The sequence below is a fragment of the Cervus elaphus genome, chromosome 14 (genome assembly GCF_910594005.1).
Source record: "Cervus elaphus chromosome 14, mCerEla1.1, whole genome shotgun sequence".
Classification (NCBI taxonomy): domain Eukaryota; kingdom Metazoa; phylum Chordata; class Mammalia; order Artiodactyla; family Cervidae; genus Cervus; species Cervus elaphus.
In genome coordinates, this window is record NC_057828.1 from 73,049,292 (window position 1) to 74,172,345 (window position 1,123,054).

Consider the following 1,123,054-nt stretch of genomic DNA (forward strand, 5'->3'; position numbering starts at 1 on the left):
TACCCACTTTTTGATTGGGTTGTTTGTTGTTTTGATATCAAGCTGCATGAGCTGTTTGTATGTTTCAGAGATTAATCACTTGCCAGTTGCTTCCTTTGCAAATATTTTCTCCAATTCTGAGGGTTGTCTTTTCGTTTTATGGTTTCCTTTTCTGTGCTTTTAAGTTTAATTAAGTCCCATTTGTTAATTTTTGTTTTTATTTTCATTATTGTAGAAGGTGGATTGGAAAAGATCTTGCTATGATTTATGTCAAAGAGTGTTCTGCCTATATTTTCCTCTGAGCATTTTACAGTATCCAGCCTTATATTTTGGTCTTTAATACATTTTGATAAACACGTATTCTAGTCTTTAACATGGGTCTCTTGGAAGAATAAAAGCATCAGTTCCCATAGGAACTGTTCTTTCGTTTAATTCTCCCCAGTCCCACTTAAGTGGGCTGCTTTCACTTTTCTTTATAAATTTCACCTTGGGTTCTCCCTTCAAGTGTTTTCTGCCTATTCTCTTATTTAGCATCACAGATATTCAGGATGGTCTGAGAGATACATGTTTCTGGCAGTGAGTGGAGGCGGGGGAAGTAGGAGGCAGAGTCTATTGGGACAACTGGGAACATGCACACAGTCGGCATTTTGGTTGACTGCTGTGATGACCTCTAGATTATGTTTTATGAGGACAAGGACAACATCTGTTTTATTGGCAGCTAAAGTAAAATCTGACAAAAATATAGTCAATTAACATTTGTTTTCTGGGAAAAAAGTACAGGAAGTGAGTTATAGGCAAGGAGGTTTACGGCTCAGAGCAAGGGCTCCTGGCCTAGGGGAGGGTAGGAGTTGAGTGCAAGGGAGTAAGGGCTAGTTTGAGAAGGCATTTTGGAGAGGTGAGGCCAAAGCAGAATCCTCAAGAGCAAGAATCCACCAGACAATGGAGGAGGTGAGGATGGACAAGAGTATTCTAGATAGAAATGAACACAAGCACAGACAAATGTCAAAATGGCTTAGTATGCTGTTGCTAAATGCAAGGCAGGATGGTCATGAGGTGAGGCTGGAGAGGCTGAAGCAGGTATGCAGGGCCTTGCCTGTCAGGCCAGGGAGGCTGGAGTCTTGTCCTGTGGGTGACGGAGCCACAGTGGGTGGGTGAGGTGGGAAGTCACTCTTGGATTTTCATTTTAGAGATTATTGGGTGTCAGTGTGAATCTGAATCCAAAAGAGGCAAAAGAAAATATAGCGAGAACGGTGTGAATCAAAAACTATAGGCCAGCAACTAGGGCAGTAGTAGACAGAAGGGATATGGAATAGTAGAAATAGTTTTAAGACATTATTTGGAGGTTCAGTTGGCACACTGGCTGGGTGACTGGATGGGGGAAGTGAGGGGAATCCACAGTGTCCAAGCTCTGCCATGGATGCTGACGTCACTCCCTGAGGGAGAACACACACGGGGAGTCATGGGTTAGCGGTGGTGGAGAGTGAGGAGACCTCCCGTTCAGTTTTGGTGAAGTGTACTTGAAGGTACCTGCGGGACTTCTGTGCTTAGATATTCAGCAGGTACTTGGACAGAGGGGTCTTCAGGGAGATGAGTTCAAGGATGCTGTGGAGTGCCCTGGAAGCGGCTGCTGTTCTCAGCGGAGATTTGGCCCTGCTGACATTCAGTTCTCTTCCCATCTCCATTGGCATCTAACCTCTGACCTCTGACCTCTTCTCCAAATACTTGGCAGGCTCCTCTTCCTTCTCCCTAAAATGTGGCATTCCCAGGGAATTTCACCACCCAAGTCCTTTTTTGTGCATCCATCAAAGCTTTCTCTGCAGCCCAGAATTCTTATGTAAGATGAAGGCTCATGTCTGCAACCACTTTCAAGAGAAAAGAGGAAGTTGCAGCGTGGACTGACTGTCCTAGGGCCCCCACAAAGGGTTTGTGGCACTCTGTCCCATTTGTGTGTGTTCAAGATAGGCGCTGGGAATGACTATTTCTTGTTTCTCTGAAATCATCACATTTGGAGACCAAGTGTCAGAATTCAGATTTGCTGAGGTGTATTAGCGTGTATGTACTCCACCTCCTCACCCTCCTTGAATCCTGCACGTACCTTTCTCAAGGTTGTTAAGTCCCCGTTTATGCCTACTGTGTCATTTTCTTTTCATCAGGAACTGAATCAGGCCAAAGTGGAATAAAAATTTAAATCTTACAGAATAAAAATAACTGTTCAGATCATAAAAATGGAAAAATAATTTCTGTGGATCGATTTCCTTACGACAAAATTCACAACTCTTATTTTGTGAGAAAGAAGCGCTTTTTATTATAGAATACCTTGTTCTGTGTTCACTGTTTCAATGATGAAGGGACTCTGAGCTTGTAAGCAAACCATGCCATAACTTATACTTTTTATGTAGAGAAGTTGGTTAAAACACAAAATCAGTGTTTTGATAAATTCACTTTAAAATGTTTTTCACATCAAAGGCTTAAAACTAGTCACAACAGTGTGCTCTCCCCTTCCTCAGAACACAAGGATGACTTTGGACCTGATGAGAAACATTGAAGACCAGCGCAGAGAACCACCAGCATCCAGCTGTGCGGTCTAGAGAAAGACTTGCTGACTCTGCCTGAGGGGACAGGCTGACCAGCAGCTGCACCCGAGTTTACCAGCACCTGCAGGGTGGTTCTCTACCAGACTTCTTCTGTGAACTCAGGTCTTTGAATTTAACCCTTTGGGAAGATTTGTGTAGCATGAGTCTTTGGTATCTTGAAAATTTCACAGGAGAGAGGAAGAAAGTTCCAACTATTCCAGAAGCCACTGGTATAAATCATGCTGCTCCTGTGAGGTCAATCGATCAAGAGTTGTGAGGTATGTGGTCATCACTGAGTGAGCTGCTTGCCCGTACACGCTCAAGGGAGCCAGCCTAGTGTGGGCAGTGCTCAGTGGCATAACAAGAGTGAGGGCCCAGGAAAACTGGGTAGTTTTGGGTTAAGCTCAGGCTTATCAAGAGTCCAGGCTTCCCTGCTTGCTTAGGTGGTAAAGAGTCTGCCTGCAGTGCGGGAGACCCAGGTTTGATCCCTGGTTCGGGAACATCCCCTGAAGAAGGGAATGGCAACCCACTCCAGTATTCTTGCCTAGAAAGTCCCATGGATGGGAGCCTGGCAGGCTACGGTCCATGTGGTCAGGACAAAGGTCAGGCATGACTGAATGACTTCACTTCAGGCTCATCAAGAGTCAGGGCTTCCTTGGTGGCTCGGTCGCTAAAGAATCTGCCTGCCAATGTAGGAGATGCTGATTTGATCCCTGGATCAGGAGTATCCCCTGAAAAAGGAAATGGCAAGCCACTCCAGTATTTTTTGCCTGGGAAATCCCATGGACAGAGGAGCCTGACAGACTACAGTCCCTGGGGTTGCAAGAGTCGGACACGACTACACTACTACCACCATGTCAAGAGTCAGAAGGACTTTGTATAGACTTGTATTTACACTTTCAGACCCATACAGATAGATACAGAGGAACATGATCTTTCCGTCCTTCACAAAGTACTCAGGACTTTGACAAAAAACATCATAAGTTTACATAAATGCCAATTTTCATACCAATTTATGAACTCAAAATTCTACTCAAAAGAAAAAGAGACACTCTTCTTAGCCATCAATTTCAGATGGGAGTTCTCATACCAGAGCAAATGGTAATGGTGTTCTCCCTAGGTTTTAATTCCTCTTATCCATATGACACTTTCTCCATCATATACTAAATATTGCCCATCCTCATATTAATTTACTATAACTACCAAAATACTTCTAAGCTATGTTTAAACATGCATGTATATATTATTTATTAAGTTGAATCTTATGAAATTGCTAATATTTGATCATTTTGTTTATAAACAGTTTTTTCATGTGGTTGGACCTAATAAGATACGAACTTTAGCTGGATGGCTGTAAATCATTATATGTATATATATACTATGCAGTGTTTTCTGCTTTACTTCAGCAGGAAGAATGAAAATACTTACTCTATTCACAAGTTCTTATGCAGCCTTGCAAAACTATTCTTGCTGACTACTGGTAAATTTCATGAAAATATTAAAAGTGTACTAGCTTCCACAATACAGTATTTAACCTAAAAAAGTTTGATCCAAACTGGGTATACTGACTTCGAAGTACACTACCTATCTACTTGGGCTTCCCTGGTGGCACAGGTTAAAAAATCTGCCTGCCAAGCAGGAGACACAGGTTCAGTCCCTGGGTTGGGAAGATCCCCTGGAGGAGGAAACGGCAACCCACTCCAGTATTCTTGCCTGGAGAATTCCACAAACAGAGGAGCCCAGTGGGCTGTAGTCCATGGGGTCGCAAAAAGTCGGACATGACATAATGACTAAATAACAACAACAACTCATCTACTTAACTGAAATAGCCTACCCTAAAAGATAGCTTTTGTAGGCTAAGGTCAGTTCTAGAATCTACAGGCCAAATATGAAAATACCAAAGCACTTTTGACTGGAAGTTCTATTAATACATCTGTGTCCTCAAAGACATTTAATATTATAGAAGGCTGAGACCCTGAGACCCCACACTAAGCACCAGTTAAAGAGGTATGCAGCAGTCCTTACGTTAAGAAAATTAACGTCTTTCAAGAGATACAAAAATATAAATAATGAGAAGATAGTCTGAGTATTTTAAGTTTCAAACTGGGACAATAAAATGTAAAAAGAAGACAGCACTTGAGAAACCTTAAAATGACTTCACACGTTAAGGACAAAAAGCCAAGTACAAATGTGTACTGAGCCTAGATCCAGTCACTACATTAACCAAAGGTTCTGGATTCAAGGAATCCTTTTATCCCCCGGAAGCAATGATTAGAGATCCTCTAGGTCACTTAAGTCCACAGCCACTTTCAAGAAGAGGGTGTCATCTTTAATGTAGGTGTTCTTGGCATTCTCCAAAGTGGAATGAGCCACAAAGCGAGGACAGCCAGAGGCGATGTTCATCTCCCCATCGGGTCTCTTAAAGCTGCTGCTGTTGGGATCAGCCTTGAAGGTCTCCATAATGTGGTTCTTTTTGCCGCTCTGGTCCAAAAGCATCAGGGTCACCCTCTGCCTGAACGGCCACTGCAACAGTGAGTCAAACTCCCCTCGCATCACCACAAAGTACAAGGACAGGTGCGTCCCCTTCCCAGACCCGTCCCCGTTCAGGTAGGCTCTGGCGCAGAGGCGGTAGCCACACCGGCTGGTGTAGAAGGGCTGGCTGAAGATGGATACTGTGTGTCCCTCCAGCGCCTCCTTCTTCTTCAGCTTGTAGTCCGTCACCTTCCAGATGAGCTTTCCGTTATAGCAGGCACTTTCCAGCAGCTTAAATCGCTCTTCGTTTTTATTCAGCTGTGCTTTATGAATATTAATATGGGCATCATGTTTGTTAGTCTCCCCTTCCAAAACAACTGCAAAGAAAAAAAGATTCTGAAGGCCTTAAAGCTGTCTTTCAAATATGCCCAAAGTGAAATTTGGTTATCCAAAGAGAACCAACAGAATTCTGACTCCCCCAAGATGAACTGAATTCAGTGTCCACCAATGTGCCATCCATATTAATAATACTGACTCCGTGATTCTCATGTCTTGGAAAGACTGGCCCCAAGAAAACCCCAATGCGTCCTCTTGAACTGAAGCTCCCTGAAGTGTAGAGAAGACCCTCTCAGCACGTGTCTAGCAGACTTTTGCTGGTAAGCCCCACTACATTCTAACTGGGATGCTTTTAAACAGCCAAACTTGTCTCTGCTTTTCTATACTTGAAACAATGTTCCCCACCACATCTTTCCCCTAGCCTTCTCATTGTCTACTCTCCTTAAAAAACCATCATTTCCTGTTCTTGGAATTTCCTGGCCCATCTCTACCCTGTCCTTGTTCCAGTTTCCACTCAGGGCCCTTCATCAATTTTGTTTGAGTGGCCAGAACCTCATGTTGTTCTGTTTCACAAATACCAGACTCAGCACCGTTGACCCTGGACGGCTGTGCCTTTCCACTGGCCTATTTGCTTGTTTTCGTGAACACATGCAGAAGTCATGAAGCACCCGAAGAGAAGCAGAAAACAGACATACCTAGTCTTTGGTCATTGGTTTCTAGCAGGGTGATTTTCTGTTTCACTGTATCAATTGCTTCCACCAAAGGCCTCAGATCAAATTTACTTTGTTGCTGGTTAGCCATTTGTAATAACTGACGCACTTGAACTTCTAGCCAAGCCGACTTGTCAATGTGACTAGCAAGAACCTTTCAGTACAAAATGGATCATCATGTCAAAAAAACGTGAATGATTCGTTGAGATCACATTTTTCAACTCAAACATTTCACCTTGAATTAACCAATTAATGCAGTGAAAAAATGCACGGTTCAGAAGAGAGAGGATGTCAGAGAGATGAATCACCTAATACCTTCCTCCCCCCTGCAGTATCTCGGCTCCTGTTTCAAATCTTTGAACTGTTCTTCATCTGAGTCTTACTTCTCCCTTGGACTTTTCTCCTCCTGGTTCTTTAACCTATCTTTATATTTATGTTCTCCCTGACTGTCCTCTTGCCTTATCACTTCCTTCTCCATCACAATGCTTCTGATTCACTCCCACTCTGTGAGAGGGCAGAGAATGTGCTGGAAGAAGGCCCATCTGTTCCGGTCTGAGCACTGCAGGTGGTACTCAGCGCCCCAAGATAAGGCCTGAACATTTGGTTGCTCTCTTTAGATGAAGGGATTAAATAAAACCGTATTTCTCCTGCCCTCGGCGCCTTCACTCTTGACTGGTTTTTGTGTTAGAAAAAGGTCAGAATTAAGATAATAATAATTGATGGATTTCCACACACACACACATCCATACAGTATGTGGACAAAGTATGGAAATGATATGGCTTACATTTTCTGGTATAATCCTCAAAAAGACTGCCCATGTCACATTATGAAATATTTTGCACCATAAATTTTATAATCACAATAAAGACATTATTATTTAGAAATCTCTATTTATGGTTATTTAACATTCATGATTTACAAAGTAATTTTTGCTCTATTTTAGTGATGTTTAAAGCATTTTCTTCCCAAAGGAATTAATAGTTTCACTTTGTTGACTGCAAAATTCAGAACTACAGATGCTCTCAATAAATCTGAAATCAGGTGACTAATACTCGGTCAATAATGACAACCCTCATTGCCATAAATTGTGTAAAAGTACTGTACCAGTGTAAATGTGTACTGACATGGCTAAGTGTACTCGGTTATGTAAAAGATCTCTATTCTTAGGAAATACATTGCGAAGTATGCAGGGGTAAAGGGCTATAATAGATGGCTTACTCTCAAAGGGTTCAGAAAGAACACCCAAAAAGAGAGAGAGAGACAGGGACAGGATGGGGGCTGAGGACAGGGTTGGGATGAGGAGAGGGAGACAGGATGAAGGAAGCAAATGGGACAGAACACTGTCAACGAGTGAATCTGGGTGCAGAACACACAGGTGTTCTTTGTACTATCTTAGTTTTGCACACTTGAAATTATCTCCATTTAAAAAGTTAGTTTTTCCATTTAAACAATTAGTTAAAAAACTAACTGGCTGTGAGGTTAAATCTTGGTTATGAATAGAAAGGCCATTTCTCACCTGCATATTTGACAGGAAGCTTCCATTTTTGCCAAACAACTGCGCAAATTGCTTGAACTCCTTTTCGAATTTCTTTACCGTTTCTGCTAGCTGCTGGATTTTTATTTCTTTTTGTTCTAGGCTCTTATATAAGTCAGAAATCTAATAACAGGAATATGAATGAAGTCATTTAAATGCATGTAGCCAAGTTAAAATAATTTGAATATAGTTCTAGGAAAAAACTACAGGTAAGAAAGTATTTTAAGGAAAAATATATACACATATTTACTATATAATTCTAAGAAAATGTTTGAAGTTACTTCAAAAAAAGAGAGCGAGATCCACAGATTTCTTGCCAGCCTTTGCTGTGTGTAACACACTTTGATGGATCATCTCATGCTAGTGACGTCACTTGACTAAATTTGCTGAACTGGTTCTTGTCTTTCATTTAGCATGCACTTACTAAACAACCAGGACTTCCTGTAGCTCAAAGGGTAAAGAATCTGCCTGCAGTGAAGGAGACCTGGGTTCGATCCCTGTGTCGGGAAGATCCTCCAGAGAAGGAAATGGCAACCCACTCCAGTATTCTTGCCTGGAGAATCCCACGGACAGGGGAGCCTGGTGAACTTCAGTCCATGGGTTGCAAAGAGTTGGACACGACTGAGCAACTAACTACTACTACTACTAAACAACCACAGAATTCAGATCACCACACCACATTAGATGCTGTATGCACGGTGTCAACAGTAATAGCTGCAATTTACCATCCAGTTATCATATTCATTAGCTCTTTTAATCCTCATAGAACCCCATGGGTTGGATACGACGGTCAGCCTCATTTGATAGATAAGGAAACAGAGGCAGAGAGTTTAACCTGCCTACTATACTGCTCGTGGTATAGTGAGTGGCGAAACACACCACCTCTCAGAGTTTGTAATCCCTTTGAGGGAAATAACTAAAAACCTCTGAGTGATCCTAGACAACCTTCTCTTACCCCTGCATCCATTCAATCAGCAGTACCTGCCAACTTTAACTCCTGACAAAACAAAACAACTCTTACAACCACTTCTCCCTGTACCTTGTTGCAGCCTGGCCTGTCTCCCAGCTGGCTGCTATGGTAGCTTCTCAGCCGTCATACACCGTCCCTCACACACACACACACGCCTGAAGGCAGCTCTGCAGGGGCTGGCCTGGCATGGGGCCTGTAGTCCACTGGAGCTCCAGCAACTGGTTTGGGGCCTGGCACCAGTGGGTGCTTGCTAAATATTTACTGAATGAATGAATGAACATTCCCCCCTGTCTTTAGCCTTGTTTGCCTCCAAATCATACTTCATACTATGAAGGATAAACTTTCCCCTTCTGGACTATCCTCTTCCCACAACATTTTAACTGACCTTCTCTTTCTTCAAGACAGTACAGCTTGGAAAAGCCTTAAAAGCCTTACGCACTCCCACAGGGCAACCTGCTGCAGCCTCTGTACCCCAACACAGGGCACCCCCATCCCATTTGCTACGGGGACAGCGTCTTATACATCTACATTTTGGTGAGCTCTTCAAGGGTAGGTGCTGGGTCTCCCCTGACCCAGTGTCCACAGCGACTAGCCTTGTACCTGACACACGGCACATGTTTGTTGAATGAATGGATAGCTGAAGGAGGCAACTGTTACGGAAAGAACTTGAGAAAGGCTGGAGGCAGCATGCCTTCTACCAAAGTTACAGTTTAATCAGGCTTTCTATTTTCTCCACCATCTGACCCTGAAACTCACATACCTACTTTAACATGGAATCAGACAACATAAAATAATCTGTAGCAGTAAAACTCAGCGCCCTCTATGCAGATGGATGGTTTCCTTCCCTACCAGGGTTTTAAAAGTCTGATCCTCTGTGATGCCCTAACAAAATGATGAACTGTTGGAATAATTACTCAATAGAATCAGCATTGAATGCTGTCCACTATGAATATACCAGGGACTACGGCTGCCATCTGCACACATAATTTCACTTGATAATCACAATTCAGTGAAATAAATATGTACATATGCATTGATTAGGTTGCAAAGTTAGTAAGTTAGGACTTATTACAAAATGTATAATACCCACAGTGCCCAGAACAGATAGTCAAACGTTGTTTCAAGGTAATACTGATTTCATTTAAAAATGCCAAACACCTACTAGGTTCCTACTAGGGAATAACCAAGAGGTGTATGGATAGGCTGCAGAGAGGCAGTGTGGTGTACCCTGAGGAACACTGGACTGACAATCAGGGGACATGGGTTTGAGATTGAATTCTGCCCCTTGAAGTCATAAACACATCAAAATTTCTTTGAACTTAGTTATTTCCTCTGTTGGTTGAGGAAGCTAGACCCAAAGATCTCAAAGGCACTTTCCAGTTTAATGTGCTCTAATCCTAGAAGTCTGTCTGGTCACTTAGTAGAAAAACATCTACCTCCAGTAGACTTCCACTTAAAACAGAAGAGGCTATAAAAATGCCAACAAGTAGAAATCCCAGTGATTCTGTTGCCTCCCTTTATATTTGAACCCTTGAATGTTTACCTGCTCCTCTAGTTGGAAGTTCTTTTCTAAAACCAGAAGCATGTGGTCCCGTAAGGCCGAACGCTCATGTTCCTGAAGGTTCCCCCGTTTATCCTTTAAGATGAAGAGAAACGTGAGTCAGGTTGTTGAAAGGCTTCCAACATGAGGGTGGTGGCAGGATATTCTGCAAAAGCAGAACTTTAACAACTTTGCTGACTTGTCTCAAGGTGGGTTTCAGGGAAAAGGATCCCTCCCAGGCTCCTTTTACATCTTTACGATTTTTTTGGTACCCAGGAGACACGGAGAGTCAGGCCACTGTCAAAATTCTTAATGCTGCTTTCCTTCCTTGCCCTGTGCTGTGCTCAGACATTCAGCTGCATCTGATTCTTTGCAACCCCATGGACTGTAGCCCGCCAGGCTCCTCTGTCCATGGAATTCTCCAGGCAAGAATACTGGAGTGGGTTGCCAGTTCCTCCTCAAAGGGATCTTCCCACCCCAGGAATTGAACCCAAGTCCTTGTATCTCCTGTGCTGGCAGGCAGATTCATCACCACTAGTGCCACCTGGGAAGCCTTTCCTTGCTCTCGGAGTATATGATTGAGGGCTAAGTGTAGTTATTATCACCTCTCAACTATTCCCATATAAAACCTATCTCCTTGGTGGGCTACCTCCTGATCAGCCTACTGAGCAAACTTCTCTACCACTTTTTATCTTGCTACCACTTGCTATTACAGGCAGAAGGTGACCTGAACTGTAGTTTCAGCCCATGAAAATTTTGTTGCCCTCAAAATAAAATTATATGTTTGCAAGAACAAATGGTTACTTTTTCCCTGATCCTTAAAATTTCATTGCAGATTGACTCTATTACTAATAAAAGCAAATGGTATGGGTGACCCATAGACTCTAAGTAAACATTTATAATCAATTTCATTTCAGTTTAGGTTTGGCCCTCTTCCAGAGCACAACTCCCCCAGCCATCCCCAGCTCTGGTACTAAAGTAAGTCCTCGAATACAATCCAAATGGGAGCTTGAGCCTAAATGTAAAGAAGATTCCTTTCAGAACTGGAAAGCAATTCTGTGTTTCACGTGAGAGGAAGGTAAACCCCATCCTTTCTGTAGCCAAGACAACCACGGTTTGATATGTGACACATTTATGGACTCTCCACTGATTTTTTAAAAACATGTTTAAAATAGTTTTTTTTTTTTTTTAATAAGAGTAACTAACATATGCTTGGGTCAAGGGCTCCTCCAGTGTCTCTGTGGTAAAGAATCCACCTGCAATGCAGGAGACACAGGAGTCGTGGGTTTGTTCCCTGGGTTGGGAAGATCCCCTGGAGGAGGACACGGCAACCCACTCCAGTATTCTTGCCTGAAGAATCCCATGGACAGAGGAGTCTGGCGAGATACAGTCCATGGGGTCACAAAGAGTTGGACAGGGCTGAAGTGACTGAGCATGCTACGGGATGCTTATGTCAAACAACATAGGAAGATGTAGAATGGAAAGTAGAAGTCCCCCTTTCTCATCTCCACATCCAATTCCCTAATCTCACTCACCAGAGTCAGCGAAGACATATATACATTTTCAACACAGTGAGGTCATAGTGTAAGTAATTTTTAAAATATATACCTCATGCTTTTTATCAGATGCTTAGTACTCCAAAATATGACTCTCTCTCTATATATATATATATTTCACTGTTGTGGATTTTTTTTGCTAAATACAGTAGTCCCAGCTTAGTCAGAGTTTTGATAGTTGTGGTTTCAGTTACCCATGGTTAATTATGGTCCAAAAATATTAAGTAGACAATTTTAGAAAATAATTAATGCTTTAAATTGTGAACTGTTCTGAGTAGCATGATGCAATCTTGTTTCTTCCTGCTCTGTCCTGCCCAGAGGTGAGTGATCCCATTGTCCAGGTATCCAAACTATACATACTACCCACCCATTAGTCACTTAGCCATCTCTGCTATCAGATTAACTGTTGCAGTTAAATGCTGTGGTCAAGTAACCCTTATTTATTCAATAATTTGGTCCCAAATGATGCTGGCAATTCAGATATCCTCTTGCTGTGCCTAATTTATAAATGTGTAACTTTATCTTATGTATGTTATAGGGGATATAGGGTTTGGTACTAACAATGGTAACCCACTCCAGTACTCTTGCCTGGAAAATCCCATGGATGGAGGAGCCTGGTAGGCTGCAGTCCAGGGGGAAGCGAAGAGTCGGACATGACTGAGCGACTTCACTTTCACTTTTCACTTTCATGCATTGGAGAAGGAAATGGCAACCCACTCCAGTGTTCTTGCCTGGAGAATCCCAGGGATGGCGGAGCCTGGTGAGCTGCCGTCTATGGGGTCGCACAGAGTTGGACACGACTGAAGTGACTGGGCAGGCAGCATGGTTTCAGACATCCACTGAGGCTCTTGGAATCTATCCCCCATGGACAAGATGTATTTATGTGTATGTGTGTTTGTGTAGGTGTGTGATCTTTGCATACTTATGAAAGGATATCTGTGAAATAAATTCCTAGCAGTAGAACTGCAAGGTCAATGTGTCAGGTCACATTTTTATTTTCATAGATATAAGCAAACTTCAAAAAGTAGGTATTATAAATTTTATGTATATATATATAAATTAATTGTTCTGTTTCTCTGGAGAACCCTAATATAATTGTCAGTCTTTTTTCTCTATTCCATATATAGTTATTATAAAATATTGGTTATGTTCCCTTTGTGCATTATATATATACTTTTAGCTTATTTATTTTATACATAGTAGTTTGTATCCCTTAATTCCCTACTCCCATCTTCCCTCTCCCCACTGGTAACCACTAGTTATTGCCAGTCTTACAGTTTCACAGACACTGAATGTCCTGTACCCTGAATGGAATCAAAGAGTAAAATGAACTCGACAAATGAATGATACAGCAGAAGGCAGACAGACACAATTACTCCATACCTTTACAGTACAGCCATAGTGCTTAAAAGGACAGTCTTGTTCAGCTTCAGGACACATGGCCAGGTGTTCATCCACCTGTGAAATAGACAGTCTCAGGCTGTAGAAATGCATCCTGACTCCCTAGCTACCTGGTATAACTGCAGTCAGCAGGGAGCCAAGGGTGGCTTGGGGAGAAGACAGGAAACAGAAGGAAAAAACGCCAAACTGAGGCTGGGGCCAGGAGAGCTAACATGAAAACAGAGAATCCTCAGGGAGAAGAATTCTCAGGGAGAAGGTGAGGGAAAACAAAATCATGGTCATCATGAGGATAAGGTAAGCCTCGGGCCCCCGCCTATGCGATTTTATCAAACACACCGCAATGATTACTGAAACTTTATCTTACATAAAATCACTGAGAGAATTATTTACACTTACCTCAGTTCTTGGAATGATCTGCAAACACTTGTTGGGACAAGATACTGGGTACTCAGGGCACAAGTTTTCCTCATGATTCTGAAACAATGAAAGGGTGCTGAACTAAAGCCAGCCTGGCTTCCAAAGGCTCCCTGTATGTCCTCAGAGTGTGTGTATATATGACCCCTTGGGGATCTATGCAATGTGGCTCACCCTCTATAAGACGGTACAGCCTAGTGCCAAAAAGGTTCCAGATGGCTGTTTTCTCAGTATAAATGAATTCAATTTTCCAGTTATTCCAAAGAAGGTCAGAGGTCATGGGGCTGACAGAAGACAGACAATGCGTGTCACTAGCATGGCTCCTTTGGCACATGTAAAAGGTACCCACGCTTTCTTCTTACGCCTGCATCCTGCCTCGCCAACTGTCAGAGCATCCTGAGGTCAGAGAGTGTGGTCCTCTCCTTGTGACTCAGCTCCAAGTGTCACTCCTGGCCCACTCACACTCAGCAGGTGATCAAACAGCATTTTTGCCAATGACACATGAAAAGAGTCCTACCAAGAAGGCTTTCAGCTTTTTATAGACCCCTCAGATAAGTTATTCTTTAGACCTCTTTCTGCACAAAAATAAATTCAGAAAAGTGCTTCTGGTATCCCATCTGATTTACTGTGACCACTCAGATAGAATTTAGTCCCATAAAGATGCTTCTTTTTTTTTTTTTTTTACCTGTAGATTGATGACTACCACTTCCTTTTTGCAATAAATGCATTTTTCCTCTCGAAACCGGCAGAATGCGCTCAGATGCTCTTTCAGATCTTTGCGAAGGACTGGCTCCTGACAGTTTTCATTAGAGCACTGCACAGGCTGGAACAGGCAATGCTGAAGGTGGTCCTGCAACAGGTAACAACAGGCCAGTGGGACACGCGGAGCAGGGCACTGGGAAGGGGAGCCGGCTGCAAGGCCTGGGGAGGGCGGAGGCGGGAGGACCCCGGGGCAGCAGGAGGACAAGCTGGGACGGTTGGTGGGGGAAGGACAGCTCCCTGCAGAGGCCACCTGCTGCCTCTGCTGAGGACGGGGCATGCAGAGGGCCGTCTGCGTGGAGGCTGAGAAAGCCAGCCTGGTCTGGAGGACAGGGCTTTGAAGATGGGTGATGAAAGCAGCATGCTAAGTTTATCTTAGATCATCTACTAACCTGCTCACATTCTCAGGTTAGTCCCTGAACATCTTCCTTAGCTTTGCCAATTAATTTACCAGCTCGGTCAAGGCCATTTCTTTTGTGTGCCCTCCATGCCCACCCCTGGCACCAAGTCCTAATCTCTGCACTCTGCTGTTGTTGCTTAGTCACTCAGTCGTGTCCAACTCTTTGCGACCCTGTGGACTGTAGCCCACCAGGCTCGTCTGTCCATGGGGATTCTCCAGGCAACAATACTGGAGTGGGTAGCCAGGGGATCTTCCTGACCCAGGGATCAAACCTGCATCCAGAGCGCTGGCAGGTGTTTTCTTTACTGCTGAGCCACCAGGGCAGCCCCAGGTGGTAAAAGCCGAAACAGAGAGCCGAGAGGGAAGAAAAGGCCAGCTCCTAAATAAGTGAAGGAAGGGGAAGGACTGGAGGAAGGAAGGACAGGGAGAGGGAGCTGTCCCAGAGGCAGTAAAGCAAAACAGTGAGAGGAATTCAGGGATCAGAATCCCAGGCCCAGGAGAAGCTTGGGTCAGCCTTGTCAAGTCAGGAGATATTCATAACCAGCATATTAGAAAATGATGACATGGGCAAGGTTTGGTCCAGTGTTGTTCATGTTACAGACGTTTATAAGCAGGCAAGTCTTAACAAGACCTGGGGATAACACTGCAAGTTCCTGTGATGCTGACAAGGTATCAAAATTCTAGTGGGCTTGTTCCCCACCACAAGATCCTTTAAAACACGGCTGGCAAGCTACAGCCCTTGGGCCTAACCTGGCCCACTACTTGTTTCTGTAAATAAGGTGTAACTGAGAACACCCGTATTTCTTCCCATGTTGGCTATGGCTGCTTTCCCTCCAAGATGGGAGAGTCAGGCAGCTGCGACAGACGCTGGCTGGCAAAGTGTAAAATATTTACTATCTGGCTCCTGAGAGAAATAGTTTGCTGACCCCTCCTCTGAAGGAAGAAAAAAAAAAGGGCACATAGTTTTTCTACAGGAAGTAAATAAACATGATAGCTATTCTCCTTTGCCTCTAGTAATGACAGTGACAGCTGAAATCTACATCTTCTCCAAAATTCACGGATGCTACCCCTCAGCTGTCACCAAAACAGTCAACATTCCTCAAGACTCTGCATCCTGTGAAATCCTACAGCTTACCACACAAGTGACGGAAAACAGGGAGTAAGAGGAAATATTAACACAAAAGAAACAGGTGAAGAGAAAACCAGCTGCTATTCTCCAGAAGCTGATGATCTGGTCACGAGAGCTAACCTCATTTCCTTCTCAGGCTTAGGGACAACCAAGTTGGTCAAGAGACCCTACTATCGGACCTGACTATCAAAACAAGTGGTGAGGGACTGTCTCAGGAAAACACAAAAACCTTTCCTGAATGTCCAAAGAAATTCTTGGGTTAACAAGGAAATCATCTACACATTTCTGAGCTCAGTGCCTGGGGGTTTGGAGGAATGCTGGGGAAAGGACTGAATCACTAGAAATACCTTCCACAACGTGGTGTGGGGACGGGGACGGGGGCGGGGCGGGGGGGGGGCGGGAGGGGCAACTTGCAGCAGTCTCCACGCAGTTCCCTGGAAGCTAGAGACGTCTGCCTCATATTCACGCATGGGGTGATGGAACCTGAACTGGGCCTGCTCTGGCAAAGCCGCGTGTCCTGTTTCCCATTTAACGACTTTCTGCTGATGGATGGGAGAGTGAGGGAGGGCAGTTTCATCTGAAAGGAACTTGACAACCCGTCACCTCCCCTATACCTTGTTTGTCCGCATCTCTTACCCACGCTTCACCTTCACACTGCATCCTAGCTCTGTTCTGGTCTGTGTCATCTCCCTTTAGATCACAAACTCTAAGACAGCAGGGCCCATAGCAACCAGGAAACACCCACCCCAGCACCTGCAATGCTTCCGGGCAGGGACCCCTTACAACTAATGTCTTTCTGCAGTCATGCCCTGGAATCTCAAATCCTTCACAGTTTTCCAAAAATGACGTGCCCTTGGCTCGACCATTTCTTTTGCCCAGCATGTCCCATTCTCTTTTGAATCAATGAACCCTGACCTGTAATTCAAGGTCTAGCACACATTGGTATGTTCTCCATGTGTTCCATACAAAATGAATCTTCTTGTGAGATTCATTTCATACCTTAGCCCTTGGAGTGCTACACTGTAGCCAACTGTGTTGCTAGACAAGAATTCTCCGAGGGCCACCCACCAAAAGGGCCACCCACCGAAACCCGGTTCCATGCTTAGCCCAGGAACTGACACATAAAAATGTGTTCAGTACAAGACACTGGAAAATGGCAGACACTGTTCATGAGTAATACCAACCTGGTATCGTCCCAGAATAATCTTGGCATTACATCTGGGAGCATTTTTGCAAAACACATACAAATTGAGGACTTCCCTTTTGCAGCAATTGTCTTTAAACACCTAAAAGATAAACATAATAGATTCACACACTCCAAAGCTTTAGAGCAACATGAAGGAATCTATTATTAATTTGGTCTTCAGTACATCTCAAAAGTTGGGTGGAAACTTCCAGTCAGTGGTTGGAATGGAAATACCAGATTCGCCACCATATAAGAAAAGACCGTCTCAGATACATCTGACAGGCCACCAAACATACAAGCCAGGTAATTCAATGCTTACTGCAGTAGGCTGAAGCTGGGGGAAATCTGGTGGTGAACTTGACCCCACATGCTCAAAGGTCAGGAGGTGGGGCTGTGGATGGGGGCGATGCTTTCAGCTTCCTGTCCCAGGGTAAACGTCGTATTAGTCATCAGGTGGTATCACTGAAGCTCTGCTGACTTATTTTTCAGCACAAGCCAGGGGTTGGCAAACTTTCTCAATAAAGGGTCAGAGAGTAAATTATTTTCGGCTTTGCCAGCCACATTGCGATGTCCTCTGATGCCACTATTCAGCCCTGCTGTACACAATACTTTAGTGAATGGGCATGCCTGTGTTCCAATAAGATGTTATTTATGGGCACAAATGTGAATGTCATATGACTTTCACATGTTACAGAACATTATTCTTTTGATTTATAAATTTTTACTTTGAAATAGACTCACAAGAAGTTGCAAAAATAGTACAGAGTTCCTGTGTGCCCTTCTTTTGATTTTTTTCAATGATTTAAAAATATAAAAGCCACTCTTAGCTCACAGGCCATACAAAAACAGGTGGCAAGCTGGATCAGTCCCAACAAATCCCATGTTGTAGTATGCCAACCCCTGGCTAGTGGGTGAGGCAGACACAAGTACAGCTAGGCATACGGAAAACACATTACAAGAGCAAAGAGAAGGCACACAAACTTTTGACTAAAAAGACAAATAACCCACTTAAAAAATGGGTGAAGGATTTGAAGAGAAATCTCTACAAAGAAGATATCCAATCAGCCAAGCACATGAAATAATGCTCTATGTCATCAAACACTAGAGCATCAAAACCACGAGGTATCTCTTCATAACCACCAGGAAGGCTATAATCAAAAAGATGGACCACAACAAATTTTGGCAAGGATCTAGAGAAATTAGGAACTCTCATACCTTGCTGGAAAGAATGCTGCTTTGGAAAACAGCCTGCTGGTTCCTCAGAATGTTAAACATAGAGTTACCATGTGACCCAGTCATTCTGCTCCTAGGCACACACCCCAGAAACATGCATACTTTAAAGGCAAATTTTATGGCATATGCATTGTATCTCAATAAAGCTATCGCTAGACTTAATAAAAGAAAGTTTGAGAGACTAAACAGATGAGAAAGTGAATTCCAGGAAATAGGATGTTTCATTTCTGCAAGCAACTCACAGTAACTGGAGCTTATATAGAAAGAGAGTAAAGAGTATGTGGGAAAAAAGACCTGGGGGTTCAGTAAGGACCCAAACACTCCTCTTTCAAATAGGGGTGGGAGTGGGGTCCAACTGACCACATGGCAGAGGAATATGGACTCCAAGGAAGGGTCCCCCTCCTGCTCTCCTGCTCCAACTTCTCTGTTCAGTTCAACCCAGGACACTAGCTGCTCCATCCCAAACGAGGGATCATCTTACCTCCTGAGATTTGATCACCTCCTTATCTACAGGGCAGAGTGGGACTGCGTCCAGTTCTCTGGAAAGAAAAATCAACATGAAGCCAGAGTTAAGGGTTGACCTCAACAACCTTTCTAAGAGCAGCCCCACCGCTCCAGCCACACTTGACCCCTTGAAGTCCCCCCCGAGCAGGCCAGGCCCCATCTTTACTCATGCTGTTCCCTCTTTCCAGAAGGGGCCCTCTGGCACCCCAATTTCAGCACCTCCTCAGTGAAAGTCCTGAAAGTCCCATTCATCCTCCAGGACGTGAGTCTAAGAGGGAGTCCGCAGGCAGAGTCAAATGTCCTCTGCCAACGTTCCTTTGGTGGTCCTATGCTATCACACTGCACTACCACCTGTCTCCTCCACTAGAAAGAAGATTCTAGAGGGTCCTGTTTTGCACTGAACCTCCAACTCTTCACCTCTGTGCACCAGAGCTTTGTTTAGACCCAGGTGTCAAATGAACAAACCCAGGAATGAATGAGAATGTGCTGCAATAACCCCCTCTCCAAGCTCAGGAGGGTATAACTTCCGTGGTGCCCCTGTATAGGCCCCCAGAGCCTGCTTCCATGTCTCACCTGGTCTTCACCCTCAAAAAGACACGACCCAGGTTTTCCAGCTGCTGAGGAGTCGACAGCATCCAGGGCAGCAAGGAAACTTCTGGATGCGACACCAGCCCTGCCTCAAGGCAAGGGAAGGTCAGGGCGCCTACAAGAAAGACCCTCTTGGCAGATAGGTCCTTCCCCATATGGCCTGTGCACCAAGGTTGGCCCTCGCATGCAAAACGGGTGTGGTCTGAATTTTAAGAAAAGGTGACGATCAGTAGGAGAGCAGGAAGAAAAGGTTATACTCCTCAGGCTCTCAGAGAAGGGCCTAGGGAGAGCCCGTCCTCATGTGGTTCTGTGGGCAACCACAGCAATTCCCGAAACCCTGATCGTAGTTGAGCGGCCACAGACGGCCGCTCACAGGGACACTCTGGCCGCTTCTGGCCAAAGTGGAGGCCCCGCCCGCTCACCTCAGGGACAGGATGCAGTGATGGCAGAACCGATGCCCGCAGCCCGTCTGGTGGGGGTTGTGGAGCACAGAGCGGCAGAAGGCACACTTGTAGCGCTCTTCCAACTGCTCCACAAACTGGTACTCCGCGTCGGGCTCGAAGTCCAAGGAAATGGAGTTGCCAGAATTCTGGCGGGTGAAGCCACAGGGCACACCTCCTTGCTCCTCAAAATAGGCCATCCTGGGGGATCAGAAGAGAAGGAAAATTCAGTGTGCGAACACCAAAACCGGTAGAGCCATCGGGTGTTTTAATTATTTGTTCCCTGATTGGTGAACATCACCCACAGGGGCCTTCTGTCGTGACTGTGTAACAGTGACAACCTCCTGCCACTGGAGGGCTCCTGCAGAAGGGAGATAGATGGCTTTGGGGTGCTGGGGTGGGAGTCTAAACCAGATGACTTCTAGCAGGGTTGTATGAGACTTTCAGCTCTTTGTCCATCAAAGAGCTAAATTATCCTTCAGTGGGGCTACATGCTTGGACAAAATAGATCCGAGTGTTAACTACATTCTGAATAAACTCATTATGGACTTTTCTTCCACTCAGTTGAGAAAACTGAAACAAATGTTGTGTTAACAAGCAAGAACCTTGCACGCCAATATATTTCTTGCAAAATATATAGATATATCACCACCACCAAGCCACACTGTTTCTCACCTGAGCTGAACAAAAGCCCATTAACTGCTTTTCCTTCCAATCTCTTCTCCATACTACAGCCAGGGTGATATTTTCCCCAAAAAAACTATGAGGGAAGTTTATCTCTCTTCATCATTCGGTGGCTTCCCAGGGCTTTTAGGTTAAAGCGCTGAGCACACTCCTCACTCAGTAGCTTCCTGGACGTCCCCTGCCCTTGCTTCCTGCACTCCAGCCATACAGGCTTTCTTTCTAAGATATCATGCTGTCTCTAGCCCCAGGGCCTTTGCACAAGCGGTTGCCTCTGTGCTTCCCCCATCCCCTTCCAGTCCTCTTCATTAGTTAACTCACATTCGTGTTTCAAATTTCATTTCAAGTTTCATATTCTCAGGTAAGCTTTCTTTTCTTCCCCTAATTTGCTAGGAGGCCAATTCACTCGTCTGTAAAACAACTTAAAGCTTCCAAGGAGTAGCTGGAGGTTGTGAGTAAAGGTATGTGTGAGGGGTGGAATTTTTGCTATATAATCCTACTGAATTTTTGAATATATTACCTATCCAAAAATATAAAAATATACAAAACCAAAATGCTATTCACCCACTGTTATATCTATCACAGAACCAGGTTCTTTCCCTTCAGAGCAATGCTTGATTTGAGACTGGATATGCATTTGTGTGGTTATTTTATTTATATCTATGATCCTCCGAGACAAACAGATAGCATCTGGCCTTGCTCACTGTTGCGTTTCCAGCCCTCAGCACCAAGCCAGGCGTGGAGAACAACTCAGCTATTTGCTGAGTTAATGTTATTGAATGGAATTTTTTTCAAAACCCTCAACAGGGCAGCTATAAGCAGTGTTGGCCTCTAACATGGTGATTCTTTTTCTTTTTTTTTTTGGTAATAGGGGAGGAAAATTAAGAGGTACAAACTTCCAGTTAAAAAAATAAATGAGTCATAACACAGTGATTCTTAACCTTTTCTGAGCAAGGACTCCCCCCACCTTTGAAAATCTGATGAAAACTCTAGACCCTTCTACTTATGAAATAGCACAGACACCTCACACCTGGACATTTAAGGACCACGGGGACCCCCACTTGTGGTCCCCAGGTTGACAAGAGCTCTGCCTGCCCCGCAGGCATGCTGCTACCCTTGGCCCAGTGCCAGGAGTGATGCTCTCAGCATCTGCAAACGGTGAGAGCATGGGTGGTCCTTGGTGAATGGACAGGAGTGACGTCCTTCTGTGTGGTTGTGGTACAGGAAGACCTGGCCTTCGGGCTTGCTTGCTTTGGCCTGTTCTCTGGATCCCTCATGAGTCTCCTGTAGCTGATGTGGCCAGCTGGGCCTGGGAGCAGCTGTGTGTGGCCTGACCACATCGGTGGGACAGGAGCGGCCCCACTCAACCCTCAGCTCTGCCCAGGTCAGCCGCGGGCCTGTCTCACTGCAGCCGCGGTCTGAGGCTGGGCTGTGGCCCGGGCGAATGGAGCAGAGAAAGAAACTGGCCTCTTTCAGCAATTCAAGCTTTCCCTCTCTGGACAAGCTCAGCAGACCAGGGGATTTTTTCTTCTCCCCCTTATCCTGGGGTTTAAGACCAAAGTTCCACCTTTCTCCTCTCTGTATGTGTTTCCTACAGAACTTCAAGGGTGGCAGGTGAGCAGACCAAGATGTGGTTGTTCCCCTTTTAACGTGGTTTACTCTTGAGATTTAACAAAAGTTTTAGTTATGAAGATAAAGAGGCACAGCACTTGATCTACACACACAACCTGATAACCAAGACTGGAGAACCTATCCCAACTGCCCTGACCTGCCCTGTGTCATCTAGTCCCAAGCAGGAGGATAGCTCACATTCTCTGCCCCTGTAGGACCAGGCTCATGTCTGGGTCACACAGTATCTAAATTTGGGCCCTCACAGAGATACCCTAAAGCAACAGGCCTATTCAACTCCAGAACAAGGCAGGAGGATGTACAAAACACAGTTAGGGTTCCCCTCCACCACATTCTCTCCTCTTTCTTAGCACAAGAATCTAATGCACTCATCTGAGTGTCTGTCCATCCTTCTCTATTTTCCACTCAATTTTGTTAGGAACCCAAAGCCACTCCACAAAATAAAATCCCTTAAGAAATTTGAGGACCCCAAAGAGTTTTTCCTTATATGGGTTATATGTATTAATATTTACCATATTTGAGATTAAAATTGAGGAACTAAAAAAAATCTCTTTATTAATTCACTTTAAGATAATAATGGGATTTCCCTGGTGGCTCAGATGGTAAAGAATCCACCTGCAATGCAGGAGACCTGGGTTCAATCCCTGGGTCGGGAAGATCCCCTGGAGAAGGGAATGGCTTCCCTGGTGGCTCAGTGGTAAAGAACTTGCCTGCTAATGCAGGAGACATAAGAAATGTGGGTTTGATCCCTGGGTTGGGAAGATTCCCCTGGAGAAGGGCATGGCAACCCACTCCAGTATTCTTGCCTTGAGAATCCCATGGACAGAGAAACCTGACGGGCTACAGTCCACAGGGTAACAAAGAGTTGGACACAACTGAAGTGACTTAGCACTCGAGCACACAAGATAATAATGAGCTATATGTTATATGTTAACATAACTCATATTTTTATGAAAAATAATCATTTTCCAAAAGAAAAAAATTAGTGAGAAGAGTGGCATTTAAAAAAAATATTTTTGCACATCTCTGGGCTTAAGATAGCTGGATATTCGTATCTACTCTGCATTCAGTGTGTTGCTTTATCACATGTCACGTAGCTTCTGCACACTCATTAAAGAAGAGTAAAAATGGAAAATGACATCTTAGTATTATTATGCAGACAATTTGCCCATGCAGATCCCCTGAAAGGGTCTCAGGGAGCTCCAGGAAATGGTGTGGTGGTAAATGCCAAACTTCTGCTTTCCCTGGGGAAAAGTTGCAAGTGACAGTTGTCAATTCTATGCCAAAACATACCTGAATGATGTACGTGTCCATTGGCTGTGGAAAGCCCATGTCCTAGTAACAGCCGCTCCTCAGGGCCCCTGAAGTCCACTTTGGGGACTACTGCTCCTCAGGCTGCCCAGTGGCCTGCCCCTTGTCAGTCTTTATTCCAGCAGGCCCAGCATGTGACCCTCACAGATAGTCTCCTTCCACCTGCTGAATGGCCCATGGAGGACCACACTCACGCTACCACTGTGTGTCTGGCCCGGCCCTGGTCAGTATGCCTAGGTCATCCACTGACCCTGTTCACTCTCCAAGATGTTGTCTTGTCCAATATATGTCTTTACGCAATCAAATTTTTATCTCATTAGACACACAAAAATATAAGCACTTTTGTTCTATATAATAAGGACTTGCGATGTTTCAGGGCAATGTTCTTAGCCAACCAGAACCAAGCAGTAAATTTTTCCAGGGCAGGGTCTGTCTCCTTCCTTTGAAGCTCCATCAGGCCTGTGACTCAGCTCCAAAAACGGAATCGATGCACCGTGCTCGCTGACGTTAGAGAGCCCCAATAATAGAACTATAAAGGCTGATGTTTCTTTGTCTAACAAATACATTTCTCTAACCACTTCAACATTTCCAGCTGGTACTCTCATTCCTAGGAGGTTATTTAGTGGAAATGAGTAAGAGCTCCATTTTATTAAAATCTTTTCCCTCTGGGTATAATAGCTTACGTAACAGGAACAAACAAAGATTTCTTACAAATAAGAAAAAAAATCATCAAAATTACTTTTAGAGCTTGTGTATCTCCTTACTGCAGTATACAGTGCCTTATTCCTGCCATCAGTGGAATTATAATGGTCCTCCTACTAAAGAGTTATTAACTCAAACCAAAAAAAGACAAGAGAAAATTACATCCCAACTGCTGCCTAAGAACTCTTACTGAGGTCCTTTTAAATGTTATTTTTAAGCTTCATAAACGGATGTATCTTTTACCTGAGAACTTCCTAGAAATTCCAAAGAAAGTCTGTGATGTCACTATTTAAATTATTTCTTCCCTCTTCCCCTTTCTCCCTCCCCTTCTTTCTTCCTTTCTTGAGAAACTTTGTCATGTGCTTTAATATCTGGTAGATCCCGGGCCTCTACTTGACCCCACTTTTCTTCTTCACTTAGGTATTTCTTCTTATTCATTTTTGGGGAACACATAATAAATAAACTAACATTCTGAAACAGCATGCATTTGGCTTTAGTTAGAAGCAAAAGGACACAAGTCTAGCAGAATTCAGTCTCAGGTTTAACAAAAAATAGGAAGGTCCGTGCCTGTCTGGCCATGCTATCGCCACAGTCTCCCAGCATATTGTATAGATTAATGAAGGTTTGCAAAACTCAGGAGTGCTTCTATATGTTTATTATGTTTTACTTTATAATACATCAGCCCAGGAACTGTCTTCAGGGTTTTCAATTTCTGATCCTTGAAAATTCAAGATCAAATCCCAGAGTGAAAAGGGCCCTGGACTGGAGACCTGGGCTGAAGCCCTGCTCTGCCACTCACCAGCTGTGACATGGTGGGGAGACACCCCAGGGCTTCCTTGTTTGTACATGCCTGCATGGACTCAGCACCTACGTGCCCTGGGTTGGGTCCTGAGAACGTGCATACCTGTGACAACACGTCTGCCCTTGAGGGTCTCCAAGAGGAGCAGCGGAAATCAGACCCGGGAATGATACCTGACAACACTATAGAGGCAAGTCCCATCAAGAGAGACCTAAACAAGCTGCTGGAGCCCAGGTGAGGGGTAGCTAACGCTTTCTGAGGTGTGTGCTGATTCCAAAGTGAAGAAAACATCCCCGCTAGTCTTGAAGAAGGAGGAGGTATTTTCTAAAATGAAGGCGATAAAACCATTTCCCAGAGGGTATCACAAAGTTCTGGAACAGTTTAATGATTAACTGTAGCTGAACTGGAATTAGGGGAACACACCAGTCATCTGCCTGCTTGCTCTCAGATCCACCCTCTGCCCTGGTCTCCAATGTGAGGGGAGTCCCCCCCCAAAACTCTGTTTGTAGGGTTCCCCGGCTTCTGGCTCGGTTCAGCCAATGAGGCACACTGGCAGGAGACTGCAGGGTGGGGGGAACGGAGACGTAGGCGGTTGTCCCCGCATCCCTCGGTGCTGGGCAGCACCTCAACAGTGACTGGGCTCCTCCGCGGCTTTCATCCCCGCCAGTGGCCGCCCTCTCTGTGGACGAGCTCCAGCGGGCAGGTCCCCAGCTCCTAAGCTCGGGAAACACCATCTCCTCTCTTCTTCGTCCCGTCAGCTCCAGAGCGGGTGGGCAGCTTCCCGCCGTGAGTCCCCTTGGAAGGGCCTCACTCCAGCCTCCCTGTGGCTTCCCAGTTCGCTGTCCCCCGTGGTGGAGCCGTTTCCTGTGTAGCTAAATCCCCTTCCGGAAGCGCCTGTGAGAGGCGCGTGGTGAGGGGGGACAGCACGCAGTGAAGGATGAGGGGGTGCCGGTCAGTAGTCCCGGTTTTCACTCCACGGTTTTCCTCTTTTGGGGGATGACAGACGCAGAAGACAGACCCAGGCGGGAAGCTGAGGGAAAGCAGCACCGTAACGGGCCAAAGAAGGATGACGACAGCCTGATCTAAGGCAGGGGCAGATTAGAGCCGTGTTCGTGAGGCGTTTCTGAGAGAAAATGCGTAGATTCCGAAACGGGTCTAATGGAAGGGCTGCGAGAGAGGACACGGAGGAGGACCCTCGGGTTCCAGTGCGGAGGACTGAGTGACGAGGGCACCAGTGGGACAGGAGGCAGGACGGAAGCATAGCAAGTGGAGACTGTGGGGAGAGACATAGCCAGGGCCAGCCTCAGGGCAACGGCAGTGACTCAGACCAGCCGACCTCTAACATCTCTTCCACCATAAACTACACGGTTCCGAGGAATGGCCACATTTTCTCTGGGCTAAGGATAATTGTTTTAGAATTGCCCAAGGCCCTTTTTTTTTTTTTTACATTGGCTGTCATTTTAGTGATGACATTTGACATACCAGGTTTAGATCTATCTAAGGAACATAGCATCTGGAGAGATAAGACGTTCCAGAGCAATAGTTGTGGGGGTGCTAGTGCTGGAGTCTGCTGTCCAGTCCTGCCCCAGCACAGCCCCTGCTTCTCCCTACTTGGGACCGTTTATTTATTATTCTTGGCTGTGCTGGGTCTTTGTCGCTGCGTGGAGGTCTCTCCGCCTGTAGCGGCAATATGCTCCATAAAGGGCTTTTCTTTTTCTTCTTCCTCTTTCAGCCCCCTCCTCCTCCTCCTCTTCTTTTTCATTTGGTTTTTAGTTATTGTCTGTTGTTTGTTTTCATTTCCCTGCTAGTCACCCTTCTTCCTGGAAGAGTAGCATCTCAGAACTCAAGGGCCAGCAAGTGGGGCTATTCTTCAGTCATGATGTGCGGGCCTCTCGTTGCAGGGGCTCCTCTTGTCGCGGAGCACAGCCTCTAGGCATGAGGGCTTCGGTCCTTGCGGCTCCCGGGCCCTCGAGCGCAAGCTCAGTAGTTGTGCACGGGCTTAGTTGTTCTGCGCCATGTGGGATCTTCCTGGATCGAGGATGGAACCTGTGTCTCTAGCACTGGCAGGCAGATTTTTCACTGAGCCACCAGGGAAGCCTCCTGTTTGAGATTTAATAGGTGCTGCTTCCCCCCAAGGTAACCCCCATTCAGCCAGTGTGACCCCCACCCCCACCCCTCTGTGAGATCCCTACAACCAATGACTGGATTTGACAACAGTTCCCAGGGTCCAGGGACGGTTGTTAAATGTACCTCAGTGCCTGGGGCGGGGGTCTGGGGAAGGTGGGAGAGGCCTGCAGCCCCTCCTGAGGCCCCTTTGTTTAAGACAGGGTTCTGAGAGTTGAGACACTGCTTCCTCTGGGAGGTGAGACCTGCAGGCCTGGGTGATGAGATGGGGGCACAAAGGCTGGCCAGGTGCCCCAGGGTGGTCCCTGAGCCGTGGGCAGCAGACGGGTAGTACCACATCAGTCCCTGAAGCTGCCAGTCACAGGATGGGCTGCCGGATGGCAAACTGCCCATTTCTCAGCTCTGCTCAGGGCCTCCTCGGGACCATGAGATGCCAACCCCCTGAAGGGCACATTTGGCAACAGGGGGCAGGTATAAATACCTTATTTCCCCAAACCCAGCAACGGGTCCTGGGCTTAAAGTTAAGGGAGGGGAGATGGTGGTTAGTCCTGAGGAAAAGTTAAAATGTGGAGTTCCAAGATGGGGTGACTCAGGGAGATGCCAGAACTTGTGCCTGTGATCTGATACAGAAGAGCCCCGACAGGGACGGCCAGACGCCCACCCATGGGAGGACAGGCAGTCCACTTTCTCAACGCCATGTCTGGCCCTTGAATTCTGAGATACTGCTCTTCCAGGAAGATGGGTGACAAGCAAGAAAATTAAAACAACAACAATAACTAAAAACCAAACAAAAAAGAAGAGGAGGAGGAAGGAGGCAGCAGCAAAAGAGGAAGAAGAAAAAGAAAAGCGCTTTATGGAGCATGCTGCCTCCACAGGGAGAGAACCGAGATGGGCCCCAAGCTGTCCCCAAAGCCTCTGCCTGCAATGGCTCAGAAATCTGCTTCCTCTGAAGGCAAAAGCCCTCAAGACTACCGCCAGGTCTCTGCTCCAACCTGCCACCTTCTCTGCCTCTCCGCTGTTCCCACAACCTAACACAACAGCACCACCACCGTGTGACCTCTGGGACAGACTGGGTTTTTTGTTTTTAAAGGTTTATCTATTCATCTATTTATGGGTGTGCTGCATCTTCAATGTTATGTGTGGGCCTTTCTCTAGTTGCAGCAGGTGGGGGCTACTCTCTAGCCATGGTGTGCGGTCTTCTCATTGCGGAGGCTTCTCTTGTGGAACTCAGGTTCTAGGGCTTGAGGGCTTTGGCAGTTGTAGCTTCCAGGCTCTAGAGCACAGGCTCAATAGTTGTGGCTCACATACAGACTTAGTTGCTACCAGGCCGGTGGGAATCTTTCTGGACCAGGGATGGAACCCATGTCCCCTGCGTTGGCAGGCAGACTCTTTACCACTGGACCACCAGGGAAGCCCAGACCGGGTTTATTTTCATTAACCTTGAACCACGAAGGTTAGACCAAGAGGAAGGGCCTTGGAGAAATGCAGACAAAGCGAGGTCCTTTTCCATCAGGTCTAACAGGACGGGAGACCACACAGGAGACCACATAGGAAGCAGGTGACTCCTGCCTGATGACACATGACAATAGGCCCCCAACCCCAGCCGTCCACCCACAGGATGGCTGGCTCTGATGTCACAGAGGCAGAAGGAGGGTGTCTTTTCTTTTCCTTATACTTTTGCAGAAGAGGCTTTTCTTGGATGAAAGATGACAGCATGGTTTTAATTCCTTTGAAGAGAAGTGTGGTTTCTCTCCAAGTTGTCAGGAAACCTCTGGTTCCTTATTTTCCTGGGAGAGCAGCAGAGCACTGTTGGTGGAGAGAAGGGGGTGGTCAGGGGCTGAAGGGCACCCCTGCCCGGCTCCTGGCTCTGTGGCGGCTGCTGCTTTCATGTCAAGTCTCGCTCGGGGAAGCCTTGAAGGGAACTCTCTCTCCTGTTCAGAACCATTCAGAGTCCACCTGCTCCAGGTGATGCTGCAAGAGACCTCTGGGATGTGCTCTCAGAAGTTAGAGCAAGAGGAGAAAGGACTGCTGATCTTCCCACAAGAGCTTCCTCTAGAAGAAACTTTGACTCAAGGACCCTCAGCTTCAGCTGCATGTCCACTGCTATCCCCACTTCTAGGTCTGGGGTCCACTCAACAAGCTGCTGGGGGAGGGGGCTGTCCTCATTAGTCTCCAGGCCCCAGAGTCAGCCAAGAGCCCACACAGAGCCCTCCATCAATGGTTCCTTTTCTGAAGACACTCCTTCCTTCAGGTGAGAAGACAACTACCTCAGTCCATGGAGACTTGCTTAAATATTCCCAAACCCTTCCTATGTTCTTCTCATCTTTTCATGTTTCCTCACTCATCTGTTTGCTGTGAATGGACTTGGCTTTTTCCCTTGTAGCTCAGTTGGTAAAGAGTCTGCCTGCAATGCAGGAGACCCCGGTTTGATCCCTGGGTCAGGAAGATCCCCTGGAGAAGGAAATGGCAACCTACTCCAGTATTCTTGCCTGGAGAATCCCATGGACAGAGGAGCCTGGTGGGCTACAGTCCACGGGGTTGCAAGAGTCAGACACAACTTAGCAATTCAACCACAAGTACCCACATTACTACCCCCATGCCCTCACTCAGAAGTGAAAATGATGAGTAGTAAGTCTGATGACAGAGTCCTGTGAGCCCAACCCTCCCCCCATGTCCCCTACTTCCCCACCCCCACCCCGCTTCAGTCAACACTCTTACTAAGGCCTTGATAATCTTGTGAGTGGGCACAGCTCATTGCTGACTCACCTTCCCATGCATGCAGCAAGGTGGGTTTTCCAGAGACCACACCCCCCCTTCCACCCCACAAGGTGCTGCCCCTTCTCCTCTGGGAATTTGACTAAGCTCACTGCTTCTCCTCTACCCTTTCTGTTGCAGTTTTCTCATGTCTCCATTTCATCCTCCAAACACATTTTCCTCCTCGCTTCACCCAATGCATCCTTTCGAATTCCTGGTTACACTGGAAGATCTCCCACTAAACACGGTCAATCAGTCACTTTTGTAAATCATGCTTTTGCTGAGAAACCATCACATGCAGACACTGATGGGGAAAAAGAAACGTAGCATGGGGCGGGGAGGAATCCTCACAGCAGCACCACCACCCCATAGCAGGGAGTGGTCTCCAGGCTACTCAGCAACCAGCCCAGCAACACCGGCACCAGCCACTTCTCCCCCCCCTTCCCCTCCTGGCTCCAGAGCTGTCCCTTCAGACCCGTGTCCCTCCTCAGATCTCATCCACCTGCCACCGTCCCTCTGCGCTTGGACACGCTGGGGGCCCAAATCACCTGGGTGTTGGGCCCTACTACGTAAGCGGTTTGGAAAAGCACATTGTGTTCAGTCGGTGATCTAAACTCTAAACCATAACCACAGAATCAGACCTGCCACCTGGCCTCTCCCAACCTGGAGCCCTCTTGCCCTTTATGTGGCATTTGGCACTTCCTTCTCAGAACTCCCCTGGGGACATTGTACTTTTTGCTTCCCCTCCCACCCCAGACCACACCTCCGGGTGGCTCCCTGCAGGGCTCGCACTGGGGCAGGCTCAGCCCTCTGCCCTTAGTTCCTGCCACAACTCCCACCTCCCCTCATTTAAAAGGCTCCCCCATCCTCAGCCAGACTGTACTTCTGAGTGTGGGTGAGGGTCCCTGCTTCAGCGGGTCACTGGGCTACTATCTCAGACTCAGCTCTCTCTCCCTTCCGATGGTCCTTTTTCTCCTAAAGACGGGCAGGCAGAGCACACGCTCTCAGAAAGTGATGGAGACTTCCAGCGGCCCCACGAGCGAAGCGACACGGGAGTTTGGGAACACCGCCAAAGAACAGCAGTTCAGATTTTAGCTTGGGACTTCAAAGTATGTTGGAGTGAGGACTGGGGCAGGTCCCACCCTCCATGGCCTAAGGGTGCTAAGAAAAGAGGAGAGACTGGGACCACGCTTGTCAGGCTACAGAACAGACGTGCCAAGAAGGATCCAGAAACCCTGACCTGACCTTTCGGTGACTTTCAGCTACCAAAGGCCAACCTCATCTGAGCTGCGCCTCAGCTTCCCACAAAGCTCACACACACCTGCCATTGTGTTTGGTTCTTGTCTCCAAAGCTGACCACAGACCAGTGACATCCCGTCAGCTGCAAAAAGCGCCTGGAGCTCTGGGAGAGTCTGTGGCTGGGGCATGAGTCGGTGGCCTGGGAGAGGCAGATGGGCAATCCCCGTCTGACCAGCGACCTGGGGAGGAAGCAGATGGGACCAAAGGCGGTCCTCTCAGCCCAGCCCCAGGAAGAGAAGCTCCCTGAGGCCCACTGCCCCAGGCGCCCAGCCCACACATGGGCAGGCAGCCTAGAGTCCCCTCAGTTCAATTCTTGACGTCAGGCTATTGGGGCCTATGGGCTTGATCAGGAAGACAGAGAGGGGAAGTGGGTGGGGAGCCCAGAAGGGGCACCCAAGAGAAGACAATCTGAAGAGTGGCTTCCCACAACTGAGCCAGTCAGCTGTGGAGGGTACTTAAGGGTTATCAGCTAAACAAAAGTGTCACAGTTCTTCAGAAACAGCCAACCTGTCAAACCAAATGTCAGGAAGAAACATCAATACATAAAGGATGGTACAGAGGAACTGGTCTGGTTAAACAAGGCATGTTGGGTTTCCTACAGTCTACACCCCTCTGGCAGCTCTTTCGGTAATCAATTGTAGGGGTTCCACAGTTTGATTTTTTTTTCAAGTTAATAATACCCTACCTGCACAAGGACTTTGCAATTTGTACTTTCACAGACAAGATCACACCCAGTCCTCATACGAACCCCATGGGGGAAATCACAGTCATGTTTCTGATGAAGTACTTGAGGCCCCAAATTGTGAAGTACCTATGCCCCCAAATTACACAGCTAACAGGTGATGCAGCAAGAATCTGATTTAGGCTTTCTACCTCCAAATACAGTGCTGTTCACTTCATGTCATGGCTGGAAGAAAAGGTATCACATCCCATCTGGTACCAAAAAGGAGGTGTGGAATGACAGGCAGTACAGCCTGATGGTTAGAGACCAGCTCTGGAACCAGACCACTGGGGTCCAAACTCTTCTGCCATTCACTTACCTGTGTCACCTTTTCTTTATCTAGAAAATAAGACAATAATGGCACCTGCCTTTAAGGCTCAGAGTTAGGATTAGATGTGTTGATTCACGTAAATTGCCAGCACACAGTGTGTGGCACAAAAATAAACACTTCATATCCATGCCTGTCCATTCTTCACTCTTGGCCAGCATTTATTCAGTGCCTGCTACATGCAGAGGTCTGAATCTCATTCTACTGTGGGAAAGGGTGCAGTGGGACAGTACCCCAAGTTCCTGTTTCCAAGGGGTTTTCAATTCAGTGGGGAGCATGCCTAGGTGAAAAGCACAGCAACAGTTTCCAGACTGGCTCCGTCCCTGGATGCTCTGCTAAGAATGTGCCCTGGGACATGATCAAAATGCTGGCTTGGGGACTTCCCTGGTGGTCCAGTGGCTAAGACTCTGTGCTCCCAATGCAGGAGGCCCAGGTTCGATCCCCAGTCAGGGAACTAGATCCTGCATGCTGCAACTAAGACCCAGCACAGCCAAATAAATAAAAATACATATAAATAAAATATTTTTAAAAAATATTGGCTTGGACACCATACCCAGAGAAACAGACCTCTGTTTCGGGGGCCCATTTGTTACAATAGTCTGTGCTGTGCTTAGTCGCTCAGTCGTGTCTGACTCTTTGCGATCCCACGAACTGTAGCCCGCCAGGCTCCTCTGTCCACGGGAATTCTCCAAGCAAGAATACTGGAGTGGGTTACCATGCCCTCCTCCAGGGGATCTTCCCAACCCCAGGATCAAACACAGGTCTCCCGCATTGCAGGCAGATTTTTTACCATCTGAGCCACCGGGGAAGCCCGAGAGTACTGAAGTGGGTAGCCATCCCTTCTCCAAGGGGATCTTCCCGACCCAGGGACTGAACCATCATCTCTTATGTCTCCTGCACTGGCAGACAGGTTCTTTACCACTAGTGCCACCTAAGGAAGCCCAGAATAGTTTAGAGTGCCCTAATTAACATGTTTCAGAATCAGGATCCCTCAGTAGTACCCAGAAGTCTGCCTTTTTAACAAGTTCCCCGGCTCGATTCTAGCCCGTTACAGTGTGACGTGTGCCGGCTTCCAGGTCACCTTCTCCTCGCTGGCCACTCCTCACTGCCCCACCTCTCGGGCACCCAGGCTGGTGCTGTACCTCTCCCTCTTCCATCTACACTGGTGCTATTATTGTGAGCTCATCAGGGCTTCTGCCTCAGATGTCATCTAAGGCTGACAATTTCCTGGTTCCTATCTGCAGGCTGGGTCCCCATCCTGAATACGAGTCATCCCGACTGCCTACTCCAGAGCTCCACATTTATTCACTATGCATCTCAAACGTGACACATCCAGCCTTCCTCCTTCCAGCTGGCTCCTCCCACCACCTTCCCCCAGCTCAGTAAATGGGCACCACCAATCCCCCTGAAGCTTGGACCAAGAGCTGTGAAGTGGCTCCTCCCACTCCCCATCTCACAACACCAAATCCTATTGGCTGTTCCTCCAAACACATCTACGCACGTCTCACTACTGTCGGCATAACTGTCCGGGTCTAAGCCACCGTCATTCCCACTGGGTACAGCCCTTGTCCCCTGGCTGGTCTCCTCTGCGCCTGTCCCTTCACAGTGCGGTCACAACCCAGCAGTCAAACAGAGTCAGATATGTGTCCCTCCTCTGCCCCACGGACCCCATCTCACTCAGGGCGTGAGCCGGTGTCCTCAGAGGCCTGTGACCTGGTCTCCATTCTCCATCTCCATTTCCCAGGACACACTCCAGTCACAGGAGCCTGGCTCTCTCTTGACTGGCAGACGCGCCTCCTGCGTGCTGTCTCCCTGCTGGAATGCTCGCACCCCCGACCCCTGAAGAGCTCATTCCTCACTTCCCTGCTCAAACGCGAGCTCACAGCCAAGGACTTCGCGACCCACCTGGAATCATAACATCCCTAGCAGCCCCCTAGCCTGCTGCATTCCTCCTCAAAGCACTTATCACCATGCAGCATGGCAGCTGCTTGCTTCTTCACTACCTTCCTGCCAGAATATAAGCTCCGTGAGGGCGGGAATGTTTCCTCTGCTTCCGGAGGTAAGCAATACTTAGAACAGGGCACATGCTGGGCGGGCGCTCAGTAAGAACTCACGGGAAAACTGAACAACAGCCTCAGAGTTTCCGGAGGAGACAGGACAGGCTCTGTCCCACTGAGCGAGCTTCCCAGGGCCTGACACTCCGTCTGAGTCCTGGTGGTCTACCGGTCACAGCTGGAGAAGGCAAAGCTGGCCGATGATGGGTACTTGGTGGGCGGTGGGGCAGCAGGCATGAGGAGGGGGCTGGAAGAGTGGAACCTCAATGATGCTCGTCACTCCCACCAGCATGAAGCAGCCCCTGGGTGGGCAGACAGGTACGTGGGAAGGTGGGAAAATGCTGAGAAGGACGTTCTGTTCAAAAAACAGGTATGGGGTCCTCATGGAGGTGCCTCACAAAGTTCTAGATTCAAAATCGCGTTGGCGCGAGTCCTTCACCCGAGGCTTCTTTCAGGCGAGCTGGTCACAGGGCTCTGGGCCAGCTTGCCTTTCAGCTCCCTCTCTTGTTTCCAACGTCTCTTGCAAACCTCTCTCCTCTACCCAGACCTCGACCACACCCCCCTCATCTCACCAGGAAACTTCACTTCCTACTGCACAGAAAATAGAAGTCTTCCGACCAGAGCTACCTCCACTTCCTGCCACTGAGCAGGGCCTGCAGGCTCTGTCCCCCTGTGCGGGTAGAGGGGGGCTGCTCCGCGGCCCACACCCCCTCGCAGAGGTGACCTCTGCACCAGGCCAGGCTCTCTGCGCGCCCCAGCCTCCAGCCTCACCCCCTACAGCCTCTCCCTTTCAGCTGCGTTCTTCCTCAGCACTCACACAAGCACAAGTCTCTTCTAAGATGGGCAAGCCACCCTCCAAATTCCCACTCTCATATTTGCCTAAGAAGCTGGAGCTTGCCTTCCTCTCCCAGCCCAACCTCCTGACACACCCCTCCCGCCCCACCTCACGCAGCGGAGTGATCATCCCCACCAGCCTCTGGTCAAGCCGATCCACCCGATCCTCAGCCCACTCGGGTCTGGCTCACACCCCCACCAAGCACCCCATGCTGCTCTCACCCAGGGCCCAGGGACTTCTGGGTCACTTAAGCCAGTAGTCAATTTCCCATCTTTATCTCAGCTGGCTTCCCAGCTACATCAGATATTAGGGACCCCGACCCACACCCCCACCCCAAACGCACACTTTAGAACACTCTTTCCCTTTAGCTTCCCCGAAACCCCAGTGTCCTGCCATCAAAGACCGTGAACAATCGAACCACTCCCCAGTGTCTCCACTGCGTCTGGACCCACCTGGCGTCTCCTTTTCAGTGTCTCACAGGCACTCCAGCACCAGCCCACCCAAAATGGAACCAATGTCTCCTCTCTGCAGGGCTCCCTCTCCATGAAGGGCCATTTTTTATCCTGCTGTTGTCGCCAGACAACTGGAATCACCCCTGGTAGCATCTTCTCTCCTCCAACACCCAGTTCACACCACCCTCCCGTCCGCACTGGTCTGCTATGGGCCTCCCCTCGTAAAGCTGGTCTCCCTACCCCACTCACTGCCCCAGGCATCCCCCACACAGCAGCCTGACTGGCCTTTGAAAAAGTCACGGTGTTTTTACTCCCACAGACTTTCCACCACCTCCCATCACTCTCACGGTTCCAAACCCTTCACCGAGCTAACCACGGTCCCGCCCACTTCTCCAGAGCATCTCCCTCCCCACCCCTTATTCTCCAGGCTCTCTGGCTTTTTTTGCCACTCCTCACAGGAGTGGAGACCCTTCTTTCCTCCAGCCCTCATCCTAAGGCTGGTCTCCCTTTGCTCAAGCTCTTGTCTCTGCTCTGGAAACATCCCCTCCCTGACCCCCACTCTCACTGAACTCAAGTCATCCGAGCCCAGCTTAAGCTTCACTATGCAGCTTAGCCTCTCAGGCCTCCTCAGCCAGCTTGGCCCCCTTCTTCCTCAGCACAAGCCCATCATCACACTGTACCTCTCCTTCATCGCACTTCTGAATACACTCATTTTAAATGCGATTATCTGTTCAACATCAATCTGCATCCACACATGGAAAGCAGGGCTGGGACTGTGTCTCGAGCAAGCACTCGAATATCTGAGTAAATGAACAGCTGCCCCTTTGGCTGCCTGCAGTGTGCTAGATACTGTGGCTAGCTGCTTCCTTTGGGTTGTTGCACGTACTCTGCACAGCAGCCCCGTGAAGGACGGGCACTAGTTTCGTGACACATGCTCACCTTTTACAGATCCGGTCCTGAAGCTCACGGAGCTCGACAAGCATGATCAGGGTGACACAGCGGCTGATTGCCGGGCTGGGACTCAACCTCGGGCTTGTCTCCTAGCAAAGCCACTGCACTACGCTTCCCTCCACGCCCTCCATGCTCACTCACAGCCCCGGACATAGCAGGCGCTCAACCAAGCAGGGTGGATACCCACCAAGTCATCTCACTTGATCCTCACAGTCACCCTGGAAATCTACAAACAAGAACTACAACTCTCCTTTTCCAAATGAGGAAAATGAAGTCTGCGGGATCCAAAGGGTCACCCAGCAGTAGGTGGCCATGTTGGGCTGGAACCCGGGTCTCCTGGCCCCTCACGTAGGGGGATTCTCTCTGTAGCATAATTATAGTTAGGCACTGAGGTGGGATTAGTTAGGGACTGATGCTGAAGCTGAAACTCCAGTACTTTGGCCACCTAATGCAAAGAACTGACTCCTTGGAAGAAACTCTGATGCTGGGAAAGATTGAAGGCAGGAGGAGAAGCGGACGACAGAGGATGAGATGGTTGGATGGCATCACTGACTCAATGGACATGGGTTTGAGTAAGCTCCAGGAGTTCGTGATGGACAGGGAAGCCTGGCGTGCTGCAGTCCATGAGGTCGCAAAGAGTTGGACACCACTGAGTGACTGAACCAACTGAGGTGGGATTATGCAGGGAAGCTGGGCAGAAAAGGGTTAAGATAGCACGGCTGCAACTGCCGCCCCAAAGAGGTCTGCTTACAAGGACGGCCCTTGCATGATGTCTGGGAAAGTGGATTTGGGGTGGCTCTCCCCACCCTGAGTTGCTCCTTGTACCTAAACTGTGCAAACAATATGGTTTAGGCTGAACATCTGCTGTTTGTTTTTTTTTTCCTGGAAGTCTGGGATTTTCGGTGTATGCTAAGCAGAAGGTGCCTGTATGACCAGGCTCCAGTAAAAAGCCTCGACGCTGAGTCTCCAATGAGCTTTCCTGATAGACAACATTTCACAGGTGTTACCACAATTCAGTGCGGATGAATTAAGCACGTCCTGTGTGACTTCACTGGGGGAGGACACTTGGAAGCATGCACCTGGTCTCCTCCAGACTTTCTCCCAAGTGCCTTTTCCCTCTGCTGATTTTGTTTTGCATCCTTTCACTGTGAAAAACCTTAGCTGTACGACTATTCACTGAATCCTGGGAGTCCTCCTAACAGATTATTGAACCTGGGCATGGTCTTGGGGCCTTTCTAATGAGAAACAAATTTTGAGTTTCCTTTGAAAAGAGTGAAAGAGGCATGGAATAGTAGCTTAAAACAGGAGGCATTCCAGGCAGGAGAAATGACATGAAGAAAGTTAGGAACAGATAAGTCAGGTATAGAAGGCCATCAACTACAAACTGGTGCTTGCCAAGGGCATTGGCCATCTACCTCTACGGAGACTGAGCCCTGTGCTGCTCCAGCTGCTGACCTTCACCTGCAGGCAGATCAGGGTGGACAGTGAAGCACTCTGTGTTCCAGGGAAACTGGTGGAACAGAGCTTTTGTTGCTGTTCAGTCTCTAAGTCCCGTCTAACTCTTTGTGACCCCATGGACTGTAGTACGCCAGGCTTCCCTGTCCTTCACTATCTCCCAGAGTTGGCTCAAATTCATATCTTTTTTGAGTTGGTGATGCTATCTAACCACCTCATCCTCTGCCACCCCCTTCTCTTGCACTCAATCTTTCCCAGCATCAGGGTCTTTTTTCAATGAGTCAGTTCTTCACATCAGGTGGCCAAACTATTGGAGTTTCAGCTTCCACATCAGTCCTTCCAATGAATGCTCAGGGTTGATTTCCTTTAGGATTGACTGGTTTGATCTCCCTGCGGTCCCAGGGATTCTCAAGAGTCTTCTGCAGCATCACAATTTGAAAGCATCAATTCTTTGGCGCTCCAGCCTTCTTTATGGTCCAACTCTCACATCTGCACATGACAACTGGAAAAACCATAGCTTTGACTAGATGGACCTTTGTTGGCAAAGTGATGACTTTGTTTTTTAATACATTGTCTAAGTTTGTCATAGCTTTTCTTCCAAGGAGCAAGTGTCTTTTAATTTTGTGGCTGCAGTCTCTGTCCACAGTGATTTTGGAGCCCAAGAAAATAAAGTCTGTCCCTGTTTCCACTGTTTTCCCTTCTATTTGCCATGAAGTGATGGGACTGGATGCCATGATCTTATTTTTTTTTAATATTGAGTTTTAAACCAGTTTTTTTCACCCTCTTCTCTCACCTTCATCAAGAGGGACTAAAGTTTCTCTTTTCTTTCTGCCATTAGAGTGGTATCATCTGCATATCTGAGGTTATTGGTATTCCTCCCAGCAATCTTCATTCCAGCTTGTGAGTCATCCAGCCTGGCATTTCGCATGATATACTCTGCATTTAAGTTAAATAAGTAGGGTGACAATATACAGCCTTGACGTACTCCTTTCCCAATTTGGGACCAATCCGTTTGTTCCATGTCTGGATCTAACTGTTGCTTCTTGACCTACATTCAGGAGGCAGGTAAGGTGGTTTGGTATTCCCATCACTTTAAGAATTTTCCACAGTTTGTTGTGATCCACACAGTCAGAGGCTTTAGTGTAGTCAATGAAGCAGAAGTACATGTTTTTCTGGGAATCCCTTGCTATCTACAATCCAATAAATGTTGGCAATTTGATCTCTGGTTCCTCTGCCTTTTCTAAACCCAGCTTGTACATCTGGAAGTTCTCTGTTCACATACTGCTGAAGCCTAGCTTGAAGGATTTTGAGCATAACCTTATTAGCATGCAAAATGAGAGCAACTGTATGATAGTTTGAATGTTCTTTGGAATTGGAATGAAAACCAACCTTTTCTAGTCTTGTGGCCACTGCTGACTATTCCAAATTTTTAGCTTTGTTTGTAGTAATGCTTCCTAAAGCCCACTTGACTTCACACTCCAGGACATCTGGCTCTAGGTGAGTGATCACACCATCGTGGTTATCCAGGTCATTAAGACCTTTTTCATATAGCTTTTCTGTGTATTCTTGCCACCTCTTCTTAATCTCTTATGCTTATGTTAGGTTCTTATCATCTCTGTCCTTTATTGTGCCCATCCTTACATGAAATGTTCCCTTGATATCTCCAATTTTCTTGAAGACATCTCGAGTCTTTTCCATTCTATTGTTTTTCTCTATTTCTTTGTATTGTTCATTTGTGAAGGCTTTCTTATCTTTTCTTCCTATTGTCCAGAACTCTGCATTCAGTTGCGTATATCTTTCCCTTTCTCCCTTGCTTTTTGCTTCTCTTCTTTTCTCAGCTATTTGTAAAGCCTCCTCAGACAATCACTTGCCTTCTTGCATTTCTTTTTCTTTGGGATGGTTTTGGGAACAAGTCTTTAGATAGATACTTTCAGGAACTGATTTCATAATCCCAAATCCCTGCCTCTCTTCATATCTGGAAAAGCACCAAATCCCTTCATGATGACAACTCCTTGTGACTAGCAGAAAACCTCTTGTAAACATTTGATTGCATTGAACTTCCCCTTCACCAGAATCTTATACATTGACCTTCCCCCACTACCTCTTTGCAGCAGTCTCTCAGAACTATCTGAGGTGCTGTCTCCCAGGCTGCAGTCCTCAATCTGCCCCAAATAAAAGGGAACTCAGAACTCTCAGGTTGTGCATCTTTTTTTCAGTCGACAAGGCCCTGCAGCTGTTCAACACAGCATAACCAGAGTTGATGTAACCCAGCATTATAGTCACAGGGTGGAAGAGATAGGGGCTACAGAAGTCACACTTGTTAGAAAGATCCAGTGTCAGTGAACCACTGAATTCACATATATGGAATTTCTGTCAGCATCAAGGAAAGATTGAAAGAATGTACCGTCTGCCCATCCAAAGCAAATACATGGCACTGGACATTTTTGAGGAAGGTCTGTGGGAATGCTATGGAGAGGCTGAAGCAAATTCCAAATTATTGGGTGTCTCTCTATAACAACTACCTCAGTATCAATCCATTCTGGAATAATCTACTTTCCATCCATTAAGAACAACTATTCAGCTGGTTCCCCAGGTGGCTTGGTGGTAAAGAATCTGCCTGCCGATGCAGCAGATGCAGGAGATGGAGACAAGGGTTCAATCCCTGGGTTGGGAAGATCCCCAGAAGGAGGAAATGGCAACTGACTCCAGTATCCTTGCCTGAGAAATTCCACAGAGAGAGGAGCCTGGAGGGCTACAGTCCATGGGGTCGCACACACACACTCCTTCCTACGTCCTTCAGAAACGCCTTTGCCCTCGGCCCAGTATTCCCCGCCCTCCTCCCAACTATCCATCCTCCCATTCCTCAGGAGGGGCTTCCTGGAATGATCCCATCAGCTGCTCAGTCATTTCTTTTACTCTGCATCTACTTAGCACTCAAGCCTTCACTTTTTTGCCTTGAACCCAGGGAAGCATGGGACGTTATCTTAGGTTGTATCAGGGATACCTGCCCAGTCTCTTCTTCAGAGTCCCCACATCCTGAAGGCAAAAGACAGACTTTCATGACTTAACTTTCAGCTTAACTCCACGCCCACCCCCACCTCCATCCTCCAGCATCAAGGGCTCCTCTAATGGAGGCTCAGGGCACAGACGGGGGTGTCCCGAGCCACCCCCTCAGGAAGGGAGCGTGGAGACGGCTCCGGCTGGCAGCTTTGCCCCAAGTCGACTCACTCCTCATTCTGCTCTGACCTCAAGGTTGACTCCACCAAAGTGACGGCTCTGTTCCTGGTGACCAAGCCAGTGCCTATATTTGACTTCCCAAATCCATTTGATTTCTTCTGCTGGGCCCCTGGGCTGCCTCACTGCCCAGCACTATTATTCCTCCAAGGTTGCACTGCTCTGCCCACGAGTCTTTCTCAGGACTGGAAATCTCCCTGTGACACCCACCCCCTGGAGCTGGGCCTTCTTTTATCTGGGGTTGTCAGCCGCCCTCTCTGCCCTCTGTCTGCTGTGGGCTCAGCCCAACTTATCTGCACCATGCCCTGCCCCGGGCCAGTTCACCTACTCTGACCTTGAGGTTGGCCTGGCCTAGAGATTGCAGAGTGGAAGCAGTAGGCTAGTTTAGATGATGGTCTACCCTGGTATGTGGCAGGTCTTGTGCTTGTCGGGTTTTAATTTAAATTTGAATGCTTTCAGGCTAGACAAACATTTTTCACCTCCCCAGAGACCCCACAAACCCCTATGCTGTCAAAAACATAAAAGAAGAAAACCAGCTTCATTGAATACTTGCCAGACACTAAGCTCTGTGTATATAATTGGCTCATTTAATCCTTCCAGCAACCCCAAGTGGGTGACATTACTATCTCTGTTTACCCGTGAGAATACAGAAGCTCATGGAAGCTGGGCAACTTGCCCCAACCATACAACGACAACCGGCAAGTCTTAAATAACAGATCTGAAGTCCACACTTTCACCACGCCATGAGTGGAAGGAGTAGGTGTTGATTAGACGCGCAGTAAGGAGGCCCCGCTGCAGCGGTGTGAAGAGAAGAGAGAGGAGCAGGGAAGTGAGTGAACGGACAGCTCAGGTCGTACCGGAAGGAGGGGGCTGGACTGGGGAACTCAGGCAGCAGCCCTGGGGAAAGAGAGCATATCGGGACCAGCTGGAGACAGGACAGAGGTGACGAGGACACAGCAGGGATGTCTGCCAGGCTCAGGGAGAATGTGGGGGAAGGAGTGTCTTGGGTGGAGTGTCTAAGGTGTTCCTGGGAAAGTGAAAGTCGCTCAGTCGTGTCCGACTCTTTGTGACCCCGTGGACTATACAGTCTGTGGAATTCTCCAGGCCAGAATACTGGAGAGGGGAGCCCTTCCCCTCCTCCAGGGGATCTTCCCAACCCAGGGATCAAACCCAGGTCTCTGCATTGCTGGCAGATTCTTTACCAGCTGAGCCACAAGGGAAGCACAAAGGGCTCCTGAAACATCACAAATCAAACTAGCTAAGAATAGAGCTGGTTGAGAGGCAGCGAGTTGATCAGCCTTTCCCTACGAGCGCTGGTTAACCCTGGCTGCACTGCAGGGCTCCAGGGGAGCCTGAGGACACAGCCATGGCCCTGCTCAGGGCGGGAAGAGGACGAGGAGCTCCAGGTCAAGGAAGGAAACATCCGTGGGGACAGTGCGGCCCCCTTCCAGGAGCCGAGCAGCAGCTGCAGAGCAGGCTGGCGACTGAGGATTAGCAACCCTGGAAGCCTGCAAAGGGCAACTTGGGCAGCGGGGCAGGTGCACGGAGCCGACGAGGAAGAGAACGCCAAGGGCAAGGGCGAGTGCCAGCTGCTCTTTCCAGAAGCTGGTTGGTGAAAGGGCGAGGAAGCGCGGCATCTTATTTAACAGAGACGGAGCATGTGGAGGAGAGAAAGGAGTCAGTGGCCAGGGAATTAAGAAGGGACCGGGTCTGTCTCTATCTCAGAGAGAGGCGAGGGCGGGATCGGGGTGTAGATGGAGAAGGTGCCCTCCTGCTGGTCAAGAGAGCTCCTTTTCCTCCAGAGAGAAAAAAGAAAAGCTGTAGGGGAAACCTCAGGGATGCTTGGACTTGGAGAGGAGGGGTGCTGATGGAACGCGGGTCAAGAAAAAAGGCGTTGAGTCTCTCCTGCGAGAAGTGAGGCGGGTACTCCTTCCCGCAAACGCTAACCCTGGGGCAGGGCGCTCACTGGGCTCCCTCAGTCACCCCCGGGGCCACAGGGCTTGCACCAACTCTCGGCTGCACGCTGTCCTCTCTACAGCCCTGTCTCAGCCTGTATGTACCACCGCTGGCCTCCAGGCGACAATGGGCAGAAAGTACTTATCACTGTCACCGCAAAGGGACTTTGAATTTTTCTATGAGAACCGCTGGGTGTTTTCACTTTTATTTTCCCCCTGGCCCTCCAGCCCACTTCCTCATAAGACAGGGCCTGCTGGGGACCCTAGAGGAACGGCTGCTGTCTGGCCCTCCAAACGCAGTTTCACTCTGAGCAAAGCAGCAAACGCTGTAGCCTGGCTCTGGCCTCAGCAGCCCTGGGGGTGACTTCTGCCCTGCAGCTTGTTCCTCGAGACACACACACACACACACACGCATGCACACACACACCCCACCTACAACACTGCTGGGGTGACAGCTCCTGCCCCAGAGGAATGTCGGGAAAAGTCACCATCTGAACAGGTATCGCTGTTCAGAGGAGGCCTCAGCCACTGCCCTCCGCCCCCTGGTCTCCTGACTCTTATTAAAGAAACCGGATGGGTAACAGAGGGGTCAGGCAACCTTTGATAAACGCCCTTCGGGTCCCCCTACCCTCCTGGCCAGAATCCTGGTTTCCTCTAGCTACAAAACTATCAGAGCTCATGAACTGGAGTCAGAAGACATGGGCTGGGGTCCTGGCCGCTCCCCACGTGCTGTGAGATGCTTGAAGTCACGTCTGAGGCCCAGCTTGTAGCCCGATAACGTGCAAGAACAGCAGCTGCCTCTCCCTGCTCTCAGGGAGGCGGTGAGAAGTTCAGCAGGTGAGACAAGCTATTTGTCAACTGGACAGCGCTATGCTGACTTCAGGGTGCAGATGAGCCCTGCTGGCAGCGTGGTGTCTCCAGAGCCCCACCCAGGATGCATTTCCCAGCCATCAGGCCCCGGCAGCGCGAAGCCCAAGGGAGACACACTTCCAGGGAATTCAACAACAGCATCTGTTCAGTCCTCCTCTGTGCCAGACGCCAGCCTCCAAACAAGACCAGACACGGTCTCACCCTGAGTTTGCTAGCGGAGGTAGAACTAACACGGGGGTGTCTGTTCATGCCATGGCCAGGGTCTCCAGGAGAACTTGCTCTGGGTTACTGGGAACAGATCATCCAGGCATGATCAGAGTCTGAGTCTGCTCCTTAGCTGCTCAGTCATGTCTGACTCCTTGCCTGCCAGGCTCCTCTGTCCCTGGGATTCTCCAGGCAAGCATACAGGAGTGGGTGGCCATTCCCTTCTCCAGAATATCTTCCGAAACCAGAGATTGAACCTGGGCCTCCTGCACTGCACGCAGATTCTTAGCCATCTGAGCCAACAGGGACGCCCCGGTGGCCCAGCAGTAAAGAATCCACCTACAATGCAGGAGACTTGGGGAGATGTGAGTTTGATCCCTGGGCTGGGAAGATTCTCTGGAGGAGGAAATGGCAACCCACTCCAGTACTCTTGCCTGGAGAATCCCAGGGACAGAGGAGCCTGGTGGGCTACAGTCCACAGGCTACAATCGCAAAGAGTCAGAGGCAGCCAAGCACAGCAGCCACGCAGGTACGTCCCCTTTCCACCCCTCACTGAGCCGGAGGTGGGTGGATGCAGCTCTGAGAAACCACGGTGAGGGGCCCGGGGCAGAGGAAGCACAGTCCTCGGAGACCCAGGCCTGGCCCAGCGGTGGTGCCCAAAGGGTTATTTCACCCTCAGTGCTTCACCCTCCCCATCCGGGCCATGTGGACAATACTCCTGCGTTGGCCTGACTCTCAAGGGTATCGTGGAGGACAAAATGAGAACAAAATCACCAGAGCAATGGGAAAAATGCTTTGAAAGGGGAAGGGCTTTATGAACAAGGCTTTAATATTTTCTTCTTCAGAGTCCTCTCCAGTAAAGCTGAGATAATCACAGGAGGTCTGTTTCCCAGGCTAGCCTGATGGGACTGACTCAGAGACATCCAGCCCCCTCGCTCTGCAATCATTCCAGTGGCGACAGCGAGTACTTCCAGTGGATGGGGCCCCATCGCCTTTCCATAGTTTTTCCACTACTCTGCCACCCAGGGCTGGTGGATGATGCGTGCGGACCAATGGAAACCCTGCTTGTCCTCAGACCTCAGCCCAGAGGACCCGAGAAAGTCACCCCCTCCACCACCACCCCTCTGGCAGGGCTTCCACAGTTTGGCTCGGACAGAAGGCTTTCTTTTCCGGTGTCGAGAACCCAGGGACAGAGATTCCAGCATCTGAGGGTCAGCCCACTCCACCGAGTCCAAAACAAGAACCAAAACAGCAACAACCACCACCTGGATAAAGGCTGGACATTTTCTGCCTCAAACACACCTTCATCTCTTCTGCAGCAACGTCTGTCTCTCTTGTTCAAATTGGAGTTGGAGGTGGGAGTGTTCAGATGGTCAGGTTTTCACCCAAACCATCAATTGTGCTAACACCCCTGTCTTCAGCTGTCTTTGGGGAAGGCAGGGCAGGCAGTTTGCATGCTGCATTTGAAAGGTTCTAGCCCAGGCTTTCCCTGCCTAAAATTATCTCACCCCCCTCCCCCAGAACTGTTCTATACCCAGAAGCACTTCAACCAATTTCTTTGCATTTTATGTCTCCTTTTGAAATGCAAGTATGTCTGAAAGTATGTATTCCACTGGCCCTTGCCCACTTCTCACCCAGCACCGGTGCCCAATAAATATTTACTGAATTCAGTTGGTTACTAGAGGCCTGTCCGGAAGGAACACGGGTCAGAGCCCGGGGCTGTGGAGGGTGGGGTGCGCAGGGGACAGTCCCGGCAGGGAGCCACTCCTCCTTTCACCAACCCCACCGCGAGGGCAGAGCAGCCCAGCCTGTCACTGCGAGGTAACTGACTTCTGATGAAAGTAAATCTGAAATAGCCAAATATGGAAACTGCAGGAGGGGGCAGAAACAGCCGAGAGAGTCAGAGGAGACGCCCTGGGGGTTAATAGCAAGAGCAGTGGCCCCAGAATTCACTGAGAATTCTCAGAACTGCCAAAACCCTGCAGAGCAGTAACAAGGGCGAGGCCATTTGCTGTGGAGAGCCCAGTTTCCACCAATTCTCTGGGTGTTCCCTGGGCAACTCGTTCCTACCTGAGTCTTGGTTTCCTGCAAGACCCCCTTTGAGCTCTCCTTGGCTGGGGGTGAGGGTAGTTCTAAATGAGCACGCCCAATCGAACGGCTCTCCTGAGGTTCCATGCATGCCAATATTTAAGCTTCATTCTAGAATATTCTGGCTGGAGAGTCGTGCAAAAGTGGAACGAGGGGATGCCTCAGGGCGCGATGGGGGAAGCCAGGGGTTTGCAGGCGCGCGTGCCAGGCACGCCTAAAGTCCTTCCCCGGCCCGCGCACCCCGACCTGCCTCTGGTCCCCGGAGTGGACACCCGCGCCCTGGAGGCGCTCCCCAGCTCGGGACCCCCAGTCTCCATCCTCGGCACACCCCTTCTCTGCTCAGAAAACTCGCTCCGGGCCCCGGAACCCAACCGCCCCCCCCCCCCCCCCATACACACCGTACCCACTCGCCCGCATCAGGGGCCACCTGCCCCGCCGGCTTCTCCCGACCCGGGGTCCGGGCCCCGGGGCCTCCTCGCGCGCACCTCCCGGCCGTCGGGGACTCGCCGGGCGCGAGCAGGGGACGGGCGGCCGGGCCGGGCTGCGGGGAGGCAGCAGCTGGGCTCCTGCCGCCGACGTACTTTCGGTTTCAAAGTCAACGCGACGCGCTGAGAATTGGTGCTCCGTGACCTCCCTCCGGCCCCACGCGGCGACCCACCGGGACTCACCTGGGCTCGGCGCGCGGGCGCTCGGCGGGCGCCTGGCTGCTCCGAGGCAGCGGAGGCGAAGCAGGCGCTCTGGCCGGGCCCCGCCCGCCGAGGAGTGGGGGCGGGCCGGGGCCCCGGAGAGGCGGGGCCTGGGGGGCCGGGGAGCGAGCGCCGGGAGGGGCGCGCCAGGGCCGACGCGCAGGCAGGCGCTGGCGGGATGCTGAGAGACAGGTAGAAAGCCGGCCAGTTGGAAACCTAACCGACCCTCCCTCGAATCTTGGGTATCTGCAAAGAAAAATCATCTCTGATTTCCCTGGGTGCATTGAACTGTACTCGTCTTACCCTTCAATCAGGGAAAACCAGGCTCAGCCAGTCCTTTCATAGTTTGACGCAATGGCAACCCACTCCAGTACTCTTGCCTGGAAAATTCCATGGACGGAGGAGCCCGGTAGGCTACAACCCATGGGGTCGCAAAGAGTCGGACACTACTGACTGACTCCCCTTTCCTTTCCTGAAAATGTGTTAGTCGCTCAGTCGTGTCCCACTCTTAGGGACCCCACAAACTATAGCCTGCCAGGCTCCTCTCTCCATGGGATTTTCCAGGCAAGAATACTGGAGTGGGTTGCCATTCCCTTCTCCAAGGGAATCGTCCCAGCCTAGGGATCAAACCCGGGTCTCCTGCATTGCAGGCAGATTCTTCAACATCTCAGCCACCAGGTCTGGTTCAAATCAAGCCCTGCTGACCTTCCTTCACAGCAGGACCAATTTGCCAGCCCCCTCCTTGCTGGCTCAGCAATCCCTTAGAGTTGTTGGGCTTGCCATTGTACCTAGGACTCTCCAGACATCTCCTTTGATCTTAAAAACCTTGTGATGTAGACCTGGGCATCCCCATTGTACACATGAGCCATCCGATGCCCAGAGAGCTGACGTGAAGTGATGTGCCCAAGGTGTGACACCCAGCAAGTGCCAGAGCTTCCTCCTGAATCCAGGTCTCCCTACTCCCAAATATTGGACTCTTTCTTACACCACTTCTCTCCATGAGTGTATGTTCTAACTGATATTTGTATTCCACATAAATCTCCTCTGTAGAAGGTTGATGGAGCACGAAGATCATGCATTTTAGAATATAATGGGCCAAAATTCCAATTCTAGTTCCTTCACTTTCAGTTAGGCAACCTTGGGAAAGTTACTTAACTGCCTGGGCTTCAGTTACTCGTCAAACAGGGTTAATAATAACATGCAACATTCCGATGTGCACAGGAGCCAGGCGGGAAACACACAGGAGAGAGGTGAAAGGTGTGGCCACTGGGGAGGCGAGGGACGCCGCTGCACTGAAGGCCACGTGTGGAGTCCAGAGGAGCAGCCAGGCTCCCTGCCAGCCTGTCCTTGTCTGATTGCTTCTTTTTCAACAAGAGCCAGAAATCCGAATTCAGACCTTTTGGTTGGTAAGTCAGATTAACGACTTCATGGAGAGATAGGGCCTGTGGTCACCTTCTCTTGTGGTTGCCTATAGGCACCTCCTTTCTCATCGTCCGCCCCTTACCCCCACGCTCCCCAGCGTGCCTACAAATCAATATGTTTTTGTAAGGTTATATCTTACACTGGCTAAAAACACAATGTCTTGAATGCGTGTATGCAGGTAGGCTCAGGGCCCTGGTACTGTTACTAAATATGATTCAGTTGTCTCTCTCCATCCCTCTTGCCCATCAGTTAAATAAAGCAGCCTATTTGTCTCAAGAATGATGTCCAAGCTTTAAATATGATGAGATCAGATTCTGGGATAGAAAGTGAATCTTTGAGTGGTGGGAAGGGGAGCCCACATCACTCCAGGGCTGGGAGTCTCAGTGGGAAGATAGAGGAATTTCAGATAGGTGGTGGTCAGAACTCAAGAACAAGTTCCCAATTCCCTTTGTTGATCACAGAGCCCTGGGCAAGGTGTCTGGGAGAAGAGAGAAAACCAATCCTGGGACCTAGCTGATGAAGGAGACATTCTCTCCCTCCTCAAGGACCTTGAAGATGGATGGGAAGAAGAGGACATAAATACACATTAAATCGTAGAAACACACATTAAACATTAGAAGATGATAGCTCATATTAAGTTTTATTATACATTGGGTACTGTGCTCAGTATTTTATCTACATTTACCCATTTAATCATCAGCCCTCTTTTACAGTTTGAAAAGCTCATCTCTTGAACCCTTTGCCTCAAATTGTAAAATTCTTAGTTTGGGGGAGGTGGGATTTGAATATGGGCAGTCTGATTCTTGTGGACTTTTCGCTCAGATGGTAAAGAATCCGTCTGCAATGCAGGAGACCTGGGTTCACTCCCTGGGTTGGGAAGATCCCTTGGAGAAGGGAACGGCTACCCACTCCAGTATTCTGGCCTGGAGAATTCCATGGGCAGAGAAGCCTGGTAGGCTGCAGTCCATGGGGTTGCAAAGAGGCGGACACGACTGAGTGACTTTCACTTCACTTCAGTCACTCCACCACATTGCCCCTCAAAAAAGTGGTTGATGTGACATCAGACAAAACACCTGAGAAGGAGATGAATTTTAGCGGGTTTAGTGTTCTCGAAATATTTGCAGTATTCTAAACAGAATCCAGTTTTCAAGCTAAATTCATCTACAAAAATAAGGGCAGGATTGGACTATACACTAAATTTTTGCACAGAAGGGATAAATTTTTAATCTGGGTAGGTTCTGAACACCCTAAGATTACCTCCCGACTTCAGACCTGGCCTTCAGCTGTTTAATTTGCCAGGTAAATTGTTAAGGATGAGGGATGGCAGCCTTGGCGGTCAACGGAATGAAGGTGGTGATGGAAGGGAGAGGGCGCCACCTGCTGGAATGATGGATGGATGCATTATTTTCCTCAGGCTGCCCCTTTCTGCAGAGGGATCAATATTGTGGGTTAGTTAGAGTAGGGTAAAATGTCATATTTTCTATCATGGAGAGATCGGTAAGATGAGATAAGGAGGAAGAATCCTCTCCTTGGGCCGTAGATTGCACGTCTGACATCATTTGCAAGTTACAATGGAAAGTTCTTGCCCGCAATGGAACCACACGTGGAAAGCATGATACAGCAGCAAAACACCTCCCAGGCAAAAAGCAAAACCGCAGGGTCCTGAGCACAGAGAAGGCTTCCCTGCTCTTTAAACAAGTCCTGCCTTGAGACAATAAGTGAACGCATGCCTGTGGATTTTCTGTATTTAATTTCTTGATCCAGTGATACGTGGTCCCTTTGCTTTCATCAAACAACCTTCACCCACTGACTCTGCCGTCAGTGCGCTGACCACCACAGGGAGAGAGGCTGGGAGTGCCGGGGGTGCGGGCTTCAACCAGGACCAGCGAAATTGTTTTAAAAAAACTCCTTTCCCAAATGCACATCCGTTGTCTGGATGTATCGCAGTTTGTTTATTCATTCACTTACTGAAAGAACATCTTGGCTGCTCCCTGACAGCTCAGTTGGTAAAGAATCTGCCTCCAATGCCGGAGACCCCAATTCAATTCCTGGGTCGGGAAGACCTGCTGGAGAAGACAGCAGAAGACAGGCTACCCACTCCAGTATTCTTGGGCTTCTCGTGGCTCAGCTGGTAAAGAATCCACCCACAATGCAGGAGACCTGGGTTCGATCCCTGGGTTGGGATGATCCCCCCAGAAATGATTTGATTTCCCAGTCCTGATGGTTGCTCCCAGGTTTGGGCAGTTATGAATAAGAGCTGCTATAAAAACTCACGTGCAGTTTTGGTATGAGCACACATCTCCTAAGCACAGGCATCCAGCAGGTGCTCTTTCAGCTTTAGTAGCTCAAGAAAGGCCCATACTTCTTTTGTTCTACTCGCTTCACTCAGGTCTCGTCCAGGTTCACCACCAGTTTAAGGAAAACAGACTTATACTGTACCTGTATGTTCTGTCTCTGTTCCAGGGGGTCTCCACTCAGTACACACACTGACCCACTCCCCTCTCTGTTCTGTAGGAGAAATGAGATTTTTGTTTTTTTTAAATTAGGCCTGCTGTCTTCATCGTTGCTGTTGTTTGCTGGTTAGTTGCTTGGTCGTGTCTGACTCTTTGCAACACCATGGACTGCAGCTCGCCAGGCTTCTCTGTCCATGGGATTTCTCAGGCAAGAATACTGGAGTGGGTTGCCATTTCCTTCCCCAGTCTTCATTGTATACTTGGCTAAATGTGGATTCTGCCCATTTGACAGTTCCTTTAATAAGATTCACACATACAAATTCCCATCAGTGCTTAGAAAGACATTTTAATGTATTAATTCTGCCTAATCCCTGTAAGACATTAAACTATAGGTTTGAAAGAAAGAAAGAAAAGAAGTCGCTCAGTTGTGTCCAATTCTTTGGGACCCCATGGACTGTAGCCCACCAGGCTCCTGTGTCCATGGGGTTTTCCAGGCAAGAATACTGGAGTGGGTTGCCATTTCCTTCTCCAGATCTTCCCGACCCAGGGATTGAACCCGGGTCTCCCGCATTGTAGGCAGACGCTTTACCCTCTGAGTCACCAGGCAAGCTCAGTTTCAGGTTATTATTTAACACTTAGGAAGTATCAAGTAAGATCAGGGGCTTGATGGGCGTGATTTGATTTTGTTAGACTTTGTAATAAGTTAGTAACAAGGAAGACTTTTTTTTTTTTTAATATTTCTTCTTTCTGAGAATTGTGGCTACGCTATATGAAGAGATTTTAAACAATACTCGCGTAAACTTTGTTGACCAGATCCTATGTTTTATAGAAAACAGGACAGAAGAATTAATAAGGAAAGGCAGAAGCTGAGGAAGGTGGTTATCCTGGGAAAATCTGACAAAGTTCAGATATCTTTGATTCCAGCCACACCTCAGTATTCTGTGACCTGCCCCTATGTCCTGATAAATCTCATCCGGTCTTCCGTGGGCCCGAGGGGGTCTCTCGCTGCGGAAGCACTGGGATCCCTGCACATACTTTGCTTTGTTCTTTTTCCATTTTTAAACAACTTCACTGTTATATTTTCAATACCATTCACCCAGTCAATGAATTTTATTAGATGTATACAGTTATGCAATCATGACCATCATGAAATTTTAGAACAAATCCATCACCCCTTGTGTCCTCTTGGGGGGGTCAGTCCCGGCTCCCAGCCCTGGACTAAGGCAAGAACAATCTGCTTCCTGTTTCTGTAGGTTTGTATTTTCCGGAAATTTTCTGTAAATAAATAGATTCCACTTTGTGTCAACTGGCATAATGTTTCTGAGGTTCATCCATTTTGTTACATATATCAGTAGTTTCTTCATTTTAATTGCTGCATAGTATGCCATTGTAGAGATACACTACATTTTGTTTATCCATTCACCAACTGATTGATATTTGGATTATTTTCAGCTTTGTGCTATTATAAATAATGCTCCTAAGAATAAAAGGAAAAAAAAGAATGCCTCCGTGAATATTTGAATACCAGTTTTTGTGTGGACATAAATTTTCTTTTTCTTTAGGTAGACCCAGGAATAAAATTATGGTGTTGTATTGTACTTGCATATTTAATCTGTGGGAAATTGCCAAACAGTTTTGCAAAGTGGCTTATCACTGCAGCATACTACATTTCGACCAGCTATGTGAGGGGGTTCCAGTTTCTCCACATCCGTGAGAACAGTTGATATCATCAGTCTTTTTAATGAGCCATTCTTGTGGGTGTTATATGCACCTCATGGCTTTACTTTGCATTTCCCTTATGACTAACAACACGACATCTTTGCAGGCGTTCATTTTCCATTTGCATATCTTCTTTGGCAAATGTCTATTCAAATCTTCTGCCTATATTTTTTGTTCTCATATTATTGACTTGAAAGAGTTACTATTGTTTAGTTCCGAGTTCATATATATTTTAGATACAAATCTTCTAACAGCTTTATGTTTTGTAAATATTTTCTCCTGGTCAAATGACTTCCCCTTTTTATTTTCTTAGTTGCATCCTTTGAAAAGATCTTTTAAAATCTTGATGAAATCCAGTTTGTCAGTTTTTTTCTATTATAGATCATGCTTTTGGTTACATATTTTCTTCTAAAAGTTTATAGTTTTAGGCTATACACTCTGGCATATAATCTGTTTCAAGTTAATTTTTGTGCACAACTTTTTTTTTTCTTTCCATACATTCTACCCTTTCCGCCACTGAATTACCTTGGCAGTTTCACTGAAAATCAACTGATCAAATATTTGTGAGTGATTTCTGGACTCTATTCTGTTCCATTGATCAAAATTTCCATCATTACACCAATTTCACATTGTCTTCATTACTGCAACTTTATAACAAGTATGGAAATCCTTAGTGTTAAGTAACTCCGTTTTTTTTCTTCTTTTTCAAAAATTTTTTGGCTAGTCTAGGTTCCAGGTTGCCACTTTGTTTTGTAAATAAAGTTTTCTTGACATATGGCAATACCTGTCCATCGTGCATGTTCTATGACTGTTTTTGAACTACATTGGTAAAGATGAATAGTTGCAACAAGAATAGTGGAGACTGAAAAGCCTAAAATATTTACTGTCTGGCCATTTAAAGAAAAAGTTTCCTGGCTCCTGGCTTAGCTCCTTGCTTTACTATATGAACTTTGGAATTAGCTTATTAACTTGTACAAAATAAGTCTACTACAATTTTGATAGGGGTTGGGTTGAAGATATAAATCCATTTGAGAAGAACGGCCACTTTAACAATAGTTAAGTCTTCCAATTCATGAATATGGTATGTGGTTCCCCCCCACCCCTGCATTTATTTAGATCCTCATTTGTCTCAGGACTATTTAATGTATTTCAGCAAACAGGTTGTTCCCATTTGTGATAAAATTTATTCTTAGATATTTTATTATTTTTAATCAGTTCAGTTCAGTTGCTCAGTCGTGTCCAACTTTTTGCGACCCCATGGACTGCAGCACGCCAGGCCTCCCTGTTTTTAATACTATTGTAAATTAACTTGTTTTCTTAATTCTATTTTCAGATCATTCATTGCTAGTACATAAAAATATAACTGATTTTATATTAATCTTGTGTCTTGTAACCTTCTTGAATTCATTATTCTTTAAGTGCTTTAGAGGTTTATTAGTAATTTTTACCTGCATAATCATGTCATCTACAAATAGAGACAATTTTTGTTCTGCCTTTCCAATCTGTAAGCCTTTATTTTTCTTGCCTTATTGAATTGGCTTGACAGTAAAATGTTTATTAGAAATAATGAGAGCAGTCATCCTTAGTGGATTCCAATCTTAGGGTAAAGCATTCAGTTAAGTGTGCTGTTACTTAGAGGCTTCTTGTGGATTTTTTTTTAAAACTCAGGTTGAGAAGTTCTCTTGTATTTCTAGTTCTTTGAGAGTTTTTATCATGAATGAGTGTTGGATTTGTCAAATGTCTTTTCTGTGTCTATTGTTATGATCATTTGCCTTTTCCCTTTATTAATATGACGCATTACAATGATTCTTAATTGAGGGGTTTGCTCCCAGAAGAGACATTTGGTAATGGCTGGAGACATTCTGGCAGCTTCCCAGGGGGTGCTAGTGGTAAAGAACCTGCCTGCCGATGCTGGAGATGTAGGAGGCGTGGGTTCTATCCCTGGGTTTGGAAGACCCCCTGAAGGGGGGACATGGCAGCCCACTCCAGTATTCTTGCCTGGAGAATCCCATGGCCAGAGGAGCCTCATGGGCTACGGTCCATAGGGTCACACAGTCAAACACGACTGAAGCGATTAAGTATGAACATTGTGATGTTTTCTGCCTTACCACAATTTTCTTCTTGATCTAGTGCATTTTCTGTCTGAAGGATTTTTTATTTTGTTGATCTTTTCAAGAAGCAAGTACTAGTTTCAGGGATTTTTTTTCTATTATTTTCCTGGTATCTATTTAACTATGATTTTTATTTCCTCTTTTGTGTTATATATACTCTTTTCTTTCTAGCTTTCAAAGGAGAAACTGTAGATGATAGATATTTTCTTCCTGTATAATATAAACATTTAAAGTTATCCACTTCCTTCTAGGCACAACTTTGCTGTAGCTAATGATTTTTATATAGTTTTTACTCATATTCAAGATATCTCCTAATTTCTCTTGTAACTTATTTTCTGATCCATAACTTATTTAAAAATGAGTTGTTTAATTTCCAAAGATTTAAGATTTTTCCAGATTTTTGTTGGTGATTTCCAGTTCCATTGTACCTAGAGAACATATTCTGGATAATTTGAACACTTTTTCATTTATTAAAACTTACTTATGAAGAGACACGAGCACCCCAATGTTCATCGCAGCACTGTTTATAATAGCCAGGACATGGAAGCAACCTAGATGCCCATCAGCAGATGAATGGATAAGGAAGCTGTGGTACATATACACCATGGAATATTACTCAGCTGTTAAAAAGAATTCATTTGAACCAGTCCTAATGAGATGGATGAAACTGGAGCCCCTTATACAGAGTGAAGTAAGCCAGAAAGATAAAGAACATTACAGCATACTAACACATATATATGGAATTTAGAAAGATGGTAACGATAACCCTGTATGCAAAACAGAAAAAGAAACACAGAAATACAGAACAGACTTTTGAACTCTGTGGGAGAATGTGAGGGTGGGATATTTCAAAAGAACAGCATGTATATACTATCTATGGTGAAACAGATCACCAGCCCAGGTGGGATGCATGAGACAAGTGCTCGGGCCTGGTGCACTGGGAAGACCAGAGGAATCGGGTGGAGAGGGAGGGGGGATCGGGATGGGGAATACGTGTAAATCTATGGCTGATTCATATCAATGTATGACAAAACCCACTGAAATGTTGTGAAGTAATTAGCCTCCAACTAATAAAAAAAAAAAAAAAACTTACTTATGGCACACAATATGGTCTATTCTTGGAAATATTTCATGTGTACATGAACAGACTGTTTATTCTGCTGCTGTTGGGTGGAATGATCTATAAATTTCAATTTCGTAAAAGTGGTTGATAGTGTTGTTCAAATCGTCTATATTCTTACTCATTTTTGGTTTCCATGTTCAATCATCTCTTAAGAGATGGGTATTGAAATAACTGACTTTAATGGCAGATTTGCCTTTTTCTTCTTGCAGTTCTATCAGGGATCCTCTTTATCCATCTTTATCATTATTCAGTGAACATCTCTATCTTTGACAATGTTCTTTGCTTAGAAGTCTGACGTTTAGTCACTCCAACTTTCTTTTCATTGTTAAGATGGTGTATCTTTGTCCATTGTATTAGTTTCTACTGCTGCGTAGAAATAGTTTGTCTGGTGGCTCAAATGGTGAAGAATGCGGGAGACCCAGGTTCGATCCCTGGGTTGGGAAGATCCCCTGGAGAAGGACATGGCAACCCACTCCAGTATTCTTGCCTGGAGAATTCCATAGACAGAAGAGCCTGACAGGCTACAAGCCAGGGGATCAAAAAGAGGCGGACACAACTGAAGTGACTTAGCGTGCACACACACAAGACAGCTGCATAAAAAATTACCCCAAAGTTAGCAGCTCACAACATTTTACAGTGTTGTCACAGTTTCTGTTAAGAAATTTAGACACAGCTTAGCTGAGTTCTCTGCTTCAAGGCCTCTCACAGACTGCAACCAAGGTGTTGGCTGAACTCTAGTCATCCCACGGTCCAAATGGGGAAGGATCCACTTTTAAGCAGACATGATTGTTGGCAGGGTTCAGTTCCTGGCAGATTGTTATTCTGAGAGTCGGTTCTGTGCTGTCTATTGGCACTGGGCTTGCCTCAGATCCTTGCCCCAAGGGCCTCTCCAACATGGAAGCACGCAAGCAGCGAAGTCTAAGATAGAAGACCCCATTTTTCAGCCTAACCATCACTTTTGTTGTATTCTGTTGGTCAGAAGTAAGTCACTAAGTCTGGTCCACACTAAGTCCAGCCCAGTCATAATGACACAAACACCAGGAAGCATGAATCCCTGGAGTCTGCTCTGTGTATCTGCGTTGAATTTGAGGTATTTATGGATCCTTTTGGGAATGTCAGTGTTTTCCTGCTCTTTTGCCTTGTGGAGCTGAGAGGTTCTTTTTTTCTGTGAGATTTTGGTCTCCATCTGCTGGTGGCACCTTCTCTTGCTTCCTGGCACTGGTCATTTCACCAAAATTTAGGGAAGAAAACTAAGCTGAGGCAGAGAGAGGTGAAGTAACTTTCAGTGGAGTTGGAAAAAATGTCACTTCGGTAGAGGGAGAACTCTTTTTATATGTAAGTGACAAATCCCTCAACGATTCTGATTGTTTCTAAATTCTCTTTTGGAAAGGCACAGCATGTGGACTGAAACAGTCTTGAGAATAAAGGCCTTTTTAAGTCAAATTCTGCCAATTATGAAAACTGCTCTGGACAGTGATATATAGATACCCTGTACTGTGGTATTACTCAGGATTTTCTTAGTTACTGGTAGTTGTACCTTATCTATTTAAGTAAGATTAAGTTATATAGACTTTAAACCTTTCTTAAAATGATTCAGAAAAAAGACATTATATAAAGCATTCTGAAGATTACCCTTTATGCCATTTACAGTGTGAAGACCACTCCTAGGTATCTTTACTTTCCAACATCTTTTCCTGAGCCTGCTCATTCAAATTCCAGCTTTAGGATTGTAAAGTTCTGATCATCACTTAGCAAAGATCCATTCCCTATCAATATCCTACTTTAAATCTGGCAATGATAATTTGCAAACATCTCAATCCAACACTAATTTCTGGTCTTCATTGTTTCTCCCTTAAGTGTTCTTCTGAAAACACCAAAAGGGAAGCTAATGCCACGTGGCCTTTTAGACACCGCCCCAGTGGCTCAGGGGTAGAGCCCACCCGCAATGCAAAGCAGGAGCCACAGGAGACATGGGTTTGACTCCTGGGCTGGGAAGACCCCTTGAAGGAGGGCACAGCAACCCACTCCAGTATTCTTGCCTGGAGAATCCCATGGACAGAGGAGCCCAGTGGGCTACAATCCACAGGGTCGCCAACAGTCAGACACGACTGAAGTGACTTGGCATGCATACGTATAGAAGCATTCCTCTTAATGTTTACCCCCAAAACACAAATTTACTAAAATTTATTGTTGCTGAACATCCCTTCACTAAGGCAGCTAATCAGGATTTAAGCTGGTAGGAGTTACATGAATCTTTTTCCCTGAGAGCAGAGATGTACTACCACAAACACATAAAAAAATGAGGTAGTTTCTTGTAGACATTATATAATATAGCATGGTTTCACAAACTTTTCTTTCTGTATTCACTTACTCTGTAATCTTATGAATGATGTGTCTATAATGAATGTCAAAGTTAAAAAATACACATTTTTTTCTGTTTCCTATAATCAGAATATATTTGTCGTTTATTCTGGGAAAGCACGAGAGAGAGATACTCCTTTGAGTTCTAAGTCAGATTATTCTTTTTGAGAAGACGCTGCCACCCCAGTGTTAAATGATCAGCAGTTAGTAATATTCATGGATAACACTCTTTTCATAGCAGGAAGAAACATTAAAAGAATACAATGTGTTTAATAGCTAAACCTGGTACTTTAACCAAAGTACTTGCGATATTCTTAATATAGTTGAAGATCACTACTGTCAGGTATTTTTTTGCTTGTTCTCTACATGTATTCCTAAAAACAATGTAGGCCTATATTAAGACAAAATTTGACATTCTTTCATTTTTATTTTATATTATATTTTACTCACTTTATTGTAAGATTATTCAGAAAACGTTTCAATAGTACCCTATCTTTACCTCCATCAATATTACACTGGAATTAACTCATATAGAAAAAATATTTTTTCATGAATAGTAACAGATGTGTCAACAGCGTGATTTATTTTTAGTTAGGTAATGAAAAAAATACTTGGGTGTAGATTTTTTTAAACTGATAAAACTTGAAATTAATGAAATGGTCATTAAAAGATTTTTAAGTTTTGCTTTTTTTTATAAAAATCAGTATTTAGAATTTCACAGTGAAGAGGTCCTAAATTTCTCATACAACATGAAATTATATAAAAATAGAAGACATAGACATCTTTAACTCTTTAATCCTTTGATTAAGCAGCAAGCATATCACTCTTCCAGGCCAAACACTGCTTAAACAAAAAAGAAAAATAATGACGTGCAAAATATTTACAAAATATGCAAAGCACACAATAAAGACATCTCACTATATACATGTGTCATATTACTAATGAAGCTAAGAATTTTCTACTGTGTGCTCTAGTGTACGGAAATAAAATCACAGCACAGCCCTCAGATACAGCACCTTTGCTCATGGTTGGGAGAGAACGGATTTTAAATGAACCACAACATACTCAACAGCTGGACAGATGCTGGTGCTGACCAACTCGACTCACATATCCCACACACCGTATACTGAAGGTCTACTGACAAGAGACAAGACAATAGAAGCTGTATAGTATGCACATATGCAAGACAATCTAAATACTTTTAAAAATGCTTTAGATATTTTCCTTTAAGATATATAACTGTCCCCATGGCTATTAAAGTAAAAATAAGTATAAATTCTTGAATATTAAGAATTTTAAATCAGGATGATCCAGTGAGAAAGAACACATTCTGAAAAAAGTTTTTAGATTATGCTAGAACTTAAGGTCCTTATGGAAATAAATGGTCTGAACTTCAATAGCTCTTTAACGCTTTAGAGCCAAAGGTAGGGACTATTTTTCTAATATCTGGAGACTACCTGACATCTCAAAATATAAACTAGGGCCTCTGATGTAGACCATTTTGTGAAATAGCTCTAAATGCGAGAATGTGAATGTGCAAACATTTATCTTTAGTTCCACTAGTACAGCAATCTAAGCAATCTGTCCCTTTGCACGGGCAGGTCATGATTCCAATATGAAATCACTGTATCAAAAATATTAGTAACACACTGCTGAAATACGATCACTTGTAAAATATTCTTTGTAGGTGCTTAATGATTATGTGTTGAATTCATTAGACTTGAGATTTTTTTGTTTCTTTATAAAAAGGGTCTCAGCATTTTAACAGCACAGTTGTGACAATATACTGATATATCTTTGGATAACACAGAACAAATTCTTAAATTTATTTTATGAAATAATGATGATTTAACCCTAAACCAAACCCATGAGTACAGGTCGGCTGCAAGGAATACACAAATGTATCCAAATAGTACAATAGAGACTGATCAAGAAAACATCTTTTATATTAAATGCAGACCATATTAATAAGTATGAGGGCAATTTAAAGTTCAGAACCTAAACACAAAAAGGGTATTGTAAATAAATGCTTCCATAACCACTATTTCCACATAACTGACAAAATATAATTCTCTTCTAAAGTCCCCAAATGGAGGCAACTACTAGTTAAAAGCAGATAGCATTTAGAAAATTAAAAAAAAAAAAAAAAATTAACATTAACTCCATTTTCAAGGAACTTAAAGACACTGTACTTTAACAAATGAAGTCCTCATTGTATGTAAAATAATTATTCCCATCCTCTTACTACTGAAAAATGGCAAGTCAATGACCTTTAAGCAAGGACTTTGCACTAGGACCCTAAACTGTGTGTTAAAGGGTTAGTAGGTTCAGTACATTCTTTGTGATTTCATATAATTGCTTTGCAATTGATAAAATTGCTTTCTTTTAAAGGAATATATTTAAATTCCTTTAGAAAAAAAAGCAAGTCTTTGAAAAAAGGGATATGCAGCTATAATTTCTTAAATATGCATTAAAGGAACATACGTCAAAATCTTAAATGCAGGTTATCTATTCTTGCACTCCTAACATAGGAAAATGTTGTTAAAAATTAAATTAAAGAAAAAAGAGAAATAGTCGAACATCCTTAACTTATGAAACTTAAGGAGTTTTCACAATTCCTAAGTCAATATTACCGTACTAAGAGCCTTGACTATGAAGAGGCAGGAATATAAAGATTCTCAATAAAATAAATACAGTAAAAACAAAACAAAAAACCTCGGCATATAGAATACTTAATCTCTTTTCCTTTAACGAGATCATGTCGCTGAATGTATACTCTAGAAAGGAGGCTAACTGTAGGCCTTCTGTTGTATAACATTTTAGTTGCATGAACTAAAAAATTCCTTAGACATCCACTTATGAGAGCCCACTGGCCACAGAACTAGTCTGCAGCCTCAGCATCTAGAAGGATTACTCTTCCCGCTTTTGCATCAACAGTCAGAGGAGCACTGGTGTAATGACGGGGTGAACAGTTACTGCAGCTCTGTCCAATTTAACTTTAGTGCAGTGAGGACTGTGAATCTGTCTGAATTCCGATAAGTGACGGTGGCTGTTGGCCACCAACCGCGGACAACACTGGTCTTGGATTTAGACGGGGTGGCATGGAATTAGCAGGGCGAATGAGAGGTGGCGGGGGCTGGTTTAAAGTTGGCCGGGGCTGGATGAACCGAGCCTGCTGCTGGAGTGGAGGAGGCTGCCGGTGAAGAGCCGGGGCAGCAGGCAGTGTTGGACGAAGAAGTGGGGGCGGCTGGTTCAGAGCGGCCACGGGGGCTGTTGGTGTTGGAGTGGATGACGGGGCAGGAGGTGATGGACCCAGAGTCCGAGGAGCCTGTGGGGTCTGTGCCTAGAGGTGAGGAAACAAAAATACACGTATGAGATGACAGTTCCTAATGGACGTAGTACAATATAGTTTGGGCTGTCACAGGAAAAACAAATCAAATCAAAACAAAAACATAACACCAGTGTTTTTTGGAAGCACAAGCTTCATTTATTTTAAACAAAACAAACCAAAAAAAGCAACGAAGCTACCAAACAGGCATCTTTATTAGTAAACAGCTTAACACTGGAAATAAAAATAAATGTATGAAAGAACAATACACTCTCCACTCTTCTAGGGTCAGCACTTGGCGTGTCTTTATGACTTAAGTCACAGAGAGGCACCACTGAGGAAGTGTATTGTCAACCTTTCATGCTCGTTGAGCTAGTCCTCTGACAAATTAACCTTACAGAACACCACACGAAATGGTGGTTCCTCAGCTCATATTAGCTCAAATTCCATACACAAACACACCTCCTCTTCTTCATCAGTGCTCTTCCCTGATGGCACATTAGAAGCACTTTTTGTCTCCTCCCCTAAAGTAGAAGCATCACCATTAGAAGCCTGGGTTCCTTGTTCTGCTTCCCACTCCTGCAATACCTCCTCTAAGTTAAACCGACGCCTGTAGTTTACAAAGAAGTTCTTCACTTGGCCAACAGTCTTGTTGCCAATTACATCTGCAATAGCTTGAAAATCTTTACCATATTTGCGGACACCTGGAAGGCAAAGTAAATAATACACCTGTGAAGGATCAGTAAGGAGAGCTGTGTGTACTATACATCACGCACACACACAACATACCAGCAATGAAAATCCTTTCTGATAAACTGCTCACGTCTCAATTCTGAGATAGAGACTAAGATATCAGGGTCACAGATGGAAACTATCAATTATGTCATTTCATTGAGCCAGCCACTTGCCTTCAACTGAACAATCAGAAACTTACCATTTTTTACATACTCAGTTATTTTCTCCAATCCTCTCTTGAACTCTCAAATACAGTCCATTTATTGTAAAGCATTGAATTCTTTGTTCCATCCTCAATTCCACATTCATTTATTTCCCTAGTAGCCAGTCACCTAAATTTGAGCAACATCGTTTGTAAACAAAACTGGATGGGAATGAGCCATCTCTTTTATCCCCTCAATGGACTGAGTGAGTAGTCTTAGGGTTCCCCCGTTAAGAAAAGCATTGTCATTTTGATCTTAACACCAACTTCTATACAGTTACTTGCCTATCCGTACCAGGTACCGACAAAAAAAAAACCGAGATAAGAAATTTAACATAAAAAACAGGAGAATCATCACAATCTGATGGACGAAAAAAAGAAAGCTATTTTTCAGTTTGTTGGATTTTAACTCATCTAATAGTTCTAAGGACTGTATATATGACAGATTCCTAGCTATGCTCTGTAGCCTAAAGAATTATAGTGGTGACTACTTGTAGATACTGTGCTTATCATTGCTACCTTAAATTTAAGAAGGACTGTACATTCTGTTGTATAAAAAGACCTAACATATAAAATTATGGAAGTTTATTTAAATGTAGGATAATATTTTATTTATGAACTTGAGACAGTCAATTATGCTACAGAATTTAAAGTGACTTTACATAATCAAATGGATAATAATTTGCTCTTAGGGAGTTCTAAAAGAAATCCACCCTACTCATTCTAGAAAGAGATATACCTAGCTTAAAATATAAAAGCTGTCAAAATTTTTATTTTGTAATTTGATAACTGCTTTTTAAAATACCAGATAACAGTAACTCATTAATTAGAGATGAGAAAGGAGAAAGAAAATACTGATGTCTATGATAATCTAAGCAGCCAGAAATAGAGGGATTTAGATAAACTTAATATGTTACAATCACACATAAGAGCATAACATAAGGACACATTAATACCCCAGCAGAAATGTAAGACATATTCTTACTGATACCTATTTGGATGATATACCTATTGTCTTAAAGAACCAGCATGAATATAATTCATGTTTTTAAATTCTGCACTTATTTTATGTTGAAAACTTGGGAATAGGTATCTCTTGCTGCATTCAATTTGCTAGACTTGACTCTACGGGGAGTTTCTTCCTCTTAGAACATTCTGGGTAGGAGGCCTGACATATTAAACTATAACCCCATTGTTAATACACAGTCTGGGATTTGTAAACTATGCTCATTCGCTCCGTTCTCAAAGAGAAAGACACGTGCGTGACAACAGAGTAATAATGATACTTAAAACTTTGTTTACAATATTTTATATTCATTTAAAACATAAATGAATTTATATTCTCTTAAATCCATGAGCTGATTTCCAGTTTGAACTTCATAACTGAGTATAAATTCTAATGGTGACTAGGCTCCAGTGAGGGCTTATCTGACAATAAGAACCCAAGGTCACTTCATATTAAAAATTACTGCTACATATTCAAGTACTTCTCTACTATTTGTACTTTAGAAAACAGCAACTCAACTTGAGACAGTTGCACTGAGAAGCAAATACTAACTGGAAATCACACACAGTGTTCTAACAGTGTACTAATTTTCATAACATTTAATTTACATTCTAGAAATGACCAAAGATACCAAACACATGAATTTAGAAATGAAGACTTAAATAAATCTAGGATTAGATCTTCTATATTCTTAACAAGAAGTCACATTAAGAGTAACTCTGACTCTAAGTCTGACAAAATTAAAACTCTCCAAACACTCATTTGTTCAGCAAAATAATACTCCAAAACACACCACTAAGTTGCCCCCATGTCTAGATCCATTATCTAACTGTCCCCTCTTCTGACCCTATTTTTTTTTTTTTTGGTCTTCCACTTTATTTTCCCTTGCTCAATGGACTTCACCTTGTCACTAATATTGTTGCATTTCCAGAATTACATGCCCCAAACCAAAACTACTTCCTACAGGAACTTTAGTTTACTCAGACACTTTGGATTTTCCTCAGCTCACCTAGGTTCTGAGTCACCTAGGTAAGTTTATTATTAACTCATGTATGCTTGTCTCATATCAACTACTTTGCAAAGTGTTAAGGTTCAGACTATACTGCAGACTTCTGCAGTCTGGCTAAGGATCTCAATCACGTCCTGAGAATAAATGGGCCCGGATATTAGTGCCCTTAATCTGCAGGATGCCTGGGCCGTATGTGGAAGAGCTAGAGCTCCTTGGCAGACTCCTCTGGACAGACAGCAGCCTCATCTGCCTGTCTCAGTGGGTCATGAAAAATTTCATCATTTTCTCCATATGCCATGACGTGAACAAGGTTGGAATACAAATTACCACCAGCATACTACAATGCTGAGTACAGAGGAAGTACTTAGGAAATACGATTGATTTTTTCATTCTCCATGGAGCTTCATTCTATTATTCTTCCCCAAGCTACAAGAGTCACACCTGGCTGACATCTCTATCATTTTTACATTCCCAGTGACGTCACTCAACAGCATATTTTGGTGAGAAGGTGGAATTCTTAAGCTCTGTACTGTGGCTGGTTAACTAGTCAAACTCTAGTGAAACACCAACTGAAGACTTAATGGACTGACTCCACCTTCAGACGAACCCCCATCTAGGCTTCCGGAAGTCAACCTAGCAAGGTAGCAGTGCTGAGCAACTACTTAACAATCTATGATCTCAGAGCTGCTTTAGTTACAACTTGCACCTGGGAGGAGGGTGGTCCATTCTTTCTCAATTTACTAAAAACAAGGTCCCTCATATATATATATATATATGAATTAGCGCTGAAACAACTTGGGAAGTTCTTACCACAAAACTTTAAATTTCTCCTTCATTTTCATCATTAAATATTATAGGTATGAGAATTTCGCTATGCTTTAAAAAATGTTCAACTTGATAAAAATTCTAGGCAAAACAAACACACAACATGTGAATGCTAATATTAATGACCTGAAAACCCTAATTTGTATGCTAACGATGGATCAACTTGTAGATTTCTGTTAAGTGACACTTAAAGTGATCACTTTTAAGTGACAATTCACTAAAGGTATCAAAAGCAAATAAGTCAAAATCATCTAAGCAGTCATTATGAATTAACAAATAAATATAGAATACTTTTCAAATGTCTAAAAAAAAAAAGGAAAAAAGATTAAATCTCTCTCTCCTCCTTAAGATGTAAAAGGCTTAGGTCTATCTGAACCATTTTTTAAACTAAACTTGTGACCTTTGGGCTTCCCAGGTAGCTCAGCTGGTAAAGAATCTGCCTGCAGTGTGGGAGATCTGGGTTTGATCCCTGGGTTGGGAATATCCCCTGGAGAAGGAAACAGCTACCCACTCCAGTATTCTAGCCTGGAGAATGGATTGTATAATCCATGGGTTGGCAAAGACTCAGACACAATTGAGCGACTTTCACTTTCACTTTTTAGGGCAAGAGGTCAGTTTTCAAAATTTAGTAGGGAAAAAAAACTTGAGAGAACCCTGGAAGAGGGAAAGTAAGTATTTCCCAAGGAGAGGAGAAAATTGTTTTCAGTCAAATTTCTAAATTTCAGTTGAAAGTTACAATGAAACAACATGGCTTCTACACTGCCAGATGATACTGTATAATCTTTATAATATAAACTTTAAAAGTTTTGTTTGGGAATTAACATATAAATATAACTCATTGGGATACTGTGTTATCATGACATTTCATTTTCCAACCAATGTTCTTCTATATTATGCGACCAAGAAAAAAAAAATGTATGTATTTAGAGTTTTGACTAGCAAGACAGTAACTTTAGGAGCATTTGAAATATGCTGTTTCCCAAGTCTGGACATGGTATTTAGGCTTTTTTTCCTTAGATAGAAAGGATATCATAAATCTGCTTTCAGTGTGTTTAAAAGTTATTTTTAAAATCTTTAGGACTACAAAAAAAAAAGCACCAACATTACAGTGACAAGCTATTTTTAGGTAATAAAAATTTGGGGGATATTTTTCCCTGCTTCTTACAGTAAAATGTCTTAAAGTGAGCATGTACTTAGTATAATTAGGAAGTATTAATTTTTCAAAAATCTATTTTTTGAAATAACAGTTACATTTAGAAACTCCAGGGATGTGAGGTCTTTCTTATCAATAAGAGATTAATTTTAAATTCAAACCATTCAACAACATGCATTTCTTTTCACCTCCTGTAAATCTCATCAAGAATTCCTTTTAAAAAAGGTAAAAAATATATCAACAGCAGTGGGACAGTGACTGGTGCATCTGGGCAACAGCTAAAAGTCAAAATCATACATCACTTTTTGAATCTTCCCGCCTCCCTTGCTCCAAGTTTAAACTCCATCACAAAATGCTGGGAATTGGGAATCATTAACTATCTGAAGCAAGTGCATCAGAGGGCTGACAATCACACATCTGGGACTCCACTCTTGTGATATCATCTATAACAGAAGAAACTCTAGTACAAACAGGAACCTTTTAGAGGAAAAATACAAATCTATCTCCACCTCCTTCTGATCATTCAAGTGCTAAGCATCATGTAAGGATCATTACAACCCTTACGTCTTAATCAAAGGCTGAATCTCCCCTACCCCCTTAGCACTTTAGGGACCATTCTAGCTTTTTTTTTTTTTTTTTAAAGTAGGAGACAAAATTAGAATGAAGACAATTTCTAAACTTGCAACTTCATTTCTCCTAAAAAGGGATGAATATATAAAATATAGGGAGAGAAGGTAACATTTAACCATAGGCCTAACTCATTTGAACATAGTTCTGTCATTCCTGTTTCATATGAGAAAGCAGGAAATACGAGAAAAAAAAAAAAAAAAAAAAACTAAAAATTAAATTTGACTTCTTGATAAAATTAGAGAAAAAAAAATGTTATGCTGTTTATCCTAATACAGCACAATATTTTAGTTTGGCAACATTTTTTTTTAACCACTAATGACTATGAAATGAATATATTTGAGAGGAGACCTAAAATAAACATGTCAAATACTGTATACTATGCTTCTGCTTCTATATACTTTAAAGAGTAGATGTTTTGCGCTATCATTGCTATTTTTTGAAAACAGTTAATAAATGTTTTATTTTACATAAAAAAAATACAACCATAGTCAAATTCCTTTCTTAATTCTTGCTTAATAAAGAAGGTTTATGGGGTCGCAAAGAGTCAGACATGACTGTGCGACTGAACTGAACTGATTGTATGAATATCAAGATTCATCTTAGGATAATTTCTAAAAGTACCACAGATTAGGAAAAATATGGCACAAGCTACAAACAGGGATATTTCCCCATTAAAACAAATATGTGAAGACTGTAATTGGTCTTTCTGTTAACTAATTTGTTGTAATAGAAAATTTAGATACTCAAAGCTGGAACAGATTACATAAAAACTGTAGAAATACCATTCTTGGTAAGTATTTTAAGAGGATTAAATTAAAGCAGCATTTATAATATCCCATTTGGGGATTCCTGAAGAATGTTACCGAAGTCATAACATAGCCAGGACTAAAATTAACATAATAAAGTGACAAATTACACAAGTAAAGGCAGACATTCCTATTTGGTCTAAGTGTGATTTTTCCCCTTCCAAATAAGGGAGAAAGAAGGGAAAACAGCTTATTTATTTATTTAAATATTTACTGTTAAAATAATATTTAAATATTTATTTACTATTTAAATGATTGGTACTTAGTTAACAACAACATGAGCAGATGGGAAGTAAAATGGAAAATATGTATTTAATCTATAGGAAATGAACTTAATATACTTCTTTGATTTTAAGAATTACAATACAAAGTTTATTTAATAGTGGAGCTCACTAGTGACACAAGAGTCAACATTTCTCTCTCCAGGTCACTGTAATAGTCAAGTATGAGCAAGATAAAATAAAGCATTTAACAAATCAAAGTTAAATCAGAATCTGTATGTAAAATGTCTTGAATAAAAAGTTCTATATAAATTAAAACATGTTAATATCAAAACACTGAAGTGGCCATAGGAATAATATCATATAAAGGTTTATTATAAATAAAGATTAAAAAGAAGAAGAAAAAACTAAAAACATTTGCCTGCTAAGGCAAGTACTTCTTGATTACAGATGTTAAAATAAGAACTGCAGTTATGTACCTTACCCACACCAAGACTCGGGTACAGGGGACATTACTACACGATGATAAGACACACTTTTGAACATTATATAAATACATGGGCACATGAGGCAAAAATGGCACTTTTTAACTCTCCCTAAAGTAACTATGTCGGACATAAATACCTTTAAGTTGCTTTAGTTTACGTAACAAAAACAAAACCAAACAAAAATCACAAGACAAAACCAAAAAACCTAAACTCAAAGTAAAAATTTTACAGTCAAAATAAATAAATAAAAAACAGACATAAATATACTGAGAGTGCTTTCAAAATCTTAAGAACATGAATCTTTCCATACAAATTGCTGCATTAGTGTAACTTATTTAAAGGTTACTTTTTAAGTGAACATAACAATATAATAACACTGAATATCCTCAGCAGAGAGGATATGTTTGATTATTTCTAGAAATACTCCATTCTTTTAATATTTGTAAGTTGAAATAATGTCTGCATATGTAGCTCAACTCTCCAGGTAAATCCTGCTACTGTCTCTCTCTTGAACGCAGCTTCCATAATACCCAGTAGCCAACCCAGCCAGGAGATCTGATGGATCCTGCCACTTAAAGTAGTGCTGTAGGACAGTATCAAACCTTTTCTCTGAACCTACACAGGAAGATTAATCCAGACTTCCTAGGTGATTCTCTTCAGAAAAGGCTTTCACTGTGATCAATTCTCATATCAGAGTACAGGATTAGTATACTAACCTGTAAGAAAACAAATACTGGGAAATGGGGCTCAATTCTGTAGGCCAGCACCATGAAGGAAGACAGGCTTTAACATCAGTCAAAGGAATGCCTACTCAGAAACTATGTTAGAACTATAGGTCATAATTCTAAATAAATATGAGCCAGCTGTATAAAATACTTTTTAATAAAAACTTTAAATTGTCTGTTGCAAAGAGCTATTATTGAACATTATAAGTTTTTGTTCTGACTCATTCAGAAACTTAGTTCTACAATTACAGATGTGCTACACGCATGTCCAGCACTGCCTGTATGGAACCCAGTACTTCTGTTTATGAAACGGCTGTGCTGTGCTGGGCAGGCTGAAGGGAAGGCGGACACTATCCTACCGGCACCCTACTGTACATTTTCAAATCACACTGGGTACGTAATCCTTACTTTAATTCAAACTGCAAAGTCTTAATCAATCTTTAACTATATTATTCTCATATCTGAATGATACTTGCACATTTTTCGAGTTAAATATGTTCTCTATGTTTGAATACTCGGAACTGTTTTTAAAGATGTATGTTTCACTGGGGCCCAACTCTCTTATAGCAGTTAACTTAGATAAAATAGCTATGGATACTCAACACAGAGGGCTCAGCCAAGAAGAAACAAATTGTAGACCAAACTTAAACCACACTATCAGTCCTGTAGACAGTTCATCTTAAAAGGAAAACAAATCTACAACACTGAATTGCAACATACAATTTGCCCTTAAGTAATTCAAACACAAGAAAATCCAAGTTTATAGTGCTTCCAATTTGCCCATGGATATTCATAGTACAAAAAGTTTTCTGCCATACAATTCAACCAAGCATTCTTACAAATAATTGCATTTAAAACCACACACGTATATATATCTATATATTAAGTCTTTCTTTTGTATAAATAGATATATTTAAAGTCAGGTTTTATAGCATTCAGTGGCACATCTCTTAAGTAAGTTACGGTACACTGAAAGTTAAGCATATCATGAATATTTTCAGTACCTGACTATTATCAACTACAGAGTAATCAGGGAAACCAGGAACACAGTAGTTTATGTTTGTGATAAAGAGTTATTGACTGATACAGTAAGAATGAACCCAGCTGCAGGAATACTAAAGCAGAGGCACCCAGAGACCAGCTGACTCGTTCAAGCCTGTCATCACCATCGTTCATTTAGTGCTGGGGAGGCCTCACATGATGCTCAGGACCCAGAACGCACACAGACTCAGTGTACCACACCCACAAGTGCAAGTCAGAGTGCACGTCACCAACACTGTACGGGGAACACGACACCCCTTTCTTGGTCCACTTCTAAAGGAAGGGGAGAACTACAGTAGTCACCTTTCATGACAAATTAAATAATTATTAACAACAATAACTGCTTATCTTTAATATACCTTGCACTGCTAGAAGCTGCTCCTCTGTGGTCCAACGGGCATTAATTTTCTGATTTGACTACAAAATTAAAGAGAAGTTTCCTAATGAGGATATGAAGACAGACATTTTTCCAAAGTGCTTATTTTTTAAAAACTTTTCACCAAATCATAGATAAGAGATTACTAAAACTCTGATTTATGAGGATTTCATTTTTATAAGACTTTAAAAATGTATTTTAAATTACCTTTTACCAACACAAAAAAATAATGAAAGGGAAATGTACCAATTTGGGAGAAAGAAAAACATTCACACTTACACCCTAGTCAGAGATATCAAAACTGAGAAAATCTATTAATCACTCATTTTCCAACTACAATGTTCCTATCATACACTGCACATGTTAATTTTAGCCTAGTTTTAACATTTAAGAGATTTTGTTTTCTTTATAGAAGGATCTGTGACTCTCAAATTTCTTTTCTTCATATGTAAACTAAACCTATTCTTACTCCATCAAAAATAGTGTTGTATAAATTAATGTAAAACTGTAGATAAGGCCTGTGCCCTAAATTAATATTTCTTTAAATTTCTAAAGCAGAGAGTGACTGAGTATAAGAATAGATTTTCCCCCAACACTTCCTACATTCATCCCAGTATTGTTTAAAAATTTCTCAGTTTAAGATTTTGACCATGGCAGTATTACAGTATTAAACATCTAGCCAAATTTCACTAGTGTACACCCACTTCTTAGTAATCAAGAACCTTCGGCAGTAGATGGAGGGACAGAAATAAGCATTCCAGCCTACAGAGGTTTACAGTAGAAACTGCCCAGATAAAATGGCCAATGTAATACACACACATGCTGGGCAAAATAGAAAGTAGGGTTTCCTCTAAGAAGGGGTGTTGAGGTCTTATCTCAGCTGCAGTCTTAGCAATAAGAATCTCCAAAGTACACAGAGGTTCTGGGTAATATCAACTTTTTCACCACGAGTGAAGACATATAAGCAAGCATTTAGAAGAAAGAATCAAACATAAATTCCAAAAAAGTTATGAAAGAAGAAAAAAAAAAAAACCTTGAGGAAAGGAGGGAAAAATCAAAAATACAAATCACTGAGTTCCAAATGGTAAGATTTAAAAAGGACAGCAAGGCAGGCCAGCCAACATGGACAAGCCTCCAGGTTAGGGTACTTGTGAGGAGGCAAAGGAATAACAAGAAACAGGCAGAGAGAAAGAGGGGAAACAGGACGTACAGGAGTAGTAAGGGTGAACCAAGACTAAAAGAGTGCAAAGAAAAAAGTTCAGAAGACAGGGAAAACCAGCAATTTTAAACATATGGTCTCCCAAGAGGAATAGTAAGAATGGAGTAGGAGGTAATATCTGAGTTAATACCTAGGCAATGTGACGCTACCTTGGCCGTGAAAGGTAGAGAGAAGAGGTCCTTAGTACCCAACGATAACTGGTATTGGGACCTATTTAAAACAGGTCCAAATATCTCAGGATAAATGGTTAAAAAAATAAAAGGCTGAATGTAACTTAATATGAAAAATGAAACTAAAACTTAGGAAACTTAGTTCATTAAAAGATAGTTACTGATTCCGCTTATCAGCTTTAATTTCATTCCTTGGCATGCCTCTCCTGGTTACGCAGTGGCATAACACTCTCCAGCTGTGAGATTTACAGCATGACTGCAGAACACAGCTCGTTTTTGCTCTGAAGATGTCAATGATTTTCTCAAATTTCTCTTCTCTTTATTGCTACTCAAATTATTCTTCTTTTAAATGCCTGAATCACTATCCTTTTTTTCCCCATCATTAATTCTGTTACATACCCATCTGTCAACAATTTTGCAAGTGACTAAAGCCATTCTGTACCTTCAGAGACTTCAGAAGTTTCACATCTCTTGCAAGGCTTACAATTTCATTTTGTATTTGCACTGTATCAGTAAGAGAATAACAGAGGAAGACGTTGCTGTCTTGGATGGAAAGGATAACAGCTAGAGTTAATTAGGAAGAATTAGTGAGGAGAGCCTAACTTTATAAGTGCTCAATTCACTAGTGAATACTTTCTTGTTTGGCAACCTTTGCTTCTCCATCTATCCCTTAGATTAATGAGCATTTGGATACTGAACATCTCTTGTGAGACTATTGCAAGTGGTTCTTAGGATTAAAGTTAGTATATCTGTGGAGTATATATATAAGGACATATGTAACCTGGTGGCTCTAGTAAGGAATCCACACGCCAATGCAGGAGATGGGGGTTTGATTCCTGGGTCAAGAAGATCCCCTGGAGAAGGAAATGGCAACCTGTCCAATATTCTTGCCTAGGAAATCCCATGGACAAAGGAGACTGGCAGGCTACAGTCCATGGGTCGCAAAGACTTGGACATGACTTAGTGACTAAACAGCAACAACAAACAATAACAAAAACATCAAACACAGTGCCTGAGCAAACATAAATTAAAGTTGATCAATCAATGTTTGTTAAACCTGAAAGGCAGAAAATGGAGGAAAAGGTATCATTAATGAAAAGGGAACAAAAAGTAAAAAAGAAATAACAAGCCCTATGATGACTTATTTTTGGCTTATAAGCAAATCAGGAGATGGGATAAACACAAGTAACTATTATTGCAAACAGTATACTGGGGATTCAAAGATGAGAGGGAAAAGTCAAAATGATTACAGTGGGGAAAAAGGAAAGTTGAAGGGACTGGAGTCAGAGATGGATTTAAGAACTTAAGTTCCTAAAAGGCAAAAATGAGGAGAAGGCATACCAAGTTCAGGGAACAAGAGGATTTTTGTTAGGAAGCAGTGACAAATAAGTCTGGAAGGTTGGTGGTACTTAACTAAACCAAAATATGGTGAGGTCCAGTTCTGCAAGGGCTAAAAACACCAAGGCTGACGAGTTCATACTAGATTTAATAAGCAATCTGGGGGAAGTAGGGAGCAAAGAGAGAAGGGTAGGATTATGAGCAAAATAAGACTTTTAAGTCTAGAAAGCTGGGAGAAGGGTGATACTTTAAAGGACTTAGGATTTGGGAGATGTGGGAAGGCAACGCTAAGAGGAGGAATTTAACTTGGGATACACTGAAAATAAGGTATTAGGCAGGAAGCTAAAAGATTCATCTATTCAAATAGATGAATTTTTAAGGTGTTTGGAATGGTGTTTGGAAAATGCTTATGAGGGAAAACAATGGAATCAGCTTACTCAGATGAGAGGTTCTAAAATCAGACTCTAAATTTTTTAAAGTTTTGTTTCTTCCAAAATTACTCTTGAAATGTTCCTACAAAGGCAGCCGTGGAGATAGGCAGTCTCGCAGAAAATCCACGCCGGCAGTTACTCCTCCAGTACTGGAAAGGGCCACTAGTTTCTCAGTTATACCCCAGATGAAGCCTTTGGCTCGAATTTAGCACAGTAGTAAATGAAAAATATAAATACTCATGTAAATACTAGAACATCGTTCAGTTCAAGGAAATGCTCAGGAGGCATGTGAAAGCTAAAACTGACTAAAGGAATGCTGGATTCACAGTTCCCAGCTTGTAACTACTCACTCTGGGTCATACACTCAATAAATGGAGTTCAGGCAGAATTGCCAGCACTGCTGCACTTGCTGTTACTAAACATACTCTCTCTTGTTGAATTTATGTCATCTAAATGTATATATGATATGACTTTAATACAGCAAAGTGATGAGGTTGTATCAGATTTCCAAAACAGAAGAGAAATGCATCCTGAGGATAAAAACTTGGAGAATGTCTTCATTTACATAGAGTAAGAAAAATTATAGCTGAGAAGGGAAAATAATAGTTACAAACATGAAAGTTAAAGTAAGAAGGAGGTCATCATTATGTGAAAGGCTCAGAAATAGGCAAGGGAAATGAGTTAGAGCTGTGGAATTTGGTCATTAAGACCAATGTTAACGTTTAAGAAGATGCTTCAGTGGAAAAATGCAGAGGAGGACTTGAAACTGTATGGAATTAAACAGTCTATGTGCTACAAAATGGAAACAATGGAAGAGAGGGAAGGCTGTAGGAGTGAGAGGGTCAACATTTTAAAAACATACAGGATTCCTTTAAGTTACTGATTTTTATATTTTAGGGCCAAGAAAGTTTGGTAGAGATGTGCTTAACCTAAGGAAAGGACAACAAGACTATATCCAAGAATCTAAAATTCTATGGTAGTTATAGCTAGCTACAAGGTACCTGAAACTGAAAACATTCTTTTTCTTAAAAACAATACAACAGCAATGTAAAACAATCCAGTATATAATATCAACAATAATGTAAAAGACCCCAAAGAGCCGTCTAGAACAATCTACAGCATCCTTGGCGAGTTCAGCATCTTTACTGCATCCTTCCCCTGGCTAAATTTCTTCACATCTTTCCCATTTCTGTCAGTAGTAGTTTCATACTACCTCTGACTTGGAAGAGTTAAAAAAGGTTACCAGGCTACCCAACATTGAAAATTCAACCCAACGTCCACAGAGAAAGGATCTCACACACCTATGCAAGAAAATATCCATAGATTTGGAAACTTCTAGTTTCAAAAAGCACCCCTTTCTCAGATTCTTCCTTCTGGGTTCACAGATCTCCTTGCCCCTTACCTAAGCTTCACCCAAAACAAATCAAAGCATAATCAAACATACCACCACTCCTTGCAACACCCTCATATACTTTCAAGGAGATACATAAACATCTACTTTGCAAATGTTCTCTAGGTTTATCACTTGCTCTCCATTCCTACAACTAATACCTGATACTACCCAATATCTCTTTACCGCTTATTTTATCTCTCACATACCTGGTATTTCAGCAGCTCTAAAGTTGCTAATTTATCTTATGTAACATGGCCAGGATAACTTTCCTAAAACACAAATTTCTCATTACATCCTTCCTAAATTGAAAAAACTGTATGATCTCTTCATTTGCCTTAATTTAAAAGGCAAACTTCTCTTCTTAGCTTTCACAAAAGCTTTTCCTAGCTCTCACGGTGGTCTTGCCCACTGGTTTATAAAACAAAGACGTCCCTGTTAAACTCCACCTTCTTAACACCTCTCATACACCATGTGCGTTCATCCTCGGCAGCCAAGTATGCCTTCCCAAGTAGACAACACGCTTCCTCAGAAAGCAGTTTTTATGCTTCCACTGAACTCTCAGTCGTGATCAGCACAATAATGAGCACATAATACATGCTCAGGGAATATCCAGTGTTTTTAATTTTCCCCTCTGGATTTATATTTGAATGCACTGCTCAACATCAAACCACTGTTCACATTATTCCTTCCATCTGCCCTTTTAGTGTATGCAAAAATCCTACTCACCCTTCAGCTGAAACGTCCCCCTTTAGGAAACTTCAGCTCAAAGTTCCTCCTTTAGGAAGTGTTCTCTGATTACCCTACTTGAACAACAGCCACTTGTTTTATTAATATCTTCACTTATAAATCTATAATCAGTTTGTCTTCTAACATCTAGACTATAAATTCTTTTTTAAAAAGTAAATGGAAAAATCTATCCTTCCTCTTTTTAAGGTGCTGCCTCTGTCCCCCCTCACACAGTGCCTAATGCAGTGCCTTATAAAAAACAAGAGATCGACAAATACTTAGGTAAGTGAATTAACTTTCTTCACCATTTTTTCCCTAAATGAAAATAACAAATACAACCAAATGAATAAGTAAAGCATCTTAGTAACTGTTTAGTTCCAGTTGAGTTACATCATTTAGTAGCTTGTTTTTTAAAAAGTTAATAAAATTATTTTATTAGGTATTAGGGAGAACTTTTTTAGGATAGGTATCAGCTAACCTAAAGGTAAGAGGATAGGGTACATGATTTTTCAAGGTTTTTACTATAACTGTTAATCTAGTGTTTTGAAATACATCTATTCAGGTTGTTCTCCCCTATAAAGCAACAGGAACAATATGATACATAAAAATATATCCTGGGCATTTTGTAAATGATAAAACATATATACATTTTTCAAGTGCATGTGAGTTCAAAATCAACCTCAAAGTAATATACAAACTTCAATGTATGAACTGCAGTGCATTAAGGTTTTGGTCATTTTGATCATTATTTTTACAACAAACCAAGAGATGTAACAAATGGTAACTTCTAACCAATAACTACATTTATATGTGGGAATCTAACATACACTTTTACTATTATATGAAAACTTCCAAAAGAGGCAGCATCGCATTAATCTAGGACTCCAACTGGACTCTAAGAATCTAAAACACAGCCAGAGGATCCCTATTTACTATGATGCGTGATCTTGATCAACTCAGTTATTCTCTCTGAGGCCCAGCTCCCTCATGCAAAATAATAGTATTTACTTCATCTACTTCTTGGACTTAAGTGAGCATCAAGAGGCAGCATACAGGAAAGTTATAAATGCTATTATACCTTCACATCTTACTTTATATAATGTTAATGAATGAGACTATTCTGCAATTTTCTGAAAAATTTGAGATTATAATTTTATTTCCTTGAAAATCTGGTAGACTTTTTCTATAAAGTTGTCTTGGCCTGCTGTTTTCTTATGAGAAAAATGTTCACTGTTTCTTCAATTATTTAATGGTTATACATTATTCAGTTTTCGTTCTTTTTAAGACAATTTTGGTAAACCATATATTCCTAGGAATTTCTAAGTTTTGTGTAAATTTTCAAACTTATTGGCATAAAGTTCTTCAAGCTATTCCAATAAGGTTTTCAATATCTGCTATATTCTTTAATTTTTAAGTTATAAACTTATAGTACTATACAAACATTTTAAGTTTTTTGCTTTTATGCTTTTTATAATGGTTGGATGCCATCACTGACTCCAGGGCCATGATATTGAGCAAACTCAGGGAGACAGTGAAGGACAGGGAAGCCTGGCATGCTGCAGTTCACGGGGTCGAAAAGAGCTGGACACAACTTAATGACTGAACAACAACAATGTGTAATTAATTAAATATTAAATTAATTTCAATACAAAATTTAAAATAAATTTTTTGATATAATAATTTAACATAAAATAAAGCAGTACTCTTTGTATTACCCTATCTTTATTTAAATATCACTAGACTGTCAGTTTACCTCTGGGTTTGCAATGAGATATTAGTCTACATATATTTCATTTTTTTCCATTGCCTAACGTTCTTGAAAGAGACTATTCAAAACAAACAAAAACAACTTCCTTCATAATGATTCTTCCTTCCTAGAAGATTCTAGAGAGTAAGATGGCATATGAAGTACTGCTTTTCTGCCCGCCACCCCCCGCCACCCCACCTATACATAATTCATTTGTAGATATTTCAGTCAATCTGCTATCTGGAGGGAAAAAAATCCCATTAGGACCAAATAGGATTATTTGATTATTACATACATAGAAAAGTAAGGCCAGGATAATAAGCATAACAGGAATCTTAAAAAAAAAAGATAAAGAGAAAAGATTTTATAATAGAAGCTTCCATAAAAAGCTATGATTGGACAATAAGCATTTAAGTACACCCTCAGACATCACCAATATAAAAAAACATATTAAGTTTTAGCAGAAGTACAAGTAAGACTTGAGAAAATGGCCAATCTATATCTCATATTTGGATTTCATATTTTCCAGGATATAAGTCCCACACTAAAATCCTAACTGGAAACCTGAGCCAATAAACAAATATCCAAAACTAAAGTAAAATTTTGTTAAAACTTAAAATGAGCTCCTTGTGATCTTTTTCTTCCTGTTACCAATTCACACAGGTAGGAAACAGCTTTGAACAAACACTGCTATAGACCCCAAAATGCACTTCTTCATCAATGACCTTCCAGTTTCACATGCACTGGGCCTACTGCTATAGCTATTTTCTTTGCTTGATAGCAAGTGCTAAAGACAGTAATGGAATGATTTAACTTAAATCATTAGCCAAGTCTCAAGAAACTACCTATCTAAATAATAACATGTGCACTTCGAAGGTTTTATTAAATTATCTATATAATAAAACCTTCGAAGTGCACATGTAACCAAAATATAGTAGTTGAATACTGAATAACTCAAAGAACAAGGTTTCACCATACTTAGTCATATATACTCTTCAATAACATACCTCAGGAGGTTTGAATTCTTCAATTCCACCTTCCATTTTCTGTTTAAGTGCACTGTTTACTTGCTTAGCATTCTGAACCTTCAACAAAAGAACCAAAATTATGAATCAGATCATGTACTTAGGTGAATTTTTGAGTATTAATAAGTGAAAAGGATATATATTAAAAACCCTGTTACCCCAGGGGATAGAACACTTATGGCACTTAGGGTGGAATACACCACTCATTCAAGTAGCATACACATCAACTATATACATACCTAACAGACTAACTGGCACAGTTCTTAAGAAATCATTTAATTCTCACAACTACTCTGTGAAGTAAGTACCATCAGTTCTGTTATAACCTGACATATGCATTCTCAAAAGCCACAGTACTATGCAAACTGCACAGTAAAACCACAGGGCATATGGGGAAACGAACTTGAGACACAGCACTAAAAAACTTCATCAATGACACATAGCACAGTTCTAAACAGGAGAGAAATTCACAAGTGATACAATAAAGACAATGCTTTACCTTAAAAGGCTGCTTACATAAGTGGGTGTCAAAATAAACAGAACTTGTAAATTGTTGGGAAGTGGTAGAATGGTTATCTGAAATCAGATGAAAAGTTTTAACACCAGATGTGGGTGTTTATGGCAAATAACACAATATATGCCCACACAGTTCAAATGTGAACTGTGTGGGCATATACTCAGCTAGGTATAGTTAGTTTTTCACTAACAAAAATCACAGGTAAGCAAATGCAAAAGTCACATTATGTTCAAATTGTCCCCATGTATATCAATGACGTTGGAACAGATTCATGCTTTCAAAACAAGCACTAGAGCAAAACTGGACTTTGATTTAAACAGCAGAAATGAAGGGGTGGTGGTGGTACACAAGACGGGTCAAAGGAATAACTTGGGAACAAAATTAAGACATCTTTGTAAACAACTGATTGTGGAGAATTAGGGAGAAGGCGGAATCAAGGATAACTCTTTCGTCACTGGCTTGAGTAACTGAGTACACACAGTGTTATTCAACCAGACAGGGAGTGCAGAAAGGGGACCAGATCACTCGTGGACATGGAAGAAATCAGTCTGGACACTGCTTATGAGATGTCTGGGATAATAAATGGTAGAATTTGTAAATCTAAGAATGCAAATCTTCACTATGTTACACATCAAATGAATATCCAAGAAAGGAACTTAAAGTTTTTAAAAAGTTCTTTCACAACAATCAACAAAAGACTTTCCTGGTGGTCCAGTGGCTAAGAATCCAGAGGACACAGGTTCAATTCCTGGTCCAGGAAGATTCCATGTGCCATAGAGCAACTAAGCCTGTGAGTCACAACTACTGAAGCCTGTGCTTGGCAAAGAGAGAAATCACTACAGTAAGAAGTCCGCGCACCAGAACGAAGAGTAACCCCTGCTCACAGCAACCAGAGAAAGCCTTCATGCAGCCCGGAGACTCAGCACAGACAAAAATAAATAAACAATTTTTTAAAAAATCAATAAAAATAGCTTATAAGTGAAGTAATAGTGGGGTAGTAATACTGGTAACTAACTATGATTACAGGTGGCTAAGAACATTTTATTATTTAAAAAATTCTGAGCACTTTAAAAATATCACAGGCAAAGTGTTTTAGAAGTTCTCTAAAGAGAAGGGGTGCTGTGGGTTGGAAGATGGGAGTCTTACACACATTTATGGTTTGACTAAAGGCAAAGCATTCAATCAAATACATACTATATATACTTGAGAATCCAGCATCATAAGTCAAAAGAAAGGAATTCTAAGGAGGAGGAGGTGGCTTTCAAAAGAGATAAGACCCAAGAAGAGGGCACTCGACTGGGCAACTTGTTCACAAACAATCTTAAGACAGCTTATTCAGTGGCAGAACTGGGATGGGATGTGGGACAGAAACTAGATTGGGAAGCCTCTGAAAATAAGTGGTAAGAAAGCAGAGGAAGCCAATGTGGTAGATTTTGATATTTATTCTGGAAGTTTGCTGGAGAAGAAAACAGAAATATAAAAGCAGTTCGGGTAAGTAACCAGGGTCAAGGGGTAGAAAAATCTGAATGTTTACGATAGAGAAAAACCATCTCAGTCCCATACTACCCTGTTGCAAAGTTCTTAGATTATATGGAAGTGGTATGATATTAACTCTTAACGGTGCATACTGTGATATCTAAACAAGGATGACACTGTAAGCTAAGGATGCATGGTATAATCCCTAAAGCAACTACAAAAAAAAAAAAAAGAAGAGATATAGCTGAAAAATATAAATATGACCATGTTACACTTCTTTTAAACCCTTCAATGGTTTCCTCACTCATGATGAATTTTAAATTTAACATGCCTTTCCTGTAAATTTCTGTCTAGCTCTGCAAATAACCTGCTAAAGGCAAGTAGGAATTAATGAAGCATTTTAAAATGAGTGATCTTGATAACACTAGTATTTTAAAAGAATAACATTGATAAAATTCTGAAGTAAACTCAGAAGTCACTGGCAAGGTTGGTTAATTTATACCAAGAAAGCCCAGACTTAAAACAACAAAAGAAATAAATAAATAAAGGAAAAGCCAGAGAAAGATTGAAGACCTAATAACAACCATTAATGAGTATGTATTATGCAAGGCACTAATGTTTTAAGCATTTACCCTATATTACCTTGTTTAATTCCTCTCAACCAAAATACCATTATCCTTATTTTAAGACAGAGAAATTGAAGTTGAGAGAAGTTAAACAGCTCCCCTAGGGTTGTGCAGGAAGTAGACAGTGTAGCTAGGTTTGGAACTTAGGATCACTGACTCTAAAACCTTATCCACGACCTGATTATGCTAATGAAACTTTTAAATAATACTGCTGTTAATGATGACAATCCATGTGTATTATTTCAAATAATTCTCAACAACCTGCAAGAGAAGTAAGATTATTATCTCCAATTTTATAAATAAAAAATGGAAGCTTCAGTTCAGTTCAGTTGCTCAGTCGTGTCCGACTCTTTGCGACCCCAAGAACCACAGCACGCCAGGCCTCCCTGTCCATCACCAACTCCCGGAGTCCATCCAAACCCATGTCCATCATGTCAGTGATGCCATCCAACCCTCTCATCCTCTGTCGTCCCCTTCTCCTCCTGCCCTCAATCTTTCCCAGCATCAGGGTCTTTTCCAATGAGTCAGCTCTTCGCATCAGGTGGCCGAAGTATTGGAGTTTCAGCTTCAGCATCAGTCCTTCCAGTGAACACCCAGGACTGATCTCCTTTAGGATGGACTGGGTGGATCTCCTTGAAGTCCAAGGGACTCTCAAGAGTCTTCTCCAACACCACAGTTCAAAAGCACCAATTCTTCGGCGCTGAGCTTTCTTCACAGTCCAACTCTCACATCCATACATGACCACTGGAAAAATCATAGCCTTGACTAGACGGACCTTTGTTGGCAAAGTAATGTCTCTGCTTTTTAATATGCTGTCTAGGTTGGTCATAAATTTCCTTCCAAGGAGTAAGTGTCTTTTAATTTCATGGCTGCAGTCATCATATGCAGTGATTTTGGAGCCCAAAAAAATAAAGTCAGCCACTGTTTCCAGTTTCCCCATCTATTTGCCAGGAAGTGATGGGACCAGATGCCATGATCTTAGTTTTCTGAATGTTGAGCTTTAAGCCAACTTTTTCACTCTCCTCTTTCACTTTCATCAAGAGGATCTTTAGTTCTTCTTCACTTTCTGCCATAAGGGTGGTGTCATCTGCATATCCTATTATTTCCCAACATCACAGAGCTAACAGATAGCAATGCTGGGATTCAAATCTAAAATACTCAGTGGCACCTTATAATTTGAAAACAAGGTAAATAAGAAAGATAAAGCTTATGTAACTGAGTGGTTGAGATAATCTGTAAAAGAATTGAGTTTACAGGGATAAAGTAAATTAGCAAAATGGACAGAATCATCAAAAATAATGATTTTTATAAAATACCTGACGTTTTAAAGAGATCAACTCCATGTCCAGTTGCCTCAGGATGGTGTTGGCTGCATTGGGGCTACAGGAAACAGCTACCACATCTTCTTGGGTTAAATACATGCCCTTAGGTGGACGGCACTTAGAACGCTGAGAATGATGGCGGTGTTGTAAACTCTGATATTCTCTCCTCCCAAGTCCAATCTTGCTAGTTTGGACAGGCTGGTCAGTATTACCCTGGAAGAAAAAAGAGTAATAGGTCATCTGGGTTTGCATACAGGTATAAGTTGGAAACAGTCTATTACTAATAGAAGTATCTGTTACATTAAGTGCACCTACTAAATACTTCTAACCAATTATATTACGTGAGTCCAAACACACACACACCCAAACCTATCAATTAGGGGGAAATGAGCATACAACATAACGTATGTTTCATTAATCCACTCGATAAAATGTTAGGTTTCTATGCCCAGAAGACTATGAACAAATGAAAAAATAAGGTGGATTTTACATTATTTTAGTTTGCTTCACGATTTCAAGATGGGATATATTTTCTCTCAGCAATAAAGGGGGAGCGGGGGTAAGCTACAACTTACTAAGTGCGAAGTTTTAAAGAAAGTAAAAAAGGACAAATTAGGAATCATGACAATTGGTAGATCAGACAACTGGTAAAAAAGAGATAACATTTTATTCTCATTTCGGAGTTGTTGAAAGAGAACTATGCCTCTAAAACTTAAAAAGAGCACAAGATTATTTTAATACTAACAACATTTCTAAACTCCAAGTCTATTTACCTGTGAATAAAATAACACTGAAATTTTCACTTGGAAGAGGTTTAAAAAGCTCCAATAATGATCACCATGAACTCTTAAGTAGGATTTCATTATTATATCTGCAATATTCTTAAAAAGTGTGATGTAAAAATACAATGTTATTCTGTGCTTCTAAGATAGGAATCCATTAGAAACTGTGTCCCATTAGGCTGAAGACAATATACTGAATAGATTTAATAATTCAATTCATTAGAAAAGGAACTCTGAGTAAAAGTCATACTATAATTATATAGTACCCAGTATTGTAATTCACTCTGTTCCTTAAAACTCAATTCAAAGCAACACATGACAGATTTGATGTTTAGGGGAAATCCTTCCAGTATAGCACTCCTAAAATTGCTAGATCAAGTATTTTTAAAAAATCTTTTAAAATTCATTTCTAAGCTGGCAGAGAAGTGAAGACCAGAAATGATGAGAAAGCAAGAATCTAGAGAGATAAGCAAGGATACAGGAGCTGACACTTGCCTAAAGGACAATGGACAACAGGTGAAGAGCACAAGAATGAAAGCCAGAACTCTGGAAGGGGAGGGGCCTCCAACATCGTGCAAAGTAGGAAAACTGACCCTGCCCTGCAAAGGGAGGATGATTTAAAGAAAGACAAGACCACTTCATCCTTGGCTGAAAGGAAAGCAAAGAAACTTTCAAAAAGAGTCTTTCCTGAGAATCCCTAGCCACAGGTTTGGAGACTAAATTTATATGAACTGTCTGGCCTGAAAAACCCCAAATCAAAAATTTACTTTAGAGTATCTCAGGTTGGTAGGGCTTTCAGTTAGCAGAAGTAAATGCAAGCTGTCTTTAGAAGAATGCACTGTAAATGCAGGTCTTGAAAATTTTCAACAAACATGTTCCAAGGAAAATAAGCTCACAACTACAAACTGCCAAACAAGTCTCCCGAGGAAAACACTGCAGAAGGCAAACAACAGAATTGTATCTGCAAAGATCACAAATGTTACAATTACTGGATAAAGAGAATACAATAAAGATGTTATACATGTACAAAGAAAGAAAGAATTGAAAATATGGAATATTCTTATAAGAAATAAGTCCATCAAAACTGACCAAGCAGACAGGCAAAAAAAACAAATAGAACATCTGGAAATAAAAAATATTATAAATCAGATTAGAAATTCAATGGATGGGTTACTTAGCAGACTAGATAGAGCTCAAAAGAAAATTAGTGACTCTGAATGCACCTATGAGAAAAATGCCCAAAATGTAGCATGGAAATATGGAAAGACATGGAATACATGAGTGGTTAAGAGACATGTGAAACATCCATTACATGTCTAAAAGAATTCTCAAAACAAAGAATAGAATGAAGGAGACTTTAGATTCAAAGACTCAACAAATGAGCATTTTACAGAACTTAAGACAGGATTTAGAAAGTACAAGGAAATCCGAAGTTTCAAAAAAAAGAAATCCAAAGCCATATACTTCAAAATGAAACTATGCAACACTAAAGACAAAGAAGAGATCATAAAAGTAGACAAAGAGAAAAGTTAAATTACCTCCAAAGAAGGATGTGGAGAAGAAAACCCTCTTGCACTGTTGGTAGGAATGTAAAATGACATTATATTATGGAGATTCCTTAAAAAACTAGGAACAGAACTACCATATGACCCAACAATCCCACTAATTGGCATATAACCTAAGAAAACCATAACTGAAAAGAGATGTTGCAGCACCATTGAAATTAGCTAGGAAGCAATCCAGATGTCCATTGACAGATGAACGGATAAAGAAGCTGTGGTACATACATACAATGGAATATTACTTGGCCATAAAAAAGAAAACATTTGAGTCAGCCCTAATGAGGTAGATGAACCTAAAGCCTGTTTTACAGAGTGAAGTAAGTCAGAAAGAGAAAAACAAATATCATACATTAACATATATATAGAATCTAGAAAGATGGTACTGATAAGCCTATTTGCAGAGCAGCAATGGAGATACAGACAAACAGAACAGACTTGTGGACACAGTGGGGAAAAGAGAGTGAGATGAATTGAGAGTAGCATGGAAACATATAAATTACCATGTGTAAAACAGACAGCCAGAAGAAATTCGCTGTATGATGCAAGAAACTCAAATCAGGTGCTCTGTGACAACGTAGAGAGGTGGGATGGGGTAGGAGATGGGACGGAGGTTCAACGGGGAGGAGACATATGTATACCTATGGCTGATTCATGTTGATGTATGGCAGAAACCAACAAAATATTGTAAATCAATAAAAAAAATTTTTAAAAATTACCTCCAAAGGAATGATAATTAGCCTGACATCAGACTTCTCTAAAGCAATGACAGAAATCAGAAAGCTGCAGAATAATATCTTCAAATAATATTGGTCAACCTAAGAGTCTAACCCCAGCAAAACTAAGGGTTTAAGAAATAGGCATTTTGGACATTCCAAAACTGACTGTGTTCATAATTAGACTGTCATTAAATTAATCTGTAAAAGATACAGTTAGGAAAAAAGAAAAATTATTTTCAAAGAAAGTTCTAAGATTCAAGAATGAAAGGTAAGCAAAATTAATTTTAAGTATTAAAAATTGGGTAAATTTCTTGTTAGCTTAGTAAATCTAACATTGACTATATGTCTAATGTGATATATTAAAAAAATAAGATGTAACTAAAAATGGAAAAAAAATAGCACATAAGACAAGAAGGTAGTGGCTAAAGTCAAAGCATCTTAAAGGTCTTAAATTAACCAGAAACTCATTCAGAGCACCAAAATTAGATTTTAAAAGTTAAATATGCAGTATAAAATTTCCAGAGTACACAGTAAGAATAGAAATATAGAAACATTCCAAATTAGTAGAGAGTAAAATAAGAAAAAATCAAACAAGAGATGAATTCTTGATCCAAAAAGAAAGTAAGTCAAATAGAAGATAAAAATAAGAAATAACAAAAACACAAATATCAATCATGACCAGTATAAAGGGGCTAAACTCTCTAGATAAAAAAATACCACATATCTGTTCCTGTAAGACTGGTACTTAAAATATGAGGACACAGAAATGTTGAAAGTAAGGAATAATGATACACCAGTCAAACGCAACAAGAGATAGATGACAGAGCTATCAGTTCAGCTCAGTCACTCAGTCATGCCCAGCTCTTTGTCACCCCATGGACCGCAGTAGGCCAGGCTTCCCAGTCCATCACCAACTACTCCTGGAGCTTGCTCAAACTCATGTCCATCGAGTTGGTGATGTCATCCAACCATCTCATCCTCTGTCATCCCCTTCTCCTCCTGCCCCCAATCTTTCCCAGCATCAGGGTCTTTTCTAATGAGTCAGTTCTTCGCATCAGGTGGCCAACGTATTGGAGCTTTAGCTTCAGCATCTGTCCTTCCGATGGATATTCAAGGACTGATTTCCTTTAGGATTGACTAGTTTGATCTTGCAGTCCAAGGGACTCTCAGGAGTCTTCTCCAACACCACAGTTCAAAAGCATCAATTCTTTGGTGCTCAGCTTTCTTTATGGTCCAACTCTCACTTTCATACATGACTACTGGAAAAACCATAGCTTTGACTAAACAGACCTTTGTTGGCAAAGTAATGTCTCTGCTTTTTAATATGCTGTCCAGGTTGGTCACAACTAGTGACTAAACCACCACCTAGGTTGGTCATAGTTTTTCTTCCAAGGAGCAAGTGTCTTTTAATTTCACGGCTGCAGTCACTATCACCAATGAGTCTGGAACCCAAGAAAATAAAGTCTGTCACTGTTTCCATTGTTTTCTCATTTATTTGCCATTAAGTGATGGGACTGGATGCCAAGATCTTCATTTTTCGAATGTTGAGTTTTAAGCCAGCTTTTCGCTCTCTTTCACTTTCATCAAGAGGCTCTTTAGTTCTTTGTCGCCTTCTGCCATAAGGGTGGTGTCATCTGCATATCCGAGGTTATTGATATTTCTCCCGCCAATTTTGATTACAGCTTGTGCTTCATCCAGCCCAGCATTTCGCATGATGTACTCTGCATATAAGTTAAATAAGCAGGGTGACAATATACAGCCGTGACATACTCCTTTACCAATCTGGAACCAGTCTATTGTTCCATGTCCGATTCTAACTGTTTCTTCTTGATCTGCATACAGATTTCTCAGGAGGCAGATAGAGCTATACCAGACAAATAATCTTCCAAAGCAGAAGACATCAAAAGAGGTGAAAGGATCATCATATATAGATAAGTTTCAAATTCAACAAAACAGTTTCTACACATCTAATAAATAAATAGCTTCAAAATATAGTTATTTTTCAACAATCCATCAGATAAGCACAATAACACCAACAAAACCAATACTAGCAAGCAGGCAAGCAGTAACAGAATATTGATTTCAATCATACTAACTGACAAGCTTAAATTAAGACACATTAAAAAAAAAACTATAATCAACAATTAAAGTATATATTATTCTCAAGCACACATCCAACATTCATGAAAATTCAACATTCTACATTTGGAGGTTTTTAAAACATATCCTCAAATGCCTCAACATTCCAACCACTGAGAAGAGAGACTATCCTATTCTCCTTAATTCTGGACCAAGTTCAGTAGCTCACTTATAACCAACAGAATGCAGCACGTGTGACACTAAGTAACTTGCAAGGCTAGGCCAGAAATTGCTAGGTACCTCCTCTCTGTGCTTTGGGGATGGTTACTTTGGAGGAAACCAGCCATGGTAAGAAGCCGGATTACTAGGGGACCACCAGGCTAGACAGGAATGCTAGCTGACAGTCAGGTGAGCAAGTCCGAAACCTTCAATAACATCCTACTTGATGCTGAAACCTATTCTCTCTAAAGTCAGGAATAAGACAAAAATATTTGCTATTATTAACTTCTCTTCAACATTACACTGGTGACTCTAGCCAGTTCAGTAAGGGCAGAAATAAAAAGTATTACAAGGATTGAAAAGAAATAAAGCTGCTATTATTTTCAGATAATATAAACCTCTATATAGGAAATGCAAACTAATCTACAAACAGGTAAAAAGATTTCATTTCTCTCAAGTTTATATATAGATTCAATGGAATATCAAGTAGGGCTTTCCTACTTTGAAGTCTGAGATAAAGGTCCAAAAATACCCAAGGAAGCCTTAAGAAGCACTACTAAGTAAGGGGAATTCTCCCAGCAGCTATCAAGGTTTATTATAAAGTTATACTAATTATTGTGCAACTGACAGGAGAAGCAGACTAAAAAGCCAGTGAAAGTGCATGTTAGTCACTCAGTCATGTTTGAGTCTCTGCAACCCCACAGACTGCCTGCCAGGCTCCTATGTCCATGGGATTTTCCAGGCAAGAATACTGGAATGGGTTGCCGTTCCCTTCTCCAGGGGATCTTCCCCACCCAGGGATTGAACTCGGGTCTCCTGCACTGCAGGTGAATTCTTTACTGTCTAAGCCACCATGGAAGCCCCTAGAGAGCCATACTTATATGGAAACCTCATCCATGATAAAGCTGATATGGCAGACGAGTTGAAAGAGATGAACTCATTTTCATTTTTTACATTTAAAAAAAAAACGGGTCTCTATCTGACAATGTAAACCAAACCTAATTACTGACAGATAAAGGACATAAGTGTAAAAAGCAAAATTTTTAAATTTACAGGAAAAAAGATAGAATATTGAAATTTGAGTATTTATGTACTTTTGATGAAATAGCTGTTCATCAAAGCATGTAGAGTAAAAAAAGATAAACCAAGAACTGCTAAAAGATCTCTGCAACACACTTACCCAAAAAATTAGTATCTAGAATATACAAGAAATTCAGTAAGAAAAAAATTCATACATTCTCTTTAAGAAAAGGACAAAACCAAACCAACAGATAAAAAACAAACACAAATAAGCACTTTAAAAAAGACACAATAATATATAATAAACAGATGGAAAAATAATCAGCCTCATTAGTAATCTGATGAACTGAGAACACAGAGAGATACCATTTCAGATGATCAGATTTCTAACATCTTCTAAGTCTTATCATATAATGTATTTGCAGTGAATGTTGTGTGCTCAGTAGTGTCTGACTCTTTTGTGACCCCGTGGAGTGTAGCCCGCCAGGTTCCTTTGTCCTTGAAATTCTCCAGCAAAGAATACTGGTATGGGTTGCCATTTCCTTCTTCAGGGAATCTTCTTGGTCCAGGGTCTGAACCTATGTCTCCTGCATTGGCACACGGATTCTTTACCTCTGAGCCACCTGGGAAGTCCTGAAGTATTGGCAAGGAAGTTGAGTAATGAGTACTCTCATAGCCAATAGAAGTAAATCCAATGTAGAAAATGATTTGCCATTATCTAGGAAAGTTAAACACAGTTATAGTCTAAAACAGAGTGGTGCTAGTGCTAAAGAACCTGCCTGCCAATGTAGGAGACGGAAGAGACGTGGGTTTGATCCCAGGCTCAGGAAGATCCCCTGAAGAAGGGGATGGAACCCACTCCAGTATTCTTGCCTGGAGAATCCCATGAACAGAGGAGTCTAGTGGGCTACAGCCCACAGGCTCACAAAGAGTTGGACACGACAGAAGCGATTTAGCTCGCATACACCCAGGAAAAGTTAAACATGGTTACAGTCTAAATAGAGTAATGCCACTCCAAACAATTGTAGGGTATTACTACTCACTAAGTCATGGTTGGTATTTCGGTGGAACAATCTGCCCCATGCACTTCAGGAGAGCTGGCATCCCTTTCCCACTGTATGCTAAGGGTGTCCATCAACCAGAAACACCTCCATAATTTTTACATGTCCCTTATGCAGGTAATACTAAACCTTGTTGAGAACTGCTATTGCAGAGCTGCCCTTCTATATATGTATATCCAGGATATGCTCTTATCAGTAATGTTCATAATAATAAGAAGCTAGAAACAATGTCCATTAATTAGAGTAGGTAAGCGGTGGCACATGCATACAATGGATGCATACGATTTCCTTCCAGGTTCCCACTGGAAAGAAAGCAGTGGGGTGCCATAAAGAAAACAAAGGACTTCTGTTTCTTCTTAAGCTCAGTGATGGACATACTGGTGTTTACTACTAGTCTTCAAATTGTACACAGTCTATGGTATATATGGTTTCATAATTTTTAAAAGTTAAAAATAAAAACCTTTCCATATAACGCGTCATTAACTTGCAGAAGCAGCTCTGTGTTAAAGGCAATGTTACAGCATCATTCCCTGTCTGGTGCCCCTATCATCTGGGAAAGAGCAGAGAACTAAGAAAACCTGCTGACACACAGTGCCAGCCCTGGACCACAACCCTGTAGCATGTTTCTAACACTTTTTTTTTCTTTTTTTCTTCATTATTAGTTGGAGGCTAATTACTTTACAATATTGTAGTGGTTTTTGCCATACGTTGACATGAATCAGCCATGAATTTACATGTGTTCCCCATCCTGAACCCCGCTCCCACCTCCCTCCCCATCCCATCCCTCTGGGTCATCCCAGTGCACCAGCCCCGAGCACTTGTCTCATGCATCCAACCTGGACTGGCGATCTGTTTCACACTTGATAATATTTCGATGTTTCGATGCTGTTCTCTCAGATCATCCTACCCTCACCTTCTCCCACAGAGTCCAAAAGTCTGTTCTATACATCTGTGCCTCTTTTTCTGTCTTGCATATTAGGGTTATCATTACCATCTTTCTAAATTCCATATATATGTGTTAGTATACTGTATTGGTCTTTATCTTTCTGGCTTACTTCACTCTGTATGATGGGCTTCAGTTTCATCCATCTCATTAGAACTGATTCAAATGTATTCTTTTTAATTGCCGAGTAACATTCCATTGTGTATTTTTAACACTTTTTAAATTTTACTCCCCTCACTGTCTTTTGTTAACGGGAGGAGATCACCCGCAAACAAAAGACCAAATGTGTAAGTATCATCTCGCACGGTTGAACAGAACAGTATTCCACATACACACGTTTCCTAGGTAACTAAACGCAAATCCCCAATTTCTCATATTTGTACAGCAATTAAGAGTTTATAGTGTATATTCTTATCTGTTAAAATATATTTGATTGAATGCCTACTATGCACCGGGCCCTGCAGTGAAGACTCACTTCTTGCTCCTTAAGAGCTTACAACTCAGGGACAGGCAGGCAGGTGAGGGGAGATCAGATGTACACAAGTACCACTCAGCTCAATGAGGACTGCAATGGATTTAAAGAAAAACAAGGAAGCAATCAAATCAACATAAGGCAAGGGGAGTTCATAGACAAGCTACATATTGCAGAGTTACCAGGAATTTGCCAGGCATATTCAGGAAGAAAGGGAATGCTAGAAAAAACAGACCAACAAAGAGCAAAAGCCAGGGCACTAACACGCTTACCTGAAACTCTCTTAGTAATGTGAAACAACAGAGTAGGGTGGAGAATGTTAACTAGAAAGATTGTGTTTTATCCTATGGACAAAGCCAGAGGAACTGCAAGCAGTAAATGTGGTTTTAAAAGGTTGTCTTGACAGCAGTGTAGACAATGGACTTGGAAGGTGTGGTGCAAAGTCTGGAGATAAGGTAAATTAAGATAAGACAGAAAATGTCAGTAATTCAAAGAGATGAGAACCTAAAAATAAGGCAGTCACCTAGAAGACCAAAGAGAAAAGAATAAAATTTACAGTTATTTGAGAGAGAGAATTAGAAACAGTAATCACACAATGAACAGACTAATTGAGAAAGAGAAAAAGAAGTCACTAAAACTGAGATACAATGGTTAAAAGTGGCTTCCACGCCGGCTCGGCGGCAAAGAATCCGCCTGCCAGTGCAAAAGACACAGGTTTGATCTCTAGGTCGAGAAGATCCCCCAGAGAAGGAAACTCTCCAGTATTCTTGCCTAGAAAAGTCCATGAACAGAGGAGCCTGGCGGGCTATAGTCCTTGGGGCCGCAAAGAGTTGGGCACAACTGAGCAACTAACGAACACTAGTTAAAAAGGTTGATGGGAATCAGAGAACGGTGTTGTAAAAGTCAAACCCAGATTTTCAGAACAGGGGAGGGGTCAGTAACTTGAACTAATACAGGAAGCACAAGGAGAATACAAAGTAACCCGTCGCTGGATGTGGCAGTTAGGAAGGAGGTCACTGCTAGCAGTCTGAGAGAAGTAAGGGGCAGCAAGCGGAATGAAGCGAACTCAAAGAGTGAAGGAATGCTAAGGTAGACAGTGACGCTTGTACATGAAAGACTGGAGCATACTTCTGGGCTGCAGTGAAAAGGCTGAAAGTATGACAGAGAAACTGATGGAAAAGGTCCTAGAGGCATTATCCAGGGACAGGTAGGATCAAACTAGCAATGAAATTATACAGAACAAGGGGAGGGACCATTCTTACTGTGAAAGAGAGGCATGCAGCACAGACTGTTCATTCTGTAATTTCATATTACTGCATTTGTGACATTTTAAAAGTCTGATCCTACCAAGCACCAGCAAGGAAGTGGGAAATGAGTACTGTGTAAAGTGCTAGGGGGTATCAGATGTTCCAGGGTTACAGAAGCCCTGACCTGAAAGAGTTCACAGCTTAACGGGCAAAAAACAATAATTTTTTTTTAAACAATAATTTTAATATAATGTCCTAAGTGTAAACATACTCAGATAAAAAGGGTAGTGTGGTAGCACAGAAGTCAGGGGAGGAGCTGGAATTTAAGGGCATTCCTGCTTGATATTTTCTCCTTGAAGTAGAAAGTGAAGTTATCTGCTGAGTTTTTCAGAGAGGAGAGGAGAGGCAATAGGTGATAAGTAGAAAAGGATGAATGTTCAAATACTTGCTTACACAATAAATTTTATTCAAGATTTATTATGTACTGGGTACTATAATAAATGCTTTTATATATATTACCTAGTTGATTGTCAGAACAAACCTATTATTTTAATTTTACCAATGGAAAAAACAGAAAATTACAGGTTAAAAATTGAGAGATGCTAAGGGTTACACTGAGATTGAAAACTATTTTTCGCAAGTAGCAACAATGTACATGATTGTGTAATCTTCTCTTGTAACCCCAGACCAAGAAGAGCAATTTATCCAGCACTGTGGGTTTACAGGGTTAGAGAAGGAGTAGCAGAAGAGTGAGAGAAATAGGGAGAGAAACAGACACTAAGAAGAGAGCAACTTAAGGAAACGGCCATTGGTCTAAGGTTCAGGGAGACAAAGAGGCTTGGGAAAAAACAAAGCAATCAGGGAATCTGAGAACATTTAGCAGTAGTAAGAAAATCAGTAAAGTATCAAGCCGAGTAGAATTTTTCAAATTTCACTGACGAGAGACAAGTGCCAGAGCGGGCCATGGCACTGAGTTCCTTAAGAGGAGGAATGTGAGTCATTAAGTTGGATGAAGTCACGTTTCTGTCTCCAGTTTTCAATGTTATTTTCACAAGTTGCCTATACATCACAAGCCTTTACCCACTGACATGTGGTCTACATATTTTTTACAATTATGTAATTCTTTGCCTTAATAAATGAGCATGTATATAAGACTTTCAGCCATCACCACCACCACTAAACTGCGGAGTGTGACTGCACTTCCAGCTGGGAACTCTTCCATCTCTTCCTCTGAGGCAGCTCTCGATTCTCACTGCTATCAGTGTACCTGGCACTAATTTCCAATTTGTTATAACATGGAATAAACTAAATATTCTCCAAAAAAATATTCTACACTTAATATTGTCTGAGAATGATTTTACTTCTCTTCTATGGATTAAAGAACAGGTGTTGTGGGTTGTTTCCTGGGGGCTCAGTGGTTAGGGTTCCCAGTTCTCACCGCTGTGGCCCAGGTCCAATCCCCGGTCAGGGAACTGATATCCTACAAGTCAGGCAGAGTGGCCAAAAAAAAAAAAAAAAAAAAAACAAGCATCATAGGAGGGCTTTTATACCTCTGAATGGATGAGATAATCCCCAAATTACTTAAACTACTGGCTAATTGGAGTTCTTGATGTTTTTGCTTTTCCAAAAAACTTCAATTAACATTGAAATTTACTACCTTCTAATCCATTATATAAAAATGCTTTTCTTAATATGAAGTACTGCTCATTTTTTTCGAGTGAATTTGTACAACAATTACAAGCACTATAATGATCATCATTACCTCTTTCTTGGCTTCTTTTTTGGGATCATAATCACTATCGTTTCCATCCACTGGGTGTGTTTCTTCCACGTCATCATCACTGAAAAGAAACAAAGATTAATACATTTAACTCACTTCTTTTTATTCTATTCCAGTGTTCTTATCAAACTGCAATATACCTACCTAGTAATTTTACTAAATATTCCCCAGGAGTTATCCTTAGGAAGACAAGCTTTCATAATTTAGATTCCTCTAGTGTTTAGAAACATTTATCCTTTTAGGTATATAGAATCATTTAAGCTAACATTTCCAGCTAAAAAACAGAGACTTAATAGGAAAGATATTTAGAAAGAAATATCATTTGGGAGAAAGAACATACATATTAATTTGATCTAATATTTATTCAGTTCTCCAATTGGAGGATAAAGACAGACAAAAACCAGAAAGCAAACTATCTTTTATACTATCGCAAAGACACAGCTACAATAATGTGGACTCCAGTTATTCAGATAACTGTGGAAAGACCATCTTCCAGAGAATATATTTCTTTTTTTTTTCCCCTTACTTTTTTACTGCACAGCTTGGCATATGGGATCTTAGTTCCCCAACCATGGATCAAATCATGCTCCCTGCAGTGGAAGCACGGAGACTTAACCACTGGACCACCAGGGAAGTCCTGAATATATTTTTCATATATAGTCTAAATATATGTACTGAATTCATCAATACTAAAGGGAAACATTTGTGATTAGTTAAAAACAATTCAAATATAACTCAGTAGAAAGGTTTGCTGACTGTGATTAACAGTTAAAGAGTTGAAGAAAGTTCTTACTATGAAAATTTCTGATCACTCAGTTCTTCCTGTCACAGCAGAAACAGGAATATAAGGATAAGAAGCATTTACAATTGTGATCACTATTCTACCTTAGGAAATATAAGCAATACCTGTAACTATATAAAGGCATCCAACCTACCTGTCACCCTGATTATGTCTATTGGCTAGTTTACGAGCCTGGCGATCCATTAAGCTTGTCCTAGATCGAGTTTTTTTCCAGGAATAGTAATATTTCACAAGGCTAGCAATTGTCTTATCTGGAAGCTTGAAAAAAAAATCATGTTAATATCAGCAAGTTTTTTCAAAAACTCTGATTAACAGAATAATATTTCTGATATTATTCTTTGATACTTAGCAAACAAAAGCATAGACCAACAAAATTTTCCCAGGTACCTTTATGAATTATAGAGTTAAAAAGTGCAACAACAGTCATAGAATCCCACCATACCTATGTCACTGATATTTGTAAATAAATATTCCTGTTTATTCTGAGCAGAGAAAGGAAGAGAAGGATGTCGCAAACTAATATGATGAGAACGGCCCCAGAAGTCCACAGCAAAATGGTTAATAGTCCACATGTGTTTTCTTAGAGAGTTACTCTGTTCTTTCCACCCGCTCTGTAAACTGGATTTTTATAAACTGATTTATAATTCATATATCATAAAGTTCACCAATTTAAAGTGTACAATTCAGAGGTTTTTAGCTTACCCACTAAGTTGTGCAACTATCACTATTTAATTTCAGACATTTTTGTAACCTCAAAAAGAAACCTTAAACTTTTTTTTTTTTCAGAAACCTTAAACTTATTAACAGTCACTCCCTACTCTCCCTTTAACCCAGACCCTGGCAATGACTAATCTACTTTCTGTCTCTACAGATTTGCCTATTCTGGATATCTCATGTAAGTGGAATCATACAATATGTGGCCTTTTATGTTTGGCTTCTGTTGCTTAGCATAATGTTTTAAAGAAAAGTGATTCAATATCATTTTGTTTTAAATCCAGGCTTTAAGATGATAAATAATACAAACAGACTTGGATATTAGAAGGACTAATGATCATGCACTACTTTGTCATATTGACAAACTTGGACATACTCTTCCAATTAAAAATGTTCTTTTTGATTATGGAAGACACTTAGATATATCTGCAAACATTTCTAATTTCCAAAATTCAAATTAAAAGAGTTTAATGCAGCAACTTCTCAGAGTTATACAATTTTGACTAGAAACACAAAAAATTTAAGAACTAGAAATAAAGAGCAGTTTTTCTTTCAAAAAAAAAAAGGAACAGACCCTGAACAACATTGAATGATACAGAATTTCTAACTATCAACAGTTTTCATATCCAAAGGAATATAAATTTGAAAATAAAATCCTGTTAAAAATGAAACATTTAATAAAACTGAAATTATATGACTTTTCCTGAAATGATAAACTTATTTAGTAAGTCTATTAAATATATACTTACCATAATTGTAATTTATTACAATGAAATGGAACATAATGATCACGTATTAAGAGTAGTTGTAGAAATAAGACTATAAGCAAATATTTCTATTTCAAAATATTTTTAACAATTAGATTGGAAAACTTTTTTGTATTTAATAATTAGGAAGTGTTTAACAACAGAATTAGGTATCACTCAGGTATGAACCACAGTAAAAGCAAAATTACCATACCATTTGCTGAATCCTGTGAAAGCTCTTCCCATGAAAACTAAAGGCTTGTTCAAATAGGACTTTATCTTCCACTGTCCACTCATCCGGAAAGGGAGTGAAATTAGGGAGATCAGCAAGGGACTTCTCAATGTTATGTTTATGCCAGAACAACATGCCAAGTGCCTTTGAAGAGAAATCATTCCCCTTTGGTTTTAATGGACTTATGTTCCATCACACTTGAGAGAGTTCAACACAAATCAGGTTAAAGTCTTAAGCCTATGACTTCAACTGAAGATACATTCAGTTTGGGGCTTTTAATCAGGGTACCCAGGTAACAGAGTTCATTTCTTGCTTTCAAATCAGGGCCTCAGAATAGTAAATGTTCTTACATACCACATCTGCTGTAGAATCTAGGAAAAAGTGAGCTGAGGAGAGTAGCTATAATTACTAAAGCAGGTCTGTAGGCTCATATCAAGACTTTCACTCACATTTATTCATTTGTCAAGTGTATGGAAAAATATGCTAAAAGGAAAAATAACCTGTAAGTCAATACTTGAATGAAACTATCAATTATAACATAAAACTAGAAGTGCTCAGACAAGACTCAGTAGAGAAATATTTATGTTTTAGCCTGTTAGAAGTATTCTGGGCTAAACACTTCTAAGAAGTAAGCAACTTTAACACTATTTTACCACGTATATTTCTAAAGTTCTTTATTATCATAATAGACACAAAGAATTACTTTAAAGGCATATTAATAATTTCAACGACTTTATTACCAAATCATAGGAAAACCTGAAATGGATAATTTCTGACAATTCAACAACTTTCCCTTCTATTTTAAGAGGTACACCTTTATCTTTACTGTAAGGTACTGATACTTTGGCCAGCTGACTCACTGGAAAAGACCCTGATGCTGGAAAACATTGAGGGCAGGAGGAGAAGGGGACGACAGAGGATGAGATAGTTGGACGGCATCACCAACTTGATGGACATGGGTTTGGGTGGACTCTGGGAGCTGGTAATGGACAGGGAGGCCTGTTGTGCTGCGGTTCATGGGGTCGCAAAAAGTCGGACGCGACTGAGCAACTGAACTGACTGACTGACTGCCTGAGTATCATTTAGGGGATAAAGATTTATTTTTTTAAGAGGAGAGATAGCAACTTTTTAAATAGCATTAATTTCTCACTTTGGTAATACTCTGGTAATACTTCTTGAAAATGAACATGAAAATGAACATATATAGAGTCACATTTCAAAGAATTAACCTTATCAAATAGTAAAAGTCAAGGCTTAAAAACAAAATACATAATCAAAGTTTTCAAAACCCACAGAAAAGTTAACTATAAAGATTAACATCTCAATCTCACCAAAATGATTTTCTATAATTTAACCATGTTACTAACTATAAAATTAGCTCTTAATAATCCAGGTAACAGAAAGTTCACTTATTTTACTGTTAATTCTGACAGAGGTTGATTTTATACTTAGTTGAAATGAAATTTAAGAATGTCTATTTTACTTTCACTTTCCATGTTCTACATTCCCATTTTACTAGGGATAATGGACCATATGTCATATATGCGTGTGTGTATGCTTAGTTGCTCAGTCCTGTTTGTGACGCCTCAGACTATAGCCTCTCAGGCTCCTCTGTCCGTGGAATTCTCCAGGCAGGAATACTGGAGTGGGTTGCCATTTCCTCCTCGAGGGGATCTTCCTGACCCAGGGATCGAACCTTTGTCTCTTGCACTGGCAGGCGCCCTGCACCACCTGGGGAAGTCTCAGACCACATATACCTCCTTTTAAAGTTATCTAATTTTTTTTTAAAGTCCTTTGTCAATTATTTCCTTCAAAATTTAAAAATCTTAAATATTTCTTTAAATAAAAGTTTAGTTTCTAGGTCTTTTAGGTTAAAAAGTCAGAGAATTACCTCTACTTAAAAAAATTTTCCCTTTTGGTAAGTATTTGCTAGAGTAATCCTTAAGGCTTTCAGATCTTTAAGAACTCAAAAAAAAAACCCCCAAAAACCCCACAGAGGTATTGAGAGACAAATGTTCAAGCCCTTGAGATAAACAATGTTTATAAAAGCAAAATCTTTAACAATGAAAGGTCAGACTTTGCTACAACCTCCCAGGTAGCTCAAAGAGTAAAGAAACTGCCCGCAATTTGGAAGACATGCATTCGATCCCTGGGTTGGGAAGATCCCCGACAGAAGGAGATAGCAACCCACTCTTGCCTGGAGAATTCCCACAGAGAAGCCTGATGGGCTACAGTCCATGGGGTCGCAAAAAGTCTGACACGACTGAGCAACTAACACTTTCACTTTCATAAAGTTGTCAAACTTAAGCACTTTCTTAAGACAGAAAGTATCATGAGATGTTCTTTGGATTTGATAATTACTGAGGCAAACCTTAATATTAAAATGTTTCTCTACATACCTGTTCCACATTGTAGCCATGTTTCTCCTTTGCAATTGCAATATATTCATCCACTGTAACAAAACAGTGTTATATAATTAATTATTTTCATTTACTTCATCAGGTTGACTTTGCTTTTTTTTTTTTTTTGACTTTGCTTTTTAACAAAGTGAAATTTAAAAATAATTATACTCTAGGGATAAAAAAAAGCCAAAGTCATTTTCCATAAGACATTATAAAAAAGACTTTCACTTCTACGTACAGATCAGAAGCTCACTTGGTTTAAAATTTTACTTAGTATGCCTTATCTCCACGACCATACAGCATATACTTATTAAATTCACTGACATGACTAATTATTTTTGTATTATAAAAAGACCAATCTGTGGTCAGCCAACAGAGCCTAATTATAGTAAAATATTAGGTAGGTAGCTTCTATTGCAATATTTATTTAACGAGACTTAACTATTTAAGACCTCATCTCATGTTTAGAGTTTTCCCAAAGCTTTTACCTTCCCATATTTGATTACTGTATAAAGGATGGTTTATCTACAGTTTTGCCAGTATAGTAACAATTTAAACATGCTTCAGTATGCCTAAAATTTTCTTCAGCTCCTCCTGCTAGCTATACAAAAGGTACCTATATATTCCATTTTCTTTCATTCTTAATTATTATAATCATGCAAATAGTTGTTTAAATAAGCACAGCTTCTATGATGACATATATATATACAGGCTATTTCAAGGCCTTATTGCTGAGAAATCTGCATTTCACATTTAGGACTCATTTTTATGCAGTCTTTCTTAATCCTATACAATATAAATAAATAAATTCTTTAAGCACATTTTTGAGAAGCAGCGGTTAAGAATTCTGATCCGAGAACAGCTAGCTAGTCTACCAAGACTTGACTCCCAGCCCTATCACTTGTTTTTGGACTTTAAGCAATTAACTTGACCTTTTTGTACCTTAGTTTCTTCACTATAAATAGTGATAAAAAGTACTGTTTTCAGTACTATTCCTCCTAGGATTAAATGAACTAATAATATGTTAAGTGCTTGAAGCAGCATCTGGCCCATTTTAAGTACTTTCTAAGAGTTTGCTGATGTTAATAGTACAGTACAGTTTAATATATAAATATGCTATTGTAACAATAATGCTGTTAGATTAACAACTGATTTTTATGGGTGTTACTGTATCTCCCTAAGATTGCAAGCTTTGGAGAAAATCCAAATACTATCTTCTATTTAGAACTCATAGTATTTAAACATATGACAGGTCTACATGCATGCTGATTCACAAAAATGTCCTATAAACAGGAGGTTAAATAAAACCAATCAACCTGTGGTTCTCAACCTTGGCTATGAATTTAGGATCAGCAGAGGAGCTCTAAAATAGCAAGTCCTGGCTCCACCCCCTAAACTTTCTGATTTAATTAGTTTGAGGTGGAGGCCAGACATCAATAGAAATTTTTTTTAAAGTTCCCCTAAGCAAGTCCAAAGCACAGCCAGGGATGAAAATCACTGCCCTAGATCTTCACTGGGATATTCCAGGTGGACGCACCACTGCCAGGACATGTTGGCTGTCTGAATTTTGTTTTCCACTTTGCTAAGAAATACACCATTATATAAAATAGTGCTAAAAAGGCAAAAGCCAACGACACTCTGATGCTCAGTTTATGAATGAAAGCATCTGCCTATAAGAAAGACTAAACTGAAAAAATCTGACAATCTCTTTCAGGTTCCTCAGTACGCAAAATATACAATTTAGTGTTTTCAGTTAAAAATACCTCAAGGGCACTAATTCCTAGATTACCAGCTAGACTTTTTGCTGGTATTCTGAAGCTTGTAAACAGGAAGAATTATCAGGTATGCAAAATAAGTTTTCAATTTTTAGTTCTCTTACTGCATTAATAAGTATGACATACTGTGCACATGATTTATAGGACACTGCTAATTTTCATGGGACTAAATAAACCAGCATGGGACATCTTTTGAGATTTGGTAAATATTTTAAAAAGACAAACTTATTTTACAGCTGCTAAAATAGCTGTTCAGTGGTTTTTGTTTTAATAAATCAAATGATAATTGAGTGGAGGGGTGGGGATCTTAGTTTTGTTACCTGCACGTTTCCTATATCTGATGTGCCGCAAAGGATCAGGTCCGCTACATCACATTGAAGTCTAAAGCCACACCATGATTCAAGAAGTGCATGGTCAGTGATCCAGAAGGTCTCCGTCCAGAAATGGAGAGCACAAAGATGACCTGATTGATGGCTGCTGAAGTCAGTTCTTTCCCCTTTCCTCTTTAAAATGGTAATGATAGTGGGCTCTTGGAAGTTTGAAGGCATTTCTTTACAGCTTCATATACTGAGGAATAGCCTGTGCAGATGTCTACATTGTAACTCCCTCCCCTGCTTCAGGATTTAAGCAGCAATGCCATCAGATCCTAGGTTTTTTCAGTCTTCCTGGGCCTGACACAAATTGGAATGATCAACCCACTATCTTTCAAAAGCAAAAACATTCTAACATAGCAAGCTCCATCAAAAAAACAAAATAAAACAAAGACAAACTATTTCTTATGAGATCTAAGAGATCCAAAAACAAATATAAGTTGCATTCTGAATTGGTTGATTGATTCCCTACTTACATAGACATTCAGTTTCAAAAAACTTACATTTGGCATCTGGGATACTATGATATGGAGACCACACAAGCATTCCTCCATTGTCTTTATCTGTGTACTTTGTAGCACCTGGGGGAAAAATTATTTTGAATATGATGAACTTTATTCACATTCAAAATAAGTATAAGCAAAATAAGCTTTATTTCTATTTTAGTACAGTACCTGCAAAAGACGACAAAGAAACAAAGTACAGAAAAACAAAGAGTAAAAACAGATTTACACTTAGTAAATATATCATTTGTGGATATGAACAAAATTTTAGAAACACTGAAGCTTACCCTCTTTAAATTAAAAAAAAAAAGACTTTATTATAACATATATTTTATAGCCCTATTTCTCGACAGGTAATAAATCTGATTTAATCTTCTATATGTTACTTGTTGTTTAGTTGTTACATCAAGTCCAACTCTTTCGTGACCCCATGGACTGTAGCCCACCAGGCTCCTCTGTCCATGGGATTCTCCAGGCAAGAATACCGGAGTGGGTTGCCATTTCCTTCTTCAGATCTTCCCAACCCAGGGATCAAATCCACATCTCCTACATTTGCAGGATTCTTTACCACTGAGCCACCAGAGAAGCCTAAATAATAATTCCTACTTAGGAATTATTAAAAATTCCAGAGAAGCCTGCATCTTACTTAGGAGTTATTAAAAACTCTTGACTTAAAAGCACATACCTCAGGTGATAATTGTTTTGCCCCATATCCAAACGGACTGAGATCATTATAATTTCTAAACACTTGTATCTGCTTTTTATTTAATCTTACTCCCTCGCTAGGAGTCTGCCAGTTACTCCTTTTTAGAGTTAATTTAATTACTTCTTATATCTACAAACATTTGTACTCTGTGCAAGGGAAAAACAAAGTCAAACATGTAAAGTTTGCTATTTCTTCTTAATGTAATCTGAGAGACTACCTCTACCTAACCCAGAAGCACACTACTGCTGTTTATAATTTATTTGTTATAATCTAAAGAGTCAGGAAAATCAAACACTATTGAAACTGCACAAATTAAGATGAGACAGAATGAACAAAAGGCCTGACAGAGTTATCCCCGAGCCAAGTCCATGCCAGCAGGTTCTGTCTTTAAACACTTGGTGGTCTTTTTCTGGCTTCTTCCTAATTCTTTGGTGCATTCAAGTTAATTAAAGAATATGAACTGTTGATAGCCACCAGTAATTAATGACTAGAATTTCAAAATTACTCACAGAAAACATTAATAGAAATCTGAAGTTAAACTGTAATCATTTATGAAGTTATAAATAATAAATTCAGAATAAAAACCATTCATTTCCAAGGGTAAATATAACTATTACTATACTCCCAACTAGAGACTTCACCTATCAAGCAATAATGTAATATCATTCAGTAGTTCTTTACTGAAGCTAAAAATTGTTATCTATGTTTACTATAAAGAAAAATTAGGGATGGAGAAAAAAGAATACTGTAAAAGTATTAAAAAAAATCATAATTAAAATATAAACCTAAAAGAAAACCTACTGCATTTTGTCCTAAGTATCTTTAATGAAAGGATGAAAACAGGAATTAAGAATTTAAGAAAATCAAGTTTGAAGGATATTATCTAAAATTTATATACAATGAAAATAAATTTTAAGCTATCTTTTAAAAACTCCAATATTAAAATATATATTTAATTTTAACCACATAAAACAAAAACACAAAAGCAGAATAGTTAAACCACTCAGAAATAGACAACTTTATCTAAGTTGGTCAGAAGTCTTTATTTAATAAAATCTTTATTGCTATTTCTCGGTGAAGGCAATGGCAACCCACTCCAGTACTCGTCTGGAAAATACCATGGATGGAGGAGCCTGGTAGGCTGCAGTCTATGGGGTCACGAAGAGTCGGACACGACTGAGTGACTTCACTTTCACTTTTCACTTTCATGCATTGGAGAAGGAAATGGCAACCCACTCCAGTGTTCTTGCCTGGAGAATCCCAGGGACGGGGGAGCCTGGTGGGTTGCGGTCTATGGGGTCACACAGAGTCGAACACGACTGAAGCGACTTAGCAGCAGCAGCAGCATTGCTATTTCTGGGATTCCCTGGTGGCTCCGTGGGTCAAGAATCTGCCTGCAATGCAGGAGACCTGGGTTTGATCTCTGGGTTGGGAAGATCCCCTGGAGAAGGGAATGACAACCCATTTCAGTATTCTTGCCTAGAGAATCCCATGGACAGAGGAGCCTGGCAGACTACAGTCCATGGGGTTGCAAAGAGTTGGACACAAATGAGCAACTAATGCTTACTGCTATTTCTAGTGAGTATCCTAAACTTCAATCCTTTAATATGAGACTGATTCTTTTTCACAATAGATTGTGATGCTAATTTAAATACCACTTAATAGAATATAGAATGCAACAAAGGTTTCCATTAAGTCTTGAGTCTAACCAGCATACATGCTTAATATTTAGACATATTTCCTTGCATCTGATCCTTTTATTACAAAAAGCTTGAATTAAAATATTTTCATTAAATGTCTCTTCTTAAACTGATATAAACTATTTTTTGTACTCTTGCTCATGAAGAACAGTTAAGTTTCCTCATAAATTCTTATCACTGTAATTAAGAGCCAGATCCTTTTGACAGAAACTGGCATCCAAACTGTGGGGACTAATATCTCTTCTAATGTGGGTGTACGGTGTGTGCGTGCGTGTGTAGCAATCACATCTGGTGGTAGAGTGTGTGTGCGTGTGTGTAGCAATCGCGTCTCGTGGCAGAGAACGGTTACTTAGGTATTTCATAATGTTTTTGCCCTAGCTCTTGAACTGGACGCCACCATTTGCAATCATATATGTGTCCAGGTAGGACCAAAAGATGACTGACGTCTATAGGAAACCAGAGATATTTTAGCACAATGGTTAACAGAGTAATCACTATAGAGACAAACTCCAGGTGTGAATCTCAGCTCTGCCACTTCCTAGCTTTGACACCTTGACACCTTGAACAAATTTATTTAACTGTCTGTGCCTCAGTTTAACCTATCTTTAAAAATAGGGATAATAAGAGCACCTTCTTCACAAAGTAGTTAAAAAATGAAGTGAATTCATATGTGTAAAGGACTTGGCATATGATAGGCACTACCTAAGACTTATTGTCATTACTACTATATACTTACTGAAGACAGTTCTTTAAGTTCCATTCTTAGTCTACACTGGAAAGGCTTCTTCTTATCAATCAAAAATACACACGAATAAATCTCATGGGGCTCTAACTCAAACAGCTGATGACCTCGCTTACCAACCCTTTGAACATGAGACTAAATAGCTAAAATGACTTATTTTGTTTTACGGACAACTCAGCCTGATTCCTCTCCTATAAAGAGTAACAGAAAGTAACTTGCATGATTAAAAACAATTTACCTCTCAGGATGACTTGCATTCAGTAAAGCTTTACCCTTTCCATCATAAAAGTTGAAGTAAACCAAAATACTTAAAGGACATAAACCAAACGCTTACTTTGCTTTTACCTGTAAAAATGTTTATGATTATACCTCAAGGGCCAACAAAGGTCCACCTAGTCAAAGTTATAGTTTTTCCAGTAGTCATGGGTGGATGTGAGAGTTGGATTATAAAGAAAGCTGAGCACAGAAGAATTGATGTTTTTGAACTGTGGTGTTGGGATAAGACTCTTGAGAGTCCCTTGGACGCCAAGGAGATCCAACCAGTCCATCCTAGAGGAGATCAGTCCTGAATAGTCATTGTAAGGACTGATGCTGAAGCTGAAAGTCCAATACTTTGGCCACCTGATTCGAGTAACTGACTCACTGGAAAAGACCCTGAGGCTGGGAAAGACTGAAGGCAGGAAGAGAAGGGGACGACAGAGGATGAGATGGTTGGATGGCATCACCGACTCTATGGACATGAGTCTGAGTAAGCTCCAGGAGTTGGTGTTGGACAGGGAAGTATGGAGTGCTGCAGTCCATGGGGTTGCCACGACTGAGTGACTGAATAACCAAAGAAGTTCAATCCTCCTGAAGTCTTTCAGAGCCGCTAACTACAGTAGGTAAAGTACATGTGTGAGACCAATTTGGGGAAAACCAACAACAAAAGACATTCTGATTAGGATTTCTATACCAATAGCAAGTTTCAAAGAAAGTACAAAAATATAAATCTATTTCTTTTCAGATTTCCTTTAAGACAGTCAAACTAAGGATTTTGATGGAAATCATGGAACTTTATAAGTTCCATATAAAGAACTTAAATACTAAGATCAATAAGACACTCCAAATTTTTTTAACTCTGTTTATAAACTAGGCTCTGAACTATATATACTTAATTCATCAATTTCAAACTGAGGTAAACAACAACTTTCCAAGGGGTACACAATCAAGAATCTTTTCTGAGAACTAATTTTCAGAACATCAACTTCCCTGTTTTCTTTTCCAAGACAACCTGCCTGAGAAGTCACCTTCAGTCTAAGCTATACACTTAAGCTACTTCTGACCTTTTTCTTCACAAATGTCCTTCCCTCACTCAAAAGAGAAAAAGAAAAAAAAGGCAGGTCTCTCACACAACCCAAATCTTACAAGAGTACATTGCCTAAAATTTAAAAACCACCATGATGCCCAACAAAATATCAGTAAAACTCTCCTTTACTCAAGGTACCATGACTATTACAATCTTACTTAATTATGCATGATTGTAATAACTCCAGACAGAAGAATTAAACATTTAGAACCTTATGTTCACAAGAGTACATGATAGTACAGAAACTGGACAGGTGATCAATAAAACACTTTTAAGAACAAAAATGTTTTATAAAATTCTGTGAGGAAAATGCATGGAAATTACAAAAATTTATACATTTTATAAAATAGATCCTACCACATTACTATAGTATTTACATTTAATTGGATGTGTTTAAAGTAAGTTTATAACAACTCTATTTCAAAGTGTTAACACTTTCAATACACTGGAAATTCTATCTTTCAACTGATAAACTCAATGACAAATAACAGATGTCAACTTAAAAATATGTGAATCTGTTTTTCAAATTTCCTTTGAGTATGCAACAAAATATTTTGAAGGCCACTGCCTTATATACAATCAGTTCAGCTCAGTTGGGTCTGGCTCTTTGTGACCCCATGGACTGCAGCACGCCAGGCTTACCTGTCCATCACCAAATCCCACTCAAATCCATGTCCATCAACTTGGTGATACACACTAATTTTTACTTAACCTTATCATGTAGTTATCATTATCTTCCTTTCACAAATAAGAAAGCTAAGGCCTGGACACATTCCGTTCATCCAAGGTCACAATGCCATAGTGGCTAAAAGGCATATGATACGAGGTAAGACTCTTAATCACCACACAAAACTGCTCCTCATGATGTAAGTATAGTCAGAAGGCACTAAAGAAAAGTTGGGACAGCCTAGCAAATCATCAAAAGGAAAAGAGTCACAAAGAAAAAAAAAAGAATAAAAAGTCTGCTTAGTAAATTTTTATAAAGGCAGTTAGCAATGGTCTGTTAGCTAACATAAACTGTTTCTAACCTCTAACACCAGGAATTCCAATTTAAGTCTCAGTTCACTCAAGTTTTCTAAAACACTCATTTTAGTAATTCTTTCTGTGCTTAATTTCTATCATCACCACTATCATCTCCTCCAGTAAAAATATCCTCCAAGAAAAAAATCCTCTTTTAATTTTCCTATATTCTGATCATACTAATCTTGGTATCTAAGAAATTTTTCTTCCAAATGACTTGGATGGCTATGGGTGAACAATCATGAAGACAGATTGAGTGGTTTATAAGACTAAAGACAATAGTATGTAAAAGAGAAAAGGAGAGGAGCTGACCATTTCTCAACTTCTACCATTAATTAATAAATACCTTTTCTTTTTTCTTCTTTTCCAAAGAAATATGCGACGTTATGACCCAATGGTATTGAATTGATATGGAGTAAAAACTTCACACAACAGCACAAACACTTAGAATAAGGTAGAGCAGTGTACTATGTTGAACAGCACAGAGACTCAAAATTGCCTTGTAAAAAGTGTCTAATAATGATAGTCTACATTTGCTTGACAAAATTTGCCTATAACTACAGAAAAGCCCACCTAAGTTTAGATAACTGGTTTTAGTTGTGCCCTTGGGTTCAATATTCTGCAGACTATTGAGGATAAAATGAATAAAAACATACATCATTTTATTGTGCTCCAGAGCTATTGTGAATTTTTTTTAACAAATTGAAGGTTTACAGCAAGCCTGTGTCAATCAAGTTTATCAGCACTATTTTCCAATAGCATTTGCTCATTTCTTGTCTGTCACATTTTGGGAATTCTTGCAATATTTCAAACTTTTTCATTATTATTATAGTGTTATGATGATCTGTGATCCTGGATGCTACTACTGCAAAAAAAACTACAACTCCCTGGAAGCTCACGTGATGGCTAGCATATTTTAGCAATAATGCATTTCTTAATTAAGGCATGTACATTGCATTTCTGGACCTAATGCCATTGTACACGTCTATATGCACTGGGAAAACAAAAAATTCATGTAACTTGCTTTATTGTGACATTTGCTTTATTGCAGTAGTCTAGAATCAAACTCACATCTCTGAGGCATGTCTGCAGATGAATTTGAAGAATATGACATCTGTCCTTATTCTAATAAAAAAGATCACTGAGTCTGAGTAAACTTAGTGAAAATGTAACTTTAGAAATTGCAATATTTGTGATTTTCCCCTCAAATATTCTACTTAGGCAAAATATGCAAAAATATGATGATCAAGGAAATTGGGTAATAGAAATAGTGGCCATGTGAAACCACATAAAAAGTACTCTGCACATTAAATGAGCTATTTTTCTAACTTTAAAATTGGCTCTAGTATTCCTTTGCTTGAAATCTGTTCCCAAAATTGCTACAGGGGACAGGTCATGGCATGCACACATCTGTTTCAGCATGAAGTCCAGCTCTTTAACACAAGACCCCTCATCAACTTGTGTCTATTTGTTGTTTATGAAATACAAACCTACCTAATGGGACAATAAGCCATGTTTATTATGCTGCTGAGTTCTAACTGGGAAATAAGTTTATCAATTCCTAAAAAAGCGGTAAGCCAAGGGAAGCCCCAAATCAGAAAGATATAAAGATATGCAGAATCATTCCTCACCATTACGAGGAATGATAATTTAATAATGGTAATTTAAATTTAACCTCCAAAGAGTACTTCCATTTGCTCACTCATATAACCTTAGCAAGAATTCCCTATTTTTATTTCCATTTTACAGCTAGGGAAACTGAGGCTTATGGAGGGTCAAGACCTGAGTGATTAATTCAGTCTGTCTTAAGCCAGAGTAAGCTTCCAAATGTTAAGCTGAAATACGAGGCAGCACAGTCATGTGGAAGCGCTATTCACCTACTAGCTACATTAATAAAATTTGTTTCACAACATTTAAAATTATTTGAAGCCCTCCAGCACACACACTGATAGCTTTTGAATAAAATTTATTAAGTCATGTCATTTAGAAGGCAACTCTGACCTAGTAAGCACTCCTGTATCATTGTTTTTACCTACTGAAAAATAGCCTGCACTGACAATCCTATTTTACCCTCTCATTATTTTACCTTTTCCTTTAGGACTAGAAGAGCTGCCTAAACCCTAAACATCTCTAAACGGTTGGTAAATATCACTTTGCATCGCAGCAATGGGCAGAAGAATGAAAATACCCATGGATAAACCACAAGCAAAGAAACATGCTATCTTCCCTAAGAAAATACAAGTAAGCCCCATTAATATCTAATACAGAATTCAAGAGTTCGACACAGACACGACATTACTATAACTGGGCAATGGGCAAGGAACTGACCAAGTGCAAGGGGTGGGGGGTTGGGGGATAAAACCCTTCCAAGTCTGCCCAAAGCCTGAACTGAAGAGGGTCTGGGATGGGGTGGGGAGGAGGAGACACACTCCACTCCGAGAGGCTCCAACAAGGGCGCCTCCATATGCGGAACTCTCGCCCAATCCCCGTCCAGGCTGAGATCCCGTGACCGCCAGGGAGCCTGTTTGGAGAAAAGTAGACAGGGAGCCCGCAAGCCGGGCTGGCAGAGGACGCTGGAACCTGGCTGCTTGGGGAGAAAATGTCTCCTTGGCAGCTGCGGTCACTTGTCCTGTGGTCTCACTTCCCCGGGGCTGGCTCTGGAGCGAGGTGTGCCTCTGGCTTCTCCCCATCCCCTTCCCCCAATCCCTTTCGCTCCGCGGCTCCTACTCCGCAAAGCGGTCGCCACCAAAGCTACACCACCTAGCCAAAAAAGAGAGAGAAAAAAAGAAAAGAAAAGAAAGAAAATCCCGTGTGTGTGAGCGCGGGTCAGGCAGGGCTCGCCCTCGGCTTCGGCCGGTGACAGCCGCCGGGGATCGCCGCCAGGGCGGAGCGCGGCCCTGGGCTCCCGGGGGCTGGGTCGGGTAGCCACTGACATCTGCACGGTTCTACCACGCACAGCCCGCACACCCTCTCCTCCAGCTCTGGGGCCCGCAGCCGCTCCACCCCCGGCCTCCGACCCCTCAATTCCGCCAAGGGCCGTCTCCCTCTGCTCACTCCGGAATCAAGGCGGGTGGAAAGGTGAATGCCACCAGCGGGCAAGTGGCCTCCAGGGGAACCATGTTAACCTTGCAAGGCACGCATCTGCCCACACGCCCTGTGTCACAGCCCTGCCAAGCGTGACATGACAGCCTCCCGCCAGAGATGCCTGCCTATCCCAGCCCCGCGTCTCCTCCCAACCGCACACCCGGACCCCAACCCCGCCCGTCCGCCCTCTACCCCTTTCCACCCTAAACCAGTCCCAGAAAAGGAGATTTGGAGGGGGGGGGGCGGGAGGAAGAAGACAGGATTTTGCTTAAGCAAACAGATTTACCTGGATCAAATTCGGGGATCCGAGCTTGATATTCAGCTCCGACTCTCATCCCAACATCTGCAAAGCAATGTCAAGAAGGGGGGAAAAAAAAGAAAGAAAAAGAGAGAAAGACGGGGAGGGGAAAAAAAGAAAAAAAGAGAGAAAGAAAGAGATACTTAATAAAATATGAAAATTGCAGAAGGGGAGGAAAAGAAGCGGCGGGTGGATGGGAAGATATTAACTCCGGGCACTCCGGGAGATGGCAGCGGATGGGGGCGGGGAGCTGGAGGTGCGGTGGGGCGGGGGGGTGCGGGCGAGGGCGGAGGATTGGTGGAGGGCGGAGGGACGGGGGTCGCGGGGGTGCGGCGGGGGGTGCTGCTGCACTGCACCGGGAGTTCGAGGCTACCGCAGCGCCCGGGCTCCGAGGGGGAGGGCGGGCGGGAGCGCGGCGAGGGGAGGGGGCTGGGGGAGGGGAGGAGAGAGGGACGGGGCGGGGGGGGGCAGGCGGGCCGGCGGGGAGGAGTTCGAGGCTACCACCGTGCTCGTCGTCGCTGCTGCAGCCGCTCTCGGGCTCCGAGAAGTGCAGCCCGCCGTTCGTGGACGAGGCGCCGCCGCCGCCGCCGCCCGCCGGGCTCTTGGCGCTGCCGTTGGCCGATCGGTTCTTCCCCAGTAACTCGGGCCCTTTCTCCATCATGCCGGGCATGGTAGAAGAGGGGAGGGGGAAAGGTGAGGGGGGAAGAGGTAGGCGTCAGGGAGAAGGGGGAGAAGGGGGAGATGGCTTCCGAGCGCGGGCGGGAGAGGAGAGGAGGAGGAGGAGGAGACGGCGGCGCCGGCGGAGGAGGAGGAGGAGGAGGAGGGTGTTAATATGGAGCCGCCATAACCGCCCCGGTCCGGCAGTAGCGCAGTCGCCTCACAACAACCCGCCCCGGCCCCGCCTCTCTCCCCTCCTCCTCCGCCCGCCGCCCCTCTCGGCCGCGCCGCGCTCTACGCCGCCGCCGGTATCACTCCGCCCCGCAGGGAGGTTCCGGCCGCCGGGCGGGGGAGGGCGGAGGGGGGGATGCGCCGGAGAGGAGGGGGAGGGGCGGGGAAGCCCCGCTCGCCGACGGGCCGGGCAACCCCAACCGAGCGCTAATAAAATCGCCGCAGAGGCGCGGCCGCCTCGCGGGCTTCCTTCCTAGGGGGCGCTGTGGAGCGCGGGCGGAGGCGCGCGCGCGAGGCCTCGGGACTCTTTTGCCCTCTCAGGGCGGAAGGAACGCGGTCGGCCTGAGGAAAGGGTCGTCGCTGACCCGAGGCCTCAGAGTGCCGGGAGCGGCCCCCGCCCCTTTAATCTTTTTTTGAGGGGGGAGTCGCGGTAACGCGGCTCTCTTGAGATGCCGCGGAGGGTCGGCCGCCGGGTTTCAGGGCTTCACCGCCTGCTTGGAGGTGGAGAAGCGCGCTTGCTCGCGGTGGAGTCGGGCGGCGGAGCGGGGCGGCCTTGTGGATCCGAGGCCCGGGCGGCTGAAGGATTGGGCCCCGTCCTAACCCTCTGGTCTCGGTAGTTTTTGTGGTCTGCACCTCAGAACTGGGGCCTGATTTCCTGGAGAGGCTGAGGCTGCCGAAATGAGTTTCCAGTACCGAACAATGCAACTGTATATCACCAAACAGTGTTTTGTTTGTTTGTTTTTAAAAACTGTTTTCCTCAGTCGGCCTTGTCTCACCTTTTCCTTTCTTTTGTTCGTCTTTTCTGTTTCATTACTTAGGGGAGTGGGCGTTGTCCGTGTTGAAATAAAAACTGGGACGGGATCCTCGCCCAGTTGGCGCTTTCTCAGCGCGCTGACCTGCGGTCGAGGCTTAGAGCCGAGCTCTGGAGAGGGCGGAGGCCCCGAGCGGAGGTGAGCCCAGAGCTGCAGTCTAGCGGGGTTTCCAGCCTGACAGGCGATTTGCTCTGTAATGCTTTCCTGAATTGCGTTAGGCAGGAGGAATAGAAACTGCATTTTTCGTTCACCAGATTTGAGGACTTCTGCTGTGTGCCAGGCTGCCTGGCCTTGGGGGGGCTACTTAGGATTTTATTCGTTTAAAAAAATGTTGGTTTTTTTTTTTTTTTTTTTTGACTCACCAGTAAGTAGAAATGAGGATTTCTTGTGAACATTTAGTACACAGATGTATGCAGATCGGTGTTTGGGGTCCACAGTAAGGTATTTGTCAAACACTTAAAATTGTCCTGGAAGATTTCTATTATAGATCAATGCAGAATGGATCAAACCGGAAAGAAGCCTCTCTGGCCAGAAACAGTCTTCATTGAAAGAAATAACATCCCTAAAGGAGGAACATGTAAATCAGGAATTGAGCCAAGAAAAGCCTGGGAGGTAAATATTTGTCAGGGTCCCCAGTCTAAAGGGGAAAGTCTCCTGAGCAGGTACAAAAACCTGTCTGGTTCTGGTAGTAGAGGTAGTTTCATCTCTCTTATCAAAACCTGATATTCCATTAAATATTTGAAGCTTACAACTAAACCTTTTATTCTATTTCCTTTCTTAACAAATACAGTTGTAAATGTTATTTTAATTCCCATATAATTTTCTCTGCAGGGAGAGAACATTTTGGCCAAATAAAATGAATAGCCGTTCATTTACCTTGACAGTTATATTTTTCATTGTGAATTAGCACATTGGTATTTTGGTTTTCATACACAAGTTCTAATGATCATGATTCAGCATCTCTGGTCCTGTAACACAAAGGCCGGACCCTAAACTGAGTGAATTCACAAAGATAAATATCACTCTGAAGCTGCTTGGCCAGCCAGCTTTCTAACACCCCAGCATTCCAACACCTTTCAGCCACTTTTTTTCAGAAAGGAGTTTCTGTTTGTAGATCAAGGAGTAAAATATTGTGAAGGTTTGGGAACTTCGGTAACTCACTTCTGTTTATTAAAACCCTTAAAGTGGGACGAATTCACAATTTCCTTGAGTGCAGCAGGGAATACTGCATTTCTCTGGGGAGAAGAATGGGTGTTTGAGTATGGCATTTAAAAGAAGGAAAAACAAGTTTCTGTTTTGCCCCTGAAGAGAAGAGTTGTGAAGAATAATCATAGGCCTTAAAATGATATCCCAACAGTTAACAAAGACAGTATAGACAGAGAAAAGCCCTAAGAAAATTTGAGGAATGTCTATAAAAGGGGTTAGAGGCAGAAAAAAAGAATCTGAGCAAGGAAGAAACAAGCATTAAGAAGGGATCATAAACAATGTCAAAGGATGCAGAGTCACTAGAGGGGTTTAAGATTTGTTAACTAGAAGGCTGTTGATTATTTTGTTTGACTGCTTTTTTTTACTATATTACAATTTTTAAATATTATTTACATTATATTTTAACCTTGGAATGGACATTACATTTTCTTAGTTACAAATTCAAAACGTCTAAAGAGATATAATTCACTGTTGTACTGGCATCCCAGTGACTGTAAAAACGCAAGGTAATATAAGGATTAGAAAGAAATACATCAACCTGTTGTATGGAAAAAAGCACAATAGTCTGTATAAAATTTATAAAGTGTTAGTATTAATGAATTTAGCAAGTTTATACAGTCAGTATAATTTTATATACCACTTATATACCAAGTTAATTTTATATACCACTGCTAAACAATTAAGAAATTAAATTTTTTAAGTTTTACCATATATGAATGCACGAAAAATATTGAATAACTAGTATGTTAGTTTCCAGTGGCAGCTGTGACAAATTACCACAAGCATGATAGCTTAAAATGAATTCATCCTCTCACAGTTCTAGAAACGAAAAGTCTGAGATTGAGGTGTCAGCTGAGCTCCCTCAAGGGGCTTGAGGGGAGAATTTGTTCCTTGCCTTTTCCAGTTTCTGTTGTCTCTTGGCATTCCTTGGCTTGAAACCACAGTCACTCTAACCTCTGTGTCCATCTTCACGTTGCCTTCTCTCTGTGTGTCTAGAATTTTCCTCTTGTCTGTTATATAGGGGGCTTCCTAGGTGGTGCTAGTGGGAAAGAGCCCACCTGCAAGTGAAGAGACAAAAAGAGATGCAGGTTAGATCACTGGGTTGGGAAGATCCCCTGGAGAAGGGAATGACAACCGACTTCAATAATCTTACCTGGAGAGTTGCATGGACAGAGGACCCTGGCGGGCTACAGTCTATAGGGCCACAAAGAGTCAGACGTGACTGAAGTGATTTAGCATGCAGGCCGCTGTTACATAGAGACTGCTGGCATGTATGGCCCACCTGGATAATCCAGAATTATCTCCTTGTCTCAAGATCCTTAATCATGTCTGCAAAGATGCTTTTTCCAAATAAACATTTTAGTTTCCAAGGATTAGGCCCTAATGTCTTTGGTGCACCATCCAGCCCACTGCACCTAGGAATAAATTTTAATGAAAGAGGTATAAGAAGTCTGTACTGGAAATTGTGTTTTGATAGAAATTAGAGAAGACCCAAGTGTTAGTAGCTGGATAGATAAGAGTTAGTAGCACGGATACCTGTGCTCATGGTTCAGAAGACTTAATATTGTAAAGGTGCCAGTTCTCCCCAAATGATCTATATAGATTTAGTCTGATCTCTACTAGAATCCCAGCAGATTGTGTGTGTGAGTGAATTGACAAGCTGAGCCTTAAATGTGTATGGAAATTCTAAAGATCAAAAACAGCCAAGACAATCTGGAACAGGAACAAAGTTGGGGGATTTATACTATCAGATGTTAGAAAGTAGACCAATGGAACTGAATAGGGTTCCCAGACAGATGCTTATGTGAACATTTTAATTTTGCAAAGGTGATGCTGTAGTGATAAGGAAAAAATAATTGGATGTTTGAATAAATGATGCTGGGCTATTTGAATATACTTGGTGCCTACTCAACTCTGAATATTCATTGGAAGGACTGATGCTGAAGCTCCAATACTTTGGCCACCTGATGCAAAGAGCCAACTCATTGGAAAAGACCCTGATGCTGGGAAAGGTTGAGGGCAGGAGAAGGGGTAACAGGACAAGATGGTTGGATGGCAGCACCAACTCAATGAACATGGGTTTGAGCATACTCTGGGAAATGGAGAAACACAGGGAAGCCTGGCATGCTGCAGTCCATGGGGTTGCAAAGAGTCAGACACAACTTAGCAACTGAACAACAAACAAAATAGCTTGTGGACCTAAATGTAAAAGAAAATAGTGTGTCTAGAAAATACTTAACGAGTACATATATAGCTGCCTTTACATGTTCGCTTTCCTAGGGCCCAGCGGTAAAGAATCCACCTGCAATGCATAACACAGGAGATGTGGGTTCAATCCCTGGGTCAGGAAGATCCCCTGGAGAAGGAAATGGCAACACACTCTGGTGTTCTTGCCTGGGAAATCCCATGGACAGAGGACCCTGGCGGGCTACAGTCCACAGCATCACAAGAGAGCTGGACTCAACTTAAGCCAACTTAACAATAACAGGCATCTTCAGCTTCTTTCTCAAGAGTGCATGAAAACTGTTTATCTCAAGAGATGGGGATGTCGGACTCTGAGATGAAAGGAAGACTTTATCTCTTGTGTGTTCTGTTCAAAATTGGACTCCTGCCATGTGTGTATTACTGTTTCAAGGAAATAAATGTTTAAAGAATCACTTAATAGACAAAGCACAGGTAATGATAATTACAGAACAGTAATATGAAGACAATGTAACAAGGGAAATGAAGTAAAGTTACAGCTGTTAGAAATTGGAGAACAGAATGGAAGAGGAAAGATGGAAAGGGGATGAGGGTGTTACCCTCATTTCATAAAAGGAAAAAAAACTAATCGGGGTGGTGATTGTGGGCTACATCTTGATTAACCGACTACACTAGGCACACAGGAAAGATCTCCACAGAGATCCTGATTTATTGTTTCCAGGCTCATGATTGTCTTTATGACAACAATTTTGCTGAAGAGTTTATTGATTTGCTCTTTGGTTCTCCGTTATTTTTACTTTAGAGGTGCCTGTCTTGGAATAAATTTAACTACAAGATAGAGTCAGGCAGCATGGCCAGAAGACTGCCCACCACTGTGCTACTCAGTGTAGGGCTGAGTCTAGTGGTCATAGTCCAAATATGTTTTCAAGGGGAGAAAGGAGCTGTGGTTTTTTTGTTTGTTTTTTAGAGCCACTGATCATCCCCAAGTGAGAAGTTGGGAGGAAATCATACAATCTTAAGAACTGACAGGAATTTTAGAGGTCTGGTAACCCACTTTTTCTTCACCCCCTGGAATGTTTACCACTTCTGATGCTTGTCTTACAGCCTCCATTTAAACAGGTACGGAGATAGGTAACTGCATCACAAAGTGGATCATTTCATTTTTTAAAGATGTCTGAGTCTTAGAAAATATCCTTTTTTTGGTACCCAAGGTTCAACTACATGTAAGAGAAACCCCAAATAAGAGTGTCTTAAACAAAATGAAAATTTATTTCTTTTCATGTAAAAATATCCAGAAGTAGAAAGTCCTGGGCTGAAATGACAACTGCCATGAAGTTGTCAGGCACCCAGACTCCTTTCCCACAGCTTCACTGTTCCTAGTTTGTCACTTTCGCCCTTGTGATCCAAAGTAGCTGCTGGATGGCAAGTAATCAGGATGACACTCCTCACAGCAGGACAGGAAGAAAGGCAGAAGGGCACACCCCTTCTCTTGAAGGAGATTTTCTGAAAGTACCACACCACTTTTGTTGATTTATCAATAGAATTTAGTTACATGGTCCACTAACCTCAAGGGAGACTGGGGACCATCAAAGTGCTCTGCTAAAAATCTGGGCTCTGTAGATAAGGATGAAGGAAAAAATGAGTGTTGAAAGGGTAGCTAGCAAGCTCTGTCACACAGATCCTTTAAATATTTGTAAACAATCATGTCCTGCTTTGGCTTTTCTTTCAGGGTAAACATCATTCTCTGACAAGTCTTCAGTGATAGGTTTTCAGGTCCTTCACCTTTCCCGTTGTCCTGCTAACATGCTCTAGTTTGTACTAAGACACCTGCGACATGGAGAGGTACTTGCTGCAAAGTCAATTGGAAATACTTGGACCCCTTTTCTTTGCACCTTATTTTTATGAATCCATACTAAAATTAGCTTTCTTGGGAACATGGTTACTAAATCTGGAATCAACTGCATTCTCCTGGCTTTTACATTTGCTATTGTTTACCCTGGTCTCTCCCTACTTAGACTCATGTAGATTTTTTAATTTCCTTTTTTCCCCTCTCCTCAGCACCGCGCCTCCCCCCGCCCCCCCCCCCCCATCAGTAAATGAATTTGACTCTACTGCCATTTAATTTTACCTAAATTGTTTTAGTTTACCTGAACCTTTTGAGAGCTTTTTGAGTTCTCACTTTCTTACCTAGCACATTATATGACTTGACTGTGGACATTTGTACCTTTGTTAAGTGGAATTTCTCTTTAAGGGCAGTAACAGTGTCTTAATTTATATTCTCAGCATTGGGTACAATACCTGTGCACAATGCATGTTTGTTTAATGAATGAATTTTGCCATTAGCTGTAACGAGCATTTTCTAGAAGAATATTTTAGTTCTGGAATTGTTCTTGGAAGACTGAAATTTCCATGTCTTTTAAAAATTGATTGTTATCTGTCTAGGAGAATTACGTTTAAATGTGTATACAGTCTTTAAAAGTAGGTGATTTAAACAGTTTAGCCAAATGTCTAAATCATACAAACATGATTTTTTAATGATTTTTTTGGCTAAATTTAAATAAGAAAGAAAAACACTAGACAATTTAAAGTTTACATTTTAACTCTGTCCCCTGTAACTCACTCAAAAAAGAATCTGCCTGCAGTGCAGGAGACCCAGGTTTGATCCCTGGGTCAGGAAGATTCCCTGGAGAAGGAAATGGCAACCCACTCCAGTATCCTTGCCTGGAAAATCCCATGGACAGAGGAGCCTGGTGGGCTGCAGTCCAAGGAATCACAAAGAGTAGTGCCAACTGAGCAAGTAACACACTTCCCTGATACAGAGTATCCTTTACTAAGTCATTCACTTTCTCTTGGTTTCACAAATTATAAAAGAGAATTCACAAATCAATTTTTCTTATTTAAAAAAGGTGTTTGAAAGAACACTCCTTAAAATCAGTCTATAGGGAACATTAGGATCCAAGTTGTGAGGTAATCTGTAGATCTGGGGTAAGATTAGAAGTGTCAACCTCTGAAATGGATACAAACTAACACCAGACTGATTTGTGGAAATAATTTTAGAAAGTAACTTGAAAATGTTTCAAAAACATGCTGCTCATGAGATTCAGTTCAGTTCAGTTCAGTCACTCAGTCGGATGAGATTAGGGGCTCCTAAAATAAATTTTTGGAGATTGGAGATAGTAATCTAAATATAATGTATAGAATAATATGTAAACTTGGCATTTAGACATTGATAAAAACACAGTTGTTGGCACATAGTAAATATTCAGATGTTAATTATTATTATTAAATATAGAGATTAGAAATAAAGAGCTTCTCCAGAACTGACCAAGGAGATGGCAATGGGAATCTATACAATAGTCCCTTATTTGGATAGAAATATTCCCAGAGATAACAGTTTAAAGAAACAGCTTCCCCAAAGAATTTCAATTTATTAGGATGTAAACAGAATTTTTAAAGGGTACCTGTCAAAAAGTCTCCCTTTTGCGTACATGTTTTTTTTCCCTATTGATACATCTTGATCTAACTCCATTACTTTCTGTTGTAGAGTAATTTGATTCTATTTAGTGTAGGCCAAATTTGTGGGATTTGCAGTAGGTACGGGACTCTCCACTCCTCATTCCCCAGACCTTTGAAGTGAGTCCAGGGAGAAAGAAGAAGGAAGGCAGATTGTTTTCTTACTTCACTATTCTTAGAGTGATAACCTTCACTGTTTTGTTACTGTAGCTTCTATAACACTTGCTAGTTATACCAGCTCCAAACACTGGGGATGTTTTTGTTGGTCTTCAAGAGGCCTTTCTTTACCTCCTCTACTGTCCCTGACTGTGGGTGACTCACCCCACAGTTCTTGCTCGTGTAACCCTCATCTGGTAGGTAGCCACCTTAACGTGGAGTACTGAAAACATGTTAAGTATAAAATTTATAATAATGGGAGTTGAGACAATTATTAGAAATTATTCTCATTACTTCCGGGCCATGAATTGCATTTTGAAACTAAAGTGTTCTAATTATATTTGAAGCCTCTGTGAAGCCTTTACCATTTTATAGATAGAGATGTAATGATAATGGGTAGGATAGGAAGGTACTCTGCTGCTGCTGCTGCTAAGTCACTTCAGTCATGTCTGACTCTGTGCGACCCCATAGACAGCAGCCCACCAGGCTCCCCCGTCCCTGGGATTCTCCAGGCAAGAATACTGGAGTGGGTTGTCATTTCCTTCTCCAATGCGTGGAAGTGAAAAATGAAAGTGAAGTCGCTCAGTCGTGTCCGACTCTTAGCGACCCCATGGACTGCAGCCTACCAGGCTCCTCTGTTCATGGGAGTTTCCAGGCAGGAGTACTGGAGTGGGGTGCCATTGCCTTCTCCATGAAGGTACTCTAGGTTGAATTAAATTGTGAAGAAAAATCTTTGTTTCCAGTATTTACTTTTATATGTGATTTAAACTAAGAATACTACAAGGAGGTGGAATGTAAACAATGGATATATGCCGGTGTGAAAACCAGGGCTTCATAGTATTAATAAATGGTTCAGACAGTAAAGAATATACCTGCAATACAGGAGGTCTGGTTTCGATCCTTGGGTTGGGAAGATCCCCTGGGGAAGGGAATGGCAACCCATTCCAGCATCCTTGCCTGGAGAATTCCATTAACAGAGGAGCTTGGTGGGCTACAGTCCATGGGGTCACAAAGAGACACAACTGAGCAAGTAACACACACATTGTGTTGATTAGAATTTGAGAAAAGTTGCTCAAAAGAAAAAGCACCAGGAAATAGTCAATTTTAGGGACCTCAATATAAAATAAAGGCTTGTTGCTGTTAAGTCTCTGTCTCTTCCCAAACCCACCACACACACTTCATTTCTCGTCTCTCAGCTCTATTTTCTGTTTACCTTCATTCTTTATTACTGCAAGCAGCCACTCCCAAACAGGAACTTCCTTTAAGTTCATTAAATAGCAAGGAATACAAGAGAAACATGGTGCTCTTCTAGACTAGTGGCTTTCACACCTCTTGTTACCCACTGCAATATACATTATATTGGTAACCCAATACCGATATATAAATGTGTATCAGTCAGCTGTTTCTTTATAAACAGAACATCTTAGGGACATATAAAGGCAAGCATTTCTTTCACTTGATTTTTGTGTGTTGATTAGGGTCAGCTGATCTATGCTGGACTCAGCTGGGTGTGATGGCTGGTCTTGGCAGGGCTTGCCCATGGATCTGTGAGTTGGTTGGTGGTTAGCTGATACAGACTGATCCTGGCTGGGGGGATCTAGCTTGGGTGACACTGCCCCATGTATCTCTCCTATTATTGATACTTGTGGACCTGCCTGAGCATATTTTTCTTAGGAAAATGGCAGAGGTACAAAATAGTAAGCCCAGTTGCACAAAAATTCTTCAAACCTTTGGTCATGTCATGTAACATTCCATTGGCTAGAGCAAGTCAATGGCAAGTCCCAAGTCAAAGAAAGGTATACTCACAGAGATAAGGAGAATAAATATTTTTGAATAATTATCAGAAATATGTAAATATAACAATCAAATGCACATGTGTAATCTAGAAGAATAACATAGATGAAGCTATTTGCATGATAAGAATAGAAACTGAGATTGGATGTGGACATGGGTGGTAGGGGGAAAAGAAGGGGTTGAATGAACTGGGAGATTCAGTTCAGTTGCTCAGCTGTGTCTGCCACCCCATGGACTGCAACACTCCAGGCTTCCCTGTCCATCACCAACTTCCGGAGCTTGCTCAAACTTATGTCAATCAAGTCAGTGATGCCATCCAACCATCTCATCCTCTGTCATCCCCTTTACCTCCTGCCTTCAGTCTTTCCCACAGGGTCTTTTCCAGTGAGTCAGTTCTTTGCATCAGGTGGCCAAAGTAGTGAATATTCAGGACTGATTTTCTTTAGGATGGACTGGTTTGATCTCCTTGGAGTCCAAGGAGCTCTCAAGAGGCTTCTCCAACCCCACAATTCAAAAGCATCCGTTTTTCAGCACTTAGCTTTCTTGATGGTCCAACACTCAACATCCATACATGACTACTGGAAGTACCAGAACTTTGACTAGGCGGACCCTTGTCGGCAAAGTAATGTCTCCGCTTTTTAATATGCTGTCTAGATTGGCCATAGCTTTTCTTCCAAGGAGCAAGCGGTTTTTGATTTCATGGCTGCAGTCACCATCTGCAGTGATTTTGGAGCACAAGAAAATAAAGTCTCTCACTGTTTCCGTTGTTTCCCCATCTATTTGTCATGAAGTGATAGGACCAGATGCGATGATCTTAGTTTTTTGAATGTTGAGTTTTAAGCCAGATTTTTCACTCTCTTTCACTTTCATCAAGAGGCTCTTTAGTTCTTCTTTGCTTTCTGCCATAAGGTGGTATCATCTACATATCTGAGGTTATTGATATTTCTCCCAGCAATCTTGATTCCAGCTTGTGCTTTATCCAGCCCGGCATTTTGCATGATGTACTCTGCATATAAGTTAGATAAGCGGGTGACAATATACCGCTTTGACATACTCCTTTCCCAATTTGGAACCAGTCTGTTGTTTCATGTCCAGTTCTGTTGCTTCTTGACTTGCATATAGATTTCTTAAGAGGTAGGTCAGGTGGTCTGGTATTCCCATCTCTTTAAGAATTTTCCAGAGTTTGTTGTGATCTATACAGTCAAAGGCTGTGATCAATAAGTTGATGTTTTTCTGGAATTCTTTTGTTTTTCTAATGGTCCAACAGATGTTGGCAATTTGATCTCTGATTCCTTTGCCTTTTCTAAATCCAGCTTGAACATCAGGAAGTTCACGGTTCACCTACTGTGAAAGCCTTGCTAGAAAAATTTTGAGCATTACTTTGCTGCCGTGTGAGATGAGTGTAATAGTGCGATAGTTTGAACAGTCTTTGAGGCATTGCCTTCCTTTGGGATTGGAATGAAAACCAACCTTTTCCAGTCCTGTGGCCACTGCCAAGTTTTCCAAATTTGCTGGCATACTGAATGCAGCACTTTAAGAGCATCATCTTTTAGGATTTTAAATAGCTCAGCTGGAATTCCATCGCCTCCACTAGCTTTGTAGTGATGCTTCCTAACGTCCACTTGATTTCACATTCCAGGATGTCTGGCTCTAGGTGAGTGATCACACCATCATGGTTATCTGGACCATGAAGATCTTTTTTGTACAGTTCTTCTGTGTATTCTTGCCACCTCTTCTTAATATCTTCTGCTTCTGTTAGGTCTGTACCATTTCTGTCCTTTATTGTGCCCATCTTTGCATGAAATGTTCCCTTGGTATCTCTGATTTTCTTGAAGAGATCGCTAACTTTCCCATTCTGTTGTTTTTCTCTATTTCTTTGCATTGATCACTGAGCAAGGCTTTCTTATCTCTCCTTGCTATTCTTTGGAACTATGCATTCAGATGGGTATATCTTTCCTTTTATTCTTTGCCTTTAGCCTCTCTTCTTTTCACAGCTATTTGTAAGGCCTCAACCATTTTGCCTTTTTGCATTTCTTTTTCTTAGGGATAGTCTTGATCACTGCCTCCTGTACAATGTCACAAACCTCCATCCGTAGTTCATCAGGCACTCCGTCTATCAGATCTAATACTTTGAATCTATTTGTCACTTCCACTGTATAATCATAAGGGATTTGATTAGATCATACCTGAATGGTCTAGTGGTTTTCCCTACTTCCTTCAATTTAAGTCTGAATTTGGCAATAAGGAGTTCATGATCTGAGCCACAGTCAGCTCCTGGTCCTGTTTTTGCTAACTGTAGAGGGTTTCTCCATCTTTGGCTGCAAAGAATATAATCAGTCTGATTTCAGTATTGACCATGGGTGTTTGCTATGACCAGTGCGTTCTCTTGGCAAAAATCTGTTAGCCTTCGTCTTGCTTCATTTTGTGTTCCAAGGGCAAATTTGCCTGATACTCCATGTATCTCTTGACCTTCTACTTTTCACTTCTTGGCCTTTTGGCTAAGATCAAGTGTACTGGGAGATTAGGTTTTACATATATATTCTACCATGTGTGAAACAGCTAGTGGGAAGCTACTGTATAGTGCAGGGAGCTGAGCTTGGTGCTCTGTGATGACCCAAACAGGTGGGGTGGGATGGGGCAGTGAGGGGAGATGCAAGAGGGAGGGGATGTATGTATACATAAAGCTGATTCACTTCAGTGTACAGCAGAAATGAACACAACTTTGTAAGAAACTATGCCTCAATTTATAAAAAAGTTCCACAAAACAATTCTTACCAAGAAGTTTCAGTCAAGATCTACAGTTTGATAAACATTGTTCTAGACCAGACCAAGCATCCTCAACCTCCAGGATCTAATGCCTGATGATCTGAGGTGGAGCTGATTTAATAATAGAAGTATAGTGCACAATAAATGTAATGCAATTGAATCATCCCCAAACCATCCCTGCCTTTTCCCCCCAAGGTCCATGGAGAAACTGTCTTCCACAAAGTTGGTCACTGGTGCCAAAAAGATTGGGGCCACTGCTCTAGACAGATATTCATTCAAACATACATGATCTATGTCTTAGAAGCATAATCTGAACACCAAACTGAGCTAATTCTGACGGCTCTCTCTCCAGCCTCACTTGACTGGGGTAGTATATTTGCGTGGATGTGTGGAGAGAATTGCATTATTGTCACTCCAATCCCTGTTACTTGTTGTGTAGTCCGCAAACAAACTAGTCTCCTGACTGGTGCCAGTCCACACACTGTTCATTACCAACCAGATCATAACCATAGTGAGGTAAGGTGCTAGAATATAAATGAGCACACTGTTTCTTTCATTGAGAAAGTCTTACTTAAAAAATAAAAGAAGTCAGCTGAATGAAACTGCATGCTTATTAAGGTATTGGGTTGGCCAAAAAGTTCATTCAGGTTTTTCTGCAAGTTCTTGTGGAAGAACCAGAACGTTTGGCCAACCCAATAGTTGTTTTACATTTTGATGAAAGTTCCTTATCTCAACCTCTGATCAGTAACAAGCATTTCACGGACCAGTATTACCCAAGGAAGACCTAGCATCTTCTAAACAGAAGTGAAGTGATAGTCACTTAGTCGTGTCTGACTCTGACCCCATGGACTATACAGTCCATGGAATTCTCCAGGCCAGAATACTGGAGTGGGTAGCCTTTCCCTTCTCCACAGGATCTTCCCAACCTAGGAATCGAACCCAGGTCTCCCACATTGCAGGCGGATCCTTTACCAGCTGAGCCCCAAGGGAAGTCCAATATTCTTCTAAACAGGAATCTCTGTAAAATATTAATAGTAATCTTCTGTATCTGAGACAAAGGGGATGTTTTGGAGAAGTAGATTTCTTAAGCATTTCAAACACATTGTAGGGGAAGAAACCATTAATGAGAAAGGAAAAGAAGAAACAAAAGCAGAGAGGGATTAACTGATGGAGCAATACTTTGGAGATGAAGCAAGAAGGACAAGGTGGCCGGATTGGTCTTAACCAAGAGGTAGTACTCCTTATCCTCTGAGACTAGAGAAAGCTAAAACAGAGATACTTGTATAGTAAGTTTGCAGGAGTGGTGGTTGGACGTTTTGGGGTATTCCATGAAGGTATCATTCTTACCTGTGAAGTAAGGGTCAAGGTCATCTGCTGAGATGGCATCTTGTTACTGCCATTTTGGAATTGGGGTATTTGAATTAAACTCAGTTTATTTAAAATCTTATTAAGACTTTTGTTCTACTTTATTCTATTTACTTTATGAACATTTTACTTTCCACAACCTATGCCTTTTAAATTAATTTCCTTAATGTTTTGTTACGAAAATTATCAAACATACATAAAAGTGGAAAGAATTACACAGGGAGAATTAATTTACCTACCTTTTGGATTCTACAATTTATTTTTATGTCATGTCAATTTCAGTTTGAGGCCAGTCTGAAAATGGTATAATTATTATTATTTTTTGAAATGGTATAGTTATTATTTTGATTACTAAAGTTAGTATTAATAAATACTCGTGAAGACCTACGGAGAGAATCATTTCAAATTCAACAGGTCAGGTATGTGTGTTCTTGGCTTCTGTTTTAATTAGGATTCTTCCAAGAAGAAACAGATGGATCAATCTATCTATCTAGGCTTCCCTGGTGGCTCAGTTATTAAAGAATCTGCCTGCAGTGCAGGATTCCGCCTGCAATGGAGGAGACCCAGGTTCAATCCTGGGTCAGGAAGATCCCCTGGGTAAGGAAATGGCAACCCACTCCAGTATTCTTTCCTGGGAAATCCCATGGACAGAGGAGCCTAGTGCACTACAGTCTATGGCATCACAAGAGTCGGACACAACTTAGCGACTATACCACCATCTATCTATTTACATAGGCTCCTGTGATAATAGAAGCTGGAAAGTCCCAAGATCTGGAGGGTGAGTTGGCAAGCTGGAGACCCGGGAGGGTGAGTGGTATAGTTCTAGTCCAAAGAGCCAATGATTCAGCTCAAGTCTGAAGGCGGGGAAAAGGCTAATGTCCCATTTCAAAGGCATCATGCAGGAGGAATTCTCTCACTTGGGAGAGGTTCAACATTTTTGTTGTATTCAGGTCTTCAGCAGGTTGGGTGAGACCCCCTCACATTAGGGAGAACAACCTACTCAGGCTAAGGCTTTAAGTGTTAATCTCATCCAAAAATACTTTCACAGTAATACCCAAATAATGATTGACCAAGTATCTGGGTACTCTCTGGACCAGTTGACACATGAAAAATCATCAGTCTCTCTATGCTGTGTATTCCTAAGAGAACCATAACCCCAACCTACCTCTCAGGCTGCTTCTTTCCCACACTCCCTGAAGAAAAATTATTGTAGCACTCTTGTTTCTGGAAGATATGGCATATTTGCTTTGTAAGTTTTGTGAACCCACCACTGAATAGCCTTAGGAGTTTAACACCTCACTGTGAATAATACTATTTTAAACAAGAGTCTTATGTAAACATATATAATTTTTTCTACATACACACATAAAACTATTTCTAATTTCTGTGGAAGAGAATAAACTAAATATACATACAATTATTTTAACCAGCCAAATGTTTTAAATTTTTAACTTTCTTATAAGTCAAAAGTTGTGTTTTAAGGTCTTAAGTTGTTTTCAGACTAACTCAGTCTTCATATTTTTCTTCCTATTTATTAATAAAGCAGAAATGGCTTTCCTCATTCTTAGATTTTTTTTTCTACTTTTTCAGTTTCTTAGTTTGAAGTAGCAAGTCACAAAGTATGTTCAATAAATTTGGAGGCTTTAAAATGTGTTCTGTCATAATTCCACAAACATTTATGCATCATAATTATGAGCTGTTTGGAATACAAAGATGAATAATGCATAGTCTATGGCCTTAAGAGGCTCATGATATTGTAAGAGAAAGAGACTGACCAAAAAACATAATTCCAGAATGTTAGGGGTTAGAAGGCCTCTGTCTAGTCTCACACCCCTTTGCCTCTCTACTGGAGGAGTAGACACAAAAATCTGTAACCAGTTGGACAAATGACAATGAATGGTGTAACCAGTAAGAAAACACCCACAAAGGTGACACTCACCGTTTTGAATCTATCTGGGTCTGAGCCCAGTTCCAGATAATTATGCCACTGGGCAAACTGCTGCCCTAGTGATTGACTGGCACCAGCCTCAGTATGACCCTCTACACCTCCTAACAACCCCGTTTTTTAAAGTCAGGTCATTTTCTCATTTTCAACAAGAACTATTTCAAGTTTTCTCCATCATTTTCACTTCTCCATTACTAGGCTCTCTTTATTCTTCATAGATGACCTTTCTCTTAACCTCAACCCCATCCTTAGCCACAAGCCATCAAACACACTGCCACCAGTTGTAACCCAAGCCTCCATCACCCCTTCTTTGGCAGAGGTCAGTGTAGGGATCGTGGGGAAGATCCAGTTGCATACTTCCCCTAAGCTGCCCACGCAGTATCTCCTAGGCTCCCATCCTTTCCTCTGATCAGCTGTGTGTAACTGCTGTTTGCACTGCTGGTCACTGGGAGAGTATCCAGGACACTGTGTCCTTCAGAGAAGAGGGATTGAAGCAGACTACCACTTCAGTTTGCCCAAGATCACAGACTGAAGATATGTGAATCTCTACTGCTGGGTTGGGCTGATTTTAAAAGTGGAGTTAACAACTTTGGAGTGTGAAAGTCGCTCAGTTGTGTCCGCCCCTTTGCGACTCCAAGGACTATATAGTCCGTGGAATTCTCCAGGCTAGACTACTGGAATCGCTGGCCTTTCCCTTCTCCAGGGGATCTTCTCAACCCAGGGATCGAACCCAGGTCTCCTGCATTGCAAGCAGATTCTTCACCAGCTGAGCCACAAGACAACATTGGAGAGTAAAGACCAAAAGCCCTGAACTGTATAAGCCTCTCCCTGAATCCAAAGGAAAACTACTTGTAGCAAACACTGTTAGTATCCTGCTTCACAACCCCTTGGCTCTCCTCAGTTCAGCACAAATACAGTTTCCACACAGAGAGTTTCTTACCTCCAGCTCCATGTCTCTCTTCTTTGCCTGAAGTCTCTCTCTGGCCCCAGAGGAGCTTGTTCTCTTATAGGCAGATTACCACTGGTCATGATCTTTAACCAGTTGTGGATAGAGTGGGTGAATTAATGCCCCAGCCTCCTCACCACCAGTGGGACAATATTTAGGTGTGTTCTGCATGGTTTCTCAGAGGATTCTCAGTGGGTTGAACCCTCAGTGGAACCTGCTCATTACTCACCTACTTGTTAACCCTGCTCGGTAAAGCACACTTCCTAACTTTTCTCCTCCCCCTGTCTCACCTTTCACATTTCCTCATCTGTGCTTCTTAGGGTCACCGCTGTACCCACATCCTCAGCTCATCTTTGCAATTACTGCAGCCTCCACCAGTACTGTGACAGCAACCTTATGAGAGACCCTGACCTAGAGGACCCAGCTAAGCCACGCTCTGACTCCTGACCCATGTGAATTGTGAGATGATACATGTTATATGAAATAATCTATTGTCGAACAACAGTAACTCTCTGGGACAGTAAATCTTAAAGCCTTAAAGAAGAAGGGCATACTTTAGGATTTGAGGTAGGCTACCTAGGATTTGAAGTGGGCTACCTTCCATAACCTACCCTTTTAGGAATCAGTCATTTTAAATTGTAGAATATTTAATTCCTTTTATACTTTTCTGTTTAGGAGCATGCAGAGTTCCTATCTTAGTTAAATAGAGACCACGAAAATGATGGTTTTAAGTAGTTTCTTTCAAAAAGAAGACTTATCCTGTTTTTATGGTTGTGTGATCACCTCTTCCTGTCTTTAAAATATTCATTCATTTATGTAACAATTGTTAAATGAGAACCTGCTACTGTGTGCACTATATCTTCTGCCTGAGATTGAGGTTACAAGGATCAACTAGACCTGGTATTTAGTGATAGTATCTTTAAGTGCCCAAGGCTATTATATATAGGCCACACTAGGATGTGTCTCAGTAGCTATGGAAACATGGAGGTGGATCCTATAAAACTTTCTGAAGGACCTGGTTTCTGAATTGAGTCCTGAAGAACAAGCAATACACACCCAGATGGCATAAATAGGGAGTCCTGGGCAAGAGAGGAATAGCATGTGCCAAGGCCCAGGACCTCATCTGTGGGTTATTCTAGTTCATCTTTTCTGTGTTTTTAATGTCTGTTTTTCCATTTGGCCCCTTCTATAAACACCTTAATGATTCTTATATTCAAGAACAATGCAAAAAATAATCCCTCCCTCAGCATTGTGGCTTCAGGCTGCTTCTCTGTCTTCCTCCTTCTCAATGTAGTTACGCTCCTTGAGAGAATATAGGACCTACATCAAGTCCTGAAATGCCAGGCTAGATGATTCACAAGCTGGAATCAAGATTTCTGGGAGAAATGCCAACAGCCTCAGATATGCAAACACTCTAATATCAGAAAGTGAAGAGGAACTAAAGAACCGCTTGATGAGGGTAAAAAAGGAGAGTGAAAAAGCTGGCTTAAAACCCAGCATTAAAAAAACCAAGACCATGGCATCCAGTCCCATCACCATGGCAAATAGAAGCAGTGACAGATTTTATTTTCTTGGGCTCTAAAACCACTGTGGATGGTGACTGCAGGCATGAAATTAAAAGCCACTTGCTCCTTGAAAGGAAAGCTATGATAAACTTAGCATATTAAAAAGCAGAGGCATCACTTTGCCAACAAAGGTCTATGTAGTCGAAGCCATGATTTTCCCAGTAGTCATGTACAGATGTGAGAGTTGGACCATAAAGAAGGCTGAGTGCCAAAGAATTAATGCTTTTGAATTGTACAGATGCTTGAGAGACCTTTGGACAGCAAGGAGATCAAACCAGTCAATCCTAAAGGAAATTGCACCTGAATATTCATGGAAAGACTGATGCTGAAGCTGAAGCTCCATTACTTTGGCCACCAGATGTGAAGACCTGATTTATTGGAAAAGACTCTGATGCTGGGAAAGATTGAAAGCAAAAAGAAGAAGAAGGCAGAGGATGAGATGATTAGATAACATCACCAACTCAATAGACATGAATTTGAGCAAACTCTGGGAGTTAGTGGAGGACAGAGGAGCTTGGCATGCTGCAGTCCATGGGGTCACAAAGAGTTGGACTTGACTTAGCAACTGAACAAGTCCCTTGACCTCCCATTCCATCCTTAAGCTGAGGACCCAGGGGACCTTCATGGGAAAGGGGTTACAAGTGAAAAAATAACAAATGGTAATTCTGGAAGGTAAAGGATAATGGGAACACAAAAATTCATCCTATACAGGTTCAAATGAAAGTCCTGAGAGCTTTGGTAATAAACAAAGAAGATTTTTGATGTGTTCCCGGCATTTGGGATAAAGAAAGTGGATTTTGATGGAAGTTTTAAGTAAGTATTTCTCCTTGGGGATTTTCTTCAGAGGGTATAGTAAAGATCTGAATCTCTATTGAACTACTTCAGGTTGCTGGATTTATAGTTCTTTTAATGCCAGGACTGAACTGCATGTCTGCCTTGGATTCTGTGGATTACATTTCACTTTTAAGCTAGTAAATGGAATATCTTTTTCTCTTTTTTCTTTAATTTTAGTGTTTCATATACTGTGATATTTTTTGTTGGAATAAAACCATTATTCTAAAATTTTCTATGATTTGAGTTATTTACATATTATATTGCATTACAGTTTACTTGCTTAGATGAACTTCTTCTCTGTCTCCAGATTTCTTAAGAGGAAGAATTAATGTGAATTGAAAGGAGAAGCTTCTCCTGGAAGAATAATATTTGAGTTTCAGGCACTTCTGAACAAATAGAATATGAAAATGCCAGTGCTGAAACTAATGCAAGAAACTCTGCATGGAAGCTCCCTGTGAAGCTAAAGAAGCCAAAAAAGACGTGTGACATCTCTCCTGAAAGAATTAGAACACAGCTTGGTGTCAATAAAGAGATTGCAACCCATGGAGAAAATAGTTATTAAAAATATGTCCTCAAAGTCAGCAAGAGACAGAGAGACAGAGATCGTTTGAAGATGGAGTAAAAAGGAAATGCTTGGAGTTAGCTAATAACAATGATATCATCTTCCAACTAGTTTAGAATCAGAGCTTTTTCAGCAACTGAAAAAATGTACACAAAAATAAGTTCACTATCTAATAAAGACCAATTGACACACTTAAAGAGACATCTTTCTTTTAAATTACATGTTGTCTTCTGTTTATCATCATTAGTTACGTTTTCTTTATTTCATATAGTGTTTATGTTGGTTTGTTTGTAACACTTTGTTTCACCTGCCAGCAACTGATATTAGTAATGATTTATTTTTTAAATTTTGTAATTTTTCATTTTCCTTAATGTATGATTTTAAAATTTAAAATGTATCAAATACCTAGTCTTACATTTTAATTTTATGGATTAAAAAGTTTCAAAATAGAAAATACTAGTACTTTAGTTACTATTTGAATCAAATATTCCAATTCTGCTGTTATTCCTGTCCTCTGGTGTTATGATGATTTTTTTCTTTAAGATGCAGTTCTTTCATAAGATCATCTCTGATTCCACTCCAGGGAAATTGAGTTTATTCCCCAGAGTAGGTTGTGCAGACTTGGTGATAATAATCAGAACATTTTACTGTAATGATGTATTTGTCTGTCTCCTTTTATTGTGTCACAAAATCCTTGAATATTTATAAAACAGGAAGCAATTTTATTAATTATAATGAAGGAATACTCCTTTCAGGCTTGCCGAGGGGTTTGTTTAGTGTGGGGAAGAACTTGAAAGCTGCACCAGCTCTGGATATTACAATGAAATTGAGCTGTGGACACTTCCAGGGACAGATTGTGCTTCCTGAAGACACAGCCAGTCAGCTAGCTCAGCCATATTTCCCCTTAGCTGCAACCATGTCTAAAACTGAGGACCATCTGTGCTGTGTAATAAAAAAACCATTGTCTTTATGCCTTGATAATAATTTTGAAATTTAATATATCTGAAGTCTGTACTTATAAAAATTATTTAAAATTATATTTAAAACTCATTTAAAATGGAAAAACTCATTTTGATTATTTTCTTATTATCTAACTTGTTAAGCAGCTTAGTCACAAACAAAATAAGATGATGTATATGAAAACAAAATGTAAATTGTAGGATGTTGCACAAAATAATCTTGAAAGCTAACAGTTAAAGACAGGAAATGTCCTCTTCTCTCCCCCAGAGGGAATCATCCTAAATCTGTGAACCTTTCTTGATAGGTTTTTGTTTCCAACCACATAAATTCTTGATACTGTTTTTTGAAACCCCATTAAACTGCAGGCGGAAATATAGCCCTACACTGACCCTTTAGATCACACTTGTCCTCATACCAGACAGGACACACTGCCAAGGCCTGCTTCAGGCTGCCCTGTGCCTGACTTAGAAGTCTAGTCTTTAGAGAGGTGGACCATTCTTTTGCTCATTTACATTTTCCACATTGTAGCCTTAGGCTCAAGCTTGCAACTTTTCTCTGTAACTTTTCTCTGAAATCACCAAAAAAGTTAGCTTCAAAATTATTTAAATAATAGTTGCTTATTTGGCCCTTTCCTCTCACCACCAAAAGAAACTGGAAAGTTTTAATGTTGGGAAAAGCTACATTTCCTTCATGTGAATGATTGCCTTACTACTCAGCAGGCAAAATTAGTCCTCAGAGAAGTCCACTATCTACAGACTTATAAGTAGCTTATTTGTATTAGGATCTTAAAGAGGTTATTATACTTAGTTACTTCAAAATTCCTTTCCTATAGCAGATGCTACTAAATTGGCACCATTATTGCATCCAATCTTGGAGCATCCCACTTAATAGTGATTTACTGTATTCTTGTTCCACTCACACTCTCTACACCATCTTGGAGAATAATAACATTTATCTGAATAATGAACAGTTGAGGGGAATAGCATTTGTGTGAATAATAACTGAATAAAGAACAACTGAAGGAGAGTTTTTATTTTTGCATCATGCTAAATATTGGGGAGGGAGTTTACGCTGATCACTTGAGCTCCGTAAGAATGAATAATTCAAATTCATATTGATGAAATCCCTTGCTTAAAGTTTTTCCATGATAAATATGGATTGTATTATAGGTTGTTTATTTAATAGCAAATATTGAATGCTTACTATGTGCAAGATACTGTTCTTAGTATATATCCCTGTTCTTGTGGAGCTAACATTTTAGAAAGGAGATACAATGAACAATAAGCAAATTAAAAAATATGTGCAAAATACTACATATGGCATATACTTATTATATGTATATGTATACACATTATAGTGTATTATACTGCAAAACATAGTGTTGTTTTATATTGCATTAGAAGGTGATACATGCTGTAGAAGAAATTTTTAAAATATGGCCATGATAAGGGGCGTTGAGTTCTAGAAGTGAGTAGTTTGCAAACTTAAGTAGGATATTCACAGTGGGTCTAGAGAATTCATTGAATTTTAGAAGATCTAAAGGAGTGAGCCAAGAAAGAACATTTCTAGCAGAGGAAACAGCCTTTATTTTTTTTTTTTTTTTTTTTTACTGTAAGTTAATCTACTTATTTCACCTGTACTCTGCCTTTTATTTTATTTTATTTTTTTTTTTTTAATAGTAACCAAACTTTCTTTTTTTTTTTTTTTTTCCAGTGGGTTTTGTCATACATTGATATGAATCAGCCATAGATTTACACTTATTCCCCATCCCGATCCCCCCTCCCATTTCCCTCTCCACCCGATTCCTCTGGGTCTTCCCAGTGCACCAGGCCGGAGAACTTGTCTCATGCATCCCACCTGGGCTGGTGATCTGTTTCACCATAGATAGTATACATGCTGTTCTTTTGAAACATCCCACCCTCACCTTCTCCCACAGAGTTCAAAAGTCTGTTCTGTATTTCTGTGTCTCTTTTTCTGTTTTGCATATAGGGTTATCGTTACCATCTTTCTAAATTCCATATATATGTGTTAGTATGCTGTAATGTTCTTTATCTTTCTGGCTTACTTCACTCTGTATAAGGGGCTCCAGTTTCATCCATCTCATTAGGACTGGTTCAAATGAATTCTTTTTGACGGCTGAGTAAAATTCCATGGTGTATATGTACCACAGCTTCCTTATCCATTCATCTGCTGATGGGCATCTAGGTTGCTTCCATGTCCTGGCTATTATAAACAGTGCTGCGATGAACATTGGGGTGCATGTGTCTCTTTCAGATCTGGTTTCCTCAGTGTGTATGCCCAGAAGTGGTATTGCTGGGTCATATGGCAGTTAAGGCCCTAAGATGATTGCATTTTCAAGGGAGAGCAAGGGATTCAGGATGGCTTGAATGGAGAGTGAGAGGCAGATAATAAGAGAGGAGGTCAAAGAATAGGGTAAAGAGTAGTTCTGGCAGTGGAACAAGATCCTGGAGAAATGTGTGTATGTGGGGTGTGTGTGTGGGAGGGCGGTGGTTGATAAAGACTTTGTCCTGTTTACTCTGATTGACATAGGGGAGCACTGGAGGATTTTGATCGAAGGAGTGATGTGAGCAGGCCTCTGTTTAAAAAGGCTGTAGTGGTTTCTGTGTTGAGCATAGACCATAGGCCTATAGGAAGCTCCTGCAGTGATCCAAGGAAAAGCTGGTGGTGGCTCAGATCAGGATGGCAGCAGTGGAGGTGGTGAACAATGGTTAGATGCTGAAAATGTCTTGAAGACAGAGACAACGTGATTGGCTGATGGACTGGTTGTGGAACATGACAGAGGCAGCAGAATCAAAAATAATTCCAAAGTGTTTATCTGAGCAAATGAAAACATGAAGGTGTTACTGAGTTTGGAGAGGCTAGAGGTGATGCAGGTCTGGGGAAGAAAATTCTCAAGTGTTCAGTTTTGTTCTTACTAAGCGTAACTATCTATTAGATACTCAGGTTGAGATGTTAGGTGTACAAGTCTGGAGAGATGGCTAGTCTGGATATATAAGTTTGATAGGTGGACATAGGTTTAATTTACAGGGCTCAATGCAAAATGAAAGGGAGAGTCTTTTGTTAAATAATTACTAAAAATTTTCAAGATTGTGACAACAGAGCATTAGCCAAGTGTGGGGTCCTCCTGAGGCGGGCACAGGCTGCAAGCCCATAGAACTGGCCTTGTTCGGGCATTATGGGCATATATACAGGATAATTAAAGCCATGAGGTTGGATGAGATCATCAAAGGAAAGAACATGATGGAGAAGAGGACCAGACACTGACTCCTGGGGCATCCTGGAATGAAGAGATTCAAGAGGAGCCAGCCAAGGAAACTGAGACGTGGGAGGAGAGCCTGGATGTGTCTTGTCCTAGAAGCCAAGAGAGCAGATGAGAAGGGGGTGACCAGCTGCATTAAATGCTGCTGGACGGTTGAATGACATGAGGACAGGGAACTGATCACTGGATTTAGCAACTTAAAAACTTTCAGCAACAATACATAATAATTTTTAAATTAAGCTAGGCTTCTCAGGTGGCTCAGTGGTAAAGAATCCTCCTGCCAAAGCAGGAGATTCAGGAGAGGTGGGTTCAATCTGGAAGATCCTCTGGAGGAGGAAATGGTAACCCAGTCCAGTATTCTTGCCTGGAAAATTCCATGGACAGAGGAGCCTGGCAGGCTACAGTCCATGGGCTCGCAAAGAGTTGGACGTAACTGAGTGAGCACACACAGAGGCAAAACCATTGAGGCAGTATTACGAATCACAAAATTATAATTATTGAAAACAATTTATGTTACATGGCAACAGACATTGGGCATATTCCATATTTGTAAAAACTCCTGCAAAGTAGAGCACATTCCTATATTCACTGTTGTATAAGCAAATTCATTTGGTAGGTTTGGGGCATATAAAATAATAATACATTTTAAATGAGGTCAGAAAAGGATTTTCTGAAGTTTTCCCGGTTTGGTGTTGGGGGAGGGGGCAAGTAACTATCTTGAACAAGAATCAAGTGCTGATAAGACCCTGATAATTTGTCTTAAAATAATTTTATTAAAAATGTTAGATTCCTTAAAAAGAGTAATTGCTTTTGAAATACTGATTACACCCCCTTTCTTAGTTTCTGTTGCATGTGTCGTCGTATTAATTATCTCAAGAAGTGTTGGTAAGAGGCTGATATGGAAAAACTTTGAAATAAGAAAATTCTTTCCAGCCTTGAACTTAATATAATTTTAAGTATTAGATCTGCAGGCATACAGTTCTTAGTTCAAGTACTAAACTTCACCTGTTGCCTGTTCTTACGCATTTTAAGGTACTGTGTGCGAAGACTAAGGAGAAAAAGATTTACCAAGTTTCTTTTGATTAAAAGTCTTTTGCAGAGTTTTTCATAAAAACAATTTATAACCCAGGGAGTTAGGTAAGGCTTTTGTTTTATTTTGTTTTAAATAATGACCCAGTCTTTGAAAAAGTACTCTTCCAGAAATCATAAGCTTTGCTGACTTCTTTCAGGTTTTGATATATTTCTGTGGTTAACAGGAAACCACGGTAGGGGGCATCAAAGAGATAAGTTTGTGCATAGAAAAGAATTCTATTTTTGCATTGAAAATAGAATTTGCCTTTATAGATAGAATAAATTTACACTTCAAAAAGCAAAGGAAATTCTGCAAAGGACCTCTACAACATCCAGACCCAAGTTATCCCTAGTCTGTCACCTTCAGTGACTTCTTTGCTAATTATCATGAATTCGTAGAGAAATTCTTCTATATGGATGTTTTAAGCACCATGAGGAATGCATGATTAATTTTTAGAGATAATCAGTCAAGAATGTAAGAACCATAAGCTATACATCCAGTTGACTTTTTCTGAAGGGCTGAGACTGACCATTATGATGAAAAAATCTGAGTAAACAGATATGAGAACTGCTAGTGGGAGTGATAGGAGCTCCAGCTGCATGAGGGGTGCCTAAAGCCTAGGGTGCTAGAGGGTGGCCTGGAAATGCCACCCTCAAGCCAAGTAAACCAGGTGCCTGTCATCCTAAAATAAACTCATAATTAAATTCACCTTGCCGCTCATACCTGTTCTCATTAATCAATGCCTAACTTGTCCTCGACACAGTCTTAAACGTTACTTCCTTCTCCCCAAGTCATTTTATTGCATCTTTAGGAACTCCTAGTCCACCAATTAAACAAACCACTATTACCTTACACTACGACTGGGATCTTATCTCTAAGTCTTGCCTTAACTAAAATCTGGCTGTCCCCTGGAAATATATATTCTCCTCTATATATGTAGTGGACATTTCAGTAGTGGCTTTTCTTACACCCAGCTGTAGAGGAAAACATTTTATCAGCCCATCCATGGTACCTCCACCTTCTTGTAGGTACTTGCAGGTCTCCTCTTCCTGTTGTGCTTCTCTTAGCATGCATAACCTGACCCTGCTCAGCACCATCTTTGAGGCTCTGCCAGTCCACCAGAGGGCATGTTTTCTTCTTTGTCTCTTGACTACCAGGATCACAGACAAAGCAAGGGAATTTCAGAAAAACATCTGCTTCATTGACCACGCTAAAGCCTTTGGCTGTGTGGATCACAACAAATTGGAAAAATTCTTAGAGATGGGAATACCAGACTACCTTACCTGTCTCTTGAAAAGTCTGTTAGGCAGGTCAAGAAGCAACAGTTAGAACCTTACATGGAATGACTGGTTCAAAATTGGGGAAAGTGTATGACAAGGTTGTATATTGTCACCTTGTTTATTTAACTTATATGCAGAGTACATTATGTGAAATGCCAGGCTGCATGAATCACAAGGTGGAATCAAGATTGCTGGGAGAAATATCAACAACCTCAGATAAGCAGATGATACCAATCTAATGGCAGAAAGTGAAGAGGAACTAAAGAGCCTCTTGGTGAGGGTAAAAGAAGAGAGTGAAGAAGCTGGCTTAAAACTCAACATTCAAAAAACAGATCATGGCATCTGGTCCCATCACCTCACAGCAAATGGGTGGGGAAAAGGTGGAAACAGTGGAAGATATTGTTTTCCTGGGCTCCAAAATCACTGGGGATGGTGACTGCAGCCATGAAATTAAAAGACGCTTGCTCCTTGGAAGGAAAGCTATGACAAACCTAGACAGAGTATTAAAAAGCAAAGATATCACTTTGCCAACAAAGATCCATATAATTCAAGCTATGGTTTTTCCAGGGATCATTTACGATTGTGAGAGTTGGTCCATAATGAAGGCTGAGCACTTTTAAATTGATACTTTTAAATTGTGGTGCTGAAGAAGATTCTTCAGAGTTCCTTGGACTGCGAGGAGGTCAAACCAGTCAATCCTAAAGGAAATCAGTCCTGATGACTCATTGGAAGGACTGATGCTGAAGCTGAAGCTCCAGTATTTTGGCCACCTGATATGAAGAGCCAAATCATTGGAAAAACCCCTGATGCTGGGAAAGATTGAAGGCAAATGAGAAAGAGGGAGGCAGAGGATGAGACGGTTAGATGGCATCACGGACTCCATGTACGTAAATTTGTGCAAACTCCAGGGAACAGTGAAGGACAGGGAAGCCTGGTGTGCTGCAGTCCACGGAGTCGCAAAGAGTCGGACATGACTTAGCGACTGACACAACAACAAGAGCCACACACAGTCCTTGGTGGGTACATCTAATAGGTAAAGTTTACAGTGAGTTTAACAGTAAAAGTTCATATTTTGATCTCCACACCACATTTCATTTTTGAAAATAAAAATTTCTTCTTTATATTAAACTTTTCGAGTATATAGAAGAAAGCAACCAATTACAAATTTTGCCTTTTTGTATGCTAATCAACTACCTTAAAGATTTGCGGGGAGTCCGGGAGGTCTATATTTTTCACCTGGAGTTAATTTAACTGTTTTCTCAAGTACTATTCAGTGAAGCCAAATACATTTATTGGGTCAATTTAGACTATCTTTTCTAAGTTTTGCTCCCTAAATCAATCTTGACCCCCTTGAATTGCCACACTGCCATGCTGATGTGACAGTTACTTAGAAAAGCATTCTCAAGTGCTTGGAGGGATTCTGATCAATGGCTTTTTCTGAAACCTGGTAAAAGCATTCTATTTCCTTAGGCAGCCAAGGCATGTATTATTGTTTCTAATATTTTTGGAAGATTACTTGATTGGAAACTATCTTCAACATTTCCATAGGGAAGGGTCTTGGGGCAGTCAACATTCTGCTACTGTCATGTTGCAGACCATTACTTTTCTTATCGTTATGTGATAATATTTCTTTCTGTGGAATTCTTACTGTCTGACTTCCTTTATCACTGACCCTTTTATGAGGTTACTCTCTTCTTTCAGGAGAAGGCAATGGCAATCCACTCCAGTACTCTTGCCTGGAAAATCCCATGGACAGAGGAGCCTGGTAGGCTGCAGTCCATGGGGTCTCGAAGAGTTGGACAGGACTAAGCGACTTCACTTTCACTTTTCACTTTCATGCATTGGAGAAGGAAATGGCAACCCACTCCAGTGTTCTTTCCTGGAGAATCCCAGGGATGGTGGAGCCTGGTGGGCTGCCGTCTATGGGGTCAGGCAGAGTCGGACATGACTGAAGTGACTTAGCAGCAGCAGCAGCAGCTCCTCTTTCAATGAAGAATTTGACTTCTGCCTCATAGCCTTCTCACTCCAAAGTCTGCCAACATCCCAGGTACTCGATCCAACATCAAAGCCTAAAGTTCTTTGACCCCATTAACCCACCTCTACATTTTATTTTTGCAAATTCCTTGCCACTTGAAATGGTCCACATTAATCACAGTTCTAGGGGAGAAGGAAAGTTAGTAGACTGGAACTTTGGTGGGCCTCTGTGAACCGTGCTGGTGTTCACACCCTTGTGTATCTCCTTGCCTTGAATCTGAACTGACCAGGTGATCTGCTTGGAACAGATGCTCTCAGTTCCAGTCCTGAAGCTTACGAAGTACTGAAAGATTCTACTTTTGTACTCCTGGAGTAGTTCACATGCCATCCTGTAAGTAGCCCAAGATACCCTCTTGGTCAGGCCGTATGGAGGAGAATCAAGGCCCTGGGAAAGAGCCCCAGCTGAGCTAACAGGCAGCACCAACTTGCCAGTCATGTGATCTATTTGGACCTTTCAGCAGCCAGCACTACAGGAGACACAAATTAAGTGGAACAACCATCTAGGCAACCCACAGATTGTGAGAAATAATCATTTGTTCCTGTTTTAAGTCTCCAGTTTGGAGAAGTATCTTGTTACGTAGCACTAGGTAATGGAAACAGGAAGCATCTTCTCTCCCCACATTCTCATTTTGGGTCAGAGAGGACAAACATATATCACCTTTCTACTCCTCCCTCAGGGGAAACTCCCTCAGAGTAGCTCATATAATTGAGAAGAATTTTACTGCTGTGGGTTGATTAGCATCCCTCCCCTAGATTTGTGTCCACCTGGAACCTCAGAATGTGACTTTGAACGTTGGGTTATTAGTTAGAGATCTTTGAAATGAAATCTTCCTGAATATAGAGTGGATTCTAAATCCAATGACTAGTGTTTTTATAAAAGAGACGGAAGGGAGATTTGGACACACAGAGACACAGTAGAGAAGATAATGTAAAAATGGAGACAGATGAGAATGATGGGTCTATAGCCAATGACGCCTAGGAGCCTCCAGAAGCTGGAAGCCATGAAGAATTGTCCTCTAGAGATCTTGGCACATTGACTTCAGATTTCTGGCCTCCAGATCTATGAGAGAATAGATTTATGTTATTGTTGTTGTTTGTTCTAATTTAAAAGAGATTTTTCCAGTTTTTTTTTTAAGATATAATTGATATACAGCGTTGTAAGTTTGAAGTGAAAGTAGTGAAAGTGTTAGTCGCTCAGTCATGTCTGACTCTTTGCAACCCCATGGACTGTAGCCTGCCAGGCATCTCTGTCCATGGGATTCTCCAGGCAAGAATACTGGAGTGGGTGGCCGTTCTCTTCTCCAGGGGATATTCCCAACTCAGGGATCAAACCCAGGTCTCCTGTATTGCAGGCAGATTCTTTACCATCTGAACCACCAAGGAAGTAACCCCAAATCTAATCTCTTTTCCTGTGAGTCTGACTTTTCTTTCTTTTTTCGATTCCGTATACAAGTGAGATCATGTAGTGTTTGTCTTTGTCTGACTTACTTCTCTTACCATATTGCCTTCTGGGTTCATCAATGTTGTCAAAAATGGCAGGGTTTTGTCCTTTTTTTGGATGAATAATAGATATCTGTTGTTAAAGCCACCAAGTTTGTGATAGCTTATTTTTGGCAACTCTAGGAAGTCGCACCTGGAGAAGGCAATGGCAACCCACTCCAGTGCTCTTGGCTGGAAAATCCCATGGACGGAGGAGCCTGGTAGGCTGCAGTCCATGGGGTCGCTAAGAGTCAGACACGACTGAGTGACTTCACTTTCACTTTTCACTTTCATGCATTGGAGAAGGAAATGGCAACCCACTCCAGTGTTCTTTCCTGGAGAATCCCAGGGATGGTGGAGCCTGGTGGGCTGCCGTCTATGGGGTCACACAGAGTCAGACAAAACTGAAGCAACTTAGCAGCAGCAGGAAGCAGCACACTGACATTTACTTTTGGATGAAGTCAGTGCCTCAAGACAGTGGATGCCCACAATTCTTGGATCCACCTATACCTGGATGGGTCAGGTAGGACTGAAGTCCTAATCCATGGGGCTGATTAGAAAGTGGATTTAGAGTCTGCAAACCCATGACTCTTTGGAACTTCCTCCCATAGACTGACTTCCACTTCATGTGGTTAAGTGTATCTACCTGGCCTCTCTCAATCCAGGATCCCCCTATCTTTCCATGTATAGGGTAGTTCAGTCCAACTGTAGTGTCTCCAATTGGCATCACAAACTTAAAGAAAACATGCTTTAAGAAATGTTTATGCTGCTCTTATCAATTATGTCAAGGAACATAATTTAGGAGTTTGGAGAGCACACTGAGAAGGACAAATCCAACATAATATTTGCATTCGCCTCCATACCAGATGACGTGCTTTGCCAATGCACTACGAGTTAAAGTAACATGTGCCCCTCAGCAGAAGTTTTGAAAGCTGAAAGTGATTCACCACATTGTCTTTTCCTCACTTCCCCTTTCGTAGAATCGTGTATAAAGATGACCTGCATCAATCTGAGTCCTTGAGTGTCTACAACGAGAAAGTTTTTCTTGGTGATCTACAGTGGATATGTATTGTGAATGCAAAGTAAACAATCAAGATTGTCAGTTGTTTGTTGCCTCAGCATAAACCAGCCTGCCTATTTTTTAAAAATTTATTTTATTCAAGTATAGTTGACTTACAATGTTGTGTTAATTTCTACTGTATGGCAAAGCAATTAGGTATACATGTATATACATTCTTTTTTATATTCTTTTCCGTTATGGTGTATCACAGGATGTTGACTATAGTTTCCTGTACTATACAGTAGGACCTTGTTGTTTATCCATTATGTATATAATAGTTTGTGTCTGCTAACCCGAAATTCCCAATACATCCTTCCCCTGCCTCCTTACCCCTTGGCAACCACAAGTCTATTCTCTATGTTTTGTAGATAAGTTGGAAGAGCTCCCTTTTCTCCACAGCCACTCCAGCATGTATTTGTATCCTGTGTATTTTGCTATCAATATATGCAAGAATATCAATCTAAAAATGGAACCAGTGGATATAAAATGCAAAGTCTCATTCATGTGCCCTCAGAAAAACAAAACTTAAGGAATGGAAAACTGATTTCCTAATTTATAGAAAACTGATTTATATTGAAATTTTCTTAAATGATAGGGAGTTAAACAGGGTTTGCCTCATATCAACTTTGGAAAGTTTTTGCTTATGATTTCCAGAGGCATGAATGGGAAGTGACTCAGGTTGAGTTGGTCTTGCCAAGTGAGCTGAATTGAGCTTTGTTTGTATGACTGAACTGGTTTTGTCTGCTCGAGGAATTTGCAAAGCTGGTCTCTGTCTGTTTTGATTTTAACAAACTCCAACAGAACTCTCCTCTCTACATTCCCTTTCTATAAATACAGCCTATCCCAAGCCCTCAGCAGACTCATCATCTGTAGCTTGCTATAGTTTGTGTGTCCTGAATTGCAACTCCTCTGCTATTCCCAAATAAACTCATTTCTTTGAACTTATCTCAGTTTACTTCTTTATTTAGGTTGACTAGTAAATTCGTTGAGGATCTAAGATTATGCCCTTCCTGTCTTGTTCTAATATTTTCAGAATTCATTTTCACACTTACTCTCCAGCTTTTTGCTAGCATAAATTAGCAAAATACTGAAATTGTTAAGAATAGTTATCCTTCTCTTCTTGTTTTAAATTTGTGATTATCAAACAACAAGTTCCAAACATATAGCATAAAGAACTATATTCAATATCCTGAGATAAACCATAAAGAAAAGAATATTTTAAACATATAATGCAACATGGTAAATTAAGTATATTTCAGTTAAAAAATTGTAATTATCTCTTGGGATTTCTGGCAGCTATTGTCTGATGCTAACTCAGTATCATCCCTGTCCTTCTAAGAGCTCCCTTACAATAGTGGTCAGAATCTGGAAACTGTATTACCCAGAATCTCTTACCAGCAGGGTTGTGGTTTTGATTCTTCCAATAAGAGTTATTCATGTTAGCTTTTGTAGGGTGGAAGACAACAAAAATCATTATTGTTCAACCTCAGCAAGCAGGCATGTGGTCTTCAATAGACATCAGATGTGAGATTTTGCAGTGACTTCTAGGCTTTCTGCTGAGTACCATCTGCTTTGGTGCAATAGGCTATTGAGATCATTAGCGGCTGTTTCCTGTGATTCCTGCAATTTTCTGATTTCTGAAGATAACTGATGATTTTCACTGTCTGTTGCCCTCCTTGGTGCTTTCAAAAGTTTTGTAAACATCTAACTTCTTTTACTGAATGCTCTCCTGCCTGAAATGCCTAGAGAGGTTTCTTTTTCCTGACTATAAACTGGAAGATAGACTATGGTCTAACTCTATAGTTACTGATGACTATTTAGGTATGGTCACCATTCAATCAGAGGAAATGCTAAGCTAATCAAAATAGATTCCAGTGTGAGCAACCAGTATAACTTCTCTGAAGGTATTAGCTGGGGGTCAGCTCTGGTTATGAAACTGAAGCATTGAAATATATATACATAAGAAAGGCATGAAGGACATTGTTTTTCCTTTGGGCAAGGTCTTCACAGTTAAAGTAACAGCCTCATCTGATAAATAAGAGGTAGCTTATACTAGAGTGTATAAGAAATATATGTGATTTTTGTCCCCAGCAAAAACATTTGGAATTTCCTGACTGATAGAAGTGTCTTTTGTAATTTATTAACTATCTCTTTTGAGTGTGCCTGAGTTTATGCTAATGAGATGACTTGGGGGGAGGGTCCCCAGAGAGGTTTGAGATAGGACTGGTCACCAGAAAGACAAGTGATTAGATGGTTGAAGTTTTTAGAGCCAGCTGTTAACCTCTGGGAAGAGGAAGAGAAGGGCAGCTCTAGATTAAACTCTATCAAAACTCTTCAACAAAAAGAGTTGAGGTTTTGGGCTGGTAAACACTTGGCAATGGGAGCAGAGTGGTATTTCGAGAGAGCATGGAAGCTCTGTTCCCCTTTCCATAAACCTTGCCTTATGTATCTCTTTCATCTGGCTGTTTCTGAACTATGTCCTTTTATAATAAACTGATAATCTAGTAAGAGAAATGCTGGGCTTCCCAGGTGGCTCAGTGGTAAAGAATCCACCTGCCAAGCAGGAGATCTGGGTTCGATCCCTGGGTCAGGAAGATCTCCTGGAGAAGGAAATGGCAACCCATTCCAGTATTCTTGCCTAGGAAATCCCGTGGACAGAGGAGCCTGGTGGGTTACATATAGTCCATAGGGTCACAAAGAGCCAGACACAACTTAGCGACTACACAGAAACAACAAAAATTATGTTTCTCTCTCTCTTCCTGTGCTGCTTTTATGACTTCTTTCCTTTTTTCTTTGACTTTTAACAGTTTTACTATGATATGTCTGGTTATAGTTTTCTTTGTAGTTGTTTCGCTGGAAGTTTTTAGAGTTCTTCAAATCTGTGACTTACTGTCTTTCACCAATTTTGGAAAATTCTCAGACAGCATCTCTTCAAACTGAATTTTTGCCCATTTTCTTTCTCCTCTCCCTTTGGGACTACATATGTTGATATTTTTATGATGTCTTACAAGTCTTATAATTTTCTATTTTGTTTTCCAATCTTTTTATCTCTGTTATAATCTGTATAATTTCTTATGTCATATTATCCAGCTCACTAATAATCTCTACCGTTTTTTTCTAATTTGTTGTTAATTTTTCACATTGAGTATTTATTTCTGCATTTTATTCTTAATTTCTAAGATTGCTATTTGATTTACTTTTATATATCTCAGATCTTGAATAAAATTCTCCATATTTCCATCTGTTTTCTGTATTACTCCCTTTATATTATTGAGCATATTAATCAAGTTATTTTAAATTATATTTCTAATAACTATGAAATTTGGGTGTTCTGAGTATCTGGTTCTACTGTCTGTTTTTATTTTGTTTTTCATTCATTCAGCCCACTACCCTTTTGGTTGAATGTAGGACATTGTGTATGAAATTTTTTAGAGACACTGGATGATGTTATCTTCCTCCAAAGAAGACTAGACACGGTTTATGTTAATTCCTGTTAGGCTTTGAGATGATTAGAGACTGTGTTTAAAACTTTGTGTGGGATTACATATTACTGTTATAACCTTTAACCTAGGGAATAATTATTCAAAGGTCTCGGCTTGAAAACAGGCATATTGTCTAGGATTCCTACTCCACTTCAGGCTCTGAACTCCTGCTTTTGTCTGTTGAGTTCCAAGAGACTGCCCAAACCTCTACTGATCTTTTAAACATCTTAATAACTATGAGTTGTTTTTTTTTTAAGGTTTTACTTTGTATTGGGGTATAACCAATTACAATGTTGTGATAGTTTCAGATGAACAGCAAAGGGCCTCAGCCATACGTATACACGTGCCCATTCTTCCATAGCTCCCCTCCCGTCCAGGCTACCACGCAACACTGAGCAGAGTTCCATGTGCTTGTTTTTGTTTTTACTGCAACTGTTCCTCTTTCTTCGCTCCTTCTCAGAGACTTAGGATCCAGAACATTCCTGAGGCCAAATCCTTGCAGAATGTCATACCCCTTTCTCAGTGATCATCTTCTCCCTGGGATCCTGGCTGTTCAAGTCTTGGCGGCTCCACTTGTCCAAATTCCAACTTTGGTCTTTCCATCCCCATGAGATTGCTGAAAGCGCTTGGCCACTGCCATTTGCTGTACCTCCATCTCCTAGCTATAAAATGGAAAATGCCCTCAGAAGAGAAGTTGGTGGAGAACATCTTATTTATTCCATTTTGTTTGCCTTTCCTCATATTTCATCATAGTATATATCTATCTCTTCTCTTGCATCTATCCCAGTAGAAGAGTCTGTGAATAGCAATAAAGCGAAAGCTACCAAATTAGTAAGAGAGAGAGAAATACAGTGCTTTCTAAGTAAATTGTGCTGAATCAAAGTCTTGCTTTTTCCCATTTAGAATCAGGGCAGTGGCCTATAGTAGTGCATTTTCATTCTTAAAGTAAATAACTTTCTCTGGTCCTACTTTCTATAGCCCTCACATAGTGGCTTACCATAATAGTGACTTTTCAAAAATGCAGCTGATACATCTTTTCATTTGCCACTGGAATATATTCACCGTAATTTAAAAATCTTTTTGTGATTTGGCATCCATATGGTTATCGATGATTCCTTGATTGAGTGCCTATATTGTTTCAGGCATTGAGCATACAATGATAAACAGACACGTGGCTGTTCTAGTTTGTGATAAAGCCTGTGCTCCCAGGTGAGGACAGGCCTCATGGGGTGAGGCAGGTAGAACCGAACCATTCTTTTCCCTGAATACTGCCAGACTGCTGCACTGTCTTGAGTTATAGTTGGCCTGTCTTCTCTCTCACTGATGTTTTTGAAATTGTGTGGTTTGTAGGGTTTTTTCCACATTGCATGCTGTTATTCTCTTTTTGGTGGTGATAATGTTTTTTTCCTTTCTTATTGCATCTGTCTTCTCCATGGTAACTTTTTGAAGTTGCCAGAACAATGTAACTTTTTTTTTCTCTTCTTTTTTGTTCAGACACTTCTTCACAGTTGCTAATGGAAACCAGATAAGTAAGTATTAAGTGTAATATTAATTTAAATATCTAGCTAGAGATAAAGTATATGGTGCATGACTTTTATGACATCTATTTCAAACTAGCTTCAGGCACTTTTTGCATTTACTTTAAGCCTTTTATCAGGCTCACAGGTGTTCCAGAGTGGGGGTTTCTAGTAGTCTAAGTATTGGATAAACAGGGTGATATCTATGTAGAGAAAGTCCAGACAATGTTGTTGGAGAAACTAGGGGGAGGATAAGCACTTTGGCATATTTTAGATGGCCTTAACTAAAAAAATACTGTAACACGAATGAATAAGGAGAAACCTGAGAGTATTTTTCAACTCATTCTTGGCAGTTTCTGCTTTTAGTTCCCAAATAGTAAAGAACAGGTGGGAAAGGAATACCAGTCACTGGATAAATTCAGCAGACTTCATGCTGTTCAACCTCTTTTTTTTTTTTTTTTTGCTGTTCAACTTTTCAATGAGCTGATCAGTCTACCTTTAGCTTCCTAAACTCCCACTGACCTTAGTTCTGTAGTTTTGATCGGCTCTCTCACCTTGTGACAGTTATTAACTAATTGGTTCTCCAGACCCACCATTCTATTCTCTGCTTTGTTTTCCTGCTGTTTTTGCTTTACCAGCTGACTGAGTCCACCCTAGGCTTTGATAATAATAGGGGATGCTAGAGGGATGCTGGAAGTCTGGAGGAAAAAGAAACTTGCCCCTTCCTGTTAACTATCATTGTCTCCAAGCAGTGATTCTTCACCTTAAAAGTGACAGTTGATTTGCTGTAGTACTATTTGGTTTCCATTTGCAGTTTTTCCATAATACCAGTACCAGCCTTACTGCAAACTCAGAGATACAGCTGACAGTGTCCTTCCTCAAAGGACTAAGTCCCAGCTCTGTAGAGCTCTTCATCTAAACCTCTGTATTCCAGTGTCTTCTTTTTGTTTCCTCATCCCCAAGAGTAGTACTTGCTTCCCTTAACTATTATCTTTGTAAAACTGTAGCTTCCATTTTTGCCTTTTCAGTTTCCTACAAATGGCTAACAACTATTTAAGTTAAATTCTCTCCATTGAATAATTTGTGTAGTTTCTCTCTTTGAATTGGGCCCTCATTGATGCATTATGTGCCATCTTATTTCTTCCATAAGAAGTACCATAGGTTTACCTCACACTGAAAGTATACAGAGGATGGCTGTTAGTGATATCAATGGGGCTCCAAACCTCCTGGATCCCAGGTGAGGAGCATGTGCTGCAACATAAGGCTTCCCTGTTCAAACATGAACAAGGTAGTATATAATTACTGATTTCTTTTTTTTTTTAAGTTATTTTTATTTATTTATGTATTTGGCTCTGCTGGCCCTTTGTCACTGTTCGTGGGCTTCCTCAAGTTGCAGAGAGCTGGGGCTACTCTCTAGTTGCGGTTGCACGGTCTTCTCATTGTGGTTGTGTCTCTTGTTGCAGAGCACAGGCTCTGGGGGCACAGGCTTTAGCAGTGGTGGTGCATGGGCTTAGTTGCCCCACAGCATGAGGGATCTTCCTGCACCAGGGATCAAACCCTCATGTCCCCATCTACACTGGCAGGCAGATTCTTAACCACTGGAACACTAGGGAAGTCCTCCCTGAATTCTAAAGGATGGAAATTTCTCATAATAAATTCAGCCCAATGCCAAAAACTGATGCTAGCATGGGGAATGAGGTTTGTTACAACTCCTTGAGCTTTCATTTTTGGTACTTGAAGATAAGGGAACACTCCAAATGGATGAAGCTTGGGAACTCATTTGAAGTTCCCTGAAGCTCTGGGTTTCACGGTAACTCATGCTTAGTGCTTGTCATAATGTGTTATTACACAATTATCTCAGAAATTTTAAAATGTTTGCTTATCCCACTGGACTGCTTCTTAAGGGCAAGAACTACGAATGTTTTGTTCCTTTTCATATTTCAAATTCACTTCCTTTGAAGTGCTCTCTGTCTGGAAATTCTTTTCCAACCCACGATCAACTGCCTCAATACTGGTTATTATATGTATTACATCTATATACAATGAAAGTGAAAGTGAAGTCCCTCAGTCGTGTCCGACTCTTGGCGACCCCACAGACTGTAACCTACCAGACTCCTCCATCTATGGGATTTTCCAGGCAAGAATACTGGAGTGGGTTGCCATTTCCTTCTCCTCTATATACATTACAACCCCCCAAAGATAATGCTATAGTTTTTTATAGATAATGCTATAGCTTTAAACAATCATATTTATTTTCAATAAAATATAGGAAAAATAGTCATATAAATTTATCAGGTATTTACCATTCCTGCTGGTGCTAATTCATTCCTGAAGATCTAAGCTTTACTTTGGTGTCATTTCTGTTTAATCTGATGATCTCCCTTTAGCATTTCTTCTAGTGTACCTCCAGTGTAGTGAAATTTCCTGGTTTTTTTATTTGAATTTTTTTGTTTTTGTTTTTAGTTTTCTTTAATTTTCATATGGGCTTCCCTGGTGGCTCAGATGGTAAAGAATCCACCTGCAATGCAGGAGACCTTTGCAGGTTCAGTCCCTGGGTTGGGAAGATCCCCTGGAGGAGGGCATGGCATCCCACTCCAGTGTTCTTGCCTGGAGAATCTCCATGGACAGAAGAGCTGGCGGTCTACAGTCCATGAGGTCTCAAAGAGTCAGACATGACTGAGTGACTAAGAATGGCACAGTTCTCATATGAGATTTTTGCTAGATGCAGCATGATACATTGATAATTTCATTCTTTAAGTACTTGAAAAATACTGCTCACTGTTTTCTGATCCCCATACTTTCTGAAAAAGTCCAGAGTTATTGAATACTTTTCTTCCTGTGTGTAATGTATTTGTCTTTTGTTCATTTGTTTGTTTTCTGGTTGCTTCTACAATTGCCTCTCTACCTTTGATTTCAGCAGCATATTGGTTATCTATGATTTGCCCTGCAGCAAATCACTTCAAAACTTACCCGTTAAAATGATACAGATTTATTATCACGCAGTTTCTATGGATCAGGAACCCAGAATTTGGGCACAGCTTTCTAAGTCTCTCAGTCTTAGAAGACACACTTCAGTCTTCTCAGGTTTGACTGTGAGGAACCTGAACACACTTCACTCATGTGATAGTTGCCACCATTCTGTTCCCTATGAGCTGTTAGCCTGATGTCTTGGTTTCTCATAAACTATTGACCACAGGCTTCCCTCAGTTCTTTGCCATGTGGTCCTCTCACGTGTCACATGATCCTCTCATAGAGCATCTCACAACATGTCAGCTTGTCTCATGAAAGCAAACACGCGGTTGGTGGGGGTACAGAGAGAGACAGAGAGAGTGCTGCCAAGGGCCCCAGGTTTTGTTGCCTCATTACAGAAGTGACATCCTGTAGCTTTTTTGTTTTCTGTCCATCAAAAGCAAGTCCTAAAATTCAACTCACATTCAAGGGGAGGGATTACACGGAAGAATAAATACTAGGAGGTTTTGGTCATTGGGAACCTTGACGGAAACTGTGTATCATTATCTTGACTGGGTTTGCCAGCTTCTAGAATCTGTAAAAGTATGTTTTCACCAAGTTTGGAAAGTTTGTTGTCATTATTTTTTCACGTATTTTTCCCACCCAAATCTATCTCTCTTTTTGAAATTCCAATTGCCTATGTGTTAGATCTTTTGGTTTTGTCCCTCAGGTTCCTAAGGCTCTGCTAATTTTTTTTTTTTTTTGATAATTTTTTCTTCCATTTTCAGATTGGATATTTTCTATTGATCTAACTTGAAATTAGCCAACTCTTTCTCTTCTCATGTTTATTCTACTCTTAAGCTCACCCAGTGAATTTTTAAATTTCAGATATTATACTTTTCAGTTCTAAAATTTCCCCCAAAATGTGCAACAGTGCTGTAACCCTTTTTAGACTTTCCTTCATTTAATAGTAGCCTCAAAAGATGGAAGTTGTCAGACCTTCCACTACCTCTGGAAAGACTGCCATTTAGAAGATACTCAACAAATGTTTGCTGATTTGAATTTAATTATAACAAAGCAAGTGAAAGCAACATCAAGCCATAGAAAGTTCAGGAAGAAAGCAAGAAACACAAGGTAACATTATTGACTTGTTTTGGTAAGTCAGGTACACTGATAAGTGTTATTAGTACAGTATGAAAAAAGAGTGTACATCTTAACTCATAGAAAAAGAAGGCTTTAAATCTGTGTGGTGGACAGACTGTAAGGTCACTCGACGACTTCTGTCTCCATTCACAGCTTTGTGTCATCCCTTCCCCTTGAGTGTAGACAGTACTTATGACTTGCTTCTAACAAATAAAATATAACAGTGGTCACGGGATGCTACACCTGTGACTACTCCCATAACCATGCTAGCAGACTCACTTTACAGGCTCTTTTTGCTGGCTTGATGAAGTAAATGGCAATGTTGGGGAAACCTACTTTCCCCAACCAGCTGGTACTAGCCTCCAGCTAGTAAGAATCTGAGCTTTTAGTCTTAGAGCCACAACACACTGCATTCTTTTTTTTAAGGTTTACTTTTATTTATTTGGCTGCACTGGATCTTAGTTGCAGCATGTAACTTTGAGTTGCAGCATGCAAAGTCTTAGTCACAGCATGTGGGATCTCAGTTCCCAGACCAGGGATTGAACCCACAACCTCTGCATTGGGAGTGAGAAGTGTTAGCCACTGGACACCAGGAAAGTCCTCACAATACCCTGAATTCTGCCAGCAGTTCCAATGAGCTTTAAAGCAGATGTTCCCTGAATCGAGCTTCCCGTTGAGAACACAGCCCAGCTAATACCTTGATTGCTGCCTTGCAAAGGACCCAGCTAAGTAATTTATAAATTCCTATAAGCTGCTCAATTTGTGGTAATCTATTAGGTAGCAATAGAAAATGAACACTGCATTGTTACAGAGTTTTGCTACTTTTTATTTTGTTGATGTTGAGTTTCCTAAGGAATTTTCATACTTAATATGCTGCTTGAGTCTTCAAAAATGAAATATTTTGAAAGCAGAAATTTTATAGTGTAATTGCAGCAATGATAGAACTCTGGGGAACCCACAAGAAAAGCTTTTTTTTTTTTTAAAGATCTGGTGCCAGAAATTCCACTCTTGGGAATTTGTCCATAGAAACAAATGTTTAATAGCTATTGGTAAGTTACTCTCCAAAAAGACTACTATATTTCACATTTCCACACCAGTGTGTAAGTATTCTTTTTCCTATGTCCCTATAATGAATTATTCCTATAAATCTCTTTTAGTTTGCTAGGGTTGTCATAACAAAGTACCAGAGAATGGAGGGCTTACCAACTATTGTTTATTTTCTTACATTTCTGGAGATTAGAAGTCTGAGATCAAGTTCTCGACAGGACTGCCCTCTTCTGAGGTCTCTCCACTTGGTGGGTGGAGGACTGTCTTCCTCCTGTGTCTTCACATGGTCTTTACTCTGTGTGTTTATATCCAAGTTTCCCCTTCGTATAAGGATACCAGTTACATTGGATTAGGGCCACTCCAGTGACCTCATTTTAACCAAATTATCCTTTTAATAATGACCCTATCTCCAAATGTAGGCGCATTCTGAGATATTGAAGGTTGGGACTTCCACACATAAATTTTGGGGAGGCGACACAGTTTAGTCCACTCAGCTTAAATAGCACTTCTTCAGGGAAGCATTTCCTGATTCTGAGAGAGGTTTGCATCTATTTATCTTCAAGCTGGTTTCAGAAAAGGCAGAGGAACCAGAGATCAAATTGCCAACATCCGTTGTATCATTGAACAAGCAAGAGAGTTCCAGAAAAACATCTATTTCTGTTTTATTGACTGCACCAAAGCCTTCGACTGTGTGGATCACAATAAACTGTGGAAAATTCTGAAAGAGATGGGAATACCAGACCACCTGACCTGCCTCTTGAGAAACCTGTATGCAGGTCAGGAAGCAACAGTTAGAACTGGACATGGAACAACAGACTGGTTCCCAATAGGAAAGGGAGTATGTCAAGGCTGTATATTGTCACCCTGCTTATTTAACTTATATGCAGAGTACATCATGAGAAACGCTGGGCTGGAAGAAGCACAAGCTGGAATCAAGATTGCCGGGAGAAATATCAATAACCTCAGATATGCAGATGACACCACCCTTATGGCAGAAAGTGAAGATGAACTAAAAAGCCTGTTGATGAAAGTGAAAGAGGAGAGTGAAAAATTTGGCTTAAAGCTTAACATTCAGAAAACTAAGATCATGGCATCTGGTCCCATCAGTTCATGGGAAATAGATGGGGAGACAGTGGAAACAGTGTCAAACTTTAATTTTTGGGGCTCCAAAATCACTGCAAATGGTGATTGCAGCCGTGAAACTAAAAGATGTTTACTCCTTGGAAGGAAAGTTATGACCAACTTAGCATATTAAAAAGCAGAGACATTACTTTGCCAACAAAGGTCCATCTGGTCAAGGCTATGGTTTTTCCAGTGGTCATGTATGGATGTGAGAGTTAGACTGTGAAGAAAGCTGAGCGCCAAAAAATTGATGCTTTTGAACTATGGTGTTGGAGAAGACTCTTGAGGGTCCCTTGGACTGCAAGGAGATCCAACCAGTCCATCCTAAAGGAGATCAGTCCCGGGTGTTCATTGGAAGGACTGATGTTGAAGCTGAAACTCCAGTACTTTGGCCACCTCATGCGAAGAGTGGACTCACTGGAAAAGACCCTGATGCTGGGAGGGATTGGGGGCAGGAGGAGAAGGGGCCGACAGAGGATGAGATGGTTGGATGGCATCGCTGACTCGATGGACATGGGTTTGAGTAAACTCTGGGAATTGGTGATGGACAGGGAGGCCGGGCGTGCTGTGATTCATGCGGTCGCAAAGAGTTGGACATGACTGAGCGACTGAACTGAACTGAACTGATCTAGCTATCTATATGGCTTCCTAGATGGCGCTAGTGGTCAAGAACCTACCTGCTAGGGGCAGGCAACATAAGAGATGTGGTTTTGATCCTGGGTTGGGAAGATCCCCTGGAGGAGGGTATGGCAACTCACTTTAGTATTTTTGCCTGGAGAATCCCATGGACAGAGGAGCCTGGTGGTCTACAGTTCATGGGATCACAAAGAGTGGACGTGACAGAAGTGACTTAGCATGCATGTATGTGTGTGTGTGTGTATATATTCCTATACTTCCTCATTCTTCCCAGGGTCGGGAAGATCTCCTGGAGAAGGAAATGGCAACCCACTCCAGTATTCTTGCCTGGAAAATCCCATGGATGGAGAAGCCTGGTAGGCCACAGTTCATGGGGTTGCAAAGAGTTGAACACGACTGAGCAACTTCACTTCACTTCACTTCATACTTTCTCATGACATATCACACTTGTAATATTATCCTATTTTTATAAAACAAACCATTATATCCTCCCTTATATAAATGCTTGTATACTTGTGTGTAACAGTATGAAAATGAAGAAAGGTATAGAAAGATACAATTTAGACTGGTAAGATTGGTTACATGGGAACTGAGAGGGATGATCCAGTAAGAAGAGTGGGAGAGATATAGTAAGCAAGCAAGCAAACAAACAAAACCCCAAATCAACAACAAGAACCTGAAAAAATATGATGTCCATGTATGCATGGATAATATTATACAATTTATTATTAAAATTGTTTTCATTGCCTATCCCCTGTTGTATGAACAAAGAATTGCAAACTCTTATTGACACTGGGCAATAGCCATTCATTTACCTTTCTTATCTGTGACTTGACTGGGCTGGCAGGAAAAGGCAGTACTCGGTGTGGCTCTCTCTGAGTTAATCATTCTGATCTAATCTACAAATGTAAATACACACTTAGAGTTACACATTTTTTATGTGTACATAAAGGATTTTATGAAAGGATAGACCCCAAATTAATAGGATTTTTGTGAACAGGGTAGATTTTGAAATTGTTTTTACTTTTTGTCCTTTTTACTTACATGTTGTTTAAATTTTTGCCCCATATACTGTTGCTTTGTATAACCTTACAATAACAATAAGATTATTGAGAGTGTAGCATTGAAACATACACATTACCATATGTAAACTTAGACAGTCAGTGGAAATTTGCTGTATGATGCAGGGAGCTAAAATCAGGTGCTCTGTGACAACCTAGAGGGGTGGGAAGGGTTGGGAGGTGGGAGGGAGGCTCTGGAGGGAGGGGACATGCCTGTGCCTATGGCTGATGCATGTTGATGTAGGGCGGAAACCAATACGATATTGTAAAGCAATTATCCTCCAATTGAAAATAAACTCTAAAAAAGAAGATATTTTATTGAAGAGTAAAACTAATTTTTTTTTTCAGTTGAGGGGCTGGTGAGGAGACAGAAGAACAGTGTAAGCAGAGAAGGCCCTCCGAAGTCAGGCCAGCTTGACACACAGCCTTGAATTATAAATAACTTAAGCAAAATATTTTCTGTCATCATGCAAAACCACTGAGTTGAGTCATGTGGATACTCAGCTATAACTTGATATATTACCATTCTAACTTAATTTAATGATTATTTTATTCCCTCGTAGCTCAGTCGGTAAATAATCTGCCGACAATGCAGGAGACCCAGGTTCGTTTCTGGGTAGGAATGATCCACTGGAGAAGGAAATGGCAACCCACTCCAGTATTTTTGCCTGGAGAATCCCATGGACAGAGGAGCCTAGCAGACTACAGTCCATGAGCTCACAAAAGTTGAACTTTAGTGACTAAACCACCACCACCGTTAAGGAAATACACTCAAGCAGTGGATCCCCAGAATCTAACAGATCTCTAATCCCTCAGAAAGTTTTTCAAATTATATAAATTTCAAAGCCTTCTTGCTAACTCAAGTTCATGACATGGAGCATGGAAATCAGCACTCTCACCAAGCTCCCAACTAATTCTATGGTTACCACATTTGGAAACCCTTGGATAAAGCTAGTTTTATAGAGGTTTTCCTGCATGCCCTCTTTCACACAGATGGAAAAATCAAGGAAGAAACTAATGTCCAGAATTTGGGGGGACAGGGAAGATGGAAAAGGTTGAGAATGCTTGGATATGCAAGAAGGGAACTCCATGAGAGAGAAAGGGAGAGGGAAACCAAGGAAGACACAGCCGCTGTAACAAGATTGTCAAATTTGTCTCAGTGTGGGGGAGCAAAACCAAACTGATGGACATTTAACAATCTGGACCAGTTTTCAAAATTTCTGTTTTACAGACAAAAGAATTTGAAATTTGCAGCCATAAAGTAATTTTCTTCTCATATTTCACATGGGTAAAATGTGCTGAGAAAAGTAAACTTAAACTAAAAGTACCAAAATATGTATCTCTTGTCCTCGTGTGCTTCTTAAGGGCTGGAAAATTCCATTTCTACCCATTTCATCTTAAACATCTCACTTGCTCCGTTTTGGATGGAGTCTTAAACTCCAGGCTATAAAAGATAAACACAAAGTCCTGTCAGGTACAAGGCATCCCAATTTTTAGCCACAAATTTGACCAATTTGTCCCTAGTGTCAATAATTGAGTGCCAAGAAGAAAGTGCAGAGCAAATAAAAAATGTGATTAGAATTACAACTGAAAACACAAGTTACCAAACTCAGACTAGAGTGTGGTTCTATTGAAATGTGCTGACTCTGGTCTGGGGGAATGCCACTGTGCTGCAGCTAGACCCAGGGAGTTCCAACACTGCTCTGTCTCTCCATCAACTTTTCCATCCATTATTCTTCCCTAACAGCATGACATTCAGCATTCTAGTAAAGATGGTAATGTCTTTAAAAGGAAACAAAAGTGAAACAAAACTTCCAGTTCTGCTGGAGACACTCTGTAAAATACTCAAGGTAAAAGTGCTACCTTCCCTTATCAAGGGGCAGAAACAACCACATGAACATCACTTGTCTTTAGGTTGTATTGGGGCTTCCCTTGTGGCTCAGCTAGCTGGTAAAGAATCCGCCTGCAAAGCGGGAGACCTGGGTTTGATCCCTGGGTTGGGAAGATCCTGTGGAGAAGGGAAAGGCTACCCACTCCAGTATTCTGGCCTAGAGAATTCCATGGACTATAGAGTCGGACATGACTGAGTGACTTTCACTCAGGTTGTATTGAGTGTATTTTTGTAGACCAAATTGACTCAGTTTTATAAAAAACAGCTACAGACTTCCAATTTGAACTAGTGAAGTACTTTTAAAATCCTTTAAATTTATTTGAAGTGAAATTAAACACGGGACTCAAATTCAGTAAATGTGTGCAATTTGTTTTCAGATTTCAATTGTTTCTGTTTTGTTTCAGTGTCAGGCCAGGCTGCCACAATTAAAACAGTCTTAGAAGTAAAAGGATGAAGCCAGTTAAATAAATATTTTTGTGTTATATTTGGTCTCACTGAGAAAAGAAGTTTTTTCTTCTGATAAAGTAAGAGCAGGTTGTAAAGTACAATATCGATGATGCTTAAGAAGATGTTACTTATGAACATGCTTGAAAAGATGTTACCACAGTCTATTATCTGAGGCTTTGAAATGGGGGTGGGAAAAGGAAGCAGAATGCTTTGGGTGATTATCTTAACAATATGTTAAACCATATTCTTATTCCTGTTTCCAAGATAGTGACCCAGAAAGAGAAAAGAAGGAAAGGAAAAATTCAGCCAAATAACTATTTGGGAATGTTTGACAACTGAGTTAGATGACAACATCCCTCCCATTGCTCTTCCTAAATTCAAGTCCTCAATGCATCTTGTTTCTCAAAAAAAAACACAAAGTTTATTTTGCCTTAAGGGAATTCCAAGTTTATTTTTTAAACGTTGAGAACTTAACCAAAACTCTGACCAAAGTAGCAGAACAATTCAGATAGTTTTCATTATTTTAAGGAGACCAGTGAGAGTATTAGGACGTGGATGCCTATCCCTCCAAAATACCTAATGTGATGGTATTTGGAGGTGGGGTCTTTGAGAGGTAATTGGTTTTAGATGGTGTGTGTTCAGTCACTTCAGTCGTGTTCGACTCTTTGCGACCCTGTGGACTGTAGCCCGACAAGCTCCTCTGTCCATGGGATTCTCCCAGCAAGAATACTAGAGTGGGTTGCTATGCCTTTCTCCAGGGGATCTTCCCGACACAGGGATGGAACCTGCGTCTCCTACGTCTCCTGCATTGGCAGGCGGGTTCTTTACCATTAGAGCCACGTGATTTTAGATTAGATCATGCAAAATCTAGTGTGGTGGGATTAGTGTCTTTATAAGAAGACGGAAAGACACTAGAGTTCTTTTTCTCTCCACCATCAGAGCAAGAAGATAGCCATCTACAAGCAGGAAGAGGGTCCTCACCAGTAATTGAATCTGCCAGCACCTTGATCTTGGACTTCCCAGCCTCTGGAACTCTGATAAAAAAAAATGTCTGTTGTTTAAGCCACCAAGTAAGTCCATGGTATTTGGTTATAACAGCCTGAGCTGATTAATACAGATAGGTTCAAGAGAGTAGTAGTCATGGGATGTACAAGACAATCTTAAAAGTACGCGATGGGACAGGTAGCCAGAGCATAAGAGAAATAAAGGTAGAAATGGCACAAGTTGATCAGCTGGTCTTGTGAAAACCAGACTTAAAAGGAATGTATAAAACTTTTACTTCCAATCATCACTACAATAATTGTTTTTGAATTTCCATCTACAATAAGAAAACCAGACAAAACACATGTTTTTAAGATATTTCCTTATTTTTGGTTTTCAATAGTTTGACCCTGATCTTCTAACTAGCTGTGGTTTTCACTGTATTTATCCTGATGAGGTGTGCTGAGTTTACTGGATCTGCAAGTTAATATTTTCCACCAAATTTGGGAAATTTTCAGCTATTATTCATCAAATATTTTTCCTATCCCATCCTCTCTCTTCTCTTATTCTGGGATGCCAAGTATATTGTCCCATAGGTTTTTGAAATGGTTCAATCTTTTTTACTATTTGTTTTTCATATTGGATAATTTCTTTTAATCTTTTTAGAGTTTACTGATTTTTTCTTCTGCCATCTCAGATGTGATATTGAATCCATCTAGTAAACTTTCCATTTCTATCATTCTATTCTTTGTTCTTTAAAAAAAATAATTCCACATGTCTATTGAGGTTCTCTATCTGTTCACACATCAAGACCACATTTTCCTTTAACTATTTGAACACATATGATTTTAATTCTTTACAGTATTTGCTTTGATATCTTTGATTTTTATATATAACATTCAGGCCCACTGGGATCATTATCTTAATGACTTCTCCTGAGTGGGTCCTGCTTCCCTGTTTCTTTGTACAGCTAGTAATTTTTGGCTGAAAACTGAATATTATAGATAATACGTAGTAGCAACACTACTCTTTTTGTTTATTTTAGGTTTTGTTTTTATTTATTTATTTTTTGTTTTGTTTTTAAAACTGGATACTCTTATAGTTTTCTAAGGATTGTTAGGGTTTTACTTTAATAGGCAGTTAACTTGACTGGGCTGAAACAGCTATCGCCCTGTTGGTATCTTCCGTGCACTCCTACGTCAGTGGGTGGCCAGGAATATGGGCAGATTTACATTCCTATTCTGACACTTTTGCACTTCTAGGATTGTGTTCCTAAACTTCTAGCTGTTCTTTCATCCTTGAACTCTATCCTCTATCACACTGAATGAGTAATGCTTCAGTTTTCTGCTTCTGGAACTATAGAGTTTAGGGGAATATTTTAAGACAAAAACACCAGAAACTCATTTTATTACTCAATTCATTTGTGGATTTTCAAGCATAAATTCTCAACTGGTTTCTTTTGAATGTCTTTAAATAATGGCTTTTAAAAAACATTTCATCCAGACTTCATAATTATTATATGTGGAAGAATTTGCTTGAACACGTTATCCCAGAAATACGGGAAACCAGAGTTTCACTCTTATTTTTTAAAAATATTCTTGCTGCACTTAGAATTCTTTACTAACAGATTTTCTTGTTTCTTTTCAGCACTTTAAGATGTGTTAACTGTCTCCTGGCCTTCATATTTTCTAATAAGAATTTAGGTGATTTGATGGTTCTTCTTATTGTTCCCCTTTATGAAATATATCTCTTTTTCTCCAACTAGGTGTGTGTTGAGTTTGTCTAACTTGGGGTCACTAAGCTTCTTAGGTAAATGAAAGTGAACGTGAAAGTCGCTCAGTTGTGTCTGACTCTTTGCGACCCCGTGGACTATACAGTCCATGTAATTCTCCAGGCCAGAATAGTGGAGTGGGTAGCCTTTCCCTTCTCCAGGGGATCTTCCCAACCCAGGGATCAAACCCAGGTCTCCGCCTTGCAAGCTGATTCTTTACCAGCTGAGCCACAAGGGAAACCCGCTTAGATAAATATGTGTCTCAAAACATGTTTTTTTCACAGAATTTGTGGACTTTGTAGCCATTATTTCTTCAAATGTGTTCTCTGCCTCATTCATTGTCTTCTTCTGGAATTCCAATTACACACATTAGGCTGCTTACTTTATTTTAAAAAGCATATTATTTAAAGCAAAAATAGTAACATTGCATACTGGAATTTATAACATATAGCAATAAGATACATCACAAAATGGCACAAAATATGGAGGGATAAGAAAGAAATCACACTGTATACTCTTCTTATATTGTATAGTGTTAACCTTAATGAGGCTGTAGTAAGTTAAAGTTATACAGTGTAATTCCTAGAATAATGACTGAAAATAATTCAAAGATATGTACCTAAAATCAAAGAAACAAAAAAAAAAAAGGAAGAATTGAAATATAATATTAAAAATACTTGAGTGTTGTTAATGTTGTTCAGTTGCTCAGTCATGTCTGACTCTTTGCGACCCCATGGACTGCAGCATGCCAGGCTTCCTTGTCCTTCACTATCTCCTGGAGTTTGCTCAAACCCCTGTCCATTGAGTTGATGATGCCATCTAACAATCTCATCCTCTGTCACCTCCTCCATCTCCTGACCTCAATCTTTCCCAGCATCAGGGTCTTTTCCAGTGAGTCAGCTCTTCACATCAAGTAGCCAGAGTAAGATGAAAAAAAAGGATAAAGACATGAAATAATAGAAGGGCTATATAGAAAACTAAAAGCAAGATGTTTAACTCAATCCCAACTGTCATATCAATAATTATATTTATTATAAGTGGAATAAGCACTTCAATTAAACAGAAAAGATTGTCACAATGGATTAAAAAAAGACCCAACTGTCTACAAAGGAATTCACTGTAAATATAAACACACCCAACTCTTTGCAACTCCATGGACTGCAGCCTGCCAGGATCCTCTGTCCATGGGATTCTCCAGGCAAGAATACTGGAATGGGTTGCCATTTCCTTCTTTAGGGGATCTTCCTGACCAGGGATCAAACCCATGTCTCCTTCAAGTCTCCTACTTTGCAGGCAGATTCTTTACTACTGAGCCACCAGGGAAGCCCAAATACAAACACACAGATAAGCTCAAAGTAAAAGAATGAGAAAAGTTACACTATGCAAATAACAAGTATAATACAACAGTTGTGTTTATATTGATATCAAAGTAGACTTAAAGATAAGGAATAACACCGTAGATAAAGAGAAACATTTTTTAAATTGTAGTTGATTTCCAATGTTGTATTAGTTTCTGATGTACAACAAAGTGATTCAGTTTTATATACATACATATAAAACTTTTTCAGATTCTTTTGTTATAGGTTATTACAAGATATTGAATATATAATATTCCCTGTGCTGTAATCTAAATGCTTGTCATTTATCTATTTTTATATGTAGACATGTGTATCTATTAACTGCAAGCTTCTAATTTGTCTCCCCACCCTTTTCCCCTTTATTAACCATAAGTTTGTTTTCTATGTCTGTGAGTATGTTTCTGTTTTATAAGTATAAATTTCATTTGTATCAATTTTTTAGGTCCCATATATAAGTGATATCATATGACTTGTGTCTTTCTTTGACACTTCATTTATATGATATGCTCTAGGTCCATCCAAGTTGCTGCAAATGGCATTATTTTACGTTTTAATGGCTGAATAATACTCCATTATATTATCCATATCTGTTGATGGGCACATAGGTTTCTTCTATGTCTTGGCTATTGTAAACAGTGCTGCTGTGAAGACTGGGGTACATATATCTTTTCAAATTAGAGTTTTCTTCTTTTCTGGATATATGCCCAAGAGTGGGATTTCTGGGTCATATAGTAAAGAAGAAACATTTTAGAATGATAAAAGAATCAGTTCATTAGTATGACATATCTATTTTAAGTATCTATCAATCTAGTAACAGAACTTCCAAATATGAGAAGCAAAACTGGCAGAAGACAAGGGAGAAATATGTGAATCCACAATTTTTAACACCCCTCTCTCTGTAAGTAAGTGGATAAAGCAAGCTGACAAAAGTCTATAAGGACATAGAAGACAAGTGAATCAACTTGATTGAAATTTTTTATAGATTGTTTCACCCAATGACTGCAGAATATGAATTTCTTCTAAGCGAATATGGAATGGTTGCCATGTTGAACTATATGTTGGATCATAAAAGAATTCTGAGCATATTCAAAAGGTTGAAATATTACAGAGTATATTCTCAGAACATGATGGAATTAAATTAAAAATTAATTACAAATAAAATGTCTAAAGAAACTCCAGATATTTAGAAATTAGCACACTTTTCTCTAACCCTTGTTTCAAAGAAAATAATCAAGAGGGAGCTAGAAAACATTTCAAAATTTACAAAAGTTACATTTCAAAAGTTACAAAAAATATTTAAAAGGTAGCTTATTTTTTTAATGCTTTTGCTAGAAAATGGCAAAGTTCTCAAGTCAATAGACCTTCCCTGGTGGCTCAGACAGACGGTAAAGGAACTGCCTGCAATACTGGATACCGGGGTTCAGTCCCTGGGTTGGGAAGATCCTCTGGAGAAGGGAATGGCTACCCACTCCAGTATTCTTGCCTGGAGAATTCCAAGAACAGAGGAGCCTGGTGGACTAAAGTCCATGGGGTCAAAAAGACTCTTTCTCAAGTCAATGGTCTCATTTTCTACCTTAGGAAGCTAAAACATCAAGAGCAAATTAAAGCCAAAAAAAGTACAAGAGAAAAATATAGTAAAGAGTAGAAATCAATAAAATAAAAAGTGCAAGCAATAGAGAATAATTAATAGTTGAAAGTTGGTTTTTGGAAAGAAGTAACAAAATTGACTGACAAAAAGAAAGAAACCAAACTTCTAAAATCAGTAATGGAAGAGGGACTATCGCTATGTAGATTCTACAGATGTTCATGAACTATCTGCGATATAATTATTGTTATTTTTGTTACATAGTGTGTACATTTCACTGTAAGTTTTACCTTACGTTAAAAAAACTGAATTTAATGTATCATCCTTTCAATTGCCTTCTTCCTTTCCTTCTGTGTGTGTGTGAGTGTGCTTAGTCGTCAGTTTTTTTCTGAGTCTTTGTGACTCCATGGGCTGTAGCCAGCCAGGCTTCTCTGTTCATGGGATTCTCCAGGCAAGAAAACTGGAGTGGGGTGCCATTTTCTTCTCCATGGGATCTTCTCTGACCCAGCGATTGAACCCAGGTCTCTCACATTGCAGGCAGATTCTTTACCAACTGAGCCACCAGTCCGGGAAGAACTCCTTTTGTGTATACTTCTGTGCAAACCTGGGTTTAGGTAACACTTGAATTTGTCCAACCAACTCTTTAACTTGAAGATGCAGTCTTTGACCTATTTATTTTGTAGTTACTATAATTGTATGTTCTTATTTCCTTTCTTCCTAGATTATAAGGTTTTTTAAGGACTGCCTTCTCTGTACACCATGTTCCAAGGACCTCATATGGTACCATGAACTTTGTGGGTGCTTGGCAAATATCTGAATTATTTCTTGACTCTCAGCTTTTGATCATAATTAAAGCAAGCAGAGCTAAACCAAGATAGAGTCAAATACCAGGCATTTAAGAGGCTGAATTAGAGCATGGCTGCAAGTGTTTACATGAGTGTTTGTACATATACAGTTCTCTGTTCCAAAACAGATGAACAACAATTTGGTTTCATTTCACATTAGCTATTTCTTTTCTCTTCCTTACTAGGTGTGATTAACACTTCCCTTTTTCAATGGGTTTACAAAGTCACCTCAAGAGTGTTCATTGTCCTTGTTGTTGTTGTTTAGTCGCTAAGTCATGCCCAACTCTTTTGCGACCCCATGGACTGTAGCCCACCAGGCTCATCTGTCCATGAGATTTCCCAGGCAATGCTGGAGTGGGTTGCCATTCCCTTCTCCAGGGGATCTTCCCCACCCAGGGAATGAACCTGGGTGTCCTGCATTAGCAGGTGGATTCTTAACCGCTGAGTCACCAGAGAAGAATGTTACTTTGTTGTAAAAGCATCTTAACAAAGTTAAGGATTATTAGGGCTCACTTCTTTGTCAGAAACTTCATGAACAGAAATGAAATCAGGAAAAGAAATCACATAAGATGCAGAGGAAAAATTACCTGTCAGTTTAATAGTTAAATATGTATATAAGTATATACAATACTCTCAAAGTAAATATTAATTAAAAGAACATCAAATGGGAGAAAAAATACCAAGTGTGCATTGGAGTCAAACCTAAGGGAATGGATAGGATTAACTTCTAAGGATATGCCTTTATGGGGACAAGATGAATTAAGAGGGCAGATAGAAAGAGAAAGAAGTGGAGGGAAAAATCAGGGTGAGAAGGATTTATTTTTAAGGTGTCAGAAGCTTGAGCTCATTATTTCAGGGGCTGTATGCTCTTTTCTTTCATCTTCAATATTTTTTTTTGTTTTTGTTTTTGGCCACATCATGTGACTTGTGGAATCTTAGTTCTGCGATCTGCGATTGAACCCAGTCCCTAGGCAGTGAAAGTGCTGAGTCCTAACCACTGGACTGCCAGGGAATTCCCAGTGTGTTTTTTGGTATTGATTTTGTACCAGGTGCTCTGCAAGACTCCAGGACTAATTAGACAGCCTCTATCCTTGGGAGTACCCTTGGGCTCATGGGGATACTGCAGGTGTGTAGGTACAAAGTGCTTCATCTTTCTGGACATTGGGTCAACTTCTGTCTTACTGTTTGTTCACTTATGAATCCTAGTACTCTCCCCCTGCATAGTTAGATTTCAGACTCTTATGAAGAAATATGTCATGTCTTATAATTTCATTTTTTATTTTACACAGCACTTAATGCACTGTAGGCAGTATAGCATCATTGTCCTTAGGCTCCCGCAAAGAAGACTCTGCCATGGACCCTCTGCCTCAAAGGGTTCCAGTTATCACACACACACAAATATACATGCGTTAAATAACCCATGGGAAGTATGTATTGTGATTTGTTCTGAGCTGCTGCAGAGCATGGCCTGTAACCCAAACTACACCCGCCCGCCCGCCCCCCCCCCCCACCCTGCACAAGACTGACTAACTTGCTTAACGTCCTCAAAATAAAAGGTGACCATATCTGAGTGCAGTGAAGGTGACAGGTGGTGCTACTGCCAATATCAGCATCAAACATTATTTCTGAGGGAAGAATTTGAACAGTAAAAGTAGGAGCTAAGAGGAAAAAAAAACAAATCAACTCTCAGATCATAGGAATACGATACATTTTTGTATGATAAATTGTCATATCCCAATACTGCCTATCATCCACTTTCTTGCTCACAACAATTGAACATGGCATCTGAGAAACATTTTGTAATATTAATGATTCACATGATGGGACTTCCCTGGTGGCCCAGTGGCTGACTCCATGCTCCTAACACAGGGAGCCTGGTTTGATGCCTGATCAGGGAACTAGCTCTCACAGGCGACAATGAAGAATGAAGATCCTGTGCACCACAAGTAAGACCCGGCACAGCCAGATAAATAATAAATATTTTTAAATGATCCATATTATTCTTAAACTGATATATATGTAAGTCTAGATATAACTTATCTTTGCATAAAGACTTGGATATAGATATTGATTTTTAAGAGATGGTAAAGTATGATAATTTATATGATGAAATTAAATTACCTTATAATATTTAGAATTATAATAACTTGTCACTATAAATTTATAATACATTTATTTATATCTATATTAAAAGTTTATCATGTTTGAACCTGATATATAAAGTTCCTGATTTGTTTCTGAATCTAAATAATGTTTTAGAGATTTTACTTCAGGTGCTGTTACCTCAGCAAAGTTTCTCCAAATTGGAATTAGTAAGGAAGAAGCAAAACCAAAAACTTATCTAAGAATTTCTGTTGTTCAAGAAAGATCATCTAATTTGGGATAATGTAGAATAGAAACAAATTATGTGAAAATCTTGGTCATAGCCACATAATTAGTGATTTTGCTAAAATAAAAACTAGAAAAGTAAATTTCATGCAACAATGTAATTAATGAATTGTGTATGCCTTTGCTTTGTTTCATTGGTAATCATTGGCTCATCAACAACATCCGGACATGTCCATCAGTAATTAAATTCAGTTGCTTTAGATATTTAGCTGACTTTTGATCATATGAAAACAGTTTTAGACATTAAACAATTTTTTTTTTGTTATTTTGAAAGGTAATTTGTCAAGATGAGAGGATAGAACATATTTTAGCCAAAAGTTTGTTAATGTGATTTATAACTTTCAAATGTTTTCTCTATTGGTATATGAGTCTCCATTTATACTCTTCCCATTGTTCTATTGTGTAAGTCACTTCAGTCCTGTCTGGCTCTTTGTGACCCCATGGACTGTAGCCTGCCAGGCTCTTCTGTCCTTGGGATTCTCCAGACAAGAATACCGGAGTAGGTTGCCTTTTCTTCCTCCAGGTGATCTTCTGGACCCAGGGATCAAACGCATGTCTCCTACGTCTCCTGCATTTGCAGGAGGGCTTCCCTGGTGGCTCAGACGGTAAAGCGTCTGTCTGCAATGCAGGAGACCGGGGTTCGATCCCTGGGTTGGGAAGATCCCCTGGAGAAGGAAATGGCAGCCCACTCCAGTATTCTTGCTTGGAAAATCCCATGGACGGCGGAGCCTGGTAGGCTACCTTCCACCGGGTCGCAAAGAGTCAGACACGACTGAGCGAGACCGCCTCCTCCCTCCTCTTTACCACTAGCGCCACCTGGGAAGCCCCTGCGCACTTGCAGGGACTCCTCTTAAACTGCTAGAAAGATACTTGGCAATTCAAAGCAATGTTTGTTGTTTGTTTGTTTAATGAAAACAGTTATAACCATGAAAAAACTATTTCCCATGAAGATTTTATGTCGACCAATGTTTTAAAAATGTGTCAATCATACATGATTTTGTGGAACTCTCCCTAATACTTGGGAGTACTCTTGCCAGGGATCATGCAAATATCGATCGTATGTGATTGCAACACTTTAAAAAAATTGGTTGACGTAAAATCTTCACAGGAAATAAACGTTTTCTTTATGGTTATAACTGTTTTCATTAAAAAAAAAACATTGCTTTGAATTGCTTCATATCTTTTCGTACCAGTTTTAAACGAAGGTTTCTAGTGATTTCCTTTTCTTCTGAACAATTTCCATGTATTTAAATAGCATTTGTAAACGTATCAGTTGGTTTCCCTTCTGCTCCCTGAAGAGATCGGATGTAAAACCGTGAGGTACTGCAGAAAGAAGAGGCGCGGGGCGTGGGTGGGAGGGTGGAACCAGAGCCGGTTTAGCCGCTCTGGACTGGATCCCACTCACATCCCGTGCGGGGTTTGGGGATCGAGAGCCCCAGCGGGAGGAAGAGGCTCTTTATGTTTGAGAGCAGCGCTGTGTGTTACAGCTGATCTGGGTGAGGGGGGCATTCACGTGCTGGGCGTCCCAGAGGGGGGTGTGGGAGCCGGGCAGGGTGAGACGGGCCCGGTGTAGCGCAGCCTGGCAAGACGTTCCAGAGCCTGAGCAGAATAAAGAGGGCGTTAGGCAGGGAGACCGGGCCACAGAAACGGGAGCTGTGTTAGGAGCAGGTGCTGTGTGCTGTGCTTAGTCGCTCAGTCGCGGCCGATTCTTTGCGACCGTATGGACTGTAGCCGGCCAGACAACCTCCATGGGGATTGCCCGGGCAAGAATACTTAAATGGGTTACCTTGCCCTCCTCCAGGTAATCTTCCCAACCCAGGGATCGAACCCAGGTCTCCCGCATTGCACTCGGATTCTTTACCATCTGAGACACCAGGGAAACCCTAGAATACAGGAGTGGGCATCCCTTCTCCAGGGAACTTCCAACCCAGGAATGGGACCGAACCAGGGTCTCCTGCATTGCAGGTGGGTTCTTTGTGTGCTGAGCTACCAGGGAAGCCCATTGAAACAGGGGGACTGATCAAAAAAGTAAAGATACCTGGAAAACACAGGAGTCAGGATTTTCATTGTTTAATGGGAAGGGAGGAAACTAGATTGTATGGCTATGGTTGTATATGTGTGAACTCATACATATTTCAATAGATACAGTAAATTTATTAAATATAGAATTAAACATAGGTGTAAGTATTGTGTGTTCACCTTGCAGTTGTACCTGCTTCCTTTCCTCCCCAGTGGCAATGAACACCCTTTTCACCCAGGTTTCTAAATACCCTTTTCTACTAAAAAAATTCAGGACTTCTTGGAGGTGACTGATTTCAGGGCCCTGTCAAAAATTATGGGACACCCTATTAAGCCAGAGAATAAGAGGTCCTGGAACGATGGGACCATGTCAAAAGAACACAGAAGCCAGCTTAAAGGAGATCCCACTGATTAATTTGACCATCAAAAAGATAATGACATCTGTTATCTAAGTACCCATTGAATATAATAGGTAGTCATGAACCCCTGCTAATGTAAATTTATAAATGGAAAGTCTGATGAAGAATGGGATATATGCAAATGTCCATTGACAGATGAATGAGTAAAGAAGAAGTGGTACATATATACAGTGAAATATTCCTCCGCCTTTAAAAAGAATGAAATAATGCCACTTGCAGCAACATGGATAGACTTGAAGATTATCATATTAAGTGAAGAAAGTCAGAGAGAGAAAGACGAATATGATATCACTTATATGTGAAATCAAAAGATGATATAAGCAAACTTATTTACAAAACAGAAACAGACTCACAGGCTTAGAGAATGAATTTATGGTTACTGGGGGGATAGATTGGGGGTTTGGAATTGACTTGTACACACTTCTATATTTAAAATAGATAACTAACAAGGGCCTACTGTATAGGACACGGGGCTCTTCTCAATACTCTGTAATAACCTAAATGGGAAAACAATTTGAAGAAGAATAGATACAGGTATACATATAACTGAATCACTCTGCTGCACACCTGAAACTAATACAACGTTGTTAATCAACTATAACATTAAATAAATATTAAAAAATACTACATTATTTCATGCCTTTAAAACAATGTGATCTATAGAACATTGCAAATGATTTTTAAAAAGTAATGTGAAACTATTACAGCCTAAATGAATTCTTAGTGTCACAGGTGTTTTACTTTGATGATGCAACTTTGATTTAATTTGGGGCACTTTTTAAAGGGTACTTTATTTGTGTTATAATCCTTGAAGAGCTTAGAAATAAAAGTTCAGCTTAATTTTGAAAAGCAGATTTAATGAAATAAAAACTTTCGATAAAATTTGAAAAAAGAGTGCCTCTACGGGAACTGTTCATTGATTAGAAAGAGAAGAGTAAGTTTACAGCAGTGAAGTCTGGCAGACATCACAATCAAATGGTTAAGACTGACTCTCTCAGTAAAGGTAAAGATTGTACCCCCAGATAAAATGCAGTCAGAAGACCACAGCATTGTTTCATGATATTGCTGCCACAGAGGCATCACCAGAGTTTAATCATGAGCAAACATGAGATAACTGTACTTGGGAGACATTCTGTAAAATAACTGGCCTGTAACCTTCATGCATGTCAAGGCCGTGAAAGGAAAGGCTGAAGCACTGTTCTAGGCCGAAGGAGATTAGAGAAGAGACAACCAAATGCAGTACATAACTCAACTACACCTATGAAGGACATAAATTGGACAGTTGGGGTCTGGAGATTAAATGGGAATGTAATGTCTGTGAACTTTCTGAGGTAGATATATTGTGGGTCTGTAGGAGGTTGTTCTTGTTTGTAGGAAATAAACACTGAAGTATTGAGTGGGAGGTGATGTGGCATCAGATTGGCAACTTATTCCCAAATGGTTCAGGGAGAAAAGGCCTTTGAATTCTACTTAGAACTTTTCTCTAGGTTTGAGATTGTTCCAAGACAGAAAATTTGTATTCAAAAATAAAAATAATCCTTCAAATTTGCTAATAGTATTCAGAAGATGAATGGAATAAAACAAATCAGTTTTAGCCAACTAACCTAAAGACATTTTAAGAGCATAGAGTAGGACAGTTCAGGTTGTTCTAATGAAATGGAAGATAAAATGCGAGAAATTTGTGTGCCTCCTAAGTGATAAATGGGGCTTCCCTGGTGGCTCAGAGGTTAAAGCGTCTGCCTGCAATGTGGGAGACCTGGGTTCGATCCCTGGGTTGGGAAGATCCCCTGGAGAAGGAAATGGCAACCCACTCCAGTATTCTTGCCTGGAGAATCCCATGGACAGAGGAGCCTGGTGGGCTACAGTCCACGGGGTCGCAAAGAGTTGGACACGACTGAGCGATTTAACTTTCACTTTCACTTTAAGTGATAAATAATCACAAAATGCTACATAGCAAGAGGAGATGCATAGGAGAACTGAGTACTCAGCACCAGGGTCTGAAGTAGACAGCTGGGTGTAGAGCACACTTCTTTCTACACCATTAGAATAGAAAACAGCATGTGTTCCTGTCTGCTAAGATGTGCTAAGTCACTTCAGTCGTGTCTAACTCTTTGCAGCCCTATGGACTGCAGCCTGCCAGGGCAATCAATCCTCTAGCCGGGGATTCTCCTGGGAAGAATACTGGAGTGGGCTGAAGTGAAGTGAAAGTCGTTCAGTCGTGTCCGACTCTTTGCGACGCCATGGACTACACAGTCCACTGGATCTTCCTGACATTGGGTTCAAACTGGTGTCTCTTATGTTTCCTGCATTGGCAGACAGATTCTTTACCACTGGTGCCGCCTGGGAGCATCACAAGTGGCTTCATTGTTAATTAACTGATTCATCCTGGCACTGCCATTTACTAGCTGTAAGCCCTCAGTGAGTCACTTACTCTCTCTGCACCTCGGAGTCCTCCTATGTAAAATAAGGATAATAACAGTGCCTACCTTATAGGTACTCACAGAATGAACCTTATATGAGTTAGTGTGTGTACAATGCTTAGAACAGTGCCTGGTACAAAACAAGTGTGACATTCCAGTATTAACTCTTGTTGTTACTGTTATTAACTCATTCACCAACAGTACAGTATGCATCCTTCCATATTAATGACAATGACTCCATGGTGCATCTACCTCCCAGGAGCTGAGAGACACTTTCTCCACCCTGGAAATTGCTTATCCCATCCCCTAGCCTGTGTCCACTCCAGTATTCTGGCCTGGAGAAGTCCATGGACTGTGTAGTCCCTGGGGTCGCAAAGAGTCAGACACGACTGAGCGACTTTCACTTTCACTTAACCTGTGTCCCTCGGGTCCCTCCTTAATGGCAGAGCATCAGTACCCAACATGGCCTGACCCCAGCTTTTAGTTCTGGTCCTAAGACCCCACTAGCTGAGCTGGGAGCCCTTGGCCAGCATAATGAGGATGTATCTGATATTTTCTGGCAAATGGTTCGTTGTTTTTTCTTCATCTGACTCTGCCTTTAGGATGTTGGCCTCTTCTTTACCTCTTTTTATTTTTTAAAAAGTTAAAATTTTTTTTAACATTTATTGATTTACTTGACTGCACCAGGTCTTAGCTGCGGCACTCGGGCCCTTCGATCTTCACTATGGTGTGTGGGGTCTTGAGTTGCAGCAAGGGAACTTTTAGTTGCATCATGTGGGATCTAGTTTCCTGACCAGGATCAAACCTGGGTCTCCTGCTTTAGGAGTGTAGTCTTTGTCACTGGACCACCACAAAGTCCCTTTAGCTCCTTTTAGAGCTAATCAAGCTGTTTGGGACTACTGCCCAAACTCCACCTCCTGTGTCCCAGAAAACTTGTTAGCTTACCTTACTCCATTTTGTCTTCAATACATTTGAAACTTAAATTTGTTGTTTAGTCACTAAGTGGTGTCTGATTTTTTTTTTTTTTTTTTTTTTGCGACCCTATGGACTGTAACCCACCAGGTTCCCCTGTCCATGGAATTTTTTCAGGCAAGAATACTGGAGTGGTTTGCCATTTCCTTCTCCAGGGGATCTTCCCAACTCAGGGATAGAACCCATGTCTCCTGCATTGGCAGGCGGGTTCTTTACCACTGAGCTACCTGGGAAGCCTGAAACTTAAATACTTTTGCATTTTTCTTTGACGTTTTATATTTTCCAATACCCATTCAAAGACTTATGCCTCAAAAGTCTAGGATTATGAGCACATGGAACACTGACAGAGGAGGACTTATGTCATTTTCTTAGGGTCCTATGCAAAATTCTGGGCTTTAATTACTGTTATCAATCAGTAGCTAGATTTCCGTTCTTGTTTGTTTGCATCTGTTTATGGGACTTGTTTAGGCAATTCTTTTATGGTCACTTATTTATGCATTTAATGCTGTGTCACTGTGAAGAGCAGATGGCAGAAAATACATTTTGACTTGATTTAAGGACTTGAATTTCCCTTGCATTTATGGATTGCCATTTTTAATGCTGCCTTCTCTTTGAAAGTTGCTTGCTTATAAACATCTGAGACTGTACAGTAAAAGTCTGTGTCCCTTATCTCATCTAAGCACTTACGCCTAAACATATACACCCGTGGATAGAATATGAACTTCAGTGGCAGTCACAGCTGTGTTTACCACCTGGCTCTTGAAGAAAGTAGTTCATAATAGCTGCTCGAGTTTGAGCAAATGTCTTCATCAAAGAACAGTGATATTGACTGTTGACTCTCCAGAAGTCCACCAGGAAAAACAAACAACTGTGGATCAAAACAAATCTATGCATATTGGATTTACGGTGGTAAGGTTGAACATCACCTTGACAGAGACAGGAATATCTCAGAGCGGAGAGGTCCAGGAAGGGTATTTAAAGGATTTAGAGTTAGGCGGGATGACTTCTAAGGTGGAGAATTGGTTGAGGATGGGCAGAAATTATGACATGATGGCTTTGACTTGTGGCCCCAGTGGGGCAGGCATTCTTCACCTTGGAATTAACCTATTTTAGTTAGTTCATAGTCTTATTTTCCTGAAGCAAGTAGTTAGGTTGTTTTGCCTCTTTTCTATACTGGCTATCGTAGGAACTGGAAGACGTCTAGTTTCAGGGCTGTTAAATATAGGTTTGGGAAATGTTCTCAGTGATCAAATTATGTCATTGGATTGTTGTATTAAATAGAATAATGTATTTAAATGAAGCTGGCACTAAGTGCTCATTAAAATGTTAGTTTTTCTCTCTCCAACCCCAGCTGCTCCTCTCTGCCTACATGAGGGTCTCATCTTCATATTCAGTTCAGTTCAGTCACTCAGTCATGTCTGACTCTTTGCGACCCCATGAATTGCAGCACGCCAGGCCTCCCTGTCCATCACCAACTCCCGGAGTTTACTCAAACTCATGCCCATTGAGTCGGTGATGCCATCCAGCCATCTCATCCTCTGTCATCCCCTCCTCCTCCTGCCCCCAATCCCTCCCAGCATCAGGGTTTTTTCCAATGAGTCAACTCTTTGCATGAGGTGGCCAAAGTACTGGAGTTTCAGCTTCAGCATCAGTCCTTCCAATGAACACCCAGGACTGATCTCCTTTAGGATGGACTGGTTGGATCTCCTTGCAGTCCAAGGGACTCTCAAGAGTCTTCTCCAACACCACAGTTCAAAAGCATCAATTTTTCGGTGCTCAGCTTTCTTCACAGTCCAACTCTCACATCCATACATGACCACTGGAAAAACCATAGCCTTGACCAGATGGACCTTTGTTGGCAAAGTAATGTCTCTGCTTTTTAATATGCTATCTAGGTTGGTCATAACTTTCCTTCCAAGGAGTAAGTGTCTTTTAATTTCATGACTGCAGTCACCAACTGCAGTGATTTTGGATCCCCCCAAAATAAAGTCTGACACTGTTTCCACTGTCTCCCCATCTATTTCCCATGAGGTGATGGGACCAGATGCCATGATCTTAGTTTTCTGAATGTTAAACTTCAAGCCAACTTTTTCACTCTCCTCTTTCACTTTCATCAACAGGCTTTTTAGTTCCTCTTCACTTTCTGCCATAAGGCTGGTGTCATCTGCATATCTGAGGTTATTGATATTTCTCCTGGCCATCTTGATTCCAGCTTGTGCTTCATCCAGCCCAGCGTTTCTCATGATGTACTCTGCATATAAGTTAAATAAGCAGAGTGACAATATATAGCCTTGACGTACTCCTTTTCCTATTTGGAACCAGTCTGTTGTTCCATGTCCAGTTCTAACTGTTGCTTCCTGACCTGCATACAGGTTTCTCAAGAGGCAGGTCAGATGGTCTGGTATTCCCATCTCTTTCAAAATTTTCAACAGTTTATTGTGATCCACACAGTCGAAGGCTTTGGCATAGTCAATAAGCAGAAATAGATGTTTTTCTGGAACTCTCTTGCTTTTTTGATGATCTAGTGGATATTGGCAATTTGATCTCTGGTTCCTCTGCCTTTTCTAAAACAAACTTGAACATCTGGAAGTTCTCGGTTCACGTATTGCTGAAGCCTGGCTTGGAGAATTTTGAGCATTACTTTACTAGCGTGTGAGATGAGTGCAATTGTGTGGTACTTTGAGCATTCTTTGGGATTGCCTTTCTTAGGGACTGGAATGAAAACTGACCTTTTCCAGTCCTGTGGCCACTGCTGAGTCTTCCAAATTTGCTGGCATATTGAGTGTAGCACTTTCACAGCATCATCTTTCAGGATTTAAAATAGCTCAATTCCATCATATCCATTAGCTTTGTTTGTAGTGATGCTTTCTAAGGCCCACTTGACTTCACATTCCAGGATGTCTGCCTCTAGGTCAGTGATCACACCATTGTGATTATCTGGTTCGTGAAGATCTTTTTTGTACAGTTCTTCTGTGTATTCTTGCCACCTCTTCTTAATATCTTCTCCTTCTGTTAGGTCCATACCATTTCTGTCCTTTATTGAACCCATCTTTGCCTGAAATGTTCCCTTGATATCTCTAATTTTCTTGAAGAGATCTCTAGTCTTTCCTATTCTGTTGTTTTCCTCTATTTCTTTGCATTGATCGCTGAGGAAGGCTTTCTTGTCTCTCCTGGCTATTCTTTGGAACTCTGCATTCAAATGGGAATATCTTTCCTTTTCTCCTTTGCTTTTCGCTTCTCTTCTTTTCACAGCTATTTGTAAGGCTTCCTCAGACAACCATTTTGCCTTTTTGCATTTCTTTTCCATGGGGATGGTCTTGATCCCTGTCTCCTGTACAATGTCATGAACCTCCATCCATAGTTCATCAGGCTCTCTGTCTATCAGATCTAGTCCCTTAAATCTATTTCTCACTTCCACTGTATAGTCATAAGGGATTTGATTTAGGTCATAACTGAATGGTCTAGTGGTTATCCCTACTCTCTTCAGTTTAAGTCTGAATTTGGCAATAAGGAGTTCATGATCTAAGCCACAGTCAGCTCCTGGTCTTGTTTTTGCTGTCTGTATAGAGCTTCTCCATCTTTGGCTGCAAAGAATATAATCAATCTGATTTTGGTGTTGACCATCTGGTGATGTCCATGTGTAGAGTCTTCTCTTGTGTTGTTGGAAGAGGGTCTTTGCTATGACCAGTGGCAAAACTCTATTAGCCTTTGCCCTGCTTCATTCCGTACTCCAAGACCAAATTTGCCTGTTTCTCCAGGTGTTTCTTGACTTCCTACTTTTGCATTCCAGCCCCCTATAATGAAAAGTACATCTTTTTTGGGTGTTAGTTCTAAAAGGTCTTGTAGGTCTTCATAAAACCATTCAACTTCAGCTTCTTCAGCATTACTGGTTGGGGCATAGGCTTGGATTACTGTGATATTAAGTGGTTTGCCTTGGAAACGAACAGAGATCATTTTGTCGTTTTTGAGACTGCATCCAAGTACTGCATTTCGGACTCTTCTGTTGACCATGATGGCTACTCCATTTCTTTTCTCTCTTTTTTTTTTTTTTTTAAAAATATGGAACGCTTCACGAATTTGCGTGTCATCCTTGCGCAGGGGCCATGCTAATCTTCTCCGTGTCGTTCCAATTTCAGTATATGTGCTGCCGAAGCGAGCACTACTCCATTTCTTCTAAGGGATTCCTGCCCACAGTAGTAGATATAATGGTCATCTGAGTTAAATTCACCCATTAAGGTCCATTTTAGTTCGCTGATTCCTAGAATGTTGACATTCACTCTTGCCATCTCCTGTTTGACCACTTCCAATTTGCCTTGATTCATGGACCTAACATTCCAGGTTCATATGCAATATTGCTTCATCTTCATATTAATAACATCTAAATCAGTGGTATCCCAAGTATTGATACTCAAAAAGTATGTTGAATGAGTAAATGAAAATCCAAAGGTAAAATTAAGAAAGTAAAATGCAAAGTACTTTGTAGCATTTTAATACTAATTTAGGCCCATGAGACTTGTTTTTTTCAAACATAATTAATTTACTATCTTACCAAATGTAATTTTCTCATTAATGTATCAAAGTTCTGAAAACTTGAAAACCTAAGGGAAAGAGCTTAAACTTTGATCCCAAATATTTAGGTAAATTATTTCAACTTTGTTAACTCTTCTAGGAAAAAAAATTATCCAAATTAGTTGGGTCATCGTTTCCCTGATGGCTCAGTCAGTTAAAGAGTCTGCCTGCAATGCAGGAGACATGAAATGTATCTCTGGGTTGGGAAGATACCCTGGAGAAGGAAATGGCAACCCACTCCAGCATTCTTGCCTGGGAAATCCCATGGACAGAGGAGCCTGGAAGGCTACAGTCCGTAGGGTTGCAAAGAGTTGGACACGACTTAGCAACTAAACTAAACCAAAACCAGACGCTACAGCATGAGCATAAAGTGGGAGGTCTGATGATCAGGTTCTTTCCTAAGCAGTTTCTTCTCTCTGTGAATGTAGTCTTTGTTTTTGATCCCTCTCATTAGAAAACCCTTTCGGTAACTGCTCATTCACTTTACATCTACTTTCATTGATCAAGGCTCTCACATCCCAACAGATTCTACTTTCCCACAGCACTCACCTGCTTTCTCCTCCATCCCACCCCACACAAAAGGAGGATCCAGCCATTGGATGGGAATGACATTAGATCTGCAGTTCCCTGATCATTAGAGCCTCTCAGAAATTTAAAGGTACACATATCAGAATCCCATTCTCTCCTCACCAACCCCTAGATTGTGATTCAGTTAAGTCTAAGCCAAGCATTTAGGAACCTGTTCTTCTAAGAAGCTCCTCAGGAAATACTGAGGCTATCAACCAGGTTTGGGAATCACCCTCTGAAGTTAAAGGTCTTAAGTGTATGTACACCCAGGACTCCTATGGTTTCAGAAGAGCCTGGTGTCCTCTGAGAATCATTCCCACACATCAGGTGCAATTACTCGGATATTTTTCTTTTCTACCAGCATCCCAGTTTCAGTGGAGGCAAGCAGGACATGTCTGGTTACAGGCATGCTTCATTAGCTACGAGGATAATACAACTGCGGCTTTTTCTTTTTTCAGGGACAGCAGGAGGGTGACATGAACAGGAAAAGGAAATTGAATACAGTACAATGCTGTTCTTTTAGGAATTGTAACCACCTTTATTCATTCATGGGCACTAGATATGAGTGGAGGTGTCAGCTGACAACAGATTATGAAAACCTCACCAAGAAATGTCTGGGTTTCTGTAGAATTTAAAGCCCCAGACTAATCTATTTTAGTTTCAAAGCAGGTGCTCATTTTTGGGGCTACTGCAGGCCTCTTTCCCTCTCTCCTGTGACATTGGACTAAAAATAGTTACCATTTATTCGCAGCTGCTACGTTCTGACAAGTTAAGCACTTTCTCTACCTTGTCTCTCATCCTCGTGGAAACAATGAGACCTGTTATTCTTATATTACATAAGAAGAAACTGAGGCTTGGAGAGATTAAATAACATCCCAGGTTAGACAACATGTAAACTGCGTAACCAGCATTGAGACCCAGGTTTTTTTTTTTTTTTTTTTTTTTTTTAACCTCTAAGACCTGAATCCTGAAGGAGTCACAGATTAGAGGTTAGGACTATGGGCTTTGAGTCCACCTGCCTGATTCAGCCCAGACTGTGTTATTGTTATTGTTTAGTTGCTAAGTCTTATTCCTCTGCCTCTTCAAAACCCAGCTTGTACATCTGAAAGTTCTTAGTTAAGGTACTGCAGAAGCCTAGCTTGAAGGATTTTGAGCATACCTTACTAGCATGTGAAATGAGTGCAATTGTACAGTAGTTTGAACATTCTTTGGCATTATCCTTCTTGGAGACTGGAATGAAAACTGACCTTTTCTAGTCCTGTGGCCACTGTCGAGTTCTCAAAGTTTGTTGGCATATTGAGTGCAGCACTTTTACAGCATCATCTTCTAGGATTTGAAATAGCTCAGCTGGAATTCTGTCACCTCCAGTAGCTTTGTTTGTGGTAATGTTTCCTAAGGTCCACTTGACTTCACACTCCAGGATGTCTAGCTCTAGGTGAGTGACCACACCATCATGGTTGTTTGGGTCTTTATATAGTTCTGTGCATTCTTGCCACCTCTTCTTAATCTCTTTTGCTTCTATTAGGTCCTTATCGTTTTTGTGCTTTGTCGTACCCATCCCTGCATGGCATGTTCCCTTGATACCACCAGTTTTCTTGAAGAGAGCTCTGGTCTTTCCCATTCTATTGTTTTCCTCTATTTCTTTGCATTGTTCTTTTCAGGACTTCTTATCTCTCCTTGCTGTTCTCTGAAACTCTGCATTCAGTTAGGTATATTTTTCCCTTTCCTGGCTGTGTAACCTTGGGCAATTTGTTGAATCCCTCTGTGCCTCAACTTCCTATCTGAAAATGGGAGTCTTAACCCAGCTAATACATGGGCAAAATATCTGGAGAAATGGCAAGTAAGTATATAAAAAGATGCTCAAAATCAAATGTTATTAGGGAATTTCAAATAAAAACAACAATGAGCTATACCACCAAACACCTATTAGAATGACCAAAATCTAGAACACTCACCACACCAAATGCTGGGGAGGGTCAGGAGCTCTCACTGTTGCTAGGGATATGCAAACTGGTATAGCCACTTTGGAAGATAGGTCAAAGCTACAAATACTCTTACACTCTGATCTAGCAATCATCCTTTTTTGACATTTACTCAAAGGAGTTGAAAACTTGTACCTATACAAGAACTTACACATGAATGTTTATAGCAGCTTTATTCATAATTGAAAAAACTTGGAAGAGACCAAGATGCCCTTCAATGGGTAGATGGACAGACAATTTGGGACATCCATATGATGGAATATTATTCAGCATCAAGCCATGAAAGACATGAAAGAACAAACCCACTATGGAAAGGTTACACATTGTAGGATTTTGACCATATGACATTTCTGAAAAAGGCAAACTATGAAGAAAGGGGCATGGTGGTGACTCCAAGGGGGTCAGAGTTAGGAGGAGAGGGATGAATAGGGGGAGCACAAGGCAATTTTAGGGCAGTGAAAGTCTTCTGTATGATACTGAAATGACGGATACATGTCATTACACATTTGTTAAAACCCACAGAATGTACAGAAGAATCAACCCTAATGTAAACTAGGGACTGTGGCTAATAACAATATATCTATATTATCTCATCAACTGTAACAAAAGTACTATGCTAATGCAAAATATTAATAATAAACAAAACTGTGTGCATGGTGGGGTGAATGTGGAAGAGGGAAAGGGCATATAAGGGGATGCTGCACTTTTCACACAATTTCCTGTGAACCTAAAACTGCTCTAAAAAAGAAAATCTGCTTGTTAAAAAGGAAAGTCAACATCAAAAAAAAAGAAAGAGAGCAAGTTATTGGGAGGATTTGATAAGTTATTATAAATAAAACAGAACAAGTGCCTACCACATTGTGAGTACTGCATAAATGTTTATTGTTATTATCATTATAATCATTATCTGTATTGCTTTCTTGGAAGTGATCCAAACATTTTTCTGGAAGCAGCCTGAACTTTTGGCAGGAAATTGAGTGTGACCTTGGGCAGATCACGTAAATTCTGTGAAATTATGCTTCCTCCTCTATAAAATGGGGATGATAATTGTACCTGCTTCTTAGGTTGTTGTGAAGATATCACGAACTGATGCACAGAAAAGGTTTAGGACGGTGCCTGGCATGTAAGTGTAAACACAGCTGCTTTTCCTGCTCTTTCTATACTGTCTTCCAACCCTGAGTACTCTGTGAAATTTTGCTCAAGCATACTCCCTGTTTCTTTTTCCTTGGCTTGCTCCCATTTTAGTCCAAGCATCTTTTAACTCATTATCTCTGGCCTTAGTACAGAGAATAGAGTGCTAAGATGCTCAGCATCTGCTGAAAAAACAAATGGACAGAGCTACAGAGCTGAAACCTGGACAGCTCAATTGCAAGGAGCCATTTAATATTCAGTGGTGTGAGAGCATTTAAATTATAGGTCTTATTTGGTATGATAGGCAAATAGTACATTTGCTTTTCTAGAGGTCCCCCTCCTTTACTATCTACTGTGTTTTGGGCTCCTCTTGGCTGATTCTAACATTTGGGCACTTTTCCTATAATACCTACCTCCTAACCCTCTATAGTTAGGTTTGCTACTTGGACTATACTGCAATGAATTTCAGCTGTTTGATCATCACAGTGATCATAAGTTCATGACCCTAGGGCTGACATTGAATCTCAAAGCTATCCTTTCTGGCATATTAACCCCCTTTCACATCAGAGAGTTTATCAATAGCTTAACTTCACAATCTGACACAGTTTCTAGATTTCAAATAACCTTTTAATGTTTTAGGGGCTGAGTTACAAATATTCCACCAAAGTTAATTTCTTTTCCTAGAATAGTGTTTGCATATAACATACATGTGCATACGAAAGAGTTAGGGGCTTTCCTGGTGGCTTAGATAGTAAAGGATCTACCTGCAATGCAGGAGACCTGGGTTCGATTTCTGGATTGGGAAGATCCCCCGAAGAAGGGAATGGCAACCCACTCCAGTATTCTTGCCTGGAGAATCCCCATGGACAGAGGAGCCTGGTGGGCTATAGTCCATGGGTTACAAAAAGTCAGACATGACTGAATGACTAACACTTTCACTTTTCACTATGAGAAAGCTGTATTGTTTTTTGTTTTCTTATGAATTCTGTAGATATTTAATTAAAATATATAGACACTATACATTCTCAAAACAGAACCACTTTTTTATGAGTGCATTAAAGATTCAAGAGTCTAGGTATAGCTCTTCTAGGAAAAGGTAGAACTAACAAAGACATAGTTTTAACAACAAACCATTCTATTTCCTTGTATTTTTAGATGTGATAATTATGATTCATTCAGTTCAGATGCTCAGTCGTGTCCAACTCTTTGAGACCCCATGGCCTGCAGCACACCGGGCTTTCCTGTCCGTCACTAACTCCCAGAGCTTGCTCAAACTCATGTGCATCGAGTCAGTGATGCCATCCAACCATCTCATCCTCTGTCATCTCCTTTTCCTCCTGCCTTCAATCTTTCCCAGCATCAGGGTCTTTTCTAATGAGTCAGTTCTTTGCAGCAGGTGGCCAAAGTATTGGAGCTTCAGTGTCAGTCCTTGCAATGAATATTTAGGACTGATCTCCTTTAGAATTGACTGGCTGGATCTCCTTGCAGGTCAAGGGACTTTCAAGCATAGTTCAAAAGCATCAATTCTTAGCAGTGCTCAGCTTTCTTTACGGTCAAACTCTCACTTTCATACAAGACTACTGGAAAAACCAGAGCTTTGACTAGATGGACCTTTGAGGGCAAAGTAATCTTTCTACTTTTTAATATGCTGTCTAGGTTTATCATAGCTTTTCTTCCAAGGAGCAAGCGTCTTTTGATTTCATGACTGCAATCACCATCTGCAGTGATTTTGGAGCCCAAGAAAATAAAGTCTGTCACAGTTTCCACTGTTTCCCCATCTATTTGCCATGAAGTGATGGGACTGGATGCCATGATTTTAGTTTTTTGAATGTTGAGTTTTAAGCCAACTTTTTCACTCTCTTCTTTCACTTTCATCAAGAGGCTCTTTAGTTCTTCGCTTTCTGCCATAAGGGTGGTGTCATCTGCATATCTGAGGTTATTGATATTTCTCCTGGCAATCTCAATTCCAGCTTGTGCTTCATCCAGCCCAGCGTTTCTCATGATGTACTCTGCATATAAGTTAAATAAGCAGGGTGACAATATACAGCCTTGACGTACTCCTTTTCCTATTGGAACCAGTCTGTTGTTCCATGTCCAGTTCTAACTGTTGCTTCCTGACCTGCATACAGGTTTCTCAAGAGGCAGATAAGATGGTCTGGTATGCCCATCTCTTTCAGAATTTTCCACAGTTTATTGTGATCCACACAGTCAAAGGCTTTGGTGTTGTCAATAAAGCAGAAGTAGATGTTTTTCTGGAACTCTCTTGCTTTTTCTATGATCGAATGGATGTTGGCAATTTGATCTCTGGTTCCTCTGCCTTTTGAAAATCCAGCTTGAACATCTGGAAGTTCTTGGTTCACGTATTGCTGAAGCCTGGCTTGGAGAATTTTGAGCATTACTTTGCTAGTGTGTGAGATGAGTGCAATTGTGAGATTAGTGCAGTGAGTGCACTCAATGCAATTGAGTGCATTGCCTTTCTTTGGGACTGGAATGAAAACTGACCTTTTCCAGTCCTGTGGCTACTGGTCAGTTTTCCTTTCCCAATTATGATTAAACTATGCTTAAGAATTGTCATCAAGTTATTCTCAAACTAAAAACATTTAGGGAATGTATATATGACATGATACCAATATTGATTATTCTAATAATAAGCTGAAAAACATATATACCTTTTATAAATAAAATCTAAATCATAGTTATTCACTATCCTCTTGATTTATAAATCCTTGGAGCTCCCAAACATGTGTCCTAATTTTTTTAGGTGGCCTGGAGAGTGCATTTGGCTTATCAGTGTTGATGGTGTGGAAAATCCTCAAAGGAGAGAACCACCTCCCCCTCTGGAAAGTTTACCAATAAATCAGAGAATGCTCAACCCTGTTATTGAGCCAGTTGACTGTGCTTATTGATTATTCCAGCTTCACAGGGAATTTTAGGTTTAGAAGACAATGTTAATAAAGTCTGTTTGGTTCCTTAGAAAAGAGGCATTTCACAAAAATGAAAGGAGTATACCTTTAACTATTTAAATTTTGGAGGGAATGTTAAAAGTTTACTCTACCCTGAGTACCTTTCACATAACAAGCTTGGTAGGGCCAGGTATGATGCTGTTTTCTAAGGTGAGAAAATTAAGCTCCCAGGTAGTCAAGTGACTTTTCAATGCCTACATGAAATTTGCCTCTGCCTGATTCAGCTGCTGTCACACCCCTTCCTGCCAAGTGATAAACTTTTCCCATAACTTCCTTAATTTTTCATTGCTGCCAAATTACTGCCAACTAGTGTCACTGTCTCCAGGTTTAGCCCATGTTGGCAATGTATTTTCTACATTGAAGCTGAAATGATCTTTTGAAAATGCAGATCGAATCCTATGACTCCTGTTTTTAAAATCCTTCACTGGCTTTCTGTTGTTCTTTGAGAGAGTAAATCTTTAACAGGGCTAAAAAAGGACTGAGAGGATCACCCCCTCAATCTCTCCAAACACGTCTCTACCCACATCTCCTCTCACACTCTTAGTTAGGCTGCACCATCTCCTGACCTTCTGTTTGCTCAGTCTGTAATGCTCTCCCTAATTCCTTCAGGTTTCAGTTTATTCTCTCATTTTTATTTGTAAAATATTTTAATGCCTTTTCATTTTCCACATACTAACATCATTATTACTCACCTCATATTTATGAAGAATTCATAGTACTGGTTAATGTTCTCATCTGAAATGTTAAGTGACTTAACACTCTGGCATACTGTAAATCTATCATTTCCTGGTAAAGAGCACTTTATTTGAATGTTCAAGTTACTATCAACAAGACTATCTTAATCTACAATATTTGACCTGTGCCATAAAATATTTGTTGTTAATACTATTAATTTTAAATTTCAATATAATTGGTTGTATGTCAACGTACATTTCTATTGTTACAGAATTTTTCAGTTTCTATTCTTTTGGAAAAGTTTCCTCTGAATGTCCATAGTTCTGTAGTGTGTGAACGAATCCAGCATGAAATGTGGCTGGATAAGAGACTGTAAGATAGAGTTTGAAACAGACATTATTTCACTCTCTATATACCTGGAACATAAGAATCCACATATTATCATATTAATCAGCAATGTACGTCATGTATAAATTAAAACACATTTATTTTTCCATCATACTGGTCCTCTAAAAAAGCAAGCTATATTAATAGATTTCTAAACTCAAGTTTTAATATAAGTTTTAGACATGATCATTCAGATTTAGCAGTGACAGTAACATAATAGCCTCATGTTCCTATACCATGCTGGAAGGCTCATTCCAATTACATTTAGTAATTATTCTTATCTTTTCTTGCTACTTTTGTCCTTAACATATTAAAAAAACTAGGCATCTTATTGGAAATGAAGAAACTTAGGTACTATTCAGAATCTGCATTTTGACAAAATCCCCAGCGAATCTAATATTAATTAATTTATTTTTGGGTAAATATGTGAGATTTAAAATTACCCTTAAATTGGTTCTGCTTGACTCTAAAGCTTCTGTTTCCAACCACAAGGCTGACGTGACTCCAGTCAGAGGTTACGTTTACATCTTTGCTCTTCAGTACTGCGCTCAGTCACGTGTGACTCTGCGACCACATGGACTGTAGCCCGCTAGGCTCCTCTGTCCATAGGATTTTCCAGGCAAGAATAATGGAGTGGATTGCTATTTCCTATTCCAGGGGATCTTCCTGACCCAGGGACTGAACCACTGTGCTACCTGGGAAACCTCTTCAGTGCTGAGTTAGCTCTAAATTAACTGTATCTGTCAGAGTGTTACTGAAAGAGTGTGTAGTGGGGTCTGGCTGCTCACCTCTCAAAAGCCAATAAACAGGCCAGGTTGGCGATAAGGAAAGTTTGCTTTGTTTCAGATGCTGGCAGTTGCAGAGGGGGAGGGTGGTGGACATCTGTCCAAAGGCCCACTACCACCCCCTCCCCACAAGCAGGAGGTAAAAGTTTTTATCGACAGAGTTGGTGGGGGGAGCTACATGCCAAAACAGCACAGTCATCTCTAACAGTCACCTTCAGATTGATCATCAGTGGTCTGACCAGCATCATCTTGGTTGTTTTGGGTACAGTTCATCTTCAGTTCCAGGATCCATTTGCTCCCATTTCGTAGCATCCAGGTCTCGGAATTGCGGCAGCTCATGTCCTGGCTACAGTCTGGTCATCATGTAGTTAACTTCTCCCACTTGGGGTTTCAGCATCTGTAAGACAGATCACAGGATATGGCTAAGAATATTATTCATAGTCCTTGAGAAGGAATTAAAGGTCCTTGACTGTGTTTAATGACTACATTACTATTAGTTGGTCTCCTTTGATTGTGTTCTTTGTTTTTGTATTTCTCTCTTCTCTAATTAAACTTATTCTTTGACTGAAGCTTTCCACAAATGAAAGGCAGGCAGAAGACATGATTGGTGGTGGGGGGTGGGAGGCAAGGACCACAGGGTTCTGCTCTGTTTCAAGAGTCTCTTAGTATAAGTTGATCCTCAAAAAATGTGCTTAATAAGAAAGATGGTCCTTCCATGAATCATAGGTGAAAAATGCTGATGCTCCTCAGGAAACAATTCACACATCATTTCCCACTTCCCCCTGCACTAATGCTAAAATGATTGCTTAAATGCTGACAATATGTGAGAAGCTAATTTTAGTCTTTCCCTCTCCATTAGGAACTAGAAGTATGAAACCACGAATTGGTGATTTGAACAGCTGTCTTACCTTCTCTGCATCACTTTATCAATCACAGCATTGCTCTCTGTCCTGGGTTTTATGAGTTTATTTCTAATGGCCACATGTAAAGCCATTTTCCCCGTTCACAAACTAAGATGCCTGTAATCTGCAATTCTTCCTGTTTTGCCTTCCCAACCCCAACTGAGCGCTTGATCACCTATTTTCACGTCATTTCCTGCTCCAGGCATGGCTGTCTTGCCTGCCAGCAACCTGAGTGGTTCCCTATCATCTCCAAGATCAAGTAGCAAATTTATTCTTGGTTTATGTATGTAACCCACATGTCAGTTGTAGATCTATTACCCATCGACACCTAAAAAGTTCACCCCAAACCCCAGGAAGCCAAGCTCCTCTTGAAGATTTCTGTGTCTCTGAATCTTTCACATGAACACTCTTACTTCTCAGCTTGGGTTTTAGTGGATAGTCCTTCTGTAGCAACTCAGATATGTAATTCTGCTTGCTAAGTTCTACAAACACGTAAGGAAGCCCATAGAATTTGGCCTTAAAATTAGCTGACGCAAAGAGGACTTTTCAATTCCATTATATCACAAAGCCCTTTTGACCTAATTTTGCCTATCTGTCCAGTCTCATCTCACCACCACTCCATGTGCTGTTTCCCATATCAACACACCACGTCCTTCCTCATTCCCCTATTTTAAAAACGTGTTACTACGTCTTCTGAAAGCCCCTTTCCAGTCGCCCATAAAAAGATATATACATATATATATATGTACACACACAAATTTATGCTTCTTACAAATATAAAATAAAAGCATATCAAAGATTTTATTTAGCTCAGTTAATGAAGGAGCTAGTAAGATGCTACAACTAGTTCAAAGGAGAATCTGAAGAGTAGAAACATACCTAGATCATTAGGAATAGTTAACTAAATTTCCTTCAAAAATGTTAAACTGGCTTATTCCACATTGGCGGAAGAGAATCAATTGAATTTCCATCAGAAAAGAATCCACTGGTACCTCTCTGGACAAGAATCATTTGCATTGCTATAGTTGTCTACAAATCACAGAGTTGTAAATAGCTCAAAGATCACGAAAGACACAAAGAGCACCCAAACCAGACACCTTGGATGGGTGTGCTAGACACCACCTGGTTTTCACTGAAGACATCCTGCAGTCTTTTGGGTTCATTTCTAAGGCTTTCATAATTTTTCTTTATATTGTCTTTCTTTCTACCATCTTCTGCTCCTCTTTTTCCCCATTTGGTTGATCCATGTTGGCTCCCAGTGGTTAATTCGTTTCTTTCTAGACACTCCCCACCCATGTTTAATAGCCTATCAACAATTTTTTCAGAATCACTATAAGCTAAGCAGTGGTTTGCAAAATGATTCATTTTTTTCTCCTTTTGAACAAAATCAGGAAAATATTTTCCTGTGCTTAGGCTTCTGGTGCCTGTAATGTTTCATGCAGCTGGGCATGGAGACTTGAACTAACTTGAACTTGTTGTTCAGTCACTTAGTTGTGTCCGACTGTTTGTGACCCCATGGACTGCAACACTGCAGGCAACACTCTCCATCACCATCTCCTGGAGCTTGCTCAAACTCATGTCCATTGAGTCAGTGATGTCATCCAAACATCTCGTCCTCTGTCATCCCCTTCTCCTTCTTTAACTACTTGTACAGTTTCTTAATATATATTCCCAGGTCTTAGACTTCAATTTTTCTTTGTGACTTTGGAAAGTTGAGTACAGTTTAAATAGTATTCTCTTTAACAAAGAAGGTAACAGCAAAAGAAACCTTGAGAAGTCCCATTTTATCTGTCATGTTACATTTATATGGATGCATATTCTCCAAATGGTTCTCCTCTGCCTTATATATTCATTTAATTGCTCTAAGAATAAAATTTTGGTTGAATTTTCCATAATTCTCAGAGTACTAAAGAAGTCATTCTCTGACATTTTGTTCACAGGTTGAAACAACTCTCTGGCATTTAACTTTTGTCATTTCTGTGTTTATGTCCTTCTAAATGTGAAATACTTGGAGAACCTTAGATGGTTTGGTTTATGTTCCTCTTCACTTTCTTCCTTACTGGGGTGCTGCAGTCCATGGGGTCACAAAGAGTTGGACACGACTGAGCGACTAAACTGACTGACTGAGTCCAAAGCATCCATCCCCACCCCATTTCCTTTTTTAATCCCGAGGAAATAAATTCCATGTGTGAAGACTAGCCATGTTTTTCTGCAAGTGGTCATACCTAGAAATACTGATTTAGCATGTGATACTAAACTGAATTTCAATACTGTTGAAATCACACTGAATCTTTGAGCCCCCTATAGGTCATGTCACACATCTTGATCTGTTTCATATTTGTTGATCTGTTCATGATCTTTACCAGCAATATAACCACATAGCAGATCACCTGATGGCTTTGTGTGTCATATTTGATGAAGATATTTGGTTGATCAAAGTTGATATTAGACTTCATTTTTTTTAGGATTCTTTCAAACAATTTTTTTGGGAGGAGAAAGAAATGGCAATCCACTCCAGTGTTTACTAGCAACCCACTCCAGTAAATCCCATGGACAGAGGAGCCTGGCAGGCTACCGTCCGTGAGGTTGCAAAAGGGTCTGACACAACTTAGTGACTTAGCGACTAAACAACAACTTTTTTTTTTTTTTTAGGCTGCAGTTCTACCAATGAACTGAGGAAGTCAACTGGAAGAGGAAATATCAAAGGATCTTTTGAGAAGGCAATGAAGACAGCCCCTCAACTTAGCATAAAGCACCCATCTCCAAGGTCCCATGGTGGAAAGTAGTATTGACAGTTCATGTTTCCTGTAATATGAATCTACTCTAAATCATTCCCTTATAGCACCAAGTAAAGTAAATAAAGGAAAGTGAAAATTATCTATGTTTTAAGATACAAAATAATGTATTTATTATTTTTGCCAGTCTCACCCAACTAGATTTAGCTCCTTGGTAGCAGAATATTTCTGTTCTTCACTGTCGTATCTCCAGAACTTGGAGTTATTCATGCACCTGCTTGAACTTTGATTCCTGCAGCCTGGCCGCATGATAAAGTGAACTTTGAAGTTCTAAATGCTAGACTCAGCATGACAACAAAGCTTTTCCTGACCTGGCCTTGATCTGGTTTTCTACCCTTTCCTCCCGACCTTGCTTGGGCAGCAACACTTTCACATCTTTGTGCTCATTGCTTTGGTTTTAGGTCTGGTTTTGTTTTTTGGTCCTCAGGTAATTCTCTTCATTTCATGTTATTCAATTAAAAGCATATATCCACATGTATACGTATAACTGAATTACTTTGCTATATATGTGAAATTAATACAATGTTGTTAATCAACTATGCTCCAATATAAACTAAAAATTAAGAAAATATAAATATATAATTATACACAGTATGTTGTGCACATATATAATATATATAAAACTTTATCATTTATTAATTTTATTCATATCTTTAAAATATTTGTGATAGGATGGTTTTGCGGTATTCTCCAAATCCAAAGTCCTATGTCCTTTTCCATCTCTCTCTATTTTAAACATTTCTGTGTAATTATGTTCCAAGAGAGATTTTTTTAAACCATCACACGATTGATTCTGTTTTGTTTTTATCTGATGTAAGTGCTTATTTTAATAAGAAAATTTAGGTGGTACTAATGGTAAAGAACCCACCTGCCAAAGCAGGAGACTTAAGAGACGCAGGTTTGATCCCTGGGTTGGGAAAATCCCCTGAAGGAGGGCATGGTAACCCTCTCCAGTACTCTTGCCTGGAAAATTGCATGGACAGAGGAGCCTGGTGGTCTACATACAGCCCATGGGGTTGCAAAGAGTTGGACACAACTGAAGCGATTATGCGTGTGCGCACATGCACACACACACAAACACATGCATTGTGATTACTGACATATTCTGGTGTATTTCTGCCACTTTTAATGTATATTTTAATCTACCATATTAATTCTTTACATCTTTTCTCTCTTTACATGGCATATTTTGATTTGATTATATTTTCTTTATGCCCATTCTTATTTCCCATCACTGGTCTGAAAGTTACAAATTTTCTAACAGAGTCTAAAATTTAGCAGTCTTGCTATTATAAGACAAAGATTTTGAAACATTTAAGTTTCCATTATTCATTCTGCTGTTATCAAGTATTTTACTGTCACCATATTTTTAACACTCCTCTAATTAATCTGTTATTGTCCTCACTATCTAGAAGTCAATATTTATTGGTGTCTACTACCATGATTTTACCAATTTCTCTTTCATTATTGCATCATGTAATCCACTTTTTTTTCTTCTAGTTCTTTTTTTTCCTAATTCTTAATTAGTTCTTTCAGCAAATGTTCATAAGTTTTAGCCTGTCTCTGTTAATGTCTTTACTATATCTTCCCTTTAAAATGGATTCAGATGGATATGAAAAAAATTCAAACATACAGAAAGTTTGAAAGACTTGTACAGTGAACACTTACATACCAACCATACAGATTCTACTATCATTAACATTGTGATGTTTTTGTTTTATCATGTCTTTTTATCTTATTTTTTTGATGCATTTCAAAATAAGTTGTAGACATCCATATACTTTACTCCTAAATGATTAGCCTGAATATAACTAGCTAGGGTTCAATATGTAGAGTTTCTTTTTTGAAATAAACTATGCAGAATACATAAAACTCAAATGTATCATTTTTTGAGTTTTGACAGATCATATACATGCATAACCCACACTTTCATGAAGATATAGAATGTTCTTATTACTCCTGAACATTTCATCATGTCCCTCCCTAGGCAAGTTAAGGTGAAAAAGAAATCAGAATATTCTGATTTCTTTTTCACCTTAACTTGTGTGCTTGTTCTAGAACTCTGTATGAATGAAATAACATACGCTATACTCTTTAGTCTAAGGCTTTTTCACTCAATGTAATGTGTTGAGATTCATCTGTTTGCCTTTCTTTGTTTCATTTTGTTACTTTGCAGTATTCAGTCTTATTGGTACACCATGGTTTGTTTATTTATTCTGCTGGTGATGGACACATGCTGCTTTTAGTCTTTGACAGTTATGAATGAAGCTGATACAAACAAATCTTTTTTGAATGTATGTGGAATTTCTGGGGTATGGGATGGGTGAATAGTTATCAACAGTTTTTTAAGAAACTGCCAGGCTATTTCCAAAGTGTGTGGTTTTTTTTTTTTTTTTTTTTTTTTATAATTTCAGACTCTCACAGCAATGTTTGAGAGTTCTGTTGGTCCCACATTCTCTTCAGTATTTTGTCCTGTCAGTCTTTTGAAGTTTAGCCATTGTGTTGGGAACCACTGGTGTATTGCATCATTTTTAACTCTCTTGTTAGATTGAGATCTCTCATGTCAATATCATCTTCACATTGTTGTAGCTGATCTATTTTTTTCCTATGATAATTTTTTTCCTTTAATAATTTAATTAAATCTTGTAATGGTATGACATAACAGCAAGGAATTATTGAGAACTGAGTCTTACTAACACAGACTTTAATTAATAAAACTAGAATTTAATATTCAGTGAAACACATTTTCTTTCCTAAAATTATCCCACTTTTTTATTTAACCAAACACAGCCAAGGCTAATTTGTTTTTAAAATCAGTTCAGTTCAGTTCAGTTCAGTCGCTCAGTCATGTCCGACTCCTTGCACACCATGAATTGCAGCACGCCAGGCCTCCCTGTCCATCACCAACTCCCGGAGTTTACTCAGACTCATGTCTAGTCAAGGCTATGGTTTTTCTAGTGGTCATGTATGGATGTGAGAGTTAGACTACAAAGGAAGCTGAGCGCTGAAGAATTGATGCTTTTGAACTGTGGTGTTAGAGAAGACTCTTGAGAGTCCCTTGGACTGCAAGGAGATCCAACCAGTTCATCCTAAAAGAGATCAGTCCTGGGTGTTCATTGGAAGGACTGATAAAAGAAAGTGAAGTCGCTCGGTCGTGTCCGACTCTATGCGACCCCATGAACTGCAGCCTCCCAGGCTCCTCTGTTCATGGGATTTTCCAGGCAAGAGTACTGGAGTGGGTTGCCATTTCTTTCTCCAGGGGATCTTTCCGACTCAGGGATTGAACCCAGATCTCCTGCATTGCAGGCGGACGCTTTACCCTCTAAGCCACCAGGGAAGCCCTGAAGGACTGATACTGAAGCTGAAACTCCAATACTTTGGCCACCTCATGCGAAGAGTTGACTCATTGGAAAAGACCCTGATGCTGGGAGGGGTTGGGGACAGGAGGAGAAGGGGAGGACAGAGGATGAGATGGCTGGATGGCATCACCGACTCGATGGACATGAGCCTATGATAATTTTTAAGATTTCCTCTTTTCCTTTTCCGCTCTGGAGTTTCACTTCTATATGTCTAGGTTTGGATTTGTTTTCATTTATCCTGCCTTTTCAATCTGAGAATTTAATTGTGAGATATTTGATTTCTTTAATTCTGAAAAATTTATTCTCTTTGTCCCTTTGCATATTGCTTCTTCTCCATATATGTTTTTATTCCTTAGAGGATTCTTTTTAGACATATGTTTGAGCCTTTCACTCCATCCACTTATCATTTATATTCCCCATCTGTTTATTTCTCTAGGCTATGTTCTATGTAATTTCCTTTCCAGCTAATTGGGTCTAGACCACTGAATAATACACTGAGGGGATTTTTTGTTTCCATGAATATTTTAAATTTTGTTTAATTTTGATCAAAATCTGCCTGTTTTTTTGTCATAGTGTCTTATTTTCACCCTAAGGTTTACATTTCTTCCTTATTCTTTGAATATATAAAATACACATTTTAAAGTCTCAACTTGCTGCAACCTGCATTGTTTCTCAGTTGCTGTTTTCTCCAATTTTTTATTTGATTTCATTTATGGTGTAGAATTATTTTTGGTATGATTTGTAATTATGTCTGTATGCTTTCTATTGGGGGTAATTTTTATCAGTTGGACCTTAAGGTATATTGGTTGGTATATGTTTTTCCTGCAGCAGCGGTTTCTTACTGGTTTCTGATGGGGCTATGTGACATTTCTGTATAAACTTCTTAGCACAAGATTCCACACTTTGAGGGTAGCTGGGAGAATCCTGTCCCATTAATGTGGAAGACTGGGTGATCTGGGAGTTCCGATTTGTGAAGGTTTACTGTTTCCACCCATGTTCTGGACCAGCTGAGAGCTCAGGCTTGTAGGTTCTATTCTTCCAGGTTCCTGGGTCCAGCAGAGACTCAGCTCCAGTTTCCCCACCATGAATGGGGCCTCAGTCCTCAGACGGGTCACACAAATACCAAAACTGCACACCCTAAGGAGCATTTCTTTGGGGGTTACACTCCCCTGCTGCTCCCCATGTATTCCCACAACTGCAATGGATTCCTGCCTATTTTTGACTTCTTTTGATCTTGGCAGTATATTGAAGATAAGCTTAAAAACAATTTTTTTGGCATTTCTGTATGTTTAGGTTAGAAGGGCAATTCTTACTAGCTCAGTCTGCTATCTGGATTGTAACTTTCTAATTATTCTTTAAAGCTATTGTAATGTGGCTTTGTCCCCACTATTCCATTGAAAATATTTCCACTAAGGTCTCAAAAGACCAACGGATCATTCTGTCCCAGGGACATTCTCCAGTTTTTATAGCACACACCGAGTTCAACCCCTGGTTGGGGAAATAAGATCCCACATGTCACACGACACGGCCAAGAATAAATAAATAAAGTTGGGCTTCCCTGATGGCTTAGCAGTAAAGAAACTGCCTGCAACGCAGGAACCTCAGGAGACGCAGGTTCGATCCCTGGGTCAGGAAGATCCTGTGGAGAAGGCAATGGCAACCCAATATTCTTGCCTGGAGAATTCCACAGACGGAAGAGCCTGGCGGGCTATAGTCCACAGGGTTGCAAAGAGTCAGACACGACTGAAGTGACTTAGTACACACGTACATATGCAAAAAATGGTGTTCATTACTCTTCCCATTTAAAGACTTCTCTCATATGGCTTCTCCCAGTTCCCCCTGCTTTCTAGGTTGCTCCTTCTCACTCTCTTTTGAAGGCTATAAGCGAGTAATTTTTCAATCTCTGGCTCTGCCCAGATGTTTCTCTTGGGCTCTGCGCTTGTGCATCCAACTTCCTACTCTTGATGAATTCCCACTTCACTTCTGGCTTCTAGCTGCAGGGGCTATGGCAGATGAATATCTTCTAAAGGACTGTGATCTGTGGGACTCCAAAACCTTAGGGAAGAGACAAGTCTCAGTGAAGAGAAAGCAGGAAAGTCTTCAGTGAGGAGATCAAGCTGAAATGTAGTTTGTGGACTAAGACAGCAGGGTTTGGAGGACACAACTGAGAGAGGAAAATAGCTGAAAGGAGAGAAATCATAAAGAAGCTAAGTACTCACTGATTCCTGAGCTTCACGGGGGCAGGTGTCAATCACAACCCTCTTTTCATCCTTAGAACCTATTCCAGCATCTGGTGTATGCTAGACTCTGAGCGAATGTTTACATAATAAAATGAGACGGTTGTAAATGCTTTGCATTATTTTCCATGAGAGGGATGTGATAAAAGATCTTGTTCTCTTTTGATAGGAGGAAATGAGAAAGAAGGATAATAGCTTTGGGCATTTAGAAGGATATAACCCAGTTCTGCAAATGTTTAAAAATGCCTATTGGGTTAGCCACAGTTGAGCATAGCCCCTACATCAGTGTGACACCCTCCAGTCCATTAGATTTATTGGCTGTGATTCTTATGGAGGCAGATTTTCTTCTTTTTCCCAGCACTTGGTGGAGGTAGGTGTCCATAATACGGAATATGCCTGTGTATGTACTCAGTTGTGACCAACTCTTTGTGACCCATGGACTGTAGCCCACCAAGCTCCTCTGTCCATGGAATTTTCCAGGCAAGAATACTGGAGTGGGTTTACTCCTCCATTTACTCCTCCAGGGGATTTTCCTGACCCAGGGGTCAAATCCTCATCTCCTGTGTCTCCTGCATGGGCAGGAGGATTCTTTACCACTGAGCCACCTGGGAAGCCCCATAATACAGAACAGATCTTTCCAATGGATATGGCCTCCTCAACACATTTCCTGTACATCTATTAGAAAATACGTTTTGTGAACAGAAATTACATACAATAAATCAGTCACTGGGTCATAGAAGCTGAAATTTCCCATGCATGCTGCATATCCCCCCTCTTTTAGATACTTCACTCAAGGTGGCCAGGGAGGTGAAGTCCCTTCTGGGTTCAGTTTCTCCTATTGATGCTTACTCTTTTCTGCAGAGGAAACACCCTTGTTTTCCCATTCTTCCTCTGAGAACTTCCAGGGCTCATGGGCAACTCTCCTATGTTTGAGAGGTTCTTGGCTTTTGAAATCTGTTTCCTATACTTCATGATCTTATTGAACGGAAAAAATGTAATTCTTGTCTTTGCATGATGCCATCTTCCCCTCCACCCCACCCCTGGTGTGTGGTACTGTCTTCCTCTTCATTTGCTAGATATTTTTTGTTGGGCTTTGAGATTTTTCTGTCCTCTCCCAAACTCTTTTCCCAGCCATTCTGTAGAGCTCTATCTCCATGCTCTCTCTGAAGTGTCTCCATCGCTGTGAACTACTTTTGTGAATTCACCAATTATACTATGGCTTAATTATATATATGAAAACAAAGATTGGTGAAGTTCATCTGTGTTTCAGCTCGCCATCTATTGTATGATACAGACAAACCACATGTTATAATCCAGGGGTAACCACAATACTGAGGGCATAGGAAAAGAAGACCACTGAGACACTGGTTAGAGACAGCGGTGTAAAATTTTAAAAGTTTTCATTTCGGACTCTGTATTGTTCTTGGTAGACGTTCTAGACAGAGGTAGCCCACTTCCTGCAGAAAGGGACAGAGGCAGTCTAATTGGAACTCTAGTCCCAGTTATTTAAAGTTATTCCTTAGAATAAAAAGTGGCTTTGCCTGTTATATAAAAATACAGAGGCACATTGCTGTACTGTGACTCTCTTACAAAGGGGTTAGCAATTTTGACAAATTTGTAAGATTAAAGTTTGTTCTAGCTGACTTTCCTACATTATAGTGCTAGATCTCAGACAGAACTTTAAGCTGAGAAGCTCCTGGAAGTGAATACAGAGTAGGAAACAAAAGGTGGGAAGTAAGAGGTAAGGAGCATAATATGCTGTACTGTCTAGCCAGTCCAGACAAAGACGGTGTGTTTACTGAACACACACAACCTAGGCCTGCGAGTAGCAAAGAGAACCTGGCCAAGGCAGGACACAGCTCCACTCCTCCAGTCAGACAGTGCTGAGGGTCAGCCAAGGGGATGGGGCAGGACAGAAGATGTGTTTTTTTGTAGATGTCATGAGATACCCTCACACTGAGTAGATATAGTGGTTAAAGATTTCTGACTGTTTCAATGATGTTTGGGGTCTTTTAATCTCTTCAAGGGTGCCACTAAAAATGACAGTATTCAAATTGGTGCCAACACACATACACAGTGTGTGCCGAGAACCACAGTAGTAGCACATTTGAAATTAAAAATGGAAGGTATCGCTTTGCCCCTTTTTCTTATCAGGTAGCCTGCCACGGCTTTAACATCTCTCACCTCAAATGAATATCATCTGTTTCCTTTATACCCGAGCCCTGGAACATGAGAGCTCATTAAAATCCGAGAAATTTTATTAACTCTCTCTGATAGCTCCCCCGTCCCACCCATTCTTTTCTTTATCTTCCTTTCACAAGCAGGATTATGAGGTTGCTTGACAGATTTAATATCATCATGAAAAATCTCCCCTTGGGCCTGCAGTAGATCACATAACCTTAAGAGCCTTATTCAAATGAATTGATTCAAATGAAGTAGGCAGACACCTCCGAACCAGCTCAGCATCAATACATTTCCAAGTTCTCATCCACACTGCTTGTTATCTCATTTGTAATAGAGCAAAGAACCACTAGACGGAGCTAGGGTTTAAGAAATCACTGCTCTGAGCTGGGTGACGGATGTGCCTGGTAGAATTTTACCTTGTGGAAGAAGTATACCATTACTGGTTTCAAAAGCCCACGCAAGCCTTCCCTAACTCTGCAAACAACTACCATCCGTTCACTTTGTGTCTCCACAAGGCGAGATAGGGTGATGTCTGTAATGGCCCGATTTATCTGGTCACTCTAATGATGACGTCTGACCGTGGTATAGTACTCTGCAATTGAGGGGGCTCTCCCCTAATCAATTACTCTTGCTCTTCAATCAATTAAGTTTGCTCTTCAAGGCATCTCTGAGAGATTGCTGGGCAATCTATTTGAGAGATGAATAAACTGAGAAGGTATCTATAAAACATTAGGATGCGTCAGGATGGTTAACCTGGACAGCTGAGGTTGCACAGTCAGTATCTTGCCTCTTACATTCCTGTATCAACTGCTGCTTGTCCCAGCATGGAACTGACTAGGAAATGATCAACTCATTCTTTTTGTGGGGCAGTTCCTTAGTCTCTGGTCATACACCCTCTGGGGACATACAGTGAAAAAACAGATAAAGCCCATGTGCAGGTAAAAATCTCCCCAAACAGTCTGAGCTCCTGCCCAGAAATCTTGAGTTGATGTAATTCTTCTTATACCAGGAGGCAGGTATGAGGACCAACACAGCATCCTGAACAGGGTGGCCCGTCCATCAAGTTAAGGCTGCACTTTTAAAAAATTAATTTATTTTTTATTGAGCTTTTAATTTTGTTTTGGAGTGTGCCTAATTAACGATGTTGTGATGGTTCCAGGTGGACAGCTGAGGGCCTCAGCCATACATATACATGTATCCATTCTCCCCCAAATTCCCCTCCCAGTTGGTATGCCACGTAACACCCATCAGAGTTCCCTGTGCTGTACAGTAGGTCCTTGTGGGCTATCTTTTTTTTTTCATTTATTTTTATTAGTTGGAGTCTAATCATTTTACAATACCGCAGTGGGTCTTGTCATACATTGACATGAATCAGCCATGGATTTAAATATACCAGTGTGTGCCTGTCAAGGCTGTGGTTTTTGCGTTTTTGTGTGCTAAGTCACTTAATAGTGTTCGACTCTTTGCGACCCCATGGACTGTAGCCCACCAGGCTCCTCTGTCCATAGGATTCTCCAGGCAAGAATACTGGAGTGGGTTGCCATGCCCTCCTCCAGGGGATCTTCCCTGCCGGGGGATCAAACCCATGTCTCCTGCACTGGCAGGCGGGTTCTTTACTGCTAGCACCACCTGGGAAGTCCTCTGTGGTTTTTAATTGATGTCAAATGCCTGGGGAAGCTGCCCACCCCAACCCCAACCTCCAAGCATTTGCCCTCAGGGACAAGCCCCATCCCACCTGTTTAGATGTTTGTCAGACAGCTTGTTTGTTTCCTAATCTTACACACTGATCATAACAGGCTGTGATTCTGCTAACAAACAAACAAACAGAAAACCTTTCTGTATATATACATGTATTTTGTTGGTCTTTGCTAAAATATTCACTGGATAAGAGTGGAAATCGAGACAGCCCGCAAACTTGTTAAATGTCTGGAGCGTGCGTTTTTGACTCTGGGTTATCTTTAAAAACAACCCAAGACAGCTCTTCTGGAGTCCAACCAGTTAGTCACTCTGCAAGCCTGACCCCTTAGGTACTTCATTAATTAATGGTCAAACACTGGCTTCCGAATGCAGGTGGGGCAACTTTCACAATGAGGCTAAGAGACCCTAGAGGGCCAGCAGGAAGGGGTTTCAAGAGCTTTAGCGGTCCCAAGGGTTCCGGCCTGGAACGGAGCACGGGAGGAGAGGTACAGTGTCACGTTCCTCCAAGACTCCCTGCGACCTCGTTGGGAGTGAACCAGCCAGAGACAGCAGCTCCAACACCCTCCTCGCCACCCAACCCAAGGCGCGCACTGTGCACATTTCCAGGCTGTGCCCAGAGCGCGGCGCTGCCGGTCCAGCCTTGGCCCTCCGCGGCGCTCGGCTTCCTGGCAGCTGCGGGAGCGCCCCGCTCGGCCTCCCGCAGGCCGGCGGGGGACACGCGCCCGGTAGGGGGCGCCGCGGGCCCGGTTGCGGCGGCTCCCCCCTCCGCCCACCCGGAGGCGGCTGCGGCGCGGCGAGCCCCGCGCGAGTACACTGCGAGGCGGGCCGCGGGGAGGGAGGCGCGAAGAGGGCGCGAGGGTGGCAGCCGGAGGGAGCCGCCGCCGCCCCTGCCCGCCCGGGTCCCCGTGGGGCGCATGGGGCGCTTCCAGCCGGGATCGCTCGCGGGCCTCGCGCCCAGCTTGCTGCTGCCGTGAGTCGCCGCGCCGGGACGCCCCCCCAGACCCCGAGCTGCCGGGAGGATGACCATGGCTGGGGGCAGGAAGGGACTGGTGGCCCCTCAAAACACATTTCTGGAGAACATTGTCCGGCGGTCCAATGGTAAGAGGTGCATTCGGATTTGACACCCCGGCTTTTTATCCGTGCCTTTATTGCAGACGCCTCCCGCCGCTCGGCGCCAGCAGATGCAGCAGAACCCCGGGGCTCTGCTGGGAGCCGCGGCGCGGGGCTGACTCCCGGGGCTGGGAAGGGTGGGTAGAGCGGGGCGGGGTCTAACGGGTCCCCATCCCAAGAGGAGCGCTCTCCTGGGGTCGCTTTTGGGGACCTTTCGTGCACCTTCTCGGTCTCCTCTCCAGGGAGTGTACCAGCTGATGAGCAAAGTCCCGGGAAAAGTGATGGGAAGCTGGTCGCGGCAGGAACGGCAGCGCCTTCCCCTTCGGTACTGCTCGCCCCTCCGTTAAGGCTCTCCGGGTTCTCTGGCCGCTGTCCACGGCGCCGCCTCCCCCAGGAGAGAGCGCCCCAGGAGAGACCGGCACCTCCGAGTCCCGGCCCCGAGGGATGGGAAGATGCGGCTGCTTCCACCTCCCACCCAGGCACCTGAAAAGTCCGAGGGGTAGGGACGTGGGAACCTAGGGACGTGCTGCAGGCTGCCGGATTCCACCTCCTCACCCACCCACACCCTTCGAAGTTAAGGCTCACGAAGGGCAGAGTTTCCTGAACTCGAGTGCAAAGTGGAGGGGCGCAGGTACAGACCTGTCATCGTTCCTCTCTTCCAAACCACAGCAGTGTTTTATAACTCTTGCTCCCCTGTACATTCTCAAACTCACCCAAACTGTAAATGTATCCATTGCTCGATAAACCAGAGCTCCAGCCCCTCTCTTTCCCAGTGGCATTAAGATGGCATGAGGTGTTGGGAAGTCCTAGGAGCAGGGGTAGAATGCAATCGTTTCGAACGCCTTTAGTACTCACAGCAGAGCTTCCAGGGTAAAGCGCTTACAGAGCAGTGAGCAGTTGGAAGATGCAGTGCAAGCCGTTCATCAAACAGGCTGAAATGACAGAGGACAAGCCTAGAGACGTTCTCTACAGGCTCCTGGTCCCCATCTCCTCCCAGAGTCAGATGCCATTCTGTTGGGAGGAGGTGAAGAGCCAACTCAGGAAATGGGTTTTTAACATGTATAAATATCACTGTTGCCGAGCCTGAAGGAGATTGTGTTAAAACTCTGCACTTCTATTAGGATTTAGTTTGGGATTCAGGGGAAGGGCATGGAAGTGACTTATGCTACTAGAAAATACTCTTTATAATTAAAAACAGATTTAAATTTATCTTCTAGTAAATAACTTATCAACTAGGATAGCAAATCATCATGTATTATTCAGGCACTTTGTAGAAATGTGCCTCTTGAAGAATTTCTGGTCAATCACCTTTCCTTTCAAAGTGAAAGTGAAAGTCGCTCAGTCCTGTCTGACTCTTTGCTACCCGGTGATCTATACAGTCCATGGAATTCTCCAGGCCAGAATACTGGAGTGGGTAGCCTTTCCCTTCTCCAGGGGATCTTCCCAACCCAGGGATCGAACCCAGGTCTCCCACATTGCAAGTGGATTCTTCACCAGCTGAGCAACAAGGGAAGCCCTTTTCCTTTCAAGGGCTTCCTCAAACTCAGGTGGCTTTCGAACAGTCCCAGCCATTACCTGGGGAGAGAAGAGAATGTTAATTACTACGTGAACAGCCACAATAAACTCTTTCGCCGTGAAAGAGCTGCAGGTGATCATGGCTTTTTAAGTAAAATCGCTATTTAAGAGTTAATTTTCTGTGATTGCTGTTGTTATTGGCCTGTTGTGGGTTATCGAGGGATTCTTGCTATTTGAGGATCCCATTGACAGTGACATCAACTTTTTCATAAGTATCAATGACAACTGCATTTTTTTGGTGAAGAGATAGTGTCCTTTAAATATGAGGGAAGACCGTATCTAATGTATACCTTATCATGTTTTTGAGTAGTAAGAAAGAGTAGTGGAGAGAGTAGTAAGAGAATCTTAAATGTGACAATCACAAGGTTCCTTAGGCTTGTAGCAGGAAATGTAGAATCATGGAGCTAATAACCACAGTAAAATGATAAAAAAAAGATACGAATTCTGGAGCTGACACAATTACAAAAACTCCTGGAACTGAGAAGGCAGAATACCTTCTGATTTGGTTGGTCTTCTTGGAGCTTCCTCCCCTCTGTAAACAGACATGGAATGTTAAAAGAATAAGTAGCAGGCAACATTGTTAGCACTGGTGCTTTAATTTCAGCTCCAATTTCAACAACTTGACTTCAATTAACTAACCAACCAAAACAACATCAACAACAAAACCAAACATCTTGTGAGGAGAGACGGATGAACATTTAAAATGATCTACTGTTTCAAGGTTGTGAGATTTCAGTTTTTAGTGACCCCTGTCTTCATATTTCCTGAGACCAAATAGGAAAAACAATCTGTACTCTTGGAAATATCACAATATCTACAAGCATCATGTTATTTTACTGTGATGGAAAAAATCTATTTAAAAATATTGTCTCCTTCTAGAATCCACTAGCCCTTTTTTTGGGGGGGGGGCATGAAAGTGTTTAAATAGCGTTTACCTTAAAATAGCAATACTTTTTGATCATTTTCTTAAGTATTTTCTCCCAGTGGTCCTATGCGGTATTATTGTTCCTCTTTTACAGATCAAAACACTGAGTCCCAGGAATGTTAAGTGACTTATTGGAAGTGGCAGGCAGACAGTGCCTGAGGCAGCTCTTCAGAAGGAATCATTCATCTTTCTTATAGCATCGTTGTTTCTCCAGCCATTGTGACTTAGCTTGTAGAACTGTTTTCATCATCCTTTAAAAAATCTCTCATTGTGTGCTAATGGATAATAGAACTGGCTTTGTTCTGGGGTATTTGAATATCTGGTATCTGGAAAATCATAGAACTGAGACAGGCCTTAGATGCTTTGTCGTCTACCTCTCCTTCCCTAACACAGTATAAATGAAGAAATGAAAGCAAGTGAATTTTCTCAAAGATTTAAGGGCAGAACTGATGAACCCCTAAGCCCTTTGACCCCAGTGTCATGCTTCTTATGGGATACCTTGAAGTGACCTTCCTTGTATTACCATTATTTTCTCTAGAGAAGCACAATTTCCCAGTGGAGATTAAATGAAATGTTACAACAACAAGAACGGCACCCATTTTGGCTAACAGCCTTGCTGCCACATCCAAGCAGAATCATAGGGCAAGGCACAAGCTAATTCTGTTTCAAGTAAGGGCAGTATTTTCACCTTTGTCAGCGGTTTAGTTGTGGTAACAGCACTTGTCTGTCTGCCTTTTGTAGAGTATTAAGTCACTTTCCATGGAATATCACCTTTGATCCTCATAAGCCAGCAAAGGAGGTGCAGTGTCTCCATTTTAGAACTCCAGGGATTACGAATCTTCAGGTTAAGTCATTTACTTACATTTAGTTAGTAAGAGGCAGCTCAGGGACTAGACAACAGTTGTTGTTGCTACTGGTTTTTTCATTCAACAAAGATTTATTGAGCATATTTATTGAATGCTGGGGATATAGTAGAAAGCAGGACATCCTCTTTACCTTTAGTAAGTTACATTCTAGTGAGTCTGGGTCCAAGGACCCCACTCCAATTTCAGTGTTTCCTGGCTGCAACTCTTATTTAGATCTGACATTTTATTTCTAAAAAAGTTTAAAAGATTCCTGGTCTTGGTGGGACTTAAATCTAGTTTAATTTTCTTTTATATATCCTGAGGCTATTTGAAAGAAATTACCTGTTTTTTTTTTTTTTGCTTAGCTGTAAGTAGTCAGAAGGCATAATTAGCACCCCGGATTGGATTTGATTTTGATTATCATCATTTCAGATTCTTATACTGCCTTCATGGCCACATAGGCAAAGCCAGCCTGTTTCTCTTGATATTCATGCTTGAAAAGTGTTGTTCCAGAATATTTTTTGATGGTTGCTTAAATCTGTAGCACTTACTGTCAGAATGCTCACTGAAGCAAATAGATCTGTCTTAGGAAGGCTGTCAGACCTCAGTGCCAGGAAACTACAAAAATATTACCCTAAATGGTCCCATTCTAGGCAGAACATATGTTTTAGTGTTCGTAAACCTCTATCAAACAATTGTAGGTGCCAGTTAAGAACCCATGCGTGTTAGCAGGAGTGAAACGCGACACATTTGGGTACAGATTTACGTACATGTATAATTTACAGATTGCTAAATCAGCTGTGTTTTTGTTCAGCGTTAAGTTGGTTCAGGTTGTTGTAAGTACTTAGCAAACAGGATGAGCGCCGTGGGGAATGCTGTGTCTCCTCAGAAAGTGTTAGGCCCTGGGAATGTTTATGAAACAGAAAACTGGTTAAAGTCCATTATTGCTCTGAACGTGGAGTAGGTGGTAATCTGAATTATTACCAGTTCAACAGAATTGTTGTTTTTTTTTCCTTGTAATATGTTCGAAGATAATCCTCAACCTCGGCTCAGTTCGCTTTCTCTGAAAGACTCACAGGTTTAATCTATCGGCTGACAGTAGCTGGGGGATTGAGAGGACAGAGGCTCTGATTTAATGTGAGGCAACAAGTTTTCCAAACTCCCTGACTTTTATGAAATCCATATATTTTAATAATCTATCATAAAAGAGTAGATGCCTTTGAGGAACATTGTGATAAATGGACTCTTTGGCTTCGTTCTTTCCAACAGTAACTCTTCACTGATGACTGGACTCCATTTGGCAGTGGTTTCTTCAGCATTGCCTCGAAGCTCCCTGTGTCTTCTCTGCCTCTTTATTTTTGGTTAGATAGTTAATGGCTTGTAAACAAACATTTAAAATATACTTTAGTTATTTATTCAAAGAAGCCCTTTCATAAAGTGAGTGTCTGTGTTATACACTCAGGATCTCTGGACTATGGTTGGTGATGTTTTTCCTCTAAGTGGCCACACCTATAACTGGTGAGAATTTGAAGTCTGAAGGGACACATGTTGCTATTCCTTTTCCAGTGTTTGAATCTTCTCCAGAGCATTCCTTCCAGTGGTTCTGCAACCTATGCTTGGAGAGCTTCAAGATGGGACATTTACTTTCTTACTAGAATGTTCTGTCTTAAGCAACTGTAACTGTGAACTGGTTTCTTCCCCTCCCTTCCCTCCTTCCTCTCCTCCTTCTTTCTTGTTGTTGTCATTGTCCGGTCTCACCAAAATCTGCCCTCTTATAGATACCATTCATTCCAAGTCTGCCCTGCAGAACTAAGCAGACCTATCCCACTCCTTTTTCCACCTGAAAACTGTTTTGGGAGTAGTTTACTAACAGTTTTCTTATCTTAATTCCTCTCCCTTAAAAAAAATTATTTATTTACTTTTGGTTGCACCAGGTCTTTGGTGTTGCACGTGGGCTTTTTCTGGTTGCAGCGAGCGGGGGCTACTCCCTAGCTGCAGTGTGTGGGCTTCTCATTACAGCGGCTTCTCTTGCTGTGGAGCGCGGGCTGTAGGCACGCGGGCTCAGTAGTTGTGGCTCACGGGCTTTAGTTGCTCTGTGGCATGTGGAATCTTCCTGGGCAAGGGACCGAACCTGTGTCCCCTGCACTGGCAGGCAAATTCTCATTCACTGTACCACCAGGGAAGTTCCCTTCTTCCTTGTTTTTTTAAAACCTTTTTTTTTTTTGGCTTTAAAATAATAAAAATGCACATGAAATCACTTTGTGTAGATTAATACATTTGTATAATGTTCTGTCACCACCTCAGTGAGATCTTGCCAGCACTCCAGGACTCCTGGGGCCTTCCTGTTCCATCTTCATTACTTCCCAAAGGGAGATATCTCCTGAGTTCATGGTGACCATAATTTCTTCATATTCTGCCCCATAATTTCACTTGTTTTGTATTCCTGAACACTGCAGTTCACTTTGTCTGTTTTTGAGCTTTGTATGCATGGGACATACAGCATGGATCCTTCATCAGCTGATGATTCCTCCGTGCTGTTGTTGCATGTGTTTTCATTGCTCATTTTTCACTGCTGTATAGTACTTTGTGCAATGACCACACCATGCATTGTATTTATCCACTCTACTGTTGATGGATACGTGTTGTTCTGCAAACTGGCCCCCTTACAGGGAGGGCAAGGAGAGATGGAAGAAAGAGGTAGCCCACTCTAGACTGGTAGGCGGCAGGTTTAATAAGTGAGGGAACTTACTGGATTTGTCTTGGGCACTGCAATATGAGTAGATCTCCACAGCCACCTGCCAAAACTTAAAGGTTAAAAAGAGGCCTTTACTGGATTCAGTCACATATTCACTTTAGATCAGGGGTCCTGAACCTCTGGGATCTAATGCCTGATGATCTGAGGTGGAGCTGATATAATAATAATTGAAATAAAGCACACAGTAAATATAATATGCTTAAATCACCCTGAAACCATCCCCCTCCATTTGTAGAAAAATTGTCTTCTACGAAATTGGTCCCTGGTGCTGAAAAGGCTGGGGATTGCTGGTCTAGATGGTCTCAACAACACCCTCCTCTCTCCTTGGGACGGCTCCTTCTGTGGGAGCAGTGGGCAGTGTACATCCCAAGGACAGGGGAGGGGTGAGGAGCCTCTGATTGTTTGGGTCCAGCTCAATGGTCAGCTAGCGGTCATGTCCTCTCACTGACCTCCTCCAACCATGCGAGTTGTTTGCAGATTTTTGCTGTCAATGCTGCTACAAATGTTCTTCATGTCTTTTGGACGTATATTGAGTGTGTACATAGGATGCCAGTGTTTAAGGGTGGCAGATGCTGCCAGTTTTCCGAAGGGCTTGTATCATTTTTCACTCCCTCCAGCGGCGTATGAGAGTTTTCAGCACTCCACGGCACACCCTTGTAGACACATGCTATTTTCTCCTTTAATAATGGCACTGCCCCAACAATCTAGTATCCAATAAAGCAGGGTCACTCAGGGTCATATTAATAGTGAGCACGTGATCAAAATGAAATGAAAACAAAATTTGCCCTTGTCCTTTGGGAGGCTTCACTATCTTCTTCTTTTTCAGTTGTTCAGTCATGTCTGACTCTTTGTGACCCCATGGACTGCAGCACACCAGGCCTCCCTGTCCCTCACCATCTCCCGAAGCTTGCTTAAACTCATGTCCATCGAGTCAGTGATGCCATTCAACCATCTCATCCTCTGTTGTCCCCTTCACCTCCTGCCTTCAACCTTTCCCAGCATCAGGGTCTTTTCCAATGAGTTAGTTCTTTGCATCGGGTGGCCAAAGTATTGGAGTTTCAGCTTCAGCATCAGTCCTTCCAATGAATATTCAAGGTTGATTTCCTTGCTGTCCAAGGGACTCTCAAGAGTCTTCTCTAACACCATAGTTCAAAAACATCAATACTTCAGCACTCAGCCTTCTTTTTATTGTCCAGCTCTCAGTATCTACTCTGTGTTATAACATTCCTATAGTGTGAACTCCCGCACCATGATGGTAAATGATATGAAAGACTCACACAGTTAGTGTTGTGTGCAAAGGACACAGGCAAGTGTGTGTGTGAGAGACTCATTTTCTTAAATGGAAAAACTCTGGGGACATATGTAAGAATTCATGCTGGAAGTGAGACGGGACTAGGAGGTGAATGACATGTTTATTTTAGTGAAAGAAATAAAGTGACTGAAGTGGGGGCAGTGATACCATGAAGGAATCAAAAATCAAAGACAAACTGCAAAGCCAAGACTCGCCTCCAGCTCTGTTTCACAGGCCTGGTGGACCTCCTTTGTGCGTGATGCAGTGCTCGAGGCCGGGACTCCCAAGATGAGTGTGATGTTTGTGACGCTGGGGCTCATTGCAGAGGGATGAAGACCAACATGCGTTGCAAACCTCAGCAAAGATTTAAGAGATGCTATGTCGACTCAGTACTTACCACACATTTTTTCCGTTATAAACATCTCACCCAAACTTATTCTTAGATTTTATAGCTCTTTCTTTTTTGGTGAGATTGGATATGGGATGACCAGGTCCCTTACGTCAATTTAAAGGGGACGATTGCAGCATGTATGAAGCTTTGTTTTGATGTGGCGGAAGTTTTCTTAGCAAGCTCTCCCTCCTCTGGGATGTCCCATTGCCCTGTCTTCTTTGGCACGTGGTCTCGGGTTCTCCCCCATTGCTGTGCAATTCCAGCCCATCTTAGATCTTGGGATCTGTCTGATGCCCTGGCTGTGCAAGGACAGTCTTGCTGAACAGATTGCCGTGTGGCCAACTTTGGCGTCTCCCTCAGTTCTCATGGTCTCTATTCTAACAGTCATGTGTGGCTGCTGAGGAGAAAAACTACTTACAGCTCTTCTGATTGGGTATTAAAGAATTATGCCACTAGTCTGAATCTGTTTGCTTACTCATCCTAAGATTGTTCATTCTATCAATTAAAATGGCAGCTCTTTCTATTAATCTTAAGTTGCATAGAACTGATATTCTGAAATTGAGTCAATCTTGTAATTATTAATGTTAATTATTAAATGAGAGTGCCTCAAGGCTCCCATTTCTTATAGCTTTTCAAAGGGTCTTCGGTGACCTCCATTCAGTTCGGTTCCTCAGTCGTGTCTGACTCTTTGTGACCCCGTGGACTGCAGCACGCCAGGCTTCCCTGTCCACCACCAACTCCCAGAGTTTACTCAGACTCATGCCCATTGAGTTGGTGATGCCATCCAACCATCTCATCCTCTGTTGTCCCCTTCTCCTCCCGCCTTCAATCTTTCCCAGCATCAGGATCTTTTCCAAGGAGTCAGTTCACATCAGGTGGCCAAAGTATTGGAGCTTCAGTTTCAGCATTAGTTCTCCCAATGAATATTCAGGACTGATTTCCTTTAGGATTGACTGGTTTAATCTCCTTGCAGTCCAAGGGACTCTCAAGAGTCTTCTCCAACACCATAGTTCAGGCATCTTTATAAAGAAGAGGAATGGCCTCTAGTTACTTCCTTCTTTCCTTACAGCAGTGATGTAGGCGCCCGCCACTAGCGTTCTCAGAGTGCTGGAGTCAGCATCTGAAAGATGATACTATTTGGGCAAATTGTACCAATATTTATCTACTGCTTAACTTCAGTTTCTATTAAGAGTGAATTTGGAAAGCCTGTTTTAGACTAGAGCTTTATAACTGGCGAAGAAAATATATTTACTTCATCTACATGGATTTTTAAGTTTTGATTTTCTTTACTTTTGTTTCCTGTCAGCATTATTGGGACTGAATTGATTAGCATTCTAGGCTGCAATCTTTAAGGCTGTGCTTTGAGTGCCTACAAGGGCCAGTGTACTGCTTTATCTTCTGTTGTGCTCAGTTGTGTTTGACTCTTTGCGACCCCAAGGACTGTAACCACCAGGCTCCTCTGTCCATGGGATTTTCCAGGCAAGAATATTGGAGAGGGTTGCCATTTCCTACTCCAGGGGATCTTCCCAACCCAGGGATCACACTTGCATATGTCACATCTCGTGCATTGGCAAGCGGATTCTTTATCAGTGGGCTAGTCATTTTTCTTCTGTAACCTGCTCTGCATCCTGGGATGGTGACCTACATAGATTATGTCCGTAGGCTCCCTTGCTTCCTGACTCCTGGCTGGCTTCTTACCACCGTGAGGTGGCGAAGCAGGTAGGGGAGATTGTAATATTTATTCCCCTAGTTTCCTCCCTGCAAGGTCATCATCGTAGCCTATCTGTTTTGCTTTGATTAAAGCTTACATCTGCAGCTCACTCTCTTTGGGTTTGGGTAAACCTTGCAATTTGCAAAGGTTACTAACCCCGGGGGCCCTGCACTGTCCCTGAATTTTTCCCCCATTGTGTGCTGGGGCAGGTGCAGCTGGATGGTATCAGTACTCTCTCTCAAGATGTGGTTATGCTCACCTTTTCCCTATTCCTGGTTCAGGGCACTTGGTAGCTTAAACTCTGCCATGTGGGAATATTTACCCCTCAGAAATTGTCAAATGATATAAATCAGAGCTTTTTCTCCTCAAGAGAGTTGGTTTACCACCTGACCCATGCTTTTCTAAATAGTTCCTTGATTAAACCCTCATCTAATAACCTGCTTAAATGTGTCATTATTTACCTGCCAGGATTCTGACCATAGAACCTGTTGCTCTTTCCCTGGACAAGTACCTTCTCAGTAGCCTGCTGTCCAGACCAGTATCAGTCATGGGCATGAACTTGGTGAGAAGGTATGAATTCAGGTTCTCCTGTTCAACAGAATGAAAAATACCTGTATTCTGCCTGGTGAAAGTAGCACGCACCTGTCCTTGCTTTTCAGCTCAACAAGTTGGTCACCTACAGGCTTGATGAGATGTTTTCATGTTCTTTTTCCATCTTTTTTCACTTTTCAAATTCTCAGAATTCAAAAAACATTAGAAGCCAGCAAATACTTGTTATAAGCATCAATTATAATCACTGGTTATAACCATGACTTGGGCAAATTAAAAAACCTGTCTCATAGGTGTGCCTGGCAGTGTGCCAAAGGCTTCACATGTATCTTCTCCTCTCATCTCACTGAGACTTTTCTTTTTTTTGTATGGATGTACCTTTATTGAATTAATCATCTAATATTTAAATAATCTTCTACCTCTCCTTTCCCCCCACACACAGTAATTCCTGCAGTAAATATCCTTGATTATCTTTCTATTGTACTTTTTTTTTTTTTAATTTTTTTATTAGTTGGAGGCTAATTACTTCACAACATTTCAGTGGGTTTTGTCATACATTGATATGAATCAGCCATAGATTTACACTTATTCCCCATCCCGATCCCCCCTCCCACCTCCCTCTCCACCCGATTCCTCTGGGTCTTCCCAGTGTACCAGGCCCGAGCACTTGTCTCATGCATCCCACCTGGGCTAGTGATCTGTTTCACCATAGATAGTATACATGCTGTTCTTTTGAAACATCCCACCCTCACCTTCTCCCACAGAGTTCAAAAGTCTGTTCTGTATTTCTGTGTCTCTTTTTCTGTTTTGCATATAGGGTTATCGTTATCATCTTTCTAAATTCCATATATATGTGTTAGTATGCTGTAATGTTCTTTATCTTTCTGGCTTACTTCACTCTGTATAATGGGCTCCAGTTTCATCCATCTCATTAGGACTGGTTCAAATGAATTCTTTTTGACAGCTGAGTAATATTCCATGGTGTATATGTACCACAGCTTCCTTATCCATTCATCTGCTGATGGGCATCTAGGTTGCTTCCATGTCCTGGCTATTATAAACAGTGCTGCGATGAACACTGGGGTGCACGTGTCTCTTTCAGGTCTGGTTTCCTCACTGAGACTTTTCTGTGAGCACTCTCACTATTCTGTTTTATTACTGCAGAAACTGAGGTTTAAAAAAGAGATTAAGTAAAATTGCCTTCATTAATTTCTAGTGGTAGAACCTCTAGGAACTTGATAGGAATGCAAATTCTTGGGGCGAAACTTATTTCTGATGGCTCAGTGGTGAAGAATCTGCCTGTCAATGCAAGAGACGTGGGTTTGATTCCTGGGTTGGGAAGATCCCCTGGAGAAGGAAATGGCAACCCACTCCGGTGTTCTTGTCTGGAGAATCCCATGGAAGAGGAGCCTAGTGGGCTACAGTCCATGCAGTCACAAAGGAGTTGGACACCACTTAGCGATTAAAGAACAACCTTATATCTAGTGAATCAAAAACTCAGGGGATGGGGCCTGTTATCCATGTTTTACCGAGTTCTCCGGGCACTTCCGATGGATGTTGCAGTTGGCAGACTACTGCCTCTGAGCCACATGTGTCTTTACTTGAGAGGTAGAGGCGTGGCTGCCAGGGTGTATGGATGGAGGGAATATGTTGGAGAGTGAGTGGACTTTTTCTCTATTGACTTTCTCTATTGGTTTCCCAGTTTTTGCTCAAATCCCATTCCTGCCTTAGACAGTAGCTAACAGTTCAGTGTCCCGCGTCTCATTAGCCCCTTCCTTGTCCAAATCCCTTTGGAATTTTAAAATCATGACTTCCTCTGCTGCATTTCATCCTCCACTTATCCTTCATCTTCCAGAAACTTAGCTCTTGCCTACTGGTGACCCTTCCCTTTGATGCTGTGGGAATATCCCTTTGAATTTTCCAGCCATCATTCAAGGATGAGGAAGTAAATACATGTTTTTGATCTGCCACTTTGAAATGATAGCTGATGGCTTTTAAAGATGGAGGAGGTTCTAAATTCTAGTCATTCCTCTGTCGGCTAAAATTCCCCTTGATACTTTTCCCACCTGGCTAGGTCATCCAGGGGTTGTGCTCCTGCCTGACTTCATTCACTGTGCCGCTTTTCTCTGTTACTCTTGTCGAATGATGAAACTAAAGCAAGTTAGTAATGACGTTGATGTCCTTTATCTAAGGGAAAACAATCCATGGACTGTGGGAGTGCAGGGCTCACCAGTCAGTGGTGGAAGAATATTTTTTCCAAGGGATTTGGGGCAGGAGCAAGTTCTTTTTTTTTTTTTTTTTTTTAATAATTTTATTTATTGGCTGTACTGGGTCATCACCTGGAGAACGGAATGGCAACTCACTCCGGTCTTCTTGCCTGAAAAATCCCATGGATAGAGGAGGCTGGTGGGCTACAGTCCATGGAATCGCAGTCAGTCAGACATGGCTGAGCGACTGACACGCTGGGTCTTCATGGCTGTGCAGGCTCTAGCTGCGGTGAGCGGGGCTGCTCTCGGCTTGTGGCGTGCAGGCTGCTCATTGTGGTGGCTTCTCTCGTTGCTGAGCCCTCCGGGGCACACGTGGGCTCAGCAGTTGCGATTTTTGTGCTCTAGAGCACAGGCTCAATAGTTGTGATGAATGGGTTTAGCTGCTTTGCATGTGGGATCTTCCCAGACCAGGGCTGGAGCCCGTGTCTCCTGCACTGGCAGCTGGATTCTTTACCACTGGGCCACCAGGGAAGCCCAGGAGTGAATTCTATAGTGCGTTAGGAGAGGCATCTCAGGCTGGCAGGTTGGAGATTTCCTTTTAAGGCTGGCTGGTCCTATTTTCTAGGGTCAGGTGAGCCAGCTCTAGCTGAGTTGGAGAACTGTGACCGGTGTCACAGTGAGCTGTTTCCATCGCTGCAGGCTGACTTAGGTTGAGATCTGCGACGTGGGCCTCTGGGGTGGCCCCTGTTCCCTGGGTCCTGGTACAGGAAGTAGCCGTCATTCTCTCTCCCAGCTTCTCAATGCCTGCCTCTCACTTGTCTCCAGCAGTGCCTGCTCTTGGAATGTTCTGGTTTTCTTCTCTGTATCTCCCTCTGGCCCTTGGTCTGTCTCTCTTGTACCATCTCCGGGGGTCTTGAGTTCTCTCCTCACTCTCTCTCTAGATGTGGCTGTGGGTCTCTTGCTCGGGGCTGCCTGCTCTTCAGCTCCGGCTCCTTCTGTGTTGGCTCCCCTTGCCCCCCGCCACCATGCTCCATGCCCGTCCGTTCCCACCCTCTCTTCTCTTCTTTCCCCGTCTCTCTGTCTTCCTGCCCGTCTCTCTGAATTGCTGCCTGCCACTGATCGCCTCTGTTGCCCAGCTCTGCTGCTGCCACCTGTCTGGATCAGCCTCTGTCCTCTCTCTCCATCTCTCCTGGTGCTGTCCGTCTTTGTCTGTAGTCTCTGCCTCTGTTTATCCATCTCTACCCAGTCTGTCTGTGTGTGCAGTTCTCCCTCGCATTGCCTCAGTCACTGCCTTCCATGTACCTGTCCGAGCTTCCCATTTTCTCCCAGGTCATCGGCCTTCCTCCGCCTACTCACCAGCATACATGTGGTCAGCTCTGCCGACCCCTCAGCTTCAGTGTCTTGGTTTTTGCTCTGGAGGGAGAATCTCTTGGTCCAGCCCTGCCTGTGGGTTGGTCAGCCGGTGGTTCTCTGTGCGTCTAGTCTGCTGTGTCTGCGTCTTGGATGGGGGAGCAGGATGGAGAGTTATGTGATACACAGATAAAGCTAAGCAGGGAAGTTGAGCAGAGCTTGCCAGTGAACAGAATGTCCCCTGCCCTCCCATTATGCCTGGGACAAAGTGGATACTCAGATATTTGTTGTATTAAAGTAAGCGGCTCTGAGATTTCTTCCATCCACTCTGAGGCTGTACTATGTCCACACTGAGCCATTTGCCATGAAAGTAGTAAAATAACACATGAGACAAATGTAAAACTAACTAAAAAAGTCTTTTTCTAAATTAAAAAAAAAAATCTTTTTCTAGTGCCATTCAATATTTTTATATTGCTTACTTTGAGCCACTTTTTATTTTTTTTAGTTCTGGAAATAAAATTTTTGTGTTACTCAATGATGGTCTAGTTGTTTTGTTTAAAGTGCATATGTTATGTTCAGATGTGCATTAAGAAATTATTATGACTATAAAAATGAGAATAAAGCACCTGACTGATTAATTTATTGCACCACTTTTTACACAGTTGATCACACAGATAAATATTTCTTAGCAGTAATTCAACGTATCATTGACCTCTTATTTATTAAGTAAAAAATATCATTGAGTAATGAAAAAGTCTGTGTTTCTGAAACTATTTCTTGTATATCCTCTTTCACTTCCATCCTGCTTGTGAAAGGGATTCATGTATTTTTATTGTTTAAAACCCTTTAATTTGATGCTGAGTGAACGTGGAGGTCAGGCTTTGGAAACCATGTGCTTAGGGGTAACCATCTAGTCAACGAAGTGTCTGAGTTTGCTTTTGAAATTGATATCTCTTTCCCCATTGTAATTTACTGACTTAATCAAAATGTATTACTGTAGGATATTAAAACCAGAGACAAACAACTATTGAATCTCTTAGGAGTTCAGTCTGTATAGTGCAAAGATTGGGCCCTTGACAATTTAGAAGAGTCATTTTCATGGAATTTTATTGCTGAGAAACTGCAATACAGCCACAAAATGACTTTTGCTGATATTAAGACTTTAGATGTATCATACTGACTTTGCTTCTTCTCATCCCTTCCTCTCCTTTCTCCTAAATATTACCTAATCTTTTGATCTGTCTTTTTTGTTTTAAAATTTTATCAATTTATTTAGCAATCATATCCCATGCGTGTGTGACTCAGGCCCTTTGCACTGAAATATTAGTGTTTCTTAATAGGAGGCAGGGCCTTTCTAACTCACAATCCCATGCTGTTTTCACTGGATGAGTTTTATATGAAAGGGTGAAAGCATTCATGAGAAAGTCCTTTGGTATTATTGGGGTCCATCATCGTCCTCTGCCTCTCATACTTTGTTTAGAAGGAGTGAGACTTTAAGTGAAAGATGAGGTGATCTAAGCCATTAACTTGTTGTTATTCAGTTGCTAAATTGTGTCCAACTCCTTGTAGCTAACTATCGTGGGTCAAAGTCCCCCCAATAACGTCACTTCAGGTGCAATGGAAAGACCCATCCCTGTCTGCCTACCCTACCCACCTCAGGGTAACAGTTTCCAAAAGTTAGGGATTCTGAGCATCAGGTTAAGAATTACTCTATCTCTAGTGTCCTGTCTTAAATTCAAACATACTGAGATAGACAATGTTTTAAATAATTAACAGGGAGCTCTGAATTTGTTTATAAGACAACTGTTTTCCACAATAGGAGAAATAAATTGATTTAAGTAACAGAAAGCTCAGAAAAGAGAGGAAAGTACAGAAAGAGGGGATGAAGTATCCCGAACTTAATCTGCTTCACAATGTTGCTTAAGCCAGGCCTTAACTACATTGTAAACGTTGTTGACATATAATATACAAGCAGCAAAATCCTCTACTAGCTGTAGGTAGAAGATGACTAGTGCCCAAAGAGAGGATAAAGATCAGCTGTCATTTCTAAGTGAGTCCAGAACTTTTTTGGGCTACTGATATTTCAGAGACAATCTAGGGGAAATTGAAATTCATGTGAGTTAATAATAAAGGTGGTGAAGACAATGAAATGGGCAACATCAGGTTAAGTGCATTCATTCGTTCATCAAACACTCATTCTGTACTACCTCCTATGTGTTAAGGAACTGTCCTAGATGTTGGGGATTCAGTGGTGAAAGGAAAAATAGGCTCTTGCCCTCATGAAGCTTGCATTCTACTGGGGAGGCAGATAATGAGCAAACATGTCAATGGTGTCAAGTGCTTGGAGAAAAGGAAACAGGTGTTGTCAGGTGAAGTTGGTTTTTTTTTTTAATTAATTGATTGATTGGCTATCTGTAGGAAAGGAACTACAATTGGCAAATATCCTGCATGCATGCTCAGTTGTGTCCAACTCTTTGCAGCCCCATGGACTGTAGCCCACCAGTCTCCGCTGTCCATGGGATTCTCCAGGCAAGTATATTACGAGTGGGTTGCCATTTCCTACTCCAGGAGATCTTCCCGACCCAGGGATCCAACTCAGGTGTCCTATGCATTGGCAAGCAGATTCTTTATCACTAGGCCACTTGGGAAGCTCCCAGATAGCCCGAGTCCTGCGTTTGATTAGGTATTTTTTGTTTTTATAAAAATTAATTTCTGGTATAGATTTTATTTAGATTCAGGCAAATAAAATCTTTGTTTCCCAGTCCTTGCCTAGTGCTTCATGCCTCTTGTCCTCATCATGTATCTCAATCAGTCTTTTGTTGTTCTAAAAGGAAGAAAAACGTATTAATATTTTTACTCAAACCTGCTTTCTCTAAGAGTGCTGATACCCTTAGTAAATCTACAATGTTGAGAGTATCCTGAAGATGTACTCTCTTCTAAGAAAAATATTCTGAGTTATTAGAAGCATATGGTGAAATATTTACTGTAGCTCTCTAAATAATCAGCGTTGGCAGGGAACAATAAATTTGTGTGAGCGGCTCGCTGAATGCAGCTTTTATCTGTGTAATTGCCCAAACTGAGTCACTTTTCTAAGTCATTGCTTTAGTTGGTTTCTCCTTTGTTATTTGTGGTAATTATGATGAGAAGCAATTTTCTAATAATTTCCTTTTCGAGTGTCTCTGTGTTATGCTTTATGGGCAAATGGTAGGTTTGGGAGGATTCTGCCACACCTGACATCTACAGTGTGTCTTGGCTCATCCCCCGTCCGCCAAAGGAGCCTCACATGCTTGGGGGAGGAGAGCTTTCCAATGTTGAGAGAATGTTTAATTCCACCAACTGGAGGAAAACTGTGTGTGGGCTGAGAAAGGTTGAATTTAGGAAGCCTTACATTTAATTGCATGCAGTCTTCCAGCTAAAGACCCTCAGGGAGTAAAAAGGCATCTGAGGGAGGCTGTAGAATCGGGTTGATTTGCATCAAAGACCTGGAGACACTGGGAAATTTCAGATGAGAGTCAATGAATAAATCATGGCAAGGGCAGCCGGGCTGAACCTCCACATTTTACTGAATAATGTGGGAGGGACTCAGTTCAGAAAATAGGAATTTGGAGGCAGGCTTAGGGTTTCAGATGGGCCACTGGCTGATGGGGAATTACACTTTCTACCTGAAAAATCTATGTGTGTGTGTGTACACACACACACACACACTCACACGCACACACGATATATATGTATATGTCAAAAGCATATGTCTTATCTGGATTTTATTGATTTCGAAGGTACATTTAGGCATTTTCTGTATATATAAATGGATACACTAACATGTGATTTGTTGCTACTGTAAAATCCCCTGACAGGATGTTTTTTCATTAATACTGCACATCATGCGTGCGTGCTAAATCGCTCAGTCATGTCCGACTCTTTGTGACCCCCTGCACTATAGGCCACCAGGCTCCTCTGTCCATGGGATTCCTCAGGCAAGAATGCTGGAGTGGGTTGCCATGCCCTCCTCCAGGGCATCTTCCTGACCTAGAGATCAAACTGACACACAGGTTCTTTACCACTAGCCCCACCTAGGAAGCCCGCTGCACATCATATCCTGTCCTCACATACAGACAATTCCACTGACAAAAGCTGGCACTACACAGCTCACCTAAAATGTGAGTGTCACTTCCCGCTGAGTCAAATTTAGAAGGGGGTGCTACTATTTTTAAAGTGACCCAGGCTCTACAGAGTCCATCATTTGGAGAAGTGATATTTCAAGGTGATGGCTGGTTGATTACTCCACGTGGGTGTGAGGCCTGCAGGTGGCCGAGGTGTCACCTGACTCGTTCTTTGTTATGAATCCAGTTACTTAGAGCAGCGGTCCCTCACCTTTTAGGCACCAGGGACTGGTTTCATAGAAGACAGTTTTTCATGGACCAGGGAGAGGGGAGATGGTTTCCGAATGATTCAAGCACATTACATTTATTGGTGCACTTTATTTCTATTATTACATCGTCTCTACCCCAGATCATCAGCTATTAGATCCCAGAAGCTGGGGACCCCTGACTTAAGAGTAGCAGATTTGAATGCTGCCAGAATCATGGAGACTCACAGAGCTGAAGTGACTGACCCACACAGCTCATCAGGGGCAACGCTTCCACTTGAACCCAACTTGTTATTGTCTCCAGTGTTAGTCTTTCACATGGTGCTCTGGGCACCTAGGGATTGCTGGGGAAGGGTGAATTAGTAAGGTGGTGCTTACCCCTCATTTTTCCACTGGCTTTCTTTGTTGATTGGGTTCCTTGGTGCTTCTATATGTCATTTCAGGGCTTCTTTCTCACTAGGGGACCTCTGCTTGTAGGCTCTCCATGTGACCTCTCCACGAGTGTAGCTGGACTTCTCCCATGGCAGCTCAGGGCTCACAAGAGCATGGAAGCAGAAGCTGCTGGACCTTAGTGCTTATGGAAGTGGAGTGACATCTATTCTATTACATTGTGTTGGTTAGAACATGTCGCAGACTCAACCTAGATTCAAGGGGACAAAATAAAAGCATGAACTCAAGGGCCATGATAACTATGAATCTGATTTTGGTGCCTATCCTCTTGTTACTCTCCCTTGCCCTCACCCCTCATGTCATATAAATGGAATCATACAGAATGTACTTTAAAGGCTGGATTCTTTCCTTTAGCATGCTTTTGAGATTCATTCATGTTGTTGCATTCAGTGGTAGACCACACACACACAAGAAAAGCCTGAGTGCGAGGAGCCGTGGTTTATCAGGGGCTACCGGTAGAGTCTCAGCTGTTTATAGTGATGCTTTGACTGTACCAGCTGCCATAGAGTTGAGAGTCTGACACAGGTAAAGGGCTGGTCTTTCTGAGAATCATTTCTTCTTTTTTTTTTTAAGAAGAGAGAAAGTGAAAAGGTCTGGCAAGGCACTGTTGGTATTCTGGAAGGGACTGTGTTGTCTCTTGCTTTGCAGGGAATTTGTAAAGACTCTTACCAGTGTGATTCAGTAGTGCCAGGAGTCAGGAAAGCAGATGATCTCTCAGTGCCCTTTGGGATATTAGAGGTTTGATCCCTTTCATATGTTGTGTGTGGCTGAGTCACTCAGTCGTGTCTGACTCTTTGTGACCCCATGGACTGTAGCCCGTCAGGCTCCTCTGCCCATGGGGATACTCCAGGCTAGAATACTGGAGTGGGTTGCCATGCCCTCCTTCAGGGGATCTTCCTGACCCAGGGATTGAACCCAGGTCTCCTGCATTGCAGGCAGATTCTTTACTGTCTGAGCCACCAGAGACTATTTTATCCTCATTGGAGACTGGCTGAAGGAGCCAGATGAAGGTCAAAATACAATATCAGCTTTTTTATTGTTAAACTAGATTGGAGAACATGGCCATGCCATCTGTCTCCCTCCTCAAGCCTAGGCTTTGGCTTCTAGGCTGTGAGTTACTGACCTTCTCCTGGGTCAGGAATCTGGAGCTGATAGAACAGGGGGCTGGAAGGACCCATCACAGGTGGGATGTGAGTCTTACGAGGAGACAAGTAGCTCTAAGTCAAGCTCTGTCTTCTCCCAACATACTGGGCTCAGGCTAGTTTGAGAGGCCAAGACACATGCTCTTGAGATGCCTACTGGTAGCTTGGTGAATCTACTCAGGGAGATATAAGTGAGGGCGATGGAGAAAGGAGGCAAAAGTATTCATTTCAACATTTCTTTCTGGGGGTGAGTGGACACCTCAGTGGAAGCCTAGGTGTAAAAGGAGAATTATTGCCTTTATAAAAGCCTTTTATTAAAATAGAGCTTTATAGAGTCACTGTATTCTGCCAAACCTAGAGTCCCAGAGTACCTCCAAGCACTTTGAGGGGGGGTCTCAGAATTTGTATGCTGATTCTGTTGAAGATTATTGCAGAATGTTATACAGTGAAGAACATTGGCTTTGGTGCTTGTGATGGTTAATTTTGTGTGTCAGCTGGGCCATGGGATGCCCAAATATTTGGTTAAACATTATTGTGGATGTTTCTTTGAGAGTGTTCTTAGGTGAGTTTAGCATACAAGTCAGTAGACTGAGTAAAGCAGATTGTCCTCCCTAATGTGGGAGGGCCTTATCCAATCAGTTGAAGGTTTGAATAGAGCAAAAGGCTGACCCACCCTGAGTAAGAGGGAATGCCTTACTGATTTTGAGCTGGGAGATTGTTTTTTTTTCCCTTGCCTTTGGGTTTGAACAGAAACATTGGGTCTTCTGTGGTCTTGCACCTGGCAGCCTTTAGACTGGAACTTACACCATCCAGTCTCGTGGTTCTCAGGCCTTTAGACTCGAACTGGAACTGTACCATTGGCTCTCGTGGGTCTCCAGCTTGCCAGCTACAGACCTTGGAACTTGTCAGCCTCCATAATCACATGGGCCAATTCCTTATAATAAATCTCTTTTCTTTCTCTCTGTGTGTGTGTGTGTGTGTGTGTGTGTGTACACACATATATATCTCCTATTGCTCTTGTTTCTCTGGGTAGCCTTGACTAATAGAGTGTTAAATATGAGATAGTACACACTCTGTTAGATGTATGACATAGAAAGAGTTCCTTTGATTTGCTAATAAGTTCTCTTTGTTGTTGTTATTATTTAGTCTCTAAGTTGTGTCTGACTCTTTCGCAACCCCAAGGGCTGTAGCCTGCCAGGCTTCTCTGTCCATGGGATTTCCCAGGCACAAATACTGGAGTGGGTTGCCATGTCCTTCTCCACAGGATCTTCCTGACCCAGGGATCAAACCTGCATATCCTGCATTTGCAGGCAAATTTTATTCTACTGAGCCACCAGGGAAGCCCCTAAGCTCTCTCACAAGATCTATAAAAATGGGTTAATACTTGTGCCTGCCCATCTTATGGGTAAGTATTAATACATGTGATCTTGATGGTGATGATGCTGTCTTCATAGATAAAGAATGTCAGATATCCTAACATTTCTCCGTTTAAAATCTCCAAACCTCTTAGATCCAGATCTGGTCAGTTCTGTGTGTGTGTGTGTGTGTGTGTGTGTGTGTGTGTGTGAGTGAGTGTGTGTTTGTCCATGCCATGTGGCTTGTGGGATCTTAGTTTTCCCACCAGAGATTGAACCTGGGCCCTCAACAGTGAGAGCCTAGAGTCCTAACCAGTGGACCGCCAAGGGAATTTCCCAGATCTGGTCAATTCTGATGCAGTCTCAGGAGATTATATATTTTTAATATTTTCTCCATGCAGTGGGTTACTTTCTCAATTAAGTTTTGCTTGGCTTCAAAGTAAGTTTTCATTTATTGAGTTTGGAAAATGGTAAGTAATCCCAGAGTCATTTATGGTTGGATGTAGAATGCACATCTCTGCATTTGGCTAGAAGACCTGTGTCACTTCATTAGAGCCCACTTATTTGGCATTCTTAACCAGTGGGAATATGGCCAGCCACCTAGAGGAATTAAGGAGCCTTGGCTTAGCAAAGTTGCTATCATGGAGTCCTTGCACCAGAATTTATGCACTTTTCTTTTTTCCTCCAGGAGATTCTAAGTTTCTGAGCCTGTCTATTCTTATGACAGACATACTTTTAGAGGCATGATGGCAAATTAACTCAGACACACCTAGGTTCACTTCTGTATTTTAACAGATCCTAGTTCCCTCACAGGCTCCCACCACACTGACTGGCAAGGGGAAATCAGTTCCAGGAGGACTCTGAAGTTTCCAGTTAGCATCTCAAACCCTTCCAGTTTAGGTGGTCTTTTGGGGCAAATCAGGCTTACCTGGTGGCTCAGACGGTAAAGAGTCTGCCTGCAATGTGGGAGACCCGGGTTCTATCCCTGGGTTGGGAGGATCCCCTGGAGAAGGAAATGGCAACCCACTCCAGTATTCTTGCCTGGAAAACCCCAAGGACAGAGGAGCCTGGCAGGCTACAGTCCATGGGGTCGCAAAGAATCAGACATGACTGAGCGACTTCACTTTTTGGGGTAACTCAGTTGATTTGTGTTTAGACGCTCATTCTACCCATAGGACTCATGTCTGTCTTTGATAGACGAGAACTTGGTGCTCTGCCCCAACCCAGCATACTCTGTGTGTGTGTGTGTATAAAACGTGATCTAATCGAGGCTCTCACTGACTCTGTAGCTCACCCCTGATAGTTTGCTGAGCCCTCGAGTTGATCTTAGGCTTGGACAGTATGAGGTGCAGTCTTTATCTACATGGTCATCACTGCACTGTGACAACCATCTGCTTAGGCAACTACAGCAGACGTGGAGCAGTTGGAACCTTCTAGGTCTTCTCCAGACCCCATGGGGACTCTGGAAGGCTGAGGGGTGCTGGCAGGACCAGCACCTCTGAGTCACCAGTGTGGTGTTCTCTCCCATCACTGAGTCTCAAATGGGGATCCGGGCACAACATCTCCCCTCTTCTATCATTGTGTGGAAAGAAGACTGTTCTAGAAATAGGTTGGTGCACTAAGTATTAAAAAGTAAGAAATGATACTTTGCAAGTGAGGAAAGAGAAAAAACATTGAATTGATAAACAAGAGAACTGAAGCATTTAGAAGAAAAGCAATTAGTTCTACCCACGTCAATATTTCCTGTGGGCATCATCGTGTATCACAAGGAAGAATCATAATATATGACAGCAATAATGGTAGTTAACTCATCAATTAAATGTCTCATTATACTTAGTATTTTAGTAGGAAGGTACATAAATCTAATGTGTTACAAAGATTTTCATAGAAATGGTCTGATCTACCAGCCCAGGTTGGATGCATGAGACAAGTGCTTGGGCCTGGTGCACCGGGAAGACCCAGAGGGATTGGGTAGAGAGGGAGGTGGGAGGGGGATCAGGATGGGGAATACATGTAAATCCATGGCTGATTCATGTCAATGTATGACAAGACCCACTGCAGTATTGTAAAGTGATTAGCCTCCAACTAATAAAAATAAATGGAAAAAAAAAAAAGAAATGGTCTGATCTTAGTAGTTAGTGGAATAAGGAGGAGACTATGTAATATAATGATTAAAAACATGGATTTTGAAGTCAGATAAGAGCAGGTTCAAACCCCAACTCTACCCTGCTATAACTGAATGGGTCTTTAGAGACTTAGTTTTTTCTGGAGTAAAATGATAAAGTCCATGACACTTCATTCAATAAGGTAATGTTGTTGTTGTTAGGTTCTAAGTCATGTCTGACACTTTGCGACCCCATGAACTGTAGCCCGCCAGACTCCTCTCTGTCTATGGGATTTCCCAGGCAAGAGTACTGGAGTGGGTTGCCATTTCCTCCTCCCGGCCCAGGGATCTTCCCGGCCCAGTGATCACACCCGTGTCTGTTACATCTCCTGCAATGGCAGGAAGGTTCTTTACCACTGGCGCCACCAAGGAAGCTGTTATTTGTATGGGTAACCCCCCAATTCACAAATTCAGAGCTTGTACTCTGGAAGGTAATTTAGGGGTTATTTATTTGTATCTTATGGGCTTCCTAGGTGGCACTAGTGGTAAAGAACCCGCCTGCCAATGCAGGAGATGTAAGAGAGGCAGGTTTGATCCCTGGCCTGGGAAGATCCCCTGGAGGAGGAAATGCCAACCCACTCCAGTATTCTTGCCTGGGGAATCCCATGGACAGAGGAGCCTGGTGGGCTACAGTCCACGGGGTCGCAGAGTCAGACACGACTGAAGTGACTTAGCATGCACGAACACATTTGTATCTTATAAATTGAAGAGAATCCAGAATATGCTCTTTTTTAGCCAACCACAGCAGGGTACACATGTGTGTGCTATGGATGCGGTGGGGAAGGGGAAAGAATTTCTAAATGCTTGGTTTCTCTGGTATTAGAAACAAATGGCTTTGTGACTGGAACTAAAATTCTTTCATTCATTCCAAGTCCTTGGATAAAGAGGGAGTTCTCTTTCTCCCAAGGCATATTGTTTTATTTATTTATTTGCTTGTTTATTTAATTGAATAGTTAATTTACAATATTGTGTTAGTTTCTGGTGTATACCAAAGATATTCAGTTATACATATATTTATAATTTTTCATGTTCTTTTCCATTATAGTTTATTGCAAGATATTGAATATAGTTCCTTATGCTATACAGTAGGACCTTGTTGTTTATCTGTTTTATACATAGTAGTTTATATGTGCTAATGCCAACCTCCTAATTTATGCCTTCCTCCTACATTTTCCCTTTGGTTCCTGTAAGTTTGTTTTCTATGTCTATGAGTATGTTTCATAAATAAGTTCATTTGTATCATATTTGAGATTCTACATATAAGAAATATCATTTGATATTTGTCTTTCTCTGAGTTACTTCACTTGGTATGATAATCTCTAGATACCTCCATGTTGCTGCAAATGGCCTTATTCCATTCCTTTTTATGGCTAATATTCCACTGTGTGCATGTGTGTATGTATGTGCATACCACATCTTCTTTATCCATTCGTCTGTTAATGGACAGAGGTTTCCTTTCTAAAGTCAAAGAAGATGCTAGTGTACATGATTTTTCCAAGATAAGGCTGTAATATGCACCCCAGGAATCCTTGGAGTGCTTGAGAATAGTAAATACCTTTAAAAGATGACCAAACTACTTTTATGAGAAATTACAGTGATATTTGGAGCTTGAAATATATTCCATTCTCATTTTTTTAGTAATTGAAAAATTTAATCAATAAATTAACCTCTTCAGATTAAATTCATTAAAAATTAAGAATATACTTGTTTTTATCAAAGTAGGATACGTTCATGAGTAAAAATACCAAGCTGAAGAGCTTATAAAGAAAACAGTTGTCCTATGCCTTGTCTTTTCACCCATCCTGCTCACTGGAGGCCACATTTTCTAATTATAGCTGTTACTTCTTATAGTTTCTGCCATGTCTCTAAAATAACATGCATTGTAGCTATTTTCAGGTTTATCAATTTTAGATATTATCTGTTGAGTTCTGTTAATTTATTTGAGCTTTTAGCTCACGTTATCTACTTCCTATCCCTCCTCCTAATATAATTATATTACTCCCTTATTGGTTATCTTTGCAACTTTCAGTGAAATATTTATACCTTTTTAAAAATTAAATCAGCTCTGGACACCATCTGATAAAATTGTTCTCCACTTTCTCAGCTTATCGTTTGTATTTTTACAGAACTGAAGAGGTTAGAATTGATGAGGTTATTTGATGAGATACTTACAGTCAAATATTCCATGCACACTTTGACTATGTTGGTTTTAAAAATTGGAATTTAGTAAGATGTTTGCATGATGACAGTGATGTGATATAGTATGATTTGGCTTCCCTTCTTGCACAGCTTTTGTGTTCTTTGTTTCTAATTTCCTTTCCTGTCGCCCGAATTATGTACCTTTACTAAACCTTTTATGTTATTCCAGATTATCAAGAATATCATAGATCCTGGCTCCCTTTATCTCTAGATAAGTTTCTTCTGGAACGTCTGTTCTCAGAACCATCTGTGTTGAATACTTCATAGCAGCTTCCTTCCCTGCTTTCTATATTTGGAGCCACTTTCCCCTAGTTCTCATATTGTCTTCTTTCTTGCTTTATACCCTCTTTTTTGCTGATACACATCAAGTTAACTTCCTGAGAAAAAATATATGGGACATAAATTTCTCAGCTCTTATCTGAAGATCAATTTTGGAAATATTGTTATTCTCCCCTCACATTTGAGTTTAATTTTTAAAAAATGTTTTCTATCTTATTCTTGTGCTGTTCTTTCTGCTGTTCTTATTAGGATGCATGCTGTTCTTCTTGACTGATCTTTTTGTCTTATTTTTTTCTTATGTTTCCTATGTCTGTCTCTGTTGAATTTTAAATTATTACTCAGTTTTAATTTACAGGAGCTCTTATTTACTTGTTCATTTGTTCTCTTATAAGTCTTCTTCATCCACCCCCCATATCTTATTTTTGTTTTATGGATATATTATCTCTTGAGTCTTTCTGAGTCTACTAATTGTGTGTGTGTGTGTGTTTTTAATTCTTCTCTGTTTCCTAGTCATTTTCCCTCTCCTTTTCACTTTATTTTTTTGGCATGTGTGTTTACCTTTTAATTAATTTGCTTTTAGGGTGGCCTAAGATAGGAGTTCTAATGAGATGGATAAAACTGGAGCCCATTATACAGAGTGAAGTAAGCCAGAAAGATAAACACCAATACAGTATACTAATGCATATATATGGAATTTAGAAAGATGGTAACGATAACCCTATATGCAAGACAGAAAAAGAGACACAGATGTATAGAACAGACTTTTGGACTCTATGGGAGAAGGCGAGGGTGGGATGATCTGAGAGAACAGCATCGAAACATGTATATTATCAAGTGTGAAACAGATCGCCAGTCCAGGTTGGATGCATGAGACAAGTGTGCTCAGGGCTGGTGCACTGGGATGACCCAGAGGGATGTGATGGGGAGGGAGGTGGGAGAGGGGATGGGGAACACATGTAAATCCATGGCTGATTCATGTCAATGTATGGCAAAACCCACTACAATATTGTAAAGTAATTAGCCTCCAACTAATGAAAATAAATGAAAAATTAAAAACAAAAGAGAAAAAGAAGAAAAAAAAAACAACTCTTACCAAAGTAGGTATAGAGAGAACATATCTCAACACACATACACAAAAAAGAAATGTAAACATATGTAGTTAAACTATTATTTATTCCTCCCTCTCAGCACATAGTCTTACTGGGACTTTACCCATGAAAAGTTCACTCAGTTTTACCCTCCTGCCTAGGTCTTCTGAGATTATTACAGTTTTTGGCATCAACAAGAGAGAGAGTTAAACCCACTCAACTTCACAAACACTCAGGCATAATTCAGTGAATTTTGTACTCATTTTAAGGCTTAGTTGCTCAGTTCAAGAACTGTGAGGTGTTTTTCAGGGAGAGAAGACCAACATAAAGGGTTTACCCATCTCCAGAATAAAGTCAAAAGTCCCTGATACTCAAGACCATTCCCAGCCTGGACTACAGGCTCATCTCCTGGTCGTCTTCCTGGCTGCCCCGTCTGTGTACATTAGTCGGCTTTCTGTACCATGCTGGGTCCTCTGCCTGGAATGTTCCCTTCCTCCCACAACTTCCTGAGTTCACCAAAGGCAGGCATCATATTTGCATTTCTATATCTATTGTTTTTTTTTTTTTATCATCTGTGGTCGTTATATCTTAGGCATTGAAAATGTTCAACCAAATTTTACACATCCTTCCAGACTAGAGCAAGTTCATTCATAACTACCCTGAGACACCATCCTTTACCTCCCTTGAATAGATTAATCATTGTATTCCCTGTTTCTTTAGTTAGTTGTATGCATGCCTATTCATCCTGGGAAGTTCCTGGAGGACATGTACCATGTCTTATCAAGCTGGATATCCCAGGGTTTTACATCGTGTGTTGTACCTAATGGGAATCTGAAGTATTTATGTATGTCTGGGAGGGATAGAAGGAAAGACCAGTTACAGATTTTTATTAAAGGTGTATTTATAAGGCTAGCGGGTTTGTAGATACACTTCATAAAGGTGCTATTTTCTGTTCATTTTCAATATATCAAAGCAGTCTCAAGAATAGATTAAGAGTAGATTACTGTGTGCCTCATAAGAATGTGTGTATCACAACAGATATGTACATAGACATGTATCTTCAGCAAAGAGAAAGAAACTGAACAAATAAGTAATAGACACTCTCTAAATTCAATCAGGGGTTAGATCTTTGAAGCTTTGTATGTTCATAAAATGAATCCCTCCCTGAGTTGAAATGCTCACTCAGGCTGACAGTAAGCATCGCTCTCATTGCTAATAACTAAGTAAATAAGCTCTTCTTTCATTTTAATTCTGCTACTTCTGACCATTGGACCAATATTGTTTTATCTGATGCTGAATCTCAGACCCTCTGAGGCTCACATTGGCTGCAAGTGCCATAGCCCATGGGGTCAGCAGTGTGCCCACATCGCCACACCCAGGGGTTCTCAGTGAGAAGTCTTACTTCCAAGACAGAGGTGATCTCTGATTACTTGGAGCATATTGGAAATTTCGAGTAAGAAATGAAGGAGCCCTGGCACCTGCCCTAGACTGAGGAGCCAGGCTTAGGACCCCAGGTGGCCCTTGAAAGCATCTACAGGCAGGGTAAGGGGTGCAGCCCTGCTCTCACAGTGGGAAGGGGTGGATGAGCATTCACCAGATGACCATCTGCCATTCCCGCTTGTGTCCACTGGCAGAGGCTCAGGTGTGTGGGGCCCATCTGGCTGAGGTAAGGTCTCTCTTAGGGAAGGAAGCCATGCTACAGATCCTGTAGCTTTCAGCTCTCCTGGTGGTGGAGACCATCCAGCAGAGACATCACCTTTCACCAGGAGGGGCTGCAGCCGATGGTGAGGGCATAGTGGACCACCACCACCTTCTGGACCACCAGAAAGGAGCGGTATCCAGGTACACTGTCTGTGTGGCTGGAGCGCTGCAGAGAGGCTTCTCAAAGCTGGTGGCAGCTAAACTGCCCACTTGAATCTAAAAGCTCTCAAATGTTTGCAAGTGTTAATAAACAAACCAAATGTCACAAAAACACAAGTAGCTTACTGTATTTAGCTCTTCCTCCTGTGTCTCCTTCTTCTGCTCCTTCTCACATGGATAGGAAAGGATGATTGTCCATACTGTGAATAATCTGTAAGTGATGTGCTAGAGCCAAATTAACCTCCCAATTAAATGAAGACATTACATGTCACCATTATTCCACTCCACATAGAGTACATGTATAAAACCCCCCTCTGGTTTACAGCAAATCAAGGGTCTGTATGGGTGTTCTTTGCTTCCTTTTGGGTAGGGGGAGGTGGGGAAGGGGTGATTATTCTGTGGAAAGGAAAGCATCAAGCCAAAATAATGATTATATTTAAGTTCTGGATGTTATTTGCTTAAGGTCTTGAAAAAAGGGATACTTGATTTCCTGAGCACAAAAGGTATTGAAGACTTTTGATCTTTAAAAATGTAGAAAATGGTGAGAATGTGCCTGACAACCAAACATATCTGGCTTACTTAACCCCTGCATCTGGAGTGAATGGTGGTCTAGTGCTCCATGAAAGAGGTCTGAACTGTGCCTTCTGTGGCTCCAGAATTTCAATCAGTAAGAACGTTTGTCATTGCCCAGCATCTCGATCAGGTTCCACAGAGCCCTGGTATTAGGGATCTAGTCACTTCCTCACCAAGAAGAACGGTCTCTGATATGTGTGTTCCAGGAGGCATTCTGCTGTTGTCCCCTTTGCCTCTCTAAGGAGGCCTTCTCCTCCATGGACTAGCAATCACTAATCAGGCTGAGAAAGGCCAGTTTGTCACTTCTGCCCAAAAGACTGATAAGCTAAGATGCTGGATGGAACTCAGAAGAAATTACTTTCAGTTTCTCGCTAGCTCCAAGTTAGCATACTCCCACTGAGATGAAATATTAGGACTTGAATATGTCTTACGGAAATCAGTGGATTTCTGCAGGAAATGTTGGTTGATTGGTTAAGCATGCTTCCTTTGGAGTACATTAATTTGCCGACCAAGGTCTGTCTAGTCAAAGCTATGGTTTTTCCAGTAGTCGTGTATGGATGTGAGTGTTGGACTGGAAAGAAAGCTGAGTGCTGAGGAATTGATGCTTTTTGAACTGTGGTGTTGGAGAAGACTCCTGAGAGTCCCTTGGACTGCAAGGAGATCCAACCAGTCCATACTAAAGGAGATCAGTCCTGAATAGTCATTGGAAGGGCTGATGCTGAAGCTGAAACTCCAATACTTTGGCCACCTGATGCAAAGAAGTGACTTGTTGGAAAAGACTGTGATGCTGGGAAAGATTGAAGGTGGGAGAAGGGGACGACAGAGAATGAGATGGTTGGATAGCATCACTGACTCAATGGACATGAGTTTGAGCAAGCTCTGGGAGTTGGTGATGGACAGGGAAGCCTGGCATGCTGCAGTCCGTGGGATCACAAAGAGTCGGACACGACTGAGCAACTGAACTGAACTTAACTGAACCTCAGCATTTGCTTTCCAAATATTCAGTCTTAGAGCTCTGTTCTGTGTTCCTCAGAGGGCCAGTTTCCTATTCAAGAGACTATTTTGGGGGGAAACAAAAAATACCTGGATTGGTTATTATTTATATCCTCACTGAATCTCAGTAATGTCTTGCCTCATGTGCCCTCTTCTCCTTCTCCTCCGTTTTTTCTTTCCAACAGATACTAACTTTGTGTTGGGGAATGCCCAGATAGTGGACTGGCCTATCGTGTACAGCAATGACGGATTTTGCAAGCTGTCTGGCTATCACAGGGCGGAAGTGATGCAAAAAAGCAGTACCTGCAGGTATTTATGTTTGGGCTTCTTCTGTTGAACACTCTTTTGTGGTATCTTTTTGGAAAAAGAAAATGGCTTACTCCACTTGGGAATTTCCTTTCAAGCAGTTTCATTCAGGAATGGACTTCCCAGGTGGCACAAGTGTTAAAGAATCTGCCTGCCAAGGCAGGAGACACAGGAGATGCAGGTTTGATCCCTGGGTCAGGAAGATCCTCTGGAGGAGGAAATGGCAACCCACTCCAGTATTCTTCCCTAAAAAACCCAATGGACAGAGGAACCTGGAGGGCTACAATCCAAAGGGTTACAAAGAGTCAAACATGACTGAGCGACTAAGCATATTCAGGAATACTTATCACACCATCATCTCTAGTTCACACACTGTACTGGGAAAATGAAAGAAGGCCTGTAACATGGTTCCTACAACTAATGAATTTACAGTCAGTGAGATGAGGGAAAACCCTAGAAAAACTCAGGAAAATCATTTTATCGGTAAAATGTAAACTCAAAAGTTTGAGGTTTTAGGTGGAAATTATGTGAAAATTATAAGATTAAACAAAGTTAAATGAAGATGAAATAAAAATTTAGGTCATAAAGTTAATTTTAAAAATACATGGTCATTAAAAAAATTTTGTTTTTATTCTTTGGCCACATCGAGTGGCATATGGGATCCTAGTTCCCTGATCAAGGATTGACCCTGTACCCACTCCATTGCAAGTGTGGAGCTTTAACCACTAGACTGCCAGAGAAGTCCCCATCTAGCCATTTCTGAAGAATAAATACCATTTTGGAGACACGGGCCTTGCTCATAGGGCTTTTCATCAGAAAAAGTGAAGAGACCATGTTTTGCTGCCTTGGTGTTGTCACATCTGTCTTTGATCCCTGATTCAAAGACACAAGTGAAGGGTGCTTTGCAGCTTGGGTATTTGACAGGGTTACTAGCCAAGTAGTGCCCTCGGGCAGTGTCACTGGAAAAGCTCTTTCAGAGCATCTCTGAGGTGCAGAGTGCAGTCTGTGGCCCAGACCCTGTGCTGTCTCCGCAAGGTCTCGGCTCCGCAGCCTTCTGCTCTTCTCGCTCTTTGCCTTCCTCAGGTCATCTGGCTTCAGTGGTGTTTGCATGCAATGGACTCATTTTCCTAAACCTGTGTGCTGTGCTTAGTCACTTCAGCCATGTCTGACTCTTTGCCACCCCATGGACCATAGCCCACTAGGTTCCTCTGTCCATGGGCTTCTCCAGACAAGAATACTAGAGTGGGTTGCCATGCCCTCCTTCAGGGGATCTTCCCGACCCAGAGATCGAACCCACATCTCCTGCATTGGCAGGTGGATTCTTTACTGCTGAGCCACCCAGGAAGCTCTTCCTAAACCTACTAGATCCAAAAATGAACTCATCTCCAAAGGGTGGAAAAACTCGTTCAACCCAGGCATAGTCTTTGGTTCTCAGAAGTTGCATATTTTTGGTATTAAATCAGCCAAGTAACTCATTTGGTAAAAAGTACTAAATGTTTTGAAAATATTATCATTTTCTTACATCTTAGGTTTTGGGGACTGGGAAATGGAAAGTTTAAGCTTCCCTCAAAGTTTTAGAAATTATGACTCAAGTATTACAGTAGAATTCTCTTATATTCTTGATGTGCTCTTATCATCTGAGGCATCTGTGTGTCTACATCTCCGTGTTCATCTGTATGTGTACAACCATAATCCGAACACATTGGGAGAGTGAGCTTCACTTTTTAGTGTGGCTTGAGCAGTCTTTCCTTACCTGTCTTGCTTCTTATTGACTATCATCAAACACTTTAAGAAAATCAAGAGTACTGGATAATTTTTATGCAGATAAGAGAACTTAGTAAGTTTCTAACTAAGAAACACTTATTTCTCTGATGGTGTCCCTTCTCTAGCAGGAAAGATAGCATGCCCTGTGTTAGCCACATCCCTAATAGCTCAGGGACCTTTGGCTTATTTCCTGCATTGCAGGCATCTGAAATCTAATGTCCAGACAAAGGAAACCTGTATCTACCATTGAACTTCAGCTTGAAAAAGCACATAGAATAGGGAAAGCTGGATGTAATGATGGCACTTCATTTGTTTGAAGACTCCATTTAGCAGGGGTTGATTTTACCTTGTGAAGGAAATTGCCAGCCTGTATACCATCACATCACTTAAATGGAGGTCACTTATCTAGCAAATCCATTCAGAAAGGGAAAGTGGGAGGAAGCTAAAAAGGCCTTTAAGCAACTGGCTAAGTGAAATGGTAATAGAGCATAAGTTTTTACCTCCGAAGAGAAAGAAATCCTCTTGTTCTCAGGCACGGCTAATTTAGTTTTGATCTATCTTTCTTTTTAAAGGTAATTCACCAAGCGTGGTTGTCTCTTTTCCTGATTTATAGTTGGAGAACACAGCCCCAGAGCAGCGCATTACATGAGATGGGCACACGGGGAACTACAGATGATTGACTTAGTGGTTTAGGAATTGTGCTTCCTAACTTCTGTGGTTCTTGTTAGCTCTGAAATTCTTTGATTCTGTGATTCAAATCATCAAGAAAAAGCTAGGTTGCACAGCTAGGTATGCACAATTTTAGAAGATGGGTTGTGTATTGTTGGGAAACCCATGCCGCTGCTTCTATATCACCTAAGCCTTGTGGGCTGAGTGTGGCCACTCTTCCTTGTTGGTGTCACCTGAAGGCCTGGAGGGGGACATGCTCACAGGGTCCACTGGCAGCCTTGTTGGAGGACTGGCCTTTGCAGCCCCATCGAGGGATGGCTTTTCTGCTCTTGCATTCTGTTAGTGTCCTGTGCCGTGGTTCACTCTACCAAGTTGGTGGGGGGCATAACCCATTCCTAGAGGGATAAACCTTGGTCTTCAGACCATATTCGGTGTGAGGTCCAAGAAAGTGGATGGTCCTGGCAGTTACTGCCTCGCTGAGGGTCAGTATTACTAGACAGGAGCTTCTACTACCCAGTTTTTTCCTAATTTTTTTTTTTCATGCTGCTTATTAACTCTGTTAGTTTACTTTTCTCTAAATGTGAAGAATGAAAAGTGAAAGTCTTAGTTGCTCAGTCATGTCCAACTCTTTGTGACCCCATGGACTGTAGCCTGCAGACTCCTCTGTCCATGGAATTCTCCAGGGAAGAATACTGGAGTGGGTGGTCGTTCCCTTTTCCAGGGGATTTTCCTGACCCAGGGATTGAAACTGGGTCTCCTGCATTGCAGGGAGATTCTTTACCATCTGAGCCACCAGGGTAACACTTACTAACCTTTTTTAAACTTATTAACCCTTCTGGTTTATTTTTCTCCAAATGTGAGGCATATGGAAATTAGAAAGAATTTGCAGAGTTTTATCATCTTGATTTTTTTCAACCTAGTTCTCTGTTTTCTTTTTTAGTGGGGGTGGGCAGGAAAAGGAGCTGCAAAGACAGTGGCTGACTTGCTGAATCTTTTCTTTCCTTAGCTATATCTTGGTTAGAGCATCAAATTGCACCCTTTTTTCTTGTTCAATTGGTGACTTTTTGTGATTTTTTTTTTCCTATTCACTTGTTTATTTTGTTGGGAATTAGGAGAGGAAACAGAATCTGTAGTCCAAATTTATTCTCCTGTCCTTCTCAGGAAGTCTCCCAGAGTTGTGTTTCTAAAATGCAGATTTGATTATGCAACTCCTTTGCTTGAAACCCTCCAGTGGCTCTCTTCGCCTTGTTTTTGGGATGAAGTTTAAATTACTTCACCTGGTCTGTAATGCCATGGTCTCTTCCATGGTCTGACTCCTGCTTACTTCTGTATATTATCAGTTGCAAATCTTCCCTTCAGCATCTACATTCCAGGCATACTGACCTGAACCGTATTCAGGTTCCAGAATTAACCTCCACCTCACCCCTGTGCCTTTGCAATGCTCCTTTTTTGCCTAGAACGTTCTTTTCACTCCTTTTCCCAGCTAATTTCCACATGCTCTTTGGATCTCATTTCTCCTTGCCTCTGGGAAGCCTGTCTGACCACTCAGCCCTGTGTGTCTACTGTTTGTATTGTAATTCCTGTGTAGGGTCATACTGTTGAGTAAATCTTTTCTGATGGCACACGTGTTTTCAGTGCGTGTGTATGTGTGTTTCACAGTGCATAGCACGGGGCTGGGTATAGAGCGGGTATTCAACAGATGCCTGTAGAATAACAAATACTTGCTCATCTAACTCGAGATCTTTGGTTGCTTTGCAGTTTTATGTACGGGGAGCTGACCGATAAAGATACCATTGAAAAAGTGCGGCAAACCTTTGAGAACTATGAGATGAATTCCTTTGAAATTCTGATGTACAAGAAGAACAGTGAGTATTCAGAACATTCTGAATCATACCTTGATGTGCGTGGAAGAGCATATCTACTTTTTCTCTATTGCTGTCCTGGGTTTTCTTTTCTCTCATCAGCTAAATGTTGTGGCTTGAAGCCATTGTGTACGTTGGACTAAATGGTTTGGATTGATGAGTTCCAGTTCTGCACAGGAGCATTTGTACTTCTCACTAACCAGTTAAGACTTCTTGATATCTTTTCTGCCAAGAGTTAGTGTTTTTCCTATTGATTTTCTTATGATGAGTTGCTGCTTAAGGTGCTTGTAGACTGTAAGGCTGTTTTGCTGGGAGAGAGGAGGTGGGTTAGATTCTCTGTCCAGTTCACCTCATATCTATCTCCCTCTAGCACTTAGCACAGTGGGTATTATCACTTGATTGCCCAGTTAAGAATTTCTGAATAAAATTTTGTTTCCCCAGTGACCCCAGTTTTTTATAAAAGACAGTATTAGTAGTCATATTGTTTGTATTGTTAATTTATATTTGTTTTCTCTATAATCACTTCTAAAAGTATAGTAATGAAGAATCTAGGCCAATAGCCATACACAAGTATAAAACTTACTTTTCTCTTAGAGTTTCCTATTGAGTTAGGGAGATGAATTACATTACAAGTATGAACAGTGGGCCATATGGAAGCATGGCAGTAACGGTGCAGGCGTGTTGAAGGGTGCTTTCTGTTTTTAAAAACACTATTTGCTTTGTAAAGAATCCTGTCCTTTATATATAGGATTGAACTAGGTAGGTCGTTGGTTCACTAGAAAATGTCCGGAGTGGCCCAGGTGGCACAGGAGGAAACGTGTTTATTTTGGTGGCATTCAGGATAATGTGTTTCACTCTGGAAAGCAAAGGGCACATGTGACTTTTATCCGGAAGGACCTGGGGCTTTTTTTTTCAGTCTGGAGCGCTGGAGCAGACAACTGAGAGGGCTTTTTCCTGGGTGGCCGCTGCAGATGCTGAGCCGAGAGATTATCTTTGAGCATCAGCGACTCTGCGAGGGCTGGTCCCGGGCTTTCTGTCTAGAGCTGCTACCTTGCTTATTTCACCCCCTCAGCCAGGAGATCTAGTTCCTACCCTGCTACCTCCCCTAGTTCCTATCTTGAGACATTTTGCCAAATAGGGCTGAGAGGAATGAAGTGAAACACGGTGACCGGCTCTATGCCATCCCTTCCTCTATGGGAACACAGCTCAAAGCCACAGCTCTTCCCAGGAGCACGCCAGCAGTGCCTTCTCACGGGAGAGGGGACTCTGCCTGTGTGCCCCGAAATAAGGGAGTGACTTAAAGGTTTCCCACGCTGGCAGCTTTGTGTTCTGAACAGCGTGGATTTCCTCACGTCACAGAATACTAATTGGGATCCCATGAGACGCTAGTGGTAAAGAACCCACCTGACAGTGCAGGAGATACAAGAGATGTAGGTTCAATCTCTAGGTTGGGAAGATCCCCTGGAGTAGGAAATGGCAACCCATTCCAGTATTCTTGCCTGGAGAATCCCACGGACAGAGAAGCCTGGTGGGCTACTATCCATGGGGTCACAAAGAGTTGGACATGAGTGAATGACCAAGTGTATATATGCATAGCATAGATCATAAAGACAATGCCCTGCATTTATATTTTGCTTCAGAGTTTTCACGCTTTATTAGACTACGCATTCAACTTGCTCAAAGTCCACTATACATGTTGGGCACTAAAGAGAAAGAGAGGGATACAAAATTAAAACCAAGGTAGTGATTCCATTTGCTGTTGTCTTCAGTGGACATATACCCCAATCCTATTGCACTAAAGTATCTCATTGCACTAAAGATGACTCTGGTATTTCCACTTCTGTCCCTTAGGCAGACAAGGCCTATGCATGGAAGCAGGTCAATGCAACTCATGTTTTTACCAAATTATCAGCATCTCTCCCCTCCCTGGAGGTTGTGCTGGGCTTACTGAGAGAGACATGCCAGTCCCTGGAGTGGCATGTCAGCCTGGGCACGGACTCTACATCATGGGTGATATGGAGGCATTCTCAAGGGTAATTGAGGTCCTATGAAACTTTTACCTTAGCTTTGATTTTAGAAAATACACTCAGTGGAAGGTATGACTCCACTTTATTTAAAAATGTTGATTTTCTAAGCCCAGTGAGGTAGGCGTGGTGGATGTCATCTCCATTGTATAAGAAGGTAAATTCCTCACTCAAGGTCTTGAACAGCCAGGACTTGGTTTCCAGTGCTTCCTTATGGCTATTCTCTCCAGAATGGGTTAGATTTAGTGGGGGCACAGGGCAGGACCTCTACACATGATGATGCAACCCTGCATAAGGGACAACTGGAAACTAGTTTGCTTGCTGAGTCCTCAGCATACCCTGACCTAGAACTGCACCTGTGCTGAGGGGTGAACTTCTCTTTTGGATTTACACAAGGATGTCCGGTGCGTGTGCAGGGGTTCCGTTCAAGGTTCAGTTTAGTTCAGTCACTCAGTTGTGTCCGACTCTTCGTGACTCTTTGGACTGTGGCACACCAGGTTTCCCTGTCCATCACCAACTCCCGGAGCCTACTCCAACTCATGTCCATCATGTCAGTGATGCCATCCAACCATCTCATCCTCTGTCTTTCCCTTCTCATCCCGCCTTCAATCTTTCCTAGAATCAGGGTCTTTTCAAATGAGTCAGTTCTTCGCATCAGGTGGCCAAGGTATTGGAGTTTCAGCTTTAGCATCAGTCCATCCAATGAATATTCAGGAGTGATTTCCTTTAGGATTGACTGGTTGAATCTCCTTGCTATCCACGGGACTCTCAAGAGTCTTCTCCAACACCACAGTTCAAAAGCATCAGTTCTTCAGCACTCAGCTTTCTTTATAGTCCAACTCTCACATCCATACATGACTACTGAAAAAACCATAGCTTGGACTAGATGGACCTTTGTTGGTAAAATAATGTCTCTGCTTTTAAATATGCTGTTGGTCATAGCTTTTTTTCCAAGGAGAAAGTGTCTTTTAATTTCATGGCTGCAGTCACCATCTGCAACGATTTTGGAGCCCCCCAAAGTAACGTCTGTCACTGTTTCCACTGTTTCCCCATCTATTTGCCATGAAGTGATGGGACCAGATGCCATGATCTTAGTTTTCTGAATGTTGAGTTTCAAGCCAACCTTTTCACTCTCTTCTTTCACTTTCATCAAGAGGCTCTTTAGTTCTTCACTTTCTGCCATAAGGGTGGTGCCATCTGCATACCTGAGGTTATTGATATTTCTCCTGGCAATCTTGATTCCAGCTTGTGCTTCATCCAGCCTGGCATTTTGCATAATGTATTCTATATATAAGTTAAATAAGCAGGGTGACAATATATAGCCTCAAGGTACTCCTTTCCCAATTTGGAACCAGTCTGCTGTTCCATGTCCAGTTCTAACTGTTGCTTCTTGACCTGCATACAGATTTCCCAGGAGGCAGGTCAGATGGTCTGGTATTCCCATCTCTTTCAGAATTTTCCACAGTTGTGATCCACACAGTCAAAGGCTTTGGCATAGTTAATAAAGCAAAAGTAGATGTTTTTTCTGGAACTCTCTTGATTTTTCTATGATCCAGCAGATGTTGGCAATTTGATCTCTGGTTCCTATACCTTTTCTAAATCCAGCTTGAACATCTGGAAGTTCATGGTTCATGTACTGTTGAAGCCTGGCTTGGAAAGTTTTGAGCATCATTTTGCTAGCGTGTGAGATAAGTGCAATTGTGCAGTAGTTTGAACATTCTTTGGCATTACCTTTCTTTGGGATTGGAATGAAAACTGACCTTTTCCAGTCCTGTGGCCACTGTTGAGTTTTCCAGATTTGCTGGCATGTTGAGTGCAGCACTTTCACAGCATCATCTTTCAGGATTTGAGATAGGTCAACTGGAATTTCATCACCTCCACTACCTTTGTTCGTAGTGATGCTTCCTAAGGCCCACTTGACTTCACATTCCAGGATGTCTGGCTCTAGGTAAGTGATCACATCATCATGGTTATCTGGGTCATGAAGATCTTTTTGTATAGCTCTCTGTGTTTTCTTTCCACCTCTTCTTAATATTTTCTGCTTCTCTTAGGCCCATACCATTTCTGTCCTTTATTGTGCCCATCTTTGCATGACATGTTCCCTTGGTATCTCTAATTTTCTTGAAGAGATCTCTAGTCTTTCCCATTCTATTGTTTTTCTCTATTTCTTTGCATTGATCAGTGAGGAAGGCTTTCTTATCTCTGTTTGCTATTCTTTGGAACTCTGCATTCAACATGGGGCAGAAATGGATGCAGATAGTGTTGGCTTCTTCCTAGGATTCTGTTCCTTGCTGCAACTCCTCCAAATCCTACCCTCTCTTGAGGAATTTAGAAACTTTAAATTATTTTTTAAGTATGGGAATTTTACAGTTGTACCAAATTCTGTGCCTTTTTTCCAATAGCTTCTTATTGACCAACTAAAATATACCTCAGAGATATTGTAGGTTCCATTCCACAAATTTTGATTTCCCAGTGCATGTAAAACTTATGTTTACACTATAACTGTAAACATAACTGTTTATTAAGTGTGCAGTAGCATTATGTCTTAAAAAGTTCATATATCTTCATTTAAATTAACTAATTAATTTATTGCTAAAAATTGCTAACCATCATCTGAGCCTTCAGTGAGTTGTAATCTTTTCGCTGGTAGAGGGTTTGAAATACTGCAAAAAAAATTACCAAAATATGACACAGAGACATGAAGTGAGCAAATGCTGGTGAAAAAATGGCACCGATAGACTTGCTCAATGTAGGTTGTCACAAACCTTCAACTTGTTTAAAAAAATTCAGTATCTGTGAAGCGCAATAAAGTGAGGTCTGCCTGAACTCTGTTAGACCCTGGGCTTGTTCCTAGGAATGCGGTGATGAAAAGACAGACCCAGCCTCGGCTCTTCCAGTGTTTGCAGCAGTCAGGGGCAGCATCCGTAGGATAGAGCTGTAAGTGTTTTGATAGCAGCACACCTGGGGATTGTCCCTTCACTCCCAACGTAGGAGGTCAGGGAGGGAAGTCTTCCTAACAAGCAGGAAATCCATGGAGAACCCAAAGGGTAGTGCTGAGTTAGGCAGAGAGAAGGGCAGGGAATATCCCAGGCTGATGAAAGGAATGTGTAGATAACAACAGCAGTGAGGGAGCACTGAAGTTTGAAGAGACATTCAGAACAGTGCTCCTCAGACTTTGATGTGTATATGAAATCACCTGCAAATCAAAATTTGTATATTTCTATTCAGACAGGTCTACCAAAGGGCCTGAGATTCTGCTCCAGGTGTTGCCAGTGCCACTGGCCCAAGTATCACATTTTGAGTAGCAAGGACAGAAAACAGCCACAGTGAAAGCTGACTTCCATGCCTTTCTCTTTTATGGCACCCAATGGAGTGCCTGACACAGAAGGTGCTCCACCTGAATTGATGGATCAATATCTCTTGAATAAATGAGGAGTCACCAGTGAAGCTGGAGAGGTTGGGAAGGGTCAATGCAGCCACATTTAAGACTTTAGAATTTATCTTAAGGGTAGAGGTGGTGGGACCAGAGAGTGGGGTGAGGGGCATTGAGGGGTTTTAAGCAGGGTTTATTTTTTGTTCGGTCACTAAATTGTGTCCAACTCTTTGCAACCCCATGGACTGCAGCATGCCAGGCTTTCCTGTCCTTCTCCCAGAGTTGGCTCAAACTCATGTCCATTGAGCTGGTGATGCCATCCAGCCATCTCATCCTCTGTCATCCCCTTCTCCTCCTGCCTTCAATCTTTCCCAGCATCAGGGTCTTTTCCACTGAGTCAGTTCTTCACATCAGGTGGTCCAAGTATTGGAGCTTCAGCTTCAGCATCAGTTCTTCCAATGAATATTCAAAGTTGATTTCCTTTAGGGTTGACTGGTTTGATCTCCTTGTGGTCCAAGGGACTCTCAAGAGTCACCTCTAGCACCATAGTTTGAAAGCATCAACCCTTTGGTGCTCAGCCTTCTTTATGGTCCAACTCTCACATCCATACATGACTACTGGAAAAACCATAGCTTTGACTATACAGACCTTTGTCAGCAAAGTGATGTCTCTGCAGGGTTAATTGTGTATTAATCAGATTTTCATTTCAGAAAGACAACTCCATCAGAGAGTGGAGATGGAATACAACATAGGAGACAGGAGGTGGGGGACTTGTTAGGAATCACCCCAGTGACAAGATGGTTGTGGGCTGCTGGGGGAGGGATGGGGAAGAGGCAGTTGAGATAGAGAGGTATCTAGGGAAATGGGAGGAGGCTGAGTGTAGGGACTTTGCTGGTGTTGCTTTCTGATGGGCAAGTATCTAGCACACAGTCCTCCTGGAGGAGGCGCTTGGCACGTGTTTACTGAGTCACTTTAAAGCAACCTGATATTTACCAAGAAACAAATGGCTGACCAACGAGTGACTCAGAGCAAGCACTTCAGAGCCAAGGAGCAAGCTGTGTGAGGCTGAACTGACCAGCAGTGGCCTGGGAGGAATAGATTGAACAGAAATGGATGGGAGGAGGGGAAGGAGGAGGCCGAGTTTGCAGCTCCTTTCACAATTTGTAGTTCAGAAACCCTCAGCATTTTAAAGCTGTTCAAAGTCCCCTGAAGAAAAAGTCATTCCTTTGAGATTTTAAAATGTGAAATGTCATTATTTAAAGGAATTTTTTTCTCTGATATTTAAATTGGTGATGGGTTAGTCTCTAAGTCATGTCTGACTCTTTGAAACCCTATGGACTGCAGCCCACCAGGCTCTTCTGTCTGTGGAGTTTCCCAGGCAAGAATACTGGAGTGGTTGCCATTTCCTTCTCCAGGCGATCTTCCTGACCTAGGGATCAAACTCGGGTTTCTTGCATTGGGGGCAGATTCTTTATGGACACTAGGGAAGCTGGAGAACACATATGAAGGCTTAAAGAGGAAAATCAATCACCTCAAAGACTCCAAGAAATACTGCTATACCTTACACTTTTTGATGTTTCGTCTTGCAGATGTTACATAATTAAAACTTTTCACATGTATGCAATATGAAATCATACCTTTAATCTTTTATCATGAAAATGTCATAAAAATATCCTTAAAAAATTCCCCATAAGTATAATTTAGAAGGAATTTTATTAATACTTCCTTTATTGTTGGATATTTATGAACTGTAAATTTTCTTGATTAAACACAATGCTGGCATGAAAATCTTTGTGCAAAGGTATTAGTTGACATTCTGAAATATTTCCTAGAAGTTGAAAATTACTGTGTCAAAGAATGTGAACTGAGACATTTTGCCAAATAGTGTTCCAGAATTGAACCCATTTCCAAGTTCACTTGCAGACTGTGAGTGTCTGACTCATTGAACTGCTCCAGCATTGAATATTGAATCATTTTAAAAGATCAAATTGCCTACAATTACAGTTCTTTTTTTGTTTAACAAGTATTTTTAACGCAAGTGCGACTGAAGTTTTTTTTATTTCATATCCATTTAAAATTACTTTTTATATTAATTGTTCAGATTCTTTGCCATATGTTCCATTTAACTCATGATTTTTCTCATTGATTTTCCTCATAAACTTTTAATAAATTGGTTTGTGCCACCCCCCAACTTTCCACCCCCCATTAGTATTTGCAAGGACAACTTTGTAGAAAAGATCTACTATTGACAGGCATTCATGTTCTTGTTACCTTTGGGGGAGTTGGGAATAATTATCAGAAGGCTTCATGGTGTGTTTTGGAATGAGTGTGTGGAATACTATTATGTATCTTGGAGACTGGCTTATTTGAAAGGTTTCTATCTATTGGGCAGTCTAATCAGTAAACCTGGGCCTTTTGGTATTGCTATATATTTTGTATCGTTCCTTAATTCATTCTCAGTATGCGGGATAAGTTTCTTACATTAGTGACAATCATCATTCATGAACTCATTTAGCAAATATTTAGGTGGTCATTTTTGGGCTCGTCAGTTAGTTTCTCCATTTTTCAAGGAAGAACGTTAAGAAGTATTAGCCACGAGTGAAGGTACTCCACCCTCAGGCCAATACTCCCCAGCAAGTGACTTACTCTGCAACTCCTGGTGTGACTGGAAGCCCGGGTTTGGAAGCTGTGGATCAGCTTGTCCAGCAGAGAAGCGTGGGAAAAGGCAACTTAGAGCCAGGAGAAGCTGCCTGCCAGTCCTTACTGTTACCTACTGCAGGCCTGTAGGTTTGAACCAAAGAGATCCACATGTGAGAAGCTGACTCTGCCTTGAGGGGGTGGCGATCTAGTTGTCAAGACAAATCATCTCTCGCCTAGTTTGCCAACAGATTGTCTGGTTTTTTTTCAATTCGTTTTTGACTGCTCTGGGTCTTCATTGCTGCGCTTGGGCTGCCCTCTAGTCACGGAGCGCAGGCTTCTCATTGTGGTGGCTTCTCTTGTTGCTGAGCACTCAAGGGCATGCACGCATTTCAGTAGCTGGGGCTCCTGGGCTCAGTAGTTGTAGAGCACAGTAGTTGCCCTGAGGCATGTAGAATCTTCCTGGAGCAGGAATCGAACCTGTGTCCCCTGCATTGGTAGCCAGATTCTTTACCACTGGACCGCCAGGGTGGTTACCACTGTGATCACCACCAACAGATTGGTTCATTTATTTATTCAGTACTAGAAGCTGTTTATATATAAGGGATATTGATCCTAAATCACACACATATTGAAAGCCAGTTTGCCTATTAAATTTTTTCTCTTTAATTAAAGACTTTTAGAATACCATATCTGTTGTTCAGTTGCTCAGTCATGTCCGACTCTTTGCAACCCTACGGACTGCAGCATGCCAGGCTTCCCTGTCCTTCACCATCTCCCATCTCAAACTCATGTCCATAGAGTCAGTGATGCCATCCAACCATCTCATCCTCTGTTGTCCCCTTCTCCTCCTGCCTTCAATATTTCCCAGCATCAGGGTCTTTTCCAATGAGTCAGTTCTTCCCATCAGGTGGCCAACGTATTGGAGTTTCAGCTTCAGCATCAGTCCTTCCAATGAGTTATCAGGACTGATTTTCTTTAGGATGGACTGGTTGGATCTCCTTGCTGTCCAAGGGACTCTCAAGAGTCTTCTCTGACACCATCTTTACATTTTTTTCTCTTTGATTAAAGATTTTTAAAATACCATATGTAAATTTAAAAATGTTTGTCAATCTTTTTCTTTATGGTTCTAACCTTTATATAATACTTAGGAAGCTCTTCTCCTTGCCTAAATAATAAAAATATTCTTCCATTTTCCCTTCTGGTACTTTTATAGCACTATTTGTTATCATCAACATCTTTCTTTCCAATTTGAAATGCTCTTTTTTAAAATGCTAAAAGCTCACATTCATGTATTTGTGTCTCTCCTCTTTTTTTTCAGGAATCTTTTTGTAACTTATTAGCTCTGTGAGTTTGGTTAAAGTGCCTTCCCACTTGGGTTCTCCATATTTAAATTAAAGATAATGTCACAGTAGCAGTGCCACCTCACAGAGTTGTGAAAAGTGAACCATGATGTGTCAGGGTTTGGCCCCATTGTAAGCACTCAGTAAATGATATTATTGTTTTCATTTTTGCTTGTTTTAGGGTCACTGCCATTGGCTCCTAATTACTATAGTAAGTAATCCCTGTCATTAGTTTTCTTTTCAAAAATTTCTTGGCTGTTCTTCCACCTTTATTTTTCTACTTGAACTGAATGTCAATTCATCAAGCTCTGAGAGAAACAAATGAAAAAAGAAACAATTGATATTCTGATTGAAACTGCATTAAATTTATATATTAAAAGAAGAGGTTTGACATCTTACAGAAATGAATCTTCTCACCTATAAACAGTGTAACTCTCTCCTTTATTGAGGTTCTGTTTTTTGCTCTTCAATCAAATTTAAATTACATCGAGGCTTAAGCATTGCATTTTCTAGCTTTTCCCTTGTTATGGTTGAGACTGGCCCTTTTCCTTATGAACAGGTGAAGGCAGCTTTGGATTTTCATTAAACTCCTTAAGAAACATTCTCTTTTACAGTCATATAAACACCCCTGTGAGGTGAGATCGAACATTTCAACCTTATAGATGAGGGAAGAAGGGAGGGAAGTAATAGTTTTATATATCCATGTATCAGGCATTTCCACTTAGTCCAAAGTCGATCTTATGGCTCAGTGGGTAAAGAATCCAACTGCAATGTGGGAGACCCGGGTTAGATCCCTGGGTTAGGAAGGTCCCCTGGAGAAGGAAATGGCAACTCACTCCAGTATTCCTGTCTGGAGAATCCCATGGACAGAGGAGCCTGGCAGGCTATAGTCCATAGGGTCGCAAAGAGTCAGACAGGACTCTGACACACTAAAGTAGATCTAACGTAGATCTCCTCCGTTACACCAAAGTAGTAAATCTACTACACTAAGGTAGATCTAACACACTAAAGTAGATCTATTTTCCCCGTCTTACAAATAAGGAAACTGATTCTGAGGGAAGTTCAAGTGACATGGCCAAAGCATACAATAAGTGAAGACGGGGCTGAGACAGAGAGCTTGGGATTCTGAATGAGATGTCCTGAAGACTAGTGGTCACGACTTCCCCTATCCTCTCTCACCTTCTCACATTTGTCATTTGTCTCAGTAAAGTTAACCAAAACCCTGTTGGTCTGTTTCCTGGGGCAGACTGCCATTTTCTAGTTTCTGGACTCATCCCAATGGCTCAGCACGGACAGCCCTTCCCAAGAGCCATTCACAGTGGCTTGGGGGATTCTGTTGTGTTTGAATGTGACCTGGGGCTTCCCAGGTGGCGCTAGTGGTAAAGAACCCATGTGCTAGTACAGGAAACATAAGAGATGTGAATTTGATCAGGAAGATTTCCTGGAGAAGCGAATGGCTCCCCACTCCAGTATTCTTGCCCGGAGAATCCCATGGACAGAGGAGCCTGGCAGGCTACAGACCATAGGGTCTCAAAGAGTCAGATATGACTGAAGTGACTTAGCACGCACACATGTCATCTAAATTTGAATGTGGCCTGGATACCCGGCTATGGAAAGTACCTGAAAGGATATCCAGGGTCGGAGGGAGACTGATGGAGGCCAAAAATCCTGTCATACACCTGCACCTTGCTGTTTTGTTATCTGACTGTTGCGGTTGAGAAGCTCTATAGTGAGATTAGGTTGTCAGGCTCATTAGTGCACAACGCAAGGGAGCAACATAAGGGATGACCATCCCAGAGTGGCCAGAGGAGGAGCCTGACCTGGAACTGCCCTTCCACTGCGCATCCTCAGCCAGAAAGGAGCTGCAGCCTTTGCCATCAGTGGGATCTGTTTCTCCTGGATTTGTGTATTGATCTTCCTTTAATAGAAAGTTTATTATTGACCCTTGGTTCTTTTTGCAGAAAAAAGACATTAAGTACTTGCTTTTTTTGGTTTTCCCATGGTAGCCACTTGGGTGAGGAGGCAGAATTTTAACCTCTTGATGATTTTGTGTGTGGGTGTGTGTTATTTGTGCATTCATTGTCTCTCTTGTATCTTGAGGGAATAAATCCTGCTCTAGAATCTGGGCTCTAGAAGAGATTCCCAGAGGCCAACTGCTCAGGCCTCTGCCCCCAGACAGGTCTTCATCTGAATGGAGACAAACATTTCTGAATATACCCTGGGTGCATCTGGAGGGTGTAAGGGAACCTGAGTGGGTGGGGCTCCAGGCTCTGGATATTTCATGTTTGCTTGGAAGAACTGTTTCCCATATTGAGACTTTGAGTAATGTTTCATTAGCTAAAAATGCTTTCCTCTTATGAAGCGAAAGGTTAAAATGACTGGTCTGTGCTACCTAGGAGGGACTCATATTCTCTTTTGGAAAAATTTCAGAAATGACAAATTTGAACCCATTCTTCTTGCTTTCATAGATTTTTTGACTAGTGATAATCTGGGGGAGAGAGAGAGGCGGGTCTGAGTAACTGTGAAGACAATGGAAGTAGGATTTCTTTGAAATTCAGTAGGCATTTCTAGAGCTTGTTGTGTTTTCACAGCTCCAGGCTGGCACCTCCTGGAGCTGAGCAGCATAGTCGCCTCATATGACTCCATGGGTAACATTGCTCTGGATGGCGCTGGACTAGGGATGCAGGACCACGAGACACGAAGAGATCAGGTCTCCTGCCCTTGGAGTTCGTTGTCATTGTTCATTGCTAAGTCGTGTCCCACTGTTTTGCAACTCCATGGACTATAGCCCACCAGGCTCCTCTGTCCATGGGGTTTCCCAGGCAAGAATTCTGGAGCGGGTTGCCATTTCCTTCTCCAGGGGATCTTTCCGACCCAGGGATTGAACCCATGTCTCCTGCATTGGCAGGCGGATTCTTTACCATGAGCCATCAGGGAGCCCTAAAGAAATAGTCCTTAGCTGTTAAGGTTTGACGGGGGTCAATGCACAACATTTCCTTTCCCTGTCCATGATCAGAAGCAATTGAGAGAAATTCAGGCATTAGGAAGGTTCAAATATCACCTTGATGACTGGTAAATCTGATCCTAGAGGATGTATTTTATATCTGTGGGAAGGTGAGTTTTTAAAAGTGAATACTAGAATCAAACAGACTTATCCACCCAACACAGCTGTCTACTAAAAAAACTTAGCCACAGTCTGAAAATTGAGAGTTATTTTATTTGGTGGGAATGTTAAGGGCTCCAAATCCAGGGGTCAGAATCTCAGTAGCCCTGAGAAAACTGCTCTGAGGAGGTGGGAGTGGGAGTCAGGTTATATACAAGTTCACAACAAAGTGGGCAGGGAGTCTGACCATCAAAGATTACTGCTACATTGTAAGGAAAACCAAATATCAAGCTAAGCGATTTAGCTTTCTTTGTAAGAGAAGATGCAAGCCTCTGGGCTCACTGAATTCATTCCGTTCACATGTACCTAAGCTATCTAGGGCCAAACCCTGGCTTAAAAAAACTGTTTTTTTGTTTTTTTTTTTTAATTTCTCATATCCTGTCCCCCACTAAGCCCCCCAGCTCTTCAGCAATCACTGTTAGGGGTGACAGCATTTGCTGGATTGCAGGCACTTTTGGGAGCCTTGATTCACTCAGATGGTAAAGAATTCGCCTGCCAATGCAGGAGACCTGGGTTCAGTCCCTGGGTCGGGAAGATTCCCTGGGAAAGGGAATGGCTACCCGCTCCAGTATTCTTGCCTGAGAAATCCCATGGACAGAGGAGACTGACAGGCTACAGTCCACGGGGTCGCAAAGATTCAGACACGACTGAGTGACTAACACTTTCATTCACTTATGGTGGCTTGGAACTGCTGATGGCTGTAACATTTCTTGCCCACCGATACAGTGGCTCTTGTGACCTGGGAGATGTGGATTAGTGTCAGCAGTCTAGGTGGTCATAAAGATTAGATGGCACAGGCCCAGCTGGAACAAGTTCGCAGACACCAGGCCGGCTGGTGCAGCGCTGTGGAAGGCCCACAGGCGGCAGTTACGACGGGGCTGGTTCTGGGGATTCCAGCGAGACCAGGCTCCTGGCATGAGACAGCGTGAGTGGGGGGCCTGTCTTCTGACTTATTACTAGTTTGATAAATCGGGTGTGCTTTCTCATTTACCCAGCTGAAAGAATATAGCTTTTAGCTTAGTTTTCTTTAGAGCAAAAAGTAAAGTGTTTTTTTTTTTTTTCTCTTTGTTATATCAGCTAGGATACAACTGAGAGCTGTGTGTATGTAGGCTCAACTGGTATGATGATTTTTCTTGAGTTTCCTGTTGCTTAATTGAAAGTGGGTTAAAATCCACTTCAGGTTCTAAGGAGGATCCTGGGAGGAATAGTAACACAGACCTTCCAAAAACAGTGGACAATTCAGAGACCATATATTTCTTGATTTTGGAATTACTATGATTTTTTTTTTTCTGGTTGTGCCATGCATCTTGTAGGATCTTAGTTCCCCAACCAGAGATCCAACCCTGGCCCTTGGCAGTGAAAGCATGGAGTCCTAACCACTGAACTGCCCAAAACTGATTTTCAAAACACATTTTTCTTAAGGTGACATTATGGTATATTCTAAGAGTACCCAGAAACTGGTAGGTAAAAAGGGAAGGGACAATAGAGGTTTAAAATTAACTGTGGATGAATATATAGACAATCAAAATTTAAGGAGAACTTAGTCCTGTCTGATCCATTTGCTGCCTGTTTGACCATACATGGTGGGGTTATTCATGGTGGGGTTATTAACTTAACTGTTAAGTTAAATTGATTAATCCTAGTGTTAATCAGAGATATCTATCTGTGTCATATAGTAGAGAGTTTGTTGTGACTGTAGGCAGAGACCTAGGTGACCAGTTGAGAATGTATTTCCATCTGCTTGCTGTCTCCTAAAATAAAATAATAAAGGTAAAATGCTGAGCCCAGTGCCTTGTGCAAAGGAAGCTTCTCTAAGACTTAACAACATGGAGAAATATCTACTGTATTTTAATTTGAAAATGGTTATAGAATGGTATGTAAAGCAGTATCCCAGCCAAATAGCTGTTCAGTTCTTTATTTTTTTCCATTTATTTTTATTAGTTGGAGGCTAATTACTTCACAACATTGCAGTGGTTTTTGTCATACATTGACATGAATCAGCCATGGAGTTACATGTATTCCCCATCCCGATCCCCCCTCCCACCTCCCTCTCCACCCGATTCCTCTGGGTCTTCCCAGTGCACCAGGCCCGAGCACTTGTCTCAAGCATCCCACCTGGGCTGGTGATCTGTTTCACTATAGATAATATACATGCTGTTCTCTCGAAACATCCCACCCTCAACTTCTCCCACAGAGTCCAAGAGTCTGTTCTGTACTTCTGTGTCTCTTTTTCTGTTTTGTATATAGGGTTATCATTAACATCTTTCTAAATTCCATATATATGTGTTAGTATGCTGTAATGTTCTTTATCTTTCTGGCTTACTTAACTCTGTATAATGGGCTCCAGTTTCATCCATCTTATTAGAACTGATTCAAATGAATTCTTTTTAACGGCTGAGTAATATTCCATGGTGTATATGTACCACAGCTTCCTTAGCTGTTTAGTTCTTATAAGCCAGATGGTGTTTTAGGAATTAGGTGCAAGAACTGGAGGAAGTGAATCTACCATTGCTTTGTTGGCCTATTTAGTTTTGTTACACAGGAGAGGTTGGTGCATCTTGCTATGATGTCCTCAGTAGATAGAAAACATCTATTTCTGTTCCTTCTTTATTTTTTTGGGGAGCCAGAGACTAATTTTGTGCAGATATTTGTCCAGAGATACAAGAGTAGGTGACCTGTCTGAGAGGTCAGTCACATGAGCCCAGCCCATCTTTTCCTCCTGGGGTTTAGGACAGTGCTTTGGGAGAGCCCATTTATCCCTCACTTTAGCCCAGGAGCAAGGTTTGGAAGTTGAAACACATTCACCGAACCTTCTAAAGCACTAAGTCATCGCAACCCAAACCCCTCCGGAGACCTCCCTTTCTGGGGAAGCCTTGGCTGGGAGAATTGTGGTGATTTTCCTCCTTTCTTAGTGTGTCCTCGTTTTGCATCGTGTTGGACCTTTGAGATTTTTATTCTGGGGAGAAAGACTTAGAAACGTAGTTTCTAGCCCATGGTCAATTAAGCATTTGAGTCACAGTGATGGGTTTCCCAAACCAAATTTTGGCACCGGAGCCTTCAGTAATGGAAATTTGAGTTCTGTGGTCTGCTGACCATGGATGGCGCCACCCAGCTGGCCTGCACTCCTTGCTTGGTCTCTATATGCCCTAAGGTAAGTCTTTAGGTCTCTGTACCTCAGTTACTTCTGTAAGATCAGGAGGCATTTCCAACCCATTTTCTAACCATTTGACAAGGGTTACGAAATCTGTACTTACAGAATTATTTGAACAGGAGAACCTCCCCCACTGAGTAGTTACTATGAAACTTTTATTCCAGCAAGAAGAAAAATTAGTGGTGTAAAACCCCAGAACCTGAAGGAATTAAGCCATTCTAAAAGTGAATTGATGTTTGTGCCGATTCGTTCCCAAGGCCTTATGTAAGTCCCTCTAATGAGAGTGCAAATTACTGACCAACCTTTTGGTATTTCTTTCAGGGACACCTGTGTGGTTCTTTGTGAAAATTGCTCCAATTCGAAATGAACAGGATAAAGTGGTCTTATTTCTTTGCACTTTCAGTGACATAACTGCTTTCAAACAGCCGATTGAAGATGATTCATGTAAAGGTTTGTAATTCTGATTTGTACAAATACTTTTAAACCTTTTCTATTTTTTTGCCTATTTTTAATTTTTTTTTAGTGTGACTCTTTGTTACAGAGAATTTGAGGTTGCCACAGCAATCTCTGCACAAGGACCAAGATTTAAACTTTAATTTGTGTTGGGTAAAGCATTGTATCATTCTGGAATGCATTGAGGGAAAAGAAAGTGAAGAAGAAAGCTTTGGTTAGGAAGGCATTTTAATCAGTTTCATACCCCTGGAGATTAACCCTTTCCAAGTAGACAGAAGAAGGTAATTGGGCACCTCTGGTATCATTGGAACCTTTGCAGGTTTTCACATGACAGATGTCAGTTAACCAAATGAGTGGCTCATGACCACATTCATCTTACTTCTATATACACTTCTTTAAATTTGACTGAGTTCTAGCATTTTCCGAGTGCTAAAGCAGATTTTAGCACATCGCTACCTCTGTGGTTGATTAGGTCCGTGGCTGGTTAATTCATTGGAAACATGGCATTAATGAGGCCAGAGTCTTCAGTAACATTCCCATATGGGTCATTTAATCAGCTCTGGAACCACAGATTTTAGCACTCACCTCAGCCGTATCACATACACGTATTGTTTGAATAACACTGGGGACCGAGGAGAGGAGACGGCTCAGGATTTCTAGAACATCGATACTCCTGAAGTGGTCCAGCCCATTAGGCTGTCAAACCCAGAAGTCTGGAATTAGGACGTGTCAGAGCACTCTTTCCCAAGATAGCCAAGAGGCCAGGAGCTCTTTCTCATGGCAGTATTTCCTGGCTGGGTGGCTGATTTTCCAGTTCTACCTGAGACCCTGCTCCTTGCATTTTTCTGAGATGCAGCAGAGAGATAGGGGTGAAGTTCAGGGAGAGTAAAACTGGGGCATATTATCCTTGATGTGACAAAACCGTGATTGTTAAATGGCAAGAAAGGAAGAAATAAAAAGCTTTCCCTGGCTGCTCCCTCTGGGGCTGTGTCCTCTGAGGGTGTATAAAGTCCCACCACGTTTGGATGCGCATTTTTATAGAGTTCAGAGCACAATGCTACGCAAACCAGTGCATCCTTTTTTTTTTTTTACTATCTATAGCTCAGCAAATCAACGACAGCCTGCCTTTCGGTTTCAAGACCAGAGCAGATGTAAATAAAGTCTCTCCACTTCTCTCAGCCTCCTGCAGTCTCCTTTTCTCCTGCAAATTTGTGATTCCCTGATTTCTGGTTTCTGACTCGAAGATTTCTCAGGGCAGTGGCTATCACAGGGCGATAGACTCACTCACGATGCATGTCATCCTGTTACCATCTAGAAAGGGCATTCACTTTTTTAACCGGGTAAACACATAAACAGCATTTTAAAGATAATCTGATATTTTGACACTTATTTTTGCAAGTTTTCTCTGAAAAATGTGAACTAGGGGATGTAGTTGAGTCAGAACATTTTCTTATCACCACCACTGGAACATTTTCAGGTGACGAGAAGGGATTGTTTAGCAGGAGAGGCTGAATCAACCTAGAGCACCCGCCACATGTGCCTAGGGGTCCGCATGGCATTCTTGGGGAACCTGAAAGAAGAGACAAATCAGACTGATGCAGGGAGACTCACTGAGGTTTATTTTTCAGGCATAAAAATGCTCCACTTCATTTGTCCTGCCTCACTCATGTCTTTCCATTGTGGATAAAAGTTTTTGTGCACACACACACACACGCACACCCTATTCCCTGTTAGCCAAGGGAACCAGATATGAATTCTCTTTGTCTGTGAAGTACACAGGAGTAATACATGGCTTGCTTCCTAAAAATTTAAAATATACATGTGTGTGCACGCACACACAAGTACACACTCTTTGGCCGTCAATATAGGAATGCAGATGGTGGGTCATGTTTAATGTTTCCTCCAAGACGGTACTTTATAAACCTGCCCACTTCAAATGCTATGGCAGATATGTTTATACCTTCCCACACATCATGTCACCGTGCCTCTGACCCAAGTGGATACGGTGGTCTGTTTAGGACGAGGTCAGATTTTATATTAGTCTGTTGGTGATGGAAAAGCATGATAATTCTCCAGGCCTTATTCGTTATAAGTCTGTAAACTGCAGTTCTGGCTGCAAGGGTCCAATATAACGGTGGGAAGATGTCTTGTGGATGGAAAATGCACTGCTCTGTGACTGGGTGAGTCTCCTGACTTGACATTTCTCCTTGCAAGTGTTCTCATATTGCGAGATTCCAGCTGGTCCAGCTGGGCTTTCAGTGCAGCACCTCAGTTAGCATAAAAGTCTGAGTGTTGGTGACCCAGGCTTGCACAGAATTCATCTTTTTTAAAAGATTTATTTACTTTTGGCTGTGCTGGATCTTTGTTCCTGCACGGGCGTTCCTCTAATTGTGGTGAGCGGGAACGACTCTCGTTGTGGCGTGTGAGCTTCTCATTGTGGGGGCTTCTCTTGTTGCGGATCACGGGCTCTACTGCGTGCGGGCTTCAGCAGCTGTAGCAGGCGGGCTCCATAGCTGCGGTTTTCCAGGCTCTACGTCAGAGGCTCAGTAGTTGAGGTACATGGTCTTAGTTGCTCCATGGCATGTGGATCTTCCCGGACCAGGGATCAAACTCATGTATCCTGCATTGGCAGGCAGATTCTTTACCACTGAACCACCACAGAAGCCCATAGAATTCACCTTTGAGGTGGAATGGAAGGATGGATAATTGAAAACCCCAGAAAATCCCCAGGTATTTGCTCTTTGGCATAGCAATACGAGATGTTTTCCCATTAAAGTCAGCTATGCTCAGATTGTCTTTAAAATGACTTTGTTTTCTCTGATCGCTTTGTGCCTAACTTCAGAGCTTGGGAGTGGGATGCGTGCATCCTAACAGTAATTTGAGAAGCCAGTTGGTGCCTCACATTTTCCCATGAACAACCCACAAAGGGGAGAACACATAGGATCATTGGTGATAGACTGTTTTAGCATCTGACACAAAGTAACTGCCCTTTGGCCCTAAGCTCCAATCACATGTGATGGGCCCTGGGTAAGCTCTCTAAGCCTGCTCTTTTATTTAGTGTAAAAGTTCTCATGACCCTTTTCATGAATTATCTAGACCTGATTGCCTCATCTCCTCCTTCCTGTTCATCTTTTGGCTGTTTCCCTTGTTCTCTGATAAAAAAAAGTGCCCACAAATGGCATGGAGCAAGGGGGTGAAAGTCAAGCTAGCTTTGCTGTTTGGTAACAGCTCTGGTGTTATGTGTGGATGGAAATGTCCTGACTTGACATTTCTCCTTGGAAGTGTTCTCATATTGCGAGATTCCAGCAGGTCCAGCTGGGCTTTCAGTGCAGCACCTCAGTTAGCATAAAAGTCTGAGTGTTGGTGACCCAGGCTTGCACAGAATTCATCTTTTTTAAAAGATATATTTACTTTTGGCTGTGCTGGGTCTTTGTTGCCGCAAAGTGTATGCGCGCGCGCGTGTGTGTGTGTGTGTGTCTGTGTGTGTCTGTGTGTGTGCATGTGTGTGTGTTTGAAGGCTGAAGGAGAGAGTAGGTGGGAATTCTTGGTTGAAATGAGACTCAGGGATGCTCCGGGGTTTCATTTGTTCCCCATCTCTTGCTCTTCTGTTACTGTGGATCACTGGGAGCGGGCTGCAGGCTGTTTGTCTCTGTTGAATCCGCCCTTGTAAACCAGGCAAGTGCGTAGAGAAGAATTAGAGTGTAGGGCTCAGAGTTTTTTTTCCACATTGTTCACCCCACGATGAGTCACCCCTCTTGTTTGCTCTCTTACCTCACTGAATAATCTCACATTAAAGGAGCACATTCATTTTCAAAGATCCACACATTTACTTCTAAATTCAGGGTTAAAAATGAGCGAAGAGTGGACAACAAAATGAATGTAAAACTCTGAAGGAGATTTTTAAAGGGCAAAGATGTCGAGGATTCAGGGCTGAAGGCTCTGGCAAGCTGCCCTAACTGCTGACCCTTCTCCACGAGGCTTCACGTGGGGGTACATATGCGGTGCTCTCAGGGAAGAAAGAGGGTAATAGATATATAGCACAGGCCCCCTCCTCCCCAATAGTCACATTTTCTCTCTCTGTCCTTAGGATGACTGGAAGGTGATGATGTAGTGACTTCTGCTTGAAGAGCCACCCTAGAGTTTTGGCTGTTGGTACATCGATAGGAGAAAGGTCTGGGGGCAGGAAGGCTTGAGGACACCATGGCAGTGTCCACACTGCCTGTGGTCCCCCTCTGTCCTTTGTTCTCTGCTGGGTGTTGGGTTATGGCTCCAACTCCTCTAAGGGACCCCGTGACTCGTCAGATTAGGATGATCCTGGCCTCCTAGCCTCCACCCTCCCAGGGCAAGGGTAAATACTTTAAGGAGTCCTCTGCAACTTCTCTTCCAAGTGTCTCCACGTGGTTTCCCAGGGAGGGGCCTCTAGGTCTGCGTTTCTAGTATCTCTGGACTTGCCCTGGGAGGAGCTGGAATTTCAGCTCATCTTAGAACCATCTCTCCTGGCCTAGGGAGGATACAGGGATGTATGGGCTAAAGCAGCCTAGTGGGGGACTCGTCCCAGTTGAAGCCGGTAGCCAGTGTGGGCTCAAGTAAGGGAGAGAGGGTTGTCCTTACTGAGAATGGAGAAAAGACTCGGTGAATACTTTCTAGCTGCTTGTTAGATTGCAAACTGCATTCCCCTCCTCCTGTCCTCCGTTCATGCTTTATTTCCCCCTCCTCACCCCTCTCATCTTGCCTGATCCTGTGATGCTTTGATCTTCTCATAACACCCCCAGCCCTACCTGCCATGTGGTGACCTTTAAGACAGAGCTAGAAGAACCCTGAGCTGGGGATTTCTTCATCTGAGCTCAGTTCCCTGTTGAACTCCCAAATGGGATATAATTGGAAGGGTGGGTGCAGAAATACCTCCTAAAACTGAACAGAGTTTATAAAATGGGCTACTTTTCCTTTGGGACTTTATGTCTACTGGAAACCCAGATAGAAGTAGGACAATGGGAGAAAACAATTTGTTCTTCATCCACGTTTATTCAGCATACACACTTACTGGGTGTCTTTGGGGATGTTTAGCTTTATGATCGACGCTGACCCTCAGGAAATGTAAGACAGAGACCCTGCTCCTTATAGTCTATTTAGGAGATGGGCAGACAGGCAAGCAAATAAGAACAATAAAGCCTAACCAATAATCTAATGGGAGCCTGCCTAAGGCAAATAGGGGTACATAGGTGGGAGCTGGCTATTTGGCTGGGGGTAGGTGGTATCAGGGAAAGGCTTCCTTGAAGGCAGAGGGTCTCCCAGCTGCCTTATTTTCCTTGTGGAAGTGACCATGTGGTTTCCCTCAACAAGATCACCTTAAGCTTGATTCTCATTGAGTTATTCTCTCCCAGTTGGCCCCTCGGACAATAGGAAATTGAGTTTTTCCAGCAGTGATTTTCCTGATGCTCTGCTGTAAGGGACATTGTTGGTCCAAATGGTACATTTATCTTCTACCAAACCCATTTGCTTCTCTTCTGTGTTTTCTTAAAATTTTTATTGGTGTATAGTTAATTACAGTAATATGTGAGTTTCAGGTGTAGAGCAAAGTGATTCAGATATATTAATACATGCATGTATATACATATAAACTCTTTTTCAGACACTTTTACATTATAGGTTATTACAAGTGAATGTATTTCCCTGTGCTGTACAGTAAATCCTTGTTGTTTATCTGCTTTGTGTATAGCGATGTGTGTCTGTTGATCCTACACTCCTAGCTCCTCCCTGCCGTCCCCTTTGGCAACCATAAATTTGTTTTCTATGTCTATGAGTCTGTTTCTGTTTTGTAAATAAGTTCATTTGTATCATTTTTTTTTTTTTTTTTTAGATTCCGCACATGAGTGATGTCATATACTTGTCTGTCTCAGTCTCACTTACTTTCTCCCATGTTTGCAATCTTATTGCATGGCCATCACCCATTATGGCTATCACCCATTATGGCTATCAGCCATATTGCATGGCTAACCGGGGACCCAAAGGCCACTTGGATCGCCTCCTCTCTCCTTCTGCAGTCATTGATTCTACCTCTGCAGCTGTTTTCAAATCTCCCTTTGTCTCCTGGCTCAGGCCACAGCACTGGTCCAGGCCCTCATTGTGTCTTGCCTGGGATTCTGACTGCTCGTCTATCTGTTAACCACTTCCACACTGCCATTCTCTCCTAAAATACCCGCACCATATTTGAACTCCTTTACTGGATTCCCTTTGGATTTCAGGTTGATGTTCAAATTTGTTAACTTGCCGTCTAGGTTCTCATAGCTAAGTTCTTCTCGGTCTGACCCTTGACGACCTCTTTAGCATCACTTCAGGCCACTGCCTGCATTCTCTTCCCCTCTGCATGCCATGCACCATTCATCTAGCTGTTTAGAAGGTCTTCCTTGTCACTGACATGTTACCCTGCTTTATGATTTTTCTGCCTTCGTGGGTGCTGTTCCTTCTGTGTTGGATTTTCTGTATTTTCCTTCATGAGTTCAACTGGCTCCTACTCATCTTTGCAAAGTTTGCTCTAGTATCACTTCCTGTGGGAAGCCCTCCCTGAAAGCCCAGCCTGGATTTGTTATGCCTTCTCTGGACAGTTTTGGCCATAGCATCCTGTCCTCATGTGTTATAGAATTTAGCTTACTATATCATGGTTTTTAATTTACTTATCAGTCTTTTCTACTAGAATACAAGCCCTTTGAGGCCAGAATCTGTACCTTACTCATCTTAGCAACCCTGTTACTTGGCACTTTGATGGTACATAGTAGTTCTGTTTGGAATTAATATGTGAATGAATGATGTTCTTCCATCTGGCTCAGCATGATTCTTAATATAAAGTGTTTAGAGCCCAGAAAGAGCGACATGGGGTGGCACTTGGGAAAGGACTTGCTGCCTCCCTTCAGAAGAGGCAGGCTGCCTGTCTTGGTAGAGGTGTGATGGAGGGTTTCCTGCTGCCTGTCCGTTTCCCCATCCAACACCCACTCACCTTCCTGTGCCCCTCACAGTCAGCTGAGAGCAGAGAATCAGGGCTAGAGTGAGGCACTAGCCTGGGCCTGGGGAAATGCACCAAAGTCCAGGAATCTTTCTTTTGATGTTTCTGCCATGCCATCGGATGGACCAGGACCCCAAGCCCTGCCAGGCGGGGTCTGGGATATCTGCCCTGCCAAGTCCCTCTTACCATTGGTCCCAGCGTGTAGGTCGCGGTGGAGGTGGTGGTGGTGGTGATGAGTAGGACTGAATGGGGAGGGGGGCGGTGAAGAGCCCTTGCTGTTGTTTTTGTGCACAACTGTTTTCTCACCACCTGAAAAATAGACTTCCTTCTCCTCTTGAAGAGCTTTGCAGAATTCATTTCCAGCTTTGTTTTGAGCTGAAGGCTAGCCTGACTCCGAAAGAAACTTTAAAAACTTCTAGCCCACGATTCACACAAGCGAATTCCAACGAGCACTTTCATAAATGGCCGATTTGGGGGAAGATGTCAAAGGCCCCTGGAGAGTCTGGGCTGTCCCCTTCTGTCAACACTAGCAGGACTCCCTGCAGCCCGACCACCATGGGCCTCTTTTCACACTGACCCCAGCAAGTCCCATTTCTCTACTTAATGGTGTTGGGATGGATGAAAATGCCACTACCTTTTATTATAGTCCAGAACTTCTGGAAGAGATAAAAAGATCTGATTTGCTATTTTTGCTATGTTGACAAAAATGTGTACAGATTATGATCCTTAAAGGTTGTGCAGAAAAAAAAGAGCCATCATTCTGCTTGACTCCATTGTCCTCTGGATTCTCAGTCTGTCTTGGAAAGGTGCTCCAGGGTAAAGTTTGGTAAACGAGATTTCTGCTGCTAGGCACTGACTACTTCTAAACTCTGAAGGATAAAATATAATATTGCCCAGTCTTGCTTTTAGCTGTCAATAGAAATAGTTGCCTGCTCTTTTTATTTAATATACACCTCTATCCAGGTCTTTGGAGCTTCCTAGCCCCAAACTTGGTTTGGAGAGCCCCTACAGACTTTCAGGGGTCTCATGAGATGATTGCCATGGTCATAAGCTTGATGCAGATGGCTTGTTGGATGTTGGAATGGACATTTAAAACATCCTGGGGGCCTTTAAAACATGCCTCATGCATCTTAAATTCCTAGTAAAGATCACTTGTTCATTTTAGATTTTGGCTTGTTGGATGTTGGAATGGACATTTAAAACATCCTGGGGGCCTTTAAAACATCCCTCATGCATCTTAAATTCCTAGTAAAGATCACTTGTTCATTTTAGATTTTGGAGTATGGAGTGGGAGGATTAGAAAAAGCCCAATGTTTTACTTTCCCTGGAGGAACTAGTCCAAAGGGCCAAGAAGGCCTCAAGACAGTGTTTGTTTTAGCCCACTACTACTCAGAGCCTGCTAAACTTAGTCAGTTTGCTTTCCCAGGAAAGTGCATCCTGCGCTTAAAGCATGTAGGTAGAGTATTTTAAGTTCCACTTTACAGATGAGATAACTGAGGCCCAGGTAACTTAAGCAATTTGTTGGTGGTCACAAGCAAGCTAGAGGCAGAGATGGGACTTATATCCATATTTCTTTACTCCAAGTTCAGTGCTAGGCTCATTGTTTTAATGAGTTTTAAGGGGACCTACATGCCATCAACTATCCTTCCCTCATCCCAAAGCAGACTAAAATCAACCAGTATTATTTCCCCACCTCTCCAGGAGTTAAATTCATTTCTTATTCCTCTGGCTTTGGAGAATGTAGTATATGGAATGACCATGTGACTAGCTTGTCTAGTTATTTAAAACCTAGAACCAGCTTGGTCTCTGCTAGGATCAGACGGCATGGGGCTTACAAACAGCCTGAGCCATGCATTCAGAGAATCATCTCGATTGCCTGGTATTATCTGGCAGAAAAGCCTTGGGCCAGAGTGGAGCGATCTGAGTTCTAGACTCTTTAACTGCCTAGACACTCTGCCCTCGGTTTCCCTATTTGTAAAACAATGCTGCCATCAGGACCTGCCTTCCCTACACCGCAGAGCTGTGATTGAGATCAAGTGAAAGTCCATTGCCGCCCAGATTTCAGCGAGTCCTGGGCTTCTCTGAGCAGTGAGCTTTGACGCCGAGGATGGCTGAGTGACTCACGGCTGCGCAAGAGGGAGGGGTGGGGTGGGGTGACCGTGACTCGCGGTGTGAATGTCTGCGTGCCTTCAGGCCCCGGGTGAACCTGTCTCTCCTGTCTCCCGCATGCTCCAGGCTGGGGGAAGTTTGCTCGGCTGACCAGAGCGCTGACCAGCAGCAGGGGTGTCCTGCAGCAGCTGGCTCCCAGCGTGCAGAAAGGCGAGAACGTCCACAAGCACTCCCGGCTGGCCGAGGTAAGGGCAAGGGCTTCGTTCAACTTAACCCTCCCCTCACTTCAGGGGGTCCCTGGGCTGGAAAATGGTCCACAGGGAGGGTGCTGGCTTGGAAGGAACCTTCCGGACTCCGGACTCTTGTCTTGGCTGAGCTGCACTCCACCATATGTGACTCTGGGTAAGTGAGCTAACTCTTGGCAGCTTTGTACTTTGCCATATGTAACGGGGAACTGCAAACTCCATTTGAAGCTGCTTGAGATAAAAGGTGTTGGTTGACTCTTGGAAGGAGATAGTAGTGCCATATATATGAAGGGGGCTTTACTTATAAACCTTTGGTATATGGTATTTTGGCAATGCATACTATTATAGGAAAAGAAGATACAGGAAACAAAAAGGAAGAAAATAAAAATCACTTAGAATCCCACTAACCAGGTAACATTGTTATAATTTTTATGGGCTTGCCTTAACTCTTCTTTGTATTTAAGAAATATTCTATTTCCTCAAGCCTAAGCAGTGTATTTTTTCACTCTAATGGAGTTGAGATGTATCTAAGAATCAATATGTACATTTAAAGTGGATTATATTGCCTTTTCTTCATTTTATAAAATTATCAACATGTGGAAAAAAAAAAGTGAAAGTGTTAGTTGCTCAGTCATGTCCGATTCTTTGTGACCCCATGGACTGTAGCCCACCAGGCTCCTCTGTCCATGGAATTCTCCAGGCAAGGATACTGGAGTGGGTAACCATTTACTTCTCAAGGGGATCTTCCTGATCCAGGGATCAAACCTGAGTCTCCTGCATTGCAGGCAGATTCTTTTACCATCAGAGCCACCAGGGAAGCCTGATTACGAAAGTTTTCCTGGATAATCAATATACTTAATATTATTGTTGTTTCCATAACCTTTGTAGCAAAGTAAACTCATGGTGGTGATGTTCCTCCTTTTGCTGGAACAAGTGAAAGTCTGGGAAGCTGGGACAAGATGTTTGATCAGGCTTAATGCACCCCCATGATTACTGTCTGTCTTTGGTGGTTTTGCATGCAAACCACTCTCATCTCCCTCCTTTTGTTGGTGCCTGGTATTTTTCCCAACTAGACCAAGTAAGGTCCTAGTTAATTAGTAAGACCAGTTAAGAGCATTGCACCTTCTAGACAGCAAATTTCCATCATACCCAAAGATGCCAGACTTAGCTGTCTCTCTGCCTGGTGGTGGCCCATCAGTTCTTCATCTGTGAGCAGAAGGCAGGGTGCTTCCTGACCTGCCTCTTGGCTCCCATAGCCCGGAGGGAGATGCTCCCAGCATGGTGCAGCTGACAGTGGGGCTCTGCATGTGTGCACCGAGTGTCTAATGGGTTGACTACAGAAGATGTCCCTGTATGTATAGCGGCCAAAACCTTCTGCCCGTAGTGGGAATGGGGACTTTCATATGTGTCATGTTAGAGCAGGTGAGACCCTTGGATGACGGTAGCATCATTTTTATCATGATGTGGGCTCATCTTATGATAACAAAAGGAGACCTTTCAGCTCACAGCCTGTACTCTGTCCCTGATGCTGCTTTTGGTTAATAAAGTTCCCTCCTCTCGCCGCCTTCCACCTGGCTCGCTCCCACCCAGCCACGTTCCTGCTGTTCCTCTCACAGCACAGGCTTGCTTTGCCCGTAGATATCTGTGTGCAGCTCCTCCGCTGACGGCAAGTCTTTGCTCAAATGTCATTTTCTTTTTGTGGCTACTTGTGTCAGTAAGAGACACAATAACTAGTAGGAATATTTACATCTGAAGAGATTGATTGCAAGGAGTTGGTTTATGTGGTGGTCGGGGCTGGCTGGCCACATACAGAATTCACAGGGCAGGTTGGCCAGTTGAAAACTCTTGCGAGGAGCTGATGCTGAGGTCCATGGATGCAATTTCTTCTTTCTCAGGGAAACCTCAGTTCTGCTCTCAAGGCCTTTCAACTGATTAGATAAGGACCATCTAGATTATAGAGTGTAATCTCCTTTCCTAAAAGTCAGCTGATTGTAGGTGTCAATCACATCTACAAAATATCTTCACAGAAGCACTTAGTGTTTAACTGAACAGCTGGGGATCATGGCCTAGCCACGCTGACACATGAAACTAACCATTGTGGTTTGTTCCTTGTCAATTTGGCACCCGTGTACATTTCCTTAAACCATGTTTAACCTCCAAATAAAGACAAAAGCTGAGCGCCGAATAATTGATGCTTTTGAACTGTGGTGTTGGAGAAGACTCTTGAGAGTCCCTTGGACTGCAAGGGGATCAAACCAGTCCATCCTAAAGGAAACCAGTCCTCAATATTCATTGGAAGGACTGATGCTGAAGCTGAAACTCCAATACTTTGGCCACCTGATGTGAAGAACTGACTCATTGGAAAAGACCCTGATGCTGGGAAAGATTGAAGGCAGGAGGAGAAGAGGATGACAGAGGATGAGATGGTTGGATGGCATCACTGACTCGATGGACATGAGTTTGAGTAGGCTCTGGGAGTTGGTGATGGACAGGGAAGCCTAGCGTGCTGCAGTCCATGGGGTCGCAAAGAGGCAGCCACAACTGAGTGACTGAACTGACTGAAAGACAATAACAAAGTCATACTTCCACCTAACATGATCCTCTTATCTTTTTTAATTAAACTTTTAATTTTGTTTTGGAATATAGCTGATTCACAATGTTGTGATATTAATAGTTTCAGGTGGACATCAGAGGGACTCAGCCATACATACACCTGTATCCATTCTCTTGCATGTAATCAAAACATACCAACCCTCCCCCAGAGGAGGAGGCAAAGTCCTTGGGTGAGATCCACGCGTCTCCTTGACATCCTGTAACTTAAACAGTGTGATATAAACTTAACTCCTATCAGTACATCTTGTGTTAGATGATAAAGGAATAAGAAGGAAGAAAATAAAAGTAATAAATAAAATGCCAATACACACACACACACATGCAAACATTCATAGTAAAATAAGAAATACTGATAACTCTTAATCCTCTCCTTAACCTGCTCTGTTATTCTCCACTTAACATCTCCCAATATACTCTGAAATTGAAATTGTTAGTCACTTAGTTGTGTCCAACTCTTTGCGAAACCATGGACTGTAACCTGCCCGACTCCTCTGTCCATGGGATTTCCCAGGCAAGAGTACTGGAATGGGTTGCCATTCCCTTCTCCAGGGGATCTTCCAAACCCAGGGATCGAACTCAGGTCTCCTGCGTTGCAGGCAGATTCTTTACCCTCTGAGCTACTAGGGAAGCTATACAGTTTACGTATTTATTATATTTACTGTTCACTGATATATCCCAAGCATTTAAAACAGCGTTTGGCACATAGTAGATGCTCATAAGTGTTTTTTTTCCCTTAATTGATGAAATGGATAAAAGAAAGGAAGTGATGTTGGTGTTTTTGTCTACCTGTCTGACATGAGTAAGTGCTGACTGACTGTCAGTATGAGGCAAACATCTAGGTCCTCTCCCAGGGGCTAGTAAATTTTAATTAGCCTGGCTAGAGGCTTATGGATTTTATTGATCTTTTCAAAGAACCAACTTTTGGTTTTGTGGATTTTCTCTAATGGTTTCCTGTTTTAAATTTCACTGATTTCTGCTGTAATTTTTTTTTTCCTTCTGTTTAGTTTGGATTGAATTTACTCTTCTTTTTCTAGCTTCCTAAGATGGAAGCTCAGTTTATTGATTTTTGATCTTTCTTCTTTACTAATATATGCTTTCAACCCTATAAATTTCTTTTTAAACACTGCTTTCACTGCATCCCACAAATTTTGATAGGTTGTGTTTTCATTTTCAGTTTGTTCAAAATATTTAAAACTTTCTATTGAGGTTTGTTTCTTTGATCCCACGTGTTATTTAGAAATGTTGTTTAATCTCCAAGTATTTGGTGATTTTACAACTGTCTTTCTGTTACTGATTCCTGGCTTAATTCCACTGTGATCTGAGGACAGACATTGTTTGATTTCTACTCTTTTAAATTTGTTGTGTTTTATGGCCCAGTGTGTGGTCTGTCTTGGCAAATGTTGCATTTGGGCTTGAGAAGAATGTATATTCAGCTACTATTAGAGGAAGTAGTCTATAGATGTCCTTTATATCCACTTGATTGATGGTGGTGTTGAGTTCAACAATGTCCTTACTGATTTTTGCCTGCTGGATCTGCACGTTTCCGTTAGGGGGCTGTTTAAGTCTCTAACTATCACAGTGGATTCATCTATTTCTCCTTACAATTCTATCAGTTTCTGCCTTGTGTATGCAATTCTATCAGTTTCTGCCTCAGGTATTCAGTTCTTTCAGTTTCTGCCTCTGGTATTTAATACTTGCTCTGTTGCTTGGTGCCTACGTATTAAGGATTGTTAATATCTTCTTGAAAAATCCAACTCCTTTATCATTATGTAATGCCATTCTTTTTAAATTTATTTTTTAATTGGAGGATAATTGCTTTACAATGTTGTGTTGGTTTCTGCCATACAACAGCACGAATCAGCCATAATGATCTATCTCCCCTCCCTGTTGAGCCTTCCTCCCCTCCCCCATCCCACTCCTCTAGGTCATCACAGAGCATCAGGCTGGGCTCCCGTGTTAGACAGCAGCTTCCCAATAGCTATCTCTTTCACATGTGATAGCCCAAGCAAAAAGTGGGCAGAGGACCTAAATAGATATTTCTCCAAAGAAGACATACAGATGGCCAATAAATACATGAAAAGATGTTCAGCATCGCTCATTATTAGAGAAATGCAAATCAAAATTATAATGAGGTATTACCTCACACCAATGAGAATGGCCAACATCAAAAAATCTACAAATGATAAATGCTGGAAGAGAGAATGCTCTGCATTACGTTGGTGGGAATGTAAGTTGATACGGCCACTATGGAGAACGGTGTGGAGATTCCTTAAAAAACTGGGAATAATACTACCGTATGACCCAGCAATCCCACTGCTGCATAGATACCCTGAGAAAGTCATAATTGAAAAAGACACATGTGTTGTAATGCCATTCTTTATCCCTGATAACTTTTCTTGCTGTAAAGTTTCTGGTCTGTCAGGAATGAATATTGCAACTCCCTTTCTTTTGCTTAGCATTAGTATAGTAAATCTTTCTTTATTATTTTATTTTAATCTACTTGTGTCTTTATATTTAAAGTGGGTTTCTTATTGACAGCATATAATTGGGTCTTATTTCTTGATCCACTTTGATAATCCCTGTATTAATTGGCCTATTTAAACCATTGACATTTAAAGTGATTATTGATATAGTTGGATTAATATCTACAAAATTTGTTGCTGGTTTTTGTTTGTTGTCCTTGGTTCTGTGTTCCTATTTTGTCTTCCACTTTTTTTGCCTTTTATGGTTTTAACTGAGCATTTTATATGATTCTATTTTTTTCTCTTTCCTTAGGATATCAATTATACTTCCTTTTTAAATTTTTTTTTAGTGGTTGCCCTAGAGTTTGCAGTATACATTTACAAGTAATCCAAGTCCACTTTTTTTTTTTTTCCAAGTCCACTTTCAAATACAGTCAACCCTAGGTATCCACAAGGGATTTTTTCCAGGACCCCTCACAAGTACCAAAATCCAAGGGTGTGCAAGTCTTTTATATAAAATGGCATGTGTTTGTATATAACCTAAGCATATCCTCTTATATAGTTTAAATCATCTCTAGATTAGTTATAATACCTAATACAATGTAAATGCTCTGTAAATAGTTGTAAATATAATGTAACTGCTGTGAAGATAGTTGCTGGTAGAGCAACAAATTCAAGTTTTGCTTTTTGGCACTTTTTGAAATTCTTTTTCTGAATATTTTGATCTGCACTTGGTTGAGTCCACAGGTGAGGGACCACTGTAAACTGTGGGTTGTGAAAATTCCTTGGAGGAAGAAATGGCAACCCACTTCAATATTCTTGCCTGGGAAATCCCTTGGACAGAGGAATCTGGCAGGCTACAGTGCGTGGGGTCGCAAAGAGTTGGACATGACTGAAGCGATTGAGAATTCATACCCTGTAATACACTGCTTCATGAGCAGTGCAAGTACTTTGTAATTAAATACTCCTCTAATTGTTCTGTCCTGTCCCTTGTATTATTCTTGTGATTCACTTATTCCTAGGTGTACATAAGCATTTATATACATACACACACACACACTAGCATACATTGCTGCTATTACTTTGAACAAGCTGTTACCTGTCAGATCAATTAAGAATAAGAAGAGTTTTCTTTCACCTTCTCTTATTCCTTCTGCAGTATGCAGTATTCTTTAATTAAGTAGATCCAACTTTATGATTGATATTATTTTATTTCTCCCTGAAGATCTTTATACAGTTCTTGCAAAGCATTTCTGCTGGCAACTAATTCCCTCAATTTTTATCTGAGGAAATCTATTTATCCTTTCACTTTTGAAAGATAATCTTCCCAGATATAGAGTTCTAGTTTGGTGTTTGTTTTCTCAACACTTTAAATATTTCACTCTACTCTCTTCTTGCTTGTGTGGTCTCTGAGTGGAGTTATGGTGTAATTTTTATCTTTCCTCCTAATAGGTTAGGATTTCCCCTCACCCCCACCCCTTATTCCCACTCCCCCCAACCCTGGATTCTTTCAGGAATTTTTGTTTAATTTTCTGCAGTTTGAATATGCTATGCCTAAGTGGGTTTTTTTTGTTGTTGTTGTTTGTTTGTTTCTTTTCATTATCTTGCTTTGTGTTTACTGAGCCTCCACTCTCTGTGGTTTGGTGTCTGACATGCATTTGGGGGAAATTATCAGTCTTTATTGCTTCATTATTTCTTCCATTTTTCCCCTTCTTTTCCTTCTGGTATTCCCATTTCACATATGTTACACCTTTTGTAGTTGTTGCACAGTCCTTGGACATCCTGTTTTGCTTTAATTTTTTGTCTTTTTCTCTTTGCTTTCCAGTTTTGAAGCTATCTATTGACATGTTCCCAAGCTCAGAAATGCTTTCCTCTGCTGTGTCCTCTCCACTACGGAGCCCATCAAAGGCATTCTTTATTTCAGTTACAGTATTTTTTATCTCTACCATTTCTTTTTGGTTCTTTCTAAGAATTTCCATCTCTGCTTATATTTCCTGTCTGTTCTTGCATGCTGTCTATTTTATCCATTAGAACCCTTAACATATGAATCATATTTTTAAAAATTTATGGTCTGATAATTCCAGCATCCCTGCTATATCTAGGTCTGTCTCTGTCTCTTTAGACTCTGTTTTTGGCTTTCAGTATGTCTTGCTACTTTTTGTTAAAATCCAGACATAATGTTCTGGGTGAAAGGAACTCAGTAAGTAGGCCTTTAGTGTGGTGTAAGATATTGGGGTGGGGGGCAGGTGTTTCCTAGGGGCGCTAGTGGTAAAGACCCTGCCTGCCAATGCAGGAGATATAAAGAGAGGTGGATTTGTTCCCTGATTCAGGAAGATCCCCTGGAGGAGGGCATGGCAACCCACTCCAGTGTTCTTGCCTGGAGAAGTTCCCGGTGGGCTACAGTCCATAAGGTCACAAAAAGTTGGACACAACTGATGTGACTTATCATGCACACAAGATGTCAGGGGAGAGGAATCATTCATAATCCCATGATATGTTGTCATTCCGTTGCTAGGTCATGTCCAACTCTTTGCGACCTCATGAACTGCGTCACACCAGGCTTCCCTGTCCTTCACTCTCTCCCAGTTTGTTCAAACTCATGTCTGTTGAGTTGGTGTATTTAAAAATGGTTACTTATATCCTCCTCCTTCTAGAAGCAGGAGTTACAATTCCCAAAGGGGAAGGAGGGGGAGGGATAAAGCGGGAGCTTGGGATTAGCAGATATAATGTACGTAGATCGGGCTGGAGGACCCTTTTCACAGGTTGAGTTCTCTGCGATGCAGATGCTGAGTAACATCTGTGAAAGAAAGGGAGGAGGAAGCAGCATTGGGCAGGGCCGGCAGCAGACACAGTGCAGATCTGCGAGAGGCCCTGCCAGCCCAACAGGGAGCGCTGCAGCAGAGACGGCAGCTGGGGGAGCCCCACACAGATCAGGAAGGGCCAGGCCCCTCCACCCCCTTCCTGCTCAGTTATTGGTGGGCGGCTCCTTGGGAAGCTCCAGTTTCTGCCCCTGTGAAGGCTCACTCCACAGCCAGGCAGAGAACCCTTCCTTGGAGCAGGATCCGAGGCCACTACCACCGTGCTGCTCTAACTCTCTCTGCCTGTATAGGAAGGGAAGTCACGGTCGGTGTGTGAGCGTCCGCCCCGCTCAGCAGGATTCACCCTACGGTGTTCATGTAGGAGTGACCCTGCTGGACCACTCTGGCTGGGACCACTCCTTGCTGCCAGCTCCTCTCTTCATGAGATGGTTCGGGGGAATATGTGGAGGGGAACCATCTCTTCCTGTCACATCTTCTCACTCTTCCCTATGAGGGACCCAGGTCAGGATAAAATCTGGGCTATTCAATCGTGATGGCTAGAGCGCCGGCACAGCCCTTCAGTCACATCACAGCCCACAGCTCGTGGCACCATCTCACTGTAAGGAGATCAGGTCAATGCCGAATGTGCTGCTGGTTTTCCTGTAGGTGACAGGCATCGTGGGCTGAAACAGCATTAAACATTACAGCCCACTCGACCACTTGCAGTCATTTCACCTCTAAGAATTCCCATTTCTTCCTCTTTCTTCAAGTTTAGGGAATGAGTTCAACTGAAAAGAATATGTACTCACAGATTTGGGAAGAGTAAGGCAGATTCTGATTATACAGTAAATGTTCATAATGTTAGTTTAATACTGTTTTAATTTTTCGTTCTTTATCTTGCTTTTAAAAATTTTCTGAAGAGAAGGAAATCTTGCCGTTTGCAATGGCATGGATGGACCTTGAGGGCATTGTGCTGAATGAAATATGTCAGACAGAGAAAGACAAATACTGTGTGATCTTATTTTTATGTGGAACTAAAACAAAGCAAAACAAAAAACTCCTGATCTTCATAGATAACAGACAACAGATTGGTTGTTGCCAGACGTAGGGGGTGAGGGCAAATGAAATTGATGAGGTAGAGCAAAAGGTACAAACTACCAGTTATAAAGTAAATAAGTTCTGGTGATGTGATGAAGCACGGTACCTATTGTTTGTAATACTGTATTGTACATTCAAAACAGTAGTAAAACATTTTTACTACAAGTAAAAGATTTGTAGCTACAAGTGGCAATGTATGTTAATTAGACATTGTGGACATCATTTTGCAATGTATATAAATAAAGAATCATTATGCTATACACCTGAAACTAATAAGATGTTTCCCTGATGACAAAGATGGTAAAGAATCTGCCTGCAATGCAGGAGACTTGGGTTCAATCCATGGGCTGGGAAGATCCCCTGGAGGAGGGCATGGTTACCCACTCCAGTATTCTTGCCTGGGTATCTAATAAACAGGAAATAGGATGTTACATGTCATCCTACATTTCTCAGTAAGAAAAAAATTGAAATTTTCAGAAGTAAAACAGGTTTTTTGTTGGATTCATATATACATATATATTTCATATATATAGTGTTTATATATATTTATATTGATTTTTTAAAAGCAAAATGTTGTCATAATACTGTATGTGTTATTTTCCAGTTTGCTCTTTCCCCCACTTCCTAGTGTATTTGGGATATTTCCCTAAGAGCACATATCCCTTTCATTCTTTTTAATGGTTGCTTTGTATTCATTGCACAACTATATCTAAAGCTATTTAGTTAGCTGTCCCCTTGTTGATACATAATTAGATTGTTACCAATCTTTGGTTATTACAGATCATAAGGCTTCAATGAACCTCTTTGTATGTGTATTTTTGTTTTAATTTAGAAAACCTTAAGACATTCAGAGTAGTAAAGAGTAACAAGTTTTCATTTACCTATACTGTTTATATAGTACATGCTGACAATTTCTCACTCCAAATTCTTTTTTAAGAATTAAAATATTACATGGAAATCCCCTGGTGGTCTAGTGGTTAAGACTTGGCAATTTCACTGCTGTGAGCTTGGGTTTGACCCCTGGTCAGGGAACTAAGATCCTGTAAGCTGCATGGTGCAGCCAAAAAAAAAAAATTAAAATACTACAGGTAAAGTTGAGGTCCTCTTAGAATCTATTCCCAGAGGTAACATTACCCTAAAGCTGTATGTCTCCTTGCTATTGGTGTTTTGATATTTTTATTACTTATATTTTTATTCATAAACATATATACTATGATTTGTGGTTTTAAAAATGTGTTTTCTTAAATGATATCATATTTTATGATTTGTATTTTATACTCAACATTAATTTTTGAAAGCTTGTTATTTTAAAATTATTATAGACTCACAGTAAGTTCAGGGCTTCCCTGGAGGCTCAGAGGTAAAGAATCCACCTGTCAATGTAGGAGATGGGGGTTCAATCCCTAGGTGAGGAAGGTCTCCTGGAAAAGGAAGTGGCAACCTATTCCAGTATTCTTGCCTGGGAAATCCCATGGACAGAGGAGCCTGGCGGGCTGCAGTCTATGGAGTCTCAAAGGGTCAGACACAATTGAGCAACTAAATAACAATAAAAAGTTACAAAACTGGTACACAGGGTGCTGTGTACCCTCCACTCAGCTTCCCTCAGGGGTAGCATCTTATATAACTACAGTCTAATAGTATACAGTGTAACCTATAACTATAGGAGATCAACATGTGTTCAGTTCAGTTCAGTCACTCAGTCCTGTCCAACTCTTTGTGACCCCGTGGTCTGCAGCATGCCAGGCCTCCCTGTCCATCACCAACTCCCGGAGTTTACCCAAACCCATGTCCATTGAGTCAGCGATGCCATCCAACCATCTCATCCTCTGTTGTCCCCTTCTCCTCCCATCTTCCATCTTTCCCAGCATCAGGGTCTTTTCAAGTGGGTCAGCTCTTCACATCAGGTGGCCACAGTATTGGAGTTTCAGCTTCAACATCAGTCCTTCCAATGAATATTCAGGGCTGATTTCCTTTAGGATGGACTGGTTGGATCTCCTTGCAGTCCAAGGGACTCTCAAGAGTCCTCTCTAACACCACAGTTCAAAAGCATCAATTCTTTGGCACTCAGCTTTCTTTATAGTCCAACTCTCACATCCATATATAACTAGTGGAAAAACCATAGCCTTGACTAGACGGACCTTTGTTGGCAAAGTAATGTCTCTGCTTTTTAATATGCTATCTAGGTTGGTCATAACTTTCCTTCCAAGGAGTAAGCGTCTTAATTTCATGGCTGCAGTCACCATCTGCAGTGATTTTGGAGCCCCCCAAAATAAAGTCAGTCACTGTTTCCACTGCTTCCCCATCTATTTGCCATGAGGTGATGGGACCAGATGCCATGATCTTAGTTTTCTGAGTGTTGATCTTTAAGCCAACTTTTTCACTCTCCTCTTTCACTTTCATCAAGAGGCTCTTTGTGAAGTTCTTCTTCACTTTCTGCCATAAGGGTGGTGTCCTCTGCATATCTGAGGTTATTGATATTTCTCCTGGCAATCTTGATTGCAGCTTGTGCTTCTTCCAGCCCAGCATCTCTCATGATGTAGTCTGCATATAAGTTAAATAAGCAGGGTGACAATATACAGCCTTGACGTACTCCTTTTCCTATTTGGAACCAGTCTGTTGTTCCATGTCCAGTTCTAACTGTTGCTTCCTGACCTGCATACAGATTTCTCAAGAGGCAGGTCAGGTGGTCTGGTATTTCCATCTCTTTCAGAATTTTCCACAGTTTATTGTGATCCACACAGTCAAGGGGTTCGGCATAGTCAATAAGCAGAAATAGATGTTTTTCTGGAACTCTCTTGCTTTTTCGATGATCCAGAGGATGTTGGTAATTTGATCTCTGGTTCCTCTGCCTTTTCTAAAACCAGCTTGAACATCTGAAAGTTCACAGTTCATGTATTGTTGAAGCCTGGCTTGGAGAATTTTGAGCATGCTCAAAATCAACATGTTTAGAATATTGTTAATTAAAGATCATATTCAGATTTCATGTACTTTACATTTCAGTCTTTATATGTACTCATTTGTGTGTGTGTGTGTGTGTGTGTGTGTCTTTGTACAATATATACATGTGAGTATGTATTTAGTTTCGTAAGACACTTCCAAACTATTTGCCAGTTGCAGTTGGTTGTACCATTTTACATATGAAACATCCAGTTTCTGTCCTTGCCAGCATGACATTGCCACTATTTTTTTTTAAACATGTTAGTAAGTAAGTAGTGATAGCTCAATGTGGTCGTAATTTGCATTTTAAATGGCTAAAGATATTGACTGTCTTTTCATGAGCTTGTTTTCCAACCATATTTCCATCCTAGTGAAATGTCAGTTCATGTCTCTTGCTTATTTTCTGAGTTCTGTTAATATTTCTTCCTTTTTTTATTGCTTTAGAATGTCAGCTTAATTTTTTTTATTATTGGAGTATAATTGCTTTATAGTGTTAGTTTTTTCTGTACAACAAAGTGAACCAGCTGTATGTAGAGATGTCAGCTTACTTTATCTTTTTAAAAAAACTCTTTTTTTTTCTCATTTATTTTTATTAGTTGGAGGCTAATTATTTTACAATATTGTAGTGGTTTTTGCCATACACTGACATGAATCAGCCATGGATTTACATGTGTTCCCCATCCCGATCCCCCCTCCCACCTCCTTCCCCATCCCATCCCTCTGGGTCATCCCAGTGCACCAGCCCTGAGCACTTGTCTCATACATCCAACCTTAAAATTTATTTCATTTTATGTTATACAGGGAAATAGAATTAGGAAGAGTAATTTATGCTACTTCAGATTTTTACATTACTTATAAATTTTAGCTGATCACCTGTTAAATATACCTTTGATAGTATTAGATCTAAGTCAGTTAATCTGAAACCATTTGAAATACTGGTTAGGTAGTTTATAGTATTTGGTTGCAAGGAAATCTATGAAGCAAACCATGATAGATAGCAAATAACAACAAATTATGCATACTGTGTCTGGTTATCTTCATACAACTTTGATTATGGTAAAGAATCATAGTTATTGAATTTTTAAACGATGGTATTTCAAATCACTCTATGATTAAAGCTCACTAAAGTAAATATTAAAGATACAACAATTATAATTCACATCTTCAGAATAATGGAAATATTTTATGATTGATTTCAAATCTTCTAACCTCTGAATTTGTGATATTTGGTAAATGAGGAATCCTAAGAGTCTTAGAGTTTTCATGCATTTTGAATAGGTTTCTTCAAAGCCTCAAGGAATATGTTAATACTCAAATATCAGAATAGATTTGAACCAAAAGTGTGGTTCATAATTCTTAATCAGTGAGTTATTACTCAGAGACGTAGATGCTATTTTCTTGGTCAGCTTACTTTAAATCCTCTGGTTTGGTGTTTACTTTCCTCTTAGAGTGAGCTTATGCACGACCTGAGATTGCTGGTGGGAGTCCATTGGGTCCCCAGTTGATGAGGCATCTAGACGTGGTGGTTGAGTTTGCCCACCAGATTCATAAATTTTCACCTGGTTCAGACCAACTTTCCTGTACATGTTTTTAGCCCTGGGGCTCCCAACCGTGTGACCAGCAAGAGTTTGGCCCCACACTCGTATATGGCATGTACTTGGGGTTCTGATCTCTTGCATATAATCCTTTTCTATCCCAAAGGCCAGACAGATGACCAGTTTCTTTTTTATGTCTCTGAGATATGGTTAATGGTTTTCTGTTCCATGCGTCTTTGTCAGGGCAGCCCTTTGCCACCCCAGCAAGAGCACGTGGTTTCCCTTTGGTTCCCTCCAGCACATACCCAGCTCTGATAAGCCCTGTTTCTGAAAAACTCCTGGGCTGTTTCATTTTAGCTCCCACTGGCAGCTTTGGGTTTGCATTCCTCTTACTGTTCCGGCGCCTAAGATTTTGAACTTTATTATTTCTTTTGAAACGTTTGTTTGAGTTTTTAAAACAGTGTCTCAGTGTGTTGGGTATAGATGGACAGCTTACCATTCTTACTTAGTCCCTTCCACTGATGGTTAGCTCTCTGAATACTCGTGCTAGTATAAAAATGATGGACTACCGGGAGTGGAATTAAGGAGACAGAGGGTAGAAACATTTTAAACCGGGATAGAAACTGCCAAGTTCACACAGGGTTATGCCAGTTTGCCAATGTCTTTCTTCTCTCACTGTTACCAGTATTAATTGCTGTCAGTTTTTACTCAGTCTGAAGTTTTAGCATTTCCGTTAATTTTTAAAGGAATAACACCTACTTTTCAATGACTGTGCAAGGATTTGGTCTGATAAATATAGAAGCTGCCTTCCTTATGTGCACGAAAGTGGTGTCATGGCCGCCCGTCAGTAGGACGGGCGTGAGGAGCACGAGACGGCCCCGCGCCGACCACCTCGCAGGCAGCTGGTCAGAGCCGCAGAGACCAGAACTTTGCTTATTGGACTTACTCCCCACACTCCCCGCTGACGAGCAGGTGTGCTGTCCTCGGCTGAGGGAGAGTCTGTGGAGGCCAAGCGAGCAGTGTGTGTGCGCACTCAGTCATGTCCCACTCTTTAGGGCTCCACGGACTATGTAGCCCGCCAGCCTCCTCTGTCCATGGGGTTTCCCAGGCAAGAATACTGGGGCGGGTTGCTGTTTCCTTCTCCCGGGAATCTTTCTGACCCAGGGATCGAACCTAGGTCTCCTGCATTGTAGGTGAATTCTTTACCGACTGAGCCACCAGGAAGCCAGTATTAGGGTCCCTAGTTTTTGGGTCCCTCAAGCCAGAATCACTGGTAGAGGCTGCCAGGTTGTATGTGAACAAAGGTGTTTTTTCTGAGAAATAGGCTGTATGTGCCTTGAACTTGACATTTCCCACTCCACTATTTTTTGGTGGGGCAGAGCAGGGGAGTGTTGACTTCATTTGACTCTTCAGGCTCGGGAAAGTGACAACACTCAGCGGCGTCTCACCATGCAACATCGTATTCTGTTGTTTTGTATGTGAAAATGTTAGTAACTTTGGCAACAGGAACTTCTGCCACAGTTACCTGGGTTTGGGGCTCATTTTGTCTCTCATAGAGTCTTTTTTGAATACTCACACTATCTCAATATGCCACAAGCTGTGCCTGGGTATGAGTTTGTCATTTCTGGAGGTGTGTTGGGTGATGGTTTGATGGCACATGGACGGTGAGTTTTGAAGTGTGGCTGGACTAATGGCCTCTGGTTGCCTAGTGGCTCCACCAGCCCTCAGGGCCACGGGGTTCCTTCCAGTCAGTGCTCTGGACTCAGGGCTGAGGTCTTATAGGGGGACTGTTTGCATTTTTCCTAGGAGGGCCATATCGTTTATTCAAGCAGGTAGGGAAAAACTCACATGTTAAGTGATACAAGGGATCAACTCTACACTTGATTTTGATTAAAAAAAACTTGTCAATGAACAGCTTAATTGAGGTTTAAGGATTTTTTTGCAGGTTTTTTTCCCTTAGAGACAGGATGATGTAGTGGAAAGAGGAAGGAATTCAGAGTCAGACTGACCTGAGTTCTGTCCAAAACTCCACTGCATTCCAGCTGTGTGATTTTATAAAAGTTGCTTAACCTCACTCATCTTTCCTCATCCTCATGAAATTAAAGATGCTGCCTACCTACCCTGAAAGACCATCAAGAGGATTTGTGATGCTTCCAAAGACATGTCCAATCTTATCGCTCAATGCTTAAAACTCCTTTAACATTGTCTTGTTATTTCTTTGGATAATTTTAAAATTTACATTGTGACTTACAAGACCTAACTCCCCTCTCTAGCCTGACCTAGTTCTATGCTCACACTGGGTTAGCCAGGGGCATGCACACTTGTCAGACTGTCCCTGGGGCCTTGGAAGTGCCCTTCCTCTGCCTGCAACTCTTGCTGTGTCTCTCTGCTGGCCTAGTTCCTGCCCATCCTTTAAGCCCCAAGGTGGACATCAGACCTCCCTGTGAGGCCTTCCCACCTGCCCTGTCCCACCTCAGGCAGATGAACCTCACTTTCAGAGGCCCTCCTTGCCGTGGGCAGTTTCCCCTTTGAGCTCTCATGCCCTGGGAATGCTGCTGTTTAATATTTGCCTCCTCCAATAGATGAAAGGTCCGTGAAGACAGTCTCTCTCTTATTTATTCTACATCTCTACCATTGAACGTAGTACCAACACCCAGTAAGTGCTTGGTAAGTGTTCATTAAAGGAATGAATGAATGAAGAAGGATGCGAACACTTAATTCAGTGCCTGACACTTGGTAGGCCCTTTCACTTTTAACTTCTTCCTCCCCACCTGAAAGTTGTCTGCCTCGATCGTGGATAATGGACAACTATTTGTAGCTGATTTTGATAACGATGGCAGTGTTTCCATGACTCCACCGCATCACTAATACTCAAAAACTTGAGTTTTAAAAATGTAGCTGAAGAATTCAAAATACAAAGTTAAAAGAATACCACTGAAGTACTCCTCAGCTAAATAGAGAAAAAAATGTTGCCCAGTTGCATTTTACTGTGGGCTTATATTTGTGGAGTGTCATGGGCTGGTGCTCTATTGTGACATAAAGTATATTGGTTAATACTTTTAATTGCTTCCCACTGCCTTTATCTCTCCCATTAAAGACCAAGTGCATCATGGAAAAAGTTCTAAAAATAGAGCCTGCCGGGTTTATGGAGAAGGGTGTTTATGATGGGAATTAAGCACGTGTTTAGCTCAGATGTCTTAAGCCCCAAATGAGGCTTTATTCTGTGGCTAGGGTCTCGTTAACATCCAGCTCTCCCTTTTTATTTGAATATGCTTTTTCTGGTGGGAACAGACTCTGTCCTCACTCTGTGGCCATAAAAAACCCATGTTGTTTCTAAACAGGGGAGGTTTTTGGAGTTAAACTTGAGGAAAGGGAAAGAGATGCAGGTATAGGTGCTAAGGGAGGGGTCATGCCTGGAATAAGGGGTTTAGGGAAAGCAGGATTTCACTTCACTCACAGTGGGAGGATGTCTGAGGCAGCTGTGAGGGATGAGGGTGACGGTGGAGTTCGTGGAGCGGGCTCTGTCTGTGGCCTTGATCAATAAACGAAGCCAGTGTGGAAGGTAAAGTGGTGAGTCCCCCAGGGCTGCCCTGAAAGAGGAACTTCCCATTCTCTGTGCTTGGTTTCTTCTGCCATCATCCGGGGAGATGACGCTGACGTCCCCCGTGAGATGGTGGTCCTGAGGTGGCTGGCCCCTCGACTCTTGTTGGGGTTCCTCCCGGCTGTGTTGGACTGGCCCGGTTTTCAGGCTCCCAGGGAGACTTTGCAAGTGTCTCTGCCCTGAGCTGCTCCCTGGTTCAAACCCACATCCTGTCTTTCCTGGGGTTCTTCAGCGTCACGTAGCAGGTCTCCCTGTGCTTCTAGACTTGCCTCTTCTGATCCTTCTTCCATGCTGATGCCCGATTATCCTCGCAGAGAGCGATTTGATTATGCACCTCCCTTACTTAAAGTTATTACCTTTGCATAAACAGCACATCAAGGCTTGACCTCCTCCCTTATATTTAGCTTCATTTCTCAATATTACCCTCTCTGTATTCCCTCTCCTCCCCACCCCTGCCACCACCACATGAGAAGAGTCACAAGAGAAAGCAAAGACTTACTCTGCCTCAGCAGCGCAGGCTTCTCCCACACTGAGTTCTCACACCACCTCCGTTAGCTGTCCCGGCTTGTACACACGGCCTGCTGGAAATGTCGAGAGTTTTGTCTGTCTGGAGATAGAGACAGTCACCTCACCTCCAAGCTTTTCTGATGACTGAAATCAATTTGCTGTCTCTTTTCCTCTTAAAGTACTTCTATCCATTGAGTATCTTTCTACATTAAGTGTTATATTTTCACAGTTTGTTTGCACATCTCTTTTCTGCTCTAAACTATGGGACCTTTGGATCCTTGTGGGTAACTTCTGATGTCCAAGGGTCCATGGGTCTTTTTATTAGGATAGGTCCATAGCTTTGATGGGGTCTCTGAAGCTATTTTGTCCTTTTTTCCCCCCAAATAAATGAATTTTATCAGTGTATTTTTCTTCTCAGGCCATGTTAGTTTTGTCATTCTTGGTCCCCAGTCTTTGAGGAAGCCCAAGCCTTTGGGTAAAAAGGATGTACTATAGGAGCTGGAGCCTTCCTGATTCTCACTGAGAATCTCCTGAACCAATCCTTTATTTGTACAAAAATACTAGTGTTTGAATACTACTTAACTGTTTGCAAGAATAATTTACATATGTACACACACATTTATATCTATAGTCATATCTGCCCTTCACAATATCTGCCTGGTATTGGGCTTCCCTGGTGGCACTCGTGGAAAAGAACCTGCCTGCCAGTGCACGAGATGTCAGAGACATGGGTTCAATCCCTGCGTCAGGAAGATCTGGAGGAGGGCATGGCTACCCACTCTAGTATTCTTGCCCAGAGAATCCAGTGGACAGAAGGCCATGGTCCATAGGGTCACAAAGAGTCAGACATGACTGAAGCAACTTAGCACACATGCACACACATAACTTCATTTTCCAGGTGGGGAAACTGAGGCATATTGGAGACTTTGCCTTGCTTAAGGTTGATCAGCTGTACCACTTATATGTGCAATCTAAAATAGAACACAAAGGAATGTATCTACAAAACAGAAACAGACTCACAGACACAGAGAATAGACTTGTGATTGCCAAGGAGGAGGCGGGGTGAGGGAGGGGTACATTAGGAGTTTGGGGTTAGCAAACTCTTATATATAGAATGGATACTCAGCAAGGTCCTACCATATAGATAGCATAGGGAACTATATTCAATATCCTATGATACACTGTAATGGAGAATAATATGAAAAATAATATATATATATGTATAACAGAGTCACTTTGCTACACAGCAGAAATTAACACAACATTGTAAATCAACTACACATCAATAAAATAGATTTTTAAAAACTGATCAACTGTGAAATCAAGACTGGGAATCTGCCGAGTTCAGCCTGCTAGAACTGTATCTTGATTGACTTACTGATTGCCACCCGGTCCCTAACGGTTTCCCCAGCCCTGTCTTTGTTATCTAATGTCCTCCCTGCTCACCACCCCCAGCTTCACAGTTCCATGTATACACGTTTGTGATTCATGTTTTTTAATCAGTATTTTGGTTGTGTGGTTATCCATTCCAGATCTGCTTTTGAGATCCGAGCCTACATCTCTTGAAGCTGGTCTGGGACATTCCTAGAGTTCAATGTCATGGTGTGGTTTATACTTGTTCTGTCCAGTGTCGTGACTGCGTGTGACTGTGGAGCAGCTGGGATGTGGTTCATCTGAACTGAGAGGTGTAGTAATACTTACTGCATTTAAATCACTATGAGAAAAGGAATGTAAAATATCTCACTGATAATCTCCTATATGGGTAGTGGTAGAAGTGAGTTGGAAAATGGTGAATGGATCCCGAGTCATAGGTGTTTGGTGGTAGAAGCAGCAGAACTCCATGGTGGTTTAGTTCTGGAGTTTTCTTGAAGGCATATGTCAGCTGCATACCTTGAGGTACCACAGCAGGAGAGAGTGGCATTAAGAAAGCCCAGCAAGGAGAGTGTTTCTAGAAGGAAGAGGTGTGAACATCTGTAAACAGTTCCTGAGGGCATGAGTTAGATCAGGATGGAAGCATCCATGGGGTTTAGCACCACTGAGATTGTTGGTGACCTTGACAATACCTACTTGATTGGAGAGTGGAAGCAGTGGTCAGATTGGGGTGTGTTGAAGGTGATTGGAGGGGAGAATGTAGAGACACTGTGTTTGGATTATTCTTTCAAAAAGTCTGGCTATAAAGGGGAGCAGCAAAAGGAACTGAGCGAGAAAAGGGGGCTGATTGATGTTTAGAGACGCTGATGGAATGATCCGGTGTCCAAGGAGAGGTTTATAGGAACAAAAGAGGGGGAATCATGGGGTGTAAAGAACTTGAGGAGGGGGAGCAGGATGAAATTCAAAACACATGAGAGAAATAGGCCTTTGATAGAAAGAAGGCACTTCCTCTGCTGAAACAGGAAGGAGGCAGGTGGGTGAGGATAGAGACTGATTTATAGATACATGACCATTGGAAGACTGGTTTTATTTTATTTTTTTCAGTGATTCATTAGGTAAAAAACATGAGTTAAGAGTGAGGTGAAGCAGAGAAGCACTTAAGAGCTTTTAGTGAAATGTTGCAATCTCTCATCCACATCAGCAAAAATCAGTTTGCATGGTAACATTCATTTGACACTGAAGGGTTTCAGGGTAAGTGTAAACTAAGATCATGGCATCCAGCAAATAGTTGGGGAAACAATGGAAACAGTGACAGACTTTATTTTGGGGGGCTCCAAAATCACTGCAGATGGTGACTGCAGCCATGAAATTAAAAGACGCTTACTCCTTGGAAGGAAAGATATGACCAACCTAGACAGTATATTAAAAAGCAGAGTCATTACTTTGCCAACGAAGGTCCATCTTGTCAAAGCTATGGTTTTTCCAGTAGTCATGTATGGATATGAGAGTTGGACTATAAAGAAAGCTGAATGCTGAAGAATTGATGCTTTTGAACTGTAGTGTTGGAGAAGACTCTTGAGAGTCCCTTGGACTGCAAGGAGATCCAACCAGTGCATCCTAAAGGAAATCTGTCCTGAATATTCATTGAAAGAACTGATGCTGAAGCTGAAACTCCAATACTGTGGCCACCTGATGTGAAGAATTGACTCATTTGAAAAGACCCTGATGCTGGAAAAGATTGAAGGCGGGAGGAGAAGGGGATGACAGATGTTGGATGGCATCACAACTCTATGGACATGAATTTGAGTAAGCTCCGGGAGTTGGTGATGGACAGGGAGGCCCGGTGTGCTGCAGTCTATGGGGTTTTGAAGAGTCAGACACAACTGAGTGACTGAACTGACTGTGATGTGGTCCTGCTTCTTTCTTAATCTAGCTAGGTGTGGCCCGAGGATTAGTGGTTACTCTTCAGGGAGATAGACTCTGGCCAATCTGGCTGGTTTAGGACTTTAACTGCAAAGTCCTGGGGAAGGTCCATCATGGGAGGTGGTGACTTTGATGACAGATGGCTTGTTGCTATCATTCATAAGTCCTATGGAGAAACAGTAGTTCATGAAGAGTCAGTATACAACAGAAGAAAAGCATCGAATTAGGAAACTGGACATGAGTTTGGGTAAACTCCGGGAGTTGGTGATGGACAGGGAGGCCTGGCATGCTGCAGTCCATGGAGTCACATGGACTGGACATGACTGAGCGACTGGACTGAACTGAACTGAGGAAACTGGGCCTGAGCTTGTGGTCGTGTTTTGTCATCCACTGTGTGTCTCTGAGCAAATAATTTACTCTCTGGGTTTATTTTCCCAGTCTGTACAAGAAGAAAAATACCAGCCTTCCCATTTCATGGGGTGGCATGGGATGTGATGGCATATGTCAGTGTTCTGTGAAAGGCATTTCAGGCTGTACAAATAGATTCATGAAAAGACTTGGAGGCTTGGAGCTGGCAACCTGGCTTGCACTCCCAGCTCCCTGCTTGCTCAGCCCTGGTGTGGCTCAGTGTGAGTCACCTCGTGGCTCCGAACCTACATTTTCCCATTTGCAGAACACCCTCACGGGGTGAATGTAAGGATTCAGAAGCACAGGAGAGGCCTTTGGAAGTGAAAGTGCTGGAGAAATGTGATAATCAGTCTTAATTCCTCATTCTTCATTTAGGGGAAAGACCTAACTTATTTTCCTTCAGAATCCGCCTGTGCTCATGAACATTCTTTGACTCCATCAATAATGGCTTACAATGAACTTTTGTGTGGGCAGAGCTTGAGTGTTATAGGGAGAAGGCAGCGAAAGTGTGAACAAACAACATCGCACTTGGAAGAGTGTGTCTGCATTTGGGGGAACTCCTGTCTGATTGGGCATGTGGGACAGGTGTTGTCGCACTCTTAGGAAGGACATTCTGGAAGGGCTGTGAGCTCTCTGCCTTTGGAGGCTTCCATGGTACAAAACTTATCGAATGGAAGAAACTAGAAGCATATGCTCATGCTGATAATCGTAGAAAAGAGGCGGGGGAGAGGACTAACCAAGGGGTGGTCACTGAGACCTCCAGACCAGATCATTCTTCTGTCTCCACGTCTGCTGAAGCTGTTTCTCTGCAAGGTTTTGAAGCATCACTGAGCATCTAACATTGGGCCCAATTGTTCTGACTGGACACAAGGTTGGTGTCCCATCTCTTTTGATTCAGCACCCAGAGACTTCTCCGTTTGGTGGACACTAACCACTTTCCCAGAGGAGAAATATTCTGCACGATCCCTGGAATACTTTTTCTTCTGAGAATGACAGCCGTGGAGCTCATCAGAGCCATGCTGTTTCCACTTGTTCTGGTCTGAATCAGTTCCCAGAACCCTTCTGAGGGGGACGGTGGGTCAGTCTTCTGGGAATCTTTCTGATAAACACAAATCATTAGTCATTTGTCATTGCTCTCTGAAAAGACTGTCAGTTTACTGGATGCAAAGTACTCTTTTGGTCTGGGAAGTTTTCTTAAGAATCTTGATTTTTCTGTAATGAAGGACTCATTCCTTGGAATTTCCATCTTTTGTTTTCCATGTAATTGCTAAAGAGTTCATATTAGATTGAAATGCAGAGGATCTCAAGTCAGACACTAAAAACTTGGCCTGAGGGGAACAATTTGCAGCCTTTAGCTTAAAGATTTGGAAAGAGAATGTATCACATTTAACCTGATCAAATGTCCTGACTTCCAGGCTTCTTGTAGAATGCAGATATCATGTGATTTCAGTGTGAAAGGCTGCATCCCAGAGATGGGAAGAAGAAACTGAATACAAGGCCTAACATCCCTGCCTGACATCTGGCCTAGCATCTCTGTCTATGACCTTTGAACACATGTTGTTGGAGTAGCCTCAGAAGGCGAGTCTGTGGTCAGCAGCACTGTTGGGAGGTGTGAAGGCACTATTGACTCGGGCCTCACTCAAGCAGGGCCTAATAGTGTCCTGAAAGCTTCAGAATGGGAAATCTTATTTGGCAGTAATTATGGATTTTATCAGACTGTCACAGGAGCAGCCATTTTTGTGTAAGAGGACATTTCCTCCATGGAACTCCAGGCAACGCTGGTGTGCGGTCAGCAGGTGGCTGCGTACTTGTGGTTTCTTTTGAGTTTTTGTTGAATGGTCTTTTTGCCCAGATTGTATTTTGCAAACATACAATAAACTCCTAACTAACTCATCTACCTTTCCCCTGCTTTTCACCTAGATCCATGCCCAGGACTCCTTCCTTACAATGCTTGTGATTCATCTCTAGTCAGTTAATTATTTAAAAAATTAAACTTAATTTGAGATGATTGTAGATTGATGTGCTGTTTTAAGAAATCATACAGAGATCCCATGTGCTCTTTACTCAGTTTCCCTGATGGTAACTTCCTGCAAAACTGGAGCTCAGTATCATGGCCAGGATATTGACATTGGTGCAGTCAAGATATAGAATGCTTTCCTCACCATAATAACTCACGTTGCCTTTTTTATGGCCACACTCTTCCTGCCCTCACCCCCTCCTTAACCCCTTGGGAAACACTGATTTATTCAATATTTCTATGATTTTGTAATTTCAAGGATGTTATATGAATGGAATCATGTAGTGTATTATCTGAGACTGGCTTTGTAAATCTCCGGGTTTACATGCAGCTTGCTGTATCAGGGTGCATCAGTAGTGGCAGCTCTTTATTACTGAGTCTGTCGTTTGGATGTGCCACAGTTTAACTATTCGTCTCTTGAAGGACATCTGAGCCGATTCTGTTTTTTGGTATGACAAATAAACTTGCCGTGAGCATTCATGTACAGGTTTTTGTTTGAATCTAAATTTTGGTTTTTCTGGGATAAATGCCCAGGAGTGTAATTACTGTTGCATATTTTGTTGTTTAATAAACTGCCAAACTCTTTTCTGGACTGACTGTGTCATTTTACATTTCCATTAGTGATATATGAGCAACCCAGCTTCTCTGCAGTCTCACCAGCATTTGATGTTGTCAAATGCTATTTTTTATTTTAGCTGTTGTGATATGTACATAGTGATATCTCATTGCATTTCCCTGATGGCTAATGATGTGAACATCTTTTCATGTATTTGCCATCTGTGTATGCTCTTGGGGAACATGTCCTTTCATAATTTTCTCATTTTTTTTTCAAAGTTGTAATTTTTACTTTATTTTTTTTAATGTAAATGCTATTTTTTCTTTTTTTTCCAATCTCATTTTTTTAAAAAAAAATTCATTGGAGCAAAATTGCTTTACAATATTATGTTGGTTTCTGCCATACATCAGCATGAATCAGCCATAGGTACGCATATATCCCCTTCCTCCTGAACCTCACTCCCACCTCCCACCCCATCCCACCCCTTTAGGTTGTTACAGAGCACCAGGTTTGAGCTCCCTGCATCATATGGCAAATTCCCACTGGTTATCTATTTTACATATGGTAGTGTCTCACACACTCACACACACACACACACACACACACACACAATGCACACGTTTCAATGTTACTCTTTGAATGCGTCCCTTCCTCTCCTTCCCCTGTTGTGTCCACAAGTCTGTTCTCTATGTCTGTGTCTTCATTGCTTTTCTGCGATTAGGTTCATCAGTACAATCTTTCTAGATTCCATATACGTGTGTTAATATATGATATTTGTTTTTCTCCTTCTGACTTTGTATAATAGTCTCTGTGTTTATCCTCATTAGAATTGACTCAAATGCATTCCTTTTTGTGGCTGAGTAATATTCCATTGTACATGTGTACCACAGCTTCTTTATCCATTCATCTGTTGATGGACATCTAAATTGATTCTGTGTCCTAGCTATTGTAAATAATGCTGCAGTGAACATTGGGCTACCTGTGTCTTTTTCAATTATGGTTTCTTCAGAGTGTATCCCCAGTAATGGGATTTTTGGGTCATCTGGTAGTTTTATTCCTAGTTTTTTAAGGAATCTCCATACTGTTCTCCATAGTGCCATCAATTTACATTCCCACCAAGAGTGCAAGAGGGTTCCCTTTTCTCCACACCCTCTCCAGCATTTATTATTTGTAGATTTCTTGCTGATGGCCATTTTGACTGGTGTGAGGTGATAGATACCTCATGAGGATTTTATTCACATATCCCTAATAATGAGCGATGTTGAATATCTTTTCATGTGTTTATCAGCCAGGTGCATGTCTTCTTTGGAGAAATGCCTAGTTAGGTCTTCTTCCCACTTTTTGATTGGGTTGTTTGCTTTTCTGGTATTTAGCTGTATGAGCTGCTTGTATATTTTTGAGATTGATCCTTTGTCAGCTGGTTCATTTGCTATTATTTTCTCCCTTTCTGAGGGTTGTCTTTTCACCTTATTTATAGTTTCCTTTGCTGTGCAAAGGCTTTTAAGTTTAATTAGGTCCCATTTGTTTATTTTTATTTTTATTTCCATTATTCTAGGAGGTGAGTCACAGAGAATCTTGCTGTGATTTATGTTAGGGTGCGCACTGCCTATGTTAGCCTCTAGGAGCTTTATGTTTCTGACTGGTCTATGTCCCAACCAGTAATGCTGAAGAAGCTGAAGTTGAATGGTTCTATGAGAACCTACAAGACCTTCTAGAAAAAACACCCAAAAAAGATGTCCTTTTCATTATAGGATAGGAAAAGTAGGAAGTCAAGAAACACCTGGAGAAACAGGCAAATTTGGCCTTGGAGTACAGAATGAAGCAGGGCAAAGTCTAATAGAGTTTTGCCAAGAGAACACACTGGCCATAGCAAATACCCTCTTCCAACAACACAAGAGAAGACTCTACACATGGACGTTACCAGATGGTCAACACCAAAATCAGATTGATTGTATTCTTTGCAGCCAAAGATGGAGAAGCTCTATATAGTCAGCAAAAACAAGACCGGGAGCTGACTGTGACTCAGATCATGAACTCCTTATTGCCAAATTCAGACTGAAATTGAAGAAAGTGAAGAAAACCACTAGACCATTCAAGTATGACCTAAATCAAATCCCTTATGACTATACAGTGGAAGTGATAAATAGATTTAAGGGACTAAATCTGATAGCGTGCCTGATGAACTATGGACAGAGGTACATGGCATTGTACAGGAGACAAGGATCAAGACCATTCCCAAGAAAAAGAAATGCAAAAAAGCAAAATGGCTGTCTGAGGAGGCCTTACAAATAGCTGTGAAAAGAAGAGAAGTGAAAATCAAAGGAGAAAAGGAAAGATATACCCATTTGAACGCAGAGTTTCAAAGAATAGCAAGGAGCGATAAGAAGAAAGCCTTTCTCAGTGATCAGTGCAAAGAAATAGAGAAAAACAATAGAATGGAATAGACTAGAGATCTCTTCAAGAAAATTAGAGATACCAAGGGAACATTTCATGCAAAGATGGGCTCAATAAAGGACAGAAATGGTATGGACCTAACAGAAGCAGAAGATATTAAGAAGAGGTGGCAAGAATACACAGAAAAACTATACCAAAAAGATCTTCATGACCCAGATAATTGCAATGGTGTGATCACTCACCTAGAGCCAGACATCCTGGAATGTGAAGTCAAGTGGGCCTTAGGAAACATCACTACAAACAAAGCTCGTGGAGGTGATGGAATTCCAGTTGAGCTATTTCAAATCCTAAAAGATGATGCTGTGAAAGTGCTGCACTCAATGTGCCAGCAAATTTGGACCACTCAGCAGTGGCCACAGGACTGGAAAAGGTCAGTTTTCACTCCAATCACTAAGAAAGGCAATGCCAGAGAATGCTCAAACTACCATACAGTTGCACTCATCTCACACGCTAGCAAAGTGATGCTCAAAATTCTCCAAGCTAGGCTTCAACACTATGTAAACCGTGAACTTCCAGATGTTCAAGCTGGTTTTAGAAAAGGCAGAGGAACCAGAGATCAAATTGCCAACATCTGTTGGATCATCAAAAAAGCAAGAGAGTTCCAGAAAAACATCTATTTCTGCTTTATTGACTATGCCAAAGCCTTTGACTGTGTTCAGTTCAGTTCAAGTCACTCAGTCGTGTCCTGCTGTTTGCGACCCCGTGAACCGCAGCTCGCCAAGGCCTCCCTGTCCATCACCAACTCCCGGAGTTTTTCTTGCATTGTGCTATGCGTTCAAGTCTAAAAACACTTTACCTACCCTGGGTCTTAAAGGTTTTCTTAAATGTTTTTCTCTGAAAGTTTTATAATACTTTGTTTTACATTGAATCATGCAGTCTGTTTTGAGATAATTTTTATGTAAGTGTTGGTCACTCATTTGTGTCTGACTCTTTGTGACACCAGGGACTATAACCCACCGGCCTCCTCTGTCCATGGACTTCTCCAGGCAAGAATACTGGAGTGGGTTGCCATTTCCTTATCCAGGGTTTCTTGCCAACCCAGAGGTTAAACCTGGGTCTCCTGTGTTGCCCGCGATTCTTCACCATCTGAGCCACAGAGGAAGCCCACTTTTATGTAAGGTGTAAGGCATACTGAGTCTCATTGTTTTTTCTGCCTGCGAATGTCCTTTGCTCCAGCATCATTTGTGGAAAAGGCTGACTTTCCTCCACTGAATTGCTTTCTGCACCACTGTCAAAAATCAGTTGGGTATTTGTGTGGGTCTATTTCTGGGTTCTCTATCTGTTCCATTAATCTGTGAGTCTGTTTTTCTATCAGTATCACACTGTCTTAATTACTTTGCTATATACTAACTCCTGAAATTGACTAGGCTGATTCCTCACACTTTATTCTTCTTATTTAAAATTGTTCTATTCCCATTCCTTTGCCTTTCCATATAAATTTTAGAATAGTCTTGTGGATATTTACAACTCTTGTTGGCATTTAGATATGTTAAACCGATATCCATTTGGAGAGAATGGAAATCTTTAGTATGTTGAAGTCTTCTGATTTACATGTGTCTCCATTTATTTATATCTTCTCTAATCTCTTTAGTCAGCCTTTTTGCTTTTGTTTTGGCATACAAGTTCTGTATGTTTTATTATACCTATGTGCTCAGTTACTCAATCATGTCTGACTCTTTGTGACCCCATGGACTGCAGCCTGCCAGGCTCCTCTGTCCATGGAATTTTCCAGGCAAGAACACTGGAGCAGGTTGCCATTTCCTACTCCAGGGGATCTTCCCAACTCAGGGATCCAACCTGAGTCTCCTACATCTCCTGCATTGGCAGATGGATTCTTTACCACTGAGCCACCTGGGAAGCTTATTATACCTGTACTTAACTATTGTTTTGAGTGATTATAAATGGTATTGTATAACATTGGTCTTCATTTCTAGCGTAAGAAATACGATGAGTTTTGTATGTTTATCTTATGTGACCTTGCTGAACTCACTAACTCTAGAAGTTTGAATGTAGATTCCTTGGGATATTCTATGTATCCCATTATGTCATTTGCAGATAGGGATATTTTTATTTTCTTCTACCAAATCTGCATGCCTTTTATTCCTTTTCTTTTTCTTTTTGCTCTCTTTCTCTCTCCGTTTTTTGCCTATTGCAAAGGCAGCATATTGAGTAAGAGTAGTGAAAGCTGATATTTTCCCCTGTTCTTGGTGTTAGGGGGAAAGCTTTCAGTCTTTGACCATTAAATATGATGTTAGCTCTAGGTTTTTTATAGAGGCTATTTATCAAGTTGAAGAAAATTTCCTCTATTCCTATTTCTTTCTGAGTTTTTATCATGAAAAAATGTTGAATATTGTCAAATTTTGTTTTTATTACATTGATTTATTTTTCAGTATTGAATTTGCTTTCCAGCCTTGGAATTTACCCACTTGGTCATTCTTTTTATATATTGCTGAGTTCTATTTATTACTGTTTGTTAAGGATTTTTGCAGCTATATCTATGAGTGATATTAGTCTCTAGTTGTCTTTTTTGGTATTGTCTTTGTCTGGGTTTAGAATCAGGATAATACTAGCTTCACAGAATGAATTGAGAAGTATTCCCCTTACTTTTGCTTCCTGGAAGAATTGTTATTAATTCTTGGTTAAATTTTGATATCATTAAAACCATCTGGGCCTAGAGATTTCTTTTAGAAGTTTTAAAATTATGAATTCAATTTTCTCATAGTTTATAGGGATATGAATTGTGGTAGTTTGTGTTTTTCAAGGACCATTTCATCTAAGTAGTAAAATTTTTATTGTAGAGTTGTTTGTGGCATTCCCTATTATATTTTGGGTGTCTACAGTTTATACTTGTGTTTCTTGCTTCATTTCTGATATTGGTAATTTGTGGCTTTTCTGTGTTTTTTTTTTAAGTCTTGAAAAATCACTCATTTTTATTTATTTTTAAATCACTGATTTTCTCTATTGTTTTCCTATTGTCAGTTAATTTTTTAAAATCACCGATTTTCTCTGCTGCTGCTGCTACTGCTGCTAAGTCGCTTCAGTCATGTCTGACTCTGTGCGACCCCATTGTCAGCAGCCCACCAGGCTCCCCCGTCCCTGGGATTCTCCAGGCAAGAACACTGGAGTGGGTTGCCATTTCCTTCTCCAATGCATGAAAGTGAAAAGTGAAAGTGAAGTCACTCAGTCGTGTCCGACTCTTAGCGACCCCACGGACTGCAGCCTACCAGGCTTCTCCATCCATGGGATTTTCCAGGCAGGGGTACTGGAGTGGCGTGCCATTGCCTTCTCCAACTGTTTTCCTATTGTCAGTTTCATTGATTTCTACTAGTTTATTTATTTTAAAAAATCATTGGTTTTCTTTATTGTTTTCCTATTGTCAGTTTCATTGATATCTACTCGCTATTTCCTTCCTTGCTGATTTAGTTTTATTTTGCTCTTTTATAAGTTCTTGAGGTGAGAATGGACATTATTGATCTGAGACTTTTTCTTTTTTCTTATCCATATATTTAAGTGCTATAAATTTCCCTTTCAGTACTGCTTTAGCAGCATCATATGAACTTTTGTATGTTATGTTCTCATTTTCACTGAGTTCAAAATATTTTAAAATTTCCCTTGAGACTTCTTCTCCTTTAGATCATAGATTATTTAGAATTGTATTGTTTCCAAGTGTTGAATATTTAGTTTCCAAGTATTTGGATATTTTCCTCTTATCTTTATGTTATTGATTTCTAGTTTGATTCCATTATAATCAGAGAATATACCTTGTGTGATTTAAATTCTGTTAAATTTGTCAAGGTCTGTTTTATGGACTAGTATATAGTCTATCTTGGATAATGTTCCATGTGCACTTGAAAAGAATGTGTGTTCTGCAAATTCTTGTTGGGTGGAGCATTGTATAAACGTTGATTAAGTTCTGTTGGCTGCTATTGTCATTGAGTTTTTCTGTATCCTTGCTTACTTTCTGTCTAGTTGTTCTATGAGAGGTTGAGAAAGAAGTGTGTAGTTTGTCTGTTTCATCTTCAGTCAGTTTTTGCTTCACATGTGCTTGGAACTTTTTTGTTTGCTGCGTATGTGTTAGGATTTCTATATCTTCTTGGAGAATTTACCTTTTTATCATTATGTGGTGTGCCTTTCTGTGTCTGTTGTTTAGATTGGGTAATTTCTATTGTTTTGTCTTTAAATTCACTGATTCTTTCCTCTGTTCCCTCCATTCTGCTGTTGATGCCATCCATTGAATTTTAAAAATTAGTTGTCATAGTTTTTGGTGTTAAAATTTCTATTTGGTTTATGTATTCTCTTTTGGTTGAGACTTTCTGTTTCTTTGCTATTTCTTTTCTATTTATTTGCTCTTTCTGAGACTTTCTGTTTTTTCATTTGTTTCAAGTGTGTCTGTAGTTGCCCATTCAAGCATTTTTTATGATGGATGTTTGAAAATCTTTGTCAGATATTTCTGACATCTTTGTCATCTTGATTCTTGGCATCAATTGATTTTCTGTTTTTCAGTCAGTTTGGTATTTTCTTGATTCTTGGTATAGTGACTGACTTTTTGTTGAAATGGCCATTTTGAATATTATATTGTGAGACTCTGGATCTTATTTAAGCCTTTGGTTTTAGGTGGCTACTTTTGACACAGATACAGCAGAGGAAGGAGGAGGCATCCCTTCATTTCTACCAGGTTGGGGTAGAAGACCGAGTTTCCAACTCAGCCTCCACTGACCCTTGATAGGGCTCCTTGTTAGTGATGGGTGAGCATAAGTAAGAGCTCCCTGCTAAGCTCACATTGATCCCTCTCTGCATCGCAGTGGTGGTGGGCCTCATTGCTGCTAGGGGAAGGTGAAAGGAAGTCTGTGCTCCCTGCTGGGCCGTCTTTGGTAATACTCAAGTAGGAACGAAGTGGAGGCTGAATGCTTCACTACAGCTTCAAGAAGGGGGAAATCTAGGCTTCCTAGTAGCCTTTGCTGGCCTAGATGGGAGTGGGCCCACAGCTTTTCTATTGTGTTTTGACAGGGAGAGTGATTATTATCTAAAGTTTTCTTCTTTTGAGGCCCCCTTCCCAGTTTTTCTGCTTGAGAGACTGGGCTTTTGTTGGGACTCTTTTTTGTCTACACCCACTGATATTTCCACGTTGCTGCCTTCTTTAGCTCCAAGTCTAGGAATATATGAGGCAGAAAATAAAGCCAGAGAATTCACCACTGTGTTATTCCTAGCCAGTTTGCTTTCCTTTCTCCACCATTCAGAATAGCTTAATGTTTGTTTAATGTAATGTTTTTTGTTTTTTTAATGTCTAGAACTTTTCGAGGTACTTAGAGCAAGGAATCAGGCTTTCCAGGTGGCTCAGTGGTAAAGAATCCACCTCCCAATTCAGGAGACGCAGGGAACGCAGGTTGGGTCCCTGGGTCAGGATGATCCTCTGGAGCAGGAAATGGCAACCTGCTCCAGTATTCTTGCCTGGAGAATTCCATGGACAGAGGAACCTGGTGGGCTACAGTCGATAGGGTTGCAAAGAGTTGGAAACGACTGAGTGACCGACTGTGCTGAGCAGAGTGAGGAATAGGGAAAAGTATGTCTACTCCATATTTCTGAAAGCAGAAGTCTCATTCAGTTTGCCTTTACTTGTTTTATTCTAACAGGCCAATCTCTTTTCCTACCCAAGGTCTTGGGTCCAAGTATCCTTAATCAAACTTGTGTAAATTGCTTTCCTTGGGGAAGGAAAGTTAAAATCCCAATCTTGAAAGAGCTCTGTGCATTGGTGGAATGGGTAGAAACAGTTTTCATACCCAAACTACACACTGGACCCTCTGTGAATTTATAGCTTTCTTTTACTCATCTTTAAGGCTTGGGGCCAACTAGAGGGGGACCAGAGATATTCAGATTACTTCACATTCATTAAGGGATCTTTTGAGCTTCCCTGGTAGCTCAGCTGGTAAAGAGTCCACCTGCAATGGGTTGGGATTCCTGGGTCAGGAAGATCCCCTGGAGAAGGGATAGGCTATGCACTCCAGTATTCCTGGGCTTCCCTGGTGGCTCAGATGGTAAAGAATCTGCCTACAATGTGGAAGACCTGGTTTCGATCCCTGGGTTGGGAAGATCACCTGGAGGAGGACATGGCAATCCACTCTAGTCTTCTTGTCTGGAGAATCCCCATTGACAGAGGAGCCTGGCGGGCTCCTCGGGGTCGCAAAGAGTCAGACACGACTGAGTGACTAAGCATAGCACAGCACAAGGGATATTTAAACTCTAGAGGTACAAAGAAGTTCCCATGACACAAGAGGAAGTTTCACCTAGAGGTTTCTAGGAACTTGCAAGTGCCACAGAGGAGCAGCTGGGGGACGTGTATGGCGGTCCCTTCCAACTTGGCCTGGCTTCTAAAACCAGAGCTTCTTGCCTTTGATTACTGAAGGTGACAACCATGCTCAATACTTTCTTGGAGCCAGGCCTCTCTATACTTCATCGTTTACTAAGTCTGCTTCCTTAAAAGCCTGTTATTTAGGGAAATATGATCTTGCTGTGGAGCAGCATGTGTTTTTAATCCAGCTAGATCTCATTTGGGATCCTGGTCCCATTTTTTGCTAGCTGTATGACCTTGAAGCTCAATCATTCACTTAAAAATCATCCTGTACTGCCTACTGTGGACCAGTCACTGTGCTGTTTTGGGAATAAAGTAATGAGTACCCCCTTCTCCCTTTTCTTTACTTACCAGCCAATAGCAAGTCCAGTTGGTTTTACTTCAACAATATATCCAAAATTGAACTACTTTTCTCCATCATCCCATCTTTTCCCCAGCCTATAATAGTAAGTTCTCTGATTCTGTTCTTCCCTCTAATACTCTGCCTCAATTCATTCTTTCAGAAACATGCATCGGATTATTATCCTCTTACTCAGGACCCTCCAGTTACACTGAGACATACTGAGAATAAAACCCAACACCTCCCCATGGCTCACTAGGGCCTGCATGGTCTGGTTTCTGCTTCCCCGTGGAGTTGTCTAGAATCTCTTACCCTCTCATTTAGTATGCGTTAGTCATACCAGACTTTCTTCCTTTCCTTAAAATATCTCACTTGTCCTACCCTGAGGCCATTACACCAGTTATCTTCTCTATCTTGGATACTTTTTCATCCAAAGTTTGAATGACTTGTTGTCTTGCTCTCATTCACGTTTTAGTCCAAACACTCTCTTTCCCCTACTCCTCAAGTCAAATTCTATCAAAACACTGTGTGTCCCCCAGCCGCTTATTTTTTGAAATTAAAGTTTCATTGTACATAGTTTTATTAGAATACGGTCACAATCATTTGATTAAATTTTGTCAATGGTGAAATTAAATGATACTTTAAATTTATTTATTTTTTAAAAGTACTCAGATTTATTTTCTAGGTACTTTTATGTATGTTGTCTAATTTATGCCTGACAGCAACCCGTAATGAAGTTATTGTTGTTATCATCATTGTTTTAAAACACTTATTCTTTATTAGCCACTATTTTCAGCTCTGTGGGTGTTCCTATTGGCTCAGTGGTAAAGAATCTGCCTGCGATGCAGGAGATGAGCATTCGATCTCTGGGTCAGGAATATCCCCTGGAGAAGGAAATGGCAACCCACTCCAGTGTTCTTGCCTGGAGAATCCAATGGACAGAGGAGCCTGGTGGGCTACAGACCATGGGGTTGCAAAAGAGTCGGACACAACTTAGCAATTAAACAAAAATAACGACAGCAATTTTAAGCTCTATGCATATATTAACATATTTAATCATGACAACAACCCTATGAGGTAGGTACTATTGTCTGCATTTTCTTTTTTTTTAATAAATTTTTACTGGTGTATAGTTGATTTACAATGTTGTGTTAATTTCTTCTGTACAGCAAAGTGATTCAGTTATATGTAAACATATACCTGCTCTTCTTATAATTTGATATTATCTTGATTTGTCTACTAGACTAACCTCTCCAAAAACAAGAATCATGCTGTTTCCTTCATTGCTATTTGCCCAGTGTCTAGAACAATTCTGGGCACAGAGTAATCAATATTTGTTGAGTAAAGTTGCTTAATTCTCTTGTGCCCCAGGCTCTCTCTTGTGACATGGAATAATAACTAGCTAATCAAACAAGGTTGTATTTAGAATTGTGAGGTGATCAATGTATGTGAAGTACTTAGTATATTTATTGTTTCATTATGACCGTTTATATTACAGTATCACTCTATTCTCCCATAGTCCTCCAGTTCCTGTTTTTGTACCTCCTGATCCATCTGGAATGTCACGACTGTCCATGACAGAGGCTGACTGGTTTGATGCTAGCGATGAAATCCTCACTTAGTTCTCTCTTGGCTGTATTTTTCCTCACAGGTTCTGCAGCTGGGCTCAGACATCCTTCCCCAGTACAAGCAAGAGGCACCAAAGACCCCCCCGCACATCATCTTACATTACTGTGTTTTTAAGACCACGTGGGATTGGATCATCTTGATCTTAACCTTCTACACAGCCATCCTGGTTCCTTACAATGTCTCCTTTAAAACCAGGCAGAACAACGTGGCCTGGCTGGTTGTGGATAGCATCGTGGATGTCATTTTTCTGGTGGACATTGTGCTGAATTTTCACACCACTTTTGTCGGACCCGCTGGGGAGGTGATTTCTGACCCCAAACTCATTCGCATGAACTACCTGAAGACGTGGTTTGTGATTGACCTTCTGTCCTGCTTGCCCTATGACGTCATCAACGCTTTTGAGAACGTGGATGAGGTTAGTGCCTTTATGGGTGATCCAGGGAAGATTGGTTTTGCTGATCAGATTCCACCACCCCTGGAGGGGAGAGAGAGTCAGGTACATCCCTCAAATCTCAGACCTTGTTGTCATGTGTTTAAGTTAATTGTGGATGCTCAAAAGAGGAGTACTTGAATGGGTGGGAATTGGTACGACTGGTGTCTGAAACAGAGGGAGCATGATGCTTGGTCAGTATCCTTGCCTGCTGCTCTTGTCCTTTGGAGGTGTGGAGATCCTGCATGTCAGTGGATGGATGTGGAGGAGACCAGAGGCTTCTTACTCCCTGTGGAGTGCAAGCTGCTGGCTTGGGAGGTGGGGCTGCAGAAGCAGGCATGCATTGCCACTGCATTGGTGAAATCTTACACTTGGTATGCATTTGCTGAATGCCTATCTACTGATTATTCTCATTATGGGGACTTTTCTGTTTTCTGCTGATGACCTTTGGCTGTTTCAAAACTAATTAACTCTTGAAAACAGAGATGCTACTCTCCCCTAAGATTGCTTGCCTGTATTTTTCCTTTTTCTCTGGTAAATGTTGGGAAACAATGAGTTGTTTCTTTGCTAAAATGAATTTTGCAGGTGACCAGTGGCATTTAATTGTCCATGCTGTCCCTTGCCTAAATTTGCTGAGGTAGTCAGGCTGTGGTTAAGTCTGACTCTTGTGGTTAAGTCAGGCAAGAGGGGAGTGTTACTGGACTACACTGCTTTGGGTTGTTATGGGAGAAATTAAAAGAAGATAAATGCTCTGAAACAGGCTAAAATCAGGACATGCTTAAAGAGTCAGTGAATGTGTGCTGGGACGTGTTGCAGCAGGAAGGGGCCACTCGGCTGGTTAAAGTGATTTTCTCCTTTGAAAAAGCAAGGGTGTCATATCACGACAAAGGAAAATGTCAGATTCTTATCTAGCTTGAGTGTTCTGTGAGAATTGATATTTTTTTCCCTACCCTCCCTTCAGTTCACACTTCAGGTGGCAGTACTGCTGGTAAGTCTTCAGCTTCAGATAGCAGTGGCCCTCACTGCCTCAGACTGTGGAGGGTCCCAGGGGTCTCAGGATGGCTGTGCTGCTGTCTGGATGGGTCATCCGGAAGTCATCAGGAGGCTGAGTTGAGGCAAGATACGCTCTCAGGGCTAACGGGCTAGTAGGACTGGAGATAGTGAGAAGGGACAGCCAGCTCCCTGCCAGGATAACAGGGCCTGCCAGTGACTCCACGTCTTGCTGGTGGCATAATGATGCCTCTCACTTTCACATCAGTACCAGCAGTGGGTGAGGACTCCAGCCCCTTCCTCCCTGAGAATCCAGCTTCCTACTGTTTGCTCTCCAGTGAAGGGGAGCTAGTGTTCAGATGCTCCAGACTCAGAGCAGTCCCTGTTTTCATCTGTGTGGTGTTTTAATAGACTGTAAAATCCTGAGAAATAATGCTCCGAGTGGCTTGTGTGGATTTTGTAGGGGGATTAAATGAGTTGAGACTGATCATTTAGAAGAGTAAAATCATCCCTAACGTGAATGTTGGGATTCTTAAATGTGAGTTTTAGTACATGTTGGGAGTGCTATTTTTCTCTGTGAGCACATCTCTAGCAAATTTTATGTTAGTTAGCGAGGAAAATATGATCATTTTGGCTTAGATAATTTAACTGATTATTTCAACCTAAAAGAGCTTCTTATGCACATATGGGAAATGAGTTTTAACTTTAAAAATACTGGTTGAGTTTTAAAAATAAACCATTTGCTATTTACAGCAATGGCTTTGAAATTTTGCAGATAAATAGAACAGTTCTTTGGCTTCTATAGTTTCTTACTAAACATTGGCAGAGCTTTAAACACATAGGTAAATGTGTCAAGATTACCTTGTAGGTTAGCAGAGCATAACTGTGCTCCCATGCACTGTGTATGTTGGGTTAGAATTCCTTTGCCATTAATCGTGAGTACCCTTGACATGGTTTCTGGTGTCCAGATTCATGAAGTCGATTGTAGATAGGGAAATTATAATTTCTCTGTGATGAGTCCCTCAGTCATGTCCAACTCTTTGCAGCCACATGGACTGTAGCCCTCCAGGCTTCTCTGTTCATGGGATCTTTCAGGCAAGAATACTGGAGTTGGTTGCCATTTCCTACTCCAGGGGATCTTCCTGACCCAGGGATCCAAGCCACATCTCTTGGGGCTCCTGCATTGGCAGGTGAATTCTTTACCACTGAGCCATCTGGGAAGCCATAATTTCTCTATAGCTTTCTATTAATAGTTGGCAAAGGGTTTAGCATGAAAGCTCTTACAACTGTTTCTTGATCATGAATGATAATATGAACATTAAGAGGTTATAGTTATGATTTGCTTCTGTAAAGACTTGACTTTATATTTGATAACTCCTTTCAGAGCTTTGGCTCGAACCTGAAATAAAGCCTTTCCATAATAGTTGTGGTAGAGTTGGGGAAACACTGAAGATTCATATACTGAAGATTTGGCTGCTGTTCCTCTTAGTCTCACCTGTAAGGACAGCTGGGAACCTTGTGCATGTCATTTAGCCTTTCTGGATCCCAGTTTTCCTAACTGCAGCTAGGGGATGATACCACCTCACCTGCCTGAAGGCATGGCATTTGGGCTGTGGATTTGAGTTCCCTGTCAGCTGCAAAATCTGGTGAGTTCAGAATCCCTGGTGTTAGTCTCACCTCCAGACTGACTATAAAAATGAGAGACTCAGCATCCTGACTTCCTATCTTTGGTGGAAGTTGGAGGAAGGTGGGGTGGGAAGGGGATATTTAGCAGGTTATGATAAGTAGACCTACTGGAGGTCAGAGCCCAGTAGAACTGTCATCTGGTTTAACCCTCTTAACTCACAAACAGAACAGAGAAGAATCAAAGGGGACTCGTTATAACTGTGACCATATAATGTGCCGCACCATCTTGAATGAGTCATGTTCCCTGGGTCTGTTCCATGACAATTTTGGTAAAATAGGGAGGAAACACAGAAGGATACTGTTGAGTCAGAACTGACCGAGAAGTTCCGGATGTGTGTGGTTCACCTTTGGCTTGGTTGTTGTGATGGGGAGGCTGGGTATTGGGTACCAAGGATGGGAAGCTGCAGTTTCCCTGAGGCAGGAGGGCTGGTTATGCGTTGGGCAGTTTAAGATGCTCACCAAGGGACAGCACTGTTTTCCAGGCATCAGGCCTTTGTGTCAAAAGGCACCATTAAATCAGCGGGCACGGAGGGCTGTTGGCACTTACAGCGGGTTGGAGAGGCCATGAAGGGCACCCCACCTGTTGAACCTGGGTTAGGTGGGGGAAATCCCTTCACTGGAAGAGTTCTGATTAATTCACCATAGTGTTGTCTTCTTCCCCAGGCTCTGCTGTGGGGTTGCTCATCTAAGACTAGAGAGTGGGGAGAAATAGGGAATTATGGACTCATTTCTCATAAACAGTAACAGAGCAGACCTCTCTCTGGTGTCCTCCTGGTTATGCCAGCGGAACTGTGCTGCAGTGGAGACTACCAGGAAGGCGGCGGATGGGCAGGGGGGCTTTCCACCTGTGTGTGTCGGGGTTAGGGCGTAGGCGTGGGGACTGGGGTGAAGGTGCTTAAAGTGAAAGGATTGGGCCTTCCCAAGCCTTGGGTCAAGAAATGAGGTTAAAAAGCCAGCAGTTGTGAATTCAGCCCTGTGGATGGAGCCCACCTCATGATTTAAGCCACACTGGCAATCCATTTTGCCCCAGCTTGGTTCACTTATGTAGATGGCCTGTGTTTGCGTCATTCTCCAGTCTGTTGGTAATCATCCATTTTGGAGGCCGTTTGGGAATATGTTTGCGCATTAGTTAAACTGGTGAGAGGACAGAAGGCCTGGAAACAGAATAAGTGGAAGCTTGGAATGGGTGTGCTGGAGCAAAAGCCCAGTGTGTTTCTTTCAAGCACTTCGTGCAGTGGACCCCAACCTTTTTGGCACCAGGGACTGGTTTCCTGGAAGACACTTTTTCTGTGGACCAGCCCTGGGGTGGGGGGCTGCTGGTTTGGGGATGATTCTCATAAGGAGTGAGCAACCTAGATCCCTCTCATGCCCAGTTCACAGTAGGGTTCACGCTTCTATGAGCATCTGACGCCACTGCTGATCTGACAGGAGCTGGGGCTCAGCGGGTCATGCGAGTGATGGGGAGCGGTTGTAAACACAGGTGAAGCTTCACTGGCTAGCTCGCCACTGTTCACCTCCTGCTATGTGGCCAGGTTCCTCACTGGCCCCTGACTGCTACCTGGTCCGTGGCCTGGGGGTTGGGGACCCTTGACTTAGTGGACTATGGCCCTGGTGTGTGTCATGGATTAAAGAGAGAATTATTATTCACAAAACATAAGGAATCCTAATTTTATTGCCAGTGGAGTGTGGAAGTGCAAACAGGGGACAGAGCCAATTGTGCCCCAACCCGGGTCACAATTCTGGTGCCCTGAGGCCTGGGGCCAAGAGCTTCCTTCTGTCCCCAGCTCTGCAGCCTCAGACTGCAGCACCACCAGCTAGGGCCGGCCACGGCTGACACTTGCCGAGAGCACATGGGAGACGTTCACCCAGAGCAGAGGAGGACCGAGGCATGCTGATGGAGAGATAACAGCGCTGATAGCAACTTCCCTTCATCTAGAGCATCTACCTTTCCAAAACACTTTCCAATAGATTGCCTTTTTTAATTATTGAAATATGGTTGACCTGCCATATTATGTTAGTTTCAGGTGTAGTCCATAGTAGTTTGACATTTGCAAACATTATAAAATGTTCACCACGCTAAATCTAGTAACCATCTGTCCTCATACAAAGTTTTTATAATATTATTGACCGTATTCTTTGTTGTGCAGAGGGCCTTTGTTTCAGCTCTGTGGTGGTAAAGAAACTGCACTTAACTGAGGGGAAGATGACTTGTCAGCTTCCAGCCGTGCAAACTTATAGAAGTCATTTCACCTCCTTGGACTTTACTTACCTCACCTGTAAGATGGGTCCATTTCAGCTTGACCCTTCTGTGGCTCTAGGGCAGGTATTATCCCTGCTTTGCAGATGAGGGGAAAGGGCCGGGTTGTCCAGAGAGTAAAACTGGACTCTGGTCTCATAACTCCTAGGTCAGTGCTTTTCCCTATAAGTCATGCTGCCTCTTCAGAGATCTGGGGGCAGAATGAGCCAAGCAGTGTGGGCTGTTCCTCAAGTCCTTCTGTGAATCTTTCCCAACTTGGCCCCTTCTGCCTGCCTCCCACCCCACCTCCGAGGGGAGAGAGGTTCGAGTGGTCAGCCTGGGTGACCCTAAACTCAGATCCCTAGTGCATATGCGTAGGGCTGGATGGTGAACATGGGGTCGGAAGTAACTCCAAAGGGCTGGTTGCCTGTCCTCCTCTCTCCTTGGTGGATGGGCCAAGGTTCTTCCAGGTTCACTGTTCCTAGCTTTTCTATGATTTCCTTATCACTGAAGCTGAAATCAAATTGGATCTATGTACGCTGATCATCCTGTTGATTTGTAGTTTTCAGGCCTTACGTGTGGTTTCTATTTAGGTGGATGGACACTGGTTTAATTCCCACATAGGTGACTCCTCTCTTTTCCAGCTGAAATCTCAGAGGAAGCTGTTGGCTAAATGTCATGAAATGACTGAGAGTTTTCTATCCCACACTTCCAGCAATACATGATATGAATGTACTATATAATTTGTTTATGTATTTCCCTGTGGTTTATCATAGCAGTTATTTTTTATTAATAGACTATTTTTCAGAGCAGTTTTAGGTTTATAGAAATAGAAAGACTACCTTCACCACCTGCAGATTCCCTGTTATTAACACCTTGCATGAGGGTAGTAGACTTGCTACGGCCAATGTTCTCAGTCACTCAGTCGTGTCTGACTCTTTGCAACCCTATGGATTGCAACCCACCAGGCTCCTCTTTCCATGGGATTCACCAGGCAAGAGTAGTGGAATAGGTTGCCACTTCTTACTCCAGGGGATCTTCCCAACTCAGGGATCAAATCTGCATTTCCTGTGTCTCCTGCATTGCAGGCAGATTCTTTACCTGCCATTGGGGAAGCCCCATTGTGGCCAATATGATGCATTATTATCAGCTGAAGTCCATAGTTTCCATTAGGGGTCACTTTTTGCAGTATACTTTTTCTGGGTTTTGACAAATGGATAATGACATGTGTCCACCATTGTGTATCATACAGAACAGTTTCACTGCCTTAAACATCCTCTGTGCTCCACCTATTCACCCCATCCACCCCTCTAACTCTTGGCAACTGCTTTTTACTGTCTCTATCATTTTACCTTTTCCAGAATGTCATAATGTTGGGACCATAAAATACGTAGCCTTTTCAGATGGGCTTCTTTCACTTAGAAATAAGCCCTTAAGTTTCCTCCATGTATTTTGGGGACTACCAGATAGCTTATTTCTTTTTATTTCTGAACAATATTCCATTGTATGGATGTACTATATTTATTTCACAACAGCAACAAAATAGCAATTAAAAAACTCCATTATTGATAGCATCGGTTATTTAGGCCTGATCAGCACAGGCCTGGTCCTGGCCTTTCCTCCTTCTCTGGATCCCTGGAACATGGAGAGTGTGGAAGAGCTGAAACACTGACATGCAGACCAGCCCATCTCAGCAGCCTATGGTGTCTCCTGGATAAAAACCGAAAATGTTTAACTCAAGCTGTTATGTCTAACAGGCTTCTCAGGTGGCTTAAGTGGTAAAGAATTTGCCTTCTCAAAGCAGGAGACACAGGAAATGTGGTTTTGCTGCCTGGGTCAGGTAGATCCCTGGAGGAGGAAATGGCAACTCAACTCCAGTATTCTTGCCTGAAAAATCCCATGGACAGAGGAGCCTGGCGGGCCGCAATCCGTGGGATTGCAAAAGAATTGCAAAAGACACAATTTAGTGACTAAACAGTAGCAACAACAAAATTGTGTCTATTGATACAACAGACAAAACCAAAATTGTATGATAGTACCCTCATATTTCATAAACTTTTCCTTGGCATTTCTCTTTTGTGTTTGTGCTGAGTACCCTCCACTTCTACCATCCATTTATTTTGAGAAAACCAGACACCTTGTAGTTTCATCTGAGTGTTTTGTTGGTGGCAGGAAGTGCTGTTGTGGGGCATGTTTCTCTTCTGATGATGGGGACTTGCCAGCAGTGGCCGGTGGCTGGGGTCTGACTTCAGTGACGATGTCAATTACTACTGTTGTCATGCTGTAGTTGTCATTTCTCCCCTCTCACCTGTGAGGGCAAGTCAGCATAGAACGTTTCCTCTTTTTTTTTTTGTTATTTATTTATTCAGCTTTACAATATTGTATTGGTTTTGCCATACATTGACATGAATTCACCATGGGTGTACATGTGTTCCCCACCCTACCCCCTCGCCCCACATCCCTCCCCATCCCATCCCTCTGGGTCATCCCGGTGCACCAGCCCCGAGCACCCTGTATCATGCATTGAACCTGGACTGGTGATTCGTTTCACATGTGATAATTTACATGTTTCAGTGCCATTCTCCCATATCATCCCACCCTCGCCCTCTCCCACAGAGTCCAAAACATCTGTGTCTCCTTTGCTGCCTCACATACAGGGTTATCGTTACCATCTTTCGAAATGCCATATATATGCATTGGTATACTGTATTGGTGTTTTTCTTTCTGGCTTACTTTACTCTGTATAATAGGCTCCAGTTTCATCCACCTCATTAGGACTGGTTCAAATGAATTCTTTTTAATGGCTGAGTAATATTCCATGGTGTATATGTACCACAGCTTCCTTATCCATTCACCTGCTGATGGGCATCTAGGTTGCTTCCATGTCCTGGCTATTATAAATAGTGCTGCGATGAACATTGGGGTGCACGTGTCTCTTTCAGATCTGGTTTCCTCGGTGTGTATGCCCAGAAGTGGGATTGCTGGGTCATATGGCAGTTCTATTTCCAGTTTTTTAAGGAATCTCCACACTGTTTTCCATAGCGGCTGTACTAGTTTGCACTCCCACCAGCAGTGTAAGAGGGTTCCCTTTTCTCCACACCCTCTCCAGCACTGATTGCTTGTAGACTTTTGGAGAGCGGCCATCAGTCTTCTTCCTGACTTGCGCTCACAGTATGTCAAGGATTGTGGAGGTTCCGTGGCTGTTGATCAAGCAGAGGCTTCAAACAGAAGATCAGGCTATAGGTGTTGTATCCCACACAGACAACTGAATCATCCTCACCCCTTGGACATGCATGGGGGACCAGGGCAGTGGCTAGGGGGAGCATTTTAAAGGGAACAAGTTAATCCTGCTAACCCTACGAAACTGTGATTCCAGAGCTTTAAAAAGCATAAAAACTTAGTGATGCTCTGAGAGCATTGCACACTGGAGCAAAACAGACTCAATAGATGTGCCTGACTCAGTCTCTGCTCTCACACTGTCCTTTCCGCGCGACCCCCCCCCCCCCCCGCCCCAGTCTCTCTTTTGGCCAACCCCAGTTCTACTTTTAATTCTCTGCCAACATTTCTTCGAATCTTGTTTAGGGTCCTGTCCTGTGCTTAGTCACTCAGTCGTGTCTGACTCTTCGTGACCCCATGGACTGTACCCCATGAGTCCGCCAGGCTCTTCCATCTGTGGAGATTTTCCAGGCAAGAATATGGGAGTGGGTTGCCATGCCCTCCTCTAGGAGATCTTCCCAACCCAGGGATCGAACCTGGGTCTGCTGCACTACAGGCGAATTCTGTACTGTCTGGGCCGCCAGGGAAGCCCAGTAAAGCTTGTTTGAACACAAGCACTGTGATACCACAGCAGTCGATCTGATAACCCAGGAATACTGAGTGGGTAGCCTATCCCTTCTCCAGGGGATCTTCCCAACCCAGGAATTGAACCAGGGTCTCCTGCATTGCAGGCAGATTCTTTATCCAGCTGAGCTATCAGGGAAGCCCCTGTTTAGGGTGATCTTTCTTTAAAGAAAACTTACTGACTGAGGTGGTAGGGGATAGGGATACAACTCTTCCGTTTGCCCCCAGTCTAGTGGGACCACAGATGATAAACACCAGCAGAGGATGTGAGTGGGGTCAGCTCAGGGTGTTATTTCTTGCTGTTGAGGAGCATGTAGCCTGTTGAGAGAAGCTGGAAGGCTTCCTGGAGGAGATGACCGGGGTTAGTCGGGTGAGGAGTAAGGAGGAGGGTCTTGTAAGAGGAGCAATCAGGAGCAGAGGGGTGAGCTGTCAGGGACTAGCAAGGCGTTTATTACGTCCAAAGCAGAGAGTCAGCCCTGGGGGAGGGAGGAAGGTTGAGAGCAGGAGCAAGAGTGATACAGGGTCTTGCCAAGGAGTTTCCATGTTGCCACACAGACAAAACGAAACCACCCCGGGTTTTCATTAGGTGTGTGACATGATCTGATTTTGATTTTTGAAAGTGTTCTCAGACAGCAGTGGTGAGAACGAGAGGGAAAGGGTCTCCACTCCCACTCCTCCTGTTCTAGTGAACTGGCTGCCGTCAAGCTGTTACCTCCACCATGGCACTGAGCTGTGGTCATAAATCAAGTAACTGTCCATGTTCGAGTTTATTTTTAGACTCTGTGATGTTTCACTGGCTTATTTGTCTATTCTTACAGCAATACTACACTGTGTTAATTGTCATAGCATAATAGTAATTATTCATCAGTTACTGTCTTTGTTCTTTTTCTTCAACACTGCCCTGTCGATTCTTGTTTCTTTGGACATGCACTAAAATTTGAGAGTTAACTTGTTAATTTCCACATACCCCCCCCCCAAAAAAAAACACCCAAAACCAAAATCTTGTAGGGATTTTGAATGGGATTGTACTGAATCCAAAAACCAATTTGGAGAGAGTGAAAATCTTAATATTGTGTTTTCTAATTTATGACCATCAACCAACCATATCTTTGGGTCTTCTTTAAATTTCTTTTAGCAATATCTAGTGGTTTTCAGCGTCAACGTCTTACACATTTCTTAAATTGCTGTTGTTAAACTTATTCCTACATATCTGATGTTTTTGGTTTATGTGTTGTCAGTGGGATTTAAATTTTTTGTTTTTAATTGTTTATTGCTGGTATAAACTATTTTATTCACTGACTTTGATGCTTGCCCTGGTAACACGTATACTAAAATTGTTTACTAATTTTGAAGCAAAGTTGCCAAATTGCTTATTAATTAGAATATTTTGTAGGTTCTTCTGTATTTTTACATACACAGTGATGTCTTTGTGAATTTGTTTTATTTCCAAAATCTATGCCTTTTATTTCTTTTTCTTGAATTATACTGGATAGGATCTCTAATGAAATGAATGAAAATGGAGATAATAGACAGTTTTGTCTTATTGTTATCCATAGGGGAATATGTTCACTATTTCACCTTCAGTATTTTGTTGACTTTAATTGATTTTAGTTTGCAAATACATACTCCTTTTTTGGTTAAGAAAGGTCTCTCATAATCTTGGTTTTATGTGAATTTTCATTGTTAAGAAGTTTTTGACTTTACCAGATTGCTTTAATATTTTTTCCCCTTACTTTTGTTAATATGATAAGTTATGTTGATTGACTTTTTTTTTTATTGACTTTTGAATGTTAATTGACCCTGCATCCCTGGAGTAAGTCCTACTTGGTCATGATATATTGTACTCTTTTATATAATTGTACGTGATTTTCTAATATAAATATTTAGGCATTTTGCATCTCCGTTCATGAGAGATATTGGCCTTTCATTTTTTTCCTTGTGATGTCTTTGTTAAGGATACGCAGGGAAGTGTGCCCTTTGAAAGAATTTATGTAACGTTGGTATTATTTATTACTTAAATAATTCATTAATGAAGTTGCCTGGCTCTGAAATTTTCTTTGTGGGAAGATTTAAAATTATAATTTCAATTCCTTTAGGAAGTATAGAACTATACAGATTTTTTTTTACATTTGTGTCAGTTTTACATTGTTGAAGATTTAGTCTTTTCATCTAGTGTGCCAAATGTATTGGCAAGAAGTTACATATAATATACAATTATTACTTTTAAATGTTAAAGTGATTTTCTCCATTTATTCTTTTTTAACTTTGTTTCTTTCATTGAAGGATAATTGCTTAACAGAGTCTTGTTTTCTGTCAAACCTCAGCATGAATTAAGTTTATTTTTTCACTGATGTGTAGTTGATTCTAGAGCGCTGTGCCACTTTCTGCTGTAGAGCAAAGTGACTCAATCATGAACGTCCAGACATTCTTCTATTTCTGTTTTCCATGATGGTTTATCACAGGATTCTGAGTATAGTTGCTATACTGTACAGTAGGCCCTTGTTTATCTGTCCTATATATGATCATTTACATCTGCTAATCCCACACTCCCAGTCTTTCCCTCTCCCACTCCCCTCTCCGACGGCAACCCAAGTCTGTTCTCTCTATGTATGAGCTTGTTTCTGTCTCATAAATAGACTCCTTTGTGCCATATTTTAGGTTCCACATATAAGTGATATCATGTGGTATTTGTCTTTCTCTTTCTGATTTACTTCACTTAGCATAATAATCTATAGTTGCATCAGTGTTACTGCAGATGGCATGCTTGCTTTCTTTTTTATGGTAGAGTAGTATTCCATTGTATGTATGTACCACATCACATTTATCCATTCCTCTGTCAACAGACATTTCGGTTGTTTCCATGTTTTGGCTATTGTGTATAATGCTGTTGTGAACATAGGGATGCATGTGTCTTTTTGAATTATATCCATTTATTCTTCACTGGTCATTTGAATCTTCTCTCTGTTCATTTTGGTCAGTTGTGGTAGGGTTTTGTCAATTTTATTAATCTTTTAAAGGAACCAATTTTGACTTAGCTAATTGTCTGTTTTCTATTTCATTGAATTTTGTTCTTATTTGTATTTTCTTTTCTTGCACTTAAAAAAAAATTAGTCTATTTTCCATCCAGCTTAATGGGATGAAATCTTTCATCATTTAGGCGAATATTTAATGTATGAATTTAAAGCTATTTTATCCTCTAAAGACTTTTTAAAAACATCCCAGAAATTTTAATGTTATAATCCTATTATTACAGTTCAGTATACTGGACTTCCCTTGTGGCTCAGCTGGTAAAGAATCTGTCTGCAATGCAGGAAACCCTGGTTCAATCCCTGAGTTGGGAAGATCTCTTGGAGAAGGGAAAGGCTCCCCACTCTAGTTTTCTGGACTAGAGAATTCCAAGGACTGTATATTTCATGGGGATGTGAAGAGTTGGAGACGACTGAGCAACTTTCACTTACTTACTAGGGCTTACCTGATAGCTCAGTTGGTAAAGAATCTGCCTGCAATGCAGGAGACCCTGGTTCGAGTCCTGGGTCGGGAAGATCCCCTGGAGAAGGGATAGGCTTCCCACTCCAGTAATCTTGGGCTTTCCCTTGTGGCTCAGCTGGTAAAGACTCCACCTACAATGCGGGAGACATGGGTTCGATCCCTGGATTGGGAAGATCCCCCGGAGAAGGGGGATCTACTACCCACTCCAGTATTGTGGCCTGGAGAATTCCATGGACTGTAATAATCCATGGGGTTGCAAACAGTCGGACAAGACTGACGATTTTCATGTTCTTATACTTTATTTCTACTGTGATTTCTTTTATTTGAAAGTGTTGCCTAATTTCTAAACATTTGATAATATTCTAATCATTTTATTATTGATTTCTAGATTATTTCTTTAGTGGTAAGAAAATATACTATATGATTTTAATTCTTTGGGATTTATTGAGACTTGCTTTATGGCTAAATATCTGGCCTATTTTGCTAAATATTTTTTATGAATTTACAAAAAATGTGTATTTTGCAGTTGAGTGTTATATTCTGTATATGATAAATAGGTCAAGTAGATTAATAGTTTCAAAAATTTAAAAATAATCTATATTATTATTGATTTTTATCTGTTTGTTCCATCACATACTGAGTGAGGTTTGTAAAATCTTCAACTGTGGTTGTGGAATTGTTTGTTTCTCCTCTTAGTTCAGTTAATTTTTGCTTTGTGTATTTTTAGAGCTATGTTGTTAGATTAATACACGTGTAGGATTGTTGTGTCTTCCTGTGAGTGAGTCTTTTTGTTATGAAATATTCCCATTTTACTTAATAATATTTATTACATTTATGGAAGTACCAGACCATGTTACCTGCCTTCTGCAAAACCAGTATGCAGGTCAAGAACCAACAGTTAGAACCAGACATGAAACAACAGACTGATTCAAAATTGGGAAAGGACTATGTCAAGGCTGTATATTGTCACCCTGCTTATTTAACTTATATGCACAGTACATCATGTGAAATGCTGGGCTGGATGAAGCACAAGTTGGAATCAAGATTGCTGGGAGAAATATCAATAACCTCAGATATGCAGATGACACCACCCTTACGGCAGAAAGTGAAGAAGAACTAAAGAGCCTCTTGATGAAAGTGAAAGAGGACAGTAAAAAAGTTGACTTAAAGCTCAACATTCAGAAAACTAAGATCATGGCATCTAGTCCCATCACTTCATGGCAAATAGATGGGGAAGCAATGGAAACAGTGAGAGACTTTATTTTTGGGGGGTCCAAAATCACTACAGATTGTGACTGCAGCCATGAAGTTTAAAGACAGTTGCTCCTTGGAAGAAAAGTACGACCAACCTAGACAGCATATTAAAAAGCAGAGACATTACTTTACCAACAAAGGTCCATCTCGTCAAAGCTATGGTTTTTCCAGTAGTCATCTATGGATGTGAGAGTTGGACTATAAAGAAAGTTGAGCACTGAAGAATTGATGCTTTTAAACTGTGGTGTTGGAGAAGACTGTTGAGATTCCCTTGGACAGCAAGGAGATCAAACCAGTCAATCCTAAAGGAAATCAGTCCTAAATATTCATTGGAAGGACTGATGCTGAGGCTGAAGCTCTAATACTTTGGCCACCTGATGCGAAGAACTGACTCACTGGAAAAGACTCTGATGATGGGAAAGATTGAAGGAAGAAGGAGAAGGGGATGACAGAGGACCAGATGATTAGATGGCATCAACAACTCAATGGACATGAGTTTGAGCTCTGGGAGGTGGTGATAGACAGGGAAGCTTGGAGTTCTGTAGTCCATGGGGTTGCAAAGAGCCAGACACGATTGAGTGACTGAACAACAATTACATTTATTTTAACTTGTCTAATATTCATATAGACATCAGCTTTCTTTTAGATAGTGTTTGTATGACATGACTTTTTCTATCAGTTTCCTTTAAATTTCTTGTGTCCTTATTTTTAAAGGATATTTTTTGTAACTAAATAGCGAAGAATTGGGTCTTTTTATTTTTTTGAAAATCTAGTTCATCAGTATTTGCCAGATAATTGGAATATTTAGTCCACTTTAGTCCTATTGTTATCATTGATCTTATTTTACCATCTTGCTATTTGCTTTCTATTTCTCATACCTGTTTTTAGGGTTCTTTATTCCTCTATTAATATTAATAGCTCTATTAATATTGCATAAAAAGAACTTCAAAGGAAAATTATTACAAGACATACAGATTTCATAATTTTAAAAAGTTCAATCACCAGAAATATATAAATTTTTCAAAATTCTAAAACAGAGTTGTTTCTTTGAAAACACTTAGTGATAAAGTTAACAACCCCTGGCAATACTAATTAGGAGGAAAGAGAGAAAGCAAAGAAATGAAAATGAGAGGATATAACCAATATCAGGAATCAAAAATGAAAAAAGAGACACAACTATAGTGTCCTACAAGCATTAAAAGATAAAAGGATATTATTTATCAGCTGTATGCTAATAACTTTTGGAAATTGAAACTTACTAGAAAATTTATAATAAATATGGTTTACAAAATTGACTCTAAAAGGCTTCCCAGCTGGCTCTAGTGGTAAAGAACCTGCCTGCCAATGCAGGAGACATAAGAGATGTGAGTTTGATCCCTGGGTCGGGAAGATCCCCTGGAGGAGAGCATGGCAACCCATGTATTCTTGCCTGGAGAATCCCATGGACAGAGGAGCCTGGCGGTTTACAGTCTGTAGGGTCGCACTGAGTCGGACATGACTGAAGTGACTTCAGACACAATAGAGCTATACCAACTTTTTCAGTTGTTTTTAGTATTTACATGGTGTATTTTTCCATTGATTAATAGAAACCCTGCTATATTGTATTTTTAGACATGCGTCTTCTAAGCGGCTTATTTTTGATAGAGTCTGGCACATTTGCCTTTAATTTGAAGTCCTTAATTAATGTGATATTTTGGTCTATATATTCTATCTTATTTTGCTCTTTTTTGTCCCATCTGTTGTTTCTTTCTTTTTTTCATCTCATTTATTGCCTTCTTTTGGTATTGATAATTTTGTGTTATTCCAGCCTTCTATTACCCTTTTATTTTCTCTTACTGTTCTTTTAATGTGTACTCTGAAAAATACAGTATGATTTTCCCAGTTATTATAAATTAATGCTTAATGCCTCTTCACAGATGTTGCAAGGATTTTAAAAGACTTTAAATTCTTTTACTCTCTTCTTCACTTATGAACTTTTATCATCAAGTGTATATAAGTTCTACATGAATTTTCATTGTTATTTTATGCCACCAATATTCATCTATATCTATATTCTCTTTCATTGTTCCTTATCCCTTCTACCATCTCCTAGTTTACATCTGATAAATTTTTCCTTCTAGCCAGAGAATACCCTTTAATATTTAATTTAGTCTGCCGGTGACGAATTCTCTTGAGTTTTGTTTGTCTGAAAATATCTTTATGTTGCTTTAATTCTTGAAAGATGTTTGCACTGGATATTAAATTCAAGGTTGGAAATTACTTTCTTTTGGTTATTTGGATGTACTTTCTTAATCATCTGACTTCTATTATTTTTTGAGAATTCAGCTCTTGGAGTAATTGTTGTTTCATTGTAGGAATTCGGTCTTTTTTCATGTGGTTGCTTTTAAGATACTTTCTTTTTTCTTTTTTTTTCTTCTTCTCCCACTCTTTTCCCCTTTCCTTCTTCCTACCCCCTTCTCCTCCTCCTTCTAATACTTTTACAATGATATACCCGAGGATGACCAGCATCTGTTGAGGACCTTGTGGGTAAGAGATAATTAATAAAGAGGTGATTAACAAAGGCATTGGACAATATACTGCAAAACAGTGGGAGATAGTGTAGATTTGGGGCTAGTAATAGAATGAGGCTGGATTAAGATTAGAGTTAGAAGTCTTCCTAGCATGAAGGAGTAAGATGAGCTTTTACTAAAAGTTAGAAGCTGAGAGACAATATGGAGAAAACCACTTTATAGGAACTGTCACTTTTAGCCAAGGGATGCAAGCAACCTATGGTGACCTAGGAGTCAGCTGGGGAAATAAATGCCCTGATCTCCCTTTTCCTTTCTTCACCCTCCAATCTCCTTATGACAACCTGGGCTACTGAGCATGAGAATAGATTTATATATGCATCTGGGGCTTCCCTCGTAGCTCAGTCAGTAAAAAATCTGCCCGCAATGCAGGAGACCCAGGTTCAGTTCCTGGGTCAGGAAGATCCCCTGGATAAGGAAATGGCAACCCACTCCAGTATTCTTGCCTGGACAATCCCATGGACAGGGGAGCCTGGAGGGCCACAGTCCATGGGGTTGCAAGAGTTGGACACGGCTTAGTAACTAGATGACGGCAACAATGGGGTTCATAGGGATTCTTGAATCTGTGGCTCAGATGTCACAACATTTTACGTAGAGGAGCAAAAACAACTTTTAGGCTGTGTGGGCCACAGATGGTCTCTGCTCCTCCTTTTCTTCTTCCATGACTCTTTAAAAATTAAAAAAAAAAAAAAAAAACTATTCTTAAGTCATAGGCCATATAGAAATAGGTGACTCACCAAATTTGGCTGACCCCTGTTATGGGTTGAGAGGGTTTTTTTGGGGGGAGGGCGTGGTCAATATTGAAGAGTTCTCAGCTGCTACCTCTTTCTAACTTTATTTTTTAAGTTAATGTTTAATGGAGTATAGTTGCTTTACAATGTTGTGTTAGTTTCTAGGTACGGCAAAATGAATCAGCCATATAAAGACACATGTGTGCTGGGTCATGTCTGCCTCTGCGACCCTGTGGACTGTGTATCCCCTCTCCTTTGGACTTCTTCACATTCAGGTCAGCACAGTGCATGAAGCAGAGCTCCCTGTATGATACACAGGTTCTCATTAGTTATCTATTTTATATGTAGTATCAATAGTGTCTATATGTAAATCCCAATCTCCCAATTCCTCCCACCCACCGTTCTTCACCCCTTGGTATCCATATATTTGACCTCTACGTCTGCGTCTATTTCTGCTTCACACATAAGATCATCTGTACCATTTTCCCCAGATTCCACATATATGCATTAACATACAGTATTTGTTTTTCTCTTTCTGACTTGCTTCACCCTGTATGCCAGTCTCTGGGTCCATCCACATCTCTACAAGTGACCCAGTTGCCTTTTTATGCTGAGTCCTAGTCCATTGTATGTATGTACCACATCTGCTTTATTCATTCCTCTCTTGATGGACATTTAGGTTATTTCCATATCCTGGCTGTTGTAAATAGTGCTCTGTAACTTTATTTCTATTTTCTCTTTCCTCTCTTCTGGAATTCCCAGGGCACATGTTAACTTTTCTCACTGAATCTCCATGTTTCCTACTTGGCTCTTATATTTTTTTGACCTTTGGTCTTTCCCTGTTGTATTGGCATGTTTTTTCTGATTACTCTCCCAGTTTCCTAATTCACTCTCTAGTTATGCCTAATTACTTTTAAAACATTCTATTGCATTCATTATTTTGGTTAATTTTTGTTTAACATATTTGTATTTTTTAGTGTTAGAATTGTCATTACCTTATTTTATACTTCCTGGTTCTCTGCTGAAATTCTTGATCCTGCCTTTTATTCTGTCAAATAACTATTTTAATGTCTGTATTCAGTGGCTATATAATCTGGAACCTCTGTAAGTCCTGTCCTGTTGTATTCTATTGTTTCTCTTAACTTGTTTAGATCCTGTTCCAGCTCTTCAACATGCCTCTTTATTTTTGATTGTGTAGTGGACATTATATGTCAATAACAATAAAATAGTGTGGATCTCAAGATGGCATTCTTTTCCTCTAGAGGATATTAACATTGCTTCTTTATTGTTGTCCAGTCACCCAGTCATGCTTCTTACAGGTAACTTATCAGAGCACCAGCAGCCAGACTTACCTGAATACAAATTTAAGGATTGAAGTGATTTGAAGCTGTACTTCAATACATTTCCTACTTTACTTTACTCTTAAGAATTGCCGCTGTGACTTCACAACCAAAAGCAGGATTACCAGGACCCTTTTCTTTGGTAGACTTCAGATTTTATTTTTGTTCTCTTAAATCCGAGAGGCTGTCAAAACCAATGCTCAGATATTTAGCCTTTGGGGGCTTCTCTGGTGGCCCAGATGGTAAAGAATCAGCCTGCAATGTGGGAGCCGCAGGTTCAGTCCCTGGGTCAGGAAGATCCCCTGGAGAAGAGAATAGCAACCCGCTCTAGTATTCTTGGCTCGAGAATTCCATGGACAGAGGAGCTGGCAAAGACTGTGATACAACTGAGTGACTAACACTTTCACTTTTTCACTTTTAGCCTCTTAGCTGCCTCTATAGATTTGGCAAATACTCTGACAGGAATCCCCAACCTCCCGTGTCTAATGCCTGATTATCTGAGGTGGAGATGATGTAATAGTAGTAGAAATAAAGTGCACGGTAAAAGTAATGTGCTTGATTTGTCCCGAAACAATCCCCCCAACTTCAGTCCATGCAAAAATTGTTCTCCATGAAACTGATCTCTGGTACGAAAAAGGTTGGGGATTGCTGCTCTAGAGGAAAGTTGTTTCAAATACTGGACTCATTGTCTGGGTTTCTATCACCTTCTAAATTTGCGTCCGTAATTTACTGCCTTGCAGCTGACATATACAAGCTGATTTTTAAAAAAAAGTTTGTCTAGGGTTTATAGTTGTTTTCAATGGAAGAATTTGTCTGAATTTCTTATTCCACTGTTACCAGAGCCCCTGATTATTTGTTTGGGAAAATTATTAAAAATAGAATTATTAGGATAGTGGGAATGCACATTTTAAAAGCTGTTGATAAACACCACCAGCTTGTCAATTAATAAGATTGTACAAGTTGACAAAAATTTGCACTAGTTTTCTTGTATCTCACCAACATCAGGTATTATTTAAATTGCTAATTAGATAGGTCTAAATTAGAATCCCACTGAGATTTTATTAGGAATGTCATTTGTGCTGTTTAGGTTTGAATCCAACTTTTGCCTTTCAGTAGACATGTGACCTGTAGCAGTTACATTTAACTTCTATGTGCTCAGTTTCTCATCTGAAATATTGGAATAAAGACTGTACCCCCTCATGGGATAGAAGTGAGGATTAAATGTGTTAATGCAGGTAGAGTGAGTAGAGTAGTGCCTGGGATAAGGAAATCTCTGAGTGAATGTTAGTTTTATAGCTCTTTTAGTTATACTTTATAGTTCTTTAGTTATACTTTCCTGGTGGTTCAGATGGTAAAGAATCTGCCTGCAATGGAGGAGACCTGGGTTCGATCCCTGGATCAGGAAGATCCCCTGCAAAAGGAAATGGAACCCACCATTTTTTTTTACCATTAAAAGTTCTTTATTACCCAGTATTCTTGCCTGAGAAATCCCATGGACAGAGGAGCCTGGTGGGCTACAGGACGCCAGTTGTGTCCGACTCTTTGCAACCCCATGGACTGTAGCCCACCAGGCTCCTCTGTCCGTGGAATTCTCCGACCAAGAGAATTTTCTTCTTATATATGAGGAAAGTGAGATGTGAAGAGGTTGATCATTTACCCTTAAGCAGAACCCTAATGAGAAGAGGCTCCAGAGACCTAGGTAGTTCTCTTTCTGCCATGCAAAGATTCAAATGAGAAGTCAGTACCTGAAGTCCACTGTGCTGGCAACTTGAACTTGGACTTCCAGCCTCTAGAACTATGAGAAATAAATTTCTGTTGTTGATAAGCCACCCAGTCTATGGTACTTTGTTAAAGCAGCCCAAACTGACACTATGCAACCCTCATAGAATATTATTCAGACTTAGATTATAGCTAAATTTTGTCTCGTACTACAGAGCCATTGTGCATTATCCACAATTCCAAAATCCATAAAGCTGTGAAAATTGAGTTTTCATAAGCCATTTCATTGCAAAACCACCACTGACCTGAATGTACTTGGAGAAACCTGACCTGAACTGATGTGGACTATATACTTCTAGTTTTCGTGTATCTTACTTAGTATAAATGCTCAGATGTCTTTCTGCAGAAATGTTTATGTGCATGAAAATAGGGTGCTGCCCAACTCTGCTCAGGGGTATATTTGGTCATATATAGTATATGGACTCTCTTACTTACCTGAATTCCGAAGCCCATCTGAGTGTTTGGGTAAGGCATTTTGGACCTGTTTAGGTAGTTGTATGTATTTTAAGTGCAGGAAGCATGTCTATAGTACTAAGTTCAGTTTCTTTTTCTTAGAAGGTGTTTTAAATTAATATACGCACACACATATATTTAATTTGGCTAACAGTGATAGAAAACTCAAACAACAGGCCTGGAAATAGGGCTTTATTTTTTCTCTCACCATTACAAATATATTGGTAGACAATTGCTAATATTGATTTAGTGACATAACTTTGTCTGGGTTGATACTTCTGAGATTCTCTTGCTCTTCCCACATGATCACAAGATGGCTGCTATAGCTCTAGCCATCATAGACGGTCATGTTCCAAGCAGGAAAAAGGAACCTGTTCCCCTTTAAGAAGATTTTTGGAAGTCTATTCAATGACTTCTGCTTATATCTCATTGGCCAGAATTGTGTTATATTTTTACCCCTCTCTATAAAGGAATGAAAGAAGTATAGTTTTTAGCTTGGTACATTGTGCCCCAATAAAATAGAGAGTCCCTAGTGGTAGAAAGGGCAAATATGTACTGAATAGACAATTAGCAGTCCTGACTATAGTACGAAATATCTTTTGAGAATTTAACAAAGGTTTAGTAAGTGAGACACCTTATCATAAGAATTGTATGAACTTGGCACACCAGCATCCCATCTTATGTATGAGGAAAGTGAGGCGTGGAGAGTTTGGTCATTTGTCCAAAGGAGTACTAATACTTAGAGTGGAATTTGAATACTGGCTTGTATGAGTCTAGAATACACTTTCAACCAGTCTGCTATGCATCTGCTAGGGTATAACATTGAAACATTAGACAGAAGCCAGATTGTGAATGTTTTTGCTTGTGAAAAATAAGAGTTTAGACTTTCCTGGGCCTGCCACATTATTTCTAAGTGGTTTAGTTTATGTGTCTGGCTAGACAGACCCACTGACTTCATGCTATGGGTTTCTTCTCCCTTTGTTGATCCTTGGGCTTTTCCTTAGCAAGACCTTGGAAAGGAGCCCGTTCCTTTTATAAAATTTATTTTAATTGGAGGATAATTATTTTACAATATTGTGTTGGTTTCTACTGTACAACAACATGAATCAGCTGTTCAGTTCAGTCAGTTCAGTCGCTCAGTCGTGTCTGACCCTTTGCGACCCCATGGACTGCAGCACGCCAGGCCTCCCTGTCCATCACCAACTCCCGGAGTTTACTCAGACTCATGTTTGTTGAGTCGGTGATGCCCTCCAACCATCCCATCCAATGTCATCCCCTTCTTTTCCCACCTTCAATCTTTCCCAGCACCAGGGTCTTTTCCAATGAGTCAGTTCTTCGCATCAGGTGGCCAAAGTTTTGGAATTTCAGCCTCAACATCAGTCCTTCCAATGAATATTCAGGACTGATCTCCTTTAGGATGGACCGGTTGGGTCTCCTTGCAGTCCAAGGGACTCTCAAGAGTCTTCTCCAACACCACAGTTCAAAAGCATCAGTTCTTCGGCACTCAGCTTTCTTCATAGTCCAACTCTCACATCCATACATGACTACTGGAACAACCAAAGCCTTGACTAGATGGATCTTTGTTGGCAAAGTAATGTCTCTGCTTTTTAATATGCTGTCTAGGTTGGTCATAACTTTTCTTCCAAGGAGCAGGCATCTTTTAATTTCATGGCTGTAGTCACCATCTGCAGTGATTTTAGAGCCCAAAAAAGATAAGTCTCTCACTGTTTCCATTGTTTCCCCATCTATTTGCCATGAGGTGATGGGACCAGATGCCATGATCTTAGTTTTCTGAATCTTAGAGATCTTAGTTGAGCTGATCTTAGTTGAGTTTTAAACCAGCTTTTTCACTTTCCTCTTTCACTTTCATCAAAAGGCTCTTTAGTTCCTGTTTGCTCTCTGCCATAAGGATGGTGTCATCTGCATATCTGAGGTTATTGATATTTCTCCCGGCAGTCTTTATTCCAGCTTGTGCTTCATCCAGTCCAGCATTTCTCATGATGCACTCTGCATATAAGTTAAATAAGCAGGGTGACAATGTATAGCCTTGATGTATTCCTTTTCCTATTTGGAACCAGTCTGTTGTTCCATGTCCAGTTCTAACTGTTGAATCAGCTCTAAGTATACATATTTCCCCTTCAGCTGGGGCCTCTCCCCTACCCCATTCCATCCACATAGGTCATCACAGAGCACTGAGCTGAGCTCCCCATGTTTTATAGCAGGTTCTCACTAGTTATCTATTTTACACACGAGGCCCATTCTTTAAGACCCTGCAGAGCTATCACCTTCTCCCCGGAGAGCCTTCCTGTGCTGATACAGTCTCTTCCTTGTTTACATTTCTACTATTCTATGCCCATACAAAAGATAGAAAATATGCCCATGCAAAAGATACAAAGTATCTTTGTGATATAGTCATACCATTTTCTTACATGATTAATTATGGTCAAACCCCATTAACTTAAAATGTTGCATGAATTTGCAGTCATTATAATTGTGAGGGTAGTGGTGGGGGCCTTGTCTCTCATAAACTTTGGGGAGCAGGGGAGAAGAATGTGTGCTCCAAGGTCAGACCCCAGCCATGAGGGGGGAGGGTCCAGCCTGGAGCTTTTGAAAAGATGACCTACCTCAGAGACATGGATGGTTCTAGTGGTCCAAAGATGGCCCCAGGAGAGCAGTGCAAATAGTGAGTGTAGATCTGGGTGTGTTGTAAACAGACTGACAGGTCCCTTGGGGCTGTTTAGGAAAGAGGGCTGAAACCACATTAAAGGGAAGCATAATGGAAAAATAGCAGATAACAAATGCTAAACAATAGAGGAGAATTCCTTTTTTAGTTACATTTTTATATAACCAGACTTCTTTGAAATGGATTTGTAAAAATGAAAAGATTCTATTTGAATAGAGAAAGCAAGTAACAGTATGGTAACACTTAGAGGAAAGAATGGGACCTTGTAAAAGATGTCATTTTAAATGTTTTACAGAACCCCTTATTTATGTCTCAATCCAATAAAAGTGGTTTTGTTTTTTTTTTTAAAGCAACTACTAGAACAGATGAGATAGTAAATATAAATGTGTTTTGTGCTATTTGGGAAAAGGTATGACGGAAATGTATTACCTCACTTCTATTTATTCGCTGGTTATCGATTGAATAGCACCAGAAATAGAGCTCTGTGTTTAGTGCTTTGGGGATTTTAGAAAAAATATAATTTCTTCAGGTGGACAGTTTTGAGCCAGGTCTGCAAAAAAGGGATAGGCAGGGATCCCAGGTGGCTCAGTGGTAAAGAATCCACCTGCCAATGCAGAAGATGTGGGAGATGCGGATTCAGACCCTGGGTGGGAAAGATCTCCTGGAATAGCAGGCAACCTACACCAGTGTTCTTGCCTGGAGAATGCCAAGGACAAAGGAACCTGGCAGCCTACAGTCCATGGGTTACAGAGAGTTAGACATGACTGAGTGAGCATGTGCACGTGAGATGTCAGAGAGAACTGTTGTTCAGACAAACAGCGGCACCTTTCATCACAAACTAACCAACTGCCTGCCTGATTCTGTCTTTTCCTATCTGTCTGACGTTGGGCACATTAAGTATCCTCTCAGAACCTTGATTTCTTCCCTTTAATGAGGGCAGTGTGTATCTTGCAGGATGTTGAGGAGATTAAATTAGATAACCTGTGTAGACTAGTGCAGTGCCTGGCACATTGTGGGCACTTGGCAACTAGTATTGCTACTATTATTTCTGTCATTGTTGTTGGCCTTGGAAATGATGTAAAACAGCACTTCTCAACCTTTTTGGCACCAGTTTCATGGAAGACAATTTTTTCCAATTTTTCTACAGACCGGGGTTGGGGGGATGGTTTCAGGGTGATTCAAGCACATTACATTTATTGTGCACTTTATTTCTGTTATTGATACATCAGCTCCACCTTCAGATCATCAGGCATTAGATTCCAGAGGTTGCGGACCCCTGATCTACAACCAGATCTAGCCCCACAAAGATGCTTAGCTTTGGGAAATATTGCTATTGGGAAGCTCATCTTTATTCTTGTGGTTATAGACTTGAACCTCCTGATGCTCATTCACACTCAGTCCCTTACGGAGCCTTGGCTAAAGTGAGAGGCCCCAGCTGCAGGAGAGATCCTACCCAGAGCCAGTTCTAAAGGCCAGAATGGCTGTGCTGAGGGCTCATTCTGCTTCCTGGTTCAGGGTATCACCTGACTGCACATGAAAATCGCCTAGGCTGCTTGTTGTAAATGTCACTGACAGATGAATGGAAAAAGAAGATGTGGTATATATGTACAATGGAATAGTGTGTTGTTGTTGTTTAGTTGCTAAATTGCGTCAGACTCACTGGGATTCTTTGGACTGTAGCCCACCAGGCTCCTCTGGCCAGGGAACTTCCCAGGCAAGAACCCAGTATTCTTGGGTCACTATTTCCTTCTCCAGGGGATCTTCCCAACCCACAGATTGAACCCCCATCTCCTGCAGAACCCCTATCCTCAGGCGGATTCTATCCCACTGAGCCACCAGGGAAGCCCCACAACAGAATGTTACTCAAACATAAAAAAGAATGAAATAATGAAATATTGCCATTTGCAGCAAAGTGGATGGGCCTAGAGATTATCATACCAAGTGAAGAAAGCCAGAAAGAGAAAGACAAATATCATAAGATATTGCTTATATGTGGAATCTGAAAAAAATGATACAAGTGAACTTATTTCCAAAACAGAAGGTGACTCACAGACATAGAACACAAATTTATGGTTATCAAAGGGAAAAGGGGGAGGGAAGAATAAATTAGGAGTTTGGGATTAATATATACATATTCCTACATATAAAATAGATAACCCACAGGACCTACTGTATAGCACAGGGAACTATATACTCAATATCTTGTAATGACCTCTAATGGAAAAGAATCTGAAAGAGAATAGTTACATATAGCTGAATCACTTGGCTGTATACTTGAAATTTACACAACGCAACATTGTAAATCAACTATAATAAAATTTAAAAAAAATCACATAGATTGCTTGTTGAAAATATATATTCTCAGGTTTTATCCCAGTCTATCTGAATCTGGGTTTTGAAAATCAGTTTTAACACTCTCCTCAGTTTGTCTGTAGCCAGCCTGGCTCCTGACTGGCATTTGGAGTCACCTCAGACCATTTGGAAATTTTCCTTAAGGGCGGGAAAGTTTCCTCACTTATCTTCCAGGCTGTATCTGCTCCTCCCCTGTTTTCCGCAATCTTGGAATGTCTTTGAACATTGATCTTCCGGCTCCCTTGGCTCCCCTTCTCTCTCACAGCCTTGCCTTCTCTAAGTCCTTCCCCACCCCTCCGAACTTGAATCAACACTTGCTGAACTTTAGAGAGGCAAGGTGAGCAAACAAAGGAGAATGAGTTCTTGCTGCCTTCGCCCTGTTGCAGACACCTCTTTGTCTTGTGGTGATGATAATAACCACTATGAAATAGCTGCTGTTTCTCGGGCACTTACCATGTGCCAAGTGTGTACTGGTCTAACTGATTTATGCTCATCATCTAATTTTATTTTACCCTCACAACTTAATGAAGGAGTCTTCAGTTCAGTTCAGTTGCTCAGTCGTGTCTGACTCTTTGCGACCCCATGGACTGCAGCACACCAAGCTTACCTGTCCATCACCAACTCCCGGAGTTTACTCAAACTCATGTCCATTGAGTTGGTGATGCCATCCAACTATCTCATCCTCTGTTGTCCCCTTCTCCTCCTGCCTTCAATCTTTCCCAGCATCAGGGTCTTTCCCAACATGTCAGTTCTTCGCATCAGGTGGCCAAAGCATTGGAATTTCAGCTTCAGCATCAGTCCTTCCAGTGAATATTCAGGACTGATTTCCTTTAGGATGGACTGGTTGGATCTTCTTGCAGTCCAAGGGACTCTCAAGAGTCTTCTCCAACACCACCGTTCAAAAGCATCAATTCTTCGGCGCTCAACCTTCCTTATAGTCCAGCTTTCACATTCATACATGACTACTGGAAAAACTATTGCTTTGACTAGGTGTACCTTTGTTGGCAAAGTAATGTCTCTGCTTTTTAATATGCTGTTTAGGTTGGTCATAATTTTTCTTCCAAGGAGCAAGCGTCTTTTAATTTCATGGCTGCAGTCACCATCTACAGTGATTTTGGAGCCCCCAAAAATAAAGTTTCTCACTGTTTCCATTGTTCCCCCATCTATTTGCCATGAAGTGATGCCGGATGCCATGATCTTAGTTTTCTGAATAAGGAGTCTTACTTCTTATTTAATTAATTTATTTAGGGCATTCCATATGACATGTGGGATCCTAGTTCCTTGACCAGGGATCAAACCCAAGACCCACACCATGGAAGCACAGAGTCCCGACCACTGGACCACTGGTGAAGTCCTCTTCCATTTTAGAGGAGAGGAGATGGAGGCTTAGAGTGTCAGTTGCCTAAGGAGTGAAGCTGACATTCTTACTGTTGGACTTCAATTTCCTGCTCTTCACCAGTTTGTTGATCTAGTGGTTGATATTTGTATCAACCTCTGCTGATAGATCAGAGGGACTTGAACATATAGTTGCCCTAGAACCCCTTGCATGAGCTAAATGCACCCTTCAGTGTAGGGAAAGTGAACAAATGGATGCCGAGGTCGTTGCAAAGTGCTCTGAGAGCGCAGAGGAAGGCGTCGTTAGATGGACACTCTGGGGATTTCGTATTGGAGGTGATAAATGGTCAATGCCTGGAGGGAGAAGTCTTGTTCTGACAGATGACACTGGAGCTAGGCAGATTTTCTTTCCTACCCTGCTGCAGCGAGGATGATTCTGAATTATGATGCCAACAATCCACTAACGACTTTAATGTCATAACATATCAGGGTGGGGCTTAGCCTTCCTTTGGTGTCTATTGATATGATTTAGCTAATATTGATGGAAGACTTCCTTGAGCCATGCTTTATTAAATGGAGCTTCACATGTGAAAATCGTATAGAAACATTTAGTTTTTAAAACATTTCAGAGGAAACAGGTGTCCTAGTGCCAAAGACAGCCTGTGTTTGTTAAGGACCATCTGGGGAAGTGTGTCTTGAGGCTGGTCCCTCTCAGAGAGGGGTCAGGAATGCCGAAGATGCAGTTTAACCAGGGGAGGAGGAGTCGCGGGAGGCAGGAGTGAAGGGGGCCCTCCTGGGCTGAGCAGAGTTCAGCCACAGCCTGGAGAGTAAACCGCGCGGTGTGTTCACTGCTCAGGGACCCGCCTCGTTGAGGACGAGAGCACAGTGTGTGAGAAGAAAGTGGGAGACAAGGCTTCAGCGGTGGTGTTGTGCTGGATCCAAGAGGGCTCTGAATTCAGGGTACCCCTTTGAAAGCGGTACACACAGTGTTTGTCCTAGACTTTAACGCCAGCAACAGACATTGATTTTATATCATCTTGTCCAGCGGTGTTACAGAATCAGATCTGGCTGCTTGCCACTCTAAAATCAATACTCAAGAGAGGCAGATGTTAGTAGAAAGCAAAGCTGGTTTTAATCAGAATGCTGGTAGTCTGGGGAGATGGTGGACTCAGTGTCCCCCAAAACCACCTCCCAAGATTCTGCTTGGCCATGAAAGTTTTTGAAGAGGAAAGGGGGCGTAATCTCAGTTAACCATTGAGATGGGGGTCAGAGTTGTTGCTATCCCCCTGTGTGCAGGCTTGTCATGCAGACTTGGAGCTGCTGTCTTGTTCTCACAGTTTGTTCACACAGTTTATTTGGGAGATTACTGGAGGGGAAGCTGGGGAAGACATCTGGTCATCTGTTACTTATTCTTCACTTCTACTATGTTGACCTATGGAAAGAACCAACAGGTTAGGGAAGGTATTGTGTGATCGAAGGATTTGAAAGGTGTGCTAAGGCTGGAGATGAGTAGAATATGGGGGTGCCTGATTTAGGGTTAGTCACAAGACAGAGGTGTGTCTTGTGCAAAGAGCTCTCTCCTGCCCAATAGTAGGGGCCAGAAAGAAGTGAAAGTGAAGTCGCTCAGTCGTGTCTGACTCTTTGCGACCCCGTGGACTGGAGCCCACCACGCTCGTCCATCCTTGGGATTTTCCAGGCAAGAATACTGGAGCAGATTGCCATTTCCTTCTCCAGAGGATCTTCCCCACTCAGGGATCAAACCTGGGTCTCCCGCATTGTAGGCAGATGATTTACCATCTGAGCTACCAGGGAAGTCCTAGTAGGGGCCAGAGTAGTTGCTTATAGTAGGGGCCCGATTAAAAGCCTTGGGGGGGCATCTCACATAGTTGTCTTGCCTGTTTTCCCATAATCCATGCTGATATAACAAAATGTAGGTTGTCCAGGTTACTGTGGAGTTCTAACCACTTTAGGACTTTTACCATACCGTAACATAGCTTTTTTCCATACGAAATCTCAGTTTTGATTCTTTTTATTGAAATGGATGGAATATTGATCTTGGAACCATTAACAGTTATCAATTACTGAGTTCCTAGTATGTGTTGGGTGCTGTGCCAATCCAGTTGTACGGGGTGGTTGTGATTATTTCTGTTTTGCTCTGAGGAAACCACGGCTTATAAAGGCTAAGTAACTTATTCTCTCACAGAGCCCCCATGAGTGGAGCCGGGTTTGGAAACCACATTTGTCTTGACTCCCGAGTCAGTGTTCTTCCCACCAAACTCTGCGGCCGCCCCATCTTCCTAATGGGGTACCTAATGTCCAGGGAGGGAACCTTGCCCAGGGCCGCGCTTGAAATGGTGAAATGGCAGCTTGTCGATGTTCTTGTGAGTGTTTTTTTTTCCACCTGTGAGCAGCATTCTGGCTTCTAGATTTCCCTGGCATAACACTTAGCATGACAGGAGTAAATGGCCAGCTGATCCCTCTGGAATGTTGCAATATTCATTCTTCTTCATTTACTCCAAGGATCCGTGATCCTCCCTCCCTTACTAGTTAGAGCTCAACGCTCCTAGTGTTGGCAGTGTAGTCACTATACTCTCTTTTCATGTTTACGATTGAATTCACCCATACTTGCTGTGTAAATCCCCAGAAACAGGCTGTTTATAAAGGGCACTTTGACAAGGCTCTAACTCCAGCCTGCTTTGAGGATGCTGCTGTAATTAGTTATAGGCTAGCATTAGCTAAATTGAATATAATCCATCATGCTTATTAGATGTGGTGGGGGAGATTTGCACCCTGAAGGATCAGCAGGAAAGACACATTAAATATAGATGAGCTGAGTATTTTCCCAGGCAGCTGGATAGGCAGAGCAGGGCCATGTGTTCATAACACAGCAGCTTTCCACAGCGCACAGAAGAAATAGCAGGGACCTGCAAGAGAAAGCCCTTAGAAACTTTAAACATAAATTTAGTTAGTTACAAAGGGTCCCTTATAAAAGCCAAGCAGCTGAAACGTGAGAGTGGGAAACAATGTAAGTGACTCTTCAGGTAATTACCAAAGATTTTTCAGGAAGGGTGGAGTTTGGTCCAGGCATAGGCATCTGACATCTGTAGATTATTCTAGTAACCCGATGGTTTTCATAGCATTTGATAAGTTTTACTGTTTCCAATTTCCGGAAGTGCTACATGTAGGATGCTCTAGATCTCAATTGCCTTGCTTTTTTTTTTTTCATTTTTGTTCCTCACTATCAAAGCGGATGTTTATTAATAGCCTGATTTCAGTAGGCACCAGGGCACATGAGGTATGTGGCTCTGTTTACTCGGTATTTTGGAGGACATGCCCTTGTGGTAGATGGCTACATAGATGTCAGAGTCAACCCAATATTTAAGTATCTAAATGGATAGACTCTAATATTGGGTTTGTTTGTATATATGCAGCTGGGGAGCAAATCTCAGCTCATGGCTATAATAAAGTTCACAAATTCATTTTGATGTCTGTTACGGCTATAAAATTAGTGTTTGCTCTCTTTTACCTTTGTTTTTTGCTTCATAAATACATTGGAAGTCCGTTATAGATTTCAGTCACAGCACAAGTTCACAGCACTAAAAATCCTGAACATAGTAACAGAGTGTGACCCTCATTTGGGGAGGATGCATTGAAAAAACTCAAAGCTTTTCCCCTCTGTGCTTTCTTTTACCACTGGTGGGCTGGTCCAGGATCCCAGGAGCATAAAAAGAGGATGTGAAAATGCCACTGTTTGGCCAACTCCTTTCCTGGGAAAGCAATCTAAAATGCATGACAGTAGCACTCTTTTTGTCAAAAAGAGAAAAGAGAACAAAACAGAGGTCCCTAGTTCTATTTTCTGTCGGACACCTTGCTACATTTATTCTGCATTTTCCCTGGTTGTTGCTAAAACCTAAGGAGATACATTCACCACCTTTTATGTTTGTCCTACTAGGCACGTCCCTCTCCAAGGCAGGATAGAGACACATAGCCAGTGGGGGAGCACTGCTATTCCAGGAATGAAATCTGTTTGCTTTATTGAATGTTGTCAAGTCTAATCTCAAGCAGGCAGCACAACATAAAGCATAGCTCCTATTTTACTTTGTTTTTATCCTAGAGTAAGATTCTGGTTTTTCACTCTGCTAGAACATGGGCATCACTTCCTTGCCGAGCCTCATCTATTTAACAGAAATATTTGTATCAAGTGCTTATAAGTCTCTGTTCTCACAGAATCCAATTCACAGTTCTCATTCCCCAAATTAATCATCATGACCATTTATTATGTCTCGGGGCAACACTTTCAAATGTGTTATTTCCAAATATTTATCCCACTATCTGGAGATGAATTTCCCAGGTGATGGCTTATTGCAATGGCAATGGCTTGTGTTACTGTGCTTAGTTTATTTTAGGTTCATCTGAATTTTCAAACAATTCTCAGCCTCTCTTGCAAGAATAAAGCTTTTATTACTTTTCACATCCTTTTCCTATCTGGTATTTAATTTTATTTTTAACATCCTTTTGTGGATGTTGAAAATTTTATGAAAAAGGAAGGCAGGGGTCAGGAGTGATTGACTTGTTCAAAAGCCTTGTTGCTGGTGGGACTAAGGATCAGATTTCTTGACTTCTAGACCAGTTTTCTGATTCTTGCCTGACTGGTTCCTGAGCTTCTTCTTGTGACTGATATGGTCTGTAGTTTTTGACATCTTCTTTCAGACTACAATTTCTCCCCAAACTACATACTACGTTCACACAAGTATGTGTTCACTTGTATGGATTTACCTTTGCCCTCGCTCCTCATCAAACCTTGAAAATTTTAGCTTCTTGCTCTGTCCCCAGTCTTCCCATCCAGAACAAAGTAGGAAATGAAGGCAGTTGAAATAAAGAAAATGATTCTGATTTGGGCAAAAAAAAAAATTCTTAGGACATTTCTCAGGAAGTTGTGCCTGAGTCACTGAGATTCTGGCCCCATTTCTGCTTCACTTTGACAGTGTTGATGGACTTTGAGCAATTTGAACATATTTACAGAGAAGGAGAACCTGATTTCAAATTATGCCACTCCTCATTGAGATAGAATTTATAGCAAGCCAAGCAAGAGATTTTTATATTGAAAAATTTCCCCTATGTTAATAACCTAAATCACTTGAAACAGCCACAGTTCAGTTCAGTTCAGTTGCTCAGTCGTGTCTGACTCTTTGCAACCCCATGGACTGCAGCACGCCAGGCTTCCCTGTCCATCACCAACTTCCAGAGCTTGCTCAAACTCGTGTCCATAGAGTTGGTGATGCCATCCAACCATCTCATCCTCTGTCATCCCCTTCTCCTGAAACAGCCACAGATTCACTTGAATCATTAAGAAAGCCAAACAAACACTGGCTCTTCTTTTTTCAGGGTGGTGATTTTCTTTATATAGTCATGGCGTGATAACGGGTGATTCATTTTATCGGTTTCTTTTATGACTCATTCATGGGCTGAGGAATCCCTTGGACTAGATGTAGTTCCTGTAGCATTCATACCTCATGCTCAGCTTTCTTTTCAGTAATCAGTTCCCCACGTATCAGTCCAGCATGGTCGCTGTGTAGATTAAGACCTGGGTTAGATTCTCTGCCTGTTCCCATCTGGCCTAACTATGCTATAAGCACTGTCTGCCTGGACTGGGAAAGATCTTGGATGGCCTTATCTGAATGACTTTAGGCATGTTACCCCATTCATGAAAAATTTGTTCCTGAGTGCCAAAGGATTAGAGAGAGATATATAAAAGTTCCAACAATGGGACATTAATGAAACCCTTTTTGCAGTTTAAAAATACCTAATAAAGATTTACAAAAATTGTCATAGTGGAAATACATAGGCCTTGGAGCTAGATGACCAGAATAACAGTTTATAACTACTCCTTGTCTTTATATGTAAAATTCAGTTGGCAATATATGTCTTGTCATCTATATATACATGTTTGTGTGTGTGTGTGTATATATATATACATATATATATACACATACATATATATATATAAAAGTAAGCATAGTTGCTCAGTCATGTCCAACTCTTTGCAACCCCATGGACTGTAGCTAACCAGACTCCTCTGTCCATGGAATTCTCCAGGCAAGAATACTGGAGTGGATTGCCATTCCTTTCTCCAGGGGATCTTCCCATCCCAGGGATCAAACATGGGTCTCTTGCATTGCAGGCAGATTCTTTACTGTCTGTGCCACAAGGGAAGCCTATATATGTATACATACACACACATGTATATACAGATGACAAGATGTGTGTGTGTGTATATATATACACACACACATGCCTATACACATGCACACCTGTTGCCTAATACATCGTGATGCCTGTTCTTGTAGTTTCTTACACTGTTGCTTCTCAGTGAATATCGGGTGCAGTCTCCCAGTGGAGAGCCTAGGATCAGAGTAGAGAAGTGGATGGACTCTTTCTGCCTATTCTTGCTTATACTTTTTTCATGACCAGTTAATTCAGCTGAAACAGAATCTCTTTCAGCCAAGATCATATCATAAAACTGTACATTTTCCTTTTCTTTTCTATGGGCTTTCTGCTGGCCCACCTGTTTGATAGCATATGCCATGTCTATGTCATCTTTCATCAGTATGCATTTGTAATGTTATAGTTTCTTAGTTTATGAGACATTTACCCCAACAGCCTCCTGGGTGGATAGTTTCCTGATATAGCATTAGAGGGTAGGGATATCGGGCTGTCAACAGCATGCTGTCTGGAAATCCAATGATAGGGTAAGTTAATTGTGGGATGATTACTTCAGGCAGCAAGCCCTGTTATCAGCGTGAAGACCCCTTTCAGCACCCATCATCGAAGGTGGTCTCCGCTGGCCGACAGGCCCCACTAGTCCTCTCTACTATGGCTGCCTTGACCTGCATCTGGCGATCATGTTTCCATTTCAGCCCATATTCCTTGTCCAGTTACCAGTTTCAGGCTGTATTCTCAGCAACTGTTTCAGATGAAGCTTGGACTAAAGCTTGCCAGCCGTGAAGGAAGCCATTTCAAGGGAAACTGAGATGGAAGAGGTGGACAGAGCATATTTGGTCCCAAATTCCTGAAATAATTTAACATTTTGGGATATGTTAATGATGTTGCCAAATTACTGATGTCTTCATTTATTATTCTGCCAGAATCTCTTGGTATTATTTTTGAGATGCTAAGGATAGTGCAATAAGCATAATAAATATAACAAAACTGAATTATATGCTTTAACTTGGATTTCACTAATTAATTTTCCCCCATTAGTTTTAATTTCCTGTTGCAAAAAGTTTAATTCATTAAACACTTAATGAATGTCTTGTTTGTATAATAAAAGTACTGTATAGACTTGTGACTGGAGGTGAGAGATTAAAGGATTAATTGAGAAGCCGTTAAAACTGGTTTCAGTAGAGTGTAACTGGGGAACATCCTCAGGTTTAAAGCACCAGCAAAGACTCTGAAGTTTGAAATAAAAAACTCCTGAGGAAAAATTATAAAGATAATATGAGAAAAATAATTGAGGTTAATGCATCAAATATATAAGCAAAGATTTAAGAGCTATAATAATAGTTTACAGAGATGAGAAAGATGAGTAGGAGCAAAATAGGAGAGTGGAAAAGTCACTCAATGGGAAGTGCAAATAAATAAAAAAGTTCAACCTTTATAATAATTAAAAATGCTAAATGAAACAATAATGAGAAATTAAAAATATGAGCTACATAAGGCTGAATGGGACTTCCCTGGTGGCTCAGATGGTAAAGAATCTGCCTGCAATGCAGGAGACCTGGGTTTGATCCCTGGGTTGGGAAGATTCCCTGGAGGAGAGCATGGCAACCCACTCCGGTATTCTTGCCTGGACGATCCCAGGGACAGAGGAGCCTGGCAGACTGCAGTCTATGGGGTCACCAAGAGTTGGACATGACAGAGTACAACAGCAAGGCTGAATGAGGAGGTTGGCAAATCCTCTTCCTAACTCTAAAATTGACAAAATTGGAAAAAATAACAATTTCAGTGCTCTAGAAATTGGGCTAAGTTATACAATAATCTGAGAAACATTTATCATTAAAATCCCACAGAACTTGGGGTAAAAGCAGTAGCAGTTTATGGCCTTCTTGCCTGGGGCTCCTCTAATGTCCTGTCCCCTTACAACTCTGCTGGTGTCGTGCTTCTGTCAGGGCAAGGCAGGGTTTTGAGGACCCACAACTGTGCGGCCGCTGTCAAAGGGGATTCCCTTGATTTGGATTAACTGTTGATGCCCACACCTTCCAGGATTTTCATGGAAGTGACAATCTCAGAGGTAGGGTGAATGGGAAAGGCCGCCATCTCTGGTAGTTTGAGGTTGCACTTGTGATAAGCATGCAAGAAAGACCAGTTCAGTTCAGTCGCTCAGTCGTGTCTGACTCTTTGCAACCCCATGCATCGAGGCACTTCAGGCCTCCCTGTCCATCACAAACTCCCGGAGTTTACTCAAACCCATGTCCATTGAGTCGGTGATGCCATCCAGCCATCTCATCCTCTGTCGTCCCCTTCTCCTCCTGCCCCCAATCCCTCCCAGCATCAGGGTCTTTTCCAATGAATCAGCTCTTTGCATGAGGTGGCCAAAGTATTGGAGTTTCAGCTTCAGCATCAGTCCTTCCAATGAACACCCAGGACTGATCTCCTTTAGGATGGACTGGTTGGATCTCCTTGCAGTCCAAGTGACTCTCAAGAGTCTTCTCCAACACCACAGTTCAAATGCATCAATTTTTCAGCACTCAGCTTTTTTCACAGAGAGTGCCCAAACTATCCACATACTCCTGGATAATCTTGAGGTTGTCTGAGCATGCAGAGGAGACAATAAAGGTCTAACAGCAAGCAAAATACTAGGCAGATTTGCAATAGCTTGAACTTCGAACGAACTTCCCTCCTAGATGTATATTCACTGGCAGAGGATGGAAACAGTATGGGCTTCAGGTGCTTGCTTGATCACATCCTCTATCCGATCACTGACTGACTGCCAAGCTATGTAGATGCAGGAGTGATTCCTAAGAATGCAGTCTTAAAAATAAAAATGATAATAATAAAAGTTAAAGAAATACAACTCAGCAGAGGCAACATGACCACACACCATGAGGGAGACAGAATTCGCAGATTTCCCAAAGGCAAGGTACAAACAAGCAGCAGTAACCTTCAAGGGAGGAAAATCAGTATCCAGAGTTGCTATGATTTTATGGTTTTATTTTCTATAATGTGCAGTTTTCAACAAAGTATGATGAAGCACACAAAGAAACAGTAAAATGTGACCCATACTCAGGAAATAAAAATAGTCAGTAGAAACTGCCTCTCAGTGTCCTTAGATATGGGTTTAGCAAACCAAGATGTCAAAGAAGTTATATGCAAATTCAAAGAGCTAAATGAAACTATTTAAAGAATTCAAGGAGAATATGAAAGAAATAATTCAACAAAATAGGAGCCAGAAACTATAAAACAGAATTAAATTAGAATTCTGGAGTTAAAATATATAGTAATTGAAATAAAAAATTCACTACAGGGAATAAACAACAGATTTAAGAAGAAACAATAAGTGAATTTGAAGATAGGTTGATAGAAATGATTTAATCTGAACAGAGAGAAAAAAGAATGAAGAAAAATTTGTGTAGTAGAAGACAAATGAAAATCATGAAGACTGCAAGAAAAAGTTGCTAAGGAGCTTATTGATACAATTAAAGGCCTACTTCTCATCTGAAACAATGGAGGCCAGAAAACAATGAAATGATGTATTCAAAGTGATAAAATTAAAAACAAAAGCAAAATTCTGTTGAACCAAATTCAATCAAGAATCCAATATACATTGAGACTATCCTTTACAAATGAAAGTGAAATGAAAACATTTTCAGTAAACAAAGAATGGAAGAATTGGTTGCTAGGAGACGTGTTTTATAAGATGTATTAAATGAAATCCTTCAGAATGAAAGGAAATGGCATTAGATTTAACTTGAACTACTAGGAAGAAAAGAAGGATGTCAGAATGGTAATTATATGTGTTCAAAAGACTATTAAAGGCATTTATTTATTATTTCTTCTAACTTCTTTAAAAGACATAATATTGAATAATTATAATCATGTGTATGTGAGTGTGTTAGTCGCTCAATCGTGTCTGACTCTTTGCACCCTCATAGACTGTAGCTCACCAGGCTCCTCTGTCCATGGGATTCCCCAGGCAAGAATGCTGGAATGGGTTGCCATTCCCTTCTCCAGGGGATCCTTCCAATCTAGGGATCGAACTCAGGTCTCCTGCATTGCAGGCAGATTCTTTACCATCTGAGCCACCAGGGGAAGCCCTTATAATTATGTATTGTTGACTATATGTATAACATATATAGATGTGATATGTATGACAATAGCCCTTAAAAATGGAAAAGGGAAACACTCCAAATGGAATAGAGAACATTTTATCTATGAAACTAGTAATGCTTTAATAACAAAGACAATGGAAGATATATGAAAACAACAGACCAATATCTCTTATGAACATAAATAAAAGTTCCTCAATAAAATACTAGCACACCAAATCTGGCCACATGTAAAAATAGTTATTTACCATGACCAAAAGGAACTTATCCCAGGAATATTTTAACATGGCCATTTTAACATCCAAGCATTAATGTAATTATTGTAATATACTATATTAATAGAATAATGTACAAAGGCAACACGATCATCTTAATAGATGTAAAGAAAGCATTAAAGAAATCCAACACCCATTCATGATAAAACTCTCAACATACCAGCCGTAGAAAGGTACTCCCTCAACATGAAAAAGAGCATCTCTGTGAAATACCCACAGTTAGCACCATATGGTGAAAAACTCGATGCTTTATCCCTAAGACGTGGAGAAGCAAACGAAGGAAGGAAGGCGGATAGGAAGGAACGAAGAAAGGAAGGCAGAAAGAAGGAGAAGAAAGGAAGGAAGGAGAGATAGGGTGAAGGAAGGAATTTAAAGGCATTCAGATTGGAGATAAAGAAGTAGTTATCTTTATCTGTAGATGAAACAATTCATTTTGTAGAACAGCAAAGAATCAACAAATTACCAAAACGAATAAACAGGTTTAACAAGATAACAGGATGTGATACAAAATGAATATATAAAAATCAATTCCATTCTTATATATTAGCAACAAAAAATCCAAAAAATGAAATTAGGAAAATAACTATTTATAATAATATCAAAAAGAATAAAAGTTTGATAACTTACACTAATATATTTAAGAATTTACTATAAAGCCATGGTCATCAACAAAGCATGGAATTAGCACAAGGATAGAAATATAGGCTTCCCTCATAGCTCAGTTGGTAAAGAATCCACCTGCAATGCAGGAGACCCCGATTCGATTCCTGGATTGGGAAGATCCACTGGAGGTATTCTTGGGCTTCCCTTGTGGGTCAGCTGGTAAAGAATCTGCCTGGTTTTGCAAAAAAAAAAAAAAAAAAAGAATCTGCCTGAAATGAGGCAGACCTAACTTCGATCCCTGGGTTGGGAAGATCCCCTGGAGAAGGGAAAGGGTACCACTCCAGTATTCTGGCCTGGAGCATTCCTTGGACTATACAGTCCATGGGGTCACAAAGAGTCGGACATGACTGAGCGACTTTCACTTTCACTTCACTTAGACATATGGATTAATGGAATAGAATTGGGAATCTAGAAATAAACCTTTACATTTATGTTTACTTGTTTTTCAACAAAGATGCTAAAACAATTCACTGGGGAAAAGGGTAATCTTTCCCCCAGATGTTGCTGAAGCAATCAGGTATCCTTATCCTTTCCTCACACCGTGCATCAAAATTAACTCAAAATAAATCATAGCTCTAAATGTGAGATCTAAAGGTATACAAGTTCTAGAAGAAAGCATAGGATAAAATCTTTGCCACCTTGAGTTAGGCAAAGAATTCTTAGATACAATGTCAAAAATACAATACATTGGGAAAAACAGGTAAATTTCTCAAATTTAAAAATATTTGTGTTTCAAAAGACACCATTAAGAAAGTGAAACTACAAGTCATATACTTAAAGAAACATTTGAAGATCATATAACCAAAAAAGTACTTAGGATATATAAAGAACTCTTACAATTCAGTTGAACAGTCAATTAAACAATCTGGTTAAAAACTGGCAAAAGATTTTTTAAAACTTTGTTTTTAATCAGAGGATAATTGCTTTACAATGTTGTGTTGGTTTCTGCCATACATCCGCATGAATCAGTCATAGGTATATATATGCCCCCTCCCTCCTAAACCTCCCTCCCACCTCCCACCCCATCGCATCCCTCGAGGTTGTCACAGAACACTGGTTTGAGCTCCCTGCATCACACAGCAGTTTCCCACTGGCTGTCTATTTTACATATGGTAAGACCCTGATGATGGGAATGATTGAGGGCTGTAGGAAAAGGGCGCGACAGAGGATGAGATGGTTGGATGGCATCACTGACTCAATAGACAGGAGTTTGAGCAAACTTTGTGAAACAGTGGAAAACAGGGAAGCCCGGCGTGCTGCAGTCCATGGGGTTGCAGAGTCGGACACGACTGAGTGACCTGACAGTGTATATGTTTCCATGCTACTCTCTCAATTTGTCCCACCCTCTCCTTCCCCAACTGTGTCCACAGGTCTGTTCTCTGTGTCTGCATCTCCACTGCTGGCCTGCAAATAGGTTCATCAGTACCATCTTTTTAGATTCCATGTGTATGCATTAAAATGTTACTTGTTTTCTCTTTCTTAGTTCACTCTATATAACGGGCTCTAGGTTCCTCCACCTCATTAGCACTGACTCAAAATTGAGTCTCAGGCCTGGTACACTGGGAAGACCCAGAGGAATCGGGTGGAGAGGGAGGTGGGAGGGGGGATCGGGATGGGGAATACGTGTAAATCTATGGCTGATTCATATCAATGTATGACAAAACCCACTGAAATGTTGTGAAGTAATTAGCCTCCAACTAATAAAAAAATTAAAAAAAAAAAAAAATTGAGTCTCCTGTTGTTTTCAGTGTTACATGTTAGAGAGAAAGCTGCAAAGAATATTCCCCACACATAGTGTTTTTTCCCTTCCTTTGAATTATTTCCAGTGAATATTTTTTAAGACTGAGTTAAGTATTTCGGCAGTTTCTAAAAAATTAAGTAAAAAATTTGCCACACACTGAGAAATTTCTGGTCCTAGATATCTACCTATGGTATGTGAAAGCTTATGTTCACACAAAGACATATTTGCAAGTGTTCCTAACAGCATTTTAAATAATGGCTGAAAACCTGGAAACAACCCAAATGTTCAGCTGATGAATTAACAAGAATTTAGAGGCTACTAGAAATGTACTAGTAAAGTATAGATGGTAAAGAATCTGCCTACAATGTGGGAGGCTTGGGTTCGATCCCTGGGTTGGGAAGATCCCCTGGAGAAGGGAATGCTACCCACTCCAGTATCATGGCCTGGGGAGTTCTATGGACAGAGGAGCCTGGTGGGCCACAGTCCATGGGGTTGCAAAGAGTTGGACACAACAGAGTGACTTTCACTTTCACTTTTCAGAAATGTACAACCTTATACATTTACTAGTCATCAGTTGACTGCACATTTAACCCAAAATAGTTCCTGAGATGGTTTAACTGACAAACTCATACTTTGAAAATGGTTATGTACCTTTGAGAAAATAATGTAGTAATAGATGGCTAGGAAAAATAAGATTAATGTCAACTTTGGGACTTAACTCGGCCTTAAAAATGTTCACTGAAAATAATTCAAAGGAAGGAAAAATACGCCATGAGTGGGGAATATTCTTTGCAGCATTCTCTCTAACATATAACACTGGAAACAACAGAAGAGTCTCATGATAGTGAAATGTTAACGTGTCATTTGGATGAATATTTTCATTTAAAGATAGCTACAAAGACTGACATGGATAATATGAATGGTATTCTTATAATCAAAACAGACTTTAAAATTTAAATTTTGGCTATAGTTAAAATTGTATAGAATTATGTATTCTGGTCCTATGTGGAAGGGAAGTTAACTTTGTTTTACCTTAAAAAATTTCATTACTCTTGCTATTGAATTGTCAAAATAAAATTGTCAAACAAATATGGCACTGTGAGGAAAGGTAATGACCTAACAGTATTGGAGATATTTAAATTTGAATAGAAAAGAAGGGATAAATGAATGGATAGATGGATCGATAGGAGTTTTGTTTTATAGGTTCAGTGGAGATGGTTTGGTGGTTGATTAGGGTATGGGGTTGAGAGAGAGAAGAGAATCTCTGTTGACAATGAATCTCTGTCTCAAGATATAGTGGTTAATAGAAAAGGAGTATAGATACTAGGTTCAGGAGCCACAGGTAAACAAAATAATTCCATTTTTTGTTATGTTATTGAGCATACACATGAAATAAATATTTTCAGTTAATGTTATTTCTCTTCTGTATATATTGAGTTTGAAGTGCCACCTGAAATCAATTCCAGGTGGAGCTGTCCAAAGGTCAGGATGAAATGAATGCAAGTAAGTTTGGGAAGAAGTTGGACTAAAAGGACAGATATGGGAACCATATGCATGTGGGTGCTAGAACATGAGGAAAAGTCACTAAATTTGAAGATTAGGCATCACTGTGACATGTAAGAAGGAAGATCAAGTCAATGATGGAAGCCAGAGGTCAAAGGGTGGAGGACTAAGTAGATGGGAGGCAGGCAGCCTGTTTATTTTGAGATATTTAGCAGTGAATAGATGGAGAGAGGCAACCCACCCCAGTATTCTTGCCGGAGAATCCCATGAACTCAGGAACCTGGCGGACTACAGTCCATGGGGTCACACAGAGTCAGACACGACGGAAGTGACTTAGCACACACACGTGCACGGAACGAGAAAGATGAGACAAAACTCCAGTCAGTAGCAAGACTGTAGGAGGGGTTTGCCATAGGGATTTTCTTTAAGATTTTAGGCTGAAATTTATTGTTGCTCGAAGAACCACCTGGCTTCATTACTGCTGTGAATGCACTTGCGCTTGGCCCTCTGACTTTAATGCACATTTGCCCGGCAGATGTAGACCTCTCCCGATGAACCAAACTCAATTTCATTGTGTTCTGTAACTGAAATGATTGTTACCCTAATAATAATTTTCTACTGCAGCGAGAAAAGAATTTTAAAAATCAATTTCTCATTTTACTGCCTCTTACAATGAGTCTTCATCACAAAACAAACTAGCATGCCAATTTTGACAGCTTCTTTGTTAAAAGCAGGGTTTTATCTTTTCTTTTCTCCCAGTGTATAAATAAGCCTTAAAAAATATAACTTTGGGGCAACTGAAAATCATTAAAGAGATGGAGAGGTTTCCAGGCGAGGACCAACAAAAAGATTAAAACTCCTTAGTCCGAAATTACAGTGGTAGAGCGGGTTAGAATTGGAGTCTAAGTTGACAAAAGCTACAAGGAAACAATCTGGTCTGCACATCTTAGACTCAGTATGACAGGCAGTCTTCTAGCTGATAATACCTATCTCATAGGGTCTTTGCTAGTGTTAAGAGATACTGTGTATAAAAATACTTGGTTATCAATCAAGCACTATTCAAATGTATGATATTATTAGAATTTGGTAGGTGGTGTTTTAGGAAAAATAGCAGAAAAAAATGCTTTATGATTGGGTAGGGAGCATGAACCTGTAGTGCATACATAGAACTTAGAGAGCCTGGATAAGGTTATTTGACTTTGCACCTGGGTAGATTTTTAGGGACCAGTAGGTTTTATCTGTGCCTTCCCTTGACCCTGAATGTGAACTACTTCATGCTTCTCATCACATCTATTTGTTAAACCCAGTAATAGATTGGATGGACACTAACCCCACGTTTTCTCTCAGTATATAGCATTTTTTAAAAGTTTGTTTTCTTTAGATGTATACCCAGGAGTGGAGTTGCTGCATCATATGGTAGTTCTATTTTTAGTTTTTTTGAGGACGCTCTTTACTGTTTTCCACAGAGGCTGCACCAATGTACATTCCCACCAGCAGTGTATGAGAGTTTCCTTTTCTTTACATCCTTGCCACTTTAAATATATCAAGCCACTCCCTTCTGACGGGCAGAATTTTTACTAAGTCAGCCTGTAGCCTTATGGAAGTCCTCTTGTACAAAATTGGTTGCTTTCCCCTTGCTCCTTCTTATTTTCTCTTTAATTTTCCCCATTTTAATCACAGTGTGTCTTGGTGAGGTCATTTTTTGGTTGATCCTGTTTGGGACTTTCTATGCTTCCTGGTCCTGAATGTTTCCTTTCTTAGATTTGTAAAGTTTTTAGCTATTATGTCTTCAAAAATGCTCTTTGCCCCTGTCTCTCTCTCTTGTCCTACTGGGACCCCTATAATGGGAATGCTAGTATGCCTGATGTTGTCCCAGAGGTCCCTTAAACTGTCCCCACTTTTAAAAACCATTTTTGTCTGTCCAGCTTGGTGATTTCTAGTACTCCGTCTTCCAACTCACTGATAACTCCTCTGTATCATTTGATTTCCTGTTGGTTCCTTCTTGTGTATTTTTCAGTTCAGTTATTGTATTCCTCACCTCTCTTTGGTTCTTCCTTATCTTTTATAACTCTTTGTTAAACTTCTGTTTGCATCCATTCTTCTCCCCATTTCTTTGATCATTTTTATAATCAGTACCTTGAACATTTTCTAAGATAGATTGCCTATTCCCACTCCACTTAGTTCTCCTTCTGGGGCTTTAACTTGTTCCTTCTTTTGGAACATTTTTTGTGTTTGGAGGTTGGAGGTTCTTAGAGGTTCTTCCGTCACCTCATTTTGTCTAACTTGCTGTTTTTATTTCTATGTACCCAACAGTTTTGTTACATTTCCCCACTTTGGAGGGGGGGCTTTAGTAGGAGAGTATATAGCATATTTAAAGCTTCCTTAGGCTATAAAATAATATATTAGAAAATAAATATAAAAATGTTTAATTTATTAACATTTCACTATCCAAAAGAAAAATATCCTAATTTGCTGACTAATATCCATGTATAAATATTTCCTCCATAGCCAATTTGCAGGTGTGAACACAAGAGCACTGAGTGTCATCTGGGAAGAAATGAAGAGTAGCACATCATTACGTAATATTTTCATGATCTTGACAGAGTAAAAGTAAAGAACCTTGGGAGCATGGACAGTAGTAAAGTGGAATAACATCAAAAGTAATAACTTTTGAGTATTTATGACATGCATATTATTTCATAAAATTTTATTTTTCATAGTGGCCGTGTTTTAACCACTAGCTCTCAGACTTCCTGAGAGTCAAACAGTTGCTCAGTTGAGCCCATGTGAGCTGGTTCAAATACACAGTGCTCTGAATAACTTATTGGTTACAGATGAACCAATATGGAGATCAGAAAATATTTAGGCCTATAAAATTATAAACCTACTATGTATCCAAACTTTTGAGACGAAGCTCTTACTTATATGGTAATTTGAAATGTAAAATGCTTCTTTTAGTAAAGAAGAAAGACTAAAAAATAATGAAAGAACACTTAAGATAGTGAAAAACAAGTGAATAAACCTTTAAAAAGTAGAAGAAAGATGATATCAATGAAAGCAGAAATACAAAGGTAAGATCATCAACGTCAAAAGTTGGTTCTTTGAAGAGACCCACAAAATTAACAAAACTTTGCTGAGATTAATCCAGAAAATAAGAAAAGACCCAAACAAAAAAGTAAAAAATAAGGCATGTATATAGATGTACTAGAGATGTGGAGAAGAGTAGGGGGAAATTGAGGACTTAACAACACTATGTTTGAAAATTTGGGAAAAAATAATAAAATTCTGGGGGAAGGGGATTTAAAATTGATTCAATAAAAAATATAGACAAGCTCAATTATTTTATAAACTTTAATAACTTGAGTGTTATTTAATAAACTTATCATAGAGAAAAAAGCCCATTATAGATTTTTTAGATATTAAATTTTTAAGATATATATCATGATAGTCTTATTATAAAGTTTTTCAGAGAATAGAGAAAGGAGAATCCTCCTAATTTATTCTGTAAGGCCAGTTAAATCAATACCAAAACACACAGGGTGGTGTGGGAAATCACAGGCCAAACTCATTCATGAATGTGAATGTAAAATTTGTGACCTAAAAAGAGTAAATATAATATTGTAGTATACAGAAAAGTTTTTATTTCATAACTCAGTTTTGTTCCTAGAATGCATCAGCAGATTAATATTAGAAAATTTATGTCTAATTCATTACATTAATAGATAAATGGAGATAAGCAGTGCAATTATCGGAAAGATGCAGAAAAGGCAATTTATTAAAAGCCAACACCCATTAATGATCAAAACTCTTAGCGTATTAGAAATAGAAGAGAACATTCTTAATCTGGTAGAGAATATGTACTGAAAACCTCTGAAAACATCATTCTAATGGGGACATTTACAAAGCATTCTTTATAAAATCGAAACAATGATCCTCACCATCACAGCTTCAAGTCAACACTGTAGTGGAAATCCTTGCCAGTACGGTAAGAGAAAAAGGAGAAATGGTACAAGAATTGGGAAGAAACAAAAGAAGGAAAATTAAATGGGAGGATAGTCTCTAACAGATATTCAGATTTATAACAATGTAGTAATTGGGACAGTGTAATATTGATGCAAGATTGACACATTGGCTGGTGGAACTTAGGCCCACACAAGCAGAAATCTGATAATGAACAGAGGTGACATTACAAGTCACTGCGGAAATAAGTAGTTCTTGGACATTAGATTACTTGTGTGTGCAAAATGATATGGTTCTTTTTTTTCATCCCACACATAAAAATAAATGCCAGATAAATGGTTGAATTAAATGTAAAAGGCAAAACTTAAACATTTTTACAACAAAGTATAGAAAGCCCCTGTGTACTTTGGATAGCAAGGAGTTTCTTTTTAAAAAGTATGAGTCTCTCAGCCATGTCAGACTCTTTGGGACCCCATGGACTGTGGCCCCCCAGGCCTCTCTGTCCATGGGATTCTTCAGGCAAGAATACTGGAGTGGGTGGCCGTTTCCTTCTTCAGGGGATCTTCCTGACTCAGGGATCGAACCTGGTTCTCCTGATTGCAGGCAGATTCTTTTCCGTCTGAGCCACCAGGGAAGCCAAGTTAACCATAAAAGTTTTATATATATTAAAAAAAAATGGTAACCACAAATATTTTATGTGTTGACCACATTAAAATTGAGAATTTCTGGTCAGCAAAGACAGCATGAGGAAAATGAAAAGATAAGTTACCAGTTGAGAGATCTATGCAAAACTTGTAATTGTGGAAATATAAGTACTCAGAATATCTATGTTTAAAAGTTCAACAAACAATAAGAGAAAGACAAAACACATGAATAGATGTTGGAAGAGGAAACATGAATGGTCGACAGTATAGAAAATGATGTTTTACCTCATAGGTAACTAGAGAAATAGAAGTAAGTCTGTAGGGAAATACTCTTATATACTCGATGGCTCACATAATTTAAAAAATTTTACAACGTCAAGTGGCAAGAATGTGATGGGTGAGTTGGGTGAGTATAAAATTCAGCAGCCCCACTACTAGAATCCTAGAATCCCTGGAATCTTAGGCACCAAGGGACATGTTCAAGGATGTTCTTAGCAGCATTGTTTCTAAGAGTAAAAACCTGAAAACAACCCAAATCCCCATCAGTGGGAAAGCAGAAAATACACTGTGGTATATTCACCCAATGGAATGTTACTCACTGGTAACAGTGAATAAATTTCAGTTATTTGCAATAACATGACTGTATGTTAAAAATATAATGTCAACTAAAATCAAATCAAAACTCAGGAGAACGTATAAGTTCCACTTATTATATTTATCAACCTCAAGAACGAGCAAAGCTAAATAACTTATTACTTGGGGAAGAAAGGAGGGAGGGAGAAAGGAAGGAAAGAAGGAAGGAAGGATAATAGAAAGAGGGAAAATAGTAGCCCTAGCATAAACAGTGCTCTGGCCATTCTTAACAAATCTTAAAAGCAGGACCTGAAGAGTCCAAAGTATATCCAGGTAACTTAATGATGTCCCAGGACAAAGCTCAATAATGTTTATAGGAATACAAAAATATCCAGCATCAAATGAGGTAAATTCACGTCTGGCATCAAATAAAAAAATTAACAGTCATGCAAAGAAATAGTAAAATATGAAGCACAATGAAGATAGACGGTAAAATTAGCAGATAAAGTGTTTAAAGTAATTATTATAGTTGTGTTCCATGTTTAAGAAATGAGAAAAGACTGCAGTTAAGTGGAGTTGTGAAAAAATATAAAAAGACCCACATTGAATTTCTAGAGATGAAAACTAGTTTATCTGAAGTAAAAAAATATATCATTACACACCTATTAAGACTGATCACACCAAGTGTTGATGAGGGTGTGGAGGACTTGGAATTCTCGAAGACTACTGTTGCTCCCCAGTCATGTCCAAGTCTTTGTGACCCCATGGACTGTAGCCCACCAGGCTCCTCTCTCCGTGGGATTCTGCACGCAAGAATACTGGAGTGGGTTGCCTTGCCCTCTTCCAGGGGATCTTCTCAACCCAGGGATTGAACCCAGATCTCCTACACTGGATTCTTTAAAGGTGGATTCTTTACCATTTGAGCCACCAAGGAAGCCATTTAGACTATTGGGAGGAATGTAAAATAGAACAGTCATTTTGGAAGTTTCTTGAAAAGTTAAATAATACCCAATTATATGACCCAGCTATTCACCTGTCATCTGCCAAGGAGTAAAGACAGCATATGACCACATAAAGGTTTGTACACAAATCTTTTTGGTAGCCTTATTTGTATTTAATTGGACAGTCCACAAGTTCATCAATAGGTCATGCATAAAAAAATTGTGGCATATTCATGTAATAGAATACTACTTACCAACATAAAGGAGTGAACTATGGATGTACACAGAAACATAGATGAATTTCAGAATATTTTTGCTGAGTGAAAGAAGCCAGGGTATATACTGTGTGAGTCCATTCGTATAAAAATTCTAGAAAATGTGAACTAAGTTATACAGGGAGAAAGCACATTAGTCAAGAATTCAGGCTATGGGATGGGAGATTGCGAAAGGAAACTTCTGGGGTGATGAATGTGTTTATTATCTTGATTGTGGTGATGGTTTGATGACCATGCAAAAATTAATTTTGCCTCAGTAATTTATGTGTAAAGGAAGAGAATAAATAATCTAAAATTTATGATAGTGGTTACTTCTGAAAAAGGTTGGGAGGAACCACATAGGTAGATGTGATGGAATTGGTCATGTTCTAGTTCTTAGAATAGGTAGTGGTTTGTTGTTCTTATGTAACGTGTATATTTATAAACTTCTTTTATGTATGTGAAAATTAAATAATAAATTTAACACAGTGTTGCTGTGAAGAACATTTTTGGTAGAGAAAGCATTTTATGTTGTTATGAAGGCAAGGGAAAGCATGGGCTATAAAGATAACTTCAAGTAGTTCAATATATCTGGAGATGAGGGCAGAAGAGGTCAGTTAAGAAGAGAGAAGATGTAGGTGGGTGATAGGTACCAGGTTACAGAAGGCCTTGAATCCAATACTGAGGGACTTGAGCTTTACTTGTAGATACTGGAAAGCCACTGAAGGGCTTCATGCATGGAGGAGATAGGATTAGGTTAGAGTTTAGAAAGGATGTAAAATTTCACCTTATGGAGGCCAGATTGAAGGGGAAGCAGGGGCCCAGATGAGATGCTGTTGGAATAACCCATGCAAGAGAAGATGAGGGCTGTGGGAATGGAGAGAAAGGGATGAATACATACAAGATGTTTCCAGAAAAGTAACAAGAAAAACTAAAAGAGAATTGTCATAGAAGCCAGCAAGGAGAGAATTTTAAGAAAATACTTGATTGTCAACAATGATGCATGCTTCAGGGAGATCAGACATACAGGACTGAAAAAGCTATCAGTAGATCTGATAGAAGTCATATGGTGAGTCCAAATGGGGTCGTAAAGGTGGGTGCCAGCTTGCTTGGATTCAGCTTAAGTGGTGAGAAAGTAGAGGCCTGGGGGAGAACTTCTGTTTCTAAAAACTGTCTGTGCCTGGATGGAAGGAAAGACTTTCTCTAAGCCTCTAATAAAGAGGCAAATGTGGCTTCAGGTATAGATATAATTGAGGTGTAGTAGATGAAATTTGAACCCACTCCAGTGTTCTTGCCTGGAGAATCCCAGGAACGGGGGAGCCTGGTGGGCTGCCGTCTATGGGGTCGCACAGAGTCGGACACGGCTGAAGTGACTTAGCAGCAGTAGCAGCAGCAGCAGATGAAATTTGAGGGAGTTGGTATTGGATAATTTTGATTTTCTGGGTCAGATAAGAGTTGAGTTAGATTTTGAAATTAAGTTTGGAAGTTGAGAATACCTGTAATAATATATTAGAGAAGAATATGGGCAATGAAAATACAAATGACCAAGCCTGGCTGCTGTGATTAGGGCTACTGCATGTAGTTGGTACATAGAGCACAAGATTAGAAGCACCGGTATTCTCATAGTTGTCTGTGTGAATGGTACCCTAGAGGGTTGTAAAGTATGTACCCTGAACAAATATACCTGTCATTCTTAGCTTCAGGCTAGATGGAGATTAGAAACTGTAAGTTTATAGTAAGAACCGTCAGCATGTTTGTGTGATTTTTCTCTTAAGCGTGAATTTTTGGATTGATCCCAAATATCTAAGGTTAGTGGACTTTTGGGAGCATGGAGTAGAAGGGCAAAGGACTGGATATTAAAGATGACTGAGGGCAATGAGGATGCTGAACTTTCATTTCTGTTCTAGCTCAGATATCTGGTCTCATCTCCTCCCCGTGCCTTATTAGATTCTCTCTCTCCTTTGCTGGTGACTCAGATGGTAGAGTCTGTCTGCAGTGCAGGAGACCTGGGTTCATTCCCTGGGTCAGGAAGATCCCCTGGAGAAGGAAATGGCAACCCGCTCCAGTATTCTTGCCTGGAAAATTCATGGACAGAGGAGCCTGGTGGGCTACATCCCATGGGGTCGCGAAGAGTCAGACGTGACTGAGCGACTGACACACACACTCCTCCCCAGTTGTGAGCTCCAGAAAGAAATGGCCGGTTTTAATGTCCCTCATAGTGCCATGTGCAGGTCACATGTACACATAGTAAGCACTCCAAAGATACCTGCTGGATGGACTGATGGATAAATGACGTCAGGGCTACCTAGGGAAGGAAGTTACATCATCAGAGAGTTATGGACCACAGTGAAAAGAAAGATGCAGAGTGCATTTGATGTTTCAAGGACTGGTGAACTAGGAATAAAGGTCTGAAGGAGCTGGAAAGGGTTTGTGGCCAGAGGTGAGCATGGCATTGTTTGAGGTCTTAGAAATGAGTGTAACCCTGTGAAGTAGAAAAGCCTCGGGTATGGCTCGGGAAGAGGGGAGGTGATGAGAGGAAGAGGAGGAAGACCAAGGCATACAGTGTGTGTGTGTGTGTGTGTGTGTGGACAGTAAGTGTGTGTATATACAGCAAGTCCCCTACATACTAACAAGTTGTGTTCCGAGAGCACATTCGTTAAGTCCAATTTGTTTGTAAACAAAGTCCAACAAAGTTAGCCTATGTACCCAACTAATACAATTGGCTATATAGTACTGTACTGTAATAGTCTTATAATACTCTTTACATGAAAAATATATAAAAAACAAAAACCGCATTGTAAATCTTACAGTATAGTACCTTGGAAAGTATCGTAGGACAGTCCGGCAGCTGGCCTCCAGGGGCTAGCCCTGGGGAAGGACAGTTCCTGACCGGAGAAGGGAGGGGAGGCGGGAGATGGCAGGGCTGAAGGGGCGTCAGCAGCGGGACGGAGGGCAGGCTGATGGCACGCACGTGCCCGTCTTTGAAAGTTCGCAACTGGAAGTTTTATATGTAGGGGACTTTCTGTATGTAGTGTGTGTGTGTGTGTGTATACACATGCACATATGGTGTACATCCAGCACATACAGTGTATGACATATAGCTGATTTCATTCTAAGAGAGTGAGGGGGAGGGAGCCTGAGTCCCTTGGGGAGCTCTTCTGCTTGTATCAAGGTGGCTCTGTTGTTTTTGCCCTTTCCCTGAATGACCTATACAATTACTAGTCAAAAATTATAATACTGCTTTGATATTTTAATAAAATTACACCATTATAGAAAAAGCATAATCTGCTGGTCTTTATCCCATTACTGACATCCCACTTTATCCCATTTCTATGTCTGAGGAAAGCTTATCCCTTTAACCCTAGAACTGTGACCAGCAGAATGTCTGGAAAGAAACTGCTTCTGCCAGACAGCTTAATCCCACAAGTTACGAGCAGATGTCATAGCATCTGGTAGCATCATCATGGCAGTCCTGCCCTGGTACATAAATTACATGTACCAGGTTCAAATGGTAGGTGAAATCGTCAAGAATGTTCTCTTTGATGTAGGTGAACACAAGGGTCTCTGTTTCACTTTTTCCAACGGATCCTGTGCTTTCCTGTATTTTTCTTTGTGTGTGCCCGCAGTTTTTCTGGATTTACACAGGCATAGACCTCTCTCTTTTGTACATTGCACACCTATACAGGGGCTCTTCTCGTGGGGTTTCTGTATCAGTCCTGATAACAGAGAGGCCTCGGTCTTGTTCCCAGCCCTTCTGAGTGTCCCGATGGAGTCTACAGAGATTCTCGCTTTGCGTGTGAGGGTATCTGGGGAAACTCCTCTTCCCTTTAATTGAAAACGATCCTTTCCCCATGTAACCAGTTTATGTCCTTTATAGAACTTTACACATTTAGCTATTACTTTGTTAAACCTTTTTTCTATCCCTCATTTTTTGCCTCTCCCACTAGAAGTTAAGCTCCATGAAGGGAGAGCTGGTTTTATTTGCTTAACATTGGGTCCCCAGGGCCTTGCACACTTCCTGGCAAATTGGACCACTGAGTAGGTAGATGTTTCAAACCAGTTGTTCCTGCATCTTTATTGAAATGAGGATAAAGAACCAACTTCATGGAATTCCTGTGAAGATAAAATGAGACGATGCATGTAAAGCACTTAGCACAGTATTTAGCAAATTAGTTATTAGCCTCAGTATGTAGTATCAGCTAGTACAAGGAACTGGACACATTCTGGTACTTGTTTAGGGCCTGCCCCGACATCCAACTCATTGGAAAAGACCTTGGTGCCAGGAAAGGTTGAGGGCAGGAGGAGAACGGGGCTACAGGATGAGATGGTTGGATGGCATCACTGACTCAATAGACATGAATTTGAGCAAACTCTGGGAGACAGTGGACAGGGAAGCCTGGCATGCAGCAGCTCACAGGGTCGCAAAGAGTCGGAGACGACTTAGCGACCGAACAACTTGAGACATCTCAACTCCTGAGAAGCGAGAAATAGCAGCTGTCAGCTTCCTGCTTGCACTCCCCATGCTGAGCAGTAGGTGGCGCTCTGTAGGAGTTCTATTACCTGGAGCTAGGGGTCCACACGGGGCTTCCCAGGTGGCTCAGCTGGTAAAGAATCCACCTGCAAGGCAGGAGACCCTGGCTCAATTCCTGGGTCGGGAAGATCCCCTAAGGAACAGACTACCTACTCCAGTATTCTTGGGCTTCCCTGGTCACTCAGATGGTAAAGAATCCGCCTGCAATGAGGGAGACCCAGGTTCGATCCCTGGATGGGGAAGACCCCCTGGAGGATGGTGTAACAACCCATCCAGCATTCTTGCCTGGAGAATCCCCATGGACAGAGGAGCCTGGTGGGCTACAGTCCATGGGGTCGCAGAGTCAGATGCGATTGAGTGACTAAGCACAGAAGTCACAGGGGTACACACGGGAGAAGAAACTCCCCTACTTATACATCTGTTGACAAAAAAGTTCAGCAGTGGTCAATCTGGGAAAGGAATGGCAAATTTTATTCAAGCCAACTGGAGCATTTTAACTTGGAAGACAGTCTCTCAGCGAGCTCTGAGAACAGTTCCAGAGATAGTAGGGGAGGCCATTATCTGTGAGTTTGATGAGGGGGGTGCATACAGTCAAGCAGACATCTTAGTAGAAAGTTCCCACTGTTTGTGAGGAACAGACATTTTGGTTAATGGTTTTAGTGCTTTTCTGAGTGTGGCAGGACTTTCCTGGTGGCTCAGATGATAAAGCATCCTCCTGCAATGCAGGAGACCTGGGTTCAGTTTCTGGGTCGGGAAGATCCCCTGGAGAAGGGAAAGGCTGCTCACTCTAGTATTCTTGCCTGGAGAACCCCATGGACAGAGGAGCCAGGCACGCTATCATCCATGGGGTTGCAAAGAGTCAGACGAACACTTCCACTTTAAGTATGGGAAGATGCAAGAAACTGGATTCATAAAATTTTCTTCTGAAAATATCTAACTCTCTGAGGACTAGTTCTGCCAGTTTTCCCATGTCTTATTCTGATCTTCACCCTTAATTCCCTTCGGGGTGTGTTATAGGTCAGTGACTGCAGTGGTCAGTGACTTGATTCTTATAGAATTGGCTGAGGGCCAACATTCATTCTTTTTACAATCCTTTCCTTTTTGGCCATAATTTTGACCAGGGGAGCATTTCATGACCTGTTTGCCCCTCAGCGCTAGGAATGCTCATTCCTAGATCAGGGAGGATTGTGTTGGTAGGTCCCTCAATGTGCTCTTACTGGACGAGGCCCTGTTAGCAGCAGCCAGCAGCTTCAGTACTGCTGGTTTTACTGGTCTTTATGGTCCGGGAAGTGGCTCCCTCCTGTTGCTTCTTCCCTTATCCAGGGTCACGTTATTACAATCATTGAACTTACAGAACTATATATTTGGTTGATCATTTCAAGTTGCTTAGTCATCCTTATTTTTATCGGAGGCTCAGTCACACATTTGGCAATGCAAGAACTGATAATCTTGTAAAAGAGGCAGAGTAGAAGAAATATAGCTAGTAACAGTGATGAAGCTGTAAGCATTTAAGCTAAGAACGTCCATTAGATACAGTGCTGCCCCTCCCGCAAGTCATCTGACCCCATTGCTCTGCTCTGCACCCATTGCTATCTTTAAGGGAAATGATATATTGGCATTATGTATAAAGCTTACCAAAGGTGTCTACACATACAAGGTGAGTGGTGGGTCATCATGACCCCTTACAGGATTAAGAGAGGAATGTTATCTTCTAAGGGGTTACGTGGTTGGCACCAGAACAAGAGTTGATCTTTATGGTTGAGCAGGTATTTCTGTGGTCAGGAAGGTCTGGTTGATACATAATGCAAATGCTAATTAATGCACACTGGGAGGGGAGGTGGGGGCCCAAGGGGGCAGAGAAAAATTTTATGTTTAAATTTTTTCTCATCTTGCCTTAAAATATAAGCTTTATTTCATCACATCTGTTTTCATTCTTGTTCTGTGTCTGTGTAGCTTGATAATCTTTTCCTTGCTGACTTCTGATTTCAGAAGAATACTGTATTTGATTAAAGCAGGCTTTACATGGTTGGCTCACCGTTCTTTCTTTTAAAAATCCTCCCCGTACCCAGCCGACTGATTCATAGCCTCTTTGTATAATGTTATCTCATAATGTAGTTGCCAAGGCCTGTAATTGAGGTGAGTGGCTCTGTGCACAGAATGTAATTACTAATACTGCAGCTTGGAATGTGCCAAAATAATGACCAGATGAACAATTACAATGGATGATACGGCTCATTGTGGCAGATCTTCAGACAGTGCTAATCATATCGTTACTGACATCAACAGCATAAACCTGGAGCACCCCATTCATTGGTCGGATACTCTTCTCACCACTTATTCAACTAGCATTTGTGAAGTCCTCTAGGAGGCATTGTGGGAGGTAGAAAAGTAACAGAAAGCATAGGTCCTGCCCTTGAGCTTGCTGTCTTGGGAGACGGAACACACTGGGATGTAACAATTGGGAACAGTCTTTTTTTGTTTGTTTGTTTTTTAAACTATAGTCAAACTACATAACAAAGCAAAAGAGTGATCTATTTGGTTTGTGGCCACACAGGGAAGACTCCTAGGAGAAGGTGGGCCTGGAGCTTGGTCTTGAAGAAACTGGTCATGATGCTGACAATAGCCTTTGTGCACCAGTACTGAATCGAATCTTGGAGACTGAGTTTTGGGTGAAGTAGAAAAGGATAGTTTTATTGCTTTGCCAGGCAAAGGGTAGCACAGTGGGCTCATGCCCTCAAAAACTATGTGTCCCGATCCCAGGGTATTTGATGAGGAATTTTATAGCAATGGTTCAAGGGCAGGGCTGCTGTAAGGATCAGGGTATGTGTAGGGCCTGCATTATTTTAATTTGGCCTCAGGTGGTCTAATGAGCCTCTCTGGTTCCTTTAACCCCGTCCCGGGTGGTTGAAGAATGCTAACATCCTCCATTTGTTGGGGGCTCAGGTGGTAAAGAGTCTGCCTGTAATGCAGGAGACCCGGGTTCGATCCCTGGGTCAGGAAGATCCCCTGGAGAAGGGAATGGCAACCCACTCCAGTATGCTTGCCTGGACAATTCCATGGACAGAGGAGCCTGGCAGACCATAGTCCATGGGACCGCAGAGTCAGACACAAATGAGCAACTAACACTTTCACACATAGCTTACATGGTTGTACACATATTTGTATACAGCTTTTCTCACTGTGTCATAAACATTTTTCTGCAATAGTCATCATAATCATAATTTGAATGAGCTTGTAATTGTATAGTGCTTTTAAAATGTAGAAATGCCTTATATCCATTGTTTTATCACAACAACCCATGTGATAAGAGGGAGACTTGGTGATTGAGTGACAAGTTCAAGGTCATACAGATATTAAGCAAGTCAGGATTTCTGATCCCAAATCCCTTATTCATTTTATTTTACAGTTGTTCTACTGATAATTGTATAATTTTCCAAAGTTAATGTAAATTATTTTTATTCTTTTACTTATTCCATTGTTGCATATATCGGTTGCCCCATTTCTTCCCTTTGACCTGTAGTGTCAATTATATGACTTATTTTGTCTTTTATTTATTTTAAGGGGGAGAATTTAGATTTGTTTTAAATTTGATTTTCAGAATTCCAGTGGTATGAATGGGGTAGGGATTGAACTTTAGGTATGGAGCATAGTAGGTGGTGCAGTGGTAAAAAAATCTGCTTGCCAATACAGGAGACACAGGTTCGATCCCTGGGTTGGGAAGATCCCCTGGAGAAGGGAATGGCAACCCACTCCAATATTCTTGCCTGGAAAATTCCATGGACAGAGGAACCTGGCGGGCTGCAGTCCATGGGGTCGCAACAAGTTGGACACGACTGAGCGACTGCGGACTCACACACATACACATGCTGGTGGTCTCACCCTTGTTCAGCAGCTGCCTCCTCAGAGGCTGATCTAATTTCCGAAGTCCTTTCGTGGTTATCTGTGGGGTTCCTGTTAGCACCAGGCCCAGGGCCAGGTGGATTCTGGGGACCTAATGCTGAAACTGACAGGGCACTTGCCATCAGGAAGCTAAGTCACGCATGGGAGGCAAGGGACAGGTAAGCTGGCTGTGATAGTGCCCATGATGAGTCAGTGGGGATGCCATCTGGATGCTTGGCAGCAGGCCACCCTGGCTGGGAGCTCAGGGAAGAGTCTTAAGATGAAGGATGAGTTGGGAGTTGACCAGGTGAAGAGGCATAAGAAGAGGACAGTGGGAGGACACACCATTTCAGACAAGGGGACTGGTCTATGTGACAGGTAGATGGTAAGACAGATCTGGCACATCTGACGAATGCAAGCTGTTCAGGGTAGCTGGACTAGTGGTAAATAACCCGCCTGCCAATGAGGAGACAATAGAGACACAGGCTCGATTTCTGGGTCAGGAAGATCCCCTGGAGGAGGTCATGGCAACCCACTCCAGTATTCTTGCCCGGAGACCCCATGGACAGAAGAGCCTGGTGGGCTACCATCCATGGGGTCGCAAAGAATTGGACATGACTGAAGCGACTTAGCAGGCACGCACAGAGCGTGGCTGGAGTGTAGGTGTGTGAGAACGTGGGGAGAGAGAAGGCAGGAGGGGCAGGTAGGGGACAAGGCCCTGTGAGCCCCAGTGGGGAGCACGGACTATATATCATGAGGGTGTTAAAAAGCCTGAGCTGGAGAGATGTGTGACCAGAATTGCCTTTCAGAGAGAACAGGGGAGTTGCAGCGTGGAGGAGGAATTACATTGGGGTGAGCTTGGAGGCACGGGACCAGTTAGGGCAGCTGGGGCAGTGATCCAGGTGACAGATGCCATGTCGGTGAGGTTGGAGAAAGTTGGACTGGTTCCACAAACAGGTAGAGGCACAGTTAATAGAACTGTACAATTGCTAGTTTGTGGGGAATGAGAGACAAGGAGGATCCAAACAAAGGTAACATCCAGCATTCTAAAATGAGTGATTTTTATATTTTAGATTTTTTTCCATCTATTAATGTCCAGTTGATGGATTATTGGTAAGTAATCTTTGAAGATTCTTGATATATTTTGAAGGTAGTACATTCTCAAAGAAGCAATCAGTTTAGAATGCCAATACATGGATATTTGTGCAGCAGAATGGTTTGATAAAAACAGTGGAAGATGGTAGAAATGGGTAGGTCAGATTCAGTCAGAGATCCAAGCTGATCTGGATCCAAGCTGAGGATGTGGTAGGGCTTTAGCCATAACTTGTCATGTGCGTGCATGCTTGCTGAGTCACTCAGTCGTGTCTGATCCTTTGCAACTGTAGCCCACCAGGCTCTTCTGCCTATGGAATTTTCCAGGCAAGAATACTGGACTGAGTTGCTATTCCTCTGGGGGATGTTCCCCACCCAGGAATCAAACCCGCGTCTCCTGCATTGGCAGGTGGATTCTTTTTTTTTTTTTTTTTTTTTATTAAAAAAGAGTCACTTTTTATTTTGAAAAGAGTAAGATGAAGACGAGAAAGAAGAATGATATCCTGTCTTTAGAAGAAAAGAAGGAAGCTATTATATACCTCTTATCAGACTTTGCTGCTGCTGCTAAGTCACGTCAGTCGCGTCCAACTCTGTGTGACCCCACAGACGGCAGCCCACCAGGCTCCCGTCCCTGGGACCCTCCAGGCAAGAATACTGGAGTGGGTTGCCATTTTCTTCTCCAGTGCATGAAAGTGAAAAGTGAAAGTGAAGTCGCTCAGTCGTGTCCGACTCTTCGCGACCCCATGGACTGTAGCCTACCAGGCTCCTCCGTCCATGGGATTTTCCAGGCAAGAGTACTGGAGTGGGGTGCCATTGCCTTCTCCGGGCAGGTGGATTCTTTACCACTCTGCCACCTGGGAAGCACAACTTATCATGCTCCTCAATAGCTGATTGTGTGCTTATTCATTCAGGAATCAGTTACTGTGTGTCTGCCATGTTCTGGGACTGTGCTGGATGCCTCAGAGACACAGCTAGGTGATATGTTCTGTAGCTAAGAAAGGGTTATATATATAATAGGAGGTCAAGATAGATGGCAGAACATTAGGGCGTGATGAATGTAGTAATAACGCTACCAAATACTGTGGGAGTTCAATGAGAAGAGATTGATTATAGAGAGTGGGTGGTCATGGGGTGGGGAAGGGGTAGATTCAGACCAGGCTTCCTTAAAGAGGTGCTGTTTGAGCTGGTTTTTATTGGAAAAGGGTGGAAGTTTTAGCCACGTGGCTGAGACTAGTCCAGGTGGGAAATAAAACACAAATCTGGGGACCTGATACTCCTTTGTTTTTCTGAGATCTGTCTGTTGGGTTGAGGTGGGTGCCCCAGAGAAGGCAGTGCTCTGTACCCTGCAGCTCAAGCTGGCTGAGTAATCAGGAGTGATTAAAGCCAGGAGTGCCCCAGTGGCTGTCTGCTTCACAAACTACTGTCCTATTTTGCTCCTGAGTGAAGCAAATGGAAAAGGATTTACGATTCTGAAACATAATTTTGCCTCCAGGCTTTCACCAGGGAGGGGCAGGGCATCTTGCCTCCCTTGGGCAGACTGGTCTGCACCCAGGCCTCTAGCATCGGCAGGTATCCTGGGCTACTTTCTGGCCCAGGGCTCCCTAATTCCTCCAGGAACGTACAAGCCCTGCCTCAAGCCACCAGAACCTGCTTCCACACCATGGGGAGATATAAAGTCTGACCTTCATGGTGTGATTCTTCTAAGACATTTTCAGTGATTAAATGAAAACCACAAGGGATAATATTTGTGGAAATACTTTATAAATTCTTAAATGCTCGATGAATGCAATGTATTCATCCATTCAGCCAATCATTGCTGAGAGCCTGCTGCTGTGTTCCACATGCTAATGATATAGCAGAGCCCCTTAGCGTTGTGTTTACCTTCTAGTACAGGGGGTGGAGGAGGAGGCAGCCAATAAATAAACGTAAAGCCTAGAGTATGTTAAGTACGAAGCCTATGAAGTACCACCCTACTCCTACTCCTTATCTGTGCTTTTGTTTTCCATGTTTTCAGATGCCCTTGGTCAACTGTGGTCCAAAAATATTAAATGGAAAATTCCAGTAACAGTGCTTTTTAAGTTCTGAGTTGTGCACCGTTCTGAGGAGCGTGATAGGAGCCATCCTGCTATGTCTCACTCAGAACATGAATCATCCCTTGGTCCAGAATATCCCACCTGCTACTCACTTAGTGGCCGTCTCAGTTAGGCGACAGACTGTCATAGCATCATGGTACCCTAATGCTTGTGTTCACATAACCCGTATTTTACTTAATATTGGCCCAAAGCACAAGAACAGTGATGCTGGCAGTTTTGTTAATTTCTGAACTGCCTGATGTATAACATAAACTTTATCATAGGCATGTATGTATAGGAAACAATGTAGTATATATACATTTGACCCTTGGTCAACACAGGTTTGAACTGTGTCTTGCTGTGTCATACTGCCAACTACACCAGTTGTCTTGCTGCGTCTCACTGTTTGCTGAACCCAGGGTAGACAAGGAGTGAGTGGGAAGCTGGAAGAAAACTCAAGGGGCTGCGGGAGCTGCAGACGTGTTTATTCTCTCCTGACTAGCCCAGAAGCCACAGCAGCCACAGACACACAGGATTCTCTTGTGGCTGACCCAGCGGACACAGCCGTCACGCAGCCGCAAGGGCTTGCCAGGTGGAGCTTATATTTGTTTTCAGACCCAAAGTGGCCCGTGGCCAAACGAGCACATCGTGACTTGCATGCGCAGGGCTCCAAGCGCTCTCAGCTGTCACATAACTGTATTTACAAGACGTGGGGTGAGAGTGAGAGGCCGTGGGTGAGTGAGCCCGACCAGTGCCATCTTGACTCATCTGCTCCTCCCCTACAGACTCCATAGGTCTACTTACATGCAGATTTTGAAAAATAAGTACTACAGTACTACCCAATCTGCGGGCTTCCCTGGTGGTTCAGATGGTAAAGAATCTACCTTCATTGTGGGAGACCCTGGTTCAATCCCTGGGTCAGGAAGAGCCCCTGAAGAAGGGAATAGCAACCCACTCCAGTATTCTTGCCTGGAGAATTCCATGGACTAGAGGAGCCTGGGGGGCTACAGTCCGTGGGGTCACAAAGAGACAGACATGATAGAGCGAATACTACAACACCTAATCTGCAGTTGGTTGGACCCACCAATGTGGAACTGTGGGTATGGAAGGCCAACCATGAAGATATACACAGATTTCCGACTGTTCGGGGGATCAGCACCCCCAACCCCTGTGTTGTTTAAGGGTCGACTGAATAGGGTTTGGTACTATCTGCAGTTTCAGGCATTCACCAGGAGTCTTGGAATGTATCCTCACAGATAAGGAGGAACTGCTACAAATGATCTGGGGAAAAATGAAACAGGGAAGGGGATAGGATATGTTAGAGACAGAAGTAGATCTGGGGTTTCTGGGGTCTAGAGAGGGGAGAATGGGGAATCCTTGCTTCACAGATACTGTGCAGTGAGTGCTCCTTGCACCTTTGTTTTCTTACCTGTAAGATGATGGGTGTGGGCTCTGTGATCCTTGGGATCCCCTCCTGATCCAAAGATCTGTTTTCCCAGGACTCTGGAGCGAGGCTTATGTCCCGCATTAGATATGGGCCATTTAGCGGTCCCACCCTCTGGCAGCTTCCTTTGGCCATCTGCTTTCTGGGCTGGAGAGCCGAGGCTCTGTTCGCTTGCCTGGAGGCTTTTGCAGCTGAAACTCTGGTCTGTATAAATATGGCACTGTGTCCTACTATCACCAGGGAGGGATTTAAATTATTGTCTATAAATGCATCATGACTTTAAAAATCATTTCTAAATAACATCACCAGTGCCACCAGCACTCACTTGGAGAGCTTTTGATTTTAACTTTCCAAAAGATGTCCCTGTGAATTGTTTCGCTGTAGCCTCAGCATAGCTCTGTGAACCAGCTGAGCTATGTGCATACATGTGTTGTGTCCGACTCTTTGAGACCCTATGGACTATAGCCCACCAGGCTCCTCTGTCCGTGACATTCTGCAGGCAGGAATGCTGGAGTGGGTTGCTGGGTCGCCATGCCCTCCTCTAGGGGATCTTCCTGACCCAGGGGTTGAACCCGCATCTCTCATGTCTTCTGCATTGGCAGGTGGGTTCTTTACCACTAGTGCCACCTGGAAACCCTGGGATTCCTGCAAAGTGGCCCCAGCTTGTCCCCTGGCCTTTGGGTAAGTCTGTTCCCCTCTCTGGGCATCAGTGGCCTTGGTGAAGTGATTTGAATAGTAAACTTCATCTAAAGAACTGAAGCCAGCTTCCCATCCCTGGGCCTGTGATGTGTGGGGAGTCCATATTTAAGGAGTCTCCAGGGGTTGTGGGCTTCTCGGTGGCTCAGCTGGTAAAGACTCCACCTGCAGTGTGGGAGACCTGGGTTCTATCCCTGGGTTGGGACGATCCCCTGGAGAAGGGAACAGCTACCCACTCCAATATTCTGGTTTTGGAGAATTCCATGGACAGAGGAGCCTGGCAGGCTGTAGTTTGTGGGATCACAGAGTCAGACAGGACTGAGCGACTTTCACTTAAGGATCGTGCATGAGGTACTACCCTGGGTAGTCCTGGGATGCCATCCTGTCTGTCTGCAGGTCATCTTTTACGAGCCCAGAGTCCTCAGTCTGTACAAATACAGCCCATTTTAATTCTAAGCTTTTTCATGTCATTAGTCTTGAGGAAGGAACATCATGTTTTTATTCTACCACTGCTTTTGTTTTTTATTTCTTCATTCTGCTACTTGCTGTGTGTACTCACAGTCTGCTCGCTGCTAATAGAGAAGATGACAGTCATCACTCCTATTGTAGCCAGGTTGGCTTCGGGGGAGGACTTCCTGAGTAAAAAGAGGAAAGGAGTATGCTGGTTGTGTCTTTGGAACAGCCACAGAAGAGGTTAATTTTATTGCTTGTTTTTGAAATCTGATTGTAATTCATCACCCTCCTGGCTGCTTGCCCATCAGTTAATTCATTTAAAAAAAAATCCATACCTTTATATATAACAGGGAAAATTATACTGTTTATCCTATAGGATCGTTACAAGAGTCAAGTGAGTTAATACATGTAAGACTAAGAATTAGAACTGCTTGGCATACTGCAAATGCTTCATAAATTATTGTGGTTATTATTTGCTATGACTTAGCAGGATGGGTTGACAGGTTGGGGTCTATACACTATTTTTTCATTAAAATAAACGTCTAGGTGGCATATTTGTTATTTTAATGATTTCTAATTATTGTAGTCAAAGTACCAGATCTTGTAAAGAGCATTTAGAATACAAATACCTAGGTGTAAATGGCAATTCTATTAGTTTTCCAGACATCCTTGGGCTTTCATATTCTTATCAGGTGTGTGGCCAGCCACCTCCACGTGGCTATTCCCTTGCTGTTTTCACACCCCCTGCCTGACCAGTCCCGGCTTCACCTGTACCCTACTCAGCCAAACGTGCTTGCCCCTGGCCCAGCTAGTGATTGTTCTAATCCTTAGGCCAGAACAGCTCCACCTGCTAGTTTATTAAAGGGAAACTTTTGCGCTTGTGATGGTTATTAGCTTGAGGGGCTGTGAGGGACGTGCCCCGGACAGTTCCCTGGTAACTGATGAGCCACGCTGACGTCACTTCCGTCTGTAAGTGGTAGCCTGAGGTGCGGACTGGCCGCTGGGTGTGGTGGGGTGTCTCTCCAGGGCCTTTTGCTTCAGCTGTGAAAGAGCCCCTTGTCCAATAATCCGCTGATGTCCCTGTCCCGGTCTCTGGGCTCCTCCTTTGGTTTTGAGGCTGCGTTGTTACAAGGCTTGCCGGCCTGTGGGTTGCAGCCCAATATCAGGTGAGGCTGACTTTCATTTACTCCGGGAGCTCTGCGAGTCCAGAAGCACAAGGCCGGGACCCCCTACCTCTTTCCTTAATCTTACACCCTCGACTGTTGAACATACTTGACTGCTTGTTTGCAACTTTTCAGAGAGGGAGTATTGCTTTCCCGCTTTATTAATTCCCACCTAGAGGTGACTTCTTTCTGACATTTCCAGATCCTTTCTCTCCTTCTCACCGAGGGCAAATAGTTTCTCCCCTTTGTGACTCTCATTTTTTGGCTGTATTTTTACAGCTGAAGGAAAGCAAGATGACCATTTCTTGAGTCACAGCAGCTAGTACTTTTTTTGGCTGCTTTGGGTGTTCGTTGCTGTGCGTGGGCCTTCTCTAGTTTGGTGAGCAGGGGCTGCCCTTAGGTGTGTGTGGGCCTCACTGCAGTGGCGTCTCGTTGTGGACACGGGCTCTGTAGTTGTGTCACACGGGGTTAGCTGCCCTGCAACAGGTGGAATCTTACTTCTGGGGCCAGGGATCAAACTCTGGGTCCCCCTACACTGGCAGGTGGATTTTTAACCCCTGAACCACCAGGGAAGTCCCAACAACTAAAACTTTCTGTGAGCATTAATCCTGTGAAAATGCATTTCCTCTGCTTCACAGGTGAATAAATGAAGCTCAGAGGGGTTTGGTAGCCTACCAGGGTCATATTTAGTAAGAGTGTGCCAGAGGCAGGGCGAGGGTCCAAGCCCGAGTCCTCCGTGTGGCTCTGGGTGTGCATGGGACTCCTCTAGGTAGTCTTTTCTTTCTCTAATGAGAAGGCAATTTCTTTTCTCTATGGCTTCTGTTATTCCCCAAAGTTGCAGTTACTGATTAGTGTAACCACACAGAATGGTGATTACTTACCTCCACCTGCTTCCAGAAAGCTTGGAACTCTGAATTTACCAGAAGCCTCTTAAAGGAGCCATAACTTTTCCTTACATTATTCCTACAGAGACTTCCTCTCAGAGGGCCAGAAGGTAGTCGCTTCCCAGGATGGAAGAGTCTAGAATGATCCCATCACCACTCACTGCTGAGGCTGCAAGGAGGAGCAGCCCATGAGGGTTTTCCATCTATTTGTGACAGAGTTAAAACCATGAACAATATTGAAGGGGAAACACGGACCCTCCTAGCCAGAAGGGAATTCCTATTACCTTCAAACTAGGAATCCCCGAAGTTAGGGCCACACTGTCTTCCCTAGGGTCTGTTTCCCCCGTCCCTTTCTCCGTGCCCTGTGTGTTGGTCACACTGAGAAGTGTCCTGAGGCTAAGCCCACCTCGTAGCCTGCTCCAGGGACCCTGCCCTGAGTTCCCCTTGTGGTCCTTCAGAGGTGCGCCCCACAGCTTAGGTAGCTCCTCAGAAGATGCTCTGATCCCTGGGGCTTTTGCTGCAGGTGAGCTAGGTCCTGAGTGCCGCGAATACTTCACACCTGCCTCGGTTGTCATAGATTCAGCCCGGGTGTGTGGGAGCTCTGCCAGCTCCCCAAACAGGGGGAACCTTTCCTACCTCCAGACCAGCCACATGAGTCTTCTGTCCTCACCACCCTGGTGGAGGTCTCCGGGCTGTACCCCACATTCCTAGTGCTTGACATGAGGCTACACAGTTGGGGGCTACTTTATAGCTTCTGGGGGCTTCCACCTTCTCACCTTACCTTGGTTTGGAGTGAGGATGAAAATGACGTGGGTCATGTTTGGGGAGGGAGGGTGTCTTTTAAGCCAAATTAGACTCCTCAGGAAATTATCTGCACCTCTCCTCTGTGTGAATTAGAGTGTTGTTACCCGTGGTCAGGAGACCCATGTGTTACCAAGCCCTCACGTGTTACTAGTTGAGGTGATGCTTTCATAGTATCAGCCCTGTTTCACGTTAAGAGCTCTGGCCAGGCAGTGATAAGTGGACTGGTGACCTCCTCAGGCCCCAGTGCTGAAAACTCCTACAGACATGACCTTCCTGGAAATCACTGGGAGTTTCACCTGCACCATTGATTTGACTTAAACTCTCTGATAATTTAAATCAGCCTAAAGCAGATTGAAGGCTTGGCTAGTTCTGCATCAGTGTCAGAGTTGCAGACACATGATTTTTTTACCTGCTTCATAGGAGAGAAAGTACAGTCTAGGCTACTTGGGTTCATTTCACTTTCCTGGTAGAGGAAAACTTGAGATTATTATTCTGAGAAAGAGACATAGCTTGGTAAAACCAGATTCTGTACAACTATATCCTTTGGATTTTATGTGGCCAGTGATAGAGTTCCATTTTCAAAGCCTCTATGGAGGAAAAGAGCCTGATGGTATGATATCACAATTGAATACACAGTTTATTTTATAGTTTGAATTGTAAACAAAAGGAAAGTGGATAGTTTTGAGTGAAATTTTTAAACTTCCTTTGATTGTTTTCTAAGGAGACTGCAGCTGTGTCTTTTGGGTGCATTCTTGGATTAAACCAATGAAAGGTTTCAAGCTCTCCGTTTCTGGCTAAAAGCTCCCCTACACTTGGTAACCACATCCTTCCCCTGAGTATGGTCAACACAACTGTTAAGTGAACTAGGAAAAGAGTCCCTTTATGCACGGCCACCAGACTTGTGCTTATTCAGTCTTCTTAGTGGCAGCTGGCTTGTGTTTGCTGCTGCATTGCAGTCCTGCAGGCTGTTTTTCTCTGTGGTCTGATTGTGGACAACGTGAGGGCAGGCAGTGGTGTCTTCTCTGGTTTTGTATCACTGGTCGTTCTGGGCTGTGTCTTCCTATGCTAGGTCTTCAGGAAGGGCCTGCTGAGTCAACTGAGACGAAAGTAAAATGTTGAAGCAATGAAAGGGAGGCAAATTACATTTAGGCTTCAGGGAGTAACTTCCGATGAGATCTGGGAAGCCAGTTTATTCCATTATGCAGTTTAGATGAATCTGCAAAGTGGTGGGACTATCTTGAAACATTTATTCTTGAATTTATCAGACAACAGGCAAACCAAGCTCTGTTAATAAAGTATTAAATCCTTAAAACACTGCTAGGCCTACTGCTTCAAGTAAGTCTCATTGTGACTTTCCATTTGATAAACATTTATCGACCATCTGTGAGGAACTAGAACTCTAAAAATGGGAAACTAAAGGTGGAGTCTGTAAAGCAGAGGGATAAAAGCTTAATCTTGGGAGTTGGTTGATCAGGGTTCAGATTCTAGCTCTGCTACTTTGTGTCATTCTAGACAAATGATTCTGTCAGTTTCTTCATCTGTAAATTGGGTGTATAATATACCTACCTCTCAAAATGATGGGGATTAAGTGAGATAATGCTTGTAAAGTCCTTATTGTGTCTGGCACTTAGTAAGTACTCAATAAAACTATTTTTATTAAAATAATTAACTATTACTCTCATGGAAGGTGTGCTGCTTGATCCCAAGGGCCTGACAGCCTGATATAAAGACCATGTGACCTTCATTCCTGGGGTACTTGGTGCTTGCTGACCCCTCTCTGGAGCTTGCTTCTCTGAGATGCTCTGGTGGCTCTCAGATTATCATCTCCACTGGTCGTTACTTAAATGCCAAGATTTCAGTGAAGTTTTCCTTCACAATCCTATTTACCACTGCTGCCCCCACTTCCTTGCACTCCTTATTTATTTCCTGCTTAATTTTTCATCTTACTGTCATATAACATACCATTTCTTTTTGCTTATTATCTGTCTCAGTTTTCCACAAGGGTAAGGATGTTGGTCTAGTCCATCTGTGATCTGTTATCAGTGTTTGAAACCATGTTTGCTTTATAGTATATGCTCAGTAAGTATTTATTGGAAGAGTGAATCAAGGAACAGTCATGGGAGTCTAGTACAGGCCATGTTGAACTCTGACTATGGGTATTAGGAAAGGTATCAGGGAAGAGATGACTTTGTGTTATGTCTTAGACTGGTAGTTCTCAACCTTTCTCCTGTTAAGACCCTGTATGGGTCAGGGTCCTACAGAGAAACAGAATCAGTAGGGTTTGTATACGTTATAAATATATATTATCTATATAATTAGGATTATGGTAATTATGGAGGCTGAGAAGCCCCATATCCACTATTGGCAAGATGCAGACCTGGGAGAGGCAGTGGTTACGTTCTAGTCTGAGTGCAGAAGACTAGTGTCCCAGCTTGAAAGCAGTCAGCATGAATTCGCCCTTATCCAACTTTCTGTTCACTGCAGGCCTTCAGTGGGTTGGATGAGGTCTTCCCACACTAGGGAGGGTGATCTGCTCTGCTCAGTCTGTTGATTCAAATGTTACTCTCACTTCAGAAACACCCTCACAGATGCACCCAGGATAATGTTTAACCAAATATCTGGGCACCCTGTGTCCCAGTGAAGTGGACACAGAAAATTCACCAGTAGACACAGAAAATGAACATAATCCATGGATTAGGTTCCTGTGTATGACCTCAGATCTGTAGTTTCTAGGTTGTTGCCACGTCTATATTCGTTTTCCCACAGGTCAAGAAAGAAAATTGGAATTCAGATGAGAGTGATGTTATTGGGATAAATTTGAACTCTAATTAAAAGCTAAACTACTTTTACACTTGATAAGTCAGAATTTTAGTAATATGTGACTCATCCTGCCACATGGGTGTTGAGAAATGTCCTTAAGGACAGATAGGGATCTGCCAGGCAGACAACCAGGAGAATAGTGCTTGAGGCAGAAGGAATGGCGTGTGTGAAGATGTGAGGGCATAGAGTGATTGTGGAACCACAAATAATCTGATATGATGAACACAGAGGATGCCTGAGAGGGAAGCAGTGAGTGACAAGGCTGTCCAAGACATTACAAAGGCCATTGTTTGCTAAACTAATGCAAGAATGCAGTGAAAGCCATTGAATGGTTCTAAGCAGGGTTGGGTCATATTTTTAAATTTACTTTTAATTTTTATAATTTAATCTTTAAAAATTTAGGGTAAACAAGAATTCATATGGAATAGCATTCAAAAGGATATTACAATGAAGAATCTCCCTTCCTGGGATCATCCATGTTTCTAGTATCTTATGTATATTCTAGTACCTATGTTCATTCCAGTATCTTATTTATATTATATGAATAGACAAGAAAGTATTTTTCTATTCTTTTCCCAGTGGCAATAAATTATGCATTGGAATACTGATAAACCTTAACATCATCCTTCTAAAAAGAACGTTCCAGTTAAGAAAAGTTTGCATGGCCAGCTAAGATGATGACGTTTAGTTTTTCACTTGGGAGACTGTGTACCTTAGGCACATTTTCCAAGTTGGGAAATAGGATCTGGACTGAGGGTTAGATGTGGCAGACTGAGGAAGCCATGGGCTATCCCAGTGACATGCCCATAGAGGGTCTTAGGGTCAGGAGAAATGTCTGGTTTGGAAAGATGGATTTACAGCTTGTTAGTATATAGATGGTGGTTAAAGCTACATTAACGGAGGCAGCTTCCCAGAGAAAAGAGTATATTGAGAAGAGAAGACCAAGAACAGGGCCTTGGTTAATCATTAGAAAGAGAGGTATTGTGAGAACCAAGAGAGGAGAGTCCATCTCATATTGTGTGAGAGTGTGTAGGAGTATTGTGTAATATTGTGTGTAGGAGTGAGGGTTCAAGGATGTTGGATACTCACAGAATTTTGGGGACAACTAGGAAAACACTTGGCGGCTATGCTGCTAGGAGCAATGCCTCAAGTCATATGGCAGAGCTGGTCCTGTGAATGTATCGCTGCTGTTGCTATTGGATGTGGATTCAAAACATGCAGTGTTGACCTGACCATCAGTGGACCATGGGTATCATTTCCAGAACTGCTTCTGCTGCCTCTGGGACCTGGGTGATGCTGCCATGCACTTGCAAAAGGGGTCCTGCACAGTTCCTCCATGGGATACCATCCAGTACTGGGATGGGTGTCTCTGATGGGCAGGTTCTAGGTCGTGTGCTCACACATTAGCTGCAGAGGAAGCTACAGAAGGAAGGTTTATGGTGTTTTCAGCTTCTAGGTGGGAAAGGAGGTCTACTTTGTAAGGTGGTGATTCCCTAAATATAGGAAGACAGTGTGGACCCTGTGTGGCCATGAAGAATGTCACAGCCCATTACAGGTGTCAAACGCTGAAGGTATGACAATTAGAAGGTGATTGGTGACCTTTGAGACAGTAGTTTCTGGGAAATAGTGCGAGTGGACATTTGAGGACAGTGGGTTGAGAAATGACTAGGAGATGAGGAATCTGAGCCATTGTGTGTTGATTATGGTTTCAGGAGAGAAAGAGTGGAGAGGTGTACAGAACTTGAAACAGTAGTATGATTATTGTTTAACAGAAATGAGTCTATGAAAGGGAGATTTGAAGATGAAGGGAGTAGAGAGAAGGGTAAGTAGTTGATGTGGTAAGGTTCCTGAGTAGGTGAGGAGCGAGTTTTGATTCAGTGTGGAAGGATGGTGCTAATGCATATGCTCATGTTTGGGAAGGTGGAATCTGGATGAGAATTGATACTAACGACCTCTGCTGTGTCTGTAAATGGGGAGGTGATGCTGGCTGAGAATAAGAAGGCAGGGTCAGGTGGGATCTTGAGAAGAGTAGTGAAGCTTCGGAATAGCTATTGATGGGAAGGAGAGTGTCGTTAGAGAAAGAGGAAAAGGACAGGTCCCAGCTAAGAATGGAGATGTAGCCCAGTGTCTGTTGAATCTATATGGTGCTGCATTTCACAGGGCACGTGTGACAGGAAGGCAAGGAGAGAGAGATGGTGAGGGCCGTGGGAGGGGGCACTTGAAATGATGTCACAGGGTCTAGTGAAAGGGGAAAGGAAGTAAAATCTGGAGAGTTGATGGTTGGGGGAAAAAAGACGGAGCTAGAGATATCAAAGAGAAGCCCAAGAGCAGGCCGGATGGGAGGAATGGAAATACATGTAGTCATTGTGTCCAATGCTGGTGGGTAAGCTTTCAGAGATGAAGCAGTTCCTGGTGATAACCAAGTGCAGGATATGGAGAAAGGGTGAAAGTCACTGGAATAGAGAGGCTGGAGTGTTGAATGATTTTTTTTCCCCCTTGAACATTAAGATTCCCTTGCTGATACCAGGAGATGGGCTGCAGCCAGGTAATGAAAAGGAGGAACTGAGAATTTGATAAATGGGATAGTAAATGAAAGACTAAGCCCAAGTTCTGGCATATTTGTAAGCATTCAATAGATGTTAACTATCAATAATCAGATAACAGAAATGGTATTACTGAATGGCATGAATCTTTTTTTTTTTTTTTTTTTTTAATGGATGTGTGGTAGTTTCAGGGGATCTTTATTTTTTTATTTTTTGGTTCTCTGGTACATGAATCTTAAGGGGAGCTTTTTTTCTTTTTCTTTTTTTGAGTGTCAAACAACTCTTATTTGGAAGATGCAGTGTGGAGTTTGAAACTCCCTACTCCTAACTCCAAGGTGCTTGTGAGAGCCAGTTTCAACTAAAGCAGGAACGTGGTGGGAACAATCCATGTAGATGCGGAGGCTGGGAATTTTCTATACATGATGACAGGTTCTGGAGGACTCAGAGGAAGCATGTGAATGAGACCTTTAGCTGGAGGAAGGTGTGGGAGAAGAGTAATGATGGGTTATGTGGGGTTGAAAGCAATAAAAAATAAACAAAAGTGTAACTGCAGAATTTGCTCTGGATGCTATGTGTCACCACATAGACTTGGAAGCCTGGGGAAACTTTTCAAGAATGTGAAAGACAGAGTTGTTCTTTTCAGTAACACAATGTCATCAGTCTGTGAGGGTGTTATTTTTTGTGTGTATGACAGAAAAAAAAAAAAGATCAAAGAACGGAAAACTGGTGAATTTGGCTAGTTGAGGAGGCAAGGTGGAGCTGGAATTAGCAGAATGGTTTATTTAGCCCTGGTGAATAGGCAAAGCTTGCTTGTGCACAAGTGAACCTGGTGATTGCCAAATGTCTACTTCAGGCTGAGTTGCATCAAAATCACTACAGCTGAGGTTACTGAGATTTCAGAAGACATCCTTCTGATCATACGTGTTGGCCTTCAGCGATGAGGCTCACCAGCCTAGGTTCTTTCTCAGTGTCCTCCAGCCGTGTGGATTCAACCTGAAATTCTCGGATGTTCATAACCTTCAGATTCTTGATAAAGAGCTCTCTGGGACTATTTGGAGGGTGAGGTAGGATTTCTGATGTAGGAAGCCCCTGGGGAGATGTGATTCGCTCCCAAATGGTGCTGCTGTGTTTTTAGCATACTAACTTTTTTTTTAAGTTTGGAACATTCTCTCTAGCTAATCCACTGAGCTTCAGGCAAATAAGAAAAAAAGAACAAATTAGTAGCTTGAAATGCTTTTGAACAGCTAAAATCCCAGCTGTTAGAGCAGTGGGGAACAAATGCAAAACTGTGTAACAGAGGATCCGTGTGCACACAGACAACGCAATGAGGAAAGGCTTATTTTAGTTCCAGAGGCTCCTGAAAATAAATTCTCTCACAAGCCAAACTCTTCAATTCAGTTTAGAAAATGTTTGAGATGCTCTCTGAGAAGGTTCTGGCTTTAAACCTTGTATAGGTATATTAGTTTTCTAGGGCTTCTGTGACAAATTACCAAGAACTGGGCGGCTCAATATAGCAGAAATTTATTCTCTCCCAGTTCTGAAGGCTAGAAATCTAAAATCAAGGTGTCAGCAGGGCCATGTTCTCTTTGAAGCCTCTAGAAGAGATTCTGTTCCATGCCTTTCTCTTCATTTCTGGTGTTGCCAGTCATCCTTGACATTCCTTGGCTTGAAGACCTATCACTCCAGCCTCTGCATTCATGGTCATGTGTGTCTTTCTGTTTCTGTCTGATGAGGATACCAGTCATACTGGATTCAGGGTCCACTATTTTCCAATATGACCTCATCTTAGCTAACTATACCTGCAACGGTAGCCCTATTTCCACATAAGGTTACATTCTGGGAAAGACTTGAATTTAGGGAGGAACATTATTGAACCCACTGTAAGAAGCTTCGAAAATGAGAAACAAGTGGCTTCTATCTTCAGGAACATGTAGTTCCTGATGTAGCTGGGAGACTGGCTATAGGAAACTTTAATGCAAAGTGATGGATACAGAATACTGTGAACACATGGAAGGGTGAGTGGTTGGTTGTGACTTCTGGGGGGCCTGGGAACGCTGTAGGGTGGGGGTAGTGGCAGACCTGAAGGATAACTAGTGTACCAGCTGGCAGAAATTGCGAAACTGGGCCTTCCGGGCTGAGGGACCTGTCTGAGCAGAAACAGAGATGCAAGCGTGTGTCCAGTGTGTGGGATGCCCGTGCTGCCTGGAGTGTGTGGCCAGAGGATAGCATGGCCTGTGGGTAGGGGTTCATATGATGCGGTGGCCCCTGGGGAGGGATGGAGAGGAGAGGAAGGAGGAAGTGCAGGTGGAGCACACAGGAAGTATGAAAAGTGGTGGGAGCCTGGTGGTTCGTCTTCGTGAATGCCTGCCGCAGAATTAGATCTTCAAGAGGTAGTGGTTCAGAGGAGGGTTCAAGGAGAGGCTGAAGGACCGTTTCTAAGGGAGCTCTAGAGGACACTGCTGGACTCAGAGGTGCTGGATGAGACGACTTCTGTGCTTCTTCTCAGCTCCACGTTCTGTGACTACTGTGTAGAAATCTCTCTTCACTGACCGTATTTCGCCGCTCATTAGTGATCAGGTTTTTGCTTCCTCTTTCCTTTCTTTCTCTCAAGCATCCTCCACCTGCCAGCCACTGAAGACCCAATAGTGAGCAAGAAGACAAAGCACCATTTTCATCTCTTCCCTGTAGCATTAGCACAAGGAGTACAGAGTTGGTTCCCCATAAATGTTGCTTTGGGTTGAATGTGAGGAAAAAATGACAAGGCAATTTTGCCCAGGGTAATGAGTTCTACTTCAGAGTAGAGCTGCTTTGAAAGATGATTTCAGGAACCTCCTTAGGAGGAGGTGGTGAGTAGGTGGCTGCTTACTTGTGTTTGATTTCTGAGTCATCAAAAAGACTTCTTTGCCTCCTAAAATATCTCCTTCATCCAGGCTGTGGGTACTTTTAATTCCATGATTGGAGGCTGGTTTCCCTCTGTTAAAATGCAAATACCCTATGGGGAGAGGACATCCATTTACTTTCATCGGCCTACTGCACCTTAATATGAGGATTTTCTCAGCCCTTTCTCATGGCAGATCTTTGAGAAAAGCACGTGGAGGGAAAGGGGACCCAGGAGATGAATACTGGACATGGCAAAGGTAAACTTTGTCAAAGTTAGCAGTTTGGATGAACCACCTGGCTCTGTAGCCCCTTTTGCCTGGTCAGATCCATTATTATGTATTGGCAGGTGTATGTTGGACCAGAAATGATTATTTCTGTTGGGAGTTTTATGGTTACAAAACTTTTTTTTTTTTTTTAAGGGCTTCCCAGGTGGTGCTAGTGGTAAAGAATAATCCCTAGGTCGGGAAGATTCCCTGGATAAGGGAATGGCTACCCACTCCTCCTCTCCCATGGACAGAGGAGCCTAGCCAGGCTACAGTCCATGGGGTTGCAAAGAGTTGGACATGACCGAGCAACTAAAACTTTGTTTCACTTTTTTTTCACCGAAACCTCAGTGAAATAATTTGTGTGGTAACCTGTTTGGTTTTTATCAGGCTATGCTCCATATGGTTTGTGTGTTCATTTGCCAGAGAAGGCTAATGATAGCTGCTGTCACAAATACCCCCAGAGTTTCAGTGGCTTATATAAGAGGTTGCTTTTTTTCACTGACATCACGATAGGATTCAAGCTGGTTTGGGGGATGCTATATTCCATATAACCTCCAAGGGACTCAGCCCCCTTCCATGCTGTGTGTCTACCATCTTCAGTTATTGTTCAGTTGCCAAGTTGTGTTCAGCTCTTTGTGACCCCATGAAATGCAGCAGGCTTCCCTGTCCTTCACTATCTCCTGGAGTTTGCTCAAACTCATGTCCACTGTGTCTGTGATGCCATCCAGCCATCTCATCCTCTATTACCCCCTTCTCCTCCAGCCCTCAGTCTTTTCCAGCATTAGGGTCTTTTCCAATGAATCGACTCCTTGCATCAGGTAACTAAAATATTGGAGCTTCAGCATCAGTCCTTCCAATGAATATTCAGGACTGATTTCCTTTAGGATTGACTTCTTTGGTCTCCTTGCAGTCCAGGGGACTCTCAAGAGTCTTCTCCAGCACCAAAATTTGAAAGCATCAAGTCTCTGGCATTCAGTCTACTTAATGGTCCAATTCTCATGTTCGTACATGACCACTGGAAAAACCATAGCTTTGACTAGATGGACATTTGTCAGCAAAGTGATGTCTCTGCTTTTTAATACGCTGTCTAGGTTGATCATAACTTTTCTTCCAAGGAGCAAGCGTCTTTTAATTTCATGGCTGTAGTCACCTTCCATGGTGATTTTAGAGCCCAAGAAAATAAAATCTGTCACTGTTTCCACTTTTTACCTATCTGTTTATCATGAAGTGATAGGACCAGATTCCAGATATCTTAGGTTTCTCAATGTTGAGTACCTGACCTCAAAGAAGGCATGCCCTGGGGAAGAGAGAACTTGTAGAGAAAGTATTCTTACATTTAGCTCCTTGGCTTGGAAGTGACACTTCTTATACCTCGAATTCCATTGGCTAGACCTGGTTCCAGAGACCTACCCAGATGGAAAGAGGCTGGGAAATGTGGTTAGCTGTGTGTCCAGGAAGAGGAGACTTTTATGTGTTTTCCTTCTGTCTGTGACATAACCTGATCCTTGAGTGTGGTCATTAAGGGTATGGAGGACCAAAGAGGAAACAGTGACCTGGAAACTGTCCAGTGCTTAGAGCAGTGACAAGTCATTCACTCTGTTTGGTGAAGGGCATCATTCTGCTGTTAGATTTTTGCTGTGTAAGGGAGACCGAAGTCTTCATTCAAAGAAATGTCTTTATGCTGTTTGTTTATTTGCTTTTTAATAGAATTTGGGAAATTTTAATGGAAATCTCCTTTCCCTGGAATCATTTTGGAAAGGGAGTTTTGAGCTTTGAATGGTATAGCTTCTGTAATGTTTCAACTGCCTTATGAGATACGAACGAGTATGTTAGCCTGTGCAGATGGTGTAGAGCTCCTCCTGTCCACCTCCTGCATTGTCTAGACAGGGGAACTGAGAGGTAGCTGCATGGTCCAAATTTACGCAGCAAGTTAGTGACCTACCTGGGTGGTAGACCCCATTTTAAAGATTTCTACCCTAGTGTTCCTGCCCTACCACAGTGCTGTTCCCTAGAGAACTGCTTGGCGAATAGCCCTGTCCCAGTGGGATTTGAAGGAGGAGGCTTTAAGCAGGTGAAATCAGAAGGCTTCTTCTGGTTTTGACATTCCTTGATTGATTGAGGTTAAGTACATTTTGTCTGGCCATATCCTTGACCTGACTAAAGTGTTGTAACTTGCAAGAGTTTATAACTTTCCTGGGAAAACAGAATCTCAGTTCTTTATTCTTTTCAGTTGTTCCTTTATTTTTATCTTAAAAAATTATATGTTCTTTATATATTTTTGTAATTGTAAAGGTAACAATTTTTAATTATAGAAGTTAAGTAAATATATGCAAGTGTAACAAAAATATATACAAAATGTAATAAAAATTGCCTGTAATTCTATAACTTGACAGTGTAGCAATTATCCCTATTAATGTTTTCTATGTCTTTCCATGTGTGTTTCCTGACCATTTTTCAATATGAAATAAATATGCAACTCTAAAAATATTTCATATTACTTAATATGAAATATTACACAACCCTTAATATTGCTTTAAAATGAATAGTATGGAAAAATGCTCATATTTGTATTTGTATACATACATACAATATAATTAGAATGAAATTCAAATTTTATTTGTCTTACTTTTTATTTTAGCTTTTTATTTGCTTTTTTTAAAGGATGTAGGAAAAAGCTAGTGGAAATCTCCCTTCCGTATATGTTGGAATAAAATTCTTATTATATTGTATCTAAGCATACAAGTATATATGGGCATTTCTCTATATCATGACTTATTTTGAAGCAATGTTTTAAGGGTTGCATACTACTGCATTCCATGGGGTACATGTGCTGAAGGAAGCCTCTTGGGAGGTGGCGGGACGGAGTTGGTGCTCTCTCTATTCTCGGCCCTGACTCTGCGCCCCTCTTCCCCCAGGGCATCAGCAGCCTGTTCAGCTCTCTGAAGGTTGTCAGGCTGCTCCGTCTGGGACGAGTGGCCCGGAAGCTGGACCACTACATTGAGTATGGAGCCGCCGTGCTGGTCCTGCTGGTGTGTGTGTTCGGGCTGGCCGCCCACTGGATGGCCTGCATTTGGTACAGCATCGGGGACTATGAGATCTTCGACGAGGACACCAAGACCATCCGCAACAACAGCTGGCTCTACCAGCTGGCCATGGACATTGGCACCCCTTACCAGTTTAACGGGTCCGGCTCAGGGAAGTGGGAAGGGGGTCCCAGCAAGAATTCCGTCTACATCTCCTCGTTGTATTTCACCATGACCAGCCTCACCAGCGTGGGCTTTGGGAACATCGCCCCGTCCACAGACATCGAGAAGATCTTTGCCGTGGCCATCATGATGATTGGCTGTAAGTATCACAGTGGCTGGGCAAGGGGTGGGGACATTAAGTTTGTCCATCCTTTCAGTTAGCCGGAAATAGGGCAGTGGCTACAGTGCCAGTAGGATCGGGGTGTTACGGCTTAAAATAAGGGAGGGTTTTTGTTGGTTTTTTTTTTTTTTAAAGACTAGCTTTATAGCTTTCCTATTAATTTAAACAGTATATATTTACTGCACAGAAATTCAGAAAATAACAAGAGAGCACAAAGTAGAAACTAATGACTAACCATACATAATTCTATTTCTTAAAATTGCTGTTAACTTTTGGTATTTCCCTTAGAGATTTTTGTCTATCCATATCTGAACACATGGATAACACATTTTAATAGTTAAAATGAGATCATACTATACATTTTGGTATACTTCTTGTTCACAGAACAGTGAATTGTGGAAGTTTTTCCATGGCAATTTAAAAATAGCTCTAGATTGCACAGTTCAGTGTGGTACTAGAGAAAGAATGCATGAAAACAAAATCTGAAGTATCTCATTAATAACCTTTGGTATTGATTATATCTAAGAAATAGTAATGGTTTTGCTAGAGTGGATTAAGTAAAATATTCTAGTACAATAGTTTCATATACATTTTCACTTTTTAATGCGAATCCTAGGAAAATTTTAAATCTTATTTATACAGAATAGTGCTGATCTAGATCAACATTTTTGATGTCTGCTTGGTGATTGAGAGATTTTTCTAAATCCAAAAGAAAAAAACCTACAGGAAGAAAACAGCTCTTGTTCAGTTGAGAAGTAATGGGGTTTTGGATTAACTTCACTGGACTGAAAAACAGAAACAGCCCTGTTTCTTGAGGAAAGTACACTCGGCCCTCTGTATCGATGGATTTTGCATCCTTGCCTTCAACCTACCATGGATTGAAAATATTAAAAAGAGAAAATTCCAGAAAATTCATGAACCTTAAATTTGCCACATGCTGGCAATTATTTACATAGCATTTACATTGCACTTGGTACTGTAAGTATCTAGGGATCACTTAAAGTATATGGGAGGTTGGGTGTAGGTTATATGCAAATACTATGCCATTTTATATAAGGGACTTAAAAATCTGTTGGTTTTCGTATCTTCTAATGAATTGGTCCTAGAACCAATTCCCTTTGGACAGAGGGGTAAAAATGAAAGTCACTCAGTTGTGTCCAGCTCTTCGTGACCCCATGGACTACATAGTCTATGGAATTCTCCAGGCCCAAATACTGGAGTGGGTAGCCATTCCCTTCTCCAGGGGATCTTCCCCACCCAGGAATTGAACCAGGGTCTCCTGCTTTGCAGGCGGATTCTTTACCAGCTGAGCTACTAGGGAAGCTCTTAATTTTTAAACACTTAACCATTGACCATTTTGTAGCTGTTGCCACTATTACCAAGTCTGGAAATGGCCTTGGGTTGTAAACAACAATGAACTCCCCTCACTAAAGGGAGTCTTAGGGAAGATTAGGCCTAACTGGGCTGGGGAAAGCACATGAACTTGAGTGGATCAGACTCGTTGTGAACCTGCCAAATGCACCCTGTTGGTGCTTCCATGACATATTTGTGGTGTGAGAGAGGACAGACCTCCTGTGGAGCATGGGTTTGGACGGTAGTCTGGTCACAGGTGATGAAGCTGGGCCCTAGTTCCAGCTGGCAGAAACCCTTCTGCTTGATGTGCTTCTTCAGGGTGGAGTTGACATCTTGTTACACCAACCAGGGGATTCTAAGACCAGGGAAACTGAGGCTTCAGTTTGTCTGGCTTTGTCCAGCCCATCCGTGATCCAGGGACCCCTTGGCAAGTGGATTTTGTTACCCGTCTTGTCCCATTTGCAGCTTGCCTCCTTTTTATTTGCCATCACCACATCATGTCTGATGTACTCCTTTCCTAAAAGCCCCTCTGCCATACCCAGAGCCCGGCTCTGTGTGCTTGTTGAATGCGTCTAAGGCTTAACTGGTTTGTGGGAAGTGTGTGCTGGGGAATTTTTGGGTCTGCTCTTTTTTTTAAAATGGGTTTCAATAGAGATGATTGCCTGACCATGGGGAGCAACATTAAATATCTGTGGGTGGCTAATTGCTTTAGCTTGATTAGAACTTGAGGTGCTTTCTTATGTCTTGTAGAAGGATTTAAGATCTTTGCTCTTCTAGAACTATCTCAGCCTTAACATCTCTTAGTTTTCTAGGCAGTGCTTACAGCATTTTGTGAACCTTGGGGCACCAGTAAACAACAGATGCACCGTGCTCCGGGCACAATTTCTGTCTCTTAAAGGGAAGATGAGATGCTCTGTCAATCGAAATACTTCATTATATGCATTACAGAAAATTTGCTGAGAGTGGTCAGTTAGAAAATAGGCTCCATTTCATGAGCTCCCTGAAGGCTTTCCAATATGAGGAGACTTCCTTGCAACTTTTTACCTGGAAGAAAAGGTAAGAAAACAGCTCTGGTGGCATATAAGGATAAACTGTTTTTCCAAAGCCATTCTTCTCCAGAGACAATAATTTCCTGGGTATAGTCTCTAAGGAAAACCCAAACAATTATCATCACCTCTTTTCTCTCCCCACCTTTTCAAAGCTTTGTGGTGTTTCCATCTCTTTTTTTTAAGTGTAATACACAGGCAGTCACCTCTGCAGTGTGCCCCAAGTATGATATTTAGGTAGGCAGGTCTGCTTAATTGTTACTTTGTTTCCCAGTCACTTCCTGTTTGCCAGGTGCTGTGCTAAATATTCTATACGCAAATCTCCTGTTTGCAACAACTCTATGCCTTAGAGGTTAAGTACATCTTACAAGGAAATGGAAGCTTGGAGAAGTTAACTCCTTTGCCAAGAATGCATGGCTAGTACCTAGGAAAGACAGGATTTGTGTCTGGGACTCTGAATTAAAAGCCCAGCTCTTCCCACTGTGCCCGCCCGCGATGGCATGGACTGAGAACACAGACCTCATCAGCCTGTCTTCTCTGGCACGCCACTCACACTTTGAAAATTCTCTCCATAAACTTGAACAAGCCAGTGGTTTCTACAGTAGGAAGCTTTTGTACACTTGCCTGTTGTTTTAATTCAAGAACAAGTTTACGGTAGAAACTCGGGGGACCAGGTGCTTCAGACACCAACCGTTTTTTCAGCAACCTGTCACTTACAGTTACAGCTGTTCCCCTTTCCATGTGACATGTCTGACAAATTCTTGTGCTAACAACAAAGTTATTGCCCTCTCTGTAATGCGCTGGTAATTATCCTTGTAAACTCACATTCCAGACAACCTTTGTTCAGGACAGCTGCTGAGGTCTTAGTCGATTTACGGGGCGCTCTTTTATCTTGCTTTGCCTGTGTGCACGTGTCTGCGCTTGCATCCTTACTGCATGGCTCACGGGATTGGATGACCCCAGAATTGGGATCTTGGGTAACAGGGAGCACTCACCACACCCTGCATTTATGCTCCAGTGTCAGCGCCTCTCCCTCCCCAGTCCCCCTCCAGTCAGACTAGCATTCTTCAGGGGGAGTGGAGGGAAATAAAGCCAATGAGCTTTGAAGTACTAGTAACATTGTGATTTTCTCCTTTTTGCTTTGAGTTTTATATGCATCGGTAATAGTATTTCTTGGTTATTCTGTTGCCATGTATTAACCATAATGTAGATTATCCAGAAGCCTTCCGTTGCTTCTCCTCTTTGTTCTCTGTCACTGAATATCTTATTGTAACTTAGCTAATTCCCCAGAGGCTGCCAGGAAGCAGGAAAACTAAGTATTTTCAAGTTTGCTCACGTTTCTCAATTCTGATTTTAAAAAATTGCAATAGGAAAGAAGAAGACTTGGCTAAAGTGAACACTTGTGATCATCTCTGGATGTCGGTGAAGTAGTGTGTCCACCTTCCTGGTTTTATGTCTAACTTGCAGGTCTTGACCTGGGGTGGGGGCAAGCCAGCCCTGCCCTGATCCCCTTGCCTTCCTGAATAGGTCTTCAGTGGTCTCCTGAAAGGCTCACCCTGCGGGGTGATGGGTGGACCCCCTCTTTTGCATGTGTGGTTCACCTGTGTGCTGATGCTGAGAGAAGCACAAGGCCCCTCTGGCCCTCGGGGCGACATTTGGGAGAGGTGACCTCATTTAGCAGCCACATACCGAGTGCCTCCCTCAATAGAGCTCTGAGGATGGGGAGGGTCTCTCAACTGCAGGAGTGCCTGCAGGTGGCACTCCCGGGAGTCTGAGGTCTGGGGGGCGGGGTGGGTGCTGGAGGTTGTGGCCCTGTAGCCCACCACCCAGTGAGTAGGGCCTGGAGACAGAGCCTTCACTGTGGGCTGAGTCCTCCTGGGGCTTCTGAGGGACCCCTCAAAGGTAGGGGGATTGTCAGGGATGAGGGGAGAGTCCGTCTGTCTTGGGGTCTCAGTCTCAGTTAGGGGCATGACTGTGTCTGGGCGAAACTCTTCCAGGGAGAATTTGACGGTGAAGCGACAGTTCTCATTTTCTGAACAGGGGCTTTGCACTTTTCTGATTCTCTCATAATGTCATTGCTGTCATCCTGTCATTGTAATTAAGCCACATTCATTTCCTTTCTCTCTGATAATGGCAGGGGGTCTAGACATCATGTTCCTACTCCCGACGGTCTCCACCCCTCCCAAGCCCAGCCCTGGTGTTCTGTCTCTGCATATTTTCCCCCTGTCCTCCTCCACCTCAGTTCCTCAGATCCAGAGCAGAATCTGAGTGCTGACGGGACCCTCGCGAGCATCTGTTGAGTCCACAGCAGCACTTCCTAGTTCTGCTGGGCCGGATCTCCTCCTGTTCAGGGCTTTAGTCAACCTCTGCCCACTCCCTCCCCTGGGTGGGGGCTGAGAACTCCAAGAGAGTTATTGGACTCAACCATAGCCTTTCCGTACATCACCTTCTTTCTTGGCAGGAAGGGACACCAGCAACCTGCTCCCTTCACAGTTTGACCCGACTACCACCACCCAGGCGGTATGCTTTATGGCCCCTTTTCAGCTTAGATTGTTATTTGCAAGCAAATAGGGACTTTACCCTGGCTCCTTCAGGATTTTATTTAAGCATTCTTATTTCTTTTCATTTGCCTTTGTGGAATATGCCTTTTTGCACTCTATGCCCTTATACTGGTTTTTCAAAAAAGATTGGGCACATCTCCCTGGAGGCTGTAAGATGCTCTTAAGAGACTTCAAACACATACCAGACTCTTAATAAAATATTTATGGTCTTGTTGAATCTGAACCCTTGAGAAAGTTCTGGAGTTCTAGAAATGTTCAGTGCTACTGGCAAAACTTCTTTATTAGTTAGGATATAGGTTTAGTTGCTGGACAGAGATGGGGCATATGTTTCCTAAATGTGTAGGGCTGGACTGACTGCTCTGCAGTCATCAAAGCCCAGGTTTCTCTGCTGTCTTAAATACATGACTTCCATACTTGGATCCCATATGGCCATTCTAGCTTTGGCCGTATGTTCTTTCTCCAGAAAATAGGAGGGTGGGATGGGACGGGGGTGGACCTGAACTCTCTTCCTGAGCTCCCTGAACTGTTTTTCTTTTCAGGACAAGACTAGGAAGTTGTGCATGTTATCTTTGTTCATATCACTTGGTAACCTGGCCACATGCCTAGCTGCAAAGGAGGCTGGGAAATGTAGTCTTCTTCCGGGTGGTCATGCATCCAGATAGGAATGCAGTGATATAGATCAGGAACACAGTTAGAGATGGCCAGCGCTGTGTGTCTACCTCAGCCTTTCTCCTTCTCCTCTCCTCCCCTCAACTGATACCAGCAAACATTAGCCCTCTATGACAGGTAGGTCTCGTTGGAACTTCATCCCTGAATTGCTAATTGAGAGATTTGGGTTCAAGTCCTCAATAGTTTGTACCTCTCTGCTTTAGTCTGTACCTTTCATTTCCTGTGGATTAGAGGTAAGAAGTTCTCCTGACCATCACTTAGTTCTCACTTCAACTAAATGAGATAATGACATTGGGTAGCTCTTTGAAAAGTTGAAATCTACATTCAGACCTCCTGGTTTTCTTGTTAATAACAGCAATCCTTTCTTGCTCATTCCAGTTATTTTTCCTTTCTATTCTTAAAAGAAAATAATTCCTCCCTTCTCAGGAACATGGGACTGCTGTTTAATTTCATTTTAGGTTTATGCTCATTTTGGGAAATGGGGCAGTGGCCAGAGTGCTATGGCAGAAATAGCTGTTCATTTCACATTTATTCTTAGAGATTTTTTTTTCTTAGCTAGCAAATCAGTTTTTTTTTTTTTTTTTCCTCTAGACCCTGATTATTTAAAAAGCTCCATCTACCATTCTGCATTTCAGGTGGACATCTCTGTCTCTAACTGAACCTAGAGCTTTCTGTCCTCTGCATCCCTGCCTGCTCTTCTCCAGGAGACCATCCTGCTTATTACCTCCCAGTTCTCAGCTCTTCATTGTCATCATACTTTTAAAGCTGATGGACCCTGCTTTGGGTTTACTTACCTGCACTTAGAATCACACTGCTCTGTAACATTCTTACGACTTCAGAGTTATCTTTGTTGTCTTGAGTATATTTTTGTCTCTAGGCTCCCAGAGTGCGGGGCCTCTGGGTCTCTCTGCCCTTTCACCTCTCCTCTGTGTCTGGGCACATGCTGTTGGAATGTGAGAAAAAGCAGAAGCTTTGGAACCAACCAGTTCTTTAGACCTATGCTATTTAAAATTTTTTTTTAAATTTAAGTATAGTTGATTTACAATGTGCCAATCTCTGCCATACAGCAAAGCGACACAGTTATACACATATACACATGAGCGTCCTAAGTCACTTCAGTTGTGTTTGACTCTGCGACCCTACAGATTATAGCCCGCCAGGCTCCTCTGTCCATGGGATTCTCCAGGCAAGAATACAGAGTGGGTTGCCATCCTCTCCTCCAGGGGATTTTCCCGACTGAGGGATTGAACCTGCATCTCTTTCATCTCCTGCATTGGCAAGTGAGTTTTTTACCATTAGCGCCATCTCTACTGTACGGCAAAGTGATTTAGATAAACACATACTTTAAAAAAATTATTTTCCATTATGGTTTATCACAGGATATTTACTATGGTTCCCATTAGTTCTTGTTTATCCATCCTGCGTTATACTAGTTTCCATCCATCCCTCTCCCCCGCTGCCTGCCCCTTGGCAACCACAGGCCTATTCTCTTTGTGAGTCTGTTTCTGTTTCCTAGGTAGGTTCATTTGTGCTGTATTTTAAATTCCACATATAAGTGATATCATATGATACTTCTCTTTTTGACTTACTTCACTTAGTATGATAATATCTAGTTGCATAGAACTCTACTCTTGATTAATGCTTTGACCATAGCCGTTTCCTCCATTGAAAATGGACATACCACCCTCTCCTTGATCATATTTTCAGGATGAAAAAACATAAAATGATGCCATGTCCCTAGCACGGTGCATCACACCTGGGTGTTCTCACAATGGCAGTTTCTCCCTGGCCCTCTTTTCCCTCTCTTGCAGCACATTTCTAGCACTCATCCAACATGACTCTTCTCCATCCTTTGTTAGCTCTTTGGGTGTGCTCTGCTTTATACAAATTTGAGCTTGCATAAAATATCAGGTGCATTGCTGTATTTAAAGTACAGGCCATTAAAATATGTGTATCTGGATGTGAGTTTCCTAGATATAAAGCTTCTCTTAAAAAAAAAAATGGCCTGACTGCAGAGCAAGTTAGGGGAAGCTCTTAAAGCAGGAGAGAGTCATTTGTGTGATCAGGAAGCATCACCTTCCAGAGCTGACTGGCAGGATTTTCGCTGGGCAGGAGGTGGTACCACATGGAGTGTTAGTGCTCTCCCCAGAGGAGAGAAGGGACTGGAAACTCTCATGCACGGAACACCAAGAGCTGCCAGTGTCATGCTGGGAACTTCACTCAACAGCCTCATACGTCGGCTCTCTTATTCCTGTTTCGTAGATAAGAAAACCAAGGTTCAGAAACACAAAGTATTAAGTTATCTGAGGTTGCAGTTTAAGAGGTCGCTTAACTGGGCTTTGAACCGAGTTTTATCCAACATCAAAGTTTCATTTTGTTGCTTCTGTTGCTGATTTATTTTGGGATGTCAGTGGGGGAAAATGTTCTCTTCAGGGTGTATGTTATTGAGGGCAGGGAAAAAAGTTGTCAAGAGAAAGGGGCTGTGGAAGAATTGCAGAAAGGGGTGCTTTTTCTGGTGCCTGCATGCTAAGTCGCTTCAGCCATGTCTGACTCTCTGTGACCCCATGGACTGTGGCCCGCCAGGCTTCTCTGTCCATGGGATTCTCCAGGCAAGAATACTGGAGGGGGTTGCCATGCTCTCCTCCAGGGCTTCTTCCTGACTCAGGGATTGAACCCACATCTCTTATATCTCCTGCATTGGCAGGTGGGTTCCTTACCCCTAGCTCCACCTGGGAAGCCCGCTTTTCTGGAAGCCTTGTCTGTAATTTCAAGTGATAATTATGGTGACAAAATATCTGATGTGTGTTGTGGGAAGACATGACCCGTGTTCATCACTGGGTCACTGCACTGGGAGAAGCATTTACGACAGAGGTCTTAGATCTTAGGAAACTCTGCCAGTGGGAAGCCAACTGGATGAGGGGTATTGTCTCTGACCTTGTGGCTGCCCATATCATTTGCAAAATCCTTTTCTTTCTCTTTTCAAATATTTCCACCCAAGTGGGAGCTATCCTGTGGAGATGTTGCTGTAGTCAAGGCTTTTGTTTCTATTTTGTTTCTGTGACTATTGTCTTCTTTGAGATTCTCAGTACCCCATGGGACAGGTAGTATTCTTTTCATGGTTTGTGGTTTTTTTTTTTTTTGGATAAGGAAATTGTGGAGTAACCTGTTGAAGGTCACGCAGCTGGTTAGAAGCAAGGTTGGGCTCAGGCCCGCATCATCACCCCCAGCTCAGTGCTTCCCCACAGTTCTAGATCACCATGGTAGCAGCTGGTGCTGGTAGCCCCGGATCACAGGTTATGCCAGTAGACTGTGGCAGCTGGTTCCTTCGTGGGATGTCCTCAGAGTCTGATGCGAAGAGGTGAGGGTGGGTGAAGGGTGCTTTACCTCTATTCTATTTTCAGCCGAGGAACCCGACTAATCAAGTCTCACACCTCTTCAGCTGCTTTTTATCCAGCCTTTGTTGTGGCTCTCAAATGCGAGGCTGACAACTACAGACAGCTCTAGTGAAATCACGCAGAGGAGGAGACATGTTCCTTCTTTAAAATTAGTCAGGAGGAAAGCTCACCAGGGAGATGTTTTCTAAAAAATACATGAACAAGTATGGTCCCTGAGAAGACAAACATTAGATTTCCCTGCCAATTCCCCAGAACCTCGGTCAGTCAAGTCTGAGTACCTTTGTTTAAGAGACGTTTTTGGGTGTCTGCTGTGGACGGTGTAGGGCTTCCCTGATAGCTCAGTTGGTAAAGAATCCTCCTGCAATGCAGGAGACCCCAGTTCAATTCCTGGGTCAGGAAGATCCCCTGGAGAAGGGAGAGGCTACCCACTCCAGTATTCTTGGGTTTCTCTTGTGGCTTAGCTGGTAGAGAATCCGCCTGCAATGCAGGAGACCTGGGTTCAGTCCCTGGATGGGGAAGATCCCCTGGAAAGGGGAAAGGGTGCCCACTCCAATATTCTGGCCTGGAGAATTCCATGGACTGTATATAGTCTATGGGGTTACAAAGAGTTGGACATGACTGAGCGACTTTCACTTTCACTGTATACCAGATATCATCGGTGCTGAGGATGGAGCATTGGATGAGAGATGTAGCTCTGCCCTCTCATGGCTGATGGCCTGCTGGGGGGACCAGATCAGTAAATAAGAAATGGCTGTGAAGTGAGATGAGTCTGTACTAAGGTTGTTATGTTCAGGGGCCCCTCAGCCAGTCAGGGATCAAGTCGGGGGTCAGGGGGTACATATTCCATTTATTTGGGAAGAGCTCTGGGTCGGGCTCCTCCCCAGATTTTCTCATTGCATCTTTTCTGCAGATGTCTCCCCAGTCAGACGTCCAGTTGCCTTAGGCTCAGGGCTGTGTGAACCATTATCTGGAGGGCTCAGTCAGTAGCGAATGAATTCAGGGAGGGAGTTAAAATAAGGCATCATCCCTTCCTCAGTCTGCTTATAATCTAGTTTGGGAAGCATTAATGTGAACAGGAGAAGCCACGTGAAGCTGGAAAGCCATGAATGTTCGTGGAAGAAGTAGTAGAGCCCATCTGTGCTTTCAGATTCCCGGGAGACGGTGATCATTTCTGTAAAGTGGAGGTAAGAGTGGCATTAAGGAGATTTTGCTTGGCCAGTGGATGATGGGTAGAATCTGTGTGGCATTCAGATGGAGAGGTAGGAATTGTACTAATAGTGATGTTAGCATACACTGTGTAGGGCACTTTATACATATTCTTCCTTAAGTCTCCTGACAATGCTATGTCACGGGTATTATTACCTAGTCTTCCAGGTGAGGAAACTGAGGCGTGGAGAGTTCAATTAGATTTCTCTGGGTCAACCTTAATATGACCGGTAGAGCCAGAATTGAAACCTAGGTCTCTGACTCCAGGTTCATTGTCTGTTGGCCAGTTTGCACTGCCACCCCAGGATCCTGGCCGTGGAGCAGAAGGCTGCAGGGAAAACAGCACCGTCCCTTCCTGCCAAGTAGGAGAGTGAAAAGAGAGGAAGAAAGGCAGGAAGGAAAGGTGTGCTGGTCTGAGAGGGGCTGAGTGGCCACACTGAGCCTCCTGGCTTGTCAGCATCTTGGGTTCCTTCCTGCAAGAGGCTAGTTACTGCTTACTGAGCACCTCTAACAACCCGTCACATGCCAAGAGATAGAGACTGCAGCAAGCAGCTGTCTGGCTGAGCTGCTGAGTTGGAACATCCAGATCTCAGTCTTTTAGTATGTCATTTAGAAAGGGGCCACCTGCGTGCAGATTTTCTTTTTCACTTGGAGGATACCACCACTGAGTTCTGGATTCTGTCACTCAGTTCGTTAGACTAAAGGTGCTGCAGCCACAGTGTTAATCAGCTTGTCTCCATCAAAGACTGTCCCCTAGTCCTGGATCGCCTGCTTCTGAAACGATGCTGCCAGGGAGGAGACTAGATAAGGAGGATGGCTTCTGAAAGCTAATCTTCACTGCCGTCAGAATCTGGCAAGCTGCACATGCAAATGGCATTAGGTCAAGAACGTAATTTTAATTTCTAAAATCGTAAGAGAGGCCATCCACTGGACCAAAAGAGACAAGCATGGGTACGAATCCTGATTCTGTGAACCTCCAGTGAACAGGTTACTTGATTCCTGAGCCTCTTTTTTCATTTGCAAAATAGAGATGGTGCACCTTCAGTGGTATAAGTGAAAGTAGAGAGTCTTCGCTGTCAGCATGTTTCTGCCTGGGGCCCAGTCTGGAGCCCCAGATGGTGAGTTGGTTGATGGTGATGCCATTCTCCCAGCACCCTTGGTCTGCATGTTTTGCTTAGCTGTTGAGTCAGAGATGTTGGTGGGTGTTGGCCGGGGGGTTAGAGGAGGAGGGGGAAGTTTTGTGTTCAAAGGTGGTCTTGGAATAGGGTAGCACAATGCTTTGCTCTTGGAAGAGCTTGACAGGGGTTTGTTGGTGGAACTAGACATCAAGACAAAAATCTTCTGGTGAAGATGCTGCAAAACAAGGAGCTGTCAGGGCTAACTCCATAAATCCTCACCTGACAGTGACTCTGCAAACTTAAAAAACATTTCCATTTTCACTTTTCCCCATTGTGGTCCTCTGCGTGTGTGAGAGAGAATAATTTTAGTTCTTGTCAGCTAGAGGTCTGGCTCTGAATCATAGCTACGTGGTGATAAAAACCCACTGTCGCCTCAAGAAAGGTTGGCAAGGAGAGAGGTCTTGGTAGGAACAGCAAAATGAAAGAGCAGGAGGCTGAGAAAAATCAAATCTGTGAAAAGCTGCTGGTGAGTTCTGCAGAAGCACTGTGCCCTCCTTGTAGCACCAACCCTCTGCAGCCGGGGACTCCCAAGGAGATGGGAGGAGGGGCTGGGCTGAGCTGGAATGGGGGTGGAAAGCTAGAGTGGGGGAGGGGACCCGCTTCCTGATCATAACTGCAGAGCTGAGGACTGGGCCCTCTTCTCAGAGCTCCTAGGGTTGGGGATGAGGGAAGCAGAGTGCACACATTGGAGAAAGGAACAACAGAAACTTTAAAGGGTTGCCTGCAAAGCGAGGCACAAACTCACAGCTTAACAGAGAACAGCGGGCTGACCACAGCCCTGCAGAGACAGCGGGAAGCGAGAGGGGCTCCCAGGCTGCCGGACTACATGTCAGGCACAGCCTCCCCACGAAGCAAGCAGGAAGGCCAAGAAGAGGCACAAGCTGCAGGTTGTCCTCTGCTTGTCTTTTTTCTTTTTGATTCCATCCCTTCTGGGAGACTCAGGTGTTTAATTACACTGAGCAGCTCTCACAGGCAGACACTGGAGACCTTGGTTGGAATCCAGTGCCTTCACAAGTAGACAGAGGCAGAGTTCTGAGCAAAGGCCTTTCTGAGCACACAGTGGAATGTGTGATCTGGGCCTTCAGTCTTTGCTTCCCTCCCTCCCTGCCACAAATATTCAAGAAACCCCCTATTGCGTGCCAAGCCTTTAGAAATGGTGAGGACACATGGATAACCAGTCATCCTTTTCCTGTGATGATTAACCAGATGTCCAGTTCTCTTGTGGGTACTTACAGAATTCTGGAATTGATCAGAACTCAGATGTCATCAAGGTCGCCTGCTAGGTAGATCCATGAATCTCTTGCCTAAATTTTGAATGTCCCCAGGATGGGGCCATTCCGCTTCCAAATAAGCTCAAGTGTGAGAATTTCCCTCCATGTAAAGCTAAAATTCCCTTCCTGTGGATTTCACCCCCTTGTTCTCGACTGGACTCCTGGGACTTTGCCAGAGAAATGTAACTTTTCTTTTATACAACAATGCTTCACATATTTGAGAAATACTAAGTCTGCCTTGAGGTGTCACCTCTTCTAGGTGGATAAAACCAACTTCTTGTATGTGGTTCTGAGAACTTTCTCTATATAGATAATAATGATTTTTTGTGTCTCTTATGAGGGGCCCAGGACTAAACTCAGTTGTCTGCCTTTAGTTTAACTAGAACAGGACTGACTGGGACCATTGCTTTCCTGGCGTGAAACTACATTTATAGATTGAAAGAGCATCAGAACTAGAAGGGGTCTTAGAGACTGTCCTCCAACAACAACATTGAGCAGCTTAAAAGGCACAGAGGAGGGGCGCTCAACTAATTAGTGGCAATGCAAGAAAAAGACTTGACGGCTCCCCAACCCCCAATTCTCCAAGGCCTGAGCACTTTCCATCGCTCCCCACCACATCTATACATCTCTTTAGCCTGCTCTTAGTTCAAGTTGGTGTTAACTTGATGACTGCTTGTGTCAACTTGTTAACGATGACTGCCACGTCGTGCTGTTAATTAAGGTTCACTGGCACCAGCCAGAAGTCCTGAGCTATTCAGAGGTCCTCCTGCGAACGATGTTCCTATCATCTTTTACTCTTCCAGTTGGCTTTTTGGATCCAGATCCATGATCTGACACTTATCCAGATGTGTCTCCCCGTTTTCCTCGGCTGTACCCATCTGGGGATATAGTCACGGGACAAAGTCATAGCAGTGGGAACAAAACAACGGGTCCTTTTTCTCTCACTTTTCAGGAGATGATTAGAACCTAGCTTGTGGTGTAAGATGTGAATGATGTCGCGTGATCACTCAGCAGTGACCGCAGATGCCCTCTGCTTCCGCCTGGTAGGCAGTATCCATCTCCCTTCCTTGGTGCCTGCTGTCACTGACCATGCGGCTTCCCGGTTGGGACCCCACCCTGCTGAGCTGTGGATCATCTTCTCTGCCGAAGCGCCAATGCTACTCCATCAACGACACTGATGGTGACAGGCGGGAGCTCTGGACTTTGCTCCAGTGTGAGCAAAATGCCCTCCTCCCCCCGGGCTACTCCCTGGCACCAGGGCAGGACAGGATCATGTCCTGTTGCCAGTAACAGAGCATTTTCATTTGGCTTACTTTTTAAATTCTTTTTTTTTTAATTCCAGTTTCTTTTCTTAAACCTTGGTGCTCTTAGTTTGGGCTAGAAATTACCCCGTACACTGTACTCTTCTGCTTTCTCACAGAATCTCACCCTATCCTAAAGTTCCTAGACAAAGCTTGTGCTTGGCAAGCATCTGTATATGGAGAAACTGTATTTCTACCATTCTTTGCTTTTACAGTTGGCTTTTGGGACCCTACTCCATGACGAGCAGTAGGGCAAACCCTTCGACACTGGGGTGCAGCTTCTTGATACTCAAGGAGGGCCGTTGTTCCCTGACTGCTTGGAGACCGTGGCCCTGGAAAGCTCTGTGCATCCCTGCCCCACTCTCCCCTGGGCAGCCCCCATGGCCTTTCACATAAATGTCCACGTTTATGCTTTCATCTGCATGGATACAGTTTTGACCAAATTACACTCTTACATTTATTTTTGGTCATTTGATTGTCAGATATGTGATTTGCAAATATTTCCTTCTGCTCTGTGGATTGCCTTTGTGCTTTCTTGATGGTGTCCTTTGCACAAAGTTTTTCATTTTGATGAAATCCAGTGTTTCTGATTATTTTTTTCTTTTACTGCTTGCACTTTTGCCATATTCAAGGATGGTGATCTTTAATCTACCCATTGGTCAGTTATGGTTATTACAGTTATTACCTCCTTTGCCTCAAGTCATGCATGCATTTGATCAACATGTCACCAATTTGAGGGTGTTCTGATCCATTGAATCATTCCTTCATGTTCTATCATGTAATAGCAGTACACACTCTGGAAATAACTCCCTCCTTCCACCACTTCAGAAACTTACAGGGAAGCTTCCTGAATCTGCTGGAATCAGAGCGAATGTGCCAAAAGTGCTGAGTTAATAGCAAGACATGTAGCTCATAAAATCACAACTTTATTATGGATAGGGTACTTGGAAACACTGTTGTGTGAATTTCACCCACTGAATGTCTCTTGTTCCCATGAGCAGAAGGAGTCGTGGGAAATGGTTATGAAAACCTCTCAACTTTTCTAGGGTACTGCTGTGAGCTGGAGCCGAGATGGTCCCTGGGTGGAGTGATGGTCAGCACTGCTCTCCAGGGGAGGCTCCCGAGTGTTACCCGAGCCTGGGACGGGCGGCACGTGGTGTTGAGCAGGCCTGACCTGGCAGCGTCTTGTCATCCGCTCCCCTGACACCACATCTACAACAATGCTCTGGCAGCCTAGAGCTGCTGCTCATCCCGTGTTCAGTCACAGACATGATGCTCATAGTCAGCTCAGCCCTGGAGACTTGGCTGTTTCTAATCTCCAGGCTTAGAAGCTGAGCATGAAGCTTGGGGCAGGGAAGAGACTCCCATGGGGTCACAGGCTGACCTTTCCACAGCTGGCCTGGCTGAGAATAGCACCCAAGAGGGACTTCAGTCTCCGGGAGATCAGACCTGACTGTGTGTCTCTCACCCACATTGCCCCTTCGGCTGGCTGCTTCCTCAAGACCCTGAAACCAGCTGAGACAGGGAAACAGAGGAGTGTGCAGGTCAGGCCTGATTGGAGGGAAGTACATACTTACTCTGGATTTAATGGGTTAGATTCAGGGAGAATGAAAACGAATTCTAGTTCCCCACACGTTTTTTTTCCTACTTTTTTATTGGAATATAATTGCCTTACAATGCTAGTTTCTGTACAAGGACATGAATCAGCTATATGTGTACATATGTCCCCTCCGTTTGGGGCCCCCTCCCCGCCCCCACCCTGCTCCTCAGGTCATCACAGGCCCCGAGCTGGGCTCCCTGTGTTGCAGAGCAGTTTCCCCCGGCGATCCGTGCTCCCCACGGCAGCGCGCACACGTCAGGCCCGCTCTCCCACCCTGTATGCTGCTTCGTGGCTAACGGTGTGTGTACGCATTATGCCACTAATGCTTGTGGTAACGGAGCTTCAGTGAGGCTCAGAACGGCTGACTGACTCCTCACATGACATAGCTACTGAGCTTACATCCGAGTCTGACGAGGTGCCCCCTCAGCACCCCACGGCTGCCCCTGTGGGAACCCCTCTGAGAACAAGGAGCAGCAGGCCAGTTCCACCTTTTTCATCTCAGCTCTTTCTTCACGGAGATGAAAGACGTGGGTCTCACAAAGAGCTCTCTTGCTCAAAACTCTTATTGTTAGCAGTCGTCTGAGTTCACTGACCTCAGAGATTCATGTCAGGAACTGAAGGCCGCTTAACCCTAGAGGAGGACCAGGTCTCTGCTTTGGGGCGATGTCTACACTGGCCACTTGCACTGTGGCCAACCTAAGGGAGGAGATTTGACCATAATGCCCTGGTGCTCTGTGTCTGGAAGCTCAGCAGTACCAGTATGTCTCGTTTTTCTATGTTTGGATCAGCCAGAATAATGACATCGTTGACGATGCTATTAAGAGCTAAGCTTTATTGAACACTTACTAAACACCAGGGACTCCTAATGGCTCATTTAAACCTTACAACACTCTGAGATGGGACTATAATCATCATTCCCATTTTACAGAAATGAAGATGGAGACATAAAAAAGTGGTAAGTAGTTTCCTTCAAATCAGCTAGCAGGTGATGGAGCTCGAATTCATAGACTCCAACTGCAGGTACACAGACCCACCCTATGCCAGAACCCGGGGTATAGGCAGCTTTCAGGGCTTGGCTCTTTCTTCCCTCTGAACTGACTCTTTGCTCCTGTTTCTGCCACCTCAAGGGGCTGAAGATGTGGGGAGCTGTGAGGGAGGGCAGAGTGATGGAGACCCTCCGGTCAAAACAGGCGAGAGAGATGTGCTTGTCACATTCCCTTAGCTGCTCACTCTCCCTGTGACTTTGGGAACTTCCGAGCACCCATTAACTTCTAGCTGCAGTTTCCTCTTCTGCAAAATGGAGATGATGCTGTCTCCTTGGCAGGGTGGTTGTGAGACTTAGACGTTCTGTCTGTGAAATCCTGAGAGGGGACCAGACACAGAGTAATGAACGAAATAAATAGGGCCGGAGTTACAGATCGCTGAGCAAAAAGTTGTCTGTCCTCACGCTCTCTTTCAAAAAGAAATACAGCACCCATGAAGTATGAGCAGGTGGCCTGGCCCCAGGCAGCCCGACTCCACAGCCTTCTCTTGGCATGAAATGGCAGGCATCATTCACTTATTCATACCACTGGCCTTTGAGATATATAACAGTGCCCCAAAGAGAGTTTCCCCATACCTTCCTCTGAGTCTATCATCCCTCCCTCTCTGGCTACATGTTCAGTAGAGATGGAGGCCGTGACTGGTGGGGATGGAGAGACAGGAGCCCCGGGGAGAGGGTCTTGGGGCCAGCAGGGTCAGAGCCTGAGAAAGATGCTCTCCTCCTGCCCCGCCCGGAGGCTTCTGTGAGGTCACCACCTTGCAGGGCTTACTCAGCTGCACCTCTCCCCTTTTCACTCAGGCTTCTTGCAGAGCAGTTATCTCATTATTTAAATAACCTCCAGTCGAATGTTCTCACATTCATAACTTAATGACCTTAATTATGCATATTAGTGAGAAAAGTACTTGGCATTTCTTTGCCATTGCCTGCTAACATTCCCAGGTTCCTTAGAGGCTGTGAGTTGGGTTTATGGGTGCGTGTTTCCAGGTATGGAAAGAGATCAGAGAACAGGAGATGTGCTGGGGTGCTACAGGCTTCTCTAAGCTGACCGCAACTCGCTGTCCTCAGGCTGGGCGTCTTGGCTCAGCTGTCTCCCTCTTAGGGGTGGAGATAAGGAGACAGCAGGGTTTGTGGTGGGGCCACTTCTCTGTCTGCCCCCAAAGAATTCTGCTTATCTATGCCTCTCTGATTCATTCACCACCTGGAGACAGGAAAAATCACCCCATCTCTCCTTTCCTGAGAGAGGCAAATGCTTGGGGGTGAATTTGAGATCTGCTCTGTCACTTTGATCCACAACTTCCCAGCAAGGTCTTCAGTGGGAAAAACCTCAAGGGTTGACTTGTGTATGTTCCTCTAAACAGGAGGTAAACAGGGGCTTAATCTCTTGGTTATGGCATTACGTTGTTTCTAAACTTGTGTTGAAAGCCTACTATATGCAAAGACACATCATAGGTATTTCCAGGTACCAAACAGACCTTTTTTCACTCTCAGCCTGCATATCAATGACAGTTTGTTTTGCTATTTGCTGATGTAATGAAATACTTAGTGCATCCACCGTCCGTGCTTAGGGTGGACGATGGGAATATTGCTGAGCTATTCGAGTATAGACAAATCCTTTCGCCTAAGTTGTGCTTCTGGAGGTTTTGACGTGGTCCTGTGGTGCCATCAGCCCTTGCTACATCCTTCCAGGGAGACTGCCCATTTACTGCCTGTGACTGATGAGAATATTTCATTCATTTGATTGCTTAATCAAAAGATAGCTAGAAGCTAAGAATAAATAAATAAAATTGCAAAGCGGTGACAGTAGAAGGGGGAACAGACAATTTGAATGCAGGTGAGAAGTCCTGTGATTGGCGTTTTAAGGGAAGGTGTGGGTAGAGATTACCCAAGCCAGTCTTGGGGCTCAAGGAGCAATGGATTTACTGTCACCTACAGGCCAACTTGACTTAACTAGGTGAAAGAAAAGAAGCGATGGGAGGCGATGGAGGCAGTCCAAAGAGGAGAGAGCATTTGCAGAGAATGAAACGAGCTCACATAGCTGAAATGTGGTGGGAAGGAACTCAACTAGCAAAGCCCAAGGCTCCAGCAGAAAGTGTAGGGGTCAATAGGAAGGGCTTTAAGTGCTAAAGAGTTTGCCCTTTGGGCTGAGGGCAGGAGGGACTCTCCAAAGATACTCAGCCGGGAATCTTGCCATCAGAGAATCGAATGGAGGGCAACAGTACTAGAGGCAGGAGCAACAGGCTGTTTTTGTACTATTTCAGTGGAGAAATGTGGATGATCTGAGCTAAGGCAGCAGTAGTGAGGATGAGGGGAGGCAGAGAGTTTCCAAAAGTATTAAGGAAGTATCTGGACATTTCTCGGCCGTGTCCCTGTCTGGGGCTGAGGACAGAGTGTGCTGCTGCCCTGCTCCTTTCCGCGGGCTTCCTTCCCAGCCAGGCAGGTAGAAGCACGTTTTCACAGTGCCCGGAAGTCTCTTCCTGGTGGCTCAGCTAGTAAAGAATCTGCCTGCAATGCGGGAGACCTTGGTTCGATCCCTGGGTTGGGAAGATCCCCTGGAGAAAGGAACAGCTACCCACTCTAGTATTCTGGCCTGGAGAATTCCATGGATTGTAAGGTCCAAAGGGTTGCAAAGAGTTGGACACTACTGAGTGACTTTCACTTCGCTTCACTGGAAGTCTCTTCCAGCCATACGGAGGGGCTGTGGGTGGCCGGGCAGTGACAGCGGGGAACAGCCGGCGGCTGGCCGGCAGCAAGAGTGGATGAGCGCACTCCTGAAGCCAAGACTTCCCTCTCAGCCGCCCCGCCACGGCCACCATGCGCGAGGGCCCAGGGGGTCACCCGGGGGTGGAGAGACACCGCTGTCAACCGCATATTTATTTGTTCTTTCTCCAGCAGCGCCCTTTGTTTGAGCTTCTCTGGGCAAAACGGAAGAAATGCTCTGACTTTATGGGATTATTTGACTAAAGACTCCTAAGACTCGCTCCCCAGTGGAGCAGCACGTGTGGATCTTTGTTCCTGGGGAGGGGCCCCTGGGTGGGGAGGGCACCCTCTCCTCCCACGCCCTCCCCTGGCCAGCTCCTGGGCTCCCAGTTGATGTTTCCTCAGGTTCCGTCCATCACGGTCTCCCCCGGGACCCCACACACCTCCGGGCCACTCACCTGTGCACCTTGGAAGGTGCCCAGCCCCCGTGCCCTCAGCTCCAGCTAAGAGGCACTAGCTGGGAAGGTCTGTCCTCCGGATGCCGGAGGCTGGGAGGTCTGAGATGTTTGTTGTTCTTTTTTAAATTGGAGTATAGTTGCTTTACAATGTTGTGTTAGTTTCTGTCGTACAACACGGTGAATCAGACACACGTATACATGCATCTACCCTGTTTTGGATTTCCTTCCATCTAGGTGGCCAGAGAGCACTGAGGAGGGTCCCGCGGGCTATACGGCGGGTTCTCATCACTTACCTGTCTTATACATAAGATAGACGTGTACAAGCAGAAAGAGAGATACATAGAGAACACACGAATGAAAGCCAAGGGGAGAAGGAGGTGGGTGGGATGGGGCGGGAGGTGTTTGTTCTTCTGGCTCTCTCATTTGGGGCCCTAGGACTTGGTTGCAAGGCCGCAGACCCTGGGACCCAGGCTCACCCACACTTGCGTTTCTCATCCACCACAGGCCCCTCCTGGGGAGTGACCAGACTCAGAACCTGCCCGTCTCCAAGCGCTGCATTCCTTCCTGCTGGCTCTCTGCCTTTCTTTCCCACTGCTCTCTGGGCCTTTAGTTTTGAGCTGCAGTAGTGTTTAGAGCGGCTTTGCTGTGTTGTGAAGGAAGGATTCTTGCTCCCATCAGCCAGACTTTGGGCCCGTGCTTTGCTCTGAGCTGAAGGTGGCACTGGGGTACTTGCCTCTGAAGTCAGAGACCCTGCCAGGCTCTCAGCCTCTCATCTGGGACCCTGTCCCAGCAGCGTCCAGATCCCGGCCTCTGAAACCAGCCAGGGCCCTTGACCCTCCGTTGGTTGTGGAATAAGACTCCTGCTTCCTGATCTCCTTTATCCAATGCAGGGCTGACTGCTGCTGATGTGGAGAGGAGCACCATGGACGCAGTCTTCCTAAAACTCACCTGCCCTCCACCCTCCCCCACCTCAGCCGTGATGCCCCAAGCTGGCTTCCTTGAAGCCCCTAGGAACAGAGAGGTTGGGTCTGATTCAGGATTGTCTCTTCTAGCGTCAGGAGAAGCGACTGGTGCATCACTGCTGCTCCTGTTCAGCTTGGCTGCCTTTGCAGCACTTCAAGACCTGGGAACTTGCAGTGGGTAGGAAGGACCACTTAGGTCTGTCCCTCTGGCGTCCATGCTGCTGAGACTCCGTTGCAGCAGCCAGGCAGGAGCGGAGGCGCCCTCTGGCCTGATCGTGTGCTCCTAGAGGTGGGAACAGCAGCCCCAGAAGACCCGGTGTGGCCCCCTGGCCTCAGGCTGCAGACATTCTGCCCTCTGCCTTTCTTGGTGTTTCTTCTTTCCACGTTCGTTGATGTTTGCCTTGGAGTTGGTTCCATGCCCATGCATAGGAAGTCAGATGAGCGCCTTTCTCTCTGGGGATTGGGATGGGATGGGGTGGGGGGAGAGGACCCTGGCTCTGAGCACTTCGCTCCTGCTCCATGCATCCACCCAGCTGCCGATGTCATCACCAGGGGCGACACAAACATGACTCATCGCCCTGTGATGAGCTCCTTCCAACTGTCTGTATTTGCATAATACTATCATTTGTCTTTTTTTGGTGGCATTGTCTCCACACTGCCATTACTCAGGTTTTATTTTATTATTAAAAAAAAATACTTATTCTTGGCTGGGTCAAGTCTTAGTTGCAGTACGCAGGATCTTTGTCGCAGCGCTCGAGTTCAGTTGCCCAGTGGCGTGTGGGATCTTAGTTGCCTCTGCGTGTGCATGCTAAGTTGCTTCTGTCCTGTCTAACTCTTTGCGACCTTATGGACTGTAGCTCACCAGGCTCCTCTGTCCATGAGATTCTCCAGGCAAGAATACTGGAGTGGGTTGCCATGTCCTTCAGAGGATCTTCTCTGACCCATCGATAGAACCCACATCTCTTAGGTCTCCTGAATTGACAGGCAGGTTCTTTACCTCTAGTGCCACCTGGGAAGCCCCCGCCTAGGGATCAACCCGCATCTCCTCATTGGAAGGCAGATTCTTAACCACTGGACCAGCAGGGAAGTCCCTCACTCAGGTTTTAAAATCCACACAGAGTGGTCGGTGTGGATGATGTTTTCCTCATTTCTTCGTTGATCACATGTGTGTGGAGTCCTACATTCCAGGGCTGGGTCAGGCTGTAGGGATCCTGGTGATGAATCGGTCTCAGAGGCAGCCCTCAAGGAACCCATCATCCAGTGGTCAGCAAATCATTCTCAAAGTGGGTGCAATAAATGCCGTGAAAATGTCTCTGGAGAAAGGGCTGCAGGAGCTTAGAAACTGAGAAATGACTTTGAGGAAGAAATGCCTTCTGCAGCTACGAGAGCAGGCCCGGTAGAGCGCTGTGTTAATGGAAAGGAACTTCTCAGAGGTTTGGTATTGTCGTTACTGGAGAAGCAGGGTTGGTTGAGTTGTGCACGTGTAGTGTTAATGTGGGTGTTGAAGAAGGTTCCATATAATTTGGATGGGGGATGGGCACTCGTCTATCCATCTGGATGAACTCTCGCCTTTAAGCAGCCAGAAGGGGCAGAGTCAGGGGTCCTGCCTGCTTGGGGAAGCCCAGTTAGTGGGCTTAGAAGACTTCTAAGCAGAACAACCAGCATATACGGGTCACTCGCAGCCAAGGAATGCCAGTGTGAGGGACACGTGGGTCCAGCCTGGGCTGCAGTGATATTGTGTATGAAGCTGCAGAACCAGCAGAGAGAGAGGCCTCTTAGTTTCTTATTGGGTTGGCCAAGAAGTTCGTTCTGGTTTTTGGTGCTCTCCTACAGAAAAACCCAGATTAACTTTTTGGCCAACTCAACATTTTGGAAGGAAGTGGCATATAGCGGTTAGGGATGCCAAGTCTTAGGAGATGGGGTCCTGGCCCCAAGTGGCTCATCATCCAAGTGACTGTTAGCCCCTGACATAAAACGCATGCGCACTATGTGAAGCTGTTCTCCACCTTCTCAGGGTCCACAGGGTTGACCCGAATCTGCAACCTGAAAGCCACTCTTCCTTCTGACTTTTTCAACTCTCTAATAGCAGCAGTACTCCCAGCTTCCAAGCCCCCACCTCTGCCCCTGGCCTTTCCCCTCCCTTTCTGTGATCTCCTCCCTGGGAAGCCTATCGAGTCACCTCTGTAAGAACTTGGGTCCACCCACTCTGCACCCTCATCCTGGTCCCATCATGGGAGTACCTCAAGAGCCTCCTGATTTGACCCCTGCTTCTTGATTTTTCCTCTTCCAACTATCCCAAACGTACTCGACCTGACTCCTCTCTGCCAACTGGAGGCTGAGCTAGAGACTGGGGCTAGAGTAGGCAGAGTCCTGAAAGGTGGGGAGTGCAGTTCCGGGTGAGAGGTTGGTGGGCTCTGTTGGTGGCAATGGACATGGAGGGGAGTGGGAAGAGCCTGGATAGGTGTTCATGGTGGAGCCAGCAGGACCAGGTGATGGATTGTCTGGGCTTCCCTGATAGCCCAGTTGGGAAAGAATCCGCCTGCAATTCAGGAGACCCTGGTTGAATTCCTGGATCGGAAAATGGATTGCCCTCTGTGAAAGGGTTGGGGGATCCGGTTGTGAGACTGGTGGTTGACTGGGTCAATGGAGGTGGTCCGGGTGTGGACGTGGGAGTGGGAGCCCTTTTCAGGGGTGGATTGTGAGCTTGGGTCCGGATACATGGAGTTTGAGTTATCCAAGAGATGTAAGTAGAACACGGACTTGTGGGACTGGAGCTATGGAGAGAGGTTTGGCCCAGGGATGGAAATCTGGGAGTCGCTGGCACATGGCTACCTGGTTAGATCAGGATGTTAACAGAGAATGTGCTGTTAAATGCAGCCTCCCTCCTGAAGGCCTTGGAGGCGGTGTGCAGGCTTTATTTTTACTCAGGTAGTGTGAGCGGTGCGTGACTGTAACTGGGTGTGAAGCTGGCCTCTTTCTGTCTGGCTAGGTTGAGGAGGAGAGTGGGAATAATGGAGAACAAAGAACCATCTGTGGTTTAAAAAGAAAAAGCCCATCAGTGAGGGAACTCTGTTGCTCCTTTAATCAACGTCTGTGGCAGTGACCTTGGCCCTCCTGTCAGCCCCGCAGAGAGGCCGTTTCTGTGAGCCGTTCACACCCTCTCCTCACCCCGTCGTGACCTCGGCCCAGTGTTTGCACACCGTGGCGAGGAGTGCGGCTAATTGCAGCAACCCACCTCGGTGCCTCCCACTGGCCTGGGGATTATTCCTGCTTCTGCCTGGAGCCTTGTTCCAGAAATTCTCTCTTCAGAGCAAACATGCCCACGTGCTTCACACCTCCCCCAGCCTTTCCAAGCCCACCAGGCTTCACAAAACATATTTGTCCTTTCAGAGCAAACAGGAAGCTTGGCTGATCTGGAGGCAGTAGTCCAGGGGTGGCTGTGGCTGAAAAATCATCAAGATAGCTTTGAAATGCGTTTCTGCTCAGGCTCCCTGTGCGATCAGCCCCAGCTCGGGTCTGACAGGAGCTCAGGGATGGTCTGTGCCAAGTGAGCTGTGTCCTCCCAGCTCTCTCAAGACACTGGCAGGGACTGCGCTGAGCAAACTCCAGGCCCGTCCAGACGAACTGCTTTATGTTTGTGTAATTATCTGTTTGGGCTTCCCTAGTGGCTCAGATGGTAACGAATCTGCCTGCCAATGCAGGAGACCTGGGTTCGATCCCTGGGTCAGGAAGATCCTCTGGAGAAGGAAATGGCAACCCACTCCAGTATTCTTGCCTGGAGAATCCCACAGACAGAGGAGCCTGGTGGGCTACAGTCCTTGGGGTCGCAAAGAATTGGACACGACTGAGCAACTAATCAACCAACTAATTATCTGTTTAAGGCCTGTCCTCCCCTCTGTAAGCTCCTTAAAAGGAAGGAAAAAGATCTCGTCTTATTTACTGTTGAATTTAGGGAGCTTTCCTCATGGCTCAGACGGTAAAGAAAAGGCCTCCCAATGCAGAAGACGCAGGTTCGATCCCTGGGTCAGGAAGATCCCCTGGAGAAGGGAATGGCAACCCACTCCAGTATTCTTGCCTTGGAAATCCCGCGGACGGAGGAGCCTGGTGTGCTGCAGTCCTTGGGGTGGTAAAGAGTCAGACACGACTGAGCGACTGACACCAACACTCTGGGCATAAGACAGTGCTTGGCAGGCAGTAGGACGTAAGGGTTAAAGAACTACACTAATTTACTACCACGTTATGCTAAGCGCCTTCCTTCACAGTGAATCTTCTCTGCTTCCACTGTAATGGGTTTGGCTTTTGAAAAATCTGACTTTAGTATGGATGCCATTGCAGGATTTAAAAAAATCAATCCTACCCATTCCAGTATTCTGACCTGCAGAATTCCGTGGACTGTGTAGTCCATGGGGTCACAAAGAGTCGGACACAACTGAGCACCTCTCACTTCATGCAGGATTGCTTTTTTTATTAGGAAGATAGTGGTTAACAGCCTGGGCCTTAGTGTTTGATAGGCATGAGCTTGAATCCTATTCTGCTCACCTAAGAGCCGTATGACCTCGGCAAGCTGCTCAACCTCTCTGTGTTTCCTTTCCTCATCTGCACAATGGGGACGGGTTCTTACATGAAAGTGTTATTGCAATGATCAAATGAGATTTCAAGTATACAATGCCTAGTACAGTGCCTGGCCCACCAATTAGTGGTAGTTAAAGCAGCCATGAAATTAAAAGACGCTTACTCCTTGGAAGGAAAGTTATGACCAACCTAGATATATTAAAAGCAGAGACATTACTTTGCCAACAAAGGTCCGTCTAGTCAAGGCTATGGTTTTTCCAGTGGTCACGTATGGATGTGAGAGTTGGACTGTGAAGAAAGCTGAGCGCCGAAGAAATTGATACTTTTGAACTGTGGTGTTGGAGAAGACTCTTGAGAGTCGCTTGGACTGCAAGGAGATCCAACCAGTCCATCCTAAAGGAGATCAGTCCTGGGTGCTCATTGGAAGGACTGATGCTGAAGCTGAAACTCCAATACTTTGGCCACCTCATGCAAAGAGTTAACTCATTGGAAAAGACCCTGATGCTGGGAGGGATTGGGGGCAGGAGGAGAAGGGGATGACAGAGGATGAGATGGTTGGATGGCATCACCGACTCAATGGACATGAGTTTGGGTAGACTCCGGGAGTTGGTGATGGACAGGGAGGCCTGGCGTGCTGCGATTCATGGGGTCGCAAAGGGTCAGACATGACTGAGTGACTGAACTGAACTGAAACACAAGTACATCTTGAGTGTGTCTTTACCATTTTTTTTTTTTTAAGATTAGTGGTTCTCCAACATTTTGGTCTCAAGATCCATTTATAATCTTAATAATCCCAGAATCTCAAGGAGCTTTTGTTTTATGAGTTATATCTATGAATACTTACTGTTTTAGAAGTTAAGAATAATAGAGCCATTGCACTTTACCATAGCTATATTTCCCAAAGCAAAAAGATACAGTATCAAGAGTGGTGTTGTTTTGATCCTGTGTTAATGATGACAGCTGAAGTCTCAGCTCTGCCTCTGTGTTTAGTCCATATTTCTGTCACATACCATGCAGCCTCCGGAAACTCCACTCACTGTATGCTTGAGAGAGAATGAGGGTGGAAAAGGAAAGTCATGTCTTAGTATTACTCTGAAAATAATTTTGATCTTAAGGACTGTCTGAAAGGGTCTTGGAGACTCTCAGGGATCCCTGGTCACATTTTTTTTTTAAAATTCATATTACTAAAGTATAGCTGATTTACAATATTGGGTTAATTTCTGCTCTACAACCAAGTGGCTCAGTTATACATACATAGACATTCCTTTTCATACTCTTTTCCATTATGACTTATCACAGGATATTGAACATAGTTCCCTGTGCTATACAGTAAGATTTTGTCGTTCATCATTCTGTGTTTTAACAGTTTGCATCTGCTCATCCCAAATTCCCAATCCCTCCCTTCCCCTTGGCAAGCACAAGTCTGTTCTCTGTGAGTCTGTTTCTGTTTCATAGATAAGTTCGTTTGTTCGTGTTTTAGTTTCCATGTGTAAGTGATATCATATGATGTTATCTTTCTCTGTCTGACTTAGCTTCACTTAGTATGATAATCTCTAGGTCCATCCATGTTTCTGCAAATGGCATTATTCCAGTCTTCTTCAAGGCTGAGTAATAATCCACTGTGTGTGTGTAACACATCTTTGTCCATTCATCTGTCGATGGACATATAGGTTGTTTCCATGTCTTGGCTATGGTGAATAGTGCTGAAATGAACATAGGCATGCATGTATCTTTCTGCATGATAGTTTTGTCCAAATATATGCCCAAGAGGGATTGCTGGATCATATAACTTTATTTTTAGATATAGCTGTTCAGTCCCTCAGTCGTGTCTGACTCTTTGTGACCCCATTGACTGCAGCATGCCCGGCTTCCCTGTCCTTAACCATCTCCCAGAGATTTCTCAAACTCATGTCCATTGGGTCAGTGATGCCATCCAACCATCTCATCTTCTGTTTCCCCCTTCTCCTCCCCGCTTCAATCTTTTCCAGCATCGGGGTCTTTTCCAATGAGTTGGCTCTTCACATCAGGTGGCCAAAGTATTGGAACTTCAGCATCAGTCCTCCTAACAAACAATCAGGCTGGATTTCTTTTAGGATTGGCTGGTTTGATCTCCTTTCAGCCCAAGGGACTTTCAAGAATCTTCCCCAACACCACAGTTCAAAAGCATCAATTCTTTGGTGCTCAACCTTCTTTATGGCCCAGCTCACCCATCCATACATGACTACTGGGAAAACCATAGCTTTGACTGTATGGACCTTTGTCAGCAAAGTAATGTCTCTGCTTTTTAATACACTATCTAGGTTTGTCATATCTTTTCTTCCAAGGAGCAAGCATTTTTTAATTTCATGGCTGCAGTCACTGTCTGCAGTGATGTTTTTTTCCCATGGTGGCTGCACCAATTTACATTTCTACCAACAGTAAAAGAGTGTTTGCTTTTCTCCACACCCTCTCCAGTATTTGTTATTTGTAGTTTTTTAATGATAGCCATCCTGCCTGGTCACATTTTTGAGAATGGCTATTCTAGGTATTGGGTGTCCAAAAGTAGAATCATAGTTGGATATTTGGGGCTAATCTGAGTGAGGAAATCAATGAGACTGATAGAAATCCCTTGTGTGCTGAGCCTCGTAAGGCGCTGCATGAATCTCAAAGTCTAAGCATCTTCAAGTCAATCTTTCCTCCTCCTCTGGGCATCTGGTCAGGTTGGTAGCCCTCTAGAGAGTCTTCTGTCACCTTTATCTTCATTCTTTCAGTCTCCACCTGAGTCCAGGCTCTAATTACCCACCTCCTGACTATCCTTTCCAAGAGTCTCTCTGGAATATGACACTGTGACGTAGGAGAACAAGTATGAACTCTGGAGTCATCCAGACCTGGCTACAGAGTCTAGGTTCATTTTCCATGAGGCGTTGGCTGCCCACCTGTAAAAGGGGGTAGCTGGGACTCTCCTCAGGGGTCTTGTAGTTCTAATGAGATCAAAGCCACACACCTGGCACACGGCTGGTGCACAGTGGTTACCGTACCCACTGAATTCTACCAGCTCACTCCTGGGCATCACTGAATGCCCCTCCTCTGAACCCCTATGGTACCTAAAGTCAATAGCATTTGTGTCTACTGCTTTCCTGCAGGCTGTGTTATTTCTTCCTCTTCTGGTTTAAATATTTATTTATTTATTTGGCTGTGCCAGATCTTAGTTGCGGCATGTGGGATCTAGTTCTTTGGCTGGCGATCAAATGCAGGCCCTCTGCGTTGGGAACATGGAGTCTTAGCCACTGGACCAGCAGGGAAGTCCCTGTGTTGTTTCTTAATAAGTTTATCAAGATGGTAAGACACAGGAGGCAAAACCATGCCTCTTAATGTTTCTGTACCTTCCATGGGGCTGAAGCTTATAAATATGTGTTGTTTTGTGCATCTTCTGTCCTTGCCGGATGAACAGTTCAGCAGATGACATATTCCATTTGCATAAGGAAATATTATCGTCCTTAGAGAGTGGTATTATCAACAAGTGACGATCAGCAGGCAGGTCAGATCCATGGACAAAAGATGGCTTGTGCAAACACATCTGTTTAACAAAGGAAATTTCTAAACCTTTGCCAATAGTGGACATAGTTCTAGTATTTTTAAAAATAGCACAATTCACAGAGAGGAAGAAAAGGATGCAGTGGCTTGGTTATTTAGAAAGGTGTTAGACTAAGCCAGGTATTACTGGATGAGGCATCTGGAAGGTGGGCCTGGCCACTCACTAAGCAGCCACTCCCACCAGGGGCATCCTCATCACCCCAGGTCTTTAAGGAAACCCTCTCTTCTTTGAGCCTGCAGTCTGGTGTCCCCTTCCAGTCTTGGAGCAGGGGATTTCTGCTTCTGCCTCTTCCTCACTGTGTGACTTGATCCCCTGAAAGTCCTCAGAATGGCAGGAAACAAAAGCCCAGGAAAGGCATTGGGAGGTATGATTTGCTTCTTGCTCATCAAAATGCACCATCCTTCCTGCCATATGTCTGCAAAGGCAGGTGTGCATGCAAAGCCTCTACCTGCTTGGAGCAAGGAAGAGAAAACCAGAGCAATGCATTATCCAAATTAATAGCTCAGTAAATGATCCTATCTCATTAGAGGATCATAGACATGTTCTTCTCTGATTTCCTATTCCATGGGAGTCTGCAGGAGTCCTGGATGGAGACCATCATCACTTGTCTGGGAGAGAACAATTGATCTCCTTGGCTCCCCGTGCAGGGTGCCAGAGAGCGTTTAAGATGGAGGCAGTTCCTAAAATGGATCCCCCTAATCTCCTGTGTCCTGATGAGATTATAACCAACCAAGACAGAATGGATAATTATTTGTCTTGGGTTTAAAGATTCTTAGGCTTCCCTGGTGGCTCAGATGGTAAAGAATCCGCCTGCAATGTGGGAGACCTGGTTTCGATTGCTGGTTGGGGAAGATCCTCTGGAAAAGGAAATGGCTACCCATTCCAGTATTCTTGCCTGGAGAATTCCATGGTCAGAGGAGCCTGGTGGGCTACAGTCCGTAGTGGGTCACAAAGAGTCAGACATGACTGAGCCACTTTCACTAAAGATTTTTAAGCCAGACACTCTAGCATCTTCTCGCCTGCCCAATTTTGTGTTCAGTTCACCTAGCTTCCTCTGCTGCCAGGTAAGTGGACTCCTTCCTGCTAAAGGAAGCACAACTTGCTGACCTCTTTCTCTTACTGGACCTTCAGTGGTTGGAAGACCAACCCCTGTCTGTCCTCTTGATCTCTGTGGTCAGGTTGCCTTTGAATCATCTAGGTGTTAGTCATCACTGGCTTGGCCAGGGCTCATTTCTGATTTGATTGTGATGGTACAAACCCTGAGGCCATGGAATGCTTCTTCCTGAAGATCACTGCATTGAAAGGTGTGGACTAGTTATGAGCATGGCTGTGTTTGCCAAAACCAAATACGCTTGTTTAAAAATACTGCAGGAACATGCACTCAGGGGAATACTATTCTACTTGTTTGTTAGAAGAACCCAGAAAAAGATGTGATTTTACTGTTGCGCTGTTTATCCACAACCCCCTCCATGGAGTAATAGGAATAGGAAAGAAAAATCTGTCTTCGTCATTTTTCTTTCTCTTCCCTCTTTTGTTCACGTTGTTTCCTCCTCCCTACTTCCCTGATTTGTCATCCCATTCCATTCTTCCTTCTTACCTTCTTTCTTTGTGTATCAGATTAGCATGAATTCTCCTAGCGAAAGCTGAACTTGAGTCTGAGATGCTGGAAGCAGGAACCTGAAATGTCTTCATATCAGGTTGCTAGCCAGGTTCAGCTGAGCTTTCTGGAAGAGGCGTCCATTTTTATCCATAGATCTTTGGTTCATATATAAAATAAACTCTGTTCTTCAGAGATTTAGCTGAGGCTCTAGGACCCAGGACTCTATTGTTCCCTTATTCTATCTTCTTGCTGACCAAATTCTGCTCCTCAGCCAGTCCATCCAAGGTGGAGACAGGGAAATTGAAAGAAGAAAAATCTTGTCTTTTAGGGGGAAATCTGTGAGCTTATGTCTATCACAACTTTACCCTTGAACTGCTTAAGGATTTGAAGGCAACTGCCAACAGCCTGGCTACTGGTTAGGTTTTCTCTGTGGCCTCTGATTTTGATGGCAGGAGTTTGTCAAGTAACATTTTTAAAAGATCCCATACATTAATGACACCAATTTCATCAGTTACCTATGACAGGGGTGCATGCTCTTTCACCTCAGCTGTTCCTCTTTGCGACCCTACGGACTGTACCCCACTAGGTTCCTCTGTCCATGGGATTCTCCAGGCAAGAATACTGGAGTGGGTTGCCATGCCCCTCCTCTAAGGAATCTTCACAACCTAGGGATCAAATCTGAGTCTCCTGTGTCTCCTGCATTGCAGGTGGGTTCTTTTACTGCTAAGCCACTGGCGAAGTCCCATGATAGGGGGTAGTTGAGACTAAGATCTTAGAGTTAAGGACTGGGGAAACTACTTGTAGACTGTGTCATTTAATCATTTTGGATTGTTGTTCCTGTGTGTAAAATGAGGGAGCACGGTCTTGTCTTAACTAAGGTCCGGGAATGGGGCGGCCTCACGGAGACCATTAGTATAGAAGCTCCTTGCGTAGCTCACATTGAGTTTCTTCTCACACACCCTAATCATGATAAGCAGAACCAGTAACAGTTGTTGACATGCTATATTACCCGGATATCTGGTGGCTGTCTGCAGTAATACCACAGGATTTCTTGTCTGGTGATCTGTCTATGTTAATCTCAGTTGTACAATGAGGTTTAGGAAGGGTGTGTGCATGCATGCATGAGCCTGAGTGTGATTTGGCTCTCTTGGAAAAATAAAACACAGAGATAGTCCTGCTAAGTTAGAGCAGTGTGAGAACCAGGGAGGAATATAAAGCCAAGCAACGAGGAACCCCTACCCTCTTCCTTTCTAGCAACCTCCTCCAAAGAGCCTGTTTCTTTGGTTTGGACCATAACTCTTCTCTGACACCATCAATACCCTGTCTTCTGCTCTCAACTTTTATCCCTTCCCTATGTTTGGGGGTCCTGGTGTCTTCGATGCCAGATCTCTTTTGGTAATGAGTGTGTGGGGAGATGATTATAAGCCAGAGAGGCCTTCTGTTACATCCTGCATGCAGATGAGATATGAACCTTATCTCTCATCTTCCTTCCCTACCTGAATACCGTATCAGTTTCCAATGCCTTGTTAGGGATGTATTAGAAGACTCCATGTCATAGAGGGATAAAACAGGGCCTGTAATTTCTTTCAATCCTGAGATGCTGTAAGTGTCTATGCATCACCCTTGCCACCCCGCATTGTGGTCAAAGCAATGGCAAAGGCAGTCTACATCTATGACACTGCATGAACCTTGGCAAATTATTGTGCCAAATATGTGTGAAGATATGAAGATGAATAAAGCAAAGGCCCTATCTTTAAGGAGCTCAGAGTCCAGTGGGATGATGGACATATAAATTGAGTGTTACTATACAGTGTGATTGATTGGGCCAAGATTGAGTAACAGGCTGGAATGACCTTCCTTCTTGAAAACAAAATAAAACAAAAGCAAAATCCAGGCAAAACATATAAAACAATACTTTTCAAGACACTGGGCATCAAGCAATGGAGGACAGTGATCCCTGAGACCCAAAAATGAATGGGGTTATCTCTGTGATTCTCCCAGCTTACAGCCTTGGGGGAAATTTCCGGGCTGTGGGTACAGGCAGAGGAAACCCAGGTAGAGGCAGAGCCTGAGAGTTGGAGCTGAGGGTCTGGGGCAAACCAAGGCAGTGAGATCTCACAGAATAGATACCAAACAGAAGAGGACTGCACAGAGGAGAACTCTGGAGATATGCAGTGTCTCTCTCGAATCTTCAGTATACCAGTAATTAGTGCATGTCAATGAAGTAACGACTCAAGACTAGGGAAATGACTACCCAAAAATATAAAGCAAATAGTGCTTGGTGCTCACACAGGGCTGAGAGTAGTGAGTATTCCCATCAGACAGACTGAATTCATAGGCATTGAGTTGAGTTCTCAGGAGGGTTCTCCACAGTGATAAGGAATAATTAGCTTTAGACTAAATACTGCTATGGTCCAACCTAGCAAATCTCAAAAGCAAGACCTGTAAGAATCAAACTGTCTCCTGGTAACTAAGTCCCAGAAAAAGTCTCGAGTATTTTCTAGGAATACAAAAATGTCCTGCATCCAAATAGCACAAATTCATAAAGTTTTGTTATTCAGTCGCTCAGTCATGTCCAACTCTTTGCGACCCCATAGACTGCAGCACACCAGTCTTCAAGGATAGGCTTGAAAGGATAGGCTTCCCTGTCCTTGGCCACCTCCCAGAGCTTGCTGAAACTCATGTCCATTGAGTCGGTGATGCCATCAAACATTTTCATCCTCCTCTTCTCCTCCTGGCTTCAGTCTTTCCCAGCATCAGTGTCTTTTCCAATGAGTCAGTTCCTTGCATCAGGTAGCTAAAGTATTGGAGTTTTGACTTCAGCATCAATCCTTCCAATGAACATTTAGGGTTGATTTATTTTAGGATTGACTGGCTGGATCTCCTTGTAGTCCATGGGACTCTCAAGAGTCTTCTCCAACACCACAGTTCAAAGGCATCAATTCTTTGGCACTCAGCTTTCTTTATGGTTCAGCTCTCACATCCGTACATGACTACTGGAAAAACCATAACTTTGACTATATGAACCTTTGTCAGCAAAGTAATGTCTCTGCTTCTTAATACGCTCTCTAGGTTTGTCATAGCTTTTTTTCCAAGGGGCAAGTGTCTTAATTTTGTGGCTGCAATAACCATCTGCAGTGATTTTGGAGCCCAAGAAAAGAAAGTTTGTCACTGTTTCCATTGTTTCCCCATCTGAAGTGATGGGACTGGATGCCATAACCTTTGTTTTTTGAATCTTGAGTTTTGTTTTGTTTTGTTTTTTTATTTTTATTTTTTTATTAGTTGGAGGCTAATTACTTCACAACATTTCAGTGGGTTTTGTCATACATTGATATGAATCAGCCATAGATTTACATGTATTCCCCATCCCGATCCCCCCTCCCACCTCCCTCTCCACCCGATTCCTCTGGGTCTTCCCAGTGCACCAGGCCCGAGCACTTGTCTCATGCATCCAACCTGGGCTGGTGATCTTTTTCACCATAGATAATATACATGCTGTTCTTTCAAAACATCCCATCCTCACCTTCTCCCACAGAGTTCAAAAGACTGTTCTGTACTTCTGTGTCTCTTTTTCTGTTTTGCATATAGGGTTATCGTTACCATCTTTCTAAATTCCATATATATGTGTTAGTATGCTGTAATGTTCTTTATCTTTCTGGCTTACTTCACTCTGTATAATGGGCTCCAGTTTCATCCATCTCATTAGGACTGATTCAAATGAATTCTTTTTAACGGCTGAGTAATATTCCATGGTGTATATGGAATATACAGCTTCCTTATCCATTCATCTGCTGATGGGCATCTAGGGTGCTTCCATGTCCTGGCTATTATAAACAGTGCTGCGATGAACATTGGGGTGCATGTGTCTCTTTGAGCTCTGGTTTCCTAGTCAGCTTTTTCACTCTCTTCTTTCACCTTTCTCAAGAGGCTCTTTAGTTCCTCTTCACTTTCTCCCATAAGGGTGGTATCAAAATATCTACTTCTGCTTTATTGACTATGCCAAAGCCTTTGACTGTGTGGATCACAACAAACTGTGGAAAATTCTTAAAGAGATGGGAATACCAGACCACCTGACCTGCCTCCTGAGAAATCTATTTGCAGGTCAGGAAGCAACAGTTAGAACTGGACATGGAACAACAGACTGGTTCCAAATTGGGAAAGGAGTATGTCAAGGTTGTATATTGTCACCCTGCTTATTTAACTTATATGCAGCATATATAATGAGAAATACTGAACTGGATGAAGCACAAGCTGGAATCAAGATTGCTGGGAGAAATATTAATAACCTCACATATGCAGATGACACCACCCTTATGGCAGAAAGTAGAGAAGAACTAAAGAGCCTCTTGATGAAAGTGAAAGAGGAGAGTGAAAAAGTTGGCTTAAAACTCAACATTCAGAAAACTAAGGGAACCTTCTTACACTGTTGGTGGGAATGCAAACTAGTACAGCCGCTATGGAGAACAGTGTGGAGATTTCTTAAAAAACTGGAAATAGAATTGCCATATGACCCAGCAATCCCACTTCTGGGCATACACACTGAGGAAACCAGATCTGAAAGAGACACGTGCACCCCAATGTTTATCGCAGCACTGTTTATAATAGCCAGGACATGGAAGCACCCTAGATGCCCATCAGCAGATGAATGGATAAGGAAGCTGTGGTACATATACACCATGGAATATTACTCAGCCGTTAAAAAGAATTCATTTGAATCAGTCCTAATGAGATGGATGAAACTGGAGCCCATTATACAGAGTGAAGTAAGCCAGAAAGATAAAGAACATTACAGCATACTAACACATATATATGGAGTTTAGAAAGATGGTAACGATAACCCTATATGCAAAACAGAAAAAGAGACACAGAAGTACAGAACAGTCTTTTGAACTCTGTGGGAGAAGGTGAGGGTGGGATGTTTTGAAAGAACAGCATGTATATTATCTATGGTGAAACAGATCACCAGCCCAGGTTGGATGCATGAGACAAGTGCTTGGGCCTGGTGCACTGGGAAGACCCAGAGGAATCGGGTGGAGAGGGAGGTGGGAGGGGGGATCGGGATGGGGAATACATGTAACTCCATGGCTGATTCATGTCAATGTATGACAAAACCCACTGAAATGTTGTGAAGTAATTAGCCTCCAACTAATAAAAAATAAATAAATAAATAAAACTAAGATCATGGCATCTGGTCCCATCACTTCATGGCAAATAGATGGGGAAACAGTGGAAACAGTGGCTGACTTTCTTTTCTTGGGCTCCAAAATCACTGCAGATGGTGACTGCAGCCATGAAATTAAAAGATGCTTGCTCCTTAGAAAGAAAGTTATGACCAATCTAGACAGCATTTTAAAAAGCAGAGACATTACTTTGCCAACAAAGGTCTACCTAGTCAAAGCTATGGTTTTTACAGTAGTCATGTATGGATGTGAGAGTTGGACTGTAAAGAAAACTGAGTGCCAAAGTATTGATGCTTTTGAACTGTGGTGTTGGAGAAGACTCTTGAGAGTCCCTTGGCTGGCAAGGAGATCCAACCAGTCCATCCTAAAGGAAATCAGTCCTGAATATTCATTGGAAGGACTGATGCCGAAGCTGAAACTCAAATACTTTGGCCACCTGATGCAAAGAACTGACTCATTGGAAAAGACCCTGATGCTGGGAAAGATTGAAGATGGGAGGAGAAGGGACGACAGAGGATGAGATGGTTGGATAGCCTCATTGACTCAATGGACATGAGTTTGAGTAAACTCCGGGAGTTGGTGATGGACAGGGAGGCCTGGCGTGCTGCAGTCCATGGGGTTGCAAACAGTTGGACACGACTGAGGGACTGAACCGAACTGAACTCTGTATGTAAGTTAAATAAGCAGGGTGACAGTATGTAGTCTTGATATGCTCCTTTCCCAACCTTGTACCAGTCCATTGTTCCATGCCTGGTTCTAACTATTGCCTCGTGGCCTGCATACAGGTTTCTCAGGAGGTGTAGGTAAGGTGGTCTGGTGTTCCCACCTCTTGAAGAATTCTCCACAGTTTGTTGTGATCTACACAGTGAAAGGCTTTAGCATGGTCAATGAAGCAGAAGTAATGTTTTTCTGGAATTCTCCTCCTTTTTCATAAAGCCTGATATTCAATAAAAAAATTGGGCAAAGAAGGAAGAAAATAGAACTCATGATGAGGAGAAAAATCAATTAATCAAACCTGACCCAGAACTAATACAGATGTTAGAATTGGTAGACAAAGACACTAAATTAGCTATTCTAATTATATTACATAAGTTACAAAAGTTGAGACATGGAAGATTTTCTTTTTTTGATCTGACATCAACCTTCTAGAATTGGAAAGTACAATGTCTGAGGTTTAAAAATGCAGTGGATCAGATTAACGACATAAGTAGACCCTAGAAGCTATGGAAGAAAAGATTAATGAATTTTAAGACATGGCAACAAAAGCTATCCAATTCAGAGCTTAAAAAATGAGCAAAACAGCAGTGAGCTATGGCACAACTTCAAGGGGCTAATATGCACATAATTGGAGTCCTTGAAAGGAAGGGACAGAGGCAATATTTGAAGAAATAATGGCTTAAAAATTCCCAAACTTGATGGAAACTGTGAATTCACAGATCCAAGAGCCCAGGATGTCCCAAGTACCAGAAATATGAGGGGGAATGACCTATACCAAGGCACAAATTGCTCAGAATCAGTTATAAAGGAAACTCAAATTCAACCATAGAGCAAAACACATGGCATATCAAGGAATGAAGATCAGATTTCTCACTGGAAACAATACAAGTAGAAGATAATAGAGAGGCATATAGCCAAAACTACTATAAAGTAGTAAAAAGGAGGTTCGGGAAGGAGAAAGAAAGGAATCAAGTCCTGCCAGCCTAGAATTCTGTATCCAGCAAAAGTGGCTTTCAAAAATAAAGGTGCAATGAAGACATTTAAGATATATAAAATCTGAAAGAAAATCATTACCTATAGACCAGCACTATAAAAAGTGTAAACAGAAGCCCTTCAGACCAAAAACAAAAAAAGGAAAATGCTACTGGGTGGAAATACGGGTCTACATAAGGGGATGAAGAGCACTGGAAATGATTGCTGCTGGGCCTGAATAGGCAGAAAGTGGAGAAAGTCTGTACCTGGCAGGTGGGTGGTGATTTAGTCCCTCAGTCATGTCCAACTCTTGTGTCTAGTCTTGTGACTGTAGCCTGCTAGACTCCCGTGTCTGTGGGATTTTCCAGGCAAGAATACTAGAGTAGGTTGCCATTTCCTTCTCCAGGGGATCTTCCTGACCCAGGGATCTAACTCAGGTCTCCTGCACTGCAGGCAGATTTGCTTACTGACTGAGCCAGCAGGGAAGCCCGTACCTGGCAGAGGGAGCTGCATTTGCAGAAGCAGTGAGTCTGGTTTGCGATGAGTCCCAGGCATCAGGGAATGATCACGTGTGAGAAGGGGACAGGGGCCAATAATGAGCATTTATCCTTGATTTCAGTCTTGGTCTGTGTTCAGTCGTGCCTCCTGAAGACAAAAAGGAAATAAGGTTGGCTTCGGATACTTAATTAAACTGAGAAATTGCCCTTCAGAGATTTGAGTAACAGTCTGGGGCCAAGTAAGAGAAGTTTTGCCTTTGCTGTAGGTACCATATTGCTGGGCTTGATGCTGTCAAAGCTGAAGATGGCCAGGTATGGTCCTTACCTGGCATTAGAGCAAGGTGTCTTTCTTTGCAAAGGGTAATGGCCCTGGCTCAGTGTGTGCATGTGCTTGTGGTGCAGCAGTTTCTCTGTCCTCTCTTTGTCGCTGCCCCGTTGTTGTTTTTTCCCGTCCATAAACCTCCCTAGATGTGATGTAGGCATCCAAGGGCCCAACTTAGAGCTGTTAGTGGCTGCAGAACTGAAGAGGCTGATGGATCATTGTCCAGAGCCTGGGCTGGGATGAAAATGTTTAAGCCTTTGAACCTTGTCCAGTGATCATTCATCAGTGCCATAAAGGTCTCTTGCATTTCTTTATTTTAGATACTGTATTAGATCCTGTTTCCTTTTTCTGAATTTGTCCAAATTCTACCAGATTTGCTTGGAATTGATGAAACTGGGATGGCCAAGACAGAATTATCATAAGCCTATGAATTTTTACAGCTCTTTCTTTATACACTATAATGCTTTCTCATGGCTGCCTTTAATACTCTCAATGACACCATAAAGTATGCAATGTAATTTATGTGCACTTTGAAGACAGGCTGGCTGGAATGAAAAGAGATTAAGCAGCTTGCTCAAGGTTGCGCAGCTAGTAAGGGATGGGCTCTGGATTCAATCCTGCCTTCTGATTCTAGAATCCTAGCGCCATTCATCACAGGATTCATTGTACCTCATCCATTAGTTTGTTGGTCGCTCAGTCAGTATCTCAGTTTTATCCGATTCTTTGTGACCCCACAGACTGTAGCCTACCAGGCCCCTCTGTTCATGGAATTCTCCAGGCAAGAGTCCTGGTGAAAGTGAAAGTCACTCAGTCATGTCCAGCTCTTTGCAACCCCATGGATTATACAGTCCATGGAATTCTCCAGGCCAGAATACTGGAGTGGGATCTTATTCAGGCGATCTTCCCAACCCAGGGATCGAACCTAGGTCTCCCGCATTCCAGGTGGATTCTTTACCAGTTGAGCCACAAGGGAAGCCCACGAATACTTGAAGTAGGTGACCATTCCCTTCTATAGGGAATCTTCCTGACCCAGGGATTGAACCCGGGTCTCCTGCATTGCAGGCAGATCTTGACCATCTGAGCCACCGAGGAGCCCTACCGTATCCCTACGAGGAAAGCCAAAGACTGGTAGGAACACTTAGAACACTGTGGTGTTCTAAGGTCACAAGTGGGTTTGTAGAGAAACTCCTTCATTCTTAGATCTGGTCTGGTCTCTCTGGTGGTCAAGTGCCAACATGCAGGAGACAGGCTGACTTGGTTAGCCTCCCACAATATCAGCCAGGAAAGCAGAGCTTTTCTCTATACGAAGCAAAGAAGCAAATCCCTGATGGCATCTTTTTTCTTCATTAGCACACATTCACTGCTCTAAAGTGCTGAACTTACCACCTATGACTGAATTAATTTACATTCATTTCTCTGTAAAGGCCTAGACTCTGATTCAAAGTTTTTCTAAATGTTCCCTCCCCCTCTGCTTCATACCTAGCACTTGTTTCTGGTCTATTGGATTTGTAATTTAGGGAGAAAATTAGGTGACTCTGTTTGTTAAGGGCAGAATTTATTCATTTTAACCCTCCACCACTGCTACCTGGGTTTATTACTCATTCCTGCTAAATGTTGGTGGCTGCGTGCCTCACAGTCTTTTTCACAGTTTCTGTGTTTTGCTGGGTATTAATGACTCCATTTTGCAGAGTGATAATGTGGTGATGGTTTTTCTTTGCAGGGCTGAAAAGCTTTAGAGATTCTGCCCATTGTGGCTTCTAATTAGGCTCGAGTTTAGATACAAGCATCGATTTCTTCCTTCTAAACAAAGAGAAACACCTCAGCGTTTCTCCAGCAAGTACATGCAGCCTGAAATGGGACTGATTTCCCGTCCTCCTCCTCCTCCTCCTTATGTTTGTGTTTTCTTCCCCATCTTCCCTGCTCATGAGTACGCCGAAAGCGTCTCTGACGTAGCAAAGGAGACGACAGGTTCCCCTGCTAACCTTGCTTCATACTTTGGAGGAATGGAGAGGCCACTGGGTTTACCATGTGAGCCTGTTCCAGGCTCTGCAAGCCCAGGTCTCATCACTCAGGATTTTTGAGGATGAGTTTGATCTTGCAGTCTGAGGAATTAGGTCAGGTGTGTTCTTGGGTGGTGGCATCAGATGATTCCTTCCAGAACTAACTCTCTGAATCTATCCTGAGGTCTTCCTCACTAGAATTTGACTTCTTTCTTTCATATTCACATAAGGATGGGCTTTGCCCCATTACTGTTTTGTTATAAGATCGCTTACTTGCTTGATAATGTGCATCCATGATTACACATGGCAAGGAAAACCACCCTTTGGGGCACTGCTTTTTTATTTTTTATTTATTTTTTAATAAAATCATCTAAAGGAGTTCTTTTATCTAGAGATTCTTTTTTTTTCCATTTATTTTTATTAGTTGGAGGCTAATTACTTTACATATTGTAATGGTTTTTGTCATACATTGACATGAATCAGCCATGGATTTACATGTGTTCCCCATCCTGAACCCCCCTCCCACCTCCCTCCCCATCCCATCCCTCTGGGTCTTCCCAGTGCACCAGCCCTGAGCACTTGTCTCATGCATCCAACCTGGGCTGGTGATCTGTTTCACACTTGATAATATACATGTTTTGATGCTGTTCTCTCAGATCATCCCACCCTTGCCTTCTCCCATAGAGTCCAAAAATCTGTTCTATACATCTATGTCTCTTTTTCTGTCTTGCATATAGGCTTATCATTACCATCTTTCTAAATTCCATATATATGCATTAGTATACTGTATTGGTGTTTATTTTTCTGGCTTACTTCACTCTGTATAATGGGCTCCAGTTTTATCCATCTCATTAGAACTGATTCAAATGTATTCTTTTTAATGGCTGAGTAATATTCCATGGTGTATATGTACCACAGCTTTCTTACCCATTCATCTGCTGATGGGCATCTAGGTTGCTTCCATGTCCTGGTTATTATAAACACTGCTGCGATGAACATTAGGGTACACGTGTCTCTTTCAGATCTGGTTCCCTCAGTGTGTATGCCCAGAAGTGGGATTGCTGGGTCATATGGCAGTTCTATTTCCAGTTTTTTAAGGAATCTCCACACTGTTCTCCATAGTGGCTGTACTAGTTTGCATTCCCACCAACAGTGTATATCTAGAGAGTCTATAATGTCCAAAGATGCCAACATACAGAAATAACTGAGTACAATATTGAATTCATGTACCAAATTTATAATTCAGAATCAGAACTAAGTGACTTCAATATTTATGCATTTAAGTAATTTTCGGTCACATTGTATGTTTGACTTATATTGTCAATGACAGGAGGAAACGGACTGCGTATCCACTTATTCATTTGGTACCACCTGTCTTCCAGGCAGTCTCTTACCAAGAATACAGTGATGAGCAAGGTAGACGAGGTCCCTGCCATCCTGCTGGAGAAACAGGTTGAAGTAGTAACTGGAGGGAGGAGGTCAGGATGGCAGAGAAGGAGAATGTGGATCTCACCTTCCCCCATGAACACATCGGAAACACATCTATATGTGGAAAAGTTCTCCCTGAAAATTAACTGGGAGCTGACAGAGGCATTCCTGTACAGCCAAGACTATAGAAAAGACTCACAGACTCAGATAGGAAGGGAAGAGATGGGATTATGTTGGGACCGCTGCCCCTGGGAGGGGACTCAGAGAAAAGGTTACATGGAGTGAGTGGTTCTAGCCACATAGTGGGCACCCAGCCTGCTCTGCACACAGCTCCAAACCAGGGCAGGGGTGGCCATGGCCAAGGGGAGAGCTCAGCCAATACTTTGAAAGTCAGTGGACTAAATGCTCCAATCAAAAGATGCTAGGTGACTGGTTGGATAAAAAAGTGGGACTCACCTATTTACTGCTTGTGAGAGACTTATTTTGGAGCTAGAGACACAGAGACTAAAAGTGAAGGGATGGAAAAAGATGTTTCATGCAAACAGAAATGATAAGTAATTGGGGTAGTAATACTCATATAGAACAAAATTAACTTTTAAACAAAACCTATAACAAAACAAAAAGAGAAGAGTAATATATTATGATAAAGGGATCAATACAAGAAGAAAATAAAAGACCTAAGTATAAGATCAGAAATCATGAACTTCCCAGAAGAGAGCATAGGCATACTGCTCTTTAATGTAAATTGTAACAGTTTTTTTTTAATCTGTCTCCTAAGGAAAATAAAAGCAAAAAACGAAGAGAAACAATAAAAAACCCAAATAAAACCTAATTAAACTTAAAAGCTTTTGTGCAGCCAAGGAAACCATCAACAAAATGAAAGACAATATACAGATTGACAGAAAATATTCGCAAATGATATGATCAATAAGAGGTTAATATCCAGAGTACATAAATGGCTCATAAAATTCAATACCAAATAAAAAACTTGATTAAAAACGTTCAGAAGACCCAAATAGACATTTTTCCAAAGAAGACACATGGATGGCCCACAGGCACCTGAAAAGATAGTCAGAATGGCTATCATCAAAAGACCACAAATAACAAATGTTGGCAAGGATGTGGAGAAGGGGAATCCTTTTACATTGTTGGTTGGATTGGAAATTATTATAGTCACTATGGAAAAATATATGGAAGTTCCTAAAAAAAACTAGTGATAGAAGTGCTATATGATCCAACAGTTCTACTCTTAAATATTTATCTGAAGAAAATGAAAACATTATTGTTATTTTTAAATGATACATGCATTCCAGTGTTAATAGCATTATTTACAATTGCCAACATCTGTCAACAAATGGATGGATAAAGAAGTTGTGGTGTATGCAGTGGAATATTATTTAGCCCTAAAAAATGAAATGTTGTATTTGCAACATTAGGTTCCTATGGGTAAACCTATAGAATATTATGCTAAGTGAAATAAGTCAGACAGAGAAAGACAAATACTGTAGGTTATCCCTCATATGTGGAGTCTGAAAAATAAATGAATGTATTTAAAATAGATTCACAGATATACATAACAAAATACTGGTTACCAGCAGGGAGAGGAAAGCAGGGAGAGGCAAGATAGTGGTATTAGATTAAGAGGTACAAACTACTGTGAATAAAATAGATAAGCAACAGGAGTAATTTGTATAGTGTATACACTGCTTGTAATAACTTTATGTGGATAATCTATAAAAATATTGAAGAATCACTGTTGTATGTGTGCTGCATTTAGTCACTCAGTCATGGCCGACCCTTTGTGACCCATGGACTAGAGCCCACCAGGCTCCTCTGTCCGTGGGGATTTTCTAGGCAAGAATACTGGAGTGGGTTGCCATGCCCTCCTCCAGGGGATTTTCCCAACCCAGGGATCGAATGCAGGTCTCTCACATTACAGGCAGATTCTTTACCATCTGGGCCACCAGGGAAACCCAAGAATACTGAAATGGGTAGCTTTTTCCTTCTCTAGGGGATCTTCCCAACCCAGGAATCGAACCCCATGGGGTCTCCTGCATTGCAGGCAGATTCTTTACCAGCTGAGCTACCAGGAAAGCCCACTCTGTTATATACCTGGAACTAAATAATACTTAAATCAGCTAGAATATGTTTGCATGCTCAGTCATGTCCAACTCATTGGGACACCATGGACTGTAGCCCCCAGGCTCCTCTGTCCTTGGAATTTCCTAGGTAAGAATACTGGAATGGGTTGCCATTTCCTCCTCCAGGGGAGCTTCCCCACCCAGGGATTGAATCCACATCTCCTACATTGGCAGGCAGATTCTTTATCACTTGAGCTATTGGGGAAGTCTGATATTTTGTCTATGTTTCTCAGAAGGCAGTATAGCAATAGGTACGTAGAAGTTGTTTGTTTATTTGCAGAAGAAATAACTAACTTGTATGCAGTAGTGCAGTGGGAAAATGGGCACAGATTGGGGAGAAACTTCTTTTGGGTGTTGATGGGGTGCTGTCACTGTCAGTTAACTGTCGCCAGTGAAGCTGGTGATGCTGATGCAGGTGTGGAAAATCGGACATCTTGCATCCTGCTGGCTAAAGATTTTGACAGCCTGTTCACTTCCTGAGGTTGCAGTTTCATCCACAGTCCCAAGGGAGCTGGGCTTCAGAACCACTTTTTACCTTTGATTTAGGAAGAGATGAGACGCTCTGTGTCTCTACACACAGTGCCCGGCTTCAGATTCTGCAGCCCCCTCTTTTTCCTCCCGCTATGCACCTGCGCTCGCTCCCTTCTCTCTCCTTTTTTCACACAAATGAGCAGATCACTTACACCTTTAATTAGGAATGGCACAGCTGAAGTTCTAAAAAGCATCTTTCTGCCTCTAGGAGCAAATAGCAAATCCTGCGAGCAAGTCATTTATTCTGACTGGTGAGCTGTGGGAGTCAGGCTTGGTGGTATTAGCCATTTTATTTATTTACTTTTTTCAGTCTGGGGGAAAGCTGCACCCTAAATTGACTTATAGTTTCCCTGGAGAAAGACGAATCACCAGCTTATTTGAGAACTGGTTAACTCTAGCTGAGAGCTAAGGTTAAGTGCTGGGGAAGGCGGGGTGGACAGGGCAAGCCTGTGCCCTTAACGCACTTTGAGTTGGTGTTTACTGGGATCTGCTGGAGGCAGAGCCTGTGTTTGACCAGCGCTTAGAGGGGCATAGTGGTGCTAAGTTACACGAAGGGCTCTAAGGGATTCCGTGAGGAAACTGGATGTCCTTCGCTGCCCCACAGAGCCCAGTGGTGTGTGTTCCTTGATGCCTTAGTGCTCCTTGAAAAAACAGGGATGGCACTGATTTCTTCTGTTTGTGGATGTTAAATGCTGCTGCATTTTCTTGCCTCTCAAGAGAAGCCCATAAAATCAAAGGCCCCATAGAGATGGGGACTCAAGGGACTTCTGTCATGGTAGGGAGAAGGGCAAGGAAGAGATTTTAGTTTTTCCCATAGGCCTATTTACTCCAGGCTATTTTAGTACGATTTCAGGGAATAAGTCTTGGTGCATCCCTGTCTATGGAGGAGCGAAGAATTGAATCTTAGGGAAATGGGTGAAACCGCTTTTCCTCCTCTCAAAGAGTTTGTCAGTGGAAAAGGGGGAGATGGGGGAAGAATAGGTTTAGGATTAGGGGCAGGGAGGGATAGATGAGGGGTTCAGTTTTGTATTTGTTAAATTTGAGATGTCAAAGAGAATTGTGCCCAGGGTTATTTAAGCTGATCTACCAATTTATTTGTGTACCATGGCATAAGCATCTACTTTAATGCAGATGTTCAATGTATTTTGACTAGTTTTCTTCTTTCCCATTCTTTAAAAAATTATCTTAATTATTCATGTACTGTAATTCTTGTATTGAAATTTTAAAATTAGTTACAGTGCCCTAAAAACTCTTAGGAGTTTGCTTAATTTTTTAATAACATTGAGTCTTACCATAATGTCTTCTTTCTCCATTTGTTCAAGAATTTAGACATAAATTCTTATATTAAATATATTAATACATTATACATTATTTATTAATATGTATTGATAAATATATTAAAAATCATATATTAAATATAAAATTTCTTATATAGATGTTATCATTTTCTCCATAAATATTCTACACATTCTCATTAGGTTTATTCCTATATGTTTTACACTGTTCATTTCTATCATGAATGTTCTCTTTTTTACTTATTAAAATTTCTAATTGATATTGTTTCTCAAAATAATGCTATTTATTTTTGCATGTAGATTTTATATCTAGCACCATTCTATTATTTCTAGTGTTTTCTGGTGATTTTCTTGTGTTTTCTATGTAGATAAATATATACATATCTTAATTCATGCTGTAATCATCATCACTCTTTGTTCTTATTAAATTTGGGGGCACATTCCATATAATAGTCAACAGTAGTAGTCATTTTAGCCTTTCTTCTTTTGTTGAATTTAAAAGCAAAGCTTTTAAGGTTCTACTGTTAAGAATAATGTTGACTCTAGGTTTTGGATAGATGCCCTTTTCAGGTTAAAGCAGTGCTTTTCTAATCTTGTCTTCTTAAGAATAATTCATGGTAAGTTTTATTGAAAGCTGCTTCTGTATCTCTTGGGAAGCATCTGTGTTTTATTTCAGTCTATTAATGTGAATTACATTTACAGGTATTTATTCCCCTTCTTTCTTTCATTCCCTTCTTCCCTCCTCTTCCCTCTCCTCCTCTCTTCTTCCGTGTATCTCAGGTAGACAAAATTAAGTTACTTATACTCCCCAAAGTATGGGATGCTCCCAACCTTGCTCTGTCAAGGTCCTTTTTTTTTTTTTTACTATTATTATTCTTTTCACTGTAACTCCCATTTTACCTTCTATTTGTATATCTAGAGTTATGCCTATCCTTGAGAAACAGCAGGTATCATATGTTGGGTGTTCGTGTTTAATTCACATGAAAGTTATTGTGCTATCATCATGGTTTTTTTGTTTCATTCAATGCTGTGGTCTTTAGCATTATTATATCTATACTACTACATATCAGTTCAGCTCAGTTCAGTCGCTCAGTCGTGTCCGACTCTTTGAGACCCCATGAACCGCAGCACCCCAGGCCTCCCTGTCCATCACCAACTCCCAGAGTCCACCCAAACCCATGTCCATTGAGTAGGTGATGCCATCCAACATCTCATCCTCTGTCGTCCCCTTCTCCTCCTGCTGTCAATCTTTCCCGGCATCAGGGTCTTTTCCAATGAGTCAGCTCTTCGCATCAGGTGGCCAAAGTATTGGAGTTTCAGCTTCAACATCAGTCCTGCCAATGAACACCCAGGACTGATCTACATATGCATAGACATAATTTTAAAATTAATTGCCTTTAGTAATATGATAGAAATCTATTATATTACTTCTGGTGTGGCTATGCAGAGAATTCAGTGTTAAAAAAAACTACATTTTACTTATCCATTCCCCTAATGATGGACTTAGGTTACTTCCCATGGTTTGGTACAACAAGCAGTGCTGTGATGAATATCCTTGTTCATGTTTCCATAGGACCTTTGGAATATATAATACATAGAGATGAAAGTGTGGCATGTTTGTTAGGTTTTCTAATATTAGCCAATTCTTACATTTCTATGAACAGTCCTACCTGGTCATCAGTTAGAATGTTTTCAGCTATAGACAGAAATTTCTGACTCCTATTGGCTTAAACATTGGGAAAATTTATTCTCTCACACTATAAGATGCCGTAACCTAGAGCTTCTGCACACTGTTTAATCCAGTGGCTCAGCAGCAGTATCGGGTTCCTTCCATCTTCTCTGGCGTCTTCCACGTTGGCGATACCCTTGGCCAGAGTTCCAAGGTTCACATGCACCTACTGCAGTGCCTTGCAGAAGTAGAAAACAACTTTCTCCCTTTGACTTTTAAAAGTAAGGAAACATTCCCCAAAACTTGCACCTCCACCCTCAGCAGACTCTTCTGTGCCTCATTGGGCATAATTATGTTACATGCCAAGGGAAACAAAGCCATCCCAAGTGGGTTAGATGAGTAACTCTTAAACCTGGTTGTGTATTAGAATCACTTGGAAGCTTTAAAAAATAAATTGGAGGCTATCAAGTCTGCTTATCTGAACTGTATTTACTAGTATTTTATCTAAATTTCTTACTACATTCTCAGTGTCATTTGGGGTTGTTGGTCTGTCTGAATGTTTAAATTCTTTGGTTTATATCTTTTATGATCACTAGTCTCTGTGATTATTTACTGTCAGCTGTATCAGGAGTAATTTCTCCTTAACCACTTCCTGTGTTACCTTTGTCTTCTCTTTTCTTTTTATGCCTTTGAATCAGTGGCATGTTCCTCTCATGGCGCAAGGCAGGCGTGCAAGAGGGAAATCCCAGCTATGCAAGCACATTTCAAGCCTGAGTTCGTGGGAAACTTTCTCATATCTCGTTTTTCAGATAAAGTCACATAGTTAAGTCCAAACTGAAGGAGTACACACGTTTATTACACCTACCATAAGGCCATTGTTGGGGTGAGGGTAATAATATTACACAGGAGAAGGAAGGAGTAAGACCAGTGATTCAGTCTACCTCAGGCAGGAAGTGAAAAGGACAATTTCGTGGTTCTTATAGCCAAAGAAGAAGAGAATGGGCAATTCTGTCAAAAGCTGTAGAAAGGCCATGGACTAGTAGGCATTTTTAAAGGCTACTTAATATGGCCTAGAGGCCACTGGTGATTTTTAGAAGAGATAAAGTGTTGGTGGATAAAAGCTGGATTAGAGGGAGTTAAGAATGAGATGGTAGAAAACTCAGAGTTGATAAGCCATGTTTATGAAGAGCTAGAAAAGGGAAGAAAAGAATATACTCCTTTTTTTAAATAAAATGGAAAATCTGAGTAGACGTGAAATGATTCTGAACATGTGTAACCAGTAGTTAAGGAGTAATTGTAATAGGTTGGGCAGAGGGATGGTATGTAGACCAGATGAAAAGCTACCTTTAATCATCACCACCACATCTGGCATTATTAAGCATTTGCTGTGGTCCAGGTATGGTACTTTACTATGGATTATCTTGCTTAAGCCTTAAAATAACTGTAAAAGTATACAGAATGTATGATCTGTATACCAAAGTATGAACACAAGTTCAAAGGGAGTAAGTAAATAGCCTAGGGCTACCCAGCTAATAAGTGGCAGAGCTGGTACCAGCATGCCAAGGCAGTTTTAGTCATCCGAAGGAAGGATGGTGTGGAGGAGTAAGGAGTGGAAATGATGATGGTTTATATACCCTCAAGCCTAAGGATCTCACAACTATGAAGCTTGTTGGTGCTGAGAAGGGAGAGAAATAGGCAACTGGTGTAGGAAGAATGTATAAATATCACCGGTATTTTAAATGTATCTGATATCGCAGTGATATCAGAAAGGTTCACTCTGTAGTGGGCCAGTTCTCATCCCCTCTGTCAGAGATCTTCACCTTGACAATGGATATTAAGAAAGAAAGGGCCTAAGATGGGAGACCTGACATGCCACTAATGAGGTATGATAATGCTGGGACCAGGATAAGAACACTAGGGGAAAAGCTAGCTGACTAATAGAGGCTGCAGCTGTTAGCAGAGATGTAAGTACATTTAAAATAGGGGTTTGGGGAGGGCATTCGGATGACATTGCTCACAGTGGGGAAAGGGAGCTGAAAATCTTTGCTGGGAGAGTACCCTATGCTTTTTCATCCCAACTCTTGTGCTGGGGGAGCCCACAGTGTTCTGGGTTCAGAGGAAACCATCAAACCGAATCACGTCTTGGGTGTTGAATACCACTAGAAATGGTTTGGGAGTCGGGTGGGAGGCAGGGACCGCACTAGGTCATTTCATGTCATCAATTGCTTCTACTTCCATACGTGAGGGAATAACTGGACTGGACTTGTTCTCCTACTGAAAAAGCCAGAACAACCAGGCAGAGTCTGTATAACAACTCTTTTCAGATACCAGACAACAGGCAATGCAGTTTTCTGACCCCTCTGAGAAGGGAAACAAGTGAGGTGAGCCCTATGGGAATGCTTAGCTTTCTGTCTGGAGGCACTTTCTGGACCACAGTACAGACTCAAGCTTAGCATGGTGGTATCACTGAATTTAGGAGATAGAAATGAGAATTTGGAGAGGTTGAGGTGGCTGGAATGTGCTATGTAGAAAATTCTTAGGATTTGCATAGAGGTCCTCTTGCATCTACTTCTGAGTACTAACTGTAGGGTGAAACCACTTGAAGCAGGCAAAGAATGACTGAGTACCTATAAGTTGAATAATTCCTAGAGGTAATACAGGGTTAGTAGAAGTGTGAGTTCTAATCCGCCAGAGTGGAGGCTTCTTGATGAAGATTGAGGGCAATCCAAAACCCCAGAGAGTCAAGGCTTAATAATAGAATTAAATGAGTCCTAGAGTAAACTCTGCTTGTGTGCTAGTCACTGTCGTGTCTGACTCTGTGACCCATGGATTGTGGCCTGCCAGGCTCTTCTGTCCGTGGAATTCTCCAGGCAAGAATACTGGAGTGGTTTGCCATTCACTTCTGGATCAAATCCATGTCTCCTGCTTTGCAGGCAGATTCTTTTACCATCTGAGCCATCAGGGAAGCCCAAACTCTGCTTATTAAGGTTCTAATAAAACTTAAAAGATCAAGCTGATGTGCAAGTAAATTAATTGCCTTAGAGAACATAGCCCAGCACTTGTTAAAGACAATAAAATCCAATGTTCAATAGCATAAAAGACACAATTTCCAGTACCCAGTCCAAAATTATTAGACATGCATTAGAGAAAAGTCCATAATTAAGAGAAAGATCAGTTAATAGAACGAGGCTCAAAATGGCAGTTAAGATATAATGAGCAGATAAGCCCATTAAAAGAGCTATTATAAATATGCATGTAATTGTAGTCTCTGAAAGGGAGGAGAGTAAAAAAAAAATAATGGCTAAAATCTTTCTAAGTTTTATGAAAATTGTAAGTTCACATATCCAAGCAGTTCAGCAAACCACAATCAGGATAAACACAAAAGAAAATTATGTCAAAAAAATTACCGGTCAAATTACTGAAAGCAGTTTATAAATAGAAAATTTTAAGAACAGATAGAAAAACACTATATACAGACATGAAGCATTACTTACAGGGGAATAAAGATAACAATGTCCAGATACTTCTTGTTAGAAACTTTTTTAGATGGAAGAAAATGAAATGTTATCTTTAAAATGCTGAAACAAAAACAAGCACCATATAAGTGAAAGTCACTCAGTTTTGTCCGATTCTTTGCAACCCCTTGGACTATACAGTCCATGGAATTCTCCAGGCCAGAATACTACAGTGGGTAGCCTTTCCCTTCTCCAGGGGATCTTCTCATCCCAGTGATCAAACCCAGGTCTCCTGCATTGCAGGTGCATTCTTTACCAGCTGAGCCACAAGGGAAACCCAGATAAGTTGCTAACCTAAACCACAAATAAACTGTTAACCTAGACCTCTGTATACAGTAAAAATAGCCTTCAGGGACAAATATGAAATGAAAACTTTTTCAGAGAAACAAAGCTGGCAGAATCCTTCACCAGTAGACCTGAAATGCAAATTCTTAAGATGCAAGGTGACTAATATCAATGAAACTTAGATCCCCACAGGTAAGGGAAGAGCATTATGTGTGGGTAAATACAGACCAGCAGAGTCAAAAGCAACCTCAGAAGGTGATATACTTTATAATTTCGTTCATATAACGTTCTTGAAACAATGAAATGGTCAAAATGGAGAACAGATTGGTGGTTACTATGGTTAAGTCAGAGGGCATGGGAGGAAAGTGGGAGGGAAGTGTGTGCGTGGCTGTACAAGGGAAACTTGAGGAATCCTTGTAGTTTTGGAGAAGGTGCTAAGACAGTACTTCAATGGAGAAATCATCTTTTCTACAAATGATGCTAAAAACTTGTTATTCATACTCAAAAGTGAACCTCAACCTTTGATTCACACTAGACACAAAAATTAACTTGAAGTATATAAAAATTACAAAACTATAAAACTTACAGAAATCATAGGAAATCTTTGCAGCCATGAGGTAGGCAAAGATTTCTTAGGGCACATAAAATTTGAAACATTAAAGAAAAATGGATGCATTGGACTTCATCAAAAACATTATTTAAAAAGACACAGTTAAGAAATGAAATTTCTAGCCATAGATGGAAATAACTTAGCTGGTAAAGGATTTGAATCCAGAATATATGAAGAGCTCATACAACTCAGTAATAAAAAGTCAATTCAATTTTTTAAATAGGTAGAAGACTTGGACAGCCACTTTACAAGAGAAGATATATGAATGGCCAAAAATCACATGAAAAGATGCTCCATTTACTTTAGTCATCAAGGAAGTGCAACTTAAAATCATTGAGATACCCACTTTAGGATAACTAAAATTAAAAAGACTTCAACCCTCATTTATTGCTGGTGATTGTGCAAAATGATATTGAATATTTTGGGAATCAGGGCTTCCCCTTGTGGCTCAGTTGGTAAAGAATCCGCCTGTGATGCAGGAGACCTGGATTCGATCCCTGGGTTGGGAAGATCCCCTGGAGGAGGGAAAGGCTACCCACTCCAGTATTCTGGCCTGGAGAATTCCATGGACTTGTGTAGCCCATGGGGTTGCAAAGAGTCGGACACGACTGGGTGACTTTCACTTCACTTGATGGCTTCCTACGAAGTTAAGCGTATCCTTACCATAAAATCCTATGTATCCCACTTCTTTGTAGTTGGCAGACAGCACTGAGAACTTATGTCCACACTAAAACTTGTACCTTAATGATCATAAAAACCCGAATCAGAAAAATCCCAAATGTTCACAAGCAGATGAATGGATAAATAAATCTTAATATATTCATATGGGGTAATACTATCAAACAATGTTTTTAAAAAAGCAATGAACCAGAGATACCCATGACAACACAGTTGAATATCACATATATTAGGCTGAGTTTGTTTAAAACCCAGATCCAAACTAGTACACACTGTATGGTTTAATTTATATGAAATTATGGAAAAGGTAAAACTGTCCTATAAGGACCTAAAGCAGATCAATAGTTGCCTGAAGCTAGGCTTTGGGTATAAAGATGCACAAGGGAACTTTTGGGGGTAATAAAAACATTCTCTATCTTGATGACGTTGGTGGTTACATTTGTCAAAATTTATCAAACTGTAAGCTTCAAATGGGGACATTTTGTCTCATATAAATTACTCCTCAATAGAGTTGTTTTTTTAGAAAGCAACATTATCTAGTTGCTCTTCATTCTACTTCTAGCACACAGCCCCATTCACCAGGTTGAAACAGAGTGCCTGGAGGTGCTTCATTCCATTCTTAATGTTGCCTAGGTTTTATACAGCATTTTAATACATAAATTGTATGTATGTGTATCATACATATATATGCACATATGTTCATATGCTTTATTGAAATAAAGCTCACATACCATATAATTCACACATTTAAAGTCTACAATTCAACAATTTGTACAAAGTTCACTGGTGAAAGCATCTCTACTGATGATTTTAAAATATTTTCATAACCTTCAAAAGAAACCCCATGCCCATTTGCAGTCACTTCCTATGAATTACATCATTACAATATGTGGCTTTTCTGACTAGGTTATTTTGCTTAGAATATTTTCAAAGTTCATCTATGTTGTAGCATGTATCAGGACTTCATTTCTTTTTATTGCTGAATAACATTGTGTGGATGTGTTCCACAGCTTATTCACCCTTTCATCAACTGATGGACATACAAGCTGTTTACACTTTATTTGGCTACTGTGAATAATGCTGCTATGCACATTCATGTACAAACTTTGGAGTAGATGTACCTTTCCATTTCTTTGGGGTGTATACCTAGGAGTAGGATTGATGGGTGAGGACTGCCGCACTGTTTCCCAAAGCACTTGCAGCTTTTTACATTCCTGCCAGCAGTTTACTAGGGCCCACTCTTCTCTGCATCGTCACCAGCACTGGCCTTTTTGTTTTTTGTTTTTAAATTTTTCTTTTTTTTTTAATTTTATTTTTATTTAGGTTCTTTTTTTTTTTCCATTTATTTTTATTTGTTGGAGGCTGATTACTTTACAATATTGTAGTGGTTTTTGCCATACATTGACATGAATCAGCCATGGAATTTTTTTTAATATCAAAAGCATTTTGTATTGGGGTTTATCCAATTAACAATGTGGTAGTTTCAGGTAAATAGTGAGGGGACTCAGCCGTACATATACATGTTTCCATTCTTCCCCAAACCCCACTCCCATTCAGGCTGGTACATAACACTAAGCAGGGTTGCTGGAGGGAAGGGATAGTTAAGGACTCTGGGAAGGTCGTGTACACACTGCTGTATTTAAAATGGATAACCAACAAAAACCTATTGTATAGCACTTGGAACTCTGCTCAGCACTTGCCTTTTTGAGTATCACCCTTCCAGTGGTGTGACATGGTATCTCATTGTGGTTTTGATTTCCATTTCCTTGATGATTAATGACGTTGAGCAACTTTTCATGTGTCTATTGACCATTTGAATATCTTTTTCAGGAGGAATATCTACTCAGTTCATTTGCCTATTTTGTAATTATCTTATCTTTTAAATTATTGAGTTGTAACAGTTCTTTATATATTCTGGATACAAATCTCTTATCAGATATGCTGTTCATAGATATTTTCTTCTATTCTGTGGGTTGCGTTTTCACTTGTCTGATGGTATCTTTTGCAACACAAAGATTTATTTTTTCTTGTGCATTAGGTGTCATAATTAAGAGGGGTTTGCCTAACTTACGGTCATAAACATATACACATATTTTTTTTCTAAGAGTTTAATAGTTTTAGCTCTTATTTTTTGGTCTATGATTCATTTTGGTTAATTTTTCTGTATGGTATGAGAAAGGGATCCAACTTCATTCTTTTATATGTTATAATCCAATGGACCCAGCACCATTTGTTAAGAAACTATTCTTTCCCCATTGAATTTTATTGGTATACTACGTGCATTTAAAAAAAAGCGAACAACCTAAATCTGGTCTTTTAACATACTTTTTGGATTCATATTTAGCTTATGCATCCATCGGCTGCCTGCAAAGGAGAATAACAAGGATCAAGATGGGAACTTCCCCATCTTATTTGATTTCGGTTTTTCCCACAGGCTAAATTTCTAAATAAAAGTATCTATCTAAAGGGGCTGGGGAAACGTAAGAGACGGCTTTTGTTCTGCTTTAAAGAACAGAAATTCTGAGCTGTGCCCTTCTCCTCACTCTGGGAAATGCGACAAGAATGGAGGAAGCTGGGAGGGACCAGCAGGGCAGCCCACACACCTAGCTTCCATCCCATCTGGAAGGGATGGGACTGCTTTCCAAAGTCCCTACTTATTACACAAAATGCATTTATTAGCAAGAAAAATAGCATTTATGAGTTGCAAGGCTTAACTGTGGCCTTGTGTGTACCCTGTGAACATTTAGGCATCAAATGGACAATTTCTAATGAATAAGAGGCTGTCTTTTTTTAAAAAAAATAAAAATAAAAAACCTTGTTCCCACTACCCTAGAACCTGATCATTTTGTTTACAGCATAATGTTCTGGAAAGATTACAAGCTTTGAGCTTGAGCAAGTTAACAGATTTAGATCTGGATTTGATACTGTTTCTGTGCTTAAAAACTGCATGACTTGAGCAAGTTATCTAAACCCTTTGAGTTCCATTTCAATGATAAAATGGGATAATGATAAACTGCCTTGCAGTATTATTGTGAGGACTGAATTAATGAGCTGCCATATGAAAGTACTTGGTCCAGACCTGACACTCTGCACTGGGAGAAATATGTGCCCAGGACTCTGCTAGGTAAAGAGCATGAGCTTGGGGGGTGCATTGATAGGCTCACCAGGTAAATCAGATCAGGTCTCTTTGTCCCTTGGCAGATCTGAACTTAGAATTTCCATTTTGGGAAGCTCTCCATGGATTCAAGGAAGTTCTCTTGGCTATTCTTTACTTTCTTGGGAAATTACTTGACTGCTCCCTTTTAACCTTCCAGTAGAAGTCATCACAGCCTAACTCAGCATGCATGCCCTGAAAGTCCCTCCTCTAACCTTCTAGGACAGGACAGGTTCCATCAGCATTTGGTTTTCTTGCCAGACAGCCCATTGGCTCCAGGGCATCTGAGTGGAGGAAGGGGACAGTCCTATCAGGTTATACGTTTAGAGGTTCCCAATAAGTGGGGAGCTGAGGTGTCCCCAGATTGGGATAAGAGCCTCTCCTCAATGTTCTCTAAGTGTTTCTTTAATGTTGCCCTTCGCACAAGGTCAGGGATTGGGTTTTATTTCTGTTTGTATGCCCAGTGCCTAGCACAGTATACCCATCACGTACGTGGATGCTCGAGGATGTTTTAGGTAAAGTGTGAAGGAATACTTACCAGTCCTATCTCTAACTATTGAAAATATCCAGGTAAACCTTCTTGCTCTTAGACTCAGATCCCTGGGTGGTACGACTTCGTTTCATCCAAGGGTCTGGCCTCATGCATAAACAAAATAGGCATCCATTCTCACGGTGTGATTTCTGGAGTGATTTGGGACCCTCATTTATTCCTTTTTAAAAAAATGAAGTATCGTTGATTAACACCATTATGTTAGTTTTAGATGCACAATATAGTGATCCAATATTTTTATAGATTATACTTCATTTAAAGTTATTTAAAAATATAGGTTGTATTCCCTGTGCTGTACATTACAACCTTATATCTTATTTTATACCTAGTCAACTGTGCCTCTTAACTCCCTTCCCCAACATACTCCTCCCTCTCCTATCCCCACAGGTAACCTTTAGTTTGTTCTCTTTATATATGAGTCTATATCTCTTTTGTTATATTTGTTTGTTTTATTTTTTTAGATTCCACATAGAAGTGAAAACATACTGTATTTGTCTTTCTCTGACTTTACGGAGCGTAATACTCTCTAGGTCCATCTCTGTTGTTGCAAATGGTGAAATTTCATTCTTTTATTATGACTGAGTGACTCATTTGAAAAGACTCTGATGCTGGGAAAGATTGAAGGCAGGAGGAGAAGGGGATGGCAGAGGATGAGATGGTTGGATGGCATCACCGACTCAATGGACATGAGTTTGGGTAAACTCTGGGAGTTGGTGATGGACAGGGAGGCCTGGCGTGCTGCAGTCCACGGGGTTGCAAAGAGTCGGACATGACTGAGCAATTGAACTGAACTGATATTCCATTATGTGTGTATTTGTGTATGTACCCCACATCTTCTTTATCCATTCCTCTGTTGATAAGCACTTAGGTTGCTTCCATATTTTGGTCATTGTAACTAATTCTGCTGTGGACATTGGGGTGCATGTATCCTTCAAATTTGTGTTTTCATTTTCTTCAGATGTATTTCTTCTCTCTGGTTCTACATGCTAGATATTTTTTAACAGGGGTGTAAAGCCTTTCATTAAAAAATATTAAATGAAGTTATTGGTGTGCACAACAATCTGTTGACCCAAATGTGCTCTAAGTCAGTGCTTCTCACATGTTAATATAGATACAGATCACCTGGGGATCTTGTTACTATGCAGATTCTAACGAGGGAGGTCTGGCATGAAGTTCATGGCTCTGTCATTCTACAGTGCTCCCAAGTGATGCTGCTGCTCCTGGCCTGTGGACCATACTTCGAATGAAAGATTTTGTTATGGGCTGACTTGTGTCCCCTCAAAGTTCATATGTTGAGTCCCAACCTCCAGTATCTCAGAGTGTGACTCTATTTGGAGATAGAGTCTTTAGAGAGGTAATTAAATTAAAATGAGATCATTATTGTTGTTGTTATTCAGTCATTAGGTCATGTCCAACTCTTTGTGACCCCATGGACTGCAGCACGCCAGGCTTGCCTGTCCTTCAGTATCACCTGGAGTTTGCTCAGATTCCTGTCTATTGAGTTGATGATGTTATCTAACCACCTCATCCTCTGCTGCCCCCTACTCCTTTTGCCTTCGATCTTTCCCAGCATCAGGGTCTTTTCCAGTGAGTCAGCTCTTCGCATCAGGTGGCCAAAGTATTGGAGCTTCAACATCAGTCCTTTCAATGAATATTCAGGGTTGATTTCCTTCAGGATTGACAGGTTTGTTCTCTATTAGGATGGACCATAATCTAGTATGACAGGTTTCCTTTTAAGAAGAGGAAATTACGACACAGGCTCACACACAGGGATAACAATAAAGGTTGATCCATCTATAAACCAAGGAAAAGAGCCTTAGAAGAAACCAACTCTTCCAACACCTTGATCTCAGACTTCTGTCCTCAAGAACTCTGAAGAAATAAATATTTGTGTTTAGGCCACTCAGCCTGTGGTGGTTTGTTATGGCTGCCTTAGTAAACTAATATAGGCTCTAAGCTGGGGCTTCTCAACCGGGATTGTATCCAGATTTTCTGTGATGCTACACAAAGTTTAGATTTAAGACTTTCATTATTAGAGCTACTAGGTGAGCCTCTCTAGAGTGCACACCAGGCCTGAGTATAAACCATCCCCAAAAACACTTTCTGTTACTGGAAATTCTAGCAGGGGATGGGATGAGGGGCGACTATATGGTGATCACTGCAAAAACTTTAACAAAGAGAAATTAGAATTCTACAACAAGAATGTGCCCAAATGGGTGATTTGTCCACATGACTGACAGAGTCAAGAAGGAAAAGGGAGAAGCCAGGCAAACATCCTTGCCTCCATCTATATTCAGGGGCTGTAGTGTTTCAACCTACTCAACTTTTTACTGCCCTGCCCCCCAGCCCCAAGTAGTCTGCCAGGTAGGCTGCCTCAGAGGTCAGTGGGGAAAACAGGTGTGGGTTGGAGACTGGGTGGAAGACGCATCTCTGAACATCCATCCAAAGAGCAAAGAAGCGGAAGATATTCAGTTCCTTTGAGGGGGTCTTTCTGGCTCTCCTGGGGGGAATAACGGGGATTATTCCAGCTCGGCTCTGGTTTATGAAAGCTGCATGAAACGCCCCTCACAGGTGTCTCTAAGGAGTGGTTGATACTCATACTAAGCGTGAGTTTAACGAAAAATTTTGCCTCTAGCTAAATATGGAAGCTAGGGGTTTTAGAGGGCAGCTGCCCACTGAGTTTCCATAGGAAACTGAGCTGAGCGCTCAGGACTCAGGAGGAACTTTGGAAAGTGTCCTAATGTTGAAAGTAAAGTGACATATAGTGGAAGAGGCAAGGGTGACCCCAGGATATCGGCACCACTGCCTGGGCCTCAGGGTCACCTGCCGGCCAAGGGGCTTATAGGTCAAGGGTAAGGTAATTTCTTGACTTTTTTTTTTTTTAAAAAAAGAAAAAAGCTTGTGAAATCTTTCTTTGAAATAGAGCTATCCTACTACAGTTCAAGTACTGGCAGGTGAAATGAGTCACCGAGGGAGAAAGTGCTAAGAGTAAATTACGGCAGAACTCAGCCACCTGTACTGCGTGTGGAAACCGCGCCAGCATTTCCAGCTGAGCCGTGAGGCTCTGCCCTTAGAAAATCAGCAGGTAGGTGAGGCAAGCAGGGGGCCCTGAACATTCCGTGAGACTAGCTGAGGCTGGGCCTGCTCTCCATGATGCTAATAGAGCAGCTTCCGCCTCTCGCTGAGCAATATTGTTGATCAGCTCGTCTGCTCTGTGTCTCATGTTTAGTTCCCAGCCTGAAAACAGAGAATATGGTCAGCCTCCCATCCTTAAAAATCAACAGACGTCTAGGGCCTGGGTTGCCCTCTTCTCCCCAGGTGCTGCCTCCAGCCATGGCCACTGTGCTCGCACCTGTGGGGGAGCTGTTGGCCGACACAGGGGAAGTGTTTAGAGGGAGGAAGCTCACATAGATAATGAAAGGTTTGAGAAAGTGTGACCTCACATCTCTTTTCTTTTAAAATCTTTGGATAGAACATTGACTGAGAGACTCAGTCTTGGTCACCTTGCTGCAGTTTCTACCCTTCCTTGCTATTGTCCCTTCCCCGGGTCTCAGTGGGTGTCTTTGCCCAGGGCTGAGCTGTGGACCAGTTTGGAGGTGGATAATTCTTTGGGTGATGCTCCTGAGAGTCAGCTTTCTGAATTTCCCCACACTTGGCACCTTTGCCCCCTTTCTCCTTCATCACTAAGCATTTGTATCCAAGTGTAGTAAGGTCAAAATAAATAAGGAGGGCAGTCTTTTCAAAAGAAAATTGCAGTGGGTAGGCTGGGGGTGATCATCAGGCATTTCTAGCATTGGCTAAATATATGTTGAGTTAGGCTTCCTCTCCCTGGGGTTGTCATAATACTAAAGCCAGGGCCAAGGATAAGTGCTCGGTTCCCTGTATTCATACAGGCTGATACGAGGTGCAGCTTGGCGCCCGGATGGACTGGCATCAGGTTGATGATATACTCTGTTGTCACTGATGGTGACTGGTGGATACCCAGCAGCTGCCAGCCTGGTCTCCAGGCCTTACGGACAAGCTCCGCTCATCCTGCCGTGGTTGTGGATTTTCCCGGTCTCTCTCCTTTTCGTTGTTGTTGGCCATCCTGGAGTCCAGCCCTGCTTTCTCCCCTCCTCCTGCACTAGATGAATTAGCTGAGCCTCGATATCCTCGTTTGTAAACTGAAGGGCTCTTCCTTCTATTTGCGTTATTCTGTGAAATGAAGTAAAAGCTTTCTCATTATGACTTGGTAATGAATGGAGATTGGGAGGAGACTCCATTATTGTGTTATGTAACACTCGGCTTTGTGGATTTCAAGTTAATGTGTGAATGCCAAATATAAAGGCTCCCTTCTTCTTTTGCTGATGTTTTCCTACTTAACATAGTCATATAAATGAGAGTGGCACATTGCTGGAATAATGTGATTTTTGATCCTTGGTTATTTTATCAAGATCAAGCACATTACACCCCTTCATAAGACTTAAGTCTCATTTTTAACTAAATAAACCTCTTTCTTAGGAAATTAAAATGTTTCAGATTGAGACTCATCAATCTCCTAGAGGAAGAAATGAAATGCTAAACCAAGAATTCACAAGAGGCAAAGGAGAACTGTGCTGATTTTAACCAGGTTTGAGTCTATAGGCAGAATTTAACAAGGGTATTTATCAGAAAGACAGGAATAACACACAAGGATCCATCTGGCAAAAAAGATGTGAGCCAGGGTGGTGGCAAAACCTGAGAAATCTCCCTGAAATTGTGTTTCTCTGGCATAGAACTAGGGACAGTTGTAGTTTTGTTTGTCTTTAACGGTGGATACTTGTCTGGTTGGCTCTACCCAGTGAGGCTGAGTTTGGGCTCTGTGGTTGTCCCTGGTACCCTTGCCCACCCAGGAGCCCTTGGTTGTCTTGTTTTCCTGTAGGACAGAGTCCCTGGGGGTTTGAGGTCCATTGGGAAACTTCAGACATGGTGAGCTCAGTGGCATTGGTCTCTCTTGGCGAGCCCTAGCTCTCTCTGTTCATCATGTGTGCTGGTGGCCAGGCCTCTGGGGAGCAACCCCGCCAGGAAGGGCTTTGCTCTGTCCCCAGCATGGGCCACCTTCCCACACTGGTCTTTTGTTGCTCTGTGCCTGTTGTGTATCATGCACAGGGCTAGGGCATTTTAGATGTGATCTTTTTTTAAAGCCAGAAAGGTTCTGCCAGTTAGGTGTTATCTCTGTTTGCCAGAAAAGGAAATTGAGACTCAGAAGAGAACAGAAGTTTGTATGGCCAGTCGCATGGCAAAGCTGCGGGTTGGATCCAACTCCGTCTCACTGCAAATCCCTTGCTCTTTCTATCACAAGTAACAGATGTTACCCTAGAAAAATGAACTTTTTTTTGTGGTTTTAATCCTGCCTTTTCAGTGGCCCTGTATTCATGCTTGATTGCCACTGAATGATAGAAATGTTGGGACTAGAGAAAGAAGACATGGATCATCAGAAGAGGACATGGCACTCAGATAAGATGTGGATGTGAAAGCTAATGCTTTTGAGCATAAACAAATGCTATAGCTGTGCCTGGAATCTTCTAAATTGCTTTTGACTGTCTGAGTCTTTTTAATGGGATACCTAAGCAATTCCAGACTATAAAGAAAGCTGAGCACCGAAGAATTGATGCTTTTGAACTGTGGTGCTGGAGAAGACTCTTGAGAGTCTCTTGGACAGCAAGGAGATCCAACCAGTCCATCCTGAAGGAAATCAGTCCTGAATATTCATTGGAAGGACTGATGCTAAAGCTGAAACTCCAATACTTTGGCCACCTGATTCAAAGAACTGACTCGTTGGAAAAGGCCCTGATGCTGGGAAAGATTGAAGGCAGGAGGAGAAGGGGACGACAGAGGATGAGATGGCTGGATGGCATCACCGATGTGAGTTTGAGTAAACTCCGGGAGTTGGTGATGGACAGGGAGGCCTGGCTTGCTGCAGTCCATGGGGTCTCAAAGAGTGGGACACGACAGAGCAACTGAACTGAGCTGAACTGAAGCAATTCCAACCTTTTTTCTTGGTGTGTGAGGCAACTGAATCTTCATGAAAGAATGGGAACTATGAAATGATGTTAACCTTGCAGAATGTCTGTAGATACAGAAGCATTTCTTGCTTCCCTTGGACCAAGCATGTTGGCCTAAACAGCATTTATATAATGCGTCGTTCCTTGGGGTGGATGGGAGAATGTCTCTAAGGGTGGAATTCCCTTTCCACCATTGTTCTGCTGGTTTTGTGGTTTACAAAGGTCAAGGGACTCTTTTAAATGTTTTCATCAGCAAATTGTGGACTAGAATCACTGAAATAGAAGGATTCTTAGAAATCACTTGGATTATAAATTAAAATGTCCTCTACCAGCCAAGCAAAGCCTTTATATGGAGCCCATGTTAATTGAGGGCCTGCTCTGTGCTTGGCACAGTGCTGGATCTTCCAGAAGTACCCTCGCTCGGCCAGCCATATCCCCAGCCTTCTGTCTCACAGCCTTTCCTTGTTCCCAAGCTCCCTGCTCCAAGCACCTGAGCTTTTTCGGGTTCTGAGCATACCAAGCTCTTTCTTCCCTCTGAACCTTTGCCAGTGATGTACCTTTGACCTGGAATCCTCCTTCTCCGCTGTTTTCCTTAGCTGACTTTTCTCATCTCTCCCCTCAGATGCTATTTTTCATTCTCCAGCAGGAAGAAAGTCCATTCCCAACCCCATCTTTCTTTCTTTCTAAACACTTTTCTATCCTCTGAACATATCACATTGGCGATTAATGTATTTTTTGCTGATTTGGTTTCTTTCTCCCCATTAGACTTTAAGCTATGTTGAGGGCAAAGGCCAGGTCTGATTGGTTCACCAGAACATCCTTAGCAATTAGCATGACTCCTGACACACAGGAGGGAGGCACTTGAGAAATATTTATTGATTTGGGAGTGTGTATTGTAATCCTAGGTTGATGACCTTTGAAGGTCAGAGAGGTAATGTGTCTTCTCAAAGTCATGCACCCGGCAAATGACAGAGTTAATCCAACGCTCACTTTGCTTTCCAGTGCCAATGACGTTTATTTAGAGAATGTAGTTTTTTTGCCTCATTGATGGGCTAATGAAAGCAGATTCTGTTAACTGTTATAGTGACAACTTCCCTGGTGGCTCAGAGGTTAAAAGCTTCTGCTTCCAATGCAGGAGACCTGGGTTCAATGCCTAGGTCGGGAAGATCCCCTGGAGAAGGAAATGGCAACCCACTCCAGTATTCTTGCCTGGAGAATCCCATGGACGGAGGAGTCTGGTAGACCCCAGTCCATGGGGTTGCAAAGAGTCGGACACAACTGAGCGACTTCACTATCTATCACTATCACTAGAGAGAGTACCAAATGAGGCACCTGGGTACCTCGGACTGAGAACACTTAGCAGGAGGAGAGAGCATGTCCTCTCTGATGGGAGCTCCATGGGCTCAAGAGCAGAGCTGTCCAAAGGCTGGCAGCGCCATGACCAGAGAGAGGCCAGGGTTGACTTCCTTCTCTGTCCCAGAGCAGACAGCACATGGCTTTGTCTTCTGAGAGTCCGTGTGCTGGGAAGACCGATTTTGAACAGCCCTGTAGGTAAGCAAGAAGGCAATTTGGTAGGCAAAGAACTGCATCTCATTTCCGGGATCTGAGATGACTTCTTTATGCGTGCATGAAAGGCAACACTGAACATGGGCTATTGGAGGCCAGTGGGCTCTAAAGAGATGGAAGGGACATCTGGAACAAGCTCTAGAAAGTGGGCTTTTGCTCTGCTCCCGGGTGCTGACAGAAGAGCCCATTTTCCCTTAATCTCCCATGGAAGGCTGTTACTGTGGTTTTGACTCAGTGCAAATCACTGATACTAGAGTGGCATTGTTCTGCCTCTTGGCTTGCTACGTCAGACCTGAGCTGGTGCCCCAAAGCCCTCAGGAGTCCCTGCTTTGCCCAGGCCGAGCCAGCAGAGCTTCAGGAGGGGTGATATGCCTGCTATCTTGGGCGCCCACTTTCAGTTCAGCAGTTGGTCTCTGGATTCTGCATTCAATCCTATTCAAAATGCTTTTGGATAAAAACACATGGCTTGTTTTACCCTCTTGCTGCTGACATCTTCCCTGACTTCTTATTGACTTCCTTTTCTGAAAGCCTTTCTTCCTGGGAGGGTCCTTGCATGAATACTTTGCTTTCCTCCTGCTCACATGTCTGGCTTCCTTCTCCAATATAGGGGAGGCTCCCAGGGAGGATTCCAAGCATCACATGACATGCCATTCCTTCTAGACCTCTAGTGTCTCTCCATAGAGAGACTCGAATCACAGACAGTGACATCAGGAAAGGATTCAATGATCATCGCAAGGGCCTCCACCCTGGCGTCTGTGGCACCCAAGGGGCTCTGACCAGTGGGAGGAAGGCTGAGGGAAGAGGGAACTCCTTTCCCTTCCTATCTACATTGCCATTCTTTACTTGCTTATGTATTGAACTTCCATCTAAGATACTGCTTGATTAAAGGGCTCCTGGCTTGAAACTATGATCTGATGATCTCTGGTCTAGTTCAAATCCTCCAAGAAGGCAATAATGATCAGAAAGAGAAAGAGGTGGGAAAGGGAAAGAGGTGGGATTGTCCTGCGGAACTATGGGGACAGGGCCTCCCAGAAACTTGGGGACAGGACCTGGCTTAACAGAATCAAAGGTAGGACCCCTATCTAGAGCTGAGGGGCTGCCACCCCAGTGGGCCTGAAGGGCAGAGTACCAAACCAAAGAGGATTCTTCTTGGGCCTTAAGAGCTGGTGAAGTTTGACTACTAGGTTTTGGACTTGCTTGGGACCTTCACCTCTTTTCTTTTTTCTGATTTCTCCCTTTTGGAGTGGGAATGCCTGTCCTATGCCCATCCCACCATTGTGTTTGGGAAGCACATGACTTGCCTGGTTGCACAGGTTCAGAGCTGGAGAGGAGTTGTTTCTCAGGACGAATTGTGTCTCAATCCCCACTCATACCTGATTTAGTTGATATTTTGATGAGATTTTTTACTTTAAACCTTAGAATTGATATTGGAATGAGCTAAGACTTTTAGGGGATGTTGGAATGGAATTAATATATTTTCCTTGGAAGAAGGACATGAATTTTGTAGGACCAAAGGTAGAATGATTGTGATTGAATGTACCCCTTTATGTACCCCTAAAATTCATATGCTGAAACCTTATCCCCCAATGTGACTATTTGTAGATATACCTCTTTGGAGGTAATTAGAGTTATATGAAATCATAAGGGTGGGATTCTAGTCTAATAGAATTGGTGGTTTTATAAAAAGAGGACAAGAGGTCATTTTCTTTCTCCACATGATTGCTCTGAGGAAAGGCCATGCGACCACATAGCAAGAAGATGGCCATTTGCAAGCTACGAAGAGAGCCCTCACCAGAAACTGAACTTGGCTGGACCTTGATCTTGAACTTTCCAACTTCCAGAACTATGAGAAAATAAAATTTTGTTCTTTAAGCCACCCAGTCTTTGATATTTGTTTTGGCAGCCCAAGCTGACCAATACATTAGGTTGCTGGCGATCACTCTTGGCACTGAAGATCATTTACTTTTGTACTAATAGGTGGTTAATAAGAACTGTTGAATCTTGTCAGAACTCAACTCAAATGCTTATTGCATTAAATTGAATTTATAAGACAAGGTTTAGGAGAAAGCAGACTATGACCAGTGAGAGAGACAGGAGCCCTGGAAGCTTTCTATTGTTCATGCCCTAAATTCTTTGCATCTTCTGGGTATAAAATGATAGGCAGGAGAAATCATATATTGAGTAATGTAATTCAATAGACTGTTACTGAATGTCTACTATTTATGGGCTTCCCTGGTGGCTTATGGGTAAACAACCCACCTGCCCATGCAGGATATATGAGTTCTATCCCTGGGTTGGGAACCTCCCCTGTAGTAGGAAATGGCAACCCACTCCAGTATGCTTGCCTGGGAAATCTCAAGAAAAGAGAAGCCTGATGGACAACAGTCCATGGGGTTGCAAAAGGGTCAGACATGACCTAGCAACTCAACAACACCAACTACTGTTTATGAGATACCTTTCTAAGCCTGGTTAGAATGTATTGAGATTCATAAGATGTGGCCTCTACCTTCCCAGAACCTATAACTTTGTGGCCTTCCTGACTCAGCAATTCTTAACCACGTAGGTGGACCATTTCAACTTCTAATGTCCTCCAGGCTGAGATTGCCCAGTGATTATAACTCATATTCATCTTCAAGGACAGTTGCTTTCCAGTACCTGGCCCAATCTGTCATTCTTTTATTTTTAATTAATGTATTCATTTTTGGCTGAGCTGGATCTTCATTGCTGTTTGTAGGCCTTCTCTGGTTGCAATGAGCATGGGCACAGACGTCTCACTGCAGTGACTTCTCTTGTTGCGGAGCACAGGCTATAGGGCTTGCGGGCTTCAGAAGCTGTGGCGCCTGGGCTCAATACTTGTCTCTTGCAGGCTCAATAGTCGTGTGGCACACAGGCTTAGTTGCCCTGCAGCATGTGGAATCTTCCTGCACCAGGGATTGAACCCAGATCCGCTGCATTGGCGGGTGATTTCTTAACCACTGGACCACCGGGGAAGTCTTGTCATTCAGTTTTCTACTCTTCGTCCCTGACCTGTACTCTTAGAGTTTTGGGACTGGCTATATTCTACCTGACTTTGTTCCTGGTCGTCTTTGTCACAGAAATATGGCAGAAATTTTCTAAACACTGGGGGAAAAGTGCTAGGTTCATGTGTTACAAGAATTACTGCATGAGAACTTGACTTAATGTAGGTCCCTGTGGGAGATGTTAGAAGATGAAATTTTTTTAAAAATTCATAATTTTTTCATAGGCACTAATGATCATAATGAAATTAACTGGTGATTAGGATTTGTAATGGGAGAAACTTGACCCTAATGACTGGAGGCAATCATTGGTGCCCACATTTTGCTCTTTAGCCACAACATTGAACAAGGGGCTGTTTTAACTTTTGAACTAGGTGTTGCTCTGCACTTAATGATGAGATTTTGTCACTTTTTTTTTTGAAATGTTTACCTGCCTTGCAGGCACATTTTGAGGGGCAGGGTTGCCTTTGACTTCCCCACAAAAAATATGGAAAGAACTTGTCTGTCTTGTTGACACTCCCTTTGCCTTCTTGGAAAGGCTATAATTTTTAAATTTGTGAGAAAGCTGGAGTTTTAGGGTTAATTGGCATTGTTTGCAAGCTACAATTAGTCTCATTATGCTTTGATTATCTTAATTAAACTCTTGCCCTGGAGAGTAGTCACTCACTCATTTTTTTTTCTTCCCTGCATCTCTGCACGTGTGCATCTTGAAGCTGCCTGCCTGTGGTTCTCAGAGCGCATGGAGCAGGGGCCATCCTTGTTCATCCTCTTGCCCCCAGCATAGGTGTCATGCATCCTAAGTGCTTGTTAATGTTTCTTCAATTGAGTCAAATAGGTTGGGATATAGCTTGGAAAAGCCATGATGGTAACTCCAGTGACTTCTAAACTTATTCTCCTTGTAAAACAAATACCTACAATTACTAGCCCATACAAATGCTTTGGAAGTCTTCTCATTAGCCGCATTAGCAAATAAAACATAAAACAATAATCTACCTGCAAGGTGCCAGGTGGGAAAAGGGAGGAAATTATTCCAATGCCGGTTTTACACCAGACACAATGTTAGGAACTTTCACATGCATCATCTTACGTTATTACCAAAGTGCTTTTTCCCTGGCCCCAGCAGGTTGTTTTCAACCAAAGCCAGCTGAAGCCAAAAGGAAATTGCAACTTGGCTTGCTGGATATCCCTAAAGGGATCCAATACTGCTGGGGGAATGATAAAAACAAGTTTAGCAGAAGCCCTTCTTTGTGGGCTCATCATGAAAATTATTACCTCTTGGGAAAACAGTTATCTAGATCAGGGGTCCCCAACCTCTGGGGTCTAATGCCTAATGATCTGAGGTGGAGCTGATGTAATTATAATAGAAATAAAGTGCACAATAAATGCAGTGTACTTGAATCTTGAAACCATTCCCTCCACCCCTGGCCTGGGGAAAAATTGTCTTCCACAAGCCAGTCCCTGGTGCCAAAAGGATGGGGGACTACTGAGTGATAAACTGACCGTAAGCCCTACTGATCTACCAAACCCATAGTATTTCTTATTTACTCAAGAGTCAATTGCTATTCACCTAGACAAGGCAGATGACTGTTTCTAAAACAGGATTATCTGTGAGATAGAGACAGGAGGCACGTTGCCTCCTTGGTATGTCTGTGCTTTAAAGAAGATGAAATAGGTGACACCATAGCAAATATGCTTCAAGAACAAAATGTGATTACAAATAGCAAACAGCCACATTTCATTCCTGACAGTAAATGTGAATATTAATGGGTGATATTTAATATGATTTGTAATAATATAATAATATATTTATAGTGTATTGACTCAAAATGATTATATATTGAATACTATACTAATATATTATTAGATATCAATATATTGTTATATATTAGTGTTAGCAATTATGTTAATAGATATAGTAATATATATTGATGGAATATTAATATTTCATACACAGACATGCATTAAATGAACATGATCCTGTGACTCTCTGGTAAATACTATCAGTCATTTGGTTGTTTTTAATCTGCCTTGGCCTCCCCAGGCCTACATTGGTTCAGGCAAAGATATAAGCACATGTAGGAGCCAAACAACGTCCACTTAAGGGCAATTCATGTCTAGTATGTTGGGTGCTGGAAGGTTTCATTGTGGAGACAAAAGAATTCCAACCCAAAGACCTGCTGAGAAAAGATACCAGAGTTGAGTTACAAGAGGAAAGATCAGTGTTCAGCCAGACTCGGGGGACTATAAACATTTGTCACACGGTCCTCTGGGTCCTTCCGCCTTCTAAAAAGAGGTAAGCATATTAGTGGTTGGTTTCCTAATAAATTATACAACAGGATGTTCCAGGGGGTCCATTTCCTGAAGGTGGTTTCTCGGCCCCATGGAGCACAGAGCACAGTTAGCAGCATTAATGGTCCATCAGAATTGCCCAGTGGTCTAGAAATGCCACTTCTGTATTTCTTGAAAGCACATTAATTCAACCTGAGAAGGAACAGAGCTATGCACCACTCAGTTGATGCACTGTAATATCTCTCCCCCCCCACCACTTCTTCTAAGAGAGCTCTGCTTATCTTCTGCAGATCTGGTGATGGGTCCATCTTGGATGATTTTGAATATTTTGTGGGCACATTCCTTACTTGTTTCACTTAAGGCGTTTTAGAGGAAAAACTACTTTTCCTTAACTCCAGCTTTTTGGCTTATTACCAGACATAGTGAATGAGGGGATGTGGGCAGTGGGGCACCCATCCCCTGCTGGGAAACAACAACTCCTTAGAGTTCTTGCAGTCTATCAGAGTTGTCAACTCCACCATCATTAGGGATTTTTTTCAGCCTGCCATACTTAACTCCAGCTATTTTGTCACCTGAATCTGAAAATAGTGACATCACACAAGGATGTTCATGACAAATGTCATGATTAAAGGAACTAGCCCTGTACCTGACACCTAGTAGCCACTCAGTAAATACAGTTGAATTTCCCCGTCATCCCTGGAGCATCACCTCATTAAAGGCATTGTACCTTTGACTGGTATATAATAGATATTTTCATCATGTTCATTTGTTAGCTCAGTCCTCACCATCTGTGTTCCTTGTCCATCTACCAACCTGGGAAAACCTTCTTCATGTTTCTAAATGAAGAGTTCAGTTTTTTAGACAACACTTTTTATATGTGAGATTTTAGTAAGGTGGAGTGCTGTAGAGTATTATTGTTTAGTGTCTTATCAAGATAATTAGGACACTATGTGTTCTATAGATGAGCTTGGTCATAGTAGGGGAGAAAACAATGTACCCATTTTATTTTTGTACTATGGATCAAATGGAAATCGAAACCTGGTGGATACAAAACCAGATTTACACACATGTTAGATTTACTATGTAAGGGCATGTTGGGTCAGTCAGTGGAATTAGGTCACTCAATAGGGTATTTCTTTGCAAAAATTTGTTGAAGAAAGAGCTCATGTTGTATCCAATTTAAAACCTATTTTTCAGAAGTTTCCAGGATTCTCTCACACTGTTTTCCACATATATTTCTTAATCCCCAACGGAGTATAAATGGGTTTTGAAGACATCCTGCACTCCTGGCCCTCACCACTTGTGCTTGTAATAGTGCCAGTAGTAGTTGCAGTCCACGAGGGTCACACGCTCCTGCAGATTCACGGGCTCTTAGGGGGAAAAGAAACCACATCAGCCTCTTGATATACAAAGGGGGAAACGTCTATTAGTGGACATTTTTCCTGTATTAAAATAAGAGATTGCAGAAGCCTTGAGGGTATACTGTGTTAGCCTCTGTTATTTCAACAAAGATTTTAAAATCTGGACCTTCCTGGCCTAGTTGCCTTTTCCTTCTATCCCAGAAGGTTGGGTAAGTTGTCACAGTGGGTAGTGGAGAGAAACATATACATTTCTTAAGCGGTCTTAAGAACACCTACATTTACTCCAGCTTTATAGGGATGTAAAAGTCACCATCTCACAATTAATTATGATTTTTCCCAGCCTGACTTATATTGTAAAGTTCAGCCTTTACTGTGAGGGGAGTAAATTTCCCATTCCCTGATGGCTCTCTTTATTTTATCTTCATTTATTTTTATTAGTTGGAGGCTAATTACTTTACAATATTGTAGTGGTTTTTGCCATACACTGACATGAATCAGCCATGGATTTACATGTGTTCCCCATCCCGATCCCCCCTCCCGCCTCCCTCCCCATCCCATCCCTCTGGGTCTTCCCAGTGCACCAGCCCTGAGCACTGTCTCATGATGGCTCTCTTTACATTACAGAGGATCCCGGAGGCTTAGGGCTGGAAGGCACTAGGTACCAGCTTACAGTCTCTGGGTCTTAGAGTAGACCTTGGAGGCTGGTGTTACAGTATTAATGGTATGAAACCCGCCCCCCCCCCCCACCCGCAACATGGCTTCCTTTTAGAAGAAGACAAGTATGAATACATTTAACTAAAACGAGAGTTAGCTGGGAGGCGGGTGAGACCTAAGCTAATGAGTCTCTCAAATTCTTGAATGATATTAGATAGGAAGCAGCCCGATCTGTGATGACTGACCATTTGGGAGCTATGGCTTTGAATCATTTTTTAAAAAACATTTATTTATTTGTCTGCATCAGGTCTTAGCTGCGGCACGTGGGATCTCTGTTGTATCATGTGAGTCTTTAACTGGGACGCATGGACTCTGCACACAGCATACATGGACTCTCTAGTTGGGGCACACAGGCTCAGTAGTTGTAGCATGTAGGCTTAGTTCCTCTGAGACTTGTGGGATCCTGGTCCCCCAACCAGGGATTGAACCCATGTCCCCTGCATTGCAAGGTGGATTCTTAATGACTAGACTGTCAGGGAAGTCCCTTTAATCATTTTTTAAGTGACAGGGACAGATTTTTACAGATGCTGAGGCTCTGTGTTGCTTTCTGTTTACTGACCCATGTTGCAGGACAGCTGGCCTGGTGTCCATTTATGGGGAGAAAGGTAATAGGCCAACATAAGATTGCAAACCTCAAGTCTGACCTCATTAGAAGTGTGCTTACTAGTGGTGTAAACCATGGCATCATTCTTCCTGCTGATTTGGGTGATTTTGGAACTTGTTTGAGTTTTGCTGTTTCAACAGTATCAGGCAGGCAGCTGCAGGAGAGATAACTCCTTTGTGTCTGTAATGACCCCCACAGAACACATTGAATGCTGATTCAGACCATCCACTTGCCTTTAGACCATCCTTTGAAAACAGACTATAACATTCTTCAGTGTCTCTAGAGAAGACTTCAGACTTGCTTTTGCAACTCCAGTTTGCAAACAGCCAGAAGTGAGTGCTTCCAAGACTCTCATCCCAGACCCACCTGGTGTGGTGGTATCATCTCCCTCCTAGCTGACAGGGTGCGGAGGAGAGCTTCAGCACAGCTAAGTGCCTCTTTGGCCTTGCCCTGGGCATATGTGCTGGAACCATGAGGGCTTGCTCCAGCCAGTTCTGCTTTTCATGTTTTCTCCCCTTGTATTATATTTTCTTTTCCTGGTCTTGCATTTAACCCTCTCAAAGCCTGGAAACACTCAAGAGAACAGCAGCTATGTATTGTTTTTTCCTGATCTAGGCTGCTTTTTTTGAAAGAATAACAAGCCCACAGCCATTATCTGTGTACTTTGCCTTTACTGGAAGCTTCCCTGGTGGTGAAGCTTCTTTAGAAGGTGAAGAATCTGCCTTCCATGCAGGAAACCTAGGTTTGGTCTCTTGGTAGGGAAGATCCCTTAGAGTAGGGCATGGCAACCCACTCTGATATTCTTGCCTGGAGAATCCCATGGACAGATGAGTCTGGCAGAATACAGTCCATGGGGTTGCAAGGAGTCAGACACGATTTTGCCATTAAACAACAACAAACATTCTTGAGGTGACTTTGTATACCCATTAAAAAAGGGAAGTATTAATCATTCCTGGTAAGGAAGAGAAAAGATACAGCTAATGTGAAATGAATGGGCTTCCCAGATAGCACATTGGTAAAGAGTCTGCCTACAAGTGCAGGATACGTGGGTTCGATCCCCTGGAGGAGGAAATGACAACCCACTCCAGTATTTTGGCCTGGAGAATTCCATGGACAGAGGAGCTTGGTGGGCTACAGTTGATGGGGGCGCAAAGAGTCGACATGACTGAATAACACTTTCACTTTTCACTTGCCCTTACTGAAAGAAAAGTGCCCTAATTCAGTCAATGCTATGAGAAGCATTTATTCTAGGGTCCATGTTGTCATATACTGATAAAAATTAGTATGTGATCTGATATTTCTTGGAGAAACCTTTTAAAAACAGTGGGTGTGTGTGCACACACACACACATACACACGCACACTTCTTACTCTCCTCAACCTTGGTTAGCTTGCTCGTGAGTCCCAAAACCACTCCCTTATTCCAGCCAGATCCCTTTTTAGATGGATAGTCAAGAGATCCTTCATTTGTTTCAGAGAAGACAGAATCTAGCCTGAGTGCTAAATCAACTCCTTCTGCTATAAATACATATTTTTACTCAGTCTTCTTCTTTTAAAAGATACACAGAATATTTCCAATAAAATTGAGGACTTTCTTTACTGTAAACTTGGAAAGACTTCATGAAAATTTTATTTTTAAAATGATAGGCATTTGTTTAGCTCTTTACAAAATATTCTCACAAAGTAATAACAATGACAATAACAATATCTGGTGTTTATCCATTGTTGACTATGCGACAGTTTGTAGTGCTTTCCAGGCTCATTTAATGCTCTCAATAACCTTATGCGTATAGACTGTTATTATCACCATTTCCAGATGTGTAAACTGAGGCATCAGAGGACTACATGACTTTCCTAAGTCACACAGCCAGTAAGTGCTAACGTAAAAGATTCAGCTCAAGTTATGGTTGACGTCCAGGTGTTTGCCCTTCCCTCTGTCCCGTGTTCTCTCTTAATCATCAGCGTCAAGCAAGAATGCTGTTTCAGAGCAATTAAGTGACTTAATTCTGGTGTCTCAACCAGAAGTGACAGAGAAAGATTTGACATTTTTCCTTTTCTTTTTACTGATTTACCCCCCTCTATGTCATGAGCATCTAGGTCAATATTTTATTGAGTTCAAACCATCCATTGAGTCCCCATTATGTACCCGGTGCTGTATGACATTTCATGGTACAAAGATAATGAACTTCCCGCCCTTAAAAATTTTACAACCTGAGTCTGGGGAATTAGATAAAACACAGTGACAGATGCAATCAGTATGAATAACGTTCTACTAGGGCTAAGTATGTGTTTTCTGGGGACACTGGGAATGGAGCGCTATCCCAGTCTTTTGATCATGAAGAACACTGTAAGTCCTTGTGAGCAGTATTAGCTCTGTGATTGGCTGTGTCATTGAAGAATTTTAAGCAGGTGGTGTAGAGAATGGTATAGGATAGACAGAGAGGTTTAGAGGCAAGGAGACCCATTTAGGAGGCTATTAGGATGGTCTAGATAAGAAATGATGGGGTCCTGACCTAAGGCAGAGGCAGTGAGTCAAGCCTTTTCTGTCTCTCCAGGATACACTTAATCGACTCTTCTGTTGCCTTTAGCAGCCAGCACATCCGCCTGGCTGTCCATTCAGCCACTGGACCTTCATCCCTTTCTTTGTCTTCCTGAACTGCACTTTGTGTACCTGTCTCTCCTTTTAGCTCCTCAGAGGCAGCCAGTGTATCTTTTTAATCTTTATTTTCACTGTACAAGTACTGTGTCTGGTACGTGTTTTTCAAGTTCATGATGGAGATCAGTTTAGTATGGCCATAGTCTAGGGTGTTCTTTTTGCCAAGGATTGAAAGGGCTGTTGGAAAGGAAGGATGAGGGAGGAGATCTCTTTTGCTCTACAGAAAAACTGAATGATGTTGACAGATGAGAATTGCCTATGACTTTACTTGGACTCTGCCAGAATGCATCAGCGTTCTTCTGGGATTTAAGGTTAATTTCCTGGCAGGTCTAATGTTTATTCTTAGTAATGTTTACACAACTTCTGTGCCATCTCTTAAAAACAAATTAGGCTTCAACACAAATAATTAAAGATGGGAATAGCAAAAAAAAAAAAAAAGCAGAAAGACGGTTCTAGCTCCTGTATCCCTGAGTATGAACTCACCCTCCACCCTGTAAGTGAAACTCTGCTCTTCTCCCTGTAAGTTGCGTGAGGGATGTCCATTTAGCTAAAGAGTTTGCAGAATTTCTTTATCTTTTTAAATGTGAAAGCCTCCATGGGAGCCAGATAGGGAAATCAGATTTTTATAAGGAGCTGTTCTTGCTGAAGCCAGAGCCAGTTTGGGGGGACTGGAAGCCTTGTCCAGCTGTCTTCTTCTTCACCTCCTCCTCACCCCTAAGTAAAGGGATTGTGGAAAGCACTAATTAAGACCATCCACATTTCCCTCTTAACTGTTCATTTTGATCCAATTTCTCCTAAATTTCACACTATTATTACATGGAGCTTTTCACAGCCACTTAGTGGTTTTGTTTTCATGTTCCAGCACTTTTGGACCCTGGTGTCTTCCAACCAGTCAGAGGGGAATTTGGCTTCTCCTCTGCCTTCCTCCCAGGTTCTCATATGCCCTTCTCCAGCAATGACCGGAAGACAAGCTTACACCTTGCAGTAGATGCCTACCAAGACCTTAACGCAGAGATAATCATTGTTTAGATAAAAGACTTCCTTGAAAAGATAAATGTTAAGAAGGTAACATTTCCTTTGAATTCATAAAATTTATTGTTCTTGTTAAAATTTAATTATACCCCATGGAGCTCTGGCACATGTGGGTACATTTAATGGCCATTGTGCTTCTATCAAATGTGTTAAAATTAATACTTGGCCTTACAGAAAAAGAGGCTGAACTCTGGGCCTAAAGATTTTTCAGGATTACCAAGAGGCTTAAAGAGATCAAAGAGACCTCAGCTTATTTTTGTGCCAAGGTATGAAAGTGTAGTCACTTATTATTCTTGAGCACAGAGGAAAGATTTGTGTACATAAAATTTGGTAAAGGATTACTTTTTAGAAGAAACGGAAAGGCATTCTATGGGTGTGAGTTTTTAGGCACTTTGTTGAAGATGATCTGGCCAGTTCTGTCTTCCGTCTCAGTCCAGTTCTCCCCATCTGTTTTCAGTGACGAAAACAGCTTTGCCAGTCATGTTCAGAAGCCCAGCAGGTTGGGGTGGGGGCTCTCTGTCAGCCCTGTTTAGTGGCTATGTGATGAATTCCTACTGTCCAGTAATGCTGAGGTTGTGCCCCACTTTAGAAACCTGATTCATAAACACTTTATATTCTGTAATTCTCAGCTCTATTAAGGGTGATTATTTACTTTGAAAGAGGGTTTTGCAAGTAAGTGTATTTATCCTAATTCCTGAGAATAGCCCTCTCTGAATGCTTCCTGGGGACTGTTTACAGATCATGTACAATCTAGACAGAGGAGAAGAGAAACACAGAGAGCTAAGATGTTTAGGGATCTGCTGACTCTTTGCAGAACAATCCACAAAGGTGGTAAAGAGTGGTAAATGATTTCTCAGATTCAATTTATACATATCTTTTTTTTTTTTTAGGAATGCAACACTCATTTAATGATTTGTCTAAATAATATAGCAATTGTAATATGCTGACGTTAGATTTGCTGTGTAATGTATAAGACAATTCAGTGAACAGGACAGAAGGGGACATCTGCCTCCCCGTCTCAGTGGCTTCCAGGGCTCAGTGAGAAACCAGGGATAGGGAATTTAGCTTGCTCTTACTTCGCTGAGTGTTGCTTGTGATCTCTGAAGGGAGGTGCTTATCTCGAAGTTTCATTCACCCCCAATAACAATTACTTTGTTTCAAGAAGGTTGCTTTTTGCTATTGACTCCCAGAGGGAAAGAAACCAAATAATCCTGGGTATCCAGTGAACAAATTTATATTTGTTTTTCATGTTTCTACACAATTTAAATATAAGAACATCTGATGTTCTTAAGAGTTACAAATCGTCAAAGCCAACAGAAGAGATCATAGTGGAGAAACAAACACAAAAGGTAGATGATCTGATAAGACTCTGAAGAACTGTGAAAATGGGCTTATCAGGTTACACCAAGATACCTGGAATGTTCATTTCAGCTTCAGATGTTTACTGAGTGCTCAGTATATGCCAAAAATGTGCTGACTAGTTAAGGTTCATGGAGAAGATTATCAAACATCTTAGCAGAATCAAATAAGATGTCAAGCTCTTTTTGAGCAGACCTCACCAAGAGGTCTCTGTGTTAGGACTTTGTAGGAATTTGGCAAGTCAGGACATACCCAGAGAGGGCGGACTACAGGGAGAAGGCTCTGGAAGCCATTTTGTTTGAGGAACTGTTGAAGAAACAAGGACTGCTTCCCTGGAAAGAGGAAGATTTTTGGTAAAGAGGTCATGAAAAATGTCTCAGTTTCACTGTTTATAAGATAGCTGCTGACCATACGTGACTAGAGTAATTAAGATTCAGTAAAAGTTTAAAAATTAGTTCTTCAGTTACGCTTACACATTTCAGGGGCTCAGTGGCCGTATGAACAAGCAGCTACCATTTTGGGCAACACACAGATTTCCACTGCTGCAAAAAGTTCTGTTAGACATAACTACAGTGAATACTTGAGGGATTTCATGTTTATTAAAAGAAGAAACTCGAATTGTGTATCTCCAGAAGGTACAGTTTTGCCCAATGGAGAAGAACTAGAGGGGAAATTTTCCGACACTAGAGGTAGTCCAGTAACAGAAGAAGCAGAGTCGGAAGTTCTCTAAGAGGGGGAGTATCCCCTCTTGGTGACCCTTGTCAAGGATGCTGTAGAGGAAGCGTATGTAGATGGCTCCTGCAGCATCCTGCTGTCAGACTTTGCTCGTCCACCTCAGGCCCCCCGAGTCACTGCCCAGCCAGCCCACCTGGCCATCCGTTCACTCTCTGCAGCCCACCATCGTGTGTGATGGGAAGTACCCCAGACTCACCTCCCTCTCTGCATTCTGTTCTAATCCGATTTAAACCCTCCTTGGGAGGCTGCTAATTTATAAGGCACATGAAAACCTTTCAGTGGAGTTATGCCTAGAAAGAAATTATTTCTGGAAATCCCAAAATGGGGATGTATTTTCTGAATTTAGATTCAGGTGAATGAGGAATGAGGATAATGCAAAGACCTTGTTTTCTAACCCTGTGTAGGCTTGAGTTATCCGAGACCCTATATATTAAAACACTTGAACTTAATCAGAATAAAATATCATTAGCAGTTGGCAACAGTTTTTCCTTGGATATGACACAAAGTAAATAGTTGGCCTGTGTCTGGAGAGATCTGTGTTAGCAGGGTATCTTAATGGTAAAGCCATGATTTCTCAAATACTTGGTCAAATTCATATAGAATCAAGGGACCATAATGAGTAGGTATTTTATATGTGTGTGTATATATATATATATATATGTATATATATATATATATATAAAGCTCTTTAGTAGCTTTTGAAGAGACTGCCTGAGAACTCAGATAATTATTTCTGGAAATCTGAAACCAGGATGAGTTACATGAGCACATTCCTTGATTAAGCTTGATGTCTTGCCTTGCTTAAGAATCTCAATTCTGGTCAAGCCTGGGCAGTTTGATTGGTCTTTTGGAGTTCTGAAACGACACTCTCAAACTGCCCAAGAGTTCCAGAGAAGAAAAATGACGCTCATTAAATGCATTAGGATTGTCTGTAAGAGGTGAAGAGAGAAAATGAATCGCAGTTCTGTAGAGTCACTGGAGACAGCTTGTGGTCCAGACTGACAGCTGTCTGGGACTGACCTTGCCATTTTCCAGACTCTCCATGGAAAGTCATGGTCTTTTTTTTTTTTTTTAACCTTAATTGTTTATTTTTACTGTCTTTTAGTTTGCTTTTTTGCATGGTGGATGGTATAAGCAGCTGTTTTCTCTCTCCTCTCCTATCCAATATACAGACTCTGGTTTACTCCTATCTGGTTGGTGGAGGTCAAACATACTTTAGGCAAGTGTTTTATCACTGATGTTCTCCAACCCACCCTGTACTTGAAATTCAGGTAACACTTCTGTGCCCTGACCCTCTGAGAAAATGTCTCCTTCAGGCAAACACAGATGATTTGCTAGAACTTTGTTTCTTCAGGAAAGCATCTTTGGTTTGAGGTGGGTACACTGAGGAAGGAGCTCTTTTCTATGTCTGTACACAGTCAAGAGAAAGTTCTTATGAGCAGTGATGCCTAAAGGAAGTTAAAGGATGAGTAGGAGTTTGTGGCATGGATGAGGGTGGAAAACAATCCAGGGAGTAAGAATGGCATGTGCATAGGGAAGCTCCAGACGTGAGATGTCTGAAGGAAACTCAAGGATAATTCTGTGAAAAGAACTAGTGGGAGAGTCATTTACTTATAAACAAATATTTATTAAGTACCCATTATTTGCTCAGCACTGTTCTAAGCACCAGAAATACTTTAGTAAAATAAGAAAAAAATTCCTGCCCTTATGGAACTGATATGCTGGAGGGAAGATTCAGAAAATATTTGAGGATTCAGAAAATATATAATTCAAGTATTAAGTTAGTCCTTTCTAAATTGCTTGGAACAATTCTTGGAATATAATAAGGGCTACACAGTGAGAGATGTTTTTTGGGGAGGCTCCAGAATCACTGCAGATGGTGACTGCAGCCATGAAATTAAAAGACACTTGTTCCTTGAAAGAAAAGCTATGATCAACCTAGACAGCATATTAAAAAGCAGAGACATTACTTTGCCAGCAAAGGTATGTCTAGTCAAAACTATGGTTTTTCCAGTAGTCATGTATGGATGTGAGAGTTGGATTATCAAGAAAGCTGAGTGCTGAAGAATTGATGCTTTTGAACTGTGGTGTTAGAGAAGACTCTTGAGAGTCCCTTGGCTGGCAAGGAGATTCAGCCAGTCCTGAATATTCCTTGGAAGGACTGATGCTAAAGCTGAAACTCCAATACTTTGGCCACCTGATGTGAAGAAGTGATTCATTGGAAAAGACCCCGATGCTGGGAAAGATTGAAGGCAGGAGGAGAAGGGGACAACAGAGATGGTTTTATGGCATCACTGACTCGATGGACATGAGTTTGAGTAAGCTCCGGGAGTTGGTGATAGACAGGGAAGCCTGGCATGCTACAGTTCATGGGGTCGCAAAGAGTTGGACATGACTGAGCAACTGAACTAAGTGTTTGATATACTGAATAATTTCCTGTGTTTGTTAGAAGGCAGTAAGTGTTGTTTAGGGTGGAGGTGGGGATTATAGAGTTTGGTAAAGAAAATTCAAAGTGCCAAAGGGAATAGGGAGTAATGTCACAATGCCTTTGAGAAGCCTTTGTGCAAAAGCACCATGGAGCAAAGATTTGCAAGGGATATGGGGTTAACAGGACAGTTATTTTGATAAAGCACATTTCTGTGCAGCTAACAACCAGTGCAAAGACCATAAGACTGGAGATTGTCTTCAGCAAGGGTGGGAGACTGAGGTTGGGGAGACGGAGGGGGCAGAGGGAAGGTCATCAGAAGGACTTCAGCTTTCATTCTGAGAAAACTGAAGGGCTGTGAAGTCTGACTTAGATTTGAAGAGGTCAGTGTGGTTGCTCTACTGGGAATAGACTTTAGGGGGTAGCACTAATAGCCCCATGAAAAGGCGGCAGGCTGAACAGCTACACAGGACACTGACCTGTAAAGGGCGCTGAAATAGCGCTTTGTGAAGAAGAGATTGTTCCTACTAGAACTCACCGCAGGCAAAGTACAGTTCATATCAGTGAGATTTAATCAAGAACTTACATTTCTTTTTTTTTCTTTTTTTCTTTTTTCCATTTATTTTTATTAGTTGGAGGCTAATTACTTTACTATATTGTAGTGGTTTTTGCCATACATTGACATGAATCAGCCACGGATTTACATATGTTCCCCATCCCAATCCCCCCTCCCGTCTAAATTTTTTTTTTTAAAGAAAAATTAAGAACTCGCCCTCCTTAATCAAGAACGTGATTGGCTGGGTAACAGCGATAGCCACCGAGTGCCTTCTGAGGACCATGGGGCTAGTGAACTGTGGACTGTTTGTTTTGATGAGTAGGAACTACAGTGTGAGGCCAGAGCTGAATTGTCAGAACTATGAATGAGAGGATTCCCTCCACTTGGAGTTCAGCCCCTCCACAGACTAGAGTTCTTATTGAATCAGACTATCCAGAGAGCTGAGCTTCAGTCCCACTGCTCTAAGAGAAAATACAGGACCAGATCCTGAATGACCTTGAATGCCCTTCACAAAATACCTGGTTACGTAAGCCACACATTTCCATGATGGCCTTCTTTTCCCATCTTCAGACCCTAGAGGAGGAGAATGTTCTATTCCTTCATCCCAGGAGCAGTTTTATTCCACTCTTCAGTAATAATGATTCACTGTTACTCAGAAAGACATTGCAAATCATTTCTGAAAGTGTCTACCCTTGAACAGTGGGGTTTAGCTGAGGATGGCTCAGAGGGTTAGCTGATGCTGCCCTAAAGATTTGATCCCTTGGAGAGAAGCCCTAGGGATCGTTGACGTGGGTAAGCAGTTCCCAGAACTGCAGTTCAGAAAGGACTATCTGGTCACCAACAACCTGCTTTAATACAGCACACTTTTGTCGAGTGCCTCAATCATGACTTGTGTCCTTGATGGACTCACTTCCAGCTCTATCATCTGTCCCCTGAGAACTTGTCAGTCCTTCCTAGATTAGACCAGTTAGCAAACAAGAAGCAAGCTCATATATGCATGCTGTTCATTCAAAGTGTGCATATAGTTGTTTAATATGAAGAAATGTTATTTTGCTTGTAATTGTGTTTAGTTATTCTGGAATGATGAAAGTATAGGTGTAATTCGAGTTTTCTGTATTAATCACCTGTGTATACATGTCAAAAAATGTGCACAGTGTCTGTAATTCTTTCCTTTTTCTTGGTGTCTATTCTGAATACCTTTACTGAAATACACATTTTTGTCTGCTGAATCTAATTTAAAAATTGAGGCTTGCATTTTATCCACCTTTTTGAAATGTAACTTTTCTAAATTTAACTTATTTCGACCCAAGTATTAATCTGAGATAGGTTGGATATTTTAAAAAAATGAATACTAGAAGTAGCTTGAAAAGCACTGAACTAGAAAACTAAGAAGAGGGCATATGCTACTCTTTTTATTTCTTATTTGTGGAGACTATCCAGACCCATCACCAGTAGGCGTGCTCCGAGTTGTTTTCTACTTGCAACAATGGGTTCATGGGGCGCCGTCTGCACCCATTCTCCTGTCCTCTTCTGTCCCTATGCCCATGACTACACGGGGCGGTTCCCTGTGGAGTCAGTAATGCTGCCCACAAAGAATACAGTGAAAATAACAAAGATAGAACCTCCCATCACCCAACTCATTTTAGACAATAAAACCAACTATAAAAGAATCAATCCCAAAGGTCAAGCAATGTGGGAGGCAGAGCATCTTACCCTTCATGGGAAGGTGAACTTGAAGGTTATTTTTCCTTTACCTTCTTTCTAAAGGGAGCACAGCCATCAAAAACCAAAGCTGACAATCTCCAGTTCAGCTTTCAGGATTTCAGTTGAGAATATCTAAGATGTATTTTTCTTCTCACCATAAAATTATCTGCTAAAGCAATTCGGCAGTCACTCACAATTCGGCAGGCACGCACAAGCTAAAATGACTTATACTCTGAGAGTTAACATTTCCAACTGACAACGTGCAAAAAGCAGCTTTGCAAAATGTGCTTTTGTGTACAGAGCCCAGTGAGCAGTTAACTGGTCCTCCTGACCCAGCCGTGTAGGCACGGGACCTGGGTGGTGTCTTTGCCAGGTCTGTCCTGGGCCTGCCAAGTTGGCATCTGGCTACTCAAAGTCTGCTGGGAAACACATTCACCATCAAAAAGCTAAGTTCTTAAACCAGGATGGATTATACATGCATTTTTTCAATTTCATAAATATAGTTCTAACCTTTTAAAAATATCAGCTGGCAAAATCCTTCATGAAGGTGTATTCTTTCCTTAACTCCATATTTATCATACAGTAAACATTAACAAATACCTCTGTGTTTAAAGGATCTAGGTGGAGAACTGGAAAGACCAAAGATGAAGGTATCTGACCTCAAGGAGCATTTGTTATATGGCAAATAAGTACCTCTTATTTGTACATTACAGTTTACATTTGAACATCACAGCTGCCTCATCCCAGTGAACTAGGCAAGGATGAGTTATTGCCATTTTTCCAAAGAGGAACCGGAGAATAGGGTGTATTAAATCATCTTCTTACATTCACACCACAAATGGCAGATCCGGAACACAGTGCTGGCTAAAAACATAACTTTGGTGTCAGCTGAATCTAGGTTCACAACCAGCTCCAGTAGTCATCACTTTGTCTGGTTATTTTGGACATATCAGCCTATTTGTGCTTCTGCCTTCTTTATCTATAAAATGGAGACAACATCTGCCTCATAGGCTATTGTAAGATTAATTGAGAAAATGTGGAGGTGGCAGGAGCTCAGTAAGTGATGGTAGGTATCACTACTTTATCACGAATACTTTATTAGGCTCCCACTTACACTGCACTCTGTGGAAGATAATAATGTAAACACAGGAACACTCAATATAGTACAGGGAGAAGTAGACAAAGGGTGTAACACAATAAAATGAAAGTGACAAATCAGGCACTGATGAGGACTACCGCCTCACTGTTCCCATGGTAACGTCTGGATCGCAGAGCATGTGTGGAATATGCCATCATTCCTAGGGTCTGTGGCCACCCTACCCTCACCTCTCACCAGCAGCTTATGAACTCCAGGTAAGTTTTAGTGTTTTTCCTGAAACTTATTTACCATAGAAATACTGATGGAGATCACAGAGTCAGAGAGTGAGTGTACCAAGGACCCAGCCCCAGTGTTTGCCCTTGGAACATGCCGTGTAGCTGACACTCACGCAAAAGCGTGCTTTATTAGGTAGATTGTTGATGATTAGATTGGTCTTTCTGGGATTTTCAGTCGTCTTTTATTGATTTCTACTGCAATTCCATTGTTGTATGACAGCAGAAATTATATGATTTCTGTTCTTTTTAATTTGTGAAAGTGTGTTTTCTGGCCCAGAATGTGGTCTCTCTTGGCAAATATTCCACGTGAGCTTGAAGAAGAGTATGTATTGTGCTGGTGAGTGTAGTCTGTAGATGTACATTGTATCCAGTTGATTGATGATGTTGGGTTCAACCAGGTCCTTACTGATTTCCTCCCTGCTGGATCTGTCCATTTCTAATAAAGGGATATTAACACTGCCAGTTATGATCATAGATTCATGTGTTTCTCTTTGCAGCTCTAGGTTTTTGCCTTATGTAGTTTGATTCTCTATTATTAGGTGCATACACATTGAGAACTGTTATGACTTCTTGGAGAATTGACTCCTTTATTTTACTGTTGTTTTATATTATTCATTTTCAATTTTTTTTTTCTAAAATGAGGCGGGTAATGCTGTGTTTTCAAAATTCACTTTCAGGGTCTTCATCACTAGCCAGTTCCAGATATATTAGTTAACTTTAAATTATTTTTTTATGAAAAATGAATCTGTAGAATTTTTATGCATAAACCTAGGAAAAAAGATTCAAAATATTCTATCAAATTCAGGAAATACTTGCAATAATTTTTGGCAGATGTGCTGTATCAATATCATCACCTCTTTCACTGATTAATTGTTGAAGTCTAGAACATGGTATGAACATGGAAACTGTTCTTTTAAGCATTTAGCTTTCATTTTTGGTCTTCAATCTTATCTGCCATTGAAAAAATGTTTCTCCTTAGCATGACAGTATTAAGATCATTAAAATAGCAAGGCCAAAAAAAAAAAAAAAAAACAGCCAGTGGGAACTGAGCGCAGGAATCTTGGCTGGATGTGTCGTGATGACCTAGATGGGTAGGATCGAGGTCCAGGAGGAAGGGGATATATGTGTGTATAGAGTTGATTCCCTTTGTTGTACAGCAGAAACCAACAGAACATTGTAAAGCAATTATACAACAATAACAACAAAAAAAAAACGGGGAGCAGGCAAATAAACAAGCCTAGTTCTAATTCGTACCTTTATCAAGTTGGGAACAAGCTGGTTTCTCACCTTGTGAAACACAGTTGATTCTATACTGCAGACGTTCTTGAGAGAGCTTATCCTCTCGATAACCATCAACTTTACAATATTGTTGTTTGTGATTAGCTGCCTTCTCAATTGTTCATTCAGAGTCACCATGAATTTAACTCATTTACCTTTATGTATTTCACTATTTTTGCTATGTCACTAAATACAATGTTTAGTTTAGCTGACTTGTTTGTGAAGCCAGCCATTCTCAACAAAGGCAGCAATGCATTCATTTACCTTCTGGTATAAATTTATTAATCTGGGTAGTCACTCCAGAATGTTTTCCTATCATTGCAGCTGTGCCATCAGAACATACTTGTACATAGAACTTAAACTCCAAACCACATCTGTTGACAGTGGTAATTCTTTTTAGCTTAATACATTTGAAAGCTAGTGGTATCTTTTGGCAGTGAGCATGAAAAAAAAATTTTCCTTCCTTCATATCACCGCCATGCCCAAATCACATCCGTACTGCAAGATTGCCAAATTAGCAGTATTGTGCATATTAATGTGCAATGAAAAATACTTCTCTTGCTTCATTTGGTCAGTGAGTTGATCTTATTTCCCTGATGTGTTAATCTGTGATGTCATTTGAAAGTGGTAGTGGACCTCCCTTCTTTGCCACAGATTCATGTTTCCAAATAAACACCTCTGTTGCAGATTTTCACTAATGCCTCATCGATTGCACAGGTTTTTTTTTCCTTAGCAACCCAAAGTGCTATTTTAGTAGAAGTGCATAAACATTAGCATGTAAAATATTGAACATTTGCTTCTGTGGCTTTCTAATGCAATGCTTTTTTACTTCAAAGAATTATTTTACTTTTGAGTTTTTTTTTTTCCAGCCTTTTATAAGTAAATTGTTACCCAAGAAATTTTGAAGGAATCATTAGTTGGAACATCTCTGCCAATAACACACTTTTGGGTTTAGCATGCCACCCTCAAGCACGGCTGCAAACTCGACTCAAACATGGTATGTGAGGAGTGATCCCTCCTGAATAAAACTAGCACAAAGTCTTTAGTGCCTATTTCTTTGGAATCACTTCCTTTGCTATTATTTGGTTTCCTTTGCTATTATTTGGTTCCCTTCTACTGATGCATTCAGATAAAGAATATCTTTTCCTGAAACAAAAGAGTAAAGTGGAATTTCTTCTACTGTTTGAAATTAGAAATAAAAAGATGTAATACAATTTTTTCCTTTTTTAATTAAGCTAATGTTAAGCTACAAATTAAGCAAGTTTGATTAAAATTTGAAATGATCATGAAAGTAACAAGTTAGAAAAGTAAATCAACACCAACATTTTTTGTATCTTCCTTGTCTTCTGTGGCTTCTCTCATCTGACTTCCTAATCAACACTTCTCATCTCAGCTGTCAAGGAGTTGGGTAGGAAGATGTTTCTCTAGTAATTGTTTAAAATCCCTCCATAGCCTGATTGATGGAAAAAGTAGGGAAACCAGGATTTCGTGTCTTTTGTTCTATGTTACTTCCTAAGGAGTATGATAGTATCTAATCGTGTCCTGGAGAAATGAGACATTTTCACCACCCCAGGTGTAAGATCCATGATTATATTGATTATGTTTAACTGGATATATGGTATCAAAAAATGTGATGGCTTCAGATCAATACATATATTTTGAGCATCTACAATATTCCAGGCCCTGTGATAGATGTAGTAGAGAATACTAGAGTAAGTCAATCATAGCACCTGTCATCTATAACCTGACAAATATAATGTGTATTGATTATCTGTTGCTGCATAATAAATTACTCAAAGCTTTAAAGTGAAAGTGTTAGTTGCTCAGTTATGTCCAACTCTTTGCAACCCCATGGACTATAGCCCACCAGGCTCCTCTGTCCATGGGATTCTCTAGGCAAGAATACTGGAGTGAGTTGCTATTTCCTTCTCCAGGGGATCTTCCCAACCCAGATTAAACCTGGGTCTTCTGCATTGCAGGCAGATTCTTTACCATCTGAGCCACCGGGGAAGCCCACTCAAAGCTTAGTGATCTCAAACTGTAAATATTTTTTTATTTAGCTCATACATCTGCGTCTGGACAGTGGTTCCTCAGGTCGTCTCACTTCTGTTTCATAGGTTGTCAGTAGGCTCAGCTTAAATGGGGACCAGATGCTCCTCTTTCAAGGTGGCTCACTCACATGGACAGCAAATTGGTCCTTGGATGTAGCCTGAGAACTTCGCTGGGGCTTTGAGCCAGGGGCTCAGATTCCTTTCCTTGCAGGCTTCTGCATAGGATGCTTGGACTTCCTCACAGTGTGATGGCTGGGTTCCAAGGGTGAGTGTTTCAAGAGGTCAAGGCAGAAATGCATGGCACTTTTAAGACCCGACCTCAGAAGTCACTAACATGTCTGCTGTCAGCTTTACAAGTTGTATAAAGACCTGCCTTTATAGGCAGTCACAAAAACCTGCCAAGTTAAAAGAGAAGGGAACAAACCTATTGATGGGTATATGGCAAGATTATAAAAGAGTGATGGGACATGTTGTAACCATCTTTAGAAAATACAATCTGCCATACAAGTTATTTGTTTATTCATTCAACAGATATTCACCAGGCACTTACTGGTCTGTTAAGGACTGAGCATTCAAAGATACATCAGAGATGGTTTCTGCCCTGAAGGAGCTATCGGTTTTAGGAGAGAAAGATGATATAATGAACTATATGTAATAAAATGTAAGTACTATGCCAGAAGTTTATACAGATTAAGTGGTAGCACAGAGGAGAAGGGGTAGAATTTCTCGGGGAACTTACATGTGCGATGACTCTCAGAGTGCGTGTAGGGCAATAGTTCTCAAAGCATGACCTGTGCGTCCATGGGGGTCCCCTGGACTTTTTCAGGGAGTTTGTGAGGTCAAAACTATTGATGTAATAATACTCAGACGTGGTCTGTTTGACTGTGTAGGTGTGTCCACTGATGATATTTACAAAAGCAGTGGTGTGTGAAAGAGTTAGCCCCATGGCACCAATGAGGCAGTGTTGAACTGCATTTGTAGTCTTCGTTTTCTTCACTCATCAATAAAAAATTTAGTTTCACTCAAGAATGCCCATGATGAAGCCAGAATAATTAAATTTATTAAACTTCAATTCCTGAGTACATATTTTAATATCTCATGTACAAAATGAGAATTATGCATAAAGCACTTTGCATACTGAAATATTATGACTGTTTCAAGGCAAAGATTTTGTGCAGTTGAATTCCTAGCTTAAGTAGCTGCTGCTTTCAGTACCATTTTTTACTTGAGAGAACAACTGACAGACAAATTAGGGTTATTCAAGCTTGGGTATTTGGCAGACATTTTCTTGAAAATCAGTGAGGTGAGCCTGTCACTTCAAGGAAAACAACTGACAATATTTGTTGCCAATTATGAAATTAAAGCTTTCAAGCAAACATTAGAATTGTGAAAAACTGATATCTGCCACCATGAATTTGATGGTTTCCAAAGAATGATTTGATACAATTGATGCAATTAGCAAATTGATTTTTTGATCTTTTTTAATGAAATGTGTTGGTTTGGCAAAAAGAAATGCAGTTTTTGGTAGAGCTTTATAACTCAGTGAATCCATATTTTCCAAATGACCAATGCCCAATGTTCAAAATCATGCATAAGTAAAAAGATCCATTCAAAGAGTTGAGAAAGACCAATGGGTTAATGTAACAGAGTATGAAAATTTTACTGATCTCTCGGACTCCACATTAAATTGTAAGAAACTACCACTTGTTGAATTTTAGGATAGTATCAAAAGCAATGTTCTCAGTTATCCAAAAAGTAGTTCTTTCTTTTCTATCTACATATCTGTGTGAAACTGAATTTTCCTTATATACTTCAACTAAAACAACGTATTGCTTCAGATTGAATGCAAAAGCAGGTATAAAAGTCTGTCGTCTCTGAAATCAGACCTTAAAAAGATTTAGAAAAATGTGAAGCAGTAACATTCTTACTAATTTTTTAATGTTTTGGACAATATTGCTATTTTCATAAAATGTATTATCTATGTTAATATATGTTTATTATTTTTTTAAAGTGGGTAGGCAAATATTTTTAATTTCCTCAGATTTCATTTCTAATGTGGTAAATAGTGATAAACATAGCACACATAAACGAAAGCTGTCTGTGGTGCACAATCTTTTGAGGGTAGAAAGGAGAGCTGAGACCCAAATTTGAAGCCCAAATTTCAAGCAATCACATTCGCCAGGATAATGAACATGTTGGGAACAAAGTCTTAGCAGTCCCAGTGAGAGCGCTGGGCAGTTCGGAAGATGTGCACGTTCAGATGGGAACCGGAGCGGGGGAGAAGCAGGACCAGAGAGAGAAAAGGCTGGTTGGTGGGCAGGGGGCAGCTGTGATAAAGTGCCTGCTTCAAATCGTGTTCTACCACTTGGCTCCTGTGTGATGTGGGGCAAATTGCTTAACCTCTCTGTATCTTAGTTTTCAAATAGGGATAATCATAGCCTTGTTACCAACCAGGGTTCTTGACCCCCTTAACCAAAAGAAATTGATAAGGGACCAGACAAGAAATTTAGGCAAGGCTTTACTGAGGCTCCAGCCGCGGCAGGGGGGAGCAAGAACAAGCCACAGTTTCCTTTGCTTGCTCACTCACTCCCGGAGAGGGGCGACCAGCTGGTTCCTTCCATGAGGGTAGGGGTGGGTACCGGAGTTAGGCCAGAGGGGTGGCTTAAGTGGTTTTCCCACCCCTTTGGTATTGAGTGCAGGGGGTATGCATAGTAACCTGCTTTTTGCTCCCAGCTCTTCAGAAGTGGTAGCTGGGTTTTTGGTCTTTTTGTATCCTGTTACTCTAATATGCCCTAACTGCATATGTGTGCAGTTATTTTTAGTCCCTCGTAGTTTCTTTGTACTTTGTTGCTGAAGGAGACGTTTGTCCAGGTGCAAGCGCTGGACGGCAAAGGGTCCCAGGTCCCAGCCTGTCTCAGCACCTAGTATCCAAGTCTACGAGGATTTAATGATGCAAATCTCTGTCAAATACTCCATGTGGTATTTGGCACAAAGAAAGAGCTCCATAAATGTTGGCTATACCATGGTGTTTGGACTCTATTCTCTAGAAAGGGGAGTACTGAGAGGGTTTTTAGAGAGAAAAAGACATGACTGGATTAAGATGTTCTGTAAATAAAACATATGGAGGGCACGTGTTGTCGTTTTGACTTTTTTTTAATGCAATATGGTCCTCAGAGAAAAACACATCTGAGTTTCACAGGGTATATTTGGGATGGAAGTCCTCAACCTCACAAAACCTCCTGGGCATCCCAGCGCATCACATACTCTAGGAGTGATTTTATATACACCCGGGAATGAGTTCTCTTCTGTGGAAAATTTTGCTGGCCTATTAACTTTCAAATATGGGTTGATTTTTTTTTTTTCCTCCTTTTCACTCAAAAAGCTGTTCATGTGCTTTACTAGTTACAAAATCATTTCACTCTCCTCAAGTAATTGGCCGCCTGGGGCCTGTTTTTACATTACCATAGTTTCTGAGATGGCCAAACGGTTACCATGGGCACAGTCTGCAGAACTGGGCTGGGCTGGGAGTAGCCATGGGGCAAAGAGCATTGGGGGCCTGGGAATCACTGGGTTATTACAGAGAGTGAAGTTCGGTTCATCAATAACGTGCTGAGGGCTTACTCTGTGCCAGGTCCTGAGAAAACAGCACAGGTTAAAGACTGTACTTCTCACCCCCGTCATAGAGAACTTTGCCTGTCCTTTTGGTAAGGAGGCTGAGGTTTGTTGGCAAATAACTATATTGTGAGCTGTGTGTGACAAGTGCTAAAACCGAAGTAAAAGCAAAGTGATTTTGCTTTTACTCTCCACTCGGGGAGCCGAGTGGAGAGCCTGCTTCAGGCTAGAGGAGTCTGGCAAAGACCTGATGGCATTTGAGCTGAGCCTTGAAAGTGGGGTCAGCTTCTAGGAAAGGACACATAGAGGTCTTTCTATGGAGAGAATAACATGGGGTTAAAGGCAGGGATAAAACACCTTCAGCAGTGGACTTCCCTGGCGGTCTGTGGTTAAGACTCTGTACTTCCAATGCAGAGGGTGCAGGTTCAGTCCTTAGTTGGGGAACTAAAAGTGTTCACATTTGGCATTGGACAAAATATATTTAAAGCAGGCAGCATCAGCAGCATGATTTGTGGGACTCAGTGTAAAATGTTCTTGTTCAGTAATCATTAAGAATTTCAAGTCAATGACAGCACAGCCTTTAACCAGTTGTGGGACCTCCTAAGGGCAGAGGCCACGTCACTGCACAAGTTGTATGTCCACAGGGCTAGTCCTCAATGCAGGGTATGCGCACGGAAGGGAAGGACCTAGGGTCGTCTGAGGTATGGCTGTGTGAGTGGTGGAAGGCAAGTGTGCAAAGGCAGACTGTGTTACCAGATGCAAGTTCATGTGAGGCCAAACGAACTGAAAGGTCAGAGTTTGGAGCAGAGAAATGTAGAGATGGGTGGCTTATGCCCCCCAAAACCTGGAACTCACCAAAGGATTTCATCAAAGTATTTTTAAAGGTAATGGAGGGAGGGGCATGGTTAGTTGTTGTAAACTTCTTGGTGCAGGTAGGAATCCTTGGTTCTTGCAGCTGCCTGCATACGTCAGGACCCAGTGTTCCTGTAAACTTCCAATAGGACAAATATTAATCTCATTTCTGCAACTTTATCTCTATAGGAAAGGACTCTTAAAGATCAGAGCCCTGAGAATAGGCTATCCTGTATATTTTAGGCTAGGGGCAACATTCTTAACTTAAAGCAAAAGCATTAGAATGCAAAGGCTAAAGTAAAAGGAACAGATCTCATATAGAGGTGGATTGGTTCTTCCCTGTTACAATTGGACCACATGCTTGGGCATCCTGCTTAGGAGGATGGACTGGATGGGGAATCCCTGCATTCAGAGCCAGGATCAATATGACCTAAAGAATGCCTTGGAAAGATGGCCACTGCAGTGTAGAGGCAGGATTTGGGGTGGTTTGGGAGGAACTGCTTGGGAAGCAATAGAAATGTGGACCTTTGAGAAGGAGTGGTTCTGAACACTAAAAGCAGCAGCGGGAATGGAATGGAGAAAGTGGAGAGCAGAGACAAAGCAGAAGTAAAGACATCAGGTAACAGAATTGAGAAGAGTGAGGAAAGGAATATGCAGAAATGATACCAAAATGTTTCACCTGCATGATGGGACTGACAAGAAGAGCTGAAGGAAAGTTGGCGGGTGAGTAATTCAGGCATTTAATCCATGTTCTTTAACCAATTGGCTGATTACCTGCAGTGATTTCATTGCTGTCCTAGGATTTAACCAAAGCAATGAAATGGTGGAAATAACTGTGTGTGTGTACATTCTTATGCCCTCATTATATTTAATGAAGCTCAGAAAACGTCCATGGCTTCAGAGCACACACTCGTGTTTGGTGAGCAAGCTTGATTAGGTGAACATCCACGTGTCTTGGCTGGGCCCTGACACCCAGGGCCCACCATCCTCTGTCACCATCTGCCATCCACACCTGGTGCTCCAGGGCTGAGCCGGTTGCCTTTGCTAGCGAGTCTTCCTCCTCCACCCCACTGCCATACCCCTAGCTCCTGTTTATCTTTCAAAACTCTTCTCTGGTCATGCTGCATGCCCTTCCTGCCTCTGCCACCCTCAGTCTAGACTGCACCCTGACCACACCACGGCTCATTTGCTCCTTCTTATGGGACCAGGTCTTATCAGACGTTGCATCTGAGCCCTGTCCCAAGAGAGACGTCTGGCAAATGTTTGTGGCATAAATAAATGGAGAGACCCAGTTTTTCCACTGGACTGAAGTGATTGTCTGAAAACTCATTCAATTTCAGTTAAGTAGTTGTACTGCTTTTAGTTCCAGAACGGGCAGGAGATCTGAAATCTCTATGCAACAGAGCATGCCAAATGGGGTTCAGTTTATTCATTTTGACAGCCAGACCCACCTGTTGTAACCAGAGATCAGAAAGGAGCAGGTCTGCCCCAAATGAGAGATGGGCCAGGAGTGTCCACCCAAGTGCTTTGTCCACAAGCAGAGCAGCATCCACGTCCTGGGATTTTAATATTTAAAAATATTAATATATTGACTGAAAGTTGAAATGTTTCTATGCTCACCCTGAGCGGGCAGGTCTAAATGTGTCAGTGATAGAATACTTCCCCCACCCTCTTCAGAGACTGTTGCCACGGGTCCCCCAGAGTGAGCCCGTGAGCCCCTCTGGGGTACAGCACAGGTTTTGATCATGCCTCTCGGGGAAGAATACAGACTCTCTGCTTTTTCTAAACCCTGGGCCCCTTTGCACTTCCTTTGACCCCCTCACATCGATGGCAGTGTCATAGCCCTGCTCCCAGGGCTGACCCTGTCATTTCTTGGGTTCTTTGCATACATCCTTTTCAGATTCAGGGGGACATCCAGAGAATTGATTGGCTCAGAAGAGCCTCTCTGAGTAGAACTGGATTCTCAATTTTAGAAGAGAGGTGGAGAGCTGGCATGGAGCCAGGACTTCTGCCCTGTGTGTATGCCAAGGCAGTGGTGGGCGAGTGATGTATAAAGGAGGAGAGGAGGGCCTGTTGCTTGTCTTCTAATTAACCGGCACATGTAGACCTCAATCAATAAAAATAACTTCCTGAAACTCCTTCCCTTGTGCTGAATAAAGTTGGAACATATTTGAAGTTACAGAAGCGATGGCAATTGGAAAACTTTCACTAGTGAACATTTTGTATCCAGATTGGCAAGTTAATTCTATAATGTGTATTGATACCTTGTCTGGGCACACCAAATGATGAGTCTGAAGGATGTGGGGATGCTAATGGATCGATCACTCATAAACAAACACGGAGGTGGTCATTGTCTTCCTTGGCCTTATGCCAACCATTAGGATACGCGCCCAGTGGGTGGCTGCTCTGACTCCTCTCTTGAAACTCATGAGCAGAACAACAGCGTCCACATCCTGGGATGCTGGTTGAGTTGGTCATAGCTGTGCTGAGCCCAAGGAGGGAGAGAACAAGTATAGAAAAGGAGCTCCATTGCACTCTGGATAAAACCCGAGGACACCCTTCATGAGGTGGGTCTTGTCACACGCCAAGACCCCCTACTTAGGATCACCCCACCACCATCCTTGAATTCTAGGCATCAGCCATGCTGAGAGATGTGCAGTTCGTCAGACAAAATTTGTTCTCAAACTTCCCGTCTTAGCCATCCTATTCCCTTTGCCTGGAATTTCCCATGTATCCCCACTCCCTCATTTACCAGAATAATTAAAGATGGAGTTCTGACATCTCCTCATGCAGGAGGTCTTTCTTGGCTCAGACTAGTTAGATGCAGTCTCTGTTATCATGTATTAATGTTGCAGCTGAATAGCCTGTCTTCTAGTCACGTTGCCCTATCCCTGCCTTCAGCTCCTTTGCAGACATCATTTCTGTTGTCTGGAACACCTTCCCACCTGCTTCCTTCTCACCTCGGCCTTGCCCCTCCTGCAGAATTCTCTCGGGGTTGTTTCTTCTACTCATCTCAAGGCTGATTGTGTTTTTCTAAGCACTATTCTCTCACTCTCTGATAACTAATGCCAAGTCAACTGCTCAGTGGTGAGGCTGTGGTGAAACTAAGAAATCTAGAGGAACTGACACCTTTTCCATTAACAACAGCACTATTCACAGAACAGTGGAACCCAGTAAGGGCTTCCCAGGTGGTGCTAGTGGTGAAGAACCCACCTGCCAGTGCAGGAGACATAGGAGATGATGCCTGGGTCAGGAGGATCCGCTGGAGGAGGGCATGGCAACCCACTCCCGTGTTCTTTCCTGGAGAGTCCCATGGACAGAGGAGCCTGGTGGGCTACAGTCCATGGGATCACACAGAATTAGAGGTGACTGAAGTGACTTAGCACAAATGAATGGAACCCAGTCATCTCTTGATTGCTATTTTGGGGACAGATTTATCAAAGGATGTAAATACATAAGTAAATAAGCTAAGTGCAAGTTGAATGTTGATATTTTCTCTCCTTGAGCTCAATATATCCACCACTGCTAAACTTACTTTTTATCTTTCTCCCTACCCTCAGGGTAACTTTGACTGTCTTGAAGCCCCAGTGATTCAGGGCAGGGAGCCCAGGGCCCTTGGCCTGTCCTAAATGTCACAGCAGGCACGCAAAGCTTGGCCATTCCAAGCCCTGGTGAAGGTTCTGGTTCCTCCCCTGACACTTGCTGAATCTCCTTAGCATCTCTCTTCACAAGATGTAATAACCTTGCTAATTTCAAGGACTAAAAGTTCCTTAAGTTAATGTTAGTCGTTCAGTCATGTCCAACTCTTTGCGACCCCATGGACTGTAGCCGCTAGGCTCCTCTGTCCATGGAATTCTGCAGGCAAGAATACTGGAGAAGAGGATACGCATTCTTTTCTCCAGGGGATCTTCCCAACCCAGAGATCAAACCCAAGTTTCTGTAAAATCTGAATCTAGCCTAAGGTTATTTCTTCTGAACTAGGAAAAATTCATTTTTCAACTTAGTTCTAATTTCTTCAGTTAACTATTTCCCTCTTTTATTTTTTAATCATCAGTATCCAAGTAGTACTAAGTACTTCTTGGCTAAGGATATTGTTTTACAATCTGTTTCATAAAGACATCACACACTTTTCCTGGAACATTTTAAAAAATAGTCAGACATAACCAGACTTTCTGAAAACAATGCATCTAGTGGTTGCTCACAGATGAATTCAGAGGTTCACAGATGGGGGTGAGATAATGATGTCTGTAAGAATCAGGGTAAGTTTTAAAACATCTACTTGTTCACCCTCTTCGTACCCCACTTCACCCCTGAGTATAACTAAACCTAGGAAACTGTAAATCTTAAAGAGCTCTTTTGGTGATTCTAATATGTCCCTGGTTGAGAATTATGGTCATGGAAATTCTGGGTGAGAAGGGCCCATCTGAGTTATTGTTGATTTCACATATGAATTATACTGGAGAGCAAGCACAGTGGGGAAGTTAGATGTGGCGGATCTGGGAGGCTTCTGGAAGGAAGAATTACGTTTTGAGTTGGATCTTGAATGATAACAACATAACAATAACTGACTTGTAGTGGGCATCTGCTACATGGAGCATTTCATGTACAACATCACATTTCAGTTCAGTTCAGTCACTCAGTTGTGTCCGACTCTTTGCGACCCCATGAGTTGCAGCACACCAGGCCTCCCTGTCCATCACCAACTCCCGGAGCCTACCCAAACTCATGTCCATTGAGTCAGTGATGCCATCCAACCATTTCATCCTCTGTGGTCCCCTTCTCCTCCTGCCCTCAATCTTTCCCAGCATCAGGGTCTTTTCCAATGAATCAGCTCTTCGCATCAGGTGGCCAAAGTATTGGAGTTTTAGCTTCAGCATCAGTCCTTCCAATGAGCACCCAGGACTGATCTCCTTTAGGATGGACTGGTTGGATCTCCTTGCAGTCCAAGGGACTCTCAAGAGTCTTCTCCAACAGTACACTTCCAAAGCATCAATTCTTTGGTGCTCAGCTTTCTTTACAGTCCAACTCTCACATCCATACATGACTATTGGAAAAACCATAGCCTTGACTAGATGGACCTTTAATCCTCACCAAAACCCACTGTAAGGCAGAGAGTATCATCCCCTTTTGATGCCTGAGGAAAACAGAGGTCAGAGAGGTTAAGTGCTTTGCCCAAAGTTGCACAGCAAGTGAGTAGCAGATAATTGGTATTTAACCCTTGAGTCATGTGACTCCAAGCCTCTACTGCGAGATGTGTCAGACATAATGGGAAGGAAGCCGCAGAGATTCAAGGTGAACGTATTGGTAAGAGAATTATTTCCTACCTGATCAAAATCTTTGTGGAAGACAAATATCCAGACTTATAAGAAGTCCTCAGAGTCAATTATGGACATCATCATTAGTATGTAAATTATGTGTCTTTATAGACAATTGTCTTTATCTAAGAAGATGAGAAAGACCAAGTTTTTGTCATTAGGAATAGGACTAGTGTCCACTTCAATTTTTCCTTTTAATCCCATAATCCACAATTCATAATCAGCCATTTTTGGGGAGATTACAGGGACTTCAGATCCCATGCAGTCCTGTTTCTTGTCTGACTCCATCATTCGGCAGGTTTATTGATTGAAGGGAAAGAAGTAGAGTGTAGAGCAGTGGTCCTCAGCTGGCTGTGAATTTGCCTGCCAAAGGTCATGGCAATGGCTGGAGACATTCTTTATGACCACATCAGGGGTGGTTCTGGCATCAGAGGGTAGAGGCTAGAGCTTCTGCTACACATCTATGACACACATGACCACTTGCCACAGCAAAGAATTCTCTGGACCAGCATACTGATGTACAGAGGCTGAAAAACTCTGGTGTAAAGTTTGGGGGCATGGACTTAGTATCTTAGTATCTGCCTTGGTTTGAATCCAGCTCTGTACTAGCTAGCTGTGTGATCTTGGCCAGTCTGTAATTAAGGCTAATGATAGACCCTACCTTATAGGGCTGTTAAGAGACTGAAATATTCAATGTATATGAAGCATTGGAATAGTGTCTGGCAGACCTGTGTTTAGAGAGGCATCTGGTACCGTGGTGGAGGCATTTCCCGAGCCAGCCTGCCAGGGCGTGAATCTTCCATCTGCCTCTTACCAGCTGTGCAAACTTGTGCCAGTCGCTTAAACATTCTTGACTCAGATTCTTTATCAGTCAAAAGAAGATAATAGTAGTAGCTACCATTAAGATAAATCATGTATGCAAAATGGTTAGAACAATAACTCTTACATAATAAAAACATGTAAGTGCTAGGTGTCATTTTTACCGTCATCATTCCTTATTTATTCATTCATTAAACAAATGTCGGCCCCCAGCGCCCAAATGGGTGGGGTCAATTGCCTTGCCTCTATGAGACAGTAGATTTGGAATTAACACCACTGAGTCAGGAAAGAAGGACAATTCTGTCCGGTGGGATAGTTTATAGCTCTCGACTTCTTGGCATCCTGGGTAGTGGGAAGCTGGGGGATCTGTCATTCTGGAGGGAAGGTGGAGAGAGACACCGTGACCCACAGTGTCACTGGGCAACTAAATACCTCCAATTCTGCTTTTGAAAAGCTAAGAGGCTGATGGTGGTTCGGTGAGGAAAATGAGCAGATGCTAGAGGTGCTGAGATCAGAGTTGTCAACAATGAGAAAGTGATTTCAATTTCTATTATTATTATTGGAGGAGGTATAAGAGGCCCTGTCTGTGGTCATTGTACTGGTCCAATTTAGTTCACCATGGTGATAGTAGTACCTTCTGAATAGTTTCTTTTTTCCATTTTGAGATGGTAAAAAAAAAAAATTAGTTTGAGCTTTGTGTGAGCTTATAACTTTAGGAGTAGACATAACTACCATTGGGAAATGACCCCAGTTAAGGTTAACATGCTTGTTTAAATGACTTCAAAAAGTATGTGTCATTTTTAGATGGCTTTGCTAATTAGATTCTTTTTGATGACTCATATTGGAGAAATAGGGCTCCCATTGTGAAGTCAAGCAAGGCCTGGGTTTGCAAACCTGCAAGGCAGCCTACTGTTAGCCAGATAAGACTGTACTTAATGGTCATCTCTTTGCAATCAAAAACTCAGCAAGCACAAAATAAGTGAAAGTAGAAAATTATTTGGAGACCTTTTCAACCTGCATCTGACCTTCTTGATTCATTTGCAGAAGTAATTGCCTGTGGAAATTGCTGGGCCTTTATCTGTGGTGCTATTAAAACACTGGTTGAAATGAGGTGGCCCAGGCTGCATTGTTAATGGGTTACCATGGGGTAGGAGCTGTTGTTTTCTTCGACAGATGAGAAATAGCTGAAAATAACCTTCTGTCTCCCGGTAAGAATTCTGCTTGTTAAGTGACAGTTACCACCACAGCAGAGGTTTAACGTGGCATAGGAATTTGTGCTATTCTTAGCAAGATATTAAGTGAGAGTTCGCAGGCTTTTCTTGTTATAAAATAGGGAATGTTAGGAGGGTTTCATATTCTCTGATTTAGGAGGAATAGCTGTCCAACTTGAGGAATGAGGGCATAGTTCAGTTCAGTTCAGTTGCTCAGTCGTGTCTGACTCTTTGCAATCCCAAGGACTGCCGCATGCCAGGCTTCCCTGTCCATCACCACCTCCTGGAGCTTGCTCAAGCTCATGTCCATTGAGTTGGTGATGCCATCCAACCATCTCATCCTCTGTCGTCCCCTTCTCCTCCCGCCTTCAACCTTTCTGAGCCTCAGGGTCTTTTCCAATGAGTCAGTTCTTCAGAGCAGGTGGCCCAAAGAGGGCATAGTGCTGGCAGGAAATTCAGAGCTGAGTGTAGTCTTTCCACTGGTGTCCCAGGCATCAAGGTATCACTGACCAGTGGGATCGTTCTCTCATTCCCTCCTGGCTTTATTGCCGTTGTTCTGTCCAATGGAATAAGGTCAGCTGCCTTCATAGCCTCTAGTGCTTCCTCAATATGGCCTACTATTTTTTTTCCCCCTCTGACCATTCTCCTCCCCTGGGGTAAGGCCTTATGCTTAAAACTTATTAGGGAAATACTGAGGATGAGTATGGGGTAAAGCAGAGCTTCTCAAACTTCAGAGGGCATCAACATCACCTGGAGAGTTTGAAAAAATACAAATTTCTGGGCCTCACCCCAGAGATTCTGATTGAGTAGGTCTGGGGTGGGCCTGAGAACTTGCATTTCTACTAAATGCCTGTGCCCAAGACCAAACTTTGAGAAGCTCTTATGCGATATTATGATTCTTGATAAGAAACACACGTTTAGCCTTTGTCCTATCTTTGGCACAGAGCTGCTAAAACCCTTGACATTTCCTGTGATGAAAGCAATAAAGGTATCTCTTGACGTGTTAATGAGGTGGCTTGTGGACCCCACCAAAGGATGGAGGCTGGTTGCCAATGGAGCCAACCATGAGACAGAGACTTGGAACTTTCAGTCGCACCCCGGCCTGGGAAAGGAGAAACTGGAGATTGAGTTCAGTGACCAGTGATGTAATCAAGCATACCTATGTAATGAAGCTGCCATCTAAACTCAGAAGGATGGATCTGGAGAGCTTTCAGGTTCATGAACCCGAATGCTTCCATGTACCAACGTGCTAGACCCCAAACGCCACAGGGGCAGAAGTCTCTTTGTTTGGAGCCTCACCCTATATGTGTCTCCATCTGGCTGTTGATTCGTATCCCTTGATGTCCTTTGTGATAAACCAGTGATCTAGAGAGTAAACAGATTTCCTGAGTTCTCTGAGCCCCTCTAGCAGATGAATCTAATACAAAGAGGGTGTTGTGGGACCCTCTGTTGTACAGCCAGACAATCAGAAGCACGGGTGACAACCTAGACTTGCATTGGCAACTGAAGTAGAAGGCTGTCTTGGGATTGAGCCCTCGGCTTATTGGAATCGGATGGTCTCAGAAATGAGCTGAATTGTGAGACATCCAGTTGGTGTCAGAGAATTGGTGATGGCATGTGGGAAAAGCAAACCCACTTTGTGTTTGGATCTAGCTCTCTTTGTGCATGCTAAAGTCAGTTGTGTCCTATTCTTTGTGATCCTATGGACTCTAGCCTGCCAGGCTCCTCTGTCCATGGGATTCTCCAGGCAAGAATACTGGAGTGGGTTGCCATTTCTTCCTCTGGGGGATCTTCTCAATCCAGGGATTGAATCCATGTCTCTTATGTCTCCTGCATTGGCAGGCGGATTCTTTACCACCAGCACCACCTGGGAAGCCCAGGTTCTAGTTCTCTTCGTACCTTGTATAATTGAACCTAGGCAAACTCACCTTTTTGGAATAGTGTCTTCAAGTGTTAGTCAACTGTGTTTACTGAGCACCTACTGAATGCAAAGAAATATGCCCCTGGAATGACCCCACCACTTCCTGCAGTCTGGAAAGTCACTATTTAAGGACAAGCACAAGCCTATATACTGCAGGAGGAGGTACCTACCCAAAGCTGAGGACTGAGAAGACTGGAGTCAGGGGCGATTGATGGAGGGATGTTCACAGTGGGTGGTTCAGAAGAGCAAACTAAGATTTATTTCCAATCTACCCCATGCCAGCATTGTGGTTGGCATTTGTCATTGTTGGCATTTATCACGTTAACTCATTGAATCTTCACTGAGACTCTGAGAGGTGGAAATTACCCTCTCCCTTTCATAAGTGAGGAAACTGAGGTTCTTATGACTTGAGTTAGTGACAGGACCAATAACTTAAACCCTTGGTTCCTTCTCGTCAGAGCCTGAGCTGTGTTCACTGAACCATGTTGCTTCCGAGCACATGACTCATCTGAGTATTGAGTTAATGTTTGTTGAATTAAAACATCTGATGATTAACTTAGTGAAGGAACATTTCCAGGAAATAACCTGGAAATGGTCCTCAACCATCCTGCAATTAATTCTTTTTATTTTATATTGAGCATTTATTTTGTACCAGGTACTGTGATAAGCAATTTATATACATTATACCACTTATTTAAAAATAAACCAAAAAGTAATTATTAAAGTCTACTATATATGATGAAATTTAGAGAGGGTGAACCCATCATCCCAAGGTTGGGGGTGGAACCAGGATTCCAAATTACACCTTTTTGTCTAAAGCGCAAACAGTGTTCTCCTAGGCTGGCTTGATCTGCTGGCATGGCAAGGAGCTATTACTTCTTTTCTTTCTCTTTGTTGCTACCCATTTCTTCCCAGACAATGCGATTCATAGCTATGGGCTTCAAGTCACAGGAAATAAGGTTTTGAAAGTTAGTTGCCAGTCACCATGCCAATATAAACATCCTCACGCCCACTCTGTCATTATCCCATTAGAATAAGCAAAAGCAATAACAGCAGCAAAGACCAAAAATACATTAACAAAATTAGATGTGTTGCTGTCATGTGGGCCAGATGACATGCAATAAGAACTAGATCTAGTTTCCAGGCCTTATTCCCTACCCCCTCTTCCTGTCTCCACTGCCCACCACTTACACTTATCCTTCAGTTCTTCCTAATCCACATGTGGCTTCATTCAAAACCACTAAGTAGTCATTCTGTCAACTGGTATGTCAAAGTTCTTCAACATTTATGAATTTTAGAGATTCCTTTGAAAGCATCTGTTTGTACATGATGTGGTGGTTTCAGACATGTCTCTTCTGGACTGCCGTATTTTCCTATAATATTACATTTTGAGTCCACCTGTGGCTCAGATGGTCAAGAATCTGCCTGCAATTCGGGAGACCTGGGTTCAATCCCTGGGTTGGGAAGATCCCCTGGAGGAGGGCATGGCAACCCACTCCAGTATTCTTGCCTGGAGAATACCCATGGACAGAGGAGCCTGTCGGCCTGCAGCCATGGGATCGCAGAGTCGGACACGACTGAGCAACGAAGCTCGGCGCAGCGTGCAATTAAAAGACAGACTCCATTCAGACTGCTGTTCCTGGTTATCGTCTTGAGGAACTGTTCTTGGGTGTGTGTGTTCTTTACAGGTGACTACAGGACAGGGAGCTGTAAGGACAGGTACACGGAGGGTCTGTATGTTCCTTCTCCCTACCCCAGACACTTTAACACAGTGTCCCATTTCCCTAACAATCAGGGAGGTGAGCAGGTATTTTTTCTGCTGTCAGATGAACAGAAATGGAGGGGGAAAGAAGTAATTTGCCTCTGGCCACACAGTTCTTAAGTGGCTGAGCTGACCTTTCAACCCAGGAGGGTGTAACTCTGAGGATAGCCTCTTTCCTGCAGATAACATTATGGGTGCACAGGTTTCTGCATTCACTGATCAGGATTTGCTGGGCTACACCTAACATAGGAAGCAGAAGATTCAACTTCTGAGCTCCTTCTCTGACTTCTTAGACTCTACTTTCTGTGTCTCATTCATGTTGTGGAAGTGGGAGAATGTCTCTGAACTGCTTGTAGATCTCGGTGCCTATGTTAGGTGTGTTAATAACCTTCCCTCTAAACCCACCAGCATAGCTACCTGACTTAATGAGCATTTCATCCTCATCAGATGGTTGGCTAATGGGGAATTAAGGATCATTAGACTGGTGATTTTGTTTTAAGGGAAATTCATATAACAAGCCTTTTTCCTTTTTATTAAAAAAAAAATGAAATTAAACCTCATTAAAAAAAACAGCTGTAGTGAGGCATGATCTTAATGGATATTGAATTTCAGGCACTATCTACTTTAAAGCAAGGATTAGAAAGAGCTTCTATTTCCTCAATTTTTCTTGTTGGTACCTATGAAACCTGGGGGTGCTGCGTAGCCAGAGAGGAAGAAGCATTAAAGAAGAAAGGAGGGGAGAGAGGGAGAGAGAATGTTATAGTCTATATTCAGAAATTGGGCTTTTATAGATAAAAAACTCTTTCCGTCTACCTTTGTGCTTAGGAAAAGAAAGAGGAAAATCAGTGAATACCCAACCTGCTTATTTGAAGAGGAAATCAGAACTAATGTTTATGCCCATAGCGTTTGACAACATATTGTAAATTAAAACTTGGATTGCAATAGAAGATAGACTTAGTAGCATGCTTCCCAAAGTTCCCAGGAGTAGCAGCATCACCTGGGAACTTGTTAGAAATAAAAACTCTCTAGGGCCCACCTTGGTGGCTCAAATGGTAAAGAATCTGCCTGCAATGCAGGAAACCCGGGTTTGATTTCTGGGTTGGGAAGATCCCCTGGAGAAGGGAATGGCAACCCGCTCCAGTATTCTTGCCTGGAAAATCCCATGGACAGAGGAGCGTGGTGGGCTACAGTCCATGGGGTCTGAAAGAGTCAGACACGACTGAGCAACTTTCTTTTTTTTAGGGCCCGCCGAACACCTACTCAATCAGAAATTAGGGTTAAGCACCCCCAAACTGTTAAAAACCCTGCTGAACTTTTGCTGGGTATTAAGAGTACAGAAACAAACATAGGTTTGAGGGTAAAGTCTTCTTTACATTCTAGCTTATTATGTGGAATTCCACATTGAACCAAGTCAGTGTGGATAGACCCATAAACTACCAATAGAGAGCAATGATTTTTAAATGATTACAAAAAAGACGATTCATATTCTTTATCTCTAAGTTTTGATAGAGATAAGCTTTGCCAGCTGAAGTGGCACCGTGTTATTTACAGTTATTTTTCTTCTTGAATTTTGAAGTCCATTATGCTGTACAAGTTTCTTTATTAAAAGTTGGAGTGCATTTTCCAACAGAAATAGTTTTATGAATAATGACCAACTTCCTAGAGAAGCCTACAAGTCTGTTTAACCCACTGATTATTAGAAGCATGCTAGGGATGTCCTAGGCAATACAGTGGTTAAGACTCCACACTTCCAATGCAGGGAGTGCAGGTTCAGCCCCTGATTGGGGAACTAAGATCCCACATGCTTCGTGGCACTGCCAAAAAAATAAGAAACAAAGCAAGCAAAATAAAGAATTCGATTGTTGTATGAAAAGTATGCTAGTGAGAGCTGACAGCTCTGCAGAAGCTTGTCACCTGGCCTTCCAGAGATGGCCTTCTACCAAAAGGACAGCTTCTGGCCTTCTTGGCTTCGCCTTGGAAGCAGGTGGATGATGTGAACCTGGAGTAGGTGTACCAAAGGGACGAGACGGGAGAGGGGAAGGAGTGGGGCTGATCAGGGTCTGTGACATGTTGCAGAGAACAGTCGGCAGCTCAGGCGCCGTGGCCTGTTCCGCACTCTCCTTAGTACACACGCCCTCCGCGAGCGTCTTTCTCTGCCGCCAAAGATCCTGGGGGTTGTGCTTCCTGCTTCCTTTTCCATTGCCTTTAATGTATTGTGTCCAGCTCGGGCTTCCTAATATTTTGGGCTCATAGAACAGACTCTCAGTTTCCCTTCTCCCTTGCCTTTTGAGGAACTGTGAAGAATTTTATCCAGGTGCGAAAAGAAAGCCAACGAGAAGTTTAAAAAGCGTCCTTATTAACGCTGACCCTTCCGTCAGCGCGCCCCATGACTCCTGTCACCACCCTGCCCAGCTGCTTTTCTCACCACTGCTCTGCTCTCTCCTCTTTTCCTTTTCTTGTCACTTTGATCTGCTGGAGGAAAGTTAACAAAAGAAGAAAGAGAGAAAAGTGTAAGAAGTAACCCAAGAAAAATTTCTTAAAACGAAGGGCATAAATTCTTGGGTTGAAAGGGCTTATTGAAAGCCTAGCACAATGGATGGAAACTGAACCACAGCAAATGGTACATCTTTATGCATATTTAGAACATGTAAAAAATGAATTTCTAGAGAGGAGAAAGAAAACAGGTTCAATATGAAAGATTAAGGGTCTGAATACTTTTGATGTCTCAACAGCAAGACAATGGGGAAATGTTCCCCAAATTCTGGGAGAAATTATTTCTAATCTAGAATTCTACACCCAGACAAGCTATTAACTGAGGATAAGTCAACATATTAGGTCTCGAAGGTTTTGCTCCCTTATAGCCCTTCTCAGAAAGCGATTAGAGGATGTCAACAAAAAGGAGTAAGCCAAAACAGCAGCAGACATGAGATGCAGAAATCAAAGGCTCAGACTCGAATAGGTGGAGTGACTTCCTGGGTGGACACATCCACACAGCAGGCAATGGAACAGTTCAGAAGCTCCAGGAGGACTTCCTTGAGGAAATGAAGTGGACAGAGGAACTAATGTGTTTTAGTATATTAAGAAGAGACTTTTTTAGCTGTGGGAGAGTTTGGAGTCAAATTAGTGACAAGCTAAGCAAATGAAAAGACGAAGTCTATTATTGGCAAACATTGCAGGAAAGGAAAAGTAAACAGTGTCATCACATGAAATGTAACCACAAGACTTAATCTGTGACTAGCATTCATCTCATTATAAACAGCTAATTGTCTAACCAAAATGATGGTATAATATTTTGGGAGTGTGGGACAATGGTAAAATGTATTGGGTTTGAGTATGAGATTGGAAGTAAGGGAAGGGGAAATGAGTGGAAGCTAAATTCTCTGAGGTCTGTGGATAACACCTAAATCTGAAGTATCTGGACATAGAGACCTGAGTATAATATTCAAATGCAGAGATCAGTAGCGAAGCAATCAGCTACTTGAAAGTGGGTGCTTCTGCAGAAGAGGAGATAGGGTGAAAAGGAAGAAGGCCAAGCAGACTAAAGATTTTATGAAATCTTAGCCACTTAACTCTTTAAACAGTGTGTACGTATAATATATACAAAAAGAATTACTAAACTTTCTAAAGAGAAATGAAAACTTTTAATGCCCTTCTTCCCAAATTCCATGCAGAGATTTCTAATTAAGGGTCAGAGAATACTGTCTTATTTTTCTCTGGGTGGGACACAGAGCTTTGGTGTGATAGAATGTTAACTCTTTTTTTTTTTTAACCTGCTCTTATCCAAATCTACATTTTGGGTTGGGGTTGGGAAAGGCCCTCTTACTTCTTTCCCATCTTGGGAGGACACAACTGATCCACTCGGAGAGTCACCCAGGGTGCTCTCCACACTGTGGAGTTCAGCCACAACAGTGACATCACAGTCTCCCTCTCGTCCTCCCCACATCTCATTCAAACACATGTTCAAGTCATAGCTCGATTCAAGTCTTCCCTTCCAGTTGGATTTTGAGTATTTAAGGGCATAATGCCTCATATATAGACATCAGTAAATAAAATACACACATTCAAACCATATAACTATTGAACCATAAAGAAGGCTGAGCACCGAAGAATTGATGCTTTTGAATTGTGGTGCTGGAGAAGACTCTTGAGAGTCCCTTGGACTGCAAGGAGATCAAACCAGTCAGTTCTAAAGGAAATCAGTCCTTATTCATTGGAAGGATTGATGCTGAAGCTCTCATACTTTGGCCACTCCTGATGTGAAGAGCCAACTCATTGGAAAAGACCCTGATACTGGGAAAGATTGAGGGCAAGAGGAAACAGGGGCGACAGAGGGTGAGACGGTTGGTTGGCATCGACTTAATGGATATGAGTTTGTGCAAACTCCAGGAGACAGTGAAGAACAAAGAAGCCTGGCATGCTTCAGTCCATGGGGTTGCAAAGAGTCAGACACGACTGAACAACAACAAACGCCACTTCACATAAAATTAGAGAAGGGACATTGAGAGAAGTATCCATTTTTAATAATAATGATATTTCATAATAGGAATAATAATTGAATAAGGTCCTCCTGCAGAGCCTTAATCTTCCATAATGCCTCAGAAGCAGGTAGTGGGCATCACTGCCTTAACTGACCAGCACATCAGTTTCTCAGACCTGCGCCTGGTTCTCAGATCATGGGCAAGAGAGCTATTCTGATTGTATTAATTTGTTGTAACTCTGTTTTTAAGCTCCAAGATTCAATTGACTTTTGGCAGCCATTCTGAGAAAGGCACCTGTACTCGGCATGAATGACCTCTGGTTCACGGTGGACCATGAACCGAGCTGAGGCAGGACTGCCCTGCAGGCTCGTTGAGTGAGAGTCAGACTCCCTGGGAACAAGACTGTCCTTGATCACACCCGGTGACATTACTGGATAGGAAGAGCTGTGACACCCCTCTTGTGTTTGAGGTTATTTATGAGCTTAGAAGAGCCGGCGTCTGCATTCTTCAGGTTGGACGACTTCTGCTTTTCATCTGGCTCCTTTTGTTCAGATGGGCACCACTCCTGGCACCTGTCCAGAGCTGGCAGCATGCTTTCCCATCCTCATTTACAATTCTTGTTGGATAGATTTATGTCTTCAGTTTTCTGGGCAGCTGTGTCCAATGCTGCCAGACAGATTTAACTGAAGATTTCCTTCCCTTCCCTCTACATCTCTGCCTTTCTTTTATTTTCCCTCCCTTAGTCTGTCAACCCGAGTAAGATTATTCAAAAGAAATGATTGGGGTGTGTCTGTACAATGTGTTATATTCATCAGCAGAGAGGAATGAACTGTTGATACACGCAACAGTGTGGATGGACCTGAGGGGCATTTTACTCAGTGAAAAAAGCCAGTCTCAAAAGCTCACATACTGTCTGATCCTGTTTCTATGATGTTCTTGAAATGATGTAATTATCAAAAGGGAGAAGAGATTAGTGGTTGCTGGGGGAGTGAGTATAAAGGGGTAGCAAAAGGGAGATGGCTGTGGTGATGGAAGAGTTCTGTATTTTGAACGTGGAACTCAGTACACAGGAATGTACACATATGATAAAATGATGCAGAACTATAGCTATACTTTATAACAATGTAAATCATTCAGTTTTTCTATTACCCTCCAGTTGTATAAGCTGTAACCAGCGAGGAAATTAGGTGAAGGGTACACACAGATCTCACTATACTGTCTTTACAGCTTTCTGTGAATTTATATTTATTTTTAAGGTAACACTTCTTTTCTTAATAAAACAAATTATTGATACATGCAACAACATGGATCAATCTCAGACTAATTATGCTGAATGAAATAAGCCAGGCAAAAAAGGAGACAGAAGAAAATACAGACATCAAAACTAAATTAAAAATTAGACAACATCAAAACTAAAACCTTTAATGCTGTGAACCATACCATCAAGAAAGTGAAGAGACAACCCACGTGATATAAGAAAGTATTTGCAAATCATATCTGATAAAGGATTTATATCTAGAATAGATTAATAACTTATAACTCAGTAATAATAAGACAAGTCCGGTTGAAAAATGGGCACAGGATTTGAGTGGACATTCTCTGAAGAAGACCTGCCAATGGTCATTAAGCACATGAAAAGACGTTTAACATCATCAGTCATGTGAGAAATGCAAACCAAAGCTTCAGAGAGAGAGCAGTTTAGGCCCACCAGGATGGCAATAATCAAAAAGACAGGTGATAACAAGTGTTGATAAGGATATGGAGATATGTGGAACCCACAAACACCACTAGTGGAAATGTAAAATGGTGCAGCTGTTTTGGAAAATAGTTTGGCAGTGGTTCAAACTGTTAAACGTAATTACCATATGACACAGTAATTTTACTCCAAAATAATTGAGAACATGTTTATACAAAAGCTTGCACACAAGTGTTCATAGCAGCATTATTTATCAGTAGAAAGGCCCCAATGCCTATGAACTGATGAATGGATAAATGAAATATGGAATATCCATCCCATAGAACATTAGTCAACAATAAAAAGAAATGAAGGACTGATATGTGCTGCAACATGGATGAACCTTGAAGACATTTTTTCTAAAAGAAGATAGTTACAGGAGGCCACATATATTATTTAATTTGTATGAGATGTCCGGAATAGGCAAATCTGTAGGGACAGAAAGTAGATTTTCAGTTGCCTAGGGCTAGGGGATTAGGGAGGAAATGAGGAGTGACTAGTAATGGGAACAGTTTTTCCTTTGGCGAAGCATGAAAATATTCTAAACTAAACTTAGATGGTGGTAATGATTGCATGGCTCTAGCGATGTACTGAAAGCCGTTGAGCTGTACACTTTAAGTGGAGGTGTTGGATGGTGTTTAAAGAGAGCATATACAATGCAATTCCATTTATATAAAATATTTGAAAATGCAAGCTAGTCTACAGAAAGCGCCAGCAGTTTCTTGGGGATAGAAGGGCTGGGGGATTATAAGTGGACATGACCAAATTTTTAGGGGTGATGAATATGTTACTGTCTTGATTGTGCTAATTGTTTCATGGGTGTATATGTGTCAGAACTCACCAAGTTGTATACTTCAACATGTACAGTTTATTGTATTTCAGTCACTCCTTTTTTTAAATAAGCCATAGCAAAAACATATGTAATTCACTAATGTGACAAACACATTTGTTGGGCACTAGTGTAGCACTAGCTCCCAGGGTTTAATGGCAAGAAAAGCTGAGTCCAGCCTGCAGGACTACCCTATAAAGGCACAGGCAAGCAAGAATACGATTGCAAAATGGTATGTACAACACGAGCTCTACAGAAATACAGAACCTCTGACTTGGGATTTTTCGGCTTTACAATGGTGCAAAATCAATATGCCTTCAGAAACTGTACTTCCAACTTTGAATTTTGATCTTTTCCTGGGCTAGTGATGTACAGAGTGATTCTCTCGTGATGCTAGGCAAGTGGTAGGGAGCTGCAGCTCCTAGTCGGCCATGCGATCATAAAGGGAAACAACCATCTTGTTTTTCACTTTCAGTACAATATTTAATAAGCTACATAGGATATTTCACACTTTATTATAAAATAGACTTTGTGTTACATTGCCCAACTGTAAGCTAATGTGTGTGTTCTGAGCATGTCTAAGGTAATTAGGCTGAGCTATGATGGTCGGTAGGTTACATGTATAAGTGCATTTTTAACTTAAGATATTTCCAACTTATGATGGGTTTATCTGGATGTAATTGTATGATAAGTTGAGTTTGATTTGTATGCTTGGGGAGTTCATTGTCACCCTCATGGGGATAGACGGAGGGAAGGAGTGTTGGGGAGGCTTCCTGGAAGAGGTAGCACTTGAGCTTAGCATCCAAAGGCAGATACAGGTTACACGTAGAATGTGGGGTTTTCTGATGACATAATGGTCCTCCTCCGTGACACTTAGGTAGGGGGAGCAGCAGTAGCACGTAGAAAGTGCTTGTTACATCTCAGAGGGGACCTGACTTTATTCTGTTCATATCAAAGCCATGCTTTTCCCCCAGGAGCCCCATCAGTGTGCAGTGGAGTATTGGGTTAACACGCACCTCAGCAATAAAACAAAGATCTAACATCCTTCAGTGCTCTCAGCAGGCTTCCTATTATCTAATTGTTTGTGATTCCGTTTTTCAAGTCTGTCTTTTTGCTGTGTTGTTTGCTGTGTGAGAGCCAGGACTGAGTGACGCATTCCCCCATCTTGTCTCCGGCAGGTAGTGTAGTTGACAGACAGCACAGTTTTTAAAAAGATGATTTACTGATAGGTTTGGATTTGGGTTACCCTGGAGAAGGAAATGACAACTCACTCCAGTATTCTTGCCTGGAAAATCCCATGGATGGAGGAGTCTGGTAGGCTATAGTCCATGGAGTCACAAAGAGTCAGACACTACTGAGCAACTTCAGTCCTTGGATTTGGGCTGATACAGAGCATATAAGAACACATTCAACTGGTGGCTTCAGGCATGGCTCAAGCTTCTTGTGATAAGAAGTATATGTGAAGCAGTTCAACTGTCCTGTCGCCCGCCCACACTGCTGTCTGTATCCTGGTTCTGGCTCCAGTCATGCCAACTCCCTTCACCCTCTCTCTGCCTCCCACAGGTCTCTCCTAGTGGCCTGATATTTGGAGACGCTTTCTCTGGGTCCAACCCCAGAGCCTCCTGGGCTGAGCTTCTCCTGAGAAGGTCAGGACCGTCTGCTCTGGAACAGGCCACTCTGGCCACTGGCCCGCTTTGGGCAAGTTTGGCTTTCTTGGGTCCTATTCAGGGACCACTCATGTGTGTTTTTTTCTCTCCCTCTTGCCGCTAGCCCTCCTCTATGCCACCATCTTTGGGAACGTGACGACCATTTTCCAACAGATGTACGCCAACACCAACAGGTACCATGAGATGCTCAACAGTGTCCGGGACTTCCTGAAGCTCTACCAGGTCCCCAAGGGGCTGAGTGAGCGGGTCATGGATTACATCGTGTCCACCTGGTCCATGTCCAGAGGCATCGACACGGAGAAGGTAAGGAGGCGATGGGCTCAGGTAAACCACTCATTCCTCAGCTTTCCCAGGGATACCTGAGCCTCACCTCGGACGGATGCTTCTCACAGCTGGCTGTGCACCTGAACTCACCTGGGTGTAGTTTCAGAATCCCAGGTCCCACCTCCAGAAACTTTGATTGCTTGCCCATCAACCTTTCTGAAGGACCAGCAATTAAGAGAGATTACTTTACAAACTGGTGAGGCAGATTGTATCAGTATCTCCTGAAGAGGAAATGGACTAGCAGTCTGTCTAGGGCAGGACTTCCTTTATCAGCTGATAATGCTGGTAGGAATCGGGGCCCCCCAGGCTGAGATGACCAGTATTACTGATTTTCCTTTCACCTCAGGCCCCAATATGACACATCTCTGCTGCTAGTCCACTGTCTGTTCAAAGTTTCTGACTCAGATTTTTGATACATTGTTCATTGCGTGAATTTTGATTTTCAGACTATTGCACTACACTGTGGTTTGTTTTGGGGCTTCCCTGGTGGCTCAGACGGTTAAGAATCTACCTGTAATGGAGGTGACCCAGGTTTGATCCCTGGGTTGGGAAGATTCCCTAGAGAAGGGCACGGCAACCCACTCCAGTATTCTTTTCTCAGAAATCCCATGGACAGAGGAGCCTGGCGGACTACAGTCCGTGGGCTGGCAGAGCTGAACGTGCCTGAGAGACTCACCCATGATTTGTTGTGATGACTGAGTGTTTAACATCTCATTGAATTTTTTGTCCAAGGCTATTGCTTTACTCTCGTCTTGGCCCTGATGGGACTCCCAGGATGTGGCCATTAAAAACGGGTTTCCAGTCATCATCCTAGACCTTTGGAATCAAAATTTTGTGAGGAGGAATGAGGTGGGATGGAGACTGGAAATCTGCATTTTGAACAAGGGTCCTGTTCATTAGACAAGTCTGAGAGATACCGACCAAAGGCTTTTACTTAATAAGCAGTTGATTTGACCAGAGCATCCCTTAGGCTCTTTTCTGATATTCCTGTGAAATGGAAATGGCAATAGATCCCTACCATTCTCCAAAAGTTGCATTATTCTAGATGCATTCCAATAAACTGAAGAAAATTTGATGCTACTGGAAAGAACAAAGATATTTGAGAATGATCATTTGTGAATGATCTCCTTTGTAATATTTTCTTTGAGCAAAGCTGTAATCCTAGGTTAGTTTTTCTCTGCTTCTTAAGTCTTTGGAATGGCTTTTCGCTCTTTAATCACCATTTCCTAAGTACTCAGGGAATTCTGATTCCTTCCTTTGTTAGAGTGAGGCAAACAGAATGATATTATTGTTGAAAAATACCTTATGACACCTTCAAAGCCAAATTCAGTGTCTTGGGAGTCTGCTGTTCACACTCCTGGTCTTTCCCCATTAGAAGGGTCCCTTGAGAGTTGAGTTTAAATGGAAGAGAGTTTAAATGGAAAAATTTAACTAAATTTAACTGATCCCAACCTCAAAGGGAGGATACTTTGATTTTGTTGAATATCTGCTGTAATAATGGTAATAACCATACCATATACCAGCTACCACATCTTAAAGTTGTATTAAGAGCAGATACTTAACTGCACTTCTGGCCCTGCATTCCTGTTTCACAACTACCCTGGAGAGGGAACTGTTCTTAGGTATTAGGACCCAGCAGCCCAGTTAACTTTGTTAATTGCCCCCGGTCACAGAGTTGAGAATGGCAAAGTCTGGATTTGAACCCAGTTTTGTCTGACTTCAAGGCTTGTGCTTTTTCCTGCTACTGCTTTTAAAAAAACAACAACTGTAAAACAGACTGGAGGGAAGGATGAGTCCAAATGGAGGTGCCCTCCTCTCTCAGATGGGCAGGCATTGGTTGGGAGGGACTTCATCTCTGGTCCCTCACCACTGGTCCCACTGCTCCTGTTTTTCTATTCTGCTGTCTCAACCCAGCCCCTGGAGGTTCTGTGGGTGCCTGGCAGCTGATGGAGCAGAAAGGAACTTGGATCGCTCACCCCTGGGCCTCCTTTTCCCAGGGGCCAGGATGCCTTTGTAAATCTGGTTGTCTGGAAAGAAGCCCTCTCCTGCCCTCACTGCAAGGCTGGGCTGGGCTGCTGCCCCTGGGAGACAACACTCATCATTTCTGCTCCTCCCTTCCCCTGCCTGCTGTCTCCCTGGAGGGCCCTGGGATTTTCCCTAGGCCCTGATCCAAAAGGAAGAGGAAGTACTGTGGCAGCTGAGGGCAGAGCCCAGCCCCACCCGGGGTGGCTGCTCTTCCTTGGCAGGCAACTGCTGGGGAGAGAGCTAGTCCCAAGGCCCTGTCTCCCCGCCGATGCCTCCATTCCAGACTGGGATGGTCAGTGATGACCGGGGCGTCTAGGGGGTGTGTGTGCAGTGGAAGGGTGGGAATGCTGGGCAAGTCTGACTTTAACAGTAATTAGCTGACGACCTTGAATCTTAGGCCATCGTGGGTCCCTCTGAGTTTCAGTTTCCTTGTCTGTGACGCATGGAAACTAGATGACTTTTAAGGCTAAGGCCAACTTCTAAGACCCTTTGGACTCTGACGTCCAGAACTTCAAAAGCATCCCTCAGGCTGACCTGCTGTGATGCTGTGATGGTTACCATCAGAAATGAGAGCCCTTGTGCATTGAGCCCAGTCACAGGCGGGCATTAAACCAAGTCTTTGACACTGCAAAGCATGGAATCTTCCAAAGAATTCTAGACACAAGTTAGAACAAGAAGACTTGGGGAAAGTAGAGGTTTAGGTTCACATGACTCCAACAAGTGGAAGCCAGGAGTCCAGATCTGCTTCATCCTAAAGCCTGTTCCCGCATCCGTGCTTTATCCATCCTGCCCCCACCACCCCTTTTCCCCCAGGGAGGAGGCTCCATCAACCTCCATGATGGCATCACCTCGGGGCTTCTGAGGCCTCAGAGACCAGCAAGAATTTTCTCTGCTCAAACCAAGCAGAAGGGCAGGTAACCCAGGAAGACAGCAGGGTCTCAAGCTGATACCCTCCCTCAGAGAGGCGTTCAGGAGCCCCTGCCGGTGTAGACCCAGCGCAAGGACGATGGGGTTGCTGGTGGCTGCGAGAGTCCGTCGTTTCTCCGCTCCAGTCCCCTCTCCTCCTCACACGTGCTTTCCCGTGGTTCTGGGGACAGTGCCCACAAATAAAACAGTCTCCATGCCTCTGCCGGCAAAGCTCAGCCTGAGGGAAGGGAAGTGATTTACAGGTGAACTCACCTGGAGATCAAATCTTAGTTTCAGACCTCTGGACACAGTTTCGACATGACAGGCAAATGTTCCCACTCCCTGGTGTTCTGCTTTGAGAGAGAGGATCCAAATTAAGTCTGCCTTTTCCCAGGAGTCTTGTTTAATGAGTCTGAAGGAGGGGAATTACTTAACGAGCACTCTGCCTAAGCACTGGCCATCTGATTTTCCCCTGCCTGGGTCAGTCCTCCAGCCCCACTCCCAGAGAGCATGCCCACTTCCTTGGCATCCTGCCGCCACCGAGCAACACAGAGGGCACCTGCGTTTATGGAGTGGCCTGCTGGGCCCATAAGGTGTTGCAAGGTGTGGATATCAGATGCACTAGTAGATACAAGTTCATTTAATCCTCATAGTGAAAGTGAAAGTTGCTCAGTCATGTCCGATTCTTTGCAACCCCATGGACTATACAATCCATGGAATTCTCCAGGCCAGCATGCTGGAGTGGGTGGCCTTTCCCTTCTTCAGGGAGTCTTCCCAACCCAGGGATCGAACCCAGGTCTACTGCATTGCAGGTGGATTCTTTGCCAACCAACTGAGCTATGAAGGAAGCCCTTAATCCTCATAAGGCAATGTTGCAAGTGAAAGTGTTAGTCATTCAGTCGTATCCGACTCTTTGAGACCCCGTGGACTATAGCCCACCAGACTCCTCTGTCCATGGAATTCTCCAGGCAAGAATACTGAAATGGGTTGCCATTCTGTTTTCCAGGGGATCCTCCTGACCCAGGAATCAAACCCAGGTCTCCTGCATTGCAGACAGATTCTTTCTAACTGAGCCACCAGGGAAGCCCAATGTTAGCAGTGTGTGTGTGGTTGTTTTTGTTTTTTTTTTTCTTGTTTTTTAACAGCAGAAACAACACAGGGAGCCCAGCCTAGCTCCTCTGTGATGGTCTAGAGATGTGGGATCGGGGGAGGGGAGGGAGACTCAGTAGGGAGGAGAATGTACATGCAATCAGGCTGATTTGCATTGTTGGACAGCAGAAACTGGCTTCCCAGGGGGTGCTGGTGGTAAAGAACCGGCCTGCCAATGCAGGAGACATAAGAGGTGTGGGTTTGATCCCTGGGTAGGGAAAATCCCCTGGAGGAGGGTATGGCAACCCACTCCAGTATTCTGGCCTGGAGAATCCCATGGACAGAGGAGCCTGGCGGGCTACAGTCCATGGGGTCACAAGGAGTCAGACACGACTGAAGAGCCTTAACACACACACACATGCAGCAGAAACTAACTCAACATTGTAAAGCAATTTTCCTCCAGTTAAAAAATAAAAAAGAGGGATAAAAATAAACTGAAGCATAGAGCAGTGAAGGTGCTTGGAGAGGAAGGAACTGAGATTCCACCTGGTGGGACCCCCCTTTCCAGTGCAGAGCTTAGGGCCATGCAGAGCGGGTGGAGGCAGCAGAGTGGGTGGAGGCAGCAGAGCCGTCCCGGACAAGTTGAAATTTAGGTTGGGTTTGAAAGAGGCTGAGGAACTTCCAGATATAGAGGTGAGCTCCTGCTGCACAGGCAGATGGTTTGTGCTGAGGTGGAGAAGCAAGGGTAGGGAGGTAACCAGCACCACCAGGTCTTCACTGAGCACATTTGATTTTATGCCCCAAGTTTTGTTCACAGGGAGAAAGGTTATTTTAGGAACACTCCTGCTCTCTCTGGAAAAGTCCACTTGGAGGTATACTCTTGTGTTACTTCATGCTTGCTACGTAAGGGGGCCATGAATGGTTTCTTGCAAAAATTTAGTCCAGAGAAATATTTCTCCCTGTAGGAAAGACTGAGAAATTTTTATTTCTTTGGGAGGTGAGACCCACATGGCCTCTTACAATTCCCAGTTTGCCTTGAGTTCCTAGAGAGCCAAAGTGCAAGCCCGTTTGTTTTGGGCAGGTGTATCATATAGGAAGTGCTTTGTATCTAAACTGGGCTCTGGAGTGAGACTACCTACTCAGAGAGTCCAGCTCTGCCATTTCCCCGTTGTGCAACTTCAGGCAAGTTACTGATCATCCCCATGCCTTGGTTTCCTCATCTGTAAAATGGTACCGTAATAGCACTTACACCAGAGAGTTTATGTGAGCATTCAATTAGCTGGTGCACATAAGACTTGAAAACGTAAAATCGCACCTCTCCTGACTTTCCCTCTGCTTTCCTTCTGCATCGTTCTCCTCAGCACTTACTGCTGAATTTTACTCATTTTGCTTTTTATTTGTCCCCTCCCCCTAGTAAGTCACACAAAGGCAGGGCATTCTGTTCTGCCTACATCCTCAGAGCCTGGAATGATCCCTGGCATACTCTAAGGTGTTCAGTAGCCAAGTATGAAATGAATGAATGACTCCAAAGTGGTTAGCAATGCCTGGCACGTAGGAAGTGCTCAGTAAATATCACTTCATATCTCTCTTCAAATCAATCCACCTTCAGTCCATCAGCAGACCATGTCAGCTGTATCTTCAAAATATGTTCGGGATTTGATTACTTCTCCCTGGCTCCCCTGGAAACATCCCAGTCCCAGTCCCCCGCCCCCCCCGCCCCGCTCGTGGAGGCCTGCAGGAGTGGGCTAACCCAACTCCTGGGCTCCTCTCCTGCCATCCGACAGTCAGGGCCCGCTAACCCCACCCTGGAGCTGCAACGATCCTCTTAAAACATAGAGGATCCCTGTCCCTCCTCTGCTCAGAGTCTCCCAATGTGTCCCCATCCCACTCAGAATCAAAATCAATGACAAAACCCACTGAAAAAATAAATAAATTAATTAAAAAAAAAAAAAGAATCAAAATCAAGGTCTTTTCAAAATGTAAGTCTCCACATCCTCTCAAGCTTGTCATCCTCCTGAACCCCCCCCTCCCACCCCCAACTTTCCCCTCGTCCACATGGGCTGTTGCTCAGGTCCTCTCACAGCCTTTGTGACTGCTGGAACGTTCTTTCATAGGGCTCCCTCTGACATGTCATGCAGATGTCACCGTATCTGTCACCTCCTAAGGGAGGCCTTCCTGGATTTTCTTGTCAAAAGGGTCTCACATACTCCCAGCCCCTTGACTCTCGAGTCCCTGACCTGAGCATTTAGCACAGATTTGGGGGCCCCTGTCTCTCTCCCACGGGGACCGTGGCTGTCTTGTCCGCTGGTACCTTGAAGGGTGTGGTCTAGTCCAGTGGGTGTCGCTTCGGCCCCTGGGGAGCTGAGAGGGCAGCGAGCTGGAGGCCGCAGCAAGGATCCTGACACCTTTCCTCCCTGTGCCCGGCCAGGTCCTGCAGATCTGCCCCAAGGACATGAGAGCGGACATCTGCGTGCACCTGAACCGCAAGGTGTTCAAGGAGCACCCGGCCTTCCGGCTGGCCAGCGACGGCTGCTTGCGGGCGCTGGCCATGGAGTTCCAGACGGTGCACTGCGCCCCCGGGGACCTCATCTACCACGCGGGGGAGAGCGTCGACAGCCTGTGCTTCGTGGTCTCGGGCTCCCTGGAGGTGATCCAGGATGACGAGGTGGTGGCCATTCTAGGTAGGTACCGCCTTTGCTGGGTGGAGGCCTCCTGGTGGTGCCTGGCTTGGCTTCGCTGCCGCCTTCAACCAGAGATGGCTTCACAGGGCTGGCCCAGTGGTCAGCATCCAGGCATCTATCCAACAAACACATGTCTGAGTGCCTGTCTTGTGTCAGGCGATGTTTGACGCACTCGGGATCCTTCAGTGACAAAAATGGATTTTTTCGTCCTCTAGGAGCTCTGCTGGGGGAGGTGAACAATAAGCAGACGTTTGAATATAGTGGCAGGGACACCTGCCCAGGATTCAAGTATTGGGGGGTGGCTTCCTGGAAGAAATGACACCTAAGTTGAAACCTAAAAATTGAGCACGAGTTAGCACAGAAAAGAGAAGGGACGCAGGAGTATTCTCAGCAGAGGGGGAGGCATGTGTGAAATCACTGCAGAGGGAGAGAGCAAGCACAATTCATCTGTACAACTGTCAGCACTCAGGACGGCTTGGAACACACACAGCAAGGAGGGGCGTGGTGAGAGGTGAGGTCAGGAAGGGAGCTGAGCCCTAGGCAGACTGTGTCAGGCTCTGGAAGCCAGATTAAGGACTGGGATGTTATACTGAGGAGCTGTGAAGGGCTTCAAGCGAGGGAGAGGCGTGATCAGATCTGCACTTTAGAAAGATGACTGTAGTTGCCGAGTTAATTGAAGAGGGAAGGCGGGGGGTAGAGAGATGAGACTGGAGACTTTTTATCTAGGGGCAAACTGGTGGTGGTCTGGACTGTTTCTTGTGCTGGGTAGATGCAGAGGAGCAAATGGGGCTGACATGTTTAAGACACAGAATCAACAGCACCTGATGATGGGTTGGCTGTGGGCAGAAGGAAGTCAATGAATGAGGACCGCAGGATCTGTTGGGGAGCTGGTGTGCCATGCACTGTGATAGGGAGTTGGGGGGGGTGGAGCAGGAACATGCGGGAACGTGTGGGTATTTGGTACTTGAGCATCCATGGCCTTGGAAAGATTCATCCGGTTGCCGTTGGCAGCTGCAGAACACCTCTTTAGTGGGGGCATGTTTATCTCACCGAGGGGGCAAGCCATCATAATAATACCCATCGTTTATGGTCATCTCTTCTGCACCAGGCATCTCACATACAGATTCTCAGTTCATCTTTACAATAACCCTATAAAGTGATCTTATTATCACCATTGTGTAGGTGAGACAGTGAAAGCTCAGAGAGGTTAGGGAAGTTTCCTAGGACCTCAGGGTTGATGAGGTCCATGGAGTCAGCGTCTTGGAGTGCCTCAGACTCTAGAACCTCGGCTCTGATCCGTTGAGCAACGCTGCAGTCCTAATGATAACATGTGTAGTTTGCTGGCTCATTCAGTTTGCCAGACACTGCTACACATTGTGAACTTCTTTTTTTTTTTTTTTTCTTTAATATTTGGAGGTACTTTCTTAGGAAACTGAGACAGGGAGAGATTGTTGCACTGAATTAGAATTAAGATTCAAACTAAGTATCCAGACATAGATAGTACTTTTTGTAAAGCCTGAACTTTGTTTCTGCTTGGTTTGGGAGTATATGATATGCAGCCTCTTTTCTCCCCTGGCTCTGAGCCAACTTGCCCTGAAAGTGATACATTTCACTCAGGGAGAATCCCAGGGTCGGGGGAGCCTGGTGGGCTGCCGTCTATGGGGTCTCACAGAGTCAGACACCACTGAAGCGACACAGCAGCAGCAGCAGGGTAACCCAAAGATGCTCAGTATTCCTTCAGCACACGCTGGCAGATGGTGGGAGGGAGACTGAGACAGAGATTCAGCAGCAGATGGAGGCTGAAACTTCGTTCAAGTAAGTTTTGGATTGCTAGCACCCACTGAACTCCGCAGAGTTGCTCTGTCCCTTACCTTCCTCATCCACAGAGATGTCAGATTTGATTGTGCATAACGGACAGCACACACAAAGGGTTAAACCATCGCTTTAGTATCGCTGCAGGGAAGACATTTATCTCTACCTGTAATACTAATCAGTGTCCCCAGTAAAGAGGACTTTCCTTCGGTGATAACTCTGTGGACGTTTGCCTGGCTAAGAAGGGTAACTAGTCACTAGTGGGCTCTCTCTTGAATTTGAATTTGAGTTGATCATTTGGTGTAGGGTGTCTTTCACCCATTTCCCTCCCTGATAACTTCCCATATGCCTTTCCAAGGAGTGTAGCCTCAGACCAGTACAGTCTCCTTATATACTCCTACTCAGGGATTCCTTATAAACCCCCACCTGCACCCAGAGCTAAACCGCTGCACTATTAGGGGTTGGATTTGGCCACCCTAGGCATGGAGGTAGGAAGAGCTGCAAAGGGTGAGGGAGGCAAATGATTGCTTCCCAGCTCCGTCTCATTTCCCCTCAGCCGGGGCCTCTTGTGGGGAAGCAACCAGAGCTTGGGCTTCCCAGATGGCACGGGGGTAAAGAATCTACCTGCCAATGCAGGAGACATGAGAGATGTGGATTCAATCCCCGGGTTGGGAAGATCCCCTGGAGTGGGAAATGGCAACCCGCCCCAGTATTCTTGCCTGAAGCATCCCATGGACAGAGGAGCCTGGTAGGCTACAGTCCATGAGGCTGCAAAAAGTCGGACACAGCTGAGCATACACACACAACCAGATCTTGGTTCATTGTGGACTTCCTTGGTCAACTGACTGCTTCTCCAAGGCCAGCCCTCTGCCTTGGGCCCTCCTGGGCATCCTGCCAGCTCCAGCCAGCAGTATGGATAGGACCTCTGAAATGGCTCAGCAGCTTCAGATTCAACATGGTTGTTGCCCTCAGGCTATCCAGATTGGAAAAAGCAGGTATTTTCAGGAGCTAGACTGAGTCCAAAGAGTAGGTCCTAGCTTGACCTCCTAAAGAATCTTTGACATTTCAAGAAGCTCTTATTCTATAAAAGGATGGCACAAGTCCTTTGTGTGAACTCAACCTCTGGGCCGAGAGATACGAGAGACCAAGCAGTTTTCTCCTTGGAAACTTCAGAGTTTTGTTGTTGTTGTTGTTTTTCTCAAATTAGAATATCTTAAGCTCTATGGATGGAAATCAGTTTATTCTTGTGAAGAGGGTTTGGCATCCAGTAGATATTAGAACTAGAGCTTTATGGTCCTTTGATGCCTTTCACTTTAGTCCACCTGAAATTTACTGAGTCAGCTGTCATAGAGGTGGGGATGAAGCAGTGGAACAGATGTGAGTCCAGCCTTCAAGGAGCTGCTGCTTGTGGTGGAGATGGATATTATTAAAAAGACACCAGTCATACGGCTTGATAACAGTTACCATAGAGAGAATACAGGTGCTTCTTGGAGGTTATGGGACATGTAACTATTGAGAAAGTATTGTGTAACCAGTGCGCCAATGAGAATAGCCAAGGAATCCTTAGTTACCATAAAGCAGGAGGCTTTCAGAAAAAACCCAGAACTCATCCATCTCATTCCTTTGGTCTCTGGCCTCTTGTTATCAGTTCTTTCATTTACACTCTGCTAATTTGCTTCCTCCTTCCAGTTCTGATATTCCACCCCCATTCTCTGTTTAATTTTAGCACAGACTCCAAGAACAAGGAAAAGGGTCAGGATTCAACTGAATGTGTTTAGTATGTGTTAAAAATAAAACCCTCTCTAATAGAAGTTTTCTAGAAGAGTGTTTTTCAAGCTTTCTTGATTGCAACTCAATGTATATTGTATTGTGAACTGATATACCCATGTGCACATGCACAATTATACATAAACCCAGTGCTTAATCCTGCTATGTGAAATGCAACCTTGTATTTTCTACTAGATTCTATTCTCTTTCTTTTAGGAAGAAATTGACGGTCATGACCCACTCAATTGCTGTCTTGACCTGCTTTCAGCCTGCAGTTTAAAAACATGGTCCTACAGACATAGACCGCATCTCTCTTGGATTGAAAACCATGCTGTTCCCCAAGGACAGAGAATATACTAGATGATCTCTTGTGTTCTCCTTTCCCTGTGAGGTTCTCTGCCTGATTTTTGAGATGATATCCTCCTAATCTCCTTTTGGAATTCTCTTAGAAATCACTTCATGGCTTCTCCAATTTAGTTTCTTGGCTCTTTGAAATAAATTCAAGTCTTTAGCCTGTGTGTTTTATTCATTAGATTTTTAAAGTAATCTTCTTTTAAGTTTTTCTTAGATACCAGAGTAAAAAGTACTCATGTCGTCCCTACCCAAGTGGCACTCTTAGCAGCTGCAAGTAAGTTGTCATCTCAGTTCTGTGTTACTTGACCAACATAAGTGAGTGATGTGCTTTCATCAAGGGCTAAGCTTGAGTGTGATCCATCTCTCTGTTTCCATCTTATATGTGAAATATTTAAATGTTTCTGTTTCACTGTGATTTAGCATCTCTGTAGTAACTTTTATGGGGTTTGCATTTTAGTACTTAATTTATATCTTAGTCATGGATCATCTCATGTCTTCCCTTTTTGTTGTGTTTTGGTTCCTTGTATTGGGCAAGACACACATCTGGTTGCCAGGCTACACTGAGTAGTGGAAAGAGCCCTGGACGTGGAACTGGAGATTTCCCTGTAGCCCTGGTCCTTCACTAACTCCCTGCAGGAGCTGCCACCAAGTGGCTGAGTCTCCAGGCCTCCTGTGGTCTGCTGAGTCCATCACTTTGCATCAACTGCGTGTTTACCCCTCTGTCACCTGTCAGCTGAGTCCTTTGGTTTTAGATGTCTGGCATGGCCCGGCACATGGAAGGCACTGGGGACCATTTGCTGAACTGAACTGAATTGGCAGGCAGGACTATGAAGGGCCCTATGGTTCAGAATAAGGATCTGGACTTTATCTTGGAGGGATAAGGGGCCCATAGAGCATTTTAAACATGGGAGAGATGTGAAGATTTGGTTTCCACAAGTACAGAGACATGGAGGCCAGTCAGGAGGCTCAGGTGAGAAATCACGAGGACCTGAGTAAGGTGATGGAAAGGAGATGGGGAAGAAGTGCCAGAAAAAACAGGATGGGGAGGACCTCTAGGAGGTGGGAGGTGAGGAGAGAGAACAGTTTCCAGCAGCAACTGGACAAGCAATAGAGTTAGAGGGGCCGAGGGAGGAAAGATGATGCGTTCATTCTGTTGCATCCAGTGTCTTTTTGGAATGGATCTAGATGTGGCTCTCAACTAGAGCAGGCACTTCTGACTTGTGGACGGGCCAGAGTCTGCCTAAGGAAGGGAGCAGCCAGGGGGAGGTTGACGGGCAGGCCCTGGCACAAGTAGTCTGGGTAAACCTTCTCCTTGCAGTTCTGTCATTATTGAACTAGGATTGACATTGACATTCTCCTTAAATGTATGCATAAAGTTGTAATTGCTTGTTCACAGGTGAAATCTTTTTTTTTTCCTTTTTCTTAATAAAATACTCCCTTCTCACAGTTCCCAATTTGGAAAGTACTTTCATCTTTGCTTAGAGGGTTAGTTTCTTTGGGTCCGTTAACCTGGATGAACATTAATGTAATATGTATTTATTTAGCAGCTATCACAGCCTAATTTGGTGTTTGTCTCTTTGGGATGGGTAGGGGGTGGGTAGAAAAAAGTCCTTATTGTGGATGAATGTTCTATCCCCTTTGGGAAGAAAAACGCATGATTAGTAACAAGTGACACAGTACTTCTTTCTCTAGACTTCCTTGTGTGAACAGGCAAATGTTTGTGGAAGAGATAGAAACTGACCTGGGCTTAGAAGGATCCTCAAGAGTCTCTAGGGTCATTAGAGGTAGGAACCCTGTGGGATATTCAGGGACCAGTGTGAGTAGACAGAGAAGACATCCCGTGCGGGGCAGTGGTTCTCTGCTTTAGTGAACGGACGTCTCAGTTGGAAAGCTTGATCATAATGCAGATCCCCGGGCCCTCCCTGCAGATTCTGATTCTGCAGCTCCAGGGTGGAGCCTTGGCATCTGTACTGTTAACAAGCACCCCCTCCCCACCCCACTTCCGTGGAGTGGTGGACGGAGGACTGTACTTGAGAAACTGCTGTAGGCAGTCACTACTTGATATTCTTTCTTTGTGGAATGGGCTGAAGAAATGAACATGGGGAAGATGGTAAGGCAGAGAAGCACCAGAGAGGGGATTTTACATTGCAGTAGCCAAAACCACCTGAAATTGCCTATTTTCAACTGTTTCTGACCTGCCAAAATGATGGTATAAGCTTACTCATGATCTGTGTACAAGGACATGAAGGCTGAGCCTAGGGTGGTGGCCTTGTGAAGGTGGAGCCGGGATTTGGACATGTGAGGTAGGGTATCACAGATGGAGAGAACCGTGTGAGAGGCCGAGGAACGGAGAGTGTAGGGTGATCTGTAACCGGGAGGCCAGCACTTGCCCTGGTCCTGAGAGGCAGCAGAGGGACGTGGGCTGGAGAGGCGGGTGTGGGCTAGCCTGCTGGTGGTTCTAAATGTGAGTCTGAGGGACTAGGCAGTGGGAAACCGCCAAGGGATGGGTAGAGTGCAATACCATTAAAGCTGTGATTTGCAAAAATTAATGAATTTGACATAGAGACAAGGAGGTTATTCAGTGACTTACGTACAGCTTATAGTATGGATGAAAGGTGTTAAGGTGTGGGCAGGAAAAACTGAGACAGGATTTGGGCTGCCGAATAAAACATGGACATCCAGTTAAATTTGAATTTCATATAAACAAAGAATAATTTTTAGCTTAAATATTTCCTAAATATTGAGTGGGCCATATATATATATTTGCTAAAAATGTATCCATTTATCTGAAATTCAGATTTAACTGGGTATCCTGTATTTGCTGAATTTGGCATGCAAGGGGCAGGTGGCTGAGACCTTCTGGGAGGAGAGTCTGAAGGACTGTAAATGAGAGGATGTGGGGAGGTGAGAGAGGTGACTGATGTCCAGGTGGGTGGGGAGATGCAGGCACCAGCAACAGACGTAGGCAATCAGGAGGAAGCGGTGGTGAGAGGGAAAGTGACGAGCTTGGTTTTGACTTGTTGCATTTAAAGGGCAGTTGGGTATCCAAGTGGAGTGTTGCACAGCTGTTCAGGAAGGCGCCTCTGGAACTGGGAAAAGAATCCAGGGCTCAAGACAGATTTAGGATTCAGAGGAAGGAATAGGAAGTCAAGGGGGAAATAGGTGAAGAGGGAATATATGGATGCTTATCTGAATGACCAAGTATTTCAAAGCGTTTTAAAAGAAATGAGACTGTAGTCATTCAAAATGCTCACAGGGAATTTTAAATGATATTAGAAGCTCCTATGATAAGTAAAGTAATAAAATACACTTTTTAAATGTAATGTGACCTCAGCTATGTGGGAAGAAACATTCATAGATAAAAGTCCACCAACAGCTTCATCAGCATGTTATAGTTGATGACTTTGGTTTTGAGGTGGCAGGGGATTTCATTTTCTTTTTTATATTTGTCTTTCAAACCTTCTTTAAAAGAATGTATGCTACTTTCAAAATCAGGAAAATTTTTTTAAAAATTTTAAGTAAATCTTGAGAAAGCTTTGCTCCAAGTTTCACATATCCTTTCGGTTATTAGGATGCAATCTGAAAAAAACATTTTATTTTTCTTTTTTTTTTCATTCATACTGAACCGTTTCACAATCTCTACTTTTATTGCCTAATTAGATTTTATTTCCATCTGGACAGCTTACTTTTTATTGGTGCGTGACGATATGATTTGTTTTTTGTTTTTCCTTCTGAACCTGGATGAAAAGAAAACTCAGTTCTGGGAGGGAATGTCAGATAAGGGTACAGAATATGGTGAAATGGTGCTCGGTATCCTCAAAAAAATTAGCAAAATCAATCCTAGAAGATCCCTTATTTGCCCTCTTGCTAGTTAATAAATAGACTGCTGGGGAAAGGGAGGAATAGATTCAAGGGCAAAGAAGGGTCCAGATGGGATGAGGAAAGCAGGGACAGGTGTGTCTACCCCACTCTCTCCTGCTCTCACTTACACCTATCCTCTAAATAAAGTAGTAGTAGACTTTACTGCTACTGCTAAGTCACTTCAGTCGTGTCTGACTCTGTGCGACCCCATCCCTGGGATTCTCCAGGCAAGGACACTGGAGTGGGTTGCCATTTCCTTCTCCAGTGCATAAAAGTGAAAAGTGAAAGTGAAGTCGCTCAGTCCTGTCCAACTCTTCGAGACCCCATGGACTGCAGCCTACCAGGCTCCTCCATCCACGGGATTTTCCAGGCAAGAGTACTGGAGTGGGGTGCCATTGCCTTCTCCTTATTTTTCAAAAGAAATCTTGACAGCATTTCTTTTGTTATCTCCTGATCCAATCAGGAAAAAATAGCATTAATCTTAGTAGGTCCTCCTAACCCCTCCTTCAAACAGTTCTTGGAAAATGACTAGACAATGAAGGTAGACAGGCTTATCTAACAAAAGTTGAAAAAGCAGCAATAACTTTGTGTAAATCCTAGTTATGTTAGAGGCAGAGAAGCTAAATCCTTTAGAGACGTTTCCCAAGATCCTTCTGAGGGGTTGAGGGGAGCCCCCCACTTCCTGCACCATCGTCTCTGGAATGTTCCTCCACGTCCCCCGGGAACTTGCTGAGTGGCTGCGTGACCACTGCTGTTGTGAACCATATAATAATACCTCTTGATCGTGCTCAGCACAGAGGGAGGAAGCTTTGTTTAAGTGTCTCTCTAAACACTTCAGCCAACATTAATATGCATATAGCTGTTCCATCAGCCGAATCAATTACATTAAATCCGCACTCCTAGCCAGGAGCCGTAGCGTGAACAGAACTTCAGAAATGCAGAACCATTTGTATCCGGTAATGCATGCATTGAGTGAGGATGGGGAGGACGACCAGGTTCTTGCTTCTAATGCTGTTTTTGCTTAAGCAGTTTAGAAGATTGGTTTGTAGTCCCTGTAGTCCCAGTGAAGACGCTGATAGTTAGGAGAGTTAATAGAGCTTCCTAAAGGAAATTCTCGTAACTGTAGAGCCCAGACAGAGAGGACTGGTTAAAAAAAATTATGGTAAATCAAGGGCAGTTATTATGATGATGATATGAGAAGTTTGTTGGAATGCAAAATGTTTCAAATATCATGTTAACTGGGCGGGGGAGGGGCAGAAAAACAGAATATATACGTATGTATGCAGTAACCTTAACTTACATAAAAATGAATGTGAGTGGAAGAAAGATGGAACATGTACCAAAATGTCGACTGAAGCTTTCTGCATGCTTGTCTATTGGCTAAAAGCATAGTGAAAGTGAAGTCGCTCAGTCGTGTCTGACTCTTTGCGACCCCATGGACTGGCCAAAAGCACAGAGCCCATATTTTCTATTTTTCAATATATTTCAGTTATTTTCTACAATGCATACATATTGTATAAACAAAAGGAGGAAAATCAAGTCAATTTTGAATTGTTATCTATAGCAATCTTAGAAAATCATCACCTGTTTTCAGTGGAAGATTTGTGATCTGTTGACTTAGTGGAGAGACATTCGGCTAATTTAATTTTATCTAATTGCAGTTGTGAAGAGCAGAAGGAGAACAGTCGTGATGTTTCCCAGCCATTGGTTTAATGTGACCGTTTATGTGTGGTGCCCCCTTCAGAGAGCGATGCCAATGTTGTTTGCGAGAACTAAGTAGAGTCTCCACCAGGAAGGCTGGTGACCCATATTTGGATGAGATTTTAATTCCTTTAAGGAGAGCAGTTGTATCATAGGGTAATTTCTAACATCCATCATTTTTATTTCTTCTTTTTAGATCTGTCCATAAATTTTCAGCTCAGCATTAAGCTGGATCAGAGTGAATTATGGGTGTGTTTCTGAGCAGGTCAGCAAATTCCTTCTAGAGTCAGGCTGACAGTGTAGCCACCTGAGGACACTTGGACCGGGGACCAGTCCTGTCCTCAAAGTCATCCATCCCAGGGCATTTCAGATCAGTCTTTCAGATCCTGGCCCACTGTATATCATTCCACTCAGATGTGTTTTTTCATATATTGATTTGTTCATTCCATAAACAGGCCAGCTTTAGTGCTTAAGTCTCACCAGGAAAACAGACAAGTGAATATGCAGTTTCACTTCTGTTATTTAGTAGAATGCCAAGAGTTATAATAGGACAAAGAACAGGATGCTGTGGGAGCTTATAAGACAGGCATCTAGTTCAGCCCAGGCAGGAGAAATCAAGGAAGGCTTCCTGATAGAGGTGGCATCTGAACTGAGACTTCCATGATAAACTGAATTCCACTAGGTGCAGCGGAGAAGTGGGTAGGGGACCAGGAGAGGAGATTTAAAAGAGAGTGTTCCCTGGCAGAAGGGCAGCATCCACAAAGACTTTAAAGGAAAAGAGCAACAGAATCACATCTGTGTTTAGAAAGATCATCCTGACTGCTATGAAAAGAAAGGAAAGCAGGCAAGGAGACTGCTGAGGAGGATGCTGAGAGATAAGAGAGGCCTGAACTGACTTCACAGGATGGAGGAAAGTAAACAGATCCAAGAGATACATGATAGATAAAAATGATCAGAGCTTGGTCATTTATTGAATATGGAGACAAGCAAGAGGGTGGAGTCTGGAATGACTTGGACCACTTTCACAGGGAGGGGGACACTGGAGGATGCGCAGGTTTTTCTGGGGGCAGGACCGGTTCCAGTTTTGAGTCTGTGGGTTTGAGCTAATTTCAAGTGTCCGATGGGAGATGCTGGACTCAGAAGAGACATCAAAACTTGAGGTATAAACTTGGGGATCACTGTGATCCTGATGGCAACTGAAGCCAGAGGAGAGGCTGAGAAAACTTGGAGAGAGAGGGGAAGATAAGAAGCAACAAGGTCTCAAGCAGAGCCCCAAAGAACACCATTTAATGTGGGTCACAGGTAGGAGTCTGAAATGGACCACCTGCAGAGGGTGAGCGACCAGGGGAGTGGGATGTCGCCGAAGCCAAGGAGGGGCAGAAAAGGGCATTTTCAAGTGCTTCAGAACCATATTTCCGTTGTCTAGCAGATGCCGTGGATGATAAAGACGCACCAATATTCTATGGCCCGCTGAGGAACAAGGCTGCCAGTTAAACCGTAACAGATCATTGATTGTAAAATGTGTTCTGATTTCAGAGATAAAGCATGCCAAACAACTTAAATATATCTTAGAATCAAAGAGCTTTAATATGTTGAGGACTGAAAAATATCTTTTAGGCTGTTATCAGGAGAAGTTATTGACTACTGTGAGTAGTGTTGAGTGTAAGGTCAGAAGCAAGATTAGAGGAGCTTGAGAAATGAAGAGAGGTGGGTGTTTGTTCAGGGGTGGTTCATAATTTGTATCCATCTCTCCTGGAGTTCTGAACCAAGAGAGAGACAATAAGTAAGATGGGTACCAGCCAAAATATCACCTTTCACTTTTGTAATAAAGCTGGTGTTGGAGAATATGCATTATATTTGCATCCAAGAAGGTTTCCCAATATGAAGCCCAGGATTAGACCCACCCTTGTGTTGCTGACCAGCACAAGCCTACACTTGTGAGGCTCTGTCCTGTAGCTCTGTTCTGGTGGTGGAAGGGACCACCAGAGACGAGAGAGAATAAACTTCCAGCAGGCAGATCCCGAGGACAGAGAAGGGGCTGGCCGGCACACGTGCAGGGTTTCCTCCCAAACTCATCAATCAGATGAGGGCACGACAGAGGCCAGGAGTGTGGTGCCCCTGGAGCTGCCTTCCAGGCAGGAACCATCAGGAATAGGGACAAATCATTCCCCTTCAACAGTGAGAACCTGGAGACAGTGTAGATAACACCACCAAGAAACTGAGTCATTACAGAAAGCAGAGCAGAGCCCAAATCAACTCTCTTCATTCCCAACCATCCAGTTTCTCCCCCTGCGGTTTGAGGGGATTACCCATCTCTTTCATGTGTCTAAATTCTCTTGCCTCACTGTCGAAAGCCGGCTCCTTTCTCTTCTCCGTAAAATCTCAGCAGTTCTGCCTGGATGTGTTGTTGTTCCGTCACTCATTCATGTCCAGCTCTTTGTGACCCCATGGACTGCAGCATGCCAGGCTTCCCTGTCCTTCATTGTCTCCTGGAGTTTGCTCAAACTCATGTCTGTTGAGTTGGTGAAGCCATCCAACCATCTCATCCTCTGTCACCCCCTTCTCCTCCTGCCCTCAATCTTTCCCAGCATCAGGGTCTTTTCCAATGAGTTGGCTCTTCCCAAAGTATTGAAGTTTCAGCTTCAGCATCAGTCCTTCCAGTGAATACTCTGGGTTGATTTCCTAGAGCAGCCTCTCACATATCTTGGTTTTACATTTTTGTTTGTTTCAACTTCATCATTTCACACATGTAAGTTTTGTCTCCTTACATTGTAAGCCCCTTGAACATTAGAGATAATGTCCTGTCATTTTGTTTTATCTCCCTTAATTCCTGGAACACTGCCTGATCTGTGATAGGTTGGGCCAAATTGTTGAACTGGATTGAACTGTGTGCAAAAGGGTAGTGAGAACTAACCCCACCTTTGGGAACTCCCAATCTAGTAACTGCCTGGGAGGGTCAGAGACAGTTCACACTGCACCTGGTATATGATGTTATGGATTCTCACGTGGTTTTCATTAACCAGATATATGGCTGAACTACACCAGTGTCCCATCTCTAGTAGGGAGATGGTTTGCAGAGAACAGTTGTTCTCCTTTGTACCAACCTCCAAAGAAAACAAGTATTTCTTGAACATCTCTCAGCTCTCCTACAAAATCTAACAGGAGACCAACCTTTCTAGAAGGAGACATCCCTGTGAGAATTGGGATGAACCGCATGCCTGTCCCTGGAGCCTTGACCTACCGAGCCTTTCCATTCCCTGATTTATTTTCTGGCAAGAGAAATCCAATAAAACATACAGGCTAAGCACCCAACACCACAGCACAATCTGATAGAATCTGATGCTTAAAGCTAAGGCTATATTCCTAGCAACAGATCTTCATGGCCTGGTCGGGAAGGCAAATGGATGAGCTTTCCACCATGTCTGTCTGTCTTTGATGTACATTCTTATGTCTCTAAACTGCAGGAGATAAAGCAGAGATCACAGACTGCCAGCAGCTTTTTTTTTTTTTCTCCCCCAGTGAGAACAAGGGCTTTGTGGTTTCACTACAGATAGGAGGCAAGATTTACAAGGTGGCAGAACCCTGCTTACCTTCACTCCTCCATGGTCTCAGACAATGCAAGGGAAATGGCCATAAATGCATGAGGTAGAGTTCAGTATTCCAAAATTAGCTTGGAAGCCTGGATCTTAGTAGCTCTGGGGTGAAGTACATAGTGGATGCCTGAAGCAGGGTCCCTGGCTGGCTGCTGGCCTGATGCACTGGGACTCCTCAGCAGATCCTGTCCCCACGTCCACAGTCAGGGCTGGTGGGAGGTCAATGGGTACCACCAAGGTGTTGAGCTCAAGTAGCTGGGGCTTTTGCTCCAAACATGCTGTCAGAGCCTCCACCATCGTGTTACTGTCCGATCCTTCAGACATAAGGAAGTCCATGCTTTTTCCTGGAACAGGTGAAGGAAATAGGCGTGTATATACCTACTGCCATAGAGTCAAACATATTCCAGCCCCACTGGATAGTAGACTCCTGAATTGGCTAGGAGGTAGGTTTGGTTGATCCAGCAAAAACCCTGAAATAGAAGATTAGATAAGACAGAAGCTTGTTTTTGACTCGTGTAGCCAGCAGTCCAGGTATAGGGGCCTGAAATGGCAACTTCATGGTGTCAGGCAGCCAGCCTCCTTCTAGCCTGTTGCTTCATCCTAACTAGGTTGGCTCCTGGGCTCCCTGGTCCAAGAGAGCTCCCATCCTGTTCTGGTCAGGAGGAGGCGGGGAGAGAGGAGGGCAGGGCAGGACCCACGGGGGCACACATCCCTCCGCACCCCTCCCCTTAACCAGAGCGCGGACAGAGGGCCACACTAGTGCGGTGCAGCCTCGGTTCTGCTCATCTTTGTGCCCAGCTGAGGGTCGTGGATTCCGTTTCTGTAACAGAGAAGTGGTTCTGGGGTACATGTGATTCCGTGGCCGTGGCTCCTTAAGATCAAAGCAGTCCCTGATTTATCCTCGTTCCCATTACCCAGCTTGGTGCCTGCCCGAGGTAGAGCTCTCTGTGTTGGCTGAAGAGGAAGCTGCTTGGGGCAGGGGGTGGGGTTGCAGAGGGTGACCGCTGGGAGCACTGGGGCGCCTCTCCGTGTGGAGGCTGCAGTGTGGGGAAAGTCTGTGGGTCACGGGCCATCGTTTAAACCTCTCTGGAGCTACTCCTGTCTTCAAAATGGGACTGACGATCCCTGTGGAATTTGCATCACAGGGCTGTTACAGAGGACTCTTCTTTTTTTTTTTTTTTTTTTTAATATTGAACAGGGAAATTGATTATGCATGCTTTACATTTTTCTTCCTTATCCCCGGCACTCTTTCTGAGAATGGTTCCCACCAGCATCTCCTCTCCCCTGTAACACTCTGCTTCCTATTATCTTTCCTCTTACTGTAACTCTTCAATATACTTTGGTGGATGGGGATAAGAACTAATTGATTCTTGATATCATATCCCTCAGCACTTAGCACAATGCCATGATAGGCATGCAATACATATTTATTGAATAGAAATAAATCTGAGAACAACAAATAGCACAGGCCTGGACAAGTAGCCAGTGTTCAAAATGAATGGTTTGTAGATTGCTATTGCTTGAAACTATAGGCCATTTTGCAGTGAAATTAATTGTCACATGGTTGACTAGCTTCAGTTTTTTTTTCTTTAATTTTTATTTGAGTATAGTTGATTTATACTGTTGAGGACTCTTACTTATTGTGGTTACTCTTTATTGAGCACCTACTGTGCTCCAAGCTCAGTGCTAAGGGCATTGTTCATATTATTTCATGTGAGTCTTACGACATTCCTGAGAGGTGGGGTTTATTACCCACATTTTCTAGCTGAGTGAGTTGAGAGTGGGGAGGTTTAGTAAGATGCCTGGTGCCCTTGGTTTATGCATTCAGCAACTGTTGAGCGCCTGCCGTGTGCCAGACACACGGCTTGGGATGTGGTGATGCAGAGGTGAGGCGTGTTTGCAGAGTGCCGAGGGCACAAATATGATCAAGGGGTCGGGGAGGAGGTGTGGGTGTATTTGAAGGCATGAGAAGGAGTTATCCAGACCAGGGAGCAGGGCGGAGTGTCCAAGGCTGTGCTGGGAAGGCCCAGAGGGAAGCAGGGAGCCGGACTGGAGGAAGTCTAAGAACCCGTGTGACTGGAAGTGGAGAGTCAGGAGGAGGGGCTGGCAGGGTCCACCTGAGCTCAAAGTGAGCTTGTCTGGCCTGAAGCCTCTGTTGAGGGAGTGGATGAAAAAGTAGTTGGAAAACATCCCAGGGGAAGTACCAGGGAGGAGGAGATTTTGGCCAGTTCTCTTCGTCTTACATAGTCTGAGGACCACGGCGAGGACCTGGATTGCACATGCCTGGTGTGTATCCTGAGTCCAGGGGGTCTGAGAACTATCCGCGTCCTCATTCTAATCCTCCTGAGCCAGCCGATTCAGTGGGTGTGCACAGTCTGCTTGGGGCTTGCCTGGAAGGATTGTTCCAGCTTCTGTGTTATGTCCCCTAAGCAGAATTACCCCAAGGGCCAGGAGAGAGAGCGGTTCTCCCTCAGAGCCTCTCTGCTCATGCCAGGATCTCTGCTGCCACATTTCACCCTCCTGATGCAGTGAGTGGCAAGGTCCCTCTAGTCTTTGAATGGCTTGAGGGCGAAAGACTTCCCGATGCCCCAGAGAAGAGGAATAAAGGCCCTCGGGCTGCCCCTCACCTCAGTCTGTATTCCTGGCATCTCTCCCAGCCTCCTGGGGAGGGGCGGGCAGCAGTGTTGGTGCACATGCTCCCTGTAGAGTCTGGAAGGTGCTTAGATGAGTTTGCAGCTGAATGACGAGACCAGGCACTTTCCTCAGAGGGTCCACGCTCATCCCTACAGGCCAGTGAGGGAGCAGATGATCCAAAACACGGGGCAATACGAGAGCGTTCGGCCCTGCTGAAGAGCCACGCCCCGTGCCTCGGGGCCTTTGCACGTGCCGCTGCCGCTCCCTGGAATCGTCTCTGTGCTGTGTCTCTTTTTATTCCTGTTTGCACAGCGCTTTAATACTTTAACCATTTGATCCTCTCTACAAACCTTGGAAGTAGGTACTTTCTACTTCAAGCATCAATCCCCAATTTCCATTTTATAGATGAGATCACTGGAGTTCATAGATGGTCAAATACAAATGTAGACTTGATATTTTAAAAGAATTGTAACAACACTAACCTAACTTGACTGGGTGTGACTCAGGACCTAAGCAGTGAAGAGAATTACCAAAAACATTTTTTAAAAATCAATTAGCTTTCAGGGCTCCAACAAGGCGTAGATAGTTATAACCTTTTCAACAGAGGCCAGAGCTAACAGTTGTGCTTAATTTTTTCCACCTGAGGCTTAGGCTGTGAAGATAGAATATGCATTAAGTTGATAAGCCTAAGATAGTTCCTTTAGAGAGCTGAAATGACTAGGGGAAAACTGAAAATTCAGAATTGCAGAAAGTGAAAAGAATGTCAGAGGAAAGAGTAACCCAACTCGGGAAACTACTCTGATGCTTTAGGTATATACAGATTCATTCTGGGCCTAAGAAAGATGTCGATCAGGATATTTGCTGCTGTCATTCAATCACCTAGTCGTGTCCGACTCTTTGCAACCCCATGGACTGCAGCACGCCAGGCCTCCCTGTCTGTCAGCATCTTCCGAAGTTTGCCCAAGTCACATCCATTGCATCAGTGATGCCATCCAGCCATCTCATCCTCTGATGCCCTCTTCTCCTTCTGCCCTCAATCTTTCCCAGCGTCAGGGACTTTTCCAATGAGTCGACTGTACTCATCAGATGACCAAAATACGACAGCTTCAACATCAGTCTTTCCAACAAATATTCAGGGTTGATCTCCCTTAAGATTGACTGGTTTGATCTCCTTGCTGTCCAAGGGACTTGCAGGAGTCTTTTCCAGCACCACAGTTTGAAGGCATCAAGGTCCAAAGCGTAAGACAAGCATTTCAGCGAGGAACAGTGGAAGGCTGACTCATTCACTGTAAGAGCAGTGTGTGCGTTGTCTTCATGCTGGCTCACCGGAGCCCTTGCTTTAGGGCTCAGCTCAGATGCCACATCTCCCCGGAAGCCTTCCCTTGACCTTTGAGCTTGAGCCGAGCACCCCTGTCTGTCTCCCATCGTAGCCCCTGGTGTGTTAGCATAGCCTGCTCTGTTCCTCTCTCTCCACCACCTCCGCCATCCCACTGCTGGACCTCAGCACCCAGAAGAGCGCCCGCCGGGAGCTGCGTGAGGAACTGAATCAGTTCTTTCCAATCGGGATGGGCCTAGAAGTGGCTGCTGATTTTAGCAGCATGTGATGTCTTTAACTGCAGAAGTACGTTTTGCTTAGTACAGGATACCAGTCTGAGTGGTCCTTACGAGAGGACATAATAAGGAATAGTGATGAGAAGCAGCTGGAATTTTTTGTTTTTGCTCTGACCCCTCCAAGCTCAGTCACAGCCAGTCTGAGAAACAGGGCTTTTTCTGGAGTGTTATAAACTCAGCCATCCATTTCTGCAGCTCTTTAACATCCGGACATCAGGCTGTTGGATCTTCTCAGATCCCTGAGTCCCAGCACCTCTTGAATTTTCCCCAATCACTCCTCTTAACCCTCCCAAGCTCCCCTGCTCCCACTGTCCTCCCTGCTTTGGCCTCTGAAAGAGGGTGTTTCAGTCTCTGCCTTCATGACATCAAATTGTCTATAGCAGTATCCCCAACCTTTTTGACATCAGGGGCCAGTTTCATGGAAAACAGGTTTTCCATGGATGGTGGCAGGGGGATAAGGAGCTCACAACCTGGATCCTTCACATGCACAGTGCTGGGTATGGTTTACACTCCTATGAGGATCTGTTTTTAAAATTAACATATTTATTTTAATTGGAGGATAATTCTGTTACAGTTGTGATGGGTTTTGCGATACATCAACGTGAATCTCAAGCTGCTCTGACAGGAGGTGGAGCTCAGGCGTAATGCCAGTGACGGGGAGTGGCTATAAATACCGATGGAGCTTCACTCACTCGTCTGCCGCTCATCTCTGCTCTGCGGGTGGGGTTGGGGACCCCTGTGCTGTGGGATGTTGGTCTCCTCCTGTGCTGGGCTCCTTGCGGAGAGCTCCCCTCCCCCTCCCACCGCCACCTGAGCCCTGGGTCCAGCTCCCACCTCTGCTTTGTGACTGGTGCTCAGCCCCACGTTTGTACCCCAGAGGGCTTTTTATGTTTACAGCGAAAGAGGAGGTGCAGTCAAGAAAGCTGCGTCTAACTGGGGGTGGGAGGGGAGGAGGATTAATTACCACAGGGATGTTTGCTTGGAGTTTTAATGAGACTACCTTTCCCTTACTCCCCCCTCCCTTTTGTTTTTCCTTTTTTCTTTTCTCCCAGCTGAGAACATCCACTTAGTATGTCTTTTCGAATCCTGGAACATTAGGTTTTAACATTCTGCACCCAGCATCTCGGTGTAATAAATAAATCAATAAGCTGATTACCTGCAGAAGTTTGATTGCCGAGTGCACGGGCGTACCTTTTGTTCTTCAGCAAACAATCATTTCACACTAGGGAAGAGAGATGAATGTGGGTATAGAGCTTGTCCTGGCCTCTGATGCGTAAGCCTGACCCAGGAAGTCATGATGCCAGCAATGTGTGTAGTTTACAGGCAGCTGCCCAATGCTGTGCGTCCTTCCCTTTGACAGTTTTCCCAAGTTATGTGTATCATAAATACGTTTCTCATTTGCCAGAATAGTCCTGGGTTTGTTTTGAATCTGACAGGTCCTCCGACACCTCTTTCTTAAATCTCACTAACAGATCATTTATACCAAAAAAGGCTGCCTTGACAGGAAGAAAGATAGTATGATTTTCAGTTGGGGCTGAAAATCAGATGCAAGTTATGACAACACTGAGACTTCTAGACCCTACAGATTAATCATGACTGTCTCACCGTGAAATACTTGGTGTAGCAGGAACTAGTCTCCATTTATTGTTGCTGTCAAAACCTTTGATTGGAAAACTCTTCACAATGGGAATATTGTCATTTCTAAATATGTGTGATTTATTTCCTGGTATGTTTAAAACACAACATGGTTGCTCTTTGTGGTAACAATAGATATGCCCCTGAAGAGTTGTTTATAAACTGAATTTTTACAAATAAACTCATATGTTAAATATACATGGGGGGGCTATTATTTTACATTATAGGTTCTTTTATAATTAGAAAGGCTACTCCTAATTCATTTGAGATATATAATGTTCACATATTGGGTTTTTGCTTAAATGAAGTAATATTTTTTTCTGATTAGAAAATATTATACTTTGAGTAGAAGCATAAACAAGGAAAATCATGATTTGTGAATCCACTTCCCCATCCCCAGATAACAGTTAATATTTTGATATATTTCCCTTGATTATTTTTATGTCTATTTTTATGACATGGGAATATAATGACTATATTGCTAAATAAACCACATTTCTCCAGTTTGTTTCTTCAACAATTTCCCCTCATATTTTTTCCATAGCTTTTTTTCCCCCATGGCTTTTTAAATGGAAGTATAGTTGATATGCAGTATTATAATATTACAGGTATACAGTATAGTAACTCACAATTTTTAACACAATTTATGTCCCATTCATAGTTATTACAAAGTATTGGATATTTAATAATAGCCACTTTGTACAGTATATCCTTGTAGCCTATCTTATACTTAATAGTTTGTATCTTTTACTCCTCCACTTCTGCATTGCCCCTCCCCCTTCCCTCTGCTCACACTGGTACCTACTGTTTTGCTCTCTGTATATATGAGTCAGCTTCTTTTTTGTTTCGTTCACTAATTTGTTGTATTTTTTTAAGTTTCCATGTAAATAATATTCAGTATTCATTTTTCCTCTGACTTATTTCACCTAGCATAATACCCTCCAAGTCCATCCATATTGCTACAGATGGCAACATTTCATTCTTTTTTATGGCTGAGTGTGTGTGTGTGTACATATACGTATACACACACCACATCTTCTTTAGCCATTCATCTGTTGATGGAAGCTTAAGTTGCTTAGATGAAGTAATCTTAAGAATCAGGCAGGGTTACCAATGATCTATTCTCAATAGTTCTGACTTAAACCACTAAGTAATTTCTCATGGGCCTAGAGCTCCATGATTCTGTGTGTTCTGGTTATCCATTTCTGCTGACCAAACCACTCCCAAATTTAGTGGCTTAAAAAATGAATTGTTTCTCATGATGCTGTGGTTCTCCCTTGAACTTCCCACACGTGGTTACAGTCCAGTGCTGGCTGGGGCTGGAGGGCCAGGACGGCTTGCTTATGAGAGTGGCGGAGCCTGGCTGTCAACTGGACTGGTAGAGCACTTCTATATGACCTCCTGTTTGGTTTTCTCTCCTTAAAACATGGTGGTTGGGTCCAACAGGGAGGATCCTGAGAAGTCAGTGTTCCAAGAAACCCAGGCAGAAGCTACAAGACTTCTTCTGACCCTGCCTGAAAATCCCAGAACATCGCTTCTGCCACATTCTGTTGGCGAAGGCAAGGGATTAAAGTGAGTTCAGATTTAAGGAAAGGGAATTAGACTTCACCTCTTGACATGGAATGAGACCTCCACTGGCTCAGGTGGTAAAGAATCTGCCCACAGTGTGGGAGACCTGGGTTTCATCCCTAGGTTGGGAAGATCCCCTGGAGAAGGGAATGGCAAACCACTCCACTATTCTTGCCTAGAGAATCCCCAAGGACAGAGGAGCCTGGTGGGCTGCAGTCCATGGGGTCTCAAAAGTGTTGGTCATGACTGAGTGACTAACACTTTCACTTTCTTGACATAAGTTACACTATGAGAGTCAGGTCTATGTTTTGACTATCTGCCATACTGCGTGTCAGAAAAAGAGCATTGTCTAGGCGAACAGGAATACATAATTACAAAAGGCATGAGAGGCATTGCAGAGCAGTAGAGAGGAACTCTAGAATGCTCCATATGTATGAATGAATTGTCCAGCCCTGTTGATGAGGACTCCATGCATGCCAGGGAGCGCACACTGAATGAACCCCTCCTCGTGGAAGCCAGGTGGTATCCCACAGAGAGAGACATTCCCATCGGCCGGCTTCCGCTTTGCATCATTACCTCACTCCTATTACAGATGGCTGAAAAAACAGCTGGTAAGGGATTGAAATAGCACAGGCACATATTTGCCTAAAAGCTACCCCAAGCTTGTATCCTGCTCATATTGAGTCGATGAAACTATGTTCATAAATTACAGCTGCACTTTATTTCACAAACACATAATATGTGAAGTAACATGTCCAGTAACTTTGCTTCTCTGCTCATGCCGTGGAGGTGCTTGGAGAGGCCTATACCCATGGAGTACCTTATGTGCTTAGAGTGGACACAACACTTTCTGGTGTTTGAGAAAAGGTCAAGTTCTGTCCAGATGCTTAAAACCCTAATTGCCTCCTTTCACCTGAATTAGGAAAACAGCAGCCCTGTAAATCACACGGAGTCGCAGGTACCTGGGTTCTCGCTGTAGAGTGTGGCTGATCTGAATGCATGGGCTGACAACTCCCTCAAGGGTTGTTAGATTGGTTTTCACCCTGGTTGCATTGTTTTCTTCCTTCCCAAACACCCCTCTCTGGCTCCCTAGAGATTCAGATTTGTATGTATCTGTGGTGAAAATTTAAAGGCAGGAGAAACAATGTTTCAAGCTATTTGTTATATAACCAGAGGCTGTGCCAGGAATGAATTAAGCTTTGCATTAGACATATGTTAAAACCTCAGTCTTTGGAAAAGGTTGGAAGAATATCACTAGGTAAGAAAAACAAATATTTAGAGGAGATTGATAGAAGTTTGACCCAGAATACCGCTACGTGGGATGAGTACTCTATTGACTTATTAAATATATTGTTAAATAGAGTCTTGGGGAATGCTAGGCATAAGAGGATCCTCAAGATGCCACTTATATAGGGCCCGTATTTTTATACCACCAGGAGGGCATCTGGCAAGGTGAGGAACATGGGAGGAGGGATAGGAGAGAGAGTGAGGGAGGGGACACTGCACATACAAACCTCAGGGCGGTGGACAGAGTTTGGAGGAAGAGGAGCTCCACTCTTGCCTGATTTTGTCCACATAGGTCATGCTAAACAGGGGAGACACCTCCTGTTTTTCAGCTCCCAGTGAGGAGTCCACAACCTCCCCAGTGCCGCTTAGGGTGTGGCTCTCAGTCACACTAATGTAGACCTACAGTTTACCTTCCTTCTCTTTTGCCAGCAGATACTGTGAGAACTCCTACTGTGTTGCCAGATACTGTGTTAGTGGAAGGATGGGACACGGGAGAGCTCATGCTGGGAGATAGACAACAAGTAACATTGTTATAGATTATGATCAGTGTTTCGGAAAACCAGGGGTGACAAAGAATAACTTGGGGTTCCCGCTTCGTGTAGGATGTTCGGGAGGTCACAAGTGATCCTGAAGTTATTGGTTGAACTTTGACATGTATCCTATGGTATTTTTAGTTTTCTGAAGTTGCGTGTTGTTAAGGTCCAAATTAAAACCATTCTGGCATTTCCGGAGCCCAAGCCGTGGAATGCCGAATGGACAGCAGTCCTGGGAGACGGTGGAAAGCCAGCGCCGACGGACAGACTCCTCTGGCAGGCACGTTGCTCATCGCCGCGTTCTCTCTTCAGGGAAAGGAGATGTCTTTGGAGACGTGTTCTGGAAGGAAGCCACCCTGGCCCAGTCCTGTGCTAACGTGAGGGCCTTGACCTACTGCGACCTGCATGTGATCAAGCGGGACGCCCTGCAGAAAGTGCTGGAATTCTACACGGCCTTCTCCCACTCCTTCTCCCGGAACCTCATTCTCACCTACAACTTGAGGAAGCGGGTGAGTGTGCTGTTTCCGTCTCTTTTCTACCAAGAGCAGTCTCTGTGCTCTTAGGATAACCATGTGAGCTGAGGAAGTCCTTTCGCTGTTTATTTAAGTGGAGTAGTTGATTCTGTAGAGGTTCTGCTTGTTGCTTGCTCTTCGGAGCTTCTGCTATAAAATGAGAGAGAAAAGGACGTTGCTAGATTAAAAGATGGATTGATTTTGGTGCAGAAGAGTTTGCTCCTGAGTGTGTCTCTGGGCTTTTCCTTAGTAAAATCCTCACCTTCTAGCATTTTGAAAAGATGAGTTACCAAAAAAAAAAAAATGAGGTTATTAGTCAATAAAATGGTTGAGTGGGATCACTTAATTAATGTAAACTGAATTCTCCCTGCTGATTAGAACGCACTAAATGGTGTGAGGCTGTTAGCCAGCTGGTAATAATATTTTTTTTTTTTTAAGATAGGAAAGTGAGTCAATTGTGTCCAGAAAATAAGAGATGGGATTTTATTTCCTGGAGATTATTTTATATACAAATATCAGTTTAACTGACTGAGAAATGATTTGTGGTTTTAAGAACCAGAAGATCTCTCATCTGAATTTGTTACTTTCACCCTCTAATCATCAGAATTGCTCCATCTGTCTGCGAGGATTAGACGATGTGTCTTGTACTCGGGGTTTTCATGATTGATGTTCTTGCATTTCATTTATCTCCTTTGGTCAAGAAGGTAGCTCTCCACCTATAGAATTCATCCCGGAGGACTGTCTTAGGAACCTTTCCAGAAATGACCTCATGACCCCCCACCCCCCACACTGCTCCTCTCCTTGTGGTCCCTGTCTGTTAACATTGTCCCTGTCGCCCTGGGGCTCCAGGTTGGAAAACCCTGCCATCATCCTCGACGCTTCTTCCCTGTCTCCCATGCCTCCGTTTGCTCATCGCATCCTGTCGCTTCTACCTGTACCTTCAAACCTCAGTCCACACTGCTCTCCTCCCCAGGAATTTCCCTGAGCTCTCGGACCACAGCACTGATTTCCTTTAGGATGGACTAATTTGATCTTGCAGTCCAAGGGACTCTCAAGAGTCTTCTCCAACACCACAGTTCAAAAGCATCAATTCTTCGGCACTCAGCTTTCTTTATAGTCCAACTCTCACATCCATACATGACCACTGGAAAAACCATAGCTTTGACTAAATGGACCTTTGTCAGCAAAGTAATGTCTCTGCTTTTTAATGCTCAAACCCTTATGGGTCTGCTGAAATGTTTATTTGTTCATAAATCCCATATTTGCCAACTGAACTAGACTAGATGTATAAAACTGAATTAACACTCAGCTCCCTAGCTTCAGGAAAAGAAAAGAAAGAAAATGAAGTCGCTCAGTTGTACTCAGCTCTTTGCGACCCCCATGGACTGTAGCCTGCCAGGCTCCTCCACCCATGGGATTTTCCAGGCAAGAATACTGGGGTGGGTTGCCATTAGCTTCAAGAACCTCAAGTCTAATAGAGAAGATACACACAGGAGGGATAAGTGCGGTCCATGATGCTAAGTACACCGAGTGTGATTTGTACAAGGTGTTACGAGATCATAAAGGAGGAGGGCAGCTAAAGGAGTCAGAAAGTATTGGGGGTGGGTGGTGAGACCTGAGCTGGGTCTTAGAGGATCAGTTTGCCAAACAAAAGGAAGTTGGAGGGGAGTTTGAGTCAAGGCACAAGAAAGGAAACAGTCTTTTGCCTTTCAGGTTTTTTGTACAAAGTTCCAAACACTTGTCATTGGGCTAGCGCAACAGTGTGCTTCCACCTGTTTTAAATTCCTTGAACTGCATTGCCCTATGAGTCTCTGCTCAGAGATCTGGGAGGGCAAGGGCTTGGTATCCCCTGTGCCTAAACCAGAACAGGGAATTTAAAAAACATCTGGGGATGGCATGGAGAAAGAGATGGGAGCTCTGGGTCTCAGCACGTACATCATAAAATGTGAGGTTGTGGCCAAGATGATTGATGATTTTTATGGCTCTGTGATTGGAAAACTAGTCATTTAAATTCCAACGGGGAATGGGCAGTGGGGTAGAAATGTGCATTCACAGTTCCTCCTTGTTTATCTACGAACATGGAATGCCTGCTGCTGGTATTTTTAGCTAAGTGGATTCTCTTAAAGTCTGTTATTTGATTGATACCTTCTTTTTATGAAAGCAAGTTGATTATAATCAGCTTTCAGTGTTGCTGATAATATAGGATGGAAAAAATGTACAGTTTGGATTATTTGGAGGACTAATCATTTTGGAATAATTGTGGATCAAGTAAATCTATCTTAGAAAAACAAGGACGACAGCCAAAACAACAGCATGTCAGTGGTCAGATTGTTTTTGTAAGTGCAGAATGATCGACAGCTCTGCAGAAGAGAAAGCTCAGGGGGCCGTGTTTCTGAAAGGCTGTTTGGAGGAGCGGCTGGCATGGTCTATATGGCCACGGGGCACAGAGGAAGAAGCAAAGCTGTAGACAGTATGAGCGAGACCTTGGAGAAGATCAGAGCTGCTCAATGAAAGCAGTAGGTATCTGGTTTCTTGTCCTGAAGGTGTTTAGGCATCCTCTGGAGACCCCCTCAGAAATACTGTGGAAGGGACTTAGTCACCCAATGGAGAGTCAGATCAGTTGACCTTCAAATGTCTTTCTAATCTCAAATGCCTATAAATCTGGTATGGATCTGAGAGAATTTTAGTAAGTTCTTTTATATAAGGAGATAGCCATTCTTTTTCTTGGGGAAAAAAAAATAAAAGCGGCTTGTCATTTTGGTATATCCATTGTAGTCTCTCATTGTGTCCTTCTGAGAATTAATTCCTAGTTACATAGGGCATAGAAGATGAGAACATTACATGCATGAATCATTCTTGTAGCTATTTTTTTCTGGCCAAGTGAAGTGTATGCTTGTGGCTGTTTCTATCTTGGCAAAATCGAGTGTGTTATTCTGCAAAGAGGCCTGAGAACACGGTGCCTTTGGCATCGGTTTGGGGAGTTCTTCGGTCTTGTGGACGCCCTCCAATGCACAGCAAGAGCTCTGTCCAGCCTCTCCATTTCCCACCACCCTCATTTCACAAACGAGACATTGTATAGAAAGTTCACAGAGCTGGGTGAGTAAGGGCAGAATGAGCCGGAAATGACTCGCTGGCCAGGTTTCTCTCTGCCTCTCACAGCTTCATGGCTGACCCTGGCCTCTGTATTCCAAGCCTCACCCTCTCACCCCTAAGTCCATGCGTGTGACCACCCCAGCCTCAGCAGTGCTCTTGGGCTCCAACACAGGGAGGACCTTTTCCTCCAAGACACTGGGGTCATAGGCAGTGATGAAGGAGGTAGAACCTGAAGGACATCCCAGCATTTTGTTGACCTTAGGTTTTTCTTGTCTGTGGGCTCTGAGCCAGAAGAGACCTCAGTCTGCTTCCTGCTCTGCCACTTCGTGCTTCTGCAAGCCCTAAATGCTGCCTTCCCCATCTGTAAAATGGGGCTGATGGAAAGGTCTCCTTGTAGGATTATTGTGAGGATTAAATAAGATAATATTGCAAAGCTCCCACACACAGGGTCTGGAACATAGTACATGCTCAATTAAGTTGTGAGTTGTTACTATTTTGTTGTGTCCACTTGAGACTCTCTTCTCTCTTGTTTTATGCTTCTACCGTTGCGTGCACAGGGTACTCATTCTTCAGAACGTCAGGGTGCTCGCTCTGCAGCATGTTCTGTGGGGTGGATGTTGCCCCCCGGGGTCTCTGCACCTCTTGCAGCAGAGGGGCCAGCTGCTCTGGCCTCCTTGTCGCTTTGCTTGGTCAGTGGTGGGGTCGGCCCTCACCCAGTCTTTTGGCCAGTTCCATTCATGGAGGGAAAACTGAGGTTGTTCTGACCTGTTGAGTCAGTCACCAGGGCATCTGTATCTTGTGGAGGACAGCACAGCTTCCTCCTTTCTTCTGAAGGGGGTGGCATATTGTCGTTCATGATAAAAAGGGGATAAAAGGCCCCCATCCCAGACCCTTGGCTTTCTCGGGTGTCAGGCTCTCCGGACGTTTTCCTACAGGCAGCTGGAGCTTTGCACACTATTCATAGTAACGTTGTTACCAGTTCCAGTTAGTCACAGTGTCAGTATATGTTTTATGTCAGCTTATTAAATCTTCAGAACAGCCTTCCGATATCCCAGTACCAACCCCCCTTCTCAAGGGAATGAACTAGGACCCCATGGAGAAGAGAATCACGTTTCCAAGGTCACCCGCTTGTAAGCGGTAGATTGCAAACCACGCACGTGCCCCCTCCCTGGTAGGCAGCGTCACATCCTGGGTGGGGGGGGGGGGCGCCTGGTTATGTGTGGCGCTCAGCTTTTCCGTGTGAGTGTTCTCCTTTGGCCTCTGCTTTCTCTCAGTCTGGTGACTTTGCAGAGGTGGCACAGTTTGTCTCTAAAATACCTCTAGTGGCCTTTGTTGTTCTCCAGCACACCTGAAAATTGTACAGTAAATCACAGTCATGTCCCAGCTTGTGAGACTGGAGAAGGCTTCCCCCCAGAGTGACAGCCACACCGTTGCTGGGGGTGCCGGGGAGGCATGGACCGGCAGGTCAGCCTGGCCAGTGTTAGTAACGAAGAAGAGTTAAGGACCTGGATTGGAACCCTGGTGTGTCTCCTGACTAGCTGTGTGCCCTTGTGCAAGTTACTAAAGTATCCTAGGCCTCAGTTTTCTCATCTGTCAAAAGGATCTAATAGAATTCCCTCATAACTAGGTTTAATGGGAAGATCACATACATTAACACAAAACAAAGTTGACATGGTTCCTGTAGGAACCACTTATGGATTAGTTCCCTCCTCTTGCCCACCGCCCATTCTCTCCCTCCACCTTCAGTCCAGGAAGTTCTGGGTTCACCCTTTGCCCTCCTCGTTTATAACCAGACCCGTTCTTGAGTCAGTGTTTCATCTGGGCTCTACTCTCCTTACGACCGGAGGGGAGGTCTCACCTCCCAGGTGCTAGGAGATCGGCCCTCCTGCCCATTGCTAGGACATGAGAGGAGATGCACCAAGAGTAACTGACATATTGCAGACACGCATTTGGGTAATCAACAGCAGTCAGCGCATGGGATAATTGGCATGTAGGTTATTAATAGGGTGGTGCTCATTTTCTGTGTGGGGGGCTTTATTTTTAAAGCCAAGATTGTTGTGCTTTTGAGTATGTTTTGCATCATGTTTGCATATAGTTATTTGTTTCAGGATAGATTCTTTTTTCCCTTGGCTTGATAAGGTCTCAACCTACTGAGTTTGGGAGGGACCTGGGACAATAGTTACTGGTGGTTTCAAAGCAGAAGCCTCCTAACGCCTGTTTTCTAAAACAGAGGTTACCATAGTGAATTGTGCTGAATACTATAAGTACATTTCTAGCCCACTTTAACCAAAGGGCATTTTATTAATATTCTGGAGAAAAAGAGATCAAAGCTTGGAGGCTTGAAGAGAGCTTTGGCTGTAGCTGGCATTGGAAAACCTGCAGTTTCCTCCCCAAACAATTTCTCATGGAAGGTTGGTAAGAGGCAAACACAGACGTAAAGCCAGGTGCTTGGAAATACGTCCCCTTCCTCACTGCATCGCTAAGTTTTTAAAATGATCTCTACACAGCCCATATTTTCCTTGTCATTCTTCTACAGTGAGGGCTTCTGTGGAATGAAAATCATCTATTAAACTGTCAAGCTATAAAGATCATTTTAAAATCAGGGTGTTGAAATTAAGGGTGGGGAAGGAAAGAGATGGGTGTGAGTGATAAGACCATAATTCTTTCGGGACAACAAAATATAAATCAAAGCCAAGTCCCTTTTTTCCTCAGGAGGCTCAGGAGTGATGTTGAGGGACCTGTGGGGGCTTCCGTGGATTTTCAAGGATCCTCCCTAGTGCCCCCCCAACAAAGCACATGATCACAGAGATGAAAGATAATGAAAGGACCCCTTGCTTCATCATGTATAAATCTGCAGCCATTTCCAAGGAAGCAATAAAGTTCTGGAAGAAGTATGAGTTTTAAAGCTAGAGCCTCATACCTGGACTCAGCCACTTGTTAGCGGGGGAGGTGGGAGCATTGAGGGAGGAATTTGAGTAAGTACAGCTATTCTGTGGGTTCATCCTGTCCGCCCCTCGGGGTGGCTGTGGAAGGCTGATCTGGTGGAAGTCACCGGGCCTTACAGGTACACAGTCAGGTGAATTCCCTCCCATTATCTGCAGGCGTGGGGGCTGCACCGCAAAGGAGAGCAGGGGCTGTAATGGTTTGGCTCACAGAACAGTCAGATGGAGGCAGTAGGCAGTGGTGGCTAAACATATAGACTCTAGAGTGAAATGCACTTTTCAAATCCTGACTCTCCTTCAGGACCCTGGGCCAGTTCCCTAACCTCTCTGGGTCCCAGTTCATTCACTGTTAACATAGAAGCAGTAATCATACCTTAGCAGGGTGCTTTGATGAAGCATGTTCTCAATGCTATGAGTTGCTATCATTATTATTATTGAGGAGCTTAGCTTTTCTGTAAATGCAGAGATCCTATCAGGTGCTGAAAGTTTTTAAAGGGGAATAGGGGCTAAATTTGAACACGTAGAAATCTCCCAGACAGAGGATTCCAAGGTCTGTGCCTGGGCCCCTCAAGTTGTACCAGAGGACCAGGTGATTCGTCAGGGAGGTTTGGGAAAGAATGGTGCTGCTGGACTCATCACAGATCAATTTCCTCCCAGGACAGAATGGATGGAGGGACTGGAAGAGCTCAGTGTGGGGTGGGGTGGGGTGGGAGGGACGTTGTAATTTATCTTAACCCTTACCAACATCATGTCAGTGACACAGTGTGTTTACTAGGAGTTAGAAAGGGTCTGGCCTACTATAGAGGACTGCCATGACAATACAGTCCTTTGGAGATTAATGTACCTTCCTAATATTTTGTTAGAAGTGTGTGGTAATAAATGATAATAAATAGGGTGGTGCTAATGAGTCCCAGACTAGGGGCTCATCCCCAGGTGAGCAGGTTGGCATCCTGAAGTCTCAGATGTTTAGCCCAATATTTCTCACATTTATTTGGCCCCTGAACACTTTTTGAATTGTACCAAATAGTATCTGTTATCTATTTTAATACACCTACTAACATCTCTCAGAGTGAGCGTTTTGCAGAGCATCTTCGGGAAGCAGGAACTAGAGGAGCTTTAATCTCTCTTGCGGCTCCAGTGGTCAGTGACCTGCAGAATGGACGAGTCTTGTCTGTGAAACATCAAGAAGCCAAAGACACTCATCGGTGGGGGGTGTGCTCGCTGGGTCCTCAGTAAATCCTGAGCAGAGGTTGCTGGCAGAGTCTCCCTGCTTTCTGAACATCCTCCTAAACTCCGCTTTCCCTCACTCCCTACAAGTGCTCGGTAGCCCATTTGATTTCTAAAGGGCAGCCAGCCTTACATTGTCAAAGAGCGTTTGACAGCACATTCTTGCCGGCATAATCCCATGGACAAAGGAGCCTAGCGGGCTATATTCGGTGGGGTCACAAAGAGTAGACCCGACTGAGCACACACACGTGCTAGTAGGAGGCTGCTGAGACATGTTGCCTCCTTGGCTTCCGATGCCTTCCTTGCAAGTGACGTTCTGGTTATTTTATTGGCTCAGTCAAGTTTCATGTTCCTACCTCATCTGCCATGTCTCTGTGCATCCTAGTTCCCATTTAAATGCTCCTCCTACTCTTTAAAACTGTCTCTTTGGCTATGAGCTCATCCTTATAAAATTTGCCAGTGAGTCGTGGAGGTCTTTATTCTAGCCCCTGCTCCCCTTATAACTGGAGAGTCAGAATTTCAAACTAGGCTGCCTGTCACAATGATAACTACCTTCTAAGATGTTAGATCAATGGAAGCAAATGTAGGTTCAACCCCTTGGGACGCCTGCCTCAGGAGCTCACACACAAATCTACCCCAGCCCAGAGGTCCATGCAGATGGTTTCCAGTGCGATGTGCGTCGCGGACTATCCAGCTTTGATGCTTCTCAGGGCAACCTTTGTTGGTTGTAATTTACTTGTTACCAGTGTCACTTAATGGTCTCGTCCTGCCCTTACTTAACTTAAACTTCTAAAGTGAATCCACCAGTGGGCTTGGACTCCATATGTCTTCTCTTCGGTCTCTCTGGTATTAGTGAGGCCCCCTGTCCTTTTGATCCAATAAGCGCTGGTCACCTCGCTGATAGCTCTCATTATACTTCCAAGTAACTCTAGGCTGTGGGCCTTTCTAGAAGCTCCTTAAGGCTGAGCCTTGTCTGACTAACTCACCTCTGTCCTGATCAGTTCTCTTAGAGCTTGATACAAGTGAAGAAGTGAAGTCACTCAGTTGTAGGCCTACCAGGCTCCTCCATCCATGGGATTTTCCAGGCAAGAATACTGGAGTGGGTTGCCATTTCCTTCTCTAGAGGATCTTCCTGACTCAGGGACTGAACCCCGGTCTCCCGCATTGTAGGCAGACGCTTTACCATCTGAGCCACCAAGGAAATGGTAAACATTTAAAACTAAGTTAGTGAGTGAATGAACAGACTAGCTAACCAACCAGGCAACCAACAAATTAGCCTACAAATTCATCAACTTATTGGGCACATGCTTTTCTCTTGTTATTGTTATAGATTTTTGAAACCTTAACTGTAAGATGGCGTCCATAGAGACACCTCCCTTTTTTTCTTCCTCAGAAGCTTTCCTCATAAATCCCACACCATAGCCTAAGGGATGGTCATCTGACAATATCTCTTTCCCCTATGCCTGATGCCGAAATCTTGACCTCTGTGCACCAATGCTGAATCAAATCTCAGTTCAGTTCAGTCGCTCTGTCATGTCCACTCTTTGTGACCCCATGGACTGTGGCATGCCAGGCTTCCTTGTCCATCACCAACTCCCGGAGCTTACTGAAACTCATGTCCATCAAGTCAGTGATGCCATCCAACCATCTCATCCTCTGTCCTCCCCTTCTCCTCCAGCCTTAAATCTTTCCCACCATCAGGGTCTTTCCCAAGGAGTCAGTTCTTTGCATCAGGTGGCCAAAGTATTGGAGTTTCAACCTCAGCATCAGTCCTCCCAATGAATATTCAAGACTGATTTCCTTTAGGATGGACTGGTTGGATCTCCTTGCAGTCCAGGGGATTCTTAAGAGTCTTCTCCAACACCACAGTTCAAAAGCATCAATTCTTCGGTGCTTGGCTTTCTTTGTGGTCCACCTCTCACATCCATGCATGACTACTGGAAAAACCATAGCTGTGACTAAACAGACCTCTGTCGCAAAGTAATGTCTCTGCTTTTTAATATGCTGTCTAGGTTGATCATAGCTTTTCTTCCAAAGAGCAAGTGACTTTTAATTTCATGGCTGCAGTCACTGTCTGCAGTGATTCTGGAGCCCAAGAAAATAAAGTCTGTCACTGTTTCCATTGTTTCACTATTTGTGTCATGAAGTGATGGGACCAGATGCCATGATCTTAGTTTTCTGCATGTTGGGTTTTAAGCCAGCTTTTTCACTCTCCTCTTTCACTTTCATCAAGAGGCTCTTTAGTTCCTCTTCACTTTCTGCCATAAGGGTGGTATCATCTGCATATCTGAGGTTATTGATATTTCTCCCGGCAACCTTGATTCCAGCTTGTGCTTCATCCAGCCCAGCGTTTCTCATGATGTACTCTGCATATAAGTTAAATAAGCAGGGTGACAAAATACAGCCTTGACGTACTCCTTTCCCGATTTGGAGCCAGTCTGTTGTTCCGTGTCCAACTCTAACTGTTGCTTCCTGACCTGCATACAGATTTCTCAGGAGGCAAGTCAGGTGGTCCAGTATTCCCATCTCTTGAAGAATTTTCCACAGTTTCTTGAGTCAAGTCTCAGGGACAGAGTTTTGGGTGAAATAGGAAAGAACAGTTGCATTGCTTTGCCGGGCAAAGTGGGACACAGTGGGCTTGTGCCCCCAAAACTATGTGTTGCAACCCAAGAGGGTTTGGTGAGGAGTTACATAGCAATGGTTCAAGGATGGGATTGCTGATAAGATCATGGTGTGTGTAGGCCTTCATGCCTTTAATCGGGCCTCAGGTAATCTCTTGATGAGCTTCTCTGGTTCCTTTTAATCTGGTGTCAGTTGGTTTTCTCTGGAATGAAGAACGCTACATCTTCCATTTGGGGTTTTACTTCTGTAAAGAGGTCAAAAATACTGTTCTGTGTATCCCTTGAGTTGGAATCAGAACCCTGCCTCAAGGCTGCGCTATTGTTTCTTGACTTTTCCTCCCTTGTCTCTGTATCCCGTCTCTTCCCTGACTGGCAACTGTTCAAATCTGCCCTTTGGGACTCAGGGAAGGTCATGGAGGTAGGAGTCTATTGCCTATAAATAAGAAATGGGGGAGACAGAAAGGCTTCCGGGCTCCGGAGCCCCACAGGGTCCTGGTCGGTTTCACCTCTCGGCGGACAGGGCACAGAGATGACTGGTTCGATGGCTGACACTTAATCAGGAAGGCATTCTTGCACGGATGACAGGAAAACAGTGACTCTAGTCAGTAAGACTCGGGAACAGAGGGCCTACTGAGGGAAGCACTAGCCAGTCTCCTGACTCCACAGTTTTTTTTTTTTTTTTCCCTTGCCCTTTCCCCACCTGTTTTACGTATGAGGAGGCTGCTTGAAGACGTCAAAAGGGAGTTTGTCCCAGACTTACAGGCTACTCCACCTTTCTGGAGGTATCTAGAGACCCCATGGAGAACTGGATCAACATGGACTAGGACAGGCTTCCTTGGTGGCTCAGACAGTAAAGAATCTGCCTGCAGTGCAGAAGACCAGGGTTTGATCCCTGGGTCAGGAAGAGCCCCCAGAGAAGGAAATGGTTACCCACTCCAGTATTCTTGCCTGGAGAATTCCATGGACAAAGAGCCTGGCAGGCTACGGACCCCATGGGGTCGCAAAGAGTTGGACACAACTGAGCAACTAACACTCCTTTCACTCACTTCATGGACTAGGAAATGATGTGCTCTCTGGGCCAGACTGAGCTTGCTATCTCTTCTGTACCCAGCAGTGTTGCAGGGACCCAGCAATTCCTCAAACCTTTTACTTTCCAGGCTTTTACATCCACTTGACTGTCCCTGAGCTGCCTATAGTAGCAGGAGCCTGCATATTTTCTGCAGTAGATTTAATTTTTAAAAACTCCCTTGCCACCAGCAGCATGCCAAGGATGGTGCCTTTTTCCTCAGAGATCTATTTGCAGACAGCTCCTGCATTTTGCTGCATTTCCCAGCACGCTCCTCGCAAATACTTAAGCCAGACATGAAAATAGCTTCTGGTTCACAGGGTATGAATTTTTAAGAGGACACTTGGTTGTATTGTCTCAGGGAAAAGCCTGCACTCCTTCCCCTGGAGCACATCATATATTTGGCGCCTCCTGTTGGTGAGGTGTAATAGTGCATCTAACCTTGCACTCGAACCAACTGGTCGCTCAGAGAAGTGAAGCTGGTCCCAGAGACTCAAACAGGCAGAGGGCTTTCCCAGGCCCAAGTCAAATTCTAAGGTAGATGACAGAGGGTGGGAAAAGGACACGGAAAAAGAGGAAAAGGCATGCAGAGTTAGGAAATGGCATAAAATAACTAAAATCCTTGGTGACTGATGGTAATTGGACTTACGGTGGTGACCGTTTTGCAGTGTATACAAATATTGAATCATCATACTACACACCTGAAGCTGATAGAATGGCACGTGTCAATTATATCTCAATTAAAACAATAAGGAGAATCCTGACAAAGTACACCACTCAGAGCTCTAGGTAGCAGCAGGCCATGCAGTAAATCGCCGACCTTTCCTTCCCTAAAGTCCCGTTCTCAAGCACTTGGAGGAATTTAGCCACAGGAATTTGATTTATCTTGATTTCATAAGCGAGATGATGAAATGATTATATAAGGGTGGGGGTGGGGTCTGAGGCGTGCCGCTTTCTCTGACATCCTGTTTGATTTTTCACTTGACTTAGGGAGACTCCAGAAAATTTGCTCCGAGTGAAAGCTGCTTTCTTCTGCCCTAGGACAGCGAGGGTGTGGGGCAAGGATTGAAGTGAGGGAAAAGAATGGGGAGTGAGAAATAAAGGTGAGGCATACCCAGGACTGGGGAGTTTCAGGAGCGGATTTGTCAAGTATGATTTATTGACAAGAGGAACCTGGTCCTTGAGCTGCTGAACTCACGCAGGGAGGCAGATGCCTTTGCTAACCCCAAACTGTGAGCTGGGCTAGAAGGAAAAACCAGGGCAGAGCGGGCATGCCAAATTCAATTTTCCTATCCTTCTGCCTCAAGGCCAGATGAATCCAGCGGCAGAGCGGCGTTGTTTCACTGTTGTGTCTCGCTGCGTGTCGGGGCAGCTGGGAAGCCGCCAGGGTTTTCATCATGGGCTTTCTGTTTGAGCACCTCCTAATTCCTCCCTGACGTTCCTCTAAGGTTAGAACCTGAAAGGGGTGCTTTCGGCTCAAGGCTTATTGGCTGGTGCTGGCGGCAGCTTCTCATGATCTGTGGTCACAGAGACAAGACGCCTCGGAGTCTGTGATCAGCCCCTTCAGTCACTCCACGTCCCCCAGCCCCAATTCACCTGCCAGCACAGTGGCCTCCCCTGCAGGGGTGACGCCCCTGTGCTCCGCGCTCCCTCCTCCCCCCCTGCCACTGCTGGCGACCGCTGGTCTGCGCAGGGCCCGTGGAGGGGCCGGAGCGCGAGCCGGTGCCCCTTGTTGTCACCGCGTGGGCTTGGGCTACCGCGTCCGTCTGCAGAGCCAGGCTCTGTCTGCATGTGGGCACACACACCCTTCTCACATCCTCGGCTGGAAGTCAGGCTTCCCCGTGGACCGGGCTGTCTGCCAGAAGTGTTGCTGTTGCCGGAGGGGGGTGGGGTGTGTGTCTGTGTGTGTGTGGATCTCAGGCACACATGCATCCTATCAATGACCAGTCCTAATGGAGACAGCCAGGGAGAGGAGAGCTGGGTAATCCAGCACCCATTTCTGGCACCCAGTCACCTCTGCACCAGCTGGGTCTGCTTTGCTTGGCTAGGGAAGTGTTTTTGTTTTTTCTTCCTTTGCATTAACGTCTAACCTGACATCTATAAGCTCAGAAGCCCTGTCACATGCCACATGTCGGTCAGCTGTGATTCATCTACGTGTGTCCTTTGTGGAGGGTAAATGTCCTCATTTAGGGCCATTTGTTTGAGCCCCAGATCCCTCGTAGGCTATGAATAGGTGAGGATAGGAAACACCGTGCATGTGATGCACCCTGGGTGCAGGGCCTTCTAGGCAGGGCCTTTCATGATGGTTACAAATAATTCATGCCTACAGCGCTCCCCCACCACTGGGTTTCTGTGGGTTATTTATGATCCTGAGGCTTCAGGAAACAAAAGATGCTCCTCCATTAAGACAGAGGGAAGCGTGTGTCCAGGTCCTGACTGAGCCCACCATTGAGTGTCCAGGGCACATACTGGACCGTGAGGCCAAGGCCTGCCCCGTGGAAAAGCCTGGCTTCCGCTTCCTTAGGCTCTCAGAGGCATTCGGGCTCAAGTTCTAGTTGCTGTTCACTCGATTCCACTTTGAGTGTCGTTTCTGTTATTCGCACACGTCCTGCGTGGCCTGGCAGACTCAGAGATTTCCCTCGTTGACTGGCGCTTCCCAGGGCAAAGCACGCCATCAGACCAGAAGCACCTTGTGGGTGGTACAGTGTGGGTCCCCCATCTCCCCACGCACACCCACACGGGGGATCTCCAAGGGTGTTAGTTTCCTGCCGCGGCTCTTGCACAGATGACCACACACTGGGTGGCTTAAAACAACAGGAATTTATTCTCTCACAACTTGTAGAGACCCAAGGTCTGAAAGGATGTCAGCAGGGCCCTGTGTCCTCTGACGGCTCTGGGGGGCAATCCTTCCTTCCACCTTCGGATGGCTCCTGGCGGTCTTGGCTGGTGGAGGCCTAACGTCCACCTATGCCTCTGTGTGGCCTTCGTTCTCTGCCTCTGTGCCTCGAACCTCCTTCTCATTTCACTTGTAAAGACATCAGTCATTGAATTGGGGGGCCTTAAATTCAGGATGGTCACATCTCAAGGTCCTTAAGTTAATTACATACACCAAGACCCGATTTCCAAATAAGGTCACGTTCACAAGTATTAGGACTTAGGACTTGGATAAGTTGGCGGGAGGGTGGGTGCAGCTTCACTCACACGCCTCCCTTTCCTCTTCCTCATCTGCCTTCTCTTCTTCCTCTTTCTCCTCTTCATCCTTCTTCATCTTCCTCTCTGCTCCCCTTTCCTCCTCTTCCTTCTTCTCTCCCTTGAGTACCTTTCCAGCGCAGGATTATTTTTTTTCCCCCCATAAGGAATAGTCTCATATGAGTTATGTTTCTTCTCCTGGATGGTTCTTGGGATAAAGTCCAAGTTCTTTGGTTAATCCTTTGAGTCTCCGGGTAGAATATCATTTTCCTTTGCTTTCTCTTGAGTGATGTCTCCTTTGAATCCTGTGAAATTCTCTGACATAGAGATTCACAAGGCACAGGAAGCATCAAGATCACAGGGAAGAGCTTTGTGTCAGACATTAGAGAGAGCTTCCTGCTGGGAGAGGTGAGGAGAGGCGGGAAGTAAGACCTAAGTGGGTAATGGACTGCTCTTCCCTGCAGATGGTTAAGAACAACCCTTTGTTGATCATCTAGCTCTGATCTCTGTCACTTTCTTGTTCTAAACCTTTGATGGGTCCTTGCAGCCTCAGAATAAAGTTCAGACCCAGGGGGTCTCCTCTAAGCCCATATTCCAGCTGCAGTACCAACTGTATCTTCTTGCTGTTGTCCTCCGCCCACCCCACCAGTTACACATCCTGCTGTGTGGTTACTTTGTCCGAGTCCTCTCTCTCGGGATGTCCTTCACCCTAACTCACCACCTCCCTTCAAACCCAATCCAGCCTCAAGCCCAGCTCAGACTCTCCTACCCACTTCTCAGTCTACTTCCAGCTAGAATCTCTCTCCTCTAATTTGTTCTTTTCTGCTATTCTGTTTGTCCTTTAAAGAAGCTATCGCTCATAGTTTCGTGTAGAATAATGAAACATATCTGTAATTTCTCCTGTGAATGTGGGGGTCCTGTATTTTCATTCCTTGCATTTCTTCACCTGGTGCCTGGCACTCCGTGCCTGCTAATTTTTGAACCCGTGTCTCCTGCATTAGCAGACGGGTTCTTTAACAGCTGAGCCATAGTGGTTCCCTCATTGGTTATATATCCACTAAAACTGCTTTCCTCACATGCAGGTGGGTGTCTTTCTGGCCATGCACAGCCTTTTCAAGGCTTCCCCCAAATGCAGTCTCCTAAATGCAACTGTGGACTTTCCACCAGCTCAGCAGCCTCCTCATCGGCCTGCTGTCTCTTCTGCTCCACCGAAGCCCAAATCCTAACCTAATCCAAGTAGCTGTCCCTCCCAAACAACCTTTCCCTTCTCCCAGCTCCCGATTTCCTGCCTTTATCACATCAAAGAGGGCCTGGGAGGGTTGGATCGCACACGGAACCCTCCCCTCTCTGGAGCCACAATTCAGAGATGCCTCCTCCATAAAGATCTCCCCAGGAAACTCCTCCCTGCCAGCTTATCACTACCACTCCCCATCATCGCTCTGAGGGCCCCCTGAGTGACTCAGTGGAGCAGGACATCTTGAGGAAAGTCCCTTGTGCCCTGGACTATTGTTGGGACCTGGGTTCTACCCCATGTATTTCCACTAGGACAAGTTGTTAACCTTGATATTGTTCATTGTAAAATGAGAAAGTTAGGTGAACACTAATACTTTTATCAGCCTTACCGAATTTGGGTTCTAAGGGTATCTGCCTACCCTATCCGCTCTGGAGAGCATGGAGACGAGGTCCTGGGCCAGGCTCCGTTGGCGGGAGGCCTCTACCATCTTGGCACATCCCCCTCACCTGTCCCTGCTTGACTTGTAATTCTCATCTGTATCCTTTGATTCACGGTAATCCCATCCTGGCCTGGCTGTGAATGGGACAAAAAGGCCGCCCCCTACAGCTTAAGTCCAGTTAGAAGGCCAGGATTCCTTTCCCGTGACTTGGCTTACGAAACTGGAGATTTAGGAGGAGAGGTTCAAACTCTTGAGCCTTGTCCCTGGCTCAGTTTCCACCAGACCCAAAGCTGCTCCTGGTTTTCCCCTCTGTGGCCCAGATGAGCTCGTCAGGACCTGCTTGTTACAGCTGCCCCAGTATGCAGCGGAGTCTCCTGAAGCAATGGACAGGGTTACCTTCTGCTTCAGGCTCTATCACGTGTGCACGTCTGTGGGGGGCGGGCAGTGCACACGCCCTTTGAATGTCTACGCCCACTTTACTTTCATATATTTTATCTCATTTGATCCTTGCAATAACTTTGTGAGGTTGATGCTATTATTTTTCCTATTTTTCCATATGCAAAACCTGAGGCTCAGAGGAGTGAAATGTGTTCAGTTCAGTCACTCGGTCATGTCCGACTCTTTGCGACCCCATGCAGTGCCGCACGCCAGGCTTCCCTGTCCATCACCAACTGCCGGAGCTTGCTCAAACTCATGTCCATCAAGTCAGTGATGCCTGTGTGGCCAAACTAGAACTTGAAACTCAGATCTTCCAACTCCAAATCCCATGTCCTTTCCACTAGCCCACCCAACCACGTGGGTCTGCAGAGGGGGCTGAGCAGCCTTGCTTCTCCCTCGTAAAAGGGCCCTTGAGAACGCTGCGCTGACAGGCGGCCGAGGAGAGCTGTTTCTTCCCCAGCCTATTCTCTCAGTCTCCGGTGTGCACACAAGTCAGCTTTGATCTCGTTAAGATGCAGATTCTGATTCCGCAGGTCAGATTCAGGGAGGGGTCAGAATTGTGTTTCTAACAAGTGCCCCAGTGGTGATGCCAGTGTAGCTGGCTGTCGACACTTTGAGGATCACGCTGAAATGGCAGGGCTGTAGGCAGCCCTGATTGACACATGCAGAGGCAGAAGGACAGGAAATCTCTGTCTTCCCAGGCCTGTACCCGGGAGTCCACTGTTCTTCCCCCAAGTGGCCGAGGCTGTTGAGGGGCCCAAGGATGCTGATCCCTGGGGTGCAGAGGGAGCATTCTTGTATAGAAACACACTCATGGTTGTCACCCAGGGCTCAGATGGTGAAGACAGGCAGTCCCGCAGGGGCCAGAGTCAGGTGGGTGTAACAGACACGGGTTCAATCCCTGGGTGGAGAATATCCCCTGAAAGAAGGCACAGTCACCCACTCCAATATTCTTGCCTGGAGAATCGCACGGACAGAGGAACCCAGCGGGCTATGGTCCATGGGGTTGCAAAGAGCCGGACCTGACTCAGTGGCTTAGCATGCATGGGATGGGCCAGGAGGGTCTCCGGTACGAGGGCTCAAGTCTCCACTGGAGGGCCCTGTGCTTGCTGATCTTGGCCTGGGGAGCTCCCCTCCCAGGGGAGCAATGTATTTTGGTACAGTGACGATTGTGGTTATGTAACTTATATATTACCATAACATTTTATTATTGTTGGTCCTTTTTATTACCATTTCCCAGCACTGAGTTTCTTCCTAGCATGTGCCCTGTGCTAGGCACTGTTTCTAAAACAAATCTAAGGATTTCAAGGGTGAGGATTATGTTTTGGGGGTTATATGTACCTCTGTATGTAACAGTCACTCAATAACTCCTCCATTAACCGAGGATTTCTTTCTCCTGATCTTTTAAAAGTGGTTGTCGGTGAGGTACATTGAGTGTGGTGCTTTTGTTTTGTTTTTTGGGCATGAAGTAGTGGAGATCATGGAATAAAAAAACCCAAATACCCGCCTTCCCACTCCATCCCCAGAGTCCGGCTGGACTCAGGAGCCTGGCGTGGTGGGTCCTGCTGGCCTCCTGTACCTTACATACAATACATCGCCCCAGGGCCTGGCCTCCTTGCAGCTGTGGCCCCTTGGCAGAATGAAATCAGCTCTGCCCTGGAGCAGAGCCAAGGCATGCTCTGGCGTGAATTCTGCTTTGCATCTCATTATTCTGGGTAGATGACATTTAAGTCTGGTGACCATAGTTTCTCAACCAGCCTACATAGCAAAGGTCTTTTCAGCTACTTTCGGGAACAAATGGATATCTGAAACTAGAGCTTGCATATACCAAATACCAGAATTTCCATATTTTTAAAAAATGGGGACTATTTATAACGGGGCTTCCCCAGGAAACTGAGGAGATGCAGTGCACACACTGGGCTTTGCCCCGATGGCTCAGTGGTAAAGAACCGCCTGCAATGCAGGAGACGTAAGAGACATGTGTTCGATCCCTGGGTCAGGAAGATTCCCTGGAGAAGGGAATGGCAACACACTCCAGTATTCTTGCCTAGAAAATCCCATGGACAGAGGAGCCTGGAGGGCTACAGTCCATGGGGTCACAAAGAGTCGGACACAACTGAGCACACGCACAGTGCAGGCCTAAAACATTTCTTTCCAGAGACATTCCCTGACCCTTGTGCTCCCAATCCAAGTTAGTTTCCCATCAACTTTTACTCAGAGCACTCTTTTTTCCCTTCTTAGCCATAGGCAAAGTATAACTTTAAATGTACAATCTTTGTCTGAGACTTGCATCTCAGAGATGTTTTGTCCCCTGCTGTATCCCCAGTAATTAATGGTACCTGTGTGTTGCAGGCTGGGTCCCTCAGGCACTAGGTAGTGGCTCCCAAGGTATGGTCCCCGGTTGGAAAGGCAAGTTCTTGGCCCCACACTCGATCTGTTGACATAGAATCTCCAGAACTGGACCCAGAAACCCATATATTGTTAATTCCTGTAGCAATCCTAATGCCCCTAAATCTGGATAACCATTGTCTTGGGGTCTGGGGCCAGTTCTTCATGTCACACAGCATGGGTTAAGGAACAGCCTTACAAGGGCTGAAGGTCAGTGAGAGAAGTGAGACATCTCAGGGAGAGGTGAGGGGGCATTCTGGGTGCTCATTCCAGTGGAAGGACCCCATTCCCTTGAGCATCTTTCCTCTTATACAGCAAGGGAGAGAGCAAGCTGGTAATGAAGGGCCCTAGAAGGGTCTTGGCACAGGCAGGCCAGGGAGCTAACGGATTACAGGAGTAGCCTGGGAAAGCTAGCTGCCATGCACCTGGAGAGCCCTAGGGCCCAGGAGAAGCTGTAGACCCTGCTACTCCAGCCGTGCGGAAGCCCCAGCCCCTGGGAAGCTGAGCTTGGGTGCAGCCCTGCCCGCAGGGAGAAGGAGAAGCTCCCGGTCCCAGTTGGTTCACTGCCCAGACTGTACGGAGTGAGATCCTTGGGGCAGCTCTGCTCACAGCCCCAGCACATAGCAGGCACTCGAGCCCTTTGGGGTGAAGTAGGGTTTCTTCCAACTCTGAAGCTGATCCTGCTTTTCTGAGGTTTGGGCTGCTCACCAGCAGACTCGTGGCTACTCAATTACCTAAGTGTAATGATCTCTCCTGATGGGCAGGCTGGAGGCTCCATCAGCCCCCGTCCTCGCAGCAGAAAGCAGGTGCTTGTGTTGGACTTCCCACTTCCCGACTCCTCACTCCCGCACTGTCAGCCTGGCTTCCTGGGAGGCTTTGAGGGTTCTCAGTCCCACCGCTCTGGTTGTAACCGGCACCCCCAGGCTGCCCGGCCTACTCAGGCCAGCAGACAGTCCCAGTCCCTTTGCCCCAGGACTGCCCAGATAGAGACGGTGACTGGGAGTGTTTCTTTGTACCCCAGTGGGAGAGCTATCTAAAGACCTGAGCCCTGAAGGCTTTCCACAAGGTAGGCTGGCCCTCTTGGGAGGGCTGCTGTTGCCTGGATCCCGCCATCTCTCCCAAGAGCCTCTCCCAGGGCACTTCCTGGGGCACTCTGACTTTTATTGCTTGATTAGAAGTCTCTGAACAACTGGAGGGAAACTGACTACACAGCGCCTTCCCTGCACCTACCGGAAACAGCAGGGGCTATCTCAAGCCCCCAGCCCTGGGCTCTCATCTCTTTATTCCCCACGCCCCTTGCTTGGCCGGAAGTCCACATTTCTCCTTCATCTTTTGTGAAGTCATTTCTTTATCACATGAAACATATACCAATGGCTCCCTTCCTTGACTCTTAATTTCTTCTCAGTGCTTTTTAATCTCTGTCGTCTTTATTTCCTTCCTGCTGCAGTATGTTTTCAGGACCTATAAATAGGTGCCATTGACAATGCTTTTGAAGTATTTCTGTATATCCTCCACCCCTAAAGACACAGACAATCAGACAGACAGACACATACACACACACACACACTGTGAACTGAACCTCATTGATCTGTTTCCATAACCGAATCCCTCAGGCACATCCTTCTTCCTCTCACTGTGTATCAGGCTCCCACATGTCATTAAATCTGCTCCGGGAGCGATCAGCCTCCAGACAGCGTCTCATGACCACGTCCACAGGTGGGAGTTGGGAGGATGGGGCATGAGGGACCTGGTGAGGATCTTTATTTACTGTCCTTTCCTGGGAAAGTGCCTGAGGCAGCAGAAACAAACTAAGACCTGAAACCCAATGCCCTCCCTCAAATTCAGCCCCATCCCGCAGGCACTGCTGTGTGCTAGGAAAGGAAAAATATGAGTGAGACGGGAGTTGGGTGTTGCCTCCTCAAGCCCTTAGGAAGTGGAGGGTTTGGGACTCTTGGATCGGAAATCCCACTTCACATCTGCTGGAATACAACTCGCTAGCCTGGGAACTTAGAGATAACCTGGGACCGTGGGGACTAGAGTGTTAGGACTTCTGGCCGAATGAAGGGCATCCTTTTGTGACAACTCCCTTCGACCAAAGGTCACCTTGAATCAGTGGTCCCCTTTTGCTAAGATTTACTCCAGCCAAATTCTCAGAAATAAAATAATATTTGTTCCAGCTAAATTCCCAGAAGTAGACTACTTCCTTCAGAATCCACGGTGACCTAGGTCAGCTCCCTTGTCGTTTTCGCCATTGTTTTGTTCTCTCCGTCTTCCTAGGCCCTGACTCGGTGCTTCTGAGGAGGCCTGCGTCCACGCATTGCCATTCCTTCTGGCGCCCGTCTCTGGCAGGTGACTTCCTGACTCAGTCTCTGGCAGCTCACCCAGTTGTCTTCCTTCCAGGAGTTATGGGAGTACCATCAGTAATCAATTTACTTCAGGCAAATTGAGTAAAATCTTGCCTGCCAGGAGTCCTTTTAATCCTAGCTGTGCTTTTTTGCCCACCCCCAACAGTTTTTTTTTTTTAATGTAGTTCTTTAGAATGCTTCCACATTGATTTCCAGTTACATAGTGCAGACCCTCACTGCAGAGGTTCCCCAAGTGCTTGGGCCCTCCTTTGAGCTTGGCGGGATGTTGACTCTTGCCACTTGGTACCTAAGGCTAGTCTCTGGCACACAGAACATTGGCTGTACCCTCAGTTTGTTGCCTGAAAATTGGATTAGAAGCCACACACCTCAGATTGGGACTTAAAACCATGGGCTGGGACTTGAACCCCGCCAAAACCTAGACTGGGACTTGAACCAATGGTCTTAGAATCGTTCACCCAGTGTCAAGGCTTAGTGAGGCTCAGGTTCTTTATATCTAAGCTCAGAAGGAATTCAATGCGAGGCAAAGTGGTAGGCAAGAAGTGGATTTATTTAGAGAGATACACATTCCATAGAAAGAATGCAGTCTGTCTCAAAAGGCAAGAGCAGTCTCAGGGTGTGGGGTGATCTTGGAAAGTGAGATCAGACTAGAAAAACGGTTACTTTTTATGGGCTCAGTAATTCCATGGGCTAATGAGTGGGAGGATTAGTCCAACTATTTTGAATAAGGGGCCAGGATTTTTGGGAACTGGGCCACCATGACATTTTGGCTTCTTAGATTTGACCTTGAAGCTGTCATGGTGCCAATGAGTGTGCCGCTTAGTAGGCTCATGTGTTACGAGTGTATAATGAGGCTCATGGTTTACTGGAAGTCAAATCTTGGACCTAGTTTGTTCTAACCAGTTTATGTTATACTATCCCCAGTGGCTGTCATTCTTTTAAAGGTTGTGCTGTGCCCCCTTCCCTCCTGTTTCATGTTTGTCTCTTCATGGGTGTCAGGCCAAAAGACACAGTCAAGCCCAAGGTTGGGAGAAGGGTTTATTACTTACAGAAAGTAACAAGAACACCAAGGATTGTTCCCAAAGCAGTGTCTCCCCAGACAGCAAAATTGGGGAAGTTTTAAGCTGTGGTATGTGATGCAAAGAACTGACTCATTGGAAAAGACCCTGATGCTGGGAAAGATTGAAGGCAGGAGGAGAAGGGGACAACAGAGGATGAGATGGTTGGATTGCATCACTGAAGCAATGGATATGAATTTGAGTAGGGTCCAGGAGTTGGTGATGGACAGGGAAGCCTGGCTTGCTGCAGTCCATGGGGTCACAAAGAGTCAGACACGACTGAGTGACTGAACTGAACATGCATAATCATGAAGGGGCTTGAGCAGAGGAGAACTCAGCCTAGGATTGGGGCAAAGGTCCACAGAATCCAAGTCTTAGTTGATTGAAGTCAGTTGGGTCAGCAGCATCATTCCAGCCTCCACTTGGGTGGGGGCCTTAGTTCCTGCAGAACTCAAAGGTATATTTTTATGTATGTCCCTTGAGGATGGACTAGGACTCTGCTTTAGCTGCCCTGTTTGACTGCTCATCCTCTTTCCTGCATTCCTTTGTTCTTTTAAGGTCAAACAGGCTGAGACCTGTTCAAGGGCAGGCATTGTGGCTAGGCTCAGATCACAAAATGGCTTGGGCCAAAATGGGTTCTCTTATGTCAAGAAAGCCATTCCTAGTTCTCTTTCTCTAGGGACCACCCCCTAGAGAAAGTCTGGGGTAGGGCTGTCTCTGAGGGCCTTCCATTCAGCATTTGAACCTTCAACCTCCTCATGCCTGCTTCTCAGCAGCAAGGCTTGGGTAGAACAATTGCTTAGGTGCAGCTTAGTGTCAAGAACCAGGGTTTGAAGCCCCAGGAAGGAAGATGGCCTGAGTCTTCCCTTCTGCCTGGCCCCATCTTTTATTTATTTATTTTTTTAATTAGTTGGAGGCTAATTACTTCACAACATTTCAGTGGGTTTTGTCATACATTGATATGAATCAGCCATAGATTTACACGTATTCCCCATCCCAATCCCCCCTCCCACCTCCCTCTCCACCCGATTCCTCTGGGTCTTCCCAGTGCACCAGGCCCGAGCACTTGTCTCATGCATCCCACCTGTGGCCCCATCTTTTAAAGCTGCCGTGTCTTCCCTGTCCTTCCTTCTCCCTCCTTTGACCTCCCCAACCTGTATAAGCAGAAGGCCTGAGGAACAAGACCACTAAGAAGGAATCTAGCCTGGTCCCTTCTTGGCTTTGGGATTTTCTTGCACCATTTATATGGAACATGTATGTACCAAAATGTTTTGACTTAGTAATATGAATTCATTCGTTGGTAGGCTCTATGTTTACAGAAGCCAAAACGAAGAGGAAATTTGGCAAGATTCTATTACTTTTTCTGTATTCATGATCATGAGTCATTGATGAGAAGATTCAGAAAGCTCTCCTGTTCCCATCCCAACCATTTGAAGGGCCCTAGTGACATGTGTTCTTGAGAAGGCAATGGCACCCCACTCCAGTACTCTTGCCTAGAGAATCCCATGGATGGAGGAGCCTGGTAGGCTGCAGTCCATAGGGTCAGACACGACTGAGCGACTTCACTTTCACCTTTCACTTTCACGCATTGGAGAAGGAAATGGCAACCCACTCCAGTGTTCTTGCCTGGAGAATCCCAGGGATGGGGGAGCCTGGTGGGCTGCCGTCTATGGGGTCGCACAGAGTCGGACACAACTGAAGTGACTTAGCAGTAGCAGCAGTGACATGTGGTCAAAGCCCCAAATGGACCAATTTAAATGAGCATATGTCCCCTCAGGTGGAAATTATTTAGTCTCTTTAGAGACTTGATTTTTATGGGGAGAAAGCAGATACCTTGATCACTCTGATTCGGAGTGATTGAAGGTATTGCTTCAGTTTTGGTTTTGGGATAGCTTACCTTTCCCATGTCTTAGCTTCTGGAAACTGGCTTTGCCTGTTGATACTTTTATTCTTCTGTCTTGTCCATTGTTGCCGAAATGTTCTTCATACCTCTCTCCCTTCTGCTCACTCCCTGTCATTACTATATGAAAGAGAAGTGCTGAGTGTGTTTTAGCTGTAACTAGTCTGAGTTTAGTTCCTCAAAAGGCTTTTGAATAAAGAAAAATTCTTTCTAATCATAAAATTTAATCAGAGACTTTTTCTCAAAGGAGGGAGAAAGGGAGATGACTATTTCTAATTCGCCTAATTAAATCCTAACAGGTAAATAACAGAGGGCAAAGAAATAAAACGTTGGCAGCCTGTAAGTAACGTTCTAAAAGCTTTCCAGAAGAGAACAGTTCTGGCAGAGTGTAGGACTGAGGATCTAGGAATAAAGGAAGGAAACACGCACCCAGTAGCAATAGAGTCGGGTAATCAGGAAAGGAACCGCAGGTCTCCTAGCCGTGGCTAACATTTCATCAGGTCTAAATATAGTCATCATTGTTAGAAGGTAAAAGTCTATTTTTAGAAAAAGATAGGAGGGAATGAAAAGGGCTTTATCAGAGAGTTGATTTTGAGACTATTTGAAGAATATATTTGAATATAATTTGAAGAAGACAGGGTGGGGCATTTTTTTCAGACATGGTATTTCCTGGTGTGCTGGGGAACACTTCAGATGTATTGATGGAAATCAGCGTGTCAGACTCTTGTGTCTTTATCTATCTACACCCTCCTGCCTTGTATCCTTTTCTCTCTATCACAAGTCCCTCCCTTCCTTCAAAATCCTGATGATGTCTCTTTTTCCAGAAAGCTCTACTATCTTTATTTAGCTCTTATCCCTCTAGGCAGCCCAGCATTTACTCTGCAGAGCTGCTACAGATTCTCGTTGTTTGTTTTCCTGCTGGTATCCTGAGGAGATCTTGGGGACAGGGACTAAGACGGAACCACTGGGCTCTTCGCTGTAGCTAGTAGGGCCCCATGTCTGGGAGCTGGTTTCAGGTTGCAGTCAGGGGTCTGCCCTCCTTGGGCGCATGGAGATCACTGTCCAGGGTGCTGATCAACTGTTTGTCGTTCAGTTAAGATAACTTCTGAACTTCTGGGTTTCCCTGGTAGCTCAGCTGGTAAAGAATCTGCCCGCAATGCGAGAGACCCCAGTTCAATTCCTGGGTTGGGAAGATACCCTGACAAAGGGATAGGCTACCCACCCCAGTATTCATGGGCTTCCCCGGTGGCTAGATGGTAAAGAATCCACCTGAAATGCAGGAAACCTGGGTTCGATCCCTGGGTTGGGAAGATCCCTTGGAGGAGGGCGTGGCAACCCACTCCAGTATTCTTGCCTGGAGAATCCCCATGGACAGAGCAGCCTGTTGGGCTACAGTCCCTGGAGTCACAAAGAGTCGGACACGACTGAGCGACTAAGCGCACACACACTGAACTTCCAGTTATCTTAGACTGAAAATTCATTTTGGCTAAGGCCCTACGGCCAATGTCCAAACAAAACTACAAGCATTTTAGTTAGAGCTGAGAAACACTATCCATGGGCACTCATGCCAGAATGTTAAAGAGCTTTTATCAGCATTTCTTTCTCCCTGACCCCTACTGCTCTCCTTCCAATGAAAACAAGCCTGGTGATGTCAGAGAAATTGTACAGGATCAGCTGAACAGACCTGGCTCCTGGTGGCCTAGGTTCTGCCAGGTGAGCCTCATCTTTGAGGATTTTCCACAGCCAGACCTGGCCTTGCAAAGGGCAGAAAGCAAACCATGCACTCTAATGGGGGCCTCCAGCTATTGCTGGGGGGGCGGGCGGTGCATGATAGTCCAGCAACTATGATTTAGGAGGAATGGACACTGTGCAGGATGATAACTGACTGCACTGTTCTAGCATTTTCCATGACTGAGAATGAGCATTTCTGAGCACAGAGTTGGCCACTTTCCCTCTGAATTTTGTATTCTTTCTTTAGCAACCAAACATTAGACTCTTTTTTCACACAATCTGCCACTTCATTTCTTGGGCTTCCATTTTCCTTTAAGTAAAATGAGAAGAAGTTAACCTATATTTTTGAGCTATAAAGGAATATGGGAACCTGTCAGTATTATTTTTAGTACAATAGTGGCATTTTAGGGGAGTCATTAAATGTCAATAACAAGATAACTAGTCTGACTGGAACTCTCATGGAACACGTTATCACTTTTATTGAGTGGCTGGAGAACCCAGAACAGGAGAAAACAAGAATTGGGAAATGAGATGGCCCATCAGTTAGAGTTGTTAAGTTTTGTGCAATGGAAAATGACACTGGCTAATTTTAAAAAGAGAGAGAATTTATTGGAAGGAGATAGAGTAACTCACAGAATTGAAGGTATTGATGCAGAATCAGGCTGAGAAAAAGGTGGACTCAGGACAGGTCAGGTATCAGGCAAAGACTGTCAGGGCACCACTGCTGGGATTGATACACTCCAGGACATGTTTCCTGCCCCCACCCCCAATCCCTCAGGATTCACAGACCCAGGAGAGAGAGGCCAGTTATCCAAGCTTGGATCGTATGACCAACTTTAGCTCCATTTCCTCATTGTTCAGAAGCTTGTAATGAGTGTCTTTGATATGTCAGGGATATATCAGTGAACAAAATTGGTGCCTTCATGGATCACTTGATACAGAGTGGTCAGAGACATCTTCACACAGATTAGGAAACATTTGAGGAAAGACTCAGATACTGTGAGACAGTAGACTGTAGATATCTGGGGAAGAGGATCCACACAGAAGAAATAGCAAGTGCAGAGGCCCTGGGGTGTCCAAGAGGAAGCAGAGGGCCAGTACTGTTGGGGTGTGATGAATGAGAGGAGAGTTTGCAGATGAAATCAGAGAGGTGGAGGTGGCAGACTCACCCCTGTAGGACAGGACGTGGACAGAGACCCTGACTCTAGGGCAGGTGGAACTGTTGGAGGATTCTGAGCAGGAGAGTCATGTGCTCTGACTCAGATCATGAAAACCTCAATCTGATAACTATTTTGAGAGCAAAGTAGGGCTAGAGTGGAAGCAGGGAGATCAGTGAGGAGAACACTATAATCGTTCAGGTAAGAAATAATGGTGACTTAATGTGGGATGGGAGTGGCAGAGGTGTGAGGAGTGGTTGGATGCTGTAACGGATATCCTGTGGGGGATGAGACAGAGTGGTGGACAACTGCAAGGCCTTTGGCCTGATTAAATGGAAGGAAGGAGTCGTTACTAAGCTGACAAAGACTTTTAGAGGATCAAGTATGAGGGATGTGTCAGGGCAGGTGGAGTTGAGAATTCAGAATCAGAGATCAAAAGGAGATTTTGGACTGGCTATATAAATTTGAGAGCTATCTATCTACTCAAAGCCACCAGATTAGATGACATATGAGTATGAGATGACCTGGGGAGTAAGTACCTATAGAAAAGAGGTCTCCGCCCTGAGCACGTGCTGAATCATTGCAGTCATGTCAGACTCTGCCACCCCATGGACTGTAGCCTGCCAGGCTCTTCTGTCCATGGGGTTCTCCAGGCAAGAATACTGGAGTGGATTGCCATGACCTCCTCCAGGGGATCTTCTCAACCCAGAAACGGAAGCCCTGTCTCTTACATCCCCTGCATTGGCAGGTGGGTTCTTTACCACTAGCCCCACCCTGAGTAGATGAGTATAAATGTTAATTGACCTAATACTACTTGAACGAAGGATTAATGTCCATAATTCTACATGCCAAGAGGTAAGATAGCAGACAATTATGGAGTCTTTTGTTCCTGAAGAAAAAGAATAAAAACATTCACCAAGCCTAGAAGAGCCCCCCTTCTCATTATGCACCGATGACTTTCTTTCCTTCAGTCTCTTCCCTTTGGTTGTTTCCCATCATCATTGCTGTCTCTCTGACTGAACCACTTAGCAGAGACCACTTCCCATCGGCATCGAGAACAGCTGCTTGTGGCTGGGGCTGCTGGCTGCCCAGTGAACACCCTTCTCCTCTCCCTCCCTCCCACCAAAAATCCTTTGGTAAGAATCCAGGTGTCAGGGCCTGGAAAGGCTGGAAAGAAAAGGTCTGACCCCACTCTTGGCTCTGCCAGGATGCCTTTCTTTCCTTGCTTTGGTCCTGTATCAGAAAATGACTGCCATCTCCTTTAGGAAGTGCTGAATCATGTAATTCAGTGTAAATGATGATATTTCTGGGGGAGGCTGGGGGGGTGATAAATACTCTTGGGTGATCCCCACCTCTTGTAATCTTGCCTAGTGATTGCCTGTGCTCTGTGAAAAAACCAGGAAGAGGGTGCATGTATTTTGAGAATTACAGCCTAGACAATCTGGGAGGTAGTCATGCCCACCTGAGAAATTACTGCCCTGACCACCCCTGCCTGTCCAGCCTCCTCCTTCACTCATTCAGCCCGGGGGGCTGAGGTCCTGGAGACTATTTGGGGCCCATTTTTGTGTGCCTTTTGAGAGTTGATATATCATCTTTTTTAGGATTTTTTTTTTTTTCTTTCCTATGAATCTGGGAATTCCCAAAGGCACGGACTACATGGAAACTCTGTGTCCTGGTCCTCAGTAACCTTAGAGTTGCTCCCTTCCCCAGAAGAACCCCATTTTTTAAAAATCTAAAGTTAAAAAATAGATAAAATAACACAAAGACTGTAAGATAAAACTCAGCTTTCAGGAAGCAAAATGGATAAGATAATGAAAATGACTAAAATGAAAAAAAAAAAAAACAAACTTTTGAACAAAATGCCCATGCAGGAGTATGGAAAGCATTTTGGCAAAATTGAAGTGGCAGGAAATAGCCTGCAGTAGTAACTGTGCCTGTGTGCGCACGTGTGTGTCTCCAGGATCTTGGTATTCAGCTGGTGGGGAGAAGAAGGTATAGTTAGACTTAGGCAGATAAAACCCTGTGTCCACTGCAGTCAAGATATAGAAAACCTTTTTGGTGGCCCTCTTACCCACAGCGCTGGGCTGAGGGGTCATGACAGTCCATGTAAAGGCTCCAGTGCTGGGCAAGTATATCCCCCCATCTTCTGTGGCACCTGCCACCCCATCCCCAGCATTATTCATGCTCCCACCCACATGCCCAAGTACACGCATTTATTCCTCAAATGTTTGTTGAGTGTCTTCTGTGTGTAGACAAGGCATGGAGTGATGAAGTCTTACTCCCCCATGAGCAGGACACTTGAAAGATGAGACGGACAAATATCAATAGGAACCGAGCATGATGCCTGCTGCCTTGGAGGCAGACACTAGGTCCGTGGAGGCACGAGGGGCTGAGAAGTCTCACAGACGGGGTGCTGCCTCCTCTGGGTCTGATCAGGTGAGGGGAGTCACAGGTAGAATGGGGGGCGGTATGGAGGCCTTCCAGGGAGAGCACTCAGAACACACCGGACCCCTGGGGTGTGAAAGAACACAGAAGTACGGGCACTGTAAATCTTCCCAGACTGAATGGTGGCATCCAAGCATGAGTAACTAGGGGAAAGGAGCAGAAGATGAGACCAGAGGGTTTGGTGTGGCCCGTCGTGAAGAGCCTTGTAGCCTGAGGGGCCTCTAAAGGGCTGTAAAGAGGGGAAGGATGTGGTCTTTTCTAACCAGATAGGAGGAAGAGAAATATTAATAGTTAACATTTCTTGAGTGCCTAGCATGGAGCATGTTGCAGGTATCACTTCCTTTCATCCTTCAATCAGCTTTGTGGGCTTGATGTTTGAGTGGGCACCCTCTCCAGGTCCTCAGAGGCCTTGTGAGCTGGTGGGTCACTGCAGAGTCAAGGCCTGCAGTTCTCACTGGTGTCCTGCTGTCATGGGGCTTAGCTTCTGCCCACACGTGGCTCAGATGGCGAAAAAGGAGGTTGAGCCACCCAGAGAGGTCCCTGCCTCTGCTCCAAACAGCTGCTTCCTGGAGCATCCATTGTACCCAGAAATTTCAGTGTGCAGGGAGAATTATGTAAGAATAAAAGCAGATGCTTTTTAGAGTAGATGCAAACTTTGTCTAATTATAAGATAAACGTAAGATTAAAGAAATGTTGCTTTGTTTTCATGGGCCTTGAGCTGGACCTCTCTTTTCCCTGTCACCTCCTGCCCTTTCTGGAACATTTTGGTAGGAAGGTTTAAGAAGCTCAGGAAACCATTGTTCTGATACCCCTAAAAGAAACAACATCTAGTGAGGTCTCTGCAGGTGGGGACCGCCTCAGAGTAGTTGGGATCAGCTGAGGAGTGGGACAGTTACCATGACTCCCCCAGTCCATCAGCTTTGTAAGTTCATCATCCTTCAGCATTGAATTCAGCATAAATAATGACAGAAACGCAAATTTGAAGGTTTTTTTTTTTTTTTAAGGCTGTGATTCCTTTTTTCCCCATGTTATTTATTTTAAAAATGTTTATTGGAGTATAGCTGATTTACAGTGTTGTTAGTTTCAAATGTACAGCAAAGTGAATCATTTACGCACACACACTTATATATATATGTGTGTGTGTGTGTGTGTGTGTATATATATATCTCCACTCTTTTTTTGATTCTTTTCCCATCTAGGCCATTAAGGAGTATTGAGTAGAGTTCCCTGTGCTAAACACGCTATGTTCTTCTTATTAATCTATGTTAGATACAGTAGTGTGTATACATTGATCCCAATCTCCCAATTTACCCCTACCCCTATGACCCTCTGGTTTGTTTTCTACATCTGTAACTCTATATCTGTTTTGCAAATAAGTTCATTTTTACCATTTTTAAATTCCACATTTAAGTGAGATCATATGATATTTGTCTTTCTCTGACTTACTTCACTCAGTATGAGACTCTCTAGGTCCATCCATGTTGAACCTGGTCTGGAGGCACCACGGACAGCTGGCTGAGCCAGGACTGATTTGTTATTGACTCTAGGGGAGCTGAGTGTGAATTCTGAAATATGAAAAATAGAAAGATTCGTTGAAGGTACTCCAGGCAGACATTGTGGGGATAAAAGGTAAAAGAGTATTTATGACCAGAGCCTGCACAGGGCAGAACAATGAAGTAGCTAAGACTTGTCCTTCTGCATTCTCCTCTCATGATCTTCCCCTCTTTGCTATGTACCTCAAACCAACTTGGATCCCCCGCTCCTGTCTCTCTCTTCACAGCCCTGCCCAAATCTGCTGTCTTCAGAAGCATCTGTGTCCTTTTCCCTGGCTGTGAGCCATGTGAGGTCTTCCTCTTAGGCAACAAAGTTCATCAACAGAGCCCTGGCACATGCCCACATCTGGTGTGACTTACCCATCTCAGGAGACAATGCCATTTTACTAACTATAGCAATATCTTGAATTTGCTCAAATTAAAACATAAATGTTAATGCAGAACATTATCAATTGGTTCTAAGTAGTGTGATATTTTGGAGAAGGAAATGGCAACCCACTCCAGTATTCTTGCCTGGAGAATCCCAGGGACAGGGGAGCCTGGTGGGCTGCCGTCTATGGGGTCACACGGAGTCGGACACGACTGAAGTGACTTAGCAGCAGCAGCAGTGTTATATTTTAGGCTTTGTGACAGGTTGGTATGGAAAGTAATTGAGGGTGACGGGAACCTTGTGGGGACTCCCAGATCTCCTGCTTCATCTGCATGGAACTGACAAGCATTGGGCTGCCTTGTAGCTACCCCCATACTCCGGATTAACCTTCAGGTAAATTCCAACCCTTAGCCAAGTTCCCATGGGCTTTGCTTCTTCTTTCCCAAGTCAGAACGTTTTCCAAACGTAAGCTCACTTGACTCGAGTCCTACTCAGAAAATCTTTACACAATTTGCACAGCTTTCTTGGAAGGGAAAGAGGTACATTCTCTCAAAAACTTGAGGCAAGAAAAGAAAGGAAAAATTAGGCCCTGTCAAACGATACTTTGTTTTCGATTTAGCTGGCTTCATTTAATTGATAATTTGATCTCCTGGTTCTTCTGTCATCAAAAGCCAAGTAGAAAGGAGTTTGTCTCTTCAGCTCTGACAGGTTGAAGGGCCCTGGGCATCTGAAGGATTCGACTCAGAGAGCTGCTGCACTCTGGGCTCTGAATGACCCACCACTAATCCAGAAAGTGCTGGGGCCTCCTGTGTGCTGAAGGCTGGAGGGAGTTCTGTCCTAGAAGGCAGTTAGAAGAGCTCTGCCCTTGAGCCTTGACAACATAATGGATAAGATGGCCAGGCTTGTGGCCGAGTATAAGATAAGGATGCTCGGCTGTAGGAGTTCTGCAAGGGCAGAGGTCAAGGTAGACTCCAGTGGTTGGAAAGAACTCGGGCGCTTGTGCACAAAATGTGCCCCGTTTTGTCTGACCCACACCTCCCCAGGTACCTCTCCTGCCATGCTCATGGTCTCTCCGTGGGCCACTTGGTTTCTGAATGTGAGGCTGCTGGGTTGATAGTGGTGCATCAGCTAGGAGGAGCCCACACAGGGTTACCCGGTTACCTGTTGAGAGTGGGGATTACCTGCTGAGAGTAGAGGGGAATTTATCCTCAGCAGCTGGCCCCCTCAGGTCTGTGGCCTGACGGTGGAAGGAGCATCTGCCACTATTTTCAACCTTCTTATGGCCACAGCTGGCCTGAGCTCCCTCTGATGAGCTCCTAAATGATTCTGAGATGCCAAGGCAGTGCCTGCCTCTCTGGCACCCGGGCCTTGGGCTCCAGCAGAGCATTCATTTGCTTCATCTGCTACAACCTGACACAAGTCAGCTCTGCAGAGGAAATCAGAAGTAGCTGAGATAAAAGGTATGATCTCTCTCCTCCCTGGCGTGGGTGGTGAGGCGCCTGCTGACCCAGGAGCAAGGATCAGGCAGGACTGACTTTTCCTATATTAGTTCTCTCACTTGCTCAGTGTTTGCTCAGGTGATGATTTGTGGGTTTAATACCTGTACCTGGAGCTCTGTTACTTTACCTGAGAACTCCATCCAAGCCTCCCTAGGACAGCTGTGTATTTGAACAGCAATGTATATGTTTTGAAAGGGGTAATTTTAAAGTGAATTTGCACCATCCATTGTTTTTCAAAGGGCTTATGGCATTTTTTAAACAAGCCCACCTCTCCCATAAAATTTCCCCTGGTAGCTGGAAATAAGACCTTGAGCTCCTCTCCTTACCATAACGTGCTCCTTCGTTGAGCTCCCTCTTTTAAGCCTCTGTAAACAACTTGTGCATGGAGAAAGAAGGTCTTGAGACAGAGTAAAACGAGGAGTGGGCCCACCATTGTGAGGGGCTGCATAGTGACGGTTCAGTGTGCAGGCTCTGAGGCCACACCACCGAGGTCCAGACGCTGACTCTGCCCCTCCTATCTGGTGACGTGATAACGTGGCCATGTGCAGATTGCTTTGGGTAGTACTAACATGGGAAGGTCTCTTAATGTCTCTGGGGTAAGTGGCAGAGAAGAGTTTTATCCCAAGAGTTAGAGCATTTTATAAAATGCAAAGAGCCATGTACACATTATTGCTGTAACTACAAATATTTCATAGGAAGTTAGGGAAAGTGATGGAAGAGCTAGAAATACTTCAGCATCATTTCTGCTCTTAAAAAATGTACAATGTAGTTGGAAAGATAAACACAAGAATATAACAGGGCAGAGACAACTGTCAAATCTCTCTCTATTCTATAATCAGTTGACCCCTTCTCTGTCATAGATGCAACTGTCTTATAAACAACAAAACCCATATATATATATATATATATATATATATATATATAATATATATATATTTCTCCTTGTTTTTAATCCTCCTTTATTAAAGATGAGGATTCTGTTGTTTATAACACAGTTGACTCTGTGACAGAGAATTTAACACATTAAAGATGAAAAAAAGACAGGACAAGTAAGATAAATGTCCAGGTGCCTTCATGGATAGTGTCCAGGGGAGAGGATTAGAATGGTCACTAAGTATATTGCAGATCACAGTTGAAAATGGAAAAGCCACTTGGTTTGATTATGAGTATTCCAAATTGTTTTAAGCATCATTGGAAAAGGATTAAACACAAGAGTTTGCTGGGCTCATGCCTGGATAAGAGGCTTTCTGCAGGTCCAGGCAGCTCTTGAGGCCAGGCCAGGAATCTAGACTGTTTGAATTCATTTTTATTTCCTGCCACATCATACTTCCTGCCTTCTCAGAAAGCCATCCTGCCCCTACTCACTCCCTGACTCTCCTTCAAAGTCATAAGACACCAAAAGAATTACAGTGGGACAAGTTAGAGAAGCACAGGAAATATTGGCATGTTTCATCACTGATTACTAGATACGCTCAAAATTGGAGGCTGTCAGAGGTAGGGAATGAGATAGTGTTATTACTCAACTGCTTCTCATCTCAAAGCCATTTACTGTCCTTAAAAAGATGACTTGCAAAGAAGCCGCCATGGTACCCAAGGTCACCTGGTGAATGACTTAGGCCATTTCACTCCTTTTTTTTGCACTTTCCAATCAAGAGCTCTTTCTGAGTTAGATGAGCTATGCTTTGATAACCAGGAGTTTAGCTCTGACGATGTCCCTTTGAGAACTGGTACCACCTGCCTTTTGGAAAGAAAAGAATTTGGATTATTTTCCTGCCTAATGTTAGGCGGTGATGTTTCTCAGCTGTAACTTTGAGATGTTGTCATCACCATAATAGCAAACACTTATGCAGCACTTACTGTGGGCTAGAGACTATCCTTAGCACTTCGCAGATATAACTATTTTAATCTATCTTACCCTTGTGTCACAATTGCTCTGGAAAATAAGATGACTGACCTTTATTTTAGAGGAAGACTTTTGGCTTTAGTGAGAAATGCCTGTTGGAATAAATAGGGAGGGCCCAACCAGAAGCTGGGGGACTCTCCAATTTCCATTCCTCTCGAATCTCTCTTCCTTTACTGGCCTCACCAGGCCCAGGTCAGTTGTCTGTATCCAGAAAACAGGGTGGGGTGGGCAAAAAGACAATGGATATTCTTTAGCTATTCTTTAGCTAATGGGTAAGTCTCAAGAAAGGTGATATGGCCAAGCTACATTACAATGCTCTGATGTTGACTTAACTCTGCATTTGCAAACTTTGAAAGCTATTTGTAGAGCACTGATAACACGTTTTTGAAGGAAGCCCCATCTTTATCCAGGGGGGAGGGTCTTATCAGTTCACGGAGAAATTTTCATTTTTTCCACACCCTGGGAAACAAGTATTCCATCTATTACTGAATAAGACAGATTGATTTCTTTTTCCCAATAAGTTATGAGCTGTTTTGCAAGCAACTTATCATTAATGATAGTTAACAATTATTTTCAGATGATTTCCTTTAAAAAATTATACTGCATTCAGGACTATGCCTATAGTCATGCCATTTCACCCATTCATGTTTCAGCTTTCCTTCTTGAGTGGAGAGAAATGGGGAATTACAGCTTGCAAGCAGAGGGGGTGGGGTTGGGCACGTGCAATGTGCAGTGTGTTAGAACAGCCCTTGCTGCCTAGGGTGACACTATTGCTCAAAGTATTTAATGTTAGATTTGAGGTATTTTCACCTGAAGTTTCCCTTTGAATCTGAAGTATGTGGGAAACACAGGTGAATTTTTTCTTGAGACTCTCTTAACCGAAGTCCAGGCCACCAGCAGGATGAATAAGGAAATACAAAATGAAAGGAAACCTAAAGAAGAAGCCACTTATTATGATTGATTTGATTTTTTCTTAAATGTATTTTTAATTGGAGGATAATTACTTTACAATATTGTGTTGGCTTATGCCGTACATGGTTTGATCTCTTGATTTATAAATGTACCTTGTGTTCTAAATGCCAGTCCCCTCTGGGAATGCTGGGGAATTTTAAAATACAGAGTGAATTGAAGGGAAGTGAATGTTTCTCGTAACCCTTTTTTGCCCAAATCAAAGCCTAGCTTCTAAGTCTCTCTATAATCCAACCTCAGCCACATTATTGTCTACTTTGAGCTCTCCTTTCAATTTGGTAGCCTTTTGTTCTTACCTGGCAGTGCTTGTTTTGGCTTGTGAGTCTCTGGGGGGCCAGGACCACATCTGAATTGCTCTAGATGATGCCTTGAACAGGAAAACTCCCAATGAAGGCCCTTTGGCAGATTGGGATACAGATGGCTAGGGACCAGAGACGAGCCAAAGCCCAGTCCAGCAGATTACCTGCAAACTGTTTATGCCCCTAGGTTAAGTGCAAAGCCATCAAGATGCAGGGCTGCACTTCCTACCTAAAGGGCTGTCTATCCAAGGCTGAATTGTTCTTTTCTTAATATTTATTTATTGGGTTGTGTGGGGTCTTAATTGCGGCTCTCAGGATCTTTCACTGTGGTGCAGTTGTAGCACATGGGCTTGTTGCTTCATGACACATGGGGATCTTAGTTCACCGACCAGGGATCAAACCTGTGTCTCCTGCATTACAAGGCAGGTTCTTATCCAGTAGGCTACTAGGGAAGTCCCCCTTAGGCTGAGTTTTTCCATCATGAATACATTTGAAGCTGGCTCTTCCTACTGAACTGATCAATATTGAATGTGGCAGCTAGATCCGTGTATGTGTGTGTGTGTGCATTCACATGGCGCATGCCTGAACACATACTTCAAACCAGTGATCTGCACTATTTCCTTTCCTGTTTCAACTGCATGACATGGAATAAACAGAGAGAAATTTATCTATGTTTTCCATGTCATCAAGGCAAAAAATTCACTCCAGGTTCATGTTGGTAATTATTATATTGAAATCTATTATTTCCCTAGTGGCCTCCATTGTTCATTATTTCATTCATCCAATAACCTGTTCTATATGTGACCTATTCATATAATCTATTCACCTATTCTACCACCATTCACTGATAATTCTTAATGTGCCAAACACTGGGAAGAGCAGACACAATCTCTTTAAAATGGGCTCAGGCTATGAAATTATCAATAAAAATGGCACAAACTCAGTCTTGGAACACAGAGCTTATCAGAACTAGAACAAAGGTACCAACGTCTTCAGATCCTTAGACCTCGGTTCATTGCAGTTTGGAGAAGTTGTTTGCCAACTTTAGTTCCTGAAGAGCTTATTTTAAAATGTAGACTCTTGTGCCAGCCCCTAGAGATTAAGATCCAGTAGATAATGGGTGTTCTCCAAGAGTGTGCATTTTTAACACGTACCAGGTGATTGTGATGCAATGGTCTCTGACCACAGAGAATATAAGTTTAGAACTTCCAAGCCTCCTTTGTTATCCTTTAGAGTAGTCTATCCACAGTTGCTTCACTTTGCTTTGCAGTTCAAATCAATCCCTTGTTTGGAGGATCATCAGATCCCTAGAGACAGGAGATGGGCTTCCGAAGGGCTTTGTTTTTAAGTATTTTGCTGCTTCCTATCCCATAACCATCTTTTGGACTATTTTGAATACTGGAGGGAGGATGAAAATGCACCTGGCCCTTGCAGGCCAGCAGAAGCTAGACTCCAGAGAAGGCTTGTCAAGTCATTTTCAAAGTATAGGACTCTCTTATGCTTTAATTGAAATGAATTTGTTTTGTTTGAAGTCAGGATAATTTCTGATATCTGGTGGCAGAACATCTAGGTTTTTTTTTTTTTAGATTATCGATATCTCATCTTGTTCTCACACCTATAGTTGCACACACCCCTTGCACCATTTCATCCTCGACAATGAAAAGTTAACTAGAGGCTTTGCTTCTGTGCCCTATGGGCTTCTTGAGTAAGGGAAGCCTCTGTGTGCACGTTGGAACTGTCACAAGCTTACCATATGGAAGACTCTATGGGAACCTGCCTTGATTTTGCTGATCAAAACTAGGGCTTCTGTATTGAAATACACACTTCTTTTCCTCTTTGAAATACCCATCTCTCTCTGTTCTGGGGGCCAGAATAGCTTCTTCTGCAGTACAGGGATCTCACAGTAGAGCATAAAAAGACTTCATGCCCTTCCTAACCCCACACAGCATCAAGACATAAATTATCATTCATCATCATTAACCATGGTTGACCCTGTAACATGCTGACTAGTGGCTGGACCAGACTGATGACAAAGTCATGGCCTCAGCTTCCCTGAGTTCATTCTGGTTTCTCACTGTGTTTATGGTGAAAAGCATGGGGAAGAATCAAGGCAGGTTCCCATAGAGTCTTCTACATGGTAAGTTTGTGACAGTTCCAACTTGCACACAGAGGCTTCCCTTACTCAAGAAGCCCATAGGGCACAGAAGCAAAGCCTCTAGTTAGCTTCTCGTTATCCAGGATGAAATGGTGCAAGGGGTGTGTGCAACTATAGGTATGAGAACAAGCTCAACTCTATTGAGAGTTGGGTAAGGCTGTCTGTGTTGGAACCTGCACATTTGAATGAATAGAGGAGAGTAGCCTGACTCTCCACGCCTCCCGGGCACTGTGCGGGGTCCCTAAACCTTGGGCATTTGTATCACTTGACTCAGCTTGTTTGAAGGCTCAGTGCAGTGTATGAGTAGGAACATGTTTTGTTAAATCCATCTCCTTAATCGCCTCATCCTGCATCTGAAGGTGCTGTCCTTCAAATGAGAGAAATGCTGGAGTGCTTGGCTTGTATAAAGGAATGCAGGCTCTGGCCACAGAAAAGTATGCCTCGCTGTGGCCTGAGAAGACCTGACCCCGACCTTGGTCCTATCAGCGATGGGTCTGAGGAGTTGAGCTGGCCTGCCTGTGATGATTCACCACGCGCTAGCCTGAGCCCCGTGATACTTCAAGGTACAGATGCCAACTTGGCAGGGTTCCCTCTGTCCTCGGCATGAATTATTACAGGCATCTCAGAAGGGCCTTTCTTGAGCTGTTACTTGTGATTAGATTCATGAATAATCAGTTTGCTTCCAAGTCTCCCCATTCTTTGTCTGCTTATGGCGCAATTGCACATGTGCCTGTCGCCAAATGAGCCGTCCTTTCAGAAGTTAGTGCTTCTGCCTGTCTTGCCAGGAGCTGATACCAGCATCCTCCTATTAAGTCACCCCTATATTAGCCTGTACTAGGGAGACTGTGCTTGTGCCTTTGAATTGTCTTAGTTCTTGTGAGTTTTTGGTTTGTTTATTTATCTTATTTAAAGCTTTTTTTTTTTTTTGATGCGGGCTGTTTTTAAAGTCTTTATTGAATTTGTTAGAATATTGTTTCTGTTTTGTTTGATATATATATCTTTTTTTTGCCCCACTGTGTGTGGGATCTTAGCTTCCCAACAAGGGATCAAACTCATACCCCCTGCATTGGAAGGCCAAGTCCTAACCACTGGACCACCACTGGTTGACCCTATCACACATGCTGACTAGTGGCTGGACCAGACTGAGTGTGATGACAAAGTCATGGCCTCAGCCTCCCTGAGCTCATTCTGGTTTCTCACTCCATTTATGGTGAAAAGCGTGGGAGGGTTTCCACATCTGCCTCTCTCTACTGAGGGTTGGGTAGGGCTGTCTATGTTGGAACCTGCACATTTGAATGAATAGAGGAGAGGAAAGTCCCTCCTGTGAATTTTTAATGTTTTGTGCTGTTCCTTCATTCCTTTGTCAAAAAGAAGGCACATGATATGTCTCCTGTCTGCCAAACACTTGGCATGTGAGAATGATTAAGACGCAGTTCCTCTGCTCTAGGGACTTCCCAGGTGGTGCCAGTGAACCCTCCTGCTACGGTAGGAGATAGACGAAAGAAATGCAGATTTGATCCCTGGGTCAGGAAGATCCCCTGGAGGAGGGCATGGCAACCCACTCCAGTATTCTGGCCTGGAGAATCCCATGGACAGAAGATTGGCGGGCTTCGGTCCACAGGGTCTCAGAGAGTCAGACACGACTGAAGTGACTTAGCATGCATGCACACACCCCTGTCCTCTAGAAGCATACAGCCTAGAGAGGCAATCAGATAACTATAATATAATGTCACATGTACTATGATTGCCCAGAGGTGGGGACATCTTCACAGAGGAGGTGACATTTGTACTGGACCTTGTAGGGTTCATAGGCACTCACTGGACCAAGAGGAGTAATGAGCATTCCTAACAAAGGACACAGGCTCAGCAAGAGCAGAAACATATGAATGAATGTACATGGCCTGGTTGGGGAACAGTGAGTAGTGGTGTGGGATTTGGCCCAGGGGACTGGGAGGGAGAAGAGGCTGAAAGACATTTTGTGACAGGCCTTTAGGATGACTTAAAACATTTGAATGAGGCAAAAGTGAGCTGCTTCAGTTGGTCATTCAGCTCCTGATCATATTTAATGTCTCTTTGCAGATTTCCTTCATTTAGATTTCCTTTTGTTCAGGGGCCCTTCTCTGATCACCCTTCACCCCTTCTTCCCCAGCTGAGTTAACTGATCTACTAGTAGATCCACCATGTAGCCACCACATTGGGTTTTACTTGCCTTTTATGTAGCAAGCTTCCCCACTGGACTGCAAGCTTGCTCATGTTAGAGGCTGGACCTTACTGGTGTTTTTCACCCAGTATCTTGGGTCATATCTGGCATAGGAAGGCTACTCAGTAAGCATATCTTGGATAAATGTATGGAAACTGAGTGAGTGCCTTATACTCCAAATGAGGAGTATACTTATACTCCAAAGTATAAGGAGTATCCTTATACTCCAAAGATGGAGCCTAGCATGTTACACTGAGGGGTTTAAAAATTCTCAGGCAGCAAAATGTATCTGTGTTGTACAGCTATGCGCTATGGCTAGTGAGAACAGCAGTTGCATGAGATGAGCTGTTAGGGAGGCTTTAGGCAGTTACAAGCTCTAATCTTATAGGGTAAAGAGGAAAGGGTTAATTGGATGGCAGTGACAGGCTGAAGGCGCTGATTATAGAAGTCTTTATTATACAACCCAAACTAGCTGTCTCAGCTAAAGGGGCCATGGTGGCTCTCGTCCTCAGAAAAGCAGGCGTTTTAGTATGAAAAAGTATTTTCCATCATTTCCTTATGACAGGAAAAGTCAGGGAGATGAGATGTCCTGTTTCACATGGCATTTGGCAGAGGATGTTTAAATCCTGATGATTTCACCCTAGAAAATGAGCGCTGTTAACTGAGGCATTCACTGGAATTGGCAGACAGGACCCATCTGGCTGAGCAGATGAGGTATGAGCGTGACGTTGGCCGTGGGTACCTTCGTGAGGCAGCGTGTTCACTGTGAGCCCCAGAAGGTAGCTTGAGACCCTAAAGTCAAACTTCAGCTCATCCTTCCAGAAGTACGTGGCCGGAACTGGACAGTAAAATAAAAACATTCTGAATGTCTGAAAGTCCGGTTCACAAAGCGCATGCACTCTGCTATATAGGAAAGACTCTTAGCCCTCAACCTGTTTTGTTTTTTTTTAATCCTATTTATAAAGAAAGTAAACATGATGTCAAATGAGATTTCCTTTTTCTGAATCCCAGGTCTCCCAATATGTCCAGTATGAAAGCCATTTGATGACTTAAAAAAAAAAATTCTGGATTGTTAACTTCACGATTGGCAGTATTGCAGAGAAAAGTAAGCAAAGGCCTGGAATCAGATTCACATCCTAATCCTACTATTTGTGGAGTTGACCAAAAAGTTCATTTGGGTTTTTCCGTAAGAGTGGGTGGAAAACCTGAACAAACTTTTTGGCCAATCCAATACTAGACCCGTGGCTGCTCATTGTAGTCATCTGGGGGAGATCCAGGAGGGCGGAGAAGTAGGTGGACTTGGCGTCCATCTCTCTCCATGGATACATCGGGAATACACCTCCAGACACAGAAGATCTTGCAGAACACAGCTGAGAGCGGGCAGGAGTTCCTGACCACCAGAACAGTATATATAGAACCACGCAAAACTTGGTAGGACAAAGGGAGGATGGCAAAAAAGTGGAGAGTGAGTGGGACTGGAATCATCTGGGGAGCTTTAAATATATTCTGTCCTAGAGGTTCTAATTTAATTGGCTGACCATGCAGCCTGGGCACTGTGATTTGGGATTTTAAGGGTCAGCCATGGTTGAGAACTACCACATTCAAAGAATCACCTTGGAAAAGTTACCCAGCCTCTCTGGGTCTTATTTTTTCTTGCCTGTACACTGGGCTTCCCTGGTGGCTCAGATGGGAATCAGCCTGCAATGCAAGAAACCTGGGTTCGATCCCTGGGTTGGGAAGATCCCCTGGAGGAGAGCAACCCACTCCAGTATTCTTGCCTGGAGAATCCCCAGGGACAGAGGAGCCTGGCAGGCTACAGACCATGGGGTCGCAAAGAGTTGGACATGACTGAGTGACTAAACACAGCACAAACTGGAGATTATAGTATGAAACTCATAGAATCGTGAGGATGAAATCAGATAAGGTCTGTTCAATGAGTGATGGCTACTGACAGCTGTTACCACATTGCTAAAGACAGGATCATGGATAGCCCATGGAAGCTGGTGACCTTGTGTCTCTCTTGTGAATGACCCAGGCCACACTCTTTCCCAGCCATGGTGGGGACCACATGAGCAGCTATGGATGGCTTGGTGAAGCCCATGTCTGCTGTACCACTAGGAGGGCTCAGCTCACTGCAAGGACAAATCACAGGCCTTCCTGCCACATGAGGATGTCCGATGATGCCCAACCAAATGTCCTTTGACTCACAGGTGTCCCTCGGTTAACCTTCCGAGGGCTGTATCTTTCCACTCAGATAGTTAACTTGTTTTTTTGTTCTGGAATTATTGATTTCTTGTTTGTCTTCTCTTTTTAATCTTTGAGAAATCAGGACCGGAAGCCAGAAGAGCTAGGGGAGCCAGAACACCTTGCTGTTATTTTTCTCTTTGTTGCTCAGCCTACTGGCTGACAGTCTCCAGACTGTCGTTAAAAGGCCTGTCTTTGTTTTTGTGAGGTCATCAAGTTAGCAACTAGCTTTGCTTTAAAAGGAGAGGTGTGTTAAGAAGAGTGTTTTCTGTGTTTCCCTGTAGAGAGCTTCCTGGGGGGACAGGATGGACCCTTCCCTCCTTCCTCTTCTCCACTTCAGAGGAGTAGCTGGACCTGTGAAGGAGAACTTCTCTCCCCAGGGGCCACAGTCACGCCTAGGGCAGAGATGTTAGCACTGAGCGCCATGATTGACCGTGTCTGCCGTGACCCTCCTAACAAAAGAACATTTTCCTGGTGGCTAATAGATGTGATATTTTTTACTCTATGTAACATAGTTTTTTAATGTTGGTGGTGATGGTGGTATTTTTTTTTTTTTACAGAGAAGTGCAAGGTTTTACATTTATTTTTAAAATTGTATTGGTGTATAGTTGATTTACAATGTTGTATTAGTTTCAGGTATACCAAGTGAATCAGTTATACATGTATTGAGCTAGCCAACCCAATACATATATCTACTCTTTTTTAGATTCTTTTCTCATATAGGTCATTACAGAGTATTGAATAGAGTTCTCTGCTCTATAGTAGATATTTATTATATGTAACATAGTTTTTAGATTTTAAGTTTAAAAATGTAAGGTGTTTTTTTTTTTTTTTTCTTCTAGGAAAGAAAGGAATTAGAGAATTTTCAGAGAACATCCGATGTGGGTGGGTCCAGATGGATTTCCTGTCTGAGTTTTCTGTCTGATCTGACTGGCTTACTTAAGTACTTTGGTTAAATGTCTTTACTGATTAATTTTACCCTTACAGTTGAGTGCCCTTCAGAAGTCTGTTTACATTTCCATGAATTGGTGTTGATTCTATCAGGATAAGTTGTCTCCTTGGAGGCCTGTCAGGAACAGGAAACACATTAACCCCAGTAAGGCTAGTTTGGGATTTTTCCAGGAATGCCTTGGTTCCCCTACACATATGGGGTTAAAACAAGCGATCCAGTTTCTGGGAAACTGTCCTCCATTCATCATGTAAACTGAATCTCTCTTCTACCATCCCTCAGGCTTCAGATTCCTATATTTTACTAGACCCAGTTCTGGGGTGTTTCAGATAATCATAAAAAGACGGTCATACATTCCACCAACATTTATTGAGTTCATGCATGGTGTCAAGCCAAGGGATGGAAGATGAATCAGACCCCAAGGAACTCAGGTAGCTAAGAGGAGTATTACCCCTCCCTTATAATTCTGAAGAATAAAGGTGATGAACATGGGGCAGGGGTGAGCAACACAGATGGACGTGATGACATAGTGGCAGAGGCGATGGAGTGCAGGATTCACCCGTGCTATCAGCGTCACCTCCACGGGGTCACAGAGTCGGACGTGACTGAGCGACTGAACGACAGTCAGCATCACCAGGCACTGCTTTGCCACTCACTCCCCCGGGGCACAGGAAGCCCAGTCCCTTCTCGAGGAACTCTGGCTTTCTTCATTCCGTAGCTTTTCAGTGGGCCCCTGCTGTGTGCCAGGCATTGCTCTCAGCCCCAAGGATGCAGCAGTTAACAAGACAGCTGCAGTCTGTCTACGATGGCCAGAATAACGGGGGAGGGGGAGTACTCCTGCATTTACTCCTGCAAAAGGCAAGAGTAAAATATGAATATGGTGATTACGTGCAAGCACACATAACAACAAACACTAAAGCCAAAACAGCCCTTGGAGCCTCAGGAACCCTTCTGGGGATGAACCATTAGTCCTTTCTCTCTGTGCAGCTTCATCTTTTCCAAGTGTCTTTCCATCTTCACCTTTGAGCTTCACTCCAGCCTAAGAAACAGCACAGCCTAGATCATTATCCCTATTCGCACAGGAAGCAGGGGCTTCAGGGACTGCCTGGGTCTAATATCTGATAAAGTTTTCATGAGTAGTCTTAAAAAAAAGCCCAATCTCTTGGCCTTGGAGCAGATTTTCTATTTTCTGTCTTTGTAAAGTTTGTGGTCTCCTGTGAGGCTGCAGCTCAGGGGCATTGGTTTCCTTACAGAGTCTGGGGCTGGAATCCACTGGAACTTGCCCAGTGCCTGGTTATGGGTGGATGGGCCTGGAGGGAAGGGCGAGGGCGAATGGGGGTCAGCAATCTTCAGCAGACCATGAGTCAGCTCAGAAACCTAAGGACAAAAAGCTGGGCCAGATTTGTGGTCTCTCCTGGAGAATTGGGAATTGGCTTCTGACAGCTTCTATCTGCAGCTTCTGACATGTCTCAGAAAGCAATCAGTTTGCTGAGACAGAGTCTACTCTGTGCCTTGTTGCCCAGGGGCAATTGTATTCATCCATGGAGGGAGTCTAAATTGTGTTCCAGCCATCCATTTCTACAGGCATAAGTCTCAGAGTCGTATCAGGGATCTCATTATTCTAAAAACAAACAAAAAATACCTCAAGAGAAAAGGCATTTTATAAGAGCTAAACATTTTATTAACCCGAACCACCAAGTGCTTATAAAGCCTTTGTGAGCCTGGGCTCTTGTATTGAAGAATTTTCAGTAGAATTAAAAACCACTCTGATAATCAGGCCAGTGGTGGCTAAGAGCCAAAGCAGCAGGACCTGGGTCATGCTGGTTAAATTTAGGTACTTTTAGTCACCAGAGCATCAAGTATGTATTGTGTGTGCAAATCCAGTGCCAGGCGGAAAAGCCACAAGAATCAGCGGAGAGAGCTATGAGCTGAGCCAGGAGGCATGGCCTGGGTTCCCCACTGAGGTCAAGGCTCCGGTGCAGGGCTGGCGCTTGCCTCCTGCTCTCTGGGTCACTGAGTCCTAGCTTTAAAAAAGGAGGTTGAACTCGGGTCCCTTCGCATCCTCCTAGTTCTAAAGCATCAAGGGCAGTAGTGTGGCTGGCAGGAATGATAAGGGAAGGAGCTGCAGAAGAGCCGTGACCCCAGTGTCAGGGCTCATCCTTGTTTGATGACACCCAGTTTGTGTTGACTCAATGCTTCTCCCACTGTCGCCGAGGAGGCCCAGCTTCTGAACAGTGAGTAGCAGAGAGAACATCTCAGCTGCTATAATTGCTCCTCTCCTTGGGCAGGCCACCTTTTCCCAGCCAGGGTCCTCCAGGCAGGGACTCAGCCCAGGAGAACAGGTGAGACAGTGTGACGATGCCACTGTGTGATTTATTACACGTGCCATTTTTGGCCAGAGTTGGTGAGAAAAACAATAGATCTGTATTGTTCCCAGCTCTTTTGAGCAAGCAGGTTCAAGTTAACCCATTTAGATATAATTAAAATTCTATCCCTTCTGACTTTTCCCTTTATCTTTGGCAAGGATTGTTCTGTGCTCTTCCCCCGACTTGTCCCCCAGCTGACCTGACCTTGAGTGGCTCCAGCTTCTTCACTGTTTAACTGTAGCTGCTTATTCTCACTTTAATATGATTGCCCATAGGATGGGGGTTTCATGGCCCAGATAAGCCGGTGCAGTGGCAGCCTTTGTGAAATTCTGTTTGGTTAAACCCGGCTGTCCTCCTGGTTCACCTCATATTTTGGCTAAAGGAATGTAAAGAATTACTTAATTCTCTCCTCACCTCCCATTCCTTCCCACACATCTTTATTTTCCTGTCTTCTCTCCAGTAGTTCTAGCTCACCGTACTAATTTCACTGCTTCTACAAATTCTGATGCTCTTTCTACCCTTGGTAAAGCAATTTTCTCCTGTTAATTCTACCCACTTGTTAGCTGGAAAATTTCCTTCTCATGAGTCCTGTTTGACCATAGAGTGGGCCTGTTGCTATGAGGATTTCAGGGTAGGGCAGTGATTTGGCCCTTGCTTTCAGAGAGTTGAAAATCTGCTCATTGTTTCTCCATTCAAGAGGGGTGGAGGAGGGACTTCCCTGGTGGTCCAGTGGGTAAAAATCCAGGCTTCCACTGCAGGGTGTGAGGGCTCGATCCCTGGTTGGGGAAATAAGATGCTGCAGGGTTCAGGACACAGCCCCCAAAAAGGCAATGGAAGAAAGAGGACATGGAGGCACACACACACACATATACACAGAGAATCCTAGGAGAGGGAGGGAGGGATGGGGGCCCAGTGTGCCAGGACTCGGGTTGGGCATTTAAACTTCTTTGTCTCGTTTGATCCCGTGTATCATCTTGTGGGGTAGTATGGATTGCCTTCCAAATTTATAAATGAAGCAACATGCTCCAAGAGTTAAAAAGAGTGTCAGTTAAAAGAATTAAGCATTTCATTCCACAGATTCAATTATGCAAGAAAAATGACCTTATTTTCTTATAAATCAATTTAGGTTTTATTTCAAGTCCCCGTAACTATAAGTGGCAGAACTTTCATCTCAGGAAATTTGGGGCCACTCCCCACATTTTTCAGGGATTGATCCAAATTTAGGCCAGTGCTGTGCAGTAGAACTTTCTGTGATGGTAGAAGCATATTTATACTGCTCATGCACCAGCTCCTAGCCATAGGTGTCTAATGGGCATTTGAAAAGTGGCTAATGTAACTGAGCTAATGACTTTTTAGTATTATTTAAATTAATTCAAAGAGCCATGCATGGCTGCTGCTGCTGTTTTTTTTTCAGTCACTAAGTTGTGTCCGACTCTGCGTCTCCATGGACTGCAGCACACCAAGTTCTCCTGTCCTTCACTATCTCCTGGAGTTTGCTCAAATTCATGTCCATTGAGTCAGTGATGCTATCTAACCATCAATGGTGAATGGCTGTCATATTGGACAGTGCAGTTGTGGGCAAAATCATATGGCACAAAGGCTTTTGTTTGGTGGGTCTTGACTGAGGGCTCATCCTGGGAACCACCATTTACCACATTGGGAACTTGATAATGATCTTGTTTCCATTGAAATGGCCAAGGCATTGGTCCCTGTAGGTTCCTGGGCGCCTTCTATTCCCAACCCTGGGCCACTTTGGACTTGCTTCCTCTTCACCACCTCTTCTCACCTCATTGGCTCAAGGATAACACTGTCTAACAGGGGATCCCTAGACATATGCACCAACTGAGCACTTGAAATGAAGATGGTGAGCATTGAGATCTCTTGTAAATATTAAAAACACAAATAGATTTTGTCAAAAGGGAAATCATAAAATTTCTAGAAACAAATGACAATGAAAATGCAACAACTCAAAACCTATGGGATGCAGCAAAAACAGTTCTAAGAGGGAAGTTTATAGCAATACAATCCTACCTCAAGAAACAAGAAAAACATTGACTAGACAACCTAACTTTACACCTAAAACAACTGGAAAAAGAAGAAGAAAAACCCCCCAAAATTAGTAGAAGGAAAGAAATCATAAAAATTAGAGCAGAAATAAATGAAAAAGAAATGAAAGAAACAACAGTAAAGATGAATAAAACTAAAAGCTGGTACTTTGAGAAGATAAACAAAATTGACAAACCTTTTAGACAGACTCATCAAGAAAGAAAAAGAATCAAATCAACAAAATTAGAAATGAAAAAGGAGAGGTTACTACAATGCAGAAATGCAAAGGAAGGGTTATAAGAGACTATTATGAACAAATATGTGTCAATAAAATGTATAACCTGGAAGAACTGGACAGATTCTTAGAAAAGTTCAGTCATCCAAGACTGAACCAGGAAGAAATAGAAATTATGAACAACTCAGTTACAGGCACTGAATTGAAGTGATTAAAAAAAAAAATCTCCCCAAAAACAAAAGCCCAGGACCAGATGGCTTCACAGGAGAATTCTATCAAGCATTTAGAGGAGAGCTAATGCCTATCCTTCTAAAACTCTTTCAAAATATTGCAGAGGAAGGAACACTTCCAAACTTATTCTATGAGGCCACCATCACCCTGATACCAAAACCAGACAAAGACAACACAAAAAAGGAAAACTACAGGCCAATATCACTGATGAACATAGACACAGAAATCATCAACAAAATTTTGGCAAACAGAATTCAGCAGCACACCTAAAAGCTCATACACCATGATCAAGTTGGGTTTATTCTAGGGATGCAAGAATTCTTCAATATATGTAAATCAATCAATGTGATACACCATATTAACAAATTGAAAGATAAAAACCATATGATATTCTCAATAGATGTAGAAAAAAGCCTTTGACAAAATTCAGCACCCATTTATGATTAAAACTCTTCAAAAAATTGGCATAGAAGGAACCTACCTCAACATAGTAAAGGTCATAGATGATAAGCCTACAGCAAACATTATTCTCAATGGTGAAAAACTGAAAGCATTCCCCCTAAGATCAGAAACAAGACAAGAGTGTCCACTTTCACCAATATTATTCAATATAATTTTGGAAGTCCTAGCTACAGCAATCAGAGAAGAAAAAGAAATAAAAGGAATCCAGATCAGAAAGAAAGAAGTAAAGCTCTCACTCATTGCAGATGACATGATCCTGTACATAGAAAACCCTAAAGATAGTATCAGAAAATTACTAGAACTAATCAGTGAATTTAGCAAAGTTGCAGGATACAAAATCAATACACAGAAATCACTTGCATTTCTATATACTGACAGTGAAAAATCAGAAAGAGAAATTAAGGAATCAATCCCATTCACCATTGCCACAAAAAGTATAAAATATCTAGGAATAAACTTACCTGAGGAGACAAAAGAACTGTACACAGAAAATTATAAGACACTGATGAAAGAAATCAAAGATGACATAAACAGATGGGGAGAGATTCCATGTTCCTGGGTAGGAAGAATCAATATTGTGAAAATGACTGTACTACCAAATGCAGTCTACAGATTCAGTGCGATCCCTATCAAATTACCAATGGCATTTTTCACAGAACTAGGACAAAAAACTTCACAAATCATATGGAAACACAGAAGACCCCAAACAGCCACAGCAGTCTTGAGAAAGAAGAATGGAGCTGGAGGAATCAACCTTCCTGACTTCAGATTATCCTACAAAGCTACAGTCATCAAGATAGTGTGGTACTGGCAAGAAAACAGACATATAGACCAATGGAACAAGACAGAAAAGCCTAGAAATAAACCCATGTAGTACCTACGGTACCTTATTTTTGACAAAGGAGGCAAGAATGTGCAATGGGGCAAAGACAGCCTCTTCAATAAATGGTGATGGGAAAACTGGACAGCTACATGCAAAAGAATGAAATTAGAACACTTCCTAACACCACACACAAAGATAAACTCAAAATGGATTAAAGACCTAAATGTAAGACCAAAAACTATAAAACTCTTAGAGGAAAACATAGGCAGAACACTTGATGACATAAATCAAAACGAGATCCTCTATGACCCACCTCCTAGAGTAATGGAAATAAAAACAGAAGTAAACAAGTGGGACCTGATTAAACCTAAAAGCTTTTGCATAGCAAAGGAACCTCTAAGCAAGGTGAAAAGACAACCCTCAGAAGGGGAGAAAATAATAGCAAATGAGACAACTGACAATGGATTAATTTCCAAAACTTAGCTCATACAACTCCAAACAGCTCATACAACTCAGTACCAGAAAAACAAGCAACCTAATCAAAAAGTGGGAAAAAGACCTAAACAGACATCTCTCCAAAGAAGACACAGACGGCTAACAAACACATGAAAAGATGCTCAACATCGCTCATTATTAGAGAAATGCAAATCAAAGCTACAATGAGATATCACCTCACACCAGTCAGAATGGCCCTCATCAAAAAGTCTACAAACAATAAATGCTGGAGAGGGTGTGGAGAAAAGGGAATGCTCTTGCCCCATTGGTGGGAATGTAAATTGATACAGCCACTATGGAAGACGGAATGGAGATTCCTTAAAAAACTAGAAATAAAACCACCATATGACCCAGCAATCCCACTCCTAGACATATACTCAGAGAAAACCAAAACTGAAAAAGACACATGTATCCCATTGTTCATTGCAGCGCTATTTACAATAGCTAGAACATGGAAGCAACCTAGATGCCCATCAACAGGTGAATAGATAAAGAAGTCATGGTACATATACACAATGGAATATTACTCAGCCGTAAAAAGGAATGCATTTGACTCAGTTCTAATGAGGTAGATGAACCTAGAGCCTATTATGCAGAGCGAAGTAAGTCAGAAAGAGAAAGATAAATATCGTATTCTAACACATATACAGAATCTAGAAAAATGGTACTGAAGAATTTATTTACAGGGCAGCAGTGGAGAAGCAGACATAGAGAATAGACTTATGGACGTGGGGAGAGGGGGAGAGGGTGAGACGTATGGAGAGAGTACCATGGAAACTTACATTACCATGTGTAAAATAGAGAGCCAACGGGAATTTGCCTTATGGCTCAGGAAACTCAAACAGGGCTCTGTATCAACCTAGAGGGGTGGGATGGGGGGAGATGGGAGGGAGGTTCAAAAGGGAGGGGATATATGTATGCCTATAGCTGATTCATGTTGAGGTTTGAGAGGAAACAACAAAATTCTGTAAAGCGATTATCCTTCAATTAAAAAATAAATAGCTTTAAAAATACAATAGATTTTGAAGACAGTGTGAAAAAGAATAACGTATGTCTCATTAATAGTTTGTTTTCTGTCGACTGCATGTTGAAATGATCATATTTTGGACATACAAAGTTAAATACCATATAACTAAAATTGCTATTTTTTATTTAGTTTCAATTGTGTTTATTCTCCCTTATTCATTGTATTAAATTTAACTGGAGTATACATTGCTTTACAATGTCATGTTAGTTTCGGTGGCTGTATAGCAAAGTGAATCAGTTATGCATATACATATATCCACTCTTTTTTAGATTTTTCCCTTATTCTTTTTAAAATTTGTTTTTAATTTTTTTCATTCTTATACAGTTTCTGAAGATTACTTTCCATTAGGAGTTATTACAGAAGTATTGGCTACATTCCCCACATTGTGTAATGCATTCTTGAGCCTATCTTAAGCCTGATAGTTTGTACCTCCCCACTCTCCCACTGTATATATTTTATACATACAATATATAAAGTTACTTTTTTAATGTAGTTCTAGAGAACTCACTCGTGTGACTCGCCTCTGTGGCTCACGTCTGTTGGGGAGCACAGCTCAAGGAGCCAGTGTGCTGTTCTGAGCCTCCTGAGGGAGCTGTAAATCCATTCCCTAAGAGTCTGGCCTTCCGGATGGAAGAGGGGCAATGGAACTGGAAATACATATTTCACAATGTTACTTCCCCACCCAGCAACTGGATTCTCCAGTGAACTCTGAAAGAGAAGGGGGTTCCCAGTGGGGACTGGGGCCTCCCTGCAGGCGGAGGGCCGCCCAGGAGTGAAGTGAGGTCCCTGAGGAAGGGAGAGGCACAGCCAGCCTCAGCCTCAGGTGGGCCCTGTCTTACCCCTGGAAAGCTGAGTCCCGCAGGGGAGGGAGCAGCAGGGGCCTGCTGAGGGCAGTCTGGAGGCTGAAGTGCATTCCTCTCCTGACCCACGAGAGTCTTGCTGATGAATCCCATCACACCTCTCCATGGCCCAGCTCTAGTTGTGACCCCCAGTCAAAGCGTTCAGTCCCCAGGTCTGCAATGAATCCTTCCCTCTCTCATCTCAGACCTAGCTGAGGGCCTGGCCCTTCAAAATCTTCTGGGGATTGCCTGTTGAATTAAAGCTGGGCCTATGAGAACAGTGTGTCACCTAATCCCAGAGGCTCTCTGGGAAGCAAAGAGGAGCCACTTATAAAGCAATTTATAAATGAATCAGTGTGTGGTCAAATAGAAGAGAAAACACAAACCAAAGATGTTAACTCACCCTTTTCATTGTTCTAAGTTGGTCAATCAACTGTGTGCTGGCACCTACTCTTAGAGCCTCTAATGATCTCCGTGGCTTCCCAGGTGGCACAGTGGTAAAGAATCCACCTGCCAGTGCAGGAGACAGGGGTTCGATCCCAGGCAGGAAGATTTGGAGGAGGAAATGACAACCCACTCCAGTATTGTTGCCTGGAAAATTCCAAGGACAGAGGAGCCTGGCAGGCTATCGTCCATGGGGTCACAAAGAGTCAGACGTGTCTGAGATGCATGCACAGTGGTCTCCATAGCCGGGATGGGGAGAACAGGCATCCCCAGGGAGTCTGGTTGGATGGCAGGACTTGGAGCACATAAATGCCCAGAGATAAGGAATGGAGACCTCGGTGAATGTAGTAGACATGTTGGGGAAGATAGGGTTCCGTACACGTTGGAGTTCAGAAGTCAAATTCCATCTTAAATGCCTGTAAGGGAGACCTCACTGTTAGAGGAACCCTGCAGTAAATTATTCTGCAAGGTAGATCCTTCAATAATATCACACAGTTGTTGAGGGTTTCCAGAAAAAAATCTGATTTTTTTTTTGTCTGTGTCACACACTTTTTTAAAGCAAGACCCATCCGAGCGATGCAAATGGAATGTCTTTGAGCAGGGATGGGAGCGCTTAGAAAACAGATGTCAGGAAATGCGGTACGTCACCTTGCTGGTGGCCTTCTCTGAAGGATACTCCCATTGTCCCAAGACGTGCTTCCCTTTGGAGCCCCTAAGAACAGGACAGCAGGCCCCTTGGAGTATCTCCTGAGTTTCTGTCTGAAGATCTGTCCTGCTGCCCAGCTCTTGGAGTCTGTGCTGATGATAGGAAGACCCTGGTCCCAGCACGACCCTCCTCCAAAATAACAGCTGTGTTGTTTGACTGCATACCTCAGACTGCCTTTCTCCTCCAGGCCCCACATGGGCTGGCTTTATGATTGTTGTTGCCGATGTTGGATTAGAACTTTGAGCCCTTTTTTTCCTTCTCAGCCCTGAAAAATTACAGTGACTTGTGACTGTCTGTAACAATTAGCTCTTTATAGGAAGATTATGCCCTAGTGATTATGATGCAAAATCCTGGGGAGGTTACTATGAGAGATTACTGATGCAAAGTTGAAACAAGCCCAACTAACGCTATTAAGATTTATGTCGTGAGTTGTGTAAATCTGGCTGTTGACAGTCGCCGGCTCAGCAAAAGAAATCTGGGCCCTGCATCCCTCATGGTCCACAGGCAGGGAGTGGCCAGAGGCGTGCGCAGTGCCTGGGCCTGAGTCAGAAGGTGCAGGCTGTGTATCTGTTATTCCAGAAATGGTCCTGAGCCTGTCAGAGTGGGTGGAGGCCTGTCTTGGCCCCTAAGGGAGGGGAGCTGGGGGGTTCTATTCTAGAACCTTCCCCGAGTCATTACCGGTCGTTGCTGCTGTCCAGCCTCCCCATGAAGGCGGATCTTCCCCACGGACTTGATCCCAAACCTTCTTCTCTGAGGTCTGGCTGCTCCATGGCCTCCCTCCAGAACCAACACAAGCCTCCAGTGAGAAGTCTGTGCTTGTCAGACATCACCATGGATCATGCATGTCTTGGGGAACCAGTCCTCTGTCTGAGGAGACGGCGTGTCCCCCAGAACATTCCAAGGGTCTCCTCTTAGAGCAGTGCCAGGGCAAGTGGGAACATGCATCAGCCACACACGGGCACTGGCTGAATCAAGTACTTGCATTCGTTTTCTACCTTCTGGGTTGTTTGCTCCAGAGCAGGGACCCTAGAGAGGCAAATGGCAGAGAGAGGAGCTGGAATTCACAAAAGATGAAGGCAGAAAGGATAGAGGCCACATCCTCTTTGCATACGGGGATGGTGCGGTGATCCTCATTGTGTCTCCAAAATAGGGCCCAGCACACTGGAGCCAGGGGGCTACATATTTGGGTGAATGGATGAATTAGGATCATAATTCATGAACTAGGACATGCATGTTTATTGACCCCTCTAGTAAACATGCAATTTTGACCTCTTGTGCAATGCAGTGAACTCATTGCATGTATCATCACGTTTAGTCCTCAGTAGCCCATTCTGCTGATGAGTTTGCTGAGTTTTGGGTTGAACAATTTGCCTAAAGTCATGTGGTACATGTAGCAAAGGCCCCAAACCCTAGGTAAAGGCAAAAAAAAAAGAAAAGGCCAGAGGAAAATGTTTACAAAGCACCTATCCCAAATCAGGTTTCATTTAAACCCCTTCCATCTACCTTATAATGTTTGTCTTAATGTTCCATGAGGTAGATTTTACTCTTCTTGTTGACAGATGAGAAAGTGAGGTTCAGAGAGGTTTAGTGATGGGCCCTAGGCACACACAGCCATCGCTCATTGCACAGAGCCGCTGCGTCACAGTTCACATGCAATTCCACAGCCCAGAGCTCCTTCTGTGGCCTCCGTGCCTCCCCATCACACCCCACACAAGACAGCCTCTTCCCTTCTCACAGTGGGATCACTGCAGGCAGCTTATTGGTCTGTAGCTTGGAGAAAGTTATCAGTATTCACACCCTTTAGTTTAGAACAATCATGGGAAGCCATCCCCCTGAGTGGTGGGAGAATGGTCACTGAGGCTCCCAGCACACAGGTCTGGTTTATTCCTGCTGAATTCCTGCTAGCACCAGGCAGAGCCACCTTGGTCCTGAATGAAGTTAATTTCTGTGTGTTTGACCTCTGAACTTTCCAGTCCATGAAAATAGATTATCTTTAAGGCAACACAAGTAGGTGTATATTGATTATTGCTTATGGGTCTGGCCCTGGGTTGTGTCCTCAAAATAGAGACAAGGATAAGACAGGCCAGAGGGAAGAGCTGAAAAGTCAATGCAAAAGGAAAAATGAATAAGTGCTAATATGTCAAAGCAATTGTCATGAGATGTGGAAACAATTAATTTAGCTTGGCAATACATAGGAAGGCTTCTTGGAGGAGGTGGCGTTTGAGTTGGGCTGTGAAGGAATTCTCTGGACAGAGGATGAAGGACCAGACATTGCAGTCTGAGAAAAGCTAAGACGGAAAATCTGTTCTTTCCCCCAAACCACTTCCCTAACCCCCACACCTCTGGGGAAAAACCCCAAAGCCAAGGATAATTGGGCAGGCAAATCCATTTCTTTAAGGAGATCGGGGAAGGGAACACATCTTGATATGTATTTTTACCCCCAGAGTCTACAGACTTGGCAGTTAGAAGATGTTCATTTAATGTTTATGGACGAAAGAGAGAATGGACTGCCTTCCCCAAGGTCAGATCACAACTGCATCTTTAGTGCTGGAAGTATGATCTGGGACCTTGCTGACCTCTTTGTGATAAAGGCTGGGAACTTCCAAACTGCCTGGTCCTATTGCCATCTTTGCTTTGGCCTCTAGGAGACTCAGAACTAGACCAATGACATCTTAGAAACTTGTGGTCAGCTTTTCGCTGTATCTCATTTGCTACCGTTGTTTCCCTTCTATCCTCATTTTCTTACTAACGTTATCATTTATTGTGTGTTTTACACATCTAAAAATGCACCTAGGAATCTGTTGGTTTTGAACTGAGTTGGGGAGAGAGTTTTTCAAGGTGAATGAAATAAATTGGCTAACATGGGAGCAAATCTAAGTAAAAGATTACTGCCTACATAGGAGCTCTCCTCCTGAGGGAGAAGGTGGGGGGAGAAGGATGCAGTGAGCTCTCTGAACAGGTGTCGGGGTAGCCGGGCAGAAGGGAGGCCACCTGTTCTGTGGTTGGGGTGCAGAGGGAGGAGATGGTTCACAGTTTCTCCAAGGCCTTGGCACTGAGGTGCAGGGCTCACAGGCTAGAAGGACTTGCAGATTCCTGTTCATGTGCATACGCAGCTCTCAGAACCTTTAGTGAACTTAAGACAGAAGCGCAAGGGCCCCAGGCATTAGGAGCAAATGCTTCAGGAAAGCAAAGATGAGTCTTCTCGAAAAAGAAAAGGAAGCTGGATTATTTATGGCAGCAGCAACCAGTTTGGACATCACCTCCTGTTTCCTTCAGTACTGTTTTTGGGAGAATGGACAGCCAAGGCAGCTGAGAAAGATGGCAAGTCAAAGTAGGTCTTGCAGCGAAGATTCCCTCGCCATATGGCAAAGTTCAGATTCCAGGTCAAACAGATACAGAAAGAGCAGGAAGACTCTCTCTCTCTCCCCACCCCCAGCCTTTCCTTCCCATTTCTGCTGTGAGAGGTTTGGGCCCTCTCTTTCCATTCTCTCTCTAAGCCCTGAGCCTATCAGACTTCTGCTTTCAAGTATCAGGAGGTGTCAGGAAGCAGACCCTGAGAAGGTGTTGATTTGGTGTGGAAAACCCATCAAAGTTTTCACTGAGGACCACCCTGGCCTTGGTTCTACATTTAGCTCACAGAAGTTCTGTTTGTGTTGTGAGTTGTAGTTTGGATGAACCTCGCTCGCGGTTGCAGTAGCATAGCCGTGCTCCTTTCTTGGATCCTAGAGACAGAAATTGAATGATGTGAATGGTAGAGCTTTTTTGGGGTGGCCACTTTGTGCTTGTCCGTGCTCTCTGTGGGCTGAGGAGAGACGGTGTAAGAAAGGCAGGCAAAGGCCCAGCCTGTCCCGGACACAAGCTTCAGACCAGTAAGTGACCGCAGAGCTTCAGGAGTGCTCCAGCGAGTGCTGGTGGATGATAACGAGGCATAAGAGAGAGACACCCAGCCCAGCTCTGAGTCCAGAGGCAATGATATCTGAACTAGAACCTGAAGGTAGGGGCTGGGAAATTTAAAAGGGGGAAGAAAAGCAACTCAGGCCAAAGGAACAGCATGTAAGGCATCTCACAGGCTACTGGAAGCCTAGCATGATTGCTGGGAAAAGCAGCATAAAAAGGGCCAGGTGAGATAGGAGCCAGGACTAGGACTAAAGCAAACACACCTCACAGGCTGAGGCCTGGAAATGGGAGTGCAGTCTGGGGAGACGATAGGGAGCCAGGCCGGGGCCCTGAAGAGGCCCCCTCCAACTCCCCAAGGTTTTAAGATTTATACACATCTTAGCAGAGGCCCAGACAGCGACTCCAGTGTGATGGCCCAGCAAGATTTCTGACTTGCAAGTATGATGGCATTTGCATCAACCATAGTGTCTGACCTCACCCTCCCACTTGGAGGGGTCAGGGCTAGCTGGCTTGGCTAGGAGTGGACCAGGGGTGACTTCCATGGGCCAGGAACTGGAGCTGCCAAAATAAAGGGAGGCTCTGGGCCCAGAGAGGAGACAGAGATAACACCTCTTTGGAAGAGCAGAATTCAGCAGGGGCCAGATGGGCTGGCACTTTGAAGGGAAGCAGGTTGGACTCCTGGAGCAGAGGGCAGAGGCCTCGTGATGACCGTGCTCATCCTCAGTTGCTGCAGGAGTGAGCGTGGGCTGGCCTGGATTACAGGGAGTGAAGATACAGCTTTCCCTTTTCTGATCACTCTGGATCCCTGGCTGACTCTGTTGAGCTCCCTTGTCTTAACGTGGGAATCCATGAGGGCAGGGTTTGTGCAAAGCAGCAGGTGTGACAAACGAGCCTGTGTCGGAGGCCAGGCAGACCTGAGCATGAATCCCAGCCTTGCCACTTACTAACCTGGTTTTGTTAGGCAGAAGCCGTAACCAATCTGAGCTTCCTCTTCTGTAAAATGAGGATAAGCATATTTATGCCACAGGGTGTTCAGGAGGACTAACCGACACAGTGACTGTGCAGCGTAGAGCCCACTTTCTCCCGGTGGGACACTTCCCCAGCAGTTGTGCAGTCTCTCTCCAGCCCCATGTGGGAGAGCTGCTAGGCTGGGGAGGGCCTGTGTAGCTGTTGGATCGATTGATCCATCCACCCATCCACCCATCCATCCACCCATCCATCCACCCATCCATCCATCCATCCACCCATCCATCCACCCATCCATCCACCCATCCATCCATCCATCCATCCATCCATCCATCCATCCACCCATCCATCCACCCATCCATCCATCCATCCATCCACCCATCCATCCACCCATCCATCCATCCATCCATCCATCCATCCATCCATCCATCCATCCATCTCTAGCTTCCTTAATGTATGTGTGTGCATTTCCATCTCTATGTCTATATTTTAAACTAATAGAATCATGGCTCTGATCCTTAGTTACCTTAGCTTCATGATGTCACCGTCATCACCAGTGGTCTGTCTTAAAACTCTGTTAATTTGCTAAAGCTGCCATAACAAAGTACCGCAGACAGGGTGGCCTAAAGAGCAGGCATTTATTGGGGACTTCCCTGGTGGTTCAGTGGTTAAGACTCCAGGCTTCCATTTCAGGTAGTGTGGGTTCGATCCCTGGTTGGGTAACTGAGATCTCACATGCTGCGTGGCATGGTCAAAAAAAATAAAAATTAAACAAGCATTTATTGTTGCACAGTCTCAGGGATTTGAAGTCCGAGATTAAGGTATCATCAGGATTGGTTCCTTTTGAGCGCTGAGAGGGAGTGTCTGCTCCAGCTTCCCTGGTGGCTCAGAGGGTAAAGAATCCGCCCACCAATGCAGGAGTTCAATCCCTGGGTCAGGAAAGTGCCCTGGAGAAGGAAATGGCAACCCACTGCAGTATTCTTGCCTGGAGAATCCCATGGACAGAGGAGCCTGGTGAGCTGCAGTCCATGGGGTCGCAAAGGGTCTGACACGGAGACCAAGCCTGCACAGGGAGCGTCTGCTTCAGGCCTGTCCCCCGCTTCCGGCGGCTTGTGGGATTCTTTGGCATTCCCTGGCTTCTGCTGTGTCCCTGTGATATTCACGGGGCGTCCTCCCTGTGTGCGTGTCTGTCTCTGTGTCCAAGTTTCCCCTTTATGTCTGGACAGCTGTCATACTGGATTAGAGGCTCAGCCTCCTCCAGGACGACCTCATCTTAACTGATCACATCTGCAATGACACTAATTCCACTTCCATTCTGAGTGCCGGGCCTTAGGACTTGAACAGATGCATTTTGGAGGACAGAATTCAACCCATGACGGTTCCCACTGTCTTATCCAGCTGCCTGCACACTTGTGACCTAGCTGTGTGTGGTCATGGCCACATAGTGAGGTGGGGCTTGGGGATTTGAGTCAGATGAGAGCCTAGAACTTGAATCCACAACCTTGACTTGCTAGGACTTAAAACATGGGTGGTTAATGCTATCTCTCGGAATGCATCATCTTGAGTTATTTATAGCTGTCTCCCCATTTGTAAAAGAAATAGAACTAGGGTACCCTTAGTCCACAGACCCCTCCCAGGTACTATAACTTCTGATCTAGGGTCTCAAACACAGATCCCACCCTCCACCCTGCCCTTGTCCTTGTCCTTCCTTCCAAGGAAATGAGACGTGTGCTGGTGGGAGGAGTTTAGAGACTGGCAAAGTAACCAAGCCGAGACTTTTCATTTTGGAATTGGGAATCTGAATGTTGCAACAAGGCCAAATGTTCTGGCTTTGCAGGAAACCTTCGCACAAAGCAGCCTGATCCCATTCAAATCCCTGCTTGTTTCAGCCTGCAGCCTCAGTGCTGCGCCCGAATGGGTGAGGACAGGCGGGAATGAGTGAGAGGGCCCTTCCCCTCAGTGGAGTCCAGTAAGCCTTCAGGAGTAAAGGAACTCCATCTAATCGGAGTGGTCAGCAAGTTTAAAGGGTTAATTTGTGAAGCGTGTAAATATGAAAGCTGTCTATCAACTGTAACTATGTTAATGGAAGATCTAGCGATGATTATTCTTTCATTAAACATCCAGGCACAGTAAAACTCAACATTCAGAACTAAGATCATGGCATCCCATCCCGTCACTTCATGGCAAATAGATGGGGAAACAATGGAAACAGTGGCTAACTTTATTTTTCTGGGCTCCAAAATCACTGCAGATGGTGACTGCAACCATGAAATTAAAAGACATTTGCTCCCTGGAAGAAAAGCTATGACCAACCTAGACAGCATATTAAAAAGCAGAGAAATTACTTTGCCAACAAAGGTCCATCTAGTCAAAGCTATGGTTTTTCCAAGAGTCATGTATGGATGTGAGAGTTGGACCATAAAGAAAGCTGAGTGCCAAAGAACTGATGCTTTTGAACTGTGGTGTTGGAGAAGACTCTTGAGAGTCCCTTGGCCAGCAAGGAGATCCAACCAGTCAATCCTAAAGGAAATCAGTCCTGAATATTCACTGGAAGGACTGATGCTGAAGCTGAAACTCCAATTTTTTTTTTAATTTTACTTTACAACATTGTATTGGTTTTGCCATACATTGACTTGAATCCGCCATGGGTGTACATGTGTTCCCCATCCTGAACCCCCCTCCCAACTCCCTTCCCATCCCATCCCTCTGGGTCATCCCAGTGCACCAGCCCCGAGCATCCCGTATTATGCATCAAACCTGGACTTGCGATTCGTGGAACTCCAATATTTTGGCCACCTGATGTGAAGAACTGACTCATTGGAAAAGACCCCGATGCTGGGAAAGATCGAATGCAGGAGGAGAAGGGGATGGCAGAGGATGAGATGGTTGGATGGCATCACTGACTCAATGGACATGAGTTTGAGCAAGCTCCGGGAGTTGGTGATGGACAGGGAGGCCTGGCGTGCTGCAGTCCATGGGGTCACAAAGAGTCAGACATGACTGAGCAACTGAACTGAACAGAAAGGATATATCTTACTTTAGAGGCTCAGGACTCCTAGACAGTGACAGTTTCTGTAGGTGGAGGAAACTCTGTGGGTCCTCACATGTGATGTGTGCTCTGGGTGCTGTGGAATGTGCAGGCCTCTGCACTGTGCCCCACTGCAGGCAAGGGCACAGCTCTGCAGCCTCCACTGGCTTCAGGCTAATGTGATCTCAATGTCAGACTCTTGGGAGCTCACAGGAGGTCCAGTGCCTTCCTACCTATCTCCCCATCATTGTGCGTGCGGAGCTCGCCTCTGTAGAACTCTACTTGCTGGGAAATCCCTTCTCTTGGCTGTTAATACCCCCTGATCTTTTCCAAAGACACTTGCTCCTTGGAAGGAAAGCTATGACAAATCTAGACCACATATTAAAAAGCAGAGACATCACTTTGCCAGCAAAGGTCTATATAGTCAAAGCTGTGGTTTTCCCAGTAGTCATATGTGAGTGTGAGAGTTGGACCATAAAGAAGGTTGAGTGATTAAGAATTGATGCTTTCTAATTGTGGTGCTGGAGAAGACACTGGAGAGTCCCTTGCACTGCAAGGAAAGCAAACCAGTCAATCCTAAAGGAAATCAGTCTTGAACTATCATTGGAAGCACTGATGCTGAAGCTCCAATACTTTGTCCATATGGTGAAATGAGCCGATTCATTAGAAAAGACCCTGATGCTGGGAAAGACTGAGGCAAGAGGAGAAGGGGATGACAGAGGGTGAGAGGATTGGATGACATCAATGGATATAAGTTCTCGCAGTCTCTGAGAGATGGTGAAGGACAGGGAAGCCTGGTGTGCTGCAGTATGGGGTTGCAAAGAGTCACACACGAGTGAGCTACTGAACAACAACTACAGCATCCTCTCAAGAGTCCTGGCTCTTTCCTCAGAGAGCCACAGTGGACCTTTTAGTCCTTCCGAGGGAGCAGATGCTGACTTTTCAAGTCTTGAGAGGCAGCGTCTACTTGACTCCCAGACAACAACTTTTTTTTTTTTTTTTTTTTTTTTGCTAATGCCAGCTACTATTCTCTGCACAAGTTTGAAATGAAATTCAATGCTTCGTTGGGGAAAAAACAATATTTTTAAACAAGGGTGAAGAGGAAAAGGAGTGAAATAGGTGAGGGTAACTGGAAACACTTCCTGCTACCCTCACGCACTCCTGTGTGCATCCGTGTGAGAATGTTGTGTTCATTCATTCAAGAGACAGTTGCTGAGCTCCTGCCAGGGGCCCGGGACTCTGCTCAGCCCTGTGGCGGATGCTGAGATGAATCAGCCGTGAACTCTGCTCCGAGGGACTGATGAATTAGTGGAGGAACATGGATATTTACACAGAAGGCTAGTTCAGGGTGGAAAGTGTTGTTTACATTTAGAGCAGAGTGGAGATGGGGCTGTGTTCAGAGAAGACTTGAGTACTTCCTGGAGGCAGTGGCATTTTCCTCAGGCCTTTGCTGCAGGGGTTAGGTCTGAACCAGTGGAAACGGGCTTGAGGGAAGGAGAGAACAGTCCAGTCTGGAGGCAGCATGACCTGGAGCGGGGTGGATGGTGGGCCCTTGGCATGGGAGTCCTTCTCTGCCTGGAGAGTAAGTGCTATAGGGACACGCGTGATGCTGCCCCAGGCGTTGTGCTGCGCCCGCGTGTCTGCACTGCGTGCGTTGTGCGCGTTCTCACTGTGCGCCCCAGTCACATACCTGTACCACGGCCCGGCCGCACTTCAGAATGGGCACAAGGTCAAAAGGAAGGCCTGGGCGGCCACTCTGTGAAGACTGTGTCTGCTTGAACCGATTCATCTGACATTTGCAGAGACCACAGGGAAGGCCCCTTTTATTTCTTCTGTCTCCAGGACCAGATGCATTGATTGCCCTTTAACAGGTTCCAAAGGGGAAAGGATGGCCAGGCTGTAGGAGTTTTCACCTTTGTTAGCATGGAAGGGTTCATTAGAAGATGCTCATGTGGACAGCCCACATCTAGATTGCACAGCCCACCCCCGGGTCCAGGTGTGAACCCAGCTGACTAGAGAGGATGGTCAGTTTTCCCCTGCATGGCTGGTGGCTTCCTGGCTGATCACTCATACCTGAGATCTCCGCCAAGAACTCCAATCGGGTGGCCACTTCACTGACCATTTAAAACATAGCCAGCAGGAATGGAACAGAGCTGGGCTTGGGTTTTACTGCCAGTAATTGCTTGTGCTGTCTCTCTCCTTGAACAGTTCTTGATGTAAGTGCTCTCTTTGGGAGCAGAACCTGGGACAAGCCAGGGTGATCCCACCACCTCATTATGAGCTGACCCTCTGCCTGCCTGGTGGAGGTCAAGGTCTTATGCTTCTGAGTCCGGGGAGCACAGGGATGGACGCCTTACTTCGGAGCTGGGGTGGGGGCCCTGCTTGGCCACTGATTGCCTGGCATCCCCTCTGCCCTTGCCCGTACCTCCCAGACTCCTCTGGGATGTTGGTCCACCAGCATTGTATAATGCTTGGTGTCTTCTGGTACCCATCCCTACACGTATTCCCTTCCGCCTCCCCCAACATCTGCTGTTCTCCATGACCTTGAATTCCCAGAGAGCAGAGACTATCCCCTCTGCCTCACACCCAACCGTCTCTGTGGTTCTGACATCACTTGGGTTTAGTTGCTGTTCAGTAGCTAAGTCTTGACCAACTCTTTGTGACGCCATGAACAGCAACACTCCAGGCTCCTGTCCTCCACCATCTCCTGGAGTATTCTCAAACGCATGTCCACTGAGTCAGTGATGCTATCTAACCATCGGATCCTCTGCTGCCCCCTTCTCCTTTTGCCTTTAATCTTTCCCAGCATCAGGGTCTTTTCCAATGAGTCACCTCTTCACATGAGGTGGCCAAAGTATTGGAGCTTCATCATCAGTCCTTCCAATGAATATTCAGGGTTGATTTCCTTTAGGATTGACAAGTTTGATCTTTCTGTCCAAGGAACTCTCAAGAGTCTTCTCCAACACCACAGTTCGAAAGCATCGATTCTTTGGCGCTCAGCCTTCTTTATGATCCAACTCTCACATCTGTACACGACTACTGGAAAAACCACAGTTTTGACTCTATGGACCTTTGATGGCAAAGTGATGTCTGTGCTTTGTAATATGTTGTCTAGGTTTGTCATAGGTTTCCGTCCAAGGACTACTCACCAAATGGGAGGTAATAGAGAGGAAGCAGGAAGCACCCATCAGGGACCCCCCCCCCCCGCCAACAACCCATGCTCACACTCTTCTAGTAGTGCTAATACGTCCTTGAGCCTCAGTCTTCTCATCTGTGAAATAGAAACAATAGCACCACCTGGGTAACGTGGTGAGAATTAGCCACTAGGCTTAGCATGGGTCATTAGTAAGCACTCTTGTTGCCTTCTGCCTTCATGATAACAGGGATGGTCTGAGACTTGGGAGAGCTGACTGGTCCCCAGTTCAGGCTGCTATTTCCTGGCTACAGGACCCAGAGGAAACCACTCCACCTCACCTGGGGTCCAGGTCTCTGAATTTGAGACTCAGTTTCCTCATCTATGACACAGAGAAGTTGAACAAAGTGATACGTGAGGTTCTTTCCAGGCCTGACAGTTTGTGGTTCTAATTAGATCATTAGGCACCAACCACCCACGTTCTGAGTCACCAGCCATGGCTCACAAATCCCAAGTAGAAGCTAAAGCAAAGGTCATTTTTATTTGACTTTCAGACATTTTGCTTATCTTATGATAGATTTTACTTTGTCTACATGGCACTTTGCTCAGGCAAATACTAAAGGCTGTTTGCTTTGTTTATATCCCCTCAATACATCTGTGACTTCGAGTAAGGACAGGTGACATCTTGCCCTCTGGGGAATGTTCTCCACCTGACACTGTCCTGGCTGTGAGCACTGGTGTCTGAATTCCATGAAGCTGATAGCAGCAAAGGCTGAGTGAGTCTGGAAGAGGCATTCCCTCTTCCTTTCCTACAGAAGGCTTCCTGGAACAGAGCAGATTTCAGGATGAATGAAAATAGTGACAATGACGAGTAGAATTAATTGACAAAAAGACAGGAACTGGGCCCAGTTCTCTGGGTTTGAATCTCTGTTATACTTAACCTCGTCAGGTCTCAGTTACTTCATCTGTAAAATGGGGCTAGTGACAGAACCTTCCTTAGTGTTATTGAAAAGATTAAATAAAATACAATATGCAAAGAGTAAATGGCACATCACCTGTTTCTCAGTAAGCCTTCTATAATGCTGCTGCTGATTATGAATATTGTGGGAGGAGCATTGTTTAGGGATTGGCATGGCATAAGGACAGACTGGAACTGGGATTAGGAGGCTCCAACATAGAGGAGAGATGCAGTGTAGCCTGGGAGGAAGGATGTAAGGAGGGGTAATCCTAAGGGTGTGAGGGTGGGCTGGCAAGAGGGTCCTGACTCAGAACTACAGGGCCAGGGGGTCCCCAGAGAAGGACGACCAGGGCGGGGAGAGACGACGAGGCCTTGGAGTTGAGAGTCCTGAGCTCTGTCCTCTGATCCCTCTCCTTCTCTTAAACCTTCAGAGCCATCAGATCAGAGGATTGTAGCCTTGTTGTTGTTATGGAAATTGCAGCCAAATGGACTCTGTGTCTGGGCCAGGGTCCCCAGGAGCACCTGTGACTTAAGTAGGACCAGAGCTCGGCCTTCCGGCTCCCATATGCCAGCCCCTAGGCTGTCCCTGCCCTTCTGATGGATGCTGCTTGGTGAACCAAAACCCACACAGCCCAAGAAGTTCATTTTCTCTGTCTGCCCAGTGACCTCCATGCATTCCTTGGGATGAAGGTTAAACCCCCAGGGAAGAGAGACTTGAGACGCCTGTAATTCTCTGCCAGCTCTGTCAGTTCCTCAGCTAGGCAAGAGTGTGCCAGCCGCAGGAGAGTTCAGATCAGAAGACTTCGAAGGAAGGGTATTTTCACCAAGGACTTGAGCTGTCGGCTTCCTTCCATGGAGAGGCTGGCAGGCCTCTCTTATTCCAGGCCCACCCCCCCACCTGGCAGGGAGCCAGAGGGGAGGGAAGGTGAGGTCTGTGGCTCTCTCCAAAATTCTCAACGCGGATGAGGCAAATTCCCATCTCCAGACCAGGCGCTGCCCCACCTCCCTGTTCATCCTCCCCTGCTCCCCTCACTCCCACCTGGGAGAACCCAGGTGAAGCCTCTCCCAACCTACTTCCAGCCCCCACAGATCTCTGCTCACTGGGGAGGGAAGGAGACCTTGAGTTTGCAGCCTGGCAAGGAGGAGGCTTCTGACTGAATCATTTACTGTCCTCAGCTTTGCAACATGTGCATAGGGAGAAAGGGCCATGACCAGTTGCTCTCCAGGTCTGAGAAGGAATGAGCAAGTGGAACTAGATTTAAACAAAAGCAGACAAAACTGTGTGTGTGTGTGTATATATATATATATATATATATATATATATATATATATATATATGTATATATATAAAATTGGTCATTGGATGATTAAATACAGACTTGACTCTTTGGCCCTTCAAGAACAAAAGTCACGTTTAGGACTGGAAGAGGCAGTGCCCTTGCATCTCCCAGCCTTGTCCTCATCTATACAAAGTCAGAACACATGCCCCACATACCCTGCAGGGCCTCTGTGATCCCCAAGGAGACGTTGTGTGTGCCAGCTTTCTGTCGCCCATAAACAGGGAACAAATGTCAGTCGTCCTGTTGTTAATGATGCCGGGCACGGTGGCCGCTTGCCCTGAATGCTTTAGTTTAGAAGGTCCCAGGCCTGAAGCCGAAGGGCAGGGCCAGGTGACCTCCGGCGGCCCCCTGACTCCAGTATCGCTCTCCTGGCTCCTCTGCCTTTCTTATCAGAGGAGCCCTGGCCACTGGGAAACAAAAGAGGAGGGATGGGAGTGAGTCTGGCGGAAAGGCTGTGTCGGGGTCTGAGGACTGTAATCTTGGAGGTTTAGCGGTTGTTATTAAAAAAGAGGATGATAATCTAAACATCGAAATGGCCAGGAAGTCAAGACTTCTCCTATCGTTCTGCTCCTCACCCCTCCCTTCCCTAGGACTTCCCAGCAGCGGGCAGGAAGGGCCCCTGTCGTTGAGACGTGTTCTCAGGTGGCACCAGAAACTTCCCTGACCCTTGACCTAGGGAGATCGCCTTGTGGCGTCTGCCCTGGTCCAGGGTACCTCTCCCTGTCCAGGCATTGCCTCCTTGAGCCGACAGTAGGGTGTCGGTCATGGGCAGTCTTGGCAATGGTGGAGTGGTGGGCCCCATCTCTCACAGGGCTGTCTGCTGATGGGGGTACCCTCTGCATGGCAGCCCTGGAGCTCTGTCTCTGAACATGCACTCCCTGTCTGACTCCCGGATTCCTGTAACTCATCTTAGCTGCTGACCTGCACCCTTCTGCTCTGGTGGGGGTGGGACCGTTTTACAGCAAAATGAGAAACCAGGAGCACAGGCCCAAGATGACAGGTTTAGCCTAAGAATGGACTATTACACATCCAAATCCAGGGCGTCCTGGGGTGGGAGCTGCACTTACTGGGCACGGGAGCGCTGTCTATACCTTGCGTGTGTGCTAAGTTGCTTCAGTCGTGTCTGACTCTTTGCAACCCCACGGACTGTAGCCTGCCAGGCTCTTCTGTCCATGGGATTCTCCAGGCCAGAACACTGGAGTGGGTTGCCGTGCCCTTCTGCAGGGGATCTTCCCAACCCAGGGATTGAACCTGCGTCTCCTGCAACTCCTGCCTTGCAGGTGAGTTCTTCACCGCTGAGCCACTGGGGAAGCCCCATTAGGTCTCCTTTAATACACATGCCCGCCCCACGGAGCATGTTGTTCTCTTTATACTGAGTATAAAAACGGCAGAGAGACCTGCTTTGGGGAGAAGAGGGTCCAGAGAGCACAGGTAGAGCTCTGGCCTGGAGACTCTTGATTGGAAAAAAAAATGCACAACCAAAAAGTTGAGAGTAGTGTTTTATTCTGCAGACAAAACTGAGGACTTAAACCTGGAATGCAGCTCAGATAGCTCTAAGGGACTGCTCCAAAGAGGCGAAGGAAGAGTCAGGATAATAGAGGAGTTTTTGCAACAAAGACTTGGTATCAAAAGATTACTTTAATTCAAGAAATCAGACATCTTAAATGAATGAATTTAGCTCTTTTCTATGTACATGTATGGGAAGATGCAAGAGTCTAGGCTTGTTGAAATCATCCCTTTGATCTGCGCCTCAGCTGTCTGGGCCAGCGTCCTGTGCTTCCTTATCCTCAGTCCTGGTTGACGACCACTCCATCCTTTGTTTGCTGATGTGGCAATCAGTACTTTTTGTTGACAAGACTTAAGCTTACCTACATTGATTTGTTACAGAGCAGGCAAGGGGTAAGACTGATAGGAAGGAAAATGAGTCGCATTTTCAAATAAAGGTGTTTTCTACTCCCAGTGAGAACCAAGGAGGACAGAGCAAGCTGACAGTGCCTCTTGGAGGGGGCTCAAGCTGGAAGATGGGCAGATGCTACAGCCCACAGCCTCAGCGGTCAGACAGCCTGAGCTTGCCCCTCACTCACTGTGTACCCTCTCTCAGCCTCAGCCTCCTCATCTGTGTAATGGGACGATAATAGAAGCTACCTCAATCTGTTGTAGGAAGAGAGACCCGTCCAGGGCCCGAGAGTGGACTCTTGTCTAACACTCAGAAATGAGTTGTCTGAGGAGACACATGCGCAGACGAAGCAAGAGCCTTTATTGGGAAGGGGTGTCAAAGTGGAGAACAGGGGGCTGATGGAGCCCGGGAGAACTGCTCTGCCACGTGGCTCACAGTCCCGGGCATTGTGGTGACGGGGTTAGTTTCTGGGTTGTCTCTGGCCAATCCTTCTGACTCAGGGCGCTTCCTGGTGCATGCAATGCTCAGCCAAGATGGACGCCAGCGCGGAGGATTCTGGGAGGTGGAGGGACTCATGGAGTCTCCTTTTGACCTTTCCCGAACTCTTCCGGTTGGTGGTGGCTTATTAGTTCTGTCTTCCCTGCCAGGACCTCCTGTCCTAAAACAACTCACACGAATGGTTACTGGGGTGCCTGGCCAGAGGGGCAGGTTTAGGTCAGTGTGCTTTCCCTGACAGTAGGGTTACTTGGATTCATTGAAATCGTGTGTGCGAAGTGTTAGACCCACAGCTGGTACACAGGGAGGGAACAGTGGCTGGTGGCCGCTGTCATTATCAAATGATTCTGGGTCCCCTCTGGGGCTGCAGCTCCTGCCTCTCCCCTTCCGTGGTTTGGCTACCTGAAGGCTGGTTTCTCTGCCCTCTTGATGTCTTGGTGCCTTCTTATCTCTGCCTTTTCTCCAGCTGTTTCTTCTTTGGTCCTCTCTGTGAGGTTCTTCTGCAAAGGCTTCTCTTCTTTCTCTTCTTCTCTCCCTCTCTTGCTCTGTTCTGTTCCGTCTGTCCGTCTCTTTGGACCTCTATCCATCTCGGGTGCCCAGTTCCTCCTAAGAGGGAGCAGGCATCCTCCAGGCTCACTTCCCCTGCTTCCTCCGGAGCCCGTGGCCCCTTTCTTGCTCACAGGAGATTTCCCACAGGCTAAGCTGTGGGAGGCACCAGCCCTGGGTGGTCAAAGCAAAGAGGGGCCAGTTTGCAGCATTACACTCCACCCCCAACTACCCTCCCTGAGGAACGCCAAGAATACCGCAGGCATCCTTGCTTCAAGGCTGTGGGCTGACACAGACATGAGATGGGAATGACAAATTGTCCAGACAGTCAGCTTCTGGGTCGGCTCAAACGCCGAAAGTTGTCCCTACAGTGAAAGTTTCATCAGAGAAATGTTGAGAAACTGAAGGCTGGATTCGGCAGCCCAACAAACCAGCCTTCCTACCCTGCGTGGGATTCAGGACCAGCTTCTGCCATCTGGATATCAAAAGGAGGAGAGAAATACAGTCTGCAAACTATCCGTGCACCATGGGCTTGTAATGATATCATGTGAAAGAAAATGCAGAGGAAAGGATATGGAAATGATGTCACCACTTGACATGCCCCACAAGCCCCCTAATTAGCTGCTTCCTGAAAATTAAAACATCACTTTCCCAGATGCCTTGATGGGCATTACTCTACCGGGCACAGCCTTGCCTGATGCGGTAGTGTGGTGGATGGGAGCAAGATGCAGGTCCTTGGAAAAGATGGCATTTAGCAGATTGTGTGGCCAGGCCTCTTCAGCGAGAAGCCGGTCCCTGAGCTCAGCACAGGTCTGTGGGCCAGAAGGAGGGCGCGCCCCGCCCTATGGCAGTGAGTGACTGCAGCACCAGCGTGCATTCTGTAATTTTGTGCGAACGTGCCGTTTAGGAGACAAATGACTGCATTTGCTCCCTGGGAATGAGGAGTCCTGTGGGACTGAAATAAACACACGCTGTCTGCACTAGGCTAAAGGGCCTTATGGAGAGGCAGAGGGACGCTCCCGAGAGCTGAACCGACTTCTCAGCCCCCAGGGCTGGAGCCGGGCCCCACCGCAGCAGGCAGTACTGGGTCTGGGTGATTGACATTGGTCCTCCTTTATTATGACCTCATTAATCCTCAGGGGTTAGGGTTAGGTGCTTAGCCCAGAACATGCTCAAAGCCTGGTGCAAGTAGGCATCCTGCCATGTTTCTTGTGTCCAGTCTACCAGGAAAGTCCTGCTAGCCCCTCACCTGCTCAACTCTCCGGAGACCGTCCCCGCCTGTGTTACAGAGCAGAGGGGCACGAACCTCTGCCCTCCCCAAGGCACCTTCACTCTGGAATCTGCAGGGATCCCAGCTCCAGTGACTGAGTTTGGGCTCTGGTCCTGGGTTTGCAGACTAACTGAGTAAAATGTCAGCAGAGGACTTACCCTCTCTGAGCCAGAGCCCCTCACCTTTGAAAGAGGGCTGATAATAGTTCCAGCTTCATGGCTTGTGGGTGAAAGTTAAGACAAGGCATGTAAAGGCTTAGCACTGGGCTTGGCTCAGTAGAAGGCTGTGAATCACACATCTTCACCCAGGGGACACAGCTGGCCAAGGGATGGTTCCTCCAAAGACAGACTTGGGTAAAAATCTGCCTCTGCCTTCCCCACACAGGCCTCGCTGCACACTGTTCCCCGGGAACTTTAGAAAGAGCAGATCCTCTCAATGACAAGGACAGACTGAGCGCCGAGGGATGGAGGGAGGGGACCCTCAGTCTTGTAGCCAAGAGAACCAGAAAAGTCAAGGCCTTGACTGTTGCCCTCACAGGCTCCAGAGAAAGAAACAAAAGTGCCAAGGATGCCAACAAATGTGACATTACCCAGGGTCCCTGCCCCAGCCCCCACTGGCAGCCTGGAGTGAATAAAACAGAGGCTGTGGGTCACCAGGTAAGGGTTCAAGTTCCTCTGCCTCATATGTGGTGAGGTTTCAACTTGAACTTTCTCCCTTCAGGGGTCCCCCCACATCGCCCACCATCAATGATGGTTCAATCAGGAAAACAGAAATTAAAATGACACTGAGATTTTTTCTTTTCTTTTTCACTAAGGATATAATATTTATCTTTGATAATGATAGTGGTTTAGTCGCTAAGTCATGCAACCCCATGGACTGTAGCCTGCCAGGCTCCTCGGTCCATGGATGCAATACTGCTTGCTTGAACATCTTTTCATCCTATGTTAGTATTTTTTCTTTTCTTTCTCACTAAAGATATAATATTTATCTTTGATAATGGTGGTGGTTTAGTTGCTAAGACCCCATGGACTATAACCTGCCAGGCTCCTCTGTCCACGGATTCAATACCGCGTGCTTGAACATCTTTTTGTTCAATATTAGTATTACCACATCAACTTTCTTTATTGTTTACACAGTATATCTCTTTCCATCCTTTTCATCTTTATGTAACATCATTATAGTCAAAATACATCTCTTGTAAGCAGCATATGGTTAGGTATTTTGTTTTTGAAACTACACTCATTTTTTTTTGAGAGGATTTAAATGAGGAAATTGGTAAAAGAGCAAAAAGGAAATGTCAAAGATGCACAAAGATTAACATCTAGAAGCAGTAGCTCCCCTTCCCAGAGATGGGGGCAGGAAAATGTGGCACTGTCAAATCCTGGGAGGCCAGGGGGGCCCAGTTTCTGGAGGGGGTGCTTCATGCAGCTGGTGCCAGACTTCCAAGGGAGGATGCTGCAGGCCTGGTGCTGGGATGTCTGAGTGGGAGACACGCAGGGCTTGTCTCAAGAGCTCTGGGGTGGAGCGTGTCTTGGGGATGCTCAGCTGGGGAGGAGAGTCAGGTGGGCTGCTCTGGATCATGGGGGTAGGGTAGACACACAGGGTCTCATCTGTCTCCAGGACCATGGGGCGAAGCCCCCAGCTCCCCTCCTACCCTTTCTCATTCTCTCTGTAAAATGCAGCTGCCTCAGATCTGCTCAGGCCAGGAAAGCCCCTGGACCATCAGCTCCCAAGGAGAAGGCTCTCTCTGCTTTCTTTAAAGGTGGGTCCGACCACCTCACATACTCAGTGAAGGCTTTCTGGATGGCTGCTCAGAGCTATGTCCTTGTGGAATGAGGTTTGGGGGCGGGGGGTGTCATCTCTCTGTAAGACAGAACATGAGGTTTAAAAGCAGCATGAGGAATTCAGAAGGAAAGGAAGTCTTCCTTCCTAAGAAAGGAAGTCCTGAGCATGGAAGGCCCCAGGCTACTCTTCTGCCAGGGTCTGGGGTCGAGGTTGGGGCAGCCCAACCAGGGGTGATTCACTGGGGCCTGACATCAGAAGGGGCTAGATGACCCAGGCCCCGTTCTATCCATAGGATGGAATGCATGCGAGGGTACCTACAGCCGCAGACCCCAAGCTGAGATTTCCTCCCTACCTGGGGGATGCATGTGGCTCTTTTCCCCCACTGCACATGCCCTGCAGGCCAAGGGCTCAGGCAGTACAGACAGAAATCACCGGCAGAGCTAGTTTTGTCTTCAGATCCAGCTCCCCAGGCCTCTGCCCAGGATGGAACTTGGGCCTGGGCAGTGGGGATAGTGATGCCTGGTGCCCAGGTGGGAAGCTCAGAGGGTCAGAGGACTGGCGTAGTCAGGGGGGGCGAGGGGCTCTGTGTGTGCAGCTGGTATACAGGTGCTGAGCAGGGACATCCTGTCTCCTGGGGGGATGTGTGTAAGTATGTACACGTGCATGACCTCTCAACATGGACGTAAAGCATGTGCCTAGAGCAGTCTTATTGGAGAAGGAAATGGCAGCCCACTCCAGTGTTCTTGCCTGGAGAATCCCAGGGATGGCGGAGCCTGGTGGGCTGCCGTCTATGGGGTCGCACAGAGTCGGACATGACGGAAGCGACTTAGCAGCAGCAGCAGCAGAGCAATCTTGCTCTATTTCCCAGCGTATGTCTTTATTTCTAGGCTAGGGCACTGGTTCTCAAAGAGAGGTGGAATTCAAGGTGGGTGTGGGATGCGTAGACATTTTTTTCTTTCATTTTTTAAAACACTTTTTATTTTGGAGTACAGCCGATTAACAATGTTGTGATAAGTTCAGGTGGACAGCAAAGGGACTCAGTCATAAATATGCATGTATCCATTCTCCCCCAAACTCCCCTCCCATCCAGACTAGCACATCACATTGAGCAGATTTCCCTGTGCCGTACAGTAGGTCCTTGTTGGTTATCCATTTTAAATAGAGCAGAGTGTACCTGTCCGTCCCAAACTCCCTACCTATCCCTCACCCCATCGCTGGCTCCGGTAACCATGAGTTCCTTCTAAGTCTGTGAGGCTGTTTCTGTTTTGTGAAACAAGTTTATTTGTATCATGTCTTTTTAGATTTTGCACATAAGGGATGTCATAAGATGTTTCTGCTTTTCTGTCTGACTTACTTCACTCAATGTGACAGTCTCTAGGCCCAACCATGTTGCTGCAGATGGCATGACTTCATCCTTCTTGATGACTGAGTGATATCCCATTGTGTGTATGTACCACATCTGTATCCAGTCCTCTGTGGATGGACATTGATGTTGCTTCCACGTCTTGGCGATTGTAAACAGTGCTGTGGTGAACACAGGTGCCTGTATCCTTTCAGACCATGTTTTTCTGCAGACCTTGCTCAGGAGTGGGACTGCAGGGTCATGTGGTAGCTCTATTTTGAGATTTTTAAGGCACTTCCATACTGTTCTCTATAGTGGGTGTACCAATGTACATTCCCACCAACAGTGTAGAAGGGTTCCCTTCCCTCCACCCCTTCTCCAGCATTTATTGTTTGTGGATTTTTTTTTTTTTTACAATAGCCATTTTGACTAGAGTGAGGTGACATCTCAGTGTAATTTTGATTTGTGTTTCTCTGATAATTAGCGATATTAAACATCTTTTCACATGCTTCTTGGCCAACTGTATGTCTTCCTGTGGAGAAATGTCTTCTGCCCATCTTTTGATTGGGTTGTTTGTTTTGATGATGTTATGCATTGTGAGCTGTTTGTAGATTTTGGAGACTAATCCCTTGTTGGTCACATCATTTGCAAATATTTTCTCCCCATCTGTGGGCTGTCCGTTTATTTTGTTTATTGTTTCTTTTGCTGGGCATCTTTCATTTTTTTAAATGCATAATTCAGTGCCATTAATTACATGTACATGCAGCAGTTACTATTATCTATTTCCATTATTTTTCATTATTCCAAACAGAAACTCAGTGACCATTAAGCAATGATTCCCATTCCCCACAGCCCTGGTAGCCTCTAATCTACTTTTTGTCTCTATAAATTTATTTATGATAGGTACTTCTTATAAGTGGAATTATATGATGTCTGTCTTTTTGTGTCCCGCTAATCTCACTTAGCATAGTGTCTTCATGGTTCAGCCATGTTTTAGAAAGATCAGAAGTGCATTCTTTTTAATGATCGAGTAGCATTCCATTTTACGCATATATCGCATTTTGTTTACCCATTAATTTGTTGATTGACATTTGGGTTGTTTCCACCTTTTGGCTGCAGTGAATGATATTGCATTTGAGTACTGGTGTACTTGTTCAAGTGCTTGCTTTCAGTCCCTCTTGGTTTATATTAATATCTGGGAGTGGAACTGCTGGACTACATAGTAATTCTGTGTTGGTTTTTTGAGGAACTGATGAATAGTTTTCCATAGAGGATGCAGCAATGTATGAGAGTTTGAGTCTCTCCACATCCTTGTCAAAATGAATTATTTTCTGTTTTTTAAGTTAATAATGATCCTAAAGGAGGGGCTTCCCTCATGGCTCAGCTGGTAAAGAATCCGCCTGCAATGCAGGAGACCCTGGTTCAATTCCTATGTCGGGAAGATTCCCTGGAGAAGGGATGGCAACCCACTCCAGTATTCTTGCCTGGAGAATTCCCATGAGCAGAGGAGCCCGGTGGGTTATAGCTCTTGGGGTCGCAAAGAGTCAGACACAACCGAGCAACTAAGTACCACACAGCACATCCTAAAGGATATGAGGTGATAGCTCATGATCGTCATTTGCTTCGCCCATGACATATGTTGTTAAATACCTTCTCATATGCTCATGGCCATTTGTATGTTTTGAGAAATATCTAAGTCATTTGCTTCTTTTTTTAATTGGATGGCTTGCATTTTCTTGTTGAGTGACAGGAATTCTTTATATATTCTAGATATTAAATCCTTATCAGATATGTGACTTAGAAGTATTTTCTCCCATTCTGTGAATTCTCTTTTCATTCTCTCAACTGTATCCTTTGAGGCACAAACATATTTAATTTTGATGAGGTCTAATTTACCTATTTTTTTCTTCTATTCCATATGCTTTCAGTTTCATGACTAAGAAATCACTGCCAAATCAATATTGTGAACATTTTTTCCATGTGTTTTCTCCTAACATAAAATTCAAACAATTTTATGGCTTTACTTCTTACATTTAGACCTGTGATCCTCTATGAGTTAATTTTTGTATGCAGTATAAGGAAGGGGTTCGACTTCATTGTTTTGCATATGGATATCCACTTCTCTCAGCATCATTTGATGAAGACAGTCCTTCCTAGGAACCTTTGTCAAAAATAATTAACTATTCAATTAATTTAGTCGTGTTCAACTCTTTGCAACTCTATGGACCACACCTCTGTCCATGGGATTCTCCAGGCAAGAATACTGGAGTAGGTTGCCATGCCCTCCTCCAGGGGATCTTCCTGACCCAGGGATCAAACCTGTGTCTCTTACATCTCCTGCATTGGCAGGCATGTCAAAAATAATTAACTCTGTAGATGAGGGTTTATTTCTGGATTCTCTATGCTATTTGTAGTCCTATAAATCTGACCTTCTGCCAGTGCCACACTATTCTGATTACTGTAGCACTGTAGTAAGATTTTATATTAGAAGTATGAGACCTCCAGGTCTAACCAGGTGATGTTAGTGCTAAAGAACTTGCCTACCAATGCAGGAGACATAAGAGACACGGGTTCCATCCCTGGGTTGGGAGGATCCCCTGCAGAAGGGCATGGCAGCCCACTCCAGTATTCTTGCCTGGAGAATCCCATTGGACAGAAGAGCCTGGTGGACTATAGTCCATGGGGTCACACAGCGTCAGATATAACTGAAGAGGCTTAGCATGCACGCACCCATGAGACCTCCAACTTTGTTTTCCCTTTTCAAAATAGTTTTGGCTATTCAGAATGCCTTGAGAATACATAAGAATTTTAAGGTACATTACTTTGTCTAAAAGCACCATTGGGATTTATATAGGGATGGTACTAAATAAAACCCATAGGTTACTGAGTGGAATTATCTTTCTTAAATTGAAGTATAATTGACATACAATATCCCATTAGTTTCAGCTATATAACATAATGAGTTGACATTTGTATACATTGTGAAATTATCACCACAATAAGTCTAGCTACCATCTGTCACCATACAAAGTTACAGACGTTTTTGGTGTGTGTGATGAGAGCAACTTTCAAATTTGCAATATAATATTATTGACTATAGTCACCATGCTGTACATTATATCCCCATGACTAATTTATTTTGTAACTTAGCATCTGTATCCCCTTAACCTATTTCACCCACTCGCCAATATTGTTCCCTTGGAAACCAGAAATCTGTTCTCTTTTCTGTGAATTTTATCTTGATTGTTCATTTGTCTTGTTTTTCAAATTCCACATGTAAGTAAAATCATACAGTATTTGTTTTCCTCTGTCTGACTTGTTTCATTTAGCATAATACCCTCAAGGTCCATCTGTGTTGTTGAAAAATGTCAAGATTTCATTATATTTTTAATGACTGAGTAGTATTCCATTTTGTGTGTGTGTCCCACATCTTATTTATGCATTCACCCATCAATAGATACTTAGGCTGCTTCCATATCTTGGCTATTGTAAGTAATGCTGCTTTGAACTATGAACACTAGTGTGCATATATCTTTTCAAATTAGCGTCTTCATTTTCTTTGGGTAAATACCCAGAAATGGAATTGCTAGGTCATATGGTAGCTCTGTTTTAATTCTCCGAGGAGTCTCCGTATTGTTTTCCATCGTGGCTGCAGCAATTTACACGCCTGCCAGTGGAGCACAAGGGTTCCGTCTTCTCCACATCCTGCCCAACACTTGTTACTTCTTGTCTTTTTGATAATAGCCATTCTGATAGGTGTGAGGCGGTATCTGTGATATGCAGCTCTCTGATGATTAGCAGTGTTGAGCATCTTTCCATATGCATCTTGGCTATCTGTATGTCTTCTTAGAGAAAAATGTCTATTTAAGTCCTCTGCCTATTTTTTAATTGGGTTGTTTTGTTGTTATCAAGTTAAATGAGCTCTTTACATGTCCCGGATATTAACCCCTTATTGAATATATAATTTGCAAATATCTTCTCCCATTCAGTAGGTTGTTTCTTATTTTGTTGATTGTCTCTTTTGTTGTGCAGGAGCTTTTTAGTTTGATGTAGTCCCATTATTTTTGCTTTTGTGGCCATTGCCTTTGGAGTCCGATCCAAAAAATATCACTGGGTGTGATGTCAAGGAGCTTACCACCTGTGTTTTCTAGGAGTTTCATGATTTCTGGTCTTACATTCAAGTCTTTAATTCATTTTGAATTAATTTTTGTGTATGGTGTAACAGTGATCCACTTTCATTCTTTCGCATGTGGCTGTCCAGTTGTCCTAACACCATTTATTTATTTTTAACTGGAGAATAATTACCTTACAATGCTGTGTTGGTTTTTGCTGTAGAACAGTGTGAATCAGTCACATGTATGTGTGTGTGTGTGTGTGTGTATACACACATCCCCCCTCCCTCTTGAACCTCTCTTCACTCCCTATCTCACCCCTCTGGGCCATTACAGAGTGTCAGTCTGGGCTCCCTGTGTTAAATAGCAGTTCCCCACTAGCTATCGATTTTACACAGAGTAGTGTATATCTGTCAATGTTACTTTCTCAATTTGCCCTACCCTGTCCTTCCCCCACTGTGTCCACAAATTCTCTACATCTGCATCTTCATTCCTCCACTGCAAATAAATTCATCAGTACCATTTTTCTAGATTCCATATATAGCATTACTATATGATATTTTTCTCTTTCTGACTTACCTTATAGGTAAGAGTAACAGGCTCTAAGTTCATCCACCTCACTAGAATTGACTCAAATGTGTTCCTTTTTATGGCTGAGCAATATTCCATTGTATATATGTACTGCAACTTCTTTATTCATTCATCTCTTGATGGACATCTAGGTTGCTTCCATGTAAATGGTGCTGCAATGAACACTGGAGCACCTGTGTCTTTTTGAATTGTGGTTTTTCTCAGGGCATGCCCAGTACTGGGATTGCTGGGTCATACGGTAGTTTTATTCTTAGTTTTTTAAGGAATCTAAATACTGTTCTCCATAGTGGCTGTATTAATTTACATTCCCACCAACAGTGCAAGAGTGTTCCCTTTTCTCTACATCCTCTCCAGCATTTATCATCTGTTGATTTTTTGCTGATGGCCATTCTGACTGGTGTGAGGTGATACTAACACCATTTATTGGTGAAGTTCTCCTTTCCCTCCTGTGTGTTCTTCCCTCCTTTGTCATATATTAGTCAGTCACATGTGTGTTTATTTCTGGGCTCTATAATGTGTTCCATTGATCTTTGTGCCTCTTTTTATGCTAATACTATTTATTTTTTTAACCATAGCTTTGTAATATAGTTTGAAATCAGGAAGCATGATGCTTCCATATTGATCTTTCTCAAGATTGCTTTGGTTATTTGAGATCTTCTGTGGTTTCATATAAATTTTAGGATTGTTTGTTCTGTGAAAAATGTCACTCGAATTTTTGGGTAGATGGCTTTGGGTAATGTGGACATTTTTACAATTCTTCCTAATCCATGATGATTGTCTATCTTTCCATTTCTTTGTGTCTTCTTCAGTTTCTTTCATTAATGTCTTACAGTTTTCAGTGTAAGGTCTTTCTGGTTAAATTTATTCCTAGGCATTTTATTCTTTTTGATATAATTGTAAAGGAGATTATTTCCTTAATATCTCTCTATGGCAGTTCATTTTTAGTGTATTAAAGCACAGTTGATTTGGGGGGGGGGGGGGCATGCCATGCAGTATGTGAGAATCTTAATTCCCTGACCAGCTAGGGATCAAACCCGTGTCCCCTGTATTAGAAGCATGAAGTCTTAACCACCAGATCACCAGGGGAGTCCCAAAAACACAACGGATTTTTATATATTGACTTTGTACCCTGCAGCTTTACTGAATTTACTATTTCAAACAGTTTTTTATGAAGTACTTAGGGTTTTTCCAGTAATCATGTATGAATGTGAGAGCTGAACTATAAAGCAAGCTGAGTGCCAAAGAATTGATGCTTTTGAACTGTGGTGTTGGAGAAGACTCCTGAGAGTCCCTTGGACTGCAAGGAGATCCAACCAGTCCATCCTAAAGGAGATCAGTCCTGGGTGTTCATTGGAAGGACTGATGCTGAAGCTGAAACTCCAATACTTTGGCCACCTGATGTGAAGAACTGGCTCACTGGAAAAGACACTGATGCTGGGAAAGATTGAAGGTGGGAGGAGAAGGGGACAGCAGAGGATGAGATGGTTGGACGGCATCACTGACTGGATGGACATGAGTTTGAGTAAACTCCAGGAGTTGATGATGGACAGGGAGGCCTGGTGTGCTGCAGTCCATAGGGTCGCAGAGTCGGACACAACTGAGTGACTGAACTGAACTAGGGTTTTTTAGATATAAAACCATGTTATCCACAAATAGTGACAGTTTTACCTTTTCTTTTCTAATGTGGATGCCTTTTTTAATCCTCCCTAACTGCTCTGGTTATGACTTTCAAGGCTATGTTGAACAGAGATGGCAAAATTGGGCATCCTTGTCTTTTTTCTCACGTTAAGCGAAAAGCTTCCAGTTTTTCACTTTTGAGTACAGTGTTAGCTGTGGTCTTGTCATATATGGCCTTTATTATGTGGTAGTATGTTCCATGTATAGAACTTTGCTGAGAATTTTAATCATAAATGGACATTGAATTTTTCAAAATGCTTTTTCTGCATCTATTGAGATAATCATCTGAGTTTTACTTTTCATTTTAATGTTGTATATCACACAGATTCATTTGTGGATGTTTAACCATCCTTGCATCTTTGGAATAAATCCCACTTGATCGTGGTGTATGATCCTTTTAATGTACTGTTGAATTCAGTGTACTAATATTTTGTTGAGGCTTTTTGCATGTATGTTCATTAGGGATGTTGGCCTGTAATTTTCCTGTTGTGTGGTAGCCTTCTCTGATTTTTGGTTATCAGTGTACTGATGACCTAGTAAAACTTTCTGGAGAAGTTTGAGAAGGACAGATACTTAATCTTTGAACATTTGTAGAATTTACCTACAAAGTCCTCTGGTTCTGGACTTTTGTTTGTTGTGAATTTGTTGATCACTGATTCAGTCTCCTTACTAATAATCTATTCAGATTATATTTCTTCATGAGCCAGTCTTAGAAGATTGTATGTGTCTAAGAATTTATCCATCTCTCATAGACAGGTATTTTTTTAAAAGATGACAGGTGATTCCATCCCTCTCCTGGTCAGTCACGACTGCTGGAGAGGGGCAGTGACTCCAGGCTTCCTCCCACAATGTCCTGTCAAAGCGAAGGAGCTCCAAGTCTCACAGTTGGGATATTAGCTTCAGGATAGAGCTTTTAGGAAAAGAGAGACAGGGTTAAAGATTGAGCTCCCCAAGATTTCTTCTAATGATTTTTTTCTAAGAATGGGGCTACTGTGTCCCTCCCCCTGGAAGGCCAGGGGGCCAGAGTGGGGGCCCTCGGGAATGGACGCATAGACAGGCTACCAGAACTGCCTGCGGAAGGGCTAAGGGTAGCCTCCTGGCATTCAGATGGTTTCATACAGCTTCCAAGGGTGGGAGACAGCAGAAAAGTTGGTATGTGTGTTTCTAAGGGACGCCCACAATGCTGCAAATGCTCCTTGGGAACCTGGCACAGGTGAGGTTCCAGGTTGAAGCTCAGTTTTCAGATCATGTCCATTTCTCTTACATCATGACCTGGCGTGTGTGTTGGGAAGCAGGCCATGTTGTATTTTACCTGTCTCCTCTGCCTCCATACCAAAGCTAGAATCACAGCTTTCTCCCGGGCCTCCCTTCCTTCAGTTGCCCAACCCCATCCCCCAGACACTCTTCAAACCATGCTGTCCTTTATGCAAAAAGCACAAATAGCAAGGTTCTTCTGACCCCTGGGGGAAAGTTCAGAGATGCTTAAGGAGTGACCTTAAGGAGTGGGAGGTTTTTTGTTGTTTGGTTGCTAAGTTGACTCTTGTGATTCCATGAACTGTAGCCCACCAGGTGCCTCTGTCCATGGGATTTCCCAGGCAAGAATACTGGAGCGAGTTACCATTTCTTTCTCCAGGGCATCTTCCCGACCCAGGGGTTGAACCTGCGTCTCCTGCACTGCAGGCGGATTCTTTACCACTGAGGCACTGGGGAGGCCTGCCTGGAGGTTTACACAGGAGTGATTGTGATGCAGGTCATGTATACATACAGTAGTCTACCTGGTACCTGTGCTGCCTGAGGGCCAAAGCAAGCATTGGCATTCTCAGCTTCCAAGCAAGGAAACCCAGGCTCAGAGAGGAAAGGTGATCGGCTCGTCTCTCAGCTAGCTGTGGCTAGGGCAGGACTCGTAACACGGTTAGCTGGCTGTGTGTACAGTGCTGGATGAGAATTCTGTGAGAAAGCAAGGGGTCCCTGTCCTCCTTCTGATGGTGTTGCAGAGAAGGCTGCTTGAGCCGGCAGGTGGGCTCACCTTGCCACACAGCCCAGACTGCTCCCTCCTGGGTGTGCCCCCGACTTTCAGGGGCCAGCGCGGGGCCGGGTGTGACTGGAGCTGGGGTACAGCGCCCACACTTTAGCAGGGAGAGCTCTGCCCTGGCTGGGAAGGCAGTGGGGCTCCGGGGCCGAGACCCCCCAGTCACCCCTCTCACACTCGTACCCCAATATGCCACAGGCGAGGGGACCTGGGCCTCAAAGGGAAAGCTCAGTAACCCTCTCGCTCATCTTCCCCTCCGAGGAGCCCATCTCCAGTGCAGTCCGCCTACTCCCCACACCCACCCAGGCACTCTTGCTTCTGCAGGGTCCCCTGGGGAATACAGGATTGCTCCCAACTGGCTCCCAGTTCCTCCCCATCCTGACCCATCACGGAGACGCCCCTGCAGGGACAGGGGCGAGCAGAACTAGCTCTCCAGGTGGGGCCCATCGCTTGGCTCGGGGCTGCCCTGCTGAGAGCTCTTGAGAAGGCACAGGTGCCCGAGTGCACCATCACGAGAAACGGGGCCTCATTCTGAGGGTCTCTGAGATCACCTCTCACCTGACCCCTCTCCAGGGCGTGAGAGACTTCGCTCTATAGACCAGGTCTGAGGAATGTCTGGAGTTCAGAGGTGAGTGGGACGGTCGTGGATATTTTTTCAAGGAGTGTAGACCGGTGAGTTTCCTTGGCAGCTGAGTGGCTGCTCCCTGCTGAAGCAGTGGGAGGCACCCCTTGGGCTCATGCATTTGATGGCTCTAGAGTCAGCGTCCTACTATGGGAAACGGGGATTTTTACAGTGCAACAGAAAATTATTGACTGGGGGAGTCAAACCCTAGAATAAACCAGTGACACTGTTAGAACCGCCATGTTTCAAAACTAGACAATTGCTTTAATCAAATTATTTGCTCCAGTGCTGTGTGTGTGGAATGGTGTGATCTGGCTGAAGCGATGAGTGTCACAGATCACAAAGGACAATGACACTCACATCAGAGCCAACTCTTCAGTAACATGCAAGTGGTCAGAATTCTCAATTGCTTGTCCATTGTGGTGGAAAGCAACTATTTTTTAAGAGTAGAATTACAGCTATACAAACATGTGTTTTGTATCAGATTCTTTAATCCAGAAAAAATTGAGAGAATGCAACCAACCAGAAGACGGGTGGCTCTTTTCTTAGCTATTGTCCTCTTTTGATGGTAAGAAGCACAAACTACAGAGAATACCCAGTGTACATGGGGTGCAGACTTGCCTGGGTGAGTGACTTCCGTGCCCACGTCACGGGGTGGCTGTGAGGAGTGGGTTACTGATGCTGACAAGGTGCTTAGCCCGATATCTGGTCCTTCGTTGAGCACCTGGTTGGTACTGGCCGCTATTTGTGTTGAAGGTTCAGCTGAGGAAAGGAGCAGAAACATGGTCGAGTGATCAGTAAAGTGGTGGTAGTGAAATGTCAACCTGCCTAAGTCAGACAGAGAAAGACAAATAGCATGTGATATCAGGGCTTCCCTGGGGGCTCAGACGGTAAAGAATCCACCTGGGATGCGGGAGAACTGGGTTTGATCCCTGGGTTGGGAAGATCCCCTGGAGGAGGACATGGCAACCCACTCCAGTATTCTTGCCTGGAGGATCCCCATGGACAGAGGAGCCTGGCGGGCTACAGTCCCTGGGGTCACAGAGTCAGACAAAACTGGGCGACTAAGCACATATGTTATCAGTTATTTGTAAAAAATGATACAAATGAACTTACTTAGAAAACAAACTTACCAAAGGGGAAAGGTGGGAGGGAGGGATAAGTTAGGAGGATGGGATTAACATGTACACACTACTATATATAAAATAACCAACAAAGACCTACTGTATGTCACGGGGAACTCAATGCTCTGTAATAACCTACATGGGGAAAGAATCTGAAAAAGAATATATATACACACACACACATAATTGAGTCACTGTGGTGTATACTTGAAACTAACACAACATAAGAAATCAACTATCGCAACATCCCACCCTCAGAACAGCATGTATATTATCTATGGTGAAACGGGTCACCAGCCCAGGTGGGATGCATGAGACAAGTGCTCGGGCCTGGTGCACTGGGAAGACCCAGAGGAATCGGTTGGAGAGGGAGGTGGGATGGGGAATATGTGTAAATCTATTGCTGATTCATGTCAATGTATGACAAAACCCACTGAAAAAAAAAATAAATAAAAGAAATCAACTATCCTCCAATATAAAATAAAATAAAAATTTTTAAAGTAGATAAAGATCAATACAGTATACTAACGCATATATATGGAATTTAGAAAGATGGTAACGATAAGCCTATATGCAAAACAGAAAAAGAGACACAGATGTACAGAACAGAATTTTGGGCTCTGTGGGAGAAGGCGAGGGTGGGATGTTTTGAGAGAACAGCATCGAAACATGTATACTATCTATGGTGAAACAGATCACCAGCCCAGGTGGGATGCATGAGACAAGTGCTCGGGCCTGGTGCACTGGGAAGACCCAGAGGAATCGGATGGAGAGGGAGGTGGGAGGGGGGATCAGGATGGGGAACACATGTAAATCCATGGCTGATTCATGTCAGTGTATGGCAAAAAACCACTACAATATTGTAAAGTAATTAGACTCCAACTAATAAAAATAAATGGAAAAAAGAAAAATGTCCACCTTCAGTGCCCACACTGGTTCCCCCAACCCTGTGTTCCCTTTGCTGCTGTTTCCAGGACAGATGCCCCATTTCCCTCTGTCTGAGGTCAGGGGCAAAAACAATGTTCAGACCATGCTTAGGGTGGAGATAAACGTGGTCCCAACTTTCCAGAGTCATAGTGAGCAGGTTTGTGCAGGAGCATAGGTTGAAGGAAGTGGTGGGGAGTGAGCTAAATGTTTAGGCAGAGAGTATATAGTGGGTTTGATTTTTGCAAGTCACAAGTCATCTTCTGCCTTCTGTTTTAAAAAATAGTTGATTTACAAGATTGTGTTAGCTTCAGATGTACAGCAAAGGGACTCGGTTATGTTTTTTCAGATTATTTTCCATTATTGCTTATTATAGGATATTGAATACAGCCCCTTGTGATAGATACAGTAAATTTATACACAGTAAATCCTGTTGCTTATCTATTTTATATGTAATAGTTTGTGTCTGTTAACCCCAAACTCCTAACTTAATCCCTCACCCATCTCCCTTTCCCCTCTGGGAACCGTAAGTTTCTTTCCTGTGTGAGTCCTTATTGTTTTGTATGTAGATTCATTTCAGTTTTTAGATTCCACATATAAATGATATATTTGTTTTTTTATGACCAACTTCACTGAACATGATATTCTCTAGGTCCATCTACGTTGCTGAAAATAGCCCTATTTCATTCTTTTTATATTCCAATGTATATAGTATATGTCACATATTTTTAACCAGTCATCTGACGGGCTCCTGGGTTGTTTCCAGGTATTGGCTGCGGTAAAGAGTGCTGCTGTGAATACGGGGGTGCATGTATTTTTTCATTATTATGGTCATTTTCATTACTATGGTCTTCTCTGGATATATGTTCAGGAGCTGGATTGTTAGATCATGTAGTGCTTCTACTTTTAGATTTTTAAAGGAACCTCCATACTGTCCCAATTTACATTCCCACTAACAGTGTAGGAGGGCTCCCTTTTTCCCACACCCTCTCCAGCATTTATTACTTGTAGCCTTTTTGATGAAGTCATTTTGACAGGTGTGAGATGATGCCCTCACCAGCTGCCTCATTTGCAAATATTTTCACCCGTTATGTAAGTTGTCCTTTCGTTTTGTTGATAGTTTCCTTTAATCTGCAAAAGGTTTTAAGTTTCATTAGGTCCCATTTGTTTATTTTTGCTTTTATTTCTTTTGCCTTGGGAGACTTATCTAAGAAAATATTGCTAAAATTTATATCCTGAGAATGTTTTGCCTATGTTCTCTTCTAGGAATTTTATGACGTCATGTCTATTTAGGTCTTTAAACCTTTTTGAGTTTATTTTTGTATATGATGTGAGGGAGTGGTCTAATTTCATTGATTCAGAGATGGCTGTCCAGCTTTCCCAACACTACTTGCTGAAGAGTCTGTCTTTTCTCTGTTGTATATTCTTGCCACCTTTTTGTAGATTAATTGACTGTAGGTGTGTGGGTTTGTTTCTGTGCTGTTACGTTCCATTGATCTATATATCGGTTTTCATGCCAATACTATGATTACTATGACTTTGTAGCATTGTGTGAATGAAGGCTGGTAAGAGTTATGGCTTCAGCTTTGTTCTTTTTCCTCAAGATTGTTTTGACAATTTGGGGTCTTTTGTGGTTCCATATAAATTTTAGGATTATTTGTCCTAGTTCTGTGCATCTTCCACTTTTAAGTTTTCCTGTGGAATCATGAAACCTTAGTGTTAACTTCATTTCACAGGTCACGATTAGTGCTTCCCTAGGCAGGAGGGAGGCATTGTTGAGGGAGTGCTGGAGGCTGAACGCTGGTCCACTTGTTTTAATCCTGGAGCATCTCTGTTGGGGAAGCATGTGACCAGCTCCCCATTTCCTCCTGCCTGACTGGTGTCTTGACTCACACGGAGGACAGATGGGTGAGAGGAGAGGAGAGCTCTGGCTGGGAGGGTGAAGGCTGAGGGCTCAACGAGGCAATGATACAGCCCTGCTCTGCGTGGGAAGATTCAGGTTTAGAGCTGGGGCTGCAGCGAAAAACAGCACTGCTTCTGAGTGTGGAGGGAGGGAGAGGTTTCTCACAAATGTCATTTCATCGCATCACTGCAGCGAGGCTAAAAGTAAGAAGTTGTGTCAATAAGACAACTGAAGCCTAGAGAGAAGAAGAAATGTCCTCAGGGTCCCAGCAGGGAGGGCGTTTGTACCAGTCTTGTCAGCACCTCTGCTGGCTCTTCGCTGCACAAAGGTGAGGTGGGCACTGAAGCAGAAAGACCTCACAGGGCAGAGAGAACAGGGCAGGGCTTTGGGGGAGGACCACACTCAGGGGATGCTAAGCAGCAGCAGCTGTATACGAACCAAGTCTTACGGCTGTGATTACAAATTATCTCAACGTGGGTGGCTTAAAACAACCAAAATGTATTCTCTCACTGTGTGGAGGACGGAAGCCTGAAACCAAGGTGTCTGAAGGGTTGTTCCTGGAGGCTGTGAGAATCATTCCATGCCTCTCTTAGCTGCTAGGGCTGTCAGCAGTCCTGGGCACTTCTTGGCTTGTAGCTAAATTGTTGTTACTCAGTGGCGTCCAACTCTTTGCAACCTCATGAACTGTAACACGCCAGGCTTCCCTGTCCTACGGTATTTCCTAGAGCTTGCTCGAATGCATGTCCATCAAGTCGATAATGCCATCCAACCATCTCATCTTCTGTCGCCTCTTCTCCTCCTGCCCTCAATCTTTCCCAGCATCGGGGTCTTTTCCAATGAATCAGCTCTTCACATCGGGTGGCCAAAGTATTGTAGCTTCATCTGTCCTTCCAATGAATATTCAGTGTTGATTTCCTTTAGGATTGACTGGCTTGATCTCCTTGCAGTCCAAGGGACTTTCAAGAGTCTTCTCCAGCACCGCAGTTCAAAAGCATCACTTCTTCGGCACTTAGCCTTCTTTATGGTCCAACTCTCACATCCATACATGACTACTGGAAAAACCATAGGTTTGACTAGATGGACCTTTGTCGGCAAAGTGATGTAGCTAAAAACAAAACTCCAAAGTCTACCTTCATCTTCACGTGGCCTTTTGCTCTTTCATGTCTTCTCTTTTCTGTCTCTTGGAAGGATGCTCATGCTTGGATTCAGGGCCCACCCTGATGCAGAGTGATGTCCCCTCAACATCCTTACCTTATTACATTGGCAAAGACCCTAAGCCCAAATACCATCACATCATGAGGTTCGGGTGGACATACCTTCTGATGCCTGTAATTCACAAAGTGAGAAAGAGAGTGAGAAATACAGCCTCAGTGAAACACCTGAGGCCAGTGACACCCCCACAACAGTGCCATCTCTTCTCTGAGCAGCAAGCAAGGGGTGCGTCTCCTTCACTTGGTGGCGTTGAGGAGGAGGGATCCTCACTCCTCTTGGGTCTGAGATGAGCAGACCCAGGCTAGTCTGTCCACAGAAGACTTGGCTGACCCTCTCGCTGTCAGAGGGGGCCCGTGAAAGAGATGATGCCAGTCCTCACGGGATGTCACTAAGGGGTCTGACAAGGTCATTCTTGATTGATGCCAGAGGAAGCTGCAGATGGTGCATGGGAGGGACTGGCCTGTGAGCTACACTCTGAGTGCCGCAGAACCAGAGATTCTCCCTGGATAAAATCCACTGAGACTTCTGCACTCCTGCTCCTCCTACCTGGTGCCACGCCCTGAGGGTAACTGGTGGCCTCACCACTCTCCAAGGAGGCAAGATTTTCCCAGTAACCAAAATACTCAGCTCCTGGGTCCTCACAGGTATTCTTTCTCACCTTCAGTTCAGTTCGGTTGCTCAATCATGTCCAACTCTTTGCGACCCCATGAACCACAGCACGCCAGGCCTCCCTGTCCATCACCAACTCCTGGAGTCCACCCAGACCCATGTCTACCACATCCGTGATGCCGTCCAACCATCTCATCCTCTGTCGTCCCCTTCCCCTCCTGCCCTCAATCTTTCCCAGCATCAGGGTCTTTTTTCACCTAACCCACTCCAAACCTGGCTCTCACAGTCAAGGCCCACACTAATAGGTTCTAATTTACCTAGTGAGTCCTCCTCCTCTTAGATGCTTTGAGATCCTCAGCTTCATGGTCTCTCCCTGCCCCTTGGCCAGACCCCTCTGCTTTGCAGTGCTGACCCTGAACTCTTCAGAGAACTTGCTGATGGACAGAGAGTAAGAGAAACTAGGAGAGAGGTGGTGGGGCAGGGATAGGGTTAATCAACACATACGAGAGAAAATCATCCTTTCCCCTAAAACCAAGGCACGTCCCTAGCGAAGGACTCAGAACACGGGTACGGATGGGGGCTCAGATGGCCAGGGTTTGTGTCTTAGCTCCTTCTCTGAGGCCCGTAGGTGGTCAGCTACGCTTTCTAAGCTTGGTTTTTTCATTCAAATAATGAGGATGACTGTTCCCCACCTGCTGGAGCTGCTGTGAGGATGGGGAGAGAGCGCACATCACCACACACTGAACAAAGCCGTCTCCTGCCACTGGGACGGCTGCCACAAAGCCGTCTCTCTCTGTTGGGTGGCCTTCCTACCTTTGTGTCAGTACATGCGCTGTTTCCCGTGTGAACACCTCTGCCCAAGTCTTTCACCTTTTATTCCTAATTCCAACTCATCCTTCTAGAATCGTCTCGAGGGTTGCCCCCACAAAGAATGATACATAATACATTTACTCAGTGACTACTGAATGTCAAGAACTCTTTTTAAGACTCATCTATTATCCAACTTTATCCTTGTGATTCTAAGTGTACTGTAAATCGCTCAGTCATGTTGGATTCTGTGCAACCCCATGGACTGTAGTCCACCCAGCTCCTCTGTCCATGGGGTTTCCCAGGCAAGAATACTGGAGTGGGTGCCAGTTCCTTCTCCGGGGGATCTTACCGACCCGAGTCTCCTGCTCTGCAGGCAGACTCTCTACATCTGAGCCACCAGGGAACCAGGAGTTTTGTCTGCTTTCACAGATGAAGAAACTGAAGCTTGAGGATCGTGGTCCTAGGCCTGTCTGGGGTCCCAAACTTGTGCTCTTGCTGCCTGTGACTCCACCCGCCCCGGCCCCCCCGACCCTCCTCGGGGAAACTCAGCACCTCGTACTTCAGCCGTGAGTCTGCCTCCAGGGCAGCGCTGTGCTTTCCTCCTTTCTAGCTCCAGGCGCCGGCAGCACACAGGCTTAGCTCAGGGAGTGATCACTGACCTGGACTGGCCTCGGTCTCTCTGGGAGCCCCGCACCCGCTGAGACTCTGAGTCTGCATGGACCATATGTTCCTGATGCTGTTGAGAGAAAAATGTAGCATTTGATTCCACAGGAAACAGAAATGGCCATCCTGAGGGGGGTTAAGAAGCAGCCTTTTCAAAAAGCCTTGCCATATCTCTTCATCTCCAGCTTGTTTTTCTGTTTTCAGTTTCTTAAATGGTCAAGTTCATTAATCTTCATGCTTTATGCTCTGTCATAAAACCAGGCAGGGCTAGTGGCGGAGGGGGCTGGTGGCTGAGGAAACTATGAGGAAAACAGCGTCACCAGGGCCTTTAGGGACATTCGGGTGGGCCTTCCTCCTGACCCCATGCTGCTCTGTCCCTCTAAGTGGCTTGAGTCACTGCCAGCATAGAGTCCAGCTCTGGGCAAAAAGGCCTGGCCTCCCTCTGCTGTGGAGTGGCTATGGGTATGTGCCTTGCATACAGTAGGTGCTCAGCACGTTTGCTTGGCTTGGTGTCCTCCACCCCAGGCAGCAAACCAGCCTTTTGTCCAGTCAGAGGGAAAAGGTGGCAGAAGTGATTGCAAAGCCTGCCAGTCAGCCGCTTCAGTATCCTTCAGGGACCAAGGGCACACTCTTCTCACTGGCCTCACTGCGCCTCCTCTCCCACGGCCCCACTCTGCGCCTAGCTCAGTCTCAGCATCATGAAGGAGGGGAGGAGGGTGCGGAGGTGGTGTGTGGCCACACTCACGCATAAGCAGGTGCCCACATGCAGGACAGCAGAGTGATCTCACCAGTCGTCAGCCCTGGGGTTCTGAGAGCCTGGTCAGCAGAGCTGGCCTCAGCTGCCGGGGTCAGAATCTCCTGGGAGCTTGCTGCAAATGCCGGTTTCTGACCCTGCCATGGGGAATTCGCCCTCAGTAGGGACCACCTCCTCCTTCAGGTGGTTCTGAATCATGCAGCTAGATTTGAGAACTGTTGATCTGGTCCAGCCAAGGAAGGACATGACTTGCCCAAGGTCACACAGCCAGTCAGTGGCAGAGTTTTCTTTTTACTGTTCTCTGTGTGTTTCAGATTTGGGACGTATGTCTAAATTCATTTAAAACCAAAATCTCTTTGGGTTTATCCACAGTTTGCTATGATTCATACCTCAGTCTCTATATTTACTCAAACCACTGAGAACTGACATTTTATAAATCTCTTTGCTCCCCAATCTAAGCTCTTTTAAGCCACTGGACTCCCATCGTCTGTGCTGTCAGGACTCCAGGTGGGCCCCCTCCCTCCAGGCCTGTCCTCCCCGCCTCCCTGTGTCATGGGGACCCTGAAGGGGCTAGGCTCTCCTGAAATGCAACCCAGAAGAGGCAGTTGAGGGTGCTGACTCACCTCAGCTCCCAGCAGGATTACTTTTTCAAACAAACTTGAAAAAAACTGCTCAGGAAGTCCTGCACTCTGAAGAGCGGGGTGTCAGTTTGGTTCAGCTCCCTGACTGTCTATTAAAGGCCTCTCCCCACTGCTCGGTGAGCCTTCAGAGGGGTCTCCGGAGAGCTGGGTGAGGCGCAGCAGCCACCCCTGCCCTGGGGCATCCTGTTCTCCCCATCTACACTGTTCAGGATTCAGCATGGGCCTCCCATGCCCAACACGTCAGGCATCCTGTGGGCTGGCAGGACTGTCTGGCTAGGGAGGATCCAGACTTATCCCATCACTGGTGCCTGGACCAGTGCTGTTGTTCACTCGCCCATTCCTGTCTGACTCTTTGCGACGCCATGGACTGCAGCACGCCAGGCCTCCCTGTCCATCACTGTCTCCTGGAGCTTGCTCATGCTCATGTCCATTGAGTCGGTGATGCCATCCAACCATCTCATCCTCTGTCGTCCCCTTCTCCTGCCTTCAATCTTTCCCAGCATGAGGGTCTTTTCCAATGAGTCAGTGCTTCACATCAGGTGGTCAGAGCATTGGAGCTTCAGCATCAGTCCTTCCAATAAATATTCAGGGTTGATTTCCTTTAGGATTGACTGGTTTGATCTCCTTGCTGTCCAAGGGACTCTTGAGAGTCTTCTCCAGCACCACAGTTTAAAAGGATCAATTCTTCAGCACTCAGCTTTCTTTATGGTCCAACTCTCATATCTGTACATGATTGCTAGAAAAACCACGGCTTTGACCAGACAGACCTTGTTGTCAGCAGTGATGTCTCTGCTTTTTAGTATGCTGTCTAGGTTAGTTATAGCTTTTCTTCCAAGGAGCAAGCATCTTTTAACTTCATGGCTGCAGTCACCATCTGCAGTGATTTTGGAGCCCAAGAAAATAAAGTCTCTCGTTTCCCCATCTATTTGCCATGAAGTGATGGGACCGGATGCCATGATTTTAGTTTTCTGAATGTTAAGCTTTAAGCCAACTTTTTCACTCTCCTCTTTCACTTTCATCAAGAGGCTCTTTAGTTCCTCTTTGCTTTCTGCCGTAAGGGTGGTGTCATCTGCGTATCTGAGGTTATTGATATTTCTCCCCGCAATCTTGATTCCAGCTTGTGCTTCATCCAGCCCCGCATTTCATATGATGTACTCTGCATAGAAGTTAAATAAGCAGGGTGACAGAATACAGCCTTGATGTACTCCTTTCCCAACTGGGGACCAGCTCATTGTTCCATGTCCAGTTCTAACTGTTGCTTCTTGACCTGCGCACAGGTTTCTCAGGAGGCAGGTCAGGTGGTCTGGCGCCACAGCTGGCTTAACAGGGCTTGTTGCTGTGTCTCCCTGCAGATCGTGTTCCGGAAGATCAGTGACGTGAAACGGGAGGAGGAGGAGCGCATGAAGCGGAAGAATGAGGCCCCCCTGATCTTGCCGCCCGACCACCCCGTCCGCCGGCTCTTCCAGAGGTTCCGCCAGCAGAAGGAGGCCAGGCTGGCCGCGGAGAGGGGCGGCAGGGACTTGGACGACCTGGACGTGGAGAAGGGCAGCGTCCTCACCGAGCACAGCCACCACGGCCTGGTGAAGGCCAGCGTCGTCACCGTCCGAGAGAGCCCCGCCACACCCGTGGCCTTCCCAGCGGCCGCCGCCCCCGCGGGGCTGGACCACGCCCGGCTGCAGGCGCCCGGGGCCGAGAGTCTGGGCCCCAAGGCCGGCGGGGCCGACTGCGCCAAGCGTAAGGGCTGGGCCCGCTTCAAGGATGCCTGCGGGAAGGCCGAGGACTGGAGCAAGGTGTCCAAGGCGGAGTCCATGGAGACGCTCCCCGAGAGGACGAAGGCCGCCAGCGAGGCTACGCTCAAGAAGACGGACTCGTGCGACAGCGGCATCACCAAGAGCGACCTGCGTCTGGACAACGCGGGTGAGGCCAGAAGCCCCCAGGACCGGAGCCCCATCTTGGCAGAAGTCAAGCACTCCTTCTACCCCATTCCCGAGCAGACGCTGCAGGCCACCGTCCTGGAGGTGAAGCATGAACTCAAGGAGGACATCAAGGCCTTGAACACCAAGATGACGAACATTGAGAAACAGCTCGCTGAGATACTCAGGATATTAACTTCCAGAAGATCCTCTCAGTCGCCTCAGGAGCTGTTTGAAATATCGAGGCCCCAGTCCCCAGAGTCAGAGAGAGACATTTTTGGCGCGAGCTGAGAGGTCTGTTGGAAAAAAAAAAAAAGTCCAAGATGACAAAAACCTACCGTCCTGCCCTAGACACCGCCCCCCCCTCCACCACACACCTACATGACCAACAACTTTGAAAGTAGGCTTTTCCCAACAGAAAATGCAAGTGGGACCAGTCGCTTCGGCAGGCTCTCTCCACGGAAAGATCCGGGGAGAGGCGTGCGCCCCCACCCTGCAAGATGGGAGCTGCATCCGAACTCTCTCTGCACAATTTAGGAAGAGGGGGGCATGCCGTGTAAAGGGTATTTTCCTTCATTTTTAATTTTTTCTTACTGCCATGATATTTGTAACAACATAAAAACTACCAGGAAAGAGACAGCAGCCACTGGGGATGGGTGGGACATCAGCAAGGACCCCTCGTGTGTATTAGCACGCTGGGCTTCTCTGCCAAGACCCCTCAGTGACTGCGGTGGGCACAGGGAGCTCCCAGCGTTCCCTGTCCCTGGACAGCCTATGTCTGATGTCACCGTCTATTTTTGTACCGTTGTCATTTGTAACAAGCTTGGGACAAGAGGAGCTTGAGGGACAGGGAGGGCAGAGCCTCTTGACTTCCTGTCTCGGAACAGTTAAGGCTGAAAAGCAACTGAGATGGCTTTGGGTGCCTCCGCTAGACACTTAGAGCCAGGAATCTTCAGGTCTGTTTTCCCCAAAGAGATGAGCCAAGAACTGGAGACTGGCGGTGGGGAGCCAGAGACACTCTGGGCTGTGATCTGCAGCCCTTAGCTGCTAAGGGAGCGCAGAAGGGGAGGGCCCTATGGGCTCCAGATGAATCTCTGGCCCAGCTCCATGCCATTGGCTACATCACACAGGCCCTTTGCTTCTTTTCTTCCTTGACCTCTTCCCAAGTGTTCCTGTGGCATTCCTCAGGGTATGGGGCATCGGCAGGAAGGGTGATGAGCCCGGATTTGCTTTATTAGCAAAACAGATATATAGACACTCACACACAAAACCTCAGTAAAATGATTGTAACGAGCAATGTTTATATGATGATTCTCACTGGGACTGCCCCTAGAGAAGTTTGTATTTTGTCCACTGCATGGGTTCATTTATAGGACACTCGGGAGCAGTGCTTGGCCTTATTTTAAAGCTAATCTTCTTATCTCATATGAAAGTCAGTAGGACTTGGAGAGAAACCAAGAGACTGCAGGTCTGTGATTGTACTTGCTTCAGGAGCGAAGAGAGAAAGAGGCAGGTGTTTCCAGATTGTCTCTCTCATGTGACTGTGGAGCCGTGGTCTACGTGGAAAGTCCGAGCTTAGAATGATGGTCATGGAGCCAGCTATGGGCTGTCCACGTGCCTAAACTATGATGCTCAGAGGACACTGCACCTGGGGTCATGTTTTTTTCCTAAGTCTGGACTCCTTTCAGGGGCATCTGAGGAAGGAAAGAGGGATCATCAGGACCCTAAAAATTGATAAGCAAGTTTGGAAATTCAGAAAACTCAGCTTGGAGAGAGCGGAATTAGGAGGGCAGGTGATCTGGACTGTGAGTGAGCATGGGATCGTCCAGGGCACTCACCTTTTGCACGCCTCGCACTGTGGCAGTCCTGTGCGTTGCTGGCGTTGCTTTGCAGCAGAGATAGAGGCTGGATCCCAATGGTAGGGGGACCTGCCTAACCAAAGGTGTCTAGTGTTTCTGAAAGCCGCCCGTCTGGGCCTACCTCCCCCTTCAGTCCCGCCCAGTGGCCACGGCCTGACCCAGGACTTGGACCTCAGCTGTCCCTGTGGAATGGGGCTGTCCTCTCCAGGCTGCTGGCTTGGCACAGACTGCCCTGGGGAGCAGAAACTGAGGTCCAGGTGAGGGTCCTTCCTCAGGGGCCACACACACTTGTTCAGCTTCTCCCGGGAGGTTTACATGGGTGCCCCCAGGCTTCCTGAGGCTGAGATACTACTGGATTCAGCCTCAGATGGCAGCAAACAGGGGGAAGTGAAATTCCCTAGGGCCAAGAGTCATGACTGTTAATGATTCTGAGTAAGCCATGGGGCTTTCAGCCTCTTTGAGAAGCTGCCAGCTAGTCCTTGGGGCCGAGCCTGGAATCGCATCTGCCAGCTGTCCCTGAAATGTTCCAGTTTGCCATTCCTTAAACATGCCTCCCAACCTGCTCCCCAAGTTTAGGACTTACCACTTGTAAGGCAGGGGAAAAGTGAAAGTGTTCGTCACTCAGTCATGCCCGACTTTGTGACCCCATGGACTGTAGCCTGCCAGGCTCCTCTGTCCATGGGATTCTCCAGGTAAGAATACTGGAGTATTTCCTTCTCCCAGGGATCAAACCCGGGTCTCCTGCATTGCAGGCAGATTCTTTACCGTCTGAGCCAGCAAGGATGGCAGGCTGAGGGCCCTGAGAACACCCATACCCAGCTTCAGAAGCCCCTGCCCAGGACCCTGTGGGCCCTTCCCTCCAGCTCTGCCTGAGGGGCGAGGATGCTCGTGTGTGAGGCTTTGAAGTCCAGACCTGATTGGAGAGAAAAATAAAGCTTCATGAATGCATTGCTTGGTCAACTCCTAGGATTCAAACTGAACTCATGGTGAGAAGCCTGGATCAACTCATCTCGGGGTCACAGGGCCCACAACCCATGCTCCTGGGGGTGCAGAGCAACACAGGTAGGGCTGCATAGGCTTTTACGCTTCTCCATTTAAGGATTTGTGGGATTTTTGCTATAATGATTCTCTCTGGGTAAAAAAAGAAAAACAAAAAAACATTTCTTAAATGGGCCAAACCTCCTTCCCTTGTATTTTTATACCATGCACTTGGCCACAGGCTGCTTTGTGCGGACTACCTTCCTTTGTCCAGATGCTGCTCTGGCTTCCCAAGCAAGGCCCACGAGCTTCAGATACCGACTCAACCTTCCACTGTAAACCATTATCTGGTGGCTGAAGAGAGATTAGGGAAAACAAACACTGTTTGGGTATCGGGCTCAACCTTTAGAGTGTAGAGAAGTTATGCTGAGGGATGTAGACTTACCTGAGCTGTGTTTCTCCTCTTTGAGGGAAGGGGACATGGTGTCTTTATACCATTGCCCAGGAATTGCTGGTTACTTGATCTCTTACATCATCAATTCCTTACTTTGGATGTCATTTATAGGGAGGCTCCGTGTCCCAGAGAGTATCCTTGACACATGTTGGAGAAGGAGGTCCTGCTGGTACCCCTCCCTCCCTGCTGACGGAGGTGGGGGGGTGAGGGTTGAGTCTGTGAATTAAGATGGCCAACAAGATGGAATGCGCATTCTTGGTGGAGGGCAGTCTCTCCAGCAATGAGTGTTGCTGTTCCATATACCCGCAGAGGCTCCTCCTCTGGGTAGGACGAGATTCCTGTGGGAAGCAGCAGGGCGCAGCCATCTGGTTGAGAAACCCTGGTCTGGTGCACAATCATTGTAGCTCCACCGTCCCCCATCCCCCTCCCTCACCTTCACATCCTCTGGCTTGATTACTTCTAAGACCTTTCTTTATATTCCGGACCTCAGATTAAATCTGTGTGCAGAGTTTGCAGCCAGTAGTCAGGAATCAGTGGTTTCCAAAAATGCCACAGCCACATGGGCCCACGTGTTTCAAAGCTGTTTCCAATTCTTGTTATTCAATCCCTGGGCTTGTTTTACCCTCAGCCTTCTAGATCATCCTAAGTGCTATGACACAGAGTGCGTCCTGTGGCCAAACAGCAGGGCCCTTTCCCGGAATCCTTTTTCAGAAGTGGCATTAGCCCAGCTCAGAGTAAAAACACACTCCATCACACCACTCCATCCAGCCACCTGCCTCTCCTGGATTGGTAAGTGGAAGGTGAAAGTGTTAAGCCAGCTGTTAAGCTTTGCACCCCAGCCTGGGTGGGGAGGAAATGAATGCCTTAGAAGCCCCAGGCAGGTGTAGGAAGGAGCCTCAGAAACCCTTGCTGCATTCACCACCAGATGGCACAGGCGCCCTCTGGGAAATTTCAGGAGCCCTGGCGGCCATACGAGTTGGTGTGTGTGTGATGAACAGACTGTACAGTGTTTAGCCTTAAGACCCTTGAATGGAACTCCAACCGTGATGGCGCTGCCAACACTCTCTTCCCCTCTCCCCGCTCCTCACGTAGTGTTGCTTAAAGAGGAGACCCCCGAGGGCCCACTCAGGCCCCCAGACGGCCTCTCCTCTGTCACTCCGTCATTGCACTGCCTTCTCGCTTGCATCAATAAAGATGACCTTCACCAGCTCTCGTGCCCTCTAACTGGATGAGATTTCTGCGTCCTCCCAGCACGAACCGCAGCCATCAGAGACAGCACCCAGGGTGTTCATGTTGAGATGTTTTAACTGACTGACTGTGCCTCCAGCTTAACTTAGTTTCAAATGAAACTTCATTCTCACATGAGCCTATCAGACTTATTCTGGAACCTCTAGAACTGGACTTGACTACCCTGCAGGTGCCAGATCGGTGGGTGGCTGCCCCCCCACCCCCACCTGCCAGGAAACTTTTCTTGGAGCCACTGTCTTTTTATCTGTGACTTTGGAGTCAGCCAACAGATCCACTAGTCGTTCAAGGAGACGTTCACGGATCTTGTATCAGGATATGAACTGCTTTTATATGAAGAAAGATGCAACCCCCCTGCCCCTCCCCCATGAATGTATTCTCACTGTTCAGACACTGTGTTTGTGCATCCGTCGGAGACTGTCCCACATTTCGCCAGTCTTTTGAGGACACTCCTGCTCACGAGCAGTTCGTCATTTTGGGACTCCTCCTTGTATTAACACTCTTGCCATCGAGTCCTGCCAAATCCTCCATTGGGTTTCTCTTCTCCCTTTGCATCTGTCATTTAGTCCAAAGGAGCGTGAGTCAACACAAGTGCAAATGAGCTGATACTATTTTTGTGGTCAGCTGAGGACGCTGCCAGAACTTTGCTGTGTGACTGCAACCCGGGGGTGTGGAGAGGAACGGGTGGCCCCACCACTGATAATCCCTTCTCAGCATTTTTAAATAAGCACAAGTGGTATTTGTAAAAAGAAAAAAAAAAGTTTAATTTTATTTATTATGGTAAATAAACTATTTTATAATGATCATACATGATTGCTTTTGCCTTTCCTTCTATAAATTTCCAGGCACTGAATTAGGTGTTCAGACGTAAGATGACAGAACAAGGTGGTACTTTCATAGACCTTTTCAAGAGCCTGGGGACCTCTAATGTGGACAGCACCTATGACTGTGGTTTTTGGAGAACTTTAAAATTCTAGAGACAACTAGATTGTGTGCCAGAGTTCTGCACAGTGAGAGAATGGCTGGGAAGGTGCTTTGCCATATGATCTTGAGATAGAGCTATCAGTGCTATGAGACATACAGAGATGCCTTCCAAACCTGGCATCGCTGGGAAATTGTGGTACAGCACATTGACTGAACACAGAGCTGAAGCTGACCTTCCGCCTAGATCTGAACGCTTTTCATCCTGAACAATTTGGATTGCAATCTGTATATTCATGCTTTGCTGCCTTTTAAGACATACGGTCAAAAAACTGAGTCTGTCTGGGAAGACTCAGTGCCAGCAATCTGAGTTCTGACCTGTGCTTTATTCCCTGATCGTCTCAGAGGCTATGACGGTAGAGAACTGCTTGTCCCTACAGCAGTGCTGCACGTCAGCACCGATTCGGCTCTGCTGTGGTTTTAACAGATACTGCCTCCTGCTCACAGCACGGTCTGCCACCACACTGCCAACAGGAGCCCTTATTTCATGCCAATGGCTCACACTTCACAAATGGCGCTTTTCTATTGATAGACGGTAGAACTTACCTCAGGGATGAGGAATTTGTGATCCACAAGCCACGTTCAGGCCTCTGCTTGATTTCATTGGACTGCAGTATAAATCCAGTATTTTTAGTGACTTTCTCTACACACCCTATTTTTTTTTTAACGCTGCAGGAAAGCATAATAAAACTAAGGGTGATGGCTTTTTTAAAGTTCCAAATGATGTTCATTTCAAAAGTCTCACCTAATAAAGCACTAAATATTGTACTCTTTAGAGTGCCTCAGTGGTGAAAAACATCTTTCTCTGTAAATATGGGTTTTATAATTAGTCACAAGGATTAAGTAACACAGAGCCAAGTAATAGATGTTACGTTTTTGGATGCCAAATGGGTTTCAATGATAAAAAAAAAAGGAATTTTGCTGGCTTGTTCCAAAATAGAACAATTTCAATGAAGAAAGGCTTCAGAGAGGCATCTCAACATGCACTGAGAAAGGCCAGCACCATCGAGATAATCTGGCTTCTCAGTAGTTGGCCTTTCTGTATGGATATGTTCTGGGACATTTGCTAGAAAAGAAATTCATCATATTAATTTCTTATACTACTTAGTCAATCATTATATTAGTTTAAACAAAGAAGCAATGAGTAGGCTCTTTCTCTAAGGGGAAACTCCCTCCCACTAAATTACCATTCTCCAATATATAGATTATACCATATTATATGATTAATTTATTTTCTAAGTCTACAGTCTTTACTATTAAGAACAAAGGGCTTCTGCTGTCACTTTTCAAATAAATTAATCTGAGGAAACAATGAAATACTTTTCCATCTTCATGCATGGTCCCAGGAATTAGTCAAGATGACCAATATTTGGCTGTCCTTCAGATGTTTTCCTTGCCTCCTTGGAAATCATCACGGCAATCGTGCCTGGAACGCTCCGGTGTGCCCACAGAACTAGGCTGGAGTCAGAGGATCCTGGGGCTAGAAGTGACCTTGGGACCTGTCGCTGTCCTGTGCTTGAAGTTGCCCAGGGCTGATAAGTATGGAAAGTGACACATCAGATGTCCTTCAGCTGGAGCTGCTGTGTCTGCTCAGACACCTCAGGAGTCCTTCATTTAAAGCAGCTCCAAGAATTTGAGTTCATATGCATGAAAACAGACATTATCATTTTCATATTACAGTGGGAGAAAAGCAAGAGGTTAAGATAACAGTGGTCCTGGATGGTTATTCACACATTGGTTAATTAGGCCTCAAACACATAGCTAAACACAGCAATCATGGGCTCATTCCTGAGAACCACTCAGTCGTGTAATAGCTTAAAAGAAATTCAGGATTATTACTTTCAAATTCATTAACTTATTCTTCCAGTATAGTTTAAATGAGTAAATACGCCTATTTGTTTTTATAAAAATGGCATCTCCAAAGAGTTGAAAATACTTTGCATTATTTATATTTATAAGGACTTCCCTGTAACTCAAATGGCAAAGAATCTGCCTGCAATGCAGACCCGGGTTCGATCCCTGCGTCAGGAAGATCCCCTGGAGAAGAGAATGGCAATCCACTCCAGTATTCTTGCCTGGAGAATCCCATGAACAGAGGAGCCTGGCGGGCCACAGTTCATGGGGTGACAAAAAAATCAGACACAACTGAGCGACTAAACACATATATAAATATACACTATTTATATATACACATATATTAGACATGTGTGTGCATGCTCAGTTATGTCTGACTCTTTGCGACCCCAGGCTTTTAACTGAAGTTTATAGAGGAACAAAATCGTGTGAAGATAATTGCAGGGAAATGTCTAATGTATGGGGTTCCCAGGTGGTGAAGTGGTAAAGGGTCCTTCCGCCAGTACAGGAGATGCTAAGAGACCTGTGTTCGACCCCTGGGTCAGGAAGGTCCTCTGCAGGAGGAGATGGCAGATTACAAATCTCGAATTAGTGTTAAGAGTCCCTGAAGTTTTACTGTATTTATCTGACTGCTCACCCTTTCTCAACCTCATCTCCTGAAAACTTCCCAGCACCTGGACTTGCCAGCCTGTCTCCTCCTCCTTCATCAGGCCAGCTGCCAAGGCCGCTGTTGCCCTGGTCTGCCCGCCCACCTCCAGTCTCTGTCCTTTGCCGCAGCTAACACGACGTGTGCCTACCCCCTGCCATCCACATCTGGTCCCTCCCCACTCGCCTTCCAGCAGAGAGGCCGGGAAGAAAGGACGCCAGCAAAATGATGGGTCCTGCACTCCGGGAGTTTAAATCTCATTGAGCTAATAACCGCAGCCAGGACACAAGGACAATACCAAATGACTAACAGGAGACAGTGGGGACAGACCAGGTCCGCGTGCACCTTTTACTCAATGACAATTAATTCATGTGCTTGAGATGTTGTCCTATTCTCCCATAATTGGGTACACTATGGATTCAAATTTTAGAGCTGCTTCACTTACCCTCTACCCCTCAGGAAAAAAAAAAAAAAAGCAAAGCCAAATGGAAGTATTCTGATTATCTACCACTTGAGGCCATTAGTGGCCTGTTAGCATCCTTCCAGAAGAGTGAATAATTCAGAATTAAGTGTGTTTTGACTTTAAACATTTTCTTCAAAAAATATTCAAGACAATTTTACAAAAATATGAAGTATCGGTATGATAGGAAGGGCTCCATTTTATTGGAAACAAACAACATAAACCACTGAGGATGAACCACTCAGGGAAAGAGGACTGTTGGGACCCACATGGAGAGAGGAGACCCCACAGGAAGTCCTCTTTACCCTCTTTGACTTGCCCTGTAGCACCTGTCTGTCATACACTGTTCCCTGTGGGTTTTTTTTTTAAATTATACTTCTTTACTAGGAAATAATTAACTGTCAGGTAGAGGAACTGCTCTGTTTATACTTCCCTGCAGATCTAGGGAACAAGCAACCAAATGGAGATCACCCTAATGAATGATGAACTCAAGTAACAGCCCTCCTTAGGTACTGACATCTATATTCTATCTCCCTTGACCCAGTGTTAGCAACACAGGTGTGGCTTTGTCACGCCCCTGCCAAGGAGCTAAAATGTGATGCTACCCTCAGTGCTGGTTCTACAAACTGCACTACAGGAAGCAGGGAAGGGGCCACTTAAATGCCACTGACCCAACATGTTTCAGAAACACTGCCCAGTGGAAGACAGGCCTATCGCTAATCAGAATTTATATGCCTCAATCAAGAAACGTCTGTTGCATTTAATTCTCGGTAAAGGACAAAGAACCTGGGGTCTGGACCACAACATCACCATCTACGGCTAGGCAAGACGTTTTACTGCTTGGGGTCCAGCTTACTCTATAGGCAAAGGAGGAGGATGGGAAGAGGATCTCTAAGTTCCCAAAGTTACGAGAGCTCAAGTTTCCAGTCTTGGAGTGAGGTAACTTCAACAAAAGATGAGCAGGTCCCCTGGAGGTTACCTTGAGGTTCGAGGTGACGGTGGAGCACCGTGTGCCCTGGAAACCAATGACAAGGGCGGACCTAGGCCCGGCGCAGTTAGTTGCCAGAGTACGTGTGGGCCCAGGCGATGCCCACGTGGGAGTAGCAGTACAGGAATCCCAGCACAGACAGGGTCACACACGGCCAGCCTGCAGGAGGACGACAGAGACGGGAGAGGGTGAGACGTGGCCGGGGCAGGACCTCCCACTGGTGCAAACCGTCCCCTTCGGAGAAGGCAACCTAGGAAACAGCATGGGCCTCAGTTTAGGCATGGAGACACACGTCTCCTAGGTCACCTCATGGTGTTCAAACCGGAACACCAGCAGGCTGACCCCTACTTCCCCACTGGGGTCATCCTCCAGCAAGTGGACCCCTGCATGCCCACTGGGGTCATCATAAAATGAGGGGAGCCCTATCACACACACAAATTATGTTTAGAAACAGGACAAGCTTTTGAAGAATACATATTTAGAAGACGAAAGTACTTAATAACAAAAAAAAGATGCAAAGTCCACGAGACCCATAATAGATCTCAAAACACACGTTGACCATTGAATTGCACACCATCCAGAAGCACACAGAAGCCCAGGATAACCAGGTACTTTTTTCAGCTTCAAGATGGACCCATCCTGCTTGGAGGCCCTCAGATCCGTCACCTCTGTGGCTCAGACCCAGATGCCAGGGGACCTGTTACACCTGTTACAGGGGTCCTCAGCAACCTCAGGGAGCAGGAAGAGGGGAGGGGGCTTCGGGAACAGAAGGCAGACCCAGACTTCAGCTGTGTGTAGGGCGAGGCATCAGCAGGTGTTTGGTAAACACGGGAGCCAGAGACTGGCTGCGGAGGTGGGAGAACAAAGAGGTTTCATTTACACAAAGCTGGGCTGTGGTGATGGATGCGCAGCTGTGCTTGGCCCTCTGGCTGTCAAGGGTCATCCCCGGGGAAGCTTCTGCCCCGCACACACAAGTGTAGGGAGCCCTGACCAGAGGTGAATTCAGTCTGGACCACCGCTGGGCCCTGAAAATTCCCCCTCGTGTCACTGCGTGCCATGCAGAGAGGCAACAAGACAGCAGCGGTCCTGACTCCACTTGGAGACCCCAGCACCATCTCAGCTTCTCATCCACACAGTGGGAGGCCCAACATACAGGAAAGCATGTGGAATCAAAGAAGATCACAGATTTGGTAGCGTTTTAAAAAAGTGTGTCAGAAAGGCAAAGGATTTTCTGAGAACTCGCTTATGTCCACACAGCTCATTAGTCATTTTATCACACGCGTGTGCCTACAGACAGTAACCCCAGCATGTGCTAGATGGCTGCCAAGAACCCATTCTCCTTTCCTGACCTCAGGAGTTAAGATCGGTGATGACAAGGCACAGACAGATTCCACGGGTCGCCCTGCCACCGCGTTCAACGAGCACTTGACGGGCCTCTGCTGTGGGCCTGGCCCTGCTCTGGACTGCACGTCTTCCTCTGTGGTCACCTAAGGAATGAGGTCTTCACCTGCAGCAGCTGCTAACTAAGCAGGTCTGACCCAAGTGTCGGGGGGTGTGCTGGCGGCAGAGCCCCCCCTTCCTCAGAGCTCAGATAAGCACGGGGTCATAAAACTGAAAAGAACTGAGGGTGGGCGGGCATTCTGGCAACATGCCAAGGTTGCTATGCTGCACAGTTGCCCAGACTTGTCAACCATTAACAAAAAAACATGGCATCCAAAAGGGTTCTGTCCCACCAAGGGAACACCGACGCCATCCTGCCGTCCTCTTTCCCCAGTAAGTCGTCTTCTTCCATGTTGTCCCTTCTTACCAGGCTTTCCAATCCTATGTGCCTGGAAAACTCCCTCATCCCCACATCCTCAAACACATGCACGCATGCGTGCATGCATGCGCGCACACACACACACACTCTTTCTCTCTCGCTCCATTAAGATGACTTACAAAGACTGGTGGGCTGTACCATATTGCTCAAAGGAAAAGATCCTACACTGAGGCCCCCTGCACACACTGTACATTCACAAGAGCTAGCCCCCCACCCCCAGAATTAATGATGTATGCCGTTTCCTGGTGGGCTTTTGATACCTGGATTTAACAACAAGTGAACAGTGAGTCAGCACTGAAGATGTTATGAATAGGATGTCAGATGATGTTTGCAAAAGATTAGGGGATAGTGAATAGGCCAGATTATTTAACAGTTACAGCTACATGCACACAAGTAGGATGTATAGCACAACAGATTCAATGACGCGCACCAAGGTAGGTGTATAACAGGAGTTAACAGGATGTGGGTGGTTTTATCCTGATACTGTTCACAGGATACTGGCAGGTTGTATAATAACTACAGCTAATGAGAGACAGGTAGGACACAGAGGGGAATGGCTGTAGCTAGTAGAAAGTGAGCCATGCAATTTCACTTGAGGTTATTAAAGCTGAGCCATTCTCTGAGCAATTACATCAGTATGAAAGGACTGGAAAGGCAGAGGCTCGGGATACTGAAGGAAAAGACCATTATCATGCAGGGCTATGGGAAGTCAAAGGATATGTCTAATTGGTTCTCTGGAACATAGAGGGATCATCCGGAGAAGGCAATGGCACCCCACTCCACTGTTCTTGCCTGGAGAATCCCAGGGACGGGGGAGCCTGGTGGGCTGCCATCTATGGGGTCGCACAGATGCGGCCACAACTGACGCAACTTAGCAGCAGCAGCAAAGGGATCATCAGAACAAGACGCAGGTCTAAGGCAAAACTCTGTTTAAAAAGTAACATTGTAGAATGGTGCAGCCACTATGGAAAAGAGTATGGAGGTTCCCCAAAAAGTCAAACATAGAATTACCACATACATACCCCAAAAGAATTCAAAGCAAGAACTAGAAGAGATATTCCTACACCCAAGTTCACAGCAGCACTGCTCACGACAGCACGAAGGTAGAAGCAGCCCCAGCATCTACTGCGAGACGAGTGGATATACCAACTGTGGTCTCTGTATATAATGGAATGTTAATAAGCTTTAAAAAGGGAATTCTGACACGGGCTATGACACAGATGAACTTTGAAGATATGCTAAATAAAATAAGCCAGGCACAAAGGGACAAATACTGCAAGATTTCCACTTATCTGAGGTACCTCAGTTCAGTTCAGTTGCTCAGTCTTGTCCAACTCTTTGTGACCCCATGAATCACAGCACACCAGGCCTCGCTGTCCATCACAAACTCCCGGAGTTTACTCAAAACTCATGCCCATCGAGTCGGTGATGCCATCCAGCCATCTCATCCTCTGTCGTCCCCTTCTCCTCCTGCCCCCAATCCCTCCCAGCATCAGGGTCTTTTCCAATGAGTCAACTCTTCGCATGAGGTGGCCAAAGTATTGGAGTTTCAGCTTCAGCATCAGTCCTTCCAATGAACACCCGGGACTGATCTCCTTTAGGATGGACTGGTTGGATCTCCTTGCAGTCCAAGGGACTCTCAAGAGTCTCCTCCAACACCATAGAGTAGTCAAATTGACAAAGACAAATAATACAATGGTGGTTGCCAGGGGTTGAGAGGAGGGGGGAGTTAGTGTTAAATGGTTACAGAGTTTTAGCTTTGCAAGGGGAAAACTGTTCTGAATAAGGTTGGTGGCTGCATAACAATGTGGGTGGACCACTGTAGACTAAAAATGATTAAAATGGTACCTTTTATGTTATATATTATTTACCACAATAAAAAATGTATCCTGAGTGAAACAAGACATCAACAAAATAATACACGTGGTATTACTCTATTTGTATGAAATGAAAACTTATTTATAGTAACAAAAAGCATGTCAGTGGTCACCTGGGGCTGGAGCAGAGGGAGAAACAGACTACAACGGGGCCCTAGGAATCTTTGGGGATAAAGATGCTGTGCATCCTGATTATGGGACTGCTTTTCAGTATATATACAACTGGAAAATACATCAAATGGATGTATATTATTGTGCACAAATTATTTCTCAGTAAAGTTTTGCCGTTCTAAAGGTGTTTTCGGAACATCAGCAAATCACAGACTTGCAGTGCTATGCTGCAATGTCCTAGGCTATCTACGCCCCAAGGCATTCAAATTCAAATAGCAGGAAGATGCAGTTCATTTTCACACGATGCTGAGTCTTCAGTCCCTCGCCTCCCCGGGGCGAGCACAGAATAGAACTTGCCGCGTGTGGGACTGAACGCTGGGCTGCCCTCATCGTTTGTTCTTCTACTGGAGCCTCTGAGAAAGATGACCAGAGAAACTCTCTTAGCCACACAGAGTCATTCAGCTGCTGAGTCAGCACAAATCCCTATTCCTATCCTGGGGACTAAATCAGTCCTTCCTAAGGGGAGAGGAGTGAGCTGAGCTGCTGAACTATGGATGAGCTGTCTCTTTACCCCACCAAAGGCTCGCTCTGCTGTCAAGTCAGGCAACACTGCGGCAATCTTGGCTCTAATAAGGTCTTTTCAAAGCCCACACCCCACTGTTGACCATTTTCAGAAGAAGATGGCTGGTGAGCAGAAGATGAACAAACTGCATGACGCCTTCTTCTCAGTCAGCCAGAACCCTAGTCTCTGTCCACACGTGAGTAGTTACATATGCAATCTGCTATACAGTTTACAAAGAATACACAGTCTTAGTGAATTCGCACAACAGTATGAGATAGAAATTACTAACTTATACTAATATTCTTGCTTGAAGCTCTACTGCCTCAAAAGGGTCCAGAGACCACAACCCAAGCCCAGATGGTTCAGTTGAATCCTGCTTGGAGAACAGTTTGAAGGACCTGCATCTGTCCTTTAGCTTTACCTACAATTATCTATCATTTCAGTTCAGTTCAGTCAGCCATGAAATTAAAAGATGCTTGCACCTTGGAAGAAAAGCTATGACCAACCTAGACAGCATATTAAAAAGCAGAGACATTATTCTGCCAACAAAGGTCTGTCTAGCCAAAGCTATGGTTTTTCCAGTAGTCATGTATGGATGTGAGAGTTGGACCATAAAGAAAGCTGAGTGCAGAAGAATTGATGCTTTTGAATTGTGGTGTTGGAGAAGACTCCTGAGAGTCCCTTGGACTGCAAGGAGATCCAACCAGTCCATCCTAAAGGAAATCAGTCCTGAATATTCATTGGAAGGACTGATATTGAAGGTGAAATTCCAATACTTTGGCCACCTGACACAAAGAACTGACTCATTGGAAAAGACCCTGATGCTGGGAAAGATTGAAGGCAGGAGAAGGGGATGACAGAGGATAAGATGGTTGGAGCATTACTGATTCAATGGATATGAGTTTGAGCAAGCTCTGGGAATTGGTGATGGACAGGGAAGCCTGGCGTGCTGCGGTCCATGGGGTTGCAAAGAGTCGGACATGACTGAGCAACTGGACTGAACTGAACAGAGCTTCCTCCCTCCATCTACTCAGGCAAGTTCTCTAGCCAGAGGCTCTGACACCCTGTTGCCTGATGCCCCTCCTGCTCATCCAGTGCTCAGTCATTACCTTGCTGGTTCTCTTGAGGGGGGTGAGGAACATCGTGACCCTCTCTGCTTGGCTCTTGGGTCCCTGGACAGATAGACTCTCACTTTCACTTTCACTTTCCATGAAGCAGCAATGTCACCGACTGACTCTCAGTCATTCTAAGATAGGGAAAAGAGGAGTTTCCCAGTTTGAGCACTGTTGTGCTACAAAGCAAGACGGCTCTCACCTCCCAGACAAGCTTGCCTTGGCCAGAGCCCAGAACACAAATGTGGTGGCCCTGATCAGCATCGACCACCAACATATCCATCCGTATCCCTGGGATGCAGGTGCATATACAACATCCCACATCATCATCCCAGTGAAGACGGATGTGAGACTGAGGGTATTCAGCCTCCATAGAGGGCCTTGGTGAGTGGGCAGGCTTGGAGGATGCCCAACAGAGGAATGCGATGCAGAGGTGACTCTCAGAGATGCTGCAGAAGACAGAGGCACAGGATGTGGTGGCTGATGGCTTTTGAGGCCAAAGAATATATTCCCTCTCACTGCGCCTGCCCACTGCCTCAGACAGCGCCCTCGGGACTGACACCAGCTGGTGTGTATCACAGACACTGTGTACCTTACGCTAACAGACAGAGGGCTACTCTACTAGATCGTAAAGGCCACGGTCCCAGGGTCCCCTCAGGACCTGTTCTCTGATATAACATTGAAAGGGGTAAAAGCTGGCTCTGTAGGGGACACCAGGACCTGCTCTAGCACTTGGCCATCATCTTTTTTTTTTTAATTGGAGGATAATTTCTTTGTAATGTATTAGTTTCCGCCGTACAACAATGTGAAATCAGCTCTAAGTATACATACGTCCCCTGCCTCTTGAGCCTTCCCCCAACCTCCCCATCCCACCTCCCCATCCCACCCCTCTGGGTCATCACAGAGCACCAGGCTGAGCTCCCTATGTTATAAAGCAGCTTCCCACTGGCTATCTACTTTACACATGGTATGTATATATTTCAACACAACTCTCAATTCATCACGCCCTCTCCTTCCGTGTCCACAAGCCTGTTCTCTACGTCTGTGTCTCTGTTCCTGCCCTGCAAATAGGTTCATCGGTACCATTTTCCTAGATTCCATATATTTGTGTTAATAAATGATACTTGTTTTTCTCTGACTTACTTTGCTCTGTATAACAGGCTCTAGGCTGGTCCACCTCAGTTCAACTGACTCAAATTTGGTCACCATCTCTTTGAACTGACTGGTTTGTACCTGTGCCTTTCAATCTATTAGATATTTTGAATCCCAGCCCCACACCCTATGTGTATGTGTGTGTATACATATATATATAGATAGATAGATAGATGGATAGATAGATAGATATTGGTCTGCCTTGGTGCCACTTTCTACTCTGAGAACAGTGGAGGCTGAGTGCTTTTTTTCCTTTGAGAATGAGCTCGTACATCAGACTGGTTCCAGGGGGCTGGCTCAGGATCTGAGAAACAGCAGGGCCCTCTCTGCACCACTGTACTGGCTTCAACCACCATCATTTCATTAATTATTCAGAAGGACTTGATGTGCTGTCTTCATTAAAACAGCCTGCTCCTGACAGCACTTGATGTTTAACAATACTCAGATCTGATGGGGAGAAATAATAAGGGGCTTTGGTAGCTTTGTTTCGGTGGCCCAGCCTAGAGAGATTGTGAAGCAATTCATCAAATGGTCCTGCACTTTCAGACCTTCCTTCACAGCTCAATTTAGAGCTTTCATCTGATAAATCTACAGGGCAGGAGCCTATCCCTGTCCACGGGCTACCTCACTGAAAGACACACGGCAGGACCACAGCTGCCCGGGCTTCCACGCCTGTAAACTGCCAGGTCTGTTTTCAAACCCGTGGGGATATGGACAGGCAGCCTGAAGAACAGGCTCTTGCTACTCCAGGGCTAGAGGAACCATTTCTTACCTTCGTATAATGTACAAACCTGGGCCTCAAACCTAGCTTTTGAGGCCTAGGTGTTTTTCAAAAAAAAAAAAAAAAAAAACCACTCAACTGCTTCTTTCACACCCTCTCATGAAAAAGAACTACATGTTCTAATTTGTTCAAAACTGACCCGTGAAATCCTGGGGCTGGTCTCAGACAGGAGCCACACTCTAACCACCAGGAGGGCATGTTAGAATGCACGGTCCCGGCCCCCAGAGGCTGTGACCCAGGATGCCTGGGTGGGCCTGGGATCTGCGTTTCCCCCAGGATCCCTGCTGACGTGGACGCTGCCGGTCCAAGAGCCAGCCTCCAGGCCCCCTGTTCCGGGGGACCCTGCAGAGGGCCCACCGGAGGTTCACAGGCTGAGCAAGGGGACGGACGAGCACTGAGCAATTTACAGGTCACCCGGGGCCTTTGCGGGAGGCAAGCCACATCCTCACAATCGCCTTCTTAAGGAGGTATTTTTAGCCCCACTTCATGGAAAGGGAAACCAAGGCTCAGAGAGGAGAGCAACTTTCTCAAGGTCTGAAAGTTAAGTGGTCACCAAGTCGCACTTGGAGCCCGGGGCTGTTTGGCTCCGGGCGTGCTCGGCGGCCTGCGCTCCAAAGCGGTGATGGGCCTCGGACCACGTTGGCGGGAGGCTCACACGGAGCCCCGCTTCCTGGCCTGGTGCCTTTAACTCTTCTGCCTCCAGATCTCATTTCATCCCTCTACTCAAGGTGCTAAGGAAACAGGAAGTGGGAAGCAGCAGGCTCGTATTTTCAGGCATCACCGTCACTAACTCACTTGGTCACCCCCTCTCCCGGGGTTCCTTAGTTTCTCCATCTTTGTAATGGGGGGAACAAGCCTGGAGGAACACGTTTGCATCCTCTGTCATGGCAACTGCTACTTCAGACCGGGGCCACTGAGGCGCGTGCTCCCAGTGCCTGGATGGTCTTTTGTTAACACAGTCAGAGCCGCGGTTATTTGATCCTGGTCACGGGCTGAGCCTCCACAGGGCATCCAGCAGGGGGACAGAGAGGAAGGAAGGGGCGACTCTGACCACCCCTGGGGGCCTTCCTGCCATCCCGAGCAAGAGTCGTTTGCTGGGTGCACCGTGTGCACACTTTAACTGTCACGGACAGCGGTCTTTAATAAATCACACTGCTCACACTCAATTTCACATCCTGATGAAGCCAGCCTGCGCTGCGTTTTTCATCTTGCCCGCCTCCCAGCCCAGGCCCCGCGGGCAGGCACTTACTGAAGCACTCGCTGCCATAAAGCAGAGTCATTTCATGTGAAATTGAGGAATTGGAGAGAACAAACCGGAGCCGCTTCTTCTTATCCTGACAGTGCAGGTGGAAAGAGGTGCCAAGAAAACACACATTTTCTCTCTCCTGAACCAGATGGGTGGGGGCCCACCCGCCAGAAGCCCGTCCCTGCCACCACGGCCAGGATCTCCACTCCGACCACCAGGACCAGAGGCTGCCCAGTCGGACCACACTCCCCAACCGCTTCTCTTCCTTCAGTGTTCCTCTCCTTGTTTTGGTTTTTAAACAGCCTATTTTGGGCTATTGTTCATCCTTGATTCATAATCACGCTACGTAACATAGTAGAGACAGCTCAGCAAACAAGCTCCTGGAAGCTGCCTCCCGAAAAGAAAGGGATGGAGGCAGTGTGGGGCAGGCTCCCCCCCACCTGGCCAGGACAACCACTCACCCACCCGGGCAATTTTTAAGATGGCTTGACGGTCTTTCTTTTTTTGACCATGCTGGCATGGCATGTGGCATCTTAGCTCCACAACCAGGGGCCGAACCTGTGCTCCCTACAGCAGAAGTGCAGAGTCTTAGCCACTGGACTGCCAGGGAAGCCCCCAGACCGCCCCCCACCGCCCCAGGCATTTATGAAGCGCTGACCATGTGCTCAGCATTTAGACCGGCAGCCTGGACATGCGTCACACTGAGCTTCTTCTGAGGCCTGTAAGAATATGCGCCCCGAGGCTTAAAGCATACTCAGGGCCCCCAGCTCCCCACCTACCCTCGAGATGTGGCACTCCAGCTCCGGCTCTAGGAAACCCAGAGGACAGAGACAAGAGTCTCCAACACCTGGGTCGCCAGGATGATGGGCTGATGCTAGTAAGTTGACTTGGCCCTAGGATGAAAACAGTGGAGCTTCAAGGGTTTTGTTTTGCCTCCTAATCCAAGTATGCACACACAGGACAGTGGCGGTCTGGGGATGTCACAGGGGCACAGGGTGGCGGCCCCGGCACTGTTTCTCTGGAATCACAGAGACTCTGGAGAAGAGAAGAGAAGAGAAGCACCTGCAAATATAGAACGGTCGAGCTTTGGAAGCAGGATGGGAGGTGGGGGTGCGCAGGGGAGGGCCACTCTGCAGGCAAAGAAACTCACCAGCAGCTGAAGCCCTTCATCCCTGGGACAGGCTCAGAACACTCTGAGCATCCCCGTCCTGGGGACAGAAGCAGGACAGGCTGCGAGGAGACGCCCCTTCTGGACCAGAGGTGGAGCAAGTCTGAGGGTCTGTGAACCGGCTCCTCTCCTCCCAGGTCCCTGGGATCAGGGCGTCCATGGTTCAAACGGTCACTGAATAAACACATGGGTGACTGAGTCCTTCTGAGTACTCAGTCACAAGACTCAGATCCCTAATCATTTCTGATTGCTGCAAAATCCCCAATCAAGAAACCCTAGGCATGCACATTTGGCCTCTCTTTCCCCAGCTGTGGGCCACACAGCCAATGGACAGAAGTGCCCACAGTTGAAGCATCATCTGTACTTATGTGTGTGTGCCCAGGAGAAGAGGCACCTGGCAGGGGCTGACTGAGAACACCTAGACGTTAACAAAAGACAGCGGGTCAGGAAGGCCACCCCAGTCATCCCGCTTCCTGTCACCACGAAAGGCACGTACCGGGGGGGCTGGAAAGGGAGAAAAGACATGGCACCTACACCACACGGACCTCTGAAAGGGTGATGTCAGCAGATCTCTCTGACGTGTTCTTTTCCAAAAGCCGTTGTTAGGTAAATGACTCCAAATTACTTCAATTTCTCAGCAAAGAACGCAATGATACAACCAAGCTCCCGGCGGAGACAGCAGCATCTCTCCCGGAGTTCTCGGACGCCACTGCGGGTTAGACATGCCAGCCACCCCCGGGGAAGGGAAGGAACAGTTCCTGCCTGGCAGAGCCCGCTTTGTTCTCACCTCACTGCTCCCACTTACTGTGGGCTGTGCTCATCTCCACGCCGAGGAAGGGATCGACTGAGCGCAGGGGGCACAGTGGAGCAAAGAGCCTGCGCGCCGTCCTGACTGGCTGCTGCTTCTCATCCAGGGGCCGTGCCTGCTCGCCCCCCGCCCCTGCCAGGGGTGCTGGCGGTGGCCGGGATGCAGTTTCTCTCTATGGGTGCTGAGCCCACGGGTCTGGTCTCACTGTGTGTGCATGCTCGGTTGTGGCCAACTCTCTGCGGCCCTATGAACTTCAGCCCACAGCAGGCTCTTCTGTCTATGGGACGTTCCATACAGGAATACCGGACTGGCTTGCCATTTCCTTCTCCAGGGGAATCTTCAACAACCCAGGGATCGAACCTGCATCTCCTGCATTGCAGGCGGATTCTTTACCACTTAAGCCATCGTCTCTTTAAGTGCTGACTTTAACCACTGGAACTGCCTCTTGCCTTCTTCAAAAGGGACTGACATATGCACTACTACAGATGAAGCAGATAGATGGCGGGAATCTACTGTAAGGCCTAGGGGCTCAGTTAGTGCTCTGTGATGACCTAAAGATGGGAGGATGGAGGAGGTGGGAGGGAGGCCCGAGAGACAGAGGATATATGCATATATGTAAGTGATTCACGAGGTTGTACAACAGAAACTAACATAACATTGTAAAGCACCTATATTCCAATTTTTTTTCCCTAAAAGAAGGAACTTGACAGAAGACCGAAGCACAAAACAGCACCAAAATCAGATTGATTATATTCTTTGCAGCCAAAGATGGAGAAGCTCTATACAGTCAGCAAAAACAAGACTGGAAACAGACTGTGGCTCAGATCATGAACTCCTTATTGCCAAATTCAGACTTAAACTGAAGAAAGTAGAGGAAACCACTACACCATTCAGGTATGACCTAAATCAAATCCCTTATGACTATACAGTAGAAGTGAGAAATAGATTTAAGGGACTAGATCTGATAGACAGAGAGCCTAATGAACTATGGACAGAGGTTCGTGACACTGTACAGGAGACAGGGATCAAGACCATCCCCATGGAAAACAAATGCAAAAAGGCAAAATGGTTGTCTGAGGAGGTCTTACAAATAGCTGTGAAAAGAAGAAAAGCGAAAAGCAAAAGAGAAAAGGAAAGATATTCCCATTTGAATGCAGAGTTCCAAAGAATAGCCAGGAGAGATAAGAAAGCCTTCCTCAGTGATCAGTGCAAAGAAATAGAGGAAAACAACAGAATGGGAAAGACTAGAGATCTCTTCAAGAAAATTAGAGATATCAAGGGAACATTTCACATAAAGATGGGTTCGATAAAGGACAGAAATGGTATGGACCTAACAGAAGGAGAAGATATTAAGAAGAGGTGGCAAGAATACACAGAAGAATTGTACAAAAAAGATCTTCATGACCCAGATAATCACAATGGTATGATCACTCACCTAGAGCCAGACATCCTGGAATGTGAAGTCAAGTGGGCCTTAGAAAGCATCACTATGAACAAAGCTAGTGGAGGTGATGGAATTCCAGTTCAGCTATTTCAAATCCTGAAAGATGATGCTGTGAAAGTGCTACACTCAACATGCCAGCAAATTTGGAAAACTCAGCAGTGGCCACAGGACTGGAAAAGGTCCGTTTTCATTCCAATCCCTAAGAAAGACAATCCCAAAGAATGTTCAAACTACCACACAATTGTACTCATCTCACACGCTAGTAAAGTAATGCTCAAAATTCTCCAAGCCAGGCTTCAGCAACACGTGAACCGAGAACTTCCAGATGTTCAAGCTGGTTTTAGAAAAGGCAGAGGAACAGGAGATCAAATTGCCAACATCCGCTGCATCATCGAAAAAGCAAGAGAGTTCCAGAAAAACATCTATTTCTGCTTTATTGACTACGCCAAAGCCTTCGACTGTGTGGATCACAATAAACTGTGGAAAATTCTGAAATAGATGGGAATACCAGACCACCTGACCTGCCTCTTGAGAAACCTGTATGCAGGTCAGGAAGCAACAGTTAGAACTGGACATGGAACAACAGACTGGTTCCAAATAGGAAAAGGAATACGTCAAGGCTGTATATTGTCACCCTGCTTATTTAACTTATATGCAGAGTACATCACGCGAAATGCTGGGCTGGAAGAAGCACAAGCTGGAATCAAGATTGCCGGGAGAAATATCAATAACCTCAGATATGCAGATGACACCACCCTTATGGCAGAAAGTGAAGAGGAACTAAAAAGCCTCTTGATGAAAGTGAAAGAGGAGGGAATCCCCTGGTGGTCCAGTGGTTAAGACTGTGCTTCCACTGCAGGGGGTGTGAGTTCGATCCCTGGTCGGGGAACTAAGATCCCACATGCTGTGTAGTGCAGCCGAAAATAAACAAATAAATAAATAAATAAATAAAATCAGGTTCATGTAAAAAAAGTAAAAAAAAAAAAAATGAAAGAGGAGAGTGAAAAGGTTGGCTTCAAGATTAACATTCAGAAAACAAAGATCATGGCATCTGGTCCCATCACTTCATGGGAAATAGATGGGGAGACAGTGGAAACAATGGCAGACTTCATTTTTTTGGGCTCCAAAATCACTGTAGATGGTGACTGCAGCCATGAAATTAAAAGACGCTTACTCCTTGGAAGGAAAGTTATGACCAACCTAGATAGCACATTAAAAAGCAGAGACATTACTTTGCCAACAAAGGTCCATCTATTCAAGGCTATGGTTTTTCCAGTGGTCATGTATGGATGTGAAAGTTGGACTGTGAAGAAAGCTGAGTGCCGAAGAATTGATGCTTTTGAACTGTGGTGTTGGAGAAGACTCTTGAGAGTCCCTTGGACTGCAAGGAGATCCAGCCAGTCCATCCTAAAGGAGATCAGTCCTGGGTGTTCACTGGAAGGACTGATGCTGAAGCTGAAACTCCAGTACTTTGGCCACCTCATGCAAAGAGTTGACTCATTGGAGAAGACCCTGATGCTGGGAGGGATTGGGGGCAGGAGGAGAAGGGGACGACAGAGGATGAGATGGTTGGATGGCATCACCGACTCGAAGGACATGGATTTGAGTAAACCCCGGGAGTTGGTGATGGACAGGGAGGCCTGCGATTCATGGGGTCGCAAAGAGTCGGACACGCCTGAGAGACTGAACTGAACTGATGACCCTTAAGATTGACTGGTTTGATCTCCCGGAAAGTCCAAAGGACTTTCAGGAGTCTTCTCCAGCACCACAGTTCAAAGGCATTAATTCTTTGGAGTTTTACCTTCTTTATGGTCCGGCTCTCACAACCATACATGACCACTGGGAAGACCATAGCCTTTACTGTGCGGACCTTTGTCAGCAGAGTAATGTCTCTGCTTTTCAACACACTGTCTAGGTTTGTCATTTTTCTCCTGCCAAATGGTCCATACCGAAATCGAACTGATTACACTCTTTGTAGGTGAAGATCGAGAAGCTGTATACAGTCAGCAAAAACAAGACCTGGAACTGACTGTGGCTCAGATCATCAGCTTCTCCTAGTAAAACTCAGGCTTTACTTAAAGAAAACCAGGAAAAACAATAGGCCAGCCAGGTATGACTTAAATCATTTCCCGTATGAATTTGCAGTAGAGGTAACGAATAGATTGATGGGACTAGATCTAGTTAATAGTGTGCCTGAAGAAAGATGGACAGAGGTCCATGATATTGTATAGGAGGTGGCGAACAAAACCATCCCAAAGATAAAGGAAAGCAAGAAGGCAGTGTGCTTGTCTGAGGCGGCTTTACAAAGAGTGGAAGAACGAAGAGAAGTGAGAAGCAAGAGAGAGAGGGAGAGGTACATCCAATTAAATGCAGAGTTCCAAAAAACAGCTAGGAGAGACAAGAAGGCCTTCTTCAATGAGCAATGCTTAATAACAGAAGAAAACAACAAACGGGGAAAGACTAGCGATCTCTTCAGCAACACTGGAAACATCAAGGGAGCATTCCACACAAAGATGGGCACAATAAGGGGTAAAAATGGTAGAGACCTAGTAGACCTGAGGAGATCAAGAATAGATGAAAAGAATACATGGAAGAACTGTATGAAAAAGGTCTTAATGAACCAGATTACTACGATGGTGTGGTTAGTCACCCAGAGCCAGACGTTCTGGAGTGCGAAATCAAGTGGGCCTTAAGAAAGCTAGTGAATGAGATGAAATTCCAGCAGAACTATTCAAATCCATACAGAATGATGCCATCAAGATTTTGCATTCACTATGTCAGCAAATCTGGAAGACCCAGCAGCGGCCACTGGACTGGAAAAGGTCAGTCCTCATCCCAATCCCCAAGAAGGGTAGTGTCAAAGAATGTGCTAAACCAGGGACAACTGCAGTCATCTCCCATGCTAGTAAGGTCACGCTTAAAATCTTAAATGCTAGGCTTCAGCATTATGCGAACCAAGAACTTGCAGATGTCCAAGCAGGGTTTAAAAGAGGAAGAGGAACTAGAGAGCAAATTGCCAACTTTCACTGGATTACAGAGAAAGCAAGGAAATTTCAGAAAAACATCTATCCCTGTTTCATCGACTACGCTAAAGCCTTTGACTGTGTGGATCATGATAAACTCTGGAAAGCTCTTAGAGAGACGGGAATGCCAGACCATCTTATCTGTCTCCTAAGAAACCTGTATGCAGGTCAAGAAGCAACAGAACGACCCCTGTATGGAACAACTGATTGGTTCAGGACAGAGGAAGGAGCATGCCAGGGCTGTCTGCTGTCACCCTGTTCCTTTAACCTATACGCTGAGTACATCATGAGCAATGCCGGGCTGGATGAGTTATAAGCTGGAATCAAGATAGGTGGGAGAAACATCAACAACCTCAGATATGCAGATGATACCTCTCTAATGGCAGAAAGTGAAGAGGAACTAAAGAGCCTCTTGATGACGGTGAAGGAGGAGAGTGAAAGAGCCAGCTTAAGACTAAATATTAAAAAAAAAAAAAAAAAAACTAAGATCATGGCATCCAGTCCCATTACTGCATGGCAAATAGAAGTGGAAAAGGTGGAAACAGTGATAGATATCCTCTTCTTGGGCTCCAAAATCACTGCAGACAGTGACTGCAGCCATGAAATCAGAAGACAATTGCTTTTTGGCAGGAATCGTAGAGAGTACAGCCCTGTAAAATTCAAGTCTTCAAATCCTCTTCCCCTCCCCCTGCCCCAGGAAAAGTACAAAGACTGAGGTTACACTGAAAGAGCCCTGCAGGCAGGAGTGGGGGGTGGGAAGGGTACCCTGTCTCGGCTGGGATCAGAAGGCAGTGTTCTAGAAATATCACCAGATGCAGCAGATTCTTAGTGTGAGGGGCTTACGAAGGTATTTATTTACCTGACATGTAAAGTGACTCACACATATCTGCTGTCCTTGTTTTAGGAGTAGCAGGGGAAAATAGTCTGAGAAAGCTCCACTCGAAACTTTTTAATGAATGGCAAAGGTTAAACCCTACTATCAGAACTTTATAAAAGAGAGATAATTGATATAAACAAATAAAGTGACTCAGACACTCTTTTCATTACAGAGAACAACATTTTGTGCCTTGAAGATGCCATTCCGGAAGAACGCTGTGTTCCTACTGACTCTGGCCAATGGCCCTGAGGGGGTCTGCCTGGAACCACGGGCCAGCACTGCCCCTGCTCCGGGCCCAGGCTGGGATGTGCCCCTCGCAGCCCCGGGTCCCTTCTGGCACCCCATTCACCTGGGCAGCCCAGATGTTCCTGAGCCCATGCAAGCCTTGGCAGGGAGCAAAGCCTCAGCAGTCTCACGGGGGATGCTCACAGGTTAAGTTCTCTTCCTCCCCTGCCCAGCCGCTCAGAATGACACAGCTGAAACCAGTGTTTTAGGGGCAGAGAAGACAGGACAGGGCTCTGCTGACATGGAGACGAGGAGGAACAAGGCAAGGGCAGCCTGGATCTCTCGGGCATGTTAGAATTAACAAATAGTTAGCTGGAGTCCCTGATAGCTCAGTTGGTAAAGAACCAGCCTGCAATGCGGTAGACCCCAGGTCCATTCCTGGGTTGGGAGGATCCACTAGAGAAGGGATAGGCTACCCACTCCAGCTTTCCTGGGCTTCCCTGGTGGCTCAGCTGGTAAAGAATCCACCTGCAGTTCGGGAGACCTGGGTTCGATCCCTGGGTTGGGAAGATCCCTGGAGAAGGGAACAGCTACCCACTCCAGTATTCTGGCCTGGAGAATTCCACAGACTGTATAGTCCACGGGGTCACAGAGAGTTGGACACGACTGAGCGGCTTTCACTCAGCAGCAGTCACTAATTAGATTTGTGCGCCCTTCCCCGCCGAGTCCTCCGGGCTTCCTGCTTAGCCAGCAGGAGGGGTGGGAGGCCGGGCTCCTTCGGGGAAACTCGCCCCACTGTTTACTCTCTTCCCGGTAGTCTTTCCACGGGATTAGTCGTCGGCCTCCAGGGAAGGGATCTCAGCTGCCGTGCTTTCTGACGCGGTTCTGTTTGTGACCTCGGAGCGCACTATTAGACTCCGGACTCCTTGCCGAGTTTCCCAGCTGCTCCCGCGGTGTGGGTCAGCTCAGGGCGTGGAACCAGCCCGCCAGGCCCTTTCTCGGATTCCTCTACAGGGACAAGGCGGCGTCTGTGAAGGTCAGCTCTACGGCGTGGATCTGGACTTCCCTCCATCTGACCCATCACATCCATCCAGTCCTTCCAATCTTGTGTCCCAGCTACGTAGCTGCTGATGCAAGAGGGGACTGTGATGGTCCCCTCTCCGGGTCTCCCATGATACCCCTGGGTGGAGGTTTGAGCTATAATGTTGGCATCTTTCACTGCTTCTCCTTCCCCTAGGGGGCCGCCCTGGGTCTCATTTGGGAAGATTTGGCTCCATCCTTACTGTAATGGCTGGGAAGGATCCCATCATAAACTACTCATCCTTGAGACTCATCATTCGATACTTACGGAGCTCTTACTACATACACACTGGGTGAGGCCAGAGATGCTGCAGACATTAAAAGGCTGACTTACGGTTACAGACACAGGAATTCCGTGTAAAAAGATGTCATGACCACAGGGTATTTCCCAATGCAGAAGATGTTTCTGTGAGCTGGACGTCATGTCGAGGGCTGGGTAAAATGGTAGGGGAACTGGCATCTGTGCTCAGAGCTCCATTCTGAGCTCCAGAGCTCCAGAGCACTGAGAGCCTGGCTGTGAAGGGAGCAGGAGCAGACAGGGCGGAGGAAACGTGGACTGCCTGGATTCCGACCATCACCCGTGTCTGCGCCGGAAGGGCAGCCATGGCGAGCTATTCCTGAGCACATGCCTTCCAGTAATTTCCAGCCTCTGGATAAACCCCCCCTCAATGGAAGAAGGCCTGCCCTCCAGAAAGACCATCTACCCAGCAAGACTTAGAATGGATTTTTCACCCCAGATTTTAATCTGTTCATTTTCTGACCAGGTAACACACAATTATAAAATTCAAATGTTCCAAAGAGTAAGCAGGGAAAAGTAAATCTCCATCTTCCAACCTCCATGTCCAGTCCACCTAACCCCTTTCCCTAGAAGATCTGTTTTCAGTTCCGTGTTTCTACTCCCAGGGATATTCTATGCACACAGAAGTATAACATACATATCCATATATACACATGCACACAAATGCATACATATACACACAAATAATTTAAATGGTTTTTAACTTTTCATTCTGAAATATATATTATCTTGAACACAAATACTACATGCACTGTTCATTTCCTTATTTTTTAAGGTTTTATATACTGGGGATTGTTCCTTGTAGATACATGTAACATCTCTTCATCCTTTTTAATGGCTATGGAAATTTCTGAATTTATGTACCATAATTTAACTGACTCCCTCTTATGGGCATTAGGTCCATTCTAATTTTTGCTGTTACAAAAAATGCTGCAATGAATATCTTTGTATAATATTTCATTTCACATGTATAAAAGTGTATCTGAATGGCAAATCCCTACAAGTAGAATGGCTGGCTCAGTTTTGGTAGATACTTCCAAACCATTCCCTACAGAGGAGTCACCATGAGCTAAATATATGAGGTTAAATTTTTTAATCTTTGCAATCTAGAGCTTGTAATTTGCATTTCCCAGGTTGAGGTTGATATACAAATACTGACTCCTTATATACCTGAAATTAATATAATTTTATATGTCAATGACACTTCAATTTAAAAAAAAGTGAGGTTGAGCATCTTTTCATTCGTTTCAGAGCTATCTGTGTTTCCTCTTTCTGAGAACTGTCCATCCAAGTCCTTTTGCTACTTTCCTACTAAGTGGGTGCCTTTTTCTCCCAGATTTTAAGGGTGAGAGTGGTTATTACTATTGCCCAGCCTGACAGGTGTCCTGCAACCATCAGCAAGTCTGAGGTCAAGGGCACTGAGTCGGTGGGAAGCTGGCCACAGGCAGGGACAGGCCGGGGGACAAGCTGCCAAGATGGGAGCAGCCACCCTGAGCACCCCAGGGGCCCCCGTGCTGGGACGAGGGCCAGAAGAACACGGCCGGCACAGCTTCTGTCTTCTAGAGCAGCTCGGTGTCCCCCGTTTCTGAATATTTATTAAGTGAAGAAATCAAGACAAACTTCGTTACTATTAGCATCGGCATCTCTGCAGAGAGTGCTCAGTGAGTCAGGCCAGAAAGACTGTACACTTATATTCTCACTCCACTCGGCCCTTCAGCTGGGAACTGGAGCAAGGCTTTATTAGCCTGCCTGCTACTCCCTTTTCCCCCTCCCTCCATCCTTTTCTTCCTTCCCTGCTCTCTCCCTTTGCCTCCCTCCCCTCCCCTCTTTTTCCTTCTATCCATCCCATCCACTGCCTACTTTAATATTGAATTAGAGGGCAGGCAAGGCTTAGCTCTGAAGCCTTTCTCTCATGCAAATTTCCCAGTGTAGGTGGGCAACTCATGTGTGTGTGCTAAGTTGCTTTGGTCATGTCCAACTCTTTGCAACCCTATAGACTGTAGCCCGTCAGGCTCCTCTGTCCATGGGATTCTCCAGGCCAGAACAGTGAAGTGGGTGCTCACTTTGGCAGCACATATACTAAAATTGGAATGATACAGAGAAGATTAGCATGGTCCCTGCACAAGGATGACATGCAAATTCGTGAAGTGTTCCACATTTTTCTCAAAATGGATTAAAGACCTAACTGTAAGACCAGAAACTATAAAACTCTTAAAGGAAAACATAGGCAGAACACTTGATATAAATCAAAGCAAGATCTGTATGACCCACCTCCTAGAGTAGTGGAAATAAAAACAAAAGTAAACAAGTGGGACCTGATTAAACTTAAAAGCTTTTGCACAGCAAAGGAAATTATAAGCAAGGTGAAAAGACAACCCTCAGAATGGGAGAAAATAATAGCAAATGAAACAATGGACAAAGGATTAATTTCCAAAATATACAAGCAGCTCATATAGCTCAATACCAGAAAAACAAACAACCCAATCAAAGAGTGGGAAAGAGACCTAAACAGACATCTCTCCAAAGAAGACACAGACGGCTAACAAACACATGAAAAGCTGCTCAACATCGCTCATTATTAGAGAGATGCAAATCAAAACTACAAAGAGATATCACCGCACACCAGTCAAAATGGCCATCATCAAAAAGTCTACAAACAGTAAATGCTGGAGAGGGTGTGGAGAAAAGGGAATGCTCTTGCACTGTTGGTGGGAATGTAAATTGATACAGCCATTATGGAAGACGGTACGGAGATTCCTTTAAAAACTAGGAATAAAACCACCATATGACCCAGCAATCCCACTCCTAGGCATATACCCCGAGGAAACCAAAATTGAAAGAGACACATGTATCCCATTGTTCACTGCAGCACTATTTACAACAGCCAGAACATGGAAGCAACCTAGATGCCCATCAACAGATGAATGGATAAAGAAGTTGTGGTACATATACACAATGGAATATTACTCAGCCATAAAAAGGAATGCATTTGAGTCAGTTCTAATGAGATGGATGAACCTAGAACCTATTATACAGAGTGAAGTAAGTCAAAAAGAGAAAGATAAATATTGTATTCTAATGCACATATACAGAATCTAGAAAAACAGTACTGACGAATTTATTTACAGGGCAGCAATGGAGAAACAGACCTAGAGAATAGACTTTATGGACTTGGGGAGAGGGGAGGAGAGGGTGAGATGTATGGAAAGAGTAATGTGGAGACTTACATTACTGTCTGTAAAACAGATAGCTAACTGGAATTTGCCGTATGACTCAGGAAACTCAAACAGGCCTCTGTATCAACCTAGAGGGGTGGGATGGGGAGGGAGACGAGAGGGAGGTTCAAAAGGGAGGGGTACATGTATACCCATGGCTGTGGATTCCTAGTCTGAGCCCAATAAAATTGACTATTTATTCTTCAAAACACACACACACACACACACACACACACACACAACATTTGGAAAAAAAAAAAAAAAAAAGAACAGTGGAGTGGGTTGCCTTGCCCTCCTCCAGGGGATCTTCCTGACCCAGGGATTGAACCTGTGTCTCTTAAGTCTCCTGCATTGGCAGGCGGGTTCTTTACCACGAGCACCACCTGGGAAGCTATATCTAGCTTCAGTTCCAATTACTTAAACCCTCCTCACCCCTTGACAGTTAGGTCTTCCTTCAGTTCTGAGCCAGTCCCAATGGATGGGAGCCAGGATTACGTAAATTAGCCGCACGCACACTATGCAATGGGTCCTGGTGCGAGAACTCGGGGCTGTTATAAGACTTCCATCTCCTGCTCACTCCACCAGCCCCTTCTCTGGGTTTCCTTTACTGCCAACCAAGCTCTGGCCTAGAGGTCACCAAGTGGCCAAGTCCAGGTGCTTGCTTTATTACTGTGAAAGAGGGGTTTTCTATGTTCCTCTCTAGGCTGGTCCAGGATGGATCATTAAGCTTGTTTTATTCCTCAATTCTGAGCAATTTCTCCTGGCATGGAGGAGGAAGAGGGGAGGAAAAATGGACTCCTTCCTCTTCGCCGTTCTTGCGTCTCTCCAGCTCCAGAAGGCATCAGCGGCTCCCAACTCCAGCTCCCACTGACTCTCTCAACCTCAGCAGCATCTGCCTCCCTGGAGGTCCAAGGACCAGCCTCAGCATCACCTGGTCTGTGGTTCAAGTATGAGCCAGAGGGCAACCCTCCGAGATCTGAACACCGGCCTCCCGGCGCCTCTTCTCTGAGCTCCCACAGTCCAGGGGTCCCACCCCTTCATTTTGGAATTCCCCAGCCCGAGGCTTAGTAGCCACTTTCTATAGTGGCTCATATCTGGGTTATTCCAGGGTCCCTTCTGGCTCTTTTAGTCTTCTAATAGGTGTGTAACTCTCTGTATTAAATCCCTCTGTTTGAAATATCAGGCATGATCTCTAATATCCTGACTAGCCCTTATGCTGTGCCTCACTTAACTCCTAATTTTAGTCCCAAGCCGGATGAGCGCTTCCTGGGTAGCAGGAAGACTAGGGAAGGAGAAAGAATAATCGTGTGAGCCTGGAGAGAGGAATGGGGGAGAATGCCATGCACAGAGGAGGGACCCAGGATTTGGGGGGCTCGCCCTTTAAAGAGAATCAGCTGTAGAGTTCTCACCCAAGTGCTATTTCTCCCATAGTCAGAGTCTTGATCTGTTTTTGTTTTTTTTCTGACAGCTCCAGGCTCCCTTCTGAGCTGGGTCTTCTCTTCCCCCCGAGATGAGACTGTATAGCTCTCAACAGACAATTAAATAGGGCTTCTCAACACAACATTTATTTATTTTTTTGGCTTCAGATACCATTTATTCCAAAGTGTAGATCTTAACTATTATGCTATATTGCCACTTCTGTTGCCTTCATTCCTTATAGTACTATTGGGAGAGTCACATAAAAGGGATTTTTGTTTTTGTTTTTCCATTTATTTTTATTAGTTGGAGACTAATTACTTTACAATATTGTAGTGGTTTTTGCCATACATTGACATGAATCAGCCATGGATTTACATGTGTTCCCCATCCCGATCCCCCCTCCCGCCTCCCTCCCCATCCCATCCCTCTGGGTCTTCCCAGTGCACCAGCCCTCAGCACTTGTCTCACGCATCCAACCTGGGCTGGTGGTCTGTTTCACCCTTGATAGTATACTTGTTTCAATGCTGTTCTCTCAGAACATCCCACCCTCTCCTTCTCCCACAGAGTCCAAAAGTCTGTTCTGTACATCTGTGTCTCTTTTTCTGTTTTGCATATAGGGTTATTGTTACCATCTTTCTAAATTCCATATATATGTGTTAGTATACTGTAATGGTCTTTATCTTTCTGGCTTACTTCACTCTGTATAATGGGCTCCAGTTTCATCCATCTCATTAGAACTGATTCAAATGAATTCTTTTTAATGGCTGAGTAATATTCCATGGTGTATATGTACCACAGCTTCCTTATCCATTTGTCTGCTGATGGGCATCTAGGTTGCTTCCATGTCCTGGCTACAATAAACAGAGCTGCGATGAACACTGGGGTGCACGTGTCTCTTTCAGATCTGGTTTCCTCGGTGTGTATGCCCAGAAGTGGGACTGCTGGGTCATATGGCAGTTCTAATTCCAGTTTTTTAAGGAATCTCCACACTGTTCTCCATAGTGGCTGTACTAATTTGCATTCCCACCAACAGTGTAAGAGGGTTCCCTTTTCTCCACACCCTCTCCAGCACTTATTGCTTGTAGACTTTTGGATAGCAGCCATCCTGAGTGGCGTGTAATGGTACCTTGTTATGGTTTTGATTTGCATTTCTCTGATAATGAGTGATGTTGAGCATCTTTTCATGTGTTTGTTAGCCATCTGTATGTCTTCTTTGGAGAAATGTCTGTTTAGTTCTTTGGCCCATTTTTTTGATTGGGCCATTTATTTTTCTGGAATTGAGCTGCAGGAGTTGCTTGTATATTTTTGAGATTAATCCTTTGTCTGTTGCTTCGTTGCTATTTTCTCCCATTCTGAGGGCTGTGTTTTCACCTTGCTTATAGTTTCCTTTGTTATCAACACAACATTTAATCAGTAATATTTCTTATAGTGAATTATCTTCTTTTTCTCCTTCTACATGTATAATATGAGAATATGTTGTTGTTGTTTAAAAAAAATAATTTTGGCCTACCTGGACCAACTAGAGGAGGAGTGTGCTATGAAGCAAATAAGTTAATAAAGCACAGGCCTGCCTAGTGACCACATACCTCCAGTTCACTCCCTATCTTCTTCATCACCTTACTAAAGAGGGAAGGGTTTGACAGCTTTTCTTGTCTAAATTAGTAGCTATACAGGGATATCCAGTTGATCTAGAAAGAGATCAAAATGCCTTTTGTCCAGAAATAAAAGCAAAAATAAACAAATGGGAACTAATCAAACTTAAAAGTTTTTCACAGCAAAGGAAACCATCAACAAAACAAAAAGACAACCTTTGGAATGGGAGGAAATATTTGAAAATGATACAATGGACAAGGGTTTAATAACATCCAAGATATACATACAGTTCAAATATCAAAAACTAAGCAACCCAATCTAAAAATGGACAGAAGACCTAAACAGACATTTCTTCAAAGAAGGCACACAGATGGCCAATAGGTACATAAAAAGATGTTCAACATCAAGAATATCAACGCAGAGCAATGCAAATCAAAACTACAACGAGCTATCCCCTCACACCCATCAGAGTGGCCATCATTAAAAAGTCTACACATAATAAATGAGGGAGAGAGTATGGAGAAAAGAGAACTCTTCTACACTGTTAGTGAAAATGTTAATGCAACCACTGTGGAGAGCAGTGGCCCAGACGGTAAAGACTCTGCCTGCAGTGCAGGAGACCCAGGTTTGATCTCTGGGTTGGGAGGATCCCCTGGAGAAGAAGACTGGCAGACTACAGTCCATGGGGTCACAGAGAATCAGACGTGACTGAGCGTGCACGCACGTTCACTGCAGCACTACTCACAATAGCCGGCACATGGAAGCAACCTGAATGTCCATCTACAGATGAATGGATAAAAAAGATGTAACATACTCACACATACACAATGGAATACCACTCAGCCACACAAAACAATGAAATAATACCACTGACAGCAACATGGACGGACCTGGAGGTTATCACTCTAAGTGAAATTTAAGTCAGAGGAAGGTAATTATCATAAGATATCACTTATATGTGGAACCTAAAATATGAAACAAATGAACTTATTTACAAAACAGAAACAGACTCACAGGCATAGAGAATAAACCTATGATTACCAAAGGGGAAAGCAGATGGGTGAGGGGTAAATTAGGAGTTTGGGATTAGCAGATACAAACTACTATATATAAAATAGATAAACAAGGTTCTACCGTAGAGCACAAGGAACTATATTCATTATCCTGTAATAAACCATAATGGAAAAGAATATGAAAAAGAATAACTGAATCAGTTTGCTATTTACCAGAAACTAACAACAACACTGTAAATCAACTATACTTAAATAAAAAAGTTTTTTAAAAACCACATCAAAGTATCACCTCACACCTGTCAGAATGGCTATCATCAAAATTCCTACAAATAAAAAAAAAAATTCCTACAAATAATAAATGCTGGAGAGGGTATAGAAAAAAGGGAACCCTCCCCTACACTGTTGGTGGGAATGTAAACTGGTACAGCCACTATGGAAAATAGCAGGGAGGTTCCTTAAAAAACTAAAATTAGAGCTACCATGTAACCAGGAATCCCACTGCTGGGCATATGTGTGAAAAAGACAAAAACTCTAATTTGAAAAGATATGTGCACCCCAATGTTCATAGCAGCACTATTTACAATAGCCGGCACATGTAAACAGCCCAAGCACCCAACGAACGTTTAAGGATATGTGACATATAAATCATATCTCACATATATACATATATATATCACATATATATGTGCCACATTTTATACATATGTATGTGTGTGTGTGTATATATATCTTTATAATGTGATATATATAATGGAATATTCAGTTCAGTTGCTCAATCGTGTCCGACTCTTTGCGACCCCATGAATCGCAGCACGCCAGGCCTCCCTGTCCATCACCAACTCCTGGAGTTTACTCAAACCCATGTCCATCGAGTCAGTGATGCCATCCAGCCATCTCATCCTCCGTCATCCCCTTCTCCTCCTGCCCCCAATCCCTCCCAGCATCAGGGTCTTTTCCAATGAGTCAACTCTTCTCATGAGGTGGCCAAAGTACTGGAGTTTCAGCTTCAGCATCAGTCCTTCCAGTGAACACCCAGGACTGATCTCCTTTAGGATGGACTGGCTGGATCTCCTTGCAGTCCAAGGGACTCTCAAGAGTCTTCTCCAACACCACTGTTCAAAAACATCAATTCTTCGGTGCTCAGCTTTCTTTACAGTCCAACTCTCACATCCATACCTGACCACTTGAAAAACCATAGCCTTGACTAGACAGACCTTTGTTGGCAAAGTAATGTCTCTGCTTTTTAATATGCTATCTAGGTTGGTCATAACTTTCCTTCCAAGGAGTAAGCATCTTTTAATTTCATGGCTGCAATCACCATCTGCAGTGATTTTGGAGCCCCCCAAAATAAAGTCTGCCATGGTTTCCACTGTTTCCCCATCTATTTCCCATGAAGTGATGCCATAAAAAGAATGAAATATTGCCATTTTCAGCAACATGGATGGACCCAGGGAATATCACACTAAATGAAGTAAGTCACACAAAGAAAAACAAATATCGCATAATATCATTTAGAAAGTGAAAGTGCATGTCGCTCAGTCGTGTCCAACCCTTTGTGACCCCATGGACCATACTGTCCATGGAATTCTCCAGGCCAGAATACTGGAGTAGGTAGCCTTTCCCTTCGACAAGGGATCTTCCCAACCCAGGGATTGAACCCATGTCTCCCACATTGCAGGTGGATTCTTTAACCAGCTGAGCCATAAGGGAAGCAATATCATTTAGATGTGGAATCTAAAAAATAATACAAATGAATCTATATACAAAACAGAGATTCACAGATGGAGATAACTTATGGTTACTAAAATGGAAGGGGAGATGAGGGGAATAAATTAGGAGTTGAGGATTAACAGATACAAACTATTATACATAAAATGGATAAGCAACAAGGATTTACGGTATAGCACAGGGAACTACATTCAATATCTTGCAGTCACCCACACTGGTGACCGTAAATAATCTGTAAAAAATACGTATATACATAACTGAGTCACTTTTTTGAATACCTGAAACTAACACAACTCTGTAAATCAACTAGCTTTCAAATACAAAATAGCCCTTTTTCCAAAAACTTCCAAACATTCTGAAAAGAGAGTTGTAGCTGAATCCCCTTAAATGTGTTCACACCTGGCTAAATCCCAAAGGTACAAACAAAAAGCCTTTGTATTATCTTTGTCCTTTTAAGAAAAAATAATCAGACTGTGCTCTTCACTTTGTTAGATCCGAGAATGCACCTGTTTAACAGAATCTTTAAAAATAAATTTTAAAATGTCCTACTTCCGTTCTCTCTCTAGGATGAGGAACCACAAAGCAGAAAGGAGTAATATTACCTACCGCCGTGGTTGGGCCAGTTTCAGGAGCCAGAACTCTCAGCCTCAGAAAAGGGCCCTGCCCTGGGACTCAGGAATCCTGACTTCCACCTCATGTTAGCTATTTATACTAACTTCTCTGCACTGCCTGTATTTAAAACCAGAATCATACTCACAAAATCATGATGTCTCCATTCATTCAGCAGGATGCCTGAAGACAGCAAAATTCTGGCAAGGATGTACTTACACATCTCAAAACCTTTAAGTTGAAACAGGTTTCCTTATGCCTAAAACTTGCCATTGAACAAGCCCCTTTCTGGCTTGAAGAGATATGGAGCCACAAATCCAGAATGTACTCTGCCTGCATAAACATTTTGCTATTTTGTTGTTTCTAATCCCAAACTTGCTGCTGTTATTTAAACCTGTCATCCCATCAGCATTGCTGTTTGTCAACAGCACGATTTCTGGGGCACCAACCGGGATCCCCGTGCCCAGCATTCCAACGTGCTGCCTTCCCGTTTCCCATAAGCCAGACAAGCTAGTTGACATCTACACGTGACTGACCTCCACGCGGTCACTGCCTGAGACAATTTCAGGCACAGGGTGGGCTGTGCGGATGGCTCCAAGCAGCCCAGCCTCATAAACGGAAAAACACTGCACTCCCTGCATCCCACGGTCTGAGGGTCATCTTTGCACAGAAAGGTCTGCCACAGCCATGGCAGGGTCTGCCTCCAGGGACACCAATCACTGCTGGATTCAGCGTGGCCGGCACTGTGCTGCAGCTGCCTCGGTCGGACCAACACAGACCTATCTTGGTTACTCTTTGGGAGCTGATATGTATTCAAGGCTTGTTTTGTGAACTCCTTTCTAATCACGCTATGCTTAGACTCCTGGAAATGAGTCTACATACCTAAGACCATTTAGTCATGGGGAAAAACGGATGCCTGTGGATGCTGGGTGGTCAGAAGCCACCCAGAATGGGATTCAAATGCTCTCTGAAGACAGCCAGGTGTCTAAGGATAATCCTCATGTACTGTGTACTAGAGTTGAATATATAGCCAAAAATATGCTAATTATCCCTTGTACACGCCTCAATTATTTACATGGCTGAGGCCAAGATGATACAGTTGGGCTTATTCCAAGGATCTGTATTACTGGAAGCTGTTTTCGTATATCCCAACTGGGTTATTTAACCCAAAATTCAACGGTGGTAGATGCCCGAGTCTGAATAAATTATAAAATCATTATGCTGGGAATGGTCTTGTTTTTAAAATGCTCAATTCTGGTGTCATTTTAATTGAACTACAAATTCCCTGAACATTTCTGCATGCAGGCATGTTAATTCAAACATTTATATTACAACCAGTTTTTGCATTTTGCATAATGCACTTTCAGACCTCTGTGCAATTTAACAATTAATCCTGCATTTTGTATTAAGACACGTGCAATACATACAGCCACTAATTTCTCTATAGAACAAATATATTCTCCCTTGGAGGAGGAAAAAAAAAAACTGCTGGAGAATGAATGCACATGGTGGTATGCATATCAATCAGCTTGCGGGGCTTTACACATAATGCATATGGATTGAGGGGCTTGGGATAATAACCTGATAGCACTGAATAAGCAGAATGGATATTGAGGGCAAAACTGAAGACCTTTATCGATGAGTAATGGACCCAGAGGGGTGAAATGACAGCAGAAAAAAACAAATGGGGGAACATTTTCCCCACCCCCACCAAGCAGACAGCCAGGGGAGAAAGGGCCTGAGTCACAAATGCACAGCTTCAAATCTCCTCAGCCAAACGTATGCTGACTATGTATTCATGACCGTCCTCTGAGGGTCAGCACAGCAGCACGCAATTTGCTTGAGTAGTTTTATCCGTGGTTACCCCACAGAGCACCATCAACCCTCTGCAAAAGTGGTTCAGGGGCTGAGAAATGTGGATGCCACACATGCACCAAGAAGCTAAGAAGAGTTTTACTAATCACACAATGAGGATTTCTGGGGGAGAGCAGGCGCCCTAGCTGTTCTGCAATTGCCTAAACAAAGGGAAGGACAAATGGCTTTGGTTTCCATTCAGCCTCCCAGGTGCTAGCAGTAAAGAAGCTGCCTGCCAATGCAGGAGACATAAGAGACATAGGTTCGATCCCTGGGTCAGGAAGATTCCCCTGGAGGAGGGCATGGCAACCCACTCCAGTATTCTTGCCTGGAGAATCTCATGGACAGAGGAGCCTGGTGGGCTACAGTCCATGGTGTCTCAAAGAGTCAGACACGACTGAAGTGACTCAGCACGCACGCACATGGTTGGGGCAGGGCTAGGGTGGATAGGGCTGGGTTTACACGGTTTGAACTTGCCGCCGGCACCCAGGGAAGGAGAATCTGTTTTCTTGTTGGTTTGCCCAGAGATGGGACACAGGGGATGAAGGAGGGTGGGCCTTAAAGTTTGTCAGCAGTTAAACACCAAAAATGGAGCCAGAATATTTATTACAATCTTCCTACCTTCAACCTGTCATTTAGGAATTTAAAACCCTACTTTGAAATTTACCTACTGTGTGACTCAACCTCCTTAAACTCTCTCATCAGTAAAAGTTGTATAACATTTACAATAAATGATGTCACACATATCAAAGCAAACTGGCCCAGTGCCTGCATATAACAGATGCTCAATAATTGTTTCTGAATCTCAATCTGGAAAATTGAGGGAAGAAAAATCTGTTTCCTTTACAGAATACTATCTCTACCTTTAATTTGTGTTCTTACGAAAACCAGAGTGAGTCCACCAGCTCTGGTAAAGATTCCTGAAACTATTTACTGGACTCTTTGGACAGCATGGAGGTCAAACCAGTCAATTCTGAAGGAAATCAATCCTGAATATTCATTGGAAGGATTGATGCTGAAGCTCCAATACTTTGGCCACCTGATGGGAAAAACTGACTCATTGGAAAAGACCCTGATGCTGGGAAAGATTGAAGGCAGGAAGAGAAAGTGGGGACAGAGGATGTGCTGGTTGGATGGCATCACCAACTCAACAGACATGAGTTTGAGCAAATTCCAAGAGAGAGTGAAGGACAGGGAAGGCTAGTATGCTGCAGTCCCTGGGGTCACAAAGAGTCGGACATGACTTCGAGAATGAACAACAAAAAACTGGGATAAGAGGTGAGAAAAGGTAAGTAGAAGGGGCTATAAGGTTGGTGGTGGTGAAAGGGGCTGTGCAGAGGGTGACGCCCCCAAGAAGTATCACAGAACATATTTGCCTGAAGCATCTCTGCTGGTCACAGTGACAGGTAGGTGTCCAGGCAAGACAAAGTACACCGTACCCGGTGGGGTGGGTGAGGACAGGAAATGGTGCTATAGGTTGAACTGTAGCCCTCCAAAAGACATGTTTAAGTCTTAATCCCCACTGTCTCAGAATATGGCCTTATTTAGAAATGTAGTCTTTGCAGAGTAATCCAAGTCAACTTGTAATCAAGTTAAGACGAGGTCATAGTTAATTGGAGTGGGTCCTAAATCCAGTAGGACTGATGTTCTTATAAAAAGAAAGAGAGACACCAAGACAGATGGACAGTCAGGGAGCCTGCCGTGTGCTGACAGACACAGGGATTACCGTGATGCACTTCCAGCCAGGGGACACCAGGGATTGCCAGCCACCACCAGAAAGAGACGAGGAAGGATTCTCCCCTGGGTCTCAGAGGAGCATGGTCCAGCTGACACCCTCATTTCAGACTTCTGGCTCTGAGAACTGAGAGAGAATAAATTCTGTTGTTTAAGCCAACCTGTGTGTGGTACTCTGTCACATCAGTTCTAGGGACCTACTGATAATATGCTAGAGAAAAATATCACCTGTTACTTTCACTTTTTTCCTTCTTTGAAGATTTGAGAGTGTAATTTTACTCAAGATTGGGACAACTGGGGATGCTTTCGTTTTTTGCTTTCACAATGATGACCCAATTACCTTTATATAGTGCCAATTACCCTTTAATTCCTCAAAAATATTTTAAATATAAATTAGCAGATGTTTTATATAAAATATCTAGGATTTTGGCTTATACTAATTTTTATACTCCATGGTTAATAGTATAAAAAGCTCATAAATAGAAGATAAGTGGTGAATTTCTGCAAGATCTGTGAGCAAAGACAAAATGTTAACAATGATCATTTCTGGGCTAGTGGAAACTGTCAGATTTCATTCTCTTGGGCTCCAACATCATTGTTGGATGGTGACTGCAACCATGAAATTAAAAGACGCTTGCTTCTTGGAAGAAAAGCTATAACAAATCTAGACAGCATATTAAAAAGCAGAGACATCACTTTGCTGATAAAGGTCCATCTAGTCAAAGCTATGGTTTTTCCAGTAGTCATGTATGGATGTGAGAGCTGGACCATAAAGAAGGCTGAGTGCTGAAGAATTGATGCTTTGGAACTGTGGTGGTTCGAGAAGACTCCTGAGAGTTTCTTTGACTGCAAGGAAATCCAACCAGTCAATCCTAAAGGAAATCAACCTTGAATATTCATTGGAAGGATTGATGCTGAAGCTCCAATACTTTGGCCACCTGCTGTGAAAAGCCAACTCATTGGAAAAGACCCTGAAGCTGGGAATGACTGAGGAAAAGAGGAGAAGGGGATGACAGAGGATGAGATGGTTGGATGGCATCACTGACTCAATGGACATGAGTTTGAGCAAACTCAGGGAGATAGTGAAGGACAGGGAAGCCTGGTGTGTTGCAGTTCATGGGGTCCCAAAGAGTTGGACTTGACTTACCAACTCAACAACAACAATAATGAGATTATAGGTAATTTTTCTTTTTTTGTAATAAAAGTTACAATTTCCTCATTGTAATAAAAATATATTTCCAAAAGGAACATACTTTACTTCCCAGAGATACAATCATTTTCATAAAAGTAAAAAAAAGTTAAGATTCAGTGCCTTGTCTTAATGGGTTTTTGTTTTGACTTCTAATCCTGGGGCTTGGAGGTGTGTTCACAGCCTGCTGATTAGGCCTGAAAGGACTGGATTAGGGCGTGCAGTGGCATGAACATCCTTGAGAAACTGGAAAAAATGAACTTACTCTGCCAGCACAAGAGGCTCAGACCCGAGAGTGTGAGGGTAATCTTTTCTGATTTCATATAATAACATGGACAGTCTTCTCATTCTCAGGAGTTTTCACAAACAAGCCTTCAAGTCCAGCTGCTTGTAAGTGTCTTTGCAATAAAAATCAACATATTTAGTAAGAGTAAATGGAGAACTGATGTTCTTCAGTGACCACATAAACTTACTTACTGCCTCTGTCTTCTGCTACTTACTAAAATTACATTATCGGCAACAAGACTTAGAAAACTTTGTTAAGTAAGACATTACAGTCTTGGCGCAAGAAAGAAACAAACCATTGGACATCTGATTTATGACAAAGACTGCGCTGCACATCACTGGGGAAATGATCTTTTCCACCAGTGTTGCTGGGTCAATTAGATATTCACAGAGAAAAAAAATATGCATCCCTATCTCATATCATACACAAAAATTAATTCTAAATGGAGATCTAAATAGGAAAAGTGTTGGGGTCCTTTAATGGACCGGAACCTTGTGGTGCGGAGTCGACGATAAGAAAGTGAAAGAGTGAAAGAGAGAAAGAGAGAGAGAGAAAGAGAGAGAGAGAGAGACAAAAAGACCCGGGGACCTAAGCTCTGATGGAGCAAAGGTGCTTTAATGATTTTTCTATGAGTATATATAGGCTGCAGTACAAGAAACTTCTTTCGGGAATGATAGAGATCAGAAAACCAAATGTACAGCAACTGTTACCACAAGGTCAGGAGACAATCCATATCTCAAGAAAGGGGAAGGAGATTAAGCTGTTTTGTCCTAAGGAGAATGTTTACTAAAGGAGACTCATGCTTGCCTCACACAATGACCTCAGTCCCTGGGAGCAGCGTGCTGTTCCGCTTGAAGAGGGACAAAGGACTCATGAGAGACAGCATGTAGGAATCCTCCCGTCAAACATTCCCTGACAATTTTTTTTAATTTATTTATAATATTTGTAAGAAGAGTTTTGACCATCAGAGTTTGTTTAGTTTTGACAATCTTTGCATGAAGGCAACGGTAGACAACAAATATAATTGTTAAGACAATCACCAAAATTATGGTTTTAGATTTAATGTCATGAGTAAGACTTTGAAACCATCTATGTGGGTCTAGCCCAGATAATTGATTAGCTAATTGTTTAGCTAAAGTTTTTATATCAATGGAAGAGGGCAGATTATTAGAAAAGGTTTTAAATATTTTTTTTTGTAATAACTGTATATTTAGAGAGGCATTATTATGTATGTTTTGTAAATGATACTTGATTTGTTTTTAGTTGTAGGCACTATTATTAAAATGAACAGGAGTAACACAAAATTGAGTAGAATTTTAGTCACATTTTAGCATCACCTGTTTTTGTACATCTGTTAATTGATCTCTAACCCATTTGATGGCTGTTTTTAGTTTTTGTATTTTTTTTTGAATTTTTTTATCTATCTGAGTTTGAGTGGGCCATATAGTATGGGCATCTTTAGTCTAATTTTGGATAAAATTATGTGTTTGAATTGAGGTTTGTAAAGTAACGCTAGTCATGACAGCAATGGTGCAAATAGTTATTAATTTTATAATGTCAAAAATCAGCCATCTAATGAATCGTTTACATTGCTAGAGCAATTTAGTAAGCAACCAGGAAGCAAGTCTAGCCATGGGACCTTTTTTTTAGGGCCGTTGGAGATTTATTGGTAACCATAGACTACGTCGAGATCGAAGAATTAAAAGAGAATTATATCTTAAGGAAATAGAGGAGTTAAGACAAGTACATAATCTGCAATTTATGCAAGTTACAGAACGTATAGTCTTATTGAATTGTAAGTTTTTTATAGCTGTAACAAAAGGAAATGGAACACAGGCTTGTATAAAATATGATTGATTATAGCAAAAGAAATAATTATTATAGCTATGATTGGTCTCTGTGGAATGTTTGGTCTAAGTCTTAAGTTTTTTGGTGTTTGTAGTAAATTTTTAGATGTCTTATTGTTTAGGCCCAATCTGTTTATCAAAGATGATTTGAGGACGAGGTGGGGGCCATTTTATTATTAAGCTAGCCAAGAAGTCTTTTGTCATGGTAATGTTTTATTGTAGTATTAGTAACCTTTTATGTTACTTGAGTAATATAATTATATATAGTATTGTTAATATCATTTGAGTAGTTTAATAACCACATATTATGGGTTTTTTAATTGACAATTGTATGATTAGCTATAAACATTAATTTTTTTGGTTTGGCCTGACATTTGTCTCAATGATCAGGAATATATTTAAAGTTTTTATTAGTAAATCCTTGGCATGTTGTTTTTTGTTTTTTTTTTTTAATTTTTTTTTTAAAGTTTTAGTAGTATAAACATGGTTTACTGACAAAGAAAGGGCAGTAAATAATCTAAGTAGTGTTTGAAAATCTGTTTTTGGAGGCAGGACGAAAGCCCAAGTTTGTCGACTAACGTTTATACATAATTTTGGGGCCCATACATAAAGGAAGGACTTTATAACTTAGAACGATATTAATTAGTTTTTTTTTATTTTTTAGGATGAGAGGGCCCCTCCAGTTTTAAGGAGGGGGCATATGTGTTGACTCATTAGTGGATGTGATTGGTTTTATATCTGTCTATTTTACAACCTACAATAAAAAAGGGGGGTTAGGTATATAAGCCCAGTAAGTGTGATCAATCAGGTCAGCTTGAGCGGGGGAAGCAAAAGCAAGCAAAGCAAGCATAGCGAAGAAAAATATTTTTAGGATTTTGAGGCATTTTCTGTTGAGAAATCAGGTTTTTAGTTTAATTAGTAAGGGTTTTTATCTGTCTCTAAGTAGGGAGATCATAAGGTTGATGACGTCGAGTGCGGCGTTTTTTGGAAATTTTTAATGTTGTCATGGCTTATATTGGAATTTTTTTGGGGGGGGTTTTTTGCTGTTTTATTTCTAGTCTGAATGTTGGGGGCCCCCTTAGGTTGAATTTTTTGAAGAGGAAGTCATGTGAGCTCGTTGGATCTATCTGGAGAAATAGAAGCATATCTTTTTTTTGTAAGATTAGTTTTTTAGATTTTTATTGATTAGTTAACCCGTCTTGATATCAAATGGGCAAAGGAAAGGAGGTGTCTTATAATGTTTAAAAACTTTTTTTTTTGTTTGTTTGTTTTTTGTTTTTGTCAAAACATTTTTTTGTGGTAAGTTTAAAAACTTTAAAACAAATAAGGCTATATTAACAATAGTTATAAAAAGAGAGGAAAGCGATAATGATGAAAACATTTTTAGGAAATATTTTAGTCTAAAAGAGAAAAAAAAAATCATTTAGAAATTTGTTTGGGACTGGTATTTGGCTGTGGTTTGTGTTATTTGGGGCAAAGGATTAGGAGTAACCATTTAAATATTTTTTTTTAAGTGAAATTATTGAAAAGGTGATGTAGAACAGCTTGACAAATGAAATGTTGCTCACATTTAAATATATTTGACCTTGTCTTTGAAAAAGAAATGCAGCTTAGTAAATGTTGAATCTCACTGTTTAGTGTGTTAAAGAGGATGATTATACTTTTAAGACAGACCTGAAAAGAAGGCAAACATTTTACATTTTTGATATTTTTAGGAACAAATGATCTATTTGGGAAATGGTGTCTTTTTTTTTTTTTTTTTTTTTTATGCCGTTTTTGTCTTGTTTTAAGAATCTTACAGATTGGGAACAGAAATAAAGTCACACCAACAATAGTTATAGGCTTAAAGACTACACTACACCAGAATCTAGTAAAGTTTGTTCTGGACAAGGAAGACAAAAGTGTTTTTGTGTATTTTTTTTAATTTAATTTTTTATTTGCAGCTACAGTGTGTAATGTGTTTGTCTAATTATGTCTTGTGTTTGTGGACTATAAGGAATGTCTGCAATCTGTTTAATAGAGAATGAATGTAAAAATTGTTTAAACTGCTTAGAAATATAGGCAGAGTCATTGTCTGTTTTTATAGAATTAGGTGTTTTTATTATCGTGAAGTAAGTTGATAGGTGGGTTATAACATGTTGTGTAGTCTTACCTTAGAGAGGTGTTGCCCCTAGAAAAGAAGAATTTGTATTGATCGAGACATGTAAGAAGGAAGAGGAAGAAAGTTTAGGACAATGAGTTATATCAATTTGTCATAAAATTTTTTTTCATTTGTTATAAGCCTTTTTAAAATTTTAGCACTAAATATCTTTAAAAGTTAAAAGGCTAAAACAAAGTATGATAGCATAATAAACAAATGTAATGTTTATTTTAAATAAACATATCATACTTTGTGGTTTTCATTGTGATCTACCCAAGCATTTTAGCTGTATTTTTTAATATATTTGTAGTCTGAATGTATCTGTTGACCAAAGTTAATTTTGTTGAATATTGTTTTCTCAGAATTTTTTTCTTGTTTTTAATTTGGTTTAATTTGGAAAAAGAACATTTGCTGTAGCTAGAACAACAATGAAAAACTAGTCTAGTAAAGCTTATGTAAATATCACTTTATTTTATAATGTTTATAATGTTATAATGTTTTAACAATTAAAAAAATATTTTTGTATTTATTATTTTATTTGCCATTTTTTATATCTTTTTATTAAAAGCATATATTTTACTTTTTTATAGCAACCATGAAATGTCTTGTATGTTAGCATTTTATAGACCGTTGAACATATTTTTTAAATCATATTATATTATATATATATCTATTTATATATAAATATATATTTATATTTATTAACAGCTCAAAATCTCTTTAGCTCTTCTGCAAGAAAAACCCCTTTTAAGAGTAAGCCAATGTTTAGCAATTAACGCTTTAAAATCTTACTTTATTTGGAAATGACCCAGCCATTTAAAAACTTTTACTACTTAGTTTAGCACAACTCTAGAAACCTAAGTTACTCTAATCTTAAGAGATGGCTCCAGATTATAGATAATAGATCATTTTATCAAAAATACAATTATTTTTTAAGAGCTTATCTAAAAGTTTTTATCTCATCTATATATTTGTATATATATATATATATAAAGAGTTATCTTTTTGTTGACAAACTTAGTTTACCTTAAACCAAGGCATAATAAAAGTATTATATAATGTTGATGACTCAAGACATGTCTAAACTAGATTAACAAATAATTATATTTAAATCACATTTACATTTAAATAAACATTATACCCAACATTGAACACTCTTTAGTTTATGTAAAGCTGAATCTAAATAGAGCTCATTAATTTTACACTATCTAAAAACAAAGACATACATTGAGACATAGATAATTTTAGATACATAGGCATAGTTTTTTGTTTGAAATTTAAAATATCCGTTTGTTTTATTTATTTTGAGCTCTACCAATTTGTTAATGGCTGGAGTCTTAGATAGAGTGGGCTGTGTATCTCAAGGACATGATAAGAGTTAACTTAAGGTTTTTTTTTAGGCCTATTTTTGTTTTTTAGGCAGAACTGGAGCTCAAAAAAAAAATATTTTAACAAGTTAACCTTTTTTTAACTGTACGTGCAAGAAGAACCGGTTTTGCAATTTTAAAAAAGATTTTATTTTTATCAGGTTTTTTTGGAGTCTAAAGAATATCATAGCCATTCAATGTCAAAAATATCATTTTTTTTTGTAGCTATGGTATATTATTAATGATATATGCATGAGGGAATTGCTGTCACATAGGAAGTAAAGCCTTGGCTACAAAATTCTGACAAACACTAGGACTGTTATGGAGACGGCAATGGCACCCTATTTCAGTACTCTTGTCTGGAGAATCCTAGGGACGGGGGAGCCTGGCGGGCTGACATCTATGGGGTCTCAAGGAGTAGGACACGACCGAAGTGACTCAGCAGCAGCAGTAGCAGGACTTTTAAGCATACCTTGAGGTAACATAGTCTATTGAAATTTTTTATGAGGCCCGATATGATTAGGATAAGGGAGAGAGAAAGTGAATCTCTGCCGGTCTAAAGGGTGTAAAGGTATATTTAAAAGGCAATCTTGTGAATCAGTAATAATAATGTGCCAATTTTGAGGAATAGTAATAGGTGATGGGATCTCTGGTTGCAATGTACCCATAGGTTTTATAAAAGAATTAACTTTTTTAAACTCTGTTAAGAGACACCATTTGTTATGTTTTTTTTTTTTATAACAAAAATAGAGTTCTAAAAAGAGCAAGATTTTTCAATATGTTTTAATTTTAATTGTGTGTTTATAAGTTTTTTAGTAGCTTGTAATTTTTTTTTTTGTAAGGGGCCATTGCTTTGTCTAAATAGGCTCATAATTTTTTTTAAGTTATTTTAATAATTGTTTTGTTTGTTAAATGAGCAGTGGCCCCTAGGAAAAATGTGGAATGTATATCTGAGTTTGTCACTGTATAAGTAAGTTTTTTTTTTATTAGATTAAAGGGTACATTTATCACATAAGGTTTTAATGTTGAAGGTTAGCCTTTTGGTCCCTCACATGAGTATATTTGAACACTTTGATAAACTTTTTGTACTTTAGTTTGAGAAATTTTTGCAATTTGGCAAGAGACCTTTTGTACAGGCCAGGATTTGGGCCATAAATGTTTGGAAATAATAGTGATATCAGATCTAGTGTCAAGGAGACCAGAAAATCTTTTACCATTAATTTTGATATTTATATTTGGTTGGGCATACTCAGATACTAATGATGTCTACAAAGATTGTTTTTGATCTGTACTTTTAAACCCATCTGTCCGTACATTATTAGAGGAATTAATAGAAATGTAAGGTAAAAGAAGTAATTGAGCAATTTTGTCCCCCTTTTTGAATTGTCATAGAATCTGAGATGACATCAGAATTTGAATTTTTCTTTTATAATCTGAATCAATTATTCCAGGGTGAACAGTAATTCCTTTAGAAGTCAGACTAGATCGGCCAAGCAAAAGACCAAAAGTTTGTGGGGGCAGGGGTCCAAAAAGTCTGGTAGGCACTCTAGTAGGGACTGCTTGAGGGTAAAGGAAAAAATCATTTAGGGCTGGTATATCGATGGCAGTATTGTTGGATGTTGAGGGTTTGAGGGAAAAGATAGAATTTGCTCCTGTTTGGAGTTTTCTGGAATAGGTTTTTTATCAATATTAAATTTAAATTTACAACTTTTGGCCCAGTGCATTTTTCTATGGCAGCGAGGGCAAATTTTTTGGTATTTTATTAGCCTTTTTAGGGCAGTCCCTTTTTAAATGATTTTTATCTCTACAATTAAAGCATCTTTCTTTTTTTTTTCTAAAGGTAGCAGCCATTGCCTCAACCAGCATTTGCATCTTTTGAGTTTTTGATCCTAGATTGCAACAAGCTTTTAAATAATCAATAATAATTTTGGTCTCACAAATTGTAGCTATAGCTCTTTGACATTTTTGATTTGCATTTTCATAAGCAAGTAATTTTTTTAGCTGTTTTTTGGTTTCTTTTCTGATTACAGCATGGGAAATAGCAGCTTTTAATCTAGTTTAAAAATTAGCATAACTTTTTATTAGGTTTCAACAAATGAGAGACTTGGAGTTGCGACTGTTGGCAGAGAAGAAGCATTTGGAGCAGCCGGGGCAGGGCTAATAAGAAAATTTTGAGATATTTTGTATTGTTTTAATTGGGCCTTTTGTAAAGTTTAATCATTTAATTTATATTTATGTAATAAGTGTTTTGTCGCTGAATATTGGAAGGGCTAGAATGTACCTTGAAATGGCAGAATTACAGCTTTAATAAGAGCCCATAGGGGCTAGAGATCAATTGGAATATTTTTTTTTTTGTTTGGCTGCTCATTTAACATTTTCTTTGACCTGGAGCCAAATTTTTAAATCAAAACTGCATTTATCAGGAAACTAAGGATTATGTTTAACTACTGTTTAAAGGCAAGCCTCTATTCATTGCCGTGAAGCCAGAAGTTTCTGAAATTTAAACAAATGGTGAAGTAAAGTAGAAAAATAATGGGGCTGGCCAGCCGTTTAACCCATGCCTTAGTACTTACCGACCTCAATAGGTCCCTGAGTCACTCCGCCCGATATGCCACGTCTACCAGTGTCCCTGTTCGGGTGCCATTTGTTGGGGTCCTTTAATGGACCAGAACCTTGTGGTGCAGAGTCGACGATAAAAAAGTAAAAGAGAAAAAGAGAGAGAGAGAAAGAGAGAGAGAGAGAGACAAAAAGACCCGGGGACCTAAGCTCTGATGGAGCAAAGGTGCTTTAATGATTTTTCTATGAGTATATATAGGCTGCAGTACAAGAAACTTCTTTCGGGAATGATAGAGATCAGAAAACCAAATGTACAGCAACTGTTACCACAAGGTCAAGAGACAATCCATATCTCAAAAAAGGAGAAAGAGATTAAGCTGTTTTGTCCTAACGAAAATGTTTACTAAAGGAGACTCATGCTTGCCTCACACAATGACCTCAGTCCCTGGGAGCAGCGTGCTGTTCCGCTTAAAGAGAGACAAAAGACTCATGAGAGATAGCATATAAAAATCCTCCCGTCAAACATTCCCTAACAGAAAAGTAAAAAAGTACAAGTTCTAGAAGACAATATAAAGTGATACCTTAATGATCTTTAGGTAAACAAACATTTCTAAATGAGGACACAGAAACCACTAACAATGAAGGAAAAGACTTCATTAAATAGGACTTCCTAGTAAAAAGACTTCCTAGTAAACAGGACTTAATGAAAATTTAAAACTTCTGTTCATCAGAAAACATCATTAAAAGGGTAAAATATGAAAGCTATAGATGGGGAGAACATATTTGCAATACATAAAACCGACAAGAGACTCTCAACCTGGAGCATTTAAAGAACGCTTACAAATCAAGGGGAAAAAGGAAACTGACTCCATTTTTTTAAAATAGCCAAAGACTTCTAATGGCATTTCACAAAAAAGAATATACAAGTGGTCAGTAAACATATGCAAAGATACTTACACTTTAGCATCAGGAAAATTCAAGTACTTTCATGATGAAATAACACACACACACATAACACACACATAGTAGAAGAGCTAAAATCAACAAGAAGAACAACTCCAAGTTTTGAAGAGGATATAGAATCACTAGAATCACTTGTGTATATTGGCTAAAGAATAAATTGGTACAACAACATTAGAAAACTGGGTACTTCTAATGAAACTGATCATATGCATATCCTAAGACCCAGCAGTTTCACTCCTGGGTTCCTACTCAATAGAAATATGTACATATGCGTAGTAAAAGATCTGTACAAGATTTTTCACAGTAACATTATTTGTAATAGCCTCAAACTAAAAACAATCTTAAAACTCCATCAACAGGATACCACATGAGCAGATACATGAATTGTGGTATATTCATACAATGAAATATTATACATCAATGAAAGTGAAAAAACTATTGCTATACATAATGATATTAATGAATCTCTCAAATATAACATTAAAAGAAGACACAAAAGAGAAATGCAGTCAGATCTGTTAAAACATGATGTATGTGGTCCTAAAAATCACCACATTATGCAAAATCATGCAATTAACACCACTGGGCCTAAGGAAAAAAACAAAGGAGCATAACACTCAAAAGCCTTGCCAGTAACACACAAAAGACAAAAAAAAACACAGACATTTAATCAAAGTGGTAGCATGGTTTTACACATGTAAAACGGTTAAGAAATGTGTTGATCCCTGGGTCAGGAAGATCCCTTGGAGTAGGAAATGGCAACCCACCCCAGTGTTCTAGCCTGGGAAATCCCATGGACAGAGGAGACTGGCGGACTACAGTCCATGGGGTTGCAAAGAGTCAGACACGACAGACTGACCGAGCACACACGCACGCACATACACGCACAGATGCTAAAACAAGCAGTACTTCAGGTTTACAAAGACCTGAAATTTGCTTATGGAAGTAGGTGTCAGAGGGGTTGCAGCTTACAAGTTATCACCAAGTGGGGGTCATCTGACATTGGATGGAGTGTTGTAACAGTAGACAGGGGAGCTGGGCGTGGCTCGTAGCAAGCTAGATGAACTGAGGTGGCTGGCAGAGCTCGGAGGTGTGTGCGTGTTGTGTATTCCTACTGGGCTCAGCTCAGCTGGGTGCAGCTTGCGGCATTCACCTAGAGTTTCTTGAGGACAACGCTGTGTATAAGCAAACACTAAATTGCATTATGCTCAAATTGTTCCCTAATGTATCAGTCCGGATGGAAATTTGCATTCCCAAAACAAGCATTATAGCAGAACTGATGGTATTTTATTCTTCTACTTAAATAAGGGTCAAACACAAGCAAAATTAATCAGTGACATTACACATCCGGATGCTGTTTACCCCAGGGCGGCTTGTGACTAGGGGGAATCACAAGGAGAAACCTCTAGAGCACGAGGTACTGGCTCAACAGGTATGTTCAGCTTATAAAAATGCATCCTGCTTAAGTGTCTGCTTAAGATTCACGCACTTTAATTTACGAACATTGTAGTTTTAAATAAATGCTCAAGAAAACTTTATAAATTGAAAAAAAAAAAAAAAAAACAAAATCTACCACTTTTAGGAAGGCTTCCTGGGTTTTTAGGATCAGTACTGAAATTTTCCTGCCCCATTGGATAGACATCCATTTCCTCAAAAAACACACTAGGGTACAGTAATCATTGATACTCATGTCACATTTATATAGCTCTTTTCATGCAGGGTTCGGTGGTTTATACTCATGCCCCGAAGAATAACAAAGTAGGATTCCTAAATTATCAACTCCAGACAGATACTTTAGCAGAAACATCAGCATGTTCTTAGCAATGTGATGTCAAAGTAGCAGTGAAGAAGGAGCTAGATGACATGGGTTCAAGTCTCAGCTCTGCCATTTTCTAGCTCATTGGGTTTGGCAAGTTACTTCATCTAAGTTTTCCTTTTCTCAGCCACTGAATAAGTATAATAATTCTGTTCAATCTATATTACAGGACCACAATGCAAACGGCAGTGCTTTGCAAAATGTAAAGAGATATATGCACGTAAGATCTCAATACAGTATTTTCTTTCTTGTGTTTAACTGAAATTTAGCTTAAGCCTCCTCTTTCCTTGTTGGTGTACATCAGTGATGTTGTGGACATCAAAATTCCAAATAACAAGGGTGGCTGGCATTAGCCTTGATTTTTAATACAGCCTCATATGTAATGAGGGGTTTCACAAAGGCATTTTGATGGTGATGGTAGTGAGGGATCTGATGCTGTGATGGATTAATTTCTTCATCAGGAAAACACGTGTCCACAGAGCATTTGGAGATATGTGCAGATCTAGAAGCACTGTAAAGCTTCATGCCCACCAAGTTGGAGTCAATACTCAGTTATCTGTGTTCAGAGAGAAAAGTTTTCATTACAGCTAACATTGCCCCCATTCCATTCCCCCTGACCCCAGTTCATTCTCTTCCTAAGGTGCCCCCCACCATCCTGTCTCCTAAATTTCAAGTTTGTTTTTCCTATCAAATCAAGAAAATTGAAATTCAGTTCAGTTGCTCAGTCATGTCCAACTCTTTGCGACCCCACGAACCGCAGCACGCCAGGCCTCCCTGTCCACCACCAACTGCCGGAGTCTACCAAAACCTGTGTCCACTGAGTCGGTGATGCCATCCAACCATCTCATCCTCTGTCATCCCCTTCTCCTCCTGCCCTCAATCTTTCCCAGCATCAGGGTCTTTTCAAATGAGTCAGCTCTTCGCATCAGGTGGCCAAAGTACTGGAGTTTCAGCTTCATCATCAGTCCTTCCAATGAACACCCAGGACTGATCTGCTTGTTTTTCCTATTAAATCAAGCAAATTGAAGAGGGTACAAAAATCTGATATCTAAAAAATATGCCTCGAAATACAGATGCAGATTATTTCAATACATTCGTTTGGATTATCCACATCACTGGATATGTGAATGTCTCCTAGAGATGCTGGGTTCTTATCTCCTTCCAGAATCTCCAAGCTCGCTGTAATTCTACCCACTAAACTCAGTGGGAGAGCATCACGCATAGAAAATGCTTGCTGCTTCTTAGCCATAGTACAACTCTTCCAGGCTTGAAGAGAAGGACACTGGAAGGGCAACTAGAAACTTCCCATATTGCTCACCAATGTGGGTATTAACAGGTCAAATTATGACAGTATTTTAAGGGTGACATAAAGAGCATTTCAACAAGAATCATTAGGAGTGTTCATTAAAATATATATTTGGGGTGCTACCCTAGACCTACTGAATCAGAATCTCTTACAGAATCTCGGGGTCATGCATAATAAGCTTGTCGTGTGGTTCTGATGGGCAGTAATGTTCTGAAACAACTGTGCTGGAGTTGGGAAGACAAAGGCTGACGTCACTCTGACAAACGATGACGCAAACAGGAGCAATCTCATTAAGAAAGCTGTGTTTAGACCAGGTCAACCTTGAAATCACTCAGCGCTGTGTTAATAATGAGAAGTGCGGCAACCAGGCATCAAACCTGCACTGAGCCAGAGACAGGGGGCAGGAGAGAATGTCATATATATTTAACACTGAGTTGTCACAGCACATAAACAAAACCAGAAAATCTCCTACACACCCGTCTGAGGACTTATCTGAAGGTGAGATGTGACCCCCGCTTCCTACCATTTCAACGTGTCCCTGGCTACATATCAATCTCTACACTCTCCCTACATCCATGCATCCATCTGTTTGCCAGATGGATTGATAGAGTTATTTCCTCTGGAGAGCTTGGAAAAGTCACCTTATGCTAGGCAGTTGCACAGCATAAGGACACCAGAAATACCAAACTAACATGATGAAAGTCAGGGTCGAGAATGATTCCTAGACTTGAGCAGATGACCAATGAATCTTTTTTATTTTTTTGGATTTATAGAGGGAGCAAGGAAGGAGAAAATCAGATAGGGTGGGATAAGAGGAGGAAGAAAAGGTAGATAGGTAAATGCATGGACTGATAAAGAAAGGGTGGACAGACAGAGGTTAGCTGGATGAGTGGAAGGACAGATGTCTGGAGGAAAAGATAGGAGAACCATGTCAGATCAACATCTTTTATCTCTAAACTATTTTTAATAGGCTTATTGGGACATAATTGAAATACCACACAATTCACTCATGCAAAGTGTGTGTGTGTGTGTGTGTGTGTATAAAATCCAATGGCTGTTCATATACTCACAGGAATCACCACAATCAATTACAGAACATTTCATCACCCCACAAAAGGAACCCCAAGCTCATTAGCCATCACCCTCCAAACTCCCATTCCTCCTAGCCCTAATATATTTTCATCTTCATAGATGTGCTTATGCTGAACATTTCATATAAATGAAATCATACAATATGTGGTCCTTAATGACTGGCTTCTTTCACTTATAATAAAGTTTTCAAGATTCACCTATGTCATAGTATGAATCAGTATTCCACTCCTTTTTATTGCTGAATAATATTCCACTGTATGGCTACTGTTGTTTAACCACTAAGTCATGTCTGACTCTTTGTGACCCCATGGACCATAGTCCACCAGGCTTCTCCATCCATGGGATTCTCCAGCCAAGAATATTGGAGTGGGTTGCCATTCCCTTCTCTAGGGGATCTTCCTGACCCAGGGGTCGAACCCATGTCTCCTGCGTTGGCAGGCAGATTCTTTACCACTGAGTCACCTGTGAAGTCCTCCATTGTATGGATATACCATATCTTATTTATCTATTCATCAATACACATATGGGCTGTTTTTACTTTTTTGGCTATTATCACTAATTTGCTATGAACATTCATATACAAAGTTTTTGGTGTGGGTATATACCTAGAATTAAATTGCTGAGCCATATGGTTATTCTATGTTTAACTTTTTTTAAGTCTTACTTATTATTTTTAAAATTTTTACTCATTTTTATTTTTTGGCTGCACTGTGTGGTATGTAGGCTCTTAGTTCCCCAACTAGGGATTGAACCCACACCCCCTGCAGTAGCAGCACAGAATCTTAACTGCCGGACCACTAGGCAAGTCCCCATGCTGAACTTTTTGAAGAACTGCCAGACTATACTCCAGAGCATTTGTTTTCTACTTTACATTCCCACAGACAGTGTATGAGGGTTTGGATATTTCTACATCCTCTCCAACACTTATTTTCCATTTTTTATCTGTTATTACAGCCATCTTAGTGGTATCTCATCATGGTTTTAATTTGCATTTTCCTGATGGTTAATGATTTTGAATATCTTGTCATGTGCTTGTTGGATATTTGAATATCTTCTTTGGATAAATGTCTAATCACCTTTGCCAATTTTAAATTGCTATGTGTCATTTTATTATTGAGTTATAATAATTCTTTATATATTCTTGACACAAATTCTTTATCAGATATATGGTTTGCAAATTTTTCTTGTATTTTGGTTGCATTTTCACTTTCTTGATGTTCTTTCAATCACAAAAACTTTTTATTTTGATGATGTCCAATTGATCTATTTTTTTCTTCTGTTGCTTGTTTTTGGTGTCATATCAAAGAAACCATTGGCTAATCCAAGGTCACAAAGATTGATCCCTATACTTTCTTGCAAGAGCTTTATAGTTTTTGCTCTTAAAATTTAGGTCTTTGATGCATTTTGAGTTAATTTTTATATATGGGATGAGTTAAGAGTCCAACTACATTCTTTAGCATGTAGATATCCACCAAAATATTTTTGATAGAAGAAAAAAGGGCCATGTGAGCAGAACAATGTTAATAATTTTACCAATATTACTTCAGGGGCAAAGATAAGGAAACCGAGGGAAAATGTGTACTGGCCATTCTTTCTCCAAAATTCAGAAGTGAATCTATGTGAGCTACAAAAGGGCTTCCCTGGTGGCTCAGCTGGTAAAGAATCCTCCTGCAATGTGGGAGACCTGGGTTCGATCCCTAGGTTGGGAAGATCCCCTGGAGAAGGGAAAGGTTGCCCACTCCAGTATTCTGACCTGGAGAATTCCACGGACTGTATAGTCCACGGGGTCACAAAGAGTCAGACACGACTGAACGGCTTTCACTTAGGATAAGGAGGAGCTACAAAAACAGTGGATAAACCTCAAGTATTTCTGCCCTTGATTCAGGGGCCAAAACATTAAACTGCACAAACATGAAGACTTAGTGACTCCCTAAAATCTGCTGTGGGAGAATTCTGAAGGTCCCTTCTTCCGTCTCTCCTGTCCTCTGACACCAGGAGCCCTTGTCATTCCGCACGTGGCTGGCCTTCCTGTTCCTAGTCCTGCTTTCCTCCAAATCGGTCTCCACGTTACTTCTACAATCTTTCAAAAATGAGATCTATGCCACTCTCTTGCCAAAGTCTGCCTGGGACCCAACCCTATTTTCAACCTATTACGGTTGAAGCCCACGCTCCACGGCATGGCAGGCGTGGCCTTCATTACCTTGCTTTCCAGTTACCTTTCTGGCGTTTCCTGGTGCAACCAGCCTATTCCCTGACATCAAGCTTCTCATCTTCTCCTGCTGTGATCCTAAGATGCTTGCAGTTTCCTGGATGTGCAATATTATGCTTTCATGCCCTTGGGTAAGCTGTGCCCATCCCCCAAGTCTGATACTTACTCATCCGTTAAGCCCAACTCTGTCACCTCCTCCATAGTGAATTTCTCACCCAGAAGATAAAGTTAACCATTCGCCTCTCTGTCTCCAAAGCACTGTGTCCCTAAGCACTATGTCCCAAAGCACTGTGAAATATTTTGCTCTATTTGGTTTTCACTGTATCCCAAGCATCCAGCACAATGACCAGCAAGAATACAGGAAGGCCCTTTCCTTAAAGTAATTTTCTCTGTTAAAAAAAAAAAAAAAATACCTTAGCCTAGGGACTTCCTTGCTGGTCCAGTGGTTAAGATTCCATGCTCCTAGTGCAGGGGGCCCGGGTTGGATCTCTAGAACCCACATGCTGCAACTGAGGGCATGGATGATGCAATGAAAGATCCCATGTGCTACATCTAAGACCAGGCACAGCCAAAATTTAAAAAAAAAAAAATTCAATTTAAAAAATAAAAATGATTGTAGCCTTATTCAGACTCATCTGACCATTGTGCCTCTTTTTCCTGAATCAAATAGACAGAGACCGTTTTCATATGTCTTATTATCTTACCATGCACTTTTGCTTCGTTTAGTAAGCTCCTCCCCAGGGTAGCATTTTTTTACTGCTAGGCAAAAAGTAGGACCCAACCCCTCTGGCCACCTTATTGAGGCAGCCATGAAGTGAGAAAAGTAATCTTGAGGCAAGCCTCAAAAATGAGAAAGTGACAGGTAACTGTGGACACAAACAGAAGGATAAAACTGGAGCAGAAAACCATTTTATTATAAGTTATCAGGTTTCTTCTAGCTCAGGAAACAATGACTTTCCGAGGAAAGACATGGCTCCAAAGACAGGTCTGTGTGACCACCATTTGTCTGTATCTGTCATTTGAAAGTCAGCCAAGTAATACCACTCATTACATTATCTGACATCGTTTTGGTCTTCTGTGACTGACAGCCCTCAGGATACACACAACAAATGTGCTCAAAATCCTTCTCATATAGGAAACCCAACTTGAAACCAAGACAAGTGAGAGTGTTTCCATTCACCCACTGTGTAGACAAACGTTGCAGAACGGTAAATCCGGATTATCAAGCAAAATTCCATGCTTTCATGTCATAAACCGGGTGGTTTGGCCACCTCCAAGCAAGCCAGAGACATCTTCCTAATCATCTCTGGGAAGAGCATTATGTCCCCTAGCTCAGCCCTCAGTTACTCGCTTTCTGCTCCCCCTAAAAGCCAGAGTAAGTTATAGGTAACCCCCTTTGGTATATACCCTTGGCCCCTGCAAGTCTTTCAACAGCGTGCATGTGTGTTAAGTCACTTCAGACCAACTCTTTGCGACCCCATGGGCTGTAGCCCGCCAGGCTCCTCTGTCCATGGAATTCTCCAGACAAGAATACTGGAGTGGGTTGCCATGCCCTCCTCCAGGGCATCTTCCCAAACCAGGGATCAAACCCACATCACTACATCTCCTGCATTGGCAGGCGGGTTCTTGACCATTAGTACCACCTGGGAAGCCCTTTCTAACAGCAAAGGAACACAATCACCATTTAAAACAGAATATTCGATTTCCCTTTTATTTTATGGATAATCTTCTCAGTTTTTTTTTTTCCCTCTCCAAGGTCACATGAAAATGCCACCAGAAAAATAAATAAAAGTCCTGAGACATGCTGCTGAGAGACCTAAATAGGGCTAAAATTAGCAGCTGCCTTCTTCTCTGGGCAAGAGCTGGCAGCAGCTGGAGTGTGACAATACCCAGAGGAGAACAGCGGGGAGCAGAGAGGCACTGCGGTCATGCTGCTGGGCTGGCACCAGGGGACGGAGGCTTCGAGCCTGGGGCTGGCTGGATGCCAGGCAGCTCCTGAGCGGAGCATCGGCCCTGCCCGCCTGCCCTGGAAGCCTCGATCCGCCAGCCTGATGTAGGGAGGTGCAGGCTTCCAGACCAGCTATCTCTACCTGCTGCTTCCTGTATCAGCAACGCCATGGGATGTGGACTTCCATATGTATATCTTTTTGAAGGCACAATTCAATCCATAGCACCCTCTTTGCCACGCTCTTCTAAGTAGGTTCCCTTGTAAAGAATACTCTACGAAAAAAAAAAAAAAGAATACTCTACGGCAGCAGGAAATACGGCTGGGGGGTGGGGGGCAACTGGCAGGCTGCAGGAATCCATCACAGGGTCACCGCAGAAGAAAATGGTCCAGGTAAGACTCAAATGCCTGTCGGCAGGAAGCTCTTAACTCTCGCACACAGGTGCACCCCAAACAGGACTCTGCTTTTTTTCTATCTTTAAGACAGTGACAAGTTTTTCTTCATAGTTTTCATTCTCGTTTACTGAGTATTCAGGGGAATACTTGACTGCTTTAGTTACACTCCAGGGAGAGGACCGCAGTGCCCGACAGAATTCCTGAGGCCAGGGAAAGTTCACCCAGATGGATTCCATTTTCTGATATTTACTGCAAAGAAAAGAGCCACAACCAGCCCACACTGCTGCCTTCTGCTGCATTTCCAGCACCGCACAACATAATACATCATGATCACAGGCTCTTCCAACAGCCATTCCTGAGATTGTTTGGTTTTTTTGGTAATCCAGACAGCACGCCCAAACAAAACCATCTTTTCCCTCTTGCTTTCTTGGCCTGAGCAAGGATGATGAGAAGCAAAAGGCAAGCTAGTGCAATGCCTGAGTAAGCCAGAAAGAGGAAAAACCAACACCCTGACGGCTGGGGTCAGGAGAGCCAGAGTCCTTCACCACCTGCGCAGGTCAGGATGAAACTAGAGCAGTCCCTCCTTACACGCAGGAGACATGTTCCAAGAACCCGGTGGATGCCTAAAACTGCAGACAGTACTAAACCTCATAGATGTTCTTTTCCCCTATGCATACACACCTATGATAAAGTTAAATTTACAAAGGAGGCACTTAATTTACAGTAAGAGATAAACAACAATCGATAATAAAATACAGCAATTGTAAGGACAGTATACTGTAATAAAGGGCTTCCCCTTGCGGCTCAGCTGGTAAAGAATCAGTCTGCAATGTGGGAGACCTGGATTTGATCCCTGGGTTGGGAAGATCCCCGGGAGACGGGAAAGGCTACCCACTCCAGTGTTCTGGCCTGGAGAGTTCCATGGACTGTATAGTCCACGGGGTCGCAAAGAGTTGGACACGACTGAGTGACTTTCATGTTCACTCACTGCAGTAAAAGTTATGTGCATATAGTCTCTCTCTCAAAATATCTTATTGTAAAATTTAATGCTTTCCCCATCTTAACTAAGCATCTGTATTGTACTGTGACCATAACTTCTGTAGTTTGTGGTACAATAGCAAAACTAGCATGAATTTCTTTTTCCTTCTCCATAATTTCACATGTAGAAGATTCATTCTTATGTAGAATGTAAGAAGATACATCTTACATTCTAAGATGCTCTTAGCATCTCAGCATATGATTTTTTTCTTCCCCTATTAAGTCAAAACCTTTCACCTTTTCACTTAAAGCACTTACTGCCTTCTCCTTGGCATAGCTAAATTACCAGCATCACTACTCTTGCGCTTCAGGGCTGGTATCAAGTAAAAGGAGGGTTACTTGAACAGAGCACTGGAACACAGAGAGAGAGCTGACCTGGGGACCAAGACCCATACTAAGCGATTCGTAGGGACAAGCTCTGCGAAGGGAGGGTCCATGTTCTGGGTGGGATAGAGCATGACGGCAGGAGACGTCACCACGCCAACTCCACACAGCATGCAATGTAGAACTTAAGGATCGCTCGTTTCTGGAATTTTTCATTTAATAGTTTCAGATCACAGTTGATAACAGGCAACTGAGGAAAGGGAAACTGAGGCTAAGGGGAGACGGCTTTACTTGCAGAGAGACGTGGACCAGCTAGCGGCCACCCATCCAGGGGTCAGGGGGTCAGTCTATCAGCTCCAGAAACTGGAGGTCTAATCTCTTCCCCCTCCCCCATACTGATGATGATCAGAAACAGAAGAACAAGCCAGGCACCCGGGACTTTGTCTCCAACAGTGACACTCGGGGATGTTCTGTGATGACAACGGGCGTCTCCTGTTATAGCACATGCCTCACAGAGAGGCCACAGTGGTATAAGTAAAGCGATGGGGTTTAGAGTCAAAAGGCCTCTGACTCACCTGGTTCCTCAGCTTCCGAGCTGTGTAACTATGACCAAGTTTCCTGACCTCTCTGAACCTCGGTTGTTAGCAATACTGTGTTCCTAGCAACACTGGGATGATGTCTGCCTAAGCTATCTCACAGGGGGCTGTAGAAAAACCAACTGAACCAGTGCCCTGGAAATTACTTAAGAAACAGTAAAGAGCTTAAATAATAATAATGGACACTACTAAGAGGCATTAAATCATACTGAGTCAGAGAACTCAGGAAACTCTAAATAGCCTAGGCATCTATGCAAAGAAAAGGAAAGGAAAACTTGGTTAGTAGCTGGGGCTCTGGCCCCACACCCTATGTGGACTCCAGGCTGGACCACTGGGAAGCTCCTTTAAGTCAGATCAGCCTGAATGTCTCAATGTCCCAGGCTTAAACAATATGGACACCTCCCTCTCTGTCTCACACACACACACACACGTCACTGATTATTTCGCAGAAAGATGCAGAACTGGCCAAGGCCTTAGCTCCCAGGCCCACTCCTGCCCTTCCCCAGCCAAAACCACCAAAGGGTCCAAGTGACCACATAGGAGGCAAAGAAAGTCTCTGCAGGGAGAAGAGGGAGAGAATCTGGAAAGAAGAGGCCGAGGGGAGAGATGACAAACTGGGATCAGATTTCGTGGGGTCACTTAAATGACCGTGCTCCTGCGACAGCTCTTCGGCCCCTCTGCATAAGCAGTTAAGATAGATTGCCAACCGCGGTCAGTCACAGTCCTTCCCGCCTACCTGTGTCAACACCCTTCACAACATGATTTCGCAGCTCCTCCTATGAGAAGATGAAATCTATTTCCTCTCTCCTTGAGTCTGGGCTAGTGTACCACACGCTTCGGCCAAAGGATGCAGCAGGACTGATGATGGGCCAGTTCTGCGCCTGAAAAGCTTTGCACGCTGTCTGTCCGCTCTCTTGAACCACTATGACTGCCACATGAACAGGCCAGGTCTGCTGAAGGGTCAGAAATCAACGCAGAGCAGACCTGACTCAGCCAGTTCATCCCAGTGAAGGTCCCAGAGACACGACAGCCCAGCTAAGATCAGCAAATCCAGTGCAACCACAGTTGACCCAGAGACAGATGCATGCGGCTGTCCCAGATCAGCCAGACTCTAGCTGGCACAGATTTGTGCGTTATACAAATGCTCGTTCTTTTAAGCCACTAGGTTTTGGGGTGGTTTGTTATGTAGCAGTGGCTGACTGATGCATGTTATGCTCAACCACTGTCTAGTCCATATTAACACTTCTTTTCCTTTGGGCTTGAATAAAATGAGGAGGTGGGACTCAAAGGACAGAGTGACCTTCTGTCCTTCATAGAGCAGCAGTCTTCAAACTGGGAATGCATACAATTAAACAACATGGAAAACTTTGGAAGAATGAATTTCCAGATCCTAAAAATTAATCTGAGGCCAAGTTTCTCCTTGTCCTTTCTCCTCCTCCTCTCCCTCCCTGTCTCACACACACACACAGACACATGGCTTTCATCTCACTTTACCAAAAAACAAACAAACAAAGGAGAAGCTTCTTCCTCATTCTTCTTATTCAAGATATTGCTCTAGGATGTAAAACCCTCAAGGGAATCAGTACATTTTGAGAAACTATTTGACCACATCTACGAAAGCTGAATATATGCACACCCAGGGACCCAGCAATCCCTCTCCAGTTATAAACCCAACAAAAAATGCACACAGATCTTCACCACATGTCATGGTGAAGTCATATGGTGACTTCATATGACACCACATGTCATATATGACAGTCCATAGGATGTTCAACAACAATAAAACGGATAAATTGTGGCATGTTCACACAATGAAACACTTTATAGTAGTAATAAGCAGGGAAAAAATCTATAACCACACTCCAAAATATGGATGACTCTCTCAACATGATACTGAGCAAAAAAAAGTGAGACAAAAAGAATACATATTATGTAACTCCTTCTCTTTGTAGAATCATATAATATGTGTATATGTGCATTAAACAAACAAACCAGCTACTCAAGAAAGCTATGCATTTAGATGTCAGAATAAGGCAAGGCAGTAACTGGCAGGGGTCATGAGAAGCATCCTTTAGGTGCTTGATATATGTGTGTATTTGCCTAGAGAAAATTCTTAAGGCATTAGCACTTTGCTAGGCTATTATTACATTTTAAATCAAAAGCTTTACAGTAGTGGAACAAACTAAAGCAACAATTAGATAATTGCTTTAATCAAATAACCATAAATCCCTACTTCATCCATTTCAAGAGAAATTTTACTTTTCATGTTTAATATTTATCAAAAGTATCACCTTTAAGTTGAGTTATGCATTAATAAGAACTGTAATGATAACTCGACCCAGGAGAAAAATGTTTATATTTTTAGCCTTATGGTGACAGAAAAACAAATCAATGCTACATAGAAGTATGATAGTTGAATAAGGAAATAACTAAGACAAGACAAAATTCTACAGAAGAAATGAAATAGAAATATGATATCAAGGAAATACTGTGAAAGAAGGGCTTGCTCATTTATACTTTTAAAAGGATGACAGTCGGTATAAAACCACTAAGTTATTTATAATTTATATTATTTAGAGCTATCAGTTTTACATAAACATCAGCATTTATAATATGACAAAAATGAGGTATTTTATAATTATTTAAATTTACAATAGAAGAAGTTAGGTGCTTACTTTAAAAGTCACAGCGGGGTATGTAGCTCCTCAAAGTTATTTTATTAGGATGAATATAAGCAAAAAAAAAAAATTATACCAAAAAGTGATTCAGTATAAAAGAATCCCCCCAAATACGCTTCCCTTAAGGATCTGTACCCCTTCATGGATCTCTGTCTTGTTCTGGCAAAGGGGCTTGTGTAACTCAATGAAGGGATGAGCCATGCTGTGCAGGGCCACTGAAGATGGACAGGTCACAGTGGCGAGTTCTGACAAAATGTGATCCACTGGAGGAGGGAATGGCAAACCAGTCCAGATTACTTGCCGTGACAACCCCGTGAACTGTATAAAAAAGGCAAAAAATATGTGACACCGAAAGATGAGTCCCCCAGATCAGAAGGTGTCCAATATGCACCTGGGGAAGAGTGAAGGACACCTATTAATGGCTCCAGAAAGAAGGAAGCAGCTGGGTCAAAGCAGGAACAGCATTCTGTTGTGAATGTGTCTGGTGACGAAAGTAAAATCTGACGCTGTAAAGAACAGTATTGCATGGGAACCTGGAAGGTCAGCTCCATGGAGCAAGGTAAACTGGACGTGGTTAAGCAGGAGATGGCAAGAGTAAACATCAACATCATAAGAATCAGTGAACTACAATGGACTGGAATGGGTGAATTTAATTCAGATGACCATTCATCTGCTACCATGAGCAAGAATCCCTTAGAAGAAATGGACTAGCCCTCATAAGCAACAAATGAGTCCAAAATGCAGTACTGGGGTACAACCTCAAAAGTGACAGAAGGATCTCAGTTCATTTTCAAGGCAAACCATTCAACACCATAGTAATCCAAGTCTATCCCCCAACCACTAATGCCAAAGAAGCTGAAGTTGATCAGTTCTATGAAAACCTAGAAGACCTCCTAGAACTAACAGCAAAAAATAAATAAATAAATAAAAGATGTCCTATTCATCACAGGGGACTGGAATGCAAGAGCAGGAAGTCAAGAGATACCTAGAGTGACAGGCAAATTTGGCCTTGAAATACAAAATGAAGCAGGGCAAAGGCTAACAAAATTCTGCCAAGAAAACACACTGGTCATAGCAAACACCCTCTTCCAACAAAACAAGAGACGACCTTACACATGGACATTAGCAAATGGTCAATACCAAAATGAGATTGATTACATTCTCTGTAGCCAAAGATGGAGAAGTTGTATGCAGTCAGCAAAAACAAGACCTGGAGATGACTGTGGCTCAGATCATAAGCTCCTCATAGCAAAATTCAGGCTTAAACTAAAGAAAGTGGGGAAAATCAACAGGCCAGTCAGGTACGACTGAGATCAAACCCCCTATGAATATACAGTGGAGGTGATGAATAGATTGATGGGATCAGACCTAGTAAACAGAGTGCCTGAAGAACTCTGGACACTATGGACAGAGGTTCATGATATTGTACAGGAGGAGCGAACAAAATCGTCCCAAGCAGAAAGAAATGCACGAAGGCATAGTGGCTGTCTGAGGAGGCTTTATTAACAGCTGAGAAAAGAAGAAAAGTGAAAAGCAAGGAAAAGAGGGAAAGGTACACCCACAATTAAATGCAGAGTTCCAGGGAATAGCAAGGAGAGACGAGAAGGACTTCTTCAATGAACAATGCAATGAAATAGGGGGAAACGACAGAAAGGGAAAGACTAGAATCTCTTCAAGAAAATTGGAAATATCAAAGGAATATTTCATCCAAAGATGGGCACAATAAAGGACAGAAATGGTGCATATATAATAGAAGCAGAAGAGATCAAGAAGAGATGGCAAGAATACACAGAACAACTGTACAGAAAAGATCTTGATGACCCAAATAACCATGATGGTGTAGTCACTCACACAGAGTCAGACATTCTGGGGTGTGAAGTCAAGTGGGCCTTAGGAAGCACTGCGGCCAAGAAAGCTAGTGGAGGTGACAGATTTCAAGCAGGCTATTTAAAATCCTAAAAGATGATGCTATTAAAGTGCTGTACTCAATGTGTCAGCAAATTTGGAAAACCTAGCAGTGGCCACAGGACTAGAAAAGGTCAACCCTAATCCCAATTCCTAAGAAGGGCAGTACTGAAGAATGTTCAAAAACCACTGGACAATTGCAGCCATCTCCCACGCTAGTAAGGTTACACTCAAATCCTTCAAGCTAGCCTTCAGCAATATGTGAACTGAGAACTTCCAGATGTTCAAGCTGGGTTTAGAAAAGGCAGAGGAACCAGAAAACAAATTATCAACATTTGCTGGATCATAGAGAAAGCATGGGAATTCCAGAAGAACATCTACCTCTGTTTTATTGACTATGCTAAAGCCTTTGACTGTGTGGCTCACAACAAACTGGAAAATGCTTCAAGAGATGGGAAGACTAGACCATCTTACCTGTCTCCTGAGAAACCTGTATGTGGGTCAAGAAGCAACAGTTAGAACCTTGTATGGAACAATTGACTGGTTCAGTATTGAGAAAGCAATACAACAAGGCTGTATATTGTCACCCTGCTTATTTAACTTTTATGCAGAGTATATCATGCGAAATGCTGGACTTCATGAGTTACAAGCTGGAACCAAGACTGTCGGGAGAAACAGCAACAACTTCAGATATGCAGATGATACCACTCTAATGGCTGAGAGCAAAGAGAAACTAAAGAACCTCTTGATGAGAGTGAAGGAGGAAAGTGAACAAGCCAGCTTAAAACTCAATATTTAAAAAAAAACAAAAAAAAACTAAGATCATGGCATCTGATCCCATCACTTCATGGCAAATAGAAGGGGAAAAGGTGGAAGCAATAACAGATTTCCCCTTGGGCTCTAAAATCACTGTAGATGGTGACTGCAGCCCTGAAATTAGAAGACGATTGCTTCTTGGCAGGAAAGCTATGACAAACCTAGACAGTATGTTAAAAAGCAGAGACATTACTTTGCTGGCAAAGGTCCATATAGTCAAAGCTATGGTTTTTCCAGTAGTCATGTATGGATGCAACAGCTGGACCATGAAGAAGGCAGAGCACCAAAGAACTGATGCTTTCCAACTGTGGTACTAGAGAAGTCTCTTAAGAGTCCCCTGGTGATCAAACAAATCAATCTTAAAGGAAATCAGCCCTGAATATTCATTTGAAGGACTGATGCTAAAGCTGAAGTTCCAATACTTTGGCCACCTGATGCAAAGAGCTGACTCATTGGAAAAGACCATGATGCTGGGAAAGATTGAAGGCAGAAGGAAAAGGGGATGACAGAGGATGAGATGGTTAGATGGCATCACAGACTCAATGGGCATGAACTTGGGCAAAACTCCAGGAGATGGTGAGAGACAGGGAAGCCTGGGATGCTGCAGTCCGTGGGGTCGCACAGAGTTGGACACGACTTGGGGACTGAACAACAACTACAACAAAGACCTGTAACAGTGGTATATGCCTCCTACACTATCTCATTAAGCTACATTAGTCATATGCTTCTGGTTACAAGTCACAGAAACCTAACCAAACTGAACTGTCAACAAGTGAAGCATCTGAGATTTAACTCTACTTGCAACAAATTAGCCTCCCAGTTTCACGCATGTAGGCAGAAGACACTAGACTATTCGGACAGAGATGAAGGACTTTATTACTCAGCAATAACAGTAGCCAGAGCATCTGTGCCATTTCCCTGAGCCCAAGATGCCACAATGCAACGTCAAGAGGGCCAGCTGAGACCTGCACATGTAGAGGGTCATATTATAGGAGATAAACCCCAGTCATAAGAATGTAAGTATTTTATAACGGGCAGTAAGCCTTGCCTGACCTCTGCCCCAGAGGGAGATTATTTTTATTAAACTGAACAGTAATCAAACACCCTCTACTTCAGAGCAACACACCATCTCCACTTTCCAAAGACGCTTGCTATACAAACATACTTGGAAAGAAAGCCTGGAACAGAAGCAGTCAATGGATCTGTGCATAAGACATGCAGAAACACAAGAGGGCCTTGGAAATTGTCTCCCAACATGAAATGAGTGAAGAAGAAGAAATAACAGCTTTTGTAATTGAAAAGTATGTGTTGGCTTCGAGAACTCCTAGCTCTAGAGTGCTTAAGAGTATGTTGCAGTGGCTTGTCTCAGGATATGATCTCTGAGACAGTTTCCAACATTCAGTTCTGCTTTCCTCAAAGTCGGCTTCCTTCTCTATTTGGCTCTCCCCTGACAGCAGCAAGAGGGCTCCCAACAGCTCCGGCCCAATATCCTGACAGATTTGCAACAAAAGAAAGAGAGCTTCTCCTTCCTGACAATTTCCAACAGAAACTCCAACTGCACCACGTGGGGAGATGGACCATTAGGATGGGCCAGTCCCGCTCACGTGTTGACCCCTAGATCTCAGATTGACGCCAACTGAGAGTGAGGTAAGAGAGGTTTGGTCCCAAAGAGGGGGGAGCAAATGCTGAGCAAGTAAAACTGCAGCTTTTCCCTACACTGCTCTCTAAATACCCTTAAGACAACAAATCTCACATGTGTACTTCTGTGAAATTAAGCATCACTTATTTCCACAGTCAGATTCTTATTTTAATAAGACTAGCGGCGAATCCAAATTGCTATTTTATAATCAAATTTCCTGAGAAAGAAGCTATTGCTGTGGTGCTGCAAAAGGGTCGTTCTGTGAAATAGCAACTGTTACTGGATCGTGCTGTGGCAGGCGAAGAGATGGCTCCTCCAAGGAAGGCCGTGTCCCAAACCCTGGCACTCACGTGAGTTAGCTTACTGGGCTTTGCAGGGACACTGCAGGTGTGATCACGTGATGGATCCTGAAATGGGGAAATTATCCTAGATTATCCAGGTGGAGTTCATAATCACAAGGGTCCTTATGGGAGAGACACAGGAGGAGTCAGCTGGCAGGCGCTGAGATGAGAGCAGCAGAAAGGATGCAGAGAAGGAGATCTGAAGATGCTACACTTCTGACTGTGAAGCAGCAGCAGCACATGAGGCAAGGGTTGCAGCTGGCCTCCAGCGCTCAAGGAATCAAACTCTCCCCTTGCGCTTCCAGAGGAACCCGTCTTGCCAACGCCTTGCCTTCAGCACAGCAAGCCTGATCTCAGACTTCCGGCCTCCAGAACACGCATGCGCGCTAAGTCACTTCAGTCGTGTCCGACTCTTCGCGAACCCATGGGCTGTAGCCCACAGCGTTCCTCCATCCATGGGATTCTCCAGGTAAGGAGTGGGTTGCCATGCCCTTCTCCAGGGAATCTTCCCCACCCAGGGATCAAACCCGCATCTCTTAGGTAGGTCTCCTGCATTGGCAGGCGGGTTCTTTGCCCCTAGCGCCACCTGGGAAGCCTCAGGAACAAAAGAAGATTAAAACCACGCTCTCTGAAGCCAGCAAGCTCATGATCACTTGTGACAGTGGCCACAGGAAATGAACGTGTCGGCATAATGCGAGTGGCCAGTGCCCGGTACCCTGGCAAACAGAAACAAACTCAGCGACGGGTCCTACTGCACAGAAGGATTTGCTCAGGAAGCTGGGACACCTGATAATGACGACTCTCGCTACATTCTGCCTTTTGTTACAAAAACGGTACTGCCTTCCAAATTAAATATTCTTCATTTCGAACACTGTAAACACTATTTGGTGGTGACTTGAGGAGACAATCAGGTGGAAGGGTCCCGGTGCCTGTGACTACCAGGGCAGCCCTCCTCTGGTCCTCAGCTGCAGGGCAGGCGCTAAGCTATATCTGCACCCCTTCGATAGTATAACAGTAACTGCAATAAGCAAACAAAATAATAACATAAATTCCAGGACGTGTGTTCATTTCAGAAACCACACCTGCACAGCAATCCCATGACTTCCTGGTGTGGGCCTTGGAGTACAGACTTGGGAATCCTGCTGCAGACATCCTCTTATGTATCAAGTATATATAAGATTTAGTTAGAAGACAAAGGGGACTTATTTAAATTTTTATTAAAATTATTTTGGTTTAATTCTACTACCATGTTTGTAATGTGTTTTCCTATTGAGAAATAACTGACATATAATTATTGAGCTTTAATTGACATATTGTATTAAAGTGTAGACATAATGATCTGATTGTAATGTGCATTTGGATCTCACACTGCATATAAATAATTGGGGGTCAATGAGAGGTAGAGGCTTCAAATCAGTAAGAATCAAAATTTTCTTTCGATTACAATGAACGGTGCCTAACCATACTAGTCTTCACTTGATATTCTATTTAAAGACACTTTAAAATGTTCCCAAATTCCATAAAACTTTTCAAATGAATTCACAAAAACTCCTAGTTAACAGAAAAAAGTGTCACATGACCTCACAGAAAGTAGGACTTAGATGAACAATGATTCAAACTCCTTTCAAGATATCTTAATAGAAATTCTCTCAGCTTTAACATAACCCCAGGTGCACTTCTGGATAAGAGCTCCCAGTCTCTATTCCTCATGCCCTACGCCTAGTGTCTTGGCCTGAAATACTTTTAGGAAAGATGATGCCCACAATGTCTGGGTGACCACGTGGCAAAGATAAAAGAAGAAACAAAGGCATCTGAAAGCAGACTCCAAGAATGGCCCGTGATGGACCAATGGGCAACCCATGGATAAACCGCTTAATTTATATCAACATGTTGACATCACCACCAATACAATGGGTGGGAAGCTCCTGTTCCTCAAATCCTTCAGGAAATTGCATAAGATTCAGTGGGGCAGAAGCAGAATCAATCAGAGCAATGAAAACTCCATGTCAAGAGCAGGGCAAGTGAAGAGGATGAAACAAGTCAACACAAAGAAGATGCCTGAGACAGTGAGTGACATGTGCCCTCTATCTTCTCTCACCAAAGATGGAATTTAGTCCCAAGAATGTAATGAGATGTGAGGGGAATGAGTTTCTCTTTAACCACAATCTTCTAGAATTTCCAGTGCAGTATCACAACTTGGCTTTAAATGAAATGCCTGTCCAGAGCCATTTGAGCGGGGAGATGAATAAACTGCCTGGACAAGCTAGTAGTCAGGGAGAAAATATACTGTCCCTTTTCTCTGCTAGAGACAGCAAGCAAATATGCAGAATGTAAAGGTTCTGACCTGTCTAAGAAAATGACGAGTTCATCTCTCACTGCAATCTGGAGGGAAAACAACCAAATTTTCCTTGCCTTGGTACAGGGGCCCCTCAGGAGCTAAGTGCTGAGATGGAGTTTGCCAGCCTAGATCAGGCAACAAGAAAGAGGGGAAAGTGTGTGTGTGTGTGACATGTGTGTATGTGTGTGTGACATGTGTGTATGTGCGTATGTGACATGTGTGTATGTGTGTGTGTTATATGTACCCTAAGACATGTATGTGTGTAGTCAGGCAGGAGAATGGTTGATGGAAGCCAGGTCTCTACCACCTCCAACAAACACAGAATCCGCGGCTCCACAATTAGGAAATGACTAGCATCCCCCGCCTTTTTTTTTTTTTTTACAAAATTTATGTCTTCTGTTGACAGGAATAGATGGATATTTCAAAAGGAACACAACTCTGCACCCAGACGACACCACGAAGCTCTCAGTGCCCTTACGCCAGATGTATTCCTAGTACACACCCATCCCTAGTTCTAGTTCAGTTGCTCAGTCGTGTCTGACTTTTTGTGACCCCATGGACTGCAGCATGCCAGGCCTCCCTGTCTATCACCAACTCCCGGAGTTTGCTCAAACTCACGTCCATCGAGTCAGTGATGCCATCCAACCATCTCATCCTATGCCGTCCCCTTCTCTTCCTGCTTTCAATCTTTCCCAGCATCAGGGTCTCTTCCAGTGAGTCAGTTCTTTGCATCAGGTGGCCAAAGTATTGGAGCTTCAGCTTCAGCATCAGTCCTTCCAATGAATATTCAGGACTGATTTCCATTAGGATGGACTGGTTGGATCTCCTTGCAGTCCAAGGGACTCTCAAGAGTCTTCTCCAACCACAGTTCAAAAGCATCAATTCTTTGGCGCTCAGCTTTCTTTATAGTCCAACTCTCACATCCATACATGACCACTGGAAAAACCATAGCTTTGACCAGACAGACCTTTGCTGGCAAAGTAATATCTCTGCTTTTTAATATGCTGCCTAGGTTGGTCATAGCTTTTCTTCCAAGGAGCAAGTGTCTCTTAACTTCATGGCCACAGTCACCATCTGCAGTGATTTTGGAGCCCAAGAAAAGAAAGTCTCTCACTGTTTCCACTGTCTCCCCATCTATTTCCCATGAAGTGATGGGACCGGATGCCATGATCTTAGTTTTTCGAATGCTGAGTTTTAAGCCAGCTTTTTCACTCTCCTCTTTCACTTTTATCAAGTTCTTCTTCACTTTCTGCCATAAGGATGGTGTCATCTGCATATCTGAGGTTATTGATATTTCTCCCAGAAATCTTGATTCCAGCTTGTGCTTCATCCAGCCTGGCATTTCTCATGATGTACTCTGCATAGAAGTTAAATAAGCAGGGTGACAATATACAGCCTTGACGTACTCCTTTCCCAATTTGGAACCAGCCTGTTGTTCCATGTCTGGTTCTAACTATTGCTTCTTGACCTGCATACAGATTTCTCAGGAGGCAGGTCAGGTGGTCTGGTATTCCCATCTCCTGAAGAATTTTCCACAGTTTGTTGTGATCTACATAGTCAAAGGCTTTGGTGCAATCAATAAAGCAGAAGTAGATGTTTTTCTGGAATTCTCTTGCTTTTTCTATGATCCAACGGATGTTGGCAATTTGATCTCTGCTTCCTCTGCCTTTTCTAAATCCAGCTCTCTTCTAAATACCCATCCCTATCGGCTGCCTTTCCTCCTCACTGTGCCCCAATGACAGAGCACTGCTGGGGTGCTTAAGACACAGTTGGTTCATGGCCTCACAGATCTGGAGTTGCAATGCAACAATGCTTTTGAGTTACAGAGTAGTCATCAACTGCTTGTTCAAGAAATCAACTTACACTTCGACGTCAAGGACTTAAGACAGACGTGAGAAAGCTTCTGCCATCAACAAATGCTTTTCAGAGCCACTGAAGTTTGCCTCTGCAAAGCAAGACACAGCAGGGTCCCTTCTACGGCAGGCTTAGGGACCAAATCCTCAGCCACAGTTTTTCAGATCCCTAAACCCAGCTAAGTTCCTGTAAATACATATAAAATAGGCTTAAATATTCACATTCCTCAAGCGGCTTAAGGTAAATTTCAACAGTAAAGGTTGGAGGATTTTCTTTGAAGGCAAAGATATAGTATCTCTATTCTCCACTGAATTAACTGAACATCACTTTTCCAATCTCCACAGCACAGATAACACTAATACGGATGGCTTGTGTGTGACCCAGAGCGTCACTCAGCATTTCCATCCCGTGGCTGGCACTGCCCACTTTTAAGGACAGCAGGGCACTGTCCACAGCAGAAAGAGAAGGGTCTGGTTTTAATAGTCTCACATCACCAATGGTGTAGAAATCAGGAGAGAGCTATTTACTTAAGCTAAATATTTAGATATTTACTAAAACAAGCTTTATAGCTTAAAGCAAACAAATCTGTGTCTAAAGCAGTGAACTGGAGATGGAGATACCGACCTTAAGACAGCTCCTCCAGGCTAATCATGAGATACTTCTAGAGACATCAATGATCCTAGGCAAACGCTCCTGAGAATGAATGAGGCTGTCCTCAAAGACGCGTGTGCATCCACATCCCATTCGCTGAGGGGCACTGGTAACCTCCTCCAAGATCCCCGTGCCCCTTGAGCACCTTGGGAGGGTGTGGCGTACCGCCCTCTCTGTCTCGGCAAGTTCCAGCCCAACAAGGCACATAGGGCCCAGGGTGGTTACCCCTGGCGGAAGGGCTACCTCCCTAGGAAACCTGGAAATCTGAAGACTGAGCTTAACTGCTCTCCATTCACTACAAAGAGACCTCTCCTCACTCGCTTTGTCTCTTTTTCCTCAATGTATAGAGATGGGTCTTGGAAAAACAGGTCCTGATCAAGTGGCCGAAGGAAGCGGCCAGAGATAACTAGGATGTCGAAGTCCTGGCTCATCCATCACCAGCTTCAGGTACAGCTCGACAGTCCCTCATCTGAACCCTTTGGATCCAGATGAGTCTCAGAATTCAGATTTTTTTTTTTAAGCTAACATGATATCCCCAGGAGAGTCTGAGGAAGCATCCTATAAATGCATGAATACTTTGTTGTACCAAAACATGAATATTCATACTAATCTTCTATCAGGTCAATCAGATTTGTTATGAAAAGAAATCCAGACTCCTCAAGGATAGTGGGTTTGGCACTATCTGGTTCACATTCCTCCAAGAAATATCTAAATTCTATCGCTCGGGGACAAAAGATCCACAGTGGGAAACCAAGGATGTAATTGCCAAAACCCCAGGAAACCTACCCTTACTGAGGGGGCCCATGGGACAGATCAGCTGGGATGGGGCCACGCCGATGTGAACAATCTCTGACATAGACGATGCCTTCTGAACTGAGCTTCCCTGGCCTCAGACCCCAGACAGGAATGGACCCAGAGCCCTCCAGATTCAGAGAAGCATTCCCCTGGGACTCTAGCGCCCAGCTCCAAGGCGGACACAGAGCGATCCAGTCGCAGATCACAATAGGAGCCACAAACCAGAAACAGACCAGATAGTTCAGAGCCCTGACACCCGCTCCCCAGTGTGCGGGGTGTTAGCTCCACGGGGGACAGGACAAATTGTGCTTTGATCTTCATGCCTTTGAGAAACAGGGAAAACATCTTACCGCTACTAGCTCTTCTTTGTCCCTTCAAAGGCCAGCATTCCCAGGTTTTACCTCCCACCTAGTCTCTGCTCGCTCTGGGCATGCTCCTCGGCGAACTGCATCCACTCCCATGGCCTCACCCGCCACCTTCATGCCCCGTCTCCCACGTCGCAGTGGTTCTGTCCCCTCCTCCTCCCCTACGCCAGCTCACATTTTTAACTGCCTCTTGGGTGCCTCCAGGGCTTGTCTCACGCGCCCTGTCCTGCCACGCCATAGTCCACTGGACTGTGCGCTCCCCCACGTCTCCCTGCACTGCACCTAGGGGGTCACGCGACTGGTTCTGGCCAACGAAATGCGAGTGGAGATGCCTAGTGTCACTTCCGGCGGGGTATTTAATACCTGGTGACACCACCCCCCTCCATATTCTCGTCTCCTCCATGATGCCAGAACAAGAAGGTGAAGAATCAGAACAAAAACAGTCTAGGTCCTGAAGTCACCGCTTAGAAAAAGTCTCTGGACCTTCACTGAACTGCCGGAGGAATAAACTTCTATGGGGAAAAAAAATTACTGAGAGTTTGGGGTGATCTGACAAAGCCCCTAACGTTAATCACCCCCACACACCTGCCTTCTTTATCTGGCAAGTTCTGACTTACTGCTCAAAACTCCAGTTCCAAAGTCCCCTCCTCTGTGAAGCTCAATTTCCATGGCAAGGTCAGCCCTCCACTCTGTGACCTCTAGCAGTCCCTCATGCATTTGGCCCAGCGATGATCCGACTCTATGGACACATATCTGTTTGCACGTCTGGCCCCCACATTTGTGCTGCTTCTTCCACCCTTGTCTCCTCAGTGCCTTGCAAGCAGCGAACACCTGGAGTGTTTATTTACTGAAGCCAAGATTAGAGCCTTCTGGCTCAGGTGACCAGCAAAACCCGAGTCGGCATTTTCAGAGTCATCGTGGTCTCTGCACCGTGCTAGGCATGTGGGAGGAGGCAAGAAAAGTCAACAGCTCTGTCGCCCACCTCAAGAAGGGTTTTTTATCTTTCAGTCCTCTGTGCCCCATTACCTCCCCTCTTCATTCAAGGACAGCTTCCACATACAAATTACCTGGTCTTTGCAAGAACTATTGGGGAAAACATTTCTCTGAGAGCGAGATCAAAGGGGTATGGGACTGACAAGATGAAAGCAGAATAGGGCTCTGTCCTGGTCCCTGAGCCTGGCTCACCCAAGCCTGCCACAGTTTACACACATGACCTGGCGTCCTGGGACCATGCCGCTGTGTCGGCTTATCTCTGATGTGAAAAGCGTCGCTGGCTCACTGGGGACCCAGATGTGGAGATAACACCCTAGCCACGACCGGGCCACGTCATCACCACTTGGCAAAACTTGCCAAACCAAAAGCACAAAACCATGTCACTGGTCAGGGCAAGAGAACAAGGGCTGTTGGCTCTGAACACACAGTGAGCCGGCTGAGTAATGTGCTCTGCGTCATTCCTGTTCTTCCAGTTCTTTTAAGGACATGATGTAAAGCTCAGCTTTAGCCCAAAGGAGATGGTGACCACAAAGGATGACCAACTATTAATGCAGTCTTTTCACAACAATGCCCACCAACTAGCATTTTACCTGCTGCAGGTGTGACGTTGCTGTGGACACGGACACATACATGAACACTGAACACATGTTCATTAAACACGAGGCTGGCCGCGGGTGCTGGCAAACCAGTGTCCAGACAAAAACAGCCACAACGAAGAGGTGTGGCAAAGCAGGCACTGTGCCCAAAGCAGCAGGAGACCACAGAGGGGCTTCTAGGACATTCTCCTGGTAGGACTTTCAGAGTCGTCAGTGGAACAAAGTCAGACTCTGCAGTATAATGAAGCCTGATCTACAGACAGTAGGGAAGATTAGGAAAAATGTTTAAATTGGAGACGTAACTTAGCAGCAGGGAAAGACAGATTTTGAGAGAGTTGGATGGTACATCTCGAAGTCAAGTATCATCATAGCAGACAAGAGGTACATCAAAATAGAGGACTGCTAAAGCCACAGCGAAAGCCAGGACTTTGCCCCAGGCTGGTATTTGTATAGGTCACACACCACGGACAAGGCAAGGAATGCCGCCTCCTGTCCCATATGTGATACCAACTGCATAAATGTGGAAAACAAGAAATTGTCTGAAAACAGCAACTTACCTTGTATGAAGATCCTATCCCAGTAGATTTCCCCGACTTGACTGCCCCCGAGAAACACCAGGTTGGACAGGATCAGCATGGAGGTGGAACAAGAGGCAAGAGCAGCGTGCAGTCGCCGGCGAGCTCCTGGGGAGAGGAACTGGGCCTGGGGGAGAAAGGCGAGAAGGCATCTCATCACAAGGGTGGAAAAAATCGGGCTGAGATGTCACGCAGCCTTTCTGTTACCAGCTCAGGATGCCTCCTCCTAGAGCCCGAGGTAGACTGTTATTTAAACAGCTTTTTGTTTTTTTGAAAAATTACTATTCCTGCAAGATGCTCATTCTGGTCTACGGAAAGCAGTGACACACTCCCGAGTTACTTCCTACTGCCAAAATGGGCTTCCTTCTGACACGTGTAACACAAACACCGAACCTAGTTGTGTAGGATCTAGCTGAGATGGCTCCACACATTTTCTACACATTAAATCTGTAGGTACAAGAACTGTTTAAACTGCTCTCCACGACAACAAGCACAATGCCATGTAATGAGGTCAAGATCAGGAAGATCTTCTGAGGGAGTTACCCAGACCCTGGGAAGCCCCTCCCCCATAAATCTGACCCACTATAAGGAAGAACCCCATTAAGAGCATGCAGCAGAATCAGGACACGCCAACCCCATTTCTGGGATCAGAGTTCAAGGTGCCAGACCCACTGACAGTGAATTGTTGCAGCATAAGAGAATCGTGGCTAGTCCCAGCACTGGAAATACGCAGGAACTGGAGAGATGTTTTCCAGCAATGATGGTAAAGAATTCTGCTCATCCATCCAAGGTCTTCATTGCACTTCTCTTCCCCTTGTAACATTTTCTCAGGGATTTCATAAAGTAAACAAAGCCTTTACTCTTCAGGGCTCATCTTCTGGTACCCTACTGAGTGAGATCACCGTGATGTGCCTGGCGTGTTTGAGTCCCATCCGCACGTGCGCTGGGAGTGGCCTCCAGGACTGCAGATTTAGAATGAGAACCAGGGAGAGCACAACCCGGGGTTTCTGACAAACACCTCAGCCTACGCCGAAGATACAGAGAGGGAGCAAAGGTTCCAGAGATCGTTCCTGAATATATTCCTGAAGCCTGCCCATCTCTGGGGTCACTTGCATTTGATTTCAGCTGTGCTCCAGTGGCAAACAAAATTCTAAATTGCCCAAATCTATAGCAGGCAAAAGGACTGAGGCAGAGGGTGAGTCTTCAGCAGGAAACACTTATTCCTGGTGACCCTGCTGAGGATCACCCGTGGCTATTCTGAAAGCCCTGATCAGTGTCCTCTGAAAAGTGCTGAGAAATGAATTCCTGACCCCTGCCCGTTTCTCTCCCGCCAGCCCCAGGTCCTGTCTGCATGCTCAGATATACCTGCTCCCTATGGCTCCCCATTCATGGCTCCCTCCTCCAGGATTACTCTGGAGCACGGTTTTGCTGCCGCCATACGTGAGCGGTGTGGCTTTCTCATAGATAAGTTGTGCAGCAGGCAACTGACCAAGTTGTCTGCCTGTACCTGGTTGTTCTGGAAAGCTCTCAAGCGATGCTGACATGCCCCTGGTTAGAGGCCACCAGACAAGATGACCTCTAGTCTCTCCCCTCCTCTAAGAGGCCACAGGCAAGTACAGCGGATGCTGTCAAACGGGACTAGATCAGAGATAACTACACTGGTAATGAAGGAGAAATGGAGATGAAGCACATAATTCAGCACTCTTAACCTCTGAGAGGGCTTCCCTGATTGCTCAGTTAAAGAATCCACCTGCAATGCAGGAGACCCCAGTTCAATTCCTGGGTCGGGAAGATCCCCTGGAGAAGGGACAGGCTGCCCACTCTGGTATCCTTGGGCTTCCCGGGTGGCTCAGCTGGTAAAGAATCCGCCTGCAATGTGGGAGACCTGGGTTCATTCCCTGGGTTGGGGAGAGCCTCTGGGGAAGGGAAAGGCTACCCAGTCCAGTATTCTGGCTTGGAGAATTCCACGGACTATACAGTCCATGGGGCTGCAAAGAGTCGGACACGACTGAGCGACTTGAAAGAAGAACCTCTGAGAATAAGGAGACAGTAATCTGCCAGTTTCTGCATTTTTGAGCAGAGGAAGATACTTCCTGAGTGTTACAGACTCAATTGGCAGTGACTGAGAAGGCAGGTGAGAGGAAGCAGAGAGGAAGGGGAAAATATCTAGAATAATAGATCAAGAAAATATGGATGGCTGTAATCCACATAAATGTGCCCAAATAATTCTGGTACAGGTGCAATTGGTAACACAGCTGATGTCTAAGGGACATGAGGAACTTCTGTTTAAACCCCATCAGGCTTCCCCAACTTGATATCCTGTTATGGGAATTCAAAGACCCTATGGATCTTTCCCCTTTTAATGTCAATTACAGAGGAGCACAGGTTGCCTGGTTAAAGCTCAAAGTGGTTCTCCTTTTGCGGGAAATGGTAACAAATGTTAAATAATCAACACAGATAATGAGCAAGAAAAATACTCCTTGCCTTGGGTTGCTAAACAGGGCTGTGTTTAGCCATCTGGTTTCCTGGTCACCTGCCAGGTTCCCTAGTACTGGCCACGGCCAGGGTCTAGTGAGAGGCAGAGCTGGGGGGGCAGCAGACAGAAGCTGGGGGGGGGGCAGGAGACACAGCAAGGGAAGAGGCGCCAAGGTGAGTGAGTGCTGGACACACAGGGATCCTCTTTCCATCACCTGAGACCCTGGTTCCTACGGCTCTTCCTTTGATTCTCTGATTACCCCAGTTATCTTTCTAAGCTACATGACTCAATAAGTTCCTCTTTCAGCTTAGGAAAAACAAAAGTCAGAATGATAGCAAATACAAAGGAGCCTCTGATCTCAGAGACAAGAGGGAAGATGCAAAATCTGAAGTGACACACTACAGTTCAATCTTTAGAAATAGCTCATTTATTTTAGAGAACTAACAAGAACGTCAAAGGCATGGGCTGTTGGAACCAATATGCCAGAGAGACTTAAGGAGAAATGAAGATGCTCACAGGCAATTCTTAATTATCCCCAGGGCACGCAGGTGGCAGACAAAATAGATGATGATACACAAAAGCCAAAAGACTAATTTTAACTAAAAGTCCCATCCTCTGAACTGACAAAATTAGCCTTGCCAACAAGAAGCACACTTGACAGAACATTGCATCTCTTCATGGTGAATCAGTGGGAGGGCAGAATGATGGGCCAGAAGAAAGAAAAAAGAGAACCTATCCAGATGACCCACAGGAGGGTAATAATTAATAGCAAAAGGGATGCAAGTCTTGGCTGCATCCTGTCTTTCCTCTTCAGGTTCCCTGGACACACTGGGGAAGGTGACAGATTTGACATCGGGATTTCTTTCTATCTTGGGCACCATCTGGCATTTGCCACTGGTTTGCAACAACCCGAGGGATTAACTACCATATTCAAGATTTCCAGGAGCAAAAATGCCATCTGGGCAAGGCTGGAAGGGTCTACTCCCTTGGCCCAACCAGCTCCATCAATAAATACAACTTTCTGAGTCCCTGGGACCCCCAGGGTCAAAGTTTCCACTTTAAGCACTTTATTTCTTTTGCACACTCTCCCCTGAAGTCCTGTGGTGATTACTGTCATCACCGCTGTGATCCTTCATATCCTCTGGGATGCAGGTCCACATGCAGGGTCAAGCCTCACAGGTTAGTCACCCATGCTCCTGGCTTGAGTTCAGTTCAGTTGCTCAGTCATGTCTGACTCTTTGCGACCCCATGGACTGCAGCACACCAGGCTTCCCTGTCCATCACCCACTCCCAGAGCCTACTCAAACTCATGTCCATTGAGTTGGTGATGCCATCCAACCATCTCATCCTCTGTCATCCCCTTCTCCTCCTGCCTTCAATCTTCCCCAGCATCAGGGTCTCTTCCAGTGAGTCAGTTCTTCGCATCAGGCAGCCAAAACATTGGAGTTTCAGCTTCAGCATCAGTCCTTCCAATGAATATTCAGGACTGATCTCCTTTAGGATGGACTGGTTGGAACTCCCTTGCAGTCCAAGGAACTCTCAAGAGTCTTCTCCAACACCACAGTTCAAAAGCATCAATTCTTCAGTGCTCAGCTTTCTTTATAGTCAAACTCTCACATCCATACATGATTACTGGAAAAACCATAGCTTTGACTAAATGGACCTTTGTTAGCAAAGTAACATCTCTACTTTTTAATATACAGTCTAGATTGGCCATAACTTTTATTCCAAGGAGCAAGCATCTTTTAATTTCATGGCTGCAGTCACCATCTGCAGTGATTTTGTAGCCTCAAAAAATTAAGTCTATCACTGTTTCCGTCAGTTCCCCATCTATTTGCCATGAAGCTATGGGACCAAATGCCATCATCTTAGTTTTCTGAATGGCTTAGGTGCTTGTAAACTCCCTTGGTAGGAGAACTCAGGTTGAGGAATTGTAAACTAAATCTGGAGGGGAAAAAAACATTGTGCAATGAAGATCCATCAAGTCTGTAATGAAGTGTCAACTTGATCAGATAAGGCAATGATTAGAGTTTCATTTTCATAAATATATCAGGACAAGAGCCCCATCTGGTCATGGTCTCTTCACAGAGGATAGATGAGATTGTGGCCATCCAATAGTCTGGCAGCAAAAAAAAAAAAAAAAACACAAAAAACTGGGAGTGGCACTGTTCCCCAGGGGACGTTTGGAAATTGCTGGACATTTTTGGTCATCCCAAAGACAACACAATTGCCAAGAGGTAACTGTGGCATTTGATGGGCAAGGGCCAAAGATCATAAACAATGCAATGGGTGCGACAGAATCATTCTACCTAAAATGTCAACAGTGGCCTCTAGAGAAAGGGTTAAAGGTTTTCTTCTAACTCAATACAGAGCTAACCTTTCTCCAGGCCCACGGGGCACAGAAGCTCCTGTTCTCTAACTGGATTGTTGTTGTTAATTGCTAAGTTGTGTCCAACTCTTTGTGACTCCACGGACCGTTGCCCACCAGGCTCCTTGGTCCATGGCATTTCCCAGGCAAGAATACTGGAGGTAGCTATTTCCTTCTCCGGGGGATCTTCCCAACCTAGGGATCGAATCTGCATCTCCTGCTTGGTAGGTGGACTCTCTACCACTGAGCCACCGGGGAAGCCCTCTACTTAGGAGCAATGCCAAAAACGTGCCCCCTTTCCCCTGGGACCCAAAAAATGCATCCCAGGGCAGGGAAAGCATTCCTTTACAACATGCCAGTGTCAGGGCCCCCCTAACTGATCCTCTCTACCATCTAGCATCAAATTTGAGAGAGGAGGGGCCTCCTGAGCCCCCCAGTCACAATCAGACAAGTTGTACCACCAGTTCCAACCTCCTCACACCCACAGCCCTGAAACCTGGAACACAGAAGAACTGGAGGCTGAGCACACTGGAAGGTACCACTTTGTTCCCCTATGAGGTTGACCAGTTCTCCCATAGAGACTCTGCCCTAGGTGACAGGTTGGGGCAGTTTCTTTCCCAGTTAATATCAATATAACCCACTCTTCAGGCCCAAGAATGGGTAGTGGGCTTGGGCCCTGGATACAGTGAACCCCTCAGGGCACCCAGAAGTACGGTCTCTGTGGCTCAGCTGGTAAAGAATCTGCCTGCAATGCGGGAGACCCGGGTTCAATCCCTGGGTCAGGAAGATTCCACAGAGAAGGGAATGACTGTCCACTCCATTATTCTTGCCTAGAAAATCCCCATGGACAGAGGAACCCGGTGGGCTACATACAGTCCACGAGGTCCCAAAGAGTTGGACACAACTGAGCAACTAACACTTTCACTTTCCCTGGGTAACAGGCCTAGGACAGCCCTCTAATTCCTCTGGGCGAGCTCGCTGTTTCTGACAGAAGAAACAAAGAGCTGGCAGGCGCAAATGTTCTAACGATGGTTTAGCAGTGGCTCTAAACTTCCGTCTAAAACACTGATTCCAGAGGTGAGGCGTGTAACCCAAACAAAGGAAATCGAGGGCCGAACTAAACTTCTGTCACTCAAGTTTGCAGTTCCGGCTGCAACGTGTCTGTTTATTCTTATCTCCATGGCAACTCCTCTATCTTTTCCAGTCAACATCCTGTCCCTGGCAATCACAGGACTGGCCAGGCAAACAAGCTGGGGCCTGGGGGGTGGGGGTGCAGTCCATGGAATCTGGGTCAGAACTGATGCTCAGACGGCCACGGGGCTGAGAGGCAGATGGTGCATCGGGGCTGAGGGCTGCTGTGCTCCGTGGGCCCCACACTTGTCCACAGAGGGACCGCACATGGGGCCGAGACAGGAGGAGGGGATGGGCTAAGCATCTGGGGGAGCAGATGGGAAGGAGGAACGGCTGCTGGAGACGGTGACAAAGGCTTGGCAAGTGGGACCTGATGCGATTTATTTTTAAGTGGGGGAGAAGCTAAAAAAAGGGACTGGGTGGGTTTGAGCAGCTGGACACAGTTCTTCCACATCATCACTGAAGTTTTTCATTTTCTAATAAAAACACTAACCAGAGGGTAAGAGAGGATGAACAAGAACATGGCAAAGGGGAAGACCAGTGCACCCCAGGGAGGGCAAATGAGGGTGGACATCCCACAGGCCAGAGAGAGAGATCTAAAACAGCAAAAGAAAAATGATACATCCTGTGAAAGAGAAAGATGGCCAGACTGAAACACTCAGGATTAGGAGGACCCCAAGCCCAAAGTCATTCCAGGGTTCCTGTCCATCTCTATTCCAACCTGCCACGACACTGCTCCCCTCGCTTCCTTTCTCGAGGCACTTGGGTCATTTCCACTTAAAAGTCTGCATTTTACCAGTTCCCCTCCCCTCTCATGTTCCCACCAGCATGGTAAATTCCTGAAGGAGAGTGTGGCCTATATTTCAATCTGCACAGTGAAGGCCCACTCAGACTCTGTGTGTGCTCAATAACTATCTTACACCTGCTTCTCCCTTTGCCTTACATAAGTTCCAGAATCTCCTGACTTCCTTACTATCCCATCTCCGTCCTATAGCCAAGCCAAATGAATACATGAAGGCAGTCAGAAAGTAACACTTCCTTCTTGTGTGTGTACAGAGCGTCAAAAATTCACTGGTCAATGAAGTTAAATTTTCTAAGCTCTGTTTGCTAGTTCGATCTAAGCAGTGGACACTCCTGAGAGAGAGAGAGTCACTGCAGTGGTAAAGACAAAGTCGGTTTTGCTTAAACAGAATAGTTTTAGTTGTTCCATAGTTTAGATGTCCAGTTGAGTTTAAAAAAAAAAAAAAAAAAAAGAGGCTATAACTTGGGATCCAAATCCATGCAGCACATAAAGGAGTTTCAGAGGACTTTCAAATAACTAACCAAACAACTGGTTCCTGGCACAATTGGAAAGCTTAAGCCATATATTAAGTGGCTGGGTTCCTGCTAAAAGTTCTGGAATGGCTGACAAAACCGTCTCACCCTGTGTTCTTACTCTTCCACTACCTACCTTCAAGGTGGCTCAGTGGTAAAGAATCTGCCTGCCAATGTAGGAGACACAAGAGACGTGGGTTCAATCCCTGGATCGGGAAGGTCCCCTGCAGTAGGAAACGGCAATCCATATCAGTATCCTTGCCTGGAAATCCCATGAACAGAGGAGCTTGGCGGGCTACAGTCCATGGGGTCACGCAGAGTCAGACAGGACTGAGTACACCCACACCCACATCCAGTCTATTTCATCTCTGCTCTGGATTTCGTAGAAGTCTCTTTCTTAACTGACATGCTGGGCTCTGACCTTTCTCCCTCTCCTTCATCAAGCACACTCACTATGACCCTCCACTATGCCAAGTGTTTTGGTGGTGGTTTCATTGCTTACAGACTAACATCCAAACCGGGAAGCCACTTAACAATTACAGCCCATTTCACTTTCCAACCTGAAGTCCTACCATACTTTATCAGTGACACAGAATCACTAGTCACCGCTATCCAGACACTTTTACATCCGTGTGCCTTTGCACAAGCTGTCTGCTCTACTGAGAATGTGTTCTCATTCTTTCTTCAAGCTTTAAGCTCAATGTCAGCTCAGGAGAACAACGGCTTTGGACCAGCCCAAACTGGGTTCAGGTTCTGGCTTTCCACCTTTGAACTCTGCTGTCCAGAGCAAGTTCAGGCTGGCATCTACCCAGTTCACAGCTGCTTTACGATAAGTGTGTGTGGGTGAGTTGTTCAGTCACGTCTGACCCTCTGTGACCCACAGACTGCAGCCCGCGGGGCTCTAGGCCATCCTAAATCTGGCAGAGTTGGTCACCTATTTTCCGTTTCTAACCTAAGGTGGCTCTGATGGTAAAGAATCCGCCTGCCAATGTAGGAGACTCAGTTTCCATCCCTGGGTCAGGAAGATCCCCTGGAGGAGAGCACGACAACCCACTCCAGTATTCTTGCCTGGAGAATTCCCATGGACAGAGGAGCCTGGTGGGCTTCAGTCCCTGGGGTCACAAGGAGTTGGACATGACGGAGCGAATAAGCATACAACCTAAGGGATAGGCAGCATTGATCTATAGATATTAGATAACACAATTTTTTAATGTAATAAAATTCACCATGTGAAAAGTTCTAGCTATATTGCAAAGTACGTTAAATTATTCCCATTTTACAAAGAGGAGACTAAAAGGGCAAACTAAGCAAACTGGCCCCAGGTTGCATGCATAGATGAGTGCAGAGCAGGGGTTCACACGGGCTTCTCTAACTCAATGTCTGCATACTCCCGCTGCAACTTCACCTCTGCGTTTAACAGTGAGAATCTCCTCCTCTAGACCGAAATCTTCAAGAAATTTGTCTCTTCAGTGTCAGATACAAAGTAGATTTTCAAGAAATGTTTATTCCACAAATACTTCATGCATGTGTTCCTTTAGCAACAGTTGATAGATACTCACCAACTGTCAATTTTAGGACCTCAATATTAGCAACAACAATTCTATTTTTAAAAAGTAATTGGAATTCACCATTACATAAGGGGGTTTAACATATCTCCCAAGAAAATGACACCTAACAGACCAAAAGTAAAAATACAGAATTGCTGAATAAAAATGAATAGGGCTAGTATCCAAATTTAAAGGATGAAAAATTATCTCTGTTCACAAATGACATGATCTTATATGTAGAAGGCACTAAAGAATCTATTTAAAAAGTTACAACCAATAAATTCAGCAAAGTTGCAGTATATAAAATTAATAGGCAAAAATCAGTCACATGTCTATACGTCAACAGTAAACAACCTGAGAAAGAAATTGATAATTCCATTGGTAATAGCATCAAAAAGAATAAAACACTTAGGTAGAAACTCACCAAAGGAGGCAAAATATTTACATACTGAAAACTACAAAACTACACTGTAGATATGACACCCATATTTATGAGTTGTAATACTTAATATTGTCAAGATGACATTACCACCCAAAGCTATCTATAGATTCAATGAAACCCCTATCAAAATTCTAAAGCTTTTTGTTTCCAGAAATAGAAAAATTTATCATAAGCTAAGTATGGAATCTAAGGGACCCTTGAATGACCAAAACAATCTTGAAAGAGAATAGGAAAGTCAATCAAGATGGTGGCATGAGAAGGTCCTGAACTCCTCTCCTCCCATGGAGGCACCAAATGTATAGCTAGGCATGGAGCAACTCCCAGTTAAAGAAATCCATAAAATATATTAAAGTACCAAAACAGAAATCACAGAGCCAAAGAATACAATGACTAAACTGAAAAATTCAGTAGAGGGTTTCAATAGTTCAACAATGGACTAGATCACGAGGAAGACAAGATCAGCAAACTCAAAGACAGGGCAGTGGACTTCATCCAATCACAGGAGCCAAAAAAAAGAATGAAAATAAGTGAGGAGAGCTCAAGGGACTAACAAAGGCCATCAAGCAGACTAAGGTATTAAGGGGTCCCAGAAGGAAAAGAGAGAAAGGGGAGGCAGAGAGCACTTATTCACAGAAATGATGGCAAAATAAACTTCTATAACCTGCGGAAATAAACAGACATCTGTATCAGAGAACCCCAAATAGTACCAAATAAGATAAATCTAAAGAGACTCACACAAAGACACACTATAATTAAACTGTGAAAAGTTAAAGACAGAGACGATCTTAAAAGCAAAAAAAAAAAGCAACTCGTTATGTACAAGAGAACTCCCATAAGACTATTAGCACATTTTTCAACAAAAATTTTGTAGGCCAGAAAGATTGGTACAATACCATGACATATCCGAACTGCTGAAGGAAAAACATTGCCAACCAAGAAATACACTGTGTGACATGAATAATTTCACAATTTGTATGGAAACACAAAAGACCTGAACAGCCAAAGCAATCTTAAGGAAAAAGAATGGAACTGGAGGAATCAACCTTCCTGACTTCAGACTGTACTACAAAGCTACAGTCATGAGGACAGTATGGTACTGGCACAAAGACAGAAATATAGATCAATGGAGCAAAATAGAAAGTTTAGAGATAAATCCACACACCTATGGACAGCTTATAATTGACAAAGGAGGCAAAAATACACAATGGAGAAAAGACTGTCTCTTCAACAAGTGGTGCTGGGAAAACTGCATGTAAAAGAATGAAACTAGGAAACTTTCTAACACCATACACAAAAATAAACTCAAAATGGATTAAAGTCCTAAATGTAAGACCAGAAACTATAAAACTCTTAGAGGAAAACATAGGCAGAACACTCTCCAACATAAATCACAGCAAGTACCACTATGACTCACCTCCCAGAGTAATGAAAATAAAAACACAAATAAACAAATGGAACCTAATTAAACTTAAAAGCTTTTGCACAATGAAGCAAACTATAAGCAAGGTGAAAAGACAGCTCTCAGAATGGGAGAAAATAATAGTATACAAAACAACTAACAAAGAATTAACCTCCAAAATACACAAGCAGTTCATGTAGTTCAAACCCAGAAAAAGAAATGCCAAAAAAAAAAAAAAAAAGAAAGAAAGAAATGCAAATCAAAACCACAATAAGGTTTTATCTCACACTGATCAGAATGGCCATTATCAAAAAGTCTACAGACAGTAAACGCTGGAGAGGGTGTGGAGAAAAAAGAACCCTCTTACACTGCTGGTGGAAATGCAAACTAGTACAGCCCCTATGGAGAACAGTGTGGAGGTTCCTTAAAAAACTGGGATTATAACTGCCATACGACACAGCAATCCCACTGCTGGGAACACACCCAAAGGAAACCAGAATTGAAAGAAACACATGTACCCCAGTGTTCACTGCAGCACTATTTACAATAGCTAGGACACAGAAACAATCTAGATGTCCATCGGCAGATGAGTGGATAAGGAAGTTTTGGTACATATACACAATGTACATACACAGCCATATAAAGGAATGCATTTGAGTCAGTTCTAATCAGGTGGATGAACCTGGAGCCTATTATACAGAATGAACTAAATCAGAAAGAGAAAAATACTGTATATTAATGTATAATGTATATGAATATAATGTATATGTATATACTAATGCATATATATATATATATAAATGCATATTTAGAAAGATAGTACCAATGACCCTACATGCAGAGTAGCAAAGAAGACAGACTTTTGAGCTCAGCTGGAGAAGGTGAGAGTGGGATGATTTGAGAGAATACCATTGAAACATGTACATTCAGTCCTTTCAGTCAGTTTAGTCGCTCAGTCACATCTGACTTTTTGCAACCCCAAGGACTAGCATGCCAAGCCTCCCTGTCCGTCACCAACTCCCGGAATTTACTCAAACTCATGCCCATTGAGTCAGTGATGCCATCCAACCACCTCATTCTCTGTTGTCCCCTTTTCCTCCCGCCTTCAATCTTTCCCAGCATCAGGGTCTTTTCAAATGAGTCAGTTCTTTGCACCAGGTGGCCAAAGTATTGGAGTCTCAGCCTCAACACACCCCCACTTAACATGTACATTACCATATGTAAAACAGATGACCAGTGCAAGTTCAGTGCATGAATCAGGGCACCCAAAGCCAGTGCTCTGGGACAACCCAGAGGGGTAGAGTGGGGAGGGAGGCGGGAGAGGGGTTCAGGATGGGGGGAACACATGTATACCTGTGGCCAATTCATGTTGATGCATGGCAACAACCATCACAATATTGTAAAGTAATTATTCTCCAACTAGAAGTTGTCCTTCAGGATTGAAGGAGAGATAGAGCTTTCCAGAACAACAAAAAAAAAACCCAGGAAAAAAAAAAAAGCTGAAGGAATTCATTACCATTAGATCAGTCTTACAAGAAATGTTAAAGGCATTTTTTTTCAAGTTGAAACAAAAGGATGCTAATCAGTAACAGGAAAACAAGTGAAAGTATAAGCCTACTGGTAATGATAAAAATATAGTTAAATTCAAAATACTTTAATGCTGCAAAGGTGGATAAATCACTTATAACTCTAGTATAAAGCTTAAAAGCAAAAAGATTTAAAAATAATTAGAAGTACAATAATTTATTAATGAATACACAATGTAAAAGATGTAAACTGTGACATCAAAAACATAAAATGTGTGGAGTGGAAAAAAAAAAACCTAGAGCTTTTGAAGTTAACTTGTTATCAGCATAAAATATTGTTATAAACATGATGTTTTCTGAAAGCATCATGGTAACCACAAAGCAAAAACCTATGGTAGAAACACAAAGGTAAAGAAATCAAAGCATACCACTATAGAAAATCATTTCACAAAGGAAGAGAGCAAGAGAGAAGCCAAAAAACAAAGGAATTATAAAACAAACAGAAAATAATTCATAAAATGGCAACAGTAAGTTCATAACTATCAGTAATTACTTTAAATGTAAATGAACTAAATTATCCAATCAAAAAACAGAGTGACTAAATGGATTACAAGACAAGATCCAACTATATGATGCCTACAATAGACTCACTTCAGTATTAAGGACATGCATAGTGAAGGGATGGAAAAAAATATTTTGTGAAAATGTAAACCAAAAAAGGCTGGGGTAGTTAAACTCTTCAGCAAATGGTGCTAAGAAAACAGGATATCCACATGCAAAGCACTGCATTTGAGCCCTCATTTTATACCAGATACAAAAATTAGTTCAAAGAATCAAAAATCTAAACATCAGGGATTTCCCTGGTGGTCCAGTACAAGACTCCACTCTTGTAAACAGGAGGTGTGGGTTCCATTCTTGGTTGGGGAACAAGATCCCACAAGCTGTGTGGTGTAGACAAAAAAAAAAAAAAAAAAAGAAACTAAACATCAGAAGTGAAACCATAAAACTCTTAGAAGAAAACATAGGAAAAAAATTTTCATGATATTGAATTTATCAATGATTTCCTAAATAGGATACCAAAAAGCACAGGCAATAAAAGTAAAGAGAGATAAATTACACACCTCCCCAAAATTAAAAATTTTTTGCATCAAAGGACACCATCAACAGAGTGAGGAGACAACCCACAGAATGAGAAAATACTCAGAATTGCATATCAATAGTGGGTTAACAGCCAGAATAAAGAATTCCTACAACTCAACAACAGAAAAACAACTCAATTCAAAAATGGGCAAAGGACTTGAAAATATATTTATCCAGAGTAAATACACAAATGGTCAATAAGCATATGAAAAGATGCTCAATGTCACTATTACGGAAATGCAAATAAAAACCACAATGAGACACATGAACCACACCTTCACACCTAGGAAGATGGTTATAATAAAAAAGAGTGTCTATGAGGATGTAGAAAAATTGAGTACTTATGCGTTGTTAGTGAAAATGCATAATGGTGTAGCCATTGAGGAAAACAGTATGGCAGCTTCTCAGAAATTAAAAATATAATTACCATATAACATAGCAATTCACTTCTAGGTATATATTCAAAAGAAATGAAAGCAGGGATAGAACAGATATTTAGATGTCAATATTCATAGCAGTATTATTCACAATAGACAAAAGTCAGAAATGATCATAATATCAATGGATAAATGTGTAAACAATCGAGGATATATATGTAGGATGGAAATACTACTCAGTCTTAAAAAGAAAGGAAATTCTAACAGATACTGCAACATGGATGGATCATGAAGACAGTATTCTGAGTTATAATCATGATACAAAAGGACACGTGTTACACAATTCCACTTATACATAGTACCTAGAGTAGTCAAACTCATAGAAAAAAAATAGTGGTTTCCAGGGATGAGGGGAAAGGGGTGACTGGAGTCACTGCTTAGTAGGCACTGAGTTCCAATCTGGGGTGGTAAAAAACACTCTGGATATTGATGTTGATGATGGCTGCACAGTGTGAATATATTTAATGACTCTGAATTGTACACTTAAAAATGATTAAATTGGTAAATTTTCTGTTATCTGTGGTTTATCATAAGAATCATTAGGCCTTGTCTAATAGATCTGCAGAACAGTGAATATATGCAATGCTCATACACATGTGGGCCATAATCAAACTGTACATTAAGCCAGAAAAGGAATGCAAGCACATTTTAAAAATTTATCAGTAAGTGTATGCTCACCAACAACAAAGCTTAGCGAAAATTAACACACCAGTAAATTACTTTAAGTTAGACTCACTTAAAAGTTTTGACTGTGGGAACAATAAAATGGATACACTTTGGCAAGTGTGACCAAATATGAAAATAAGGTGAAATAAAAAAACAGGGAATGACACATAGGACACTTTAAATCACTGGAGAATAAACGGCAAATATTTGGAAAACTAGATAAGAGATAATTTATCTAGAAAATATAAAGTATCTAAAATTCTCATAGAAAAAGTATGAAGACTAAAAGAAAGCATAAACATAGAACAACTGAAACACGTATGGATGTGAGAGTTGGACTATAAAGAAAGCTGAGTGCCGAAGAATTGATGCTTTTGAACTGTGGTGTTGGAGAAGACTCTTGAGAGTCCCTTGGACTGCAAGGAGATCCAACCAGTCCATCCTAAAGGAGATCAGTCCTGAGTATTCATTGGAAGAACTGATGCTGAAGCTGGAACTCCAATACTTTGGTCACCTGACACCAAAAACCGACTCATTGGAAGAGACCCTGATGCTGGGAAAGATTGGAGGCAGGAGGAGAAGGGGATGACAGAGGATGAGATGGTTGGATGGCATCACTGATGCAACAGACATGAGTTTGAGTAGGCTCCGGGAGCTGGTGATGGACAGGGAAGCCTGGTGTGCTGAAGTCCAAGGGGTCACAAAGAGTCAGACACGACTGAGCAACTGAACTGAACTGAATATAGAATCTAGACAAATGGTACTGATGAACATATTTACAGGGCAGGAATACAGACACAGATGTAGAAAATGGACTTGTGGATACAGTAGGGGAAGAAGAGGGTGGGATGAACGTGAGAGTCACGTTGAAATATATACATTACTATGTATAAAATAGATAGCTAGTGGGAAGTTGCTATATAGCACAGAGAGCTTAGGTTCATGCTCTATGATGACCTAGGGATGTGGAGGTGGAAGGGAGGCTCAAGAGGGAGGGGATATACGTATATTTATGGCTGATTGGTATTTTACTGCAGAAACCAACACAACATTATAAAGTAACTATCTTTCAGTTTAAAAAATTCTAAATTAAATAGCTGCAAATCAAATATGGGAATGGTTCAAAGAACTCTTGATCAAGTAAGATTTATCCCCAGAATGGAAGGATGATTCAGTATTAAAAGTATTATAAAGTCATGTAACTCATGGGATTGAATAAAGGAGAATAATCACATGATCACTCAATAGATGCCAGTAAAGCAAGCTTTTTTAAGTTTATAAAGAAGGTATGTTAAAAATCCATAGAAAGTATTCCCACTAGATTCAAGATAAAGACATACTTTCTTCTGTCTTTCAAAACTGTACCAATGGACCAAACAGAGTAAGACAATTAAATGCAATATAAACTGAAATTGTTGGCAAAAACAAAACTATCATTATTAGTAGATGATATGACCATTAATCTAATAAATTCAGTAGGAACAACTTAAAAATCACTAGAGCTAAAACAATTATCTAAAGTAGATGCAGAATGACCAACTCAAAACAAAAATCAATACCTTTCCCATATGACAACAGTAATCCAAAAAGAAATGCACAAGTCTTCCAAAAAATGATGAAACCTTATGTAAGAATACAAAGGAAAACTTGAATAAGCAACTTTTCAAGGCTGAGAAGACTCAGCAGCATAGACATGTCAACTCTAGTCAAATAAAGATACAATTAAAAGCAAATCTAATAAATTCCAATGTAAATACCAAAGGGTGTTTTAAGAAACCTCACTTTTCAGGAATTCTACAATTCCTATAGAAGCAGCAATGTGCAAAAAATAGCAAATGTAACTTAGAATGAAAAGGAGCATAGCACTTTCCTCACTGGGAATCAAGACATTCAAAACTCTAGTATTTAAAATAGGAATAATCAAATAGATCAATACAACAGACAAGAGAACCCCCAAATTAACCCATGTGTATACAGATATTTACAATATATTGAAGGTGATCTGTAATCAGTGAGGGAAGTAGAGACCATTGAGTAAAACAACTGTAAAATTTGAAGAGCATTCCTGTTGGAAGGCATAAAAAAACAGGAAGCTGACCAGATTTGGTCCCTGGACTACGGTTTACCAACTTCTGCTCTATTCTATTTTTGGTATCTGCTCTAAAGAAACACTTTATGAAAAGGAGGCATAGATAGCCATCCTACTGAAGCTGTGTTTTCAAAAGAAAAAAAATTAGAAGCAATCTAACTTTTCAATAGAAGAACTTTAACAACAAAATAAATCAATTTATGACATATCCATAATATGTCCAGTTATGCAGCTCTGCATACTCGAATATAGAAATATCTTTAAAACATACCATGAGGAAGGAAAAAAGTGCAAATGTTAGAATATTTATACATTTCTAAATCACACACACATATACATATATACAAAGTAGGAAAGCTGAGCAAGGCTATACTGCAGTCTGATAACAATGGCTACCTTCATGAGAGGGAAGTGAGTGAGCAAGGTGATGGGCATCTTAGAGGAACTTCAGCCTTCTCTGTATTTTTTCCCAAGATCATATAGTCATGAATGACTTCATAAAGAATAAAAAAGGAAACCTAGGAATCTTTCCACTGAATGACCTTAGAGCTTGGCCACGTCCCCTGAGTACCAAGTCAAAGAACATGGGTGGGAAGATGGAATTGAGACGACCATCACACCCAAGTCATGACTGCTCATGGCACCAGAGGCCTCCCTCTCTAGGCAGCGATGAGGTCCCCGGAGGCAACTAAATAAGCCTAGGATGTCACAGCTATGGCCTCAGCTATATCCTGTTCAAACACAAAAGCAACCACTTAAGGGCAAGGCCTGCTTTTAAAGCAAATTTGATATTTAAAAACCTACAACTGACAAATAGGTAAAGCATTTCAAAGTGATTCACCAAATGACATCACAGAAAACTCTTTTAGTGACATTCAGTTAAACACAGTAGATGAGACATCTCTGCTCCCTTTACAAACTCCGTTAAAATGGAACCATTAAAATCCACAGTCAGGGAATGGAAGCAAATAGCGAACAGTGAACAGCAGATGAGCAAAGTGAACAGCAAGTGAGCAAACCCAAACCATCTTTATAAGATAGAAAGCAGATGGATAAATTAACAGAGCTGAGAAACCTGAATACTAGATGCCAAAGAGAAGAGAGTCATTCATACACCAGGTCCCCAGAAGTAACAGGCATTAGAGACACCATATACCACAGATGGCAACAGTAAACCATGGTGGGGAAAAAACAAAGAGATTGGTTTAAAATCTGGGTTATGAGCATATAGACCACAAAAATAAAGGTCCCTCTTTCTCCCCACCCCAATCCATGATGAAGTTTTTTTCCATAAATATAAAAGTCAGGGACAGTAAGTAGAGTGACATTTCAGAATTACCAAAGATATCTGCATTAAGCCTCTAGAGAGAAAAACAGATTATACATACAAAGAATCAAGAGTTAAATGGCATTTCTCAACAGTAACATTAAAAACTACAAGACAGTATCTTGAAGAATTTTCAGGATAAATTACCTTTCAACCTGTGCTCAGATGATCAATTAAATGTGAGGGTATATCGAGTGTTTTAGAAATACTAGGTCTCAATATATATATCACCCATGATTCTTTTCTAAGGAAGCTACTGAAGGATGTGCCCCAGCAAATCAAAGGAAGGGGGTTAAAAAACAATAGATCTGAGGCCAAGACACAGAAATTCAGCCTAAGAGAGAGGAGAGGGGACATGTCATGATGACAGATGTACAGCAGATCTGAAGATAAATAATCCAGATGGGAAGGGAAGATGGGAGGTCTTCAGGAAAGATTCTCCAGCTAAAGAAGAGAGTTGACAGACTGCCAGAAAGGCCTGACCACATGCAAAACAGAATTCTAATCTGAGAAGTTTGGAAAGACATGATGACAGTAAACTACCTACTCAGACAAAATAGGCAAGGCAGTTCTTAATCTGAGTTGGGGAAACAGTTGACTAAGAAAGGAAATGCAATTATAGTACATTAGCTGTTTGGGAGCTCATGAGGGAGCCACAGTTAACACAGTAATGATAATGTAAACAATGACTTCTGATTTAACAAAAAATATAGAGAGATTATTGCATTAGGAGGAGAAGTGGGGAGTAGGTCTAAGAGGCTAAAACCTCATGTAGAAAGTAGTTACTATTTATAATTTATAAGTGAAGAGTAACAGAATACACTTTAGAAAGACAGAGGTAAATATCAGAAACAAGAGGACTTCAAGTCTCTGCTGATGGGTTAAGAATGTAAGAGCAGGAGGAATGGAGACTGCTCTTTTATTTATCTAAATGAAGCCTTGTGTAATATTTGAGTTTTGAATCACAAACATATATTTTTTAAACTTCCTGGGTTTTAGTTCTTCCCACTGTATAACAGGGATAATGATGCGACTATTAAAATCGCACGAGATAACGTGGCAGAAGTGCTTTGGGGAACATTTTCCCTTCTCTTTGGCCAGTTTTTCAGAAGAGCTATTCCATAGACAGGCTGGGTGGAGCCAGTCAAAACACAAGTGGTCTAAGAGCTGAGGCTGTTTCGTCAGCCCATCTCACGCCAGATGTGCACAAGCAGAGAGGAGGTGGGACGCAGATGAGTCGCTTGAGCAGCCAGAGCATCAAGGAAGACTCCTTGTCTGAAATCAAAGAAGCTTGAATAGATCGTGTGTGACTGAGTTTGACTCCTTTCTAATCAAACCAACCATCTGTTCTTGAACAAATTACTTACCTTCCCGGTCTCTAGTTTCCCTATCTGTAAAACTGGAGGTAGCAACATTTGCCCTGAAGGGTTGTCGCGATGGGTAGATAATGTAAGGAATGAGAAAGATCTTTGTGCAGTCTGGCAGAGTTCCTTGTATGGCACAGGATGGCACTTACAATAGTCTCATGTTCATCTACTCCTGAGAATGACTAACCTCCAGTGTCTAACATAAACCAGGCATCCAGGGTCAGCTAAGCAAAGCTTCCTGACGGCGGGTTCCCCCTCTTCCCTTTTCTCTCAATAACCTTTGATTAGGTAACGATACTTACTCACTGTAGAAAAGGGCGAAAATAGAAGTGAGCAAAAACCAGAAAATATGCATTACAAATAATCTCACCAGTAAATAGTTAACCATCATTGCCATTTTAGTGTATAACCCTCCACACGCTTCTCTGTGTATTTTTAAATAAAAGATGAATTTTTTATTATACCTGTTATCCATATTCTTCACCTTCTCACAGTAGAAAGTATTTTAATATCATCAGTTTCAATAGCTGCATAATTGGCTTGGTAGATGTCCTGTACCTCTTATATTATATTCTTTTCTGTCACCCTTCAGGGGATACACAGTGACCCTTCCAACACTTACTCTGGCCCATTGAGTGGATTACAGGGTTGACAGCAGAGGAAAAAGCAAGAGCCACTTTAAATTGTGTGTTTCAATACATGCTGGTGATCACAAGTACATTTATTCCAATCCAGCTCATCTCAAACAAGGCCAGCAGCTGTTCGATATGCTTTTTTAAGCAGCTTTTATTTCTGGGCCCTGGAAGGAATGTGAGATATTTTGGAAGTCTTGCACATTTCTGACTTCTCAGAGCTTTAAAAAATGAATATATACACACATACATATGCACATATAAAAATGCACTGTGTGTGTGTGTGTGTATATATATATATATGCTATATACAGTCACAACATATACCCAACATACATTATACATAATATATAAATATACATTGTAAATAAATATACATTATAAAATACATTGTGCTAAGTATGTACATATTATTTAGGGGAGAAGGGGCTATGTTACCCCTCCACTGATAGTAGGAACACTGGAAACTCAAGCTCTGCCACCTTCAGTCAGTAATTTGGATTTTCTCGGAGGAAAGAGAGACCCAGATTCAGAAAGACATATCCAACACTTCAGCATGTACATAGTAAGATTGTGCTTCTTCCTAAGTCCATCCCTAGAAAACTGCCAGGCACTACACTGAGGTCAGAGTGGAGTGAAAGTGGCTCAGTCGCGTCCAACTCTCTGTGACCCCGTGGACTATACAGCCCATGGAACTCCCCAGGCCAGAACACTGGAGTGGGAAGCCACTCCCTTCTCCAGGGGATCTTCCCAACCCAGAGATCAAACCCAAGTCTCCCGCATTGCAGGCAGATTCTTTACAGGCTGAGCCACAGGGAAGCCCAAGGATCCTGGAGTAGGTAGCCTGTCCCTTCCCCAGCAGATCTTCCTGACCCAGGGGTTAAACCGGGGTCCCCTGTAATGCAGGCGGATTCTTTCACCAACTGAGCTGAGGGAAGCAAGCCTGGTTAGAGGGACCACTTATCTGTGCTGCAGAAGCAGAAATCAAGGTCTCTCAGGTGAAGAATCTCATCCCACAAGCCAGCTAGACAAGCCTGTTTCAACTACTTCCATTCAAGCCACGGATCTCATCTTTGGCTCAGTACTCTTTCCCAAGGCTACAATTCCCCAGGGTAAGGGTTTATGCTGCGCACGTAAGAGGGGAGAATGGACAAGAGTCCCAGGGCAGCAGCAACGATGAGACAGCAGCCGCTGCCCAGCTCAAGCCTCAACTGGGAGGGACAGGGAAGGCAGCAGAGACCCCAGAGCCGGCCAGACCCCAGGGTCTGAATGCCTGAAGTCTGACTCTCTTCTGTCAGGGAGCGGACTCGGTCATGGGAAGTTGGAGAGAACCTTTAAAAGTGCTTTTGTCTTTCTAAACATGTTTGAACTCACAGGTGGAATGATTTGCAGAATTCTCCCACTCAGAGCAAGAGGGGTTAAAGCATGGGTTTATATTCCCCCAGAGAAGAAAATGTACAGCAGGGAATGAATGGCGCAGCATTCCCCGCGTCGTTAATGATCCTTCGGGGTGGGAGACAATGAGGGGGGTGCTAACATGCCGTCATCCACCAGGGAACACACTGTTCACAACAATGGGCACTGCTTTTTCCAGACCTAGAGGTCCTGGTGAGGGCGGGCAAGCTGAGACAACAGGCTAATTGGACGTGTGGGATCAATATGTTAACTTAATGCTCTCCTGTTTGGTTAAGCAGCTTGCATTTCTGTCTTTTTAATTCTGGCATTCAGATTTCTTTAGAGTGGGGACCACTTGGCCTCTCTAACCTCTTTTCCTCCATTCTCCCCGGTGACAGTCCCTCGACTGTCAAGGCAGTGTCCTCACCTGAACACAGCCTGCCCACGCCTGACTTCGGGTTGTGTGTGCTATTCCCGGGGCCTCGAGCCTGTCTTCTCTCTACTGACCTATCCAAATCCCATCTTACATCTTTAGAGTCCTGCTCAAGCTCCAGCTCTTTAAATAAACCTTCCTAAAAGCCTGGCTCACTCTGCCACCACAGGAACATCAGCTGCCTCCAGGACTCAGTCTGGTCTCTCTGCACATAATGTCTTAATACTGGTCCTCAGCTGGTTTGCATGCATCTTGCCCCTGCAAATCACTAACTCACAGGGATGGGGAGAACGACTCACTGCTCTTTCCTTTTACTGTTAGCACTCTGACATGGAGCCAGAACCATTCTTTAACCTCACCTAATTTTGCCCCCTAATAGCATCAACACCGTGGACCACTCCACTCCCTCTCTGAAATACCTTCTTTTTCTTCATCTCTATGAGATCATCCTCTGTATTTCCCTCCCACCTCCTGGCCCCTCTTTCTCCATCTAACTTATAAATGTTGGTGTCCTTGGTTCATTTCTAGGCAGTTACCTTTTCTTCTCTTTATGCACTCTTTCTCTTCAGAGAGTCTCAGACATTTTCATGGCTCCAAAATATAAGCCACGTGCTCCCAAACATCCATCTCTAGCTCAGACCTTTCTTCTGCACAATGCCTGGAAGCACAGACCAATCAGCATTTTATGGTGTCTCTACATACAAGTCCATTTTTTATATATATAAATCACTTAGCTCCTCATAGAGAAAACGTTTTTCTCATTCCATGGTTTCATTGTCTCTTTAATCCAAAGTAGCTACTGCAAAGATGACCATCCTGTCAAGAGACCAGGCAGATACCTTGTTCATGAGAGGGTGGAATTGACTGATAATAGACTCTACCACTATATATTGATAGACCAGTGCACTGTATGCATTGAAGCACTGAAAGAATATGCAAAGAAAAGGCGGGGGGGACATGTCTTTCACTAGGAAGAGTTCTCCAGCTGCAATGTGTCTCCCACAAAGGGTGCTGAAGTTTCTTCCTAGATGAGCAACAAGGTTGGCTCGGCCTAAATGGGCTCAGTCTAAGAAGGGTTATGGTCTGAAGAAAAGTGATTATTGACAGTTAGCACTTGATCTTTGTTGAAATGGATCCACGTGGAGGACGAACAGAAGATCATGAGTCATTGTCCAACAGAATAACTCTTCTCAGACCAGTTTACTTTGTAGTTCTTCAGTGAGTTAGCTGGGGCTGTGATTACTGACTTCCAGTGAAAAAGTTTTCTAACCAAGACAACTGCCAGTTGAGGAGTTGGGAAACCATTGGGTGGATCATGTCAATAGTTTTATAATCTATTATCCTCTCAAGCTGACTGATCTCTCAATTTCCTCTTCAAAATCAAACTGATCAATACAGCTGATAAACTGAAATGGACATCACCACAGAGCTTTGCGGTCTTTCTGACACACCAAAGCATCAGGTCCCTCCGAGAACCATGAGACTGACCCTCCATGACTTTCACTGGAGGCACGTTTTCTTAATTAAGTATATACATAGATATTTTACTGCTTCAGGAAGAACATCACTCAGTTAGCAGGATGCTCTTGGGGCAAAGAAGAAGGGACAAGGGCTGGGGGAGGAGGACATATTTAAATCATTCAGTGAAATGGAAATCAGAGGTGGGATGGGTGAGCAGCTTGGGATGTAGATTCTCCTTTGTGTAGGAATGACTAACAAGCAGCCTGAAAGTGTCTTCTTTCAAAGCAGATATCAAATCGAGAATTGGCGAGTAGTGTCTCTACTGATGCTTCAAAACGCTTCCATTTATTAAAAGATTTCCATGCTGAACACAAATTCTAGTTCCCTGGGAGAGTACTTACACAGAGAAAAAGCGTGTTGCTTTAGCAGTAACTCCTCTTCATCCACCCTGCTTGGTGCTTTGTCAAAATGCCTTTTGTCAGCTTCCTACAGCTCTGGGTCTCAGTGAGTCACAGCCAATAATCCCCCTCTCTCATGAAGCAGCAGGGTACCAGGAAGGTTAATTGCTCCCTACCCCTTTCTTTCTCTCTCTCTCTCTCACACACACATATATAAAGAACATTAAAATAGCGTTTTACCATCACTAGACCAATTAGTATTTATCCTGCTACAAAACAAAATAATCTCCCTGTATAATGTTCAATAAGCCTCAGTCTTAGTGAGTTCTTCCAGTATTCAATCTATATTCTTCAAGCTGCTGCATAAACTTATTTCCTCTTACAAGTCCCTCAGTAAAGTCAGAAAATATATTCACTCCTTCATTCATTCAGCAAGTATATACTGAATGTTTACACTGTGCCAGGCATCGTGATATGTGTCAAGGATATGATGCCAAGCAGGGCCCTGTGGGGCCCCTGGGCATGGAAGCCTTTTCGTCCTCCTTTGCCTGAAGGTAAGACTCTAGCCTCCCTGACGTTCTCTGAGTTCCAACAGGTAGAACAGTTGCTAACCAAAGGAGAAGCAGCAATAAAACCACCTTAGGTAAGATTAAAGGGACCAGAAAGGGTCATCAAGATGAGGAGACAGAGCACTTAAGACCCTTTGTTGCTGTTCAGTCACTAAATTGTGTCTGACTCTTTGCAACCCCGTGAATTATAGCATGCAGGCTTCCCTGTCCTTCAGTAATTCCCGGAGTTTGCTCAGATTCATGTCCATTGAGTCAGTGATGCCATCCAATTATCTCATCTTCTGTCATCCCTTTCTCCTGACTTCAGTCTTTCCCAGCATCAGGGTCTTTTCCAGTGAGTCAGCTCTTCGCATCAGGTGGCTAAAGTACTGGAGTTTCAGCATCAGTCCTTCCAGTGAATACTCAGGACTGATTTCCTTTAGGATGGACTGGTTTGATCTCCTTGCTGTCCAAGGAACTCTCAAGAATCTTCTCCAACACCACAGTTCGAAAGCATCAATTCTTCGGCACTTAGCTTTCTTTATGGTCCAACTTTTGCATCCATACATGACTACTGGAAAAACCAGTTTTGACTATACAGACCTTTGAAAGCAAAGTGATATCTCTGCTTTTTAATATGCTGTCTAGGTTTGTCATAGCTTTTCTTCCAAGGAGCAAGCATCTTTTAATTTCATGCCTGCAGTCACCATCCGTAGTGATTTTAGAGACCAAGAAAATAAAATCTGTCACTGTTTCCACTTTTCCCCCATCTACTTTCCATGACACTTAAATCTAGTCAGCAATGCCATCCTTTTGAAACTTTGCAGAAGAAGGGGTGAAGACTGTTATTGCCTTGATCCTTACCACATACCCCTGTCTGACGATATAACCTCTCCCAACTCACCAAGGAGGGGGGGACACAATTCTTGAAGAGCTAGCCTACTGTGTTCCCCCTTTGCCTGGCAAAGTAATAAAGCCACTCTTTCCTTCTCCTCCGTAACTCTGTCTCTGGATTTCTGTTTGACATTGGTGCTCAGAGAGCCAAGATTTTTTGGCAACAGATACAGATTTCTGATGTCATGAGGCTTGCCATTCAGAGACAGAGAGATAAGGATTAAACAAGCTATTGTATAAAGAACATTTCATTGTAACTGTGATAAGTACAACTGAAGAGACCACATATAAGCTGCCCCAAAGGGGTTACCAGTCGGGACCTGATTGACTCAGGAGGACCAGTAAACGGTACCCAAGCCAGCTGTCGTTCAAGCTGAAGTCAGGAGGATGAAAAGGAGGGAAAGAAACAAGAGCATCCTGGAGATGGAAGAGCCTGTGCCAGGGAGCTGGGGCTGGAGGGACCAGGTGTGAAAATGAACAGAAGGAGGAACAGAGCGTGACAGGAGAGAGCCAGAGAGGATGCAGAGAGGTAGCAAGACTAGGATCAAGGTCTTACAGGTCATCTTAGATATTGGGGACTGAGTCCCAAGAAAATGGGATGCCTCTAGAGATTTTTAAGGACAACAACATGGTTAGGCATTTATTTATTTATTTATTTATCTAGAGGCTAATTTGTTAGTTTTTTTTATTGAGAAGCATCACTCAGCACTGAGGATAACGAACTGAAGAAGCCAAAAGTGGAAGCAGGGAGACCAGTTCACAGTTATTTGGTAGACTGGGCAAGGAATGGTAACAGTGGGGTTAGGATGACTCATTGGAGATGGAAACAGTTTTTAGAAATTAAGACCTACCTAGGAGGTAGAACATACAGCACATACAGGTAGGACTTTGAGAGAGGAAATACAAAGGACAATTTGATGGGCTTGGCGAGCAAGATGACCGTGGCTTCTGCAGAAGTAGAGAATGCTGGAGGGAGAGGAGCTATCTGGAATTATTGGGGAACAGGTGGTTCACCAAGTCAGTACTACACATGCTAAGTCTGAGATACCTGTGAGACGTTCAAGGGGAGAGAGGTTTGGTAGCCAGCTGGATATAAGAGGCATCCCATCACTAATAAAAACCTTCCTAAATTACAGCAGAGTCAAACACTATATTCTTCTACTATTTTTTTTTCTAGAAAAGGGATACATTCTAGAACTATACCACCCCAAACGGAAACCACTAGCCATGTGGGGGCTACTTAGATTCAAATTAATTAAATAAATTTAAAACTTAGTTTCTCAGTGATGATAGCCACACTTCAAGTACTCAATGTGGCTCATGACTACTTGGATCGGACAACACAATGGACATTTCCATTCCTGCATAAAGTTCAAGAGGTGGGGGGGGGGGGGGGTGCGTCCTGCCTGGAACGTCAAAGGGCTTCCGATTTTCAACACTCAGCTCTGACTCAGTGTTCAACTGTCACCAAGAAATAAAATCCCACTCCAGGGAATTCCCTGGTGGTCCAGTAGTTAGGACTCTGTGCTCTCACTGCCAAGGGCCTGGGTTGATCCCTGAGGGAATTAAGATCCCACAAGCCACTCAGCATGGCAAAAAAAAAAAAAATATATATATATATATATATATATGTCTACTATCTCTTGTGCCCCAGGCAAAGCTTTGAGGTTAAAGAAGAAGACACAAAAACAGAAGGGATGATAATCCTTGTTATTCACATATTTTTCATTCCATCACTTAAAAAAAAAAAAAAACAGATGAAGGATGAATGTCATGGGGAGAGTGTATAAGGGCCATGGGGAGTGAGCTCCCATTGTAAAAATACTGTCAGATCATCGGGAAGATTAAAATCAAATGAAATTAAGTGCCAAGGAGGCATTAAGTCTTTATTTGGACTGTGGTCCCCCAAATGGTAAATGTATAGCCACTATTTTATAACAACTGTTAAGTGAAGTATGACCATTAAAAACCGTAAATCACTATGTTGTACTTAGTGCACCTGTAACTTATATAATGTTGTACAGCAATTATATCTCAATAAAGAGAAGAAAGGGAAATGGATTCATGAAAAGAGCGAGAAGGAGGCGACCCAAGTATGGAAACAGTTTATTCAGAAGGCTATGTACATCTGGAATGGCAGCCGTGTTTTTCGGGAGGAAAACTGCATCTGTGCTCAACTGTCTAAGAAACAGAGCAACGGAGGAAAATTCCTTGAGTGGACAGGTGGAGAAAGAACTAAAGAACAACCCCAGTTTGGAAGCCTTAAGTGTGTACTGACATACTGCAATGAACTCAGACACACAACTAACCATACAGAACACAAATAATAACGGGGCCTTGACCTTGAACTTAAGGAAGTCCTGAGTCTAAATAGCCGTAAGTAATCACCAGGCTGTCGAGAGGCAAGACATGTGCTAAAAACAGGTTTTACAAAATGTGTCCTTGCTCAATAAATATGTAAACTAAATACCACATCTGCAATATACAAGACATAATATCTCACCAAAAAAAATTTTGCATGTTCAAAAATTACTATACACCTCAGTACTTGAACTGTGGGCAGAAGCTCAAATGAGGTGAACACGTGAAGGTCCTGGAATGGGCTGTGATGTGGCAGAGCAGACATTCAAGGGCTTCACCCTGTGAGCAAGTCTTTTTACTGCTTTCCTCCATGTTTAGCCAAAACTAATAAGCCATGAGGCTTTCCCTGGTGGCTCAGGTGGTAAAGAATCTGCCTGCAATGAACGAGACCTGGGTTCAATCCCTGGGTCGGGAAGACCCCTGGAGAAGGGAATGGCTACCCACTCCAGTATTCTTGCCTGGAGAATCCCATGGACAGTGAGAGGAGCCTGGCAGACTACAGCCCATGGGGCTGCAAAGAGTTGGACACGACTGAGCAACAAACATTTTTTTTTCTAATATGTCATAGGTTACATCGCATAGTTTGGGTTACTCTTTTAATATTTTAGATTCTTTAGATTTATTAGTAATATAATCCATGGCTCAAAGTCCACAGAACTCTTAAGTTCAAGGTTAATGTCAGATCCTTTATGGAGGGTACATGGAAATGTGTTACAGGGCTTCAATCTGGGCTGAAAAGAATTTTCTGGTCTTCATGGCTGATGTGGTTCCCGCTTTGGGGAAGACTACTCAGATTTGAAGGGTGAAGTGTCTAACCTTTATTATACTACTTTTTATGGTTTTTCTTTGTGTTACAAAGCCCTGACTCTCAATGAAATTCCACTTTCTATTGGAATTCACTGACATTTCTTTCCCGCTGGTTGCTGGGTACTAGAACTGAATAAAATATTTATCTTTAAACATATATGAACATACTTAAATTCCTTTAGGAGTGATATTTTTGCTATGTGCTTTGATTCAGTTTTTATTGAAATCTAAATCCCTTGGACAGAGGAGCCTGGTGGGCTACAATCCATGGGGTCGCAGAGTCAGACATGAGTGAGCATGCACATACACACACAAAGCTATCTTTACAGAAGAACACTCAAATGTATTCTATTTTGGTGATGTTGACTTTTTGAAATATATTTGCTTTAGCTGCAAATACTGGGGTAGTTTACTTACATTAATCATTTCTGAGTAAATTTTTTGTGTTTTACTGCCTGCCATCAACACTGATAATAGCATATTTCTTTTTAGCTACTTTTTTCAGAGTTATCGGAATATAACTGCATATTCAGAATTGATGATTCCTGTAAGATTCTAATACATCCTTTGCCACATTTACATGGCAAAACATTTGCTCATACTTTTAAATCACCTAAATATGTGTGTAAAGAAAAATGCTTAATTTCCCAAGTTATTTTCCTAAAGGGTGTGAATGTGTCTTAAATCCTTAGCTGCTTTTTATGCTGCTAAAACCTATCAAAATAGCACAGATTAAAAATACCAGTACTACTCAGGATTGGCAAGGGCATTCTCAGGCACTGTTGGTAGGAATGCAAATGGGCAATTAAGATATGTCTACTGGGCAGTTAAGAAACAGGTAAGCAGTAGGCATGCAAACTTCAAAAGTTAAGAAAAATCTTTAACTTAGAAATGTTAAACATTCAAGAATTCACCCTTGTTATGATAGTCATCTCAACGCAACTGCTAACTGCAAAAAAAAAATGGAATAATATGTTAATAATAGGAGACTGATTAAAAGAATTATGGTATATCCACATAATGGAATTCTGTAATGCCATTAAAAAGGGTTGTTAGAAATGTATTTGATGACATAGAAAGGGGTCCTGATACAACTATATCTCTAGTATAATGGTATGTTTTAAATGTTATATGTGTGCGTGTGTAGAGAGAGGAGAGAAAAAATTTAGAAGACAGGGTGACTTCCCTGGTGGTCCGGAATCCACCTCGCTACTGATGAGCCTATTTGCAGGGCAGGAATGGAGACGCAGCACAGAGAGCAGACTTACGGACACGGTGGGGGCGGGGGTAGGAAGGAGAGGATGGGACAGATGGAGACGGAATAGCATGGAAACAGACACTAACATCTGTAAGATGGACAGCCAGCGGGGTTTGCTGGACGACTCAGGGAGCTCAAACCGGGGCTCTGGGACAACCCAGAGGGGCAGGATGGGGTGGGAGGCGGGAGGGAGGCTCAGCAGGGAAGGGACATACGTACACCTGTGGCTGATCCGTGTTGACGTATGGCAGAAACCAGCACAATATCGTAACTACCCTTCAATGAAAAATAAAAGAAAGAAAGAAAGAAGAATCCACTTTGCAACGCAGGGGACATGGGTTTGATCCCTGGTCCAGGAATTAAGATCCCTCATGGGTCGGGCAACTGAGCCTGTGCCCAAGAGAGCAGCCCTCCACTCGCCACAACCAGAGGAAGTCCACACACAGCAAAGACACACAGCAATCAAGAATACATTAACTCAAAAGTTTTGTTCAAAAAAATAATTTAGAAGGGACTTATGAGTGATTTCTCTTGAGGAGACATCTTCCTTATACTCATTTGAATTTTCTAATTCTCATATAATAAATATGTATTATTTTATAGTTACAGCCAGTGAACCAGTGAGGTTGCTCAGTCGTGTCCGACTCTTTGCAATCCATGGACTGTAGCCCACCAGGCTCCTCTCCATCCATGGAATTCTCCAGGCAAGAGTACTGGAGTGGGCTGTCATTTCCTTCTCCAGGGGATCTTCCTGACCCAGGGATCAAACCGAGGTCTCCCGCATTGCAGGCAGACACTTTATCATCTGAGCCACCACCTCTTGTTCAGCTGTCCTACCTCCGGGAACACACTGGATGTTGAGCCAATCCGGCAGAAATGGCCCACGATGCGGGTACATGTGATGACCGCCCCCCCCCTCCCAAATCCAGTCCGCCCAGCTTGGCTCCCTGCCGCACAAGCCAGGACCTGCTCACCAAGCTGTGCTGGACGTGCGGCCTCTGCACCAGCTTCTGGACGCCGTTCTCCACGGTGACCCCCAGCCAGTTGAGGGTGGCCCAGCACCACAGGTAGTCATTGCCGCCGTGCCAGAAGCTCACAAACGCGAACGTCATCGCGGTGGAGAAGAGGGCCCCCAGCAGGCCATGCTGGGACCCGCCCGCGGGGATGTACACGTACCTGGAGAAAGAAGAGGCCGTGAGGAGCGCTGCGGAGCGCCAGCCCCCAACACCACCTGCTCCCGGGCCCGATTCTCCTGCCGCACGTCGCTATTCACCATCGGCAGACCTTTCCCCACGTCCAGGAGGCCACAGAGCACTCCCTGAATGCTCCATCACACCAGGAGGTGGCAGACACAGAAGGCTCTGGGAGATTCCCAGGTGGCGCCAGAGGTAAAGAACCCACCTGCCAATGCAGGGAGATGTAAGAGACACAGGTTCGATTCCTGGGCCGGGAAGATCCCCTGGAGGAGGGCATGGCAACCCACTCCAGTATTCTTCCCTGGAGAATCCCCACGGACAGAGGAGCCTGGTGGGCTACAGTCCATCGGACACCACTGAAGTGACTTAGCACACACTGACAGGTTTTAGGTTAAACGAATGCACAGGCTAAAGAGCACTCATCACTAGAGCAAAATCGCACTTAGAGGAGGCAGGGTGGGGAGCACTGAATTTAATCTCTGAAAGGGATGCGCCTCACCCTAGAAGCCTAATCACAGAATGGCAATTAAGCTTCTGGTGACAATGGGAATAGGCTTCCCCGGTGGCTCAGACAGTAAAGAATTCACCCTCAATGTGGGAGACCTGGGTTCGATCCCTGGGTCAGGAAGATCCCCCTGGAAAAGGGAAGGGCAACCCGCTCCAGTATTCTTGCCTGGAGAATTCCATGGACAGAGGTGCTTGGCAGGCTACAGTCCATGGGGTCGCAGAGAGTCAGACATAACTAGGCAACTAATACTTCACTTACAGTGGGGATACCAGCCTTCACGGTAGGTATGTATTTTACAGCTCAGACTATCAAATTTCGGGTAAACCCAGTGTTTAAGCACAATTGCTGAGTGCAGGCCCTTAAACGGCAGGATGGCTTCTGCAGAAGAGGGATGCCAAGGCTGAATCCTCCAGCTTTCCAGGCAAGTTGCCCAGAAGTAGTGACAAATTCACAAGTGAGGAGAAGAGCTCTGTGCTCACAGGGCAGCCAAATTATCACCCAAGAGGCAGAGCCCACCTTGGGTAAGTTCTCTACTGCTGAGACAGCTGTCTGACCACATACAAGCAGAACCATGTTCTTCAATCAGTATTTTCCTGCTAGAGCTGGACAAAACTCACATTGTGTTGTCAGGATCTGGAGAGCTAGAAAAACACCCTCCTTGCAGTGGTCTCTTTAAAAAGCCTATGGGTCTCTGTTTATTGATGTCAGTGCTTCTTTGTCCAACCTTATTCCATAAAGGAAGGAAGAGGAAATGATCATTTCCTAAACACACTATGTGCCCCAAGTATGGCACTAGGCACTTACATGTATCACTTGACCTGATTCTTTGAAATACCACATGCTGTTCTAGCATGCCAACCCACTGAAAGGCTGTCCTATTTATTATTTTAGTATTTTATTGGAAATGCTGTTTTGAAAATAATTCTTAAATAGAACACTTTCATAGGCAAGCCAAAAGATACAATATAAAAACCATTCCCCAGTCAATAAATACTTCTAAGGACTATGATGCCTTCGAACGGTGGTGCTGGAGAAGACTCTTGAGAGTCCCTTGGACTGCAAGGAGATCCACCCAATCCATCCTAAAGGAAATAAGTCCTGAACATTCATTGGGAGGACAGATGTTGAAGGGGAAGCTCCAATCCTTTGACCACCTGATACAAAGAGCCGACATTAGAAAAGACCCTGATGCTGGCAAAGATTAAAGGCATGAGGAGAAGGGGATGAAAGAGGATGAGATGGTTGAATGGCATCACTGACTCAATGGACATGAGTTTGAACAAGCTCCGGGAGATGGTGAAGGACAGGGAAGCCTGGCATGCTGCAGTCCGTGGGGTCGCAAAGAGTCGGACACACGACTGAGCGACTGAACAAGGACTATGTGACTATCAGTATTTTTAAATGTCCTCCTTCACTCTCAAAGGTGCTGCATGTTAGATGGTATATTATCTGATCAGCTTAGACAGCCCCACTTTTTGGGTGAGAAAAACTGGGGCTGAAAGAATAGAAAGAACCTAGATGCAAATATGCATCTCTGGCACCAGCATTAATGTTTTCCTTTGCACCCCTGGGCTTATTTTGAAAGCCCTCCTATCTTGCTTCTCAGTCTGAAACAAACCAGAAAGCATGTGAGCATGCACGCATTTCAGAAACAAGTGAAGCAAAGAAAATACTTTCTCTTGTGCAGAAACAAGACCATCTTGACAATCAAGTCAGCAAATACCCATCAAGCACTCACTACAGACTAAGGAATAATCCATCTCTGGCTGAGGATTTATTCAGGCCTCCAGAGAAGTCTCGGTATTATGAGACACACACAGACATAACAGGTTGCTCCTGCCCCAAGGACAGGTATAGCTGGTTGTGAAACGACAGCAAAGAAATTCTATCATTAAGCTGACGTGGGACTTGTTTGCTGTATCATATTGTACAAAGTAGACCAAGGGAGCTTAAGAGTACAGAAAAGAACAGGGTGAGTGGAAGCGAGCAGGGTATGAGAGGCTTAATGGTAAAGATCCCCACCTTGGCAAGGTCTAGAGAGAGAGCGAGTTTGGCCAGGAGAATCGGGAATGCTGCATCATGGACCAAGAAGGGCTGGACAATGAGTCAGAAAAGCCCGCTGACAGCCCCAGGCACAGGGGTTTTAACTGGCATTACGCTGCCCCCTAGAGGCTACTTGGTTTTTGTTGCAGAATACTCAACAGGCAAAAAAAAAAAAATGGACCACAAACCTCTGCAGCCTCCAACTTGCAAAAAGATAATCACTGCTCCATCATGGCCCACCATGAGGCTGCCCTTCACTTCATACAATCAGTTGTGTGTGTAAGAAGGTTGCACGTTTAAAAAAAAATGGAGTGGTCAAACCAAGTTCAAAAAGATAAGGAGTAACTGCTATTTACAGAAACTCTGCAGATAATAGTTTTTATAAAACAAGTTTATTCCAATCCTAATACTCTTCTCACCCAACACTGGATTTATGTTGAGATTATTGTTGTATCTCGCTATATCAAAATGAGCTGTGCTGTGAGAGTTGGACTGTAAAGAAAACTGAGTGCCAAAGAATTGATGCTTTTGAACTGTGGTATTGGAGAAGACTCTTGAGAGTCCCTTGGACTGCAAGGAGAGCCAACCAGTCCATCCTAAAGGAGATCAGTCCTGAATATTCATTGGAAAGACTGATGCTGAAGCTCCAATACTTTGGCCACCTGATGCGAAGAACTGACTCACTTGAAAAGACCCTGATGTTGGGAAAGATTGAAGGCAGGAGGAGAAGGGGATGACAGAGGATAAGATGGTTGGATGGCATCACCGACTCAATGGAGATGGGCTTGAGTAAACTCCGGGAGTTGGCGATGGACAGGGAGCCCTGGCGTGCTGCGGTCCATGGGGTCGCAAAGAGTCGGACACGACTGAGCGACTGAACTGAACTGAATATATATTAGAAAACCTCAGTATAGGAAAAAACCTCTCCTTGTCCATCTACATCAATGGTCCTTAATATTAGATTCAACTCCAAAAAGAACATAATTCCAAGCTTGTGACGAGGAAGCATCTAGTCCCATAATTACATGCACAGCTATTTCAGGCATCTCTTGGCATCGTGGCTTTGCTACTTTCCTTCAAAAATGACAGCTGACAAAAATCTGAGAATTTCTTTTATTCCAGAATCTCACAAATGGCAGGTCTCCAACGATATGAGGTTGCTTGTTTTAAACCAGAAGAGGTTATGGTCTCCTGACTGGACAAAAAAAAAAAAAAAACTCCCTTCCTCTCTCTTAATTTCTAGAAGGCAGTGGATACAGCAAGGAGGAGCATGAACCTGTTTCCTTTTACAAATCCCGCCAGGCTTGTGTCAGTTCCATGATTAATAAAAACAGAAACGTGTCCCTCTTCTAGAAAAGCAGCGGTGTGACCCCACTTACTGAGATCCGCTGCATGCTGAAACTGATTTCCCAGTGGAAGAAAGCATTCAGCACCACCTTCTCAGCAAAGCAAAAATAAAAAGATTTTTTTTTCCCCATCAGCGACTGTGGGAGCTTGAGTCTGCACAAGGCCTGCCCCCTGCCCCTGCCCATCTGGCTTCGTGGGGTCACTGCTTGCAGAGAACGTGGCCTGGGGTGATTGTCATCCAACTGTGCCACCTTCTTAATTTAAAACCATCTCACAGAATCAACGCAACATAGCAAAACCCCGCTCGGGAGGAGGAACTGATATAAAATGTAGACGTATTTACAGAGTCTACTCTCTACTGAATATCAGGTACTTTTATATATATTGTTTCTAACATTACAACAACTTCGTGAAGAACTAACGACCAGACCTATTTTATACAGAAGAGGTAAAATCTGAACCTAGAATGTTGTAGTTTTCAGAATCCCCCAGGTCTGTGTCCTATGAAGTTCTTTACCACAGTGAGAGCATTTTTTAGTCCTATGTTCCTCTTGTTCAACCACATCTGCAAAGTAGTCTCCACAGAAGCATCCACCGGTATTTTATTAACTGAAGAAACATCCTCTGTACAAAAAGCAATCTTACTAGGAAGAAAGGTGCTCATGAATTACAAAGGTGTTTATTTAGGCCAAGGAGGGTTTCTTCCCTGGTGGTTCCGACGGTAAAGAACCTGCCTGCAATGCAGGAGACCCCGGGTTCGATCCCTGGGTCAGGAAGATCCCCTGGTGAAGGGAATCGGACAGAGGAACCTGGTGGGTTACAGTCCAAGGGGTCCCAAAGAATTGGACACGACTAAGCGACTAACAGACCAAGGAGGTCTGGGCCAGAAAGCCACAGTTCAAGTTTTAAATAGACTAAATAGGAACTTCTCTGGTGGTCCAGCAGTTAGGAATCTGCCTGCCAGAGGAAGGAACAAGGGTTTGATCCCGCATGCCGAGGAGCAACTAAGCTCATGTACCACAACTATTGGGCCCACGCTCTAGAGCCTGCTCCACAACAAGAGAAACCACTGCAGTGAGAAGCCTGCACATCGCAACTAGAGAGGGGCGCCAGCTCACCACAAGACCCGGGGCAGCCAAAACACAAATAAAATTTTAAAAATAGACTGAACAGTTTCCTTCTGCCCCACAAGCAGAGATTGCACCTTATCCAGGCGGGCACTGTGCAGAAGTCTTCACTGTGTAATAAGCTGGGCGTAAGAGGTTGATACTTGGGGATTGTTCCTGACTAGCAGATGTATGCGAAGGGGAAACAAAATAGCTGTTTCCTTCATGATCACTAGGAAAAACTCAAGGATGTGTCTGACAGTTGGGACAGGGGTGGTGAGAATCCACGTGGTAAAGACATTACTCTTAAAATCACAAGGCTTTGTCCCAGGACTTACCCAGCAGCTCCCCGGCTTGCCAAGTTATTGTCAAACCTGTGCCATGAACTCCAGACCCCAGCAAGATAAGGGGATGAGGCACCGAGGACACAGAAAAGCTTGGTTTTCACTGCCCTGCGGGCTGAGCCGACGTGGGCTTGCTGACTTCCCATCTTCAATTATCTATTTCTCGGCTGGGATGAGGCAGGCAGTGGCTGACACTCTATTCCAGCTCTGCTTTACCTTTCCACCCTATTTCCCACTAGTCCTGAGATCCTGAACAAATGGGGCTCTCACACTTCTGTGCCTCTGAGCACACCATTTTCACACCCTCCACCCTCTCTGGTTTCCCAATCCTCTGTAAAGTCTCTTTTAAATATTCTCAGTCTCTAACCCAGAGAACCAACTGTTTGTAGCACTGAATTGAACAGTTAATCCATCAGACGATGTCTCTTCTGTTATGATGGTCATTTCAACTAAACTGCAAACTTCGTTCAGGCAGTTTTAGATGTGTGTGAGTATATCCGTGCATGCCCACATGCACTGTTAGCTACCAGTCAACAGTATTTACATACCTAACACTGATTTTCATTACCTTTTCATAGTCTCCAATAGCTTTTCACATTTCTGATAGACTGTCACCACTGCCAGACACACAGTGAGCGATGAGCCAACACGGAAGGGTTAAGAGGACTTGCCCCCGTTACCGGCAGAGACTTCAGAAGACACCCATTTCTAAGGCACACAGACCCCCAAGGACCCTGCAAGTCTTACCACATTCTGTAATCCTCCTTCCCCCATTAAAGCCCCATTCACGCAGCCCCCAAAGCTGTTCCAACCTCAAGATATGTCAAAACTTACAAGGACTGGCCCTTTAAAGGCCAGAGCCTTCAGTATCTGGGGAGGGCAAGATGTGTGGCTGCGTTCCACTGGCAGTAAGGTGACCCCGCCTTTGCTTCACCTGGGTTCACCTGGGCTTCCCCCGAGTTCTGGATTAGAGTTCTCTGCAGAGGTGCCCGAAACCCAGCTCTCGGGGCAGTGGCTCCCGTGACCCGAGTCTGGCTCTAGCTTTGGCCTTGGCCTACGTCTGAGTTCTCCGTCAGTCAAAGCCTGTGATGATGACCCACCAGTCAAAGCCTCATCCTCTAGCTGGTGGACAAAGGGCTGGTGTTTAGTTTTCACAAAGCGAGCTATATACTTAGTATTAAAAGTTTTCAAAGAAAGGTACATGCAGAAAATATAATTCACTTTTATTATCTTTCTACCCAGTACATATCATAATGGAATTTTAATAAGTAAAAGCTAGCAAAACTGGAAAAGGAAAAAGTCTTCCCTAAAGACTCCACAAGGAACGCAGCTTGGCTACATCGTGATTATAGCCCTTTAGTATAGACCCATCTGAGACTTCTGACCTCCAGGGCTGCAAGAGAATAAATTTGTGTTGTTTAGAGCTGCTATCCCTGGAGAAGGGCATGGCAAGCCACTCCAGTGTTCTTGCCTGGAGAATCCCCATGGGCAGAGAAGCCTGGTGGGCTCCAGTCCATGGGGTCGCACAGGACACAACTGAGTGACTGAGCACACAGCAGTTGGTTAATAGGCAACTGCAAACCTTAACCTCTCCAGAAGGCTAAAAGAAAGGTCACTTTCAAAGCAGAGGGCACATTTGAGCTGAGCTAATTCCCAACATCCTTACTGAAAGATCAAAGTTCCATATGTAATTCTGAAAAACTTCCTATTTAAAAATGCTATGTCCCATTTTGCAACAGAATACTATGGAATTTATGAAACAGGGATTAAACTCCAGCTATATTTAGTCAGCACAGCGGTAAAGAATCCACATGCAAATGCAGGAGATGTGAGTTCGATCCCTGGGTTGGGAAGATCCCCTGGAAGAGGAAATGGCCACCCGTGCCAGTATTTTTGCCTGGAGAATCCTATAGACAGAGGAGCCTGGCAGTTACAATCCATGGGGTCGCATAGTCAGACATAACTGCATGACTGAGCATGAATGCATGAACATACTCAGTCTACATGGAAAGTTCTAGGTTCATCTCATTAGATGCCAACACCCTTAAAAAAAAAATTCACCTGTTCATTCCACAAAGCCAGTAACTCACTGGGTTGAAATACTGTGCTGATGAACCCAAGACTGTAACTTCCATCCTAGAGAAAGATTCAATTCTACCCTCATAAACCAAAACCCGAACTCTAGCTCCCCCAAAACTCTACCGTCCCCTCTGCAGAAGAGGCTGAAAGATCATGAAAGGCTCAGCCCCGCTGCCCTTACCCCACTAGACCACGCCCAAGCAGCAAAGCAGGGGACAAGCAGGAAGGCAGCGCTTGGTAGCTAGAGACGTGGCCTTGGTCCTGCTCGCCACTTACCAGTTCCTGTAACTGTGACGTTGTCGAGAAGCCTGCTTCGTTTAAGTCTGTACACTGAACACATACTGGGAGGGCTAGAATCTCCTTCAAGTATGAGCTGCTGTAAAGATCAGCTAATACAATACATGTGGGTAAGGAATCTGGAGATTGTAACACTCCTATCAATGGAAGTATGCACACTTGCATTCAGGAAAAAACAAGATGCCCATTATCATAATGATGAGCATCCCTATATTCTTCATAACCACAAGAAGACATCAAGACCCCTGGGCTTGCCTGCTCAGGAATGCTTTTCACTTAAAACCATTAGCCTGAAATACGCCTCCATTAGAACCAGGTCACTGAGTGCTAAGGGGATGAAGTTAGAAGGGAGGAAAATTTTTTCTCCTACTCTTCTAGGTTCTTTGGCTGGTGTAACAACAAGAGTGACATAAATCAGATTAATAAGAGAAAAACAAATTTAATTACATGTGTTGGGGAGTCCACAAGACAATGAGAGTCAAAGAATACCCTGAACTGAGGAATGGGATGGGGTCTGGGACTTCCAGGTGCAGGAAGGGAATTCACAGGAGGACCACAAGTGCAGACATTTGGCATTTAGAAGCTTACCCTGCCCTGCAGATGGTCTTTCAGATAAATACATTCTCTCTGGTAATAGCTCTTTTTCTGGTACAATCCACCTATCCAAATTCTTTCAGATAGTTAAGTTAGAGGGAAAAGTTGTTCCTGAGTCAACCGGGTCTTGATTGCCTTTGGCTCAGAATAATCCACGTGCCAAAATGGCATCTTTGGGGGCGGGGACATATTCCATTTCCCTTCAAAGTTTATGGATTCAACATGCACACAGACCTGTTGATTAAGCTTAACCCAGAGGACAGTCAGCTGTTCTCCAAACCTGAAACTGGCTACAGATGAGCCTTGTAGAGGCTGTGCAGGCCGGTCAGAGTAAAGTAGCTTCTACTGCAACTTGGTCCATTATCAACATCTCACCTTCCAATCATCGTAGACCCTCCACTCTGGTCCCCTCTTATCTGCAGATACAAGAGTCAGATGACCAGGTCCTTTCCTTATAATGGGGGACTGCTGCATGAGCAGCGCCAGAAAGTATCAATACTATGCAGGTTACTCATTCAACCCATTTAAAGCTGCCTACTAATGTTCCAGAAGGCTGTCCAGGTGGTGCACTGTTAAAAGAATCTGCCTGCCGAGGCAGATGGGGATTCGATCCCTGGGTCGGGAAGATCCCCGGGAGAAGGAGATGGCAACCCACTCCAGTATTCCTGCCTGGAGAATCCCATGGACAGAGGAGCCTGGCGGGCTACATACAGTCCATGGGGTTGCAAAGAGTCAGACGTGACCAACTAAGTGAGTGCTTACGCACTTACTAATGTTCCAAAAGGTTAGAGTCTCAGTGATGCATGAGTCTTCACAATACCACAGTCCTCACATTCAGAGACTGAAAAACCAAGCAAGTCTTTAAGACGCGATCCTTCAAAACGAGCTTCCAGTCACAGATGAGGGACGGGAAGGCCTGGGGGAGGGGAGCACAGAAGCGGAGCACTACTTGCCCCCTCAGGGCTGCTGACCCTCTTTGCTTGAGAGCACGCTGAAGTCTCAGCAGTCCCCAGGGCTCCCAGGCCCACGTCTATTTCGGGTTACAAATAAACACCATATAAAACAGATTCTTGGGAGGTTTGAGCAGAGGAGAGGGAGCAGGAGCCTGTTCTCTTTAGTGCTGTGGAGCTGAGTCTCATCGCTAATAAAAAGGTCCTCAAAGCCTCAGTTTAATAACCACCAAGATTTCCTGGCTGCCTGCCCGTCTTCCCACCTTCCTCCTGAGAGGATGCTGAAAGCAGCTATCAGATTAAAAGAGGGAGGGTACAAGGAGCCAGCGGTTTGGGTGGGGCAAACTCGGATGTCTGTAGGATGTAGGTATGTGTGTTTCCCTGTCTCACTGAGGGAGGGGGCTGAGAGGAGAGATCGAATCCTTCCCTGCTCCTAACCCACTTCTCAACCTTTGCTCCATCAGCAGATCCCAAACCCAGGGTCCACATTACCAATGTCTGGGGCACACGCCCCCTCTTATCAGCAACTGTACCGCGTCTCCCCAGGCCTCCTTTCTGATCCCTGCCTCTCACCCCCTCCCCTGCAGGTCCTAATATTCTCACTCGTTTATCACCGCGGTTAGGAAGAGGTTCACTATGAAACAAACGTGTACCACTCAAAAACGACTGTGCTGGTACAATGCCCTAGGGGTCTCCAGAAGGACGTGCTCTGAACACAAGTGCACTCAAGAAATGCCTGGCTGGAGGCTGAAGCGTTTCATTCTTCTTCTGGGTTTGTGGTGTGATGATTTTGAGACAGCCATGCCGGACAGGGCCCCATGGAAGCAGGCCCAGAGTCTTGACAGGTGTGGACTCCACAGTGCCATGGTGACATGGTAGGTTGGCCAACCAGGCAAAGCAGAAGTGAACTGCTCAGGCAAAGGAGAGGCCAATTCTTTGTCCTCAGAAGCATCCAGTCTGACAAAGAGGTCCTGCTTACCGTGGATTCCCACTGCATCAGCCCTAAATTAAATCTCATCAGCCTGGCTTTGTAAACATCATTCTCTAGCTGACTCCCTCCTATGCCATCAAACTCTATCTTATGAGTCTCCAAAATAGATTCTCCACTCCAATTAGAGAACTTCATTCTTTCACACATCTGGGCCCCACAATCATGCCAGTCCACCCCTCAATCAGACAAGATCTCTGGCTGTTCTTTTCACCATCTGATCTTTCTAAATGGGTTCAGCATTCACTTCAAGGAAAATCTCCCTAGCTGATCCTACTGAATGTGGGTGGCTGATGCTTCTTCATCTCTGCAAAATTCAGGTGTTCATCTCAGACTAAGTTATTTCTTTCAGATCAGTTGCTGTGCTATTTCTTACCAATTCTAAGCCGCTTCATCAGGTCTGAGAGTACCTGGGACTCCCCATATCGCAGTCAAGACATGGATCAGAGAATTGTAGCATTTCTCTCTTTATTTCCCTCCCGAGTCTAACCTAAACTCTGAACTCAGGAGGTGCTTAACAAACCCAGATCAACTGCCTTCTTTTCCTGTTCTTTTCCTCATCCTCCTCATTTCTCTGACTCATTCATTCCCTTCTTCTTTTCCTTGTCGCTCTCTATAAACAAGAGAGAACTCTCCAGCTTAAAAAGTGTGGCCTCAAGAGTAAACGTCATTGTTCACTGACTGCCTCCACCACTTTCTTCTCTAAAGTGCTGTGGGGGGTTGCAGGATGCTATTTACAAAGTCAGACTAAATCACAGACGCTAACCACAGGGGCCCCTAAGCAAGGGGACCAAGAGGTGGGACACACAACAACTTGAACTTCCCCAGGAAGTTGCTGGAACTACCCGGAAGAAAAAAGGGATTTAACCAAAGAGCAAAACTTCAGTGTGTTAAATGTTTTTAATATTAAAGCACCCAAATTGGGAGGTTTAAGGTTTGTGATATTAACTTTAAAAGCCTCAAATGAAACCCTGGACATGCTCATCGGTACTAGATGCGTGTGAGGGGAGGGCGTTCATGAGACCAACGGGAGTGTGGCTTTGGCTAGATCACTTGGTTTAACTTTGCCAACAAAATCGCTTCCTCTGCCACGAATATCACGTCCAAGTCCAGTGTGTATTTTGGCCACAAGAAAAGTAGTGAGGAGGTCACTGTTGGACATGAGTGAATGGGCGCACACACAAACATGCACACACTGCCTCAGAGCACAGAGGAGAGTGGAAGGTGGATGGGGAGGCCAGGGTCACAGATTTCAGTGAGGGTCTTTTTTCTAGGCCTTGATTTACAACTGGTAAAAGTCCCAGGGCTAGGGGACCCTTAGGGGTGAGGTACGTGTATTATAGTTTGAAGCATTTGGGACATAGGCACGAGTGTTCTTGAAGGGTTATGACCAATTACGACAGTGTGCTGTTTTGCTACTGTTCTCTGCTAAAACAGAAAGATCTGTCTTCTCTCATGGATTTTCAAGACGTAGAGCTCCTAAAACCGTAGCTTATGCTCTGAGATTCCTACTTCCCCACCCCTCTGCTGCCATGAAGCTAACTTAGTAATTAACGCAAAATGCACAGGGAGAGAGTTATCTGAAGGAAACCTGCAGTGAATCTGGACTCAAGGTGACAAATCCTTTCCTAAGAGAAAATTTCCACCACCACCCCCACCACCCCACAATGTATCTGCTTTGTCAATGCAAACCTATGCACTCTGAATTTTCTTAACAAGTAGCAGCCATTGGTAATAAAATGTTCAACAGAGGTGGCCATACATGGGATCCAATGCCTAGAAAGGGAGAGAAATAGGAGAAAATGCCAACAGGTCTACAGGTACCCCTATCAAAAACATTGCCACTGAAGACTGTTTCCAGGAGGAAGAAAAATAAAGGTCTCAGGAGCCGAAGTGCTGTTTTAAAAAGAATCAAAGAGAAATGGCTGCCGGTGGTAATAAAGAGGCTGCTCCCTCATGCTCCCTCACTGGACTGAAATCAGCACTCTGACAAATCAGCTTTGACAGAACTGTTTCAACCGCCTCTCATTTATCATGATTATGAGCCACCACCCCTTACCAGACATGATGTCTTTTAAGTCTGGCCACTGGGAGGGAAAACTGAGAACGCTTGAGTCTAGTCAGGAATGACAAGAAATCTGCAGCAGCATCCAGCAAAGCCACACCAGTGCAACACTTACGGAAACAAAGCAAGAATATCATCCCATGCCCGGGAAACTATGCCCCACAGGGATGTTCCCCTCAATGCAGCGAGAGCTGCCCGGAGGACGTCCAGACGATGCTGCTTATTCAAAAGACGCTATGGTAACTGAAGGAAGTCTTGAGTGCACACTGAGAGGTTAGGATTTTAAGAGCTGGCATCTTCCAGTCTAAGGATAACACCCAACATGTGTCACAAAATCCAGAGTCTTCTGTAGATTAAAAATGCCACCATTCACACAAAAAGTCCTAAGAAGTCCAAAGATGTCAGTCGTGGAACTGGATATTAACATGATCATCCATCCCCGGAAACAGTCACATCCCAAGCATTGGAGAAAGATGTAGACTGTCAGAATGGGATTTTGCTCCCCAGGCTCCTTCTCAAGTGGGGACCAACTAGTGAAAAGCACAGGGGATCAATCTGAGCTGTCTGAAAGACGAAAAGGAACACAGCTAATGGGGGAGCAGTAAGGAGATTCAGATGGGCTTCCAAAATGCATGCTCTTTTCAATGGATCAAAGTGGTTTCCCCATGATAACTATGGATATGAGGTATAAATAACCTGTAAGCATAACATTAAAAAGATAGATAGTATTTAATCTAATACTTCTTAACTATCTACTGAGTCCCTAATAGGTGTCAATCACTAGGTTCAGGGCGTCCTACAGTATTTCATTTGATTTAGACGTCACCTCTGCATTTTTTAGTGCCTTAGAGTCATTTCTGTGAACCTAAATTATCTTTACTGCTGCAAAGCATGACAGTTCTAGAAAAGCATCCAAATCACAACGAGATGACAAAAATCCCATGCACCCCTACTCAATAAATCTGCTCCCCTCTTGTTAGCACAAAGGACCCTGGAAACCGGAAGGATCTGAGAGGTCTGTGTATGGACCCCCAAACAATACCCACAACCAGAAACCATCCGCCTGCACCTCAACACTCTCAGTGACTGGGAAGTCATGGCTTTTTGAAACAGTCTTTTCCACCCTTTTAGGACAACTTAAGAGAGAGCGTGCTTCTCTATACTTCTCACTGTTGACCACGGTTCTCCTCTCGGAAGCAATATGGAACATGGGTACCTGGTCTTCAACCGGCAGTCTGTCACAACACCTGATGAAGGTTCTCATCTCTTTCCAAAGGCTTGGCTTTAGACACAACGTATGCTCAGTTTCTTTATTCATTCTTTTACACCCAGTTCCAAATTGTAGTTTCCCATTTTTGAGACAGTTTCCCAATTGTCTGTGTTCCCCCTGGGACTGTGATATCTGAAAAGACTGCATGGAATGACCTGAGTCATGAAGAACTTGGGTGGGAATACCACATTCTTTTTCTAACCATATATATTCATAGCATCAGCAAATATAATCTAAGTATTTACTATATTGGGCTTCCCAGGTGGTACGGTGGTAAAGAATCCAGCTGCAAGGCAGAGGACATGGGTTCCATCCCCGGGTTGGGAAGATCCCCTGGAAAAGGGAACAGCCACCCACTCTAGTATTCTGGCCTGGAGAATACCAGGGACAGTGGACCCTGGTGGGCTACACTCCATGCGATCATAAAAGAGTTAGACACAACTTAGTGAGTAAATAACACCACCGAAACTTACTATATTCCAGGTACTATGATTAGCAGAGGCGGCATTCAGGAATGCGCCCCAGAAAACTGCCCTCATAGAGCTTCCATCTAACCTACTGTAATGATGAAGCCCACTGTGACATTTACCCCAAGCCAGCCTTATCTCATACCAGTCTGAACCTACTATGTCTCTGAGAAAGTCACGACCATCATATAAGAGTGCCCTATTCTAACCACACACACTGATCTCTGCTGGTACCTATCCATTCATTCATCCACAGTTAAGAGATGTCCTTTCCATGACTGAGGCTAACTCTGCTCTTTGGTTCTATACCCTTCTGCCTCCCAGGGCACCATGCTCCATCAGTCACTCTGTATCCTTATCAGCTTAATGGACCTGCTTCTCTCCTTAGCACAAAGGCGTATTCCAATCCTTGGTATTTTATAAACACTTTTCTTTTACCCCACAACGTCTACTTCTTCACTTTTGATCCCAACTACTATTTTTCACAGTCAAGTATTTCAAAATCCTTGAAAGAACAGTCGACAGCCCTCCCCTCCCATTTGCTCCTGAACTGGTAGCAATCGGACTATCCCTCCAGATTCCATTCAGACAACTTCTGTCAAGGTCATTAACAGCCTCCAGATTGCCAAAGCCAATGGATATATTTACATCTTTCTCTTAGTTGTCTGTTACATTTGGCATTGCTTATGCCTTCCATTTTCCTCTTTTGATAGTTTTACTGATATTTATAATAGAAAATTTGGAAAGAGATACATAAAAAATCCCAAAACCACCACCAATGACCTTTTTGTCTACGTCCTCTCTGACATTTTTCCATAAATACTCATATGTACCACTTTAGGAAACTGCTCGATTGACCTAATCTATCACGAGCATCCTTCTGCGTTTTCACCTTCCTTACTCACATTCTTTCCTCCCTTGGCTCCAATGAAACCACTCTCTGCTTTCCTTTGGCCCCCAGAGCCATTGTTTCTCCGTCTCCATTGCAGGCTTCTCACTCTGCCTCGTTCTGAACGTGTCAGCAACTTCTCGGGGGGCTCTCCCCCCAGACCTCTATGCGCTCGTGCGAAGCTGGGGGGAGGGGCTGCACTGGCTCATTGACAAAACGATCAGTGACTGTGGGTTCATCTATCACAGTCAGCTAGCCAGCCCTACATAGAACAGGTACCAGAGATGGTGACACACAGACGATGCTCTGCTACACTCATCAATGGCAAGAGAAATGGGGAGGGCTCTGGTGAGGGGTACTGCTGGGGAAACGACTTTTTGCACAGGTGAAGACCCACGTGAGAGCAAAGAAAAGAAGAAAGAAGGGTTAAGGAAAAAAGACAGAGAAGCACCAAGACCAAACTCGCTCCTCACACCTTTGCTGGGAGCGGGATCTGTCATGCACAGGCTGCAATGTACTACCGCAGGGCAAGAAGAAGCCTGGGTCAGTCTCCGGCAGCCACTGGCCGCAGACACCTCGGGAGGTGACCCGGGAGAAGCGCTCCCTGAATTTCCCTCTCTGCAGAGCTGAAGAACCCTGCCCACCCACTCTCTCAGAAACTGCCTTCCACTCACCCACCCACCCCAGCTTCACTTTTCAGATCCTTCCCAGATTAAATCATTCAGCTGCCAAACCCAAAGGACAACCTCTTTCTTCACAGTTTTTCTGCTATTCTTAAATGTTTATAACTACGCAAGTTTTCAATTGCTTCATTTTCTTTAGTACACTTGAATGCCAAAGTGTTGAGACCCAGTCTGTTACTTATATCTATACCCCCAAAAGCCCAGGAGACATCCTTATCCCCTCTAGAAGCTCCCCACAGGCAGAATTACCTGATCCCAGGGCAGTGAAATAAGGAGAGGCCTTAAAGTACAGTGGTTGAAAGCATGGCTCCTCCCCTGGCTTCTAATCCCACCTTCACTTACTATTCCATTGGTGCAAAAGTAATTGCGGTTTTGCATTGTTGAACTTTGCTGTTTGCTATTGGAATATACTCTTAAATAAATGTGGTAATGTTGTACATCAATTTAATGTGCATTTCTCGCTTTATGTTTTTCACTAACGACTGATTAGTTGCTATGTATTTTATATTTATTTTAGATTACAGAAATGATGTTACACAAAAGCAAATTCAAGTGATTTTCCTACTCGAGTTCAAAATGGGTTGTAAAGCAGCAGAGACAACTCGCAACATCAACAACACATTTGGCCCAGGAACTGCTAAAGAACATACAGTGCAGTGGTGGTTCAAGGAGTTTTGCAAAGGAGACGAGAGCCTTGAAGATAAAAAGGAGCGCAGTGGTTGGCCAATGGAAGTTGACAATGACCAGCTGACAGCAATCACTGGAGCTGATCCTCTTACAACTACAGAAGTTGCCAAAGAACTCAACATAGACCATCCTATGTTCATCTGGCATTTGAAGCAAATTGGAAAGGTGAAAAAGCTCAATAAGTGGGTGCCTCATAAAGTGACTGCAAAAAAAAAAAAAGGTCATTTTAAACTGTCGTCTTCTCTTATTCTACTCAACAACAAACCATGTCTCAATCAGATTGCGATGTGCAATGAAAAATGGATTACACACAACTGGTAATGACCAGCTCAGTGGCTGGACCAAGAAGAAGTCCCAAAGCACTTCCCAAAGCCAAACTTGCACCAAAAAAGGTGATGGTCCCTGTTTGGTGGTCTGCTGCTGCTCTGATCCAGTACAGCTTTCTGAATTCTGGCCAAACCATTACATCTGAGAAGTATGCTCAGCAAATTGATGAGATGTACCAAAAATGGCAATGCCTCCCACCAGCACTGGTCAACAGAATAGGCCCAATTCTTCTCCACGACAACGCCCGACCACATGTCACACAAGCAATGCTTCAGAAGTTGAACAAATTGGTCTGTGAAGTTTTGCCTCATCTGCCATAATCACCTGACCTCCTGCCAACCAACTACCACTGCTTCAAGCATCTCAACAACTTATGGCAGGAAAAATGCTTCCACAACCAGGAGGCAGAAAATGCTTTCCAAGAGTTCATTGAATCCCAAGGCACAGATTTTCATGCCAGAGCAATAAACTTATTTCTCATTGGCAAAAATGTGTTGATTGTAATGGTTCCTATTTTGGTTAATAAAGATGTGTTTGTGTCTAGTTATGATGATTCAAACTTTTTCAACAATCTTAATAGTTGTGAGGCTCTGAGTCTCAGGGTCCTGACTGGTAGAATTAAGGTAATAAAACCCACTTTATGTAGACATGTCATAAAAACGAACTGGAATTGGAGAGCAAAGAGCTCAGAACAGTGTTGGGCATACAGCAAGCGCCCAACAAATGTCTGATGGTGGTGGTGACAAGGAGCACATACCTGAGAAGACGACACTAAAGAGAAAACAAAGCAGCCTGCTCCTTGTCCAAAGAATTAATGCCATCACATGCACAGCAACTTCAGAATTCTATACCCACCCCCACCCTCTTCACCCTTCGTGATCAGATTCAAAAGAACTTCTACAAAGCACTCTTCTTTATGAGCATTACATTCCTTAATAAGCTGGTAAGTGGGAGTCCCAAACGTCAACAATTCAGATTAGAAAAAACACACATTATTGCCAAGTACCCTCTCTAATTAGTGTTTACATGATTTGTATGGCTAGTATATTGTACACTAAAGGGTGTTCTAGAAATAGCAGTAAATTCCCAATCTCCTAAGCGTTCAATAGCTACCTAAAATTGAACTGGCTTATTGCATGATATTTGTGAGTTGTAATCCTGTAATTAGGCTTCATTAGTCCCTGCAATGCCTGTGCTCTGTAGTGGCTGATTTAATATGATGAACTTCACCATATTCAGTTCATCTCTGCCTCATTCATGCATTCATCCCCGACTTTGGGCACCCTCTATGCACCAGGCACTGGGCTAAGTGCTTGAGACACACACGCTACAACAGTGTCTCCATGAAAATGTCACAGCGCCAGAGAGCTCTCGTTCCACCGTCTGTAAGGGAACCTTCATTAAGGATTTATTAAGTGGCTTTTGGGTATCAGGCATTGTACTGCGCACAATGAGAAATAAAAGCACGCTAGAGACATAATCCTACCCCCATGGAACTGACAACCTGACTGACAGACAAAACAAACATTGAAAGAGACAGTAGGGTAAGGCAGTGTGAATAGCTCTGAAAGAGGGGCAAGAATGAACATTCTTCCAGCACCTTCCATATGCCAGCCACCCGGCTGGGCACTTGCCACATTTAAGCCTATCAGGTTACTTAAAAACTCCCCATTTTCCAGATGAGGAAAACCACCCAGTGAGTTTAGAGTTGGACTCAGAACTATCTCTGAAACTGACATCTTGTCACCATACCATGTTAGCTCCATAGCTCAACTGCTTCACCTGTAACTCCTTTATACAAAATTTATGCAAGATGAGTACAGAACGATTAAGTGCCTCTCCTATTTCAAAATCATGAACAGTCTTACTTTGAAGCATTTCTTAGTCTTTTAATCCTATAAACTCTTTATGACTAAACCAATTGTCCCTCTGCCCCCAAAAGTAGCCCATGATCACCCAGAGGCCATAACAAAATTCAAAAGAGCATAGGCCAGGAAAGAAATTACCTGGGGACTAGAGGCTGGCAAGTGAGTCTGTATTTAAACTAGGAAAGGAGGTGGCCATGTCACCATATTTCTCTCAATTCTTTCTTTGAGAAAAGCTATATAAAAGAATCCTGTAGAGAATCTGCCCTCAGTAATCATTAACTTCTGCAATGGATTGATTTCTCTCTTCCCTAAATTCATATGTTGAATCCTAATCCCCAATATGATGGTATTAGGAGGTGGTATTTGGGAGGTGATTAGCTGATGACGGTGGAGCCCTCAGGAATGGGATTAGTGCCCTTACAAAAGGAAGCTCTTTTGCCCTTTCCACCATGCAAGAACACAGTAAGAAGCCAGAAATCTGCAATTTTAAGGGGCCCCCACCTGAACCTGACCATGCTGGCACCACCTGAATCTCAGACTTCCAGCCTCCAGAACCGGGAGAAATCAGTTTCTGCTGTTTACAATCCACTCAGTCTATAGTATGCTCCTGCAGGAGCCTGAGTGGGCTGAGATAGCTTCCGTCCAACTCCACGGTCAGTACGGCTCACAGTTTAGCATTTCTTAATCTGCAAGCCTTCAAAACCAGAAAGAAAAAGGAAAAAGTGTATCCACCATGCTGCCCTCTGCTCATGCTACCTGATGATGCCACTGCTGTCCCCTTGCCACTGGCTCTTTCTAAACTATAGTTAAGTGTTCTGCACCACAAACATGTCTCAGAATAATTACATTTGGGGGAAACCAACAAAGTATGAGAGAGGCAAGAGATAGCTATGATATGATACGATATATGAGAGAGGCAAGATGTCAGATACACTCTCACCTTTTTCTTCTTTGTTCACATTTCTAAAAGAGAATAAGCAAGAACTGTATTTAATCTTCGGAAATGGCAACCCACTCCAGTATTCTTGCCTGGAGAATCCCATGGACGGAGAAGCCTGGTAGGCTACAGTCCATGGGGTTGCAAAGAGTCGGACACGACTGAGCGACTTCACTTTATATTTAATCTTTAAGAACTAAATACTAGTTCAAAGGTGGGGCTTGGTTCCTAGAATGGTGCCAGAGAGAAACTGGAGAACTAAACACCCCCATTTTCACATGATTTTAAGGTTCATGACACAGGAAAGTACAGGAACATTTTACAGAGCTATGAGGTGGTCAAACCAAAAGAAACAAACATTGGGTCCCACCAAACATCCTTGTGGGACCTTCTAATGTCATAGTGGACCAAAGCCCTAGCTCTCCTGACCACTACCCAAATTATTTCAGAATAATCAGGTTCTTGGCCTAATTAGAAATATTTCTGGGGAGAAATGCTATAATTTCTGAGATAATAAGCTATGGAGCCTGGAATACATTGTTTCAACTTTATCACCCAAAAAAAAAAAATCTTAATTTTCTTGGGCAGCAAAATGACTAAATGGTCGAAAGAAGGAACAGCATCTGCATAAGTCACGGCAGAGCAGCCAGCACAGCATGGCAATCAACTTAAATCCGGGTCGAGCACATCTCTGTCTCTGACCTGTGGTCTCCCGGACCTTCGGGGGGCAGGAGGGAAGACGTGGCCATTTCTGTGGATGGCAGCATCATGTAGCAGCAAGATGGGGGTTTAGGAGCCAGAGAGGCCTGGATACAAATCCCCAGCTCTACTATTCCAAACATCAGCATTAACTCTGCAAAGTGAGCTAAAAGCTATGTACAGTGGACGCAGAGTACTATGTGCTCAATGAGAGTAAAGATTAGGCCTATTACTAAATCCTGCTTCACATCGACCTTTTCTGGTAAACCTCTCCTCTAGCACTTAGGGTCCACTCCTTTGTTTCAACAGATAATTTAGTGAGTGCCGAATATGGACCAAGCAGACAGAGATTAAATTGTTTATCTAAAATCATGAAAGAAGAGACAGGGCCTCTGCTCTCATGAAGGATTCTTGTGGAGGACACTTAAAAAGGTAGACAAATGAATAGGTGATATACTTTAATCCATTATAATTTTGATTACACTTTTATTAACAAAATTAATAATACTGTCTGTGAAAAAATAAAGCACGGCTGAGTCTGATGACGTAATTTAGAATCGCACCATAGAAACACGGGGCTTCCCTGATGGCTCAGCGATAAAGAATCTGCCTGCAATGCAGGTGCCGCAGGAGACATGGGTTCAATCCCTGGGTCAGGAAGATCCCCTGGAGAAGGGTATGGCAACCCACTCCAGGATTCTTTCCTGGAAAATCCCATGGATAGAGGAACCCAGCAGGCTACAGTCCATGGGGTCACGAAGAGTCAGACACGACTAAAGTGATTTAGCATGCATGCATGGATGACACAGTGTTATGAACTACCTTTTCCTGGCTTTTTTTTTTTTTCTTTGCCATGCTGCCCAGTTTGTGGGATCTTAGTTCCCTGACCAAGGATTGAACCTGAGCCTCCGGCAACGAAAGTGCAGAATCCTAACCACTGGACCATGAGGGAAGTCCATCACTACTCTTTCCTATATGCTAATCGGTATCTTGAATAAGGATTTGTGCACTTCTTGGGTGCACAAAGCATGCCTCTAAGTCTTTATTCCCTATGACATCCATTAGAGTGCAAAGCACACAGCAAATGCTCAGAAAATTCCTATCAGCTGAAAGTGGAAGTGTTAGTTGCTCAGTTATGTCTGACTCTTTGCAACCCCATGGACTACAGCCCATGGACAGGCTTCCTCTGTCTATGGAACCTCCAGGCAAGAATACTGGAGTGAGTAGCCATTCCCTTCTCAGGGGATCTTCCTGACCCAAGGATCGAATCCAGATGATGTACATTGCAGGTGGATTTCTATCAACTGACTAACAATGAACTGGCTGAAGAGGAGTCTTTCAAGTTAGATGTTATCCCATTCATGAGTTACTACCGGACATCCTTATGAAACAAACAGAAACTTTACAGATGCAGGCTCCTCACTACTTCCAGCCCAGGAAGTATCTTATATACTTCTCATCCTTGCAACTAATCTGAGGCCAAGACAAACATGGTCTTCCATTTCAATTTCTTTGGGCATCTTTCCCAAGGATATCCTAGTAAACCACATACCAACCATCTGACCCCAACCTATAGACATCTAATCCTGCAAAGAACCTTTTCCCTACAGAGCTGCTCTGCAGCTATGAAGAAAAGAGCAGATATTGTTCAGCCACACAGAAAAGAAAGTACTTTCCCTCCTCACTTTGCCAAAACATGTAAGCCCTTTCAACCGGGAATACCTCAAAACTAATCAGAAGCAGCAAGAAAAATTACTAATTCCTTTTCCTAATGCCAGACAGCTCTCTCTCCCTTCCCTATTCTTTTTTCCCAGCAATTCGCCCACCAGAATCACTAAACATTACAAACCACTCAAGCCAATAGAAAGAAATACACAGACCCAAAGACAAGTCCTGGCAGGGGCAAATGTCTGATCTTTGAGACAAACGCATCCTTTGTGTTCAAATAAAGGAAAAAGAGAAATAAATGCAGGGTCATGCAAGCAGGAGAACTCTGACTATAGCAAGCATTCTGCAAAACAAAGTCATCAGCCTTCAGCTAAAGTTCCCATTACCTTGATTCTTTCTGTAATATTGCTGTGCTTAATTGCTCAGTCATGTCTGACTCTTTGCGACCTCATGGACTGCAGCCCACCAGGCTCCTCTGTCCATGGGGGTTTCTCCAGGCAAGAATACTGGAGTGGGTTGCCATTTCCTTTTCCAGGGGATCTTCCCGATCCAGGATTGAACCCAGATCTCCTGCACTGCAGGCAGATTCTTTACCGACTGAGCCACCAAGGAAGCCCCTGATGAATTATTACCCCCAAATACAAAGTGGAATCAACCATTGTCATCTCCTAAGCTGAAGAAAAAAATCCTTGCAGACTCAGGTCCATGAGAAGTGTAAACACTTGCCCGAGACACAGTTGAAGGCCAACTAGGAAGACTGCTCTTCTGGCCGTCCTAGGAGATGTGTCTGAAAGCTCACGGGGACAGTGTCACTTGGTCTGCTCTGCCGAAAACTCCTGTTCACTTCATAACATGAAGTGAGATCCCACAGTCTTGGGTCTCTTCAATTCCAGTTTTCAACTCAAAGAGCTAATCAACAACATTGGCCAAATCAGCTAATACCTCACCCACTTCTTCTCTGACAGCAGCCAACAAATAACCGACCCTCTTTCTGGTATCTACCACCAAAGCAGAAGACAGTCATTCAGAAATGTGATCTGGGTTGTGATCTTTACACTGGCAAGATCACAAAACTTTTAAACTCTCTGAACCAGGGATTGTGCAGTTGAGAAGGCAGGGTGGGAAGCTGGCTCACTTGGGATTCATCTGTCATCCAAGGAAACTCTGACACTTGCAGGAGTATTTACTATAATGATCCAGTCCCTGACTCATAAGACAGACCTTCTTTATCATTTATCCAGCAATTTGCTAAGTGTCAGTTAATAACACAATGCACTTTATTCCTTCAATGAACTATCTACTTCGAAGAAAACAGAGCCTCTCTTCCTGGGGTCTCTGTCATCTAAGAGTCTTTGGTGTCACTGGGCTTTCTCCACACTCCTTCAGCACACACAGGGGTAAGGACTGAGTGTGGAAGACGACCAGCACAGTCTATAGGAAACCTCACGGGCATTCGGGTCCCCTGCCCCTGCAGCCATGATGCTGCCCCCTTCCCCTGGTAAAAAGATGGCATGCCTGTCTGGGCCTGCAGGAGGTCATGGACTTTGAGCTGTTTTTCTGGTGGTACTGAATTACGGTAAGTCTGATATACTTACTCTCCTAGAACAAATTATACCCATTTGCGAGTGACTGGCCAGTTTAGGGGTAAAATCTGTGGTCAACGAGTTGCTATTTGGGGGCAAATAACATGAAGTGAGATCCCACAGTCTTTGGTCTCTTTAATTCCAGTTTTCAACTCAAAGAGCTAATCAACAGTATCAGCCAAACTGCAATCAGTATAACATGGGCACAGAAGCAGGGCTGACGTGTCGGGCTCTGGACTGCTTCTGGGCCCGCAGCATGGTCTACATGTGTCTAAGTGGAAGGGGAGGTTCTGCAGTGGTAGGGAGGTGATGAGAGGAAGGGGCACCATGTGTTGGCAAGATGGCGGGGGGGGTGGGTGCAGCCCCCAGCAGCCCAGTGGGGAGAAGTGGGAAACAGGGTGGGACTGGATGCTTCTGCATATTCATGCACTTACCAGTGTCTGGGGTGACCATAGATACGGCATGCAGTGATAAACAAGAAGGACACAGCACAACCCAGTAGAATGGCCATTTTAGCAAAGACGGAGTCAAATTACAGAAAGTTTAGGGGGGTTACTTATTTTAAGAAAACCAGGAAAAAGACGCCACTTAAGAGGAAACTCCCTCTGAAGGCTAGGTGACATGAGGAGGTGGTTGGTGGCACTATGACGCAGCCGCTGCCCTCCTCCCCAGGCCACTCTATCCCCACGCCCCTCCTGAGAGTGACAGACTAGCGGAGAAAAGACAGGGTAGTGGTGGCAGGAATTCTGGGCGTCGATCCAGAGAAAGCTATCATTTGAAAATATGCAGGTAGCCCTGTGTTCATTTTAGCACTGTTTACAACAGCCAAGACATGGAAGCACCCTCAATGTCCGTTGACAGGTGAATGGATAAAGAAGATATGGTACCTATCTACAATAGAATACTACTCAGTCATAAAAAAAAAGAAAATGAATGAAATAATGTCATCTGCAGCAACATGAATGGACCTAGAGATGATCATACTCTAGGGAAGTTGGGAAGAGAAAGACAAATGCCATATGATATCACTTATATGTGGAATCTGAACTATGACACAAATGAACTTATCTACAGAAGAGAAACAGACTCACAGACACAGAGAACAGACTTGGGTTTGCCAAGGTGGGGCAAGAGGAAGGGTGGGAAGAGATGGACTGGATTAGCGGATTCAAACCATCATATATAGGATAAACAACAGGGTCCCACTGTATAGTACAGGGAACTATACTCAATATCTTGTGACTATTGGAAAAGAACATATATGTGCATATGTGTGTGTGTGTGTGTATATATATATAAAGAAATTAACACAACATTGTAAATCAATTATACTTCAATAAAATAAGGGGAACAAAAAGACAAGTTAGGGGAGAAGAGGAGCAAGAGAGTTGAAAGACCAAATTCTCTGCAGACTACAGTGCCAGTGCTGAGTCCTCACTCACAAATTACTTTCTCAAATGAAAATTGTCACTGCAAAAAACAAAACAAAACAAAACAATCAGGTGGAAGGAAGGGCGAAAGAGAAAAAGAACAAAGATGGCTGCTCCTATGAAAACAGAGACTCCAAACATCGACATTAATAAGCAGATTAATTGGTGGGAAGAAATTCCAATCAATACTAATCAGGCTCAGCTGGCCCACTTCTCCTCGCCAGGTTTCATAACACTTCCCGGCCCCTTATCTGATTGGAGTCCACATACATGCATACTAATAAGGCCACCAGCACAGAATTTATCACTAGGTTTCCACGGCACCCAATGAGCAGTCTGTCCCTGACTGTCAAACACACACAAGACTCAGGCCATTAGTTCAGCTGGTTTGGCAGCGAGCCTCTAAAAAGGCTTCAACCCTTGTGTGTGATCACTCCATGCTGCCGAGTCCTGGTATCTGATGGTTATTAAGGATGACACGCGAAAAGACTGGCTGGTGTGAAATAGCACAAACTCCCCTCCGAAAACAAAGAACCTGAGGACTTGTTCCGACAGTGGTTTACCGACCGTCTCTTTGACAATTCCCTAACAGCCAGCTATTCTATGTCATCTCTACCCTCCCAGAAACTCCCACCATTCACAGAGCCGCTCCCTGAGTAGGATCTCAGCCCAATTCCCGGACTTCTCGGGTCACATGACCTGTGACTCCAATCTCAAACGTGAATTAAAACTCATCTCCTTCCTGTCCCCCCAGCGGAGGCAGGAATTGCTGAGTGTTCTCCCAGCTCAGAGAGAAGGGAAAGTGGGTTCTCAGGCACAAGTTTCTTCTACCCTGGTGTGTGTTTCACTTCCGGTGTCAGGGTGGGGTCACAGGAGGACAGGTAGAGAGAGAGAGTCCTTCTCAGGTGAGTGATTACAGTAATAACGAGGCAGTCCGCTTTCTGTAGGCTGTTCCTGCTTCTCCAAACTTGCAGGTGGTTAGTTTTTCCCTGTGGCAGTGTGTCCTAAATGCCCATCTTTTGTGGTCAGCTTTTATTTGTTCTTAGCAGGGACCCCCTCCTCCAGCATCCGGGTGTGAGATGTGCACTCAGAGTTCACCTTAGACTTCCCCTTCACCCTCGGGTCTCTCAGAGAGAGAGAGACCACATGCTCTTGCTCCTGGGATCCCTTCTCTGGTGGACAGCTATTTTTGCAAGGAAAAGTGGGAGAAGGGCAGAAGACAAATGCCAGCAAGATGCTAAGACCAGCCACCTTCCAGGAGGCCCATCCAACAGACACGAGGCTCGGGTATCCTAGCCTTGCCAGGTGACCACAGAGCTGACTGCCGGAAGGCACGCCTGTTCCAAACCCTCCATTTCTCCCCTGAGCCCGTCTTTAAACCATAGAAACTTTGGGACTTTTGCAAACCTGGTGGCTCGACAACTTTCAGAAGTAATCACTAGTCCCAAGTTATCAGAGGGGGAAGAGTTGGTGGCACTCTCAAACTTTCTCAGCTTTTTTCTTGGGGTCCTCCTCTCTTAGCATCACAGAGGGAAGATATACCTTCTCCTTCCTGCAGGAGTGGGGGATGGAGGAAACGAAGAGCCTCTATTTATGAACACCTCACCTCCGCTCACCCCCCTTCCCCTCTCCAGCCCTTTAGTTGCAGGTAGGTGGTGGGACGCGGCTTGCGGCACTCCTTCTCTGACTCAGGACTTTCAATAAGCCCTGGCAGCACACTCTGAACTGAGAAGGGTGGGAGAAGCGGGAGTCACTGCCTCTTGTCCCAGCTGTGGATCTTCACCAGCTTTCCAGAATAAAGAGCAAAACCTCGCTGGGCATCATGTTCCACCAGTTATCCAGCCTTCACGCAGATCTCCACTCATCACATGGGGCACTCTGAGGAAGACGGGAGTATAAATTCATCCCTAAAGACAGGAAATCCAGGAAACCTCACTCTCTGGGCCATGGTTTAGGGATGGTGTCTTCTCACTTAAACAACCACAGCACCTTTATAGGCTTAAGCTGGAACCTATCCCTTCCTCCCCAGCACTCCACAGATACACACGCTCATAGCACCTCCACAGACTCACAGAGTGATCCATGACTCAGAGAGGGTGGCCTGGTTTCTGGGTAGAGATTGGTGCTTTTGTCCACCAACCCAAACCTCAACATTCAAGGCCCAAACCATACACTGAGCTCTGACCAAAACTTCACTGAACCGTGAAATCACTCCCTTGACCCTCAGAGTTACAGCATCGTCAAAGCACAATATGGAACTAAGGCTTGTCTGCCAAGCCAGGAGGACAAAGCAGCAAACTGAGGCTTTGTCCTTCTCTGAATTAGAGAGTTATGGCTTTCCTGGAACTCATTCATTCATATATTTTTTAAAATTTTTGACTATGCAGCATGTGGGATCTCAGTTCCCTGACCAGGGATTGAACCTGCACCCCCTGCATGGGAAGCATACAGACTTAACCACTGGACCACCAGGGAATTCCCCATTCAATAATATTTTAAACCCTTATATTATCACAGACACTGTAGAGGCTACTGAGGATACAGCAGTGAACAAAACTCTAATTGTGCAAATTACGGGCTTCCCTGGTAGCTCAGCTGGTAAAGAATCCGCCTGCAATGCAGGAGACCCCAGTTCAATTCCCGGGTCAGGAAGATCCCCTGGAGAAGGAATAGGTTACCCACTCCAGTATCCTTGGGCTTCCCTGGTGGCTCAGATGATAAAGAACCACCCACCTGCAATGCGGGCGACCTGGGTTCGATTCTTGGGTCTGGAAGGTCCCCTGGAGAAGGGAAAGGCTACCCATTTCAGGATTCTGGCCTGGAGAATTCCATGGACTCGATATAGTCAATGGGGTCGCAAAGAGTCGGACGTGACTGAGCAACTTTCACTTTCACTCTTGTCCTAAAATTATTCACCCATGTTTTCACTACTACTGCTACTCTTGCTTCTGATGTTACTACTACTATCACTGAAACGCCTGCACTCACAGGCGCTCACCTGCCCCTCCACACACACCGCTCACAAACACCGTCAGCCCCCGGTTTCACTCGCTCATTCACTGCAAGGCTTTACGTGCCTGTGAAATGTGACAACATAAACAGACCTATGCCTCTTGAAACTTTCAATAAAAATACAGATCTACAGGATGAATATTTTACCCAGGGAAGAAAACAATTTCAGGGCCATTTCTTACAACACATCAATCCCAGACAGGAGTGGGAGGGAGCTGGGGAGTAATGAGGTGGATAAGCACCGGCATCAGAGAATCCAGGGCCCAGGGTGAACCAGAGGGAGAGAGGGAGGGAAGCAGTGGCCCCAGCAGCTCCGAGCCCAGTCCTGTTTGCAGAGGGGGAAACCAAGGCCCACAGAGAGGTGACCTGGGAAGCTCACACCTCAGGGGACTAAGCCCATCCTGAACACCAAGATGTTTAACCCTGGCCTCAGAGAGAAGCACAGTAGGATGCCCTGTGGGTGGGCAGCAGGCATAGGGACGGAACCTGGAGGCGGTGGAGAAACCCCACAGATAAGCAAGCTGCCCTCCAAAATGCTGACGGGTGTGGGCCTCATGGCCCTGCTCACGCTCTTGGGTCAAGTCTCCTCTGCCTGCATGGGGGTGTGTCTATCTTCTCCACGATCCTAGAAGCCCCTCGATGGAAGAAATAATGCCCCACCTCTCTCCTGGATGGTTCCTGAGGCAGGGGAAGCTGTGCAGCCTCTTTGCGCCCCAACCCCTCTGGAGGCCTCAAAGGCAAAGTAGAGAGAGGAGAACCTCAGCTGAGAGCTGAGGGAGACAGGTGGCAGGGGCCAGAAAACTCAGCATGGGATCCAGGATCGCAGGACTCAACCCTTCTTGCTGTGAGGCAAGAGACCAGCCTTGATGGCCTCCTTCCGGGCAGCCCTGGAGCCAACGAGTGCAGGAAAGCTCCACAGGTCTGCACCTCGCCTCCTCCCCGCTCCTCGGCCCTTCCGTCTGCTGTCACAGTAACAAGATGCTGCAGAACACGCAAAGATAGTCCACAGTTGCAGCAATAAGGGGTAACTGCATTTAGTCCCGCATTCAACCAGCACTTACTGAGCCCAGGGACTGCAGTACGTTCCAGCACCAGAGATGGAGGAGGAGACCCATTTCTGCCCTCAGGGAGCTCGTGATACCACAAAGAGGTGGAGAGGTTGAAGGGGGCGCAGGGAGGGGCAGCCGTGGTCACGCAGAGGCCAAGCGCAAGGGAGGGCAAGAATCACCCCACGAGCAGGGAGGGGAGGAAGGCTTCTCAAAGAGATGCTGAGGGCAGCCGCACAGGACCGCCACGGCCTCTTGGTTTCCTGACTGAGGGTAGGGAGTGCTCTCTCTCCCCAGGAACGGCCCTCAGAGCGAGCTGCCAAGGGCCCGGCCACTCCCTGGAGGCAGCTGCATCCAGCTACTGGCCAAGAAGCAGAGGCTTGGAAAGGTGGGAAGAGCATCCTGGCTGCAGGGCCACCCGCGGGGCTCACTAAGGGAGGCCTCTGTGCAGATGACAGCAGTTCAGTAGCCCCTCTGCTGCTACCCGCTTCCCGCGCCAGCGCTTCCCAGGAAAGACGTGCACGCAGGGTGCTGAGTCTAGTTCCCTGTGCTGCACGGCAGGACTCGGCTCTTCATCCATCCTGTGCCAAGCCATAACGGACAAGAATGTGGAAAAGGATATATATCCGAGTCACTTCGCTGTACAGAAGAAATTAACATGACATTGTAAATCAACTATACTTCTACAACTTAAAAAAAAAAAAATACCCAAAGGGGAACAAAACAAGAATCCGCACTCAAATCTCCACCTGAGAGTCTGTTTCCCAGATAACTCACTGTCTCAGTCAGGTGCAGGACACAGGCAGGTTTTGGGGAAAAACATCTCTGAAGGAGATAAGTACGCTGTCTAAAGGATTTACATTTTAAACGTGGAAAACGCTCATTATTTGTCAAAGATGAAAGTTTCTCCCAAAGCACTCAAAGTTATGAGAGGTTTAGAGGAATCTAAATGGAATATTCTAATGCCCGGAGGAGATCTCTCACAACTTATTCCCACCATCTGCTTCCCTGTGGACCGCCTTCATTCTTCATGACTGTTTATGCACAGAAACGAAATGTGAGCGCTGTCACGAGGAATACACATGCGGGGAAAGCCGTTCTCGAGACAATCAGTAATGCTGGGGGAACAAAGTCACTGAGAACTTTTTCCTTTTTTTAACCGCTGGTCCTGGATTATGAAGCAGGAAGAAAGGAAACTGAACTCTTCACTTTGTAGTCCACTGTAAGAACAGCCTGTTCCCCTACCAAACTCCGGGCTTAGCACTTTGCAGAAAATCAGAGCTCAGGCGTAACTGAAGTGGCCTTGACAGTGAATTAAAACAATTAGCTTCCCTTTCCAAAAACTTCAACGCTGCAAAACTTTCAGGAGGCTCAGGCGTTTTGCAAAGCCTGCATGTCTATTTACAAAGACAAAGGCTTCTCAAGGTACCTTGGTTACCACAGGAGCTCGGAAGCCGATAAACCCATTTGTTTTCCCCTCCATAAATCGTTCATTAACGTTGCCATGACATTTAAAGTTTAAAATGGTTTTATGACTTGAGATTAAAAAAGAATCGTTCCAATACATTTCTTATAACCGAGAGGATTCCTGGCATTTTGATTAAGCTGTTCCTTGTGATGATAAAGTTTTATCTTGAATAATGAAGGGGGAAAGCATTCATCACTTTAAAGTCACTGGTGGCGAGTCTGGGAAGCCAGCTGCCCAGCTGCCTCTCCCGGGAGATTACTCAGAAACACAGTCAGAAAAACAAACTACCAATCTTCTAGCAGGGTTAGAATTTTCAGCACAATTACTGAAGCTGAGCTGTCTCTAAAACGGTGCAGAATTATCAGAATGGGGACAAGGGCTGGGTGCCCTCCTTCCAGCTGGTCATGGGATCAGGGAAGAGGTGGGGAGGGCAAAGCTCCTCTTGTTTCAGGGCTGGCGCTTCCACTGGGGGTTGCAGGAGGGCAGCACTAGGAACCTCTGCAGGCACTTAATGTGTTCACTTGAGTATAGTGTCAGTCACTCTCGTGTCTGACTCTCTGCGACCCCGTGGACTGTAGCCTGCCAGACTCCTCTGTCCCTGGGATTCTCCAGGCAAGAATGCTGGAGTGGGTTGCCATTCCTTTCTCCAGGGGATCTTCCCGACCCGGGGATCAAACCCAGGTCTCCCGCACTCCCACACTGAGCCACCAGGGAAGCCCTTCAGTAGAGAGTGCGTCACACCATACAAGGAGCCCAAGACTTCTGCTGAAAAGCACCCTCTGGCTAATGGCAGGATTCAAGTCCACCTGTGGGCATCGGAGCCGTGTCGGTCTTCAGAAGACATCCTCATTCCTCCTGTTGAGAAATCATCTCTTCTGAAGACAAGACAAGCCAATGAGAAGTAGATGTTGGGTTTCGGTGGGATTAAAAATATCTCTTTTCTACCTTTCCTCCTCAATCCCCTAAAAGTCATTCCAGGCAGGGCAGAAGGGAATTGAAGCAGCATTTACTGAATGCCTACCACACGCCCGTCACTGTGCTCAGAGCTTCCCATCATTTAAGCTGCACCTCATTGGCCCTAATGAGCCTCTTGCACATGTGTCCCAGGATTGATAACTATTTATGCTGTTTTAAAAGGTAGAATGAAAGTGAGGAGTGGGATCCAACTTAATAATAATTTTTTTAAAAATTTATAGATTTTATAGATATCATTTATAGATATCAATATTTTCAAACCATTCCCTTCTTCAGCTTGCATCAGTTAATCCTCAAGTAGGTATTAGTATCACCATTTCACAGCTGAGAAAATTGAGGTTCAGAGGGCTTAAGTAACTCACACAAGGGCACACAGATCATGAAAGGCAGATTCCAATCTCAAGATTGAGAGTGCTTTTCCTGCTGGACTGATTTGGATATACATATGTTAACTGTGGCTCATATACCCAAGTGGTTAGAAGCCCACATCAGCTGAAGCATACGGCAATGCTGATTTCTGGATGTCAGGAAAGAGTGAAGTCCTTGTGGCTAGAAGAGTCAAACAGCTTTGGAGCAGAGCGTGAGACATAAGCTGGGCATGAAGGGAAAGTCACACTTAGACCATGAGAGGAAGGGACTAAAGCACTTCAGGAACCAGTGTCAAGGTCCGCATTGGGAATCAGCTTGGTGCATGGGAAGGATGGCTGATAGGGAGTGCAGACTGACAATAAATTACCTTCTTGTTGGCCTTAATGAGCCTTTGGTACATGTGTCCCAGGATTGATGATAACTATGCTGTTTTAAAAGATAGAATGAAAGTGAGAAGTGGGATCCAACTTAATAAAAATAAAAAACCGCATCTATAGATATCAATATTTTCAAACCATTCCCTTCTTCACTTTTATGCTGTAGTAACGCCATAGAGCTAACAGGGCATGTATTACACTGCTCCATTTAAAGAGAAGAAAAATGAGGCCTAATTGGCCCACAACTGCCCCAGGTTAATAGAGAACTTTAGACTCAGGGTTTCTGACTGCCACACTCTGGAGGGGCATGGATGGCCTCCCACGACATGGCCACAGAGGACTTACTACAGCCAGGATTCTCCTCCTCACTCTTCTTCATATAGTTTCACGAGTTCTGGAGCCCTGCCAGCTTACCATGAACTTCCTAGAGGACCAGGGACTGACTATCACAGGACTGCACTCTGCCAGCCCATCCTTTGTATATAAACCAAAAAAACGCATTCCCTAAAAGGTCTCACTGCCAGTGGTTCAACATTGGCCCTTCATTCTAAGAACCTACTTGCCCGGGGCAGTAAGTGGCAGAGCCAAGACTGAAAGCTGGCAGCCAGGCTCCAGAGTCCACGTTAAGCACTGCACCGACGTCTACCACCTGGGAGGCCCTGCCCAACCAGAGGGCCGTGGTGAAGCACTGCATACCCTCGCCCTGTGGAGTGGGTCTAGGACGGCCTGTCACCTGCCACCTGCTCCCCAGTGCACCTAGGACAACCAGAGCCCTGAATATGGCCTGGGCATCAAGCTGTAACCCGGCCCCAGGCCCCAGGCCCCAGGTTCCTCTACCCGCCTGCATCACTGGTTCATCAAGTCCCCCACCTCCTCTTCTGGGTCCTTGGCTTGGACCCTGATTTATCCATTCATCTGTTTGTCCTTATTCATTTGTTCACTCATTCAGCTTACAAATAACTGATAAAGATTTACTCTTTTCTAGGCCTTGCTGAAGGCTCTGGGGATACAGGCTTTCAAAGCAGCTACTCTCTGTGTTAAGCTTGACATCACATCTCCTCAAGCAGAGCCCCCAGAAGCCCCGTGCCTCCTCCGTCTGCCACCACACCTGGGTCGGGGACACAAACACGGGCCACGATCGGGCCTGAGGTCACGGTGGCTCGCTTGGCCGGGGTGACTGGGTCAGCGCCCTTTCCGTGGTGTCTGTGGGAGCGTTCCCCGAGTTCCCCGAGGGGGCACCGAGCAGATGGAAGCATTCACATGAGACCTCAGTGACTCCCGGGGGCGGCCCGTCGCCGCGGTGACGGTGAGCAGGGCAGGGTGTGAAGCAGGAGGACAGACGCAGCCACCGCCCCAGTCTCCCCGAAGCTTCGTGTGAACACCCACACGCTTGGTGACACTGCCTTTACGTGAACAACTTCACACTGGGACTCCTCAAGCCGTCAGCACTTCAGAATCAGCTGCTGAGCTGCACGCACGCACGCACGCACGCACACACACACACACACACACACACACACACACACACACACACACACACACACACACACACACACACACACACACACACACACACACACACACACACACACACACACACACACACACACACACACACACACACACACACACACAGAGGAACCGGCACCTGGGCGGCGTCACACGCCTGCCCAAACAGCCCGGGTCCAGGGCAGACCCGGGGAAGCGAGGCCCTGGGGGAGGCCCTGCGGTCCCTGGGGCTACTTGGGCAGACTGACCTAAGAAAGCTATCTGGGGGAAAACCTGGGCGTCTGAGTCACCAGAGGCTTTAGAAGAAATGAGGTTTTTACAGGTCAATCGTATTCTTCACAGCTCCCAACTCAACGTTCTGTACACAGTGGGGGTCTAAAAGTCCAGAAAATAAAAATAGTAAACCAGGTTATCGGAGTGTTGCTAAACAGAAGCCCTTGGGACCTGCCTTAATGACAGGATAAAACCAATGTGCCCTCATCACAGCTAGAAAGAGCATAGCTTAGGGCCCAGGTTCTTAACAGGATCATCAGGCCCCTGCTGTTTCCTGTTAATACTATTAATAAGTCAGGCACCTTACTTTTTCAGAGAAAACCAGTTCAAGTTTCTGCTCAGGCTGTACTCAAATTAACAACTTTTTTTTTTCCCCTTGAAATCTATTAAATTTAATTTTCTGTATTGTATCTCAACCCAACCTGCTACCTATGGACCACAAAGGCCACCCAGGACCATCTGAAAGAGTCCAGAAAGGCATTGTTGTCTATCACCTTATTTTAACTAAGCCCCAAGCCATCCTTGACTCCACTCTCCCCTCATTCTTACCCATCAAGACTCACTCACTATCAAGTCCTGTCTCTTCCACTTTCATGATGTCTCTCATATCATTCCATTCTGCCCGCTCCCACTTCCATGGCGAAGATTCAAGCCCTTTTCATTATGGCCCAGATCATGGCAACAACTCACTCACCTATCTCCATGCCTCCATTCTTGCTCCCACCAGATGCCATGCTCTCCATACTGATAAGAGGCTATCAATATAAAATAGAGATCTGATCCTGTTAACCCGGTATTTAAAGCCATGCAACGGCTCCACACTGCTTGGGTAGAATTCAGTCCCAGCTCCCTGGCCTGACCCTCAAAGGCTCCCCTTTCACCATGAGACAGGCTGGGACTTGGAATCATTTGCGGCTATGCTTGTACCTGGACAAACATCTCCTTGAGCAACAAAATACAAAGAAAACTACAAGGGACTAAAAATAACTATGTGCACAGTTGGGGCAGATTGTGGACAACAAGATTCAAAGAAACCAAAAACCCAACTGCCAGTTCTGAGGAGCTGGGAGCAAAACTGTGGTGTCTGGAGCAAATGCAGGGTACCACGCATGCTCCCTGCACACACCACCAGCTAAGAGAGGTGAGCAAACCACCCAAGCCACCCTTCAGCCCAACCCGGGGACACAGCCCTACCTTCATCCCTTAGAAAGCAGCAGCTTGCTCCCCCTCGGAAAGCGAGGGAGCAAGGGAACCTGCTTTTTGTTCTCACTCCCCACGGCTGCAACAGGGGATCCAATCAAAACTCACCTGAATTTCCTGTCCGGCCTCTGATCCATTGCTGTTGATTAAGGAGGCCAAGAACCCTGGTCAGTAACAACCACAGGCCCCCACATGGCCAGACATCCCTGCTCCAGCCCCACGGCCCCTCATTCTGTCCAAACACACACTCGGCTCCCACACATTCCTCGCCAGCAATGCCCTCCTCCCCCATCCACCGTGCTCCGCGACATCACACTCAGATCTTCACACATCCAGCCCCTGGGTCGGTCTCTGAAACGCTCCCTGGCGTCCCCAGGCCAAGCTGATGCTGCCCTTTCTGTATATCACTGTCACTCTGGGTTATCGCTCCGTACAGCGCTCAGTCACACCGCAGTCCGGTGAGCTATGGGCTACTCTGTGTCACGGACCATGTCTTTTCTATCTTTGCACCCCCAAGGAGCAGCGTGTTGCCAAGTACAGCTGACACTGAGATGATGTTAGCTCAACTCCTCAGGTGAATTACACAGTAATTCAGGCTGCTGGGGACCAGGACAGGAGAACCTAGGATCAGGCATCTAGACTGAACCGTAAGTAGGAGGAGGAAAAAGAGGAGCTTCAGTGAGAAACGATATGGACTAAGTGTATGGTAAATGTCCTTCCTCGTAGCCTTCAACAAATATTTAAAGGAAGCTATTAAGTGTCAGGTATTGAGCCAAGTATTGGTGATACAATAATGAGCAAAACCAGACATGCTCCCTGCCTTAATGGAGCTTACAGCCCAAGAGGGAAATAAAGCAACTGAATCATTTAACAAATAAATGAAAAACTGAAATAAGGCCTCAAAGAGGTACAACATACTATTTAGGGAGAAATAATAGGAAGATTTGACTTGAAGATCAGAGAAGGCTCCCCTGAAGGAGTAATGATTAAATTGAAGGATTTTTTCTTTTGAATTTTTTAGCTGCACCACGTGGCATCTTAGTTTCCCCTAGGGACTGAACTCTGTGCAGTGGAAACACAGAGTCTTAACTACTAGACTACCAGGGAAGTCCTAAATTGAGTTCCAAAGTGAAAGTTTATCAAGCAAGTGAGAGAGAGTGTTCTGAACAAATGGGATAGCTTGTGCAAATGCCCTGTGGCAGGAAGGGGATGCATGCATGCAGGGACAAAAAGAAAACTGATGAGGCTGAAGGGCAGACAGCAAGGGATGTACAGTAGCTTATCAGACTGGAGGGGTAAGAGAGGTGAGAGGCCAAAGCAAAGCAGTCTCTTTGATCTTTACAGGTCAGCTCAAGAATTTTGTCTTCATCCTCAAAGCAAGGAAACCACTGGAGGGTTTAAGCCAAGGATGCCAAGACCAGAACTATGTATGAAAAAAGTTACTCTCATTACAATATGGAGAATGGACTGGGGGAATAAATAGAAGTTGATCAGACAGGAAATTATTTCAGTTGTCCAGACAAGTGGTGAGAGTAGCAGTGGAGATCTGGAGACAGTGGGCAAATCTGGGAGGTGTTAAGTACTTACAATCCACAGACTTGGTAACAGACTCACGTGGAGGTGAGGACAAGATGTCAGACATGACCCCTGCAGTCTGGTACATGTAGCAGCAGAAGCAACGGCACCCTTTACCAAGTAACAACTCTTGAAGAGATCAGATCTTGGGGAAATGTCATGAGCTGTAGTTAAATACATTTTGGATGAGCAAGGAGGGAGCCACATCTAAGAGACCTAAACCCAGGTAAAAACTAGATTGTGAATAGTTGAAATAGTCTTCTCTGAAAGACACCCGGGAGCCCCATCAGACCCCTCTGACTTTCCCTAGATAAAGATATTTGATAGGGTCACTGGACAGGAACCCACATGGTCAAAAAGTCACAAAGACTGTGTGCACTCACAGCTAACTCCTTCTCCAGGGAGATGCCTGGAGTTTGAAAGGATCCTACCCTAGGACCAGTGGTGGAGAACAGAGAGGATGGGAGTGCAGATCACTTCCTCCTCTGTCCTTTCATTGGGGTCTGGTGTTCGAGAGAGCCACGGACCTGAAACAGGCAGATCTTCGATCCTACAGACAGTTCACAGGCTGTGTGCAACCCAAATGCACAAAGGGGAGAACCATCAACAATGTCTTCTGGACCAGCATCTGTTGAAGCTCCAAGGTTAAGTGCAAGATGGGGAAAGCAGGCATCAAGAACTAAGCTTGAAAAGGTGAGCTGCGTCTGACATGAAAGCATCTGATTGGCAGGCCTCTGATCCTGTGGGCACAGGGGAGCTTTCAAAGGAGACTCTGATCCATGTTCTGAGAAGGTAATGAGACAGTGGAAAGGATGGACTGAAAGGGAAAAGAATGCAGGCAATAACCAGAACATAGTGAGGAGGTTAATGGAAGGATCCTAGGAAGAAATGATGACAGCCTCACATCAAATTAAATGAAGCAAAAAAATACAATAATAGTTCATAAAATATGAGTTTAGAAGTGTTAAGAGAGATTATTAAAGCAAGCCCTTCAGTATTTTAGATAAAGTATGCAGAACCATCCCACTCATGAGGCTAACCCTCCTTCTCACCTTCTCCCCCATACTTATAGTTAGCCTTTTATGAAATGTGCTGAATTTTTTTTCCCTTCAAAACACATCTGCTGTTTTAAAAAAGTTTATTTGTCATTTCTGGATCAGGGTCTCACTAAATGAGCCCTCCCTCTCTCAGGAGGACTGAGGCTTTATAGAGACCTTGGAACAGGAAAATTAAAACCTCTGCTTAACTCCAATTTTTACGGTGAAGTAAACATAATTTTCTCCATGAGGCCTGCCTGTGAGGAACAGTGCCATATTAAACCACCTCTGTTGGCAACCAGCTATCAGAAGAGCCCCTACACCTTTTGCAAATGTAAAAAAATAAAAAATATATAGTTACACACATATGAATGCAATATCTATATAATACATACTCAGTATGATTTAGAACAATATGATTCTTTTACACAAAACACTGAAGCAGCAAAAACAGTTCCAGAATTTTATTAATTTCCTAAACCTAACACTGGAACAGCAAAAACAGGAAAAGAAAGGAATGCTTTAGTTGGACTGGAGAGGTATCAGGGTGAGTTTTTCAAATACAATGATACCAGCAGGAAAACCATGACTCTGGTAACCCAGGGCTAACAGCTCAGTGACAGCAAGAGGAGTCTAGACAGGTGGAAGCCAGTCTCCCCCATCTGTTTATTTCCCATCTCCAGGAAGGAGAGTCTAGCAGATGGGAAAGCACAGTAGTCAAGGGCTATAGGGATGCAAAGGCATCATGTCGATCAATAGTGACAGTTTCGCCTCTTGCCCCTCTTGAAATGGTTTGAGTTTCACCTTTCTTTGCCATGCAAAAAGCAGGGCTAAAGGCAGAGAAAACATCCAGAAAGACATTCAGTGGGAAGGGGAAAGAGGGAAATGAATCCACCAACTGGTCAGCTGCCCTGTTGAGACATGTGAACACTATGGGCAACCACTGGAATGAACCCTGACTGACTCCCCTGGCCAGCCAAGATGTTCACCAAGGAGCCACGTGGCTGACCTGGAATGCCATGTGGACCCTCAGCTGACTCATTCAGACCAAGATGCAGAAGACTCCACGTAAGCTCTCAGAAGTTCCCTGTGGATGTGGATATTCTTTTTGAGGACAGTCAACCTTTATGAGTAATGTATAATTTTTTCAGAGGGTGGGTTCACAAGTACTGCATAAATCCCAATCACAGGGGATGACCCGGAGCCCTCTTCAGAGGCACAGACCTACCCCTGCAGCTCTTTACCCCTAGCCACATATGCACTGCCATTCAGGGACCCTTCTACCACCTCCACGTGGCCTTGAACACATGCCCAAGAACTCAGGTCCTGGAGTTGGACTACTTACGTGAATGTTTGGCTCTTCAGCCTTGCACAGTTACTGACACTCTCTGAGTTTTCTAACTTTAAGTGGAGTCAATAGTACTTTCCAGCTTCCAAAGGATGTCCTGAGATTTAACTGAAATAATACAAACAAAACCCTTAGAAAGGGGGAGGAGGGCAGGTGCAATTTTGGCTCCAGAGGACAAGGCTCTCAACCATCTGCCTCGCTCATGTGAATCTTCCTCACCACTCTCACCTGCCCAAGTCACAAGCCTTCTGGAAGGACACTAGGAGCATCCAGGGCAAGGTGGAGATGTTGTGGGGGAAAATGCAGAAAGCTCTCTGGAATTAACTGAAGAAATCTCAGCTAAAGTGGAGTCAAGATGAGTCTATAGGGAGAGCATGCTTCACACCTCTCCCTGACCCAACAATTACTGCAAATAGGTAGAGACCACCAATGACAGAAGTGAATAACTGGCTGTCAAAATTTAGAAGCATCTCCTGCCATGAAGGCTCCCATCCCCAGTAATACAGAGATGACCAACTCATTGGAAGAGACCCTGATGCTGGGAAAGATTGAAGGCAGGAGAAGAAGGGGACGACATAGGAGGAGATGGTTGAATAGCATCACCAACTCAATGAACATGAGTTTGAGCAAGCTCAGGGAGATGGTGAAGGACAGAGAAGTCAGGCGTGCTGTAGTCCATGGGGCCTCAAAGAGTCACACACGACTAAGAGACTGAACAACAACAAAGAGCCCCAGAAACCAGCTGTTGCCCACTTAGAAATGGGGGGAGTGTCAGGGGCTCTGGGTGCAGCAGACCTGGGTCACACAGCGGGTGGCATGAGCCCTCTGTGAGAAGGTCACCATTAACCCCAACATAGAGCCACCGCCGAGCAGATGACCCACAAACTGCAGAACAATTATACCACATAAATTCTTGCACTATTAAGAAGGTTCTAGGACCCACAACAGATATCCCAACCTGGGAATCTGGCAAAGGGACTGAGTACCCCAAGAGAATTTGACTTCGGAGGCCAGTGGGATTTGATTACAGAACTTACAAGGACTAAACAGACTCTTGGAGGGCACAAACAAAACCTTGTGCACACCGGGACCCAGGAGAAAGGAGCAGAGACCCCACAAGAGACTAACCCAGACTTGCTCGTGAGTGTCCAGGAGTCTCTGGGGAGGCGTGGGTCGGCAGTGGCCTGCTCCACGGCTGGGAGCACTGAGTGTAGCAGTGCATGCACGGGACCTTTGGAAGGAGGTCGCCATTATCTCCATCACCTTCACCATAGTTTGGTCTCAGGTCAAACAACAGGGAGGGAACACAGCCCTGCCCATCAACAGAAAATTGGATTAAATATTTACTGAGCATGGCCACGCCCTTCAGAACAAGACCCAGTTTCCCGTCAGTCTCTCCCATTAGGAAGCTTCCATAAGCCTCTTATCCTTATCTGTCAGAGGGCAGACAGAATGAAAACCACAATCTCAGAAAACTAATCAAACTGATCACATGGATCACAACCTTGCCTAACTCAATCAAACTATGAGCCATGACAGATCCGGTCACCCAAGATGGATGGGTCATTGTGGAGAGTTCTGAGATAACACATTCCACTGGAGAAGGGAATGGCAAACCACTTCAGTATTCTGCCTTGAGAACCCCATGAATAGTATGAAAAGGCAAAAATATATGACACTCCAAGACGAACTCCCCAGGTCGGTAGGGGCCCAATATGCTACTGGAAAAAAGTTGAGCAATAACTCCAGAAAAAATTAAGAGAAACAGCCAAAGTGAAAATAGTGCCCAGTTGTGGATGTGAATGACGATGGACATGAAATCTGATGCTGTAAAGAACAATACTGCATAAGAGCCTGGAACGTTAGATTCATGAATCAAGGTAAATTGGAAGAGGTCAAACAGGAGATGGCAAGAGTGAATATCGACACTTTAGGAATCAGTGAACTAAAATGGACTGGAACAGGTGAATTTAATTCAGGTGACCATAAGAAATGGAGTAGCCCTCAGAGTCAACGAGGGAGTCCAAAATGCAATACTTGGGTGCAATCTCAAAAACGACAGAATGATCTGTTTGTTTCCAAGGCAAACCATTCAGCATCACAGTAATCCAAGTCTATGCCCCAACCACTAATGCCAAAGAAGCTAAAGTGCAATGGTTCCATGAAGACCTACAAGACTTTCTAGAACTAACATCCGAAAAAGATGTCCTTTTCATCACAGGGGACTGGAATGCAAAAGTAGGATGTCAAGAGATACCTGGAGGAACAGGCAAGTTTGGCCTTGAAATACCAAATGAAGCAGGGCAAAGTCTAATAGAGTTTTGCCAAGAGAACTCACTGGTCATAGCAAACACCCTCTTTCAACACCACAAGAGATGAATCTACACATGGACATCACCAGATGGTCAATACAGAAATCAGATTGATTATATTCTTTGCAGCTAATGATGGAGAAGCTCTATACAGTCAACAAAAACAAGACTGGGAGCTAACTGTGGCTCAGATCATGAACTACTTACTGCCAAATTCAGACTTAAATTGAAGATAGTAGGAGAAACCACTAGACCATTCAGGTATGACCTAAATAAAATCCCTCACCAATATACAGTGGCCATGACAAATAGATTCAAAGGAATAGATCTGACAGAGTGCCCGAAGAACTATGGATGGAGGTTTGTGACATTGTACAGGAGAAAGTGATCAAGGCCATCCTCAAGAAAAAAGAAACGTAAAAAGGCAGAATAGTTGTCTGAGGAAGTCTTACAAAAAGCTGAGAAAAGAAGAGAAGCTAAAGGCAAACGAGAAAAGGAAAGATATACCCATCTGAATGCAGAGTTCCAAAGCATAGCAAGGAGAGATAAGAAAGCCTTCCTCAGTGATCAGTGCAAAGAAATAGAGGAAAACAATAGAACGGGAAAGACTAGAGATCTCTTCAAAAAAAACTAGAGAGACCAAGGGAAGATTGAATGCAAAGATGGCACAATAAAGAACAGAAATTGTATGGACCTATCGGAAACTGAAGAGGTATCAAGAATACACAGAAGAATCAACAGAAGACCAAAAAAGGTCTTCATGACCCAGATAACCATGATGGTATGAGCACTTACCTACAGCCAGACATCCTAGAATGCAGAGTCAAGTGGGCCTTAGGAATCATCCCTATGAACAAAGCTAGTAGAGGTGATGGAATTCCAGTTAAGCTATTTCAAATCATAAAAGAAGATGCCATTAAAGTCCTGCACTCAATATGCCAGCAAATCTGGAAAACTCAGCAGGGGCCCCAGGACTAGAAAAGGTCAGTTTTTATTCCAATCCAAAAGAAAGGCAATGCCAAAGAATGCTCAAACTACCACACAAAATTGCACTCATCTCACACGCTAGCAAACTAATGTTCAAAATTCTCCAAGCCAGGCTTCAACAGTACATGAATTGTGAACTTCCACATGTCCAAGCTGGATTTAGAAATGGCAGAGAAACAAGAGATCAAATTACCATCATCTGTTGGATCATGGAAAAAGCCGGAGAGTTCCAGAAAAACATCTACTTCTGCTTTATTGACTATGCCAAAAGCTTTGACTGTGGATCACAACAAACTGTGAAAGTTCTTAAACAGATGGGAATACCAGACCACCTCATCTGCCTCTTGAGAAATCCGTATGCAGGTCAAAAGGCAACAGTTAGAACCAGACATGGAACACACTGGTTCCAAATCAGGAAAGGAATATGTTAAGGTTGTATATCATCACTCTGTTTATTTAATTTATATGCAGAATATACCATGCAAAATGCTGGGCTGGATGAAACACAAGCTGGAATCAAGGTTGCCAGGATAAATATCAATAACCTCAGATATGCAGATGACACCACCCTTATGGCAGAAAGCAAAGAACTAAAGAGCCTCTTAATGAAAGTGAAAGAGAAGAGTGAGAAAGTTGGCTTAAAGCTAAACATTCAGAAAACAAAGATCATGGCATCTGGTCCCATCATTTCATGGCAAATAGATGGGGAAACAGTGGAAACAGTGAGACCTTATTTTGGGGGGGCTCCCAAATCACTGCAGATGGTGACTGCAGCCATGAAATTAAAAGATGCTTACTCCTTGGAAGAAAAGCTATGACAGCATATTAAAAAGCAGAGACATTACTCTGCTGAGAAAGGTCTGTCTAGTCAAAGCTATGGTTTTTCCAGTAGTTGTGTATGAATTTGAGAGTTGGACTGTAAGGAAATCTGAGCACTGAAGAACTGATACTTTTGAACTGTGGTGTTGGAGAAGACTCTTGAGAGTCCCTTGGACTGCAAGGAGATCAAACCAGTCCATCCTAAAGGAAACCAGTCCTGAATATTCACTGGAAGGACTGATGTTGAAGCTGAAATTCCAATACTTTGGCCACCTGATAGAAAGAACTGACTCATCGGAAAAGACCCTGATGCTGGGAAAGACCGAAGGCGGAAGGGGAAGGGGACAACAGAGAGTGAGATGGTTGGATGGAATCACTGACTCGATGGACATGAGTTTGAGCAAGCTCTGGGAGTTGGTAATGGACAGGGAAGCCTGGTATGCTGCACTCCATGGGGTTGCAAAGAGTCAGACACAACTGAGCGACTGAACTGAACTGATGTCTGCAACTTGTGTCCTTAAGGACAGTACTGTAACGTGTGTTGTGATTCTGGTTAGGATGAAAAAATCAGAATTTTCCATTAAAATGTACAACTCAGGTGAAAAAGTAATCCCATATTTTTAAATCACTGTTCACCCCAGATTATGTATTGCATGATTATTACTGCTTTCTAAGACTTTAACTTCAGTATTCTCTAATTGAGGTTTTCTATGCTTTATAACTTTGCCTATCAGTTTTTCCTTCCCATCTCAAATCCCTGCTAAAGCAAAAACAAACATCAACAACGGCAAAGAAACGAGCCCAATTTTGGTCTGTGTACTTGCTTAGATGAGCCCAAGAATATAAGAGTGGCAAGATGCTTAAGGAACTGAATGACGAAAGTCCTAGGTTCACAAAGAAACTGAAGCTTCAACCGGAGAGAAGGAAGATGACTTGCTCCATATCATATACCTGGTGGTTTCTCTAAGTAATCTTTCTTCAAAAATCTGGATTCTCTCCAACATCTATTCCTCTTCAGAGCGATTAATTCCACTGCCAGGATGCAAGCTTGCCAAGTCCCATCTCAATCCCTGGCTTATTCAGAAGTGAATAAGCAGTGCAGTGGGCTAGGGAGAGGACTTGGCGAATAGAATGGATCTGGACTCAAATCCCCAGATCCGCCAATTACTGCCTGTGAGACCTTGTCAAGTCTTCGACCTCTAGCAGCATCCATTTCCTCATCTAGAAAATGGCAGTAACCACATTCTGTCTATTGGATTCCCAAGATTTAGGATGACACACCTATAAAAACCCCAAACATGGTACCCAATGAGGAGTAGGTTTTTAGTAAGTCATTACTATGATTTTGGGGCTTCCCCTGTGGCTCAGACAGTAAAGTGTCTGCCTGCAATGTGGGAGAATGGGGTTTGACCCCTGGGTCGGGAAGATTCCCTGGAGAAGGAAATGGCAACCCACTCCAGGACTCTTGCCTGAAAAATCCCATGGACGGAGGAGCTTGGTAGGCTAGAGTCCATGGGGTCACAAAGAGTCAGACATGACTGCGAGACTTCACTATGATAACAGTAACTATGGTTTTATTTGGAAATGTTTCTCAGTATTATTTCTAAGTTTTAAAATAAAGTTTATCTTTTCACTTAAAACTCAATACTTACTCGCTGAAGCTAACATAGACATACAAACATTTGTGTGTATATGTATGTCCATGAGAGAGAAAAGAGAAAAAAAAAAACACTTCCTGACCCACTGCCAAAGAAAACCATGTCAGTTATTTTGGTATGCTTTTTCCTTTCTTCCTAGGCTACACTATGGATTTCTATTACATTGTTGCAGTTATATTTTTTTTATTTTTAATTGGGGGAAAATTGCTTTACCACATTGTGGCAGATCAGCCATAATTATACACATGTAACCACCCTCTTGAGCCTCTCTCCTCTCATCCCATCCCTCTAGGTCATCACCAGGGTCAGGCTGGGCTCCCTGTGTTACATAGTAACTTCTCCCCAGCTATCTATTTTACACGTGGTAGAGTACACACGTCCATGCTACAACACTTTCTCCATTCGTCCCATTCTCTCCTCCCCACACTGTGTCCACAAGTCCATTCTCTACACCTGAATCTCCATTCCTTCCCTGCAAATAGGTTCATCAATACCATTTTTCTAGATTCTATATATGTGTGTGAAAATATGATATTTGTTTTTCTCTGACTTACTTCACTCTGTGTAATAGGCTGTAGGTTCATCTACGTCACCAGAATTGACTCAAATGAGTTCTTTTCATGGCTGAGAAATATTCCACTGTATATATGTACCACACCTTTATCCATTCATCTATTGATGGACATCTAGGTTGCTTCCATGGCCTAGCTATTGTAAATAGCTGCTATGAATATTGGGGTACACGTGTCTTTTTCAATTACGGTTTTCTCAGGCTCTGTCACCAGTAGTAGGACCGCTGGCTCATATGGTGGTTTTATTCCTAGTGGGCTTCCCAGGTATAGCTCAGCTGGCAAAGAATCTGCCTGCAATGCAGGAGACAGACCCTGGTTCAATTCCTGGGTCGGGAAGATCTGCTGGAGAAGGGATAGGTTACCCACTCCAGTATTCTGGCCTGGAGAATTCCATGGACTGTACTGTCCATGGGGTTGCAAAGAGTCAGACACAACTGAGTGACTCTCACTTTCACTTTTTAAAAGGTTTCTCCATACTGCCCTCCTTAGTGGTTGTACCAATTTCCATTCCCAACTCTTGCATTCCTGTTGAGTGCAAGAGGGTTCCCTTTTCTCCACATCCTCTCCAGCATTTACTATGTGTAGGTTTTCTGATGACAGCCATTCTGATCGGTGTGCAGTGATATACCTCATTGAAGTTTTGATTTGCAGTTCTCTAATAATGAGTGATACTGAATATTTTTTCATGTGTTTATCAGCCATCTGTATGTCTTCTTTGGAGAAATGTCTACTTAGGTTTTCTGCCCATTTTTTGATTGGGCTGTTTGTTTTTCTGATACTGAGCTACATAAGCTGCTTAAATATTTTGGAGATCAATCCCACTGTCAGTTGTTTGGTTTGCAATTATTTTCTACCATTCTGAGGGTTGTGTTTTCGTCTTGTTTATTCTTTCCTTCACTGTGCAGTTAACTTTAATTAGGTCCCATTTGTTTATTTTTGTTTTTATTTCCATTACTCTAAGAGGTGGGTCAAAGGGGAACCTGCTGTGATTTATGTCGAAGAGTATACTGCCTGTTTTCCTCTGAGCTTTACAGCTTAAAACCATAAGGGAAAAGAATATATGTACATATATGTATGACTAAATCACTCTGCTGTGTACCAGAAATTAATACAACACTGTAAATCAACAATACTTCAATTTTCTAAAAAGTAATTCTTTAAAAAGATAATGCCCTATGAAAAACCTGAAAGATAATTATTTTTCTTCTAACCAGCATTCTAATCAACAGATGACCTTTAGCTAACAAAGTAGCCTACACACTGTTAATTCTCAGTAAATATTTGCTGAAAATCCTGATGATAAATGCTACCCTGGAGAGAAGCTGTTCTGGAACATCTTTTATGTCAGATTACAGGATTATTGCCTAAATTATTAATGGAGATAATGATTCCTGACACCACTCCTTGCTTTTAAGTTTCATCCCAGTGCCACTGTGAAAATGAGCAGCAAGCGCTCTGCCATCTTCTATGTCGTGATGGTGGCGTGGAGCCATCAGGATGGTTCTCTAGGCCATGAGTGGCCTGCTTCTATGTCGTGATGGTGGCGTGGAGCCATCAGGATGGTTCTCTAGGCCATGAGTGGCCTGCTTCTATGTCGTGATGGTGGCGTGGAGCCATCAGGATGGTTCTCTAGGCCATGAGTGGCCTGCTTCTATGTCGTGATGGTGGCGTGGAGCCATCAGGATGGTTCTCTAGGCCATGAGTGGCCTGAAGATTTTAGTGATAAACTCAGTAATAAGCCTGACGACAGGCCCACAGGGCAATCCAAATTTTTCATACTCTTATTATTTGATTCTTAAGTTTTGGTCTACTTCAGGCAGCTTTTTCAATTCCAGATTGCAAGGCAGCATAATTCTTAAGTCCCTGATAGTCTGAAAATGCCCTTGTAAGTAGAACTTTTCTTGACTGGAAGCAACAGATACTTGCTCAAGTTCAAGAGGATTGACTGTAAGGACACAGGATAAAACTAGAGGAGGAAGGGGCTTCATGGGAATAAGAAAGGACCTGAGGCAGCAACTCCGTCTCCGTTCACAGCTTCTCTGCTTCCCTCTGACCCTGCTCTCTTTTCCTCTCTCCCCCCACGTCAGCTTCTCTGCCTCCTCGTAGCTTCTGCTTCTCCCAGAAGGTAGTCTGCACGCAGTTTGACTTGCCACGGTGCTAACAATACTCTCATCCCTGTGACATTCTAGCTCCAGTCTTCAAACCAACCACAACGTCTTCTCTCCTCTAAAATCCTTGAAGAAGAATCTCACGGGCTTGGCTCATGTCTGCTGGCCAACTCTTAAGTTACTTCCAAGAGATGGCCACTCCTAGTCCAGCCAAGTTAGCTGGAGATGATGCATCATGTGGCTAAAGTGCCCCTTGACACCTCAGTGACCTTGTGGCCGAAGACGATTCTACAAGAAGAGTGCTTGGCCACAGCAGGCAGCCCAAAGCATCTTTAGAGCAGTCCTTCTGTGGACCGCACACATGAAAACAATTCCACTGCAGAAAAAAAAATTCTCGAATCCCCATCTTGTCCTCTCAGGACTTGGAAACATCATCTCACTGTGTCTGGCATAAAGTGTTACCACACAGATGTCTGACCTCCGTTTAGTCCTCATAAGCAACTTTGTTTTCTGCTTAAATCTTTATATAGTTTATTCCTTGATTCAGGAATTTTAAAAATTATGGCAGACTGTGCCTCCATATGGCTCCTTTTCTGTGTATTTTGTCTATAATATGATTAGTCCTTTTAAGCCCAGGAAAGTTTTCTTTTTTCCTTTTTCAAATGATTTCTGCTCTCATTGCTCTGGCTTCATCATTCAGGAACTTCCCTAATTCCATGCCTATTCTTCATATTTATTATTTTCTCTAATAGTAGTCATCTCTGTTTTTTTCTACTTCAGTGTGGAAGAACATCTCAAGACTGCCTTCCACATGAGTCAAGATTCTGAAGAGTCAACTGTGATCTTTACATTCTCCAAGTGAATTTTAATTATGTGATTGCATCCTTGCTTTTCCTGTAATCCTTTATTATTTCACCTAACTCCATTTTTGTCCCTTCTTGTCCTCTATTTATGGCTTACCACTCTTAGCTCTTACATGCCACATTTTCCTGTTATATCCTGAGTAAAGAAATTTTAAATATTTCTCCTGTTTCTTATGATAAATCACCTTACAGGTCTGCACTCTTCCTCTGAGATATGGGGTGATGTGCCCTTTATAGTGCAGCTGTTTTTCAATGGATACATACTATTTTTTCTACATATAAGCCCCTAGATGAAGTAAAATATATTCAGACTCAGTATCTATTAAAAATTTGATACCTAACAAAAAGTATATTGCATTTTACTTTTTTACATATTGCATTCAGTATTATATTTCAGAGATGGAAATAACTCATTTTCATGATGTGGTATAATAGCTGATAATGGCAAAAAATCAATCTATTCTGATTAAAACCTATATGGAGAAAAGCAAAGACTACAAACTACATATAACTGTTGAAAGAACAAATGTCATGCAATATAAAAGATGCTCTAATCACTGTGTCCAATTATTAAGAAAATCACTAAAAGTTTTCACAACATTTAATTACCTATAAAAAAAGACCCACAAAATTACTTTCTATAAAATTAATAATGTAGAAGACTTCAAAAGACTGTAGTTGCTCAAAACTGTTCTTTTGTTGAAAACGTTAACTAATGGGAACCCACTGCACAGCTCAGGGGACCCTACTCAGTGCTCTGGGGTGGCCTAAATGGGAAGAAAACCCAAAAAAGAGGATACATGTGTATACGTAGAGTTGATTCACTTTACTGTACAGTAGAAACAGGTTAGAATTAGAACAGACTGGTTCAAAATTGGGAAAGGAGTATATCAAGGCTGTATATTGTCACCTAGCTTATTTAACTTATACACTGAGTATATCATGCAAAATGCCAGCCGGGGAGAAGCACAAGCTGGAATCAAGATTGCCAGGAGAAACATCAATAACCTCAGACATGCAAATGACACCACCCTTACGGCAGAAAGAAAGAAGAACTAAAGAGCCTCTTGATGAAGGTGAAAGGGGAGAGTGAAAAGGCCGGCTTAAAACTCAACATTCAAAAAATGAAGATCATGGTATCTGGTCCCATCACTTCATGAAAAATAGATGGGGAAAGAATGGAAACAGTGAGAGACCTTATTTTGGGGGGCTCCAAAATCACTGCAGATGGTGACTGCAGTCATGAAATTAAAAGATGCTTGCTCCTTGGAAGAAGAACTATGACAGCATATTAAAAAGCAGAGACATTACTCTGCTGACAAAGGTCTGTATAGTTAAAGCTATGGTTTTTCCAATAGTCATGTATGGATGTGAGAGTTGGACCATAAAGAAGGATGAGCACCAAAGAATTGATGCTTTCTACCTGTGGTGTTGGAGAAGACTCTTTTGAGAGTCCTCTGGACAGTAAGGAGATTAAACCAGTCAATCCTAAAGGAAATCAGTCCTGAATATTCATTACAAAGGCTAAAGTTGAAGCTCCAATACTTTGGCCAACTGATACAAATAGCCGACTCATTAGAAGAGCCTCTGATACCGGGAAAGATAGAAGGCAGGAGGAGAAGGGGAGGACTGAGGATGAGATGGTTGCATAGCATCACCGACTCCATAGACATGAGTTTGAGCAAACTCCAGAAGATGGTGAAAGACAGAGAAGCCTGGAGTGCTGCATTTCACAGGATCGCAGAGTTGGACGCGACTGAACAACAGCAAAGAAATACAACACTGTAAATTAACTGTGCTCCATTAAAAATTTTTAAAAAAGAAAGAATAAGATAAAGGGAACGATTTGTTGCCTTTCACTTTGTTCTCTGCCTTCCTAAACAAGAGTCCAAAGTCTTTCTCTGTCAATGCACGGAAGAACTAAACCAGTTACTGACGCAGTGCAGGAGAGACACAGTCACTAGAAGCCCCCAGCCCACCAGCAGTAACACGGTGCTGAGCCCTGAATGCCTGGGGCAGCCACACACAGCCTCAGCAGACAGCTGGCTTCCCCAGAGGGAACCTGGGACAACCTGGGCATATTTTGTCTGATCAAAGGGTGTTGAAAGGACACTGGAAAGATGCTCTGAAGCTCATCCTCAAAATACCAGCAGCAGCTGTGAACCAACAGGAGTCAGATCCTCTGGGCTGCATGGGTGCGGGATGGTGCGAGTCTGTGACGGAATGGGCTAAATTTATACTGATGTCTCAGAGCCTTCAGATAGTTATTTATATATGGCATAGCGGCAGCTTCAGTGATTACCTAATAAAGCTCTAAAAGTATTTTCCCCCAATTACAAAGAAAATATTTCTAAAAATATTCTACCACTTTAAGACAATCAGACCAGTTACCCATTAGCACTCTGATGGTGATGGACAGGGCCAGGCACTGCCTGGGCTCCAGGTCCCTCTGGAGCAGCTCTGAGTTCGGGACCTGGCTGAGTAATTGCTGAAAGCCTTGAGACCCCACGCCCCCTTCTAAGATGCTCTACCAGGCTCTGTAATTCAGAAGTGAGGAGGTCACGCTATTGGTTGCAACAGTTCTTAGTAGATCTGCGTGTTATCTGTTGTTATTTTAGTTTCACGTGGAACACTCTTCATTTGGGTTTTGGCTCTTGGAAATACACCCATGGGCATGCTATTTACAAGGATTCTCTTCCATTCAAAAGAAAATAAAAAGTCAATCAAAACCTTTGCTGTACACACACACGTGCACACACACACACAACAAGAGCGCCCTCAAAGTAGTTTCTGTTATAAAAGGCCAATCCATGCCTGATGTCCAGTGTATAGACAGAGCTTTCTGTATGTCAGGCTGACTGGCCTTCCTCTCCTAACTATTCTCCCTCCCCTAACCACAGGGATTCCAGCCAATGTCCAGAGAATCATCAACAATAAAAGATTATTTTTATATATCTAAAATGTTTCTCTTATATCCTTGAAAGCAAGGCACATTTTTTTTCACCTTAGAACACAGCAAGGGGCAATTGATCACCATGTTACCAGCCCCCTACCCCCACAGGATTACAACACAGTGTGTTAGAACAGTGAGCTGGTAATTAACCTTATCATACTTTACAAGGGTTTCAAGTTCTTCGGCATGGGTCACTTAACCCAAACTACCCAAATCCTGCGATTTGGGTACTGTCTTCCCTCGGCAGATGAGGAGATTGTTTGTCCACATGGCCAGGCAGCAAAGATGCTGGCATCCAAGACCAAGTCCTGTAACCCAACGTTCTATGCACAGCTGCAGCCCTCATCAGGGCTAGGATGCCATCTGCCCATTGGTTCTATCCCAGGGAGGCCTCTCTGCAACTCCCTGGCACCTCAACAGAGCTGGGTAATCCTACAGAAAGCAGGAGCCTGATTTGGGAGACTAGTGATGGAAATTTGGATGCAAAGCCAACCCTCTACCAAAATGACTTCCAAAAGGGTACAAGTGCAACCTACTTGTATGGAAGTATGTGCATAGAAAGCAGAGATCACCCCAATCTAGAGAGTCCTTGGTGGTGGTCATAAAGTCAGCCACAGGATAAAGTTCTGTCTTAGCACTGATGTGATCAGAGAACCTAGACCCTGTGTATCTGGGCTTTCTCTGGGAATTCTATTACTGCTTGCATGCATAGGAAAGAGAAGGTGTGGGGAGGGGTGAGGTGGAAGACTTTTTAATAAAAAGAGCATGCAGCAAAATAAAAAATAAATGAAATACAACAAGACCCCATGACAATGACGTATAAATCTCTATTCCCTGTGGTGTGAGCAGTCATTGCCCCATGCCCTCAGGGAACCACGTGAAAACAGGAGCACACACATCCTCCAGGGCACCAGTGCAAGGCACAACGTGACGTTTAAAAAAAACTCATCGGGCTCTGTGTGGGTCGGAGGGGCCAGGAAGGAGTCGGATGCCACCGTGGGCCCACAGGTGCCAGCCCAGCAGCAAGAGCAGCGCCTGGAAGGGCAGTTGGCAGATGAAGGTGCAATCGGCCCAGCACTGGGTGGCCAGCAGGTGTGCAAAGATGCTCTTCACGTGAACCACAGTCTGACACTCCCGAGTGCCCCCCAGGCTCTTCAGGGTTGGCAGGCAGCAACCGTTGCCCCCCACCCCACCTCCCGCAACCTTTGCCCCAATCCCACCTCCCAGAGGGACATTAGGCTTCTGCATCGTGACACTATGCCCACCTGCCAGGTACCAACACAGACTCATTTAAACTAGGGCTTCTTTAAAGGAGAGTGGGACAAATTGAGGGAACAGCATTGCCATGAGGGGAACAGACGGCTGATGGAAACTGCTGTCTAACACAGGAGCCCAGCCTGATGCCCTGGGACGGCCTTGAGATGTGGGATGGGAGGGAGGCTCCAGGGGGAGGGGATATTCACTTGTGGCGATTTATGTTGTCGAACGGCAGAAATCAACACAACGTCGTAAGACAATTATCTTTCAATTAAAAATAAAATTTTTCAAAAACTACAAAAAAATAAACTGGGGTGTTTTTTTTCCTTCTTAGAGTCAAGGTTGATTTCTCAGAAACTTAGCAAAACTGAATTACCAAACTTAATATTTTTTTTTAATTAGAGAAAGGCAGGAATATCAAAATCCCAAAACCTCATTTTATCCAAGAGCTTCGTTGGCAGGACTCCAGAACCCTTTTAAAGATCCCACTGGATTTCTTTGGGCTTGAAAACATTCCTAGGAGCCCATGATATACACGTGGCTAAGAAAGTTGCTGTCCCAGAAAGAAACAGGATCACGAAGCTCTGGGCAGGTGAAAGCTTCAGGCTGTCTATCAATTCCAGATGTGATTACAAACGCACTCACACCTTGCAAAGCTATCTCCAGACATAAACCAAAGGGCAGCTCCCAGGCAGACAGCTGTCCCAACCACACCCACTTCCCTGAAGGTGACCATTACCGGAAATGCCGTCTTCAGCAGCAGCTGCCGGCCCCTGGACCGCTCAAACGGCAGCGCGATCAGAGGGCCAGGCCCCCCCGTGCCATTCGCCTCCACCTCATCCCCTGGTCACGCTCAAGTTCAGGTGCCAGTGAACAAACGTGGGGCCAAAAGGTGAGGACTGCGGGGGAGGGGCGTGTCCACCACTCAGGACATTTATATTAAGCCATGTGCTGCACTAGGTGCCACGGGCTTTTCAAACTCTCAAGAAAAAAGAGGGAGGGAAGAAGATCCACTCAAGTGTATTTTTTAAAAATGATAGAAAATAAATAGTCTAGGATAAACAACAAGGTCCTAACATAAAGCACAAAGAACTATATTCAAGATCCTGTGATAAACCATAATGGAAAAGAATATTAAAAAATTGAAAATGTGCATATAACTGAGTCACCTTGCCGTACAGCAGAGTTAACAGAGGAAATCAACCACGCTTCAATTCAAAAATAAAAAATTTAAAAAAGAAAGAGTCTAGGTTTGGCTCAGCCAAGACAGTAGGAAACCAAGTCCCATCGTTCCATTGTAAATGTTGTCCTTAGGGATTTGTCCCATGCCCCAGATTGCCCACTAGGATTCTCTTCCTTCCGCATTCCACACAATTAGAGAAAGCTTGAGCCCTGGCAATTCTAGCTGGCTTGATCCTTCTGATTATGTCATAAATATTTGTTTGCCCTCCCCGACTAGACCACAGGAAATTTAAGCAGCTGCTTATTCTTCTGTCCCCTCACTGGTCTTAATGTACTCTGCATGTTGTCGGAGCTCTGTGCATGGTGCTGAGCAAAACAGAAGATCTAGTATCTTTACTCCAGTCTGGGGTTTCAGAAAGACCAGAGTTCTTGGACGGCCCAAGTGCTTACAGGAGTTTTCTGCTTTCACCAAGGCACAGAATCCCACAGTGACATAGGGTCAGAGCTAGAAGAGACCATGAGGTATTTTACAGATGGGTAACTGATGCCCAAAAACATAAAGTGACTTTCCCAAAGCCATAAGATGAATGGAGAAGCCAGGACAAGAATCGTGGGCCTCTGAAGCATCAGTTGTGACTGAAAAATATCACAGAACCTAGGGATAAAATGAGGAAGCTCCCCTCTCCTGCCCTGGGAGAGCAGACAGCAGAAGGAGACAATATATATTTGCATCTCATCCCCACTGAATAATCTGCCTGGGTAATCAGATGCTCTTTCTCAGCTAAATGCTTTCCAGTTCATTATTTTGCTTAAAAAATGATTAAAAGCTTCAAGAATAATTATCTATTTCCATTTCCAAAATGAGTTTTACTGCCATAGGCTCTGTATTAATAAACATATACAAATGTCACAGTGAAAAACACACTGTCTGTAAATAACCTTTCAACTAGAAACAGATGCTGTGGGCTTCCAGCATCTAAAGCGTTTTTAATTGAAACAGCCTGGTCACAATGGAAACCAGGCTGGTGGCAAATTGTTCTTCCTACTCAGGCTCTGCTCTGAAGGTCTGACCTTCCCTTGGGGTTTTGTTATTCCCAGGCACCCGGGACTCACAGCCTGCCAGTCTAGCACGTGCTCCCGAATCGGTTCCCTCTACACAGCATCCCATCCTGGCCAATGAAACAGTTTCTACACGGACTTGGTAGGAGGAAAGGAAACAGTGCTGGTTGCAGTCTCTGTGGATATTTCTCACTGGATTCAAATTCAACAGATGTGGACGGAATGCCTATTATGGGTAGACCCTGACAGCATGTTTTTCATGCAAGCTTTCCTTATCCTTGAAGCCAACTAGAATGTAGATGATGGATGAGAAGTCAACAACGGCCATCATTCAAGGGACTACCCCAAGGACTTGGCATGCACTAATGTGTCTAAGGTACAATCTTTATTATCTTCATTTTACAGATGATCAAACCCGGGCTCAGACCCAGCACGCAGGAGAAGAGGGACTCAAACCGAGGTGGTCCCTCCAAAGCCTGTGTGTCTAACTGCTATGCGAGGCCACAGCTTTTGCCTTCAGCAACAAGACAGTCTACACTTCTCCTGGGGCTCCTCCTTTTAAATAATCCTTTATCCCACAGTCCCTTTATCCACAGGCCAAGGGTCCTCCAGCTTTCAAGGTTTACAGAACACTTTCAAGTACACTCTCGCCTACTGCAGCATGTTTCTCTAAATACCACAGTATGTCTGTCATTGATAAGGGAACAGTGTCCAGATAAGACATAAACTGTATCAGTTGACATGTATTTGTTCTTAGCATATGTTTAATATTTACTTATTTATTTGACTGTGCCTAGGCTTAGTTGTGGCCTGTGGGATCTAGTTCCCTCACCAAGGATTGAACCTAGGCCCCCTGCATGGGAGCTTGGAGTCCTAGCCACTGGATCACCGGAGAAGTCCCTCAGCATGTAAAAGCCTCTGAACACAAAGCTCACCAACAAAGCCGACTACATCACTGTGCTGGGTACCTGTTCTTCTGCTCCGTTTTCCCGCTGGCCTGGTTGGGTCACGTGTTCTCTCTACAGATGCATGGAGCACACAGTTCTCAAAGCTGCAGTGTAAAAGACCACAAAACAAGGATCCAGGGGCAGCCTTCTCTGTCACCAAATTTGTGTGAAGCCTCCAAGTGCTTATCCCCACCTCCCTCTACACCCTCATCTTCAGAACTCAGCAGCCTCCATCCCCCGCCTTCTATCCATGTACCCTCACCTTTTAAGGCAAACGCTTATACTGCCTAGAATATTTGTCGCCTAGCGATTCAGTGTGACTTTCCAATTGAGCTGATAGTCTTGTTAGGTTTGTTATGGTTTTTCTTAGTGTTCTAGATGGAGTTTCATATATTTGAGGTGACCTATCCAAATCTTTTTTTCCATAAATCCTATTATCCTTTTTTTTTTTTCTATTATCCTTTTTGTGTGCCATTTTATGTAACCAGATTTTTCAAGTTTGTATGCTTCACATTACAGCAGAAACACCTTGAATTGGCAGCACAACCAGAAGGACGAAACTTTATCCAATTACCTTGAGATTCTCATGGTCCCTCATCAGCATGGAGTTGCTGTGAGAACAGAACTGGTTACTGCCTGGTCCTGTTCATTCTTCAGAGTCTCATATACCATTCAGAGTTTTTAGTTGTAAACAACAGAATCCACTCTAGCTAACTGAGGCAGGATAGAAATTTCTTACAAGCCATCAGGTCACAGAACATCTGGTGGGCCAGTGACTCAGGCTGGGAGATGACTGACCCACCAGATGGTTCCAGCAGACCCTACGGCAGATACCACTCACCAGCAACACTTCTGTGGGATGCCTCTCCTGACTCCACTCCAAAGTTATCCTTCTGATGCATCTGAGATACAGAGCCTGGGATACATTCTGACATTAGCTGCCAAGGAGACCCAGAAAGTGACTTCTGACTTTGAGGAAGTAGAGTTCAGAAGGCCAGGCATTTTGCAAAGCCAGAAATACGTTCAAAAGGTACTGAACAGCCAAAGTATGAAGCAAATGTCCACTTCGCTCAGGAAGCAATTTTTCTTTTTTTTACAACTCTTGGAAAACATTGATCTTTTGGAACTAGGTGGTGCCAGACCATGTCCCTGCCTCACAGCAGGTCGACCCCTTTCCTCATGGCTGTTCTTGCTTTGATGTTCTGTGTGATGTCCACCAACTTAACAGAAGAAATTGTCCTCACTGCAACAGACCTTGATCTTATATGGCAACTAACATTTGGAACCATCCCCGAGGTTCCAGGACTGCACTTATTAACTGTTAATGTTCAAATGAGTAATATATTCCCACAAGCACACCAGGATTTTGACAACCCCCCAGAACAAAAGCTGGAGAAGAAAATCACCAACTACACTGACTTGAAGCTTCATACCTACTCCCTGGTACATCAGCCCATCCTCATTCCTACAGACTGCAGGCTATGCCAAACTCCCAGTTCACTGATTGTACACATTTTTCTCATTTGGGTAGAGGTTTTCTGATTGCAAATGAATCTTCTCTGATTAATACAAGAGTGTTCATCCTAAATGTTGACATTATTACTGTTATTGACATATCAGTGATAAAGTACCCTCCCATTCTAGTGTATTAATTAATAGGATACACTATGCATTTTTCTACCGAAGGTCTTCTCCCTTCAATACATCAATTCCACTGTCTAAGTGAGGACTTCAGACATGCTAGGATAACATATGCATAAGTAATTTTTAACTACAGCCACACTTCCCAGGAATCTGGAATCCAAGATGGCAGAGTAGAAGGATGTGTGCTAATCTTCCTCCTGTGAGAACATCAAAATTCCAACTAGCTACTGAATGCCCATTGATAGGAGAATGTTGGAATCCACTAAAAAATGATACCCCCATGACCAAGGGCAAAGGAGAAGCTGCAATAAAGCAGTAGGACAGGTACAATCACATTTAAAACCAAACCTTTCACCAGCCAGAGGCACTTAGAGGGCATCAACAAAACCTTGTGTGCACCAGGACCCAGGTAGCCCACAAGAGATGGAGCCAGATCTGCCTTTGAGTGTTTGAGGGTCTCCTGTGGAGGCACGGGTCAGCAGTGGCCTGCTCACGGACAGGGGCTCTGGCTACAGTAGCCCTGGGAGGCATGGTGTGTGGCCTAAGTCCTCTTGGAGGAGGTCACTATTAGCCCCACTGACCCGCCAAGCAGACGACCCACAAACTGAAGAGCAATTATACCAAAGAGGTTCTCACACTGCTGTGAAAGTTCAGGCCCCACAACAGATTCACCAACCAAGGGATATGGCAAAGAGACTGAGAACCCTCAGGGAATTTGACTTTGCAGGCCAGTGGGGTTTGATTACAGAACTTCCACAGGGCTGGGGAAAGAGACTCTTGGAGGGCACAACAGAACTTTGTGTGCACCAGGACCCAGGAGAAAGGAGCAGTGACCCCACAAGAGACTGACCCAGACCGGGCTGTCCGTGCTTGGGAGTCTCTGGCAGAGGCAAAGGTCGACAGTGGCCTGCCACGGGGTCAGGGGCACTGACTACAACAGTCCTGGGAGGCTAGCATAAGTCTTTTTGAAGGGGTCCCCATTACCACATTACCCCTACCACAGTTTGGCCTCAGGCTAACCTACAGGGAGGGACCAAAGCCCCACCCATCAGCAGAAAACTGGATTAAAGACCTACTGAGCATGGCCTTGACAACCAGAATAAGACCCAGTTTTCACCACAGTCAGTCCCTCCCATCAGGAAGCTTGCACAAGCCTCTTATCATCATCCACCAGAGGGTACATAGAATGAAAACCACAATCACAGAAAACTAATCAAACTGATCACATGGATCACAATCTTGTCTAACTCAATGAAACTATGAGCCATGCCGTGTAGGGCCATCCAAGACAGACGGGGTCATGGTGGAGAGTTCTGACAAAATGTGGTTCATTGGAGAAGGGAATGGCAAACCACTTCAGCATTCTTGCTGAGAACCCCATGAACAGTACCAAAAAGCAAAAATATATGACACTGAAAAATGAACCCACCAGGTCAGTAGGTACCCAATATGCTACTAGAGAAGAGTGGAGAAATAGCTCCAGAAAGAATGAAGAGGCTGAAATGACAATGAAAACATGACAACTCAAAACATAAGGGATACAGCAAAAGCAGTTCTAAGAGGGAAGGTTATAGCAATACAATCCTACCTCAAGAAACAAGAAAAACATTGAATAGATAACATAACTTTACACCTAAAACAACTGGAAAAAGACGACCCCCCACAAAAAAAAAATTAATGGAAAGAAATCATAAAGATCCGAGCAGAAAGAAATGAAAAAGAAATGAAAGAAACAGTAGTTAGTAAAGATTAATAAAATTAAAAGTTGGTTCTTTGATAAGATAAACAAAATTGACAAACCTTTGGCCAGACTAATAAAAAAGAACAGTGAATAATCAAGAAAATTAGAAATGAAAAAAGAAAGATTACAACAGACAATGCAGAATTACAAGGGATTATAAGAGATAATGAACAACTATATGTCAATAAAGTGGATAACCTGGAAGAAATGAACAGATTCTTAGAAAAGTTCAGTCTTCCAAGACTGAACCAGGAAGAAATAGAAATTATGAACAAACCAATTACAAGCACTGAAATTGCAACTGTGATCAAAAATCTCCCAAAAAAACAAAAGCACAGGACCAGATGGCCTCACAGGAGAATTCTATCAAACATTTAGAGAAGAGCTAATGCCTATCTTTCTAAAACTCTTTCAAAATATTTCAGAGGAAGGAACACTTCTAAACACATTCTATAAGGCCACCGTCACCCTGATACCAAAAACAAAGACAACACACACACACACACACACAAAACTACAGGACAATATCATTGATGAACATAGATGCAAAAAGCCTCAAAAAAATTTTAGCAAACAGAATTCAGCAACATATCAAAAAGCTCATGCACCATGTTCAAGTTGGGTTTATTCCAGGGATGCAAGGATTCTTCAATATATGCAAATCAATCAAGGTGATACACCATATTAACAAACTGAAAGATAAAAACCATATGATAATCTCAATAGACGCAGAAAAAGCCTTTGACAAAATTCAGCACCCATTTATGATTACAACTCTTCAAAAAATTGGCATAGAAGGAACCTACCTCAACATAGTAAAGGCCATAAATGATAAGCCTACAGCAAACCTTATTCACAATGGTGAAAAACTGAAAGCATTCCCCCTAAGATCAGGAATAAGACAAGGGTGCCCACTTTCCCCACTATTATTCAACATAGTTCTGGAAGTCCTAGCTATAGCAATCAGAGAAGAAAAAGAAATAAAAGGAATCCAGATCAGAAAAGAAGTAAATCTCTCACTGTTTGCAGATGACATGATACTGTACACAGAAAATCCTAAAGAGAGTATCAGAAAATTACTAGAGCTAATCAGTGAATTTAGCAAAGGTGCCAGATACAAATTAATACACAGAAATCACTTGCATGTCTATATACTAGCAATGAAACATCAGAAAGAGAAATTAAGGAATCAATCCCATTCACCATTGCAACAAAAAGAATAAAATATCTAGGAATAAACTTACCTGAGAATACAAAAGAACTGTACACAGAAAATTATAAGACACTAATGAAAGTAATCAAAGATGACATAAACAGATGGAGAGATATTCCATGTTCCTGGATAGGAAGAATCAATATTGTCAAAGTGACTATCCTACCAAATGCAATCTACAGATTCAACATGATCCCTATCAAATTACCAATGACATTTTTCACAGAAATAGAACAAAAAATTTCACAATTCATATGGAAACACAAAAGACCCTGAATAGCCAAAGCAGTCTTGAAAAAGAAGAATGGAGCAGGAGGAATCAACCTTCCTGATTTCAGATTATACTACAAAGCTACAATCATTAAGATAGTACGGTACTGGCACAAAAACAGAAATACAGACCAATGGAACAAGACAGAAAGCCCAGAAATAAACCCACGCACCTATGGGTACCTTCTTTTTGACAAAGGAGGCAAGAATATTCAATGGGGCAAAGACAGCCTCTTCAATAACTGGTGCTGGGGAAACTGGACAGCTACATGTAAAGAATGAAATTAGAACACATCCTAACACCATACACAAAGATAAACTCAAAATGGATTAAAGACCTAAATATAAGACCAGAAACTATAAAACTATTAGAGGAAAACAGGCAGAACACTCGATGATATAAATCAAAGCAAGATCCTCTATGACTCATCTTCTGGAGTAATAGAAATAAAAACAATGGTAAATAAGTGGGACCCGATTAAACTTAAAAGTTTCTGCACAGCAAAGGAAACTATAGGCAAGGTGAAAAGACAGCCCTCAGAGTGGGAGAAAATAATAGCTAATGGGACAACTGACAGAGGATTAATTTCCAAAATATACAAGCAGCTCATACAACTCAACACCAGAAAAACAAACAACCCAATCAAAAAGTGGGAAAGAGACCTAAACAGACATTTCTCCAAAGAAGACATACAGATGGCTAACAAACACATGAAAAGATGCTCAATATCGCTCATTATTAGAGAAATGCAGATGAAAACTACGAGATATCACCTCACACCAGTCAGAATGGCCCTCATCAAAAAGTCTACAAACAATAAATGATGGAGAGGGTGTGGAGAAAAGGGAACACTCTTGCATTGCCAGTGGGGATGTAAATTGATACAGCCACTATGGGAGACAGTATGGAAATTCCTTAAAAAAACTAGGGGAAAAAACCACCATAGGACCCAGCAATCCCACTCCTAGGCATTTACTCCAAGGAAACCAAAATTGAAAAAGACACATGTATCCCATTGTTCATTGCAGCACTACTCACAATAGCTACAACACGGAAGCAACCTAGATGTCCATCAGCAGATGAATGGATAAAAAAGTCGTGGTCCATATACACAATGGAATATTACTCAGCCATAAAAAGGAATGCCTTTGAGTCAGTTCTAATGAGGTGGATGAACCTAGAACCTATTACGCAGAGTGAAGTAAGTCAGAAACAGAAAGATAAATATCATATTCTAACACAAATACACAGAATCTAGAAAAATGATACTTAAGAATTTACTTACAGGGCAGCAATGGAGAAAGAGACATAGAGAATAGACTTGTGGACAGGGAAGAGGGGAAGAGAGGGTAAGATGTATGGCAAGAGTAAAATGGAAACTTACATTACCATATGTTAAATAGATAGCCAATGGGAAATTGCAGGATGGCTAAAAAACTCAGACAGGGGCTCTGTATCAACCTACAGAGGTGAGATGGGGAGGGAGGTGGGAGGTAAGGGATATATGGATACCTATAGCTGAATCAGGTTGAGGTTTGAGAGAAAACAACATAATTCTGTAAAGCAATTATTCTTCAATTAAAAAATAAATAAAAAGAAAAAAAAAAGAATGAAGAAGCTGAGACAAAGCAGAAACTGAAGTCTGAGGCTGTAAAGAGCAATATTGCATAGGAACCTGGAATGTTATGTCCATAAATCAAGATAAATTGGAAATGGTCAAACAGGAGATGGCAAGAGTGAACATCTACATTTTAGGAATCAGCAAATTAAAATGGATAGGAATGAGTGAATTTAATTCAGATGACCATTATAATCTACTACTGTGGGCTAGAATCCCTTACAAGAAATGGACTAGCCCTCAGAGTCAACAAAATAGCCTGAAATGCAGAACTTGGGTGCAATCTCGAAAACAACAGAATGATCTCTGTTCGTTTCCAAGGCAAATCATTCAACATCACAGTAATCCAAATCTATGCCCCAACCACTAATGCCAAAGAAGCTGAAGTTGAAGGGTTCTATGACAATCTAACAAGGCCTTCTAGAACTAACACCCAAAAAAGATGTCCTTTTCACCACAGGGGACTGGAATGCAAAAGTAGGAAGTCAAAAGATGGTCAATACCAAAATCACACTGATTATATTGTTTGCACCCAAAGATGGAGAAGCTCTATAGAGTCAGCAAAAACAAGACCAGGAGCTGACCATGGCTCACATCATGAACTTGTTGAAAAATTCAGACTTAAATTGAATAAAATATGGAAAACCATTGGACCATTCAGGTATGACCTAAATCAAATTCCTTATAATTATACAGTGGAAGTGACAAAAAAAAAAAAAAAATTCAAGGAATTATGTCTGATAGAGTGCCTGAAGAACTATGGATGGAGGTTCATAGTATTGTACAGAAGGGAGTGATCATCCTCATGAAAAAGAAATGCAAAAAGGCAAAATGGTCGTCCGAGAAGGCCTCACAAATAACTGAGAAGAGAAGTGAAAGGCAAATGAAAAAAGGAAAGATATATGCATCTGAACGCAGAGTATCCAAGAATAGCAAGGAGAGGTAAGAAAGTCTTCCTCAATGATCAATGCAAAGAAATAGAGGAAAACAATAGAATGGGAAAGACGAGAGATACCTTCAAGAAAATTAGAGATATCAAGGGGATATTTCATGCAACGATGGGCACAATAAAGGAGAGAAACGGTATGAACCTAACAGAAGTAGAAGAGATTAACAAGAGTGTCAAGAATACACAGAAGAACTATACAAAAAGATCTTCATGACCCAAATAACCACGATGGTGTGATCACTCACCATTCAGTCTGCTATCATCCCAGTACATGAAGAAGGAGTCAAGTGAAGTACAGTGATGGGGACAACAATGAACAATTATTAAATGCTTACTCTAGGCTGAGCACCATGTTAAGCACTTTAAACATATTAGGTCACTTAATTCTCATAGAGGTCCATGAATTACGTAGTATGAACAGTCACTACATTGATGAAGAAAGTCAAGCACAGTGATGTCAAACAGAGTCAACAGTGACACAATCAGCGTTTGAACCCAGGCAGCCCGATGCCAAAGTCTGAGCCCCAAGCCACCGACCATGACCTTTGAGATGCAGAGCACCCCCATGGGGAGCACCTAACTCCCCCAGGGAGTCAGCAAAGACTCTGCAAAAGAGGTGACCTCCAGACTGGGTGCTGAGAAGGTCTATATGGGCAGAAGGAAGCAAACACACATACCAAGAAGAAAATGAATGAGCGAGTCTCATTCAGGGAACAGAAAGAAGTTTAACACAGCTGCTCATGAGGCCAACGGTTAAGTCTGGAAAAGGCAGTTGAACATACGGCTGTGGAGGGAGGAGAATGGCTGATTAAAATTGCCTTTTGCTGGTTTTCTGTAAACTGTACTCTGATTCAGTTCCTCTGGGGGTGGGCTGAGGGGACAGGCTGGAATGAGGAAGAAAGCAAAGATGAGGTTCACAGAAGCAGGGACGTAGAGGATGAGAGGCTCGGTCATGGTGCGTACAGTGTGAATGGGGACAAGGCATGGTCAGTTAATATTTAACAGGAGGAACTGAGGGAATTTAGGGACCAAAATGGGGGGTATGGGGGTACGATGAAGAAGAGCCTTTCCAACCCAACCCCAGGGTTTCTGTCTGAGTTAACACAGGTGAGGAGCCACTCTCTAAGACGACGGGGAGAATAGGGATGGGACAAAGTGTGGGGCTGGGATAGGGGAAGAGTAGATAAGGAGTTCTATTTGGGGCAACTGCATGAAGGCAGTGGCAACCCACCCCAGTATTCTTGCCTAGAGAATCCCATGGACAGGGGAGGAGCCTGGTGACTTGCAGCCCACAGGGTGGCAAAGAGTCAGACACAGCTGAGCACGCATGCATACCCATGAAATCAATCATGAGTGGCTAGTAAGATGGATGTTGATCTTTCAAGCAAGCAGGCGGAAATACAACAGAACAGCCAGCATCTCTACAAAGGAAGTAGACAAATGTCATTATCATGCAGATCAGTGTTTTATCAAGAGAATGTCTACGATGATGGAGATGGTCTGTTACCTGCCTTGTCCAAGATGATAGCCAGTAGCTACGTGTGGCTATGGAGCACTTAAAATGTGGCCAGTGCAGCTAAGGAACTAGATTTGTAATTTTGTTGGATTTTAAACCATTTACACTTAAATAGCCACAAGTGGCTAGTAGCTACTGTGTTAAATAGTGCTGGTCTGGGCAACAGAAGCAGCTCTCCAATAATAAAAACACCAAAGCTGCTGCTCAGAGGCTGCTGATATTGGAAGGGACCTTAGAGTTCATTTGGTATATTATTTTCTCATTTTACAAATAAGAAAACTCAGGCCCCAAGGGGAGACGTGACTTGCACAGAATCACTGCAGCCAGAGAGCGGTAAAGCAGACGAGAGCCACGGCCTTGGGTATCTGACCCACTGCCCTTTCCACTCCACAGGCTGCTTCCGTTACGCAAAAATAGCTGCAATTTTGCTCAATTCTGGTGTGTGGAATTGATGCAGCTGGTGGGCCAAGCCAAGTAAAGATCACAGACTCCCCCTGCTGAGCGAGACATCCCAAACATCGCTGGCTAAGTAGCTACAGCAGATATTTTCATCGCAAATAACAGAACCCACTCCGGTCAGTTTTAACAGGAAAGGAACTGAGTAAGGAAGGATCCGCAGTGTGCACAACCTCTGAGAGGGGGTCTGGAAGCCAGGCTTGGAGGCTGGGCAGTCAGGTACTGCTGACAAATCCCACCACCACTGCTCTGATGGGGACCCTGATGTGCCTGCCACTGGGCTCAGGTGAGTGGCTCCTCCCGGACACCTGCTGGATGGCCCTGCCGCCCGGCTCGCCAGAACGCATTCCACATGCCCCTCCCTGCACGTGTCATTCTCGGCAGAAGCTAAGCAGAAAAAGAAAAACAAGGATCTCGTATTAACAAACACATATGGAAGCTAGAAGAGTGATAGTGAAGAACCTAGTGGAGAACCAACCTGTGGACACAGCGGAGGAAGGTGAGGGTGGGACAAATTGAAAAAGTAGCACTGACCGTATACACACTACCTCATGTGAAATAGACAGATAGTGGGGAGTTGCTAAATAACACAGGGAGCCCAGCCTGGCGCTCTGTGATGACTTAGAGGGGTGGGACGGGGGGAGGCGAGGGGGACTCAGGAGGGAAGGAATATATATATTTATATAATTATGACTAATTCACCACGATGTATGACAGAAACCAACACAAAATTGTAAAGCGATTTTCCACCAATTAAAATATAAGTAAAATTAAAACAAGTAGAGGGGAGGAGGAATCTGAGACTTTTATTGCAAAGGAAAGCAAATTTCTGGCTTCTATCCGGTGCAGAAACCTGACAAGTCAGAACAATCCCCAGGAATCGGGAAAAGAGTTTTAAAAAAAAAAAAAAAAGACACCAGCACCACCCCTTGCCAAATGTTCTATTGAATAAACACCCCACCTTCACTGGTTTCGACCACGGACCTTACAGTCCATCCTGCTCAGCAACATCCTTGACCCAGAGCTTTTTGTGCACTTAAAATTATGTGTCGATATTGCAGATTTTCTCAATTAATTCACCAGGGGCTCTTTTCAACTTTTTTTAAAGGATACATTTATTCACTGGAAAATCTATATTGATAGAGGCTGTGTATGGTGGGAAGTGAATTATGCATTTCAACTCTTGGAGGATGAAGAGTTTCTTTTTTAATCTAGGTTTTCTAAATAACAAACTCGATATAGCACAGCCATGAGGATGAATAATTCTGGAAAGTTTTCCTCAGAAGTGCTAGCAGTAGGAAGGAAGCGAGAGTGGACCTGAGAAATCGTCTAAGAACTGAAAAGTATTGTAATGCGGGGCATAGTCATCAAGGCTCTTCTAACCCTAAAATTCTCCAAAGGAAAGGACCACAGATCCTTCCAGGTGTTCGAGTCTGGGGAAGGAGAAACGCTGTCTTTGACAGGAGTCGTGATGGGGGAAGCCAGGAAGCGGCTACGTTTTCGACAAAAACTGAGAATTATACCGACAGAGAATACGAGGGAAGAATATCCTGACTCACCATGCAGCAGCTTTCATGTGTAAACCAGATGGTGTCCTCCTTCAGGTCACCCCAGAGCGGGGATCAGGGCTCTAGACCGAGGTCTCCTGTCCTGAGGGTGGCTGACATCCAAGAGCAGCAGCCCCGAGATCAGGAGCCGGGGGCTAAGACCCAGGCCTTCAGAGACCACCCGGGGAGGGGGCTCAAGTGCCAAGACGGCCACGCGTGCCCACGGGAAAGCTGCAAACCCCATCCCAGGAGGGCTGCCCAGAGCCAGCCCGCACTCTCCAAAGGCCTACTGCCGAGTCCCACCACCACCCAACTGCCTCCAGGCTCATGGCCACATGTTTCACGGTGCCTTGTACAATACACCAAGCCAACAAAAGCAGAAAGAAATGAAAGGATCGTTTGGGGCTACTGTTAAACAGCACAGAGTGGCTTTCACAGAAGCTGGTTGTCAAAGAGACTTCTCTGGGTCACCAAGCTCCAGCTTGCAGAGCAGCAGCATGGTAACCGCTAATGTCACTTAATTCCTAGCTCAGCCTGTCACAGATCCATCCTGTTACTCCCCTACTTAAAACCCTCCCATGGCACCAACTGCATCGAAAAGAGAACCCATTCTTCTTCACAGCCCGGCTGTCACCTCTTCCTCCAGACTCATCTTGGACTCCTGGCTCCTTGCTCCACACCCTCCGGCCCCACGAGCTTCCCGCTCCTTCCATTCCTCAGTGGGCTCCTTCTGGTCTCAGGGCCCTGGTGCCTGAAGCAGCCCAGCCTCAGATCTCCCCCACTGCCTCCTCCAGTTCACCCACCGCTCACTGGGTGTCACCTACTGCCTCCAAGAGGCCCTTCCTGCCCACGCCATCGAACGGGGTTCCTCGCCTCGCCCTTCCATCGCATCATGGGCCATGCTGTGCTCATTTACTCTCTGGCTTCACCCACTGCAGCGCAGGCAAGGCAGGGCAGAGACCTTGTCTAGCCCATCACTGCTTTCCCCCCAGTTCCTGAAATAGTGCTTAGACCACTTAACTGGTTGCATAAATAAATGGATTAAATGAAAAGGAGATGGTTACCAAGTTCTGTTCCATTTTTGAAAACTAAAATGTATTCATTCAAACTTTGTTTTTTTTAATTCATGGTGCCAAACACTCAGCCCCTTCCCTATGCTCTGAGTCCTTGGGTTACAGACAAGGGATACTGGTTTCAGCTCTGTCACCAAGCAAATGAACTTTCCTAGTCCACAGCTTTACTCCTTTTTAAATGGGAACAGGCACTGCATTATTTTAAAACTGAGATAACTGATGTGTAACATGTTAAAAAAAAAAAAAAAAGACAATAGGCCCCAAATGGAGACACATGCTGAGAAGGGAGAAAGCAGCATTTGAGATGGACAGGAAAGGAACAGACTAGAATATGGGGGCCAGGTGGGCACTTCACACACAGGGAACACACGAGCCAAGAAGAGAAGCCAGGAAGTGGGGAGAAAGATGGAAAATAGCATGAGGAGCCATTTGGCAGTGACACAAAAGATTAAAGGTGAGATGAGATGGGAAAGGGCTTCCCCGGTGGCTCAGATGGTAAAAGCATCCGCCTGCATTGCGGGAGACCTGGGTTCGATCCCTAGGCTTGGAAGATCCCCTGGAGGAGAGGCCATGGGAACAAAAGAACCTGAAGACCTATTGCTGTGGGCCCTGACAGGGTGGATTAGTCTGGTTCTGACCCAGGAAAAGAGAATCACTGACTACTCCTGAGTAGGGAGAGGCAGCGTCAGAGAAGTCGTCAAGAACTCAGAAGGGGTTAGTGAGTGACCCCAAGGTAGGAGGGGGGGCCAGGACTCAAACCTGTTACCCTGATTCCAGAGGGGAAGTGGGGGCGGGGCAAGGACAAACTAACCCCTACTAAGTCCTCACTGTTTCCAGGCATGGAGCTAGCTGTGTGGCGTATATTATAAACCCCACTACAATGCTGTGAGGTAAGAAGCCCAAACTACAGACAAAGGTGAATATCCCTTCTCCAGAAGCAGAAAGGAAAATGTGACATGAGAGATGGTGAGAGCTCAGACTCAACCGGGCTCTTGAGAGCCCCTTGGACTGCAGGGAGATCCAACCAGTCCATCCTAAAGGAGAGCAGTCCTGCGTGTTCACTGGAAGGACTGATGCTGAAGCTGAAGCTCCAATACTTTGGCCACCTGATGCGAAGAACTGACTCACTGGGAAAGACCCTGATGCTGGGAAAGACTGAAGGCGGGAGGAGAAGGGGACGACAGAGGATGAGATGGTTGGATGGCATCACCAACTAGATGGACATGGGTTTGAGCAAGCTCTGGGAGTTGGTGATGGACAGGGAAGCCTAGTGTGCTGCAGTTCATGGGGTCGCAAAGAGTTGGACACGACTGAGCAACTGAACTGAACTGATTAGTCATTTGACTACTAGGCTTCTTAAAGATGCAGGGCGGGCATGACATGATCCAAAACACAATTTCAAATAACGGTGAGCAGACTTCTTTATCAACCCCGTGACTGCTACTGTTAAACTACAGCAAACGTGGCGGTGGACTTCAGGGTGCTCAAGATAAAGGAGGTTACAGACCACCCTATGATTCAGGAAGCTCAAAACACCAATGTTTTCAGCCCAAACAACATTTCTGTTCCTCTGTGGGGCTGGTTTCGTGACTGGGTCAGGTACAGGTTGTCACCAAGAGAAAACCAAAACCAGTTTTGCTCATTTCAGAATTCGGTGAACCATTCACTGACACGTCATTGAAGTGTGCTGCCCTCTGACAATTCAAAAGATAGTCCCAACCATGGTGGGGTCCCAGGATCAATCTCCAGGAGAACAAAGGACACTACAGAAGTGAGCAGCTGGCCCATTCTACCTTCTCTCTCACCAGAACAAAAATCCCATTTCAAAAGCGCACAGCAAAGCTGTTTCATAGAAACATTAGCACTTGTACAAGATTGAATCTGCACTACATTGAAAGATCTCTACGCAGAATCTGTTTGCTTATGTAAAGGAATTTATCTTCCAATGACTGGATCAGCTCCAGAGAGCTTCTCAAGTAGCTTCAGGGCCATGCCTGAGGCCCACTGCCTTTTTCTATTTGCCTAAAATGTACCCATGGCATCTCCACCACACTTGGCATTTCTGCTGGTCCTGACAGGATATCAGAACAGTCTCCTAAGCACAAGAAATTAACACAACATTGTAAAGAACTATACTCCAATAAAAATACTTAGTGAAAAAAAAAAATTCTAAGGACAAAAAGTGGTCCTGAGGTGCTCACACATGCACTTTAGAACAAAAATGGAAAATGATAGTAAAGAAAACATATTTTGCATTTTTTGTTTGTTTGTTTTGCCAGTATCTCACAGCTTGTGGGATCTTAGTTCCCCAACCAGGGATTGAACCTGGGCCCACAGCAGTGAAAGCACCAAATCTTAACCACTGGATCATCAGGGAAGTCCCAATATTTAAGTTAGACTCTTATTTGAAATATGTATTAAAATGGATTAAACAGCTAAATATAAATAATAAAAAAGCAAGAAGAAAACACGGGTGAACATTGTTCTGCTTTTTACATGCACAATCATAGCAGTAATTGTTTAAAAAACAAAACCCCTGACAAATTTCATCTTTCAGACAATATGTAAGAAGGGTGTTTTGAGATTTTCCTTTAAAAGTCATGAGAGCATCTTGTATCACTTAAAATGGTTTCCTGATCTGAGGAACTTAGAAGGGGGCAGGTGGGTAGATACAAAGCAGTTACAGTATAACTTTCGTAAAAGGGGTGGGGCTGGCTACAATTATGGGTAAAATGAAACAGCAAGAATCAAACCAAACATCACTAATCAGTTCTACTTTCTTGCCAAAATTTAACTAAGCTAAACTTAAACAAGTTATCCTGTTACCTATTTAAAATCAAAGAGCAGCTTTCTTCTGTGTTTCTCTTCCTAGATTGGCCACTTTTTTCCTTTTTCTTTGGTAGCATCACATTAAGAACTCTAGCTAATGCTCTTCTGAGAATATTCTTCAGTGATTTGTGACTACTGTTTCCAGGAAGTCTTCTCTTTGGTTTCTATAAGATGCAGAAGGATTGAGTGCACAGAATTTTCCCACAGTCATCATAAAACGCCAACACCAGAAATGCTCACATTTCATTAACTGTGACAGCTCCTTCCTGCCCCACAACCCAGTGAAACACACCAACAACTTAAAAGGAGACATGTCCCTCCCTGCAGTTGCCTAGGTTGAGATCACAGATAGGGCTCTTGGCTTTGTGGAAATTGATGTCATTCCAGAGACGCTGACATTGCTTCCATCAATGTAAAAGATGAAGCTGATTAATTTCAGGCATGCTGCAGTTTCTTTCCTGCCAAACACTAAGCATTCAATAGAGCCTGACAACCCAGAGTACATGTTAAGAGTTAGTTGGAGTCAATAATTGCAGTTGATTGAAAAAAAAAAAAAAAAGTCTATGCCAATTTCTCCAACATGTCCTCTTTTTACAAATGGAAATATATTTTCTTCTCTTGGTCATCACAGACTGAGAAGGATCCCTCGAGTATTAACCACCCCACCCCGCTTCATTCTTCTAATCCTCTAAGGATCTCTCTATTGATACACCAATCTCTCCATTGATATGCCAAGGCCCCTTGAGGTCACTAAGTCACTGTTCAGGGCTTCCCTTCCTCATTGCCCTGGCAATTATGTGCTGCTTCTCTCCACCCAACTGAAACCACTTTCTCACTTTCTTAAGTCTAAATGGCACTTAAGACCTTCTGCTGGCTAAATGTTCCTCCAATTAAAAAGACAAAATCCCCCTGCAAACCACACTCTCCACCAGCTGCCTGGTCTTTCTGTCCTCCCCATCACAGCTTAACCTTTAAAAAGAATTGTGGCTGCCATTCCCTCACCTCCTGCTTCCATCTCTTTCATCTCTTCCACACTGATGTGCTGATGAAATAGCTTTCACTAAAGGGCCCAAGGCTAAGTCCCCACCAGGCCTGCGTTCTGCACCCCACCCCCACCACCTGCAACATGGGAGTAGAAAGGATCCACTTTCTAAAGACAGCTGCAAATAAAGGGGTAACACCCCCCACACACACATAGCATCCTGGAATTCCTAGGAGATGGAGAACTGACTACTCCCCTCAACCAGCTCCCCCACCCCCACCCTGCCCGATCCCATCCCCAAGCCGGGGGGAGGGCAGAGGAAGTGCAGGGAAACAGCAAACGAGCCAAGACGGCGGTGGTCAGGCTGTCTCACCCCACGGCCTCTCGCTCCATGTTTTGTAAATACAGGGCCATGTGACGACTGAGATCACTTAGAGCACCGCGCATGTGCCTCACATTCTACCCGCTCAGCCACGGGCCCCTTTTGCTCTGTAAACGTGTATAAGCTCCACCTGAGAAGGCCCTTTTGCTGCCGTACCCACCATTAGAGAACAAACATGTTTGCAGTTCTTACGATTCTCTTCCAGCTTCCTGGCTGAAGCCTAGCCACCCTGGGTTCAGCCAACAGTGAGACACAGCAAGACAGGAAGAGATCGAGAGTCCTTAGGCTCTTGGCTTAGTGGGGAGGGCTGACGTGTGCTGGGAGGTGGCTGAGGCGATGAAGAGACTTCATCCAGAGGCTGGGCATGCCTGCCAGAAGGAGAGACTGACTTACTCCCCAAACGGATAACCACTGGCGTGTTGGTGTGTTCTGCCCCGACCAGAGTAAAGGAAAGGAAAACTTCAGGAAGACGGCAGGGTGCAAAGAAGCCCCAGTTCTGCTTGGTTCACAGAATGGATTAAGGTGACTCATTGAGCATCTTACTATAGCACTCACACAAAAGGGTCTTCTGCCAAAGTCAGGGGATCCCAACACCAATTACATTAGAGTCACTTAACCACTCCCTCTGCCTCCTCCCCTACCACAGAAGACAAGGTTGGCACCTAGAAAAAGGACAGAGAGAAGGGGTCCCAGAAGCGGACCACCCCTCCTCTTCACTTCAGGTTGCTCAAACCACAAGCCTGGCAAGCAATGAGCTGAGGAAAAGCTTTAAATCAAACGTCTCTCTTCCTCACCATGGTATTCCCAGAAATAACCAAGTGGCAGATGGTAGGCTTAATAATTATTTGTTAAATAAACCGATTCTTCTTAATCCTCACCCCTCCATGTCCTTTATGCCTCATTTCATGCATTTACTCCTTCAGTCACCCCTACACAAATTTCTGTTGAAGGCTTGGTTCTCTATATAACTGAATTATGAAAACGGTATTAAGGTGTGTTCCCAGCCCTCAAGAAAGTCACCGAGTGCAAACTTGGAGACACCACAGCACTCATGTGAACGGTAGTATGGGAGTAACACAAAGTACCAAAGACACTGACTCAAAAAATCCAAACTACCCCCTGAAGTTCATTCAGACAGCTTTTCTGACGGGTTTAGATACAGAATTCTCATGCCTGCCTTTCCTGTGACCACTGACCCTTTATCCCTTCTGCTAAAATACATTTACCCTTGATGTATCATGGGTAAGAGTTTACACACAACCTTCCCTGTGTGAGATCCTGGAGAAAGCCAGGATAATATGTAATCCTCAGGCCAAGGGAATTTCACTGCACAGCCTTGGATAACGACCGAGGGAAAGGACAAGGTAGGCATGGCCTCTGTTGGGACACCACCATATGCAATCTAGCACAGAGGAAGTGCTGCTGTTTTAGGATCCAGGTGATGCCAAAGATGTTACTTCCCCTCAGACAGCATCTTACCCACAAGGAGATGGCCGTGCCTTGCAGACATCTACCCGCAGACATCGTGACATCTACCCAGAAATAATCACATGTGATTTACAAGACTTTATTAGTGGACTCTTAGAATTAATTAGCATTTAGAGTCACATAGTTACAGAAAGCAAAGCACTCTACATGATTTCTGGTTTCCTTGTAATCTTCAACTTATAGTCCTTCCGCAACCATTATTGCTTTCCACGTATATTTTTGATAGGTACTTTTAATGATCATTTCCCAGCATTATTAGAATAATAAATACATGCTCAGTATAATGAAAATCTAGCAAGTACAACAAAATTTATAGCAGGAAAAATATGATGCATATTCTTAGCAACTCTGTTAATATTCTAGTATGTTTCCACTTAACCTCTGTTTAATAACTATTTGGAATTAATACACCCTGTAAGCCAACTCGGTTAACAAATCACCAATATACTAGGATATAAACTGCTATCTGTAATCTCCTTGAATTATGAACAAAGTTGGTGTCTTAATGACTGTAGAAGAACCAGTTGCTGTTTAGTCATATCCTACTCTTTGGCAACCCCATGGACTGTGGCCCGCCAGGCTCCTCTGTCCATGGAATTCTCCAAGCACAAATACTAAAGTGGGTTACCATTTTCCTCCTCCAGGAGATCTTCCTGACCCAGGGATAGAATCCACATCTCCTGCATTGGTGGGTGAATTCTTTACCACTGAGCCACCTGGGAAGCCCAAAACCACCAGTATATTCTGTTTAAAAAGCTTAAATTCAGTGCAGGGAGGACTGGTCAAGATGGTTGTTTAGTGTATGAATGCAGGATGGCTCGCTTCACTTGTCTATTTGTCTTTGTAGCAGCCCAATAGTTAGGTAACTACCATTTCAGATATAAACCCCTTTAAAAATAAATTCCTTTGATTGTTTAAAGAGGCTGGCTGTTCTTGTGTGACTCTGGGAGGCACACACACAGAAAAAAACAGTGCTGGCAGTGTTTTCGTAACAACTATACAGTTGCCATTATTCATCAAGATATTTAACAAGGATTTTATTTTCATCTCAGTATTCCATAATAGACAGGCTATGCCAATGATATCTAAAATAAAAATTATTGGCTTACCTAACCAAGAAATCATGTAGTCCAACGTCAAAATGCCTGTGGAAGGAAGACAGAAGGATATCAATAGGAGATAGTCACAGCTGTGGTGGAGTTAACCAAATAGCCATCATTTACATTTGCAGCATGCGGAACACACGGGTTACTCCATGATAGTGGTTCCCAGGGTATGTCCTCTGGGGTAGCCATGGCCGCAGGCCCTGGGAACTTGCTGGAAATGTAAATTCTCAACCCACCCCCACACACCAACTATGAAGTTCTGGGGATGAGGCCCAGCAATAAGATTTAATGACCCTGACAGGTGATTCTAATGCAGAGTCGCTCACTGCCCTACCATAGCAAAACTATCTCAGCAAGGCTAACCTCCTCCTCTTCGAGTCCAGAAGAGCAGATTTCACCACTTTAAAAAAAAAAAGGGGGGGGAGTCCTTTCATAATACTAGCTATCTCAGGTGCTTATTTACTCAAAAATTAATGAAGTTATGGTTTAAAAACAGCAAACCACCCTGGCCAAAGGGAAGGACAGGAGTGAGGAATGGTCAACTCTAGGCCTCCACCTCCACCCAGCCCGAGTCCCTGGAGCTGCTTCATAGGAGATCACCACCCGGCCCCGTCCGGGTCTGCTCTAGCAGGGAAGGGAGAACGCGTGTCCATCCCGGCCACTGTGCTTGGGTCTCACACAGGCAACCAGCAGGCCTGCAGCGGTGGTGGACCCCTTCAGTCACAGCCTTCCCCAACACCACCAGACGTAGTCCATCACTGCCTTGGTTTCCCTAATGAGCGTGCTTGCTCCCCCTAAACCTCCAACCACTTAGCTGGTGTCCTCTCTTACCTCTGGGTCCAGCTATGAGTAAAAAGACCGGTGGCCTGAGTCACAGGCTTCTGCCCACCAGGAAGTAAGCGCTACTCCTGACACCTGATGGTGGTGGTGATATCCCATCCACTAGACTGGGTAAAGCCCGAATCGGTTCTGTCCCTACAGAAAGAGCAGCGGACACAAAAACTCACCCTAGAGAGGGGTCCAACTTTGCAGGCCCTGACTGTCCCTGGCATCAGGGCCTACCCTAGTCCTGACCCTGGAACATCTCAGCTCACCCCCTGACATATAACAGGTGACTGTTGATACTAAATACAACTTCTTGTGGGATACCTTTAAATGACAACATGTTTTTCAGCATGTTTATAGATTAAAGACACGGGGTAGGTGGGAAGAGAGAAAGCCAAAATATGAGGTACTTCAGTTACTATGCGACTCACCTGAAATATTTCTATAATTCAGAGAAAATCAAAGTCAAGATACCTAAATTCCATTTACTCATAAGACTCTGAACAGAGCTCTAGAGGGAGATATACCTGCAGGGAGAGCTGATTTGTTTCAGCTGATTTTATACTGACCTGGATGAGATCAATTCCTATAATCATATTTAACACGGATTTAACAACAAACAAACAAAAAAAACAAATGCTCCCTCCTCTCAACCAAAACCAAGGCTACGTTGCTCAGCCATGTAAGCAAAATCTTGACATGATGGACAGTGATTGTAAATTTGCCAGAACTGCAGTATGGGAGGCAGTAGTGTATGTGGATTAAAACAAAGATTTCGTCTTTTCAATTATACCAGCTACAGAAAGCAACAGACTGTGCTGCAGGAAAGAGAGGATGAAATAGACACAGAAGGAATCCCAGAGACCCCCAGAACAGAGGTGGGGGAGGGGAAGAGGCCCCCGAAGGAATAATGAAAAACCTAATAATAGTCATAGGAATTATCATTTAATCTAGAATGTGGCAACTACTGTGTTCACTACTCACAGACACACGTGGTTGTCAGGGAGGTAGGTACGGGCGTCTCTATTTCTGGGGAAGGAGCTACAGTTCAGAGGCTACGTAACTGGTGCAAAGCTCACAGCTAGGAGAGGATGAAGCTGGGAGTCAAACTGAGCCCTAAAAGCCTCGCGTCACTTGCTCCTCCCACTAAAATGATGGGCTCTCATGATTCCTAATTGAAAATGGCCGATGATTTGAAGACTCTGCTCCCGTTCCACCTCCACCTGACTTCAGTTTCTCCCAACGTGGCTGCCCTACCCCGAGTAAGCCCACCTGCCTTGCTCCCTTCAGCTCTGCAGACGCCATCTACCTGCTTGGGTCTTAGAGTCAGCCAGGCTCTGGAAAGTTACGTCAATGCTCCGGCCTCCAGCTTCGCCAGTGGGGAAAACAGAGGTCCTTTACTCATAGGGATGGAGAAGGGAATGGAAACCCACTCCAATGTTCTTGCCTGGAGAATCCTATGGTCAGAGGAGTCTGGCAGGCTACAGTCCATGGGGTCACAAAGAATCGACACGACTGAGCAACTAACACTCATAGGGAGGTAATGAGAATTAAGTGATACGACAGATACAGGGCTGAGCACCGTGCCTGATGCATCAAGAGTACTCAATAAAGAGTATTCTCCTTCCCTCCGATTTTTAAGAGTTGTTTTAATAGAAGCCCCATTCCCAATAACTCGGCAGGAGAAGTCAAATTAAAAAGGGACATAAAAGGAAATGGCAACCCCCTCCAGTACTCTTGCCTGGAGAATCACATGGACAGAGGAGCGCGGCAGGCTACAGTCCATGGGGTTGCAAAGAGTTGGACATGACTGAAGTGACTTAGCATGCAGGCATAAGAAGCACTCTGTGCATTCCCTCTTTTAATCTTTACAACCACACTGCAAAAGAGGTCCCTACTTTATAAAACTGCCTGTCCTTATCCCCAGCCACCTAGCTGGCAAACTGCTGAGTCGAGACCTAGCTTAAAGCACCAGATGCCAAAGTGTGTGTTTTTCCCTTTGTGTATCCAGCCACTGACTCATTTAACAAATATTTACCTTCTGCCTACAGCGTGCCAGGTGGTGGAAATTTAGTAATGCACAGCACGTAACCTCTCTTCAAGGAGAGCGGAGCCTCGTGAAGAGGTGGCAAAGTCAACAATGATTCAATACGCTGTGATCGACATCAAACACTGCCTCCCTCGGCGGATGGCAAACTCCGTAAGGGCAAGAGCCCGAGGCAGCCTCGAAGCAGATTCTCAACAAATAGCTGTTGGTGAATCGGAGACAAGCTGGCACCTGGGACCCTTTACTGCAGAGCTTGCACCTGGACAAACGTCTCCTCGAGCAACAGAATACAAAGACGCTATAACGGATTAAAAATAAACGCGTGCATGGCCAGTTGGGACAGATTATGGATTAAAAATAAACGCGTGCATGGCCAGTTGGGACAGATTATGAAAAAGATACAAAAAGGCCAAAACCCAACTGCCCCTTCTGAGGTGCCTGGAGCAAAAGGAGGGTCTTGTGCATGACCCCCTGCACAGAGCATCACAGGGGGCTGCAGACCACCCAAGCCACTCCTCCAGCCCAAACCAGGGATCCACCCCAACCCTCACTCCATCGAAGGGACCAGCTGGCCCCTCCTGGGAGCAAGCAAGCGAACCTGTTACTTGTTTTCCTTCCACCATGTTGCAGCAGGAGTCGCAACAACACCCTGCCTGAATTTCTCATCTGGCCTCTCTTTAATTTCTATTCATTAAAGTCTAAGAATCCAGGTGGGTAACAAAGCAACCTGTGACTGACGTGCTGTAATAAGGCACCAAAGCCTCTGTCTGCCCTGGCCCTTAGCACAGGACACTGCAGGTAGCAGATGCTCAAAAGTAATTACTTAACACACCGAGTATAACCTGTAAATACGTAAAATAAATACCCATGGATAGAGATGGGGCATCTCTCCTGAAATAAGATACCTACCAAACTATAGCACAATTATTCTGATCTCCTTTGGAGAAAGTAATCTCTCACAGCTACCAGCTCACAATAAACCTAGGTTTCTTTATGGGGGGACATAAGATGCAGTGATCCTGTGCATATTATTCTTGGTTCTTTCTGGAAAGTAAAAACAAGAAATCTTCTGGGGTGTGTGTGATGTGGACATTCTTGTTGTCTGAACATCAATCGACAGCAGGAGCAGCTTGAGAGAGGAAAGGGAACTGTGGAGCAAGCTACAATATCATAGCGAGGCCGGGAGCGCCTCATTACAAGGTGGGGTCAAGCAAGGATTCAAAGGGTGTGTAGAGGAGACTGAACCATCAGATAGAACACCGGAATGAAAGAACTTAAAGCTGCCACCTAGCCTCAGGCTTCTGACTCCTTGTTTCAGTCACGTTCAGGAAGCATCTCTAAGTCTTCAGTCACATCCACAGCCGCAGCTCCAGTCTGATAACCATCAGAGAATTAGACTAAGCCTGGGCTAACGCCTCCAGGACGTAGTGATCAAGGCCATCCCCAAGAAAAAGAAATGCAAAAAAGGCAGAACTGTTGCCTGAGGAGGCCTTAAAAATATAGCTGTGAAAAGAAGAGAAGCAAAAGGCAAAGGAGAAAAGGAACCATGTACCCATTTGAAAGCAGACTTTCAAAGAATAGCAAGGAGAGATAAGAAAGCCTTCCTCAGTGATCAATGCAAAGAAATAGAGGAAAACAGCAGAATGGGAAAGACTAGTGATCTCCTCAAGAAAATTAGAGATTCCAAAGGAACATTTCATGCCAAGATAGGCACAATAAAGGACAGAAATGGTATGGAACTAACAGAAGCAGAAGATATTAAGAAGAGGTGGCAAGAATACACAGAAGAACTATACAAAAAAATACCTTCATGACCCAGATAAGCATGATGGTGTGATCAGTCACCTAGAGTCAGACATCCTGGAATTCAAAGTGAAGTGGTCCTTATGAAGCCTCAATGAACAAAGCTAGCGGAGGTGATAGAATTCCAGTTGAGCTATTTCAAATCCTAAAAGATGATGCTGTGAAAGTGCTGCACTCAATACGCCAGCAAATCTGGAAAACTCAGCAGTAGCCACAAGACCGGAAAAGGTCAGTTTTCATTCCAAGCCCAAAGAAAGGCAATGCCAAAGAATGCTCAAACTACCGCACAATTGCACTCATCTCACACACTAGCAGAGTAATGCTCAAAATTCTCCAAGCCATTCTTCAATAATACACGAACCATGAACTTCCAGATGTTCAAGCTGGATTTAGAGAAGACAGAGAACCAGAGATCAAACTGCCAACATCCACTGGATCATCAAAAAAACAAGAGAGTTCCAGAAAAACATCTATTTCTGCTTTACTAACTATGCCAAAGCATTTGACTGTGTGGATCACAATAAACTGTGGAAAATTCTTAAAGACATGGGAATACCAGACCATCTGACCTGACTCTTGAGAAATCTGTATGCAGGTCAGGAAGCAACAGTTAGAACTGGACATGGAACAACAGACTGGTTCCAAATCAGGAAAGAGTATGTCAAGGCTGTATATTGTCACCCTGCTTATTTAAATTATATGCAGAGTACATCATGAGAAATGCTGGGCTGGAAGCAGCACAAGCTGGAATCAAGATTGCCGGGAGAAATATCAATAACCTCAGATATGCAGATGACACCACCCTTATGGCAGAAAGTGAAGAAGAACTAAAGAGCCTCTTGATGAAAGTGAAAGAGGAGAGTGAAAAAGTTGCCTTAAAACTCAACATCCAGTAAACTAAGATCATGGCATCTGGTCCCATCACCTCATGGGAAATAGATACGGAAACAATGAGAGACTTTATTTTCTTGGGCTCCAAAATCACTGCAGATGGTGATTGCAGTCATGAAATAAAAAGACACTTGCTCCTTGGAAGGAAAGTTATGACCAACCTAGACAGCATATTAAAAAGCAGAGACATTACTTTGCTGACAAAGGTCCATCTAGTCAAAATTATGTTGTTTCAGTAGTCACGTACAGATGTGAGAGTTGGACCATTAAGAAGGATGAGCACCAAAGAATTGATGCTTTTGAACTGTGGGGTTGGAGAAGACTCCTGAGAGTCCCTAGGACTGCAAGGAGATCCAACCAGTCCATCCTAAAGGAGATCAGTCCTGAAAATTCACTGGGAGGACTGATGCTGAAGCTGAAGCCCCACTACTCTGGCCACCTGCTGTGAAGAGCTGACTCACTGGAAAAGACCCTGATGCTGGGAAAGACTGAAGGCTAAAGGAGAAGGGGGGCAGCAGAGGATGAGATGGTGAGAGAACATCACTGACTCAATGGACATGAATGTGAGCAAACTCCGGGAGACAGTGAAGGACAGAGGAGCCTGGCATGGTGTAATCAGACACGACTTAGCAACTGAACAGCAGCAAAAACCACCTGCCAGAATGGCGGTGCCCTTGCGCTTACTCACAGAGCACCCGCTCTGAGAAAGGAGGCATAGGCCTTCACAGCATGTCCATGGCAGAACTCAGGCCAGAGCCCACAGTTAGATCCAGAATCGATTCTACTCCAACAGGCTGTCTGCCTTTTGGGGGCCTGGTCCTTCCTCCCAGGCTGATCCTGGCTGTTTAGGAGCTAGGAATAAAAAAATTTTTTTAAAAAGGCAGTGAACTGTGGCCCAAAGCTACAAACGTCATATAGTCAGGGAGGTATGTTTTAGAATCAGTGTGGTTATGGCCAGTTAGCATGACACAGCGGGGGCCAGTATTTGATGAGGCACCATATTTAGATCTCAATCCTTCCCTTGTCTTCTCCAGTGTACAACCCTTATGGTTTTTCATCTCCAGACTTGTTTATCCCCTAAGTGGACTGCCAAAGTATAGCTGACACATTTCTATCTGGGAAGTCTGAAGACTGATGCAGAGAGTTGGAGGTAAACATTAAATCAAATCACCAGGAGACTAAAGTTTATTCCTATCCTCAAGAAGCCCTGGTTAGTTCTGGCTGGGCTATCTAATTTTATGTCAAAGAGTGGGGAAAAGCCTTGAAGTTTATCTGCTCTAACCTCGTCACTTGACAGATTAGGAAAGAGAGGATAAGGAAGATGAAATAATTTGAACCACAGCTATGCAACTAGCAGCAGAGCTGAGTCTAACAGTCCAGGTCCCCTAGAGACCCAGTTCTTTATTCAACTGTCACAATACTGCCTTCCTCTTAGCCTCAGTCAACGTCTGTATTTTCTGAGAATGCCCAGGACACAATCCTCAGTACGGGCTTCTTGCTGACATCATTTAATAACTGGCATCAGGTCATGCCATCTCCATCGCCATCTGGAAAAGCCACGTATATAGTCTGCAGCATGCCATTCCCTGACTTTCTCAAGCTTTTCCATAGTCTGGTTCCCGTCTGGATCTAACCTGCCTATCAGTTTGAGATTCAGAGCCTGCACAGTCAAGAATAAAAAGTGTCACAGGGAAAACAGGAGAAAGTAAAAGTGAACTTAGGCCAGTCAGACCCCAGTTGGCAGCCAAAACATATTTGCTGAAATACAGTTTGACGGAAAGGTAGAACATGAGAACGGTAGTCTTGGGAGGACATATTATCCAAAACAAACACAGTGAAAGCTGCTGCTGGGTTTCACACGACAGCTCCTCACTGCATCAGACACATGTGTTCACCATCAGATTATCAGGGAGCAAATCCTGGGGAAATACCCCCAAAGCCTGGAGATCTGCACATCTCATACTGGTGGAGAAAGACAAAGAGAGAAGGCACAGTGCCAGGTCTAGATGGCTCAGGAGTGAAGACTTTTCCTAAACTAGAGTGGAAACCACAGCCCATTAGGTGTGGAGCTAGAAACTCAAGGTCTGAACTCTAGTTCTCCCACTTAGTCGTATTTGATCTTGGGCAAAAAAACAAATCATCCTTGCGTGTCTCAGTTCCCTTCCCTGTGGCATGGAGATCCAAAAAGGAACAAACCTAGTGGTTACAAGTGCTTCACAGACATTCCACAAATGTTCAAGATTATTTTCTCTCCTCCTTCAACTTTATTAGGTTCCTAAAAACTCTTCCCCAAACTGCATTAATGCTATAGTCATTCATTTATCCCACAAATACTTATGGAGCCCCTTCCAAATGTCATGAACTGCAACAGATGCTTAGGATACAGCAGTGAGCAAGAAAGCTAAGTTCCTACCCCAGTGTACATACTAGAAGCAGGTCCTTTAGCCAATGTGTGGCTTGAAAATATTTTCTCACAGTCTGTAGCTTGTCTTTTTATTTTCTTAAAATTGTCTTTTGAAGCACAAAAGTTTTGAATTCTTCAAAGTCCAGCTTATCCATCTTTTATGGATCATGCTTTCAGTGTTAGTCTCTAAGATATCTGAAAGTTAACTCTTGTGCACAGTGTGAGGTAGGGATCTAAGCTCATCTTGCTTTTCACGTCTTCACGTAAGAAGACCTACGAGACATATTTGCCAACATGAAGGTCCTCGGCAGCTTGGACCACTGCAGTCTCACTGACTGAGATGGAAGCCAAGCCAGAGTGACGAACAAATGGGAAGGAGAGGAAGCAGGGACAGTGGGTACGAATAACTCCCATGTTATGTACACAGTGTGGTTCTGAAGGAGAGGAGGGAGCAGAGTAGTTTTAGAAGGATGAGACAAAAGAGGTGGTTTTGTTTGTTTATCCGGGGGTAAATTTTCCACTGTGACAGGTGACGTGTGCAGAAGGCTGCAGAGTTAGTAGAGGGAGGCCTTTTACCAGAGTATGAGACAGTCATCTGCTGAGAAAAGGATGGGTAAGAGTTTTGTGGTAGACCTTTGCTGCTTCTGTTTGCTTGCCTGTTTATTTTGAGGGGAGGTCTGACCTCCTTCTGGGGACTTACCTCTTACCCACCACATCCAGTTCTAGTGAGATAGTCAGTCCCTGTCCCGCTTTCCTGAGAAGGATAAGAAGGACATCCAGGCTAAGCCAGTGGGATTCCTATTTTCAGGATTATATTTCAAATGTAGGTAGCAAGAAAGAAAGAAAAAAGAACTGAGGCTGATTCACCCCAGATGGTGCTCTCTGATATGCCCATAACACTTTTTTGATGTGGCTATAACAAATTCTGTCAAAAAAGCAATTATTTGCTTCTTTGTTCTATTCTATTCTTTGCACACAAGTCCTTGTCTATTAAAATAGTCATAATGTCTCAATAGAGCTTTACATTTACAAAGCACTGTCAGACAATTCTTAACAAACTGCAAGGAAAGTAGAGCTTGTACATTATGCCCATTTTCTAGCTAAGGAAGCCAACACAGGGTGTCTAACAGGACCTTTGCCACAGGCCCGATAAATACGTGAATAAATAAACAAACACAAAAATGAAGGTTAAAAGACTTGCTTACAATTACTTAATTAGGAAGGGACCCAATTTCAATTTGAACTCAGATCTCCTCATCAAAAACTCAGGGCTTTTTAAGTGACATATATTGTAAATCATATGAGATACGCCTATCAAAAGATTATGTTTGTCTTTTCTAGACTAGGACAATTTTTTTTTATTCTTAAGAAAAATACAATATAGGCTTTGGGAACCTGAAACACAGTAATGTGTGAGTGCTTTAATAGTGGATATTAGTTCTGAGGTAGGACTACGGAAGAGGGAGTCCCCTCACATTAATAAGGTAAAAGCACCTACTGATGGGATGCACAGGGTCTTCTAAAAAAAAAAAAAGAAGAAGAAAAGAAAAGAACCCAAAACAAACACAGTGTCCAGCAGCTCAGGAAAGAAGTATTTACATTATGACAGCAGGGGAGGCATGCAGGAAGGGCTTCCCAGAGGAGGCAATATTCTAGCTGGGTTTTGTAGGATAAATAGAAGTTGGCTAGTTGGGGTGGGAAGTGCTCTCTATGGAGCATGTCAATTCCAAAGTACCTAGACTCCTCTCCCTGGAAGCCAATTGCTAGAACCCTCACAGAATATCACTATGGGTTGAAATATAAAATATTGCTGAGTAAGAAGAGAGCCGGCTCCAGAGCCATTGCAGATGAATATAAATGTACTCTTCTTTCTGCAAGGCAGTACGTGCAGTGATGATGCCCAGAACGCAGCCAGAAGCAACAAGATAAAGGAGAAAAATCATATCCCTGATGGAATATCCCTGCTGATACAGCTCCACTGATCTTTCTGCCCAGGTTGCCCCTGACAACACAACTACTGAATTATCTCCAAATACAGAATGAGAACCTCTGACCTTTGCCTTTTATTCCCCCATTAGGAAAGATTATACAGAGACATGGGCTTCTATTTGTAAAGTAAACTGGACCCAAGATACTCAGTGTTTTAGGAACCTTGATAAAGTAGGTCAGGCCTCAAAAGGTTGGGATTGGGAACTAGACAATTTAAAAAGTCAATACTTATATCCTAAATGCCACCAAAACACAGGAATTTAACAGGGCAAATGTTAACACAGTCTTAAAAGCTGAAAAGTCTTCTCTGCACATGTACATGTACATCTGACTGAAATCTCCTTCCACCACACAGCATTTCTCTTGTGGATACAACGTTACAATGAATGATTACTCATGCCACGTGCTTGATGAAGCTGTTCATTATGGCTTGAAAAACTGCATCACATGATTGTCAACAATCTAGTTTCACTCCTTGGGACAGTCACCCATTTGGTTCTGCCACTCTCAGTAATCTAAGGCCAATAGGTCTGCAAAGAAATAAGACCCAAGTATGTTTAGTGGGGTGAGGGACACAGGTTCTTCTTCTTTATACCAAAACAGAAGATTCATTATCATAATTGGAATTGCAAAGGAACTGGTCATTATATCTAAAAATGATGTTTGATAAATAAATTTGATATTAGTGTCATTCTTACTAATTTGTACCTTTTCCCTCTTCAGTCTTATTTTCATACTAATTACATATGGGAACTTGGATAAGAATGCCCCTTTGGCATTTGTTTCCTCTTTGACTGTCCAAGATAAAAGCGGAGGTCCAGGGTTTTATTTTTTTATTTTTTTTTTAATTTTTTATTAGTTGGAGGCTAATTACTTCACAACATTTCAGTGGGTTTTGTCACACATTGATATGAATCAGCCATAGATTTACACGTATTCCCCATCCCGATCCCCCCTCCCACCTCCCTCTCCACCCGATTCCTCTGGGTCTTCCCAGTGCACCAGGCCCAAGCACTTGTCTCATGCATCCCACCTGGGCTGGTGATCTGTTTCACCATAGATAGTATACATGCTGTTCTTTTGAAATATCCCACCCTCACATTCTCCCACAGAGTTCAATAGTCTGTTCTGTATTTCTGTGTCTCTTTTCCTGTTTTGCATATAGGGTTATCGTTACCGTCTTTCTAAATTCCATATATATGCGTTAGTATGCTGTAATGTTCTTTATCTTTCTGGCTTACTTCACTCTGTATAAGGGGCTCCAGTTTCATCCATCTCATTAGGACTGGTTCAAATGAATTCTTTTTAACGGCTGAGTAATATTCCATGGTGTATATGTACCACAGCTTCCTTATCCATTCATCTGCTGATGGGCATCTAGGTTGCTTCCATGTCCTGGCTATTATAAACAGTGCTGCAATGAACATTGGGGTGCACGTGTCTCTTTCAGATCTGGTTTCCTCAGTGTGTATGACCAGAAGTGGGATTGCTGGGTCATATGGCAGTTCTATTTCCAGTTTTTTAAGAAATCTCCACACTGTTTTCCATAGCGGCTGTACTAGCTTGCATTCCCACCAACAGCGTAAGAGGGTTCCCTTTTCTCCACACACTCTCCAGCATTTATTGCTTGTAGACTTTTGGATAGCAGCCATCCTGACTGGTGTGTAATGGTACCTCATTGTGGTTTTGATTTGCATTTCTCTAATAATGAGTGATGTTGAGCATCTTTTCATGTGTTTGTTAGCCATCTGTATGTCTTCTTTGGAGAAATGTCTGTTTAGTTCTTTGGCCCATTTTTGAATTGGGTCATTTATTTTTCTGGAATTGAGCTGCAGGAGTTGCTTGTATATTTTTGAGATTAATCCTTTGTCTGTTTCTTCATTTGCTATTATTTTCTCCCAATCTGAGGGCTGTCTTTTCACCTTACTTATAGTTTCCTTTGTAGTGCAAAAGCTTTTAAGTTTCATTAGGTCCCATTTGTTTAGTTTTGCTTTTATTTCCAATATTCTGGGAGGTGGGTCATAGAGGATCTTGCTGTGATTTATGTCAGAGAGTGTTTTGCCTATGTTCTCCTCTAGGAGTTTTATAGTTTCTGGTCTTACATTTAGATCTTTAATCCATTTTGAGTTTATTTTTGTGTATGGTGTTAGAAAGTGTTCTAGTTTCATTCTTTTGCAAGTGGTTGACCAGTTTTCCCAGCACCACTTGTTAAAGAGGTTGTCTTTTTTCCATTGTATATCCTTGCCTCCTTTGTCAAAGATAAGGTGTCCATAGGTTCGTGGATTTATCTCTGGGCTTTCTATTCTGTTCCATTGGTCTATATTTCTGTCTTTGTGCCAGTACCACACTGTCTTGATGACTGTGGCTTTGTAGTAGAGTCTGAAGTCAGGCAGGTTGATTCCTCCAGTTCCATTCTTCTTTCTCAGGATTACTTTGGCTATTCGAGGTTTTTTGTATTTCCATACAAATTGTGAAATTATTTGTTCTAGTTCTGTGAAAAATACCATTGGTAGTTTGATAGGGATTGCATTGAATCTATAGATTGCTTTGGGTAGAATAGCCATTTTGACAATATTGATTCTTCCAATCCATGAACACGGTATGTTTCTCCATCTGTTTGTGTCCTCTTTGATTTCTTTCATCAGTATTTTATAGTTTTCTATGTATAGGTCTTTTGTTTCTTTAGGTAGATATACTCCTAAGTATTTTATTCTTTTTGTTGCAATGGTGAATGGTATTGTTTCCTTAATTTCTCTTTCTGTTTTTTCATTGTTAGTATATAGGAATGCAAGGGATTTCTGTGTGTTAATTTTATATCCTGCAACTTTACTATATTCATTGATTAGCTCTAGTAATTTTCTGGTAGAGTCTTTAGGGTTTTCTATGTAGAGGATCATGTCATCTGCAAACAGTGAGAGTTTCACTTCTTCTTTTCCTATCTGGATTCCTTTTACTTCTTTTTCTGCTCTGATTGCTGTGGCCAAAACTTCCAACACTATGTTGAATAGTAGTGGTGAGAGTGGGCACCCTTGTCTTGTTCCTGATTTCAGGGGAAATGCTTTCAATTTTTCACCATTGAGGGTGATGCTTGCTCTGGGTTTGTCATATATAGCTTTTATTATGTTGAGGTATGTTCCTTCTATTCCTGCTTTTTGGAGAGTTTTAATCATAAATGAGTGTTGAATTTTGTCAAAGGCTTTCTCTGCATCTATTGAGATAATCATATGGTTTTTATCTTTCAATTTGTTAATGTGGTGTATTACATTGATTGATTTGCGGATATTAAAGAATCCTTGCATTCCTGGGATAAAGCCCACTTGGTCATGGTGTATTTTTTTAATATGTTGTTGGATTCTGTTTGCTAGAATTTTGTTAAGGATTTTTGCATCTATGTTCATCAGTGATATTGGTCTGTAGTTTTCTTTTTTTGTGGCATCTTTGTCTGGTTTTGGAATAAGGGTGATGGTGGCCTCATAGAATGAGTTTGGAAGCTTACCTTCATCTGCAATTTTCTGGAAGAGTTTGAGTAAGATAGGTGTTAGCTCTTCTCTAAATTTTTGGTAGAATTCAGCTGTGAAGCCATCTGGTCCTGGGCTTTTGTTTGCTGGAAGATTTTTGATTACAGTTTCGATTTCCTTGCTTGTGATGGGTCTGTTAAGATCTTCTATTTCTTCCTGGTTCAGTTTTGGAAGGTTATACTTTTCTAAGAATTTGTCCATTTCATCCAAGTTGTCCATTTTATTGGCATAAAGCTGCTGGTAGTAGTCTCTTATGATCCTTTGTATTTCAGTGTTGTCTGTTGTGATATCTCCATTTTCATTTCTAATTTTGTTAATTTGGTTCTTCTCTCTTTGCTTCTTAATGAGTCTTGCTAATGGTTTGTCAATTTTGTTTATTTTTTCAAAAAACCAGCTTTTAGCTTTGTTGATTTTTGCTATGGTCTCTTTAGTTTCTTTTGCATTTATTTCTGCCCTGATTTTTAAGATTTCTTTCCTTCTGCTAACCCAGGTCCAGGGTTTTAAAACAATGGGTGCCCAAGTCTCTGTGGCCTCTCCCATGCTAATGACTAGCAGTAAATTTTGTAGCCTCTCCTTAGGCATCTCTTTTACCTACACAGCTGCAACTAATCAAAGAGAGCATGGCTATTTTTCCTTCTGTAACTTTCTAACAAATTCTCTTCATTGAAATTCAGGGAAAAAAAAGAGGCTACACAGCAGTGTCTGTCAAAGGGAAGCCAGCAGACACGTGCGTGACAGAGGATGAGATGGTTGGATGGCATCACTGACTCAATGGACATGAGTTTGAGTAAACTCTGGGAGTTGGTGATGGACAAGGAGGCCTGGCATGCTGCAGTCTATGGGGTTGCAAAGAGTCGGACACGACTGAGCAACTGAACTGACTGAACTGAGCTGAAACCCCTTTATCTACACATAAAATTTCCTACAACCTCATGATTCAAATCACACCCACAGGCCAGTAAGTAAACAAACAAAAAAAAGCAGAAAGTATAATTACTATCATAAACCCAGCTATCATATTCCACAAGATACATGAAACAAGTCACACAGCTGGTATAAAATACGGCCACAGATTTGAAGTGAGAATCCATAAACAGCCCAGGTGTTGGCAGATGACCAGATGGGTAAATGACATAGCATTACAGAAATCTGACGGGGGGCTAGCAAAGGACACACGACATGAGCACAGGTTCATTTCATTTAAAGATAAATAGTCCATTTAGACTTTATTTGTATTGTTTCATTAAAAAAAAATCACTGGTGTTTATATTTGTGATCAAAGTCACTAGTAACTAACCATGGGTATAAAATAGTATCAAGAGCGGAGCTTCTTAAATGGGCTTCTGCCAGCTAACATATGCCTCTGTTCAATGGCACACAGTGTGAGACGCCATAGAGCAGTGTTTCTTAAACATTTTCCACATGATCCACGTTAAGAAATGTATTTCACATCTCAACCCAGTATTCACAAATATACAGAGAGGTTGTGGTAGCCTCTCCAACATGGTCCTCAATGGTCTTTGCCTCCTGGCCATCACGGCCTTGTGTGGCCCCCGCTGTGCCAGGACTGGCCTGTGTGACCAGCAGAATAGAAGAGAACCATGGCGGAAGTGATGAGAGCAGGTTACAAACTGCAGCTTCTGTCTGGGGGACGTTCTCTTGTTCTCCCACTCAGATCACGTGCTCTGGTGGAAGCCAGCTACAAGTAGCCCTAAGAAAAGACCCACCTGACCAGGAGCTGAGCCTCCAGCCACTGGGTGCAAGAGCGAGCCTGGAAATGGTCCCTCCAGCCTAGTCAAGTCTCTCACCGAAGACCTGGGGACAGCCTGCCTTCAACCTGAGTCAAACCATCAACTGGGCAGTTGCCGACTCTCAGAAATAATAAATGCTTGTTCCTTTAAACTGCTAATTTGGGGGGCAATCTGGCATAAATAACTACTACAGGTAGTAGTTACAGAAACAGAGTTTCAAGAAATCTGACTTACCTTTACTCTGAGCAATTCATAGTGATATTCTCTATTTTATTTTTCAAAATACTGTCTTCAATCCACTAAAATGATTATAACCTGCCCAAAGGTCATAACCTGAGTGATTCATGACACATTAACAATATACCAAATACGTGGAATCTCATAAATACACATATACACATACAAGTATACATGCATGTAAGTGTGTATATGGATATATAGAATATAGGTATGAGAGAGGAAGCATGTGCTAGAAAACGTATTTATATCCATTACTTCAACAGATTCTCACAATAACTCTGATAGTAAGACCCGAATTAAAATCCCCAATTTCCAGATGAATTAAAAATGTTGCTAAAAAAAAAGTTACTTAAATGCCTAGAGTCTAAGTACTAAGAAGAGCAGAACTGAGCCCAATACCCAGGCATTCTGATTCTTGGTTATTTCCCCAGATGTAATCCATTACATACACTTTCTAATCTATTTGTACTTATGAAAGAACGTGAAGTGACGGTCGCTCAGTCATATCTGACTCTTTGCAACCCCATGGACTACACAGTCCATGGAGTTCTCCAGGCCAGAAGACTGGAGTGGGTAGCCTTTCCCTTCTAAAGGGGATCTTCCCAACCCAGGGATCAAACCCAGGTCCCCCGCACTGCAGGCAGATTACTTACCAGCTGAGCCACCAGGGAAGCCCAAGAATACTGGAGTGGGTAGCCTGTCCCTTCTCTAGCGGATCTTCCCAACCCAGGAATAGAACCAGGGTCTCCTGCATTGCAGCAGGATTCTTTACCAACTGAGCTATCAGGGAAGTATATATTTGTACTTATATAAACATATGTTTATATGAAGCATTTATTACATATTCATCTTAACTGTTATATATGATGCATGCTAACATTAAATTTGTAAACTATTATACAATTATCTTCCCTGACCTTCATTTAGCCACTCCTCACTGGCTGCTACTTCTCAGATGGCTTTGCAACTCCAACCTGCCAGATCAGAGAGCTTGAGCTCACTGGTCCTTGGTCCTCATCTTTTCCCTATATATTCATTCTCTTGGCAACCTCACCATCCTATATCCAATTCTCTCCCCTATATCCAAATTTTAAATGCTATCTATATGCTAGAAACTCCCAAATTGGTATTTCCAACCCAAACCTCTCTCCTATACCCCAGACCCATATATCGCCCTGCTTTTTTTAACATCTCTACTTGGATGTCTAAAAGAAGTTTGAAACTTAGCAAATCCAAAGCTAAACTCTTGATCTTCCTCTTGTATCTTCTCCTCCCTTAGCCTTCCCCATCTCAACTGATTCTAACTCTATCCTTCTAGATGCCACTGCCACGATCCTTGCAGTCATCCTTGACCCTCTAATCCCCACATCCAAGCCATCAACAAATCCCATTAGCTCTACTTTCTAAATTATATTCAGAATTTGAAAACTTAGCACCTCTGTTTCATTAATAGCCTTCTAATGGGCTCCCTTTGCTCTCGTAAAGGCCATTATCAATAGTACAGTTGGAATGATCTCTTAAAAACCCAGGACACATCACTCCTCTACTTAAACCCAACAACGGCTCCTCATTTTACTCGCAAGAGCAGCCAAGGTCTTCACTATGGCCCACAAAGCCCTGCACGTACTGCATGCAGGCAAGGTAGTATCACAGAGGCACGTTAAGATTCGGGGAGTTTACTTAACAGGGAGCTCAATAATCATCAAAGTTGTGGAGCAAAAAATAATAATAATGCTAGCATCTGTCCACTTTAATAGAATGAAAGAATGGATAATGCATCTTTGTGCTCACTAGACCATACCAGGAAGGTCAACCTCAATTTCAAATGCTTACTTAAAAGAAAGATTGGTAACAGAGGAGCATATTTGCAGGGTACCAGCCAGGATGAGGGGATGGAAGACACAGCAAACCAGGAAAGTTTACTACAGGTTAGTAACGGCTTAGAAAACACAATGGAGTGATTCCACCTTCAGGAGAATTTTAACTATAACTGAATGGGCTGCCCTGAGAAGTTTCCTATATCACCAGATCAGATTCCACTGGTAACCTCCACCCAACCATCCAGCCAGCCTGCCTCTATGAGCACACCGTGTTCAAACAGTGAGTATGCAGAGGAGACCAAGATAAATCCCCCTTTCACACAGATAAGAGCAGTAAGACCTCACTGTGAACAGGCCACCACTGTATTAGGTGATAAATGGTACATTTAAAGGAAAACCTGGGGCAGTGGGAGTCAAGAAGATGCAAGCACTATCCGGGTGGGCTGATCAGAGGAAAGGAGCTGAGCTTTGGGGGTTGAAAAGTTAGCCAGAGCATGCAGTAGGTGAACGCAGAGGATGTAGATAAATGTGTAAGAGAGTGTGTGTGTGGCAACATTCCAGAAAAAGGAGGCAGCCTACAGAATCAAGAGACCAAAGGAAATATGTCTCAGTAGGTGAATGGAGCTGGGAAGGAATCTGCTTCCGTGGTACAAACAAGGGGCACAGGCAAGCTGAGAACAGAATATAAACAGTCATCATGACCGTGTTTATTGGGTGTTGGGCATGTGTGAGAACTAATTCAGTCTTCACTACAACCCTGAAGGATTCTGTTATTACTATCTTCTCCATTTTACAGTTGAGGCAGTAGAAGCCCCAGGAGACAAACAGCTGGCCTGAGGGGTCTCAGCTGGGAAGTAACAGAGGCAAATCTTAGGCCAGGAGGCTCCAGAGCCCACAGCGGTAACCTCATCTTTACACCGCCTCTCTCAACAGGCCTGCACATCAGAGGAGCTTGCGGTTGATCCTAAGGGTGTGAGGCAGCCATTACACATGTTTAAGCAAAGGAATGACTGGCCGGTGATTCCCTTTCTACGAAGATCCCACCCTGGCCTCCATGAGGGAACAGAGGAGGTGGGGAGGCCAGTTCTGAGGTGGTCCTGTGAGAACGGCCTGAGAGGCCTGGGCCAGGCTCCACTGGTGTGGACTAAGGTCACAGAGGACCTGGCAGCGCATAAAGAAAATACCTTCTTCCATCGCTTCCCACTTCCAACCAAGGGCTTCACTTAACCTCATAAAAAACTGGTGTCTTCATGCACCCCAATGTTCATCGCAGCACTGTTTATAATAGCCAGGACATGGAAGCAACCTAGATGCCCATCAGCAGACGAATGGATAAGGAAGCTGTGGTACATATACACCATGGAATATTACTCAGCCATTAAAAAGAATTCATTTGAATCAGTTCTAATGAGATGGATGAAACTGGAGCCCATTATACAGAGTGAAGTAAGCCAGAAAGATAAAGAACATTACAGCATACTAACACATACATATGGGATTTAAAAGATGGTAATGATAACCCTATATGAAAAACAGAAAAAGAGACACAGATGTGCAGAACAGACTTTTGGACTCTGTGGGAGAAGGCGAGGGTGGGATGTTTCGAGAGAACAGCATCGAAACATGTATATTATCTAGGGTGAAACGGACCACCAGCCCAGGTTGGATGCATGAGACAAGTGCTCGGGCCTGGTGCACTGGGAAGACCCAGAGGGATCGGGTAGAGAGGGAGGTGGGAGGGGGGATCGGGATGGGGAATACATGTAAATCCATGGCTGATTCATGTCAATGTATGGCAAAAACCACTACATTACTGTAAAGTAATTAGCCTCCAACTAATAAAAACAAATGAAAAAAAAATTAAAAAATAAAATAAAAAGATGCAGAGACAAACAAAAAAACAAATAAATAAAATACCTCTGTTCAATTAAAAAAAAAAAACTGGTGCCTTTGGGCAGGTTACATGAGACGGTTACATAATGAAGAAACTTAAACACACGCTGGCTCTTTTCAACTTTTTCTTTAGGCAATTTCTGGGTTTTGTCTGGTGCTCCTTGCAAAGTGTTTTTGTTTTGTTTTTGTCTCTGGTGTGAAAAAATTTAAGTATTCTTCTAAATAGAAAGTAAAAATCTCTCCTGTGGAATATTTTTCTTAGGAGATCAATGCCTTCACCATCTTTCCCTATTTCTGAGCTTCAACTTGACAAAAAGTAAAACATGACACCCAGGTGAAATTCCACAGACCTCAACTTCATTCTCTAGGAGAATGCCACCATCAGGTCTGTGGGCCCTGTTTCATCCCTTTTGTGAGAACATGAGTTCTGACTAATAATCTCATTACAGACTTTTGCCTGAGGACACAGAGGCATGTCAAACCTGGGAACTTTGATGAGGCATCTGATTCAGCTAGAATACCACCTCTTGGGTGAACATGAACGTTCTCAGATTTGGTATGTGAGTCTCATTTTTCATAACCAGAGAAGATCTCTTCTAGAGAATTCTCCTGGGAGCTGAGACTAAGTAAGGGTGTGTCAAGGCCAAATGAAGATGGTTCAAGAAAATCAGTAAAGACACATCCTCATCACTTAAATATGTGGTCCTTACTTCTGGCAGAGTATCAGCAGGTGACTGAAATTTTCTGAGATGCTCAGAAATACATTTTTCTTTCTGTGCTATGGTTATTGTTGCTGTTTAGTCATTCATCATGTCTGACATTTTGCGACCCCATGGACTGTAGCCCACCAGGCTCCTCTGTCCATGGGATCTCCCAGGCAACAACACTGGAGTGGGTTGCCATTTCCTCCCCCAGGGGATCTTCCTCACCAAGGAATCAAACCCATGTCTCGTACAAGTTTACTGCATTGCGGGCAGATTCTTTACCATTTTTCATTGTTTAGAATATGTTAAAGCCTACTTCTCTTCTAATTTAACAAATCTATTTGTCTCCCCTTCTTCTAAAACATTACTTGGCTCATCACTTCATTGAGGCGCAATGTAACTTGAAGGCCTGATAGTCTCTGAGCCCAGAGTCAGCTTCCTTTTCAGACTTCAGGAAGCCAAGCTCAGATGCCAAATCTGGGCTGATTTAGGGGCCTCTTGACTGATCATTAAAAGACGCTTACTACTTGGAAGGAAAGTTATGACCAACCTAGATAGCATATTAAAAAGCAGAGACATTACTTTGCCAACAAAGGTCTGTCTGGTCAAGGCTATGGTTTTTCCAGTGGTCATGTATGGATATGAGAGTTGGACTATGAAGAAAGCTGAGTGCTGAAAAATTGGTGCTTTTGAACTGTGGTGTTGGAGAAGACTCTTGAGAGTCCCTTGGACTGCAAGGAGATCCAACCAGTCCATCCTGAAGGAGATCAGTCCTGGGTGTTCATTGGAAGGACTGATGCTGAAGCTGAAACTCCCAATACTTTGGCCACCTCATGTAAAGAGTTGACTCATTGGAAAAGACCCTGATGCTGGGAGGGATTGGGGGCAGGAGGAGAAGGGGGTGACAGAGGATGAGATGGCTGGATGGCATCACCGACTCAATGGGCATGAGTTTGCATAAACTCCAGGAGTTTGTGATGGACAGGCAGGCCTGGTGTGCTGCGATTCATGGGGTCGCAAAGAGTCGGACACGACTGAGCGACTGAACTGAACTGAACTGAACTGACTGATCACCAGATCTCAGAATGGTGTGTTTCAGATACGTCATGGACTTTTGTCAAGTTACTGCTCTCTTCTAAAATAGGTTCATGAGGAACAGACTTGAGGTTGCCAAGGGGGATATGGGGAGGAGGAGAGAAGGACTTGGAGTTTGGGATCAGCAGATGTAAACTAGCATACACAGGATGGATAAACAACAAGGTCCCACTATTTAGCACAGGGAACTATATTCAACGCCCTGTAATAAACCACAGCGGAAAACAGCAGGACAAAGAACATCCACGTGCATAACCGAGTCACTTTGCCGTTCAGCAGAAAGGAACACAACCCCGCAAATCAGCTACAATAAAATTTCAAAAATAAAAATAAATACATAAAATGGGCTCGTAAGATTCTTTGTTTCCTTATCTCAGTGGTCAGTGGTTCGTAGCTTTATGTGAGGACATGGAAAAATGTTTAAGGACTATGCCTCCTGCAGATAAGCCCACTCAGTTCATTTGAAATAACAGTGTGTGATGTGATGACCTTCCCAAAGGGAGCACTGCAGACCAGTGGGGGCAAATACTTGGGAAAGGGATAGCCACCTGGGAAGCCCCTGAAGTGGGATAAGCCTCCAGAACTTTCCACCGAGCCCCTCTTTAACTCGAGGCATGCATTCGAGAGGTGTGTGTTCTGATTAGTACAGTCCGGGGCAGTTTTCCTGGACTTTCCAGATTAGTCAGCATACAGGACACCTGATCTATAACTTCAGCTTTATAACCTCCAAATAAGAAACTCAATGAAACACAGCAGCTGACAGTCACCAGGGCTATACTGAACACCAACTGCTATGGAGCAGAAAAAGAACATTACAAAAAGAGACCCTGGTCAAGAAGAACTGCCAAAAAAACAAAAAAAAAAACTTGAGGAGGCTAAGAACAAATGAAATAATGTTACGGGAACAATTATACACACCAGTCAAGGAGCACAAAATAAGATCCTCAAATTAGGCCTGATTCCCTCTCATGAAGACTTTAATCAGTGTTTACACAACATGTCTGTATTTAATTATGGAGAGCAATTATGTAGTTAAATTGACAGGGCCTCCAAGCAACTCCTTGGTGGTTCCTTGAGACCTGGGCTTCTTCTCTGCTCCTCCCCTCGCTTCCCTCCAGTTTCACCAACCTCCCCACTTCCTCCATGTGGCTTTTTAGGGCCAGCAGAAAACTATTTCCAGCGGTAACAAAAACTTTTTGCAAAACTGTCATATTTGAAAGAAATAACTTATATTCAAGTTCAGTTGCACCAGAAATGAATAAAATCGAAGTAATGCCTTTTTTTTTTAATATTTATTTTTATTTTTATTTTTTTATTTTTTCAGTGGGTTTTGTCATACATTGACATGAATCAGCAATAGATTTACACGTATTCCCCATCCCGATCCCCCCTCCCACCTCCCTCTCCACCCGATTCCTCTGGGTCTTCCCAGTGCACCAGGCCCAAGCACTTGTCTCATGCATCCCACCTGGGCTGGTGACCTGTTTCACCATAGATAATATACATGCTGTTCTTTCGCAACATCCCACCCTCACCTTCTCCCACAGAGTTCAATAGTCTGTTCTGTACTTCTGTGTCTCTTTTTCTGTTTTGCATATAGGGTTGTCGTTACCATCTTTCTAAATTCCATATATATGTGTTAGTATGCTGTAATGATCTTTATCTTTCTGGCTTACTTCACTCTGTATAATGGGCTCCAGTTTCATCCATCTCATTAGAACTGGTTCAAATGAATTCTTTTTAACGGCTGAGCAATATTCCATGGTGTATATGTACCACAGCTTCCTTATCCATTCGTCTGCTGATGGGCATCTAGGTTGCTTCCATGTCCTGGCTATTATAAACAGTGCTGCGATGAACAATGGGGTGCACGTGTCTCTTTCAGATCTGGTTTCCTCAGTGTGTATGCCCTCACGGGTGTGGAGAAAAGGGAACCCTCTTACACTGTTGGTGGGAATGCAAACTAGTACAGCTGCTATGGAGAACAGTGTGGAGATTTCTTAAAAAACTGGAAATAGAACTGCCATATGACCCAGCAATCCCACTTCTGGGCATACACACTGAGTAATGCCTTTTTTAAATCAAGGAGATTGAGTCTTGAGTGAACAAGCACCCACTGGTGGAAAACAGTTGCTAGAATTTATGGTAAACCATTCATGAAAGTGTTGCTTTTTTTGTCCATCTTTGGTTATGGAAACTCCCTTTCCTTCTTATACCAGTCTTACACCAATCTTGGTAATGGTATTCCTCCAGGATCCTTGGGTTTCCCGAATGGCTCAGCAGTAAAGTATCTGCCTCCAATGCAAGAGACAAGGGTTTGATCCTTGGGTCAGGAAGATCCCCTGGAGAAGGAAAGGGCAACCCACTCCAGTATTCTTGCCTGGGAAATCCCATGGACAGAGGAGCCTGGCAGGCTACAGTCCACAGGGCTGCGAAGACTCAGAAACAACTGAGCGAACAAACAACAACACAAACCAGGATCTTATTCGGCTTCTTGGCTCTCTGTGAATGTTTTCTACCTTAGTCATTTCATTCACCCACCAAGCAAGTAATAAATGAACACCTGCTAGGTGCCAGGCATTGCTTGGGCTCACGGAAGGCATCGGTGAACAACACAGACAAACATGGAGCTTCTGTTCCATCAAGGAGAGAGAGAGACACAATAATCAACCCACATTACAGGTAACTACAGCATGTTAGGGGCTGGTGAATACTGGAGCAAACAGAAAGAGTAGAGGCAGGTGAGGGAGATGGGTGGGGATGGTCAGGGTGAGTCTCACTTTGAAGATGAGCCCTGAGTGAAGGCCTGAAGGAGATGAGGCAATGTGTGATTAGAGGAAGGCCAGGAGAAAGGAAGGAAGAGCCAGGTGAGTTTTCCAGGTGTCCCTCTGGGTGATGAGCTCCTGCCATGTCCAGTTCTCTAGCAACTCTGGACCCCTGTTCCAAACCGTTCACTACCCATCCCCTGTACCTCATCACAATGAAACGCATCCATCCTTCCCGGTTGTCGAAACAAGCGTGGAGGAGGACTGTGCTCCGTGGCCTCCTCCACAAACCTTCCTTTGGAACACTCCTGATCCCTGACTTTCCCCTGGATGCCCCACAGATCACTCCCTTTGAAGTCCAGGAAGAAACTCAAAGAGGTGTTGTGTGGCTCTGCAGGAAACCGTGTCTGCCTTCTTCACTGGGAAAAAGCCTTCTCGGTTGCTTTCCATTATTTGTGAGTCTACACTGATCCCGGACATTCGCAGCCAGTACCACACCCTCCCAGTTCTGCAAACCCCGGTGCTCTCATCCTTGGTCCTGAGCTCCTCCCGCCATCCACACCTGCTGCGCTGCCATCTGGCTGAGACTGAGGCTCTCCTACTCAGATGCACGGCAGCCTCCGTTCTGTTCTGACTTCTCCCACCCCCTTGCCCCAAGATCCGGACTTCTTGGGAGTGAAACCTGAAAAATCCCATCACAGGCACGAAGCATAGTCAATGAAAACAATGTAAAATAATTACATGGCTTTAGGTTGAGAGGGACTGGGGGGGCTTTGTTATTCCTCCTTTTCATCTTCTTCAGAGGCAGATTTTCTTTCCCCTCCTTTTGAAAAAGAGCTGATGAGGTTTTCAAAGCCACAGTATGAAGAGTAAATCAAGGTTTCCTTTAGGCCAGCAGCCAGTGCAGGATTTAATGACGTGGAGGAGGGGACACTTGCTGTCTTGTCACTGACGCCAACAGGAAGAGAACCAAGAGGCTTGCTCTTAGATGACACTGACCCCTGAGCTGGATACTCCTGACTCCCGAGTTTGCAGAAGTCCCTAACTTAAGCACACTAACTACAGAAAGAGTGCTGGGACAAACCCGCTATCCTTCACTGCCTCGGAAGCAGGTGTGATATACGGGCGTCTGACGCTGATATTCCACTGTTCCTCTCCCACACTGAAGGTCGGTGGGTGGACCCTGACTGTCCCCTGAGTGGACACACCCTCTGCCAGTCCTGCCATCATCTAGCAGATCAGGACACAGGGCTGCAGATGGTCAGAGAACCTAGAAGAGCACCCAATCTCTAGACAAAAGCTCTGATTATTAATAATGTGAACAGCACTTTCAGCATCTCCAGAACAATCCTTCAAAATGAGCGAAGAAGAAGTGAGAAGCTGATTGGAGCGGCTTCATTACGGTAAGTGTTAACTTAATGTAGCCTGCAGAGGAATTCAGAAATGTGCCCTTTCACAGACTGTTACAGAAATCCGTTTCCTTTCTTACGAGAATACTTTGTGCCTATGCATATCTGCGTTACAGCTCGCAAATGCATTAATTAACATCCTGATTATACTTCTATCATCAGGGATAATTCGGAGAATAAGACATTAGGAAAGAAGGTAACCTTGTGAAGTGCCTATTTTGCTTGGCCCAAGAGCAGAATCTGTAGGGCTGAGGGGGGGAGGACAAATATGTGACAATATCAATTCAAGCATATAAAATTCCTACCTCAGTTTTCAGAATTACAGAATTTTAAGGCTGGGGAGGATTCTGAAGATCATAATTCTATTCCCTCTCGCAGCATTAAAAGAAACGAAGGCCCTATTATCACAGTTTATGAGATGCCCCCGGAAATACAAAACAACACAAGGCATGCAGCCCTGGATCTCATGGACCACGTGGGCCTGGGACGTGAAGAGTGGCTGGTGGAAGACGTCACATGTCAGTTCGGGTGGGGGCACCCAAGGAGGCGATTAAATAGGCCCAGTTCTTAACATCTGTGATCACAAGGATGAGGCCAGAGCTCTGAGCAGAGGTGACTGGTGAGGAAGTCTATAGATCTTGAACCCACAGAGGACTAGTCTCTGAGTGGTCATCTTCCAGGACCCTGACGGTGCCTCGTGTAGGTCAGGGAGGAGTCCTGCGTTAACGGTCAAGCACACACGTGTGTCCCTCATTCCCACTCTCGTCCTGAGTCCCCTCCTGCACGGGGGAGCTCCGGCCTCTTTGTTCTCTCCTTCCTCACTCACATCCTCACACCCGCTTCCCTCCCTGTTCTTCTCAAAGCTACCAGACCTGACGCGAGACACTGGGGCTCAAGTTTGGGTCCAGTAAGGAGAGAAGAGACCCCACAAACCTCATCTTAGCAATACTCTGCATACAGTCAGCCATGGCCCTGGACTTATCTGTAGACACTTCTGGGACCACAGAGGGAGAGGTGACGGCGGGCAGGGTTTGCACATAGGAAGTATCCTGCCCGACCATTTGAGCGCGTCCATGGCCGGTGGATGGGGCCCCTACCAGCTAAGACTGCAACAATGTGAGCACTAAAAAATTAATTACACTAATAAATTATAAGCCTCTGGAAAACAGAAAGTGGTGCAACCATAATAGTGAGTTAAACAAATGGGGGAGAGGCTGCTGTGTCCAATAGAAGGCCAACTAGTGCCAACTAGTAAGTGCCAAAGTTGGAAAATCATCTTTTTACAGCCACCACGTAAAGACTGGCTTGGGCAAGGATCATACATAATGCTAAATCTGGGGGGAAGTCTTGAAGAAGAGCTGAATATTTTGGTAGGATACTAACGTGTCTCCTACAGAATGCGTATGTGTTACAAGCACAAAACAAGCAGTAAGTGCCGTAGTAACGTCCTTTCCCAGGTGGTGCCAGTGGTAAAGAGCCCGCCCGCCAATGCAAGAGACACTGGTTCAACCCTTGGTCTGGAAGATGCCCTGGAGGAGGGCATGGCAGCCCACTCTAGTATTCTGGCCTGGAGAACCCCTTGGACAGAGGAGCCAGGCCAGCTACAGTCCATAGCGTTGCAAAGAGCTGGACACAACTGAAGCGACTTAGTATGCAGACAGTAGTAACTGTATAGCAGACTGCAGCTTCCCTGGTGGCTCAGGGGTAAAGAACCCTCCTGCCAATGCAGGAGACACAGGTTTGATCCCTGGGTTGGGAAGACTCCCTGGAGGAGGAAACGGCTACTCACTCCAGTATTCTTGCCTAGGAAATGCTATGGACAGAGAAGCCTTGCAGGCTACAGTCCATGGGGTCGCAAAAGAGTCGGACACGACTTAGTGACTAAACAACAGCATACAGGATATTGATCATTACCTACTGACGTGTTCAGTCTACTTTTCCAGGATGAAGGAAACTAACGATTACGAGTGACACAGCTGCCCTTGATCTGCCTCCGTGCGTGACGTCTAAACAGGACACAATCTACATCTACGCACAAGGAGACAGCAGACAAACTCAACACGGGGAACGTCCTGTGAAATAAGGGAGAATCAAACTCTTCACAGTCAGAAAAGACAGAAGGGCTGTGGAAATCTTCCAGATCACAGGAAACCCTACAACTACAGCTCCATGGCAGCCCAGCACTTCACTCTCTCCTCTGGAAGACATCAGGGGTTGGAGTTAATGACAGGGTTTATCATTCCTATACGAACAATAAACAGGTGGAAAATCAGAAGTTTATTTTTTTTTAATTCACAGACCTCTGATATAACCTATCCCCCGTGCTGAGTTTTGCAAAAAAATAAATAAAATTAGCCCTCTCTTCAAAGGTGAGCCTGTCAATCAGCTATAATCCCATTTTGCCTCTGGGCTTTACTTCCTTACTCATTTTTTTTTTCTGTATTGTGAATTCACAGCATTCTGAACATGACTTTTGCTCTGTGGTAAAAAGGGATTTATCTTTATACTATAGAAAGAGATTTATACTATAGAAATATGTATTTATACTTATCCTACTTTGGTTGCTGTGTCTTAATCCCCTTTCCAACTGAACTTTCAAAATGCAATACATTTGAAGATATAGAGTACATGGGATACAAACAACTTTCTTCTGGGAGCTGAGGTTCTAGTTTGTTAGAAATCTAAAATACATCACTTCTTCTACTTTGTATTATAGACATTATTTGTCTAGATCATAGTTATTAAACACAACCAGAAATTTATCTTTTACACCATTTCCCCTTCCTCCATACCAGGGTGTGTACACACACACACACAACACACACACACACACACACACACAAAACCTAAAGCTGGAAGTGAGAGTGGTTCAGTCATGTCCGACTCTGCGACCCCTTGGACTATACAGTCCATGGAATTCTCCAGGCCAGAATACTGGAGTGGGTAGCTGTTCCCTTCTCCAGGGGATCTTCCCAAACCAGGGATCAAACCCAGGTCTCCTGCACTGGCAGGCGGATTCTTTACCACTGAGCCACCAAGGAAGCCAAAAAGCTGGAAGGAACCATTAGAAATCAAGCAGACCCCTCCCTGCCTTACGATGCTAAAGTATCAGGAGCCCTACTTCAGAGATGAGGCAGTCCCAGCTCAGTGGCCCAATAGCTGATTTAAGTTCAGGCAGGCGGGCAACACTAATGATGAGGTTAGGACCCTCCAGAGGCTCAGAAAGGCATTCATTGTACTCTTCCACACAAATGTGGACCATCAGTGTAAATGACTGCATTTTATGGTCTAGTTCTCCAGCCCATCTTGAGAATCACTAATATGGTTTGATTCATTACATTTAATTTTCCACTATTTGAACAGTCTCAATGCTTTTCTCATAGGAGTTGAAATAAAGGTCCGTGGACTCGGTGCCAAAATAACAGTAGGAAGACTCACAGTGACAAACGGCCACCAAGACAGAAAACAGTGCTATTATTTGTGCATTAGTTAAATTTACCGGTGGTAAATCTACAAGAGGTGCACTCATGTCAGACAATGTAGAGGCTCCACAAAACAACATGGTATCTTTGGAAAAAAACCCCAGGCTCTAAATCCAAGATGGGAAGTCAAGATCTGCTTGAGTGCATGAGGAAATGAGGAGAGAGTGATGAAAAGCTACTGTCGTGAACATATTACACCTTTTAAGCAGTGAAAAATTCATTTAATAAATCGATTGAAGCCTGAAACCTAATTAAATCTAAAAGAGGCATCAACCTGAAATGCTAATAAGTTCACACTTAAATTGTATACAGGGCAGCACGTGCCTTTAATAATGCATTACCCAAAGTCTTCTCTGTACTCATGTGAGCGTTGCAGCAACGTGACATGAATTCTTTCAGTGCTCTACTCTGGTTGTAGTCTGTCTGGCCACGTTCCCCTTCCCTGTCAAGGGGAATGAGATGTGGTTCTCAAGGGCTGTGATCGTGGCTGTGACAAGTTAAGTCACAAGAGTAAGAATACATACGTACCTTCCATTAACAAAAACAATGAACTGAGTCCTTTTCTATCTAATTACTTGGCGCCCTGGATTTAAAGTAATTTGAATGTGCAAGCCTAACAGTGCAGATTGTCAAACTGCTTCACAGAAACTAAAGCTTCGATTAGTTCAATTTCAACGTGGAGCCCACCGCTAGATGGGCCCCCGTAGCACTGTGTACAGCAGGCCTGCGGTTCAGCTCTCTCTCAGCTCCTCCTGAGTTCCTGCTCCCTTCGTAACGTGGGAGTGGTCTGGGGGCAGGGGAGGGGCTGGAAATTAAGTGTGAGCATCACAACGACAAGGCCTGGCTCTGGGTGACTACCACACCCTCTTACCTGCTCACTGCTCCTGCCCTGACCCCTAAGGGCTAGTCTCCTAACATAGCACAGTGTCACTTCCCGCTCAAATCCTTCCCATGACTGCCCACCAGGGATGGCTCACTTTGTGTCAACGTGGCTGAGTTAAAGGATGCCCAGACAGCTGAAAGAAAGAAAGTGAAAGTGAAGTCGCTCAGTCTTGTCCGACTCTTTGCGACCCCATGGACTGTAGCCTACCAGGCTCCTCCGTCCATGGGATTCTCCAGGCAAGAATACTGGAGTGGGTTACCATTTCCTTCTCCAGGGGATCTTCCCAACCCAGGGATCGAACCTGGGTCTCCCACGTTGGAGGCAGACACTTTAACCTCTGAGCCATAGCTAGTAAGATGTTATTTCTGGGTGTGTTCCTGAGAGTGTTTCCAAAAGAGATTAGCATTAGAATCAGTAAGCTGAGTAAAGAAGATATACCCTCAGAGGATGAGATGGTTGGATGGCATGATCAACTCAATGGACGTGAGCTTGAGCAAGCTCTGGGAAATGGTGAAGGACAGAGAAGCCTTGCGTGCTGCAGTCCATGGGGTCGCAAAGAGTCGGACACAACTGAGCGACTGAACAACAACAAACCTCACCAATGGTGGGCGAGGGGAATGGGGGGCATCACCCAACCCATGGAGGCTCTGAATAGGACAAAAATGCAGAGGAAGGGGGAATCTGCTGTCTCCTTGAGCAGAGACATACATCTCCTCTTTCCCTCAGACGCAGATACTACTGATTCTCCGAACTTCTTACATCAGTCCCGGATTCTCAGGCCTTACACCATTAGCTCTCCTGGTTAGCAGGCCTTTGGACTCAGACTAAATTGCACCACCAGCTTTCCTGGGCCTCTAGCATGCAGATGGCAGACAGTGAGGCTTCTGAGCCTCCATAGTCACATAAGCCAGTTCCTAAAATAAAAAAAGCTCCTCATATATACAGTTGACCTTTGAACACTGTGGGGGTAGGGGCTCCGGCCCACTGCAGTAAAAAATGCAAACACAGCTTAGAGTCTGCCCTCCAAATCCATGAATTCAACTGACTGTGGAGAGTGTAATATTTACTATTGATAGTATACTATTTACTACAACTGTAGTATTTACTACTGAAAACCATATATGTACAAACAGACCTCACAGTTCAAGGATCAACTATATATATTACTGGTTCTGTTTCTCTGGAGAATCCTAAATAGTTAACTATCTAACTCAGATAAAATGCATAATAGCTTACAAAGCCCTACCTGACACATATATACATATACATATTTTATAATTGTATAATTATATATATATATATATTCCCATTTGAATGCAGAGTTCCAAAGAATAGCCAGGAGAGATAAGAAAGTCTTCCTCAGCAATCAATGTAAAGAAATAGAGGAAAACAACAGAATGGGAAAGACTAGAGATCTCTTCAAGAAAATCAGAGATACCAAGGGAACATTTCATGCAAAAATGGGCTCAATAAAGGACAGAAATGGTATGGACCTAACAGAAGCAGAAGATATTAAGAAGAGGTGGCAAGAATACACAGAAGAACTGTACAAAAAAGATTATCACGACCCAGATAATCACAATGGTGTGATCACTCACCTAGAACCAGACATCCTGGAATGTGAAGTCAAGTGGGCCTTAGAAAGCATCACTATGAACAAAGCTAGTGGATGTGATGGAATTCCAGTTGAGCTATTTCAAATCCTGAAAGATGATGCTGTGAAAGTGCTGCACTCAATATGCCAGCAAATTTGGAAAACTCAGCAGGGGCCACAGGACTGGAAAAGGTCCGTTTTCATTCCAATCCCTAAGAAAGGCAATGCCAAAGAATGCTCAGACTACTGCACAATTGCACTCATCTCACACGCTAGTAAAGTAATGCTCAAAATTCTCCAGGCCAGGCTTCAGCAATACATGAACCGAGAACTTCCAGATGTTCAAGCTGGTTTTAGAAAAGGCAGAGGAACCAGAGATCAAATTGCCAACATCCGCTGGATCATTGAAAAAGCAAGAGAGTTCCACGAAAAACATCTATTTCTGCTTTATTGACTATGCCAAAGCCTTTGACTGTGTGGATCACAATAAACTATGGAAAATTCTGAAGGAGATGGGAATACCAGACCACCTGACCTGCCTCTTGAGAAACCTGTATGCAGGTCAGGAAGCAACAGTTAGAACTGGACATGTACCAACAGACTGGTTCCAAATAGGAAAAGGAGTACGTCAAGGCTGTATATTGTCACCCTGCTTATTCAACTTATATGCAGAGTACATCATGAGAAACGCTGGTCTGGAAGAAGCACAAGCTGGAATTAAGATTGCTTGGAGAAATATCAATAACCTCAGATATGCAGATGACACCACCCTTATGGCAGAAAGTGAAGAGGAACTGAAAAGCCTCTTGATGAAAGTGAAAGAGGAGAGTGAAAAAGTTGGCTTAAAGCTCAACATTCAGAAAACTAAGATCATGGCATCTGGTCCCATCACCTCATGGGAAATAGATGGGGAGACAGTGGAAACAGTGTCAGACTTTATTTTTTGGGGGCTCCAAAATCACTGCAGATGGTGACTGCAGCCATGAAATTAAAAGACGCTTACTCCTTGGAAAGAAAGTTATGACCAACCTAGATAGTATATTAAAAAGCAGAGACATTACTTTGCCAACAAAGGTCTGTCTGGTCAAGGCTATGGTTTTTCCAGTGGTCATGTATGGATGTGAGAGTTGGACTGTGAAGAAAGCTGAGCACCGAAAAATTGGTGCTTTTGAACTGTGGTGTTGGAGAAGACTCTTGAGAGTCCCTTGGAGTGCAAGGAGATGCAACCAGTCCATTCTAAAGGAGATCAGTCCTGAGTGTTCATTGGAAGGACTGATGCTGAAGCTGAAACTCCAATACTTTGGCCATCTCATGCCAAAGTTGACTCATTGGAAAAGACCCTGATGCTGGGAGGGATTGGGGGCAGGAGGAGAAGGGGGTGACAGAGGATGAGATGGCTAGATGGCATCACTGACTGGATGGGCATGAGTTTGAGTAAACTCCGGGAGTTGGTGATGGACAGGGAGGCCTGGCGTGCTGCGATTCATGGGGTCGCAAAGAGTCGGACACGACTGAGTGACTGAACTGAACTGATACACACACACACACACACACACCTGGGAGTGTATGTATATATATGTATGTGCATAATTATATATATATATACATTTACGCACATACACATATATACGTACACTCCCAGCTGACACTAGCGGTAAAGACCCAACTGCCAATGCAGATTAGACAAAAGAGACACAGGTTTGATCCCTACGTCAGGAAGATCCACTGGAGGAGGGCATGGCAACTCATTCCAGTATTCTTGCCTGGAGAATCCCATTGACAAAGGAGCCTGGCAGGCTAGAATCCATAGGGTCGCACAGAGTTGGACACAACTGAAGCAACTTAGCACACACACACACATCTATATTATTGTTGCTCAGTTGCTAAGCTGTGTCCAACTCTTTGTAACCCCATGGACTACAACACGCCATGTTTCTCCGCCCTTCACTGTCTCCCAGAGTTTGCTCAAACTCACATCCATCAAGTCGGTGATGACATTTTGATTCATCCAGCCCAGCATTTAGCATGATATACTCTGCATATAAGTTAAATTAGCAGGGTGACAATATAGAGCCTTGACATACTCCTTCCCCAACTTGGAACCAGTCCACTGTTCCATGCCTCGTTCTAACTGTTGCTTCTTGACGTGCATACAGGTTTCTCAAGAAGCAGGTAAGGTGGCCATCTCTTGAAGAATTTTCCACAGTTTGTTGTGATCTGCACAGTCAAAGAATTTAGCATAGTTAATGAAGGAGAAGTAGATGTTTTTCTGGAATTTCCTTGCTTTCTCTATGATCCTTTGGCTGTTGGCCATTTGATCTCTGATTCCTCTACCTTTTCTAAATACAGCTTCTATATCTGGAAATCCTTAGTTTACGTACTGTTGAAGCCTAGCTTGAAGGATTTTGAGCATTATCTTGCTAGCATGTGAAATGAACACAGTTTTGCAGTAGTTTGAGCATTCTTTGGCATTGTCCTTCTTTGGGATTGGAATGAAAACTGACCTTTTCCAGTCCTGTGACCATTGCCAACTTTCCCAAATTTTCTGGCATATTGGATGCAGCACTTCAACAGCATCATCTTTTAGGCCTTGAAACAGCTCAGCTGGAATTATATCACCTCCACTAACTTTGTTTGCAGTAATGCTTCCTAAGGCCCACTTGACTTCACACTTCAGGATGTCTGGCTCTAGGTGAATGACCACACCTTTGTGTTATTCAGGTCATTAAGACCTTTTTTGTATAGCTCTTCTGTGTATTCTTGCCAACTCTTCTTAATCTCTTCTGCTTCCGTTAAGTCCTTACCGTTTCTGTCCTTTATTGAGTCCATCTTTGCATGAAATGTTCCCTTGGTATCTCCAATTTTCTTGAAGAGATCTCTAGTCTTTCCCAGTCCGCTGTTTTCCTCTATTTCTTTGCATTTTTCACTTAAAAAGACTTTCTTATCCCTCCTTGCTATTCTTTGGAACTCTGCATTCAGACAGCCTTGGAGGGCAGCAAATAGTCCAACAGAGCCAGAACGTGGAATTGAGGGTGGGACTGTAAGGAGATAAGGGTTCCCTCCCGACTCACACTGAAACCCCTCATATCCAGCCTCCAGCCCCTTTACTCCACTGAAACAAGCTTTCTTGATAAAGTTAGTAATAATCTCCAGTTGAGAAACTCCAAAGGCTTTATCATCCTCAACCTCTCAGAAGTACTGGGCTCTGAGGACCACCTCTTTCTTTCTCAAAACATTCTCTTGTTCTTCTTCGTAAAATATGCTCTCTAGTTTTTCTTTTTCATTTAGCAAGAGAAGTTGACCTTCTCTAGCCAATCATTTTTATCTCTTTACAGGCTCAAACCTCTTCAACCAGGCTGAAAGTGCTGAAGTCCTAAAATCTCAGTCCTTGTTTGAATTCTAAACTCCTCCCTGAGCCAACAAGGTCATCCTTGGTCAGAGACGCCACTTAGACCCACCCTCATCTCCAATGACCCCACACATGAGCTGTCTGCAGATCAGACACACATGCGGGAACTGCCAGTTCGCCTACCACAGGGCCTTTGGACATGCCATTCCGTCCTCCTGGAATGCTCTTTCCCCTCCTCCTTAACCTTCAGACCACAGGTCAATCCACATTTCAGCAGAGGAGCTTTCCGTGATGAGAACGAATCCCTCTACACAGGTTCTAAAGAGCACCATGGATCTCCCCTTCACAGCATGTCACAGCACAATTCTCTTCGTTTTTAAATTCACATCCCTTTTCCCCAGTAGACTGTCACACGGCAAGCGCTCAAAATACAGAGAATGAAAGACAGTGGCAGGGGCCAGATCAGGAAGGACTCTGCAAGAACCTGGATTCCTTCCTAAGGCTAAAGGTGATGGTTGCTTCTCCAAGTATAGTCTGTGCACCACACAAGCTCCTTAGGTGCTTGACAAAATTCCGATTCGTGGGCCCTACCCCAGATTACTCAAACAGAATCTAGATGTGACTTCCTATTCTGTCAAGCCCTGTGAATGATACCAATACATACGATCATCGGAGGCCTATTCCTCAGTCCACTAGTAATAGTAATGTGGAATCTGACCACGGTTTAGACCAATTTTCCCAGGGAACATGTACTGAGGGGGGGCAACCTGGAATGCCAGGAGCAATCTTCACTCAAGGCAAAGAAGCAAGAGCCTGTCTTCCCCTCGACTGATAAGTAAAGAAGCTGGTCCTACTTCTCCCAAACCCAGGCCATCGGCAGGACACAATATATTGTACAAAATGGGCAGCGAGGACAGAGAGGAGAAGCAATGCAGGGGCAGCTCTAGGGAGTCCCAGGATGAGAATCTGAGGTTCAGTGACTCAGACCCCCGTGGGCATAATCCTCCCATCCCAGATGATGCCTACTCAACCCCTTTCTTGTCCTCAGAGGCTCCAAATTCAAGCCTTATCCTTTGCTTTCGCACAAACACCACTGACGGTTCACAATGAGTTTCACTCTCCTTCCCACCCACTGCAAGCAAGAGGACAGCCTCTCTAGCCCATTGTCCCAGAAATAATGAAAGCCCTTTCAGCTTTTCTTTTTGGGTTGTGGTGGTGGTGGTGATGGTGGATGACTGGTTTGCTGGTTTTTAGCTTCTAATGAGGAGGAATGAAAGAGCTGTTATCTTTACTCACACCCTCTTTTCTTTTCTGCACAAGACCCAATAAAGAAGCACAAATTCCCTCTTGGATGCTAAAGGTAAGTCATTTGATACAGAAAAGATAGAAATGTTCACACTTTCAAGACATGCTGTGGGTGGCATGCCAAAAAGAACCTCAGGTACCAACACAGGCAATAGATTACATGGGAATAGACAGCATTTTATTAATATAAATGCCATCAGGATGGCCGGTTAGTCATTGGGAATAAATGAAATTGGACCCACACTTCACATGTAAGTCAATTTCCCTTTTATCTTTGAAAGGAGTGGAGGGCATGGGGAAATCACCTTACATCTAGGAAATATCAGATGTTGAGGGTCTACTATGTGCCAAGGTCCAGTGCTGCATGATGAAGAGACTACAGACAGCAGGTTTCTGAGAACCTACAGAACAACGCTTTCAGTAGCTTGGGGATCCCCAAATGAAGGCTTCTTGCATTACACAAAAATAAATAAATGTCAATGGAACTTTCTCCAATTATCACCAGACGTAGGAACTATACAGGAAAAGAATAAGAGACTTGACCACAAACGTAAAACTGAAATATCAAAATACCTATAAATGTTTCAGAGAAATAGTAGGTTGCACTTTGCATCTAATCCTCAGACCTGAGGTGGGGCAAAAAAGCAACACTAGTTTGCTGAAGAGAGGGTGTGAATTAGAAATAAGATCATGCTGAGGGCCCAGAAGGTTAAAGATCAGCAGATATGGGGCAAGTCTCCATCCTTGTCAGCAAAGAGGACATGACCCAGCCTGACATAAGATAAAGAAACACAGGAGGAGGACAGCCAGCAAGGTGGCCGTGGGCCAGCAGACACAGGAGAAGGGGACAATGCTGGAGAAACAAAAGTCCAGTTTCTATGTGGTCACCAGGTGAAGCCTCCTCTCCACCTCCACTGAGACAGCTGATTCTGGATTGCTGTTTGCAACACGAGGAACGTAACATAAGAGCAGAAGCCCCAGAGACTCCACACCAGTCCCTCAGTCATTTCTCCAGGGTTAAATGGTGGCTTCCTGTCTCCTCTTCCCTTTGGTCCATGGAGGTCAATCCACTGCCCGACTGCCCCCTCATCTCACCCCCTGCAGAGTCCAGGCAGATGGCCTTCTTCAGTCCAGAGAAATGCCATGCCCTCCCACCACAGGGCCATTGGACATGCCGTTCCCTCCTCCTGGAATACTCTTTCCCCTTCTCAACCTTCAGATCTCGGGCCAATCCACATCTCAGCAGAGGAGCTTTTCTGACAAGAACAAATCCCTGTACACAGGTTCTAAGAGCACCAGGGATCTCCCGCTCACAGCATCTGTCACAATGCAATTCTATTCATCTTTAAATTCACATCCTCGTTCCCATTAGATTGTCACAAGGCAAGTGCTCAAAATACAGAGAATGAGAGCCAGTAGCAGGGGCCAGATCAGGCAGGGCTCTGCAGGAATCTGGAGTCCTTCCCTTCCCAGGGGGTCAGTAAAGAGGCCACCATCATCCTCAGGTACCCCCGAGTCCCAGAACCTGCCACACAAGCCTTTCACTCCAGACCCACCCCAGCTCCATCTCACTGGAGACAGTGAAAAGGTAGTGATCATGGTCACAGACGCTGCAGCCACATGCTCGGGTTCAGATCCCAGCTCCACCACTCACCAGCAGGGTGACTGAAGGGTTTAAGCTGTGTAATTCCATCAGTTTCATCATTTGTGAATGATGGGGATGATAGAACCTACACTATATGCATTTTGTGAGGATTAAATAAATACATAAAGCACTTAGAATTGTGCCTGGGATGATGTATGCACTAAGAGTCTGCTGCTGCAGCTGCCTTCATTGCTATTAATACTATTATTATTACTCTATTACAGGTGACCCTTGAACAATATAGGTTTGAACTGTGTGGGTCCACTTACACTCGATTTCTTTCTGTAGTACATACTGCAGTCCTATGTGGTCCGAGGGTGACTGAATCCAAGGATGCGGAATCACAGAGGGCTAACTATAAATTATACGTGGACTTTCGACCGTCAGGAAGGTCAGTGCCCCAGCCCCTGTACTGTTCAGGGGTCAACTGTATTCGCTGTGAGGGCGTGTTTTCAAAGCACTTCCTTCCCTGTCCCACTTCCACATTCTTCCTCTACCGCAGTAAGCCCCTGCCTCGGAAGAATCCTATCTCCCAAGACAAACAGCTGTCAAACTCCTCTCTCACATCCACGTCTGAATGGAATCTCTTTTCTTCCTATAAGTTTGCAACCTTTCTCCCTCACCTGGTATCAAGAACGTGACACAAGGTCTGATAAAATAACAATAGTAATTAAGTAAGAAAGGCATGCGTCCCTCATCCCTCACACAGAAGATTCACTCTCAGAAAAACTGCAAGCAGACACAATATTTTGACACACCATGTACACACATTTAATGAGAAAAACAGAGGGATCGAGAAGGCAGGGTACAGACAGTGGCCACAGTGTGCGTGTGAGCCTGAGCAAGGACATGTCAATGCAGGTGACACAGAGCAAGCATTCTGAATTCAGATCAAACTAACTGAAATTCTGGCTCTTCAGACCCAGTGTCCAAAATTACAGAGAAGCACATATTTCCTGAGTGCTCACTACAAGCTGGATACCCTGGAGGGACCTGGGGACATAATGTGAAACAAAGCAAGATTTGATTATTGCTCTCAAAAGCTCATCGTCTGCTGGAGAGTGAGCAAGTTAAGAGACAACTACTGGTGGGGTATGGCTGCTGCTGTGACAAGCACAGGTGTCTGTCCCCAGAGGTGAGTGTTATAACATCTCCGCTTTCCAGAGAAGGAAGCTAAGGCACGAGGGGTCACTGGGTAACAGGGGACAGAGCCAGGATTCAAATGCAGGCAGCCGGGCTCCACGTCTGGGCTCTGGTGACCGGTGACCAACGAAAGCCTTCCATCTGAAGATGCTCTGGAGTTTCCTGCATCAAAGCACTTCTTACTCTAAAAAGTCTGAGGGTCGCTCAGTAACATGTGGACTGAAAATACTACCCACACAGGAAGAAAATAGAGAGAAGTGCAGAGAAATTGTCTCTGAAGTCAAAATAAATCCAGGAAGTAAAACCTAATGACAGTTCCTAAAATCTGCCTCAAGCTGAGGTCCCCTTCCTGCTTTGATTTACAGAAGTCTGTATTTGGAGAAAAAGGTGAGGGGATTGAAGTATGAATGTAAGAAGAAAGGAAACAAGTCTTCTGAGTCTGTGTAAATGGGACTCAGAAGAGAGAAGGGTGGACTAACAGAGGTACCCAAAGCATGAGGTTGTACAAATGCCCAGCTGTTGTTTAATAGCTCAGTCATGTCTCTTTGTGACCCTGTGGACTGTACCCACTGGGTTCCTCTGTCCATGAAATTCTCCAGGCAAGAATACTGGAGTGGGTTGCCATTTCCTTCTCCAGGGGATCTTCCCCACCCAGGAATCAAACCCACATCTCCTGCATTGACAGGCAGATGCTTTACAACTAAGTCGCCAGAGACTCCTGCAAATGCCCAGTAGTGGAAACTATTTGCAAAGAGAATTCCCGCAAGGGTGAGAGGGAGGTTGCAATGGTCTAGATGTTGAAACCCCACACACTTCCATTTTGAAACCCACACCTTCCATACATTATTACCGCCACCCCCCCATCACCATCAACCTCCTCAACCACTCACCCTCCCAGGCCTGTGTTTTCTCGGAAATTAAAAAACAGTGCCACCATTACTCTCGTGTCTGCAATTACAATTCTTAGCTAATATGTTAGTGTCTACGCTGCATGCTTGTGTTCACTGCCTTAGTACATGAACTTACTTAATCCTCGTACTTTCGCAGTGAGACAAGCACTATGGTTTGCCCCACTTTAATACCCCAGAAAATGCAAGCATAAGGAGGTTAAATCACGAGCCCAGCTACAGATGGGGAGGGGACTGGGAGTACTTCCGCACCAGGATGCTAGTGGTCTCGTATCCATCCAGTGTGCGGCTAATACACAACTGCAAGGGATCATAGCCATCACCTGGTGAAAGAGTCTGGCTCTCATTTAACAGATGGGGAAACTGAGGCAAAAGTGACTTGATCAAGCTCCCCGCTGAGGGCAGAGCCCGGCTCTTGTCCACCACACTGTGCATCTCTGAATTGTCACATCTCAGGCTCCGAGCTGGACCACAGCCTCTCCCCAGACAGTCCCATTACTGCCCGCTGCTTCCCCAGCCCTGCCCATCTCTCAGGCACCTCTGGCTTTAGTAGATTTTCCAGCACAAAACAGTATGAAGCTATCACCTCCTGAGGATCGACTATACCCCAGGCTTAATCACCCCTCACCTCACTGCTGTGAGGCAAGTGCTATTCTTATCTCCACTTTAAAAACAAAAAGATTCACCTGGAGAATTTTAATTATTTGCCCAAATCACACAGCTAGTACCTGGCATCGCAAGCACTTAGTTACTATGTTACCTTCAAAAACAAAAGTGAGCCCTTATTAACAGCACCTGTTAATAAGCATCTTTTTCTCCTTTATGTCCACACTTCCCCTGCTTTCCACCCAACCATGCTGGTAGATAATGTTTCACAAACTCCATGTTTGCCATCCTGCCCTGCAACCTGAAGTTACACATGATTCAAAGGCAGGACTCAAGCAAAGCCAGTAGTTGGTGTGGCTGGATTTATCATCTATTGCAGGCCTGAACCAACTCTCTATCTGATGCTGATGTGAACTTTCCCTCAGTCGTGTCCGACTCTTTCCGACCCAGTGGACTATACAGTCCATAGAATTCTCCAGGCCAGAATACCGGAGTGGGTAGCCTTTCCCTTCTCCAGGGTATCTTCCCAGCTCAGGAATCAAATCCAGGTCTCCCACATTGCAGGCAGATTCTTTACCAGCTGAGCCACAAGGGAAGCCCAAGAATACTGGAGTGGGTAGCCTGTCCCTTCTTCAGGGGATCTTCCCAACCCAGGAATTGAACCGGGGTCTCCTGCATTGCAGGCACATTCTTTACCAACTGAGCTATCGGGACCTAAATTCTTCTACTGACCCACTGAAAATCCCAACTCAAAGCCCCAGTGAAAAGGGGGTCTCGGGTTCCTGACATTCCAGCTCAAAGATGTCCCCATATATTAAGGCCTAGTAGCCACCAACAGTACCCAGATCCCTCTGGAATAAGTAGTGATGAGTTTCCTGTGAAGACCAGAGAGCATCATCATTCAGGAAATTCAGAGGGCAAGCTGTGAGAAATTCTGGAGATAATTGAAATTGACCTGTAACTCACCAGCCACTATGGGGAATTCTATCACTTTGCACACTTTGCTTCCACAGCTAGAAATCAAATCAGAGGAACACAATCAGATTTCTAATTTGGAACCTCAGACACACAGTATCATCTTGAATGACTTCTGGCAAAAGATGCTCATTACAGACCTCAGCTTACCTAAATTAAAACATGAAGCCCCAAAATTAAGCAGAAAATTCTCAATTTCTCATGTCTGTACAGCCACAGAAAAATCACACAAGTGGGAAAACACAGGCCCCTTAGCCGTTTGTTCTGCCTGCAAATATTTGAGCAAGAATTATACAAGCAGAAGAGCAAATAGGAAAAATATATATGTGTGTGTGTGTATATATATATATATATATAAAATAAATCTGTCAGTCAGGTCCTAAATTTCAGGTTTGAGCCGTCTCAGCAAATAGCAATTTTTCATGATCAATTTGGACTATCATGTCAAGGAACATTATCTCTCAGCTGATGGTCAATTTCATCTCTTGTGTGATGTAGAAATCAGATTCCTCTGCTACAGTAGGCTGCCGGCTTCAAGTCTTCTCTCACCGCTAAGTGGACTGATAGTGCAGTCCATCGGCACGGTGTTCAGATGTGTATGGCTCCTTTCAAGTGGGGGGCTAAAAATCCATCTCTCATCCTCAGCTCTAAACCTCATTCAGTGTGGATTTTCTAGAAGCCTAGGTAGCTATTAAACAATCTCTGGAGATGGTTTTTAAACCTCTTCCCTCCACTTCCCATCCCCGTGCCCTTTGAGTCACTGTGTGAGTGGTGGCCACAATGGAGCAGAATAATCTGCATCACCAGCTTACACAGCTGCTTATGACTCAACTCGACTCGAACCTAAACCCAGGAAGGGGATGGAGCAATGCCCAGTCTGCAGCAATGCCTCAGTGATGGCCCAGAGATATTAGATGTAAATCAGTTCAGTTCAGTTCAGTCGCTCAGTCGTGTCCAACTCTTTGCGACCCCATGAATAGCAGCACGCCAGGCCTCCCTGTCCATCACAAACTCCCGGAGTTTACTCAAACTCATACCCATTGAGTCGGTGATGCCATCCAGCCATCTCATCCTCTGTTGCCCCCTTCTCCTCCTGCCCCCAATCCCTCCCAGCATCAGGGTCTTCTCCAATGAGTCAACTCTTTGCATGAGGTGGCCAAAGTACGGGAGTTTCAGCTTCAGCATCAGTCCTTCCAATGAACACCCAGGACTGATCTCCTTCAGGATGGACTGGTTGGATCTCCTTGCAGTCCAAGGGACTCTCAAGAGTCTTCTCCAACACCACAGTTCAAAAGCACCAATTTTTCGGTGCTCAGCTTTCTTCACAGTCCAACTCTCATTTCCATACATGACCACTGGAAAAACCATAGCCTTGACCAGATGGACCTTTGTTGGCAAAGTAATGTCTCTGCTTTTTAATATGCTATCTAGGTTGGTCATAACTTTCCTTCCAAGGAGTAAGCGTCTTTTAATTTCATGGCTGCAGTCACCATCTGCAGTGATTTTGGAGCCCAAAAAAATAAAGTCTGACACTGTTTCCACTGTCTCCCCATCTATTTCCCATGAGGTGATGGGATCAGATGCCATGATCTTAGTTTTCTGAATGTTGAGCTTTAAGCCAACTTTTTCACTCTCCTCTTTCACTTTCATCAAGAAGCTTTTCAGTTCCTCTTCACTTTCTGCCATAAGGGTGGTGTCACCTGCATATCTGAGGATATTGATATTTCTCCTGGACATCTTGATTCCAGCTTGTGCTTCCTCCAGCCCAGCATTTCTCATGATGTACTCTGCATATAAGTTGAATAAGCAGGGTGACAATATACAGCCTTGACGTACTCCTTTTCCTATTTGGAACCAATCTGTTGGTACATGTCCAGTTCTAACTGTTGCTTCCTGACCTGCATACAGGTTTCACAAGGCACAGGTCAGGTGGTCTGGTATTCCCATCTCCTTCAGAATTTTCCACAGTTTATTGTGATTCACACAGTCGAAGGCTTTGGCATAGTCAATAAAGCAGAAATAGATGTTTTTCTGGAACTCTCTTGCTTTTTCAATGATCCAGCGGATATTGGCAATTTGATCTCTAGTTCCTATGCCTTTTCTAAAACCAGCTTGAACATCTGGAAGTTCTTGGTTCACGTATTGCTGAAGCCTGGCTTGGAGAATTTTTAGCATTACTTTACTAGCGTGTGAGATGAGTGCAATTGTGCAGTAGTTTGAGCATTCTTTGGGATTGTCTTTCTTCGGGATTGGAATGAAAATTGACCTTTTCCAGTCCTGTGGCTACTGCTGAGTTTTCCAAATTTGCTGGCATGTTGAGTGCAGCACTTTCACAGCATCATCTTTCAGGATTTGAAATAGCTGAACTGGAATTCCATCACATCCACTAGCTTTGTTCGTAGTGATGCTTTCTAAGGCCCACTTGACTTCTCATTCCAGGATGTCTGGCTCTAGGTGAGTGATCACACCATTGTGATTATCTGGGTCATGAAGATCTTTTTTGTACAGTTCTTCTGTGTATTCTTGCCACCTCTTCTTAATATCTTCTGCTTCTGTTAGGTCCATACCATTTCTGTCCTTTATCGAACCCATCTTTGCCTGAAATGTTCCCTTGGTAGCTCTAATTTTCTTGAAGAGATCTCTAGTCTTTCCCATTCTGTTGTTTTCCTCTATTTCTTTGCATTGATCGCTGAGGAAGGGTTTCTTATCTCTCCTGGCTCTTCTTTGGAACTCTGCATTCAAATGGGAATATCTTTCCTTTTCTCCTTTGCTTTTCACTTCTCTTCGTTTCACAGCTATTTTTAAGGCCTTTAGATGTAAATAGAAGCTACAAATTCAAAATTTTACTTTCCCTTGACGTGTCTTCTTACGGAGAAAAGTCGGAGAAGATGGGGGCCAGGGCCACTGTTGGTTATGCGACCAGATCCTGACTATGAACATAGTAAACTAAGGGTGGAGGAAAAAGTACAAAGGAGAATCTATAAGTTTTATTCCTTCTTTTCTCAGTTAAAAACTACTTCTTCTGAGCCTTAACTGTGCACCAAATTCCTCAGAAAGAGTTCATCTCCCTTCCTAAATTCAGCAACTTGATGTGGAATAGTTACTGTATACCAAGAGTGAAGCCCTGAGTGTCTCTAAATACAAGTGGCAAATCAGAAAACCCTTAAGAAGCTAAAGCAAATGTGATGGGGGACATCCACACCCATGCAAGCTGAAAGAAGCCAGGACACACGTTGAGGTCACTCCCAAGAAGGACCGTGTTTGCCATTTCATCACATGCCCTTGTATACAGCTCGCTTCAGAAGCACATCACTCCAGTGAGTCACTCAAGAGAAACTTCACGATTACTCTCCTACCCACAATAACTGAGACGGAGAAGAGCAGGTTTCAACAACTCGGGGTCCACACTGTTCAAGCCCAGTTTCTAACAAGAATGACAAAGGTCTTGGCAGACATGTTTTCTGTGCCTCAGTAGTTTGTACACAACAGAGGATCTTGGACAAAAAATAATTAATTAGCCTAGAGCCATCATGGCTGCCAAGAGTCAAGATTATTTATTATCCCAACCAACAGTGGAGAAGCTCTTGAGGAGAACATGCTTCCCAAGAAATGCTTGAGCACAAGCATTCACATCAAGGAGGCCGAGGAACCTCGCTGGGTGCCCACGAGGGACTCATGACATACCCCCAGGTCATGCTTAAGTCCCACCCATTTATTCAGTAAATAACTTTTATGAACAGGTCAAAATGAATAAAGCCTTCCCATTAGGCTCACCTTCCAAACAAAACCACTTCCTGGCCTCCTGGCTAGAGAGAGCCCTTTTCCTAAATTTGCCATTGCAGCTGGGCAACCTATGATACTCGATGAAGTAATTAAAGACAAATCAGAGCAATTACTTACATTCTCTACAATAACCAGATGGTATTTCCAATCCAAAGAAGCAGACAGCAGCAAAAATAAACTGCATTCATGGAGGCTTAGATCAATTCAGTCCCTGTAATAAATTATGATGGAAAACTAGGATATTGCCTGTTAGCTACCCCCTTTTGCAAGAGCAACACTAGAGAGAACAGTCCTCACTGGGTTCAGGGGTGAAATGTAAGTCTGGATGAGCCAGAACAATTTTCTGAGCAGGGCCAGGGTGAGGGGCGGGTGGGTGCAAATGGAGGCTTCCAAAGAGCACAATTTAAGTAGATGCTGCCTCCCACAGATGTGCGAGTTCCCACCCTCAGGTTCTTACATTAGGCTTGCAATTGCAAGAGCTAGCCTGCCACTAGTTCCACACTGGAAGCGGTAATAAAACCCAGCGGCAAGCGAGCCCATCTGGAGAGCAACAGCCAGAAACGGCGGGGGGCCAAGGGATCTTTTAGAACAGAGACTCCAGGCCAACTGTGCGTCCATGGGGCTAAATCAAGAAGACCAAGAACACTCAGAAAAAGCACCTGCCTATCCAAAGTGGGTGAGTACAGGAGTAATAGGAGGATAAGAGCTAACGTTTGTAGACACCTACTGTGTGCCAAATGCTTTATATGTGTGTATTAGCTTTTTTAATCTTCAAAACGACTTTTAGAGATAAGTATTATCAGTACCGTTATCATTTTTATTACCATATAAAAGACAAGAAAACTGAAACTCATATTTGAAATATGTTGCTCTGGATCTGAGAGCTAGTAAATGCCTGCCCTGTACTATTAACTAAATCTCTATTTTTTTTTTTTTACGTTTTTGGTATTAAAGAAATAAAATTAAGCCTACTTTTTTAATCTACAGTCCCACATACAAAGATGTCATTTTCAAGAAAAACAGACAGCAGTAAAATCATCAATATATATATTATGTCCCAAGTTAGTAAGAAACTACTTTAGACACAGCCCTTTGTGCATCTTTACACAGACTGGGTGAGAAACTTTATCTCCCAATTTTTAGCCTGACAATACGTTTGAGAGGCTCAGAAAATATGGATTGTCAACCTGTTAGATTAAAAAACCTAAGTGCCAAAGGCGACTTGAGTGAAGGGCAGAGACAGGATGGTGGCTCAGGAGCTTTGAGGCTGGCCAAGCCCCGGCTCCTCCCACCGGACATCCCCAGAGGACCTTAGCAAACAGAGCCACTGACCTCCACATCCCCGTGAAACTGAACATGGTGCTCACGCAGCGAGGGAGGGGCGGCGGCGTGAGTCCATCCAGGCGCATGAGCAGGGCCGGGACACCAAAGAGCACCAAGTACTTCACGTAGAAGAAGAGCACCTGGGCCAGCGCCAGTCCTCCTGAAAGACAGAGGGGCCCGTTAGACACGGAGACAAGAAGTGGAGCCGTCTCCTGGGAAGGATGCTCGTCCCAGGAAACACACCACCTGCCCCCGCCTCTCCCACCACTCACTCCCCTTCCTTCTCTCAATGCACACGTTTCACTGTCTCCCACGACGGTTCTGGGCGGTGAGATTTTTGGATTAACAAATATTGAAATCTGCTTTATTATTGTGACAGGCAACAGGACCTCTTAGCAGCTGCGCTTTTACAGACTCTAGCAAAAGGCACACTTTGAAGTCATAAATATGTGTGTTTGTGTGTGTGCATACACACATACATGGCATTAAAAACTATTAGAAAGGAAAAAAAAATCCTTCCCCAGTTCTTTCAAAACCTCACATGAATTCACACCCACTAGGATGGTGAGAAGTCAGATCAACAAGGGTGGCAAAAATATGGAGAAATTGGAACCATCATACACTGTGTGTTGGCAGGAAAGTAAAATGATGCAGCCACTTTAGAAAATATTTGGCAGTTCTTTAAATAATTAAACATACAGTTACCATGCATGCATGCTAAATCGCATCAGTCATGTCCAACTCTTCACGACCCTATGGACGGTAGCCCACCAGGCTCTTCTCTCCATGGATTCTCCAGGCAAGATTACTGGAGTGGGTTGCCATGCTGTCCTCTAGGGGATCTTCCCCACCAAGGGATGGAACCTGCATCTCTTACATCTCCTGGATTGGCAGGGGGGATCTTTACCACTAGCACTGCCTAGGAAGCCCACAGTTAACATATGACACGGCATTCCACTCTTCGGTATACACCCAAGAGAAATGAAAACAGATGTCTACACAGCAACTTGCACCCAAATGTTCACAGTAGCATAATTCACAACAGCCCAAATGTTGGACAACCCAAATGTCCACTGATGGACAAATGGATAAATAAAACCTAGTACGTCATACAGGAGAATATAATTCAGTCATTTAAAAAAAAATGAAGATTCACACTGCAACATGAATGTTGAAATCATGCTAAGTGAGCCACAAAAGACCACATATTCCATGTATGATTCCATTCCTATGAAACTCCAGAAGAGGAAAAGAAAAACAGAAATAGAGACAGAAAGGTGATTACTGGTTCCATAGCCCTGAGGGGCTAGGAAATGAGATTATGGGTGGTGGTAGCTAAACAGTAGGGTTTCCTTTTATTTTGCTGTACCCGTCTTAGATGCGGCAGGTGGGATCTGTAGTTGCAGCATGCCAACTCTTAATTTCAGCACGTGGGATCTAGGTCCCTGACCGGGGCCTCTTGCATTGGGAGCTCGGAGTCTTAGCCACTGGACCACCAGAGAAGTCCTTAGGGCTTATTTTTGAGGTGATGAAAATGTTCTAAAAATTATGGTGATGTTAGTTGCCATATCACGGATGGACAGTATATCCACGATATACTAAAAGCCAATGAGTTGTACACCTTGAATGGATGAACTGTAATGATATGTGAACTATATCACAATAAAGCTACTTAAAAAAAAAAAAAAAAGATGAGGGCCCCAAGCTGCAAGAACCAACGTCTTCCTGGCCAGAATCATGTCTTTCTGGAGGGAAAGGAACGCCGAGTGTGGGCACAGGGTGAGATCCGAGGTGGAGACACACGCTCTGCTCCCACGGGCATCCACCTGCCCCTCTGAGAGCAGGACCTACGTCTCCAGCTGGAGCTCAGGATGCTCCCCTGATTGACGCATCCTTGTGGGCTTCTGAGCTGCCCTTTCCTCCTCACCCTGGGAGGAGGGTGGGAACCTGAGCTATCGGTCTCTGGGGAACCGTCAACCTGGGCAAGCTGCTGGCCTCAGCAGCAGGGTGAGGAGGTGAAGCCAGGAGAAAAACAAGGACAAAGAGCCCGAGGAAACCCTGGAGTTAGATGGCCTGTGGCCACGTGCTGTCCAGCCTCCAAACCCACCTTCTCCAGCATGCAGGGAAATGATGCAGGCCAGCACTAATGACGGGGCTGATCGGCTTATCCGCGGGATAACCTGAAGGAAATAACTAAGCCTTAAAGAAGTATTAGCAGGAGATACTACTGCCTGGTGCTTTTGATGTTACATGGCAATCACTGCCATGAAATGTGTGGCTGTAAATAGTGACTCTGGGCCAGAAGAAAATACATAAGCCATTTTCTAAATATACAGTGTGCGTGCCTGCATGCTAAGTCACTTCAGTCGTATCCAACTCTTTGCAACCCTATGGACTGTAGCCCACCCGGCTCCTCTCTCCATGGGATTTCACAAGCAAGAATGATGGAGTGCAGTCTCTTCCCGACCCAGGGATTGAACCCGTGTCTCTTATGCCTCCTGCACAGGCAAGTGGGTTCTTCTCAGCAGTGCCACCTGGGAAGCCCAAATAAACAGTTTGAGCAAAGGTAAACAGCAGTTCAAATCCAAGAGCTACATGTCCTGCAAGGAGAAAACCCCAGGAATCACCACGTGTCAGTCACACTCAGGAGTTGTCAAAAACCTTTTTTGGAAACCAGACTATGGTCTTATTTGTTGCAAGAGCTGCTATAAAATGGTAGCTTTCTTGGAAGTGTGATAAGAGATAAGAAAAAAGCTGGTGTGTGTATGTGTGTCTGTGAATATGTGTGTGAGTGTGTGTGTGTACACAAGAAGTGGGAGATGTGTGTTAACACCATCTTAAAAGCATTTAGGCGGGGGTGGGGGGCGGTGGGGTGGGTTACCACAGGAATATACTGAATGGTGAAAAAATCAGTTCCACTGTCTAGTATGGCAGTGAGGGAAACTATAAAATATTCCAGTATGAACCCCCAGGCTCTAGTCAGAAAAATCCCAGAGCCACCAACAGGCAGGACACATAAGTAAGAAAGACTAATTGAAAGGCACAAAGCTTCCAGAGCTGACAACAATCAGCCTGAAGAACTGAAGATATCAAAGGACCTATGGAAGACTGTATCTACTGAAGCGCGGGGAGGTTAAGGCCACCCAGGGGTCTTTTATAGATGAAGCATCAGACGTTTCTTTTCCTTGTTAACAGGGTGCAAGATCGGGGAGAATGGGCTTCTCCTTGTCTCAGATACTGCCTTTAATTTGACATTATTTTTGTACAATTGTTATACATGAAGCAGATGAATTACAATCCATAGCTGAATCTACATTTTTATGGATCACCATTTGCAAACAATCTTCACCATTTGTTGGTACTTTCATATGGAACCGGGCTATGAGGAAAAGGTTAATTTTATACAGATGTTTAAAAGCATTCTATGGCTAGATCTAACGGAAGATAAGATTACTGGGGACTTTTTCCTCAATACAGATGGAAAGCATAAGAAATCACATATTTATCAATATGCAACAAGTGCCCTATTTATCTGATATTGATTATTTTTTACGGATTAAGATACAAAAGGCTTATTTTTTTTCCTTGACATTTAAGTAACTGGTTCATAAGCTCATAGAAAAAGAAATGTTTGTAGTGGTTGTAAAAGCATTATGACTGTAATTTCTGTATTGTTTAGTCTTTCAGGAAAAAAATGTGTTTATACCCATAACAATTCTGCTTCCTTGCTATTGATTTGCATCATCCTATGAAAGATGCACGGCTCACTCTTCTTTCCCCTTGACCTAAAGATTAGTCTTTCCTGTGTAAGACTTGGTCTAAGGTTTCGGGGTTAACCCTAAGAGTTAGCAATCTCCCACTAGGCATATGATATGTTAGAAGGCAACATAAGGAAGACAAATGTCATATGATATTCCTTATATGTGGAATCTCATCAGTTGTGTCAGACTCTCTGCGACCCCATGGATGGTAGCCTGCCAGGTTCCTCTGTCCATGGAACTCTCCAGGCAAGAATACTGGAGTGGGTAGCCATTCCCTTCTCCAGGGGATCTTCCCAACCCACGGATTGAACCTGGTCTCCTGCACTGCAGGCGTATTCTTTACTGTCTGAGCCACCAGCGAAGCCCCCAAAATGGTACAAATAAACTTGTTTACAAAACTGAAACAGAATCACAGATATAAAAAACAAAAGCATGGTTACCCAGGAGGACAGGAGATAGGGATAAATTGGGAGATAGGCATTGTCACATACACACTGCTATAAAAAATAGATAACAAACAGGGGCCTACTGCATAGCACAGGGAAATCTACTCAATACGCTGTCAGGATCTATACAGGAAAAGAATAAAAAAAGAGTGGGCATACGTGTATGTACAGTTCACTTTGCTATATACCTGAAACTAACACAACATTGTAAATCAACCACACTCCAATAAAAATGTTTAAAGAAACAATGCAACTGACTGTGCTCTGATGAAAAGTTATTTGACATACATAAATTGAACTCACTTTTGTTATATTCAAAAATGCAAAATTTAGCTATTTTAAAATACTTTAAAATATTTTTTGCTGAGTTTATATTTAAAAGACCCCTCATTACCAGGGGTTAAGATTAGTTTCTGCCTAACCTAACACCTTTCTCTCAAAAAAGTTATAGATGAGTTCATATGCTATGCTCATTCATTCAACAAGCATGTCCCAAGCACCTGACAGATGAATCACTAGTTACATGTCATAAAAAGCAGCCTGGAGGTCATATCATGTGGAGAACCCAGGCTTCAGGAGACTCACAGGTCAGTTTCATTATGGTCCCGTTTATCCTTCCCTTTAGTATTTTCTTCTCCCTTTCTTCCCTATTCCTCCTTCTGTTGGAACAATTCCATTTATCCTTCAGATCCCAGTTCAAATATAAGTTATTCTTCATAACTTCTCCGTTTCAAGCAGAATCAATAACTTATGCATTAATTTAGTATATAGTTGCTGAGCACCAACCACTTACCAGATACTGAGCAATACAGTGTTGAATAAAGAAATGAGGTCCCTGATTTATAGAGTCAGTTAAACGTGACAGCAAAGAATGTAAATCAGAAGAAGGGTTAAAGAAAAAACCCACACCTCTACAACAGTCGACAATCTGAACACAATGGATTAGACACATTTCTTAGAACATTTAACAACTATTCCTTGTGCCAAGTAAGGCTGTAGATGCTTGGTACACATTATTCAGTGGATATTCCAGCCTTCATGGGGCTTCCACCCTCACAGGAGTCAACGAAAAGCAGACATAAAAATAAGCAAATCCTATTTGAACACTAAGAAAGCATGGCAGAATGTATTCTCCAACAGTGGCCGCAACGGTATTTTCTCTCCCACGTGCCCTTCTATAAGGTAATCTTTCCACTCCCCCATCAAAAGTAAATCTAGGCAGATCCTAGGACCCAGAGAGACAGAAAAAGTGACGTTGTTCTAATTCCAAGTGCAGGCTGCCATTGGCCTAGTGGCTTCTGCTTCCTGCCCCTTGGAACACTCACTGCTGGATCCAGTTGCCAGGCTGTGAGCTACCTGAGCCACGTAGACAGGCCACGTGAAGATGCTCTGGAGGACAACACCAGCTGAGCTCCCCGCCAAGTCAGCCTCAACTGCAATGGAGTGAGGAACCACCTTGGATGTCCCGCCCAGAACCTTCAGATGCCTGAAGCATCAGCTGACACCTGGCAGCAACTACAGGAGAAGAGAGAACCCAGGCAAGAACCACCGAACCAAGTTCCGTCAACCCCCAGAACAGTGAGAGAGGAAATCACTGTTTTCAACCAAATTTGAGCATGGTTTGTGATTCAGCAACAGCCAACTGAGACAGAAGGTGACAAATGCAACGGAAAAAGAAAAAACAGTGTTGAACAGGATAAGGAAACTCGGAATTCAGATGTGGCATGGTGTTGCTTTTGTTTAAAGGGGACTCAGGGTGGTCCTCACCAAAAAGAGGATATTTGCGCAAAAACTTGAAGAAGGTGAGGGGGTGAGTCATGCAGCCCCCTGTTCTCTCCAGGCTCTAACCAAACTTTGTTCTCATGGGCTGTGCTGCCCTCATGGACTGTAGCCTGCCAGGTGCTTCTGTCCATGGAATCCTCCAGGCAGCAATACTAGACTGGGTAGCCATTCCCTTTTCCAGAGGATCTTCCCAACCCAGGGATCAAACCCAAGTCTCCTGCATGGCAGGCAGATTCTCTACCATCTGAGCCACCAGGGAAGCCAAGAATACTGGAGTGGGTAGCCTTTCCCTTCTCCAGGAGATCTTTCTGACCCAGGGATCGAACCCAGGTCTCCTGCATTGCAGGCAGATTCTCTACCATCTGCGCCAACTGGGACGCCCCATATAATTATCACACCAGACCACAACTGTACCCATCCTGCGAGGCCACAAGCTTCTCAAGGTCAGGAATTATATCTTATTCCTGTTGTATTCAGCACCTAATTAACATCGGGCCTTCCCTTATGGCTCAGCTGGTAAAGAATCTACCTGCAATGTAGGAGACCTGGGTTCGATCCCTGGGTTGGGAAGATCCCCTGGAGAAGGGAAAGGCTCCTCACTCTAGTATTCTGGCCTGGAAAATTCCATGGACTGTATAGTACTTGGGGTTGCAAAGAGTCGGACACGACTGAGTGACTTTCATTCACTTTCACTTTGGGGGCTTCTCTGATAGCTCAGTTGGTAAAGAATCCACCTACAATGCAGGGGACCCCGGATTGATTCCTGGGTTGGGAAGATTCGCTGGAGAAGCGAAAAAGCTACCCACTCCAGTATTCTGGCCTGGAGAACCCCCTGGACTCTATAGTCCATGGGGTTGCAAAGAGTCAGACAGGACTGAGTGACTTTCACTTTCATTTTTGCTTCCCTGGTGACTCAGTCAGTAAAGAATCTGCCTGCCATGCAGGAGACCCAGGTTCAATCCCTGGGTCAGGAAGATCCCCTGGAGAAGGAAATGGCAACCCACTTCAGTATTCTTGCCTGGAGAACCCCATGGACAGAGGAGCCTGGCGGGATATAGTCCATGGGGTTGCAAAGAGTGGGACATGACTTAGGAACTAAACCACCACTATAACAATGCTTAATAAATGTTTCCGTGTGAAGTAACTAAATTGATAATTCACCCTGTCGTATGAAAACTCCTTGTTATCAGAGTTTTTCTGGGAGGTAGACTGATATTCTAAAACCTTTCCTGTATTCTGAGGATTAAGTCACTACTGAAATTCAGACCTGCCACTGAGTCAAAGAATCCTGTGATGGGAATTTCTTGGTGGTTCAGTGGTTAAGACTCCATGCTTTCACTGCCAAGGGCCCAGGTTCAATCCCTGGTCAAGAAACTAAGATCCCATAAGCTGCATGGCAAGGCCAAAAATGAAAAAACAAAGTTATTTTTTAAAAAAATAAAGAATCTTTCACAGGCATGGGATCCCCCAGCATTAAGAACAAAGCTGGGAAGGGGAGAAAGAAAGAGAAGCCCTAGCTCCCTGCTTGTGACTGCCTCAAAGTGACTGTGTGGTGAATTCTACCACCCATGGGCCACCTCCAACTGGAAGGGCCTCAAATTCAACCTGTCCAGAAGAGAATGAGGGGGGCTTCCCTGGCGGCTCAGTGGTAAGGAATCCGCCTGTCAGAGCAGGAGACACGGGTTCAGTCCCTGGTCCAGGAAAATCTCACATGCCACATGGCAACTAAGTCTGTGGCCACAACTATTGAGCCTGAGCTCCCAAGCCTGGGAGACACAACTACTGAAGTCTGTGTGCCTAGATCCTGTGTCCTGCAGCAAGAGAAGCCACGGCAACGAGAAGCCCGTGCACCACAGCCAGAGAGTGGCCCCCACTGGCCACAACTAGAGAAACCCCATGCAGCAGCAAAGATCCAGCACAGCCAAACAGTAATTAATAAACAGTGAAATCAGGAGTTTCTTTTTTAATTCACACCAAAAGAGAATGAGGTTTTCTCTCCCTCAAAACTAGAAAGAAGGCAGACTTTTGAGATACGAAGAGATTAACTCTACAAAGAGTTCTAGGAGAAGGAGACTGAGACAACGCCCCAAACGTGGTGGTTCTCCGGTGATCAGCCCTCCCTCCACTGACACCCTACCTACCCAGCCATCCGCACTCTCTCTGAATGCGATACGACCTCACCAAAATCTGAATTTATACAAAGCAGCTGGTGACTGTCTCCCCTGTGGGTTTCCCCCCTTCTTCTCAGTTCTGGTCCTCAAACAAGAGGCTGAAGAATCTCATCTTGGGGCGGGGGCGGGTGTGAAGGGAAAATGAGCCAGGCCCAACTCACTTTTCCTCCTGGAACTACTCATTTTACCCTGTTGCACCCTTTACTTTCTCTTTGCTCATAGTCATTCCTCTGCCTAGAAGTCCTCCTCTCTCAATTTTGTCTGCAGAAACTGTAACCCTCAAGGACTCACCTAATGCTGTTATTTCACAAAGTTTTCCTAGCCAAAGCTTCAGCCAAAATAGCCACATGCATTCTTGCAAGTTCATAGCATGGGGCAGCTTTCTGTCTGGTCACTGTAAGCTCCAAGGGGCAGGGCCCACAGCTGTCCTCTCTGCCTCCAGCTGCTTAGTCCCAAGCAGTGCCTGGCACAGCATGGACAGGATCAGTGGCTATTGGCTGAGTGAAGGAATGGACTGAAAAAATACATGCACTTTCATGTATGTTATCCCACTGCTACTTTTACTCAACCCTGGGTCATAAGTACTACTCCCGTATGTCAGATTAAAACAACAAACATTTATAAGTATGACCTCCTCAAGTATCAGGGGTCATCAACACTGGATCTTAAAACCCAGGTCTCTTATTTCCAAAATCAATGACCTCTCCCATTCCAAAGGCCATGCTTCCAGAGTAAACTCTGTCTATTCATCTTTATTATAAGCATGTAAGTTTTTCTTCCTGTAATATATAAGATGATTTTATATAAATCCTTACATTTTAAAAAGTTATTTCATTTAAATATTTCATAATTTCTAGTTATGAAATAATTCAGTTCAGTTCAGTCACTCAGTTGTGTCCGACTCTTTGCAACCCCATGAGCTGCAGCATGCCAGGCCTCCCTGTCCATCACCAACTCCTGGAGCCTACCCAAACTCATGTCCATTGAGTCGGTGATGCCATCCAACCATCTCATCCTCTGCCGTCCCCTTTTCCTCCCGCTCTCTATCTTTCCCAGCATCAGGGTCTTTTCAAATGAGTCAACTCTTTGCATCAGACCAGGATGCATCTCTTTGCATCCAAAGTATTGGAGTTTCAGCTTCAACAACAGTCCTTCCAATGAATACCCAGGACTGATCTCCTATAGGATGGACTGGTTGGATCTCCTTGCAGTCCAAGGGACTCTCAAGAGTCTTCTCCAACACCATAGTTCAAAAGGATCAATTCATTGGCGCTCGGCTTTCATTATAGTCCAACTCTCACATCCATACATGACTACTGGAAAAACCATAGCCTTGACATGAAATTATTATCTATCTAAAAATAGTTATGGAATTATTATCTATCTAGTATCCTATCACCTGTAGCATACATGAGGAAGCGGCATTAACACATGCATTGCATGTTACCTTCTGGGCATTTCTGAACTTGCTCATACTGTCTCCGAGCAGACCAGATGCTCAAAGCCCATCCCCACATGGCTGAACATGGGGACCTTTAAGTAGCAGGTACTCAATACAGAATCACGTATCCACCGAATGTCGCTAAGTGTTGGAAGTTCTTCCTGGGGTAAACAAAAGGGTCTCGGTGGTACTAGATCCCCCTTTGAATTGCTAGATCTCTTACAGATCTGAAGAATAGTTTAGCATCTGCCTAGTGAAAAGCCTTCACAAACCAGAGAATGGACCAAGTCATGTCTCATGCCATGGTTTGCCAAGGATTGGAGAGAGATGCCCTTTGGCTCTGCTGGCCATCTTTGCCTGTCTGAGACTTGTCCTTGGGATGCCCACCATCGGTCAAAGGCACGGGCTTCGGCTTCACTCCCTTTCAGGCGGCATGTGGTCTCGCACCGTCATATGGTCGTGCCCATCCCAAACAGCTTGTGCCACCCTGACCCACCACTCCCACCTGTCCTGGGTCCCGCGTCAGTCCATGCCCTGACCTCCCCCCTAGACCTTTTCTGCTCCAAAGCCAGTGACTGCAGTCATTTTCATCTTGCCCACCTCTAACCTATTCTAAATTTTGTGATCTATTCTATGAACAACTATTCTGTGAACTATTCTGCTCAGATTAGAAGGCCTAGATATTTTATAAATGTTTCTTCTCGCATAAAGTTCTTTATAAGAATGTTTCAAGCCCACAGTGAACAATACTGTATTTTACACTCAAAAATGGGTAAGAGTGTAGATCTCATGCTAAGTGTTCTTACCACAATAATAAAAACAGAACCTTTCATATATGAAAGCTGGGTTAAGTATTAGAAGTACAAAGATAAAGTCAACCAGAATACAGACCAGGAACCACAACATAGAGGAAGTAGAATCATACAAAATTGTGAGATTTTTCCCTCTGCGCTGGGAATATTGGGAGGAAGGGAAGCTCATGTGCTGGGAAGGTCAACTCTGTGGTGACCCAAGGATGAAAGAGCAGATAAAACCAAGGAAGGTCGTGGAATGTAGGAACGGAAAAACCAGACCCTTATCGTCCTTCCCTCCCCCACGTTGTAACTATTAACAGATTTCAGGTTCTCCTGAGCAGTATAACCTGTCTCCCCTCCTACCCCGTAGAGATAAGAAATTTGCCTTACGCTTCCCCCTCCTCCCATTCAGTATACGCGCCTCATCCAAACAACAAATGACCCATAAGACCCCTATCCCACTCCTTGTACCCTGGGTATAAAAGTGGACTAAGGACCCCTGTTCAAACATCGGTTCTCCCTTGAGCTGGCCCACTGTTCTAGCAGCATCTCCCACTCTAATAAACTTTATTTCCCTCTCATTCTGTCTCCTCTCTGGAAATTCTTTTCCAACCCATGCCCAGACCATGACAAACACCAGTGGTCAGAATTACTGTGATGTTCACAGGTCCCTGCAGAGACACTGAAGAAAAGATAGGTATTGCCAATTTCATAGAGCATAAGTGTACAGCCCAGGGAACTTTCTCCAACTGAACACATCCTGTAGCCCAGGACCTCTGAGAAACATAATATTACTGGCGTCTGCGAAGCCTCTTCTCCCAACTGTCACGTCACTCTTCCGAGGACAACTACTGTCCTGGCTTCTCATAGTATCCACTGGTTCTGCCTGCTTTTGTCTTTTATGTCAATAGAATCCCTCAGCATGTAGTCAAAAAAACAAAAAAAAAAAAGATCACTATTGCCTTGCAGTGGTTCTATAATGTTCTTTGTCAGGGGGATGGATTGGGGCTAAGAAACCAAGTCAGTAAACGTGACTGATGGGGAAGGGCATGAGATAACAAAACTGAGGAATTGCTATCAGGCGCTCCAGAAGAGCAAGCACTCAGGTCAAGAGGGAAAGAACAGCGTGCGGGTGAGAGACGCCGACAGTGCTCAGGAGTCCCACCCAGCCTGCCGAGGCCAAGGAGAGAAGGAAATTCCGATTATTCCTGGTCACCGAGCTCTAGGAATAAATGACTACAGCTAATCCTGTAGTTCCAACCTAAACCTAAGGATTACAGATTGAACCTGTAGCCCCCACTAGGTAGGCGCCAGTGTCTCATCTACTGGGCTCAATGGATAACTGACCTGCTACAGGAGAAACCAGTTAGAACCCAGTTATGAGTTCTAAAGAGTCAGACTCGACTGAGCGACTGAACTGAACTGAATGAGTTCAGACTTCACCCATGAAACCAGGCCACCCACACCCAGCAACTGACCCTCCGAAGCTCAAAAAGGAGGGTAGTCCCAAAGCATCTCTCCCTAGAGCAGTTCACAGAATCCTGCTTCTTAGAAATGCAAACACTGAGGCATTCAACCCATTTACATTTAGGGTAATTATTGATAGGTGTGGTCCCGTTGCCATTTACTTTGTTGTTTTGGGTTCACGTTTATACAACCTTTCTACATTTCCTGTCTAGAGAAGATCCTTTAGCATTTGTTGAAGAGCTGGTTTGGTGGTGCTGAATTCTCTCAGCTTTTGCTTACCTGTAAAGCTTTTGAATTCTCCTTCATATCTGAATGAGATCCTTGCTGGATACAGTAATCTAGGTTGTAGGTTATTCTCTTTCATTACTTTCAGTACGTCCTGCCATTCCCTTCTGGCCTGGAGGGTTTCTATTGATAGATCAGCTGTTATCCTTATGGGGATCCCTTTGTGTGTTATTTGTTGTTTCTCCCTTGTTGCTTTTAATATTTGTTCTTTGTGTTTGATCTTTGTTAATTTGATTAATATGTGTCTTGGGGTGTTTCGCCTTGGGTTTATCCTGTTTGGGACTCTCTGGGCTTCTTGGACTTGGGTGGCTATTTCCTTCCCCATTTTAGGGAAGTTTTCAGCTATTATCTCCTCGAGTATTTTCTCATGGCCTTTCTTTTTGTCTTCTTCTTCTGGAACTCCTACGATTCGAATGTTGGGGCGTTTCACATTGTCCCAGAGGTCCCTGAGGTTGTCCTCATTTCTTTTGATCCTTTTTTCTTTTTTCCTCTCTTAGCATTCAGTGCAAGTAATGCCAAACCAAGGAGCTTGGAGGAGGCAAGAAAGCAGTTAGTCAAGGAGGCTAGAGGAGCGGTTATCAAAGTGCCCAAACCCTCAAAAGGAGATGAGCCAAACGAGAGAGTGACAAATGAAGCAAGTACACACTCAAGTCATTCAAGAGTCATCTTGAAGATGGAACATTCTGGCCACACAATTTCTTTCTGAGCAACATACAGGCCAGGCTATAGTCTTCAGGTGGGTCTCCTTCCAGGAGGGGGAGCAGCCAAGCCAGGGGAAGAAGGCCTGGGCTCCGCTGACGGGGGTGAGTCAGAGCTCTGCCCTTTTTCCTCCCCCCACGAGAGTGATGATGGGACCTCCCGCACCCTTCACGTGTGGCTCCCCAAATGATTCAGGGTCTCTTCCAAGGGCCGTATTCATTACCAACAGCTATTTTAAAAACAAAGTCACACATGCAGTGAGCGGGTAAGGAAACACATGAGCATGAAAATCACCCAACTCGGGATGGTGGTTACCATTCAGAAGGAGGGAGGGAAAGGCAATCAGGAGGGATCTCCATGGGGGCCTCAACTATGTCGGTAAGACTTTTCAAACTAAGTGATGGATAAACACACATTCACTGTATTTTAATGACTTTTTAAGTAGCTGACATGTGAGTGTGTGTATGCACATAAAATATAGCCTCACTGTCAGGGCAAGTTTACCAACAAACTAGTTTCTGAGAATACATTCTGGCATAATAATAGCAGCTACTGATTACAAAGTACTCACTCTTTCTATATGTCAAGCAGTACCCATCATCATTTTTAATTCTCATAACATACCTCTCGGTGGGCATGGGTATTATTATGACCCACATTTTATAGATAGGAAACTGAGCAGAAAAAAAGGTTACAAAACTCGCCTAAGATCACACGAATACGAGTCAGGAGTCAGAACGTGAACCTGGATCTGCTGCCTCCAAGTCAGCACGTGGACTAGACTCATATCCAGCTAAGACTAGACCCAGAGCAGAGGCCGTATGAGGTAGACCAGATGACAGGATAACAAGGGCGCTGTTACAAGGAGATGAAGGAGATAGTCTGAGCAGGGAAAAAAAAAAAAAACCAGCAGAGACAGAGCTTTGAAGATCCTCAGAAAAGCCAGCCTCACGGAGCACACTGTAAGCAAAGATATGCAAGAAACGAATGCACTGTGCTGAGCAGATCTGGGTTCACAGGTTTGAGAATCCTGATCCTCTTAGCATCAAAATAAGTAGTTATTAATTCAGAAACTCAGAGAGCTTACCTTCCAAAATGCTTAATCTTTGGGCATCTAAGTCAACTCAAAAGCTAGTTTTCAAAACTTTCTTCTTGTTAGGGGTATAAACCACCAAAATGCCTCTCTTCAAAGAAAAGGTTTGCTGCTAGAGGAAAAAAAAGGTTATCTGGACAGAATACCAAATCCTATTTGCCCATTCTCTTTTTGCTGTTGTCTTGTTTTGCTTTGGCTTTGTTGGATCGCAGTTACAGCATGCCAGATCTTCACCGCGGCATGAGGCCTTTTCTCTAGTTGTTGTGCGAGGGCTCAGTAGTTGTGACGCATGGGCTTAATTGCCCCATGGCATGTGGGATCTTAGTTCCCTAACCGGGGATCAAATCCATACCCCCTGCATTGGAAAGCAGATTCTTAACCACTGGACCACCAGGGAAGTCCCTGCCCATCCTCTTTAGCTGTAAAATTGTTAACATCTTTAGGGGAAAACCTATAAACTGCAATAAAGTACAAAATCAAAATAAATCTTACACATCACAAAATAAATCTTAAACAAATATCAAGGTGTTCCAGAAGCATTTTTAAATGGTAAAACGAATTTAAAATCTTTGCAAAAAATGATTTTTGTCATGTAACAGAATAGACATACTGAATTATGAATTTAAGTCTACAAAAGCCCTTCTCCATCCAAAACCTGTGAGGGAAGAAGACCCCTGTGCAGCAAAAGCAAAGTCCTACCACACTTACAGCTCTGTAAGATTTAATGAAGTCATGTGGGAAAATGAGGGAAATTTACATGGAGCTGAGTGACCTGAAAACTCCGAAAAGCAAATTTGCAGGTAGAGACCAGGTGTAGATTACTGTTTGAATTTTGATGCTTCAATGTGACTCACTTTGCCCAAAAGAAGTGCTCTGCAAAACCCACATGCAAAAAGAATTGGAAATTAACTACTAATTAAACTATTCTATTGCAAACCCTCCAGGAGTCAAAAAATCCCTTTAGGAAGCAAATAATTGCCTCCCCAAAGTATCGAACAAGTTCAGGTTTCCATACATCAACTTTGCTTAAAAGAAAAATATGCTTATGTTATGTAAAAAGTTATCTGTACACTAAGCTACCTGGGCACAATAATGGGTTAGGTAGGGAGCAAGGAAGATCACAGTATTCTGAGGAACACTGGGGAGAGAGAGGGAAGGCAAAGGATAGTCAGTGTTTTAAATAACTGTGGTGCAACTTGCTACCCTTTATGATACCGCACAGAGCAGGCATCTCACCCATTCTGCAAGCATGCACCATGAAATTATCCTCACACCACATGGAGCATCTGTAATTGAACAAAGTCCCACAGTAGTAAATCCCAGTGTAGCTTCAGGTTCACACTGCATTAATTTCAAATAACTTCAGGGTTCTAATCTAAGGAGAGGATTTATAAAAACTAATTTTTTTTCTGGTGTATCTTAACAAACTTTGGAATATCTCATGCCTCCAAAGGGTAAAAAAATGAAGAAACCCTTAGGCTATTTGACATATGTTTGCATCCCCCGCTCTCAAGCCAGACATCAGATATCAACTGTATGATCCCTCTTCCCTCATTGTGATGTTGTAGAAGGAGAAAAAGCCAATGGACGGCTTTGTTCGCATTTCATTAGCATTTAGATAGGTGCACAGACATTATTTCCACAGCTGGTGCTTAAACACTGAGCTACACATCCCTCTGACTGTGTGCACCTAGGAGATGGGTCTCTCAAGTCCAACCAGCGAAGAGTTAAGGTTTCAAAAAAGACTCTAATGTACATTCTGCAGAGAGGTAGGAACAACTCATTTGCCATTGTTTTCACCACACCATCCCTTCAATCACTCCTAAACCCCTTGCCAAAGCTCTCTTTTATCCCCATAGCCTCATATACCTGGATTTACCATGGTGAACCACGATTCAATAATGTACTTGAGAAACGTGATCTTTTTGAGGTCTTTTAAAGAAAAGCCATAAGTCACTGACTTTGCCCTTCTTGATCCTAAACTCTGAAACTCAAATTCAGGATAGTCTCAGGTTGCCATATTTTGTCTTTTTATGAGATTCTGATGTTCAAAAGAAAAGGTTTTGGGCAAATCCTTAGAATATACAACACCAAGAATGAACCCTTATTGTAAACTATGGACTTAGGGTGATAATGATGTAACACTGTAGGTTCATCAATCATAGCTAATGTACCCTCTCTGATGGGGGATGCTTATAGTGGATGGGCTGGGGGAACAGGGATTATATGGGAAATCTCTGGGCTTTCCTCTCAATTTTGCTGTATACATGAAAACACTACTTTTTTTAAAAGTCTTTTTAATAAAAAATGAAAGAAAAGGAAATCTGAGTTACTATCTTTTAGTGATACTACTGAGATGTTTATATATAATAATAAAACATCTGGGATTTGCTTCAAAACAGTAATGGAGAGAATACAGATGAAAGAAAAATGGCCATGAGTTGATAACTGTTGAACCTGGGTGATGAATATATAGGGGTTAATTATATGTTTATGCTTTTTATTTTTCCAAAGTATGAGCTAATTTAAAATAGAGGCAGTAAGAGCCTCCACTAGAACCCTGAATTTTAGCCAGAAATATCCAACTTCCTCTTCACCCACCAACCAAATGCATTAGCAGGGCACAGTGAACAAAATGGACTAACACCAGTGCAGTTCCAACTCCTCCTTATCCTGTGAGCACAGAAAGTCTGAAAGGGGGAAAATCGAGAGGGCCAAATATAAGAAGGAGAAGAAAGAGAATGACATGAAGCAGAATAACGAACATGCTTATCAGCCCGGGAATCACTAGGAACTGGCAGCCTAAGAAGTATGTCTCCATATAAGAAGATGCCCTGCCACTATCTCCACCAACAACAGTATTTATTGAGTTCATTTGGTCTGAAAAATCACGTGAGAAAACTGTTAATCCCAGAGATTCCCAGGCCTCTCCTTTCACATTGTGGTTCAGTAGATTTGGGTTAGAGCCCTGAAATCTGAATGCAAAACAAGTCCTGGGAGGTTACATCTGGTCAAGTTTGAGAAATTCAGAGTTAGAAGATCCATATCCTACTCCCTTTCCCCATGTTTAAAAACATATCAAACTGTCAAAAGCAATTTTCCTGGAGAAAGTGAGGTTACCTTTCTGTCGCTGTTCACTCCTATTTTCTGATTTTCATGTGTAGAAAAAAGACACCTCTCTTGCTCAATCTCTTGCTTCTAAGACAGAATTTCAAAGGTAACATTCCAGACTCATTCTGACACTCATGGCCAAGTTATCCAAGAAGAGAATATGCAGGGAATTTCAAAGGAAAATCTTATGCCACAAAAAGGAAGATATACCCATCTGAATAGAGAGTTCCGAAGAATAGCAAGGAGAGATAAGGAAGCCTTCCTCAGTGATCAATACAAAGAATGAGAGGAAACAATAGAATGAGAAACACTAGAGATCTCTTCAAGAAAATTAGAGATACCAAGGGAACATTTCATGCAAATATAGGCACAATAAAGAACAGAAATGGTATGGACCTAACAGAAGCAGAAGCTATTAAGAAAAGGTGGCAAGAATACACAGAAGAACTATACAAAAAAGATCTTCATGACCCAGATAACCATGATGGTGTGATCATTCACCTAGAGCCAGACATCCTGGAATGTGAAGTCAAGTGGGCCTTAGGAAGCATCACTATGAACAAAGCTAGTAGAGGTGATGGAATTCCAGTTGAGCTATTTCAAATCCTAAAAGATGATTCTGTGAAAGTGTTGCACTCAATATGCTAGCAAATTTGGAAAACTCAGCAGTGGCCACAGGACTGGAAAAGGTCAATTTTCATTTCAATCCTAAAGAAAGGCAATGCCAAAGAATGATCAAATTAACGTACAGTTGCACTCATCTCACATGCTAGCAAAGTAATGCTCAAAATTCTCCAAGCCAGGCTTCAACAGTATGTGAACTATGAACTTCCAGATGTTCAAGCTGGATTTAGAAAAGGCAGAGGAACAGAGATCAACATGCCAACATCTGTTGGATCATCAAAAAAGCAAGAGAGTTCCAGAAAAGTATCTACTTCTGCTTTACTGACTACACCAAAGCCCTTGACTGTGTGGATCACAAGAAAATGTGGAAAATTCTGAAAGAGATGGGAATACCAAACCACCTGACCTGCCTCCTGAGAAATCTGTATGCAGGTCAGGAAGCAACAGTTAGAACCAGACATGGAACAACAGACTGGTTCCAAATTGGGAAAGGAGTATGCCAAGGCTGTATATTGTCACCCTGCTTATTTAACTTATATGCAGAGTACATCATACAAAATGCCGGGCTGGATGAAGCACAAGCTGGAATTAAGACTGCCAGGAGAAATATCAATAACCTCAGATATGTAGATGACACCACCCTTATGGCAGAAAGTGAAGAGGAACTAAAGAGCCTCTTGATGAAAGTGAAAGAGGAGAGTGAAAAAGCTGACTTAAAACTCAACATTCAAAAAACTAAGATCATGGCATCCGGTCCCATCACTTCATGGCAAATAGATGGGGAAACAATGGAAACAGTGACAGACTTTATTTTCTTGGGCTCCAAAATCACTGCAGATGGTGACTGTAGCCATGAAGTTAAAAGATGCTTACTTCTTGGAAGAAAAGCTATGACCAACCTAGACAGCGTATTACAAAGCAGAGACATTACTTTACCGACAAAGGTCCATCTAGTCAAAGCTATGGTTTTTCCAGTAGTCATGTGTGGATATAAGAGTTGGACTATAAAGAAATCTGAGTGCTGAGGTATTGATGCTTTTGAACTGTGGTGTTGGAGAAGACTCTTGAGAGTCCCTTGGACAATCAAGGAGATCAAACCAGTCCATCCTGAAAGAAATCAGTCCTGAATATTCACTGGAAGGACTGATGCTGAAGCTGAAACTCCAATACTTTGGTCACCTGATGCAAAGATCTGACTCATTGGAAAAGACCCTGATGCTGGGAAAGATTGAAGGCAAAAGAAGTGGACGACAGAGGATGAGATGGTTGGATGGCATCACTGACTCGATGGACATGAATGGAAGTTCCAAAGGATGGAAGTTCTCATCTTCCATCTTCAAAGGAAGCCCCAGGTTTCTCTGCAAAGAGCTCTTGTAAAATAAGTACCTCCTTAAAAAGTCACATTACTCTATAGCCAAGTTACAATAGCCAAGGTGTGGAAGAGCAACCTAAGTGGCCATCCACAGATGAATGGATAAAGATATGGTGTCTACACACAATGGAATATTGCTCAGCCATAAAAAAGAATGAAATAATGCCATTTGCAGCAACGGAGGTGGACTTACAGATCATCATATTAAGTGAATTAAGTCAGACAGAAGACAAATACCATAGGATATCATTTATATGTGGAATCTTATAAAAAATGACAAATGAATCTATACACAAAACAGAAAGAGACCACAGACATAGAAGACGGACTTATGGTTCCCAAAGGGAAAATGGGTGAAGGGATAAACTAGGAGCTTGGGATTAACATATGCATAAAACAGATAAACAACAGGACCTACTGTATAGCACAGAGAACTATATATCAATATCTTGTAATCTTTAAATAACATATAATGGAAAAATCTGAAAAAGAATACATACATATATATGCATATAACTGAATCACTTTGCTATATACCCGAAACTAACATAATACTGTAAATCAACTGTACTTCAATAAAAAATATATATATAACAAAGAAATTTAAGTCATGCTACAAATGACTTACTAAAACTTAACACCATTCTATTTCACAGTGTAAGGAGTCCCTGCAAATTATCAAAGCATCCTCAAATAGTAAATCCTCAGGTAATTATCAAATCTGTTAACATTTCAGGAAAAAATGTTTATAGATCTTACCTATGTGTTTATTTAACCTATAGATTCATTACAGTATGTTCCTTCTGCTATTGTGATAGTCCTTAAGAGTATGTGAACATGATTTAAAAGGTACCAATGATTAAAGATATAAAATGATTTCTTTTAACCTTTCAGAAAACAAAAGTTTCAGACTGGGCACCTCTCCTTTCACAGGAAAAGAAATATCTGAAAAGCAGGCTGTGCCCAATACCCCAGCGATCTACATGGATTGCATTTTCCGCACCTGGTATCATCTGCTCCCATGCTTCAGCGGCCAGCCATTCACTATGAACCCCAAACACGTAACTCTAACACTGATATTTCTCTCGAATTTGAAAACTGTAGATGCAACTGCCCCTGGACACCTCTACTTCATCTCTGTCCTTCTGGTGCCTACACAGTAGCTGGGATCGGCTGTGTGCCTAACGCAGGTCTGGAGAATGAATGCGTGGACAGCAATTCCCTTCTGGAGGCTTAATGAAACCTTGCTGAACTGACTTGAATGAAATGACCATTACTTTTTCATTGACCACAACCCGATTTGAGGAAGGCTCACACTTTTAAACGATACTTCACAATCAGTGAGCCCATCTCAACTCCCATAATCTGCCCAGAGTTAAAAGCTGGTGACAATTCGAGATCAGAACACTCAGCTTCGCTCTCCTAATCAACAGTCATTCATCCCAGTCATGGGGGCTGGAAGGAGCCATCGGCGGAATCTAAGCCATTGGGGAAGTAGTCCAGAAAGTGAGCTGTTCTGAGGGAGGAGTTAGTCAGATAAAGGAAACCTCAAGAAATATCATGCACAAAGCCTGAGGGTATGTAACAGTCCAAGAAATGAATCTATCTACAAAACAGAAACAGGCTCACAGACATGGAGAGCAGACCCGTGGCTGCCAAGAGGGGAAGGGTGTGCGCCAGGGATGGATTGGGAGCTTGGGGTTAGCAGATGCAAACTATCATATATAGGATGGATGAACAACTAGGTCCTACTGTATAGCACAGGGAACTACATTCAATATGCTGGAATAAACCATAATGGTAAAGAGTATGAAAAAGAATGCACCGAAACGTGTAACCAAATCACTGTGGCCTACAGTACAAATCATCACAACACTGCAACCCAACTATATTTCAATAAAACAAAATGTTTTAAACGTTCCAGGATGCCAGGAGGAGAGGTACTGGCAGGAATGGAGCTGCAGCTTCAGGGACAGAGAGGCACGATGAGAGAGGGTCATCCATCAGCCAACAAACACGGCTGCACAGTAGAAGGCCTGAGAAACCAAGCGGGAAGTGAGATGACCTGCTTTGTTTCAGAAAGACCTGCCTATGTGAAAATGGGGGTCGTTTGGTTCCCGAGAGGAGAAGGGCAGAAAGCGGAGGAGGAGGGCAGAGAAAAGGACGGGGCAGCATGGCTGGGACCACAGCCTGAGTTCCAGACACGGCAGAGGAACCAGGGAGCTCCAGCTGTTCATTTCAAGTTGTCAGTGTGACTTTCTGCCAAACTGGTACTAAAATCCTCTAATACACACCAACACTTTACCTGAAGCGATCTGAGCTCGGGGTGTGGGGGGGCGGGGTGATGTCTGGTGTGCATCTGACTGTGTGTGTTTGCACGCGCGCGTATGCACTGACCAAGGAAAAGAATCGAGTACCCAGTGATAATGAAGGCAATGCACAGCGGGGACAGCAGATGATCCCTAAGCAACAAACTTGGGACTTCGCAGGAAGGCCACTAGTTGAGACTCCACGCTTCCAATGCGAGGGGGTGCAGATTCCACCCCTGGTCGGGGAAGTAGAACTAAGATCCCACGTGTTGTGCAGTGCAGCCACGAAATTAAAAATAAATTTAAAAATAATATACTTGAAATGGCTGTCAGAGTAGATAATGATCAGTACTATTGAGTAAATAAATAAATTCAATGAACAGAACAGACTCCACCAAAGCAAGAGACGAGAGACAGGGGAGGCCGGAAATAGAAGTCTCAGAAGAGCCCTGGGCTCCGCTCAGTTCATGAGATGAGAAGTCAAGTTCACGTTCTCTAGAAGCCGAGGGGCTAGGAGACACTCACAGCTATAATCCAGTGAAATCTGATCGGCACCCTATAGACACATGTTCTAACAAGAACTCTGAATATTAGAGTATGTTGAGATTTTTTATTACTATTTTACAGAGTTTCATGAAAAGAACTTAGAGTGGGAAGACTCATGGACACCATGATGATGGGATAAGAATGGTCACTTTGATAGACTACCTCTCTCTGGTCTAGCAGCAAAAAGGGTGGTGGACCCGTTTTGTTGTGGTGGTTTAATCGCTAAATTGTATCTGACTCTCTTGCAACCCCATGGACTGTAGTCGGCCAGGCTCCTCTGTCCACAGGATTTCCCAGGCACCAACACTCTACCCCCCACTTCCAAACCTTGTAAGTTTGCCCAGGAGAGGCTGAAATTAGGCTAATAAAGCGCGGTCTACTTGGAATTGCTCAAATTGCTAGCTTTTACTGCCACCTCCTGGCCTGTTCTAGTACGTCCACCTGAACTAGCGATGCAGATAACCACACGCACACATACACACACACACAAAATCTGTGACCACCTTCAACAATCTCCAGCTAGAAAGAACATCAGATTAAACCAAGATCACACTGTAAATATAAAGCCATGATACCGAGTGGGTGCCCTTGGACAAGGCAGCTGTGCCCTGAGAAGGTCACCCCAGCCAGGCTGCTCCACACACCCGCATCTGTCAGCTCCCTGAGGGCAGATCTGGGTCCAGGGGCAGATGCATATCCACCGAGCTCACAGAGACAGACTCTAATACGCGAACACCAGTGTACCGAGGTAGGGTGAGAACCATCACCTACCCACTCCAGTGTTCTTGCCTGGAGAATCCCATGGACAGAGGAGGCTGGCGGGCTACAGTCCATGAGATCGCAAAGAGTCGGACACGACTGAGGCAACTTAGCATACATAGTATGCATGCAAGGTAGCTTCGACCTCATTATTCTCCCTAAGAGAGCCACTTTTCTCTCTGGTCAGCCACACAGGAAATCTAATCAGGCACTAAGAACTGCTTCGTGAGAAGAAACCCAGGCACTTTTAATGCATCCGGCTCTTAGAGATGGCATCGTCTGCCCACAACTGGAATATTCTGCTGCTGGATGGGACAACGCGAATCTCTGGAACAGCGGATCATCCCTCCCCAGTCAACTGCTAAATGAGTATTATCAAGACCTTGGATACTTCCCAGGCCAGTTCTGGCCAAACCACCTCCCTTTCTGGTGGCAGAAGGTTTTCACGGGGATGATAAATCCTCCAGTGAAGCTCCCATCAGTCCAGCACTGACCGAGACCCACATCTCTGCTCCACGATGCGCTGACACCAGGCCCTGCTGTTTGTAACAGGCTGCAACTGTCCTTTTTCCTAAGCTTCTGGAGGCATCACAGTAGTTCCATGTCCTTCCAATAAATAGGTGATGGTAATTCCCATTTGTTGAATGATTAGAAGTTTACACAGAGTTTGTACATCCCTTATCACAGCTCCTCCTCTCAAGCACCTGTTGGGGTTCTTTGGGTAAATACTGTGATTCTCACTTCACAGATCAAAGACACTGAGATTCAGAGATGGTAAGTGGTTTTTCCAAGATCGCAGAATTAGTGAATACATGTGGCACTAGCAGTAAAGAACCCGGCCAACGCAGGAGGTATAAGAGATGTGCATCTGAACCCTGAGTTGGGAAGGTCCCCTGGAGGAGGAAATGGCACCCCGCTCCAGTATTCTTGCCTGGAAAATCCCACGGACAGAGGAGCCTGGTGGGCGACAGTCCATGGGATCTCAAAGAGTCGGACACGACTGCAGGGTCTCGGCACGCATGCAGGGTTATGACTAAAACTCATCTCTCTGAAGCCCACGTCAGTCTACCAAGGAAGCCAACTCTCAGCAGCAAACATAAAGGAATCTTGCCTGACCAACAGCCCTATTCCTATATAACAACTAGTTGCAGGATGTCAACTATCAGCAACTCATAGCTCTCAGCACTGGGAACACCAGGATGACAATTTGTTTTTCATGCTACAATGCGGATGAATCTTTTGATCTAAGATTTCTACTTCACGTTTTAAAATTTTTTATTGGAGTATAGTTTATTTACAGTGCTGTGTTGGTCTCAAGTGTATAGCAAAGTGATTCTGTTATTCATATATAAATATGCATTCTTTCTCAGATTCTTTTCTCACATAGGTTAAGGATGACGAATTTAAATAAGGTTTCTATTCCATGGAACATATAGTCAGTGGTGAGAGACAAACAAGGAAAAATTCAGACGGTGATTAGCCCTGAGCAGAGAATAAAATCAGGTGATGTAAAACGCTGACTGGCTATTTCCATTTGGGTCACCAAGGAAAGCTTCTCTGGGAAAGGACGGTTAAGCTAAGGTACAAATGACAAGAAGATACACAATGATTAAGGGGAAAGAACGTTCTAACCAGAAGGGACAGCAAAGAGCCCAGCATGGTCCCCTGAGATTAGACAATGCTGGCGATGTCTGAAAAAGAACAAGCAGCTCAGCCTGGTGGGGAAGAGAGGGCAAACGCAGGGTAGTCAGAGGCTACTCGGGAGAGGGGGAGGAGCCGGATCATACGGCCTTTGTTAATGAGGATCAGTCTGATTTTATTCAAGCACAGTGGAAATCTATCACTCCACTATGGAAAGGTGTCACTTTCCAAAGAAGTCACAGGGTTCTAAGAACAGGTTTTACACCCCAAAATTTCAAAATCTCAATTCGCTTGCTATTCCTAGTGCCTGATAATTCAAGTTTCTGATGAACTTACAGTGCTTTCCATAAACAGGTAAGAGGTATGTGAAAAGCTTGGAACACAGGTTATCTGGGGAGAAAGAGAAAAGTTGGTTGTGATAAAAGAAATTTTCATATAGTGAGGTCTGGGGAAATCATTCTGACTTGTACAGACAGGTATTAACTTGAATTTTATGCTAACTAAAACAGCCTGTTTGTAGCCTATCAAACATACATTGCACATATGCTTTAATTATTAAAGAATAGGACACAGTGATCAGTGGTAAAGAATGTCGTGTTAAAAATAGACTAGATGCATCCCTGTTCTGGGATGCCAATGCTGGTCCTCCCTCAAAGATCAGACCACCTTCCTAGATGCCAAAGCCATACTGACCTACTGTGTACATGATCTTTCATTTATTTTTTAACCTTGAAGACATGTATCCCTGACTTATTTGATGTTCTTTATTCTGACAAGATATAAAACTATGTTGAAAACCACACTTCTCTGGGGCAGCTGTTCCAAGTAATCTGAAAGACTGTCTTCTGGGTTATAGACCTCAGGTTGGCTCAAATAAAACACTTTGTTATTCCTATTATAGATTTTGTATGGATTATTTTCAGTGGGAATCCTATCTATGAAAACCCATATAGATAAGTGATGGGTTCACAACCTCCACGGTCAGGTAAGTGGAGCTCCAGGATGCCCAGCAAACCTCCCATGAGGCGAGCGCTGTCTTTTAGAAGAGCCTGCTTCAGAAACGAGGGGAGAAACTGCCTGACTCCTCCCCTCCCCTCCCCTGACCACGGCATCTTCCCGAAGCCCACGGCCATCCTGCTTTGCCACGGTTCACTGCTCGGATGGCAGCCTGACAGCTACTTCTTCTAGAACTCTAAGATAAAACCTGTAACAGCTGTCCTATGGCACAGAGATGTTCAAACCCACCCCCCCAAGAGGAAGGCAGGGGAGGAAAGTCAAAAAAGAGGATGAGGGGGAGAGGAAGAGAAGGAGGTAGGAGTGGGGAGGGGGAGGGAAGGGGGGAAGGCAGAGAGGATACACGCCTTCAACATACAAATGGCACAAAAATATCACCGCCCTCCACACTCACGCTTAAACACTGCTGACCCTGAGGAAGAAAAACGGCCCTTTCTTTCCAAAGACCAGTTTGGCAACAGAAGCCAAAACCTTTGACCTAGGACGCCTCCCTCAGGACCGTCAGGAAGGATGAGCTCAGAAAGGCTTACGCAAATATGCTCACAGAAGCTTTATTTGCAAGAGGGCAGAATTTTACACAATGATCCACAACAGAGGATTGGTCAACTCGATTCCAGTAAAATCGTAGGAAGGAGTGCAATCAAACTAGCAAAAGTCATCCTCTGAGGGCATAGAATTTAAAAGACTATTCCATCACATGAGGAAAAAATTCAGAATATATTCAGTTTAAAAGTAGGTTGGAAGGAAAACAGGGCAACATGCAAATCTCTGCAAATAATCTGGATGAGAAACAAAAGTGGGGAAGTGGAGGACAACTGGCAGATTTAACTTTCTGCACTGCCAGCAGACTCACTGGTGAGCCTGTAGCTGTGAGAAATCCATTTCCGTAAGATACTGGCCTCAGGAGGGTGCAGAGAAAGATCAACCAGAGAAGTGAGCAAGGTCTCTTTTGGCAAAGACCTTTGGACCTGCAGTTCTGTGAAAACTACCACTGAGTTGCCTGCCTGGGAAGGGCCCAGCAGTCATGAGATTTCCTAGTAACCAACCCCTACCTCCCGAGGCCTCCCGGGGCAACTCTTAAGATTCTCAGGCCATTCAACAAGCTGATGTTGTCTAAAATCAGCACTGCACTCGCAAAACGTGACCACAGGCCCCCTCCTAGTCCTCATTCCTGACCATCCATCCACGTCACAAAGGCAGAGATAGCAATGATTCGCATCTCACCCCTTTCACAGGGGGACACCGCTACCAGCCCTGGCTGGCAACACTCACACACTGGTGAGCACGGCAGAAAGAGCAGAGGCCTGGAAATCAACAGGCTTGGCTCTGACCGACGCTTGGCCACCAACCCCCGGTGACCCCGGAAAGGCCACTGAGTTTCTCGGAGCCTCCTAATCTGTAGAATTAGTGGTATACTATCTGTAGGTCTAACTTGGCTCTAACGTTTCAGAGGTCAAAATCTTCCAAGTATTTCACCTCCAAAGAAATCTCTGGACTGTGGAGATGATGGCCCAAGGTACCAGGTGCCCAAGGGGTCATCGCGAACTCTTCTACTTTACAGTAATTCTCACTACACAAAACTGGACTCTGCAGGACCAGCTTGGGTGCCTCCTCTATGGGCCTCCTGAGGAAGACATTCTTGACAACCCTTCTTCTTTAAACACGCATTGGCCTGAGTGTGTGCAAATACCACTTCCATCTGCTCTCTATTCCAACTCTGAGTTCTCACATAGAGAAACCGACCATTCCAGTTTGTCCAGGGCTCGGGAGTCCAGGAGGAGATTCTCAGTGCCAAACCCAGGACTGTCCCTGACAAACCAGGTCAACTGGTCATTCTCTCTCTCGGCATGCTCTTTTTCAGTTTGCCTCCCCGACCAGACACCCTCTGCACTCGGCATCAGAACAAAATATAACACTTTTTTGACTTGTACACACACTGCTGCTCTAACCAAAAGCATCTGCAGATCACCAACAATGGATTCCTTGAGTTGCCTCCAAGACACTTCCGTCCTTAGTTAAAAGTGCCTTCCTTCATCCTGCCCCATTAGGTGCTCTTAGTTTGGCAAGATTTTTTACAACCCATAAAACACACACACAGAGGAATTTTTCCAAGTATTCAACACAAGCCATTATGAGTAAGAAAAATCTCATTTTAGCATTGAACCATCACCCTCCATTAATTTCCCTGCATCATTAATGCCTTGAAGAAGACATCAACTAAAAAGCAAAACATATGGCTGTCAACAGAAGAGTCAACAAAAGAATCCATTTGTTTGCTGCTGATCCTTTTAACAAATATGTACGGAGCATTTATTCTATGACAGACAAACAATGATGAAAGAGAGAGACAGTCACAGGGAGGTCACCATCCATATCCGCTCATCACTAACAGATATTAGCCAAAGGATTTAACAAACATATTTACCAGACAGGCTCTATTCTGGTTACCTATGATAAAAGTTAAAACATTATTTCCCCCTTAAGAGCACAAAAAAAATATGAGTATTACCAGGATATCCAGCTGCTTGTCCCTTCCAACACATTGCAAATTCACAGACAATAGACATTGTGTCTTTCTTGTGACCCTTCAGAGCAACTAACAAAGTTTATGAAACTGACCTTAAATTTTCAAAAAGATTCAAAGACCAAAGGATAAGAATGTCTGAAGCCAGAAGCCAGAAAGGAAACTGTCTTATCGCCCTTAGAATCAGCCAGAATTCAGGAGCAGTGGAGTAACTGAGAGCTCACACCCAACCTCAAATGCTGAGAAACCTTAGAACCAGGAGCAAAAGAAAACTAAGTACCTGGCACTGAGTTTTCAGAAATTCTCTACATATTCAAGATGACACAGCCAATGGCTAGTTTAACTTCAGACTTGTCTTTAAAAACCAGAGCATACATCCATGCAGTGTACCACCCCCAGAGAAGCTGACAGTGGTTGCTTGTAATTATCAGCGGGCCCAGGAGAGTTGGGGAGATGTGTTTAGTTGCAAGGATATCCAGGTAGAGTCTCAGTATATGTGGATTAAAAGGTTGATGGTACCTCACCCACCAAATGCCCAAGGCAGAATTCCAGCCTTCCCCCGTGCCTCCACCCTGTCTCTCTCACCCCCCACGGCCAACTGTTTAGCAATGCCAGTCAATTCTACCCCATGAATCTCCCAAATTTGCTTTTATATTCATTATCACAGACCTTGAAACTTTCCACCACCTCCTGTCTGCCTGCCTTCACTTTAATCTTGCTTTCTATCAAAATGCACACACCAGTCTATCACAGGAGCTTCTAGCCATGCTGAACTTCTTTCTCTGTCTCTCAAATATGCCCTTAGATCTTTCATCTTCAGACTTCTGGATGTGCTGGTCCCTCTGCCTAGAGCACTCTTCCCCCAATCCTTCTTGCCTCCTCTGCTATCTGCTTAATTCCTAATCATCCTACAGGTTTCCTCACAGACATCACTTTCTCTGAGAAGCACTTCCAGACTCCCCTAGACTGAGCTATGTACTTCTCTACACTTCCACAGCACCTCGGACTCCCACTAGCACAGGACCTATCACCCTGAATTGTTATTATTATTTTTCCTTATTTTTTTTAAAACAACTCTTTAAACCACGCATTATGCCAGGACAGGGGCTGAACTTGCCTAGTTCACCCTGACATCCTTGTTACCTAACCAAAGAAGGTGAGACTCACTTAGCTCATTTGTGAATAAGGAGTGCACAGTCCCTTTGACACAAGGTTCCACCTCCTGGCCATACTCTCTGACTCAAGGCGGGCTGTGACCTGCTTTGGTCTGTCTCCATCGCTAAGCCTATCCAGAACACCGATGCATTCATAGCACCACCTTGAGAGGAGGCAGTGAGCCAACACTGGCTTCTGTGTACTGACTCCTAAACATCGATTTGTTCTTCACATCAGCTGAGGCCCATTAGTTCAAAACCCCACTAGTGCCAAACTCAAATTTTTATACATCCAGTTATTTTAAACATAGCCCAAATAAGCAGACACTTTTGCCACCTACAGCGTGCCTGTTTTGCACGCCCTGTGCAACTGTGCCCGAGAACTACTAGCCGCAGACAGACACACCTCAGGGCAACAAAGACCCCAAGCCGAGGCTGCCCTTGGTGCTCTGTGACTCAAAGCCTCGGGGCCGTGGTGTTACGCAACGTCACCTAGACACCCGCTCCTCCCAGACTCCACTCTCCCTGGGTTCCCTTGCCCTCCTCCCTTTCTAAATGGAGACCCCTGATGTACAGCCTCTGGACCTCCACAACACAGCCCCTCTTACCTTTAGGGATTCCCCTGAGCTCAGCCTGCCAGAGCATCACCCAGATAAAGCTGGTACAGGACTGCCACCTCCGGGCCGTGTCTTTTCCACCTCCTGCCCAGGTCTTTTCCCTTAATCAGCTAAGGAACCCCTTGAGTCCCTTACAGGGACTCTGAGGGATCCTGTGCATTTATAATTTCTACATAGTCCCATTTTGATAACTTTTAGTAAGTTATTATTAGATAACCAATAAGCCTTGTAACCGTATCTTTAAATTCATCATCTCATTTAGCCGGTATTGTTTCTAAAACTTCATCTCGCCTGCAGAGCTCCTTCCCAGCAATTCAGGACAGCCTCCTAGTTCTCATGACCCTGGTCACCCGACTCAAAACTTACTGGACTTTCTACCCCTGGCTTCTATTCTCCTGTCTTGGACAATAATTTGGGACTAGCTGTATTAGGCTAATCCATCTTTATGGCCCTGGAACTATACGTTTCACCACAGATGCTATAAGGAGGTCTTGAACTGAAGGTCTATGAAATTTCTAGTTTCCATCCCTAAGATTCTAATGTTCATAATTTTTGCAGCAGAACTGCCGGGAACAAGGCTGGAGACAGACTCAAGGGTAAAGAGCACAAGAGCAAATGGTATTTATGTTCATGTTCATAGGTCTGCAGACAAGGAAAGAGATTAGTTAGCATGATAAGATCTCATGTCTTGATTTTTTTAAAGCTATTTGTAAGGACACTGAGTGAGCCTGAGATCCTGCTAAGAAATGCTGGAAGGAAATAATTCATCATCCACGCTTCTGAAGGCTGAGTACATTTTCTTAGTGAATTTTAACTACCCAAAAATATCCAGAAGTAAGGTCTCACTTCCCACAAATCAAACAGTGCAGTGGATTAGAAATGGTAACACACCTAACCTAATCATCTTTCCCTTAGGGATATCAACCCAAGTTCAGACTTTAACCACGGAGGACTGTTGGCTACAGAGAATGATCGAGAATCTGAAAAGAATGTCACAGGAGATGGGATAATTAGAGAGGCAGGATAACCACAGAGGCCACAAGTGACAGTCTCAGATGACTTACTCTAGGGGTCGGCTGGTTGAGTGGGCCCATCTACCTATCCTCCAGGCTGCATGAGAAATTTTTACAAAACAAGCTACTCTAATCTTCGCATCTTGCTCTGGCTTCAGAGACATCAACATCTGACAAACATGTACACAGAAGCGTTTGCTGCTGGGGAAAACTTCTCAGGTGGTGTCGTCAGAAAAGTAAGCTCCCCACCCCCCAAGCCCCTCAAAACTTGACAGTGAACATCTGGCCTCCTTGTTTCCGAAGCCACCCAAAAGTCTTTTTCTTTCCTTTTTCTCAAAAGTCTGGGTCCTAAAGGAAAGCGCAGCCCCAAGCAAAGGGGGCTGCCACAAAGAAATCGCCTCAGAAAATGAGAAGAGATCTTTTCCTAACAACAGGAAATTTATTTTACTGCGGTCTCTCTTGTCCCCAACGGGGAGCCTTGGGCAGACGCACAGTTCACACGGCACCACATTCAGGACAAAGAAGCAATGTTCTCAGCTTCTCACAGGCTCACTCAAAACAGACACAGTGATCTAAATGGGAAGGAAATCCAAAAAGGAAGGGGTATGTGTGTAGCTGATTCACTTCACTGTATAGCACAAACTAACACAATATTGTACAGAAACTATACTGCAATAAAAATGTTTTAAATAGATACACTGGGACAAGCATACAGGTATGAAATATTCAAATAGTACACACATACACACATTCATACAAATACAACGTGAATGCACACACACGCACACATACACTCTCAGATATACTCTCTTCAACTTGTGAGAAAGCAAAGGACCGTAACATCATGGAGAAGTTACATTTAGGAGTGGAGAATGGGCAAGAAAGCACAGAGTTGGGAATGACGATTTGGAATAATGAGAATGAAAAGTCGTAGAAAGACCGGCTCTTACAGTGTTATCATAACCTCACATGCCCGTTCTTAAATGTCTCGGTTTCCTGGCATGTGCATAATAAGTAACTTTCTACTCCATCAGGCTTCTTGAAAAACTATTGCTTTTCCAATAAAAGGTAAAGCAGGATTTGAAACTCACCTTTAACCTTTCTGTCTTCTAACTTTCCTCTTCTTACAATGCCTAAGACATCGTGAGACCACAAGCTACAGAGGGCTAGAAGGAGCCTGGGTCACTTGTAACTCCCTAAAGAAGCTACACTTCCATGGTGGCTGAGATGGTAAAGAATCTGCCTGCAATGCGGGAGACCCAGGTTCGACCCCTGAGTTGGGAAGATCCCCTGGAGAAGGACATGGCAACCCACTCCAGTAAGAAGCTACACCAGCAGTGACCTGCCCGTCCTTCCATCTCTTGTTACGTGAGAAAAACAACCGCCTGGGTGGTGGTGCTACTGCTGCACTAAGGTTTCCATGACGTGCAGCCTAACTGGGGTTACGACAGTCAGCAAGAAAGAAGTCTGGCCCAATACTTTGGCCACCTGATGCAAAGAACTGACCCATTGGAAAAGACCCTGATGCTGGGCAAGACTGAAGGCAGGAGGAGAAGGGCACAACAGAGAATGAGATGGTTGGATGGCATCACCAAATCGATGCACATGAGTTTGAGCAAGCTCCGTGAGTTGGTGATGGACAGGGAAGCCTGGCGTGCTGCAGTCCACAGGGTCGCAAAGAATCAGACACAAATGAGTGACTGAACTGAAGAAAGAAACGTCCCTATGTCTAAGAGCCTCACTCTCAGAAATGAAGGGCCAAGAGTCACCACTCATTCATTAACATGAAAGGCCAATGAAACAAAGGAGAAAACAGGAACCTGGAAGGAGGAGCAATGAAAAGAGAACAACTGCTCCCTTCAAACACATTAGTAACATCATCAGTGAGTTAAGAAAAGATACCGTGATCCATGAAAACAGAAGGCCAGGGAAGACCAACATTTGAAGAACAAAAAGAGCTCATGAAAATTAAAATGTTAAAGCCAAAGATTAGGAAAAAAAAAAAAAGAAAGCCAAATAGATGGATTAAGAGGAGACAGTTGAGAAAATAGCCCAGAAATCAGAGTGGGGGGAAGAAATTTTTTTTTAAAGAAAAGAAAAAGTATTAGAAAATTAATGGTCCAACAACTGAATGAGAGGCATCAAAGAGAGAGCTAAAAAATTAAAATTAAAATATGGAAGTAAGGAAAGCATTAGCAAAATATTTCAAGAATATTAGCCAGAATTAAAGAAAATCAGCTTCTTTTTTTGAAAGAACCTCTGACTATCTAGTTCAAAGGATGAAAACATAACAGTCCCAAACCAGGACACAGCATTATGAAATTTTAGAGTATTCTAGACAAAGAGCGGGCATCCCTGATAGCTCAGCAGGTAAAGAATCCGCCTGCAGTGCTGGAGGCACAGGGACATGGGTTCGATCCCTGGGTCAGGAAGAACCTGGAGGAGGAAATGGCAACCCACTCCAGTGTTCTTGCCTGGAGAATTCCATGGACAGGGGAGCCTGGTGGACTACAGTCCATGGGGTCGCAAAGAGCCGGACATGACTGGGAGACTAAGAATACCTGGACAAAGAGAAGACTTTAAAAGCTCCCAGAAAGGAGGCTCAAAAGTCAAATTTCATACAAAAGATCCAGAAAATGAATGACGTCAGACTCAACTGCAACACCACAAGCCGGAAGATAATGGGGCAATGTACTCAAAAAGCTGAGGAGGAAAACTGATTTCCAACCGGGAGGACCACACCTCACCACCTTTTAAAGAGCATGAAAAAATAAATAAATAAAATTTTTTTTAAAATAAAGAGCATGAAGAGGGCAAAATAAAATCATTTCAGACATGTGGGAAATCCCAAACTGACCTCCCCTGCATCTTCTTTGTGAAAACGCGGGGAGTAACTAAAAGAACACATGTATGCCAGGAAACAAGCCTCCGACACACACAAGGAGCAAAAGGAATCCCCAGGATAAGGAAGAAAGGAATTTCCCTGGACAGCAGTTAAGCAGCAGGCCTGGAAATCAACAAACCCAGGTGGAGACAGGACAGAAGACTCCCGGAAAGGCTTAAAGAAGCCCAGCATCCACCCTGCTGTGCTCAGGGAATTCCCCATCTTACAAATGTTTGTTGTGGGTGCAGTCTTCCTCCTGCTGGAAAAGTAGACTCCACCAGCCATTTGCCTCCCCAGACTCCCCTGCGCTTCACTTAGGCTCTGCCCTTTAGACAGGGGCACTCTGGTGGCATGGCCACTAACAATGGCACCCCAGGGCCAGTGTACGGGGTAGAGAGAGATGCCCACAGCGGCTGTGATGAGGGCAATGGTTCCCTCACAGATGAACTCTGGGGCGTAATCTGGGCTTGCATTCCTGGCTGCCTGCCCTGAATTCAGGTGTCCAGCCCTCTCTGTGATTCTGTGAACTACCCACCCATTTTCCTTTGAAGGCATTTGATTTTCTGCATCAGTCATCCAAAGTTGGTTTTCTGCTACTTCCAAGGAAGAAACTGACTGATTAAGAAGCAGATCCTAGAGGAGTTAGAGACAGCACACCCTTGGGGAAAGCTAGAAAATCTTTATTATCTGGATTCCTTGAGGCTTAAAGCAGTAAAAAATCCAGCTAGTAATAATCAGCGAGACCCTGGAAGTTCCACGCACCGCGTTGAAATGGCTAATCAAATCATAATTGTGTGTAATCACCTAGAAAGAAGCAGCTATTAACAGCAAGGCTCTGAGAGACCAAGGGGACACTTCCATGGAAAATTGCTGTGTGGAAACCATGCTATCCTAATCAGATCTTCCTCTAGGAAGGAAGGGCTCATTATCCCAGTCGACGGAAATGTGACCAGAGAAACTCTCAGCTGTTGGCTGCTTTGGGGACTGCCTCCTGGAGAAAGCTGCCTCATCCAAGGTCACACCCCTTTCTGACATAGCCCACATCCAGTGACTGAAGGACTGGTGGGCCTAAAGGTTTGTCTCCTTCATTTCATTTAGGACAACGCTGAAGGATATACTGGGGTCTCAAAGAGTCGGACATGACTGAGCAACTGAACTGAACTGAACATCACAAGAAAACTACATATCAATATCTCTCATGAACATACACAGAAAAATTCTCAACAAAATATTAGTAAATTAATCCATCAATATATAAAAACAATTACACACCATGAAAAATGAGATTTATCCAAGTATGCAAGACTGATTCAACATCTGAAAATCAGTTAATGCAACCCATCACATCAACAAGCTAGAGAAGAAAAAATGGGTAATATCAGTATATGCAAGAAAGAAGAATTTGACAAAATCCAACACTCATTCATGATAAAAAAAAAAAAAAACCTCTCAGCAAACTAGGAATAGAAAGGAACTTCCTCAACTTAGTAAAAAAGTGTCTACAAAAAACCTACAGCTAATATAATACTTAATGACAAGAAAATAGAAGCTTTCTAGTTTGAGACTGAATTAAAAACATCATTCTTAATGGTGAAAATCAGGAAGAAGGCAAGACTGCCCCTTCTCACCATTCCTTTTCCATATAATACTGGAAGTCCTATATATTTTCGAAAGGAAGAAATTACTTTTGCTTAAAGATGACCTTGATTGTCAAAGTAGAAAATCCCAAAGAAACAATTATAACAACAACAAAAATATCTCCTGGAATAAGAGATTGTAGCAAGGTTGCAGAAGACAAGGTTAATATATTAAAGTCAATCACTTTCCTATTTACTGACAATAAACAAATAGAATTTGAAATAAAAAGTATAGCAATATTTACATTAATACCAAAATATATTTAGGTATGAATATGAGAAAATATATGCAAGTTATAATATGAGGAAAACTATAAAAGTCTGATAAAGAAATCGAAGAAAAACTAAATAAATAGACAGCCAGCTTGTGGATAGAAAAGCTCAAGATATCAAGATATTAATTCTTCCATACTCCATCAATAGATTCAATGCAATCCAAATAAAAATCCTAGCAAGTTATTTTCTGGATATTAACAAAATGATTCTAAAGTTTATATGCAGAGGCAAAAGACCCAGAATAATCTACCTGCATTGGAAGAAAAGATGAGAGGTGAAGGCCTGCACCTATCTGATTTACTTTCAAGACTTACTTTACTTTCAAGACTTAATTTAAAGCTACATTAATCAAGACAGTGTGATATTGGTGAAAGAATAAACAAAAAGATCAATGGAACTGAACAGAGAACCCAGAAATAGACTCATCAATGTAAATACAGTCAGTCTTTGACAAAGGAGCAAAGACAATATAATGGGGCAAAGATAATGTTTTTAACAAATGGTGCTGGAAGAAATTCATGTCTAATCTCTTACACTCTTCACAAAAATTAACTTGAAATAGCTCATAGACCTAAACATAAAACACACAACTATAAAACTCTTAGATGATAACACAGGAGAAAGCCTAGGTGACCTCAGACTTGGTGGTGACTTTTTAAGATATAACACCAAATGCAAGATCCATGACGGAAATAACTGATGAGCTAGAGTGTATAAAAATTAAAACTTTTGCTCTGTTAAAGACACTGTCAAGAAAATGAGAAGATAAGCCACAGACTGGGAGAAAATATTTGAAAAGAGACATCTGGTAAAGGATTGGCTTCTAAAATATACAAAGAACCATTAAAACTCAACAATTAAAAAAGGAACAATCCAATTTAAAAATGGGCAAAGACCTGAACAGACAGCTCACCAAAGAAGATATGCAGATAGCAAATAACCATACGAGAAGATGTTCTACATCATATGTTACTAGAAAATTGCAAATTAAAACAACAATGAGATACTGCTACACAGCTATTAGAATGGCCACAATCCAAAATACTGACAAGTATGTGGAACAGGCTCTCATGCATTGTTGGTAAGAACACAAAATGATACAACCACTTTGGAAAACTAAAAAAGAAAAAAAAAAAGCTAGTTTGGGAAAAAACAGCCAGTTTGTCAGTTTCTTACAAAAATAAACATATTCTTACCATAAAATCAAGTCATTGTGGTTATTTATTGGTATTTACTCAAAGGACTTGAAAACTTATGGCCACATAAAAACCTGCACATGGATGTTTGTAGCAAATTTATTCATAACCGCGAAGCTTAGAATCAACCGAGACATACTTCAGTAGGCAAACAGATAAACGCTGATACATCCAGATAATGTAATATTATTCAGCACTAAAATTAAATGAGCTATCAAACCATAAAAAGACACAGAGAAGCCCTGAGTTGCATATTACTAAGTGAGAGATGTCAACCTGAAAAAGCTACACACTCTATGATTCCAACTACACAAACATTGTAAAAAGATGAGGGGTTGCCGGGGATGAAAGGGGAGGCAGAGATGAACAGAGCACCAGGGATTGTTGGGGCTGGGAAACCACTCTGCATGCATCACAGCGGCGGACACCGGTCATCACACATCCGGCACAGCCCACGGACTGTATGATGCCGAGTCAGTTCTAACCTGCAGAGGGACTCTGGGTGACAGCGTGTCGCCATCTGCTCGTCACCGGTAACGTGCACTCTGGCGGGAACACTGATACTGCCGGGGGCTGTGCACGTGGGGGTCAGGGGGCAGGTGGGAAATCCCTGCACTGAGCTCTCAGTTTTCTCTAACCCTAAAATGGCTCTAAGAATAAAATCTATTTTTTAATTTAAAAAAAAAAAAGGAACAATAAACCCCAAGATCAGGTTACTTTGTGGAGGCGGTGAAAAGTCATGGAATTGTGGGTACAAACTAAGGGCTTCTAGGATTCTGGTTAGTTCTCCAGTTGAGTGGTAGGTGCCCAACTGGATCACTGATGACTTTTCTTAGTCACTGGATTTACCACCCTTAGCGTTGACCTTAAGAGTACTAGCTGTCTGAGACCACAGCTTTTCCTTATTGTTTAAGCCCCATTTCGAGTTTTGCTATCCAGGTTTCATAGTTAAAATCATCCAAATGGATAATCTCCTAATTTGGATGCAGTACAACTGGGATCTGATTTAGCACAAGCCATCATTTAATCCTATTTTGTTTGCCTAAGTGTATCATTAAAGCCTTAGATTATTAATTACTTCCAACTATGAAAAAAAAACCTTTTCTTTGGGAAGAAGAGACTCTCATTAAAACAATTCAGCATTCTCCCAATCCTGAAAGGCATCTTTCTTGAAAACATTCTGATTAAGCCTGTGTGATAACAAGGGCAATCAAGACTTTTCTTTAAAAAAATCTATAAATCACCAAATAGATAAGGAGTCAGGCCATTACTCTTGCCCCCGGCAGAAAGCAGCTTAATCTGACCGTAAGATCACCCATTTCCCATCGGAGCCCCAGGCTGGAGGTCAGACCACACAGCTGAATTCAGCCACCACGGAAGCTCTTGAAAAAGGAACACAAAGAAACGGGAGATTCTGTTCAGAAAGGGGCACGTTCTCTGCTGTTTTCGCCAGAGGAATAAAGAACAGCGGCATATCCACAGAGAAGTCTTACACGGGAGACTTAATAGGGTGTCCTGCTGAGGAAATCAGACCTCCACCCCACGTACATGCAGATATAAAGAAATGGGTGCTGTGCTTAGTCAATCAGTCATTTCCAACTCTTGGCGACCCCGTGGACTGTAGCCCGCCAGGCTCCTCTGTCCATGGGGGTTCTCCAGGCAAGAATACTGGAGCGGGTTGCCATGCCCTCCTCCAAGAGAAATGGGTAGATAAGAAATAAGGGCCAACAGAGGGGCCTACATGAGCATGTACCATTAATTCTATCTACCAGACACAGTTTCACTTCAGCTTCCAAACAATCCTGCAAAAGTGAGTCTGCTCACTGAACAGGTGAAGGTGCAGAGAGTTGCGGCAAACTCAAAGGCTGCCCACTAGCGGCTGGTAGAGCCAAGGTTAAACCTACCGCTGACTGTGAATGGATAAAGAAAATGTGGTGTACATGTTTTATACAAATATACATACACACACACACATATACACATACACACATACATACACACACAGTGGAATGTTACTCAGCCATAAAAAAGAACAAAATATTGCCATTTGCAGCAACATGGATGGACTTAAAGACTATCATGCTAAGTGAAGTCAGCCTGAGAAAGACAAATATCATGATATCACCTATGTGAAGTTAAAGTCACTCAGTCGTGTCTGACTCTTTGTGACCCCATGGACTATACAGTGCCTGGAATTCTCCAGGCCAGAATACTGGAGTGGGTTGCCTTTCCCTTCTCCAGGGGATCTTCCCAACCCAGGGATTGAACCCAGGTCTCCTGCGTTGCAGGCAGATTCTCTACCAGCTGAGCCACCATCAGGAAGCCCAAGAATACTGGACTGGGTAGCCTATCCCTTCTCCAGGGGATCTTCCTGACCTAGGAATTGAACTGGGGTCTCCTGCATTGCAGGCAGATTCCTTATTAACTAAGCTATCAGGGAAGCTCAACATCGCCTATATGTGGAGTCTAAAAAATGATGCCAATGAACTCTTGACAAAGCAGGAATACACTCACAGACTTAGAAAAGAAACTTACAGTTACCAAAGGGAAAATTGGGGGTAGGGATAAAGTAGCAGTTTGGGATTAACAGACACACACGACTCACACAAAATAGATGATCAACAAGGATCTACAGGGAACTATACCCAATAAACCTATAAGTGAAAAGAATCTGAAAAAAAATTTATATACACACACGTGTGTGTGAGTGTATATATACACATGTGGGCTTCCCTGGAGGCTCAGTCAGTAAAGAGTCTGCCTGCAATGAGGGAGACCTGGGTTTGATTCCTGGGTCAGGAAGATCCCCTGGAGGAGAGCATGGGAACCCACTCCAGTATTCTCGCCTGGGGAATCCCCGAGGACAGAGGCGCCTGGCGGGCTGCAGTCCATGGGGTCGCACAGGGTCGGACAGGACGGAGCGACTAAGCACAGAGCGTGTGTGCTCACGCGCACACACACACACATATGTACAACCAAATCAGTTTGCTATACACCCGAGACTATTACAACATCGTCAATCAACTGCACTTCAATCTCAAAATAAAGCCTGTATTTGCCTGACTCTAAAGCTTTATACTCTTTGCTTTACGTCGTACAGAAAACAAGATGACTGCAAACTCGGTCTTACCGCACCAGCTCTTAGCAGAGACTCCTGCCAAGTGCAGTGCTGGCCACACCGGGAAGATGCAGACCCAGCTGAGCTGAGCGGGAATTCCATCAGGAAGAGGGGCTGCTACCATCCTTGGCTCCCAGCCCACAAACCTGGCCCTCACCTCTGTCGGCCACTTCACGCATGCGTCATCTTGGCCACAAGAGGAGCACGGTTAAAAAAGACAGGGTTTGCTGCAGGCAACCACACCCCTGTCTGCACTCTGACCAGCTTCCCCGTGAAGCTCGCTCCTGACGCCTGCTCTACCGCCGGCGATCTCTACGGTTACCTAAGGTCCAGCTGGAGACGGCCCTCAGGAGGGAGGCACTGCTGTAGATGGCGTGCATGTACATGAGATGAACCATCAGCTCTGCCAGCCACCAGTAGAAGAGGAGACGGCCCAGCCCCAAGACAAGGATGGAGAGGCTGGTCTTCGGCGGGCTCTGCTCCTGCTGCCGCATCTAAAGAGGAAACGAAAGAAGTCATCGGATGGCGCCCCCATTTTTAAAATCTTTCAGAGTCCCCCAGATGACGTTTTTTATAAGTTCTCATCTCTGTTATCTCTGAATGGAGGGTTGGTTTAGTTTGCCTTGGGAATACTCAGTGCTCTTGGGTGAAAAGAATCATGTCTGACAAATCTCATATGATATCCCATATATGTGGAATCTTAAAAAATGATACAAATGAACTTATTTAGGAAACAGAAACAGACTCACATAGAAACCAAGCTTATGGTTACCAAAGGTGAACGGAGAGGGTGGAGGGGATAAATTAACAGTTTGGGATTAACAGACAGACACTACTATATATAAAACAGTTAATAGACAAGGACCTACGGTACAGCACAGAGAACTATATTCAATATCTTGTAATAACCTATAAAGGAAAAGAATCTTAAAAGAGTAAACAAACAGACAGCTAGTGGTAAAGAACCCACTGGCCAGTACAGGAGACATAGAGACATGGGTTTGATCCCTGCGGCGGGGAAGATCCCCTGCAGGAGGGCATGGCAACCCACTCCAGTGTTCTTGCCTGGAGAATCCCATGGACAGAGGAGCCTGGCGGGCTACAGTCCACGGGGTCGCAAAGAGTTGGACACAACTGAAGCGACTGAGCGCATATAACCGAATCATTTTGCTGTATACCCGAAACTACCGCCAACACTGTAAATCAAATTATATTTCAATTAAAGTCTTTTTAAAAGTCACATCCGAGTTAGAATACTCTGTCCCAGAGTAAGAATATAACTTGTGGGGGCCACAAGCTAGCCCAACGCCGAGAACCAAGAAGGGGTTCTGCACCCTTCACCCCAGCAGCAGCCCTGCAAAAACCCAGGGCAGAGGGCAATTCCTGATGTATCCGAGACAAACACACGAAAACAACAGAGAGACTTCCCTGGTGGTTTAGTGGCTGAGACTCTGCGCTCCCAGTGCCGGGGGCCCTGGGCTGATCCACGGTCAGAGAGTTTAGATCCTGCATGCTGCAATGAAGACCCAGTGCAATCAAAAAACAGGCCAAAGCAAGCAAACAAAAAACCAAGAGAGCATGCATAAGTTTTCTGGATGTTACACTGACGTGATTTTCTTAGGCTGAAGGCTGCCTTGAAATGCAGAGGGGAAGTGGAGCCTTAATTGCGAACTTGTAGCTGCACACATTGGCAGGCAGAGGATATGGACTCGATTCAGCCTTTGACAAGTAGGGCTCCAGACACCACAAAAACACGGGAGGCCCGGCCTGGGGAAAGTGATCTGGGCGTGCTTCTCTGACTTCTCCTCTCCTCTAACCATGAGGGCGCACTGGGTCCCACTGCAGCCAGGGAAGGCTGCAGGCACAGCCCTGAGAGGTGATGGGTGACTACACTCCCAGGAAGTCATTTTTATTCCATTCTTGAGCATACAGTCTACCATGGTCTCAAACTGTCCTCTTCCAGCAAGGAGCCAGACCAAGAAATTCGGGCTGGCACAGTGAAACTGCAATCACCTGCGTGGATGGCTTTCACCCTTTTGTCATCTGCTGGGTTAGCTACACCCAGGAAAGCTGTTGGTTTAACTTTTTTAATGTAAGCCGATCAAGCTACAGGAATTTCCTTTCTCCCTTCACTTTCTTCCGTTCACCTGAGAAAGATAATGTGTTAGGAAACGAAAGTATTAATAACTGCTTTGAAAGATCCATGCCACCAGGTTTGCCAGGGGGAAGTACTGGCTGGCGAGGTTATCCAGGGAGCTAAGCCTCGGTTTGCAGTCTGGCACGGATCACAGCTCACTGTAATTACAGCCTCAGCCAATGTGATGCACCCCTCCCCTGCTTCCTTCTCCAGGAATAACTGAGGGTAGTTTTCATCTGAATTCTTACCTCAAGCGTGCCTGCTCTGCGAGACCCTACAAAGTCTACAGCAGAGCATCAACGAGCCAGTGGATAGCAAAATCCTCAGTTAAGAGACCCCCGACCTGCCTGATCCCTCATGTCTGCATTACTTGAAGAAACAGGAAATCATGCAAATGTCCAACAGTAGGGGTGTGGGGCTTGGTGACATGCATGTGCGCACCTCAATCGTACATAGTCACAAAAACACTATTTTTTGATACTAATCTGCATAAATCATGAAAAGCTGGAGAGAGAGAGACACCAAAATGGCAGCACTGATGGTAATCTTTGGATGGTGAGGGTCTTCAGTGATTTTAAACTGTTACTGTTTTTGTAATGGGGGGAAGGTAACGCAAGTTTACACTACTGTGAAGACGTTGGTCCTCTGCTAGAGAGACAAGCGCTCTGTTTCTGCACCCTTCTTGTAAAAATTGCTAAGTCTCAGGACCTCCTCTGGGGAACATGGCACCCTCAACGAGGAGGCCTGCCCCTCTCTCTCTTCTGCGCCAGCCCCATCTTTATTTTTCCTGCGCCAGCCCCATCTTTATTTTTCCTGCGCCAGCCCCATCTTTATTTTCCCCGAAGTCCCACTTCAGGGCTTCCCTGGCGGCTCACTGGTAGAGAACCCGCTTGCCAATTCAGGAGACTCAGGTTCAGTCCCTGGGTCGGGAAGATCCCCTGCAGAAGGAAATGGCAACCCACTCCAGTATTCTTGCCTGGGAAATCCTATGGACAGAGGAGCCTGGTGGGCTACCGTCCACAGGATTGCAAAGAGTCAGACAAACTTAGTGACGAAACAACAACTACTTTCCCACCTCACTCAGAGATTTTCTTAGCTATACGCCTTAGCGTCAAAAAGACACATACACCCCAATGTTCATTGCAGCACTATTTACAATAGCCAGGACATGGAAGCAACCTAAATGTCCATCAACAGATGAATGGATAAAAAAAGACATGGTACATATATTACACAATGGAATATTATTCAGCCATAAAAAAGAACAAAATTGGGTCCTTTGAAGAGACACAGATGGACCTAGAGACTCTCATATGGAGTGAAGGAGTGAAGTAAGAAAGAGAAAAACAAATACTGTCTAATAAAGCAAACTCATTTTTACTTAATGAGCATCAACAGATGAAGAAATGATGACGAACAGAGTGTCCATCAGTCTATGACTGCTAGAACAGTTCACACCAAGGCAATCGGCTGAGCCAAGACACAAGAGGCACCTAACTCTACTCCGGACCAGTGGGCAGGGCCTTTCTTGGTGCCAGACTTTTGGAGGAAAGCAGCTTCCCTGACTGAACGTGATAACAACTCACAAGCAGAACTGACCAAAGACCATCTTTGCACAACTGTCTCCAGCTTCTAAATAAGCAACGTGCACATGACTTGCAGGCCCATGAGCAGACAGCTAACCCCCAGCTCAGGTCCCCTGAGGACCAGACCTGCACCTGTGGTCTCGGGGCATCACTGGGCGTACAGACAGCCCCGTCCCTGGGAGCAGAGAAGAGACAGGAGAGCCACTGCCGAATCAGGACAACGGGCCCCGCCAGGTGATCGGGAAGTAAGTCTGGCCAATCGCCTGCAGCTCAGGCGACCACATGCCACGGGCAGGCCAGAGGCCCTCCTCTCCTTCCCCAAACAAGGCACCATCTAAGGGACCCAAAGATCTGTAATTAGGAAGAAACACGAGGTGCGTGGTGTGCCTGACTGGCTTCCCGGTAATGACTTACCTACCTTCCCCGGGGCCCAACTTCCTCCCCAGGCTGCAAAAGGCATAATTATGTGGCACTCCTGGACCAGAAGGGCTGGCCTTTTCTCTGCTGTGCTCCCTTTTTGATGCTGGATGCCTCCCCAGTCAGAGTATGAGAAATGTCTATTCCTTAATGGCACCAGCAAATGCAGCAGAAGGAAAACAACCTCGTTTTTCACTCTGTTTCTACTTTAAAAAGAATGGATATCAGTTTTTCTTTAGAGTCGTGTCATTATTACAATCCCTGTATACCTTCCATCGAGTTGACTCCCTTTTATTTAAAAAACTGTCTGTCCCTTGTCGATCCGGCAGGAAGAAGACACACCCCACACAGCTCACAAGCAGGGTTGGTCATTATTCAACCTCAGCATGCAAAGTATTTTGCCGGAGATATTTTACACCGAGGGCAGTGCCAACCTTAAGACCACTGGAAACTGCCGCCAATGGGAACTTTTAGTGAAGGCGCCACGAAAAAACACATTAACTCATCTGCAAAGCGCATTGTAAAACACATTATATTTTAAAACCTCATTTCATGCAAATTGCATAAAAAGGCATATCAAAGCCTTTCAGAGAGACTCTAATGATTCAAGGTGACAGTTCTCAAAGCTGAAAGGTTCTTTCACACATGAATAATACCCACATTGGAGAGCACCAAAGAGAAGCCTTCCCCCAGACACAACTGTTCAACCGAGTCACCTCTGCTCCGGCCTCTGCACTTCGCTCCAGGGCACTGTGGCCCAAGTCTTGCTCCTTTATAAGGAGGGCGTTTCTCTCCAGCCCACGGTCTCAGGCCATACCCCTTCCCCAGTAAGGGATTCCCTAGTCAGACCCTCACTGCATCCAGACCAAGGCAGGTGATACCCACTGGTCTCTGCCAGAACAGCGAGTGGGGCCTGAAGTCGGGGTAGCGGCCACAGGACTGGGACCTGGCCTGGCCAGCCTGGGTGTCCAGACCCGCACATCCACCACGTCACACTGCATCCTCACTCTGATCCCTGCGAGGGTCACCGAGCTGGCAGCAAAGCTCCAGTCTTTATTCCCCCCACCCCAACACACACCCCATTAGCCTCTCTTTGCCTCCGTGTTACTGTCTGTGAAGTGGGAATAACAACAATGTCTTACTCCTCAGGCTGTTGCTAGGATGAAACGTGTTAGAAGACGGAAAGCCTGGTTAGGGCTAAGCGCTCAGTGCGTATTCCTCCTCCCGGTTAGCATCACTGCAGGTGCCTTCAAGCGCCTACCCCAAACCCGGAGTGGCCTGGCTGGGACAGTGACTGCCAGCCCTGGCCGCTCAGGGACTGGGCCCACCCCTGTGGCCACTGCCTGCATCTATCTTCCGCTGACCTCTTCTGAGGCCGGGGATGGCTCCTGCCCAGAATCGTGCCCAGAACGGCCCCCGCTGCCGCCCTCACCTACCAACCCGGACACCCAGGGCCTCCGGTCTGGTATAAATGGATGTTAGTTCTCACCCATTTAGGTTAGGTCTCCCTGTGGGAGCCTCCCCAGGTGAGACCTGAAACCGGCCCCTGGCTCGCAGAGCACAAGGAGAGACCGAAGAAACAAGTGGGCCACTGGGACCGGCAGGGCCACTCGGACCGGCAGGGCAGGATTAACAACCAGAGGGCGGACAGGCAGGCCCAGTCACGGGCGCCGCAGCACCAGCAGATCTCTGCACCCGCCGGCAGAATTTTAAAGTTGAAACAGAGGCCTTTTCTGGGTTTAGTCACATAGGCAGTTCAGATGGTCTCAACAACACCTTCCTCTTTCAAGGTCAAAGCTACGCCCCAGAAGTGGCTCCCAGCCTGGGAATGGTGGGCGGAAAGTCCGTTCCAAGGGCAGGGAGGGGTGAGGAGCCCCTGACTGCCCAGGTCCAGGGTGTGGGCCAACCAGCGATTACAGCCTTCCAGTGACCTCCTCCAGCAACATACTCCAGAAGTGACACTCAGTTTTGGATAACAGTAACGACAATGACAGTGTGCACAACACGCCAAGCCACGTTACCTAGACGAAATCATTGAGTCCTTACAACAATCCTATCTAGGGGGTATTATTATTTTTTCCTTTATACTGATAAAAGGAAATGCAGTCACAAATAAGGTGAGTAACTCACCAAATGCTCTCAAGCCAAAACAGAGCAGGGATTCAAACCCTGTAACTAAAGGGCTGGGCGCAGGAGTTTTGCTCTTAAGCATCAACCACGTTCCCTATTTAAGCACTGTCTTCCCCTTGGGGCTTCCCTCATAGCTCAGCTGGTAAAGAATCCGCCTGCAATGCAGGAGGTCCTGGTTCGATTCCTGGGTTGGAAAGATCCCCTGGAAAAGGGAAAGGCTACCCACTCCAGTATTCTGTCCTGGAGAATTCCCCGGACCGTATAGTCCATGGGGTCGCAAAGGGTCAGACACGACTGAGCGACTTTCACTTTCACTGTCTTCCCCTTGGGGCAGGAGCACAGCCCTCAGCAAGGAAGTTCCCCCCCACAAACCCAGTGCCCCCAACACATACACCGGCTCCTCACTGCACCAGTCAGCCTGCTCAGGGCAGGACGGGGTGGCCCCAGGCTCCAAGCTCAGCAAATAAACAGCATTTCCTGCCTTTCCCTAGACCTCCCCCACGCTGTCCCCCACCTCACCCCTGGCTCAGTATCTGAGTTCCACAGGCCCCTGGGAGAAACATAAATGGGGCCCATATTTCTGAAACTCCAAACGCCATCAGAGATGGCCTTCGAGTTAACACTGGGGCCTGTTGACAGGCCCAGTTTTCCCTGTTGGTGATTGATGCGTACACATTTCACACACCATGCATTACAGAGGCACCTCTTCTATGCTTGCTTCATCTTGGGTATGTAAATTTACACACTAAAGAAAAAAACCTGAGTGAAAGAAGTCTCCTCCGGTGGACCTAAGGCTCTCATTTTAACCACTGTGGTCGGCCGGGCTGGGTGTGTTTCCACAGTGAGGCTCTGCTGCCCCCTGGCGGCAAGTCTCCTCCTGTCCTTCAGAGCCTGGGCATGCTGGCCTGAGAGGCCAAGGACCAAAATTTCAACTCTACTGTTTCCTGGGACGTTTACTCCATTCACGCGAGCACTTGTTCAGAGCAAACCTTGCTTACAAGCTCTGCCGGCCAGCTTTCTTCCATCCCCTCCCAGCATCTCTGATGGAATCCTTTCACTCTATGAGGTCAGCTCCTTAGTAAGTTTCACTGCTCTCCTTTTAGACCCGTTTTTCTCATAGGACTTGAGTGCCCATAAACACCCCCAGCAACCGCAGAAATCACTTGTCTTTTTATTGCCCTCTAGCTTATTAAACATCTTGCCATTTCTATGCTGACTTTTCTAGGAATCCTCCCAGATTACAGAGAAAGGCTTCAATTTGCCTTTTTTGAGTTTCTGCTTTCAGCAACTGCTACCCTTTTGAAAGGGGTGAAAAAAAGAGAAAGAATAGACATAGATGCAGCCTAGAGTCTCCATACCTGAGTCCCTACAGGCAGAAACTCGGGAGAATGAAAGCCTGTGGCTAAGGATTCAGGTGCGTGATGCTCTCAGAGCTTGCCTCTCTATGACAGATTTGGGACCCTGCAACCCGCCTCTCAAATTCCCTCAAGACTCTACAGGGTACAGTCAGAAAGGAGGAGATGAGAACTAAAAAGAATAGTGATTTGTCAAACAATGAAGTACAGATCCCACAGGGATAAGCTCCTTAATGGATAAGAGACAGTTTGGAAAATAATTTGTTTCCTCTTAATGGGTTTAGTCTATGTTTCTCTGAGAATTATTATCTGTCTTCAAGAGAAGGGTGGGGGTGTGCTGTGGATATTTAGTCCAAAAGCTACTGACTGCAATGCTAAAATTTAAACCTTACAATGGTCATGCCATGCATGCGTGCTCAGTCGCGTCCGACTCTTTGCGACCCCATGTACTGTAGCTCCCAGGCTCCTCTCTCTGTGGGATTTCCCAGGCAAGAATCCTCGAGTGGGTTGCTATTTCCTTCTCCAACAACAAGGAGGTTGTAAAAGAGACAAAATGTGAGTGAACTGAACCCACCCCACACTGGGCCTACTCCACCCTGATCTTTTAAGGAGGGCCCCCACCTCCGGAGAAGAAGTTCCTCTTCTAAAAAAAACTTAGGAAAGTGATTCTCCACCTCTCAGCATTAGGACCACACTCTGGGGCCCCGCCCCCGGGTTTCTGATTCCGTAGGTCTGGGGCAGGGCCTGAGAAGCTGCATGTCTGACAAGTTCCCAAGTGAGGCTGCAGCCGCTGGTCCAGGGACCCCACTTTAAGAACCTCTGAGTCAGTAGCCATTGAAAAGAGTGAAATAAGGCCACGTGCAGAGACACGGACAGACAGAGAGATGGTCACACCGAGTGAAGTGAGTCAGACAGAGGTGAAGAATCATCACATGACATCCCTTATATGTGGAATCTAAAAAGATACGATACAAATGAACTTACAAAACAAAAACAGGCTCACAGACTTGGAAAACAAACTTAGGGTTGCCGGGGGGGAGGGGATAGTTAGGGACTTTGGGAAGGTCACGTACACACTGCTATATTCAAAATGGATAACCAGCAAGGGCTTACTGCATAGCGCATGGAACTCTGCTCGCTGTTACATGGCAGCCTGGATGGGAGACGGATCTGGGGGAGAATGACGTGTGTATGTATGGCTGAGTTCCTTCACTGCTGACCTGAAACTACCAGAACATTGTTAATCAGCTATACCCCAATACAAGATAAAAAGTTTAAAGTTTGGGGAAAAAGAATCACGGAGTGGGAAGATCAGCTGTTATCACTAAACCACCTCTGGCTTTTACACAAGAACTTTGACCATGATTTTCAAACACGAATTTTAAATTCCTTCACGACAAAAGAATGCTCCTAGGTAACCCAAATTGAAGTATGAGAAACCATATGCTAAACATATCAATACATCTGCCTAGAATATCAATTTTACTTAAACCATTTGCAGAGGGGAAAAAAGTTTAATGACTTAACTGGCAATTTTTAAACATTAAGTTATTGTTATAATGCAGAAATGTAATGTTTTGAATACAATGTGAAATTTTTAAGGCAAAATAGGGATTTCTAAGCACCCTCCTATTTGTGCAGGGGGCACCTTTCAGGGTGCCCCCTCCAGAAATGTGAAACACTGCTGCTGGCCCTGCTCTTCAACATGTCTAGCTCCCCGTGTGTGCACATGTGTATACATGTATGTGCCTGCACATGTGTGCACTGTGTGTGCATACGTGTTATTATTCTCACCTCCATCAGGATTCTTTTGTTGGGGGGGGCAGAAATATTCTTGAAGAAACCCTGTTTTTAGGCATTACTGATTACTCACACTTTGTGTGAATTAACCCAGTACACATCCTCCACGAGGCTGGCTGTGGAATGAGGGAAGGAATCCAAAGTAGGAGGGGAAATGAGGTGGGAATGATGAGGGCAGCTTGCCGTGAGCCTCGGACAAGACTGCTGTCCAGGAGGCAGGTGCGGTCCTGGGCAGAAACAGACACCCAGACCTGAAGACACACACTGCACTGCCTTCAAACCTCTTCAACCCCACTCTGTGACCCCACCCAGGTCCCCCTGAACAATCCCCCAGCCACAGAAGAGCTATTTCATAGGCAGTTTGTGAAAATAAAAGGGCACCAACTGTTTGCCAACTGACCGCTTAGTCAGTGTCTCCTTCCATTTTCCCAGTAAGTGCGTGAAAACCTGGTTTTCTTTCTCTGGGACTGGTCTGCCTGGGATGCCCATCCCCAAGTTCCTGGCTGTGCCCAGTAATTATTTCTGGCTGCCAGAGTCCACTGGGAACCTGGGTGGGGGCTCCGACAGCCCATATGCACAAGGGACATGGTGACCTTCGCTCTGAAGGCTTACTTCCCCAAAGTATTTCACTTCTTATCAGAATTCATGACAATAATGTGTATTGTACATTTGTGGGCAACCAAGTATGGGCTTCCTGGTGGCTCCGCGGTAAAGAATCCACCTGCCAATGCAGGAGACGTGGGTTCGATCCCTGGGTCAGGAAGATCCCCTGGAGGAGGGCATGGCAACCCACACCAGGATTCTTGCCTTGAGAATCCCATGGACAGAGGAGCCTGGTGGGCTACGGTCCATGGGGTTGCAAAGAGTCAGACACGACTGAGCGACTAAACAACAACAGTATGAAAAGACTCATGAGTGATCACAGCAACAAGGACAGAAGCGTCACGGGCAGGAACACCCATGTCACCCTCGAAAGGCTCTACCTGTGTGATGAACTCCGGGAAGCTGAGGACCGGCCCGTTGTGGAAGACCGGGTAGTAGAAGACGTAGGCGAGCATCCAGGGGAGGGAGTAAAAGGGCCGCTCGGCCGGCGGGGGCCGCCAGCACAGCTCCAGGCCGAAGCTGGTGTAGCACAGACAGCGCACGGTCAGCGTGAACTGCAGCAAGTAGTACTCATTCTCCGTCTGGTACCACCCTCTCTGCGAAGTCACAAGGAGAGAACAACCCTTGAGTGTCAAGGACAGACGCCATCCAGCCTCCGGGGAAGGAGAGCTCTTCCACGGGCAGAGCGGCTGTCCCACCCCGGGAGCCGAGAGCCTCGCAACAACTGGTAAACGTCATGCACCATCAGAACAAGCAGTTAACGAGCAACGGGCAGAAGAGTGTCCCTAACATCGGCCATCGGCTTAGCGTTAAGCCTGATGCAACAGAGGGTGAGGGTTTCCCCAGATACGCACCCGTGGGACGCACCCGTGCATAGCATGGAGATTAGCTACATCCGAGGGGTACTCTGACAGCCAGCCCCTTCCACAACCCTGAAGACACAGAGAGACCTATCCAGACAGATCTCGGGACTCTGGGGGCTCAGCTCCAGATCCCCGCAATAAATGGAATATTGCTACAAAATGAGTCACACAATTTGCTTGGTTTCCCATTTGCACATAAAAGCTATGTTTACATATACTATACTAATAAACTATACCACAGCTTACTGCAGGGGTCCCCAACCCCGAGGCCACAGGCCACTGCTGGTCCGTGGCCAGTTTAGGAATCGGGCTGCACAGCAGGAGGGGAAGGGCAGGTGAGCTAGTGAAGCTTCACCTGTGTTTAAAGCCACTTCCCACGGCTCCGTATTAGAGCCTGAGCCCCGCCCCCCGGCAGAGAGCCGCATTAGCTATTCACAGGAGAGTGAGCCCAGCTGTGAACTGCGCGTGCCAGGGTCGGAGGCTGCACACTCCTTGTGAGAATCTAACGCCTGATGATCTGAGGCGGAGCTGAGCTGGTGACGCTCGTGCTGGGGAGGGCACGGGACTAAAGCGCACAGGAAAGGTGTGCCAGGAAGTCAGTTTGCTAGAAAAGTAATCCCCAGGAAGCACAACAAAATGGTGTGTCTGTAAAGGCCACGTGGGATCTATGTCTTCAACAGATTCTTCCTTTGGCTCTCTGTCATTAATCTGGCTTCACATGTAGTGGAGGACTATTTTCCAAACAAACTTTAGAGACACATCATCAAAAGAAATAGTCCCTGCCTTCAGTGAACCTGAATTCTCATATAGGAGTCAGTATACAAGACAGCATGAAATAAGAAGTAACAAGTACGTACAAACCTAGGCGAAGGACAAAAGACTAAAAGCAACTGTGATAAAATCTAGATACTACTGAGGGAGTAAAATTATGGATCATTTTATCATCTATTTTTCTACATATTCCATATTTTCTAAAATACATACACATTATCTTTTAATGAGAAAACCAGGTGATGAAAATAGATACAAAACATAGAACTGGGACAAAGGACAGAGTAGTTCATTTGACCCATGAGAGTCTTTCAAGGCTTTACACAGAAAAATTAAGCCCTGAACAGAGTTTCTACCCCATGTCCAGGACTTCAGCAGCCACCAAGAAAAATCAAGAAAACTGCATGTGTGAAAGTATGGAAACCTAGAGCAACTGGTTGCTGGTCATTGGCTCCCTCCTCTCTGGCAATATTTTTCACATCACCAACATACATAATTTATTCACCACCAACGCCCATAACTGATGCTAGTGGTCCCCAAATAAATGATCATTACAATCAGAGACTGTTTTGAATACTTGCCAGATCCCCCCAAAGTTAGATGTAGATTTGTTTTTATTTTTATCACAAGTCTAATTTTAAGCACACTTATTTAAATAATCAGGTAGCTTAATCATTCTGGTAAGTTAAGTATTTTCTGTTAGGAGAGAGCTGCCCACCTGACTTACTCACCCCAGTCCACGGGTGAGAGTGAAGAAAAATTTAAGATAGCCTGACAACAGCAAAAAAAAAACAACCTGAATTTTCAAAATGCTACCATTTTTACAAAATTGCTTAACACATTATCTTCTTAGGTCCTCAGAACAACTCCATGAGGCAGGCAGAGCAGCTTGTACCTCCATTTTCCAAATGATGAAATTGAGACTCAGAGGTTAAATACTGCCTCTGGTTTCAAGAGAAGGACACATAGTGAATAGAAGAGATTAGAAAACCACTGGCTCCTTCTTCCTGCTGTGTTCTTTCCCATGTCTGTGCCAATCCAGGGCTCACCAATTCTAACTGCCATCACATGAATCAATAAATGAGTGAATGAATGAGTGAACAAATGGACAAGAGTTAAGATACCACAGGAACACATGGTTAAAGGAAGAATATCAGAAGCTTCCCAAGATTTTCTGTGCAAGAAAAATACTTACCTTATCTGTTTCAGGGACCACCATGGGCTTCTGATGAAATAGAGATGTGAGAGTTCTCTATAAACTGTACAGCAGCTTACAGATGATTTTTTATTAAAAGCATAGGGGATTATTCCTGGAGGAGGAAATGGCAACCCACTCCAGTATTCTTCCTTGGGAAATCCCATGGACAGAGGAGCCTGACGGGCTACAGTCCACGGGGTAAAGAAAGAGTTGGACGCAACTTAGTGACTAATCAACAAGGAGATTATTGCTTTCTTTTTTTTTTATTGCTTTCTTTTCCTTTTTTCCCTGTGACATCTGGCACCATCCATGCTTACCCAAACTGGGAGAAAAGGTATAGGGTCGGCCCTGGACAGCCTCCAAGGGCTAAAGTCCCTCAGTCATGTCTGGAGGGCTAAGACAAAGTCAGACAAAAAGGACTACAGGATGCAACACCATCTGCAGCCACGAGGGGGAGCCCCATCCCAGTTCTTGGATTGACTCCTCTGAAAACAAAGGCATCTACCTGGATAATGGCATTCCCAAACGCGTTATCTCCTTCCCATTGGTATAAAAAAACGAGAGACTCTTTACCTTAACTTCCTCCACATCTTGCAGTCTCAGTGTAGAGAGCAGAGCGAGAGAACACAGCCACGATAGGGACTGAGAGCGGAACTGAGCAACACAGAAGGCGATGGTGGTGTGAATAAGCACCATGGCGGTGCCTTGGGTCCCCAGCACGCATCGGCAGGCCCACATCCCATAGACTGCGAGGATCCAGGGCTTGTGCTGCAGGCAGAGAGGGAAAGAGAAGAGAAAGGTAAGCTAACAGCCCTTGCCACCGAAGGTTCTGTTTTGTGACCCTTTAACCAAACTACTCTCATTGTCCTGGCGATTTAATATTAACACGGACAAAGAGGATTCAGAAGGACCTTCCACATTAACCCCAGATAGCCGTCCCCAAGCTTTTTGGCACCAGTGGAGACAAGTTTTCCATGGACCAGAGTTGGGCTGTGTGGGTGGTTTCAGGATGATTCCAGCACATTACATTTATTGTACACTTTATTTCTATCAGTTACATCAGCTCAAGCAGAGATCATCAGGCATCAGATCCTGAAGGCTGGGCCCCTGCCCCAGAGTGATGGCTGCCGACCCCCAGGTCCTCGGAACGTCACCTGACTCACCCAGAAGCAAGGCGCCACTTCCCTGCCTTCAGCCAAAGCCGCAGGCCAGTGGATCCCGCAACAATAAGATACATGCTGACATTCCAACAGACATTACAGAAGCCAGAAGACAGCTGGAAAAGCTGCCAGCCTGGCACCCCAGCCACCGCCTACACTATTCTGCGAAAGTGAAGGTGAGAGAAAGCATTGGTGCACATTTCTTGGGAGTCTTATTTAGAAACTGGGCCATCCAAACCACAAAAGGCTTCCTAAAGTCTAAACCACAGGTTTAAAAGTAAATATCCAATTACATTTTTATTTCATTAGCATATTATTCACAGTCAAATTTAGGTCACAGAAAAAGTACTTGCTTTCAGTGGGTGAGATTGAGGCCTCTGCCTAGTAAATCTGATTAATACATTTATTACTACCTTAGGAGAGAATTTTTCTATTTCAAGTTTTACCGTTATTGACATTGAATAACTTAATAAATAAATTAACATGTTTTTTCTCAGAGAATGAACTTATGGTTGTGGGGTGGGGGGGATGGGGGGAAGGGATAGATAGGGAGTTTGGGATGGACACACTGCTGTATTTAAAACAGATAACCAACAAGGACCTACTATATAGCAAATGGTACTTTGTTCAGTGTTATGTGGCAGCCTGGATGGGAGGGGAGTTTGGGGGCGAATGGATACAGGTACATGTATGGCTGAGCCCCTTCACTGCTCACCTGAAACTATCGTCAACACTTAACTCGCTATGAAAGTGAAAGTCACTCAGTCGTGTCCGACTCTTTGCAACCCCACGGACTGTATAGTTCTCCAGGCCAGAATACTGGAGGGGGTAGCCTATCCCTTCTTCAGCAGATCTTCCCAACGCAGGGATCAAACCAGGGTCTCCTGCATTGCAAGCAGAATTAGGGTAATTGGCTATACCCCAAAACAAAATAAAAAGTTTAAAAAAATTAACATGTCTTTGCTTTTACAATACACTCTTGGTCATATCTGGCTGGTAAAGCCTTATTTTAAGAAACCACAATAATGGTTTAACAGTGTTTGAGAAGCAATATATCTTAGGGGTAGAATTACCAAGTTTTGCTGTCTAATTTGCCTAAATAAATTCTGATGTCCCCATTAACTAGCTGTTTGACCCTAGACAAGTTGCTAAATCTCTCTCTTTTAGATCAATAATATATGTCATATATATATATATATATATATATATATATATACACACATATATACACACACACACACATACATACATATACAGATAGACAGATAGGATTTCCAAGAATGCACTGACTTGAAAAGTGAGGACTACTTAAAATTGGATCTTCTTATGGAAAAAATTATTTTTTTAAGGGAAAGACAGATGTGGAGTGCAAATTATAAATCCCATCTTTCAATGGTAATGCTTCCAAAATATTGCCTAAGTAGAATTCTCTCCCAAATCTATACTCCAGCCCAAGAGAGAACATTTTAAATGAACAACTGGGTCAGCCACTTTGAAGTTCCAAGAAAATCTGAGAAATCTACAGTTCATTTTTACTATTTTTCCATCCTACTACCCACATTAAACAGCACATAAGCTTGCTTTAAACTTTCCCCGAAAAACTCACCTCTGGACAGAGTTCAATAATAAGGAATAAGGTTGCCAACAGTATTTTAAGAAGCAGCTTTAACAGATGAAAAGAGGTGGGGGGTGTCTTTTTTAAACAGGATCTACAGCATTTACCACTTGGAATCCATTCCCGTGTGTGCGTGGCTATGCACATACCCATAACACAGCTCCGTTTTATTAAGTGCTATTTGATCCATTTGGAAAAAGCCTGTGTGTTGGGATTCATTTGGGACCTTAACCACAGACTGAAGCTGTTTCAACTTGGAAAAGCTGGAGGAACCTTCAGGAACTACTAGCAGGGCTGTACAAACCCCATCTGCTCCACAGAGTCTCTGACAAATGCACCCGCGCTCACAAACGCTACTTTGAGGGCTCACAAGGTCATCCTATGTTCTCACCCCTCACCATCTTCTTCCTGTCAAAGAGTACAGGCAGGCGACTTTCAGCACCATTCTCTGTAAGACATCACAGCAAATGCTCTCATGTGAATCTTACCTTCTCTGTTCTCCCTCCTATTACCCACTCACCCACCCCAATGGGCAAAGGCAGCTCCACTATGTACATTCATGGTGGTCAGGTGATGAAACAGAAGGATGTGAAAAATGCAAAAAGAATTACCTGTTTTAAAACCTATATAGGGCTTCCCTGGTGGCTCAGTGGTAAAGAATCTGTCTGCCAATGCAGGGGACACAGGTTCGACCCCTGGTCCGGGAAAAATCCCACATGCCATGGAGCAGCTAGGTCCCTGCGCTGAAAACTACTGAAGCCTGCCCGCCTAGAGCCCGTGTTCTACAAGAGACGCCACTGCCTGAGAAGCCCCCGCACCGCAAGTGGAAAGGAGCCCCGCTCTCCGCAGCTAGAGAAAGCCCCCACACAGCAACAGCCACAAGTAACAGAAAAGTAAAATATTCTTTTATACACTTATATAAATTGTGTGTGCTCACTCTTTGCGACCCCATGTACTGCGGCCCACCAGTCTCCTTTGTCTGTGGGATTCTCCAAGCAAGAATCCTGGAGTGGGTTGCCATTCCCTTCTCCGGGGGATCTTTCAGACCCAGGAGTTGAACCCACACCTCCTGCGCCTCCTGCATTAGCAGGCAGATTCTTTACCACTGTGCCACTTGAGAAGCCCTTACATAAATTAGAACCTCACGGAAATACTGATTTTCTGTACTGCAAAGTGAATGCAATCGGAATCTACACAATTGCAATGGGAATCCCGTCCCCAAAACACCACTAAAATGCTGATACAGCATGACTAGACTTCCATGCCTTGCTCTCTGTCACCAGTGCAGGACAGTCCCCACCATCAATGCAGTCTGAAAGTGGGGGTCCCCAAACCCCAGGCATACTGGTCCGTGACCTGATAGAAATTCGGCCACACAGCAGGAGGTGAGCGGCAGGCGATCCCACCATCACTGTCTGCGGTCACCCCCAGATGGGACCATCGAGCTGCAGGAAAACAAGTTCAGGGCTCCCACTGATTCTGCGTTAATGGTCAGTTGTATAGTTATTGCATTATATATCACAATGTAATAATAACAGTAGAAGCAAAGTGCACAGTAAACGTAATAATGCACTTGAATCATCCCAAAACCATCCCCCTCCTCCCACCCCCATCTATGGAAAAACTGTCTTCCATGAATCCAGTCCCTGGTGCCGAAAAGGTTGGGGACTGCTGCCTTAAGGCACACCTCCTGCAACCCTATCCCCCACCCCCAGCCACACACACACACACATACACACACACTCCCTGCAAGAAGCAGGGCAGAGACAGCAAGAAATGGACACAAACCCTCGCCCAGCAGCGAGGCAGCAGCACAGAAGGTCTGCTGCTCTGAGGAGGAGGAGGGCTTCTTCCAAGGGTCACCCTGTACACATGCAAAGGCCTAGAGACAGCCCTGCCCTACCTATTTCTACTCCGAAAGTGCTTACGTATTTATCAAACCTGTGTCCCCCTCGTAAGTGAAAATGCTTAAATATTAGATGTTGAGCCTCTGACATCAAATATACCAGGAAATTTGTAACTCTTCAAAACTAAAGAAGAAAGTGTGCTGTTTTATTCCAAAGCAATACTTCTGATTCATCTCCTCCTAGAAGGCCTTTAAAGACATTTTCCCCAGGTTCCCAGGGCAATCTGGGCAGGTACACACAGGTTTGGTCGCACATGTAATTTATGTCAAGCTTAAGGTTTTAAAGTCTGCCTAGGGAATTCTCTGGCAGTCCAGAGGTTAGGACTCCACACTTCCCCTGACAAGAGCCCCAGTTCAATCCCTGGTCAAGGAACTAAGATCCCGTAAGCCGTGCAGCACAGCCAAAACAACTGACTAATTAATTTTTAAAAATTAATTAAAAATTTGGCCTAACAGTCAAAACAAACCAATCCATTTAAGAGGTTCAAATGACAATTATGAATGAGAACTTAAAACGAGGCACAAAGAATCATGCTGATCAAGTAACATGTAGAAATAAAATACAGTCTTAATTTAATACCAACAAAGGTCCATCTAATCAAAGCTATGGTTTTTCCAGTAGTCATATATGGATGTGACAGCTGGACTATAAAGAAAGCTGAGAGACGAAGAATTGATGCTTTTGAACTGTGGTGTTGGAGAAGACTTGAGAATCCCTTGGACTGCAAGGAGATCCAACTAGTCCATCCCAAAGGAAATCAGTCCTGGGTGTTCATTGGAAGGACTGATGCTGAAGCTGAAATTCCAATACTTTGGCCACCTGATGCGAAGAACTGACTCATTGGAAAAGACCTTGATGCTAGGAAAGATTGAAGGCAGGAGGAAAAGTGGACAACAGAGGATGAGATGGTTGGATGGCATCACCAACTCGATGGACATGAGTTTGAGTAAGCTCCGGGAGCTGGTGATGGACAGGGAAGCCTGGTGTGCTGCAGTCCATGGGGTTGCAAAGAGTCAGACACGACTGAGCGACTGAATTGAATTGAACTGAACTGAATTGTGACGTTCCTAAATAAGAGATTTAAATTCTAATCAAGTATTACTTTTACACGATGCTTTTCTTGAACTGAGATTTTTATTGAGATAGGTGCAGATTCACCTGCAGTTAAAAGAAATAATACAGAGAGATCCCATGGATACTTTACCCTATCTCCCCCTTTGGTAACATTTTGCAAAACCAAAGTATATCACAACCAGGACGCTGACATTGCTATAACCCACAAGCACACTGGTTTTCCCAGCTTCACTTTCATTCATGTGTGTGTCTTTAGTTACATACAGTTTCATCACAAATAGATTCAGCATCCACCATAGGAAAGACACCAAACAACTCCATCCCCTCAAGCATCTCTTGCACTGCCCTTTTACAACCACACCCACATTTTTCCTGCCCCCTTTTCCTGACATCCCCAACCCTTGGAAACCACTAACATTGTCTCCATTTCTAAAATATTGTCATTTCAAGTCACAGTATGTAACCTTTGGGACTAGCTTTTTCCACTCAGCCTGATTCCCTGAAATCCACCCCAAGTTGCAGTGAGTATCAAAGGCTTGCCCCTTTTCATTGCTGTGTAGTTTCCATGGGGAGGATGAACCATAGTTTCTTTAACCGTTCACCTGTTGTAGGACATCTGAGCTGTATTTCCGTTTGGGGCTATTATGAATAAAACGGAAATGAACATATATGTGCAGAGTTTGGTGTAAAACCAAGTGTTCATGCCTCCAGGATAAATGCCCAAGAGTGAGCTTGCTGGGCTGCATGCTTCTTACAAGTTTAGTCCTATAAGAAACTGCCCAACAATTTCCCAGAGTGGCCATCTTACATTCCTACCAGCAACATGGAGCCGAAATAGCTCAGTTGAGACAGCATCAGACTGAAAATCTAAAGGTCCCTGGTTCGATCCCGGGTTTCCCTTGGACTGCAAGGAGATCAACCCAATCAATCCTAAGGAAAATCAATCCTGAATATTCATTGGAAGGACTGATGAAGCTGAAACTCCAATACTCTGGCCTCCTGATGAGAAGAGCCGACTCACTGGAAAAGACCCTGATGCTGGGAAAGATGGAAGGCAGGAGGAGAAGGGGACGACAGAGGACAAGATGGTTGGATGGCATTGCTGACTCAATCGATATGAGTTTGGGTGAGCTCGGGGAGATGGTGATGGACAGGGAAGCCTGGCGTGCTGCAGTCCATGGGGTTGCAAAGAGTCGGACACGACTGAGTGACTGAACAAAAACCAGCATCATGCTTGCAATCCAGTGCATGCTGCTTCCTCACCAGCATTTCGTGGTGTTACTGTTTTATGTCTGAACCATTCTGGTAGTGGCTTTAACTTGCATTTTCCATGCTCTTTTAAAGGGCATCAAAGTGTGAGCAACCTGAAACTTGCATCAATAAGACGGGTTGAATGAACTTTGCTGGAGGATAGGATGCCAGCCCACCAGAACTATCCTGGCTCCTTTCACTCTCTTTATTCCAGGTTCTTCAGTTCCTGGTAAGAGACAAAAGGCAGGCAGGGGAAGAGGAGGAACTATTTTTAAAGTCTAACAAACGATAAGAAAGAAACTGTACTCTATTTTTGTGGCAGTTCGGATAAAGCAAGACTAACCACTATGGGACTTTCTGAAGGCACTGGGCCCGACTGAAGCTGGGTAACAAACCCGCCCTTCGCTCCTACTTACTGCTCCTCATGTTAACACTGAACCACTCCTCAAAATGGGACACAACTGATTCTCTTGGTATAGGTTCCCTTAACAAACTAACATCCTGTCTTGTTCATCATATGATAATGTTAGCCTAGAATCTAACATGGTACCTAGTTGACAGTAAGTGTTTCAGAAACGCTGGACAAATGAATGGTTAGAATAGCCGGATAGGTGGGTAGGTAGATGGATGGATGAAAGGGTGGGTGGATGGACAGACAGACAGGCTTCTGCAAGTACTGGGAATTAACCTGGCGGTTATGACTGAGAACAAGAAATAAGCACCAAAATGTGGGTCTTGTTAGTCACTAATGTGAAAACTGGCGGATTTCCAAAGTGTCTGCTTGGCCCTTATGAGCCAAGACCGCTTTGCCGTTGCAAATAAGGTAGAAAGGGGTTATTCCGCATCTTGCTGCCTACTTCCAGTTTTCACTTAAAGATTTGTAAGGTCTCTTACAAATCACGTGTTGGGGGAAGCCTCAGACAGCACACAGCTGAGAGAACACAGGGACCCGCCTATGAATGCAGACTCTTTGATAGAACCCGAGTCCTCCCACGCCAGGGAAGTCTTCCGAGAGATCGACAGATTCAGCTGGCATATTTCAATTTTTTTTTTCAACTGGCATATTTCAAAGGCCCCAATCAGCACCTGAGAAAAGACCACGGACTGTGGCCCTTTGTTTTGCAAATCTATACTCTCAGTTTTCCTCACGGGGAGCCAGGACGCAGACACAGCAGGAGCTGGGCTGGCCGTGCCCCCCTCACGCCATCTCTCCTCCCCGCCTGCTTGGCCGTGTTCTCGGCTGCGGGCGCTGAGTGATAGCAGGACGTGCCTGAGTGGTTTCCCTCATTAGCTCACCTCCGCAGGGAGGAATGAAACCGTGAAGCCTTGGTGAAGACTCCTGTTGGCAACTGGACCAGACTTTGCTGTGCATTAATTCTTTTTGTACATCTGCCCAGAAACCACTCAGTGGGCATTGTTTGAGAAATAAATAAAAGAAGTCGCTCAACAATGCTTATGTACAGCATAATTTATTACATACTACATAATCAACTGCAGATGCTACCAATATATATATGTCAATATATGTGATATATTCACATATGAATATATGTGAGATATATATGTGTGTGTGTGTGTGTGTGTGTGTGTGTGTGTGTGTGTGTATATCTTCCCACACAAACAGGAAAAAACCCAAAGCCATCCTAGAGTCCAAGACAACTGCATTCTAGCCTGCTTTCCCTGGGGGCAAAGGCCAGTGGGCCCAAACAAAGCCAATTTCACCCCTCCTAAGAGAGGCCCTAATGGAGGTGGAGGAGTCTGGCTCCAAGAAATCCATTAGTGCATGAGATTCCTATTAGGTGTGTGGTTTTGACGAAATGCTGGAAAGGAGCACCACAGCTTTCCAAAGGTGAGCATCCTCATCTCAGCCAATGCCACGGGACCACGCTCTTCAGGCCTATAGCCGATGAGCTCAGCTGGTCGGGGCCCAGCGCTAACGACGTGGGTTCTGCCGGTCAGAGGTTGCGTGAGAGGGCACTCTGTGGTCAGCCACGGCACCCAGCCTTCTCAAAAAGCTCACCCAGGGGTGTTTTTGGCTCTGAGAGCAGAGAACACTATGCCTCAGGTGGTGAGGGTGTTTAAGAAAGGAGGCCACTGTCTGACCCGCCCCACACACGCTCCAAGCCTAACAAACCCCTGGCCAAAGCTCAGAGCCGTTCCTCAGCCTCGCCTCCCAGGGTGCTGCCCCCGAGCCAGTCTTGCCAAGACCCAACGAGAGAGCCCAATCCAGAGAAACAGTGTTTAACCTTGGCCGGGGAGCTCGGTGGAAAGTTTTTATTACCAGTCATGGCAAAAAAAAAAAAAAGAAAAAAGAAGAAGAAATAGAAAACCACGCTTTTGAAAGAACCTCTTATTCAGGGCCAGCAAAGAGAGAGATGGGACGAGACAGTGGACGGAGCCCAGAAGCATCCTTCAGGGTTGGAACCACGAGTAGTGATAATGCCTGTCTCTATAGCATCGTCCACAGTTTGTGATGCCCCTGAGAAGGGGAGATAAAAGACAAGTGCAGCCCAAATCTTCCACCCTGAATAAGTACCAAAAACAGCCACCCAAATTAAGGGCATCTGGGACGCTCAGTCCAGGTGGTAAAAGCACAGAGCTTATGGGGCCAGAGCCGAGGTTCACACTTACATAAGGACCAAGCGGACACGGACAAAGACAGCAGTGTGCTCCAGCCTCAGCAGAACCCTGCCCACCAGCTGTCACACAAATCAAACCTGTGGTCACAGAGGGATGGGACACACACACACAAATGAGTCAGTGTGAACTCTGCCTCATTCCAAGAAAACTGCAAACAAAACCGCCTACTGCGTTTGCCTAAGATGTGCGCTGCAGATAAAAGGACAAGCCCACCTGTCTGCCCAGGCCTGTAAGGAGATGCAGGAGGCTGAAATGAGCAGACGGCTCCACCCTCTTCAAGCCACCTCCTGGGGCGGGGATGGGGGGCCTTCCCTGACACCCCCAGGCAGATCACCCCTCCCAGGAGGCGGCCTCAGGATCTGCCCTCCTGTATCACTTCTCACTCAGCTCCTGGTCTGTGCGTCCCTGTCCTTTCTCCCACAAGCCAGCACAAGCCTGAAACAGGGTCAGAGAAGGCCCCACGGGAGAGGAACGTAGGTACGGCTGAAGAGACCCTCTGGGGTTTCAGAATCTCAGACAGATGCCTCCTTTCTGAACACCGCGGAGGGAACTGCTCCCAGGAGCCCACGCAGACCGCAGTCACGGCACACAGCGAACGCCAGCAGACCCCCACGCAGCCACCTCTTTGCTGGCTGTCATCATACCCTAGCACAACCTTGAAAACTATCAGACCCTTACCACTACCCCAGGAAGCAAGCGGTACCATCCCTGATGCACAAAATGAGGTGAAAGACTCCAAGATATCAACTAACTGGCTTTTAAGATTGCCTTGCTTGAAAGTGACAAAGCTGGGTTTCAGCCAGGAGCTCTGAGCCACCCTGAAGAGGGCCTCCTAACAGGAAGAGCTGCAAGCAAACTAACCAGAGGAACACCTATATCCTAAACTAGGTAGTTTTCTGATGGTGGTGGGTGCAAAACAGGAGCTGGAAATGGAGAAAATTTGGAAAGGAGGAGGTCCATTCGGCCACAAATAGATGGTTAGTCTACATCTCACACTGTCTGACTGGAAAAAAGTGAAAGTATTAGTTCTCAGTTGTTTCCAACTCTGTGACCATCAGGCTCCTCTGTTCATGGAAATCTCCAGGCAAGAATACTGGAGTGGGTAGCCTTCTCCAGGGGATCATTTCAACTCAGGGATAGAACCCAGGTCTCCTGCATTGCAGGCAGATTCTTTACCGTCTGAGCCATTTGAACCAGTCAAACGGCTGTTTACCATTTAAACCAGTCCATTGTTCCATGTCCAGTTGTTCTAACTGTTGCTTCCTGACCCGCACACAGGTTTCTCAAGAGATAGGTAAGGTGGTCTGGTAATCTCATCACTTGAAGAATTTTCCACAGTTTGTTGTTATCCACACAGTCAAAGGATTTAGCACAGTTAATGAAGCAGAAGTAGATAGATGTTTTTCTGGAATTCCCTTGCTTTCTCTATGATCCGTTAGCTGTTGGCAATTTGATCTCTGATTCCTCTACCTTTTCTAAATTTAGCTTGTATATCTGGAAATTCTCAGTTTACATACTGTTGAAGCCTAGCTTGAAGGATTTTGGGCAGTACCTTGCTAGCATGTAAAATGACTGCAATTGTTCTGTAGTTTAAACATTCTTTGGCATTGTCCATCTTTCGGATTGGAATGAAAACTGACCTTTTCCAGTCCTGTGGCCACGGCTGAGTTTTCCAAATTTGCTGGCATATTGAATGTAGCACTTCAACAGCATCATCTTTTAGGATCTGAAATAGCTCAGCTGGAATTCCATCACCTCCACTAGCTTTGTTCGTAGTGATGCCTCCTAAGGCCCACCTGACCTCACATTCCAAGATGTCTATCTCTAGGTGAGTGACCACACCACTGTGGCTATCCAGGTTATTAAAACCTTTTTTGTACAGTTCTTCTGTGTATTCCTGCCACCTCTTCTTAATCTCTTCTGCTTGTATTAGGTTTTTACCGTTTCTGTCCTTTATCGTGGCCATTTTTGCATGAAATGTTCCCTTCCTATCTCCAATTTCTTTGAAGAGATCTCTAGTCTTTCCCATTCTATTGTTTTCCTCTATTTCTTTGCACTGTTAACTGAAGAAGCCCTTCTTATCTCTCCTTGCTATTCTCTGAAAATCTGCATTCAGTAGAATATCTTTCCCTTTCTCCCTTGCCTTTTGCTTTTCTTAGTTCCTCAGCTATTTGTAAAGCCTCCTCAGACAACCACTCAGGCTTCTTGCATTTCTTTTTCTTGGGGATGGTTTTGGTCACCCTCTATTGTCCAATGCTATGAACTTCAGTCCATAGTTCTTCAGGCACCTGTCTGCCAGATCTGATCCTTTGAATCATCATCACCTACACTGTATAATCAAAAGGGATTTGATTTAGGTCATACCTGAATTGCCTATTGGTTTTCCCTAATTTCTTCAATTTAAGCCTGAACTTGGCAATAAGGAGGTCATGATCTAAGCCACAGTCAGCTCCAGGCCTTGTTTTTGCTGACTATATAGAGCTTTTCTATCTTCAGCTGCAAAGAACATAATCAATCTGATTTTAGTTTTGACCATCTGGTGATGTCCATGTGTAGAGGTCATCTCTTGGGTTGTTGGAAATGGGTGTTTGCTATGACCAGCATGTTCTGTTTGACAAAACTCTGTTAGCCTTTGCCCTGCTTCATTTTGTACTCCAAGGCCAAACTCCTGGTATCTCTGAGTTTCTACTTCTGCATTCCAATCCCCTGTGGTGAAAAGAACACCTTTCTTGGTGTTAGTTCTAGAAGGTGTTGTCTTCATAGAACCGGTCAACCTCAGCTTGTTTGGCATCAGTGGTTGGGGCACAGACTTGGATTACTATGACACTGAATGATTCGTCTTTGTTGCTACATCTAGCGTTGTTTCATTTTTTATGGCTGAGTACTATTCCATTGTTGGAGAAGGAAGTGGCAACCCACTCCAGTATTCTTGCCTAGAGAATTCAATGGACAGAGGAGCCATGGGATTGCAAAGTGTCAGACACGACTGAGCATCTAACATGATGTTCCATTTCCACATCTATATCCATTCATCTGTCAATGGACATTAAGGTTTCTTCCAGGTCTTCATTATTGTGAATAGAGAGAAGCCCACCATTTTTTAAAAGGAAAAAAAATATTATTATTTCATTAACCTTACTTTATAGAAAATGATGAATTAAGATTCAGTGGTGAAAAGCCTTTCCACGGTCAGAAAGCTAATGAGTGAGCAAGTCCAGGAACTAATCCATCATCCAGGACTCTTCCACTCCACAACAGCTGGCCCTTTCCCCAGCAGTAATGATAACAGCTTCATTTCACAGATTCTCCCCAAAATGTTCATCTTCCCCCAACAGGGAAAGAAAATACAGATAATGAGCTATTCATTTTACAGATGGGAAAGCTGAGACCTAGGGGTAGTAAATCATCCACTATTGGCAGAGAAGCTTTGTGTTAGAAATAAAAGTATTAAATTTCTAGAAAGGTTGATGTCATAACAAAACACCAAACCAACTTATGGAAGAATAGAAACCCATTAATGAAGGTTGAGGTAGGTACATTCATTATCAGTTTAGGAATGCAAAATCATGTATTCTTTATTATTAGGTTTGCTTGGAAGGTTCTTTAAAATTAGATGAAGGTGGTCAAAAGGTACAAACTTTCAATTATCGGAAAAGTAAGTACTAGTGTACACCATGACAACAGTAGCTACTGCGATATGGTATACTTGAAAGCTGCTAAGCAATGAGATCCTAAAAGTTCTCATCACAGGAAAAAACATTCTTTCTTCTCTTTTTTCTGTACCTATATGATGGGTGTTAACTAAGCTTATTGTGATAATCTTCACAACATATGTATGTTAAGTCATTATGCTATATCTATCCAACATTAACAATTTATCACATCTTTATCTTTTATGTTTTGATTTTATTTTTTTATCTGGTAATTTCTCTTATTGACCAGTAACAAATCTTTCTCACCTTTTCCAGGCTTCAGAGGCCAATATCCATGCCCCCTGATTTCCTAGCTCAGGGTTCCTTCTTGACAAACAGCAAAGGAGAAAGAAGCTGAAATGGAAATGATGCACATAACCGTACCTTCCTCGAAAGCAGGTTGGCAACTTGAGACACGCTCATGTGGCCAAGGAATAGCCACACCAGCCGCTCCTTTCCCCATTCCATCCAGAAGCTCCACTCAAAGTCGGTTGGGTCCTAAACAGGCCAAAACAGCAGTTTATCAGAGAGATCTTAGTACATATTTGAGGCAGAACACAAACTCCAATTAATAAAACAACTGCAAGAAAAGGCCGATGTGAGTTCAAACGCTATAAAACGGCATTGACACAACATTTCCAGTCTCTACCCCATCACACACACACACACACACACACACACACACACACACACACACACACACACACACACACACACACACACACACACACACACACACCCCTACCGTACACTTCCCTCCAGCTTGGCTAGTCTCAAAGGCCTTTGTTAAACCTGATCCACTGCCCCCATTCCAGGACAGAAACTATTATTAACCCTATGTTATAAAAGATGTAGCAGAGACTTAAAGAATTCCCTTTATTTCCTCAGTGTCACACGGATAGGACAAATAATTACTGAGGTTATCTCAGTTTGGTCACTTAGCGGCTTTTACCAACAAGAGAAATGTACACTGGATACTAATAAAATTGTATAAGATCAGTCATGTTAAATCTTGCTGTCATGTACAGGCAGGAGGATAATTTGATAAATTAACCCATTCCCTACAAGAGTATATGAGGAAAGAATGAAAGATACCCTTCTCTTCCCCTCGGGAAGCTCTGGGTCCAGCAGCATCCTATGTCTGTACCCATTCTAGGCTCTGTCTCCCCAGCTCCCCGGCAAGGGCAGGTGAAAACCTCTGGCGAGAGTGGACTCGTGGACACCTGGGGACTCACAACTAAGAGCCTTGGCCTCAGGAGCCCCAGGAAGATCGCAGCAGCCAAGCTGAGCATGGAGGGAGAAAACACTGTACCTGGCCCCTCTCAAACGAGCAGTGCTGGCTTGGCCCACGAGCAGGATGGAATGAGGACTGGAGGCCCTCAGAAATTTCTAGCCCATTGGATCAGTGTGGAAGGAATCCGCCACTGATCATTGATCCGTTGATACCTAACACCTCCCTAGGTGTGGAACTTTAGGCCAATTCTTTTTTTGTCAAGCCAGGGGGCGTGTGGCATCTTAGTTGCCTGACCAGGGATAGAATCAGATAGAACTTCTGCTGCCCTCCGCAGCAGAAGTACAGAGTCTTAACTGATGGAGAAAGCAGACAGAACAGGCTCCATCTTGAAAGCAGGACTTCATCTTGGGCTGGACTGTGGACTTTGAGCTATATGCCCAATATCTATGGAAATAACAATCCAACTGGAAAACCAGATCCCCTGGATGAAAGAGCCCCAGGGTTCGTACCTAGACTCTCCGTCGCCTAAAAGAATATCCTAATTATCTATGTAACCAAATAGAATCATAAATTCTCTTATGCTTACTGGGATATGACCGCAGGCCTATTGATAACTGTCCACTGTTAACTACTTAGACTTCAGTTCAGTTCACTTCAGTCGCTCAGTCGTGTCCAACTCTTTGTGACCCCATGAATCGCAGCATGCCAGGCCTCCCTGTCCATCACCAACTCCCGGAGTTTACTCAAACCCATGTCCATCGAGTCGGTGATGCCATCCAGCCATCTCATCCTCTGCCGTCCCCTTCTCCTCCTGCCCCCAATCCCTCCCAGCATCAGGGTCTTTTCCAATGAGTCAACTCTTCACATGAGCTGGCCAAAGTATTGGAGTTTCAGCTTCAGTGTCAGTCCTTCCAATGAACACCCAGGATTGATCTCCTTTAGGATGGACTGGTTGTATCTCCTTGCTGTCCAAGGGACTCTCACGGCTTAAGGTATACGAATCATGGGTTAACTTTGATTGTATCTTTCTTTTCCTTTGTTTAGACTAGTTTCAGAGAATTTGGGGAGGTGGGTTTGAGCACGCATACTTAGGGTATATAAGGTTTTCACAAAAACTGGTCAGGGTCCTTGGCTAAGAGGAGACTCTGCCTTGGGCCCGCCGGTGTAATAAACTGCACTCCACTATCTGCATTGTCCTTCTGAGTGAGTTTGTTTCCCGGAAAGCGTGGCTACAACATAACCACTGGACAAACAAGGAAGTCCAGGAACCAAATTTTTAATTGGATTTAGAGGAAAACAGGACTTTTGTTTGTTTTCTTTCCCGCACTTGAGAACTGAGGGGCAATTGCATACAAGTTACATACATTACAAAACTTTTTTCAGAAGGTAAAGCACAGATTTAAGTGATCTCGATTCATATCAGACTATGGATGCAGAGCTAGCAGATATACAGTCAAGCTGCCGATTCAGCTTGGGTTTGGATCCCACATCCACCCACACAATGGCTGTAATGACCTTGAGCAAGACACTTCACCTGTCTGCCTGTCTATATACTATCAGGACTGACATTCTAGGGACCTTTGAGGTTTAAGTGAAAGTACGTGCATATCGAAAATTTAAAACAATACCTGGCACTCTGTAGTCACTAAAAATTTTGTTACTTGCAGCTAACTGGTGGTCCCCTGTGCTTTCCATCCCACATTAGCCTCCTAACATCGTATCACACTTTTACATTCCGCCTCTCGTTTAAAAAAAAAAGAAAAAAAAAGTTTTTTTCTATTTTCCAAATAAAGACAACAGTACTGTGTGTCTGAAACATGTGTTCCCCACAGCCAAGATCCTGATCCACACACAACCTGTTCATAGAGCCCCGAGAGGGTAACAGGCAGGAAGGCCAGGGGTCTCCAAACGGAGGAAACCGTCTGCCAATGTCAGACAGTTTTTATCTCTCTCTTAAGTGGCAGGAGGAAGCAAATTACAAGGGTTGGATTTTTTTCCCCTTCTCTATACAAATTTAAAAAGAGGTTTCTTTTAAAATTCTGTGTTGCCATGACGACACCTGGTTCCACCTGCACTTAACTTTTCTCAAACTCTGAGCTAACCAATGCGTTTTTCTTATGGAAATGCTTGTCTTGAGCTGTGTTAACACTACCCTAGACTCTTGTCTTCAAGTCAGTTCTGCCTAAGACTCAGAACCAACTTGACAAACCAGTATGCTTTACTCACGCAAATATTCTTTTCAGCTATGTTAATGAGGCTGTATTTGCTTGGAAACGTGCCTTTCTTCACGATTCAAGTCAATCATTTTATGGCCCGGGACAACTCACCTTGGGCCAGTGTTATCTCAAAACGCATGTTGTGAGTGAAGGACCTGATGCGAGTCTCCGAGTTTTGAGACATTTCCTTTCTCTAATTAGCAGACTGCTGCTTCTGCTAGTAGCTATATAATACCTGGCTAAAGACTAGCTGGGGAGCACTCTTTCTGCCCCCTTCTGATGTCTATGTCACAAGCTTTCTCTCTCTCTTTTATATTTTAATAAAACTATTACACAAAAGCTCTGAGCTATCAAGCCTCATCACGGGCCCCAGACTGAACTCTTCTCCTCCGGAGGCCGAGAATCCCAGCGTCTTTCACAGCTCAGCAACAACCGTTCGGCCCACATCCAATGAAAATCATAGATTCGGTCCAATTCCTTCCATTTAAAGACTGACTGCATCAGGGCCTGGGAGGCCCACACTGCCCACCCAGGCAGCGCAGCGCAAAGAACTCAAAGCCTTAGCCCGACTTCATCCCTGGTCCACAGCTCACTGCCTCGTCTCAAAAATGTCAAATTGGGGGAGAGTTAATCAATTGATTAAAGGCACAAAGGTCATATGATGAGGCCTTGCTAGCAACATGCCCCTTGTAACAGGGATGCAGGGAAAAAGACACTAAAAACCAAATGTATACATAGAGCTGAGTCACTGTGCTGGACAGCAGAAACGAACACAACATTGTACAGTAACTCTACCCCAGTAAAAATTAATTTTAAAAACATTAAGATTATTTTTTAGAAAGGAAACAAAAAAAAATAAAAGAAATAAAAAAAAAAAAAAAGAAAGGAAACAAAAAAAAAAAAAATTTTTTATGCTTCATCCTAAGGCCCAGGACTACTGAAAATATTGTGCTGGTAAAATCCCATCAATAAAATGACACAGTCTTTCATCACCAGTTATTTCAGAAAATAGCCATTTAAAGGAAATAAAAATGTTTCTCTTACATCTATTTAAAATATATTTACCTAAAGGAAATAACCAGACAGAAAAGCCAAGTTAATGAATAGAACATGACGGCCAATAACTAGCAGTTAATGATTCAGGTTAAGAAAAATCTGACTCACTTGACTCCATAAGCAAACTCTTACAGACCCTGAGCTCAATCACTAATTTAAGGTAAATCTTAAAGTGTCCAATCAGGAACAATTTTTTCATATTCTGTTCCTTCCCCATTTCCTATCTCAATCCCACAGTTCTTAGTCAATTAGAAACATTTTCTTAGGACTTCCCTGGCGGTCCAGTGGTTAAGACCCCACACTTCCAAAGCAGGGGGCAGAGGTTCACTCCCTGGCCAGAGAACTAAGGTCCCACATGCTGTGTGGCCAAAAAATAAAATAAAAACTAAAAATAAGAAGAGAAAGAAACCTCTTATTCAGTTCTATAAGGGAGTCAGATATAAACCAGGGATAAATTCTAGCCAGACAGAACCATTAAGGCCCCTCCGTGGAGAAAGGGGAGCCTGAACTCTAGGATCCACATCCAGTATTCAACATTAGTGCTTCTCAAACCTCAGTGGCTGTACAAACCACCCACAGCTGTTGCTAAAATGTGGATTATGATCCAGGAAGTCCGAGATGGGGCCTGGGATTCTGTGGTACAAGCTCTCAGGTGACACCACGCTGCTGGCCCAGGGACCATATTTCCAGTAGCAGAGATCGACATCATCAATCTAAGATTCCCTATGGTGTTTATAAGCCCAGAGAATCCTTAGCAGCTCACCCCACCCCACGCCATTCCCAGGCAAGGACATGCGAGAGTTGACCACCTACTATTCACAAACAGAGCAAGCACCGTCCTGCTCACCAAGGAAGCACCTCGGTTCGAGCATTTAATCCACTGGGTGGGTTCAGCACGGTTATTCATTCTGAGGCTTCCATCTGCAACAAGGCAAGAACCGAGAAGTCTAAGCACAAAGATGTGATGATTCTGCGTCTCTTCAATAGTGACTATAACCTCCCGGTGAAACACTGTTTCACCCAACAAGGAAAAGGATCTGGGCCTCTCTTCCTACAGAGAGCAGAGTTCCACAGTAGGTAGTGTGGGGAAATAGGAATTCCTCACCCTTGAGGAGGTCACGGTACCAACACTAACTCTCCACACTCTGAAAACCACTGCAAAGCAAGACAGGTACCGGTGGTGTCATCCATCTACATATCCTAGAGATACAACTGAGACCTCCCTCTCATGCAAATCACTAATTAACATTCTGGGTATCGCTTAACGTAGTTTCTTGTTTCTTTTCTCATCCATGTTACAGATGAGTCAACTGGTGGTCAGAGCAGGCAAATTATTTTCCCACAACTAGGGGGGGCAGGGCTGGGTTTCAAACCCAGTCCTTTCCCAAGATGCGTCTCTACTTATGCTAAGCCCTCCATCTGGATTCCTCTGCCACACCCAGACACACACACACACCCCGCCATCTGACCAAACTATTCCCAACACCAGGGTCACCTCCTTAATGCCCCATAACCACAGACACATCAGCTCAGGTGTGAAGCGTCCTCTGCCCTCACAGGTGGACCTCACTGTATCCCCTTCTCTGTCACCCACACCTCAATCCCAGCACATTTTACTACAGCACATTTATTCAAGCCCTCTTTATTCTAGCTATTTCATCTATTTTCTCTCTAAAGGGGAAAAAAAATGGTAAGCTCCTGAGAGCAAGAACCTTGACTTAAGCACAAATGTGTATCGTGAATGCCAAATACTCACTGAGCCTTCGCAACCGCGGGGGCGTGAAATCACGTGACCTAAGCTCTCAACACATTTCTCCCCCTCTGTAGACTTGGATGAGTCACATTTAAACTACCTGGTCCAGAGCCTTCCTGTGGGTAAACTGTAGGGCAGAATGAGCAGATGTCTCAGATGGCTTTCAGAGAGCGGAAAAAAGCAGCTATTTTCCAGGCTACAGGAAAGAAATACTAAGAGAACAGCTCATGACGCACCGACAGACAGCCTCCTGAATGAGTGCCCATCCCTGGGGGAGGGAGGTGATTCCCCCTCACATGCCCATGGGACCAACCTAGGCCTCCAACTTCCACGTCCACACTGCCAGCCTGCCCTGTTCCAGAAAGTTCCCACTCGTCCAGCCTCTTCTCCAGATTGGGAAGAAACCACTATAGCATACAGACTAACTGTGCTGTATGATTCTGCCTACAGCAACGTAAGAAAAGGAAAACTATCCTGAGGGAAGTTAAATATCATGCCCAAGGTCCCACAGCTAATATACGACAGAGCCCGACTTTAAAGACCCCAGTCCTCAGGCTGCAAAACCTGTGTTTCATGTGGTCAAGTAAATATAACGTAAAGTTTACCATCTTAACCATTATTAAGTGTACAGTTTAGTGGCCTTAAGAACATTCGCATTACTATACAACCATCACCACCATCCATCTCCAGAACTCTTTTTGTCTTGAAAACTGGAACTCTGCACCCATTAAATAATAACTCCCCATTCCTCCTGACCCTGGCCCTTGACCACTACTATCCTACTTTCTGTCTCGATGGCTTTGACTACCCTAGGCAGTTCGTATAAGTGGAATCATACTGCATTTGACCTTTTGTGTCTGGCTTGTTCCACTTGCATAATGTCCTCAAGGTTCATCCACGTTGTAACTTACTGCAGAATTCCCCTCCCTTCCGAGGCTGAGTAATTCACCATCGCATGGGCACGCCACATCTTGTTTATCCATTCACCTGTCGACGGACATTTGGGTTGCTTCTACCTCTTGGCTATTACGGATAATGAACATGGGTGTGTTAAATGTTTACTTTGTAATGTTTTGAATTTTCAGTGATTCCCTAATGTTGCCAAGTGACATGTGTAACTTGTATCTGGCAGTTCAGATCACTTTCAAAATCATCTGGTAGTTCAAGCACAGCAAATTAAAAGAGAAAAATACCTGGCAAATGAAGATCTTATGCTGCCAACTCACCACTGAGCAAAGTTTTCCTTTTCCTAGCCATAAATTCTCAACAGTCCTGAAGCTTAGCAGACGACAGCACTCACTCCTGGCCTCTCAGCTGGAGTCCTGCACTGTTATCACAGGGGGATAGCCAAAACTCTCCTTCTGTACTTTTTCTTGCATTCCTCAGACCATGCTGAATTAACATTGGCTGAAGATAATACAATCCCATGGCTAATAAGACCGGGCCAGGGGACTGAAATGTTTAAGCACCCAGTGCCAAGGAAAGCCCCACGGCACCTACCAAGATTCCCCAAGGGAAGCTGAGAAAATCATCCCAGAGGTAAATTCAGTTACTCCAAGTCCACCAGAGGTTTTTTAACCCAGACGCTCCCAGGACTTGGCCTGCTTTTCAGTAAATCACTCCTCTTGCCAGTAGCTGAAACTTTAACTCAAGTATTAGAAGCTTATTTGCCAGGATTTAATCGAACTGAAACTCCATAACTTAGGGATTCTGAAAACACTTGAGTTGGGGAGTTTGCTGTTACTGTTGTTTTAAGGTAAAATTCACGTAACAGAATGAATCACATTAAACTCAACCCTGTGGCATTTATACTCCTAATGTCATGCAACAACCACCCCTATCTAGTTTCAGAACATTTTCATCACCCCCAAAAGGAAGCTCTGTGCCCGTTAATCAGTCACTCCCATCCCCCTTCTTCTGCAGGCTCTGATAATCACCAATCTGCCTTCTGACTCTGTGGACTTGGCTGCGCTGGGAATTTCATGTAAATGGAGCTCTGCGGTGTATGACCTGGCTTCTTCCACCCGGCACAGTGCTGCTAAGGTCGGTCCACATGGTAACTCGGGTGAGTGCACCATTCCTTTTCATGGCTGAATCACATCTCATTGTAGGGATATACCACACCCTGTTTACTCACTCATTAATGGATGCTTCAGCTGTCTCCCCCTTTGTCTACTGTGAATAATGCTGAACGTGTGTGTACAAGTGTTGGTTTAAATACCCATTTTCAATTCTTCTGGGTATATACATACCCAGGGGTAGGACTGTTGGGACATCTCATGATTCTGTGTTTAATGTTTCCATGTTTTCCGCAGCATCTACAACAAGTTTCAAAAGGCCAAAAAAAAAAAAAAAGTCTTCCTAAACTGACCCTCTGCCCACAGGGAGTTACTAGCATCACAGAAAACTTGGGTCTTTCAGCAAGGCTTCTTCCTGCCCTGAGCCTGCCTGCCTCCTAAGACAGACCCTTTAGAGATCTGCCGCTTATAACATGCCAATTTCATCCTCGGGGCAAATGTCAGAAACGGCTGGAAATAAGGGGGTAAGAATCAGCCTTGGAAAATACCTTATGATACAAAGTGCACCCTGGAAAGTTAATCCTGTCAGTCTGCAGGACTCTGTATCGGAATTTTTTTTAATTCAGTAATTCTTTCAGTTTGTCTGAACTCATCTTCCTGTGAAGATCAACGCAAAGGCCAACATGGCCATTTGCTTAATGAGGACATCAGCCCTGACTGGCAGATCGACCACCGTCCAGAAACGCGATCAGGAACTGACAGGACTTGACGGAGATTGCCCAGGTACAGCCGGTCTGGGCTCAGTGCCCACAGGAGGAGGGTTCAGGACCTCGGAATCGTGAAATTCAATTCCTCAGGCTTAGGGAAAACTGGCCCCTAACTAAAATGTTCAGCTACTTCCGCTGACTCAACAGAGTTAAATCTGACGTTGATTTCTCCACTCTGGGGTCTTGAAGGGAGCACGGGTGGAGACGCTCACAGGGTTGAGGGGTCAACATCACTAACGAGGAGACGGCGGACTTTAACATCCCTCTGAGTAAAGAACACCCAGAACTCGAGAGAAAGTGGCGATGACGGATGGCCGCAGAGGAAGGCCTGCCTGTCCGCAGCAGGTACGACGGTCACCTCGAGTTTGCAGCTATCAAAATGCAGGCAAGGGGACCTTTTCCTCCAAGTGGCTGATGGAGCCAATGGTGTGCTGTGTGTGGCAGAGACCAGACCGCTTACGTTCAGGAGACCCAGGTTTGAGTTCCAGTTCTCTGATCTACCCTTATGTGACCTCAGGCTGGTCAGTCCTTCTTTATATGATTAGAATTTTTAAAATTTATTTTACTGAAGTAGAATTGATTTACAATGTTGAATTAATTTCTGCTGTATAGCAAAGTGACTTAGTTATACATATATATATATATACACACACATTCTTTTCCATTATGGTTTATTACAGGACATTGAACATAATTCCCTTCACTATGCAGCAGGACCCTGTTGGTTGCGCATTCTGTATGTAACAGTTTGCATCTGCTGATCCCAAGCTCCCAATCCATACCTCCCTCTCACGCCTCCAGCAATCACAAGTCTGCTCTTCATGTCTGTGAGTCTGCTCCTGTCTCGTAGATAAATTGTGTCATGTTTTAGATTCCGCATATCATATGCTTTTTTGTCTTCTCTCTCTGACGTTCTTCACTTAGTAGGTTAATCTCCAGGTCCATCTGACTCTGCGACCCCATGGACTATACAGTCCATGAAATGCTCCAGCCCAGAAGACTGGAGTGGGCAGCCTTTCCCTTCTCCAGGGGCTCTTCCCAACCCCAGGGATCGAACCCAGGTCTCCCGCATTGCAGCTGTATTCTTTACCAGCTGAGCCATGAGAGAAGCCCCCAGGTCCACACATGTTGCTGCAAACGGCATTTATATAATTAGCGTTTAGAGTGATCATAAAAGCTAAAGCTTCAAAGTCTAAAGTTAACAAATGTTAAGGCCTTCAAAATTTAGCTCGTCCGTCCAAATCCATCCTGCTCATTGCTATCAAAATAATCACACTGAAACAAGGGCTAGCAAACTTTAATAAAGGGCTAGATGGTAAATATTTTCAGCTTTGTGGGCTATTCCAGGGATCTGTAACCTCCAGGTTGAGGACTGGTACCTTTTGTCAGATTAGATTGGATTTTACTACATTACAATTGGTTTACAATGGTTTATAATTGGCTTACAATTGGTTTACAATGTTGAATTAATTCCTGCTGTATAGCAAAGTGACTCAGTTATACACATATACACATTCTTTTTCACATTCTTTTCCTTTACGGTTTATCACAGGATATTGAACATAGTTCCCTGCGCTACACAGCAGGACCTGTGCTATACGGGGGCGTTAGATCAGAAATAGGGTGCACGATAGACGTGTGAGCTTGAATCATCCCGAAACTATCCCCTACTTCCCAGTCCACGGAAAAACTGTCTTCCACAAACCAAGTCCCTAGAGTCAAAAAGGTTAGGTACTGCTCGCAGTCTCCACGGCAACTACTCAACTGTGATGGGGCAGTCCAAAGCAGCCACGTGGAAGGCACACACAACGGGAAGAGCTGCGCTTCAGCAAGACTGTCCCCACAAGAACAGGTGAAGGGCCAGAGATGGTCCAAAGGACTGCCATTTCTCCTAGGTCCACCACTTATCTGTTAGTGAGAGGAGGCCATCTGGATTGCACTTCTTGTTAATTTACAATCAGCTCTGAACTCTACAGCTGAAGCAGAGCAAAGCCATGGGCGCCCCAGCCGCAACACGCCCATGAGCCCGGGTTATCCAGGGAAGACACATCTTCTCCCTCCCGGTACTCTGCTGGACACACTTTGAAGGCGGGGACTCTTCTGTGCACATTTAGGCTTGTTCCCCCATCCAATCTCCTCTTCAGGGTGCTTTAAGACCACCCGTGATCAAGTCACTCCCCCACTTAATACTCTTCAGGTTTTCCCCTTAGCATTCCAGAGAAATATTCTCAGTAGGACACATGCAGCTCTTCCTGGCCCTGCCCACCCCTTCATCGTCCTATGCAACCTTTCTCCCCAGTTCCTCAACAAAGCCTCACTGATTACCCAAATATGCTGTGTTCATGGCTGAAACTTCCCACCCTTTGCTCCCTTTAACTTGGAAAAACTTGCCCTCAAACATCACAATAATGATGACCTGTCTGTCCTTCAGGCCTCAGGTCAAGCAAGCTCTCTCCCAGGAAAAGCTTTCCTAATCCATTCACTTATAGTATGGACTCCTTGGCCTTCGTCTATGCTTCCGCGATGCACAATGGTTACTCATATCATGGCAACTTACCACACTGTATGTGAATTGGAGGCTACTGAGCTGCCCCTCCAAACTGTGGCACCCCCTTATAACAGGGACTACATGCATATTCAGCGCTGTATCCTCCAAGAAGGGCTTCCCTGGTGGCTCAGATAGTGAAGAATCTACCTGCAGTGCAAGAGACCTGGGTTCAGTCCCTGGGTTGGGAAGATCCCCTGGAGGAGGGCATGGCAACCCACTCCAGCATTCTTGTCCGGAAAATTCCATGGACAGAGGAACCTGGTGGGCTACAGTCCATGGGGTCACAAAGAGTCAGACACACCTGAGCAATTAAGCAACAGCACATCCTCCAACACGTGCTGACGCTCAATAAAGCTTGTTGCATAAACTGAACGATATATGAAGAGTCATAGCATTTTTAAGAATCTAGTGTAAGTACAGTCCTCAATGGCACCTGTCCTTAAAGGCCTTTATAATCTCAGGTAGAGAACAGAAACTCATGGAATATTTCTCGTGAATGATGTGCTTTGCAGATGACCTTCACCAACTCGAGGCCCACTCTCTGGTTACATCAATTACTCGCTCTACAGAGATGGACAAAATAGAGTATGGTCATAACAGAGAACCTATTTTGTGGTTTAATTATAAGATTTAAATAAATTAAAATGTGGACAACACTTGGCATAAGGCCTAATACTTCTTAAGTACTTTGTATGTTTGTTAAGTAAATAGTGAAAGTGAAAGTGAAGTCGCTCAGTTGTGTCCGACTCTTTGCGACCCCATGGACTGTAGCCTACCAGGTTCCTCCGTCCATGGGATTTTCCAAGCAAGAGTACTGGAGGGGGTTGCCATTTCCTTCTCCAGGAGATCTCCCCAACAGCATTGTAGGCAGACGCTTTACCATCTGAGCCACCAGGGAAGTCTATAAACAAACAAAAAACAAAACAAACTGTATTTTACTCTGATAGCCCCAGAAACAAAAATCTAATAGTTTTCAGCTGCATGTCCTGAAACAGAGATAACTCATGGGTGAAATCTGAGAGAGTGGACTTGCTCAAGATTCCCTCAAACCGAGTCAAAGGAATGGAAAGAAGAAATGTTCTAGAAACTGGACTGAAAAGAGTGAATCCATGGTTAACAAAAGGAGAACATCTGAATTCAGAAAAGGGCAACATCTAAAAGGCCATGCAAAAGTGACCATCTTAACCTTCTCCTCAAAATAAAATATCCGCTCCATGTGGGAGATACTCACACATGCCTCAATCAACACTCCTCAACCCCTCCTAGCATGCCCTCCTATACATTAGAGGTTTGAAGGCAAAAAGCTCCACTTCCCAAAATTCCCTGTAGCTAGCAAGTCTCCTTAGAACTTAGTTTCTGATGAGGAAATGCATACATGAAGACTTGAAGGTGAAAGAATGAACATAAAAATGCACGGGCTTTGAGGATTCTGAAAGAACGGTGGCAGAGGCCCTTGCTTTCCTGCGGGCGTCATGGTGGAGACGCCAGGGTCCAGTCAGTCCAGAGGGGCTGTATTTTCCCAACGTGGCAGCTTTTGCTAATGCACCAGGGCACTCAGTTCTCAAGCCAGGAGCTGGGCTGAAGCCACAGTTTTACAGGGTGGCTCTGCCAATTGCTCCAGGAAGCTTCCTTAGCGCCCATCCCCTACAGTCTTTTTGACTATTCTGAAATGTCTTTAAATCCCTGCAATAAAGTCCTTTCTGCTTAAGCTGACTGGAGTGGATTCTGTTGTCTGCAACGAACACTGATCAACATACTTTGGAAAGGATTTGTTTTCTGACTGCAATCCAGCTCTAGTTTTGTAATAGAAGCACTATGAAAATTATTCACTGTGAAGAACACTAGTCTGAAATAAGTCTATTTGGTGGAGAGAAATGAAATGGAGGAAAAAAACAGCAGGTAGATAAGTCCAAGGAGTGTTCTAGAACTGGATAATGAAGGCAGTGTTTCATATTTACAAGTGCATTTATTTCTGTATTTCAAAATCCAAATAGGAAACTATCTACCTTACCCACTAGTCTATATTTTTCATTACCATAACTATTTCCTCCTCAAATATGGAAAACAAGGAGAGCTGAATATATTTATTATTTTCCATAGCCTCATATCCAACATTCTACCAAAAAAAAAAAAAGAAAAAACACAACAGAAATACTGATCACTGTTGCGTATGTATTTCCTAAACAGCATTATGTGCATATTATTTACTTTGAGACCATTCCCAACTCCCAAATACACTGAGCAAGGTTATCTATAAATAGAGAAAACCTTTATAAGATAGTTGAATCCAGAAACATTCCCCTGCACGTTCAAAGGCAACAAGCTCACCTTAATGGCCTATAAATCTCCAAAGGGAAAAGGAAAAACAAGAGGACTAATCTGTAGGCATTCTGCACAGAAGCAGTACTGTTCTCTGTGTGAACTCAGGCTAATGATTCATCTAGCAATTATTGGAAGAGTTTTCTTTATCTTCCAAAGGATGATTTGCTATTTCTAAAACAATTTGAACTGAATCATTTTACTGCCCACAATTTCCAGAGACAACACTCTTTCCCCAACCACCATTTCCTGAAAGATAAAATGTTTCCACTAACAAAACTTTTTTCCTCCTACAAACAACAAGTCTCTGCTTAAATGTCTTTACCATCTGCCTAGGAGATACAGATGCTCACAAGGGTGAGGATGCTATCAACAGAACCAACACAAACTGTACTGTTTACCATCTACCATCCAGTCTTTTAACTGGCCCTCAGGATCTAAGCCTGGCACATGGGGCCAGGGTGTAATGGGGGAGGGAGATCTTCTGCACAAGAAGGGAAGTAAAAACCTCTCGAGATGACTTCATTCGTTAAGGGGTCCTAATTAATGCGGATGTATTCTTTGAAATCTCTTCAACCTAGCTGCCAACCCAAACTCAGTAACATCCTCTGGCTACACCTCTATTTCCCTACTTTCTAGAATTTGCTCCAGATTGTTCAAGACATGTGCACATATGTCCTGAAACATCTATAGATTCTCTCTCCCCACTTTATCTAGTCCATATTTCTCCCTTTCTTCCTAAAGCTAACAAAGAACCAATTTCTTTTAAAGAAACATCAAATTCTAGTATGAAACCAAAGACACAAAACCTATATAATATTCCCCATGTCTCTCAAACTGGAAAAACACTAACCATATTTTCTATAAGGCATGTGGAGAAATAGTTGTAAATAAGTAATAAAGCTGATAAATAAGTTAGGGATCAAGACCAAAAAAAAAGGAATAGAATAGAATCACTAGACAACAAATTATGTAAACTCATAAGATTTCCCAGCTACAAACTATGCTAATCAATCATGCATCTCATTAGTGTCACTTCTCCAGAATAACAAAAAGACAAAGTCACAGTAATGTGGAGGAAAAAATGGTCCCAGCTCTTAAGTGGCGCAGTGGTGAAGAATCCGCCTGCCAATGCAGGAGACACAGGTTCGATCCCTGAGTTGGGAAGATCCCAGGAGGAGGGCATGACAATCCACTCCAGTGTTCTTTTGCCTGGAGAATCCCATGGGCAGAGGAGCCTGGTGGGCTATAGTCCACGAGTCGTAAAGCGTTGGACACAACTGAGCACTCACGTACGCAGTCCTTTGGGAGCCGTGGCCCCTAAAATGCCCCCAGTGCTCAAAGAATTTGCTTTCTTTTTAGGGAGTCTTCATACAGTCAAGAAAGCTCATTAATATGTAACATCTCTGTGGTGGGCAAATACCAACAAACTGGAACTCCAGACAGAATCCCAAAATGTTGAAGGGCCCTGGGGCAGGTCAGTGAAGAAAGATAAGACCAATAAAAGAGAGAAAAGGAAAAACTGACATTATTGCCATCATCTGTCCAGCAGGGAGGATGGGAGTCTCTCATAATCTCACTTACCATCTCTCTCTTTGAATTTTACATACTGCATAAAAAACCAGGAAAATGAACACAGAGAAGGTAGAAGGAGTCTCCCACGTATCTTTTCACTCTGTCCCCTTTGTCCACTAGGTGGCTGCCCAAAGAGTCAGATACGACTGAGCGACTGAACTGAATTACAAATATTAATCAAAAGAAAGCAGTAGGGACTACATTCATATCAGATGAAGTAGATTTCAATGAAAGAAAATCACCAGAGTCAAAAAGGATCATTAGGTAATGATAAGAGTCAATCCATCAAGAAGGCACAACAACCCTAAACATGTATGCACCAAATAACAAAGCTATACAATATATGAAGCAAAAACTGACAGAACAGATAGAAACAGAGAAATCCACAACTATAGTTGGAGATTTTGACATTTCTCTCACAGCAACTGATAAAACTGCCAGGTAGATCACTAAGATTAACCATTAATCTTCCAGATTAATAAGGACAAAAGGACACTTGCTGCTACCAACCAACAGGATCTAATCGACATTTACAGGACATGCCATTCAACAACATCAGAATACACATTCTATTCAAGCTCCCATGGAGCATTCAACCACGACAGATGGTATCCTGGGCCAAAAAACAAAGGCCAACAAATTTAAAAGAATCTCAACATACAGAGTATACTCTCTGACAGCAATGGAATCAAACTAGAAATCCACATCAAAAAGATAATAGGAAAATCTCCAAATGCTTTTTAAATAACACAAGTCAAAGAGGAAGTCTTGAGGGAAATAAAAAATAATTAGAACTGAATAAAATGAAAAAGAAAGTATCAAAATATTAGCTAAAGTAGTGTTTGTAAACAGTTATATTAGAGTAAAAATATCAAAACTCTAAGAAACTAGAAAAATAAGGAACAAAACAGAAACACAGCAAGCAAGAAGAAGGAAATAAAGAGCAGAAATCATTGAAATCCAAGACAGAAAAAACTCATGAAACAAAAACCTGGTTCTCTGTAAAAGTCAGTAAGTTCACAAACTTCTAAAAAACAAACAAAAAATAAAAAAGAAGATGACCCAAATTACCAAAATCAGGAATAAAAAGGATACCACTACAAACTCCACAGATCTAATGAGGATAAGAAGGCATACTAAGAAAAACTATATATACATAAATTTGACAACCTAGAGAATAAATGGCCTAATTCCTCAAAAAGCACAAACTACCAAAACTCACCCAATAAAAATACATCATATTAACCAAACAAATTGAATTCATAGTTTTAAAATCCACAAAAAGAAAACTCCAGTACGATGTGGTTTCACTAAAGAAATCTACCTGATATCTAAAGGTGCTCTCTTTAAAAGGGGAAATATTCCCCAACTCCTTTTATGAGCATAACAATAAACACATGAAGTCTGAAAGTAAAAATTCAAGATCATATATAATCAGTCAAACTCAGACATTGAACACATGAACACAGACAAAAGAAAATTGTCAGGAATTGCCTGGTGGTCCAGTGGCTAAGACTCCAAGCTCCCAGTGCAGGGGCCAGGTTTGATCCCTGGTCAGGGAACTATGCGGCAAATAAGAGCTTGCATGCTACCACTAAAGATGCTGCATACCTCAACTAAAAACCCCGCATGCCACAACAAAAATCAAAGCTCTTTATATATGTAGTCCAGCCACATACACTAAAAAACTATGCACCAGGACCAGTGAAAGTCACTCACTCATGTCTGACTCTTTGCAACCCCATGGACTGTGAATAGCCTTTCCCTTCTCCAGGGGATTTTCCCAACCCAGGGATTGAACTCAGGTCTCCCGCATTGCGGGATTCTTTAGCAGTCAAACCACAAGGGAAACCCAAGAATACTGCAGTCGGTAGCCTATCCCATCTCCAGGGGATCTTCCCGACCCAGGAATCAAACTGGGGTTTCCTGCACTGCAGGCAGATTCTTTACCAACTGAGCTATTAGGAAAAACCACAGCAAAACCAAGTAGAGTTTAATCCCAGGGATACAAGGTTGGTTCAGTATTCAAAAATCAATCAAAGTAATCCAACATATTCTTAATTAAAGAAAAAAATCACATGATCATATCAACTGACGCAGAGAAAACATCAGACAAAATTCAACACCAATTCATAAAAATTCTCAGAAAACTAGGAATAGAGGGAAACTTCCTCAACTTGACAGATGAACACCTACCAAAAAACCTTTAGAGACATCATACTTAATGGGGAAAGACTGAATGATTAAGATTGGGGGGAAAAAAAAAGACATACACTCTCATAACTAGTATTTCAACACTGTCCAGGAAGTCCTAGCCAGCACAATAAGAAAATAAAGAGTTACATAAATTGAAAAGGAAGACATGAAAATGTCCTGATTTGTAGATGTTATCATTGTTTATTTAGAAAAACTCAACAAGTCTGCCAAAAAGAAATTAAAAAAAAAAAAAAGGACTAAATGAGTCCAGGAAAGTTAAGGACCAGTTACAATCTTACAGAATATAAGGTTATGATCTTATAGAATATAAGATCAACATGTTAATAACATCTTATGAAAAACCCCAAATGCACTTTTTCACCAACTCAATAAAAGCCAATTGTACATCTCTATACTAGCAATGAACATGTGGAAATTGAAATTTAAAATGTAAACCATTTATAAAAACTAAAAAACAGAAATACTTGGGTATAAATCTAACCCGCCAAAAATTCATAGAATTTACATGGTTAAAAACTGCAAAATACTAATGAAGGAAATACAAAAAAGATGTAAATAAATCTACAAACATACTGTGTCCATGGATTGGAAAATTCAATACAAGGAAGACACCAGTTTTCCAAATAGATCTATAAGTTTAACAGAATTCTACCAAAATCCAAGCAAGATGTTTTGTAGATATAGAAAAGCTTATTCTAAAGCATATTTGGAAAGACAAAAAGGAACAAAATGAGCTAAAAAAACCTTTGAGAAAAAAGAATAAAGTTAAAGTATATTATTTGATTTTAAGACTTAAGAGTAATTAAGAAAATGTGCTGTTAGTGTAAAGACAGATACACAGATCAATGGAACAGAAAGAGAACCCAGAAATACAGCCATACAAGTTTGGCCAATTGATTTATGACACAGGTGCAAAATAACTCAATAGAGGAATTTGTCTTTTCAACAAAAGGTGCAGTAGCAACTGGACAGAAGTCTCTACCTAAATTAATACAATAATTAATCCAAGAGGGATCACAGATTTAAAGGATTTAAAGATTTAGATTTAAAGGTAAAACACAAAACTAGGAAACTTTGAGGAAAAAAGAGAAAATCTTTGGGTCATACAGCTAGGCCAAGAACACTCAGACATGCCACCAAAAGCACAGTCTGTAAGAGAAAAAAAAGATAAATTGGACATCTGTGAAAGACCCTACTAAGAGTATAAAAAATCAAAGTAATGACTGGGAAATTATATTTGCAAGCCATTCATCTGACAAAGGACTAGTATTTAGACTATATAGAGAACTCTGAACTCAACAGTAAGAATAAAGCAAACAAATACAAGTTAAAATTGGCAAAAGATATGCATAGAATTTCACCAAAGAGGATACAGGGATGACAAATAACACATGAAAATATGTTCAACCTCTTTTAACCATTAGGGAAACGCAAATTAAAACCATGACGACATACCACTACATAACTATCAGGATAGCTGAAATTTAAATTGTTAATAATGCCAGGTACTGGCAAGTATGCAGAGAAACTAAGTATCTCATACATTTTTTTAGTGGGAATGTAAAATGGTAGAGCCATTTTGGAAAAAAGTTTGTACATTTTTTTTACAAAATCAAACATAAATTTATCATACAATCCAGCAATCAAATACCTGGGTATTTATCCCTGAGAAAATAAAACTTAAGTCCACAGAAAGACCTGTACACAAATATTCACATCAGGCTTGTAACAGTCAAAAACTGGAAACAACCAAAATGTCCTGCAAGGATCAAATGGTTAAACAAACTGCAGTCCACCCCTTTTCTGCAAAGAAAAAGAACAAACTCTTGACACACACAAGAAGTATGAATCTCAAGGACATTAAACTGGGGGGGGCGGCAAGAAGAGAGCCAGTCTCAAAAGGTTACATACTGTATGATTCTCTTTATAGAACATTCTGAAAAGACAACATCATGGGATGGAAAATAAAACAGTGGCTTCCATGGGTTAAGGATGGGGAGAACAGGATGGGTATGACTAGAAAGAGGCAGCAAGGGAGTTCTTCCTGGTTCTGTATTTTAACTGTGCTGGTGGTTAGCGGAAAAAAAGGAAAATAAGCACATTCAAAGTCACAATACACAATTTAGAAAAACTGCAGTTTCCGGGCTTGAACCACGAGGAGGTTGAGGGCCCGGCCACGGGGACCTCTGCTTCGCCCCCTAGTGGCGGCTCCAGGTGCAGCTATGAAGACTAAGGTGTTGCAGAATCTCAAAGTTGATGACTCAGACTTCTCATTTGCATACCCATCGTACCCTGCAGACAGTACAATCTTTTCAGGCTTAAAATAATATTTTTTTAAGCTCAACATTTCAAACTGTGAGAAGTTTGCTTACACAATTCCTTGTTTAAACTTTAGGCAGGAAGTAACCCTTGGGATACTGAACCACCATCAGTGAAGTAGGAGTTGCAGTTATTGGGAGGCCCAAGCTTAGCAAGGTAACAACATACTCTGGTTTCTCTTCAGATCGTATAAATCTTTCGCCTTTTACTAAAGATTTCCGTGGAGAGAAACAATCTTGAGTTGTTAAACTAATTTTTTGAGGCTTTGCTTCAGCAAGGCTGACCTTTGATGGTATAAAAAAAGACTAATTCTTTGTAGAAATAGCACTGTGGAAAAACCCAGGTTCAATTTTTGGGCCAGGGAAATTTCCTGGAGAAAAAATAGCAACCCACCCAGGCCAGGAAAACCGCCTGGAGAAGGACAGCTGAGCAACTATATAGCTAAGCATTTACTTGTAAGTGTGAACCTTACAAAGTCTTCATTGGGGTTTTTTGCCTGTCAGAAATGAAATTAAGTCGCTCAGTCGTGTCCGACTCTTTGCAACCCCACAGTCCAGGCTCCTCAGTCCACGGGATTTTCCAGGCAAGAGTACTGGAGTGGGGTGCCATTTCCCTCTGCAAAGGATCTTTCCCACGCAGGGATCGAACTCGGGCTCCCGCTGTGTAGGCAGACACTTTACAGCCTAGGCCACCAGAGAAGTCCTGTAAAAATACCTGTAAAACTAAAAATATCATAGGTTTAAGTCACATGAGTTCTACCAGTTAGAGTCTGGACTTGCCAGTTATTGGTGACTCCTGTCAGACACACCAGAACAACTTGAAAGTAATTCTCTTCTCTACCGTATAAAAGTCAGGAGTGCAAGCACAGGGGGATATGGAGAGGTTCACACGGAAACTTGTATTACCGTATGTAAAATGGACAGCCAGTGGGTATTGGCTGTATTACTCAGGGAACTCCTACCCAGGGGGTGTTAAGAGGGAGGGGACATATGTATACCTGTGGCTGACTTCATGTTGATGTTTGGCAGAAACCAATACAATTCTATAAAGTGATTATCTTTCGATTAAAAATTAATTTACAAAATGGCGGGGGCGGGGGGCTATAATGTCAGTGGCCAAAGACAAAGGAAAAAAAAAAAGCCTAAGATTCCAGGCGAGAGAACCTCAGATGAAACAAACAGCCCTCCTGGCCAGCCTAATTTACACAGGGTAGGCTCCAGGGAAGGAGACTAAACATATAAAAGGAGGAGCCAAGATTGAGCTTCTCCTTTTTGAGGCTGGCCTGCCCTCACACCTCAAGGGTACACTATGTTTTTTCGAATAAAACGAAGCTGTAACCAAGCTGTAACACTGGTCTGACGTTTCAAATCTTTGCTGCAGCGAGACATAAGGGAGGAAGTCACACACTCCCCGCAACAGGGGTTTCAAGAGGGAGAGGATATATGTATACCTATGACTGATTCATATTGATGTTTGTCAGAAACCAACATAATTCTATAAAGCAATTATCTTTCAATTAAAAATAAAATTAATTTTAAAAACTCAAAAAAAAAAATATATATATATATACACACTCTCAGTGATGGCCCTGAGGGCCACTTCAAAGGCCCTGTATGAATCTACAAGTTGGAGAATTTCGGGGCACCTGACATCAAACAGATTGTTTCCCTGTCCATCCTGTTACAGGGAAGAATAAGATCTGACTTCATGTGTCTACTTTAACCTTTGCTTCCTGTTGCTTTCTTTTATTGAAAGCATCCTGTCAGCACAAGATGGTGTGCCTGGGCCTTGGCGAACCTTGTCCCTCTGCCTGAATGTTAAACCAAAGTGCCTTTCTTTTATTCAGGGCAACACCCTGACCCTCTCTACACCTGTGAATGGCTGCAAGAAATAAGAAACACATCCCTTCCCCCAGGATGGCCATTCCAGGAGAGATTTACAGGATTAATGGCCTTTGTACTTTACTTCTTCACCTCCTCCCCCTCCATGTTCTACAAAAGAATCGCATCTGATAAGATGGTCACTTTGAGACCTTAGGCTGTCTTCTTAGTCTGCCAGCTTTCCCAATAAAGTTGTATTCCTTGCCTCAACGCCTCATTTGATTTATTGGCCTCTTGTGTAGAAAGCAAAACCAGCTTCATTTCAGTTCAGTTGCTCAGTCGTGTCCGACTCTTTTCGATCCCACAGACTGCAGCATGCTAGGCTTCCCTGTCCATCACCCAGAGTTTACTCAAACTCATGCCCATTGAGCCAGTGATGCTGTCCAACCATCTCATCCTCTGTCAAGCTTAGACTCGGTAAAAATATCCGTGGAAGTAACACTCCATGCGTGGTAGTGGCTCCTAAAGGATAAGGAGCCCCTAAAATGACCTCATTGGGCCCAGGAGATAGACAGGCATGAACTGGTTTCCACCGCTTGCCTAACAAATGTCTACACATGTGACTGAATTTAGCTGGAAAACTGCCTTCATGAAACCCAGGAGCAAAATTATGATGGAATAAGCCTCACTTATCTTGAGTTTTTCAGCAGCCACCGTGGTCCTCAGAGTGGCTTCAGTCAGTTGCACTCACAGAGATGCCACCCTTCACATCTCCCACGGGCCCGTGATCTCACTGCTATCCTCAGGCTGCTTCTAGTTTCTTTTTTAACAGACTTATCATCTGTCATGTCATGATTTTAAAAGGTAGTAACCTTCTTAAGAATGGTAACAGGCACCACTTTTAGGGGATGTACTGGGAGAAGGAAGTGTTTCCGGTTCTCCCCACTCCCCCACATCTCTCCCCAAATTTCACCTTCAAGCGTCGCTGAACTCTGCTCCTCCTACCCTCAGAATCCCAGCTGTTGGAGCACTTATATAGGATGTGTTGTGTAAACAACACATATTCAGGACTGATAGGATGGACTGGTTGGATCTCCTTGCATTCCAAGGCACTCTCAAGAGTCTTCTCCAACACCACAGTTCAAAAGCATCAGTTTTTCAGTGCTCAGCTTTCTTTATAGTCCAACTCTCACATCCATACATGACTACTGGAAAAACCACAACCTTGACTAGACGGACCCTTGTCAGCAAAGTAATGTCTCTACTTTTTAATATGCTATCTAGGTTACTCATAGCTTTTCTTCCAAGGAGCAAGCGCCTTTTAATTTCAGGCTGCATTTTGGAACCCAAGAAAATGAAGTCTGTCACTGTTTCCATTGTTTCCCCCTATTTGCCATGAAATGATATGACAGGATGACATGAGCTTTGTTTTTTCCATACTGAATTTTAAGCCAGCTTTTTCACTCCTCTTTCACTTTCATCAAGAGGCTCTTTAGTTCCTCTTTGCTTTCTGCCAAAGGGTGATGTCATCTGCATATCTGCAAGGTTATTGATGTTTCTCCCAGCAATCTTGATTCCAGCTTGTGCTTCATCCAGCCCGGCATTTCATATGATTTACTCTGCATATAAGTTAAATAAGGAGGGTGACAACATACAACCTTGACGCTCCTTTCTCAATTTGTAACCAGTCCGTTGTTCCATGTCTGGTTCTAACTGTTGCTTCTTGACCAGTATACAGATTTCTCAGGAGGCATTTGGCATCGTCTTTTAGGATTTGAAAAACAACACCCAGTTCTTAAAGTTAACAGTGCCCAAATGCAGAACCCACATTCCACAAGGACTGAGCTAGCATCTGAATGATCCCAGTCAGAAATTCAGTTCCATACATGGCCACAATCCAAACGATTTGAATACTGGTATCTAAAGCTGCACGTGAGAGTTTACGAGCTCGCCCTCCTCCTAACACTCCCGTGCTTCTCTGTCCCTCCATCAGACGAGCAGGGTGTCTGCTCCAGCCCACAGAGTAGAACTGCCAAAGCTCCAATGAATCCTTCCTACAGGATACTTGTTGGAGAACCTCAAGACAAAGAACAGGTTCAGTGGCAGATTTTGTACCTGCCACTAAATAAGTAAGTGTTTGCACACGTGGCAGAATTCATATCTGGACTCTTTCCTTCCAATATATCACTTGGTAGTGACATTGTAGGAGCAGAAGAGATTTTAGTTCACCCACCTCCAATTACCAGGACCTACAATGAGTCAAAGCAAAGAACGTGACAGACTCGGGTCGAGACACACGTGATTCTTCTGTTCAAGGTTCAGGTCAGATCCACCTCCTTCAGGAAACCCTCCCTGGGGGTGGGTTGATGATGATGCCAAATTTCTAACCATTTCAAGGTTAGAAATTCTCCCAGTAACTTTTGGCTATACCAACCAGTATACTTCCCAGGTAGCGCCAGCGGTAAAGAACCCGCCTGTCAAAGGAGGAGATTAAGAGACTCAGGTTCGATCCCTGGGTCGGGAAGATCCCCTGGAGGAGGGCATGGCAACCCACTCCAGTATCCTTGCCTGGAGAATCCCATGGACAGAGGAGCGTGGCGGCTATGGTCCATAGGTCCACAGGGTTGCAAAGGGTCAGACATGACTCAAGCGACTCAGCACACAAGAACAGACCAACCCGAGACACTCATACAAACGGAAACACTCTGGTGAATGTAATACAAGTGCTCATTTCCAGGCAGGACACACAAATAGGGCCAGCCATCCTGGCTGTGCACACCTGCCATCTCTACAGCTTGACTGCTGCTGCTGCCCTTGGTTAAAGAACCAGCACATCATCCTACGGAAACAAACGGCAGCCTGGCATCCTTGGATGGAGTGTAAGCTTCCTGAGGAGAGAATCCATGCTTCTTACTTCCCTTAGCCCACAGAACTTACTGCAAACCAGCTGGTTAGCAAAGAATTACTCGTAAACTGACTGGTTTGTGGTTGAGAAATTTCTCACCACTCCAAATCTCTATCACCACCTCAAGATGTTACTAAGCATTCATGGAGAACCTGTCTCTCACACGCACACATCTGATCTTTTAGTTCTGCAGGGCTAAACCCTTGGTTCTAACTTCACCTTATCTTCTCCTGGCTCCTTCAAGAACCTATGAATGAAATAAATCATATTTTCCATGAGCTAGTAGATATAAAAAAAGAGAGGAGGGCCGAGCAGGGGACTTAGCTGCTGAGCTAATAAGCAAATCTGATGTTTATCCATCTGCACTGCAGCCCCTATTTTTACACAAGGCAGAGCCTCCCTTTCCTGTGCTCCCCAGGAAATCACTAAAAAATCACTTTTTCCCCCCACCTGGCTGCAAATCTCCGACATATCAAGGACATCCAGCCGGGGGGTGGGGGGTGGGCGTGGGGATGAGGCTAGACCAGAGACGGTGCACTGGCAGGTTAAGGGCAGGAGTTCTTTGTGTTGATAAGAGGGAATCAAGCCCAACATGTGCTCAGGACCCTTCCTCCCATCACTAGTCCGAGGGCTTCTTGCCCCCACCATTTGGAGACCCCTCAGACCCCTCTTTCTCTCCCTGGGCAGGCATGGGGCACAGAACTCTGCCTCTATTGACCAGCCCCTCTGTGAAAGGGCAAAGCTGCATAAAATCCAATTTTCTGGTAATAAGGACAGGGTGAAAATTCACACGCACAGCCAAACCACTTATTAACCTGTCCCCATCAGATGGAGGGAGGCAGAGATATAACCAGAACACCGGAATCGTCTTTGAGGAGCTACTGCTTAAGGAAAAATGAGGGAAGGCCTACATTGTCTAAACCCGCCAGACCTTAGACACGTGGAACTCGGCAAACACTGCCAAGGGCCAGGCGTTCCTTCACAGCCAGTCCCCGACCAGCCGGGCACGCCCACCTCCCAGCAGCCGCCACTGAATGCCTCCTCTGTGTCGGGCAGAGATGAAAGGTCCTCTTATGTTTAAAAGAGGTAACTCCTGGGATTTCCCTGGTGGTCCAGCGGCTAAGACTCTGCGCTCCCAGTGCAGGCGGCCTGCGTTCAATCAATCCCTCATCAGGGAAGTGGATCCCGCAAGAGTTCACAAGGCAACTACAGATCCGCATGCCCCGCAACGAAGACCTGGTGCAGTCACATAAATAAATATGTAACACCGGCTCGGGAAGGAGTCCTAGGAATGGAGCTCGTGGGAGGGAGAAACCCAGGCCAGCAGCAGGACGAGGCAGGGAGTGGCATCAGGAAAGGCTCCCCGTGAGCTGCTCCTCGGGCAGGAGGCAGGCACCCACCAGTCTGCGTGAGGATCACGGGGAGGAACATCAAGGCGTCCCTGGGGAATGTCAGATGGTCCTGTTACTTGGAAGCCCAGAGGGACCACACAGGAGCTGAGGCTGCTGGAACAAGGCCGGGCCAGTGGACAAATGGAAAGGGGCTGAATGTCAGCCTCAGAGCACGGGCTTGACACAGTAAGAAACGAGGAGCCGCGCATGGGTTCTGAGCAACACTGGCGCTAGTGGTAAAGACCCTGCCTGCCAATACAGATTCAAGAGTGGCGGGTTTGATCCCTGGATCAGGAAGATCCCCCTGGAGGAGGGCATGGCAACCCACTCCAGAATTCTCGCCTGAAAAATCCCATGGACAGAAGAGCCTGGCGGGTTACAGTCCATGGGGTCGCAAAGAGTCCGACACGACTGAAGCGACTTAGCACACATGCCTGAGATATCCATCCCAGAACGTTAACTCCAGGGATGCGCAGACCTTGAGTGGGATGGATCAGGAGAGCCAGGAAAGGCAGGGACAGCACAGGGCTGCTGAGAGGGGCCTCAGCAGAAATGCCAATGGCCTCACCCCACTTCGGGAACCATCCTCTGCTTCTGAATACAGTCCAGACTCCACGTACGGGACCCGATCGCCTTTATGCTCCAGCCTCTATCTTGTATCATCTCTTCCTCTCACATGTGACCTCCCAGCCAGGCTGACTGACTCTCTCAAATCCAGTCTGTATGCCTGTTATTCCCTTCTTTCCCATCTTTCCCCAATACCTCACCTCTGATCCTTGTGTGTCTGGGGGACAGGCACCTTCTGTCTCCTCCATGCCCGGCAGGTGGTTACATCACTTACCTCACTGTCTCAGCATCACTGCCCCCCGAATTTAGGGCCCAGTGCAGACAGAGACTGAGCCTGGAAGGTCTCAGCCTCCCAGTACCCAGCCTGGAAGCCTCTTACACAGGAGCCACTCAGGGAATATTTGTTAAATGATTCAGCACAGAGCTTTCTGGGTTTTTTTGGGGTGTTTTTTTTTTTGTGTGTGTATCAAAATATAAAGTAATTTATAAATAACTGAATATTTAAATCTTTATAGATAAAATCTGAGTAGCTAAAACTTGTATCTTTACTTTAGAAACAACCTTTTCTCTCTTAACATTCAAAGACATTAGTGGTCAAGCTTCCTTCTCTGACTTGTCTTTTCTAACCTTCTGGCAGGCACTGAAAATTCTTCTCTGATTCTACTTCTGAAAAGAACTTATTTCCAAGAGGGCCCCAGTTTCAGAACTGTCACAGGAAGAGGTGTCCTTGGGAAAGAAATGAGTAATTGATTACATGCAAAATTCTTCATAATACATCAGGCTCTGGAGAGCTCCTTTCAGTAGCAATCCACCTCCTTCTAGATTGAAATGTTCCTCTGTAGAACATTATCTCCTTGCCAGAGAAGGGGAATCAACAAATCCTAGCTCTAAAGCAAGGACGTCATCAACCACAAAAGGACAAAATAATGACCACAGCATGGACTGGGGATCCATTGTACCAAGCACAGACATGCTGGGTGGGGTGTGGGTTTTTTTAATATTTATTTATTTACCTTTTTATTTGGCTGTGCTGGGCCTTAGCTGCAGCACTCAGGATATTTGATCTTCACTGTGGCATGCGGCATGTGGGATTTAGTTCCCCAACCAGGGATTGAACCTGGGCCCCCTCCACTGACAGCAGAGTCTTAGGGGCCACCAGGGAAGTCCCCATGTTGGGTGTTTTATATCCATTATCTCTTTCACTACAACGAGACCTCCCATGCCCATATTCCAAGAAAGAAAATTAAGGCTCAAATGGGGTAAATGATTTTCCAAAATGGAGCAAACTGCATTTTGAACTCAAGTCCATCCAACTCCAAACCTGTGCTCTTTCCATTATGCCAACTATCTTGAATCAGAAATAAAAATAAAAGGAAAAAAATTCATGACAACACAGACCAACATAGAGCTTCCTTCATGAGTGATCACTTGATTCAGAGCCTACTATCTGGAGACATCAAGCAAGGAATACAGCCACTAAAGCGTCTTCTTTATAGTCTCAGGACATCAAGCAAGAATGTCGGGGCGGGGGGGGGGAAGAGGAGGGAACCAGCAAACCCCAAGACAGATGGCCAGAACTGGAAAGGCGTCGAGCTCGACTCCTCCCTGACCACACTCGGGCCCCTGCACACGACTGCTCCAGGAAGCCACCGGAGCCCGTGCAGGGAGGCACTGCCAAGCCTGCAAGGAGAGACGTCACAAACAGGAGGCACACGCCACAGCATATGGAATCTCAACAGTCCTTGAGAGCTGCACCACCCGCCCCTGGCCTCCTGGCGAAAGCAAGCAGCTTTACTCTGATGGAATGACGAGACCCAGTGGTATTCCTGGTCTGGGCTACAATCAATCCTCCAAGCTCTACCATCAGCAACACCCGGGGGGACTGTGGTCAGGCCCAACAGCACTTCACTGTCCCAAAGCTTCGCCTTGAGTCGCCATCACCCTAACACACGCATCCCCTTTCCAACCACAGTGAGCTCCTCTGGAAGAACGTCTTCGCTACTGGGGACCTTGCCAATCCCACCCATTCTGAGGCGCCCAGCTGAAGGTCGCGCTCCTCTCCCAGAAGCAGGGTGGGGCCGCCTGTGCCCGCAGTGGTCTCTCTGTCGTGACTGTCAACACTGTCCCACTTAGCGTTTACCGACGCATCCGTCTAGGTGCCCTTAGGACTGACGCATTTTACTCCAATGGTGGTGCAGTCTGGCACGATGTTCCTCACTCTTTCCTGCAGTTAAATTCAGTATAATACTCACCGGCTCTGTTCCAGGTACTGAAGATACAGGACTGATTAAATCCCAGCCCTGCCCTGTGGGACTCACAGTCTGGTGGAGGATGGATAATACAAGACAAAAGTTGCACAAATATACTTATCATAATAGCATACAAGATGCGATCCAAGGCATTAGTACACATCACCCTGCTCATTTCCTTCACATCATTTAGCTCAATCTGTGGCCGTCACATTCATTTCTTTACTTACGGTCGGTCTGTCCCCAGTAGGAGACCCTGGGACAGGAGCCTTGTCTGTCTGGCTCACTGCTGTGTCCCCAGCACTCCGTATGGGCTTGTGCACACAAACACATTCATTCAAAGCTGCATTTGTGGAAGGTGATAAAAAGAGAGGCAGAGAAGCGCCGGGAACTATGAGCATGAAGCCCAGCTGAGAGGTCCAGGTAAAAATTCCACGACAGGAGACGCCGGAGCTCAGATGTGAAGCAAGAGCGTGGACCTCAGAGGAAAGCGGTGAGGCACAAGCCAGAGGAAAACACGGGAGGAACAACGGGAAGAGACGGCCGAATCAGCAGCGCAGAGCCCTTCAGCGTTACCGCGGCCGGCTGTCGCAAAGAGAGGCAGTTTTGTCCTTAGGGGACACGCGGCAATGCCTGGAGCCACTAGTGACTGTCATGACTTGGAGCAGCAGGGGCTCCAGGCATCTGGAATCCAGGGATGCGGTTCAACACCCTACAAGTTACAGAACAGCTCCCCATTCCCCTCCCCAGCCGCCACCTGCAACAGTGGATGCCAGCAGTGCTGAGGCCTGGTGATATTTCGGAAGACTCCCTTCCGAAGTTCACCATTTCTACTCACACCTAATACTGTCTTTTGATTAGAATTTGGATCAGAATAGCATTTGCTTGTCACCTCCCATAACCTCCAAAGAAAATACCCAGAGCCAGTCAGGCTTTTATTTTAGCTGAACTAAGACTTTTAGCAGACACCAGTGGACCTCCTGTTGCGACATGTGGCCCCGGGTCTATTTCATGGTCTTCACCAAGCACACGGAATCAATTCCCTTCATCTGCTGGCGACCCACCCTGACTCATCACTTTCCCTCTACATTCTAGGACCCCAAACTAGCCACCCCCTATGCAGGGTAATGAGACACAGAAAGATGAGGCTCAGAGGGGCTCTACAGCATCGGGTGAATGGACAGATGGATGGCCAGCAGACAGAGGGACCGAGACCTTTCAGAACAGAACTTTGGAACCTTGGAACTTCTCAAGTTCACTGAAGAGCTGAAACTCCAATCCTTTGGCCACCTGGTACAAAGAACTGACTCATTGGAAAAGACCCTGATGCTGGGAAAGATTGAAGACAGGAGAAGAAGGGGACGACAGAGGATGAGACGGTTGGATGGCATCCCTGACTCGATGGACATGAGTTTGAGCAAGCTCTGGGAGTTGGCGATGGACAGGGAGGCCTGGTGTGCTGCAGTCCATGGGGTCGCAGGGAGTCGGACACGACTGAGCGACTGAACTGAACTTGGAGCTTTCCTCTGCGCCTTGCGCACTTTTCCACAAAGGCAGAGTTGGCCTGAATGTCAACACCCACTGACCGTGCCCATCACAGGCGCCTGTCACAAAGAATGCACAAAAGAGGTCAGGTCCCCCGGACTCTAAAGCCTGGGCAGGAAGTCAAGCAGCTGCATGTGATGGAGTGGCGGGACGGGTGGGGGCTGGGAAGTCAGTGCAGACGAGGGCCCTTTGTCCAGAGACACCAACAGCGGCACCCAGAAGGGCTGCGCCTGCAGCAGTGAAGCCCGTGGGGCCTGATCCTCCTTCAGCTTCTCATGGGAAAAGTCTCTTAGTCCAAAATGAGTTTACTTATTTTTGCCCCGGCAAACAATTCGTTATTATCTGAAATGTCTGAATGATGACTCTAAAATTTAAGAAAGAAAAAAAGGTCACCAGTTTTCTCTGTTGCAAGAAGCCCAACAGCAGTGTATTTCTAGAGAAGACTCAAGGCGCTCACAAGGATGAGCTCCCACTGTGACCAGAGCGGGGCCCTGGGGCCTTCACAGGACAGACCCTCCCCGCATCCCGTCTCCTCCGCCTGCCTCATGTCTGTAGGAAAGCGTTAGCCAGAGAACAAGTCTAATCAGAGACGTGAGAAGAATGCAAAAAAAAAAAAAAAACAAAGTCAAACAAAGCAAAACAATAATAGTTTACCCACTGGACAAAGTCAAGGACCTTCCGTTTCTTCACAAAGTCTATAGATACAGCCTGAGCCGTATCTTTGGAGCTGTTTTGCAGATACTGAAACCCCCACGGGGTGGAAGAAAGTAACCGTGTGCTGCCCGCAAGCACAAAGACCCCAGACCAGTTGGAACCGGAAAGTTGATGATGTCGACTCTTGGTTGCCTCGCCACCAGCAGAAGCGCTAGCTGTCACATCTAGGGAAGCAACGGCAGCCACCCTGCTTGCTGTCCAAGCAGGCGCAATGAGCTGCAGAGGAGGGGAAGCGAGCCAGCCCACTGTTGCCCTGAAACCAGGGGGCAGAGGGGCGGGCGATGCCCAGCATGCCCTGCAGGACGGCCAGGACCACTAGCGGCGGGAAGGAAGCAGGTCTATAGTTGCCCACAGTTGGCACGGGGAGTGTCCAGGAGCCACATGTGATTCCCACAGGTACAGGAAGTCCTCTACATTGGAACAAGTTCCATTCCGAGAGTGTGTGTGCAAATATAATTTATTTGCAAGTTCAACAAAGCAAGCTAGCCTGGGTACCCAACTACCACAACTGACTATACAGTACTGCATGATAATAGGTTTATGGTACTTTTCACACAAATAATACATAAAAAAGCAAACACAAAAAAATAGAGAAAACATTTTTTTAATCTTTTAGGAATCGTACAGACACGTGCACTAACTTGCGTGACTGGACGTGCTAACACAAGCTGGCATCTTTGAAAGTCTGCAACTTGAAGGGTCACATGCAGGGGACATACTGTGTGGCTAGATCAGGAAGGAACTTTCCGATCTTTACAAAAGGGCAATTTGCACAAACCGCTGAGGTTACTGATCCACATGTCCAGTATCCTGGGAGGAGACCATGAGACAACATAAACATAGAGCGTGCGGAATGCCCACACTCCACGTGGTGTGCTCACACCTTTTTCAACAACAAAGGTATTTAATTTCCAGTCGCTGCTGAGTACCATGCCTGGGCCAATGCCAAATACAAAAGTGATGCAAAATATCGACATCAGGTTTGAAAACTGAAAAGGTTTTATCATTGATCCACTTTGTACCTTCTTTAATCCTCCGAATAAAGTGCTAGTCTCCAGGTCAAATTCTCGGTCCAGTTCCTCTTCATGTTCTGACAAAAAAAACAGTGTCTGTTAGTCAACAAATCTAAATAAACTGGGTTGGTTTAATAGGAGAGGCACTAAAAGAAATTGGCATACAGCCTGGAAAAGCTGCCTCTGGACTGAGCTACAGGCATGGAGACGTGTCACACTCCTTCATTTCTGTGACCTTGGTTCCTGAAAACACGAGGGGCTGATGGCAATGTCCCTTTAACTTGCCATAAAGGTCACAAAAGGAGAGGGATCAAGAGTGGAAGTTCCCAGTGCAGGGGACCACAGGAGGGATGAGGGCAAATGCCTCACTTGCACAGATGGTGAAAAAAAGTTTTTGAACAGACCGTGGCACAAAATGATGGTAATCACAGCCTATCGCATAATGCTAACAAGATTACTGATGGAATTATATAATGGTAATACATATGCTTATAAGTGAACAACACAACTGGCTTAAAACAAAAAACATTTAAAAGCTTTCATTCAAATAACATTTAAAGATGAACAATAACCAGGCACAGTGTGAAATAGTAGGAAGAAAGCAGAACATGACCGGCATGGCTATTGCCCTCCTGGGACTTACTGTATCCTGGGTAAGAGAGACAAACAAATAGTAAGAAATTACAACGATGTTGGTGAATGCCACGACATAGGAGGTAAGGAGTGCTGAGGGGACTGAATCCGGGGTGTCTATGTGATCTCTCTGGGTGTCTATGTGGGCTTCCCTGGTGGCTCAGATGGTAAAGGGTCTGCCTGCAGTGCAGGAGACCTGGGTTCAATCCCTGGGTTGAAGAGATCCCCCCAGAGAAAGGAATGGCAGCCCACTCCAGTATTCTTGCCTGAAGAATCCCAGGGACAGAGGAGCCTGGTGGGCTACAATCCATGGGTCACAGAGTCGGACATGACTGAGCAACTAACACACACACGTGATGTGTAATAGGCAGCTGGATGGGCATGGATGAAGCTCAAAAGAGTGCCTCAGCTGGAGGGAAAGACTTAGAAAAGTCCCCAGTATAAGGGCAGTGATGAAGCCTCCGGAGGTGGCTCAGATCGCCCAAAAGGGCACAGACTGCATAGACAAGAAAAAAAAAAAAAAAAATCCAGTTCTCACCAGACCAACAAACAGACAAAAAACACAGAAGACCACAAAAGAGAACCTAGAAAGATCAAAGGAAACCTGACTTCCTAATCCTGAAATGATGCTGGTTTCGGAGTAGGGTCAAAGGGCAGATGTACACACACACTCCAAGCGGACAGCAGCTGCAGCCTCCAGCCGCAGGCAGCGCTGCCTCCAGGGCAGACAGAAAAGGGAGGCCCGTGGAGCACGGGGGGCCCAGGGCCCCACAGGCCCCAGCTCTAGGACGCGCGCACAGCGGACTCCACGCGCTGCAGGAGGGGGCGTGGCAGTGTGTGGTTGCCCCGGTCCCTTCTGTTACAGCTGCCCACGTGCCACACTGGGTGTGTATACGTGGGTGCTGGTGTACACAGACTCAAGTCCCGAGAAAACAACCCAGAACCATCAGTGAGCGGCGACAACCCAACACAGCAGCAGGTCCCTCTGAGATCAACAAGAAGGGGGAAAACCCCTCTGCTTTCTTGCCTCTTCTGTTCTGGTTTCACTTTCCTACAAAGTGCAACCTCCAGAAACATCAGAATTACGCAGAACTGAAACAAAGCAAAAAACTGGAGTTCTTCTCTTCTAAGGGTACGTTCCAAAGCATTGCAGTTTCCACACGAAGCACCAGACTCCTCCCGGTTAGGACACATCGCCCTCTAGTGGGGGAAAAAGGAATCGTATGCAGACAGGAGAATTGAGATGAAACCCTGTCCTGCCACTGTCCAACTGAAATACTACGTGAGACATATTTATAATTTTAACGTTTTTAGTAGGCACACTTTAAAAAGCAAAAAGAATAAAAAAAGACAAAAATTTAAGGTGAAATTAATTTCAATGTCTTATTTATCCCAATATATCCAAACATTATTTCAATGTGGGATCAACGCTAAACAATTACACATTCCTTTTTCTTCCTAATCCTTCAAAACTCCATGGACACATTATCTTTACAGCACATTCTCAATCTGAAGCAGCCACATCCCAGGAGCTCACCTGAGGCTACGGCCATGACAGCATCATCTAGACCAAAATCCTCCCTCAGCTTTCAGAGAATTCCTACCAGTCACCCTTGTCTGATTTCTCGACTCAAACAAACGCTGTATGACATACAACGTGAATCCATTCGTGATACTTTGGTGATCACTGTCTCCAGACTGTCTTGATTCAGCTGAAATGCACCGCTATAGAATTCGGCTGACCTAGGAGAATGGACGCTGGCAAGCTGCGGCAGGAGCTCTTTCTGTACCCCTTTCACCCTCAATAGTTTGATGGGAAGTCAATTCTGGGGTGGGGCAGGAGTAATTAGAGACTGTAATCTAGAAGGGGATGGAAACACATGCACGCACACACCCTCATCTGACACAAGCCACTGCTACAGACTAGCACGCCCAATTGTGGCTTAGCTGCCCTTCAAATGCTTCTAGCATTTGAGGAATTCCAATCAGCTCCTACTTCCCTGGTGGCTCAGATGATAAAAGCGTCTGCCCACAATGCGGGAGACCCGGGTTCAATCCCTGGGACGGGAAGATTTCCTGGAGAAGCAAATGGCAACCCACTCCAGTACTCTTGCCTGGAAAATCCCATGGACGGAGAAGCCTGGTAGGCTACAGTCCATGGGGTCGAAAAGAGCCGGACACGACTGAACGACTTCACTTTCACCAATCAGCTCCTAGGGATTCCTCCTTTCTCGAGGAAGCCGGTGGCTACAGCAGACTGTGGTAGTGAATGAGAGTGGAGAAGGGAGTGGAAAAGATGGGCTTCTAAAGATCAGAGAATTTAACAGTAAGCAGCTCTTAAATGTGCACACGGACATGACCACAGGCAAGAGATGAGGTGCTGGTTTTCCCATGAGATTCTCCGAGGGCCTGGGCTCCTCCTCTCCTCTAAACCAGTTCCCACCCAGGAACGAAAAAGTGGTTTAAAAATAGCCCAGGTAAACAGGAATCAAATATGTAAATAGGATGCAAAGCAACACAGGACAAAAATGACCTTCAAACTTCCATCACAGAGCAGCTCCTCTACAGCTCCTTAGGGATTCTGGGGTCTATCCAGACAGGCAGCAGGCACGCGATTTGCATGGGAATCCTTAGGGCTTCTGGGAGAGGCAGAAGCCCCAGCCTGAGATGGAGACGCTCCAGCAAAGAGCAAGCCTTAAGCTGTCCTTGTGTTTGATCCAACACGGAGCAAAGGCTGAGGAAGCAGGGGGCCTGAGGAGTGAGGCGCTGTGGACTCTAACCCTGAGGGGTGCCTTCAAAAGCCCTCCAGCCCCGCCCTGTCCAGAGTCACCGAGAGGTTTATCTCAGGATCTAAGAACGCAGACTCTCCGCAGGCCCCCTTAGGCCCTCCCCGCGGTATCAGCTTAGGAAGAAAACACCGGTGTAAGCCTGAGAGGAAGGAGCAGGCCAGGAGGCCCAGCATCCCAGGAGGGAGGCCGGGAGTTGACGATCTGCTACGACCCCGGCCACGAGTGACATAGGAAACTGTTAGCTGCCCAGTCGTGTCTGACTCTTTGTGACCCTCCGTGGACTGTAGCCCACCAGGCTCCTCTGCCCACAGGATTCTCCAGGCAAGAATACTGGAGTGGGTTGCCATGCCCTTCTCCAGGGGATCTTCCCAACCCAGGGATCGAACCCGGGTCTCCTGCATTGCAGGCAGACTCTTTACCACTGAGCCAGCAGGGAAGCCACATAGAAAACAAAGGTCAAGTATAAGGTCAAGTATAACATGGAGCCCTACCAGGTGGCACGCTCAGAGCCTTAGCTGCGTCACGACACCCACTATCCGTGCTGGCTATACAGACAGGCTTGGCCCCTAGCGGCCCTCTCCACGGGCAGCCAGCTCCCTGGTTCCAAGGGCAAGGCCACCTGTTCAAACACAGGATTGGCAGCCTTCATCCCCATCCTGAACTGGGTCCCAGATAACTAACCAGCCATCTTGCAACCAAACTCCTCTAATCACAAAAGTAAGTGGCAAAAATTACTTCCAGATTGGCAAAGCCCATCCTTCATGAGAGGTCCGTGTGTTAAATGAACAACATTAAAGAATTCATCTATAAATGAGCTGCTATATCCTTTTCCCATAAGCTGGGATTAGTGACAAGTGATGAGAACAGGCGTGCAAAGGAACAAACAAAAGCCCAAAGGTGAATATGCTCAACTATATTTGCATCCCGCTTTGAGAACACCTACTATATATAAATATATAAAAGAAAGAAAAGAAACTGGAGGCAGTAATTCAAATAATTTGCTCCATATTTGCTTAAATATCAGGGCTCCCTGGTGAAAAACGTTAATTGCTTGTCACTGAAGATTAAAGAAATGAAAATAAAATATCTGTGAAATAACTCAGTAAAAAAGCGCAGTTCCTTTTATAAAATGTCTCTAACTGCAACTTTTCAGGAAGATAGCTATTCAATGAGAGGTGAGCCTGGGCTCTGTAAAGCCAAATGACCTAAGATAGCTGCTGTTCTTGAGAAACTAATCACCGATAACAGAAAAATAGTAGAATTTATAAATAAATCCAAGAGCTTGTTCTTCAAAAAAAGAGAATCAACCTATAAAATAGACAAAACCTTTGGTAAAGTTCCTAAAACAAGAGAAATGAGGCACATGGGATTCAAGACATTCTAAGAATATGATATACAACTGTATGTTAGTACATCTGAAAACTTCAATGAAATTGAAAAATATAAATGCCACCAACTGAAGAAGAAAACCTAAATATACCAAGAATCCTGAAAGATACTGAAAAGTTTTTAATGAATCTACTTAAAAAGAGACTCCATGGCTAGACAAACTTACAAGTGAATAACGTCAAACTCTGATACTGTTGAAGCAGTTCCATATTGTGAGGGGGGGAGCTTCCTCATTCATTCCAGAAAGTTAACAAAATGCTGATATTGAAATCTGCAGAAGAAACAATAAAACTGTAGGCCAACTAATCTCATTTCGAAATTATTAATATTTTTTAAACACGGAGACAAGCAGTGTATTTAAGAATACCACAGTTACAGTAGGTTTGTTGTAGGAATCCATATAAACCATACTGGAAAAATCTTTAAGTGATATCAGTAGGTTGAGAAAGGAAAACTATGTATGTGATCATCTGAATAAATACTTTAGAAAATGGATAAAATTCAACATATATTGTTTATCTTAAAATTTTAGTAAAAGAGAGCTAGAAGTATTCCTTAACATGATTGTTTTCCCCCAGAGCAAAGCTTATTCAATTATCACTAACAGTAAAGCAATATAGGGATTTCCATTAAAGTAAGGATTAAAATAAGGATAGCATTCTTTTCCAACTACTACATTGTTCTAATAGTCCTAGTTAAGTAATAATAGATGAAGCAAAAAGTGAAAGTTGCTCAATGGTGTCCGACTCTTTGCGACCCCATGGACTATACAATCCATGGAGTTCTTCAGGCCTGAATTCTGGAGTGGGTAGCCTTTCCCTTCTCCAGCAGATCTTCCTGACCCAGGAATCAAACCAGGGTCTCCTGCATTGCCAGTGGATTCTTTACCAACTGAGCCATCAGGGAAGCCCAGAAGAAGCAAAACCATTATCATTATGTATGGATGATATTAAATACAAAAACCAGGAGATCTAAATACAAAAACCAGGAGAATCAAATGATAAATGCCAAACACTAAGAGAATTAAATAATTGTTATAACATAAAATAGAGAAACCAAAATAAACACCTTTACTACAGACCAGAAATACTCAGAAATTATAGAAAATACAACTGGAAAACATCCCAATTACAAAAGGAAAAAAAAGACTTAGAAGCAGTCTTAATAGGAACTTTAACAGGCCCTATTATGAAGACATCATGAACTTTCACTAAGGGAAATAAGAGAAATCATGAGGAAAAAACACCACACTCCTTGATGAAAAGACACAATATTATAAGATATTAAATTATTCAAAACTTAATTTCTAGGTTTACTGTAATCTAATTAAAACCCTAATGACATTTTTTTCAAACCTGACAATTTCAAACATGTATCTTGAAGAATAAACCAGTAAGAATAGCTAAGAAAAGAATGGAAATACAGAAAAAAGAGTGGTAACTTACTCCACCAGATACTCAGACATTCAAAAAGCAAAAATAATTAAAACAGCACAGTACTGATGTAAGAACTGATTGAAAAATCAATGAAACACAAGAGACAGCCCCCAGAAAAGACAGCCCCCAAACTGTATATGTGCATTCGTGTGTGTATACATAAAAGAATTTAGCAGATATAAGAATTTAGTACCTGCTCAAGATTGCATTAAAATTCAGTAAAGAAAGACTTAGTTTATAGTGTTTGGTTATCTATGTGAGAAAATAAATAATTCAACTCTTCACTTCATACCATATATCAAATACATGTGAGATGGATTGAAGAATAAAGGCTCAACTTACTGAGACTACAATAAGATAGACATTCTCCAAAAGAAGGAGTGTTAATTGACAAAGAATTCCTGGAGAACACTCTGGGTGTATCTGTCAAGAACCTTAAAAACTTTTTCATGTAGTTTGACTCTATAATTCCTCTTCTGGAAATCCTTCTGAGAAAAACAATCAGACACAAGAGTACAAACAGATCTCTCACAAAATAAACAAGCATTCAACTCCTGAAGCTGAAATGAGAAGGAACAGAGCAAATCCAAAGAAACAATAAGGAAGGGACTAATCAGATAAGGGCAGAAATCAATGGGTTGGAGAACAAAAAGAAACAGCTGAGACACCTAACAAAGCCAAAGCTGAAAAGATTAATAAGATCTCTAACACAATTGATCAAAGAAAAAAAAAAAAATAGGAGGAAGGGAGAAGAACAAGACAGGAAGGGAGGGATGGCAAGAAGGAGAAGATGTAAATAAATAAAATATATAAAGAGAGAAGCCAACTAGAGAAACATTTAATGAGTGTTTGCCTCTGAAACATTAATGAGTGTTATGAGCCACTATATGCTAATCAAGGTGAAAATCTCCATAAAATGCATAGATCTCTAGAAAGCTACAAAGTGTCAAAAAGGGGCACAAGAAGAAATAGAAAATTTGAGTATAAACCAACAGGCAGTAAACTGAAACAGCAGGCTAAGACTTTCCCTTCCAGATGCCTTTCCAGGTGATCTCCTATCACCAACGGTTTTTCTCTGATGAGAATTCAACAGTTTTCATCTCAAGAACTGCATTAAGCTGACATGCACAACAAAACTACATGGCCCTCTCTTAGGCAGAGGCATTCATTCTTTCAAGGTTACTGCGTGTCACTCTGTAGCTTTCCTCAAATTAAGTGCAATCAGAGAGACATGAAAGTAACTTCTACATATTCTAAACCATAAGACACAAACTTGATGCAGTAGGTCTGGATGAGCCCCCGTTCTCCAGAATACCAGGGGAGAGGTCACCAACACAGATCATCACCACCCTCCCCACCCCCACCAGCACCCCCAAGCACTTCCAGATGACTTTGAGATGCTCTAAGTAGACTTTCGGTAGAGCTGGGAGGAAGGAGGTGTGTGTGTGTTCTGTTCAGTCCTTGCTGTGGATTTACCAAGAGATCCCATTTGACTAGAGCTGTTAAAATCAGTCTGCTGTCCCTCATGGTTCGACAATCCTGCTACTGCTGATGAGGAAGAAAACAGTAAATTAGACACCACCTCTGTGCCCAGAGAAGTCAGCGGAGCAAATGCCCCCTGGTGGCATTTCACTTAACAAATAAGCTTTGAGCTTTTAATATGTTCTAGGCCCTGTATTTGCTTCATAGACAAACACGCCAAAAAATTTCATAGAAGAGAGTTTTCCCAGTGGATCTACTTCCATAATGTGGGTTAAGCAGCACTTTTTCCTGAATTAGACAGTAAGACATGGAGCCAAGAAGACTCAACATCACACCACCAAACACACTTTGGCAGGGGGATCTGGTTTCTGTGAGCTGTGTGAGCAAAGAAAGGCATTAGAGGAAGAAGACAATTCTTGGGAGTGGCCAAACACTTTGGCACCGACATTTAAAGACAAAAGCATGAAAGATAAAAGAAGCCCCAGGCTAGGGTGTGGTCACTAATAAGTCAAACAGGATGACAGCTTCTGGATCAATGGAGGTGCAGAAAAGATTTGTACCCTCCACAGAAGGGTCCTTTCCCACCTCCATCCCAGTAGCTTTCACCACAGAGAAAGGAAAAGTTTTGTTCCAGTAAGTTTGAGATTTTAAGGTTTGAAGTTTTACCGTACAATGGATAAAAGAGCTTCCCCTGTAACACAAGCCACTTAAGGAAATTAGATTATCAACAAACATGAGTGGCAGAACAGAATAAAATATTGGGTCTAGAGTTGGCCAAACCTGTTCCATCGTTTTTCAGATGTGTGGCCTTGGGCAGGTTACATTTTTCAACTTTGGTATCCCTGTCTGGGTAAAGAACTGTAATATTCGTTGTGGTAGAGGCTCCTAAAGATGACCACCATCAATCCCTTCTCGCCCCGTCTATGGCCCCAGCCATAAAAAGCCATAGTCTTTTTTCTGCTTGAATCCAAACTGGCCCTAAGATTTCCTTTGACCAATAAATGAGGCAGAAGTGACATATACAACTTTCTAGGTTGTATTCTAAGAGCTCTGCAGCTTCTGGTTTTATACACACACCATACTCCTTCTTGAAAGCCATGTGGAGAACCACATACAGAGAACCGCAGCATTCCAGTTGACAGCCTCCAGCTGAGCTCTTGACTGATACCCAATCATGTGAGTGAGCCATCTTGGACATTTCAGCCCAGCTCAGCCACCAGAAGACTGCAGCCCAGCCAACAACACACAAAGCAGAAGAGCTGCCCAGCTAGGTCCAATCAGATTTATTAAAAACAAAGTCTTACAGGACGTGAAAATCAGTCCATGCAATCCATCACAACAGGCTAAAGAAAAACCACATTATCGTATCAGTAGAAACACAAAAAGCATTGAAAAAAAAATGCAATACCCATTTAGGACTTAAAACTCCCAGCAAACTAGAAATAAGAGAGGACCCTTCTTAACTGGATTCAGTTCAATTCAGTTGCTCAGTCGTGTCTGACTCTTTGTGACCCCATGAACCGCAGTACACCAGGCCTCCCTGTCTTTCACCAACTCCCAGAGTCCACCCAAACCCATGTCCATTGAGTCGGTGATGCCATCCAGCCATTTCATCCTCTGTCGTCCCCTCCTCCTCCTGCCCTCAATCTTTCCCAGCATCAGGGTCTTTTCCAATGAGTCAGCTCTTCGTATCAGGTGGCCAAAGTTTTGGAGTTTCAGCTTCAACATCAGTCCTTCCAATGAACACCCAGGACTGATCTCCTTTAGAATGGACTGGTTGGATCTCCTTGCAGTCCAAGGGACTCTCAAGAGTCTTCTCCAACACCCCAGTTCAAAAGCATCAATTCTTTGGTGCTCAGCTTTCTTTATAGTCCAACTCTTACATCCATATATGACCACTAGCCTTGACTAGACAAACCTTTGTTGGCAAAGTAATGTCTCTTCTTTTTAATATGCTGTCTAGGTTGGTCATAACTTTCCTTCTAAGGAGTAGTAAAGAATATCTTTTTTTACAAAAACCTACTAACATCATACTTAATGGTGAGTAGCTAGAAGCTTTCCTACTCAGATCAGGAAAAAGGTAAGAATGTTGCTTCTCACCACTGTACTGGAAATCCTGCTAATGCAATAAGGAGAAGAAAATGAAATAGAAGGTAAGCAGAATGTCACGAAGAAACAAAATTGTCTACAATTTGTATGCAGATAACATGACTGTCTATCTAGAAAAAACAAAGAATCAACCAAAAAACTCCTGGAACTAATAAGCAATTGTAACAAGGTTATAACCTAAGTCACTTCAGTTATGTCCGACTCTGTGGGATCCCACAGCAGCCCACCAGGCTCCGCCATCCCTGGGACTCTCCAGGCAAGAACACTGGAGTGGGTTACCATTTCCTTCTCCAATGCATGAAAGTGAAAAGAGAAAGTGAAGTCACTCAGTCGTGTCTGACTCTTTGCGACCCCATGGACTGCAGTCTACCAGGCTCCTCCGTCCATGGGATTTTCCAGGCAAGAGTACTGGAGTGGGGTGCCATTGCCTTCTCCGAACAAGGTTATAGGATACAAGGTTAATATACAAAAGTCAATCGCTTTACTATAGATCAGCAATGAACAAGTAAAATTTGAAATTAAAAATAGCACCCTCAAAAATGAAATATTTAAGTAACAAAATATGTGTGTTATATGAGGAAAATAACAAAACTCTGACAAATGAACTCAAAGAACTAAATAAATAGAGATATATGTATTTCATGCTCATGGATAGAAAGACTCAATATTCTCAAGGTGTCCGTTCTTCCATACTTGACCTATATATAGTCAATGCAATCCAAATCAAAATTCTAGCAAGTTATTTTGTAGATAACAACAAACTTAGTATCTACTTGGTACAGATTCTAAAGTTTACACAGAGAGGCAAAAGACTCAGAATATACAACATAATATTGAAGGAGAAAAATAAAATTGAATGACCAATACAATCTAACTTCAAGACTTACTATAAAGCTGTGATATGCAAAACAGTTTGGTATTGTTAAAAGAACAGACAAAGATCCACGCAACAGAATAGAGAGCCCAGAAATAGACCCACATAAGTTTACTCAACCAGTCTTTATGACAAATGAGCCAAGGTAATACAATGGAGTATCTCTTCAACAAGTGGTGCTGGAACAAATGAACATCCACATGCAAAAAAAAAAAAAAAAGAATCCAGACACACACAAATGTATATCACAAACAGATATCATAGATCTAAATGTAAAACACAAAATTATAAACTCCTAGAGGATAGTATCAGAGAAAAATCTATGCAATGACTTTTTAGATACAACACCATCGATACACTTTTTAGATACAGCACCATAATCCATGAAAGGACAAGTTGATAAGTTGGGCACATTCGAGTTAAAAACTTTCACTCTGTGAAAGACACAGTCAAGGGAATGAGAAGATAAGCCACAGCCTGGGAGAAAATACCTGCAAAAGAGATATCTGATAGAGGACTATTATCTAAAAGATACAAAACAACTGCCGAAGATCAACAATAAGAAAATGAAAAATTTGATTTTAAAGTGGGCAGAAGTCCTGACATGACACCTCACCGAAGGACTATACAGATGGCAAATAAGCACATGAAAATATGATTCACAGTACATATTGTCAGGAAAATGCAAATTACAACAATAATGAGATACCACTACACACATATTACAATGGCCAAAATCTAAAGCCCCTGACAACACCAAATGCTTACAAGGCTGTGGAGCAACAGGAACCCGTTTCTGGTGAGAATGCAAAATGATATATAGCTACTTGGGAAGAAAACTGGCAGTTTCTTATAAAAATTAAACATACTCTTAATGTACAATTCAGCCACTACTCCTCGGTATTTGCCCAAAGGGAGTGATGGGTGTTGTAACATCCACACAAGCACCTTCATATGGGTTTAACAGCACCTTTATTCATAATCAGTCCTGGGTGTTCACTGGAAGGACTGAGGCTGAAGCTGAAACTCCAAAACTTTGGCCACCTCACGCGAAGAGCTGACTCACTGGAAAAGACCCTGATGCTGGGAGGGATTGCGGGCAAGAGGAGAAGGGAACGACAGAGGATGACATGGCTGGATGGCATCACCGACTCGATGGACATGAGTTTGAGTAAGCTCGGGAGTTGGTGATGTACAGGGAGGCCTGGCGTGCTGTGATTCATGGGGTCGCAAAGAGCTGGACACGACTGAGTGACTGAACTGAACTGATGAACTGAACTTATTCATAATCGCCCAAACTTAGGAGGCTACAAGATGCCTTTAAATCAGTGAATGAGTATTCAGACAATGGAATATTGTTCATCACTATATTCAGACAATGGAATACTGTTCATCACTAAAAAGAAATAAGCTCTCAAGCTGTGAAAAGTCAAGAAGGAACTTAAATGCATATTAAGTGAAAGACACAATTTCAGATTCCAACTATATGGTATTTTGAAATAGGTCAAATTAGGGAACTCCCTGGCAGTCCAGAGGTTATTAAGACTCTGCAGGGGACCCAAGTCTGATCCTTGGTCAGAGAACTAGGACCCCACAAGCCACATGGTGTGGCAAAAAAAAAAAAAAAAAAAATTTAATGGAAATAGGTGAGACTATGAAGATGGTAAAAGGATAAGTGGTTGCCAGTGGTTAAAGAGGAGGGAGGGATGAACAGACAGAGCACAGAAGATTTTTAGGGCAGTGAAACTCCTCTGTACGATATCATTGATATAATGATGCCAACATGTAACTTACATTTCTCAAAACTCACAGAATGAACGCCACCAAGAATGAACCCTACATTTAGTCACCAAACTATGGACTTTGGGTGATAAGGATACATCAACACAGGTTGTTAATTGTAACAAATCTGGTGCAGGACGCTGGTAGTCAGGGAGGCTGTGCTTGTGTGGGACACTGACTGCATAGAAGCTCTTTCTATTTCCTGCCCAATTTTGCTGTGAACCTAAAACTGCTCTAAAAAAAATAGTCTATTTAAAAGGGGGAAAATCCTCACAGAACAGTGAGTGATAACAAATGGCGGTGGTTGTTTTAAATCACAAAGCTTCAGGGCGATCGGTTATGTAACAATGGAGAACAAAGACACCCCATTTATGGAAAAGACTGATGATTAACTGCTAACACCCATTCTTTCTTTCCTCTTCTATAATAGAACCCTTCAGTTCCGCTGGGGGAGAAAAAAATGGCCTCCCAACCAAAGATTACATTTACGAGCTTCCCTCCCAGGTGATAGGTCCACAGGACTAGGTTCTAGGGAACAGTGGCTGGATGAACAGGATAAAAGAACTTTCAGGGTTATGCTCTGGCAAAGAGGATCTGTCCTCCCCCTCCCTTCCATGCTTCCTGATGGTAAAAAAAAAAAAAAAGTGAAGATGGCAGTTGAGCTGGAGCAGCCACCTCACGTCATGAGGGGGGAACCATATGTCAAGGATGGCAGAGGAACGTGGTAGAAGGAGCCAAGGTCGTGGATGCCCTCCAGACACCATACCAGCCCTGACTATAGTCATTGCAGAGACTGTGTTTCTGCAGCCAAGCCCGTCCTCTAAGTAATACCCCACACCTCACAGGGCTGCTCTAAGGATGGAATGAGACGAGGTCCAGAAAGAACCGAACAGGGAGCCTGACACGGAGCAGGTGAGCTCCGCGCACATGGGCCCTGAGAGCTGAGAAGCTCCAGCAGGGGGATGCCGCTTCTTGGACGGCCTTGACCCAACCGTCTTCATCTACTTTTGACGGTCAGTCTCTGCGACCAAGCCCACAGCGCTGAGCGGGACACGTGCAGAATGGGAGCAAGGCTGATCCTGCCGATGCGAACCAATCCCAGGGACCCGTGTGGAGGCAGACACCCAGAGCTCAGCACTGCCAACCATGCTTCCCCAACCCGCCTTTGCCGTTTTCAGGAAACTTTACTGAAAGTTTACTGAAAACTGAGAGTTTACTTTCAGCAAACTCTCCTACCTTCCAGATGAAGTCCAGACTCCTCAGCCAAAGGACAGGAAATGGCATCCCAGTCCAGTATTCTTGTCTAAAGAATCCCATGGACAGAGGAGCCTGGCGGGCTGCTGCCCATAGGGTCACACAGAGTTGGATACAACTGAAGCGACTTAGCCTGCATGCATGCGTTGGAGAAGGAAATGGCAACCCACTGCAGTGTTCTTGCCTGGAGAATCCCAGGGACAGAGGAGCCTGGTGGGCTGCCACCTATGGGGTCGCACAGAGTCGGACACGATGGAAGTGACTTAGCAGCAGCAGCCTCAGCCAAAGGAATACACAGGAGTCATTCACAACCTATCCCCGCTTCTTGATCAAAGCTCGACCCTTGGCCCCCTCCCTCCAAGCACCAGTCCTACCGAGCGGTGTGGAGTTCCCAGGTCACGCTGTGTTTCCTCACACCCCAGCGGCATGGCACACATTTGTCCATTTGCCTGCAAACCCACCTCTGCCCACAGAACCTCTGCTCTCTTCTCTACTTGGCTGACTTCTGTTCTTCCTTAAGACAAGGCTCATCATCACCTCAAGGAAACTGTCCTTGGCTATGGAAGAGACCACTCGTGGACCCGCCAAAATTCTCTCTTCCAATCCTCCCCAGTAAGGGAAGTTTTGTGCAGCTCACTGCCACCGAGCTAACCACAATATTTCCCAGCCTACCAGCTGGGGCCACGGGAATTGGCGCTGGTCAACTGGTGTGAGCAGAAGTGACATGGCGATGTTTGTTCCAAGAAGCTTTAAGGAAAGGAGGGTCCCTCCCCCATCCAAGGGCTTGGTAACAGTTCCTCTTCAACACGTGCACAAAAGCAGGGCAGCCAGCAGGACAAGAAGAGGAAGGGCGTCCAGGCCTCCGACATCGTGGGCAGCCTCCACGTGTCTGAGAGGAGCAGAGGCGAGGGGGAAATTTAAGAGCTTACCACTATTGATCAGTGCAAAGCACCTGCATGGCCTTCAGTGGCCACTGAACCAAACCTTCCTGCTTCAGGGGACCCGCCACAGGATCATCTCGAAGATCCAAGATTAGGGTGGCAACCTCCACTGACTCAGGTCATTGATTCAAACTGCCCAAGACGGGGAAAGCAGAGCGGAGCGCGAGCCATCCCGCGCGCAGGAGGCCGTCGTCCTGATCCTCCACCTTCCAGCACTCCCGCCCCACCTTGCATTCCTGACACAAGTTTAGAAAAATGGGGACCTTACCTCTGGAGACTCTGTAGACTTCATAGAAAGAATAGACGTGGAAGCCTATGGAAGCTAACAGGTAAAAGGACAGTTCCCACCGCGGCAGCATCACTCCACGCCGAGAGCTTCTAGGAAGAGAAACGGAAATAAAAGCCGTAAGCCAAAAACATGATGCTAGACGGCAACCTCTCATCACCGTCACCAGCCAGGTCCCTTGTGCCCCCAGGGACCGTCACTCATCAAGACACAACCCTCCTCCCAGAGACACCTCCTCTGCCGTGACCTCATCCCACCTGGTCACATCTCTCTCTCTCTCACACACACACACCACACATGCATCACACACACACGTATCACACACACACACACACATCTCACATACACATAATCACATCACACACACATCATACACACACAAACATTACACACACATCACACACACACATATCACACATGGATCACACACATATCACACACACATCACACATGCATCACACACACATATCACACACACATATCACACATCTCACATACACATAATCACATCACACACACATCATACACACACAAACATTACACACACATCACACACACACATATCACACACACATCACACACACATCATACACACACAAACATTACACACACATCACACACACACATATCACACACACATCACACACACATCACACATGCATCACACACACATATCACACACACATCACACACATCTCACATACACATAATCACATCACACACACACATCATACACACAAACATTACACACACATCACACACACATATCACACATGGATCACACACACATATCACACACACATCACACATGCATCACACACACATATCACACATCTCACATACACATAATCACATCACACACACACATCATACACACACAAACATTACACACACATCACACACACACATATTACACATGGATCACACACACATCACACATGCATCACACACACATATCACACACACATCACACACATCTCACATACACATAATCACATCACACACACACATCATACACACACAAACATTACACACACATCACACACACACATATTACACATGGATCACACACACATCACACACACATCACACATGCATCACACACACATCACACACACATCACACACATCTCACATACACATAATCACATCACACACACACATCATACACACACAAACATTACACACACATCACACACACATATCACACATGGATCACACACACATATCACACACACATCACACATGCATCACACACACATGTATCACACACACACATCTCACATACACATAATCACATCACACACACATCATACACACACAAACATTACACACACATCACACACACACATATTACACATGGATCACACACACATCACACACACATCACACATGCATCACACACACATATCACACACACATCACACACATCTCACATACACATAATCACATCACACACACATCATACACACACAAACATTACACACACATCACACACACACATATCACACATGGATCACACACACATATCACACACACATCACACATGCATCACACACACATATCACACACACATCACACACATCTCACATACACATAATCACATCACACATACACACATCACACACAAACATTACATACACATCACACACATCACACATGGATCACACACACATATCACACACACGCACATCTCACATACACATAATCACATCACACACACACACATCTCACATACACATAATCACATCACACACACACCATACACACACATCACACACATCTCACATACACATAATCACATCACACACACACACATTACACACACATCATAAACACATCACACACACCACACACACATTACACACACACATATTACACACACACATCACACACACACCTCGCACACATCTCACACACACCTCACACACAACTCACACACACACACATCACACACACACGTCACACACATCTCACATACACATAATCACATCACACACACATACACACACCACACATGCATCACACACATATCACACACATACATCACACACATCTCACATACACATAATCACATCACACACACACATTACACACACATCATAAACACATCACACACAGCACACACACATTACACACACACACATCACGCACACATCTCACACACATCTCACACACACACACATCACACACACACCCACACCACACCACACACACACATCCCGCCTGCCCAGGATGGGCAGGTCTTCCCCTTTGAGCCCCACAGCTGCCCGCCTGCCATCACGGGGTACACCAGCCACTCCTGTCCTCACTCCTGCCACACCAGTCTCCCTGCAGAGCGGACCTTTAGAGAGCAGGGACCACCACCTCAGTCCACAGAACCCAGCACAGGTCAGCGAACGCAGCAGGACGGGACCACCACATGCTCCAGGAACAACGGATTATTGTTCAAAAGCCTAAAGAGAAGAGAGACCCAGGGACTTCCCTGGTGGTTCACTGGCCACAACTCCATGCTCAGAGAGCTGGATCCCACACGCTGCAACTAGGAGTTCACACGCCACAACTAAAGATCCTGCAGGCAGCCAAGTAAATAAATACGTTAAAAAACAAAAGCACAACCATCTCTAAACCTCTTCTAACCCAACAGTCTCAACCTCCTCATTCTCCCCTTCAAACGCCATCCCATAGTGGTCTATAAGACTGGGCTGACAAAACCACTGTGTCTTCCATCTTCTGGGCGCTTCTTAAAGGGAAGCCAACAGCATGATCCCACTGGCCACACTGGCAGACGCTGTGAGTCACCCACTCTGTATATGCAGTCTCCCTTCTTGCCCAGGAACTGAATTTTTATCTGGACACAAGGATGCTGAGCTCATACAATGTATCCAAGGGTGGATATTTGAACAGTTCTGGCTCTGAGGCTGTGGTCATCCCCTTCCTGCTGGGTGGAGTTGGAACAACCACATTTAGACCAAGAGGTGAAAGCCACAGAGAAAAATAAGACAGAGGTGCCTCAGTTCCTGACTGCACATACCACCCCACCCCACCCCCAAAACTGCCCTGGACCTCTTATATCTCTGGACTTTACATGAAAGAGAAATGCATTCCCAGGTTGTTTAAGCCCATGCTGTTCTCCATCTCTCTGTTATGGCAGCCATGTCTATACTCTTAAGTAATAAAGCAGGTAACAGGAAGTCCTAAAATTCTGCAAATTAAATGATCAGTTCCCAAATGACACAGAGTTAGCTAAATGTGGCCGTCATTGCTTTACTTAAACCTCTCAAATATGTCAAAGTCAAATTAAAACAAGAGCAAAATGTTAAGCCCCCAGCAAGCACTTCTAATACGTGACGGTGATGCCAAAACTCAGACCTCACCCATGAGCTCATTGTATTTTCACAAGAGTTGGGTAAAGTATGTGCAGCAAGGGAGGCAGGCATTTATAGATGATGAATGTGAACACGGTGAGGTCATTCAATCAGAAATAGTGGAGCCAGGGCTCAAATCCAGGTCTTGAGACCCCTGGGCCCCCACCTCACCCCTCAGGGATGGAGCCCCTTTAGTACCAATTCACGGAGTTACTTGTCCTCAGAGTCTGGCTCAGAACGTTGCCACTCACAAACCCCTTTCTTCTGGGAGTCAGAGCAGGAAGGGATATAAACTTTCCCTTTCATAACATATGAGGTCAGAAATCAGTGGTCCTCCACCCAGACGGCCCCCTGGTTACTACCTACAAGTTGCCAAGGCATGAGTTTCTCCCGCAGAGCTCCCAGAAGACCCAGAATCCACCACTCGTACTTCACGGCCAATCTCTCTAAGCCCCAGTGTTTCAACAACGCCTTCACAGGATCCCCTAGTACTTTTCAGAACCCCTTTGAGCTTCATACATCTCTGGTCACCCTTTATTTTTAAATACCTGGCATCTCCCAGAATATGTTAAGATTTCTTTCGGGGACTTTGTAAGAATATAGTTAATTTTCCATTTAGTGGTAAGCAAATTTCAACCTCTGGGCTTTTTTTTTTTTTTTTAACTTTTTGTTTTGTCACGGGTTACAGCTGATAAACAACATCATGGGGGCTCCTCCGCTCGGCCGGCCCGAGCGCTAGGTGCCCAAAAAAAAAAAAAAAAAAAAAACAACATCATGGTCATTTCAGGTGGATACACATGTATCCGTTCTCCCCCCAAACTCGCCTGCCATCCAGGATTCCACAGAATGCTGGGCAGAGCTCCCTGTCCTACACGGCAGGTCATTGTTACAAGCTCTGAGCTTTGTATTCGCTCTCCTTCCCAAGGATGCTCGTATTACTATATTGGATAACTTCCTCCATCAGCGAAGAGCTGAACCCCTCTTCAAAAGCTACTGAAATTTGAACATAAATAATCCTGGAGAATAACTAAAACTTCCACAAGTCCTGCACTTTTGAAGGTTTTAGTGAACATTCTCCTTCGAGGACAACTCCCCTGAATTGGTGACTTCACTGTCAGAAAAGTAGAAAACTCAAATGTTTTTTGACGCTGCTCTTGGCTATATGGTATATGTTCTGCAGACATATACACAGAGATGCTTAGTAATAAGCAACAAAGTGGAGGGCTGTGTCCTCATATTTAACATTTGGGGACTGGATCAGCCTCCTGCTGACAGCACAGTAGTGGATTCTGCATCAGGCAGACCTGGGGGGTTACCGGGCTCTGCCAATGGCTCAGGAATTTAAGTGGGTCACAGCTTCCCAGATATGCTTCCTCGTAGACAATTTATTAAGTGGATTAAATGTAAAAGGCGTACCTAGGGCCTGACACAGAGGAAGCACTCAGTAAACACTAGCTAAAATCCGTCCCAGTGGATCAGTTAGTGAACTGAACTGATCGGGAACTTACCTGGCCAGAGCCCTGGGTTTCCTTCTGAACTGACGATCTCTAACTGACCATCCATGGGGGGAGGGACTGAGCATCCCACCTGCTCTGGGCCTTCTTCCGCTCATCCGCACCCCAAGAGCTTCTCCAATGTCTCATCCCCCTCCTGTCCCCACATCCAGCCCCAAGGCCACCCCAGACAGCACAACGTGTCCTTGGGGACCCTCTGGAGAGCTTTCTGCCCAGGGTCTCTCATCACCATCTCTTTTCTTCGCTTGAAAAGGAATTATATGCAGTACTCACTCCTCTTGCCTCACCATTCACAACCCCAGAAATGTAACCTCAGAACACCGCCACCACACACGCACCCAACTTGTCCTTAACAGACCTTTCTTCCTTAATAATTCTTTTCAACTCTTGTCCACTTATCTCAAGAAGACTGCTCTCTCAGGGCTCTCCCCACCTCTGTTCATTTCAGCTGTGCGCTCAGAGAGCCAATCAGGGTAGATATGACTCAAGGGATTTAATGACACAACAGTATCAAAGAAAAGAAAGCTGCACCTTTGGGAATACAACTAGAATTTTTTTTTTTCTAATGTCCAAACTCATAAAGGTTCCTAAAGACTCAGAAAACTCTCAAGTTTCTAATGTTTCAATTTTCTAAATATGATTATGCTATTCTTTAGGCACAAGATACCACAATGAAATCCAAGAAGTCCTTACTCAAATGTGTAAGTGATGCCTCTCTTCTGTTTTTCATGCACAGATTCAGGGCTGCAGCAACATTATCAGCTAAGTGGGCATCCAGGTGACAGCCTGGACTTCCCTTGTGGCTCAGATGGTAAAGAATCCACCTGCAATGCAGGAGACCCAGGTTCAATCCTTAGGGCAGGAAGATTTCATGGAGAAGAAGGGAATGGCAACTCACTCCATTATTCTTGCTTGGAGAATTAAATGGACAGAGGAGCCTGGGGCTACAGTCCACGGGGTTGCAAAGAGTCAGACATGACTGAGGGACTAACACTCACACTCTCACATTCAATAGCCTAGAAATTCATCACCATTTACATCATGATTTCTATAGGAAATGGCCAATCTACAACAACACGGCCTGATTTAAAGTAGGAATCCACATGATCACTCTATATAAAGGAGGTTGCATTACTGATGTGAGTGAGAGCTAAGGAGGGTTACGGGGAGATCTGATGGTGAACATGTGTCTGAGAACACTTCCACTTCAGAGGGAATCTTCGTCAGGACCATGAGAAAGAAAAAAATGTGCATAGTTTAGGAGCCAAGTGGCAAAGGGTCTTAAACACATATGACATTCAATCTTTGAGTGAAGCTTCAGGAAGACGACCTTTGACATGGTGGTAGCATCGAGAGGCAGGGAGGTCAGCAATTCAGGCCCTCGGTAGGAAGAGGAGAGAAAGTTCTAGAACCAAGCAACACAGAGTAGGAAAAATCAAGTTGTACACGGCACCAAACTAATCCAGGAGGCTGTGAGGTGGAGGGGGAATAAAGGACCTAAAACAGCATCTCTGAAGCTGTTAAGACTACATTATCTCAAAGTTAGTATTACTGAAGAGAGTAAGGAACTGGCACAAGTGAAGACTAAGAGAGAAAATGCATTTAAGATTAGGTCTTGGAAGAAAACCATGGCAAAGGTTTTCCTGGGATTAAGGGAAAGAAGTCAGACTGGATGAACAAGATTTCTCTACCTTGTATTAGGTATAAGAGCCCCAGGCTGAGTAGTTTCAAAAAGTACTAGATTTATCCGGGAACCATAGAACTCATGGGGCCCACATAATAAAATCTTAGCTGGAAAATGGCAAGACTTCCTCCACGAAGAGGGATTTTTCTATACTGAAACGACGTACATTTGCTTTCACGTTGTAATTTAACACTCCACCTGCTTTCAAAGATGCCATCCACTCTCATTCCCACCAGGAGGACTAACAGTTAGCTCTTTTTTCAGGGATCAGAGTCCTGCTCAGAGAAAAGGCACAATCTGCCCAAGGACCCAGAGAAGCCAGCAGTGGAGCAAAAAACAGAACCCAATTTCTCAACTCCCACTCTCTCAGGCAGAAATCCTGTTCCTTATTCTTGGCAGAAAAGGACAGCTCACTGTGCCAAAGCCTGAAGTGTGCATACACACAACTGCTGTAAGATGCTTTTCCCCTGCAATTTCCAGTATCTTTTCAAAAGTCCTTTATCTTTACTGTTGCTAAGTACAACAAATGGATTCCAACACTTTCACTTTAAATTCCTTCCTGCTCCTCGCCCTTGGTATTTAGCATTAAGTGGGCTCTAAATAAGCACCACAGGCTTCCACGGTGGCTCAAACAGCAAAGAATCCACCTGCAATTCAAGAGACCTGGGTTCGATCCCTGGGTGGGGAACATCCCCTGGAGAAGGGAATGGCAACCCACCCCAGTGTTCTTGCCAGGAGAATTCCACAGACAGAGGAGCCAAATGCTCCCATGCACCAGATGACTTTAAAACAGCAACCTCAGCATGAAGCTGACAATCTCCACCACCATCACCATCATCATGCCCAACTAACTAAACTGAAATATTTCTCTACTGAGTTTACCCAGAGTTAAGTAACAGCTGTACTCGAATACTGACTCATTACGACCCAGATGCTGGGAAAGATTGAAGGCAGGAGAAGGGGACGACAGAGGATGAGATGGTTGGATGGCATCACCAACTCAATGGATATGAGTTTGAGCAAGCTCCAGGAGTTGGTGACAGACAGGGAGGTCTAGTGTGCTGCAGTCCATGGGGTCGCAGAGTCAGACATGACTAAGCGACTGAACTGAACTGAACTGCACTCTAATAAGTAATATTGACAGATTAGCTATCCTGAGAGGGCACTTTAAAAGTATTCTTTCACTTAATCTCCATAAAAGCTCTGAGGTTGGTACTTCTGGTACCCTCATTAACACAAAAGACCACCAAAGCCCCGAAGGATCAAGAAATCTGCCCCAAATCACACAAATCTAAGCAGCAGAGCTTAGATTCATACTCACCAAGTCTAATTCCAGAGCCTTCCTTCACCCACCTCCCTATTCTTCAAGTTTACCGGATTCATTTTTTTCAACATCTATGATGAAATCAATTCATCAAGAAAGCTAGAAGATAATACAAGCTATACACATGCAAAAGAATTTAAAGTTATGTTTAATACAGATACTCCCCAGGAAGAAAATCAGCTAGATGTAATCCAAATACACAGGAAACAAATCTAACTCACACATTTCTAAAGAGATTTACTGAAGAAGACGAACTAAACCAAACCAATTTACCTCAGATATAAGAGGGGAAAGTCAGCAGTTATACAGAGATAAGGGTTGCGTAAACTTGAAATAGTTCTCCATTTAGGAATAAATGAGCACTCTGGAAACCACAAAGTAATAAAGTAAAAGAAACTCATGTCCACTGAAATGACAAAGGCATTACAGAAAAGAAAATGACATAGCAGAGCAATATTCTGGCACATGTGGAAAAAAAATGTTAGGAGATTTTTACTCTTTTTCAGGTCCAACTTGTTGAAACAGAGACCTAGTTCGCAGAATATAAATTACATGACTTCTACCAGAAAAACCAAGCCCAGATTCATGGTGTCTTCTCATAGTACAGTGTTCTCCCAACCTTGCTTAAGCGTCTGATTCTTCTACCCACATCATTCTAAAGAGAAACACTTTCCTAAACCCAGAAAGGCTTCACCAATACATTGGAATGATCAGCTGTGATTGGAGAGGTCCACTGGGCTGGGCAAAAGTCTAATCACTGAATATTTAAAAATACATTATCACGACGTCCAAATATGCACCAAAATATTATGTATCAGCTATGTGTCATTGTGCAATAAATCATTCCAAAACACGGTGGCTTAAAATAACAAGCTGTATTCTCTCCTGGGATTCTGGGGGGTGGCAATCTGGGCAATCCTTCTGCAGATCTCACCTGGCATCAATTCACATGACTGTCACTGCCCTGGCTCAAGGCAGCTGGAGGGGACAACATGATCCCACTCACATGTCTGGCATTTGGTGCCAGCCATCACCTAGGTGCCTTACTTCTCCTCCACGTGGGCATGTGTCCTCTAGCAGGCTGGGCCTTGACAGCATGGTGGCTCCGGGGTCTTAAAAGAACAAAAGCAAGAGGGGCAAGGTCTCTTAAGGACCAGTCTCCAGAATTCACAGTATTGGTCAAAAGCTCAGCCCAGACTCAAAGGGGAAGAAGGTTCCATCTCTTTACTGGAGGAGCGTGTGTATGTGAAGACGCTTCAGCTGTGTCCCACTCTTTGTGACCCCGTGGACTGTAGCCCGCCAGGGTCCTCTGTCCATGGGATTCTCCAGGCAAGGATTCTGGACTGGGTTGCCATGCCCTCCTCCAGGGGATCTTCCCAACCCAGGGACTGACCCACGTCTCTTGTCTGCTGCACAGGCAGGCAGGTTCTTCAGCGCCAGCTGGGAGTATCTTAAAAAGGGGCAGAGACATGGCTTACCACACCAGGATGTTAGAACTGCTAATAAGTAAAATCTGGAGACGCAGTGGGAAAACAACATCTCACAGGAGATCTTTATTAAGTAAAATGTCATAAAGGTTGAGAGAGACGTACATTTTAAAAAATTACCTTCCCAAACCAAATTTCAAAATCAGTACTGTCACCTGGTCTGATTGAGCCAGTTTGGGAATTTCTTTTGTTGGGTTGGCCAATATGTTTGTTAGATTTTTTTTCCCCACAAGATGGTACAGAAAAACCCAAACGAACTTTTTGACCAACTCAATACAATACCCTACCTGACCATTTCCAGTAACACTGCAAAGCAGGGAAACTCTATTTCAAAGAAGTTCTTATTGTTATCTTTTTTTTCCTTAAACTGAGTCAAAATCTGCCCCTCTATTTCTAAAAAGCATTCTGCTGCTAGTGTTACGGTACCTGGTGAAACTAAAAGCACGGAGGCAGGAGAGAGGGATAGTTTAAAGCGTGGGTCTGGAGACAGAATGCCGAAGGCTGAATCCCAGCTTTGCGACTTTCTAGCTGTGTGACCTAGTACAAGCTGCATGATCTCTCTGTGTTTCGGTGCCCTCACTTATAAAATAGAGATGGCAACTAGCTTCTGAGAGTTGCCATGACGACTAAATGCATCTACAAAGAGATAGAACATTACGTTGATCATAGTAAGCTCTAAAATGCTTACTCTTGTTGTCTTTAGTATTATTCCCACTATTATTAAGTATACTGAAAGAATAATTCATTATTCTTGCCAATCATACTCATAAATACTGAAAGATAAGAATTAATGCCATCCGCTCCACCCCAAGCCCTCTTCCAGGACAAACCCCCAGGCTGCCTTCAATCACTTCTTCCATGGCTTGGTTCCCAGACCCTTTATCAGCTGTCAGTTGTCTCTTCACAGTACAGGTACCTAGAACTGAACACAAAATCCCAGGAGTGCAGAGCCAGAGTAGGACAAGACCATCATTTCTCCTCTTGGGCAACCAGACTTCAAACGGTGAAAACTGAGACTCATTCCTTCATTCGACAAACATCAATGAGCTCCTACAGAGAATCAGGAACTGATATTGGTGAAGACAAAATAGAAAGATTCCATCTGGAGGTTCCCCCAGATATGGCTCCCCTAGAAAAATGTCCGTGCCCTAATCCCCGAACATGTAAATATGTTACCTTACATGGCAAAGGGACTCTGCAGATGTGATTCGGTTAAAAATCTCGAGATGGGGACATTATCCCCAATAATCCACATGGGCCTGATGTAAGCACAGGGTCCTGCTAAGAGGGAAGAAGGCAGGTCAGAGACAGACAGGAGAGAGGATGATGGAAGCAGAGGTTAGAGGGATACACTCTGAAGATGGGAGGAAGGGGCCAAGAATAAAGGAATATAAGAGACAGAGAACATTAGCAAAGAAAAAAGATACCCCCCTGTCCTCCCACCACACCGAGTCTCTAGAAGGAACACAGCCCTGACAACCCAGTTTGGACTTCTGATATCCAGAACTATAAAATAACCAATTTCTGTTGTTTTATGCCACAAAGTCTATGGTAATTCGTTACAGAAACAATAGGAAACTAATATGTCACCCCTATCCTCAATTAGTTCATGGTCAAGTGGGAGTAAAGTACTTCATTAAAAGGATTTATATAAAACATCAGAATATTTTAATCTAATTGTTATAAACTAAAAACTTAAGCTGTAAGAAAATGAAACCTGAAAACAAAATTTTGTATTCTGTTCTCAACTTAGCATTTTTCAACTTCCATCTCACACTGCTGTCAATCTTAATATCAAACATAACTCTAAGTCCTTTTATATGAACTGCCCTTAAGCCAGATCTCTGCTGTTAAAGATCGGAAGAAAAGGGGGCCGATTTATAAGCCCCCAGTTCAGAAAAGTTACTGATGTGATATTGTATCCCTTTCCTGGAAAATTCTCAACCTATTTGAAGCCTTTTCAATCACCAGAATCATGCCCACCACATCTTATACTCCCCAGATTAGGGGCAGCTGAATGAATCAAAAATTTTAATAATATATTTTAAGTGAATTTTGTATTAAAGTATGCTTAATTTAAAAAAAAAAAGTATAAGGCTTTCAAAAAGCAAACTCATTCCAGTAATTACTACTTAGATAAAAAACTGAATTCCCTCTCTGTCCTTTCAGTTCCACTAAAGGTGACCACTAGCACGACTCCTAACACTCTAGTTTATTTAGTTTTGCCCATTTTTGAACTTCCAAAAAAAAAAAAAATGGATTCAAAGAGCCCTAACTCTTGCTGTGTCTACCTTTTCTTCAGTTCTACCATCGCAAGGCTCGTCCTTGCTGTGTGTTAAGCAATGATGTGTTCATTCTCATTACTGTGGGGTATTCCATTGTATAAGCAATTTGCTTATAATACACTTCTGTCCATTCTACTATTGATGAACACGTGGGTTGTTTTCAACTTCAAGCTATAAGGAATAATACTGTTCTGCATCTACTATTACATGTCTTTCGGTGCAAATGTATTTGCTTTACTGTTGAGAGTTGATCAAGAACGGGGTAGCTGAGTCATAGGAGATGCATCTGCCCAGTTTTAGTAATGATACTGCAATACTGCAAAACAATTTCCAAAACAGTTATACTAACTTCCACATCCATCAACCATCATGAATGAGAGGTTGAGTTTTCCATATTCTAACCAGTACTCAGCACTGACAGGGTTTTGTGTTTTTTAGCCACTCTGGTGAGTATAGAATGATATCCCATTGTAGCTTTAATTTGTATTTCCCTAATTACTAATGAGGTTCATCCCTTTTTCACATGTTTATTATGTATTTGAAAATCCTTTTTGGGAAGTGACTTGCCCATTTTTCTACTGGGCTATCTTTTTCTCAATGATTTGTGAAAAACTGTTTCTACATTCTGGGTATGAGTCCTTTATTGGATATAGCCCTTACAAATACCTTCACCCATCCTGCAAGTTGCCTTTTCTCTCTCTCTATGGAATCTTTCGATGAACAGTGGTTCTTACCAATATTTTCTTCTATAATTAGTGTTTTTTGTGCCCTATTCAATAAACCTTTTCATAAAGGCGTTCTACTTTGCTTTCTTCCAGAAGTTTCTTGTTTCAGATCTCCCATTTAGCCATATGACATATTGATTAATTTTTGTATACAGGGTGAGGTAGATGATCAAAATTCACCTTGTCCATTTGGATATCCAATAGGCCCAGCATCACTGACTGAAAAGACTGTCCCTTCTCTAGAGTACTGCAGAGTCACTTCTGTTATAAATCAAGAGATCTCAGACCTGTGAGCCTGTTAATGGACTCTCAACCCAGTTCCATGGTCTACCTGGCATTGTATCCACACCAGGCTGACAAACTACCCGCTCATCTAGCAGCTTAAGTCTTCCAACTTTGTTCCTTTAACTAAGATCGTCTAGAATTTCAATATATATTTTAAAATTAGCTTATCAGCTATTTTTGGAAAAAAATCTGTTGGGATTTCAATTGGGCTTATAATGAAACCACAGAGTTATTTGTGGAACAGGGATACAAAGAATTTTTATCACAAAATGGGTACTGAATTTTATTAAGTAGCTTTTCTCCTTTATTATGTGACTAAATTACAATTACTGATTTTCTAATGTTAGACGAAGTTTACATTCCTGGAATAAATCCAACCTGGTCATGGCTTAGTGTCCCATAAATACAGGTATAGGTCACTAGGTTTGATTTACCAATACTTCCTTTTAGGGCTTTTGTGTCTTTTCCATGAGAGTCTGGTCTAGAGTTTCTTGTAACCTCCTTATCAAGCTTTAGTAACAGGGTTATGCTGGCCTCATAAAAGCAGTCAGGGAGTAGTCCTTCTTTTTTATTTTTTATTATTTATTTTTTTTTTTAATTTTTTGTTTTTTTAAATGTTTGTAATGTTGCACCAGTGAAGCCATCTGGGCCGGAAATTCTACTCTGAAAAGGTTTTTAAATACAAATTTAATTTCTTTACAGATATGGAACTACACAAATTTTCTAGTTCTTGCATCTTATGAGGTATTTTATTCAAAAAACTTGTCCATGTCATCTGAATGTTCAAATGTACTACCATCAAATTGTTCACAATAACATCTGAAGATTTTTTAAAAACATCTGTAGGATATGTAGTGATAACTCCTTCTTGCCCGACACTGGTAACACCATACACCACTGGAGGGAAGGAAATAAAAGAAGACAGGCATGCATTAGATAACAAAACCACTGTTGTGGGAATATTCCCCAGCAGAATTACGCACAGCAAGATCAGCGCAGATGGAGCAGCTAAGCAATTCAGCAATTCTCTTTCAACAGCTTGGACCATCAAAAACAACTGTGAACCTGAGGGCAAGGAGACAGGAACTGAAGGAGAAGGAAACAAACTGTAACGCCGTACGGTGGCCAGCAAGAACGTGGAAGAAAAACCGCCACTAAAAAGGGTTTGTAACCCAGACACCCAGCCTGCTACCCACAAGGTGTTCATGGTCTCCTGAATCCTACCTATGAACCTCAATGCCCTCTTCTCATACATCTTTATTTTCACGAACCTCTGAAATTCGGGAGTTCATTTGATTATATATGAGGAGAGCAAACCATACTAGCATTTCCAGTGACTCTGTCACCAGTAAGAGTCACAGATTCTGTTACGCCACAGTGCAGCTGTTGCAAATACTGCAAAATATCATTTACACAGGCATCACTACTTTGAAATCCTGAGACCTTACCTGATACAGCATGGAATTTTGATACTTAGTGGATTTTTTTTTAAAGAAATACATTATAATTTGGGGGGGTTTGTACTACTTTGATTGCTGTTTCAATAGAATTTGTAACTCTATGTATTTTTAAATGCCTTTTAAAAATTGGCTTCCCCAGGCTTGAAAGAAGTCCATGGCAACAAAAAAAAAAGGGTAAAGCACCCGACAAGGAATCAAGGATCTCACCCATGCCAGGGAGCTCCCAGGCAACAGTTAAGGAGCACCTTCCCTCAGCTAGGCCCTGCCCTGGAAGGAGACACAGATGAGTAAGGTTCACCCTGGCTGAAAGCATTAGTCACTCAGTCTTCTGTCCACCTCTTTGTGACCCCATGGACTGTAGCCTGCCAGGCTCCTCTGCCCATGGAATTCTCCAGGCAAGAATACTGGAGTGGGCTGCGATTTCCTACTCTGGGGAAGAGAGAGGAGACCCCACCCACGGATCAAACCTGGATCTCCAGGGCTGCAGGTGGATCCTTCACTGTCTGAGCCACCAGAGAAAGCCATCACCCCGGCGAGTTCTGACATTACCTACAGAGTTAACACCAACACAGAGCCACCCACAAAAATGACTGCTTTCTCCAGAGACGTGGCCTTCAGCCTTAGTCTATATAACCTACTTCCCAAGGAGGGGGCAAAATAAACACTAAACAAAGCATAGGCTTTGATCCAGAAAGAGAAGTGCAAAACCCGACCCCAACACCTACTCTCTGTGGCTCTGGCATCTCCCCTAAGCCTTTCTTTCTTCTGCTGTGACAAGGGTTAATACTATCCTTCCCGGTTACGGCAAGCTTTAGAAATACTGAATTTAAAGCACCTAACAAGCACATCATTCCTGTTACTATTAGTTCAATCTTTCAGGTCAGAGCTCTGATCCAACACTTAATGACAATTATGGTCTGTCACTGAGACAAGAGGGAGGAAAAAATACAGAAAAGATGGACCATGAACACGGGAAGGGAAAAAAAATCATTCTTCAAAGTCCAGTATGAAGTTCCCTCCTCAGGAAAGCTTTCCCCCTCCTCTCCTAGTGTTCCCACAGCATTTATCACGGGGCAGTGAACACGTAGCTCTGCGACTCAATGAAGGAACACAAAAGAGTAAGGGAGAGCAACAATGAGTTTCACCCCCACATAATACAAACCACCCTGGATGCCAATTCAGCGGCCTGACCGCCCTGATCCAAGAGCCACGAACCAATCAAGCGGTACATTTTTTAACGCCAATGCCATCCATCCTAGTACCTCTCCCGCCCGCTTTGGTACGAACTGCGGGGAGGAGGGCCTTCCCACGTAAAGACTGATGCCACCTAAAGGTCAGGCGTGTAAGAAAGGAGGGAAACTTGAGTCCGGAGAGTAGGAAGCAACAGAAGTCTCTAACTTTGGGGGGGGGGGGGGGCGTCCCTGGAGCCGCAGCAAGTCAGGCAGGCGCACTTCTAAGACCGCTAAGGGGTCCCGCGTCCACACTTCCCGCAACAGTGCCAATTTGGGACGAGGCCAGGGAGAGGGGGGCGCTGGCAGGGGCGCGCACGGACTCGGCCGGCCGGGGGAGCCCCGCCTCGATCCCGGCGCACGGCCGCCGCCTTTGTCTCCAGCGCGGGACCCGGCGCGTCCTCTGCCCCGCCTCCGGGCGCGCACGCAGGCACTGGAATGGGAAACGGAAAGCGTTTGGTGCGTTTCTTTTTGTTTTTCAACCTTAAGAAAAAGTCAACACCTAACTTCCCGAGGACCCTCTACGGTCACCAGCTACCAACCTCCGGCCGCGCCGGGCGGCGGCGATGTTCCCGCGCGCCCCCAGTTCCCCCACAACCCTCGGCACCTCCGTGTCGGCGGCGGCGGCGGCGGGCTTCTCGGGAAGCCGCCCTCTTCCCCGCGAGCGGCGGTTGGAGGCCCAGCCCCGCGCGCGTCCTCGGAGCACGTCCCCGCCCTCGGGCCGGCGCGCGCCGCTCCGGACTGCCGGGCTCGCGAGCGGGTGGTGCCCGCTGGGAACTGTGGCCAGCAGGCCGCGCGGCTGGAGCGGGCCAGTGGGAAGGCGACCCGCCCCTCCGCACCGGGAGCGACCGGAGCCGGCCCACCGGGGTCCAGCCCCCGCTCGCCCGCGGGCCCAGGTGCCTGCGCTTAGCAGCGCGCCGATCTCTTCACCCTGTTTGTTAATTGCAGGCACCGATCTCTCCTCCACCCCTTGTTAATTGCAGGCACCGACCGCTGCACCTCGTTTATTAATTGCAGGCCTGCGGCTGCCAGCAAATTTAAAAACGGAAGTCACCTGAAATCCGGCTCTAGTGGTCCCCACGGACGTTTTGCAGGCTAAAGGAGGTAGCTTGGTGGGGTGGAAAGAGGGCGGGCTTTGGCGCTCGGGCGGCTTCTAGAGCTTGCCGTGTGAACTTAGCCCCTGTGAGCCGCCCTGTCCTCCTCTGTAAAGCGGAAATAAGCTTTCCCTGCTTTCCTAGAGAATTAAGAGTGAGGACTAAAAGAGATGAACTTCGTGAACGGCAAAGCAACTTACAAGGATGATCAGCCCAACGGAATGTTGTGTCAGTGATTTTGAATAGGTTGTAAGAGTGGGAGATACGAAGCTGTCTTGGACCGTGACTTCCTGCCAGGTGTTACTCAGAGGCCTCCAATGCTAGGGCTGCCAGAGTTCCACACTTATCTGAGCAGGAGAATCATCTGGGCTCTTGTGAAAACTGCTGGCACTTGGATCCTTCTTCATGCCGAAAGAATCAGACTCCCGAGGGGAAGAGAGTCTCAGGTGGCTCTTTGATCAGATACATGTGGATAACTCTGCATTAGGTAGCAGGAAAACACAGTGCTCTTAAGTTTCTTCTAACAGTCATTGAAATAGTCCAGAAGATTATGTTTCTGACTGCAAAATTCTCTGGGAAACCAGAGTACAAACTCTCTGAGAACAGGTGCTAGCTCCTGTAAGCTCCCTCAACCATCCCCACCCTCAACCATAATACAGGATGATGTTAAGGAAGCAAGTGTTAATAAACTAGCCCCAAGTAGGAGTGCCAGGTGTAGCAAAAATTCAGGCTGCCTAATTAAAATTGAATCGCAAATAAACAAAGAATGATTTTTCAAAATATCGGTATAGCCCATGAAATATTTAAGACATGCTGATTTTTTTAAAATCTGTTGTTTATCTGAAATTCAAATTTAATTGGGCATCCTGTATTTGATGTGGCAACCCTCACCCAAAGGGTTTGGCAGGCTGAGAGATAGAGTAAGAACTCAGCATAGCAAGTGTCAGACTCAGGGTCAGGAATGATATAACAGCTCCTGTGTTATTTCTAAATGACCCTATTGGACAGTAGTGTAGGTTCATTGTCATTTACCTTTAACCCCATTCTGCACACACAGCATATTCCCCGGAAAACACAAAATGAAAATAAGAGCTGATTTCATCACAGGTAAATTAAAAAGTCAATTACATTAAAACAGTCAAATTTTAAAGGTAAGCAATAGGCTGGGAAAAGTATTTGCAGAAACTATGATACAAAGTGTTATTACTTACTAAGTATAGATTAAATACAATCACTAAAGAATAGAAGCCAGTTGTAGATGAGCAAGACACATGAATAAATACTTTAAAAAAGAGAGAGAAACCTAGGATGTACAATTAGGAAACAAACATATTGCAAAAAGTTCAAAGTAGTGCAAAGTAAAATAACAATTTTTCACCAAAAAAAATTGACAAAAACTAATAATTTTAAAGGCTGGCAAGGGTACTGTGTGATAGCACTCGTACACTTTTTTGGTTGGTGAACAATTTGGCAGTATCAAAACCCTTACAATTATGAAAACCCTTAATGTTTAAATCTTTTGGTTTTGAACTTTGTTTATGGGAATAGATTCTAAGGAAATAATCCATAACTTAGAAAGTGCTCTTTACAGTTTTAATTTTATTTATTTTTTGGGCCACGGGATTCAGTATCTTAATTCCCTGACCAGGTATCGAACCTGTGCAGCACAGAGTCTTAATCACTGGACCACCAGGAAAATCCCTCAATTTTAAATTACATCATTTCAATTTTACCATGATAAGGAAAATATTATAATGTACCAAAATATACTAGAGGAGAGGGGGGATATCCTGAAGTTCTATAATTTTCCAGACATAAAGAAGTGGAAATTAAACAAAAATTTACACATTCTGTGATCTATTATATTTGCAACCTTTTAAAAATAATGGTTACTATTCATATGTAATATGATCGTAACTAAATACTTTTTAAATCTATGCCTGGAAAAAATGACTGGAAAGGAAATAAGGTTATATCTGGGTGGTAGAACTTTATTCTTAATTTTTTTACATTTTTGTTGAGATTAATTAATTTGATAATAGATAAATCTCAATGTGGTGCCACCTAAAAAAACAAAGAACTTGTCTTATCATATCAGTTTTAAAAACACTAAAATCTCACCTTTGCACACTCATGCATTAAATGCTGAAACTATCTAAATAGTAAAAAAAGTTCCTTAAAACATTTTCCCTAAATATAAACATAGAAACACCTTAACCAACTCTGCACATTATCTATTAACCTAGGATCTATCTTAGCAAATTGTTCTATGCTTAATTTATCAGCTTAGTCATTTACACCACCATATAATAATTAAAGTGCCTTAAGTATTTTTTAAATTTAGCAAATTATATGACGCCTTGGGTTTTTGTCCCTTCAAATTACATTCTCAACAGGGGCAAGCTTAATTGCATGGACTTTTTAAAAATTGTGTAGTAAAATACCACAATGTTTACCATCATAATTATTGTTAAGCATACAGTCCAGAATATATAAGTTAAGTATATACCCTTAGTTATGCCACTCCAGACTCTTCCTCTTGCAGCACTGAAACTCTGTACCCATTAAACAGTAGCTGCCCACTACCCTAGTCCCTGGCAACGCCATTCTACTTTCTGTCTATGAATCTGACTACTCTAGGTCACTTATGTAAGTGGAATCACGCAGCATTTGTCCTCTGGGAGTGGTTTGTTTAACTTAGCATAATGCCTTCAGGGCTTAGCTTTATTGTAGCCTGTGTCAGAATTTCCTTCCTTTTTAAGGCTAGATATTACTCCATTGTATGTATATACAATTGTTACCCATTCTCTGTCAGTGGACACTTGGGTTACTTCTGCCTTTTGTCTATGAATAATGCTGCTTTGTGCATGGGTATACAAATACCTCCTCCAGACCCTGCTTCCAATTCTTCTGGGTTTACAAGGAGAAGTGGAATTGCTAGATCACACAGTAATTCTTTTTTTTTTTTTTTCATATTTTTGTGGAACAGTCATACTGTTTTCCACAGCCACTACACTCTTTTACATTTTATTTTCCCACCAGTGTACACAAGGATTACAAGTTCTCCACATCCTCACCAGTGCTGTTTTATTGGAATTTATTTGTTTTTTGTTTCTTTGATTTTTGATAGCAACCATCCTAGTGGGTATGAGATGATCCATCATTGTGATTCTGATTTACATTTCTCTAATAATTAATGAACCATCCCCAAGGAAAAGAAATGCAAGAAGGCAAAGTGGTTGTCTGAGGAGGCCTTACAAGTAGCTGAGAAGAGAAAAGAATTGAAAGGCAAAGGAGAAAGGCAAAAGACATACCCAACTGAATGCAGAGTTCCAGAGAATATCAAGGGAGAGAAGAAGCCTTCTTAAGTGAACAATGTAAAGAAATAGAGGAAAACAATAGAATGAGAAAGACTAGAGATCTATTCAAGAAAACTGGATATACTAAGGGAACAATTCATGCAAAGATGGGCACAATAAAGGACAGAAACAGCAAGGACCTAACAGAACCAGAAGAGATGTCAAGAATACACAGAAGAACTACACAAAAAAGGTCTTAATGGCCTAGATAACCATGGTGGTGTGGTCACTCAACTAGAGTCAGACATCCTGGAATGTGAAGTCAAAGCATTGGGAAGCATTGCTATGAACAAAGCTGGTGGAGGTGATGGAATTCCAGTTGAGCTATTTAAAATCCTAAAAGATGATAGTATTAAAGTGCTATAGTCAATATACCAGCAAATCTGGAAAACTCAGCAGTGGCTGCAGTACTGGAAAAGGTCAGTTTTCATTCCAATCAGAGAGGCAATGCCAAAGAATGTTCAAACTACTCTACAGTTGCACTCATTACATGTTACCAAGGTAATGCACAAAATCTTTCAAGCTAGGCTTCACTGTATATGAACTGAGAACTTCCAGATGTAAAGCTGGATTTAGAAAAGGCAGAGGAGCCAGAGATCAAATTGCCAACATCTGTTGGATCATAGAAAAAGCAAGGGGATTCAAAAAAAAAACAAACAAACATTTACTTCTGCTTTATTGACTAAACTAAAGCCTTTGATTGTGTGGATCACAACAAACTATGGAAAATTCTTAAAAAGATGGGAATACCAGACCACCTTACCTGCCTCCTAAGAAACCTGTATGCAGGACAAGAAACAACAGTTAGAACCAGACATGGAACAATGTACTGGTTCAAAATTGGGAAAGGAGTACGTCAAGGCTGTATATTGTCACCCTGCTTGTTTAACTTACATGCAGACTACATCATGTGAAATGCCAGGCTGGATGAATCACAAACTGGAATCAAGATTACAGGGAGAAATATCAACAACCTCAGATGTGCAGATGATACCACTGTAATGTCAAAAAGTGAAGAGGAACTAAAGAACCTCTTGATGAGGGTGAAAGAAGAACAGAAAAGGACTAGCTTAAAAACTCAACATTCAAAAAACAAAGATCATGGCATCTGGTCCCATCACTTCATGGCAAATAGATGGGGAAACAATGGGAACAGTGAGAGACTTTATTTTGGGGGGGCTCCAAAATCACTGCAGATGGTGACTGCAGCCATGAAATTAAAAGAAGGTTGCTCCTTGGAAGAAAAGCTGTGACAAAGCTAGACAGCGTATTAAAAAGCAGAGACATCACTTTGCTGAAAAATATCTGTAGAGTCAAAGCTATGGTTTTTCCAGTAGTTGTGTATGGATGTGAGAGTTGGACCATAAAGAAGGGTGAGCACTGAAAAATTGATGCTTTTGAGCTGTGGTGCTGGAGAAGACTCTTGAGAGCCCCTTGGATTGCAAGGAGATCAAACCAGTCCATCCTAAAGGAGATCAGTCCTGAATATTCATTGGAAGGACTGATGCTGAATCTGAAGCTCCAATACTTTGGCCACCTGATGCAAAGAGCCAACTCAATGGAAAAGCCCCCAACACTGGGAAAGATTGAAATCAAAAGGAGTAGGGCGCAACAGAGGATGAGATGGTTGGATGGCATCACCAATTCAATGGATAGAAGTTTGAGCAAACTCCAGGAGATAGTGCAGGACAGGGAAGCCTGTTGTGCTATAATCAGACAGGACTCAGAGACTGAACAATAGCAATGATGATACTGACCATCTTTCGTGTGCTTATTGACCATTTACAAGTCTTTGGAGAAATGTGTATTCAACTCTTTGGCCTATTATTTAATCAGGTTGTCTTTTTGTTGAGCTGTTGGAGGAGATCTTTATATATTCTAGATATCAGATACATGACAGATACATGATTTGCAAATATATGATTTGTCAAATATATTATTTTCTCCCATTCGTGGGTTGTACTTTCACTCTGTTGATTGTGTCCACAGAAATTTTAATTTTACGACTTTAAAAAAATATATTTATTTGTATTTATTTACTTGGCTGCACTGGATCTTAGTTGTAGAATGCAGGATCTTTAGTTGCAGCATATGAGATCTAGTTCCCTGGACAGGGATCGAATCCAGACCCCCTGCTTTTCAGAGCGAGGAGTCTTAGCCACTGGTCCACCAGGGAAGTCCCAACTTTATGACTTTTTAATTTTGATGAAGTCCAATTTATCTATTTTTTAATTTGTTGTCAGCTCTTTGGGTGTCATACCCAGAAAATCATTGCCAAATCCAATGCTATGAAACTTTTCTCCCTAATGCTTCCCTGTTTTCTCCTAATAATATATAGTTTGGGTTCTTTAGAGTAAAAGTCTGACCCGTTTTGTGTTAATTTTTGTATATGATGTAAAGTTAGGGTCCAGATTCATTCTTTTGCATATGAATTTCCAATTTTCTCAACACCATTTGTTGAAACACCAGAGTTTGTAGAGGGGAAGGAATGGATATTTGGATATTCAGTTCCTATTGGAAGTGAGAGGTAAGATAGATCAGAATCTAAACACGAGAAAAGTTGAGGAAAAAGAAGAGAAGAGGACCCCCCCCCCAATGCTTTACCCACAGGTGCGATTATCTGACCTTCAGGGATCTGTGCCTGTCTCAGAGCAAAGCATCAGGGTTCTGGTGCTCCCTGATTCCCAGCTGACGGGCCACTCCAGGGCACAGATATTGCCAGAGCTGCCTTGCCATGGAAGACTTCTGTTCTGACCCCTCAAGTAAAGTCAAAGAGATTCCTCCCTGGAGTTGAGAAGTAAACCGAGGCTAGAGTAAATTGACCAAAATTGATGATAATTGAGGTTTCAAAGAGGAAACTAATTTCTGACTTGGTATTATGTCTCTTTAAAGCGAAAATATCAAAATTAGCATGTAAATGTGGGTAATTAATGGTCAGTCACTCTTTATACCATTATTTTAATCCTGAAGTCATTAATCAGGTGCCTTCACCGGGTCTGTTTTCTCTCTGGACCTCTTAGTTAGTGGGGCCCGAATAGTCTGGTGGGGCCTCCTGTCTAGACAAGCAACCCTGAGCACCTGGGAGCCACTCTCCAGCCTGCAGGACTGGTGCTTAGGAGGGATTAACCAGCCAACTCTTCTTTGTAAATTCAACTATGACTCATAGAAATTATACTGATTCCACAGAGGCACAAATGGTTGTTAAGACTTAATTGATAAAGGCTTGAAGACAAAGGAGTGAATTTCTAATTATGAAATTTCAGGCATAGGCAATAATGGGGAAGATTCAAGGGCCTTCTCAACCCTCACCACCCGGCACAGGCTCTCATCTGCTCCACCTTGGGGATGTCAGCTCCGCTTGACGGTGCTTTGCAATAGTTAGCCCTGACCTCGCAATTGTCCAGCATCTACTTCACACACAGCACAGACTGAATGCTGGGCGAGTCTTTTTTTTAAGTGGAAAAAAGGCTTATCCTGCAGAAGGTTGTAGTGTAGCTGGGGATTCATTAAATATACCCATGACAGCTAACAAATAATAAACATATTAAAATAATATAACTCAAACTACCCATAAATACTGAAGAATGGGTTCATATAAGTAGCCTAAATTCTACAGAACACAATTTAATGTCACTTCCTGACCATACTGGCAAAATTACTCCCTACCCAGTCACTCGCTATTCTATCACATCATTCTTTTATATTTTCCTGTAGCACTACCACTCTCTGAACGTCTCTTGTTTTTTTTTCACATGTTTATTATCTATGCCAGTATTATTCAGGCTAATGGCAAGACATAATACATTTGTAGATTGTTAAATAAAGCTAATGGGTTATAACCAGACTTAATTTTTTTTAACAAAGTGCAATAGAATAGAGTAGAATAGAAGGAACACATCATTGGATTTTTATTAAGAATTGTGAACTTGTCGGAAATACTAAATCCAGTTGCTGTGAACAGAATTAAGAGAAATAATGGAAGGTTATGATGAATTTGACTTGACTAGCCCAAGTTATTCTGTCTTCTACTAATAAATATCTCATTTGAGTTTTTGGTATATGATGTGAGTATGACTATCATTACAGGACAATTAACACAATATATTTTATATTAACATTATGCAGACTTCATTGTAAAACATTTTTCTGAAAGGACATTATCAAATAGGATGTGTTTCAGGTTTGCATCAAATGTACATTTAATTAAGTTAGCATGATTTCCCTTTAATGGGATTTCTCCCTACCATTATAAGAGAAAAGAATGATGAAGAGAAAATTAGAGGAACATCCCAGTTCAACTCAAGATATCTAGAACTGTAGACAATCTTGACAGAAATATCAGCTCTAACAGTAAGCTTCAACTTCGTTGGAGGTGCATGCTAAAAAGAAAAAAAGATTGGAAGATTTTGTGAGGCAGATTATTTACAGTATTTTTTCAGTAAGTAAAATCCAACAAAAGTGACAAATCCCAATATATTATTTGTAATGACGCCTTCAGAACTAAGAGGACTCTTTGAAGCATAGCATACTGAACTTGTCAACAAGCCTCTCAAACACTTTTAAATGAAAACAAAAGACAAGTAAGTATTGGCACAATTTCTTAGTTGTTTTACAGACTGTTAATAAGATTTCTGTTGCATATGGTTTGGCAAAAGAGAAAATGGCTCATATAGATTTTAAAACATTACTGTAACATGAATGGAAATGATTCATGTGATTTTTAAATACTAAACCAGCTGATAAATTAAAATTTACAACTCTTTGGGATAATAGTGTTTCTAGTTGGGTCTGCATTATTGCAGAATCTTTCAAAGCCATGCTCCTCATGTGGTTAAGATCAAGTATTGAGTCTGAGATCCATCCCCAAAATAGCATGGATGCTGTAAGTTATTCAGCTCTTCTAGTTTATGCAAGATGACAAGGGATGTGTGTGTGTGTGCGTGTGTGCCTATGTGAGTTTAAATTTAACTTCACACACATTGGATCAGATATATTAACAAAACTGGAAAAAATGCTTCATTGATCAATATCTATTAAACTGGAAAAATAATAAAGAAAGTATGAGAAATGGAACCAGCAGAAATGGCTAGAAAAAAAAAGTCATTTGAATATTGTTAAATCTACTAAAAACACTTGTGCTTAGAAATCAACATCATAGGAATTCTACTTGTATCTAGAAATTATTCTGCTTGATCTCATGGAAGTGTTAAAAAGAACATGATGAAGGTTGTTATATATATTAAAGACAGCTCATGGACTATCCAAAATATTTGATGTGTTTTGTTCAGATTGGAGTTAGCCAGACCCTCCTGCTGAAGCATACTGAATAAAGTTCATTGATTGTCCTAAGGGAACCTAAGGGGAAGTATTAAGCATAATAAGTAAACTCAGAAATGACAGTCACATTTTTCTAGTGGAAAAGCAATCTCATTTGGCAAGCAATCTCATTTTTAGAGATGATGTTTGGGATTTAGAATTAGTATGTTTAACTGATATTGATATTTTTAATGAACTGAAATTTATAACTTCAGGGAGAAAACAACATGATAATTCAACAAGCTAAACATAGCCAGGATTCCAAGTGACATGTTGTTATGGCAAGTAAGACATGAAAGCAATTACCCTAGCTCCTTTTTGTTCCCAGTATTGTTGCAGCATATTGAAAAGGACAGTAAGGACAGAGACTCAAATCAAATTCAGTTCAGTTGCTCAGTCATGTCCGACTTTTTACGACCCCATGGACTGCAGCACACCAGGCTTCCCTGTCCATCACCAACTCCCAGAGCTTGCTCAAACTCATATCCATTGAGTCAGTGATGTCATTCAACCATCTCATCCTCATCACCCCTTCTCCTCCTGTCTTCAATCTTTCCCAGCATCAGGGTCTTTTTCAAGGAGTCAGTTCTTCACATCAGGTGGCCAAAGTATTGGAACTTCAGCTTCAGCATCAGTCATTCCAAAGAATATTCAGGACTGATTTCCTTTAGCATTGACTGATTTGATCTCCTTGCTGTCCAAGGGGCTCTCAAGAGTCTTCTCCAACACCACAGTTCAAAAGCATCAATTCTTCGGTGCTCAGCTTACCTCATAGTCCAACTCTCACATCCATACATGACTACTGGAAAAGCCATAGCTTTGACTAGACAGACGGACCTTTGTCAGTAAAGTAATGTCTCTGCTTTTTAATATGCTGTCTAGGTTGATCATAACTTTTCTTCCAAGGAGCAAGTGTCTTTTAACTTTATGGCTTGCAGTCTCCATATACAGTGATTTTGGAGCCCAAGAAAATAAAGTCTGTCACTGTTTCCACATTTTCCCCATCTATTTGCCATGAAGTGATGGGACTGGATGCCATGATCTTAGTTTTTTAATGTTGAGTTTTAAGCCAGCTTTCTCACTCTCCTCTTTTACTTTTATCAAGAGGCTCTTTAGTTCCTCTTCGCTTTCTGCCATAAGGGTGGTGTCATCTGCGTATCTGAGGTTATTGATATTTCTCCCGGCAATCTTGATTCCAGCTTGTGCTTCATCCAGCCCAGCATTTCACATAATGTACTCTGCATATAAGTTAAATAAGCAGGGTGACAATATACAGCCTTGACGTACTCCTTTCCCAATTTGAAACCAGCCTGGGTAGGGGTATTGTTACATTCCATGTCTCAGTTTCAAATTTGTAATCATTACTTTCCAGAAGAGAAGTGATAAATGTTAGGAAAATTCCTTCAGATGAAAAAACTATTTTCTTTTTGAAAATTCTGAATCATTGACCTAAACTTGGTGCCCCAAAGAGGCAGATGAATTATTGCAGCTTAGTTCTTCGTTTTTACTAAAGGATGATCATAAGGTATTAAATTTGTTACCAATTTTAGGGTGGGATTAAAGAAGACTCCCCATTGCCAGGTAAAAAGAGTGCATCACTATTACCATCATGGTATGAACCAGGATTTTCAAACTTTAAAACTGATTAAAACAAAGGAGAGAAACAGGCTTGTGCATTGATACACAGAGTATTGCCCTTGTATGTTCTGGACAGGAATGAACTGAGAGGCTTACAAGCACCGAGTGCATTAAGTAAAATCTTGCCTAATTTTTTATTTTGTATTGTTTATTTGGGCATTTTTTCTATGCTGCTTTCAAGTATTAATAAGATAATATTAATTTTACTTTTTTTTAATGTAGTAAAAGTGTTATTTTACAAAACTTTTTTATCCTGTTGAGTGGGGAAAAGGAGAGAGAAGGAATAAACTTCTCTGTTATGCAAAAAGCATTCTTTCTGGGAGGTGTGATTTGAGAGAAGGGCAAAAATCACCTGACCTGTCAGTGTCTACCCTGCCCTGAAACCAGCCCCTATGAGTTGTCCCCAACGTTTTTGGCACCAGGTACCAGTTTCATGGAAGACAGTTTTTCCACAGACTGAGTAAGAGGAGGGGATGGTTTGGGGGAGGATTCAAGTGCATTACATTAATTGTGCCCTTTATTTCTAATCTAATGCTGCTGATGATCTGATGGGGACGGGGGACAGGGGCGGTACCGGTCCTCAGCCCAGAGGTTGGAGACCCCTGCCTCTAGAATATAAACTCCAGAAGGGCAAGAGTTTGACCTGTCCTGTTCACCACCAAATCTCCAGAAGTACATAGCATAGTGCATAGGACACAGTCAACAAACATCAATACATGAACTAGCCAATTTGGAAGGGGCAAGAATTAACAGTTTGTGATTTATCTCTTGTTTGCATTATCCAGACATCTTTCTTCCTTTGATGGATGTGGGTTTTAGAAAAGATAAACAGAAGCTGCAAGAATCATTTCCTGTGAGGGCCTCCAGGTTGATAAGAACCAGGAAGGGCTCTGAGTCCCTTCTTAGTTTGGGAGGGAATTGTAGATGACCTTGAGTTCTAGACCATAGAAAACACTGGATGGGAAGTGACTAGGAGAACAAGAGAAATTGTGTGCAGGTCACACTGCAGGCTTACAACAGACCGTTACTTCTCAAACTTCACAGGAAGCAGCTGTGCCTTGTGTAGGGTTCTTGAGCTCTTTTTAAGCTGAGACAGTCTAGACTCTATCCCTCATCTCATGGAGGTGGAATAAGCCTAAAGTAGGAAGTAGAAATGAGAAATGGTCTTTAGATGTTGAAGGAGGGAACAGAGTCAAATTTAGGTTGGCTTTCCTTTTTTTTTTTAATATAAAATGGGGATAATATTTGTACCATAACATTGAGATGGTATGAGGATTAACTGAAACAATAAATGTGAAATGCTAAGCACAGTGCCTGACTGATAATATGCACTCCGTCATTATCAACTATTATTATTACCATGAGCAATAGAACATAAGATGTTTGGAAATATTAACTGAGGTTTGATTTCTTTCTGCTTCTTTCCTCTACTCTTTCCTCTATCATTCTGTCATATTCTATGCATACTGTTCTCTGTCAAGGAGTGGAAAAAGCTGAAAAGAAAAAGTCTGTTGAAGGTCTGAATGGATTTATTTTAAACTCGTAGTAGAGTCAACATCTTGAAAAGCAGGACTTTCTTTTATTCCAAAAGCTGTGCATTTTGAGAAAGAACAAAACAAGTGTGGAACTATTTCCTGATTTTTGGTGTGGGGCCCAGTGTACACCCCACAAACCAAATCCCAGGACTAATGACTGATAGAAATTCACTGTTAGGGCAATGTTTTTCAAACTGTGGGTTGAAACCTACTCTTGGATAATAAAATTGATGTATTGGGCTAAAACCAGAATGAATGGAATGGAACAGAAAATACCAGAGTACATTGCAAGGAGTAATGGTAAATATTGTTTCATTAAGCTGTTGTATGCATGTAGTCAGTCATGATATGAAATGTGCTCCCTACCAAATGAATTTTGCACATGCCAGGAATGCCATAGCAGAGGTCACATGTGTCTCTCCTCTCAGAATGTTCCAGGAAGAACAGCGGCTCCTGGGAGAACTGCTACATCCAGAATGGTGCTAGGAGAACACAAAAACTGTAGCCTAGATGATTACACAGAGTTCTAGGCATTTTGCCAAGGTGGGAAAAGATGTGAAAATTTGTTGTGGCCACCAAGAGAAAGGCATACAAGACCCCGAGTGAGCCAAATAGACATGAAGAACCCAGAGTCTAGACTAGGATGAAATAGGCAAGGAGAGGTAATGATGGAAACTTGGACTTAGGAACTGATGCTGGCTCAGAAGAATGGGGCCATGTGGGAAGATTTGCCATCCGTGGACAGAGCATCATGGTGAGCCAGATACTGCTTTCCTCCCCAAAACAAGGTAGACATAAGCTCTACTCCCCAGACAGATGTCCTCTACAGCTACAAAGACTGAAAGAAGGAGAAGGACTAAAGAGAAGAAAACTCACAAATAGCTACCCAAAAGAGATTATATCTTAATCCTGTTTTAAAACAGAATTAGAAAACAGCATGGAGGGAACTTCCCTGGTGGTCCAGTGGTTAAGAATTCACTTGCCAATGAATGGAACACATGTTCCATCCCTGGTCCAGGAAGATTCCACATGCTGAAGAGCAACTAAGTCCGGGACCACAACTACTGAGCCCACATTCTAGAGCCCATGCTTAGCAACAGGAGAAGCCACTGCAATGAGAAGCCCTCACACAACAACAAAGAGTAGCCCCCACTGACCACAACTAGAGAAAGCCTCTGTGCAGCTACAAAGACTTAGTGGAGCCAAAAGTAAATAAATAAAAGAAAAAGCTTAGAAACAAGCAAATAAACAAAAAACAGTGTGCAGATACCTCAAAAAAAATAAAAATAGAAGTACCATAATTCAGCAATTCCACTTCTGGCTATTTATCTGAAGAAAATGAAAAGTTTAACTCAAAAAGATATATGTACCCCCATGTTCATTGCAACATCATTTACAACAGCCTGCAGATGGTGATTGCAGCCATGAAATTAAAAGACACTTACTCCTTGGAAGGAAAGTTATAATCAACCTAGACAGCATATTAAAAAGCAAAGACATTACTTTACTGACAAAGGTCCGTCTAGTCAAGGGTATGGTTTTTCCAGTGGTCATGTATGGATATGAGAGTTGGACTATAAAGAAAGCTGAGTGCTGAAGAATTGATGCTTTTGAGCTGTGGTATTGGAGAAGACTCTTGAGAGTCCCTTGGACTGCAAGGAGATCCAACCAGTCCACCCTAAAGGAGATCAGTCCTGAGTGCTCATTGGAAGGACTGATGTTGAAGCTGAAACTCCAATATTTTGGCCACCTGATGCGAAGAGCTGACTCATTGGAAAAGACCCTGATGCTGGGAAAGATTGAGGGCAGGAGGAGAAGGGGACAACAGAGGATGAAATGGTTGGATGGCATCACCGACTCGATGGACACAGGTTTGGGTAAACTCCAGGAGCTGGTGATGGACAGGGAGGCCTGACGTGCTGTGGTTCATGGGGTGGCAAAGAGTCAGATACAACTGAGCAACTGAACTGAACTAAAGATATGGAAACAAACTAAGTGTCCATCTATGGATGAATGGATAAAGAAGAAGTGTTTTATATATATATATATATATATATATAAATTACTTATTTTAGTGTGTGTATATATATTAATTCCATCACAAAATGGAATATATGCAAAAATCCTCAACAAATTATTAGCAAACTAAATTCAACAATATATAAAAAGGATCACACACCATGATCAAGTGAGATTTATTCCAGAGATGCAAAGATAGCTCAATATCTGCAAATCAATCAATATGAGATACCACATTAACAAAATGAAGGATAAAAATCAAATAGTAATCTCAATAGATGCAGAAAAAGCATTTGACAAAATTCAGCACCAATTCATGATTTTAAAAATTCACATCAAAGTTGGTATAGAGGGAACATATTTCAACATAATATAGACCTTTTATGACAAAGCCACAGTTAACATCATACTCAGTGGTAAAAAAAAAAAGAAAGAAAGAAAGAAAGATTTTCCTCTAAAATCAGGAACAAGACAAGGATGCTCACTTGTGCCATTTCTATTTAACATAGTATTGGAAGTCCTAGCCACAACAATCAAGCAATAAAAAGAAATAAAAGGCATCAAATTGAAAAGGAAGAAGTATAACTGTACTATTTGTAGATGACATGATAGCATATATATTGATAGAAACCCCTAAAGTCTCCACCACAAAACTATTAGTACTAATAAATGATTTCAGTAAAGTTTCAAGATACAGATTGCTATACAGATTGTGCTTTTCTGTACACTAGTAATAAACTGTCAGAAAAAGAAAGCAAGAAAACAATACCATTCAAAATTACATCAAAAAGAATAAAATATCTACAAATAAGCTTAACCAAGGAAGCAAAAGACCTATACTTGGTAAACTAAAAGAAACTGATGAAGGAAATTGAAGACAATACAAATAAATGAAAAGTTACCGTGTGTTCATGGATTGGAAGAATTACTATGGTTAAAATGTCCATACTAACCAAAGCAATCTACAGATTTACTGCAATCTCTATCAAAATACCCATGACATTTTTCACAGAATTAGAACAGATAATACTAAACTTTCCTTAGAATAACAAAAGACACCAAATAGTCAAAGCTATCTTGAGAAAAAAGAACAAATCTGAAGGTATCACGTTACCTAATTTCAGACTATGCTACAAAGCTACAGTAATCGAAACAATTTGGTACTGGCACAAAAACACACAACAACAGAATAGAATAGAAAGCCCAGAAATAAACCCATGTACATATGGTCAATTAACCTACAACAAAGGAGGCAAAAATATACAATGGGGAAAAGAGGCTCTTCAATAAGTGGTATTAGGAAAACTGGACAGCTCCATGTAAAACAATATTACAACACTTTCTCACACCATATTAAAAAAAAAACTGAAAATAGATTAAAGTCCTCAATGGAACACTAGAAACCATAAAAACTCTTAGAAGAAAACATGGCAGGACACTCTTTGACGTAAGTCTTAGAGATAATTTTTTTTAAAATTTGTATCCTCAGGCAAGGGAAAAGCAGAAATAAACAAAGGGGGCCTAATTAAATTTTAAAGTTTTTGCACAGCAAAGGGAACCATCAGTGAAATGAAAAGAGAGTCTACTGAATGAGAGAAGATATTTGCATCAATATATACAAAGAGCTCATACAACTCAATGTGAAAAGAGCAAACAGCCTCATTACAAAATGGGCAGAAGACTTGAATAAACATTTTTCCAAAGAAGACATGCAGGTGGCCAACAGCCACATGAAAAGATGCTCAACGTCACTAATTATCAAGGACATGCAAATCAAAACCACAAAGAGATACCACCTCACATCTGTCAGAATGGCTATCATCGAAAATAACAGATAATAGATGGTGAGGATGTGGAGAAAAGGGAATTCTAGTGAACTGCTGATGGGAATGTAAATTGCTATAGTCACTATGGGAAACAGTATGGAGGTTCCTCAAAAAACTAAAAACAGAACTATCATGTGATCCAGCAATTCCACTCCTGGGTATACAGCTGAAGAAAACAAGAACACTAATTCAGAAAGACACATGCATCCCAATGTTCACAGCAGTATTATTTACAATAGCCAAAGTATGAAAGCAATCTAAGTAGCCATCAACAGATGAAGGGGGAAAGATGTGGTATATATGTACAATGGAATGTTACTCAACCATTAAAAAGAATGACAACTTCCCATTTATAGCAACATGGATGGGCCTGGATGGGATTAAGCTTAGTGAAGTGAGTCCGACGGAGAAAGACAAATACTGCGTGTTTTCACTTATATGTGAAATCTGAAATATAAAACAAATGAATATAACAAAACAGAAACAGACTCACAGAAATAAAAAACAAAGGAGAGAGGCAAGATAGGGGAAAGGAATTAAGAAGTACAAACCATGATAAAATGAACAGAGGAGCTTCCTTGGTGGCTCAGTGGTGAGGAATCTGCTTGCCAGTGCAGGGGACACTGGTTCAGTCCCTGACACAGCAGGATCCCCCATGCCGCAGAGTAGCTAAGCCCAGGGACCACAACTATTGAGCCTGTGCTCTAGAGCCCAGGACCCACAACTACTAAAGCCCGAGCTCCCTAGAGCCCATGATCTGCAACAGGAGAAGCCACCGCAATGAGAAGCCCATGCACCGCAACTAGAGAGTAGCCTCTGCTTGCTGCAACTAGAGAAAAGCCCATGCAGCAGCAAAGACCCAGCACAGACAAATGTAAGTAAATATATAACAATAAAATTATCTTAAAAAATAATAAAAAAATAAATAGGATACAAACATGTAATATAAGCACTGGGAGTATAACCAATATTTTATAATAACTTTAAATGGAGTATAATCTATAAAAATATCATAGCACTATGTTGCACACCTGAAACTAATAAACAAAAATCAACTATACACCAATTTTAAAAAAAAAAATGCAATCTTGCCATTTGCAATAACATGGATGGACCTTGAAGCCACTCAGTTCAGTTCAGTTGCTCAGTCATGTCCGACTCTTTGTGACCCCATGGACTGTAGCACGCCAGGCTTCCCTGTCCATCACCAACTCCCAGAGCTTGTTCCAACTCATGTCCATTGAGTCACTGACCATCCAACCATCTCATCCTCTGTCGTCCCCTTCTCCTCCTGCCTTCAATCTTTCCCAGCATCAGGGTCTTTTCCAATTAGTGCGTTCTTCACATCAGGTGGCCAAAGTATTGGAGTTTCAGCTTTAGCATCAGTCTTTCCAATGAATACTCAGGATTGATTTCCTTTAGGATTGATTGGTTTGATCTTGCAGTCCAAGAGACTCTCAGGAGTCTTCTCCAACACCACAGTTCAAAAGCACCAATTCTTCAGCACTCAGCTTTCTTTATTACTTCGGCCACCTGATATTAGCTGACTCACTGAAAAACACCCTCATGCTGGGAAAGATTGAAGGCAGAAGGAGAAGTGGGGTGACAGAGGATGAGATGGTGAGATGGTATCCCCAACTCAATGGACATGAATCTGAACAAACCCTGGGAGATAGTGAAGAAAAGGGGAGCCTGGCGTGCTGCAGTCCATCAGGGTCACAAAGAGTCGGACATGACTCAGCGACTGCACAGCAAAGCACTCAGGGATCTATGTAAATTGAGGACTCTGTGGGAAGGTTCTAGAGCGCCTTCTCCTAGGAGCCTCATTCATGGCCGTTAACTCTTCATTCAAACTCCATTTCCCAGCAGCTGCTGAGTTTTGCCGGAGAAGGCAATGGCACCCCACTCCAGTACTCTTGCCTGGAAAACCCCATGGACGGAGGAGCCTGGTGGGCTGCAGTCCATGGGGTCGCGAAGGGTCGGACACGACTGAGCGGCTTCACTTTCACTTTTCACTTTCACGCACTGGAGAAGGAAATGGCAACCCACTCCAGTGTTCTTGCCTGGAGAATCCCAGGGACGGCGGAGCCTGGGGGGCTGCCGTCTATGGGGTCGCACAGAGTCGGACACGACTGAGGCGACGCAGCAGCAGCAGCAGCAGCTGAGTTTTGCCGGCCTTGTTCTCTGAGCACCGCTTTGTGCTCCTTCTCTGTCCTCCACCATCACTACGGTTTCTCAGTCCCAAAATAACAATTCTCTGAAGGAACTAGAATGGAGAGTTGAAAATTGAGGCCAGTGATAGTTGCTCAAAAGTCTCTCAAAGGCTGACCTTTCCCAGGAAACAAGGACTTTCTGTCTCACGCTGGCACTCATTCCACGGTCCCCACCCCCACCCTCCGTTTCAAGGCTTCTCTGAGGCGGAGGCCATGACGTCACTTCCGCCGTCTAGGTCAGGCTCGCCCAGCCTCCCGCGCGCGCGGCAGCCTTTGGCCACCCATCCCTGAGGAAGTGGGGCGGCCCCCCGCGCCAGGCTCGCCTTCTTTCTCAGCCTCCTCTCTCCTCAGGCAAACATTCCCCCACCCCACCCCCCAAGCACGTCGGGGGGAATCTTCAGAGAACCTCGCGCCTTCAGGTTCCCTCAGCGCCTTCAGGTTCCCTCAGCGCCTTCAGGTTCCCTCAGCGCCTTCAGAAACTCTGAAGAACTGCAGGGACGAAGAGGCTCCACTAGGTGGCCACACAGACCACCTGTTTGTTTCTTTTGTGGACAAGCTGGTGGCAGAGACCAGACCCTTCCCAGCTACTCCTGTCTGTGATGAGTGTGTGTTTAGGAGCGTGCCCAGTGAGGAGGACGAGGAGGCAAAGATAGAAGTTTAAGAAGAATCAACATCGAAATACCTAAATTCATAGAACAGGTAAGTAGAGGGTTATTTTTCTTAATAACCTATTAATGGAAGGACCTCAGAGCGATGGCATCACCGACTCGATGAACATGAGTTTGAGCAAGCTCCAGGAGTTGGTGATGGCCAGGGAAGCCTGGCGTGCTGCAGTTCACGGGGTAAAAGAGCCCGACGCGACTGAGCGACTGAACTGAACTGACTCAAGAGCTGATGGTGATCCCTGGCGGCTAAGTCAGTGAAGAACCCGCCTCCAATGCAGGAGATTGCCTGCAGCACATAAAAACCCGGGTTTGATCCCTGAGTGGGGAAGATCCCCTGGAGGAGGAAATGACAACTCACTCCAATATTCTTGTCTGGAGAATCCGATGGACAGAGGCGGGCTACAGTCACGAAGAGTGGGACAACGACTGAGGGACTAAGCCACCACCACCAGACCTAATAAGGAACAGAAGGTATTCCCTTAATACCTTTAATCATTTAGAGATCATCAGTTATTAACATTAGCCCATTAACACTTCTGTCTACTGAAAATGAATCAGAAATGAAGACATTGCATGGGATCTGCACTCCTCCAGGAGTCTGGTCCATATGTTCATTTTCATTCATACTCAGAAACGTAAAGAGTGCCTACTATGTGCCACACCTCCAGCTAGTGCTGAGGGCACAGGTGTAAACAAGATAGTAGCCCCTGTCCTCACAAAATTTATATTTTCTAAGCATTCATACACATAGAAACAGTTGCACACAGTTTCTCCAGCTCTTATCCTGTGTTCCATGACTACACTCTTCCTCTGCCCAGCCGTCACATGTAGATGTGTGGGATGATAAGACACAGTTAATTCACCCCAACTAGATGCATGTGTTCTGGAGTAGGGTTGTGATGTAAATTCCAGTGCTGATCATTATACCATCAGGAATTCCATGAAGAAACAAAGCTGTGGAATTTCCAAGCCTATCTTCTTTATCCATCACCCTCTTTTTGAGTGATCTGCCAGAGCCAAGGCACACCATCTGAGATGTGACCACTCCTGGGGCAGAGAGAACAGTGGACATGCTGAAAACCAGAGGCTGAAATCCTTAAATGGAAAAGAGGAAAGGAAGTGTTCTGAAATCCAGGACAAGAAGATTGTGGAAAAACTCAGCATATAAAGGTGTGGCATTTTTAAGCACTGCCAAATAAATTCCTCTGGCCAAGTCAAACATGACACAATGGAAGTGAGATTCCAGACTCCCCACATAAGAAAGTATAAATCCTAGACTCAGCTGGATGTCTGCGAGGTGCCTAGCTTGATCTGCAGTAGGGAGGCGTGTGCTTTGCATGCGTGTGTGTGTGTGTGTGTGTGCACGCGCATGTGTATGCACATATATGAACACGTGAGAGAGAGTTAGAAGACTGTCAAATGGAACCATTGGACAGCAGAGCTGGAAGAGCTCATTTAATCTATTTTCTCATTTTCAAGATGCAGCAATTGAGTCTATAAAAGGGAGGATCTTGCCCAAGATTGCAAAACCACTATTGTGCGTGTGGGCTTCCTAAGTCGCTTCAGTTCTGTCTGACTCTTTGCAACCCTATGGACTGTACCCCACCGGGTTCCTCTGTCCATTAGATTCTCCAGGCAAGAATATTGGAGTGGGTTATCAGTGACTCTTAACTAGGACTATAACTCAATATTGTCACTCCCAGTTCATAACTCCAGTCTATTTTATCTGTTCTACAATTGTTATTGAGATGTTGGTTACCTTTCTTATTTGAATTTACTTGCTTTTCCTTTACAAATTGTATTGGTTAATTGTATCTCCCCCCAAAGAGATGTCTACCTAGAACTTGTGAAGGCGACCCGATTTGGAAAAACAGGCTTTACAGATGTCATTAAATAAGAATCTTAATTAGGATGCGCCCTAATGGCAAGTGTCTTGTCGCAGGAGAGAAGACACCCAGTAAAGAAGGTGCTGTGAAGAGACTATAGTGTTGCATCTGCAGGCCAAGGAATGCCTAGAATTGCAGCAGCCACCAGAAGCTCGGACAGAGGCATGGACCAGATTTTTCCCTCAGGGCTACCAGAAAGAACCTTGACCTTGGACTTCTGACCTCCAGACCTATGAAAGAATAAATTTCTATTGTTTTAAGCTACCAAGTTTAGGATAATTTGTTACAGTTGTTGTAGCAACCTAGCACATGTGCATCTCTCAGTTCTCTCTACTGCCTTTGTTCCATTCCTCCCTCACCTTGGAAAGGAGTTCTTTTACCGTGATAAAAGAACTGTTAACATTTAGCTTTCTCATAACTTTTAACACATCACAGTTATGAGAGGCCACTGCTATTGATGGAAGAAAGACTGCTTTAGAGTGATGTTCTTGGAAGAGTCTGAAAATGCTGGACTATAAGTAGCCACTAACTGTAACCAACCCAGACAAGTCCTCAAGAAGGGGTGGGGGGGAGTCTCTCCCTGAAAAGAATTTTCAGGGTCCTTCCAACTTTTCTCCCACCCTAGGAAACTGACACTTAAGTTCTTCCAGGCCAGTGGGGCTTGCTGCCTTCAGGCTCCGATGCTCTCTTGCTGCTCTCTTTAGAAAGTCCTTTCCTCCCAAGGGACCTTGGATCAGCGGTGCACTCTCACTGGGGGCAGATCTCCGTCTGGGGAAACATGTGGGTTAAGTGGCTTCTGTTACCATCCGGGCTGTGGTCAATCTCCTGGAAATCCCAGGGGCCACCCACCAGGAAAAAATAGGGCAGGAACCTGCAACTGGGTGGCACAGGAAAGGCCCAAAGACCTGTTGCATTGATAGCCCAGGTTTGTTGCCTCCTATCCACTCACACAATCTAGCCTCTAGACCTCAGGAGCAGGGACTAAGTAGGAAATCCACATTGACTGGGATAAGTCTACGTATGTGACCTGTGTACTGGGACACTAAGGTTAGGGCTAGGCTAGACCAGGCAAGGAGGCCATGGTCAGGATCTCTCCCTGACAATCTAGTACGTGTGATAATATTTCAGTTTGATCTGTATCACACCTAATCTCGCAGACGTGGGTGAGACCATGACATTGTTGGAATATAAATTGCCATTTAAAAAAATCCCTAAGGTTTGGACTGATTCATGTAGACATCAGGAAAAACACATTTATGCCACATGTTGAGGAACCTGAAAATGGGAACTACTACATAACACATATACTAGGTATATAGTGATCCTTCACTTTGCTGTCTATGTCTTTTGTTTTTGCAGGGAGGGGGATGGGGGGTTGGTGACAGTCATACCTCGAGTGAATTTAAAATAGAAATGGATTTATAAGGAATATGAAAGGGCAGATCTATTACATAATGCAACGCCTTCAAGTTTATTTTTCCTTTTCAAGTGTTGTTGGCAAATCTCTGGAATGGGAAGCAGGCTCATCCTTTTGGGAGGCTTTCTCTTTGTGTTTCTCAGTGTTGCAGAAATAAACACACAACTTTAATTTGTTCCCCAAAGGAAGGGATAATAAAAAAAACAAAACAAAACAACAACCACTCAGAACTAGTCAGAGTTGCTGGGAGAGCCAGGAAATAGCTTTTGTTGTTGCCTGGTTTGTTTTTCTTCGTAGTTTTCCGGGAAACACAATCAAGACGGTAGCTGCCCTTTGGGTTGCACGTTCATTCCAAGGACCAAGGGGACTGACATGTTTGCTGAAACTGCCTCGTGTCCTGAACACTTCTCCCTGTCTGAGCTCATGACACCTCGGGGGCTGGGCTCAGAGCCGTGTCTTGAACAAGTCAATGGTCTCATTCTAAGAAAAGCAGGACAGCTGATATCACACTTGGTTCCAAGTAACATAGTCGAATGAATTCCACCTTGAGCCCAAACCGAGGTGCACACGTGTTGCAGAATGTACCTAAACTGCTGAGTGGATGAGAGTAGTCTTTGTAGTTTTGTTGTATGGGGTTGAAAGAGAAGGGAGGAAGTTTAGTGATGATGGGTGGGGTGAAAACGAAAGCCTAGGATGGGATGTGTTTCTTCCTTAGTGTTTGAGCTTGGTGTTTGAGCCCTCCAGAAGAGAGCCTGAGTCAGACCTGTAATATTGGTCTTCAGGAAGGACGCTGTGAGGCCTGAGGCAAGAGTACTACTCTATTTATTTATTTATAATAAAAGTAATAACTTTTATTTTTTGGCCACACCACCTCACATGTGGGATCTTTGTTCCCCAACCAGGGATCAAACCTATGCTCCTTGCAGTAGAAGCAGAGAGTCTTAACCACAAGACAGAGAAGTCTGAAGAGTTGCATTTTTTTTTTAATATTTACTTATTTATTTTATTTTGGCCATGTCAGGTCTTAGGTGCAGCATGTGGGATCTTTGGTGATGGATGCAGGCTCTTCACCATGGCGTGCAAACGTTCCTCTAGTTCCTTTGTGAGGGCTCCAGAGCACATGTGCTCTATAGTTTGCCACCCACAAGATCAGTAGTTGTGGCACGCAGGCTTAGTTGCCCCAAGCCATGTAGGATCTTAGTTCCCCAACCAGGGATTGAACCCACATCTCTTGCATTGGAAGGCGGATTCTTAACTGCTGCACTGGGCAAGTCCCAAGAGTATCATTCTTAGATCCCCAAGGGACCAGCATGACACAGGCTGCTGGACAGATGGGCCAGAACACAGCCCTTTCTAGCCCTTATGGATTGCCAGTTTTGGACTCTATATTTAGTTGCTTTGGCTTGAATGTTGAAATTCTGACTAAGCCTGCCAGAAGTTGGGATATGGGGAGGCACCCTTCAAGAAGCTTTGTGACCAGAGGACCTTGGATAGGGCCAGGGCCAGGGTAAGGGGATGTACCTGGGAGACTCTGCCTGTTGCCTGGTCACTATTCATAAGGACACGTGAGACATCTCTGTGGAGTCTGGGTAGGACTTTGTTGAAATAGGTCCAATGTCCTCGTTAAATGTGTGGCAAGAAGAGTCAGTAAAATTTGGCTTGATGCTGTTAAGATGACCCCCTTGGTACCCAAGAGAACTAGGGTTGAAATTACACTTTGTCTGTCAGGCTATAGCCTTTGTACTGTGCTACACAGTAGCCTGAATACTTGGAGGTGACCCTTGAGAGAGACCTTGAGATTCTGGGAGTAGTTCCTGGCAGGCTCTGGGCCTTTCATCACCAGTTCAACCATGACTGTCACTATTTCATCTGCTTTCCCTGTAGTAGGAAAGGCTTCGTAAATTAACAAAAAGGTCTCCACAGCTTAGCAGAAAGGTCTTGAAAACAGCTCTGTTTTAGGTGACTTGTATGTAATAGATTTTCAAAGGATTCTATACTTATTTGTATGCACAATCTAGCCAAAAGAGGATTTGAAGTCATAATAACTTTTTATTAATGGATAAGTCCAGAGTGATTTATTTCTAAAATATGCCAAAAAGAACAAAGCAATTAAAATATTAACTGTTGGGAATACTGTTTTATTTCTTTTGTACACACCAGAAATGAACAAACACAAATCTTAATGCAAGACATTTATATTGAATCTTATCACTGAGAACAAGCAAGATAGTGAAAAATCATGAATATGTTTGTTATTAACTATATTTCAAAGTTATTGCTGGTTGTGTGGGTCTGTTGAACAGTTGTTGGCTAATTTTCCATAGCAAGAAAGAATAATGACCAACTCATAAACTGTGTTTCTGTATGCATTTTGATTAACAGAGATTATTATTGATTTGAAAAAGCCAGTTTGAAAAGATGAAAAGTCCATTAATAAATCAAAAACTGTCTAAGTGTTAACAGTTTTGAATGTCACTAGCCTAACACTTCATAACACACAGATTTAACAAGTGTTTTCCCCCAGGCAGAAGGTCTCAATGAAAATAGCTTTGAAAATAGCAGTACTCTGAGACACAACTAACGACTCAGCTGGTTGTTTTTCTCTCTGGAAGCTGATGGACCATTTGCAAGAACCTACACATTTGTGTAACTATGTCTGACCAGATGGGCCTGCTTCAGGGCAGAACATTCTTTTGAGGGCAGGTCAAAGCTAGCCAGAACACCAGATCAACGAGTTTGAAAAAGGCCTTGTCATAAATCACCTCTGACTTGAGCTAAGGCGCTGAGCAAATAAAACCGTGTTATCTTCTAGAATGTTCTTGGGAACTTTCTGTGGAAGACTTTGAAAAATAGATAAGTTTCCTGCAAGTCTCCTCACTTGAAATTGTTTTGTTAAGCACAGGTGATAGCTCTCAGGAACTATTCTGAAAGGGGGCTAGATACGTAGAGTTCCAGGTCGGAGCCTGTTGCACCACAAGCTGAGGAGACTGGAGGTAACTTGAATCAGAATGTATGGACCAGATGCAGCCTTCCCTGCGCTGTAACAGACTGGTCCAAGAGACGTGGCACAGCCACCGTCTGCTTCTAGGCAGGCAAAGTGATCCAGCAGGGTCTGATCAGAAGGGGCCAAATGGGAATCCAGTTTCATGAGGTCTTGGCAGCTGCGATGCTCACTGTTAGGGGTAGACTGAAACGCTAACAGGAACCAGCCAGCTCCATGTGAGGCGTGAGACTGGGATGAGACCCAAGTGCTGGGAAACCGAACTGGCAGCAAGCAGCCAGGCGGCGGGAACACAGGCTAGGCCTACCTCGATGCCAAAGACCGGGGCACAAGGGGAGAGGCAGACAGCCTGGCTACTTGTGTGCTTCTTTTTTTTTTTTTTCTATTTTATAGTGAGTTTCAAGGCTGTGTTCACCGTGCTCCAGCTACTGGCAAAAGGCAGCAGCTGAGGGTCCCATCCTTGTCTCGATGGGCTGAGCTTCCATGAGCTGTAGGCAGGACATGGTACTGGGGATCAGGCTGGGAATCGTTGCAAAACACAGTACCCAAGCATCGGGCCTGCAGGGTCCTGGTTTTACTGTGGCCAAACTTGGACAGCATAACCCATAGATGAGGTGGACTTCTTGGTGGGCCACCACCGAAGTCTGTGTCTCCATCTTGAAAACGTGTTTTGACCAGGAAAGCAAGATCAACCTTTCTCTGGCCAATACGTGCAGGTGAATTCTATTGAGTGTGTTCAGCCTAGCTCCGAGACAAAGTCTCTGCAGAATTTTGGAATCCTTTGGACAAGCTTGAGGAGGTAGTGTTAGCTTTCCCATTCCCCTCCATCAGTGGATCACATGTTTACTTTTTATACATTTTCCCAGAGCCTGGGAACCAGGCCCAAAGAATGTTGAAAAGAAGTTTTCGAACTAAAGCAAACTCAGGTTCATGTCTGCGTGCGTGCGTGCTAAGTCACTTCAGTCGTGTCCGCCTCTTTGGGACCCCATGGACTCTATAGCCTACCAGGCTCCTCTGTCCATGGATATTCTCCAAGCAAGGATACTGGAGTGGGGTATCCTTCCCCACTCCCCCAGGGGATCTTCCAGACCCAGGGATTGAACCTGTGTCTCTTATGTCTCCCTTGTTGGCAGGCAGGTTCTTTACCACTAGCGCCACCCAGAAAGCTCCAGGTTCACCTTTAGATAATATAAAATGTATACGTGCAGTACCATGTCACAGTCTCGCTCTTGTTTTCATCAGTCTGAAAAGTAAATGTCCAGAAGCCGTTCTGAGTCTTAAGACTAAAAGCAAGTACCTTCTGCTATCTGGAACCAGTTTCCACCATGCCACACAGCCCCCTGAAAGATTAGCCTAAATTGCTTTCAACTTACTCCTTGCAGCTGTTTGGAATTCCACAATGATGCTCTGCTGCGACGCAGAGCCTATCCGGGCGAGCCGTACAGTAAACACATGAATCTCTGCCAGCGTTGGCATCTAACAGCGCCATGATTTGCAAACATGTTGAATTGCTATTTTATTCAATAAACGGAACTTACAATAGAAAATAGATTTGGAAGTTACATCAAACTTGTTTATCCTGTTACAGTGGGCTGGGTGAAGCTATTGTGCTTTGGTGATGAAGAGATCTCTGTCGGGAAGGAGCAGGCGGGGTTTCTGCCATTCTTTCCTAGCCTGAGATTAAGCCCTCGGCGCATTAAGGCCTTGCTCTCTCCCTTTAAGACCTATTCCCCCAGCACTAACTCCAGCGTTTAGGTCAACTGATACTAATTATGTCCTTGTTTTCAAGTCTCAGCGTTATTCATCAGTGTCTCTTTTCTATATCTGTTCTAAGGGAAAAAATTTTTATTAATAAATATAATGTTTAGTGGAAATATGTAACATATATGGTTGTGCACATACGTATGTGAAGCCCCACATACACGCATGGGGCTTCCCTGGTAGCTCCGTGGCAAAGAATCCACCTGCCAGTGCAGGAGACGCAGGTTCAATCCCTGGGTCGGAAAGATCCCCCGGGGAAGGAAATGGCAACCCACTCCAGTATTCTTACCTGGGAAGTCCCACAGACAGAGGAGCCTGGCGGGCTACAGTCCATGGGATCACAAGAGTTGGACACAAGTTTGTGACTAAACGGGCTTCCCTGGTGGCTCAGAGGGTAAAGCATCTGCCTGCAATGCAGGAGACCCGGGTTCGACCCCTGGGTCGGGAAGATGCCCTGGAGAAGGAAATGGCAACCCACTCCAGTATCCTTCCCTGGAGAATCCCATGGACAGAGGAACCTGGTAGGCTACAGTCCACGGGGTCACAAAGAGTTGGACACAACTGAGCGACTTCACTTTCTTTAGCGACTAAACAATGATGTGGATTTGTATGCATATGTGTGCCTAGGTGTATAGGTGAGTTTCCTGATTGCAGGTTTGTGCCTTCTCCCTCACACTAGGGGCTCTCCAACTGCAGGTGGCTGTGTCTCTCCTCGAGTCTCAGGGTTTCCCCATCAGTCAAGAGGCATCCTCTGCTCTAGGACAGGGAGTCTCTGAGCCTGTTGAGGAGTGCTCGGCAGAAAAGACAGAGTACTTTCTGTACGTGAGTGAACAGAGGGCAGTGAGCACACAGGAGGAGGAAGACACACACAGATTTGCCCACATAATAGCTACACTTACTTCGCCAGCTTTTTCTGTCTGAGTGAATGGGTGTGGTCATTACAAGAAGGTGACTATTCCCCCAAGTAAACAGGGTATGCTATTTGGTGGAAAAGGAAATTGTAAGAGAAAGTGTCTCATTTCTGCAGTTTGAAAGCAGGTAATCTCTGTAGTCTGGGTGTCTATTTACACTGCTTTTCAGCAATAAAGGGTAACATTACCTTAATAACCCGCTCATCTGAGGCAGGGAGGATACTTAAGGCATCAGAGAAAGAGGCATTTACTCTGATGAGCCACTTTCCCCAAACAGCACAAGATCGACACTATTTGCCCAGGAGATTGTTTTTTTCTTTTTAATTTCTAAAAATATTTCCTGGTACGATATCTCAGAGGCACCCTTGGCTCCCTTTCTGGGGATGGCTAATGACATCTTGATTCCCACCCCTGTGGGGCGAGAGAGGCGAGGGAAAATAAATGTAGCACTAGACTTTGAAAGAAGAAAGTTTTAAAAGTTAAAAACCCAACCAAGTAATTGTGAGGCAGAAAATGGCTTAGTAATTTGATCTCTGCGCTTCCAGAAACACCTGTGGGAGAAAGTGCTAAGGCAATGGGAAAATACCAGCTCTGCTCCCTTCCAGACACCAAAGAGCAGAAAAGTTGGTTTGTTTGTTGGTTTTTTTTTTTCCTTCAAAGGCATCTCTGGACATTTCTGACCTAGGCATGGCTCTCTCTGAGGCAGAAAGAGCCTTTATTTCAAATTGGCCTTTTTTTTTGACACCTGTTCAAAAGCTGCCGGAAGACAAGCCGCACCCAATCCCACACCCACACCCATAGGGCATTGTTCTCCTTTGGAGCCAGCTTGGAGACCTCGTCTCAACTTGCACTTTTAAAAGGATCTGAGGACAGATTCGAGGGAAGATTTTTTCCCCCCATAAATATGGCCCGAGGCATACAATGTTGTGTGGGTTTTGTTTTTTTTTTCTTTTTTTCATCAACAGCTAGAACTTACAATGCAAGCAAATGCCTTAAAAAAAAAAAAAAAGCTTCACTGAGCATTATAGCAGTGATGGGCACTAGAGGTGGATACACAGTGAACTCATCAATTCAGACAAGCCAAATCAAAATCTGATCATTTTGACCTTCAAAGAAAGGGTTGGGTCTTTTTGCTTTTTCTTAAAAAACTGTTCATACAGGTAAATTGAAAGGGTAGGCAAGGTCAGAGAAAGCACGCTGACTTTATTTGGTATGCTTCTAAGTACTCTAGGATATTACCGGCATCACAGTAGATGCTGTTCAGTACCAAACAGTCTTACCTTTTCATTAACCAGGCTCCAGAGACCCATAAAGTCACCTCTAGGGAATCCTATGAACAGATGACTCAAATATGATCATGAAGCTAAAATAACTGAAATGGACTCACCGTCTTGAAAATGATTTTCTTAAAGCAAGTTGTGATAAGGTGAGAAAGCATAGGTCTGGCATATCTGGGTTCAAATCGTGGCTTATTCACTCAGGGTCTAAAAACCAGTAGGTAATTCACACAACCTCTCAGAGCCTGAACTGCCTCATCCCTTGTAAGAAGTGTCTCATTCCCAAGAGTAAGTAGAATGCTGTCAGTGCCTTATTAGCTGTGTTAGATGCACGTTGTTTGATCGACCCTGTTACTAGATGACAAGACCTTCGAATCTGCATTTCTTCAAGTGGCACCTAGGAATTGGTATTTTTAAATATTATTTCCTAAGCACGTACCATTAGGCTTGAGAATCAGCTTGGTGTGGTCCCTGCACCAGCAGCAACCGTACCACCTGGAGATGTATCTGAACACAAACTCGCAGCTCCTCCAACCAGCTGAGTCAGAATCTCTGAGGTTAAGGGTCTGCATCCCGAGGTTTAAAGAGCCCTCCAGGTGAGCTGAGCCAAGAGAAAAATTGAGAACCACTGGCCTCAGGCTTCACCTCTCAAGCTCTAGTATTCATACAGATCACCTGGAGGTTTTGTTAAAATGTCCCAGGCGTGGGAGTGGAAGGGGCTCCCCAAGTGATGTTAATGCTTCTGATCACACTTTAAATAGCAAGGACCTGGACCCCATCAGCCCCCTTCTGCAGGAGTTCTCAGCAGCACGGCCAACACCCGAGAAGATTGCCAAGAGAGAGAATCTCTCCTCGTGAGCACATCCCCGGGCCTGGGGATTTAAGTAGGAGCGGGGGAATCCCTTCTCAGTTGCCCTAAAGCCACTGGGGCTGGTGGAGGATACGGAGTTGTGGACTGGGAGGACTCTAGGGGGTGGTGGCCCCGTCTGGGCACCCCTGTATATAGTTGGGAAACGGGGCAACAACAGCCCCCTCAGATCCTGATATCACCGAGATGGCTCTGGGGGGGGTCACCCCAGCCCTGTAAAACTCTGATTCAGTGTCTTTCTCCTCTGGGATCTTTCCACCAGGATGGGTTTTTGATAGGGAAGAGAGATGAGCTGATTCAGATAGGTTTTTTTTCTTTCTCTTTCTCCCTTTCTTTTTCTCTTGGTTTAGATACTTTTTTTTAAACCTTACAACCCCATTCCCTCTCTGGGTCACTGTCTCCCCTGCCACACACACAGGATTCTGCCTCTGGGGGGAAAATGTGGCTGGAGAAGATTTTGATTTCAGACTCACGAGGATATTTCCAGTGATGGAAAAAATAAGATACTGTATTCAAACAAGGGAAAACATTTGGCAGAGCCCTGCCCCTCCCATCCCTGGTCCCCAGGCCCCACGCCAGCCTCCTTGACACGACCCTCTCGTCAGAGATCAGGGCGTTGAGACGAGGTTCTTCTCAACGGGGAGAAGCATCTTTCTGGGTTTTAATGAGATCATTTATTGTCTCTTTGCTCTGACGAAGATTGTAAATGTGACGGGTGAAATATAAAGAATAATTAGTCCCAGAGGTGAATCCATCCCCTACAATATGTCTTTTCTTCCTCTCAGCCTGTTGAAAAGTTTACTGCTTCCAGATGCGCCTGATTTCAACAGTTAAGAGGAGCCGGCTCCTTTTGCTGCAAACTTGTCAGAGAAAAGCCTGTTTCTGTAAAGGGGGGGGGGGGGAAAAGGCTGAAAGCTGGAGAGATGACTCCTGAAGAAACAGCTGACGTCGGGGAGGAAATACGGCCGTAGTAAAGCATGGCTGGCCTCCCCTGGGGCCTTGACCCCTAGGAGGAGGTGGAGGAAGGCCTGGGTCAGCCCCCATCACAGTAGGGACTTCTCACTAATTAGCTGTTAAAGGAATCCAGCAACCTCTGAAGGAGACATTGGTGAGGAATGCTTCCCTCAGATCCTGCCAGTGTTCCAGCAAAGCCAGCAAGCCCCAGCCCAGCCGGGAACTTCCTGCCTCCACAGAGCTCAGGACAGGCCTCAGCCACCGTCTAGAGGGGCCTCTGGAGCCCGCACATGAGTCTTTGATAAACACCAGCCACTCCCACTTAAGAAACATAAGCTCTTTAGTCCCTGCCAGTTGCCTGGTAGCTCGAAAAGAATATCCTAAGAGCTTTGAGCCCCCCCAGGGAGGGCAGGATCCAGCCTCAGACAGGGGAAAGGCTAATATCATACAAGAGCAGCTTTTTTCCCTCCTCCTGAGGCTCTCAGAAGCTGAGAAGGGGGCCTGCTCCAAGAAGGGTTGGGGGGTGCAGAGGGCATGGCTAGATACGCCAGGCGTGAGCCTCGGGAGGCAGGCAATGGGGAGCCCCCCATCTCCCCCACAGCAGGGGCCGGATAGAGGCCTGTCCCTGAAAGGAGACCAAGGGGATAGAGCTACAGGAGTGGGTGGGGTCAGTTTGCCTGGTATGAGCAGAAGGAGTGGACGTGCAGAGGGCATACGTCGGCTAAAGGAAGCATGGTCTGACCCATCCTTCACGGCAACCTCCACGGGGTGGAGACTGGATGGGAGGGGGTGATGAGTTTATGAAGCTGTTCCTTTCTTTCCTCCAACCCCAACCCCACACATTCCTTCTCAATAGCCTCTTTGCAGGAGTTCCTCTGACATAATACATCTTAGTCTGGGCTGCCCCTAACAGATTTTGAGTTGAGGGGTATAAACAGGGCCCACTCACCATTGGGATTATCCAAGCAGAAGGTCCACAGTAGTTTTGGAGGCCTATGGAAATGTTTTCTTTGTAGAAACAGAAGAAAAAGTTAAGCTTTAGATTTAAACAATGTTTGAATATGTGAGTATACTCATCTTTATTCTCATGCAATCATAAAATATATGTTTATTTAAAAAAAAAAAACTTCAAGAAGTGGGCCCACAGCCGCAAAGGCAAAAAAGTGGCTAGGACCCATGAAAGTCACAATATGGCCCTGGGTTGCCACAGTCCTATTTCCTAGAGGAAATCAATCCTGAATATCATTGGAAGGACTGTTGTTGAAGCTGAAACTCCAATACTTTGGCCAGCTGATGCGAAGAGCTGACCCACCGGAAAAGACTGATGCTGGGAAAGGTTGAAAGCAAAAGGAGCAGGGGGTGGCAGAAGATGTTTGGATGGCATCACCAACTCAGTGGATATGGGTTTGAGCAAACTCCAGGAGACAGTGGAGGACAGAGGAGCATGGCTTGCTGCAGTCCTTGGGGTTGCAACTGAACAACAGCAGTCCTACTGTTACCCTTGTGAACAGTAAAGAAACTGAGGCTCAGAGAAGCTAAGGCAACTTGCTCAAGGCCCCAGCCAGTGGGCTGTGGAGTCAGAATACCAGCTCATGGCTGGCTGACTCCCATGGCTCTCGCTGTTCCCCACGGTCTGCAGAAACTTGGCAGGGCCTGGGTGGGCAGCAGGAGGACTGCCCCCGGGGCGGCTCTCACTTCTCAGGGCCGTTCCTGGGGGAGCAGCTTCCACGTCTGCAGTGCGCCGTCACAGTGCATCGCTGCACACTCGAAGCTGCTCCGTCTGCTGCAGCCAGATGCGTATTGTGGCTTTCCTCCTTGGCTTCTTTCCCCAGGTTTTCATTCCTTCTATTCTGAGATGGAGCTGAAAGTTTTCCAACAGGGCCCATGGTGGACACCCAGAAGTCAGTAGGGACTCCAAAAGGAAGTTAAGGCCGGGGAAGGGGGCCAAGAAGAGGGGAACCAGTCTAAAGTATACAACACTCAATCCTTTATTACTCACATGTGGCCTGACCGCTGGTGGACCGACTCCAGGAAAATCTGAACCCCGGACTAAGCCTCAGTCCTGGCTGTCCAAGTCAGGCCTGGATGTCTCCCCCTTTCTCCCCGCAGAGCCAAGCTTTCTTTTTTTTTTCATCATAGCTGCAGAAAGAACTGAGCCAGGCTCAACAGACTTGGTTCTTCAGGTCTCAGCCCAACCACAAACTTGACCGATGTGACCTTGAGCACAACGCAAACCCTCTCTTGGTTTTCCAGTTCCCTCATTTGGGAAAGGAGAAGGCTGTTGGACTTGATGATCTTTGAGGTCCTAACATTAAGCAAAGGGAAAACCTGTGTTTCTAAGCTAAAGAATCTAGAGTAAGTCTCTTGCCTTTTAAAAGACCCCCCGCCCAAAGGCCACCAAGCCCCCGTTTTGTGAGTGTTCTATTGAGGACAATCTGGGCGCTGCCCCCCAGCCCCCGCGCGGTGACTGGAGACCGCGGGTTTAAGCGGACATCCGTCGCACACGAGCATCTGCGACCTCGACGCCCCGGCAGAAGCAGGGGGCATTTCTGGGGAGGCGGTGGTTGAGCTGGAGGCTCAGAGGGCCCTCCCGCGTCGGGTCAAGGGCGGCTCGCTTCGGGCACCTGTGCCCGACCGACCCATCCTCCCGCTGGGCCCGGGGCCTCCCCGCGTCTCCTCCCGCCCCGGCTGCGTTTCCCCGCCCCCCCGGGGGCCCCAGTGGCTCCGGCTCGCGGAAGTCGCGCGTTCTTTCTTTCTTTTCTCCTCGTTAGTCGAGCTGAAATCTGATCGTGGAAAGTCTGGGGCGGGTCTCAGACCCGGCCGGCCGGCTCGGGCTCCCAGCGCCTGGGGCGATTCCTGCAGGAGGAACCCGGACTGGGGCGCGACGAGGGGGCGGGAGGTCGGGCACCTCGGGATCAGACCGCTTTGTCTCGCGCAGAGCAGGAGAGGGAATTAATTGCAGGGGCGGGGCGGGGAGGGGGCCCGGGAAGGCCGAGGGACACCTGACAGCTCTGAGCGAGCCCCCCCAGTCCCACCCCCGCCGCCGGGGGGTGGTCCTGCTAATCCCCTCGCGAGAGGAAGCTAATTGCTGCAGCCCGAGCAGGCAGGATAAAAGCAAGCGTGGACCCACACCCACCAGGCCTGGAGTCACGCTATTTGCTGCTAAATTAATATAATTATATTACCTAATGCAAAAACCACGTTAAGAACTCAGGCTTTTGGCTCAGACTAGGAGCTTCTGATGGGTTAAAGGCAACATCTTGGTTTAATTCCCCCCTTTTTTCCCATCCTCCCCCGCCCTTCCCCACCAACTACAAATGTCAGAAATAAATTATCGAAACCAGATGTAAGGTTTTGGGTGCACATTTTCGGGCAGTTCTGTGCTAACAGATGCCTTGTATTAATAACGTACAGTTGTGACAGGAAATATGGTTTAGAGTCCTGGAAAAACATGAAAGCTAATTCCATTACCCCTTTTCATGGTACCTACTTCTTCTCAAATGCTCAACTGGTTTGGATTACAGCGAAACTTTAGAGGAAAAATGATTTGGTCTGAAATGGTGACTTAGCTCCACTTTCCAGCTTCTCCCCTCAAGCAGCACCCACCTTTCCAGGCACCTGCAAGCGTACGATCTATGAGCAAATAATCAGAGATGAGAACATCTGGGCCTGGTCCCTCCTCAGGGGAGATGCCTCCAAGTGTTCCCTACTTTCCTGTTGAGGAGGATTTAGTAGACAGGAAAGCAAGGCTGATCATCCCAGCTTCACACTCTTGCCTGGGACAGTCCCTTTAAACTTGGCCTACCCCCTCACACTTCGCTTGGAGCAAAAGTAAAAACAATAAAACACTTTTATGCTCGAGGAACCAGATAAATCCTGGTAATTGATCTCCGGAGAGGGATTATTAAGGGGCTAAGTGCAATGCTTTCCAGAAGCGGGGGTGTAATAAGCATGAAGCCAAACAAATGCACAATTTGTTATCTGTATTTCATCACTTGATGCATTGCAAGCAACTGGCTTGAAAATGGCTTTTCTCCTGGAAAGGAGAAGGCACTCAAGTAGCTGCAACACATCCATTGACAGTTAATGCTCTGTTGCTAAAAAATGTCTGCACTCGCAGTGTCTCACACAGGCAGGCACACTCAGGAAGGTCAGAATGTTCCTACTTTCCTTGTTAAGAGACAGATTCCCCTCCACTTTATGGCACCGAGCAATGCAAAAAGGGGAAAACTCTTTCTTGGTCTTTCTCTCTTACCTTCTGCCTATGAAGAAACCAGAGGGCAACCATCAAAGACATCCTATCCTGGGCCTGCGATGAGAAAGGCTTTTCCTACCTCAGATAAAGAACAGGTAGGAAGGATAGATATCTGCCAGTCAGTTGGGTGGCGCCAAACATCCAAAATAATAGCTCATATTTATCGAGAGCTTATTATGGCCAGGCACTGTCCTATCTGCCCACACATCTTGCGTTATCTAATCCTAACAACGTCTGATAAGGTGGGAGCTGTACAATCATATCCCTGGTTTACAGATGAGGAAACTGGGTTTTAGGGATGCTGACTCATCTGCTGAAAGTTAGTGGCAAAGCCAGCACTCAAAATGAAATCAGTCTGATTCCAAAGTCTGTTTTTTAACAACTTCAACCATGACCTCAACCTGAATGGGTAAGGAAAGTGTGTTCTGAATCCAAACTGTGTCATTCTTTTAGCAAAACTTTTATGCTGGCAGGGTGCCCCACTGAAGTCCAGAATAAATTAACAAAAGCCACCCAGTTGACAGTTTGTGTTAATAGCATCCATAACACTAAAAGTAGAAGGATCTACTGGGAATCAGGAATCAAAAGTCCTGCCTATCAGCCCTGGCTTTTGCCCTCACTGACCATGAAATCAAAGCAAATTGTCTCTTTCTTTGGCTTCAGTTTTTATACCTTTAAGGTTGACATGATAATACTTGCCTTGCTTGTGAGGATTCTGTGAAATAATGGTCATTTGAATTTTTGTGAAATACTAAAGAGCTGTATGATCTTGGGCACGTTCCTTTCCCTTTCTGATCTTCATTGCCTCAGTTGTAAAAAGGCTATGGGATTGAATGATAGAATAGGTAACTTCACCTCTGGCTCTGAAACTAACTGCACATTTCAAGGATGGGTGTTGTAGCATAGTTCAAAGGAGCAAAAAAAGAGAAAACACAGAGAATGCCTTCCAAAAGGGAATAGCTGAATGAATTACTGTACATCCACACCATGAAATATCAACCGTATGTAACCAATGAACATGAAAAATCAGAGCTATGCCAGATTACATAGAGGAATTTCTATGAGATATCACTGAGGGAGAAAAGTAAGGTGTGGGGAGAAAAGGTGTATATATGATCCCACATTTGTGAACCAAGGAACTGCGTCTCCTCAGTATGTGTATATGTATATTTTCTATGTAAAATATCTGAGCCTAGAGAAAACATGGAAAATTTATGAAAGCGAAAGTGAAGTCACTCAGTTGTGTCCGACTCTTTGCAACCCCATGGACTGTAGCCTACCAGGCTCCTTTGTCCATGGGATTTTCCAGGCAAGAGTACTGGAGTGGGTTGCCATTTCCTCCTCCAGGGGATTTTCCTGACCCAGGGATCGAACCCAGGTCTCGTGCATTGCAGGCAGACACTTTACCGTCTGAGCCACCAGGGAAGATGGGCAGAAAATGGGGCTAGGGCTGACCAGACAAAAAGGAAATGAGAAGTAAGACAGCATTAAAAAAATAATAAAAGATCACGTACACATTTGACATATGCATTTATAAAAAGATATGTATTGTGGATATGTGCTATTTTTTAGATGATTAATCAGTCATAAGTTATCTAAAATAAATAATCCTTTCATTTAAACCTGTGTTGAGATGCAGGAAATTGCTCACATCCATGTAAGGACCAACTGGTGCTCCCATTATAAATTAGCTGTGTGTCAACAGGTATTTAAAATAGAAATTTCCCTAAGGTGGTTTGAATATTCCCCCAGCCCTTAAAGCATGTTTCCACTACACATTTGCATATGAAATCCTGTTCTTATATAAAGAAAACCCTCCCAGGTCCTACAGGAGTGCTTCATTTTGTTTATCAAAGACCTGTGGAGGGTCTGTTTATAGCTACTGGGAGATCCAACCAGTCCATCTTAAAGGAAATCAGTCCTGAATATTTATTGGAAGGACTGATGCTGAAGCTGAAACTCCAACACTTTGGCCACCTGATGCAAAGAGCTGACTCATTTGAAAAGACCCTGATGCTGGGAAAGATTGAAGGCAGGAGAAGGGGACGACAGATGAGATGGCTGGATGGCATCACTGACTCAATGGACATGAGTTTGAGTAAACTCCGGGCAGGAGTTGGTGATGGACAGGGAGGCCTGGCGTGCTGCAGTCCATGGGGTCGAAAAGAGTTGGACACGACTGAGCGACTGAACTGAATTGAACTGTGGAGGGTCTGTTTATAGCCACTGTCCTAAAGGCAAAAACCAAGAGCCTGCCCTCATGGAACTTACCTTCTAGTAGGGGAAGACAGATGATAAAAGCAGGGAAATGTAATAAGAACAAGGGGTGAATAAAAATGAAGCAGGAAGGGAATTCCCTGGCAGTTCAGCAGTCGGGACTCCTCACTTACACTGCCAAGGGTCCAGGTTCATTATCTGGTCACAGAACTAAGATCCCACCAGCCACATGGCGTGGGCAAGAGAGACAGAAAAAACAAACAAACCAAGAAGCAGGGAAAGGGAGTGCAAGAGAAGAGGGTATCTGGCACCAAATTCAAGAAGGCGTCAAAACATAGATGGATAAACAATAAGGCCCCGCTGAACTGCACAGGAAACTACATTCAAGGCAACTATATATGTTCAGCTATATCCTACCATAATGGAAAAGAATGTGAAAAAGAATATGCATAACTGAATCCCTTTTCTGTACAGTAGAAATTAACACAACATTGTAAAGCAACTATATTTCAATTTAAAAAAAAAGAATTGAGAGACTACCTCCAAGGAGGTAGTATTTGGGCAGAGACCTGCATGAAATGAGAGAGCGAAGCACAGTCTGGACCCAGATGAGACAGTGAGTTTGGTGTGCTTGAGAAGCAAGTTTTCATCACAGGGGAGAGCCAGTCTAGTTTGTCTCATCCCCTGCAAAGCTGCCAGCCTGGTCCAACTCCCACCCTCTCCCACCTGGCTCACTACCATAACCTGGAGCTGGTCTCCCGATTTCTGTTTCTTGTTTTCTATGGTTGATTTTCTATATTTGCAGCCTGAGTGATCCTTTTAAAATGCAAATCAGGTCATGTTACAACAACCTGCAAAACCCTCCAAGACCTTGCCATCACTTAGAACAACACTCAGCGTCTCCCTTGGCCGACAAGCTTCTGGGATCTGGTTCTAGCCATTCTGTGACCTCAGCTCACCACCTTCCCCTTAGCTCACTCACTGGCCTCCTTGTTCTTCCTTGAACAGGCTGCACGCACACCTGCCTAGGCCTGCAGTTCCCACCAGTGAATCCATGATTCATACAGCTGCTCCGGCCGTGGATCTGAGAGTCATCCTTGACTCCTTTCTTTTCCCACACTCCACATCCAGTCCATCAGCGAGTCCTGACAGGTTTACATTCTAAAGAGATCCCCAATCAGACTCCTTATTATCATCTCCATCAGCAGCCCTAACCCAAGTCACCACCATCTGCACCTGGAGCCCATGAAATGGCCACCTTGCTTCCCATCTCTCTCCTCACAGCCTTTCCTTCTTCACTCAGGAGCCAGGAGGATCTTTTTAAAACATTTATTCAACATTTTAAAAGTATTTATTGAGCCCAGCTATGTCTACTGGCTCAGATGGTAAAGAGTCTGCCTGCCATGCGGGAGACCTTGGTTCGATCCCTGGGTCGGGAAGATCCCCTGGAGAAGAAAATAGCAACCCACTCCAGTATGCTGGCCTGGAAAATCCCACGGACGGAGCAGCCTGGTGGGCCCCAATCCATGGGGTCGCAAAGAGTCGGACGTGACTGAGTGACTAATACACACACACGTCTATTTAGTTGCTAGGAATGTAGCACTGAACAGAATAGGTAAGGTCCCTGCCGTGTGGAAGGGAAAAGTTTGGGGAAGAAAATGAAGGGTTTTGTTTTGTACGTGTTACCATAAGCAATTGGCTTCCCCCCGCCCCCACTGGAGTACAATTGCTTTACAATGTGTTTCTGCTGTACAGTGAAGTGAATGAGCTATATGTACACATATACACCCTCCCTTGTGGGCCTCCCTCCCACCTACCCGCATCCCACCCATGGTACAGATGAGCCTATTTCGAGGGCAGGAGTAGAGACGCAGATGTAGAGAACAGACCTGTGGATGCAGCTCAGGGAAAGGGAGGGTGAGATGAATTGGGAGATCAGGATTGACATATATATACTACCATATGTAAAATGGATAGCTAGTGGGAACTTGCTATAAACCAGTTGGTTTAATTGGTCAATATTATAAAAAAATGTTTGGCTGTGTAGATGCAACATTAACCAGTAGCCCTTTATGGCTGTCCCTTTAAAACCTGAGTTTTACAAATATAGCTCTCAGGATGCTCTGCTTTACCCAGAATTGGAATGCTGTGCACCCAGCTGGTGGTACATATTTTGCTATCACGTTCCAAACTACAGTGTGTGTGTTACACCTAAGGTCTAGCTTGGGATGATAAAAATTCTAATACTTTAAAAAAATGAAATTTATAATTCTTTTCTGTGAATTTGAATTATTTACATAAAATTCCCAGGAAGCAAGCTTTTCAATTAAAAAAAACATAGGCAAGGACATCTATCTACTGACTCATATCAGTTCCAAAAAGGATTTCAGGGAAATACCTAAACAGAACCAGTTAATTTTAACAGTCATCAATCACAATTTAAGCTTGGTCTTATTCCCAAACTTTGATTAGAATCCTCTTTCCAAGTTACCTTTTTTTTTTTTTTCTTTCTAACTTTGGATGTTTTCCCCAAGTACTTAGAGGGTGAAGATCATGGTTTATTCTTCATTTGACTCCATGGCCTGATCTAGAGTTGGCATAAAATAAGTGTTTGTTGAATGAATGAATTAAACTTTCCTTGGGCAAGCTTGAAATTGAAATCCTTTTTCCAAATTGGAATAAATATTGGCATAAAGAAATACCTTTCTAGTTTTTTTTATGGGCATTTCAGCAAGAAGAGTATTATGACTTCCCCTATTCCACAGGCAAATCTAAAACTTTTTTTCCCCATAGTTCTCAATTCTCTTTTCTTTCAAAGCTTCCTACTTCAAAAGAGTTCAGCTATATCAGAAACAGAAACTATTATAACTATTTAAACAGAAATAGGATTTACTGTTGGGAGTTCAGTTCAGTTGCTCAGTCGTATCCGACTGTGCGACCCCACGGACTGCTGCACTCCAGGCTTCCCTGTCCATCACCAACTCCTGGAGCTTACTCAAACTCTCATGTCTGTTGAGTCGGTGATGCCATCCAAACATCTCATCCTCCGTCCTCCTCTGTTGGGAGTTAGGTGCTCAAAAAATTGTTGAAGGGGCTGAAGCAAGAGGCCCTAGATGATGTCTCTGGAATAGTTTCCAGAACAGCACCCCGGAACTGCCCCAGCAGAGGAGATGACATCCAGGTGGTTGAATCTGAAGCTGATGCATTAAAACACCCACATGGCCATGGCTATAGCTGGATGCAGGGACCAGGAATCTGTCACCACCAGCACGGCTGCTGCCTCTTGACACCTACTAGACTAGTGACAAAACGCTGGGGGGCTGCTGCGGAACCCATGGTGTCTACACAGCCACGCTCACTGCACGTTCCAGGATTACTCTGGGCAAGACCATGAGGTCGGATGAGCTGGAATGCCTGGTTCTTGGGTAGATTTCTCAGGTAGATGCTCAACAGCCAAAGCTGCCGGAAGAGGGCCTTTGCCTACTTGCATCAAGTGCATCAGATTGGCAGAACCAAATCCTCGTCCAGAATCCCAGCTCCAGGGCAGTTTGAGAAACAGAGAGTTTGGTTTTATCAGCCCCTGTAATCCAGGAAGTCATACTTGGAAAGGTGGAATAAATACTGGGTAACTGTCGACCATCATCAGTGCCGTCCTTTCAGCCATTTTGGCAGAACAACAATAATAGAGCCCACATGTCTCATTGACTCTGTGGTAGTTTAAAGCGGAAGGAACTATCTGTGGCACCCCTAGCAGGAGAGCATTAAATTCCCCCATGGACAAACAACTCCCCACTTTAGTTAGAGAAGGAACCACACTGTGTTAACTTGGGGACACACACCGTCCTTGCCTCAGCTGCAAGCGGGAGCCAGAAACGGAGATGTTCTAGGTGGTGAGAGGAAGGATGAGAGAGGGAGAAGGATTCTCCGTTCTGAGTAGGCATGTTTTACCGCAGATGGATTTCTCCGTGCCTGTACCAGGCGTCTTTCAGCTGGTCGTTGTGTGGAGTGGGCAAAGGACCCAGCTGTCCCCAGGCTGAGAGGAGAGACCCAGTTCCTCCTCCTCGGGCCCTCTGGGGGTCTGGCTTGGTGAGCTACTCTCTGCTAGAATGTGGTTCTAATTAAACACAAAGCTTGACAAAGAAAAAAATAATTAGATATAATGAGAGGGCCTGAGGGTAGGAGTTGGAGGATTCTGAGGGGCCCTGGGGGAGAACCCCACTTACAACAACCGTGGAACTATGTGTGAGGGGAGCAAGGAGGGGAAGGCAGAGCAGGGGAGCGTGTAAGGGACCCAGAACCCTGAGAGCAGCAGAGCAGCTTCCTGAGAACCGGAGGTGCAGGAGGAGACCCCAAAGTTTCTCAGCTTGTCTCTACATCCCTATTAGGGTTCTTCCCAGAACCATCCCTAGTACTAGTGGTGAATCCCCTGCTAAGGTTAAGACCTGCTCAGGGACTCTGGCCTAGTAGTCCATAGGGAAGAAGACTGATTTGATCAATGACCAAGCAAGGTCAAGGGATAGGAGCTACGGAGACAGTGCTGGAGAATGGGAAGGGGGCACGGTATATGGAATTACACATTTAGGAAGGTTTTCCTGGGAATTCCCTTCAGCTTGTCCTGCAAAACCCGACAACCTGGAGTAACAAGATCCAGCTCCTCCAGGCTCTGCTGGTCACTTGGAGTGACTTGGGCACGAAGACTATGCCTTCAGCAGGTGGGTTTCAGGGCCATCAAAGAAGCTACAGCTGCCCCGAGGCCTCCCTGGTCATATAGCCTGGCCGTCACTCTCTCCAGTGACCTCAAGGACTTTCTCCTTGAGTATCTCTGTTCTGGATTTCTGGAATCAGGATCCTCGTATGATCCATGGCATCATGTGATGCCTCAGATTCCTCATTTCCAAAATGGAATAAAACATGGTACCTCAAAGGGTTGTTGAAAGGTTAAAATGTAATTAGCTTAGATATTATTTTAATGAGTAATTAAAACAGAAACTGGCATATGGTAAGTGCTGAATAAATATTGTCAGCATTTGTTCTTTTATTTCAATGGATTCTTTTCAGAAGTTGAAGATCACAGATTGTCTAGAGACAGGGCTTGGTGGAAAACTGAGAATGGGATCGGATGGGGAAGTGATACAAACTACAGTAAGTGAGGAAAAGTAAGTGAGGGAGGGGAAACGTAATGGATCATGGTGGCGACATGTCAGATGCTGACCACCCAGAGGAAATGGAGCCTAGAAGAGGATAAAAGTAACTAGGAGCAGGAAGAAATGTGTTTGAGACCAAGATGGGATAGAATAGAGATTTGGCTACTATCCTAAAGGCTAACATAATGGTACCTGTAACAAGGTGTATTTCTCTCACATAAAGATCAGGGTAGATGGTTCAGGGCTGTCAGGGTGGTTTTCTGTTGTTGGTAATACAGGCTTTTTCTACTTCCTGGAGAGCCAGGTTTCTTCTGTCTTGCTGGTTGTGATGCTACCTCCTGGTCTAAGATGGCTGCTTCAGCTCCTGCTGTAATTTCTATCTTCCTGTCAGTGGGAAGGGATAAGAGGTAATGATGGCTCCAGCTTTTTCCTAAAAGAAGGATATGGAAGATGCACATCTCACTTCTGCGTATTTCTCATCGACCAAGGCTCAGTCACACATCCATGCTGCTGTGCTGTGCTGTGTTTAGTTGCCCAGTTGTGTCCAACTCTTTGCGACCCCCTGGACTGTACCCACCAGGCTCCTCTGTCCATGGGATTCTCCAGGCAAGAGAATACTGGAGTGGGCTGCCATGCCCTCCTCCAGGGGATCTTCCCAACCCAGGGATGGAACCCAGGTCTCCCTCATTGCAGGCAGATTCTTTACCATCTACTGAGCTGCAGAAGAGGCTAGAAATGGGATCTTTAGCTGAGTAATAATGTGTCCAGATAATCTTTTTTTTTCTTTTTTCTTTCTTTCTTCCTTCTTTTTGCCTCGCTGCAGGGGCAGCATGTAGGAATTTAGATCCCTGACCAGAGACTGAAATAGCGCTAGTGGTAAAGAACCCGCTTGCCAATGCAAGAGACCAGAGATATGCAGGTTCAATCCCGGAGTTGGGAAGATCCCCTGGAGAAGGAAATGGAAACCCACTCCAGTATTCTTGCCTAGGAAATCCTATGGACAGAGGAGCCTGTTGGGCTACAATCCATGGGGTAGTAAAGAGTCAGACACGACTGTGTACACACACAAGACCAGAGACTGAATCTGAGCCCTCTGCAGTGGAAGGCAGTGCAGAACCCTAACCATTGGATCACCAGGGAAGTCCCCATCTCAGATAAATCTGGGTGATCCTATACTATAGATAGGAAGGGAAATGGATATTGGGGGCAAACCAATATACTAGAGGACTAATGCATATTTGGGGGACTGAGTAGGATTTTTATTCTCGATGATTTCTGATAGTAACTGGCAAAGTTGTACCATGTTGTTTGTGACTAGTATTCAAAAGGCCAAACTGTACCCAGAGTTGGAAGCTGGAAGCTTCCTACAATGATCCCACTACTACTTAAGTACCAAAGCCACTTCTCACTGTTATGACAGAAAATGTCTTGAAGTGTCCAATTCCTCTCCAGGAAAAATATTTTGAAGACTGATTAAGTCAAATGATTGTTAAGTAAACTTTCTTCCTCTTGACTGATCCCATCCGTTCCTCCTGAGATCTATTAAGCAACTTTACCTTTTCTGAGAAAGGATTATTAAAGGACAGAAAATGCCAAGCTTTTTAAGTTTGACAAAAAATAACTCACATAGATTATTATTAGATTCCGAGATATGCTCTGAAGGTGAGGAAGGAACTTTTTGGAACAGAGCCAAGTGCTAATGCTGATTTCAACAGCTGAGCAAGGTCTGTGCCAGCATATTCCAGGATCATTTCTGCATTCTCTCTCCTGCTGTCCAATGCCCGAGACGTCGGTTTGCTTATGTTGAAATATTTTTATTAGCTGCAAGTCCTTTCTGGAGGGAGCTGGGATACAAATAAGTCATCAAATACAAATAAGCCTGGAATACAAATTCTTCCGCATTAAAAAGTGAGAAGGGGGGTCAGCACCTTTGTTTTTCCCCATTCTCCCCTGATAAGGACAGTTCATTTTTAAACAAACATATCAAATGTACGCTCTGAGAAGGGATCACTATTAGCATCCGAGGGCATTTTTTTTTGTCCTGCGGTGGCGCTGCTAGGAAAACTGACAAAGGAGAGGGGAGAGAAAAGAAAAGAGAGACTAGAGAGAGAGAGAGAGAGAGAGAGCCCAGGATTCTTAACCTTTTGATCTTTGTTGGTACCATGGTCCACGGTGACAGATTAGTGAAGCCTCGGGACCCCTTCTACCAACAGTTTTTAAATATGTAAAATAAATAAATGGGATTATCCAGGAAACCAACTGTACTTGTTACTGAGCTGGGTTCTTGGCCTCCTTAATCTATAGGCATTGATAAGAGGCCAGACAAGAGATAGAGGCAGAACTTTATTGGGGCACCTGCTGCAGTGTGGGGGGTGAGAATATGTAACAGTTTCGCTTGCAGGCTCGCTCCCTGTGGGTGGGATCAAGCTGGCTCCTTACATGTCGGGAGGGTAGGAGCTGTCCAGGGGTCGGGCTGGAGGGGTAGCTTAGGTAGTTTGCCCACCGCTTTGGTGGTGTTGAGTGCAGGGGGTATGCAGTGTACCTTCTTTTGCTCCTGATTTTTCAGAAGTGGCAGTTGGGTTTTTGGTCTTTTTGTATCCTGTTGCTCACAATTTGCCCCAACTGCACATGCACACAGCTATTTTTAGTCCTTCAGAGTGTCTTTGTAACATTTTGTTGACTAGAGGAGATGTTTGTCCAGGTGCAAGCATTGCAGCAAAGGGTCTCGGTCCCAGGTCCCAGCCTGGCTCATACTGAGAAGGAGCTGTACTCCTGGACTCCTTTGGAGGTCTGTAGAGCCCAGATGAAAGACTTCCTTGGTTGCTTCCTATGTTTAGATTATTAACTCCCTTAAAAACCACACCCAGGTTTCAACTATTCAGGCTGTTTAAGCTAAGAGGCTTGCCAAAAGCAGTCACTCATCTGAAGTTGCTACAAAATATCCCCATACTCTTTCTCAGAGGCATAGTCACTTGTGTTCTGGAGACAAGTACCTAGCCTTTGAAGGCTGTTGGTACAAAGCTCAAATGCACGGACATAGGACTTTCTGGTTCTTGCATGCCAGTGGCTGATTTCTTTTTGTACTTCCCTAATGACTAATGGGGCTTCCCTAGTGGCTCAGCGGTAAAGAATCCCCCTGCAACACAGGTTTGATTCCTGGATTGGGAAGATCCCCTGGGGAAGGAAATGGCAACCCACTCCAGTGTTCTTGCCTGGAGAATCCTATGGGCAGAGGAGGCTGGCGGACTATATAGTTCATGGGGTCACAAAGAGTTGGACACAACTGAGCAACTAAACACCACCACACCACAAAAAGACTTGAGTAAGAATGTTCATAAATAAAGTGACTTTTTTCTTAACAGCCTATAAACAACACAGATGTCCATCAGAGAAAAATATGGATAAGAAAACAGTGGTATATGCATTCAGTGGGATAGAAACGAGTACCCTGCTGGGATAGAAAGCAATAAGCATGGATAAATCCCCAAAACATTATGCTGAACTGAAGAAACCAGACAAACCGAATACATACTCTCTGTTCCTTTTGCATGAAGCTCTAGAACAGGCAAAATTAATCCATGGTGAAGGAAATCAAGATAGCGGTTGCCTGGGGATGGGAGTGGAGCTGAAAAGAGAGACTGGCTAGGAAAGGGCATATAAGAGAACTTTCTAGGGTGATGGAAGGGTTCTGTGTCTTGAAAGAGGAGTAGCTTAGGCCAGTGTATGTCAGAATTCACAGAAATTTAATTCTTTAGATTTGTGCGTTTCACTGAATATAAATTACGCCAACTTTAGAAAAATAAAACACAAACACAAGACATAATGCAAGGAATCCTGAGTCGGACATGGAGAATGGCAGAAAAGACAGGCCAGGACAGACGCCAGTGTCAGTGGGATGAATATGTACAAACAGCAGAGGTAAAGAAAGGACATGAACTTAGAAGGAAAAAAAAAAAAAAAAGACCATGATAAGAGGAAGTCGATTATTTTTCAAGGAAGGAGCAAAATGGGGTCAGGGTATAGATTCTATAGAGAACCCCCCAAAGAATCTCCTGGAAAACTTTATTAGGCATCAAGGAGTTGTGGGTGATTCTATCTCATCCAAGAAATATGTTCAGCCCACGCAATCCCTTGTTTATTTCCCTTAGTGACAACAATCGCCCTGAATTTGCCCTGTGGCCACTGCAGACCTCCAGCTCGGTGGTCACTTGGGCTTCACGTGGCAGGGTGCATCCCTGTGGGGCTATGGTTAAAGTGGTCCTGGGAGAGCCCTAATCTGTCTCAGGGGTATTTCTCTTGAGACCTGGTGCCTTTCATTGGGCCCTTAGGATGAAATCTCTACCCCTGGGAGGATGTGTCAGGGGAGTGGGGGAGGACAAGGAGGGGGTGAGAGGGAGAGGAAGAGGAGGAAGACGGTGGTATGCCGTGGGCTCCAGGCCAATTCCTAATGGGTTGAGGGGTCAGGGGAGGGGATAGTTTCCTTCTCTTGAAAGTGACCGTATGTCTAGTATCGGAAAGGGCCAAGTTGGTGTTTATTACTCTAAGGGTTCTTCATGGAGAAGCCTTCAATCATAAAGCTCTCTGCAACCATAATCTCTGATTTCCAAAAATGCTGTGATTTTCCTGTGACAACCAAATCACCTTCAAGAGATTAAGAATATGGGTTTTGGAGTAAAGTATTCAAATAACTGTGTGAACTTTAGGCAGATACCCTGTCCCCCAGGTTATTTATTACCTTGTCTATAGACAGGGATTGTTGAGGGCTGAGGCGTAAACCCTAATCCCTGAAATTCACATGTTGGAGTCCTGATCCTAGTACTCGGAATGTGAGTATTTGCAGATAGGGTGGTTGCTCAGTTGTGTCCGACTCTTTTCAACCCCATGGATTACACAGTCCATGGAATTCTCCAGGCCAGAATACTGGAATGGGTAGCTGTTCCCTTTTCCAGGGGATCTTCCCAACCCAGGGATTGAACCCAGGTCTCCTACATTGCAGGCGGATTCTTTACCAGCTCAGCCACCAGGGAAGCCCTTAAAGAGGTAGTGGTGTGGTGGATTAGTCACTAAATCATGTCCAACTCTTGCGACCCTATGGACTGTAGCCTGCCAGGCTCCTCTGTCCATGGGATTCTTGAGGCAAGAATACTGGAGTGGGTTGCCATTTGCTTCTCCAGGGGATCTTCCGATCCAGGAATCCAACTCCAGTCTCCTGCATTGCAGGCAGATTCTTTACCAACTGAACTATGAGGGAAGAGTCCTTAAGGAGGTCATTAAGGTAAAATGAGATTATATGGGTGGGTCCGAAGCCATTATGACTGATATCCTTATAAGGAAGAGGAGACTAGGAGAGACAGGCACAAAATGACAACTATGTGAAGCCTCAGGGAGAAAATGACCATCTGTAAGCCAAGGAGAGAGGCCTTAGAAGAAGCCTACACCTTAGTCGTGGACTTCTAGCCTCCAGAACTGTGAGAAAGTAAATAAATTATTGTTGTCTCAGCCAGCCAGTCTGTGGTACTTGGTTGTGGTAGCCCTAGCAAACTAACACGGGATCCTAATTCCTGCTGATGGAATGGTTGGGAGGGTGAACTGAGATAATACATGAAAAGCACTGAGCACAGTGACTGGCACGTAGAGTGAACAGTAAATGGCAGGTTAACACTGCAGTTGACCCTTGAAGAACAAGCGAATTACAGGGACCCACCCTCAGAGCAGCAGAAGATTCACCTGTAACTTTGCAGTCAACCCTCCATACCCACAATTCTGCATCCTCAGTTTCAACCAGCCATGGATCACCTGGTACTGTAGTATGTATTTAGTGAAAAATATCTGTGTATAAGTGGACTCAGGCAGTTCAAACCCATGTTGTTCAAAGATCAGCTGAAAATGTAAACTGCCAAACAATGTGTAAAAGGGAGCTTAGCCTGTGTAAATGGACATAAACCTGAGGAACTGTGTGTGTATGTGTATGTATGTCTACACATGTATGTAATTTACATGTTAACAAATGGAATCTGTCACCTGCATGCATCCCTTGACAAAGCCTGGAGCAGAGTGTGAGCTTTCTGCAGGCAGGGGTGTGACCAGACTTCTTAGAGAGCAACCAGGCCAGAGGGCCAAATCCAGCCCTCTTCCTATCCGGTTAAGTTTTACTGAAGTACGGCTGTGCTCATTGGCTCACATTTTGTCTGTGGCTGCTTTCACGCCGTGAAAAGTAGAGCCGAGTATTGGTGACAACAGAGGACAAAGACTGCACTGACTTCAAGGTCTAAAGTACTTATTGTCTGGCTCTTCACAAAAGTATTTGCCTATTCTGTTACAAGAACTCTGTAGCAAGAACTCAGTTCTTCTTTCTCCTTCCTTTTCCTCCTCCTTGTTACTAAAAGAGATCAACAAAGAGAAGAAGAAAAAAAAATTGGTGATGAAAGGTGCCTTAGCTTGATCTCTTTTTTTTTTTTTTTTGTAGCTTTTATTTATTTTTATTTTTATTTTTTTTTTATTCTTTGAATCAGCCATGGATTTACATGTATTCCCAATCCCGATCCCCACTCCCACCTCCCTCTCCACCCGATCCAGATCCAGCTTGATCTCATCTAACCCTTCTTTGGAGTTATGAGGAAACAGCAGTTCAAAACAGGGATTTGTTGACGTCCTGGAGGTCATATAGGTCTATCTGTTTCCTCACGTGAAATAGGGAAATTTTGGGAATTAAATGTGCTAATGTATACAAAACAATTAAACTACTGCCTGGCACACTGTTTTGCTATTATTACTACCGTTGTCAGTTTCTGTTCTACTGTGAACTTCTGAAAACCCATATCTTAGTTTATATATACATAATCCACATCCTTCCCTGTAGAGAGCCTGAGAGATGGGGGCAGGGAGGAGTGGAGGCTGGAGAAACAGACAAGCAACCAAAGGCGCCTACTTGGCACCAAAGGCTGCTGGATGCCCCCCTCCCACTTACACCCCTTGCGCCCCATCCCCACCCCAGCCAGACTGTGCTAATAGAATTCAGAAGGTAATATAATCCCCAGGCTCAGAATTCCTTGAGGATCCTGGCTGGGGGCAACGGGGAGCTGGCAGGAGGCCGGGAAGGCAGAGAGGCTCTGATATAGATCAAGTACCCACAGCCCTCACATTTCAGCCAGGGCTGCCTCCTGAAGCCTGGCCTCCGCACAGGTTTACAGATTTTCTGCAACTGACTGCCTGGAGAGAAAGTGTGCAAGCCCAGAGTCTCAGGAATGGGAGTCTAATGAGATCCAGGTGTGGAGAAAACCTCACGTCCATTCCCCTTGTTCTTGTTGCTTCCACCCGGCCTGGGAGGAGACAAGAATGGCCTGATCAGGGTGAAGGGGGGCCTTCCTCTGGGGGGACCTGGTGGCCAGAGTCCCTCCCCTCCCCCACTCTTCAACATCCTGCTCCAGGGCTGGAGTCCAGAGAGGTCCTCGCCCTGCCCGAAAACCTGGATGGAGACGAGGCTTTTGTTCCTTTTTTTTTCTTCCTCCAGGAAGAACAAAAGTGGAAGCAACAAAATACAAGAGAGTTGGAACAGAGAGGAAAGGAGGGCAGAAAACACGCACCGAAGAGCCTCATGCTCCCAGGCTGCGACGACATAGCCCTTGCCCAGAGGTCCTTGTCTGAGGACAGAAATGTGAGGCATCCGATGCTAGAAGAGGAATAAGACGGAAACCTATTAATAAGAGCATAATGTGTGGCACCAGAGAGAGCTATAAGGGCTGGTTATATCCCATTGTGTAATACTGCCTCTGCCAGGAGAGAAAGGCAGGCACAGGCAAAAACATTTTTTTGACCCTCTTAGAAACCAACTTCTTGGCAAAGCATGAACAACTTTGGCAATAAAGAAGCTGGAGTGCTTCCTGCCCTCTTCTCACTGCGGCTCGGAGTCTACGCTTCCACAGCGCTCGTCTGCACCAGACGCTGTTCCAGCGCTTCTCCATTGTCCACTCTCAGGGTTCCTGGTCATTTCATTCGTAAAGCTTCTGTGAACCTCGAATTAGCAAACACTGAACCATCACTCCTGGGGGAAATAAGGTGGTAGGTTCCTGTGGGTCTCCGGCTACAACATTTTCATCGACCAATCAACACACGACCTTGTTTTATGTATTTAATATGTGTTTTTGATTCATTAACATTGGACGCACAGCCAGCAGCACTATAACTCACGCCTGAGTGAAGTTCGTCTGACCCACGTCTTGTCTTTGTGAGTCACATCACAGCTGTCTGGTGCTGGAGGCGGCACTTCTGCACTCTGCTTGAGGGCCGTTTTAAACAGAGAAATTGTCAACAAAAAGCACAAAAATGCCAAAAAACACGGCACTGAATAAACCACAAAGCAGACACTTGTTTATAGTATGAGAGAGGAAAAAGAAGGCAGAGTGGGCCTTATTTGACCTCAGCTGGAAACGTGCATATCAGCTGACTCAAAATTTCTGCATCTTTATGCATGTCCAGGAATGATCTTGAACACACAGCAAATATTGATTTTAGGTTTACAAATACATTTGAGTGAGCAGGTTGAATTTGCAAAGATAGAACCCCACAAATAATGAGAATTGACCATCCATTCTCTCATTCACTTTTTCTAACAATCCCATGTGGTGGGAATTATTATCCCATTTTAAAGATTGGAAAACTGAGGCTCAGAAAGGTTGTGCCATTTGCACAATGCAATACAGCTAGCAAGTGATGCTTTGTATTTCACCCGCATCAAATTTAAGACATGTCACTTGGAAAAAAAATACCCTTCCTCAGCTAAACGTTTCTTCTATATTTATTCACTGTACCTAAATGGACTTGCTCAGCTGTTGCTGTGAGTTCATGTATTTTGCCTACCTGATGTAAGAACGCTTTTGGGGATTGGGGAACCATATACTCCATTCCCTGTTCGCAGATAGAAGCTTCATAGGTATAAAAAGGGTCTCTTCGGCTGCTTATTCCCCAGGAGTTCTGGAAGCAGATTCCTGGAAAATCACCCAGATCCCTTTCCTAGATTCAGTTACTGTTACAAGCTCAAAGGATGTGTACTCTGGGCAAGTGTGGGAGGCCACAGCGGGGGCCCCACACTGATTGATTCAATGGACGCAACAAATATCGGTCCCCTGTTGTTTGCTTAGCTCAATGCTGACCTCTGCTCAGGGTCTCTGTGAAGACATAGGGAACATCTCAATCCTAGTCCTTTTTCAAGGAGGTTGCATGTAGTCTGGGGAGACTAAATAGGACACACATGTCATGGACTGGTCAGAACCACACCAGGTGCAGGGCCAAGCTCCAGGGCAGTGGGTAAGGGGATCCCTGGAGGCTGGAGCAGGTGCCTCTCCATAGAGAAGGAGTATTGAACTGGGCCTCATGGGGAGAGGGATAGAAAGAAGGAAGAAGGGAGGGAGGGAAGAAGGGAGTCCAGACATCACAAAGGAATGACCAGGCATAGTCTGAGAGGAAGCCAGCAGGGCTGGAGTCTGGGCTGCGGGTCCAGAATGGGGCTGGGCAATACCCAAGGACCATCCAGAGGAAAATCCGAGACAGGAAGCAAGAAAACAGAGCTGTTGGCTAAGGTTTGGCGGCAGGGGCTGCAGAAGGCAGTACGTTCTCTTGGTTCCCTCCCAAACAACAGTGTGTGGACCCAGGAAAAATTCATCAAGGTTCCTTTCCTGTTTCAGTGGGGCTTCAACCCCTCCCAACTTCTGAGTCCCTGGGCATGAAGAGCCAACACAGACACCCAGACTGACAACAGGACAGGCTATAGAGAGGATGCTATGCCCAGGCTGGGGTGCTGTGGCAGTCATCTTATCTCCAGAAGCCTGGAGCTATCTTCACCTCCCCAGTCTGGCTTCCAAATAACACCATATTCGAAAGAGTCACCATTGACCTTCAGGTCACTACATCCAGGCACGTTATTTTCAGTCCTCAATTAACTGGATATTTCTCTCCTAGAATGTAATCGTCATGAAGTCAGAGAATTCTGCATTCACTACTATAGTCCCAGCACCCAGAATAGGCTAGCATAGAAGATACTTGATGGAGCCAATGTCTTCCATTGGCTTCTGTGATGCCACGCTTTCCTCCTACCTCCTTGTCTGCTCTTTCTCTGTCTCTCTTGAAGACTCATCGCCTGCACACTGACATGGCGGGGGGATGACTCTAAGCCTCCATGCTAGGCTCTTTTCTCATCTAGATTCTCTTTCCTTGGGACATCTTATTCATTACCTTCAAGTCTCATCTGTGACAGACCGTATAGTCCAAGGATAGATACATTTTTATATTTATCCCATCCCACATACTCTTCTTACAGTGTAACTGACACTCTTCCACCAAAACGTGGGATCTGAGTTCCCTCCCCTTGAATCCAGATGGCAGCTTATGCCTTCCTGGGCCAATGAAGTATGGTGGGAGTGATAGTATACGTGACTTCTAAGGTTTGGTCATGTAAATAATACTGTTTCCACCTGGCTTTCTCTCTCTTGGGATTTTTGCTTTTAGGACCAATCCATCCCCTTGTGAGGAAGCCCAGGCCACATGGAGAAGCCACATGTGGGTGTTACAGCCAACAGCTAAGCTAAGGTCTCAGCCAAGAGCCAACATCAACATCAGATAATTCCAGCTCCCAGCTCCCAGCCTTGGAGAATTCCAGCTGAGACCTCAGACATTGTAGAACAGAGTTAAGTCATCCCCTCTGTACCCTGTCCAAAGTCCCAACAGACCCAAACCATAAGAGATAATAAATGACTGTTGTTGTTCTAAGTCACTAAGAGTTGAGGTCATTTGTTACTCATCAATAGACAACCACTACACCATCTGTATGCTGATATCTCCTACACTTATATTTCCATCCCAGTCTTCTCCTTTGATCTCTGGAGCCATATTCCAAATGCCTACTCATCATCGCCACTTGGAGGTCTCAGGGGAACTGCCATCTCACCATGTCCAGAGCTGAACTCTAATTTTCCCACAAGTCTGCTCCTTTTCCAGTGTTTTCGTTCTCAGTAAATGGCTCCACCTTCCTGCCATTTTCACAACTCAGAAACTTAGAACTCATCTGTAACCCTTTCTTCTCTCCCCCGATCCACAACAAATTCTGTCCGTTTTCTCTCTTTAATATCTCCCTAATCTAACAACTTTTCTTCCCCCTCACTACCAGCCTGGCTCAAGCCACCAACACTCCTCACCTGGCTTCAGCCCTGCTGTTCCCCATCTTCCCAAATCTCACTTCATTCTCTCCAGTTCATTCTTCAGAGTGCCATCAGCGCGGTTCTGTGTAGAGCACTCAGACGACATTTCTGTGTCCTTAAGATCAAGATTAGAATACTTAGCATGTGCGACAGGACCACAGGAGATCGAGCCCTTACCTAACCGCTCAAAATCTGGTCCCTCCTCCCCCGGATCTCCGCTCTGCCCTCCACTGACATTCGTTAGTTCCAGGACTGAGCTGTGTTCCTCCCGACAGAGGGACATGCACAAGTGCTCATCTTCCCAGGAAAATCTCCTCTGTTCCCCATCTTTCACCTAATCAATTTTTATTCACTCTTCAGATGTGACTCTCCCCCATCCTCCCTGTAAGATCTTCTGTCAAATGCTGTCACAGCTCCAGATACTCTTAAACCATAGCATATCTCTGTAATTGCACATCCTCCATGAGATCATTTGATCAATATCTCCCCTACATGAGCAAAGGCTCTGGGCCAGCAACAGCCATGTCTGTTTAACCCCTAGCACAGGGAGAAGGCATTCTGTAACATCCACCGCTTATGGAATGAATGATTTAGGGAGTGGAGGGTACAAAGTAGATAGGTGAGTGGCAAGCTACAGCCTTGAGGGCCAGGAGCACATTTCTCAGTTTTAGAAAGTGAAAGTCGCTCAGTCGTGTCAGACTCTCTGTGACCCCCTTGGACTACACAGTCCATGTAATTCTCCAGGCCACAATACGAGAGTGAGTATTGCCTTTCCCTTCTCCATGGGATCTTCCCAACCCAGGGATTGAACCCAGGTCTCCCGAATGCCTGGCAGATTCTTTGCCAGCTGAGCCACCAGGGAAGCCCAAGAATACTGGACTGGGTAACCTATCCCTTCTCTAGGGAATCTTCCCGACCCAGGAATTGAACTGGAGTCTCCTGCATTGCAGGTGGATTCTTTACCAACTGAGCTATCAGGGACGCCCTTCTCAGTTTTAGGAGCCCAGTAAACCAGGGAGATTTTGTCATGAACTATTTGGCACACTTTCTCCTCTCTGGAAGACACAATATTTTCTAAAACATAAATTGCCTTTGGGTTTCAGACCCCAGCACCAGTGTGTGTGTGAGGGGATAGGGGTGACGAATCACAATTAATTTAAAACCAATCATGGGCATCCCCTTGCCCAGGACTGAGACAGGAGTCAGCATGGGGTACAAGGCTTGTGAGACAAGAAGGGAAGGTGAGCTTTAAAAAGGGACAGGAGGATGCTCTCGGGTGAAGATGTAACGTTGGAGTCATTGTAGGCTTTTGTGGCCCAGAGGCCCTGTAAATGGCAGAGGCAAAGCCTATGAATGGAGAGAACAGAATAACCGACCTAGAACTGCTTGTGATATGGGACAATAAATGGTTTAAGCCAGAGTTTCTCAACAGCAACACTACTGACATCTTGGGCCACATAATCCTTCACAGTGGGTGGCCATCCTTATACGTTGTAGAATATTGAGCAGCACCCCTGGCTTCCACGTTCTAGATCCTAGTAGCAGCCCCCACCCTGCCCCAATCCCAGCTGTGAAAACCAAAGACATCTCCAAACAGTGCCAAATGTTCCCTAGGGGATCAAATCATTCCCCTGTTGAGAACCACTGATGTAAGCCAGCTGAGCTTAACTGCTACTTGTAGTCAAAAAGCATCTTAAGTGATACAGCATCCCCGGAACTTTGTTTACTCAAAACAGACTAATCTCTTTTCACCTTTGCCCACCCACGTCTTCCTCCAGCCCCAGACCTGCCCTGTAATCACAGATCCCATTCGTGTGATTACACTGCGCCCACCCATTGCCTTCCATCCTAGCCTTCCTTACCTCTGCTTCCCCTGAACTCTCAGAATTCACTCACGGCCGCAGCTGCATCCCTGACCATCTCTGCCTTCGCCATCTCCTGCCACTTGCTGCAGGAGCTGACGGGGAGACTCTCAGTTACTTGCTCTACGACCCAGATCTACTCGAACGTAGATCTCTGCTACTTCTCCCACACATCCAGTGAGGCCACTGTAAGTTTCCTATGGACCTTCCTACTAAGGTTCCTTCCCCACATCCCCATTGCTGCCTCATTCGTCTTATCAGTCTACCCCTCCATCCACCCATTCATCCATCCACTATTCAATACATATTTGCATACTTAGTGGGAGCTGCAATAGGCCCCGAGTACCAAATGGATAAGATGCGGAACTTGTCCTTAGAGAGCACACAGCCTGGCTAAGAAGACAGTTTCCTAAGCCAATGAGAAGTGCTGCTCATGTTGAAGATATTTGACCTGTTACAAAACAATGTGTTTTCACACCCTGAGCAACCCTCAGATTTAATTAGGTATGCAAGAGGATGCTGATAACAAACTCCATACACAAAGCAGGTCTGGCGGGACCGTATCTGCCAGTGTGGCTAGTCCAGTTCCAGTAACTCAATGAACTTGGGAGAAACAAGAAGGCCTACATTTCAACGTGTTATGTGAGAGTCAGACTTTTTTTTTTCTTCCCCTCCAGACTGTTCCCCAACTGGTCTGAATTAGTGAGGTCCAACTGTTTCTATTTAAAGAAAAAGGCAACAAAATCTTCAGGGCGTGCCTCCAAAAATCAAGCCAGAAAACACACGCACACACCGCCACCAAGTCCATCATCCACACACTCTGCCCGAAGGCCAGGGACGCACGCTGACACACACTGTCAGGCCGTTGAGGAAAAAAACAGAAATCGGGCAGCCGCGCAAACAGCTTGTAGCTAAAGAGATGGAAGGATGGCAGAGGGGGGGGCAGGGCGAGAGGGGGTTTGGTGAAGAAACGGTTCCAAGCACAACAGAAGAGCTCTCGCCTGAAGATTCTGGATTTCCTCTTTGGGTCTTTCAAAGAATAAGTCTCTGGTTCTATTTGGCTGGGGGACCAGCCCTTGTGGGGTGTGGCCTTGGGCTCCCTCTTCCCCTTCACAGTAACTCTATTGTTCAGAAACTGCGGCCAATTTATGGAAAGAGGTGGAATGTTTATGTAACTGACTCTGCTTTAGACAAGACGTTTGAAAGGGGGGGAAGAAAATGACAGATGGAAGGAAGCCAGTCCAAACAGGGTTTTTCTTCCTTTCTGGACACAGATGTTGGAAAACAGAGGAGAGGGGAGGAGGGAGGGGAGAGAAGAAAGTCAGGGGCTGAGAAGGAATGCCAAAGTCCGAGCTTGGCCAGAGACGCCCGAGTCTGTCTCTGTGGCCCTGGGCAGAGCCTCGGAGCAGAGCCTCCATTTTTGGAAGCTGCTGTTTTCATTAAATAGGTCAAACCAGTCAGAGCAGCCCTGGTGTGGGCTCTGGATCTCATTAGCCTAAAATGGGTGGGGTAGTGCTGGCTTGTGAAGGAGTGCATCCCCTGGTGTGTACTTGGGGGGCTGGGGGGCCGGGGATGAGGGGACTGCTTTACTGCTTTCCCCAAAGCCAGGCCCCAGGCAGCTGGGGCTGCCAGGAGGGCCAGACCACAGATGGAGAACGCGCTTCATTAAGCAAGGAGTCCGCTCTGCAGCCCGGGGGCCCAGGCAGGCTGGAAAAATCAGAACTGCTTTGAGCGGGAGTCACAGGGACAAAACTCACCCCTGCACCCAGCCCAAGTGGGTGAGGAGTTAGGAGAAGGAGCTTTGTGCTTATAACTGCCCCGGAATCTTGGGAGCTAACTTTGGACATAGAAGGCTATACCAGGAGGAGATGAAATCTTTATCTTCCAGATTACAGGATTTGGGTCTTTGGGAGCACCCATCTGATAGGAGAAACAGTTTGTTACCCTCAGGGAACCTCAGTTTCACCTGGAAAAATTCCATCCTTGAATGCACGGATCTCCCAGTAGACAGCTCCTGACCGAGTCTCCAGTCTGATTGGGATGCAGGACTATAGCAAATGAAACACATTTGAAACTCATATCAGATTAGCATGAAAACAGGCTCTAGTGAATTTTGCGCGAAGTGAGGACATGCTGAAGGAATTACATTTAGTAATACTATGTAAAGGAATTACACTTACCGTGGGATGGGGTTAGGGATGGTTCCCACAGAAAGGCAGTTTTGAGCAGCTGAATGACCATGGCTTGGCGAGGACAACAGAACAACAGGCTGAGTGTGAGCTGCAGCCTTAGTTCTTAGGGAGCGGGAGTCAGAAGCCCACATCCTCCGAGGTCTCGAGTTGACTGGTTCGGGGTGGTGAGGCAGGGCCTGGGGGTCCAATACCTGGTAGCAGGAGAATGAAGACGAATCGACTGACCGACAAGTTTTCCCCAAGGGATTCAAAGCCAACCGCTGGGACCGCCAGGGCAGGCTGCAATGACATCTCATTCAGGACATCCTTGAGGCCAGAGACCTGTCCGGTGTCCCCCAAGAATAGGATGACTTATCATTCCTCATCGAAATGGGGACGCTGTGGAGAGGGGAAGGGAGGTTACTAAAGGTTATGCTGGGCCCACAAGCATGAACCAGGCCTGTTCCAGATAAACCAGGATATTTTGCTACCATCCCTTCCTAAAATCTTTAAGGCTCTAGGTGTGTGGGCAGTTGAGGTTTTAAGAAAACCAGAAGATTAGCTTCAAATATCCTCCTCAGCACCTTAATTCTATCTGATGATTTTTACAGAAACATGATTATTATATATAGATATATACTGTGTGTGTGTGTATGTGTGTTAAGTCACTTGAGTCGTGTCTGACTCTTTCCAGTAATCTTGTATGGATGTGAGTGTTGGACTATAAAGAAAGCTGATCACTGAAGAATTGATGCTTTTGAACTGTGGTGTTGGAGAAGACTATTGAGAGTCCCTTGGACTGCAAGGAGATCCACCCAGTCCATCCTGAAGGAGATCAGTCCTGGGTGGTCACTGGAAGGACTGATGTTGAAGCTGAAACTCCAGTATTTTGGCCACCTGATGCGAAGAGCTGATTCATTTGAAAAGACCTGATGTTGAGAAAGATTGAGGGCAGGAGGAGAAGGGGACGACAGAGGAAAAGATGCTGGATGGCATCACTGACTCAATGGACATGAGTTTGGGTCAACTCCAGGAGTTGGCGATGGACAGGGAGGCCTGGTGTGCTGTGGTTCATGGGGTCAGAAAGGAGTCGGACACGACTGACTGACTGAACTGAACCCCAGGGACTGTAGCCCACCAGACTCCTCTGTCCATGGGATTCTCCAGGCAAGAACACTGGAGTGGGTTGCCATTTCCTTTTCCAGGGGATCTTCCCGACCCAGTAATTGAACCCAGGTCTCCTGCATTGCAGACAGATTCTTTACCAACTGAGCTATGAGGGAAGTGTATGTGTGTATACTTAGGAGTATATATGTGTGCTCTGTCAACATACATATATACTTACGTCTGTATCGGTAGATAGAGATATATACGCATACAATACAGAAGTTTCATGAATTTTCAAAAAATATTTAAATAAAAATGAGAGACCTCAAAAAACTTAACTCTTGTAGCAAACCTCTTGGGACTATGTCCTCCGCTTCCCAAGGGGCACTATCATAGATGTACGATATTCATGGTTGCTCAAATCTTTGCGACAGCCTCTTGATATTCTAACAGTTCTTGAGGGTACACACCCCAACTTCTCAAGGGAAGTAAAACAAAATGAAACTGCTCTTGTTTTCCAGTTTCCCTTGCTGTGAGAAGGCAGGTAAGGGATTTAAGTTCCACCAGTCAGATGCACTTTTTCTTGAGAACAGTGTTACCTAAAGACGGGGTGTAGCAGGGGTCATCCTTTTTGCTGGTACCAGATTGCGACAGGCCCACTGCGGGTTGCAGGCAGCGGCTCCTGTGACCGCCAGATCTGCAGCATGGCTCTGGGAGTTATCCTAGAAACTCAGCTGGAGTCTATTTCTTCAGTCCTCCCAATGTCCATAACAAATCTCTTTATACTTAAACCAGATGGAGAAAATTTCAGTGTTTTTTTCTTTTAATTTTACAAAGAAGGAGTCTGATATTTCAGATGATACAGGGGCAAAGTTTGAGGAGACTGTGGCTACACAGTATGAGGAAAGGGGCTCATCCCTGGGGAAACTTAGCTCCAGGGAATGAAGGTATTAGTTGCTCAGTCGTGTCCAACTCTTTGTGACTCCCATGGACTGCAGCCCTGCCAGGCTCCTCTGTCCATGGGATTCTCTAGGCAAGAATCCTGGAGTGGGTTGCCATTTTCTCTTCTCCAGGGGATCTTCCCAACCCAGGGATCAAACCTAGGTCTCCTGCATTGGCAGGTAGATTCTTTACCGTCTAAGCCACCAGGGAAGCCAGGGATTGAAGTGGGACTCTAAAGCAAGCCCGTCTCATTTATCCAGGGCCCGGGCTGGGCTCTTCAACTGGGGTCCACATCCACTTCCCTCTGTCCTTCCCTCCGCTGTGCCACATCTCAGGAGCTCCATCACATTTCCTGCTTTTGTATCCTCTCACAGATCCTCAGAAGTAAAGAGTAAAGGGATGGTTCTGCTTCCTGAACCTTCTCTCTATGGTTCAGAAGGGGAAAATGAGGTCCAGAGAGGTAGTTTTGGTCCCGGGTGTGCAGCGGCCAAGGGTAGAGCTGGGATGACACATCCATTCTTAGTCTTTGTCTTGCTTCCCAAGCTGGGATTTCCTGGATCCACAAGCAGCTCAGGTCCCCATATACCTCATTAGCTTGGTGAACAGTGAAAAAAGCAGCCTGACTCAGATGTCCCACCTCTGCCCCGAGGTGGAGTCATCCCCGTTACCTCACTGGCCCTCTTTGAGCTTCAGTTTCCTTATCTGCTAAATAAAGGCATTGGAATAGCTCTTTAATTCTTAAACTTTTGGACATCATAGACTCTGTTAAAACCCTGATCCTATTTCTCCTTGCCTCTCCTCCCTCCTACCCCATAACAGACGTAAAATATGTTCTGTAAAATTTCAAGGGGGTTGTGGACCATTTAAAATCCACTTTTTTCAGTGAGGAGATTCAAACTTTTAACCAGATTCCCCCCAAAAGCTAAACCCCTCAAATGTCAAGAACCCAGCTCTAAGATCTCCATGGGTGATGATTTTGGAGAATTCAATGCTGGAAAGGCCTGTCTGCCTGTTTACTTTGGCATTGCCCCTGGAAGGAATCTTTTGCTCTACTGAGCCACAGTTTTCTTATCTGTAAAGTAAAGATAATAATACCTGCCCTAGCAACTTATAGGATTGTTAGGAGAATTATACCATAATTGAAGTAAAAGGTTTTACAAACCATAACATGTTTTATAAATGTGAGAGCTCAATTAACGGGCTTACTTTTTTCTTTCCTAACATCTAGGGGCTGGTGGTGACCTCCAGCCAGAACTCACCGAATTCTTGGTATGAGAGGTGAACCCTCCCTGTGTTCCCTTACTGACAGCTGGTCCTCTCCCCACTCCTGGGGCTTCAATGAGGTGCGTCACGTTCGACAGTCCGGGCCTGTGAACATCATTCCCATCCAAGCTGTCTTCTCCTTGTGACCCTCATGTCCTTCCACTCAAGACATTGACCACGGGCACAGTCACAGTTCTGTTCCACGAGGTGGCAGGAGCAGTCGGGAGGGAGGGCGGACTTGGCGAGGACAGTGCCATCTGTCCCAGCCCTGTGGTCCTCTCCATCACATTCCTGTTTCTCAGACTTCATGTTGAAATTTGGGGCTCAGAACATCTGAACCCGGGACTCATTCCCCTGGGATATTCACAGGCCGGGGTGGTGGGGGCGGGGATGCAGAGACAGGCACATGTGCCCTGATTAGAAGTTAGGATACACTCATTCTTACCCAGTTAAGACTCAGCCAGGGAGGGCTGTCTGTCACAGGCTTGACCTGGCCTGCATGGTACCAAGGCACGACTTCAAAGGAGGGGTGTGGTAGAGTTGGCAGTCACTCGGGCATGTGGCTTACCTTCCTGCCAGTATTTTCCCTGACAAGACTTTACTTGCCACCCACATCCTGCCTCTCTGGTAGCACAGAGGATTAAAGACCACTCGGCTCCTGACAGGGGCCCTTGCCACCCTGTGAACATGGCTGCCTGCAGCCCCTTCCCATCCCCTGCCTGCCCGGTCCTGGCTCTACTCACGCTAGGATGGCCCACATGTCCCTGCCTGGGGAGTGGGGATGATAGGGGGAGGGAATGGACCAGAGCCAGGCCACCCCAAGATGTCAACCCTCCAGTGCTGGGAGTTTTCATTGGAAATTGCTGAGAGTGGCAGAGCTTTCAACGCTTTTCTGTGGTCCCATGGCCTTGAACTAAAGAGCGGGGCTGGAGGTCCCCAGGAAGCATGAATACGGTGCCAGGACAGCAGGGAGGAAAAGGGATGTAATGGTGAGCCAGGTGGGAGCTTCACAATTCCTTGTATGATCAAGGATCACCAGGATCCAGGCTTAGACCCACAGCTAGGCCTTGGCCCAAGGGTACAGCATTACAGTCCAATATGGTGGTCACTTGGGCTCCAAAATCACTGCAGATGGTGACCGCAGCCATGAAATTAAAAGATGCTTCCTCCTTGGAAGAAAAGCTATGACAAACCTAGACAGCATATTTAAAAAACAAAGACATTACTTTGCCAACAAAGGTCAGTCTAATTAAAGCTATGGTTTTTCCAGTTGTCATGTATGGCTGTGAGAGTTGGACTATAAAGAAAGCTGAGCCCAGAAGAACTGATGCTTTTGACCTATGATATTGGAGAAGACCCTTGAGAATTCTTTGGACTGCAAGGAGATCCAACCAGTCCATCCTAAAGGAGATCAGTTCTGAATATTCATTGGAAGGACTGATGCTGAAGCTGAAGCTCCAATACTTTGGCCACCTGATGCAAAGAACTGACTCACTGGAAAAGACCCTGATGCTGGGAAACATTGAAGGCAGGAGGAGAAGGGGACAACAGAGATGAGATGGTTGGATGGCATCACCGACTCGATGGACATGAGTTTGACTAAGCTCCGGGAGTTGGTGAAGGACAGGGAGGCCTGGCATGCTGCAGTCCATGGGGCTGCAAAGAGTCAGACCCAACTGAGTGACCTGGACTGCTGGTAGCCACTAGACACATGTGACAATTGAGCCCCTGAAATGTGTCTTGTCCCAAGTGGTATGTGTTGCGTAAAATACGGACCAGACTTCAAAGACTTGATACACAACAGAAAAGATTATGCAATATCTCATTAATTATTTTTATATGGATTACATCTTTAGGGCTTCCCAGGTGGCGCTAGTGGTAAAGAGTCCACCTACAATGCAGGGGACCTGGGTTGGATTCGTGGGTCAGGAAGAAGGAAATGGCAACCCACTCCAGTATTCACGCCTGAAAAACTCCATGGAAAGAGGCGCCTGGTGGACTACAGTCCACAGGGTTGCAGAGTCAGAGCACATGTTGAAGTGATAATGTTTGGTACATGTTGGGTTAAATAAACTATATCATTAAAATTAGTGCCATCCATTTCTTTGAAAAAGTTTTTTTCTAATGTAGCCACTAGAAAATTTAACATCACGCACCTGGTTCGCATTATATTTCTATGGAAGAGTGTTGCTCCAGCAAAAGTGAAGTGAAGACCCCGTCCAGGACAGTCAGCTTTGGAGAGGGGACCAGCAAGGAAAAGCCTGCCGTGGCCCCTTCACAGGCCTCTTTATGAAGTTCAGCTGGGGTTAGGAGCCTCCTCAGAACAGAGAATGGGCCCGACCTGAACTAGAGCCAGAGCTCGGGACAGCCGTTCCTTTGCTGGATCCTCTCAAAACGAGCGCCCTTATTCCCTCACTCTTGGGGCTGGATTGATGAACTTGCAGCTTGTAGTATAGGAGAGGAAGGAGATGCCCCCTCCCCACCCTGGGGATGCTGGGGCCTCTGTCTAAGGGAACCCTCCCTGCTGGACCCATTGGGGTTTCAAGGACTGGGGGAGGGGGTGGTGGTAGGGGTGGTACCCGTTTCTTCCTGCTGGGAGGGCTTGTCACAGCCTTTGAGCTCAGAGAAGAGAGATACCCCTTCCAATGCAGGGCATGTTCTATTATTTATTAACCCTGAGGAGGGCTGCCCATGCCGGCCTTCCAGCTGGTTAATTGGATTTCATGACAACTTTTTTAAAGGGAATTTTCTGAGAAGCAGTGTTGTGTCCTGCCCCAGGGGTCCTGTGAGGTTTCCTCCATCTCCTTGCAAACACAGCCACTGCGGTGTAACACAGAGCTTTAATCATCCATGTCAGGCTAGTCCTAGCCCCATCGGAAGCTGTGGTGGGGCTCACACAGCCACTGATGCTCGGGGATGGGAAATGAGTCCCTTTCTTGGCTGAGATGAAGAAAATATATAGTGTGTCTGATATGCAGCGGACTGCTGGCTAATTTGTGTGCTGCTTCAGCTCTGAGTACAGACCCGGGTAGGTGAAAGTGTGCTGCTGATCAGAATCAGAGTGTCATAGGTTCGCGCTTCCTTCTGGTTAAGGAGACACTAATAAACACAAGGTCTGGGGATAATAGTTATTATCAAGGCAGAGTTCCTACTTAGACAATTATTTGGAGAACAGGCGGCTAAACGCTAGCACGCCGTGATCTGCTCATTGTCCGTCCTCTGTGGTCAGTTCTGCCACGGTTAAGACTTCACGGAAAGGATGCTCAGGGGTGAACAGCCGGGCAGGCTCTGGCTGATCCACAGCCATTCCCTGTCCTGCAGCCTAAGCAACAGATAAGGATAAGTGCAAGGTCTGCTGCGCAAAATCTGCAGATATCCCAAGCTACGTTTTCAAGCACAGGCAAGAATTGTCTGTGTTACGGTAGCATTTACTGGAGAGCTCTTTTTAACTGTCAGAATGAGTTCATTTATAGAAAGGATTGCTGAAGATGGTGGCTGAGCAACTTAAAGCAAGAAAGCAAGGAGATGACCTTGCAGCATCTCTCTTGTGCTGAGTTCTGACACTAGACGCTGGTAGTAAGTGTGTGCCCACAAACCGCCGCCCTGTGGTCCCCAGAGAAGAATCCTATTCCAAAGTTTGGAAGGAACCCTGGAGAGAAGGGATGAAAGGGAGGCTCTGAGGCCTTGAAACCCCTAGAGACGAGGCTGGCAGGAGTTCAGGCAGCCAGGGAATCCCTTGTTCGTACCCCCTGAATTTTGTCCCACATCAAGAAGGACAATGATCACAGAGCTATTAGCATCATTTGCCTACAATGTATAAAATGACTTACATCCTTATCTATTTACATATCTCACAGACTGGTACAGACTTCCCTAGTAGCTCAGATGGTAAAGTGTCTGCCTACAATGCGGGAGACCCAGGTTCAATCCCTGGCCAGGAAGATCCCCTGAAGAAAACGGCAACCCACTCCAGTATCCTTGCCTGGAAAATTCCATGGACAGAGGAGCCTGGCAGGCTATAGTCCATGGGGTCGCAAAGAGTCGTACACAACTGAATGACTAACACACATAACCTGATGGTGTAGGTATTACTATTAGCCTCATTTACTCACACTGGAGGAGTGCATGGCAACCCACTCCAGTATTCTTGCCTGGAGAATCCCATGGACAGAGCAGCCCGGTGGGCTACAGCCCATAGGGTCGCAAGGAGTCGGACACGAATGAAGTGAATTAGCACACACACACACATTTCCTCATGAGAAAACCAGAGCTCAGGAAAGTCAAGCCATCTTCTAGACACAAGATATTTATAGCGAGGATGTGCCCATAAACCACTTCCCAACTTTATGGAAAGCCAGGATTGTAACTGAGGTCACTAATGCGAAAACCCATGTTTAATTCCTACTTTATAATTTAAAAAGATTCTAGTTGAAAAGTCATTATAGGTAGGGGAGGGGATGTTACATTTCATATATCGTGGACCAGCCTGTAATAGCTTGGAAAGGTTTCATACAAAATGCAGACCTTGAATTGGCCTTGAAGGGAAGTTACTCTTTGCATATGTGAGGATACAGAGCAAGGTGACCCCAGGCTGAGGGAGAAGCTGGGGTGACTGGCTTCGAGTTGAGAAGGCGCAGGTCAGCAGGGGAGAATACTGAGGAGACAAAGCGGCTGGAGCAGAAGGTGGGGTTGGGCAAACGGCCTGGGCTGAGATCTGGAGGGCACTGAGAGGCCTGAGAAGGGGAGAAAACCTGTAGCCTGGTGATTCTGGGCAGTCAGCCACAGAGTGGATGGGAAGGAATGCCTAGGGACAAATGGGGAGCTTTTGAGAAAGAGTGAGATCTGGGGTAAGTTAGGGCTGTGATGGCAGGTCATTCCCATTTAGAGATATCTAGAGGGAGAAAACTGGCCAATTATGGGACAGAGGGACAGGGTCAGGGGACTCTGAGACTCCAGCTGGAGAATGGGGACCCAGGCTGGCTCCCAGAAGCTGTCCCCCAGCACATCAGGAGGCTCCGCAAGACTGACGGTCCCTGCCCATCCGCCAGGGCACTCCTGTCCTGCAGGCCTGGCTTGGGGCTAGGGTCGCCCTGGCCAGCTCCTCCCTGCCCCCTCTTCAGAAAGACTGAGACATTCCCCTTTTCTCCAGCCTCTTGTTTCTCTAATTTTATGATTGTATGAAAATAAGGTTCCCAAATTGCCTTTAATTAGCTTTAATAAGACAGCCTTTTTGCTAATTAAAATGATTATTAAGAAACCATTTATTGAGAATGAATGCAGTTGTTAGAACCTAGGAGAATTCTGAACTCTTAATAATAATAACATCAGACACCACCAGCCCCTTCAGACCAGTTCACCTGCCGCACTCCAGAGCTCAGAAGGGACGGCGCTGAGGCTGGGGGCCCAGGGTTTCCACACTGTTCCCTCTCCAGGGCGCCTCCAAGAGCAGCTGCACCTGCATTCCTAGGGCCGCTCCTTTCCTGGGCGCGGGGGCTCTGACTTTAGAATAGGGCCCTGGTAAGTAAGCACCCGGGTTGGCCTATCAAAAAGCCTTGGTGTGCAGGTGAGCGAAGCTGAGGGGGCAATCAGAGGGCTGTGAAACCTGATTTCCTTCACCTCCCTGGACCTTGGTCCCCCGGACTGAGAAGAGGGCGAGTGAAAGAGACGGAGGCCTCTTCCGCTCTAGAGCATGGTGGTGCTGAGTGCCTGCCTGATGGAGGCTGCACTCCTGGAAACGCACACCTCCGGTGGCGGGGGATCTGGGACTGATACAGCCCCCCGCAGCTCGTTCCAGTCCTCCTCCTCTCCCTCTCCTGGGGGGCTGTGCAGGCAGCTGAGGCCAGGGACTGCGATCACGGAACTCGTGAGAAACCTCAAAGACTCCCAGCGCCCGCAAGCAAGGAGCCGGCGCGGAGCAGCGAGGCGCGACCCAGGCGCTGGCCCCGAGGCGCGGAGATGGAGCTCGGGGTCCCTGGGTGGGAGCTGCGGCGCTCCCCACCCCACCCCACCCCACACCGGCTCCGGCGGCGCAGCTGCCGACAGCTCCTGGGTGGCGGCGAGGCTCTGTAGGAAGGGGGCTGGGAGCAGGGACTGCAGGGGGCTGGATTGCGGGCGGGCCGAGTGGAGGAGGCGGCGGTCAGGTCGAAGGTGGCGCAGTCACCCCGCCTGGAGGAGAGGCCGCGAGCATCTTCTAGGGATGTCTTTCGGTCTGTGTCAGCCATCTCGGGCCGCGGGTCCACTCTTCCCCACGGTCCTCCTAGGGTCCTTCCAGGGACCGGGGTGGTCAGTCTGAGCTCTGCTGCGTGTGAAACAGCGGTCTTTGTTTTTAATGTCACAGTGGCAAGAACGTGGGCCTCGAGGCCCCCGGTCCAGGGCTCCAGTTCCGGTAGGCCGAATTTGCTGCTTTGTTGACCTTTCGTGACTCTTAACGGAGGCCTAGTTTCCGATACTTTTCTTCCCACGGGCAGCTCTAAGGATGCTATGCAAACACGGCGATGAAGTTACCCAGTCGGAAGCTTGAGACCCGAGCGGTAGTGTGGGAGGACTGTGCACTTGACCTCAGCCGGCGAGGGCGAAGCTCCGAGGCCCAAACGCAGGGCTTGGCGGCCTTCGCCTCCTCGGGCGCTGGCTGGGGGCCAGGTCAGCGCGTCTGCCCGGTTCCTGTAAGGCATGGTTCCGGCGAGGCAGAAAAGGAAAGACGACCTCAACAGAAGTAGGTTACCTTTATTTAGGCAAGGAGGGGCGACAGTCGGCCTAATGACCAGGCTGAGCGCCGAAAGGGATCAGGGAGGCTTCATACTTATAGGGAGGTTTGTGGAAGCGATAAGGGAAACGTCAATCAAGTGGGATATTTTGAGTATTCTTTTGTTGAGATGACACTTGTAGTTGGGCAGGGGGTGATAAGTCTTCTGGGCGGGTGTAGGGGGTGGTAGGTTTCCGGACAGGGGGTGATAAGTCCCAGATAGATGCAGCTGGCCTGGAGCATCAGGATGGAACTAAAGTTATGCTTTGTTTTCTCCGAAGTTAGATGATTCAGCAAGGGGCCTTTGAGACTGTTGTTCTCTTTTCTAGGCCCAAAAGACTCCTTCATTCCAGACCCTGAAATCATAAGAAAAAGGGGAAAAGGGCGCCGTATCTCTCTGGCTACTTCCTGCTGGATAGGGGCGACGGTTTTGGGTCTGGAATGGAGGATCGTCCTAGGGCCCACAGTCTCCTTTTTCTGAGCTTGAGGTGAGGCTCTCGAGAAGAAGAATGGTCTTTACCTGATCTCAAGAGATGGCCCGAATCCGTTCTTGGAGAAACCTTTGAAAGAGATTAAAGAGACAGGGTCCAAATAAGAGGAATAGAATGATAAGTACCAATGGTCCCAGGAAAGGGAGCAACCAAGGGAGTATCTGTTGGAACAGGTTTTGGGGAATGTAAAGGTTTTGTAACTCTTTCCTGCGGCGTTCAATTCTGTCTCTAAGTTCTTTGACTCGGCCCTGGACTATGCCCGTTTCATTAACAAAATAGGAGCAGTCTTCTCCTAGGAAAAGGCAGGTCCCTCTCTTTTTTGCGGTGAGAATGTCTTGAGGGGAGACAGTTACTAGGCCTATAGCAAGGATTAAGATTAGGAGTGCAGTTATGGTTAGAGAGACAGGGAGAGGCCAGTCAGGGTGAGGGGCAGAAGGCCCCGAGTTGGTGGTTGTTTGAATCTGAGGAGGAACAGTGCTCATTAGGATGTAGAATGATGTAGAGAATGAGAGTAAAGAAATCAATTTCGTCTGGAGTCAGGTTGTAGAAGGTTCCCTGGAGCCACAGTTGAGACACCAGTGTAGTCAGGTCTTTGAAGGAGGTTCCTGTCGGGGCGCTGATCCAGAGGTCTTGTAGTAGTTGCGTCAGGAACAGTTGTAGGTTGAAGAGAGTCCAGGTCATTCAGTGTCCTCTCCGATGGTTGACAGGGGTTGTCGCCGGGTGAATTTTAAGGAGGTGGGTCCTGTGAGGGAGACCTGATAGGTGTCATTTAAGGAGGGCAGCGCAGGATTAGAAGTGACCCATTTTAGACGAGAGAGGTGTACCCAGGAGGTGACCTTTTCGAGTTTAGCTGCAGTTGGGGTAAGGAGGATGACTTTGAATGGTCCCTGCCACTTTGGGGTTAGGTCACCCTGGGGATTATCAGACAGATAGACCATGTCCCCAATTTGTAAAGGGGGCAGGGAGGCTTGGGGGTCAGGGGCAGGCAGATTGTGGTTGACGTATCTCCAGAGGGCATTGCGGAGTTGCGCCAGCAGAGGGGAGTGTAGGAAGCTTGGTGTGGGAGGAGGTTCGGGGGGAGTCCAGGAGGGAGCATGGGCCTTCCATACATCACCCCAAAGGGGCTCAGCCCCAGGGGCTTTCTGGGCAAAGCCCGTATTCTGAGGAGAACAATTGGTAAAAGTTTAGTCCAATCCAGATGTACCTCGAGGGTTAATTTGGTAAGGGTTTCTTTGATTATTCTATTCATCCTTTCTACCCTTCCTGAGGACTGGGGACGGTATGGAATGTGAAATTTCCAGGGTATCTGTAAGAATTGGACAAGTTGTTGGGTGACCTTGGATGTAAATTCTGGGCCATTATCAGACTGTAGGGATGAAGGCAGCCCAAACCTGGGGATAATTTCTGTGAGGAGAATTTGGGCCACGGTGTGGGCTCTTTTGTTTGTAGTGGGAAATGCTTTTACCCATCCCGAAAAGGTGTCTACAAGGACTAGTAGGTATCTGACTCTCCGGACCCGGGGCATATGAGTAAAGTCTATCTGCCAATCCTGTGCTGGGAGGCTGCCTCGCATTTGATGGGTTGGAAAGGATGTCGGTTTAAGGTTGGAATTGGGGTTAGTACGTTGACATGTTTGACAGGAGCGGGTAAGGTTATCTAAATATTGTTGGTCAGTATTGGATATGGGGAAGTGGTTACGGAGGAACTGCTGGAGTGTCTTGGATGAGGGATGAAAGAGTGAGTGTAGATAAGAGAGGATTTTTCTGGTGGTGGGAGGGTCGGGTGGAGTCAGAGCTAAGATGACAGGGGACTGGAGGGAAGGATGGGACAGTGCTATCTCCTTTGCCTTCTGGTCTGCAGCATTGTTGTAGGCTGATATGAGACTTCCCTTTTGATGTCCCCTACAGTGGAGGACAGCGGTTTGTTTGGTAAGAGTGCTGCCTCTAGAAGTTTGTGAATCAGGTCTGAATTAATAATAGGGGATCCCTTTTGGGTTAGGAAACCTCTTTCTCTCTATATTAGGATGTTTGAGTGAAGTATGTTATAGGCATATTTGGAGTCTGTGTGGATGTTAACCTTTAGATTTTTAGCCAGAGTTAAAGCTCTGGTGAGAGCTATCAGTTCTGCCTGTTGGGAGGTGGTGTGAGGTGGCAGCGGTGAAGCTTCAATTGTCTGTGTTTTATGATTGTGACGAAGGTCTCCCTGGATGATGGCATATCCTGCTGCAAACGGTGGGGATTTTTGAGAGCTGCCATCAACGAACCAGTGTGGGGTGTCTGGGTCTAGGATGGGCTGATCTGTTACATGTTGGAAGGGGTTTTGGGTAAGATCTACTGTTAGGCTGCAGCTATGTAAGAGGGAGTCTGTTGTAGGAGACATGGGTAATAAGCTGGCGGGGTTAAGGGGAGAGCAGGGGGAGAATGAGAGCTGAGGGTCGAGGAGGAAGGCATGTAGGACCTGTACCCTGGAAGGGGGAAGGGAGAGGAAAGCCCGATGTGACAGCAAGTCTCGGAAGGTGTGTGGAGAACAGACTGTTAAAGGGGCATGTCTAGAGAGTTTATTTGCTTCGGGTACGAGGGCTGCGATAGCAGCCATGGCCTGTATGCAGGGAGGCCACCCCTTGGTCACCATGTCCAGCTGTTTTGACAGATAGGCTGTGGGAGCCCAGCTGTCTCCAGCCCGCTGACATAGAAGCCCCAGGGCCTGTCCTTGGTTGGAATGTGCAAAGAGAAAGAATGGTCTGGTGTGATCTGGCAGGTGGAGAGTTGGCACTCGGAGGAGGCTCTGGGTGAGTTGGTGAAGAGGATTGGCCAGCGAGGAACGATTAAAGAGGGGCTCATCTAGACATCCTTTAGTTGCCTCATAGAGCGGCTTTGCAATGAGGGAGAAGTTGGGGATCCAGATACGGAAAAAATTTAGGAGGCCGAGGATAGACAGGAGTTCCCTTTTTGTTTTTGGAAGTGGACAGTTAATTAAGGCCTGGATTTTATCTGGGGGAATAGTTCTTTGTTGATGGGATATGGAAAGTCTCAGGTAGGTGACTTTTGTTTGGACTATTTGGGCCTTAGATTGGGATACCCGATAACCCCAGGATCTCAAGGCCTCAAGGAGTTTGGCAGTATGTTGGAGGCAGAGTTTTCGGGTTGAGCTACAAAGGAGGAGGTCATCTACGTATTGGAGGAGATGACTCGGGGCTAGGTTGAGAGTCTGTAGGTCCTTTTGTAAAGCCTGTCCAAAAAAGTGAGGACTGTCTCTGAACCCCTGGGGGAGAACTGTCCATGTTAGCTGTTGGGAAACGTGAGTCTCGGGGTCTTGCCAGGTGAAGGCGAAAAGAGGTTGGGAGAGGGGGTGGAGGGGGATAGTGAAAAAAGCGTCTTTGAGATCTAATACTGTGAAGTGGGTTGCAGTCGGGGGTATGGTAGACAGAAGGGTGTAAGGGTTAGGGACTACTGGGAATGTCGGCATAATAGCCTCATTGATTTTTCTCAGGTCCTGGACCAGTCTCCAAGAGTTTGGTCCCTTTTTTACTGCCAGAATAGGGGTGTTGTGTGGTGAATGGGTAGGAATTAGGATAGAGGCTTGAAGAAGACAGTCTATGATAGGCTTAAGTCCCTTGTGGGCCTCTGGGGTGAGAGAATACTGTTGTTGGGTGATTATAGTCGAGGGGTCTTTTAGGGTAATGTGGACTGGGGGATGATGTTTGGCTATTGAGGGGTGATCAGTGTCCCAGACTTGGGGGTCTAAGGCAGGTAGATCTAAGGGAAGGTCAGGGGTGAGGGATAGGGACTGTCCAGGTGCCATTTGCATGCAGAATATAGAGACTATATCGAGGGGGGTATGGTAATAAAGACCCCCAATTTGGATAACACATCTCTCCCTAGAAGTGCCATTGGGCACTGAGGCATTATAAGGAATGAGTGTATAAGGGTTGATTTTCTAAATTGACAGAGTAATGGAGGGCTGATTTTTGGCCTTAGGAGAACTCCAGAGACCCCCTTGATTGTGATTTCTGAGTCTTGAGTTGGGCCAGAGTAGGAAGTTAAGAGAGAGAAAGTGGCTCCAGTGTCTATTATAAAAGAGGTCTTTTTTCCGGCCACTACCCCGTCTACCCGAAGTTCCGAGCCCGTGTTCAAGACATGGGCCGGGGGGCTGGAACCCGGGCCCCATCATTGGAACAATTCTTGTAGAGTTGGGCTGGGGTTCCGGGGAGAAGTGGGGATCTCCTCAGATGCGCCAGGGCGTCCCTGTGGACATTCCACTCTCCAGGTCTGGGAGGTGGGGACCTCCCCAGGGGTGCCAGGGCACTCCCGGGGACAGTCCATCTTCCAGTGTCCCCATTGGCCACAGGTTGGGCATGCTTTTGTCGGGGGCCGCGGGTTTGGGCATGCCTTTGCCCAGTGTCCTGACTGGTTGCATCGGAAGCAGGGTCCGGGGAGAGTCTTAAGACTCGTTCTGGGATGACTTGGGCCAGGCTGATTTTTTTTTCTTTAATTGCTGCTGCCAAAAGGGCATATTTAGCTTTTCTCTCACGTTCTTTTTCTCTCTTAGCCTCCTCCTCTCTATTATTGAACACCTTGAAGGCTACTTCTAGAAGGTCTCTCTGGGGGGGGGGGTCTCAGGGCCCTTTTCTAGTTGGCGAAGCTTGCGTCTGATGTCAGGGGCAGATTGGCTGATGAACTGAACATGAAGGTACAGTAACCCAGCAGGGGTAGTGATATCTAGGTTGGTATACTTTTGGACTGCCTCTGTGAGGCGTGCCAAGAATAAGGCTGGATTTTCGTCTGCCCCTTGGGTGACTTCTCTGACTCTATCATAATTGACATGGATATGAGTATTTTTCTGCATTCCTTCTAGAATGCAGGTGATCATATGATTGAGTCTCCTGATACCTGGGTCACCGGGCTGGTAAGTCCAGCGGGGATCTAACTGAGGCACAGCCTCATCAGCAACTGGGCTGTTCCGGTCTTGGTTATGTAAATAATCAGCATGGGCTTTTGCCACTTGCCAGATACGGTCTTTTTCATCTGGGGTGAGAGTGGCATTTAGGATATAATATACGTCACTCCATGTGAGGTTATAGGCCTGGGAGAGTCTCAGGAATTCTTTTCTGTATCTGGTAGGATTTTCAGAAAATGATCTTAACTTTTTTTCTATCTGGCTCATATCTGACAATGAAAATGGCACATGGACTCGGGTGGGGCCCTCTGGCCCTGCGACCTCTCTTAGGGGAAACATGTGTTGGGTACGTGACCGTGTGGCAGGGGGGGAAGGAAGGGGGGAGGGGGAGTCGGGGAGATGGGGTAGCAGGGTTGAGGGAAAGTCAGGAGAGGTTTCAGTGCCAGTAGGTGAGTTGGATGAAGGGGAAGGAGAGGGGCGGCGGGGTGGCGGGTAGGGAGGGGGCTCGTCCACGGGGTCGAACTCTGGGGGTACAGAAGCTTGCGGTCTGCGGTTAGTTGAGGAAGAAGAGCCCTTTTGCTTGGGAGGCAAGGTGCATAGAAGGACCTCGTGGGTGGAGCAGGCCTGGCATAGGGAGGGCCTGCTCCGAAGGGCCCAAAAGGCTTGGGCATAGGGGATCTCCGACCACTTGCCATTCCGTTTAAGGAAGTCAGTGAGATTTTGGAGAATGTTAAAGTCAAATGTGCCGACGTCAGGCCAGCGGTCTTGATTGTCTAATTGATATTGAGGCCAAATCTGTGTACAGAGTTGCTTTAAGCGGTTAGCTTTGAGTTCAGTGAGTGAGAGTGGTTTGAGATTTTTGAGAACACAGGCCAGAGGGGAATCTTTTGGGACAGAGTGGCCAGACCCCATAATTGAAAGGCAAGCAGAGGCTCCTATTGGGAACTCGAGTCGTCACCCGCAGTCGCAATAGGAGTTATGAGAAGAGAGCTCTGTGTCGAGGTGGAGCGTCCCCCACCGTCGCCCACAGAGTGGCCCTGGGCCGGGGGTCCCTGGGACCCGGAGAGGACTGAATTCTAGGGCGCCTCTAGAACTCCGTCCGGATCGGATCTTACCTTAATCTAGGGGCCGGCTGGAGTGGAGTGTTGCATGTAGAGCGGTCGAATGGCAAGAGGTCCCTATTCTGGAGGTCGTCAGAGAGAGAGAGAAAAGGGGGTAGAGCCGAGGCCTGGGGGTACGCAAATCATCAATAAAGTCTTAGCACAAGACTTGCACCGCTCACGAAGGCACTAGGCGTCCCCGAGGGGAACTTAAGAGCCCTGGCAGAGAAGTGAGCTCGGAGGATGTTTGCGCTCCCAGACTCCGGGGAAAAGGGGAAAACAGTGAGAGGGAGGGAGAGTGAGAGAGAGTGAGACGAGTGCCTCGCCCCCTCCCGGGTTTCGGCACCAAAAATGTAAGGCATGGTTCCGGCGAGGCAGAAAAGGAAAGACGACCTCAACAGAAGTAGGTTACCTTTATTTAGGCAAGGAGGGGCGACAGTCGGCCTAATGACCAGGCTGAGCGCCGAAAGGGATCAGGGAGGCTTCATACTTATAGGGAGGTTTGTGGAAGCGATAAGGGAAACGTCAATCAAGTGGGATATTTTGAGTATTCTTTTGTTGAGATGACACTTGTAGTTGGGCAGGGGGTGATAAGTCTTCTGGGCGGGTGTAGGGGGTGGTAGGTTTCCGGACAGGGGGTGATAAGTCCCAGATAGATGCAGCTGGCCTGGAGCATCAGGATGGAACTAAAGTTATGCTTTGTTTTCTCCGAAGTTAGATGATTCAGCAAGGGGCCTTTGAGACTGTTGTTCTCTTTTCTAGGCCCAAAAGACTCCTTCAGTTCCCACCCTAGGACGGGTGGGAGACCGCGCTGGAGAGCCCCGGAGGGCCTGTTATTAGCGAGTCTGGGGTGCAGTGACCGAGGGGTGGTGGTGATGGGTGGGATTGTAAAAGGTCCCCAGAGGGTTCCACAGGGTCGCCAATATTGGGAACCAGCGACTCCTTTCCGCCCCAGGGAAGCAAAAACCAGAGAGGCCTAGGTGGGGAGGGAGCGAGTGGGTCCCCTCCGGGGTGCAGGTGGCCTCGGACGGTGTCACAGATACGCCCACGCGCACACTCAGAGGGGCCCGCAGCATCCATGCCCGCGCGCGCACACACACACACACACACACACACACACACGGCCGCTCACGCGTTCGCCGACACTCACACCCACCCCCGCTGCCTCCTCTGGCGGCCGGGGCTCTGGCCGACCTGGAGAGGGGGCGCGGATGCCGGCAGTGGGGTCCCGCCCCGCAACCCCGAGGGACTCCGGCCCCCGGCGGCCCGGGGCGCGCGGCTGCTGGGTGACAGCGCGGCTCCTCCGAGCCCGGGGCTCTGCGCAGAGACCCCGCCGGGCTGCGCGGCGCTCGCTCCGGCTCTTTGTTATGCTAATTCCCCTTCCCAGCTGGTGCCAGCTGCCTGCACAATGAGCGCCCCGAGCCCTCGCCAGTCCTCGCCAGCCAGGGAGTGGGGGCGGGGTGTGTGGTGTGTGTGTGTGTGGCGGGGGCGGGGGGGTGTGCTCGGCGACCTGCGCTCTGGATCCCAGCTTGGCCCAGCCTGGCGGTGTAGTGAGCCGCCCCCCGCCCACCCCACCCCGACTCCTAAGCGGCTCCCTGCTTCCCCGCGTCCTCCCCTCCCCCACGCTTGCAGGGCCGCGCCCTTCGGGGCCTGCCGGGCATCCACTGATTCATTCCAGTCGCCCCGGCTGCCGCCTCCAGGTGCCAGGGCTGGATGAAAAGTAAAAGGCTCCTCGGCGGCTCGAGAGCCGTGTGGATGAAAGGGAAGCAGCCGCCTCCCAGACCACACAGCTAATCCTCCCATAAACCTCGAGCAAATAAGGGGAGAGGAAGAACAGGCCGGCTACAGATGTGGAGCCTCCGGGGATCCCCAAATTAAAACTCGAGCAGGGGAAGCACTTGGACCACCACCAAATGACACTAATTGGGTTATGGGCCCATAATCTTGGCTCATATAAAAAAAAACAACAACCCAACAACAGTTACAGTCACAGCTGCAAGGACTGTCTTCATAAAAAGAAGGGGGAAAGTCCGCTATTTTATTACTCGTAAACACGAGAGAGAAGAGGGTTCTCGGATCTCCTGCCTGCGTAGTGCAGGCAGGCTGGTTGCTTGAAGGGAAGGACAATCTTTGCACCAGGCTGAGCGGCGCTGTGCTTGGCTGGCTGCGAATGTGTGGAGCTAATGGGGCAGGGGTGGGGGGTGGGGGGAGCGGGGGGAGACCTCTCCGGGAAGGGGGAGGGTACGCGCTCTGAGACGCCGCGGGGGAGCGTGGCGTATCTGCAGGAATGTATTTCAGGCAATTGGTTAGCAGCCATATGCAGAAAACAATCATCTGGACCGGAAAACTCAAGAGATTTATTCTTCAAGAAACATCCCAAAGCAATGTCTTGGGTTCACGGGGCGGGGAGGCGAATAATAAGGGCATCCTGGGGAAGGAAAGGAAGAAGTGAGCCGGTACAAAATTCTAGTGAAAATCTTTGGAAAGCTCTCTGGTTGTTTTGAGTCCCTGATGTTAAGGCCAGAAGAGACCCATCTTAGAGGTCCTTTGAGGGCAGCCTCATCATTTGACAGATGGGAAATTAAGACCCAGAAAAGTTAGGGTATTATAGATGGTTAGACAGCTAGTGGGTAGCAGAGGGAGTAGTTAATGCCAGGCAAGAACCTGTCCCCTAACTCCTAATCTAGAGCGCTCAACATTAAGTTGGTTATCATTTTATGGTTAAGAAACGACAGCAGTCATTTGATCAGAAACCAATGCAAGAGACTGTAAGAAAACAAGTTACACCATTTTAGAATGATTGAGTTAAACCTTGTCTGCTCTGTAGTGACACTAAGAACTGGAAATCAATCAATTCTTGCAAATTCCATCCCAGGGTTCTTCCGAGCCTTTATCATCTATTCATTCATCTATTACAATACCCAAATGGTCCTATGGCCCCAAGATTTCCTTATGGGTCCTTCCTGTGCAGGACTAGTACCATTTCCAGATAGAAAGATACATGCCCCCAACCCCATGCTTCACGGCCCTTGAACATTGTCATCTGGGCTAAAAGCAACTAGGTGAAGGCTGGACTAGTTAAGAATTCTAATTGATCCTACCTTATTGGTAGGAATCCTACTAACTGAAAAACTAAAAATCTACTCCAGCTGCTGAGTTGCCGAGCATGGGGAGAACAGGAGTCTGGAGCTGGGCGGCCTGGATCTCCCTGGGGAGGTTATGGTGTCCTGCCTCTCCCACTGCCCCCCTCCACCCATGCCCCTCTCAGCTGTTTGCTGGCTCAAATGACAGCTACTGGTGTCGCCCATGAGATCCTAGGGCCCGGTTGGGTAGGAGAAGAATCTGTCCCAGAGAAGTTCTGGAGCCATCATAACACAACACTGCATTTGCTCTCATTCTGGCACCAGTTTCTGTTTGTCAAACCATACGGTTCAGTTTTTGCGGTCATTTCAGTCCTAACCATCAACAAGCATCACTACAGGTATACCTGACCTTTTGGGAAAATATATACTCTTGGAACATTGAGAGAGATAGAAATGTAATTTTTTATATGAAAAAGTCATCAGTTAAGACTCTGAATTTATAGACAACATAGGGAAAATATGAGATTTCGAAGTAGGGACAAGCACTCCTTAGCTGAACTCTTTAAACTTAGGTCTCGTAAGTGGAAACTTTCATAGTTTTTTTATAACTACTTTGAGGCCACATCCTCAACGCTATAATTATACAGAAAATTCTGCTTTGGCCTCCATAATCAGATATAGGACCATGAGGAATAATGCTTGGTCTATTAATAAATCTATTTACTCAATACTGTATTTTTTTTCTGAGTAAAAATCAGGTCTACGAGAATCATTCAATATAGTGATTGGATAAACTTGATCTTCGGCAAATCCTAAGGTTGAGTCAGAGGTTAGTGGTTTTTAATCTTTTCATTTGTAAAGGATACCTCTTACTCCTTTCACATAGCCAGTGTTCCAAAAGATTCTATCCTCAAAATAAATAGTATTTATTAAAGATAATGCCTTCATGTTTTGAGTCTCTTCCCAGTCTGATCTGTGTTAACTCAGAGCTGATTTAATTCTAACCAAAGGTAAAGAAATCTGACAAGGTACAGAAATGTGACTATTTCCTGCACAATTGCTTATTAGAAACTTTATGATTTCTAATAAGCTTTTGAAATATTGAAAGTATCTCAGGAACACCAATGACTACTTTCATACCTGTCTAAGGGCCTGGGTTCGCAGGTTTGACACCATCCCCCTATTTAATTTCAAATTTGCTGTACAGAATCCAGGAGGCAGAATACTTTCCCCAAAGAGGATCTGATGCTGTCACCTCTAGCCTTCAAGGGATCCAGGCACATTACTGGAAAAGTTATGGAGGCTCACTACTATTTTACATCCATAATGTATGCCCAGGCAAAGTCAAGTCACTTCCCTAATATTAAAGTCTTGAATCCTGACAACCTGACAAGGTGAGTACAGCATGCTACCCCATTTTACAGACAAGAAAAGTGAGGCACTAGGAAGTAAAGTGGCTTGCTGGTCAAGGCCAAGTTTCCACATTGTATTATATTGGCAGAGCTGGAATTTGTGTTTGGGGAGTTTGACTCCAAATCCCACTCTCTTAACCCTGTGCTACATTCCAGCTTCACGAGAAACCCACAACCCCTGTGCCTGAAAGGAACAGGAGAGATGAGCCAATGCCTATACCTACTCACAAAGACAGTTTGGTGGGTTGTTTGAAAAACACAGCATCTACAGACTTGAAGAACAACAGTGAGAACCCCTCCCAGCTCCCTGAAAGGACAGACAAGCCATTTCTCTCTTCTTGGAAAAAAAACATTAAAGAAATCCTTTAGTCCCTGAAATGGTTTTTCCTGTCTTTATAAAGAGGTTTGCCCCCCCCCCCCCACAAATTGCCTTCTTTCCTTTTTAATCTTTAGACTGCTCCTTAAAGAAAGTGAATACGCTCAGCGCATGCAGAGGGCTGCACTCCTCAGACTTCGTCCCCTCCACCCCATCGGAGATCAACTCCCCAACCTGTGGCTGAAATCTCTTGCCTTGCTGCCTGTCATTCTCCATCTTTTCCTTATTGTGCAGACAGGGGTGGTATGAGTTTTGAGGATGGTATAGATGCCAGGGCACCGGTGCCAGGTGTATTTCAGAGATCTGCACACTTCTAGATGGCCAGAATACAAGGGCTATGTCACATCTGAACTGAACTGAGCTTAGCACATTGCAGTTGCCTCAGAAGACATCTGCAGAGAAGCACCTGTCTAGAAATATCTAGATCTTTCTAGCACGTGTCTAGAAATATCCAGGCTGGGTTCGGGTGTGAGCAGACCAATCAGACAGTGTCGTGGAGGACCACACCTGATGCCTGGACTCAGCTGCTCCCATGAAGTGACCTGGATGGTGGCGATGTCTGTTGAAAGCCATCCCCCCTCCCCAAGGTTCTGCTATTTACCCACTGTCTTGGGATCTCAGCAGGAAGCAAGGTCGCAACCTGCATCTCTGCAAGTTCTTTTCTGTGTGTGTTCTCCCCCCAAGATATGGCATTTTATAAGGTTTCATAACTTCAAATCAAGGCAATAGTTGCCTCGAAAGGCGTTGAGAAATATGGGAAATTTCATGAGAAATGACTAATTTCATCTCCGTACATTCCATCAGTTTCACTGCGGTCAAAAGCAGGTGTTTCCAGGCTGTGAATAAGTGGTTTGCATTTTAAAAATTAACAAATTGGACCAACACCAAGGGAAAAAAAAATAGCCATAGACAGCCCACCAGAGAATTGTTTACCAAAGCAGAAGAATCTCACGGTGATGGTTTGCAAACACCACCAGACTAGCTTGTGTAAATTCCCTTCGTTTAGTCATTGCTCTTCAGCCTGTCACAGATAGTGAAGGGAAATGCAGAAACAGGAAATTACAGACTATTTTAAACAGCATGTTTTATTAAACTCACTTGCTGATGCACTTTATGGCAGGATGCGAGATTCAAGTGTTCATAACTTACATCTTTGCAAGTGCTTTTCCTAAGTGAATTCTCCCAGCTAAAATATGGCAAGTACGCAGGGCTGGAAACAATCTCTAAACTAGTAACTGTTTCACCTCGGGTTATGTAGCTACATCACATAAAATGGAGACGTTTTAGCCAAGGGAAGATACTATACCTTGCTTATTCGCTATACTATAACTCTAAGAAAGCACCAGAGGCATCGTGTAGTTCATTTAAAAGATCCTTAATGCATTTATTTTAAACCACAGAATCAAAACACAACAATCTTAAAATGAATTCCTAGAAAACATATATTGTCTCTTTTATTATTTAAATATTGATTTCATTCTTATCTTCACGGGACATTTCTGCATCTAGTTTAAACCATCGTTATTAATGCCATGCCAAATCCTCGTTTTTGAAAAGGCCTAGTAAAACTGGCAGCAATGTGATTTCACTACAAATACAATGACTACAAATTTCAGGGGCTGTCATAAAAATGGATTTGAACAACTAATTATTTTCAGAAACGTTTTCTGCTCATAGTTTGTTTGAGGGATATAAAAGCTTAGCTGCACTGCAAACGTCCTCATATCCCTGTCTGATATTTACTGTGAGTTTGACACCTCTTAACACCCATGTTTTCTGCAAGTTGTTCTTGGCTCCCCATAAACAGAGTAAGTACTCAAGGAAAGCTGTAATACACGTTCACGATTGGCGGGGCGGGTAGCCATGCTTGGATGAAGTTGTCTATGAGCTCTAAAAGCAAAGACCTTCCATTCACTTGCTTCAGCATCTATGTAACAAAGTAGAAGTTAAGAAGTTCAACATCTCCATTGTCTTCAAAGATCAGGCCAAAGATGCTTGACCCTAATTATTGATTGCTGTCAGCTAGTCATTTATTTTCACCTGGTTTAAGTTTTTCCTATTTTCCCCCCAGGTTCCTGTCCTTACAATCTTATCCCTAGGACCCCTTCAAGGTGAACTATAGAATAATAGGATTTTAAGAATCGAAGCATAGGATGATGATACCTTTGCCCTTTTAAAGGGCCTTTGCCAGGCTCTCATCTACAAATCACCCAGTTGAAGAGAGGAAGGACCAGAGGAGGAGGTTAATGATTTGGTTAAAGACATGCACCTAGGTGCCTAGGGGAGTAGCAATTAAAGGCATACTTGGGGAGCTGGGCCGTTTTCTTGAGTGAAGATTTCCCCTCGTTTAAATTTTAAAAGTCTGGATTCTGGCCCTATGAGATTTTCCTTAAAGCAAAGAAAGCAGAGTAATAAGAAAAGGTGTTATTTCCAGGTAGAGAGACAGCAGTGTGGTGTGGAGGGCGGTCTTAGCTTTTCCCATCTCTGAGGATATAACTAGAGAACCCAATTCATAGGCTTAACTTACAATGAAGGGGAGCCTTGTCCACTCAGGAAAATCTAACTTAATATCTCTTGAGTAGATATTACACAGGAGGCCATAATGCTTTTGTAACAACAGTAGGAACATTTTTGATATTTGGATGGATGTTTAGGGATTATTTTTTCTTTAAAGAAAATGTATTCCTTTAAGTATGCTGGAACTGTCCTACAGTCAAAAACTTGATTACGAACTATGATGTATTTTAATGCTGCTGGATTCCAAGGCAGGCCTCATCCTTCAGAGAAGTACTAGTGGGTTCTCTGGAAAATCACCAACTCCATCATGTCACAGCTTTGGACACCATTATCTGGTAACCCTGCAGGGGCAGGGGGGAGGGTGTGGGGAGGTTAAAAACAAAAGTCCTTTCTTTCATATTCAAATTTCTGTGATGTAGCATGCTCATAATAAGAATGCTACTTTTGGCAAATTACTTTCCAACTAGCTTGCCCACTCCCTTTAAAAAGATATTTTTGGCAGCACCAGGTGGCACGCAGGGTCTTAGTTCCCCCACCGGGGACTGAACCCTCAGCCCTGCAATGGAAGCACAGAGTCTTAACCACTGGACCACCAGGGAAGCTCCAAGCTCACCTCTTTTATCAAATGAAATATTAGCCTCTAAGAATAATAAAAGTACAGAATTAAATGGAATGCCTCCACAGCTGCTTTAACTTTATATATGACAACTGTCGATTGACAATCTGACAATTCAAAAGGAATCAGTTAGGATTCAGTATTTATGACTTCATATTATGCTATTTTTTTCAGAAACTTTACAAAAGCCAAAAAACCTTCAGACCCTTTAAGACAAAACCTTATCCATCACCAACCACATTATTTATTAACACTATGCTCTTAAATCAACAGAAATCTAAACCTACAAACTAGGACCATTCTACAACACCTGTTGGATGGGCCTCTCAAAAAAGCACTCTCTAACTCTGAAAACGCCTGTGGGGCCACTGTCCGTGACAATTTCTAGCCACTTTGAATTTGTTTTTTAAAGAATGAGCAACGGAAAAGAGAAACAGCCAACAGTCATTAAAATACGAAAATCTGAATGAATTTTGATCATTTTAATAAATATATATCCAGAAAACCTCACTTTATTACAACACATTCATATACAAGCATCTATCATCTAAGTTTTCAACATCAAATGTTTATCAAATATTGAAAATAAAGGACAAAACATCACTAGACTATTCAGCCATAACACAAGAACGGGTTTTAAAAATTGGTCCTTGTGGACATTGTCCAAATGACGATCCTACTCATACACTGTATGAATGAGACCTATATTTAATATTAATAGCAATAATAAAAAAAAGCTTTATCTTGGAGAAACTGGGAGGACTTACTTATTTCCTCCATTTGGAATTTGGTTCCTGTGAAGTATTGTGTAAGGAGGCCCAAGTCAGTCAGTAACCTTGGAAATGGGAATAGAGTTTAGCAGGAGGAATTGGCTGGCGTGGAAGGAAGGATGGTCAGAGGGGCCCCTCTGAACACTCTTGCCAATGTACACATGAAAAAAAACGACTGAGAAAAATGTTGGCCAAATACATAGGAGCTTTTGCCGACTGAGTCCCATTTCTCCAAAATAACTTTCCCCAAACGAAAATCTTTACATTCTTTAAGATAAAACCTTATTGATCACCACATCATGTATTAACATTGTGCTTCGTAATCAACAGCAAAAGTCATATATAAAAAACCACATGCTTTTATAATCTAAACGAGTGAAATGATGCAAAACAGATTAAAGTATGATGCATGCTACTGGTTCATGAACTTCATTGGACAAGAAAACAAAACAACCCAAAACCCAGAAAACCCAAACCCCAGCAACAGACCGTTGCCATAGAAAAGCTTGAGCAGCTAGTGCTGGTCCCTAACAGCTCTCTCTATTGTTTCCTCCATCCCTTTCTAAAAATGCCAAATCCAAAAGCAATTGGGCATCAAAAAATAAAGGAAGAATAGAGATGTTGAATCAAAAGTTGAACGCAATAGTTCGACGTTAAAGATTTCCAAACAATATTGATCCACCCTGTTTGTAATTTTTTTTTTCCTGTTTGTTAAATCCCTGCTGTACTCTGATTTATCCTTAATTTTCACATTGGCAAAAATTAAGATAAAGTAAGGCACCAAAAATCGCCCTGTATAACACCTTTCTAAAAGCCTCGTCACCCATCACAGGCAAGCCAGGGACTGGCAGGAACCACCCTCTACTTGTATCGTTGATTGTTGCCCCTAGTCAGCTGTTTCATTACCTCCTATCCTATTTCATCTGTCACACAAGACGGTTGAATCCAAATATTTAACAGTACCAGGAAGCCATTTCTCCTAGCCCCCTGTCCTCAGTCTTTTATTCAGAAAAAAAATACTGTATCATAGAGACGCAGCAGACCTCCTTTGCTGGTTATATCGATTTGCTTACCAAATAACTACCTAATTAACTGGCAAACAGGTGGAAGGTTCATCGCTAGTGACAGGCTCCTTGCAGGTCGTGGAAATAGCACAAGGGCATGCTGTCCCCCAGTCTAATCTGCTGATCTTCTCGGTAAGAAAACTAAGATATACGTTGAAGTGTTAAGTCAACTGTCGTCTTGGTAACGTCACCACATTTATGAGTAGCTCGCCGATGCCTACAATACAGATGTTTTATGCAATCTGCTCTCCAGGCATTTAAACGACATGGCATGTTCATGGCATAATTGTATCAGTTGTACAAAACTATAAAATCCATTCAAAATAAAATTTATGAGAGCTAACTGATCATGCTGTGCATGCTTCAAAGTTTGCGTGAGAAGATGGCTCATATTTTACTTCCTTTGCTGCAGCACAGCTTGTTACTTGGTGAAGGCTCCTTTTTCCTCAAGGACTTTTTCCAAGACTCACTTACACTGCTTTTTTCATTATATCCAGTCTCAAAATAATCATAAAATTGGCCTTTGCCCTCAAAAGCAAGGTCATTGCCCACAGGTCCATGGCTCAGGGGGCCACCATCCCTGTTGGTGTCATCATTTACTTTCTCATCATTTAATTTGGCCTTTTCCTGAACACCAAGTGACCGGACGTTAGTAACAAAGATTTCACTGGCGGGTATCTGGCTATCACCCTTGTAAACAGGTGCGCTGCCTATATCAAAATCCACCTGGTGGGAACAGCTCGGTAAAGGCAGAGGGGGAGAGGAAGAGGAAGACGCGGAGGGGGAGGAAGAGGAGGCAGAGGTGGAGGCACTTCCGACATTAGCGTTGACCGAGAGGGGTAAATTTAGGTAGTGACCACCACATTCCTGGTACAAGCAGCAGGCATGAAACTTTTCACACTCCTCTTTGGCCATCCGAGGTCGTTTCCGGTAAGGACAGTCTTGAGCCATAAACCACTCCTGGGCAGAGGTGCCATTGAAAGAGCAGGCAGGAAAGCACCAGTTATTCTGCATGATAATTTCTCCATGGATCCTTTTCATCAGATTGTTTATAAGGACAGATCTTCGGAGGTACACTTCAGGATCATCGATAAACTTTAGCTTTTCTAAGGACATATAAAGGATGTGGGCTCGCTCCTCAAAGATTGAGATGGTCTAAAAATCAAAAAGGGAAGAGAAAGCTTAGGAAGTGGCCTTTATCAAAATATCATCCCAGCACATTTCTCTCCTGGCAGTTTCTGGGCCTGGGGATGCTGTGGTCTGGTTTCCCTCGGGTTCATTTAGAGATGCTCTCCTGGGGGCTGCTAACATCTCCCCTTCCCAGCAGACTGGCTGGTGGTGTTGAGCACTGGGGAATCCAGCCACAATGCAGACCTCAGCAGGGACAGGTCAGGATGTCCGCTCTTTTATGGTGCAGTGAGGGGGATGGCGAAATGCATAAAACTAACCTATGCGGTTAGAAGTGAGGAGGGGGGTTCTTTGGAGAGCTGAGAAAGGGTGACTAGAGAAGGACAGGGGCACGCTCTAAGTTGCTGGTTACGTTGTTTCTTTATCTGGATGCCAGTTACATGGCTATTTCACACTTTGTGAAATTCATCAAGCTGGACCCTTATGACACTTGGGCCTTAATGTGCATGCTAAGTCGCTTCAGTCCTGTCTGACTCTGTGCGTCCCTATGGATTCTTTGCAACCCTCTGGACCACAGCCCTCCAGACTCCTCTGTCCATGGGATTCTCCGGGCAAGAATACTGGAGTGAGTTGCCATGCCTTCCTCCAGGGGATCTTCCTGACCCAGGGATTGAACCTGTGTCTCTTATGTCTCCTGCATGGGCAAGCGGGTTCTTTACCAGTAGCGCCACCTGGGAAACTCTGGGCCTTTATGTGTGTGTATACAAATATACATGCACACACACATACTCATCTATTCTATGTCAATAAATGCTTTTTAGAAGATGCCAAGTTGCAGGTGGTCATAAGTGTATTTCAAGCCCTGGGTGAGACATCAAGGAGCATGAGCTCATGCTGCCTGGGCTGTTTTTCTGGGTTTCATTCTTGCAATTATCTTTGCCTGATAGAGGGACAAAAATAAAGAGGCTCAAACCCTAAAGGGAGCTGCTGGTTGCAGGGCCAAAGTAGGCTTTTTCTGGAATTGGGCAGGAGAAGAGGTGCAGAGAGGAAATCAGAGGACTCACTCCCAGGCTGTGCGATGCCATGACTGTGTGATGGTTGGCACAGACGGGCAGCAGTCTGGAAAACTGCTACAGCCACAACTCAGAAACCAAAATGGACATCAAGTGCTTCTGTCCTGGGGCCCAGCTCTTCCAGGTCATTAAAAAAAAAAAAAAGCTAACCTCAGGAGCTGTGAATTAAACCAGCCCAAGCTGACCAAAGGCAGGAATTAGACATACACGGAAAAGCCCAGCACCTGCCAATGCATGCTGATGTCCCTTATGAGCAGGGTCAGAGAAACATCTAAAGGCTGGGGGCGGGGGGGCGGGGACGGAGGAGATGGAGTGAGAAGAGAGGAAGATGAATTAGAAAAAAAATTAAACATCCTCTCTGCACTGCAAACACCTAAAGGCCTGGGTTATCCTCTCCTTGATTAAGTTAGCAGATAGTTTTTTGAAAGAAGGTAACCATAGGGAAAGGAACTGGTATTTCAAAAGCTTAGACAGCCAGTTTTACACTTCTGGGTGCTTTCCCGATCCTGTCATTTCCTTCTTACTCACACACAAAAAAGTTAGCTTTGGTTTTTCTCTTGGGAATGAATTATATATTTTCACAAACAAAACATATGTCATGAATGCACCATGAAGGACACTTCTACTTTCATGCACACATTCAAAGGCTAGGGAGTCCACCTCTGAGAGGTCAGGAAAAACCCTGGGTGACTACCCCCGTGTGGGCACACAGGTGGCATTGGCCCCAGGAGCCTGAGCTCAGAGACGGGGAGCAGGTCTGGAAAGAACAAGTGCATGTGAAAGCACTGGTCACCACAAACCCTTAACGCAATTTGAGAAAAATGAAATCATTAGTAAAAAAAAAAAAGGCATTCCTTGGATTATATAATTCTGTTATTTCTGGACAGAGGAGTTCTTGCTGGCTCTCTCTTCAAATACTTGTGAAAAATAACACAGGACCCCAAAAAGTGACAACGATTAATATGGCCCTGCTGAGAAGCGGCTCATTTTCATTGCTTGGGTGGAACAGTTTAATTTCTGGAAATGGATCAAGCAACTGTTACTAAGTATCTTAAACTCTTAATAAAAATAATGACTATTAAAAAAACATACTTTATGGCTACAGCTGCTGAGTGGTGGGTGAAAATCCTCTTCTTCCACATACTTCCTCTTAAAGTATGTGATCTTGGATGTTGTTATAGGATTTGAAATTCCCCTGTAATGTGATCCTGTGGTAATAAATCAGATATGACAAATGACATGCAGCTTGCCAGAGGTTCTCCAAACAAAATGCTTTTCTTTCCTTGCCTTCTAGAAGATAACTTGGCTACGTATTTGTCTGTACATGTGGTGATTAAAAATAAACATTAGTCTTAATAGTTGCTATCATGAGGAATCCTGTGACCCAGGCCAGGCAAGGATTTCTAGACAATTATAGAGGAAAATGACATATTTTAGCATTTACAAAATATTCAGAATCGTAATTCTATGCACAGGCAAACAGCAAAATTCAAAAAGGGAAGTAATGTAATAACTGAAGTAATATTAGTATTTATTCAAATTATTTACTTAAATTCATGATAACACCATTTTTCAAACGAATGTATCTTTAACTGTAAGCACTAATAACTGAGCAACTTTTAAAAATTACTGGCTCTCAGTAAGTAAACAAATGACTATCTACACACTGGAGTTATAATATTCCTTCTTTCAAAATATGAAATTCAAATTTTTTTCATTTAAAATTAAACTTCAGGGTAACAAAAGTTCTCTTTGCTCTCAAAAATCCAACATATCAACCATGAATAAAAATAAGGTCTAATTTTCAAAGACCAAGCTTTTACTCCTTTTTAGCAAATCAGACATCACCAAGCACTTGTTTTCATTTCAGGTTTTTGGCTTTTTTTCCAATCTAGTAGCACACAAAAATCCAAAGGAACTCACCTTAGAGCATAGGAATAATGAATCAGGGAGAACATATTTTTTTCTGGGCTTACAAATTTTTTTACCTATAATACCAAAGCCAATTGTGTGCTTAATAAAAAGAAGAGCCACATAGCTGCTGGCCCAAAGGGCACATTCCTTTATGTCTCATGGGATAAAGATTTCATTGTCAAGCCCACCCAGGGCTTGTGTAGCACTGAGACCCATACAGTTCTAGAGGGTAGAAAATCGAAACTCAGACTGAAGAGTTTCAAGATCTGCTTTGGGTCTCTTAAAAATACAAATGCCTGACTTTTACCTGAAGCAGCAGCACAGGGAAACTCAGGTCTGCATGCGATTAACATCACTTCTGGTCCTTTCCTTGGGGCCTTCGAGTTCCCGGAGCACTCTCAGCTCAGAAGGGCACCCCAGACACCACCCTCATCTACCAGTCTGGCCACAGAGGGCAGCAGAGAAAGGTCAAAGGCCGTACCTGCCAGTGGGGGACCGGCTCCCCGGTCTCCCTGCAGGGGAGCCTGGGCTGGCCCCGGGGGGCTCAGGCCTCCGTAGCTGTCAGCCTCCCATAGTGTCTGGTACCCAGCAATTTCAGCAGCTCCTTCCGAGACAATGGGCTCGCAGAATCTATTCATGGACAGAACCAGAGTCATCTCTGACAGCCTCAGATCTGAAAAAAGAAAAAAAAAAAGAAAAGAGCCCTAATCAAGAGCAAGCCAGGGCATGGCCTTGGCATCTCCCTTCCTTTGCTTTGGGAAACTTTTACTTCTTGCTCCTCCTCTTTGCCCTGAAACATTTTATTATTTTTTTCAAAGAAAAATCTCAGTAAACTCTCTTGCAGCTATTAGCTCAGCCTCTGTGTTCAGCAATCTGCATTTCATGGGCGGATCTTTAAAACCCCATTTCTTATTGTTCTCAGATTCCCCTCAGCCCTCTTCCAGACAGCTGCTTTGCCTTCTAAACACATTTTCCTCCTGACCTTCCCGCAGAAAATGTACCGCTAAGAGGCAAGGCCAAAACCCTTGCCGCTTCCTTTCTATTAATAAGGCAAAATCAATTTTCTAGTCAAGTCCCCCGAGAGTCTCCTTTGATGAAATCCACTAATCAATCAAAAGAAAAGGCTGGGGGAGGCAGGAATCTTCACCGGAATTCCATCTGACGCTCTCAGATTTGGTCTGTTCCACGTGCCCGTGGCCCCCTCTTCCTCAGTTTCCGCAGGGCCAGTTCCCCTACAACATGTTGGGGCTCCCTCCACTTTCTTCTCCCAAAGCGAAGCAGATAGAGACACACTTGGTAGTTGTTTCCACCAGCCCTGATCGGCCTGAACTGGATCTGCCTCCAGTCAAAACACTGAGAGATGAAGACAGAAAATTGGCTCCAGTTTCCAGCCGTGAGTTGCAGTCCCACAGGAGCCAAGCACAACATCCACGGAGCAGGCGGAATATTAAACAGGAGCCAGGGCTCCGGGGCCAGAGGCAGCCGACAACTCTGCACAGCGAAGCTCCACGCAAGGCAGAAACTTTCCAGGAGGCAGGACACCACTGCCCTCCGGTGCACTTCACGCCCCTCCCCGGGGCCTGCGGGGAGGCTGGGAGGCCTCTCTGCTCTTAAGGTGGGCCCTGGGCTGCTCTGCACCTGGGGTGCTAGGGCTGTTCCCCTGGGGGTTCAGTGTCTGTACCTGGTCCGAAGTAGGGCTTGAGGTGGGGTCCAGAGTGAGTGCAAGGGGGAAGCAGCCCAAACACTCGGGGCCAGAGATTGGGGTGACAGCCAAGCAGCCTCAGTGCCTTATTAACCTCCCGATTCCTTTGAGACCCAAACATCCACTATCTCACTTTGCCGTTTAAAGAACTGTCACAAAGAGTGATGTCAAGGTCTGCTCTCTTGAAGACTGATTTGTTTGAAAGACACTAAGGGTCTACTTCTTGCTTTCTTCTCCAAATTATAGTTTGTAATGTTTGGGGGGTAAGGGTAATCTACTATTGTCTTGTAGGAGACTATTATTACCTACATGTTAAAACAAGGGTCCACTTCCAGGTAAAGGAGGAAGGGCATCAGGGGAAGGGGAAATAGCTTAAGTGGAAATGTCCTGGCTATCCGAGAAGCTCTTGGAAGCAGTGACTCCATCCATCACCCAGGTTTCTCTCTGAGACCCGAAATTCTTTCCCAACCTCACTGAAGGAAGCCCGGCCTTCTGACATACAGGGGAGATGTCCAGGTCAGGGTCGACGATGAGGACCCAGCTGATCTGGGCTGCTAAACCACCTTTGTTGTTGTTCAGTCGCCCAGTCAGTTCCGACTTTTTGCGACCCATGGACTGCAGCGAGCCAGGCCTCCCTGTCTGATCCACCTAACCCTTTTCTTTTAAAAGTGGCAGCAAGGACTTGTTGGAAAACCTTATTTCAAGAAAAAAAAAAAAGTTCTGTAAAAAGAAATGGTCAGACATGCCATTTATTCTGTTCTTTGAGTCATCAATCAAGAAATTTAGACCACACTGATTTCACAAACTAAGCCATTCTATCACGCAATAGAACGGATGCTCAAACTCAGCATCCAAACAAGGTATCAAGCCTCATGATGATCTGTTCCCTGGAAGACTCTCATGAAATGGTCCAATTTGTTACCCTATTCTAAGAGACAATTGTTATCAGGAAGTGCTTCTGCCAGGAGCAGAAGAATGATAGAGCTTTTTCTGAGTCCATAACCATGTCTCATTGACTGCAACTGCTATTTTCTCACTCGAAATTTACACTCACTTTTGTGTTGGATTCTGGAAATAAGATCCACGTTTTTTGCCTATGTGGAAATTTTATTACATATAAACTAAAGCAGGTTGACAAATCCATACCCGGTAAGACAAGAGAAACATTTGCAGGCCCCTAGCAGCAATTACCTGTTTAATAGGACATTATATGGGCCCTGCGCCGTTTTATGTTAGTAGGGGTTTGTTTATATTTTAATGACTTATCCTCGTATAGTTTTTTGGTTAAGGATTTCAGTGTTTCTTTTTGTTAGTATTGTTTCCGGCACATGAAATTCTATTCTTATGCATTTGAGCTTGAATCATGGCATAATAGTTTTTATCTTGGCTGTTTCTTCCTTTTATACTATCTAGTTTCAGTAAGTTTTTTTTTTTTGAATGGGAAACTTTTACACACAAAATCCTCAATTGGAGAGGCTGAATTCCACAAGTACTTTATATGTCTGAATAAAATATAAATAAGTTGGAATTATTTGGGAGCAGGGAGGAGATTTTGCAGTTGAGTCTTCCTAGTCTATTTAGAACTCACTGGGATGTTAGCAGATTAAGGAGGCAAGTTCAATGTTCATGAAGAATTGGAGAATGGGGCACTAAGCCATGATATTGCATGATCGTTTTATTTGTATTTTGTGTACACATCCGAACTGTCATTTTTTCCCTCAGTACAATGAGATTTACACTGTAATTCTGCTACTGAGTTCAGAAGTTTAAATTCACAAATTTATGAGCTGTGAATACTAGATACAGTCAGAGAGATGCACATTTATGATAATTTTGTTTTTCTAACATCAGAGGTGAGTGGATGCAAAAGAAAGGTATTAAAGTATGTTTTGTCTATAAGAGGGTTTAAAAAACAAAAACTAGAAAGCCCTTAATCTTTTCTCCTCAGGCTCCTCATGTCTGTTTTGTCAGCCAAGGGAAGGTAGCAGAATGACACCTCAAGCATTCCCCAAAGGCTGAGGGCTAAAGTGTCAAGTTTTGCCAGCAAATGTTCACAGTAAAGTTACCAGGCGGTTTTACACACTATGGTTCTTCCAGATGAGTTGGGCTGCTTCTCTCCTTGGAGCCATTATGATGCTAATAGTAGTGGCTGGCACAGAGAACAGGGTAGCTGCAGATTCAGTGATGCCTGCCATCCAACAGGGGATCTCAGTCATTCTTTGCCCACCCCATCCCTCTCATCCATCATTGGAAAACATTTTATTAAGAGCATCAGAGCAGTTCAGAGGTCTAACTCCAATACTGAAAAGCACGGAAATAAAGAGCTGGTATTTTCAATATATCTTTGAAGTTGTCAGTCTTAGATATCCTGCCCAGGTGGAATCAAGCCCTTGATCTGACATTGTCCCTAACAAGCTATCAACAGCTTGGCTTGGTGGTGGCAGGGTCTGGGTGAGTGGAATAAAATCTTTCAACCCTTCCATATAGGCAGATGTCGCTTTTCTACCAGTCCCTGCAGTACACCTGTCTGCCCTGGGAGATACATTTCTCAGCTGCAGCTCTGAAAGGCCAAGAGATTTAGGTCGGATCCTGGGGTTGGGAAACGGGGGTGCCAAACCAGAAGGGGATGAGGGTGGGGGTCCAAGCCCTGCCCGGGGCGTCAGGTCTCCCCATCCCACGCCCAAGACTGGGGGTCTGAGGTTTGGAGACCCACCCCCTGCAGGCGGGCAGCAGCCGACGTCCGAGTTCCCACAGTGACACACCCCGGGGGTCGGGGGCCCTAGCCCAAGCCCCTCAGGGGGAAAAGCCGGCAGAGCTCCGCCAGCCGTTGGCCGCGGGAGAAAGTAAACACCACCCCAAGTGTCTGGGAACAAAGGCAAGTTGTCTTTCCACGGTGTTGGAGCCGTGCGCCTCTCCTGAAGAATAAGAGCTATGATTACTCTTTCTTTTCTTCTTTTTTTTTTTTTTTTTAAACCAAGTTTCCTTCTAAGGGAAATAAACACCAAAGGTAGGATTCCAAGGAAATGACTCACGGCGGTTGGCAGGGCTCTGGCGAGGCTGGCCCCGGCCCGCGCTCCAGCCCGCAGCAGATGCCTGCCCGGCCCTCCCTTCCCTCGCCGGCCAAACCCGCCCGGAGCCCCGGGGCTGCGGGAGCGCCCTCCGCCTCCGCGGGGCCCGAGCGGCCAGGAGTCGGCCGGCGCCTCCCGCCCGGCCCGCACCACCTTCTGCCCGCGCGGCCGCCTCTCCTCCCCCCTCCACCCGCCCCCCGCCGCCTCTGCGGTCCCGGCCGGGCACACTCCGGAAAGTTGCTAGGGCCGCGGAGGCGGGAGGGGAGGAAGGGAGGAGAGAGGCGGAGGCGTGGACCAGGCGGGCAGCAACCGGGCCCGCCAGGGAGGTGAGCTGAGGACAGAGGAGCCGCCGCCGCCGCCGCCCGCAGCGCGGCCCGGCTGCCGGGGAGGGTGCGGGGGCGGAGGTGGCGGGGCGAGGGGGGGGGGACAGAAGGTGTCAGCTCTTGCAGCTCTTCCTTTTTCTTGCAAACGCGCGCTCTTGACATCCACCGTCCTTCCCTCCCCACCTGCCAACCGCCGCGGCGTTATCCAGACCTTGGGGGTGGGGGGGTGGGGCGGCATGCCTCCTACTGACTCTGCACTCGGGGACAGGCGACTAAGCGGCTGCTGAGGACCCCGGGGTGTCACCGGAGCCGCGGTCCCCACCGGCCCCTAGAGTCGGCTCGGTGAGCGCGCGGGCGGCGGCCGCTCCCGCCCGGGTACAGGCTCCGCAGCACATGCCAGCCCAGCGGAGAAAAGCCCGCGCCGCCTCCGCGCGCAGCGGCTCCCCGGCTTCTCCTCTCCTTCCACCCCTCTACCCCCGCCACTGGCCGCCCGGGTCCCGCTCCGGCCGGTGCGCGCCCACTCGGCGAGGGGCGCGGGGGAGCCGGTCCGCGACTGCAGACGCCCGAGGGCACCGGCCGTCGCCCTCCAACCCGGCCCGGCCTCTCCGCCCCCGGCCGCCGCCCGCGCCCAGCCCGGCTCTTACCGCGGGGTCAGCCGGGAGGCGGCGGCGGCCGCGGCGCTCGAGCTGCTGCTGGCCCGCTCCGGGCTCGGCGCCAGCCCGGCCGCCGGTGCACACTCCGCGCGCTCGGGCCTCGGCCCGGCCCGGCCCGGTCCGGGGAGGCGCGGGTGCTGGTGCTGGTGGCGGCCGCGGGTGCGCGGCGGGCGAGGGTCCCGGCAGGTCCCGCCGCCGCGACTGGGGCGCCGCGCCGCCGTCGCCGCAGACGGTTATGGTAATGAGCGGCTCTGTCTAGCGAGGAGCGTGTGAAACCCGTCAATCCTGTTTGCCATTTCCCCGTGGATTTCCGAGGAGAGGTTCTGCACGATGCCCCCAGGGTGAGCGAGGCAACATGACAAGCGCGCCCGCTCGCCTCCCTCCTTCCCTCCTGCCCTCCCTCCCGCCGCCGCCGCCGCCGCTCCTTCGGCAGCACACGGGGCGCCCTCCCCTCGCCCCCACCCCAGCCCGCCCCCTGCCTCCTTCCCTCCTTCCCGCCCTCCCATCCCTCCTCTCCCCTCCCCTCCCGGTGCCCGGGGACACGAGGGCCCAGCTCCAGCCCGCAGCCCCGACCCCACGCGCTCCCGGGCTCCGGCCCCTTCGCCCTGGGGGGGCTCGGCTGCAGCCGAAGAATATATTCACCCTGCAACCTTCTGAGATGTCTTCTCTCTTTTTAAAAAATTTGGTTTACTTTTGTTGTTGTTGTGTATGCGTGTGATTAAAAAAAAAAGATGCTGCGCCTTTCCCACCCTTTGCAGAAGACTTTCTTCTCCTTTGCCACAGCAAACGGAGATGAGAAACAGCTGTGTTTGCAGGGCCGGAGCAGTTCTTCTCCCCTCGCCGTCCGCCCCCGCCCGTTCCCCGCCGGAGCTGTGTGTGTGTAGTGGATCAAAAAAGCAACCTTGGTCCGACTGCAACTGGAATTGGCAACTCTTTCTGGGTGGGGGAGCCTTCAGGGAAAACCTCCAGGAAAAAAAAGAAAAAAGTAATAAAGGAGGCTGTCCTTGGTCAAGAGAATGTAATATAAGCCCCGGAATCACATTATTTTGCAAATAGTAATTTTCCTCTATATTGGGCTCCACTGGAGTTTGTTTTTTTTTTAAAACATTAATTCATAACTTCTGTCTAGGGACCCCTCCATAGTCGAGATGGGTCATTTCAGGTGCAATGAACGCAGAGGCTTGGAAGGCAGAGACCTAATAAAATGGGGGGAAGGAACCTGCGCAAAAGTGTTACAAAGACTATAATGTTTGTTTACTGCTACTATGCCAGATGTGCTAAATATAACACTTCTTTAAAACAGTGATCCTCCGACTGTGAAAAACCAAACCTCTTGCTGCCTGGCTCCCTAGGAATCAAGAAGAGGCACAGACTGAAAATCAGGGAGGAAAGGAACAAGATCAAGGATGAGGATTAGCATCTGCAAATTGAACCCTATCTAATTTGCATGTTTATTTCTTAGAATTGTAATTAAATTTGTGTAATAAATGTTTTCCATTTCATTCCTATGCTTAAAATTTGGGTGACTGACATGCAGTTAAATGAATTTTTTTTTTCTTAAAGCAAATGTAGTTTATTCAATAAAGCAGCAAACAAATATTAAACATAATTAGAACTAATCTGCTTTGAAGGTATTTTTGTTGAACTTTGTACATTAAAGACTCTCAGAGGTTTTAAGGGTATTAGGAAGCTGAGAGAAGGCAATTATGCTGAAAACAGACTAACTCAACAGACTTCCAGGAGCACTATTTCATTTTTTTCCAAAAGATGTTTCAGAGTTGCAAGCCTAAAACTGGGAATTGGGCACCCATCTTGGCTTTATCCTGAACCAGATTAAATTGCATTGGGTGATGCATGTATAGGCCATTATGATGATGATTTAAGAATTGTAAACATTCTATGGGTTAGAATGTAATTTTCATTTCAGTGAGGATAGAGGGTAAGGAAAGACACAAGGGCATTTAAAGCAGTCCAAGTACTTGAAAATCTAAATCAGTGTCTAACTCAAAGAACTAAATGTGAGGGCTTGGAGGCATGGCTTATTATTGTTTTTATCTCCCTATATTAAAGTTTTATAGCATTTAAAGGACTATGGGGAAATCCCCACATACCCTTGGTTGTGTCAAAATGCATACAACCAAAAGGAGCAAATTAAGCATAAAATTGAGAAATAACACGAGACCTAAGAATCAGCATGGGTTGCTCTGGCATCTTTGGAGCCTTGGCTCTGAGAAATGAGTCTTCTGGGAAACTGGCATTGCCCTTGAGTGGGGAGGACTCTTGGCTTTAATGTTATAAAAAATGACATCATAACAGAAGTATGAAATCATTTCACTTCACAGTACCCTTGTGGTTCTGAGTATGAACTTGAACCTGTCTTGTTCAGATATGTTAGGTTAGCATGTTTTACTGAAAGCTTTTCCTGGTCTCCTTTTAATCTCAAGCTTAATGTTAGTCGAGATTTGGTGCTCAACTGTTGACAACATGAACTAATGTCTACAAGTAGAGGAGGCAGTCAAATGTCTGTGGAACGAGAAACATCATTTAAAAATTTAAAGTGAGTAAGTGGTGGCTATAGCACAAGGAGAAGACTCGCTATAAATCAATAATGAAATATTTGGAATGAGTGAATGTAACTTATGAGTTGAAATATTCAACCTGAGAGCTATGATGTCATCATCCTTGGATGGGTGTGTGTGTGTATGAAGTTCCAAGACAGAAGTTTGATTATGAAACTTAAAATATCTTGAGCTGCAAATTCACTGAAGACAGTGATTGTTTTTTCTCAGTGAACAAAGAGAGTGCCAGACTTAAAACTGCTGAAATTCATTTCTCAAAAGCTTGTCATTTGAAAGGGGAATTTCTCAAGTAAAATTTGACATATTCAGATTACCATGGACACAGTGCCCACTTGGCTTATAAGAAGTATGAACTACTGGCATTTTTTAAGTGCAATCTTTTTTTTTAATTTTAACAACAAAAAGAGGTATCTAATATTAAGTCTCTCCAGTTCCTCTTCTCTTAGTCTCAAACCCTTTCTAATTAGGCTTTCTTATCCCATTGCTCCATTGAAACTATCGCTGTCAATGACATCAGTGACGTCCACATTGCTAAATCCAAAGGGCTTTTCTTGGTTCTCATCTTTTTTGACCTGTAAACAGCATTTGAACAAGTTGATCACTCTGTCTTCCTTGAAGACTTTATTCTGTTTCCAGGACAGCGTACCCACCTGGTTTCCCTCCCACTTTACTGGTTCTTCCTTCTCAGTCTGTTTTGCTAATTCTCCGTGACCTCTGAAAGCCCAGTCATTGAACCTTGTCTCTTCTTGAAACTGCTCTTGTGTGGAAAACCCTCAGTCTCAAGGTTTCAAATACTGTCTATATTCTAATGACTCAGAAGTTTAGATCTCTAGTGGAGATCTTTCTCTTGATCTCCAGACTCCACTTAGATGTTTAAAGACATCAGAAGATTTACAGATCCAAAACAAAATCCCTAATTGTCTCCGTTCCCCCAATTATACCTTCCTTAATAATCTCCACTCCAGTTAATAAACCATACTATACTGTGGAGTCATCCTTGACATTGTTTTCCTTTACACCGTATATCTGATATACCCCCAAATCCTTAAGGCTCTAGCTTTAATGTTTTTCTAAAGGTTTCCCAGGTAGCGCAGTGGTAAAGACTCTGCCTGCCAATGCAGGAGACAAGAGATGTTGAGTTGGGATCTTCCTGTGTTGGGAAGATCCTTTGGAGTAGGAAATGGCAACCCACTCCAGTATTTTTGCCTGGAAATTTTCATGCACAGAGAAGCCTGGCGGGCCACAGTCTATGGGTGGTAAAAGAGTCAGACCTGACTGAGCGACTGAACACACACATACAGACTCTGATGACTTCTCATTATCTCTGCTGCCACCATCCTGGGCCAAGCCACCATCATCAGTCTTGCCTGGGATATTCTAATAGCTTCCTTCCTGGTCTCCCTGCTTCAGTCTTTTGTCATTTCTATATTCAATCCCACCCCAATAGCCGATGATGTCAGTGTTTGCTCAGACTCTTCCTAAATGCTTTCCATTTCACTCAGTGTAAAAACCACATCTTCACAGTGGCCTACACAGGCTGAAAGTCTCCCTTCACTTCCTTGACCCCACTCTCTCCAGCCACTTTGGCTTTAGGATGTCAGGCCTGTGCTTACCTCAGGACATTTGCACTGGCTATCCCCTCTGTCTGGAATACTCCTTCCCCAGATAGATGCATGGATCTGTGCTCTTCCTTTCCCAGGTCTTTGCTCAAATATCACCTTAACAAAGCCTGACCACTCTGCTCAAAATTCTAACACTTCGTCTCCATATCTTGTTTTATTTTCATCCAGAGAATTTATCGCCTTCTAATAAGCTCTGTATTTTATGTATGTATTCTATTTGTCACTATCTCTTCTCACTAAAAAGGTCCTTGAGGGCAGGGCATTTTGTCTGTTTCATTCACCTGTCTCCAGCACCTGGCACAATGCTTGGCGTACTGAAAGCACTCCAGAAGTATTGACTGATTAATTGAGCAGTTGACTGACAGTTTCACATGTGTCCAGAGACCCAAACGAGGCTAAAACAGAGCTACTTTAGAGTATGTAGCATGTGAAATAGGCGGTTCATTTTATCACCAACTCATTTGCCTATTCTAGAATTCTCTGATCCAGGGCTCTTGTCTGCATTCGAGGACTTGAAGACACTCCCAAGATCCCCCAAGCACCCACAGTGTTTCCTGCTGCCATCTTCATTGAAAATTCCCAGAACCATGTTTTCATCCAAGTGGGTCCAGTGCTCTGGACCGGCCCGCCTTTCCCCCCAGTGCAGATTTCCCCCCATTGCTGAGATGTTTGTCCTAAGCTTTAGTCTTCAGGTTACAAACTGTGTGTAAAGGTGTTCTCCAGGACCCTGTACAGTCACTTGTTGGCATTGCCGCCCTTTCAGAAGCCAGGAACTCTACTGTCTTTCTTATCTTTCATCCAAACTTGCTCAGAAACTTTTAATAATTATGTGCATTTTATGTGTGAGCATTGGTCTAGGCACTGCAGGTGAGGTAGAGATGAAAAAGACACTTCCCAGACCTAGGGAGTTGTCAACATAGTGAATAGCATAAGGCAGGCATAAAATAATGATATTGTTTAGTAATTCACGGCATAGAAGATCAGTGGTGGGGACCTTCCGATGGACTTATTGAAGCAAGTAAAATTTGAAGTTGATCTTGAAGGATAGGCCCTTAATGAGTGGAAATGGAAAATGGATGAAGGTATTTCAAGTGGAGGAAGCCATTTGAGGCACATAGGTTGGAAAGCAAAAGCCATGTTCAGACAACAGAAAATTCCAATTTTATTGGAGGGGTAAAAAAAAAATCATGTGAAAGTAGAAGGTAGATGAGGTCATAGGATAATAAACATTGAAAACCAAGATGAGTTTGATTTTAATTTAATAAGCAATGGGGAACAATAAAAGGTTTTGAATTGGAGAATGACATAGTAAAAGGCCAGCTTTAGAAAGAGTAGCGTGCAGTGCAGAGTGGTGTTTCAGCAGCCCAGGTGAGGGGAAGTGGGGGTCTGTGTTACAGTGGTGGTCCCTGATAGAGGAAGAGGGAGACAGATAGGAGATGTTGCAGTGTTGGAATCTTTAGGATATTATCATTCACTGGTTGTAGGGAAGGGAAGAGTGAAAGATAATGGAGGTTTCCACTAGAGTTACCATGTGGTTCAGTGAACCCACAGCAAGTGAGAAGAGGAAAGTTTGAAAGGAATAGAGTGTTGTGTTTGCTTCTATTGAGTATAAAATGTTTGTGAAACAGACAGAGATATCTGACAGACAGACATCTGAATATTCTGGGGTGGCTGAGGATAGAATTGGAGAGGAAATTATAAAAATTTAGGACGATTTCAATAACTGTGGAGGTTGAAGTCTTAGGACTTGATGAAGTAATTGAAGACATTACAGAGAATTTAAGACTAAAAAGCTTGAGTCAACATTTTGAAGAATCTGATAAATGCATTTATTCAGAGGTGAAAATAATGGCTTGGCCTAATGTGTGACCTCTCAGGGATATTTGTATTTAATGGTGTACTAAGTCCCCTTTGGAGTAAATTTAAAGAAGAAATTTGGGATAAGGGTGGTGGATGTGGGATAGCAGCCAGTCTTTTCTGCTGTTCCAATATCCCAATACGGAAGTGGTTACATGCTGTGTTTTCTCATGTGACTGAATCTACTGGTTTGCCATCACAGGTGGAAAGGGATTTGATATTTCATCAAAGAATCCTGAGAAAATCCCTGAAAAAAAGTAAATTGTTGATAATGAGCTTGGAGTGTTATCTCTCTCAGGGATATTTGTCCTGTAATAGGAATCTCCTAAATACCCACACAAATTTTAGTCAAAGTAATTAATAATTAATGACATGATTTCAGATATAATACAAGCCAATAAGTATTATTTCTGAGTGGAAATCATACAACATATATGATCCTTTGTTCAGGGTACTCTTTATGGGCACCTATAATAGTGAAGAGGTAGGAATGATTTACAGTTAACATACTAATTATTTGTAAAGAGATGTTCTTTCAACAAATTTGATCATTTTTGCCACTTAAAAGTTTCTGTTAAAACACTTTTAATGAGGTTAATCTTATATTAGATACAAGAGTGTGGTATTTGGGTGTATATCACCCCCACTATTCTTCCCAAATCTTCAGGGAAAAGATGGGTCATGTGAGGCATGAAAGTTGGGTGGAACTTGGATGACCAGAGACCAGAGACAGGGAGGGAGAACCGTCCACCCCCAGTCCCCCATGAGGTTTAGCAGTAAGTGATTACATGGTGTGGTCAAGGGATGAGGGACTGGATTAATTGAAACCAGCTCTAAGGTTTAAATCTTCATATGTGGGAAGATGGCAGTGCTATCGTCAGAAGGCAGAATTATGTGAGCAGGAAATGGTCAAAGTATGTCTATGTCGGGGGTGGAGTGGTTTTAATGTTTTACATTTGAACTGAGGTAGTAAATAAATGAAAAATGGTGACATGAATACTTTCTGGGTATTCACTTTTTTTCTGTTCTATTTTCTTTTTTCTTCTTCCAAGATTTCCCTACCCATATTCCTTCCCCGGTGGCTCAGATGGTAAAGAATCTGCCTGTAATGCAGGAGGGGCAAGAGATTCAGCTTCAATCCCTGGGTTGGGAAGATCCGCTGGAGAAGGGAATGGCAACCCACTCCAGCATTCTTGCCTGGAGAAGTCCATGGACAGAGGAGCCTTGTGGGCTACAGTCCACGGGGTCTCAAAGAGTCAGACACAACTCAGCAACTATCTCTTTCACTTTCATTCCTTTCCTTCCTTTGGAATCAATGGCATATTGATTTTTTTCTTGACCAAAATGTTTTTTCTTGACCAAAAACTTAAACATAGGTCCACTGGTGCCAGAGCTCTAGTTCAGAAGTCTGAATTTCTGAATGAAGAGGTGCAGTGTTCCATCTATAACTTGAAGACAGATTTTGGTGAGGTCAGGGAGAGGCTGGCAGGGTCATGTGAGGGGATCCAGAGTTGGTCAGCAGAGTGAACTCCAGTTCATCTAAAGCTTAAATAGAAATCTCACCATATAAACAAGGATAGGATCCAACATTTATAATTTTGTCATCCTTTAAAAAAAACCACATTAAGCCAAGGGGAATGAGACCCCAAAGAGGGGCAGTCTGTGGAGAAAGTGTAGCTATTTATATTTTGGTTTCAAAATCCCTTTACTTCCTTATTTCCAGATAAATACTTGTTATAAGGGTTTCCCTGGTGGCTCAGACAGTAAAGAATCGACCTCCAATGCAGGAGACCCAGGTTTGATCCCTGGGTTGAGAAGATCCCCTGGAGAAGGGAATAGCAACCCACTCCAGTATTTTTGCCTGGAGAATCCCATGGACAGAGGAAACTGGCTGGCTCTGTGGGGTCACAAAGCATCTGACATGACTGAACAACTAACACTTTCACTTTCCCATTTTTATAACACAGATAAGCTAAACATTTTATGACGCTGAATACTAGAACAGCAGGATATATTTTGATATTGGCTATGCCATCCTACTAAGAAGCATTTATTAAGTGACTAATAATTGCATTGGCACATAGAGAATTATCCAACATGGTTATTTCAGAAGTTTGAGGATTTATAGAAATTGCTTTATTTTCTTGGCCTGCCTTTTTGCCTTATATATGTGTGTAATTTTCCAGGGGTCTTTTCATCTTGGCATATTCTATTTTTTTTCTTTTTTGCTGTTTTTAAAATATTAAAGCCTCAAAGAAGCATTTTGGTAGCTGACAAAGGCAAGGATATAATCTAATTAAGTAAAATTTTAAGCTATATAAAACTATAGAGATTTAACTGTGACCCTAATTCTATTTATTATATATTCCCCAATTTGTTGTAAGTGATATGCTCTCTCTTTGCTGAACAAATCAACACTGGATTTAAGCAGAATGTGTGTGCTTTTCACAAGCCTGTTTGATTTCCACAGATCAAACATCTTATAACAGAGACTGGGAGAAGGAAATCGGTATTGTGAGGGCATAAAGCTTTAATTAGGATGAAAGTGTAAGGGAATTATGGCACGTGGTCATCCTTCTGCCCATCTGTAGGCATCAGCTTGATTTAGATCATTTCATACAACATCCGTGTACACAATGCCAGTGGGGTAAACCAGCTGTATCAATGACTAGTGTCAGGAAAGGGGAATAAGGAATCAGGTTTCAGCAGGGGGCTAGTTGAAGACAAATTCCTCTTTGAGCATTTCATTTTGTGCTTCTAGTTTCTGAGTGGTATAAAATGCGTAGGCATATCAAAGTTCATAACAAAAACTGCTTATGCCACCAGGAAGATGTATTTATTTTCAACAATGTAAAGGGGAAAGCATACAATTGAGGTGGGGAGAGAGAGAGAGAGAGAGACAGACCTGCCGCAGACATCACCTGAGTGGGAAATTACACATCCCGCACACACACGCCCGCTCTGCACACACATGCACAGAATTCATCTCTGACAATTTAATTGTTTAATGGTAGGACTAACAAGGAATCCTTTCTAAAGTAATGGCATATAAAGGCTTCCCAGTGAAGTTAATATTCCTGCCGCATTTGATGGGTGTTTCCCGTTTGTGCAGCTCTGCCCTAACAGACTGCCGGTGTTTGATGGGGGGAGGCAGGCGGGGTGGCGTGTCTGTGCTCAATCTGGAGAACGCCTTAGCCTATGACCTGAGCCTCTAAAGCAATAAATCTGAGGTCACCATTGGCATCAGAGCAATCGCTCACGTCAGTTGTAGCGTCTCGGCTTGCTGCCCGAGGATCTGGCCTTCGTGGGCCGTAGGCTGGGTGTTCTGAGCACAGAGTCCTTGCCTCTTGTACGGTTGGCTGTTTCGTCTTAGTTTACTGGAACCGGGACTTGGCTGCCCTTTGTGCTGAGTTTCAGGACCCTGGTTTGACCAGTCTTCTGGATAACAAAATGCATGATGTCATAGATGCTAGGGTTTGAATTCTCACCCTGAGCCACAGTCTCTTCTCCTCATATTTCCTTATGGTTCAGCCTGGCTCATGTCTGCGCTTTAATTGGATCCCTGGGTGGCCTTCCTGTTACAGCAATGTACACAACCACGGATACTCTGCAGGAAGAATAACTGTGCCCAAGAAACATCAAGTTCTCAAAGCGGACCTTAAAGTGTTCTCATGTCTCAGGTTCCAGTCTTCTTTTAAAATATACTTATTTAATTGGAGGCTAATTACTTTATAATATTGTAGTGTTTTTGCCATACATTGACATGAATCAGCCACGGGTGTACATGTGTCCCCCATCCTGAACCCCCCACCCACCTCCCTCCCCATCCCATCCCTCAGGGTCATCCCAGTGCACCAGCCCTGAGCACCCTGTCTCATGCATCGAACCTGGACTGGCGATCTGTTTCACATATGGTAATATACAGGTTTCAATGCTATTCTTAAATCAATACATTTTACATTTGTTGTTCTGGTTACTTAGCTTTGAAAAACAAAAAACAAAAAACTTGCCTTGCCTGCATCAGAGAACCCCAGTGGTGTTGGTGGAGATAGAGTTTGACCACAATAGAGAAGTTGGTTTGCTGTGGAGTGGCGGTTGCCTTTGCTTGTAGTCCGGCTCCCAGGCTGCCTGTTCTCCCAAAAGCTCTGTGTCTTTCCATCTAGGAAAAGGCTTAGTAGGCAGAGTTGAAAATGACAGACTATTTTTAACACATGCTTTGTATCCCACAGTTCTGGTTCTTACTTCTATTATCATTACTTATTCATAGACTTTTATTCCCAAATATCATTACCCTTTACAGTAATAGGATCAGCAAAGCAACCACTTAAAACAAAACAAACACACACAGGAATCCAAGGCACAGAAACGTTCCCCTCCCCGCCCCCGCCCCCCACCTCCAGCTCTCTGCCTCTCTCTACCAGGCACTAAGAAACTCTGCTGCTTCAGAGATACCCCTGTGATGGGGGCTTGGCAGTGGGAAATGATGTGAAGACTCCAGCAGTCTAAAGGAGCAGCAGTTCAGTTCAGTTGCTCAGTCGTGTCTGACTCTGCGACCCCATGGACTGCAGCACGCCTGGCTTCCCTGCCCATCACCAAATCCCAGAGCTTACTCAATCTCATGTCCATCGAGTCAGTGATGGCATCAGCAACTCGAAGGGAACAGCAAGGAGATAATAAAATCCACCATAAAAGGGAGGGGAGAAAGAAAGAAGCGGAGAAAGGTGGAAATCAGGACGAGAACGAAGAAGAATATACACTGTGCATCTCCTAAATTCAAGTTTCAGTAGAGGAAAATGCCCCTTTTAACAAATTCCACTTCATTTAGAATGACTCTAAAGTGGGATCACCTACTTATTCCTTCTACAGCATCAATAGCCATGGTGCTCTGAGTGCCTCCTTCATACCTGATGCTTTCTATATGTTATCTGGCTTGTACAGATTTTTAACAGCAGGTGTGATTATCTCCATCTTACGGTTAAGGAAACTGAGGTTTAGAAAGGCTAAATGACTTGCCTACAGTTGTATACCTCAATCTGGTGGGCCCAGAACATAAATTTAGATTTTATGAGTCTAAAACTGCTCAGTACAATTTTTTCGTCCTGACTCCCACTGTGTTATATACTGCATTGTATTTTATTCAGTCATTTCTCTCTCCACTCATATATTTATTTACATATACACCAACTTGTTCCAGAAAAGATCTAAGATAGTATAAAGGTCTTGAAGCTACACACCTATCTAGGCAGCTTGCACATAGTGAGGACATTCTTCTTATTTGTTGATTGAGCTGTAGAATGTCAACTGTCAAGAGTTCAGAATTCTTTAGCTGTGGAGTTCCCTTCCTTTTTTATCTTTAAAAGTAGGCCAGCCAGAAACCCATCTGTGCAGGATGGCTTGGGCCCAGAGACTGAACTAACTAATCTCCCCAAATCTCATCTACGTCTATGCTTCTATAAAGGACTAGATTAACATGCTGTACGGGAGTCATTTTTTCTTTACTAATTAATTACAGAAATGTAAAAATTGAATTGTCAAGAGGGAAAAAAAGTAACGTGACCATAGTGTAACCTGACAACAACTACTTCAGCCAGGTGATCAAGGTCAGTGTCAACAGTGATAAATCATGCTGCTAGTATATACTCTTGATATGATGTGATGAAGATGGTACCTTATCTCTGCACTTCCTCCCCCAAACTCATAACTACAATCTAATCATGAAAAAAATCAGACAAACCCCAACAGAGGGACTAAAAATGCCTCACCAGTATCCCTTTTAACTGTCAAGGTCATCAAAAACAAGGATGGTCTGAGGAACTGTCACAGTCAAGAGGAGTCTAAAGAGAAAGAATGACTAAATGTAGTGTGGTATCCTGGAACACAAAAGACCTTAAGTAGAAACTAAGGAAATCTGATTAAATGATGGACTTCAATTAATTTTAATGTATCAGTGGAAGTTCATTCACTGTAAAATGTACCAAACTAATGATGATAATAATGGTAATGAATGATCTCCGTTTGTTTCCAAGGAAAGCCATTCAACATCGCAGTAATCCAAGTCTATGACCCAACCACTGATGTGGAAAAAGCTGAAGTTGACCAGTTCTATGAAGACCTACAACACCTTCTAGAACTAAAATAATAATAATAAAAAAAGATATCCTTTTCATCATAGGGGATCAGAATGCAAAAGTAGGAAGTCAGGAGATACCCTGAATTACAGGCAGGTGTGGCCTTGGAGTACAGAATGAAGCAGAGCAAAGGCTAATAGAGTTTTGTCAAGAGAGCACGTTGGTCATAACAAGCAGCCTTTTCCAACAACCCAAGAGACGACTCTACCTATGAACGTCACCAGATGGTCAATAACAAAATCAGATTATGTTTTTTGCAGCCAAAGATGGAGAAGCTCTATATAGTCAGTAAAAATAAAGACCTGGAGCTGACTGTGGCTCAGATCATGAACTCCTTATTGCAAAATTCAGGCTTAAATTGAACAAAGTAGGGAAAACCACTAGGACATTCAGGTATAACCTAAATCAAATCCATTTTGATTATACAGTGGAAGGGACAAATAGATTCAAGGGATTAGATCTGGTACAGAGTGCCTGAAGAATTATGGACAGAGATTTGTAACATTGTACAGGAGGTAATGACCAAACCCATCCCTCCAAAAAAGAAATGCAAAAAGGCATAGTGGTTGTCTGAGGGAGGCCTTACAAATAGCTAAGGAAAGAAGAAAAGTGAAAGGTAAGAGAGAAAGGGAAAGATATACCCAAATTAATGCAGAGTTCCAGAGAATAGCAAAGAGATTAGAAGGCCTTCTTAAATAAACAATGCAAAGAAATACAGGAAAATAATAGAATGGGAAAGACTAGAGATCTCTTCAAGAAAACTGGAGAACATTTCATGCAAGAATGGGCACAATCAAAGACAGAAATGGTAAGAACCTATCAGAGGGAAATTAAGAAGAGGTGGCAAGAATACACAGAACTATACAAAAAAGGTCTTAATGACCTGGATAACCAGGATGGTGTGGTCACTCACCTAGAGCCAGACATCCTGTAGCTGTGGTGTCTTGGTTTGATGCTGAAGCTCCAATACTCTGGGCACCTGATGTGAAGAGCCAACTTATTGGAAAAGACCCTGATGCTGGGAAAGATTGAAGGCAAAAGGTGGGGGGGGTAGAAGATGAGATAGTTACATATCTTCACTGACTTAATGGACATGCATTTGAGCAGAGTCCAGGAGATAGTGGAGAAGAGTGGAGTGCTGCAGTCCATGGGGTTGCAGAGTCAGATATAACTTAGCAACTGAAAAACAAGAACAGCTAAACAAGTGTACGATGTCAGCGATAGGGGAAACTAAGAACGGGGTATATGGGAACTCTTCGTACTATCTTCTCAATTTCCTTTGGTAAATCTATGACTTCTAAGAAAAAAATCTATAAAAATATTTTCACACAGAGGCACACAGGTGAATTGATCAAGATTATTGGAAGAAACAATGGTTTGAGTAGAATATATGTCTCTCTCTTCAAAGCCTAACCCAGTTATCAAGATGAATATTTCCTGTTAATGTCTGGATTTTTATTAGCTGGCTTTTGAATAACTGAAGATAGGATCAAGATGTTGAGGGAGGGTCCACTTAGTTCCTGGTTCCCAGTAAATAATCCTTGTTGTGAGAATAAATGCCACTGGCACACACACTGAAGGAGACTTTCTGGCTCTAGGGTGCATATAACTCAGCTTGGGTTCCGGAACTTCCAGGGATGGTACCCTGCACCTTGGTCTCACATGGAGCTACTGCGGGCTACTACATTCTTTGCAACCCAGCTAGAGTTCCTGAACCACTCCAGAAACTGATCAAATAATTATTTCCATTCAAAACTCTAATATCACATCCTGTTTGGTTTACTGTTTATTGGGGACTCCCAAGGTCTCATATGTAGCAGTGCCTGTTATGTGGTCACCAGTAGGAGTTACAGGTACTTGCATATCACAGGGCAGTTGTTGGAGATATATCAATTTCAATATCTTTGAAATTTTGGTAATTATGAGGTTGGCTACTGTATATTGATATTTAATACAATTAATAAAGAAACATATATCACTGAATCAAACATTTAAAAATATTTTGGTAATTATATTTTAATCTAATTGATTTCCTTTGTGCTTCTAATATACAATTAAAAACATTTTTCTGAGAAGGGGATCTAAAGACTGCTGTAAATTTCTTAAGAGGCTCGTGGTACAAAAAAGTTTTAGAACACTTGATGTAGTGGAATAAACACTCATGAGTGCTAAACTGTGTGAAAAGTGAAAGTGTCAGTCACTCAGTTGTGTCTGACTCTTTGTGACCCCATAGACTGTAGCCTGCCAGGCTCCTCTGTCCATGGGGCTCTCCAGGCAAGAATACTGGAGTGGGTAGCCATGACCTTCTCCATGGGATCTTCCTGACCCAGGGATCCAACTTGGGTCTTCTGCATTGCAGGCAGATTCTTTACCATCTGAGCCACCAGTTTCTATCCAGTCCTTTGACCTCTAGTTTCCTCATTTTTCTGACCAGTTCCCACCTTGGGGGAAAAATTGAGCAGATGAAATTTGGTAACACATAGGGAGATGCTTGTAAGTTGCAAAACCATGTACGTGTAAGGAATCACTGTTATTATTGTTATGTTTGAGCATTTGATTAAAAAATGACTTTTTACCAAGGTTTTAAATACAGTTCATTGCTAGGAATATTTCTCACTCAATGATTTAGACCATGCTTACATGAATAAAGTGAAATGAAAAACTGAATCAATTCTCTGGATAATTCATGTTAATAGTTTCCTATGTTTGCCTGTAATACCCAGACAATCAAAGAAAATGTGATTTTGACTTGAATTATCAGCATAGCTGATCACAATTCTCAACTCCACTTTGAATATATAGACTGAAGTGCCAGCAGTGAAGTTTTTCCATACCAAGAGGAATGAGTGTTTTCAGACCTTTATTCCAGAGACTTTCTGGATGTGTGCACTGAGATAGACCATGTGTTCTAAAGACATCCGTGGTTGACTCTGCCCTGAAACATGTACATGTCATTAATTAGAAAATTCTTCTGTGTTAGGCAACAGCTTCATTTGTTTTCACAGATCCCTAAGACACTTGAACTTCTGTGTAACACATATGTCTCAGGACAGTGTTATCTAGTTAGATGCTCAGTATTTTGGTATTAGAAAAGAAAGTGAAGTTGCTCAGTCGTATCCGACTCTTTGCGACCCCATGGACTGTAGCCTACCAGGCTCCTCCGTCCTTGGGATTTTCCAGTCAAGAATACTGGAGTGGGTTGCCATTTCCTTTTTGACTTTGGTATCAGAGAGTATTTTAAATGGAAAGGTAGGCTTACTCTTGCCTCACAGTGTCCAGATATTAAGCATGCTACACAGAACTGTGTGCAGTCATCTTTGAAGAAAACTTACAAATGAAATGTAAACTGAAAGGACTTGGATTAGGTAGACAATCAAATAAAGAATGCAATCGGAGAGTCTTAATGAATCTGATCCCTTCCTTCCCTGGTGTAAAAGTAAATGTATTCATTCAATCTAAAGAAGTCAGTAATTACATTTCCCTTCTCTGCTATCTCCCAACTGCACCCCCCCAACTTTTCCTGCACAACTATACAAATGTAGCTGTAAAAAAGGAATTTAACTCAATTGATGATGCATTTATGTTGAGAAGATACACCATACTTATATTAACTCTCTGGAAAATATTTACAACAAAAAGATCATCTGGGAATTAGACCTTCACTTAATAGAGAAAGCATATTACATACTGTGTCGGTTCACGAGGGCTACCGTAATGAAGTGCCGCCAATTGGGTGACTTAAGCAACAGAAATTTATTTTCTTACAGTTCTGGGGGCTAGACGTCTAAAGCAAGGTGTTGGCAGGGTTGATTCCTTCTGAGGCCTGTGAGGAAGAATCTGTTCCATGGCAGGCCCTTAGCTTCTGATGGTTAGCTGGCAATAGTTGGCATTCCTTGGCTTGTAGAAGCATCACCAAGATCTCAGCCTTCATCTTCACAAGGCATTCTCCCTGTGTGTGTCTCTATGTTCAAATTTCCGTTTTTAATAAGGATACCAGTTATATGGATTAGGGCCCACTCTAATGACCTCATGGTAACTAATGACCTTATTAGTCATTAGCAGTGACTTTATTTTCAAATAAGGCCTCATTCTGAGATACTGGGTGTTAGGACTTGAACCTATAAATGCTGGTGGTGGAGGGGACACAGTTCAACCTGTAACACACAATCAAGTGTTCAGAATACATCTAACACCCTGAATTGAAAAGTGATGTACTTCTGAAGAGCTAGAGGGTCGTGAATATGGAAGGAGAGACTCCCCAGAAGTTCTGAAGACAGTGTAACCATGTGTATATCTTAGCAGCTGAAGTATTGCAAATTTCTATCCTTCCTTAAAGTAACTTCTAGCAGCTGTTCTTTATATTTATTCTGCAGTATGTGTAACATCAAAGAATGAACACATTTCATGGGGTTTTATCTGAAAATGTATATGAATGTTCTGGCATCCTCCATAACATAGGTATGTTTGCTAACACATGCAAAGCTTTCCACGAGTTACACTTGGGTAATCTTGACTCTCTACTGTAAAGATGGATCTGGCTTACCTTGCAGTTTCTCATTCCCTCTAGAATATATTGGTTTTGACTATCACACAATTTGAGGAGGGTGTCCTTACTGCCTAAAGACTTTATTCTTCTGAGAATGTGTCCAAAGCAGGGAGACAGACCCTGGGATCAGTCTTTGATTGAAATAATTTGAGGGAATATATTTAACCCAGACTTAAGCTCCAAACATACTTAAAGAAGAACTTACTTTAACTGCTTGTTTTCCCCTGATTTCTATTGAGGATATTCATGCACACAGTTCAAAAAATCAATATTCTGTAAGTCCTATAATTAAAATCAATAGTCCCTATCCCACCCCCTCCCTACCCTCAATTATTACCACCCAGAAACAACCATTTGTAACACTTTTATGTCTTTCTTTTGGTATTTCTTTTCATCTTTCTAAATAACACTTTGTAATGTTTCTTCTTCATATTTTTCACTTTGAATATCATTTATTATTGATTTCTGTATAAGGTGAGGCTTCAGAGCTCACTTATGTCTTCTTGTTCTTCTCGCTTCATCTTCCTAATATAGTAATGTCATGATTTTTGGTTAGTTGAATACTTATTTAGATCTTTATGATTATGCAAAAAGTTTCAACAGGCAGCCATGTAGTAAACCTTTTTTATAAAAGGAGTTTTTTTCCTCTTGTATTAGTAATTGTCAAGGTTCAATTTCTTCTTTCCTTCCTCCCTTTCTTTCTTTTGCTTACTTTTTTATGCATCTAGGGGCTTCCCAGTGGCTCAGATGGTAAAGAGTCTGCCTGCAGTGCGGGAGACCCAGGTTCAACCCCTGGATCAGGAAGATCCCCTGGAGAAGGAAATGGCAACCCACTCCAGTATTTTTGTCTGGAAAAGCCCACAGATGGAGGAACCTGGTCAGCAACAGTCCATGGGGTCGCAAGGAGTCGGACATGACTGAGCGACTTCTCCCTCTCTATCATGCGTCTATCGTTAATTCACCTCCAAACTCACTGCCAGAGCAAAAACTTCCTTCAATATTTCGTAGTTAGCCCTCTAACAATTTCTCCATTCACTTGCAGTGCGTTCCTTGAGTTTTCCAGCAGGTGACTTCTGGTGAGCTATCTCCAGTTTGTTCCAACAGGTGGCCACCAGCAGCCTGGCCGTAGTTCACCGCATCCCAGTGGGCAGCTTCCTATGGACCAGCTTTGCCCTGTGGTACCCGAGTGAACATCACCAGCAAATGGGCCTCAGTAGCGCCCTCTGTGTTGAGGTCTGAATCTCAGCCTTTGGGAGAGGAGGCTTTTCTGAGTTTATTCCTTCCTTGGTTTGGGCTGCTCTGTCTCAGCCCTAGAAGAAATAGCTTGGTATTCCTGTGTGCTTTAGGTTTTTTTTTTTTAAGGGATATGTTTTTATTTTTTTAAATTGAAGTATAGTTGGTTCACAATGTTTTGTTAGTTTCAAGTATAGTGATTCAGTTATGTGTATGTGTGTGTGTGTGTGTGTGTATATATATATACACACATACACAGACACTTTTTCAGATTCTTCTCCTTTATTGGTTATTAAAAAATATTGAGATATTGAGTAGAGTTCCCTGTGCTACATAGGAATGTGTGTATATTAGCCCCAAACTCCTAATTTATCCTTCCTCCCCTAGGGTTCTTTTTTTTTTTTTTTTTAAATCACAGTTAGTAGTTAATCATCTACAAAAAATAATTCTTCATAATAAATTTTCCTTGTCTCAGTCAGAGTACCAACTTTGCACATCTGAAAATGTCTTTATTCTCTTATTTGTCTCCTTGGTTTAGTTAGAGAATTCTATCTAACCAAGGTAGGTAGAAAATAACTTTCCATAAGGGTCGAAAATAATTTTCCTTAGGATTTTGAATACTGTTACATTTTTCTACTTTCCATTGTTATTATGGAGAAATGTGATGCTATGCTGGCTCCTCATCTGTTGTATATTTTTTTAAAAAATCTTTGGAAGCTTGTAGGATCTTTTCTTTATTAAGAGGGTTCTGATGTTTTCTAATGTATCCTGGTAAGTGTTGGGCATAATCTGAAAACTCACGTCATTGAGCCCTAGGACATTGTCTTGGATTATTTTTGTAATAACACTCTCCTCTTCATTTTCCCTACTTGTTCCTTCTAGAGTTCCTATTACATTACTTGTTATTCCACATCGGTCTTCTAATTTCCCCCTCTCATTTTCCATCTCAGTCCTTTTTTTCCCTTTCTGCATCTCACAATCTTTCTCTGTTATTGTGTTTTTATTTAAGAGCGAGGCCCTGACAGACTGTATCCAAGTCTTGGTGTGAGTGCTGGCCGCACTTCTGGAATGGTGATCTTCATCCTAAGGTTTAGGACATGGGACCTTGGGAAGCCAAAAACAGGGATACCCAGGGTGGCCAGGGTGTACAGTATTGTAAGCGTTCTCTGTAATCAGTATCTAGTCTCTTGGGTTGGTCAAATTCCCTATCTTCTGCTTCAGGGCATCAGCCTGAATGCCAGCATTCTTGGGCATCAGAATAAAGGCAATGAGATTCTCATCTTTTTTTTTTTTTTTTAATTTTTTTATTAGTTGGAGGCTAATTGCTTCACAACATTTCAGTGGGTTTTGTCATACATTGATATGAATCAGCCATAGATTTACACTTATTCCCCATCCCGATCCCCCCTCCCATCTCCCTCTCCACCCGATTCCTCTGGGTCTTCCCAGTGCACCAGGCCGGAGCACTTGTCTCATGCATCCCACCTGGGCTGGTGATCTGTTTCACCATAGATAGTATACATGCTGTTCTTTTGAAACATCCCACCCTCACCTTCTCCCACAGAGTTCAAAAGTCTGTTCTGTATTTCTGTGTCTCTTTTTCTGTTTTGCATATAGGGTTATCGTTACCATCTTTCTAAATTCCATATATATGTGTTAGTATGCTGTAATGTTCTTTATCTTTCTGGCTTACTTCACTCTGTATAAGGGGTTCCAGTTTCATCCATCTCATTAGGACTGGTTCAAATGAATTCTTTTTGACGGCTGAGTAAAATTCCATGGTGTATATGTACCACAGCTTCCTTATCCATTCATCTGCTGATGGGCATCTAGGTTGCTTCCATGTCCTGGCTATTATAAACAGTGCTGCGATGAACATTGGGGTGCATGTGTCTCTTTCAGATCTGGTTTCCTCAGTGTGTATGCCCAGAAGTGGTATTGCTGGGTCATATGGCAGTTCTATTTCCAGTTTTTTAAGGAATCTCCACGCTGTTTTCCATAGTGGCTGTACTAGTTTGCATTCCCACCAACAGTGTAAGAGGGTTCCCTTTTCTCCACAGCCTCTCCAGCATTTATTGCTTGTAGACTTTTGGATAGCAGCCATCCTGACTGGTGTGTAATGGTACCTCATTGTGGTTTTGATTTGCATTTCTCTAATAATGAGTGATGTTGAGCACCTTTTCATGTGTTTGTTAGCCATCTGTATGTCTTCTTTGGAGAAATGTCTGTTTAGTTCTCTGGCCCATTTTTTGATTGGGTCATTTATTTTTCTGGAATTGAGCTTCAGGAGTTGCTTGTATATTTTTGAGATTAATCCTTTGTCTGTTGCTTCATTTGCTATTATTTTCTCCCAATCTGACGGCTGTCTTTTCACCTTACTTATAGTTTCCTTTGTAGTGCAAAAGCTTTTAAGTTTCATTAGATCCCATTTGTTTAGTTTTGCTTTTATTTCCAATATTCTGGGAGGTGGGTCATAGAGGATCTTGCTGTGATTTATGTCGGAGAGTGTTTTGCCTATGTTCTCCTCTAGGAGTTTTATAGTTTCTGGTCTTACATTTAGATCTTTAATCCATTTTGAGTTTATTTTTGTGTATGGTGTTAGAAAGTGTTCTAGTTTCATTCTTTTGCAAGTGGTTGACCAGTTTCCCCAGCACCACTTGTTAAAGAGGTTGTCTTTTTTCCATTGTATATCCTTGCCTCCTTTGTCAAAGATAAGGTGTCCATAGGTTCGTGGATTTATCTCTGGGCTTTCTATTCTGTTCCATTGGTCTATATTTCCGTCTTTGTGCCAGTACCACACTGTCTTGATGACTGTGGCTTTGTAGTAGAGTCTGAAGTCAGGCAGGTTGATTCCTCCAGTTCCATTCTTCTTTTTCAAGATTACTTTGGCTATTCGAGGTTTTTTGTATTTCCATACAAATTGTGAAATTCTTTGGTCTAGTTCTGTGAAAAATACCGTTGGTAGCTTGATAGGGATTGCATTGAATCTATAGATTGCTTTGGGTAGAATAGCCATTTTGACAATATTGATTCTTCCAATCCATGAACACGGTATGTTTCTCCATCTGTTTGTGTCCTCTTTGATTTCTTTCATCAGTGTTTTATAGTTTTCTATGTATAGGTCTTTTGTTTCTTTAGGTAGATATACTCCTAAGTATTTTATTCTTTTTGTTGCAATGGTGAATGGTATTGTTTCCTTAATTTATCTTTCTGTTTTTTCATTGTTAGTATATAGGAATGCAAGGGATTTCTGTGTGTTAATTTTATATCCTGCAACTTTACTATATTCATTGATTAGTTCTAGTAATTTTCTGGTAGAGTCTTTAGGGTTTTCTATATAGAGGATCATGTCATCTGCAAACAGTGAGAGTTTCACTTCTTCTTTTCCTATCTGGATTCCTTTTACTTCTTTTTCTGCTCTGATTGCTGTGGCCAAAACTTCCAACACTATGTTGAACAGTAGTGGTGAGAGTGGGCACCCTTGTCTTGTTCCTGATTTCAGGGGAAATGCTTTCAATTTTTCACCATTGAGGGTGATGCTTGCTGTGGGTTTGTCATATATAGCTTTTATTATGTTGAGGTATGTTCCTTCTATTCCTGCTTTTTGGAGAGTTTTAATCATAAATGAGTGTTGAATTTTGTCAAAGGCTTTCTCTGCATCTATTGAGATAATCATATGGTTTTTATCTTTCAATTTGTTAATGTGGTGTATTACATTGATTGATTTGCAGATATTGAAGAATCCTTGCATTCCTGGGATAAAGCCCACTTGGTCGTGGTGTATGATTTTTTTAATATGTTGTTGGATTCTGTTTGCTAGAATTTTGTTAAGGATTTTTGCATCTATGTTCATCAGTGATATTGGCCTGTAGTTTTCTTTTTTTGTGGCATCTTTGTCAGGTTTTGGAATTAGGGTGATGGTGGCCTCATAGAATGAGTTTGGAAGTTTACCTTCTTCTGCAATTTTCTGGAAGAGTTTGAGTAAGGTAGGTGTTAGCTCTTCTCTAAATTTTTGGTAGAATTCAGCTGTGAAGCCATCTGGTCCTGGGCTTTTGTTTGCTGGAAGATTTTTGATTACAGTTTCGATTTCCTTGCCTGTGATGGGTCTGTTAAGATCTTCTATTTCTTCCTGGTTCAGTTTTGGAAAGTTATACTTTTCTAAGAATTTGTCCATTTCATCCAAGTTGTCCATTTTATTGGCATAGAGCTGCTGGTAGTAGTCTCTTATGATCCTTTGTATTTCAGTGTTGTCTGTTGTGATCTCTCCATTTTCATTTCTAATTTTGTTAATTTGGTTCTTCTCTCTTTGTTTCTTAATGAGTCTTGCTAATGGTTTGTCAATTTTGTTTATTTTTTCAAAAAACCAGCTTTTAGCTTTGTTGATTTTTGCTATGGTCTCTTTAGTTTCTATTGCATTTATTTCTGCCTTAATTTTTAAGATTTCTTTCCTTCTGCTAACCCTGGGGTTCTTCATTTCTTCCTTCTCTAATTGCTTTAGGTGTAGAGTTAGGTTATTTATTTGGCTTTTTTCTTGTTTCTTGATGTAAGCCTGTAATGCTATGAACCTTCCCCTTAGCACTGCTTTTACAGTGTCCCATAGGTTTTGGGTTGTTGTGTTTTCATTTTCATTCATTTCTATACATATTTTGATTTCTTTTTTGATTTCTTCTATGATTTGTTGGTTATTCAGAAGCGTGTTATTTAGCCTCCATGTGTTTGAATTTTTAACAATTTTTTTCCTGTAATTGAGATCTAATCTTACTGCACTGTGGTCAGAAAAGATGACTGGAATGATTTCAATTTTTTTGAATTTTCCAAGACTAGATTTATGGCCCAGGATGTGATCTATTCTGGAGAAGGTTCCGTGTGCACTTGAGAAAAAGGTGAAGTTGCTTGTTTTGGGGTGAAATGTCCTATAGATATCAATTAGGTCTAGCTGGTCCATTGTGTCATTTAAAGTTTGTGTTTCCTTGTTAATTTTCTGTTTAGTTGATCTATCCATAGTTGTGAGTGGGGTATTAAAGTCTCCCACTATTATTGTGTTACTATTAATTTCCTCTTTCATACTCGTTAGTGTTTGCCGTACATATTGCGGTGCTCCTATGTTGGGTGCATATATATTAATAATTGTTATATCTTCTTCTTGGATTGATCCTTTGATCATTATGTAGTGTCCTTCTTTGTCTCTTTTCACAGCTTTTATTTGAAAGTCTATTTTATCTGATATGAGTATTGCGACTCCTGCTTTCTTTTGGTCTCCATTTGCATGAAATATTTTTTTCCAGCCCTTCACTTTTAGTCTGTATGTGTCTCTTGTTTTGAGGTGGGTCTCTTGTAGACAGCATATATGGGGGTCTTGTTTTTGTATCCATTCAGCCAATCTTTGTCTTTTGGTTGGGGCATTCAACCCATTTACATTTAAGGTAATTATTGATAGGTGTGGTCCCGTTGCCATTTACTTTGTTGTTTTGGGTTCACGTTTATACAACCTTTCTGCATTTCCTGTCTAGAGAAGATCCTTTAGCATTTGTTGAAGAGCTGGTTTGGTGGTGCTGAATTCTCTCAGCTTTTGCTTATCTGTAAAGCTTTTGAGTTCTCCTTCATATCTGAATGAGATCCTTGCTGGATACAGTAATCTAGGTTGTAGGTTATTCTCTTTCATTACTTTCAGGACGTCCTGCCATTCCCTTCTGGCCTGGAGGGTTTCTATTGATAGGTCAGCTGTTATCCTTATGGGAATCCCTTTGTGTGTTATTTGTTGTTTTTCCCTTGCTGCTTTTAATATTTGTTCTTTGTGTTTGATCTTTGTTAGTTTGATTAATATGTGTCTTGGGGTGTTTCGCCTTGGGTTTATCCTGTTTGGGACTCTCTGGGTTTCTTGGACTTGAGTGGCTATTTCCTTCCCCATTTTAGGGAAGTTTTCAGCTATTATCTCCTCGAGTATTTTCTCATGGCCTTTCTTTTTGTCTTCTTCTTCTGGGACTCCTATGATTCGAATGTTGGGGCGTTTCACAGTGTCCCAGAGGTCCCTGAGGTTGTCCTCATTTCTTTTGATCCTTTTTTCTTTTTTCCTCTCTGCTTCATTTATTTCCACCATTTTATCTTCTACCTCACTTATCCTATCTTCTGCCTCCGTTATTCTACTCTTGGTTCCCTCCAAAGTGTTTTTTATCTCATTCATTGCATTGTTCATTTTTAATTGACTCTTTTTTATTTCTTCTAGGTCTTTATTAAACAATTCTTGTATCTTTTCAATCTTTGTCTCCAGGCTATTTATCTGTAACTCCATTTTGTTTTCAAGATTTTGGATCATTTTTATTATCATTATTCTAAATTCTTTTTCAGGTAGATTCCCTATCTCCTCCTCTTTTGTTGACTTGGTGGGCATTTTTCATGTTCCTTTACCTGTTGGGTATTTCTTTGCCTTTTCATCTTGTTTAGATTGCTGTGTCTGGAGTGGACTTTCTGTATTCTGGAGGTCTGTGGTTCCTTTTTATTGTGGAGGATTTACCCAGTGGGTGGGGTTAGACGATTGGCTTGTCAAGGTTTCCCGGTTAGGGAAGCTTGCGTCAGTGTACTGGTGCGTGGAACTTGATTTCTTCTTTTTGGAGAGCAATGGAGTGCCCAATAATGAGTTTTGAGATGGGTCTATGTGTTAGGTGTCACCTTGGGCAGCCTGTATGTTGACATTCGGGGCTATGTTCCTGTGTTGCTGGAGAATTTGCGTGGTATGTCTTGCTCTAAAACTTACTGGCTCTTGGGTGGTGGTTGGTTTCAGTGTAGGTATGGAGGCTTTTGGACGGTCACTTATTGCTTAAAGTTCCATGTAGTCAGGAGTTTTCTGGTGTTCTCAGGTTTTGGGCTTAAGTTTCCTGCCTCTGGATTTCAGTTTTATTCTTCCTGTAGTCTCAGGACTTCTCCAACTATACAGCACTGATAATAAAACTTCTAGGTTAATGGCGAAAAGATTCTCCCCTGTTAGGGACACCCAGAGAGGTTCACAGAGTTACATGAACAGGAGAAAAGGGAGGAGGGAGATAGAGATGAGCAGGAGGAGAAAAAGGGGGACTCAAGAGGAGAGAGACAGATCTACGCAGCTGTCTGTTCCCAGAGTGTTCTCCGTATCTCAGACACCTACAAGGATTCACAGAATTGGATTGGGAAGAGAAGGGGAAAGGAGGAAATAGAGGTGTTCTGAGGTAGAAAACAGAGAGTCAAGATTGGGAGAGAATAATCTTCGGTTTAAAGATAGGGCTTCTTTTTTTTTTTTTTTGGTAAGGTTATAGTGTAGTGAAAATGAAAATGAAGAGTAGTAGAGGAGTACTAGAGGACTTTAAAAGAAATAAGAGAAGAAGAAAAATAGAAAGTAAAAGAGAAAACGGAAAGGAAAAAAAGGAAGAAAAAAGAAAAAAAACAAAAAAAAAACAAAAAAAAAAAAGAAAAAAAAAATTTTTTTTTCCCCTAATTAAAAAAATCGTAAAAATCTATGTAAATAAAAGTTAAGGAGTAATGGGGGAGTAATAGGGAATTTTAAAGGAAAATAAAAGAGAAAAAATAAAAAAGAAAAAATATAAAAAGAAAGAAAAAAAAATTTTTTTTTTTTTCCTTACTTAGAAAAAAAAAAGTAAAAATATATCTAGGAGTTTCTCTGGAGCTGCTGCGGTCAGTGTGGGTTCGGCTCAGTTTCAGATAGCTCCTCGTTCCAGCTTACACTTCTCGATAACTACAGGGCCCTTCCGGTGAAGTCGGTGTTTTCTACAGGGATTTTAATCTGTTGCACCAGTCCCTTCTGAAGCGGTTCCCTTTGTTTATTTGGCTTCTGTTTGCCGGTCTCTTCAGAGCCTCATTTCCGCCCTGACACAGGCGGGCGGAGGTGGACTCTTATTCAGGTAGCTAGTTCCGTTGCGCTGCGGAGCGGGGCTGGCGCTGCGGGGCGGGGCTGACGCTGCGGGGAGGGGCTGGCCCTGCGGGGGCGGGCTGGCGCTGCCGGGAGGGGCTGACGCTGCTTTCTCCGTCTGCGCTGCTCAGGCTCCCGGCTGTTCTATATGGAGCGCGCCCCGCGCTGCGCTAAGTTCCAGCCCTCGGGTGTTACACAAAAGCGCGGAAGGAAAAGCTGCGCCTGCTCTCTGTGCCTTCCCCGTCAGAGCGGTCCAGGCAGCGAGGGGCTTGATGGGCGCACTATCCCCAGGTGTGGCGCACTCACTCCCTTCCGCGGACCCAGTCTCAGTTTCCGCTGACGCCAGTCGGGTGCGCACGCCTTCCGCCCTCTGCGTCCCCAGCCCCAGTCCCCGCCTGCGCCGGTCGGGTGCCTGCGCCCTGTGTCTCGCTGCGACCTTCCCCTCCCCCCTGCCTCCTGCCTCCGGCGGGGCTGGGCGGGTCCGCAGCCTGCGACCTCTTCTTGGGACTTTCTCCGTCCCTTTGTTCTGCGAACGGCCGGCAGTGTGTTCCGGCCGGTTAATTTTCTCTCTTTTGGTCTCCCACAGTTCAAGTTGGCACCTCACAGAAGTTCCCTCCGATTGTCCTCAGGGCCCTCAGGCCCGGACCCTAGCCCAAGCAAGGCCGCCTAAGACTCCCTTCCCGGGACGGGTCTCCGTTCTTAGCTCTTTTGTCTCACTTTTTATCTTTTATATTTTGTCCTACCTCCTTTCGAAGACAATGGTCTGCTTTTCTGGGCGCCTGATGACCTCAGCTAGCGATCAGAAATTGTTTTGTGAGGTTTGCTCTGCATTCAGTTATTCTTTTGATGAATTTGTAGGAGAGAAAGTGGTCTCCCCGTCCTACTCCTCCGCCATCTTGGCTCCTCCCTCAGATTCTCATCTTTCATATATAGACTTTCATTACCAGCAGGGTATCCCTTCTCTGGCTTCCCGATGTCCTATATCCTGAATGACCTGGTGCTCCTCCTTCAGAGAGCAGACCAGTCTTCCATTGGGATGATTCACAAGTAGTCACTGTTTGAGGGGTAGAAGGAATCTGAGCACTCTAGCTGCTCCCAATATGGATTTACCCTGTTCTTTTTTGAGCCCCACCTAACCAATACTTTGAGGTATATGATACCCATAATTTCTGAGTATTTCTGAGGTTCTGTGGAGTTCATTGTCTTGCTTCTGGGTCAAGGCTGTATATTGTCACCCTACTTATTTAACTTATATTCAGAGTACATTGTGCGAAATGCTGGACTGGATGAAGCACAAGCTGGAATCAAGATTGCCGGGAGAAATATCAATAACCTCAGATACGCAGATGACACTACCCTTATGGCAGAAATCGAAGAAGAACTAAAGATCATCTTGATGAAAGTGAAACAGGAGAGTGAAAAAGCTGGCTTAAAACTCAACATTCAGAAAACTAAGATCATGGCATCCGGTCCCATCACTTCATGGCAAGTAGATGGGAAACAATGGAAACAGAGGCAGACTTTTATTTTCTTGGGGTCCAAAATCACTGCAGATCGTGACTGTGCCACAAGATGAAAAGACACTTGCTCCTCGGAGCAAAAGCTATGACAAACCTAGACAAAGGTCTGTCTAGTCAAAGCTATGATTTTTCCAATAGTCATGTATGGATGTGAGAGTTGGACCATAAAGAAAGCTGAGCACTGAAGAATTGATGCTTTTGAACTATGGTGTTGGAGAAGACTCTTGAGAGTCTCTTGGACTGCAAGGAGATCCAACCAGTCAATCCTAAAGGAAATCAGTTGTGAATATTCATGGGAAGGACTGATGCTAAATCTGAAACTCCAATACTTTGACCACCTGATGCGAAGAACTGACTCATTGGAAAAGACCCTGATGCTGGGAAAGATTGAAGGCGGGAGGGAGGAGAAGGGGACGACAGAGGACGAGATGGCTGGATGGCATCACCAACTCGATGGACATGAGTTTGAGTAAGCTCTGGGGGTTGGGATGGACAGGGAAGCCTGGCGTGCTGCAGTCCATGGGGTCGCAAAGAGTCGGACACGACTGAGCGACTGAACAGAACTGAACTGAACCCTACTTTGCCTCACTGTTGGTTTAAGTTTCAGCATTCTTTTATCTAATAAGTAATTTACCATTCATCTATCTACTTTCTAAATTCTACATGTTATGCTATCTCCTGTCTCTTTCTCATTGCCTTTCTTGGCTTATGTCTTTTAGGAAATTGCTTTACTTCATGTTGTGAGGTCCTGGAAGGAAGTGGAGGTAAACACATGTGCTTAATCTGTCATGTAATTTGATCATAAGTCTCTTTTGCTTCTTAAAGTTTCATTCTAAGAGATATGGAATAGGAAAAAAATTCTCCCATTAGGCCTGTAGGGTGGCTCTAGATGGAAATGCAAAGCTTACTACTTAGAGAACAGAAAATTTGAATCAAGATATCCTACATGAATGTAATCTTTTAAGGCCTCAAGCATCAACATCTCTATCAAATTAGAAATTCACTAAACTAATAGACTAAAAAATACAATCAAAATGGCCAAAATGAAAAGGAATCTATACACTTCACAACAACATGCTTCTTGACATGAATGGACTAGATAATATGTCCCCAATCTCAAAACATAATTGGAAACAGAAAGTTATGCCCTTCATGTATCTAAATTGGTTTGCAATCTAAATTATTTATAAAAGAGAAAATTAGCCAATTAATTTCTTTCTTAACATTCTCTATGTTTAGAGATTTTCTATTGTCATTTATCTAAAATTTCAGAGGAAGAGAGAAAAGGGTTAGGTAGAGATGAGCAGAGAGGAGCCAGTTTCGAACTGTACAGGCAATTGTTTGGACCTATAGATTCATTCATTAGTAAATTTATACTCATCAGCCACCAGAAATGTGTGAAAACAATGTATGAAAATGTCTGTTTCTCCTCACTCTCACCGACAATCGACAATCTAAAACAGTTTTAAATTCCTTGCTATTTTGTATTTAAAAGGGCTCTTTTGGGTACATTTGTGATATAATAATTTTGAAGAGTTTAATGCAGTTTTAAATTTCTCTTAAAATGTGAAGCTCACTGGATGATGTCTTTACTCACTGAATCAATATTTCATTGTTTTAGAGAGAGGGTAGATAACAGCTAGAAAAACAAAGTTATTGTTCAGTTCTGACTGTCATTTTTTGCATTTGAATGAGAGAAACATCTTAAAAGCCAGGCGTGGTTGAGAGAGAAAATGTCAAGGCTTCCCTTCACGTACCAAAACCAAAGCTCTGAGATCTGAACATAAAGTTCAACGTAACAGAACTTGGAATATGAAATAAAGCAACGTCTCCTTGCCTGGAGAGGAAGTGGATGGCATTTCCAGCTGAAGGATGGAGTGGGAGGAAGGAGGAAGATTCAGGAGGTGCAAGATGAGCGTGGAGACGCCAGAGATTCCTGAGACAGGATCCAGCAAGCATACTCCTGTGCTTAAGGGTGAGGGTGTGCACACAGGATCAGAGAAACTTCAGATGGATTGAAGGACAATCTGGTTATGTCTTGGCTTGCACTCTGGGTTATGAAGGATAAACCTTAATCTCTTCCCACTTGAGAATAAATAAGGAACACCATCTGCAAATGAGTGGCTCCTGGCAGCTTGGTTTCCTATATACAAACTGCTTTTTAAATAACAACAATAATAGGTAATTGTAAAAGCTTTTTTTATGGGCTGGACTGGATGAATCACAAGCTGGATTCAAGATTTCTGGGAGAAATATCAACAACCTCAGATATGCAAATAATACCACCCTACAGGCCTAATGGGAGAATTTTTTTCCCAATTCCATAGCTCTTAGAATGAAACTTTAAGAAGCAAAAGAGACTTATGATCAAATTACCTGACAGATTAAGCACAAATGTTTACCTCCACTTCCTTCTGGGGCCTCACGTGAAATAAAGCAATTTCCTAAAAGACATAAGCCAAGAAAGGCAATGAGAATGGCAGAAAGTGAAGAGAAACCAAAGAGCCTCTTGATGAGGGTGAAAGAAGAGAGTGAAAAAGTTGGCTTGAAACTCAATATTCAAAAAACTAAGATCATGGCATTCGGTCCCATCACTTCATGGCAAATAGATGGGGAAACAATCGAAACAGTGACAGATTTTATTTTCTTGGGCTCCAAAATCATTGTGGATGGTGACTGCAATCATGAAATTAAAAGATGCTTGCTCCTTAAAATAAAAGCCGTGGCAGACCTAGACAGTATATTAAAAAGTAGAGATATCACTTTGCCGACAAAGGTCCATATAGTCAGAGCTATAGTTTTTCCAATAGTCATGTATGGATGTGAGAGTTGGACCATAAAGAAAGCTGAGTGCTAAGAAGAGATGCTTTCAAACTGTGGTGAAGGAGAAGAATTTTGAGAGTCCCTTGGACAGCAAGTCAATCCTAAAGGAAATCAACCCTGAATATTTGTTGGAAGGACTGATGCTGAAACTGAAGCTGCAATACTTTGGCCACCTGATGCGAAGAGCCGACTCATTGGGAAAGACCCTGATGATGGGAAAGATTGAAGGCGGGAGGAGAAGGAGATGACAGAGGATGGGATGGTTGGATGGCATCAGTGACTCAATGGACATGAGTTTGAGCAAACTCCAGGAAATGTGAAGGACAAGGGAGCCTGGCGTGCTGCAGTCCATGGAGTTGCAAAGAGTCAGACATGGCTTAGCAATATTCAATATGAGCAGCAATATTCAATATGAGAAAACAAAGGTTACCAAGCTTAGCTTGAATAGAAGATGCCCACAATTGTAGAGTAAGTCTGTAGCATGAATCTAAATAATGCATTATTGTTCATATTTATAGGCATGCTCACATTTTTACTTCCCTAATATAGATGTTAAGGATGTGAAATCTTCCTAGTTTCCACTTCAGCTACAAGAATTTTTCATTTACTTTTTCTGGTGTGGATGCGGTATAAATTTTGTTGCTTCACTTTACACCTTTTGTTGTTTCTGACTGCAGCATTTGCAAATCATGTTTAATTTTATTTGCCCAGAATAACAATGAAATGCTAATACAGATATATATATATTTCCTATTCACACTTCACACTCTTATAGTAACAGAGGAGCCTTAATGCACTCTGTCCTCTGAGGAAGCTTGTGGTAAAACAGGAAAAACATTATGAATAATTAAATATATGATATTTACTCCTGGAGAAAGATGAATCTTTGAAAAAAAAATATCTGCCAGCAGAAAGCTTCACAATCAGGTACCATATACTATCAGTAATAAATAAATTGCTAGTCTTTTCAGGTGTCAAGGGATTTCACAGTCAGATAGTCATTAATATCTCTCATCAGAGATAAAGATGCTCAGCTTGATCATTAAGGGGAAGAAAAATAAGGACGAAGTTACTTCTTGTTAATTCTTATCATTCTTCATTGTTAGCTAACAAGTAGCTACCGGATGCTTATCATTGTGCCCAAACTATAGTTATATAAAAAAATTGGGGGAATTCTAGGCTGAAGAAATAATTCTGAGACGTTCCATTTGAAAATATTCAGACCTAAGGAAATTAACTTTTCTTTATTGTGAAGATCTAATGTATTTTGTGTGACTGGCCATTTGGCCTATAATTCTTTTGTATATTATTACAGAAAAATCTCACTATTCTCTAGGTAAGGAATATGATCAGTTGAAGAAAGAAGTGTTCTGTTAGTCAACCTAGCAAAATCAATGGATACAGTAACTGACTCAAATTCAATAGACTTAGGGTCACAGTGTGACCCTAACAAAGCTGTGTGACTTTAGACAAATGACTTCACTTATCTGGGGCCTCTGTTCTCTCATGTGTACAATGATGCAGTTTGACAATCTTTAAAATAAACTATTGCTCTAAAATTATTCCTGATCATGCAACATCAGTTTTTAAATTATTTGAATAAGATGTATAAGCCTGTATTAAATATAATTAAGTCCTTGGTAATTCAGAATGCATTTCAAAACAATGCATAGTGTTATCACTATGAATGCCTAGCAAAATTCTGGTTAAACAGGTTTCAGACTAGTGAAATCCTTATTATATTGGCTTTTACAAGTGTTTTACACAAAATTCTAATTGTAATGAGAAATTTACCCTCATGTCAATAAAACAAAGTCAAATTTTAAAATTAACCAGGAAAGAAAGGGATGTAAATCCCCTGTATTTGGGTTGAGGAAGTTTGCAAATAACATTCTGACCAAAAAAAACAACAACACTAACATTCCAGTTCAAAGTCTCTCACTAGTGTGAAAGGCAGATTATTGGCTTCAGTTCAGTTCAGTCTCTCAGTCGTGTCTGACTTTTTGCAGCCCATAGACTGCAGCACGCCAGGCTTCCCTGTCCATCACCAGTTCCTGGAGCTTGCTCAAACTCATGTCCATTGAGTCAGTGATGCCATCCAACCGTCTCATCCTCTGTCATACCCTTCTCTTCCCGCTTTCAACCTTTCCTGCATCAGGGTCTTTTCCAATGTGTCAGTTCTTTGTATCAGATGGCCAAAGTACTGGAGCTTCAGCTTCCATATCAGTCTTTCCAATGAATATTCAGGACTGATTTCCTTTAGGATTGACTGGTTAGATCTCCTTGCATTCCAAGGGACTCTCAAGAGTCTTCTCCAACACCACAGTTCAAAAGCATCAATTTTCTTCGGCACTCAGCTTTCTTTATGGTCCAACTCTCACATCCATACATGACTACTGGAAAACCATAGCTTTGACTATATGAACCTTTGTCTAGGTTTGTCATAGCTTTTCTTCCAAGGAGCAAGCATCTTTTAATCTCACAGCGTAGTCACCATCTGCAGTGATTTTGGAGCCCCCCAAAATAAAGTCTGTCACTGTTTCCATTGTTTCCCCATCTATTTGCCATGAAGTGATGGGGATGCCATGATCTTAATTTTTTGAATATTGAGTTTTAAGCCAGCTTTTTCACTCTCCTCTTTCATTTTCATCAAGAGGCTCTTCAGTTTCTCTTCACTCTCTGCCATAAGGGTGGTGTCATCTGCATATCTGAGGTTATTGATATTTCTCCTGGAAATCTTGATTCCAGCTTCTGCTTCATCCAGTCCAGCATTTTTCACATTGTACTCTGCATATAAGTTAAATAAGCAAGGTGACAATATACAGCCTTGACATACTCCTTTCCCAATTTGGAACCAGTCTGTTGTTCCATGTCCGGTTCTAACTGTTGCTTCTTGACCTGCATACAGATTTCTCAGGAGTCAGGTCAGGTGGTCTGGTATTCCCATTTCTTTCAAAATTTTCCACAAGTTTGTTGTGATCCACACAGTCAAAGGCTTTAGTGTAGTCAATGAAGCGGAAGTAGATATTTTTCTGGAATTCTCTTGCTTTTTTCGATGATCCAATGGATGTTGGCAATTTGATCTCTTGTTCCTCTACCTTTTCTTTTCTTTTTTTTTTTTTTTATGTAATCCCATGGACTTCAGCCCACCAGACTCCTCTGTCCATGGATTTTTCCAGGCAAGAATACTGGAGTGGGTTGCCATTTCCTTCTCCAACCTCTACCTTTTCTAAATGCAGCTTGAACATTTGGAAGTTCTTGGTTCATGTACTGTCAAAGCCTGGCTTGGAGAATTTTGAGCATTGCTTTGCTAATGTGTGAGATGAATGCAATTGTGTGGTAGTTTGAACATTCTTTGGCATTGCCTTTCTTTTTGATTGGAATGAAAACTGACCTTTTCCAGTCCTGTGGTCACTGCTGAGTTTTCCAAATTTGCTGGCATATTGAGTCCAGCACTTTCACAACATCATCTTTTAGGATTTGAAATAGCTCAGCTGGAATTCCATCACCTCCACTAGCTTTGTTCATAGTGATGCTTCCTAAGGCCCACTTGACTTCTCATTCTAGGATATCTGACTCTAGGTGAGTGATAGCACCATCATGATTATCTGGGTCATGAGGATCTTTTCTGTATAATTCTTCTGTGTTTTCTTGCCACCTCTTCTTAATATCTTCTGCTTCTGTTAGGTCCCTACCATTTCTGTCCTTTATTGAGCCCATCTTTGCATGAAATGTTCCCTTGGTATCTCTAATTGTCTTGAAGAGATCTCTAGTCATTCCCATTCTATTGTTTTCCTCTGTTTCTTTGCATTGATCACTGAGGAAGCCTTTCTTATCTCTCCTTGCTATTATTTAGAACTCTGTATTCAGATGGATATATTTTTCCTTTTCTCCTTTGCCTTTAGCTTCTCTTCTTTTCTCAGCTATTTGTAAGGCCTCCTAAGACAACCATTTTGCCTTTTGCATTTCTTTTTCTTGGGAATGGTTTTGATCACTGCCTCCTGTACAATGTTATGATCCTCTGTCCATTGTTCTTCAGGCACTCTGTCTACCAGAGCTAATCCCTTGAATCTATTTGTCACTTCCACTGCATAATCATAAGGCATTTGATTTAGGTCATACCTGAATAGTCTAGTAGGTTTCCCTACTTTATTCAATATAAGTCTGAATTTGGCAATAAGGAGTTCATGATCTGAGCCACAGTCAGCTCCCGGTCTTGTTTTTGCTGACTTTACAGAGCTTCTCTATCTTCAACTGCAAAGAATATAATCAATCTGATTTTGGTATTGACCATCTGGTGATGTCCATGTTTGGAGTCGTCTCTTGTGTTGTTGGAAGAAGGTGTTTGCTATGACCAGTGTGTTTTCTTGACTTCATTTTGTACTCCAAGGCCAAACTTGCCAGTTACTCCAGGTATCTCTTGACTTCCTACTTTTGCATTCCAGTCCCCTATGATGAAAAGGTCATTTTTTGGGGGTATTAGTTCTAGAAGGTCTTCTAGGTCTTCATAGAACTGTTCAACTTCAGCTTCTTTGGCATTAGTGGTTGGGGCATAGACTTGGATTACTCGCTAGTGTAATTATTGATTATTGGCCAGTGTTTATGAAAAAAAAATCAGACAAGAGAGAACTTCCTGATGGGCTCTAGGTAGGGATTCTATGTGAATTTTATTATAACTGATTAATTTAGAGCCCAACACATTAATTTTTAAAAGAATACAGTTAGCCTCCTTAATAGGATTGTGCTAAGTGAAATCTGTGATTCTGTGGACAAGGACCAAGTTGAAATTCACATCTCTTTCCACCATTTCTTCTTTCATTCCAGCCTTCCTCCACCAAATATGTATTGAATGGTTATCATACCAGATTCTGTAATTGTGAGATAATTCAAAAATATATAAAACAAAAATCCGTGACTTTAAGAAAAGGTCACAATCTATCAGGCAAAACATACGATTTAATTATTATTAATATAAAATGATGTAACAATGTAGTGATAGAAATAGATATATAGGCTGTGAGGGGTGAATTTACTTACCTTGACACTCAATATCTATCTCTCTCACATACACACACACATGTTTATGTGACATGACCATTCCATATCAAACTTTAAAGAAAAAATTTGAGTCACTCTGAAGCATTTTTGAAGCATTAGGTTTACATACAAATAACACCATTCTCATTGTTTTTGAAAGCGGATATGAATCTGTTTATAGAAATATTCCTAGACTTTTGCAGTCACTATTATCAGAGAAATTAAGAGTAATAAAACCACATTTAAAACTGTTTTAGATGGAATGGCCATTTGATTTTGGTGAAAATGAAGAGAGGCAGGCATTTTTCATATATTTATGGCTGAGTGAAAGTTAGTACAACCTTTCTGGAGAACTATAGGTCATGATTTATCGGAAGGTTAAAAAATGTGTATATACCTAGATCTGGCAAACTTATCCTAAGAAAATAACTGAGGATGAATGCAAAGATTCAGGTTTTAGTGCATATACATTTAGGATTGTTAGATTTTTTGTTGTTGTTGACCCTTTTATCAGTAGGTAAGGTCCAGCTTTATTTCTAAAGACTGTGGATGAAGTAAAATTCTGTCAATCAATGGAGGGGTACAAATCAGTCAATTCCTGTTATAACAAGTGGAAACCTGGAAAAATATGTTCTTTAACTTACTACTAAAAACAGTTACATGAATTCTGCTTAAGCCAGAGCAGGTACCTGTTAGTAAAAACATATATTTGTAGAGATAGCTTCCTATTATCAATAGTCTGAGAGGCATAACTTCTAACATTAGTCACAGAACAAACAAAAGTAAACTTTACACATTGTTCATAATCGTATTAAGGATTTATACCATATAAATTGTTTCTGTAAAATTCACATGATTTATTATCCTGCTGGATACATTTTATTGCCTTCCTACAGTTTTGTGCTTTTTCTTAATATCATTTCTGAGCACCCCTTTGAGTTTATATTATAGCATTTAGAAATTATCAGTACTAAATAACTAAGTAGAATGACAACAAAATAGAGAAGCTAAACTACATTGCCTTCTTTAGACCAACTCTTCCTTACTAAATTGCCCAGATATTTTGATGAGAATTAAAGGTTCAAGGTTGTGCTGACACCTTGTGTCTAAATAAATTTGAGAGAAGTTTGCAAAGTTAAAAGAATCCGAATATGAAACCTAATGCATAGCAGTATCTGCTTCATCAATTCAGTGGTCTAAATTTTTCTTGATTATGGTCAATCACCTATTTACTTTCCATTTTCTATCATTTGATATTGCAATATATACAAATGTTCATGTTCCAAGTAATGAAATCATATTATAAAAGTAGATCTCTTTCAAACAAAGATGGCTGCAAATTATCTGCTCATCTTCCCCTTAACAGGTGGAATCTAATTTTACTCCCCTTAAACCTGATCTGGCCCTAGTGACTTACTTGGCAAATACAATGAGGCAAAAGTGACGTTCAAGGACCTTTGAGGTTGTGTCAAGAGAAGCCTTGGAGCTTCCTCCCGGGCCCCAGTACACTCATGCTTGGACCCCTGAGCTACACTAATTTTAAGTCTGACTACCTTGAGGCCACCACGCTATAAGGATACCCAAGCCAGCTCCTCCTCTGTTCTAGCTTCCAGCCAGCCCTTCAAATTCTACCTGCTCTAGCCCCAGACATCCAGAGTAGAAATGAACCCTCCCCACTGTTTAATGTCTGAATTCCAACCCACAGGTTCATGAGCAAGACAAATGATTGTTATTTTGAGTAGTTGCGTAGCATTGATAACTGAACAGAATTTGGTGTCAAGAATGGGATGCTGGTTTCGGATGAGGTGGTAGGTGGAAACTGGAAGGGGCTCAGGAAACTCTTCATAAGGCCTTGAATAATGGTGGGGGAATGCTACCAGAGGCAGGAAGAAAGGACACACACGTTCTCTTCTGGGAGCCAAAATGTTGCCTGTGGTAATGTGGGAAAGAGAGATCTCGAGCATCTGGCTGTATAGATTTCCAAGCAGAATCCTCAAAATGCCACTTGGCTTTTCCTAGTTACCTATTACAAAATATGAGGAGTGAGGGGAAAAAATTAAAGAAGGAAGTGTTCAATTTTTGAGAATCTAGAGAAACCTATTAAGGAGCAGGACTTTTTTTAGGTTTGAAAATAAAACCGTCTCATCCCCAGATTCTTTCAGCAGAAGATTCTCAGTGTTAGAAATGGCTTCAGAGCAAATGAACTCTTGATATAGATCTGCATGGATCTCATGATTATCGTGAACCAGTGACTATTATGAGCCTTTTCTTCCAAACTTCTCTATTTTGAATGGCAGTGTTTATCTACCTTACGGCAGATAGCTTGTATCTTTATTTCCCAGGTCTTCAGATGGGTAGGAACTGTATTTAAGCAGTGGCATTGGAGCACTTCATTCTGATATGCATGATGTGATGCTGGACTTTGGGTCAGTGCTGAAACAGGATGAGACTTCTGGGATTCTTAGGAGGGGTAAGTGTATTTTTCATTTTCAATAAATGTAAATAATGTGGCCAGAGGACAAACTATGGAAGACTGAAGATGGCTGTGAATTCCTCGCTGCTACAACCACTGAGAGGCAGAGTCTATTTCCTTCTGCTTGAATCTGGCCTGGTTTTAGAGACTTACTTAACAAATAGAAGGTGGTAGAAATGATGTTTTGGGACTTTCTGAGGCTAGTTCATAAGAAGACTTGCAGCTTTCTCCCAGGCCTCTTACAACACTTACCTTAGAGCCCTGACTGCCAAGTAAAAAGTCTGAAAACGCAGAGGCTGTCATGCTTTGAGGACGCTCAAGCTGGGACAGGCTGGGTGCAGAGAGAGAGACGGGGTGGGGAGGTGGTGGGGGCCGCAAACTTTAGGATCGTCCCAGCTAAGACCTTCCGAATCACTGAGCACAGATGAGCTTTGCACCTTGTCTCAATTTCTGACCTACAGATTTATGAGCAAAATACATGATTGTCTTTTTCTTCTAATAAGGCATATAATTTGAGGGTTGTTTTTTGTTTAACAATAATTAAAACATCCTCCCTTGTTCTCAGGGATCCCATAGCCATTTTGTGATCTGGACTTGGTTTGGTCCTACCTCAGTTCATCAGAAGTGTTGTTTTATCCTTACACTGCATTGCATGGCAGTTAATTCTTGCCCCTTCGCCTATGAAATAGAGCCTCAGTCCATGCATATATCAGTGGATGCAAGGCAATTCAATGGAAGTCAGGCTGATAGAACCTACACTTTAGTACCTATGAACTCGGCTCAGCTCAAAAAATATTCTAGTGGTGACAAGGGTTAAAGAGAAGTTCTTGCCCAAATAAAATGTCCTGCTAAGAGCACATGTATTTAATGAACACATACATGGACTGAAGTGATTAAAAACAATATTTAGTGTATAATATGTATATTTTAGTTTAACAATCAACATTAAAGCCAGGTAACATTTTTAGAACTCCAGAGTATACACACTCATTCAAACCCTAAAGACACTTAACAGTAAATGCTGCACCTGAAGTTTTTCTAGATGATCTCAGGATTCAGCCCCAGATTCAGGCTATGTCAGAAGCATATAAAGTGTTTTCAGAGGAAGGGTCCAGAAAGGATAATTTTCCTTGAGAGGAATTGAGGCCTGGATGCAGTCAGGAGTTACTCAGTTGGCCTTAGAGGTAAATCTCATTGACCTTTGCGGTGTCTTGGGGTGCATCTAGGAGGATGAGGCTGGGGAATCTGTGTGCTTCACACTCCTCCCGGCCCCCCACCCAGAGTGGTTCTCAAGCACATGCAAGTCTGAGAGTGCCGATTTAAGAACTGTGATGCCTGTTTTTCTCCCCCTATGCCCCTTATCTACCGCCTAATGTCTCCAATGACCTTTGAGACATTTCACTCTGTTGCTATCACAGAGAGACTCCTTTAGAACAAAATCAAAAGCAAGGAGAGAATCAGAAACACCTTTATTGGGAACAAAGTGATTAGATTTGTAGTGGTAATGAGTAGGTAGGTGACCATCCACTAATGGGTTTCAAGAAAAAAAGACTAAAAAGCCTTGAATAATCCAAAGGATTTTTCTTTCTTTTCTGCGTCTCAAGCCCTAGGCACATGTCTCTAGTTCCTAGCGCATTTGGCATGACTTCAGCTTGCATTTCATTTTCATACCGCGAACCCCAATTTGACATCTTGAAATATAACCCTGTAAGTCACATATTATTTCACCCAAAGGTTTTTATGGAAGATAACTTCTTCACTTAATATTAATATTGCTGCATTCAGAGCCCCAATCAATCCAATTTGGCAGGTATTTTATTTCAAAACTATCATACAGAGCAATTTCCCCTTCAAGAAATTTTACTCCACTGCTGTCAAAGAGAGATCCATTTAGAACAAAATCAAAATCAAAATGAAGGAGAGAATCAGAAATAACTTTGTTGGGAACAAAGTGATTGTGTTTGTAGTGGCAATGAGAAGGCAATGACAACCCCCACCAAAGTTTTCAAGAAGCACTCAAAATCTTGAACATACCTTGAATGATATGAGTAACCAAATTCATTTTTACCTTTTAAGATTTCCTATCGCCTACCAATACAGTGTTAAAGAAGGTTTATTACCTACCACCTAACCTAATAATAGGTTTACTACCTATTATTAAATCTATATATATTTAATAATGATTCCAAAGAACAAAGACTTTAAATTTTTTTAAATTTATTTATATTTTTATTGAAGGATAATTGCTTTACAAAATTTTGTTGTTTTCTCTCAAACCTCTACATGAATCAGCCATAGGCATACATATATCCCCTCCCTTTTGAACCTCTCTCTCGTCTCCCTCCCCATCTCACCCCTCTAGATGGATACAGAGCCCCTGTTTGAGTCTCCTGAGCCATACAACAAATTCCCGTTGGCTATTTATTTTACATACAGTAATGTAAGTTTCCATGTTACTCTCTCCATACATCTCACCCTCTCCCCTTCTCTCCCCATGTCCACAAGTCTCTTCTCTAGGTCTGTTTCTCCATTGCTGCCCTGTAAATAAATTCTTCAGTAGTGTTTTTCTAGAGTTCATATATATGTGTTAGAATACGGTATTTATCTTTCTTTTTCTGACTTCACTCTGTATAATAGTGAGTGATTATACTGATTTACTGATTTAGTGATATACTAAATTATATTTTAGTATATTTATATATATAAATATATAGTATACCTATATGTATTTAGTATATTTTACTAAAATATACTAGTATATTTAACTATTAGTATTAGTATTACTATTAGTAATAGTATTAGTATACTAGTGTTACTATTCTATTACTATTAAATATACTAGTATATTTTAGTAAAATCAGTATTTATTACTAGTTAGTATGACTAGTTTAAGTTTACTTTGTTGTTGTTCAGTCACTAAGTCGTGTCTGGCTGTTTGCGACCCCATGGACTGTGACACACCAGGCTTCTTTGTCCATCACTATCTTCCTGTTTGCTGAAACTCATATCCATTGAGTCAGTGATGCCATCCAACCATCTTATCCTCTGTCACTCCCTTCTCCTCTTGCCCTCAGTTTTTCCCAGCATCAGGATCTCTTCCAATAAGTCAGTTCTTTGCGGCCAAAGTATTGGAGCTTCAGCCTCAGCATTCGTCCTTCCAATGAATATTCAGGATTGATTTCCTTCAGGATTGATTTCCTTCAGGATTGACTGGTTTGATCTCCTTGTTGTCCAAGGGACTCTCAAGAGTCTTCTCCAGCACCGCAGTTTGAAAGTGTCAATTCTTTGGCGTTCAGCCTTCTTTGGCTTATAGAACAATTCATTAATCAAGACACTACAATGACTCAAAGTAAAATTGATCTAAATTATATTTCTAAACATCTTATTATCCTTTAAGAAGTATTTCAACTCCCACCATCTCCATAAGGCTCTCTCTCCTTGTTCTCAATGACAAAGTAGAGTCAATTGAAGAATCAATGAAAAGAGAAGGTCAAATGACTTGGAAAAAATAGGGTGATGCTTAAATCTAGAAGAGAAAGCCGAGGAGCCATGGCAACCCTCCTAAGGATGGCTCGCATAATGTAGCTAGGAGAAAAATCTGTCAGTTTCTCTAAAGTCTTACACTATTTTCTAAAATCATATTACCACCTGAGCCTTTCTATGGCTGTATTTGCAAATCTGATACTCAAAAGGTTAGGTATTTCCTTCCTTCTGCAATTAGAATAGAGCAACAGTAAATGGCATTGGGGTCTTGGTACCAGTTACATGGTCCCAAGTGAAGGCTGTCATTCCAAGCATGCTTATTTGACATTGTAAATATGCAACCTTTTCTGTTAAAATCTGTTTTTTTTTTTAAATTATTGGATTGTAGTTGATTTACAACGTTGTGTTAGTTTCAGGTATTTTAAAAGTTGGAACTTGTAACTATTACTAACAAGATTTCAACTGTTATACCTATAGAGCAAGTATATAAAGAAAAACGCCCAAGTAAAACCTGCTAATTTTCACTAAAATATACCTCATTAATCAACTTTGAGTAAGAAACTTTTTTTTTTAAATTACTCATTCTGTTTCTCTGACTTTTAAGTCAAAAATCCTATTCAGGGTGACTGCAATGATCCAGAATATCTGTGGCCACCCCGAGCATCTATATCCTGTGCTTATTTTTCTTTTGTAGCCAGAGGGGCTGTCACTCTCTTAGTAAGTATGATTATTCTTTTCTGACTGGTCCCAACTAATAAGACTAAATGATTATACCTGACATTTCCATTTTTTCCCCTTGCTTTTCCCCCTATAAATGGCAGAGGGGTGACAAGAATGTATATACTCCCCATTAATGGTTTATTTATAGCTAGAAGTTTTCAAGAGGAGAGGCATCTTCCATGTATCTATAGAATATTCTCCATTTGAAAATTTCAAATATAGCAGAAAGGATTATATATTAAATACTTCTCAGGGATGCCCTAAAAGTCTGCATCAGTTACGTCCTCCTCTGGAAACAAGAGTTTAGTAACAAACCCTACAACCAACTTTTATTTATTTTTTTTTAGATTTCTTTTTTTTTTTTTGAGTTTATTTATTTTTTATTTTTATATTTTGTGGGTTTTGTCATACATTGATATGAATCAGCCATAGAGTTACACGTATTCCCCATCCCGATCCCCCCTCCCACCTCCCTCTGCACCCGATTCCTCTGGGTCTTCCCAGTGCACCAGGTCCGAGCACTTGTCTCATGCATCCCACCTGGGCTGGTGATCTGTTTCACCATAGATAATATAAAGCTACCTCTTGGAAGAATTAAGCATACAATTAGATTGTTACATACTCTTGGGCTATATTCATGCAAAGTATGTATTAGTTGATTTTCCTCATAGAAATGTGCTAGTGGGAAAGAAAAATCAAGCTCATAATTAAAAATATCAAAGGTCTCATAAAATTATTGGCAAGTTTTAGGGAGGAAGCTTGGAGAAGGAAATGGCAACCCACTCCAGTATCTTGCCTGGAGAATCCCATGGACAGAGGAGCCTGGTGGGCTGCTGTTCATGGGGTCACAAAGAGTGGGACACAACTGAGTGACTAAGTGCAAGGGAGCTTGGGAAATTCACTAGTCTGCCCCTTGCCGGAAGAATTTAATTCTCTCCTTGATAGTGATAATCTCATCATTATAATTTATAGTCAAAGTAGACAAAGCAGTCAATTACACAGAAAAACAATCTATTTTAAAGGGTTGAGTTAGAATTAAATATAGGTTCAAACAGTCTTTCCAGTATCTTTGTTCAAAACATTTATAAAAACTCTTGGCATTTGAAAGCCTCTGCTGCATTCTTCCCACTGCCTTAGTTATAGTTCCTTGAAAATGGGTTTGATCTTCAGAAATATAAAAATATCATTTGGGACCTAGACTTGTGAATAAGATATAAGTTAAAACTGTAAAAGTGAAAGTGTTAGTCGTCAGTCATTCCTAGCTCTTTGCAGACCCCATGGACTGTAGCCTGCCAGGCTCCTTTCTCTGTCCGTGGGATTCTCCAGGCAAGAATACCGAAGTGGTTGCCATTCCCTTCTCCAGGGGACCTTCCTGACCCAGGGATCGCCCAAGTCGTGGGCAGGGTCTTCAGTGTCTGAGCCATCAGGAAAGCTAAGTAATATCTCTCCACAGTAGTGTGACAGGTTTTCCTTCCCAGAGATGCCTGCCACCTCATAATACACCTCCCACATTGCCTCCGCTCTTACCTGGGTAGACCTTTGCAGCTCTGTCAACCTGCAGAGAATGGAGGCGGTGACACTACGCGGCTTCTCAGGCCAGGTCAGCCAAATGCCACTTCTCTTGGGACACTGGCTCTTCGAACCCAGATACTACGGTGCTGGGAAACAAGACAAATTCACGCATAAATGTCCGAGCTGACAGCTCATTAGCTACTGAAAAGAAATTGAGGAAAATGTTATTGGGGGCTGGGTGGAAAGTCCTTTGTTTTATAGTGGTGGAGAGCTGTCCCCAAAGTCACCTCAGTAACAGAGAAAGTAGGAAATGCACCTAACGTAGTCAATAATTTAATTAAGGAGATTTGCAGGTAGGGTGGTGAACATGCCACTTGACCTCTCGCTGGCTGTGCGTTAGAAAAGGGATAAGAGAAAGAACAGTTAAACTTAGAAGAAACCAGGAATTGCTGGGTACAAAAACTGAACTTTCTCATTTTCAGCCTCTCCAGATGGTAAATGACACTCAAATTAAGAAATGGCTTCTAGGAAAATCAATGGTGCTGCAGAAAAATGTGGTCTAAATATGAAACCAAGGACATGACTGGAAATTTCTTTGTTAAGACCTCAGAGAGACAAGATGGTGTTTTATGGACCTTTTCAAATAGACAAAAAAAAATCTTTCTAAAGATCTCGAGGGCCTTGTCTCATAGCAGCCCCACAGAGATTCCTAGGTCGAGAAGGGCTTTTAAGAAAAGCCCTTCTACATTTAATGGCAAAGAAAGGACTACTCAGAGAGCAGAGCTCTCTTTTGAACAGCAGGGTTTAGAGTGGTTATCCTCTGCCTGAACCATCATTATATGGGGAGGCTATATTGAGTATATAACTTGTCTTTAGTTCATAGTTCTTCAGAACTCTTACTTAAGGAGCTGAATTCGAGGAACTGCTCCCAAGCCTCGACCACACTTAGACTTGAATGCTGTGATGAGTTCTCAGACTGTCAGTGAATACCATATTGGTAAGAGGCTTAGGACTCTTGGAAGAGGGGTTGAATATACTTTGTATGTGGAAGGGATGTGAACTCTTGTGGCCAGAATAGCAACTGTGGCAGACAGCACTATCCAAAGATGCCCACCATGACATGTTGTATCTCACACATTTTGCAGTGTGACACTGGCCCTTCCAAGTCATGAAGTCTATGTGCTGTTCCACTGAACAGACAGAACTTTATGACTGTGATGGCCAGCAGAGCATGAAGAGAGCGATGCTCTGTGATTTCTGAGGTTAGGTCCTAAAAATGCCACACTTCTGCCTTGCTCTCTTGGGGTGCATGTTCTCGGAGCCCAGCTGCCTGGCTATGGGGAAGCCAAGGGCCTGGCTGAGTTCCCAGCTGACAGCCAGCATCCACCGTCAGGCATGGGAATGAGCCTTCAGAGGATTCCAGCCTCTAGCCTTCAAGTGACCTCCAGCCTCTGAGGCACCCCGGTTGACACTATGTAGAACAGGGAGAAGCTGTCCCTTCCTTGCCACTCACAAAGTGCAGATTCATGAGTGAAATAAAGGGTGGTCAGTTGTTAAGCCACTTTTCATTTGAAGTGGTTTGTTATGCAGCCATAGGACACTGGGACAAGGAGAATGGATAAACAGATTATGGGCTATCCATCCAATGGAATATTATCCAGGCATAAACGGGAATGATGTGCTGATACTTACAACAACATAGATGAATCTCATAGCTCTTGTGCTCAGCAAAAGAAGCTGGACATGAAGTATAGACTGCATGATTCCATTTAATTGAAATTCCAGAATAGGCAAAATTAATATAAGACAAATTCATTGCAAAAGTGGTTGCTTTTAGGCGCATCTGATCAAGGGACATAAAGGGACATTCTTGGTGGATGAAACTTGTCTATATCATGATAGAGGTGTGGGGTTCCAAAGATGCATCTATTCGTCTAAATTACTGCTAACATTCATGCACTTCAATGTATGCAAAAATTACCTTAAAAACTAAAAAATAATAAATAAAAATTAAGGGCGAGTGGGACATGTACATGAACGTATAGATGCTACAAGAACAAAATGTTGATAAGTAGTAAATCTGTACATAAAAGTTCATTTTTTTCTATTTGTTTACTTTGTATTTGTTTTAAATTTCCCATAATAAAACATTCAAAAAGGAGGGAAAACAGTCCGATTTTTCTAAACAGTGAGATTTGACTATAATACAATGAAGTCTTTTTCTTATATAGCTGCTAGGGAAGCTCTGAAAATATTGAAAGAATATGTTTTTTAAATGTTTTGAATAAGGCTGTATTATTCAAACGGATGAGTAGCATACCATGTCTCAAGACTACCAAAGCACAACACTCGATGTAATGTGTAAATGTTTTTGTTTTTTAAAATCAGTTTTATTATTTTATATTGTTCAACATGTTACTTTAATCAGCCCATACAATTTTCATTATTTATTTAGTAGTTATTTAGTAGGACAGTGTTACTGTCCATCCACCAAACATTTATAGAACAGTAATGGGAGAAACTAGTTCCAAACAGAATTAAAAACACAAACAAAATAAAAATAAAACAAACAAAAAGAACTACCTCCTGATAATGATGCTAACTGGCAGAAGGACAACAGCAACTTAAATAAGCACAACATTAATTATCGTGGCTGTTTGTATTCCAGTGCAAAAATTTTTGTTGTCATTTAATTTATTTGAAATCTCTTCTAATTATTTTAAAATAGTCCTTTTCAGTGAGTGGTAGAAGTGTTGGTTCTGGAGGTGGGCATGACAACCCACTCCAGTATTCTTGCCTGGAGAATTCCATGGACAGAGGAGCCTGGCGAGCTACAGACCATGGGGTCACACACAGTCAGACATGATTAAAGCGACTAAGCATGCAAGCATGCAGGGGTGTTGGTTAGACACTACGCCATCTTCCCATTGGGTTTAGGGTTGCCTAAATGATGTTTAAATGTTCACCCATGTAACATATATTGCTTGTCCTATATACTATTGGCATTTAACAAACCCCATTTATCTAGACTTCAGATAATTTGAAATTTGATGAACTACAAATTCATTTCTTCAGTTTAGAGTTTTCTTCCGGACTTCGGACCTACATATGCAACAACCTGTTGGAAATCTCTGGGCTATTCCCACAGACATCTGAAACAAACTTACCTTCAGAGAGGCTCACCCTGTTCTCCCTCCCACAGTAGTCAGCAACATCCTCTATCCATCTGTCCAAACCAGAAATGGAGTATCTTCCCCTACTTCTGCCTCTCTAATCCTCCACATCTAGTCACTCACCAAGGCCTGTTGTATTTTTGAATATTTTCTCCTTTTACCCCCTGTTGTTATCCTAGTCCAAGTCCAAACATTTCTTACCTAGATTACTGCAATGACCTATGTGTAGGAGGTTCTGCTTCTAGTTTTTCCCTTTGCTTGAATGCATCCTTCAAATTGCTGCAAGGATGGCCTTAAGAAAATGAAAATCTCATCCTGTTGCTATCTAACTTTTCACTCTTCAGGAATCCCCCTCTGCCCATTGGTAAATGAAATTCTCAGAGAGGCAAACACAGCCCTCTATGATCCAGTCCTTGCCTGTCTCTCCAGTACTTTCTTTCATCCTACCGTCCTCACATGTCATGTTCCGGCCATGATCAAGGACGCATGGTAATCAAAAAGAAGCATGCTGCCTATGTCTTCATGCCTGTGTTCAATCTGCTACTTCTTCACCACAAATCCCTAGATAATATGTACTTCTCTTTTCAGATTGTACTCATGTGCTAGATACTTGTTGAAAACTCCACCCTGCCCTCCCCGCTCCCCAGTCCCAAAGAAGAACCAACCATTATAGCTTTTGTAAGCCTGGATACCATTTACAGACTTATAGCCTTGCCCCTTAACAATTTCTTGCCTTGTTGGTTTTCAGGCCTAAGTAAAAAAGTGGGTTTTTAAAAATATTTCACTTTTATCAAATAGTAAGAAAAAACTGATATCATAAAATCTATAGTATAGATTCAGATAACAAATGGTTAAAGTCCTTTGACAGTATGAGTGTTTCTACAAAGAAAAATTTGCACACATTCAGTCTCTCTCTCACACACTCATACATGTAGTCTGAAATCATATCACTTATAAAGCTGGTATTCATAATAAATATTCTAGAGTACTGTTTCTGATTCATTAACAAAATCTCCATCAAAGTTTAACATAGTTTTTTTGCTTTCAAATTCTCTGGATATCTATATGCATGTATGGTATGCAGTATATGGCAACTTCCAGTTAACAGAATGTGAAACTAATTTGGGTGAACATCTGTATTGCATAGTTTAAGGACAGCTATAGCAAAATATTGCCTAGTGGTTAAAAATAATTCTCAAAATTTTTGGTTTGTTTAAATAAAACTTTTGCTTAGAATTTCTTAAATAATTAAAATTGAATCTTCATAATCATCTTGTGATTTAGAAATAAAGAAAATAAGATGAGTGGTATAAAATGTAGAGTCATAAAGTAAGCCCTTATCATGTTATGATTCTTAATAAATGATTAAGTAATGGTTTTGATCTCACAAATTATGATGATGTTAAGGTAGTTCAAAAAGGTCTAGATGATGGAAAAGCTGTAAAATAGGATTTTTGGAAGGTATTAGTATTTTTAGAATGAAATCATTGATTTAATAATGTCTCTCAAGCATATGAAGTTACTATGCTAAAGCTCATGAGTTTCCTTCCATTAAGCCTGAAAAGATGGAAATAAATGAAAGTACATAAACACTTAAAAAGTAAGTGCTAGATAATCTCAGTCAAGTTGTTTAAAACTCATAAGTCTGCTGAGCAGGGGTATGGTCAGGCCTCTCAAAGTGGCTGATCTCTTGCTCTCTGTCCATCCCCTGCCTGACAGCGCCTGGCTGATCTTCCTACACACTTGCCTATGCCCCAGATAATGATTATTCTTATCAAAGGGGTGGTGAGGGGTGTTCCTCTCTACTGGTTTCCCTAGTAACTAATAAGCCCACCTGACATCAATGACAATTCCCCTATAACTGGTAATCTCTCTAACCCCAACCCCCAGGAGCAAAGCCTGCCACCATTTCCTGCCCATCACCAGGCTCTCCCATTCCTTAAACCACTGATATCTCTATTGCTGACTCTGGGCACTTTCTTCAGTCTTGAAGCTGGGCAAGCCCAGGCCTCGTAAGCCTGTGTGATGCAGCCCAACAGTTAAAGCGTATCTCCAGATGAGAAAATAAGTGCAAAGGTTTAAAACCTTTTCAAGGACTTCTGGTTCCAGTTCCAAAATATAAAGCTTGGAAATTGTCACTTACATCCTTAAAATAAGAAAAAACTGAACAAAGTGGAAATCAACTACTTTTCTTGATTTGGAAATTAAATAACATGCTTCTAAATGATATATATGACAGGGGAGACATCTCAAGAGAATTTTAAAAAATATTTAAACTAAATGAAAATAAAAAATAACAACTTATCAGAACTTCCTTGGTGGTCCAGTGGTTAAGACTCCATGCTTCCATATCCAAGGGGTGAGGGTTCAATGCCTGGTCAGTGAGCCAAGGTCCCACATGCTGCTTGGGGTGGCCAAAAAACAAACAAAAAAAAACCCAAAATACAACTTATCAAAATTTGTGAGGTACAGTGAAAGCAGTACTTAAGGGAAAATTTGCAGGTTTAAATATATATACTAGAAAAGAAAATGTTCTAAAACCAATCACCTAAATTTCTACCTTAAGAAACTAGGGAAAAAAAAAGACCAATTTAAAACTAAAGCAAGCAGAATAAAATAAATAATAAAAACTGAGCTGAAACCTAAGAAACAAAATAAGAAATCAATACAGCAAATCAACAAAACCAAAAGGAAGACACAAATTACTAATATCAGAAATGAAAGAAGGGACAGCCCTATAAGTCCCATGTACATTAAATGGATAATAATGGAATATAACTATATAAATATAATTATATATATAAATAGAGTGGAATATAATTATAACAACTCTGTGCCCACAAATGTGATAACTTAGATGAAATGGGCAAATTCCTTGAAAGACACAAAGTACCAAAACACACAAAAATAAATAGATGATCTAAATAGGGCTTAGCCTATTAAAAAATTGAATCACTAACTTAAAACCTTCAAAAAGAGAAAGAACCAGGCCCAGATGATTTCACACATGAACTTTAACAAACATTTATGAAGCTGAATTACCTCAATACAAAAACCAGATAGACATTACAAAGAACGAATCTACGGACCAATATTTGTCATAACACAGACGCAAAAATGCTCAACAAAATATCAGCAAATCGAGTACAACAATATATAACAAGAATTATACACCAAGACCAAGTGATATTTGTTCCAGATATGCAAGGCTGGATCAACATTAGAAAATTAACCAACATAATCTACTACTTCAATAGGCTAAAGAAGAATCATATGATCAGTATCAATTAATGCAGAAAAAGCAGTTGACAAAATTCAAAACCTATTCGCAATAAAAACTCTCAGTAAACTAGTAGCAATGGAGAACTTCCTCAAACTGAAAGAATATCCACAAAAACTCTACAGCCTGACATCCTTAATGGTGAGAGACTAGACAAAGTCCCCCCAAGGTTGGGAACAAGGCAATGGTCTCCTCTGCCATCACCCCTTTCAATATTTTACTGGAAGTCCCAGATAGTGCAATATGGAAAGAAAAGGAAATAAGGTATACACAGGAGAAGGAAGAAATAAAACTCTATGTTTGCAGATGACTTGACTGTTTATGTAGAGAATCCCAAAGAATTAACAATAAAATCTCTTAAACCACTAAGTGAGTATAGAGAGGTCACAGGACACAAGATTAATATACAAATCAGTGGTTTTCCAACATATGAATAATGAAAACGGGAATTTGAAATTAAATTAATTGAATTAAAGACAATGCAATTTATAATAGCACTAAAAAGAAACGAAAGACACTGATGCTGGAAAGATTGAAGGCAAAAGGAAAAGGGGATGGCAGAGAATGAGATGGTTAGATAGCAACACTGACTCGATGGAAATGAATTTAAGCAAACCCAAGAGTTAGCAGGGCTTCCCTTGTGGCTCAGCTGGTAAAGAATCCGCCTGCAGTGCAGGAGACCTGGGTTCGATCCCTGGGTTGGGAAGATCCCCTGGAGAAGGGAAAGACTACCCACTCCAGTATTCTGGCCTGGAGAATTCCATGCATAACCACGATGATGTGATCACTCACCTAGAGACAGATATCCTAGAATGAGAAGTCAAGTGGGCCTTAGGAAGCATCACTACAAATAAAGCTAGTGGAGGTGATGGAATTCCTGTTGAGCTATTTCAAATCCTAAAAGATGATGCTGTGAAAGTGCTGCACTCAATATGCCAGCAAATTTGGACAAATCAGCAGGGGCCACAGGACTGGAAAATGTCAGTTTTCTTTCCAATTCCAAAGAAAGGCAGTGCCAAAGAATGTTTAAACTACCGCACAATTGCTCTCATCCCACATGCTAGCAAAGTAATACTCAAGATTCTCCAAGCCAGGCTTCAACAGTACATGAGCCAAGAACTTGCAGATTTTCAAGCTGGATTTAGAAAAGGCAGAGGAAGCAGAGATCAAATTACCAACATCCACTGGATCATTGAAAAAGCAAGAGAGTTCCAGAAAAACATCTACTTCTGCTTTATTGACTAAGCCAAAGACTTTGACTGTGTGGGTCACAACAAACAGTGGAAAATTCTGAAAGAGATGGGAATACCAGACCACCTGACGTGCCTCCTGACAAATCTGTATGCAGGTCAGGAAGCAACAGTTAGAACTGGACATGGAACAACAGACTGGTTCCAAATCGGGAAAGGAATGTAGGTCAAGGCTGTATATTGTCACCCTGCTTATTTAACTTATATGCAGAGTACATCATGCGAAACGCTGGGCTGGAAGAAACACAAGCTGGAATCAAGATTGCTGGGAGAGAAGAAGGCAATGGCAACCCACTTCAGTATTCTTGCTTGGAAAATCCCATGGACGGAGGAGCCTGGCAGGCTAGTCCATAGGATTACAGAAAAGTTGGACACAACTTAGGGACTACAACAACAACAACAAAAAAAAAAGATTGCTGGGAGAAATATCAATAACCTCAGATATGCAGATTACACCACCCTTATGGCAGGAAACAAAGAATAACTAAAGAGCCTCTTGATGAAAGTGAAAGAGGGGAGTGAAAAAGTTGGCTTAAAACTCAACATTCAGAAAACTAAGATCATGGCATCTGGTCCCATCACTTCATGGCAAATAGATGGGGAAATAATGGAAACAGTGACAGACTTAATTTTGGGGGGCTACAAAATCCCTGCAGATGGTGACTGCAGCCATGAAATTAAAAGACGCTTGCTCCTTGGAAGAAAAGCTATGACCAACCTAGACAGCATATTAAAAAGCAGAGACATTACTTTGTCAACAAAGGTCCATCTAGTCAAAGCTATGGTTTTTCCAGTAGTCATGTATGGATGTGAGAGTTGGACCATAAAGAAAGCTGAGCACTGAAGAATTGATGCTTTTGAACTGTGGTGTTTGGAGAAGATTCTTGAGAGTCCCTTGGACTGCAAGGAGCTCCAACCAGTTCATCCTAAAGGAAATCAGTCCTGAATATTCAGTGGAAGGACTGATGCTGTAGCTGAAGCTCCAGTACTTTGGCCACTTGATGCAAAGAACTGACTCATTGGAAAAGACCCTGATGCTGGGAAAGACTGAAGGTGAGAGGAGAAGGGGATGACAGAGGATGAGATGGTTGGATGGCATCACCAGCACGATGGACGTGAGTTTGAGTAGGCTCTGGGAGTTGGCGATGGACAGGGAAGCCTGGTGTGCTGTGGTCCATGGGGTTGCAAAGAGCTAGACACGACTGAGCGACTGGACTGGATTGAACTGAGGACATAGCAGAGGACTGAGGAGCCTGGTGTGCTACACTTCCATGGGGTCGCAAAGAGTCAGACATAACTTAGTGACCGAACAACAACAACAATTAAAAGAAAGGAAATATTAGGGATTTCCCTGGCAGTCCAGGATTAAGTAGTCACACTTCTACACTGCTGGGGGCAGGGGTTTGATCCCTAGTTGGAGAACTAAGATCCCTGCTGCCGTGTGGTAAGGTGGATGAAAAAGACAAAAAAGAAAGAAATATTAGATATGAGTCTACCAAAGTATGTATAGGAGCTATTTGTGGAAAATTACAAAGATCTGATGAAAGAATCATCTAAAGGTCCAAATAAATGAAGAAATATTTTGTGTTCCTGAATTAAAAGATTCAATGTTACGAAGATGTCAGTTTTTTCCAAGTTGATCTTAAGATTCAACCCAATTCCAAGTAAAATTGCAATGTTTTGTAGGTATTGACAAACTGATATTAAAGTTTGTACAGAAAGGCAAGAGATCTAGAATAACCAACATGATACTGAAGAAGAATGAAGATAAGAGTGTGTACAGTAGTCAATTACCAAGACTTACTGTAAGGCTACACTAATTAAAACAGCATGGTATTTGTCAAAGAATGGACATACAGTTCAATGGAAAAGAACAGAGGGCCCAGAAATAGGTCCATGCAAATACAGTCAACTCATATTTAAAAAGGAGAAAGGTCATTAAATGGAGAAAAGATAGTCTTTTCAACAAATGGTGGTGGGACAATTGAACAATCAAATGCAAAAACAATAAAAATTTTAATAGAAAATAAAGGAGAAAATCAGGTAACCATGGATTTGGCCAAAAGTTTTTAGATACTAAACCAAAAGCATAATCCATGAAGAAAAGCACAGATAAGCTTAACTTTATTAAAATTAAATACTTCTGCTCTGTGAAAGACAATGTTCAGAGAATGAAAAGACAAGCCACAGATTGGGAGAAAATATTTACACAACATATTATCTGATAAAGGATTTGTATGTGAAATACACCAAAAAACCCTTAAAATTCAGCATTCAGAAAACAAACAAACCAATTTAAAAATGAGCAGAGATCTGAATATATACTTCAGTCAAGAAAATGTACAGATGGAAACCATATAGCCCATCTGTAGGGAATTGCAAACTAAAACAACGGTGAGATATCACCATGTACCGATTAGAGTGACTGAAATCAAAAAAACTACCAATTGCTCACAAGGGTGTGGAGCAACAGGAATTTTCATTCATTGCTGGTGGGAATGCAGAATGCTCCAGCCACTTTGGAAGACAGTTTAGCAGTTTCTTACAAAGCTAAACACAATGTTAACATACAATCCAGCAACTGCATGCATAGATATTTACCCAATTCTAGTTTGAAAATTTATGTCTACACAAAAACCTGTAGCAACCTTATTCAGAGTTGACAAAAACTGGAAGCAACCAAGAAGTGTTTCAGTAGGTGAAAGTATAAACAATGGATAAACTATACATGGGTGATTTTTTAATACATATTGCTAAGTGAAAGAAGCCAGTTTGAAAAGGCTATACACAATATTATTCCAATTATATGGCATGCTAAACAAGGCCACAAAATGATGATAAAAAGTAAATGCTTGAGGCTTGAGGTGAGAAGAAGAGGGTTGAATAGTTAAACAGAATTTTTTTTCAGGGTAGTGAAACCATTCTGTATGATATTGTCATGGTGGATACACGACACTGTGCGCTAAGTTGCTTTAGGCGTGTGTGACTCTCGGCCACCCTAGGGGCCGTAGCGCCCCGGGCTCCTCTGTCCATGGAATTCTCTAGGGAAGAATACTGGAGTGGGTTGCCATGCCCTCCTCCAGAAGATCTTCCTGACTCAGGGATTGAACTCCTATCTCCTACAACTAACTCCTGCATTGCAGGCAGATTCTTTACCGCTGAGTCACTGGGGAAGCCCATACACGGGCTATGGAAATGCTAAGGGAAATGCTAACGATACTGTGAGTCTGTTAAAACCTGTAGAAGTTTATCATACGATGAATGAAATTTAATGTATGAAAAAATTTAAAAATCATTCAGGTGGTCAAGGAATCCCAGGGTGGGATGCAGGATGTGATAAAATAACTGTATTAGCAATGTGTAAGACAACCTCACTGAAGGGAGTGGGGGAAGGTGCTCACTTAAGCAGCTTTGACAATGAGTGGACCTTGTAGCAAAGAATAAAGGAGAAGAAGCTGATACCGTTGTTATTCATGGGGTATGGGGTAACAGTTGTGATATGCTATACAGGTATACTGGAATTGAACAGATCCAGCAATAGTCCATGGGGTTGCAAAGAGTCGGACACGACTGAGCCACTTTCACTCTGACTGTACCAAAGGGATGGCCGTAGCTCACTGACGAGGTGGGATTTTACAGACAAGTGAGGAGAGGAGGCTAGAATGAGCCATGCGCCAATGGTTAGAGCCGAAGACAGTCTGAACTCATGTTCAGCTTAACACACAGATTGTAAAACACATATTTGTAGATATGTGTATATATAGGTTAGTATACACACCATTTCCTCTCAGCTGAGAAGGCCTGCAACCAATGATATCCCAATAGCAAAAAGCACATCTAGTGCTCAGATAGTGGTTTCTGATACCTTTCCTTAATAGCGGCAACAAGGACTTCTTAGAGAAATGGCTGATTCAGAACTGGGGCCAGAAATATACAAGATGATCTGAGCTGGGGCATCTCATAGTGCCAGAAAGTAAGGAAGCGCTAGAAAGAGAGGATGAAAGAAAGAGAGGAAGGAAGGAAGGGAGAAAGAAAGAGAGAAAAAAGAGAAGCAAATAATGCACCCATAATGTAGGAAGTATGTCAAAAAGACACAGGAGCCAAATGAAAGAGTTCCCAATTGCCAAAGTTAAAACAATTTGAACAACAAACAATATAGTAGTATATACCCAAAGTGTAAGATATCTATGAGCCTATACTGATATTAAATGCTTAAATAAATAAATGGGAAAAGAGACGAATCTCCTGTGCAGAACTTCAAGTGAGTTTCACAGATACTCTGCCGTCAAGAAGGCGGAGCATAACTCCTTAAGTGCCAGTCCAGGGCAACTCCTCCCAAACAGTACAGCATACAGAGAGGAAAAAGGAAAACGTCACGGTGAAGTCTAACCATCAAAAGTTAGCATAAACCGTGATGACGCATGAGGATAGTATGCACCCTTGATAAGATGTACTGAAAATGGCACTTCACCTCTCTGGTCTTCCTTCCCAAAACCCATAGCCTCAGTCTATTCACGAGAAAAACATTAGACAAAAGCCCAACCGAGGGACAGTCTACAAAATGCCTCACCAGTAACTACTTGAAACTGTCACGGTCATCAAAACTAAGGAAAGTCAGAGAACTGTCAGTCAAGAGGAGCCTAAGCAGACGTGACAGCTAAATGTAGTGTGATGTCCTGGAACAGAAAAAGGCCATTAAGTGGAAACGAAGGCAATCCGATTGAATGATGAACTCTAGGTAATCAGAATGTGTCAATATGGGTTCATTAATTGTAACACATAAAAAAAGGTAATAATGGGAAAGACAGGGTAAGGATATACAGGGACTCATTATGCTACTCTTTCTGTAAATCTGATTTTTTTTGGTTGATGATTTAATTTTTCTTTTTTAAACTTTTCTTTTATATTGCAGTATAGTTGATTTACAGTGTTGTTTTAAGGTGTACAGCTGATTCAGTTATACACATACATATAACCATTCTTTTTCAGATTCTCTTCCCATATAGGTTATTACAGAATATTGAATAGTTTCCTGGGCTATACAGTAGGGCCTTGTTGATTATTTTATATATATAGTGGTGTGTATATATTAATTTCAAACTACTAATTTATTCTCCCCTCATAAAACTGTTCTAAAATAAAGTTTAGTTAAAATATTAGCAAGCTTTAGTTAGTTGTTAGGCACTAACATTAGCTTAATAATATTGCTGTTTTCCTATTAACAATTATAACTATGTCAGGAATGGATTTTTTGTCAATTAAATGAACCAGAAATCGTATATGTCATGGGGCTTCATAAATCAAATTTCACAGTTAGACAAGAAATTTTTTCATTTCAGGTACTAGGTTTCTAAAATGTATTTGTATATTTTTCTTGCCTTGGTAAATAATGCACATTAAATAGAGCCTTTCTGGGTAATGCTCTTCAATTGAAATAAATAATTACAAAAAAAGACCAAAAAACAAAGAACCGCCTCCCCCAAAACCCACCAAAAAATCCTCCCACCCACACTTCTCAAGATCTCAAACTCAGTAAGAAACAGAAACTCATCAATATCTGTTATGCCCTGGACTCTGTTTTAGGCACCGGGAATACAACTGTGAACAAAACAGATAAATATTTCCTCTCATCAGAGGACTCAATTCTAGCAAGATGATGGGTTGGCTCTTGGCTCCTGTGACTTACAGCTCTGCACCAGTCCCCAAACTCATTTTAGACTGTATCTTTTTCCTAAATTCCAGTCCTTCATTTCCAATTCATGGACGTTTTCCACAAAATGTCATTTGAAAGTCAACACAGATGAAACCAACCCTTCTAAACCCACCTTCTTTTCTGAACTCCGTTATCAATGGCCCTACTCCTTACTTACCTGCTCCTCAAAAATCACGGTATTCAATTCCATCCTCTTTCATGCATTGTCCTCACCAGCCCTTTCAATTACTCATCAAGTTTCAGAAACTTTCCCTTAACAGTGTCTTACCAATCTCATTTTTTTTTTTTTTTTTGACCACACCATGTGCCTTGTAGAATCTTAGTTTCCCAATCAGGGATTGAACCAGACCCTTGGTGGTGAAAGCGCACAGTCCTAACCACGGGACCATCAGGAAATTCCTTCACCAATCTCATTTTTAAAAGACTTTCTCTACCCATCTAAGCTAAACTGCTGGTATCCCTTCATATCTAGTTACTTAATATTTGTAAAACATCTGGATTTTAAGAATAGCTTCCTATCCCCTATTAGCCTACCCTTCTTAAACTCACTCATCTACTCTAAATCTTAAGTCCATAAGTTTCTGGATGGGATTCAAGGTGTTTTTATTTTTTAAACAATCTGTCTGTCTGTCATCTTGTCCCTCATGATGTTTTCTGCTGGGTTATCTGTTCCACCTGGGTTTCCTCCTCTCTTTATGCTGTATTCCTCCAACATTCTCACTACTTCAGTTCTGCCTCTGGGTTTGATGCCTATGTTTTAGGCTCTCCACCCATCACCTCATCTCATTTCTTGGGTCACAGTCAAACCTGCTTCTCTGGTCAAGTTGGAGAGACAAGCAATTTGAATCGCCCAAATACCCTTAAAACCTGCTTCTAAAAATAACTTCTTGAGGTAATGCTGCAGGCAGCATTCCTGAGACTTACCTCATTCTTTGGTTTTGGCCCCTAAACAATCAGGGGTCAGAGGTTGTCCTTGCTCACGAGGTACAAAAGTTTTATTTTTTTTGACAATGGTGACATCAGACTTCTCTCAGTTGCTAGCCTGGAATCTGTGAACTTACCTATTAGTGTAAGGTAGGTTCTGTGGGAAGAAAAGGAGCCTAAAATGTGTAACATCCCAACACACAGATGTTTTTTTCTTGCTCATATAATGTGGGAAGATGGTGGTAAGACGATCTCAAAGCAATGATTCAGGAATCAAGGCTCCTTTCATCCTGCACTCACCATCCCTCTGGGCACCCGCCGTCAGCTATTGAGTGGGGAAAGAGACAGTGAAGCAGGCATTTGACCTAGAAATGACACGTGTCACTTCCTCTCACATCCAGGTGGCTAGAACTCAGTCACGTAGCCACAAATATTTGCAAGAGAGCAGAAAAGGTAGTCGTGTGTGTCTAGGAAGAGGAGAACAAAGATTTTGTTAAATAGCTTACATTCTCCCTAAGGAAGACAACCTCAAGTCACATTCAGCTCCGGCAATCCTTTCAAAGTTTTATCTCTGGTGATGCACTCTCCTTACCTGATGGTTTGACGTTGATAATTCAGTGACCTCAGGATTTAAAGACAAGTCATCCACCCCTGACCTCCACCACATACACAATGTGGAGCAGAAAGTGGATAGCTGCAATTAGAATTCTCATTTGAAAAGGAGAAAAATGAGAAACACACAGCAGAAGCTTATTCATCGCAGTGAAACCCCCTACTTCCTTCTTAGAGGAGTTTTGATTTGCTCTGCATTTCTTCTCTTAGAGAAACTGCCTTATCCGTTATCCTCAATGGTTTCCTGCTCTGACTTCCAGGAAGGTTTTCCTTTTCCCTTATGTGCGATGATTTCATTGCAAGTAGGTATTGAGAATTATTTCCTTCTTGTGAGCTATACAGCTTTCACAGTTTGCTCCATGAGCACACAACGGTTTACCTTGCGTTCCTCTAAAATAAGAGGCAACACATTCAAAATTATCCTTGTGACATAGTTGAGTCCCTTTGCTTTCTTGCACAGTCTTCATAGGCCTTTTAAACTCAAAACCCATTTTAGTATAATCTTAGTATTTGGGATTCAGAAGCAGTGATCTTTTCAAATGCTTAAAGCACTGAATCTCTGGGCCCTCTCCATTCCCCTCAATCTCTACTGGAAGGCCATTTATTTCTTGCCTTCTTGTAGTATCTTTTAGCAAAAACCATCTCAAGCACATTGTTACTCTGACTCTTTGTATCCATCTCCCCTAAGTTACAAGTCCAGCAGTCACACGGACCCCCTTCCAAGCAAAAATGTTTGCCCTGGCATAAGGTGGGTTAGTTTGTCAGCCTACTGTATCTATTTCCTCTCTTCTGGCTGCTTGGCTGCTAAACCAATGTACCATATTGCAGATTTTCATCCTCCCAGAACCCCACTGGAAGATCCCAATATTTTAGCTTCAATTGTTTGCAGTCACAAATGAGTCCAAAATGTGTAATGGCTCAAACACAACAGGAGTTTTTCTTCTCATTTATGCTAATGTCGGGGGAGAGTGTCATTTCCTTGGTTTGTCTTGCGGCAGCAAAAATTTGAAGTGATGGATGAATTGGTGCCACAGCTCAGCCCCCTTAGGAAAAACAAAGGATAGTACACCCTGGAGGAGAGAGGGCGGGCTGACCCAAAAGACAGGGAAGAGAGGTCCCGATCCTTCTAGGCTTCCTCCTCTCATACATTTGTCTCCTCCCGCCTGAGCCGCTCTGAGTAAACTGGGCTAGCCAGGAGGGCTGTTTGTTTTACCTGAGGTCCTCACTCCAGTCCTCAGACCTTCCTTTGTTCTATTTTTGCGGGCTTTTCCCTTCTTTGTCTTTTAGCCACCGCCATTTTAGACCCCTTTTTCCTATTCTAACTGCCTCACACTAACATTCCAAGCCATATGTCTGTCTCTGGTTGTCTCTTTTCTGTGAGGTGAGTCAGTGACCCAGGAGCTTCCCAACTCGTGGTTCTTCCATCTCTCGGTTTTCATTTCCTTCTGTCTCCGGCCAGTGGAAAGGGGAAGATGGCATTGAGAGCACGTTATTTGTTAAAAAGCCTCCTTGAAACCAGCGTTCACCACCTTCTGCTCACATCCCATTGGTTGAACTCAAGTCACACGGCCATACCGAATTGTAAGGAAGACCAAGAAATGTAAGTAGGTCCTATGGCCAAGAAGAGACAAACATGGATTTTGGTAGAGTGGGCATATTAAAAGTATTATTTGGAAGTATTATTTCTTTATATCAACCGAGAATGTGCTGTCAGTTTTTCCCTTTTCCTAATTGAATTTATCAGATCCTCCTAATATGTGTCCTTATTTATTTGGCATTTATTGATACTTATGTATAGAAGCCTTTAGTGTATTATATACTATTATATTTCATTATAAAGTACTATTCAAACAAAATATTTCATATATTTAACTGAGACCTTTTATTTCTGAATTGGAAATGACTTTATCTTCAAATGGGAAACATCATGGAATATTTTGATAATCTTAGGAAAGAAAAAAATTGACTTAAATATTACTTTGCAAATTGAAAATAAAGGATTTAGTCAATTTGCAATTAAAACTTAATCTTAAGTATGAACACAGTATGATGAATAAACTATTTAAATTCCCCTATAACAATAAAAAAATGACAATTGATTTGCTAGTTATAATGCAGATGTGTCTATTTTCTGGTGGAATTTCACTTTTAGATTAATTTTAATTCTATGAAGGACATGTCATGACCCAGATGACATTTTTCAGAGTAAATTCATAAACAAGACTGTTATTTTTCCTTCTTAAACGTTAATGTCTTAACAACGGAAGCCCAGGATGTTAAGAGGATGGGGGACACAGCAGCAAGTACTGGGAAAGGATAGAAATTCTGTAAACTTAGTTGGAGATTAAATAATGAGCCCATTTATTTTAAGCAGAAGTGTTTCATGTTTTTCTTGTGTTTAAGTAGTGATGACTAATAACAAGGAAAAAACTTAACCAGATTAATTGGACATTGATATTTTACTATTTAAAAAATTAATTTAAAAAAGGCTTCTGATTTATTTATGGAACTAAAGATTCAAAGACAATCAGAGATCAGAGAAGGTAGCCACTTAAATTTCTATCAATTTTAGAGCACTAAAAGTTTAGATTCTTTTGAATATGGAAAATAGTACTTGTTAAATCTGTTCTTATAGACCTTTGCTGCTGGAAATGAAATGGACAAGGGAATGAAATATGAAAAATATCTAAATTAAGGTCTTTGGGAAACATATAACAACCACCTAGTAAAAAAGAATTAAAAATCAACAAACTATTCCTGCCAAATGGAAAATTATTTTGTTAAACAGAATGACAATACTGATAGGAATTATGACAAGTTTGCAATAAATGAAAGAGCAAGCTAGATAACAGTGTATATGTGTGCCTATTCCAGCTAGACATATTATGATCATTTTAAAGCTACTTAGTTTCATTCCTGATTTGAACACTTTAAAGGAGACTATTTTAAAATATTTAAATTTGTTTGTAGTCTATTTTCTTTGCATGTCAGATTTGACTTAGAATGAAAAGAAAATAATATAACCCAAACATCTCGATAGCAGTATTTTATAGCACATTTAAATAAGACTCCTTTTAAACTCAAGATCTCAATAACATCTATATATGTCCACTTGATATCTGCTTATGAAAGCGACATTATTTTATTTTGTGTAACAGTCACAGTAACACTTATTTGTCAGCGATAAGAATTCAGGCTGATTTTTGAGTATCATCATCAGAGAAGTCACATGTTTACCTATTCCAAATGAGTACTAAAATGTAAAGAGATCTGTTACAGAAAAGTGAAGAAAAGTAACTTGTAACCCACACAAAAATTTATTCTCTGGAAAATTAAACTGACATTAAAATCTCCTTGGATTAATAATTTTAACAGATTTTACACTGTTTACACAGAGGTCAGCAATTTCTTTAAGTAATACAATAATACAAAAGGAAAAAGGCACCGAGACAATCGGTGAGTAGATAGTAGAAAAGTCAATGTGAGAATAAAATGCAACATACAGCACATTTTCAGTTACATGAAAATGGTTAGATATATGCTCATCCTATAAAATGGGTTGCTTCACACACGCATCTGTTTATATTTTTTGATCAAAAATGCAGATTAATACGTGACAATAATACAGCACTGTTGATAACCATACAGACGCTATATTAACAAGATCCATTAATGGTGTAGAGACACTAGGAAATACGTTGGAGACAATTTAAGACCAAGGGAAATGTTAGTCAGCAGTGCATTTCTTCAGGTTGTTTAACAGAGTTTTGCTCACAGAGCATTTAAACTTCATCACACAGTTATATGCATTATTAGAAAAATAAGTAAGAAAGCTCTGTAGAAACTATACTATTAAGCTTCTTGCCTCAACAAAAGAAGAAAGAGGAATGATGATGGAAAGAAGCAAAATAAGGGAATATTGAATAAAAGATTCCACTAATTGAGTTTTCCATAAAAATTACATTATGTTGACAAATAAAATATAATACAAGAATGTTGAGCTGTGATGACCATCATGAGTTTTAGAAAAAGAACAGATGCCAACAATTATCAAGACCCTTAAACTCATATAATAACTGTTTTTCATCAAGGCTAACTGAACTGAAAAGTATATTGATACATTTTCTTATTTCAACATTCTAGTAAAAATCTAGCCAAAGTTTGGCTATCTCCTCTATGACAGCTTTAAAGATTCCTCAGAATTGTTGCTACTATATTATCTTCACCACAAAAACAAAGGCCATCTCAACAGAATTATGTAGAAACATCATAAATTAACTTTGTAATGCAAGCCACTACTGGAAATTTTCTTTGTATATTTAAAGTAATATTTATAATTTCAAAATACTGTCAGAAATATCAACATTATTTCCTAGTTGTGTTTCAAATAATTGTTTAAATATACTTCAATACTGAGAGAGCCAATTTATATGTAAAAGCTACCTTGGTCTCCCCTCACAAAACAAATGTGACATTATTATAGAATGTTGTAAATACTCTCAATACTTATGCAGAAAGACTGCCCCAACAAGACAAGCATCCTGTCTGCCCAAAGCCGCCTTATGACTATCTACTTCAGTCTTCCTTTTTTTTTTTAAATAAAAGTTCCCAGTTAAGTCAACATTTAACAATTTAAAACCAGGACTTTAAAAAAGGCTTTCTCACCAAACTTAAATTCAAGCTAGAGAGGGAAGCGAAAAGACCAAAAGGTGAGAATTTAGGACATAATGACCCAAAATCTCATTTCCAAGAAGTTGGCTTCTACTCCATTACAACTGAAATCATACTTGGTATTAATTTGAGTATTTATGGTGTCATACCAGGGCACTAAGACATTGATCCTTTACATTTAGGGGTCTTTTCTTCCATAGGTGCTTCTGTATTACTTTTATCAACATTAACAGAGGCTATGAATAGGAATCACTGGTGAGGATTGACCTTGAGGGTATAAATGGTTTGGCTGTTACTGAAAATAATGCCATCTGGAGGAGGTGAGCACATTCAGAGACTGACAAATGAAGTGTTGGTAAGAGGTTCACAGCCTTCAGCCAGATGTAAAAGGCAAGAGGGACAATAAATCTCAGAGATAAGGGGAAATTCCTATTTTCTCATTAAACATAATAGCCATATTTAATATTAACTGCTTAGATTTATGGAAATAAGCATTCTAGCAATCTCTGAATATACAAACAAATTTCAGATAATTATTTTCTCAGTGTATAATAGGGTATTATATTTCCTCTGTTGGGTATTCATTTTAAACACAATAAGTGTCAGGTGAGAGATCACATGGTAACAGATGAAACAGAAAGGTGTTAGGGTTTTCTTTTTAAAACTGTCTTGAATATTTAAAAGACAAACTCAAATATCAAATAGTCATCAGAATAACAACAACAACAAAAAAGGGTGAAGGGCCCTGAAATAAAAGGACAATTTGAGAAGCAGACTGCCAAAATGACATTGAAATAATGTCAAACATCTCGCAAAACTACTGCTCTATCAGTGACTTTGTTCTTATAATTAATTATTTAGAAATTTTTATGTACTAAGGGGTTGAAATTCTACAATAAAATTATGCCAAACTTTTGTTACATTAATAATCAAATTTCTTTCTCTGCTCCCAGGCCATGCAACATGATATGAGGGAATCACACGATTCAAGAGGAGTGTATCGCCAACAGCAACCATCACGAGGGATACAACAAACTTGATGACTAAAAGAGGGCCATACTTTGCTTTCCCTCTGCTGCTGCTGCTGCTGCGTCTCTGAGAAACCCTATCTAGTCCTCTCTACTGTCCAGTTCATGTGATTGAGTGCAAAAAGTCAGGGTATCACTTTTTGTTAGGAATTATGCAGCTGTGTTAACTCCGGAATCTATTGTGAATGAACATGAATGTGTTGTTTTTAGTCACTAAGTCGCGTCTCACTCTTTAGTGACCCCATGGGCTGCAGCCGTCCAGGCTCCTCCATCCATGGGATTTCCCAGACAAAAATACTGGAGTGGGTAGTCATTTCCTTCTCCAGAGGATCTTCCTGACCCAGGGATCGAACCCTCGCCTCCTGTACTGGCAGGCGGATTCTTTACCACTGAGACCCAGGGAAGCCCCATACATGAATAGGAGTGGGGAAAAAAGTCCTGGAGGAAGGAAGAAGGAACATTTTAAGCAAGACACATACTTGACTAAATAGGGAGAGAATAAAGCTAGATTCTTATATTCACTTTTGATAATGGATTAATAAATCAAGTTTGTCAAACTCTTTCACATTAAGGTTGTGTTAGCCAGATTTTAAGTTATAACCAGACCAAACACCGACACAGCAGCATTCACACAACAGCCTAATTCCACACCACGTTATTTCAAATATTCAACGAACCTAATTTTTCAGTGGGTTAATCACAGATCTTTGTCAGGAAAACACTTTCAAAATGTAAAATACATTCATGCAACCTATTATAGCAGAGAAGGAGGTATGACAACATTTTAAATGAGGGAAAATAGAAACTCAGATGAACATAATATATTATGGCATTTATTTTTAGAGAAAAAGGACTCGAGGCTGATATGTTAACTTGCTATTTGAAATAAAAAACTCTAAGAAAGAGCTAAGCAATCAAGGAAATAGAGACCAGAGCAGAAGTGATAGAAAGACTGCTGTTCCTGAGCGGAGAATCCAGGAATGAGGGTCATCTGATGAATATAATGGCAATGAAGTCATTCAGGGTGATGACAGAAGGCAAGAAAGCTTACTATACACAAGAATGAAAAATGCCAAAAAAAAAAGAGAAAAATGCCACCACCTATGACTACCCCTCCACATGTACTTAAAGGTCAGTCTTATTTCATTTGGAATACCAACAGGTATACTAGGTAAATATCTTCTCAGACGCTCTTTGCCTTAACCCTATCATTGTAAAGATAGTTGGCAAGGAAATATTTGAACAATAATCCCAAATTTTCAGGAATAATAAAACTAACATAATTTATTTATTATACCATGAAACACTCTGGAAAAGTTATGTTGAATGTGAATGCAAAGAAACTCATAATTAAATATTACTCTTAAGTTTTTCATTAAATATCTTTCTTTTTAAGGAAGCATAAGCAAAAAACAAATCAACAGTACCAACCCTAGCTTACTCTTGCTCTTCTTCATCACTATCACACTTTAAGATCTAATCTATGGACACTGAAACACTACTGCCAGTAATTCTATCTAATGAGCTCCACATTCTATACCAATGCATCTAAACAGAGGACTTCCTGGGAAGCTGAATAAAATTTAGAGTCT

General features: G+C 43.5%; 7 protein-coding genes, 4 long non-coding RNA genes and 5 other non-coding genes across 42 annotated transcripts; 8 read left to right on the forward strand and 8 right to left on the reverse strand.

Annotated features, from left to right (window-relative positions):
- Window positions 1-3,423: 3,423 nt before the first annotated feature.
- TRAF5 (TNF receptor associated factor 5) lies at window positions 3,424-46,932 on the reverse strand. The gene is made up of 11 exons (XM_043923782.1): window positions 46,840-46,932; window positions 19,708-19,926; window positions 18,675-18,732; window positions 16,959-17,060; window positions 14,172-14,336; window positions 13,469-13,546; window positions 13,055-13,129; window positions 10,119-10,211; window positions 7,588-7,728; window positions 6,056-6,224; window positions 3,424-5,401 (listed from the first exon to the last, which is right to left on the reverse strand). Exons 2-11 carry the CDS (start codon window positions 19,923-19,925, stop codon window positions 4,824-4,826), a joined length of 1,677 nt encoding a protein of 558 aa, XP_043779717.1. The 5' UTR covers window position 19,926; window positions 46,840-46,932; the 3' UTR covers window positions 3,424-4,823.
- An 11,893-nt stretch (window positions 46,933-58,825) lies between these two features.
- Window positions 58,826-111,572, reverse strand: RCOR3 (REST corepressor 3). Of its 4 annotated transcripts, none has more exons than XM_043924429.1 (12): window positions 111,407-111,572; window positions 110,891-110,947; window positions 102,008-102,085; window positions 99,356-99,408; window positions 96,939-97,100; window positions 95,398-95,522; window positions 94,445-94,523; window positions 82,576-82,794; window positions 78,623-78,700; window positions 70,575-70,632; window positions 61,837-62,078; window positions 58,826-61,389 (listed from the first exon to the last, which is right to left on the reverse strand). In XM_043924429.1, the coding sequence occupies exons 1-12, from the start codon at window positions 111,570-111,572 to the stop codon at window positions 61,045-61,047; spliced, it is 1,662 nt and encodes a 553-aa protein (XP_043780364.1). In that variant the 3' UTR covers window positions 58,826-61,044. The 4 variants fall into 4 exon arrangements, with proteins under 4 accessions (XP_043780364.1, XP_043780363.1, XP_043780367.1 ...); XM_043924428.1 differs by having other exon boundaries at window positions 111,404-111,572; XM_043924432.1 differs by lacking the exon at window positions 61,837-62,078.
- On the forward strand, window positions 111,463-190,007 carry LOC122708225. Of its 10 annotated transcripts, XR_006345057.1 has the most exons (8): window positions 111,463-111,595; window positions 112,609-112,740; window positions 113,077-113,214; window positions 125,348-125,470; window positions 126,056-126,201; window positions 128,816-129,062; window positions 130,772-130,873; window positions 131,202-131,653. It is a non-coding gene; the product is annotated as an uncharacterized LOC122708225 (long non-coding RNA). The 10 variants fall into 10 exon arrangements; XR_006345058.1 differs by lacking the exon at window positions 126,056-126,201; XR_006345054.1 differs by lacking the exons at window positions 125,348-125,470; window positions 126,056-126,201.
- LOC122708344 lies at window positions 176,728-176,834 on the reverse strand. The gene has a single exon (XR_006345131.1). It is a non-coding gene; the product is annotated as a U6 spliceosomal RNA (small nuclear RNA).
- Window positions 190,008-199,727: 9,720 nt separating the features above from the next.
- KCNH1 (potassium voltage-gated channel subfamily H member 1) lies at window positions 199,728-606,560 on the forward strand. 2 transcript variants are annotated; one of them, XM_043924426.1, is made up of 11 exons: window positions 199,728-200,006; window positions 230,272-230,395; window positions 234,584-234,690; window positions 250,700-250,828; window positions 260,064-260,182; window positions 294,800-295,273; window positions 371,264-371,693; window positions 482,791-482,990; window positions 489,460-489,712; window positions 512,382-512,578; window positions 605,368-606,560. In XM_043924426.1, exons 1-11 carry the CDS (start codon window positions 199,928-199,930, stop codon window positions 606,217-606,219), a joined length of 2,964 nt encoding a protein of 987 aa, XP_043780361.1. In that variant the 5' UTR covers window positions 199,728-199,927; the 3' UTR covers window positions 606,220-606,560. The 2 variants fall into 2 exon arrangements, with proteins under 2 accessions (XP_043780361.1, XP_043780362.1); XM_043924427.1 differs by having other exon boundaries at window positions 294,800-295,192.
- LOC122708226 lies at window positions 595,392-604,476 on the reverse strand. Its single transcript, XR_006345063.1, has 3 exons — window positions 603,998-604,476; window positions 602,510-602,693; window positions 595,392-596,137 (listed from the first exon to the last, which is right to left on the reverse strand). It is a non-coding gene; the product is annotated as an uncharacterized LOC122708226 (long non-coding RNA).
- Window positions 606,561-614,580: 8,020 nt separating the features above from the next.
- On the reverse strand, window positions 614,581-963,851 carry HHAT (hedgehog acyltransferase). Of its 10 annotated transcripts, XM_043923565.1 has the most exons (13): window positions 963,106-963,136; window positions 947,186-947,295; window positions 937,206-937,310; window positions 932,238-932,305; window positions 900,387-900,500; window positions 887,237-887,431; window positions 884,212-884,427; window positions 874,126-874,297; window positions 834,079-834,229; window positions 787,923-787,958; window positions 713,148-713,349; window positions 682,740-682,884; window positions 614,581-615,552 (listed from the first exon to the last, which is right to left on the reverse strand). In XM_043923565.1, the coding sequence occupies exons 5-13, from the start codon at window positions 900,468-900,470 to the stop codon at window positions 615,461-615,463; spliced, it is 1,293 nt and encodes a 430-aa protein (XP_043779500.1). In that variant the 5' UTR covers window positions 900,471-900,500; window positions 932,238-932,305; window positions 937,206-937,310; window positions 947,186-947,295; window positions 963,106-963,136; the 3' UTR covers window positions 614,581-615,460. The 10 variants fall into 10 exon arrangements, with proteins under 10 accessions (XP_043779500.1, XP_043779492.1, XP_043779499.1 ...); XM_043923557.1 differs by lacking the exons at window positions 937,206-937,310; window positions 963,106-963,136 and adding an exon at window positions 963,618-963,851; XM_043923564.1 differs by lacking the exon at window positions 937,206-937,310 and having other exon boundaries at window positions 963,106-963,236.
- On the forward strand, window positions 635,032-635,138 carry LOC122708337. Its single transcript, XR_006345124.1, has one exon. It is a non-coding gene; the product is annotated as a U6 spliceosomal RNA (small nuclear RNA).
- TRNAE-UUC lies at window positions 783,437-783,509 on the reverse strand. Its single transcript has one exon. It is a non-coding gene; the product is annotated as a tRNA-Glu (tRNA).
- Window positions 887,343-900,458, forward strand: LOC122707741. The gene is made up of 3 exons (XR_006344897.1): window positions 887,343-887,462; window positions 887,718-887,999; window positions 900,279-900,458. It is a non-coding gene; the product is annotated as an uncharacterized LOC122707741 (long non-coding RNA).
- On the forward strand, window positions 920,189-920,305 carry LOC122708426. The gene has a single exon (XR_006345198.1). It is a non-coding gene; the product is annotated as a U5 spliceosomal RNA (small nuclear RNA).
- Window positions 936,016-936,086, reverse strand: TRNAC-GCA. Its single transcript has one exon. It is a non-coding gene; the product is annotated as a tRNA-Cys (tRNA).
- A 17,948-nt stretch (window positions 963,852-981,799) lies between the features above and the next one.
- LOC122707797 lies at window positions 981,800-984,428 on the forward strand. The gene is made up of 3 exons (XR_006344916.1): window positions 981,800-981,982; window positions 982,021-982,262; window positions 984,171-984,428. It is a non-coding gene; the product is annotated as an uncharacterized LOC122707797 (long non-coding RNA).
- Window positions 984,429-1,046,153: 61,725 nt separating this feature from the next.
- On the reverse strand, window positions 1,046,154-1,058,152 carry SERTAD4 (SERTA domain containing 4). 3 transcript variants are annotated; one of them, XM_043923039.1, is made up of 4 exons: window positions 1,058,131-1,058,152; window positions 1,052,117-1,052,308; window positions 1,050,814-1,050,929; window positions 1,046,154-1,048,675 (listed from the first exon to the last, which is right to left on the reverse strand). In XM_043923039.1, exons 2-4 carry the CDS (start codon window positions 1,052,289-1,052,291, stop codon window positions 1,047,908-1,047,910), a joined length of 1,059 nt encoding a protein of 352 aa, XP_043778974.1. In that variant the 5' UTR covers window positions 1,052,292-1,052,308; window positions 1,058,131-1,058,152; the 3' UTR covers window positions 1,046,154-1,047,907. The 3 variants fall into 3 exon arrangements, with proteins under 3 accessions (XP_043778974.1, XP_043778972.1, XP_043778973.1); XM_043923037.1 differs by lacking the exon at window positions 1,058,131-1,058,152 and adding an exon at window positions 1,057,373-1,057,510; XM_043923038.1 differs by lacking the exon at window positions 1,058,131-1,058,152 and adding an exon at window positions 1,052,783-1,056,375.
- Window positions 1,052,875-1,058,883, forward strand: LOC122707479 (basic proline-rich protein-like). Its single transcript, XM_043922937.1, has 4 exons — window positions 1,052,875-1,053,225; window positions 1,056,060-1,056,212; window positions 1,056,345-1,056,731; window positions 1,057,641-1,058,883. The coding sequence occupies exons 1-4, from the start codon at window positions 1,052,875-1,052,877 to the stop codon at window positions 1,058,097-1,058,099; spliced, it is 1,350 nt and encodes a 449-aa protein (XP_043778872.1). The 3' UTR covers window positions 1,058,100-1,058,883.
- LOC122707522 (translation initiation factor IF-2-like) lies at window positions 1,056,810-1,058,883 on the forward strand. Of its 3 annotated transcripts, XM_043923043.1 has the most exons (3): window positions 1,056,810-1,057,722; window positions 1,058,197-1,058,321; window positions 1,058,685-1,058,883. In XM_043923043.1, the coding sequence occupies exon 1, from the start codon at window positions 1,057,122-1,057,124 to the stop codon at window positions 1,057,638-1,057,640; it is 519 nt and encodes a 172-aa protein (XP_043778978.1). In that variant the 5' UTR covers window positions 1,056,810-1,057,121; the 3' UTR covers window positions 1,057,641-1,057,722; window positions 1,058,197-1,058,321; window positions 1,058,685-1,058,883. The 3 variants fall into 3 exon arrangements, with proteins under 3 accessions (XP_043778978.1, XP_043778975.1, XP_043778976.1); XM_043923040.1 differs by having other exon boundaries at window positions 1,058,113-1,058,883; XM_043923041.1 differs by lacking the exon at window positions 1,058,197-1,058,321.
- Window positions 1,058,884-1,123,054: the final 64,171 nt, after the last annotated feature.

Excerpts from the sequence above, each read along its gene's own strand:
- TRAF5 (XM_043923782.1), bottom strand. The coding sequence starts at position 19,925 with ATGGCCTATTTTGAGGAGCAAGGAGGTGTGCCCTGTGGCTTCACCCGC. Across the intron at positions 17,061-18,674 it reads AGGTGATCAAATCTCAGGAG|GTGTTTAAAGACAATTGCTG; the intron begins GTAAGATGATCC and ends TTTATCTTTTAG. Across the intron at positions 5,402-6,055 it reads AACCAATGACCAAAGACTAG|TTGTTTTGGAAGGGGAGACT; the intron begins GTATGTCTGTTT and ends TTTTCTTTGCAG.
- RCOR3 (XM_043924428.1), bottom strand. The coding sequence starts at position 111,572 with ATGCCCGGCATGATGGAGAAAGGGCCCGAGTTACTGGGGAAGAACCGA. Across the intron at positions 70,633-78,622 it reads AAGAATTCAAACCTCCTGAG|TCAAATCAGAAAATTAATGC; the intron begins GTATGTTATTGA and ends TTAATTTTGTAG. Across the intron at positions 61,390-61,836 it reads GCACTGATGAAGAAGAGGAG|GCACAGACCCCACAGGCTCC; the intron begins GTGTGTTTGTGT and ends CCTCACCTCTAG.
- KCNH1 (XM_043924426.1), top strand. The coding sequence starts at position 199,928 with ATGACCATGGCTGGGGGCAGGAAGGGACTGGTGGCCCCTCAAAACACA. Across the intron at positions 295,274-371,263 it reads TGGAGGGGAGAGAGAGTCAG|GGCATCAGCAGCCTGTTCAG; the intron begins GTACATCCCTCA and ends CTCTTCCCCCAG. Across the intron at positions 482,991-489,459 it reads GAGGCATCGACACGGAGAAG|GTCCTGCAGATCTGCCCCAA; the intron begins GTAAGGAGGCGA and ends GTGCCCGGCCAG.
- HHAT (XM_043923557.1), bottom strand. The coding sequence starts at position 947,276 with ATGCTGCCGCGGTGGGAACTGTCCTTTTACCTGTTAGCTTCCATAGGC. Across the intron at positions 834,230-874,125 it reads CGTCTCCAGCTGGACCTTAG|GAGGACTGGCGCTGGCCCAG; the intron begins GTAACCGTAGAG and ends TCTGTCTTTCAG. Across the intron at positions 787,959-834,078 it reads AGTTTCACGGGGATGTGGAG|GCATTTTGACGTTGGACTAC; the intron begins GTCAGTGGCTCT and ends TTCCTTCCACAG.
- SERTAD4 (XM_043923039.1), bottom strand. The coding sequence starts at position 1,052,291 with ATGACTCTGGTTCTGTCCATGAATAGATTCTGCGAGCCCATTGTCTCG. Across the intron at positions 1,050,930-1,052,116 it reads AGCCGGTCCCCCACTGGCAG|GATCACATTACAGGGGAATT; the intron begins GTACGGCCTTTG and ends TTATTACCACAG. Across the intron at positions 1,048,676-1,050,813 it reads TCAGCAGCTGTAGCCATAAA|ACCATCTCAATCTTTGAGGA; the intron begins GTATGTTTTTTT and ends TTTGATTTTTAG.
- LOC122707479 (XM_043922937.1), top strand. The coding sequence starts at position 1,052,875 with ATGTTGGGGCTCCCTCCACTTTCTTCTCCCAAAGCGAAGCAGATAGAG. Across the intron at positions 1,056,213-1,056,344 it reads CCAAGTGTCTGGGAACAAAG|GTAGGATTCCAAGGAAATGA; the intron begins GCAAGTTGTCTT and ends TAAACACCAAAG. Across the intron at positions 1,056,732-1,057,640 it reads CAACCGGGCCCGCCAGGGAG|CGAGGAGCGTGTGAAACCCG; the intron begins GTGAGCTGAGGA and ends GGCTCTGTCTAG.
- LOC122707522 (XM_043923040.1), top strand. The coding sequence starts at position 1,057,122 with ATGCCAGCCCAGCGGAGAAAAGCCCGCGCCGCCTCCGCGCGCAGCGGC.